The following is a 979,634-nucleotide window of genomic DNA, read 5'->3' as shown; positions in this document are numbered from 1 at the left end:
GCTCGGTCCGGTCCTTCTATGTCAACATCGCCGTGTAGAGGGTAAGCCTATCTCTGGACAGCCTTTAGTTGTTTGCTTTTGTCAAACTTCCACCAGTGTCATGGGATCTCAACGTTGTACTCACCCAGCTGATGAAAGCTCCTTTTGAGCCACTGAGTTCCTGCCATCTTAAGTACTTGACCTGGAAGGTTGTTTTCTTAGTGACTGTTACTTCAGCTCTTAGAGTCAGTGAGCTTCAGGCCTTGGTAGTGCATGCACCTTATATCAAGTTCCATCACAACAGAGTAGTCCTCCGCATGCACCCTAAGTTCCCGCCGAAGGTGGTGTCGGAGTTCCATCTGAACCAGTCAGTTGTCTTGCCAACATTCTTTCCCTGTCCTCATACCCGCCCTGGCGAAAGCAGTTTGCACACCTTGGATTGCAAGAGAGCATTGGCCTTTTACATGGAGCGGACAAAGCCCTTTAGACAGTCCGCCCAGTTGTTTGTTTCTTTTGATCCCAACAGGAGGGGAGTCGCCATCGGAAAACGCACAATCTCCAATTGGCTAGCAGATTACATATCTTTCATTTACGCCCAAGCTGGGCTGACTGTGGAGGGCCATGTCACGGCTCACAATGTTAGAGCCATGGCTGCATCTGTGGCTCACTTAAAGTCCGCCTCCATTGAGGAGATTTGCAAGGCTGCAACGTGGTGATCAGTCCACACATTGACATCTCACTACTGCCTCCAGCAGGATACCCGACACGACAGTCGGTTTGGGCAGTCAGTGCTGCAGAATCTGTTCAGGGTTTAGAATCCAACTCCACCCCCCTAGACCCATTTTTGTTCTGTTCCAGGCTGCACTCTCAGTTAGTTGTTTATGGTTTCAGGTCAATCTATGTTATGTCCTTGCCGTTGCGAGGCCTAATTGACCAATGTTCATTGTTTTGAGTGAGCCTGGTTGCTAGGGATACCCCACATGTGAGAACAAGCAGCCTGCTTGTCCTCGGAGAAAGCGAAGATACATACCTGTAGCAGGTATTCTCCAAGGACAGCAGGCTGATTGTTCTCACAAACCCGCCCACCTCCCCTTTGGAGTTGATGTTTATTATTTGCTTTTTGATTAAACTGAGCGGGAACGCTCACGCAATGGGCGGGAAATCGGCTGCGCATGTGCGGTGCGCGCTGCACGCACGCCAGAAGCCTCTGGCAAGATTTTTTAAATATTTTGCTTGCAAAAATTGCCGGTTTCTGGGCCGACGCGGACGTCGACCCACATGTGAGAACAATCAGGCTGCTGTCCTCGGAGAATACCTGCTACAGGTATGTATCTTCTCTTTACCTGCAATTGTTGACTGACCTTTTTAGCATTATTTAGTGGACATATGATCATTGTAGGCTTAAAGTTTCAGCTACATTCAGTTCTCATCCTTCTGAAGAGGCTAATTTCAAACTTTCCAAGGAGTGTTATGTTTTTCTGCACTGGACCAGATATGAATACCAATACCATATCTCTCGCTTTTGTTTCTTCGGCTTGATTTGCTCTTGTTTAAGAGCAGACTATAAATAGTGGAGATTTTGCATCAGCTAATTAAAGCTGGTGCGCTCCCTTGTCACTTCTTTTATGAAAGACTTCTGTTTACAGGTGTTACAAACACAGAAGACAATGAGCTGCTGTGTCTCAGCACAGACTGGTCTCAGTCCACTGCTTTCCAAGCTGTATGCCCAGTTACTCAGCCACCAGGAACAACCATCCTCCTTTTAGTATTAAGACCTCCTGTGCTATGGCCATGGATGTGCAGAAGCTCCTAAGGCCTTTCTTACAATGCCTTTGTGCCCACCTCCCCCCCCCCCCCCCCCCCCCCCCCCCCCCCATATGTCTCTTTATTTAGCAGAATCATTACTTACTTATACAATAAACACACCAGTGCTTTAGACAACCAGCTTTTTATTAGCAGATTAAAAACAATACCTTTTTATCTAGTGGGAAAAAAGGACAACAGCCGCTTTAAACAATTAAATGCATATGAACAACCAGGGCCGTTCTTAGCAAGTGCGGGGCCCTGTGCAGACCAGTTTGGTGGGGCCCCATCCTAGCCCCGCCCCACCCATCCCATCCATGAACAGCGATTCTCCTCTGCCTTGCTCTGCCCTCCCATCCCAGTCCAGCCTCCAGCAATTCTGCTCTGCCCTGCCCTCTCCTCAGTGTCCCACAATTCTGCCCTCCCCTCCATGTCCAGCGATTCTCCTCTCTGCCCTGCCCTCCTATCCCTGTTCCATGATTCTCCCCTCCCATCCATGAGAACAGCGATTCTCCTCTGCCTTGCCCTGCCCTCCCATCTCATGTCCAGCCTCCAGCGATTCTCCTCTGCCCTGCCCCTCCCATCCACCCATCCATTTCCAGCGATTCTCCTCTCCCCTGCCCTCTTCTCCTTCCTGCCGCCGCAGCCGCCCTGCCTACTGGTAGAGTTACAACGAGGTTATGCTCATAAAATGGTGCTGGTGGGAACTGGGAATGGAGAGAGGAAAGGGGTGGAGGGGGAAGGAGGCAAATAAGGGAAAAGGGGAAGCGGGAAATGAGGGAAAAGGGGGAGGAGGGTAAGTGAACAAGTCAAGTGTAATAATAAACATTAAAAAACAGCATCTGAGTCAGAGTAAAAAAACATACATTACCAGCAACCAACTCTTTATTCTCCGTGTCTGACGCGACTGACCGTCTCCAAGACTCCAACTCAGGCTGGAAGTGGAACTCTCTGCCGTGGGGCCTGCCCTTGAGGAAGAAAGTTATCACGTCACAGGAGGTGGGCGGGCCGCATCACAGTGGCGGCAGAGGAGCGACACAGCACAGACCAGGTCATGGTGGGCGGGCCAGGCATCAGGAGGATGGAGCAACTACTGCAGTCTGCGGCGCAACCATTCATGGCTGGGGTCAGCGGTCAGGTGAGGTGAGGGTGCGTTGTGGTGCTGGAGCGGGGAGCTCTGCAGAAGTCTTGCAGGCTCACACTCACTACTGGCAGTCTGGCGGGACTCGGAGCAGACTCGAGAGCACCCGGAGCGGGATGGGAGGACGCAGAGTTGAGGTGCGCCGCAGGGCCCCTTTGAGCGCGAGGCCCTGTACGGTCACACTGCTCACCCCTGCCTAAGACTGGCCCTGTGAACAACAACACTTGCCCTTGCTTCCACAGTTATACAGTTGGCCAGCAACTTCTTACTCTACATGCTGCTGTTTAAGGCTCCATGCACTGGCCACTCAGTGCTATATGCCTCCCCTCATTTTATGCTTTCCCCAGATCACCCCTGCCATGGTTTGAGTAAAGGGTAAGATGTAATATTTCCCCTACTGTAGTCTGCCTTTCCCTGCTTTCCTTAGACCAGCCCTACCCGATTCTGAGTAAACATGTTCTCCAGAGACGAGCAAGGGAGATGCAGCCACACTTGATGTGATGTCTCTCGATGGAGATCCAGTGTGCTGGAGCTCTTCTCTAGCCAGGTAAGCCTTTTAGCTTCCTGCGTATGCATGGGACTTCCTGCCCTCAGCGTAGCTTCCCCTGCCTGCTTCAGTTTTTTTTCTTTTCTACAGTCCAAGAAGTTGTAGTTCTTTGTCCCCTCAGATCACACAGTATTCACTATAAAAAAAAACAAAAAACTACTACATCAAAATGACCATATTTCTTCCAACACCAGGACCTCCAAAGGCACTCATTGTCTTGCATGATTGTGTCCGACCTCAGGGAAGATCTGCATGACCATCTCACCAACAAACCCTGTTTGGGGACACCTTATTTGGTGACAAAGTCAAAGACACCATTTCAGAAATTAGAGACCTGTTCCACAATTTGATATCCACTTGGCTTCAGGAACAGACTACCCAATCCAATTACAGGAGATCCTACCACCAGCAGTACTTCAGTCAGTATTAACCTAGGAAGCGCTACACACCCTATACTAGGCCTCCCTCACAGCTTTCTAGCCAGCAGGGCTACTCTCTCAGCAACAAAAACCCAGGAAGCGTAAGCAAGCAGCCAATTCTCAGCTCACCTCCCTCAAAGCCCGTCTTTCCTCTTGACACATTACCAGTTGGAGGGAGGCTCTTCTGCTTTATGCATTCATGGCAGGAAATCATGACAGACAGATGGGACCTCAGCATTATATCCATAGGATACTACCTGAACTTCCACCTATCCAACCAGTGACAACCTGCCTTCACCACGCCACACCACTATATACCCATTCTGGCATTAGAACTCAACAGCTTAATCCGGAACAGTGCGGTGGAAGAAGTATACCTGAACATCAAGGCATGGGATTCTACGCCAAGTTTTTCCTTATCTCCAAAAAGACTGGAGGCCTCAGAACCATTCTCGATCTTTGCCACCTCAGTCAGCACCTCAAAAGAGAAAAATTCAGAATGATTGTACTTAAGACCATCCTGCTACTCCTCGAGACTAATGATTAGTTTGCCTCCCTCAACCTCAAAGATGCTTATACCACATTCCCATTCACACTCAACACTAGGGATTTCACAGGTTCACATTTCTTAACTGCCACTACCACCACTTTGGCCTCTTGTCGGCTCCCAGGTTGTTTACCAAATGTCCTGCAGGTGTGCTGCCATAACTGCAAAAGCCTCTTTGACTACTATCTAGACAAGTGGCTCCTCTCAGCTCATTCCAGAAATATTTTACAGAACACCATTCACATTATTCTCCACATCCTACACTACAGACGCTGGGCTTCATCTACCAAAGCAACTTCAACCTCACACCAACCCAGTCCGTCACCCTTCATAAGGGCCTGACTGGATACGTCAGCAACAGCCTACCGGCCAGACAGCAGAGGAGAGGCTAAAGCCCAGTGCTTCAACCACCTGGTGCACAACCTGCACAACCACAGCACGCAGTGTCCTCAAACTACTGGGCCATACTTCATATGCGACTGCTTCAGTGGCATCTCAAATGACGTTGGAACCAGAAAATACAACCCCTCAAGAAGTTTGTACCAATTCATCCAGCTCTTTGCAACTTCCCTTCACTTAACAGCGACTTACAAGCCAGATACTCCTTCAAACCTTCAGGCTACCATCTCACCATCACAACTGATGCCCACATGGACTTGACAAGACTCAGGTGCTATGCTTTCTCCACATCAATCAATTGGAATTCCAAACGGTATATCATGCCTTCTATCCTTCACTCCATGGATTCAGCACAAGCGAGTCCAAATCAGAACAGACAACCAGGTTTTAGTGTTTGTTTTACTTGAACAAACAGGGCAACTGAGGATCCTTGTGGCTATGCTAGGAGGCCACCCACATCTGGCACTTCGTCGTTATCATTCTAGCCACTATTCAAGCCATATACTCTGGGCCAGCAAAATCGGATTGCGGACTCTCTCAGCCAAAAGCTGGTCCCTCACAAATGGTCCCTTGACTCTAAAGTTGTTTATTGGCTTTTTGACAGGCGAGGATTTCTTCAAGTAGATCTCTTTGCAGCTCTGGATAATGCAAGTATGCTCCCTACTGCTCCTTCTGCCCAGGCAACACCTGCATAGCCCATGATGCATTCACCATCTCCTAGGAGGGCCATTTACTGTATGCCTTCCCACCATTTCCCCTCATCTCCTGAGTATTCCAAAAGATACAGCACGACTCTGTAGATGTCATCTTGTTTCAACACAGTGGCTCAGGCATCTAGTTTCCCAGTCTCCTTTCCATGCTTGTGGCCAAGCCTATCCCTCTGTCATCACACCCAGCCCTCATTGCCCAGCAGAACGGTCATCTCCTCCACCCCAGCCTCTCCAGCCTGTCTCTGACAGCAATGAAATTGAATGGCACCTAATAGACCAAATTTCAGTCACAGGAGGTCAAGTCAATCCTTTTAGTATCCAGAAAACCGCACACCAGAAGATCTTATATCTTGCTGACCATTTCTGTACACCTACACCTCTCCGCAGTCTTTGCCTACCATGAGCGAATAAATGGCAGAACTGTTGGGATGCACTCTCTTGTTTTATGGCTCATGAAGAATCTCCACAATTGTGTGATCTAGCACCCTCCTGGGACCTCAACCTCATCCTGGATGCACTAACAAAGGAACCATTTGAGTCCATGTGCCTCGCTCAGCCAATTTAGCGCATGTGGAAAACGGTGTTTCTTACAGCTATCACCTTAGCAAGATGGTCAATGAACTGCAGGCCCTAGTCAACCATGCTTCATACTCGTAGATCTTCCACAACCAAGTAGTTCTTCGAGCACACCCAAAATTTCTTCCAAAGGTCATCAATGAATTCCACATCAACCAATCCATCGTCCTTTCCTGGACCCCACAACTCTTCAGCGGAAGTGGTCTTCCTTTACTATCTCTGCAGCACCAACTCAATGTGCAAGTTCTCCCAATTGTTTTTCCACCTTCAACTCTAACAATCCAAGGCTTCCATCTTCCAAGTAGACCATATTGCTATGGGTCACAAGGCCACATTAATTTTTGCTAGGTGCAGGCGGGTCTCCTATCACCTGGTCGTATAGGTGTCAACAGTCTTCCCATCACCTTCTTCAGAGAGACTCCCTTGTCAGACATCTGTAAAGATGCAATGTGGTCCTCTTCATACACCTTCACGAAATGCCAGTGCATCGACTGCCTCACAGGACATGGCATTTTGTTAATCCATCCTCAGAAATTTATTTGCTTGCTAATGGGCGCCATTCAACACTACCTCACTAGAGACTTTCCATCAAGTGTGCCTGCATCTCTCCTGCTTGTCTCCAGAGAAAGCAAAGTTGCTAACCTGTAATGGGGGTTCGCCGTAGACAGCAGGGGAATGCAGCCGCACTTAGTCACCCAGCTGCCCCACTATCTCAAGCAATCAGCTAGAAACAAAACTGAAGCAGACAGGGGTGCTACACCAGTGTGGTAACTCCTGCGCATTCTCGATAAACCAGAAGGCTTACTTAGCTAGAGGAGAGCTCTAGCACACTAGCTCCATCAGGAGATATCGCCACCAAAGATGGCTGCATTCCCCTGCTGTCTACAGAGAAACCCTGCTTTCTGCTTTCTCCGCCCACCCAAACAATGATCAAGTAAACACAAAATAAATCAACTAAAGCGGTGCCCCCCTTTCTTTTCATATCTGTTCATGTTACACCTCCTCTGCCAGTGAAGATAGCACCATAGAGGGACTAGAACTTTAAGTCCAGGCCCCACACATATGGTATTCCACCACCATGTTTACACCTGCTTCCCATTCTTAGCATTCTGGAAGAGTTTTTTTTGTGGTTTTTTTTTTTGGCATGCATACATTAATATATTACTACCTACTTTGGTGCAGAAGACAGCTTTATGAACAAAATCACTCTTTGTTCATTTGTATTATAGGGCTAATGGTTTCTATAAATACTATGATAATAAAATTGAAAGGAAATGACAAAGGAGCCAGTCTGGTATTCTCAATTTTGTTGTTGCTGTGCAGGTATCAACTGTGACTGGGAAGTATCTCAGATTTTGAATAGAAAAACACCACTATCAGTACCATTTGGCCTCGTGTCAGCTCCCAGGGTCTTCACCAAATATCGTGTGGTAGTAGCAGCATATGTATGCAGACTAGGAGTGTATGTATTTCCCTGTCTGGATGATTGGCTGGTCAAGAACACATCACAGAAGGCATCAGAGTCAATATGCCTAACTGTTCGGGTTGGTGTTATATAAACTACCCCAAGTCACACCTCCCAGTTCAGCAATGGGAATACATAGGGGCCCTGCTCGATACATTGCAGGCTCGGGCTTTTCTTCCACAAGCGAGCGCAGAGACCTTAACACTCGCCTCGCAAGTCCGAAGCAGCAACAAGTCACAGCTCAGCAAATGTTGACATTGATCTGCCACATGGCCTCAATGGTGCATGTCACACTCATGGGCACATCTCCACTTGAAAGAAGCTGAGTGGATCTTACCTTCCCAGTGGTCTCAGGCAGCTGGGAACCTAGTGGATGTCATCCAGATTCTTCCAGAGTGGACCCATGCCCTTCTGTGGTGGACAATTTGGATGACTTTGACAGTGGGACTGCCATTCCAAATTCCAGCCTAGGATGGGGAGCTTATGTACTACTACTACTATTTAGCATTTCTATAGCGCTACAAGGCGTCTGGTGTGAGGGCAAGGTCTTAGATCTCCTCACTTGTCCTACATGAAAACTGCTTGAATACCTCCTACACCTCTCTGAGTCTGGATTAAAAACCAACTCGGGGGTGATGCGGTGAGCGGAGCGGCAGCAGCTGAGCTCGGCTCCGAGGTTTCCCACCCCTGAGCGCGAAAATTAATCGTAGTTGCAAAGTCAAAAACCGACTAAATCACGAACATGCGGTGAACAATTTATGGAAAAGTTCATGCAGAAAACTTCACCTGTGATGGCACAGAAATCAACGCGGAAAGAGAAGAGCAAGGCAGGAGGTGGCGAATCTAAAATGGCGGATAACATCGCGATGCCGGCCCCGATCTTCACTGATGCTCAGTTGGAGCAGTTAACCGCGGCAGTGATAAAAGCGCTGGACCCACGCTGGAGCGCGCTTTCACAGCAAGTGGAGGAAATTAAAACCGGCCTCGATGGACTGGGAATCCGGATGGGGGACCTGGAGATGAGAGTAACAGCACTTGAGGATGATGTCCGTTCGCAGGCCCCTGATATAGTGAGCCTTAAAAAAAACAAATGGCAGCACAAGCTATGAAACTGGAGGATCTGGAGAATCGCTCCAGAAGGAGTAATATTCGAATAGTGGGTATCCCAGAGAGAATTCCGGAACAAAACTTGGAAACATGGCTGGAGGCGTGGTTGGCAAAAGAACTAGCGCTAACAGACTCCGGGAACCCGCTGGTAATTGAGAGAGCACACCGCGTGGGTCGGAAAGAGGAAGCCAAAAATCGCCCCAGAGTAATAGTAGCAAAAATCCACAATTTTAGACACAAAGTGGAAATCATGAGGGGCTTTCGCTTAAAAAGAGAAGAGCTCAGATATGATGGACATAAAATCTTAATCTTCCAGGATTACTCACAATCTGTTCAGGAACAGCGAAGAGGCTTTCACCCAGTGTGTACCTGGCTAATCAAAAAGGACATAAAATTTGCCCTAATGTATCCCAGGCATACGGGAGTTTGCGGCTCGGGCCGTCATTGTGGCCAAGAAAACTATACTTAAAGCTTGGTTGTCCCCGAAACCACCTCAAAACCAATTCTGGCGAGGGGAGATGATACAGCTTATGAGATTCAAAAGATTAGAAATAAATCGCCAGCACCCGGCCGGAGATCTGAGATTTCAACTCAGATGGGGCCCCTTTCTAGACTCTATGACACCTGCGGCCCGAGGATACTTATTGAATATGTAAATAAGTCAAACAAAATGGACTTCTACAAAAGGACAATGAGACCTGTCTCTTGGGGGGGGGGGGGGGAGAAGGGGGGGGGGAGGGGTAGTTGATTTGGGGGGGGAGGGGATGTTTAATTGAGGGAGTGGGTGTTACGAAATTAAGCTGTAAAGAGAGTTCAGACACTGACAAAGATATAGAAGTGACTGTATTAGCGAATTACAATGCCTGGACACTATGCATTATAAGTACGTTGTGTTAAGTGAAAAGTTAATAAAAATCATTTAAACATAAAAACCAACTCGGAAAGGATTCATCTCAGTGCAATTAGTGCTTGTCACCATGTGGGAGGTAAAACCATCTCTGTACAGCCTCTAGTTTTTCACTTCATGTGAGGTTTATATCAAACCTCCAACTGTGTCATGGGATCTCAACGTTGTTCTCACCTAGCTGATGAAAGATCTTTTTGAGCGGCTCGATTCCTGTCATGTGAAGTATTTGACCTGGACAGTTTCTGGTGGCAGTCACTTCAGCTCGCAGGGTCAGTGAGCTTCAGGACCTAGTAGCTGACCCACCTTACACTAAGTTTCACCACAGTAGAGTATTTATTTATTTATTTATTTATTTTTAATTAGGATTTATTTACCGCCTTTTTGAAGGAATTCACTCAAGGCGGTGTACAGTAAGAATAGATCAAACATGAGCAGTAGGCAATTACAGCAGTAAAAACATTTGAACAACAATACAAAGTATGGCATGGTATACTATTTGCAATGACAACACAATATGTACTAGAACATTATAATTGTTAGTGAGGGGTAAGGCAAAGTTGTAACATATAGATGAGTAGGAAGAATTAGAAAGTAAGGTGATTGATTTGAAGAAAGTTGCATGTGAGGTCAGAGAGATGATTAAATATTATCTCATCTAGGGTAGGAGTGGCAGGGCCGTGCCAACACGGTAAGCGGGGTAAGCAACGCAGGGGGGCGCCTGCCTTCAAGGGCGCCTCACACTGTGACTCTCACTTCCCTGCCACAGCTCTGGCTTTCTTCAGCCCTGCAGCGCCTTCAGCTCAGCTGCCTGCATTTCCAGAGAAAGGAGGGGGAGGAGGGGCTCTTTCCAAGTAACGACATCGTTCACAGATGAAAGAGGAAGCTTTGCAAGCCTTACTCTAACTTTGGATCTGCTAAAGGTCACACTATCAAGCACAGCTCTCCTCCCCCAGGTCCCCCTGATGTGTGCAGCCTGCTGCTTTCCTGTCACCACTGTAGGGGGCTGGCACTGGCTATTTTTCCCCCTGGTGGTTATAGCCCAACACCTCCCCCTTCCCACCACAGCTGAAGTTTTTCACCTGTTTTTAATTCCTTGCCTCTTCCCCCACCCCCTCTCCTCACACACACACACACACACACACACACAAAAAAAAAAACCCTGCTTTGCTGCCTCAAACAACTAGCTACAAGGAGCTACTGACCCTGCATTGTCACAGGGATTCCTAGCAGCTCTCTCTCTCTCTCTCTCTCTCACACACACACATATACACACTCACTGTCTATCCCTCTCTTAACAACTGGCTATAAGGAGCGACTGACCCTGCACTCTCCCTGAGATCGCTTAGTTTGGGGCCCATCTGGTCAGTCCATGAGGATGGCTGGGTCAGAGACTCTCACTGTTCCTCTCACTTGGAGAAACTTGAGAGTGATCATCAGCTGGCAGAAAACTGGCACTTACATTGGCCAGTTTTCTGTCCTGCAGGCCACCAGCCTCCTTTTGGAAAAACCAGCCAGGCTGGCCAAAAACCAGCTGGTTGGGAACCAGTTACCACTTGTCTACAATGAAACTAGATCTTTTTCTTGAGTGCTGAATCCTGGGGGGGGGGGGGGGGGGTGCCAGAGACCCTAGGCACAGCCCTGAGGAGTAGATAAACATGTACCGCTGCAATATGTGCAGCCCAAGTCAATCCTTGTGTGTGAGTGAGACTAACAAGTTAGTTACTTCTTCCATTAAAGGCTTGGTTGAAGAGCCAAGCTTTCACCTGCTTCCCGAAGTAGAGGTAGTCTTGTGTTAAGCAGAACCTTTCAGGCAATGCATTCCAAAGTGTGGGGGCTACTCCGGAGAAGGCTCGCTTGCAGGTATCACATCGTGTAATGTCTTTTGGAGAGGGTGTAGTTCTCTACATGTACCCTTCCTAAGGTAGTGTCAGAGTTCCATCTTAATCAGTCAATCGTTCTTCCAACGTTTTTTCTCAAAACCAATTGCCCATCCTGACGAGAGTGTACTGCATACCTTGGATTTCAAATGAGCCTTAGCCTTCTATCGGGAGTGGACAATCCACCTAACTATTTTGTTTCTTTTGATCCAGACAGGATGGTGATAGCCATCGTCAAATTTACTATTTCTAATTGGCTAGCAGATTGCATCGCCTTTACTTATGCCCAGGCTGGGCTGACGCTAGAGGGTCATGTCAAAGCTCATAATGTCAGAGCCATGGCTATATTGGTACATTGGCTTGAGGTCAGCTTCCATAGAGAAGATTTGCAAAGCTCTGACATGGTCATCTGTCCACACATTCACATCTCATTACTGCCTTGAGCAGGATACCCGACATGACAGCCAATTTAGTCACAATTCTGCAGAATTTGTCTGGTGTCTAGAATCCAACTCTACTCCCCTAGATCCAGTTTTCTTCTATTTCAGTCTGATCCTCCTCCACAACTCGTACACAGATTGTTTTCAGGTTGATTTGAATAATAGACCTCAACATTTCAAATCCTTATTTGTCCCAGTATTGTTTGGTGAGCCTGGTAGCTAGGGATTTATAAGCCAGCCCATATAGTGGAGAGTTAGATCTTGACTCTCGATGTCATGTTTGTGAGTTCTTGTGCCCGTTGAGAGTACAGAGATGAAGACTCAAACCAGCTGAGCAACCCCGCGGCTTCACCTGTGGTGACCGCCGTTCCCCGAGGGTTGAGCCCCCAGGTGCAGGCAGCCGACAGGACTTCCGGATACAGGCAGAGGTCAGACGGCCACGAGCAACAGGCAGAGAGCAGCTAGATACAGGCAGTCATAGGTCAGGCACCACACAGAGGGTAGTCAGGAATCTAGCAGGAACCAGGACAGTCAGTGAACAGGATGAAAACAGGATTCGAGCAGGGAACAGATCAGGCGACCAACAGAAGGTAGTCGGGACTACTACTACTACTGCTATTAAACATTTCTATAGCGCTACTAGACATACGCAGTGCTGTACAAATTAACATGAAAAGACAGTCCCTGCTCAACAGAGCTTACAATCTAAATTGGACAGACGAACAGACAGCTAGGGGTGGGGAAATTGCAGTGGTAGGGGTGATAAGTGAGGGTGTTGAGAGAGAGTCATGGGACTCAGGCAGGGGTCAGGTTGAGCAGCAGGCAGAGAGCAATCCAGTGTTCAGGCAAGGGTCAGATCAGGCAGCGGGCAGGGCATAATCCGGTGTTCCGGCAAAGGTCGGGTCAGGCAGCAGGCAAAGCGTAAACCAGTGTTCAGGCAAAGGTCATGTCAGGCAGCAGGCAAGGCGTATTCCGGTGTTCAGGCAAAAGGTTAGGCAGCAGGCAAAGCGTATCCCTCTCCTCGTCACTTCACTGGCTTTCTATCCGTTTCCGCATACAGTTCAAACTCCTCTTATTGACCTATAAGTGCATTCACTCTGCAGCTCCTCAGTACCTCTCCACTCTCATCTTTCCCTACATTCCTCCCCGGGAACTCCGTTCACTGGGTAAATCTCTCTTATCTGCACCCTTCTCTTCCACTGCTAACTCCAGACTCCGTTCCTTTTATCTTGCTGCACCATATGCCTGGAATAGACTTCCTGAGCCGGTACGTCAAGCTCCATCTCTGACCATCTTCAAATCTAAGCTAAAAGCCCACCTTTTTGATGCTGCTTTTAACTCCTAACCCTTGTTCACTTGTTCAGAACCCTTATTTTATCATCCTCACTTTAATATTCCCTTATCTCTTGTTTGTCCTGTTTGTCTGTCCTAATTAGATTGTAAGCTCTGTAAAGCAGGGACTGTCTCTTCATGTTCAAGTGTACAGCGCTGCGTATGTCCAGTAGCGCTATAGAAATGATAAGTAGTAGTAGTAGGCAGCAGGCAAAGCGTAATCCGGTTTTCAGGCAAAAGGTCAGGTCAGGCAGCAGGCAAAGCGTAATCTGGTGTTCAGGCAAAGATCAGGCAGCAGGCAAAGCGTAGTCAGGATCCCAGCTGAGATCAGGTCAGGCAGCAAGCAGTAGACAGTCACGCAGGAGCACAACCCAATCTACAAAAGTAGAAGCCGAAGCACTGAGGGCAGGGATAGACATAGCCCCCACCATCAGGAGCAACAGGAGTCAGCTGAGGCAAGAGGCTCGGGATTGGCTGGCAGCAGGAGAGGGGTGGAGCCGCGGCGTGGGAGCCCAATCCCGACAGCCGGTGGCGGAGCCAGACCTCCCGCGCTCCCAGGTCCTGCACCTGGAAGAGAAAGAGTTACTGAGGCGCCAGCACTGCCAAAATGGCCGGCGCCTCCACGCAGGGACCAGGACGCCCCCTCGGACCCGCACCCCCGGGTGAAGACGCGGTGCGAGGCCGCAAGACTGTCGGCCCCGCTCCCTCCCATGGAGGCGCGGAGAGGACCGAACGGAGCTGGGCAGGCAATGAACGCGGTGAGGAGCATGACACTCGATTCTTCTTTTGTCAATATAAAATCCTGTTTAGAAGGAATGGATCTACGGAATCTTAGCTGAGATTGGATGGCGACTCCGGTATTTGGAGAGTAAAACCAGTGCAGGGTGGATTTCTATGGTCTGTGCCCTGATCGTGACTGAATAGATATGGATGGGCTGGAGGGTAAATTTTAAGGGGCTTCAACGTTAGCTTCAGAACTTTTAGTACAGGAACAGTGCTGGGCAGACTTTTACGGTCTGTGCCCTGAGAAAGGCAAGGACAAATCAAACTCAGGTATACACATAAAGTATTACAAACCATGTAAAATTAGTTTATCTTGTTGGGCAGACTGGATGGACTGTTCAGGTCTTTATCTGCCATCATTTACTGTGTTAGGATGTTAAAATCCAAAAGCTGTCTTGGATCAAAAATCAAACAATGCTTAGCCTTAAATGTCATAACACATTGACAAAGAAATTTTAACACAAAACTCATGCCTAGGGCCAATTCTCTAGGCCTCAATGTCAGGAACTTCTGGCATCTCTTTTGTGTGTCTGTAGATGTCAGGAAATACACGTATTTTAGACCCTAAAAACTACTCATTCATAAAATGAAAATACAAGCACAAGATATTTTTTCTATCTAGTTCCAGTGCAAAAGTTACCAATGTTGTTCTTTGGATTACAACCTCAAGGAACAACTTGAGGAACTCTGTCAGATTCAGTTGTTCAAACCGATGTTCTCTATTTCTTTTTTCCTGATTCCCCAACATCAGATACTGAGCACTAACAAGCAGTGATATGGCATCTGCAGATTAAAATACCATAAAATATTTTTCACCATATTCAAAGGTGAAATCTGTGGTGACTTGGGTAAATTCATAAATCTAAGATTTTTCTTTCTTAACTGATTCTCAAGATGTTCAGTTTTCTTAAATGAATAGATCCTATCTTTCATCAAAGTTGTATTTACTACCTGAGTCAGCCACCTTGGTCTCCAAAGAATCAATGCTACAGGAATGTTGTTCAGAAATCTTATTTTGAGCTTCAGTTGAACCAGATGCTTGACTAAATTGAGTTACAAAAGTGGCAGTAACTTTCAGAAAATAATTATTGAGAGTTTGCAAGGCCTCCCAAAGCAAGTCCAGTGTGACAATTTTAAGTCTTATTAATTCCGGAAGCTCAGAGTTAACAAGTAGCAACTCCCCACTCGGGGCTGTACGCTTACAGTTCACTGACCAAGCTGCTGTTTCATCTCTTCAGATGTTATAGAGAGTGAGGCAGAAAATGCTGTAGTATATCCTTCTGACAAGTCTGTATATGGTCCACTTCCCACTGAAACCAAACACTATCTTCCAATTATGCATATACTTGTAGGCTGCCAGAGGCATTGTCTGTGTGATGGGACTTAATGAAGCCCTGACACCACTGCTGCTGGCAAAGAATCTGCCAGCAGGGCCATAGAAGGACATGGAGGGGAAACAGCTGTAGTGCTGAACATGTCCATAGTCATTTGATGAAGCCTGGAGGTAGGAGTGGTTACAGAGGAAATTTGTCACTCACCATTCTTCCCCATTATGTGGGGTAATCAGAACCTACCAAGCACGCTCTTAACTACTACAGAGCTCACAACATCCAGCTGGTATGTCTCAGATAGCAGCCATCTTGGTTCCCTGAAGTGCATCGTCCAAATCTTTTTCAAATTCCGCTACATTGACTGCTTTTACCACATTCTTTGGCAACAAATTCCAGAGTTCAATTACATGTTAAGTGAATAAATATTTTCTATAATTTGTTTTAAATGTAGTACTATATAGCTTCATTGCGTGCCCTCTAGTCATATTTTTGGAAAGAGTAAACAAGCTATTCACATCTACCCATTGCATTCCACTCACTATTTTATAGACCTGTCATCTCTTCCTCTACCATCTGTTCTCCAGGGTGAAGAGTTCTAGCCTCTTTAGCTTTCCCTCAAAGGGAAATTGTTCCACCCTCTCTATCATTTTTGACACCCTTCTCTGTACATTTTCAAATCCTGTTATATCATTTTTTGAGATGTGGTGACCAAAACTGCAATACAAAAGCATTATAATAATCTCTGTTATGTTCTCCATTCCTTTCTTAATAATTTGTACCATTGTATTTGCTTTCTTAGCTGCCACTGCACATGGAGCAGAGGGTTTCAGCATATCATCAATGATGACACCTAAATCCTCTTCCTTGGCGGTTACTCCTAGTATGAAACCGTGCATCATGTAGCTATAGTTTGGGTTCCTCTTCCCTACATGTATCACTTTGCAGTTGTTCACATTAAATGTCATGTGCCATTTGGAATTCCAGTTCCCCAGTATTGTAAGGTCTTAACATTTTTCACAATCCTCTTGTGCTTTAAACAGCTTTGAATAACTTTGTGTCATCAGCAAATTTAAGTAACCAGTTCACCTTTGTCCATGTTTGTCACCCCTTCAAAGAAATGTAGTAGATGAATGAGGCAAGATTTCCCTTGGCTAAATCCATTCCTATGTATATGCTCTGTAATTTTGTTGTTTATAATAGTCTCTACCATTTTGCCTGACACAAATGTCAAGTTTGCTGGGAAATCGCTGGAACTCTCTTTAAAAATTGGTTTTACATTAACTGCCTCTCCTTTGCGCATAGTATTACCTGCAGAAGATGATCATTACCCCTTCCAGGGGATGCTGGACCCAACACAGAAGGACTCAATCAGGAACCACCGCATATCTTTCTGGAATGACTCAGATTTTCTACCACAGAGGTCCTTAAATTCTGTTCTTCCCTAATTATAGTTTTATATAAGGACAAACACCATATTCTTATCTTCAGTAGGGATAGCATATAAATCTCTTACCCTTGGCAACTCTAAGGCTAGAATCAAGTATCATGGCCTGAGGAGAACGTATGCCCAGTTATCAAGTGTATCAGGAAGCACTTGGTGTGGAGAGAGGCCTATGATCACTCAGAAAAATAGGATCCCCTTCAGATTAATATTTCATGGTCCATTTGAGGGCTACTTGGGGATAAAGTCTTAGCAACTAAAGATCACCAGCCTTTTTCTCCCCCACTCAAACTCCCCACTGAGGCACTTTTCCTTTGAGAAGGTAATATCCTCCCTCTGTTGAACCAGCTTATTTCCTTAACTTCTTGCCTCAGTCTGTAGAAGGCTGTAGCACCCCTAACATTGCCAAAATCAACTGTGGTTCCTTTCAGGCAGGGACACAAATTAGGGCTAAGAAGGGCTCAAAGTGAAGAAAATTACATCACAGCTAGATCATGGCAGTATAAGCAATGAGCTTCGGTGGGCAGTGACAAACCAGTTTTTTCTCCTCTTCCATCGCCTCAACAGGTTTCTTGGAACTATTATTATTAAATGTGTGATAGTGGCTATGCATACTCGGAGGATTCTTGAGAAAGTTAAGTACTTGCCAGAAAGTAAGGAGCACAGCAGGTCAGTGAACCTCAGAGCAGATGACCGCATCTCAAATATGGCGACATAACGATGTGAGTCAGAGGACGAAGATTCAGCTAGTATATTGGGGCGTGTGGAGGAGGAGATTACAGAGCAAGAAGTGGTGAGCTGGTTCAGGGATTTAAAAACTAAGATGCAAGCAATGTGGGGAGAGTTGCAAAATGCTCTGGCTGAGCTCCGGAGAGATGTGTGTGAGCTTGGAACGCAGGCGGATAATGTGGAGGAGAGAGAAGATGTGGTTGAGAGGCGCTTTGTGGCCCTTGAGAAATCGGACACCCAGACCCAACAGGAGTGTGAAGAGTTATTGGACTTGATTGAAGATTTAGAAAACAGATCAAGGAGGAATAATCTTAGGTTTTGCAGCATTCCGGACATGGATCAGTACTATGATTGTGCGTAAGTTACAGCTATTTTTGTTGCAATCAGAGGATCAGGGTGCTGATAACTACAGACCCTCCATTGATTAATCTGGACAGGGTGCACTGGAGTGCAGAGCCCCATAAAGATTCAGCTGCACATGATATTTTAGTTTGCTTCCATGATTACACCTTAAAGGAAGATGTATTACGGAGAGCGCGTGCACATAAGGAGCTGATTTGGAACAACTGCAATATCTTTATCTACCAAGACATGGCTAGGGCGACATTGCAAGATGTCAGGAATTGGGTCCAGATCTGCTATTTGCAGTCAATCTCCGATACCGGATGGCAATTCCCATTTGGACTTTTATTAATAGTGGATGGAAGGTCCAGAAAGGTGTCCACCTGTGTGGAAGCTTGGAAAATATTGGTGGAACTGGGCCGTAAAGATTTGCCTAGGAGACAGGAATGTCAGGGGCGATCCTCCCCTCTAAACCCAGGATCAGTGAATGGATGGCACAAGGTTCCTGTGAGAAAGTCTAAGCCTGCTTGGCAGGAGACTTGAACCAATTGAGACTTTTCTGGGAAAGTTCTACAGTCATTGGTGATGTGACTGTGTGAAAGGGGTGTTTGTTAATATGCTGGAAAAGGGAATGGGATTTTTAGATGAGACACCTGCTCGGGGTGGGAGAGATCTTCCTTGAGAGAAAGGAAGGAGAGGGCTGGCAGAGGTGACAAAGTCAACAACGAGTTTGGGGGCTGGGATGAGGGGTTCTTGGGGAAGGGGTCAATGGGGGAATGTTAAAGGGATAGGGGGAGATGGGGGAAACATGGTTATGGGCTTAAAGTGGGTTCGTGGAATGTGTATGGGTTGCATGATGTGGGGGAAAAGGAGTATTGTTTTTCATGAATTAGAACATTTGCATTGGGATATTATATTCCTCCAGGAAGCACATTTATGGACTAAGAATTATCATCAACTTCAGCAGCAATCTTTTGGGATTTGTGGAACCCATTTTTGTGGAGGGAGGGTAAAAAAAAGGGAGGTTATCTATTCTTTGTAAAGCCAATTGTCCATTGCTTGTGGAGGAGAGTTATAAGGATTCAGAGGGAAGGTGTATGGCACTGTTCGGTAAACTTGGAGGGATTCCAGTCACATTGATTAATATCTATGCTCCTAATAAACAACAGGGTTCTTTCTTTAATTCTCTTTTGGCGCCTTTATAATCTTTTGCACAGGGCTGTGTGATTTTTTTTTAGGGGAAGGGGGATTTTAACAGCTCCAGATGAGCTTTGGGACAAATCGAGAGGTCGGGGGGGAGTATAACAGGAGGCATAGGAAAGCTCTTTTAAACTTTATTAAAGGACTGGATCTTTTGGATGTGTGGCATTTAGATTAACCCTGCACTAAAAGTTGTACTCACTATAGGATAGAATTGATTTGGTGTAACCGGGGGTTATGGGCTTGGGTGAAAGATGCTATAATTGAACCAGTGCAAGTATTGGACCATTCCCCTGTGTGGGTGGAATTGTGTTTGGAGGGTTACCATCGCCCAAGGAGTTTTTGGAGACCCGCGGGCTCATTTTCGAAAGAGAAGGACGCCTATCTTTCGACACAAATCGGAAGGTGGACATCCTTCTCACGGAAACATCCAAATTGGTATAATCGAAAGCCAATTTTGGACGTCCCCAACTGCACGTTCAAGGGAGCGTGTCAGACGTGTATTGAAGGCGGGACTTGGGCGTGCCTTACACTTGGACGTCCAACCCATAATGGAAAAAAAGAAGGACGTCCCTGATGAGCACTTGGACATTTTCATCCAGACCTGTTTTTCTTACAACTAAGGCACAAAAAGGTGCCTGAAATGACCAGATGACCGCCCATTACTCCCCCAGTGGTCACTAATCCCTTCCCACCCTCAAAAAACATCTTTATAAATATATTTCGTGCCAGCCTCAGATGTCATACTCGGGTCCATGACAGCAGTATGCAGGTCCCTGGAGCAGTTTTAGTGGGTGCAGTGCATTTCAGACAGGCAGACCCATCCCCATCCCCCCTCCTATCTGTTACGTTTGTGGAGGAAACATCGAGCCCTCCAAAACCCACCACAAACCCACTGTACCCACATCTAGGTGCCCCCCTTCTCCCGTAAGGGCTATGGTAGTGGTGTACAGTTGTGGGTAGTGGGTTTGGGGGGGGGGGTTGGGGGCTCAGCACACAAGGTAAGGGAGCTATGTTCTTGGGAGCAATTTATGAAGTCCACTGCAGTGCCCCCCTAGGGTGTCTGGTTGGTGTCCTGGCATGTCAGGGGGACCAGTGCACTACAAATGCTGGCTCCTCCCATGACCAAATGACTTGCATTTGGTCGTTTCTGAGATGGATGTCCTTGGTTTCGAAAATCACCAAAAATCAGAAACGTCCATGTCTAGGGACGACCAAATGTAAGGATTTGGACGTCCCTGATGGTATTTTCAAAATGAAAGATGGACATCATCTTGTTTTGAAAATACAGGTTTCCCCGCCCCTGCATCAGGACGTTTTGCGAGGACGTCCAAATTAAAACTTGGACGCCCCTTTCGAAAATGCCCCTCCTGGTGAACAATTAATTGGGGATCGCAAGATGTGTGAAGATTTAAAACTGGTCATTCAAAATTATCTTAGGATAATGACAATGGGATGGTTTCTGATTAGTATTTTATGGGATACTCTAAAAGCTGTGTTAAGGGGGCACTTAGTGAGGTGGGAGCTAGACGAAACAAGAGGGCACGGAGACATTTACAACTTAAGGAAGCTCTATTACAGTTGGAGCAGAAGCACCAAAGGGCCCCGAGTGCTCAGATTGGGAGAGAACTGAATTTTGTTTGAGTGGAGTTGGGGCAATGGCAGTTAGAGCAGGTTGATTTCATGCGTTGTCTACAACGCAGATATTCTGAATATGATAACAGCTGGCCTGATAAGGGAACGTAAAGTCTCTCATGATACAAAAGATTACATTCAGTTGGGCAATTTTGCTACTCTGATTCAGGGCACAATTTTATAATTTAAAATCTGTATGCAGAGTTGGGGTCGTACAGATGAAGATTTGGCAGCTTATTTTCAAGATATTGTTTTACTGACTCAGAGCAGGAAAGAGCAGGTTTGAATATGCCAATACAGTTGGAGGAAGTGAGGAAAGCGAATAAGAATTTGTAGATGGGGAAGGCTCCAGGGTTGGATGGCCTGAGTGCCAAATTTTATAAGATTTTTTTTTGGGGGGGGGGGCATATAGGGGGAATTCTAACTTGGGTGGGTAATGGGTTGTTGCAGGGTGATGTCTTACCCCTTAGTATGCGTGAAGCAGGAATAGCGGTTCTTTTTTAAAACTGGGGAAGGATCCAGCGTGTTCTGGATCATATAGGCCGGTTTCTTAATATAGATGTCAAGGTGTTAGCTATTTGTTTGGCAGGGGTATTGTCGGCTTTGAGTCATCAGGATCAGGTGGGTTTTATTCCTCAGAGACAGGTGAGCGATAATATTCACCATACTCAATCTAATTTGGGAGGCACAGCGGGCTCGGTCAAAGATGTTGCTTTTGTCTTTTGTATATATAGGGCACTTCCTTCTTGCCTCTAAAAGGAAGCTGAACAGAAGAGACTAAAAAAAGCAAGCCCTTCTGGCAAAGGAAAAACACTTTAGAGTTCAGTTTTTCTCTTTTATAATAATGCTAAAATTTATTAGGGTAAATAAATGGTTACAATAAAAATTCTTTTATCCCAGTATAAACAGAAAATTGAATTACTATTTATATCAGTCCAAATTTCAGTATAAGGAAAAGAAAATCTCTCTCTCTCTCTCTCTGTTTTCCCTTCGGAAGCTGTCAGACTACTGAAGTTTAATTTTGTCCAATCACTTAATGCCTTATATTTTCTCTCTTACTTATCTGGTATTCTTCAACTCTGACTTCTAAGGTCACCTTCACATAATTCTTTGGTATTTTTCTCAAATATTCATCATTTGCCCTTTGTAACCTCTTTACCTATCACTCATTCTGGTCCTTCACTGAAAATGGCCCTGTGTTAATTCAGAACCTGTTTGAAACAAACAGACAAACAAACAAACAAACAAACAAACAGACACTTGTTAAAGTTTATAGCCCATTAGTAGGGCTAAGCAAGCCTGTCTATGGTCTGTGAGAAAACCAAGACACAAGTTAGCCAATTGCCCTACTAGATTAAAAAAAAAAAGGAATGTTATACAAAGCTGACTGATTTGAAAAACCAAACAGCTCTATACACTTTGGATGCAGAGAAGGGTTGCTGGGCATTTTTATAGAAGGTTTTAGATAAGGTGGGACTGGGTGGGAACTTTTGTAAGTGGATTCAGTTTTTATTTTAAGCCTATGGCCCAGGTATAAGTGAATGGTGGTTATTCAGATCCATTTGACATTACAGGGGGGGGCACCAGGCAGGGGCGTCCTCTGTCACCCCTCTTATTTGTGTTCTCTATTGAACCTTTGGTGCAGCGGATTAGAGTTAATCCAGATATCTGTGGTTTCCAGATGGGTGAGAGCCCCCCCCCCCCCAATAAGTTGGCTTTATTTGCTGATGACATTTTGATGTATGCTGGCCACCCACATTCTTCCCTCCCAGTTATCTTGAAAGAGCTTAAGGGATTTGGGCAATGGGCGGGCTTTAAAGTGAATTTAGATAAAGCTGAAATCTTAGGGATCACTTTAGACAATGGGGAAGAAACTCTTCTACAGGCAAATTTTCTTTTCAAATGGGTGAGCACTCATATTTGATATTTAGGGATTCAGGTCCCTAGAGATCTTTCAGTGCTTTATTCCTTCAATTATGATCCTGATTTTGAGCCTGCAAAGAGGTGGGATACAAATGCAACAAATAAATAAATAAATAGAGGGGGGGGGGGGGGTCATCAGATGGTGTGCCACTTTGTTATGTTGGTCGGGATCACAGCCTTGAAGATAAATGCGCTTCCTTGTCTGCTGTTTTTGTTTCAAACATTGCCTTTAGCAGTGCCAGAGGGGGGTTTGCAAATGTTGCAAAGGGATTTTTCTATGAGGTGGGAGGTGGGGGGGGAGACGCTCCCTTACATTGGCCAGGAGTGGGTAGGTAAGGCAGTCCCAAATTTGTATGGTATTATTGGGAGGGAAGGTGGGGGGAAGCAACTTTGGGATTGGGAGGAGTTTACCAGCAAAGGTGGTGTAGTACTTGAACAGGAACATATATCTATTATACGCCTACGTTGCTTATTGTGGCTGGCCCAGATACCTCTGGAATATAACAGAAGGATCATCAACCCTTTTATGAGACATCTGGGATTATGGAAGAAGATAAAGAAGAGAGTGGAACCTGGAGTTTGTTTTTGGCTTCGTTCCATAATGAGCCCGGCTTTCAGATGGGCAGGAAAATGGTGTATTGCTTAGATAGGAGGAGAAGGGACTTAAGTGTTTTTTTTTTTTTTTTCAATTATTGGATGTGGGGGATCTTATTCCTTTTGCAGATCTGAAAACTACCTATGGGTTATCTGAGGGCTATGCATTTTCCTAGGTGCAGGTCAGTCATATGATGGGGCAAGGGTGGCTTCAATCTGATCCAGATGAAACAACATTTTGAAAAGTTATGGTGAGTTCTGGCCAAGTCTAGCCCCCTTTCATTGTTTTTTTCAGGGCTGGTCTTTTAAAAGGTTTGGGTTCATGGATCAATGGGATCAGGATTTGGGTATTGAAATCACACAGAGTAAATGGAAACGAGTGTTTAAAGATGTTCAAAAATCTTCTATTTGTGTGTTGATTAAAGAGAATGCTTATAAGTTAATTACTTTTTGGTATTATACTCCTGTGAAACAAAAGGCTATGTTCCCTAATACTGCTACAGATATTTGTTGGGATTGAATAATATAACAGGCTTCCACTGGCAGCAGTTAAAGGTGTAATTTCAGCACACTGGAAGCAAACCTGGCCCTACTGACTTGGATTGGCTGATGTGAGTGGCCCATCTTCGAGATTTCAAGGCTCGGTATGATCCGACAATGGAGGAATGGATGCATTTAGTTTTATTGTTCCCTGCTGCAGATTAAAATGGTTTAGGGGAGGGGATGGTTGGGCAACTAAGTGTGTGTGTGTGGGGGGGGGGTAGAATGACAGGTTTTGTTGAGGGGGACAGGACAGGGGTTGGAGATGTTGATACTGTTATTGTTGTGTGGATTATTATGATTGTTTTATCATTTTCCAATAATTTTATAGAAAACAAGAAGAGGACTCAAAGAATCTGCTATAAAGAGGTCTCCCAGGATTTTTTTTTAAATTGTCAGGCCTGCAGAAATTGTTATGCATTATAGTCCTAATCTGGCCTCAAAGATGCGCCAGGTAGCTTCACTTATGTAGAGGAGCAGAGAACCAGTTCTGGAGGCTGTTTCATTTTTGCTACCCTATCCCCCCCCCCCCCTTTTTTTTTTTTCAAAGCTGCAACGTAATTCCAACAGCCCATTCAAAATAAATGGGCTGTGTTGTCATTGCCACATGGCAGCCACTGGTGCGTCTTTGTAAAGGAGGGGGGGTAGCTCAGAGGGATTGGGGAGAAGAGCTCTGATTTGTTGTGATGTCACCTACTGGAGCTCTAGAGAACTGGATCTGCACATACTCTGCCATGCCCGAGAGCAGATGTGTAACCTTCTTGAACTTCAAAGTGAGTAGGGGTAAACAAACAGCCTTCCAATAAAATCTAAAAGAGGCTCTTAAAGATAAATATAAATGTTTATTAAAATGTCAGCTGTAGCAAACTCAATATTTATTGCAGACATGCAGGGACTCACACCTACCTGCCTCAGAAGTCAAGTAAGTTAACAACATGTAAATAAAAAGTATAAACATACGGATAAAAATGGTAGCTGATAAAACGAATAGGTACAACAGAAATAAAAGTTGATGATTACATCTCATGAAATACCATATCTATTTAATATGATGAGCGTTACATAGAACAGTACATGTGAGAAACACAGACTAGTATATTAGTTGTATTAGTATAATTAGTGCATGTGAACATATGTTCTGCACATGTATAGAAATGCAAATAACCAGAGAGACATGAAGGAATGATCAAGGACACAGTGATTGAGCTAGCCTGTGTATATTAGTGATTTATGCAACCTACAGCCAAATTAAAAATAGAAAACTGTAAAGGCATGCAGAGGAGAACAACCATGCGGAAAATGAGTAAGAAAACCAACCTTCTAAATAACTCTGTAAACTGAGTATTCAAGAATGCCCAGTTGATGCAACTGCAATCGTTGTAACACCAAATGTTATGTAAAACAAAGATTGAGATCTTTGATAAAAAAAAACTAAAGAAAGCAATAACCAAAAGACAGACAATTGTTGTGAGAACTGCAATAAGGACTCAACTCATTATATGTGACCTGCATGTTATGGATAGTAATAAATAATAATGTATGTGAACCATGTTGTAAAGAAACAAATACATGATGCTTGTGAGTTAATTATACACTAAAATTGGTACCTGGTCAAAATAGCCCCGACAAAAAAAGCTCCAAACAAAAAAAAGCTCCTGACATAACAGCCACTTTCAAAACGGCCTGCCCACAATATAAGTACATAAATAATGCCACACTGGGAAAAGACCAAGGGTCCATCGCGCCCAGCATCCTGTCCACGACAGCAGCCAATCCAGGCCAAGGGCACCTGGCAAGCTTCCCAAACGTACAAACCCTTGATAAGTTAGCCCCCCGACAAAAGGGCCCGATCAGGCTGCCCAGAATATGGGACTGCATTTTTTTCCTAATAATCTTACCTTGCCAAACAGGATAAGGGTGGTAAGACTATGAAAATGATGACAATATTGTTTTTTTTTTTATTAGCATGTTGATGGAAGAATAGTTACTTTAAATAGCAGATCAGATCATGAATACCAGTTTGTAGCTATAGAATTTTGTTTATTTATATATGCTTTATGCAATTGAATGCTGGTAGGAGTCTATCTGTGAAGATTTCAGTTGTAATTTATTATATTTTTGTGATGTGTTATTTTTTCTTAGGGGGCTGTTTTGTGTAGAGGCTATTTTGTCAAGGGTTATTTTGTGGGAGGGGCCATCTTGTCAAGGGCTATTTTGTTACAAGGCTGTTTTGTCAGGGCTATTATGACTGGGTGCCACTAAAATTATAAATGTAATTTAACAAGAACCTTGAAATGCTCAAAGGACTATGGCAGTTACATTGCGAATTTGAAAGCATAATAAACTTTGAGCAAGAGTTGTAACAAGCAGTAAATAGCTCCAAATACAAACACACATCAGAAGCAAATGTTCTTCAGGGGAAAAGTAGTTGGAACATAACTAAATTAAATGTTGGCCATTAAAGCCAGAGAATAACTCAGAAGATCCACTGGAAGAACAATAAATCAAAACATTATAATGTGTTACATACCTTCTAAAGTTGAAAGGAAGCACCAGCATCTAAGGATACTGACGCAGGAAATAAGAGCACATGCGCTATAAACTGCTCTTAAATGGCAGAACCTCATTCTGGATATCAACACGGCTGTGTATGGAGGATTTTTGGGGTTTTGCTAGTGAATTTACCACCAAGTATGTTGGTCCAAGCAGCAGATGAGAGGGAGGAAATGCATTAGCCGTTAGTGGTATGTGAATTTTTGAAAAAAGAATAGAAATAGCGACTACTGTCCTTAGTAAAAGTAACAAAAATATGGACTGTTGTCCTCCATGCAAGAGTAAAAGAGAAAGAGTGGGAGAAGAGGAGGAAAGGAGAAGGGTAGAGGAAAGAGAAGGGGACTAGGGGTGGGGAGAAAAGTGAGGAGGGGAGGAAGAGAAAACCTAGGGAGAATAATTGGGAAAAAAAAAAAGAGTACAATAGGGAAAGGTAGATATAAGGAAAACGGGGAGAGAAAAAGGTTTAAAGAAGACAAGGAAAAAAAAGGTAGAGGTGGAATGGAAGAAAAAAAAGGAGGTGAAGAGAAGGGCAAAAGAAGAAATTAAAGAAAAAAAAGACAGAAAAGAAAACAAATGGAAAAGCATGAAGACAGAAAAAAATATAAAGCATACGAAAATTTAAAAAGGAAAAGAAAACTGCACGAAGGCAAGAATAATTATGTAACCATTTAAAAAGACAAGGCAAAATGCCAGGTGGAGAGACATTTTCGATATGACATCCAAACACAGAAATATTAATCGGAAAACATTTAAAACCCAAAATCCATAATGGAAGGAAAAAAATGTTTTCCCGATATTCAAAAAATACCCCCAACATATTTTGAAAGAAGACAGCCTGAAAATTTCCTAGACATTTGGAGATAAACATTTCCAACAAATCAAAAATACCTTATGCAAAACATCCAAAGATGGTACTGTTCCCCGAACCCAAAAATGTCTGCGGCAATGGGAGGACAGTCTCTCCATGTGCAAAACATACATATATACCTATTTACATGGAGGAATGTTTTTCAGAGTTCCCAGCTATGTCTATGAGAAGGGTGGAGGAATGATATGGGAACAAAGTTTCTCCCCGTCCCCACACCGACCTGCGAACTCTGATAATAAGCCTTGAACAGTTATGATTTTATATTTAAATCATTTTAAGTAAGTACAAAAAAAACAATCTTCTGTACACGTCGTTATATAAATCACAAGCAATACAAGGATCAACAAACCCCCGTCTCCCCTCCCCCCTCACAAATATCCCCTCCATTGGGAAAACTGAACAAGCCAAATTACTACAGAATGCTATATAGAAAATTCATGCTAGCAGAATATTTCAGTCACACACACAACGCAAATGCCAAATACATAATAGCTGACCAAAAATGATAAACAGTAATATAAACCAAAATCTCAATAAGCTACACCAGCTAAATAGAAAGAGATGCATTTCCTCCTATACTGTGTATATTTTAATTACAAAATAGAAAATAAAATTATTTTTTCTTCTTTTTGTTCTCTGGTCACTTTATTTTTCAAGTCATGTTGGTCCCATTCTGTAGGTTCAGTTTCTCTCTGCTTTCTCTTAACTCACTCACCAGGGTCTCCTGCCCATTTGACATTTCTTTTTTCTTCGTGCTCCCATCCATCTTCCATTTCAATGTCTCTATCTTTCCCCATGTTCAGCATCTCCCTTCTATGAGTCCCCTATACTTCCTTGTCCAGCATCAGCCCTAGAACATAAGAATAACCATACTGGGCCAGACCAATGGCCCATCTACCCTGGTATCCTGTTTCCAACAGTGGCCAAGCCAGGTCTCAAATACCCGGCAGAAATCCAAATCGTGGCAACAATCCATGCTACCAATCCCAGGGCAAGCAGTTGCTTTCCCATGTCTGTCGCCAAGAACTTGTCCAGACCTTTTCTAAACCCAGATACGCTAACTGCTGTTACCACCTCCTCCGGCAGAGTTCCAGAGCTTAACTATTCGTTGAGTGAAAAAATATTTCCTCCTATTTGTTTTAAAAGTATTTCCATATAATTTCCTTGAGTGTCCCCTAGTCTTTGTATTTTTGGAACAAGTAAAAAATCAATTTACTTCTACTTACTCATTCTACACTACTCAAGATTTTGTAGACCTCAATCATATCTCCCCTCAGCCGTCTCTTTTCCAAGCTGAAGAGCCCTAACCTCTTTAGCCTTCCTCATACAAGATGAGTTCCATCTCCTATATCATTTTGGTCGCTCTTCTTTGAACCTTTTCTAATTCCACTATATCTTTTTTTTTTTTTGAGTACTGAATGCATTACGCAAGATGAGGTCCCACCATGGAGTGATACAGAGGCATTATAGTATTTTTGGTCTTATTCACCATCCCTTTCCTAATAATTCCTAGCATCCTGTTTGCTTTTTTGGTTGCCGCCACACATTGAGCAGGTTTCAGCGTACAACACTACCTAGATCTTTTTCTTGGTTGCTGACCCCCAAGGTGAACCCTAGCATCAGGTAACTATGATTTGGATTATTCTTTCCAATGTGCATCAGCTTGCATTTATCCACATTAAATTTCATTTGCTAGTTAGACGCCCAGTCTTACAATTTCCTAAGGTCTTCCTGCAATATTTCACAGTCTGCACGTTTTTTTAATAACCTTGAATAAAGGTTAAATTTGTGTCATCTGCAAATTTAAATCACCTCACTCGTCATTCCGATTTCCATATCATTTATAAATGTTAAATAGCACCGATCCAAGTACTGATCCCTGCGGCACTCCACTGTTCACCCTCCTCCATTGAGAGAAATGACCAGTTAACCCTACCCTCTGTTGTCTGTCCAATAACCAATTCCTAATCCACACCAGAACATTGCCTCCTATCTCAAGATTCTTTAACTTTCTCAGGAGTCTTTCTTGAGGAACTTTATCAAAAGCTTTTTGAAAATCTAGATACACTACATCAACCAGCTCACCTTTATCCACGTGTTTATTCACATCTTCAAATAAATAAAGGAAATTGGTGAAGCAAGACTTCCCTTGGCTGAAACCTGCAGAGTCTGTCCCATTAAACCATGTTTGTCTATGTGTTCCATAATTTTATTCTTTATAATACTTCCACTATTTTCCCCAGCACCGACATTAGGCTTACCAGTCTGTAATTTCCCAGACGACCCTTGGAATCCTTTTTAAAAATCAGCATCTCCGAGGACAGCAGGCTGATTGTTCTCACAAACCCGCCCACCTCCCCTTTGGAGTTGTGTCTTCCCTTGTCTTTTGCTTTTCTATGGATTGGGGAGCACACTCGTGTTGTGGGCGGGAAGACGGTCACGCACTCACGGTTCACACATGTGCACGCGAGAGCTAGCAAACTTTGTTGAGAGGAAGATCTTCCGATCCTGGGGCTGCCGTCGGACGTCACCCAATCGTGAGAACAGCCTGCTTGTCCTCGGAGAAAAAAGAGGCTACATACTGCTTAAGCTGATAGATGAAATGGAGTACTCTTGTTGTAGATCAGGAAAGAGTTTCATGCATCCCTCTTCTGTTAAAACGTGAAACAGATCTACCACTCCCTGCTGAGCCCATCCAGTAAAGGTACTCTGACCTCAAGTTGGTACAAAGGCAGGGTTCCACAAATGGACAAAAAAAAGGAGTTGTGGTAGTGGAAAAATTTGTGTTGCCTACACAATCAGTACCACATTGTCCTATAAGTCTGCAAGAATGGGTAAATTTGGAAAGTTCCTGGGGCCAATACCCCCCCCCCCACACCCCCCCAATATGGAGAATGATATGGAAATGAGTTGAGTAATAAGCTGAGTTTCTACCTGTGATATGGAAAAATGGGAGGTAGAGATAACCAGTCGTTTATGTGTCTTATACCACTAGCTCTGTTAAAATAATGCAAATTAAGTAAACCTAGACCCCCAAGCTCTCTCAGTGTCTGCAGGATCTTAAAAGGAGGTCTAGGTCGTTTACCTCACCAGCTATAGTGCTGCAAGGCCCACCTTAAATCATTTTCATCCGAGTTAAGAACAGTGGCAACATTTGGAATATGTAAATCCACCAGGGAGCCAGGAACATGTTGAAAAGATGGATACACCCCCAGAGGGACAGAGGAAATGCCATTTTGCTCATGTCTGTTAAAAGTGACAGAATGTTTAGTGAGTGTAACAGCTTCAAGTTGTGTGGTAGATAGATGCCTAGATATTTCAATGCTATGTCTTCCCACTGCAGGGGGAAAGAACATCTCTGCCCTGCACAGGTTAGGGTAGTGATGGGCATCACCTTAGATTTAATAAAATTAAATGCAAACCCTGAAATGGATCCAAAAGTAAAGAGAACCTCCAGGAGCTGAGGAAACACATTCAAGCAGGTACGATTCACCCCATCCAAAAAGGAGTTGATAGTCTGTCAAGAAGGGTCCAGTACTGCCGCATATAATGTGCAGAAGTGTTCAAATATTTGAGCTATATGCACTGGTTGAGAAGTATCCCCCTCAAGTCCTTCAACGTTGGTACCACATGGGAACACCCCAACGACTTAACAATATGTGCTAACAAATGGTCAGATCTATTTAGATATTTATGAAATTGATGTTTCCTTTTTTTCCTTAATGTATAAGGGTATTTACAGTGGTTTGGATGCTAATTAAGGTTTCTTTATTTGGTGGAGAGGGGTGAGAAATATATTGGCGTCTAGCTCTCTGCAGCCTCTTTTCCAGGTGAACTATGCTCAGCGCCAATGGCTTTTTATGGCGACTGACGTAGGCTATCACATCTCCCCCAATAACTGCTGTAGCAGTATTCTAGAACATAGGTTGTGATTCATACTGACCATTAGTTTGCACAAAGGCAGCCCACAAGGTATTCAGATATTCTACAAATTCGGTGTTTTGCACCAAATCAGGCAATCTCTATCCCCTTCTGGCCCCAAGTTGACCCAAATCCACAATTCCAGAAATAACATGTATAGAATGTTTGTACGTTTGGGAAGCTCGCCAGGTGCCCTTGGCCTGGACTGGCCGCTGTCGTGGACAGGATGCTGGGCTCGATGGACCCTTGGTCTTTTCCCAGTGTGGCATTACTTATTTACAAATCAGAGAATGATCTGAGATCTCCCCTGGACCCACCTTTGCAGTCTGTACATTGGCAAATATATTATGACTCACAAGTATATAGTCTAAATGGGAGAAAGTGCCATGGGCCCTGGACAAGTTCGTATAGTCCCTCTCGGAGGGATGCAGCAGGCGCTAAGAGTCCACCAATCCCAATGCTGTGGTAAAGTGAGAAATCATGTACAGGGCAAGGAAACCCTCTGGAATCTGACGCCTCTTGAACAATCCTGAGTAGGGTCCATCACTAGATTTAAATCACCCACGATTATGAGGTCTAAGGATTTATACGGGCGTAAATGCCACCATAGTTCTGGATAAAAATCAGGATCACATGGAGTTGGGGTGTATAAAACTAGTAAATAAAATTCATGGCCTTTTGTCCAGACATTAAGAAATAAAGATCAACCATGTATATCTTGTAATATTGCTGTAGCACTATAATGTAGGATTTATTATAGGATGGCCACCCCTCCATGCTTGCCTCCAGAGGAAGAATAAAAGACATCTCCCACCCCCATTGGTGCTTTAACTTTTGATGTTCTAAATCTGTGAGGCGTGTCTCTTGGACGCAGGCAATGTCTGCTCTGTGCCTCTTAAGGGCTGAGAATTTTGGTGTGTTGTGCAGGTGATGTAAAGCCTCCTACATTCCAGGATACTATTCTACAAAGGATTCCTGAAATTACAGAAACCCAAAAAAAGGTGGTTCATACCTGTAGTGGTCTTCTGATACTCAGGGTGCCCAGCCTTCACTCCATGGTAGAGAAATAGAAGGGAAGTCTCCTAAAGCTAGCAGACTACTACTTTCATAAAGCATTCCTGCATTATCTAGTGCATCAGGTCGATACCCTCCAGTTAACCTTCCCCTCCCATCCAACCGATCCTCCCACCCCTCAAACACATCACCCTTAAATCCCAACAGTTCCTACCACCTTCGAACAAGGCGACAGGAAGGGAAATCATGCTCTTCTCCACTCCACCCCCCCCCCCCCCCCATACGACCATACCCGAGAAGTAACAGGAAGCTGGATACATGCAAAAAGATAGTCTAAAGTCACTAGAAACCAACACATTTCAAGAACAGTAAAGTTAAGTTATATTGTCTCTCACAGCAGCTAATCTCACCTCGACTCAAAAGGTGACTCTCCTTCAAAGGTATTAATGTAATCTTGAGCAGCACCAGGGGTGGTGAAAGAACACCATTGACCTTTGATGTGAAGCTTAAGAAGCGCTGGATAGAGCAGCATAACTTTTATTCTTTTGGCCTGACAAGGTGTACAAACAGAATACTTGCATAAACGCTCCTGGAGGGCCATCGAGAAATCTTGATAAATGGCAACTGATGTACCTTCATATTTTAGTCCCTTTTTAAGCTGAAGCCTCTCAGAATTTCAATTTTGTGTATGTAAATGTGGACTTTCACAATTACCACTCAGGGTTGCTGTTGGCCGTCTCAATAGCAGCCCAGTGTGCTCTCTCCAAGCACAGTGACTCTTGCGATTGGAGAGAATTCCGCTGTAAACCAGCATTCCAACAGGGGCCCCAAATTACATTCTTGTACTGTCTCAGGCAGCCCCACAATTCGCAGGTTGATCTGACGCAAGCGATTCTCAAGGTCATCAAGCTGATCTTGCCTACATACGCACTGCTCCAAATTTTCCAGAGTCTTTCAAATAGTAACCATGGAGTCATCTAATACGGAGACCCGTTATTCGAGCTCTCTCGGTTCATCAGGTAGTTTCTTCCAGCAAGGATTCCATGTTAGCAAGTTGCCCAGACAGCCATTCCAGCGCTTTTTCCACTGCGGCTGCAAGTTAAGCTAGCAGACGCTCAGAAAAAACAGAGGCCTCTAATGCTTCCACTGCCACCATCTTGTATTCATTGTTCCGCACCCAGTCTCTGTCTTTTAAAAAGTTTTTCCCAGCCATCTCTCTCCCAATTTTAAGTAGAAATTTGTCCATATAAGTCCTGATAATGGGGTGGGACCTGATTAATCAGGTGCTCAATTTTACCGGGTGGGTGGTTTTGAAGAGCAGGACCAGACTGTGTCTGTCCCTATCGATGCATCAGGTGATCTCTCAGGAAGGGGGATTATTTACAGTTTCTTTTGATGTTACTTAGCTTTTAGAGTTGGTTCCAAATACCACTGCTTTGAGATCAATAGGATACTAGCAAACGCTTTACCTGTTCCACTCCTACTTTGTATTGATGTCACCAAAATGTTATGGTCCTATCTGCTGGTAGGGTAGCATAAATCCACCTATCAAGGAATGAAAATTAAAAAACAAGACACAATTTCACTTTATTGTTCACACCACAATAATGACACTGCAAGCTTGAAGAGCCAGTGTGTATGTTACAGTGGCCTGTGAGTACAAACCCTGCACTACCTCAATTACCTGTGTTTTTTTTTTTTTTAAAGGCTCAGAGCATACACTATGATACTTGATTCTCTAATAACAAAGGCACACAATCACAAAGAAAATAATGGAATTTTATTAAATCACATTTATTGCCAGTCATTTATTACCATACAAATGATGCATTTGGCTTTCTTGAGTCAGTCTCTTTAGCATTTTCAGCTCCTCCCAGCCCTAGCTTGGGTTTTGAGGGAGAAACTTCATGAACAGAGAAAGGCTCTTTGCTCAGCAACACGCCAAAAGCACTGTTCTCTTTGGCTGATCCCTGCTTTTGGACACGCTGCTCAACACATGCCAAAAGAAAGGGAGGGCCTTCACTAGCTTAATTCCTATTCCTATACAATAGAATGTCATTAAAATATGAACAACAGAAAATAAGTTTTACAATCTTACCAAAATACAAGGATTTGTTTTCTGCTTTTTTTCTTTGCAAATGATTTTCTGATCACACAATGCATGACATAATAAGTTCTGAGGAGACACCTTTGTCTCACTATTAAACACCATTAACAAAAAGGGATTCCTAGCTTGTGGTTCTGCCAGCACTGGCAGTGAGCGCCTGATCCTATTGTCCATCCAGTTTCTGGGAAATGGGCACAATCACTCCTAGAATAATCAGACCCTTGTCACACATTTGCCCATTCAGGCACACAGCAGCTGCTCTCATCTAATCACTGCCATGAAGAAACAATACCAAAAACTAAGATCTTTCAACTTCCCTATAAAGCAATAGTTTCAGTGTACTAAAATCTCTGTATAGAAAGATCCAGCAGCCACATGTCTCCAGAGGGGCCCTTCATTAAACAGAAGACTGCTACACATCTGATATGGAGAGAAGCCTTTCACTGCAGAGGCACACAGGAGACTGTCTTTACCAGGTCAGTAGTAGTGGCTCTGTCTCCCCTCATGCCACTTTACTACACAGAACAAATGAGCCAGGGAGGTAGTAGACTCTTGAACTGGAGCTATTTAAAGGGAGGTTTGACATCTGATGTTTTGAAAACAGTACAGCCCCCTGCAGGAAGGGCAACAGGGTAGACTTCTTTCATCCTCCTAAGTTTCACTCAAGATCCATCATTCTTTTACTATTTAAAAGGCCATGATTCTTCAGCAATGATAGAATCTATATGCACTGGCCACATCACACACATGCAGGGGTGGAAAAAGTGCCAGCTGGCTCAGGAGCAGCATCTTGCTCACATGAAAAGGCAGACTGGATGAGAGAGTTAAGGGAAATAAATCCCCACTTCCCCAAAAGCTAGGCAAAACAAAAGGCAAGCAAAACTGTACAAGGTAAAAACAATTTCCTGCCCTTAGAAAACACAGGCACAACTCAATATTTTAAAGTATTTTTTCTACCTCTGCACTTAAGTTATACAAACACACAAAACAAATGTGAGATTTTTTTTTATAGTTCATCCTCCCCACCAGTACGAACATAGTAAGACCAATGCTGATGAACAGACTAGCAACAGTAGTGATCTCACCTGCACCACTTGACCAGTCTCCAGATTGCTGCATCCCCAGACTACTGGCTGGTCTTGTAAAACTGATCAGCAATTGGTGTGGGTTACAAGTTGGAGAAAGGTTGGGTCCCAGAAGCAGTGGAGCTAAGAAGTGACCAGCACAGTTGAACTACCAACACTTTGATTTTTGGTTCTAATTGCAAGTGTATCTGCTCCAGTTGCAGGCTTGCCTTTTTCATAGCAACCTGCCATTCAGCAGTAGAGCAAGTAGGTGGTGGTGGCTGGCAGTGACCCGTGTTGGTTTAGCCAGTTTCCAAATCTTCTTTCCTTGTGGTTTCAACACTGCAGGACTGCTTTTTAATGCCACACATTTCCCACCCTCCCTCTTTGAATTTGGTATCAATGCACTTTTGGGACACATATGTTGGCAGATACATGAAATGGCCTCCCAGAGGACAAAAAGAAATGTAACGGAATTAAAGAAAACCAGAGAATCCCAAGTTGTGAAGAAGAAAACAATGACAGATTAACTGTGCTCTATAGCACTACACCAGGAATGAAATTGGACAGACACTAGCTGGGCCATATCCCATCACAATCTACTATCCTATACGGCAACATGCTAGCGCAGTCCTACCATTTTCTATCAGAAGACTAGAGCAGGAGCTGTTTTGGTTAGGTACTGCCATTTATAACATGAGCAGGTTCCAGTGCCAATTAAAGTGTTAATAGACACAGCTTTGTATAATTTTACACACATGGGGGGGGGGGGGGGGGGGCACGTTAAAATATTCTTTTGCATCTCTCCCTATTCAGAAGGGATTTTCTAGCATTACCTCACCTACTCTACTTTGCTCAGGCTGGTTTGCATCATGAGAGCTGAGCCAGTGTTTTGTGTATAGAACAGAACTATGAGCAGAAGCAGCTGCTGGATTCCTGTTTCCTGTATGTAGTGAGGAAACAGATCCTACTGCACTAGGTTTGATGCAATGTCTTTTGTCCCTCCAGATTATGATGGGAAAAAAGGATCTAAGATCCCGTGGTGAACTTTATGATTGGGCAGTCTTTTAAAAAAGGATCTAATATTGTGAACTTGCCAAACAAGCTCTTTAATGCTAACCTCTCCCCCCTCCCCCCCACACACACTTTTTTTTTGTTACATAGATGCATCTGCCTACAGCCCTCTGCTCTCATGTGAAAAGCTGTCAGTGTTTTCTAGATGACTGGGAATACCACATTGAGTTCCAGCTAGACATGAAATTCTGGTGTTGCAGACTGCATTAACAGCTAGCCTCAGCACTGACAAGACTGAAAGACTTCTGAGGCTCAGCAATTTGGAAATGGAATGTTTAAATACATTAGTAAAGAGATTAAAATACAGAATCACTGTATATACTTGATCTTTTGCATCCCCTGACCTGGAAGATGCCCATCTCCACATTTCTAGCAGCGATTTCATAGATTTTTGAGACAGGATCATTTCTATTTCAGGTCTTTTCCTTTTCAGCCTCACAAGGGCCCTAAGAATTTTAGCTCCTCTCATAATAAATGGCAGGATACAAGCAAATATCCCCCCCCCCCCCCCCCCACCAGCTCACTCCTTGATAATTTTGCTAGTAAGAACACTATCAAAGCTAGAGATCTGCTACTAAGGCTGCAGCTGTGTTTTTGACAGCTAAAAATCTTATCCCTATCTCGGAATTGAAATTTACTTTTCTGAGTTTCACAACTGGTCAAGGCTCAATTCCGATCAAAGAAAGGCTATTGTAAAAGGCATCAGCTTTCTTAATTCTTTCTGCATAGTAACATTAAAAGACAATACCCAAAACATTTAGGTTTGATAGTAGTAGTGATAGTCCTGGGCATAAGGCTAAGCGACCTTTACAAAACTGTTAATTACCCACCCTCAAGGCAGAACTTCTATTTCTAGCTGAGCTGGCAGCCTTGGAAGAGACATCCCATGTCAGCTTTTGTACACCATTCATCGTGTTTTTCTGACTACCGATATGAGTCATACAGGAGGAAAGGTGGGCAGGGCTGCACTAGACAAGACTTCTATAAAAGATAGGGGGTCCACAGAAGAATTTTTGTAATATTCATTGAGTAAGGATAGTCAGCACTTGTTCTTCAAGGAGTATAACTGGCAGAGGATACATATCCTACATTAAAGTTGCTATTGGGGACAGAGAAGTTTCAAAGGCTCTCTGCAATAGCTCACATCTCAGACAATAAAAACATTTATGTGCAATGACAGAGCATGCAGTATGTGGATCCAAAAAACAGAAGTTGAATAAAGATACATGTCTTTGGATTTGTCAGAAGTGGAGAAATGCCCTACATGGATTCAATGTATCCTTGTCATGACAAAAAACTGTACTCATTAAAGAAGAAGTATAGCAGTTGGAGCAATGGCAACTGATTTCTATCTCAAATACAAGAATTATAATGATGGGAGTGCTGGATAAGGTGCAGACTCATGATTCAGAAGCTTCAATCACTCCATTCCAGCCAAGGCGGCCATGGGTTGATTCATTACACTGACAGTAGTAGACCGAGACTTCTAGACCTGAACAGAGATGAGGCTCTTGATGAAGATGATACTTTGCAAGCAGTAGGGTTCAAGCTAATGCCCTTGGAACTTGAGAAATTTCAGCTGACAAGCTATTTGAATTTTTACTAAGTCAGATGCCATTCTACTTTGCCTACCAATACAGAAATCTTTTTTTTTTTTTTTTGCAAGGTGGGGTGGGGGGGGGGGGGGGGGGGATTACAAAATCAAATCCAGAGGAATTTCTATTAACAGCTTCAGTAGAAGAAGAAAGCCTGTAGCTGAAGAGAAGATTGGTCTTCATCCCAATATGGTTTGCATTACTAAGGACAGCAAACTAATGTGTTCAAACATATTTAATATTCACTACTGGGAAATTTATATTTAGCTCTACAGCTGCTATCCTTTTGCATCTTTAGATTTAGTATTTTTACAGTTTTTTAATCAATATGCTCACTAAGAGTACATCATACGAAGGCAATGTTAGTATCCCCTTCCTTAATTTTTTTCAGGACAAAGTGGTATTAAGGCATGCTCCAAACTTTATGCCTTTAGAATTCAATTTCCACATGAGAAAAAAAGACTTTCTTCAATAGCTGCATCCTTAGTTATGTTTTCTAGATATTGAGACCATTCAAGTATTATTTGGGCAGAACAAGATGAACACCTGACCAGCTTGTTTTGTAGACTTCCAGTATAGCACTACCCTGGCTCAAGGCCACCTATTTCTACATGACAAAGCTAGGAATAGAGGCATAGCATTATCTGCAGCAGGCCACGCCAGTTACTCAAGGAATGCTGTACATGGACTGTACCAAGTTTACAGAAAAGGCTTTACAATTGCTCAGTATGGATGGCTAGATCTCTTTCTATGGGAAGCATTTGCAAGTAGCACCATTCCTTGAGACAGAACGCACAATGTTGGCATGTCCATAGTGCTTAGGACTTGTGAAAGGGAATGAAATGAAAATGTCGGCTTACCTTTGTCCAAACTGATGTGAAGAGCTATTAGTTAGGAACTATCACTCCCAATTGTATGGTGTGTGCATATACCAATACGGACTATGATTAGGATTTTTTTTTAAAGAGACAATGCTATTTTTTGCATGTCTTACTGTGTTTCAATCTGTAAGAGCTCTAAACATTATCAACTGAGGAGAATAAGGAGGCTGGAGAGTGGTACAGATAAGATCACTTTGTGATTTGTGTTGGTCTCCAACTGCAGCGAACAAATGCTTCTGTATTCAGACTGGTATGGAGAACTAATCTATCAGGAATCAATAGAGAAAACAGAATTTCCATTTTAAATAAGGATTTGTTCACTAGTTACTTTCGTTATGTAGGCTGAATAGTTGTGGTCTAATCTGGCCACCAGTCGTTCATTTGCAGACCAAAGTAGGACAACTGAAAGCAAACACATGTTGCAAATGTAGTGTTGTGTTTGCAGGCAATATATCAAACAAGTTACAATAGCACCAAGTGCAGACTTTGGAATAGCTCTGCCAAGCGGACAAGGCAGGTAGCACAAATCTGACCTGTCTCACCGACTTGAAAAGCAAGGGCAAATGTATGCAATGGGGTTTTAGGATTTTTCAAAGGGCTTTGGAGAGTGGATCTTTCACAAATCCTTCTCCTTTACTTTGTGATTTGTGTTGGTCTCCAACTGCAGCGAACAAATGCTTCCGTATTCAGACTGGTATGGAGAACTAATCTATCAGGAATCAATAGAGAAAACAGAATTTCCATTTTAAATAAGGACTTGTTCACTAGTTACTCTCGTTATGTAGGCTGAATAGTTGTGGTCTAATCTGGCCACCAGTCGTTCATTTGCAGACCAAAGTAGGACAACTGAAAGCAAACACATGTTGCAAACGTAGTGTTGTGTTTGCAGGCAATATATCAAACAAGTTACAATAGCACCAAGTGCAGACTTTGGAATAGCTCTGCCAAGCGGACAAGGCAGGTAGCACAAATCTGACCTGTCTCACCGACTTGAAAAGCAAGGGCAAATGTATGCAATGGGGGTTTTAGGATTTTTCAAAGGGCTTTGGAGAGTGGATCTTTCACAAATCCTTCTCCTTTACTTACTTGCCCAGGTACAGATGTTTCCATGTAAAATCTAGTTCTACAAAGGGTCTTAAGTTCAGTTACTAATTTGCTTCCTAATTTCTATATACGTAAGCTTGGAATTAGCACAGTTTTCATCTGTCTCATACATCACTAACAACGTACTAAAGTTCTGCTGTCATGTTAGAGTGCTTCAGGACTCGCACTAGAATTGTCCTGAGCTGTGCTGGCTCCCCTGGGGGTGACTTCAATGATTCGAGGTTTGTCAATGATACGTGCAAACCGATTGCCCTTCTCCACAATCCCAATTATCCAGGCCTGATGCCCTTCTCCATATTTTGGGGATTTGATTTCAGCACAAAAACGGGCAGCCTGCTCACGAGGAAGGCAGATCAACAGTCCCCCTGCAAAATCAGAAAATCAGGTATAAATCAGTAGCCTCTTCAGTGGCACAGCATTCCAAACAAGAATGCAGCTGAACAGATTGAAAGGAAAGGAGAACAAAAGCATGCAACTCAACCAGACAAAGCAGAGAGAATTAGTCTGAGCTCCTGCTGTACCAAACTCTTTTCCAGCACAAAGCCAGCACCACTGCCGTCAAATACTATGAAAGCTCACTGACCCTAATGGCAGCAGATCCAGAGTTAAGAATGTGAAGCAGTAGCTTCTGTAATCATTCAATCTCTCTATAAAAATCAAGTCATCCTAACAAATTAGCAAGAAACTGCTTCTGTAATGAAGGTGAAATGAAAACCTGGTACATTAAGACTGAATGTCTTTGGTTCTCAAGAGCTGCATATACACTTACCAGAAGTTTCAGGAGATGTTCCCTGAAGAAGCCCAAAGCGATTCCCGCAAGCTTTTGTGATGGCAGCCATCTTAGCAATGATAGGTAAGTTATGAATGACAAAGGAGACATCACACTGTTGCTGTTTTGCCAGATTCTGTGCATGCCCCAATATTCCAAAGCCAGTGACATCTGTGGCAGCATGAGCATTGAAGGTATGCATGAGACTGGCAGCTGAATAGGGAGAAATCAAGAGAGCAAAAGATTACAGAAAACAATCATTAACCATTAGTGCATGTTCATCAGGACCAGAAGTTCTTAATCTACATAGCTAAACAGAAATCTGAGATTCTTATAGGGGGGTGCAAGATATCAGATGTTACATACAAGATCCCTAAGCACCTAAACATCATACTACAAAAAGGCTGATAAACCACAATAAAAAACATTAAAGAAACTTTTAGAAATAATCAGCCTTTCTATGCTCCATTTTAGAAAAATGGGATAAGTCCCAGTGAAGCAGGTTCAGTGTGGGGCAGGGTTGCCACTTGACCCATGTCAACTTGAAGTTGATCCAATCTTAGTTTTGCCCCACTAGAAGTCAGATGTGGAGATCCAGTCTTCCCCTTCCTATAGAAATTAGAACTACAACTGTAAAGCCTGCAACAGGGCAATGCCAGGACTAGATCAACCTGCTCAGGTTGTGATGAGTAAGATGCTAAGGGCCCCTTTTACTAAGCCACGTAAGCATCTACACGTGCCCAAAGCGAACCAAAATGAACTTACCACCTGACTACCGCATGGCTCTTGTGGTAATTTCATTTTTGTCGCACGTCCATTACACAAATCTGAAAAATATTTTTTTATTTTCTGGTGCACATAGAGGACACGCACCAAGTGGCACCTGATGCACGTAGGTCATTATCGCTAGGTCTATGGCTGGTGGTATGGTCAGAGACCCCAAATGGACGTGATGCAATTTTGATTTTGCTGCACGTCCATTTTCTCCAAGAAAAAAAAAAGGGGGGGGCTTTTTTTTTTTTTTTTTTTTTAATAGGCATGCTGAAAAATAATTCTGCACGCACCTAAAAACCAGTGCCTACGGTACCGCAAGCCACTTATTACCGCAGCTTAGTACAAGGACCCCTAAATCTAATATAGGACCAAAACAAAAAACAATTGCTGAACAGCAGCAGCTGAAATTAGATTATGTTTTTCCTTTTTTTTTTTTTTTAAAGAGCAAAACAGAGAGAAATTATGTCTTATCTGCTAAATTGCTTTCCTTTAGACCATCCAGACCAGCCCAGACTGATGGGTATGCACTCTTACTAGCAGGTGGAGATTTAGAATTCTTTTCTAATTGAAGGGGAAGGGGATGTGATTTGATAGTGCCTCTCTGTGGTTACAAAGTGGTTTACAAACTGTATACAGGTATTTTTTATTATCCAGGGCAATGAAGGGTTTAAATGACTTGCCCAGAGTCATAAGGAGCTGCAGTGGGAATCAAACCCAGTTCCCCTAGTTCTCAGGCCACTGCACCAACCATTAGGCTACTCCTCCACTCCTATAACCATCCTGTGTAGTCCCCCAAAGAGTATCTCCAAACCAAAGCAGACCCCGAAGGACCTCAACTTTTCCTTCTCAATTTTCCGCTCACATTGTCCTCTCCGAGCCATCCTTTTGCTGCATGAGCCTTGCTTACAGCAATTTATTTATTTTTAGCAACCGGCTGTGCTGCCCACAGAAACCAACCAACTGCTACCAACTTCCTCACAAAAACCACAGAAAATTCTCCAGTCACCAAGAAGCAACAAAATACCAAACCAGGGCTGATTCTGGAGCAGTATAGAGAAACTAAAGGAAAGCAAATTAGCAGACAAGGAGAAATTAAATCTTACCTACTAATTTGCTTTCCTTGAGTCTCTCCAGACCATTCCCGATGTGTGGGTAATATACCCTCCTACCAGCAGAGGGAGACTGAGTATAAGGGGCTGTGCAAGCCTGACCTGCTCAGTATTTCGAATAGCCAAGTACCATAGAAGAATCACAAAAACCCTTAAACAGAAAACATAACTAAACACCCTTCAGGAACCAAGCACCAGAAATTCAACCAAACAAGACTGCTATATTAAAGTAGCCGCTAGCAGCCCCAGAAGCATCAGGCACCCCACCACCCCACCAAGGTGACACATTCCTCTCCCAGGCGGGGTTCGGGAATGGTCTGGAGAGACTCAAAGAAAGCAAATTAGCAAGTAAGATCTAATTTCTCCGTCCTCATCGTCTGCTTCAGACCATTCCCGACGGGTGGAAAGTACCAAAGCAGTACTCACAGAAGGTGGGAAATTCCCCAGACCAACAAAGAAGCCCCAAAAGAAGCGTCCTGCCAGGACTGAACATCCAACCGGTAATGCCTAACAAGAGAATGAAGAGAGGACCAAGTTGCTGCCCGGCAAATGTCTTCCAGTGGAATAAGAGAATGCTCTGCCCAAGAGGAAGTCTGAGCCCACATAGAATGTGCCAGTCTCCTTAATCCAGGGAGCAATGGAGGCCTTCGACGCCGCCACCCTTTCCGCAGACCACCAAACAAAAAGATGACCCAACTCCGCTGTCCGGCGAACATTGCTTAAGATCATGGAAAGAGACTGGCATCATGATAATGGAACAAAACTTATTTCTACATTTCTGCTGACCAGTTTTAAGGTCATGTCTAGGGCAAGATACTGTGCATGACAGCTTAAGAATTTGACTGTGAACTTTGTTACAAGCTTTTAGAAGATAAGAACATGTATACAGAGTGGTCCAATGTAATTAAGATAACTTCAATGGATATTTAGATTTTACATTAAACTTTGGGTCAGATTTTCTGTGTTTTATACAATTTGAAACCACATTATAAGTCTGCTAGCCAATTGCAAGGTCAGCTGGTACAGCAAAAATAACCTAGTTACAGTTTGGATATGCGATACAAAAACTAAAGTAGCATGAGGAGGGGGGCATGGAATTTGGGACAAAGGTATGAGTGGGAGAGAAGTTTCTAGTAGTTGGACAGGATAAGCATGTGTGGATAGATGATTGGTTAGTAGGATTTGCTAAGATGGTAATTAATTTCCTGCTTATTGTATAATATGAACTAAATAAATATGAGTGACAGATTGAGGGGGCCAAATTGTGACATAAGCTTATTTGCTTCCCCCAAGCCAGGAAACCGACTTGAGAAGAAGGACATCTCTAACTATTCTCTTTTATATTTCAGACTTGCCTGGTGCTTGCGCTGCTGAACTAAACTTATTCTTTTCCTTTGGAATAAACTTTCTTTTTTATTTTAATATGGATCATATTGTATATGATGGACATTACCATAGGACCAATGGTCAGGCTGATTGTGAGCTGTGCTAAGCCTCAAAAGGTTAAAAAGGACAAACTGAAAAATGCTTGCAATAGTAAATTTACTGACAAAGGCCCTGTAGCAGCTGTTTCTGTAAAGGCTTTTGCAATGTGGCCTAACCAGGATATAAAGATGCTTTGCAAGCAGTTTTTGTTAAGAAACCGAAATATGATCTCATTAGAAAATAGTTTATAGACCCAGCTAATTTTGATAGCCCAACAGGTGGTAGACAGTAAACAGAAACTTGTGGTAAGAATAAAGCAGAACCTGTAGTTGCAGACAATTATGTTACAAAATATGAATGACCCTAATAGGTGAACTTACAGTAAAATGTTAGATTAAGTAATTTCCAGTAACTAATTGCTGAATTGTAGAAAATCACAAATGCTGAGATAATTATAAAAATCAGCAATATCAAAATACTTTAAGTAAAATAATTAACAGAAATATGAATGATGTAAATGAATGTGGTTTTAGGGGTATAAAAAGACATCTAATCTGTAGACGTTAGAGAAGTAATACTGAGAATTGCGCCTTGCAAACCAGTTTACCACTCTCTATGAGAAAAAGCTTATGGACTATGCTTATTGATTGGTGTTGATTTGCTGTATGGCCAAGAGACTGGAATAATTATATATCAAGTGTATCCTTGATTGGTAAGAAATAAAATGCTTCTTCTCATATTTCTTATAGCCTTCTGTGTCTCTCTCCTTCTTTTAGTACTTCATAGGACTGCTTACATGCTGCAGTGGTGGACACTTAGCTACTGTACAGACTTGTGTTTATTTACCTGGAAGGAGGGAGACAGATTGGAGTATATTCAATTGGTGTAACCCCAACATGCCTTTTTAAACCTTTTATATATTTTATTTTACTTTATATACCTTACTTATTAAAAGTATTTTTAATATAGTATGATTCTGCATGATGAGATTAGAGATTATTTAAATTTAGTAGTGAATCAGCCTTAAGCGAGGGTATCCATCTACTATGTTTTGACGAGTTTTTTTTTATTTGGTGATTCCATCTCATGGCAATGATAGCCGTCTTTTGACGCTATTCAAACCTTTTCTTTCATCTTTCTTTTTGAAAACAAAAAGGGAAGGATGCTTGTAAATGTGTTTGTTTTCTTTTGGTAATTCTAGGGGTGTACACATCTTTTGGACGCAAGAGACTGTAAGGTATATGACGACATCTCCCTCTCCTTTAGATACAGTTATAAATTTTTCCCTACTGATAAAACCACTCTTACCCAGATTTGTACCCAGTGGTACAATAAATGGAATAAGGACACCTCCCTTTGCTGGCCTATCCATGGCTCTTTCGGCCCTGTAGTTTTAAAACGTCTTGTTGCTTATAATGAAAGCCATATGACAATTTCTAAGTAATTTGTGAATTATTGTATGTATTTTGTACAAGTTATAAGGCTAAGGACTAGGCTGGTGAGTGCTTCAGCTACAGTAGGGTGTGGTGGAAGTGGGCTACCAGAAAGGAGTGGTTGCCCAGATCCCCACACTACCTTGGGAAGGAATGAGGGCACCAGCTGAAGGACCACCTTTTGCTAAGAAAGCACTAAAAGGCCCCTCTGCACAAAGCCTACAATTCCAAAATCCATCTAGCTAACAAAATAGCATTCAGAAAATTTTCAAAAGTATTACCCTGAAGCATGCTCCCTACCAAAAGTGCCCACACCAAGGCCTTCAACATAAGATTGAGATCCCAAGAAGGAATCAAAGAATGACAAAACCTGAGTTTCACTCCTCTCAGAAATCTAACCACATCCAGATGAAAAGCCAATACCTTGCCCTTCATGAGACCTCTAAAATAAGCCAGTACCACTATCGGCACCTTAAGCAACACCAAGGCCAACCCACAGTGTAAGCTGTTCTACAAAAAAAAAAGAAGAAAGGAATCACAATGCCCAATATTGAAGTTTTCAAAAGATATAACCTGATGTTCTTTACACCATGCCTCAAAGATACACCAAATTGTGACATAAGCCAAGATAAGTACATAAGTAATGCCATACTGGGAAAAGACCAAGGGTCCATCGAGCCCAGCATCCTGTCCACGACAGCGGCCAATCCAGGCCAAGGGCACCTGGCAAGCTTCCCAAACGTACAAACATTCTATACATGTTATTCCTGGAATTTTGGAGTTTTCCAAGTCCGTTTAGTAGCGGTTTATGGACTTGTCCTTTAGGAAACCGTCCAACCCCTTTTTAAACTCTGCTAAGCTAACCGCCTTCACCACTTTCTCCGGCAACGAATTCCAGAGTTTAATTACACGTTGGGTGAAGAAAAATTTTCTCCGATTTGTTTTAAATTTACTACACTGTAGTTTCATCGCATGCCCCCTAGTCCTAGTATTTTTGGAAAGCGTGAACAGACGCTTCACATCCACCTGTTCCACTCCACTCATTATTTTATATACCTCTATCATGTCTCCCCTCAGCCGTCTCTTCTCCAAGCTGTATAGCCCTAGCCTCCTTAGTCTTTCTTCATAGGGAAGTCGTCCCATCCCCGCTATCATTTTAGTCGCCCTTCGCTGCACCTTTTCCAATTCTACTATATCTTTCTTGAGATGCGGCGACCAGAATTGAACACAATACTCAAGGTGCGGTCGCACCATGGAGCGATACAACGGCATTATAACATCCTCACACCGGTTTTCCATACCTTTCCTGATAATACCCAACATTCTATTCGCTTTCTTAGCCGCAGCAGCACACTGAGCAGAAGGTTTCAGTGTGTTATCGACGACGACACCCAGATCCCTTTCTTGGTCCGTAACTCCTAACGTGGAACCTTGCATGACGTAGCTATAATTCGGGTTCTTTTTTTCCCACATGCATCACCTTGCACTTGCTCACATTAAACATCATCTGCCATTTAGCCGCCCAGTCTCCCAGTCTCGTAAGGTCCTCTTGTAATTTTTCACAATCCTGTCGCGATTTAACGACTTTGAATAACTTTGTGTCATCAGCAAATTTAATTACCTCGCTAGTTACTCCCATCTCTAAATCATTTATAAATATATTAAAAAGCAGCGGTCCTAGCACGGACCCCTGAGGAACCCCACTAACTACCCTTCTCCATTGTGAATACTGCCCATTTAACCCCACTCTCCGTTTCCTATCCTTCAACCAGTTTTTAATCCACAATAGGACATTTCCTCCTATCCCATGACCCTCCAATTTCCTCTGTAGCCTTTCATGAGGTACCTTGTCAAACGCCTTTTGAAAATCCAGATACACAATATCAACCGACTCCCCTTTGTCCACATGTTTGTTCACTCCTTCAAAGAATTGAAGTAAATTGGTCAGGCAAGATTTCCCCACACAAAAGCCATGCTGACTTGGTCTCAGTAATCCATGTCCTCGGATGTGCTCTGTAATTTTGTTTTTGATAATAGCCTCTACCATTTTCCCCGGCACCGACGATGATCTTTTCTGCGAGCACAGCATAGTAGTAATCACCTTTCCAGAATAACCTCTCTTCCTGAGCTGCACCCTCTCAAGAGCCAATCCGTAACACAAAAGACAGGTCTGACATTTTCCCCGGTCCTTGCATCAACAGGTCCTCCAACAGCTGGAGCCACAATAGATCCCTGCACCCCCATGACAATAGATCCCTGCACCCCCATGAAGCTCAATCTTTTGGATGACCTAACCTAGTAGCAGCCATGGCAAAAACAGCTAGAGCGGACATGGTTGTACAAGAGCATCTATGTCCTCCACATTCTGCGACCAAAAAACCTTTGCACATTGGCACTGCTGATTGAGGCCATTATATCCAAAGACTGGCACTTGTGCATTATGATCATAAGCATGTCAACCTAGGTTCCACCCCTCAGATCTAACATTTTTGCTTAGAAAGAACACCTGCACATTTTCTACCCCAGCCAGTGAGTATTTGACAGCTCCACCAGGTGCCGTTCCGCCCAAGCCATGAGAAGGGCAGTCTCCTTCGCCACCTGTCGACTCCTTGTGCCCTCCACCCCGGCAATTCACATAGGCAAAAGCTAAGGCATTGCCAGACAGCACCCACACCTGCTTGCCCTTGAACTGTCACTGAAGAGACTGCAGCGCCAGCCTCTGGTCTCCAAGCCTGTTGTTCAACCAATGAGCTTCCCTCAAAGACCAGAATCTTTGAACCACCTGACCAGGCAGTGGGTGCCCCATACTTTAAGACAAAAGTCAAAATGTCCACTCCAGAGACTCCGAGCTGAGAGTGTGCAGACACCACTTTAAACTGTGCTGCACCCTCATCTGAAGCGGCAACCTCACCTCCGAGTTCTGCATACGAGGAGACCAATGGGACAACAGGGCTTCCTGCAGTGGTCTCATATGAGCCCTGGCCCACTGGACTACCTCCAAAGTCGCAGCCACTGACCCCAACACCTATGATCTATTTCCTCAAAGTGAGGTGGCCACAGGCCCAGGACTAACTTCCATGTCCTCTGTGCCAGCAGAAAAATTTGTTTCCAGAGTGTCAAGAACTGGATACCTAGGTAAACTAAGCTCTGCAAAGGTACCACCCAGCCCAATGACTCCAAAACTTGCACCACGTGAGTGGTGACCTAGATGCTCTCCTAAAAGAATTTTACCCAAACCAACCAATCATCCAAAGGGTGTACTAGTATGTCCTCTTTCCAGAGAGCCATAGCCATGACCATCATCACTTCGGAGAATGTGTGGGGCACTGTTGATGCACCCCTGCCCAAAAAAGAGTTGTGCACAAAATTGATAACACTGTCCCAAAACATTGGGGCTTTTCTCACCCACCCCCAGAGAATTTAGTTTCAAGCCCTCTTTAGTACAACAACCAGTCTATTACAGAAGACACTTCGTCCCTTCTTTGATAGATGGGCACCATCTCTGCTCGGTAACTCTTAGAAAATCATTCCATGGTCTAGGAAACTGTAGCGCTCGCGTTGACACCATCCACGCATTCAGCTCCAGGATGCGAGCTTCCCTCATTTGGGCTTTACCCTCAACAGGAAGGGTTGATGAGAACACTGCCTGTGCATCTAACTGCTTCACCCTCTGACCCACAGCCATGAAGTCACGTTTGATATGCTCAGTGGGATACCTAGCAATATCATTTGTGCCAACATGGATGAGTAGCACAGAATAATGGTCAGTAGGCTTGATGACTCATGGCAAATTTTCTCTCTCTCAAATCTTAGCACCAGGCAGAAAACACGTCTGGTTGGCAGATGGGCACCTCCATACCCACAGAAGAGAATCACCAACCACCACTACCTTTCGCTTCCTCTTGTTCTTCAGATATTTTCAGCTCTTGCACCTCCATGGCTGCAAACTGGTTCTTCAGGGTTGATTTGCAGGATCTGGTGTGTCCAGCTGCCTTCTTTCTGCATATCATCTCCTTCCCCTTTGCTGGAAATCCACGATGCCTCAAGATGCATTTCTGGTCATTGCAGATGCTTCTTAAGTCTTGCCACCTCCTCTTAGTTATTGTATTTCTTTGTGTACATTTAGCACATGAAACCAGCCCCTTGCCTTGGATTAAGAGTTCAGTCTGGACAGAGGCAGAAGGTGTAATGAGAGCAGCAGCTTTGGGGGGGGCACGATGTTTCTTATCCATACTTTAACTGAAGGAGCTTTTTGTGAATGTAGATAGAAAGAAGAGCAACCTACTAAAGTCCCAACCCTATTTTTTTCCTTCACCTATAATGTAAATTATAAGAAGCAAACAGTTACTTTAATGTGAGATCTAAGAACCTGTTCAGATGCCCTGTGTAGGTGTAGCTCTATGTGCTTCCTCACCTGTTATTGGGATATACAGCAATTTAGCTTATCCTTTCAGGCTTTAGGATGTGTTTTATGTATCCAAGGTCGTATTCTGGATTTGCACTAACAAGCCAATCAGTGCTGATCATTGTCAATTAACAAGCAATTATTCACACTAATTGGCATTCATTAGAATTTACGCACAAACTGTCAGAGTGCATTCTGTAATATGATGCATGTAAATTCTAAGGTATATAGTTGAAAAGGGAGTGTGGCCATGGGCATGGAATAGGCGGGTCATGGGCGTTTCTAAAATCTATACGCATTGTTATAGAATACACCCGGTCTGCACCTAACTTAGGCATTGGCATTTACACCAAGTTTTACTTGGCACAACTACCAGCGACTAAATTTAGTCATGTGGATGGGTGCTCAGCGTATTCTATAACCCATGCCGAAATTTAGGCTTATTCTATAAAGTACGCCTAGGCGTATTTTTTGTTGGCACCAATTTTTTAGGTGTGATATATAGAATTTATTTATTTGTTACATTTGTGTCCCACATTTTCCCACCTGTTTGTGGGCTCAATGTGGCTTACATAGTGCCGGAGAGGCCTTTGCAGGCTCCGGTGTGAGCAAATGCAGGGTGATGTTGTGGTAGGACCGGGTTCATGTGGCGCAGCCACATTAGGGAATCGGAGAACGGAGGAGTTACGTTATGCCCATTGCGTGCTTTGGTTTGGTTGTGTTGCAGAGATCGGGCATTTAAGTTGGATCGGTAGGGTATGCCTTTTTGACCAGGTTGGTTTTTAGTGATTTCCGGAAGTTTTGTATTTAAGTCCTTTGCATCTTGGGAAGTGCAGATTTAGAACTCATGTTCATCTTTGAGCAGGGACTGTCTTTCTTCTATGTTTGTGCAGCGCTGCGTATGCCTTGTAGCGCTATAGAAATGCTAAATAGTAGTAGTAGTAGTGCTTGCTTTATAGGTTTAATTCAAGGGATTCACCTTACTATATTGTTTAGATCCTTCTACCTAGAGATGCCTTCCCCTCAGAGATAAAGAAATTAAGGGAAAAAAATTGTTAGGGAGGGAATACAGAAAAGGAAGCAGGCAAGAACCTGCTGTAACAGCTATTCAGAGGAGTCTTTGTACTTGCAGTGGAGGCATTCTTGAATGCTGGGGCAACTAAGAGTTAATGCAATATCTAACTGGTCAGCAGAACGGGGGCTTGAACAGTAAATACATTAGTATCACAGCAGGCTTTCATTCCTGGGGCCACAGCTTTTTCCAGAAACTCTTGTTGCGTCTGCAGAGAACTTTTCATTAGAACATAGAGTTGCCCTATGGAATCAGAACAAGGGTCCGTCTAGACCAATATCCTGTTTTCAACAGTGGCCAGTACAGGTCACAGGTATCTGGAAGAGTCCTAAAAGCAGCAAGATTCCATGCTACTTAATCCCAAGGTTAAGCTGTGGCTTTCCTCAGTTCTACCTTAATAACAGTGTCAGAACAGTACAACAGTACCTTGTTGGTCATTCAAAATATTTAGCATTCTAAAGCTGCACACTGCCCTTAAGAGTTGAATCACACAGGACTATTCTGTCTCAATCCGCTGGTCAATGGACATAACCCACCGGGTCTGGTCTGGAATGGATGCTAAGGAACTATAAATTAGAATTCAGGAGTGCTAAGCTTTGCCTAAGACTCAAAGGGTGGCAGAATGAAAAGTAATCATTGCTTCAGGGTCCAGATGTATTCATGGGTGTGGGGCTCCACTGACCGATTATGAAAAAAAACATTTTTGCATTTGTGCTATTAAACTAAGTAAATCTTTTCCCCCCCTTACTTCATTGTATTATGTGTGATTTGTTTGTTTCTATCTGGAGTGACTAACTGGAAGGCTTATCAGTACCTAATGCTATTGCTGGAATTACCATCATTTGTTCTATTTTCTCTCTCTTGTTTACAGTTCTATCCCAGTACAGGATACTTAGGTACTCAAATAATAAGTCACAGCTCAGCATGCTGCCAGAGCCTTACCTGTCCTGTTCAGTGTGGCCATACTAAACATTGCTTCCTGGTAAGCCAGATCTACATCCTCTCGTGATACCACCAGCTTGATCTTATTCCACTTCTCTGGCTAAAGAACACAAACAGTGAAATAGAAGTAAAGAGATGCCAGTCGAAACAGCAGCTCCTGTTTTGCAACATAATCCTTCTAGTATTTCACTACAAGGAATGTTCAAATACAGACACCTATCTTCCCATCACAGGAAGAAGAGAGAACATGCGTATAGCTGAACTCCCAAATTAGTATATTACATTTTAGCAAGGCTCAAACTCCTCTTCTTATTGTAAAAATAGTAGACTTTAGACCTGCCTTTTCCAAATCACATTCTAATAGGGCCAGAGAATCTCTCAAACTTCTATTCTCACATTCAAAACAGACTACAGAACTGCCTAGCTTGTCACGTCCTTATAGAGAGTATCACAGCACTGTCAGTCTTTGAATTACAAATAATGAGAGCTTACATTATCCAGCCACTGGTGTGCATTGACAGCAACTTGAGTGCCCAAGGGTTTTGTTAGCACCAGAACGTCTCCTGGAACAGCACTATCAGGCCTAAAAAAATAAATAAAGAAATTTCACAATACCTGTAAATCCAATAAAAAAATTCTAAACAAAGTACAAACACACTGACAATGCAAAAAGAAACCCACTCTGTCCCGATTAACAATTACCTGTAGCCCCTACAAACCATCTTCATCTCAATTCCCCAAATGAAGTAAATCCACTCAACAATCACAACCTATATCATATCCAGCACAAGACAAAATGTTTTCAAATTTCTAAAATTTTAACAAATCCCTCTTCAGTCATAAAGAATCAGAGAATTCCACAAACCTGGACCAGCAAAGTGATGTTACCTACCTGTAATGGGGGTTCTTCACAAAGAGCAGGATAAGTCAGTCACAGACCAGTGATGTCATCTAATGGCACTCAGGCAGATAAGCTCTTTTACAGCTCAGAAAAGCCTAGAAAGACCTCATTAAGCATGTGAAAGCTACCTCCAAACACCATATCCGCTCATTTCCACGCCAGTGCAGTCTTCAGCTAGAAGCAGTTTTATCCTAGAAAGGAAGGCAAGTGGGTTTGTGTGGCTGACTTATCTTACTGTCCACAGAGAACCCTCTTACAGGAAACAACATTTTCTCCATGTACAAGCAGGACGAGTCAACCACACATTGGTGCCTCTCAAGCAGTGAGCTATGAAGGACCCTTTATGTAAACAGGAGTGCGTCCACCCTTTACAGCCTAGGCAGTGAACTGTGGTAAGATGAAGCATGTGGACGTGGCCAAGCACAAGACTAAAAGACAGTAACTAAAAGAGAACAAGCCAACTACTGGAAGCATAGGATTGTGCTTTGAGCAGACTGTTGGACAAATGACACTTTCATGCGGTTTGAAGGCCGATTGGCCAAGGGAAGTCTGTCTGTAGGCAGAGACTGAATATCTTCCACGAGCCAATAGCAAGTGTGGTAGTTATGGCAGCAATCAACAAATTTTAAAACATAGAAGCAAATGAGTGTGCAAGGTCCCTAAGGTGTTTCTGATACTTCAAGAGGAAAAGCAAGAACTTCTCTGATGTCGGAGGTATGCAGCATTATTTGGTGGGCTGTGTGTGTCAAAATCCACACCATCTGCTTGTAAGCAGTTAGCAAGAGGGAGACTTGGTATGGCAAGTATACGGTTTTGTCAAGTTGGCAAGTGAAGGAATCCTTTAAAGTCTGGTGTATGAAGCAGTTCCTGCTGGATGAGGATACAGGTATATAATGTTATTGTCAGTTACTGCCTGTGGTCTGGTCGAATGAGGTAGGCTTTACTCAGATCCAGGGAGGGCAAAATCTCTGCTGGGCAGACCAATACAATCATCGAGCAAAGGGTTTCCATACAAAATTGAGGGACTATTGAAGTAATCCAATGTTGAAGTCACATAAGCAGGAATAATACCCTCTAAATCCTTAAGAGTCTAATAAAGGTTGACTTTTTAACCCCAGGCGGCTTAGATGTTGGATCCAATTCCTCCTCCTCCTCATCCCATCTCCCTACATGTAGTCCGAACTCTGTGTTAAATTTTCATCTCAAGTGCAAAAAAGGGGGGGGGGGGGGGACGGAACAACAACCCAGTCTCTTACTTTCTAGCTGTTTCAGGCACCCTCATGTTTTCCCTTCTCAAGGACAGTTCTAACAGGCTGGTTCATGGCCTCCTGAGAAAACCTGAGCTGGATCTATGCAAAGAAGTTCGAAGCTCATGACTTTTAACCAAGTCATAGCAATATATTTTATATCCAGAGCCCTGGCAAGAGTGAAGATTTTTCTTCACCTTTACACTCCTGCTCTTTCCCAGCACTGCTGTCACCAAGGATTCTTTTTTCCTACACCATCCTTTTCAGCTTATCAAACAGAAAACAAAACACTTGCCTGTATGTAACATCTCATTTCTAGGAATATTTACAAAACAATTTGTATTCAGCCCAATTGGCTAGAAGAAAACTGGCTATACCAGAGTCAATCCGTATTCAGTCCCTGTTATGGAACAGACACAGTCCTCGTATCCTTACTAGATCGTCATAAAAACCAAGACAGGGAATTTGCCTCAGTGTTGGTACTGTAAGAGTTTTCAGCAGCTTTTAATACTGTAGACCACAATTATCATGCTAGCATAAATAGCAGAAAACAGGCATCAGTGACACAGTACTTACCTGGTTCAGATCCCATCAGATATAAGACATAAGAGCTGCCAAACTGGGACAGACCAAAGGTCCATCAAGCTCAGTATCCTCCTTCCAACAGAGGCCAATCCAGGTCACAAGTCCCTGGCAAGATCCCAAAACAGTACAATACATTTTATGCTGCTTAACCTAGAAATAAGCAGTGGATTTTCCCAAGGCCATCTTAATAATGGTTTATGGACTTTTTTTTTTTTTTAGGAAGATATCTAAACCTTTTTTAAACTCCGCTAAGCTACTTGCTTTTACCACATTCTCTGGCAATGAATTTCACATTGAGTGAAGAAATATGTTCTCTGATTTGTTTGTAATTTACTACTTTGTAGCTTCATTGCGTTCCCCCTAGTCCTAGTATTTTTGGAAACAGTAAACAAGTGATTCACGTCTACCCGTTCGACTCTACTTGTTGTTTTATCATATCTCCCCTCAGCCGTCTTTCCTCCAAGCCGAAGAGCTCTAGCTGCTTCAGCCTTTCCTCACAGGGAAGTCATCCCATCCCCTTTATCATTTTTATCGCCCTTCTCTGTATCTTTTCTAATTCCACTATATCCTTTTTGAGATACAGTGATCAGAATTGCACAGAATTTGAGGTGCAGTCACACCATGATACAAAGGCATTCTCCGAGGACAAGCAGGCTCTAATATTCTTACATGTGGGTGTCGTCCGCGACGGCACAGAAGACAGAAGAAACCTTCAAAGCTCAAAACCTTCCAGAACACTGTCGCGTGGGCCGACCCACCACATGCGTGGGCAGCTTCCCGCTCTCGACGCGAACATGCAGAGACCAGTTTCTTTCTTTCCGTGCATCTGTACAGTCGGGCTGTTCAACAACTGTACTGATTTTCGCTCAGGAGACGGACTTTCAGCGTTTATCGCTGCTTTTTTCTTCTTTTTTTTTTTTCCCTTGCTCTTCATTTCAGTAAATATTTTTTTTGAAAATTCATTTTTCCTATTGATTTTCTTAGTTTTTCTCATCTTTTTAAGTTTCCTTTATTTTCGTCGCGGCCGACCTTTAGGCCGCTCGGCCGGGTCTTTTTCCCTCTTTTTGTGCCTTTTTCATTGGCACTATTGAGCCTTTTGATTTCGCCAATGCTATTTTTCCGCCCATGTCATTGAAGACTCCCAGCGGCTTCAAGCTTTGTACTCGCTGCAACCGGACCATCTCGAGCACCGACCCTCAAGCGTGGTGTCTTCAGCGTCTTGGGTCCGACCATCTTCCAGCTTCTTGTAAACTGTGTAAAATGACGAAGAAGCGGACCCAAGTGGCTCGAGAGGCTCAGTGTGAGAAACTTTTTCCTGAGCAGTCCGGTCCTTCAACTTCGGTACAGAGGGCATCGACGGAGAGAGTGCAGGTCATGGCTGCCGAGAGACTGCATCGAGCTGGGAGCAGCAAGGCATCGAGTGGGTCTCCACCCATCTCGAGGCCTACTGCTATGCAGGGCCCCCCGGGACCGACCTTTGTTGGACCCGGCTCCAAGGAGGCGTGAGGATTCCACGTCTTTCTCGTCGGTACCGAGGAGTGTCGATGACGGACGTCGAGCGAAGGCTAAGAAGCATCGTCACCGATCTCCTTCCAGACACGGTACCGAGAGCTCCGGGGAGCTGAGGGATTAGGCACCCGAGAAGCGTCGGGAGGATCGCTCACCCTCCATTCAGGAGGTGCCGATGCGTCGGTCATCTGGCAGCCTGGTACCAGCTCTTGAGCCCCCTCAGATTCTGGCACCGACCCCACAGCCCTTTCCGATGGCAGCTCTTGACGAGTGCATCCGGGCCCTTCTTCCAGAGCTTCTGGAAGGGTTGCTTCGTCAGTTGGCATCGGTGTCGGGGGTGCTTGCGCCTACCATACCGACTGCAGAGACGGCATCTGGGCCATCACCTGTGAGGAGGTCTCATCCCGGAGCCGGTTGCCACCCGGGTCAACTCCCCCTCGACATCGGAGGAGGAAGCTTCACCACAGTCCAGGCAGTAGTCGACTTCTCGACACCCCCCACAAGGTCGTCAATCCTCGACATCGAGACAGGCTCGGTTTCGGGCTGCTCTTAGGGAGCTTCTGTCTGATACCGAAGAGGAGCGTTCGTGGGAAGAGGAGGAAGACCCTAGGTACTTTTTGGAGTTGTCCTGTGGGCTGCCTTCTGATCCTACTCCACCGATTGAAGTGGGGATGTCTCCAACTGAGAGTCTTACCTTCTCATCCTTTGTGCGGGAAATGTCTAGGGACATTCCATTTCCTATGGAGGTTGTGGATGAGCCCAGGGCCGAGATACTCGAGGTCCTGGATTATCCTTCTCCACCTGCAGAGGTTGCAATGGCCCCCCTGCACAATACACTCAGGGAAGTGCTGATGCGGAATTGGTCTTGCCCTCTCTCTAATCCAGTGGTCCCCCAAGAAGTCCGAGTCCCAGTACAGAGTCCATGGAGAGCCTGTAATGGTGAAGGCCCAACTTCCTCACGATTCCATGGTGGTGGACTCTGCTCTCAGAAGAGCCAAGAGTACTAGAGACTATGCTTCGGCGCCCCCAGGCAGAGAGTCTAGGGCCTTGGATTCTTTTGGGAGGCGTACATATCAGACCGCTATGCCTGCTGCCAAGATCCAGACATACCAGCTCTACTCGAGCATTCACTTGCGGAACTCGGTGAGGCAACTATCCAGTTTAGTTGAAGCAGTTCCTACAGAGTTTGCTGAACCTTTTCACCAGGTGCTCAGGCAGCAGAAGGCGTGTCGCAAATTCCTGGCCAAGGGGTCTTATGACACTTTTGATGTAGCAGGTCTTACAACACTTTTGATGTAGCATCCCAAGTAGACTCTTATGGCTGCGTGTCTCTGACCTCTATTATATCTCCCCTCAGCAGTCTTTTCTCCAAGCTGAAGAGCCCAAGCCACTTTAGCCTTTCCTCATAGGGAAGTCGTCCCATCCTCTATCATTTTCGTCGCCCTTCTCTGCACCTTGTCTAATACCACTATATCTTTTTTGAGATGCGGCAACCAGAATTGAACACAATAGTCGAGGTGCAGTTGCACCATGGAGCGATACAAAGGCATTATAACGTCCTCATTTTTGTTTTCCATTCCTAATAATATCTAACATTCTATTTGCTTTTTTAGCCGCAGCAGCACACTGAGCAGAAGGTTTCAACGTACCATCAATGACGACACCTAGACCCCTTTCTTGGTCTGACTCCTAACGTGGAACCTTGCATGACGTAGCTATAATTCAGCTTCCTCTTTCCCACATGCATCACTTTGCACTTGCTCACATTAAACGTCATCTGCCATTTAGATGCACAGTCTCCCAGACTTGTAAGGTCCTCTTGCAATTTTTCACAATCCTCTTCAGTTTAACAACTTTGAATAACTTTGTGTCGTCAGCAAATTTAATTACCTCACTAGTTAGCCCCATCTCTAGGTCATTTAAAAATATGTTAAAAAGCAGCAGACCCCTGGGGAACCCCACTAACTACCCTTCTCCATTGAGAATACTGACCATTTAACCCTACTCTGTTTTCTTTCAACCAGTTTTTAATCCACAATAGAACACTACCTCATATCCCATGACGCTCCAATTTCCTCTGGAGTCTTTCATGAGGTACTTTGTCAAACGCCTTCTGAAAATCCAGACACGAAATATCAACCGGCTCACCTTTATCCACGTTTGTTCACCCCTTCAAAGAAATGTAATAGATTGGTGAAGCAATATTTCCCTTCACTAAATCTATGTTGGCTTTGTCTCATTAATCCATGCTTTTGAATACGCTCTGTAATTTTGTTCTTTATAATAATCTCTACCATTTTGCCCAGCACCGACGTAAGACTCAACGATCTATAATTTCCCAGATGATCTTTGGTCTGACTAGCACAACACATCTTATGAAGCACTTATTATATTTTATTCAGTATTAGAACGGAAGTCAGAGGGTTGGGATGTGGTGATCTTCTCAGGTCAGTTTCTGAATAGGAAACAAGACTAGAAATCATCAGCTAGTAAAGGAGACCTTGCCATGCCATGTCAGGAGATCTAAGATTGTCTTACATCTCTTTTACATGTAATCACATGGATCAACAAGGAGTTTATACAATGCACAATTAAGTCCACTGAATAAAACAAAGCATAAAAGCTATTTCAATGCAATTGTTTTTCACAAAGTAGTTCTAATGTTGTCTCTGACTGCACTTTTACAGCAATATGTTTCATGTTCTCTATTTCAAGACTTGTGATGTTTAAAAAAAACAAAAAAACCCAACCTTGGCAGAATGGAGTCTCCCAGAGGCCAATTAAAAGGGGATGACCAGAAATCAATACAACAGGCCTGTTAAGATCAGGCAATGAAAGGAGAAGGAGGTTGTTGAGGGCACAAATTGAACATGCACTAGAATTCCTTTTTTTTTTTTAACCACAAAGAAATAAACCTTTAAACATACATGATGAATTCATTTGGCTGACAGACTACAGTAGCAACTCCTCCAATTATGATCCAGGGGTTAATGACAGTCTGACCTCCAGTGACTGAGGTCCCACCTTCCTCTGCTGCATCACGAAACCCTTTAATCATTAAAGGCATAATCTTCTCTCTCTCCTGAAAATGGCAAAGGAGGGGATTTAGCTTTTTAATTTACTTTGAAATATTTCTACAGATATAGAAGCAGAATTGATGACAGGGTCATACAGCATATATGATTACAGTAGGTGAGCACATACAAAAAGCAAGGACCGGGCAACACGTCAGAACCTCAAGTCATACTCTACCTCCTCATTCATCTTTTGACTGACGCTCAGCAGCATCAACATGTTGTCACATTCAGTAATGCCCATGGCATAAAGATCACTCAATACATTGGCACAGGCAATACGGCCCTGGGATAGCAAAAACATGACTGTGAACAAGATGCATTGCCTCAATACACACAGGAACAGGTTGCATTATCAACTACATGTTTTTACCAGTCTCTGAAAAACTGGGTTTAACTAGATGTTCCCTTTCAAAACTGTTATAGCATCTACTTCAAAGCTGCTTACCATCATGTAGGGATCTTCTACAGAAGGATAAAAGAAATCTGTGGTCTGCACAAGTGAAAGCCCACCATGGCGTAGTGGAATTACACAGGAGTCCATGCCAATCCCTGATCATAGAAACATCAAAATTTTACAAAATGGAGATCAGAATATAACATCAATCCTGAGGCTACTAGGTATGAGAGAGCACCAGGAAGTAATTATGCAAACAATGCTTGGCTGACATGCTCCCTATAGTAAGCTGTGCTACTGTTTAATGCAAGCAAATCAAGACCACTGCACTAATCTTGCTCCTGATGCAGTAAGAAAGATTAGTACAGGAAAATCAGAATAAAAATCACTGTACTTTTGGCAGCAAAACCTTCACTCCAACTCAGGCTGGTACAAAGATCCAGCACAGGAGCAAAGGGATCATCAAAGAGGATTTTTCGTCTCTTCACCTCAGATGACCCAAGATCCATTGTAGCCTAAGTGGCCCCTGGTCCCCACACCAAAGATCTTCCCACGGTGCACATAATGAACCCTGGTCCAACCCCCCCCCCCCCTTTCTGGTGACCAAAGTAGCCTCTTTGCACAAACCACACCCTCTCCCAATCCCACCTCAAGAGCTGGGAAGCAGGAATGATGCCCAATCATTCCTGCCTCCACACTGTAAGATGGCAGTACCTAACCCTGTGTGGTGTCATGGTGCTCCATGCAGGGTAAGTTTGCCATGGAGCACAGAAAAGGAAAGAATGTCTTAGTGGCAGACTGATCCTGCAGGGGGTCAGGCATTGCCATAAAATGGAAGCGTGGCGCCAAAAGCAAGTGGGCACTATTCCTGTCTCCAACTCTAGAGGTGGACTTTTTTTTTGGTGGGGGGGGGGGCGGGGGGTTCAGAGGGTGTCCCTCTTGGACCCCCAGGATGGAGCACTATCCACTAAAGGCTATATGCAATCAACTCTGGTGGTGCTTTATGACAGTAGGTGCATTATGTTTCTTCCATGTTTGACCAAGCAAATTAAGTGAGGGTTTCATATGACATACAAAATAGCAAGTATGACACTGGATTTAGAATACACCTTTATCCAGATGTAGCTCGAAATGAGTTATGTTTAGGGACAATAGATATTTTCCAGTCCCTGGAGGGTTAAGTGCTTTCACCAATACCTGGAAGAGTAGCCTAGTGGTTAGTGCAGTGGACTTTGATCCTGGGGAACTGGGTTCAATTCCCACTGCAGCTCCTTGTGACTCTGGGCAAGTCACTTAACCCTCGATTGTCTCAGGTACAAATAAGTACCTGTATATAATGTAAACCGCTTTGAATGTAGTTGGAAAAACCACAGAAAGGCGGTATATTAAGTCCCAGTCCAATTCCCACAAGGAACCACAGTGAGATTTGAGCCAGACTTCTCCGTTTCTCTGCCCAACAGTGGGTGCTGCTACAGATTACCTAGAAATTGTTAAGTAAACGTTTGGATGCTTCTGCCAATGAGCAACCAAATGTTTCACAAGATTGCAATGTTCTTACATAGATAAGCTAATTATGATAACATATCATGGCACAGAGTTCAACATCTATTAAAAAATAGATTACATTTGTACTTAGAACTTACATTTAAGCAGGTGGAGGAAAAAAAGTGAATTTTTTTTTTATTTGTACCCCGCGCTTTCCCACTCATGGCAGGCTCAATGCGGCTTAGGTACTTATTTGTACCTGGGGCAATGGAGGGTTAAGTGACTTGCCCAGAGTCACTTAGTTGGTAATATTCAGGTGAGATTTAAGTAAAATAAATACAAAATGAGTGAAAATGTCTAAGGCCTACAAGCTTAAATAGCGAATACCAGAGTAACGTACGGGAAAATTAAAGAAAAGCAGAAAGTTCACACATAGCTGTTTTTACTTAAAAAAAAAAAAAAACAACTAACCCTGAATAGCACTTTAAAGGAAATATAAACACACTCTTAGGTATACGTTTCTAACATCAATGTTCTACTTCGAGAAAAGAAAGAAAGCAACCCCCCCCCCCCCCAAAAAAAAAAACCCAACAACAGTGCCTTCACTATTTAATCATCATGGCTTCCGAGCCCAGTTCCATCTTCCTTCCCATGTCAGTAAGCATCCAAGCCTCCAGATACCCTCCAGGGTCACTCACCCAACGTTGGCGTCACGATCCCCGACATGAAGCCACCTCCATCAGTCTCTGAGCCTCCGCCAGGTACATCTCCCCCCGCGGACCTCGGCGGATGCAGTCCCGTCAGGAGCTTGAGCAGCGTCTCCTGCGGGACTTTGCAGCCTCAGCCCTTCAGCTCAGAAAAAGATGTCAGCCGAAAACTCTTGTCCAGGCCGAAGGCTTCGGGGTCAAAAGGCCGGTAACCCCCGGGAGCCGAACTCTCCGCCATCTTCTAGTCTTACCCCGATCTGGAGATGGGAAACAAACTTAATGTAAGAAACCAACACATGCATGAGGAGGGCCCCCCCCCACACACACATATGCATGCATGCATGCATGCATGACAACCCCCCCCCCCCCCCCCAACACACGTAAAAATATTAAGCAACTATTTCCCGGGCAACAGTGGGAGCCCTTCTAGGCTCTGAGGGAGGTTACAGCCGGCGAGGGGGGGTCGAAAGAATTGACACCGGAGAAAAACATATTAATGCTTCTTCACGAAAGAGCCGGACCAGATACCTCCAAAGGCGTGCCAAGGACCCCGTACAACCTCCCACTCACCTGCAAATCCTTCGCTCCAAAACCAAGAGCTCACAACAAGAAGACACTCCAGCACCGAGCTGAAAGAGCACCGCTTCTTCCGGTTCATTAAAGGAAATTGCACAACAGAGGAATCCACCAATCAATGTTTGCTGTGGTTGAAGGCTGCGGTTGGTGACGCCAGTCGCCACCACCTCCTGATCTGTTGGCTGAAGCAAGGAGGTTTACTTGAGAACAGCGGATTACATCACGTCAAAACGTTGAAGCCACTTAAGTTAGATTAGTCTGCGTACACTCAAAAGCAAGGAGCTGGAAGTGAGCCCATCTAGTCCACTAAAAGCAAGGAAGCCAATTTGGTTAATCTCTGTTTCCACTCCCCCCGTGCAGCCGTCATTGCCATACACTCAAAACAAAGCACGCAGTCGCAGACCTGATAAAGGGGATGGGTAAAGGCTGAAGCGTCTAGGGCTCTTCAGCTTGGAGAACAGACGGCTGAGGGGAGATATGATAGAGGTCTATAGAATAATGAGTGGAGTGGAACAGGTAGACGTGAATTGTTTGTTTACTCTTTCTTGGCAGACATTTTGAATTGGTCACTGGGACCGGAGTCAGCAAGGAACAGTATGCAGGCGCTCCGGGCAGGAAAGAGGGGCTCTTTCCTGCCCCAAGGTCACTAGACCACCAGGGCAGTATAGGGAGGGGAGGATAGGACACCCTTAGGGGTGTGTGATGGGGGTGTGTGAAGGGCTGGGGCGGTGTGCAACAGGGGGTGGGATGGGGGTGAGGCTGGGGTGTGGCGGGGCGGGCATGTGCCCCCTTTTTGGGGGGGAGCAAATCTAGGGGGCTAACATATTTGCTCCCCCCCAAAAAGGGGACACATGCCCGCCCCGCCACACCCCAGCCTCACCCCCATCCCACCCCCTGTTGCACACCGCCCCAGCCCTTCACACACCCCCATCACACACCCTAAGGGTGTCCTATCCTCCCCTCCCTATACTGCCCTGGTGGTCTAGTGACCTTGGGGCAGGAAAGAGCCCCTCTTTCCTGCCCGGAGCGCCTGCATACTGTTCCTTGCTGACTCCGGTCCCAGTGACCAATTCAAAATGTCTGCCAAGAATTGAAGCGGCCTCACGAGACTTCAACTCTCGGCGGCCATTTTGAATCAGCGCCGGAACCGTCAGCAAGGAACAGTAAGCAGATGCTGGGGGCAGGAAAGAGGGGGTCTTTCCTGCCCCAAAGAGGACACTAGACCACCATGGCTGTATAGTAAGGTAAGGGGAGTGGAGGATAGGAGAGCACTAGACCCGCCCGTTTGCCCGGCCATGTAAGGGAACAATGGTGAGATGTGTACCTGGGAGCATTTTACAAAGTCCACTGCAGTGCCCCCTAGGGTGCAGTATTGCTTTCCTGGGATGTTACTTTTCCATTATTCTACCTGATGCCAAGCTTTCTATTTTTTTTTTTATAACATCTGAGCCTTGTATCTATTGTTCATCAGTAGATTTGAACTTTGAATTTTTATTTTGTTATTTATTATTTATTGCATTTGTGTCCCACATTTTCCCCACCCATTTGCAGGCTCAATGTGGCATACAATATTCCATAATGACGAATGCCATTCCCGGAATGAGAAATACAAATTGGTATTGCCTTAAAGCTCATAAGTGATAGAGTAGATTAAGCAGTCAAGTATAGAGAATTCATTTTCGGGATGAGAAATAAAGAAGTAGTGCGTTAAAATTCATTTGTGACAAAGTAACTGATGCAGTCAGGTATAGAGAGTTCGGTTTTGTCAGTTCTGGTATTTAGGATGGATTATTGTAGTATGCCTTATTGAACAGGTTGGTTTTTAGCGATTTTCAGAAGTTAGTTAGGTTGTGCATTGTTCTTATGGCGTTTGGTAGTGCATTCCATAGTTGCGTGCTTATATAGGAGAAGCTTGATACATATGTTGCTTTATATTTTAGTCCTTTACAGCTGGGGTAATGAAGGTTCAGGAATATGTGTGCTGACTTTTTTGTGTTCCTGGTTGGTAAGTCTATGAGGTCTAACATGTAGGCTGGGGCCTTGCCGTGAATGATTTTGTGAACCGACGTGCAAATTTTGAATGTAATACGTTCTTTAAGTGGGAGCCAGTGTAGTTTTTCTGTTAGGGGTTTGGCGCTTTCATATTTCGTTTTTCCAAAAATGAGTCTGGCTGCTGTGTTTTGGGCAGTTTGGAGTTTCTTAATGATTTGTTCTTTGCATCCAGCAAAGATTGCATTGCAATAATCTAGGTGGTTTAGCACCATTGATTGTACCAGGCTGCGGAATATTTCCCTTGGGAAGAAGGGTTTTATTCTTTTGAGTTTCCACATTGAATGGAACATTTTCTTTGTTGTATTCTTTTGCATGGCTTTCTAGTGTGAGATTTTGGTCGATTGCGACTCCGAGAATTTTCAGGCTATCTGGAACAGGAAGGGTGTAGTTTGGGGTGATTATAGTGGTGGGCTTGTTCGTATTATATTGTGATGATAGGATGAGACATTGTGTTTTTTCTGCGTTGAGTTTTAATTGAAATGCATCTGCCCATGAATTCATGATTTGTAGGCTGTGTTTGATTTCATTTGTGATTTCTGTTATATCATGTTTGAACAGGATGTAGATCGTGACATAATCTGCGTAGATGTAGGGATTAAGGCCTTGGTTGGATAGTGATTTGGCTAGAGGTGTCATCATTAGGTTGAAAAGGGTCAGTGAAAGCGGTGATCCTTGGGGTACTCTGCATTCTGGTTTCCATGGTGATGATGCGTTCAAATTTGGTATCACTTGGTATGTTCTTGCGGTTAGGAAGCCTTTGATCCAACTAAGTACGCTTCCTCCAATCCCGAAGTATTCTAGGATGTGTAATAGTATTTTATGGCTTACCATGTCGAACACGCTGGACATGTCGAACTGTAGGAGAAGTACGCTATTGCCAGTTGCAATTGCTTGTTTGAATTTGGTTAGGAGCGTGATTAGTACTGTTTCGGTGCTGTGGTTGGATCAAAATCCTGATTGTGATTCATGTAATATTGAGCATTTGTTTAAATAGTCGGTAAGCTGTTTGGTCACCATACTTTCCATTAGTTTGACTGCCAGAGGGATGGATGCTACCGGGCGGTAGTTGGTTATGTCATTTGCTTTTTTTCTTTGAATCTTTAGGTATTGGGATGAGTAGTATGTTTCCTTTATCCTTAGACCTATGGATGAAAAGGAGGTCTCATTACATATATCTAAATACCAAAGTGCTATTTTTCCATACTTCATAGCAAGAGTGTACATTCCCTAATTACCTGTCCCAATGCTACTGAAGCTTTTTTCCTCCTCAGTGAATGTAAATGGTCTCCTCCACCGCTAACTCCAGACTCCGTTCCTTCTATCTTGCTGCACCGTATGCCTGGAATAAACTTCCTGAGCCGGTACGCCAAGCCTCATCTCTGGCCATCTTCAAATCTAGGCTAAAAACCCACCTCTTCGATGCTGCTTTTAACACCTAAACCTTCAACTGTCCCCTATCCCTATGTCCTGTCTGTCCTAACCCTTATCCCTTACTTTTCCTGTCTGTCATAATTAGATTGTAAGCTCTATTTAGCAGGGACTGTCTCTCCATGTTCAAATGTGAAGCGCTATAGAAATAAGTAGTAGTAGTTTCATCCTTGTGTGGATTCTCTGATGCTGTGAGGCTTTCTTTCCAACCAAAGCTTTTACCGCACTCAGAACATGTAAATAGTTTTACTCATGTCTATTCTCTAGTGCATTGTGAGGTTTACCTTCCGACAAAAGCTTTTATTACACTCTATACATGTAAATGGTTTCACTCCTGTGTGCATTTTCTGGTGCACCGCAAGGTGCGATGCAAGCAATGCCTTTTTTCTGAAGCTTTTACCACACTCAGAACATGTAAATGGTTTTACACCTGCGTGGATTCTGGTGAACTATGAGGGATGTCTTGATTGTGAATCTTTTACCACACTGAGGACATGTAAATAATTTTACTCCTGTGTGGATTCTCTGGTGCACTGCGAGGTTTACCTTCTGACCAAAGCTTTTTAGCCTAGTGGTTAGTGCAGTGGACTTTGATCCTGGGGAACTGAGTTTGATTCCCACTGCAGCTCCTTGTGACTCTGGGCAAGTTACTTAACCCTCCATTGCCCCTGGTACAAAAAATAAATACCTGAATATATGTAAACCACTTTTAATGTAGTTGCAAAAACCTCAGAAAGGCGGTATATCAAGTCCCATTTCCCTTTTACCACACTCTATACATGCAAATGGCTTCTCTCCCATGTAGACTCTGATGCACTTTGATTTACATTACAACCAAAGCTTTTACCACACTTAGAACACGTGAATGTTTTCACTCTATTGTGGATTTTCTTGTATATTGTGAGGTCTGCCTTCTGCCTAAAGCCTTTACCACACTCGGGGCACGTATATTCTTTCACTGCAACATGGATTCTCTGGTGGACTGTGAGGCTGTCCTCAATGATGCTTTTGTCACACTTTCTATATGCAACTGTTTTAACTTCTGAATGGATTCTACGGTTCATTGCTAGATTTCCCTTCTGATTGACACTAGCACCACAGTCAGAATAAGCACTAGTCTCTCATTTTTCTGAATGTTTTGATATATTGAAATATTAGTCTTCCTACAAAATAATTGTTCAGATGTAATAGAACTGACTGATTCTACAGCAGTTTGAACTTTGTTATCCGCTATGAATGCTTTCCTGTGACAAACTTTCTTAAGGTCTGTATCCTAATGGCTTCAGTTTGTGCGTTTTGTATTTGGACGTTTTTTTTTTGTTTGAAAACGGATCAAAAAACAAAACTTTCAAATCACAAAACATTTTTGAAAACAATATTTTCAAAAGAAAGAGACATTTTTTTGTTGAAAATGACCTTTCCTATTCAGAATTTGGACGTTTTGTGTAAAACATCCAAATTCAGATTTAGACGTCATATCGAAAATGCCCCTCCACACCATCCACTCCCTCATACTTTCAATTACAAGGCAAAATATTATCTGATGTAGATGGACCATTAGACTACATTTCCCACAACACACATTTCCTTCTCAATGGACTGCTCACCCAGGAACTAGCAGTCTGACTAAGTTCCAGTGCATGAAAGACATGTATTGACTAGGAAAATTCTAGCCTGGCCTTGCTGGAGCTGGTGTCTTGTTGTGATCCTCTTACACAGCTTTTTTTTGTTTTGTTACATTTGTACCCCGCACTTTCCCACTCATGGCAGGCTCAATGCAGCTTACATATACAGGTACTTATTTGTACCTGGGGCAATGGAAGGTTAAGTGACTTGCCCAGAGTCACAAGGAGCAGCCTGTGCCTGAAGTGGGAATCGAACTCAGTTCCCCAGGACCAGAGTCCACCACCCTAACGCTTGCAAGCGTAACAATCATTTAATAAAGGTTTCAAGTTTTCAATGGTCACTGTGTTGCTCCAAATTGACAACCTGCCAGGAGAGTTGACTTGCTATTTTACATTATGCTGTTTGGGCCACTGGAACTGGTTCTCTAAATATTTATAGTTGCAGCTCAAACTTTTCTAGTTCATGGATTTTTGCAATTCCTTCAAAGAAGGACAGATTACAATTGCTCACCTTATGATCCATGGTTTCAGACTCTTAGAAACATGACAGCAGATAAGGGCTGAATGGCCTATCCAGTCTGCCCATTCCCAGTAACCACTAACTCCTTTCCTAAGAGATCCCACATGCCTATCCCAAGCTATCTTAAATTTCAACACAGTCTTTGTCTCCACAACCTCCACCGGGAGGCCATTCCATGTATCCACCACCACCCTCTCCCTGAAAGAGTATTTTATCTAAGCCTATTTCCTCTTAACTTCATGCTATGCCCTCTCACTCCAGAGGTTTCCTTCATTTGAAAAAGGCTCATCTCCTGTACAGTAATGCCACTGAGGTATTTAAACATCTCTATCATGTCCCCTCTCTCCCAGCGTATACATGTTGAGGTTGTTGAGCCTGTCCCTATATGTTTTATGACAGAGACCACGTGAACACAATTGCACCAGGGCTTGCTCTTAGTCTTCCATTTTTGGTGGGCAGGGGGAAGGGGAGAGAGATTTATATGTTGGCCAGATGATGACCCAAAGCAGTTGGACTCTGGTTCTTCTATGATATATAATGACGAAGAGGTGCAATATTTTGCTCTTGAATGAGGTGTGTGTTTGGGATGTTTGCATTGCTCCATTTATTGTTCATCATATCTAGATGAGGCTCTAGGAGGGTTGCAGTACATTTCCTAAAATGGGGACTGGAAATTGAGCTGTGAGGCACACTAAGGTTTTGGCTGATAAATATATTGTCAAGAAAACATGTAGCTTCCCTTGCTATTTGAATATCCCTGCAAACGAGTGATGGCAGAAGAGGGTGCTGAGTGATACCAATAGTTTCAAAGCTTCCATGATGATGCGTACCACATTATGAACTGGTGAACTGCAATGCAAAAAAGCAAGCAAGGTCTGTGCTACAGAACTTCAATAATTAACCTGCAGCAGTGCAGTTCAGTGCACTAAGTTAATAATTCACTTCCAGTGCTAAAACGTTTGAAAATAGATTTAATTTGATTCAAGTTAAAAGAGTGTTTTTAAAGGTCCCACAGCATTAAAGCAAAACTAGACACAGCACAAAACACATTCTTTTAAGTATAAATTCACATTCTTTTTTTAATCTGCAGAAGTCAGCTATCAAAAAATCTCAGTAACAGAACAGTAAAAAGTTCTGGGTAACTGCCATTTGAAAGCAGTTAATAGTTTATTGAACGACACATGATAACCATAGTATCATGACAGAGGAAAAGAAACGCTGGGCACTTACAATCAGGAGTCAAATTCATTGAAAAGCGGATGAGCAGTGGGTAGTGAATCATGATCTCAGACCCAGCAGCCTGTAATAAAGTTACTATGCCTGAGAATGTTATCTTGGATCAATGTTTTTTCAGACTAAAAGCTAAGGGTCTTTGCCACATACATTCTTTCCAATGAGATCCCACATCTTTTCCCTGGGGAGAGAACATTCTTTCCATTTTGACAAAATCTCTGTATCCAAAAGACAAAGCAGACCACAAGCTGTTGGATTGTGCAAGTCATGATTCTCCAATAACAACTGATTTATTTTTTGGGAAGAAATAGACTATTGTGTATGTTGTTATGCCAGTGACAGTCTAAAATGATTTCCCTCTCTGTATCTGTAAAAAAAAAAAAAAAAAAGCCTCCCACAGGGCCATGTGTATAAATGAACCAGCATACCTCCATCAATCTGCCATGAGTGGGAAAGCGCGGGGTACACATGTAAGAAAAAAAAATCTAAATTTATCTCCTCACATACTTAACATCAATTGATTTCAGCAACTGTCATCTCAACGGAGAAAAAAAAAATCTTACATGTAATGCATAAGAAAGATTAATGTAGAAGAAACCAAATAATCTAAACATGCCCAGTGGAACTACAGCTCATGAGCAAAAAAAGGGAAATGATTCTGTTAATTGTTCAGACTTCTAAGTTCTGCAATTTCTGAGAGTTGTTCTGGTGGCCAAAACAGGCAGTTTATCATTGGGCATTTCCTTGATACTAGGTTATGACTGAAGAGACATTTTTCGAATCATGTAGTTCAAAATGCCACCGTTCTGGAAGTAGGTGAGCTCTACATCCGTGTCGAATCTCATGACAGCTTGAAAGGTCTTCCCAGTGTCCAGCTGTACAGGGGAAAAAGAGAGCGGGTGAAGCTTTTAACACTGAAAAGAAAAAATAACATTTTTCAGACTGCACCTGACAGCAACATTTGCATTTATTTTATAAGCATTCACAGACGTCTGTCATGGAAATGTACTGAAAGAACAGCCAGAAAAAAAGGTGGCGAGTCAACAAGCAGAGATTTGAAAGGACACTGAGGAGTGGAGATTGCTATCCAAACACAAAAACTGGCTTAACAGCAATGTACATGCCAAAAATGTTTAGTTCTTAGGTTCTTCTTCAGATGCTGAATTATTCATCACCTTTGTCCCATTCGACCCCACTGAAGTCTATAGAGGAGGCAATTTTATAATTTAATAGTAGATTTTCCATCCATTTCCAATGAAAACCTGCTTAAAACTTGCTGGCAGGCTTCTGTAATAGAGGCAACAGCACTACAAGCCATCAGAAGTGTCACAAACACCCCAGGGAACCAAAAGAGAGGCAAAAGGCACTAGCTCCCTCCCTCTATTCCTTCGGCAGGAGTCTGCACTTATTACATTTATAAAGGGCCTTGGCTTGGGAAGTTTCTGTTGGAGTACAGGGAGGTTATAAGAAACAAAGACCTCTTGCTCAGAATACAGATGTGTGTTCAAGTTACTTTAAGATTGGCCTTACTTTTGAAGTTCAGATGGAAGATGGTTGGGTTAAGGCCAAGCACAGACTGGTTGGGGTGTGAGGATATGTTAGGAGGGTGGATTGGGTGGGAAGGTAAGCAGGGTTGTGCAGTCAGTACACCAAACCTTTGACTCCAATTCCTCTATTTTTCTACTCTCCGACTGAGACTGATATTTTTTTGTTTTGGATCTAACGTACTGGTAAACATAACTTTAGATTCAGGTCAAAAGATATGTATATACAAGTATAAAATGATCAATTTACCACATATTATAATGTATTTTTATTTTGAAGTTGGAGTCAAAAGTCAGTACAATTTTACCCAAAATTGCTTCCAATTCCAAATTCGATTACAGCACTGAAGGAAATCTAACGAATTGTATAAAAATGATTTTGTTCATATTGCTTGGCACTTGAGTTTTGTTCTTCAATAAAAACTATTTGATTAAAAAGGGCCTAAATGCCTGGAATGTACAGCTACACGGCTAAATGTTATAAGATATTCAAAAGCCATTTTATCTATCCATTAACAACTTTGCTTAATGCCTATTGGAATTGATGGTGAGCTCCCTCATTCCATGCGCCTAGCAGGGATTACTATCCTCCCCAAAGAGTAGAAAAACTCCACAGTATGTGGCTCATACTGGCGCATCTCCCTTCTAGGTATTGATTTTAAACTGTTTATCAAGGTGTTAGTAAATAGAATATTGTCGACACAACCTAACCTTGTTCATAATGACCCAGTGGGTTAGAAGCAGACAATATCAGAAGAGTCTTAAACCTGATCTCTTATATGCATGAGCCCTCTCTGATCTTATCAATGCAGAAAAAGCGTTTAACAGGGTCTATTGGACCTATATGTTTGAAGTACAACAAAGATACTTACCTGTAGCTGGTGTTCTCTGAGGACAGCAGGCCGCTTATTCTCACAAGTGGGTAACGTCATCCAACGGAGGCCCGGTGTGTACGCTGATTTGCTAGTACTAGAGTAAGTTCTAGCAGCATCCCACCGTGTATGCTTTGGTGCTGTCCCACCTGACGCTCAAGCACTCAGTCAGGTGAAAAAGCATGAAGATTACAACCAAAAAACTCCTAGTGGAGGCGGGAGGGTATGTAAGAATAATTGGCCTGCTGTCCTCAGAGAACACCAGCTACAGGTAAATATCTTTGCTTTTTCTCAGGACAAGCAGGCCATGTTATTCCCACATGATGGAATCCCTAGCTACCAAGCTCATCGAAAACAAGAAAGGTACGATAATGAAGTTTCAAAACATCGAGACCAAAGTCTCAATCAACCTGAAACTATATACATACTAGGTGTAGTTGCAGCCTGGAACAGAATAAGCCAGGGCCTATGAGGGTGAAACTGGATTCTAGACACTGAACAAATTCTGCAGAACTACCTGTCCAAACAGACTGTTGTGTCGGGTATCCTACATAAGTACATAAGTAGTGCCATACTGGGAAAGACCAAAGGTCCATCTAGCCCAGCATCCTGTCACCGACAGTGGCCAATCCAGGTCAAGGGCACCTGGCACGCTCCCCAAACGTAAAAACATTCCAGACAAGTTATACCTAAAAATGCGGAATTTTTCCAAGTCCATTTAATAGCGGTCTATGGACTTGTACTTTAGGAATCTATCTAACCCCTTTTTAAACTCCGTCAAGCTAACCGCCCGTACCACGTTCTCCGGCAACGAATTCCAGAGTCTAATTACACGTTGGGTGAAGAAAAATTTTCTCCGATTCGTTTTAAATTTACCACACTGTAGCTTCAACTCATGCCCTCTAGTCCTAGTATTTTTGGATAGCGTGAACAGTCGCTTCACATCCACCCGATCCATTCCACTCATTATTTTATACACTTCTATCATATCTCCCCTCAGCCGTCTCTTCTCCAAGCTGAAAAGCCCTAGCCTTCTCAGCCTCTCTTCATAGGAAAGTCGTCCCATCCCCACTATCATTTTCGTCGCCCTTCGCTGTACCTTTTCCAATTCTACTATATCTTTTTTGAGATACGGAGACCAGTACTGAACACAATACTCCAGGTGCGGTCGCACCATGGAGCGATACAACGGCATTATAACATCCGCACACCTGGACTCCATACCCTTCCTAATAACACCCAACATTCTATTCGCTTTCCTAGCCGCAGCAGCACACTGAGCAGAAGGTTTCAGCGTATCATCGACGACGACACCCAGATCCCTTTCTTGATCCGTAACTCCTAACGCGGAACCTTGCAAGACGTAGCTATAATTCGGGTTCCTCTTACCCACATGCATCACTTTGCACTTGTCAACATTGAACTTCATCTGCCACTTGCACGCCCATTCTCCCAGTCTCGCAAGGTCCTCCTGTAATCGTTCACATTCCTCCTGCGACTTGACGACCCTGAATAATTTTGTGTCATCGGCGAATTTAATTACCTCACTAGTTATTCCCATCTCTAGGTCATTTATAAATACATTAAAAAGCAACGGACCCAGCACAGACCCCTGCGGGACCCCACTAACTACCCTCCTCCACTGAGAATACTGGCCACGCAATCCTACTCTCTGCTTCCTATCTTTCAACCAGTTCTTAATCCATAATAATACCCTACCTCCGATTCCATGACTCTGCAATTTCTTCAGGAGTCTTTCGTGCGGCACTTTGTCAAACGCCTTCTGAAAATCCAGATATACAATATCAACCGGCTCCCCATTGTCCACATGTTTGCTTACCCCCTCAAAAAAATGCATTAGATTGGTGAGGCAAGACTTCCCTTCACTAAATCCGTGCTGACTTTGTCTCATCAGTCCATGTTTTTGTATATGCTCTGCAATTTTATTCTTAATAATAGCCTCCACCATCTTGCCCGGCACCGACGTCAGACTCACCGGTCTATAATTTCCCGGATCTCCTCTGGAACCCTTCTTAAAAATCGGAGTAACATTGGCTACCCTCCAGTCTTCCGGTACTACACTCGATTTTAGGGACAGATTGCATATTTCTAACAGTAGCTCCGCAAGTTCATTTTTTAGTTCTATTAATACTCTGGGATGAATACCATCAGGTCCCGGTGATTTACTACTCTTCAGCTTGCTGAACTGACCCATTACATCCTCCAAGGTTACAGAGAATTTGTTTAGTTTCTCCGACTCCCCCGCTTCAAATCCATCCAAACAGTAGTGGGATGTGAATGTGTGAAGACCACATTGCAACCTTGCAAATCTCCTCTATGGAGGCTGATCTCAAGTGGGCAACCGATGCAGCCATGGCTCTAACATTGTGAGCTGTGACATGTCCCTCAGGAGTCAGCCCTGCCTGGGCATAAGCAAATGAGATGCAGTCTGCTATCCAATTTGAAAGTCTGTGTTGGCCAATGGCTACCTCCAACCTGTTGGGGTCAAAAGAAACGAAAAGCTGGATAGACTGTCTATAGGCTTTAGTCCACTCCAGACAGAAGGCTAAGGCTCGCTTGCAGTCTAAAATATGTAGTATACTCTCGCCAGGATGGACATGAAGTCTGGGGAAAAATGTTGGAAGAACAATTGACTGGTTAAGATGGAACTCTGACAAGACCTTAGGGTTCCCACCCCTGTTGGTCAGCATTTTACAGGACCAGGACACTGTACCAGTGACTTCACAGTGAGAATCCTGAAAGGTAACTTTAAAACCATACAAGAACATAAGACCTATGAAGTCAGAATGATTGAATATTTTAACACCCAACAAGGATCTGGGGTTCCTAGCCCATTATAAACCATAAAGCTGTATTTCTCTCCACCCCTCACCTATCCACACCCATCCTGTTAGAATATCAATGATATGCTTTGATGTCACCATGCATACCTCCTACCCACCCCCATCCTCCCACCCTGTCTGACTGTCATAGTAATGCTTGAATGTTTTCACTTATATACACTGTCAGCTAGCACATTTGCTTATTTCCGATCTGACGAAGAAGGGCAACCTTCGAAAGCTAATCAAGAAATGTATTAAGATATGTCCAATAAAAAAGGTATCATCTTATTTTCTTTTCCATGTTTTATTTTGTTTGATTTCTATTGATAACCTTTTAAATAGGGTAAGGCGATGATCAAATATCTAGGAATTTACCAAATCCCACAGTGGTTCCATTTATATGGAACTAATTTTCCTCCCCTGTTTGCTAAAGTTGTCAGGGATCTTGATAGATGGTCTAAATTACATATTTTCTGGATTGGTCATATGAGGGTTTTCAATATAAGAATTCTACCCAAATATTTTTATTTGTTCCAAATGCTCCCTGTAGTTCTGTTTTATAAGCTTAACAAGATACTTACTGATTTCATATGGCAGAGGAGGCACACGAGAATGGCATGGCAGTGTTTATACTATAGTGTAAATGAGGGAGGGTTACCACTTCCTGACATTATAAATACTATTTGGTGGCTCAGCTACCTGTAGTACTCTGAAGTACCAAAAATATGGGTTCAAACTGAACAAGCGATGGGTTTGTGTTGCACTAACTGGAAACTCAGGACATGTTAAAGGCTGTCCTAACTTTATTTGGGTTGTTATCCGAATACTGGATTGAGCATCACCACTATCCAGTGCTGAACCCAGATATTTAGTGCCAGCTACTATTAGATACTGCTTACAAATAAACAGATTTAATTCAGCTATGGTGGCTGGCATTTACAAACAATGCTGACCTCCCCAGCTGAAAAAAGGCATGCTGTTTTTACACAGTACATGATATAGACAAAACCCAAACACAGAAGCAACATTTCAGGAACTAAGCGAACAATGTTAAAATAAAGTGTAAACAACTCTCCTTTTTGGCATTAGACTCTTCTTGGCTTCTCATAAGTCCACAGAAATTATTAACAGACGAACTGGCACAGTGGCTTGCAGTCAATGCCATTCAATACCAGGTAGAATGGCAGGGTTCAGTCCTGAGCCAGGCCTCTCCTCTGGCAGGTTGAGATGGGAAAACTACTGTGTCAGCATTTGATTAACAGTGTGTCAAGAGCTGATGCTTATGTTAGACCACAGGAAAACTCTTCTGCCCAGACCTGAATTACCCACTGCTGTCTAGTTGCTGGCATGGCTCCACGTACCTTGATCTGGACTTGCATGCTTGGTGTGAGTTCTTTTGGAATGTTAATGGTGTAACGCTCACGTCCAGACAGCCCCAATATGTCTGCGTTCTCTCCTGGAAGGTACTGCAAGGGAATCACCCCCATTCCTACCAAGTTGCTGCGATGGATACGTTCGTAGCTCTCAGCAAGGACAGCTTTGATTCCCTGCAAAAATTCAACAGCATTAAATGTAGTTCAAATTCTTTGAGACTCACAATATTACCTTTGCCAGCTTGACATAAAAAGAATGGTTCTGTTCCAATACTTTGGTATGAAGAGATTTGGGGGGGGGGGGAGGGGGGAGAGAGAGAGAATGGCACAATTCCAGTTCTTTCAAGTAATTTTCTATTTTGAATATTCATGATCAAAATAAATATTTGAATCACAGCTTCACTGATCCAGGGATTCTACAACAGCATGAGACAACCTGAACTTTCTACATTTGTTTTTTTTGTTTGTTTTTTTTAATATGGATGCATAGTTTGTTCAACACTTCTCAGCAGCACCAAATGGCTACATCTCGCTGCTTTTTGGCAATACCACCACCTTGTAATGCATCCAAGCGTTTAGTACTGTGCTTCCCAATCCTCTTCTAGCCAGTCATGTTTTCAGGATATCCACGATGAATATGAATAAGACAGATATGCATACACTGAAGACCTGTTGCATGCAAATCTCTTATATATAGCCATTTTGGCCATCTGAAAACCCAACTGGCCAGAGGTACCTCCAAGAGAGGGGATTACAATTACAATTGGAGTTAATATTCCACTACAAACCATTTTTGGATCAGTGCAGGTTATAATATAAGAATACTAACATCATTAAAAAAAGTATATCATATTAAAATATAAATAATTATAACAATAATTAACACAATGTAAAAAATAGTGTAACACATTACATCAAATATTTTTTAAATAAATATGCATTTTAGCAATTTATGAAATCTCAACTAACATGGGATCAATCTCAATTCTAATGGAAGAGAATATCAACTTTGAACAGATGGATAAACAAAGCCCACTGAATAAATACATTTAAATTTTACACTCTTAAGTGAAGGATATTGCAGAACATACGAATCTTTTGATCAAAGAGAATGATTAGTTGACATTACTGCAATTAAATTGATCATATACTATGGAGATTGTCCACACAATATCTTATGTACTAATATACAAAATTTAAACTGGCAGCGAGCTTCTATTGGGAGCAAATGAAGGCTTCTCAATAAGGGTGTACCACTATCTGATCTTCATTTACCATATATTAATTTTGCTGCAGTATTTTGCAGTACTTGTGAACACCTAAGAGATGTCTTCGAGCAATCTATATACTGCGAGTAACAATAATCAAACTGTGACATCATCAGTTTTTGTACCACTAATTGAAAATGTTCCTGATTGAATAATTTTTTTAATATGCTGTAGCTGAATAATTTTTTAAATATGCTGTAGTTGTCAAAATTTGATGAATACTCTCCGAATCAATTGCTTGATTTGATCAGTCATAGACAAATTATAATCCAATAATATCCCCAAAACTCTTGAAGTTGTTTCCAAGACAAATGGTTTACCTAGGGGCTCATTTTCAAAGTACTTAGACTTACAAAGTTCCATAGTCTAAGTGCTTTGAAAATATGCCTTCATGTGTTCTACTAGGAGGGTCTTTTGAAGGTGATGTAACAAAGAGAATGTTGATCTTACCAATATTTAATTTTAATTTATATCGATTTACCCAGAAAATGAATTAAAATATGTTTAAGAAAAATAATGAGAATAATCCCTTGCTGCTCTGTGCCAGGAAAGTCTTCTGGCAAAATAAGACAGAGGAAATAGAATCAAAGCACACATATGTTTCTGTTCAACAGATAATGTAACATGATATCAAACGTTCCCTTGACTTTAGGCAAAAGGCTGAGAAGCGATGTACCTAACAAAATATCGGAGATCAAGGATTTGGAGTCAAATTAGACATGTGTTCACAATAATATCACTACTGTGCTGCCTTGAAAGAAGAAATTAGGTCTTATCTGCTAATTTGCTTTCCTTTAGTCCCTTCAGACTAGTCCAGAGAAGACTGAAAGGTTATACAATCCTATCAGCAGGTAGAGACTGAGAATTCTTGAGTGAGCCTATAACTGTCCTGTGCAATCCCTCGGAGAACTAGAGCCAGACCGAAACTAGTTTTTTTCAGTTTCAGCCGAAACTGAAACTGCCACCAAAATGGTTTATCCATTTTTAGCCAAAACTAAGTGCTTAAGTTTGGCCAGAACCAAAACCAAAACAATAGAAAAAGGCCTGAGTCTTGTTGTGTGAATGTATACTACCATCTTGCCCATAGCAGCAGAGTATATTTGACTGCTTGAAGCTGGAATGCGTAGAAGAGACTGGCTAAAGTAAATAAGCTGCTTGAAGGTAAGTTACACTCTAAATATTATTTCAATGCAGACTCAGAGCCTTAAGTTGTTCACATTTTAAAACTGTTTTGCTAGTAAATATATTGAAGTTGAATCTCTTTGGATCTGGGTTCTGTTTGGTATTATTCTGATGCACTGATTGAGCTCTCGGGGCCATTTACTGAACGTTAGTGTCTTGCCCATAGCAGCAGCAGCAGCAGTAGCAGCAGCAGCAGTTAGAGCACACTTTTTGCTACTAGAGTCAAGCTGCTGCTGCTGCTTTTGTTGCCAGAGCAGGTGATCTGCTTCTTTTGCTGCTGGAGGTGAGCTCTTCTTCCGGGGCCAGGGAAGGGTTTCAGCACCCACTGTAAACATGAGAGCAGTTTTAGCTGTAACTGATACCCCACAGAAAGTTTTTTTTTCCAGAGTTGGCACCCAAGAAGCGTCGGCGCCGAGAGGATCACTCACCCTCGATACAGGAGGTGCCGATGCATCAGTCTCCTAGCAGCCCGATGCCTGCTTCCGAGCCTCCACGGATTCTGACACCGCCTGTCCCACCGACCCTGCAGCCTTCTCCGATGGCGGCTCTCGACGAGCGCATCTGGGCCTTGCTTCCAGAACTTCTGGAGGGACCGCTACATCAGTCAGCTTTGGTGTCAGGGGTGCTTGCACCTTCTGTACCATCTGCAGCAGTGGTGTCTGGCCCTTTACCTGTGTCAGCTGCCACCCAGGTCGACTCCCCTCCGACATCGGGGGAGGGAGCTTCACCGCAGTCGGACAGGGCATCGACCTCTCGACATCGCCATAGAGGGCATCGTTCCTCGGCGTCGAGGCAGGTCCAGTGTCAAAGCACCTTAACTCGGGTTTTATCCGACACTGAGCAGGAGCGTTCGTGGGAGTCAGATGAGGATCCCAGGTACTTCTCTTCTGATGAGTCCTTTGGGATTTCCTCTGATCCTTCCCCTCCACTAGAAAGGAGACTGTCTCCACCAGAGAGTCTGTCCTTTTCCTCTTTTGTCTAGTAAATGGCTACGGCTATTCCCTTCCCTGTGGAGGTTGAGGATGAGCCCAGGACTGAGATGCTCGAGGTCTTGGATTATTCTTCTCCACCTAAAGAGGCTGTGACAGTTCCTCTGCATAAGGTACTGAAGGAAGTCCTTATACGAAACTGGTCAGCCCCTCTGTCTGGCCCCATGGTCCCGAAAAAAGCTGAATCCCAGTATCGGATCCACGGTGAACCTGGGTTGATGAGGTCTCAGTTACCCCACAATTCCATGGTGGTGGACTCCGCCTTCAAGAGAGCCAGGAGAACTAGACACTATGCTTCTGCTTCGGCACCCCCAGGCAGAGAAGCTAGGACTCTTGATTCTTTTGGGAGGAAGACGTATCAGGCCGCTATGCTCTCTGCCAAGATCCAGTTATACCAGCTCTTCACGAGCGTAACTTGCGGAACTCGATACGCAGTGCTTTTTTTGTGCTGGTACGCAACGGTACGGCGTACCGGCACCTTTTTTTGCCCGCCCCGCCCCCCCCCCCCCCCCGCGACACTCCGGGCGAGTCCTGCACTTAGTTTTTTTTTTTAAGACTCAGAACGCGCGAACGATGCAGCCGGCAGCGATTGAAAGAGGCTGTCTGGGCTGGCGTCTGCATCGGAGCTTCCCTCACCCTCTGCGAGTCCCGCGAAACAGGAAGTTGTAACAACGAAGGCGGGACTCGCAGAGGGTGAGGGAAGCTCCGATGCAGACGCCAGCCCAGACAGCCTCTTTCAATCGCTGCCGGCTGCATCGTTCGCGCGTTCTGAGTCTTAAAAAAAAAAAACTAAGTGCAGGACTCGCCCGGAGTGTCGCGGGGGGGGGGTGGGGGGGAGAAGGATTGGGGAGACAAAAAGGGAAACCAACAGAGGGAAGGATTGGGGAGAGAGAGAGAGAGGGAAACCAACAGAGGGAAGGATTGGGGAGAGAGAGAAAGAGGGAAACCAACAGAGGGAAGGATTGGGGAGAGAGAGAAAGAGGGAAACCAACAGAGGGAAGGATTGGGGAGAGAGGGAAAGAGGAAAACCAACAGAGGGAAGGATTGGGGAGAGAGGGAAAGAGGGAAACCAACAGAGGGAAGGATTGGGGAGAGAGGGAAACCAACAGAGGGAAGGATTGGGGAGAGAGAGAAAGAGGGAAACCAACAGAGGGAAGGATTGGGAAGAGAGGGAAACCAACAGAGGGAAGGATTGGGGAGAGAGGGAAAGAGGGAAACCAACAGAGGGAAGGATTGGGGAAAGAGGGAAAGAGGGAAACCAACAGAGGGAAGGATTGGGGAGAGAGGGAAAGAGGGAAACCAACAGAGGGAAGGATTGGGGAGAGAGGGAAAGAGGGAAACCAACAGAGGGAAGGATTGGGGAGAGAGGGAAAGAGGGAAACCAACAGAGGGAAGGATTGGGGAGAGAGAGAAAGAGGGAAACCAACAGAGGGAAGGATTGGGGAGAGAGGGAAAGAGGGAAACCAACAGAGGGAAGGATTGGGGAGAGAGGGAAAGAGGGAAACCAACAGAGGGAAGGATGGGGAGAGAGAGGGAAAAACAGATGGAAGGATTGGGGAGAGAGGGGAAAAACAGATGGAAGGATGGGGAGAGAGAGGATAAACACAGATGGAAGGATTGGGGAGAGAGGGAAAAACAGATGGAAGGATGGGGAGAGAGAGGGAAAACAGATGGAAGGATGGGGAGAGAGAGGGGGACAAACAGATGGAAGGATGGGGAGAGAGGGGGAAAAACAGATGGAAGGATGGGGAGAGAGAGAGGGAAAATGGAAGTATGGGGAGAGAAAGAGGGAAGACGCTGGATGGAAGAATGCAGAAAGAAATAGGGGAGACACTGGAAGGATGGGGAGAGAAAGCAGAGCTGCTGGATGGAAAAGGGGAATAGAGAAAGACTGGAGAATAAGAGGAAGGGGCATGGGGAGAACAAGGGTGAGGAAAAGATGAAAAGCCACAGGTAGATGAAAGAAATTAAAGAATGGATAGTAAGAATGAATTAAATCTGGACAGAGAGAGAGCCTGAAAAATATTGAAGAAAGCAAAGAAAAATGAGACAAAAATGACAAATGGCACAGAAGAGTTAAGCGAAAACAAAGGAAAGCAGAATCACAGACTGGGACCAATATGGAAAGAAAAACAGTCACCAGACAACAAAGGTAGAAAAAAATCATTTTATTTTCATTTTAGTGTTTGTAATATGTCCAATTTGAGAATTTACATTGGCTGTCTTATTTTGAACTGGGTATACTGGAGCTGTAAGAGCTTACAGAGATTATTTATCATGAAAAAAAATCACGTTATTTTTTTCTCCTATAGTACTATAATATTTTCAATGATGTCTGTTTATATGCGCCATGGCTGGTATAGGGGTGTGTGGTTAATGTGGGTGTGGCTATCATAGGGGTGGAGCCATATATGGTGACCCCGCCCATAGTGAGTACCGGCACCTTTTTTTCTACAAAAAAAGCACTGTCGATACGTCAACTGTCCAGCTTGGTTGAGACACTCCCTACGGAGCTGGTCAAGCCTTTTCGCCAGGTGGTCAAGCAGCAGAAGGTGTGTCGCAAGTTCCTGGCCAGGGGTACTTTTGACAGTTTTGACGTGACATCCAGAATCGCTGCTCAAGGTATAGTGATGCTCAGACTCTCATGGCTGCGTGTCTCTGACCTGGATCATTCTGTCCAGCAGTGGATGGCGGATGTTCCTTGCCGGGGGAACAATCTTTTTGGAGAAAAAGTAGAGAATCTAGTTGATCAAATCAAGAAGCATAACGATGCTATGGATTCTCTCTCCCACCGGGCGCCTTCTGCTACTGCCTCCTCATCTAGGTGGTTTCTTGGAGGGAGGAGGAGTGCCCCCATACCTACTCTAGGCGTAGGTACACTCCTGCTTCTCAGCAGCCTACCCAGGCTCAACCCCAGTGCACTAGTTCTCGTCAACAGCGTGCGACTAAGGCCCATTCTGCTCCCCAGAAAAAGCAAGGGACGGGCTTTTGACTGGCTCCAGTTCAGCATAGGATCAGTAAAAGTGTCCATTCCAGATGACTCACCAGTAAGGGGGAGGTTGATGTTTTTTCACCGAAGGTGGCCTCTCATAACCTCCGACTGGTGGGTTCATCAAATAATCCGGTTAGGATACACTCTCAATCTGGAATCCGAACCTCCAAATTGCCCACCAGGAGCTCAATCTTACAGTTCACAGCACAAACAGGTACTTGCAGAGGAACTCTCCGCCCTTCTATAGGCCCAAGCGGTCAAACCCGTTCCACCAGGGGAAGAAGGACTGGGATTCTATTCCAGGTACTTCTTTGTGCAAAAGAAACCAGGGGGATGCATCCCATCCTAGACCTAAGGGACCTGAACAAATTTCTAGTTCGAGAAAAGTTCAGGATGGTTTCCCTGGGCACCCTTCTTCCCATGATTCAAGAGAACGATTGGCTATGCTCTCTGGACTTAAAGGATGCTTACACACACATCTCGATACTTCCAGCTCACAGGAAGTATCTTTGATTTTGGCTGGGAACTCAGCACTTTCAGTACTGTGTGCTGCCTTTTGGTCTGGCGTCTGCACCCGGAGTATTCACAAAGTGTCTAGCTACGCAGACTGGGAGTACATGTGTTCCCTTATCTCGACGATTGGCTGGTGAAGAGCACCTCGAAGGCAGGTGCTCAGCAGTCCATGCAAATTACTATTCAGGTGCTAGAACTACTGGGGTTCGTAATCAATTACCCAAGTCCCATCTCACTCCAGTCCAAAAGTTGGAATTCATTGGAGCCCTGTTGAACACAAAGACAGTTCGAGCTTATCTTCCCGAGGCAATGGCAGACAACCTCCTGTCCCTGGTGTCCATAGCTTGAGCATCTCAACAGGTCACGGCTCGGCAGATGTTGAGGCTTCTGGGCCACATGGTCTCCACAGTTCATGCGACTCCCATGGCACGCCTACACATGAGATCGGCTCAATGGACCCTAGCTTCCTAGTGGTACCAAGCTGCGGGGAGTCCAGAGGATGTAATTCAACTGTCCACCGACTTTCGCAATTCTCTTCAGTGGTGGACGATTCAATCCAATTTGACCTTGGGACATCCAATCCAAATTCCTCAGCCACAAAAAGTGCTGATGACAGATGCATCCTTCCTGAGGTGGGGAGCTCATGTAGATGGGCTTCACACTCAAGGAGCCTGGTCCTTTTGGGAAAAAGGTCTTCAGATCAATCTCCTGGAATTGCGGGTGATCTGGAATGCTCTAAAGGCTTTCAGAGATCGGCTGTCCAACCAAATTATATTGATTCAGACAATCAGGTTGGCATGTACTACACCAACAAGCAGGGGGGCATTGGATCTCGCCCTCTGTGTCAGGAAGCCATCCAGATGTGGCTTTGGGCTCACCATCATGGCATGTTTCTCCAAGCCACTTATCTGGCAGGCGTAAACAACAGTCTGGCCGACATGTTGAGCAGGATAATACAACCTCACAAGTGGTCACTGAACATGGGTGTAGTCCGCAAGATCTTCAAAGCATGGGGCACCCCCTCGGTGGATATTTTTGCCACTCAGATCAATCACAAGGTCCCTCACTTCTGTTCCAGGGTTCAGGTCCACAACAGACTAGCGTCAGATGCTTTTCTCCTGCATTGGGGGACAGGCCTTCTGTATGCGTATCCTCCCATAACTCTGGTGGGGAGGACTTTGCTGAAACTCAAGCAAGACTGCGGAACCATGATCCTGATTGCACCCTTCTGGCCGCGTCAGATTTGGTTCCCTCTTCTTCCGGAGTTGTCCTCTGAAGAACGTTGGAGATTCGAGTGTTTCCAACCCTCATCACCCAGAACGAGGGGTTGCTTCTGCATCCCAACCTCCAGTCTCTGGCTCTCACAGCCTGGATGTTGAGAGCTTAGAACTCGCCTCCTTGGGTCTTTCAGAGGGCGTCTCCCGAGTCTTGCTTACTTCCAGGAAAGATTCCACGAAGAGGTCTTACTCTTTTAAATGGAGGAGGCTTGCCATCTGGTGAGACAGCAAGGCCCTAGATCATCTTTCTTGTCCTACACAGACCCTGCTTGAATACCTTCTGCACTTATCAGAGTCTGGTCTCAAGACCAACTCCGTAAGAGTTCACCTTAGTGCGATTAGTGCTTATCATCACTGTGTAGAAGGTAAGCCTATCTCTGGACAGCCTTTAGTTGTACGCTTCATGAGAGGTTGGCTTTTGTCAAAGCCCCCTGTCAAAGCTCCACCGATGTCATGGGATCTCAATGTCGTTCTCACCCAGCTGATGAAAGTTCCTTTTGAGCCACTGAATTCCTGCCATCTGAAGTACTTGACCTGGAAGGTCGTTTTCTTGGTGGCTGTTACTTCAGCTCGTAAGGTTAGTGAGCTTCAGGCCTTGGTAGTGCATGCACCTTATATCAAGTTTCATCATAACAGAGTAGTCCTCCGCATGCAACCTAAGTTCCTGCCAAATGTGGTGTCGGAGTTCGATCGGAACCAGTCAATTGTCTTGCCAACATTTTTTCCCCATCCTCATACCCGCCCTGGCAAAAGCAGTTTACATACCTTGGACTGCAAGACAGCATTGGCCTTTTACGTGGAGCGAACAAAGCCATTCAAACAGTCCGCCCAGTTGTTTGTTTCTTTCGATCCCAACAAGAGGGGAGTCACCATCGGAAAACGCACAATCTCCAAATGGCTAGCAGATTGCATTTCCTTCACTTATGCCCAAGCTGGGCTGACTCTAGAGGGCCATGTCACGGCTCATAATGTTAGAGCCATGGCTGCGTCAGTGGCTCACTTGAAGTCAGCCTCCATTGAAGAGATTTGCAAGGCTGCAATGTGGTCATCAGTCCACACATTCACATCTCACTACTGCCTTCAGCAGGACACCCGACATGACAGTCGGTTTGGGCAGTCAGTGCTGCAAAATCTGTTCGGGGTTTAGGATCCACCTCCACCCCCCAAACCCATTTTTGTTCTGTTCCAGGCCGCACTCTCAGTTAGTTGTTTATGGTTTCAGGTCAATCTATGTTATGTCCTCGCCATTGTGAGGCCCAAATGACCAATGTTCATTGTTTTGAGTGAGCCTGGGTGCTAGGGATACCCCACATGTGAGAACAAGCAGCCTGCTTGTCCTCGGAGAAAGCGAAGATACTTACCTGTAGCAGGTATTCTCCGAGGACAGCAGGCTGATTGTTCTCACTCCCCTTTGGAGTTGTTATTTTTTTCTCTATAAGCTTTTGCATTTAACTGAGAAGTGCTCATGCAACGGGTGGGAAATCAGTCCGTGCATGCACGGTGCGCGCTGCACGCGTGCCAGAAGACTCTGGCAAAACTTTTTAAATATTTTGCTTGCAAAATGCCGATTCCTGGGCCGACACGGACGTCGACCCACATGTGAGAACAATCAGTCTGCTGTCCTCGTAGAATACCTGCTACAGATAAGTATCTTCGCTTTACTGTGAAGACTTTGCCAACTGACAATCTAGAGTATTTGGCATAATTTTAGACTCTAAACTTACCTTTGAGGCTCAAGTTAATAATCTTGTCAAGAAGATATTCTTTAAGTTGTGACAACTACAAAGTATTAGATCTTCTCTTAGCCCTGATAATTTCAGAACTATTGTGCAGAATATGGCAGCGAGATTAATTTTTGGCCAGGGTAAATTTCAGAGAGCTACTTCCTTGCTGATTCACATTGACTCCTGGTAAAGGCGTGTACTTAGTTTAAATTAGCATGTACCTAAGTATATAAGTATTGAAATACTGGGACAGACCGAAGGTCCATCAAGCCCAGCATCCTGTTTCCAACAGAGGCTAATCCAGGTCACAAGTACCTGGTAAGATATTTTATGCTGCTTATCCTAGAAATAAGCAGTGGATTTTCCCCAAGTCTGTTTTAGTGTTTAGTGTGTAAGACTTTACATGGAATGAGCACTTTTTCATTCTCTGAAATGCTGGTTTTTCTAGCTAAATGTTGTAATTTTTATTCAAATATGAACCTACAATTAGGCTAGGCAAAGGGCAGTGGGAATGACCATGCCAAGGGACCAGGATGGCAGTAACCAGTCCTTTATTTGTATTTAGACATAAAACAGAGATCAAAACTTGACAAGTGGTGGACCCAACACGGGCCTGAGGAAGCTCCTTTTTTAGGAGTCCTATTATATAATAGACAAAACTAGTATATACATGCAATGCAGATAACAGTAGACTGAGGAACCCTCCAGGCTGAAAAAATGCAGCTGACTTTCAATCTTCCTAGAAGAGCTTGTTTCTTCACTTTATTTCATGATTCAGTCAATGGATGTTTCACCCCCCCCCCCCCCCCCCCCCACAAGTACTTTGCTCTTAAACACAGCTGCTTCAGAATTACACAGACCTCAGCCACAAATGGGAAGTTTCAAAATTCTGTACATTGCTATTGCCAAACGCTGCAGTGGAGCTTATTCTGTGAAGCAATGTTAAGAGTGAAGCGCCTGGGGAAGTGAAACATCTGTTGACTGAATCATGAAGTAAACTGAAGAAACAAGCTCTTCAAGGAAGATTGCAAGTCAGTTGCATTTTTCCAGCCTAGAGGGTTCCTCTGTTCTGGTGTTATCATCTGCATTGCCTGTATATACTAGTTTTGTTTGTTATATAATAGGACTCCAGAGGAAGGCTCTACAGCCGAAACACAGCCCGTGTTGGGTCCGCCATTTGACAAATTTTGTCCTCTGTTTTATGTTTAAATACAAATAACGGACTGGCTGCTATCATCCAGGTCCATTTTCATGGTCATTCCCACTGTCCTTTGCCCTGCTTGTTTTTTTTGGGAGTGTTTTGGTTCCCCTAAAATTAGGCTTTCCATCTATTTAGAAGATTCATCATAAATCAATTCTTGAACATTCTTTTTCTTATCAAAGTGCTAAAGTATGGAATGATATTCCAATGCAAATTAGACTAATCCCATTTTACACTTGATTTTGCAGAGCTTTAAAGGCATATCTCTTCTACAAATGTTTGGCAATCTAATAAATGATTTTACAATTTACTACTTTAGAGATGTAACTATACATGCTATGATGCACTTAAGATTACTGTTGTCTTGATAATTGTAAATCTCCTCTTTTGTGAAATATAAACCTTAGAACAGAACTATGCGTAGTTCCAAGCTCAGTATATTTTATAGTTTATTAAGAGACTTTCTATACCGCCCTTCCTAGACAGGTCAAAGTGGTGTACAGACTAAAAAAGAAAGTTGGAAAAGAAAGCTATCATTAAAAGAAAAGAAGAGGAGTGGCCTAGTGATTAGGGTGGTGGACTTTGGTCCTGGGGAACTGAGGAACTGAGTTTGATTCCCACTTCAGGCACAGGCAGCTCCTTGTGACTCTGGGCAAGTCACTTAACCCTCCATTGCCCCATGTAAGCTGCATTGAGCCTGCCATGAGTGGGAAAGCACGGGGTACAAATGTAACAAAAATAAATAAATAAAAGAAAATTCATCCAAGAGATAGGCAAGTTAAAAATGTAAATTAAAACATAACACACACTCAAAGGAGGCAAACTGATTAACTCATAACAGACCACTGTCCCAGATAATGTTAGCCCTGTGATAGAGAATATGCTTGCTCAAAGAAAAACATTTTCAAGGTAGCCTTAAAAGATTTAAAAACAGACAGCTCATATACCATTTGAGGAATAGAATTCCACAAGGCAGGGGGCCAAAAAATAAAAATAAGATGGAATACCCAGTAGATTTGTAACAAGCTGTTTTGGGCAAAGGGAACTGTTTTACGCGAGAATGCTGTGAAACATTTTGAGTCAAGTGGCTACAAGCTGGTGTCACTCAGATTTCTATTAGCTAGTTCCTGCCACCTTTAATGTTTAAAATGTGGAGCATGCAAAGAATGATTAAAGGTATGTCTCAAAGAAAATCTGATCATTAATGTTTATATGATTCTCAAGATACCGTTCAAACATGTTCTGCTAAGTCATATTACTTGTACCTGTGCTTGGAAATTTGACAAACTATAAGTTATATACTTAAAAATATAGTGATGGAAAAGGGTGGTGGTGGGGCAGAGTAAAGAGGGAGGGGGTAAAAAATCTAGTAGTGGAGTAACGGAAGTAGAAGTAGTGAAAGGGATGATGGGATAAGGGAAGGAAGAGGTGAGAAGTTATGGGAGGGTTTACGTTGAAACTTATGATTTATGTGGTGTATGAGTTGGCACCCTGAAGAGACAACTGGGTTCCAGCATTATGTTGTAATGTTGCTACTAATTTTAAAACTTAAATTAAAAAGTTTTTTTTTAATGTATGGTAAGCTCCCCAAGCAATAGACAGCTATTCTCAGTGTCTTTGTTGTATGTGTGAGGTACTATTACGGCTTAGCTCAGTTATTGTATGTGCCACTAAAGCTCTGAGAGGAGCTGAACTGTGGGCTTCTGACTCACCAGCAGAAAAGGCCCCTTGGCTGCCCAGTCTCTGGAACTTCCCGAGCCGTACTCCTTCCCAGCCAGGACAATCAGAGGATAGCCTGCTTGTTGATATCGCTCAGCAGCATCAAAAATGTCAATCTGACAAGACATGTAAAATTGTGCATCAGTTATATTATCCTGTCACAAAATACCAAGAGTACTGGTCTTGAACAAAAGAACCCCCAGATTTATTACAAATTCAGATAGCTTTTATTAGATCAACAGAAAAATCTACTAAAGGTCAAGTACATAAGCTTTGAGACTCCACCGTTCTCTTCATACACCCTCTGATGTAGAGGACCCTCCTCTTTTCCTCACATTTCCAAGAAGACTAACACAGCAATCACACCACTTTATTCAGTGACACAAAATTATTGGAAGGAATTTTCTTTAGTGACAGTTATTGTCATAGGTGCCAACATTTCAAAATGACTGAGGGTGCCAAATTCAATACATATTACCTTTCCCTGGACACAATGAAGGAACTTGCTCAACACAGGGGTGCTCAACACCCAAAGAGCGAGCTCTTATGGTTTTGAACAGTAAAACCAGGCATTTAACCACTCCCGAAGAAATCCTGTAAATTATTGAGATAGGGGTCCATCTACTTTCGCCTCTGGCCTACCCAGCAGCAGTGTGCCACTCGTGTAACTGGAGGGGATCCCCAAGTCCTGCCAGCCAGTAGCACAGTAATGGGGGAGGGGAAGGCGGCAGTCTGCCATAGGTGCCATTTTAGCCAGGGTGCCACCCAGCAGCAACATAGCAGATGCCCCACCAGCTGAAGACTGTCACCTCCCCCCTCCTGGCAATGGTGGGTCTCTTAACTGCAGTACCCCCCCCCCCCAACACACACATACACACACACGATACCTTTTAAATCCTTCTATTTTTCACCAGAAGCAAAAAGGAATCCTACTCTTTGTCAGCAGCAATGCAAAAGTAGTGAGCCCAAAGTTTGCAGGACCAGGAAGTTATGCCAGACGAAAGGCTTGAGCCGGCGTGAGCAGTAGGTAGGAGTCCTTGCTCACTGCCGATTTCAAGTTTCAAATATTTCATATACTGCGCTTGGAGCACTCTTCAGAGTGGTTTACAATTTAAAAACATAGTGGGAAAAGAAATAAATTATAAAATAGGAGAGAAATAAAAAGAGAATAAAAAAAAAAGTCAGAAGCTGAGGGCTCTTCCGCTTGAAGAAAAGACGGCTGAGGGGAGATATGATAGAGGTCTATAAAATAATGAGCGGAGGGGAATGGGTAGATGTGAATTGTTTGTTTACTCTTTCCGAAAATACTAGGACTAGGAGGCATTCAATGAAGCTACAAAGTAGCTTTTCCTAAAGGAAAAGTCCATAAACCATTATTAAATTGACTTGGGGAAAATCCACTGCTTATTTCTGGGATAAGCAGCATAAAATGTATTGGACTTTTTTGGGATCTTGCCAGGTATTTGTGACCTGGATTGGCCACTGTTGGAAACAGGATGCTGGGCTTGATGGACCTTTGGTCTGTCCTAGTGTGGCTGTAGTTATGGGTAAGGTATTTAGTAGGTATTTAATTTTTAAGTTTAGGGGACAGAAGGGGAGCAAGGTAGTTAGAGAGGGATGAGGAGTTGGGGGGGGGGGGGGGAGGAAATACCTGCCCATCCAACTTACCTACTGGCCCAATCAACAAATGCCTTCTAGCTATACTACTGTACTAAGTAGATGAAAAAACCCTTCTTTTATTTCATTATATATTCCATGAGCCAGCGAGTGGGAATGTTATCCAGAAAGGTCCTACTGAATATCTGGATAAAGTTATCTGGGTAAGTCTGCCACAGATAACTTTAGGAAAGCTTTTCACTGACCAAACTTATTCACTGCTGACTAGATAAAATTAAGTGGATATCAGTGCTGACCAGATAAAATTTAGCTGGGATCCAGGAGCACTCCAGCCCTGCCTCATTTTATATGACTAAATTCTGTGCCAGCAACCATTTATACTTGGACAGAATTCATCCACTCAGTAAGGAAGGGATGGTGGAGGAGGGGATCTAAATACTGAGGGGTCAACATTCAAAGCGATTTAACCAGGCACAAGGAGTAACACTGGCTGCATATAATGTAGCAGGACTTGCTTATCCATTCCTACCCTGAGATAATATTCAAGCACCTTTCCAACTTTATGAACAACTTTCTTTAAATTAGTCCCCTTATTTTCTAACTCCTATCTATATGTCCCATCTTTTCTTACACACTATGCTGTCTATTAAAATATTTTATTTGTATTGTGTTGACACTAATGTAGCATACTATGCCACACCTTGTATTGTAGTTTGAATATTTTCCTACTGCTGTAAATATCTATTGCTATGCTTGATTTATTCTGTTTTGAGTGAATTTCTTCAAAAGGGTGGTAAATAAACCTTAATAAATTAATAATATGCGCCTAATGCAGCAAAAAATGGAATACGAGATGCACTCAGGTGTCCTGTGGCAACTTTGAAATGTGTGCACATGAACCACATGCTAAATTTTTTCTTGAGGGGGGAGTGTCAAGGACGGAGAGTGGGTGTTCCTGCGTTAAACCAGTTAGTGCATCCACATTACTGTGCACTAATTAACACATGGATACCCGTGTGAGCCCTCATCGCCTACAAAATAGGTGACAATGTGTTCACACGGTAATTTTTTAAAAATGGCCTGGTGCTAATGGCACAGTAGTGCGTGGCCATCAATACAAAAAATGGAAAATAGGCCTTTTTATAGCTGCGGTAAAAACAGCATCTAAGAGCACACTAAGGCCATTTTTTACTGTACCTTTGTAAAAGGATCCCGTTACTCAAATGAAAATAAAAAACTAAAACAAATTCACCAAGTTAGTGCTAAAATTACTGTTCATCAGGCTGTTCATTTTTACCACATCTAATTAATGTTCCTTCTCTATAACAGGGGCGTAGCTACGGGTGGGCCTGGGTGGGCCCAGGCCCACCCAATTTCAGCCCAGGCCCGCCCAGCGCCAGCCCAGCACCCATTGCCGGCCACTGCTGCTTTTCCTGTTGAGCAGCAGGGCCAGCGCTACAAAAAGAAGAAGCGCTAACGGCGCTAAGGACGAGAAATGTTTAAAAAAAAAAAAAAAAAAACAGCGCGGCACCGGCAGGCACTGTCTCGGCAGCCTTAAGGCATTGGCTGCTGAGGCATTGGCTGCTGGCTCGCAGGCTCCTCCCGCAGCCGGGAGAAGCCTGCGAGCCAGCAGCCAATGCCTCAGCAGCCAATGCCTCAAGGCTGCCGAGACAGTGCCTGCCGGTGCTGCGCTTTTTTTTTTTTTTAAACATTTCTCGTCCTTAGCGCCGTTAGCCCTTCTTCTTTTTTGTAGCGCCGGCCCTGCTGCTCAACAGGAAAAGCAGCAGTGGCCGGCAATGGGGGCTGGCGCTGGCATGCAGGGCGGGCCTCGTCGAAGAAAAGAGGGAAAACATGGAAGGATGGGGAGAAAAAGAGGGAAAACAGATGGAAGGATGGGGAGAAAGAGGGAAAACATGGAAGGATGGGGAGAAAAGAGGGAAAACAGATGGAAGGATGGCAGAGAATGAGGGAAAACATGGAAGGATGGGGAGAAAGAGGGAAACATGGAAGGATGGGGAGAAAGAGGGAAAACAGATGGAAGGATGGCAGAGAATGAAGGAAAACATGGAAGGATGGGGAGAAAGAGGGAAAACATGGAAGGATGGGGAGAAAAGAGGGAAAACAGATGGAAGGATGGCAGAGAATGAGGGAAAACATGGAAGGATGGGGAGAAAGAGGGAAACATGGAAGGATGGGGAGAAAGAGGGAAAACAGATGGAAGGATGGCAGAGAATGAGGGAAAACATGGAAGGATGAGGAGAAAGAGGGAAAACTTGGAAGGATGGGGAGAAAAGAGGGAAAACAGATGGAAGGATGGCAGAGAATGAGGGAAAACATGGAAGGATGGGGAGAAAGAGGGAAAACATGGAAGGATGGGGAGAAAAGATAGAAAACAGATGGAAGGATGGGGAGAGAAAGAGGGAAAACGGATGGATGGGGAGAGAGACTCTGGATGGAAGGATGGGGAGAGAAAGGGGAGAGACTGGAAGGATGCAGAGAAAGGTGAGAGACTGGAAGGATGTGGAAAGAGAAGGGACACAACAGAAAAGGGTAGAGTGATACAGAGACACTGGTTAGAAAGAGGGAGAGAGACATTAGATGGAAGGATCAGGAGAGAGGATAGATGGATGGAAGGATGGGAAGAGAAAGAGGGAAGACGCTGGATGGAAGGGTAGGGAGAAAGAGGTGACACTGGACGGAAGGATGCAGAAAGAAAGAGGGGAGACTACTGGAAGGATGGGGAGACAGAGGGGAGACTGGAAGGATGGGGAGAGAAAGAAGAGAGCTGCTGGATGGAAAAGGAGAGTAGTGAAAGACTGGAGAATAAGAGGAAGGGGCATGGGGAGAACAAGGGTGAGAAAAAGATGAAAAGCCATAAGTAGATGAAGGAAATTAAAGAATGGATAGTAAGAATGAATTAAATCAGGACAGAGAGAGAGAGAGGCAGAAAAATATTGAAGAAAGCAAAGAAAAAGGAGAGAAAAATGAGAAATGGCCAGGAAACCGTGGCAGAAGAGTTAAGCGAAAACGAAGGAAAGCAGAATCTAGAGACTGGGAGCGACACAATGAGAAAAAGTAAATGGCCATACAAGAAAGGTAAAGAAAATAATTTTATTTTTAATTTAGGATAAAGTAATATGGTACCTGTGTTAATGAAGTTTCAGAGACCAATACTTCCTTCCTTAGGTCAGGCGAGGATACCGTAACAGCATTATACTGACCTGAGGCAGGAGGTTTTGGCCTCTGAAAGCTCACTGAAAAGGGTGTTAGGCTATTAAATAAATTTTCTGAAATCTGATGCACTGAAAAGCAGCACTTTACCCTGTGTGACAAATGCATCTGATTAGCGTGACTAAATTTTGCTGGGGGAGGGGGGTAGAGAGAAAATTTTGTGCCCACCCACTTTGGGTTCAGGCCCATCCAAAATTGGCAGTCTGGCTACGCCACTGCTCTATAATGCTTCCAACAGCTAGTCTTTGCAGTGTTTCACCCTGGCCTCCACTTTCACAGCCAGCCTGACTTCTGCTTTATTATGGAAAACGAGGACAGACAACCCTCAGCAAGTAAAATAACACAATTCTTTAACTGCGTAAGCAAACATCAAAAGTAACAAAACTGTAGGTTCCTCACCGTTTCATCTGAAGGAAAATGTATGGTCTGTGGTGCCTGTTTATTTAGGAATTTGTTGAACAAACGGATGTTTGCAAATGTTCCTCTCGCCATGACATCATCATTACCCCTGCGTGAGCCATAGGAATTAAACTCCCTGGGCGTCAAGCTGAAAAGAAAAAGTATTTTTTGTTTACCCCGTTATATAAACAATGTAAAACAAATTACGATTATTCAATTTAATGTAATCTTTCTCACCCCTCCTCCCCACTATTTAGAAAGGAATGTTACTTGTATATTGAGCAATTTAAACCCTCTTATCACAGACATAACGCGCACTAGAAATTAGTGAACAATCTGCAACCAGAGTACTGGATTTCCTTAGTATTTCATAGTGTTTATTTTTGTGCATTTCTTTGTGTGTGGTGTCTCTGGCAAAATAACTGGTCTCTGCATTAGTGTTAGTTTGACAAATTTTACACTCAAAGCCATTTTCCTTTGTCCTGTGAATTATCATCAATTACTGGTGCCGATATCTCTCACTACAGTAAGACTTAACGACAGAATGGTTCATCTTCTACCACTATTAATATGTAATCTTGAGTAGGCCTCACCAAGATCTAGGATTTAGCACATATCTTTACAGTAACAGTTCAAGATGAATTACATTCAGGTACTCAAAGGGCTCACAAACTAAGGCCCTTTTACTAAGCAGGAGTAAGCCAACCATGGGCTTAATGCACGCCAACCTGGAGCTACCGCCGGTCTAACACTGGCGCCGGCGGTAGTTCCACCCCCAGCATGTGGCATTTCCAGTGCTAGCAGAAATATTCAAAAAATATTTCCACAGGGGATTATCCGGTGGTAATCAGGCAGCGCAGCATGCTACCCGGTTACCGCTGGATTACCACAGGAGCCCTTACCGCCAACTCAATGGCATCCCACACCAGAAGAAAATGTTTCCTCCACCATGGAAGGCTCCTGACATCCCACACCTTCCAAGTAGCTAATAAATGAGGGTCCTTTTACTAAGGAGCACTAAAAATAAGCATGCGCTAAACACTAGAGATGCCCATATATTTCTGTGGGCGTCTCTAGCATTTAGTGCACACTAAAAACGCTACCACTCCTTTGTAAAAGACACTCTGAATTTGTTTTCTCCACTTCCAATAAGATGGGGAATCTGAAGACATCCAAGACTGCAAAATCCATTTGCGTTCGAGACACACCTTATGAAACAGGATTGTCCCCCCTTTATTTGGTCCCTGAAGGGCCCCAGGCTTGTCCAATAAATAATCCACTAAGCCCTGAATCGGATATCCCAGTATGGCACCCAGGTAATGAACTATGGTAGACCAGAATCATTTGATCAACAAACATCCACACAAAGAATGGATAAAAGTATTATTATCTCTCTGACATTTAATATAAAGAGGAGATTCCAAACTACCCACTTTATATAACTGTACTGCGTAAGTACGCCCTATGTAATACCTTAAAATAACATTCCCTGAGGTCTGTGCTAAGAATTAGGTGGGAAATCTGTCGTTTCTTTCTTTACAACATCCGTAAAATCCGCCCCTTTCTTTCCGAGCACTCTATCAAAACCCTCATCCACACCCTTGTCACCTCTCGTTTAGACTACTGCAATCTGCTTCTTGCTGGCCTCCCACTTAGTCACCTCTCCCCTCTCCAGTCGGTTCAAAACTCTGCTGCCCGTCTCATCTTCCGCCAGGGTCGCTTTACTCATACTACCCCTCTCCTCAAGTCGCTTCACTGGCTCCCTATCCGTTTTCGCATCCTGTTCAAACTTCTTCTACTAACCTATAAATGTATTCACTCTGCTGCTCCCCAGTATCTCTCCACCAGTGCTTTTTTTGTGCCGGTACGCAACGGTACGGCGTACCGGCACCTTTTTTTTTTTGCTCCCCCCGCCCCGTGACGGACGCAGTGCCAGCCCCCATTTCCGGCTGCTGCTGCTTCTCCTGTTGAGCAGCAGCGGCCGCTACACAAAGAAAAAGATTAAACAAAAACTTCAAACCTGGCTGAAACGCAGCACCCTGGCACTGTAGACAGCCATTAGGCATTGGCTGTTGCCCCGCAGCCGCTCCTCCTCTTGCCTTACGTCACTGCGCTCCTCCGGGGTCTTCCTCCAGGGGCAGTGACGTAGAGGCAAGAGGAGGAGCGGCTGTGGGGCAACAGCCAATGCCTAATGGCTGTCTACAGTGCCAGGGTGCTGCGTTTCAGCCAGGTTTGAAGTTTTTTTTAAATCTTTTTCTTTGTGTAGCGGCCGCTGGGGGCTGGTGCCGCGGGAAACGTGGCAGGGAGAGGGAAACCAACAGAGGGAAGGATTGGGGAGAGAGGGGAAAACAGATGGAAGGATGGGGAGAGAGAGGGAAAAACAGATGGAAGGATGGGGAGAGAGAGAAAGAGGGAAAACAACAGAGGGAAGCATTGGGGAGAAAGAGAAAGAGGGAAAACAACAGAGGGAAGGATTGGGGGAGAGAGAGAAAGAGAGAGAGGGAAAACAACAGAGGGAAGGATTGGGGAGAGAGAGAGAGAGAGAGAGAGAGGGAAAACAACAGAGGGAAGGATTGGGGGGAGAGAGAAAGAGAGAGGGAAAACAACAGAGGGAAGGATTGGGGGAGAGAGAGAAAGAGAGAGAGGGAAAACAACAGAGGGAAGGATTGGGGAGAGAGAGGGAAAACAGATGGAAGGATGGGGAGAGAGAGGGAAAAACAGATGGAAGGATTGGGGTGAGAGGAGAAAAACAGAGGGAAAAACAGATGGAAGGATGGGGAGAGAGAGGGAAAAACAGATGGAAGGATTGGGGAGAGAGGAGAAAAACAGATGGAAGGATTGGGGAGAGAGAGAAAGAGGGAAAACAACAAAGGGAAGGACTGGGGAGAGAGAGAAAGAGGGAAAACAACAGAGGGAAGGATTGGGGAGTGAGAGAAAGAGGGAAAAACAGATGGAAGGATTGGGGAGAAAGAGAAAGAGGGAAAACAACAGAGGGAAGCATTGGGGAGAAAGAGAAAGAGGGAAAACAACAGAGGGAAGCATTGGGGAGAAAGAGAAAGAGGAAAAACAACAGAGGGAAGCATTGGGGAGAGAGAGAAAGAGAGAGGGAAAACAACAGAGGGAAGGATTGGGGGAGAGAGAGAAAGAGAGAGAGGGAAAACAACAGAGGGAAGGATTGGGGAGAGAGAGGGAAAACAGATGGAAGGATGGGGAGAGAGAGGGAAAAACAGATGGAAGGATTGGGGAGAGAGGAGAAAAACAGATGGAAGGATTGGGGAGAGAGAGAAAGAGGGAAAACAACAGAGGGAAGGATTGGGGAGTGAGAGAAAGAGGGAAAAACAGATGGAAGGATTGGGGAGAGGGGAAAAACAGATGGAAGGATGGGGAGAGAGAGGGAAAAACACAGATGGAAGGATTGGGGAGAGAGGGAAAAACAGATGGAAGGATGAGGAAAGAGAGGGAAAACAGATGGAAGGATGGGGAGAGAGAGGGAAAACGGAAGGATAGGGAGAAAGAGGGAAGACGCTGGATGGAAGAATGCAGAAAGAAAGAAAGAGGGAAGACGCTGGATGGAAGAATGCAGAAAGAAATAGGGGAGACACTGGAAGGATGGGGAGAGAAAGCAGAGCTGCTGGATGGAAAAGGGGAATAGAGAAAGACTGGAGAATAAGAGGAAGGGGCATGGGGAGAACAAGGGTGAGGAAAAGATGAAAAGCCACAGGTAGATGAAGGAAATTAAAGAATGGATAGTAAGAATGAATTAAATCTGGACAGAGAGAGAGCCTGAAAAATATTGAAGAAAGCAAAGAAAAAGGAGACAAAAATGACAAATGGCACAGAAGAGTTAAGCGAAAACAAAGGAAAGGAGAATCACAGACTGGGACCAATATGGAAAGAAAAACAGTCACCAGACAACAAAGGTAGAAAAAAAATCATTTTATTTTCATTTTAGTGTTTGTAATATGGCCAATTTGAGAATTTACATTGGCTGTCTTATTTTGCACTGGGTATACTACTACTACTACTTAGCAAATCACGTTATTTTTTTCTCCTATAGTACTGTAATATTTTCAATGATGTCTGTTTATATGCGCCATGGCTGGTATAGGGGGTGTGGTTAATGTGGGTGTGGCTAACATAGGGGTGGAGCCATATGTGGTGACCCCGCCCATAATGAGTACCGGCACCTTTTTTTCTACAAAAAAAGCACTGCTCTCCACACTCGTCCTTCCCTACACCCCTTCCCGTGCACTCCGCTCCATGGATAAATCCTTCTTATCTGTTCCCTTCTCCACTACTGCCAACTCCAGACTATGCGCCTTCTGTCTCGCTGCACCCTACGCCTGGAATAAACTTCCTGAGCCCCTACGTCTTGCCCCATCCTTGGCCACCTTTAAATCTAGACTGAAAGCCCACCTCTTTAACATTGCTTTTGACTCGTAACCACTTGTAACCACTCGCCTCCACCTACCCTCCTCTCTTCCTTCCCGTTCACATTAATTGATTTGATTTGCCTACTTTATTTATTTTTTGTCTATTAGATTGTAAGCTCTTTGAGCAGGGACTGTCTTTCTTCTATGTTTGTGCAGCGCTGTGTATGCCTTGTAGCGCTATAGAAATGCTAAATAGTAGTAGTAGTAGTAGTAAATCCTTTTTACGGAAGCCAACATATCCCAATCTTTCAGCTCCATTGTTAAGTCCCGTTCCCAATGCTCTCTTACCCCTCCCCCCATATCTTTAACCTTCTCAAATTTCTAGAGAGCCTTATGAAACCCAGAAAAATAAGAGATATCAAAATCAGAGATATTACTGAAGAAATCTCTGAGCCAGCTTTTAAAGTTCCCACATCGTGTTTAACTTGACAATGTGCAAATCTATTGCCCTATCTAAGGCCAATACACTGTTGAATCGACTCACAGGGAATCAACGTCCCTTCCTGAGCGAGTATGTGCTCCAGTGATATAAACCCCCATCTTTCTCATTCGATAAATACTAAATTGTTTAGCCCTGGTTGAAAAGATGGATTTCCCCACATGTCCCCTCCCAATCTCCGCACCAACACCTTCCATGTATCTCTTAGGGGGTCAGAATATAACACTGCTACCTAAGCAATATGGAAGGTGAGCATTTGGTAAATGCAGCAATGACTGAAAATAATATGGGGCATAGAAAGCGGTCTCCAATGAAATAACCCAATCCTTTGACGTAGCAGACAAAGCCATATTGTAAGAATATAAGAATAGCCATACTGGGTCAGACCAATGGTCCAACTAGCCCAGTGTCCTGCTTCCAGCAGTGGACAATCCAGGTCACAAATACCTGGCAGAAACCCAAATATAATGATTTTAAAACTTTATTTGTAACCCACTATATAGCCTAAGTGGGATACAAAAAATACCAATATAATAAAATAATACAGTACAACAATAAATAACAAAAGTAATATTACAAAATCATTTCATTGGAGAATTATAGATTGTATTACAGTGGGGTGGGAGGGAGGAAATATAGAAAAATTATTGAATTTCAGAGAGCAGTATTGGAATTTTTTCCTTGAAGGCTGTAAATCCCGGAGGATTGAATTGCGAAATCGAGTGGATGACACTGCTGTAATGTGATTGGATGATGGCGTCAGTCCTTCGAGTGTGATTAGTGCTCCTTTTTAAAAAAAGAGGTGTATATAAAACAGGTGTATATAACTGCTAAGACGCCGCTGCCATTTTACAAATTCCGCAGGAGATGAAGATGCAGTCTATTTTTGGATAAAAAAGCTTGTTTGATAGAAAACTATTTTGTGAGGCTTACAAAGATTTAATGATTAAAATTTTGGATCGATGACGAATACATGCCCACTCTAAGCAATGCTTGGCTCGATAAGCTAAGCCACAGTAGTGGTATCATGCGCATCCAATAGAGCCAATAGTGCTACTAAATATAATTGTACTCTAAGACAAATCTTCAGTTTGTTAGGAGCTGGGCATTCTGGTTTGGATATAATACTAATTAGCAGAAAACTACAACAGTAGGGCTCTGCATCTCATATAACTAAAAATCAATCACTGCTATTCACTTCTTGGGATTGGTAGCATGGAAAGTTGCTACGTATCTCAATAACAGACTATGGACTATTCCGTCTGGTAGCGCTATATAAATGTTAATAATAATAATAACAACTTGTCCAAATCTTTTTTAAACCCAGATACGCTAACCGCCTTTACCAAATCCTCCGGCAACGAGTTCCAGAGCTCCTATTTCCTCCTATTTGTTTTACAAGTATTTCCATGTAATTTCATCGAGTGTCACATGATCTTTGTACTTTTCGAAAGAGTGAAAATTGATTCACTTCTATTCGTTCTACACCACTCAGGATTTTATAAATCACAATCATATCCCCTCTCAGCAGTCTTTTTTCCGAGCTGAAGAGCCCTAACCTCTTTAGGGGGTAATTTTATACAGTTTTTCTGTGGATAAGCCCCGTTTTACCCATGGAAAAGTGAAGATCTTTACCTGTAGCAGGAATTCTCCGAGGGCAGCAGGCCTTATATTCTCACACATGGATAACGCTATCCTGTGTTGCCCAGTCCGGATCTTATGACAAAGCACTGTGATGGACTTGCAGTCCATCTGCATATTCTCACAGTCTTCTCCAGGGTGACTCCCAGGTCCACCCCGATCCACTCAGGGCCCTTGCTCCAGGTGCCTAGCACTTCCCCAGCTGCCTTCTAGGTGCATTATGCCAGCCAATTACAGACTGTGTGTTTCCCGATGGCGACCCACATCCTGTTGGGATTAAAAGAAACAAAAAGTTGGGCGGATTGTCTGTGGGGCTTAGTCCACTCCATGTAATAGACCAATGCTCACTTGCAGTCCAAGGTGTGTAAGGCATTCTTGTCAGGATGGGCATGAGGTTGGGGATCGAATGTTGGCAAGACAATCGACTGGTTCAGATGGAACTCAAGAGACCACCTTCGGCAGGAACTTAGGGTGCGTGCGGAGGACTACTCTGTTGTGACGAAACTTAGTGTAAGGTGCATCCACTACTAAGGCCTGAAGCTCACTGACCCTGCAAGATGAAGTAACAGACACCAAGAAAATGACCTCCCAGTTCAAGTACTTCAGATGACAGGAATCCAGTGACTTGAAAGGAGTTTTCATCAGCTGGGTGAGAACGACGTTGAGGTCCCATGTGGAAGTTTGACAGGGGGCTCTGACAAGAGCAAACCTCTCATGAAGCGAACAACCAGAGGCTATCCAGAGATGGGCTTACCCTCTACATGGTGATCGTAAGCACTAATCGCACTGAGGTGATGTGAACCCTTACAGAGTTGGTTTTGAGACCAGAGGAGAGGTGCAGAAGGTATTCAAGCAGGGTGTGTTTAGGACATCAAATGGGATCTAGGGCCTTGCCCTCACACCAAACCTCCTCCATTTAAAAGAGTAACACCTCTCGGTGGAATCTTTCCTGGAAACTTGCAAGACACCCTCTGGCAGACCCAAGGAAATAAATTCTAGGCTCTCAAAATCCAGACCATGAGCGCCAGAGACAGGGTTTGGGATGAAGAACAGACCACTCGTTCTCCATGATGAGGGTTGGAAAACACTCCAATCTCCATGGTTCCTCAGAGAATAAACTTTAGACGAAGAGGGAACCAGATCTGTTGAGGCCAGTAAAGATAATGGTCCTGCGGTCTTGCTTGAGTTTCAGCAAAGTCTTCCCCACAAGAGGTATGGGAGGATATGAATACAGAAGTTCTGATCCCCAATGAAGGAGGAAGGCATCAGCGCTAGTCTGTTATGGGCCTGGAGCAGAACTGAGGGACCTTGTGATTGATGTGAGTGGCAAAGAGATCCACTGAGGGGGTGCCCAATGCTTGGAAAACCTCACAGGCAACACCATTGTTGAGAGACCACTTGCGCAGTTGTATGACCCTGCTCAGTCTGTCGGCCAGGCTGTTTTTGCCCGCCAGATAACTGGTGCAAAGAAACATTCCATGCCGGAGAGTCCAACGTCACATCTGAACCGCCTCCCAACTCAGTGGGTGTGATATGGTGCCCCCTTGCTTGTTGGTGTAACCTTTGCAACCTGATTGCCCATTTGAATGAGTATAATTTGGTGAGACTGCTGATCTCTGAAAGCCCATAGAGCATTCCAAATAGCTGAAGCTCCAGGAGACTGACCAAGCACTTTGAGTGTGAAACCCGTTTACCTGGGCTCCCCAACCAAGGCAAGATGCATCAGTTGTCAGCACTTTCTCTGGCTGAGGAATTTGGTATGGGAATCCCAGAGTCAAAATGGATCAAATGATCCACCACAACAGGGAGCGAGTCAGATCCGAGGACACTCGGATGACATCTTCCAGATTCCCAGTAGCCTGACATTTACTGAGAAGCTAGGGTTCACTGACTGATTCTCATGAGAAGACATGTCGTGGGCATCACAAACTGTGGACGCCATGTATCCCAACAATATCAACATCTGCCAAGCTGTGACCTGCTGAGAGGTGCAAGCCTGAGAAGCCAGTGCGACTAGAGCGTTCGCTCTCTGCCCCAGAAGGAAGGCTCGAACCTTCTGCGTAACGAGCAGGGCTCCAATGAACTCCAATTGCTGGGCAGGGTGTAGATGGGACTTGGGGTAATTTAAAACGAACTCTAGTAGCTCCAGCACCTGAATAGCCCTCCGCATGGACTCCCGAGCACTGTCCTCCGACGTGCTCTTCACCAGCCAGTTGTCGAGATAAGGGAACACATGGAGGCATATTTTCAAAGCACTTTGGGAGGCTAAGTTCCATAGGTTTCTATGGAACTTTGGGAGGCTAAGTGCTTTGAAAATGAGCCTCATAGACACCCAGACACACGTATCAACACTGCAACTACTGCTAGACATTTGGTAAATACCCTGGGAGCTGACGCGATGCCAGAGGGCAACTCGAAGTACTGGAAGTGCTGTGTTCCCAACCGAAATCGAAGATATTTCCGGTGGGCTGGAAGCATTGGGATGTGTATATATGCGTCCTTTAAGTCCAGAGAGCATAGCCAATCGCTTTCCTGAATCATGCAGAGAAGTGTACCCAGGGAAACCATCCTGAACTTTTCTTTGACCAAGAATTTGTTCAGGAACTTAGGTCTAGGATGGGACACATCCCCCCACCCCCCCGTCTTCTTTTGCACAAGTACCTGAAATAGAATTGCCGCCCTTCCTCCCCTGGTGTAACCGGCTTGACTGCATGAGCCATCAGAAGGACTGAGAATTTCTCTGCAAGTACCTGCTTGTGCTGAGAGCTGAAGGAATGAGTTTTCGGTGGGCAATTTGGAGGTTTCTGATGCAAATTGTCCAGCTAGGATATGCCCTATTTGAAGAACCCACTGGTTGGAGGTTAGAAGGGACCACCTTTCATGAAAAAACTTCAACCTCCCCCCAACCAGTAAGTTGTCTGACAGACACTGGGAAAGCAGCTATGCCTGTGGCCACATGGAGGATCTGTCCCCAGCACAGCTCTGCCTGCACCTGCTGCTTGGGCTCTACACTAGCACCCTCCTCCCACTGATTGGGTCAAAACTGCCTCTGGGCAAGTCTCCTGCTCTAAAATTATACTCAGTGATTTCTAGGTTACTGGAGGCCGCACTACCTGAATAGTGCCTGGAAAGTACAGGAAATATAGCTGCCAACCAGTTACAACAGAGTCTCAACAGAGAGGTCTTTTCTCCCTCTACTTCCAAACTGAGACTGACTAATTACTTCACAGTTAGGCGGGAAAAAGAAAACTGTCACTTCTGGTACAGCTTTAAATAAAAAAAAGTCAATCGCCATCTGCTAGCCAACTAGGAGAAACACATAGCAGCAAAACAACCAGGAGAAAAACATGTCATCAGCAAAACAATACAGTTCATAGGCTCAGAAATCCACAGTTTCACCACACAGCAATTTTATCAACTCTGGGTAATTTGCTTTGAAAGGGTCATCAATGTTCTTAGTCAAATTAATCCCCAAGTAGCGGATACTCTTAGTTACCCAGCGGAAAGAAAAAGAGGTCTACTAGGCAGCTGAACACTTCTTAGATAATCCAAGTAAACCGCCCTCTGATTTAGTTATATTTACTCCAAAGCCTGAGACTGCCGAATAGGCAGAAGTTTCCTTCAACAAATTGGGTAGGGGTAAAGGGTTAGTAAGAGATGATAATATATCATCAGCAAATAAAGCAAGTTTATATTCACTATCCCCCACCCTCACACCCCTGATGTCTGAATTAGCTCACACCACGGCAGCAAAGGGCTCCATAACCTTCACAAATAACATGGGTGATAGGGGGCACCCTTGACGGATACCCCTAGTTAGAGCAAACAGGCCTGAGTTACCCTCGTTAATAAGGATACAAGTTTTTGATAAGGCATAAAAGGCCTGAAACCATCCCCTGAACACTGATCCCAACCCAACATGTTAGCACCTGCAATATATAATTACCATCCATGTGCTTAGAGCAACTACCACAATGCCTGCTGCTGCCTTCCCACTGGATAATAGATTCAGTGCTCGATCTATTATCTTAATTTCATACTACTATATGGACTAAATGCTGAAACTAAATGGACAATGCTAGTTTGACCGACAGGGGTGGGACTTAACTTTCCCTGATGTAGCTCGCAAACTGATTGGCTCTCAATGGTCACGTGTGTATTTAAGGACTTTCCCACTGGAATAAACAGCACTACTACTTCCTGAGTGCCTTCAAACATAAAATTCAGAGTTGTAAAGGAGACCCACACAAATTTTAAAAAATTAGGGGGAGGGAAGGACGGTTTTCTTTCTGTTTAGGTTCTGGTGTTATTGTAGGCAGTGTACTGAAGAGTTACGGTACTCATTGTGCACGTCTGTTTCAACCTATGATATTGTTACGTAGTTTAAGTAAATAAAAAATATTAAAATAAAAAAAATAAAAAAGTATGTGCACTACTCACTTGAATAGAAATAAGTGACAGAAAGCACAGAACATGACAAAAAGAGGCTTAGAAGCAACAGATTAGGGGTAAAGAAACTTTCAGCTGTAACTTACCCTCTGTTGGTTAAATAGCGAGCCGCTGGACTGTTTCTAGCTATATTCCCAGCAGGAGAGATGTGGTCAGTAGTTACAGAGTCTCCCAAATTTAATAAGATGTACGCATCAACTATAGAGTTTGGGGGCTGAAGCTCCATAGTCTTAAAAAAGAAAAAGGAAGAATATTTTGAGAGAAATATTATTTATTTTTTCTAATTTCACCACACTTGCTCTAGGCTCATTAGAGACAGTGTATAGCACAGCCAGGCCTATTGGCATATTCTGGGTCCAGGCTTCTGCTTCCTGACTAATCTCTTCTATTTACCCTTTCTTTCTAGCATACAGGGATGTCAGCAAAGTTCACACCTGTTTATATCAAGCTGTTTGCCTGGTGAAATTTCACTGACAGATTCACCCTGGATGAAAAACAAATGTCTATCACCAAACAGTCATTCATTTATTACTATAAAAGCTTGACATACTGCTATTAATACTAATACTACAACATGGCAGAATACAATCATAATAATAATGATGATAATAGAAAGAAACAAAAAGAAGAAAATGAAGTCTGACTGGTTACGATGGAATTCTGACACTACCTTAGGAAGGAACTTGGGATGAGTTCACAGATCTACTTTATTGTGATGAAATTTTATGTAAGGTTGATCAGCTACTAGAGCTTGGAGCTCACCAAAAATAGGACCTTCTGGGTCAGGTACTTCTGATGACAGGTGGCAGTGGGTCAAAAGAAGCTTTTCTCAGCTGGGTGAGGACAATGTTGAGATCCCATGACACTGTGGAGGGGAGGGGGGGGGGTGTTTGATGGAAGATTTGAGTAATAGTAAGCCTTCCCCTCACACCAGACAGCAAACTTCCTTGATTTGAAACCACATGACCTAGTGTAATATATTCTGGAAGCAGGCAAAACTTTAGAGACACCCTTAGGCAGATATAAATACAAAATAATCTTATAGTCTGCATACACCGCAATTTTCAATGTGGATGACAATATACAAGAGGACCAATCAATCATCAGGAATTAACATAAAAGGATGTAAGGAACTGATTTCTAGAGGTACTCGAGATCAGTAGGGTCATAAATGGATTTTCCAACAGACATTCATATACTATGAAGGTCACAAGATGTATTTATTGAATGAGTAGCTAAGACCCAACAAAAGACCATGTTTTGGCATATGTCTGCCTCAGGGATCTAAAATTGGACACATACAAACAATTAATTAATTAAAATAATGACAAAAGTAGATGTGTATACATACAAACTATATACCATAAAAAGTAAAAATCATATTATATAAAATACAAATATGAAAATGTGGTAAGACATGTTCTTAAATTAATGTTTAACAAACAAAATCAAGCAAGTGGTCAATGATATTGAAAAGATAATCAACAGACTAAAAATCGATTAATGAACAAAATGAAACAACTGATTATTGATATTAAGCAAGTCAATATTCAAGGTGTGAATGTCAATTAGTGAAAAACAAATCAAAATCATCAAATATGTATACTCAGGAAGAAAAATAAATTGGTTACAAATCTACTGACCTGCTAAAGTGTAAAAATGACAACTGATTCTTCTATAGTTGCAAAAAGAAAGATCTAACATTGCTTTACAAAAGCAAGACAGACAATAAAAGGTCAGAAGGCATGCTTATCTGTGCTAGTGCATATGTAAATATCACCCAAATTGCAATGATATCCGTTATTATTGCTCAGAAGTATAATGTGGGAAACTTTACAATTTCTAGGTAACAATGAAGATAGAAAAGCAATGCAATAGTAATATATCCTCACCTTAAACAACTTGTTTATATATGAAAAATAAATCAATAGTGGAAAATATATGAAATGGAACAAAAAGGAAACTTAAAAGTGTCAAAAAACCCAACTGGGACACTAAGGGAGAGAGAGAAGGCACTGGGCCCATGTGAACACTTACAAGAATAAAAATATTTTTGAAGAGAAGGACCATGATTGCCACAATGAAAAGAGCCCAGGAGCTGAGAGGATATTAGCAAGAAGTAAACTCTGTGCTCTGCAGAAAGACGATAACTGCTTGGTCCTGTGCAATGATGGCGGACGACAACATGCATACACATATGGTGGTCTGCTTCCAAAAGCTTCTAGAAACAAAACCTGGGGAGTATCAGTGACATCACTAGTCAGAATACCGCATCCTTACCTACTGGAAGCTTATATAATCCCCCAAGAGGTTTATTCTACTAATAAGTCACTGCTGGTGGGAAAGGCCCTGGGTATGGACGGGTTTTCAGCTGGGTTCCATAAAATCTTTATGCCTCCGCTGATCCCTGTGCTTACCAAGGTGTTTAATGGGGCAGGGCCGTGCCTAGGGTCTCTGGCGCCCCCCTGCAGACTATCAGTTGGCGCGCGCGCCCTCCCCCCTCGGACCTGCCTGGCTCCAAGGCATGTGAAGAGCTGGGCGGTGCCAAAGAGCCGAGCGCTGCTTCCCCAAGCTGCCGTCTGGGGTGCGATGGAGGAAATGGCTGGGTTTGGCCTGAGCCTCCTCCGCTCCATCCCCGATTCCCCAGCGCTTTACATTTACCTCTCACCGCCTCCGACGTCTGCGCAGCGTCAGTGAAAGCGCTGCCTGTCTGATGTCTCTCCACCAGCCTACCCTTTGCTCGTCCGTTCCCTCTGTGTCTCGCCTTCTTCTGACATCATTTCCTTGAGGGCGGGACACAGAGGGAACAAACGAGCGAAGGGAAGGCTGGTGGAGAGACGTCAGACAGGCAGCGCTTTCACTGACGCTGCGCAGACGTCGGAGCCGGAGCTAGGTAAATTTAAAGCGCTGGGGAATCGGGGATGGAGCGGAGGAGTAAGGTTTTTTTTAAATACAGGTCGACGGCGCAGCGCCCTTAAAGGCAGGCGCCCCCCTGCGGCGCTTACCGCGCTTACTGTGTTGGCACGGCCCTGTAATGGGGTGAACAGAAAGGAGGAGCTTCCACATTTGATGAAGCTGGCAGGGATTTCTATGTTATGTAAATCAGGGAGGGATAGTGCCCTTTGTGGTTCCTATCACCCCATCTTTTTGTTAAATTTCTATGTAAAGATTCTGGCTAAATTATTAGCAAGTAGGTTAGCTCCCTTGTTGCCTGGAGTCATTCATCCCGATCAGACTGGGTTTGTCACTGGGAGACAAGGGGCAAATAATATTAAAATAGCTTTATACTCAATTTGGGCAGCCTGACAGAAGGGAATTAGGATTATGCTATTGGGCATATACCGAGAAGGCATTCAATAGGGTTAATTAGATTTTTAAGTTGGGTATACTTGGGAAAGTGGGGTTGGGTCCCAGATTTATTCATTGGATTGTTAGCTTGTATACTAATCCTTGGGAGGCAATCAAGATTAATGGGGACTACTCACAATCAATTGTGCTAAAGAGGGGGACCCAGCAGGGGTGTCTCCTCTATCCTTTATTGTTTGCCCTTGTTATGGAGCCACTGGCTCAATGCATTCGGACCGACCCAGAAATTACAGGTCTTAATACTGCAGAAGCAGAGCATAAGATTTCCCCTCTTCACTGATGATGCGTTTCTTACAATATTGCATCCATTGGTCTCTATCCCCAATCTCTTAAGGAGATAAGGGACTATAGGGCAGTATCAGTATTTAAGATCAATCTACATAGTAACATAGTAGATGACGGCAGAAAAAGACCTGCACGGTCCATCTAGTCTGCCCACGATAAACTCATATGTGTATACCTTACCTTGATTTGTACCTGTCTTTTCCAGGGCACAGACCGTATAAGTCTGTCCAGCAGTATTTCCCGCCTCCCAACCAACAGTCCCACCTCCCATCACCGGCTCTGGCACAGACTCCGTATAAGTCTGCCCTCCCCTATCCTAGCCTCTCAACCACCAACCCCTCTTCCACTTGAAGCACTTAATGTAAATCTCTCTGGTAGGGAGAGACTTTTCCTTTCAAGTGGGTTAAATTTGCCTTGAAATATCTGGGAGTTATGATTCTAGCACAAGTGAAGGATGTGCTAAACCCCTACACGAAATACTGCACTGGCTACCAATCAAGGAAGAATAGCCATCAAAATCTGCACTCTGGTCCACAAAATAATCCATGGTCTGGCCCCAACCTACATGACCGAACTTATCGACTTACCAACTAGAAACATCATCGAATCATCAAGAACGTTTCTAAACCTGCATTACCCAAACTGTAAAGGACTAAAATACAAATCAACATCCAGCTTATTTTCGAAAGAGAAAGACGCCCATATTTTGACCCAAATCGGGAGATGGGCGTCTTTTTCCCGTGTGTGACCAAATCGGTATAATCGAAAGCCAATTTTGGTCGTCTTCAACTGCACTCCGTCACAGGAATGAACAAAGTTGACGGGGGCTTGTCGGAGGCGTGGCGAAGGTGGGACTGGGGCGTGGTTATCGGCCGAGGAGAGATGGGCGTCTTTAGCTGATAATCGAAACAAGTAGGGCGTTTTAGACGAGAATTTGGTCCGCTTTATTTGGACCCTTTTTTTCAGGTCCAAGTCCCAAAAAAGTGCCCCAACTGACCAGATGACCACTGGAGGGAATCGGGGATCACCTCCCCTGACTCCCCCAGTAGTCACTAACCCCCTCCCACCAAAAAAACCCCCACTTTAAAAACTTTTTTTTCCAGCCTCTATGCCAGCCTCAAAAGCCATACCCACCTCCATGACAGCAGAATGTGTTTTATCCTCTGACAGCCTTTCCCTGGTTCTGATGTGGCTCTCGGGTGAGTGTGACACCTTTTCTGTTATACGCACTGCAGAGTCACATCAGCAATGCATTGTGGTGGGTGTAGGGTATTGGGCTCCGTGATTCCATTAGCTTGTGTTAAATGCTCACGATGTTGGTAGTTGGTAGGCTCTACTCCCATGGTGCTTTTCCCCCTGTTTTGTTTCCGGTAGTCCATGAGGTAGTGGCCATTTTTGTAACACAGTTTTAGATCCCTTTCATGTGTTAGCCACGTTACAGAACTTAGTTCTTCCCTTGAATGTTGCTGAAAGAGGGCATTGTACAGCATTCTGCCAGCTCTGACCTACTGCTAATCTTAGTAACAGGAAGACTCTTTGCCACTGGGGCACAACCTCTGATCTGCAGTTAACTGTGAGTAAAGGTGTTTATTCAAATAAAGGACTTTTTCAAAGAGATTAGTCTTCAGGTGTCAACTGCTGTGCCAAGGTTATACAGCAGCAACAAGTCCTAGAGGCCTGCGTGTATGCAGGTCCCTGGAGCACTTTTAGTGGGTACTGCAGTGCACTTAAGGCAGGCGGGACCCAGGCCCATCCCCCCCTACCTGTAACACTTGTGCTGGTAAATGCGAGCCCTCCAAAACCCACTGTACCCACATGTAGGTGCCCCATTCACCCATAAGAGCTATGGTAGTGTTGTACATTTGTGGGTAGTGGGTTTTGGGGGAAGGGGGTTGGGGGCTCAGCACCCGTGGTAAGGGAGCTATGCATGTGGGAGCGTTTTCTGAAGTCCACCGCACTGACCTCTAGGGTGTCCAGTTGGTGTCCTGGCATGTCAGGGGGGCGAGTGTACTACGAATCCTGGCCCCTCCCACGACCAAATGGCTTAGATTAGGACGTTTCTGAGCTGGGCGTTTTTATTTTCCATTATCGCTAAAAAAACCAAATGCCCAGCTCACAAACGACTAAATCCATGGCATTTTGGTCCGTACAAACCGTATTTTCGAAACGAAAGATGGACGCCCATTTTTTTCAAAAATACGGTCTCCCCACTCCTTCACATACCCGTTCTCGGACATAGATGCCCATGGAGATGGGCGTTCGCGTTCGATTATGCCCCTCCATATGAATCCAGCTTTTCCTACATTTGCACCCAGCTCTGGAATGCTTTACCTAGAAACATTAGAACTGTGAACACCCATCTATTATTTTGAAAAGACCTCAAGACTCAACTCTTCCGGAAAGCCAACCCAGCAGACCCGAATTCATGAACAATGCATCACATCTTTCGATCTAAGAAATGAACAATACCCCTTCCACATAATCCTATTACTTCAAACTGTACGACTTTTACCACTGCAGTTATAATTAAGTGTACTTCTACCCTTATCCTACTCTGTATTGCTCACTAAAAGCTGAGGTCCCATCCCTGGAGACTTATCAGCCTCATTGGGATTACTTCTCTCTATATGCTACTATATATTCGTCCCAGAGTTGTATTCTCTTTTCCGGAACCTTATCAGGTTCCTTGCACCTACTATTATTCTATTTTCCATTCTGTATATATTCTCAGAGTTGGTACTCTCCTCTCAGGAACCTGTAAGCCACATTGAGCCTACTGCTATGTGGGAAAAATGTGGGATACAAATGTAATAAATAAAATAAATAAATATGGGGCTAACTATGGGCCGTTAGTGAAAAAAATAGCGTATGGTATAGAGGTCACTTGTCATGGAAGGGCAGAATTGCAGCTGTAAAAATGAACATCCTACTCCAATTTTTATATTTATTTCTGGTGTTGCCAATTCCTCTGGCACAGCAGGATCTTAAACACCAAATTCATTGGGGGGGGGGGAGGGGTTAAAACTCCTAGGATTGCTTTGCAATTCCTTCAGAGCCATAAATTGGAAGGGGGACTGGGACTACCTGATTTGACTGCATATTATAAAGCAGCACAGATTCAACATCTTTGGGATTAGGAAGCTGAGGGTGAAAGTAAGCACTATGTGCACTTACAGCAGAGTTTACTTGGGGACTGTAAGTTGAGACATTTAATGTGGGTGAGAAGAAAACTAAGTGTGTCTCAGGACATTGCTATTCATTTTACGCGGCATCTGCTCTCACTCTGGAGTAAGATTGTAGGACAGGATGTGGGTGAGGGTGAAGGAGGTAGGTCTTTACTGGCTCCTTTTAATTGGGAGGTGCAGTGGGGTGGATCCAAAAGGAAGGGGGATAACATAGGGTGGCAGAGAAACGGTTTGGAATATATTTTTCAGCTTATACAGGGTTCTGGTATGAGAATTTTCCCAAGTGCAACAGGAATCGGGGATTCCTAATAGGAATTTTTATAAGTATTTAAGGATTAGACATTTTGTCTATCAGAAAGAGTGGGTTAAAGTATGGCAATGATCTACAAACAGGTGGGAGTCTCTGAGTTTCCCAGAGGGGCTAAGGAGTTGATCTCGGCAATTTATGCTTTGATGATTTCTCCTGGGCTCTCCAAACTCCCTTATGTGTTGGCCTGGGAGAAGGATCTGAATTTTGAATTTTCTGAAGCACAGTAGAGGGATATTTGCTCCAGGCTCATAAAAATTCTGTAGCGGCTAGTATTAAGGAAGCTAACTTAAAGGTGTTATCGAGGTGGTGGTACTCTCCAGTTAAACTGCAAAAAATTAATAGTGCTTTATCTGACTTTGCTGGAGGGGGTATGATGCTCAGGGCACACTGTTCGATCTCTGGTGGACCTGCCCGGTGGCTCAGGCCTTCTGGGATCAGGTGGGACAAGAGATGGCTGTTATTTTGGGGAAAGAATGTGTTCTGACTCCTGAAGTATGCTTGCTGAGGGAGTGAACTCTCCTTTGGACAGACAAGTTCACAAGTGTTTTATCTCAGCTCACAGGGCCAAGTAGTAGAAATCTCAGGTAACCCTGCCAATGGACCCTTGGATAGCTTATTCAAGGAAAATGGTACTAATGGAACCCTTAACTGTGGCTCAATTACAAAATGAAATCCAGAAGCAGATTTGCTGGGATAAGCTGGATTGCTATCCTAAGTGATCTTGAACAGTTTTACTTAAAACAGATTTTAAGGTTAGGAATGTTTCACTGTATGAATATACCTACGCTTATGGGTGGAGGGGGGGGGGGGGGGGGTGATGGTGGGGGGGAAGAGTGGTTTAATGTAAAAGTTTGACTGGAAACTTTACAATAGTAAATGGGATGGCCCGAGTTTGTCTCTTTTTGTTTTGTTTTTTTTTCTACCTGCGTGGACTACGAGGTGGCAGTGTTGGAAATATGAAAGAGCAGCTCTATGTACTGCTGGTGCAAGTTGTACTTTCTCAAATATTTATTTGGTTTGACCATTATCTTTGCATTTCTCCCTGCAGTTTTGTTGACTTGCTATTAAAAATATAATAAAAAAAAAAAAAATACCGCATCATTCTTGACTTCAGAGAAAATAAGTGCAAAGACTAGGATTCTGAGACTAGTTATTAAAGGTTTTAGGGAACAGATGCAATGGAGAGCAAAAAAAGATGACCCACGGACCTAGCCAATTTTATGTTGAAATGAAAGTGTCACGTTAAGAGTTAATCTGAGAACACAAATGGTATCTTGAAAAAGAAAAAGGATGGTTATCTACTATGGGAGTTGGAGGAATGGGCAAGTGTATGGCTTTGCATTTGGAATTATTAAGAAAAAGGCCCTTGCTGAACTTCAGGACTAGAATCTATGGGTTCATAGTCTTGTGACCATAGGATCCCAATAGTAAAAACTCCATCATCTCAGCCCCCTCTCACTAAATCCCCCCAGATACCCTAGCACTCATTCCTGGTAATGTCACCTTTCAAGGGCAACATATAACCTTGACCTACAGTTGACTGATAAGCAATCTACGCCCTCTTGGATCTTTGAAGAGGAATAAATAATTTTCTTGTTGGTGTGGGGCTGCCTATTTGAATGCCTCGGATTTCTGAAGATTCAAACAAAATCCTAACTTATTGTTATTTGAATGTGTGCTGCCTTGTGAGCAGCACAGGCTAAGATCAGGTGACCCTCAGGGGGAGGAATGCTGGCTTCGGCCTAACCCCTGGTAAGCATTTCCTTGGCTGAGAGGTGCCCAGCTCTACCACCAGCTGCCTTTCAGGTGCTGTGGAGGACTTGCAGTTTATCTGCATATCCTTACAGCCTTCTCCGGGTTGACTCCCAGGTCCACTCCAATCCACTCAGGGCCTCCGCTCTAGGTGCCGTGCGCCATATTCTCTTTACATCTATTTTTCTCCCAGTTACTACTTATGGCTCCAGTACACTCTTTCTTCTTGGTACTGTCTCTTCCTAATCTGTTTCTCCATCTGAAACCACTGTACACTGCAGGAACACATTGTCCACCCTCTGTATTCATCATCTCACTCTTTTTTCCCCTTCCTTCTTCTCAGCTCTCAACCTTCAACATTTCCTTCTTTCCAGTCATCCATCTCCTTTCTATCTGAGTACATCTCATAGTAACATAGTAACATAGTAGATGACAGCAGAAAAAGACCTGCATGGTCCATCCAGTCTGCCCAACAAGATAAACTCATATGTGTATACCTTACCTTGATTTGTACCTGCCTTTTTCAGGGCACAGACCGTACAAGTCTGCCCAGCAGTATTTCCTGCCTCCCAACCACCAGTCCCGCCTCCCATCACTGGCTCTGGCACAGACCGTATAAGTCTGCCCTCCACTATCCTCGCCTCCCAACCACCAACCTCTCTTCCCCCACCTGCTCCGCCACCCAATTTTGGCTAAGCTTCTGAGGATCCATTCCTACTGCATAGGATTCCTTTATGCATATCCCACGCATGTTTGAATTCCGTTACCGTTTTCATCTCCACCACCTCCCGCGGGAGGGCATTCCAAGCATCCACCACCCTCTCGCCTTTGTCGCTGTCATCATACCTCTCCTACTCTTCTCCGTACTCTCTTGCTCCTTCTCCTGCTGTCCACTGGGGACATTAATCCCAATCCTGGTCCTCCACATCAGCTCTCATCCTATTTGTGCAGATCACACCGTGATATCTCCAATCTAATTTCTGTTCCTCTGCTCCCCCTTCTTCCCTGCCTTTCTCTTGTGCTCTGTGGAATGCCCGCTCTGTCTGTAACAAACTTTCCTACATCCATGACCTCTTTATCTCTCATACTCTCCATCTGCTTTCCCTAACTGAAACTTGGCTTTACCCTGAAGACTCTGCTTCAGTCGTGGCCCTATGCCATGGAGGTTATCTTTTCTCCCATACTCCTCGCCCGGTTGGCCGCGGAGGTGGTGTTGGGCTACTACTTTCACCCTCTTGTAGATTTCAACCTCTTCTTCCACCTCAGTCTCACTGCTTTTCTTCCTTCAAAGTCCACTCCATCCGTCTATTTGCTCCTCTGCCTCTCCGAGTAGCAGTCATTTATCGACCCCCTGATAAGTCCCTTTCTTCCTTTCTCACTGACTTTGATGCCTGGCTTTCCTTCTTTCTTGAACCTTCATCGCCTTCCCTCATTCTTGGGGATTTTAACATTCATGCTAATGATCCCTCTGACTCTTATGCTTCTCAGTTTCTTGCTTTAACATCCTCTTTCAATCTTCAACTGTGCTCCACTGCCCCCATTCACCAGAATGGCCACTGTCTTGATCTTAACCCTCTTCTCAAACTGCTCACTCTCCAGTTTCTGTGCCTCAACTCTTCCCCTCTCTGACCATCATCTGATAACTTTCACCTGCCTGTCTCCGATTCCTTTCACAGTACTGATCCAGGGTTGGCCCATCAAATAGGTAGACTAGGTGACTGCCTAAGGCAACAAAATTTAGTAGGTAGCACTGGCACTTAGTCTCCAATCTCTCTCTCCACCCCTCCCTACTGTGGTATCCAGCATCCTTCTCCATCCTTGTCTCTACCCCATGGTGTTTCAGGGACTTAAACTGCTTCTACCGGGGAAGTGACACAGTAGTCAGCATCTATAGAAGATGCATTGTGGCCAGCATGGGGCCTTGAGCATCCATCCATGCTTGCTCTTTGGAACAGGAAGTTTGAAGGGGATGGGAGCTGGCAAGCCTTCAGCATGTGCAGATGCTCCAGGCCTCACGTTGGCTGTGATGCATTTTCTGTAACTTCTGCATCAACACACCAGATGGGAAGTAAGCTGTTGAACACAATACAAGGGAGGGGGAGGTGGAAAGCGAGAAGGAATGAGAGAGGTGCTGACTGAGACCAAGAGGGGGAAGGGAAGTAGGGATAGAAAGATGCTAGACTCCACAGAGGGGGTAAGAAGTAGAGAAGGAGTCAATATGGGGGGATACTGGATTATAGAATGGTAGGGTAGGGGAGATGGTGGAAATTGGGGAGGCCTTGAGAGCCACCCCTTGATAGGGGGGAGGGGCACATGTCAAACACTCTGGAGTAGCCGCCTAGTGGTTAGTGCAGCTGACTTTGACCCTGGGGAACTGGGTTCGTATTCCCACTGCAGCTCCTTGTGACTCTGGGCAAGTCACAACCCTCCAATGCCCCAGGTACAAATAAGTACCTGTATATACTACGTAAACCGCTTTGAATGTAGTTGCAAAAAAACACAGAAAGGCGGTATATCAAGTCCCATTCCCTTTTGAACAGTTATAATCAAATTATTAAAGGGGTGTATCGAGTGCACCACAACCGTCCCTTTCCTTGAAAGGAAGAAACAAACAAGATTATGTATTGATGCTGCAAGAAAGAAATACAAAAGCCTGTTTCTTCTAGAGATGCCACTGTACTCATCACAAGGTCGAAAGAGTAATGCAGAATTCCAGTGGTCTGGAGAGGTATTATTGCTTGGGGGCAAACACTCTGAAAGGTGACTAGTACAATGGGATCCTGCAAAATGTTTGGTTTTACAAGTTAAAGAGGCTAATAAAAGAGAAAACCTCACAATTATGAAAACTCAACCTCCCCCCCCCCCCCAATATTTTTAGAGTGCTTTTTGGAAAATCACTTACTTCCTCTCTTCCTTTAATTCCTGGAAAAATTTCAGAAACCAAAAATATAAATGAAAATTAAACAGAAAATAATCAGTGGGAATAAAGGATAATTAAAAGCTAAATACATACCAGCAGGTCAAAGAAGGGTGGGGATTTAATATATGTGGATTTTGGATTCCAGGAATACAGCTGATCTGATGGGGCATTTAAAGAGTTCCAACTTTCATTGACTCTCTGAAGAAAAACAATATTGCAGTAATTAGATGTGGTGATTTTTGTGAATGCTGTATCATATTTACACGGTGATGTGCTGTAGTAAAAGTGAAGCCTTCTTGGGATGGTATAAATAATTTCTAACTCTCCCAATGGGATTCTTGAGCCCTGCTTCACACTGGGAGGATAATTCTATAAATGCATAAGTGGATGTGTCTAGTATACACATTTATAAAATTGCTATTTTTTCTGTAAAGTACATGTACATCTTCCCTTATAAAACTGCTGCTTATATGTACCATCAGCGGCAAAAGCTTAACGCATAGATTTGCACCTGCCCTGGAACAGGCATAAAAACCACGATGAACAGCTACAGTTCAGGAAGTAATTTCATGTATGCTTTCACATGAAAAACTGGGTTTTACATGTAGACAGAATAATTTTACATAATTTGCCACTATATACACATATAAACATATAAAGGAAATATGGAAAGAGTGAGCCTACTTATATTACAACACAAAGTGGGGCTTGGCTGGATTTTGGTTGTACACATACCCCTTAATTCCGTAAAAGTCACCAAAAATTGCGTGCGCAAATTTGGGTGCGTGCCCAATTAAATAACAAGCTAATTAGTGCCAATAATTGGCTTTTGATCAAGGGATTATTGGCACTAATGAAATGTAATTGAATTTTACATGCATAAATTTTATATGCGATCTGAAAAGGGAGTGTGTAAATGGGAGGGTCATGGGCGGAACAGGGGCATTCCTAAAATTAACGTGCGTTGTTACAGAATAACAGGGATACACGCATACATTTGCATCATGTTTCAGTTGGTGCAAATGGCTGTGTCTAAAGTTAGGCGTAATTCCTGGGCGTAAGTGGCATTCCATAAACCTCGCCTAACTTTAAGCGCGGCTTATAGAATAGCACTTTTTGGGCGCTAATTTTTTTGATGCCATATATAGAATCTAGTCCATACTGTATGCTTTACAAAAAGCAAAAGTATACCAGTGTAACCAGTACACACACACACGTATATTTTCCCCCATTTTTTAAATTGCAAATTACAGTGCTTTGTAATCTTCAAACCCCCCAATACATTTTTCAGTTTGCAGGCTAAAAAAAATTATAATTCAAAGTTTGTTTCACTGATCTACATAACATACTCTATATCATCAATGTAAAAGAACAAATCAAACAAATATTCAAAAAGTAAGAATAAGAAACTAAAAACTCTTGATGGATGGAACAGCCTTCTATGAGGAAAGGCTAAAGAAGGGGCTCTTCAGCAAGGAAAAGAGATAACTGAGAGACTAGAATATAAAATCATGAGTGGGGTGAAATAGGTAAACAGGGCAACAGTGGCTTATCTTTTTGTAGAATAAAGTTTTATTGGAAAAAAATACAGGATTTCTATCCAGTGTAAACACAAAATGTAAGAAAAACAATACATAAAATAATAAACACTGCATCAACAGAATGAAGTGGAGCGATCTAACAGTGACATTCAACACAATACATCCATATGGGATTTAAGAACAACATAAAATGGATGGAAAATAATCAAACAAATCCCCCAACTTTATCCTTTCATATACGTCTATCACTAGGTGGCACTCCAGGAAATTAATAGGTAGCACATTTAAAACAGATCAGAGAAAGTATTTTTTTTCACTCAGCACATAATTAAGCTCTGTAATGTTTTGCCAGGACATTTAGTACAGCTGGGTTTAGACAAACTCCTGGAAGAATACTCCATAAACGGTTATTAGACACTGTGGAAGTGAAAGGTGGTTATGGAAAGTAAAAAAGGAATCTGTGGAGATCATAGAGTTAAAAAATCACATGCCTCGGAGGAAGTGACGTCAGTGCCAGAAGATGGACGCTTGAGTGCTTAGCTCTGTCGGAGCAGTGAATATAAAGCATAGTTACCTAGTCCCTGGAGCTTTTATCCCCCCAATTTCTGTTGAGTTAAAAGAGATATTGGGTAATGTCAGCCTGACGACGATTGGAAAAATATAAGTTTACAACGTCTGCAAGTACTACTACTACTACTTAACATTTCTAGAGCGCTACTAGGGTTACGCAGCGCTGTACAGTTTAATAAAGAAGGCCAGTCCCTGCTCGAAGGAGCTTACAATCTAAAGGACGAAATGTCAAGTTGGGGCAGTCTAGATTTCCTGAATAGAGGTATGGTGGCGGCTGGATCAGTTCGGCCGTTGGCGAAGTCCCACGCCAAAATGGCAGAGGCAGATTCAGGATCAGAGATGGAGGATCCTGGAGAGTTAATAGAAAACGAAGGTGATCTCACCAATCAGGATGTAGCCCGATGGTTTCAGGCGCTGAAAGCTGAGATGACTGAGGTGAGGAAAACAATCCAAACTGCGGTGGCCGATATTTGGAAAGAGATTGGTGAGATAGGGAACCACGTGGGACAGGCCGAGGAAAAACTGGAGAGCTTGGAGGGGGAGATAGAGACATCGTATGTAGAGCTCAATAATGAACGTAAGGAGCGTGAAATGTTACAAGAGACGTTTGAAGATTTGGAAAATCGCACTAGGCGGTGTAATTTACGCTTTAAAGGGGTCCTAGAGATCGACAAAAATAAAAACTATGAGCAAATTATTAATGAGATCTGTAATAAATTACTGGGTCCTGAGGGCTGTGAGCAAGGAGAAGCTCCCGCAAACATTATCAAGTTTGATCGTGCCCATAGAAGTTTGGGGCCATGAAGAGATTCACTTCCAAGGGACATTGTGGTTTGTTGTCATGATTATAGTACTAAAGAAAAGATCTGGAAGAAGGCAAGATCCATGGGTGAAATACCGTGGGAAAATTCAAAAATCACGTTTTTCCAGGACCTGGCGAGAGTGACACTCCAGAAGCGGAGGGATTTTCGGGATCTTATCAAATATCTGAAGAAGTGTGGATACTGCTATCGCTGGTTGCACCCGTTTTGGATTGTTGTTCACAGAAGCGGGCCAGTCGTGGAGGATCCGCACATTGATTGAGGCTGTGGAAAGCATTACAAGAGCTTGGTTGTACATATTTGCCGCCAGTGGCAGTGGAACCAGTTCAATCAACTCCATCTCTGCAGAAGAGAAAGCAGGCATGGCAGAAGATACGCTCTGGTCATGGCTCCACAAAGAGTTTCGGAACCTCAAGAGAAGAAGAACCGACTTGAGACTTTTGGACTGTTGCTCTGGCTAGTGCAGCATAAGCGGACAGAGAGAGAAGTTCCTCTACTTTCCCTTCCAATATACTTTTTACTGTTGTATGAATGGATGGATATGAATGGATGGTTACGACAAATTTAAAGGTGGATAAGTGGTGAGGGGAAGGGAGGGAAAAGGAAGGGGGAGAGAGGGGATAACATGGTGGCACTGGGAGATTATGGAAATAAGGTCTGCTCTGGTTCTGAGGCGCTTCCTCAGGGTGAACACTGGTCACGAGAGTGGTCGACCAGTCAACGGGGGGGGGGGGGGGGGGGGGGGGGGGGGGGAACGACAGAAAAAAATAAGGGTAGGATCATGTAATGTGAATGGATTGAATTCTCCAGGCAAACGCAGCTTGGTCCATAGGAAGTTAAAACGCCTTCAATGGGATGTGATCCAGCTTCAGGAGACACATATACGAAGACAAGAAACACAGCTGCTTAACCACAAGGCATAAAGTGAATATGTTGTTCATTCTGATTCAGGGGGGGGAAAGGTTGGAGGGTTGGTAATATATATCCGTAGGGGGGTTCCCTTTGTTAAAGAGCAGTATTCAGGGACGATCAGGGGCGGTGTTTGGCAGTGAGAGGTTTCCTTTCTGGCCAGGAGGTTACAATCATAAATCTGTATGCACCCAATACAGGACAAGGGGATTTTTTTTTTGGGGTGGGGGGGGGGGAGGGGGGATAACTGAAGCCCTGTTACAATTTTGGAAACAAATGGTGATCTTAGGAGGTGACTTCAACTTAGCTCTCACAAATTTGGACCATTCTAAAGGGACTAGTGGTCTTAATATAGTGGCCTAGTGGTTATGGTGGTGGACTTTGGTCCTGGGGAACTGAGGAACTGAGTTCGATTCCCAGCACAGGCAGCTCCTTGTGACTCTGGGCAAGTCACTTAACCCTTCATTGCCCCATGTAAGCCGCATTGAGCCTGCCACGAGTGGGATAGCACGGGGTACAAATGTAAAAAAAAAATATATATATATATATATTAAATTGTAAGCAGTTAAGTCCCTGACCTCAAGCCTAGACTTGATAGATGTTTGGCGTCTGCAGCATCCTGGCCAGAGATCCTATTCATTCTACTCCTATGCTCAATCCACTTATACCAGAATAGATATGTTAGGGTGTGGTCGTCAACTATGGGGGCATATATTAGGTTCAACGATAGAGAGAATCACGGTTTCCGATCATGCGCCGGTCGGTGTAATATTGGGAGGCCTGGAGGATGAGAAACGCCAGCTATTTTGGAGGTTGGATAAGGGCCTTCTGGGTGACAAGAAAGTATGTCAAGAGCTTCGGGATGTTATTTGTGATTACTTAGCAATAAATGATACAGGAGAAGTTTCTGAAGCTACATTATGGGATGCCTTAAAAGCGGTGCTCCGGGGCCATTTAATTAAATGGGGAGCCAGGAAAAAAAAGGGAAAGGGAAAGTAAAGAATTAGATCTCAGAACACAGCTGGCTCACTTGGAACATCTCCGGACAAGGTGTTAGCACGATTGAGAAACTGTCGCCAGGAACTTCATAAGCTTCAGGTTGAAAAAGTAGAACATATGAGGAAATTAACCCAACAAAAATTCTTTGAATTTGGAAATAAATCAGGTAGGATGCTGGCTAACCTCCTTCGGAAACGTCAGCAGCTAAACACTATTACTAAAATTAAGGGTCAGGGGGATGTTTTGTACTATCAAGATAAAGATATCCATACACAATTCACCCAATTTTATCAAACGTTGTATAGTGCTGAGGAACAGGTAGATACTACTCTGATTCATGAATTTCTCCAAGGGCTTAACTTACCAACATTGACTAGTGAGGAATGTGCACAATTAGAGGCGCCTTTTCAATTAGATGAGCTCATCCGAGCAATTAAGGGCCTTAAAGGTGGAAAGGCCCCAGGCCTGGACGATTTTTCAGCAAACTTCTACAAAATATTTGTGGGGGAAGTGGGTCCTCTGTTGCAAAGGGTTAGAAATGCTTGCTTTAATGGTCAACAACTTCCAGCGAGTATGCATGAGGCGGGAATATCTGTGCTCTTGAAACCGGGATGGGATCCAGCACTTTGTGGCTCCTACCGCCCAATTTCATTGTTGAATTTAGATATAAAAATCTTGTCTAAAATCTTGGCAGATAGGTTGGGGTGGGTGCTCCCACGTTCGGTACATGCAGATCAATCGGGTTTGTAGTAGGCAGGCAAGTAGCGGATAATATCAGACGTACCCTACACATTATGTGGGAGGCTCAGAGGGGTGGGAACCTGGTGGCTTTTTTGAGTGCTAATGCCGAGAAAGCTTTCAATAGGGTTGAATGGCCATACCTGTGGCAAGTATTACAGTATATGGGGTTGGGTCAGGGATTTTTGGGTTGGTTGGACCGTCTATATCAGGACCCGGTGGCAAGACTTAAGATCAATGGAGGTTATTCCTCTACTATAAAGATTGGGAGGGGTACCTGGCAGGGGTGCCCATTGTCGCCCTTGCTTTTTGCCCTCTATATTGAGCCTCTGGCTCAGAGGGTAAGGTTATTGGAAGATATTAATGGAGTCCAAGTAGGGCAGAGTGAGCATAAGCTGGCTCTTTTTGTGGATGATATTCTATATTATATGAGCCAGTATGGTGCACCTTACGTCCATCTGAAGTGCTTCAAGAAATAGTGAAATGTCACTGGTAATGAGCAGGAACAGCAGGCCTCTTTATTGCCACTTGATTATTTGTACAAACTGGCCCTGGTCAAAAACACACTTCCTTTTTTGGCTCAACTGTGCTTTAACTCAAAAGATAAAAACTGAACTATTTTTGTTTTCTTTTTAAAAGATTTGTCAGTGGTGCTCAAATCTTTTCCTGATACATGTTAGGCTGATCAGTCAATATGCTCTGCAGGGATGTGCCAGGGAGAGAGCCCCACACATGGTCTCCTTCTCATCACCTAGCAGGGTCTGAGCCAAACAGGCTAAGTTTAAAAGCTTGCGGGTGACACAAGTGAATTGAGGGTCCTCCTCACATTAACGAGGATTTATTCCACAGCTGCCGCAAAATGTTTCCAGCTGGAAACAGGCAAAGAGAACTGAATCACTGACGGCAAGTTTACACCTGATTAACTCATGCTGACAAATCAAACTAAGGGGGTCTTTTACTAAAGCTTAGTTCCAGTTATCTGCAGCAGGGTCCTTAGGAATAAAATGGGCCCTGCTGCAGATAACTCAAGCTAAGCTTTAGTAAAAGACCCCCCTAAGCAAAGAAAAAAAAAAAACACTTTTTGAATACTAGCATAGATATGTGCAAAATCATACACATTTCTGTCAAGCAATTAAAAAGTTTAAAGGGAAAAAATAGACTATGTCACCTCTATTTTCTCATAAACTTCTTTAAACATCTCAGGAATGACAAATTGGCGCTCCACTGCTTGAATTTCATCCCTGGTTGGCCAGACATCCTTTAAGAATATAGGTTTGTTTTCTGCATTTCTTCCTATAGAAAAACAACATTTAACAACATTTTTATTCAATTCAGCACTTTTATTCTGCTTTTACCAGAAGCAATCTGGTTCAAGGCAGAATTCAGCAAATACAAAAACCAGTTTAGTTGGTCTGGGAAGAGCAATGGGTCATTTTACAGGAGCTGTCATTAAACCTCATACTAAAAGATGCTTTTTTGATAATCCCTACCTACGGTAGAAAGTCTGGGCCAGGAGCCTTTAGGCTTCTCATAGATGCTGTAGTGGATCAAGTAGATGGATCATTCATAGCAAAGGGATGAACAGACCCCTCAGAATGCTGACAGCATCTTTTAAAACTCAGAAGCAAAATTTTTCAGGGAATTCCCTGGCTGGACAGCTAGATCCCAGTTAAGAAATGCAGGCTAGGGGCAAGTAGTTGTGGTTCCAAACAAATGTTCTCCATGCCCTCCGAGCATCTCGGTTTTACGCTGATTTTTCCATGCTAAACTTTGTTACTATATCGGGGAGTAGCATTAGCATGGAAAAATCAAGTGTAAACTGCTGAGCTTACCTGACCTCATATCTTGTATAAAGCACAGAGAAAATGTACACAGTGCAGCATGGAGATACAGAAGGCTATTTTATAATAGGGAAAGTGAAGTGGCCTAGTGGTTAGAGCACCAGCCTTCACATCCAGAGGTGCCCAGTTCAAATCCCACTGATACTCTTTGTGCTCTTGGGCAAGCCACTTAACCTTCTATTGCCTCATGTACAAAATTAGATTGCGAGTCATCCAGGGACAGGGAAATACCCAGTGTACCTGAATGTAATCCACCTTGAGCTACTACTGAAAAAGGTGTCAGCAAAATCTAAATAAAATAAAAACGTATGTGGTGCCCATTTTATAAGGGCAACCTAAGTGCTATGTGCCTTTATAAAACAGCTTCAGGGAAAGAAGGCGTACACACATTTCCACATTTATTGAACAAGCTACCTTAAGTGTCACTTTGAGTTGAATCAGCAGTATACAAATGGAAGTAAATAAAAATATAACAAACATATATTGTTAAATCCTGCTTCCTCTCCCCAGGCAGTTCTGGGGGGACACCAATTTCATGGCATCATCAGCTGATATAAGGCTTTAAAAGCTCTACTGCAAAATGTGTCTGCAGGCATGAGCCTGAAGAGGCATGGCAAAAGAGGAACTCCCCTTCAGAGTGAGGAGAAAGATTTTATATTCAATCTGACCCAGATATGGGAAACAGAAAAATAAAGAGGAGTGGCTCTGGAACAGCAGGTTTCAGTGCTTTGAGAAGTTCAGCGGATCGGTGCGTAAGGCCTGTGAGTCTCTCTCCCCTCCTGAGATCTTGAGTTTAGGTGGAAGGATCCTTCCTTCCCACTCACTGTTATTATTGAAGACATTGGACTTGGACTGAGGCCTCTCTGAAAAGAACCGTTATGTGAATTTTCTAAGGAGATTATTAAAACTGACTGAACAGGATGAGAATTTGACTGGTTTGGATGAGAGATTCGACAAGCTGGAAGCCCAAGTGTCTACTATGCAATCAGTGACTGCCTCGAGCAATAAGGATAGAACGAGGCAGGGTTCTCAACACCTAGCCTGTCAAGTTTTCACGATATCCATAAGGAATATGAGGCAAGAAACTATCTCAGACTACACCTCCAAAATTTTAAAAAAAGTGATCTACAAAACTGTCCACTCAGCATAAGAACTGTACAGGAATATATTAGATTCTGCAAAATCCTCAAATCGTTCCTATTCAAACAAACCCTCACAAACAACAACCATATCTCAAACAACTAATTATTACCTGAATTGGTTTTTGCTCTATTTACCATTAACTTTTTCTTTGCTTCATGTACAATTTCTCATTCATAATAGATTTTCTAAATGTTAAACATCCATAGCTATCCCGGTACGTGGAGGAGTGGCCTAGTGGTTAGGGTGGTGGACTTTGGTCCTGAGGAACTGAGTTCGATTCCCACTTCAGGTACAGGCAGCTCCTTGTGACTCTGGGCAAGTCACTTAACCCTCCATTGCCCCATGTAAGCCGCATTGAGCCTGCCATGAGTGGGAAAGCACGGGGTACAAATGTAACAAAAATAAATTAAAAAATAAAATACTGTATTGTAAAATTGAATTCTTACAACAAATTACTTTCTTATGAATTATTCTTTGTTATGTATTCTATACTGTTTATTGTAAGCCACATTGAACTCAAACTTGTTTGGGATAATGTGGGATACAAATGTCACAAACAAACAAATATTATATAAAAACCTGAGGGACCAGGAGGCTAATTTTCAAAACACTTCTAAGAAGTTCCATAGGTTACTATAACTTTTTAAGTCTAAGTGCTTCGAAAATACACCTCAACATGTGATTCGAGGTCTGGGTTAAGAACCATTGGCCAAATGGAACACAAATAGATAGAATATACAGAGAAATTACATATAGCAAACAATCAAAGAATATCCCTCCGACTCGTTTTGTATTTCTGTTGGAGTTGTTTAAGAAACATCTAATGGACGTATTGATGACAGAGGTTCTGTCTGCTGTTAACAGCCATTATTGGGAGTTAGAATTGGTGTGGACATGGAAGGGGGTTTAGACCATATTGGTTCGATGGACAGTCTAGAATTGTTAGCATTTCTCAAGTCTAACAAATGCAATATTCCAACTCGCATGCCACCTTCCCAGTTCCATTACAACCTAAGCTGCAAAAGGTGGTTATTTTATAATTATTTTTTTGCTAAGAAATATGTGCCTTTTTGTAGCTAGAAGATTAAGATACGAAAAAGTAGTGTGATCAACAAGACACTTCCGAAACACCAGGGAGACGAATGATAAAAAAAAATGATACTTTATTAATAAATAAGACTCATAAATAAGACTCAACACGGAGCTGTGTTTTGGCAAACAATGCCTGCTTCAGGAGTCTATACATTGAAAAAAGATACACAATTTCAATACATAAAAACACTGAACATATTGTAAGAATATAAAAAGTTTATAAAATACATGTACATTAAGAAGCTGATTTTTAAATTATAAACTAATGTAAAAAAATATTACATATATATATATTTATATTTAAACACAAGATAACATTTTATCATCCAAGACGAGTGTGTATTGCATGAAAATTATATAGGTTGAGTCAATCTATAATGTAAATAGCAAACTTTAAAATACATAAATGAATGTAACCAACAGAGAGAACAAATTGTGACATGTTGAATAGATAAAATCGTCATACTAACCATCAAAAAAAATTTTGTGTTGAGACACATTAATACATGCATGCATGAGTGAGTAAAATTATAGTGCTAACCTGTATATTGTGAAAGCCAATGAATGGAGCTACACAGTCAAAGGAACCAAATCAAGCCTGGAATGGTGAAAGATGGTGAAAGATACAGAATATAAATATATGTAAAAAAGAAAGATGGCAAAAGGAAGGAAGGAGAGAAATGGTACATACGTTTAAAAAGACTAGTGATTGGTGAATATGCCTAGCACTAACTCGGAATAACAATTGAGACTGAAGAAAAAAAAGAGGGGAGAAGGGTATAAACAAGTAGCAAAGGCAAAAACGGAAATGTGGTGCTGGAAGAGTTTTTTCAGTAACCCATTATACTATTCAGTTATCAACTTCTCAGCACCTACACCCCTGTACTTGCGTTAATGTCACCTCAATATTGTTTTCAGCACTAGATTCCTTATGCCAATGTCATTGTCCTCTTACCACTATACCTCACCCCTAGTTTCATGTCTCTGTCTTTTTATTTTTTAATTCTTTGTCTGTATCATTCTTTCTCCTATAAAACTCACAGAACACTCTTCCAGCACCACATTTCCATTGTTGCCTTTGCTTTTGTTTATACCCTTCTCCCTTCCTTTTTCCTTCTGTATCTTTCACCATTCCAGGCTTGATTTGGTTCCATTGTCTGTGTAGCTCCATTCATTGGCTTTCACAATATACAGGTTAGCACTATAATTTTACTCACTCATGCATGCATGTATTATTTAATGTGTCTCAACACAAAATTTTCTTTGATGGTTAGTATGATGGCTTTATCTATTCAACATGTCACAATTTGTTCTTTCTGTTGGTTACATTCATTTATGTATTTAAAAATTTGCTTTTTTACATTATAGATTGACTCAAACTATACAATAAGCTTCATGCAATACACATTCTATGTGGATGACTATATTTTATTTTATTGTTTTATATATTTACATTAGTTTATAATTTAAAAATGAGCATCTTAATGTACATGTATTTTATAAACTTTTTATATTCTTACAATATGTTCAATGTTTTTATGTATTGAAATTGTATATATTTTTTCAATTTATAGACTCCTGAGACGGCTCCGTGTCGAGTCTTATTTATTAATAAAGTATAATTTTTTATCGTTCGTCTCCCTGGTGTTTTGCAAGTGTCGTGCTGATCATCGTACTTTTTTGTTTCTTACTTTTCCTCTCGTAGCGGATCCAGTTTCTCCACTTTTGTAGTTTTTCCCTTGTTTTGTTTTTTGAAACGATAATGTGGCTAGAAGAATAACATTTTTCCCTAATGTAGCCAGACCTGCTCAACTGTACAAGGAAGCACGTCTAGAGCTGAAGCCTAGAGTTTTAGCTTTGGGTGCCTCATTTTTCTTTACGTTTCCCTGTAAATGTCTGGTCATTTATGACAGGAACTGTTATGTTTTTCTGTATCTTATTCAGTTACATAATTTTCTCAATGAAGTGGGTGGGAGTTTAAGTGGATCATAAGATACATATTTTAGATAATTTACCTCCTTGTGGAGTTAATCCTTTAGATTCTTGGTTTTCTTTTATATATATTCCTTAGTTGTTCTCCTCTGCTATGATATGGATTACTTGCAGATATTATGGGATCCGGTTTTAGTTTTGCATTCTTATTTTCTTGTCATTGACTTGAATTTGCAATTGTATATATAAATTCAGTAAAACTTCTAATAAAATAAACAAATACAGTAACTCCTTACCCAAAGGTTCTTTCTCAAAGTCAATCCTTACGGTTCCTGCAATAGCATAAGCTATGACCAGCGGTGGCGAGGCCAAGTAATTGGCACGAGTGTTAGGATGTACACGGCCTTCAAAATTCCTATTCCCAGACAATACACCCACTGCTACAAGGTCACCCTGTGTTCATATGAAAAGAAATAACAAGATAAAGGACAAAATACTCAAAAACAAACAAGACCAAATGAAACATTTTCTAAGGAACTGAACATCTTGGAGGTAATTCCATATAGAAGGTGCTAACATTTACGTATATAAATGATTAGAATAATGGAGATTTACATACGTAAATGATTAGAATAATGGGGTGCTTGAGCCATGGTGGACGAAGGTGGCAGCCACTCTGTACTCTCATCTCTAACCTGTCTGGCTGTGCTATCCCTTTCCTCTTGTATACTGGCATCCCTTTCCTTTCTGTACTGATGGATTTGCTGTTTAAATAGTGGAAGGTGGTTTAGCAAACTTAACACACACAAAAGTGTGTGAATGTTAAAACTTTTAAGCGATATTCTGTAAATACATGCATATCTGACAGGTGGGCATATACACAGGTGGAGTCTGAGTGAGAATCAAACTTACAAGCATAACTTACAGAACACTGTACTACTAATAATCATTTCTGTAGTGCTACTAGACATATACAGCACTGTACACATTATATGCAGGTACTTTCTCTGTCTCTAGAGTGCTCACAATCTAAGTTTTGTACCTGGGGCAATGGAAGGTTAAGTGACTTGCCTAAGGTCACAAGGAGCTGCAGTGGGAATCAAGCCCAGGTTGCCAGGATCAAAGCCCACTGCGCTAACCATTAAGCCATCTCTGGCACTGAGCCACAAACAATTACACTAGCTCCATAGCTGGTATAAGTGCTCACATCTAAGAGCATAAGCATATATATACCTGGTTAAATTAGTATTCTAGAGGAAAGCAGGCGCCTACTTTCCTTTATAGAATAGGCCTCTATCAGATGCCCTATAGATGCCTATATATTGATGAATTGCTATATAATTTTCCCTCAAAGAGATAGGAGTGAAAGCGTGTAATAAGATAAACTGATTCAAATTAGCCTAGTGAGCGCTACTTCCACATGAACACCAAAACACATCACTTTTGTACTGTAATTATATCATAAGTGACTTCCTATGACATTTTACAGTTAATGCAAAATAGAGAATATTCAAAGCCCCCCCCCCAACTCTCATGTGCAAATATACTACAGCTACAGATCCCAGAGTTCTCTCAGTGAAACTGAAAGTGAGTGAAAATCACAAATTAGCCTGATTCTTGCTACCATGCATTCCGCAGTGAGCTAGCAGAAAGAATACTCATGTTTTACCTTTTCTTAATTTTTCAGATGATTTGCTTCCTTTAATGCAGAAGTATTTTGGACAGAGTACCTTTGCATGTACATCATTATGTATATCAGACCTTTTATCCAAAGGAGATTACAGTAAAAGATGGTGAGGCCAAGATTCAGTGGAACTTATCCAGGTAGAAGCTGCACCTACCTAAATAAATCTTGCTGACTGGGTCATACCCAGATTGGTAGTTACCTGGATAACGTTGCTGAAAATCTGGGCAGTGCTGGGGTGGTCCAGGGGCAGAGTCTGGGCAGAGCTGTAAGTTAGCCAGTTTGGGTAACTATCCAAATAAAGTTAGGACAGCAAAAAGGCTATTCTATCTGGAGTTATCCAGGTACTGGTCAGAATATCACTGGTACCCAGATAAGTAATGTCGGCTGCCAAATACCCATTTATTCAGTGCCTGCGCTGAATATCAGGGCATAAAAAGCCAAAAAGCCCACAACAGCAAGCATTAAAGAAAAAAAATGCCAACTGCCGTGGGCTGAATTTTGCCCCCCCCCCCCCAAGTATTTTTATGTTTAACGATTTTATTGAATCACCACAATACAAAGCTACAATATAGTTTAGTTCAGTTTATTTAGCATTTGCTATTCTACATTCGTTAACTTAGGAGATCAAAGCGGTTTACATAAAAAATTGGGAGAGACTGAAAGGAAACACAATATTCATATAGAAAAGATAAAAGCCAACCACACAAGTTAAATCAGAGAGAGGGAAGGGGGTAGAGGGGGAAGGGAAAGGAGAGAAACAAAAAGGGGAGTAGGATATTCCTATAACGAGATGGTCCAAAGAAGCTCAGCTAGGTGATAGAACACAAAAATCACAACAAGAAGCTAAACATGAAAGAAAAGTGTGACAAAAATGCCATTATATTCTCTCCACCAACTATTACTCCTTTCTTGTTTGGTAGGCACACTGTTCCCGTTCCATGTGTGCTTGATACATAGAGCTCCAAGCTCTCAGAGAACGAGTCCATTCTCTTGAGGCTAGAATAACAGACTTGGTGGAGCTGAGGGAGACAGAGCGGTACTTAGAGAAGTCTCGCCTCCAGTCTGGCAGCCCCTGTGCTGCCTTGGAGGAGGGAGGTCTTCTAAAAGGAGAGCATCACCCTGGTGAAGCTGGAAGTAATCCTGTAGCCAGGACCAGCCCACCAGGGGATGCAATATCCTCTCACACTGAGGATGTGTCTCTAGGAGCTTTTGGCCAAGAGGGGGTTAGGACTGCTGTTGTAGTTGGTGATTCGATTATTAGGTATGTAGACAGCTGGGTGGCTGGTAGATGTGAGGATCGTCTAGTCACTTGCCTGCATGGTGCGAAAGTGGTGGACCTCACGCATCACCTAGATAGGATTTTAAATAGTGCTGGGGAGGAACCGGCTGTCTTGGTGCATGTGGGTACCAATGACATAGGAAAATGTGGGAGAGAGGTTCTGGAAGTCAAAATTTAGGCTCTTAGATAGAAAGCTCAAATCCAGAACCTCTAGGGTAGCATTTTCCAAAGTGCTCCCCATTCCACACACAGGGCCCAAGAGACGGGCAGAGCTCCGGAGTCTCAATGCGTGGATGAGGCGATGGTGCAAGGAGGAGGGTTTTAGGTTTGTAAGGAACTGGGCAACATTCTAGGGAAGGGGAGCCTATTCCAGAATGATGGGCTTCACCTTAACCAGGATGGGACCAGGCTGCTGGTATTGACATTTAAAAAGGAGATACAGCAGATTTTAAACTAGAAACTAGGGGAAGGCCGACAGTCATTCAAAAATGCATGGTTCGGAACAAGGTATCTTTCAAAGATACCACCAAAACAGGGAAGATAGGGTATCCTGATAGCAAGTTTGCAATGGAGACCACAGTAGACCAGGAGGCATATTTTCAAAGCACTTTGGGAGGCTAAGTTCCATAGGTTTCTATGGAACTTTGGGAGGCTAAGTGCTTTGAAAATGAGCTTGCAGGTGTCTTAAAAAGCAAACAAAAGATTGCAAATTATCACTCTCAACTGCTAAGCAAACAAACATATTCTGAAATGTCTATATGCGAATGCCAGAAGCCTAGGAAATAAGATGGGAGAGTTAGAATATATTGCACTAAATAAAAAATTAGATATAATAGGCATCTCTGAGACCTGGTGGAAGGAAGATAACCAGTGGAACACCATCATACTGGGGTACAAATTATATCATAGTGATAAGACGGATTGAATTGGTGGAGGGGTAGCATATGTTAAAGAGGGCCTTGAATCAAATAGATTGAAAATTCTGCAGGAAACAAAGCATGTCTTTGAATCCCTATGGATTGAAATTTCATGGGTAAAGGGGAAAAGGATAGTGACAGGAGTGTACTACTGTCCAATTGACCAGGATGAAAAGACAGATGTAGAAATGTTATCAGAAATTAGGAAGGCTAATAAACTGGGCAACACAATAATAGGTGATTTCAACTACCCCTATATTGACTGGTAAAAAAAAATCAGGGCATGCTAGGGAGGTAAAATTCCTTGACGAAATCAAGGACTACTTTGTGGAGCAGCTGGTACAGGATCCAACAAGAGAAGGAAAATTCTAGACCTAGTCCTTAGTGGAGCGCATGAACTGGTGCAGGAGGTATAGGTGCTGGGGCCGCTTGATAACAGTGATCATAATACGATCTGATTTGATATCAGCTTTGGAATTAAGTACACATAGGAAATCCAATACGTTAGCATTTAACTTTCAAAAAGGAGACTATGATAAAATGAGAAGAACGGTAAAAAACCCCAAAACTTAGAAGCGCAGATGCGAGGGTCAAAAATTTACATCAGGTGTGGATGCTGTTCAGAAATGGTGCACAAGAAGTAGAGGCTGACCACAGACTAGACCAACTCGGTAGATGATGTTCAAAAATACCATCCTGGAAGCCCAGGCCAAATATAGGAAGACCAAACGACAACCAGCATGGTTAAAAATTGAGGTGAAGGAAGCTATTAGAGCTAAAAGAAAATCCTTCAGAAAATGAAAGAAGGATCCGACTGAAAATAATAAGAAACAGCATAAGGAATGGCAAGTCAAATGCAAAGTGATGATAGGAAGGCAAAGAGGGACTTTGAAAAAAAAAGACTGCATTGGAGGCAAAAACATAGTAAAAATTTAAGTATATTAGAAGCAAGAAGTCGGAGGGTATCAGGTGACGCTGTGATTGGGAGAGGACGTTAGTTCTTCTCCGGCAACGCCACCCAGGAAACCCTGATATCGTTGTTAAGTAGATGACCCAAAATTGGCTGCAAGGCATATAAGGCTTGGGACGGCATGGAAGTAAATATCAGTGCTTTATCTTTGGAACGGGATGTCGAAACCTTTGAGAAAAGGGAGAGAAACCACGCGGCTCCCAGAAGACAAAATGGCGGCGCCTTCGAGTCCTGCAGGCCCCTCGCTGGGCTCAGTCTGGATTTCAGAGGTGGCAGCAGAGGTGATAAACCATATGGAACTGCTATTAGACAAACAGACATGCTAGGAAAGGTCCAAGACACACTGATCGGGGGGGGGGGGGGGGGGGGGGGGGGGAGCGGGGTAAGAAAGAAAGAAACCATCGAATGTGAAAGAAATGAGCCAGTTATCTCTGCGATCGGGGTGTTTTAGCCCAAGCTGGAAAGGGCTAAAACATCCCGATCATCAGAGGTGAGGTGTGACTGCGCGAGGTTCATGTATTCCCGGGGGCAGGAAGAGCAGCAGCATGGCAGCATCCGAGCTTTATACAAAGGGATAACACAGCGGTGCAGCACACTGTTTCTAGCAAATGTATAGAATTCTACAACACAGTTGCACGTTATCTGCTTTGTGACCCCTGACGCAGGCGCTGCTCGCTGAAACATGGACCGTGTTGGGTCCATTCAAGGATTGTTTTCAACAAAATATATGATTAAAGGTGTTACCCCTTTTTTTGAAGGCCCCTGGTACTTTTTGTTTTCTTCTTTGGAGAGATAATGGTGCCAGAAAAGATATTCAAAAGCTGACGAGTCAGAAAAACTCTGAATGAAATCTCTATAAACCTGGAAGATGTAATGGTGCAATTTGACAAATTGAAGAGTAGCAAACCACCTGTACTGGACGAAATTCATCCCAGAGTACTGATAGAATTGAAAAATAAACTTGCAAAACTATTAATAATATATCATTTATCTTTAAAATCAAGCATGATTGGAGGGTGGCCAATGTAACACTACTTTTTTAAAAAGGCTCTCTAAGCTGATCCGTGAAATTACAGACCAGTGAGTCCGACGTCAGTGCTGGGCAAAATGGTAGAGACCATTATAAAGAATAAAATTGCAGAGCATATTGAAAATCATGGGTTAATGAGAGAAAGCCAACATAGATTTAGCGACAGGAAATTTTGCCTCACCAATCTATTACTACTGAAAAAGGTGTGAGCAAAATCCAAATAAATAAATAAATAAATATCACATTTCCTTGAAGGGGTGAACAAACATGTGGCTAAAGGTGAGCCGGTCAATATTGTGTATCTGAATTTTCAAAAGGCATTTGACAAAGTACCTCATGAAAGACTCCAGAGGAAACTGGAGAGTCATGGGATAGGAGGCAGTGTACTATTGTGGATTAAAAACTGGTTAAAAGATAGAAAACAGGGAGTAGGGTTAAATGGTCAGTATTCTCAATGGAGAAGGTTAGATAGTGGGGTTCTCCAGGGGTCTGTGCTGGGACCGCTGCTTTTTAACATATTTATAAATGATTTAGAGATGGTAATAACTAGTGAGGTAATTAAATTTGTTGACGACACGTGGAGGGGCATAATCGAAAGGGACGTCCAATTTTGTTGAGGACAACCTCGCAAAACATCCCGATGGAGGGGCGGGGAAACCCATATTATCCAAACAAGATGGACGTCTATCTTTCGTTTCAATAATACGGTCAGGGACATCCAAATCTTGAACTTTAGATCGTCCCTAGAGATGATCGTCCCTAGACTTGGTCGTTTCTGATTTTCAGTGATAATGGAAACCAAGGACATCCATCTCAGAAATGACCAAATGCAAGCCCTTTGGTCGTGGGAGGAGCCAGCATTTGTAGTGCACTGGTCCCCCTGACATGCCAGGACACCAACCGGGCACCCTAGGGGGCACTGCAGTGGACTTCAGAAATTGCTCCCAGGTACATAGCTCCCTTACTTTGTGTGCTGAGCCCCCCAAAACCCACTACCCACAACTGTACACCACTACCATAGCTCTTACGGGTGAAGGGGGGCACCTAGATGTGGGCACAGTGGGTTTCTGGTGGGTTTTGGAGGGCTCACTGTTTCCTTCACAAACATAACAGGTAGAGGGGGGATGGGTCTGGGTTCGCCTGTCTGAAGTGCACTGCACCCACTAAAACTGCTCCAGGGACCTGTATACTGCTGTCACGGACCTGAGTATGACATCTGAGGCTGGCAAAAAATATTTTGAAAGATATTTTTTGAGGGTGGGAGAGGGTTAGTGACCACTGGGGGAGTAAGGGGAGGTCATCTGGTCATTTCGGGCACCTTTTTGTGCCTTGGTCGTAAGAAAAACACGACCAGGTAAAATCAATCAAGTGCTCATCAGGGAAGCCCTTTTTTTCCATTATGGGTCGAGGACGTCCATGTGTTAGGCACGCCTCCGATATACCCCCTTGAACTTTGGCCGAACCTGCGACGGAAAGCAGGTGGGGATGTCCAAAATTGGCTTTCAATTATACCGATTTGGACAACCCTGTGAGAAGGACGCCCATCTTCCAATTTATGTTGAAAGATGGGGATCCCTCTCTTTCGAAAATCAGCCCAAAAGTCATTCAAAGTTGTTAAATCACAAGAGGATTGTGAAAAATTGCAAGAGGACCTTACAAGACTGGGCGTCTAAATGGCAGATGACACTTAATGTGAGGAACTGCAAAGCGATGCATGTGGGAAAGAGGAACCCAAACTATAGCTACGTAATGCAAGGCTCCACATTAGGAGTCACCAACTAGGAAAGGGATCTATGTGTTTATGTTGATGACACATTGAAACCCTCTGCTCAGTGTGAAGAGGCGGCTAAGAAAGCAAATACAATGTTAGGTATTATTAGGAAAGGAATGGAAAACAAAAATGAGGATGTTGTGATGCCTTTGTATCGCTCCATGATCCGACTGCACCTTGAATTTTGTGCGCAATTTTGGTCACTGCATCTAAAAAAAGATATAGTGGAATTAGAAAAGGTACAGAGAAGGGCGACAAAAATTATAAAGGAATAGGACGACTTCCCTTTGAGGAAAGGCTAAAGCAGCTAGGCTCTTCAACGGAGAAAAGATGGCTGAGATGAGATAATGAGTGGAGTGAATGGGTAGACGTGAATCGATTGTTTACTGTTTCCAAAAATACTAGGATTAGGGGCATGCAATAAAGCTACAAAGTAGTAAATTTAAAATGAATCTCAGAACATATTTCTTCACTCAACATGTAATTAAACTCTGGAATTTGCTGCCAGAGAATGTAGTTAAAAGAAGGTAGCTTAGCGAAGATAAGCAGCATAAAATGTATTGTACTATTTTGGGATCTTGCCAGGTACTTGTAACCTGGATTGTCCACTGTTGGGGAAAGATGGTGACCTGAAGCTCGTACACTCAACGGCCCAGCTGTCCTCTGAAGTTCAGTTTTTGTTCACTTGAAATTTCCTCTCTGCATTGCAGTTGCCTTAACAGAGGAAGGGGACAATGGGGGGTCAGCCGCCGATGACCAGCGTTTTGTCCCCTGTGCAGCAAGTGTGGGACCGCTGTATGACGAGCTGCCCATAGATGACTGGGTTGATGAGTCCTTTGATTAGCGCCGACGAAGGAGCGTCGATGCTCTTGGACCTGGAAACAACTTCATCGCTCAAAATCATTTAACCACCATGCCCAAAGGGGTGGAGGAGTGAGTCAGGAGTGTATGCTGAAACGGAAGTCGTTTACAGCTGAACCCGTGTCGGCGGTGCTACTCCTAAACCCTTAAGAGTTATCAGCTTGGAGTTTTTGGCTCCCGTGGAGGTTGCATTGAATGTCATCTGGAGGGTGCTCCAGGACCTGACGGTGGTAGAGAATGACTTTGCTTCAGATATAGTCTTATTAATGAGCCACATGGATAATCTAATCGAATCATTTGAGAATATACAGCAAATGAAGTTCTACTGAAGTAGGAAACGGTTAAGATTTGAAAATGATAATAAGACCAGAAAAAATTTGAACAAAATGAATATTGTTGTAGATGATTAATATCGAGATTGTTGTTTTCCCAGACTTCCAGGTATGACTCCTAATGTTTTTTTTTCCTCTGAAATGATTCCTATATTAATTCAAAAGGAGTGAAGCCTGTGAAACTGGGATTACTTTAATCAGCGGGAATTGGATTGAAGATTCAAGGGTTTGTATTGTTAAACAATTTCTGGTTTTAAAAGGGAAAAAAAATGAAATCAGGTGTATTACTTTCACTAATATTGGACAATAAGTATGTTTCCAATGAAATTGATGGACTATGCACCGTTATGGTCTTGAAGAAACCAACCAGATGATCAATGTGGAAAAATGATTTAGATAAATAATAACTGGGGATAATCGGGTTAATACCACGTTTTCTTTGTTTGCTGTTGCTTAAATTGATCTCCTTGTTTTGTTTCACTCTCCCTATTTATTTTGTGGTCTAAGAAAGAGAAAGATTGTACAAAATCCATTTATCTTGTTGAGATTGTTTTCTTCAAATATTGTTTTAATGTACAATCATCTCTGTTTTACTGTTTTGCAAGTGATCCTTGTAAAATGAAAAAATTATAAATAAATGATTTAAAAAAAAAAAAAAAAAAAAAGGAAACAGGATGCTGGGCTTGATAGACCTTCGGTCTGTCCCTGAATGGCAATAATTACATTCTTGTGTTCTTAAAGATGATACGTTTATTATAGACTTCACTGTGTTAGCACTGTTTACTTTGGTGCATTTTTGTTCACACAATTGCGTCCGATGATGGTGTGAAGCTTCAGCTGTTATGTGAACTTTGTTCCACTCAGTTGTATATCTCAGAAGAGCAATGTCTCTATATCTCAGTTTGAAATTTTACACTAAGGACTCAACCATTCTATATTATATTATATTCTCTTATCAATATGTAATTCTCTCTTTTACCAGTTTTTCATTCTTTAGCAAAAAGCTATATACTGAAAGAGTATTTTAATGTTTAGACTAATTGATTGTTAGCACCCAATTAATTGTGCTAATTAGCTCACTAAATTGTGCACACACAGTTTTGAGCACCATATATAGAACGCAGGGGACAGTGTATGGAAGGGCCATGGGCATTCACTGAAGATATGTGCAGTATTATAGAATTTGGGGGATAAGTGCTTAACTTCTGCGCCAGGATTTACACCAGGTTTCCGCTGGTGTAAATCCTCGTGCCCAAAAGTTTGAATGGAAATCGGCTATAAGCACTATTCTATAAATGGTGCCCAACTCAGAGTTGGATATAACAAAAGAGAGGGAACGAAGTACAAACTAAAGTACAAAGCACCAAGGCACTTTCACTTTCTGTATCCAAATGGATGGTCATCCATTTGGATACAGAAAGTGAAAGTGCCTTGGTGCTTTGTAGCTTTTACTATATGAGACGTGGGGTAAGGAATAATATATTGTAGAGGAATATATTCGAGTTATTCCCCAAGTTTTCCACGTCATCACTGTGACCCCTGACGCAGGTGCTAGTCACCGAAACACGGCCCGTGTCGGGTGTTTTTGTCAAGGCTCATTCATTAAAGAACTGTGTTCCATTTTTAAAGGCCCGTGGTGCTGTTTTTTTTGTTTGCCCAACTCAGAGTGACATTTTTTTTAGCGCCCAAATTTGGGCACCATTTACTGAATCTAATCTATATTGTATGCATAGCCATTTGTCCCTGCTCTTGAGCAGGCATTCTCTATGCGTCAATCTAGGCAGAATTTCTGCTAGTATTTTATGAAGACACATAAGTGCCTGTGTGTCTTTAGAAAATTGCACCAAAATGGGAACCTTCTTGCCCTCAAAACCTAGGTGGCCTTTTATAAAATTACCCTCTAAGGCCCAAGGGGATCTTAAGACTGAGAGGACCAGAGGCTAAGACTTATGAAAGGGGGAGTTAGTTCTATACACTTGGAATTCACTTCAGAGTTAACCTCAAGTGTCTGGAAAGACATGGAGTTTGTCCTGCGTCTGAGGAGGACTGTCAAATAGGCAGAAAGTCTGTAAAACTGCTGCCTGCAAGAGATTTAGCAGGAGCTCATTTTCAGTGGTCAAATGATTCCTACTCCTCTACTGAAGACAGAAAGATTCTGGCTCAAACTTTACAGGTACTTGGATAGAGAAAACTCCAGGCAGATCTGTCTCCAAAGTGAACCTCTGCAAGGGAGTGGAAGATGATAACACCCTTCCCCCTCTTCCCCTGCCTACCTCACCCACTCAGAAAAGGATCTAGGAGCACGAACTGTTTAATGGCCCCTGATTCTCCCCAAGAGATCCTGTGTGTCTTGCTGGAGAGTAAGGGCAGTATCCTTTTACCCTAAGACCTCTTATAGCATACCTGGGTAATGGCTTCCACGACAGCATCTGGTAGTGGTCCACTGTTACCAATGCAGGTCATACAGCCATAACCTACCACATCAAACCTGCAGACAAAGGGCATATGAGTTGAAACTGCTATCGATGAAGACTTCTAATAGCTATATTAGTCCTGCAGAAAGAAAACTACCTTCTTTACAAAATGATACAGATTTTACTGATGAAATGAAGAACAACCTAATACAATAATGTGTGTAAATGTTCATGACACCCATAGGTCCCTTCTTCAGCAGTGTTATCACAAGCACACAATAATACATTGCTATCATCTGACATTCAAATCACATTTTTAATGGCCAAAGAGGAGAACACTTCTCCAGGCTATTTTCCTATCTGAAACACTCATTTACTGTTCTCTTCATGAATTTGGATTTTAGAGTTTACTCACCATTTCCCAAATCCGAGCTCAAGATGAGTTATTTCCCTGCCCAAATTGGCTTACAACCCAGTTGTACTTTAGGCAATGGGGAGTGAAGTGACTTGCCTGAGGTCACAAAAACTTTCCAACTCTCAGCAAAGTAAATTCTTACTCAGAACCTGGTCTAGAGATTTTAGTTTGCCAACTTAATGGTGGTCTTATATATAGAAAATCTCATTCAATCCCTTTAAATCTCTCTCTCGACAGTCGTAGAACTCTCACTGTTTCGTTACTTCTTCAGGAGAGGATATGCAAAAAAATAGCATTGCATATGTCCATTTTGATAGAGAATTATCGGAGGCGCCTCTCGGATGTGAATTTTTCCTTCCCGGGTTTGAAGCTAAGTACTCTTTTTGTCATTGGTTATTTACATATAGTTTTCCCTTTGAAATATATTTTTCATTCTTCCGACATATAATATTTCAATTTTTTAGGCTTATTTGATACTATCTATGCCTACAGTCAATTGACTTGATATGTTATAGCCCCACTCCGTTTTTTTATTACAGATTGGCTTAGTTATTTCACTCTGTAGGTTTTTCAGAGGTGGCGGTTGGCCCATGATTGACGCCTTAAAAGGTGTGTCCACTGAGTTGGTACCCTTGGCTATTGAGGCCGTTTGTTTAAATCATTTCTGATATATTTTTTGATCATGGCACAGATAATTCTTTAAGCTTATTAGAGTATATTTTCTTTAGTTCCTAATGTTTACAGCCATAAATTCTTTTCTGAAATAGTGGCTAAGCTGACACCACACTTGGAGTATCAACTCGTTCTGGGAGGGGCCTTTAACACGTGTGCTGACCCCCACTGTTGATTGTAAACCTGTTAAACCAAGGGGAGGGGCCATTGAGGGCAAGGGTGTCAATTCTATCATACATCAGCTGGGGACAGTGGATATATGGAGGCTTCTACACTCGCACGACACAGAATTTACATTCTATTCCCACCTGCATAACACTTACTCTAGATGACATTATTTCCTTATATCACAATCCCTTTTCTCAGTAGCCAAGGAGGTTCAAGTTATTGTGAACTCCTTATCAGACCACTCTGCAATATCGCTTGCTATATCTTACACAGCAGATTTGACAGAAAGGGTGTGGAAATTCTTGTCCTCTTTGTATAAAGATTCCGCATTTCAGACATACTTGAGGGAAAAACGGTTGGATTTCAAATCGACCAATGAGACCCCGGACGTGAGTCCTGTAACTTTCTGGGAAGCCTCCAAAGTAGTGCTAAGGGGATACATATTGGCATACACATCTAGGAAGAAGAAAAAGCTAGAAGCGGAGTTTTTACAGTTATCACAAGAATACCCTTCGCAGACAACATATGTACCGGTTGGATAAGCCCTCCAAAGATGCTATGATGGAGCTAAGATGCCGGATTGATCAGCTGTTGACCAGTCGGGCAGAAAGAGATATTTACTACCAAAGATTCAAATTGTTTAAGTGGGATATCAAGACGGGGAAACTTTTGGCCAATTTGGTGCGTCCTTATAAGAAATGACAGGTCATTACTTACATCAAGGATGGGTCTGGGAGGCGATTTCACAAGGAATGCCAAATACAATCTCAGTTCGTCCAATATTACCAATCACTGTATGAGGCAAGAGATTTAGATATAGAGAAAAGGGAGGCCTTTTTTCAGGATTTATCGGTCCCTCGGTTTACCAGGGACTAGGCACAGACTCTGAGTAGGCCCGTTTCTGTAAAGGAGGTCAGATTGGTAATTAAGGCTTTAAAGTTGACAAAAGCTCCAGGCCCGGACAGTTTCGGCCCAGAGTACTACAGAATTCTGTCAGATGTGGTGGCACGGCCACTGGCTAATATGTATAACAGCCTAGCACCAGGAGGAGTAGAACTCCACCAGAATCTAGCCCACATAATATTGTTGCCCAAACCGGGGAAGGACCCCACTCAAGTGGGTTCGTACCGCCCAATTTCCTTGCTTAACCAGGATGTCAAACTCCTAGCAGCTATTCTCATGCGTCGGATGAATAACTTTCTTCCCAGTGTTATACATGAGGATCAGGTGGGTTTTGTTCCAGGCTTTAGAAGCAATACACACATACTGAGGGAAGGGGAAGACAGAAGCCATTGTGGGGTTGGACACGGAGAAAGCGTTTGACAGTATCTCGAGGCAATATCTTTTCTGGGTTATGGAGAAGTATGGGATACAGGGTCAGTTTGTTGACTGGATTCAGGTTTTAAACGCTTGACCACAGGCGAGATTATTGGTTAACAACAAACTGAAAGTTTCAACTTGCAGAGGGGTACCAGACAGGGGTGCCCACTGTCCCCATTGTTGTTTTTGTTAGCCATAGAACCACTTGCAATTAAATTGCGCCAGAGTGATAAGATTTGAGGTCTTCAAGTAGGAGGGCAAGAGATCCATATCAACTTATTCGCTGATGATATTTTGTTCTACCTTGCAGATGCCCCCTCACATCTAGGGGAAGCATTAACCATGGTTAAGGAGTTTGGAGTTATATCAGGCCTAAGAGTTAATTGTGACAAGTCCGAACTCCTTCCCCTGTCAGATAGCTATCACAACCCTCGATTTGCGAGTTTGCCTATCCCTCTGGTGCAGCACTTGATGCGATATCTAGGTATTTATCTTAGCACAAACCCGGATGTGGTGTACAGGTGTAATATACTGGATCAGATAGATAAGATCAAGCAACTGTGTTTAAGGTGGAAGGACTTACCAATCTCCCTGTGGGTAGCATTGGCTAAGATGAGCTTACTCCCTAAATTGTTATATCCTTTGCAGACGATGCCTATTTGGATCAAAAGACAAGATGAACGTTTATTTTGTTCTGTATTGCAGGCTTTTATATTGAGGCAAAAGGGGTCACAAATGTTAATTTTAAGCAGGGAGTGAGGAGGACTTAACTTGCTGAACCTATGCCTGTACAATGTGGCAGCATTGATGAGAATCATTTTTTAAGGGATCAGTGGGCAGTCAAAGTTCACCCCGGGCAAATGGTGGGACAGTTGGTGCTCCCTATACTCGTTTATAAATTTAGTACATGCCCCCCCCCCCCCCCCCCCCCCCCCCCGGTTTGGGCACAAAGTTTAATGTTCATTTTAGTTATCTTAGACCCTTGCGTACTGCTTGGAGCTGGTGGCGCACCCACCAGGTACGTAGCCCTAATGTGTCTCCTTTTCTGCGCTTTGTGGGAAATGTGGATTTTCCGGCTGGTGTGGGCCCTTCGGCATTCCAGCAGTGAGCAAGGTGGGGGTGCAGTACATTAGGCCATATGCTTTCACCGAGTGAAGACAGTTTTATATCTTTTTCTCAGGCGAAAGAGCGCTGGTGGATACCAAATACTCACATGTTACACTACATGCAGGCAAGGCATTATTGGCAGCAGGTAAAGGTGAAAACATGGGGAGGCATGGACATATGGTAGCTTGGACCGGGTGGCCCAGGCCATGCCAGAGGCTGGGAATAGACTCTTCACTTGGTAAAAATGAGCAGTTCAGAGGGTGGGATTGAGCGTGTTCTTTATCGGTGGAATGCAGAGTTAGGAACACAGTACTGCAGTCCACAATTTTACACTCTGTTTACTACACTTTACGAAATGGTTAAGGCTGCAGATTTGCAAGAAACTCAATACAAAATTTTACACTTATATTACCTGGGGAGTAAAGGGAGTAAGGGGAGTAAAACTGAAGATGTGGGATTCAGATTTGTATCTTAAATGTCGGGCAGGGATTGGCAATCTTTTGCACTCCTTTCTGGAATGCCCAAAATTAACAATATGGAATAAGGCTTTCCAAGTTCTTAACAGGGTATTGCAGTCAACAGTGGAATGGTCATATGCTGCGCTGCTGTTGGGGGAGCAGTCCGATTTGATTGCTCAAGGTTTTTCCCCGCTGCAAAGAAGATTTCTTTACATGTCAACTTTCGTGGTTAAAAAAAACGATCTTACAGTTCTGGACAAGTGAGGATCCAGTGTCAGCTTCATGCTGGGTGGCTAAAATGACAGATGTGGCTAACTATGAGTGTATGATTTATAGAAAATCCCCTAACATGGATAACAGGCAATATGCACTTCTATGGCAAAGATTTTTGGGTGAGATTTTGTCCCCAGATTTCTAGATATTACAAGACTGGGGGGGGGGGGGGGGTATGCATGTATGTATGTATGTAGGTAGGTATGGTGTTTTGCTAGTTGGGATGTCACCTAGAATTCGTTGAGTGAGTTACTGGGATGTGTTTAGAGTACATCTTCTATATATATATATATATATATATATATATATATATATATATATATATATATATATATATATATATATATATATAAAATAACAAAAAATGTCAGGATGGGAATGTTTTTCAGGACAACTGTTGTATTACTATGAGATCGTTTTATCTCATGTCTGTTTTAGTTGAAGCATTTTGTGTACCACAGGCGAACTGGCCAAGGCATTCGTGGTATGTGGATTTTTGGCGTCTTCTCATGGAGCTCAAACTTCAGCTGCCTGGGTCTGTAGGCCTTCTGTCTCAGGGTCTGGTGGTCATGCTCAGTGTGACTTGATTTTGTCTTGGGGCTTGACTTTTTAGAGGGTTTGTTTAAGAAAGTGCGAATATTTGAAAGACGCTCTACTTCTTTGGCTTATATTTTCGTTTGGAGGCCTGGTGTGCCGAATGGACAGTTTCTCCTTTCAGAGCTTCAGTGTCTCAAGTTCTAGATTTCCTGCAGCAAGGTCTGGACAGAGGGCTCGCATTGGCTTTGCTTAAAGTTCAACTAGTGCTGCTGTGTGAAGGGCAAGCCCTTGAATAGACATCCGGATGTGGCTAGGTTCTTGCAAGGAGTAAATGTGTTGCATCCTCCCAGTTGGCCGTCCTTTCCTTTGTGGGATCTTAATTTGGTCCTCTCAGCGCTTACTTGCTCTCTCTTTGAGCCGTTGGTAACGATATCCTTTAAGGATTTTACTTTAAAAATGGTGTGTTTGGGTAGCTATCTCGTCGACTAGGTGGGTGTCGGAATTGCAGACATTATCATGCAGACCTACCCTTTTGGAAATTTTAGTGGATCATGTAGTCTTAAAACCGGTTCCTTCCTTTCTGCCAAAGGTTTTAGCCAGTTTTCATGTCAATCAGTCTCTGCTCCTTCTGTCCCTGGGAGCTTCCATGATATCAGAGGAACAGAAATGTTTACATAAGCTAGATGTAAGAAGAGTGTTGAAAGTAGAGAATGACATGGGGAGAAAGTTTGTCCCCGTCCCTGCAGGTTCTGTCTCCATGCCCTCTCCGTCCCTGCAAGTTCTGTCCCCATCCCCTTCCTCAAGGGCTCTGTCCTCATCTGCAGAAGCCTCGAACAATTATGATTTTATATCTAAATCTTTTTATTAAAGTATAAAAAGGAACAATATGCTGTGCAACTATTTTGTATAAATTACAAATAGAAAAGAATAATAACAGCAAGCAGCTATAATAACGCTCCTCACCACCACCTTCTACCCTTCCAACCCCAACAATTGCTGATTTCTACTACCCAAGGAATCCTAATCCACCCTGTCAAATGTCCAGGGATACAAAATAGAACCCATTCTGTGTGCCCTAGAGGGGAGAAATATGCCCTATGAAGCACTTCTAGCTCTCCTGTCTTCCACAATCCTTCCTTCAGTAGAAGATTTCTTCTTAGAAGATGTGCTGGTAGCAGAATGTACAGCATCCCCCATGCATATTTTGCTAGTTGTGGCCAGCATGTTTGCTTGTTCCTTCCAAAAAAATCAAAATATTGTCTGCATCACTCAAACACAAATAACAGTCCAGTTAATTAACAGGCTTCAAAGTAGAAAATGACATAGGGACAAAGTTTTTCCCCATCCCCGCAAGCCCTGTCCCCATCTCTGTGGTTACTGTGAGTCCCTGTCCCATATCGTTCTGTAGTTGAAAGCATATGTACAGAGATTGGAGGAGTTTCAACGGTCAGGACCGCCTTTTTATTTTACTTGGGGGTGGCTGCAGAGGTTTGGCAGCGTCTAAGGCTACTCTGGCTAGTTGGATTAAAGAGGCAATTGCCTTGGCATAAATTCTGAAAGGCAAACAGTTTCTGAACACGCTTAAAGCTCATTCTACCAGAGGACAGGCGGCATCTTGGGCGGAAGTCTCTTTGGTGGCTCCAGTTGACATTTGCAGAGCGGCCATCTTTTCTTTCCTGCATTCATTTGTTAAGCATTACAGAGTAGATTTCAATTGCGCTGGGAAGCAATTTTTGGTGCTTGGGTGCTTGCGGCAGGGCTGTTAGTGTCTCTCCCTTTGTAGACTGCTTTGATACTTCTCATCAGTTCAGCTGGGCCAGTCCGGAGTGACGATAAGGAAGGAGAAATTAGGTCCTACCTGCTAATTTGCTTTCCTTTAGTCACTCTGGACCGGTCTAGCTCCCACCCTAGATGGATTCAGTTGGTTACGTCAGGTTGTATGTTTTCTTACCCTTCTTTTTGTGGAAACAGTAGCAAATTTGGGGACCCCCCCCCCCCCCCCCCCCGGAAACAAAACAATTCCTTAACAGACAATTCTGATGGAGTGATTGAACTCCTTTGTGTCAGCACGATTCGTTACAATGTATGCATATTTCAGTTGCTGTGGGTCCCAGCAGGACATAGATGTTTATTTCGTTCTTCTCTTTCTTTGTTACTGATATACTGAGACTTGCCAGGCCTGAGATGGGCTCTCAATGGGTCATGCAAGAAACAATATTCTCTGTCTCCACCTGCTGGAAGGCGTGCACAACCCATCAGTTCAGTGGGCTGGTCAGGTAGGACCAATTTCTCCTTTCCCCTTCCTCTGTACACAAAGCCAGACATGTTTGTGAAGGGAACTTGATGTAGAGAGGCATAGTGAAATGTTTCTTAGTATGCCGGCAGGGGCAATATGTTGTGCAGTTTGTTAATTTCTCTCTAAGGGGATTAGCTGCTGGATTCTGTATAGGTTTTCCAAAGTTGGGCAGAGATTCATACATAAACTAGTTGGTCAATTAGGTTCTAGCAATCAATTATTGGTGTCAACAAGCACTTAATTGGTAGTAATTAGGAGTTACACGCGGATTTGCCGTACACCCTATTCTATAACATGCATGCCTAAATTTCTTAGTGCACAATGCCAAAGCGGTATGGCTATGGGAAAGGCATGGGCAGGTCAGGGGTGTTCCCAGAATTTAGGCATGGTGTTATAGAGTACTTGCATTTCTGTGCCTAACTGCCATTAGTTTGGCGTGGGCATGAACATTCACACAAACCTTTGGCAGGTGTAAATGCTTGCACCCAAAGTTAGGCGTGAAATGTGTGCTAAGCTAACATTCTATAAAAGCCATTCTGCTCCGAGAACCCTTTACAGAATAATAGCTTAGCGTGGATCATCCCTGCACCAAATGTTGGGTGCCATTTATTGAATCTACCCCTAGGTGTATGTACGGATGGGGCTAGTGTCTTGGTTCGGAACACAAGAATGGGTGTTGGGTCACACTCTCCCCACTTCACTCCAGCCCTACCTACTCCTCTTTAGCTCACACCACTGATCTCCCCCCTTTTCTTCCCATCCTTCACTTAAAATGTCTCTTAGGCAGGGCTGAGTTGGGCCCTGTAGTTGCTTCTAACAGTGTTGCCTCACCACCTACTGGTCTTCCTCCTCAGCATTACTTGGACTGGCAGCAGGAGAAGCGCTTAAGTGTACATTATTTTCTGCCGCCACGGAACCAGTCTGGCAGCATAAGTTGCAAGAATATGTGCTTCTTTCTGTCAGATTTGACCCCTCAGCAACAGGAACAATATGCACTTAAGCACATCCCCAGCTGCTTGTCTGACAAGGTCAGTTGAAGAAGTTTGGGAGATATAGGGCAGTATAATTAGAGATAACTACTGGACCTTCTCCATTAAGCTCCTCTATATCCTGCTGATGGGGCCTGTCCTCCCACGGCATCTTCTGTCATGTTGCCTCTGCCAGGGCCTTCACTGTTTATGTGGGAGAGCTTGGTCTTCCTACCACTCGTCAGCCCACTGCTTCTTCCCTGTTCTCATTTGTTCTGCATTTTTGTGTGGGCCCACGTACAGAGAGGATGGACTGTCAAATAACAGCATGCTAGCTTTTTTGTGAACAGTGATCCTTAAACTATTTTTAAATGATTTTAGTCACTTATTCTCAACCATATATATGATCATCTAAGATTTTTTTCAGTTTTTATCCAGATTCCTCCTTCTCCATTATGAAATGTGAATTTCCATTTGTTAGACAGGAAGAATAAGAAAAGAGTCCAGGGATATGTAGATAAACAGCAAGAGGCATAGCAACCCCAGTGAAACAAAAAGGTGACTTTCTCAAACTAATAACATTTGCGGAAGAAATTAAAAAAACAAAACAAAAACAAACCCCTCTCCCCGAAAATCCTTAGGAGGGGGTACATTTATTTTTTTCAACTCTTATATATTGATACCACAAACAACAAAACAATCGGTATGGTACCATTACAAGAGTGCTAAAACAACCAGAATGGATCAGAAGAACAGGCACAGCAAATTCCAAATGTGGCTTCATTCAAATTTGAACCAATACTCAAACCCCTTTTCTCCCCCCCACCCCTAATCCCACCCACCCAATTAAGTGAAACAATATACTACCTAATTAAGCATTCAAGATTCTGCTGTGGGTCGCTGGCATTAAAAGTTTCCCAAAGTTGGGCTCAGGTTTTCAAAAAGAGTCACCCTTTGAGGAGACCAAGTCAGATATTTCCTTGCGTCCCAAAGAGCAGAGTAGAATCATTGAGGACCGCCAATGTGGTACTGTTTTAATGTCTGCCAATGGTAGTGCCAGTGGTAAACTGGATTAGGAACTGGTTGACTGGCAGACGCCAGAGGGTGGTGGTGAATGGAGTTCGCTCGGAGGAGGGAAAGGTGAGTAGTGGAGTGCCTCAGGGATCGGTGCTGGGGCCGATTCTGTTCAATATATTTGTGAGTGACATTGCCGAAAGGTTACAAGGTAAAGTTTGCCTTTTTGCGGATGACACCAAGATTTCCAACAGAGTGGACCACCCCGGAGGGAGTGGAAAAGATGAAAAAAGATCTGAAGAAGCTAGAAGAATGGGTCTAACATATGGCAATTAAAATTCAATTGCGAAGAAATGCAAAGTGATGCACTTAGGAGTAGAAATCCAAGGGGAGACGTATGTGTTAGGCGGGGAGAGTCTGATAGGCACGGACGGGGAGAGGGGATCTTGGGGTGATAGTATCTGAGGACCTGAAGGCAACGAAACAGTGCGACAAGGCGGTTGGCCGTAGCTAGAAAATTGCTAGGCTGTATAGAGAGAGGAGTGACCAGCAGAAGAAAGGAAGGTTTTAATGCCCCCTGTATAAGATGTTGGTGAGGCCCACCTGGAGTATTGTGTTCAGTTTAGGAGGTCGTATCTTGCGAAGGATGTTAAAAAAATGGAAGCGGTGCAAAGAAAAGCTACGAGGATGGTATGGGATTTGCGTTCCAAGACGTATGAAGAGAGACTTGCTGACCTGAACATGTATAACCCTGGAGGAAGGAGAACAGGGGTGATATGATACAGACGTTCAATATTTGAAAGGTATTAATCCGCAAAACGAATCTTTTCCTGGAGAGAGAAGCGGTAGAACGAGAGACATGAAATGAGATTGAAGGGGGGCAGACTCAGGAAAGATGTCAGGAAGTATTTTTTCACGGAGAGGGTGGTGGACGCTTGGAATGCCCTCCCGCGGGAGGTGGTGGAGATGAAAACGGTAACGGAGTTCAAACATGCGTGGGATATGCATAAGGAATCCTGTGCATAAGGAATGGATCCTCAGAAGCTTAGCTGAAATTGGGTAGCGGAGCAGGTGGGGGGAAGAGGGTTGGTGGTTGGGAGGCTAGGATAGGGGAGGGCAGACTTATACGGTCTGTACCAGAGCCGATGATGGGAGGCGTGACTGGTGGTTGGGAGGCGGGAATACTGCTGGGCAGACTTATACGGTCTGTGCCCTGAAAAGGACAGGTACAAATTCAAGGTAAGGTATACACATATGAGTTTGTCTTGGGCAGACTGGATGGACCATGCAGGTCTTTTTCTGCCGTCATCATCATCTACTATGTGTTTACGCTTGAATTTGTTTCCTACTGTACTGACGTCAATAACATAAATTTTAAAAAAAAACATTTTTAGCCACTGAGTGCTCCTTAACAAACCACACCTGAGCTTCATGCAGGAGAGCAGGCAGGTGTACCATTCTGTTGGCTAGGAACCTTAGGCGGATCTTAGTTTCCACGTTCAATAAAGATATTAGCCAGTAGGATCCAAGGACAATGGGTCCTTGCCCAGTTTTAAAAGAACCACAATACGAGCCATATTCAAATCCCCCCAATAACTGATCAAAAGCGAGACGGCATTAAAACTTATCAGCTAGTGGGTGGGAATTCACCTCATCTCCTAGAAGCCTGTAAAATTCTATGCAGAAGCTATCCGATTCCCAGAGCTTTAAACAGCAGGCATTGTCTTACGGCCCCAGAGTACCTCCCCGGGAGATAGGAGACCCAAGGGCCTCCCCTCTCAGCCAGTGATATACACAGCAGTTAGGCCCTCCAAGTATTGTTCTCCTAGGAGGCCCTCATCCTGCAGTTTGTCATAGAGGCTCTGCAAGTGGGTACGAAAACAGGCTGCAATATCACTATCGGTGTTAAGTAATCTCCCCTCCACTGTGCGAACTCTGCAAGATCTCGTCGAGTGAGAATACAAGCGTGCCATCAAGCGACCTCCTTTGCTCCCCTGTCTATAGAAACAAAGAAGGCCAGAGATATGATCACCTGCTAATGCAAAAGCTTGTTGAGAGAGATTTGAAGCTCCAATAAGTGTTGTTTAGTTGTCTCACTAGGATTCTCACAATAATGCCGACAGATATTGGGTACCTGACGTTCCAATCGAACTATTTCGAGGTTTTGAGCTTTCCTCCTGTGACTGACATCGCTGCTTCCCAATATAATACTGGTTGTAGCACATGAGCTATATTATTCTGTTTATACTCATTCCATTTTTGCAATATGAAATCTTGGCCATCTTTTGCAGCCACAGAGGAAACCTCCAGTGTAGCGGACCCACACGTCGAGACAAGCATCGCCAATCCATCTAAACTAAAGCATGATCTGAAATTTCACAAGGACCTAGCTCCACTCTCTGCACACTAGACAACAATGTGTTGGATAGCAACAAATAATCTATCCGTGATTGACAGTAGTGAGCTTGAGATAAATGTGTGTACCCCCGATCAAAAGGGTGTAAGACTCTCCACACATCAAGAAGGGTCAACATCTGACAAAAATGTAGCAGGCCACAACGGGGAGGAGGGCGGTCCCCACTCATGTTGTGAGATCTATTCACTAATGGGTCCCACACTGTGTTGAAATCATCTCCCACCACCAAAGGCACTTGATCATAGGCACGAGGAGATCTAAGAGAGATCTGACTAAACTGATTAGGGGCATAGACATTACATAAGACAACACATTGTCTTTGTATGGTAACCTTGCAGAGGACTACCCCGGCTCTCCCCATCTACATAAAGCTGCAGGCAGTGATCTAAGACTCCCCTGCGGAAGAGAATCGCCATTCCCCTTTTGTTATTAACAGCAGGGAAGACACACACTCCGCCACCCATCATCGCTTTTATTCAGCATGTTCAATATTTGATAAATGTGTTTCTTACAACAGTGTAACATCTACATGATGTAGTGATAACTTGCATTACAGCATACATCATGAAAATCCTGTTTCCAACATTTGTGTAAGGGGTTCCCCAACCCACCCTCCCATCCCCTTATACCCACCTGCCCTCCTCCCTCCCAGATATATTTCACCCTCCATAACCCCAATAGAAGAAACCATAGGCCTCATATGTGAGACCAATCACATTTCAATGCTCAACCACCCCAACACAGGTGAATTTGATTTTAAATTGCAGCTGGTGTTCTCCGCTGCTGGGAGATATTGTATTTAACTCCCATCCTGAAAGCATCAGGATTAGACTTTTCTCAGTCACCGAGTTTTAGACTGGTTTCCAGTATCCCCCTTTTGACAAAACTTATCGAGTTTTTGGTGGCCTCTCAAGTTTTAGATTTTATTATAAATTTGAATATATTATTACCGTCTCAACATTGGTTCTAGAAATTTTCACAGCACCAAGACACTTTTTGATTGCATTGACATCAGATGTTAAGAAAGAATTAAGTAGACAGGGTGAAATAATGTTACTGCAATTTAATGTATCGGTGGCATTGGACTCCGTTAATAATCATTTTTTGTTTAACAGATTGGCGGAGTGTAGAATGACAGGTATATTCTACAGTGGTTTGAGGGTTTTCTAAAAAAAATAGGCGACAAAGTTATTAAGGATGGAGTTTCATCTCTCTTTTGGACTCCTCCATGTGGAGTTTCTCAACAGTCCCCAAAACATGAGCTTATTGGGATCAATTTCTTTAGATTTGGGTGACAATTTACTTTTATGCGGATGATATTTTTCTGCTGCTTCCTGTTAATCCACACCTAACTATATTGACTAAAACCTGGCCTAGGGCTATTGAAAAAGTTAAACGATGGTCATCAGAATACCATCTTAATACAGAGAAAACTAAGTTACTGTGGTTTAGTCTAAATCAGGAGTGTATTCCTGCATCAGTTAAAATATTGGACGTCTCTTGTTTTAAAATAGATAAAATTTCTAAAGTACTGGGAGTGCTATTAGATTCCTCTTTAAATATGGATCCTCCGATTAACGTTATAAATTGAAACAATTATGTTTAATTTGTTCTAATTTTTTTCAACAACATTTTAGAATATTAATTCAATTCCAGATGGATTACTGTAATTTTTTGTATTCTGGTATTTCAGTGAAGGCTTCCTCTTGAGGCCCATTTTTTATTTAAGCTTTGTTGTTTAGTTTTTAAATTTCGAATGGTGATGCACCCGAGGGTTTTTCTTTTATGTTTCAACTTTTAGGTGGCAGAAACAGTGAATGTTTAATTTTCTCTTTTCCATCGAAGAAGGAAGTGAAGTTTAAATCTGCCCATGCAAGGTCTTTTGGTTATAGTGCAATTAATATCTGGAATTCTTTATATTTGAACATTCGTCTAATTTCAACGTATATGGAATTTAACACACTCTTTATTTTTTTAACAAGTTCGTACGTTTTGATTGTTAATTTTTTTAATACATTTTTCTTTATTTAAGATTGTAGATTTGATGATATTGTTACCCACTTTGAACCCGACTGATTGGGGATTTGGCGGGATATAAATCCTTTATATTAAATAGGACAAGCGGATTTGAATCTTGTCTTTCTTAATTCGAAAGCTGCTTCTCCAAGACCTTTAATGGCCTCATCCTGTTTTCTGGTTCTTCAAGGTAGATACTATGAACTCCCTCCTTTTATCTATTTAAGAATAAAAAAAAAAAACACACACACACACTAGTTCACTCTAGTTCTCACTTACTTCCCAGGAGCAAAATCTTAAAGGTTCCCTTAACTTGCACCAAATCATCTTCAAATTCACTTCCTGCCCTCACTCTCCCACTATTACCACCCTGGAAATATCTAAAGAAAATCTCCCAGTACGGATGGGAGGGAGCATGCCAAACTCAGAACTAATTTAAAAACTACAAGTGTAAACTACAGGGTTAGGAGGCAAACATAGCAAATCAGAACATTTCCTTATTCCCCCTTATTTTACAAACCTAAAATATGTAACAGATGTCTGATAAAGAGTAGTGTTCCCATTGATCATGAATGAGTTCTACAGCTCATCAAAAAACTATAGTTCCTAAAGATAAATATTTATAGTCCTCGACACCTGTAGATACACACAGAGCTTTATTCCGGAGCAAGGCAAGTGAATAACACAGTTTTACAATTTGAACATAAAGAAATATTCAGCCCAATAAGGTCTAATTTTTTCTCCTCTATTTTTCAACACCATTATGTTGGAAATGCAAATTTCTAATTTTTACACAGAAGAAAAATAGGGACACTTCAGGAGGAAAACATTCTGTCCGTGGCTTCTGCTGGTGACAATCAATCCCCTTCCCTGGGACATATTTTTTCGTTAGGAACTGGGGCCCTTTTACACCTATGGGCCACATGCCACTTAGCACATGCTAAGCTTTAGTAAAAGGGCCCCTTTATTGTTAACTCATGTTTGATATGCAACAGCCACTGCAGCCGATTAAAACATGTCTTACCCTAGCTGGGACAGGTAAGGCATGACTCCACTGTTCTTCAGGTAGTAGGTCACCACCCCGCTGCCTGGAGACAAGCTAGTTTTAATGTAAGATTTGACAGTCAGTCCGGCCTCCACTGCCTTTTTAGCTAATAGTCCTGTAAAACAAAGAACAATTTGCAGTAAATTCACATCATGCCAGAGGGATTTTGCAGTTTACTTAGGATTCATCAACTGTTCTTTGCAAAAGATTTTCTAGCTTTAATAGAGGATTGGAACATTTGATCTAAATGACGAGAAATGAGACTGGTTAACAGCAAGCAAATATTTCACAGGGTGCACTAGTTTGGGGACTGTTCAAAGTACATGTAAGAGGATGGGAGGAGGCTAGGGGCTCCAAGTGAAACCCGAGATTAAATTCAGTTTAAAATCAGAGGCTGAGGCTGTATTCATCACAGTAGACCTGGTAAGGCTCTGCAATACGCCTTCAGATAGAAAATAAAAAGCTAGGACCTCTAGACCCCTGTACACTGGGGTATTGAAAAAGAAATGTAATAGCAGCTTAAAAGGAATGTAATTCAGGTTACGAGAGACTATCTTTTATCTTTATTTAAAACTTGATATACCACACAACGTTTCAGATCTAGGCGGCTTACAAACGAAAATAAAATAAAACTTAAAAAAAAAAAAAAAACTCCATTAATATAGGAATGACCTGCCACATATAAACCAGGACAATCCAAATGGACAAAGATTAAAACACAGGTAAGTACAGACTAATATCTTTTGATTTCAAGCCATGTAATAGTAGGAGCTTTCTGATATTTTCTTCTTCCTTCAAATGGGATTGTCATGAGAAGTACTTGAAGTAATGCTAGTGCAGATCACTACAAGAACACGCCAACAAAATCGACTCAAATATCAGCAATACTGAAATGCACCCTGCAGTCATGCACAGCTGAAAACGATCTCATGCACCAGAAGAGAAAAGTCCTTTCATTTACATTGTTTTCCCCAAATGGTGGGCATTTCTTCTAGGTGCTGTACATCCATGTGCTGTGCAACATCCAACAGAGAAGGACAAATGTACAATTCGCTGAAAAGCACTTGTACCACCATCAAGAAAGCACAGATGCCCTCCTGGCAAATTCCACATCCCAACGGCCAGAGAAAATTACTTGAAGACACAAAAGCAATTTTTTTTCTTCTTAGGGAGCAGCAGCTAGACTATCAGCAGAATATACTACAAAGCTCTTTCTAAACAGAAGCAATGTTACTTTGACTACAGAAACAGAAAGCAGTACAGATAACAGACAAACAGGATTACCACTGCTATCTCCCAAAAAGAGCAAAGCTGCTTACCTGTAACAGATATTCGAAAGATGGCAGTTCACCACTCACACAAGTGGGTCACCTGATCACATTTGATTCTAAATAAACAACGGTTCCTATCTTCTCTAGAAAGGTCCAAAGGACCTGTGCATTGGAGGTCTTATGCAGTTGCAGCCCTGCAGCTTTCCTCATTTCTACTAATACAAATTTGACTGGGATAGAGTAACTCCAGAAAGGCAGGAGAGAAGGCTTATGTGACTGTGACCTGTAACACTTGTTATAGCTCAGCCACTTTGCTTTTTGTAAAACCAAAAAGGTTCACCATGTTACACAAGTCCACCAATGTATAAAGAACACTTTTTTTTAGGATAAACACTTTAAAATCAATACTCAGCAATAGGCTGGCTGCAAAGATTTGTACAGATATCGGTATAAGATTATTTGGATATTCAGGCATTAAACATATAAATGCGCCACCACTGAACACACACAACTTTTGGATAGTATCTTATGTGTATAAAGTTAAGAACATAAGTATTGCCATACTGGGAAAGACCAAAGGTCCATCAAGCTCAGCATCATGTTTCTAATAGTGGCCAATTCAGGTTACAAGTAAGTACCTGTCAAGATCCCAAAACAGTGTAATACATGTTATGCTACTTATCCTAGAAATAAGCAGTGGATTTTCCGCAAATCCATTTTAATAATAGCTTTTGGACTTTTCTTTTAGGAAGCTATCCAAACCTTTTTTTAAAACCCTGTTAAGCTAACTGCTTTTACTACATTCTCTGGCAATGAATTCCAAAGTAAACATAGTAACATAGTAAATGACAGAGTTTAATTACACATTGAGTATGAAATATTTTTTCCAATTCGTTTAACATTTACTTCTTTGTAGCTTCATCGCATGCCCATCAGTCCTAGTATTTTTGGAAAGAGTAAACAATCGATTCACATCTACCCGTTCACTCCACTCATTATTTTATAGACCTCTATCATATCTCCCCTCAGCTGTCTTTTCTCCAAGTTGAACAGCTCTAGCCGCTTTAGCCTTTCCTCATAGGGAAGTCATCCCATCCCCTTTATCATTTTCATGGCCCTTCTCTGTACCTTTTCTAATTCCACTATATCTTTTTTGAGATGCGGTGACCAGAACTGCACACAATATTGGAGGTGCAGTAGCACCATGGAGTGATACAAAAGCATTATAACATCCCAATTTTTGATTTCCATTCCTTTCCTAATGATACCAATCTTGTAAGGTCCTCTTGTAATTTTTCACAATCCTCTTGCGATTTAACAACTTTGAATAACTGTGTCGTCAGCAAATTTAATTACCTCACTAGTTGCTCCCTATATCATTTATAAATATGTTAAAAAGCAGTGGTCTCAGCACAGACCCCTGGGGAACCCCACTATCTACCCTTCTCCACTAAGAGTACTAACCATTTAACCCTACTCTCTGTTTTCTGTCTTTTAACCGGTTTTTAATCCGCAATAGAACACTACCTCCTATCCCATGACTCTCCAATTTCCTCCGGAGTCTTTCATGAGGTACTTTGTCAAATGCCTTTTGAAAATCCAGATACACAATATCGACCGACTCACCTGTTATACCTGCTATTTGTGTGCAAGCACTTATGCATTTAATTTATATGGAGAGGGGCTGAATTTCTATGGTTTCTGTTAACATTTTCCTCTACCCATGGCCCATCTGAAATCTTGGCTAAAATTGATCACCAAAAAGCCCATTTTACATAGAACACTGAAACTGTAATTCAGACATCCTAATCGGGACATGAGCCAATATAGACAGACACCATTTCCTCTAAGCTGTGCAGGAGTCCTCCACCTAAAGTCCTGTCAGTTTGGGGTGCTGAGGGACTATAGGGAACCTACCTGTCCCTAGTGAATGAAAACACAATATTGAAGCGCCACCCCCCCCCCCAGCAATATAGTTGTAGGACTTCCGCTCAACTTAGAGGAAACAGCGAATATAGACAGACATGACATAACTGAGGATACCTAAATGCGGAAGGGGCACGCATAACTGACATTATTGTGTAAGTGGTAGTCCCATCCATTCTCCCGATGTGAATGCCTCCCTTCCTTTTACATAAGTACATAAGTAATGCCACACTGGGAGAAGACCAAAGGTCCATCGAGACCAGCATCCTGTCCACGACAGTGGCCAATCCAGGCCAAGGGCACCTGGCGAGCTTCCCAAACGTACAAACATTCTATAAATGTTATTACTGGAATTGTGGATTTTTCCCAAGTCCACTTAGTAGTGGTTTATGGACTTGCCCTTTAGGAAACCATCTAGCCCCTTTTTAAACTCTGCTAAGCTAACCGCCTTCACCACGTTATCCGGCAACGAATTCCAGAGTTTAATTATGCGTTGGGTGAAGAAAACTTTTCTCTGATTTGTTTTAAATTTACTACACTGTAGTTTCATCGCATGCCCCCTAGTCCTAGTATTTTTGGAAAGCGTGAACAGACGCTTCACATCCACCTGTTCCACTCCACTCAACATTTTATATACCTCTATCATGTCTCCCCTCAGCCGTCTCTTCTCCAAGCTGAAAAGCCCTAGCCTCCTTAGTCTTTCTTCATAGGGAAGTCGTCCCATCCCCGCTATCATTTTAGTCACCCTTCGCTGCACCTTTTCCAATTCTACTATATCTTTCTTGAGATGCGGCGACCAGAATTGAACACAGTACTTAAGGTGCGGTCGCACCATGGAGCGATACAACGGCATTATAACATCCTCACACCTGTTTTCCATACCTTTCCTAATGATACCCAACATTCTATTCGCTAGGCCACTTATGCACACCCTTATAGAATAGCACCTAGCTGCACACACATAAATGTGGACTTACCCGCAGAAGGGTAGGTTGTGTGTATATTCATATGCTCAAGCAGTGTGTAAATGCAGGTGCCTGTTTATGAAATTGTCCTTTATAACCACTGGCAGTGGCACTTGTGCTGTATTTTATAAATTAGAAAGACAATTCTATAACTCGGTGCCTCGATTTAGGCACTACAATGGGGAACACAGCGCCAATGCTGTAACAGGTGCACATAAGTCATGATAGAATACTAACCAAAACTAGGTACAACCCCAGGTCAATAGCAGGTATAAATGGTTGCTCCTAAGAGCACCAAGTGATGTATGTAAGTGATAGTAATTCATAACTTCAGAGTGCTTAGCAGAGAAAACACTCACACCAATAAATTTCCTTTTGAGGATTATTTAACCCCAACAGACTTAGAACCAGACTGTTGTGATGCCTGATGCAAGTGGTTGAGCCAAAACACAGCACCATGTTGAGTCCTTCTATTTCGGGGGGGGGGGGGGGGGGGGGGGGGGGGGGGAGGGGGTTCTTTTTTCACTTTTTTTCTGCTATAATAAAACTGACTCTAAGGTTTACTTTTTCTACATTTTGTTGGTCTTTCCCTACTTCCTTTTCTTGAGCTTCAATCAGATACCTGAATATATGAGGCCAGCGGCTCCTGTGAGACTGCAGAGCCCCACAAGTTCAAACATCAAACTAAAGCCAGTGGAGGTGGCACACAGGGAAGAAGCGGGTTACCGTATTTCTGGGGGGGTAAATCTGAGAAACTTGTTCTCTTTAGTGAGCAGTTCATTTTGCTGAGATAATGAAGGGTTAAGTGAATCACCCAAGCATCAGAGGGATTTGAACCATGGCTTTGAACCTGATTCTCAGCCCAGTGATCTAGCCATATCTAACTACATCCATAGCCGTCACTAACGAGGCCTTTTCCACGGCACACAGTGAACTCCAGCACCACTGGTTGAAAAGTGCTGCTTCAGAGCATGTGTAAATGTGTGCCTACTTTCTCAGGGCTTATTTTACTTACATACTTTTCCTTCATCAGTGCCTCAATAAAAAATTATCCTCAATTTACAACCCTCCACCCATTAACAAGCCTGAAGTTTCCTTGCCACATAATCCAACCACTTGAAGGAAGATGCAAGGTGACTGTGGTGCTGATTCAAGCAGTTCTGTTTCACCCTGGAAAACTGAGCTGCATGCACATTTGCTTTTTCCTGAGGAGGGAGGGGGTGAATGAATGCCACAGAGAATTGTGATTGTTATGTTTGTCCAATTGGGTGTGTGGAAAGGTTTCTCCACAGCAGTGCTTTTTTTGTGCCGGTACGCAACGGTACGGCGTACCGGCACCTTTTTTTTTTTTGCTCCCCCCGCCCCGTGACGGACGCAGTGCCAGCCCCCATTTCCGGCCGCTGCTGCTTCTCCTGTTGAGCAGCAGCGGCCGCTACACAAAGAAAAAGATTAAACAAAAACTTCAAACCTGGCTGAAACGCAGCACCCTGGCACTGTAGACAGCCATTAGGCATTGGCTGTTGCCCCGCAGCCGCTCCTCCTCTTGCCTTACGTCACTGCGCTCCTCCGGGGTCTTCCTCCAGGGGCAGTGACGTAGAGGCAAGAGGAGGAGCGGCTGCGGGGCAACAGCCAATGCCTAATGGCTGTCTACAGTGCCAGGGTGCTGCGTTTCAGCCAGGTTTGAAGTTTTTTTTAAATCTTTTTCTTTGTGTAGCGGCCGCTGGGGGCTGGTGCAGCGGGAAACGTGGCAGGGAGAGGGAAACCAACAGAGGGAAGGATTGGGGAGAGAGAGGGAAAAACAGATGGAAGGATGGGGAGAGAGAGAAAGAGGGAAAACAACAGAGGGAAGCATTGGGGAGAAAGAGAAAGAGGGAAAACAACAGAGGGAAGGATTGGGGGAGAGAGAGAAAGAGAGAGAGGGAAAACAACAGAGGGAAGGATTGGGGAGAGAGAGAGAGAGAGAGGGAAAACAACAGAGGGAAGGATTGGGGGGAGAGAGAAAGAGAGAGGGAAAACAACAGAGGGAAGGATTGGGGGAGAGAGAGAAAAGAGAGAGAGGGAAAACAACAGAGGGAAGGATTGGGGAGAGAGAGGGAAAACAGATGGAAGGATGGGGAGAGAGAGGGAAAAAACAGATGGAAGGATTGGGGTGAGAGGAGAAAAACAGAGGGAAAAACAGATGGAAGGATGGGGAGAGAGAGGGAAAAAACAGATGGAAGGATTGGGGAGAGAGGAGAAAAACAGATGGAAGGATTGGGGAGAGAGAGAAAGAGGGAAAACAACAAAGGGAAGGACTGGGGAGAGAGAGAAAGAGGGAAAACAACAGAGGGAAGGATTGGGGAGTGAGAGAAAGAGGGAAAAACAGATGGAAGGATTGGGGAGAAAGAGAAAGAGGGAAAACAACAGAGGGAAGCATTGGGGAGAAAGAGAAAGAGGGAAAACAACAGAGGGAAGCATTGGGGAGAAAGAGGGAAGGATTGGGGAGAGAGAGAGAGAGGGAAAACAACAGAGGGAAGGATTGGGGAGAGAGAGAAAGAGAGAGGGAAAACAACAGAGGGAAGGATTGGGGGAGAGAGAGAAAGAGAGAGAGGGAAAACAACAGAGGGAAGGATTGGGGAGAGAGAGGGAAAACAGATGGAAGGATGGGGAGAGAGAGGGAAAAACAGATGGAAGGATTGGGGAGAGAGGAGAAAAACAGAGGGAAAAACAGATGGAAGGATGGGGAGAGAGAGGGAAAAACAGATGGAAGGATTGGGGAGAGAGGAGAAAAACAGATGGAAGGATTGGGGAGAGAGAGAAAGAGGGAAAACAACAAAGGGAAGGACTGGGGAGAGAGAGAAAGAGGGAAAACAACAGAGGGAAGGATTGGGGAGTGAGAGAAAGAGGGAAAAACAGATGGAAGGATTGGGGAGAGGGGAAAAACAGATGGAAGGATGGGGAGAGAGAGGGAAAAACACAGATGGAAGGATTGGGGAGAGAGGGAAAAACAGATGGAAGGATGAGGAAAGAGAGGGAAAACAGATGGAAGGATGGGGAGAGAGAGGGAAAACGGAAGGATAGGGAGAAAGAGGGAAGACGCTGGATGGAAGAATGCAGAAAGAAAGAAAGAGGGAAGACGCTGGATGGAAGAATGCAGAAAGAAATAGGGGAGACACTGGAAGGATGGGGAGAGAAAGCAGAGCTGCTGGATGGAAAAGGGGAATAGAGAAAGACTGGAGAATAAGAGGAAGGGGCATGGGGAGAACAAGGGTGAGGAAAAGATGAAAAGCCACAGGTAGATGAAGGAAATTAAAGAATGGATAGTAAGAATGAATTAAATCTGGACAGAGAGAGAGCCTGAAAAATATTGAAGAAAGCAAAGAAAAAGGAGACAAAAATGACAAATGGCACAGAAGAGTTAAGCGAAAACAAAGGAAAGGAGAATCACAGACTGGGACCAATATGGAAAGAAAAACAGTCACCAGACAACAAAGGTAGAAAAAAATCATTTTATTTTCATTTTAGTGTTTGTAATATGGCCAATTTGAGAATTTACATTGGCTGTCTTATTTTGCACTGGGTATACTACTACTACTACTTAGCAAATCACGTTATTTTTTTCTCCTATAGTACTGTAATATTTTCAATGATGTCTGTTTATATGCGCCATGGCTGGTATAGGGGGTGTGGTTAATGTGGGTGTGGCTAACATAGGGGTGGAGCCATATGTGGTGACCCCGCCCATAATGAGTACCGGCACCTTTTTTTCTACAAAAAAAGCACTGCTCCACAGACAAGTCGAATAAGTCAATGACACATAGGTGACATCATCGACAGGAGTAAGCTCTACCAAAGCCTAGAAAGGCCTACAAGTCTTTCTGGGAATGTGCAGAAGTACAATCCCCCCAGTGGCTATTACCCAGACTGTCGCTCTACTAGCAAGTTTATCTGATCCACGTTCATGTTAGACACAGATCACCAGAGCTCTACAATTTTCTCCTTATATACAGGCTTCCATGACTGACATTGAAAGTACCATGGCTAAGAAGTAAAAAAAATACAAAGAAACCAGGCTTTAAAAGGTGCCCAAAATGCCAGAAAAACGTATCACTGTCAGACACTCACCGAGGTCTGCATCCACTATCTTGGCCCAGATCATGAGGTCACATCCTGCTTAAAGTTCAGCAGAATGTTGCCTACGGCCCCCTGAAGCAAAGACCATATACTCCGATAACTGATATCTTCAGGGGCTAATAAAACATCCACCTCAGATCTGTGGCATAAAGACTCCACCACAGTAAGCTCTCCCTGTCTGCCTCCACACAACGCTCCCCCTCTTGCCACAGAGACTTGTGATTGTCATTGTGACAGAACAGTGTGCTTTAAGTCTATAAAACTGCCTTTATTAATTCTTGAAGTGCATTTCACTAATTTGGCCAACAGGTAGTGCATGTTATGTTTTAAGCAGTTACAAAGAAATGACCTTTCTTTTAGTTAGCACACAGATAAAGGAAATGCCTACAGTGACGTAACCAGTTTTTTTTTTTTATAAACTTGTTGACTGGGCTGTGATTGGCCCAGGAGTTCATTTTCATTTGAAGTGTACTGGCTTTTGCTCCAGTTTCAGCCCAGGAGAAGAGGAAAGCTCTTTGCTGAAGCCCTGTAAAACAGTTATATTTGATAACTGGTGAGCAGCTATATGTCCTGATCACCCTTGGAGACCGCACCTAAGTAAAGATATAAACAAGATGGAGTCGGTCCAGAGGACGGCTATAAAACTGGTAAGCAGTCTTGGACATAGGAAAAGGAAGAGTTAGTGGTTACAGAGGATGGGCAGACTGGATGAGCCATTTGGCCTTTATCTTCCGTCATGCTTCTATGTTTCTAAGCTGCAGGTTTTTATTGGACTAGCAATGTATCTTTGATAATTTAGTCTCTTGAAAGCTTGTTAAAGATATATTACATTAATCCCATAGAAAAGTTATCACTTGCACCTAGGCTGTTGACTCTTATCTTCTATCTCTTGTGACAAAATCTTGAAAAAAAGATGCTGCAGAAAACGTGGCCTGCAAGTATAAGCACCCCATGAACAGAGGTCACCCCACTATTCAACTCAGGTATGGCAATGGCAAAGAATGGATGACAGCAACCCAAGTGACCCTGAATAGTTTATTAAAATTTGCTATACCGCCATGGCTAACTTGCAGATCTCGGTGGTGTACAATAGTCCAAAAACATCATAAAAAGAAAGGAATGATAAAATTAATAGGAAAGAATACCAGTCATATCAGAAGAACACTCATGTCAAAAGTAACAACAAGGAGAGATTCCAGTAGGTAAGGAAAACGACAGGAGAGAGGGAGAAAGCAACAGGAAAACAAGGCACTTGGGGGAACAGGTATGTAATTTATCTTGAGCTACCACTGAAAAGGTGAGAGTTAAACAAAAAAAAAATACGTTCTAAATGGACCACCAAGATGTTTTATTTGGGGTGTAGGCTCTAAGAGTTAAGACTACATGCCTCCCAGTCTCCTAAGACATTAGCAAAATTATTTCATTAGTGTGGCATAAGGGGAAAAACACCATCTTCACTAAGATCTTGGGAAAGCTATGAAGAAACCTGTCAGTTTCGATCTGTCCTACATAATTAGCATGTACTTAAAAGCTCACAAGATAATTAGAACACAGCAGTTCCAGCAGCTCTGTGTCTGGCTAACTGTACCCAATTGTCTAAGCAGTTTGAAAACAAATCAAACCAGTGGCAATTCTTCTGCATGTAAATGCATGTTCTGTTCTGTAATCATGAGATCTATGGTTAAAGACGCTTACCTGCTCCGAGCATAACAGATGGGTTACTGGTGTTGGTGCAGCTGGTGATAGCAGCAATCACTACCGAACCATGGGTAAGCTCAAATTCAGTTCCATTAAGTGTAAACTTTAGTCGGTCATTGTGATGATTGGGTGCAATTTGAAATCCTTTAAAACCTTGCTAAACGTGAGGAAAAAAAAAAAGAAGGTAAATGAGTATGTATTAGCTTGAAAGACAGTGCAAAATATGTCACCCCCCCCCCCCCCCCATATTTAAAAAAATATACTATTAACCACAACTTCAGAAAGTACAAAAAAAGGCACATTTGTAAAATGTTATGGACCGAATGGCAACACAGCAAAAACTATACAAAGGGAGAGGATTCAGTTAGCTCACCAAAAAATTAAAATGAGTCTAAAAAAAATGAAAATAGCTGAAGAGAGACACCAACTTAGTAAAGCTGCTGAATATTTATTTGATACTTGTATCCCACATTACCCGAATACAATTATTCAGCTCTATGTGGCTTACATAAGTAATAAACAGTACAAGTTAGTGTATAATACATGTTATGAAAACTAAGAGCTAAAGGAACATTCTTGAAAAAGTAGCAGCGAGGAGAAGATCTTCGCTATTACCGATTTTAACATCTAGTGAAGGAATTTATTTAAAAGAAAAGCCTTCATGAATTTGCAAAAGGTCAGTTAGTTATTCAGTTGCCTTATTTCCCTTGGGATAGAATTCTACCATTTGGTTCCTAAATGAGAGAAATCTCGAGTTAGAGTGAATTTATATTTGATAATTTTGTAATTAGGGAAGTGTAGAATGGGATAATCCCTTGCACTTAAAGTTGAGTTTTGAGTTGGGAGATCTATCAGGTCACATATTTTTAAGGGTGTACATTCTTCATTAGGCCTTCTCTGTAAGGCAATGTGCAGCCTGCACCTTTAAACCTATGAAAGCAATTCTATAAATGCTTCTTCTGCACTTAAATTTCTAGAATATTAGCACTTACATACATATGTACACTTACCACAAATGTGCCAGCAGGGCACCTGAGTGCCATTCTGTTAATGCTACACATAGATTAGATAGACCGTAAATGCGAGGGGGTGTATACATGGATGGAGAATGGGCAGGAATAGATGGCGCTCCCACTTACATGCATAACTTATAGAATACTGTAAGTTAACGTGCATCCCTGACACACTTCCATGTCCATAATTATCTGGCTGGTGTAACTGCAGCCATGTAAATATTAGGGCACTGACAACTATGCTAGTATTCTATAATGGAATATGTGTACCAAGGTTCCACTGTGTGTCCTTGGGGACACCTAAATGGAGGTGCCCAGTTACAGAATTGCCCCGCTAAGGAGGCCATTTACTTACAGAGCATCTTAATGCTGTTAGTAAATAAACATTAGGCAGGAGAGGGGGGAGTTAATAAGGTGCAGTAAAAGGCATACCTTTGGATGCCGACTCCCGTGGTAAATGAATTAGGCCAGGGGTAGGCAACTCCGGTCCTCGAGAGCCGCAGGCAGGTCAGGTTTTCAGGATATCCACAATGAATATGCAGAATCTCAATACCTGAGCTCACATTACTTTTAGGAGTTACCCTGTATAATCCTATATCTTCCAATTAAGTAACCATATATCACATGAATTTTCATTCATTTCTAGCATATCCTACTTTCCCACACCACACTTTATTCATACCATGCATACCATACTACTTCATACTTATTCTCATTTATATTCACAGGTCAGGTTTTCAGGATATCCACAATGAATATGCAGGAGATAGATTTGCAAGCACTGCCTCCATGGTATGCAAATCTATCTCCTGCATATTCATTGTGGATATCCTGAAAACCTGACCTCCCTGCGGCTCTCGAGGACTGGAGTTGCCTACCCCTGAATTAGGCTGATTGTGAGCCACCTGGCAAGCAGTGTTGCTCCACTGGCCTGGGAGCACTTGGCCTCAAAGCTGCAGCCTGATGCTCCCAGGCCTGACCATAAAGGGGCCACGAGGCTGATCAGAACCCTCCTGATCACCCTCCCTACAATCACACTACCCCCATCTCCCTGATCAACATCCTGACCACAGCCCCCCATCCCTCTCCGGCTCCCCCTCCATCACGGAGTACTTAAGAGCCCTGTACCTGGTGGTACAGTAGTCCAAGGGCAGGAGTGATCCCTAGTCACTCCTGCCCTACTAGCGTTATCTCCAACATGGCACCCTAGTGGTAATTTCACACTACCTCTGAAGCAATCTTTTACACACTACTGTTCTGGTGCAACCATTTGGGCACCGCAGTTAGGGCACTGGACCTTTAACTGCCAGATTTTGGCCACTGGACTTTTCGGTGCATGGCAGCATCAAAAACCCCTCTTTCTATTTCTCCCCTGTACTGACCTCCAGTACTCAGCAGAGGCTGCTTGCTGCTTCGGCCAGGGTCATAAGAATAACCATACTGGGTCAGACCAATGGTCCATCCAGCCCAATATCCTTTTTCCAACAGTAGCCAATCCAGGTCACAGGTACCTGGCAGAAACCCAATTAGTAGCAGCATTCCAAGCTACCAATCCCTTGGAGCAGAAGGGAGATGTGTGAATCATCGGTCCAACACACCGACTTTGGCCAGAGTTTCACTGTAAAGTCGCTGTCTCAAGGCGTGAGTAACCTTCAAAACAATATAAAACAAAAAGTATAACTCAAGTGTTATAAACAAAAATGTGAAAAAAACTTTTAAGAAAAAAACATAATGTGCAAAAGTATACAAATATATATGTATGTGTATAGGATACACTACCTAAAGTCTGTGATGTCATGTCCTGTGATGTTAATCACAGCAGCTGTTATGTTCTAATGATATAAAGAGTCTTATAATATCCTATCATAGAACTGGTTTAAACAGGACTTAGAAGATGATCAATACATGAGATATTATTCATTTTGTTGAAACACTATAGAATAGGATCAAACTCTCTTCTGACAATAAGATCAAAAAGGTATTTATTTTGATTGTGTGTAAAGCCGAGCGACGGCTATGGAGTGAAACAAAATCCTCAGAAGATCATTAAAGAAAACTTCTCCAATCGAATCTTAAATTTAGACCTACGGGTTCCTCTGTCTTGAGTATAAAGATCCAGAATTGCTCCCTTTGTAACAGCCTTCTCAATCTGTCCGAGTAGTCCGTAGGAATGTGGTCTATCGCACAAATCTGTAATGAGGAGAAATCATGCCCCAGACTGAGAATATGAGATACAATCGGGGCTTTCTCCCTGAGTTGATTAAGGCAACTTGTGTGTTCGGAGATACGTTTTTTTAAAGGACTTTACACATAATCAAAATAAATACCTTTTTGATCTTATTGTCAGAAGAGAGTTGGATCCTATTCTATAGTGTTTCGACAAAATGAATAATATCTCATGTATTGATCATCTTCTAAGACCTGTTTAAACCAGTTCTATGATAGGATATATTATAAGACTCTTTATATCATTAGAACATAACAGTTGCTGTGATTAACATCACAGGACATGACATCACAGACTTTAGGTAGTGAACCTACAAAGACAAGACGCGGCCCTTTTGGTAGGGACCAGTGAGCAGGAAGCACGCCTGAGTTTGAACTTCTTGGCAAGTACTCATATCTGAACTATATTTTAAAAGTTTAACCTCTAGGATCCTATACACACATATATATATTTTTGTACATTATGTTTTTCTCTTAAAAGTTTTTTCACATTTTTGTTTATAACACTTGAGTTATACTTTTTGTTTTATATTGTTTTGAAGGTTACTCACGCCTTGAGACAATGACTTTACAGTGAAACTCTGGCCAAAGTCAGTGTGTTGGACCGATGATTCACACGTTGCTTTGTACCTGCACTTGAAAGTTAAGTTATTATACTTTCACATTTTCATGGATCCCTAGTCAATTCTGTTGAGTTTTAGCATCTTCTAGGTTTTTATGCCGATGATAAGAAACCCAGTAAATTCTCTCAACCCTTATTACTAATAACAATTACTTGGGTTGGAGGTTGGAGGCTTTTTCCCTTATTTACTCCTTTGAATTTGATGCACTCCACAGAATTTTAGTTTTTTGAAGAGTACGATTTTTTGCCATTATATCAGAGAGATTTTTTTTGTAATATCATATTAAGCACTCGCTTTTCTTTTTTCTGGGATATATATCTGCAAATTTAATCACACTCTCATAATCTCTCTCCTCAAGTCACACCATTGGCTCCCTATCCATTTCTGTATATAGTTCAACCTCCTCTTACTGATTTACAAGTGCATTCATTCCGCAGATCCTCAGTATCTCTCCTCTTATATGTTCTTAACTCTACTCCATTCCTTCCATCTTGCTGCACCGTATGCCTGGAATAGCCTTCCCGAGATGGTACATCAAGCTCCATCACAGGCTGAAAATCCACCTTTGTCAGGCTGTTTTAAAAAGTTTTTTTAAATAACTTTATTGCAAAAATAAAAAACTACAGAAAAAGAAATCTCCATAACTTCAAAAGATATATATAATCATTAGACATTAAAATACCCCCCCCCCCCCCACTTATATCCCACAACCAAAATTTGTTATAGGGCTTCCCCCTGTATAACTGTAATAAAGGGCAAATCTCCAGTATTCTTCCAAGGATTCACTGAAGGCACTGCAGAATTCAGCTGTTGTCACCAGACTTCCAAGTTTGATAACAATCCCAAATATGGTGAAATTTAGCAAGATATGCATTCTTTAAGGCACGAAACATATCACCGGGCATACTACAATTCCGGCAACAAAGGCCAGTGTCAAGTCTTAAATGTCTTAATGAGGCGTTGCAAAGTATAATACTAACAGTATAACATTTTATGCCCATTGTCAATTAGCTTAGTACTCACTGATATTTTAAATAAAAATTTAAAACTAATTTCTCATTTCCTCCGCTCATACATCACGCCTAGATCTCGCTCCCATCACTGAATATTAACAGTGCAGAAGGATGAGGCTAGAACCAATGCCTGATATAGGCAAGAAATATATCTCCTACTCCCTTCTCACAGCTTGCTCTAAGAGCGTCTCTTTTAAACAGATACCTTTGCATGCAATGCTAGAAATATAATTTCTAAGTTGCCAATAGTGGAAAACCCAAGAGGAGGGCAAGTTATATTGCTCCATCAGGTCTTCATAGGAAAGAAAGAAATTCCCCCTCCCCCCATATTTGACCCAAAGTCAAAAGGCCCCTGGCTTCCCATTGGTGAAAGGTTCCATCCAGGCGCCCAGGCCCAAAGCCCAGAGCATACCAAATTTCCATTTGCAAAACACAAGAGCGCTCTGGAAAAGTTTTCCGCCGAATGTCATACCAAGTCTGACACTGTCAATCATGATTTACTTCTTGCCACACTGTCCTCATTTGGGTTCCAGGGCTCTGTCCTCTCCTGGTTCTCCTCTTATCTCTCCCACCTTACCTTCAGAGTACATTCTCATGGATCTTCCTGCACCTCCATCCCGCTCTCTGTTGGAGTTCCCCAGGGATCTGTCCTTGGACCTCTTCTTTTTTCAATCTACACCTCTTCCCTGGGCTCGCTGATTTCATCTCATGGTTTCCAATATCATCTTTATGCTGACGACACCCAGCTCTATCTCTCCACACCAGACATCACTGCGGAAACCCAGGCCAAAGTATCGGCCTGCTTATCCGACATTGCTGCCTGGATGTCCAACCGCCACCTGAAACTGAACATGGCCAAGACCGAGCTTATCGTCTTCCCACCAAAACCCACTTCTCCTCTTCCTCCACTCTCTATCTCAGTCGATAACACCCTCATCCTCCCCGTCTCATCTGCCCGCAACCTCGGAGTCATCTTCGACTCCTCCCTCTCCTTCTCTGTGCATATCCAGCAGACAGCCAAGACTTGTCGCTTCTTTCTCTTTAACATCAGCAAAATTTGCCCTTTCCTCTCTGAGCACACCACCTGAACTCTCGTCCACTCTCTCATTACCTCTCGCCTTGACTACTGCAACCTACTCCTCACTGGCTTCCCGCTTAACCATCTATCCCCCCTTCAATCCATTTAGAACTCTGCGGCACGTCTTATATTCCGCCTGGACCGATATGCTCATATCACCCCTCTCCTCAAGACACTTCACTGGCTTCCGATCAGGTACCGCACACAGTTCAAGCTTCTCCTCCTTTTTTTTTTAAACTTTTTATTTATGCATTTTCCATAACCTTGTACAACCAGGATAAGATCACAATTCCAACACATGGTAGACTAGTTATATAAGTAATACATATTGTTAGAAAGGACCAGTGTCTGCTACTGAAGCTTCCCCATCTACCCCCTCCCTCCCTCCCCCCCCCCCCCCCCCCCCCCCCCCACCCCTGAACAGTTCGCATGGCTTTATAAGTTCACTGATGATGTAGACCAAGTATCATATAGGTCCCATATTTTCTGATGTTGAGCTAAACGCCCTTTATTCAATGCTGTAAGCTTGGACATTAGCTTAATGTAGTCCAGTTTTTCCAATACTACTGCAATGTCCGGCAGCCGGGGTTTTTTTTCCAGGAAGCTGCCAATACCAGCTTACCCGCCACAAACACCTGTGTGGCAAATTGATGCATATGTTGCTTGACTGCCTGTGGCTTGAAATGTAGTAGACAATATTCCATTTTCATCTGATATTTAACAGTAGTCACTGAACATATAAAATCTACAATATGTTCCCAGTACCTGTGTGCATGTTCACACGACCACCATATATGGCACATATCGCCTTCATTTCCACATTCCCTCCAGCATTGGGCAGAGCCCGTTCCAAACATCTTAGCCAAACGGCTAGGGGTGTAGTACCAGCTATATAAACTTTTATGCCCATTTTCTATTAATGCACTAGATACTGACACCCTAAGCAATGACTTAAAGGCTCTTGCCCAAATTGTAGGATCATAGGCATTCCCCATCGCTAGCTCCCATTTATGCGTGTAATGTTCCACTGGAGAATGTCGGGACAGGAGGGTTCTATATATTCGGGAAATACCCCCTCTACCTCCTCCGCCCGTCATTCCCTTTTCCAGCTGTGTTTCAGTAAGTTCCAATTCCTCTCTTGCTTTGCGTTTGATAAAATCTTGTACCTGATAATATTGGAATGCCTGCAATGGAGAAAGCCCATGCTCCCAGCTAAGCTCTGAATATGAGGGGAGTACACCCTCCTCGCACATTTGTCCCAGTTCACACAATCCCATATTTTCCCATTCCACATATGTAGTGTCTAATCCACTTGATCCAAATTGAAGGGCAAATCTGAGGAATGTTTGCTTAAAGTAGGTGCGCTCTGGGAAAAATGGGTCTCTGATCTTATACCAAATTGCCAGTGAACTCTGGATAAGGTGTGGGCTTCTCCCCATCAATTCCCTGATTGTTCGTTTGGGCAGCCATGGTATTGCTCTAAGTGGGTATGGTTCAAGCCAGCTCTGATCTATACCAACTCAGATTTTGTCCGGGTTTTGGAGCCAAATTGCCAGGATCCTTAAGCGCAATAATAATCATAAAATAAGGGGACCCCCATACCCCCCCTTGTCTCGAAATGGATACATCATTTCCCGTCTCACCCGGGGCGGCCTTTTCTTCCAGATAAATGAAAACACTCTGCCCTGCAGGCCCCGGAAGAAAGCATCTGGTATTTCAATAGGTAGAGCCATGAATAGATATAACAGCCTCGGGAGTACTATCATCTTAATGGCATTAATTCTGCCCATCCAAGACAATGTAAGGCCTTCCCAACGCTCTAATTCCCTGAAAAGATCTCGTGATTTATTAGGGAAATTATGCTCAAATAAATCTGCCACCTGGCGCGTGATAATAACCCCCAGATATCGGATATACTTGTTAGCCCACCTATAGGGAAATTGTTTTCTCAGAGTTTCTAAAGTTGTCTTAGGTAAATTTATGTCAAGTGCTTCAGACTTGTCGAAATTGATTTTAAAGCCCGACAATACCCCATATAGTAGTATTTCGTCTCTCAGAGCCGGAAAGGCCGACAAGGGATCCTTCAAAGTGAGCAAGATGATATCTGCAAAAAGAAGCATCTTAGTCTCAATGCCTCCCCCTCTTAGCCCCTGATTTGTGAGTTTGCTCTGATCCTGGCTGCCAATGGTTCCATCACCAGAGCAAACAGTAGAGGTGATAATGCACAGCCTTGTCGGGTTCCCCTGTGTAGAGAGAAAGGGCGGGTCAATGCTCCGTTAACTCGTACCACTGCTGTTGGGGTCCTATATATGAGATGTAACCATTCCACGTATCGCCCTCCTATACCCGCCCTCTCCAGTACCGCAAAGAGAAATGACCAGTGGACACGGTCAAAGGCCTTCTCCGCGTCTAAAGACAGTATACACAAGGGAGACTGGATTACATGAGCCCCCTGAATTACTTGTAGTGTTCTGCGTATATTGTCAAATGTCTGGCGATTGTGGACAAAGCCTGCCTGATCTTCGTGTATAAGTTGTGGGAGGTGCTTCTGCAATCTGGTGGCCATAATCTTCAAAAATATCTTATAATCTACTCCTAGCAAGGATATAGGTCTGTATGAGCTGCATAGTTGAGGGTCTCTACCCGGCTTAGACAAGACCATAATCGTGGCCAAGTTCCAAGTGGGTGGCAAACCAGTGGTTTTATCCAATGAGTTAAAAACCCTCAGTAACAAAGGGGCCAACAACTGTCCAAAAAGTTTATAGAATTTATTTGTATATCCGTCTGGCCCTGGAGCCTTATTCAGCGCTAGGCTCTTTATCGTCTGCTCTACTTCTTCTAGAGTGATGGGTTCCCCCAGTGATTGAGCGGCCGTATCGGAAAGTCTCGGGAGATCTATGCCTGCTAAAAAAAGTCGTTATTTCTTCATCACTACAGCTTTCCTCGGCCTCATAGAGGTGTTTATAGTAGCTTCTAAAAGCTGATTCGAGGAAGTCTGAGTCAGAGTGCACTACGCCCCCTTCGTCCCTTAGTCCACCTATCATGTTTCTACTAGTCTGTTGCGCTAACTTATGGGCCAGAAGTCTGCTAGGTTTATTGCCAAATTCAAAATGCAATTGGCGAGACTTCTGTAGTTTTTCAGCTAATCTGCCAGCTGAAGGTCGTGCAGTTGAATACGAAGCGCATGAGCTTGTCCCCTAAGTGCCAACGGATTCTGATCTTTCCCCTCCTGTAATACCTTTTCCGTTTGTGTTAACTTTTGGTGTAGGGTAGTTTCTTTGACGTTTCTATCCTTCCAGCTCCTTGATCGTAAAGCTATTAGTTGACCACGTATTACTGCTTTGAGACCCTCCCACAGCACTGTTGGGGAAACCTCTCCATTGTCATTAAATTGGATATATTCCTTATTATACTGTTCTATTTGGGCTGTATTAGCAGGGTCTGTTAACAGGGCGTCGTCTAACTGCCACTGTCATCACCCTTTGATGGGGTTAAGTCCTCTGAGTTGAACCAGCACCGGGGAGTGGTCCGACCACGTGCGGGGGAGAATAGAATGTTCTCCCATTGCCCCCAGTAAAGAGGTATCCCCTAGCCACATATCTATTCGGGAGGATGACTGATGTACTGTGGAAAAATATGTGTAGGCCCGCTGGGTGGGGTTATCCCTGCGCCAATAATCTATAAGTTGCCAGCGTCTTACAAACTCATGGAACTGTTTCCTATCTTGCTTAGCATATTTTGTATTGCGGATTGTGTTATCCAGTTGTGGATTTAACGTAAGGTTAAAGTCCCCTCCCTTTATCAATGATCCCTCAATGTGTCTGGTGAGCAACTGGTCTAGTTCTTTGAAGAACTCTCCCTGTCCTGTGCAGTGGCGTAGCCAGACAGCCAGTTTTGGGTGGGCCTGAGCCCAAAGTGGGTGGGCACAAAATTTTCTCTGCTCCGCCCTCCCTCCCTCCACTATACCCACCATTTCTCCCTCCTCTCCACTCCTATGCCTACCACTTCTCCCCCTCCCCACCTATCCCCTCTGTATGCAGCATGTGTCCCTCCCCTCCACCTCATACACAGCCAAGACTTCTCCCTTCCTCACTCCTCCACCCCTTTGCTGCATCTCCCTCACCCACCCAGCCTCATCTTTCCATCTTCCCTCCCCCCTGTGCAGCTGCTGTGTCCCCCCGTCTTCCCTCCCCCATGTGACATCTCCCCCCCCCCCCCCCCCCCCCCCCGTGCAGCTGCAGCATCTCACCCTCCTTGCAGGCCCGCCCAGCAGCAAAGTTCCTGACGGCGATTCCAGTCGCAACGATTCCCACACGCTGCCTGCCAGTGCCGGCTGCCGCTCAACAATCTCCTCTCGCTACTAAGCGCTAACCCGGAAGTCTCTCCTGCAGAGGAGAGACTTCCGGGTTAGCGCTTAGTAGCGCGAAGAGATTGAGCGGCAGCCGGCACTGGCAGGCAGCGTGTGGGAATCGCTGCGACTGGAATCGCCATCACTCAGGAACTTTGCTGCTGGGCGGGCCTGACCCGAACTTGGTGGGCGGGCCCGCCCATGGCTACGCCCCTGGTCCTGTGTTCGGGCCATATACATTTACCATTGTGTATGTCCGCCCCGCTAGTGCAAACACTATGAGCAAGTATCTGCCACCTTTGTCTTTTATTATTTTCTTTATCTCCCAGGGCTTATCGCCTCTAAACGCCACCAGGACACCTTTACTTTTTGTGTTATCATTACTAGAGGAAAAATGAATGATGGGGAACCTTTTATGATTACAAAGATATTCATATCTTGGTTTCAAATGAGTTTCCTGTATCAACCCAATATCCACCCCCAGCCGCTGTAACTCTCGGAATAGCAGTTGCCGCTTCCTGGGTACATTTAATCCCCTAACATTCAACAACAAGCATTTAATATCTCCCATCTCTCCTCTTGGAGTGCGGGGCCGCTTGTGCCTCTCTCCTAGTATCCTGGTCATAACTCTGTTTCTTAGCCATCATTTGTATCATATAACCATCGATCTCTTCCCCCCACCCCTCCTTTCCATAAAACCCTTCTCCCCTCCCATACCACCCCTTTATGATTTAGGCACCACTAAAGAATTCCCGTAGTTGCCTAATCAAAGAGGAAGGAGCAGAGAACCCGCTTCCGTGTGCCCCACAACAACAACATAGCTTAAACTACCTCTTATCCAAGACTGGAGAGTAACTCAACTTCTATAACTTTACAGTCAACTGTAGCAAATAGATTGGTGACAGTTCCCCCATTTGGATCACAATTCTTCAAGTGACTCGTGAAGCAGATTGTTGCCGCTGTAGTCTCTTTGGGTCCTTTCCCACCCGCTGCCACTTTGGAGGGAGAGGCCGGGCGCTGGGCCCGTTTCCAGCGCCGGTCTCAGGCCGATCCTCTGGTTCTGCTGTTTCCGGGCATATTAATCTTGCTTCTGCAATTGATTGAATTTCGATGCATTTTCCCGTCTTTGTAGAACACTAAGGCAAAGGGGTGTTGCCATCTATACTGGATTTTTAATTCTCTCAGGTGCGTCGTGAAGGGCTTCAGTTCTCCTCTCCTTCTTAGGGTCGCTGCCGCTAGATCCTGGTATATTTCGATAGCATATGAGTCCCATTTGAAGTCTGGGGTCTGTCGCGCCATTTTCAACACTTGCTCTTTAAGTTTATAGCTCGAAAAACACGCCATAATATCTTTTGGCTTATTGTTGCGTATTGGTCCCAGCGCTCGGTGTGCTCTCTCCAGTGATATTTGCCCAGGATCTACTGTCTCACCATTCAATGCTAGGAGCTCACATACGATTTTTTGGACTGTCTGCTCACTGTCCTGGTAGGTGGGTACCTCGGGCAAACCTCTGAATCTTAGATTGTTTTGTCTGTCCCTATTCTCCAGGTCTTCTATTTTATCAAGCAGCTGTTGTTGCTCGCTTCGCAGGTCCGTGATCTGATGATCCAACGTACCCAAGGCTTCACTATGAGCTTCTATTTGTACCTCTGTGTTTTCCATGCATGCACCCAGCTCTCTGATTTCTCCCCGCAGTTCTGCTCCCATCGTCGCCACCTCTGCTCGCAGCGCTTTAAGATCTGCGCTTTTGCCTTGGAGCCAGACCTGCAGGTTGGGCTGATCTTCCTCTACAAAGTCTGCCCCCATCTGCCGTTCCAGCGAGATTTCATGAGGCTTAGCGCGCTCTGCAGTCGCTGGCTCCTTTGTTTTTTTTTCTGTCGCCATTTTGTTTTCCCGCGTCGTCGCGGCTCTTGCAAAGGCAAACCACGAGAGATCCGCTGTAGATCGGGGTAAGCTCATATGCTGTGGTTGCGCAATTCCCCAGGTTAATGGTTATCATAAATTTGACTCTCCAGCCAGGTTTTACACCTTATTTAATGCCGTTTTCGTCAAGGGGCCACCGGAGCTATCCTCTCAGGCATCCATGCCGCTCGGTGACGTCACTTCCTCCTCTCAAGCTTCTCCTTCTAACCTACAAATGCACTCAGTCTGCAGCCCCTCATTACCTCTCTACCCTCATCTCCCCTTACGTTCCCACCCGTAACCTCCGCTCACAGGACAAATCCCTCCTCTCAGTACCATTCTCCACCACCGCCAACTCCAGGCTCCGCCCTTTCTGCCTCGCCTCACCCTATGCTTGGAATAAACTTCCTGAGCCCTTACGCCAAGCGCCCTCCATGCCCACCTTCAAATCCTTGCTCAAAGCCCACCTCTTCAGTGTCGCCTTCGGCACCTAACCTATTCAGGAAATCTAGACTGCCCCAATTTGATTGCCCCTATTTGACTGACTGTACATTTGTCCTTTAGATCGTAGGCTCCTTGAGCAGGGACTGTCCTTCTATGTTAAACTGTACAGCGCTGCGTAACCCTAGTAGCGCTTTAGAAATGTTAAGTAGTAGTAGTAGTAAGAGGGTTCTCCACACTAGCTGGTACCCTTTTAACGCAGGCCAATATTTCCAGAAACAAGAGCCACGCGACCACCCAAAACAGTGGGGAACTTACTCAAGATTGCTCTTTGAGGCTGTTTTTAACTCTTAAACCCGTATTCACCTATTCACTATCCAAGCTGTTGTAATCATTCCCATAATAAATGAAACCCCCTAATCCCTTATTTGTCCCGTTTGCCTGTCTTGAATAAACTGTCAGAGATTGTCTCGTGTTTGTGTACAGTGCTGTGTACACTTAGCAGCACTATAGAAATGATAAGTAGTAGTAGCAGTAGTCATATGTTCCCCATGAATCCTGAGCCAACTAGATATTCATGAGGGGGGCTCCATAGCTCTTTTGATGTTGTAATTATCGACTCTCCTCCCATGCTTCACCCATGTGAACACCTCCTTGCACTTATGCCCTATGCCACTTATGCACCCTTAAGGAATAGCGCTAAGCTACACTGCTGCTACTCGCAGGCTCTGTACATTCATGCACTTAATTGGCACAAATGTGAGCGCTCAGTTATAGAATTGCCCTTCATGTGTCCCCACTTTCCAAAATCTTTTTTTTTTTAACTTATAAACAACTTTAAAAAAATTTACAGCAGAATTGTTTTTTTTTTTTAGGATTTACAAAGTTTAACTGTACCTAAAAGGATAATCACATCTAGCTTTGTATACTGCAACAGTGCTACAGAGCATCAACTCAGTACAATGCCAGTTGCCTTCCTGGGGTTGCTTTAGACATTATCTCACCTGCTCTGTAAAGACTTTCCCATTCAAGAGTAATCTTTATTGCAGGAAATCACAAGCCTCAACATCAAGGGATCAGTTTGATTCAATGCTAGACATGCAAGTATGCTCTTCTTGTTAATCCTAGCCAGGGATTTTAAGAAATGAAAGGCAGAATTTCCTTCTCTCCTTAAGCCTTTAACTAAAGTTAAGACCTAACTTTATTTCAAGTGCATGTAGGTATGCCAAGCATCAGCAACTGGAGTGTTTAATGCTAGATTATAAACCTGCTGAACACAGGTGGATTTGTGCAAACTGTTCCATATGTGCCCTTGCATGCTGTATGTTTCACCAAGAAATCCCAAAATTATCCATCAGTTTGAACTGAGAAATGCTAATGTAGCATAAAAAATACAAAGATTTCTACCACGTTTTGATGTTTTAAATCCTGTTCTCCCTCCAAACATTCCAGCCCCCCTTCCCAGCATACTCCTTGACTTAAATTTTTAGTCCCACCCTACTTTGGGCACTGCTTTGCTACATCCCATTTGCTCTGTCCATTATTAAAACGGACATAGGAGCATCAACTGTTATTTCTAGGATAAGCAGCACAAAATCTGTTTTAGTGTTCTAGGATCTTGCCAGGTACTTGTGACCTGGATTGGTCACTGTTGGAAACAGGACACTGGGCTTGATGGACCTTTGGTCTGTCCCAGAATGGCAACGTTTATGCTCTTATGCTTATGTTTCTTCAAAATTATATCCCAGATTTCTATTCGTGTTATATGCCAGTGGCACCATGTGCTTATGTATTAAATTAAATCTTTTGGTTGTCGAGAGCTTCTCTAGGTATAGGCCCAATTCTATAACAGGGCAGCTCCGTGAGAAGTCCAATAAGGTGCCTATTTCATGTATATTTAATAAAGGCAAAATAGATGCCTACATGCCTTTAAAGAGGCAGTGTTAGATGTTCTAGGGCCCAGGCCAAAAATTTGGGAAAGAGTCTCAAAGCCTTTGGCAGGCTGCCCTTTCTTCAACTTCAGGTAGGTTTGGGGCCCCTTGAGGCACAGAAGCCCATGGAAATTGTCTTGTTTGCAACCCCCCCCCCCCCCCCCAATGCTGGACCTGTACTTTTATAAAATAAGTCCCCCGAACCAGTCCCAGTAGTGGGCAAATGCAAACACAGACATTTGCACTTGCTTCAAAGTTGGTTTAAATATGTGCATGTTCTCTACACATGTACTTGCATATTTTATAAAATCAATACTCATGTGAATCACAACTTCGGCCCTGCTCTACCCATACTATGCCTCCAGGAATGTCTACATACAGCACAATATGGTGTCCTGTCACCACACACACTTATATGTACACAAATGGCCAAGTAAATTTATAAAAGGCCTTTTTGGCGTGTAAAACTCGCTTTGAATGCAAAAAAAAGTCTTTATAAAAATTACCCCACCCCATTAACAGCATACCTGCTGTGATTATTTAATATAAACATTTCTTTAAAATATCCAAACTCTTCTAACTTTTCTCATCTGGGAAGGGGAACAAATATTACCAGAAAGCAAAAATAAATAAATCATTCACTAGGTCTTATTTTCACAAAATCATTTCCCTAAAGGGAGACAGGTAAGGGGATGGGCGCATCTCTTGCAAAGTGACCACTCGCTTCTCACCTTGGCTCCTAAGCAGCTCTCAAAATCCTTCTTCATTTCAGATACAGCTACTTTGTCCTGCGGCCTCTTGGGTCCACTGCAACAAGGGACGACAGTGCCGAGATCCAACTCTACAACCTGTTCGAGTACAGCCAGGAAATGGGTGAGAGACCCTGCCACGTCACTGCACAGTGAAGAAATTAAGACTTAAGGACAGCTATCGACACTGGCATGTATCTATCCATCTGCTACCTGTTAGTTACATGCAGTGTTCCCCAATAATAATTTAAAGAGTAAATAGCCATTCCTTATTGATCTGTTTCATCCCACACATCATTTTATAAACCCTGATCATATTCCCTCTCTGTTGTCCCTTCTCCTAGTTAAAGAACCCTAAACTGTTTGGCCTTTCTTCATAGGGAAGTTATTCTGTGACATTTACAAACTTGGCACTTTGAGCTGAATTTAAAGATAAGTTGCAGATTACTAGTAACAGGCTAGCAATTTCATATTTGAGTTCTTTTAGACTGAGGATGAAGACCAGCTAGCAGTAGTGTACGCGGGACGGTGGGAGCAATCCACCCCAGGTGCAGGCAACAAGGGGGTGCATAAAACAATTGTGCGGCTCTCAGCTCCACAAGTCCCCTGCCCCCTCTAACGTTACCTTCCTGTTCCAGAGCAGAGGACCAGCAGATCCGACAGCCATGCGACTACTCCATCTCCCCCCTTGCTAGGAAGGCGGGTGGTGGGGTCACGCCATCTAGACCTAGTGATTTTTTTAATCTTTAGTTTGACAAGTTGCTCTATTAATCTTTCGGTTTCCAGTTATTTGCTTCAGTTCCTCTGACTCCTTATATTCACAGATTGGAGATCTTTGCAACATCCTCCTCACTAAAAGAATTCACTTACCTCCAAATTCTATATATGGCGCCTTAAGTTGTGCGTGCTAATTTGGTCGCATTGCCAAACTGTGTGTGCACAACTTGATTAACAAGCCAATCCGTGCTGACAATTGGTACGTAATTAGTGGCACTAATTGGGTTTAATTAGAATTTACATGCACAACTTTCTAGACATATTCTATAATGCGGTGCACGTAAATTCTCATGCGCACAGTCAAAAAGGGGGGTGTGCTCATGGGCATTTCAAAAAACTATGTGAACTATTATACACTCGATCGATCTGCACCTAACTTAGGCGCAAGTATTCAGGCCTGGTTTTACGTGGCCTAAATGGTTGTGCCTAAATTTTGTAGTCGCAACAGTGTGTGAGCATATTCTATAAACTATGGTAACTTTTTGGCATCATTTATAGAATTATGCTAGCCACATGGTTTTTTGGCACCAATTTTTAAGGAATCATTTACAGAATTTGGTCCTTAGTCTTTTTGCTGTGGCCTCTCCCCTCTGAGTGCCTCATTCACCCCCTCCCCCCCATTATCTAGTAGTCTTCCTGACGTTTTGCTTCAAATGTACTTGAAAAAGCTGTGTGTGTTTTTGTCTCTATAACACGTTTCTTCACAAATTCTCGTGGCCTGCTTTATTAATATTTTACATTTAGCTTGCCAGTACTTATGTTCGTTCCTATTCTCATTTGTATGCCATTTACTTTAAAAAACAAAACAAAAAGAAGATGCCTTTTGTCTGCAATTGCTTCTTTCATCTCACCATTTTAATTACACAGGCATACATTATCTCTTCCTTCGATTTCGTTAGTTTATTGAATACATTTTATCTGGGCTTTCAAGATGGTATTTTTAAACAGTGTCTATGTTGCATTTTTTAGCCCTCTCAATTACTCTTTTTACCAGTTTTTTTCTAAATGTCCCCATTTTATCATAAAGTTAAATACTACTTTATGTTTCAACGTTTATTGTTTTCACAACAGTGAACTGTAACATACAAAGTTCCCAACAACACCCCCCCCCCCCCGACAAGTAACACTGTTTCCCATACAAAGATAATGTCTGTCATCAACGTTTTATAAATTTTCACCCCCAATTGAAGCAAAGCATACAGAAATCAAAATCCTCCCCAAACAAACCCTCCCCAACAAACTGTCAGATACCAACAAAATCCAAGGGCCCTTACTCTTTTGGCCCAAGGGTCAAACAAGATAAAGCGAGAAACTCCCCCAGGGACCCTCCCTCACTCACAGCACCCTCCCCCCTAAATGCTATTTTAATTGTTTTACTTGAAATCTTCCCTCAAGTGATTATGGGGCTCATTTTCACAGCCCTTAGACATAAACATTGCATAGGTTACTATGTAAATTTGTAAGTCTATGTGCTTTGAAAATGCATCTCTGTCAAATTTGATTGCATTAAGACATCTATTGCTAAGAGGCTCCACCACTAGGTCTCACCTGCCACCAAGAACTAGATCTAATATAGTTCCCCCTCTCACAGGTCCCAGGGCCATGTGCACTAAGGGTCAAGGGTTTGATATATTGCCTTTCTCTGGTACGACCAAAGCACTTCACACTTATTATATGCAGGTACTTTGTCTCTAGAGGGCTCACAATCTAAGTTTTTATACCTGGAGCAATGGAGAATGAAGTGACTTGCTCAGGGTCACAAGGAGCTGCAGTGGGAATCAAACCCCGGGTTCTCTGGCCCACTGCACTAACTATTAGACTACTCCTTCACTCCCTAGATATTCCCTTCACTATAAAAAGTAGTCATTATTGGCACCTCCTTAGTATACCCTAATGAGATTCTACCTAATCGATAACTGAAACCTCCCATTATTATTGTGCTGACAGTTTTATTTGACTGTCTAATCTATGTATGTACTCTAATATAGATCCTAACATGTTCCAACACACTTTGAGCTCAGCTAATTAGAAAAAGATAAAACAATGATGATGACCTTTACTGCATGCAAGCTAGAAGCATGCTACCCAATTTCAAACTCAGGGTTTGTTTAGGGGTAGGAGAGATCACATTTTCAGCTAAAGGTATTTGGCCGAGGTTGAGTTCTAAAAAGGTGCTCTCCGAAGGGCTATTCTCATTTAAGAGACTGAATATGTTTCAGTTATAATCACAAGAAAACACATTAGTTCAAAACCTGTGCCACAAACCAGTACTGATATTTCAGAAAGAGTAAAAGGAAGCGGAACCCTTTCTTTCATTGTGCAGGATGTCTAACAAACTCAGAAGCAAGCATTTAAGAGGCCTCTTGTCTCAATTTAGTATAAACCATCATGCTTGTGGGAACCCCCAAAAGTCACTTGTAGCTTTGTGCATGTGCAAAGGGGGGGAGAAGCATTTTGAAATGCATTTATGTGCTCTGCTGCAATTCCCCTGGAAGAAGCTACGTCAAACAAGGTAACAGAAAAAAAAAAAAAAAACTTTCACACCGAGTGGTTCATTTGGTGTGCATGCAAGATACAAAAATTGGAACAGACAATAGCAGACAAGATGAGAATCATCCATCAATCAATTTATTTACTACAACATATAAAACAATGGCTAAATGCCTAACAAAGCCACTTTTTGCTGTTATCCTAGATAATAATTTGCACCTCCAACGTTCTATGTCTGGCTGCCTGGGTTCGTAACATCTCCTGATATCAGCCAGCCTCCAGCGTTTCATTCCCCTCACTGTCCCGCCCTCACGTCAAGACGTAATGACGTCAGAGGGCGGAACAGTGAGAGGGAAGGGAACGCTGGAGGCGAGCTGACATCAGGAGGGATGTTACGAACGGGACGGAAGCCAGCAACAGCCAGCCAGAGAACGTTCAGGTACAAATCGAGGGGAGGAGAGAATTGCGGGACATCGAGGGGAGGGAGGAAGGGGAGGGGAGGGAAGAGGAGAATTGATGGACATGGATGGGATGGAAGAACAGTAGAGGAGAAAATCGCGGGACACGGGTGGGAGGGCAGGGAAGAGGAGAATCGCTGGACATGGAGGGGAGGGGAGGGAAGAGTTGCTGGACATGGAGGGGAAGGCAGGGGAGAGAGAAAAATAAAGCTTACATGACAGCCTTCCTAGGGCCCGTTTCATTGTTGAGGAAATGGGCATGGTTCCACTAGTTTTGGTGAATTGATTAGTAGCCAATCCAGGTCACAAGTACCTTTATTTTCATGGATAATAATGGTTTATGGCTGTGGTTCCCAAACCTGGTCCTGGAGGCACCCCAGTCAGGTTGTCAAGATATTGACAATGAATATTCAGGAGAGAGATTTGCATGTGCTGCCTCCACTGAATGCAAATCTCTCTCATGAATATTCATTGTGCATATCCTGAAAACCTGACTGGCTGGGGGTGCCTCCAGGACCAGGTTTGGGAATCACTGGTTTATGGATTTTTCCTTCATAAACTCAGCTATGCTAACTGCCTTGATCACATTTTTTGGCATCCTGAGTAGAAGAGCATAAAAGAGGGTGTATGATTCTCACTTTGTTCCCTCCAGCTCCCATTGCCTAACAACACACTAAAACAGCCAGCAACCGTGAACAGAAACAACATGATCCGAATTTGTCCTTTACAGAACAAAACCTCCCACACCACGCCCCTCTTGAATTATTTCTGAATCATAAAACCCAGGACTGAAGGGGGATCTGAAATAGCTGTGATTTGAAAAACACTCTCTCACTATCACCAAGGGAGCCATTTTCTTCATGCATTCTATTAAACTAATATTTATTACCACCTTACCTGAGTGAAATCTGGATCCTGGGCAGCATCATTGAAGTTCCTGAACATTCCCACTGCCTCGAGGTACCTCTGAATATATTTAATTTTTTCTTCTTCACGACCTGAAGATGAAAGTTGCACATAACCAAAGGCTCCACCATGTCTCTGTTCTACAGGGATGCTTAGGTTTTCTCACTTCCCCTGTCACTCACCTGTCTGCAGCAGATATCGGACACTAATGTGATCCACTGGGAAGAAAGCTGCCGTTGCCCCATATTCAGGGCACATGTTGGCAATGGTGGCACGATCAGCGATGGACAGCTGGGCCACACCTGCCCCAAAGAACTCAACGAACTTACCCACAACACCAACTTGGCGGAGGTGCTGAAAAACAAAACAAAATGTACTTCTCACTTAATTCCAATACCATACACAGGCCTCCATTTACTAACCCACAGTATCAGCAAGAACTCCAATGGTAATTGTAGAGGGTATTCCCAGCACTTTTACAAAGGCAGGCCATGCTGCCAACATGAGGCAATGGTCTCTACCACACATTAATAATGTGGTGGTCATTAACATGGAATACAGTTAATTCTTGATGTGTGATACTTTATGTACTCAAATATAAACCCATCTCAATGTAAACTGAGAAAACATTTTTCCCCTAAAAAAGGGAGGAACTGATAACTCGAACCTCCCTCTCACTGGTGTCCAGGATTTCTCTCCTTACCTCACTTTTCTGTGGTGTCCAGCATGTCTCCCCTTATTTCCCTCTCCCGTGACCTCCCCTTACCTCTCTCTCTCAGATCAGCTGATACTGACAAACAAAGCATGGCAGACAGCCGGTGCAGGGCCTTGAGCATCTGCACATGCGCAAGGCCTGCCAACTTCTGCCCTCTCCAAAACAGGAAGTTTTAAGAAGCAGGAGCCAGCAGGCCTCACCAGCTGACTGCAATGTTTTTCGTGTCAATGTCAGCCGACCTGGGAGATACAGGTTGAGGGGAAAATGCAGGACACCACGAGGGAAAGGTGAAGGGGAGACATGCAGGACATCCCTGGTCCCTATGTCATCCGGTATCCAGTAAGTCCTGTCGGCTACTCGAACCCAGGAGCTCAACTTCTGGGGGGCTTAGTAGCTAAGTGCAGGTGAAGCTGTGTGGACCAGTCCGGTGTGCTCCAGTCCAGTGTTCCAGTACATGTGTTCCGGCTCGCTGGGCGGTGCCTGCAGTCCCTGCCGGTGCCGGTGTGCTTGCCCAGCGTTGGTTGGTGGGTTTTGCCTGCTGCTGTCGCTCCTCGTCAGCAGCCCAAGGGCTCACGTTTGCTCCAGAGCCCGGCCCCGCGGGCTCTGAACCTGAGAACCTGACACAAATCCAGACATATTCTGGATCTGCATGCACAACTTAGTTAACAAGCCAATCAGTACCGATAATTGCCACTTAGCAAAGCAATTATTGACATTAGCATTAATTAGAATTTACACGCAGAACTGTCTAAGCATATTCTATAACATAATGCGTGTAAATTTTAAGTCACATAGTTGAAAGGGGACTTGTCCATGGGCATTTCTAAAATCTATGCGCGTTGTTATAGAATACACCTAAGTCTGTGCCTAATTTAGGCGTCAGCATTTACACCAAGTTTTACTTGGCATAACCATCCACAACTAAATTTGTAGCATGGACGAGCGCTCGGCGTATTTTATGAACCGCACTGAAATTTAGGCTTATTCTATACAGTACATCTAAATTTAGGTGTAATATATAGAATACGCCTAGGCGTATTTCATGTCGGCATCAATTTTTTAGGCGTGATATATAGAATAAGTACATAAGCATCGCCATGCTGGGACAAACTAAAGGTCCATCGAGCCCAGCACCCTGTCACTGACAGCGGCCAAAAGAACAAGCAATTTGTCCCGCCCATCCTAGAAATACTGTATTCCCTCGTCCATTCAATAACATTCTATGGCTTTTTCCTCCAGGAAGCTGTCCAACCCCTTTTTGAAGTCTGCTAAGTTAACCGCCTTAACCACCTTTTCTGGCAGCGAATTCCAGAGTTTAACTACGCGTTGAGTGAAGAAAAATTTCCTCCGATTCTGTTTTAAATTTACCACACTGCAGTTTCATCACATGCCCCCTTGTCCTAGTATTTTTGGAAAGCGTAAACAGATGCGCCACATCGACCCGTTCCATTCCACTCATCTTATAGACCTCTTATCATATCTCCCCTCAGCCGCCTTTTCTCCAAGCTGAACAGCCCCAGCCTCTTCAACCTATCCTGATAGGGAAGCCGTCCCATCCCCTGTATCATCTTTGTCGCCCTTCTCTGCACCTTTTCCAATTCCACTATGTCTTTTTTGAGGTGCGGCGACCAGAATTGAACACAATACTTGAGGTGCGATTGCACCATGGAGCGATACAATGGCAGAATAATATCCTTATTTTTATTTTCCATCCCTTTCCTATTGATACCCAACATTCTATTTGCTTTCCTAGCCGCAGCAGCACATTGTGCAGAAGTTTTCAACGTATCATCAACGACACATAGATCCCTTTCTCGGTCCATGACTCCCAACGCTGAACCTTGCATGACATAGTTACAGTTTGGGTTCCTCTTTCCCACATGCATCACTTTGCACTTGTTCACATTAAACGTCATCTGCCATTTAGACGCCCAGTCTCCCAGTCTCGTAAGGTCCTCTTGTAGTTTTTCACAATCTTCCCGCGATTTGACTACTTTGAATAACTTTGTGTCATCGGCAAATTTGATTACCTCACTAGTTACCCCCATCTCTAGGTCATTTATGAATATGTTAAAATGAGTACAAACAGCCCGACACAGGCCGTGTTTCGCCCAACTGGGCTGCTTCAGGGGCTATAAAAGATATTTAAAAAATAAAATTGGTGAGTAATCTGCTGTAATATTACATATCTAGGTAACATACATAAAAATTATATACACATACATGTATATGCAAATACAACAAATATATCATGTATATACATACATAAATTTAAAATAATATGTATCTCATAAAACATGATCCACTGATATGGAGCCAGATATGTGACCGAAGCACTGGCTCCATATCAGTGGATCACGTTTTGAAATCTCTGACTCAGCTGTTTTTTTCCAAACCAACCCTTGATGCATGTGAGTCCAATACATTTTTTTAAAACACTTTTTTTTAAAACAAGTCAAGTTCTCTATTTTAGCATATAACATTGATATTTACTCACACAAATCTTTTTAAATTAACAGGATTTCTACATTTTGCCTTATATTTGGCAACAAAGGATTTTCTGTATAGGTGGGTGTCTTAGCCTATGTTAATTCATTCTCATGTATACATAGGATATAGCTGTTCCTTTTCTTTTGATTTCTGTTTTATCAATAATTAATATAATTTTAGATGATGTTCTCTATATATGTATTGCCCAAGCGATAAGTGTTATATATAGGGCATGTTTTATGAGATACATATTATTTTAAATTTATGTATGTATATACATGATATATTTGTTGTATGTGCATATACATGTATGTGTATTGTAAAGAATATGGGGAGAATAGTAGAGAGCAGGAAGAAAAGGGGGGAGAACGACCCTGCAAACCCCAAAAAGCCCCAGAGGAGTCTCGCCCTTACAGGCAGATTTTCCCCAGGAGAAGACTTCAAATTAGAAACTACAACTCCCAGCATCCACCTTGGGTACAAGGGAGACAAACCAGGGCGTACTCCCATGAGGCGCCAAAAGGGGGCTGCCAGGGAAGGAGAAATACTAATTCTACAACCTGGGGGAGGGGGAGGTGGAACAGGTGGGAAAAGGTTAATGAGTAAAAGGAGGAGCAGCTGGGAGAAAAAGGGTGGGGCGAAGAGAGCATGGACTGGGCTCCTGAGAAGGAGGAGAGGGAAGGGGGGCCTTGGGAGATGGAGGTAACCGCCCAGGAGCCGGCCCTGGAGGAGCCCATGGACATTTCTGCCCTGGCCCAGAGGAGCGCATAGAAGTAAGAAGGGCCCTGGAAAAGAGAGGATCCGGGCCAAAGAAAGAGGGGTCAAAGCGGGAGGAGGTCAGGTGAGAAAGAGAGACTGACCAAGAGGGAGGGACCCCAGGCTTTGAGTCCACACTTGGCTACATGAACTGTGGATTTAAAAGCCAAGTTATATTGAACTGTTTTGAGAGCTTAGCTACATGAACTGTGGATTTAAAAGCCAAGTTATATTGAACTGTTTTGAGAGCTTAGCTACATGAACTGTGGATTTAAAAGCCAAAGTATATTGAACTGTTTTGAGAGCTTGGCTACATGAACTGTGGATTTAAAAGCCAAAGTATATTGAACTGTTTTGAGAGCTTGGTTACAGGAACTGTGGATTTAAAGCCAAGTTATATTGAGCTGTTTTGGGCCAGCCGTACTTGCCGGAACTAGGCTTAGGGGAACCCGGCTGTAGGGGGGGCAGGGTTCTGATAAACCTGACCGGCCCGAAAAGGGTTTCTTGACGGGTCCGCTGCTTCTCCCAAGACTAAGGGGGAAGAGGGGAATCAGCGGCGGAAGCCCGGGCTGTGTTCTACCAAGCTGAAGGATAAAAATAAAAGGAAAAAGTTATTGTTTGATCCTGTGGTTTTCCTGTTTTTTTTGGAGAAGAAGTGTATGATAGAGGAGGCTGAGAAAGGCGAATAGTCCCATAGGCGGAGAGACGCTCAGCACCTTTACAGTATATAATTTTTATGTATGTTACCTAGATATGTAATATTACAGCAGATTACTCACCAATTTTATTTTTTAAATATCGTTTATAGCCCCTGAAGCAGCCCAGTTGGGCGAAACACGGCCTGTGTCGGGCTGTTTGTACTCATATAAATATTGTTGTATTGTTTAAATAAATTGCATTTCATTTCTACACGATCTGCTTTTTTTGTTTTCCATCTTGGAGTTTGCAGACCGTCTGCCTTCGTGCTTTCTTGAATATGTTAAAAAGCAGAGGTCCCAGCACTGATCCCCGAGGGACCCCGCTAACTACCCTTCTCCATTGCGAATATTGACCTTTTAGTCCTACTCTCTGTTTCCTATCTTTCAACCAGTTTTTAATCCACAGTAAGACACTACCTCCGATCCCATGTCCCTCTAATTTCCTCTGTAGTCTTTCATGAGGGACCTTATAAAACGCCTTCTGAAAATCTAGATACACAATATCAACCGGCTCACCTTTGTCCACATGTTTGTTTACCTCTTCAAAGAAATGCAGTAGATTGGTGAGGCAAGACTTCCCTTCACTAAATCCACGTTGACTTTGTCCCATTAGTCCATGCTTTTGAACGTGCTCTGTAATTTTGTTCTTGATTATAGTCTCTACCATTTTGCCCGGCACAAACGTCAGACTCACCGGTCTATAATTTCCCAGGTCTCCTCTGGAATGAAGTCCTAAGTGACTTGCCCAAGATTACAAGGAGCTGCACAGGGATTTGAACCTGGCTCTCCTGGTTCTCAATCTGTTGGTCTAACCATTAGGCTACTTCCGTGGTTCCCAAACCTGGTCCTGGAGGCATTCCAGCCAGTCAGGTTTTTGGGAAATCCACAATGAATATTCATGAGAGAGATTTGCATGCAGTGGAGGCAGTGCATGCAAATATCTCTCATGAATATTCATTGTGGATATCCCAAAAACCTGACTGGCTGGAGTGCCTCCAGGACCAGGTTTGGGAACCACTGGGCTACTCTTTAAATTTCCTATGGGGAAACCAGCCTGCAATCCACTGAAGACACCTGCAGCAGCTGCCTAGTACAGTGCACACACAACCTTTCCAAGAGTGAATGAAATGTATGCCAAAGCAATAATTCCCTTAAAAGGGACAACGCTTTGGATAGGAACCAAGTCCTCAGAAGTAGCATTGACTTTCTGGGCCAATATTTAACGAGTCTTTCAAAAACGCTCCCTGACAGAACAGAAAAAAAAAGTCATCCCTCGTGGTCTTCAAAAGGTCTAGGGATGTTAGACTCCCCTAAGTCCTTTGTGATCTTCTCCAAGTCAACCCCCAAAGATAAGCTTTCTTTTAAAAGGAAGCTTGCTGAGTGGCATCTTTGAAGCCACCTCTGCTGACCAATTGTAGAACCATAGCAACCGCTGCACCATCATCACTGTAGTCATGTTCTCTTAGCAAGGACATTAGGAAGCATCCCTTTTTCCAGACAAAAAGCCTAGTGCTTCAGAAGAACAAACTCAGGAGAAAAGACTTCCTGTACTACAGCCTCCTGTCTCCCAGATCCCTCATCCGAATGCCATGAAGATCTCTTTGCTCTGGCCTGAAATGGGCACAGTGTAAGTAGCTCCTGCCAAAAGAGTGCCTATTCCAGACCTTGCTGCTACCCTTACAAGCCTGATCCGCCAGCACCACCATTGTGCCCAGTGTCCTAGGCACTGCTACAGCTAGCAGTAAACTCCCTCAGGATCTGCAATGCTTCCGACACCACTCCTCTTCAAACGCAGGGTACTGACAGGCCACACTGGTAATTTAAGTAAACATGGCCCTGAACTCTGCTTAGGTATTCTACTGGTTAAAATTTAACTGTAAAGTTAACCACAGTAAGGCGAAATGCTGATGCAGGATGGAAGAAAATCCGGGGTGCACTGAAAAAATGAGTTCCTTTTGGGTGGATCCTCTCCTTTTAGCTTGCTAATTTGTTGACTCTTGTCACGATGATGTATCCCACTTCCTCGCTCCCCATGGGTATCACTTGTTTTAGTTGGTTTTAAATTAAAAACCACTGTAAAATGAGAGGTTATATAAGGCTGATTTTATTATGTTTCAAAGATGCCATAACAATGTGTATTTATGTTAATGTTATATATTGTATGCTCTTTAAACAACTCAATAAAGACTTCTTGTTAAATTAAAAAATTAAAAAAAATCTGTGTGTAAACCTTCCGTGGGTTAGATTTAAGGCAGTCATTTCTGTAGCTGCGCTTTTGCTAACCAGTTTAGTCAGTCAGCACTGAATACTGCGTTAGCTGAACAAAAAATAATTGGGGTGTGCAGTTTAAATATATGCACACCACGATTCTGTGATATCAAAAGTAAACATACCACCAGCTTACCTTTGTAATAGTTAGGACTATGTCTGTGGAAGTTACCAAGGGATGGGGATTTCCCTCCAGTTTGTAGCCAATTACTTCAGGGAGCACCATACTGATCGGCTGGCCCAGCATTACGGCTTCTGCTTCAATTCCTCCTACCCCTTAATGTAAACAAAACAAAATGACAGAGAGTAAGACCACATATGCACAATGGGCAGAATGAACTTGTGACAGCATCCATCCAAGTACCACCCAGAATGGTTTAAGCTGGTGCTTTGCAAAGTTTTCCATACAGTACCCATCCCCTAGTTATTATAAAATTCCAGCACCCAAGTCCAAACAAGTTTGCACAAAGAAGGGAGAAAATGGCTAAATGAAGAAAAAAAAAACCAACAAAAAACCCTGCAACCTATGCTCATCCATAAAATACAAAATGCATCTATAATCTTGCACAGAGCTACTCGCAGCAATTTACTACAGAAGAGATAGGTGAAGTGCTCCTGGTGCTGTCTGGTGTAAAAATATGCAGTTTTAGGGCTTCCCAATGTATCACACTGGCCTCCTACAAAACTCACCCCACTCTTCCACCTTCTGGCCTGGGAAGAGGAGATGGGAGACAGATGTAGTTGAATTTAAGGGAGACAGGAAGTAATGAAGTACCTAAGAGGAGGGAAAATAACAAAGAAGCTGGGGCAGAAAACAAAGAGCAGAAGGAAGGAAGAAGAAGAAGTGACATGCCAAAATACAGAAGTGGAGCAAGGTTCCAATGCAACCCAAGAAATCTTCAGCTTCTTCTGGTTCCACTGCACCTCCAAGACTTGGCTCTCTATTTCAGCTGAGGACATTGACTATTTCCTGCAAGCTAGGAAGTGGAGAGAGAGTGGGTTGTTGGGTATTTTGTATGCAAGTCTTATTTATAGTAGCTGAAGAGTGGTGTGGATGATGTATGGATGTGTTAGTGGTTAACTGTGTTAGACTTTGGGTTGGGGAGTGGGTAGTACTGGGTTCGTTCGGTGCAGGGGTTAATTCCTTTAATTCCCACTCAGGGGACCTGCGAAGTCTGCTGTTTGGTGTATGTTGTATAAGTGGGAGGAATCAGTTGGGGGAGAGGGGCCTGGACGGGTTAGTGGGAAGGGGATTGGGGAAGATGTTACTAATTGTTTTTCATTACTTGTTTGGATTTGGAGGGCTTTGTTATGGATATGTACAATTTTGCTTTTGTCAGTTGTTTACTATGAGTGCTGATTTAAAAATACTTTCTTATAATGTGAAAGGCTTGACTACGCCTCAGAAAAGACAAAGGCTTTTTAAGAGCTGCTCCACCTAAAGTCACAAGTTGTGTTTCTACAGGAGATGCACCTTCGATGAGGGGCTCCTGGCTCATCCTCGCTTTTCTCATGTTTACCATGCTTCCATGGCCACGGGGCATAAGAGATGTGGGGTTGTCATCCTGTTAGACTCTTCTTTGCAGGTACAGATCCTTCACACTAGACGTGATCCAGAGGGACACTTCCTGTTGCTTCACCTTCTTCTGGACCAGGATGAAGTGACCTTGGCTGCTGCTTACGCCCCAAATTAACACCAAGAAGTATTTTACTCCAGGCAACAAAAAGCTGTCTCTCCCCTTCTTCAGGGGTAAGCTAATCCTGGGGGGGGGCGGACGACTTTAACGCTACTTTTAACTCCAATTTGGATCGTTCTGGAGTTATAGCTGATCTATTGCATTTCTGAGGCTTTCAAAAATCTCTCTCATACACAGGGCTTATGTGATCCCTGGAGGCTTCCTCACCCTTGGAGTCATAACTACACCTTCTTTTCCTCCACACATCAATCTTACTCTAATATTGATGGCTCTGCACTCAGATATTGGATGTATAACTCTTTCAGATCAAGCACCTGTCTGGGTCTTCCCACCTTCTCTTTGGGAGAAGGAGAAAGACCAGCGCTGGACTTTAAATACCTTACTAAAGCAGGATGACAAGCTAGTGCGGGGCTATCAGGACATTTTGAAAGAATACTTAGATCTCAATCTTCACGCTGCTCCCTCAGTATTGTATAGGATGCCGCCCTGAAAGCAGTGTAGAGGGGATACTTCTTGCAGCAGGCTAGTTGACGTTCTCGCCAACAGAGGGCTCAACTATCCCGCTGTCTTGATATTTCCAGACTAGAATCTAGTCACAAGGCCACTGGATCAGCTGCCACTCTTCGGGAGTTACAGGTGACCAAACTTCAATTAGATGACATTTATTCTGACCAACTGAGATTTGTTCAGTCACGTAAGAAAGTACACAATTATGAATATACAAATAAATCAGGGCGGATATTGGCTTTAAAGCTTTGCACACAGAAAGCAGAACGATCTATTCTTAGCTTGAAATATGAACACAGGAAATCTACTCATGAAATCATCCTCAATCCGGTGCCATTTTCAGGACTTATATCAAATTCCTTATTGCCCGGACTCTACCATTAGCCCAAACATTATAGACGCTTTCCTGTCCTCATGTCATCTTCCTTCTCTCACTGACGAACAGCACAAAGACTTAGATCACCCTGTTACGTCGAAAGAGGTCCAGATAGCCATAAGGAGCTTCCCATGTGCAAATCACCTGGCTGAGATGGCCTCCCAAATGATTTGCGGTAGACCTGAACTGCTAAATGAGGCTTGGTTGGGGGGTGGGGAGCTGCCCCCTGCCATGATGGAGGCATGGATTGCTGTCATCCCCAAACCAAAGACTGAAATGAGTGTGCCTCATATCGAGCCATCTCTGTTCACAATGATGTCAAGTTGCTTGCAAACGTTCTGGCTAATCGACTAGCCAGAGTATTACCCTCTCTAATTCACCCTGACCAGGTGGGATTTGTGGCCCACCTCTAGGCAATGGACAAATCAGTCCTATGCTGCTCTAGGACAGTGAGGAAATCTGGGCAACTATATCAAACATGACTGCCACAGGACTTCAGGGAAATGGAAGAGAAGCCAATAAACACATTTCAGTTATAAAAAAATGTAGGGGGAATGAGACTTGATATACCACCTTTCTGTGGTTACAATCAAAGTGGTTTACATACTATATACAAGTACTTTGTACCTGGGCAATGGAGGGTTAAGTGACTTGCCCAGAGTCACAAGTAGCTGCAGTGGGAATTGAACCCAGTTCCCCAGCATCAAAGTCCCCAGCATTAGCCACTAGGGTACTCCTCCACTCCAATGTAGATATAAAGGGCCCGATATTCCAAGAGATTTAACCAGGTAGGAGATGCTGCTGCTTAGTTAAACCCCGCTAAGGTGGCTGGCCGACTATATTCAGTGCCAATTAACTAGAAAGTGCCACAAAATTGGTTCTAACCAGCCATTCCCTATCCAGCTAGGGTAGGGGGTGAAGCTTGGCCAGAACCACAACTTAGCTGATTAGTAGCGATATTCAGTAAGCAGATAAAGTTAAGATGCCACTGCCGCCTTAACATCTTTCTGTTCTGTAGCTCCACACTGCAGCTGCCTCCCCTTCTTCTGTTGTGTGGTGGACATCTCCACCATCTGCTGCTGACATCATCATGAAAGTCTAAAGACACTTTGAGGGGCATAATCGAACGAAAACGTCTATCTCCATGGGCGTTTATCTCCGAGTTCGGGTCCGTGAAGGGGCGGACCGAACCGTATTTTCGCAAAAAAATAGACGTCCATGTTTTATTCGACAATGTGTGAGCTGGGCGTTTTTGTTTTTCAGCGATAATGGAAAATGAAAGCGCCCAGCTCAAAAATGAATAAATCCAAGGCATTTGTTCGTGGGAGGGGCCAGGATTCGTACTGCACTGGTCCCCCTCACATGCCAGGACACCAACCGGGCACCCTAGGGGGCACTTTTACAAAAACAAAAAAAAAGGTAAAAGAGCTCCCAGGTGCATAGTACCCTTCCCTTGTGTGTTGAGCCCCCCAAATCCCCCTCAAAACCCACTGCCCACAAGTCTACACCATTACTATAGCCCTAAGGGGTGAAGGGGGGCACCTACATGTGGGTACAGTGGGTTTGGGGGGGTTGGACGACTAAGCATTAAGCAGCACAATTGTAACAGGTAGGGGGGGATGGACCTGGGTCCACCTGCCTGACGTCCACTGCACCCCCTAACAACTGCTCCAGGGACCTGCATACTGCTGCCTGGGAGGAGGGTATGACATTTGAGGGTGAAAATAAAAAGTTGTGAAACATAATTTTTTTGTGGTGGGAGGGGGTTAGTGACCACTGGGGGAGTCAGGGGAGGTCATCCCCGACTCCCTCTGGTGGTAATCTGGTCATTTAGGGCACTTTTTGGGGCCTTATTCGTGAAAAAACAGGGTCCAGGAAAAGTGCCCTAAATTCTACCTACAAACGCATACTTATTTTCCATTATCGGCGAAAGGCGCCCATCTCTGTTCGGGTGATAACCACGCCCCAGTTCCGCCTTCACCACGCCTCTGACACGCCCCCGTCAACTTTGTCCGCATCCGCGACGGAGTGCAGTTGAAAACGTCCAAGTTCGGCTTTCGATTATACCGCTTTATTCGTTTTTGTGAGATAAACGTCCATCTCCCGATTTAGGTCGGAACTTGGGCGTTTTTCTCGTTCGATTATAAGCAGGTTTGTCTCTGATGACATCAGCAGACTGTTAACCCTATAATCCTGTCAAAAAGTTTCTTAATGAGGAGTGGGTCATTTGCAGGGTTTCATGGGCCAGGTCTGGTCCAGAGGCCACAATTTTCCCAGCTAGCCGGTTTAGGAAAATGGCATAAAAATAGCATCCCTCCATTGCTGAACACACTCATCTTTGTCCCCAGCAGATGCAACCCTCTCTGTTTAGCTCATCCATGCTACAATGAAATGAGCAGGTATCAGACTCCCTCTGATTAGGAGCAATATGCTGTGTGCCATTTTCATGATTTCCTGCCGAAATACCAGTTTCTTCTGAAAACCAGCAGATGGTCAGGAGACTTTCACCTGGCTAGTGTTTTTTTTTATTTATCAGGATTTATTTTCCACCTTTTGGAAGAAATTCACCCAAGGCGTTATACAGCAAGAACAATCTGTACACAGGCAACAGACAATTACAGCAGAAAGAATATTTAAACAACAGTATACATTATGGCACAGTATGCTACTTGTCCCACTATAGTAAGACAAAGAAACTGCACAAGGACAGTGTACTCATACAAAATGAATACAGTGCAATCCACTTAAGTGCAAGGGTCTGGGACCAAAGAAATACATGCAGTTAACCGGAGCGTGCACTTAACTGTTGTGACCCAAAGAAGCTTGAAATCTGATAAACACATGTACTGTTTATTATATGTACAGTATACAGTCTCTGTTAACTGACATAGGCTTACTTGAAGTAATCAGTCATTGGTTACCTGTGGCAGGTAACCAATGAGATTTCAAATTTATCGCCCCTTTGTCACGTGCCAATCGGCTTCCATATTCCGTGCGTACGCTTATGCAGAGTCTTTCCTGCAAGGGAGCAGTCTTAAACCATACATATAAGCGAATCTTGCACTTATCAGTGGTGCGCTAAACCGACGTTTGTCCCCATAGAAACTGATGGCGCCAAAAAAGGGACCGAAGTACGGCATGCAGTTAAACAGAGCACGCGCTTATCCGACGTGCACTATATTACACCATCTTACTGTTTTTACCCCCTAAAACCTTCACACTGCATCTGGGGGACCTTTTACTAAACTGTGGTTAAAAGGGGGCTTGCACTAGCGTCAACTCGTGCTTACGATGCGCGCTGAGGCCCCCTTTTACCGCAGTGGGTAAAAGGTTCTCTCTCTTTTTTTTTTTTTTAATGGCCGTGCAGTAAGTTAACCACTTACCGCGCAGTCATTTCAGGGGGGACACTTACTGCCACCCAATGATGGTGGCAGTAAGGGCTCCTGTGCTAACCTGGAAGTAACCATCAAGTAAACACTGGAACCACTAACTTCTGCAAACTACTGAAGACCCATCTCTTTAACAAGGCACACCACAAAGATCAACAAATGTGAACTCCTCTACATATATCCAGTATTGTCTTATTATATTTGCTTGTTATACTAATATCATGCTTTTTCATTATCATGTCACCCAAGATCCTTCCATAATACTAATTATCTATCTTATTATATATTTCCACTATTCATGATGTATTGTAAGCCACATTGAGCCTGCAAAGAGATGGGAAAATGTGGGATACAAATGCAATAAATAAAAAAACTACAAAAAGAGACAAATATTTCTATAGCGCTGGAAATGGTTCGCGCTGGGGTGGAAACTACCGCTGGGCTACTGCAGTAGCCTGGCAGTAGTTCCTGTTTAGTGTATGGCAAGCCCACGGTGGGCTGTCACTTAGTAAAAGGGCCCCCTATGACTGGTGTTTGTGGATGGGGCCCCTGTACAAACTGCTCTTTTCTGGTGCAGATGCTCATGCCCAAAGTTCCTTACAATGAAAGATTTTTGTTAAGACCTGGGATCCTTATTTGGGAATTTTATAACTATGCAAAATCAATCTGTTTTGTTATTATTTATTTATTACATTTGTACCCCGCGCTTTCCCACATACAGCAGGCTCAATGCGGCTTACATAGTAAAAGAAAGAGCATTACAAAGAACATGTGAGAGGAATATTATAAACTGTGATAAGCATAGCTGCTTACATAGTAAAAAAACATTACAAAGGACATGTAAGAAGAATATTACAAACTGTGATAAATACAGTGGCAACAATGCCCAAGAATATATGAATTGGAATAGGGATGGTAGACAAGGATAGGATAGGAAAGGTAAAATGGTAAAACGTTAAACAATTAGGAGCTTTAGGGTTCCTTCCCTTGATGAGGAGGAGTTTCTGACACAGCAGGTAGGATTGGTGAGGTTAGTGTGGTCAGAGGAGATGGGGCAGATAGGTTTGGAAGGGTGGAAATCTAATGGGAAAAAATTGTCACCTTCTTTTTTGTATTCTTGCAAAGTTGCGTGACTTGATACTTTTAAATAACATGAATGCCCACAATGCTGCCTCATTTTAGGATCTACCTTCAAACTTCCTTTGCAACATTCCCACCCCCAACACCAGCCAAACCCAGGAAGAATGAGACCTGACCTGGGAGTTTAATCTGGGACCTTCCACAGGGCAGTGTCCAGCATCTGCCACCTGAGCCATATAGGTATGGGTGATCTGCTGTAGCTAACAGTCAAGTAAGAGAAACAGTCATGGTAAACAGAGAGCTTACCCCATCCAAGCACTCCCAAGCCATCAATCATGGTTGTGTGTGAATCTGTCCCCACCAGGCTGTCTGGATAATAGTACCCATCCTGGTCAAACACTACTCGTGCCAGGTACTCTAAATTCACTTGGTGGATAATTCCGGAGCCTGGCGGAATAATCCTCATATTTTGAAAACCTTGGGAACCCCACTGAAACAAAACAGAAAGCAAAATATTGTCAAACAACACTCTGTATATGGAAAGCTGCTCTGGAGGAGACCTGTGAACACCTGAACCCCAGCACTAACACTGTTTTAGAAACAGCATGCTTTTAAAAAGGACCAGTATATTTTTGAATGGGCTCTACACAGGTGAGTTATGGAAGGCAATAATGAGAATTTTGGCTTCATTGACTACTTATTTTCTAATGTTCAATGTTTTTATGTAGAACTTTGATCTATGTTCCAGCTGAGCAGTAGTTAGTTATTTGTCTCTTAGAAATGACACACGTTTTGTCTCATTGTGGTGTATACCTAGAAAAAAAAAGCAGCCGGGAAGTGGGTTGGGGCGGGATAATTTTATAACAGTCCAGAGGTGCATATGTTGCACTGATTTAACAAAAGGCAACATATACACCTACATAAAATTACTCCAGGGAAGCTAAGAACACAGAATTGCCGCACATAAGTATTTTTTATCAAATAGATGCACGAGTGCCAAACCTGCTCCTGATCTTTCTTTGCTCCACCCCCAAAAACACCTTCACATATGGGAGACAATTCTATAAACTAGCCCCTTCATTTAGATGCCCAAGGCCATGCAGATTTTTATTACATTTGTACCCCGTGCTTTCCCACTCATGGCAGGCTCAATGCGGTGGGCAATGGAGGGTTAAGTGACTTGCCCAGAGTCACAAGGCGCTGCCTGTGCTGGGAATTGAACTCAGTTCCTCAGTTCCCCAGGACCAAAGTCCACCACCCTAACCACTAGGCCACTTCTCCTATTCTGTAATGGAACCTGTTACCATTATACAATACTAGCGTCTTACATTTATATACTCACAGTTACACCAGACATAAGAGTGGAGGAGTAGCCTAGTGGTTAGTGCAGTGGACTTTGATCCTGGGGAACTGGGTTTGATTCCCACTTCAGCAAATTGTAACTCTCGGCAAGTCACTTAACCCTCCACTGCCCCAGGTACAAATAAATAAACCTCTGCAGTTGTTGAGCTAAGTAGCTGGATGTTATTAAGGTTAAAAGTAAAGATTTTGAGGAAGGTTTTTTTTAGCCAATGATCAACGCGAGCTGGATTTGATACAAATATAAACCTGCATTTTCTTAGGCTTTTTCCTTCCTTTTTAATAAAATACTTAAGAAACTGATGCTGCCTTGAAAAGATACTGAACACGGTTATAGTGATGTGTTTGTTTTGTGATTTCATAAGTGTACAACATACATAAGCACTATTCTGTAAAGGCACATAAGTGACATAGCATGTAAATGCAAGGAGGCGTCAAAATGGGCAGGGCTGTCACTTATGTGCACAACGTACAAGATACAGTGAGTTAGGCATGTCCTTGATGCAACTGGGTGCCTACAGCTGCATCAAGTCAATGGCTGATGTAACTGCAGAGCACATAAATGCAAGATGTGCCGATGCTGGGTTATGCTAGTATTCTATAATGGAATTTGGGTGCCGACGCCGTTATAGATAAAACTTTCACCGTGTGGCATCTAAAAGAAGGCACTCACAATACAGTGATGTGAAAAAAATCATCCCCTCCTGATTTCCTCTGTTACAGCATGTGTGTCACACTAAGTGGTTTCTGATCTTTAAACAATTTATAATATTTTAAATTATTACCTCATTTATTTAAGGAACAAACTTATCCAACACCCAGACCACCTATGTGAAAAATAAATGGCCCCCGAAACTTAATAACTGGCTGTACCACCTTTGTCTAATATTACATTTTGTTTTAAGATCAGAAACCATTCAGTGTGACACATATGCAATAATAAGGAAAATTGGAGGGGGGTGGGATTTTCACATCACTGTAGAATTGCCTCCACTAAGTCTGCAAAACATGAAAATTTCTCTCATGTACATCCTCAACAGATATCTTGGAAAAATCAACTGGTTGTGGGTCAGTAGGACCGACTTGGGGAGCCGTGTATTAGTGGGTTCTACTGTATTCCTCTTCTGATGCACACGAATCCACACTCTTTTGTTCCCCTACCTTTAAGAACTCAAACCTCTCTCTGTTTCTTTCAAATTCAAGCTCTTGATTCTTCTGCAAACTATCAGGCCTGCACAAAAGAAAAAACAAAAAAAAAGATTCAGAGTTAAAGCTGTTCTGCAGTTCCCCCTCTTTCTGTTTCACCGATGATTCCACTATAAGGCTTTCTACAATAACCTGGACCTCACTATTCTCACTGAACTGGGACTGGTCTATTAATTGAAAGTGCAGTGAATAAATACTACTACTAACTATCATTTGGAATATGAAATGCAGAAGGAAGGGAAAACATGATACAGAAAGGGATGGCACAGGACACTTTAATCATTTAAAAGTGGAGCAAGAGAGGGAGGGAAGGAAGGATGGCTTCCTACCACAGTAGGGAATTGTTATATTATTTTGAGAAGTTAGGAAGGGGGGAATCATTATTACATGCATGCGTGTGTGTGTGTGTGTGTGTGTCAACTCTAATTTTGTGATTTTACCTAAAATCTCAATCAAACACATCTGGAAAGGTCAAAATGTAGTACTAGCAATCCTAACGTGGACACAAGTTATATAAGCAGTCTAGGAAAGGAATACCAGCTTTAACTCTTTTAAGGGAAGTACTTCAGATTTGCAGCTTTCTGAAGAGGGGCCACACATTAAAAAAAAAAGAGACAGCAAGAGTCAAGGGCATTCATCAAAATTCCTTAATACACCCCATAGTATAGCATTGCTTCCATGTTTGTAAATCAGACTTATTAATGACGGAGCATTATTATTTCAAAAGACTGAATTCTACAGTACAAACAGTGGAATAGGTCACTTTCAAAAAACAATGACAAGGGGGCACTCAATAAAATTACATGGAAACAGTGGCGTAGCCAGACTGCCAATTTTGGATGGGCCTGAACCCAAAGTGGGTGGGCACAAAATTTTCTCTCTACCCCCCTCCCCCAGCAAAATTTAGTCACGCTAATCAGATGCATTTGTCACACAGGGTAAAGTGCTGCTTTTCAGTGCATCAGATTTCAGAAAATTTATTTAATAGCCTAACACCCTTTTCAGTGAGCTTTCAGAGGCCAAAACCTCCTGCCTCAGGTCAGTATAATGCTGTTACGGTATCCTCGCCTGACCTAAGGAAGGAAGTATTGGTCTCTGAAACTTCATTAACACAGGTACCATATTACTTTATCCTAAATTAAAAATAAAATTATTTTCTTTACCTTTCTTGTATGGCCATTTACTTTTTCTCATTGTGTCGCTCCCAGTCTCTAGATTCTGCTTTCCTTCGTTTTCACTTAACTCTTCTGACACGGTTTCCTGGCCATTTCTCATTTTTCTCTCCTTTTTCTTTGCTTTCTTCAATATTTTTCTGCCTCTCTCTCTCTCTCTCTCTGTCCAGATTTAATTCATTCTTACTATCCATTCTTTAATTTCCTTCATCTACTTATGGCTTTTCATCTTTTTCTCACCCTTGTTCTCCCCATGCCCCTTCCTCTTATTCTCCAGTCTTTCACTACTCTCCTTTTCCATCCGGCAGCTCTCTTCTTTCTCTCCCCATCCTTCCAGTCTCCCCTCTCTCGCCCCATCCTTCCAGTAGTCTCCCCTCTTTCTTTCTGCATCCTTCCGTCCAGTGTCACCTCTTTCTCCCTACCCTTCCATCCAGCGTCTTTCCTCTTTCTCTCCCCATCCTTCCATCCATCTACCCTCTCTCCTGATCCTTCCATCTAATGTCTCTCTCTCCCTCTTTCTAACCAGTGTCTCTGTATCACTCTACCCTTTTCTGTTCAGTGTCCCTTCTCTCTCCACATCCTTCCAGTCTCTCCCCTTTCTCTCTGAATCCTTCCAGTCTCTCCCCTTTCTCTCCCCATCCTTCCATCCAGAGTCTCTCTCCCCATCCATCCGTTTTCCCTCTATCTGTTTTCCCTCTTTCTCTGCCATCCTTCCATCTATTTTCCCTCTTTCTCCCCATCCTTCCATGTTTTCCCTCTTTCTCTGCCATCCTTCCATGTTTTCCCTCATTCTCTGCCATCCTTCCATCTGTTTTCCCTCTTTTCTCCCCATCCTTCCATGTTTTCCCTCTTTCTCTGCCATCCTTCCATGTTTTCCCTCATTCTCTGCCATCCTTCCATCTGTTTTCCCTCTTTTCTCCCCATCCTTCCATGTTTTCCCTCTTTCTCCCCATCCTTCCATGTTTTCCCTCATTCTCTGCCATCCTTCCATCTGTTTTCCCTCTTTTTCTCCCCATCCTTCCATCTGTTTTCCCTCTTTTTCTCCCCATTCTTCTATGTTTTCCCTCTTTTCTTCGACAAGGCCCGCCCTGCATGCCAGCGCCCGCCCCAGCTCCCATTGCCAGCCACTGCTGCTTTTCCTGTTGAGCAGCAGGGCCGGGGCTACAAAAAGAAGCAGCGCTAACGGCGCTAAGGAAGACGAAAAATGTTTTTTTTAAAAAAGCGCGGCACAGGCAGGCACTGTCTAGGCAGCCTTGAGGCATTGGCTGCTGGCTCGCAGGCTCCTCCCCTCTCTACGTCACTGCAGTGACGTAGGAGACGGGAGGAGCCTGCGAGCCAGCAGCCAATGCGTCAAGGCTGCCTAGACAGTGCCTGCCGGTGCCGCGCTTTTTTTTTTTTTTTTTAAACATTTTTCGTCTTCCTTAGCGCCGTTAGCGCTTCTTCTTTTTGTAGCGCCGGCCCTGCTGCTCAACAGGAAAAGCAGCAGTGGCCGGCAATGGGTGCTGGGGCGGGTGCTGGGCGGGCCTGGGCCGAAATTGGGTGGGCCTGGGCCCAGCCAGGCCCACCCGTAGCTACGCCCCTGCATGGAAATACTTTTTTTTTTTAAGTTTGAACAAGTTCCTGGAGGAAAACTCCATAGTCTGATATTGAGATGAACATGGGGGAAGACACTGCTTGCACAGGGATTGGTAGCATGGAATGGTGCTATTAATTTGGGTTTCTGCTAGGTACTTGTGACCTGGACTGGCCACAGTTGGAAACAAGATATTGGGCTAGATAGACCATTGGTCTGACCCAGTATTATGTTCTTATGTACTTACAGAAAACCTGCCATTCCAAGTATAACTTTCTGGATAGTTTTAGGCAAGGCATAATTTGTAAACAAAGAGGAAGTAGGATTGTGGACTGGGGGAAAAGGACAGAGTCAGAAGTAATAGGAGAAAAGAGGCTGGATTAGAGAGAAGGGCGAGTGTTCTCTGCTCTGTTCCAAGCTCACCCTCTCCCCTTCTCTTCCCTGCAGACTTTCTGGAAAGGAAGGGGATGAAGCCGGACAACTCAGCTGCACTGAAGTCCAAAAAGAAGTGGCAGAACCGAATTCTGAAATGTTCCCCCAGAAATTAAGGCCTAGTTCTAGGTGGAATCTATATATCAACATTTTGCTCAATGTGTCTTGTGTTTGATCAAGAAACTACCAAGGTTAGTTTCCTTTATAGGTGCATTTTGCCCAAACAATACCACCTAGCATATATTTTGAGCCATCTCTTTACACTCATTCAGTGTTTGGGTATTGGTGTTTATTGTTATGCAGACAATTCCTTGTTGGTGGCAAAGGCAGCAGCTCAAGTACTCAATTTAAATTCATTGCAAAATTGCCTTGATGCCATTCTGGGTTGGCTTCAGGACCATCATGTTGATAAGACTGTGGTATGTTGGATTTCTGGGCATGTTGAACGTCCCAAGTTTACCACAGTGCTATATGGATCAAATTTCATCATTGGTAAAAAAATAATTAAAAAAATAAGGGCTTTTTTTGTATTGTGGACATTAAGACCTATTAAACATTCTTTTGAAAAAGCAACTTTACATAATTTGTTGCATGCTTTGCTAGTTTCTCAGCTAGACTATTGGAAATATAGTCTATGCTGGCATTTCCACTTCTAGTGTTAAGCATTACAGATGCTACAGAATACGGTTTTGAGAATTCTTCGGAATTTTAGAAAATTTGATCATGTCACTCCATTATCTTTTTTGTTAGTACTTTGTAACCTGTTATTAAAATCATCCATAGTACCTGAAGATTGGAGGGTGACCAATGTAACGCTGATTTTTAAAAAGGGTTCCAGGGGTGATCCAGGAAATGAATACAATTGCGGAACACATAAATAAACATGGTTTACTGGGCCAGAATCAGCATGGGTTCAGTCAAGGGAAGTCTTGCCTCACCAATTTGCTTAATTTCTTTGAAGGCATAAATAAACATGTGGATAAAGGTGAGTCAGTTGATGTAGTGTATCTGGATTTTCAGAAAGCTTTTGACAAGGTTCTTCACGAGAGACTCCTGAGAAAATTAGTCATGGGATAGGAGGCAATGTTCTGGTGTGGATTAGAAATTGGTTATTGGACAGAACAGAGAGAGTAGGGTTAAATGGTCATTTCTCTCAATGGAGGAGGGTGAATAGTGGAGTTCTACAGGGATCAGTACTGGGACTGGTGCTATTTAACATCTTTATAAATGATCTGGAAATCAGAACAATGAGTGAGGTGATAGATTTGAATAGTTTTGTCGTCTACAAATTCAATCAAAACACATGCAGATTGTGAAATATTGCAGGAAGACCTTAGGAAATTGGAAGACTGGGCATCCAAATGGCAGATGAAATAAAATGTGGACAAATGCAAATGATGCTAGGGTCCACCTTGGGGGTCAGCACTCAAGAAAAAGATCTAGGGTCATTGTAGATAATATGCTGAAATCTTCTGCTCAGTGTGCGTCAGTGGCCAAAAAAGCAAACAGGATGCTAGGAATTATTAGGAAAGTGATGGTGAGTAAGATCGAGGTAAGACCGAAAATACTATAATGCCTCTGTATTGTTCCATGGTGCAACCTCACCATGAGTATTTCATTCAGTTCTGGTTGCCATATCTCAAATAAGATATAGGGAAATAGAAAAGGTTCAAAAAAGAGCAACCAAAATGAAAAAGGAGATTGAACTCCTCTCATATGAGGAAAGGCTAAAGAGGTTAGGGCTCTTCAGCTTGGAAAAGAGATGGATGAGGGGAGATATGACTGAAGTCTACAAAATCATGAGTGTTGTAGAACAAGTAGAAGTGAATCGATTTTTTACTCTCTCTCAAAAAGAGTACAAAGACTAGAGGACACACAAGGAAATTACATGGAAATACTTTTAAAACAAATAGGAGGAAATATTTTTTCACTCAACGAATAGTTAAGCTCTGGAACTATTTGCTGGAGGATGTAGTAAGGGCAGTTAGTGTATCTGGGTTTAAAAAAGTTTTGGACAAGTTCCTGGAGGAAAAGTCTATAGGCTGCTACTGAAACAGACACGGAGAAGCTACTGCTTGCCCTGGGATTGGTAGTATAAAATGCTGCCACTATTTGAGTTTCTGCTAATACCTGCCTTGGCCACTGTTGGAAACAGGATACTGGACTAGATGGGCCATTGGTTTGACCCAGTATGGCTACTCTTATGTTGGTTTGTTTTTGCATCGTTTTTAAAATTTTAATTTTAGTTCATAGAGCATATTATGAATGCTCTCCTTCCTATTTGAAGTAGGTTAGCTACACTCCAGCTAGGACACTGAGGTCCCTTTATGATTTTAGGATTGTGAAGCCCCATATTTCTAGAACTCATTGGAACTCTACTCGCTCAAGAGCTTTTTTTCTGGTTAGCACCTACATTATGGAATAATCTGTCTAATGATATTCGACAGGAAATGAGTTCCAAGAAATTTAAGATTTTATAAAAAATTCATTTTTTATAACTGCTTTTGATATTTCCATAAGTGACGGGGTAAAAATATACTTATGGGTCTATGATGATTTTTTTTTTGATAGATGATTTCTTAGTGTGTTTGACAGAGGTCTTTCCTATATGAAATCTGGCATTCCTTTCTTTTTACGTTTTGTAATTTTATTGTAAACAGCCATGATCCATTTAGGCCTGGTGGTATATTATATTTTAATAAACTGTGAACTAGTGGGTTGGCTCCATCTGTCTGGGTATCTGTAAGCACAGGCACAAAGAGACACATACTCAAAGATATATATACATACACACATACATGCCTCATACATCCCCAGTCATCCTAATAAGACACACTGACTTTTATACCCAGTCCCTGAACAGACATGCGTGAGATTTCAAATGGAGGAAGGAAAGGTGTTATTTGGTCCCCCTATAAGCTATTCTTTCTGCCGTGGTCTCTTGGTTTTAAGTCTCTCACCTTCTGTTGAAATCAACTTGGATGGAATGATCAATGACTAAGTCAGCAGGACAGACAGGATTGATTTTTTCTGGGTCTCCTCCCAACCTTTTCACAGCATCTCGCATAGCAGCAAAATCAACAACTGCAGGTACACCTCTAAAAAAAAAAGAAAAAAAGGCAGTTGTAGGTCAATTAGTCAAAAATGACTTGCTTATTATATTTTTAACCACTTTAGTGAATCTCTTAGTAGAAGCCGACCGAAACTGCTTTTTTCAGTTTCAAATGAAACCGAAAAAATGTCTAACCATTTTCAGCTGAAATCGAAACTGCAGCTGAAAAAAACTTATTGCCTGGTTTCGGCCAAAAATGAAAAATGAATTTGGTTGTGTGATTGTGAACCAATGAGGCTCACTGGGGATTGTCAGAGCTTGTAGTCAGTAGCCCTCTGCTAAACCCACAGGAGATTATCACGTCCCAGGAACTGCAAGCACAAGCTGACAACTGGGACACCCATTTTAACAAAGACTTCTCAACAAGTCTGATACGTTTAGATTCCCAAGTCAACACAGATGTAGTTAAATTCCTCTGAGACAGGACCATTATGAGAACGTGTAAAAAAAAAATCATGATTTGCAAGCTTTTTATGCTTACTCAAACTGTACACAAATAAGAGAAAGTAGCATTGAGATGTTTCCCATTTTGTATTTAGTCAAAGGACAAGTATGATATAAATTCTTACTAAAATAGGGTAAAGGAGTCCAGATATTAGTCTATTCTGTAGACATTTTACCAGCCTGATGCACAATCCAGAATAAAAAAAAACACATTGATGTTACTGAATACGAGGACTATACGCCAGTGGTGTAGCTACGTGGGGCCACGGGGGCCTGGCCCCCTAAATTTCTTCTGGGACCCTGTTTTTTTCTGGCGGGGGTATCCAAACCCCGCCAGTTGAAGCCTTGTCCATTGCCAGTCTCTGGCACCACCGTGTTGACTGCCCTGCTCTGTCTTCTCCTCACGTCCGGCACGCTCCTTTTAGTGAAACTCAGAATGCCAAGGTATTTGCTGCAGCAGTGGGTGGGGAGCAGCAGGGCGGCGAGGCGACAGGGTGGTAGACCAAAATGTGCCCCCCAAACTCGGGCTCTGCCCCCCCCCCCCCCCCCCCACTGTGAGGTCTGGCTATGCCCCTGCTATACGCTCTAAAACATTACAATGAAGACCAATACATTTCTCAAATTATATTCCAATACATAAACATTTAATTGTAATATCTCCCTACTAACACTATACGCTTCATCAGTAATTGTGCTTGAAAACAATTACTGCGGGTTTCCTTTTCATAGAACCTAGCTTCTGCAAGTCACACATTTGATTAAAACGTTGCATCTTCATCATACTGAGACTGGAAATTCTTTAGAATCACCAAAATAGTATCCAAACCAGAATATATATAATAAATAATGAAAGACCATATTTTGCCTCCAAGCAAAATAGCCCCTGCACACATGGACCTCAGGTAATGAAAAAAACAAAATAAAAATCACAGTGTTTTTACAATGGCTGACTTTGCGCCATATTTGGAGTCATATTTGATAGCTGATGTCCTATCTCTACATAAAGGCTAATTCCTAAGAAGCTTAACATCCCAAATTTATAGATAAATTCCTGCTAAATTTTTGTATCAAAAACATTTGAAGCATTCTATTTACCATATAAACTACTATGCAAGATCATAACTGCATTACTTGCAATCGCATTACATACACACATACACAAACAAAAGAATGGAAACAGTAGCTCCCCCTTCCCACAAACTACTTTATAATCCCTTGTGGCTAGTGGTGTTGCCAGGGTAGGAGTGTTCCCTAGTCGTTCTTGTCCATGTCTCAAAATGACTGCCATGACCTCTTGTGGCAGTCTCACGAGATTGCCACTACAGATCATGGCAGCCATTTTGAGAGCAGAGCCAGTATAGGCAGGAGCAACTAAGGATCACTCCTGCCCTGACTACACCCCTAGACTGCCAGAGATTGTAAGATAGGCCTGAGGGGAGCACCTACAGGTGGATGGGGGTGGGGAGGGGAAGGAGGGAGACAAACAGGCCAAACTACACATTTTCAGCTTCTACCAAACACACACATCAGTTTTGGGTGAAATTGATGCCATGACTATAGCCGTTTGGCCAAAACCAGGTAGAAAATGGATTTGCGGCCAGTTTCAGCACCATAACAGAAACCAAAATTTGGTTAGACTCTAATGATTTGCAATACCCTGCATTAATGAACATCTACAGCAGCTATGTGCAAACAAGACAAATATTTACAGCAGTCCACTCTTACTCAGAATGCACTCAAGGTAACATGATGTCTTCTTATTAAATGAAACTTAAAACCAGTCCAAAGTTGATAGCGGGGATAATACACTCAAATTTGTAAACCCAATGCTATAAAGACTTATATATACTTATATAAACTTGACAAATGATAGAAATTGACTCCTTCCATCATATATATTACAAGAAAAACATTTTGAATTTTGTATAAAGGCCTTAGCTGGTGACTTGTTTCACATGAGGCGACTAAGTTAAGTTAAGCAGTCATATTTAAGTTTGAGCTACATAAGCCTTAAGTATTTTGTTGTTAAGATTTAATGGAAATTGCAAAAGCCAGTGACGATTATGCTGAGCCACAAGGCTGAATCTCCTTGTGTGAAATGAGTCACCAGCTTATTATTAAACATGTACAATACTATAGCACAAGGACTTCAACATCATTACTAGATTTCAATTTCCCCAACCTATTTACAGTGTACTGGATACAGTTTTTAAGAAACATAAAATGGTTTGACCAAACTCAAGCTAGAAACCTGACTGTTATGGTCAAATCTAACTCAGGTATATTCATTGTCAATTCCTGAAAAACTACTTGGTTGCATTTATTTGAAAGACTGAGTTGACAACCACCACTCTACACATGAAAAAGAAAGTCTATCACTGTGTACTCCTCTCTTATCCCCCACAATCTCCTTCCCATAGATTTAAAAAGCCCCATTTTCTCATACGTGAAATCCTGCAGAATAACTCTTGAGGGCCTGAATGGCACTTCAACATTCTTGTGCTGCGTCACACTCCAGTTCAAGATATTCTCAACGTCTTTTCTCTTCACTAGAAACTCATCACAGTTTCTAACAGCTGCTTCCAGGAGAACTCGAATAGAAAAGGGCAGGCGTGCTGCAAAAAAATAAAAACTAAATAAAATTTTTAAAATCTAAACATTGATTTTTTTGTGTTCATTTGTTTGTTTTCTTGGGGAGAAGGTCATCAACACATTTTAGAAGGCAATTTACAAGTAAAATACATTGGCATAACATTTCTCTCTCTCTCAAATGAGCCACAAATGATCTGTTCCACCAAAGCTTGGAAAAGGCAGCTTTGTAATTTGTACGTTTTCTTTTTATCCTATGTGGCAAATCAACAAGTTCACCTGAATATCATAAACACAGTGTCAAATACTGCACCAGCATTAGACAGTCATAGTATCGGAGGGCAAATTAAAACTGATCCTATTTTTCCAATATCCACCGCTCTATCTTTTCAGATTCTCCTTTTTTCCCACTGGAGTGAACCTTCTGGATTCAAACCAGAAATCAAACATGTCTGTTCTTCACCTCTGCAGAAAATGGACAACGATTCTCTCTGCCTTCTAACTCTCTTGTACTTTCTTCAGTGATTGTTATGCTGCAATATTTTATAACTTGCACTTTCAAAGAGACTCTGGCGGGACAGTAACTGTAACCATCCTCTGGCCTCTCAGTACAGACAGGCCTGCATGCCAGACCGGTGTGGATTTGTAAACAAACTGCCTCAGCTTAAGACTTACTTTGCACCAACAATGCAAACAAAACACAGTAGTAAGGGGGCAATATTAAGCCAATGACCATTAGAATTTTTTTAAACACTGGCCATTGCTGACTGAAATTAGTGCCTGCCTCTATCTGAGTAGTATCACCCAATATCTGGTTCTGGCACAGCCGAGTTATCATCTTAAGTTAACCAGGTAGCTACCCAGGTACTGCTTCTGAATTCAGCAGTGCCTGAATAATTTCTGACTCCATACCAACTCTGCCCTAGACCACCCCGGCAATTACCAGAGAGTCACAAAGGTCAGAGCAGATATTCAGCAGCACTCTCCAGCTAAATGTCGCTGAATAATGGCTCCTGGCCTAGTCAGTGTGTTTTAACAGGGCAGGAGTCTCTCCTGTCTGGTTAAACGCCACAGAATATCAACCTGTAACAAACTAAGTAATTTTTTCAGGGAGGAGAAATTACATAAAAATGGGTACAAACCAAGGAGGTAACCTTTTCAAAATGGGAAAATTTTGATTTCATGTACATTTGGCAGAATGGAAAAGTAAAACTAAAGACTGAGGAAATCACTGTGTGCATTGAGAACCATAAATGCACAGAGCTTCATGAAAATTCTGAGCTCTGGGAGAGCTGTTTGAATGGAAACCTTGTGCTACAGCATTTATTAGAACAGATCCTAGTATCGTTGGCTTGTGCCATATCTTAACCTTTTTTGTGAAACAATGGTCATTACCTATACAGATACTCACTCCTGAAGCAGGCATACTTCTGCCGAAACACGGGACCATATCAAGTCCATTATATCTGGGTTTTTTTTAAATAAATATTTTCTCTATTACTTTCTACCCTCTGGTATCTTGCCTAGATTGGTTGTCCCACGTCCCTTCCCTACTCCTTTGGACAACCATAAATACACACAATACTCAAGGAGCAATCACACCACAGAATTCTGCAGAGGCATAATGGGAGTTCAAAACTGTGGCATAAGCTGATGGTTTGGTACATATTATGGAGCCCAAGGACTTGTTGAGGTATTTCATGCAAGAGTTTAAGGGATATGTATCCTTTTCTGGCCTAAAGTTAAATACAGATAGGTCCAAATCTTGAGAACTTGGGAGGAAGGATATCAAATGGGAAGAAGGATTTTCCACTTAAGTGAGCAGAGTTTCAGTACTTAAGTATAATATCACCGTGTGAACCACATGCTTTACACAGGAGGAATGTGGTCATACTTCTGGAGTATACCATGATGCCATGGCATGCTCTTCCAATGTCTGTCTGGTTCAAAATGATATTATTTCCCAAGTTTTATGTCTGACCGGTGTTATCAATTAGGTACCTATGAAGCAGCTTTAAATATCTTAACATGTTTTTTTTTTGGCCTGAGAGCAAACCTGGGATGACCTTGATAGTTCTAATGAAGCCATGGCAAATTGGGGGAATGGGACTTCTGTATATCATAGAGGCCATGAAAAGGTGCAAACCTTACATATTTCTAGCTTTTATTTTAATATAGCTATTTTGCTTTTCTTGAGCTGGGAGCAGATCTGAAATTGCAAGACAGCTATACAACTGTATTCTTTCTGGTAACTACCCTTCTAAGGCTATGGATTGACATTTGGCCTATGCTAACTTGTGATAAGTTGCTGGTCAGCAACTAAGAGCCAAAGACTCCTATGACTAAGGACACCTGCAGTATCCAGATAAACAATTAGAAGGAGAAGTAAGTGGGTATGGGTAAAACTGTAGGCTGAGCAAGAGGGTGGAGAGGGCTAGTATGATGACTGTGCATAACAAGGACATAGGTCAAGCCATATCATATGAAAACTTATGCTTTATATGACTGTCAAGGAATTTGAGGGAATAAATGATAGAAGTTGATGGAACATGCTGGAAACAGGATTCGCCATAACAGGAAACAGAATATTCTGGAAAGATGCATATTCATTAGGTAGGAAGGATAATTATAATTAAGATAATGAAGAAAGGAAGAAAAAGTATTTTAGAGGAAACAGAACTGAGGATGGCAAGCCTCAATGTGCCTACACTAGCAGATGGACATATTGATAGCTCCCAGGGAAAACTCTGTTTTTATTTGCTACATATTATACTGTAATGAGATTTTATTTGTTGATATTTCAATAATTACCGATTGGCTTCTTTGACTATTTGAATAAACGTTTGTTACGTCTAACACTTATATAGTAGCCAGAGTTTTTCTTGCCTGGGGTTCTGCCTGGGGGGCAAGGGTCCACCCTCCAGGAGACCTCCAGAAGGTTACTCCTGTCTCAGAGGCAAAGACAGAAGTATACGCTTCCAAATCTGGAGAGGTAAAACTGTGCATGTGTTTAGAGGTACTTAAAAAGCTAGCTGTATGACAACTCAGTGCATCCCACATGGCTTCCCTCTGTAATCAACCCTCATCAGGCAGGCAAATATTTGATAATATTAAACACATTTTGCATGTCAACTGGGAGGTGTAAAAGCATAACATTCCAGCCATTTTGGTGGCAATTGATTCAGGGAAGGCATTTGATCGCATGCACTGGCTTTTCATGTCCACAGTTTTGAGAAAGCTTAAGGTGGACTATGGCTTTTGCATATGGTTCAATGCCTTATACACGAACCCTAGGACTTCTATAAAAGTTAATGAGGGATATATATCCAGCTTTCTCTTTTACTGTTTGCTGCCCTTTTCATGGCGCCATTTGCACAACACATAAGGGACGACTTGGATATCAAGGGAGTTCAGATACGCCATGATATTCACAAAATCTCATTATTTACAGATGATGTTATACTGTCACTTTCCCAACCCCATGTCAGTACCAATCCATTTACAACAGATGAAAGCTTAAGGAATGGTATCCTGCTTTAATGCCAACATTGATAAAACCGAGGCTCTTAAAATTTCACTAAGTCCCACTAAAATTGAGCAAATTAAGGACAATTTCCCTTTCAAATGGGTTTCTTCTCATCTTAAATGTCTAGGGATTAAAGTCACTCAGACTAGAGAATTTATTCCAGGCTAATTACCCCCTTCAATTCAGGTTGACCTCAGGGAATGGAACAGACGTATGTTTGTGCAGCGCTGCGTACGCCTTGTAGCGCTATAGAAATGCTAAATAGTAGTGGTAATATTCATGGCTGGGAAGAATTTCTATTTTGAAAATGAATATACTCCTTACTACATGAGGTGCTGGAAACAGGTTATGAGAGAGTCCCTCAATTAAAAAGGACTTATAAAATATTAACTCGGAAATGGGGGCAGAGGATGTCCCGAGCTAAAATTAAGAAAAGGAAAATTATAAGAGGGTACAGGGAAATCCCCACAATAAAGGAAAAGACTGAAATACATAAGGGGATCCGAGATGTACAGGAAACCAGCGAACAAGTAAGCCTTACCCGAGGGGAGAAGGTCCAGGGGAAGACAACCAAGAGTTTTCAAAGGATAAAATTTAAGGAAGAAATTAAGATAAGGGGAGTAGGGAGGTTTACAAAGCAATCCCTAGATGGGGTGGGATTCCCACCGTGGGAACAAGCCACACCACACGTCAGCACTTGTGCTCCAAAATGCGCGTCTCTCCTGGCAGCCACATCCAGCCTGTAATGTCAGGCAAAAGAGAGCTTCAAAGCCCAAGTAGCTGCACTACATATCTCTTGAAGAGAGAGTGCTCCAGTTTCAGCCCAAGAAGAGGAAATCGCTCTTGTGGAATGTGCCTTAAAGGCTTCAGGCGGAGGCCAGCCAGATAGCAGATATGCTGAAAAGATAGCTTCTTTGAGCCAATGGGCTATAGTGGCCTTAGACGCTGGAGACCCTCTGTGCGGACCTGACAAAAGAACAAAAAGATGGTCAGACGTCCTGAAGGCATTTGACGTGCACAGATATTGCAACAGAGCCCTTCGCACATCCAGAAGGTGGAACTGCCCATAGGCTTCTGGAAACTCCTCTTTAGAAAAGGAGGGCAGGAAAATAGGCTGGTTTAGGTGAAACGCTGAAACCACCTTAGGCGGAAGGCACCGTACATACCATTACTCCGGACTTTGAGAATTGCAGAAATGGGTCTCGAAAGGACAGCGCCTGGAGCTCAGATACCCGTCTTGCCGATGTCACGGCTACCAAAAAGACTATCTTTAAGGCAGTGCTTTTTTTGTGCCGGTACGCGCCAGTACGGTGTACCGGCACCTTTTTTTCCTGCCGCCTGCTATCCGTTCCTGCTGCCCGTCGAGATCCAGCGCTCCTGCCCCAGCTGCCCGCCCTCTTGGCTTCCCGACAGCCCTGCTGCTTTCCGGTCCAAACCTCTCCCCCCCCCCCCCCCCTCCGCGACGCGTTTCAATCTTTTATTTATTTTTTTTACGTGCAGTCACAGCGCCGGCGTTGCTGAGGCCTCCTCCTGCCTTCCTTCCCTTCACTGTTCGCTGCCTCTCAGTGTCCTGCCTTCCTGTGACGTGTTTCCTGTTTCCGCGAAGGCGGGACACTGAGAGGCAGTGAACAGCGAAGGGAAGGAAGGCAGGAGGAGGTGAGCCTGGTCCTCTCAGCAACGCCGGCGCTGTGACTGCACGTAAAAAAATAAATAAAAGATTGAAACGCGTCACGGAGTGGGGGGGGGAGAGGTTTGAACCGGAAAGCAGCAGGGCTGTCGGGAAGCCAAGAGGGCGGGCAGCTGGATCTCGACGTTGGGTGGGGAGAAGGTCTGATGTGGGGGCTGGATGAATGGCAGACCCTGGGGATGGGAGAACAGGGCACATGCTGGGCGCTAGGGGTTGAGGAGAGAGAAGGATATTTTGCTGGGGCTGGGAGAAGGGAACTGATTTAGGGAGAAGAGTCCGACTCTGTGGCTGGGAGAAAAAGGGACCAAGGACAGACGCTGAGGTTTGGGGCTGATCTGTAGAGAAGGGTCTGATGCTGGGGCTGGAGGGAACATACTGGATGGAAGGGGAGGGCAGGGGAGACAGGATAATCACTGGACATGCATGGCAGGGGGAGGACAGGGGACAGAGAAGAATTGCTGGACATGGGAGGGGAGGGCAGGGGAGAGAGGAGACATGCTGGACATGGATGGAGAAGAGAGCAGGAGATAGAGGAGAATTGCTGGACATGGATGGAGAAGAGAGCAGGAGATAGAGGAGAATTGCTGGACATGGATGGATGGAGGGGTTGGCGGGGAGAGACGAGAAATGCACTTGGATGGAGGAGAGGGGAGAGAGAATTATTTCTTTATATGGATACAGGGGAGGGAAGAGAGAGGAGAAATGCTGGACATGGACATGGATGGAGCGGAGGAAAGAAAAAAAGAAGATGCACATGGATGGAGATGAGGGAAAGGAAAGAGAGGAGAGAAACTGCACATGGATGGAGAAAATAGGCAAAAGCTGGATCCACGTTGTACCCCCTCCAGTCAATTCCGCAGAGGAGGATCCAGCTTTTACTTATGGATGTAGGGCAAGAAATGAAGAAGAGGAAAGGAAAGAAATAAATGGAAAGGAAGCCCTAGAAACGGAGTTAAAAGAACAGATAGAGAGCAGCAGAATCAGAGGCTGGGACCAATATGGATAGAAAAACAAAGTCACCAGACAACAAAGGTAGGAAAAATCATTTTATTTTCATTTAGTGTTTACATCTGCTGTCTTATTTTGCACTGGGTATAATTGGAGCTGTAACAGCTTACAGAAATTTTTTATAATGAAAAAAAAATCATGGTTTTTTTTTTCTCCTATACTAGTATATTTTCAATGATGTCTGTTTATATGCGCCACGGCTGCTATAAGGGGTGTGGCCAATGTGGGTGTGGCTATCATAGGGGTGGAGCCATACGTGGTGACCCCGCCCGTAATGAGTACCGGCACCTTTTTTTCTACAAAAAAAGCACTGCTTTAAGGTCACATCCTTATCCGAAGCTCGCCTAAGCGGCTCGAAGGGCGAACACTGAAGGGCCTTTAAAACTAAACCCAGGTTCCAGGCCGGACACGGAGCCCGCACGGGAGGACGGAGCCGAAGCACCCCTCTAAGAAACCGTGTCACATCCGGGCAAGCAGCCAGAGAGAGGCCAGCAACCTTCCCTCGAAAACATGCTAAGACTGTCACTTGAAAAAGCAGGGAATTATAGGCCAAGCCTTTTTGTAAACTATCCTGCAAAAAGTCAAGTATCGGCAAGACAGAAGCCCACATGGGTGTAATCGCTTTAGAAGCACACCAAGCCTCAAATTGGCGCCAAATCCTGGCATAAGCCACGGAAGTGTAACGCTTGCGGGCCTGTAGGAGAGTGAAAATGACTTTACTGGAATATCCCTTGTCTCTCAATTGCGCCCTCTCAATAGGCATGCCGTAAGACCAAAGCGGCAGGCGTCCTCCATGGTCACCGGGCCATGTGACAACAGGTTCGGTACCAGAGGTAATGGCAGGGAATCCTCTACCAGCATCCGCCGGAGGTCCACATACCACGGCCTCCTGGGCCAATCCGGGGCAATGAGAACCACCTCTCCTTGGTGGAGCCGAATCCACATGAGTACTCGCCCAATCAGGTCCACATACCACGGCCTCCTGGGCCAATCCGGGGCAATGAGAACCACCTCTCCTTGGTGGAGCCGAATCCACATGAGTACTCGCCCAATCAAGGGTCAAGGAGGGAACACATACAGGAGGCCCTGAGGCCAGGGTTGAGCCAAGGCATCCAACCCTGCCGAGCAAGGATCTCTCCGTCTGCTGTAGAAGCACGGGACTTTGGCATTTGTGCTTGACGCCATAAGATCCATTACGGGCTTTCCCCATTTGGCACATATCTGCAGGAATACTTCGTCTGCAAGTTCCCACTCCGCTGGGTCGATCTGATTCCTGCTCAGATAATCGGCTTGCACGTTGCTCTGACCTGCAATATGAGCTGCTGACAGAAACTGCCGATGAAGCTCGGCCCAGTGGAAAATCTGCGCAGCCTGCGCTGCTAGTGCTCTGCACTGAGTGCCTCCTTGGCGATTTATGTAGGCCACTGCTGTCGTGTTGTCCGACAGAACTCTGACAGCCAATCCTTCCAGGGTCAATTGAAAGGCCAGAAGCGCCTGGAAAATCGCTTTCAACTCCAAGCGATTGATGGACCACTCCGACTCCTCGGGTGTCCAAAGACCCTGGGCATGCCTTCCCCAGCAATGTGCACCCCAGCCCTTCAGGCTGGCATCTGTTACCACCAGGCACCAATCGGGGAGCGCTAGCGGCATTCCTCGCTGCAGCAAGCTGTCTGAGAGCCACCACTCCATACTGAGCTGGGCTGCAGGGAGCCAACGTGGGTCTGCATTGATAATCCTGAGATATTGGAGACCATCGTTGAAGCAGGGAGCACTGCAGAGGTCTCAGGTGCGCTCTCGCCCAAGGCACCACTTCCAAAGTGGCCGTCATCGACCCCAACAGCTAGACTATGTCCCAAGCTCGCGGGCGAGGCATCCTCAGGAGCAGACAGACCTGGTTCTGAAGCTTGCACCACCTTTGCTTGGGTAGGAAAACCATTCCCGAGGCTTTGTCAAACCGGACCCCCAAATATTCTAGAGATTGAGAGGGGGTCAGGTGACTTTTGGCTATATTGACGACCCAGCCCAGAGACTGCAGTACTGAGACCGCTCTGGCTGTAACCTGATGACTCTCTTCTGCAGAGTCTGCTCTGATGAGCCAGTCGTCTAGGTACGGGTGAACCCGGATACCCTCTCGCCTGAGAAAAGCAGCTACTACCACCATTACCTTGGAAAAGGTTCGGGGAGCTGTGGCGAAGCCAAAAGGCAAGGCCCGAAACTGGAAATGTTTTCCCATCACCGCAAAACACAGAAACCTCTGGTGCGGGGGCCAAATTGGAATATGCAAGTAAGCTTCTTTCAGGTCCAGAGACGTGAGAAACTCTCCTGGCTGTACCGCCGCAACGACGGAGCGCAGGGTTTGCATGTGAAAATGCCGCACGTTCAGAGACTTGTTGAATTGTTTTAAGTCCAGGATAGGCCGAAAAGACCCTCCTTTTCGCGGCACCACGAAGTAAATGGAGTAACGGCCAGAGCCGCATTCGGCGGAAGGCACGGGGGAAACTGCCCCAATGTGAATCAAGCCTTGCAAGGCCTCCTCTACCGCCGCCCGTTTGGCAGCAGAACCGCATCAGGACTCCACAAACACGTCTCTTATCGGGACATTGAATTCTATTCTGTAGCCTTCTCTGATCAGGTCCAAGACCCACTGATCTGAGGTAATTTTGGCCCACTCCTCGAGAAAGAGGGAAAGTCGTCCTCCTATCACAGGCATCGAGGAGGGGGCCAGCGCACCATCATAGAGAGGGTCGCTCTTGAACTCCAGGTCTTGAGCCTGCTGCTGCGGAACGTTTGTCCGAACGAAAGAGTTCCTCTGCCGAAAACGGGCACGCGAAGTGAACCCAGCAGAACGCCCCGGGCGGGACCTTCTAGCCTCACGGAAGCGAGGTCGGGTAAGCGCTGGGGTTTGGCATCCCCCAGGCCTTTCACAATTTTCTCCAACTCCTCACCAAACAGGAGAAGGCCTTGAAAGGGCAACTTCACCAACCTTTGCTTAGAGGCCATGTCAGCTGCCCAATGCCGTAGCCACAGAAGACGGCGAGCCGCCACCGCCACAGCCATATGTTTAGCCGAAGCTCTGATCAGATCATAAAGGGTGTCAGCCAAAAATGACACGGCCAACTCCATCTGCGGTGCCACCTCCGTAAGGGGCTCCGCTCTCTGAAGGGGAATCCAAACTTCTGCGCTTGTCTTGCGGCCATCTGTCAGGGGAAAACGCGCCTGACGGTAATCCAAGGCCAGACTCCACTGGAGGGGATACAAAAACAGGGCCGCAGAGGACCCCTGCGGAAGAGCTCTTTTTAACATGTATGCATTATGCAGCAATAAAACAAACTCAGGTGAAAATGGCTCACCCTGGCCTCCTGGTTTCAGTCCGGGGGAAACAGCTCTTTTATTAAACTCTACACGAGGCGCCCCTCCAGGCTCAAACCCCTCCGCCTCAGCGGGGATCGCGCCATGCTGTTCCAAAATGGCGCCCGCTGCCAGCTCCACGGAGCGGGAAAGAACATCGCTCGCCATGCTCAGGCCGGCTCTACCGTCTGAAAACCACGCCTTACAGAGCCCCGCTGCAGATTTGCGCTTGACACAAACGGAACAGCGCTTTACTTTCTCAGCAGCCATCGCCGAAAATGGCGGAAATTCAAAATGGCGGATTCACGCCAAAATCGTCCCGAATGCGGGCCCTCCCCGGAGGAGCTACAAAATGCTCTTACCTCACCAGACCAAGTCTCTGAGCTCCGGTCACGCTGTACAATCAGAAGAAAACCTCTTTTCTGGGATCGCAGCGCCAAAGCGCAACGCGACTTTTTTTTTTAACGCTGTGAGGAAAGTTTGAGGCAACAGCGAAAGAGGCAAATTTCCAACTCCGGAGGATCAGTAGCATGGGAAAGGCAGGGAAAGGGCAAACCTATGTGCCTGCATCCACAGCGTGGGCAAAGACAGGGACAGGGCTTGCTTATTTGTCTACTTCCACATCGGGGGCCTGGTACGGCAGGGAAAGGGCTAACCTATTTGCCTTTAAAGTGGGCACCATCAGCCACAACACCCCTGCTACCTGGCAAAAGCACAGGAGCCACCCCAGGCATATTTTCTGAAGGAGCTTGAACAAGCTGCAATCACCCTGCTGGGGAGATAGAGAATACTGAAGAGGCAGATGGAGCTAGCTGGCCATGAGGCACTATGGTTTTTCAGTGCTCTCTATCTCCCCCTGCTGGTTGATGGACACAACCCACTCGTAATGGATTCATCTGCTTGATGACAAGGAAAAGGTACTTACCTAAAATCTAGAATAATGGGGGAAGGATAAGGAACTTTGATTTGACACAGTGTGGAGGGAACATTGTGAGCCTTGAAGTAAGACTCTGATGTCAACAGCCAGGGGTGGAGGACAGGGTTGTAAATTTGAGGTGAAGTAAATTCCTGTCCAAGGGGGTGGTGGCTGTTTTTATCCGAGACCTTCATCTTCCAGTGGAGGGTTTGGATGAAAAGAGTGTACCGAACTGTTTGTTGGAAGAAGAATAACCCCTACAGACTGGTTAGCAGAAGGTAAGTAGAGTGTATTTTGCATTTAGAATGGTTAATTTGCATATCCTGGGAAGCCGGCTAACCGAGTATTGAATAACTGACCCACACGTTCCCCAGTGGAGGGTTCATTTCAAGAGTCCTTGCTAAAGTGTTTGATGCAAGAAGAATACCCCATAAGAGAAGATTTGCCTTCTGAGTGGTTAATTTGCATAGCCTGTGAAACCTGCTTGTCAAGTGATATTCCCCAGATGGAGCGGCAAGTGGCTGGACAAAATAAGAGAGGTCTTATGATTATTCACCCTGAGTTAAAGGGGAGCCTTCGAGGTTGACTGTAAAAGGGGAATAAAGCACTTAAAAGAGAACTTTCCTATGGATTCTTTTCTCTTGGAAGAGTTCAGGCTACCTAGTGCCTCCTGTTGAGAAGGAAGGAAATTACTGAAAAAGGCCCCAGTTCAGCAAGAATTCACAGTAAATGGTCACATTTTGGAAAGTTCTGTGCACAAAATTCATACAGAAGAGGTTGTCCTAGTCTTTATCAGAAAGCCTGGCATACATCATACTGCTGAGCACGAATACAGCACAGACAGCTGAAGCATGACATGTCACTGCAGTCTCATGCAGACATTACACTAACACAGCACAGACATTTGAAGTGTGTGTTAACACTGAAATCCCATGAAGACAACACAGTGACATACGTATGAATACAGCAAGGACAGCTGGAGTGGATTGTCACTGCAGTCCAATGCAGACATCATACTTTCACACATGAAGCATGAATACAGTGTAGACAGCTGAAGCATGAGATTGCCACTGGATCACATACAAACATCACATTGATACATCTAAAGCACAGACAACGTAACAGAGTATCAATTCTGAAAATGTCATGAACCAGCGAAATGTCTGAATATACAGGAATAATCAATCAGATTTTATTAGGCTCTCTTTATCCTAAAGTTCTGTGCCTTTTAAGACTGTTGATCTTCTCCAGCAGCGAACAGAAGCAACCTAAACAGCTCTTGTGGACCCCCAGCCTTCCCTCTGGCTTATTCCTGCCTCTGCAGAAACAAACAGGAAATCATGTCACTGGGAAGGCTATGCGGCCAGTATGAGCAGTGTCACTGGCTGCTCGTGCTCACTGCCGGCGAACATAGGTGGGGGGAGGGGGGGACTAAACTATAAAGCAAATCTATTTGCTATAAAACAATCAGCGAATCGATCTGAATCAAGAATTGGACAGCACTAGTTAGCCAATCATATTCAAGCTTTCAGAGTCCTCTGAATGCAGCCTGCAATGCATGCAAATCTTCATGTATATTCATTGTGGATATCCTGAAAACCTGACGGGATTAGGTGTGCCTCAAGACTGGGTTGAGAAGCACTGGACTATGCAACGTCTGAAATCTAAGTTAGATGGGATATTATTTTTCCATTATATGTATATTGATACCAGCATTTTACATTCTCTTATTTCTAGTTTGGATACGTCAAACTAGCGGGAAGATTTGTCAGTGGTGACCAGGGTTAACATACCATATCTGGGATCTCCCAATTTATTCAGATTGTAGAACTTTTTTTCAGGAAGTTTGGGGTCCAGAGGCTCTGCTATGTTTGCAAAAGGGTTCTGCATGACTGAAGACTCTCAAGTCCACCTGAAACAGATGAAAAATAGTCTTATCAACTGACTCATTTGTGAAAACCCTTGTGCTTACTGGTATAGTTTGCTTGGAAAAAGATTTTTGAGACTGCTCTTCAGAAAAAAAAGACATTGACTCAATTTTTCAAAGATTTCTCTCAAATCAAAACCCAACCAGTCTTCTAGTCACTCATCACAATTATTATTAAACATGGCACTGTGTCTCGTTCCCAGAAATTTTATGAAAATCAGAATGTTTTTTTTAAAGATGCTAGGCCCTGAAACATGATATGAAAATAAAAAAGTTTACAAAAGCAACTAACTGGCAATGGAAAAGTGTCACAAAAATGTCCCTTATTCAGGGCTGGTGCTCATAGTCTAGATGAACTTTCAGCCATGCCACCAAGTGATGGGGTTTACATTCCTAGAGAAAGACAGGGGAATTTTAAAAGGGCAAAGATGGGACCAAAATCCTAAAATCAGTTCTAGAACCCAGTCAGTGGCATCTCTAGACAGAAATATCTGGGGTCTCACCAGGGGGGCAAGTCAATATGACATTTTCAAACATCATACCTTTCTCCCCCCCCCCCCCCCCCACGTTTAAATTAGCATAATAATTGATAGCATCATTCAACAAATCCTTCTGTTTGGGGGTGTTCTGTATTCTCTACAGGATTGGTCAGAAACTTTATATAAACCCTGAAGGTCCAGTTCTATAATCACAAACTTCATATTCCCCAACAATGGAGCTATCCTTAAACATTCAAATTGTGATCGCCACCTCATGAACAGCAAAAGTTCCTTTCACTGCCAGACACTTTGTTTAAAGAAGACAAGTTTTAGGGCCCTGTTTAGTACGCCACGTTAGAGGCACATTGGTGCTTTTAGCGCATGCCAAGGGAAAATTAGGTTCTTACCTTTAGTCATAGCAGATGAATCCATTACAAATGGGTTGTGTCCATCAACCAGCAGGGGGAGATAGAGAGCACTGAAAAACCATAGTGCCTCATGGCCAGCTAGCTCCATCTGCCTCTTCAGTATTTGAAGCTTCCAAAGCAGTATTACACCGCAAAGTAGTATAACATGAACTTTCCTCACAGCGGATGAACGCCCCAGAACAGGTGCAATAACACAAAGGAGGGACGAACTCAACCTCCTATAACAGAACAGAAATCCTGAAGATTGTTTTCCAACGTCTCCCAATGAGGGAACATGTCTGCAGGACATAAAACAACATCAATCACACAATGAATATCTGAGGGAGGGCTCATGGATTCATCTGCTATGACTAAAGGAAAGAAAATTACCAAGGTAAGAACCTAATTTTCCCTTCCTTGTCATCAAGCAGATGAATCCATTACGAATGGGGTGTATCAAAGCAATCCCTATATAGGGTGGGAACAAGCCACACCACGCGCCAGCACTTGTGCTCCAAAATGCACGTCACTCCTGGCAGCACATCTAGCCTGTAATGTCGGGCAAAAGAGAGCTTAGAAGCCCATGTCGCTGCACTGCATATCTCTTGAAGAGAGAGTGCCCCAGTTTCAGCCCAAGAAGAGAAAATCACTCTTGTGGAAAGAGCCTTAACGGCTTCAGGCGGAGACTGGCCAGAGAGCAGATATGCTGAAAAAAATTAAGCCTGGCTTCCTTGAGCCAATGGGCTATAGTAGCTTTAGACGCTGGAGACCCTCTGTGCGGACCTGACAACAGGACAGAAAGATGATCAGAGGTCCTAAAAGCATTTGACATGCGCAGATACTGCAACAGAGCCCTTCGCACACCTAGGAGGTGCAATTGCCCAAAGGCTTCCGGAAACTCCTCTCTGGAAAAGGAAGGCAGGAAAATAGGCTGGTTTAGGTGAAACGCTGAAACCACCTTAGGCAGGAAGGAAGGTACAGTACGTACCATAACTCCGGACTCTGAGAATTGCAGAAAAGGGTCTCGACAGGACAGCGCCTGGAGCTCAGACACCCGTCTCGCCGAAGTAATGGCCACCAAAAAGACCGTCTTTAGGGTCACATTCTTCTCTAAAGCTCGCCTTAGCGGCTCGAAGGGTGAACACTGAAGGGCCTTTAAAACTAACCCCAGGTTTCAGGCCGGACACGCAGCCCGCACAGGAGGACGAAGCCGAAGCACCCCTCTAAGAAACTGTGCCACATCCGGATAAGCAGCCAGAGAGAGGCCAGCGACCTTCCCTCGAAAACATGCTAAGGCTGCTACTTGAACACGCAGGGAATTATAGGCAAAGGACTTTTTGTAAACCATCCTGCAAAAAGTCAAGTAACGGCGAGACAGAAGCCCGCATGGGTGTGATTGCTCTAGAAGCACACCAAGCCTCAAATTGGTGACAAATCCTGGCATAAGCCACGGAAGTGGAACTCTAGCAGGCCTGTAGGAGAGTGGAAATGACTTTACTGGAATAACCCTTGTCTCTCAATTGCGCCCTCTCAAGAGTCATGCCATAAGACCAAAGCGGCAGGCGTCCTCCATGGTCACCGGTTCCTGTGATAACAAATTCGATACCAGAGGCAAAGGAAGGGGAGCCTCTACCAGCATCTGCCAGAGGTCCGCATACCACGACCTCCTGGGCCAATCCGGGGCAATGAGAACCACCTCTCCTTGATGTAGCCGAATCCGCAGGAGCACTCGCCCTATCAAGGGCCATGGAGGGAACACATACAGGAGGCCCTGAGGCCAGGGTTGAGCCAAGGCATCCAACCCCGCCGAGCGAGGATCTCTCCGTCTGCTGTAAAAGCACAGGACTTTGGCATTTGCGCTTGACACCATAAGATCCGCTACGGGCGTCCCCCACTTGGCACAAATCTGAAGAAACACTTCGTCTGCCAGTTCCCACTCCGCTGGGACGATTTGATGCATGCTTAGATAATCGGCTTGCACGTTGCTCTGACCTGCAATGTGAGCTGCTGACAGAAACTGCAGATGTAGCTCGGCCCAGTGGCAAATCTGCGCGGCCAGTGCTCTGCACTGAGTGCCACCTTGTCGATCTATGTAGACCACTGCTGTCATGTTGTCCGACAGAACTCTGACAGCCAATCCTTCCAGGGTCGAGTGAAAAGGCAGAAGAGCCTGGAAAATCACTTTCAACTCCAAGCGATTGATGGACCACTCCGACTCCTTGGGTGTCCAGAGACCCTGGGCATGCCTTCCCCGGCAATGTGCACCCCAGCCCTTCAGGCTGGCATCTGTTACCACCAGGCACCAATCGGGGAGCGCTAGCAGCATTCCTCGCCACAGCATGCTATCTGAGAGCCACCACTCCATACTGAGCTGGGCCGCAGGCAGCCACGTGAGTCTGCACTGATAATCCTGAGAAATTGGAGACCATCGTTGAAGCAGGGAGCACTGCAGAGGTCTCAGGTGCGCTCTCGCCCAGGGCACCACTTCCAAGGTGGCCGTCATCGACCCTAACAGCTGGACAATGTCCCAAGCACGGGGGCGAGGCATCCTCAGGAGCAGACAAACCTGATTCTGAAGCTTGCACCACCTTTGCTCAGGTAGATAAACAAGCCCCGAGGCCGTGTTGAACCGGACCCCCAAATATTCTAGAGATTGAGAGGGGGTCAGGTGACTTTTGGCTATATTGACGACCCAGCCCAGAGATTGAAGTACTGAGACCACTCTGGCTGTTACCTGATGACTCTCCTCTGATGAGTCCGCTCTGATGAGCCAGTCGTCTAGGTACGGGTGAACCTGAATACCCTCTCGCCTGAGAAAGGCAGCTACTACCACCATTACCTTGGAAAAGGTTCGGGGAGCTGTGGCGAGGCCAAAAGGCAAGGCCCGAAACTGGAAATGTTTTCCCATCACCGCAAACTGCAGAAACCTTTGGTGCGGGGGCCAAATAGGAATGTGCAAGTAAGCTTCTTTCAGGTCCAGAGACGTGAGAAACTCTCCTGGCTGTACCGCCGCAATGACGGAGCGCAGGGTTTCCATGTGAAAATGCCGCACTCTTAGAGACGTTGACTTCTTTTAAGTCAAGGATAGGCCGAAAAGACCTGCCTTTTCGCGGCACCACAAAGTAAATGGAGAAAACGGCAGGAGCTGTGTTCGGCGGGAGGCACCAGGGACACCGCCCCTAGGTGAATCAAGCCTTGCAAGGTCTCCTCTACCGCCCATTTGACGGAAGAACCGCATCGGGACTCCACAAACACGTCTCTCACCAGGGCATTGAATTCTATTCTGTAGCCATCTCTGATCAGGTCCAAAACCCACTGATCTGAGGAAATCTTGACCCACTCCTCGAGAAAGAGGGAAAGCCGTCCTCCTATTGCAAGAATCGAGGAGAGGGCCAGCGCACCATCATTGAGAGGGTCGCCCTTGAACTCCAGGCCTTGAGCCGGTAGCTGCGGAACGCTTGTCCGAACGAAAGGAGTTCCTCTGCTGAAAGAGGGGAAAGAGAAGTGAACCCAGCAGAACGCCCCGGGCAGTACCTTCATGGAAGTGAAGTCTGTAAGAGGAGGGAACCGCCTGACCCTTGGAGAGAGGCCTCGGCCTATCCTTGGGTAAGCGCTGGGGTTTAGCATCCCCCAGGCCTTTAACAATTTTCTCCAACTCCTCACCAAATAGGAGAAGGCCTTGAAAGGGCAACTTCACCAACCTTTGCTTAGAGGCCATGTCAGCCACCCAATGCCGTAGCCATAGAAGGCGGCGAGCCGCCACCGCCACAGCCATCTGTTCAGCCAAAGCTCTGACCAGATCATAAAGGGCGTCAGCCAAGAAAGACAAAGCCGACTCCATCCGCGGTGCCACCTCAGCAAGGGGCTCCACTCCATCCCTGGGCTGTTCCACTGCCTGTTGCAACCAAGCGAGGCAGGCTCGGGCAGCATAGCAGCTGCATGCAGACGCCCGTAAGGATAGGCCTGAAATGTCAAAGGACCGTTTCATAGCTGATTCCAGGCGTCGGTCCTGCATGTCCTTCAGGGCGACTCCTCCTTCGACTGGGAGGGTAGTTCTCTTTGTCTCAACCGTGACTAGTGCATCCACTTTAGGCACTGCTAGGGTTGCCAAATGCTCCTCACTTAGAGGGTATTATTGTCCCATTGCCCTGGCGACTTTCAAAGGCCCCTCGGGGTCAGCCCATTGAGCAGAAATAAGCTCTTGGATGGAGTCATGCAAAGGAAAGGCTTGAGCAGGCTTCTTAGTACTTGCCATCCTCGGATTACCAGAGGAGGCTTCGCCACTCCCAGGATCTTCAATAGAGAGGACCTGCAAGGCATCAGAAATAAGCGCTGGCAGCTCATCGCGGTGGAAAATCCTCACCGTGGAAGGATCATCTGGATCCGGTGGCAATCCTGCACCTTGCTCTGGCTCTTCAGACCACGAGGTCCTGCCAGGCCCCTCACATCCCGACCACGGGGGGGGGGGGGGGATAGAAGGGGGGTGCGCCACTCTCTGAAGGGGAATTAACCCTTCTGTGCTTGTCTTGCGGCCAGCTGTCAGGGGAAAGCGTGCCCAACGGCAATCTGAGGCCGGGCTCCACTGGAGGGGGAACAGTTAGCACGGCCAAATGAGACCCCTGCAGGACAGCTCTTTTTAACATGAATGCTTTATGCAGCAGTAACACAAACTCAGGGGAGAAGGGCTCACCCTGGCCTCCCAGTTCCAGTCCGGGGATAGAAGCTCCCCTGTTAGCCTCCACACGAGGCTCCCCTCCAGATTCAAACCCCTCCGCTTCTGCAGGGGTCGCGGCATGCGGCACGTCCAAAATGGCGCCCGCTGCCAGCTCCACTGAGCGGGAAGAAACATCGCTCGCCATGCTCGTGCCGGCTCTGACGTCTGAAGAGCACGATTTACAGAGTCCTGCTGCTGATCTGCGCTTGCCACAATGGGAACAGCGCTTAACAACCTCTGCAGCCATCGCCGAAAAACAGCAGAAAATTCAAAATAGCGGATTTGCACCAAAAACATCCCAATCGCGGGTCCACCCCGGAGGAGCTACAAAATGCTCTTACCTCACCAGACCGAGTCCCAGAGCTCCGGTCACGCTGCACAATCAGAAGAAAACCTCTTTTCTGGAATCGCAGCACCAAAGTCTGACGCAACGTTTTTTTGGTTTTTTTTAAACGCTGTGAGGAAAGTTAGAGGCAACAGCAAAAGAGGCAAATTTCCAGCTCCGGAGGATCAGTAGAGTGGGAAAGGCAGGGAAAGGACAAACCAATGTGCCTGCATCCACATAGGAGAGTGTGGGGAAAAGACAGGGACAGGGCAAACCTATGTGTCTACATCCACATCGGGGGTCGGGTAAGGAAGGGAAAGGGTGAACCTATGTGCCTTTAAAGTGGGCACCACCAGCCACAACACCCCTGCTACAACTGGCCAAAGCACAGGAGCCACCCCAGGCAGATTTCTGAAGGAGCTGATTAAGATGCGTCCACCCTGCTGCGGAGATAGAGAATACTGAAGAGGCAGATGGAGCTAGCTGGCCATGAGGCACTATGGTTTTTCAGTGCTCTCTATCTCCCCCTGCTGGTTGATGGACACAACCCATTCGTAATGGATTCATCTGCTTGATGACAAGGAATTAAGGATTTCCATTTTTAGGAACGTGTTAGGATGCCATTGTTCTTTCCATTTCCATCCTAGGTATTGCCCATTTTCAAAATGAGCAATACCTAGGATGCCACACAGATATTACATGAGATTAATATCACAGAGCAAGTTACAAGTCACTAACCAGCGGGCAATTCCTATACTCTCATACTGCTTTGGAATTGTAGATAGGCATCTTAAATATCTTGAAAAACTGGATCTACGAACAAACTCCTTCATGCCTCGAGGTAATGTATAAGAATCAGTGTATGCTGACACTGTACATGAGCTGAAGGAAAAATGAACTTTATAGTGACAGATTATACATATAGAGCTATCATAGGCTTATAGGCCTACTTTTTTTTTTTTTTAAAGTATTTTTATTACTTTTTTTAACATACAAAAAACAGATGTTAATACCAACACTTGTAACAACCTCTTGCGTGTTCAATCTTCTACCCCCTCCCCCTCCCCCCCCCCCTAACACATAATATTGATAATGACCATTGTGTGTCCATGGTACTGCTTGTCCTGATTCCATATTAAGGAGTTACTATAAGTTTGGGTGCGTCCAAGTCCACGCCAGCTGCCAGTCTCCATGCTGTATACTGGTCCCACTGTTTATAGAATTGTATAATCCGTCCTGCCTTTATTGCAGTCATTTTAGACATTTGATAGAGATAATCCATCTTATGTATCACCTTTATCACTGGTGGCATCGTGGGTTGCTTCCATGCCGACGCCAATGTAATCTTTCCAGCGACCAGCCACACCGAGGCCAGCCGATGTGTTGTCGATGGAATGGCTGCTGGTTGAAAATGCAATAGGCACGTCTCAGCCTTAAAGTCATATGGTTTCCCTATGATTTTACCTAGCGTCTGAATTAGCTCCAACCAATATTCTTGTGCCTTGGGGCATGTCCACCATATGTGAATCATGTCACCCTTCTCCTTGCACCCCCTCCAGCACCACCCGTTTCCTTTCTTATACATTTTCGTTATTTTGTGGGGAGTCATATACCATTGATATAACATTTTATATCCATTTTCCACTAGGGAACTAGAGATAGAAACTCTTAGCATATGCATCAGTGCCTTATCCCACTTTTTGGTATCATAGCTTATCTTTAAAGCTTTTTCCCACCTTTGGGTGTAATATGCTAGTGGGTTATAATATGATCCCAACACTTTATATAGTCGAGATATGCACCCTCTTTGACATCCTCCTCCCAAAGCCATCTCTAAGGCCGTATCCTCCATGGTCAACTCCCTTTTGGCCCTCCTATTTACATAATCCCAAATTCTAGTATAGTGATAAAGGTGTGACCCTGGTAAATCAAATTCTTCTTGCAATTCTGCAAATGGTATCATATTCCCTTCTGCCCATAGTTGGTTTAAAGCTACCAGCCCCTTTTGTTTCCATATTCGAAACACATTGTCTGCTGCCCCTATAGGACATCCCATTGCTGTCTGTATCTTCATGCGCCTAAAGTGTTTCCTACCTGGAAGGAACTTCTGTCGCAGGGTACTCCAAGTTTGTAGGGGAAAACGTACTGCGGGGGGCGCCCCTCCTATACATGTTAGTAATTGTCTCTGCGGGGCCCATAATATAGCGTCTAAGTTCTCCATACCCAACCAATGCTTCTCAATTTGTATCCAGGGCTTTACACTGTGGGAACCCCATGCCACCAGCAGACGTAATTGTGCAGCTTGATAATATTGGAGGAAGTTGGGCACCCCCATGCCCCCCTTGTCTTTAGGTTGGAACATGATAGCTGCCCTTACTCTAGGTGGTTTGTGTTGCCATATGTAAGCAAATACTTTGCGATGTAAGCGGCGAAAGAATTGTCTGGGAATCGGCAGGGGCAGTGCCAAGAATAAATATAGAATCTTTGGCAGGACCATCATCTTTACCGCTGATATCCGTCCCAGCCATGATAGCTCCAGCCCTTCCCACCTCTCTAATTCCTGGAACAATTCTCGAATTTTGTAAGGAAAATTTGCCTCATAGAGATCTGCTATTTTTGCTGTAAGATTGATCCCCAAATATCGCAGCAATCGAGTAACCCAGCGGAACGAATATCTCTGTCGCAAAGACTGCTCCAATTCCTCGGGTAGGCCCACCCCCATTATCTCTGATTTGTCCATGTTCACCCGGAATCCCGATAGCCTCCCATACTCCTCTAAACTTTTCATTACACCTGGAAGTGATTCCTGAGAGCGGGTTAATGTAAGCAGGATGTCGTCTGCAAACAACATTATCTTATAGGTCTCCGCCCCCAGGGTCAAACCATGTATATCAGGGTGTTGTCTAATGCATTGAGCTAGCGGCTCCATTGTAAGCGCAAACAACAGTGGAGATAGCGCGCAACCCTGGCGGGTTCCCCTCCCTAGATGTATTAGCTCAGAGCTTGATCCGTTAATCCGCAGTGAAGCAATGGGATTTACATACAGCAATGCAAGCCATGAGGTGAACTGTCCCGAAATGCCCATTTGCTCCAATACTAGGAACATGAATGCCCAGCGGACCCGATCAAACGCCTTTTCGGCGTCTAATGATAATAGTAGTGTTGGCTGTTTCGTGTCCCCCGCTTCATGAATGAGATGGATCGCTCTCCGAATATTGTCAAATGTCTGTCTCCCTCCTATAAACCCCGTTTGGTCAGCATGGACCAGTTTCGGCATCACCTGTTGTAAGCGGTGGGCTAAAATTTTAGTGAAGATTTTATAGTCTGAGCCTAGCAAAGAAATTGGGCGGTAAGATCCACATCTTTGGGGCTCTTTTCCAGGCTTCAATAAGAGTGTTATAGTTGCCAGTCGCCACGAGTACGGTAGCTCTGTTTGAGGGTCCATTTCGTTAAATACTCGGACCAGTATCGGGGCCAACAGATTACTGTACTTTTTGTAATATTTATTTGTGTACCCGTCGGGCCCCGGGGCCTTCCCATTCGGAAGGTCCCGGATGGCCCATTGCACCTCCTCCAGCGTAATTGGGTTGGACAATGACTCTGCCTCCCCTGCTGTCAGTTTTGGTAGCCTTGCCTGGTTCAGATAGCTCTGGGCCTCTTGCGGTGTCGCTAATTCCTCAGCCTGGTATAACCCCTGGTAGAATTTATAAAAGACATCCTTAATGTCCTCAAGTTTAGTGCATGTTTTCCCCTCGTCTGTGTTGATTGTATGTATATAGGAGTTTAAAGCACATTTCTTCAATTTATGTGCTAATAATCTCGATGTTCTATTGCCAAATTCGAAATGTGTTTGCCTAACCTGTTGTAGCCGTTCAGCTACGTTTGCTAACTGTAGTTCCCTTAGAGCTAGCTGAATAGCGTGTATGCGATTTTGATCGTATTTTGATAAAGGTTGCTGTTGAGCTTGTAGAGTCAAGCCCAGCAATTCCGCGTGTAAAGCTTGTGTATGAGCACTCGTTTGCTTCTTGATGTGTGCTTGAATCGCTATTATTTTCCCCCTGATTACTGCTTTTAGGCCCTCCCATAATATCTGCGATGTGACCTCCCCATTGTCGTTAATAGCTAAATACTCCTTTATCTCTGCTTCTAAGCGGGTAATCACTGTAGTGTTTGCTAGCAGCTCATCTCTAAGGCGCCACGTTGGGGTCTCCGGGGATCTCACCTCCCACTCTAATTCTAAAGTAACCGGTGCATGGTCCGACCACGTTCTTGGGAGTATTGATATTTCTTCTACTCTGGAGAATATGTTGGGAGGCCCTAACCACATATCTATGCGTGAGTGTGAGTTATGGACCCCTGAGTAATATGTGTACCCCCTGGATTGTGGGTGTCTGTGGCGCCATAGATCTATTAGGCGCCAAGTCTCCAGGAATTTGTGTAGCTGGGCCCTCTCTGATTGAGCATATCTCACTCCCTCTGTTGAATTATCTAGCTTTGGGCACAACGTCAGGTTAAAGTCACCGCCCACTAATAACGTGCCTTCGATATTCTTACTCAGTATCCTGGATACTTCCCTATAAAAGGCACCTTGGCGTTCGTTAGGGGCATATATGTTTAGCAAGGAAAGCGTCTCCTTCCCCAGTCTCACTATCAAAAGTAGGTATCTACCCTCCTTGTCCCTTATTATATTCTGCACTTGCCAAGGGTACTTGTTAGTCAATATGATGAGGACTCCCTTTTTCTTTTTTTCTTTGTGATTTGATGCAAAATATATATGCCGACCTTTGCCCCCTTGACAAAGATGCTCCTTATCTGGTAGCAAGTGCGTCTCTTGTATAAAGGACACATCTGCCTTTAAGCGCTGCGTCTCTTTAAATAGCAGCTGGCGTTTTGTCGGGGAATTTAGTCCCTTAACATTGAGGGTCATACAGGTTATTCTACTCATCCCCAGATCTTGCACAAATCCTATAGTTCATACCCTTTGACTGGTATCTCACCCTTAACTCCCTTATTATGTTGGACATGGTCATTAAATTTCCTCGCTTATCTTTTCTATCTCCCTTCCCCCCGCCCGTCCCATTTTCCCTCTTCCCTCCTAATTGGCACAACTGCACCCCGTACATAGGTGTGCCTTTGGGAAAGAGACCTCACTCCCCTCTTTACACATACTGATATTTAGCATAAACCACCCGCATAACAGTATCAAACCAGTGAGCTGTAAAATATAACAATCCTATCCCTCTTCATAAATCAAATGTATCTCTCATAGCATATTAGGTTTATCTATTGATACCATATCTGTAAGTCTCATTCTGCAAATAATCTTCCCACTTCAGCTGTTATTCTGTGCTTCTGTTTTAGTTGCTTCTTATGTTCCTGCTTTTCTTCCACTTTCTGTTGCTCATTGTCCACTGGTTTCCAATACAGATCTTAATCGGGGGTCCGAGTATTGTCGCTGAAGGCGTCCCCTGCCCTTTGTCACTCTTTGCCAGCGCGGTCTAGTCGGTTTAGCCGTGGCGGGTGGATGAATTGTACTCCCTTCCCTTGCGCCAGGGCCGTCAGGCAATATCTCTCTTGCTTCCTCCAGGCTTCGTATTTGATGAAGCTTGCCGTCTTTGTAGAAGCGCAAGGCAAAGGGATAGCTCCAACGGTATCGGATCCCTTCAGTTTGTAGCAATTGTGTGAAGGGTTTCAATTCTGCTCGCCTCTTTAAGGTGCAAGCCGCTAAGTCTTGGTAGCAGTGTATCACATGCGAATCCCACTGAAAGTCTGGTGCCGCTCGGGAAGCCTGCATGATCTTTTCTTTTAGCTTAAAGTCCGCAAAACACGCAATGAGGTCTCGCGGCTTGTTTGCTCTTGGTGGTCCCAGCGCTCGATGGGCGCGCACAATCTGAATCTCTGCTGGTTCCTTGTTGCTTTGTATCGTGGCTAGCAATGCACTTGCGATCTTCTGCGCCACCCCCTCACAGTCAGTATATGTTGGAACCTCTGGGAGTCCTCTGAATCTTACATTGTTCCTTCTGCTGCGGTTCTCCAAATCCTCCAACTTGTCCCAAATCTGTTGGGTCTCTTGTTTAGACTCGGCTGTGTGGCGGTTTAAGCTCTGTATTGCTTCAGCCTGCTCCTCCAACCTGTCTTCATTCTCTGCCACGCGGACGCCGAGTGCCCCTATCTCTCCTCTCAGGTCCGCCCCCAGCGCCGCGAGGTCCGAGCGCATGGCCTTCAGGTCTGATTGAATTTCTTTCACCCACGCGCCAATATCCCGCAAGGTGGTCTCCTCCTGTCCCGGGCCGTCCCCCGACTCAAATAGAGGTGGAGAATCATGCTCTTGTTGTTCATTTGGGGAGTCGGGCGGTCGATCTGCCGAGGCGTCGCCATGTTTATGCCCGGTTGCGTTCGCGTACGCGAATGCCGACAAATCAACCACGGAGGCTTGTGATAACATCAGTCCTTGCTTGCCTGTTGTTTATTATTGTTTATCTCTCTCAACTTCTCAAAACCCGCTGTTTTCGCGAGGTGGTTTTATTATTTCTGCTCGGGGCTCGTCGGAGCTCTTGGCTTAGGCTGCCATCTCCGCTAGTGACGTCACTTCCTCCCCGGCTTATAGGCCTACTTAACAGTGTCAATTGAGTGGAGGAGTGACCTAGTGGTTAGGGTGGTGGACTCTGGTCCTGGGGAACTGGGGAACTGAGTTTGATTCCCACTTCAGGCACAGGCAGCTCCTTGTGACTCTGGGCAAGTCACTTAACCCTCCATTGCCCCAGGTACAAATAAGTACCTGTATACAATATGTAAGCCGCATTGAGCCTGCCAGGAGTGGGAAAGCGCGGGGTACAAATGTAACAAAAAAAAAAAAAAAAAAAAAAACAAATGTGCAAAAAGTGTTGAAGTATGAAAGTAAACATCCAAAATCCTTGAACAAGTATTCTGACAAGTAGAAAGAATGAGTTAGAATCCACCAGTACACAAGTACATTTTTAAAAATAATTTACATTTGCAAAACAAGGAAAAACAAGTAGCAAATGCAAAAATACAGTAGGAAATACAAAAAAATGGATCAATGACTGTTTAAGGAGAGGTGAACCGAAACCCAAGGATGACAAATTGAGAGTTGCAGCCCAGGGCTGTGGATTAGGGAGAAGATAGTTCACAGCAAACATAAAAAAAAAAATGATAAAAACACCGTATGTAGATCCTGAAAGGAAGAACAACAAACAGTTACTCATCTTATAGTCGGCTGCAAAATTCTGATGGAAGAAATGTTCTGTACAGAAATGCAAATAAGGTGACACATGGGAAATTTTTAAACACTACAACATCACTGTACAAGAAAAGCACTGGAATCAAACCGTAAATGAATTATAGAAAATTAAGAGGTTATAAATCACGCAGGACATTTCCACTACAACTGATATGAAGCCCAGACATTGTGGTAAAGAAAATAAACACAAGAATGGAACTAATAGAAGTGTAAATGCCAAGTGATTATGCTGTGAATTGAGAGAGAGATTCTCAAATGGCAAGACATTTATTCATAGGCCAAGAAAGTGTGGCAGAAAGATACAGAAATATTTCCCATCATATTGGGTGAAAAATAATTGAGTTCTAAATACCCTTAAATGACTAACAATGCAATGAAAAACCCAGCAAATAATGTGATCATCAATAATGTGATAAAACACGAGGAAAAGACCTCAAAACACCAAAACGCTTACTATAATTTCAGCATCTTTCACCGGGGTTGTGTTAGTCATCACTGGTCTAAAAAACCCTGTGATATTTTAATTTTATAACTATATTGATTATTAACCATTTCCTAAAAATATAATTTTAACTTTTATTTTTTTTTTCAAATTTCTGTTCAAAAGTGACACTTATTTCTCAAAGCAGCAAATAATCCAACTTCACTCTTGTTCCTTATTCTTTGCAATAATATGCTTTTAAAATTGCTAAAAAAATTTGATCACTTAACTGACGCTGAAATTGTAGTAGGCATTTGGCTGTTTTGAGGTCTTTTCCTCATGTTTTATCACATTATTGATACCATATATTATTGAATTATTCACTGGGTTCTTCATTGCATTGTTAGCCATCATATTGGGTGCTATAAGCTTGATTAAAAGGAATTTTCAAGCATATCTGGTTAGGATGTAATGTATACAGACAACCTATGAACTCTAGAAGGAAGCTCTCTGGCACAATGCAAATACTACAGTGAAAGTCAACTGTAAATTTGAAACACTGAGATCATATTTTACAGACACTGGCTTAATAATGAGGTTCTTTTCTGTTATGATATGCACAAAACCAACCCATTTGGAGACAATGCCCCAAGATAAAACCTGATAAATGCCTGTGACCGCCTTTTAGTCTACCTTCCTAAGGGAAGGTGGTTTTGAGACCACCAACTCTGTACATGGCAGTGGCCATGGCCAGAAAGATGCTACACTGTATAGGGAGGGGTATAGCCAGGAGAAAAAGTAGGTAATGATGCCCCTTGTACAAGCCATTGGTGAGGCCCCACTTGGAGTGTGTTCAGCTTTGGAGACCGTATCTTGCAAAGGATATAAAAAGACTTGAAGCGATTCAGAGAAAAGCAACCAAAATGGCATGGGGTTTGTGTTGCAAGACGTATGAGAAGATTTGAGGACCTGGAGGAAAGGAGAACCTGGGGTGATATAACAAATATCTGAAAGGTATTAATCCACAAACAAATCTGTTCCAGAGATGGGAAGGTGGTAGAACTAAAAGACATGAACTGAGGTTGCCAGGGGGGGACAGGACTCAGGAATAATGTCAGGAAGTACTTTTACACGGAGAGGGTGGTAGATACCTGGAATGCCATCCCACAGGAGGTGGAGATGGAAACGTAACGGAACTCAAAAATGCATGGGATAAATCACAAAGGAATCCTGTATAGAAGGCATGGAACCAAACAAGCTTAGCGATGATTAGATGGCAACAACAGTAATTGGGAAGTGAAGCCAATGATACGCAGACTTCTTCAGTCTGTGCCCTGATCGCGGCTGAACAGATTCAGCTTTTGTAACTGGAGAACAAGGCCAGTTACGCGCAGACTTCTTCGGTCTGTGCCCAGATCGTGGCTGGACAATTCAGCTTTTGTAACTAGAGATCAAGGCCAGTGACGTGCAGACGTCTACGGTCTGTGCCCTGAAAATGGCAAGGACAAATCAAGACCAAGTAAACGTATCATACCTTATGAGTTTATCTTGTTGGGCAGACTGGATGGATCGTACAGGTCTTTATCTGCCGTCACCTACAATGTTATTATGAAGCGTATTTTCAAAGCATTTAGACTTACAAAGTCTGTAAGTCTAAGTGTTTTGACAATGAGCCCCTATGTTTGTCATCTTAGTAATTATTCTGTCTGGTGCCCTATCCACATCAAAATTTTCTAATAAGTCTGGGGGTGGGGATGAGGAAGTGACATCACGGACTGGGATAGCAGCTTGAACACGGAGCTCCATTGAGGCGCTATTAAAAGTAGATTTGAGCAGCATCTCAAAGCTTGGATCGCAGGGGAGAGGTCCCAGAGCTATGCTGCCGAAGGGGCTGGAGCGATTCCGTTTCACGACGGAACAAAGCGAAAAAACGCCAGCGGTCTCGGCAGAGCCAGAGCGGAACGAGTCCAAGATGGTGGCGATTCCAGCTGTAACCGATGAGCATGCTGGGGAAAGACTGGAGGACTCTGGCAAGATTACTAAATTGGATGTGGTGGGTTGGTTTCAGGAAGGCCGATCTGGTGGTGGTCCAAAAGGATGTCCAAACGCCCTGAGAGAAATTAGGGCTGAAATCCGCGACCTGGGAACACGTGTTGGTAAGGTGGAGGAGGGGATGGAGCAGTGGTGTGCTGGTAAATTTTTAACAACAGGCTCTCTCCCCGGTCCACCTCAGCGCCCCCCCCCCCCGCCCCATCCACCACTGCGCCCCCCCCCCCCCCAAAATTGTAGAGCTGGCTATAGCGGGGGAGGGGGGCAATGCATTACTCTCTCCAGGAAAAAAAATTAAATGATCCCAGGTTCCAATCTAATTCATGTTTAATGTGGGATAAAATGCCATAAATAAGTAAATAAATATAAACTTTTAATGTTGAGCACCTGATTCTCAAAGTGAACATATTCCAAACACTATAATGAAAATAAAATGATTTTTTTTTCTACCTTTGTTGTCTGGTGACTGTTTTTCTGATCATGCTGGCCCAGTATCCAATTCTGCTGCTATCTGTCCTCTTAACTCCATTTCCAGGGCTTCCTTTCCATTTATTTCTTTCCTCCTTTCTTCTTTATTTCTGGTCCTCAGCTTCTGCCTATTTTCTTCATCCATGTGCAGTTTTTCTCCTCTCTTCCTTTTCCCTCATCTCATCTCCTTCCTCACTCTTCTCTTCCCTCCATCCATGTCCAGCATTTCTTCTCTCTCCCCTCCTCTCCCCTGCATGCACCCATGTCCAGCAGTGACCCTCCTCTCCCCTGCCCTGTATGCACCCATACCCAGCGACCCTCCTCTGCCCTGCCCTGCATGCACTCAGATGTCCAGCAGTGACCCTTCTCTCCCCTGCATGCACCCATGTCCAGCAGTGTACCCTCCTCTCCCCTGCCCTGCATGCACCCATGTCCAGCGACCCCCTCCATCCACCCATGCCCAGCACTCTCTTTTCCCCCCTGCCACCCCTCCCGAGTTGTTTTATGAAATTCTTCTTCTCCTCCCTCCCTCCCGATCCGGTCCCTCACTGCGTGCCCGCTTGTTTTTTAAATTCTTCACTTCCAGCGCCGAGTCGCCGACTTTCCTGAGTCCTCCCTTGCCGATTCGCGCTTCAAAATGGCCGCGAGACTTCAGCTGACGTCTCGCGAGGCCGCCTCTGGAAGTCTCGGCGGCCATTTTTAAAGCGCAAATCGGCAAGGGAGGACTCAGGACAGTTGGCGACTCAGCGCTGGAAGCGAAGAATTTAAAAAACAAGCGGGCGGTGAGGTGGATCCGGAGGGAGGGAGGAAGGAGTGAGGAGAGCCAGAGCCGGCTCGCTATTTGCAACAACCGGCTCGCAAGCCGGAAGAAAATTTAACAACGAGCCGGCTGCAGCACACCACTGGGATGGAGACTCTTAAGCAGGACATGGAAAAACTCCATAAAGTACTGAATGCTGACACGATGGAAGTGCAACAACTAAAGGAGCAGTTGGAAGATTTAGAGAATAGGTCACGCCGAAATAATTTGAGATTTAAAGGAATCCCAGATTTGGATATGTTCAGCAACTGTGAAGCAGTGATTCAAGAGCTGTGTGGGCACATATTGAATCCCAAGGAAGGGGGTCAATTACCGGACCTCCACATCCAGAGAGCGCACAGAGTGGCTGGCCTGCAGCAAGATTCCAACCCAAGGGACATTGTAGTGTGTTTCTCTGATTTTCCCACGAAGGAGCAGATATTGTCTAAAGCGAGGCAGCAAAAAGAGATTCTTTGGAAGAACTGCAAGATTGGAGTGTTTCACGATCTGGCATGGACTACTTTACAAAAGTGTCGATCCTTCAGAGAAGTCACAATATTCATGAGGTCAAGGGGGATCCACTACAGGTGGCTATTCCCCTTTGCGATGTGGCTGTGGATGGGAAGTCACGCAAAGTAAAGACCCCGGGTGACGCCTGGTCAACATTGCAATCTTTGGGATGTAGAGGTGTTCCAGTACAGACGGAGTTACCGGAGACCGCCAAGGAACCCAGAGTGGATTCAGCGTGGCAGACGGTGGTGGATCAGGGAAAGAAATCTGATAAGCAGGCTTCCTGAAGGAAGACTTAAGTGGACTGGCGACAGATTGATTAATTCGCTGAGGACATTATGCAGATAAGCAACCATTTCAGGGGGTGCTATTCACAGGGGGTCAGGTGGGGAGAGGGGAGGGCAGGCATGGCACCCTGGTAAGAGTGGGGAGCATGTTGGAACATTGTGAGGGGTGAGCTGAGAGATTGAATTGGAGGGATTTTGGGTGTGGGAAATATAATTGTGTGGGTCTGGGGGTGGAGGGATGCTAGACAGGAAGGTAACGGTTAAGTGAATGTATCGGATGTGGGGGAGTGTGGGGTGACTGGAGGGCACGGGATGGACTGTTGTGAGGCCAAAGTCCAGGAGAGTGCGTTTATTCCTCGTGGGATGGCTGATCTACTGATAGAGATCGGCTAAAGGGAGGGGGAGGGTTGGGAAGGATGAGGGAGGATATGTGGATATGTTAAAGCAGGGGAGAGGAGGTTTGGAGCAGGGGGAGGGATGGGGGTTGGCCAAGGGAAGAGGCCTTACTGGTGGGTACATGGAATGTGAACAGGCTCAGTAAACAGGGGAAGCGCAGTACAGTATTTAAGGAGTTGAGCAGGCTGAAGTGGGACATAACGTTTTTACAAGAAACACATTTAAGACCAAGAGATATTCACATGCTGCGTCGTAGGCCTTTTCGGGAAGTGGTGGTACATCAGGGAGAAGGACCAAAGAGGATAGGGGGAGTGGCCATATTGATAAGACAAAATTGTGGGATTGTGATTACAAAGGTGTTTCGAGATACTAGTGGGCGCTGTGTGGCCCTTAGAGGGTGGTTGCAAGGCAAGGAGCTGACATTGATCAATATTTATGCACCAAATGTGGGCAGAAGAAATTCTTTCAAACATTAAAAAGAGAGATTTTGGGATTTGTGGGAGGGCAGGTAGTGGTAGGGGGGGATTTTAATCTTGCCCCGGATGCAAGGTTAGACCATTCGACAGGAGAAGGGCAGCAGTGTGGTCCTGGGTGGAAGGCATTGTTGCAATTTATGAAGGGGTTGGAAGTGGTAGATTGTTGGAGGTTGCTGCATGGGGTGCAGCGGAATTACACCTTTTACTCGCATGCAGCACAGACCTATTCCTGTATAGATGGGTTGTGGGTGGATCGCAATGGATGGCATATGGTGGAGGCGGCAGAGATAGAGACGATTTGTGTTTCTGATCATGCGCCAATGTGGATTAAACTAACTGGGCTGGGTCACTGCAGGCAACAAGGAGTCTGGAGACTTAATGAGTCATTGCTAGGCAATGAGAAAGTGAAGGAAGATATTAAGCTTAATATTCAAGAGTTCCGTCACTTTAATGATAATGGAGAAGTAACTGACGAGGTGTTATGGGATGCGTTGAAGGTAGTGGTGAGTGGGGCCTTGATTAAGTGGGGATCGCACAAGAAAAGGGAAAAAGGACAACACTCGCTAACTTTGCATACGAGGTTATTACGCTTAGAAAAACTGCAAAAAACCCCTACACCACAGATATGGGATGACCATAAACAAGTGAGAGGGGAAATAGCACAACTGCAGATAGCAAACGTTGATTTCATGAGAACTAAGCTAAAGCAGCAATATTTTGCATTTCCCAATAAATCAAGTGCAATGTTGGCCCGTTATTTACGGGCAAGGAGAGGGCGCTCCTTTATCCAAAAGTTGAAAGATGGTGGGGGAGGTTGGCACCATGCTGATTTAGATATTTGAAAATGCTTTGTGCAATATTACCAAGATTTATATACAGTAGTGCCTCTAAGGGTGCATCGACTACAGATATAGCTCGTTATTTGGATCAGGTTCCATTACAACGATTGGATGAATCTGAAAGGGCTCAGCTTGGGGAACCTATTAGACTAGGGGAGGTACAGGGGGTAATAAAAAGGCTTCCTAATGGTAAGGCCCCAGGATTAGATGGATACTCAGTGAGGTTTTACAAGTGTTTTGTGGAGGAGCTGGAAGATTTATTGGTGCAAGTGGGTAATGGTGTTTTGGAGGACAATGGGCTCCCGGTATCCATGTCTGAGGCTGAGGTAACGGTCCTGCCTAAACCTGGGAAAGACCCCACTATTTGTGGTTCATATAGACATATTTCACTTCTGAATGTGGACGCAAAGATAGTGGCTCAGATCCTGGCTAACAGATTGGCTAGGGTACTGCCAAAATTGATTCATATAGATCAATCTGGATTTATCCCAAAGAGGCAGGTAGGGGATAACATAAGGTGTACTCTTCATTTAATATGGGAGGCACAAAGATCCCAGTCTATGTTAGCCATAGACGCAGAAAAGGCCTTTGACCGAGTCAGTTGGGGGGGGGGGGGGGTTGCAAGCAGTGATGAATCGCATGGGCCTTGGAGATAATTTTGGTACCTGGCTGGCAACCTTATATGCAGATCCAAAGGCATGCCTTATCATTAATGAGGGATACACATCTTTTTTTCCAATTGGTAGGGGGACTAGGCAGGGATGTCCCTTGTCGCCCCTTCTATTTGCACTGTACATAGAGTCATTAGCAGAAATGATACATCAACATCCAGATCTTCGGGGTATTAGGATTGGGGGGATGGACATCGTATTGCGCTGTTTGCGGATGATGTGCTACTTTATGTGGTGGATCCGGAGCAGACACTACCTACGGTTTTGGAGATCCTTAGGGAATTTGAAAGATACGCTGGTTTAAAGGTTAATATGGATAAAAGTGAACTATTGGGGATTTCTGTAACCCACATGGAAGGAGTAGATTGAGAGCACTGTTTGCTTTGAAATGGGCCAAGAATCACATTCGATATTTGGGGATTCAGATTCCCAGGGATCTGAGAAGGGTGTATAGTTTAAATTATGGGAGGATTATGGACCAAATTCGGGTGGAGTTATCCCGATGGAAGGGGTTATGGCTTTCCTGGTGGGGGGCGCATGGCAGAGGTGAAGATGAATGTGCTGCCTAGATTGTTATTTCTGTTTCAGTCACTGCCAGTGGCAGTTCCGAGGTGGACACTTCAACAACTTCAGGGTTTTCTGTCACAGTTTATTTGGGAAGGCAGACATCCCCTTTTGGCAGGACATGTATTGTGGAGGGCTCCTGAGAGGGGGGTTGAGCGGTGCCCAATATTGAGTGGTATTATTTTGCTGCCCAACTGCGGATGATTATAGACTGGGAGAGGGGGAAACCAAAGCCAGCTAGTCAGGTGGAGCAGTCATATAGCCTTCATAGGCCAATGAGTTCCTACTTGTGGACTACTGAAGGAGTGAGAGTGATTTTGGCTGGGATACAAAATCCATTTGTGAGGCATCTGGTGGAACTGTGGGGAGAAGTGCGGAGGAAATGGGGCCGGACTGATAGGGTATCTACACTTGCGTCTGCGATGGGAGCCAAAATTTGGGGCTGGAAGAGAAAATGCCATATTTGTGCGGTGGGAACAAATGGGTATATTGAATTTCCGAGCTATGATGCAGGGGGGGTAGGATGAAGAGTTTGATATGCTGTGCTCCATGTATGGCCTGCCCGATGGAGATATTTTTTCCTATTTACAGATTCAACACTTTGTGGGGACACTGGGTTGGAGGGGGGAGAATCCTCAAGAGATGGAAAGTCTGGAAAACCTGTGGCTTTTATTGAGGAAGGTGCCCAGACCTATATCCGTGATATATACATTTTTTCGGGGATAGGATCCCAGACTATTTAGCTTTCAGGGGGCTTGGGAAGCAGATTTAAATTGCAGTTTTTCCGATCAGGAGTGGGAAGCTATTTGTGGGGAGGTTCAGAAAGCTTCGGTGTGTGTTTTGGTGCAGGAAAATGCGTATACAGTTCTCACTAGATGGTATTACACACCGGATAGGTTGCAGTGGATGTACCCGGGTACTTCGGGTCTATGCTGAAGGTGTAACTCTCAATTGGGATCATTTTTACATATGTGGTGGACATGCCCCAGGGTGGTGCCCTTTTGGCAGGCTGTTATGAAGGCATTGGTAAAGTTGATTGGATCATCTTTGGTGTGCCTCTTGGGTTTATATAATGAGAGGGATTCTTGGGAGGAGCGTAAATGGCTGCGCTGGGGGTTGGCAGCAGTTAAGTGCCTCATAGCACAGCACTGGAAGAGAGCGGACTCCCCAACATTGGGTGATTGGAAGTGCAAATTGGGTCAGTTAATACAAATGGAGCGCCTAACGGCATACCGCAGGGAGGGGATACTGCGACAACGGCAGATGGGCTTGATTACAACAGCGATTGACATGCACTTAGGATGGTGGAGTATTATAGGTGGATGGGTTTGGGGGGAGGGGAGGGGGAGAGAGAGAAAGCGTGTCCCAAAGAATCAGGGGGCATTCTCAAGTTGAGCAGGGGTTGGATGTGGTTGGTGGGACGGGAGAGGTGATAGTGTATACTATGGGCGTACAGTCTGTCTGGGTAGCGGATACTGTTTATGGGACTATTTTGATAACGTGTTGTGGAGAAGTGTACTGTATATAGATAAGCTAGTTCAAGATGTTATAGTCCAGCAAATGATGGCCCCTGCTCTTTGCAAAAATGACTGTTACAGAATTATTACAATAAAAATTTTAAAGTGGAAAAAAAAGTCTGGGGGTGGGAGGGGGGAGGAGAACCTTCCTCTACCGTTTGGAAGGCAAGGAAGGAAAGCTGCCAAACATACTCAAGACAAGCAAAAGGCAGACTGGATAGTAGGAGGAGGGATCTAATAACCCAGTTAAAGGACAGCTGAGGAGCTGAGAGTGAAGCAGCTGGTGACAGAGCTATTCTGAATGAGCAGGAAGAGAAGTAGGTAGGAACTAAAGCTGAAAACCAGTGAAGGGGAAGTAACAAAAGTTATTGAGGGGTAAATGGCTATTTGATTTTCTGTTTTTGAATTGTCCTGAACACTGATGTCCGAATGCAAGACAAATACTTTCACTTGTATGTGGTTGATAGCAAACACTTGATCTATGGTGCTTCAATGGGTGGAGCAAAAATAGAAATTTATATCTGATAGGAATATATTTTTGTTCTGAATGTTGAAGACCGTTTGAAATATGTTGGAACTATGATACAGAAAACTACAGCAGTCATTTCTAGGACATGGAATTTTAGAAACTGCCGGCAAGTTGCTAGATAGGACAGCAGAGGACATTTTGGAAAGACATTGTCTAGAAGCTTCCAAGACTATCTAAAAAGAATATCAATATCAATTTTCATCTCTTTTTGAAAGCGATTTGCATCCAAACTGTTAACCTGAAACAGAGATATATTTTGTATGCAATTTTTCATTTAGGAAAAAAAACTCACACTGGGTTTTAATGTAATAGTTCTGCCAGTACAAGGAACTTTATTTTGAAAGAGCATCTGTAGCAGGGACAAGCTTTGACTACAACATCTCTTCACTCTAGAGGAACCTAATCTGGACTATCACCAGCACTATATTACAAGAAAGACTGGAAAGACTAACTACATAGAACTGACTGTGACAACACACAGAACACATTTCAGAAAACGGGATACATCAGTTCTGTGCAGAAAACTCAATAGTCAACACACAAAACATAGATACATGATTTAGGTTCTTTTGAAGGATGCAGAAGATCTTTCAAAATTGCAAGATGCAACAAAAAGGCAGTCCAATAGATAAAAACTGATCCCACTGTGCTCATGGCATTACCTTCAATAACTTGACAGCTTTCTCTTGGGGACAGTGTCTTCAAAGGCTTAGTTTTGCTCATACCATGAGAGGAATAAGACTTGCATGTAAGCCAGGGAATGTTGGATATGATTTCAATGCAGCCTCATGTCTGTGGTTCCTCTCTGGGTGTGGATCTCTCTGTAGGGAGAGCTGAGATATGTACTTCATGGGAGCCTGTACTCCAGGGGCGTAGCCAGACACCCAATTTTGGGTGGGCCTGGGCCCAAGATGGGTGGGCAGAAGAACCTCCCTGTCTCACAAGTGATTTGGTCTCTCCCTCTCTCGCCTGCATGCCATAGGGTCTCTCAAATATCCCCCCTCCCCAGCATAGCTTTTAAATAGCAGATTTTCACCAGCAGCGATCAGCAACTAATACACACTGCTCATGTTGGCCCCACAGCCTTCCCACTGATGCAACTTCCTGTTTCCGCATAGGCAGGAATACGTCAGAGGGAAGGCTTTGGGGCCAGTGCGAGCAGTATATATCAGTCTCTGCTTGCTGCAGGCAAAGATCTGCTATTTACAAGGTATGCAGGAAGGACAGTTGTTGGGAGTTTTCGGCTGGTGGGGCTTGGGGATCCCTGCCAGCCACATCATAGGTGTGCTGCTAATGGGTGGGCCTGAACACAAAGTGGGTGGGCCAGGGCCCACCCAGGCCCACCCTTGGCTACACCACTGCTGTACTCTTCCAGTTATGACAAATCAGTGAGACACAAGGTTCTGGAACAAGATCAGCAAGGCTGAGAGGCTACTGGCTCCTGGGATTAGTCATTCTGTCACTTCCATTTCCACATACTCACAGTCCAGTTCAGGTTTTATTCTGAACCACTACTGATAATCTTTAAATAGTTAAGCAAAGTACTAAAAATGTAGACTATAAAAACATTAAATATCTCAGTTCATATGTTCTCCAATTCTCTGCCTTGGGTAGGGAAAAATCCTCTTCATAGGAGACAAAATTCCTTGCAGCTTCTGGAGACTGGATGCAGATGCAGACAGCAGGGGCTCTTCTTTCCTGTAAAAGCCTGAGGCATATTTTTAAAGCACTTAGCCTTCCAAAGTTCCATAGCTCAGCTCCTGGGGTTGTCTTCTGAATCTCTCTCTTCAATTCCAGCATCAATAATAACCTTTAATTCTCCTTCTTTCAAAGATCTCCTCCTGCCCCCAATTCCTTCATATACCTAGTTATTAGGATCATGGCTTAACCAGCTAAAGACAATTAGAAACTGTGGTGCAGTCAGTGGCTTTGCCAGCCAGACACAATACACTGCCTTTGGGCTGAATATTTATACCAGTCAATTGTCCCTCCATTTTAAGGTCTCCTCCTACCATTACTACCTCAATGCAGGGGTGAACTGACCATTCATATAACTGTGCAGTGTCCAACGGCCTAGAGCTGTATGGGGTCCCATGCCTCCTCCCACATGATCCACCATTGGCAATCCGTGACTCGGATGTTTGGGGAGACTAAAGTGGGGCAAAATAAGTTAAATCCTTGAGATGGAGGGGAGGGGCATGACACCTATGTCAGCAGTAAATGGACAGTGAGGGCAGGATCCCTTCACTATGTCACTTTGGTGCACCAGCTGACTCCCTTTCCCCCCCCCCCCCCACCTCCGTTACTAATGGTGATATGTACAATGAATCCACTCCAGGGAATTATGTGCCAACAATGCACCAAAATGCAACATATTAAATACAATGGAAATATATGCAAGTACCCTGGCTCCCAGTTCACCTTCTTCCTACTAGCTATGTGAACAGTGATGTTCAGCAGTATCTTAAAAGAAATTCTATGGTTAATATATCACCCTCAAAAAATGGTAGACCCAGGTTTGGTACAATTCAGCTAACAACAGTTCGTCTAATGGTCAATTCATCCAAGGATACAATTCATCTAATGGACAATTGTTTAATTTTGATACCAATCAAGATAAAGATGTGAAGTCATACATTTGTCAGGTGGCAGATCACTTTTTTTAAGTCACTAATGAGAATATGCCATATGCTTTAATCAAGTCATTAACCCTATGTAGTATTGCCCACAACCTGTGCTCTTACAACATTGACAAACTTTTGTGCTTTTTAATTCTCATATTACTTTCTTCACTCATATGCATACGGTTTATATAAAATTAACTTCTTCCATAAAGTTTGTGTGCTAATCATTAATTTCTGAAAATCAAAAGGACTAAGACCTGTATCTTGCTGTGGTTTTTCTCTTAGAAAATTACACTGGATTTTTGCATCAGCATCATGTCTCCTGTTTTATTGAGGCCAATTGAGCCACTAGACCAAATGTCTTTTAAGCCAACTGACTCATTAGCAATCATGTATTTTAGTCTAAATGTCCATTAGACAAACTGCCATTACACCAACTGTCAGGGGGGGGTCTCTATATGAGTCTCTCAAATTTACTGCTTGTACCATCATAAAACTCTGGGCTGGGGAGCTTCTTTACAGAGTTCATAGGGTATAATACTGGAAAGCTGAGAAGATACAACAAATTCTTGTTTTAATGTATTCTCTATAATGTGATTAAGTAAAAGGAGTCAACCAAGTTTGCCAATCTACTCTAAATCTATAAGAAAACTATATAGTAAACATAGTAGATGACGACAGAAAAAGACCTGCCCGGTCCATCCAGTCTGCCCAAGAAGATAAATTCATATGTGCTACTTTTTTATTTGTACTGTCCTCTTCAGTGCACAGACCGTATAAGTCTGGCCAGCCCTATCCCCAACTCCCAACCACCAGCTCTGGCACAGACCCTATAAGTCTGCCCAGCACTATCCCCGCCGCCCAACCATCAGCCCCAGCACAGACCGTATAAGTCTGCCCAGCACTAGCCCCGCCTCCCAACCACCAGCTCTGCCACCCATTCTAGGCTAAGCTCCTGAGGATCCCTTCCTTAGGAGCTTAGCCTAGAATGGGTGGCAGAGCTGGTGGTTGGGCGGCGGGGATAGTGCTGGGTAGACTTATACGGTCTGTGCCAGAGCCGGTGGTGGGAGGCAGGGATAGTGCTGGGCAGACTTATACGGTCTGTGCCAGAGCTGGTGGTTGGGAGGCGGGGTTGGTGGTTGGGAGACGGGGATAGGGCTGGCCAGACTTATACGGTCTGTGCTCTGAAGAGGACAGTACAAATAAAAAAGTAGCACATATGAATAGTCTTATTGAAAGTCTTATTGGTTTGGTTAAGTTCTTTGTGCTAATCACAACTGGCAAGTCAATGAAATCAAGCTTCACAGCCTCCCACAGTTTAATCTAAGATTTGCCTTCTTTTGGCAACAATACTTAACACCTCTCTTTTTTTTTAATTGTCCCCACCCCTCTTTTTTTTGTTAATAAAATGGGATCAAGTAGTTTTGTGCTCCAAGTTAATGGTTAACACTCCCCAGGACCCAACAGGTAAGAGATACTTTGCTCTTCTCTTATGAACCAATGATACTTATCCTGTAAATCAAGTTCTTTCAAGTAACCACAAAAATGCTTTTAAAAGTTTGGACTCAAATGGAGCAAAAACTTAACATCTGAAAATGAACAGACTTGACTCCACTGCTGAAAGGCTTATTAAGAGATCACTGGTAGAGCGGCCCTACTTTGGCTTTTTGCCGTCTGAAAACCCCTTAAGACAGATAATCTCCTTCTCTTTTAGCACTTGGTGTACAAAATCCCCTGTCTTACTGTTCAATATAGAGTGAAATGTAACAAACCTTGTTTTCAAAAGGGGGAAGTGTACTACAGAATAACATGGCAGAGCAAACCTTTACAAGCTAACACACAATTACAGGTGCAAGCTTTTGGGACTCCTAGGATAAGACAATGAGGAATGGGCTTGTGGAGCTTCAGCTTTATCGAGTTACCTATAACCAAATATGTGATCAGTTTTCATTTAACAACTTGTAGTTTAATGATATAAAGCAGAATGGATTTTCCCAGTGCATTAGAGGAAGCTCCAGCAGATTTAGGAGCCTTTATGGAATGCCATGCCACATAGGGTACGTAGTCTGATTTTAAATTGCTAAGGAGATACTTGCTACTCACTCATGACTGACACTTCTCTCAGATTTGGATAAGTGTACACCAAGTCTGAGGGGATCTTGGGTTCATTTTCTGGGAGAGTGGGAGGAGGGAGCTGGATGTTTAACACAAAAATGATTGTGTGACATTATGTACTGTTATATTATGGTTTCAATAAATATATTTTTAAAAACAAAACTTGTACATTTTGGCAAGCTATTTTTACATCATTTACAACACTTATTTACCCAAGCCAAGAACAAAAGAAACAAAGCCTGCAGAGGCTACTGACAACCTATCCTATTTAACACACAATCAGCTACTGGAGTCACTGAAGAGGGGCACTGCATCAGTGTCCTTAAATTGGGATTTGGGTCCCTCTATTATTGTGACCTAATAACATTTGTCTTTGTTGTTTTTCTTATTGTATAGACTGCCTAAGTATGATGCCATTTTCTAATACAACTGTTTTTCCCTTGGTATTTCTTACATTCTCATTTGTATGATTACTAATGTAAGACACATTAAACTGAATATCGGAATTCAGATAATGTGGGATATAAGTATCAATCAATCAATAAATAAACAAACCCTCTCAGTACCAAGCATATTGTGAAGTTTATATAACTCTATAAAAAAAAAGTCAATCAGAACCTAGAGCAAATCTACCATGCCTATACTAACTTTCAAAATAAGGACCCTATCTAGGAAAAGGTAATGCCCAAAAGATTACCGGGGGTCCTACATCATCAATACATCTACTGGGAAAACTGAAAAAGCCAAATTATTACAGATCACTACACAAATAATTCACGTTAACAGAATACCTATCCTCGGTCTCACACATACAGATACCCAATAAGTGACTGCAAAGAAGAAATATATATGTAGACAGAAATTACATCGAAACCTCAAGCCAGCCAAACATGCAGCACAACACCAGAGAAACAGAAAGTGTTGCATTTCCCCCTGTACTGTGCAAAATATAAAGATGGCAGATGTCAGGGATGGTGTTGGTTGTGGGTGGGGGGTTCAGCCAGGGAAATTGCCAGTGACTTCCCTGGCCAGAGTGCCCCAAACCTGCCCAAACCTGAAGGTAATGGAAGGCCTAATGGAGACATGGGAGAGAACACGAAGAGATGGAGTTTGGAGTAAACATTGTTGTGAGGATCTGAGATAATTAGGGGGACCAAGTGATAGGCAAGAAACCTGGGCTCACCCAAAGTGTGAATCTTAAAAACCAGGAGCAGTATCTTGTAGTCAATAGGGTGGGAATGGGTAAATCAATGCACAGATTTGAGAAGGGGGGTTATGTAGACCTAGTTCCTAGGTCCCGTAATCAACTTTATAGCGCTATTCTCTACAATCTGCAAGTGGTGAAGGTCCTTTACCTTTATGCCCTTATAAAGGGCATTACAATAAACCAGCTGAGAGATGACTAAGGAGTGGCGATAAGTGCTCCCCCCTGAAATGGCTGCGTGGTAAGTGATTCACTTACTGCCAGTGGCGTAGGAAGGGGGGGGCGGTGGGGCGGTCCGCCCCGGGTGCACGCCGCTGGGGGGTGTCGGCGCCTCGCTGGTTCCTTGCTCTCTCTGCCCCAGAACAGGTTACTTCCTGTTCCGGGGCAGAGAGAGCAAGGAACCAGCGAGGCGCCGACACCCCCCCCAGCGGCGTGCTCTCGGCGGATTGGTCTTCCCACCCGCCCCTCACCGCCTTCCAGGTATGTTCTCGCGGGCGGGGCGGGGGGGGTGTTGCGCTACGGAGGGGGGAGGGTGCGTCGCGCTGCACCCGGGGGGGGGGGTGCGCAGCGGCGAGCCGCCCCGGGTGTCAGCTGCCCTCGCGACGCCACTGCTTACTGCACAGCCATTTCTTAAAAAAAAAAAAAAGGAGAGAGAGACAGCCTTTTACCCACTGTGGTAAAAGGGGGCCTCAACTCATGAAAAACATGCACTAACACTAGCACAGGCACCTTTTTACTGCAGCTTAGTAACAGGGGCCCAGAATCCCTAAACAACGTAGTTTTCATAATTACTTTACCACCCAGCTCTTATGGCACAACAAGCACCTTGCAGCAGATTTGAAGACATTTCATAGCACATAAAAGCAAATAAAAACCCATCTACCATGTCTAGTTATTCCTTCTTACCCATCTAACACTCAAGAGGTGCAAACAAATTGGCATCTCAAACTATCATATTTCCCCAAATATGGCATTTATGTCACTGTTCCAAATCACTCAATAGCTCAATGGAAAAGTAAAACATCTGTCGAAATCCAAATCAGGTGAAAGGTTCTCAGCTGCTGTAAGTACAAGAAGTAAGAGCCCTATAATACAGAGTGAAATACTGGCTGCAAGTAAACTGCAGACTAATTAGCAAGGCTTCTGCTTTGTCTCAATAAGCATGCAGGCTCTGTTATCTTTATGTCACACAATTGGGATGAGTGGTCTGGCAGAAATAGCCACTCAGTTACATTGCAGGCACTGGGGAGGGGGGGGGGGGAGGGAGAAAGACGACTATTGTAGACTACAGCAAATGGTGGGGGGGGAGGAAAGCAAAGCAAGCACAGGCAACAGAACTGACACAAAATAGGTGAGCTATAATGTTAAAGTGATTTATACATAATCCATGGGGGAAGGAGCAAGACAATGTCTCACACCAAAAGTACTGGAGTATACATATGTGGATTTTGGATTTAGAAATCGTTGCTTACATAGTTGTGGAAGATACACAAAAAAACTATTGGCCTAGGAATTTGGAAAGATGACAAAGCCACCTTAATCATTAAACTAGGTGGCTACCTAGGGCAGCAGTTTCTGGGGGCATGCACTCAAAAACAGAACCACCACACAATCTCAAAAATCCATGAGCGTTTAAGTAATTTTAAAACAGCCCACTTAGCAGGGTAATTGACGTTTGGAACTGACCTTACTGTCTATGTGAATATACAGTATATATAAAGTGGAGCAGACTGGAGGAGCTGCCTGCCAAGTATTTACTCTAAGTAGCCTAGGGCACTGACTGAAATCCCAGGCAAAATGCTTCTTTTTGTTGGCTGCCCACATAAAGATCTGATGGACCGTGTGCAGGAACCTTATTTTTTATGGTACTGTACTTTGTTTTTGACTCAACGATCTGATGTATTTAGTGCACAGACCATAGAATCAGAAAAATGAGTGTCATAAAACCAGTAACTCTCAATATGAATTATCTGGTGCCAGGCAGTGGATTAGAGAATGTAGTGGGGACAGATCCCACAGGGATGGAGCAGAGATGGGGACAGAGCCCGTAGGGACAGGGACAGATTTTGTCCCTGTGTCATTCTCTACTTTGAAGCCTGTTAATAAAGTGGCCTGTTATGTTTAAGTGATGCAGACAAGAGACAACAATATTTTGATTTTTTTCAAGAAACAAGCAAACATGCTGGCCACAACTGGCAAAATATGCATGGGGGATCCTGTACATTCCTGCTACCAGCACATCTTCTGAGAAGGCATCTTCTACTGCAGGAAGGGCTGTGGAAGACAGGAGAGCTAGACTGAATCCTGAGATTGTGGATGATTTATTCATCCACAGATTAAAGTATCATAACAGTGCTTCATTGTTCTCCACCGCTACGGCATACAGAATGGGTTGTATTTTGTACCCATGAACATTTTAACAGGGTGAATTAGGATTCCTTGGGGTAGTAGAAGTCAGCTATTGTTGGGGTTGGAAAGGAAGAGGGTGGTGGGGGGGGGGTTACTAAAGTTGCTCGTTGTTATTATTGTTTTCTATTTGTGATTTATAAACAGTTGTACAGTATATTGTTCCTTTTTATACTTTAATAAAAGATTTAAATATAAAATCCTAAGAGGCTCATTTTCAAAGCACTTAGCCTCCCAAAGTTCCATAGAAACCTATGGAACTTAGCCTCCCAAAGTGCTTTGAAAATATGCCTCTAAGTGTTCAAGGCTTCTGAAGATGAGGACAGAGCCCACGGGGCAGGGATGGAGACACAGCCCACAGGGACGGGACGGAGGCAGAAACTGCAGGGATGGGATGGGGACAGAGACAGAACCCACAGGGGCAGGGATGGGGTCAAACTGTCCCCGTATCATCCTCTACAGTGGATCAGGGATAAAGCATATTCATAGGACCAAGGCACAGGGTGACTGCTTCAGTTGGTGGTGCTTTTACAAATGTTGAGATGTTCCTCTTCAAGTCGGTGGTACAAGTGCTCTACTGTGCAATACTGATGCTACTACGCTCATGCATAGGACAACTCGTGAAAAGGCTTCTCTCATTCTCTTCCTCATCTGAGGATGCTAAATATGGGGGCTGATGTACTGAATTTGACATTACAATTAATTAAGGCTGAATGTTAATTGCAGTTAACTCTGCGATTAATACATTAATTGCAATTGAAATTAATCATGTTACAGCATCTCCTGTCTTCTCCAAACATCTCTTAGGAATGGAGAAGTAGCCTAATGCTAGTGCAGTGGCCTGAGAACCGGGGGAAATGGGTTCAATTCCTCTTGCAGGTCCTTGTCACTCTTAACCCTCCCATTGCCCCAGGTATAAAATAAGTACCTGTATATAATATGTAAACCACTTTGACTGTAAACACAGAAAAGGCAGTATATCAAATCCAATCCTTTTCCTTTCCCAATCCCTGTCCTCATCGCAATCCGGCATTTCCCCTTCACCTGTGATTCAACATCACCTTTCCCCCTCCACTTAATCTACCTTAAAGGTGGTCTTCTGCTGGCCCCTGGCAGTGGTAGCTGCACATATGCTGCCCATAGCCTGGTCTGAAGCTTTCCCTCAGACCCGTCCTGCCCATGTAGAAACAGGAAGTGATGTCAGAGGAGGCAGGACAGGCTACAGAGATTAACAGTCCTTTAGGAAAGGGTAAGGGGATGGAATTTGATTTACCGCCTTTTCTGTGGTTACAAAGAGGTTTACATATTATATACAGGTATTTATTTTCTACCTGGGGCAAAGAAGGGCTAAGTGACTTATCCAAAGTTACAAGGAGCTGCAGTGGAAAATAAAATAACTTTAATTGTGTAATTAATTGCGCTTAAAATGCAGCCCTACAAATAATCCCCCATGTTTACTAAGCTGCACTAGTGGCTGGTGGTGCGCTAATGCTGACACAGCCCATTCAGTTTGTATGGGCTATGTCAGTATTGCCGCACAGCTTAGTAAACTGGGAGGAACGTGTACTCTGTACAAAGGACCCAGACCATGCTGACATGTTAAATGTAAATAAATCCTACTATATAAATGAGCTGCGCGGCACGTCACAGATCTCTCCCGACAACGCCCCCTCCAGCGAGCCTCCCGACCACATCGCTCACCAGAACAGCGTGAGTCAGCCGAAGGAGCGGGACAGCGACACCATGTATGGGGGAGGGAGGAAGGCCCGCTCACCAGAACAGCGCGAGTCAGCTGAAGGAGCAGGACAGCGATGCCATGTATGGGGGAGGGGGGCAGGCGACTCAAAAACGAGCCCTGCTTTGCTGCCTCAAACAACTGGCTATAAGGAGCAACTGACCCTCCAATGTCACAGGGACTCCTAGCAGCTCTCTCTCTCTCACACACACACGCACTCTCACTCTCTGAACTCACTCTCTCTCTCTCTCTCTTTCAGACAGACACAGACACACACACACACTCTTTCTTTCTTTCTTTTTCTCTCTCTCTCACACACAAAATATTAGAATAAGGGACATGTGAAATCACATAAGTCAAACAATAACAAGGTTCAAATTCTGACTCACATTACGTTCATCAACTTTTAAATTACATTTCAGAAATAAAAAATCTTGTCCGTTTTAATGGGCTTAACAGCTTGTAAATAAATAAAAGAAATCAAGAGGGTAGGGAAGTGGTAACCTTAAGTTAACCATGTAGGGCCTATGTACTAATTTCAGCACTTTTCACTCAAGTGTGTTTTACGCAGACCAACCACAAGAATCACCCTGAAGACAGCCATAACAAGATAGTTGAAATGTCAGTCAAGCAAACTCTGATGCAGCACCACCACCTGGACAGCTACAAAAAACATGATACCAACAATGGAAGCCTAAGAGATTTTTCCCACCTTCAAGAGTTTAAATGATTGCACAGACACCAACCAATCTGGATCTAGAAGTACTACATAAAAACCAGTACAGACCAGGGGGGCATAGACAGTTCTACAATTCGGGGGTGGGAGGGTTCCAGGTGTGGCAACACATTCCCTCTCCCACCCCCGAGCAGACCAATCACGCTGCTGAGACGGCTGAAAGATCAGTCAAGCAAACTCAAACTCTGAATGTAGTACCATCTAGACGGCTGTAAGAACTATATCTGCCACAGAAGTCTAAGAGAATATGCACGTATTATTTATTGGTATCCCATATTTTCCCACCTATTTGCAGGCTCAATGTGGCTTACATTATGCCGTGATGGTGATCGCCATTTCCGGGTACAGGATTTCAAATGGTATTACATTTAGGTGCATACATACTTGGTAAAGAAGAGTACATTGTGGTGTTGCATTAAGGTGCATACATACATGGTACAGAGGAATGCATTATGGCATTGCATAGAGGTTTCTAAGTGATCAAGTGAGTTTTAACATAAGTTAGGTCATCGACTATAGAGATATCATTTTCAACTTAAGGAAATAGATTGGTACATAAGTAATGCCATACTGGGAAAAGACCAAGGGTCCATCGAGCCCAGCATCCTGTCCACGACAGCGGCCAATCCAGGCCAAGGGCACCTGGCAAGCTTCCCAAACGTACAAAATTCTATACATGTTGTTCCTGGAATTGTGGATTTTTCCCATGTCTGTTTAGTAGCGGTTTATGGACTTGTCCTTTAGGAAACCATCCAACCCCTTTTTAAACTCTGCTAAGCTAACCGCCTTCACCACTTTCTCCGGCAACGAATTCCAGAGTTTAATTATACATTGGGTGAAGAAACATTTTCTCCGATTTGTTTTAAATTTACTACACTATAGTTTCATCGCATGCCCCCTAGTCCTAGTATTTTTGGAAAGCGTGAACAGACGCTTCACATCCACCTTTCCACTCCACTCATTATTTTATATACCTCTATCATGTCTCCCCTCAGCCGTCTCTTCTCCAAGCTGAATAGCCCTAGCCTCCTTAATCTTTCTTCATAGGGAAGTCGTCCCATCCCCGCTATCATTTTAGTTGCCCTTCTCTGCACCTTTTCTACTATATCTTTCTTGAGATGCGGCGACCAGAATTGAACACAATACTCAAGGTGCGGTCGCACCATGGAGCGATACAACGGCATTTATAACATCCTCACACCTGTTTTCCATACCTTAAAAATACCATACCTTAAAAATCCATTCTCCTTTTACCAAAGCTTAAAACTTGGACGCTGACTGCCTCTTTATAAAATATATAAACATACTGGGACAGAGGTTTTTTTTTTTTTTAGAAAGTGGGATTCAAAGCCTTTAGAATGCTTGATATATGGAATTTTAAACAAAATCCAGGCTGACTCAGCATGTCAAGTAATAATTTACAATAACAACCTGTAGGTAAAAGGTAAATTGAAGTGTTAAAAACAATGACAGCTGAAAGTTATGCAAGTTGTAACAGCAGCTATTGTGTTAGGTGTTTTTTTTTTACGGTTTTAAGAGGATAAACGAACCCCCCACTTTTGATTCTCATAATCCACGACGAGTGACTTTGCCTGTACTTGCACTATCTTAATTCCCCCCCCTAATATAGTCTAAAAAGACGATTAATCACATGAATCAGCGCCTTTATAGTACTACAACAACAAAAATGTAACATAAATAGAATATGAAATAAATTATTAAGGGAAGTGAACAGAAAAACGCAAATCTTTTTGCTGCTAGAAAGCGCCATTTGGGTATTTAAATCAGAAACATGCTAGCTGCAATTCACCCAATACTGGGGCTCGCCTTATGACAGCTCTTTTGAGGAGGGCCAGCTTTCCTACCAGCAGAAAGGGCCAAAAAGCATTATCTTTTTAAACGTATGGATCCAGCTGCCAGAACAAGGCCGTGAGAATATAATCACAAGCCTCCTACGGAAAAGTATGAGAAGTTGTGTGTCCTCCAAGGTCTGGGTGGGCTAGAGAAAAAAAAAACCCCGCATCTTTTACTAGGTAGAATACCAGTCTCCTTTGACTAAAGTTCAGGGAAATAATATTTTCCTCGTCCTTAGTCCTTCTGACTCTTTATGATCCTCTGCCTAGAGATTAGGAGAGGCAGACAGCATAGGAGCTGACTCTGTGGGTGCTTAAGCACCCCCAATAATTAGAAAATTCCTTGTATGTGTTCAGGGAGGGGTTATTTCCATTGGGCTTAGCACCCCCAATAATTTTGAAATGTTGGCTCCTATGGCAGACAGGATAGCGTTTATTGCCTCCGAATGGGCAAAAGGCTGCAGGAGCAGAGACCCAGGGACACGATTCCCTGCCAGGCTGGAAGGGATCAGAAGTCTGTGCCACAGAGAGGCAAAGCAGGGAGTGAAAAGGCCCGAGCTAGGCACGGCACAACGACAAATGAAAGAAAGACACAGAGGCAAAACCCTAAAGAAGCTACCACCGGCTCTACCTAACACTCACCCTTCTGTAGCCTTGGTGCTGTCTATGTGTGCGCTGGGGAGGAGAGACAGCGACAAGAGCCGGAAGAGAGCGTCAAGGCCACTAGCACCAACTCTGCAGGCTCTCTTCTATCTCTTCCAGTCTGTGTGAACTGGAGGAGGAGGGATCCGGGCTGTTCCCTGTAACTACAGACTCCTCCTCTCGCTCTCAAGAAGGAAACCAGAGTGCCCAAATACATGAGATTAGGTGGTTTAAAACAAAAAAAAAAAAAGCAATTTAGCAGCTTTTCCTTTAACAGCCTTTGCCCTTATTCTTGAGTCACACGCCTGTCTGACTGACTGCCTGCCAGTCCTTCATATGTTGCTACTTCCTATACAGTACTGCAGGGTCTTTCTTCAGATCAGTTTCAAGGTCCAAACATTTTATTTTGTTTCCAAAAAAATTGTTTCCGTTTATACAACTATTTTTGCAAGGTTTGATACCCATCCTATTCTTACACAGAGACACTAGTAGAAATGTTGCTTTGTAAACAATTTCAGCTTTTCTGAAACCCTGCTTTACCCCTCAGTCAGGACAGCCGGCTAAGCTCCTCAAGTCAAGTACCAAGGAACAGGGGGGTCCAGTAAACAAATTGTACTTCAATTGAACTGGGTGCAGGTCGAGGCCAGGCTAAATCCCTGTAAGCCGAAGGGCTATTTCCCCCTTGGAGTACTCAAGAGTTCACTCTCGGGGAAAAAAAACTTCTACTTTCCCTTTACTGAGCTACTAGGAGCCAATTAAAACAAACAAACAAAAAGTCTAATATTTACAGTTCAAGTGCATATACAAGCCATAAGTCACATTCAAATAATATCATGTTTATCTGTGGCCCATCCTGGATCATGGTTGTTTCTAAGCACTGGCAGAATCCCACCAGGAATGAAGGTTCCTCTTATTCCTCTCCTGCCTGTGGTGTCCTCTCCCACAAGGCACTCTTTTCCTTAAGGCTCCCCAAACCAGGGAAACCATCTTCAGGCACCCTTTACCCTCAGCAAAGATCTTATCCACTAGTCACTGCGGGTCTTAACCCACTTTGCTCCAGGACTTCCCCCTCTGTGATCAGGGTCTTGGTGGGGGTGGGCAACCAAAGACCCAATTTCCACAAACCCAACTCCTTTTACCACTTCCTCACCCTGCCCATTAGGGCTATTTTAGCCCCTGGGAGCATTTGAACAGGATGAGGCAACTCATTTCTCATCTGAGCAAATATCCTTTGGACTGTTCTCCCATCCAGTGAGAATATGTCATTCTGTAACAATAATATTGCAGGCAAACTATCTTCTACAGGGACCTCAATGATTACTGTCTTGTGGTGAGGGTGGCATCAACAAATGCCCACTTAACCCCTTAATGTCTCCAGGGGGTACATCAACAGTGTTTGCTTCTTTGCCTTATTTCACCCACCTGGTCTAACCCCTCATCCCAAGGTCTGCCTCCTGTGAAATAAACCTGCAATAACATGGCATCTAGGGAACGATACCAATTCTACCATGTTTTCCTGATAAGCCTGCACCAGTCTCCTAAACATGTGAGAATTGGTGCCCAACAATACAGACATTCTGGATTCAAGCTGTAAGTCTGGACACACCAATATTAAGGCTTCTAATTTCTGGGTTTCCCCCATGAAGTAGTGAGGAAACTCCAGACCCACTACTATGTATCCCTCATAAGGGCAACTATGATTATTAATGCCTCTCAGATCTAATCCTTGCAGTGGCTGTAGGGAGGGGAAAGGGACTTGATATATAACCTTTCTGTGGATTTTGCAGTTACATTCAAAGGTAGTTTACATAGTATATACAGGTACGTATTTGTATCTGGGGCAATGGAGAGTTAAGTAACTTGGCCAGAGTCACAAGGTGCTGCAGTGGAAATCAAATCCAGTTCCCCAGGATCAAAGTCCACAGCAGTAACCACAAGGCTACTCCTCCACAGTTTTGCATCATATAAACTTCAGTACACCAGAGAGACTTGACATCCATTATCCAACAGAGCTTGGGTGATCACACCTCCCAATCGTATGGGGACAACAATTGTGGGTCCCACCAACCCTCCAGGCACAGAAGCATCTTCCTACTCAAATTTAGTTAGAGTTGGTTGGCACCTACCATCATACAAGGCTGTGGGGCACTCCTCCTTTCTAGGTATCTCAATGTGCTGTGAATCAGGAGAGGTCTGAACCTTCCCTGGGGTAACTAGTGAGGATCTGTAGTCCTTCTAGTAGTGTCCCAACTTCCCACACTCGAAACAAGTACCCATCTGTCTACCCTGGTTATTCATCTGGCCCATATTATTTTTTGGCTATGTTCTCCCTATTTGACCCGTTATTTGTTAGTGGAAGTCCTTTCCCTCATAGCATTAAACTTACAATATGAAGCAGCCCAACTGGGACTTTAAATCACTTATTTGAGTTCTGTACTCTTTCATTTACAGAGGTGAACCAACCATGTCCCCCCTCCCTCTTCTTTTCTTCTAAGGGAGCACTATTCGCTTTGGGTGATGGGAGGCTGTTTCTGGGGACTCAAGTCTTGAGGGTGTTGCGTTTAGGGTTTATTCTGTGGCCCCTCTCATACATGGTGACTAGGTAGGCTCCTAATAACCGCCCCATCATTGTCCTCCCTAATCCTCCGCATTAAACTGACAAATGAAGGGGGATTGTTTCTCTGAGGTGTCAAACCAACCTTAAGCACAACAATGTTAGAGTAGGGAGCCCCCCCTGCTCAAGCCAGGCTTTGTCCATCTCTTGGGCTTGGATATCACCCTTCCTTACAGCTTTGAGCAATACCTGTTAAACGTAGTTAAACAATTTCTCTGCATGGTAGTCTTGAAGCGGATGTAACAGCCCTTCCTATCTTCCACACTACCATACATGCCTTCCAGTAATTTGAAGCAATCTTTAGTAGTAGCATCTGGCTTAGATAGGTTCAAGGACAATACTGCATTGAGAGCTGGTGCCCGCAAACTTTCCACCAACTTTTTCCCTCCCTCTGCACACTGCTATCCCTGTACCATTTGAAGAGCTAACATTTTCCGATCGTCAAAAGTCTCCTCTTCTGGGGGAGTAGGCATAATCCATGAAAATAGTCTCAGCCAACACCTTCCTCATAGTATCAATTGGTGCTTCATGGAAATAAGCTACTGCTGTCTCCTGGGACTGAATGCCTGATACATCTGGTAATGTTATCCCTTCATGTTTCAAAAAGTCTTTTAACTCTTCTTTACAAGCAGTGGGAGTCGGAGGGCGAAACCTGCCCTATCACCATGGGGACATATGAGCCCTCCCCTAAAGGTACCATAAAGGGCAATCCTACAGGATCTATTTGCCTAGAACAGGTACAAAAAAAGTGTCCATGTACATCATCAAACAGTTTCACCTTGATTTTTACATGACCCAAATCCCTCTAGATCCTGCTTTATAGTAGATGGATCCATGCTGGCAGACACTCCGGTAAGAACACCGGGCATGGATCCACACCCTCCCCCTTACACCAGCATTACCACCTCTCTAGACTCTATTTCCTCACACAGCATGCTTGCCTTGTTCACAGTTTTAAAAATGTTCCCAAAAATCTTTCAATTCCAGCGGTGCCTCCAGAAGTTTATAATGTCCCCTTACATGGCAGCTTCTGGATCCAAGGTCTGACATAGCTAGAGTCTCCCAAATGCAGCCTCCTACTCAATTGGTGTTTGATGCCTTCACCTGAGGAAGAAAGTGTTAACGGGTGGGATTATTACCCTCTTCTCTCACCAGGAAAAAGCCAAAAGACTGCTGTGAAGAGGGCTAGCAAATAAACAGGTTTTATTGAACTATTTATATAGACTTCTATATACACTGTCTTATGCACCTAAGAAATTAGGATTTCTTAGCACATCAATTCAGTTACCATAAACAAAAACCAACAAATTTCAACAGTCTTGGTATTTAACTTAGTACTTGTGCACTGAAACCAATAGCATTGGTCTTTAACTCAGATCTTTAAAACTAGTAATTTATAGTCTTTCAAACCTTTCAAACCCTTTCAGTCTTGCCAAGGTAGCAAGCTCTTCCCTGCTGCTTATTTACATCACTGTGTGAGCATGGCTATGTTGCCTAGGTTCCTCCTCTCCCATTTTTGTAAGTCCACCCTCTCCCAGTCCCCTCAGATCTCATCCCTCCGCTGGAGACTTTTTGTGCTGGGGCTTCCTAGAAGTTCTCCCTATGTTCTCAAGATTGGCTGTCCTGCCCCCACTGGGGTTCCTAGTGCAGGCCACATTCAAGGAGCCTTCTTCCTTTGCTAGGCCACTAATGCCAACCACACCCTGGTCAGGCATACCAACCCTTAACAAAGCTCTGAAACCACCAGTACCAGGTTTCCCCACTAGAGGGCTACCTCTGCACTTCTCAGGCCTAGTCACCAATAGTGCCCCCACAGACCGCTTTATTCTCCCCTGAGCTGCTCCCAGTGGCTGCTGTTCTTTCTGCCCAGAGCTGCTTCCAAAGACCTCTGTGCCTCAAGTGATGCTCCCAAGGGCTGTTGGTCATGTATTCAGGCAGTCTCTAAGGATATCTGCTAGGGTTCAGATTTGCCCTGTAACTGCCAGTAACAGGGTTTCCTAGAAGCTAAGACCATTCTCAAAAGGGGAACACAGAACCCAGCCATGCCACCAATCTCCCCTTTCCCTAAACTCCTGGGGAGCAGGTTTTTTAATTCTCTTATTCTGATCCATTCATAGGGTTACCATATTTACGGAGACAAAAAAAAAAGAGGACAGAAAAAATAAAAATGGTTGCTACTTTTGCTAAGGAAATATTTAATCATAGTTAATGAACACACATCAAACAATGACTTACTTACAGTACAGCAGTAGAAAATCTACTTTTCAAGAACTTCTGGATTTGAGTTTGACTGAGTCTGAACCTAAACATACTTATCAGAAGAGTGCATATCACTCAACAACTTTGGCTTCTGAGATGCGTTTGAAAGTCTTTGCATGACATACGCTTAAAGTAGTGCTGCACAAACAAAATTCCTTTGACAGATTCAACCAGCAGGGGAGCAGAGAGGGGATCAGCAATGCCTTTCTCTCTCTTTAGCACCCTCATGTGTCTAAGCCAGAGACGGTCTCTTTAAGTTGGCAGGTCATAGGCATATAAAAGAAAAAAAGAGGGCATTTCCCTCAAAATTAAAAATCCTGGAGGACAGATCTGAAGACATCCAAAAAGAGGGCATGTCCTCTTAAAAGACGACATATGGTAGCCCTATCCATTCATGTGTGTGCATCATGGATCCCACAAACTTTATTCTCTTCAGTGAATTAAGGAGCTCCCAGCATTCTGCTTGTCTGTCTCCATTTACATGCAGGCAGAGCTATGGGACCCATCCCCCCTCCTGCAAATGTAACAATGTTCAAACAGCCACATTCCTGTGCAGCTGTACTAAGGCAAGCAAATTGACAGTTTGAACTCAGAAAGAATAAATCTGTGTTTTAAAAGCACTCTACCAGCCAGGAACCTCCTCTTTCTCCTCAATCCCAACTGGGAGGGGGTCACATACATAAAGACTAGAAGTGATTTAATTTGGCAAATCTGTGCTTTAAAAAAAAAGTTTTTTTTATGTCAGTTGTTCTATCTGACTTTTAGAGGGTTACCAACAGTCCCATCATAGTTGTCAAGGTACCCAGATCCAAAGAAGGCATTTTAGGCAAGTCTCAGTTTTGAATTTACATTACAGAACAGTGTGATGCTGGTAGTCCTTCATTGCACTCATTGAAATTTAGGGCAGTGGAAGCCTCTTGGGACAAACTCTGCTCCCAGCTGTGACTCCACCCCCACCCAAAACATACTGACATATCTATTTTTATTTGTGTTTGTATTTTTATCTAATGTATTAATAGCACCTGTAAGACCAACAACTATCAAAGTTGTGTGCATTCAGGTTTACTACTACTACTACTTAACATTTCTAAAGCGCTACTAGGGTTACGTAGCGCTGTACAGTTTAACATAGAAGGACAGTCCCTGCTCAAGGAGCTTACAATCTAAAGGACAAGTGTACAGTCAGTCAAATAGGGCAGTCTAGATTTCCTGAATAGAGGCATAAGGGTTAGGTGCCGGGCAACATTGAAGAGGTGGGTTTCGAGCAAAGATTTGAAGATGGGTAGGGAGGGGGCTTGGCGAATGGGTTCAGGAAGTTTATTCCAAGTGTAGGGTGAGGCGAGGCAGAAAGGGCGGAGCCTGGAGTTGGCGGTGGTGGAGAAAGGTACCGAGAGGAGGGCTTTGTCCTGTGAGCGGAGCTTTCGGGTGATAACGTAAGGGGAGATGAGGGTAGAGAGGTAATGAGGGGCTGTGGACTGAGTGCATTTGTAGGTTAGAAGGAGAAGATTGAACTGTATGCGGTACCTGATCGGAAGCCAGTGAAGTGACTTGAGTAGAAGGGTGATATGATCATATCGGTCCAGGCGGAATATAAGACGTGCAGCAGAGTTCTGCACGGATTGAAGGGGGGATAGATGGCTAAGTGGGAGGCCAGTGAGGAGTAGGTTGCAGTAGTCAAGGCGAGAGGTAATGAGAGAGTGGACGAGAGTTCGGGTGGTGTGCTCAGAGAGGAAGGGGCAAATCTTGCTGATGTTAAAGAGAAAGAAGCGACAGGACTTGGCTATCTGCTGGATATGTGCAGAGAAGGAGAGGGAGGAGTTGAAGATGACTTCGAGGTTGCGAGCAGACGAGACTGGGAGGATGAGGGTGTTATTGACTGAGATAGAGAGTGGAGGAAGAGGAGAAGTGGGTTTTGGTGGAAAGACGATAAGCTCGGTCTTGGCCATGTTCAGTTTCAGGTGGAGGTTGGACATCCAGGCAGCAATGTCGGATAAGCAGGCCAATACTTTGGCCTGGGTTTCCGCAGTGATGTCTGGTGTGGATAGATAAAGCTGGGTGTCGTCAGCATAAAGATGATATTGGAAACCATGCAATGAGATCAGCGAGCCCAGGGAAGAGGTGTAGATTGAAAAAAGAAGGGGTCCAAGGACAGATCCCTGAGGAACTCCAACAGAGAGTGGGATGGGGGTGGAGGACGATCCCTGAGAATGTACTCTGAAGGTACTGTGGGAGAGATAAGAGGAGAACCAGGAGAGAACAGAGCCCTTGAATCCAAATGAGGGCAGTGTGGCAAGAAGTAACTCATGGTTGACAGTGTCAAAAGCGGCGGATAGGTCGAGGAGGATGAGGATGAAGTAGTGACCTTTGGATTTGGCAAGGAACAGGTCATTATAGACTTTAGAGAGTGCCGTTTCTGTCGAGTGTAGAGGGTGAAAACCGGATTGAAGCGGATCGAGGATGGCATGAGAGGAGAGAAAATCAAGGCAGTGGCTGTGAACGGCGGCGCGTTCAAGTATCGGAGATGAAGGGTAGGAGGGAGATGAGGCGGTACTTTGAGGGACAGGTAGGGTTAAGTGATGTTTTTTTGAGGAGTGGTGTGACTATGGCGTGCTTGAAGGTGTCAGGGACAGTTGCAGTGGAGAGAGAGAGGTTGAGGATATGACAGATGGGGGATGACAGTGGGAGAGATGGTGTTAAGTAAGCTGGTGGGGATGGGGTCAGAGGAACAAGTGGTGCATTTCGAGGAGGAAAGAAGGTAGGCGGTTTCCTCTTCGGTGATATCAGGAAAAGAGGAAAAGGAGGCCTGGGTTGTTTGGTTGAGGGAGTGGGTTGAAGGGAGAAAAGGAGGTGGTTTGGTGGTGAACTCAAGGTTGATCTTCTGCACCTTGTCGCGGAAGTAGTCAGCCAGTGATTGAGGAGAGAGTGAGGGGGGGGGTGTTGGGAGCGGAGGGCACTTTGAGGAGGGAGTTAAGGGTGGCGAAGAGACGACGGGGGTTGGAGCTGAGAGAACATAGTACATATTTCCTATTATATTGGGCACTAAAGGTTTATTTGATAGGTTGACTAGATTATGACTCCAGAAGGAAGCACTGTTTGATATGAGGCAAGTATTAGAGCAAGCATTAGTAGCAAATTTAAGACTGTGATCCAATGTTCCCTCTAAGGACTGAGTAGACTCTTTCCAAAAATACTAGGACTAGGGGGCATGTGATGAAGCTACAAAGTAGTAAATTTAAAATGAATCAGAGAAAATGTTTCTTCACTCAACATGTAATTAAACTCTGGAATTCGTTGTCAGAGAATGTGGTAAAGGCAGTTAGCTTAGCGGGGTTTAAAAAAGGTTTGGGCAGCTTCCTAAAGGAAAAGTCCATAGACCATTATTAAAATGACTTGGGGAAAATCCACTGCTTATTTATGGGATAAGCAGCCTAAAATGTATTGAACGTTTTGGGATCTTGCCAGGTATTTGTGACCTGGATTGGCCACTGTTGGAAACAGGATGCTGGGTTTGATGGACCTTTAGTCTGTCCCAGTGTGGCAATACTTATGTACTTATATACTCTTATGCTTTCTCTACTTATTTACCTATAGTTTAACTATATGTTTAAAGCTACTTTGAATTTTACTCAGGTATGGATGTTTAATGCAGCTTAGAGGCAACACTGCTCCCCCCCTGTATGAGCACCACTCTTAAAAAAAAAAAAACGGGACAGTAAGGGCCATTTTTAATACAGCAGGGAAAGACCCCTTCACTGTCTACTAGCTGCCTCCCCCAGTACCTCTGTTATTAATGGTATTATGCACACTGTATACACTGAAAATAATTATGCACCAAATAAATCAAAATAATGCACATAGACATTCCTAGCACTCCAGTTCAGTATCTTCCTATTGGCCATGTGATCTTCAATGCAGTGCTAAGCATTTCTGCACTGCCTTTGTTTTTCTTCTGTCAGCCTGAGTTTCAAAGATGTAGCTCTGAAACACAACTAGAGAGCTTAAAATGCTAAGAAGAGCATTTTTGCATTGCCTTGGCTCTCTTACATCTCCAAAACTCTATCAGGAAATTTCCATGCTGTACAGCATATTTCTAAATTGCCTTAACTTGTTTCAGTGTGATTTTCAACACTACAGCTCCAAAACTCCTCTGGGAACTTCCAAACTGTGCTGAGCATTTCGACTTTGCCTTGGCTTGCCTCAGCGTGAGTTTCAACACTACAACTCTTTAACATTGCCAGGGAGGGATCTTCAGTGCAGTGCAAAGCATTTCTTTATTGCCTTGGCTTCCATCAGAGTAAGTTTCAATGCTATAATTGGGGAGCTTGAATACTGAGCATAACATAACTTAACAATTTATTCTTATTACAGGGGCGTAGCCAGACAACAGATTTTGGGTGGGCCTAGGTAAGAAGTGGGTGGGCACCAAGTGTTCTCTCCCCCCCTCCCCAACCACCACCAAAAATATATCTCAGTTGGCAGGAAAATGCTTCTTTCCACCTTGGCAGTCTGGAGCAGGCATGCGCTGAAAACTGAGCATGCACAGGTGCCGGTATCATGCAGAATAGCATTTTCGTTAACATCAGGGGGAAGTCTTCAGCTGGCGGAGCTTGAGATCCCCACCAGCTACCGCTAAATGTGTGCTACTGTTGGGTGGGCCTGAGCTCTAAGTGGGTGGGCCCCAGCCCACTCAGGCCCACCTGTGGCTACGCCACTGTTCTTATAGCCCGCAATACCTTGCAGTTCGATGCGGGTTACAAAAAAAATAAATTGAATTCAGGAAATACAATATTGTACAAATTAACACAAAATATACCACTAACAATCACTCCTTACTACAATTCTGAAACAATTATGTTTTCAACAAGTGTCTAAAATTAATATAATTTGAAGCTTGCATTATTAAAAGAGATATTGTTTCCTAACTTTGCAGTTTGATAGGCTAATAAAGAATCTATTTTCTTCCTTGATTTACCCTTTAAAGATGGGAATGAGAACAGATTTTTAAATTGTTACGCTCTAAATTGGACACAAAACAATTTAACAAATATGAAGGGGCTAATCCAAACGATACATCATACAAGACAATTTAAAATTAACCCGAGCTGCCACTGGTAACCAATGAACTTTAGAATAGTAGAATGTTAAGTTGTCACAACGTTTTAGAGAATGAATTAATCTCAATGCAGTGTTTTGAATTGTCTGCAGTTTTCACATTAATATTTAGGACATCCCAAATAGATAATATTACAGTAGTTCAAATAACTTAACAATAAAGCATGGACCAACAACCGAAAGTGATTAGCTTAAAAATATTTACAAATACAACACAATTTACGCATATGAAGAAAAAGCTTTCTGGAATAGCTTGTTAATCTGAAGCTCCAGGGTACCTGTTGAATCAAAGAAAACCCCTAAAATCCTTACAGAGGCGGAAAATACTTTTGTTTATTAATTATGAGATTCCTCAGGCTCCCAGAACCTGTAACCAACAGCAACTTTGTCTTTTCCATATTTAACTTTAATTTATGGGTCAACATCCAATATTCTACTGTACTAAATATCGACTGTATGGTAGATTTCTGCATTGCCTTGGGTTGCTTCAGTGTAATTTTCAATGTTACATCTCCAAAACCCCTTCAGGAAGATTCCATGCTGTGTACTGTATTTCTGAATTGCCTTAGCTTGCTTTAGTGTGAGTTTACTACTACTACTTATTTCTATAGTGCTACTAGACATATGCAGTGCTGTTCATTTGAACATGAAGAGCAAGTCCCTGCTCAACAGAGTTTACAATTTAATTAGGACAGACAAACAGGACAAATAAGAGATAAAGAAATTACTAAGGTGGGAATTATAAAATATGGGTACTGAACAAGTGAGTAAGGGTTAGGAGTTAAAAGCAGCATCAAAAAGGTGGGCTTTTAGCCTAGATTTTAAAACGGCCAGAGATAGAGCTTGACGTACCGGCTCAGGAAGTCTATTCCAGGCATATGGTGCAGCAAGATAAAAGGAACGGAGTCTGGAGTTATCGGTGGAGGAGAAGGGTGCAGATAAGAGAGATTTATCCAGTGAACGGAGTTCCTGGGGAGGAGTGTAGGGAGAGATAAGAGTGGAAAGGTACCGAGGAGCTGCAGAGAAAATGCACTTGTAAGTCAATAAGAGGAGTTTGAACTGTATGCCGAAATGGACAGGGAGCCAGTGAAGTGACTTGAGGAGAGGGCTAATATGAACATAACGACACTGGTGGAATATAAGTCATGCAGCAGAATTTTGAACAGATTGGAGAGAGATGGCTAAGTGGGAGGAGACCTGTGAGAAGCAAGTTGCAATAGTCTAAGTGAGAGGTGATAAGAGTGTGGATAAGTGTTCTGGTAGTGTGCTCAAAAAGGAAAAGGCAAATTGTGGTGATATTATAGAGAAAGAAACGACAGGTTTTAAGCAGTATGTGCAGAGAAGGAGAGAGAGGAGTTGAAGATGACACCAAGGTTACGAGCTGATGAAAAAGGGAGGATGAAAGTGTTATCCACATAAATGGAGAATGGGGGAAGAGGAGAGAGTGGTTTAAGGGGGAAAGATAAGAAGCTCAGTCTTGGTCATGTTTAGTTTCAGATGGTGATGAGTGTCAGGCTTTCAAGGAGAACCTGGATTCGTGAGCCCTTGGACCCCTGCTGAGGAGCGGCAGTGGCCGACAAAACCACCCCAAACTAGAGACAAGGCAGAACTCTGATGGGCTGGTAGAAATAGGACTGGAACCGCTGGACTGGAGCTGCAACTGAGGCAAGCAAGCTGGGACAGGCAGAGCAGGAACAGCTAGACTTCACCTGTGCTTGACCACCGTTCCCCAGGGGTTGAGCCCCTGGGTGCAGGTGGCCGGCAAGACTTACAGGACACAGTGGTTGGAAACCAGCTAGGCCGAACAGGAACTGAGGGTCAGAGGGGAAAGGAACAAACATGGGAGGCAAGGCCGATAACTGGTCTAGAACTCACAGACAAACCATACAACACTAGATGGAAAGTGGACAGGCAAAAAGACCAGGACTGAAAGCTGCAAGCAGCCACTGAGATGGGTACAAAGACAGGTAACAGCAAGGACTGAGAGCTACCAAGCAGCCACTAGGGAAAAACACTGACAGACAAAAGAGCAAGAACAGAAAGCTGCCCAGCAGCCACTAGGAAGGGAACTAGCAATAAATGCTAACAGCTAACTGTTGCGTTCTCGAGGGCCTTGGCATTCTGTCAGGTCCTCGAGGCAGGACTGGAGTTCGTGAGCCCTTGGGCCACTGTCGAGGAGCGGCAGCGGCAGGCAAGACCACCTCGGGACTGGAAACACAGAAGAGCAGTACTGGAACTCTGGGACTGGAGTAGTACAAGGCAGGCAACTAGAACAGATGAAACAGGAACAGCTTCATCTGCACTTAGCCACCGTTCCTCCGGAGTTGAGCTCCGAAGTGCAGGTGGCTGGCAGGACTTGCAGGATAAGGCAGGAACTGAAGATCCAGAGGACCCACCCTGGGTCTGGGATACACGAGGGCGACAGGGCACGGAACTAGACTCAGACAGTGTGCTGCTGCACCACTGCACAGGGATAACAGAAAGACTAGAAGCCCACAGAGAATAATAAACACAGAAAGGCTGAAAGCCTGCAGGTCAGAGAGATACACCCAGAAAGGCTAGAAGCCCACAGAAAGGCTGGAAACCCAGGCCACAGTAATACACCCAGAAGGCCTGGAAGCCCACAGGTAAAAGGGATATACGCAGATAGACTGGAGGCCCTCAAAGCAATGGGCACAGAAGGGCTGGAAGCCCACAGGGCAATAGACACAGAAGAGCTGGAAGCCCACAGGGCAATAGACACAGAAGGGCTGGAAGCCCACAGAGCAATAAACACAGAAGGGATGAAAGCCCACAGAGCAATAATACCCTGAGCCAGAAGGCAAGGCCCACAGGTGATAGTAACTAGCAAAGTAGAAGGATGGAAGCCCACAAGAAAAGACAAGGAAAGCTAACTGTGCAAACAGCACACTAACCTCGGGACCTAAGGCACTGCGGAGGCATTGGCAATGCAAAGACAAAGGCTGCAGTCTCTAAGTGCTTAATAAAGCCCTTCAACAGCAAAGGCACAGCTGCAGCAATCTCTAAGCACTACGGAGGCTGTTCAGGCACAAACCACAGAGCAGGCAGAAAGCACAGTGAAACACAGAAAGGCTTCCCACACCCAGGTGTAGTGTAGTGAAGCAATTAGATTCATGCTGGAAGCAGCCAGCACACAGAGAGAGAGAGCTAACCCAGGCAACACCCACAGGTGCAGTACAGTGAGGCAATTAGTGTCATGCTGCTGGATGCAGCCAGCACAGAGAGCCAGAGCTAGCTCAGAAAGGACAGACAGAAGAAACAGGAGCCAGCTAGGAAGCTGACCCCCAGGAACAAGGTAAGTCTGAGGGTGGTCACGGCCACAGACGTGACACTAACCTAAACACAGACTAACCAAGGACCAGATAAAGAAATACAAACAAGAAAGAAGACTAGGAAACAAGCAATAAAGTACAAGCTAAACTACACAAAGACTAGACTAGAACCAGACAAGGATTTCAGACAATAAACAGACTAGGCAGAAGTGCAACAGAGCACACCAACATACCCAGAGATCTTAGACGATGCAAAGGCAAACTTAGAAAGTTCCCAGGTGATAATAAAGGCTCAGCCGATGAGGTCACCAATAAGGGTGGGGTTTGGCAGCAACTACAGCAGAGCCTGGCTTGGCTAGAACAGGATCCCGAAACGGACTAGCCTGGACTGGACCGGATTTCAGGATTTACCCCCAGGCTTCAGAATTTACACTTAGACTTGGCGTGGCTGGAGGAACCCCAAAGCAAGTCCAACTGGGAATATGGTCACAATCGTGACAATGAGACATCCAAGCAGCAGTGTCAGACAGGCAGGCTGATACTTTGGCTTGGATTCCTGCTGAGATTTCTGGTGTAGAGAGGTTCAATGCTACAGCTCCGAAACTCCATCAGAGAATTTACACACTGTGCAGAGCATTTCTGCATTGCCTTGGCTTGCTTCAGTATAACTTTCAATGCTATATCTTCAAACACAGTGAGGTGGTTTCCACACTGTACAATAATTCAACAATATTTAGTGTAGTTTTGCTTTTCCTTGTATAATTTTGCACTGCCTTGGGTTGCTTCTCCATGAACTTGAATGCTACAGCTATGAATCAGTTTTGGGGAGCTCCAACGCTGTACAGAAAAATTCTGCATTGCTCTTGTTTGCTTTAAGTTAAGTATGAAAACTAAACCTCTGAAACACTGTCAGGGAGTTTTGACGTTGCTCAGTGACTTTCTGTATTGCCTTAGCTTGCTTCAGCATTAGTTTGGATGGTAGAACTCAGAAACAGCATGAGGAGATTCAGTGTTGTGTAGCATATATGTACCCCTCCCCCCTAAAAAAAAAGCACCTCTAGTACAGGCAGAAGGTGAGAGGATTTTCTGGGGGTCACTAAGACAACAGGGGCTGGAATTGTCAGCCTGGTGGGTGGACAGAGGAGGGGCCAGGCAGTGGGCAGGGCCAGGAGATAAAAGAGGTTCACTTTGTAAAAATGTGGTCTTTGGTCTGTGGTTGCTCACCCCCACTGAGACCTGAATACAGAGGGGAAAGTCTCAGAACTGCACAGGAGAAATTTGCACTGTGCAGTGAATGAGGCCCCTGCCACAGGGTAGAGTGCCTACAGTTTGGTTTCTCAAAGTGGGAAATTTTAAGGGAAGGAATTGCCTGGGGAAAAGGACACCCCCAGGTGGGAGAAGTGGGAGCAGAGGAGCCTCACATCTGACAGGACTTTTACTGCCGCTCAAAGGGATCCTGATCCGGGATAGGGCAGAGTTGTAGAGGATTATGATGATACTGTTGCATGCTCTGGAGGTATAGGAGATTAAATCTGAAGCTGTTCTTTGATCATCAAATGCCTGAACTGTACATACTGAGTTGTTGTTTTTTCATGAACTGTTTTTCTAAGTTGGTGTTCAGTAAAGAAGAAATGAAAAGTTCACCCTGAAGATTCCTGGTCATTTGTGTGAGTGAACTATGACCTGTTCCAGAGGAAAACTACCCTTTGGCCTACTGGAGTTAATCCAGCCCCGGCCTGCGCCCATCTCGACAGAGGTAGAATATCAGTTTTGTGTGCCCCAGTTCCTGGTGCCCCTTGCTGCTGAGGAATCTAGCTGGACAGATCGGAGTGAGCAGTAAGACCGGGGTTACAAGTACTTCTGCATTTCCTTGCTTCTTCTGGAATTTGAATTGTACAACTCTGAAACACCATCAGGAGGCTTCAGAGCTATGTAGGGCATGGTTGCATTACATTGGATTGCGTCAGCTGGAGTTTGAACACTACACCCCCCCCCCCCAAAAAAAAAACATTTTCTGGAGGCTTTAATACTGTACAGAGAATGTCTAGATTGCCTTGGCTCTACTCCTGCATGAATCTGAATGCTATAGCTCCAAAACATTGTCGGGGGACTTCAGGAATGTGTAGGGCTTTACTACTTTGCCTTGGTTTCCTCAAGAATTAATTTGAACATTATAGCTCTGAAACACCATTGGGGAGATTCAGGGCTATGTAGAGCTGCACCACTCAAAAGGTGACCCAGAGTTTAAATGTCCATAGGTTGCCAAGCTGTCCCGTTCAAATATCTCCTCAAAATGTTATATCTAATAAATGTTATATCTAATATTCCACCAAAGAGGCACCAGTTTAGATTGCCCCCCATAGAACCTGTAATTTCTGAACCCATAACTATAATATTCTATATATAGTTACAGTATGGGATGACAGATGGTAAGGCTATCCCTACTAGCAATTTCAGAGGCAATTCACCAAGTGAAGAATGTTCCACATCAATCCAACTGAAGAGGACTTTTCCAAAATGTACTAAGTCCATGCTATTTTAATGAGTTTGTTTTCAAATCACAAAACTCAGTCCAAAAGCTGGTACCTAGTTTTCTCAACACTGCTGCTGATGGACTGAGTTTTGTGCTCGTCAACTGTGGAGTTCAGAGACATATATTTGAAACCTTCAAATACCTTGATTTAATAGAAAAGCAGTATGGCAAGAACTAAAACGTGGAAATTTGACACCACCCAATATCTTATCCACTTGCAACTTGTGCAATGCTATGCATTGAGTCTTATGCTTCCATTCAAACGTCACCAAATGTCTTTCCATCTACTTATAAATGCAAGCAAAAGACTACAGGCACCATACTCAATATATAATTGATCTTGGGAGTTATGACAATTTTAATGGTCTCCATATGCCCCCACCAAGGAGCAACCAAAGACCTGCACCAACTGTATGATTTGCAACTCATACTGTCACACTGTGTCAGATAAAGAATTACTATAGCATGCCCTTAGGTACAAAATCCCACCTGGAGCACAATGCAAACCATAACCTCAAACCTCCAATCAAGTATCTAGACAATTAAGTGGTAGTACCTCAGTCTTGGTTTTGTTAATTTTATACCTGGATATAGCAGAGATGTCAGCCAGTGTGGCCAAGACCTGGGGAACTGATAAGACTGTTGTGTAAAGCAAGAGGTCGTCGGCATATGCAGTTATTTTATGCACAAGAGATCCTATAAGGACCCTCACTAAATACCTGGTTTATCTCATACAACCATAATCAAACGCGCCAAGGCCAAGTTAAACAAGGGGATAGAAGGAGCATCCTTGTCATATACCTGAGAGAAGGTTGTTGACCAAGTTACATGCAGTGGGAGCTGTATACAGAACCCTAATCATTTCTACAAAGGTAGGACCAAAAGCAAACCACTGCAGGACCATTCCACTCTGTCAAAGGCCTTCTCCACATCGAGAGATATGACCACAGTTGAATCCTTGACCTCCTTAGAAGTATGGATAATATTACAGAATACCCTACCACTATCTCTAATGTTGCAATTAATCATAAAGCCAGTCTGATCTTTAGATACTATTCATCCTAAAACACCTTACAGCCTATTTGCAAGAACCTTTGCATATATTCTGGCATCAACATTTATTAGGGAAATGGATCTATAGTTCTGTACATAATTAGGGTCTTTGCCTGGCTTCTCATGCACAACAATAGCAGACTCTGTAAAACGTCCTGCAACCTCCCCAGAAGATTGCAGAGCCTGATAAAATTCAAGTAGCATGGGAAATAAGAAAGTGACAAAAGGCCCTACAGAACTGTGAAAAATCAACAAGGCCTGGGGGCCTTCCTCAAAGCTAAACTCATAACGGCATCCAAGAAGGGCTTATCCAAATTCACCTTACATAGAGACAGAGAAAAATTAAGAAAAAGACCATGAGGCATATTTTCAAAGCACTTTGGGAGGCTAAGTTCCATAGGTTTCTATGGAACTTTGGGAGGCTAAGTGCTTTGAAAATGATCTTGCATATGACCTATCCAGTCTGCCCATTCATGCCATCTACTATCCCTTCCTCTCCCTTAGAGATCCTCTGTACTTGTCCCAAGCTTTCTTGAATTCAGATACAGTTTTAATCTCCATCACCTCCACTGGGAGGCCATTCTAAGAACCTTACCAGCTAATCACACATGTTGTACCCCCAGCCAGTCCAGATGCATTACCTAAACTTGTTAATTCTGCCTTATAGAGATGTTGATAAAATTAAAGGAATTCCTGAGGAACCATCTGGACGCACCAAAGATATGACTTTAGACCTATGCTTCCTATGTTATAAATACTGGGCCAGAAGGTGACCATATTTATTAGAATCAGAATAATACCTGGCCCTTTGCATGAAAACTGAGTTACTTCCTTAAGCGCTTAGAAGCTTATTGTATTCATATTTAATTTGTTGAAGCTCCAGTAGGGTAGTGCAGTTTCTTGTCTGACTTTCAGGCTTATTTTCGAAAGAGAAGGGCGCCCATCTTTCGACACAAATCGGGAGATGGGCATCCTTCTCACAGGGTCGCCCAAATTGGCATAATCGAAAGGCGATTTTGGGTGTCCTCAACTGCTTTCTGTCGTGGGGACAACCAAAGTTCACGGGGGCGTGTCAGAAGCATAGTGAAGGTCGGACTGGGGTGTGCTTAACACATGGGCGTCCTCAGACGATAATGGAAAAAAAGAAGGGCGTCCCTGATGACCCTGACGAGCACTTGGCCGACTTTACTTGGTCCATTTTTTTCTTGCGACCAAGCCTCAAAAAGGTGCCCGAACTGACCAGATGACCACCAGAGGGAATCGGGGTTCACCTCCCCTTACTCCCCCAGTGGTCACTAACCCCCTCCCACCCTAAATAAAAATATTTTTTGCCAGCCTCAAATGTCATACCCAGCTCCCTGATAGCAGTATGCAGGTTCCTGGAACAGTTTTAGTGGGTGCAGTGCACTTCAGGCAGGCGGACCCAGGCCCACCCCCCCTACCTGTTACACTTGTGGTGGCAGTGGCGTAGCAGGGGGGGCTGCCACCCAGGGCGGGGCGGTTCGCCATTGCACCCCCCCCCGGGTGCAGCATGATGACACCCCCCTCCCCCCGACCAGCTCCCGCACCCTACCTTTAAAAAGAATATCGGGAGGCGAGGCGCCCTGCCCTGCACGTGAAAGAAATGTGGACCGTCGGGCCTTCTCTCGCTGTCTGTCCCGCCCTTGCGGAAATAGGAAGTTGCATCAGCGGAGGGCGGGACAGATAGAGCGAGGGAAGACCCGACGGTCCACATTTCTTTTACGTGCAGGGCAGGGCGCCTCGCCTCCCGATATTCTTTTTAAAGGTAGGGTGCGGGAGCTGGTCGGGGGGGGGGGGGGTCGATTTGCCAAGGGGGGGAGCTGGCAGGGAGCACCCCCCCCTGAGCTGACACCCAGGGCGGACCGCCCTTCCCGCCCCCCCTTTGCTACGCCACTGTGTGGTGGTAAATGTGAGCCCTTCAAAACCCACCAGAAACCCACTGTACCCACATGTAGGTGCCCCCCTTCACCCCTTAGGGCTATGGTAGTGTTGTGCAGTTGTGGGGAGTGGGTTTTGGGGGGGCTCAGCACCCAAGGTAAGGGAGCTATGCACCTGGGAGCAATTTGTGAAGTACACTGCAGTGCCCCCTAGGGTACCCGGTTGGTGTCCTGGCATATCAGGGAGACCAGTGCACTACAAATGCTGGCTCCTCCCACGAGCAAAGGGCTTGGATTTGTTCATTTCTGAGATGGGCGTCCTCGGTTTCCATTATCGCCGAAAACCGTGGACGACCATCTCTAAGGTCGACCTAAATGTTGAGATTTGGGCGTCCCGACCGTATTAGCGAAATGAAAGATGGATGCCCATCTTGTTTCGATAATATCCTTCGCCCTCAGGAAAACTTGGGTGTCCTGTTCGATTATACCCCTCCACGTTGCCTTTCCAAAGATGCAATGGGGTTAATTTTCAAAGCACTTAGATTTACATAGGTTACTATGCAACTTTGTAAGTCTGCTGTGAAAATATGCCTCCACATGAGTTTTCATAATAGCTATCTGAGACTTTCAAACTTAGCCACTTTACTAGCATATGACATTATTGCTTCTCTAGTGAACACTTTAAAAGCATCCCATCTAGTTATATGTGAGGTATCCTCCACATTATTGAACAGAAAATAGTCAGACATTTGCTGTACCAAATATTCTTTGAAGGCTGGATCATTCAACAACTGGGGATTGAAGCACCAACTGCGACAACCCTTCATTCCAAGGGAAAGTTGTAAATGTAAAGTGATTACAGCATGATCAGATACAGATATGCTACAAATTGCAATGTTTATCACTGCATCAGCCAAGAGTTAGGTACCAAAAAATAATCAAGCCTAGAATAGTATCTTGACATCAGGATACTGAAATCACCAAGGATCAAAAACCCAACTTCTTTAATGAAAGAATGTAAGATTGGGTGCACTCTACCAGATCACCTAAGGCAGTTAGATTGTCTGTCCAGATGAAGATCAAAAGTATGTTAAAATCCCCACCTAAAATAAGGGAGGGGGTATCCCCAAATGTAACAATTGTAGAAGCCAAGCTACAAAAGAATTCAGGGGCATCATCTGTAGGGGCATAAATGTTACATATGCCATCCTGTACATCATTATGCTTGATAAGAGGTTAATACCCATCTTCATTCCCCATTAGATTTTTGAGACAAAGTTGTAACCGAGATCCTTGTCTTAGTAAGGTAGCTATACCATTTCTCTTGCTCACTGCTGCAGAAAAATCAATATCAGAAACCCACTTCTCTTTAAGTTTACAAAATAATATCTGCTTAAAGACCTTTAATAGATGTGGGAATCTTTTTCCTCTTTATAAGAGCGTTCAATCCTTTCACGTTAAGGGAACAAATCTTACAAGGGGAATCCATTATGGTCAATTTTAATGCACCCAAATACATTTTCTATAAATAATAATCTAAACTTCAAACACTGCAAACTCATAACTTAGAGTGCAAAAATAGGTGGTGTATCTGAGAGCTGGATGCCAGATTGTGGAGTTCTTCAGGGAACCCCACTATCCCTTTCGTTATTCAATTTATTACGTCAACCATTGGGATTGGTGTTGGATAGGTTAAAGATACCATTTTTTGTATATGCTAACAATATTACATTGTTTTTACCAGTAAAGGGGGTTTGGAGCGACACCTTGAAATAGTAGGTAACTTGTCTACATGTCATTGAAGACTGGATTTTAAATAATAGACAAACTAAATCCAGAATAAAACAAATTTATTTGGTTAGGTTCATTTGATTCCTCCAAGTTGCCTTTGCATTTTTCTCTTGGAACAAATACTTTCTGGTTTGATTTTTGCTCCAGAATTTTGGGGGTGGAGATTGACAGTTTACTAACATTTGCTAAACAAGTAAAATCTGTAACTAAGAAATGATTCCATACATTAAGGATGCTGAGAGTCATTCAAAACCCATTTTGAGCTTGATACATTCAGATTGCTAGTTCATGCTTTAATTTTACCAAGGTTGGATTATTGTTACATTGTTTATAATGGGAGTTCAAAGACACTTAGGAAACGATTACAACTTATCCAGAATATGGTGGTACAGCTGATATTTTTGGTAGGTAGATTTACACCAGCTACCCCTTTGCTGGTCAGGTTGCACTGGCTGCCAGTTGAGGCCAGACAAGGTTTAAATTAATTACAGTTGTGTTTAAAATCATATATGGGGATCACGTGATGTGTTGAGGAGAGCAGACGTGTGAGAGCTCTTCTCTAGGGCCCTTCCACCTGCCCGACCATATCCGGCCACATCTGATTCTGCGGGAAGACAATATTAAAAGAACCGGGTACTCTGGATATATGGACCTGTTTGTGGTGCGAGCGGATGCGGTGATGCTGGGGAAAACAACAAAAAGAGTCAGAGAGGCTCAGCGGGGCTGGTGAGCCCAAGATGGCGTCCAGTCCAGCAGTGGCACCATCCCTTTTCACGCTACCCCAACTGCATCAAATAACTGAAGCGGTTAAGACTGCACTGGAGTCACAACTCACTCATCTTTCGGAGCAGCTTAGAGGCAACAATAGAGGATATGACATGCCGGACGGGAGAGCTGGAACAACAAGTGGAGGTAGTGGAGGACACAGAAGGAAATCTGGCTAATCAAATGCAATCGCTGATAAAGCAAGTAAAAGATCAAGCACAGCACCTGGACGACCTGGAAAATAGGTCTCATAGATCGAATCTTCGTATCATAGGGCTGCCTGAAACCATACTGGACCAAGACCTAACCACAGTGGAACGATGGCTGGCGGCGGAGTTCGCCTTGTCTGACAGTGTGGGTCCTTTGTGTTTGGAGAGGGCACACAGGCTTGGTCGTAAGCAGGGCCAAGGAGCCCGCCCGCGAGTTGTAATTATTAAAGTACATAATTTTATTCATAAAATGGAAATCTTCCGGGGCTTTAAACAAAAGCGAAATGAGTTACTTTTTGAAGGAACACCAATTAAAGTTTTCAAAGATTATTCAATGGTGCTTCAGGAGTGCAGGCGCTTATTTCATCCTATTTGCAAGGCCTTGGCGGATTCTCAACAACGGTTCATGCTTGTTTACCCAGCACAGCTAAAAATTATATTTTGGGGCAGTTGGCAGACTTTTGGAATTCCGCAAGGGGCTGAAACTTTCAATGAAGGATAACCAGCTTACACAGGGGAGTATTATATGAAATACTGATATATTTTCGTCCTTGGTCAAAGGCGCTTATGCTACAAGAGACTGATAGTATATGTGTTCAGATTTGATTCATGTGTTTCTTTCCGGATTTACAACAATGGAAGGGGCCCACATGCCCATGCTGGATAGGCAGTTGAGAACGTTGGGGTAGGATATAACAATATTATGTGATATTACTAGATGTGATTTATTTAAAGTTGTAGCGGGTGGGCATGCAGACATTGTGGTCAGGTGTGGATCGGGTAGGGGAGGAGCTCATCACATTAAGATCTCCAGTCTCCTGCTCTTCGGAGCCAGGGATTTTCAGGGTTTGAGAGGGGTTAGGGATGGTTGGGGCAGAAAGGGGGGGGGGGGAAGGGGGGATGTTTGGTTGGGGGTTTGGGTATGGGATTTGGATTTGGATGATTGTTATGTTGTTTGGTGGGATCGGGCTATGGGAGGACAACAGGGGTCAGTTGTTTTTTTCTCTATTGCAGGGGTTGGTATTAGAGGTAGACAGTCTGCTGTGGTCTCATGTTGGGGTTTCCATGCAGCAGGGGTGGGTTCTGGGCAGGGCTGGGCGTCTGGAGCCAAATTATGAACAGTGTGACGTATGATCACAAAATTTTCAATTGAACTACGAGTGTAAAATGTACGCGCTTTGTTTCTTGGAATGTTGGAAGAATAACCAGCCCAGTAAAACGAACTAAAATTCTGTCAGCTTTGCAACGGCATAAAGCGGATATTGTGTGTCTCCAGGAGACCCATCTATCAGGGGAGGAGCATCAGAAGCTGAAGCGCTCATGGGCGGGGGAGGTATTCTCGGCCTCCTCTGCAGCTGTTAAAGGGGAGTGGCTATTCTGATTAGAAAAGGGACTGCAGCCAAGGCACAGTTGATAGCAAAGGATGCCCAGGGCAGATATATTTTAATACATCTTTGGCTGCAAAATAGAGAATTTCTAGTGTTGGTCCTATATGGTCCCAATCAATATGATCCTTTGTTTTATCAAATTTTGACTCAGCTTTGCTCCCCCTACATGTCACTAAAGCTGTTGGTTTTGGGAGATTTCAATTTAATCTTGGAACCTTGGATTGCTCGACTCCCAGGGTAGCCCCCAAGGAGGGCCCAGATCTAGAGCACTTACCTTCTTCATGCACTTGCTTAATTTAGTGGATGCCTGGCGAGCCCTCCACCCAGGTGAGAGGGATTTTACACAGTTATCTAGAGCTCATGGAACATTTTCTCGCATAGATTTTATACTGGTAGATCGAGCTACTTTTCCTTGGGTACTTTCAGCAGGCATAGGCCCTGAAAAAATCTCTGATCATTTCCTAGTTTGGATAGATTTGGAGGCCCCAGAATATTATCAAAAGGGAGCAAGGTGGCGATTTCCAGCTTATTTATATCAAAATACAGATTTTCTTAAATACCTTCAACAAAAATGGGAGCACTTTGTGAAATTTAATGAGCAACACCTAGAGTCTCCCACTTTATTTTGGATGACAGCTAAAGTAGTACTGAGAAGGGATATAATAGAGGATGTACACACCCGCAATAAAAGATTCTCTAAAGCTATTTTGAACTTGGCGCTGAAATTGCAGAAAGATAAAAAGTTTATTCATATGCCAAATGCTAAAACTACAGAACAGTTACATATTACACAGATAACGCTTAATTATTTGCTGCATGAACATGCTACACGCTCTCTACTTGTTGTAAATACAACTTGCAGCACTTTGGAGACAAGTCCGGTGCTCTGCTAGCACGTTTAGTTAAGTCTTGGGGGGCCCGAAGAACTATAACTGCTATTGCGGATGGTCAGGGGTGTGTCTGCAATAAAAGTGAGGAAATAGCACATGTTTTCACTCAATATTATGCTAAACTCTATGAGGTGGGCCCATCCATCTTTCAGACCTCATTACAAAACTACCTGGAGCGAGTAGGCCTCCCGAAAATAACTTCGCAGGAATTGCAGGACCTTAATGCTCCTATAACTGGTCAGGAGCTTCAAGCTATAATAAAATCATTAGCTTGCCACTCGGCTCCAAGGTCAGATGGTTTTACAGGGGAGTTTTATAAGATGTTGCTTCCCTCCTTCCTGGGACAGCTTACTGCTTATTACGATCAAGTAATAGATGACCGGAAATTTCTGTCTTACTCTAATGCTGCTCTGATTTTGCCGATACCGAAGCCAGGGAGATCCGGGGATCAAGCTGACTCTTATTGCCCTATATCCCTTCTTAATGTACATCTTAAGATTCTAGCTAGGATATTAGCAGACAGATTGGCAGTAATACTCCCACGATTAATAGGCACAGAGCAGGCAGGTTTTGTCAAGCATCGTCAAGCAGTCATTAATGTTTGGCGATTGCTGGTGGCCATGGCCCATTGCCAGAACACTAATATGTTAGGCTTGGTGATCAGTCTGGATGCTGAAAAAGCCTTTGACAGAGTGGGATGGGAGTATTTTTTCAGGGCATTGCGCTTTATGCAATTTAGTGGCTGGCTTTACTCAGCAATACAGGCATTGTATGCAGATCCCAAGGCCTCCTTATTAATGGGGTGAGGACTGCACTTTTCCTGGTGCGCAGGGGCACACGTCAGAGGTGTCCTCTCTCTCCGTTGTTGCTTGTACTGTCAATGGAGCCCTTGCTGCGTGCCCTCAGGATGGCGGGGAGGGTTTCGGGTGTGGACACGGGGGGGGGGGGGGGGGGGGGAGGGAACTGGCTAAGGCTCTTGCTGATGATTTGTTGGTGATAACTGGGGATCCTGCTCGTTCACTTCCAGAACATTTGCAAATAATAGAGCATTTTGGTAACCTGTCTGGTTTTAAATTGAATCTTCGAAAATCCCAGGCTATGTCGGTAATAAAAGGGAATGATTTTCTGTGGAAGGGTGCTTTTCCATTAACGTGGGCTGGTGAAGTTATCAAATATTTAGGGGTATATATATCACGGGATCACAAGAGAGTCAATACCACATACTTCATACAGCATATATAACACAGCTACAGGCATCTAAGGTGGGGTGGAGCCTCCCACTTTCCCTATGTTTCCCTTCCCTAGCCTTTAAAGGGACATCTTATTCTTCTATATCTTATGGCTCCTAGGACTTATATCTTCTCTCCCAGCTTATATCTTCTCTCTGGACTTCTGCAGGCTAAGGAAAAATCCTTCCCAATCCAGGGGATTCTGCTCCAGGTATCTTCCCTCCCCCCTGAACTCCTTATGTGAAACCAGTGGGAACAGGGCAATGAAGACATGAGACAGTGCCTTCCCCATCACACCGTGGATATCTAGCACCCTGAATCAGATGACTTGGCACACGATCTGCTTTCATCTCATTAGCAGTATTACAGGTATTCTTGATTAAATCCTTCAATGAGAGAATCTGTCATACCCTTCACCTGTTCTCTGTGGTCTCCACTCCAAACTGAAGAGTCCTAGTCGCTTTAGTCATTCCTCATAGGAAGTCATCCCATCCCCTTTATCATTTTTGTTGCCCTTCTCTGTACCTTTTCTAATTCTGCTATATGTTTTTTGAGATGCAGTGACCAGAATTGCACCCAGTATTCGAGGTGTGGTCACACCATGGAGTGAAACAAAGGCATTATAACATTCTAATTTTTGCTTTCCATTCCTTTCCTAAGAATTCCTAACATTATAACCCACAGGGTTACGTTATGTTTATTATGTTACCACAGGAAACCAACTGAAACCTGGTGTAAATCTCCATGCCTATCTTAGGTACAGATTGGGTGTATTCTGTAACACTGTGCACAAATTTTTGGAATGCCCATGACCCACCTATGGCCCTCCCATGGTCATGCCCCTTTTCAGATCTGTGCACTAGAATTTATGAGCGCATCTTTATAGAATGCACCTAACAAGACGCATGCGTAAATTCTAATTGTTGCCAAACTAATTAGTAGCAGTAATTGGTTCATTATTCATTTAATTTGCGCACAGAAATTGGGTTTGTGCCTTATACAGAATCTGTGAGATAGTCACTGTATACTCTCATGTGCTATAGAATCAAGTAGATTATCCCTCAAATTCTATAAATGGCGCTTAATATTATGCACACAAATTTGGCCATACATCCAATTTGCATGTGCAATTTAACTGAATAAGCCAATTAGCATAGTTAATTGGGTGCTAATCAGTTATCAGCATTAATTGACCTTAATTGAAATTTACGCGTAGCTCCAAAAAGGGAACGTGGCCACGGGAGGGTCATGGGCACATCAGAGGCGTTCCTAGAATTTATGCAAGTTGTTATAGAATAGCTCAGATTATAGACATCTCTTAAAAAATACAAAGCCAATCTTAAAATATTTTTATTCTCAGATGCCCATAATTGACCCCCTCTTTGTACATGCCAGATGTGAGACCTAGATATGCAGCAGTATACTCCTAGTGTATTTCCCCCTCCCCCTCCTATTGTCCTATCTCATGTTGTAGGTCTACTCCAGCTTCCACACTATTACTGTCATTAGCAACTCTTTCTAGTCTTTCATTTTAGAATGTGAGTCACCCAGACATCTTTTTGATGGGCAGGATAGGAAATCCTTTAATAAACTTGGAAACTTGGGGATCCGCGCCTAACTTATACGTAAGGATTTACACCATGGTTTACCACCTTGCATCTAGTTAGGTGCCAATCCCGGCGCTAACCATATTCTATAAACAGCGCCTATCTTTTGGCACAATTTATAGAATAGCGCTTAGCAAATTATTTTTTTTCAGGATTGATTTTTTGGTGTTATTTATAGAATTTGGTCCTATATTTCTGCCTGTAAACATTCTGCACCTCAGCTACTATTAACAAGTAGAACAGTTTAAAAAGCATTTGAATTTCACAATCTACCACCATAAAAGTCAAAAGTTCACATAAAGAGCAAATAAAAGGTGGTGAAACTCTCCAACAAAAGGAGTAGACACAGAAAATGAGCAGGTGATTCAGATGTTCAAGGTTCATTTGCTGTGATAGTTATGTTACCTTTTAATATGATCCCTACATAAAAAGAAACAGAACATTCTCACAAAAATTAAACGCAAAGGCACTATCCCAATTACCATTCCTTATGTTACAAAACAATGTAATTCATATGGCATCATATCACCCAACATACACTCAAAAGAAAAATTGCCACCCAAATCCAACCATGCAACCACACATTTTAACACATTACATTCAGTTCAAAAGACCAAGCATTAGCATCAGATTTCTCATCCTGGACATTGCACGACTCCCGCTATTGACTTGCAACATATACATCTACTCTAACAAAGAGCACAAGTTATATCACAAACACTGTGTAATCAAATTATAACCAATAATTGAATGCCATCACCACAGAATTGCATAAACAGAAAAAGGCAGTAAGCACCTGCTCCTACTATCCACAGGAGAAATCACAAATGATCAGAGTAAAGTCAAGCAAAGCTTTTGGATCATAAAATCATCTGTAGTGTTTTCAGCACAGGCCCAGAGTGCCACAGGTTTGTCAGAGTTCTTACTAGAGTTTTTCCATGTAATTTGTATTGTAACAGGGTAATGCAGACCGACTTTAGTCTTGATAATGCTCTCTGTTAGACACTGACATTCCCCGTTCAACTGTTTCCTTAATGTCTCTTTCCTTCCCATCCATCCATTCAGATTTCACCCCTCTTCCTGTTCTCTTACTCTATAGTCCACAATCTTCCTTTTTTCACCTCTTACCTATCAGTTTTCCAGCAACTTCTCCCCCCCCTTTACTTTTTAAATGTTATTTTTGTAAATTTTTTAACATATCTCAAGTACAAAAAACTTGATTTGAAAGACATTACTTAGAAACAGGAAATACAAATCATCACATAATGCTACTTAAACTTTGCAAGAATGTCAGATAACCCCAAATATAAGAAATAGAGGGAGCCACAATATTTAATCGGTGCAGTGGACATAACCCATATGTGACCAAGGTAATATAAAGGAAAATTATTAACAAATTATTTGGAGATCTCACGAACGCCACGTAATTACTTTTCCATCAATAAACTACTAGATGGTGTGGACACAGCAGTCGGGGCTTGGGGTTTCCTTGCTTCAAGAAAATTCTTCAAATGTTCAGGGTCCAGGAAAACATAAGTAATACCACAATGCTTCACTATACATCTACAAGGAAACTGTATGAAAATATTCTCTCTCAGAGCCACAAGTTGAGATTTGTAGGCCAAAAAGGCTTTACATCACAACCAGGTGTCTCTACAGAGGTCAGGAAATATCATGTTATGATCCAGAAAACCTATATCCCTTTGGCAGAAGTAGAAATGAAGGATCCAATTGCGATCGTGCCCCAAGGCAAAGGCGTCAATTAGGGTTACTTTAGTAATAACTGGGTCAGAGTTCTTCCAAAAACCTTGTAAAATCAAAAACTAAGTCCAGTGACTTCTTTTCCTGTCTCCTGTGTCCCCAAACTGTCCAGTCCAAATAGTAAGCTTTAGTAATGGGTGGCATCGAATCATGGCAAACCTGAAGAATTTCCCCCAGATATTTCTTCAACATATCCTATGGTGACAAAATTACAATAATGGGGAATCTGGGAAGTTACTGATTCTCTGATTTAGTCGATGGTCATGATTTTCCAGCGCTTCTAATTTTTTATGTATATTCAAATTATCCCTCATCATTGTTGAATGGGCTGATGTTAAAAGTTTTAATCTGAGACTCTAATCCTTGAAACCTTTCTTCCTTCCTGCTTTAATGCTACCTGTTTACACTGCTTAATGTATGCCTGAATAAGATTATGGATCTCCAAAACTTTGTCCGTATGCTTCAGCAAGGATTCCTCCATCTTCCAAGGCATTCCACACTTCATCTAATGCAATTTTCATAGGTTTTTTTCCTTTCATTTTTATTGAAACAGAATTAAACAGAGTTACAAGATTTTGTGTACAACGTTGACCAACCATGATATTACAGAACCAAACAACATCTCTATTAAGGTCCAGACTTGTTTTTCCCCTTCCCCCCTTCCCAAAACGTGCCCACCCACCCACCCAACTCAACCTATCCATTCCCTTACCCTCCCCCCCCTCATAGGTTCAGGATGCGACTTCGGGCAGTAGGGGTGTGTCCCAAAAGGGTGCCCAAGTGGCACAGAAGCTGTCCCCCTTGTTAGATGCCAAGTCTTTTATTTTCCGTTTCTCCAATGAGCACATCTGAATCATAGCTATACGCCACTGTGCCAGGGAGGGACTGTCTGCACTCCTCCACAGCTGTAATATTGTTCTTTTACCCATCAGAACAGTGCGCTTTAGGTTTTAACAATTTTTATTGATGATTTAACAATGTTTACATAACCAATAATATGACCGGGTAAGAAAACATCCATCCATCCCTTTTATCATCAATGATTTTATCCTTTTGTCCATCCCCCCCCCCTTTCCCCAACCATAGCATCATATTCAATGTGTTTGCATGCACTATGTAATATGAATATCAAGAAAGATAGCATTTAAATCTGTTAATTGTACTGCACACGCAATACTAATGCTGACTTCTCCTAAATCCCCTCTCTACCCCTCTCCCTCCCCCTCCCCCTCCCCCCATCTGTACCAACTACCGGAAACATATACCAACTGTTGGTAGCCCCACAACGCAATAAACATATACCATACAAGGAGCTAGTTTCTGACGTTACAGATAAGCGTACTAGCAAATGTAAACCTGTGCCTTGAGTCATCCATGCTTGAGAAGATTTTCTCCTCTCCATCCTTCAGGACATTTTCATCCAAGCCATGACTGTAGGCTATTTTTGAGCAATAAATAAAACACCCAACATGAGAAATGCTGCTAAGTTCACATAGTCAGTATTATTTATAGTACAGCCATACCATGAAATTGCCCCATCAAACCTGTCAACCCCATGGCCAAGTTAAACGTGCCCCTACCCACCGTCCTCGTAGCCCATCTTAACATTCCTTATAAGCCGTTCCCTCCTACCTACTTTGTCATCTAACCACCCATCCTTCCCCCCTAAAATAAAAAAAAAAAAAAAACCTCTGCTACCTGCTCCTCTTCCATCACAAGAACAGTGCGCTTTAAAAAAGCTTTCATTTTCGCTGGCATACACTCTGCACTGGCAAAACACTCAAATAATTGTCCTGGGGCTATCTTCCATCTTGTGCGCCAACAGAGATACCTGCAGTCCCACTTCCTTCCAGAATTTTTGCACCCCGGGGCATGTCCAAAACATGTGCCCCAGGTGTGCTCCGGAAGCCCCACATTTTGGGCAGGAATCCACGTCCGCTATTGTTGCTCTCCAGGCTCTATACGGTGAGATATACAGCCTCAGTAGAAATTTTAGCTGCAGACTGGATGGACCATGCAGGTCTTTTTCTGCCGTCATTTACTATGTTACTATGTTACTATTTCTCTTGCCAGGCTACGTTCTCTGTGAGCTTTGACATGGATAGCAACTGTCTGTGTAATTGCTCCTCCTGGAGATTAAGTCCCAGTTCAGTATTCCATTGTGCAATTACTTTGGAAAAGTCAAAATCCGGTAATGATTCTCTTATGGAAGAGTGAAAGTATCTCAATGGGACTCTTATTGGGCCTCCAGACCCAATAATTCAGTAAGTTTGTCCCCTACCTCTGCGGTCAGGGATTGTTTGGGCAGGGAGGCAACATAATGCCTCAGATGGTAATATGCGAATTCGTCTGATTGGTCAATATGAAATTCTGTACATATATCCTGCAAAGATTTCATTTCCCTCTGGTCCGCTACAACATGAAACAGGTAAGTTATCCCATGTACCTCCCAAACCCGAAATATCACAGATGTGTCTCCTACTGGGAAGTCTGGGTTGCCTCTGACTGACAGAAGCGGGGAGTTTTTACTATCCAAGGAGAGGAACCTGGTCACCCATTTCCAGGTCTGTTTTAGTGGTTGAAATATAAATCTGGCCTGGCCTAGGTTACCTCCCCGATGTCCCCTCCTGTGCACCCAACTTGCAAAATGGGTCCTCCCAAGCATCTGTGTTTCTGTTATCGTGCAAGAAAAGTGGGATGTGGAACGAAACCAATCTGACAAATGCCTTAGGTTGCTGGAAATGGAAAAAAAAAACGCAAATTTAGGAGACCTAGCCCTCCCTTTGCCCTGGGCAAATGTGCCCTTTTTATGTTCAGACGAGCCCTCTTCCCATTCCATAGGTATCCATTTAATCTTTTATGTAACCATTATTCATCTCTCCGTAAGAGATATAGAGGAAACATTTGAAACGTATATATCCACATGGGGAAAAGGATCATATTGTATAATGCTACCCTTCCTAAAAGAGACAACGGTAGAGCTTGCCAATTTTTCAAAAGTCTTTGCTGTCTTGACCTTCAATGGTTCAATGTTGAAAATATACAACCTGGCTAAATCTGTGGGAATCTTCACTCCCAAATAGGTAATGAACTCCGATGCCCATTTTAGCGGGAAAGATCCCACCCTCTGGGCTTTAGTTGCAGGGAATAAGGGTAATGCCTCCGACTTCTGCAAATTTAGCCTAAAGCCGGAGTAAAACCCGAACTCATCCACCACAGAGAGTAATCTATAGAGCGATTGATGAGGGGAGGTGAGTGTTAACAACAGGTCATCCGCATAAGCCAATATCTTGACACTCTGGGATGGCAATTCTACACGATTTTCATAGTTTTTATTTATTTAGTTGTTCAACCCTCAACTTGTTTTTAAATGCACCATTCTTCTCATAAGTACTAATGGATGTTAAATCTTGTGCACGCACCCCATTTCCTGAGGCTTCAATGGCTAAAACACAGTTCTGGGATATCTTACTCACAGAGAGAGAACTACCAGTGTTCCATTGTCTGGAGACATGGAGGCAACCCTTTTGGTATCGATCATTGCTTCCAACACTGTTCCCACCAAGTTGCTTCTGGGTCGAGGAAGAGTACCGTGGCACTCAGGGATCAGCATGGTGTCATGCATGCTCAGAGCTTCTGTTCCTCCAACATGCTCTGGCTCCTGATTTCAGCTCCAGATTGCAGCAGGACAAAACCCTTTAACGTTTGTTGACCCACCCCTGGGGAAGACACTGACTCAGGTGGGAAAGCTCTGGTCTTCCTCTTGCGCTTAACCATAGTGCTTTTTCCAGTTAACCAACTGTTCTGCTACAGTTAAATCCATCATGTTGGCCCCCTCTTCCAATCCATTTCACTAATCTTATACCATATCAACCCTCCCATTCCTCCTCTGTCTCTCACTCCTTTCCCAATGTCTAATGCCCCCCTCTTACACTCACTTACTACCCTGTTTCTGCCTTCCATTTATAGGAAAGAAGGTCATTTTCGAAAAAGAAAAACTATCTTTTTTTTCGAAAATACTGTTTTGTGACTTGGACGTTTGGGGTCAGGCCCGCCTAGCAGCAGTGTTCCCGCAAGTAGCTTCCTTCCACTGGTGACGGTCGCAGGCTTGCAGCGATTCCCACACACTGCCTGCCGCTCAACAATCTCCTTGCAGCCGCTAAGCACTAACCTGGAAGCCTCTCCTCTGCCACAACTTCCATTTTCTGCCCAGTCAAGATGAAGCAGAGGAGAGGGTTAGTGCTTAGCGACTGCAAGGAGGTAATTGAGCAGCAGGTAGTGTTTGGAAATTGGTGGTGTTGTCGGCGACCTGGAGAAGAGAAGGGAAGGGGATGAAAGATGCTACACAGGGGTGAGGGAAGATGGGAAAGATGCTGTACAGGGGGAGGGATGGGGAAAAGATGTTGCATGGGGAAGGGAAGACGGGGGACAGATGCTGCACAGGGGTGAGGGAAGATGGAAGGAAAGATGCTGCACGGGGGAGAGGACAGAGGGCAGATGCTGGACAAGGAATTATAGGGGACACAGAGAAGGGATATGCTGAACACGGGGAAAAATAGGTATAGAGAGATGGAAGATTGATGGTGAGCATGGAGAAAAAAGAAATTTCAAACAGGCAGGAGACCCTGGCGAGTGAGTTAAGAGAAGACAGTGAAACAGAAAACAGAGCCTGGGACCAACATGATTTGAAAAACAAATATACAGTACGACAGCAAAGATGACTCAAGAATAAGCAGATGATGCTTCAGACGGTCTAAAGGATTATTGTAAAACAAACTACTACTAGGGTGGACCTATATAACAGCAGACTAGTGGGCCCTGGACATCATTCAGAATGATTATTGCCTGGAATTTCTCTCTTAGGCCTGTTTCCATTTTGTCATTCAAAAGGTCTGTGCCCTGAAAATGGCAGATACAAATCAAGGTCAGGCATACACAAAAAGTAGCACATATGAGTTTATTTTGTTGGGCAGACTGGATAGACCGTGCAGGTCTTTTTCTGCCGTCATCTACTATGTTACTATGATGCATCAAAGGTATATATACCAAAAAGCAATAAAGGAGAGCAGGGAATCATACAGTGGGGGAAATAAGTATTTGATCCCTTGCTGATTTTGTAAGTTTGCCCACTGACAAAGACATGAGCAGCCCATAATTGAAGGGTAGGTTATTGGTAACAGTGAAAGATAGCACATCACAAATTAAATCCGGAAAATCACATTGTGGAAAGTATATGAATTTATTTGCATTCTGCAGAGGGAAATAAGTATTTAATCCCTCTGGCAAACAAGACCTAATACTTGGTGGCAAAACCCTTGTTGGCAAGCACAGCGGTCAGATGTCTTCTGTAGTTGATGATGAGGTTTGCACACATGTCAGGAGGAATTTTGGTCCACTCCTCTTTGCAGATCATCTCTAAATCATTAAGAGTTCTGGGCTGTCGCTTGGCAACTCGCAGCTTCAGCTCCCTCCATAAGTTTTCAATGGGATTAAGGTCTGGTGACTGGCTAGGCCACTCCATGACCCTAATGTGCTTCTTCCTGAGCCACTCCTTTGTTGCCTTGGCTGTATGTTTTGGGTCATTGTCGTGCTGGAAGACCCAGCCACGACCCATTTTTAAGGCCCTGGCGGAGGGAAGGAGGTTGTCACTCAGAATTGTACGGTACATGGCCCCATCCATTCTCCCATTGATGCGGTGAAGTAGTCCTGTGCCCTTAGCAGAGAAACACCCCCAAAACATAACATTTCCACCTCCATGCTTGACAGTGGGGACGGTGTTCTTTGGGTCATAGGCAGCATTTCTCTTCCTCCAAACACGGCGAGTTGAGTTCATGCCAAAGAGCTCAATTTTTGTCTCATCTGACCACAGCACCTTCTCCCAATCACTCTTGGCATCATCCAGGTGTTCACTGGCAAACTTCAGACGGGCCGTCACATGTGCCTTCCGGAGCAGGGGGACCTTGCGGGCACTGCAGGATTGCAATCCGTTATGTCGTAATGTGTTACCAATGGTTTTCGTGGTGACAGTGGTCCCAGCTGCCTTGAGATCATTGACAAGTTCCCCCCTTGTAGTTGTAGGCTGATTTCTAACCTTCCTCATGATCAAGGATACCCCACGAGGTGAGATTTTGCGTGGAGCCCCAGATCTTTGTCGATTGACAGTCATTTTGTACTTCTTCCATTTTCTTACTATGGCACCAACAGTTGTCTCCTTCTCGCCCAGCGTCTTACTGATGGTTTTGTAGCCCATTCCAGCCTTGTGCAGGTGTATGATCTTGTCCCTGACATCCTTAGACAGCTCCTTGCTCTTGGCCATTTTGTAGAGGTTAGAGTCTGACTGATTCACTGAGTCTGTGGACAGGTGTCTTTCATACAGGTGACCATTGCCGACAGCTGTCTGTCATGCAGGTAACGAGTTGATTTGGAGCATCTACCTGGTCTGTAGGGGCCAGATCTCTTACTGGTTGGTGGGGGATCAAATACTTATTTCCCTCTGCAGAATGCAAATAAATTCATATACTTTCCACAATGTGATTTTCCGGATTTAATTTGTGATGTGCTATCTCTCACTGTTACCAATAACCTACCCTTCAATTATGGGCTGCTCATGTCTTTGTCAGTGGGCAAACTTACAAAATCAGCAAGGGATCAAATACTTATTTCCCCCACTGTATGTGACCACAATTACAGAAAAATCTGCCAAAAGGTGAGTCCAAAAACTGTGCACAACAGAACAATTCCAAAACATATGCCCCAGGGTTGCTCCTTCAAAGTGACATTTAGGGCATCTCTCTAGTGGCCACGCCAGTGCGATAGGCACGGTGAGGAGAAATATACAATTGGAGAGCAAATTTGTAGAGCATTTCTCGATGTGGAACATGGTCTACTTGTTGTTGTAAACAAATAATGAAAGTTTGTAACTGTTGAGAGGAAATAGAGATTTGTAAATCTGTATTCCAGAAAGATGCCAATAGTATCCTGCAAATAGTGGTGGTGGAAGGTCAAGGGGACCAGCAACTGGGACCCCAAAGTGTACACTTCGGCCAGAGTGTCTTGAACAATTTCCGAATCCATGATGTTATAGATTTGCTGCAGATCTAAAATTTATTTTGTGAGTCCCTCGTCATTAACTGCATGCAAAATGTATTTGATCCCCTTTTGAGCCCAAATATATAAAAAAAAATGTATCCTTGTCCTGTAGTAAAATGAGGGTTATCACAAATTGACAAATAAAGGGTTACTTATTTCCCGTATATCAAATAAACTTGAAACGTGACTGAGATTTAAATCTGTATACTTTCCCAGTGCCATGCCTTTCATCACAACTTTCACATGGGACTTTGATCAGTTTCCTACGTCCAACCTTACTAACCCTGTTTTGGGGGATTCTTCTACCTCATTTAGCAGCAGCTGGGGAACATCAGATCAGATATCTTTATTAGCATGACATTTTTTTCCCTGTGTTGTTAAAGTAGCAGTTAAGGTGAAAAGCAAAAAGAAAAGGAGATAATGTACAAAGTAATAACAGCAACAGCAAAATTACAATTATAATATACAAAGAGGTCAATGACATGGACTGTTACCAGGTTCTGGTTCATATTATCCCTAGTCAGTTTCCATGTCTTGCCTAGTGGCAAGACACTACATATTTACTCCTGGGGGAATTCTGCGCAAAAAACCTTTGTGCACAAATATTTGAAAATTCTGCACACTTTATATGTAATTTTCTCGTGCAGAATTCCTTTTAAGGGCTGGCTTCTCCCCCCCCCCCCCCCCAGATATGACATACCCCCACCCCAGCACTCTTCAGGTCACATCTTCTCCATTTCTCTCTTAGCTTGTATCCCTTCTGCAGTTCAGCTCCCAATTTTCTCTGCCCCTTCTCCAGGGTAAACACTTCCAATGCTTGTCCCCCTCCTTCCACTCTCTTTCTGTTCACTTGTTCTGTACCCTCTAGCAGCACTCTGCCTTCTAGAGTTCTCTCTCTCCTCATCCCCTCAACCTTCACTGCTCTTCATATACTCTTCCCCCAACCCTCAGCATTCACTGCCCTCCATAGTCACCCCCTAGAAGAGGCTTGAGGAGGCTTGGAGGGCAGAATCGAAAGAGACGTCCTCGCAAAACGTCCCATCCAGGGGCGGGGAAACCCGTATTTTCGAAACAAGATGGACGTCCATCTTTCATTTCGGTAATATGGTCAGGGACGCCCAAATCCTGAAATTTGGTCGTCCTTAGAGATGATTGTCCCTAGACTTGGTCGTTTCTGATTTCAGGATTCTTACTATGAACCAGTGACTTCATAGTAAGAATCCTGAAAGGTAACTTTAAAACAATACAGGAACGTAAGACCTTTGAAGTCAGAATGATTGAATATTTTGACACCCAACAGACAGGACTTAACAGAGATCTGGGTTTTCTAGCCCGTTATAAACCATAAAGTTGTATTGCTCTGTTTATCACCCTCATCTCACCTATCTGAGTTCGATTCCCGGCACAGGCAGCTCCTTGTGAACTCTGGGCAAGTCACTTAACCCTCCATTGCCTGCCGCATAGAGCCTGCCATGAGTGGGAAAGCGCGGGGTACAAATGTAACAAAAAAAAAAAATATATCCACCCCATCCTGTTAGCCTATCTCTGAAATGCTTTGATGTTCCCATGCATACCTCCTACCCATCCCCACCCTGTTAGACTGTCAATGAAATGCTTGGATGTTTTACTTATATATACTGTCATCAACCACATTTGCTTATTTCCGATCTGACGAAGAAGGGCAACCTTCGAAAGCTAATCAAGAAATGTATTAAGTTATGTCCATTAAAAAAGGTATCTTATTTTCTTTTTCATGTTTTATTTTGTTTGATTTCTATTGATTACCTTTAAAAGTGGACTAACATGGCTACCACACCTCTCTACTCAGTGGACTTCAGAAATTGCTCCCAGGTACATAGCTCCCTTACCTTGTGTGCTGAGCCCCCAAAAACCCACTATCCCCAACTGTACACCACTACAATAGCCCTTAAGGGTGACGGGGGGCACCTAGATGTGGGTACAGTGGGTTTGTCGTGGGTTTTGGAGGGCTCGCTGTTTCCTCCACAAACATAACAGGTAGGGGGGGTATGGGCCTGGGTCTGCCTGCCTGAAGTGCACTGCAGTACCCACTAAAACTGCTCCAGGGACCTGCATACTGCTGTGATGGACCTGAGTATGACATCTGAGGCTGGCAATCAATATTTTTAAAGATGTTTTTTTGAGGGTGGGAGTGGGTTAGTGACCACTGGGGGAGTAAGGGGAGGTCATCTGATCATTTCAGGCACCTTTTTGTGTCTTGGTCGTAAGAAAAACACGACCAGGTAAAGTCATCCAAGTGTTCATCAGGGACGTCCTTATTTCTTTCGATTATGGGTTGAGGACATCCTAGTAGGCACACCCGTCCCGCCTTCACTACGCCTCCGATACGCTCCCTTGAACTTTGGCCATCCCTGTGATGGAAAGCAGTTGGGGACGTCCAAAATTGGCTTTCGATAATACCGATTTGGACAACCCTGTGAGAAGGATGCCCATCTTCCCATTTATGTCGAAAGATGGGCGTTCTTCTTTTTCGAAAATAAGCCCATAAGTCTCCCCAACCTGAACCATGACCTTTCCTGCCTGCTGGAATCACTGCCTCTCCCCTCCCATCCACCCCTACCCTGCAGAACAGTTTTGCTCCCTCCCATTGTACCTCCGCTGGGCCAGCGTTAATAAACCATAGAAGACTGCGATACCCAGCTCTCTGCAATGCCTCTAGTGCTTCCTGTGCCAGTCCTGCCTCTTGTGATGTAAGCTTCTGGGACCAGCACAGGAAGCACTGGTGGTGCTGCAGAAAGCTGGGTCTCACGGTTTTCTATGGTTATTATCGCGGGCTCAGCAGAGGTGCAATGGGAGGAAGGAAACAAAACTGTGTTGCAGGACAGGGGTGGATGGGAAGGGAGAGAGAAATGAGGCAAGACTGGATGGGAGGAGAGGGAGAGACAGAGATGGCAATACTGGAAGGGGGGGAGGAGAGACAGAGGCTATGAGATAGAGAGAATGAGAGACAGAAGAGAGGGGAAATATCGCATAGGAAGAGGGAGTGAGAGAGAGATAGAGAGGGGCAAAGCTGGATGGTGTAGGGAGACAGAGAGAGACAGTATTGCTGCATGCCTGGGGAGAAAGAGAGATAGGACAATTTGGGATTTGCGGAGAGAGAGAGAGATGGGGGGCAATGCTGGATGTAGGGAGAAAGAGACAGACAGGGGGTAATGCTGGATGTGGGGGGAGAGACAGATAAGGCAATGCTAGATGTGGGGAGAGATGCTAGCTGGCAAGGGGGAGAAAGAGATGAGAAGGGATGCTGGATGGCGGGGGGGGGGGGGGGGGGGGGGGGAAGAAAAACAAGAAAGGAGTTGCTAGATGGCGTTGAATGTTCATAATTTTTGAGAAATAAAATTCATTGTACCAAAAGAGATCAGTAAAACTGGTCTTTTATTAGAGCCACATAATATTTCTTGTTGGCAACAAAGAGGGAAGACTGGGGAATCCCTCTTCTTCCAAGTCCCCTTGAAGTTTGACAAACCAAATGCTCTCATTTATACCCTCAACCCCATGAGTTTAATTAATCCATCTACACAGAATTTCACAGCATTAGCAAAACATCTTTTTTAGAATGCTAAACTTAACTAAGCAAATATGCTAAAAGTCTAAAATATACAGCATAGTACAATGGAAAAAAGCCTGTTACACAGTATTTCTCAACTATTTTAATAATAGACTAACATTTATAAAGTCTGTTCTCTTTAGTTTAAATCATACTCTGTGTTTCTTTTCCAAAAGAAGTCATCTATCACAAATACTGGTCAGTTTTAGATCTTCTTTAACCTTTCTTATCTAAAGGCCTTTCTTTGTCAATATAGATAAAAAGGTCTGCAGTAACAATTACTTCTATTTGTACATTGAGCCTGCAAATAGGTGGGAAAATGTGGGATATAAATGCAATAAATAATAATAATAATAATAATAAGCTAGCATTTGTCAATAACTCACAAATTTAAGACATGTTAACTCTAATTTTTCCAGTTCCACAATGGCACGTGGGGAAGAGATGAAAGGTAATGCTAGATGGTGGTGGGAGAGGGAGAGACAAAGATGCTGGATGTAGAGAATGGCATGGGGACAAAGTTTGTCCCCCGCCCCATCTCCATCGGCTCTGGTGCATTAACTATCCCATGCATCAAGCAGAAGGACCGAGTAGAATAGTATTATAATAGTTGCACAGTAAGGCATGGCAGGCCACCCATGGAACTTGTTTTTTTGTGAATGTGTGAACAGCTAAGGTGAATATTATTTTTCTCCTGTCTTTTGCAGGACACCCAGCCCTCCTCTGTGTACTTTGAGGAAACATAAAAACAACAGGAAGCCCACAAACTTATATTTTCCTGCAGCGATTCACAGTCACAGGCCGACTCCATGGCCTTCCTTCTGCCATGCCCTGCTCTCTCTAGGGCAAATTCCTGTTTTGACGCTAAACAGGAAGTTGCAGTAGAGAGGGTGGGACGCAGCACGAGGAATAACACAGAGCTAGCCTGTGACTGTGAATTACTGCCGGCTGTAGGAAAATGTAAATGACGCCCATGGGGAGGAGGACGGGAATGAATTAAAAGATTTGTTAACACCGGAACAAGACTTTTTACTGTTTCCATGGGGCGGTAAAAAGCTTTGTTCCCGCATCCGCGGTGATTCTAGTCAGGTTGTGGCCCTTACAGCGGATTTACCACAGTATAGCCACAGTAACGGTAACCATGTCATTCTCTAGCTGGATGGCAAGTGATAGAAACAGAAAGGGAGAAGATGATGGATGGCAGTGGGAGAGAGAAGTTAGTGAAAAACTGGGAAATATGAGAAAGGAGAATGGGAGAACAGAGTGAGGGAAAGAGATGGAAAGCTGTAGTTATATGCAGTAAAAAGAGGGAAATTGAAAACAGGATAATATCAATAAAATCTAAATGGATAGGCAGAAAAAAAATGGAAGAAAGCCAAAAGGAACAGATCAGTGTTGGTTGTAGTGGAAGAGGTGAAGAAGACAGGAGAGAAAAAAATTACATATGGACAGGAGACCCTTGGAAAGAGTTAAAAGAAGACAGAAAAACAGTAACCAGAAACTGGGACCAACACAATTAGAAAAATTATATGGCTAGACAGCAAAGGTAGAAAAATAATTTTATTTGTAATTTCGGATGAAGTAATGTGGTAGCCATGTTAGTCCACTTTACTATACAAGTAAAAGAAAAAGAAAAAGAACAAAAGACAACAAAAATAAGGTGACTCCTTTATACTGGACTAAATACATTTTTTTACTAGCTTTCAGAGACCAAAACCTACTTCTGCTGTAACAGTATGCTTGTCCTGACTTAGTGTTCCTTTTACAAAGCCGTGCTACTGATTCCAGTGCAGCAAACGCGAAGCTCATAGGAACTGAATGGATTTTGTCGCATTTGCTGCGCGGGAATCGCTAGTGTGGCTTTTTAAAAGGAACCCTTAAAGAAGGAGCTTTTGGCCTCTGAAAACTAGTCAAAAAATGTTTAATAAGTTAGTCCAATGAGAAAGTATCACCTTATTTTCTGTTTTGTTAATTTTTAATGTAGCAATTGGAATATATCAGTTTTTGAAATTTACATCTGCTCTGTATGTGGCCCTTTTACTAAGCTGTGCTAAAAGGGGCCATGGACTCAAATTAGTGTGTGGGTTTTCCTGTACGCTGATGCCACTTTTAGTGCGGCTATAACATGGTTGCAGTTCCATTTTTTCCATTAATGGCCAGACCTTTTTCCAAATTAGAGCATGGCCATTAGTGCTTGAGCCCTTACTGACACCTATTTAGTAGGTGGAAAGGGCTCATGTGCTAATCAGTTGCCTTGCGGCAATGTAGCTGCATTGAACAATTAGCACTGGGCATGCATACTCTCTGCTCCCCAAACACGCCTCTGGTGCTAAAAAATACAAGGTAGGGGGCTAGAAAAAGGTGGATGAGGTGGGGTGTGCTGAGGGGTGGGGGGCTGGAGAAAGTTGGATGAAGGGTGTGCCACTGCAAGGGGGCCGAGGGCTGATGAAAGGTGAATTTGGGAGGGGGTGGGGGCGTTTGGAGAAAGTTGAAGTGCATGCCATGGGAGAGGGGAACTGTGTGCAGATGCCTGATGGTAGTGCATTTTGGCGCATGGGAAGAACATGGTAGTGCTTACCGCCGCTTAGTAAAAGGACTCCTTTATTTTGCACAGTACAAAGGGATGCGTCACTGTTTCTATTTCTTTTATGCAGAGTATGTCTTCTTGGCATTGTTTAATTTTTGTTTACACATTTTTATTTTTAGTTTGTGCGTACTTATTCTATACTTGATGAGGGTCTGCCTCTGGCCATGTGTGAAAAAGGCCAAGTATTCTGTTAGCATCGAGTGTCTGTGTAGGACTGACTGGTACTAATTCAGCTTGTTTAGTTTTCCAATAGGTATACTGATGTTCTTCTGCCCACTGCTATGATTATGGCAGTGGGTCCCAAACTTTATGGGTTCATGTTACCCTTTGTGTCCAAACAATTTTTCGTGGCACCCCAGCCACACAGGTCTCCTTCTCTCCCCCCCCCCCCCCCCACATTTTCTTCCACTGCTCACCTTTACCTGGACCAGCCCGGGGGGTGCTCCGCTGCAGTCTCAAGCTCCAGGTTCCCTGCCACTGCTTCTTCTCTAGATGAGCGGCAGCAATGGCAAAACAAGCTGCAGCCATGCGGGACTGGACTCTCCATACATGCGCTGCCGGTTGTGCCCCAGAACAGGAAGTGATGTTTAAGGGGGCAGGATCATTAGCCACGTGTATGAAGAGTCCAGCCCTGCCCCGTGTGGCTGCTGCTTGTTTTGCTACTACTGCTCATCTAGAGAAGCGGCAGGAATGGGTATGTGGGAGGGGGGAGGAGAGGAGGCGGTTCAGGTAGAGGCGGGAGGTTAGGATTTGCCATGGCACCCCTAAGAGTTTGCTGCGGCTCACCAGGGTGTCACGGCGCAGTTTGGGAACCGCTGTTTAAGGTATAGTTATTTTTCTGGGAAGGACTTGTATGACCCCTGGAAGTTAGTATTATGGCACAGTAGAATTGCTTTATAGGTCCAGAGCGATTTTGTAGGTTTTTGTATTACTTCACAGTGTGCCTGGTACTGGATTTTGGATTTGGATTTAGTTCATGCATTTTTCAATTGTAGCTCAGTGAGAGTTACATTCAGATACAGTAGGTATTTCCCTGTCTCTGGAGGGCTTATAGATCTGTGTTAAAAAACACTTGTATATATTTCCAGAATACTGCAAATATTGTTCTGTTTAATATGTTGTATTATTTTGGTGCACTATTTTCGGCACATAATTCCTGGAGTGTATTCAGTGTGCATATTACACAACTACTAGGAAGACAGCTGATACAGCTGCACCAGAGCCACACCAGTGAAGGATTCCTTTGCAATGTTCAAAAGTGTTCCACTATCCTTTTACTGCTGACATACTGTAGGTGTTGCCCCCCACTCCACCCCATACCTCATCCTAACCCTACTCATACCCTGACCCCAGCTCCATCCACTTTAGCCTCCCCAATCATCTGAGTTACCGACCGCCCATGATGCCCTCCTTAAGTCCTGGCAAAACCCCTGTTCTGTCCAACCCAAAGTATCTTCCCCCTCTCCCAGGCTAACCCCTACCTTATTTTTCTCTGCCCCAATCCCCTCAGCACACACACTCCATCCACTTTTCACCAGCCCTATCACCTATAACACACCTTTCTCCAGTCCCTCCATGATACAGACCACCCCATCTACCTTGCTCCAGACACCCCCTAAACAGCCTACATAACTCCCTCCAATAACATACACAATCCCATCCATCTTCCTGCAATCCTTCACACCCTCAGATGACACACACACCTCATCCAACTTTCTTCAGTCCCCTCCCATGGCAAACTTGACTCCATCCACCTTTCGCCAGGCTCACACCCCTTCTCCCACCCCACCCCATCCACCTTTTTCTAGCCCCCACCCTCCCCAGCACACACTACTCCATCCACCTTTCCCAAACCCCCCTGCAAACCACCACATCCGCATTTCTTGACTCACTCTCCCCTTTCCCGATGGCGCAGCCAAACAAGGAGTTACATACATCAGGCTGCTGCCTTCTCCTCTACCCTCTTGAGCTCAACTGTTTGTTTGAACTGCATTTTCTGTGTGGAAAACGCAGAATTCTGTGCAGTCTGCGGAGGTGGGGAAATCTGTGCAAATTTTGCAGTGGGCAGTACTCCCCCAGGAGTAACATTTTGCTGCTACAACTGCTATTTTTCCAGTTTCCTCCAGAATACAGTTTTCCCCTCTTTACTCTTTTCTGGGAAATCTCTGAGTTTCTCTTTTTCTACCTGCATTAGGCAACATGTGCCCAATGCAGCTTAAAATGGCATACCATGGGCCATGCTCAAGCAACCTGCTGTAAGTGCCAATTTAGCGTGCGCTAATCCACATACTAAAAATATATATTTTTGGAGGGGGCATGTCAATGGGCATTCCTGCACTAATTAGCTAGAGCAACTACATTACTACATGCTAACAGGTTAGCACAGGATTACCATGTGAGCTCTTACAGCCTACAAAATGGGTGGTATTAAGTCCTCACACGGTAATTTTTGTAAATGGCCACGCGTTAATGGCAACATTAGAACATGAACGCTAGACGTGTTTTGAGAGAAAAAGGCCTCGAGAAGCCCCCAGCTCTATTATAGCTTCAGGGGCTGGACTCCATTATCGGCCAAAAACCTCTAGCTTAGTAGCAGTTGTTATTGTGAGCATGCAATAGATTACTTAGCTTGTATTGTTGCTTGCTTATTCTCTGCTCGCTTCACTTCTTATGTGAGTCTTGCGGTCTTTCCACCACCTGGAATTCTGACCACGACCTACGGTGGCCAGCATTTCGACAACCTGCCTCAGGGTCTGTGGTCTCCGTTAATATCTTTGCTATGGTGAATCGGAGAAAGACCAGGTGGTGGAAAGACCGCAAGACTCGCATAAGAAGTGAAACGAGCAGAGAATAAGCGAGAATAAGCGAGCAACAATACAAGCTAAGTAATCTATAAGATTCGTTAAGATTGCATGCTCACAATAACAACTGCTACTAAGTTAGAGGTTTTTGGCCGATGATGGAGTCCAGCCCCTGAAGCTATAATAGAACTGGGGGCTTCTCGAGGCCTTTTCCTCTCAAAACACGTCTAGCGTTCAAGCTAAGATTGCAAAAGTATATTTCTGTCAAGTTGTAGCAAAGAGATTTCCCTACTTTTCTAGATATTGTTGACTTATATGAAGGGTGATCACCTCCAAGTGTGTTTATAGTTAATAATCTAATGCAACATTAGAACATGGCCATTAATACAAAAAAGAGAAATCAGCTATTTTATAGCTGCAGCAAAAATGGCCTTAGTGTGTGGGAAAAACCCAGCAAGGGAACGATGAGACCACTTTTTGCTGCAGCCTAGTAATAAATTGTTATTGAATTTTCATGATATAGTGGAACAAAAACCAGAATATCCAGTACCTTGTAATTTATAGGCACAAACATATAGTCAGGTGAGTGATATAACAAGTAACCAACTAACAAAACCTAAGAATAGCCATACTGGGTCAGACCAATGTTCCATCTAGCTCAGTATCCTCCTTCTGATAGGGGCCAATCTAGGTCACAAGTACCTGGCAGAAACCCAAATAGTAGCAACATTCCATGTTACTGATCCCGGGGCAAGCAGTGGCTTCTCCATGTCTATCTCTATAGCTGACTATGGACTCTTCCTCAAGGAAATTGTTCAAACCTTTTTTAAACCCAGATATGCTGTTACCTCACCCTCCAATGAGTTCCAGAGTTTATTCTTTGAGTGAAAAAGTATTTCCTCCTATTTGTTTTAAAAGTATTTCCATGTAATTTCATCAAGTATCTATCCCCTGCACTTTTTGAAAGAGTAAAAAAAAAATAAAAAAAAAATCGATTCACTTTTACCAGTTCTACACCATTCAGGATTTTGTAGACCTCAAACATATTTCCCCTCAGCAGTCTCTTTTCCAAACTGAAGAGCCCTAACCTCTTTAGCCTTTTCTCACACGGGAGGAATTCTACCCCCTTTATCATTTTGGTCACTCTTCTTTGAACCTTTTATTAATTCTGCAATATCATTTCTCAGATATGGCGACCAGAATTGAACGAAATACTCATGGAGCGATAGAGGCCTTATAATATTCTTGGTCTTAGTTTCCCTTTCCTAATAATTCCTAGCATCCTGTTTGCTTTTTTGGCCACTGCCACACTCTGGGATATTGTCTACAGTGACACCTAGATCTTTTTCTTGGGTCCTGACTCCTAACGAGGACCCTAGCATCAGGTAACTATGATTCAGATTATTCTTCCCAAAGTGCATCACTTTGCATTTGTCCACATTAAATTTCATCTGCCATTTAGATGCCCAGTCTTCCAGTTTTCTAAGGTCTTCGTGCAATTTTTCACAGTCTGCACGTGTTATGGCAACTTTGAATAATTGTGTGTTCCTCTGCAAATTTAATCACCTCACTAGTCTTTCTGATTTGGAGGTCATTTATATATATGTTAAATTAAATAGCACCTGTCCCAGTACAGATCCATGAGTTACGCCACTATTCACCCTACTCCATTGAGAAAAATGGCCATTTAACCCTACCCTCTCCTGGTAAAATATGCCCAATGAACATTTTTCTGTCTATATCATTCTTACTGGTCTCCTATTCAGTATTTTGCATGTGGGACCAAAGTCTGCTGTTCTACCCAAGGAGGTTTAATAGACAGGAGACCAAATGATGTCAAAATGTTGAAGCTAATTAGGTCAGTCTAAGTTTCCCCTTCCCCTTGCAGTCGTCATCCCTGTACACGCAAAACAAAGCAAGTAAACCTATGAGCTGCTGCATCCGAGTTGTCATTCTTTATTGCTGGTTGCATTTTTATTAATCTCACTATGGTGCTCATTTTCAAAGCATTTAGACTTACAAAGTTGCATAGAAACCTATGGAACTTTGTAAGTCTATGTGCTTTGAAAATGAGCCTCTATATTTTCAAACATGCCGGCTTGTGCAGTATACAGATCTGTACATCTGCTGTCTGGAATTTTGGAAGATAGAAATAAGGAAATAAAAATTAAATTTTGGATGTACTCTGTTGCAATGTGATGGATGCCTGCTGTGGTGTGTGCATATGATAATCTTTGAATAACTGCCTATACTAATGGCTATGGGTTTCTGAACATGTGGTATCATTAAAGGACAAACTTTTAAATGTCCAGTTGGGTATATATGCTAATCTCAACTTTGTTAAATGTTTCAGACATATCCATCTATTTATTCCCATGATATAACTAAATTCTATTATTCTCACTGTATTTTCAAATGTAAGCCACATTGAACCCAACTTTGCTTGGGATAATGTGCGATATAAATGTAAGAAAAAAAATCCTTTATCCTCCACCTTTTAAGACAATGCCTATACTGCTGGATAGTGATGGCATAAGGAAAGAAAGATTGGTCCAGTGAACACTATCTCAAAATAACCTGCTCCTTAGCTGGGCTCTAGTACTACCATATTGAAAATGTGATCATACCACGCCTCTGTGATTATGCTCCACTAATAAGTTAAAAGGTTAACTGGATTTCTTGAAAGGATTATATAAACTTAGGATGCATGACTAGGGACACAAACATACACTTATTTATTCAGTATCACGATTCTACATGTGCAGCCACAAAACAACCTTTTAGGGTGGATAGTGATCACAATGAGCTCCTTTTATTATCAACCAGATAGAGATAATTTTCAGTTTTGGCACAGTATAAGTCATTAGAAGAACAAAATATAAGAGAACAAATGGACTGCAATAGGGGCTTATAGCCCATTTATGTTTAAACAAAAGAGATCTGCATGAAACAAAATATGTATTTTTATTTTGACTTATAAAACCACTTGCCCCTGCAACTTGTTCAAAACTGAATAATCCATGTGTATCTAAAAGGTAAACTTCTACAAAAAAAAGATGAAGATGTGATCCCATGTGGCTCAATGAAAAGACAGTTTAATTCTACTTCCATTTAATTTCAATATATTCCATTGTCAAGACTCTCATAGACTTGTTACTGTAAAGTCTTGATATCTTGGAGTATAACCTTGGCACACCAGACACATCTGAAGGTAATTCTGAGAGCTGTTTCAGTGGTTGCAGGTGAGAAATAGTTGAGCAGATAGAAGTATCTCAGAGCTGGGTGACTGGAAAGTGCAATATTTCACTGAGAAGATATATTCAAGGTTAAAAAAAACAAACAAGTTCGTTCCAGGGAGTTGGGAGCAGGCCAAGTGCTGGTTTGAAGCAAGATGGAGAATGCCTCATGGCCAGAGGGACAGAAAGGTCAAGAAGGCTTGCAAGCCCAGGGGACAGAGACTGTCATAAGGTGGCAAGGGAGGTCCAAGAGGGCGGCCCTCGATTGGAGGGAAAGGTCATACCTGGCTGACCTCTCAGGACAGAGATAGTAGGAATAAGTACATAAGTACATAAGTAATGCCATACTGGGAAAAGACCAAGGGTCCATCGAGCCCAGCATCCTGTCCACGACAGCGGCCAATCCAGGCCAAGGGCACCTGGCAAGCTTCCCAAACGTACAAACATTCTATACATGTTATTCCTGGAATTTTGGATTTTTCCAAGTCCGTTTAGTAGCGGTTTATGGACTTGTCCTTTAGGAAACCGTCCAACCCCTTTTTAAACTCTGCTAAGCTAACCGCCTTCACCACTTTCTGCGGCAACGAATTCCAGAGTTTAATTACACGTTGGGTGAAGAAACATTTTCTCCGATTTGTTTTAAATTTACTACACTGTAGTTTCATTGCATGCCCCCTAGTCCTAGTATATTTGGAAAGCGTGAACAGACGCTTCACATCCACCTGTTCCACTCCACTCATTATTTTATATACCTCTATCATGTCTCCCCTCAGCCATCTCTTCTCCAAGCTGAATAGCCCTAGCCTCCTTAGTCTTTCTTCATAGGGAAGTCGTCCCATCCCCGCTATCATTTTAGTCGCCCTTCGCTGCACCTTTTCCAATTCTACTATATCTTTCTTGAGATGCGGCGACCAGAATTGAACACAATACTCAAGGTGCGGTCGCACCATGGAGCGATACAACGGCATTATAACATCCTCACACCTGTTTTCCATACCTTTCCTAATAATACCCAACATTCTATTCGCTTTCTTAGCCGCAGCAGCACACTGAGCAGAAGGTTTCAGTGTGTTATCGACGACGACACCCAGATCCCTTTCTTGGTCCGTAACTCCTAACGTGGAACCTTGCATGACGTAGCTATAATTCGGGTTCTTTTTTCCCACATGCATCACTTTGCACTTGCTCACATTAAACATCATCTGCCATTTAGCCGCCCAGTCTCCCAGTCTCGTAAGGTCCTCTTGTAATTTTTCACAATCCTGTCGCGATTTAACGACTTTGAATAACTTTGTGTCATCAGCAAATTTAATTACCTCGCTAGTTACTCCCATCTCTAAATCATTTATAAATATATTAAAAAGCAGCGGTCCTAGCACGGACCCCTGAGGAACCCCACTAACTACCCTTCTCCATTGTGAATACTGCCCATTTAACCCCACTCTGTTTCCTATCCTTCAACCAGTTTTTAATCCACAATAGGACATTTCCTCCTATCCCATGGCCCTCCAATTTCCTCTGTAGCCTTTCATGAGGTACCTTGTCAAATGCCTTTTGAAAATCCAGATACACAATATCAACCGACTCCCCTTTGTCCACATGTTTGTTCACTCCTTCAAAGAATTGAAGTAAATTGGTCAGGCAAGATTTCCCCACACAAAAGCCATGCTGACTTGGTCTCAGTAATCCATGTCCTCGGATGTGCTCTGTAATTTTGTTTTTAATAATAGCCTCTACCATTTTCCCCCGGCACCGACGTCAGACTCACCGGTCTATAATTTCCCGGATCTCCCCTGGAGCCTTTTTAAAAATGGGCGTTACATTGGCCACCTTCCAATCTTCCGGTACCACGCTCGATTTTAAGGATAAGTTGCATATCACTAGCAGTAGCTCCGCAAGCTCGTTTTTCAGTTCTATCAGTACTCTAGGATGAATACCATCCGGTCCAGGAGATTTGCTACTCTTCAGTTTGCCGAACTGCCCCATTACGTCCTCCAGGTTTACCGTGAAGTCAGTAAGTTTCTCCGACTCGTCCGCTTGAAATACCATTTCCGACACCAGTATCCCACCCAAATCTTCCTCGGTGAAGACCAAAGCAAAGAATTCATTCAGTCTCTCCGCTACGTCTTTGTCTTCCTTGATCGCCCTTTTTACCCCTCGGTCATCCAGCGGCCCAACCGATTCTTTTGCCGGCTTCCTGCTTTTAATATACCGAAAAATTTTTTTACTATGTTTTTTTGCCTCTAATGCTATCTTTTTTTCATACTCCCTCTTGGCCTTCTTAATCTGCGCCTTGCATTTGTTTTGACACTCCTTATGCTGTTTCTTGTTATTTTCAGACGGTTCCTTCTTCCATTTTCTGAAGGCGTTTCTTTTAGCCCTAATAGCTTCCTTCACCTCACTTTTCAACCAGGCCGGGTGTCTTTTGGACTTCCGTCTTTCTTTTCTAATTTGCGGAATATGTATGGCCTGGGCCTCCAGGATGGTATTTTTGAACAGCGTCCACGCCTGTTGTACAGTTTTTACTCTCTCAGTTGCCCCCCTAAGTTTTTTTTTTACCGTTCTTCTCATTTTATCATAGTCTCCTTTTTTAAAGTTAAACGCTAACGTATTTGACTTTCTGTGTACAGTTACTTCAAGGTCGATGTCAAAACTGATCATATTATGGTCACTGTTATCAAGCGGCCCCAGTACCATAACGTCCCTCACCAGATCATGCGCTCCACTAAGGACCAAGTCTAGAATTTTTCCTTCTCTCGTCGGCTCCTGCACCAGTTGCTCCATAAAGCTGTCCTTGATTTCATCAAGGAATTGTATCTCTGTAGCGTGTCCCGATGTTACATTTACCCAGTCTATATTTGGATAATTGAAGTCACCCATTATTATCACATTGCCCATTTTGTTCGCCTCTCTGATTTCTTTTATCATTTCTGTGTCTACCTGCTCGTCCTGGCGAGGCGGACGGTAGTACACTCCTATCACCATTTTTTTCCCTTTTATACATGGAATTTCAACCCACAGTGATTCAAAGGTGTGATTTGTGTCCTGGAGCAGGAAATGATAGCAGGTAGACAAAGGAGCCAAGCTTGGCTGAGAAAGAGAGGAGGTCTAGGCAGCAGCGCAACCAATGGTAACAGTTCTTATACAGACAGGCAAGTGTGGCTGCATTTACCTGCGAACTACATTACGCACAATGCATTGCTCATCTTTTCAGTGACAACTGCAGCCATGAAAGTCCTCAGACATGAGAATAACAGTAAAGGCATTAAACACGCTTTAGGATCATATTATAAACTAGCCCAAGGCTGTCAGAGGACAGAACATCCATCATCTTTGTAACACCAGGCTTCCCAAGGCAGATTACAACAGTTAAGATCAACACATCAGGAAACGGGATATCCTCACTAACATTTGGCCATCTGTATTGTATATAGTGTGTTTATTTATTTAGTTTTTAGTGTAGAAAAATAAACAAAATACAAGTTTAAAATTGTTGTTTCTACCAGCTATAATAATTTTTAAAGCTGTTTTAGTGTTATTCAATTGTTATTTCATGATATTTGTATTTACATATGGGAAGCTTTCAAATAAATTAAAAAGCTGTCCAATAAGTAAAATAAATAAATAAATCTTTTGTTCTCCACCTTTTAAGGCACTGCCTATCCAATTGAAACAGATTTAGATTCGTTACAGATGGACCAACAATAAAGAACGACAACGTGGATGAAGCAGCTCATAAGTTTGCCTGTTTTCTTTTGATTGTACTAAAGATGACGGCTGCGCGGGGGAGTGGAAACAGAGATTAACCAACTTGGCTTCCTTGTTTACAGTGGACTAAATAGTCACTTCCACTCCTGTCTATTAAATCTCATTGATTCTACCAGTATAAACCTCGTTGAATACCTCCCGTGCAGGGCTCTGTAGCAGTCCAGCTTGGTTTATTTTCCAACCTGCACATAGAGAGAACCTCAAGATCAAAAACAAACAGCCCCGTCCGTCTCCGGCTCTGCAAACAAGTTGCTTGCTGCTACGTCACACAGCAGCCTATGACGCTCCCGCGGTTACAGCCGCGCTGTTGAGGCGGCAAGCTTGGCGCGCCGCGGCTACTGATACACAAGCAACAACCAACAGTCAGCGTGAGCATCTGAAAGACACACGGGAACAGCGATTGCGCCTACAAGCGAAGCTTACGTAAGAGGTCAGCGCAAGCAAGTGGGCTCCTTGGGTGAGAGGCGGTTGTCAGCTCTTTTCTGACACTCCCCCAAGGGATAGAGTCCCTCCCCCTCCGGGCTCCGCCTCTACCAAGCTCCTCCTGTCCCGGCCCTCTCGTGTCCCCACGCAGGCTCAGTGCGTGGCTCTCCTCAGGCAGTATCGCCAATCAGTGGCATCCGGCATTATTTTCGAACCGAACTGCCTGTCTGCTTACTTCTTTTGGTCGCGCTGCACGCGCTACGGGTAAGAGACGAGCGAGGGGAGGGTGAAAGGGGCGGAGTCGGAGGGTTGCACTGACAGTATGGGAAGCGAAGTAAATTTCAGGGTGAGGAATTAAAAGGCCGGGCAGGCTAGGGCTTTTGTTTGTAGCGGGGAGGCATTTTGGCTTTGGACCGGAGGGTGCAGGGGCGATGGTGGCACTCCCTGATTTCAGGTAAAAGTAACCCCTGAGGGCAGGCGCAGGTGTTCGCGAAGCTGGCTTCCCTGGGATACTCCTCTTCCAATGTACTGTCAGTTCACTCTTGCAGTGGGGCAGTGTCTCTGGATGGGCCAGTTTTGCGAATACTATGACTAGCACTGTTACTGGTATTTGTGCCAGGGGAAAGCGAAACCTGCAGGGGATGCTAATACTTGCTTTGCGACTGGAAAATCGGAACTAAAATTTGGCTTTTAGTGAGCTGGAGTTAGGGGGTGACCCAATATTTCACAAGAATGAGGGTTGCGACCTGAATATGCTTTCTTAGAGGGTGGCCTTTTATGTGTTTTTATTTAGGGGGTAATTTTAGAAGGCCTATTAGACGTGCATAAATCAGTAGTTAGATGTTTAAGTTCCCATTTTACAAAGCTGGTATGTGCACGTCAAAGACCCAAGTGCATGTAGGGTAGGATTAAGCCTTTAGTGGGCCCTAGGCAAACGGGTTGGGCCACTAAACCATCGTGTAAATATATTTTAAAACATACGAATAGGGCCCTTCCTGATTTTGACTGCTGGGGAAGGAGCTGCAGGTAAAAAGTATTGTTTTCTTCTTTCTGCTGTCAACTGGTGTGGGGAGGACATCTAGATCTCTATGGGCAGTAGTAGTTCTGGTTCTCAGAAGCTCACTTTTCTTTTTGCCAGCAGCTTAATTACTAGGGAAAAATCTTCCTTGGGAACGAACAAGTACATTTGATAGGGCCCTAGGTACGCCCCTGGTTTGCTTATTTCTTAATCCTACCCTGAGTGTGTGCAAATTGCAAGCAGCGTGTTTTGGGCAGGATTTGGGAAAAACACATTTATATTCTAGGCATGCCCATTTCAGAAGGGGAATAAATATCCATGTAAATCCAGATATTGATCTGTTGGGACATCTGCTCTCAAGCATGTGTAGGTTTTGGCAAACTGCTCCACTTGAGCAGCACTGCACTGGTAGGATTGGGGGAGTTTGTACCCTTAATCCCACAGTTTTTGACCCCTCTCAAAAAGCTAAGCTGGCAAGGAAGACCAATTGTAGATTTTTAAATTGGCTAAGGTAAATGTGTATGTGTAAGGTAAATCTGTGTTGCTATAACCATCTATGTGCAGTCGCATACATGTTTCTTTGTTGATTTTCAACCTGTTGAAGTTTTCAGAGTTTAAATTTGGAAAATGGATGTTCATACATCTTTCTCATCTATTTTAGAACAAGCTCTATGTCTGCAGATTCTGTTTTGAAATACTGGTGAAACTTTAATTTCCTGTTCTGACCTGGATATCTCAGTTTTAATCTTTCAAAAATGGGCCTGCACATGTTCATTGACTGATGGGGAAAGTGGTTTTATTTTATTGGGTGAGTGGAAGATGGAGACTTATTTTTTTTGTGTTAAGAATATAGGAAATTGGTTGCATGTATCTTAACAGTGGCTAAAGTAAAAAAACAAACAAACCCCAAAATAAAAACAAAACAAAAAAAACTCCTACCAAATGTGAAATTGGAGTATGTGGATTTAGTGGGTTGGTTCAGGAGCATTGTGCATCTGTGTATACATGTGTATTTAAATCAGAGGGAGACCTGTCCATCACTCTGATTGCTTTTTGATTGGATGGGATCACCCAAAACCTAGATCAAGGGTGAGCTGCAGATGTGGTGGTCTTAAATTTGAACAAAGCTTTTGTCGACGTCTCATATAAGAAGCTCAAAATAAAAATGTGCAGCCTAGAGTTGGAGCCCTCAGGTGGTTGACTGGTTCACTACTTGCTGAGTGATAAGCAGTAGAGAGTGTTGGTAAATAAAAGTTTAGACCAAATAAATGGGAGGGGAGGGGGTGTCAGGGAAGTATCTGTAGGATCTGTGCAGTATTTTATGCAGGTGGTTTCTCTTGTATGTAAGTGATGCTAACATCTGTGGTCAAATCTGTCTTGGGTGAACACCAGTCAGTCAGCGTGTTAGGATATCTATAATGACTATATATGAGGTAAAGTTGCATACACTGCCTCTGGTGGATGTAAATGTATCTTATGCATATTCATTGTGGATGTCCTGAATACCTGGTTCTTCATAGGACAGGTTTTAGAGCCACTGGAGTAGCCAAAATGAGGAGGGGTTGAGTGCTTGGTAAGAAAGGTACAGTGCAAATATGTGGAGAAAGCTATAGTGTGGCTCATGGAAACCTTTCCAACTACTCTGTATGTGTGTAGCTGGGGTTTTCTTCTTGTTGGTGTGTGTCTAGCTGACTTGGAAGAGCGAGTGGAGGGGGTGGCTTCAATGGTATGGTACCTATATATTCTGTTGATTTTTTAAAGAATAGTAAATTGTGTGATTAGAAGTCACTGATAACAGATTTCAAAGGATGGATTTTACAATTTAATCATCTGTAGTGGGCCTTAGGCAGGCATAAATGTGTGGGCCCTTCTTACAGAGTCCCTGTATACTTATTTTTTCTCAACCCCCAACAGATATTCTCATTTACTCTGTTCATGCCTCTTCTCACCCCTGGCCAGGATCTTTTGTGAGTTAATCATGGGTACGCTGCAATGGAATGAAGTGGCCCCAGTGGTTACAGCACTGGGCTGTGAAGTGGGGAAGTTGGGCAAGTCATTTTCATCCTCTATTGCCCTATGTACAAACACGATCAAAGGGTTGACTGCCTCAAAGAGTGAGAGAGATTAAAGGCCAGAGTGAATAAGTTTCCAAATGTTTCACAAATGGAAGAAACAGAAAATATTTAGCTTTCTTTGTGCCTCTGAAAGAGTTAGAGTGGAGGCACTGTTGGGATGGTTTTCAGAGGAATTTGCCCAGGTAATTGAAGAGTTACCTGTTTCTCAGTTTGAAAACTTCCTTCTACTTAATGTTCACATGGGTACAATTGTTGCAGTTCTGGTGTCTGCTGCTGTCTGCTGCTCATGTATTCATGAATGCCTCCCATCATCGGCTCTTCTCATCATGTAAAGTTCTTGTGCTTGCTGACAGCTCTTTTCTTCAGACTGAAGCAGTCCTCTTCTCCTCATCTCGCGCTCGTTTCATTTTCCTCTTTATTTCAAACCATTCCATTGTACAACATACTATATATTCACAATATCACAACATGCCTTCTCTCATGAACAGGTAACAGTTTTGTTTTGTTTAATTGTCTTTATAAATCCTATTTTAAAAAAAACCTGTGAAGTGTGAAAAGCTGTTTTCTGGGTAAATGGGCGTTTTTATTTTCAAGAATTCTAGGTAACATTAGAAATTGTTTTTCACCAAATATCATATATACTACTAATGTCTTTTAGTGAAAATTTCACACATCCTATGCTTATTTATGAAGGCAGTCTGTTCCAGTATAAACCCATCCTTAGAAAAAATGTTCTGAACAGGTTTTGGAACTAATGCTCCCTGCGTCTCCTGTCAGCTTGCTGGATGTTCTGCTTTAACTCTTAATTTGTAAACCCTATTGTATATATATTCAAGCTTTAATATACCTATTAACTTTAAATTTAAACTCAACTTTAAAGTTGTAAATTGATGTGCTTCAATTTTATAACCAATAATTCTTGCCAGGAGTATTTCTCTAACCTATACTCATGTAGGATTCCTTACCTCTATTAGTTAACTTTCCCAGCCTCCTCTTTATAATCCACCCCCAATAATTCTTTACTATGCCTCTTCTGTTCCTTGTACTTTATCTGTCACTTCCTCCATGTTTATGATTTGTGGAACTTTTTGAGGTCCACGTTAGAGAATGATGTGGGCTTTGTCTTCATCTGCAGAAGCCTTGAGCATTTTATGATTTTATATTTAAATGTTTTTATCAAAGTAAAAAAAGGAACAATATTCCATGCAACTGTTTATAAATTACAAATAGATAATTCACCCTGTTAAAATGTCCAGGGGTACAAAATACAAGCCACTCTATTAAAGTCCTAGCGGGGCAGAAATATGCCTTACAAAGCACTGTTATGATTTTGTAAACTGTGGATGAAAAAGCCATCAACAATTTTGGGATTCAGTCTAGCTCTCTTGCCTTCCACAGTCCTTCCTGCAATAGAAAATGTCTTCTCAGAAGATGTGCTGGTAGCAGAAATGCACAAGATCCCCTGTGAAATTTTGCCAGTTGTGGCTAGCACTTTTGTTTGTTTTTCCAAAAACTCATAACATCGTCATCTGCATCACTTGAACATAAATTATTTTCCAGTTCATTAACAGCCTTCAAATTAGAGAACGACAAGGGGGACAAAGTTTGTCCCCTTGGGTCCCTGTCCCCTTGTCATTCTCTAATTCACATCTGCTCTGTTGGAGCTTTCACTTGCGTTCAGTTACTTAATATAGCCATGCTATGCAGCTAGAACCAAATTATGCAAATCCCTTTTCCACATCATAGCCTAACAACATTAAGGAATATTTCAAGGGTCTTCCCTGTTCTATAATATTTTGTTTCCCTCCATATTATTTACCCAAACCTTTTTATTGTGGGCACATCCACCATATCTGTATAAATCCCCCCTTAAAAATGGTGCATTTTTTTCTGGGGTTACATATGCCTGAATAAAATTATATTGCATATCTCTGGTTAAAAATTTCTTCCTCAATAAAAGTAGAGAGGTGTGGTAGCCGTGTAACCTTCGAAAGCTAATCAAAAAATGTATTAAGTTATGTCCAATAAAAAAGGTATCATCTTATTTTCTTTTCCATGTTTTATTTTGTTTGATTCCTATTGACTTCCTCAATAAATAAATAAATAGAAACCTTTGCAGTATTATCCCAAATCTGCTTTCACTGTTCCTTTAGTGTAGATTACTTCTAAATTGTATACTGAATTAGACATACTGTAAATGCCGTCCATCTGCTGTTACCTTATAAAGACTTGTTATATGTTTGGAAGTTGGAATGGGATAGAGGATTGATATTACCTCCTCCAGTGGATTCAAATTTCTCAATCCCTTACATTTATTCCCCTGTAAATAATGTTCTAACTGTATTATTGCACACATTGATAGTAAAATCTGGCATCTATTTCCTCTCAGTTTCTCTACTATATAATCCACCATCAGCTTTGCTTGCCTCATCCAATTAAAATTTCTGGGGCCTCGACCCCTTGGCCCAAAATTTTCATCTAGAGAATGCTCAAACACCAAACCTTTTGCTATCCTTGCCCAGTCTTCACAGCTGGATCCCCTCTTGGATGTTTTTTTCACACTGCCCCTTCTGGTCCTTCCTACTAAATATTTGCAGTTTCCTGGACTCATAAAGTATTCCTTTCCAATTGCAACTAATGCTGATCAGGGTTTTCCCTGTTCAATAAACTGATGCCCTTAATTGAGAAGCCTAGTCCTCCCTTCTCTCTACCACTGAGGGATTTTATTATTATTATTGTGTTCCATATGAAGGTTGTTATATGCCTGTCTAATTTTGCAAAATAATTCTCTGGTATTTTCCTTGGAAGCATGCTGCCTGGTTAAATCTGCTGATATTCAGTGGTATTTAACCGAATAGTGTGGCTGAAGTCTGTACTAGTAGCCACAAAAAGAGGAAGGCTACTGTGACTGACTCAAAAGATGAACATCAAGAAGTGAAGAGTCCAGTGTAAATGTTTAAATAATCAACATGATGTATTAAAATTCCAAATAGTCCTTTATCCTCAAATATTATCTTCTTTTATATGTAAAAAGTAGTTTATATACTACATTATATACCACATTGAGCCTACAAATAGGTGGGAAAATGTGGGCTACAAATGTAACAAATAAAAGTAGTTGAGCATTTAGTTATGGCTCAATGGTGGCCGTTTCACTTTACATGCTTCATCAGGAGCCGTGCATCAACTTTCTTATAATATCAAACAAGATGGTATCACATATTTTTGTGATCACATTGCATCTTATCAAACACCAATTCTTTCATGCAGCGTTCTTAGCAGCTAAGCCACAGCTAAATGCTTAACTACTTTTTATATATAAACTACTTTTTATATATAAAAGAAGATAATATTTGAGAATAAAGGAATATTTGGAATTTTAATACATCGTGTTGATTATTTAAACATTTACATTGGACTCTTCACTTGTTGATGTGAAGTCTGTACTAACCACCTACCTGAGGGGTGTTACAGGGGCGGAGTCTGGGCAGAACTGGCACATAAAGGGAAATGTGACGTGATATACCGCCTTTCTGAGGTTTTTTGCAACTACATTCAAAGCGGTTTACTTATATTCAGGTACTTATTTTGTACCATGAAAATGGAGGGTTAAGTGACTTGCCCAGAGTCACAAGGAGCAACATATATCAGGCATTACATCAATAATCTAATAAAATCAAATTAGACTTAAAACTATCTGGACATCGGCTATATTTAGTGCAGTGTCTGGATAGCTAACCGGGCAAATGAGATTGCATGAAGTGCATATGCAATCATTCTTTGCCCAATTAGCTATCCAGGAACTGGCAGTGAATATTGGCTGGTGCCCAGATAACTTCCAGGTGTGGTATGAGGGGTTCTCTTGTTCCCCCCTCCCAACCAGCAATGGGGTCATTACTTTTTAAAAGCACTTAAGTAAAAAGTAAAAGTAGAAAGTCTTATCCCTCCAAAATACTCAAGAGCCTCTGTTATCAAATCGTGCGGCAATGCCAACGAAGCCTATTCAAAGTGAATGGGCTTTGTCGGCATTGCTACACTGGGAGCCGCTAGCGCAGCTTGATAAGAGGCCCTAAAAGTAATAAAGTATAGCTCTTAAAAAAACTACTTTTTACTATTCTTAACAAGTTTGCACCACAGAATCTAGTATAATTACAAGCTGACTTCTAGGGGGTTACACAAGGTCTTTCCTAGAAGAAAACACCCTGAGCATTGCACTGGGCAGAAGAACATTAATACATCTATTGGAAAACAAAACAAGTTGGATTAGTACAGATCAGTCCTACACAGACACTTGATGCTAACAGAATACCTTGCCTTTTTATTTATTATTTATTTATTGCATTTGTATCCCACCTTTTCCCACCTATTTGCAGGCTCAAAGTGGCTTACAGAGTGTGGTTATGACATAATCATTTCGTGATAACAGGTACATTTCTTATAGATTGAATATTGTTAAGAGAAGATAAGCATATACGTTTCTTGATGACGAGTACAATTATTGATGTTTAAAGATTGGGTAATTGAGGATAGACAGGGAAGAGTTATGTCAGAGGTGTGGTGTGGTCATTGTGTGAGCTGTTGAAGTGGTTTGTAGGTTATGTATTTTCCTTGTATGCTTTTTGGAAGAGATGAGTTTTGAGAGATTTGCAGAAGTTAGTTACATCGTCAATAGCTTTCAGGTCTGTAGGAAGATCATTCCACAGCTGCGTGCTCAAGTAGGAAAATGTGGTGGCGTATGTCAGTTTGTATTTTCACACATGAACAAAGATAGACTCTCATGAAGTATAGAATAAATAATCACAAATTAAAAATAAAAATACGTAGACAAAAATTAAACAACTCTCAAGAAGCCGTACTCTGCATATAGTGCAAAACCAAAGAAACAAACAAACAGTGACACATCCCTTTGCACTGTGTAAAATAGAAAGAGCAGATGTAAATTTCAAAAACTTATACGTTCTAATTGCTGCATTAAAAATTAACAAAACAAATAGAAAATAAATTGATACATTTTTATTGGACTGACTTATTACATTTTTTGGAAAATGTACAAAGCAGATCGTTAAGAACGTAATTTATTAATATAATTCAAAAAAATATATACACATAAATACATATATAAAAGATTAGCTCGACACAGGCCGTGTTTCGCCCAGCAGGGGCTGCTTCAGGGGCTACAAGAAATCATAACATAAACATAATTATTATACAGTTGTTCTTCTAAAATCATAATAAAATAACGTGTATACACAGTTAAAAAGAAACTTACTAACCACACATAAAGTGAAATGGATGCAAAGGTTTGCGAGAAATTATATATATATAGCACCAAAATCCCACAAAGAAAAGAACATGTAAATAGATATGTATACACATGTATACAGTCAGAGTGGTATAATAAAATAAATTTCAAAATAACATGTATATATTAAATATATTAAAATAAATCAACATCCGATAAGGACATGTAAATAAATGTATCTGTATATGATATCAGACAGATACAAGTTTTAGAATGACATGTATATATTAAAATAAATCAACATTCGATACCGTCTTTATATCACTCCATAATAATAATAAAATTATAATAAAAGAAGCAATAAAATAATAACACAGATATCAATAGATACACAAGAGAAACTTTAAAAATATTTCAGCAAAACACCCACCTACACAAAAATCCTCTATAGTTCAAATTGGAAAAATTATATTGGAAAATTCCAAAGATATACTGTGGGAAAAAATAAAATAAAAGACAACGTGAGAAACTACAAGAGAGAATCAAAAATCAAAAAATCAAAACAGATGGACTGCTGAACTTCAAAACCAGGCACTTGTAAAAAGCACCTAAAAGCTAAGCAAACAAATGGAAAGAACAGAGGTTATAAGTATATTATACATTTTGCTATAGCTCTTAAACATTTTGGCTGGTGGCCAACTTTGCTAAGTATTTATCCACCCCTGCCTGTTTTGATAGAGTTCTACTAGTACTGATATTTTTTTTTAATTTAAATTATCCTAATTATATTAGCATTAAGTTTAGGCATGCTTTGTATCGCGTGTGCTCAGTCCCCTCCCTCTTCCCCTCTCATCTGATCCGTACCCTTTTGTTAGCTATTGTGATCTTCCATATTGATTACTGCAACTTGCTTTACACTGGCCTTCCTCTCCACTCTTATCAAACACCTCCAGCTTACTCAGTCCACCACTGTCAACTCCTCCATTGTGCATGTCATGTTGATCATGTCACACCTCTCTTACTCTCAGAACACTGGTTTCCTGTCTTTTCTAGCATCAAGTTCAAAATTCTTGTGCTAGTCTTTAAAAGCCGCCTCCTATCTGCATCTGTTTACCAGAACCATCTCCTGATCCCAAATGCTTCCATCCGCTGTCTCCATTCTTCCAATAACCTTTTCACTGTCTCCTCTCTTTCCTCTCTTAACCTCATAATTTTTTGCAAAACAGCTTTTAGTTACCTAGGACCCAAACTCTGGAACTCCCTCCTGGTTCACCTTAGGGTCAAATCTTCCTTTCTGTAAGTTTAAATCATTGCTCAAAATCCACCTCTTCTGTGAGACCTTCAGTCTCCTATCCCTCTGACTTTTTTTCCTCGCCTCTAACCCTGTTTCTCTCCCCCCGTCTGCTACCTCTGTGACTCACCCCTTCCTTTCCTCAGTCTTTTCCTTTCCCCATTCTTTTCTCGCTCTCCTCAATGTTATTTTACTGTTGTAAACCATGTAGTTTATTGCTATTATTAGTAATAAGTAATTTATCTTTAATATCAAGCATAGCACTGGAAGGTTGAAGGGTGGCCAATGTAACACCAGTGTTTAAAAACTGCTCCAGAGGTGATCCAAGAAATTATAGACCTGTGAGCCTGACGTAGGTGTTGGGGAAAAATGGTAGAGACTATTATAAATAAGGAAATTTACAGACCATATACATAAGCATGGATTAATGAGACAAAGCCAACATGGATTTAGTCAATGGAAATCTTGCCTCACCAGTCTACTGCATTTCTTTAAAGGGGTGAATAAACATGTGGATAACGGTGAGCTGGTCAACATTGTGTATCTGGATTTTCAAAAGACATTTGACAAAGTCTCTGGATTAAAAGCTGGTTAAAAGATAGAAAACAGAGAGTAGGGTTAAATGGTCAGTGTTCTCAATGGAGAAGGGTAGATAGTGGGATTCCCCAGGGGTCTGAGCTGGGCTGCTGCTTTTTAACATATTTATAAATAATTTAGACATGGGAATAACTAGTGAGGTAATTAAAGTCACTGATGACACAAAGTTATTCAAAGTTAAATCACAGGAGGATTGTGAAAAATTGCAAGAGGATGTTACGAGACTGGGAGACTGGGCATCCAGATGGCAGATAACTTTTAATATGAGCAAGCGCAAAGTGATGTGTATGGGAAAGAGGAACCCAAGCTATAGCAACGTGATGCAAGGTTCCACATTAGAAGTCGCTGCCTGATGATACGTTGAAAGTCTCTGCTCAGTGTTAGGTGGCGGCTAAGAAAGAATGTTAGGAATTATTAGGAAAGGAATGGAAAACAAAAATGAGGATGTTATAATGCAACTGCGCCTCAAATACTGTGTGCTATTCTGGTTTTACCACATCTCAAAAAAGATATTATGGAATTAGAAGAAGTACAGAGACGGTCGATGAAAATGATAAAGGGGATGGAATGACTTCCCTATGAGGAAAGGCTGAAGACTCTTCAGCTTAGAGAAAAGACGGCTGAGGGGAGCTATGATAGAGGTCTATAAAATACTGAGTGGAGTGGAACGGGTAGATGTGAATCGCTTGTTTTACTGTTTCAAAAAACAGTAGGACTAGGGGGCATGCAATCAAACTACTAAGTAGTACATTTAAAACAAACTGGAGAAAATATTTCTTCACTCAATTTGTAATTAAACTCTGGAATTCATTGCCAGAAAATGTGGTAAAAGCAAGTAGTTTAGCAGGGTTTAAAAAAGGTTTGGATAAGTTACTCCAAGAAAAGTCCATAAGCTGGACTTGAGAAAATACATTGCTTATTCGGGGATACGATGCAAAAACAGAATAAATGAATCTTTGCAAGGATATAGAAGGTGAAACAAAACAGCGAAGCCAACTAAAAAAGTGGACGATGCTCTATGTAAAAAACTTTTATTGATGAACACGACTCGATACAGCTGTGTTTCGGCCTATGGTGCCAGCATCAGGAGTTTGTCATTCAGTGGGTGGTGTTGAAATGGAGCTGTAGCGTCTTGTAAGTCAAATTGAAGTAATGCTCTTAGAAGCTTTTCGAATCTCAAGAGTAAACCCGGACTTGAAATAAGATTTGTTTTTACTCTTTTGGGATCTTGCCAGGTACTTATGACATGGATTGGCCACTATTGGAGACAGGATACTAGGCTTGTTGGACCTTGGGTCTGTCCCAGTATGGCAAAGCTTTTGTTTTTATGTTTATGGTATATTGAGCACTGTAAGTAAAATAAATTAATATTCCTATACCCAATTAAATTTAATTAAATAAACTGCCTTTATTAAAATATAGAAGCTCGCAAATAATTTGCCCTTCCATCTTCCATATGTCTTTTTTTTTTTTTTTTGTAGTACGAGATGTAATGCTTCAGATCAGGGCTCCCCAACCAGTTGCAGCGGGGGATCTAGAGGTGTGTTTTAAAAAATGTGGTTGCTTGCTGAGAGAAAATAGGTGGATCACAATATATGGAAAACTTTTCCCATGGATATTTCTCTGGATATAATTTTTTTCCAGACATTTAATATCTGAGAATGAAATTCAGTGGGATAATCACGGATATATTTTCCTGGCCACATTGTGTGTATTGTAATCAAATATCAAGAAGATCAAGTTTTGATAATTTTAATGCCTAAAATGAAAAAGTTGTGAAAGGGTCAAGGATTAACGCAGGATAAAGGCTATTTAGATGCGTGTAGTAACAAAAGAAATGCAGATGTCGGTTCTTAATTTGATCATTAGCAGTTGCAGAAATTGTAAAGCAGTTTTGGATGGCTGCATTTTTCTCAAACATATGATCATGACCACTACTCATTATGGAAATATGCGCAGTTTGCTCGCTTAAAGTATAAAGCTTGGCAACATGCTCAAAGTGGTCATTTTTTTTTTATTATTTGTTTATTACAATTTTACATTTATAATCAAGGAAAGCTTGTTTTGAAAAGCAATACATTTCTCCATAAGTTTTAGAAGAATGCAAATATAAGAAAAAGAAAAAAATTGAAATTTCTTGCTCAAGTCCACATACTGGAGCAAGATGTTAAGAAATGGAATATATCTTCGTATCAAAAATTATTAGAAATAGAGCTAACAGAAAGATAGCAGGTTAACATTACATAGTGTTATCAATTTCCCTTTAATTGAAATAAATATTTTAAAGACCCCTATTTTGCCTTGATGCTAGAAATACTGTCAACTGAGCTGGGTCAAAAAATACATATTTATTTGATTGATATCTCACCACACACTTACATGGATATCTCAAGTAAAAATGTAGCACCCAGCTGAATTACACCTGGGTTCATTAAAAGAAATTGTTTCCGACGCTTTTGCGTTTCTCTAGAGATATCAGGAAATATTTGTATTTTTGACCAAGAAACTATCTTTATTTTTAAAGTACATAGACATTAACCAAAACTTATCTGGTGCCAATGCCACTGTTACAATTAAAGTTGTTGGAATTACAATTTCAGAATCTGTTGATTCAAGTAATTCAGTAACATTCAACACTTGTTCTTGTTTTTTCTGGTCACCATGCTCTATAATCGGAAGGTCATAAATCTGGGTAAAAGGAGGAATAAGTTCCTCCTTTACACCAAAAGTCTCAATTAAGTATTTTTTCAGCATTTCCCTAGGAGATTTAGTAAGTTGTTTAGGGAAATTTAACAAGCGAAGATTATTACTTCTAACAGCATTCTCAAGAGATTCAGTTTTTCTTCTTAGTGAAGTCAAATCTTTTATCATAGACTACTGTTGGGATTGCATTCTTTTCATATCCAAATCTTTTTAAAGTTCTAGTTGTTCCAATTTTTCTACTTTTAAATCCAAAGTCTTTATTTTTTCCTCTTGTTTTATCATTTCTTGGTTTAATTTCTGTATCTGTAGTGACAATGGTTTCCCTAGGTCTACTATTAAGGTCCACAAAGAGTCTAAGGTTACTTCAGTTGGTTTGTGCATTGCAAAAGAAAATAGTGGCAGTGGTACCTCTTTCTCTGATGTTGACTCCAGGTTCGAGATAACAGCATTTCCCACCATAGCTGTTATTGGTGTCGGTGTTCCCGTCAAGGCTTCTTGCATTCCAGCAGGCTGATCTATTTCCTCCCGACTCTGTTCGTTTTCACCACTCTTGGGAGATCCGTTGAGAGTCGCTTCTGTTGGAGTGCTGCAACTCAGAGGCTGAGGGGGCGGTTCCCTTGTGTCGGGGCTGAGCGTCAGCTCTAGCCCAGGAAACACTACCGTGCCTCCATTCGCACTAGCGCGTGCCAGCGGGCTGTCTTTCGACACGTGGTCATGTTTTTTTTTTAAAGAAGATTGGTGAGCACAGCCAAGAACTAGACACTGCAGATGCTTTAATGTGTCATAAGAAAGGTATGATAGTACTCATAATGAAAATATTGTTGTTAATCATTTAAAAAAAAGAAAGAAAACCCAGACAAAATTAGTATGATTACTTGAGTACTGTAAAAAATGTTATTTAAGGGGCAGTGCTAGAAAGTGGCTTCTCTCTTGTCAGTGTGTGGGTTTTCCGTGCTGCGAGTGTGTGGTGGTAAAATGGCTGCATTGCCATATATCTTTCTTTAATGGCCGTGTATTAATTTTCCAGTTAGCATGTGGACATTGCTACGGGAGCTCTTACTAACATTTTTTTTGGCACTGAGGGCTCCCGTGGTAATCGGGCAGCACCCAGCAATGTGCCCGCACTACCCGATTAGCACAGGGCACGCCTACTTTCTTCCCATAGTCACGCCTCCCGTGCTGAAATAAAAATTTTTTTAGCACGGGATTAGCATGCGCTGATGGGCACACTATTGCAGGACACCTCAGTATGTCCCATGGCTTACTAAAGTGCCCCTTAATGCCTGCTATGAAAAATTTGTGATAAAATATGACCAGACATGCACGCAGCCAGGTTTTCACCAACAAAAATATATATTCCAATAAACTGGATATATCTGATAATACTGTCGCCGTAGAAAAGCAGTAGAAATTTTTGGCTTTATGGAATTAACATTAGATTCTGATCCCTTGACCATAATTTTTGTGCTTTAATATAAAATTGTAGTGCATAATTCTATACAGATACGCACCTGTGGGGTTTGGAGGAGCTTGACCAGACATGCACATGGAAAAGGAGGTTCAAGGGGAGGCCAGACTCCCAGGTGGAATTTTTCTAAAATTTGCATGATGAAGTTAGTGCTAAGATATTTCATCAACTTAGAATAATTACCACTTTCAGAAGAAATGCAGAAAATCTACTTTTTATTTGTGAATTATCAAAATTGGCTAATCTTTGGTGTCCTCTGAACAATTGACTCCAGTAAATGCGCCAAGTGGCTTAAAACCTTGGCTCACTGACTCACGAGGCTTACAGATCTGCCAGACTGGTTGAAAATTCACACGAAATATCATTAAAATACTACTCAAGAAAAAGAAATATTACATTTTCAGAAAATAAGCAGAAAATATACTTTTAATTCAAGGTTATTTTTTTGCATTTAATCAGCTGCATGTCAAAACAAAATGTTCCCATTTTTGCAAACACAATGTATCTGAATGTGGTGTTCATTTCATTATAAATTTCTAGCATAAGAAGCATTCTCTAAGCAGAAATTGAATCTGTTACATAACTCAACGTTAACATTTCCCTCAATGTGTTTTTATTAGTATAACATTGGTTAGGTTTGTGGGTTATTTCAAGGTTTCAAAACAGAAGTTGTTCATTCTGCAAAAGTACTACTACTTATAATTTCTATAGCGCTACTAGACGTACGCAGTGCTGTACACTTGAACATGAAGAGACAGTCCCTGCTCGACAGAGCTTACAATCTAATTAGGACAGACAAACAGGACAAACGAGATAAGGGAATATTAAGGTGGGGATGATAAAATAAGGGTTCTGAACAAGTGAATAAGGGTTAGGAGTTAAAAGCAGCATCAAAAAGGTGGGCTTTTAGCTTAGATTTGAAGAGATGGAGCTTGACGTACTGGCTCAGGAAGTCTATTCCAGGCATATGGTGCAGCAAGGTAAAAGGAACGGAGTCTGGAGTTAGCGGTGGAGGAGAAGGGTGCAGATATGAGAGATTTACCCAGTGAACGGAGTTCCCGGGGAGGAATGTAGGGAGAGATGAGAGTGGAGAGGTACTGAGGAGCTGCAGAGTGAATGCACTTTTAGGTCAATAAGAGGAGTTTGAACTGTATGCGGAAACGGATAGGAAGCCAGTGAAGTGACTCGAGGAGAGGGCTAATATGAGCATAATGACCCTGGTGGAATATTAGTTGTGCAGCAGAATTTTGAACAGATTGAAGAGGAGAGAGATGGCTATGTGGGAGACCTGTGAGAAGCAAGTTGCAATAGTCTAAGCGAGAGGTGATAAGAGCGTGGATGAGGGTTCTGGTAGTGTGCTCAGAAAGGAAAGGGCGAATTTTGCTGATATTATAGAGAAAGAAATGACAGGTTTTAGCAGTCTGTTGAATATTTGCAGAGAAGGAGAGGGAGGAGTCGAAGATGACCCCAAGGTTACAAGCTGATGAGACAGGAAGGATGAGAGTGTTATCCACAGAAATAGAGAATGGGGGAGGAGGAGAGGTTGGTTTAGGGGGAAAGATAAGAAGCTCAGTCTTGGTCATATTTAGTTTCAGATGGCGCTGAGACATCCAGGCAGCAATGTCAGACAGGTAGGCTGATACTTTGGCCTGGGCTTTGGCTGAGATTTCTAGTGTGGAGAGGTAGATCTGGGAGTCATCAGCGTAAAGATGATACTGAAAACCATGGGATGAGATCAGAGTACCAAGGGAAGAAGTATAGATGGAGAAGAGAAGAGGTCCCAGGACAGATCCCTGAGGTACACCAACTGACAGTGGGATAGAAGTAGAAGAGTATACACTAAAGGTATGCTGGGAGAGATAAGAAGAAAACCAGGAAAGAACAGAGCCCTGAAATCCAAGTGAGGACAGCGTATCAAGGAGTAGGCTGTGATCAACAGTGTCAAAAGCACCAGATAGATCGAGAAGGATGAGGATAGAATAGAGACCTTTGGATCTGGCTAGGAACAGATTGGAGACTTTAGCAAGCGGTGTTTCAGTTGAATGAAGGGGGCGAAAGCCAGATTGAAGTGGATCAAGAATAGCTTGAGATGAAAGAAAGTCAAGGCAACGGCAGTGAACAGCACGTTCAAGTATCTTGGATAGGAAAGGGAGGAGGGAGATGGGGCGATAGTTGGAAGGACAGGTAGGGTGCAATGAAGGTTTTTTTAAGGAGTGGTGTGACTACGGCATGTTTGAAGGCATCAGGAACAGTTGCAGTGGATAGTGAAAGATTGAGGATATGACAGATAAACGGGATGATAGTAGGAGAGATAGTGTTAAGTAGATGGGTGGGAATAGGATCAGAGGAACAGGTAGTTAGTTTTGAGGAGGAAAGAAGATGTGTAGTTTCCTCTTCAGTGATTTCAGAAAAGGAAGAAAAGGAGGCGGGGGTTGGAGGGTTGAGAGAAAGGACTAAGGGAAGGAGAGGTGGAGGTGACCTGGTTGAGAATTAAAGTTTAATCTTGTGAACCTTATCATGAAAGAACTCAGCCAGAGTCTGGGGGGGGGGGGGGGGGGGGGGTTGGAGGTGAAGGCAAAAGAAAGAGCAGGTGCAACTCAAGATTCGGCACATCGAATCATTACCAGATCTACTGCTGGTTTTTCAACGGTAGTTCAAGCAAGGCCAAGGAGAGGGGGGTAGGACAGGTGAAAACACGCATTATAGAGCATTGTACTTGCTTAAGACGGAAGGTTGAAACTGCACCCTTAGTTTCACACTGGGGATACAGCTGGACATTCTATACAAGACTTAAGTTTTTTGTATTCAAGATTATGAAGGATAACTGGCATAGGAAGATCACTGACAATATGTTGTTACATGAGGAGCAGAAGCTAATCTTTTGAATTGCACACTTTAGAACCACAGGGTTTTAACATTGATATTGAATATAAGCACTTATTGTAATTCATAGGAATTTTTTTTATTTCAGTTTTTACAGTTGGCACACATATTAATTTATGGAAATACGTCTCTAATTTTTAGTAATATTACCAGTAAGTGTTTTTTCCTTCTTTCCCCTTCCCTTTTTTTCAGTTCTTCATTTGATCTTTCTCTTTTGATACATGTACACGTTCTTTTTCTAGGCGTCCTCCTTTTTTTCCGTCCCCCCTCTACCTTTCCCTTCCATTTTCCTTTCTCCCTTCCTCCTCTTTTTTTGCCCCTTTTACCCGTTTCATAAATACTTCTGTAGTAGATCCCCCTTTTTTCAGTTTATAATTTACAATTTGACGTTTTTTTTTTTATTTGGAATATCATCTCTACTCCCTTTTGACATTTAAAAGGGAACTCCTTGCTGGACTCCATGCTTATCGCTAACTCCTGAGTAAGTCTCCATACCATTTTTTACTCTCTTTTACATTTAATCATGGACTCCTTTGATAGAGAACACTTTGGATTTACATCGCTGGATTGTTTATATCATATCAGAGGCTTGTCGTCCATCTGGCATGAGATGTAGCCTTTCTGCCTTCCCTTCCACCGTTTTTTACTTTTGACAATATGATCACATAAAGATTTAATTGCTTTCTTTTAAAACAAGACTATTTATTGTATTCAGTCCTTATTGGCACTTCAATCACTGTATTGGCGCCCTCCAAAGGAGTTTCTTTTTCTTTTTTTTTTTTTTTAACTATTCCTTATCGGCACCTCAGTCAAAGTGCCGAGTGCCCCGCCCTTAAGCAGTTTGTTGATATTTCTGCATGGTTTAACCCTAACGAACATTCACAGTGCAGAGTATTCTTTTTTTTTTTATTGTATGTTCACAACAGATTAGACTCACTCTTTCTTCAATCACTTATTTCTTTCAAAACCAATAATATATTTTTTGTCTATACACAATTTTATTTTGTTTTAATATCCATTTCTTTTTATTAAAAACGTGTTTTATAAGTATTGTTATAGTCCCTCATTTATTTTCCCAACCATTTTGATTCGTCAGTCTTCCCATTGTAAGTTTTTCTGACCCAACCTCCTTTTTCCCCTTTTTCCTTCCTCCTTTTTCCCCCTGCCTTTCCCCCTTTCTCCTTTTTTTTCCTTCTCTTTTTTTCACAGTATTCTCAGACTCAAGGTTTCTATTATATAGTTGCTTCACGTATCTGCATATACTCCCTTTATTTTTCGCTCTTCAGTTGTAACACGATTCTACACCACTGCTTTTTATTTTTGTTCTTTACCTTTATTTTTTCACTGTGCGTCTTCTTACACGCTTCTGTACTACGTTTTAAAATTTATAAATGTTTTGTTTGTTTGTGTTTGATGTTTTTCTTACGTGAGTATTTTCCAATGTAGGATTTTTTTAATGAGTATTACTCCTGGCAATCAGATTGTGTCACAAGGAAACACCAGGTTACATCATTTATAAGGTCAGTTATCGCCTCTTTTTGGATCTTCTATCTCATTGCTTAGCCTTTTATGAGCATATTCATATTCACACAATTTTTTTTCTCACTATTTCGGCATTCTCATTATTATATTATGCAGTTATGAAATATTAGGTGATCTCAGTCATAAGATCGGTACGTTGGAATTTTCTGTCAGCTGTGGTCATTTTCATGTTGTATTTGCATATTTATGGTATATTTTATATTATATTCTTATCTGATTAATTTTAACTTTTATCATTTTTTATATATATGTTTATGCTTCTATACAATTTGTAATATGAAAGTTTCATCCTATCACCATACCCCTAGCCCAAGGGCTACATCTTTATTTGTATTTTATTCCGTGATGAGTATTTTTTATTTCACACCATATTATCGTATGTATGTATTCTATTATGGTATTTTATAGGCAATATATGTATTTCATTTATGGCCTTTTTATGTAAAATATGATTTCTATTATGGTATTATTTGACATCTTTCCTTGTGTATATATATATTAATGTCTCATTTATATACATACACACACTTATCCTGATTTATATATTTTTAGTCCTTTTATTATGTTTGTATATTATATATGTCTTAATATTTTATAGATTCCTGACCCAGGTGCTTTAGGCGCCGAAACACGGCAGCTGTGTCGAGTCATTTGAATGTTCTTCAATGAAGGTTTTTGAAATTGACACATCTCCCTTGATTTTGGATAGAGCCAACCTGTCCTACTCTCCTCTCCTTGACCTGACTACTTTCATAGGAATCACTGCACCTTCACAACACGTGGTTTTTTGGTTCAAGCAAGGCCACCATCAATTGAAAGTTTTGAGTCCCCCCCCCCCCCCCCCCCCCAAGTACCCAAGTTCCACACAAGAGCAGTTCTGGTGAATAAGATTCTTTCCCAAATACCACAGTATTATTATGAAAACCAGAGTATCCTTGGGATCTTATGCACAACACAGTTGAGTGATGCCCTGTAGTTAGGACTCAAAAGTTTCAAGTCTTACTATTTCAAACCACAAACAGTTGTAACTTAGGCAGATCAATTCCCCCGCGGTACTCCTGCTAGAGTTTTCTAATCTCGGCCACTACATTCATTTTCCTTGTCTTTGTTCTCAGGAAAATCACCCAGTCACTGGTCCTTGTAAGGCAGGGATTTGGGGCCCCAGAGTGGTCCTTCACACCCCTCTTTCTTTTTCTCTTTCTTATTCTTAAGTTCTGTTAACCAGTCTTTAACAACTCAGTTCCATCCAAAGCTCTTTCAAGCTCATCCAAAGAAACAAAATAAAAATAAACAAAAAAAACCTAGACACACTTGCCTCCCCCCGCAGCTGTATTGGCAAAAATAAACCCACATTGTCCAAATGTAGTCAAATGAAAACAATCAAAACTGTATCTCCATGTTGAACTCCTCCTCTGCTTCTTTAGGGCTGTTCCCCTCAACTCCTTGCTTGCAGGCCTCGTCTAAGTCATTATCCTCAGGTGCACCTCAGCATTTGGGTTTTGAGTCTCTATTTCCATGGGCTGTCTCTTCCTCTGGCGCAGCTCTTCTCCACCCTTCCTCTGCCTTCTGTGTTACTGCCTTTGAGGCCACACCTTCCTTTGACAGCTAGAGGTTTAGGAAATCTGGAAACTCCACCCTTTAGGTGTCTTCCCCATTTCCTAGCGGTCTTATCCTTGACTTCCCCTCAATATGCATTGCTTTTAGGAGTAAGGGTCTTGTATTTGATATACTGCCTTTCTGTGGTACAATCAAAGCAGTTTACCTATACAATACACTGTCCATAAGTAACATTTTTTGATGACAATAAAGCATTTTTTTGTAAGCTTTGCTTAATTTGGATGATCTCCATCTAACTGTTTATATATCATTGGAGAAACTATTAATGGGAAAAAATGTTATGGAAAAAAATTCATTAAACCAATCACAACAGATGCTAGTGACAAAGTACTGACCTTTCTTCTATGGTCTGTGTTTTCTGGCCGGCAGGAGGAGTCAGCAAATGGTTTCCTTAGCTGCTGCTGCTTCTGCTTCCACTGCTGACTTTCCTCTGATATTAGAATTACGTGAGACTAGTGGGTCTCAGACTAAAGAATACTGTTTAGTGCTGACTTAGATAAGGCAGCAGCAGAAGAAGAAGAAGCAGCAGCAGTAGCAGTAGCAAAGGAGTGTTGTTTCCATGATTCTTGTTCCTAGATAGAGGACCTTGTGGTAGTGGTGTTTGGGGGGTGGGGATGGAGTGGAGGATACAGGAAGGAATAGTGATAGGTGGGGTGAGAAGGATGATGGTAATGCTTAGGGATGGTGGGAGGAAGGGATGGGAAGTTGATACCAGAGTTAATGGTGGGAGGAAGGGATGGGAAGGTGATGCCAGAGGTTGGGAGGAGATAGAAAAGGGTGGTGGGAGGAACGGAGGAGAAGTGGTGATGCCAGGGGAAGGAAGGTGATTGTTCTTTACTTGTGGTATATCCAAAAAGGTAATATCTTATTGTGGGTTGGTAATCAGAAGAGAAAACAATAGGGCTAAATGGTCTATTTACCTTTTCGCAGTGGAGAAAGGTAAATAGTACAGTGTCCCAGGGATTTGTACTGGAACCAAGTCCTTTTAACATATGTATAAATAATTTGGATAAAAGTGAGGTGATCAGACTTCATCCGCAAAGCCAAAATGGGGTTCACAATATCCACAAAAATTCAACAGCACAAAAGAAAGCTGAAGGAGCAAATTGTGAGGAATTGCAGGGACACCTTGTGAGAATGGTCATAATTTATCTGACGTGGACAAGAGCAAAGCAATACATGAAGGGAAGAGTAATCCAAACTATAGCTTCTTCATGCTAAGTTCCACTTTAGACATCACCACTAGGAAAAAAGATCTAGGCGTCACTGTAGAAAATACGTTAAAATTACTGCTCAATGTGTTGAAATGGCTAGAAAAGCAAACAACATTAGGAAAGAAAGGGAGACTATAACAGAGGATATTATGCCTCTGTATCTCTCCATGGTGTGACGCATGTTGGGTATTTTATATGCAATTTGGATTACCACATCTCAGACAAACAAAAAACCAAAAACATGTAGTGGAACTAGAAAAGGTACAGAAAAGGGCAACCAAAATGATATAAACCTTTTTTCTAGGTGAGTCATTCATTCTATCCCTTAAGAGGTTGGGGCTCTTCAGCTTGGAGGCGAAAGGGTAGAGGGAAAAGACGATAAATTGAATTAAGTATGAGAGGAGGGCTATAAAATCCTGATTGGAACAGCATAGTTAGGATATTTATTTATTTATTTATTACATTTGTACCCCGCGTTTTCCCACATATAGCAGGCTCAATGCGGTTTACAAAGTAAAAAAAAAGGTAAATAGAATTACCTATTAAAGGAGATTATACAAACTTACTGCTAGAAGATGTCAAAGCAGTTAGTGTTGCTGGTTTAAAAATAGTTTGGGCAAATTCCTGGAGGAAAAGTTCATAAATTAAGGTACACTTAAGGAAAGCCATTCCTTATCCCTAGGAGTAAGCAGCATAAAATCTTTATTTTGTGATCGTGCCAGGTACTTGTGATCTGGATTGGCCTCTGTTGGAAAGAGAATACTACTTGACTGACCTTTGGTCTGATCCAGTATGACAGTTCTTATGTAACCCAGTGTTAGGTATGCTAGTAACATAAAGGTTGAGAACCACTACTCTCCCAAAACGTTTTGTTATAATTTTTAAACAGCTCAAGAATTACATGAAGTATAGGTGATATTGCTTTTCAAAAAAATATTTTTTTCACTGTTTTTTCTTTCAGGACATAATATATCTACGCTTTGGTTTCTGCATTAGAAATTGGAATTAAACACTGAGAAATATCCATCTAAAATTAAGCAACGTGAACCCTTCAATATGACATCTATGTTTTCAAATAGTTCTTGTCAAGAAATCAAAAGGTATGTTTGAAATATCAGGAATGAGATAGTGTATTTATGCAACATGGATAGGATATGCACAATAACTCTGAAAACTTAATGGAACTGGGCCAAATTTAGCATGTGGTAAAAACCTGAATTAAAAAAAAAAAGTCAAATCTGTCCAGAGTTTTCAGAGAAATACAGTCCTCCAGACAGCAGCTCAATGCATTTCTGTGAAACAGGGAGTTAGGTGTTTGCAGCATAGTAGTGTTGAAGCAAAGTTGTTAGGGAATCTCTCCTTTAAAACTGCCTTACCCTCTCTTTTCAAATCAGACATACACTTATACACCTATGCATAGACGGAGAGGAAATTTATTCCATCAGACATATCTGCCTGTCTTCCCCATTATGCACCTCTATCCCTGCTGAGTTGGATTTGTGTTTAATTATTTTTAATTCTACTGTGAAACTAAAGAACTGAACCATATAGCTTTTTTATTGGTTGCGTGTGAATGGTGATATCTAGTGACTGAATCATTCTGCTTGATAATGGTTGCTGTGTGTATTGCCATCTCGTAGAGAAACATGGCAATGCTTCTTATCCTTGGTACTGGGGCACCCTATGGTTTCAATATATAATATATTTTTAAAAAATCTTCCAGTGACATTTTAAGATACTATATTGTTTTCTAAACTAATGGAATGGTTGGGTACTTTTCCATTCAGACCACCTTTCTCTCAAACACTCACTTGCAGAAGGTTGGAAATAATTCTGTAAACCATGCCCTGCATGCTTTCCTTACTTGTTTAATATTTCTATAATTGTTCTGTTATATTAGAAGTGTAGAGTATAGTCTGTAGATAAGTGAAAGACTCCTACTCTGTAGTTTGATTTGTATTTTTAGACATCGATTGTGAAAATGTACAAAAGTGTACAGTCCCTTGCAAAACATTTTCATATGTGTATGTGATCAGAGTAATGGCTACTTTGCAGCTTGTGCTGGGCCTATCTCCATACAAGATGTTTGCAAGGAATTCAGTGCTTTGGGTTTACAACCATCTAAAGTCCCCCCCTCCAAAAAAAACCCCAAAAACCAACAGCAGTAACTGACATGGAGGTTCATTATAAATTAAGCAAACGGCTCCAAGCACATGGTGTTTAGTGTATTCCAAAATCTATCACATGTCTTCAGGAACAACCACTCCTCAGGTGATTGCAGATCACGAATGTCAAGATGGTCTATGTGTGACAGCAGGATCATATGTGCCCTCCACAGTTGCAAGTAGGCTGGTAGGCTGAAGCCAAGCTTGCAAGAGAGTCTTTAAAGCTATCAAAGTGGCCTGTTTTAGAAAACGCTTCAGGCCTCCAGGAGTAGAATGTTCCAAAATATAATGTCCAAATACCATAATCGGAGTTGGTGCAATCTGGCTCTGTCAGTAGCCAGAGATAGAAGCCAGGCCCAAAAACCCTGAATCATGGGCAAAGCCAGAACATGTGACCAAGGACAGAAGCTGATGCAAAGCACTTTGGACAGGAGTCTGTTAAAGCAAGACCAGTCCTGTGGGCACGATGTGGAGCTACATCCAATCCAAGAGCAAATCTGTATAACAACTTTAGTTTTGGGCGAATAGGCAGTATATAATGACGCAACTGGTCCACAGTAAAAGAGATTTGTAAATCTCAATTCCAGCCAGAAGCCTGTCTGGAATAGTTATCATCCTCTGTTGTGTCCTGCAGAAATTGGTGATGAAAAGCTAATGGAATTTTCTGTTGAGATTCCAAGGTCAGAGCATCCGACAGTGTCTCATGTACATTCTCAGAAAGGAGGATGTGGGATAAAGGTGAGCTGGTCGATATTGTATATCTGGATTTTCAAAAGGCATTTGACAAAGTACCTCATGAAATACTCCAGAGGAAATTGGAAAGTCATGGGATAGGAGGTAGTGTTTTAAGTTTTCAACATATTTTATTGATGACACTTTAAAAGGTACAAAACAAACTCACCACAATGACATCAATACAGTATTATTGCACATAGTATAACAGTCATCAAAATTTTAAACATTTTTGCCCCTCCTCCCGTTTTGTACCCCTACTTTATCTAATCTATCGTATATTACAACAGATTTATTGGTGCTGCAAAGAATTAATGTTCAATACTCCCAGTAGACACCCCTTAAACAATACCAACAAAGTGCAAATTAGAGAGCGATCGTATTTTCAAACAATTAACCTTGCCACCCCACCCCCTGCAGGGCTTATGTTTGTGTCAGCATTATTTTATTTCAAACCAATACAGCAATAAAGCTTTTACAAATGCATCAACAAAACCAATGAGTGTTATAGTTATTCCCCCCTCCACCGCCGTCCCCTCCCCCGACTCTATTAATTACAATTTTGTGTGTGTGTGTTCAGAGCTATCCTCAAAAGTATCCTAGTGTGCCACGTTATGCCAGTTTAGGAGGTTACTACGTCCTCTAGGGCTTAGCGTCACCAAATAGGGGTCCCATGTCTGCATAAAATGCACACACCGCTTTGGGGAGCCTTTTGCATCCCGTGCTTCCCATGTAGCTAGTATATGTACCTGGGTCCTCTAATGCCAATACGCCGGAAAACTGTCCCATACCGGAAAACAGTTTTCCGTGCCACCAGGCTCAACTTACGACATAGCCTGTGTGCCCCTACCGAGAAGGTGCTGAAGGCCCTGGTCGTGTCCAATATAAAGTGATCCCACGTTCCTATCACTGATCTTCCCAATATCCGGGACATGAATCGCCTAACCCGTGCCCAAAAGGCCCTGGACATGCCCAAAAAGCGTGGAACAACGTATGCGAGGTTTGACTACATTTAACACAGCTCGCTCTTTGCGGGGAACCCATATGTGACAACTGTTGCCCTGACACATAGGCTCGCATAATTACCCGATAGCCACATTCTCGCAATCTTTCATCTATTGTGAGGGCCGCAATTCCCTTCAGCATAACTCCCGCCTCCCACCCTACCAGAGGACTCCCTGCTTCGTGTTGTGGAACTTCTGAAATCTGTGATTGGGTTTTTGAGGGTAATTTCAATGGTGGACTGGCTTTGGCAAACTTGATTCAGGCACGCTTTGGCCTTCTGTCTGGTGCCCTCAGTCGTCGCTCCCTGTTGAGACAGATGCGCTGGACTTGGGCTTCATTCCAGAGGAGTTTTAAACTTCATACTTTTTGTTCAAGATACATATTAATTGTTGGCAATGTTGCCTTTCCTTCGGGGATGGCGTCCGGGGGCTTCCACCAATGGTCCAGGAAGGATATAATTACTCTTATTCATGTTTTGGACTCTGATGATCCTGACTTATTGACTTTTGAGCAACTTAAAACTATTTATAATTTTCCCTCCACTGACTGGTGTGCTTATTTGTAGCTTTCACCATATTCATCCTTTATTGAATGCCTACCTGGGCAATGACTGAAAGCTGCCAAGCAGCCACTAAGAAAGACATACATACAAACAATAAAGCTAGACTGAAAGCAGAACCTAGCAGACAAACAGAGAACACAAAGGCTAAAGTACACACAGGCACCCAGATCTAAACATACTTACATATCGGTTAATTCTGATGTTTACACTTAAATGAAGGCTTACATATGCCTTATGAAGATTTATTGAATATCATTAATTCTATTTTTTCATTCTCAATTTTGTTCATTTCAGTAACCCCATTGGCTGTTTTATATTTGTAGTTATAATATTGTCTTTTAAACTAGGTCTAGAATATGAATTTTCCGTAAAAGATTAATTCATTATGGTTAGATTATGCCATTAAATCATAAATTAATTCTCCATATTTTATTTTTTTATGTAATCTAAAATTATTTTTTCCTGTCAACTTAGATTATATTTTATGAAGATTTTGGCCACAAATATTCAGTGATTATTTTTTGGTTAGCTTTGAAACACAAATACTCCGTTTTTCATGAAATCTAAATTTACTTTTCTTGGTTACTTCAGCTCAGAATTTATGGAAAACATGACCACAAATATTAAGCTTCTATAACTTTGTTGTCTGTACTTAAATTTAATTTTTTTAAATATACATCTTTTTATCCTACCAACTCCTGTTTTTAACGTCCAGTGCGTTTGTATATTTACCTTCTCTCTAGCACTTTATTTTTCTGTCAACAGATTAGAGGCCATGCTGTTTTATTTTATCTGTCGGAACTTCTTAGCTTTAGACAGATAGTTTACCTCTTCCTAAGTATTTTATGGTCTGCAATCAGAGTCTGGCATTTTTCTGTCTGCTTAATGCTCTCAATCCATTAGTTTTAAGGGGCTAATTGTTAGGCAAATGGCTGATTTGGCAATGATGTCTAATTTAATTATTGATTCCATCCTTGACAATTAATAAACATTCGGAAATGACGTCATGGATGTCGGTTTACTTTTGGCGGGAGACTTTAAAACCCACTGGAAATAGTAGCTCTGTTTGACTTTACAGAGACGAGACGCTGGTCCGATGTTTTTTGCTTGACTTTGTTTCAAGGATTATTTAACGCTACAGTTTAAAAAGAGGTAAGGATAGTGTGTGTGTGTGTGTATATATATATATATATATATATATATATGGCAATTTTCGGCTGTTTGATTTTCCATCATGAGTAGGTATAGCTTTCTATTTAACTGGGGTGGAAAATTCGTATTTTTATTATTTTTTTAAACGACACTTCTCCTTCATATATAATGGTATCAATAATACTTTTTGGAATATATAGATATGCAGCCGCACATAACAATAGTTTTCTAAAGATATTTTCAGACACTAGCTCCGTTTTGTGATAGAGCCACGTTTTGCTGTCTCAAGCTCGTTCCGCGTGACAGTGCCCTGAGCATTATCCAGCGCTTACACATCAGCGAAGGGAAGATAAGCGGTTCATAAACGGCAATTCTTTGATTAAGTTTCATTAACACAAGATAGGTGCAGCTTGCTAGCTATAGTAGGTAAATTTTAATTTCCATAAATTCATTATTTATTTTCAGAGGTGTATACCCATCTTAGTTATAATGTATTCAATATAATCCTCAAAGTAGGTTGGCTATAACGATTCTTACTACCAGACTGAGAAATCTTTTATACATACTTGACAACACGCTTTTTATCATTTCAAGCTTAGAATGGAAGTCCTTATAAGTTATCATAAGACTGACTTTTTGCTATTTCACCTCATTGAGATATTTGTATTTCCATAATAATTCATTAGGTTTTTACATTTTTAATTATGATATAATCTTTTTTAGACACACATATTTCCTTTACAATTGGATAGAATTTAAAAATCAACACACGGTGAGAAGGTAAATATTTGCTATATATTGTTATTTTTTCTATATACTACTTTCATACAGTTTTCATATATTGCTAACATCACATAAGGTGTTAGTTTTTCAGTTTTTCATATTTCTGTTCTTTTCAATATGCAATATTAAATACTGCTCATAGGAAATAGTTATAAATTAATTTTTATATCAAGTATTGTTATTGGACATCGATTCGATTCTTATCAGTTCTTAAATTATTTATTTTACATTGTTTACTGCCCATTGTGCTTGATAATTATTAGAGATATATAATCTTGTGTACGATTAATAGAATATTATTTAAAGTATTTTTTTGTTTTTGTTATCCATATATTCCCCATATATTCTTCCTATTTTACTTCTATATTATGTATTTCTCCAGAAGTATGACTATTTCTGATATATAATAGGACAGTTCAGTCAATATTCGACCATATTTGGTTTTATGTTCATCTGACAACTTCTCTTGCAATAGGTGACTGTTTTAAATATTTGGAATGTCTCTTTATATTTATATGCTTTTATTCATTTTATGTTATTTATATGTTTTGATTTGAATAGACTCCTGACACAGGCCTGTATGGCCGAAACACAGCTGTGTCGAGTCCCTTTCTCCCTGCTATCCTTTGGCTAATAAAGTGTTTTAATTTTTTATAAACAAGTGTCGTCTTTTTCATACTTCATTACTTTTTTATGTATTTGTATTTTTAAATAGAAATGTGATATTTTCTTGTTTTTAATTTTTTGATTATTTTTGCTTTTGTTAGTCATCTTCGCTGTTTTGCTTTTTTGTTTTTTTGCGAAGACTGGTTTCTTCTGTTTTTTTGTACCAAGTTTATATAGTGTAAATGTTACCACCTTGTTTGCCTTTATAAAACCACTACTAAAGCAATGGTCGGCTCTTCCGCGCTCCCTATCGGGGAGGATTGGTTTGTTTGGTTATGGTAGTTTTTTTTTACCAGATGGTTATACTTTCTGTAGATGTTACCTTTTATACCTGACCAAACAAGATCTGTGTGTTCTTTATAGTCTAGTTTCCTGCTTCTGTTGGTGGAGGGGGGGAAGAGGCCGAAATAGAAATTCAAACCCTATTGGGTAATTGGCGGTGAGGAGGTTTACGATTGCCAAGTGTTAAGCATAATATGGCTGGTCTGTTGCACCATTTATTTATTTAAAAATTTTATAACCTGAGTGGGGAACAATTCACAATCATAGTAATACATATTTCTTTTTTTTTATTAGAAATTTTATTGAATGAAAATCAGACATACAAATGTAATTGCAAATATTCAGCCGGCTAATTTCCAACTTACACTTTTAACACCTTTAAATTGACTTTGCCCAACTGTTTATAGTTCCCCTGCCCGCCTCCCCCCCTTCCCTCCCTCCCTCCTAGATGATTGACAAGGTAGGGTCTGGTTGTGCCAACCACTCCGTGTACGGGTCCCAAACTCGATAGTAGGGTATGAGTCGACCCAATCACATAGCAGTCAGCTTAGACATCAACTGAATATAGTCCAATTTCCGCAGGATCGCCTTTAGGCCCGGTAAAGTCTGTTGCTTCCATGCTGCCGCCAGCACTAGTTTGCTGGCCACCAGTATCTGGGTGGCCAATTGGTGCGCGTACTTTTTGCTGCCTTGCAGTCTTATATGTAGTAAGCAATGGTCCATTTTCATGGGAAAAACAATTTTTGTTATGCTAGCAATCAATTTCAACACTCTCATCCAATATTGTTGAGCCTTGCGGGCAAGCCCACTAAACATGGACCATGTCCCCCACCATACCACACTGGCGCCAGCAGAATAGTAATACATATTTCAAAGACATTATATCTGCTCAAATATCAAAATCCAGCAGTGATCTGGTAGTCCAAGACTTGCCCTAAGAAAAATGCTGGAACAAAACAGTTTCAAAGCCTTTTTAAATTTGTCCATATTCCGTAGGGCTCAAAGCTGAGTAGGTAGGGAATTCCACAGTCTTAGATTTCCAATATAAAAAATCGAGTTCCTGTACTTATCAAGAAAAACAGTCTTGAATGAAACGGTGAAAGCTTGAACTGAATTCTAACCTCTTTGAAAAGGCTCTCTAAGTATGATCTCCCTTTCCCCTTCTATTCATAGCAGTGCAGTTTGGGTTATTTTTTCTGGGTTGATTTTAGGAAATTCTTACACGGCTAAGCTTGACTTTGGGGGTGGGGAGGAAATAACTGTATATGTACAATGGAGATTCTAATGGAGATTATTTAAAAAGAATAAGTTTCTTTATATTGTCTGCAGAAATAAAATAAATGACATAAGTATTGCCATACTGGGACAGAGCGAAGGTCCATCAAGCCCAACATCCTATGTCCAACAGTGGCCAATCCAGGTCACAAGTACCTGGCAAGATCCCAAAAACATACAATACATTTTATGCTGCGTATCCTAGAAATAGCAGTGGATTTTCCCCAAGTCCATTTTAATAATGGTCTATGGACTTTTCCTTTAGGAAGCCATCAAAACCTTTTTTTAAAGCTAACCTCTTTTACTACATTCTCTGGCAACGAAGTCCAAAGCTTAATTACATGTTGAGTGAAGAAAGATTTTCTCCGATTTGTTTTAAATTTACTACTTTGTAGCTTCATTTCGTGCCCCCTAGTCCTAGTATTTTTGAAAACAGTAAACAAGTGATTCACGTCTATCTGTTCACTCCATTCATTATTTTATAGACCTAAGAGGTGTTATTCTTAAAAATGGAGAAGGGTTGCCATATGGTGTGAGGGCAAGGCCCTAGATCCTATTTCCTACCTTACACAGACCCTGCTTGAATACCTTCTACACTTTTTCGAGTCTGGTCTCAAGATCAACTCTGTAAGGGTTCTTCTTAGTGCAATGGGTAATTACCATCACTGTGTGGAAGGTAAACCCATCTCTAGACAGACTCTAGTTGTTTGCTTCATGAGAGATTTGCTGTTGACAAAGTCCCCTATCTAACCTCTGCCTGTGTGATGGGACCTCAACGTCCTCACCCAGTTGATTAAAGCTCCATTTGAGCTGCTTGTTTCCTGTCCTCTGAAGTACTTGACCTGGAAGATCTTGTTTTTGGTTCAGCTCGAGCTTCAGGCCCTAGCAGCAGATCCACCTTACTGTAAATTTCATCATAACAGAGTAGTTCTCTGCATGCACCCTAAGTTCTTGCCTAAGGTTGTGTCGGAGTTCCGTCTGAACCAGTTCTACCAACATTCTTTCTCGAACCTCATGACTATCCTGGTGAAAGTGCCCTGTGCAACTTGGACTGCAAGCAAGCATTGGCCTTTTACGTGGAGCGGACTAGGCCCTACAGACAGTCCACCCAGCTGTTTATTTATTTTGATCCTAACAAGATGGGGGTCGCCATTGGGAAATACAGTCTCCATTGGCCTGGTAGATTGCATTTCTGTAACGGTTGTGGCCATGTCCCTGTGTCCAGATTTACCTCTCCTCCAGTGGCCAGGCTGTGCGACTGCTGCGGACTGCTTTTTCCTTGTTTCTCAAATTGAGCCAGAGATTTTCAGTCCTACTCTGATGTTCCAGTATTCAAGCCTCACTCTGGTGTTCATTGTGTTTCAAGCCGCTTTCCTGAAATAACATCATCAGTGAAGGCCCTCATAAGAAACGTGAGGACTCTCAAACAGTGCCTTTGCAATTTAATAAGTCTCCAGGTTTTCCTGTGTGCTTGTATAGCACTTCTATCTTGTTTCTTGTTTGTTTGCTAGTGTGCCTGTGTGGCACTTCTGTCTTGTTTGTTTACTAGTGTGTAGCACTTCTGCCTTGGTTTTTGTTTATGTGCTTGTGTGAGCTTGAGCTTGCCGTCAGCCCTTGTGTTTGTGTGGGTTCCAGTGCAGTCTCCCTGCTTGTGTATGTATTCAGCCTTCTTGTGTATATTCGTTTCTTGTTATGCTTCTGCCTGTGGGTACTGCCTTCTCTTTTGCCTTCTGCCGTTGTGCTTGGGTTCCAGTTTGGCCTTGTGGCCCGTATGTGAGGGTTCTGGTGTGCACGGGTTCCAGTTCGGGCTTGTGGCCTGTTTGAATGTCTTCTAGCTTTACTTGGCTCTGCTCCTGTGTATTTTGTTGCTGCCTAGCCAAGTGCTGTTTCGGTTGCTTTGTATTTACCTGTGTGCTTATTGCACTTCTTGTCTGTTCTTGCCTGTGTGCATTTGCACTTCTAGTCTGTTCCAGTCCATGATTAGGTGGTAGCTAGGGATTCCAAAATGTGAGAATTATCTGGCCTGCTTGTCCTCAGAGAAAGCAAAGATACTTACCTGTAGCAGATATTCTACAAGGACAGCAGGCCATTAATTCTCACATACCCTCCCATGGTAGTTTTTGTTTTGCTATTATACTGTACTTGCAGGACCTGTACTTTCAAGGCAGGCAGAAAGGCACTCGCACATACGCAGTGGAACGTTATAGTGTGTGGCTTAGTTATATGCTGTAAAAGTGTTCTGCAACGGGTGATGTGGACAATGTCACCCACATGTGAGAATTAAAAATTTGCTTTTTACTATCCTCAATTCCCACCTAATTAGCTGAAAAATAAACACCTAAATTTACAATTTATAAACACCTAGGAACACAAGCTCTAATTACAATGTATACTGTAACAGGAATATCAGTAGGGAACTACAGTCTTTTGTCAGTCGCTTTTTAAAATTGTATCTGTTTTCCAGATTACAGAAAATCATTCATGACCTCCAAAGTGAGTTAAAAAATTTGCAGAATGGCTGTCGGATTGGTGAGGACAACACTGCAGATCTACGAAGGAAGGTTAACCAATTTGAAAAGGAAAAAGTGGATATAACAGCTAAGCATAATGAAGAGGTGTGCTTTTTTTTTCTCTCTTCTAATTGGTTTATTTTTTTTCCTAGTTTTCTTTTGACAGATTTGGTCGTATTCACTCTTCCTTTCTAATGCCCATAATTACATCGTGCCCCAGAAATCTCTGCATGTGAGGCCCTTGTTTAAGAACTTAAAACTGGGTGTTACTTTTGGGAGAAATCATGGTCTCCCATTAGAGAGGTGCCAATATATTGCTCTCTGAATTTAGGAAAACTGAGGAAGATTTTCCATGCGTGCACTAGACTTGATATGCAGCTGTGCCTCATCTTGTCCACTTTTTCATGCTTACTCCTGTTTTTGTAGGGCTGCCAATTTTTTGAAAGAGAAAAACCCACCTTTGCCCCATCCTGCAAAATAACTGTGATGGCAGCAGTGCAGGATTAAGGCACAGGCAAAGTAGGTCCATAACTAGGGCCCAAAGATTTAGAGATGTGCTCAGGGCTCAAGAGGTTAGAATTGCCAACGCTGGCTTTTTTTTTTTCCAGCATTTAACATTTTTGCACTAATGTCCAGAACGTAGAAGATGGCTAATGAGTTTTGGACATTTTTTTTTTTTAGTTTAGCCCTTCATGGCTCTCCACTCTGCCCCTGTTATAGTACAGAGACTGTTGTAGGATTCAGCCAGTTGGAAAGGTTGCTCTTGTCCCAGGAAACTTTGCCAGGAGCCTTGGAGAGAGCCAGTGGAACCAGTGAGAGCTCTAGAGTTGTGCAGGAAGGTATGAGGAAAGCATGAAGTGTCTGCTCCTGCAGGCTGAGAAGAGCTGGCAGGAATTCAAGAACTTCTACTTGATGGTGGGCAGAGCTGGGGGTGAGGACACGAACATTGGACAGTAGCACAGCACAGAGAGAGACGAGGTGTGTATCTAACAATTTAGTGTGTGTATGTGCATTCATATGTCTGAAGAGAGAGAGTATATGTATGTGTGTCTGTGTACATATGTTTGAAAAGTGAAAGTGGATATGTTTGCCCACCAGATATACAGAACATGTACAGAGCCTCATGTAAATAGTTTCCCTTTGGAAGTTTGGGCTGGAGTACAGAAGTCCACTGGTACAAATGCACCTGTGCATATATTAAGTGAAGGGAAGTTTTTAGCCTGGGGAATTTACTCGGCTAACTATTGTTAGCTGAGCAAGTTATTTAGAAAACTGTCCTAAAGCTGCCTGCATCTTGTCCATATCATTTCAGAAGTACCAAATAAAGCTCAAATATTATTTTGTTTCTTCCATTTGTAGTCCCTGATTCTACCAATTGAAATCAGTGCTGCAAGTTCCATAATGCACCAGGATAAGGTTGTCAGAAATGTAGGACTGGCCTAAGATCTCCCTTTTGGAATTGGGTAACTTGGTAGCTTTCCAGCTATAACCATTAAACCATTCCGTTGGAAGAATATACTTGCCTAATCCCCATGCTCACTTATAAATTACTTCCTCCACACCTACAGGTAGGCTCTGCACTTTAACCTGCTACCTCTGGAGAGATGAAATGTGGGGCAAGACTATGAATTAAGATGTGGGAGGTTGAGAAGAAGTAAATGAGGGCCTATGGTAGGGGGGGCCTGCAAATGTATGTTTGTCTATCGGGCTCATTTTCGAAAGAGAAGGATATCCATCTTTTGACATAAATTGGAAGATGGACGCCCTTCTCCCAGGGACGTCCAAATCGGTATAATCAAAGCTCGATTTAGACGTCTTCAACTGCACTCCGTCGCAAGGACGGCCAAAGTTCAAGGGGGTGTGTCGGAGGCGTAGGAAAGGCGGGACTTGGGCGTGCCTAACACTTGGACGTCCCTGACGAACACTTGAACGTTTTCACCCAGACCAATTTTTCTTACAACTAAGGCACAAAAAGGTGCCCGAAATGACCAGATGACCACTGGAGGGAATTGGGGATAACCTCCCCTTACTCCCCCAGTGGTCACCAACCCCCTCCCACCTTTAAAAAACATCTTTAAAAATATTTTGTGCCAGCCTCTATGCCAGCCTCAGATGTTATACTCAGGTCCATGACAGCGCATGCAGGTCCCAGGAGCAGTTTTAGTGGGTACTGCAGTGCACTTCAGACAGGCAGACCCAAGCCCATACCCCCCCCCCCCACCTGTTACATTTGTGGAGGAAACAGCGAGCTCTCCAAAACACACCACAAACCCACTGTACCCATATATAGGTGCTCCCCTTCACCCGTAAGGGCTATGGTAGTGGTGTACAGTTGTGGGTAGTGGGTTTTGGGGCAAGGCAAGGGAGCTGTGTTCCTGGGAGCAATTTATGAAATCCACTGTAGTGCCCCCAGGGTGCCTGGTTGGTGTCCTGGCATGTCAGGGGGACCAGTGCACTACAAATGCTGGCTCCTCCCACGACCAAATGGCTTGCATTTGGTTGTTTTTGACATGGACATCTTTGGTTTCGAAAATCGCCGAAAATCAGAAATGTCCATGTCTACGGACGACCAAATATAGGGACGACAAAATTTAAGGATTTGGACGTCCCTGACGGTATTTTCGAAATGAAAAATGGACGTTCATCTTGTTTCGAAAATACAGTCGTCCCCCCCCCCCCCCCCCCCCCCTGGATTTGGACGTTTTGCAAGGACGTCCAAATCGTAATTTGGACGTCCCTTTCGAAAATGCTCCTCTGTCTCAGTGTAGTTTTAATCCAGTCCTATAAGCCAACATTGACTATACAAAGCATCATAAATATTACATTGGACCTTATAACATCAATGCATCTTTTGGGAAAGATGAAAAAGCCTGATTACAATATAGAAAATTCATGTTAGCCTAATACCTAGCCTCAGTCACACACGCTAACCCTCATCAAGTACAGAAAGTGACCACAAATTGAAAATGGAAATATGAAGATGAAAATTAAACTGAAACCTTAAGAAGCCAGATGCTGTATGCAGTGCAACACCAGAGAAATAGAGATGTGTTTTTCCTTTGTACTGCCCAGACTATAAAGACAATAGATGTCAGAGCTGGCATTAGGGAGAGGAGGGGGAGCTTAACCAGGGCAATTGCTCTGGGCCTCAGCATGGAGAGAACCCCAATCTTGCCTAAAACTGAAAACACAGCCTGCTAGTGGGCTTTGGAACCCTCCCCATATTTCTCCCACAGCCATGTCTAACACCCACCCTGTCAAATATACATTACAAAAACTAACATATTTCAGGCAATAAACAGAAAATATTTTTTCCTTGTGTTGTCCAGCATTCTATTTTTCTAATTGTGTTGGTTTCAGGCTTTGTTTTCTGCTTTTCTCTGTTTTCTTAATTCTGTATCCAAGGTTGCCTGTCCATAGACCATTTTTCTCTCCTACATATCTAACATTAATTTCTCCTTTTTAGCGTTCTTGTGTATGTTTTTCCTGCTTCTATATCCAGATTTCACTCCTGCTTCATATCAACTAATCCTCAATCTTCCTCATTTTACTGCATCTGCCTATGGCTTTCCATCTCTTTCCCTCACCCTAGCACATCCATTCCTGATTGTTCCTTCCTTCCCCAGTCTCTTACTAATTTTCTCTTCTCTCTCTGGGTGCAGCACATCCCCTGCAGCTGCTTCTCTTCCCCACCTGTACCAGAGATGGTTTTCAAGGGTGACAATGCAGAGGAACTGAAAGAAATCTTGGTGAACCTGGAAGATGTACTGAGCCAAATCAACACATTAAAGAGTAGTAAATCACCTAGACCAGATCGCATACACCCTAGGGTACTGAACAAACTCAAATATGAAATTGCAGGTCTGCTGTTAGTGATGTGGAACCTGTCGTTAAAATCGTCTGTATTCTCCGAGGACAAGCAGGCTGCTTGTTCTCACGACTGGGGTGACGTCCGCGGCAGCCCCCACCAACCGGAAAAAGCTTCGCGGGCAGTCCGCACGCAGGGCACGCCCACCGCACATGCGCGGCCGTCTTCCCGCCCGTGCGCGACCGTTCCCGCCAGTTCTTTCTTTTCCGCGCCTGGAGAGAGTCGTGCTATTGCCGCTCTCTCTTAGTCAGCCCCGGAAAACCGTTGCGTTCTTCGCGAATTCGTTTATTTTTTGTTTGTTTCTGTTGCCGCGCGCTCCAGTTTTCTTTTTTCTCTTAAAAAAAAAAACAAAAAAAAAAACGCGCTTTATTTTCCCTCGTTTCTAGCGGGGGCGTCGCGTTGCGGCCTTGTGGCCGCGCGGTTGATTATTTTTCGAGGTGTGATTTACTGCCACCATCGACGACTTTAACTTCGCCGACGCGATTTTTCCGTCGATGTTCTCGAAGGTCCCGTGTGGATTTAAGAAGTGTGGTCGGTGCGGCCGGCCTATCTCGCAGACCGACACCCACGCTTGGTGCCTCCAGTGCCTCGGGCCGGAGCACAATATCAAGTCGTGTTCTTTGTGTCTTGGTCTCCGGAAACGGACTCAAGTTGCGAGGCAAGTTCTTCGGGACCGTCTTTTTGGAACTTGCGCCGGCCCCTCGACGTCATCGGTATCGACGGCCGGTTCTTCGGTACCGGTATCGAGGCCCGAGAAATCGGCACCGATGGCATCGACCCCAGGAGCACAGGTCCCGTCGGCCCGCTGGTCCTCCGGTGAGGGTAGGGGTGAGAGGCCGCGTGGGCAATCGGCCCCGGTCACTCCCTCGGCCCACGGCCCTCGGGACCGAACCCTGTCTGACCCGGTTCCTCGGGACCGAGGGGGATCGACCTCCTCCTCCTCTATTCCACCTGGCACCGATGACGGGCACCGCAAGAAATCTAAGAAGCACCGTCATCGGTCGCCTTCGGTGCTCGGTACCGGCGAGGAGTCGACGCCGAAGTGTCCGCGTCGGGAAGAGAGATCCCCTTCGGTTGTGGAGGTACCGACGCGTCAGGGTCCCAGCACTTCGGTGCAGTCTCCTGGACCCGAGCAGCTTCCGGCACCGACACCTCTACCGGCCCCCCCGTCTTTCCCGGCAGCGGGCCTGGACGAGTGCCTCCGAGCCATCCTTCCGGGGATCCTGGAAGGGCTGATGCGCCAAGCTGTGCCGGCGCCGGGGGTGCTTGCGCCCTCGGCGCCGTTGACTGTGGCGCCGGCGAGCTCTAGCCCGGTGCCGAGGCTGTCGACACCGCCGCCGCTTGCGGCGCTGGTCTCGACCGCCACGCAGGTGGAGTCCCCGTCGACGTTGATGGAGGGAGCTTCGTCCCCGCCGGCGCGGGAGTCCACCGCTCGACGACACCGAGGCCTCCGTGCCTCGACGTCGAGCCGGGCCCGGTTAAGGACTCAGCTACATGAGCTTATGTCCGATATGAGGAAGAGGCCTCGTGGGGGGAAGAGGAGGACCCCAGATATTTCTCCTCAGAGGAGTCTGCGGGTCTTCCCTCGGACCCCACGCCTTCACCAGAGAGGAAGCTCTCGCCTCCTGAGAGCCTCTCTTTTGCCTCCTTTGTAAGGGATATGTCTATTTGCATTCCCTTCCCCGTGGTATCTGTGGATGAGCCGAGGGCTGAGATGCTCGAGGTCCTCGACTATCCATCACCACCTAGAGAGTCCTCCACGGTGCCGCTGCACAATGTCCTCAAGGAGACACTGCTTCAGAACTGGATGAGACCGCTATCTAATCCCATCATCCCCAAGAAAGCAGAGTCCCAGTACAGAATCCACTCGGACCCAGAGTTAATGCGGCCCCAATTGCCCCATGACTCGGCGGTCGTGGATTCTGCTCTCAAGAGGGCACGGAGTTCGAGGGATACCGCCTCGGCGCCCCCGGGGTGGGAGTCTCGCACTCTGGACTCGTTTGGGAGGAAGGCCTACCAATCCTCCATGCTCGTGACCCGCATCCAGTCATACCAGCTCTATACGAGCATCCACATGCGGAACAATGTGAAGCAACTGGCGGACCTGGTCGATAAGCTCCCGCCGGAGCAGTCCAGGCCTTATCAGGAGGTGGTCAGGCAGCTGAAGGCGTGCAGAAAGTTCCTGTCCAGGGGTATCTATGACACCTGTGACGTGGCATCTCGTGCTGCGGCCCAAGGTATAGTGATGCGCAGGCTCTCATGGCTGCGTGCCTCTGACCTGGACAACCGCATGCAGCAGAGACTGGCCGACGTCCCTTGCCGGTGGGATAATATTTTTGGTGAGAAGGTCGAGCAGCTGGTGGACCAACTGCATCAGCGGGAAACCGCCCTCGACAAGCTCTCCCACCGGGCGCCTTCAGCATCCACGTTTTTCCCGGGCCCGGCAGGCTGTGCCCTATTCTTTTGCAAAGCGTAGGTACACCCAGCCGGCCCGAAGGCCTCGTCAGGCACAGGGACAGCCCCAGCGCGCTCGTTCTCGTCAACAGCGTGCGCCTAAGCAGCCCCCTGCGCCTCCACAGCAAAAGCCGGGGACGGGCTTTTGACTGGATCCACGGGAACATAGCCGCCCTCAAAGTGTCCGTACCGGACGGTCTGCCGGTCGGAGGGAGGTTAAAATTTTTTCACCAAAGGTGGCCTCTCATAACCTCCGACCAGTGGGTTCTCCAAATAGTGCGGTGCGGATACGCCCTGAATTTGGCCTCCCTGCCACCAAATTGTCCTCCGGGAGCTCAATCCTTCAGCTCCCATCACAAGCAGGTACTTGCAGAGGAACTCTCCGCCCTTCTCAGCGTCAATGCGGTCGAGCCCGTACCACCCGGGCAAGAAGGGCAGGGATTCTATTCCAGGTACTTCCTTGTGGAAAAGAAAACAGGGGGGATGCGTCCCATCCTAGACCTGAGAGGCCTGAACAAATTCCTGGTCAAAGAAAAGTTCAGGATGCTTTCCTTGGGCACCCTTCTGCCAATGATTCAGAAAAACGATTGGCTATGTTCCCTGGATTTAAAGGATGCATACACTCACATCCCGATACTGCCAGCTCACAGACAGTATCTCAGATTCCGCCTGGGCGCACGGCACTTTCAGTATTGTGTGCTGCCCTTTGGGCTCGCCTCTGCCCCACGAGTGTTTACAAAGTGTCTCGTGGTGGTAGCGGCGTACCTACGCAAGCTGGGAGTGCACGTGTTCCCATATCTCGACGATTGGCTGGTCAAGAGCACCTCGGAGGCAGGAGCCCTCCGGTCTATGCAGTGCACTATTCAACTTCTGGAGCTGCTGGGGTTTGTGATAAATTACCCAAAGTCCCATCTCCAGCCAACACAGTCTCTGGAATTCATAGGAGCTCTGCTGAATACCCAGACGGCTCAGGCCTTCCTTCCCGAAGCGAGGGCCAACAACTTCCTATCCCTGGCTTCGCAGACCAGAGCGTCTCAGCAGGTCACAGCTCGGCAGATGTTGAGACTCCTAGGTCATATGGCCTCTACAGTTCATGTGACTCCCATGGCTCGTCTTCACATGAGATCTGCTCAATGGACCCTAGCTTCCCAGTGGTTTCAGGCCACCGGGAATCTAGAAGATGTCATCTGCTTCTCCACCAGTTGCCGCACTTCACTGCTCTGGTGGACCATCCGGACCAATTTGACCCTGGGAAGTCCATTCCAAATTCCGCAGCCCACGAAAGTGCTGACGACGGATGCATCTCGCCTGGGGTGGGGAGCTCATGTCGATGGGCTTCACACCCAGGGTCTGTGGTCCTTCCAGGAAAAGGATCTGCAGATCAACCTCCTGGAGCTCCGAGCGATCTGGAACGCACTGAAGGCTTTCAGAGACCGGCTGTCCTACCAAATTATTCAAATTCGGACAGACAATCAGGTTGCAATGTATTACACCAACAAGCAGGGGGGCACCGGATCTCGCCCCTTGTGTCAGGAAGCCGTCGGCATGTGGCGTTGGGCTTGCCAGTTCGGCATGCTCCTCCAAGCCACATACCTGGCAGGTGTAAACAACAGTCTGGCCGACAGACTGAGCAGAGTCATGCAACCGCACGAGTGGTCGCTTCATTCCAGAGTGGTACGCAAGATCTTCCGAGAGTGGGGCACCCCCTCGGTGGACCTTTTCGCCTCTCAGACCAACCACAAGCTGCCTCTGTTCTGTTCCAGACTACAGGCACACGGCAGACTAGCGTCGGATGCCTTTCTCCTCCATTGGGGGACCGGCCTCCTGTATGCTTATCCTCCCATACCTTTGGTGGGGAAGACCTTACTGAAGCTCAAGCAAGACCACGGCACCATGATTCTGATAGCGCCCTTTTGGCCCCGTCAGATCTGGTTCCCTCTTCTTCTGGAGTTGTCCTCAGAAGGACCGTGGAGATTGGAGTGTTTTCCGACCCTCATCTCGCAGAACGACGGGGCGTTGCTGCACCCCAACCTTCAGTCCCTGGCTCTCACGGCCTGGATGTTGAGGGCGTAGACTTCACTGCGTTGGGTCTGTCTGAGGGTGTCTCCCGTGTCTTGCTTGCCTCTAGGAAGGATTCCACTAAAAAGAGTTACTTTTTCAAGTGGAGGAGGTTTGTCGTCTGGTGTGAGAGCAAGGCCCTAGAACCTCGTTCTTGCCCTGCACAGAACCTGCTTGAATACCTTCTGCACTTATCAGAGTCTGGCCTCAAGACCAACTCAGTAAGGAATCACCTTAGTGCGATTAGTGCTTACCATTATCGTGTGGAAGGTAAAGCCATTTCTGGAGAGCCTTTAGTCGTTCGATTCATGAGAGGCTTGCTCTTGTCAAAGCCCCCTATCAAGCCTCCTGCAGTGTCATGGGATCTCAACGTCGTCCTCACCCAGCTGATGAAACCTCCTTTTGAGCCACTGAATACCTGCCATCTGAAGTACTTGACCTGGAAGGTCATTTTCTTGGTGGCAGTTACTTCAGCTCGTAGGGTCAGTGAGCTTCAAGCCCTAGTAGCTCATGCTCCATATACCAAATTTCATCACAACAGAGTAGTGCTCCGCACCCACCCAAAGTTCCTGCCGAAGGTGGTGTCGGAGTTCCATCTTAACCAGTCAATTGTCTTGCCAACATTCTTTCCCAGGCCGCATACCCGCCCTGCTGAACGTCAGTTGCACACATTGGACTGCAAGAGAGCATTGGCCTTCTACTTGGAGCGGACACAGCCCCACAGACAGTCCGCCCAATTGTTTGTTTCTTTCGACCCTAACAGGCTAGGGGTCGCTGTCGGGAAACGCACCATCTCCAATTGGCTAGCAGATTGCATTTCCTTCACTTACGCCCAGGCTGGGCTGGCTCTTGAGGGTCATGTCACGGCTCATAGTGTTAGAGCCATGGCAGCGTCAGTGGCCCACTTGAAGTCAGCCACTATTGAAGAGATTTGCAAGGCTGCGACGTGGTCATCTGTCCACACATTCACATCACATTACTGCCTCCAGCAGGATACCCGACGTGACAGTCGGTTCGGGCAGTCGGTGCTGCAGAATCTGTTTGGGGTGTAAATCCAACTCCACCCTCCAGGACCCGAATTTATTCTGGTCAAGCTGCACTCTCAGTTAGTTGTTCTTCGTAGGTCAATTTTCTGTTGTACCCTCGCCGTTGCGAGGTTCAATTGACCTGGGTTCTTGTTTTGAGTGAGCCTGAGAGCTAGGGATACCCCAGTCGTGAGAACAAGCAGCCTGCTTGTCCTCGGAGAAAGTGAATGATACATACCTGTAGCAGGTGTTCTCCGAGGACAGCATGCTGATTGTTCTCACCTACCCTCCCTCCTCCTCTTTGGAGTTGCGTTTTCATCTTTTGCTTGTCATTCAACTGGCAGGAACGGTCGCGCACGGGTGGAAAGACGGCCGCGCATGTGCGGTGGGCGTGCCCTGCGTGCGGACCGCCCGCAAAGCTTTTTCCGGTTGGTGGGGGCTGCCGCGGACGTCACCCCAGTCGTGAGAACAATCAGCCTGCTGTCCTCGGAGAACACCTGCTACAGGTATGTATCATTCACTGTACCTGAAGATTGGAAGGTGGCCAATGTAACAACAATTTTAAAAAGGGAGCTAGGGGTGATCCAGGAAATTACAGACTGGTATGCCTGATGTTGGTGCCAGTCAAAATAGTGGGAACTATTATAAAGAATAAAATCACTGAATACATAGACAAATATCGTTTAATGGGACAGGGTCAGCATGGATTCAGCCAAGGGAAGTCTTGCCTCGCCAATTTGTTTTATTTCTTTGAAGGCATGAATAAACGTGGGTAAAGGTGATATAGAGTGTATCTAGATTTTCCTTGTCATCAGCAGCAGTTGAATCCATTAACTGATTACATAGTATTACATAGTAGATGACGGCAGAAAAAGACCTGCACGGTCCATCCAGTCTGCCCAACAAGATAACTCATATGTGCTACTTTTTGTGTATACCCTACTTTTGATTTGTACCTGTGCTCTTCAGGGCACAGACCATATACAGTGGTGGAAATAAGTATTTGATCCCTTGCTGATTTTGTAAGTTTGCCCACTGACAAAGACATGAGCAGCCCATAATTGAAGGGTAGGTTATTGGTAACAGTGAGAGATAGCACATCACAAATTAAATCCGGAAAATCACATTGTGGAAAGTATATGAATTTATTTGCATTCTGCAGAGGGAAATAAGTATTTGATCCCCCACCAACCAGTAAGAGATCTGGCCCCTACAGACCAGGTAGATGCTCCAAATCAACTCGTTACCTGCATGACAGACAGCTGTCGGCAATGGTCACCTGTATGAAAGACACCTGTCCACAGACTCAGTGAATCAGTCAGACTCTAACCTTTACAAAATGGCCAAGAGCAAGGAGCTGTCTAAGGATGTCAGGGACAAGATCATACACCTGCACAAGGCTGGAATGGGCTACAAAACCATCAGTAAGACGCTGGGCGAGAAGGAGACAACTGTTGGTGCCATAGTAAGAAAATGGAAGAAGTACAAAATGACTGTCAATCGACAAAGATCTGGGGCTCCACGCAAAATCTCACCTCGTGGGGTATCCTTGATCATGAGGAAGGTTAGAAATCAGCCTACAACTACAAGGGGGGAACTTGTCAATGATCTCAAGGCAGCTGGGACCACTGTCACCACGAAAACCATTGGTAACACATTACGACATAACGGATTGCAATCCTGCAGTGCCCGCAAGGTCCCCCTGCTCCGGAAGGCACATGTGACGGCCCGTCTGAAGTTTGCCAGTGAACACCTGGATGATGCCGAGAGTGATTGGGAGAAGGTGCTGTGGTCAGATGAGACAAAAATTGAGCTCTTTGGCATGAACTCAACTCGCCGTGTTTGGAGGAAGAGAAATGCTGCCTATGACCCAAAGAACACCGTCCCCACTGTCAAGCATGGAGGTGGAAATGTTATGTTTTGGGGGTGTTTCTCTGCTAAGGGCACAGGACTACTTCACCGCATCAATGGGAGAATGGATGGGGCCATGTACCGTACAATTCTGAGTGACAACCTCCTTCCCTCCGCCAGGGCCTTAAAAATGGGTCGTGGCTGGGTCTTCCAGCACGACAATGACCCAAAACATACAGCCAAGGCAACAAAGGAGTGGCTCAGGAAGAAGCACATTAGGGTCATGGAGTGGCCTAGCCAGTCACCAGACCTTAATCCCATTGAAAACTTATGGAGGGAGCTGAAGCTGCGAGTTGCCAAGCGACAGCCCAGAACTCTTAATGATTTAGAGATGATCTGCAAAGAGGAGTGGACCAAAATTCCTCCTGACATGTGTGCAAACCTCATCATCAACTACAGAAGACGTCTGACCGCTGTGCTTGCCAACAAGGGTTTTGCCACCAAGTATTAGGTCTTGTTTGCCAGAGGGATTAAATACTTATTTCCCTCTGCAGAATGCAAATAAATTCATATACTTTCCACAATGTGATTTTCCGGATTTAATTTGTGATGTGCTATCTCTCACTGTTACCAATAACCTACCCTTCAATTATGGGCTGCTCATGTCTTTGTCAGTGGGCAAACTTACAAAATCAGCAAGGGATCAAATACTTATTTCCACCACTGTAAGTTTGCCCAGCACTATCCCCGCTTCCCAACCACCAGCCCCACCTCCCGCCACCGATGGGTTGTATCCGCCTACCAGCAGATGGAGATAGAGAACACTGAAAAACCACAGTGACCCTTGGACGGCTAGCCCCCAACTGCCTTCAGTAGTTGAGATTTCCAAAGCAGAGTGAACCATAAAGGTATACAAATGCACCAAAATAAATAAATAAATAAACTTTCCTCTCAGCGAACAATCGCCCCATAACAGGAGCATCAAAGGAGGGACGATCTCAACCTCCTGTAGTAGAACATCATGTAGAAATTCTGAGAACTTCCAACTTCTCCCAATGCGATTTATATCTGCATGAAAGATCTGAACAAAAAACAAAGTTAGTGTCGCGGCCCTGAGGTCACTCGGGTGTAGGTGAGCTCTCGAGTTCTCCCGAGCTCTATGAGGCCCAGGAAATAACCGCGCACCCCGAATCTTCACCTGCGGCGACCGCCGTTCACCGAGGGTTGAGCCCTCAGCTGCGGGCGGCCAGCAGGACTGCTGGAACCACGGGGCGACGGCTGGCCTGGCTGGCTATGGATACAGAGTCTTGGGTAACGCGGCTTAACCGGACGGTTCGCTGACAACAGGAACAAACGCAGTCTTGGAACTAGCTAGCGGAGCGGCTAGCCGGCTTGAGAACAAAACACAGTCTTGGAAGGGGCTAGCAGGACGGCTAGCAGACTTGAACCAAACACAGTCTTGGAAATGGCTAGCAGGACGGCTAGCAGCCTTGAGAACCAAACACAGTCTTGGAAATGGCTAGCAGGACGGCTAGCAGCCTTGAGAACCAAACACAGTCTTGGAAATGGCTAGCAGGACGGCTAGCAGACTTGAGAACCAAACACAGTCTTGGAAATGGCTAGCAGGACGGCTAGCAGACTTGAACCAAACACAGTCTTGGAAATGGCTAGCAGGACGGCTAGCAGACTTGAGAACCAAACACAGTCTTGGAAATGGCTAGCAGGACAGCTAGCAGACTTGAACCAAACACAGTCTTGGAAATGGCTAGCAGGACGGCTAGCAGACTTGAGAACCAAACACAATCTTGGAAGGAGCTAGCAGGACGGCTGGCAGTCACGAGGCACGAACACCGTCTTGGAAACCGCTAGCTCGAGGGCTCCGAACAAGGAAACGGAAGCATCGGTTCCCCTCCGTGCTTCCGTTTAAATCCCCCGCTTGTTCTGGCTGGGGAACCGCTGGGCCAATCCTCTCCGCCCCAGCCGGTAACGGGGACCGGATTGGTCTCTCCGTCCAATGGGCGGAGTTCCTCTGACGATGCGCCAATCCGGCGCAAGTGGGCGGAGCCTCCTCGCTGGTCCTGCCACAGCGAGGAGGACGCTGACGCCGGCGCCGCCATCTTGTCCGGCGGATCCCTTTCCCCGAGACCGGCGCTAGTTCCCCTGGGTCACCGGCCTCGGGGCAACCAGCCGTCGCGGCGATCCTCGGGGCAACCTTCCCCCGTCGGCCCGCGCTCCCCGGACGCCCCAGCCCCCCGCTCCGATTCGCGGGGCGCCAGGTAAGGGCCCGGAACGGGACAGTACCCTCCCCGGAAGCCCCCCTCCTCCGGGGCCCGGGTTTGGACGGATATTGGGCGTGGAAGGCTTTGACCAGTTCTGGAGCATGAACATTAGACACGAGCTCCCAGGAATTATCTTCGGGGCCAAACGATTTCCAGGATAGTAAATAATACAGTCTTCCCCGCCGCCACTTGGAATCGAGGATCTCTTCTACCTCAAACTCCGGGTCCGGCGCCACCTGGAGATCCCTCTCCGGGGCTGGCGGCGGGTGCCACCTGGACTCCCGAAACCTCTTCAGTAGCGAGATATGGAAGGCATTATGTACTCGTAGAGTGGCGGGTAACCGCAATCGATATGTTACTGCCCCAATTCGTTCTTGGATGGCATAGGGTCCCACGTATCGCTGTCCCAATCTTCGGGAAGCTCCTCGGAGTCTCAGATGTTTCGTGCTTAGCCATACTTTCTGTCCTGGTTGGAGCACGGGGGCGGGCCGCCGATGGCGGTCAGCAAATCGCTTGTCCTTGGTCGCGGTCTTCTGTAATTGCTTCCTAGTCATCCTCCAGACCTCTTGTAGGTCGGCTACAACTTGGTCCCCAGCCGGGATCATGGCGGTAGTCGGGAACGGTCCTGGAAGCCGTGGATGTCGGCCATATACCAAGAAGAACGGGGACTGTCCTGAGGATGAGTGGTCACTTTGGTTATAAGCGAACTCGGCCCATGAAAGTAGAGAAGCCCAGTTATCCTGTCGTTGGTTGACAAAGGCTCTTAAAAACCCTTTCAGAGTTTGGTTTATCCTTTCAACCATGCCATTGGTTTGAGGATGGTAAGTGGATGAAAAATGATTCTCCACCCCCAAGGCCTTGCATAAGGCTCTCCAAAAGCGGGAGGTAAATTGGGGCCCCCGGTCACTGATGATCCGAGTGGGCAGTCCATGTAGTCGAAAGATGTGATGAATGAATGCTTGAGCTAACGAGGCGGCCGTCGGGATGTTAGTGAAGGGAACAAAATGAGCCATTTTCGAGAACCGATCTATCACTACCCAGATCACAGTATGGCCCTGGGAACGAGGTAAGTCAGTGATAAAGTCCATGGATATCTCCGACCAGGGGCTGGTCGGTATGGGCATAGGTTGTAGGTCTCCCACGGGGGGTCCTCCTACTGGCTTGGTTCGGGCACATACCGGGCACGAGGTAACAAATTGGAGGATATCTTGTCTCATCTGTGGCCATCGATACTGTCTCGCGATGAACCGGAGTGTCTTATGGTACCCAAAGTGCCCGGCCCACCTAGACGAGTGTCCCCATTGCAGAACCCTCTTCCGATCCGTGGCCGCCACGAATCTCGGGACTTGGGCAACCTCCCCGGTGGCTGCACTGAGACACGCAGGGTCTAACATAGGATGAGTCTCCTTCGTCTCTTCTGGTACTTCAAAGGCCCGGGAGAGTGCATCTGCCGGGGTATTCTGGGAGGCCGCCCGGAACACTAGTTGAAAATGGAACCTAGCAAAGAATAATGACCACCGGGCCTGTCGGGGATTCAGTCGCTGGGCCTCTTGGAGGTATAGGAGGTTCTTATGATCAGTGATGACCGTGAACCGGTGTTCCGCTCCTTCCAGCAAATGTCTCCATTCTTGCAGTGCTAATTTCAGGGCCAAGAGTTCCCTATCCCCAACCGTATAATTTCGCTCGGCTGGCGAGAATTTACGTGAAAAGAAGGAGCATGGTTGGCGCCGGCCTTTGGGGTTGATCTGAGAAATGACCGCGCCGGCCCCTAGAGCGGATGCGTCCACCTCTACCGTGAAAGGCTTCTCAGGGTCGGGAATCAGCAGAATAGACGCGGACTCAAAGGCCCCCTTGATTTGACGAAAAGCCGTTTGCGCTTCTGGCGGCCAATCCTTGACCCTTGCGTCCTTACGGGTGAGCGCCGTCAGCGGGGTTGTCAAGCGAGAATACTGGGGGATAAATTGGCGATAATAATTGGCGAAGCCCAGGAATCGTTGTAAGGCCTTCAGGCTCTTCGGCTGAGGCCACTCTCGAATGGCTTGGAGCTTGTCTGGTTCCATCCGTAACCCCCCTGGAAGCAAGATATGCCCCAAAAACGGTAAAGACCGCTGATGGAAGGCGCACTTACTCAGCTTCGCAAATAGATGGGCTTGCCGTAGGCGGTACAGCACTGCGCGTACATGGCCCGGGTGCTCCTTGGGGTCCTTAGAGTAAATTAAGATGTCGTCCAGATATACAATCACTGTGGAATTGAGTAATTCTTCTAATACACAATTGATAAGCCGTTGAAACACCGCAGGGGCATTACAGAGACCGAATGGCATTACCCGATATTCAAAATGCCCCTCATGGGTATTGAAGGCCGTCTTCCATTCATCCCCTGCCCGGATTCGTACTAGATTGTAGGCTCCCCGCAAATCTAACTTCGTGAAGATCTGGGCTCCTTGCAGTCTGTCCAAGAGCTCGGGAATGAGTGGTAACGGGAACCGATCCTTCACGGTGATGGCATTTAATCCCCGATAGTCAATACAGGGTCTCAGGGTTCCATCCTTCTTGGTAACAAAAAAAAACCCCGCCCCGGCTGGGGAGGTAGACGGCTGAATGAACCCTTTCCGTAGATTCTCATGGATATATTCTCGCATAGCCTTGACCTCTCCTCGAGACAGTTTGTACGGGCGGCCCCGTGGAGGTACCGTATCTGTCTTCAGATTAATAGCACAGTCGAAAGACCTGTGCGGGGGTAATACCTCCGCCTCCTTGGGACTAAACACATCAGAAAAATCTCTATAGTCCCTAGGCAGGGAGCCCAGTTCACTTGGTCCTTCCTCGGGCAACATATTTAAGGCCGGACAGCTGCCAGCCCGACCCTTACAACAAGTCTCTAGACAGGAATGGCCCCACGCTTGAATCTTTCTCCCGGTCCAGTCAATAACCGGGTTGTGGTATCGTAACCATGGCAATCCCAGAACCACCGGGTGGATGGTCCGAGACAATACCAAGAATTCAGCCTCCTCCCGATGGCCCTCCCCCACTTGCAGACCCAACATAGGAGTAATCTCAGTGACCGGCTGAGGAAGGGTAGTTCCCTGGATAGAAGTTATCCGGAGCATAGGTCTCCGGGGGAGCGTGGGCCAGCCCATTTGCTGTAGCAGTTCGAGCCCAATAAAATTTCCCCCCGACCCCGAGTCCACCAGGGCTCGGGTCTGGACCGTGGCCTCCTGCCACTGTAAGGTCACTGGTAAGATGAGCAAGGTGTCTGGTAGGGGAGCGGAGTGCCCCAAGAACCCTCCCCTCAGGGTGCCTTGGGGAACGCATTTCCCGGCCGGATGGAACACGTCCGGAGGAAATGCCCGGCCTGCCCACAATAGAAGCACAGTCCCTTAGACTGTCGTTGCTGTCGTTCGGCGGGAGTCAGCCGTTGCCGGCCCATTACCATGGGCTCTTCTCCGGGCTCCGTAGCGTCCCGGTTCACCTGACGAGGAACCGGTCCCTTGCTCGTCTTGGAGGACCCTCGTATCCACTTCTGCCGCTCCGCCCGGTCTCTGGCTCGCTCCTGGAATCGAGTGTCCACCCGGATACAGAGTGAGATGAGGGCATCCAAGGATCCGGGGATCTCCCGTCCGGCTAACTCATCCTTGATCCGTTCGTGTAATCCCTCCATAAAAATGGCCGTCAAGGACTCCGGATTCCAACGCAGCTCCGCGGCTAAGGTCCGGAACCGGATGGCATAGTCGGCCACAGTGCCCTCTCCCTGATGAATTCGGAGCAGCTCCGATGCCACAGAGGAGGGTCTTCCCGGAATGTCAAACACCATCCGGAACCGGCGCTGAAATTCGCTATAGTCCTCCAAAATGGGATCATGTTGTTCGTCCAGAGGGACCACCCAATCCCGGGCCTTATCTTCACAAAGGCCCATAATGTAGCCTACCTTACTTGGATCCGAAGCAAAAGCCTCCGGTTGCATCCGGAAGGCCAGATTACACTGATGGAGAAACCCTCGACAACCTCCCGGGTTCCCATCGTATCGTGCCGGCTCAGGGAACCGAGGTCCCACGCGGAACCCTCCCATACGGGGAGCGGCTGCGGCCTCTTGGACCGCAGCGGCCTGGTTCTGTACCTGAAGCGTGGATAGTTGCGAACATACATTCTGGAGAGCCCCCGACAGGGCATTAAGCTGTTCCTGTTGCTGCTGGAGAACCTTAGCCAGGTCCCGTAGATCAGGGTGCGTCGGTGAGCTCATGGCTTCCGTTTTCTGTCGCGGCCCTGAGGTCACTCGGGTGTAGGTGAGCTCTCGAGTTCTCCCGAGCTCTATGAGGCCCAGGAAATAACCGCGCACCCCGAATCTTCACCTGCGGCGACCGCCGTTCACCGAGGGTTGAGCCCTCAGCTGCGGGCGGCCAGCAGGACTGCTGGAACCACGGGGCGACGGCTGGCCTGGCTGGCTATGGATACAGAGTCTTGGGTAACGCGGCTTAACCGGACGGTTCGCTGACAACAGGAACAAACGCAGTCTTGGAACTAGCTAGCGGAGCGGCTAGCCGGCTTGAGAACAAAACACAGTCTTGGAAGGGGCTAGCAGGACGGCTAGCAGACTTGAACCAAACACAGTCTTGGAAATGGCTAGCAGGACGGCTAGCAGCCTTGAGAACCAAACACAGTCTTGGAAATGGCTAGCAGGACGGCTAGCAGACTTGAACCAAACACAGTCTTGGAAATGGCTAGCAGGACGGCTAGCAGACTTGAGAACCAAACACAGTCTTGGAAATGGCTAGCAGGACGGCTAGCAGACTTGAACCAAACACAGTCTTGGAAATGGCTAGCAGGACGGCTAGCAGACTTGAGAACCAAACACAGTCTTGGAAATGGCTAGCAGGACAGCTAGCAGACTTGAACCAAACACAGTCTTGGAAATGGCTAGCAGGACGGCTAGCAGACTTGAGAACCAAACACAATCTTGGAAGGAGCTAGCAGGACGGCTGGCAGTCACGAGGCACGAACACCATCTTGGAAACCGCTAGCTCGAGGGCTCCGAACAAGGAAACGGAAGCATCGGTTCCCCTCCGTGCTTCCGTTTAAATCCCCCGCTTGTTCTGGCTGGGGAACCGCTGGGCCAATCCTCTCCGCCCCAGCCGGTAACGGGGACCGGATTGGTCTCTCCGTCCAATGGGCGGAGTTCCTCTGACGATGCGCCAATCCGGCGCAAGTGGGCGGAGCCTCCTCGCTGGTCCTGCCACAGCGAGGAGGACGCTGACGCCGGCGCCGCCATCTTGTCCGGCGGATCCCTTTCCCCGAGACCGGCGCTAGTTCCCCTGGGTCACCGGCCTCGGGGCAACCAGCCATCGCGGCGATCCTCGGGGCAACCTTCCCCCGTCGGCCCGCGCTCCCCGGACGCCCCAGCCCCCCGCTCCGATTCGCGGGGCGCCAGGTAAGGGCCCGGAACGGGACAGTTAGACAGGGAGGGATCATGGATTCATCTGCAACATCCAGCCTGTAATGCCGGGCAAAAGAGAGCTGAGAAGCCCAAGTAGCCGCACTACAGATCTCTTGAAGAGAGTGCACCTGTTTCAGCCCACGAGGAGGAAATGGCTCTTGTGGAATGTGTCTTAAACGCTTCAGGAGGGGACCGACCTGAAAGCAGATACGCAGAAAAAATGACTTCCTGGAGCCAACGGGCTATAGTGGCCTTAGACTCCATTGAGCCCATTGAGTCCAGAAACATTCACAAATCTAGCCAATGAGGAGAAGGAATAGACCTGATGATGTATTACAATATTGGGCTGAATAGGCCTCGTGTTCCGTTTCAACCTGTGAATTGACATCCAGTGTTCTGTAGAACTAAAGACCGTTTGCAAAATATGCATTTCAGCAGAAACCTCCATCTGAACTGGGAACTTAGTGTCATCTGCATAATTAAAAAAACACCAAACCTAATGAATGTACATATAGTTAAAATAGCAATGGAGATAGTGTGTAACCTCTATATATGATTGAGGCCTACAAAATACTTCGTGGTGTAGAATGAGTATAAGTGAATCGATTTTACTCTTCCAAAATGTACAAAGACTAGGTGACACATGGTACTACTTTTAAAATGAACACAAGGAAATATTTTTTTACTCAACAAATAGTTAAGCTTTGGAACTTGTTGCCAGAGGATGTGGTAATAGCAGTTAGCATATCTGGGTTTAAAAAAGGTTTGGACAAGTTTCTGGAGGACAAGTCCATAGTCTGCTATTGAGAGAGACATAGGGAAAGCCGCTGTTTGTCCCTGGGATCAGTAGCTTGAATCTTATTAATATGAATTGGCCACTGCTGGAAGCAGGATACTGGGCTAGATGGACCATTGGTCTGACCCATTATTTTAAGTCCAGTGTCTCCCTTTCCTACCTGTTGCAGCATCTGAAGTCCAAGCCTGCAACTGTAAGAGCCATTATAGAAGTAAAACATGTGCGACACCTGCCATCCACACACATGCGCTGAAGTGATGTCTGTTCTTCCTCCTCCAAAGTGGGATTGGGATTAGCATTGCTTCAGCAAGTCTTTACGAATGGCAGGTGTCACAAATGTCTTTTACTTCTGTAAGCTTTCCAGGGGGCATGAAAGGGATGTTAAGAGGGCAGCTGCAGTGTGTAACTACCCTTGAGTTCGAAGACAGTTGGCAAAAAAAACCAGTCCTTAGATTAGCTGTTTTTATGTGTTGATAACTGGCCTCTCATTTAAGTAAAACAACCACCAAGCAATTCCTCTTCCCCTTAAAAAAACAAACAAACAAAAAAAAAAACGGGAGGCCAACCAAAAAAACAGCTGGTTGGGAATGCAGATTTTTTTTGTCGTCTTTTTTTCACATTCTATTTTAAAAAAATAATTACTTCCATTCTGTAGCTTTCCAGTATTCCAGAACCTGTGATATAGTTGTGTCCATCAGTCAGCAGAGCAGAGACGCATCTCTCGGCAACCAGTCCAGCTCTTCAGTATTTTCTGTCTCCAGCAGGTGGATGGACACACTTTTCATTCTCTGGTTCTGAGTGATTTGCTGCTGGTCCAATTGGTCAACTGGTCCCCAGTTGATCTTTACGAGTGGCTTGAGCCTGCGGTGTCTATATGGAGGTCTTCAGATCCCTGTCTGTGTGCCCTGAAAATTTATTTCTTCCCTTTCTTCACCTATCCCCTGTTTCCTGTGAAGCTCTCCTTTTCCAGCACAACAACTTTAAAAAAAAAAAAAAAATGAAGGAAAGAGGTTTTCTGGAGAGAGTGGGACAGAGTATCAGTCCTGAGCCTCTCATCTGTGATAAGACTTGGAGCTGTGAGCTTGGGGGGAACAGCCAGTAGTGCTAAGTCTGACTAAAGTTTGACTCAGAACTGCTTGGAGGGCTGCAAGTTCTACTTGGTGCAGGGACAGGAACCGTACTCACTACTTGGGACACATTGTACTGTGCTTTTGGCAGTCGGGGTGAATGGTGACTTCTGCAGTGACAGTTAAGCGGTGTTCCCGCTGTGGGACCCACCACATTGAAGTGTATGCAAACCGGGAAAGCCACAGAATGCGGAGGAAACAGTCGGTGGCAGCACATCTTTGGATTTGGCGCAGCATGTTTGGATTCTTCAGCAGGGTTGGTATGCAGTTTGATGCAAGAGAATGTGAGAATGGGCGCTATTTTGTGAGGACCAACTTACAGGGAAGGACAGCCTCTGTCTTACCACGTGCAGAGCACAGCCAACATTTTACAGCCTCAGGGTCTGACAGTGCATTCAGCTGCATTGGCAGCTTTGTTTTCTCTGTAGTTCATATTGCTCTTACACCAGGCCTATTTACTGAAGCAGAGACAGTCAGCATTGCTGCAATGTACTTCAGTTTCTCACCCTTCTGCCCCTTCAGCTCCTAAGAGATCCCATTTTTAAACCTCCAGGAGTGGGCAGATGAGGCTATCTGTATTTCTCTGTCCTTTGATGGCTCCTTTGAATAGACCGAGGCCACACCATTGAAGGAGCTATTAGAGAATTGGGAGCTCCCTCCTGAGCAGGGGGATGATCCAAAAGTACTAAGATTGTTTGTTTCATAAAGAGGCGCTTGTACGCTTATTACTGAGGCACTGATGGTACTTTCCATTGTGGAGCCTTCTGCTTCAGCGTCTGAAGTGCCATCTTCGTCGACCATGAGGTGGCTTAGAGTTCCTTCCTGATGCATCTAGATATTCAGGACCTGATTACAGCAGAATGAATCTTGCCGGATGTGGGACTGAGTGTGGTTAGTGTGCCATGGCTCACCTCTACCTATCAGTTCTGGAAGTGAAAGATAAATTACAGCTTCCCAGGGTGGATTCCCTGATTACACTGGTGACTAATACGACAATCTTGCCAGTAAAAGGGAGCATTGCCCTAAAAGACCTACAGGATAGGAAGCTTAGAAGGGCTTGCCGAAACAAGCCTTTAAATTGGCCTCTTTGGGCCTTCAGTGTGCAGCTTGCTTGTGGAAAGAGCATGCCTGAAGTAGCATCAGCAGTCTGCAACATAAGATGGGCAGCATAACGCCCAGCTGAAAGTGGGGTTGGCCTACTTGGCAGATGCTGTTTATGGCACGTAACAAGTACTACTACTACTACTTAACATTTCTAAAGCGCTACTAGGGGTACGCAGCGCTGTACAATTTAACATAGAGGGACAGTTCCTGCTCAATGAGCTTACAATCTAAAAGACAAGTGAACAGTCAGTCCGAAAGGGGCAGTCAAATTGGGGCAGTCTGGATTTACTGAGCGGTAAGAGTTAGGTGCCGAACGCAGCATTGAAGATTTACTGAGTAAAGGCCTGCAGTATGTTTTTGGCTGTTTCAGCATTGGGCAGCAGATGCAATGTCAGTCACATCTAGCTAAACTGCCCTTTCATGGCAAGTGGCTATTTAGAGAAAATTTCAGTAACTTGTTGAAAAATGGGGAGACTCTAAGCTACGGCATTGCCAGAGGATAAGCTGGAAGCCTCTGGTCATTTGTCTTCAGAGGGCTCTCAATTTTGAGACAGCAGAGGGTACCAACCTGATCGTCAGCTGTATGGTCAGAAGTCCTGCTTTCAGGCACACCAGTCTTCCTTTCGTGAGGACAGTAATTCCTCTGTCTCCTAGAGCACCCAATGCCTCCAGAGCTTCACAATAATGTAAAGCTTGTCGACCGTTTTCTCTTCCTCTGGTGGGAGGATGTCTTCAGGAGTTTCGGGAGGAGTGGGCCAAAATCACATTAGACCAGTGGGTTCTGGATATTCTTACAGAAGGTTACAAGTTGCAGTTCTCCTATCCGGTCTCTCCTCAGTCTTCTTGTCAAAATGAAACCAAGGCAGTCAAGGTTCAGACCACCATAGATTTCTTGCTGGTGCTGTGGGCTGTTGTTTCAGTTGTGTTCTGGGCCATTGCTAGTCCCTCGGCTGAACAGAGACAAGGCAGATACTCCATCGACTTCATTGTCCTAAAGAAGAAAGTCACCTTTCATCCAGTCTTAGATCTCAGAGGTCTAAAACGCTGCCTCATAGTGTCCCACTTTTCACATGGAGACACAAAGGGCAGTCATAGCCTTGGTTCAAATGGAAGAATTTCTTGCTGCCCTCAATCTGAAGAATGTGTACTTGGATATACCCCTAAGGCCCCCACATCAGAGGCATCTACTGATTGCCTAAGCAGGTCACATACCTGGCTCTTTACTCCTATCTCTAGGAAGCCAAATGAAAAACATTCACACACACCACAAATTAAAAAAAAAAAAAGGTATCAAAGTCCTTTGGGAGAGAGCTGAGGGTCTCACTTAATAACAGTGAACTCATCCAGAAATGTCTCAAAATCCCTCAGGTCCTCTGTTCTTTTATTAAGAATGCATTAAGTCATAAATTAACTCGTTACATCACAAATCATGGGACACAAACTTTGAAAAATCATCGGCTAGATTATGTTTTGCTTACATCTGCAAGTTCAGGGGATTCAGGGTACTTTCCAAAACTGCTAATAGTTCCAGTAAAAATCTACATTTATAGGAATGTGGAACTACCATACATTATTCCATACATCATTTGTATGCTCAGACATCTGCATACATAGCATTCACTTTCCTGTTTTCTTCTAAATATGTTTGTCTAATAACAGTTTTCTGCATCTGGTAAAGACAACATTTAATCATTTTCCATCTTATTTTCTATACTAACATTTAACCTCTAATATTTCTCTATGAATGGGGGGACCATTATTTTCAAATATAACCTTAATATCACTACGTTTGCAGTACTGGACCATCAATTTCATTTTATGGCTTTGCCTTTCAGTCTCGCCACAGCTCCAAGAACATTTACCAAGTTATAGTGGTGGTGGCGGTGGCCTTCCTTTGGCGCCAGGGAATCGGAGTTAACCCATATCATGATGACTGGCTCATTCATATGCAGTCCTGTTCGGATGGTGCGGTGGTGACGGACAAAATTGTCTTCTACAGTTGTTGAGTTGGGTGATCAATTTCGAGAAGAGCAGACTAACTTTGTTGCAAACACTGGAGTATCTGGGCATTCTATTTTACACAGCATGGAACAGGATTTACCTCACGGAATGCAGGAGTTCTAAGCTGGTTCAACAGATTTATCTTCTTAATCAAGGCAGGCCCAGTTTCTGGGACTACGTTCAGGTTCTGGAGTCAATGATGGCAGTGTTGGAAGAGGTGCTATGGGCAAGTGCTCATATGCAGCTGTTGTAGGAATCTCATCTCAGCTGCTGGTCTCTGGTGCCGGAGAAGTACGAACTTCCTTGAACGCTGGTTGCCAGAGTATGCAGGTGGTTGTCGCCCATGAATTTGACCATTGGAGCTCTTTCTGATAATACAATGGGAGGTGGTGACAAGGGATGCCAGCAAGTCAGGGAGCTCATTGCAACTTCCACAGTGCACCTGGATGGAACAGGAGTCTTGGTGGTTGATAAATCATACGGTGCTTAGAGCAGTGTGGAATGTCTGACGTGACTTTGTCCCCTTTCTGGCAGGGGCCCAGGTCTGAATTTTCTACGATAATGTGACAAAGGTAGCATATATCGATGTACAAGGCAAGACCTGCAATTATCCAGTGGCAGTGAAGGTGGCCTCACTAATGAGTTGGGCGGAGAAAAATTATCTTTGCTTGTCGGCAGCTCACACTGATGGGTCCTTCAATGTGGAGGTGGACATTCTTAGCAGGCACTCCTTGGACTTGGGAGAATGGTAACTATCCAGCCAGGGGTTTCAGCTGATAGTGGACTGTTGGGGTTCTTTGCTTCTGGACTTGATGATGATGAAAAGAAATGCCAAAGTGGCAGAGTCCTTAAGCCATCTGAAAGAACGGAGCTTGATGGGGATCAGCTCTCTACTGTATCCCTGGCCGGAGACACATCTACTGTATGTTTTCCTTCCATGGCTCTTGGTAGGCAGCATGTTGAAAAGGAACATATTGCACCAGGATCAAATAATTCTCCCCCAGATTGTATGCAGAGGCTGTGGTACATGGACATGATTCGACTGCTGGATTGGGGGGGGGGGGGGGGGTCCACCTTCCATAGGCACAATGCCTACTGAAGCAAGGTCCGGTGCTCACAGTGGATCCTTGCCCTTTTGGTCTTAAGATTTGGCCATTGAGAGTCTCGGTTGAGATGAAAAAGTTATTCTGATTCTGTGTTTGCTACTTTGCTTCAGGCTCGGAAATGCTCTACATCCATGGCATATGCGAGGGTGAGGAGGTTGACATTCGAGGGGCTGGTGTTCTGAGCACGGACTTTATCCCTTCTCTGCTCAGATCACACACATCCTAGTATTTCTCCAGGCAGGCCTTCAGAAAGGATGGTGTTAGGTTCTCTAAAAGTTTAGGTTGTGGCTTTCACCTGTTTCAAGGACCAACTACAGAAGATGTCACTTGCAGCTCACCTAGATATCATTTGATTCTTGAGGGAAGTGGGCCACTTGCGTCCTCTTTTACACCATGTCCAGAGTGGAACCTTGATTTAGTCCTCCGGGCTTTTCAGAAACCTCCTTTTGAGCCACTCTGTAATGCCAATTTGAAAGATCTTACACTAAGGACAGCGTTATTGGTGGCTGTTGCGTTTCCATGTAGGGCTTTGGAGCTTCAGGCCCTCTCTTTTTGTGATCCCTTTCTTCGCTTTTCGGAGGTGGGGGCAATGTGTTGAACTTCTGTCCTTTTGCAGAGAGGACAAAGAGGCTCGGTATTCTTCTTTAAGCTTCTCGATGTGTGTAGATTCCTAAAAGTCATGAGTGAGTTTCGCAAATTGGTCAGACTGACTGCTTTTGGCCTCATGGCTTCCAAGCCCACAATTGCTATATGGCTGAAGGAGACTATTGTGTCATCTTGTTTGCTTGCAGGTACTTGCGAGCTCGTTCTACGAGGCATACAGTAATATCCTAGACAAATATCCAGTGAATATTTGCAAGGCTTCAACATGGTTGATGTTGCATACCTGTACCAAGCACTACAGGGTGGATGTGGCGGCATGCTCAGAAGCCAGTTTTGGGACTTTGGTCCTCAGAGCGATGGTGCCAAGATCTCACCCACTCTTGGGATTGCTTTGAACATCCCACAGGTTCTGAAATAGGGGGAAGCTATGTAATGGAAGGAGAAATTAGGTCTTATCTGATACTTTTCTTTCCATTAGTCCTTCCCACTATTCCAGAGGCCTTCCCGAGATTTCTGATATGTTTAGTTGATGCAGAGTAATGAGTCAAATAACTGTCACCATGCATAGTGCTTCCTGTGTATTTCTTGTTCTCTATAAGTTGTCCAGAGATGAGAGGTCCACACCTGTTTTCTTGTCTGGTTAGTGTTGGGTTAGCAAGGAGTTTAAGGTTGTGTTTATTCTGAGTTTCTCTTTACTGCTTGTGTACATAAATACTGAGGAGCTGGACTGAATGCCAAGAGAGATATCTCAGCTTAGTTTTCAGTTGTCTATTACCCCCTGCTGGTTCTGGAATAGTGGGAAGAAAATTATCAAGTCAGACCTAATTTCTCTTTTGTACTTGTTTTCTTTTTTTTTTTTTTTTTTTAAGAAAAAAAATAGCAGCTTACATTTTCTTATGTCAGGGATGAGTGGCACTGGTATTTTAGTCTGGAAAATAATTTTAGTTCTAGTTCTTATTCATTTGCAAAACATCTAATTTTTATTCTAATTCTAGCTGGCAATGATAATTTACTAATTATTCAGTTGAAGAGTCTCATGGCATAATTTTAGTTCTAGCTTTTTTTTTAAATTTGTTTAAAATTGAGAGCAGAACAGTCCTCAGAGTATTGCATGAACATAAAACTATTTTAATTGTAGCATTTAGTTTCAGGTAGTGCAGTACTTCATGCAGAGGGTAGATTGGGTGGGCCTTGGTGGGCCAGCAGGCATGTAGGTTGCAGATTGTAGCTCTGCAGTCTGCTGCATCTCCCTGACCTGCGCCGACACCATTTACTGAGAATGTGTGTGATTGTCAGTGTCTGAGGTCTCATGGAGATGCAGTAGACTGCAGAGGAAAAAAAGCAAGTTTTTTTCATCGTTGGCAGCAGGCACACAGCCCCGGCTCCAGTAGGAGGACGTGTAGGGGAGGAAGAGACTGGACAGCACTACGCAATGATAGTGTTCATTCTACTGTAAGGAATTTTCATTAAGGGAAATCAATTTTAGATTTTATTCTATTTAGTCTGTACATTTTTTAATTCTTATCCAATTTTTGTTCTTACAAAAAATATTTTCATTCTAATTCTCCTAAAATTTTCACTCTCATTCTTATTTCTCGTTAACAAAAATATCCCTGATCAGTGGGTTTAAAAGTTGCCCAACCAGTGGGTAGAAAATGCCAATTATTTACCTCGATAAATGCTGTCATTTGAGTCAAGATGTTAGTGTTTCAAGTTGTGCTGATCATCTTCATGGGCCAGGGAGATGAGAAACTATAAGCTCTGCAACTTCTCCTTGTCAGGTTCCCTGCTCAGAAGAAGAAAACATATTCAGGAAATGCCAAACTAGGAGACCCATGAATGTTCAGAAACATTATTTAGCTTTCTCAAATGTAATTTTTTCTTGCTAAGAAAGGAAATAAAGGTTTCATTTCCACCTGTAGGAGAGAGGGAGGAGAGATTTCAGTGTCAGTACACACCACCTAGAGAAGACAATCCTTGTTGCCAGGGCTGAAAAGGCACCATTCTGCATCTATTCTCTCCTGGGGAGTTGACGCCAAAGCTCTGTAATAGACAGAGGAAGCTTGTGAGGCAGCTGATTAGCTCTGTGTGTATTCTGAAAAACCTTGGTTTTTCTGAGCTCTTGGAGCAGTCTGTGTTGACATTCTTAGGTGATGTCACTCCTATGAGTGTGTAGATAGGCACAGGGATACTTTGATTTAACTTGCTTTCTCAATCCTAGTTTTAGGGCTGCCCATTGAAGCCCTGGAAGTAAAACTGCAGGCCATGGATATCTTGCAAGCAGGACACACATACCTTCTGGCCAGGCTGTATGTGCCTTTTTAGTGTGGCTTTCAGAGATGCCCATAGCAGCCTCGAAAGCAATGCTGGAAGTCATAAATACCATAGAAAGAATAATCTATCAAAAATTTTAAATTACCGTTTCTCTTTACTTTTTTAGTTACACAATAAAAACATTCTTTTTGACATGTCGAGCAGTAGCGATACACAAATGGAAAGTTGAGTCAGTCTGTTTATCCCATTTATATTTTTTATGGATCAAAGATAAACATACAAGATGAATATATTTTGCTGGATTGCTGTGATGTTTCAACTCGGATCCAATACATTGTATTACAGGTTTGATATACAGTACCACCTTTACTGTAAACAATGTGGTGAACAAACTGACTATACACATCAAACCTAAAGAACTGAGAGCAGAGACAAGAAATTGTTAGTAAATGAGACAGAGTATATGGGTTTTACCGTTCAGCCAAAAAATAGTACAGTAGATGGGGTAAGAGCAATGAGATGGAAGGGTAAATTCATGGAGACCTTGGACAGATCTGCCCACAGCTAACTTTCAAAAACTTGGATGATGAGCCAAATCTTTATCCCCTTCGTAAATTTTCAGGAGGAGGGTTCTGATCTGAGATGGAGAAGCAGAGTGTTCCAAAGTAAGTAAAAACAGTATGGTGGCTGCTCTCAAGATGAATCATAGCAAGAGGAGAAATTATGGAGGTTATTTTGAAAAGAATGCATGGCAAGAGATGGGCTATAAGGAATGAGTTGGTCTGATAAATAGAGCAGACCAAAATGAAGAGCTTGATGGGTCAAAATAAAAAGTTAGAACTTTGGTTTTATAAGCAGTAGGAAACCATTGTAGGTGACAAGAAACAGAGTGACATGACCAGAGTTTACATATTGCAGTGACAGAGTGGATCAAATTGGAGAAGAGTTATGCTAAAGAGGGAATTGAGTCAAACAAAATAAACATTCTTCATGGAAAAGATTGCATGGGAATCCTTATGGATAGAATTTCTGTGTGTGAAGGGAAGGCATATACTAGTAGGGCTGTACTGCTGTCCGCCAGGGCAGAACAGATATAGATTGAAGAAATGTTTACAGAAATTAGGAAAGCTGGCAAATTGGGCTACAGTATAATAATGGGTGATTTCAATTACCTTCTAATAAAGAACAAATCCAAGGGGTAAAGATGGTAATAAATCAAAATCAACAAAAAATCACCTCCTTTCTACTTTGGGGCAAGCACTGACTGACGTACAAAAGTGGAGAAAAAAGACCTCGGGTATAAAAGAGTTTCTCACAAAGAGCCCACAGCTGCAAATAGTAGGAGGCTCACATTCAATCATAGGTCAGAAAAAAAACTCCACGTCAAGCAAGTAGCAAATAGTAACTGTCAGGTCTTCCACACAATGTAAGCAAATAGCAAGAATCCAGTCATAATAACATCTCAGCAGAAAATCAAAACAATAGTATAGTAGCAATAATGAGGAAAGAACCAAATTACTTATTTTCACAATCTGAGAATTCTGTACAATCCCAACAGGAGATCCCTGTTTCACCAAGTGGTGGCATCCGGGGAGAAGTAGACTGGTAAGTAGAGTTCCTCAAAATGGCTGCAGGATAATCCAGACGCCAATGTGTTAAATTCTAGCAAAAAGATGTCCTAACCTTAGCAGAACTAATCAGGAAGCCCACACAGTCAAAACTAAAACGATTTCCATTGAACCACAGAGTTAAAACCCTCAGGGGACACAGTCTGAAGCTGAAATATCCACTGTTGCTCTTTCTGACATAACTGCCGGCGGGCATCCTCCGGTAATCACCAACAATCAGCTGATATAATATAATGCGACCCAAGTGGTTCCAGCACTTTACCAGAAGAAACACAATGCCTGTGTTCAATGAGTGGGTCTTCAATTGATGAGAGGTTTGTCCAATATAATAAACATTACAGGAGCATGTCAATAAATCCCAGTAATGACTGGATAAATGTTACATCAGGTAGTGCCAGGGAGATAAAATTCCTAGACGTAATAAGTGACTTCTTGAAGCAACTGGTCCAGGAACCGACACAAGGGGAAGCTATTTTAGATTTAGTCCTTAGTGAAATGCAGTGCATAGTGGGGTCCTTTTACCAATCTGCGGGAAAAAGGGCCCTGCACTAGTGGCGGGGGCTGTTTTTCCTTGCACGCCAGGGCCCTTTTTAGCACAGCGGGTAAAATAAGGCCCCAGATCCATATGGCCATGTAGTAAGAGAACTTTTACCGCATGGCCATGTGGCGGGGAGCCCTTACTGCCATCCATTGAGGTGGCGATAAGGGCTCCTGTGCTAACCTAGCGGTAACTGGGCAACATGCAGCAATGCCCGATTACTGCCGGGTTATCACCACGCAAGCCATTTCTGGGGAGTTTTCTTTTTGCCCTAGAAATGGCACACGCTTGGGGCGGGACTACTGCCAGCAGCCGCATTAGGCCGGCGGTAGTCCTGGAAGGGCTGGTGGTAGTCCCGGAAGAGCGACCGCCGCTCTGTAAAAGGGCCCCAGTACAAGAGGTAATTGTTGGGTCTGCTGGGAAAGAGTGATCATAACATGATCAATTTTGAAATCAGAAAGGAAATCTACTGTAGCAGCATTTAATTTTCAAAAGGGTGACTACAATAAAATGAGGAAAATGGTTAAAAAGAAACTAAAAGGATTGGCTGCAAAGGTTAGGACTTGAAATCGGGCATGGACGTTAAAGTTTAAGTATACTATATTGTAAACCCAGACCAGATGTATTCCACATATTAGCAAAGGTGGAAAGAAGAGCAAATGACAGCCAACATAGTTAAAAGGTGAAGTGAAAGAGGCTATTAGAGTAAAAGAACATCATTCAAAGAATGGAAAAAGGACCTGAATGAAGACAATAAGAACAGTATAAGCACTGGCAAGTTAGATGCAAAGCATTGATAAACAAGGCTTAAAGAGAGACTGTGAAGAGAAACTTGTCGTAGAGGCAAACACTCACAGTAACAATTTTTTCAGGAACATCAGATGCAGAAAGCCTGTGAGGGAATCCGTTGGACTGTGAGATCCTGAATGAGCAAAAGGGGCATGGGGAGGACAAAGCTTACTCCTCTGGTCAAGCATGTGAATGTAACTATATGGGATGCAGTTGCTCACCTTGAACAAATGTTTTTGACATAAGATTGATATAGATGTTGCCTTAAATTATTGTAAGGCCAAACTAGTGAACCAAGAGATGGGAAGCAATGAAACGGAAGTAAGAGTTGATGGATTTCATCAGAATGTGGTGGAATTGCAAAAGTTGGGTGATCTACATGGATACTGAATAAGTGCTTTGATATAAAATGAAGACATTTGAGAACTGTGCCAGAAAATTAAATCTGCAGTTGGTGAATTTTCCTTGGTCTTCTACTATTTCCTCATTGGAACTTTTGAGAAAATATTTTCAAGAGGTCCTAGGAATATCTAAAGAGGCACTTTAACCAACTTCACGAGTATACTACTGGATGACCGAGGGGTAAAAGGGGCGATCAAGGAAGACAAAGACGTAGCGGAGAGACTGAATGAATTCTTTGCTTCGGTCTTCACCAAGGAAGATTTGGGTGGGATACCGGTGTCGGAAATGGTATTTCAAGCGGACGAGTCGGAGAAACTTACTGACTTCACAGTAAACCTGGAGGACGTAATGGGGCAGTTCGGCAAACTGAAGAGTAGCAAATCTCCTGGACCGGATGGTATTCATCCTAGAGTACTGATAGAACTGAAAAACGAGCTTGTGGAGCTACTGCTAGTGATATGCAACTTATCCTTAAAATCGAGCATGGTACCGGAAGATTGGAGGGTGGCCAATGTAACGCCCATTTTTAAAAAAGGCTCCAGGGGAGATCCGGGAAATTATAGACCGGTGAGTCTGACGTCGGTGCCGGGGAAAATGGTAGAGGCTATTATTAAAAACAAAATTACAGAGCACATCCGAGGACATGGATTACTGAGACCAAGTCAGCATGGCTTTTGTGTGGGGAAATCTTGCCTGACCAATTTACTTCAATTCTTTGAAGGAGTGAACAAACATGTGGACAAAGGGGAGTCGGTTGATATTGTGTATCTGGATTTTCAAAAGGCATTTGACAAGGTACCTCATGAAAGGCTACAGAGGAAATTGGAGGGCCATGGGATAGGAGGAAATGTCCTATTGTGGATTAAAAACTGGTTGAAGGATAGGAAACAGAGAGTGGGGTTAAATGGGCAGTATTCACAATGGAGAAGGGTAGTTAGTGGGGTTCCTCAGGGGTCCGTGCTAGGACCGCTGCTTTTTAATATATTTATAAATGGTTTAGAGATGGGAGTAACTAGCGAGGTAATTAAATTTGCTGATGACACAAAGTTATTCAAAGTCGTTAAATCGCGACAGGATTGTGAAACATTACAAGGGGACCTTACGAGACTGGGAGACTGGGCGGCTAAATGGCAGATGATGTTTAATGTGAGCAAGTGCAAGGTGATGCATGTGGGAAAAAAGAACCCGAATTATAGCTACGTCATGCAAGGTTCCACGTTAGGAGTTACGGACCAAGAAAGGGATCTGGGTGTCGTCGTCGATAACACACTGAAACCTTCTGCTCAGTGTGCTGCTGCGGCTAAGAAAGCGAATAGAATGTTGGGTATTATTAGGAAAGGTATGGAAAATAGGTGTGAGGATGTTATAATGCCGTTGTATCGCTCCATGGTGCGACCCCACCTTGAGTATTGTGTTCAATTCTGGTCGCTGCATCTCAAGAAAGATATAGTAGAATTGGAAAAGGTGCAGCGAAGGGCGACTAAAACGATAGCGGGGATGGGACGACTTCCCTATGAAGAAAGACTAAGGAGGCTAGGGCTATACAGCTTGGAGAAGAGACGGCTGAGGGGAGACATGATAGAGGTATATAAAATAATGAGTAGAGTGGAACAGGTGGATGTGAAGCGTCTGTTCACGCTTTCCAAAAATACTAGGACTAGGGGGCATGCGATGAAACTACAGTGTAGTAAATTTAAAACAAATTGTAGAAAATTTTTCTTCACCCAACGTGTAATTAAACTCTGGAATTCGTTGCTGGAGAAAGTGGTGAAAGCGGTTAGCTTAGCAGAGTTTAAAAAGGGGTTGGACGGTTTCCTAAAGGACAAGGAAAAATCCAAAATTCCAGGAATAACATGTATAGAATGTTTGTACGTTTGGGAAGCTTGCCAGGTGCCCTTGGCCTGGATTGGCCGCTGTCGTGGACAGGATGCTGGGCTCGATGGACCCTTGGTCTTTTCCCAGTATGGCATTACTTATGTACTTATGTACTTATGTACTACCTTCCAGAGAAGAAGCACCAGGAAACTAGGTGGGGAGAAATTTCTGTGAATAGTTTGAATCTCACACAGATTTTTGAGACCTCATTAGAGCAAGAAACTGTAAGAACTACCCTTGTGGCAACATTTGTTTTGGCTCCACGTAAAGATTTTGGTTCTGAAGATCTACTTCAGAAACCAAGAGAAGTTGTTTTTGGGTGATAAAGTCTGGATTTTTCCAGCTATTTGTTCTGAGACACAGGATGAACAGAAGAAATTTTTCAATGCACCAGGAAGTGTTGACTCTGGGGGCACAGTATTTGTTATGGTTTCCTTGTAATTGTTTAATCCAATTAGATGGTAATTCTTACCTATTCTATGATCCCAAACAGCTTGATAATCAAAGTTCAGTACTGGTACCTGCAGGTCAGGGGTCTTGACTATTGGGAAGTATAGGAAGATATATGTAATAGTATAGGTCTAAGTTTACCTTTTTGAAGTTATTTTGTCCTTACATCATTCTTCTTTTATGAACCTTAAACATCAGCCTTATTTCCTTATGGGATTGTTCCTCTTTATTGTGGACTTCTAGTTTTGAAACTGTAAACTAACTTTTTGTATTAACTTAATTGGTGTTTCTTTATCTTTGTCTTTCTTTCTTTCTTTCTGTCTGTCTGCCTTCCTTCCTTCCATTACCTCCTGCATATCTATGCTTATAAATTTTATATATACTGAAAAAACAAAACAAAACCTGTGACATGATCCTTTGCTGTGTGTCAGTCTCTGGCACCACCTTGTGGATTTCAGGAAGGTAAGCAGCATTCTGATGAGTACAAAGGAATCTTCATTAAGTTATTGCACTGGTGAATGTGTAACTGATGCTAACAGGGTGCATGAGCTGTTTTGAAGAAATGTGAGAGCTGGTGTCTTTTTTTTTTTTTTTTTTTAATGTACTGCCTGATAGTAATCTACTATTAGGCTGTTAATACTTAAAAGCTTGAATACTTTGTGACAGCTCAAAGTAGGTCCTGTTCCAAGAACTTTTGTGGTACATTTTTTGATAGTATGCAGCATATCCTATATAATAATTCTCACCTCCAACGTTCTAAAGTAGCTGCCTGTGTCTGTGGCTCCTGGAGTTGCTGAGCTAGGCTCCGTAGTCAGGCTGACGTCACTCACAGCTGATTCCCAGGCAGGGGGAGGAGTAGGGAAACACGTGGAGCAAATGTTGAGCAGCAGCAGCCGCTACAAAAAGAAAAAAAGCAGTAAATGTTTTTAAACCTGAAACATGGCACTGTAAACTGTCATCAGGCATTGGCTGTCGGCTCTGCAGCCGCTCCTCCTCTCACCTCCACGTCACTGCCCCTGGAGTAAGACCCCGGAGGAGCGCAGCGACGTGAGAGGCGAGAGGAGGAGCGGCTGCAGAGCCGACAGCCAATGCCTGATGGCTGTCTATGGTGCCGCGTTTCAGGTTTAAAAACATTTACTGCTTTTTTTTTTTCTTTTTGTAGCGGCTGCTGCTGCTCAACAGGAGAAGCAGCAGCGGCCGGACAGCGTTACCAGTGGCAGCTGCAGGTGGCGAAGGGCAGGGCCGTGCCTAGGGTCTCTGGTGCCCCCCTGCAGACTATCGGTTGGCGCCCCCCCCCCCCTGTCCAGCAGAGCAGGAACCAGAAGGGAGCAGGCAAGTAAGCCGGACCTCAGGAAAAAATAGCACTGTATGTATCCCTCATTGATAAGTCTCTGACTCTAAAGTTTAGCAATTTCATTAAAGCAAAATGTATTTTCACATATCACATCCTATCCAAAGAGAATGTTTTATATATGTCACCCGTCTGTGGTAAAACTTCACACAGTATCAAAATACCTCTAATATGTAGTCATGCCAGCCGAGGAAACTAACTAACAGTGGAGGAGTTGCCTAGTGGTTAGGGTGGTGGACTTTGGTCCTGGGGAACTGAAGAACTGAGTTCGATTCCCACTTCAGGCACAGGCAGCTCCTTGTGACTCTGGGCAAGTCACTTAACCCTCCATTGCCCCATGTAAGCCGCATTGAGCCTGCCATGAGTGGGAAAGCGCGGGGTACAAATGTAACAAAAAATAAAAAATAACTGTGCTCAGCTCACAAGAGACAGAGTGAACATAAAATAAAACTTCATCCTTAAAAGATAATATCGGATGAATGCATGAAGGTGAAGGTGAATATGAATTCCTGTGAATGGAATCAATTTGATTTACAATAAATCCAGATACTACTCCCTCATATATATAACAAAACATTATTTAAGTGGAATGGAATTATTTGACTGTACTGGTAAACAGAAAGAAATACTCTATTGCATTCTAATCTCCTTTGCACCAAAGGATATAATTCAGATCAAACATTTAACTCTGATCAACTATCTCAGATCAAATATTTATTTCAGATCAAATATTAAGGTTTCCTTGCTTACAGTCACTTAAATCTACCTAGCCTTTATATAGCTTACAGCATTTAAACACTCTTAAACTGAAATTCACCCTTTTCTATTCTTCATAAACTTCAAGTAATCCTGAAATATTCAGATCCTTTTCTCACTAGAGAAACTTCAATCTCTTTTCACTTATATTTTCTCATTTACCACAATCAGGCACTCTTTTATAACTTCAGTCAACAAACAAAGGAAGTCACAGCTGGATGTCTCTCTTGGCAAAGGACAGCTCTCACTCTGTTCACTTCCTGGGCAGATTTCTTAACAGAAGCTGATCATCCAATCAGAGAGCACTATTTGAATGCAGATTAACATACAGACACTCATGGGAATGTTTAGTGAAAAACACCGGACTAATTTGCATATGATTTAAACAAATCTGAGCATATGACAACCAAGTACAGACTCCCAGCACCTGAATTCTGCAATTAGATTTAAGGCAAATACTTTTAAAACTTATTTTTAGCACTTTTAAAATTTCAGCTTTAACTTGAATGCTGTTTCAAGCTCTGAAACTCACCCTGACTGAGGAGCTAGCCCCAAACCGAAGCATAAATAGCAATCTGGTTGTATTCTCACGTAACTTGAAGAGCGTGCCTGCCTCATCTGGTTGTATTCTCACGTAACTTGAAGAGCGTGCCTGCCTCAATTAATACTGCTCCTGTGCATGAAAAGGGGAGGGCAGCAGAGAGAGGAGAATCACAAGTTCAGGTGAAAGATTTTGCAAGTGAGCAGACGGACGGACGGCAGAGCAGTGGCGCCCCTCGAAGGCAAGCGCCCCCCTGCGGCGCTTACCTCGCTTACCGCATCAGCACGGCCCTGGCGAAGGGGGTTTGATGCACCGGGGGGGGGGGGGGGTGGAGGGAGGGTGGCTGGAGGGGGGAGGGTCGGGTCGCTGGACATGGGTGGCTGCAGGGGGGGCAGGGGGAGAGGAGGGTCGCTGGACATGGATGACTGGGGGTCAGTGTCTGTGCTGGCTTCTGTCTGTCTCTGTGTTAGTTTCTCTGAGTGCTGATTGCTTCACTGGACCTCACTTGTGTGGGCTATGCTTCTCTGAAGAGCCAGCTTCCAAGATGGCTCCCACTTGCTCTATGCCAGCTTCCAAGATGGCTCCTGCTTGTCTTTCCTGTGTGTTCACTTCCTATGTGTGTCAAGCCTCTCTCTGGTGGGAGTGTGTTCCCTGCTCCTGTCCTACGCAGGTGACATCAGTGAGAGCCTTCATAAGGAAGTGCTGTGCTGGCATGCAGGGCCTTTGCATGGTGTTATACCTTTAGGTCAGGTCAGGTTAGTTAGTGTTCTGCTGCACTACTGCTTAGCCTTTCTCTGGGTTCTGGCCCAGCTTCTCTTGGTGTCAGTGGACTGCTAGTCCTTCCGTGGGGGGCTCTGTCCTGCTACTCTGTGTCTGTGGACTGCTTGTCCTTCTACTCCCTTGCTCTGTGTTTAGAGTCTGAAGCCTTCAGCCATTCTCCCTCTGTTTGTGGTGGGAGTCTGTAGCTTCAGCCTGACTCTGCTAGTCCCTGGTTATTCTATTGTCTGCTGCCAGCGCTGACTCTGCTAGTCCCTGGTTATTCTATTGTCTGCTGCCTGTCTCTGACTATTGCCTGAACCCGGTTATTCTCTGCTTGCTGCCTGTCTCTGACTATAGTCTGAACCCTGATACTCTGTGTGCTTTTGCCAAGCTTGTCTGCATATCCTGACCCCCGCTTCAGCCAAGCTTGTATGTATATCCTGAACTCTGCTTCTGCCTAGCTAGTGTGTATATCCTGAGGGTATATCCTGAACCCTGCCTCTGCCTAGCTAGGGCGTTAACCCTGAGTGTATATCCTGAACCCTGCTTGTATATCCTGAGGGTATATCCTGAACCCTGTTTGTATATCCTGAGTGTACATCCTGAATCCTGTCTCTGTCTAGCTAGTGTGTAGTTCCTTGGTATTTATCCGGTATCCTGCCTCTACCTAGCTAGTGGGTTTACCCTGTGGGTATTCCCTGAATCCCGTTCTGCCTAGCTTGCTGCATGCCCTAGTCCTTGCTCCTGTTACGCTTCTGTAAGTCTTGTCTCCTTGGTCTGTCTTGTGGTTCTTGCTAGTGGCAGTACAGCAGCTTTCAGTCTGAGTCTAGTAGTTAGTCTAGCTTCCTCGTGTTTCCCAGACCCAGGGTGGGTCCTCTGGATCTCCAGTTCCGGCCTCGTCCTGCAAGTCCTGCCGGCCACCCGCAAGCTGGAGCTCAACTCCAGGGGAATGGTGGTCAAGTGCAGGTGAAGCTGTTTCTGTTCTGCCAGTTCCAGTTGCCTGCCTCAGTCATGACTCCAGTCCAGAGGTCCAGTCCTGTCCTTCCTAGTATCCCGTTCCAGGGTGGTCTTGCCTGCCGCTCCTCGGCAGGGGTCCAAGGGCTCCCAATTCCCGGTTCTGCCTTGATGACCTGACAGAATGCAAAGGCCCTCGAGAACGCGACATCAAGCGTATTTCGATAAGATGTTGATAATCATCAGTATTTATAGCCATAGTTAAAAGAAGTCTGCTTGCCACTGAGTGTCCACCTCTGAAACTATGGTTTTGTTTCTTTGAAAACGAATGTGATCAGGTCAGTGTAAGGTATATGTCTCTTGCTCTCTCAGCCATTCTTTGACCTGCTTTTGTTTGAGAGCTTTATTATATTTTCTAGAGGCATTGAACAGAGGTGTGATGCCTCCTAAACTCCCGACCGCCTCTGGATTGAAGTAAATTTGGTTTAGGATTTTTTTTTGTAATGGCTTCGTAGGGCAGTGTGCGTTTCAACACTGGAGCTGTAGGGGGGGGGGGGGGGGGAGCCTTAAAAGGGGAGTGGAAAGGAGGTGTATGATTAGCTGTGTGTTGCAGCTGTCTATGTATAGTGGCCTAATGCTTCCAGGGAGGAAAAAATTGTCTGTGTATAATATGTAAACTGATTTGATTGTAACCACAGAAAGGCGATATATCAAACTCCATTCCTATCCCTCTCCCTTTCACCAGGCAATCAGCTTGGCAGCTGGAAGTAGGTTTGTTTAAAAAAATCAACACAGTTTTTTCCCCCTCCTTTTGGACTGACTGCAGAAAACAACTCTGGAAAATGTGGATTCTCACACAGAAAGCAGCACTTCTCTGTTTTAAAATTCAATACTAACTGTTAACAGTAGATCTTTTGCTTGTGTGCCCTTTAAAGCCTAAAAATGTAATTTTGCTTTTTTCCTGTACTGAGTGAAAAAACATCTGCCTGACACCAGGGCTTGGGGGGAGGAGGGGGAGATCTGGGATCAAGCTTTTTTTTATTTTTATTTATTTATTTTTTTGCAGTTTACAAGTTGGCATGTAATGATAGCCAGCCCCTCTATGGTTTGATAGAAAGTTTCTTTCTTTTGTTTAGGGGCTTGTGGCACAAAAAGGAGGAGGGCTATGAGAGGAGGGGCACAGCACATTGCGTTCACTCTTGTTCTTTTGTATATGTGCCCTTTAAAGCAAAGAGAAGGAGGATCTGGGGGTCAAGCCTTTTGTTTTAAAGCTTAAAACGGCTGTCATCCAGTAATCAGCCTGTTCTTAAAAATAGATGGACCTAACTTGATCCAGCTTAAAATAAACACATGGAGGCATATTTTCAAAGCACTTAGCCTTCCAAAGTTCCATAGAAACCTATGGAACTTTGGAAGGCTAAGTGTTTTGAAAATATGCCTCATGGTATCCTTTTGAAGAAAAAGAAAACAAATGCCTATTTTTTTCCCATCAGAAAAAAAGATTTAAGCTGCACAAATTCTTCCACAGATGTAGGGGGTGATGTTAGGGGTGTTTGAGGTCACCTCCCATCACGTGACCCCCATCCAAGATGGCAGCTAGTATTGGAAATAGCAAGTGATGTCATGGTGTCCAGTAGTAGCTGACTTCTTGGGAAAAGGGGCGTGGCTGTCACATTCTGTGATACCACCAAAAGGGATGGGTTTGGGGCAGGGCTATGTAAATAAGGTGGGGCAAGGTGGTGTGGCTTTGCAATAGGGGCGGGGCTTGGGTGGGACTATGACATACATGACAGCTATCACAGGGGGCAGGGTTTGGGTAGGGAGTGGGCAAGGCTTGGGTGGAGAATGAGTGTGGCTTGGCTGTGTTCTCACTTCTGATTGGCTGAGAACCTGGAAGTGGGTGTGTTAACTGTTAAAATCAATTTAGTTTGATAAATGCCAGTGAAATACACTACTCCCATCCCATGAGAGCTTGGGTGTGCGTGGGGTCTGCGGAATGAGCAGAGAGGCCAGACCTGAGAAGGAGGGGGGGTGGACACAGATTCTAGAACCACAAGGGGAGGTAGTATGAGGGGAGGAAGAGAGCTCAGACTGGGAGGGTGAGGGAAGAGAGAATGACTCAGATCAGAAAGGGAGGAGGGGGAGGGAGAGATGCTTGGCGTAATAGAGGGAGGGAGAGAGAGAGACTATGGGGGGCAGGGAGGGGATTCAGGGTGTAAGAGATACTGGCCCTGCAGTAAGTGGGGGGAGGTGTCAGGTGTGGCAGGGGAGAGAGAGACAGACAGACACTCGCCCCATGGGGGGGGGAGAGCAGGACAGAAGGAGAAATTCTGATTCTGTGGTAGGAGGGTCAACTGGAAAGGAAGAGAGAAGGGAAGGAGCTGGATGTGGGAGGGACAGACACAGAATGGATGCCGGGCATGGAAAGAACATAGGGATATGGACAGGGACAGTGCTGGACAGAGGAGGAGAATAGGGAGAGGGACACAGAGGGGAAAGATGCAGGATAGGATGGTTAAGGGACACAGAGGAAAGATGGATGATGGACAGAGAGAGAAGAAATGTCAAGAGGTCAGAGACCTTGGGAAGAATTAAGAAAAAGTAAAAAATCGGAAAAACACTTGGGACAAATGTAATGCTGAGACAACAAAGGTATAAAAATGTATTTCTAAATTTATCAATTGTATTGTGTTAGCTTAGGGAAATGTGTATATCTGATATCTTGCATTTCAGTTTCTATTTCTATTACTATGATAGATTTTCTGTATAGCTCTGGAATGCATTTACATTTGACAGGGTTTGTTTGTTGGAGCTCTGAAATGGTCTCTCCCCCTCCCATTCCTAGCACCTTAAAAGAAATGATGTTATAGAGGGCCCAGCTTAATTGTACCTCCTTGGGGGGGGGGGGGGTGTGTCACTGTATCCTAGATACACCATTGCGCTATGCAACTGGGACTGTGTTTGAGAGACTTTAAATTGAAAGTACCAATCCTGTGAGGAAACATGGCTGATACTTCATGTACATACAAGGAGAATGATTTTGACTTTCTACCTGCAACATGTGCACGTGTGCCACATTTGTGCGAGATCTTGCAGCCAGCCACTAGCCACACTGCCACACTATCCTCTAATTGTGCTTTAAATGTATGCCATTAGTGAGTGTGTATTTTCTGAAACTAAATATTTTCTGTGTTTGGAGTGTTGCTCCATTACTACAACTTGTTTTTAGAGTTGAAGTACACTTGTAGTACATGAACTTCAGTCATTTAATAACTTGTTTTTCTCTCTGAGAATGTTGAAAAAAGTATGGTGACTTTAGCTTTTGTTTTTGCCATTATGGGCTGGATTTTAAGATTGGCACTAAGCGCGATTCTAAGTGTGAACCCTTTATAAAATCACACTTAGCACTGATTCCTATACCCTAATTGTGAGCACTAGACTTGTGCCTGTTGAAACCTGGGGCTAGATGCACTAAACAATCGTTAGAGCCCTTCCCTTACCAATTCTCTTAGCGAATCAGTAAGGAACAGGCATGCATCAAGGAATAGGAATGCAAATGAGCTGCTCGTTGTAGCTCACTTGCATTCTCTATTCCATCATTAAACAGTCGACTGGTCGAGCATGCGTAGAGCAGCCAAGTGTTATGCTGGCTGATCTGCGCATGCCAAGGGACGTCCTTTATGGACGTCCTTCACTATATATATATTTAAAAAAAAAAAACGTGCTGTGCCTATGTGGACGTCCTTTGTGGACGTCCTTTGCCCCCCCCCCCCGAGATCACCGCCGCTCCCCCCTGCATTGAAATGACAGCTTCCCGCAGCCCCGGCCTCCCCGCCATCCTCCGCACCCCTGAGGGACTGCCCCGCCACCCCCTTGAGGTCGCCGCCGCTGCCGCACCCCCCTCCACCCGCCCCCCTCCGTCCACCACCGGGCCGGGCCCGGCCCGGCCCTCACAGCGCCTCTCACCTCCGTGTGAAGGCACTGCAGCAAGCAACAGCTGATCGCTTTCCTTCGGACTTCCTTCCTTTCCTCCCTGGCCCGCCCTCATCTGACGTAAGACGAGTGCGGGCCAGGGAGGAAAGGAGAGAAGTCCGAAGGGAGGCGATCAGCTGTTGTCTGCTGCAGCGCCTTCACACGGAGGTGAGAGGCGCTGTGAGGGCCTGGCCCAGTGGCGGCGACGACCTCAAGGTGGGCGGCGGGGGCGGTGCCTCGGAGGTGCCTCGGATGGCGGGGAGGCCGGGGCTGTGGGATGCTGTCATTTCAATGCAGGGGGGAGTGGTGGCGATCTTGGGGGGGGGGGGGTCGAAGGACGTCCATAGGCACAGCTAGTCTTTTTTTTTTTTAAATATATATAGTGAAGGACGACCTCGGGGGGGGGGGGGGGGCTGAGCTAAACGCGCTGTGAGAGACTTCCAGGTCTCTCAGCTGAGTGAAGCACGTCTATAAAGGATGTCCCTGACAAGCACTTTTTTCCCCCGATTTATTTCTTTATTTTTGTAACATTTCAATCCCATGCTGCCCCAACGACAGGTACAGACCTCTCGTTAGATTTTCCAGCGTTAAGGCAATCGGAAAAGGTTAGTGCATCTCATTACAATAGGGTTTCTACACAATTTGCTCATCTGCATTCCGTTTTCGTTAGCTGCTACTGTCGTTGGAAAATGGCCTTTAGTGCATGCCAGGGTTTACTACTTGCTCGTTAATGTTTCGTTAAGTTTAGTGCAACTGGCCCCTGGTGTAAATACTGGCTGCCAAGTTGGACGTGCTGACCCATTATTCTGTAACAAAAGCACATAACTTTTTGGAATGCTCCTGACACGTTCATGCCCCTCCTATGGCCATACCCCCTTTGAGTCATGTGCTATGGGATTTGGGCAGCAAGCATGATAGAATAAGTGTGCAGATGAATGTGTAAATCCTAATTGGTACCAGTTATCAATAACTGGCCAGTTGCTTGTTAACAGCTTGTTAGCCAATTAAGTTAAAATGGCAAGAATTTTACCCATCCTAAAACATGGAATTTTGGCACAGATGAAGTTTTATATTTCTAATTACTTATTAAATGGGTGGGTAAATTACTCCAAATTATGAAATTTTTATCTAGATTTATTTAACATTTAGCCGGCTTGTATTTCTGCTTTACCTACTCGTATGATGATAGTAAATACTTTATGAAATAACATACAGTCACAACAAGGGTGACAAAGGAAAGGGCAGCAGATGATGTCCAAAATAACACCTTTATTGAAACATCCAGAGACTCGACACGAGTCGTGTTTCGGCCCAACAAGGCCTTCCTCAGGAGTCTTTGGTTGGATGTATATTGATGTAAAGCTACGTCTAAAATATTACTGGTAATATCCAATATCTTGCTGCTTTCTTCCAATAAACACTTCGTGGAACATTGGACTCCTGAGGAAGGCCTTGTTGGGCCGAAACACGACTCATGTCGAGTCTCTGGATGTTTCAATAAAGGTGTTATTTTGGACATTGTCTGCTGCCCTTTCCTTTGTCACCCTTGTTGTGACTGTTTCTTCTGTGTGTCTATAAGGGTTACTGTTCTTCAGTAAATACCTTATACCAGGGAATATTCTTAAAATCAAAAACTATTACATACATATTCAGTTAATTTGTTCCTGAACGTTGTGGGTTTTTTAATAGGTGGTCAAATGTGAAAGCCAGATAATCAAATTGCGATCCCAGGTTGAGAAAGGAGAGGCTGTCCGACAACGTCTTGAGTATGAGTTGGCTGTTACCAGAAAGGATTCTAATGCTGAAAGGTGTGCTATTGAGGAAAAGCTGGCTAATGCATCTAAATTACATGAACAACTTAAAGGTAAATGTAAATTGTTTTTAAAAAGGAATGGAATTTTCACTGATCTCATGTACTTGAATTAGACTTCAGTACTTTGAAGTGAAATAGACAAGCAGGTTTCAGTGATTTTAGTAAATGAGGCTATGAATCGCTGTTCCCTCCAATCTGAGCGGGAGTCCTCCATCTACTGTCCTGCCAGTGTGGGTGCTGTTTCACTATCCGGGACAGGCAAGCTCTGCAGGACTCCAGAAAATCTGCCTGTCCCTAGTGCCTGAAAACACAATACTGAAGTGCCACCCTCCCTCCCCTCACACACTGGAGTCAATGCAGTTGGAGGACTCCTGTGAAAACCTAATTATTTTTATAATGTAGATACTCTAATGTAGATATTTACTGTCTGACGTTTGGTTTTAAAATACTGCTTCAAGTTTATTTATTTGGATTTGCTCACACATTTTTCAGTAGTAGCTCAAGTTGAGTTACTTTCAGGTATACTGGGTATTTCTCTGTCCCTGGAAGGGCTCACAGTCTAATTTTATACTAGAGGCAATGGAGGATTGTGACTTGCCCAAGATCACAAGGAGCAGCAGTGAGATTTGAACCGGCCACCTCTTGATATCAAGACTGGTGCCACTAGGCTATTCCTCCATGGCAAATTACAGCTAATTCAAAAATGTTTGATTAGGATGTACAAAAATGAAAATTCCTTGGGTATGTGAGAATCTATAACATGCGCCCAGCTTAAACTTGCCCAGATCATGTGTGGGATATTTTTATAAGAGTGTGCTTATAGTGGAATGAAATCCACTTGGAGCCAATGTAATATATAGAAAGAGTTTCCTCATGCCAGGTTTTCTTAAATGCGATCCTCCATGCTGCCATATTCTGGATCCTTTGTAATTATCTTTGGAAGGCCTATGTAGTAAGACAGTATTCTAGATGACATAAATTGGCTGCCTGGACTACTGTCCGATGTTTGAAAGTTTGAAAATATGCCCTTAGTTGTTGCACCATCTTTAAATTCAGCCAAGCCTTCCTTACTACCCAGTTGATTTGTGAGTCCAAGGTGAGAGAAGTTAAATGAGCCTCCAATGTCTTAACTTCAGAACAAATCAGCAAATCCTGATTTAAACAATGTACCAAGTGCAATTCCCCAGCTAATTCTTAAACAAAATCACAAAATCTCCATTTTAGCCATATTCAATTAAAAAAAAATATCTATTATCCAGAGAGAGAGAGAGCAAGCTTCCATACACTTTTAATAATAATCATTTTCATCAATGCTATTGACCATTTTAAGGGGCATTAAAAAACTGATCATCCAGTTACAGATGTGGAGGGGCATAATCAAACAGCGTCGGCCATCGCCATGAATGGAGGAGTAAACCGTATTTTCGAAACGAGATGGCCGGCCATCTTTCGTTTCGATAATACGATCAGGCCGGCCAAATCTCAGCATTTTGGCCGGTTTTAGATATGGCCAGCATTGATTTCTGCCGATAATGGAAACTAATGCCAGCGATCTCAAACCCGGCCAAATGCAAGGTATTTAATCGTGGGAGGAGCCAGCATTTGTTGTGCACTCGTTCCCCTGACATGCCAGGACACCAACTGGGCACCCTAGGGGGCACTTCTAAAAAGTAAGAAAAAATTTACAATACCTCCCAGGTGCATGGCTCCCTTCCCTTGGGTGCTGAGCCCCCCAAAACCCACTCCCCACAATTCTACACCATTACCATAGCCCTTTGACATTTGAGGCTGGCATAGAGGCTGGCAAAAAAGTGCTTTATTTTTATTTTTTTAGTGTGGGAGGGGGTTAGTGACCACTGGGGGAGTACGCGGAGGTCATCCCTGATTCCCTCTGGTGGTCATCTGGTCATTTAGGGCACTTTATTGGGACTTATTCGTGAAAAAAAAGGGTCCAAAAAAAGTGACCTAAATGCTCGCTAAAAACGGCTATTTTTTTTTCGATTATCGGCGAAAGCTGGCCATTTCTGTTCGGCTGATAACCACGCCCCAGTCCCGCCTTCACCACGCCTCCAACATGCCCCCGTCAACTTTGCCCATTTCCGCGACGGAGTGCAGTTAAAGGAGGCCAAAATTGGCTTTCGATTATACCGATTTGGCCGGTTTTAGGAGATGGCCGGCCATCTCCCGATTTGTGTCGGAAGATCGCCGCAATCTCTTTTGAAAATAAGCAGGATGGTGTATTAACCAAAAGCTTTAATAAGAGCTACCAGGCAATAATGGAGAGACATAATGGAGACTCCATCCATTTACTGGATCACTTGAAGTTTACTTATAGCTGTACAAACTTTAAAGGATCAGACATGCAAAAAAAGGTGTAAACCACTGTAAAGCATTACCTTTTTCGCCCAAATTTTCCAGTCTAAGCAACAGATGGCTGTAATTCACAGTGCCAAAGGCTGGTGTCAGCAGGGCCGCCAAGAGACATAGCTGGCCCAGGGCAGGGCCGCACTCTCCCCCCACGCCCTTCCCCCTTAGCTTCCTGCATCTGCTCCTTCCTTGGTCTGCCACTCTCCTGCTCTTGCGGGGGACCCCAGGTTATTGCGTTAATGCAATCACTCGGGTCTGGACACAGAGGAGCAGAAGAGAGACAGACCAAGGAAGCAGAATATTCTGGCGCCGGGCCCCCCTTGGAGGCCTGGCCCAAGGAATCTTGCCCCCTCTGCAGCCCTGGCTGTCAGACCTAATAAAATCAACAGTCCTGAACCTCCCTGATCCAAACATAATTGGCATTTTTCATCAAGCAGTGCCACTATAACTGTCAGTACTAAATCCTGAGCAAAATCCATATTGATCCTGATCTACATTAGAACATTCTTCCACAAAATCCTGTAACTGCTGCAACACATGCCTCAGTAGTTTCAGTCACCATAGACTGGGTGACGTCATCTGACAGAGCCTCATGCGGAAGCTGACTAGCAAGATGACTGCAGAAATTTCTAGCAGTGTCCCTCTGCACATGTTCTGGTGCCTTCCTTCCTGACGCACGAGTGCAAGTCCTTTAGTCCATTTTTTTTCCCATGGAGCAAGGAGGATGCATCATCATGTTCTTCTCTCAGTGTTTTTTTCTCTCTGCTTTAACAGTGCCTTCCCGTGAGAGTATTTTTGTCCCTTTTGCAATTATTTTATCCTTGCTATTTATTCTGTTACCTTTAAAAATAATTTTTTTTAGTATTTTCGGCTCTTCAAATTTACTTTCTTTTTTGTGAGTTACTAGGCCCAATTAAGCTGGAGCAGCAACCTCAGTTTGAACGCTGCCTCTTTTTACAGTTCACAATTTGAGGAGTTCAATTTGGCTGCAATGTTTTACTTGATGTCAAAGAAGACTACTACTACTACTATTTAACATTTCTATTGCGCTACAAGGCATACGCAGCGCTGTACACCATACACAAAAAGACAGTCCCTGCTCAAAGAGCTTACAATCTAGATAAGACAGGTAAACAGAACAATTAAGGGTAAGGGAATAAATAGGTGAGGATAAAGGACAGGGCAAGTGAGTAGAGGTTAAGAGTCAAAAGCAGTGGTAAAGAGGTGGGTTTTAAGTTTGGACTTGAAAACGGCCAAAGATGGGCTAGATGCACAGGCTCTGGAAGTCTATTCCAGGCGTGAGGTGCAGCAAGACAAAAGGAACGGAGTCTAGAATTAGCAGTAGAGGAGAAGGGGACAGATAAGAGAGATTTATCTACAGAATGGAGTACCCGAGGGGGTGCATATGGAGTGACGAAAGTGGAGAGGTACTGGGGAGCAGCAGAGTGAATACACTTATAGGTCAATAAGAGAAGCTTGAACTGAATACGGAAATGGATAGGGAGCCAGTGAAGTGACTTAAGGAGGGGGCTAATGTGCGCATAGCGACTTTGGTGGAAAATGAGTCGCGGAGCAGAGTTTTGGACTGATTGAAGAGGAGAGAGATGGCTGAGAGGGAGGCCAGTGAGAAGCAGGTTACAATAATCAAGACGAGAGGTGATAAGAGTGTGTATAAGGGTTCTGGCAGAGTGCTCAGAGATGAAGGGACGGATTTTGCTAATGTTATAGAGAAAGAAACGACAGGTTTTGGCAATCTGTTGAATATGAGCAGAGAAGGAGAGAGAGGAGTCAAAGATGACCCCAAGGTTTCGAGCTGATGAGACAGGGAGAATGAGAGTGCCATCCACAGAAATAGAGAAAGGGGGGAGAGGAGAGGTAGGTTTAGGGGGAAAGATGAGAAGCTCGGTTTTGGCCATGTTAAGTTTTAGATGACGTTGGGACATCCAGGCAGCGATATCAGATAGGCAGGCTGAAACCTTGGTCTGGATGCTGGTTGAGATTTCAGGGGTAGAGAGGTAAATTTGGGAGTCATCAGAATAGAGATGGTATTGAAAGCCATGGGATGATATCAGAGAGCCAAGGGAAGAAGTGTAGATGGAGAATAGGAGAGGACCAAGAACAGAACCCTGAGGTACACCGATTGGTAGAGGGATAGAAGTGGAAGAGGATCCACCAGAGAGTGTACACTAAAGGTGCAAAGCGAGAGGTAGGAGGAGAACCAGGAAAGAACAGAGCCCTGGAATCCAAATGAAGACAGCATATCAAGAAGTTGGCTGTGATCAACAGTGTCAAAAGTGGCAGATAAATCGAGAAGGATGAGGATAGAATAGAGATCTTTGGATTTGGCCAGGAACCCTCAGTGGCTTCAAAAGGCATGCCCAGCACAATCTGGTGATTTCCATGGCACTCATACTCTTGGTGCATTGGGTGCCTTGGGTCTGACCATGAGTCTAACTCTTGTTCTCTCTCTTTGCAAATGCAGATCTGGCAGGAGAGACTTTTTGGCTCCTCGAAGGCTGATCCATCAAAATCGGCTCTGGAAGCATCGACCTCGATGGCCGCTTAAGACTTCGACTAACACTGGGAGTGCACCGGGATTGAGGAGGTCTCTACCTCTCTTGACATTGGGTGCTGAAAGTAGGCTCTGGGATTGGTCAGCATTGGACCCGACAACGAGAGCGCATATGAGTTTGACATCATCCTTTTTGGCATTCAAAGGACCACGATGCTGAGCATTGTGGGAAGCTCAAGAAGCATAAGCATTGGTCAGTTTTGCACGGTGCTGAGAGTTCTGGGGCATTGGTATCACCAGTACCCAAGAAGCACCAGCAATGGGAGGAACGCTTCCCCTCTTTGGTAGAGGTGCCGTTGTGCAAGTCTCCAAGTTGCCAGGTTCCTGCTTTCAGTTCTATACCGACACCTCAGGCTGCCTCTGTCCCATCTACCCTATCTTTGCTGACACTTTCCTTTGAGCGGTATCAAGCCATGCTCAAGGAGGAGCTGGTGCAGATACTACAGTTGTAATCCACTCAGGCATCGAGGGTGCTTGTGCCAACTGCAGATCAGTCCCAGATTCTGCCTGACGTTCCATCCATACCTGTGGAGAGATTCTCAGCTCCTCGAAGGGTATCAACTCGTACAGTACCGTGCTTGACATCAGGGGAGAAAGCTTCCCCGGAGTCTGTGGGTAGGGCTGTATCTCTGTGCTCTTTGGGGCATAGAAGAGGTTCCACTGAGTTGGGGAAGGCACAGACTTGCTCAGTCCAGTCTGAGTATGGTGAAGAGTCTGACTAGGACCGCTCATGGGACTCAGAAAAGGACCCTCATTACTTCTTGGAGGAGGAGATTTATGGGGTACCTTTTTATTCCTCCCCACCTCAAAGAGACATAAATCTTCACCTGAGGGTCTCTTTCACTGGTTTTGTTGAGGAAGTGGCTTTGGCCATCCCATTTAAGTTGGAGATGGAGGAGGAGCTCAGGGCTGACATGTTTATCTGTTCTGGACTGAGTTGCCTTCTAAGGAAGGGGGTCACAGTACCGTTGCATCCTATCTTTAGAGATGCACTGATTAATTGTGAATCTTCCTTCTCAGTGCAGGTCACACTTAAGAAGGTGGATATATGCAGTATTGTATCCAGAAGGTTCCTGGATTTGAGAGTTCACCACTGCCTCACCACTCTCTGGTTGTCGAATCCGCCTTAAAACGAGCTAGGAGCTGCAGGGCTCATGCCTCTGCTCCCCCTGGTTGAGAGTCTTGGACTCTAGACTCATTTGGGAGGAAGACTTTTCAGGCCTCGATGGTTATTGCCCATATCCAGTCCTAGCTGTACGCGACCCTTTACGTGAAGCCTTTGCTACACAGTACACTTAGTTGTGCAGACTCTCTCTTTCAGGAGCAGGCTGCAGAGCTTCGCCAGTTGGCCAGCAAGTAGCTGGAGTGCAGGAAGTATCTGTCCAGGGGTGCTTACGATTCTTTGGTATTGCATCCAGACTTTCCACCTTCAGTGTGAGAATGCACAGACACTCTCTCAGTTGCGTATCTCTTGACCTAGAACCCATGGCTGTGTTTGGATCCAATAGTGCAGGCCCACTATGCAGAGACTAGGGTGTCAGCCTTCACTGTGGCTGGAACTTTATTATGGAATGAACTTTCAGGATGTTTATGTTTATGTGCCAATGTGAAATGATTTAAGAAACTTTTGAAAATGCAGTTATTTGTGGCAGCGTTTCTCTGACAGCTGGACTCTGTTAGGTCCTTTTGGTTAGTCCCTTTTATATCAGAGGCTTCAGAATGTGGAGTTACATTTTTAAGCATGATTTTTATGTATGATTAATTTTTCTTTATGTATTGTTTAAGACTTACTGTGTGTGTTTTTAGGTGGTATATAAATTTTTAAAATAATATAAATAAATAAGGTTCAGGAAAGGTTGGTGGATATACCTTGCTGAGGAGACCATCTTTTTGGGGGCAAGGTTGAGGATGTTGCCGACCTCATAAACATACTAATATCATCCAAACTCTGTCATGGCAACTTCCAGCTGCAGCCTCTTCTCTGAGGTTTTTGGGTGCCTAGGCAGTGACCCTACTACTCTCAAAGGATAGGTTTTCACTGCCTCCTTACTCAGCACAGAATCCCCAGGCCCAGTGTTCTCGGCCTTGCCAGTCCTGACCTCGGAGGTCCCAGCTGGCTCCCCAGTCAAAGTAAGGGATTAGCTATTGACTGGCTCCAGGAGAGCATAGCTGCAGTCCAAGTAACCATCTCGGACAGCCTACCAATAGGGGGGAGGCTGAAATTTTTTTATAACACAGGTAGTCCCTTGTAACTTCTGACAGGTGGGCTCTTCAAATAGTCTGTCGTGGTTATGTACTGCATTGGTATCAGACCATCAATTTGCCAACCGAGAGCATCGTTCATAAGCTCTTGGCACAAGCAGGTACTTATAGAGGAAATCTCCGCCTTTCTACAGGCCAATGCAGTCTAACCTATGCCACCAGAGGAAGAAGAAAAGGGATTCTATTCCAGGTACTTCCTTGTGCCCAAGAAAATGTGAGTATGTGTTTCCATATCTTGATGATTGGCACATCACAGGAGGGAGTGACAGTCAATGCCCCTAACCATTCGGGTGTGTTGGAGTTGCTAAGGTTCGTGATAAACTATCCCAAGTCCCACCTTCTTGTGGTTCAGTGTTTGGAATACATAGGAGCCCTGCTTGATATGTTGCAGGCTTGGGATTTGCTTCTGAGGAAAGGGGGAGTAGGAGGAGTAGGCTCTTGAGCAGCACCAGTAGGCGACGTAGATAGGAACAATCTCTTTATTTAAATATACACTCGACTCAACACAGCCGTGTTTCGGCGCTACAGACGCCTTCTTCAGGAGTCTATGAAATAAAACCAAACAATGGTAATATAACAAACATGCAGAACAAAAGTAAAATAAATGTAGAACGTTAAATGTGTGATAAACATAAATTCCATGTAGAATTAAAAAATTAATAAAAACATTTGTTATAAAAAAAATTATTAGTATTGCAGAAATGCTATAATATATATACAAATATACATATATATATATATACATACATATATATATATACACACATATATATATATATACACATACATATACATACACATACATATAAAATCCATACATGTAAAAATACATATACTCAAACATACATGCATATATAGTTTTCAAATGTATAATAAATACTTAAATTATTAAATTATTAAAAATATTAGATTATATATAACATACGATAAAGGTTTTGTATATTACCAATCAAAGAAGGATGACATCTAAAAATTAGCAGAAAAAACATCAAAATGAAGTATAACGAAAAAACTCAAAATACAGTGAAATAAATAAATAAAACACACTTACAACCAATTAGTAAATAATATATGATATATATGATGTAACCATATAAGTTAAGTATCATAGATAAACTGACCTTGTGATATATAGATATACGAATATTAAGCTCAAAGAGAATGAAAGCAAGGCTTCTGCTACAATTGTAATCCTATAGATAAAGCAGAAAACGCTCAGTTATTTATGGCAACATGGCAGGCTTAAAGAATATGTTTTGAATATATATGTATAAAAAGGGTGTATATGCATATATCAGAAAATCAATGCATAAAGTTTAGTATCAAACAATACCTGCACACATCCTATCCACAAATACACCAATATTTCAAAAAAGTCTTGAGAAAATTTTTTTATATAATATGGCACAAATGTTGAAAAACACTAATTTATAAAAATTAATGCATAATTTAGTGAGCACACAGGACCTCCGTTATTCTGTGCTCAGAAAGGATATAAATATGATAAAAATAAATAAATAAAAGTCTGTGATGCGAATACCCAAAATAGATGGTGCAGATTTTATCCTGTGCTGTTTAAAACTAAACATCATAATAGATGCAGCACCTGATATTAAAAAATAGAAATACAAAGACAAAGAATCCACTCTTTAGATGTATAGTCGCAGGATAAGTAAACTGTAATGAAGGACTTACCACTGCTGATGCAGGAAAAAAGCTCAGCGTATTCAATTGCACTTCTGTGAAGTCAAAAGGGGCGTGTTCACAGTAAGTCCGTTTTATAAAAGAAAAAGCCCGCCAAAAGGAGCAATCAGCTGTGCAGGCTCAAAGTATAATGAGTAGCACTCAGTATGACATATCTAGTTTGAAAAAAATCATTAAAGACAGTATAATTTTAAAATGTAGAACTGATGCACCAGTACTATGGATAAAGAGAGTGACAAGCAAAATGGATATATCATTTCAAAATGCCAAAAGATAAAAATAAAAATGAAAAAAATAAAAAATAAAATAAATAAATAAACCTAGGGCAGCAGTGGGAATTGAACCAGCCACCTCAGAACTACAAGCCAGATGCATTAACCACTAGGCTATTCCTCCAGTGAGATGAGAGTGGTAAAAAAATCTTTAAAAGATGAAATATACATGTATTAGTATAAAGATCAATGCCAGGGTGATGTATATACAACAGAAGGTTATTGTTGAAAAATAGTATTTTATGTTCTCCCCCCCCCCCCCTACTTTGATCCCTTGCTTGTCTGGGTTAGTCCGAATTCGTTCAATGGACAGTACGAACAGCAGCGGAGACAAGGGACAGCCTTGTCTAGTACCCTGATCTATATTAAAAGAATCAGTGCATCAACCATTTGTCTGTATCTGATCATGGTTACATAGCTCTCACCCTTGTACGAAACGTAGGGCCCAAACCTACACTGTCCATGACTTTCTACAGGAATGCCCAGCACGCCCTATTAAAAAATACTTTTTTTTGCATCATTGCCAAGAGTACAGTGCACTCTTGGTTGCTCCCACATTTCTCCTGATAACCCCTGATTACTCAACATGGACAAGGGCCGGGATGACCTTTGCAAGTTTGTCTGTCTGTCTGAATATTTTAGTAATTTTTATATCCAAAATTAGAAGGGAAATAGGTTGAAAGGACCCACACAGTGAGGGATCTTTCCCCATTTTCTGCAATACTACAATCCCAGCATCCCTCAGAGGAGGGGGAAGAAATTCCCCATCCAGAAAGCTATTGCTGGCCTGTTGCAAGAGGTATGTTCATTTTCTGCTTCAGACCTGATTTCAACAAGGGTACATTGCACATCTTGGCGCACTCGTGCCATCTCACTTTTCAAGTCTCAAAATCATTTTACAACTTTGTGTTTAGTAATGTCATGAATCTCTGTGTCCTGCTGCATATGGTCTTCCTTCTCCAACTCCAGTTACTCCACTGCCATTTTCTTTTTTATCTTCCGAACCCACCAGCGATTTACCCTTCTGACGGTTACCGCTGTTCACCACAAATTGGAACTTTTCAAGCTTTTTGCGAGTGGACATTACTCCCCAAATTCTGCAGTAGTTCTCATCTAATTTTCACCTTTTGCAGATGAGTAGCCACAACAATCTTGCAGCCCTGACGGAGCTGCTTCTTCATGCTGACATCTCAGAGCATGATGTCCTGCTTTGAACCTTTTCTAATTCCGTTATATATTTTTTGAGGTACGGCAACCAGAATTGAATGCCATTTTCAAGATGAGGTTGCACCATGGAGTGATACAGTGGCAATATAATATCCTTGGTCTTATTTACCATCCCTTTCCTAATAATTCTAGCATCCTTTTTGCTTTTTTGGCTGCCACCGCACACTGGGCAGAAGATTTAGCGTATTGTCTACAATGACACCTAGATTTTTTTCTTGGGTGCTGACTCCTAAGGTGTACCCTAACATTAGGTAACTATGATTGGGATTATTCTCAATGTTCATCACTTTGCATTTGTCCAAATTAAATTTCATCTGCCATTTGGATGCCCAGTCTTCCAATTTCCTAAGGTATTACTGCAATTTTTCATAGTTCCCATAGTCCCTATGTGTTTTAACAACTTAGAATAGTTTTGTGTCATCTTCCAACTGTCATGGGATCTCAATGTTGTCTTTGTAAACTCCTTTTGAGCCACTTGATTCCTGTCATCTGAAGTATTTGATCTGGAAAGTTGTATTTTTGTTGGTGGTCACTTCAGCTCGTAGAGTCAGTAAGCTTCAGGCCCTAGTAGCTGATCCAACTTACACTTAGTTTCACCACAGTAGAGTAGTCTTCTGCATGCATCACAAGTTCCTTTCTAAGGTGGTTTTGGAGTTCCATCTTAATCAGTCATTCTATCAGCATTTTCTCCAAAACCATGTGTCCATCCTGGTGAAAGTGTACTTTATAAAGTGAAGGAACAGTCCCTACGTGCGTCAACAAGAGAGAATCCAAGGAGTAAGGTGTAGATTGGCTATTCCAAAAAAACAAGGGAAACACTTGTTCAAAAGGTGGTCTTTATTGACACAACGCAAAACGAGTTGTCTGGGCTAAATTTCATCAGAGAAACTCTCTTAACCAGTGGCTTAGCTAGGACTGAATGGGCCCTGGGTGGAAAACTTAAGATGGACCCCCATAACACCATCTTTCCCAAGGTAATGGGGACTCAGAGGATGGGGATGACCTTTTCAGAGCTCCAATAACAAAACCCTAAAAAAAAAATACTGCACCTAGGTTATACATGTGTCAGTGGCGGCAGCAACAGCTAGAAGAGAGCGGTAAGAAATCCCAGTCACCACATGGGGGTGGGGTGAACGAGAGAGAAATGTCAGTCATGCAGTAGGGGGGAGTAGGAGAAGGGAGAATGTCAGTCACTGTGGGCAGATGGGGGGGGGAGGAGAGGGCAAAAATACTGCACACCAAGGGGGAAGGGGAGAAATGCAGGACACTAAAGGCAAGGAAAGAATATATTTGAATAATACCCCCTCCCCCAACCTGGCTTATAGTTGAGTTAATTCTTTCCCCTCGAAAATGGGGCAGAGGTGTAGCCAGGTTTTGACATCAGGGGGAACAGACTTTTATAAAATAGTCGTTGGTTGGTGTCAGCTAGACAGCAGTTCCTGTGGTGTTCTCAGGTGCAGTGGCTGTGGCGAGCAATGATTAATACAGGTTGTCTCTGTTGTGTCCTGCCTACAAGGAAACAGGAAATTACATCAGGAGACAGGACGCAGAAGAGATCACCATAATAGCCCCAACCCACCTATGAAAAGACGGTGCTACAAATATCACACTGGGCCCTAGAGCAGTGTTTCCCTAGGTGGTCCTGGATTGCCCCCTTGCCATTCAGGTTTTCAGGCTACCCACAATGAATTTGCAAATCAATTTCATGCATGTTTATTGTAGATATCCTGAAAACCTGACTGGCAAGGGGTACTGCAGGTCCAACTGGGAAACACTGCCCTAGGACACCAAACTTACCACACCATAATAGCCGTAATCCACCTATGAAGTGCTATATGTATTATACTGGACTCTACAGCACTCGTATACCTGCTGTTGGGAAACTGGAACAAGCTGCACTGTTATACATTCCTAAACAGGCTCTACATGCTAGCAGAATCCTTCATCTCAATTTCACATGCAGAATATGGTCAGACCCTCGTCTAATACAGAATAAGGAGCCACAAAAAAACAAAACATACAAACAAAATTTGAAATAGAGACTCCCACCACTATGCCCAAGAAAGCCAGACTCAGTGCAATACTGGTAAAAGTGAAACAGAATGCATTTTCTCCTGTACTTTGCAAAATAAAAATAGAAAAAAAGAAAAATGTACATTTTACTAAGCAGGTACATCTCAGTCCTTACAAAGTATTACATTAAAATAATTTTTTTCTTTTCTGCCTTTGTTGTCTGGAAATGTAGTTTTCTAACTGGGCTGGTCCCAGTCTTTTTTTCCCCCCCATGTTCCATGAGTCATTATTCCAAATTCTTTTCCAGGTTGGCCTTTCCACTTCTCTTGTCTTCTTCCTTTCCTTCTCTACATCTGTCTGGCATTGATCTTTCATTTTATGTCCCCACTATCAAATAGCTGTGTACCTCTGTATTTTTCTTCCTGAACAGCTGACTTGCAACATAAGAACTTAAGAGTAGCCATACTGGGTCAGACCAATGGTCCATCTAGCCCAGTATCCTGTTTCCAACAGTGGCCAAGACAGGTCACAAGTACCTGGCAGAAACCCAAATCATGGCAACATTCCATGCTACAAATTACAGGGCAAGCAATTGCTTCCCATGTTTGTCTCAATAGCAGACTATAGAGTTTTCCTGCAGGAACTTGTCCAAACCTTTTTTTAAACCTAGATACGTAAACCACTGTTACCACATCCTCCGGCAAAGAGTTCCAGAGCTGGTGTTATAAAGATGGAATATACTGAATTTAGATGAAAGTAAAATTAAATTAAACTCTCCTTTCATTGGGGCATAAAGAATCACATCTTCACTTCCTCTGTTTTGTAAAAGTTTACCTTGTATATACACAAATGGATTATTCTGTTTGAGGCATGTTTTAGGGACAAGTGGTTTTATAAGTCAAAATAAATATTTTGTTTCATGCAGATTTCTTATGTTTAAACATAACTAAATGGGCTATAAGCACCTAATGCAGTCCATTGGTTTTCTTCTATTTTGTTCCTGTGATAACATGTACTATGCCAAAAGTGAAAACTCTTCTCTTTATCTGGTCAATAATAAAAGGAGCTCATTGTGAACACTATCAACCCTAAAAGGTTGTTTTGTTTTTGTACATGAGGAATTGTGACGTTGAATAAATAAGTGTAGGTTTGTATCCCTAGTTATGCATCCAAAGTTTATATAATCGTTTAACATATTAGTGGAACATAACCACAGAGGCATGGTATGGTCGCATTTTCACTATGGTAATATTAGAGCCCAACTAAGGAACAGGTTATTTTGAGTTAGTCTTCACTTGATCAAACTTGGCTTTCCTTGTGCCATCACCATAGAATTCAGTTATATCATGGGAGCAAGTACATAGACATGTCTGAAACATTTGACAAAGTTGAGATTAGCATATATACCAACTGGGATTTAAAAGTCTGTCTTTTAGTGATACCACTTGTTCAGAAATCATTACCATAAGTATAGACATTCAAATATTATCACATGCACACACCAGAACAGGCATCCATACACACATTGCAAAACAACAACTTCTACAGAGTACATCCAAAACTTTTTATTTTCTCATTTCCAAAATTCTAGACAGCAGATGTACAGATCAGCAGGACTCAAAGCAGTCCAAAACAAGTAAAGTCAGAAACAATAGTTTATAACGAATTGTCAACCGCCCTTAAGATTCATTCACCTTTGGGTTTAAAAAGCAAATCCATGTGCACGTAAGGACTAAAATGAATTAAAACAAAGTTTAATGCAAATGCCCTTAATATGTAATTCTTGGTAGCAAGAATGAAACAATGATGGAATATTCAGTAGTAAGCAGCCTGAGCCAACAGATTTATTTTTCACTGAACACAATTAACATGTATGAACTTGGCGGCTAATAGTGTGCTGAAGTGGACAATATTAGTACATTTAGACTGAGTGGACAGAACTTCTTCATGAAGGACGCCCTCCCCTCATTATTCAATACCTCTCTGTGAAATAGTAGTAATAAAAAAGGCAAGTGCATTTTTATAATATACCACTGCAATCCACAAAACAAGAGGATCAATTTACTTGACCAATTTACTTCAATTCTTTGAAGGAGTAAACAAACATGTGGACAAAGGGGAGCCGGCTGATATTGTGTATCTGGATTTTCAAAAGGCGTTTGACAAGGTACCTTATGAAAGGCTACAGAGGAAATTGGAGGGTCTTGGGATAGAAGGAAATGTCCTATTGTGGATTAAAAACTGGTTGAAGGATAGGAAACAGAGAGTAGGGTTAAATGGGCAGTATTCACAATGGAGGGGAGCCGGTTGATATTGTGTATCTGGATTTTCAAAAGGTGTTTGACAAGGTACCTTATGAAAGGCTACAGAGGAAATTGGAGGGTCTTGGGATAGAAGGAAATGTCCTATTGTGGATTAAAAACTGGTTGAAGGATAGGAAACAGAGAGTAGGGTTAAATGGGCAGTATTCACAATGGAGAAGGGTAGTTAGTGGGGTTCCTCAGGGGCCTGTGCTAGGACTGCTGCTTTTTAAGATATTTATAAATGATTTAGAGATGGGAGTAACTAGCGAGGTAATTAAATTTGCTGATGACACAAAGATTTTCAAGGTCGTTAACTCACGACAAGATTGTGAAAAATTACAGAAGGACCTTACGAGACTAGGAGACTGGGCGGCTAAATGGCAGATGACGTTTAATGTGAGCAAGTGCAAGGTGATGCATTTGGGAAAAAAGAACCTGAATTATAGCTATGTCATGCAAGGTTCCACGTTAGGAGTTACGGACCAAGAAAGGGATCTGGGTGTCGTCGTCGATAATACACTGAAACCTTCAGCTCAGTGTACTGCTGCAGCTAGGAAAGCGAATAGAATGTTGGGTATTATTAGGAAAGGTATGGAAAACAGGTGTGAGGATGTTTTAATGCCGTTGTATCGCTCCATGGTGCAACAGCACCTTGAGTATTGTGTTCAATTCTGGTCGCCGCATCTCAAGAAAGATATAGTAGAATTGGAAAAGGTGCAGCGAAGGGCGACTAAAATGATAGCGGGGATGGGACGACTTCCCTATGAAGAAAGACTAAGGAGGCTAGGGCTTTTCAGCTTGGAGAAGAGACGGCTGAGGGGAGACATGATAGAGGTATATAAAATGATGAGTGGAGAACAGGTGGATGTGAAGCGTCTGTTCACGCTTTCCAAAAATACTAGGACTAGGGGGCATGCAATGAAACTACAGTGTAGTAAATTTGTTTCAACAATTTTTTATTGATGAGGTCACATGGTATACAAGTCCATCTCAGTCAATATAAATCGTATAACAGCGAAGTCTAGCACATATTACTAAACCTGAAATGTCCATCATCAATGTTTTCCAAACTTTTCTCCCCTATCCCTTCCTTCTTGTCTTCTCCTATACAGTGTAGTAAATTTAAAACAAATCGGAGAAAATTTTTCTTCACTCAACGCATAATTAAACTCTGGAATTCATTGCCGGAGAACATGGTGAAGGCGGTTAGCTTGGCAGAATTTAAAAAGGGGTTAGACGGTTTCCTAATGGACAAGTCCATAAACCACTTCTAAATGGACTTGGGAAAAATCCACAATTCCAGGAATAACATGTATAGAATGTTTGTACATTTGGGAAGCTTGCCAGGTGCCCTTGGCCTGGATTGGCCGCTGTCGTGGACAGGATGCTGGGCTCAATGGACACTTGGTCTTTTCCCAGTGTGGCATTACTTATGTAAGTTCTCACATGCCATAATGTTTTGATGTAGGCACAGGAAAAAAAAGATATTAAATGCTCCCATGTTTCAACCTAATTAATGTTTAAAAAATATTATACTTTTAAATAGAAGTCTGATTGTTAAGCACCTGAAAACATGTCTTCATGAATACAGGGAGTCCCTATAACCAGCCCCTCCAAATGACATGATTTAGAGCAAAGCAGTACTCTAATCCATGAAACTAATACTTCCTCTGTATACACATCCGTATGCTGCACAAGCTGGCGTACTTAAAAATATAAGTAAGATAAGAAGATCAAATAAAAATGCTACCAACAATTGAAATCAACAATGTGGATAGAGCAGCTCCTCCTAGATTTGCTTGCTTTGAGGTTAATGGCTGCGCGGAGCAGGAGGAGGAAAGGGAGAGAGACAATACAGGCAAAAGGTAAAAGATGGATACAGCGGTAGCTTGCCTTTCAACGTTTTGAGTTCCACCTCCTTGTTCGCATCATTGCCTCCCCAACTTGGCTGCAACAAAAATGAAGCCGCATTTGGGGCCATAGCCCTATGCGCGTCACTGGTGCCTCTGCCAAACAGTTCCTTCTAGAGAGCTGCACGGGAACGGGGTTTGCGGGAATTCCCGCAGGGATGGAAGCAGGTCTGCGGGGTTCCTGCGGGGACGGAGGCAGTTCCTGCGGGGTTCCCGCGGGGACGGAGGCAGTTCCTGCGGGGTTCCCGCGGGGACAGAGGCAGTTCCTGCGGGGTTCCCGCAGGGACAGAGGCAGTTCCTGTGGGGTTCCCGCGGGGACGGAGGCAGTTCCTGCGGGGTTCCCATGGAAGTGTAAGCTGACCTGCACCAGCCTCTCATCTACTGAGTACCAAGTTCTTTGAGTGCTGTCTCCTCCTCCTCCTCCTCTTCTTCTTCCTTGCTTTAACAGCACAAATGTGAAAAGTCTTCCATTAAGGAGGTGGTAGAGACACAAATGATGACGGAATTCAAAAAGGCATGGGATGAACACAGAGGACCTCTAATTAGAAAATGGAAGTTATAAAAAACCTAACCTTAAATGGCTACATGTGTGTGGATGTGTCAAGTGATGCTTAGATGACGACTCTGGCTGTGATGAACTAGGGCTGATACTGGGCAGACTTGTATGGTCTGTGTCTCATACATGGCAATCTGATTTAGGACAGGCTGGAAAGAGCTTAGACTATTGGGCAGACTGGATGGACCATTCAGGTCTTTATTTGCTGTCACTTCCTATGTTGCAATTAATCCTCTTTGCTCCCGGGCTGATGCCCAGATCTCAGATGACACAGGCACAAGCATTGGATGTCACCTGACCTACTGGTGCGTGCATGTGGTGCCCTCTCAGCCAGTAAATCAAAGACACATCTTACATGTGTACACCAGAGTGTTCCAAGTTTCAGCTTCCATTCCTTCCTTGCCTACAGTGCTGTGGATCAAATCCAGAGAGAGACTGAGGGAGCTGACTGGAATTTTCTTTTATGTACCATTAAATTCTTACGGGGATGGATGGGGATGGGTTAAATTCTTGCGGGGACGGGTTGGGATGGGTTAAATTTTTGCGGGGATGGGTGGGGACGGGTAAGATTCCAGTGGGGATGGGTGGGGACAGGCAAGATTCCAGCAGGGACGGGCAGGGATGGGTAAGATTTCTGTCCCCGTGCAACTCTCTAGTTCCTTCCTCCGCTCCCTCCTCCCAAACAGGAAGTTATATCTTTTGGGGGGGGGGGGAGTGGAGGAGGGGAATTGGCATAGGGCTATGGATCAGGGCACAGGTTCTTTTTGTTGTAGTCAAGTCAATCTGGGGAGGCAGTGGCTTCGGTGACCCAGTCAGTGAGGGGCAGGGAAGGGATGCTCACAGTTTCTCCAGGCTGCTGCAGACTCAAAAAGCGGCAGCCAGGAGGAAAAGTTAATATATTATGAGGCGGCAGGCACCTTTGGTGCATAGGCGCCATGTTTTCTAAAGATTTTGGGGGGGAGCTGTGCCCTCCCTAGCTATGCCACTGAAATGGGGGCAAAACGTAACTTGGCTTATACATGGGTAGGCTTGTATTATAGTATACTCCTCCCCCTGGCTGCTACTCCTCCCCCTGGCTGCTACTCCTCCCCCTGCCTGGGTCGCTGTTTGCTGCTGACGTCACTTTGTTCTACTCCATGAAGCAGACCACCTCCAGCGGAAGCCACAGTCCCAGGCAGCCTCAGAACGTTGGAGGTGAGAATTATTATATAGGATATGGTACTTAAGCTGAGTATTAAAGTTTAAAAAAAAAAGAGCAACAACTTGGTGTTATAACTGAGACACAACCTGTAGAACATTTATGACAAGTTAAATTACTTCCCTAAGTATCTTTAAAAAATATATATAATTGCTTTTGTTAAGTATATAGTTTTTTTTTTGCTTTAAATCCGTTCAAAGCTGACTTTTCATTCTGTTTCAAATAGCACAGAACGAGGATCTGCAGGAAAAGATGAACACGTTGGAAAAAATATTACAAAATTCACAACATAACTGGCAAGAAAGACTCCAACAGCTTGAAACTGACTTGGAAGAAAAGAAAAGTATTATTCAGAGCTGCAATATTGAGAGTGAATTACTTATGGCTGAAAAACATAGACTGGAGACAGTTTTAAAGGTACAAAGTTATCTTAAAAAATAATTATGTTTTGAATGCATACATTAGATAATGAATGTTGAACTCATTTGGTCTTGTAGATTTTACAAATGTTTCACATTTGAGTTAAAAGTAATGTTTCTATTGCCTATAGTTGGTGTTTTTCATAGCCAGCAGGACTATCAGGCACAAAAGTGAGTGATGACATCCAGTGGTGCCAGGCTGGAACAGCTCTTAAATAAGGCCCTGATGCTCAAAAGTAAATGTGGGCACTAGAGGCCATTGGCACCGGACTAGCACCCGCATTTACCTGTACAGAATGTTCAGAGGCCCAGAGCACGGTAACAAATAAACATGCAGACGAACAGCACAAGTAGCATGCTAATATAGTTCAGCTCATGAAAATAAGATCATTTTGTATTCCTCCACAGTGCTCAGGAAAGAGCACCCAAAACAAAACTGCCTTACCGCTGGAAAAAAAAATACCAGATCAGAGCAGGTATTGGGATCATGAGAAATCCTCTCTTCCAACACCCTTTCTTCAAAATCTGCCAGTTTTGATTGCTTTTGAAGGCAGAAGGAAGCCATTGCAAGCCCTTGAGTGCTGGTCTTTAGAAAGAAATATGTGCAAATCACAGCAGACCCAAAAGTGAAAGCACACATTGGCATCTCTTTCCTGGGTTTTAAAAATAAGCATCCAAGCTTTAAAAAAACAAAAATTAAAAACGCTTATATTTAAGCCGCAGAAAACAGATGCCAATGTGTGCTTTGTGTTCTGGTTTTACAGGTGCATGCACACAGGAGCCAAACTTACTGTGGAACTCCTCTGCTCATGCGCCAAGTACAATCCTCCCACCAAACTCTCTAATGCTCAACGCTATGACCGTGCTTATATTTGCATTTCATTAATGTTGAGCATTAGGGAGCTGTTTTTATGTGCTGTTCCAGTGGTATTTTTAAGGTGCTGTTCGGAACAGCGCCGGAGTATTGAGCATCTGAGCCTAAATGTAAATTTCTGAGCATGTGCAGTTCCTCCTGTTCACCATGACCCCTCAGTTAATTCCAAAGCTCAAGGAGGTGCAACTCTTGGGGAGATGAAAGGGATTGTGTGCCTGATCAATCAGTCTTCTGGCTATCAAAAATACTTATTACAGGTAAGAAACATTTGGCTTTCTTCTTGACAAGCAGGACAGAGTCAAGTAAACAAGTGGATGACTCAAGCTTGGGACTCCTTAGTATTCTTGGAAATTTTATTATGTCCATGAATGGCCCATTCATAGATAACAATGCAAGGGTTGCTAAAATTAGATATAGGGTGGACAGCACAGCATGACTAATTGCACAGTCCTGATTGAGGATTGGTCTAAGAAATAGTGAGAAGTGAAAGTAAGTAAATGAAGACCATATATCTGCTTTGCATATAGGGGGATATCAAACATATAAATGGCGAGTGACCGAACTCACTCGCAAATGCGCAGTAAAGACCCTCTCTGTCCTGCCCCCGCGTCAATACGTGATGACGGGGGCGGGACAGAGAGGGTCTCTACTGCACAAGGGGAGGGACGAAACCGCCGTCGCTACCGCTTCCCCCCCCCCCCCCCAGGTCGCCGCCGCCACCCACCCTCCCCCCGGGCCGGGCTCTTGCTCCGCTATAGAAACAGCATCAACGCAGCACACAGCTCAGCTGAGCTGCCGTCGGCCTTCCTTCCCTGCCTGTGTCCCACAGGCAGAGAAGGACGGCAGCTCATCTGAGCTGTGTGCTGTGTTCCCACGCTGTTTCAATAGCGAAGCGAGGGCCCGGCCCGGGTGGAGGGGTGCCGGTGACTCTGGGGGGGGGGGGCGTAGCGGTGACCTCGGTGGGGGCAGCGGCGAGCTCGGTGGTGGGGGGGCCTTGCAGCGGTGAGGAGAAAGGGGCCTTTCAAACCCCCCCCCCCCGTCCTATACGAGCCCGTATTTACGGGCTCAATGGCTAGTTCTATATATGGCGTCTAAAAAATCGGCACTGAAATCAGAGCCAACTAAGTGCATTTTATAATCAGCACCTAATTTAGCCGCTGATTATAGAATACACTTAGTTGATATTTCAGCGCCTAAATCTACACTCATCCGTTACACCAATGAAAATGTGGCGTAAATCCCAGTGTATAGATTTAGGCGCACTGGGCCATATTCTATGACTAGGTGTGTAAATTTTGGAATGCCCATAAACACCCTTTTTGCCTGTGTGTGTTAGAAGTTTGGTGCACATCGTTAGAGAATACACTTGGCGACTTGTGTGCCTAAATGCTAATCAGTGTCAATTAGTATTCATTAGTGCTTAAATGCTGTTATCAGCACTCATTAGCTTGTTAAGTTACGTGCATTTTTATAGAATTGTGTGGATCTCTAGGTGATGTATAGAATCCAGGGGATAATGTCTATCTAAGCAGACTTCAAGAGAACTACAATAGCTGTAGTGGCTCTAATTTGATGGTGATGAACTTTACTAGCTAGAAGAGTACCAGTCTGTCTCTCTGTAACAGAAATGACTACAAGAATGCCAGTCAATTAGCTGAGGTCTGTTGAGCAGCTTGTAATACCAAGTAATTTTTCTCCTTGGACCACAACAAACTGTAGACTTCCTATATAATAAATCTCACCTCCAACAGGATGTGCTTGGGACCGTGCCTGCCGGAAGTGGTTTGCTAGCCAGGCAAGCACTGACCTCAGTGACAGACAATTTGGCAAAGCAAAACAATCTGAGTGCTGGCCATTAGGACAGAGGGTTGATAGGAGAGTTTTAAAAGACTGAAGGAACCGAAAGTGTTAAAGGGGGGGAGGGGGTGAGTTCTGAAGGACTGAAAGACATGAACATTTGGGAAAGGAATCTGAATGCTGGCCATTAGGACACAGGGTAGATAGGAGAGTTTTAAAAGACTGAAGGAAACGAAAGTGTTCGGGGGGGGGGGGGGGGGGGGGAAGTTCTGAATGAATGAAAGAAATGAAAATTTACGAGAGGAACACAATCTGAATGCCGGGCATTTGTACACAGGGTACATAGGACACTTTTTTTTAAAAATGAAGGACGTCAAAGTCTTACATCTTGGGGGAGGGGTGAGGACGAACGGTGGGGTATCCGGATACTGGGCGTTAGGGCCACGGGGGTACATAGACTTTTGAAAGCCTTAAGGAACCCAAAGTGTGGGAAGGAGGAGGAAAAGGAGGGGAGGGAACGGGGTGAGGGGCATTAGGAACAGGGGAGGGGGCCCTGTCACACACTCGCATTCTCACACATACACTGTCACACAGACAGTCTCACTCTGTCACACACCCGCACATTCACTCTGGCTCTCTCTCTCAAAACATACACACTCCCAGGAAAACCTTGCTAGCGCCCGTTTCATTCGTTCCAGAAACGGGCCTTTTTTTTACTAGTTTCTGATAAGAATAAATTCAATGTAGATAGTAAGCAACTGAAATACTACCCAGAAAACCCTCTTACTGTCTACTAAATATAAATATCACTAAATATAGTAAATAGTGCTCAGAATGAGTGCATTTCACTGATTAGTATCATCTCCTCTATGCTGCACTATGCCCACCATCAACACAGTAGAGTCCCCCTCCCTACCACTGTGTCTTAAAAAGTCTCTAGTTGAACTATATAGATGAAACTCCATCAAATTTTCAAGATATCAGACTTATCTGTAGGTATGGTTTCCAATGGTGTGTAGGGGAGTGGGAGGGAAGGGAGAGAGGTGCTGGATAGGTGGGGGTGGGGAATAGAGAGAGGTGCTAGATATGTGTGTGGGGGGGGGGGGCAGGCAGACATGGGAAGATAGTGCTGGCCATGCAAGGGGGCTGGAGCGAAGAGAGAGAGGTACTAGATATGCAGGGGAGGGCTGGAGGAAGGGGGAGAAATATGGACCAGCAAGGGGGACTGGAATGAAGGGAGAGTTAAAATTTAATGCCAAGAAGTGCAGAGTGATGCACTTGGGGTGCAGAAATACAAAGAGATGTATGGATAGGAGGTGAGAGATTGGTAAGCTCTGCTCAGGAGAGGGACCTTGAGGTGATGATGTCTGAAGATCTCAAGGTGACAAGACAGTGCGACAAGGTGGTAGCTGTGGCCAGAAGGATGTTAGGCTGCATAGAGAGGGGTATAACCAGCAAAAGAACGGAGGTGTTGATGCCCCTGTACAAGTCATTGGTGAGGCCCCACTTGGAGTATTGTGTTCAGTTTTGGAGGCCTTATTTTGCTAAGGATGTAAAAAGACTTGAAGTGGTTCAGAGAAAAGCAACGAAAATGGTAGGGGGTTTAGGCAGCAAGACGTAAATGGAGAGACTTGCTGACCTAAACATGTATACCCTGGAGGAAAGGAGAAACGGGTGATATGATGCAGATGTTCAAATATTTGAAAGGTATTAATTTTGCAAACAGACCTTTTGCAGAGACGGGAAGGTGGTAGAGATAGAGGATATAAATTGAAAATGAAAGGGGGCAGACTCAGGAATAATGTCAGAAAGTATTTTTTCACTGAGAGGGTAGTAGATACCTGGAATCCCTCCCGCGGGAGGTGGTGGAGATGAAAACGGTAAATGAATTCAAAAATGCACAGGACAAACACAAAGGAATCCTGTTTAGAAGGATCGGACCCAAAGACGCTTATTGGAGACAGGTAGAAAAACGATGCTCTTCTGACTTCTATGGTCTATGCCCTTGATGGAGGCTGAGTAGATTTGGATGGGCCAGAGTGGAGCTTTTCGGGTGCTTTGACAACTTCAGAAATTTTAGAACAAGGCCAGTGCTGGGCAGACTTCTATGGTCTATGCCCTAAAAAAAAAAGGCAAGGATATATCAAGAACAGGTATACATATGATGCAGCGTTCAGTGTGAGGATCTTCCCCTGAGACCAGAGCGACGTGACCGGAGCTGCGAGGAATAGCCCTGCTGGTGCACTAGCGCTGCATCATTGCAATGTTCAGCGCAAGGATCTCCCCCTGAGACCAGAGCAAGCATGACCAGAGCCACAAGGAAGAGCCCAACGAACACACAGAGAAAAAAAACCTCACATTCGCTTGCAGATATGCCGCCTCCCACCATCGGGAGTAGAGGAAGCCGCTGCCCAACCCCAGGAGACAGTACCACAGTAATTCCCCCAAGCCCACAAATACTGAAACAGCCAGAAGCAATGAAAGGACAAACACACACAGCCGATGACCTTCCTCACCCTACATCAGAAAACCACACAAAGGACAACTCCGGGCTCAAGGTAACGACAACTCAGACAATTAAGATGCCAGCATCCTCACCCCACTGATACCGCTACTGGCAAAAGACTCATAGGGAAAATCCTAAATAAAGGGGAAAGTGAGATGGGACTTGATATACTGCCTTTCTGTGGTATTTTGCAACTACATTCAAAGCGGTTTACATATATACAGGTACTTATTTTGTACCTGGGCAATGTAGGGTTTAGTGGACTTGCCCACAGTCAAAGGGGCTGCAGTGTGAATCAACCCAGTTCCCCAGGATCAAAGTCCACTGCACTAACCACTAGGCTACTCCACTCCATAAATAAAGAATTAACAACCTCCAGATAAAGTCAAGGAAACCGTGGACCTCATCAGTCTCTCTCTCTGTCTGTCTCTCTCTCTCTCTTGCTCTCACGTTAAAAAAGACCCCAGACTTCACATCAACCTCCACCACATCCTAAAGTGGCCAAAACACCACAGTCACCTTGACCCAAGGCAAAAACAACATACCGATACTATGCAACCTGCGTCACCCAGTGGGAAGAGCCGACCTCTTCACAAGAAGAACCCATCAACAGGACGGGGCACTCTGAAAGACAGAAACTACTCAATAGACACCCAAACACAACAAAAGAGCAGAAAGGAATAAAAAAAAAAACAGAGAGACCTAAGTGAATGTCAACTAACGAAAATAACCACAGTCACGCTACCAGAAGACAACTACCTACCCAAACAGTGGGTTACATCAACACCAGATCAGTGGTAAACAAACAGAAATAATAAAAGACTGGATAACCGATTGAAGACCTTGGCCTTGGTCTTCCTAAACAAAACATGGATCCTGACAAAGAAGACTCCATTATTCTGGACCTATGTGTGCCAGGCTACAAAATCATATACTAGACCAGAAACGGGAAAGAGGTGGAGGAATAGCACTGATCTACAGAGCCTTCCTAACAGTAGAAGCCATAACGGAATCTGTCACACTGCAATTGAAATCAAGAACCAAATGCTACTGAATCAACTATGCTGCATTCTGTTCTACAGACCACTAGGTAATTGGAAAATGATGCAAATAATCTTCATGGATTTCATATCAAACATATGTGTAGCCAGCCCCAGCACCATACTAATAGACATTAATTTTCACTTAAATGACCAGAAAACAGTACTAAAGAATGCAACAAGTTCCTCAAACTATGGGACTTCCAGGGACCACGTCAAAGGCCATGCCATAGACCTGCTAGCCTACAGATTCACACAGGAAAATGACTTCAAAATACACAATCCGATATGAACAGAAAACCCATGGTCTGACCACTTCAAACTAAACTTGACCCTTCATTGGAAATAAACTCAAGATTCCGGCATCACAAACCCTGGACACCATACAAAACACGAGGCAATATCGATGCAACCAAATTCTGGACAATCTTATACAAAGATTAGTGGTCACCAGGGACTAACACGGAAAAAATTCCTAGTGTCAAAATGGGATGAAAAAAGCACTAACATACTGGATGCTATAGCTCAAATGAAAACAAAAACTGGTCAGAGGCACAAAGCAGCCCCATGGTATATTGAAGAAACTGAAAATGGCAAAACCCATTGCAGAAGGCTAGAATGAACATGGATGAAAACAAAGCAAAACTGCATGGAGAGATGCTTGAAACAAGTACAAAACCCAGATGAGACGGGCCAAAAAGAAACACTATAAGAACGTGTGGGCTCGACTTTAACGACATGAAGAATCTATATAAAATTATAAACAACCTAAAAACACTAAACATCTGACAACGGCAAACAAGGATTCCCCCATCAGTAATGAACTTGCCAGATTCTTCAAAGAGAACATCCTCAAACTAAGGAACAGCATAATAAAGATGACACAAACTTTGAAGCCCTCCTTGACAAACTCGACCACCCACCAGAAGAAGCACCAACAGACAAGACATGGACCATCTTCACACACTCTGTGTGGCCCCCCCCTTTTTTTAGACCATCTTCACACAACCCACAACTGAGACAATAACATTAACGTTAAGAAATTCTCATCCACTTCTGCATGCTGGACACATGTCCCAAACACATACTAAAGTCGCTCCTGACAGATTCCATAGAACAATCGCATCCCATCTGAACTACATGTTTTCGGAAGACCGATTCCCAAAGAAAAAGGCAACATATTGTTCACACCAATACCTAAAGACGCCAAGACAATCATCAATGATACCTCGAACTGTAGGCTGGTGGTGTCCATACCTCTAATGACCACAATAATGTAAGGCAGAGTAGCCAACCAGCCTAAGCGGACTATATCAACAAATTCTCCATACTCCATGAATCACATGCGGGCTTCAGATCCCATCACAGCACCAAACAGTACTAATCACACTACTGGCCAACTTCAAAAAGGAAATCATCTATGGAAAAAGCATTCTCCTACTGCAATTCGACATGTCAAGTGCATTCGATATGGTTGACCATCAATTCCTCTAAAGAATGCTTGATAAAATTGGCATGGGAAGAAGAGTGCTCAAATGGCTGCTAGGATTTCTAACTACCAGATCCTATCAAGTGAAAATGAATTCCTCTCTCTCTCTCCTCCATGGCAAGCTGAGTGTGGTGTCCCCCAGGACTCGCCGCTCTCACCAATATTGTTCAACTTTAATTATGGTCCCCCTGGTACAAACACTAGCCAAACAACGCTTTAACCCCTTATATATGCCGATGACGTATCGATCTACATACCCTTTAACAAACACCCACATGAAATCACAAACAGGATTATAGGCAGCATAAAAATAATGGAATCCTGGGCATCCACGTTCAAGCTCAAACTAAACAAAGACAAAATACAATGCCTGATAATCACATCACCCCACTATACTGACAACTTCCCAAACATCTCCGCCATGGGAACATCCCTCCCAATATCTGACAATCTAAAATTCCTAGGAGTCATCATAGGCTGAAGTTTGACCTTTGACAAACAAATCTCAAAAGTATGAAGAAAATATTTTCAAACCATATGGAAACTGAAACACATTAAAAACTACTTTCAAGAGATGTATTCTGCTCACTAGTTCAATCCATTGTCCTCGCCCATGCTGACTATTGCAATGGGATCTATGCCAGATGTAAGGAACAATCACTAAAGAGACTGCAAACAGCACAAAACACAGCAGCAAGACTTATTTATGGAAAAAACCAATTCAATAGCACCAGGCCACTACTCCAAACCTTCATTGGCTACCGGTCAAAGCACAGGTATCCTTCAAGATATGCTGTATCACCTACAGAGTAGCACTGGAATACTAACAAACCTAATAAATCTACCTACAAGCAGCACAATCAAAGGCACAGACAACCTATCTCAATCTTCACTATCTGAAATGTCAAGACTTGGTATACAAATCTTCATACTCAACCAACTTCACATACATCTGCCCCAAGACTTGGAACACATTTACCAAAAAACCTCATATGTATATATAACTTCTTAAGATTCCGAAAACACCTGAAAGCCCGCTTCTTTAGGAAATTCTTCTCTGACGATCCCACGTATTCAATCCAATCACTTACTGCCACACTCCGACTCCAGAGCGCTAGCAGAATACGAATCAAGGACAAATCTTACATTTAACAGCTATTGCAACTAGGTCAGATGTAACTTATTACAGCTATTGTAACATGTCTATCTGAAGTAACTTGTAAGCCAATAAATAAAATACTTCATATCATATGTAAAGAGTTTATATTGTTGGGCAGACTGGATGGTGTGAAGATGAGGCTTCTGCTCCCACTCTGCAGCAGGCCTCACTGGCCTGTGGCCTCTGAACAGGACTCCAAACAGTCTCTTCCCTGCATCCTGAGCAATCCAACCTCAAGCTCCTGGGCCCCTTTCTCACTCAGGGTGAGCTGGTTCTCAGTATGCAAATTGTATGCAGATTAGCATGTTATCCTTTCACGCTCAGGGTGACCTGGTTCTCCAGAGGCAAAATTAAACAGGTCTTACAACAGCATATTCAGGCAATTCTTTATTCCAGCCCCTGGGCACAGGTTCTTCTAGCTTAATACTTTATACATTTACATATCTTCTCACTGAGCCTCCCCACACAGATTCCTGGGCCTCAGCATTAACCTCAATACTTTGGGGACTTCTAACCCCAGGCTTTGCCGCCTGCTTCTCAGTACTGGGACAGACAGCCCTACTTCTTCTTCTTTGGACACCCAGTCCTTCCTTCCTTGGACACCCAGTCCTTTCTTTCTTTAGACTCACAGTCCTTTCGTTGAACACACAGTTCCTCTAAGTACTGAGGCTACACAGTCCAACACTAATGCTTTAGGGACTTCTTACCCCAGCCTGTTTTTCTTCCTTGAGCACACAGTCCACCACAAGGTCCATAGGGTTTAGCAGTTCTTTCCAGGGGGGATTCTCTTTCCCCAGCTACAGCTCTCTTCTTTTTCTTTCACCATTCAGTTGGGGTATAAAGTGGGTTAATTAGTACACAGGACCCAGCCCATAACCTCCTACACCTGTGGACCTCCCAGGGCTCTCCCCCGCGTCCTAGCGACCTCCACTATTCTCCTATGCCCTCTAGTGGCCTACCCGGACATCCTGGACATTTTTAGGGAACAGTGCCATCTAGTGGCCCTGCCCCGGCTAGGACAGCCTCTTATTTATCACAATGGACCGTACAGATCTTTATCTGCCGCCATCTACTATATTACTATGTCCTCGCCATCGCAAGGCCCAATTCACCAATGATTGTTGTTTTTGCTGAGTCTGGATGCTAGGGTTTCCCCATTTGTGAGAATATATAGGCCTGCTTGTCCTCTGAGAAAGCGAAAATACTACCTGTGTTACAAAAGGTATTTATAGTTCTTAATCTCCATTAAAATGTTACAAAATTGTTACAGTCCTAATATGATATTTAAGAACAAAGGGGTGGGGGAATTGCTCGGAAGCATGTGCTGTATTTCTAAGCCTTTAAGAGCCTGTGCTCCGACCATGTGGTCTCACACAAAGGCTGTGCACATTTAACTTTAAAAAGAATTTATTTCTACTGCAGGTACTGTAAGAAATGTTATATATATTAATTCTATTCTCCACCAATTACCTTATATGGTAATAAGATAATTAACTATTGTGCATTAACCTGCAGTGCAAGTTTTAAAGAGACATGTATTCAGGACATAAAGACCATACATTTAACTTCAAAAGGGTTTATTTAAAATACAAATCATGTAAATAATATTGCAAGCGAGAGGTAGTTCTTATAGAGAATCTGTGCTTTAAAGCAAGGCAACAGGTTTAAATATGAATTATAGTTATAAGTTAACTTACAAGCATGATAAGCATGAGGAAGGCACATGGTTGCAGGAGGAGGGAGAGTCTCTGTAGCAGGGCAGGGAGACGATCAGGCTGCAGCAGGGTAGAAGAGATCTGTCTCTGTGTGGAACAGCTTCTGCCTTTTATACATGCAAGTTGCAGGAGGACCATGATCACATGAATCTCAGCACTTACTTCCTGGTTGCACTGGATAATTTGCAAGGCATTATGGTTAATGTAGTCTGTTCACATGATCACATTATAAGTCTTTCCTTCTGCACATGTCCTGGCGTCTTCCTGTCTGATAGCTGATGGGAGGGGGCAGGTATACATCTGATGACAAGCAAATGGTTTTGTTTATGGTTCCCTCTGAAGCCTTTGTCTTCAATGGCTTCTCCAGCCTTTCTGTCTCCTTGTGTCTTTGATCTTCGGAGGTGTCTTGGTGATCCACCCAGTCAGCTTTTGTTACCAGTCCTTGTTAGGTCTTTTAGGTGGGAGGGCAGAGGAAGTTTTATATCTCTGTGAAGCCAGTACCTTTTGTCTTTAAGTGTTTGTAATTGACTAGTCTTGCTATTAGAAGTTCCCCAGGGAAAGGGAGGGCGGAGATGAAATTCAGGCTAGCTGGTCTCAATGAGTGTTTAAAGCTGTTTTATACTTGTATCTGATTCAGCAAAACATCATGCTACATATTTCAGTAATTCTGACAAACTGATACCATAACACCTGTAGCAGGTATTCTCCGAAGACAGCAGGCCTTATATTCTCACAGTCCTTCTCACCTCCCCTTGGAGTTATTGCCTTTCTTATTTTTACATTTTCGCTGCAGTACATAACTGAGGAGATTGCGCTCTTGCAGCGGGCGGGAAGGCACTTGCACATGTGTGGTGAAGCATGTGTCGTGCTCCACAAAGCTCTACTTATGCTAGTCATAAGTCCCGGACCGGGTAACGCAGGTCGGTATCACCCACTTGTGAGAATATTAGGCCTGCTGTCTTCGCTTTACTTTTTATTCTTTAATTTATTTAGGTCAGCATTTTGATTAAAATTTTTAATCATGATTGATTGCACGATTAAAGGCATGTTATTTTTTTTCCCCAGTGCAGATCCTTGTGACTCTTGGAAATTGAGAGTTAAGTGACTTGCTCAAAGTCACAAGGAGCTGCAGTGGAAAAAAAATATAAAAAATAATATACCTTTATTCACATGATTAATTGCAATTAAAGTTTTAATTGAAATGCAGCCCTAATTAAAATTTGTTTGTACAGTATATGTTAATGCATAAGATGTAATGTTCTTACATATAGCTAATTTTTTAAATATGAAAACTGATTGCATTGCATTTTAAATTATAAATGTAATATTTAGCAGACTTTTGATTTTGCATATATGCAATATTTAATATATTCAGTTTAACCAACAATTTAATTTAAGATGCCTCCTCCTCCTCCCCCACCAAATTAGTCTGGTAATTCGAGGGTTGACTGAAATGATATCATTGTACATTATTACAATCAACTGTGAACACTAGGGATGATCTTATAAACCACTTTTGTACATAACAAGACAATTTATACACATAAATGGGCTCTTATAAAATTCGGTCACAAAATTGTCCATAGTTGACTGAAGTACAATTATTGGACATTGTATTAATTGGAGGAGTTTCTGGACCATTGACAAAAAGTATACGTTCCTCTAATACTTTTGTTAAGGATGGTTTATCCTGAGGTCCTTTTCTCCTCCTTAATGTATTAACTCTGGTTAACAGTAATATTCTTGTATGGTTCAAGAAGCAAAGTTTTCAATTTGAAGTTATTATTATTATTTGTTACATCTGTATCCCACATTTTCCCACCTATTTGCAGGCTCAATGTGGCTTACATAGTAACCGTGATGGCGATCGCCAGTTCCGGTATAGCAGATACAGAGTGACAATGTAGAAGGTTCGTGTAGGATAAACACATCAGGAAATGAGGAAGGGTTGAGTTGTGATCAATTCGAGCACAACTGAATATACAGTGGCACTTAGCTTTGTTTGGTGGGCCACCAGAATATTGAACCTACTTTAGTATGTTTGTACCTTTCTTAAATCTGCTATTTAGCTAATAGGTGGAGGAAGAGGAGTGATTATGAATTGGAATAATCGGACAAATATATTGGTGGCTATGTTCATCTTGGATTCTCAAAAAATTACTCTTAGTATATGATGCTAATTCTAAGAAACATAGAAATAAAAGAATTTGGGTGAATTTGTTAGCCAGAGGTTAAAATATAACTTCTGTTGCAATTTAACCAAAACGGAGATATTTATGAAGGTCAAAAACATTTGATTACTCAACTGTAATAGATGATTTTAAACCCATTACTCCTTATTACTTTACTACTGGGCTTAAAATAGGAAACTATTGGTTAATTTTAGGACCATGATAAAAAACTGCAGGAGGTGCATAGGAAATTTCAGGAACTGGAAGCAGTGCGCAATACTCAGATGGATACTTTGGGTCTTCAGGCAAATGAACTTGAATACAGCCGTGAGCGAGAGGACAGATTAAAACAAGAACTTGAGGTAAGTAACTTTCACCATTGTTCTTTAATTTTAGTTAAAATATGACAGGATTCAAGGTGAGACCACACTTTTTTTTTTCCAGAAAGCAAAGGCTTCTAGTTTTTTCAGCTTCTGTTTAAAGAACCAGTACTGTTTTCCAAAATTTTCCCTTTGTACTCTAACTATGGGATATGTTTCTACGCCCACAGTATGAGTAGTTTTCAGTGCTCCAACCTAATAATTATTCAAAGAAAATTAGGTATACAAGCTTTCTAGACCATGAATATCCTTTCTTCAGAAGTTTTCTGTAGGAGTGATAGAGCTGTTAGACCAGCATATTGATGGGCTCCTGTTAATGGAAAACAGGGTGGAGACTCTGGCATGATGGAACAATTCTTCTAGAAGTTACCATGCACTTTTGTGGCATCTGTAGCCAGGTTTAATATTTATATGAGACTACTAATTACACAACAATCCGCCTAGGCATATCCCGCAATGAATTACAGAGCTTAATTATTTGTTGAATGAAAAAATATTTCCTCCTATTTGTTTTACAAGTATTTCCATGTAGCTTCATTGAGTGTTGCCTAGTCTTTGTACATTTTGAAGGAGTAAAAAACATTGATTCACTTTTATCCATTTTACACCACTCAGGATTTTATAGGCCTCTATCATATCACCCCTCAGCTGTTTTTTTTTTCCTCAGCGGTGTGCGTAGTTGGGGGGGAGGGCGGGCGCAGGGGGAGCAGTCACTTCACCAAACAGATTTTCAGAATAAAAGGCACCTATGCGCCATAGCTTAGACTTCCCCAGCCCCTCAAGGAACTGCAAACTTACCTTTCCTACCCTCTCCTGTCCTTCACTCACTGGTTCGCTTCCCTGCCTGCCTGATGCCTTGGCTGAGAACAAAATGAAGTCAAGTGTGGGGATCTTCATGGAAGAGACAGAGTGTGTTCTGGCTGAATGGGGATAGGGCATGAGACAACGTTGCATGATGAACATGGAAAAAAGAGAGAGAGAGAGAGAGGAGGAGTGGGGGAGAGACAGGCAAAACTGGATAGAGGAGAGGAGAAAGAAAGACAGGGCAAAGCTGGATGCTGGAGATGAGAGACAGAAGGGTGATGTGATGGAGAAGGGAGAGATGGTGAGGGGGTGAAAGAGACATTAGCGTGATGTTGGTTGGGGGCATGAGAGACAGAAGAGATCCTGGATGGCTGAGAATGGGGGTAGTCCTGCATGGCAGATGGAGAAGGGAGGGGAGTACTGCTTGGTAGATGGAAATCCTGTATGGTGGATGGAGAGGGAGAGAGGAAATAAACTAAAAGGCAGCAAATCTGAAACCTGGTGGCCATGAGGCAACCTATTAAAAACATTGATAGTCAAATCATTTTATGGTTACCAGTATTCGATGAAGGGGGTGGGTCTCTGAAGGGGCTGAGTGAGGGTGGAAATGGTGTTAAAAAGATGGTGAAAGAGAAGTAATAGGACATGAGGTATAGGGTAAGAGAAGGAATTATGCCCTGGAGACAAGGAAGGAAAGAGATACAGGGATGGAGAGCTGAGGCTGGTGAGAGAATGAGAGGAAGTGGAGGGTAGATGAAGGCTAAGAGGGTGTGAGTGAGTAAGGAAGTGGGGTGAAAGATAGGAGACTGAGGAAGGAGAGATACAGAGCAGCAATGGGAGTGCTGGAGAGGGAATGAGGGAGATGAGAAAAGCCAGTTGATAGATGAGACAAATTTGTGAAAAGCAGACTAAGGACTAGGAGGTGAGAGAATGAGAATAAAATCAAATTGGTGGATATAAATGCAGAGAAGAGAAAAGTAGGGGGGAATAAAACAAAATGAAAGATCAGTGCCAGGCAGAAGGAAAGGTAGAAGACAAGAGAGAAGAAATGGAAAGGCTAACTTGGAAAAGAATTTGGGAGAAGACTGACTCACGAAAGTAGAAAAGAGATGGAGACCAGTTTAATTAGAAAAAGAAATTCCTAGATGGCAAAGGTAGAAAAAATGTTATGTATATGGACAGAGATATGCCTGCTATGTTAAATGTTTATTTTTTTTCTATTTTTATTTTACAAATTATAGGGGAAAATTCATTTTTTTCTCTTTTACCAATACTGCCCTGCTTAAAGAGTGTGGCTTTCTTGGGGGGTCTCCATTTCAGGTTTTGTCTGCATGTTTTTTGTGGTCCCCTATTTTGTATCAGGTGAGAGGCTTTCTATATTCAGAGGTGAAGGATTCTGCTAGCACAGGGGTGGGCAACCTCGGTCCTCGAGGGCCTCAACCCAGTTGGGTTTTCAAGATTTCCCCAAAGAGTGATCTCATGCATATTCATTGGGGAAATCCTTCAACTCGACTGGGTTGCCCACCCCTGTGCTAGCATGTAGTGTCTGTGCAAGAATCTGTAACAGTCCAGTTTGTTCCAGTTTCCCAGTAGCAGGTATATTGGTGCTCTAGGGCCCAATATAATTTTTGTCACTGTCTTTTCATAGGTGGGTTAGGGCTGTTATGCTGTGGTAAGTTTTCAGTATAGGTTTTGAATGTGTTATTTCAAAGTTTCTGGCTCTATTTGAAAGTAGGCTCTGGGGTTGGTGGCCCTTGTTACCCAAAGTAAAATTGCTCAGGACTAGTGACCTCCACATCCTGTAGAGTCACCATACAAACAAAACTCCATCTGATTTTAAAAAGTGTTTAGCAGTGGAAGGTGGTTGTGCTGTTCCTGAGGTGGTGGTCACAATCTGAATATTTTTACTTGTAGTTAAGAAGACAGGCTGTCTGCTCTGGCCTGTCCTGGGACCTTTGCTGTATCCTTCCTCCTGATGTAACTTCCTATTTTCCTCATAGGTGGGACACAGCAGAGGCAGCCTGTGTTAAATCATTGCCACAGCCACCCCACATGATCAACAACACCAGCACTGCCACATATTGTACATCTAAACCTTGCTACACCTCTGCCTAACCTCTTAAGTCTTTCCTCATATGAGAGGAGTTTCATTCCCTTAATTTGGTCGCCCTTCTTTGAAGTTTTATAGAAGCTACTATAACACCACCATCTCAGCTGACAGACTTGCCTAGAGGCACTTAATTACCCAAACATGTAGTACACCTATTTAATTCCCACAGCAGTCAAACACACTAGTCTCAAGCAAAAATGTTTGGAACTCAAGCAGGAGCATGGCTGTATCCACACTGGGATCACAACCAAGACAGAATTGTGAAGAACAAATTTGTGATCATTTTGGACATTCCTGTTCTCATGGATAATAAGCTTGGCGCAAGAAAATAAACAAAAATGAGAAAAGTGCAACAGCAGCAGTACTGATAGAAGTATTAATGTCAAGTGACGATTCTGTACTATGTGTGGAGAAAAGATTCTCAAATACCAATAAATGCAATCAGATCAAGGAAATGTAGCAAGATACAGAAATTTGTTGCAGTTGTATTGGGTGCCACTGATCTGATTGTAAACATTAATAAATACATTTTAAAAATTCCAAGCATATAGTGATATTTTGCCTGTGGATATTAAACCTTATGAAATCTAGTAAAGGGCTTCCCAGATGGGTCTGTACATGCCACATTCCCCCGAATGACCTGGCACAGAAGTGCATAGGTGTGTTTTGATGTGCACCAGTGGGCTCAGGAGGATGTTGCAAGTTCTGTGACCATGGGGTTGCAGGTGGAAAAAGATTGGTACGTACTGCTCTAGGAGGAAGTTCCCTTTGGAGCAATAAGAATGATAACATTAATGGTGAATCTAAGAGACAGACAATTTCAAACATATCCTGGTATAGAAGAGAATTATATTTCTGTCATGGCATGGGCAAATTTAACCCATTTTGAGCATTACCTTCCATTATCTCCAACTGCTGTTTCCCATCATTTCTTAACAAATGCTAGAACTTATTTAGCTTTAGAAATGCTGTCTCTTACCAAAGTGATCAAACTCATTCCACTTCAGGAAAGGGAGAAAAGGTTTTACTCAGATTCTTTGTGGATCTTAAACTACTGGAAGATGGTACCCCATCCTAGACCCAAGAGCTCTATAAAAATTAGTTCTGCAAAAGAAATGTAAGATGGTTATCTGGAGACTACAATGGAAGACTGACGTTGAATGAAACATATAGTCCTATAGGCTTGCATCTAACTCACAGGAAATATGTTTGATTTGTTTGTGGAACACCTCTTCCACAGAAGGGGTCCCATTTTTGAGAGGGAGATTTTTAGTAGACACCCACAGCTCTGCCCCACTCTTCCTTGGCTCTGCCCACTCTACCTCATGGCTCTGTCCCCGGCACATCTCATGGCTCCGTCCCCTGGTACTACTCAGTCCCATGGCCAATCCAGAAAATATTTTATGTACGCTAGTGACAGGGATAGGCACCCCCTATCCAGCATCTATTCCCCACAGAGCTTAAGTGTACTTCAAAATTGTGGCACTGGTTGAATCGCTGGCGGAGATGCCCAAGCCCCGCTAGCTGAAGAGGTTCACTACATGAGCCCTCTACCATGCTAGTTGAGCACAGCTGTTGGCAGTGTGCTTCAGCTGCTGATGCCGGCCCTCCTGCATATGCTCAGTTCAGGCACTTGACAATGGAAAATAAGATGGTACATTTTTACTGGGCTAGCCTAATCCTTTTTCAATTAGCTTTCAGAAGCCAAACCCTCCTGCCTCAGGTCAGGACAGTATAATGCTGTTATGGTATCCTCTCCTGACCTAAGGAAGGAAGTGTTGGTCTGTGAAGGCTAATCAAAAATGTATTAAAATCAGTCCAATATTTTTATTGATTTATTTGTAACATTTGTATCCCCCATTTTCCCACCTATTTGCAGGCTCAATGTGGCTTACATAGAACCATTAGGCATTCGTCAAGTCCGGTAAAGGAACAAATACAATGTAATGTTGAGGTCGAATAAGGTAGACAAATACAGTGTGATGTTAAGGTCAGATAGGTAGGTATGTTTCAGGCACATTAGGGGTCGGAGATAGGGGAGGTTATATAATGTCCAGAACGATCTTTGTTTTTGCTGTGTTGATGAGGCATTTAAGTTGGGTTGATAGGGTACGCCTTTTTGAACAGATAGGTTTTTAGTGATTTCCTGAAGTTTAGATGGTCGTGGATTGTTTTCACGGCTTTTGGCAGTCCGTTCCATAGTAAAGTACTTATATAGGAGAAGTTGGATGCATGGGTTGCTTTGTATTTGAGATCTTTGCAGTTTGGGTAGTGGAGGTTCATGTGTGATCATGATGATCCGGTTTTATTTCTGGTTGATAGATCTATAAGGTCTGTCATGTATCCTGGGACTACACCATAGATAATCTTGTGGACCAAGGTACAGATTTTGAAGGTGATGCGTTCTTTGATTGGAAGCCAGTACAGTTTTTCTCGGAGGGGTGTGGCACTTTCGAATCGTGTTTTACCGAATATCAGCCTGGCTGCTGTGTTTTGGGCTGTTTGGAGTTTCTTTGTGAGTTGTTCTTTACATCCTGCATAGATTCCATTGCAGTAATCTGTATGGCTTAGTATCATTGGTTGTATTAGGTTACGGAATATTTCCCTCGGGAAGAAAGGTTTTATACGTTTGAGTTTCCACATTGATTGAAACATTTTCTTTATAGTGGAGTTTACCTGGCTCTCGAGTGTAAGATTGCGGTAAATTGTGATGCCGAGTATTTTGAGGCTGTCTGAAATAGGGAGGGTGTGGTCTGGTGTGTTTATGGTTGTGGGTTTGTAATTATTGTGTTGGGATGAGAGGATGAGGCAATGTGTTTTTTCAGTATTCAGTTTCAGTTGAAATGAATTTGCCCATGAGTCCATGGTGTTTAGACCACGTTTGATTTCATTGGTGATTTCTGTCAGATCGTGTTTGAAGGGGATACAGATTGTGACATTGTCTGCATAGATGATAAATATATAAATATATTCATAGATGATAAATATGATAGATATAAAGGTATCACCCTCCCATCCAGCATATTCCATCTTTCTCTCCCTATCCTTGTATAAGTATTGCCATACTGGGACAGACTGAAGGTCCGTCAAGCCCAGCATTCCGTTTCCAACAGTGGCCAATCCAGGTCACAAGTACCTGGCAAGATCCCAAAACAGTACAATACATTTGATGCTGCTTAAGCAGTGGATTTTCCCCAAGTCCATTTTAATAATGGTCTATGGATCTTTCCTTTAGAAAGCCATCTAAACCTTTTTAAACCCTGCTAAGCTAACCGCTTTTACTACATTCTCTGGCAACGAATTCCAGAGTTTAATCATGCGACCTGCCCTCTCTCCTGATCCTTCCATCCAGTGTGTCTCTCTCCCCTTCCTTCAATCCAGTGTCTCTCTACCCTTTAACTTTCATTGTGTCTCCCCTCTCTCTACCCATCCTTTCAGTGTCTCCCCCTTTCTCTCTCTCTATCCTTCCACCTACCGTCTTTCTCTCTCCATCCTTCCATCCAGTGTATTTCTCGCTACCCTCTCTCCCGATCCATCCAGTGTATCTCTTACTCCCCTTCCTTCCACCCAGTGTCTTTCACTACCCTCTCTCCTATCCAGTCTCTCTCTCTCTCTCCCTTCGTGTCTCTCCCTGCCCTTCCATCCAGCGTATTCCTTCTTTCTGTTCACATCCTTCCAGCATCTTTCCCCTTTCTCCACATCCTTCTCCCCAGTAGCTTCTCTCTCACAGCCCTTTTCCATGTCCTGTCTTCCTCCCTCCTATCTTTCCACTCATCTCTCTCTCTCTCTCTCTCTCTGTACCTTTTCCATCCAGCATCTCCACGCTACTATCATTTTCCTCTCTGCTCTCTCTGTTTAGTACCTCCTGCCTCCCGATCCCCCTTCCCCTTGGTATCTGTTTCCTGGCCACTGCTGCTACTCCTGAATGAGCAGCAGCAGCTGCGACAAAACAACAATGGGAAAGCAAGCGTGGGGCCGCAGCAGCCTTCAGGCATGTGCTGTCAGTTCTGCCAGTTCTCTGCCCCCACTGACGTCAACTTCCCGTTCCGGGGGCAGAGCACTGGCAGATCCGACAGCGCATGCTTGAAGGCTGCTATGGCCCCACGCTTTTTTTTTGTTTGTTTTTGTCGCAGCTTCTGCATATTGAAAGAAGCAGCAGTGGTGTTGATAGTGTAGGAGAAAATGATCCCCTGACCTGGTATCTCAGCGGGAGACTCTCTTTCTTTGGCGGTAGTGTGGGAGATGACCCGCCTATGCGGGAGACTTGGCAGGTCTGCATCCAGTACTACATAATGTTCTTTTACCCTCACATCTCACCTCTGGGTCTTCATAACTCAATTGTCAGCATGCCGTTTCTACATAAACTCCGGCTGACCTAATGAATGGATGTTAACTCTTAAAAGCTAATCATAAATGTCTTTTTCAGCTTTCATGGGATAATGCAGACACACTTGGTAGTTTCCTCTGTGGGCTGCCTACTTGGGTGTGCTCTCTATAGCTTGATAGTTAAATGCTTTAGCCAATGGCAAGTTTGGCTCCCTTTCTCTCCTTGCCAACTTCGACTGTTTTCTCAGTTGTTTCTTTTCTACACTGTGTGGACACTTGCTCCTCACAGGAAAGGAAAAAGCTGAAAAACTCTATTTTTATCTACTATGGAGAAATCACTATGTTCTTAACCAAAGGGCCCAATTCAGGTACCGGCAGGATTACTTTCTGAAAGTGATGTAACTGCTACTGACACTGCAGGTGCATGTTAGTACCACAAACTTCTGTCACCAAGTGTGTCTATTAAAGTGAAAATGCCAATACATAGTACTGCTAAAATGAGTTTGTAGCTTAACTGCCAGCTAAAAAAACTCAGACCAGCAAAACAAAATCTTCAAGAACCTCAAAAGGAACATGGTACTTGGGTACATCTTTCAACCTCTATTAAGGTACCTATTATCAGCTTGCCCATGATCTGAAACAATTGCAACAACAAATACAAACCCACAACCTTAGTCACCCCAGACCACACCCTCCCTATCTCAGACAGTCTGAAAATACTCGGTGTTACAATCGACCGCAACCTCACATTCGAGAGCCAAGTGAACTCCACAACAAAGAAAATGTTCCACTCAATGTGGAAACTTAAACGCGTAGAACCTTTCTTCCCGAGAGAAATATTTCGCAACCTTGTACAATCAATGGTACTAAGCCATATAGACTATTGCAACGGAATTTATGTGGGATGCAAAGAACAACTGACAAAGAAACTTCAGACCGCTCAAAACACAACAGCCAGGCTGATATTTGGTAAATCACGATTCGAAAGTGCCAAACCCCTCCGGGCAAAACTGCACTGGCTTCCAATCAAAGAACGTATCACCTTCAAAATCTGCACCCTGGTCCACAAAATTATCTACGGGTAAGTCCCAGGATATATGACAAACCTCATTGACCTACCAATCAGAAACATATCTAGTTCATCTCAAACATACCTAAACCTCCACTACCCAAATTGCAAAGGACTCAAATGCAAAGCAACCTACGCATCCAGTTTCTCCTATATAAGCACACAATTATGGAACACACTGCCAAAAGCTGTGAAAACAACCTATGACCACCTAAACTTCAGGAAATCACTGAAAATGTACCTATTCAAAAAGGCATACCCCACAGACCCAACATAGATACCTACACTTGGCAACACAGCAAAACCAAAGCTCATAATGGACGCTATATAACCTTCCTGTCATCAAACCCCATTGTACCTGATACACATGTACCTTTATTCGACCACAATATCACCTTGTATTTGTCTCTTTACCGGACTTGCCAAATGCCGTTATTTAACCACTCTACCACCTTGTATTTGTTTCTCTACCGGACTAGGCGAAAGCCTTTATGGTACTATGTAAGCCGCATTGAGCCTGCAAATAGGTGGGAAAATGTGGGATACAAATGCGATAAATAATTAATACTGCCAATCTAGTCATGCGACAGCTGCTTTTCTGCTCTTTTTAAAAAGAGCTACAACAGCCCTTGCTACAGTATTTTCTGTTTCAACCTTTGTCTCAAACCACCAATGTTCAGTTTCTAATACCAGATATTCCCTTTCCAGGTTCCATGTTAATACCATGGAGCCGTTCTCCTCCTGTTTTTTACATTGGTAAAATTCTCCTATTCCTTTGGTGGAAGTACTTTTCCCCAGATGAGGATCCTGAATAAATTGTTCTCGAGGACCATATGCAGGCCACACCTTCCACAAGCAATTCATTACAGACACTCAAACATTCTCAAACAGGATAGGTCTCCAGACGTATTAATTGTATCAAATTCATAAAGAAAATTCTGAAGAAACTTACACTTGGAGCTGAAACTATTACCATGAACAAGAAAATATTTGAAGACATTTTGAAAGCAATCGTTACTCTTACAGGCCCTAGTGCTGTGCCAATCCATTCCATTCTTCAGGGATTACAGTCTAAAATTTGGCAAAATCCTTATTATCAACAACCTATTTCTAAGCACCTAGATGCTAAATACAAAGTCCAAACCACCCCGGCTATGATAAATCTCAGCTTCCACATCAATCAGTGGTGCTTGAGGAAGTGTGTTAAGTCTAAAACATCAAAATGACATGCACTCGTTCTGCCTTGGTAAAGATCTAAAGACTTTAGACCCAGTTGGAAGGAAAGTTTTTCATGTTAGCATCAAGAATTACGAGCAGTCTCTATAACTGCCTGAAGAATTGCTTGGCTCTGTGCTTTGTAATGAGCTTCATGATCATTTGGCAGCTGCCTCATATCAAGGAGAGAACCTCTTCAGTGATAACATGAAAGATTCAGTATGTTAAGTTAAGGATAATTGTTCTACACTAAGAGAACTAATCCTTCTGATATTTCAACAATATAAAGAAGATTTAATTTATCCATCCTAGGAAGTCTCATCAGTCTCGATACTTCCTGTAATCTACTTAATGCAGAAGATATCAGCCCTATACAGTTCAACCACAGTCTAGATTTTCTCAACAATCATCTTTTCAGCATCTAAAAACCTGTGAGAGAAAGGCTGTCTTCTTCATCCTGTCCACCACCTTCTAAACTAAATCTGTTTTTGATCCTTTACCATTTGGAGGATGTGTCTGATTCTTTTTGAAGGAGTGACAGAAAGAGGGGCATAATCGAAAGGGGCACCCAAGTTTTCCTGAGGACGTCCTCGCAGGACATCCTGGTGAAGGGGTGGGGAAACCCGTATTATCGAAACAAGATGGGCGTCCATCTTTTGTTTCGATAATACAGTCGGGGATTCCCAAATCGCGAAATTTAGGTCGACCTTAGAGATGGTCATCCCCAATTTTCGGCCATAATGGAAACCGAGGACGCCCATCTCAGAAATGACCAAATCCATGCCATTTGGTCATGGGAGGAGTCAGCATTTGTAGTGCACTGGTCCCCCTGACATGCCAGGACACCAACTGGGCACCCTAGGGGGCACTGCAGTGGAATTCAGAAATTGCTCCCAGGTGCATAGCTCCCTTATCTTGGGTGCTGAGCCCCCCAACCCCCCCAAATCCCACTGTACAACACTACCATAGCCCTAAGGGGTGAAGGGGGGCACCTACATGTGGGTACAGTGGGTTTCAGGTGGATTTTGAAGGGTTCACATTTACCACCACAAGTGTAACAGGGGATGGGCCTGGGTACGCCTGCCTGAAGTGCACTGCACCCACTAAAACTGCTCCAGGGACCTGCATAGTGCTGTCATGAAGCTGGGTATGACATTTGAGGCTGGCAAAAAAATATTTAAATGGTTTTTGGAGGGTGGGAGGGGGTTAGTGACCACTGGGGGAGTAAGGGGAGGTCATCCCCGATTCCCTCCGATGGTCATCTGATCAGTTCGGGCACCTTTTTGAGGCTTGGTCGTAAGAAAAAATGGACCAAGTAAAGTCACCCAAGTGCTCGTCAGGGACGCCCTTCTTTTTTCCATTATGGATCGAGGACGCCCATGTGTTAGGCAAGCCCCATTCCCACCTTTGCTGCGCTTCCGACATGCCCCTGTGAACTTTGGTCGTCCCCGCGATTGAAAGCAGTTGAGGACGCCCAAAATCAGCTTTTGATTATGCCAATTTGGGCGACCCTGGGAAGGACGCCCATCTCCCGATTTGTGTCAAAAGACAAAAGATGGGCTCCCTTCTCTTTCGAAAATAAGCCTGAAAGTCACTGTTGACAAATGGGTTTTAAAAATGTTCACCAAATAGTTAAAAAATAAATTTCTCGTTGTCACGTCTGTGGCCGTGACCACCCTCAGACTTACCTTATTTCTGGGGGTGAGCTTCTAAGCTGGCTTCTGCCTATCCTTTCTGGAGTAGTTTTCCTTCTGTGTGCTGGCTGCTTCCAGCATGGCTCTAATTACTCCACTCTATTGCACCTGGGGGTGCTGCCTGAGTTAGCTCTACCTCTGTCTCCAGCCTGGCTCTGTTTGCTCCTCTGTGCTGCACCTAGGTATTCTAAGTCTCTCTATATTCTGTGTGCGCTCTGCTTGCTCCTTGGTTTGTGCTTCTCTCACCCGCTGGTGGCCAGAGCCAGTGGATGCCATAGTTTGTCTTGCTGTTCCTACCCGTTCCAGACTTTAGCCCAGTCCGATCCGGTTCTTCCAGGCTGCCGGACTTGTCTCTCTTGTTTGTGCCTGGACAGCCTCCGTAGTTGCTTACTGATGGCTGCAGCTGCTCCTCAGGTGTTGAAGGGCTTTATTAATCACTTAGAGACTGCAGCCTTTGCCTTAGCATCGTCTAAGGTCCCTGGTATGTTAGAATGCTCTAGCTTGTTACTAGTAGCTTGGGCATAGCTTTTCTTGTTGGCTTGTGTACAGCCTTACTAGTTCTCCTGTGTTTTGCTTAGTGTGAGTTTCTAGCTTGTGACTAGTTAGCTTGGGCATAGCTTTCTTGTTAGCTTGTGTACAGCTTTACTAGTTTTCTTGTGTTTAGCTTTCTGGTTTTCCCATGTGTGTTTTCCTTTGCTTCTGGAGCTTCAGCCCTAGTCCTGTCTGCTGCCAGTACTCCTTGCTACTGGAGCTCCAGCCATAGTCTTGCTACTTGACCTGACCATTGCCTGTATCTGACTACTCTCTGCCTGCTGCCTGAACCCCGATACTTGCTGCCTGCCACCTGACCCGACTACTGCCTGAACCCGGATATTCTCTGCCTGTGGCCAGACCTGACTATTGCTGGAACCCAGACATTCCCTGCCTGTCTGCCTTGCTTTTGCCTAGGTGCCTAGGGGCACTTCTGTATCCTGATTCCTGTTGTTCCTGCTTGCTAGTTCCAGTTTTCCTGTAAGGCCTGCTGGCTGCCCGAACCTGAGGGCTCAACCCTCAGGGAACGGTGGCTAAGTGTAGGTGAAGCCTAGGTCCAGTGTGTTCCTGTCCAGCGGGTTCCGGTCCCGTGGGCTCCACTCTAGTGTGTACCAGTCCAGTGGGTTCCAGTCCAGTGCGCACCCGTCCGGTGCGTTCCAGTCCTGTGTATTCCAGTGCAGAACTCCAGTCCAGGGTTCCAGTCCAGCCGTGCCTCGCCTCTGCTTTGAAGGTGACCTTGCCTGCCACTGCCGCTCCACGGTATTGGTCCAAGGGCTCACAAACCCAGTGCTTCCAGGGAAGAAGCTTGACACTCTTGATTCCCCGCACCGTACTCTTCCTCTACCATCATACTTCATACTCATCAATTGACCATCCTAGTGGGTAAGATTCAAACTCTCTTACGAGCTCAAGTCATAGAATTTGTCCATTCATCAAACAGTCATCACAGCATTATTTTTGTTATTTGTTAATTCCCGAAAAGTCAGATTGATTTAAGATGATTTTTGCAACTGTTCACTCAGAACAGTTGGCTTGCAACTTTGGACCTTTCTATAAGCTACATATATCCCAGGGCTCCACAACATCCTAGCAGACAAACTTAGCAGGATCTTGTTACTGCATGAGTGGAAATTTTCCACAGCAGTCACTCACACAAATATTTCAAATCTGGGGGACTCCTACTGTGAATCAATTTTGTTTCTTTTGTTCCAGGATTCCTTCAACTCAAAGCCTCTTCACAGGCCATTTATCCTCTCAAGGAGCTATGGCCTTTTTAAAGCCTTCCCTCCAATCCCACTTATTTTGGGGGTCATTCAGAAAAATGATTGAAGATGCAGCAGATGACATTTTCATTGATCCACACTGGCCACAACAACCCTGGTATACCTGGCTTTCAGCTCTAGCAGTAAACAATCATGTTCTTATGGTGTTCCACTTGGGTCTTCTGCATCCTAGTCTCAAAGCCGTAGCCTTAACAGCTTGAAGATTCAAGGGACCGTTTCACAGTTTTTTTCTTCTCTTAAGTGAATCAGGAAGTTCTTAAAGCAGCCAATAAACTATCTACTCAAAAATCTTGTTCTTTGAAGTAGAAGTGATTTACTGTGTAGTGTATATCATAAGTACGTAAGCATTGCCATATTGGGACAGACCGAAGGTCATCAAGGTCGGTATCCTGTTTCCAACAGTGAGCAATCCAGGACGCAAGTACCTGACAAAATCCCAGAACAGTAAAACAGATTTTATGTTGCTTATCCTAGAAATAAGCAGTGGAGTTTCCCAAACCCATCTTAATAATGGCTTATGGACTTTTCTTTTAGAAAATTATTCAAACCTTTTCTAAACCCTGCTAAGCTAACTGTTTTACTACATTCTCTGGCAATGAATTCCAGAGTTTAATTACACGTTGAGTGAAGAAATATTTTCTCTGGTTTGTTTTAAATGTACTAGTTAGTAGCTTCATTGTGTGTCCCCTAATCCTAGTATCTTTGGAAAGCGTAAATAAGCAATTCATATCTACTTGTTCGACTCCACTAAGTATTTTATACATCTCTGTCATATCTCTCCTCAGCCGTCTTCTCCAAGCTGAAGAACCTTAGCTGCTTTAGCCTATCCTCATAGGGAAGTTGTTCCATCCCCTTTATCATTGTTGTCACCCTTCTCTGTACCTTTTCTAATTCCGCTATATCTTGAGATGCATTGACCGGAATTGCACACAATATTCACGGTGTGGTTGCACCGTGGAGCAATACAAAGTCACTATAACCATAATCCCTTCTCTTGTTCTGTCCAGATACTCCTTCTGTATTTACTTCATCTTTCAGACACAAGTCTCAAACCACCTTTCATAAGAGCTCAGCTTGCAGCAATATCCTTTTTTAATATCGACGCAAGGAAAGTCTTTCCTAGCATCCCTTTAGAAAGATGCTTCATCGACTAATGCATCTTCAGTCTCCAATATTACGGGACCTAAATTTAGTTTTATCCCAGTTACTCCAACCTCCATTTGAACTACGTACTTTGACTTCTGTACAATTCCCTTACCTGGAAAAAAACACTGTTCTTGTCACCATCACTTCAACATGACGGATTAGTTAAATCCAAACTTTAGTACACTATGGTGCTCATTTTCATAGACTGTAATTGCATTGGAAATGAGCCTCTGTCTTATACAAAAATTTTCCCTACTAAAGTAATTCTTTGTACTCGCCCCGAGTTTTTTCTTTTTTTGCCTCAATAAGTTTATTTTATTAGAATTAACATAAAGCAAGACCCATGCAACTCCAAAGGTGAGAGAGCAACAGCACCTCACCAAAATATTCCACTGTATCAAACCCAAATACAAAAGCCCAACTGTATCATCACATATCCCCCTCAGCCCCATTGCCCAAATTGCAAGTTCCTCCAAACAATACAGTGCCATTAAGCCCTCTGTTCTCCCCATATCCCCCCCCCCCCCCCCCACAATGAACACACCAAAAACTCAGGCGTACCTCGTGGTTCCTTCAAGACACTCTCATTCAGCTGATCCCTCTCCCATGTTTCCCTCTCCTACCCCTCTATACACCCGTAGACTGTCTTCAACCAACATGTAATTTTAACTCAATCCAGTCTGTGTTGTACAACACCCTTTTCTCTTGTTGGTAAGGTGCTCCATCTCACCATTCGCTGGGCATGGGTGTATTGGAACTCTTCCAATGAAGTGCTATCAGGCATTTAGCTGCCACCATACCAAGGTGCAACAGTTTACTTTTCCAACGAAACCCCCACCTGTTATAAAGACCCAATGAGCAACTCTGTGGGGTATATGGCAAATTGTCCCGAAATGCTTCAGCACCCTCCCCCCCCCCCCCAAAAAAAATCAACAGATAATCCCACCAGATGTGCTTAAAAGTCCTCAAATGAAGACCATACTGCCAACAGTTGTCAGAAACCATAGGAAATATAGACTTCAGACGTGTTGGTGTTTTGTACCACCGGGTCAGAACTTTGTAAGCGTTTTCCTGCACTAATACACAGCGGCTAGCTTAACCTCAGCACACATGATGCCCCATTCCTGGGTCATAGAAGTGCAGCCCAAATTATTCTCCCAATTACACATAAAGGTATGGTTTACCACATCCCAACCCAGCAGGTATTTATATACAACAGAAATAGGCCTAGGCACCCTCCCTAATAAGAGCCACAAATTTTCCAGATATGCCTGATGTACAGGATTTGTGTGAAATCACCCCATTGAATTCATAAAGTGCTGTAATTGCATATATGGGAGAAAATGTACTGAAAGGAAATCATATCTGTCCCTCAGAAAGTCAAACGATATCAACGTCCTCTGCTCCAGTATGTCCCTGAGAGTGACCATGGGGCTCATTTTCAAAGCACTTAGCCTTCCAAAGTTCCATAGGTTTCTATGGAACTTGGAAGGCTAAGTGCTTTGAAAATATGCCTCCATATCAACTCTGTCCCAAGTGACAAAGGTCCCTGTAGTACTCCCCCCGCTTAACTGAGGCTCAAGGCTGCCAATGTAGAAATTCTCCTTCCTCCTCTCAAATGCTTCCAGGCCTCTCCCCAAATATTTAAAAAAAATTATACAAAGGGGTTCTTTACAGATCTAACCTTAAACCTCGTGAGCAACAGATGTCCATAAGAAGTGCTTCAGGGGAACTTGTCTCATTCAACACTGTTCCAACTGAACCACTGGTTTAGAGATCCCCCCCTGCCTATCCAAAAAAATATCTCAATTGCGCTGCTAAATAATACCAATATAAGTTAGGAACTGCCCATCCTCCCTGATCCAAGGTGCCCTACAGAACCTTCTTAGCCAGCCTGGGGACTTTCCTGACCCATACAAATTGAAAAAAATAGCACGTGTAACTGATGAAGAATCCTTCTAGGAATACCAATAGGCAAGATTTGAAACTAAAACAAAAGTCGAGGGAGAATATTCATTTGCAAGACTGCAATTCTACCCCACCAGGACAACCAAAGTCTCTTCCACTACCTCAAATCCCCTCTAACCTGATGCACAATCCTAGAGTAGTTACGTTCAATGGGATAGATTTCTCAGCTTGTGGATTCCTAGATAGCAAATGTCAGATCGAGCCAACCGAAAAAGAAACCAAAGAACCAGCTGCTCTTCCTCCAAGGGTGCGGTAGTCACCCCCAAGAACTCCAATTTATTCATATTGATTTTAAACTCGGCTACAGTGCCATATTTCAGAAACAGCTCTAAAACAATTGGTAAGGTCAAACCCGGGTCTCTAATATACATCAAGATAATATCTGCAAAAAGGGCTATGTTACACCTTCCCCACCAATATCCCCGGAGATCTGGATGATCCCGAATCATTGAGCCACAAGAGGCTCGATAGAAAAAGCAAAGAGCAGAGGGGATAAGGGGCAGCCCTGCCACGTCCCTCTACCAATAGAAAAAAAATCTGTATATGTGAGATTTATCTGAATGCAGGCTTTAGGCTCCGTATATAAAGCGCTGATCCATGCCTGATAATCACCTAACACCACTTTTTGCAGAACAACTCTTAAGAAGACCCAGCTTACCTGATCAAAAGCCTTCTCCACGTCTATAGCCATGAGATTGCTGGGCCTTGAATACCAACTGATCCACATGCACCTTTTTTTCATGAGATTGCTGGGCAACCCAAATCAGATGTAACATTCTCTATATATTATCCCCTACTTGATGCTGGGCCATGAACCCTGACTGATCCACATGTACCAGGCAGGCAAAACCTGTGCCAGTCTCAATGCCCAAAATTTAGCTAATATTTTAATGTCCACATTTAATAACGAAATGGGCCGATAGAATCCACAAAATGAAGGATCCTTCCCCGGCTTCAATAGCACCATCACTGCCACCTCACACATCGATGGAGGCAAGGACTGCCCATTCAAAACCCCATTACCCACATAAACCAATCACCCTCCCCCAGATCCCCTAAAAACTCCTTATAAAACCTCTCCATATATCCATCTATCCCTGGTGTTTTCCCCTGTTTTAGATGACGTATAACCCCTTTGACTTCCCTCAGTGTCATGGGCTCATCTAACTGTTGTCGATCTGCATCTGAGTGATACATCAAATCCAAATTCGAATCTATGTCTCTCTCTGCCACCTTATCTGCTTGGTTTCATACAGTCCCAGATAATAATGAAGAAAGCCCGTTTTAATAGCAGAATCAGTATAATGCCACACCCCCTTGTGGCCCTTAATCTTTTGAATATTAGTTTCTTATCTGCGAGCTGTTAAATAACGAGCCAGCAGAGCGACCAACTTTTTACCAAATTCAAAAAAGGTCTACCGCAAACAGAGCCGATAAGTCTACTTCTTCCATTTGTAGCATAGCAAGTTTTTCCCTCATAGAATTTAACTCTTTTAAAAGCTGCAAATCTAATGTCTGCTGCTGCCTTCTCTCCAAAACTAATAACCGCTGTCTGAAAGCCAGTGATCTCTGCCTCTTCTGATGCTTCTTTCTTGCCTCCCCCCACTTGATATGAATCCCCTGAATCACCAACTTTAAGACATCCCACAGGATGCCATCACAGACATCTCCAGTATCATTCTCGCAACAAAAATCCCCAGTCACCACCTGAACATCTCCCAGTAAAGATTAATTTAATCTCCAAAATCCATGACGCATATCCCCTCCCAAACCCCCAAGCATTAACTAAACTGGGGTACGGTCTGAAATTCAATGCCCAAATCTTGTACTTTCCCCCACAAATTTCTGTGTATCTACAACACATCCTGTCTCGTGTAGGTCTGATTTGCAAGGGAATAAAAAGTATAGGTTTGTTGAGCCCTGTGCAAGTATCTCCAGCAATCCAATAGTTCCAGTCTTTGCATGAGGCTCAGCAAAGCCTTCCTGTGGTCCCTACTGTAGTTCCTTCTCCTCCAGAGTGATCTAACCGGCGATCTAGTACCATATTAAAATCCCCCCTACCTCCCCCAAACAAACTCCTGAAGCTTCCGCTGAATAGACTTAAAGAACCCCCTCCCCCCGGCTAACATTGGGGGCATAAACATTAACAAAGGTCAATTCCCACCCCTGATAAGTCCCCCACACTGCTACACATTTCCCATCTGGATCTATAAAAACTTTTTGTAGGTCAGAGCTCATCTCACTGCTAATTTAAAATTGCTAACCCACCCATGTGTTGGCCACCATGTGCCTTATGCACTACCACCTCCTCAAACTGTTGTCTCTGCAACACATTAGAATCCCTGATCCTCAATTGAGTTTCCTGCAAAAAAAATCAACACCTCACTGCATTCTTTCCATCTGCTAAAGTACAATACTACATGTTCCTGAATTATTCACCCCATTCGCATTCTTAGAGCCCACCTGAGTCTCCTTATTCCCCCTCTTGAACCACTAGCACCCCTTCCTCCCGGCCTTACCTCCCTCTATACTCTCCCTCTTCCCCCCCCAGACAACATGCTGATCCTCCCACTTCCTGATAGCAAACCCTTAAGGAAATGACTTCCCCTCTAGAAGGCTTCAGATGTACCCACCCTCATTTAAAAAAACACATACATACTGCACCCTGACATAATCTGTGCACACATACCAGGCATGCACAGCAGTAATTCCTGTCAAGTATACCTCTCAATATCAAACCCAGCTCTCCCAACAATCAGTCTAACAAGTGGCAGAACGCACTGGTTTCTTGCGCCTGCTGACCGTCTGCCAAGCCAAATCCTGTCGAGGGTGCAGTCTCCAGCTGAGTTGGCACATTAGGACATCCCATGGCATGTAGCGCCAACCATAACACTGTGCTTGAAGAGATTTCCCAGCAATTGTAATCCAAATGCCAAAAGGAAAGAGCCACCTATACTGTTAGCCTCCAGCTCTCATGAATTGCATAACTTCTCTGAAAAATTGTCGTTTTTGCAAGGTGGCCTGGTGTATTCCCACTTTAAAGTTCTGCCATGAAGGGTCACATGATGCCGTGCTTGCAGGCATAAGTGGGACTAGCTCCTGGACTCTGATCCCCGACCTCCCACTTAGAAAGGCTGTCTTTAATTTTGACATCTCCTAGACTTAGCTGCTAAATGGTGCTCTCCTGTTTTTTCTTTGTTGTATGCTCATTTTGCATGATCTTAATGCCTTCTAAGCCTCAGAGACGACTATAGGAGAAGTCACGGCAGAACAATGTCAACAAGATGGAGGATGGTAATGGAACTGGGCCTTCAACGATAATCTCTGCCTACGTGGCAGAGATTGTTTCTGAGTTGACGCAAGCAATTGACTCTTCTCTAGACAAAAAGCTGCAATAGGTCATTGATGAAACTGGATATTATGGACAGCCGGCCGCAAGGTGATGCACAGCCATTTCCGACCCCATGCACAAAAGCAGTCCTTATCTTTCCCGTGGAAATTTTAATGGGAGGTCTGGACCTGTCGGTTCTTCATTATCACAAGTAGGAGAAGGGGAGAAATAAGGCAGTGAAGATGGAGCACAAAATAAAAAAAGTACACTGGCTTACATGCAGCTTCTTTGCGTGTATGAAAGCTGTGCCATGATTCTTTTTTCAAATGACATTTTACTGGCAAGAAATGGGGAGGGGGGGCAGTAAATGTAAAGCAGAAAAGTAATGGTCACTTACCAAAAATGCAAGGAAGACAAGGGTCAAACAGTCTCTGCTGGGAAACAGCATCCTCCAATCTAGAAGCACAACAGAGAGGGGCTAAACCAATTGGACAGTGTCAGCCTGGGGTGTCCCGCCCACTCACCACTGGAGGGGGACACCAGGAAGTTTGGATCCAATCAGCTCACAGCTCTAGAGTGATGTCATCAGGGAAGCCCTGCAGGGAGGAGGAGTTGGGACAGCAGCCAGCCAATGAGAGTCCATCTTCAGGGAGAAGGGCGTTCCAGGATGTCAGCTGGCCAGTAGAAGGAAGCAGCAGGAACAGCAGGGGGTGGAACCAAGCCCTGATGCTGATTCCTCAGAGCCCAGAGCCAAAAGCAGCAGCGAGCATATTCTAGGCTTTTCCCACTTTTTTCCCAGCAGCGGGGAAGCAGGGAGCCCCAACACAGGTCTGTCCATCCAACCCCCCCCCCCCCCCCGTGCTTTTGTGCTTGCAAAAAAAAAAAAAAGGGGGCTACAACTACAGCTTGTCTGTGTGTATGAGAGCCGTCTGTAGCATGCACAGAGCAGCCACACATAGCGAATGACTGTTCTGCGCATGCTCAGCTCACCAACTGGCTTCCCCCATATCGCATGCAAATGAGCTGGATCGCAAAAGAAACGAGCAGCTCATTTGCATGCGATTCTCTTTGTGAATCCCTCTGTATTTCTAAATCAGTAAATTTTTACTGATTTGGAATTGCAGACAGATTCTTAACGGGACCTTTGTGCCTCTGGCCCTGGGTTCGCTGGTTTTGGTACCAGGGTTTTTTTTTCCTTTTCTTTTATACCCTGTCCTTTAGATTGGAGCATTTCACAACCAGCCAGGTCTTTGTTAGTTTTAACTTTTCTATCATGGTTGGGGGGGGGTCTGCTGAGCCTTTGTTACCTGGGTTTGTGTTGAGGAAGGCGGGACAGGGCTTTGTTTCCTTCCCTTCCTTCTTCTTGCTCACTGCCAGCTGTTCTTGTACACTATGACTATATTGGGAGCACTGATTAACTGATTTTTAATCTATCTGGAGTATTTGTGGGGGAGGGGATTGGGGGCATTGTTTCACTGTGACCTGTCTTCTACTCTGGACCTAGCTTGATCCATTATGGATGAGAGGGGAACTCTTTTGTGGGCCGCTAGGTTGTTCTAACTGGGTTGAGGGTTTTCATTGGGGTTCCTTTTCTATTTTCTTTTCTGTGTCACTTTTTTTTTTGTTGCTTTTTAACCAGGCTGCTTATTATTAGCCTATTTCTTTTTTGAATGTTGAAGCTGAATTGCTTGCAAAAATTTTAGCTAATCATTTGACACGGGTATTATCATCTTTAGTGATTGAATCCCAGGTGGGATTTGTGTGGGGTCGTACAATTGCAAAAAAAAAAAATATGCGCCTGCTTCTTGGCTCCATGGAACAGGTGGATCGCTTAGCGACACCTTCTCTGCTGGTCAGTTTTGATGCAGAGAAGGCATTTGAGCACGTGAACTGGGATTTCTGGTTCACCACTTTGCATAAATATGGTATCGAATGGGTTTTTTTTTTTTGGATGCCATATGGGCATTTTATGTATCGCCTATGGCTGTTCTTTGGATAAATGGGGTGTCCTTGGAATCTTTTGAAATTCAATGGGCCACTCAACAGGGCTCTGTTCTCTCTCCTCTATTATTTGTTCTATCTTTAGATCCGCTTCTCCGAGAGATTTGGGAAAATCCGGATATCCAAGGGTGCGGATTGGTACTCAAGAATTAAAGCTTTCTACTTTTGTGGATGACATTTTAGTATATCTGGTAAATCCCACTCTTTCCTTGTCAGCCTTAATGGATAGTTTTGCTGAATATGGTGATTTTTCTGTTTTTTAAGCTGAATTTGGATAAATCCCTAGCGATTCCTACTCTAGCTTCGCTACGGCGCCATTGGAAGGGTCTCTTCCCTTTGAAATGGAAGATACTTGGGAATTCTGCTACCTTTTAAAACCCACTACTACTACTATTTAACATTTCTAAAGCGCTACTAGGGTTACGCAGCGCTGTACAGTTTAACATAGAAGGACAGTCCCTCTTTGCTTCGTGATATGTCTTGTCTTTTAGATCACGCAAAAGATTGTTTAGCTCAGTGGATGTCTCTCCCCCTTTCAGTCCATGGCAGGATTCAACTTTTTCTTATGGTTTTATTCCCCAGATGGCTTTATACTTTGCAGTTGCTGCCTCTTAAATTATTAAAGTGAGATTTACTTTCTGTACAGAAACCAGTTTCCCAATTTTGTTGATATGAGAGGAAAAACGCGGACATCTTTTAAATATTTGCAGGGTTCATGGCAATATGGAGATCTTGGGCTCCCAGATTTGCAGAAATATAATTTGTCCTGTTTGATCTGGCACTTAGGAGATTGGTTGTTTGAGGAACAGACTTATACACCTAGATGTTATGAACAGGCTTATTATTATCCATGTCACCTTTATTCTTTATTGCATTGTCCTTTATACCTCCATATTTGTGCCATAGTGTCTTACTGTGGTCTTTGCTTTCTGCGTAGCGAGCTTTTGTTTTACTCTTGGGAGGTAATCCTCTGGTTTTGGATCAATTACTGTTAGGTGGTAATCAGTTTTTGCCAGGCAGTGAAAGTGCTAGTTTTCATTGTTGGCAACATGTGGTTTTTTGTATTTACATCATTTTATGGCGGTTGGAGGTATGGTTAGGTGGGAAGACTTGCTTGCTAGAGGGATGGTAGAGATGTGCAATTTGTTTGCTTATAGACGGGTGTGTCATTATATTGCTACTTTGGACCAGACAGGGTTTGCTTTTTCTGTAGGGGCTCACTTGCTGGTGTTTTTTTTTAGCCTTTTCAAGATGGTGGCTTGTCCATCTCCCTCCATCAGGCATTATGAGTGCTGTCACCAGCTCTCGGTAGGGAGGGACTCTGTGGTGTCAAGATTTAGGATTATCTTTAGATTCTGTGGATTTTGGTCAGTGGATTCGCCATTTACCAATGATCTCTATTGGTGCTGAGCTTCATGAATGTCAATTTCACATGTTGCATGGGGCTTATTTTACCCAAGAGTGAGTCTATAAGGCAGGAGGTGTGGATTCCCCTAATGTCGGAATGTCGTCAGGGTGTTAATTCCTTTTTCCATGCTTTTTGAATTTGTGTGCAAGTAAAGTCTTTTGGGCAGCTCTGCTGCGCTATGTGGAGGCACTGTTTGGTCAACCTATCCCAATATCTTCAGCGGGCATACTCTTGGATAAATAAATGAAGCACTTTGTATCCATAATCGTTTTTCTCATCTCTTTTTCTTCAAGGCGGTAATGTTGGGTAAATGTATTATTTTGGGAGTGTGACGAAGCGCCATCCTTTTTGCAATGGCAAAATTGTTTTCGTGCCCTGTTGGTGGAGGAGACATGCTCGTTGTTTTTTTTTCATATTTTTATTCAGGTTTTTAAACATTAGAAATAACAAAACAGTCTTAACAGCATGTTGGTTTTAAATGGAAACGTTACTGTTAGCTACTGGGATGCCTATATGGAGTCCGCAGTCTAATTCTTAACTCATTTTAATATTTCTTATTGCTTCTCAGTTTTGTTTATTTACAGGTTTCCCTTTTTTCCTCTCTCTTTCTTTGGGGAGAGGGGGATCCCAGCATGACACACATCACGGGTGTGTTGGTCATTCACAGCCCAAAGTTGTTTTTTTTTTTTTGTTATGTGGGTTTGAAAATGGGATTTGGGTTCTTTTGTTTACTGTTTTCTTGAGTGCTGTAAGAGTCCAAGCTCTCTAGAACTTATTTGCTTGGGAGCAGGAAGTGGGATTGGGTCTGATGTGTGTTCTTGCTGCATTTCTTTGTTCTATTTGGTTGGCATGTTTTATGTTATTGGTATAGTATATATTGTTTCAACATACCTAGTTTTCACACATCTGGTGATATTCTGTTAGTGAGTGAGCTATTCCAGTAGCTTGATTTTACCTTCGTATGGCTACTCATGGTTTGCATAGATGCTGTCTTTTGTTCTTTTTCTCGCCAATACAGACTGAGTTTGCAGTAGTGGTTGGGGTGGGAAGATTGGACAGGGGAGGAATTTGTAAAGAGTTGAACAGTTTGACTGTTTCCTAGTTGTATGCATCTTTGTTCAATAAAAATTGTTTGCTCTTAAAATTCTGCCATGAAAAATCTGGGTGCTGGTGAGCCTTAGCCAGTGTGAGTTCTTGGGGAAATGCAAAATTTACCTGGTTAAGCCCGCCTCAAAACTACATCAAAATGAAACGAGGAATGCTTAGTTTACACCAAGCCCTGACAGAGCTCTGAGTTAAGCAACTATCTAGAAGTGTGATTTCACATCTTCACCCCAAGTGTTTACTTAAGTGGTTTTATCTTTCCATTTTATGCAGGATACTGCACTCCCTGTGTTTTCCCCCAAAATCCAGAAGCCACACTGCGTACATTTGATTGCAGAAGAATTCTTCTTTATAACCTAGACCAAACAAAAACTCAGATACCTGTTTTTCTTATCCTTTCCATCTTGAACAATAATACTAGCAATGTCCAAGACCACATTGTCTTTGTGGTTAGCAGACTATATTTTCTTTTGCTATGAACAGGCTCAGAATTGGAGCACACACTTTACATGTCATGCATAATATTTTGGACTGTGAATTCGAATTGTATCTAGGGTGAGAGATTGTTTCTAAGGTTTTCTTTCTTTTGTTCTTTCTTTCTCTTTGCCCCATAAAGAAACACATATTCCCCCTGGTTTAACTGAATTTCAAATAAGGGGAATAGGAAAGGTTGTCTTAAAAATCTTTTCCTTTTGATAATTAGTTAGATGTTAGTACTAATTAACACAAAACAATATATTATTTTCTTTAGATGGACAAACGTGCAAAGGTCATAAACAGACATAACAATGCAAAGCATCATGGGAGAATTATACTTTTCTCTCACAACCCCCCCTCTTTCTACTGGTCCCCCCTCTTTCTACTGGTTTTGGTTTCTAAGTTCAGTTTGGTTATCTCATCTTTTGAAACCTGCTTATTACAAGACACAGACAACAACAGTAAACTCAAGCAAGACCGAGGGACCATGATTCTGATAGCGCCGTTTTGGCTCCATCAGATCTGGTTTCCTCTTCTTCTGGAGTTATTTTCTGAAGAACCGTGGAGATTGGAGTGTTTTCTAACCCTCATTACTCGGAACGAGGGGGGCGCTTCTACATCCCAACCTCCAGTCTCTGGCTCTCACAGCCTGGATGTTGAAAGCTTAGAATTCGCCTCCTTGGGTCTTTCTGAGGGTGTCTCCCGAGTCTTGCTTGCTTCCAGGAAGAGGTTTGCCGTCTGGTGTGACCGCAGGGCCCTAGATCCTTTTTCTTGTCCTACACAGACCCTGCTTGAATACCTTCTACACTTATCAGAGTCTGGTCTCAAGACCAACTCAGTAAGAGTTCACCTTAGTGCGATTAGTGCTTATCGTGTAGAAGGTCAACCTATCTCTGGACAGCCTTTAGTTGTTCGCTTCATGAGAGGTTTGCTTTTGTCAAAGCCCCCCATCAAACCTCCTCGAGTGTCATGGGATCTCAATGTCGTTCTCACCCAGCTGATGAAACCCCCTTTCGAGCCACTGAATTCCTGCCATCTGAAGTACTTGACCTGGAAGGTCATTTTCTTGGTGGCTGTTACTTCAGCTCGTAGGGTCAGTGAGCTTCAAGCTCTAGTGGTTCATGCTCCTTAGTAGTCCTCCGCACTCACCCTAAGTTCCTGCCAAAGGTGGTGTCGGAGTTCCATCTGAACCAGTCAATTGTCTTTCCGACATTCTTTCCCCGTCCTCATACTCGTCCTGGCAAAAGCAAGTTGCACACTTTGGACTGCAAAAGAGCATTGGCCTTTTACATGGAGCGGACAAGCCCCCACAGACAGTCCGTCCACTTGTTTATTTCTTTTAATCCCAACAAGAAGGGAGTTGCTGTCGGGAAACGCACCATATCTAATTGGCTAGCAGATTGCATTTCCTTCACTTACGCCCAAGCTGGGCTGACTTTAGAGGGCCATGTCACGGCTCATAATGTTAGAGCCGTGGCTGCGTCATGGCTCATCTGAGGTCAGCCACTATTGAAGAGATCTGCAAGGCTGCGACGTGGTCATCAGTCCACACATTCACATCTCACTACTGCCTTCAGCAGGATAGCCGACACGACAGTCGGTTTGGGCAGTTGGTGCTGCAGAATCTGTTTGGGGTTTAGAATCCAACTCCAACCCTCCTAGGCCCATTTTTATTCTGTTCCAGGCTGCACTCCCAGTTAGTTGTTTATTGTTTCAGGTCAATCTATGTTATGTCCTCGCTGTTGCGAGGCCCAATTGACCACTGTTTCTTGTTTTGAGTGAGCCTGGGGGCTAGGGATACCCCACATGTGAGAATATCAGCCTGCCTGTCCTCGGAGAAAGCAAAGTTTCTTACCTGAAGCAGGTGTTTTCCGAGGACAGCAGGCTGGATATTCTCACAAACCCTCCCACCTCCCCTTTGCAGTTGTCTTTCTGCTCATCTGTTGGATTCAACTGAGGAGCGTGACCACGTGGTGGGCGGGAAATCGTGCACGTGCATGCGCAGTACGAGCGCCATGCGCGGTGGAACAATCCAGAAGAGACTTCTGGCGATTTTTGCTAAAAATACTCCGGGGGTGACGTGACGTCACCCACATGTGAGAATATCCAGCCTGCTGTCCTCGGAGAACGCCTGCTTCAGGTAAGAAACTTTGCTTTTTTGAAATAATTAATTCTTTTCAAGCAAAACTTTACGTGCACAAAAAGCAAATGCACTTAAACAGAGATTCTTTGCATCTGTGGCAATTTGGTACATATGCATTTGTGCTTAGAGGATTTCCAGAAGTGCAAAATCACATGATCTTTGTCCAAGTGTTGACAATTTGAGAAATTCTCACCTTTTTTTGCCAAAAAATACTTAGAATTTTTTTTCCAGGTACAGTATACTTAAGTAGCAGAAAGTGATTTTATCACATGAAAAAGCAGAATGAAATGATTGCTGATTTGCTAGGATGTCTAATATCACCAGATAGTTTTACTGTACATTCTTTCTTAAATTTGTCTTTATTTTCTTCAGACAGTTACAGAAAGAATGAAAAAATTAGAAGAAAACATTGAAGCAGAGAGAGCAGCACATTTAGAATCCAAATTTAATTCAGAAATCATCCAGGTAAGTAGAGACAGATCGTTTCAATTTGCAGTTCACTTTGAAGGTAATTTTGTAACAGGGCACTTGGTTTAAGAGGTTAAGTAGGCTTCTACTTAGGTGTTTTATAAAGACACATAGATGCCTATGGGGCTCATTTTCAAAGCACTTACTTACAAAGTTCCATGGGTTATTATACAACTTTGTAAGTCTAAGTGCTTTGAAAATACACCTCTGTGCCTTTATAAAGGACTAGTATAAGCAGCAGAAATTGTGTTTATCTTTTAGGTCTAGATACAGTAATATGAAAAAGTTTTGCCTCCCTCCTGATTTCTCTTATCAGTGCCTATATGTCGCACTGAATCATTTCTGATCTTTAAGTTCAAACATTTTTATTGATGACAACAAACATAAACAAACTATCAGAAGGACATATTATCTCCCCAACTGAAGTCCTCCAGCACTACCCACCTCCCCAGTCTGAACAAGATAACACTCAAAAGGGAGAATGTGGTTCCTTAATACTCCCACTGTATTGAAGACAAGAACAGGAAAACAACCACAACTACCAATATACCCTCCCTTCCAGTCCAATGAAACCCCACCTCACCCAACCCACACCCAGTGACTCAAACAAGAGTGGTGGTGTAAGTGGAAAAAAAAAAGTAAGCATCCATTCCAAGAAAAAACTCAAGGAACAGCGCAAATCAAAGTTATCCCTTAATCAACAAATTACCCTGAGGTACCCGACGGCACCTAACTAAGGACGTGACTACAAGCCCGGAGAGCCAAAATATGAATATATTGCCCCCAGACAGAGTAAAAACAACATTGAGACTTAAAATTCAATTGAGAATCCTGAAGCTCCATATTTAACTGGTGCTCTGATGTTTAGCCCCAACCCTGAAAGTGAAAACATGATCCAATGGGACACCCCTAGGAAGGAACGGATCTCCAAAAAGATTTAATAACCAGGTGTTTCCAAAACACATGATTAAAAGTGTTAGGAAGCTTACCACACTTGAAATAGGCTGTGCTGACACGTCATTATATCAGATGCAGGCGTGATTGCGAAATGCACGCCCATAGAATCATGTGAACTTGACACTCAGTGGATGCAGAGCACGGAACTTAGTGCTCTGCATCTATTGAGGAATATTGCGAATGCAATGCAACAAATCCTGAGAGCTTATCTGATTTTGAAGATTTCCTTACCGATGGTGTGCATTGAGCCAAAGGTCTCATAGAGGACAACTCACTAACAACCTCTTGTGTAACAAAGAAATGGAGATAGGGTCCTCCAATGGCACCTCAAAGAGATCTTGAAATTTAGATAACAAATTAATACTGAAGGAGGCTGAAATCAAGGTAGTGCCATATCACCCGGTGGGGCTGGGATTCCCTGCCTGGACGTTAGTCCCGTTGGTGATAAGGGGTGGTTCCCCCTGAGGAAGAGCTACGAAATGCGGTCTCGCATTGGGGAACTTTGAAGTATAACCAACTATGTGGGTTTAATTTACCTATCCCTGGAAGCCTCCCACTTACCTGAAGCATTCTTTGGCTGCCTTTAATTTAAAGGATTGACTGTGTGCAGGAGGATCACAGAAGATTTGTGTGACTGCAATTCCCAGTGAATAAGAACAGTGGCTTTATATTGCAGTGGAGTTTTTTTCTTTCTTCACTTGAGAACTTGTTGGATACAAAGATCAGCAATGTTCAATATCTGTTACAATTATTAAGAACTGGGTTTTGTGTGCCCTTGTGTTTTTTTAGGGCTCACTGACTGATCTTTATTGAGATTGTGCTCTGATGATACACAGAGACTGAAGAAACTGCAATTTAGGGTTTATGTTCAATGTTCTTTGTGGGGTTTACATATGTGATCAGGGTATAAGTCTGGTGTGGATGGCAGTGTGAGTGAGTGGCAGGGATACTATTTGGTAATTCTTTTAATGCACTGGTTTGTTGTTAAAACTCTAATGAACATAAGTGCATAGCGTCTGTCTGCACCTATTAACTGTTTAAAACATTGAATCCCTCAAGTTCTCCATCCCAAGAAACCCATTCCCTGCATGCCTGAAATAAATTTCCCATTTTCAATTTCATATAATGGTCAAGTAGGGGGAATAGTTTGGTGTCACTTTTGTAACGTTTATGCCCCGTTTTCCATGCCCAGCGTACTGAAGAAATTATAGCACTTAGTATTGCTTGACTAGGTAAGTCTGCTCACCGTGCATGGAGCAAATGTGTTAAATGATATGGATGAGCTATGTGTTGGTCTAATTCTAAGTTACAGTATGTGGTTGTTCTCTCTGAACAGTCATGAGTTTGGTGTAATAAACAAGCAGTTCTGTAACCTTTGAGGTTACAGAAATTAACACTCCAGGGATCTCAGGTCGAGGCAGGATAGCATATTGGCAGCCCTGGTATTCTGGGATACGTAGTCTGGAGTTCAATCACAGAAGTAGTGCCATAGGTTTGGTGTACATCTGTTCACACTGATTCCTGGTTGTTAGTGATAAATATTAATAAAAGCTCCCCCCCCACACACACACACACAAAAAGAAAAAAGTGAAAGAGGATAGTTTTTATTGTACTAAATACATTTTTAATAGCTTTTGTGAGCTAAATCAGAAGGAATGGATCCTCAGGAGCTTAACCGAGATTGGATAGCAGAGCCGGTAGTGGGAGGCGGGGCTGGACGTTGGGAGGCGGGGATAGTGCGGGGCAGACTTATACGGTCTGTTCCAGAGCCGGTGGTTGGGAGGCGGGGCTGGTGGTTGGGAGGCGGGGATAGTGCTGGGCAGACTTATACGGTCTGAAGAGCATAGGTACAAATCAAAGTAGGGTATACACAAAAAGTAGCACACATGAGTTGTCTTGTTGGGCAGACTGGATGGACCGTGCAGGTCTTTTTCTGCCGTCATCTACTATGTAACTATGTAACCTTTGAGGTCAGGAAGCCCCTATTCCCCTTTCTCCTTAGGCACTGTTATTAAGGGCAGTTTCATTTGTGGGGGGTTTTCCCCCTCTCCATAAAAAAAGAAAGGTTTGCATCCTATTCCACTGTTTAAGTTCTTTTCCTTTTAGATGGCAGGGCGTGTTTTGTAAGATATACAGCCATTTTGCAAGGATCACCATTTTAAAAAGCTGAATTCTCCCCATCAATATATTCAACTTTATGTCCACCTTTAATAATAGGGGCAGAACATTGAATGAATAGATTTTATATCTGGCTAGGGATCATGATACCCAAATATATTCACTTCCTGAAAGCCCATTTCAACCACTGACCTTCTGTCCTGAAAAGCAGCCAAAACATTCCACAAGCTGTAATGCTCACTGGAGGGTTTCACATGGGTTTGTTAGTAGCATTATTCTTCTGTGAATAAGATGGTCTTATTCTCATGTGTCTTGATCTTGAATTAACGTCTGAGCTAGTGGCTTAATACACAATATATAAACAGGAGTAGGGTTAGCGGTCAACCCTGCCTTGTCCCATACTCTTGCCCAGAAGTGTCTGAAAATGCCATTAACCTGAGATTTAGGCTGCATATAAGAACATAAGCACGGCCATACTGGGACAGATCGAAGGTCCATCAAGCCCAGTATCCTGTTGCCAGCAGTGGCCAATCCAGGTCATAAGTACCTGACAAAATCCCATAAAACTAAAACTAGATTTTATACTGCTTATCCCAGGAATACACAGTGGATTTTCCCAAGTCCATCTTAATAATGGCTTATGGACTTTTCTTGTCCAAACCTTTTTTAAACCCTGATAAGCTTTTACCACTTTCTCTGGCAATGAATTCCAGAGTTTAATTACATGTTGAGTGAAGAAATATTTCCTCGGGCTTGTTTTAAATGTACTACTTAGTAGCTTTATTGCGTGCCCCCTAGTCCTAGTATTTTTAGAAAGAGTAAACAAGCGATTCACATCTACCTGTGCCCACAAAACAAAATGACCACTCATAAAATACCAATGGGCTTACAAGTGTGCACAATGACAAGGTGGGAGATTGGGAAGAGTTCACAAGGATATGTATATAAGGAGTCTGTATGCAGTGAACAACGTCTCTCTTCTCCCCATACTTGACATTATCAAATGCCTTCTATATATCTAAAGTGACCAGTATTGAATTAGTGCCCAATTTTTGTGCCACTACTATTGCAGCTACAACACTGTGGATATTGGGAGTGTCACTTCTTCCATGCACAAAGCCCACTTGATGGATTCCTACTAGCTTAGGAAGTACTACTTGGAGGCGGGTAGATTTGGTACTTTATGGCCTGTTTGTCCTCAGAGTAAATAGTCTCACATATGGTGATATCATCCATGTCACCTGTGTGCATCTTAAATCAGCTAATACAGCTTTAAGAGGATGCACAACATCCCCACTGCACATGTGTGAGTGCATGTCCGCCTACCACAAGACTGCAGGGCCAAGAGTCTCTTCTCATCCGCATTGAGGAGAGAATGTGATTGTCCCGCAGTCCTCACATTTTTTTTTCAATTTTGTGCCTTCCCTTCAGGGTTTCTTGCCCTGACTTTTTTGTTTTATTTTCTTTAGGAGAATTTCCCCTCCCTTCTAGATTAACTTCAGTTTTCTTTATCTTTACTGCATTTGGTAGGCCCACTTAGACCTGAGCTCTGATCAGGCTCTATTTTTCTGGAGCTTTCCCCTTTTTTCTGTTACCATCGAGCCATTTCATTGGGCCATTGCTGTTTTCCCTTCCATGTTATCGAAGGTTCCCGGTGGCTTTAAGCGCTGTAGCTGGTGCAGTAGGGATCATCTCTGACAAAGATGCTCATTCTTGGTGTCTTCAGTGCTTGGGACCTGAACATACACCTTCCAGCTTGTGTTCTTTGCCTTCATAGGAAAAAAAGAACCCAGCTGGCCAGAGTCTCAAAGAGAAAAGATTTTTGGAGCCTGGTCTGAAACATTGGTGTCGGTATTGGATGGACATCGGGAGTTGCATTGGCATTGGGTGCATCAGTCCATATGGCTGAAAGGCTTGTCTTGAACACTGGGAGTGGTCATGCACCAAGTGGGACTTCACCTTTTTTTAAATTACTAGTCTTTTTACCACCTCCCCAAATTAGTACTCACCAGCCAGCTGCAATTTAGAGAGATAAAAGACTTGGAAGGCCATGCGTATGAGAAAAGCAATTCTTTAATTACCAAGATACAGATACAAATTGGTATTTTCTGATATGGGAAAGCAGCACTGTTACATAGAAATGTAATCTGTGACTGTCTCTTCCAACTTACTGCTCTGGTACAGCTGTTTTTATACCTTTTGTGTTAAGCAATGCTTCACATTACTTCAGCACGTATCTTCCTCAGAGATCATTCTGTTCTCTGTTATCATCTATTTTCCCTTAATTTGCTAAATCACATTCTTCTGTCCATCCATAATTGCACCTTTCCCACACCAGCTTGCCCGTAAGGGTATCATAATAGATCATAAATTCCTGAATTTACAAAGGCTCATGTTCTTTAATAAATTACAGGCTTCTCAATCTCTGATAGATTCCAGAGTCACACCGGCTTGTCAGCCTCTGCCCTTTTTGTCCTATGCTGGGGTGCTGACTTGTGCTCATGATTCTATAACCTGCCTTGACACCGACCGCTGTGCAGGGCCCCCGGGACCGATCAGCATCAGACCCATCCCTGAGGCAATGTGGGGATTCAATGATGTCCTCAATGGCACTGAGGAGCATCGATGACTGATATTGGGGGAAAGCCAAAAGGCATCGGCATCGATACCTCTCAATGTGTGGTACCAGGAGCTCCAGGGCACCAAGGGATTTTGTCACCGAAAAACATCTGGGCTAGGAGGACTGCTCCCCCATTCATAAAGGAGGTGTTGATGTGCAGGTCTCTTTGCAGCCAGGACCAGGTACCTGTCTCAACATCTGCAGTTCAGCAGTCTGTCTCTGAACCGACACCCCAGCCTTTCCTGATGGCCTCTCTCAATGAGCATATCTGGGCCATGCTCCCTGAACTCTTGATGGGGTTTTTACAACAGTGTGCATTGGAGTCTGGGGTGCTTGTACTGGCTATTCCTCTTGCTAATGCCCTGTAAGGCCCTCAGCCTGCAGTGAGGTTTCCAACGCCGGTGTTGCGTGCCACCCATGTTAGCACACCCTCAACATCAGTGGAGGAAGCTGCGCCAGAGTCGGGGTGGAGCCAAAATGTTGATGTCCCTCTCGAGGACATGGTTCCTCTTTATTGAAGCAGGCTCTGTCTCTGCCCTTCCATGAGGAGTTATTTGCTGACACCGATGAGGAGTGCTCATGGGAGTCTGATGAGGATCCACAGTACTTCTCAGAGGAGGATTTCTGTGGTATCCCATCTGACCCTTCCCCTCCAGAAGAGAGGATGAAGTCTTCACATGAGTACCTTTCCTTCCCAGGTTTTGTGCGGGAGATGGCAACTGCTGTTTCATTCATTTGGAGATAGAGGATGAGCCCAGGGCTGAGATGTTCAAGGTCTTGGAGTAGGAGTCTTCTCCTAGAGAGGCTGTGACAGTCCCCCTTCACCAGATCCTGAAAGATGTTAGGTGAAAAGCTGGAAGTCCCCTTTTGTCTGGCCCTGCCTTGTTCAAAAAGATAGATGACGTGTATTGGATCCAGAGTTCCCTAGGTTTTGAGAAGCCTCAGTTGGCTCATCATTCCTTGGTGGTAGAATCTGTGCTCATAAGAGCCAGACATTCTAGGGACTGTGCTTCAGTGCCTCGTGGTAGAAAAGCAAGAACCCTGGATTCTTTTGGGTTGAAGATGTATCTGACCTCTATGCTCATCTCCCGTATCCAGTCTAACCAGCTCTACACGAGCCTATGCTTTGGAATTTGGTGTGCAGTATGTCTGATTTGGCAGATTCTCTCCCAGGAGCAGGCCGAATCTATTTGCCAGTTGGTCAAGCAGCAGAAGGCGTGTAGAAAGTTCTTGGCCAGAGGCGCCTATGATACCTTTGATGTGGCATCCAGGATCTCTGCCCAGAGTATAGTGATATGCAGACTGTCATGGCTGTGTGTTTCTAACTTGGACCCTGCAGTCCAGCAGAGGTTGGCAGATGCCACGTGCCAGGGAGATAACATTTTTTTGAGACCATGTGGAGGTCTCTGATCTCATCAAGAAATATACTGACAACATTGACATACTCTCCCGCCAGATGTCTTCTGCACCTTCCTCTTCATGTAGGAGGTTGTTGGGCAGGTTTAAAAGGGTCCCTACTACTCTTAGAGACTTAGGTATGCTCCTCCTCACCAGCCTCAGCAGGCTCGGTCCTAGCGAGCTTGGTCTCATCAACAGCATCCACCCAAGGCCCAGCCAGCTCCCCAGTCAAAGCCGGGGATGATCTTTTAACTGGCTCCAGCAGAGCATAGCTGCAGTAAAGGTGACCATCCCGGATAATCTAACTGTCGGAGGGAGGTGCTTTGTAACATCTGACTGGTGGGCTCTCCAAATAGTCCATCTTGATTACGTCCTACATTGGTGTCAAAGACTACCAAATTGCCCACCAAGAGCATCTCACTTCAACTCTCATCACAAGCAGGTACTTGCAAAGGAATGCCCTTCTGAAGGCCCATGCGGTTGAGCCCTTTTCTCCAGGGGAAGAAGGGCAGGGATTCTATTCTACCTTGTGCCCAAGAAAATGGGGGATGCGTCCCATCCTAGACCTAAGGACCCTGAACAAATTTACTAGTCAAAAGAAAATTTCAGTATGGTTTCCCTAGTCACCCTTGTCCCCATGATTCAGAAAAATGATTAACTGTGCTCTCTGGGCTTGGACTTAAAGGATGCTTACACTCACATCTCAATATTTCCAGGTCATAGGAAGTATCTTTCTTTTTGGCTGGGGACACATCCCTTCCAGTACCTTGTGTTGCCTTTTGGCCTTGTGTCGGCTCCCAGGATTTTCACCAACTGTCTTGTAGTTGTGGCAGTATCACTACTCAGACTGGGAATCCATGTGTTTTCCTAACTGGATGGTTAGCTGGTAAAGTGTACGTCAAAGGACAGTGGTCAGGAGTCCATGAGAGAACTATTCAGGTGTTAGAGCTACTAGGGTTCATTTTAAACTACCCTAAGTCCTGTCTCCATTCCATTCAGCAATTGAATTTCGTGGAAGCCCTTCTAGACACACAGCAGGTACAGGCCTTTCTCCCTGTGCCATGGGAAAAAAACTCTTGTCACTCTTGTCACTCTTGCCATTCACGTCCAAGCCAGCCAGCAGGTCATAGCTCAAAAGATGTTGAGGTTTAGGCCACATGGCCTCCATTGTCCATGTCACAACGATGATACCTCTTCACAGGAGAATGACCTGGTGGACCCTAGCTGCTCAGTGATGCCAAACCTCGGGGAACCTAGCGGATGTCATCTGAGTAACACCTGAGTTGGTTTAGTATCTACTTTGCTGGACAATTCAATCTAAATTGACTGTGGGGTTTCCATTCCAAATTCCAGAAGATGCTGATGACGGATGCATCCTGCCTGGGGTGGGGAGCTCATGTGGTGGGGAGGGAGTACCGGATCATGCCCACTGTGGCAGTGGGCAGTCCAGCATGGGATGCTTCTCAAGGCCACTTACCTAGTAGGCAAATCTAACAGCCTGGCTGACAGACTGAGCAGGGTCATGCAACCGCATGAGTGGTCACTCAACGTGGGTGTTGCCAGCAAGGCCTTACGAATGTGTGGGCACCCTCTCAGTGGATCACTTTGCCACTGAACTAAATCACAAAGTCCCTCAGTTCTGTTCTAGTCTCCAGGCCCATTATAGACTAGTGTCAGATGCCTTCCTTCTTCATTGGGGACAGGACGTCTGTATGCATTTCCTCCCATCTCTCTTATATAGAGGACTTTGCTGAAACTCAAGCTAGACCAAGGCACAATGATCCTGATAGTGTCTTACTGGCCCACACAGATTCAGTTCCCTCTTCTTCTAGAGTTGTCCTCCGAAGGAGATTGGCATGTTTTCCAACCCTAATCACGCAGAATGAGGAATCTCTTTAGCATACCAACCCCCAGTCCCTGGCCCTCACTACCTGGCTTTTTGAGAACTTAGTATTTGCTTCCTTGCATCTTCCTGAAAGTGTCTCCTGGGTCTTACTGGCTTCCATGAAAGATTCTACTAAGAGGTGTTACTCTTTCAAGTGGAGGAGGTTTGCCATTAGGGCAAGGCCCTAGATCTCTATTCTTGCCCTACACAGATCCTGCTTGAATACCTTCCACACCTTTTTGAGTTTGGTCTCAGGACCAACTGTGTAAGGATTCATCTTAGTGCAATTAGTGCTTACTATCGCCACGTAGAGGGTAGGCCCATCTCTGGACAGCCTCTCTAGTTGTTCGCTTCATGAGTGGTTTGCTTTTGACAAAACAACTTGTCAGACCTCTGCCTGTGTCATGGGACTTCAGCTTTCTCCTCACCCAGCTGATGATAGCTACTTTTGAGACACTGGATTCCTGTCATCTGAAGTACTTGACCTGGAAGGTACTGTTTTTGGTGGCTGTTACTTCATCTCCCAGAGTCAGTGAACTTCAGACCCTAATGGCAGATACACCTTACACTAAATTTAATAATAACAGAGTAGTTCTCTGCACGTACCCTAAATTCTCCGAGGACAAGCAGGCTGCTTGTTCTCACGACTGGGTGACGTCCGCGGCAGCCCCCACCAACCGGAAAAAAGCTTCGCGGGACGGTCGGCACGCAGGGCACGCCCACCGCGCATGCGCGGCCGTCTTCCCGCCCGTGCGTGACCTCTCCCGCCAGTTCCTTTTTTCCGCGTCTGGAGAGAGTAGTGCCCCGCCGCTCTCTCTGATTCAGCCGCCGGATTTTCGATCGCGTTTACGCCGATCGTGCTTTTTCTTTGTTTATTTCGGTTTAGTTACCGTCCGGTTTCTTTTTAAAAAAAAAAAAAAAAAAAAAAAAAGAAACCCTGCGCGTGTGGAGCACGCGCTCCCTTTTTTCCCTCGCTTCCAGCGGGGACGCTGCGTTGCAGCCTAGTGGCCGCACGGTCGTTTTCCTTTTTCGTGGTGTGATTTCAGCCACCATTGACGACTTTGACTTCGCCGACGCGATTTTTCCGTCGATGTCCTCGAAGGTCCCGAGTGGATTTAAAAAGTGTGGTCGCTGCGGCCGGCCGATCTCGCAGACCGACACCCACGCTTGGTGCCTCCAGTGCCTCGGGCCGGAGCACAATATCAAGTCGTGTTCTCTGTGTCTCGGTCTCCGGAAACGGACTCAGGTTGCGAGGCAAGTTCTGCGGGACCGTCTTTTTGGAACTTGCGCCGGCCCCTCGACGTCGACCTCGAAGGCATCGGTATCGACGCCCGGCCCTTCGGTACCGGTATCGATGCCCGAGACATCGGCACCGATGGCAGCGACCCCAGGAGAACAGGTCCCGTTGGCCCGCCGGTCCTCCGGTGAGAGTGGGGGTGAGAGGCCGCGTGGGCAGTCGGCCCCGGTCACTCCCTCAACTCGTGGGCCACGGGACCGAACCCTGTCTGACCCGGTACCTCGAGACCGAGGGGGATCGACCTCCTCCTCCTCCATGCCTTCCGGCGCCGGTGACGGGCATCGTAAGAAAGATAAGAAGCGTCGTCACCGGTCGCCCTCGGTGCATCCGGATATCGGAGAGGAGGCGACGCCGAAGCGTCATCGTCGAGAGGAGAGGTCTCCGTCGGTTGTGGAGGTACCGACGCGTCGGGGTTCCGGCACCTCGGTGCCGTCTCCTGGCCCCCAGCAGCTTCTGGCGCCGACACCCCTACCGGCCCCACCGCCTTTCCCGGCAGCGGGCCTGGACGAGTGCCTCAGAGCCATCCTTCCGGGGATCCTGGAAGGGCTGATGCGCCAGGCTGTGCCGGCGCCGGGGGTGCTTGCGCCCTCGGCGCCGATGACTGTGGCGCCGGCGAGCTCTAGCCCGGCGCTGGGGCCGTCGACACCGCCGCCGCTTGCGGTGCCGGTCTCGACCGCCACGCAGGTGGAGTCCCCGTCGACGTCGATGGAGGGAGCTCCGTCCCCGCCGGCGCGGGAGTCCACCGCTCGACGACACCGAGACCTTGGTGCCTCGACGTCGAGCCGGGCCCGGTTCAGGACTCAGCTACATGAGCTTATGTCCGACACCGAGGATGAGGACTCGTGGGGGGAAGAGGAGGACCCTAGATATTTCTCCTCAGAGGAGTCTACGGGCCTTCCCTCGGACCCCACGCCTTCACCGGAGAGGAAACTCTCACCTCCTGAGAGTCTCTCCTTTGCCTCCTTTGTGCAAGATATGTCTATTAGCATTCCCTTCCCCGTGGTCTCTGTGGAAGAGCCGAGGGCCGAGATGCTCGAGGTCCTCGACTATCCATCACCACCTAGAGAGTCCTCCACGGTGCCGCTGCACAATGTCCTTAAGGAGACGCTGCTTCGGAATTGGGTGCGACCATTAACTAACCCCACCATTCCCAAGAAAGCAGAGTCCCAGTACAGGATCCACTCTGACCCAGAGCTAATGCGGCCACAATTGCCCCATGACTCAGCGGTCGTGGATTCTGCTCTCAAGAGGGCACGGAGTTCGAGGGATACCGCCTCGGCGCCCCCGGGGCGGGAGTCTCGCACTCTGGACTCGTTTGGGAGGAAGGCCTACCAATCCTCCATGCTCGTGACCCGCATCCAATCATACCTGCTCTATATGAGCATTCACATGCGGACCTATGTGCAGCAACTGGCGGACCTGGTCGAGAAGCTCCCGCCGGAGCAGTCCAGGCCTTATCAGGAGGTGGTCAGGCAGCTGAAGGCGTGCAGAAAGTTCCTGTCCAGGGGTATCTATGACACCTGTGACGTGGCATCTCGTGCTGCGGCCCAAGGTATAGTGATGCGCAGGCTCTCATGGCTGCGTGCCTCTGACCTGGACAACCGCACCCAGCAGAGACTGGCCGACGTCCCTTGCCGGGGGGATAACATTTTTGGTGAGAAGGTCGAGCAGATGGTGGACCAACTGCATCAGCGGGAAACCACTCTCGACAAGCTCTCCCACCGGGCGCCTTCAGCATCCACCTCCACAGGTGGACGTTTTTCCCGGGCCCGGCAGGCTGCACCCTATTCTTTTGCGAAGCGTAGGTACAACCAGCCGGCCCGAAGGCCTCGTCAGGCACAGGGACAGCCCCAGCGCGCTCGTTCTCGTCAACAGCGTGCGCCTAAGCAGCCCCCTGCGCCTCCACAGCAAAAGCCGGGGACGGGCTTTTGACTGGATCCACGGGAACATAGCCGCCCTACAAGTGTCCGTACCGGACGATCTGCCGGTCGGAGGGAGGTTAAAATTTTTTCACCAAAGGTGGCCTCTCATAACCTCCGACCAGTGGGTTCTCCAAATAGTGCGGTGCGGATACGCCCTGAATTTGGCCTCCCTGCCTCCAAATTGTCCTCCGGGAGCTCAGTCTTTCAGCTCCCATCACAAGCAGGTACTTGCAGAGGAACTCTCCGCCCTTCTCAGCGCCAATGCGGTCGAGCCCGTACCACCCGGGCAGGAAGGGCAGGGATTCTATTCCAGGTACTTCCTTGTGGAAAAGAAAACAGGGGGGATGCGTCCCATCCTAGACTTGAGAGGCCTGAACAAATTCCTGGTCAAAGAAAAGTTCAGGATGCTTTCCTTGGGCACCCTTCTGCCAATGATTCAGAAAAACGATTGGCTATGTTCCCTGGATTTAAAGGACGCATATACTCACATACCGATACTGCCAGCTCACAGACAGTATCTCAGATTCCGCCTGGGCGCACGGCACTTTCAGTATTGTGTGCTGCCCTTTGGGCTCACCTCTGCCCCACGAGTGTTTACCAAGTGCCTCGTGGTGGTAGCGGCCTACCTACGCAAGCTGGGAGTGCACGTGTTCCCATATCTCGACGATTGGCTGGTCAAGAACACCTCGGAGGCAGGAGCCCTCCGGTCCATGCAGTGCACTATTCAGCTTCTGGAGCTGCTGGGGTTTGTGATAAATTACCCAAAGTCCCATCTCCAGCCAACCCAGTCTCTGGAATTCATAGGAGCTCTGCTGAATACCCAGACGGCTCAGGCCTACCTTCCCGAAGCGAGGGCCACCAATCTCCGGGCCCTGGCTTCGCAGACCAGAGCGTCTCAGCAGATCACAGCTCGGCAGATGTTGAGACTTCTGGGTCATATGGCCTCCACAGTTCATGTGACTCCCATGGCTCGTCTTCACATGAGATCTGCTCAATGGACCCTAGCTTCCCAGTGGTTCCAAGCCACCGGGAATCTAGAAGATGTCATCCGCCTCTCCACCAGTTGCCGCACTTCACTGCTCTGGTGGACCATCCGGACCAATTTGACACTGGGACGTCCATTTCAAATTCCACAGCCCACGAAAGTGTTGACGACGGATGCATCTCGCCTGGGGTGGGGAGCTCATGTCGATGGGCTTCACACCCAGGGTCTGTGGTTCCTCCAGGAAAAGGATCTGCAGATCAACCTCCTGGAGCTCCGAGCGATCTGGAACGCACTGAAGGCTTTCAGAGATCGGCTGTCCTGCCAATTTATCCAAATTCGGACAGACAATCAGGTTGCAATGTATTACGTCAACAAGCAGGGGGGCACCGGATCTCGCCCCCTGTGTCAGGAGGCCATCGGGATGTGGCATTGGGCGTGTCGGTTCGGCATGCTCCTCCAAGCCACGTACCTGGCAGGCGTAAACAACAGTCTGGCCGACAGACTGAGCAGGGTCATGCAACCGCACGAGTGGTCGCTCCATTCCAGAGTGGTACGCAAGATCTTCCGAGAGTGGGGCACCCCCTCGGTGGATCTTTTCGCCTCTCAGACCAACCACAAGCTGCCTCTGTTCTGTTCCAGACTTCAGACACACGGCAGGCTAGCGTCAGATGCCTTTCTCCTTCATTGGGGGACCGGCCTCCTGTATGCTTATCCTCCCATACCTTTGGTGGGGAAGACCTTACTGAAGCTCAAGCAAGACCGCGGCGCCATGATTCTGATAGCGCCCTTTTGGCCCCGTCAGATCTGGTTCCCTCTTCTTCTGGAGTTGTCCTCAGAAGAACCGTGGAGATTGGAGTGTTTTCCGACTCTCATTTCGCAGAACGACGGAGCGTTGCTGCACCCCAACCTTCAATCCCTGGCTCTCACGGCCTGGATGTTGAGGGCGTAGACTTCGCTGCGTTGGGTCTGTCTGAGGGTGTCTCCCGGGTCTTGCTTGCCTCTAGGAAGGATTCCACTAAAAAGAGTTACTTTTTCAAGTGGAGGAGGTTTGTCGTTTGGTGTGAGAGCAAGGCCCTAGAACCTCGTTCTTGCCCTGCACAGAACCTGCTTGAATACCTTCTGCACTTATCAGAGTCTGGCCTCAAGACCAACTCAGTAAGGAATCACCTTAGTGCGATTAGTGCTTACCATTATCGTGTGGACGGTAAAGCCATCTCTGGAGAGCCTTTAGTCGTTCGATTCATGAGAGGCTTGCTTTTGTCAAAGCCCCCTATCAAGCCTCCTGCAGTGTCATGGGATCTCAACGTCGTCCTCACCCAGCTAATGAAACCTCCTTTTGAGCCACTGAATTCCTGCCATCTGAAGTACTTGACCTGGAAGGTCATTTTCTTGGTGGCAGTTACTTCAGCTCGTAGGGTCAGTGAGCTTCAAGCCCTGGTAGCTCATGCTCCGTATACCAAATTTCATCATAACAGAGTAGTGCTCCGCACCCACCCAAAGTTCCTGCCGAAGGTGGTGTCGGAGTTCCATCTTAACCAGTCAATTGTCTTGCCAACATTCTTCCCCAGGCCGCATATCCGCCCTGCTGAACGTCAGTTGCACACATTGGACTGCAAGAGAGCATTGGCCTTCTACTTGGAGCGGACACAGCCCCACAGACAGTCTGCCCAATTGTTTGTTTCTTTCGACCCTAACAGGCTAGGGGTCGCTGTCGGGAAACGCACCATCTCCAATTGGCTAGCAGATTGCATTTCCTTCACTTACGCCCAGGCTGGGCTGGCTCGAGGGTCATGTCACGGCTCATAGTGTCAGAGCCATGGCAGCGTCAGTGGCCCACTTGAAGTCAGCCACTATTGAAGAGATTTGCAAGGCTGCGACGTGGTCTTCTGTCCACACATTCACATCACATTACTGCCTCCAGCAGGATACCCGACGCGACAGTCGGTTCGGGCAGTCGGTGCTGCAGAATCTGTTTGGGGTGTAAATCCAACTCCACCCTCCAGGACCCGAATTTATTCTGGTCAGGCTGCACTCTCAGTTAGTTGTTCTTCGTAGGTCAATTTCTGTTGTACCCTCGCCGTTGCGAGGTTCAATTGACCTGGGTTCTTGTTTTGAGTGAGCCTGAGAGCTAGGGATACCCCAGTCGTGAGAACAAGCAGCCTGCTTGTCCTCGGAGAAAGTGAATGATACATACCTGTAGCAGGTGTTCTCCGAGGACAGCAGGCTGATTGTTCTCACCTACCCTCCCTCCTCCCCTTTGGAGTTGTGTGTTTCATCTTTTGCTAGTCATTCAACTGGCGGGAGCGGTCGCGCACGGGCGGGAAGACGGCCGCGCATGCGCGGTGGGCGTGCCCTGCGTGCCGACCGTCCCGTGAAGCTTTTTTTCCGGTTGGTGGGGGCTGCCGCGGACGTCACCCAGTCGTGAGAACAATCAGCCTGCTGTCCTCGGAGAACACCTGCTACAGGTATGTATCATTCACTTTCCTTCCTAAGGTTGTGTCGGAGTGCCATTTGAACCAGTCAATTGTTCTACCAACGTTCTTTCCTAAACCACATATCCATCTTGGCAAAAGCGAACTGCACACCTTGGACTGCAAATCGGCATTTGCCTTTTACTTGGAGCAAACTAGGCCCTACAGTCCACCTTGCTTTTTATTTCTTTTGATCCCAACAGTCACCATCAGGAAATGCCCATTCTCCAATTGGCTGGCAGATTGCATTTTATTCACTTATTAGTAAAACAGACCTGTTTCTGACACAAATGAAATGGGCACTAGCAAGGTTTTCCTCGGAGTGTGTATGTTTGAGAGAGAGAGAGAGAGAGAGAGAGAGAGGGAGTGTGTGTGTGAGTGAGAGAGAGAATGAGTGAGTGAGAGAGAGACAGACAGACAGAGTCTGTGTGTGTTTGTGTCAGAGAGAGAGAGAGAGAGAGAGAGAGAGAGAGTGTGTGGGAGATAGAGTATATGTGTGTGTGTGAGAGAGAGTGTATGTGAGAGACAGAGAGTGAGTGTGTGTGTGTGTGTGGGGCTCCGAGTTCCATGACTCCCTCCCTCCCTCCCTTCCGAGTTCTTGACCCCCCTTCCCTCCGAGTTCCATGCCCTCCTCCCTCTCCTCCCCAGCGTGTTCCATGTCCCCCTTTCCTCGGAGTGTGTATGTTTGAGAGAGAGTGTGTATGTGAGAGAGAGAGAGAGAGAGACAGACAGAGTGTGTGTGTGTGTGTTTGTGTCAGAGAGAGTGTGAGAGAGAGTGTGTGTGTGTGAGTCTGTGTGAGAGAGAGAGTGTGTGAGAGAGAGTGTATATGAGAGACAGTGTGTGTGTGTGTGTGAGAAAGTGAAGCCTTGAAGCATTCGTGCACTCTGTAAGGCTCCATCTCCTCAATTAACAACACCTAGTTCCGGAACGTTGCAGGAATGCTTCAAGGCTTCACTTTCTCGGCTTCAGAATGTTGGAGGTGCGTTTTATTATATAGGATGCCCAGGCTGGGCTGACTCTTGAGGCTCATGGCTGCATTGGTAGCCCACTTGAGGTCAGCCTCCATTTGAAGAAACTTGCAAGGCTGCAGTGTGGTCTTCAGTCCACTCTTTCATGTTTCACTACTGCTTTGAGCAGGGTACCAGACACAATAGTCGGTTTGGACAGACAGTTCTGCAGACTTTGTTTGGGGTCTAGAATCCAACTCCCCCCCTCCCCCCACCCCAGCCTGGTTTGTTCTGTTCCAGGCTGCACTCTCACCCAGTTGTATATAGTTTTCAAGTTGATCAGTATTGTGCCTTGCTGTTGTGAGGCCCAATTGACAATAGTTATTGTGTTTGGTGAGCCTGGTAACTAGGGATTCCCACATGTGAGAGATTATGGTCTTCCTGTCCTCGGAGAAAGTGAAGATATTTATCTGTAGCAGGTATTCTTCGAGGACAGCGGGCCATTGATTCTCACATACCCTCTCGCCTCCCATTGGTGTTGATTCCATGCGGTGGGCAGGAAGGCACTCACGCATGCACAGTGGGGACTTTGCCACGCTCTTAAAGCTGCTGTATTAGCTTATTTAAGATCTACATCAGTCGATGTGGATGACATCACCCACATGTGAGAATGAATGGCCTGCTGTCCTTGGAGAATACTTGGTACAGGTATTGGTAAGTATCTTAGTTATATATATATAACATTGTGATACTTCAAGAATACCAGTGCTTTGGCATTCTAGTTCTGCTATCATTTAAGTTTGTGTTTTTCTAGTATAGGCTGTGTATTGAAATAGGACCTAAAATACTTTGCTTTTCTGAAAAAGATATTTCACTTGGTGCGATATATTACAGCAGTTACATTTTAATAAATGAAAGAGTTGCTCAGTGCAGTGTAATCCTCAAAACAGATCATGCAGCTTAGTAATGTGGATGCATGTTTTAATAGTGATATTGTGTTTGCACATACCTTGTATGTATGCAATCTGACTTAGTAAAAGGACTTCTTTGAGGATTCTATTGTTTAAAACTTAATTCTCTAGTAAAATACCATAGTTTCAGTATGTATATTTTTTTTAAGCACTACAGTACGAGCAGGGCTGGTCTTAAGCAAGGGTGATAGGGGCAGCCACACTGGGCCCTGTGCTTCAAGGAGCCCCATGCCTTGCCAACAGAGGTGGTCCTGCACACATGACCTGGCAGTCGGTGGCACCTTCCATGGGCCACTGCTGTACCAGCTAATCACCCTCTTCCCCCCCATTCTCAGTTTTCACATTGTGAGGGGGAGGGGAGTTAGCAAGGCATGGCAGACTACCAGTCCAAAGTTGGAGACTCCACCAAACTGGACTGCACAGGGCCTTGTAACTGCTAAGGCTTGGACTGAGTACAAGGATCTTAAAATCAGTGATTTGTAGAAGTTTATTGTTGGAAGGTTGGAATCGTCTAAACTGTTTTGCCAGGAACATCCTAAATCACAACAACGTTTTGAGGGGAGATGTGAAATATCTGGTGAGGTCATTTCCCTTTTTTGAGGGATGATCATTCTTTGACTCAGAAATAGCTTAAGTTCACTTAATTTTGCTAGTTATTTTATCTCAGAAGTAGTCAGTTGGTTTCACTATGGAATGAAGTAATCAACTTAAAGCTGAAAAGAATGTTGTGGGAAGGTTGGAGAATTTTAAAAGTAGCTATTTAAAGTTGGTGCGGAGTGTATGTTGGAGCATAAATAATGGCAGATTGGGTGATGGCTATTAAATGCAAAAATGATTGTAAGCATTTTCTTTTCTATGTCAGTACCCCTAAAATATTTTTCATACACTGCAGAACCCTCCTCCCTTCCTCCTCCTCCCTGCAACACAAGGAGCTCCCCTCTTCTGGAACCACACATAGGCTCCCCCCCAACCCTCAGGCCGACCGTGTCGATGGTGGTCTAGAGGAGGCAGGAGTGATTCTCAGTCACTTCTGCCCATGTCAGCTGCTCTGACAAAATGGCTCCTGGGACCTCCTGCAGCAGTCTCACAAAACTGCCTCGGGAGGTCCTGGTAGTCTTATCAGCAGAGCTGGCATGGGAAGGAATGATTGATTGCTCCTGCCTTGACTAGCTAGAACGTGCATTGACCAGGAACCCCTGAATAGAATCTGTGGAACCTGTTTGGTAATCACTATAATACGTTATCCAGATTTTGCCTGTTACTGAGCCATGGGATGCATTAATTTCCTTAATACACAAGTGCATGTAAAGTAAGTGTGATAACCCAAGTTATTCCTGCCCTGGAGTTCCGTTTCCACTCTGCCTTCTAGTTGGATTTTCTCTAAAAAGTTTCTTCTGGCGTTAAAGATTTCAGTGGAGAAAATCTCTGCAGTATCGTTTGTGTTTAAAAAAAGTTACTTGTTACAATCAGAAGGCAAACTGCCAAGCCTTTTCAGTTCCCATCTCATTTTATAACTTCTAAGGACTGGTCAGCTGGAACCCTGAATAATAGTTATGGGCTTGTAGATTGTTCTAAACTTAAATTTAGTACATGTATATTTTAATGTAATGTTTTAATTGCCTTGTGAGTCACTGTGATATTTTGGAGAGATGGAATATTTAAATATGCAAAATAAATTCACAGGGCTTTCTGTCGACTGAGGAGGCAGTCTTACTGTTTGGGTTGTTTTAGGCTATTTTATCAATGACATTTTAACTCAGAACAGTTTCTCTTGTTTTTGCTTTCAAATGACAGTTAAGAATTCGAGACCTTGAAGGAAATTTACAGGTAGAAAAGGCCAGCCATTCGGAAGTTGTATCTCATTTGGATATGATAAAGCATCAATTCAGAGAAGTGGAACACGCTTATGAGAGAGAAAAATCCAGGGCTGATGAGGGCACTTCAAAACTAAAGACGTAAGTTACTGTATCATTGTAAACAAAGCTCACTTGTTAATAAATGTGAAACTTGCTGAAACATTTTACGTATTTGTATTTGTACATCTGGAAAGTTGGTTCATCATGTTTTCTGTGAAGTTTACCGCAGGTTGGCAATCAATATTAGTGGGGGAGAGTGAAGAGAAGCACTGATATGGGAATGATAGTGAAGGAAAGCAGGAGTCTTGGTTGGAGGGGGAGGGGTTGTAGAAGAGACTGAGAAGGAAGATAGGGACTTGGAAAGGGATGTGAGGAGGAGGAGGAGGAGGAATGTGTCTACCTTCAGAGCTCTAAAATGTGCCACTCTCATGTTGAGCACTTTTACTACTTGTTAATGTTTAAACAATGTCTGAAACCATTCAACTGACATAGTTTTCCAATGATAAGCAGGTTGAGTTTAGTCCCATAGATGGATGATCTTGTTTGTTTGTGTGGTGACAGTATGTGCCTAGGAGGAAAAAAGACTAGAAAGCCTTTCTGCACGTTGTAATTCTTATGAGACAGGATCATGCACTGTGAGACCTACCTCAGTCTATTTTTACACACAGAATGAGTTGCACATGTCCCTAATTTCTGAAGTATTTTCACATTGTTTTGGGTGATGAACTGTTCTGAGCAGTTGGGCCTTTTTCAATTATCTTATTTTTCAGTCGTTTTGCCCCAAATTGTTGGTTTTGTGATGACTTGTGTTTTCAAATTTCTGCAATATGGCTGATGATAAAGCCATAGGGTACTTGTGACTTTGACTGACCATGGTCCAAGTCACGGACCAAAACAGCTACGTACAAGAGTATTCGTGACTGTTTCCTGTAGCGAGTTTACCCTGAACATGTTTCCATGTGATTGTTTTGTATCTAAAGATGTCAGTTATCGACCCTGAGGCAGGCGCTTGGAGCACTGAAACACGGCCTGTATCAGGTCCTTCTTACTAAAGTTTGTGCATTGTTCCAACCTGGAGGCCCTTTTGTGCTCTGTTCTTTATTTATTGGATTTGTTACTTTTGGACCCTCTCTTCTGCTGTCTCAATAGCCCTCAGTCTGACAGCATAGTTTTTTTTTTAATGTTCTTAAAATGAAGCCTTGCTTGTAACAGAAAATGTCACTGACCACCACAATGAGCGCATTCATTTCCTACCGATTTTCATTGATATTAAGACTTGAGGACCAGGATATTTTTCTGGCTAAAATAACCCTGGTATTAAATTGAAGTCCAAACCTTTGAAGCAATGATCATTGAATTTGATTTCGATGATTAAACCTTTAAAATTGAATATTGCTGCTTTTTCTTTGGAGTTGAATTTGAGACCAGGCAAACTTTCATTTAAGTGCAACAACTGTCTAATTTCCCTGCAAGACTGAGTGCAAGCATCAGCCTCAGGCATCAAAGATTATACACTGAACAAGCCTATAGTGTCGGTGTAATGATGACATTGTGGAAGCTTGCCCTTAAAGATCCAGGCCTGAGCATATCTCAGTGGTGAGTATATCAATGTTGTTGCGAGACACATCAATGTCTTCTATTTGTTTGCCTGCTTAATCTTCTGTTTACTTAAGACCAGCATCTCTTCTAATACCAAGTAGACTCCAGTAGCTTTATAATAGTTGGGGAATTATGGTAAATGAAGCCACACCTTAGAGATTTATTATAATGGAGCAGATTTAGAAAGAGCTGTTATTTTTAGACATAAGGAAATAAGAATTGAAATTTCTTACATGTTAGCTACAATGAAGAGAGTAACTGTGCTCATAGTATCCTGGATCTTAAATTAAAATTCCCTCATCTAATGCTTAAAAATCTTTCATTTCTGATTGAAACTTAGTCTGAAACATTCTCTGATTACTCAGATCAATGTTGAAGAGCTGGAGTGCTGAATTTTCATGCTGAAATATCTTCTTTCTTTGTTGTTTATCTTCCTTTCACTTTCATTTTTTTTCCTTTCTTCCTTTGTTTATATCTATTTTGCCAGTGACCCAGCTTTTAGAAAGGATGTAGAAATCAGAATTGAGACTTTCAGGTTAGGATGTCTCAAGTTTCACCACGTTTATTCCCCTTTCGAAATAGGAAACAAGTGTATCTTCTAGGCATGCCGTAGTCCTGCCCAAAACATACCTAGACAACACCCCCTTGCCTTTTGCATGCAGTTGTGTTTTTGATATTCATATACCAGATATGTAAAATGCAGTGCTTTTTTTTTTTTTTGTAGAAAAAAAGAGGTGTTGGTACTCATACAGTTCCAACCTTAAAGGTGGGGTCACAATGACTCCACCCCTACAGTAACCACACCCATTTTACCAGCCATGGAGCATATACAAAGGTATCACTGAAAATAGTACACAAGTCCCTAGGCCCAACAAAAGAACCCTTAAGAGTGACCATAAACTAATAAAATATGTAGACAAAGAGAAAATAAACTGAAACGCTCAAAAACCAGACTCTGACATGCAAGATAACACCAGAAAAACAAATATTTTCCCCTTGCTGTAAAAATAGCCGACATAAATTTCTCCACATGTCCCTTCGCTCCCCATCCAATATATCTCCCCTTGTCCCCTCGCTTCCCAGCTAGCATTTCTCCCCTTGTCCCCTCTCTCTCTATCCAGTATTTCTCCACCTGCCTTCTCTCACCCCATCCAGCAACTCTCCTAGGGCTGCTGCTGCTTCTCCCAACCAGCAGCACTGGTGGGAAAACCAAGAAGTAAAAGACACGAGGCCACAGTGCTGAGACATGTGCCATCTGTTCTGCCGATCCCCTGCCCTTCTGATGTCAACTTCCTGTTCCGGTGCAGGGGATCAGCAGAGTCAACATCGCATGTCCTAGCGCTGCCTCTCCGTGCCTGCTACTCCCTGTTATGCCTACGGCGCTGCTGCTGCTGCTCATTGGGAAAAGCAGCTGGGGCTGCGGGAGATGAGTGAGAAGGGAAAGAAAAGATGCTGGTATGCTGTACCAGTGCATACTGGCACAAAAAAAAGCACTGATAAAATGAGAACTTAAACATTTATCTTGCATAAACATCTTAAGTGCCAGTTTATGCAGGTCTCAAATGTTTATAGCCCTTCTAAAATGACTTCCATAGTTATGTCTGTAAATATTCGCAAGCAACAAATGTCTGGATCCAGATTTGACTTGCAGCATAGCCAACCCATATTGCTTTGCGTATATATCCTGAGAGAAAAGTTGGTTAGATGTCCACACAGTAGTCCAAAATTTGGGTTATTTTTGGAAAGACCCACCTTCCCGCAATTTCACTAACAGTAAGCTGAATTAGAGGCCTTCATCTTATATAGTTTCTGTGGAGTAAGGCAAGTACATCTGATCAATTTATACTGGGAATCCTGGTGAGTTAACAATGTGACTGTTTCCTCAATTTTTAAATAAGTATCTCCCATTGTTCATCTGAGAGTCTGCATAAGGTCTTGTTCCCATAACTTACGGCAAGTCTCTTTTTTACCAACTTTCTCTAGTAGACTTCAGTCCACACATTTATATCTCACTACTGCCTTCTGCAGGATACCCGACACGACAGTCGGTGTTGCAGAATCTGTTCGGGGGTTTAGAATCCAACTCCACCCCCTAGACCCATTTTCATTCTGTTTCTGGCTTCACTCTTAGTTAGTTGTTTATGGTTTCAGGTCAATCTGTGTTATGTCCTCGCTGTTGCAAGGCCCAATTGACCAATGTTCATTGTTTTGAGTGAGCCTGGTTGCTAAGGATACCTCACATGTGAGAACAAGCAGCCTGCTTGTCCTCAGAGAAAGCGAAGATAGCAGGGATTCTCCGAGGACAGCAGGCTGATTGTTCTCACAAACCCGCCCACCTCCCCTTTGGAGTTGTTATTTGCTTCTTTTTATGCTTTTTGATTTAACTAAGGAAACGCTTTTACGCGGCGGGCGGGAAATCAGTCTGCGCTGCACACGCACCAGAAGACTCTGGCAAAACGTTTTTTATATTTTGCTTGCAAAATGCCGAGTCCTGGGCCGACGCGAACATCTACCCACATGTGAGAACAATCAGTCTGCTGTCCTCGGAGAATACCTGCTACAGGTAAGTGTCTTCGCTATTTAGTGCAAAAGATTGTGGCGGTGTATCACAATGGTTAGATATTTGGGCTCTGCTCAGAATTTTTCAGTCTTGAATAAATTGACTAATGTTTGTTAGCCCATTTTTGCTCAACCAACCAAATCTTTCACCACTCCACAGTCCTGGAGGAAATATAGGATTGTTCTGGATATGCATCAATGGAGAGAGCTCAGGTTTCAGTTTGCAATAGGTGGTTATCTGTCTCCAAATTTATAAGATGGACCATGGAATTTCATAATCAGCCACACGAGAACATGTGTAAGTTAGATTGTTAAAGGGAATGTGGAAGATGTTCTGAGGTGGCATTTGAAGTCTGTTCCATCACTATCCATTGTTGATCTGGCAGTGATCTCCGCCAAAAAAAAGATGGTCCTTAGGTTTGCCACCCAATAATGTAGCATCATATTTGGGAGGGCTAATTCCCCATTATCTAAGAGTAATATCAGTGTTTTGAGTGCTACAAGCAGCTTCTTACCTGCCAAATAAAGGCTGACAGATACCTATGGCGTTCAAATAAGTTGTCAGGTATAATACATGAAACAACTATAAATACAACAATCTAGAAGCTACATTCACTTTTATAGTATTTACCCTTGCATTAATGGAGTGGGACAGATACCACTATCTGTTAAGAACTTCCTTAATCGTTTTTTGTATTTTAGGGTTGTGCACCTTATAGACATGGGAAATATTGGGTGGTAATGTTGCCCCAAGATACATCATGCCTTATGGCTGCCACACAATGACGCTAGAGACTTCAATTTTTTTATTGCCAAATCCGATAGATTTATTGGCATAATTATGGAGTTAATATCATTCAGTTTATACCTTGAGACATAGCTGTAATCCTTACAAGCATCCATAAAGGCTGGGAGGGTCGTTACCAAGTTTGTCAGCATATAATGCCAACTTAAGACATATGGTATCCACCTGGCTACCCTTAATTGCATCATCTGACTGCAAAGCCTGAGCAAAAGGCTCCAATGCAATCGCGAACAACAGAGGAGAAAGGGGGGGCACCCCTGCCTAGTGCCACAGTGCAACTGGAAACTGCATTAGCTGACCATTTATTCTAATCTGGGCTTTTGAGCCATTATACAAAGCTTGAATCACTCTTAAGAAGTTGGAGTCACAATTCAGACATTCTAAGAAATCACTACTCCACCCTGTCAAATTCCTTTTTTGCATCAAGTGCGAGAGAGGCCTGCTGGATGTATGGATTAGCATTTAGAAACTGCAAAACATTTAAAACCCTATGGATGCTATCTATCTTCAGTCTCTCCCCTCCCCCACACCCCTGTGAACCCTGTTTGATTCTTGTGAATGACATCTGTTAAAATGTAGTTGAGTCAGGCAGTAAACATTTTTGCCAAAATCTTAGCATCTGTGTTAATATGTGGGTCAAATAGGCCAATTTTACTTAAGGTGACATCTTTCCCTAGTTTGAGGAGAATTGTAATCACTGCTTGTGAGAGGGAATTAAGCATCTTACCTGTTTTAAGAACCTGGTTAAGTACCTTTGTTAACATTGACGTTAGGGTGGTGCCAAAACTTTTATAAAACTCTGGGGAGAAATCAGTCAGGCCCCACTGATTTACCTAATGGAAGAGCCTGAACTATGGTTTGCACCTTTCTCTTCTGTAACCAGTGTTCAGATGGATGGTATATGGATAGTATTTTGCAGATAGGATTATCTCTTCATCTGCAGCTACTAAGTCTGAGGAGTACAGCACATGGTAGAAGTCAACAAACTACTGTTCTGTCTCTTTAGTGGTTTTTACCCCATTTTTATCCCCTAATTGAGTAATGGAAGTTTGCACTGCACGCTTACACAACTGTGTTGCTAATAGTGTATATCTATTTTACCTCCTTTAACATAGTAATTTTGGGTAGCTCTCAAATATACTTTTTCTAATTCCCTATCCATATATTCATTATATTGTCTCCTGCAGTTTAAGATCTGCAAAGTGCTAGATTCTGTCTGTAAGTTCTTATGTTTCTCCTCAGCCTTCCTCAAATTAAGAATAAGGCTTTGGGAGGTCTGAGCTTTTTGCTTTTTTCAACTAGCACCCATACTGTATGAATTTATCTCGCACTACCATCTTCAGGGCATCCTATACTATGAAGAAAGCAACCTCCCAGTGTCATTAAACTGTAAATATAAATATTCCTGTATGGTCTTATGTATCGTCTGGACAAACTATTCATTACTTAGCACCACTATATTCATCCTCCAAAGCATGGAGCCCAAATTATTATTATTCTCTACTTGTATAGTGAGATATAAAAGTGCATGATCTGAACAAGTGATTGGGGAAATAGTACACTTAGAAAGCTGATGGAACAAACGGAGAGGGGGAGGGGTTATTAGGAAGTAGTTTATTCTTGAATACAAGTTTTCCCCCACTGCATAGCAAGTATAGTTTTTAATACCTGGATGTTCTGTCCTTCAGGTATCCAGTAAAGTATAATCTTGTAGCAACTTCCAGAATTTATCGTTAACTGTATTTGTCCCCTTATTTGCAGTATTGTCGCTATCTGATCTGTCCCACTCATGGAGGTTTAATTGTCAAGAGATGGTGGGAGCATGCTTGGCTCATTATCTGGCCTGAAGGCAGTAGGCACAGCTTGCCGCCATATTGAGTCACCCAAAACAATAGCAAGTCTTATTAGAAATAAGGACCACCTACATGAGGCTTGGCATGGACCAATAGTTTGCTTTGGTTTGAGTGTATCGAGATGGCAGCTATGGCTTCAGCCTTGCCATGTGACGCCGTCTCCTGCCAATTAAACATCCTTGATCCCATTCCTCTGACATAACTAAATTAAGGTCTCCCCTATAGTCAAGGTTAGTGTAGTCCATGCAGTTAGCCTCTAAAATTCTGTATAAAAAGTCCTTTCAACTCTTTGGTGCATAAAGGCAGACCAGGCAGCACTGGAAAGATCCCATAGCTATATCTACATCTATGCTGATTCCCTCTCTATCACTCCAGCATTGTAACACCTTGCTGAGGAAGTCCTTATAGAGCATAATTAACACCCCTGCACTATTAGGTGCACCAAAAGAATGAAAAGTTTTCCCCGCCCCATGAGTTTTTAATTGACTGTTATCTCATGCCACAAAATGCGTCTCCTGTAGTAGGAAAATATCGGTTTTAATTTGACTTAATTCCCTCAAAATGTTTCTTTGTTTATAAACTCCTTGCATACCCCATTATAGGGTGTCAAGGTTATACTTGATATATAGTAGTCGTTGCTCAGTAGTATACCAATAAAATGCAGACCTATATAATATTATTGACAACATAACATCTGTATATATTGTGGAAGAGAGTTGAACTAGAAACTTAGCTCATAATGAAAACTACCATTAATAACAATTGCAGATCTGAGCTGCACAATGAAATAAATAGCTGAGTAGTTAAGTTTGGGGAGTCTGTGAGGACAGCCACTTATGTACTCCGGGAGCCATCACAGCAAGTCATAACAGCTGACAAAGCCTTCTGACAGGCACGAGATATTATTACTGGGGTCTCCCAATGAATGATGCATCCCCTAGGTGCAATCTCCCACAGGAATAAATCTGAAAAAGTGAAAACTAAGTCTGGGTAACATTATTCTCAAGAGTCCATCTCTTTAGGCAGCTGTAAATATTAATCAAAATACCATTTTATGAACCAGCAGTGGTTGAAAGTAAAGTAATAACTATCTTAATATCTATATCTGTTAGTCATATATAGTTGTATTTGGGTTATAATAGTGACCAGAACTTAAACCCAACAGAAAAAAAATGGATGAAGGCCCAGTGAAAGGATGCTAGCAAAGCAAATTGTGTGTCATTCACCCCAGTTCTGTGTTAGGGTATGCTAGCACATATGTCTATTGCTTTCTGGACCATTGCTTTATTCTGCTATCTCAGTCTAGATAGAATTGACCAGTTGTTGAGTTGTTGTCTCCCTGCATTCCTTCCCCCCCCCCCCCCCCCCCCCGGGAGGAGTGCTGAAATGGAGGGTGATCTGGAAATAAATTTTTCTTCTTTCATGGGATCAGCCAAAAAAAAAAAAAGTGTTCCCTTTCCACTTGAATTCTCAATCTCACAGGGTATATCATAGCCATCAGTTATTCCATGTTATGTAGTCACTGTTTAATTTCTTATACTGCATACGTTTCTGGTCAATCTGCAGGTTGAAATCGGTTAAGAGAAAAGCTCTGTGACCTTGCAATTCTAGTTGTTTGTGCTTCTCTCGCCCAAGATAGAAGCATTTATCTGTGTCTAAAATTAAGAATTTTTGCCAAGGTGGACATGGGTGATTAGAAAATTATTCCTGGAGTTGAGCTGCATTGGAATTTGATGTGCTGATTCTATAGAAAAGTACTTTTGGAAATGTTTCAGTCTCAAATAAATCGCAGAACACCTTTTCAGTGAAGTACACCATATTGCCCATCTTTCAGCCCCTCTGGTATTCCAACAATGTGTACATTAGGTCTGCGACTTCTAAGTCATCAAATTTTAATAAGGAGGCCTGCAATAAGCTGAATCATGCAAATCTCTGTAAGCCGGTAACATCTTATTCTGTTGCCCCTACACAATGTTCCATGTATTGAACCCGCCGCTTACGCCCTTAACCTTGCCCGCGCTCCTGCAAGATCATTTTGGATGTTAGTGAGTTGGGCAGCAAGTTTGGCATCATCTTCTTTAATTGCACGTAAGATTGTCTAGATTGCCACTCGCTATCTCTGTAGCCCACAGAATAGTCGCTAATGGGAGTGCTTGGAGGTGAAGCGTCTTTGAGGGAGAGATTCCATCGTGATGAGCCAGGCACTGCAGAATTGTAGTTTGTCTAGAGGGCCTCAACATTTGTGGCATTCTCTGCAGTGGGCATGTCTTCCAACACAACATCTAAGTGAAAAGTGAGCGGGGATATGTGAATAATAAGGGTTTAAGTTTGTATTTATTCATTTCTGCTGGGAGTGCTCCAGTGGTGTCTTTACTTCTGCACTGCCATCATGTGACCCCCACATCAAATTCGGTTTACAAAAAAATCTAAATAATGCTAGTTAAAAATGCACAGAAAATGGAATTCCATTATAGGAAAGAAAAAAAAAAATGAACGAGCACTCATCACTTAAAATTGAATAAAAACAGTTGAAACCCTAATCAGGAAAAAAAAATCACTTCTGAGATATTCCAAAAGCAACAAAAAACAATGGGATTTAAGTAAGGATTTAAATTTCTTAAAAGAAGGTTCAGAACTGATAGAGAGGGGGTAGATCATTCCAGAACTTTGGACCAAGAAAGTAAAAATTGGTGTTCCTTGTAGGTAACATAAATACATAAGTATTGCCATACTGGGACAGACTGAAGGTCCATCAAGCCCAGCATACTGTTTCCGACAGTGACCAATCCAGGTCACATCCCTGGCAAGATCCCAAAAAAGTACAATACATTTTATGCTGCTTATCCTAGAAATAAGCAGTGGATTTTCCCCAAGTCCATTTTAATAATGATCTATGGACTTTTCTTTTAGCAAGCCATCCAAACCTTTTTTTTAAACCCTGCTAAGCTAACTGCTTTACTACATTCTCTGGCAACGAATTCCAGAGTTTAATTACGTTGAGTGAAAAACTTTTTTTTCCGATTTGTTTTAAATTTACTACTTTGTAGCTTCATTTGTGCCCCCTAGTCCTAGTATTTTTGGAAAGAGTAACCAATGATTCATGTCTAACCGTTCCACTCCACTCATTTTAAAGACCTCTATCATATGTCCGTAAGCCGTCTTTTTCTCCAAGCTGAAGAGCTCTAGCTATTGTAGCCTTTCCTCATAGGGAGGTCATCCCATCCCCTTTATCATTTTCATTGCCCTTCTCTGTACCTTTTCTAATTCCATTATATCTTTTTTAAGATTCAGTGACCAGAATTGAACACAATATTCAAGGTACAGTTGCACCATGGAGTAGATTCAAGATGAGCTAGTTTGGGTGCTGGAAGAAATAAATATAAACATTTTGAAGGAACGTAAGGAATAATCAAAGAAGAAAGAAAAGAAGGAAGACTACTGTGATAAGTTTTGTAAATCAGACAAAGAATCTTAAAAAGGAAAAAAAAAAGACCAATAAGGAAAGGGCAATCAGTGAAAATGAAAAAGCAAAGGAGTAATGTGATCGAAGCATTTAGCTCTACAAAGAAAATGGGCAGCAGAGTTATGGAGCGTCCTAAGTCTTTTTAATTGAGAATTGCAAGAATATAATTACAATAATCAAGTTTGGAAATAATAAAAACATTTACCAGGGAGTGTAAAGATGCAAAATAAAGTATGAATGAATAGAATGAAGCCTATAAAGAGAACAAAAATCAGATGTAAGAACAGAACAAATGTGTTGAATGAAAGACAATTCCAAATCTAAAATGATGCCAAATAGCAAAAAGATTGGACAGGTTGCATGACTTGATTGAAAAGAAAGAGAAACTTTAGGAATCGGAAGAAAACCCATGACACAACAGGCAGTTGTCTTATCAGGATTTGAGATGAGTTTGTGAGTAAAGAGCCAAGATTGAATTGTGCAGACAGGATTGGACATGAGTAAGATCAATTTGGTACAGAGAAAAAGTGAAAATCAGAAGGATGTCATCTGCGTAAATATAAAAATTGACATTAAGAAAATCAAGTAAACTAAGAAAAATGTTGAAGAGAAGGGGAGATAGAACTGAACTGTGAGGAACTCCACAAGAGAGTGGTAAAGGTGCAGAAGTTGTAACTCTCATGGAAACAGAGAGAGTGTTTCCTGAGAGGAAAGATGAGAACCAAGCCAAATCTGTGTTGGAAATACTAATATGTGAAAGATGCCTAAGGAGAAGAGTGATCTACAACATCAAAAGCCGCTGGAAGGTCTAATGAGGTAAGAATAGAGTACCAACTAGGAGGAATGGGATCCAGTGAACAGAAGGTCAGCTTGGTGGAAAAAAGATGCAGTTTGAGAAACAACAGTGTAAGAAGTGGAAAAGAAGAAGTAGAAGTAGGAATGGAACCAGATTGATCACTGACTAGAGGAGACGAGGAGGTCAAAGAAGCCAAACCAGCAAATATTAGTTTCCTGTTGCAAAACGGGTCTGTCTTCAGAAGGCCATTTTAAAGCAATAGCAGTTTCTAGAGCTTGGTTTTATCAGTAATGCCAGGTTCCTAATTATTTTGTTGAGGAGCAAACTCTAGTTTGTGTTTAGCAATAAGCAATAATGCCTATTGTTTGAGGCTTAGTCCTTCAGCCTGACCATTCATTTGTTAGTGCATATGTGCATGCACAAGTATAGCTACGCTTTTGGAGGTGAAAGTAGGAGCCAGCTGTCTAAGTTAGAGCTGGTAGAGGGTACCACGTCCCTGCTGACTGAAGAAATGGCTGGACCTGCAATGTGGGGAGTTAGATCTAGCTAAAAGGGAAGTACCACCAAGCTACCTCAGCAGCCTGGTGGAAGTTCCCACCCCCAGAAATATTTTATTTTTGTAGCACCGGTGTGTACCTGGTGGTAATCGGGCAGTTCTGTGAGCTGCCTGGTTACTGCTGGGTTAGCATGGGAGCCCTTACTGCCACCTCACTGGGTAGCATTAAGAGCTCCCCTCCCCCCCCCCCCCCCAAAAAAAAATGACCACGCAGCAAGTGCTTCACTTGCCACATGACCATTTCCTGGAAAAAAAGAAAGACCTGCCTTTTACTTGCTGCTTTTGTGCTAGAGCAAGCACTATTCAACTTTTTTTTTTTTACATCACTTTTGGTGATTCTCTTGAGCCAGTAAAACAGTTCCTTATCTTTATAAATAGATACATTGAAAATGTAAAGCTGCTATTTGGAATTCAGTGCACATGTTTATCTGTTTTTAGTTTTAATGTCGACTCCCTTCGGGACAGTAAATTTGAGCATTCAAGTCTGGAAAATCTGTTTAAAAACTGACTGTTTTTGTTCAACTCCTTAACATCCTTTTGTTTCGAGGAAGGGAACTTTTAAAACAGCTCTTGGCTAAAGAGTCTCTGCATATGGTTCTGATTGGCTGCTTGTTCATGGAGAAAGCAAAGCTGTCTCCATTGAACAGATAAGTCAGTTGCACATATACCCTTCTGCACTGTTTTGGAATCTAGTTTTTCTTTCTAGCTTATCTTTATAATATGACTGAAGGGGCCTTGCAGTGTGTGCCGTGGTACCTAACCCCGTGCACGTGCAAAAAGACTTTCTAGTCTTTTCTATCTACATCTGGACATATTCCATCATCTGATATCATCCATAGGTATGATTGACTTACCCTACTGTCCATGAAAACCATCAGTTACTGGTAAGCAACTAATTTCCAGTAGTGTATGTCATCTATTCTAGAGTGAGGGTTAAAATTTGCTATTTTTTTAAGGCATTAAGCTCTGTAAGGCAAACCTCAATCCTCTGATTAATTATAAACTTCATTCTTTTAAGTGTCAGACTCCAAACAGTCAGAAACAAAAAAAAGGCAAAGATCTGCCACAGAAATGGCAAATCAAAAGAAAAAAAGCAGATAAAAAAAGACAAAAAAATAGAACAGGAGGGTAACAGAAGAAGTGGTTTATTACAAGTTACCCGACGTGGCCACGTTTCGCCCTCAGGCTGCGTCAGGGGTAAAAAAACTACAAAATAAAAATACATAATGAGTAAAACATAAACTTCACCATTGTATATTTGATAATAAAACATATCTAAAAACACTATCACATCATATAAAATAAAAACAGATCAAATCTAAAAACATAATACAATAAAATATAATATCAAATCAATATCAGTTAAAAACATTCAAATTAAATATGCATGCAGTAAAATAATTTTAATACAAGACATGATATCAACACAAAATATAATAATATCAACACTAAATGTATATCAATAGAACTGCATCGGACAGATAGGTGGAGATCTACAACACTAAAATAACTGAATGACCATATATACTAAATATCACCTACCTAATAGGGGTAAAAAGCAAAGTGAACCCCTAAAAGTAGTCATACAACCACCTAAAAAATACTAAATAAAATAAATAAATAAAATCTCACAATGCTTGGCCTCAATTGCCATCTTTTATGCACATTCAATGATCCAAAAATATTGAAATTAATATTCACTTTGTTAAAAAGTGAGAATCAGTGGGTTTCCATAGATAGCAACTCAAATCAATAGAAATTTTATTTTGTATTTTTTAGGTGGTTGTATGACTACTTTTAGTGTTGTAGATCTCCACCTATCTGTCCGATGCAGTTCTATTGATATACATTTAGTGTTGATATTATTATATTTTGTGTTGATATCATGTCTTGTATTAAAATTATTATTTTATTGCATGCATATTTAATTTGAATGTTTTTAACTGATATTGATTTGATATTATATTTTATTGTATTATGTTTTTAGATTTGATCTGTTTTTATTTTATATGATGTGATAGTGTTTTTAGATATGTTTTATTATCAAATATACAATGGTGAAGTTTATGTTTTACTCATTATGTATTATTATTTTGTAGTTTTTTTACCCCTGACGCAGCCTGAGGGCGAAACGTGGCCACGTCGGGTAACTTGTAATAAACCACTTCTTCTGTTACCCTCCTGTTCTATTTTTTTGTCTTTTTTGATCTGCTTTTTTTCTTTTGATGAGACTCCAAACAGTTCCTCCATAAAAATTTTAAGAGGGGGCCAAAATTGATTGATTGCATGGCATATGTAGCAATACTGGCTTGACGACAGTTTTTCAAAAGTCTGTTCAATACTAAAACTTTTCAGACTAGAACAAGATTATTCCTTAACAATGAACCGTCTTACTGAAGAAATAGAAGAAAAGAATAGGAAGATTACAGAGCTTTCCGTAAGACTCAAGAATAATGGAACAAATTGCATGGAACTACAGGAAGAACTCGCATTGGTAAGTGCCAATATACAAAATGTTTTTCTTTTTAACCCAATGGAAATTGGAAAGAAATATATAAAATGGGGCTGGATGGAAAGGGGGGAGAGAGGGGGCAGATGCTGGATGGAAAGGGGGGAGAGAGGGGGTGGACGCTGGATGAAAAGGGGGAGAGAAGGGGGCAGAGGATGGAAAGGGGAAGGAGAGAGAGAGCTGATGCTGGATGGAAAAAGGGGGAGGGGCAGATGCTAGCGAGAGTTAAAAAGAGATCAAGGAAAGAAGAAACAAGAGACTGGGACCATCACAATTAGAAAAATTAAACAGCCAGACAACAAAGGTAGAAAAAAATGAATTTTATTTTTAGTTTAAGATAAAATAGTGTGGTAGCTGTGTTATAAATACAGAAAATGGTAATAAAAGTGATATCTTTATTGGACTAATTTTAATACATTTTTGACTAATGTTTGGCAACCCAACCCTCCTTTCTTATGTCAGAACAGAATACCTTAACAGCAGTATACTGTCTTGACCTGAGGAAAGAGGTTTTGGCCTCTGAAAGCTAATTGAAAAATGTATTTAGTCTAATAAAATGGCATCATCATCCTATATAATAAAATGCACCTCCAACATTCTGAAGCTGACTGCATGGCTGAGGCATTCCTGCTCTCTGTATCCATCTCCTGAATTGACATCACATACTTCTGAAGCAGAAGTGACCAACCCACCGCGGTTTCTCAGCTTCAGAATGTTGGAGGAGCATTCTATTAAATAGGATTGGTCAGTTCCTTGAAGCACAGCCAGAGCTCAGCGTCCTGCACAGTAACGCTCAGACACAGAGGGGGGGTGGGGGGGGGGGGGGGGGGGAGGTATCTCTGTCACACACCACACACACACTCACACACTCTCTCTCTCTGTCAATGTCTTTCTCTCTCTCACTCTCACACACTGTCTCTCACACACTCTGTCTCGCACTGTATCACATTCACTCTCTATGTGTCACACAGTCACTCACACACTCTATTGGTCTCATACACTCAGTCTCACAGAGAGTCTGTGTCTCACACACACTCTCTCTGTCGCACACACACACACTATCTGTGTGAAACACACTCTCTTTCTCTCACACTGTGTCTCGCACACACTCTCATTATCACACACATTCTCTCACACACACACACTCGCACATTCACTCTCTCTCTCACACACAGTCACTCTCACATACACTCTCTCAACATACACACTCCGAGGAAACCTTGCTAGCGCCCGTTTCATTTGTGTCAGAAACGGGCGTTTTTTACTAGTATTTTCCATATTTTGTTTGTATTTGTTAACCTATAGTATAGTGATTGAAATATGTCAGTTTTTGAAATTTGCATCTGCTGTTGAGACCTGCGATACTACTATAGGAAGTCTCAGCTGCGTGGAAAACACGGGTGGCGCCAGCGGCCGGGGGAATAGCGGCAGCGCAGCAGGCAAGAAAGAATATGCTCACCTCCTCAGAGTCCACTAGACCGCAAGGGTCCTTTAGGTAGGACCAGGATGGTGGGGACTTCGGCTGTGGCAGTAGGGGGGTCATCGGGCAGCGGCCGGCAGGAGGTCCAGACCACTCTCAGTGCCTGGGTGCCCAGGCCACTCTCAATCTGCCCCTGTTCTCAAGTTAGGATATTTGTTTATGTATGTTAAAATATTACTATACTGCTTTTCAAAAGTGCAAAGTAGTTTTCAGACTAAAATAACATAAAATATGAATATAAGAACATAAGTATTGCCATACTGGGACAGACTGACGGTCCATCAGGCCTAGTTTCCCATTTCCAGCAGTGGCCAATCTAGGTCACAAGTACCTGCTTAGATCCAAGAACAGTAAAATAGATTTTATGCTGCTTATCCTAGAAATAAGCAGTGGATTTTCCCAAGTCCATCTTAGTAAGGGCTTATGAACTTTGTTTTAGGAAATTATCCAAAACCTTTTTTTAAACCCTGCTAAGCTAACTGCCTTTAACACATTCTCTACCAACAAATTCCAGAGTTTAATTAATTACATGTTAAGTGAAGAGTTTGTTTTAAATTTACTACTTAGTAGTTTCATTGCATGCCCCCTAGTTCTAGTATTTTTGGAAAGAGTAAATAAGCTATTCACCTCCACCTGTTCCATGTATTTTATAGACATCTATTATATCTCAACTCAGCTGTCTCTTCTCCAAGCTGAAGAGCCCTAGCTGCTTTAGCCTTTCCTCATAGGGAGTCTCCATCCCCTTTATCGTTTTTCGTTGCCTTTCTCTGTACTTATTATTATGCAGTGACCAGAATTGAATACAGTATTTGAGGTGCAGTCGCACCATGGAGCAATATAAAGTCATAACATTCTCATTGTTTTCCATTTCTTTCCTAATAATTCCTAACATTCTATTTTCTTAAGCCGCTGCTGCACACTGAGCAGAGGGTTTTAACATATCATCAATGATGACACCTAGATCCCTTTCCTGGGTAGTGATTCCTGTTGTATCATGTTGCTATAGTTTGGGTTATTCTTTCCCACATGCGTCATTTTGCATTTGGATGCCCAGTTGAGTGGCTCGCCTTTATCCATATGTTTGTATACCCCTTCAAAGAAATGTAGTAGATTGGTGAGGCAAGACTTCCCTTGACTAAATCCATGTTGGCTTTGGCTTATTAATCCATGCTTATGTATATGCTTTATAATTTTGTTCTTTATAGTAGTCTCTACCATTTTTGCTCAGCATCGATCTCTAGCTCACCGGTCTATAATTTCCTGGATCACTTCTGGAACTCTTTTTAAAAATTGGCATTACATTGGGCACCCTTCAATCTTCCGGTACCATGCTTGATGATAAAGATAAATTACATATTATTAACAATAGCTCTGCAAGTTCATTTTCAATTCTATCAGTACTCTGGGATGTATACCACCAGGTTCAGGCAATTCGTTACTCTTCAGTTTTTCAAATTGCTCCATTACATTATCTTGGTTTACAGAGATTTGTTTCAGTTTCTCTTTCTTATCAGCATTGATACTATTTCTGGCACTGGTATCTCTCCCACATATTCCTTGGTGGAAACAGAATCAAAGAATTCATTAAATCTCTCCGCTATGGCCTCATTATCCCTGAGTATCCCTTTAACCCATTGGTCATCTAGCAGTCCAACTGATTTTTTTTTCCGGCTTCTTGCTTCTAATACACCCAAAAACTGTGTTTTTGCCTTCAACACAATTTTCTTTTCAAATTCTCTCTTTGCCTTCCTTATCAGTGCTTTGTATTTGACCTATGCTGTTTCCTACTATTTCAGTCAGGTCCTTCTTCCATTTTCTGAAGGATTTTCTTTTAGCTCTAATAGCTTCTTTCACCTCACTTTTTAACTGTGCTGGCTGTCGTTTGGCCGCCTTATTCCTTTGTTAACACCTGTAATATGTCTGGCCTGGGCTTCCAGGATGGTATTTTTGACCTTTGCAGCTGCTCCTCTGGTTTTTCTTTGTCCATTCTCCTTATTGTATTATAATCTCCTTTTTAAAAGTTAAATGCTAACATATTGGATTTCCTGTGTGTACTTAATCCAGAGATTATATCAAATATGATCATGATATGATCACTGTCTTCAAGTGGCCCCAGCACCATGACCTCCAGCAGGAGATCATGTGCTCCACTAAGGACTAGGTCTAAAATTATTTCCCCCTCTTATTGGTCCCTGAACCAGTTTCTCCATAAAGCTGTTCTTGATTTTTTCAAGTAATTTTACCTCCCTAGCATGCCCTGATGTTACATTTACCCAGTAAATATCAGGTAACTGAAATGTGTTTCCCAGTTTGTTAGCCTCCCTAATTTCTGATAACATTTCTGCATCTGTCCATCCTGGCCACCTGGACGGTAGTAAACTCCTATCGCTATCTTTTTTTCCTTTTACACATGGAATTTGTTTTTATCATTTGTAGTTAATTTTTTAGTTTTCTATCACAGAAGGTCAGTAGAACTCCGTACATTTCTGACAGGCCTTAACTGCATGTGCATTGAAATTGCAATTTTATTTCTGATTCCCACTCAGTCCACTCAAATTGAGAAAGTTCATATATAAAATCAGCAGCTATCTGAGGAAGATGGTAAACCAGAAGAGTATAGTGATGGATACTTATTAATGGAAGGAACAGGGCCTGTATTAATAGCAGCTTGTTTAACCTCTGCCAAACAATTGAAATGAATAGAAGTCCTGAGGTTCCAACAATTTGAGTGGACTTGGGACAAATATGGGTTATCAAAACTGACTGCTAAGCCATACGATTGACTTAGTTTTTTTGAGAAAGTTTGGAACTTTGATTATCGAAGAAAATGGGTAGGGAGGGGAGAGGGAAGTGTATGGATTTCATAAGAAATAAAGATGTTCACTTTGTTGATGTATTTGATTACTTAAATCTGTTTTTAGTTTGTATACATTAATAAAGACATTAAACAACAAAAAAATGTACAGCTCGGAGGACAAGCTTGTAAAAGATAAAGGACTCACATTCTTAACCAAGTCTCAATCAGAAAAAGAGCATAAAGATTATAAGCCATAATGAGACAAAGGACAAGTTACTTTGTGTTTGACTGACAAAGACCTGTCTGTAATGTAGACATACCATGAAGAAACAGTGGTTGTGTCCAAAAATGGGCCAGTCTTTCATGGTTTATAAGCATGGGAGTCCTTGTAGTATACCTGGCTGCAGGAGGAAATGGTGGGGTGCAGTGACAGAAAGGATGAAGATGCTGAATTGCCTACTCCATATAACAGGAATTGAAAGGTAAAGGGCTATGGATTTGATATACCGCATTTCTGTGGGTGCAACTGAAGCAGTTTTCATATATTATATGCAGGTACTTTTTCTGTCCCTAGTGGGCTCACAATCTAAATTTTCTACCTGGGCAATGGAGGATTAAGTGATTTGCCCAGGGTCACAAGGAGCTGCAATAGGAATCGAACCCAGTTCCTTAAGGTTCTCAGCCCACTGCACTAACCATTAGTTGACTCCTCCACAAAGTTGAATCCAAAACCGTATTAAATATCCAAATCAAAATAAAACGAGGCATAATGGTTAGGGTGGTGGACTTTGGTCCTGGGGAACTGAGGAACTGAGTTTGATTCCCACTTCAGGCACAGGCAGCTCCTTGTGACTCTGGGCAGTCACTTAACCCTCCATTGCCCCATGTAAGCTGCATTGAGCCTGCCATGAGTGGGAAAGCGCAAGGTACAAATGTAACAAAAATAAATAATGGAGAAGCTCAAAGGTATGTACTGGTGGCAGCTGTGTGCCGCTAAGGCAGTAAATTTTAAAGGCAGGCAGAAATCATGATTTCACCTTAGGCAGTCCTGGGGGCAGAGCTTGAGTTGTGGGAGGACAAATGATAGCAAGTTTAGCTCAGCAATTCTCTTTTTTCTTAGTGTTGGCCTTTAATTTGTATTTATTTTTTTTAAAGCATCATTTGAATATTGACCAGAAATGTTTCTTTATAGAAAGAGAGACTAATAAAAACTAACTGGGAATATTACTATTTAAAAAATATGTGTTTAGTAGTACAGCTCGGTATGATTGCTGATAAATATACCTAGATGTGAAGTTTGATTACCACATATCTAATGTTTACTGCAAACCATACCGGTCTAAATGTTTGGGTTTCTTTTAAGAATAGCATGGTAATAATTTTGTTTGAATATTAGCTGTTTTAAAAACATTTTAATGCTGTTTTTAAAATTTTCTATCTACAAATAAAGGCCAAGAAACACCAGGCTGATACAGAACAGATATATGAAATAACATCAGAGATTTGGAGTTAATCTTGGCCAGCTTTTCTATGTCAGGGTCATCGGACATCAGGTTAGTTGAATCTGTAAGAAGACAGCTGCATCTGTCAATGTTCCAAAGTCACTCCAGTATGGGAATTCTACAGATGCCTCCTGTATCCCTCTTCTCAGCATGCTTTGATTTGTTGACATGATATGAGGAGTTCTCACAGCAGTAGAGTAGCCTAGTTGTCTTGAATTTGGACCTGCTGCTATTGCCAACCCACAACTTGATTTACAAATGTTGATGTCTGTATTCTCAAATGGAAGAATAACTAGGTTGCTGTGCTCCAAATCCAGCCAAGAGAGCAAAGTCCTTACAGTGTATCTGCAAAGGAAACAGATGTTTTAAGTGAACTGAGCCAAATTTTAAGCAACCTTCAAGAACTTAAAGGTCACATTTTCAAAAAGATGATGTAGGACACACAAGATGCCATATATGTTTTGCGCTGTAGTATTTTGCTGATACTGTTGCTTTTAGGTGAGATACTTGTTCTAGTTTTTGATGGTTTTTAATTGCAGTTGCGTATGTAAATTTTTCTTCCATATATTGAATGTAGTTAAATACCATTTATCGTATCTGAAATACAGCGGTATAAAATATATTTGTAAACTTCCTCTGTATCATGTTATTCATTTAATCTCTCTTTGAAATGTGTCTGGCCTATTCTTTTCAGAAAGGCTTCAAGTCTCTTTTTCTTAAAGAAAGGCCCTTGCCTTTGAGATCAAGCTGTGCTGATCTGAAGACACAAACCACCAGGCTTTGAGCAATTCCTTCACACAGCTTTGGAGGATGTACAGTCCTTTTTGAGGCCTACCCCTGTTTTGTCTCCAGAGATTTTTTGACTAGAGATACATACATTGTTTGGGACTTGTTTCTTTTTCTATTTAAATTGTGTGAAAACTGTACTTGCCCTCTTTTTGCTGTGTATTATAATATAGGAATGCTACACAAAAGAATTATGAAAGGTAATATGGTAGGGTATCAGCCTCCAAAACTCAATGGTATAAATCATTTATCCCATTACCAGGTACTATGGGGAAATTGTATAATATGGCGCCTCCATTTAAGCGTTGTGAAGCCAAGCAGTGAAAGTCTATGCAATGACGGCATTTGGGTGTCCAGATTCTGTTGTAAAATATGAGCGTAACCTGGTATCAGTGCACATTACATTTACTTGTCCGCAATTACACCAGCCATAGAACTGACCTAACATTCTTCATTGAAAAGTGGCAGGGAGATGTGTAACTTATAGTATTCTGTAAGTTACGCATATAAGGGGGAGCCCTGCCTGTGCTCTGCCTCTGCATTTACACGCTATGTCATTTCTGCATGCCCTTACAGAAGAATGTTTTAAGTGCCCTGCTGGCACACCCAGTGTTTTAAGCATGTAAGTGTTACTAATTTGAAATGCAGGTGCCCAGTTACAGTATTGGCCTCCACATCTGAATGCTTTGGTTTTTGTTGATGCATTTAAAAGGATAAATTGATAGCCAGGATGATATCAGTGGAAAAAGTGGGTGATATCTGACAGCTCCAAATAACTTCTCTCAGAGCTTATCAAATCCAGAAATCTTGTCGTCTCAGTAATTTTCATCTGCTCTTTGAATTAATGTGTTTTCACGCTATCCAAATATTGCTATAGTGTAATTCTTAATTGCACTGTTTTTCATTTAAGAATTTGTTTCCTTTCATAGTAACATAGCAAATAATGTTACTATGAAAAGAAAATTATTTAAAAAAAGTGCATTTAAAAATTATGCTACAATATTTGGATAGCGTGAAAACATATTAATTCAAAAGCAGATGAAAATTACTGAGGAGACTCAAGATTTCTGGATTTTTCTGAGCGAGAGAAGTTATTTTGTCTCGGAGTGGTTGATTATTATACACATATAGCTGATATCCTGCTCATTTTGCAAGTCTTAAAACTCAAATTTTGGTAGAAGTTAGTATTCCCTTTTCAGTACTGAGTTTGTCATCTAGTAGCTTGAGCACAGATTGTAGACTAAACTGGTGTGCTCAGGTTTCCTCAAGAAGGATGAGGAATAATTTGCTTCAAGACGTCCTTGAACCGCCTCATGCTGTAGGTCTTCAGTTAATCTCTAGCAGAGGAATGAGAGGGCTGAACATAGTACAAAGAGACTCAGCTGTGGACAGCTAGGTTTCTCTAAAACAATACATCTGCTTCTCAACATAGCCAGTTGGACTTTCATTACTGCAGAGAACGTACATGAGATTTGCATGTATAGAAACAGAAAATGACAGCAGGTAAAGACCATATGGCTTTTTACAATCTACCCGTCCATACCAACTACTCAGTTCTACAATCCCCTCCTTTCCCTCAGTGGTCCTCTTGTCTGTCTCATTGTTTCATGCATTCTGATAATGTCTTGTCTTTTCCACCTCTGCTGGGAAAGCTGTTCCATGAATCTATGATCCTTTTTTATAAATAAATATTTCCTTTTGATTTCTGAGATTTTCCCTTTTTTCTCTTGTCCTCTGACCCTTCGTTCCAAGCCTTAGTTCCATTGCAAGGGTCCTTCTTCCTTAGAATGTGATTTCGCCGCCGCTGTTTTTCCATTGATGACATTGAAGCTCGCCAGCGGCTTCAAGAAGTGCACTCGATGCAACCGGCCAATCTCAGGCATCGATCCTCACGCTTGGTGTATCCAGTGCCTTGGGCCTGACCATCGCCCAGATGCATGTAAGTTGTGTCTTTAGCCTTAGAAAGCGGACACAAGCGTTGAGACAAGCTCAACGGGAACGTCTGTTTGGCGCTTTGCCTGATACTTTGACGTTGACAGCGGTACCGAGGTCGGCGGCGGCAGTGTCGATGGCGGCACTGGAGAGTGCATCGACCTTGGGAGCGCAGGTAATGGCTGTCCAGAGACCATCACATGCTGGCAGCAGTGAACCATCGAGTGTATCTCCACCTTCCTCGAGGGCTCCTGCAGTACAAGCCCATCAAGACCGACCCCTTTCGGACCCGATCCCGAGGAGACATGTGGATTCCACGTCCTCGTCGGTACCGAGGGGCACCAGTGACGTGCCTTGAGTGAAGGCAAAGAAGCACCGTCATCGGTCCCCTTCTCGTCATGGTACCTAGAGCTCCGGGGCGATGAGGGAATCAGCCCCCGTGAAGCGTCGATGCTGGGAGGACTGCTCATCCTCTGTACAAGAGGTGTCGATGCGCCGGTCTCCAGACATTCAGTACCACCTCCTCCTCCTTGGCAGATTCTAGCCTTGACTCCTGTACCGACACCACAGCTTTTCTCGACAGACACTCTTGACGAGCGCCTCAATGCCATTCTTCCAGGAATCCTGGAAAGGCTGCTGCGACCGTCTGTTCCAGTACTGCCTGTGGTGAGGCCTTCAACGTCGGCATCGGCCTCTGCTGCCCCCCGAGTTGACTCTCCATCGATGTCGATGGAGGGAGCTTCATCGCCGCCGGCATGGGAGTCAACTTCTTGGCATCGCCATCGAGGACATAGCTCCTCGGCGTCGAACTGCAGTCAGAGAACTCCTGTCCGATACCGAAGGGGAGGCCTCGTGGGAGGCAGAGGAGGACCCAAGATATTTCTCTTCTGAGGAGTCTTGTGGCTTCCCTCTGATCCTACTCCTTCGCCAGAGAGAAAGCTTTCTCCCCTGGAGCGTTTGTCTTTCTCCTCCTTTGGGAAATGTCTACGGCCATTCTCTTCCCGGTGATAACTGAAGATGAGCCCAGGGCTGAGATGTTCGAGGTCCTGGACTATCCTTCGCCACCTAAGGAGTCATCCATGCTTCCTATACATAATGTCCTTAAGCAGACACTGTTGAGGAACTGGATGAAACCGCTATCTAACCCCACCATTCCTAAGAAGGTTGAGTCCAGTATAGGATTCACGGGGACCCGGAGTTGATGAAGGCCCAGTTGCCTCATGAATTGGGGGATGTGAATTCTGCTCTCAAGAGATCCAAGAGTACGAGAGATTTCACCTCGGCGCCTCCAGGGCGGGAAGCTCGGACTCTTTTGGGAGGAAGGCCTACCAGTAAGCTATGCTCATCTCCAAAATCCAGCTCTACACGAGCATTCACTTGCGGAATAATGTGAAGCAACTGGCAGACCTGGTCGATCAGCTCCCTTCACAGCAGGCTAGGCCTTTTCAGGAGGTGGTCAGGCAGCTGAAGGCGTGTTGTAAATTCCTGTCCAGGGGTACTTACGATTCTTTTCATGCGGCATCCAGAGCCGCTGCTCAGGATATAGTGATGTGCAGACTCTCATGGCTGCGTGCCTCTGACCTAGACAATCAAGTCCAGCAGCGGCTTGCGGATGCTCCTTGCCAGGGGGATAATATTTTCGGCAAGAAAGTTGAACAGGTGGTAGAGCAGCTCCACCAGCGGGACACCGCATTCGACAAACTCTCCCGCCGGGTGCCTTCAGCATCTACCTCATCAGGTAGACGTTTTTACGGGGAAAGGAGGAATGCTCCCTATGCTTACAATAAGCGCAGATACAATCCACCTTCCCGCCATCCTGCTCAGGCTCAACCCAGCACGCTCGTTCATGTCAACAGCGTGCGCCTCGTCAGGCCCATGCAGCACCCCAGCAAAAGCAAGGGATGGGCTTTTGACTGGCTCCAGGCGAGCATAGCCACAATAAAAGTGTCCATGCCGGACTATCTACTGGTCAGGGAGGGGGGGGGGGGGGGGTGGACGGTTAAAAGTTTTTCACCAAAGGTGGCCTTTTGTAACCTCCGATCGGTGGAATCTCCAAATAGTCCAGCGGAGATACTCCCTCAATTTGATCTCCAAACCTCCAAATTGCCCACTGGGAGCTCAGTCCTTCAGCTTCCAGCACAGGCAGGTACTTGCAGAGGAACTCTCCACTCTTCTCAGTGCCAATGCGGTCGAGCCCGTACCACCGTGGGAAGAAGGGCTGGGATTCTATTCCAGGTACTTCCTTGTGCAAAAGAAAACAGGGGGGATGTGTCCCATCCTAGACCTAAGGGCCCTGAACAAATATCTGATTCGAGAAAAGTTCAGAATGCTTTCCCTGGGCACCCTTCTTCCCATGATTCAGAAAAATGACTGGCTATGCTCCCTGGACTTGAAGTATGCTTATACACACATCCCGATACTGCCAGCTCACAGGCAGTATCTTTGATTCCGTCTGGGAACACGGCACTTTCAGTATTGTGTGCTACCCTTTGGGCTCGCCTCTGCACCCCAGGTGTTCACAAAATACCTGGCAGTCATAGCAGCATCGCTATGCAGGCTGGGAGTGCATGTGTTCCCTTATCTCGACGATTGGTTGGTGAAGAACACCTCGGAGGCAGGCGCTCTACAGTCCATGCAGATGACTCTCAAACTCCTGGAGCTACTGGGGTTTGTTATAAATTACCCAAAGTCCCATCTCATTCCAGCTCAACAACTAGAATTCATAGGAGCTCTGCTGGATTCTCAGACAGCTTGGGCCTATCTTCCCGAGGCGAGGGTGGACAACCTTCTCTCCCTGGTTTCCTTGGCCAGAGCGTCTCAGCAGATCACAGCTCGGCCGATGTTGAGACTTCTTGGCCATATGGCCTCCACAGTTCATGTGACTCCCATGGCACGCCTTCACACGAGATCTGTTCAGTGGACTCTAGCTTCCCAGTGGTATCAAGCTACAGGGGGTCTAGAAGATGCAATCCTGTTGTCCACCGCTTTTCACAACTCCCTGATCTGGTGGACAATTTGATTCAATTTGACCTTGGGACGTCCCTTCCAAATTCCTCAGCCTCAAAAAGTGCTGACTACGGATGCATCTCTCCTAAGATGGGGGAGCTCATGTAGATGGGCTCCACACTCAAGGAGCTTGGTCCCTTCAGGAATCAGGTCTTCAGATCAATCTCCTGGAGTTGCGAGTGATCTGGAACGCTCTGAAGGCTTTCAGAGATTGGCTGTCCAATCAAGTTATCCAAATTCAGACAGACAGCCAGGTTGCCATGTACTATGTCAACAAGCAGGGGGGCACTGGATCTCACCCCCTGTGTTGGGAAGCCATTCAGATGTGGCTTTGGGCCCGCCGCCACGGCATGTTTCTCCAGGCCACGTATCTGCCGGGTGTAAACAACAGTCTGGCCGACAGGTTGAGCAGGATAATGCAACCTCACGAGTGGTTTCTCAAAAGGACAGTTGTCCACAAGATCTTCCAAGCGTGGGGCACCCCCTCGGTGGATCTTTTTGCCACTCAGATCAATCACAAGGTCCTTCAGTTCTGTTCCAGACTTCAGGCCTACGACAGGCTAGCATCAGATGCCTTTCTCCTACATTGGGGGTCAGGCCTTCTGTATGCGTATCCTCCCATACCTCTGGTGGGGAAGACTTCGCTGAAACTACAGTAAGACCACGGAATCATGATTCTGATTGCGCCCTTTGGCCGCGTCAGATTTGGTTCCCTCTTCTTCTGGAGTTGTCCTCCGAAGTACCGTGGAGATTGGAGTGTTTTCCACCCTCATCAATCAGAACGAGGGGGTGCTTCTGCATCCCAACCTCCAGTCTCTGGCTCTCACGGCCTGGATGTTGAGAGCGTAGATTTCGCCTACTTGGGTCTTTCTGAGGGTGTCTCCAGAGTCTTGCTTGCTTCCAGGAAAGATTCCATGAAGAGGTGTTACTCTTTTAAATGGAGGGGGTTGCCGTCCTACACAGACCCTGCTAGAATACCTTCTGCACTTGTCAGTCTGGTCTTAAAACCAACTCCGTAAGAGTTCACTTTAGTGCTATTAGTGCTTATCATTATCGTGTGGAAGGTAAGCCTATCTCTGGACAGCCTTTAGTTGTTCGATTCATGAGAGGTTTGCTTTTGTCAAAGCCCCCTGTCAAACCTCCTACAGTGTCATGGGATCTCAACGTCGTTCTCACCCAGCTGATGAAACCTCCTTTTGAGCCACTGAATTCCTGCCATCTGAAGTACTTGACCTGGAAGGTCATTTTCTTGGTGGCTGTTACTTCAGCTCATAGAGTCAGTGAGCTTCAAGCTTTGGTAGCCCATGCTCCTTATACTAAATTTCATCATAACAGAGTTGTCCTCCGCACTCACCCTAAGTTTTTGCCAAAGGTGGTGTCGGAGCTCCATCTGAACCAGTCAATTGTCTTGCCAACGTTCTTTCCCCATCCTCATACCCGCCCTGCTGAACGTCAGTTGCATATATTGGACTGCAAGAGAGCATTGGCCTTCTATGTGGAGTGGACAAGCCCCTTCAGACAGTCCGCCCAAATGTTTGCTTCTTTCGACCCCAACAGCAGGGGAGTGGCTGTCGGGAAATGCACCATTTCCAATTGGCTAGCAGATTGCATTTCCTTCACTTACGCCCAAGCTGGGCTGACTCTTGAGGGTCATGTCACGGCTCATAGTGTTAGAGCCATGGCAGCGTCAGTGGCCCACTTGAAGTCAGCCACTATTGAAGAGATTTGCAAGGCTGTGACGTGGTCATCAGTCCACACATTCACATCTCATTACTGCCTTCAGCAGGATAGCCAACGCGACAGTTGGTTTGGGCAGTCGGTGCTTCAGAATCTGTTCGGGGTTTAGAATTCAACTCCACCCGCCTAGGCCCATTTTTATTCTGTTCCAGGCTGCACTCTGTTAGATGTTTCTTCGTAGGTCAATTTTTGTTCTGTCCTCGCCGTTGCGAGGCCCAATTGACCCTGTTTGTTGTTTTGAGTGAGCCTGGGGGTTAGGGATACTCATATGTGAGAACAAGCAGCCTGCTTGTCCTCGGAGAAAGCGAAGTTACTTACCTGTAGCAGGTATTCTCCGAGGACAGCAGGCTGATTGTTCTCACCAACCCGCCCGCCTTCCCTTTGGAGTTGTTCCTTTCTTTGGTTTTGCTTCATAAGTTGACTGAAGCAGGACTCTTGTGCGACGGGCGGGAAGATGGCCGCGCATGCATGGCGCGCGCACCCGCATGCTCGAAGGCTTTAGCAACCTTTGTTGCTAGGAAGATTTTCCGGACCTGGGGCTGCCATGGACGTCACTCATATGTGAGAACAATCAGCCTGCTGTCCTCGGAGAATACCTGCTACAGGTAAGTAACTTCACTTTCTCTATCATATCCCCTCTCTCTCTCTCCTCCAGGGTATACATGTTTAGATATTTGAGCCTTCATCATAAAGCACATGGGGCCAAACCATTTTAGTAGCTGACATCTGGACAGACTTCATCTGCTCTGTATCTCCAGTTTTGGCACATGATACTCCAAATGGGACTTGTGCAGAGGCAGAAATCTAAGAAGTACGGATGGACCAAAAAATCTTCACAGCCAGAGGTCGATAAAAACAACTTTATTCAGCACCACACAAATGTATGACCCGACACAGGGCCTTGTTTTGATGGAACAACCATCTGCTTCAGGAGTCTGACACTTACTGTTGAAAATCGCAAAATATGGGTGCAGAATAGTACAACTGATGATCAGTAAACCGCTAAGGTGCAGTGGAAACAAGTCAGATGCTGATGAGTCTGCCAAAAAATTCTTGTTCAGAGGCAACATCACTTTTTTCCTGCTGGCCATTCCTCTCCTCATACACCCACCTCATTTTTGCCATCACCTTATACCTGTTTGATTACCTTAAGATCATCGAACATGATTTCTCCCAGATTCAACCCTTCTTTCATGTGTAAAAGGTTACCCTCTTTATTATAGCGCTTCTTTCCTTTTTTAACTAAACTGGATGACCCTGTAATTATTTTTTGTATCAAATCTTAGCTGCCAAGCTCAGTGGCTTAGTCAGAGAGCAAATTTTGGATAGGTCTGAGCCCAAAGTGGGTGGGCACAATATTTTCTCTGCCCTGCCCTACCCCGACCGCAGAATATAAATATATTAGCGAATAGGATCCTCAGGCTCTGTCAGCTGAAGTCTTTCTCTGAAGGTGGCCAGAACTCCCTTTTACCAAGCTTGGCAGGCAGCAGCAACGTCCCTAAGCCACTGATAAAAGCACCCTATACATGCTTAGCTGTCGGTGACTCAAGGATGCTGTCTCCAATTGCAGAGCTTGGTAGAAGGAAGTTCTGGCTATTTTTGGAGGAGGTCCTCAGCTGGGGAGGCTTGGGATCCCTACCAGCTATACAGCAAGTGTCAGAACTGGTATTAGACATGCTAGGGCCCCCCTCCCTGAACCCCTCTCCTCCCTGCCTCCGATTTTCCCACCTGTCATTACTGTCACACTGACAGACCCTCACCAAATACAGAACAAGGGATCACAAATCAGAAATAAAAATGAACTGGGAACCTCAAAAAGTTAAACTTAGCATGTACTGCAACACTGAAGAAATAAAAACAGAAATGCATTTCCTTTCTACTGAACACAATACAAACACATTAACTATGCAGATTTCCCAATGCCAACATATTCCATTTAAAACATTCAAAATAAATTGCTTTTTTCTACCTTTGTGGTCTGGACATTATATTTTTACTTCATTTTGGTTGCAGTTTCTCATCTGCTTTTCTGTCTGTTGTCTTCTAATTCTCTTTCAAGCGACTGCTGTCTTTTTTACCCTCATTACACCTGCTTCTGACATTGATTATTTTTTAAAGCTCTTTCCTCTTTTTTTTTTTTTTTTCTGCCTTGCTGTCAACTCAAATTTCACCCTCACTGTTCTCCTTTTTAGTTTACAGCTACCTATCAGATTTCCATCTTCTTCTCTCACCACTAGCTTTTCCATTCCCCATCTCATTCCTTACCCAGCCCTCCATTCCCTTTCATTACCATATTTCTATCCCCTGTAATCACTATCCTTTCATTCATTTCCTTGCCATCCCTTCCTCCCCCTCCACATAGTTCCACCATTCCCAGCATTTTCCTGCCTCCGCCCTTCTAGCCCAGCATCTAATCCCTCTTTCTTCCGTACCCACTCTTGTAGCCTTACATCTCTCTGCCCTCTTTTCCCTCTGCCCTCTCCCCCATGTTCCAACATTTCTCCCCTCACTCCCACTGTCCGGCATCTCTCCATAACTCCTGGATCCAGCATCTCCTCCTTTCTCCCCTCTCCATCTCCTGTGTATCTCTCTCTCTCTCTCTCTCATCTACCCCAGGTCCAACATAATCTCCCCCTCTCCCACTTTCCACCATCTCTCCCTCCCTTGTGCCATGACAACACTTCTCTCCCCCCCCATGCAGCATTCTCTCTCTTCCTCCCTTCCATTGCCATGTCCAACATTTGTGCCTCTCTCCCTCCCTTGTGCTCTGTCCAACATCTCTCGCTTCCTCCCTAGAGCATCTCTTCCTCCCCTTCACCATCATCTCCAATATTTCACTATCTCCCCCTCCTCACTACCCCATGTCCAACATTTACCATCTCTCCTTCCCCACTACCCCTATGTCCAACATTTCTCCCTCTCTTGTCCCACTCCCCTCCCCTCCACCACCATATGCAAGATTGTTTTCCTTTCTTACCCCTCTCTACCCTATGTCCCACAATTCTCTCTCTCACCTCTCCCCACCTTGTGCCCTCCCCATGAAGCATCTCTCTTTCGGAAGGAGACCTCACTCCCAACGCTCCCTCTCACTTCAGTGGGGCAACTCCCTTAACAGCGCTGGTATTAGAGGAAGCAGGCTGAGCTCCCACGATCCTACATCTGCTGCCCTCTCTCTCAGCAGTAGTGCTGTCCTGCATCCTGTTCCCCTTGCAATGCTGAGTGCTGACAGTCCCGGCGACGATTCTTGAAACGGCCTCACAAGACTTCAACTCTTGGCAGCCATTTTGAATCGGCACCGATACTGTCAGCACTCAGCATTGCAAGGGGAACAGGATGCAGGGCAACTCTCTGGACAGGAAAGAGGGTGCTCTTTCCTGCCCCCAAAGTTCACTAGACCACCAGGGCAGTAGAGTAAGGGGAGGGGAGGCTAGGATAGACACTGTTAGGCCTGCCCGCCAGCCTGCCCATTTGTCCGGGCAGGCTGGCAAAACCCACCCATTCGGGCAGGCTAGCAAAACCAGCCCGGTTGCCCAGCCATGTTCTCAAAAAGAGGACATGTCCGGGTAAAACCAGACATATGGTAACCCTAGCCTTTATGGGCCTGATACTGAAAACTATTTAACCGTCCAGGAATGGCTCCTGGCTGGTTAAATAGTGTTTTAGTGCCTAACAGCAGATATTCAGTGGGAGATAGCCGGTTATCTCCTGCTGAATGTCCACGGTTAGCAGCTAGTTGCTAACTGACTATATTATATGACATAGCTGGTTAGGTGCAGATATTCAGCACCAAACAAGCTATTTTGAGCGGTTAAAATAGGCTGTTATTATGCGGCCTAACTTTAACTGCTATGCACTGAACTGGTTAGCACTGAATATCAGCTTAACCGGTGAAGCTACGATCAAAAATGAAACCACATATTCAGTACTGGTCTCCAGAAGAGGCCTAGCGTTGAATATCTAGGTTTAATGTGTGCAGTGGGGAGCAAAAATGCTGCCTACTGCAGGCTAAATATTGGGGAGGGGGTATTTCTGTGCTTCACCATTGGGCTTCATAATGCCATGTTTCCTCTTGCTAAGATATCTTAAAAAAAACGTTTATACCCTCCGTTGTACAGTATTATTCCCCCCCCCCCCCCCCCCAATTTACAAAGTTTATGTTAGCATTAGCGCACTGGCAGCAGTTAGCTCGGCTTTGTAAACAGGAGGGTTATTTCCATTTCTTTCTTTTTTTTTTTTCCTCATATTTCCCACCTTCTCTTATCTTTTTAGCAGTGGTGTAGCCACAGGTGGGCCTGGGTGGGCACAGGCCCACCCACTTTAGGCTCAGGCCCACCCATAAGTAGCGCATCTCTGATGTGACTGGTGAGGCTCCTCAAGCCTCATCACTAAAAGACTCCCGGCATCTCTCCCTCTCCTACCCCACAGGCATTTTGGCAGCTGTCAACTCAACCCCCCCCCCCACACAAACTCTGTACCTTTTCAATCTTTCAATGTTTCGTGAACAGCGACTCATACCTACAACACATGCCAGCCAGAGCCTTCCTTCTGATGGGACTTCCGGTTTTCACAATAGTGGTACCAGGTCAGAGGGAAGGCTCTGGGCTGGTGAGAGCAGTGGATATGAGTCACTGTTTGCAGACAGCGGAGCACTTAGGACTTGAAAAATTATGCAGAGAGGGTGGAAATGAGAAATTATTGGTTGCCTGGGTGAGGGAGTGAAGGAGATTTGCCAGATGGGATTCTTGTGCCCACCCACTTTAGGCTCAGGCCAACCTAAAATTGGGTACCCATTGTGGCCGGCCTTCAGAACTTATTTGGAGTCTAGAATCCAACTCCATCCTGTAGGACCGTGTGTTTTCTGTTCCAGGCTGTCTATAAATAACAAACAAAAAAAATTCTCAACATTCATTGTTGATTTGCTTAGAGTCTTGTCCCTGAGCGTACAAGATGTTTTTAATTGAAGTTTCTACTGCTACACGGGTCCCCTCTGGTAGGCTGGGCAGATGCCCACCCACCAGAGAAGACTCCCAGAAGGCTATTAATATTATCTGGGGTCTTAGGGGTTTCCATCTGACTCCAGGTTAGTGCATCTGAATGTGACGTGCCCATTCCAATTCTAACTCAGAGATTTATAACACCATAAAATAACGTATAAGAAATAGAGAAAAGACAGATTATGAAGTTATATGGTTTTATTCTTACCAACGTAACACACGGCAATCAAGAGCATCAAGTGCATCTCTGGATGGTGTTGGGGAGATCTCCAACCACACCCAAATTGCTCTGCCTTTTATTCAATTCTGGGTGTATGTAAACCAATGGGTCTATATTGACTTCAAAGTTAGAGTTGTTTATCACTTTTCTTAGCTAACCACGAGATGCTCACAGGAAAGAGCCCCTCCTTTCACTTCCTTTGCACCTGGCATTACATTGTTGACTTTTACCAGGGTTTCTATATGGCCTGAACTCTACGGCTCAGCCCTCCACCATTCCAGTGGGGGTCTCTGGATGTATTATATCTTAACAAAGATTTAAAGTTGTTCGTAAGAGTAATAAATGGTTTGATTCAGTTATTAACCTTGAAGCAAACTTGTAGATTGGAAAGGAATTGGAAGAAGACTTCAGTTTTGGTTGTTAAAGGGGATTGGAAAAAGGGGATTTATAGTTATTGTCGCGGTCGTGAGTCCTTGTGCCCGGACGGAGCACAGAGACGAAGACTCGACCCTGCGCTTTGCTGGACAGCTGAGCAACCCCTGAGGCTTCACCTGTGATGACTGCCGTTCCCCGAGGGTTGAACCCCCATGTGCGGGCGGCCGACAGGACTTCTGGACGCAGGCAGGGGTCAGAAGGCCGCAGGCAGTAGACAGAGTAGTTGAGTTTCAGGTCGTAGGCCGAGCTAGGCAGCAAGCAGACAGAATCCAGGTCAGGCAGCGGGCAGAGAGTAATCTGGGTTCAGGCAGTAGTCAGCAATGAGAAGGTAACAACTAAGGAATAGATGCAGTGCAATCAATCACCTACCGAAGTAGAAGCCGAAGCAGAGAAGGGAAGAGAGGACGCTTCTTAACTAGCCCCCACCACCAGGAGTCCAATGATCAGCTGGGCAGGAGGGCCCTCCATTGGCTGACCCGCTGGAGGGGGAGGAGTCTGGCAGCAAGGTCCAGTCCCAGCAAGGCAGGAGGCGGGGCGAAGATGGCCATGCTCTGGAACCGAGTAGACCGGCCAGGAGTGGGCAAGCAGCAAGGCAGACCCTGGTGCGAACTCTGCGACCCGCAGAAGAGGCTCTGGGGCACCCTCGGAACACTCGTTCTGCCAAAATTGCTGGCGCTCCACTCCTGGCCCAAAGGAGAGACCCAGGGCACCCTCAGAGTGCCGGCTCTCCCAAAATGGCCGACGCTCCACTCCCGATGACCCGACCCGCTCGGAGGGACCTGCTCAGCTAACCGACACTCCCCGCCGCGGGCGCGGCCCTTACCGAGGAGGAGAAGAGCGAGGTGAGGGTGAGGAGCGTGACAGTTATAAGGTGACCTTGAATGCCAAAACGAACTCTAGTACTCAAGATTGATAGGAACGGACATCTCCAATGTTAAAGCTTTTTCATTTAGTTACTAGATTGAATGATACCTCTCATGTTTTTTGGTTGGCAGTAGACACTCTTCCAACAGCTGATAATTTAGGTACCTTTTTTTCAGACAAATTATTAATGCTAGAGGTTCTTTTTCAAATGTAGTTAGAGGTGGGCTATGTCACTGTTGATAACCCTACTGAGGTAGCATGTGATAGAATTTGGTCAGATTTCTTACTTATTGACTGGTCTCTGTTTAAACCTTTGTTTCAAAAATATTCTAGATCCTATTGTATGTTGGATTTCTTTCCTCCTTTCTTGTTTCTTCCTCACCTGATTTCATGCTTTTGTGGTATAAATGGAATCAGAATTTATTATCTGTAGGTTTATTTCCGAAAAGAATGGGTGAGATTGTTGCACCTATCGTAAACGATCTTAAAGAATCCAGTGATATGGTGTCTAACTATAGACCAGTGGCCTCCATTCCGTTTTTGTTAAACTTAATGAAAGGTTTATTTTGTTTTCAGTTGAATGAGTATTTATCAAAACATAATATATTGCACTTTACTCAATAAGGTTTTAGACCTTGGCATAGCACCAAGACAGTTGTGGTCTCAATGCTAGATAGAGCTCGGCAGTTAATGAATGTGAATTGTAGAGTTCATGTTCTACAATTCGACGTTTCCTCAGCGTTCCACTTAGTAGTTCATAATATTTTGCTTTTTGAGCTTAATCATACTGGAATAGCTGATCAGTCTTGAATTGGTTTAGAGGCTTTCTGACCACTAGATCCTATGGGGTTAAGCAATGCGGTTCTTGGTCAGATAGTTGGAGCAATCCCTGTGGTGTTCCTCAGGGATCCCCGCTTTCTCCTATATTTAATGTCTTTCTTCATTCCCTGGATTCAGAATTGACAAGAGAAGGATATTTTACTTATAGTTATGCAGCTATTATTGTTGTAATCCCTGTTTATAGTAATCCGGCTCAGGTAGTTCCTATGGCACAGAAATGTGTTTTTAGCATTAATTAGTTCTTGGTTTCTGCAATATAAACTGAATACTGATAGAACCAAATTTTTATTGCTTGACCGTAATCCATATCTATTGTTAGGTCATATTATCATAGACCAGACCAGGTATTCTCTCCTAAGATCAAGATCTTGGGGATTTATTTAGACCAAACTTATCTTTTGAGTTTCATGTCAATGCCTTGGTTAAATGTTTTTTTTTCTTTTGATAAATTTGAGATGTATCAGAAACTTTTTTTTGAATTTGAACTGTTTAGGTTACTTTCTAAATTGGATTATTATAATCTTTTGTATCTCGGCGTCCTGAAACAGATTGTTGGAACATTCAGAATGACAGTGTGTTTAATTTTTTTGTTGCAGAAATGATAGCATTTCTGTGTGTTTAATAGAGCATCGCTGGTTGCCAATTGAAGCAAGGATTGTGTTTAATTTTCATGTATACTGTTTAGTATTTTAAATGGTTAATGTCCTGAGTACCTATTATCTGTAAACACAAACATATATTAAAAGATGTCCTAATTATTAATAAGGCAAAAGACCTCAATAGTGGTTCAAATTCCCATAAACAGGAACCGGACACACCTTACGTAGGTTCCATCATTGGTCAAAAAACCTCCAAACTCAATTATTTAATTTCACTTATTTTTTGTATATATTTATTCATCACATATATTCGTTTGTCATCTTGTCACCTTCAACAGCTGTAACAATATATGCAAAACGAGAATGGGCAAGTAGAACTTATCTTTACAAGGCTCAATGGATCTGCCCTTTTCACAAGTCAAAGCTTCTTCAGGAGCAAGTTCCCACCGCAGTTTGCATTAAGTGCATAACAATCTACAAAACATATCTATCAAGGTTGTTAGTGTTTCTAAGGAGATAATACTAAAACAATTCCAGCACAAACCTAAAACTGCTGCAGACCATACTCTCACCGTGTTCTGTTTTAAGGAAATTCTTTACTCTCCAGAGCCTAAAATGACATCAAACTTAAAAATACGCTGCCAGGTAATGAGCTAGTCCCAGGACAGTAAAAATTTAAAGGAACATTATCTAGAAAACTATCTAACTACATAAACTTTTAGAAAAATACTTTCCAGTCAATGCAGATATTCAACCCCTTAGGTTCAAGACTATATAGTCTATGAATCCAGCGTTGTTCCAATTGGAGTAAATGTTTAGCCTGATCCCCATCTCTTATGTCTGCAGTAACGTGAGCAATTGCAAAACATTTCAAAGATTCAGACGGATGAGTGCAATATAGTGTGATACTAACAGAGCTTCTATTTTGTTCTGCTGAAGGCATGAGCGATGCTCGTTTATCCTAATCCTAAAACGTCTGGTAGTCTTACCCATATAAAATTTCTGACAAGGACATTTGATGTATATTACAAAATCATTATTACAGTTGGTAGTGTATTTGTCGATAGGTTTTCAAATCGACTGGATTTGTAAATTCTGAAAGCTCCTAAGACATACTACAAGCTTTACATTTGCCAGATCTGAAATGGCCACCCTCATATATACACCTATATAAGGTGTGTCCTGTTCCTGTTTATGGGAATTCAAATCACTACTGAGGTCTTTTTTTCTCCATTAATAAATGGGTCGTCTTTTTATATATGATGTTTGACTCATTCTCCGAGGACAAGCAGGCTGCTTGTTCTCACGACTGGGTGACGTCCGCGGCAGCCCCCACCAACCGGAAATAAGCTTCGCGGGACGGTCGACACGCAGGGCACGCCCACCGCGCATGCGCGGCCGTCTTCCCGCCCGTGCGCGACCGCTCCCGCCAGTTACTTTTTTTCCGCGACTGAGAGAGTTGTGTTTTCCCCTCTCTCTCGTTTCAGCCGCCGGATTTTTTTCGACCGCGTTTACGCGGATCGTCGCTTTTGGCCTGTTCGGCCTCTTCTTCTTCTTCTTTCTCTTTTATAAAAAAAAAAAAAAAAAAAAAAAAAAAAGAATTTTGCGCGTGTGGAGCACGCGCTCCTTCTTTTCCCTCGCTTTCTAGCGGGGACGCCTCGTTGCGGCCTAGTGGCCGCTCGGTCGGTTTCAGTTTTCGTGGTGTGATTTTAGCCACCATTGCCGACTTTGACTTCGCCGACGCGATTTTTCCGTCGATGTCCTCGAAGGTCCCGAGTGGATTTAAAAAGTGTGGTCGCTGCGGCCGGCCGATCTCGCAGACCGACACCCACGCTTGGTGCCTCCAGTGCCTCGGGCCGGAGCACAATCTCAAGTCGTGCGTTTTGTGTCTCGGTCTCCGGAAACGGACTCAGGTTGCGAGGCAAGTTCTGCGGGACCGTCTTTTTGGAACTTGCGCCGGCCCCTCGACGTCGACCTCGACGGCATCGGTATCGAAGACCGGTTCTTCGGTACCGGTATCGATGCCCGAGACATCGGCACCGATGGCAGCGACCCCAGGAGAACAGGTCCCGTCGGCCCGCCGGTCCGCCGGCGAGAGTGGGGTAGAGAGACCGCGTGGGCAGTCGGCCCCGGTCACTCCCTCAACTCGTGAGCCACGGGACCGAACCCTGTCGGACCCGGTACCCCGAGACCGAGGGGGATCGACCTCCTCCTCCTCCATGCCCTCCGGCACCGGTGACGTGCACCGGAAAAAAGACAAGAAGCGCCGTCACCGGGAGCCCTCGGTGCACCCTGAAGAGGAGTCGACGCCGAAGCGTCATCGCAGAGAGGAGAGATCTCCGTCGGTGGTGGAGGTACCGACGCGTCGGGGTTCCGGCACCTCGGTGCCGTCTCCTGGCCCCCAGCAGCTTCCGGCACCGACACCCTTACCGGCCCCACCGCCTTTCCCGGCAGCGGGCCTGGACGAGTGCCTCCGAGCCATCCTTCCGGGGATCCTGGAAGGGCTGATGCGCCAGGCTGTGCCGGCGCCGGGGGTGCTTGCGCCCTCGGCGCCGATGACTGTGGCGCCGGCGAGCTCTAGCCCGGCGCCGGGGCAGTCGACACCGCCGCCGCTTGCGGTGCCGGTCTCGACAGCCACGCAGGTGGAGTCCCCGTCGACGTCGATGGAGGGAGCTCCGTCCCCGCCGGCGCGGGAGTCCACCGCTCGACGACACCGAGACCTCGGTGCCTCGACGTCGAGCCGGGCCCGGTACCGGACGCAGCTACATGAGCTAATGTCCGATACCGAGGATGAGGACTCGTGGGGGGAAGAGGAGGACCCGAGATATTTCTCCTCAGAGGAGTCTACGGGCCTTCCCTCGGACCCCACGCCGTCACCGGAGAGGAAGCTCTCACCTCCTGAGAGTCTCTCCTTTGCCTCCTTTGTGCGGGATATGTCTATAAGCATTCCCTTTCCCGTGGTCTCTGTGGAAGAGCCGAGGGCCGAGATGCTCGAGGTCCTCGACTATCCATCACCACCTAGAGAGTCCTCCACGGTACCGCTGCACAATGTCCTGAAGGAGACGCTGCTCCGGAACTGGGTGCGACCACTAACTAATCCCACCATTCCCAAGAAAGCAGAGTCCCAGTACAGGATCCACTCTGACCCAGAGCTCATGCGGCCACAATTGCCCCATGACTCAGCGGTCGTGGATTCTGCTCTCAAGAGGGCACGGAGTTCGAGGGATACCGCCTCGGCGCCCCCGGGGCGGGAGTCTCGCACTCTGGACTCATTTGGGAGGAAGGCCTACCAATCCTCCATGCTCGTGACCCGCATCCAATCTTACCTGCTCTATATGAGCATCCACATGCGGACCAATGTGCAACAGCTGGCGGACCTGGTCGATAAGCTCCCGCCGGAGCAGTCCAGGCCTTATCAGGAGGTGGTCAGGCAGCTGAAGGCGTGCAGAAAGTTCCTGTCCAGGGGGATTTTTGACACCTGTGACGTGGCATCTCGTGCTGCGGCCCAAGGTATAGTGATGCGCAGGCTCTCATGGCTGCGTGCCTCTGACCTGGACAACCGCACCCAGCAGAGACTGGCTGACGTCCCTTGCCGGGGGGATAACATTTTCGGTGAGAAGGTCGAGCAGATGGTGGACCAACTGCATCAGCGGGAAACCGCTCTCGACAAGCTCTCCCACCGGGCGCCTTCAGCACCCGCCCCCACGGGTGGGCGTTTTTTCCCGGGCACGGCAGGCTGCACCCTATTCTTTTGCAAAGCGTAGGTACAACCAGCCGGCCCGAAGGCCTCGCCAGGCACAGGGACAGCCCCAGCGCGCTCGTTCTCGTCAACAGCGTGCGCCTAAGCAGCCCCCTGCGCCTCCACAGCAAAAGCCGGGGACGGGCTTTTGACTGGATCCACGGGAACATAGCCGCCCTACAAGTGTCCGTACCGGACGATCTGCCGGTCGGAGGGAGGTTAAAATTTTTTCACCAAAGGTGGCCTCTCATAACCTCCGACCAGTGGGTTCTCCAAATAGTGCGGTGCGGATACGCCCTGAATTTGGCCTCCCTGCCTCCAAATTGTCCTTCGGGAGCTCAGTCTTTCAGCTCCCTTCACAAGCAGGTACTTGCAGAGGAACTCTCCGCCCTTCTCAGCGCCAATGCGGTCGAGCCCGTACCACCCGGGCAGGAAGGGCAGGGATACTATTCCAGGTACTTCCTTGTGGAAAAGAAAACAGGGGGGATGCGTCCCATCCTAGACCTGAGAGGCCTGAACAAATTCCTGGTCAAAGAAAAGTTCAGGATGCTTTCCTTGGGCACCCTTCTGCCAATGATTCAGAAAAACGATTGGCTATGTTCCCTGGATTTAAAGGACGCATACACTCACATCCCGATACTGCCAGCTCACAGACAGTATCTCAGATTCCGCCTGGGCGCACGGCACTTTCAGTATTGTGTGCTGCCCTTTGGGCTCGCCTCTGCCCCACGAGTGTTTACAAAGTGCCTCGTGGTGGTGGCGGCGTATCTACGCAAGCTGGGAGTGCACGTGTTCCCATATCTCGACGATTGGCTGGTCAAGAACACCTCGGAGGCAGGAGCCCTCCGGTCCATGCAGTGCACTATTCAACTTCTGGAGCTGCTGGGGTTTGTGATAAATTACCCAAAGTCCCATCTCCAGCCTACTCAGTCTCTGGAATTCATAGGAGCGCTGCTGAATACCCAGACGGCTCAGGCCTACCTTCCCGAAGCGAGGGCTACCAATCTCTTGGCCCTGGCTTCGCAGACCAGAGCGTCTCAGCAGGTCACAGCTCGGCAGATGTTGAGACTTCTGGGTCATATGGCCTCCACAGTTCATGTGACTCCCATGGCTCGTCTTCACATGAGATCTGCTCAATGGACCCTAGCTTCCCAGTGGTTTCAAGCCACCGGGAATCTAGAAGATGTCATCCGCCTCTCCACCAGTTGCCGCACTTCACTGCTCTGGTGGACCATCCGGACCAATTTGACCCTGGGACGTCCATTCCAAATTCCGCAGCCCACGAAAGTGCTGACGACGGATGCATCTCGCCTGGGGTGGGGAGCCCATGTCGATGGGCTCCACACTCAGGGTCTGTGGTCCCTCCAGGAAAAGGATCTGCAGATCAACCTCCTGGAGCTCCGAGCGATCTGGAACGCACTGAAGGCTTTCAGAGATCGGCTGTCCTGTCAAATTATCCAAATTCGGACAGACAATCAGGTTGCAATGTATTACGTCAACAAGCAGGGGGGCACCGGATCTCGCCCCCTGTGCCAGGAGGCCGTCGGGATGTGGCGTTGGGCGTGTCGGTTCGGCATGCTCCTCCAAGCCACGTACCTGGCAGGCGTAAACAACAGTCTGGCCGACAGACTGAGCAGAGTCATGCAACCGCACGAGTGGTCGCTCCATGCCAGAGTGGTACGCAAGATCTTCCGAGCGTGGGGCACCCCCTCGGTGGACCTTTTCGCCTCTCAGACCAACCACAAGCTGCCTCTGTTCTGTTCCAGACTTCAGGCACACGGCAGGCTAGCGTCGGATGCCTTTCTCCTCCATTGGGGGACCGGCCTCCTGTATGCTTATCCTCCCATACCTTTGGTGGGGAAGACCTTACTGAAGCTCAAGCAAGACCGCGGCACCATGATTCTGATCGCGCCCTTTTGGCCCCGCCAGATCTGGTTCCCTCTTCTTCTGGAGTTGTCCTCCGAAGAACCGTGGAGATTGGAGTGTTTTCCGACTCTCATTTCGCAGAACGACGGAGCGTTGCTGCACCCCAACCTCCAGTCTCTGGCTCTCACGGCCTGGATGTTGAGGGCGTAGACTTCACTGCGTTGGGTCTGTCTGAGGGTGTCTCCCGGGTCTTGCTTGCCTCTAGGAAGGATTCCACTAAAAAGAGTTACTTTTTCAAGTGGAGGAGGTTTGTCGTGTGGTGTGAGAGCAAGGCCCTAGAACCTCGTTCTTGCCCTGCACAGAACCTGCTTGAATACCTTCTGCACTTATCAGAGTCTGGCCTCAAGACCAACTCAGTAAGGAATCACCTTAGTGCGATTAGTGCTTACCATTATCGTGTGGAAGGAAAAGCCATCTCTGGAGAGCCTTTAGTCGTTCGATTCATGAGAGGCTTGCTTTTGTCAAAGCCCCCTATCAAGCCTCCTGTTGTGTCATGGGATCTCAACGTCGTCCTCACCCAGCTGATGAAACCTCCTTTTGAGCCACTGAATACCTGCCATCTGAAGTACTTGACCTGGAAGGTCATTTTCTTGGTGGCAGTTACTTCAGCTCGTAGGGTCAGTGAGCTTCAAGCCCTAGTAGCTCATGCTCCATATACCAAATTTCATCACAACAGAGTAGTGCTCCGCACCCACCCAAAGTTCCTGCCGAAGGTGGTGTCGGAGTTCCATCTTAACCAGTCAATTGTCTTGCCAACATTCTTCCCCAGGCCGCATACCCGCCCTGCTGAACGTCAGTTGCACACATTGGACTGCAAGAGAGCATTGGCCTTCTACTTGGAGCGGACACAGCCCCACAGACAGTCCGCCCAATTGTTTGTTTCTTTCGACCCTAACAGGCTAGGGGTCGCTGTCGGGAAACGCACCATCTCCAATTGGCTAGCAGATTGCATTTCCTTCACTTACGCCCAGGCTGGGCTGACTCTTGAGGGTCATGTCACGGCTCATAGTGTTAGAGCCATGGCAGCGTCAGTGGCCCACTTGAAGTCAGCCACTATTGAAGAGATTTGCAAGGCTGCGACGTGGTCATCTGTCCACACATTCACATCACATTACTGCCTCCAGCAGGATACCCGACGCGACAGTCGGTTCGGGCAGTCGGTGCTGCAGAATCTGTTTGGGGTGTAAATCCAACTCCACCCTCCAGGACCCGAATTTATTCTGGTCAGGCTGCACTCTCAGTTAGTTGTTCTTCGTAGGTCAATTTCTGTTGTTTCCTCGCCGTTGCGAGGTTCAATTGACCTGGGTTCTTGTTTTGAGTGAGCCTGAGAGCTAGGGATACCCCAGTCGTGAGAACAAGCAGCCTGCTTGTCCTCGGAGAAAGGGTATGATACATACCTGTAGCAGTTGTTCTCCGAGGACAGCAGGCTGATTGTTCTCACCTTCCCTCCCTCCTCCCCTTTGGAGTTGTGTATTTCATATTTTTTGCTAGTCATTCAACTGGCGGGAGCGGTCGCGCACGGGCGGGAAGACGGCCGCGCATGCGCGGTGGGCGTGCCCTGCGTGTCGACCGTCCCGCGAAGCTTATTTCCGGTTGGTGGGGGCTGCCGCGGACGTCACCCAGTCGTGAGAACAATCAGCCTGCTGTCCTCGGAGAACAACTGCTACAGGTATGTATCATACCCTTTGTTTGCAGATATTTATGATATTTTGCGTGAGGATCTTTTTCCATTTAGGGGATTTCTGAGTACCTATTATTCCATTTGGAGTATACATCTACTAACAGAGCTAGAAGATCAATGTATAATTCTCCTTTTGTCACTATTATGTTGAAGGGGGGCAGACTCAAGAAAAATGTCAGGAAGTATTTTTTCACAGAGAGAGTGGTGGATACTTGGAATGCCCTCCCGCGGGAGGTGGTGGAGATAAAAACAGTAATGGAATTCAAACATGCGTGGGATAAACATAAGGAGTCCTGTTCAGAAGGAATAGATCCTCAGAAGCTTAGCCGAGATTGGGTGGCAGAGCCAGTGGTGGGAGGCGGGGCTAGTGCTGGGCAGACTTCTACAGTCTGTGCCATGAAAATGGCAGATACAAATCAAGGTAAGGTATACACAAAAAGTAGCACATATGAGTTTATCTTGTTGGGCAGACAGGATGGACCGTGCAGGTCTTTTTCTGCCGTCATCTACTATGTTACTATGAAGGGTGTTAAATGATTTAAAATTTATGAAAAACTTCTTGATTTCCAAGCACCTAAAGTCTGGAAAGAATTGCATCCATATTTTAGTATTTTGTCTAACTTTTCCCTTTTTGAAAGAAAAATCTTTGATATGATTTCCCAGGAGTCTGTCTTGGTTATCACCTAGCATTGTAAACCACTTTGAACCCTGTACTGTTAGCTGTATAGAAGTACAATATAATGTAATGTAATGTTGCAGACCTCAGTTATTTCCCTTTTTTCTTTTAAGTCTGATAGCTAGTGATTCCCATCAATGAGCACAATGTATCCTGTTTATCCTTGGAAAAAGTGAAGTTACTCATCTGTAACAGATGTTCTCTGAGGATAGCAGGATGAGTATTCTCACTGCCCTGCCCGCCTCCCCTTCCATCAGCTGTTGTATTAGACTGAGCTGGTCCTGTGTGGTGACGGGGCAGGAAGGTGCATGCATGCATGGTGAGCCACTTTCAACAGCTTGGGGAGTGTTTCCTATGCTGGGCTCCATCGAATGACATCATCTATCGGCGAGAATACTTATCCTGCAGTCCTTGGAGATCATCTGGTATAGGTGAGTAACATCACTTTCCAAGAGAAGTTTAACTCACTAACAGACTGCACAGCATACTGCTGCAGTCTGGCAGGACTACAAATGACACAAGCTGTGAAGTATCATCAGATCAGAGCTATGACAGTCTGTTGCTCATTTCTGCTCCTTTGTAGCTGAGATTTGTAAAGCTGTAGCATGGGCTTCCATTTATACCATTAAATCTCGCTGCTGTCTGGACAGTGAGGGTAATTTTTAACCCTATTTTGCAAGGAAAACTATTGCGGGTATATTTGCATGAAACTATACAGTTCATAATTGATATTTTTTTACCTGGTATACACAGCCATTTCTGAGTGTAGAGGTTGGGTGGAGCTGAGACACTGCTCAGCTGTGCTCCATCAGGAAAGATAAAGTGGGGACCAGGGTGGAAGTGACTATGGATAGGAGGGAAGTGGCGTAATTGTAGTGAATGGTTTCTATTTTTGCCGTACCAGATTCCCAGGTATTTTATGCAATTAGGTTCCCATTTGAAAGGATATTTGGAGATATGATGCTTCTGAATCAAAGGGGAAATGGGTAGTACAACCGATTGATCTTATAACCTGATAAGGATGAGAATGAATCTATGGTGTTGAGCAGAGAGGGAAGAGATTCTGTGGTATAAAGGATGAGGTCATTTGTGTATATGGAAAGTTTGAACTTTCCTCAAGGCCTATATGAGCACTTATGATCTTGGGATTATTTGATTGCCGTTGCCTAAGGTTCCATGGCTAGATTAAATACGAGAGGGGAGAGAGAATACCCTTGTTTAGTGTCTCTCTTCAAAGAGAGAGGCTGAGATGAGGTACCATTAACAGCAGTGGATACTTTTGGGTTGTCATAGAGGAGTTTGACCACCTTGATAAATGCCAATATAAAGAATAAAATAAGTATTGCTATTTTGTCCTGTTAAATGTCTATTCTTTGTCTAGAGAGACTGTGGCAAGGGAGTCAATAAATTGTTTGGCATTTGACAGGATATTCCAGAGTCTGGAGTTGTCATTTGGAAGATGGTGAGGGGGGGAGGGGAATCCATTTTGGTGTCTGTGTATAAGGAGTGGAAGAATATTTTGGAGTCTTGAGCTAAGACTTGAGCAAAAAAGTTTTTACCAATATGGATGAGTGAGGTGGGCCTGTAATTTTCTAATTTATGATCCTTATCAAGTTTAGGGATGACAACTATAGTGGATTCCAGAAAGGAACCTTTAGGGGTTACATAAGAATATAAGAGTAGCCGTACTGGGTCAGACCATTGGTCCATCTAGCCCAGTATCCTGTTACCAACAGTGGCCAAGCGAGGTCACAAGAATCTGGCAGAAACCCAAATCATGGCAACATTTCGTGCTACCAATCCCAGGGCAAGCAGTTTCTTCCTCATGCTTCTCTCAATAGCAGACTATGGACTTTTCCTCCAGGAACTTGTTGAAACCTATTTTTTAAAACCAGATACGCTAACCGCTGTTACTATATCCTCTAACTATATTTCCTCCTAATTATTTCCATGTAACTTTCTTGAGTGTCCCCTAGTCTTTGTACTTTTGGAATGAGTAAAAAATCGATTTACTTCTACTCGCGCTACACCACTCAGGATTTTGTAGACCTGAATTGTATCTCCCACTCATCCATCTCTTTTCCAAGGTGAAGAGCCCTAACCTCTTTAACCTTTCCTCATACAAGAGGAGTTCCATCCCCTTTATCATTTTGGTCACTCTTCTTTGACCGTTATCTAATTCCGCTATATCTTTTTTGAGATATGGCGACCAGAATTGAACATAATACTCAAGGTGAGGTTGCACCATGGAGTAATACAGAGGCATTATAGTATTTTTTATCTAATTCTCCATCCCTTTCTTTATAATTCCTAGCATCCTGTTTGTATTTTTGGCCACCACCCTGCCACTGCACATTGAGTTGAAGATTTTAGCTTATTATCTACAACAACATCTAGATCTTGAGTTATTCTTTCTAATGTGCATCACCTTGCATTTGTCCACGTTAAATTTCATCTGCCATTTGGATGCCCAGTCTTTCAATTTCGTAAGGTCTTCCTGCAATATTTCACAGTCCGCCCATGTGTCATCTGCAAATTTAATCACCTCACTCATTCCAATTTCCATATCATTTATAAATATGTTAAATAGCACTTATCTCTGTGGCACTCCACTGTTCACCCTCCTCCATTGAGAGAAATGACCATTTTAACCCTACTCTCTGTTTTCTGTCCAATAACCAATTTCTAATCCACACCAGAACATTGCCTCCTATCCCATGACTCTTTAATTTTCTCAGGAGACGAGATTCTATAGTTTGGAGGAGTTTGGGTATAAGAATGTCTGAGAAGGCTAAGTAAAACTCTATGTTGAAGCCATTGTTACTAGGAGATTTATTTTTGGGGAGTGCTTTCATGGCAGTGAGGATTTCTTTTTCAGTGAAGTTGCTATCTAAGGAGGATAAGATGGGGCAGTTGTAGGTGATGTAAGGTCTTTATTAAATTCCTGGAATGAAGAGAGGGAGAAATCTATTTCAGAGCTGTGTAATTTTTTATAGAAATTTAAAATTTGTTATGCTATGGCTGAATCAGTAATGTGTAAATTATCTGATGAGTCTATTATTTGGGGCAATCTGGATCTGTTTGTTTTTTTTAAATTTAAGGTATTGAGCAAGCAAGCGCTGGATTTATTGTTTTCAGAATAATAATTTGATTTTGAGAATGTATGCAAGATGAAGCGTCCCGTGTTAGTAAGTTAGTAAGCTGTAATCTTTTTCCGACGGAGAAGCTTATAATGGCTCCTCTAGCAGTGAACTTAAAAGCACTCCACCAACAATTTATTTTAACATTAGTGCATTTATTATTGTTAAAGTACTCGGTTATAATTCCTTTCATCTAATCAACAAATGATGTATCCTGTAAAAGAGATGTTTGGAATCTCCAGGGGGGGTCTGGAATTGAGTCTGGGAAGCGCTGAAGCAGAGAGAGACAAGTGAATGATCAGATAGGACTGATCCATGGATTTTGACATCTAAAATCAAGGGAAGTAGTGAGGAGGAGATAAAAAAATAATCGATCCTGGAGAGGCTGGCATGTGGGGGGAAATAGAAGGTGTATTCTCTTGATGAAGAATGCCAGATTCTCCAGGGGTCTGCCAAGCTTAGCAGGTGATTTAGATTGCCTTATTGGACATTTGGATTGTCTAACAAGTATCTGGTTTTATATTTGATTGATTAAAGTCTCCTCCAATAATTATAATAGATTTAAAGTGAAGAAATGTGGAAGATATTTTCTGAAAAAACTGAAGAGAATCTGAATTAGGGCCATAGATTTTGAGTTAAGGCATATGAGATTTCAGAAATTTGGATTTCCATAAACAATCTACCTGAATTATCAGATAACTGATATATAATGGTGGCAGGGAGTAGGCAGTCAGTCAGGGCTGGCATTAGGGATGGGCAAACAGGGCAAGGGAAGGCATTGGCATCGGTTGCAAGTAGCATGTGGGAGTCTCTGCCAGAGACCCTATGAAGAGCCAGATAAATGTTAAGATAAATGTGGGATGGAGAAGAGATGCTGGACCTGTGCGCTGGGGGGAGGGGGTTGTCAGCAGGAGAGGAGAGAAATGGGTGTCTGTGTGTCAGGGGTAATAGGTTTAACAGCAGAAGAGGAGAAGTACAGGGAAAGGGTGCAGCAGGAGAGGAGAAAGTTAGGTACCTTTATGGAGGGGAGGGGGAGCAATGTGCTGTGGGAAGGAAGTGTGTGTCTGCAACTTTTCATTATATTCAGCTTGTTTAAAAAATTTCCATGCAGTGGCAATTTACTAGTACCAAGCCACCTAGCCCAGAGGTGCAATCATTTGGCTAAAACTTTTAATAAAAATTAATAGTGCTTTTAAAAATTTTAATCATTGCCCACCTTTAATCTTTAGGTTATTTCTTCACAAAGTCTTCGTACCTTTTGAGAAGAAACAAGTAGGAATACTCACAGTTGAAAAGATGTCAATAAGGAAGATAATATTGGTGTCTTAGGAGTAGGATGTTGTTCACATAATTGTGCCGTGGTAGGATGTTCTGGTAGGAACTGGCCGCAGGATTGAATAGCTCCATAGAAGAGGCACGGACACTGCACCGATGCTTTTATGCAGAGAGGGAATCTAAGTGCCCCTGTTTATCAGAAGCAGAGTCTTCTCTGATCTATTTGCACTTAACTAGGTTTTTGGCTAGATTTATTTTATTTATTTATTTAGATTTTGCTCACACCTTTTTCAGTAGTAGCTCAAGGTGAGTTACATTCAGGTACTCTGGATATTTCTCTGTCTCAGGAGGGCTCACAATCTTGTTTGTACCAGAGGCAATGGAGGGTTAAGTGACTTGCAAGCAGCCTCTGTTCAGGCAACTACAGGTGCTGAAGAAGCAGCTATACTGGGAACTTAGATACCTTAAGGATCTTTGCCCATTGGTTGATTGGACTCTTATAGCTACTGTACCGAAAAGTTGAAGACTTTTCCATGGAAGATGTTGACTGGTCTGTGCAGAGGAGGCTGCCTTGTGTGACTTTTTCAACAGGAATTTATTTTCAGCATCCAAATGTGTTCTGAATTGATTTGAGATAATGTATTTGGACTCTTGGGGACATTAGAGCACAATCTTAGTTTTTCTGGTCATGACCAGGACCAAAGCACTAGAGGCTTTTGGTGTGTGCACCAAAGTTCAGAATATTTTTGTCATACTCTGTACATGATCTAAAGCCTGATTTTAGGTGATATAGCACAAAAGAACTGTGGATTATAAACTTTTTTCATCTCCATTTGGCTGAGTTGAAAAAAAGCAAAACTGAGACCTGCTGTGCACGGGAATGGCCGCACAGACACCAGAACTTTGCATTACAGTTCTGAGCTCTGGGAGAACTGTTCTGTCCTGGTGCCTGGCTGATGTCGCCTATTTGTGTGTGCCTGCTTCAATCCTGCTTGTCAATGGAAATACTTTTTTTTGCATTATAAATGTTGGATGATCTGTTTGACTGGCAGGTAGTCTTGCTTGCCACTGGGCATTTTGTGTAAGACTGCATTATATAGCTACTGCTGCTGTAACCTGGAGCTTATATCTTTGTTTAGTATTATATTTAAAAGACTTATTTTTGTGTGTGCCTTTCATTTATACATATATATGTTCAGTGGCAAGCCTTGGGGATAGTAAGACAGCTATCCAGTAATTCTTTTTCTTTTTATAGTCCCTCTAGTCTTAACTAATTGCAATATCTCTTAGGTTTTGAGGAGAGGCTTTTTTTTTCTTATGTATGTGATTTTAGAACTTTATTTTCATGTTCTCTTTTACTTTAGGCATTCACAAGGACAAAGATAAACCTCAGAGGCCTGCTGTTGTCCTTGAGACTTTGAGACATACCTTGACAGATTATCAGAACAAGCAAGTAGACGCATCTAATGAGGTAACACTTGAACTGTTTGGCTCTATGCATATAGCCTTCGGCCTGCAGCAGTTTGTATTTCTTGCTGGTAACAAAGGTCAGCAGACTGAATGTGTTGAATTGACAGTTTCTCAGATACCAATTAATTAATTTGTCATTTTTCTGTAATCTGGATCTATGATAGAATGCTAATGTTTGTAATTTGATCTGCTGGTTTTGAACTAATTTGTTAGCATATGTTTGTGTTTAGGTTTATATCTGTTAATCCTAGAAATCTGATTATAGACAGACATGATTATTATAAAGTAAGCAGAGTTGAGCATGTCTTGATATCAGAATTATGGATAAATAATGTTGCTAGGAAAGAGCTAGCATGGTTTAGCAAAGGGAAGTTACACTCAATCTATTACAGTTCTTTGAAGATGTGGATAAAAGTGAATTGATTTTTAGGGTATTCAGAAAATATAAAATCTCTCATGAGAGGTTGCATAGGAATTTAGAAAGTCATGGGACAGGTGATATTTTATTACGGATTGGTGACTGGTTATATCAGAAAGATATTAAGGCTTTATACAGATTGATCACCCGGTTTTGCTGGGCATATAAGAAATCTAGAATTCCACTTTCATACTTGATAGGGGGTTGGGGCAAGGAGGAGTGGACTTACCTGATATGAAACTGTACAATCAGGCATGTCAATTACGGCATTTAGGGGACTGGTGCCTTCAAAACAGACTTATACCCCCTTGGAGCTTGAGAGAGCTTTCTATGCTCCCTACCAGTTGTTTTCCTTATTACATCATAAGCGGACCCAGATCCCTCTGGAGTTTCGAGGGAGTGTATTACTCAACCATTTAACGGCAGCATGGAGGTTAATTGTGCAGAACTTAAGGGGAGACCCAAGTGTCACTGACCAGATCACCCTGGGGGGCAACCCATCCTTTCAACCAAGCATTACTAACAGAGGTTTTGCTCAATGGGTAGACCGAGATACAATTAAATTTGAGCACTTGTTGACTGTTGAGGGGATGTTAGTCGCTACCGAGGATCTTTTGCAAAGGGTGGGAGTTTCCTGGGGGAATAGGTTTGCATTTTGGCAAGTTGCCTATTATGTGGCCACATTGCCTCAGACTTCATTCAGTGGCCAGATGGGGCTCAAGCTTAGGGAGTTCTTTCAATCCCTGAGGGAGGGTGAGGTATCTGTTTCATTATTATATAAAGCCCTCTCTAAATGGAAATCAACTAAAGATTACATTGCTTCCAATACTTTTCCAATAACCGAAGTGAGGCTTACCGGCCTGTAGTTATCGAGCTTCTTCCGTATCACCACTTTTGTGAAGAGGGACCACATCCGCAGTTCTCCAATCCCACGGAACCTCTCCCGTCTCCAAGGATTTATTAAACAAATCTTTAAGAGGACCCGCCAGAACCTCTCTGAGCTCCTTCAATATCCTGGGGTGGATCCCGTCCGGTCCCATGGCTTTGTCCACCTTTAGATTTTCAAGTTGTTCATACACATTCTCTTCCGTGAACGGTGCTATATCCACTCCATTCTCATATGTACTTTTGCCAGTCAATCGTGGTCTTTCTCCAGGATTGTTATAAATAAAAATGTTGAAGCATAAAATGCTTCCAGGTTTCAACCTAATTCATGATTAATGTGGGGTATAAATGTAATAAATAAATAAATAGAAAAACTGAATGTTGAGCACCTGATTCTCATAACATGGTGTCTGTTTTAGTGGCCTTTACCAGGAGAAAAAAAATCTCTGCACGACTATAACACATGCTAGAGTGTCCCTATAACCAGCCCTTTCAAATGACACACTGATTACGATTTATAGTTCAATCATTTTTATTGATGTTCTACTTTCCAAACAATCATAACATTTCCGTTTTATCTTCCATTAAGTTATCACTGTGTTATACATAAACAGAACTCCCACAACTGGAACATCTTATTCTTTTTCCCCCTTTTCCCCCCCCCTCCCCTCCCTTGTCCCCCCCTCCCTCCCCCCTCCTCTCCCTCCCCTCCCCTCTCCCCATTATTTCCAGTTCAAGGTTGCCACAGGCCTGATTGTCACTGTTAATATCTATAAATGTTCAAATGTTCAACAGGCGGCTTCTTGCCGCCGGGGACAAAGTCATCCAAAACGGAGCCCACCGTGTTTTAAATTTCTGTCCTGCTGATGATGATATATCTCCCACTCCAACTCTCTCCAGGCGCAATAGTGTGATCATTTGTGTTCGCCATTGTTGGACATTTGGTTCCTCTGCAGATAGCCACTTTATGAGGATAACCTTTTTTGCCATAACAGTAGTCCGCACAGCAAAGTCTCTCAAACCTTTTGGTGTTGGTTTTCCCAAAGCCGGTCGGCCAAACAACAGTTCGGCGTCCAGTTTCCAACTTGTCGCCCACCATCTGCTCACTTGTTGTGTAACTTGTGTCCAAAAACGTTGGATATGTGGGCATGTCCAAAACATGTGTCCTAAAGTTGCACCTTCCCCCCCGCACTTAGGGCAGGCGCCATCTGGCGATATTCCCATATGGAAAGCTCTTCTGGGCGGGATATACCAGCGCAGTACCACTTTATATTGTAATTCCCAGTGCGACTGGGCCCACATTGACCTTCTCATGCTGATTACGATTTATAACAAATTGCTACTCTTCTTATGAAAAGTTATTCTGTTATACTTCTTCTGTGTACATCCGTATACTGCAGAAATCGACATGTTTGAAAATATAAGTGAGATTAAATACAAATGCTACCAATAATAAAGAGTGACAACATGGATGCAGCAACTCATAGGTTTGCTTGCTTTCTTTTGAGAGTAGGGCTATGACAGCTGCCTAATTGGTTTTAACATTTTGACGTCACTTGGTCTCCTGTCTATTAAAACCTCCTTGGAGCTGCCAGAGGATGAACCGTGGGAGCAGGCCAGGGAGATGTGTGGCCCCCAAGGAGATTGGGGAGCGCTGAAAGAGACAGGGAAGAAGGTTAACATGGGGAGAGAGAAGGTTAACATGGGGAGAGAAGGATATAGCAAATGCTGGACAAGGAGGGAGAAGGACACAGAGTCAGTACTGGACAGGGAGAGGGTAGGGACATTGGAACGCAAAGAGGCAGTGCTAGAAAAGGAAGAAATGGGGACACAGGACACTATGGAAAAGGAGGAGAGATAGGGGCTCTACTGAAAAGGAGGGGGATAGGGACACAGGGGCACTACTGGAAAGGAGGGGAAAAGATAGGGACACAGAGGGGCACTACTGGAAAGGGGAGGAGATAGGGACACTACTGGAAAGGGGAGGAGGAGATAGGGACAGAGAGGGACACCATTGGAAGGGGGATATGGGGACAATGGTGAAAAAGGGATGAGATGGGGACAAAGAGGTAATGCTGGAAAAGGGGGAAGATGGGGACACAGGACAAAGTTAGAAAAGGGGAGAGGTGGGGACATCAGGACGGCAGATGCTAGGAAGGGGGAGTTGAGGAGACCAGGTAGGCTTGTGCTGAAAAATGGGGGAAATGGGGACACAGAAAGGGCAGATGCTGAACTTGGGGTTAGGATAGGGACAAGGGACACAGAAGGGAGATGCTGGACAGGATAAATAGTGGTGCAGAGGAAAAAATGTCAGATGGGCAAGAGACCCTGTAAAGGCAGAAGAAACAAAGAAAAATAGAAAAGAGACAGTGGGACCATAGCAAATGAGAAAATAAATTGTTCAAACAGTAGAGGGGTCTGAGTGCATTTTCTTGTCAATTTGGATGTACTGCAGCACAGATTTTGGTGGGTAGAATCAGGGACTGCAAATCCCACATGAATTTGGGATGTGAGTTCACACTAGGACTGGTTGAAAAATCTTCTTCCTTTCCTTCTGGAACTGGATCACTTGGCAGCTCTATACACAGCTATTTGATAGTGGGAACATAAAACAAAAGATCAGTGTCAAATAGATGTAGAGAAGGACAGGAAGAAGACAAGAAGCGAGAGAAGAAATGGAAAGGCCAACCTGGAAAAGGATTTGTAAGGCTGACTCATGGAACATGGAAGAAAAGACTGGGACCAGCCAAATTCCCAGACATCAAAGGTAGAAAAAATATTTTTATTTAATACTTTGTAAGGACTGAGATGTACCTGCTTTGTAAAATGTACATTTTTTTCTATTTTTATTTTGCAAACTACAGGAGAAAATGCATTTCTGTCAATTTTTTTTTTACCACCAGTATTGCACTGTTGAGTCTGGCTTCCTTGGGTAGGGGGGGGGGGGGGTCTCAATTTCTGCATTAGATTGGTAGCATGGAATGTTGTCACAATTTGGGTTTCTGCTAGGTGCTTGTGACCTGGGTTGGCCACGTTGGAAACAGGATACTGGGCTAGATGGACCATTGGTCTGACCCGGTATGGCTACCCTTATGTTATATAGATGAGGGTCTGGCCATGTTCTGCATGTGTGACTGAGGTGAAGGATTCTGCTAGCATGTAGTATCTGAGTAGGAATGTGTAACAGTGCAGCTTGTTCCAGTTTCCCAATAGTAGGTATATTTGGTGCTCCAGAGCCCAGTGTAATATATTTAGCACTGCCTTCTGATAGGTGGGTTAGGGCTGTTATGGTGTGGTAAGTTTTGTGTTCTAGGGCAGTCCTGGAGTACCCCCTTGCCAGTCAGGTTTTCAGGATATCCACAATAAATATGCATGACATTGATTTGCATATGCTGCCTCCATTACATGCAAATCTTTTTCATGTAGATTCATTGTGGATAGCCTGAAAACCTGAATGGCAAGGGGGTACTCCAGGGCCACCTAGGGAAACACTTCTCTAGGTCCCACTGTAATATTTATAGCACTATCTTTTCATAGGTGGGTTAGGGCTGTTTTGGTGTGGTAAGTTTTCAGTATAGGTTTGGGTGTCTCTTTGCAGGGGTTTGTGTTATTTCACAAAGTGTCTAGCCCTATTTGAAAGTAGGTTCTGGGGCTTGTCACCCAAAATAAAAATGCTCAAGACTAGTGTTCTTCACATCCTGTAGGGTCACCACACAAACAAAAGCCCATCTGATTTAAACAAGGTGTCTAGCAGTGGAAGGGAGTGGGTGTGCTATTCCTGAGGTGATGGACACAATTTGAATATTTTTATTTGAAGTTAAGAAGACAGGTTGCCTGCTCTGGCCAGTCCACGGACCTCTTCTGCGTCCTGCCTCCTGATGTAACTTACTGTTTCCTTGTAGGCAGGACGCAACAGAGACAGCCTGTATTAATCATTGCCCGCCACAGCCCCTGAGCAACAACACAGACACTGCTGTCTAGCTGACACCAACCGGCGGTGCCTATTTTATAAAAGTCTGCTCCTTCTGAGATCAAAACCTGGCTATGCCTGTGTGTGTGCTGTCATGTATTACAAAACCATCACAGTCAAATAAGTTTTGTCTAGCAGTATGGCTCTAGTTCACAGCAGTCATTGTTGTGCCCATGATGATATCAGCCTGCTTATCCAGGAGGCTTCACTTAAAAAAAACCCAACAACTCTGCCAGCAGTTACCAGAACCATTACATTGGCAGCCTTTACATTACATTACATTGGTGTGGAGGAGTAGCCTAGTGGTTAGTGCAGTGGAGAACTGAGTTCGATTCCCACTGCAGCTCCTTGTGACTCTGAGGAAGTCACTTAACCCTCCATTGCCCCTGGTACAAAATAAGTACCTGAATATATGTGAACCGCTTTGGATGTAGTTGCAAAAAACTCAGAAAGGCGGTATATCAAGTCCCATTTCCCCTTTCCCTTTATTCAAGCTCCATAGATTGTGACTTATGACCAATGTTCAGAAGCAAACACAGGCGCGCTAGAGGCTGTTAGCGCTGTACTGGCACCTGCGTTTGCTACTGCCCCATGATCAGAGCCCCCGAGCACGTGAAACAATGCATTCGCGGGCTCTGAACGCAACTAGCATGCAAATGCATGCAAAACAGGGCTCTTAGCGCAAGTAGCATACAAATGCATGCTAAACCTATTGATCCCCAATGATCAGCAAACAGCGCGCCAAAGATTGGCTCGCTAGTCACAGCAAACCCTACGCCAGCTCAGAGCTGGCATTAGGGTTTGCAGACCATTGGGTAGGAATGGTGAGCCCTGTCCAGCATGGATTTGCATTCTAGCAGGCCCCCATTCCCCACAATGCAGCAGCCCCCCCAGCAGGAACCTCCCTAACCCCCCCAGCATCCTTCAGATGTGCCTGGTGGCCAGTGGGCCGCGGGTCAGTTCCCCCCCCACCTGTGGCCCTTCCCCACCCCCTAACCAGTTGGAGGAGGGGTGGTCTCCTTCCTCCTCCGTTAGCGGCGCCCAGCCCTGCCCAGTGCACTGGGATGCGCTGGGCGGGGCTTCAAACCATATGGGGAAAAAATCTTATATGGTGTGAAGCCCCACCCAGCACATCCCAGGATGCACTGGGCAGGGCTGGGCGCCATCATTTTCGAGGCGGCGCTGATGGAAGAGGTGAGAGGCCATCTCCCTCCTCCAACTGAAGGTAGGGGGGCTGGGGAAGGGCTGCTAGAGCACCAGGTGGGGGGGGGGGGGGATTGACCTATGGCCCACTAGGCCACCAGGGACATCTGAGGTATGCTGGGGGGTGCTAGGGGGGCTGGAGGCCCACTGGATCTCCAGCCCCTCAAACTTGTGTCAGAGGGGTCAGGGGGATCAGAGACCCCCCCCCGGATCTCCAGCCCCCCCAAACGTCTAGTAGCGCTATAGAAATGACTATTATTATTAGTAGAATTATCTACAAACAGAGTTCAGGTTCAGTGTGGCTTACAATCTAATTATAAGAAGGTACTATCTCTGTCCCTAGAGGGCTCACAATCTTGTTTTTTAAATTTTTGTTCCTGAGGCAATGGAGGGTTAAGTGACTTGCCCAGGGTCACAAGGAGTTGTATTGGGAATTGAACCCAGGATGCTGCATTAATCATTAGGCCACTTCTCCACTCCGTTGAATAATAACTGAGTCATTGGACCAGCCTATAGAGAACTTTTTTCCCTTTAATTAGGACCACTTCCCTCTGCTGTGAATTGAAGTTGGTATTCAATCTTTGAAAATAACTGTGTTCTCTTATTGCTTGTGTGTATTGGTACTTAAAATATTTCAAATACAGTGTTGCAAGTATACACTTGTTTTTTAACGTATGTAATCAAACAAATGCCTAGGATCATCCTATAAATAATTCTATTGTGAAATGTTTGTGAAATAGCTTTTTAAAGGAAATTTGAAATTGGTTCTATAAATGTGCATTTTGAATAAATATTACTTATGAAAGTAAGCTACACATTTTGAAGTTGAAGCTCATTTTAAGGTTCATGTTTTATATGAATATGACATACTCTCAAGTAACTAATTTACATCTTGTTAAAGTTCTTCCATCTTAATGGAAAAACTGTAATTTAAAATGTACTGAAAGATCATTGAAATGATGTATGCTTTTAGTATTTCTGCTCCATAAAAGGCTGACAGCGCTGCCTTGGAATCCTCAGATAGCAAAATGGGTAAATGTAAGTGACCATGGAAATAATAATATTTCTAGGAACGGCAAAAGCTGTTAGATCTTTCCCAGTGAGGGTAGATATCCAGTGTAGCTACTAGTTGGAGACTCTTCTGAGGCTCAGTTCAGCAAGATACGGAGTAGCTCGGAATATGTTACCCACAGCGAGCTGTTATTTCAGAGGATGCACACCACATTTTTCTTTGCATAGTTGAAAAGTCAGCTCAGCAGGAACTGGCTTAGTAATGTGCTCTTTTGTGAAAGAGTGCCAGAGACAGCAGTAGAAAAACAAAAGGTGGCTTTAACAAAAACAAAGAGAGCAGGCTGACAGAAAGAAGAATGAACTGTCAAGGAAAATAAATCACAAGTAGTACAGAACCAGTTGATGATTTGCTGCAGGACTTTCCAGTTGGACTGCATGCTGTGACTGACCATGAAGATGTCCCATATGGAACCATGGACCATTCCCTATACTTTAAATGTACTTGGAGAGCCAAAGATCTTGCCCTTTCAGCTCACAATAGATTTCAGTTCATTTCTCACTTTTGTGCTCTATATTATATACAGGCCACTGTCTAAAATATACAGATATATTTTATTTAATATAAAGGCATTAGATTTCCTTTGCGGCATGTGAATACTATAACAGGGATGTCAAATTCATTTTTATGTTTGGTCATATTTTGAAAAGAATACTTGAAGCAGGCAGACTGGGGATTAGAATGGGGCAAAAGGTTCCTATTAGATGTTGTACTATGTTTCATCAAACAGAAGGGGGACTCCTTCCTCTTTCAGTGTTGCAACTTCCAAGGGATGATCTTGCCCTTCAAATGTTGTAGCTACAATAGAGGAGCAAGGGATTTATTTTCTGCAGTTTATTGCCAACCAGGCACTACATGGAGAATGTGTTTCCCTCTAACCCCATCATTCTATCTCTTCCAACACCCTACCAACCTCATTAGTTGCTCTTCTCCCTTCTACTCATCTCTGTTTTATTCATATTTTTCATTAATGATTAGTGAGAGTATCTGCCATTTTAAGAGCTTGGCTATAGTAGGTTATTTTTTCATACATGTTTACATGCAGGAGCAATAGCATGGGCAGTGGAGAGAAAGGCCAGTCTGGAATAGCAGGAGGAGCAGCAGCACTGAGACAAATCAGCTATGGAAGGGAGCATGATGGCTTGGACTAGCCATAGAGGAGAGGAGAAGAATTTAGTGTGGCCAAGGGAATGTTTTACAGACCAGGAGGGAAGGATTATGATCATTTTAGTTGCTGATTCAGTCGTTGGGTATGTAGATAGCTGGATGATTGGTGGGCCTGAGGTGGCAGACCTCATGCATCACTTAGGATTTTAGACACTGTAGGGGAGGAGCCAGCTGTCTTGGAACTTGTGGGTACCAGTGACTTAGGAAAGTGTGGAAAGGAAGTTGTGTAAACCAAATTTAGGATTTTAAATAAAGTTGAAATCCAGAACTTTCAGGGTAGTAGTCTCAGAAATATTTAGTGTTCCAAGCGCAAGACCCAAGAGGCTCCAGAGTCTCAGTGTGTAGATGAGACAGTACTACAGGGCAAGGGAATTCAGATTTGTTAGGAACTGAGCAACATTCTGGCAAAGGGGAGCTTGTTTAAAAAGGATGCGTAGAACCAGGTGCATCTTTTAACTAGAACTTGGGGGAAAGCTGACAGTCTCTCAGGACTGCATTGTTCAGAGTAAGGTATCTTCAAGGTATGTTAGCCAGATGCAGAAGTTAGGCTATCCTGATAGAGAGGTTATTAAAAAAGGTGAAGTGAAGTAGTTTATGAATAGTTAAAGAACAGACAGAAATAAATTATATCCAATAACTCTATCAACCTCTATGCAGCTTGTAAATACATGTTAGGAGCGTTTTTAAATTATTTGTAAAATAAATATCAGAGAGTTAGAAAGTATGAAAGTAAAGGAAGACGTGGATACAATAGGTATCTGAGACCTGTGGAAGGATGACAACCAATGGGATACTGTGATACCAGGGTACAACATATCAAAATGACAGGGTAGATCAGATTGGTGGAGTGGGTAACACCATATGTTAAGGATGGCATACACAAACAGGATGAAAGTTCTGTAGGAAACAATATACAGTGTAGAATCTTTATGGATAGGAGTTCCGTGTTTGATAGGGAGGTGGGGGTTGTACTACAGGATAAAGATACAGTGAAATTCTAAGAAGAAACTAGAAAGGCTAACAAATGACAGATCTCAATTATCACGGTACAGATTGGGTAAATGTCTCATCAGACATGCTAGAGGAGTAATGTTTCTATATGCCATGAATGACTGCTTCATGGAACAGTTTGTTCACGTCCCAACCAGAAGTGAAGTCCTTTAGATATAGTCCTTAATGGAATGCAGGACCTGGTGCAAGGGGCAATGGTGATGGAGCTGATAGGGAATTGGGATCATAATATGATCAAGTTTGTTATTGTGGACAGAAATAAAACCAAAACCAAACTAACAAAAAACCCAAAACAAAACACTGCTGTCACACCTAATTTTAAAAATGGAGACTGTCATAAACTGAGGAAGTTAGAAAATGAGTAAAAGATCGGTTGCTAGTTCAAAATTTTGCATGAGATACTGATATTATTTAAAAAGACCAATTTGGAAGGCCAGATAAAATCTATGCCAGTGTGAAAGAAGAGGCAAGAACTAATACTAAAAAATGTTTTGAAGTACATTAGAAACAAAGAGCTTGTGAGGGAGTTTGGTCTGCTGGGTGACAAAGGGGTTAAATGAGTGCTCAAGGAGGATAAGGTAATAGCAGAAAAACTAAGCAATTTCTTTCAGCAGCAGTCAGCTAACAGGAACAAAAGTCACCCCACTGTAGTCTTTATTGAGGAAGATGTTGGGGTCATGCCTACATTGGAAAACATCTTTGGTGGTGATTCAGAGCAATTAATACACATCACTATAAGTCTAGATTATGTGATATTTCAAACTGACAAACTGCCAGAATCGGATAGCATTCACACTAGAGTCCTGAAAGAGCTGGAACAAAAAATTGCTAACCTGTTACTAGTAAACTGTAATCTATTATTCAAAATGGCCATGATGCCTGACTATTGGAGGGTGACCAGCATAACTCCAGTTTTTAAAAAGAGCTCCTGAGGTGGTCTGGGAAATTGTAGACCGGTGAGCCTGATATAGTGCTGGGCAAAATGGTTGAAGCTATACTAGAAAACAAAATTACTGACTATTTAAATAGACACAGTTTAATGAGAATGAGTCAACCTGGAGTCAGCAAATCTTGCTTTACCAATTTATTAGATTTTTTTGAAGATGTAATTTGAGCCAATTGATACTGTATTTGGATTTTCAGAAAGCATTTGACTAACGCTTTAGGAAATTGAAGAGTCAGAGTAAAAGAGGCCATGGCCCTTTTTAGAATGCAAACTGACTAAAAGATGGAAAATAAAGAGTAGAACTGAATGATCCACATGGAAAACAGCCACTAGTGGTGTGCCCCAAAGGTTTGTACTAGAATCTGCTCTGTTTAATATTTGCAAATGATCTGGACAGAGGTGGTGAAATTTGCAGCTGAAGCAGAATTATTCAAATTTGTTAAAATGACAGAGGATTCTGAGGATTTGAAGGAGGATTTTGTGAGACTTAGGAGATTGGGAATCTAAATAGCAGATGAAATCTAGGGGCAATTCTATAACAGGGCACTTCCATTTAGGCAGTCCAATGCTGCGTGGGTAGCACTTATTCTATAACAACATCTGGGGCACTCTGATTGCTTTATAGAATACCAGCATAATCCTAAATGTAGGTGCAACCATTTATGCCAAACCTGAGTAACTTATTCTGTAATTTGCATGTGTAAGTTAAAGACACTCCATGCCCCTCCCAGGCTCTGCCCATGTGTATGCCACTTGCAGGTACATGCTATAGCACTAAAATGGTATTTTAAAGAATAGCGCATAGTGCACTTCGTGCATAACTGCACATGCCCAGTTATTGAATTGCCTTTTTAATGTGCACAAGTGCAAAATGATTCACATAGAGGAAAGTAATTCCGAATACAAGTACATCAGTATTCTGGGTTCTGAATTAAGTGACCAGCCAAGACAAATATCCTGGAAATTTTCAGCACAGTGTGCCATGGTTACAAAAATGACAAATAGAATTTTGGAGATCTCAACAGGGATGGAAAACCAAATTAAAGAATCATGCTACTGTATCGGTTCCTGGTGTTTGTGCGCCTTGAATATTGTGTACAGTTGTGGTCAGAAAGGATATAATACAACTAAAAGAGGTTCAGAGAAGGGTGACAAAAATGATAAAGGGGATGGAACACCTCCCTTTAAACAGAGGCTAAACAGGTTAAGGCTTTTTAGCTTGGGGTTATGATAGAAATTTATAAACCTGAATGGGGTGGAATAGTTAAATAGGGAACAGTAGTCAAACAGAAAAACAAGAGGACACTCTATGAAACTAATGACCAGCAGATTGAAAACAAATTGTAGAAAACTTTTTTCACACACCACATAATTAAGCGGTGGAATTGTTTTGCCTGAGAATGTGGTCAAGATGACCAGCATAGCAAGCTTCAAAAGAGTATTGGACAAGTTCCAGGAGGAGAAGCCCATAAAATTATTAGTCAGGTAGCCTTGGAAGAACAATTGTTTTTTTTTTCTGGAAATCAACTGTCAACATTTTGGATCTGCTGGTTACTTGTGACATAGACTGTCTGCTGTCAGAGATAGGATGCTGGTCTTGATGGACCTTGGTCCGATTCAACATGGGTTTTCTTACGATGTTTTGAAATCCTTGTGGCAGAAGAGTTTAACTGTAGCAATAAGAGACTACCCCACACTGTGACACCAAAGGAGGATACTACCTCTGTTACACAGATGCAGCTGTGTGTGCAAAGCTGGATTGAGGTAGAACTTTTGACAACATTGCACAGGCTTTCTGATGCTGGAAATGGCCTATGGGTTATATGTTTGATTCCCCTCTACTATAATTTCCTACAAGTTTTTCACTCTATGTGTTCTCTTAGACATTATTATTATAACACTTAACATTTTTGCTTCCATGAACATAACTTAAAAATGTTTCCATTTCTTTCTTAATCAGCTTGAGAAGATGAGGCAATCACTTAAGATGATGTCTAAAGAACTTGAATCTTCCAAAGAGCTGGTATGGTCTTTGGGTAAAACTTATAAGGTAAATTGTTCATTTTCCTCTGTTTTTCAAAAAATTGTTATTGAAAGTTATTTATATAGTTAAAAGCATGCTTAGGACCACTGTTTTAAAGAAGTAAAGGTCAATAAAGAAGTTGGACTAATAATGTGATTGGGGGTGGTTTTATAACAGAGCACCAATAAAACTTTCCAAAAATACACCTGTGTTTTGCCCATTTATAAAGACCAGTGACAAAGGACAATGGAACTAAATGGTTTTGTAGCAAACAAAATAATGTTCATAAATCTTAAAATTCAGATGGTATCAAATCTACAGTTAGCACTTTGAAAAACATAGGATAGAGGTGTTCACCCTGATCATTATATGCCAATAAAGTCCAATTTCATTTATCAGATTTTTAATGTTTTACAATGTGCAGAACAAAATGTACTTAACAGAGATGCAGGAAAAAGGAAGCCCCACAATTAAATAGAGAGGCTGGAGCACACTAGGAAGTCTTGCTGCCATGAAATAAAAATGTATCTTCCTGTACTAAAACCCCAACATAGATATTTCAGCAGGTCTTGGCTTGTTTTGGGGTAGAAGGCTGAGCAGGCAGGACTTGAATGAGCCAAAATAATTTTAAGAGGCTTCTGTTGGCAAACCTCTGAAACAATGAAATACCCGGCATCGATTAGAACTACTGCTTATATAACAAATTCAAAATGGTGCCTCTGAAGCAGTCAGCCATTAGGAACAAAAGAATCACCCCCAACAACAAACCTTAATGAAGGCAACAGCATTCACGAAGTTGCAAAGACTCCGTGAATTTACTCCCTTTGTATCTAGCTTTTGAGATTAAGTTCCTTCAGGAAAATGCAGACTGAGTATCCAATGTAAAATCAAATTGCAGATTGTTTCATTATCACTGAAATTCAGTCTGTAATTTACTTGGACAAACATGTTCCTCGCTTCATTTTACATTAATGTAATATAAGGGTACATGGGTCTTGAAAGCTAATCACAAATGTATTAAATTTGTCCAAATATATAAAGGTATCACTTGTATCTTGTTTGTCCTTTCAGTTCTACCTATCCAACATGGCATATTTCTTTATATTTTCAAGAGAGAGTCTGTGCATGCATTTTTTTAAACGAACCTCTTTGTAAAGTATACAAGTCAAAATTAGGAAGCTTGAAACAGTGATCGGTAATAAGTGAATAAATGAATGTTAAACTGATAGGGACCAGGAGAGGGAGGGCATGCAGGCACTGGGATTAATTTGCTCACTGAATAAAGATAAGCTCAAAGGAAGCAGGAAAAGAAGAGGTAGTGGAACCATGGACAGAGCTGACTAGGAGCTGATGTGAGAGAAAGCATGAAAGAGAATAAGGATAAGCACAGCTGGGACTAGGAAAGAAAAATGGAGAGGAGGTGAAATACATATAGAGGTGTAATGCCATGAAAAGCAGCGTTTGTGAATGCAGATAGTGTAAAATGACAGTTATGTAGGAAGCAGAGTTCAGGACAAAATAAACAGCAATGTTTAGGGGAAAAATAAAGGAAGGTTAGTGATACAGGGGCAAGATATAAGACTGAGTGTTTTCTCTGAAGACCAGCAGTTCAGCAGTCACATATGGAATGACAACATCCTGATGGTGCTGATCCAAACTCAATTTCTAGAGCCTTCTAGAAAAAGTTCTTAAGCTGTATTCAACACCAGCTGCAGTTCCTGTTCTCATGGTCATGTAGCATACTGCAGTTCTTACTTTTTCTTTCTGTAAAATTTGGACATTTTTCTTGTGCTTAAGCACATAAGCACCGCCATACTGGGAAAAGACCAAGGGTCCATCAAGCCCAGCATCCTATCTCCGACAGTGGCCAATCCAGGCTTCAAGAACCGGGCAACCCCCCCCCCCCCCAAAAAAAAATAATGTTCAATGGACTTTTCCTTCAGGAATCTGTCCAAACCCCCCTTAAACTCCATAAGGCCAGCCGCTGCCACCACATTCTCCGGCAACGAGTTCCAGAGTCCAACTACACGCTGAGTAAAGAAAAACTTTCTCCTATTTGTTTTAAATCTACCATATTCTAGCTTCATCTTGTGTCCCTTGGTTCTATTATTGTTTGAAATGCGTCACATCTGTCCGCTCTACTCCGCTCATTATTTTGTAGACTTTTATCATATCACCCCTCAGCCGCCTTTTCTCCAAGCTGAAGAGCCCTAACCTTCTCAGCCTTTCCTCATAGGGAAGTCGTTCCATCCCTTTTATCATTCGCCGCCCTTCTCTGCACCTTCTCCAATTCCTTTATATCTTTTTTTTGAGATGCGGCGACCATAGGCGGTCGGTGGCCCAATTGTCTGGGGAGGCTAAAGGGGGGGGGGTTTGGGGGTGGGGCCAGGGGCGGGGCTTATATCCATAATTGTCTGACAACACACTAAAAAAAAATAAGTAAAAATAAAATAATCACAATTAATACCTTTTATTAAATTTAGATATTAGATATGCATCATATGTCAAAGAATAAAGTGGTTGCTCAAAGCATATACTAACCACAATTGCTCAACTGCAAACTACTATGCACAACTTTGTGCAAAAACACACTCATAACCTTACTGTACCATAAATATTACACTGGGCAGACCTAATACACCAATATACCACCATACGGAGAATGCAGACCGTCAACAATATGAAACAAGGGATCATAATATCATGATACGTGTAGAGCCGATTTAGGCTCTACACCCTTTCTGATGTTTTGGTGCCACCTCAGTAAGGCCAACACACAATCTCTCCACTGCAAAACACTATACACAAACTGATGCAAAAACACACTCATAACCTTACCAAACCATCTAATATAATAAAACGCACCGTGAACGTTCTAATGAGGACAACGTTCTGTGAAGCCCTGAAGCCATCTGACGTCACTGAAGCTGTAGGGTTCGTGGATTCGTGGTGTGAAGCCTCCCTTCAAGCCAGCCAGCCAGCCGTCTCTGCCCCGCCCTCGCGACAAAACAAACAAATCCGGAAGCGAAACGTCAGGGAAGGAGGCGGCGCTCCCGATGTCTAGCCTTCCCTTCGCTGTGTTCCGCCTTCAAAATAAGGCGGAACACAGCGAAGGGAAAGCTACACGTCGGGGAGCGCCGCCTCCTCCCTGACGCTTCGCTGCCGGAAACGCCACGGAGGTAAATTGAAAAAGAAGAAAAAAAAAACCAAAACGATGCATGGATGGGAAGGGGGGGGGACATAGATGCGAAGGGGGGGAGGAGAAGAGGGCGGGCCAGGCTGGGACATGGGATAGAGAGGAGCATGGATGCGAGGGGGGGGGGTCATGGAAGGGAGAGAGGGGACTTGCTGGAAAAGGATGACTGGAGGCGGCAGGGGACAGAGGAGCATGGATGGGCATGGATTGCGAGGGCAGGGCTCAGGGAGAGAGGGGAATTGCTGGAAATGGAGGAATGGAGGGGGCAGGGGACAGAGGAGCATGGATTGGGAGGGCAGGACTCAGGGAGAGAGGGAAATTGCTGGCTAGGGATGAATAGAGGAGACAGATGGGCATGGATGGATATGGATTGCAGGGCAGGCCTCAGGGAGAGAGGGAAAATGCTGGATAGGGATGAATGGAGGGGGCAGGTGACAGAGAAACATGGATGGGCATGGATTGGGAGGGCAGGGCTCAGGGAGGAGAGGGGAATTGCTGGAAAGGGATGAATGGAGGGGGCAGGGGACAGAGGAGCATGGATGGGCATTGATTGGGAGGGCAGGGCTCAGGGGAGAGAGGGGAATTGCTGGAAAAGGATGAATGGAGGGGCCAGGGGACAGATGGCCATGGATTGGGAGGGCACGGCTCACACTCTCTCTCTGATATACAATGTCTTTCTGACTCTCACTCTCACACACTCTGTCTCACACTGTATCACATTCACTCTCTATGTGCCACACAGTCACTCACACACTCGCTTGGTCTCATACACTCACTCAAACAGAGAATCTGTGTCTCACACACCTCTCTCTCTCGCCCACACACACACACTCTCTCTCACACTGTGTCTCACATACACACTTGCACACACTCTCATTCTCACACACACACTCTCTCACAAACACACTCACACCCAGACTCACTCTCTCTCACACACACTCACACTTTCACTCTGACCTCAAACAGTCACTCTCACATACACTCTCCCCAAACATACACACTCCGAGGAAAACCTTGCTAGCGCCCGTTTCATTTGTGTCAGAAACGGGCCTTTTTTACTAGTAACAGCAATAATTCCAAGGACAGGACGAGCTACAACCTTATGCATGGAAAGGCAGCACTATAATACACCTAGCTCTAAAACACCAGTACACAACCTAGTGAAACAAAACAAAAAGGGCTGCAAATACTACACGCTAGCAGAATACTGCATCTTGATCACACATGAAAAACATGACACAACAGATATGAAGGCAAAATACTGAACTGGAAAGTTACCTCAAGAAGTCAGACTCATCACAGACAGTTCCAGGGTCCCCCTCCCTCACAGACAGTTCCAGGGTCCCCCTCCCTCACAGACAGTTCCAGGGTCCCCCTCCCTCACAGACAGTTCCAGGGTCCCCCCTCCCTCCATCACAGACAGTTTCAGGGTCCCCCTCCCCCCTCTCCTCACAGACAGTTCCAGGGTCCCCCCCTCTCCATCACAGACAGTTCCAGGGTCCCCCCTCCCTCCCTCCATCACAGACAGTTCCAGGGTCCCTCCTCCCTCTCTCCATCACAGACAGTTCCTCGCTCCCTTCGAGTTCCAGGCTTCCTCCAAATTTTAAACGTCATCTATCATACCTCGTGGTGTTAGAGCAGCAGTGAAAAGCATTGCAGGCTGCTGGGCTCCGTGCTTTAGTTGTTTTGCCTTCTCTCTCTCTCTCTCAGCTCTGGCCCGCCCTTGCGTAAACAGGAAATGAGGGCGGGCCAGAGCTGAGAGAGAGAGAGAGAGAAGACAAAACAACTAAAGCACGGAGCCCAGCAGCCTGCAATGCTTTTCACTGCTGCTCTAACACCACGAGGTATGATAGATGACTGAGAGAGAGACGCTTGGGGCTTGCGGGTAAGCCTCGTATACCGGGCACCTGTGGCGGCGACCGGACTTGGACACAATATTCGAGGTGCGTGCGGGTCGCACCATGGAGCGATACAACAGCATTATAACATCCTCATGTTTGTTTTCCATCCCTTTCCTAATTATACTCAACATTCTGTGTGCTTTCTTGGCCGCCGCAACACACTGAGCAGAAGTTTTCAATGTCTTGTCAACGATGACTCCCAGATCCTTTCTAGGTCTGTGACTCCTAACGCGGAACCTTGCATGACATAGCTGTAATTCGAGTTCCTCTTACCCACATGCATCACTTTGCACTTGTCAACATTGAACTTCATCTGCCACTTGGACGCCCAATCCCCCAGTCTTGCGAAGTCCTCCTGTAATCTTTCACACTTCTCCTGCGACTTGACGACCCTGAAGAACTTTGTGTCATCTGCGAATTTTAATTACCTCACTAGTTACTCCCACCTCTAGGGGCATTTCTGAAGTAAAAAGTCAAGTATTGTTTTCTTCCCATTTTTGTTCTTATTCTATTGTGCTTTAGTATTCCCCTAAAGCCTAGTGTTGTGCTGTTTTTAGGCATGTTATGCCTAAGTGATAGTGCGTTTTGGGGAGGGTAAGCCTCCGTTTCTTTCTGTTGCTCTGCCATTTGAATAAGCTTATGTGCACATGTACAACTCAAGTCTATGCAGGTGATGAAAGAAGCTGCATGCAAAAAGTCCAATAGAATGGGGAAGTCAGGCTCCACCACTGAAGAAGAGCATAGTACATCCGACCACGGTGAAGATTCAAACAACATACTTGTGTGGCCCCAAACCTTGCTGGTACTAGAATAGGAGATGCAGAAGGTTGCTATGCACAATTGGGGACTACACAATTGTTACTAGTAAGAGAAGAATGATGTGAGTGTAAGGAGTAGGAGAGTGCAAGGGGAACCTATGCACCCACAAGCCATATACTCCTGATATCTCTCCCTCGTACTAGAATAGGAGATGCAGAAGGTTGCTATGCACAATTGGGGACTACACAATTGTTACTAGTAAGAGAAGATGATGTGAGTGTAAGGAGTAGGAGAGTGCAAGGGGAACCTATGCACCCACAGCCATATACTCCTGATATCTCTCCCTCACCGAACCTCAACACACATGTGCACCCCAACACTTCTTGACCTTTCATGTACCGACAACAGTGCAAATTGATCTCATGAATATTCATTGTTGATATCCTGAAACCATGACTGGCTGGGGTTTCCCCAGAAATCCATGAAGAAACAGGAGAGAGCTTCTATTGCAGGTCCAGAGAAAAAGACAGACCTTTACTCTCCTGGGGTTTCCACAGTCCAAGTTTAGGAATCACTGACCTACAAATATATATTTAGACTATGAATGGAGGAAAGGGAAAACATGCATTGATCACAGTGTAAGTGTGCCCTTTTGAACTTAAATTTGCCTTTTTTGATGTCTTGTTCCTAGGCCTGTATTTCCATGTCCTTTTGAGGGCATTTTGGCCACCCATTTTCTCACCTGCTGGTTTTCTTGAGGCTATTTCCTCTCTTGATTTTAGTGCTTTTAAGGCAATTTAAGAAAAGATCAGCAGCCTTAAGAAATGCCCGATTATGGTTAGAGGATGGCCAGATCATAAGGGGCCAAAATATGGATGTCCAACTCTGACTTTAGAAGGGGAAGGGCATGTCATGTCCAGAAAGGTGGACACTATTATTTAGACCTGGTGCTTGGCATGTTCCAGTTACAGAAATGTGCTCTGATTGTTCATTAAAGGGATTAAGGCAAGTCACCTGTTTAATCCCTCAGTGGTTGCTGACCCCCGTCTCTCCAGAAATGTGAAACTAGCAAGGAATATGGGGCTGTATGATAATTTCAGGACTAGGGAAATTCATGGTATTAAAATCTTTCTAAAATTAACTTCTTAAGAGACCCTTAAACTTTACATGGTTTTAAAATTTTGTTTATTTTTTTTATGCGTTGTATGTTAATTATATGATTTGATTACGGTTTTTAGTTATATACCCCTGAGGTACCCTTGTCAGACAAACGTAGACCATTTTGGGAAGAGTCTTAATAAAGAATTGTATTTTGGGATTTTAAATGTATTTATTTATGACATTTATATCTCCCATATTAGCCTGAGTGGTTCAGTGTCTTACATAACAATTAGAAAAGCATGAACAATATATATATATATATATATTTGTCTGGTATCTGTTCTTTTTCCATCATCACAGCACAGGAATTTGACAAGAGGCTATATATGTGGCAGATCCTGTCTAAATAAATGAGAAATGGATATCCATATGTGATGTACAGATTTGGACATCCATATTCTGAGTTGGGTGTCCTTTCTAAATGCCGTTCCATGTGTGTTATGAAATGCTAACACAATCCTACAGATACTGTGTCGATTGAAGGCACATGAGCTTTATCTCCTACCCTGAACATTCCTACTCTGTCATCTTGCACTGTGCATACTTGTATGTGTGACATAATTGTATAAGAAAGGGGAAGGGATTTGATATACTGTACTGCCTTTCTGTGGTACAGTCAGAGTTTACATACTATATACAGGTGATTTTCTGTCCCTAGTAGACTCACAATCTAAGTTTTTGTACCTGGGACATTCCCGGAGCCGAGGGGGGGAATTCAATAATGGTGCCCAAGTTAGGTGCTGGATGATCCGTGCTAAGGTAGTATTCTGTAAGGGTGCTTTGCGCAGATCAACCGTTACAGAATACTAGCTTCGCATGCTTTTCGCGCCTGACTTTGGGGTGCCAGTATTTAAGCATGCCAAAAGCTGGTGTAAATGCTCACACCCAACTCAAGGCAGTTAGGAGTGCAAATGCAGGTATTCTATAACTTGTGAGGGATCTTCTGCTTTGCTGAGGGGAGACAGGATAGCGGTATATAAAATAATGAGTGGAGTGGAACAGGTGATGTGAAGCGTCTGTTCACGCTTCCAAAAATACTAGGACTAGGGGGCATGTGATGAAACTACAGTGTATTAAATTTAAAACAAATTGGACAAACTTTTTCTTCACCAATGTGTATTTAAACTCTGGAATTCGTTGCCGGAGAACGTGGTGAGGGCAGTTAGCTTGGCAGAGTTTAAAGGGGTTGGACGGTTTCCTAAAGGACAAGTCCATAAACCGCTACTAATTGACTTGGGAAAATCCACAATTCCGGGAATAACATGTATAGAATGTTTGTACGTTTGGGAGCTTGCCAGGTGCCCTTGGCCTGGATTGGCCGCTGTCGTGGACAGGATGCTGGCTCGATGGACCCTTGGTCTTTTTCCCCAGTGTGGCATTACTTATGTACTTATGAAATCTACTCACCCACTTGCATGTATTTATGCTGTCTACTTCTATTGTGAGTTCATAAATAAATCTAGGCCCATAGGGAGCAATTTAGTAAAGAGAGGCTTAGATACAGGTGCCACGATGCAGTGTGGGGAATACCTTTTCCAGGGCAGGGGCAGTGGGCATGCATTTTGTTTGGGGGTGCCAAGTTCTGTCCCCACCCCACCTATGCTCCGTCCCCAGCTCCAGCATCTCCCCTTACCTAACATCCCATGATCTCCCCCTCCCATGGCATCCAGCATCTTTCCCTACCTTTGAACCCCTTACCATGGTTCCCAGCATTTCTCTCCTCCCCTAACCCCCTCCCCATGGTCTCCAGCACGTCTCTCCGCTTCCCCACCCCTTGTGACATGTTTAGTGCCTTACCTCCCTTCCCTGGCACAGCACCAAAAGCGTAGCGGTCAGTGGGCATGGGGCCTTGAGCATCAGTTCATGTTCAAGGCCTGCCTGCTCCCTTCCCCTACAAACTTCCTATTTCAGAGGGAGCAGATGCTGGCAGGTCTTGGGCTTCACAGTGCTCAAGGCCACACACCTGCCAGCCTCAATGCTTTTGGTGCTGTGCCGGTTGGAGTATTGCTGCCCTGTAGGAAGGAGGTAAGGTATTAAACTTGTTGCAGGGTCAGGGAAGGTAGAGAGAAGAAGATGGAGCAATGCTCTCTCTAAGGATTGAAGTTGACATGACAGACCCTCACCCAATATAGAATACTAACCATAAATTAAAATAGAAATATGTAGACAAATAGTAGACTGAATCCCCTAAACGCACAGTGCAACACCAGAAGAAGAGAAAAAAATGATGCATATTCTGCTGTACTGTGCAGATTATAAAGAGCAGGCATAATTTCAGAAACTGACATATTCCAATCACTACACTAAGGGTGCTTTTACTAAGGTGTGCTAAATGATAAGACTCCCATTATATTCTTTGGGTGTCTTATCATTTAGCACACACTAATCTTTAGCACGCCTTAGTAAAAGAACACCTAAGTTAACAGATACAGACAAAACAGAAATAGAAAATATGATGATACCATTTTATTGGGCTAAATACATTTTCAGTTAGCTTTCAGATGCCAAAACCTCTTTTCTCAGGTCAGGACAGTATACTGCTGTTATGGTATCCTGTTCTGACATGAGAAAAGAGGGTTTGGTCTCCAAACATTAGTCAAAAATGTATTAAAATTAGTCCAATACAGATAACAGCTTATTTCCATTTTTCTATTTATTAACATCTATTAACAGCTATCACACTATTGTATCCTAAATTAAAAGAAAAAAAATCATTTTTCTATCTTTGTGGTCTGGCCTTTTACTGTTTCTAATTGTGTTGGTTCTAGTCTCTTCTTTCTGCTTTTCTCGTTTTCTTCTTAACTCTGTTGCCAAGATTTGCTGTCCGTTTCTCTTTTTTCTCATTCTTTTCCTTTTCCTTTCAGCTTTCTTCCCTTTACTTTTCTGCATTTGGCCAGATTAAATTCTTTCCTAGTTTACAATCTTCAACTCCCCCCCCCCCCATATTTGTTTTTTACTGTCTAAGCTTGCCATTTTCTCCCTCACTCTCCTATTTCATTTTCTCTTATTTACCAGTCGTTCACTACCTCTATCCTCTTCTTTCTTCCCCCCATCTAGCATTTGCTCCATTTCCCTTTCTTATCACAGGATTGTGATTTATAACACCAATGCGTGAATGTTTATGGCATTCATACAGTTTATTTTTGGCTTGATGTCTTAATTTGTTTGCTTATTGTGGCAGTGTGACATTTTATTGCTTTGTATATTGGCACAAAAATGAATAAATATAATGATGATAAAATATGATATTTTATGTATTTTCATTGTGAGTATTCTTAAAAGTTGACCATTCATTAAAGAAATTGGATCAACCTGATCTGAGAGTTAAGCATTCTCATTAGCAGTGCTATCCCACATGGATTTACTGCTTGTGGAAAATTATCTCACAGCTGGGGTATGTTTGGTTTAGGATAGGCGCAGATATCAGAAGATTAATATTGCATACACTGGTTAACTGTTTCAGAAAAATCAAGGGCATCTACTGTATAAAATATTAGGAAAATGTTAACTTTTTTCAAAATGGTGAAAGACTAAGTTCTTGCAATTCATATTGACTGTGATCTATACTGGAATCACATTTTTGTATGAATTGTTTCTGTTCACAATGTGTGTAAGAAGAGATATTTAAATACTAAAGGTCTTACAAGGCAATCGAAGAGCATAAATAGAATAACAAAGTTAACAAGAGTTCTTCCTTGTTTTTCTGTTGTATAGGAAGCTCAAGGTAACATTTCTGAAGCCAATAAAGAGTTAAGCCATCTTCGCACCAAATGTGCAGACAGAGAAGCTTTATTAGGTACTTTGAAAATGGAGCTACAGAACACACAACACTGTTGGGAGAAAGAAAAGGTGCATGTCGCAGAGTCTGAAAAGGAAATCCAGAAGCTTACCAAGACTTACCAGGCAGATACTGAGGTATTACCAGACAACAGATGACTGTAACCTTCTTTTTTATATATCTAAATAGACAACTGTTATTAGTGGTATCCTTCTTAATAATGTAGTTTCATATATATATTTTTTTTGTTTCAAGTTTGGTGATCTAAACTGCTACCAAGAAAAAAGAAAAAAAAATCCAGATTCTCCGTATCTAAGGTACTAGAACTAGTCAAGTTTGATAGCAATACTATATGTCCATATTCAAATTATAGCCATTTAAACAAATCGAATACATTAAATTAAATTGATAGTGAATGTGGGAGCCCTCAGTTTTAAAATCGTGGCAAAGTTAGATCAATATAGCCTACATAACTGGCAGTTATCAATGCTCATATAACATCACTAGGCTCCCACCATATATGTGAATGTGCCCATGTGTGCTAAACAAAAATTCAGTCATAAAGAAAGACTAGTTCTTGGCAACATAACAAATGTTCCAGTCTTAAAATAGTACCTGTATATACAAATCAAGGCTCAGCCCCATATAAGATTGTCTCAGTAACATCATATTGATAACGATCCAAATGACTTATCTTATTCAGACACCCCGTTTTTAAGTGGCGAGGTTGAACAGAGCCTGTTTTGGAGAATACTTCCTTCAGGAACTCCAAACCATAGACGATAGACAATGGAGTAAGGATTGAGTGCTCAAAGATGTTGGACCGTTATAATTTGAGTATGGACATTATATAGTATTGCTATTGGACTTGACTAGTTTCAGTACTTTAGATATGGGGAATCTGGATTTTTTTCTTCTTGTATTTATTGTTTCCTTAGTTGAGTTCGTTTTATTGGAATTTTTATACCAAAAATAGTGAAGCTGTTGCTCAAAAATATCCAGGTTCCTCAGTGTTAGTAATCTTAATAAAGGGAAACTAGCCACCCTAAACCTTCTAGCAACAACTCAGTTAGTTTCTATAGAGTTAATCTGCTGGTATTATCCTGGCTACCTTATGCTGTCTGTATCAGATTGTCTTTACTTTATCTTCTTTACCATGTTATTGGACCATATATAGCAACTACCACTAGCCTTCCAGCACCAGCCCAGTTGAATTCTGGGGAGCTACAGCTTTTTAGTTCCAACTCTGCTACCCCACAATCACTGTGATATCTGAAGCTTCATCTTCTACATTTTTATTACCTATCTCCTGTTGCTATTTTAATGCCAGATCAGTTTGTAATAAGGTGGACTTGATTTTATTGAGATACTGATTTAGGTCTAACTTTTATTACCGAAACTTGGCTGGTGGAACATTCTATTCCTATTGTCAAGAATGTATATCCTTCTGGTTATTCTATAATTAATCTATCTCATGGCAAAAGAAAGGGTGGAGGTTTAGCAATTATTTATAAAGATTTTATAAATCTCTAAAGTTAAATCCCAATTGCAGTCTGGCTTAGAAACGTTACTTTGTCAATTATCTTTGCCCAATTCTTCTAGTACTATATATAGGTTTGCTGCTGATATAAAGACCTCCTGGATCTTGGTCTTCTAGTGCTTCCAATCTATTTGAGCAGATTCTACATGCAAGCACTAAATTTTCAAAATTTGTGATTATGGGTGATTTTAACTTGCATCTGGATACCTGTTCTGATATTTCAGTATCTGTTCTACAAGATTTACAGTTTGTTTCCTGAAATAACTGTTGCTTATCTAAATCTTCTCAAGCCTTTTTAGTAAAAACTTGTAAAACAAAGGGTAAAATTAATAAATTGCTTTTTTTGGTCTTCAATTACTGCATTATTAACCAACTTAGAAGCTGATCCCGAAATTGTTTTCAACGTGGAATGTTGTAACTACATCTGTCTTAGATTCTATTGCTCCAGCAAAAGAAGTAAAGGTGACTAGAAAATCCAAATCCATTTGGTTTACTGATGAATTGCTGGCCTTGAAAAGGCAATGTTGAGTCCTAGAACAAAAATGGAGAAAGCTCAAAAATGAAAATACTAGGGTTGAATGGAGATTATAATTAAAGCATTACAACTCTAGAATAAATGAGGCCAAAAAACATTACTACTCATCTCTTGTAGGATTTGAAAGATCTGATCTAATAAAATTATTTAATTTGGTGAAATCTAACTTAACACCCTCTTCATCTGTGACTACTTCTCAGCTGTCAGCTGATGAATTAGCTAGTTACTTTGCAACCAAACTAAACATTTATCATTCTTTTGACATACTTCCTTACTGTGATTTACTAAAACCTCATTTTAATTCAGATGATATTCTGGTGGATTGATATTGGTCTTCTTTTGATCTAGTCTCTGCTTCAGAATTATCTTCTCTTATTAATAGATTATCTCGATCTAACTGCCCAATAGGTAATTTTCCTTCTTATTTACTTAAGGAACTTCTGATTGAAGTTTTTGATTAGATAGTTTCATTTGTAAATACTGTATTAAAGAATGGTTGGCTAACCAATGACTATGGCTTATTATATCCCTGGGAAAGACCTAAATCAACCCGAAGCTCCATTAGATGTCTCACTTTTGTTAGAGACTTCGGATATTGATTTAGCGACTGCAGCCACATTAGTGGCAACGGTCGCATTGTTACCAGACAAGAGTTGGATTTTTCGTCTATTTTTTCGTAACAAAGATAAACCTTTTTTAGGTTTTAAAATATTATTATTTCCGGATGTCTCTAAGGAGACAAGAAGACGGAGGAAACAATTCTTGCTCTTTAAGCCGGAGATTCTGCACTTGGGGGGTACCTTTTTTTTAAGATACCCCTGCAAGTGCATAATAAGGGTTAGAGAAAAAAAATATGTATTTACAGAACCTGCTCATGTGTCGGCACTTATAGCCTCAGTAAAAGTGGAAAAGCGCTAAATATATAAAATAACTCTGCCTAGTTGAATTAGTATGTCTTCCGATATCTATTTTCCTTGTAATGTTTTTTCTCCTTTTGTTTTCCGAAATCTTGGATCTGAATTTATGGACTTGAGTATTGTTTTCTTTTGAAAACGTGAGGAATTCACCTTTTCCTTTATTATAATGATTGAGTATGTTATTGTTAAATGAATACTATCCTGAACAAGAATTTTGCTTGTAATATATTTAATAATATGAATAAATAAAAAATAAAAAAAAAAAAAGAATGGTTGGCTTTCCGAAGATATGGGAAATATCGCTTTACCCCAATACCAAAACAAATTAATATGATTCTGAGGAGACAGATAATTAGAAGTTTCGATAAATCACTAAGTCAATGAATTTATTTTTTCTACTTTCTACCCTTGTCCTCAGTCATCATTTTTTTCCCGAAGAAAAAACTTTGACTTTATCCAGAATGTTCCACACACATTGGCTGATGAACAGCTAGAAAGCAATTATGGAAGAGACGTGTAGCATTTTTAAATTTTGTATTCATTTAAAGCACTGGGTTGACAACCAGGGAATTCCAGTTCAAATCCTGCCACTATTCCTTGTGGTTTTGGGCAAGTCACTTAGTCCTCGATTGTCTCAGGTACCAACTAAAATTTTAATATCTGCATTTTGAATTATCCGTAAAAAGGGCAGGGTGACCTAACTGAGTTGAATTACAATAATCAAGACTTGACAAAACAGGTATTTGTAAGGCAGCACGGACATAAAAATGACTTAAATCTTCTTAACGTACAAAGCTTATAAAAAGCATTCTTAATTACTGATTTTACCTGATATCACAATGACAAGGCAAAGTAAAAAATCACTCCTAGATTTCATACATGGGCAGAAACTGGGACAGACCAAACGCCTGTGTTAACGTGAGATGGTATTAGAGAGGGTATCAGTTACTAACATTCTGGAGATGGGATTACAGTAGAGGGTCTGAATCCATGAAATAAAAACATTTCCAAAGCCATACCATTTCAGAACCTGCAAGAGGAAAGGCCATTTGACTCATTCAAAAGCTTTTTCAGTGTCTAAGGCGATTCCAGTTACAGGTTCCAAGATATGTTTGGCCATGAAATTAACGTTGTGAAATAACCTTGTTATCTCTAATATATCTGTTTCTTATAAATCCTTTGTCAAAAATTTAGCTAAGATTTTGTAGTCAATATTCAAGAGAAATAGGTCTGTAATTTTGAACATTGCACAGATCCTTGCCAGGTTTTGGAATGAGAATAATGGTAGCTTCAGGGAAGTGACGTTGCTGCTCTTTGTGTTCTCTGAAGAAGTTAAAATATTGTAAAAGATATGAGATCAGTGAGATAATGAATTTTTTGTAAAATTCAAAAATTAGAGTGGCAGAACCCAAGGGCTTTGTTAGAAGCTAATGAGGTTATTGTAGTTTTATCTTTAGTATTAGGTTATTATTTGACCATGATTAGTCTGTAGAGAGGAAATATGATCTCTAGATTATTTTAACCTTTCAGATATTTAGCAAGGAGCTTACTCATTTTATTATCTCTGGAATAATGTCCGGAGGTTTGAATGAAAAGATCATCTGTCCGGAAGTTTGAATGAAAATATCATCTCTGGTTTTGGATGATAAGGTAGAATTATACTCGTATGTAGCTTTAAGGAGTTTATGGAAAACGGATGGGTTTGGTGTTACCATGTATTTAGACTCTAGTTGTTAATTTCTTGTTCCAAATTGTTTTCCAAAAGGGAATTCTGCTTTCTATGCCAGGCCATCTTACTTATGATTTCGCCATAAACAGTTACCTTAAAAGCCTCCCAGATTGTAGTTAGGGATATGTCTGATGAGGAGTTTCGATCAAAAAAATCTTTGCTAAAGTCAGCAAATTTTTTAATAAGGTCCTCATTTAAGACTGCATTGTTAAATCTCCAAGCGGTCTTGGGCTTGGAAAATAATTGTAAATTTAAATGGAGGGACACAGCAGCATGATAGATTCATTGGGTGTATAATAATAAAAGATAAAACAGTCTGGGGCTGCAACCCTTGGGCCCCAAACTATATCAGAGTCATTAGCAGGACCCCTTATGGGTATCAGAGAAATGATTCAGGACATAACTACATGCTGTGGGAAAGATCTTCTGTAAGTACGCACCCCAAACAGACAAAAATCATTTCTGTCTCTGTGGGGATATGAGGACTCCAACTGATTCCCATATCATTAATGTATACCAGATAGATGGTGGATAGTTAACAATGACAGTTGAGGATACATTTCTTCACCAGTACGTGAGATTTACTCATAAATAATTTATCCTCAAGACTTCACAGACCTATAGCCATGGTAGAGCCTAAAAGTACTCCTTCAATGGAGACTATGCTGGGCATTTTCAGACTTGGTTTGATTGGTAACTGAGGTTACCTGTGTCCTAGTCCCACCCATCCACCCCTATGTGAACTCCATTTTTATAGGGCAATCAAGGGACAAGTGTCTTCATTACACCATAATTGGTCAATCCTACTCCTTGTTATCCCCTATCATAGTTCACCTTTTTTACACTTGTGAATCACATCAATATGACCTTCATTCAGTGCAATACATGTTCTGCTTTAATCCTAAGGCAAACTTTCTGGAGCCTTAGAGCTTCTCCTATCTGTCGCCAAATATCAACTTTGAAAGATGAGTGACAAACTCAAGAAAGAATTAGCTACGACTAAAAAAGCATCCAGGATTACTCAATTGCCAGCCAATTTACCACCACCACTGCCACAGAGAATGAAACTACAGAGGAATAGATGGGGTCACAGTAGGCTCTGGTAGACTAAGATCTGTGACACAGAAGCACTCTCCTTCCCAACCTTTGCCCCTGTCAAATTTTTTTGCTACGCTGCATCATTTTGATGCTGAAAAAAGAAGTGCTATGGTGGAACCAGAGGCAATGAAAGTAGCACAACCCAAGAAACATCCCCCAAACAATGACAGATTGGTGAAAAGCAGAAAACTCTTACTGCTCAGAGACTCCATTATCAGAGGCATTGACTTAGAAACACAGTTCAAGGGCTCTAACCTAGTGAAATGCCTTCCAGGATCTTCAGCTACCAGATGTACTGACCAAATACTGAAAGTGATCTGAGAAGAGAGCGGGGCTTCAAATACTAATGTTGTAATTCACATGGGAACAAATGACCTGGCCAGCAATAGCAAGTTTACAGCACAGAGAGCGTTCCAGAAGCTTGGGGAGGGACTGCAATCTTTGGTTTGGCTTTTTCTGAAGTAATTCCTGCATGGGGGAAGGGAGGAAAGAGACCAGTGGATTTCAATAAGTGGCGTGAGTCTTGGTGCAAAGAAGAAGGTTTTACATACATAGGAGCGTGGGGTAATATGTGGAGAAATAGCAAGCAATACTGTAATGATGGGCTACATTTTTCTGTGACTGGAAAAAGGATTCTTGGGGAGAAATTCAGACAGTATGTTTCTAGACATTTAAACTAGAAGGCAGGGGTGACAAAATGAAACAAGCGAATTTGGAAAGTCACCTCCAGAATAAACATGATGGCGGAGGGAAAGGTCATCTAAATACAGAAAACCACATACTCACAATGCAAATGGAAAGCAATGAGCACAAATGCTTGTAGTCTAGGTAAAAAGGTTCAAGACTTGCAAGTTCTGATGTTTGAAGAAAGCTTGGATATTGTTGCTGATACAGAGATGTGGTTCAATGATTCCCATGAATGGGATGTGAGTATTCTGGGCTATAATCTTTTTAGGAAGGATAGAAAGGGCCAAAGGGGTGGAGGAGTGGTGCTGTATGTGAGAGACAATATCAGAGCGGCTGAAATGCAGGGGACCTGGGGAGAGGAAGAAGCTGTATGGATCGACCTGGAAAGAGAAGATGGAACTTGTATCCACATGGTTATCTATAGACCTCCGGCACAAACTGAAAAGTTAGACAGGGATCTGATAGAAGATATTCAAAAGATTGGTATGAAAGGGGAGGTGCTACTGTTGGGAGATTTCAGCTTGTCTGATATGGATTGGAACGTCACGTCTGCAGAATCGGAAAGAAGTAGGGAGATTGTGGATGCCTGTCAAAGTGCCTTGCTCAGAGAAATGGTGACGGATCCCACGAGGGAAGGGTCGATGCTGGATCTAGTTCTCACGAATGGAGTAAGTGTTTCCAATATCCAGGTGGGTGCCCACCTATGTAATAGTGATCATCACACCATATGGTTTGAGATAAGGGCAAAGGCAGAATGTGGATGCACAAAACTCAAAATACTGGATTTCAGACATACTGATTTTGATAAAATGGGGGGAATACCTGAAGAAGGAGCTGTTGGGGTGGGAAGGCATAGAAATGGAAAATCCAGTGGTCAAAGCTAAAGACTGCTATAAATATGGCAACTGATCTTTACGCAAGGAAAGTAAACAAAACCAACAGAAACAGGAAGCCTATATTGTTCTGCAAACAAGTAGTTGAAAAAATAAGAGCAAAAGAGACTTTGTTCAAGAAATACAAAAGAACGCAACGAGAGGATCACAGAAAAGATTATCAGATTAAACTCAAAGAAGCGAAGGTTAGCGTAAAACAAAATCTTATAAAGTTACATGGAACAGTATTAAAAAAAAAAAAAGAGGGAAATTCTTAGATCTATGTAATGCTTGGGGGTAATATAATGTTGATATACTGTATACGTGTTCCTGTAGTTGGCATCCATACCGGAAAGTCTTTGGAAGGTATCATTGGGGATGGGGGGGAGGGCAAAAATGTTAAAAGATTGATGACGGAAAGTAGCAAATTGATTGTTTTCTGTACTATTTCTCCTTTGACTTTTGGTGCATTTTGATTGTACAAAGTGTTTATATGAAAGTTCATCAATAAAAAATGTTGAAACATAAACTCAAAGAAGCGAAGAAGTAAATATGGCTAGCGAAAGCGCAAGTGGAAGAAAAAATAGCTGAAGATGTAAAGAGAGGTGACAAGACCTTTTTCAGATTTATTGAAGAAAGGAGAAGAGATAGGAATGGAATAGTTAGACTGAAAGATAATGAGAATGGTTATGTGGAGAATGAGGAGGATAAAGAGAATATGCTAAACAATGACTTCTCTTCAGTAGTCATGGAGGAAAATCCTGGAGAAGGACCGTGGTTGGCAGCCGAGAGAATATCTGGGAATGGAGTGGATATTGCGTCCTTTACAAAAGAGAGAGTTTATAAACAGCTGGAGAATCTGAAGGTGGGCAAAGCTATGGGCTGGATGAGCTACATCCCAGGATACTGAGGGAGCTCAGGGAGGTCCTGGAAGGACCTCTTATTTATTTAATAGATCTTTAGAGACAGGAGAGTTTCTGCGAGATTGGAGACGAGTGGATGTGGTCACTCTTCACAAAAGTGGAGACAGGGAAGAAATGGGAAACTACTAACCGCTAAGTCTCACGTCGGTGGTAGGAAAAAAATAATGGAGTCTGTGCTAAAAGAAAGGATAGTTAACTTTCTAGAAGCCAACAGGTTACAGGACCCGAGGCAACATGGCTTTACCAAAGAAAAATCCTGCCAAATGAATCTCATTGACTTCTTTGACTGGGTGACCAAAGAACTGGATGAAGGACGTGGGCTAGATGTAATCTACTTGGATTTCAGCAAAACCTTTGATACGGTCTTCCACAGAAGACTCGTGAATAAGCTGAAAAGGCTGAACTTAGAACCGAAAGTGGTGAACTGGATAAGAAACTGGTTGACTGACATGTGGCAGAGGGTGGTGGTAAATGGAACCCGCTCGGTGGAAAGGAAGGTGAGCAGGGGAGTTCCTCAGGGGTTGGTACTGGGGCCTATTCTGTTTAATATATAATTGTGAGAGATATTGCTGAAGGTTTGTAAGGAAAGGTTTGCCTTTTTGCGGATGACACAAAGATAGCCAATAGAGTGGATACCCTGGAGGGAGTAGAAACGACGAGAAGGGTTCTCCAAAAGGTAGAAGAATGGTCAAGGGTCTGGCAGTTAAAATTTAATATACAATTAACACCAGTAAAATCTAGTACCAGTTGCTAAATTACTAAAAATATTTTTTTGTTTTTTGTATGCAGTGCTCAGTGTGCGTTGGTGTGCCCATTTACCATTTGTCTTGGTAATTACATTTAGCACAACAACCAATTGCCATCATAGCACCGAACCTTCCTAACCTGCCTATGTTAACTTTATAAAAAGTGGGGTAACATACTTTCCAGCATCGATTGTAAATGTGCAAAAGCCTTATTACTTAGCTTTTTATGGTGTTTAAAAGTCCAGTCCAGTACTGCGTGGTGTGTGCTGTTGAAATCTGTGTCTCTGTGCTCAGTTGGTGCTATTAAAAGCAGATTAAATACCCTGGTTAAGGTGGAGCCCATCATTCTGGAATAGGCTCCCTCTTCCCCAGAATGTTGCCCAGTTCTTAACAAATCTAAATCCCTTATCCCTGCACCATCGCCTCATCCATGCATTGAGACTCTAGAGCTCTGCCTGTCTATTAGGCCCTGCACCTTGAACAGGGAGCACTTCTTAAAATGCTACTTTATAGGTTCTGGATTTGAGCTTTCTACCTAAGTGCCTAAATTTGGCTTCCAGAACCTCTCTCTCACATTTTCCTATGTCATTGGTACCCACATGTACCAAGACAGCCGGTACCAAGACAGCTGACTGCTCCCCAGCACTATCTAAAATCCTGTCTAGGTGATGCATGATGTCCGCCACCTTCGCACCAGACAGGCAAGTGACCAGGCGATCCTAATGTCCACCAGCAACCCAGCTATCTACATGCTTAATAATTGAATCACCAACTACAACAGCTGTCTTAACCCTTCCCTCCTGGACAAAAGCTGCTGGAGACACATCCTTGGTGTGAGAGTATATTGCATTCCCTGGTGGGCTGGTTTGGCTACAGTATTACTTCCAGCTGCACCTGGGTGATGCTGTCCTTTTAGAAGACCTCCTTCCTCTAAGGCAGCACAGGGGCTGCCAGATTGGAGGTGGAACGTCTCTTCAACTTCCCTGTAGGCCTCCTCTATCTATCTCTCTGTCTCCTTCAGCTCCTCCGCTACTCTAGCCTCAAGAGAATGGACTTGGTCTCTGAGTGCTAGGTGCTCTTTGCATTGGTCACACACATATAACGTCTCACCAACTGGGAGATAATCATACATGTGACTGGCTGGCACCCTGAACTAGGCCCTATTGTGCCTTCTAGTCTATCTGTTAATGCTGTGGCAGAAAATTCAAGTTTTAAAACTATGGGGAAAAGGGTATGGAGACTAGCTAATAAAGTTTGCTTCTTTATTTTATTTTTTTTAATTCTAATTGTGTTTATCAATATTCTACAATTCCTCTGTTATACCTAATCTTTAAATTACAAGCACAGAGCAAAATAATGTCACTTACCCAGAGAATTGTCCTCCTCATTTCTCAGAATTTCTCTGAAAGAAAGTTAATTTGGACCTACCTCTCCAGCAGGCAAAGAACAGAAAATAACTTGGCCATCGAGCCCAGCATCCTGTTTCCAACAGTGGCCAGTCCAGGTCAAAAATACCCGGCAAGATCCCCAAAATGTATAAAACATTTTATACTGCTTAACCCAGAAATAGTGGATTTTCGCCAAATCCATTTAATAACGGTCTATGGACTTTTCCTTTAGGAAGCTGTCCAAACCTTTATAAAATCCGTTTTAAATTTACTACATTATAGCTTCATCGCATGCCCCCTAGTCCTAGTATTTTTGGAACGCGTAAACAGACGCTTCACATCTATCTACCCATTCAACTCCACTCATTATTTTATAGACCTCTATCATATCTCCCCTCAACCGCCTTTTCTCCCAGCTAAAAGAGCCCTAGCCGCTTTAGCCTTTCCTCATAGGGAAGTCATCCCATCCCCTTTATCATTTTCGTCGCCCTTCTCTGCACCTTTTCTAATTCCACTATATCTTTTTTGAGATGCGGCGACCAGAATTGAACACAGTATTCGAGGTGCGGTTGCACCATGGAGCGATACAAAGGCATTATAACATCCTCATTTTTGTTTTCCATTCCTTTCCTAATAATACCTAACATTCTATTTGCTTTCTTAGCCGCTGCAGCACACTGAGCAGAAGGTTTCAACGTATCATCAATGTCGACACCTAGATCCCTTTCTTGGTCCGTCACTCCTAACGTGGAACCTTGCATGACGTAGCTATAATTCGGGTTCCTCTTTCCCACATGCAACACTTTGTACTTGCTCACATTAAATGTCATCTGCCAAGGGGGGAACCAAGATGGCTGCCGCACCAGTCTGTGTTTGAGACTCTCAGCGGCTCCGAGCTGAAACAATTCTTCTTCTTAATACAAAATGCCTCATACAAAACGAAAGGCAGTGGTGAGAGTAGTGCCTCCACCTACCTCAACCTCCTCTCCGGTTCAAATGCCGATTGAATGTTTCTTCCCGGGTGTCTCCAGAACTATACAGGGAGTGGATCCCATTGCAGGAGTCTCCGGGGAAGCGGAAACCCTGCTGGGAGAGGAAATCTCCCTGTCTCCACCATCAACATTGCTGATCCCTCTTAGCCCGGCATCGCGAGTGACCCTGGAGAGAAACCCCGTTGAACAGGAAGTGATTTCGACGAGGGCATCTGGTGAGGACCCAGGCAAACAACCGATAGTCCGGGGCGTTGGGGGAAGTGTCCCCATTACAGCGCAGACCTCGGAGGTGTCCCTGGAAACCCTAAAGGTGATGTTGGACCAGATCACAGACACACTTCAGAAGACGTCAGGTGATGTAAAAAGCCTTAATATTAAATTTGAAGAAATGAAAAACACCGTGGACTCTGTTAAAACTGATTTAACACAAGTTCATTCTATAAAAATAGAAGTAGATATTTTGAAAGAATTTAAATGTGTGGTTTCTAAAGACTCTTCAGATATTCGACGTAAGATTGAACAAATTGAAAACTTTAATCGACGTCTCAACCTCCGTCTTTTGAATTTTCCTATAATAGCAGGGGAAACGCTTACAGATACTTTTCACAAATATTTAATGGAAATTCTCCATATTCCTCAGGCGGCAATACCCCCAATAAATAAAATATATTTTATTCCTCGATCTAAAGATGGACAGCAAGACTTTGAAAAAGATACTGCTAACTTACAAAATATTTCAGAAATATTGGAACAATCTTCTGATATAATTATACACAGAGCCACGGTGATTGTTGCAATGGTATTTGAACAAGATTATAATACTATTTTAAGATTATACTTCAAAAATATAAAAGCCCAATTCCATGGTATTAAGGTTTGGATCTATCCGGACGTAACAAAAATGACTCAACAAAAAAGAAAACAATTTCTTGCTTTGAAACAAAAAACTATAGAGATTGGAGCTACTTTTTTTCTAGCATACCCATGTAAGTGTGTAGTGAAACTGGGTCAAACAGAATACAATTTCTTTTCACTGGAACAGCTTAAAGTGTTTCTAGAAGTTAAAACAGTGAAATAAGTTAATTCTGGAATCAACAGCCTGTATTTTATTTAAACATGAGTGTCTATTAAGGTCTAGTTTAATTTGATTAATGCCTATGTAACTTCTCTTACTCTTTTCTCCCCATGCATTTATTGGGGTCTAAGAAAGGTTAAATATTTATTTGTATTTGTAATTGTACTCATTATAATTTTCTTAATTTTTTTTTTCTCCTATGACAGAAATGTAAATAATTTCTATTTGAATGAGAATGTTACAAATTCTTAAGTCTAAATATTTCTTTACCTGTATTGCTTTAACAAGGTTATCCTTGTGAATTATAATTAAAATCATAAATAAAGATATAAAAAAAAAAATGTCATCTGCCATTTAGACGCCAAGGCAGGCAAGTCACCAGGCGATCCTCACGTCCACCAGCTACCCAGCTATCTATATATTTGGCCTGGGCTTCCAGGATGGTGTTTTTGAACAGCATTCACGCCTGATGTAAATTTTTGACCCTCGCAGTCGCTCCTTTAAGTTTTCTTTTCACCGTTCTTCTCATTTATCATAGTCTCCTTTTTTAAAGTTAAACGCTAACGTATCTGATTTCCTATGTATACTCACTTCAAAGCTAATATCAAATCTGATCATATTATGATCACTGTTATCAAGCAGCCCCAGCACCATTACCTCCCGCACCAGGTCATGCGCTCCACTAAGGACTAGGTCTAGAATTTTTCCTTCTCTCGTTGGCTTCTGAACCAGCTGCTCCATAAAGCTGTCCTTGATTTCATCAAGGAATTTTACCTCCCTAGCATGTCCTGATGTTACATTTACCCAGTCAATATCGGGGTAATTGAAATCACCCATTATTGTTGTGTTGCCCAGTTTGTTTGCGTCCCTAATTTCCTTTAACATTTCTGCATCCGTCTGGTCATCTTGGCCAGGCGGACGGTAGTACACTCCTATCACTATCCTTTTCCCCTTTACACATGGAATTTCAATCCACAGTGATTCCAAGACGTGTTTTGTTTTCTGCAGAATTTTCAATCTATTAGATTCAAGGCTTTCATTAATATACTACCCCTCCACCAATTCGATCCACCCTATCACTACGATATAGTTTGTACCTCGGCATGACAGTGTCCCACTGGTTATCCTCCTTCCACTAGGTCTCGGGGATGCCTATTATATCTAATTTTTCATTTAGTGCAATATATTCTAACTCTCCCATCTTATTTCTTAGGCTCCTGGCATTCGCATATAGACATTTCAAACTATGTTTGTTGTTCCTATTTACATCATGCTCAGTACTTGACAGTATTAATTTGCAATCTTTTGTCTGATTTTTATTTTTATTTAGGGACACCTGATCTACTACGGTCTCTTTTGCAACCTCACTGTCAGGATACCCTATCTTCCCTGTTTTGGTGATATCTTTGAACGATACCTTATCCCGAACCATGCGCTTTTGAGAGACTGTTGGCCTTCCCTCCATTTCTAGTTTAAAAGCTGCTCTATCTCCTTTTTAAATGCCGATGCCAGCACCCTGGTCAAGGTGGAGCCCTTCCTTTCGGAATAGGCTCCCCCTTACCCAGAATGTTGCCCAGTTCCTAACAAATCTAAAACCCTCCTCCCTGCACCATCGTCTCATCCAAGCATTGAGACTCCAGAGCTCTGTCTGTCTCTTGGGCCCTGCGCGTGGAACGGGTAGCATTTCAGAAAATGCTACCCTAGAGGATCTGGATTTGAGCTTTCTTCCTAAGAGCCTAAATTTGGCTTCTAGTACCTCTCTCCCACATTTTCCTATGTCATTGGTACCCACATGTACGAAGACAGCTGACTGCTCCCCAGCACTATCTAAAATCCTATCTAGGTGACGCGTGAGGTCCGCTACCTTCGCACCAGGCAGGCAAGTCACCAGGCGATCCTCACGTACACCAGCCACCCAGCTATCTATATGCCTAATGATCGAATCACCAACTACAACAGCTGTCCTAACCTTTCCCCTCCGGGCAGTACTTGGAGACATATCCTTGGTGCGAGAGGATAGTATATCCCCTGGTGGGCAGGTCCTGGCTACAGGAGTACTTCCTACTTCAGCAGGGTGGTGCTCTCCTTCTAGAAGACCTCCCTCCTCCAAGGTAGCACAAAGGCTACCAGACTGGAGGTGGGACCTCTCTACAACATCCCTGTAGGTCTCCTCTATGTACCTCTCTGTCTCCCTCAGCTCCACCAAGTCTGCTACTCTAGCCTCAAGAGAACGGACACTCTGAGAGCGAGGAGCTCTTTGCATTGGGCACACACATATGACATCTCACCAACTGGGAGACAATCATACATGTGACACTCAATGCAAAAGACTGGCTAGCACCCCTCTTGCTGCTGGACTGCTGACTCCATCTTAGCGTTTTTGAGTTTTTCAATAATTTAATACTTGCTACAGTAATAAGGATATTAGCCTAATATAAAAGTGTCTTTTAGATTATATAGTATATTGTATGATTTATTTAGTGTTTCCTTCTTAGATGGTAATGAAATGTATTTAAAACTCTGTAAGAGCACTCCTTGCTTATTACCCTAATTATTGTAGACAATACGCTGAAATCTTCTGCCCAGTGTGCAGTGGCGGCCAAAAAAACAAACAGGATGCTAGGAATTATTAAGTAAGGGATGCAAAATAAGACCAAGAATATTGTAATACCTCTGTTATCATTTGTGCGACCTCACCTTGAGTATTGCATTCAGTTCTGGTCCCCATTTCTCAAAAAAGATAAAGCAGAATTAGAAAAGGCCACATTGAGCCTGCAAAGAGGTGGGATAATGTGGGATACAAATGCAATAAATAAAAGAAGAGCGACCAGAATGATAAAAGGGATGGAACTCCTCCCATATGAGGAAAGGCTAAAGAGGTTAAGCCTCTTCAGCTTGGAAAAGAGACAGCTGAGGGGGGATGTGCTTTAGGTCTATAAAATCCTGAGTTGTATAGAACATGTAAAAGTGAATCAATTTTTCACTCTTTCAAAAAGTACAAAGACCAGGGGACACACATTGAAATTATGTGAAAATACTTTTAAAACAAATAAGAAATATTTTTTCACTCAAACAAGATTCGTTTCACATCCCTCCTGATAATACTAATTTGAGAGGAGCTCTCTGCCCTGCCAAAAAAGATAAGGGGAGTGACCAATTCTCAACCTGTGAAGTTTAAACAAATTTTTACTCAAAAATTTTGCATGGTTTGCCTGGTATCACTTCTTCCCATGATACAGCTCAATCACTGGTTTTGCTGTCTAGATCTGAAGGAGGTATACATACTCACCCCTGTTCTCCTTGCACACATAAAGTCCCTTCGATTCCGCTGTTGGACTCTGCCTTATCAGTACAAAGTTTTGCCATTCAGCTTGACTTCGTCCCACGAGTCTTCACAAAGTGGCTGATAATAATAGTTGCAACACTCCACAAGTGGGTCATACACGTTTTCCCCTACCTCAACAGCTGGGATAGTCAAGGCAGCCTGAGTGTCTGCACAGACCTCATTTCAATCTGCCATAAGGCTCCTAGAACTCCTTGGGTTTGTGATCAAGTTAACCCAAATCACATCTTCAGCCTGTTCAAAGTTCCTCAGGGCTCTCCTGGACACTATTCAGTGCTGAACTTGCCTCCCTTAACTGAGAGCAAACAACATTATTATTATTATTATTTATTGCATTTGTACCCCACATTTTCCCACCTATTTGCAGGCTCAATGTGGCTTACAGAGTGTTGTTATGACAAAGTCATGACAGGATATTGGATACAATCAATAGTATGCAGAAGATGGATGAGGAATTAGAGAAGATGGTGTTAGATAGGATAGTTTAGGAGGTGATTTGTGTCTTTAAGGGTTCTTTTTGTAGACTCTATTGAAGAGATGTGTCCATAGTTTTTAGGGCTGTCCACTCAGGTCTCCAAAGCCACCCAGATATATGCTCATCAAATGCTCTGCTTACTCAGTCATATGGCTTCAACAGTCCATATAACACCATTTGCTTGACTCCACTTCTGAATTCCTCGCCTCGGTGGACACTCTCCTGTCAATGGTCCCAAGCCACGGGATTGCTCTCAGCCCATTGTCAAGTTACTGCACAGCTATGCCTCTCTACAGTGGTGGATGATATCCCAGAATCTCATCTTGGGGTCTTCTGTTTCAGCTCCTCCTACATCACAAATTCCTCACCGTGGATGCCTCAATGGTAGGTTGGGGTGCTCACCTCGATGATCTCCACTCACAAAGTTCATGATCCCCAAAGGAGAAATGATGACCTATCAGTATCCTAGAATTGCAAGCAGTCTGGAACGCCCTTAAATCTTTCCAAGACATCATTCTTAATCAGATAATACTCATTCGCGCAGACAGCCAGGTTGTGATGGATTACCTGAACAAACAAGGAGGAACAGGTTCTTACCACCTCTGTCGACAGGTAGTCTAGATATGGACTTAGGCAGTTTCGCGAAACATCTCTATTAGATGCTGTGGCAGACATATTGAGCCTTGAACCACACAAATGGTCCCTCAGCCTGCTTGTAATTTGTTGAATATTCCAGCAGTGGGGAACCCCAACAATAGACCTCTTCAGCTCTCCTCAGAACAACAACCATGTAGCCTCAAATGCCTTCTTGCAGCACTGGGGAATGTACCTTATATTTGCCTTTTCCCCACTGCCTGTCATAGGGAAAGCTCTTCTCAAACCACATCCAGACCCAAGGGACCATGATTCTAATTGCTCCCTACATACCATGTGAAATCTGGTTCTTTCTTCTAGTGTTATCATCCTAGGGACCACTGAGTTTGGATCCCTTTCCAGCCCAGTAACAGAAAGAGGGGTTCCTTCTCCATACAGACCCTTACTCTCTGGCCCTGATGGCTTGGTTTCTGATGACATAGAAATGTTCTTTGAACCTTCCAGAGGGTGTTTCTAGGATACTCCTGGCCTCTAGGAAACCACCTACACAGAAATTTTACCATTTCAAATAGAGAAGATTTTCCTTCTCATGTGCAACCAGAGCCCTCACCCCTACTAGGTACTCTCTTCCTGCCTTTATGGAGTACCTTCTCCATCTTTCAGATTCTGGTCTCAAATCTAACTCAGAGTACACTTGAGTGCCATTAGCACTTTTCACTCTAGGGCTTATAATAAACCAGTTTCTGTTCATCCCTTTATTGATAGATTCATGAAATGTTTATTTCATGCCAAACCTCCTATCAAAGTACCTCCAGTGGTGTGGGATCTGTATCATCCTCACAACTCACATGAAACCTCCTTTCGAACCACTTCATTCTTGTTCTTTGAAGTTCTTCACGTATAAGGTATTCTAAATAGCACTTCTGCCAGAAGAGTAATCGAACTTCAAACTCTTGTGGCAGACCCACCTTACACCAAGGTGCACCACGACAGGGTTGTACTCCGAACTCACCCAAAATTCCTCCCTAAATTTGTATCTGAGTTCCACTCAGGCCATTGTTCTTCCAGTCTTCTATAAGCCACATTCATCCAGGAGAAGCAGCACTACTACCTTAGATTGCAAGCATGCTCTAGCTTATTATCTGGCGCATACAAAACTTCATAGGAAGTCCTCCCAGCCTTTTGTATCCTTCAACCCTAACAGATTATGGATTCCCATCACCAAACGTATTATCTCCTACATATTTACTCAGGCTGGGCATGACCCTTCATGGCCGTGTCACTGCTCACCACTGCTACGTGGTCTATCCAAACCTTCAGTGCTCACTAGTGTCTGGAGCAACATTCTAGGTGGGATAGCCGGTTTGGACAAGCAGTTCTACAAAATCTTTTTACTAAACTGAACACCCTCCAGCCCTTTTATTTATTTATTTTGGTGCATTTGTACCCCACACTTTCCCACATAAGCAGGCGCAGTGTGGCTTACATAAATCAAGTGCATACAATTCAGTATGGAGAAGGCACAGAAACAGGATGTGGCAGGAGGGGAAGGTACACGGGACGACACGGGTAAATGACAGGGGTGAGGAGTCAACAAGTGGAAGAGGGTAAACTGAGGATTAGCCAGGGGGATATGCCTTGGCAAATAAGAAGGGCTTCAAGGACTTCTTGAACTGCTGATGATCGGCAAGCTCCTTAAGCTATCGTGGCAGGACATTCCAGGATTGCGTGCTGATGTAGGGGAAGGACGAAGCATAAAGAGTCTTGTATTTTACATGCTGATAGGTGGGGTAATGTAGTTGGAGGTAAGTCCTTGCAGCGCTCTGGGCATTTCTGGAAGGCAGGTCAATTAGAGTAAGCATGTACTCAGGGGCTTCACCATAGATGATCTTGTGTGTAAGTGAACAGATTTTAAATGAAATACGGTCCTTGACAGGGAGCCAGTGTAGTTGAAAACGGAGCAGTTGAGCAGGAACAAAGCGAGATTTCCCTAGGATAAGTCGTGCGGCCGTGTTTTGAGCCGTTTGTAGATGTTTAAGAATATAGTCCTGGCAACTCCCTCCAGCCCTTTTATTCAGCCAGGCTCACTTTCTAGTTGCCAGGTTCATCGTTATTATTTTGTGAGCTTCACAACTAGTGAGTCCCACATGTGAGAATGTCATGCCAGCTTGTCCTTAGAGGAAGCAGGGTTACTTACTTGTAACCACCCTTTGGTTTTTGTACTTGAAGCAGTGATGGGTTAAGTGTTTGCCCAAGGTCACAAGGAGTTGCAGTAGGAATTGAACCCAGGATGCCAAGATCAAAGTCCACTGCACAAACCATTAGGCCACTCCTCCTCCTATATGATGATAATTATCAAATCAAATATGAACCAAAAATATGTGGAATAATGTTTTGCTGGCCATAAACTAGTTATCTGCCTCAGTCTTATTAAAGCATAGTCCTGTGTTCTAAATATGGAGTAGCTTTGTGCAAAGTTACCTTAAACCCTGCCCTTTTCTCATGATGATTAGATGTTTTTAGTATAGCTTTTTTTTTATATAATTACATCTTTTTCTAATAACTAAAGCACAGTGGTATTAATGAGCCAGTTTATGCTGAATTATATTTTTGTAAAATGCCCTGAATATTGAGTTGATTATCCCAACAAATGTAAGCATAAGTGCCAACTGAATAGAAAGGACACGTAATTTCCACTTGTCTGCAGTGTGGGATTTAAATCGAGTCCACATGAAATGGTTGGAATTGTTTTACACATAAGATAATGATTAAAGTAAAGGAAACTAGAAATCTGACTGGATTGTAAAGTCAGCATGTCTGCAACCTTTCAGTTGGGGTCAACATGTGTGAATTGACTTTGGTTCTTGGGCTTTCTTACTCTCACTGAAAGGTTGATTATCATGCTTGAATTGTCACAGCCCAAGCAAAAAGGACATAATGGCGACATGCTGAATTATCAGTGGGGGAAATGGTTCCTGTCTGCAGTATTTGTTGTAGAACGTTTCTACATTTAGGTGATATTTGGTATTCTGCATAATGTTTTTATATACACAGAGAGTTGAAACATTTCACTTTTTTAAATGAAAATAGATTAGTGCAGTGTACAGATATTTTGGTTTAGAAGGATCTCTGGACTATTTCCAAGACTAGTTAGCAAAATGGTTCGCTGTTAAGAGTATTTTATAATACAAAATGTGTTTTTATTTCACAACATGTGAAAATTATATATATATTTTGTGTATATTTTGCTATCACCCCATTATTCATATATCCTCTGCCAAACATAGTATATGATTTGATTTGGACAATAACAGCCACATTCTAATTGGGAAAGAAGTAATCTAGGTATTTTCTAGCACTACTTCTTTTATATTACAGGCCATAGAGTTGTATGGAAATCAGTTTGTATTAAAAAAATACACTAAATCTCAGATCAAATTTGTAGTACTTTACTTGAGTCAGTGTTTATATGATAAAGTTCTAATTGTGGATTAGGGTGTGAAAGAGAAGAAGCTCATCACGCCACCTTTTGATTTATTTTCATTGTAATTATTGCAATACATCTGTTTGTAATGACATTTCTATGACTTGGACTGAGGAAGAAGAGATTATCAAACAATTTCAGAGATCTTTTAACGCATCCCTAGCCTTCAGTCAGATTCAAAATTGACTATTGCACATGACGAATTAACTTTCTCGACACCACATTTTCTATAACAATGGTTATATGCAAAAACCTATATACAGGAAACCATTCCAGATTATGTGCTTCATATACAGAAAAGTCTGTTATACATGGCCAAGTCACAAGATAACTGTATATGCTTTGATCCAAGAGACAGGGATGAACATCTCAGAATACTGACTGAGTGCAGGAGTAACCTAATGATTAGACCAGCAAGCTGAGAATCGGGGAAACTAGATTCAAATCCCACTGCTGCTCCTTGTGATCTTGGGCAAGTCACGTAACCCTCCAATGCCCCAGATACAAACTTAGATTGTAAACCCTCCAGGAGAAGGAAAATACATTCCAGTAACTGATTGTAAAGGTGTGAGCTAAATAGAAATCCCAAACAAAAAGGCTATGATGCCAAAATCATCTCTGGAAGTTGGTGGGTGGGGACACATGCATTGAAAATTTACTGCAGTACAAAGCAGAGAGAACCTCAGAGTCTCCTTGTAGTAACGTACAATTTAGAATGGGAGAAACTGAGTAGGGTTACCCCCTGAAAGTAATATTCCCTGTTAGATCCATATTGGCAACTACCCAATCTGAAGCAAAACTTAGTGAAAAGCAAGCTCCCAACAGAGACTCAAAAAAACAAGCAAACCAAAAAAAAAATACCCAGCACAAGTTTCTGCAGTATACCAAGCTGCAAATTGTGCCAGCACTTATAGTAGGATCTCAGTTACTCACATGGGAATAACATACCCAGGTTTAGTAGTGAGATTTATTCCTGTCATGGTATGTGCAAAACGTTTACCCATTTGGAGAAATCCACCCCCCCCACGAAAAATATTCACGATAGGGGGGTATCTTCTTCATGGTCTTCCTCAAATGTAGAAAATGGTGCTGTGTTGGAGAGACAGGCCAGTGTAAATGACAAGAATCAATTCGCACAGATATCACATCAGATACTACAAAACAAACTAAAGTGACCTCTATGGGGAAGCACTTCTTGTGATAAGAGCACTGCGCCAATGACCTTATTGTCAGAATACCATAAGTAAATTTTAGAACAACCCAGGGACATAAGGATATTTTAAGTTAAAACGCTAAAGTAATTTGAAACAATGATCTGGGTTTCCTTTCACATTATAAATCATAACATACTTTGTCACCTTCTAATCTATTACCCTCCTATCTTTCCCCTTAAGATTGCTTTTATGATTCACAATATATTCTGGTATTTTGTATTATCTTTTTTATGTGGAGGGGCATTTTCGATATGACGTCTAAGTCTGACTTAGGATGTTTTGTGAAAAATGTTCCAAGTCCGAATAGGAAAGAAGGTCCTTTTCGAAAGAGAAAAACATCTATATTTTGTTTTCGAAAATACAGTTCCGCACAATGTTTTGTGATTTGGATGTTTTGTTTTTTGGTTCATTTAAAAAAAAAAAAAAAAAAAAACTGTCCAAGTGCAAAACACACAAAATCAGGCCATTGGGATGTAGGAAGAGCCAGCATTTTTAGTAGATTGGTCCCCCTGACATCCCAGGAAAGCAGTAGGGCACCCTAGGGGGCACTGCAGTGGACTTCATAAAATGCTCCCAAGTACACATCTCACCATTGCTCCCTTACCTTGTGTGCTGAGCCCCCCCCCCCAAAACCCACTATCCCCAACTATGCACCATTACCATAGCCCTTACAGGTGAAGGGGGCACCTATATGTGGGTACAGTGGGTTTCTGGTGAGTTTTGGAGGGCTCATAGTTTCCTCCACAAGTGTAACAGGTAGGGGGAGGTAGGAGCCTGGGTCCACCTGTTTGCAGTGCACTGCACCCACCACTAGACTAGTCCAGGGACCTGCATGCTGTTCTAATGGACCTGAGTATACATCTGAGGCTGGCAAGTAATGTTTTTCATTATATTTTTGGGGGGTGGGAGGAGGTTAGTGACCACTGGGGGAATAAGGGGAGGTCATCCCTGATTTCCTCCAGTAGTCATCTGGTTATTTAGGGCACCTTTTTGTGCATTATTCGTTCTAAAAACAGGTCTAACTCAAAAGTCTTAGTTTTAGTCCTGGACGTTTTTGTTTTGTTCCATTATGGCTGAAAAATGTCTAAGTCTTAGGAACGCCCATGTCCCCGCCTGAATACGCCCCTGATATGCCCCCTTGAGTTTGGACGTACTTCTGACCGATTTCATAGAAAAACGTCTAAAAATGGGTTTCGAACATACTGATTTGGACGTGTTTGTGAGAAAAACATCCAAATGCTGCTTTAGCCACTTTTTAAACGTTTTTCTGTTTCGAAAATGAGCCTGATAGTATCCTAACCTGAGAAAGTTGTGGGGTATAAATGTCATAAATAAATATTTTATTTATTTATGACATTTATACCCCACATTTTCCCATACAATTTTGAGTTCAATGTGGCTATCAAGCTAAACAGAAGTCATTACAAAATATGTAACAAAATATATAAACCCAAATGCATCAATAAGGAAAGAATCATAAATATATAAAGAATTCAATCTTAAAGCATAATGGGGAGAATGGAAGGGGGAGATTAGGCACCAGGATCAAAATATTTATTTGGATTTTGTTCACACCTTTTTCAGTAGTAGCTCCAGGTGAGTCACATTCAAGTACACTAGATATGTTACGTAGTCCAGTAAAAAGGTATCACCTTAATTTCCATTTTTGTTTTATTTTTATGTATTAACCTTTAAAGTAGACAAACACTGCTAACACAGAACTTTATTTGAGAAGTCTTTTCTGAAGCCACAGTTACATTTCCACTTCTGATGAAAGGCTGAGTTCCATTCCAATTTTGTATTTATTTATTTATTGCATTTGTATCCCTCATTTTTCCACTGTATGTCAGGTTCAATGTGGCTTACATATTGCTAAAAAGGCGGTTACAAAATTTAGATTTGTAGAAGTCAAGTACATAATACAGATAATTTAAAGCCCATAAGAGGGGCATTATGCAAATCACCTTCTTTTTGTATGATCCAAGTGATGAAATGATATGCCCTGGGAGGCATGAACTGGGATTTATCATGCCACAATTTATAGCATTGCTACCATGCCACAGAGGTACTTTCTTCACTGCTTGTTTTATGTATTTGTTGGTTGGTAGTGTGTAATAGGAAACTTAAATTGGACTGGCCAGATGTCAGTGTAAGAAACAACAAACTGCAAAGTAAAAAGGCAAATTAAATATAGAAACCATGATAATTTGATAGTGTCATCAAGGATTAAAACAGGATGGTAGAACATTCATATAAAGTGGTTCTCAACTCAGTTGTATCCAGTTTCTAGTTAAAATAACTAGAAATTGGAGTACAGTTAAACACTGCTCATATTCAGTTACAATCACTGTATAGGTTTTATTTATTTTCTGTTTGAGCTGGGGGAATTCTTAATTTTCTTTAAAGCTAAATGTTAAAATGTACTGATTTCAATCTGTTTCATGAGATAACAGCTACCTTGCATATTATATATAATAGATTGGAATCTTGATCGACTTCATAAACTTTTTTTTTTCTGTTTTTCCCTCTCTGATAGGAGAAGCTAACTTTCCTGCACAGTTTGTTTCAGCGTTTGGTTGCAGGCTGTGTGCTAATAAAAAAACCTGAAAGCATGCTGGGTAAATTTTCCTGGCCTGAGCTTTGTGCAGTCTTGCAGGAGAATGTTGATGTCCTTATCTCAGATCTCAACAGGGCTAATGAGAAGGTAACTGTCCTCAGGCACTAGATACTTCTATTAAATTCAGTGACATTTGTCCACATCACAGTATCATTAAGGGGGAGTGACAGTTGTCTTATTTTAAAAAAAAGTTTGAATGTTAATAATTCAACACCATTAATTATAACATGTCTACAACTCAGTTTGATGCCATTGCTGTGGTTATGTAAATGTGACTGAAATCTGTATGAAGTCTCTAAGCTCTACTTTCTGTACAGGGCATGCTAATATTACTAGCCAGTATTAGCCACAGGGACCTAATTAGATGAAAATAAATTAATCTTACTGATGAAGCAATTCAAAGGACTTAGTCATTTACACTAATAAACCAACTCTTTATCTTGGCATGAAACTGAAACAAGATCTAGTGACTTAAGGAACACTGAATGGGGGAAGCGAGGGGGGGATAATTTGCTTGTAAAATCTGAAGAGGTTTTTGAAATGGTGGTTATATGTATGTCTATGCATATTTCTGTATTAATACATGCAAAGTTTTTCATGGACTACAGATGGTTCTATTAAATCTGTATTTGTTTAATAAGCACTAGAATTATAGGAGTACTTCTAGATGACTAAACATGTCTACTTATCCCAAAGAAACATCCTTAAAAAGGTGAACAAATCCATCATGGTAAAATGATTTGGCTCAGTGTATAGCTGTATGTCACTCCTAATCTAGGTTCGTGTTCAGGCTCTGTTAACCAGGTCAACATTTTGTATCTGATCTTGTAGACAGTTTTCCAGAGCTCAGCTACACTAACATTTGGTCATAAGGGAAAGGAAAAGAAGAATTTTTCCATAAGTTTCTCATTTGTTGAGTCTATGAACAAGTTTATTTTGGCCCATGTTCAAGACCAGGCTAGCTTGAAATGGATTATTTGACTTTATTTGCATTACTAAGGGTCCTGTTTACTAAGGTGCGCTAGAGTTTTTAGCTTGTGCTAATGCTAGAGACACTCATAGGACTATATGAGTGTCTCTAGGATTAGCACATGCTAATTTTCAGCATGTACTAAAAATGCTAGCACGCCTACAGTGCTGCTTAGTAAACAGAGCCCTAAGTATCAAAGAGGATGGTGGGAAACTAAGAAGCTCTTAACAAGAATTTTCACATAGAAATATGATTGTGGTTTGAGGGGGAGGGAGAAACGGGTTAATTTTTGTTTTCTGTTTTTGTATTTGGATACATGAAGAAGATAATGGACAGAAACAGAAAATAAATGTAGTTCATATGCCTTATTTAATTTTCCCTTCTGTATCAACTGCTCAAAGTTAAAATCTTTTCCTCTCCCTCAGATTCTCTATGCTTGCTCCATGCTTTCTAAAGTTTACTTTCCTTGTCTCCACTGGCTGTACTGGGAATCTGTCCCCCACCTACACTGGCCTTTCTGTAAAAGAAATACTTACTTTGATTATTTCCATTGATCTGTCCATTTTCAACTACATCCTATGCCTGTCTTTTTCAATGCAAAGGCGGCTCTAGAATGAGAAAGGCCCACCTCCTGTGTATATATACAGTGAAGGTACTTAAATGTTTGTCATATTGCCCTTTACCACTACACCTCTAGGGTATGTATGTTTAAATATTTACAAAGCAACTTTCTGAATGTTTGGAAAGATATAATAACCTGCATAAATCTCAGTTTGGTTTCAGAGAAATATTCAGTACAGAGATTCTCCTGGGAGCTTTAGCTTCAGACGTTAGATCTTTTAGTATGGGAGAACGTCTATTATAATTTGGAATTAAGTGATATTGGAATTGTGGGGAAAGTTCAGTTGATTTGGGGTTTTTTGGGGGTTTAACAGGAAGTATAGGGTTAGTACAGGGGTGGGCAATCATGATCCTCAAGGACCACAACCCAGTCTGGTTTTCAAGATTGTCACAATGAATATACATGGGATTGATTTGCATGTACTGCTTCCATTGCAGGCACATAGATCTTAGGCATATTCATTATGAAAACCTGACTGGGTTGTGGCCTTCAAGGACCATGGTTGCCCACCCATGGATTAATATGACAGGACTATTATTGAATCCATGGGATGTTGTGTGTGGGGTACCACAGGGATCCACATTCTCACTGTTTGTGTAATATTCTGATGCATTATTTGCATATAATGTAACCCCATCTTAAAATATCATGACTTGTGGTAAAATCTCTTTTATTTTGAAATCTTTTTATTAAGTAATTATAATAATACAAACAGAATAAAATAGGACACAAATAGGCATTAATGTTACAACCCCCCAACCCCCTCAGTCATTTATCCGAACACCTAAAGAAGGAACATCAATAAGGGAACTTTTACTCTTATAGTTCTCTCCGGTACAGGACTGTGATAGAGAAACAAATTGAAACCAATGAAATAATGTCGCGCCCCCCCCCCCCCCCCCAAAAAGCAACACTCAGGAAACACATTCAAACCCACTGTTCTTTAAAGCTTTCGAGAGGGCCCCTCCCCCATTTACTTGTCCAAATCAATTTGGACTTCTATGAATTAATTTCAGCCTATATTCTTTCAACTAATGTGCAAGTTAGCAAGTTTATTTAAGTTTTCTACACTGCCCATTGGTCAGGCCATCTGAACGGCTTACAGACTAAAATAGAGGAAATCAGAGTGAAATTGATAGGATGAAAAAGAGGGGAGAGCTACAATAATTAGGATGGGGTGGGGGGAGGGAGAAAAGATAGGGAAAGGTAACACTGCAGTCAGGGCCGGTGCTCGGAGTCTCCAGGTGTAGAGGAGAGAGAACAAATTAATGAAAGGGGTCATTAAAGAGTGGTTTTAAGATTTGTCTTGAAATGTGGAAGGGAATCTTGTAGTCTAAGATGTTGTGGTATCATGTTCCAAAGTTTTGGACTGTGGGCAGAAAAAGATTGAGCACTGAGTATTGCCGTAGATAATCGCTCAAAAAGAAACAACAATTAAGTGGTTCTGACATGCTGATCTAAGTGGCCTAGGGGGATAGATAAGGTGTCAGGCTACGTGGTTCTCCAGAATTGTGAATTTTATAAACTAGCAGTAGCAGTTTATAAGTTAACCTATGCAAGCATGGCAGCCAGTGATCTGCCTTCAAAAGTGGGGTTACATGGTTGTATTTTTAGTTCCCATAATACATTTGATAGCAGTATTTTGAATTAACTGCAAGCGTTGGATATCATTTACTTTAAGCCCTTTATACACACTATTATAACAGTCTGGTTGACTGATAACTAACAAATGAGTCAGGATGTTAAGTGATGGAGGATGTAGTAATGAGCCAACAGAGCAGATTGTTCAAAGCGTATAAAAAGAGTGTTTAGCTACTGAAGAAACTTGGGATGTAAATATGAGGTTATTGTCGAAAATCACCCTTAGGAGTTTTGTAGTAGGTACTAAAGGTGTGGGAATAGTGCAGAGGAGAGCACGTGCCACAAGGTTCTATTATCTTTGTTGATGAAAAGAAGAGATTTATTGGGGGTGCAGCTGCTGCCAAGCAGGTATTCGCTCTAAAACCATCTCCAACTAATCCTTCTGTAAACATGCAACTTATCTGACCATCAACAATACAAGTGTGATGACATAAACCAAAAGATTGGATGTATGGTAAAACAGGCTTCAAATATCCATTAAAAATATGGGTGATAATGCTGAACCCAGTGGCATTCCAAAGTTTAATGAAGCCCAAGTGGAGCTCATTCCCTCCAACAGGATTTTATGGGCAGGGCCGGTCTTAGCAAGTGCGGGGCCCTGTGCAGACCACTTTGGTGGGGCCCCATCCTAGCCCTGCCCCTACCCCAGCTCCACCCCATTGATGATTATTCAATTTTAGAAATTTTTTTATTTATGAAATTTCAAATAAAGACAAATGAAGCTAAACTTCTACAGAAAAACTGATTGAAATAATAAGCACAATGCTATCATGAAACCCCCCCTCCCCAGAAATTAGTCAGTTCAAGTCCACTACAATTAGTAGTTCCAATTCTCATAACCCCGGGGGGTCAGAGGTGCGGACACACAATCTTTCCACTGCAAAACACTATACACAAACTTGTGCAAAAACATACTCATAACCTTACCAACCATAACAGCACTAATTCCAAGGACAGGACTAGTTACAACCTTATTCGTGGAAAGGCAGAACTGTAATTACATCAGGCTCTAAAACACCAATACACTACCTCGTGAAAAAAAACAAAACAAAAAGGGCTGCAAATACTACACGCTAGCAGGATACTGCACGTTGATCACACATGAAAAACACATGACACAACAGATATGAAGGCAAAATACTGAACTGGAAAGTTACCTCAAGAAGTCAGACTCAGCATGCAGCAATACTAGAAAAATGGAAACTTACATGCAAAATATCACAGATGCATATTTCCAAAAGCTGACATATTCTGAATAAAATACTTTTTTCTACCTTTGTTGTCTGATCATTTAGTTTTTCTATTCACTTTGGTCCCAGTGTCTTCTGTTTTATGCAGTGTCTTCTTTCCATTTGATATTTTTTCTCTCACCATGTCCACCATCCTCCTGTGTCCTTATGTGCCCTGTCTACCATCTGTAGCCCTGTCCCTATCCTTTCTCCAGTTTCAGCATCTGCCTTCAAAGTGTTCCGATCCAGCCCTTAAATTCAGCAATTTTCCCTCCATCCATATCCAGCATTTCTCCTCACTCCCCTCCATCCATGTGCATCTACTTTCCTCCCCTCCCCTACATCCATGTCCAGCATTACTCCTCTCTCCCTTCCCTTCCCCTCCATCCATGTGCATCTCCTTCCTTTTTCTTTCCTTCCCTCCATTCCTGCCCAACATATCTCCTCTCTCCCCTGCCCTCCCCTCCATGTCCAACAATTTCTCCTCTCTCCCTGGGCCCTGCCCTCCCATCCATGTCCATCCTTGTCCATCGATGCTCCTCTCTCCCCTTCCCTCCTCCATCTATCCATATCCAGCAATTCTCCTCCCTCCCCTCCATGTCCAGCAATTAATCCTTTCTCCCTGAGCCCTGTCCTCCCATCCATGTCCATCCTTGTTCCTCTCTCCCCTTGCCTCCCACTCCCATCTCCACCTGCCCGCCCTCTTCTCTATTCTGTTTCAATTCTTCTAATAAAATTTAAATTTACCACCGTTGCAGCTGCACAGCGTCAGTGAAAGCGCTGTCTGACGTCTCTCCACCAGCCTTCCCTTGGCTCGTTCGTTCCCTCAGTGCCCCGCCTTCTTCAAACGCCATTTCCTCGAGGGCGGGACACAGAGAGGTAACGAACGAGCCAAGGGAAGGTTAGAGACGTCAGGCAGTGCTTTCACTGGCGCTGCGCAGCTGCTGCAACGTCGGAGGCTGGAGCCAGGTAAATTTAAATATGAGTGCCGGGATGGAGCGGAGGAGGCTGACTGAGGTACGCTGCGCGGGGCCCTTAAGCGCGAGGCCCTATGCGGTCGCCTCGGCCTAAGACTGGGCCTGCATTAGAGCTATCGTAATGGTGTACAGTTGGGTGTATTGGGTTTGGGGTGAGTTTTGGAGGGCTCAGCAGACAAGATAAGGGAGCAACAGTGAGATGTGTAGCTGGGAGCATTTAAATGAAGTCCACAGCAGTGCCGCCTAGGGTGCCCCATTGCTGTCCTGGGATGTCTGGGGGACCAGTCTGCTAAAAATGATTTTCTTCGTTTTTCACTTATGCATTTTTTTCCCAAAAATGGCTTGAAAAGATAAGTGCACAGAGCACAAAACCTTTCTTACAAATGATATTAAAAAAAAAAAAAGATGCATAGGTGTTTTGCCATTTTGAAAATGGCCATATTACCTATTTGGATTTTGGACATTTAGCATTAAACATCTAAAGTCTGACTTAGACATCATATTGAAAATGTCCCTCCACGTGTGCCTTTGAGCTGATGTAAAACCTAACATGGAGATTTTTCCCCTTGCACATTCATTCCCTTTGTAACTTAAGGAGCACATGCTTAGATTTTAACCCTGCCCATACCATGCTTCCTTGAAATTGCTGCATGGAATGGATGTTCACATGTAAATAGTGGCTATCTGAAATTATTTGCATGTGATATACACATGTAAAAGCTGCAATTTACATGTGAATGTGTTTATGAAATAATGGCCATGATACACAGACTCCATAAACAGATTTTTAAATGTGTATGGGAAACCACATCCATCGTTTTTGCAGGTTTTCAGTTTGTGAAGAGAACTTCATGCAAGAATTTATCAAACATAACATGGGATCTAGACTGATAGTGATCATATGATTAACTGAATGTCTTACTTTTCTCTACCCAACATGAAGGTATCCTATTTAGAAAGTTCTTGTAAGAACAAGTCTGATACTATGAAGGAGATTCAGCAGACCCATGAATTTGCTTTCAATAAACTAGCTGAGCAGATTAAAGAGAAGGAAACCTCTTGGCAGAAAGAAAAAAAGGAGGTGGAACTGCACTATTCATCTCGCCTTGCAGAGGTTCATGCAAGAGCACAGGTATAAGATTCTAGCCAAAGGAATGATTTCTTTAAAAATCACAAAGTGGGTCTCAATGTTCATTCCAATTTATTTTTGTTTAATTTAGTATTTTTTAACTTATATTTTACTGCTGATCATTCTTTTCATAATGGTGCCTTCCAGAATGTGTTGCTTAACCTGCTGAATTTCTTGCCTTGCAGTTGTATTTGCTCAACAGATGTTTTTAAAAATTATTCAGTGACTGGAGGCATGGATTGAAGGAAATGTGGAAGCATAATATGACATTTAGGGCTCTCTCAGAAATCCAGATTGAAGAAACAGCAGTACTGATCACAATGGCAGAAATTCAAATTAAGGGCTCCAAAGCAAAATATGAGAAGGGGCCGAAGAGCAGAGAAGGCTCACCAAGAACAACTTAGATAAGACTTACTACAACTAAGATTTGTTATGGAGGGATTTATTAAAAGGATCACTAACCAATGGGGTACAGACTGATCATCTTATGATGGTCTTCTGATTGGTTAAGGGATATTTATATGCCTTCTTGTTCCTTCCTATAGCTTTCAAAACCATTTGGATATTCTTTTCTCCAAAAATGGTAAATACAGGAAAAAATATTTGTGTCTCAACAGTGTGAAAATATACTGTTAGTTTTAGACCTGTGTCAATTGGAAACATTTGGTAGCATAGAGTAAAGGGAAAGCTAATTGGTACCTGGGCTGAGGACTGTTTACAAAAGTGGAGAAACAAGAGAAGAGAGTCACTGCCAGCTCCAAAGATGTTCCTTTTCATTGAAAATCAATAAATAGTTTTCAGCATTAAATAGCATACTAGTTAAAATGGTCCCAGAGGTTTTTTTTTTTTAAAATGCATCCCAATGCAAGTTTGCCACTAAATTTGTTGTGGATTTTATTTTGCAACAAGTATGAGGCATTCTTCCTTCAGGAAGCTCATAAGATGAAGTTTCAGCCAACTTTGCAAAACATATACCAGTGTTTTCCTGTTGCCTTTGCTGACTGAAAGCAAGTAAGTGCTTGTAGACAAATTAAATGCTCATAATACTTCTATTTTTGACACTGGTGTGATGTCTGTCACCCTTTATTAGGTAGCTTCCTCTGTTTTTACTTGATACTATAAAGCCACCAGAGGAGGGCACACACTCCCCACTTTTAAAGAAGGAAAAACTACCTTGCAACTTATTTTGTTGGAAGCAGTCTTTTCCTGATTATGTATTTAATAATATATAGGGTTGGTTGTCATGGATTGTGGGGAATTTTTCAAAATATGTAGTTAGGGAATGTACTTGAGCAAGATGATGAAACAATCATGTATTGCCAAATTCAGTGAAAGATACTTTTTTTTTCAGGTTGAAGGATGAATTTAATTGCAAATACAGTGGTGGAAATAAGTATTTAATCCCTTGCTGATTTTGTAAGTTTGCCCACTGACAAAGACATGAGCAGCCCATAATTGAAGGGTAGGTTATTGGTAACAGTGAGAGATAGCACATCACAAATTAAATCCGGGAAATCACATTGTGGAAAGTATATGAATTTATTGTGCATTCTGCAGAGGGAAATAAGATTTAATCCCTCTGGCAAACAAGACCTAATACTTGGTGGCAAAACCCTTGTTGGCAAGCACAGCGGTCAGACGTCTTCTGTAGTTGATGATGAGGTTTGCACACATGTCAGGAGGAATTTTGGTCCACTCCTCTTTGCAGATCATCTCTAAATCATTAAGAGTTCTGGGCTGTCGCTTGGCAACTCGCAGCTTCAGCTCCCTCCATAAGTTTTCAATGGGATTAAGGTCTGGTGACTGGCTAGGCCACTCCATGACCCTAATGTGCTTCTTCCTGAGCCACTCCTTTGTTGCCTTGGCTGTATGTTTTGGTCATTGTCGTGCTGGAAGACCCAGCCCACGACCCATTTTTAAGGCCCTGGCGGAGGGAAGGAGGTTGTCACTCAGAATTGTACGGTACATGGCCCCATCCATTCTCCCATTGATGCGGTGACAAGTAGTCCTGTGCCCTTAGCAGAGAAACACCCCCAAAACATAACATTTCCCCTCCATGCTTGACAGTGGGGATGGTGTTCTTTGGGTCATAGGCAGCATTTCTCTTCCTCCAACACGGCGAGTTGAGTTCATGCCAAAGAGCTCAATTTTTGTCTCATCTGACCACAGCACCTTCTCCCAATCACTCTCGGCATCATCCAGGTGTTCACTGGCAAACTTCAGACGGGCCGTCACATGTGCCTTCCGGAGCAGGGGGACCGTTGCGGGCACTGCAGGATTGCAATCCGTTATGTCGTATGGGTTACCAAGGGTTTTCGTGGTGACAGTGGTCCCAGCTGCCTTGAGATCATTGACAATTTCCCCCCTTTGTAGTTGTAGGCTGATTTCTAACCTCCTCATGATCAAGGATACCCCACGAGGTGAGATTTTGCGTGGAGCCCCAGATCTTTGTCGATTGACAGTCATTTTGTACTTCTTCCATTTTCTTACTATGGCACCAACAGTTGTCTCCTTCTCGCCCAGCGTCTTACTGATGGTTTTGTAGCCCATTCCAGCCTTGTGCAGGTGTATGATCTTGTCCCTGACATCCTTAGACAGCTCCTTGCTCTTGGCCATTTTGTAGAGGTTAGAGTCTGACTGATTCACTGAGTCTGTGGACAGGTGTCTTTCATACAGGTGACCATTGCCGACAGCTGTCTGTCATGCAGGTAACGAGTTGATTTGGAGCATCTACCTGGTCTGTAGGGGCCAGATCTCTTACTGGTTGGTGGGGGATCAAATACTTATTTCCCTCTGCAGAATGCAAATAAATTCATATACTTTTCACAATGTGATTTTCCGGATTTAATTTGTGATGTGCTATCTCTCACTGTTACCAATAACCTACCCTTCAATTATGGGCTGCTCATGTCTTTGTCAGTGGGCAAACTTACAAAATCAGCAAGGGATCAAATACTTATTTCCACCACTGTAGCTATGCCAGATGTTCTACAGAACGCTTTCTGATTCATGTAAGACAGGGATGGGCAATCACAGTTCTTGTGGGCCACAACCCAGTTGGGTTTTCAAGATTTCCACAATAAATATGCATGAGATTGATTTGCATGTTCTTCTTTGGTACCTGGTCAAAATGGCCCCACGATAAAAAAGCTCCAGACATAATAGCCCCTGACATAACAGCCACTGTCAAAACAGCCTGCCCACAATATAGCCCTTGACAAATTAGCCCCCCCCCCCCCCACCGACAAAAGATCCCGATCAGGCTGCCCAGAATATGGCACTACATTTTTTTTCCTAATAATCTTATCTTGCCAAACAGGATAAGGTTGGCAAGACTATGAAAATGATGACAATATTGTTTTGTTTTTTAATCAGCATGTTGATGGAAGAATAGTTTCTTTAAACAGCAGAACAGATCATGAATACCAGTTGGTAGCTATAGAATTTTGTTTATTTATATATGCTTTATACAATGCAATGCTGGTAGAAGCCTTTATCAGTGAAGATTTCACTTGTAGTTTATCATCTTTTTTTGTGATGTGTTTTTTTTTCTAGGGTGCTATTTTGTCAAGGGTTATTTTGTGGGAGAGGCCATTTTGTCAAGGGCTATTTTGTCAGGGCTATTACGTTGGGTGCCTTCTGCTTCTATTGTATGCAGATTGATCTCATGCATATTCATTGTGGCAGTCTTGAAAACCTGACTGGGTTGTGGCCCTCAGACTGTGGCTGCCCACCCTTTAAGTCTTAACTTCTGGATTATAGATTGCCATTCATATATAGCAGAATTCCAAATTGCTCACCCAGTCATATTGGACAATGTACAGGCAGATTTTCTCAGCCGTCACTCCCTCGATCCAGCGGAGTGGGAATTGGCGTCGGATGCTTTCAAGCAGATTTGCAGCAAGTAGGGCACTCCGGCGATCGACCTGATGGCATCCAGTTCCAATGCCAAAGTCGCGCAGTTTTTCAGCAGAAGAAGAGCGAGAGGGTCCTCAGGGTTGGACGCTCTGTCTCACCCGTGGCCGATTTCAAAACTCCTTTTTGTGTTTCCACCATGGCCCTTGATCGGTCGGGTTCTGCAACAAATTCATCTTCACGCAGGCCTAGTGATTCTTGTAGCACCAGATTGGCTGCGGCGTCCATGGTATGCGGATCTACGCCGCTTGCTAGTGGGGAACCCGTTTCGTCTTCCTCTACTTCCAGACCTGTTACACCAGGGTCCGGTGGTTTTGGAAGATCCTTGCCGCTTTGCTCTTACGGCTTGGCTCTGAGAGGGCGAAGTTGAGGAAGAAGGGGTATCCGGAAGATGTGATAGTTACTTTGCTCAGAGCGCAGAAGAAGTCCACCACTGTAGCCTACGCTAGAGTCTGACGGGCCTTTGAGCAGTGGTGTTCTGGGCATAATTTGAATCCGATGCAGGCTTCAGTTTCCTAAGTCTTGGCTTTTTTGCAGCAGGGTCTCCAGAAAGGTCTGGCGTACAATTCTCTTCAGGTACATTTGGCAGCTTTGTCGTGTTTTCGAGGCCGAGTAGCCAGCTTATCGCTGGCAGCGCATCCAGATGTTGCGCGTTTCTTGCAGGGGACGTTGAAGCTTTGTCCTCCATTGCATTCTCAGTGTCCTTATTGGAGCTTAGGGCTCGTTCTGCGAGCCTTGCAGTCGGCACCCTTTGAGCCGCTACGGCGGGCTTTGCAGAAAGATCTGACCCTTGTCGGTGTTTTTGGTGGCGCTGGCTTTGGCGCATAGGGTGTCAGAGATTCAGGCTCTCTCATGTCGAGATCCTTTCTTGCAGTTTTTGGAATCCGGGGTCACGGTTCGCACGGTGTCGTCTTTTCTGCCCAAGGTGGTTTCTGCGTTTCATCTGAATCAACCTCTTTTTCTTCCTTCCTTTCGAAAGGAGAGTTGTCCGGGGTCTTTTCGGCAGCTGAGCCTTTTAGATGTCCAGTGCGTGCTTTTGCAGTATTTGCATATGTCGAATGAGTTTCGGTGCTGTGATCACCTGTTTGTCCTTTTTTCAGGTCCGCGGCGAGGCTTTCCTGCTTCTAAATCTACAATTGCACGTTGGCCTAAGGAGGCCATTGTTTCAGCCTATCTTTTAGCTGGGAAATCTCCACCAGAGGCCTTGAAGGCGCGCATTCCACGTGGGTGCAGGCTTCTTCTTGGGTGGAGACTGGTATGTTTTCAGTTTTAGAAATTTGTTGGGCAGCAACGTGGGCGTCTCATCTTTCATTTGTTAAACATTATTGCCTGGATGTTGCAGCTCGAGAGGATGCCTGTTTCAGAGCGACGGTTCTCTCTCGAGCAGCTGCAGCTTCCCATCCGATTTAGGGAGTGCTTGGGTACATCCCACCAGCTTCTGGATTCATCTGCTGCTGAGGCTAAGGAAGGTAAAATTAGGGCTTACCTTATAATTTTCTTTCCTTTAGTCACAGCAGATGAATCCAGTATCCCTCCCTGCTTGCAGTCTTTCCAAATTTCACTTGTCTTTGGACTCTGTCTGTACACATTTAAGATGCATTTTCTTGCTTTATCCTATTGATTATTCTGTGTTGACTATGGTTTGCTCCAGTTGAGCAAGAGTTCAGTTATTGTGAGTTAAGTCATGCTGCTATTTCGTTCTCTGCTTTGGAATGATTTCTATACTAAAGGTAGAGGGACCTGTGTTCAGGAGGTCTATGCCTACTTTTAGTGCTCTGTATCTCCACCTGCTGGTAGATGGACTCAACCCACCAGTTTCTGGATTCATCTGCTGTGACTAAAGGAAAGAAAACTAACAGGTGAGCCCTAATTTTACCTTATGCTGAAACTGAAAAGGATGATACACTTAAGACCCTCTGCAATATTTTCCAGCAGATATGAAAAACTGAAAACATCCTAGATTAATGTAAAATTGGCATTGTTGTCAAGATGACTAAGAAAGTTGATCTGGGAACAAAGGAATTACATGGGTGTATATCACTGGGATAGTTTTCAGCAGAACTATCCTTAGAAGAATTGAGCTGCAGCCAACAATGTTGTCCACAAGGAACAAATTGGTAGCATGGGGAAAACTGCACTGAATCCATCTTTACTCACAGTTTTTTTGAGTTGGTGGTTTATGGAACAATATTGCAAGCATTAACCATGAACGAATGCCCAAGCTCCAAAATAAGAATTAAAACGCCTCTCTCAACACTGCTACCCCTTCACCAGTCCTGAACCTCCCCTATTCCCCCACCCTATAAAGGACCTTGGATATTGTCCACCGATATATCCACCAATTATATTATGGCTACTTTAGTCACTCCATGCTTTAACTCGATCATTGGTCCAAAATGCCCCCCCCCCCCAAATATTTTATTTTTTACTTCAAATGTAATCTTCCTTGATTCAATCTTCTTTTCAATTTTTAATCCTTATTTTTGAATTTTTATAATTAAAATAGCAAGGTGAGAATGAATGTAGCTTGATCACTTATCTGAAACTTGAAATCCTAACAGGCACCCATTTTGCTAGACCTGCTGATGTTGGCTTTTTCAGAGGAGGACCCGGACTGGAGGATACTCCCCTGATCACGACCGGCCAGGTATGGAGGGCAACTGGTCTGAGGAGCTGCCCCCTGGGGAGAACTCATCCGTAGGTCACATCTTCCAGAGAGAGGAGCTCTTGGAGCTCATCTCGGAGGTTTCTGCCACTTTAAAGTGTGAGGAGGCACTTAAAGAGGCCCCTCAGACTGCGGACCCTCTTTTGAAGTGCATCTGTAAGTTGTCCATATTTTTTCCAATGCATCAGGACATTACAGATGTTATTCAGACCCAGTGAAAGGTGCCTGATGTGCCCTTTCACCAGGTTAGGTCTGTGGTTCATCTGTACCCCATTTCTGAGGAGTATAAGGAGTCCTTGCGTCCCCCTACCGTGGATGCGATAGTATCCACTGTAACAAAGAAGAATATGGCCCAGGTGGATAGAGGCACATCCCTGATGGATATGCAGGATTGTCGCATGGAAACTCTCCCTGTCTCCTCAGCTCGAAACCTTGGGGTCATCTTTGACTCTTCTCTCTCCTTCTCTGCTCATATCCAGCAGATTGCCAAGACCTGTCGTTTCTTTCTTTACAACATCCGTAAAATCCGCCCCTTTCTTTCCGAGCACTCTACCAAAACCCTCATCCACACCCTTGTCACCTCTCGTTTAGACTACTGCAATCTGCTTTTTGCTGGCCTCCCACTTAGTCACCTCTCCCCTCTCTAGTCGGTTCAAAACTCTGCTGCCCGTCTCATCTTCCGCCAGGGTCGCTTTACTCATACTACCCCTCTCCTCAAGACCCTTCACTGGCTCCCTATCCGTTTTCGCTTCCTGTTCAAACTTCTTCTACTAACCTATAAATGTACTCATTCTGCTGCTCCCCAGTATCTCTCCACACTCGTCCTTCCCTACACCCCTTCCCGTGCACTCTGCTCCATGGATAAATCCTTCTTATCTGTTCCCTTCTCCACTACTGCCAACTCCAGACTTCGCGCCTTCTGTCTCGCTGCACCCTACGCCTGGAATAAACTTCCTGAGCCCCTACGTCTTGCCCCATCCTTTGCCACCTTTAAATCTAGACTGAAAGCCCACCTCTTTAACATTGCTTTTGACTCGTAACCACTTGTAACCACTCGCCTCCACCTACCCTCCTCTCTTCCTTCCTGTTCACATTAATTGATTTGATCTGCTTACTTTATTTATTTTTTGTTTATTAGATTGTAAGCTCTTTGAGCAGGGACTGTCTTTCTTCTATGTTTGTGCAGCGCTGCGTATGCCTTGTAGCGCTATAGAAATGCTAAATAGTAGTAGTAGTAGTACTTAAGCAGGGTTTTTATGTGGTGGCTTTGGGGGTTCAGGACGCCATTTGTGGTGGCCTGGTTTCTCAGGCCTCTTTCATTGGGCTGAGCATGTCCTTGACCGGGATGCTGCGGACTGGTCTCTAGTGGATCAGGAAGTGGCTAAGATAGAGATGGGTGTGGTGTTTTTGTCTAATGCCCTTTATGATTTCCAGGCCTCTGCGAAGTCCATGTCCCTTAGTGTGGCTGCTAGGAGATCCTTCTGGTTGTGGGGGTGGTCGGCCGATGCAGCTTCGAAGTCTAAGCTCAGCAAGTTTCCATTTTGGGGTTCTCTTCTTTTTTGGTAGTAGTTGGACAAGTCGGTCAAGAGTTTGAGGGATTCTAAGGTTCCCTGTCTTCCTGAGGATAGACCTCATTCGGCGTCCTGGCCGAGGTGGAGTTCAGCAATGCAGTCATTTCTTCCAAAGGGTGTGGTCCTTTCTTTGGGGGTAGTTGGGATTCTAGTCTCTCCAGCTCCTTCCCAGTGGTGTGGGGGTCCAACCTCTGGTGCTGGTGGGAGGTCGACTGGAGGAGTTTTACCAGAGGTGAACCCACATTGCCTCGGACCAGTGGGTGCTCGAGGTCATTCGGAATGGATATGCCTTGGAGTTTGCCCATTCCTTAGTAGATGCATTTGTGGAGTCTCCTTGTAGTTCCAAGTGGAAGTCCAGGACTGTTCAGGAGACTTTCCACTGGCTCCTGGTTATTCGGGTGGTGGTGCCCGTTCCGGTAGGTTGCGGTTGGTCCTCCATCTATTTCATAGTTCCCAAGAAGGAGGGCTCCTTTTGGCCCATTTTGAACTTGAAAGGGGTGAATCGGGCCCATCTTTCAGGATGGATACACTGTACTCAGTCATTACAGCGATCCAGCTTGGGAAGTTTCTTACCTCCTTGGATCTCACAGAAGCATATCTTCACGTTCCCATCAGGCAGGCTCACCAGCAATTCCTGCACTTTGCAGTTTTGAGGAAGCATTTTCAGTTTTTTGTGCTCCCTTTTGGGCTAGCCACGGTGCCCTGCACCTTTTTCAAGGTCGTGGCGGTGGCCTTGCGGCAGGAAGGCATTATGGTCCATCCTTACCTCGACAGTTGTCTCATCTGGGCCAAGTCTTTTCAGGACAGTGGCAGAGTGATGGCCTGGGTCACGCAGTTGCTGCAGGAGCTGGGCTGTGTGGTCAACCTGGCCAAGAGCCATTTACAGCCATCTCAGCATTTGGAGTATCTGGGGGTATGTTTCGACACCGCTCATAGCAAGGTCTTTCTCACAGCGTAGCGGATTCAGAAGTTGCAAGGCCAGGCATGCTCTGTTCTTTAGTTGCAGTCTCTGTAGGTGCGGGAGTATCTTCAGGTGTTGGGATCATGGGATCCATGGCGGCATCCTTGGACATCATTTGGTGGACTTGAGTTCACTTGCGTCCCTTGCAGACTTCCTGTCTATCGCGGTGTTTGAATTTAAGAAAGTGTGGGACAGGCAAGTGGGATCTCTTAGAGAAAGGAGGAGATAGTGCTTTGCTGGGGATGGGCAGACTGGATGGGTCATTTGGCTCTTATCTGCCATATGTTTCTATCTGTATAGTGGGGACTGCCTGAGGCATCCTCGTGAACGTTTGGGCACCACATATGCTAAGCACCCTGCTTGGGGGGGGGGCCCATTGTGCAGGTCATGTCACCCAGGATTATTGAACCGTCGAGGAGTCAATCTTGTCCATCAATGACCAGGGCGATCCGCCTGGCCTTGTTCCAGTTTCAGGAATTCCTTCAGGGGAAGGCAGTGAGAGTTTTCTGTCAATGCCATGGCAGTGGCGTACCTGAACTATCAAGGAGGCACGAAGAACCCTCGGGTGGCAAAGGAGGCGGTTCTTGACTTTGCCCTGGGTGGAGGGCCGCCTCGCAGATATGGTTCACGTCACAGGGGTTGACAACATGCAGGCCAAATTTCTCAGCCAACATCCGAACCCCAGGGAGTGGAGTCTCAATCCTGACACGTTTGCATCTTGATCCTGAGGTGTTTGCATTCATAGTTCACAAATGGGGCTCTCCGGTGATGGATTTGATGGCGATTCTCAGGTGCCTTACTTTTTCAGTAGCTGTCGGGACAGTCGGGCTGGATGCAGTGGTCCAGCCTTGGTCTGCGGCTGGCTGCTTCTGTATGTGTTCCTTCCCTAGCCACTGGTGGGCTGGGTTGTTCAACAGATAGATCGTCATCCAGGACAGGTGGTTTTGGTGGTGCCAGGTTGGCCTCATCAGCCATGGTACGAGGACTTAGTTTGACTGATTGTGGAGCATCCTCTAAATCTCGGTCATTGGCCACGCTTCTGGTTCAGGGGACTATGTTCATGGAGACTGTCTTGTTCTTTCTTAAGGCCTGGCTCTTGAGCAGGCGCGGTTGAGGAAGAGGTTATTTGGCCCAGGCCATTTCTTCCCTTTTGCATTCTCCATGGTGTATACCTTATTGTCCTACATCTGCATCAGTATAATAAGAAATCAAGGGCCTCAAGCCTGCGTCACTATAAGTTTATAGAATTCTGGGGTATAACCATCTGGTCCTGGAGCTGTAAAACATTTCAGATTTTTAAACTGCTTTTTGAAATTCTTTTGTTTGAATAGGAGAATTTAAATGTGCAGTGACATCTGAAGAAAACCAAGGAAGATTGGAGTCCTCCAAGTAATCCAAATATTGAGGCTACAACACCTATAGGAGAATAGCTATATATCTGCCAAAAATGTTCCAAAATATTTGTGCAACATCTGCAGTTTGATTAAAAGATGTCCTCTGAGAATTTGTTAAAGTAGAGATGTAATGGGAACCCATGCCACGTCTTAGCAATATGCGTAAAAAGTTTGCCAGGCTTGTCTCCATAACAGAAGAATTTAAACTTTCGAAAAAAATAACATTTTCTTAGTATGAATGCCACTTGCGTGGTCATCACAGCATCCTTATTAGCAGGATTTGCCAAATATGATTGCTTAGCCTGTGTGTAGCGCTTCAGAAGAACAGCACCCTGGGATATTTGCCGAGCTCGAGCTGCTGTATAAGAAATATCACCACAAAGCATAACTTTTAAAGTATCCCAATATAGTTGAGAGTCAGAGTATGTGGGCATTAAAATCAGAATAGTCATCCCATTTTTTTAAATGTAAATCAAACAAATAAAACATGGAAAAGAAAATAAGATGATACCTTTTTTATTGGACATACCTTAATACATTTCCTTGATTAGCTTTCGAAGGTTGCCCTTCGAAAGCTAATCAAGAAATGTATTAAGTTATGTCCAATAAAAAGGTATCATCTTATTTTCTTTTCCATGTTTTATTTTGTTTGATTTCTATTGATAACCTTAAGAGTGGACTAACACGGCTACCACACTCCTCTACTTAAAATGTAAATAAATCAGAAAATCCTTATCGTGATAGAGATAAGCTGTAAAATGCCAACTTGGATGAGTATCACTCAACAAATCTAATTCAAGATGAATCCAAATTATGAAGTGATCTGAAACAGCCAACGGCCTATCTCCGCATTCACTACCTTAGAACATAAGATTGCAAAATCAAAATATAATCTATTTCTTGACATGGTTCCATGCACTCTGGATGTACATATATAATCTTTTTCAGAAGGGTGCAACAAGCACCAAGAGTCCACCAAAGCTAAGGATGCACAAGATAAGGCAAACCTTTACTAGGACCTAAACCCCTGAGCAAAGTCAAGAGGTTCTATCTTATTTAGGATTCAGGACTTGATTAAATTCACTTGCAACAAGTAATAGAACAATATATCTGTCATAGCCAAAACAACCAACTTTTGAAAAAATATGTTTCATAATTATTGGAAGCATGAATGACCAACAAATGAAAGTCCTGTCACCTGAGAGATAATCTTTAACATCAAAATCTACCATAAGTATATAAGCATCTTTAGTCACCAAATGAGCCTGACCAGTGAAGATTCTTTTGAAGCAGTACAGCTATACCTCCATGCCCTATGCCTCTTAGAGGAATAAAAAACTTCCCCCACCCAACTTCCTACAAGCTTCTTGTATTCTTGGTCCATCAGCCTAGTTTCTTGAAGGCAAGTGATATCAACCTTATGGTGTTTAAGTCTAGAAATAATTTTGGTTTACTTAATAGGAGAAGAAACACCAGAAAACATTCCAGGACTCAATTCTAGTAGTACCCAAGGACATTCAGATGAGAAAAAGGGATTACCAGAAAATAGAAATATAATACAGAAGAGCTATCTGGGTGCCCTCCCCTCACCCAGAATAAAGAATAGATAAAGAATTGAGGACACAAACACCAACAGAAAAACAGAGAACCCATCTGGCACATGGGTGCCACACCAAAAATCATTACACATGCATATCAAAGGGTAGGAGGTATGGCATTATATGTTAAGAATAAATTAAAGTGACAGAACTGCAGAAACATATGGGGAAAGGAAGAAGCGCTGTGTGTCTAACTGGTAAGAGGGAAAGGAAATGTATTTACATTGGTATAATGTACAGGTCACCTTCACAGTCAGAGGAAATGGTCAGAGACTTAATTGAAGACATCCACAAGATAGCTAGGAAAGGGGAAGTACTACTGATACGTAATTTAATTTGCCGGACGTCAACTGGTGTGTCCTTGCTGCAGGGTCATCTAGAAGCAAAGGGATCTTGGAGTCTCTACAGGAAGAATTGTTTCAGCAGCGGGTAATGGAACCAATGCGGGATGGAGCTATTCTGGATCTGGTGTTTACAAATGGGGGAAATGTTTCTGATGTTACGGTGGGCGATCATTTGGCATCTAGTGATCACCGAATGGTGTGGTTTAATATTATGACAAAGGAGAAGAAGGCATACTCAAGACTGAAGGTACTAGACTTCAAAAAAACGAACTTTACCGAGATGGAGAATTTCTCAAGGAAGAGTTGGTTGGGTGGGAGCAGCTGAAGGAAGTATAACAGCAGTGGGCAAAACTGAAAGGTGCTATTTTAAAGGCGATGGACCTTTATGTTAGAAAATTACATAAAAGTAAGAGGAAAAGAAGGCCGCTCTGGTTCTCAATGTAGTAGCTGAAAAGGTAAGGGATAAAATGTTAGCCTTCTCATATTACAAGATGACTCAGAAAGAGGACGGCAGGCAAAAGTACCTGGAAAAGCTAAAGGAGTCTGGAAAAGTTGTTAGGAAAGTGAAGAGGCAAATGAAAGAAAGGATAGCCGATACGGTAAAATTGGGGAACAAGACCTTTTTCAGATTTGTAAGTGACAGAAAAGTGCCGCCATAGCATTGTGAGGCTCAAAGCTGAGGGGGAGGAATATGTAGAAGCTGATAAGGATAAAGCTGAGCTGCTTAACAGTTATTTCTGTTCTGTGTTCACAGATGAAAGGCTGGGGGAAAGACTGCAGAAAACAAATGCAAATGGGGATGGATGTATGGTAGACCGGGAGTGATTCACAGAAGACTGTTCCCGAGGAGCTAGCAGAATTAAAAGTAGGCAAAGCGATGGGGTCTGATGGGATACATCCGAGGGTTCTCAAGGAACTCGGAGAAGTCCTGGCGGCCCTACTGACTGACCTCTTCAATGTTTCCTTAGAGGCTGGAGTGGTCCCAGTGGATTGGAGAAAGGCAGATGTGGTCCCCTGCACGAGTGGAAGTAAGGAGGAGTTTGGGAATTACAGACCTGTCAGTCTGACCTTGGTGGGGATTAAACTAATGGAAATGCTTCTAAAGTGGAGAATTGTGAGGTTTCTCGAATCAAATGGACTGCAGGACCCGAGACAGCATGGCTTCACTAGAGGCAGATCATGTTAGACAAATCTGATTGATTTCTTTGACTGGGTAACCAAACAATTGAAGGTAGGAGGGGCGCTAGATGTGGTGTACTTGGATTTTAGCAAAGCCTTTGACATGGTTCCACAGAGGCGACTGATAAATAGAGTGCCCTCAGTATAGGACCTAAAGTGACTGACTGAGTCAAAAAACTGGTTAAGTGGAGGAGGATGGTGATAAAAGGAGCTTGCTCTGAGAAAAAAGGATGTTATCAGTGGTGTGCCGCAGGGATCAGTCCTCCTACTGGCTCTCTTTAACATCTTTGTGAGTGATATTGTGGAAGGACTGTCTCGTAAGGTATGTCTCTTTGCGGATGATACCAAACTCTGTAATAGGGTGAACACCCTAGAGGGTGTGGATGGCATGTGGAAGGATCTAGTGAAGCTTGAAGAATGGTCCAAAAATTGGCACTAAGATTAATGCTAAAAAATGCAGGGTCATGCTCTTGGATTACAAGAATCTAAGGGAACGGTACAATATAGAGGGTGAAGTGCTTCTGTGTACAGAAGAAGAACAAAACTTTAGGGTGATTGTGTTTGATGACCTAAAAGTAGCAAAACAGGTAGAAAAGGCAACGGTCAAAGCCAGCAGGATGCTTGAGTGCATAAGGAGAGGGATGACCAGTAGGGAAAAGGAGGTGATAGTGCCCTTGTATAAGTCTTTGGTGAGGCCCCATTTGGAGTACTTTCAATTCTGGAGACCACACCTACAGGAAGATGTAAACAGAATGGAGTCAGTCCAGAGGGTGGCTACTAAATTGGTAAGCGGTCTCTGTCATAAAACTTATATTTCAACATTTTTATTGATGATTCCACAACATGGCAACAGCACACAAAGTCGTTTTGCAGCGCATTGTAAACATAACATAAACATCTGATTAAACATTGTGAGTCTTGTCCTCATCAAACAGTTTTCGAATCTTTTCTCCCCCCCTCCCCTGTACCCTCGCCCCCCCCCAAGCTTAACATTCATCTGCCCCATGATTCCTGCTTCAAAGATCCTATTGACCGTGCACCTCCTCTGGGCGTCAGCAGTACACCATTGCACTAGTTGGTTTCTCCTATTTTGCCCAGCCTTGTGATTCAACAGAAACCATTTCCCATTTCCTAATAATACATACTTTTATGTTCTATAATAAGAAGCCGTGCATTACCGCTCAGTCCTTTCCCCCCTTCCCCCCCGAGCCCCCCTCCCTCCTCCCATTCTACACCCCCCTCTACCCTCCCCCTCCCTTCCCTCCATGCAACGCCCGAAGCATCGTGTAGGCAATACTACTTTTGCCAGGGGAGTTTATTTAAAATTTGACTACGCGCTCGTGGCGAGATGGTGTTCAGATACGTCCCCCACACTGCTAAGAACCTCCGCTGCCTTCCCGGTGTCAGGCCCGCACCTCTGGCCTCCCATATCATCAGTTCGTGAAGTTTATTCCTCCAATGCCAAAAGGAGGGAGGGTGATCCTGCAACCAGTATTGTAATATGCACTTCTTCCCTACAATGCACGCCTTCCCTAGAAATAATTTCTCCCCTCGTGTGCCCAGACTCCACATCCCGGGCACACTGAATATTGCTCTTTCAAACGTTAGTTTAAAATTCCTACTTAGTACCTCTTGTAAAAACCTGGAGATCGCCGCCCAATATCTAGAAATACTTCCACATTGCCACAATCCATGTGCAAGTGTAGCCTCACCGCTTGTGCATTTGAGACAACAACGTGAATCAGTTACCCCCATATGAGCAGCCTGTCTCTGGGAAACATAAGCCCTATGCACCACCCGAAAATGACACTCCTGGAGTTCTGCACTGTGGACCAACTGTGGGCCACTTTTAAGGGCTGTCAATAACAATTGCGCAGGTATCTGCCTTCCCATCTCTCTGCTCCATCTGTCTGCCACCCCCTGTAAGTCACGGGCTTTTTCTTTATTGCATAGTTCTCTATGGAACCATGCTACCGACACTTGTCCCTCTGCATCTCCTTCCAGGAGTGTTCTTAGCTGTTCACCAAAAGCAACCGATAGGCTCTCCGATGGCAGCGATCGCACGTAATGCTCCAGCTGCCTATAGGCCAATATGCTTAAAGGGCCCCATCCTCCCAACCCTGCAAAAGTCTGGTAATCTACCAGCGAACCGTCCTGTTGGAGTAGGTCTGCCAACCTTATTATTCCCTTATTGAATAATTGACGAAACACCTTGGAATCCCTTCCTGGCGCAAATTCTAGATTCCCTTGTATAGGAAGCCATACATTGCTCGTGGGATTTTGTTGCCACAGTGGCAATAATGTTCTCCATAGCTGCCATATTGGACGCAGTAATATGCTGTCCCGAAATTGTGTTGGCTGTTGTCTTCTGGATGCATGTAGCAAAGATGTTACATTCCAGGGGTCAAAGTAGTTTTTTTCCAGTTCCATATCGAGATAAGTGCTGGTTTCCAACAACCAGTCTCTAAGATATCTGAGTAAACAGGCTTGATTGTATTTCTTAAAATCTGGAAATCCCAGCCCTCCAAACCTTGAATTACCCATCACCAGTTTCCATTTCATTTTTGCCTTCCTACCCCCCCAGCAGAATCCTGCCGCCATTTTATAGAAGGTCTCCAAATCTTGTTTATTGATCCATAGTGGTAAAGCCTGCATTGCATAAAGCCACCTTGGAAAAATAATCATTTTTAGCAAGTGTACCCTACCATAAAAGGACACCGGTAAAGCTGACCACTTTGTCAATTGAACCTTCGTTTCCTGTAAAAGCTTGGTTGTATTTAGCTTGTACACCTGTGAGGTGTCCATTGTCAATTGTATTCCCAAATATCGAAACCTGCCTGTCGCCCACCTCAACGGGAAGTCTCCTTCCCACATACCTCTTACTTCTTCGGAGCTGGCCAGTGCCTCCGATTTCAAAAAATTTAATCTAAATCCGGAAAAATCTCCATATTCCACTAAACTCTCCATTAGATTTCCCAATGAGGCCTTAGGTTCTGTAATAAGCATTAATAAATCATCCGCAAACGCCGCTGTTTTAAAGGAATGTTTCCCTATGGTTATACCCTTTATACCCTGATTAGATTGAATCTCCCGTAATAGTGGGTCCAATGTTAAGACAAATAGTAGTGGCGATAAGGGGCATCCCTGTCTTGTTCCCCTACTTATCGGGAAACTATCAGACAGTACTCCGTTTGCGTACACCTGTGCTCGCGGCTCTGCGTACAATGCTCTAACTGCCCTCAAAAACCCCCCTCCTATACCGTATGCTTCTAGGACCCCATACATATAGCCCCAATCCACCCGATCAAACGCTTTTTCAGCGTCGAAACTTATTAACATTGCCGGGATCTTCTCCCTCCTAATTTTTTCCAACGCCCCTAATATTCTTCTCATATTTTTTGATATTACCCTCCCCCGGATGAATCCCACCTGTGAATCAGCTATCAGCGAAGGCAACACTCTAGACAATCTATTCGCCATAATTTTAGCGAGAAGCTTCACCTCCGCATTAAGCAATGATATTGGGCGGTAGGATTCCGGCTTATCTGCTGGTTTACCCGGCTTTTGAAGAACAATTATTTGAGCTATATTAAGATATCGAGGCAGCCTTTCCCGTTGTATAATATTATTAAACACTTCCACCAGTACCGGGCTTATCTCTGATCTCAACAATTTATAAAATTCATTCCTGAAACCGTCCGGTCCCGGGGCCTTTCCCAATGCCCCTTGCTGTATTACTAATTCCACTTCTTCCACCGTCACCGAAGCATTTAATTTGGCTAGGTCGGAGTCCGCTATGCGGGGTAATCCCATACTAGACAGATACGCCTCACTATTGTCCATTATCGTGTTCTGCGCTTCATAAAGCTGGGCAAAAAATTCTGTAAAAACCCCATTAATGGCTTTATCTGTATGATGTCTGTTACCCTTGGAGTCTATCAGTGTGGTCACCTTTGTCCGTCCTTTGTTTCCTTTGACTAAACGAGCCAATAAGCCACTACTCTTATTCGCAAACCTGTAGAGCTGGTATTTGTAATAAGCTTGCGATCGTTTCGCCCAGTCATGCAACAGTTCATTTAAATGTTGTTGTGTTTCCAATAATTGTTTTTTCACCCTTGCGCTCTGTGTCTCCCCGAATTGTTTGCGGAGGAAAGTCATTCGTCTCTCCAGGCGCCCCACCTCCCTACGGCGCACTTTTCTCTGATGGCTAACATAGGAAATCACCTCCCCCCGTAGGACAGCTTTCGCTGTCTCCCAGTAAAGATCCGGTTGAGCCCTATGCTCATCATTGGCTTCTGCATATTGTTGCCATTTGGAGATTATAAATGGCAAAAAACTAGTGTCCCTGTACAGATAAGACGGGAAACACCAACCACCCTCCCCAGAGACAGGCTCCCCAATCAACTTCACCTCAACCCACGCATGATCTGACACCATTATGGGGCCTATCTTTGCTTCTTCTACCTGTGTTAATAATTCTGATGATATTAATATATAGTCTATCCGGGACATTGTATTGTGAGCTCTAGATATATGTGTATAGTCCCTTTCTAGAGGATTAAGTGTCCTCCAGACATCTATTACTCCTAATGCAGATTCTAGCAATTGCACCCCGCGTTCCGTGCGGGCTACTTCTCTATCAGTAGGTGCTGAGCGATCCAGTTTTGGGTCTGCTACATCATTCATGTCTCCTCCTAACACTATTGGTATATCCCCCAAACCCAATATCTGCTTAATTACTCCTTTAAAGAATTTCCGCTCAAACACATTTGGGGCATATATATTGCACAAGATCATCGGTTGGCGTTCCAGTACTACAGATACTAATATAAACCGTCCTTTTGGATCTGCTATAATTTTCTTTGTTTCCAGGTGTAACCCTTTCTTTATTAGGATCACCACTCCCCCCCTTCTCCCCTCTGCTGGTGCCTCATATATGGAGCCTACCCACCATTTTTTCAATTTTTGATGTTCCCTCGTGGAGAGGTGCGTCTCCTGTAGGAAGGCAACTGAGGTCCCCCTGTCCTTTAAAACCTTTAGCAATTTTTGTCTCTTAATGGGCGAGTGAATTCCCCCCACATTCCAAGAGGTGAACTTCACATCAGGCATTTTAGCCTACTCCTTCCCTTTCCCTTTGAGATTTATTGTCCAAAGAATCCATTCCCATCATTTCGTGTCTAAGAGGGTGTCCCAGCCTCCACCCTCCCAGCTTAAAGGACTTTATACTTGTGCCACATTTCCCCTTCTTTGCCCCCTCCGATGCTTCTGGCGTTGCCCTCCCTTTCCCCTCCCTCCTTCCTCCCCTATCCCCTTTCCCTCCCTCCCCCCTACCCTCTCTTCCCCTCCTTGTTCCGGATTCTACCCAGAACCCTTCCATACTTGAGCTAAAGGTCACCCTTCCTCTTATTTGTTGTCTTCCTGTCTCCCCCACTATCTTCCATCCATGTCTCCTCTCTATCCCCTGCTGACAGTCCTACTGCTATATATTTCACCCCTCCTTGAATACTATTACTGCTACCACTACCCAATCCCTCCGGAGCGCCACTGGGGCCCCGCAGCGTTGCGCAGCGTAACATGCCTTAACTTAACCTCCCCCCCCCCCCCATTTTCAACCAGACATAGGTCATTGTTTTCATTTAGGGATTACATTCGTCTGAAGGTCCCTCCTTCCTTAACTTGTTTAACTCAACCTTCTAAAGTTTAACTTTAACTCCCTTACTAACTAAACCCTTCCCTTCCTGTTAAACAGATTACTTTCATAAACTTCTGATCATACTGTCCAATCCTTTTATGGTTCTCATTGCTTTTTCTACCATTCATCTTTAACATTTTCTCACAGATTTATATTCCCATACATCCATCAGTCTTTTCAATAATATTTTACCATTATGCTCTCTTCTACGTTGTTTTCTGCATATTTACAGTAGGAAAAAATAGCATAATACAGATATATATCTCCCCCTCCCCACACTTTTATTTATTCAATGCCATTTAACTTTTAGGTCAACTCTCTACAAATGTTCAACTTATATCACTAATCATCGTCTCTCCGATCTGCTCTAGTGGGGTATCATTTCAGCAGATGGCCAAGCTGTCCTGTGCATCTTCAATGCACACGAATTCAGCCATACATTTACCTCTCCCCGCTAATTGTACTGTTCTTGTTACCCTCTTGTAACCTTCGGTATCCTGCACCTTACATCTCCGTCTGCGTCTTCATTTAGTCTGCTGCAGGTCTCTCGCTCCCCAGTTGCTCCACAAAACTTTTTGCATCCTCCACTTTATCAAAGAAATGCACTCGACCCTGATCGTTTACTTTAAGCTTTGCCGGGAACAGTAAACTGAAGCGTACTTTGTGCTCTATCAACTTGGTGCATATTGGAACAAACTCCTTCCTTGCTGCCGCTACTTTGGTAGAGTAGTCTTGGAACACAAGAATTTTGCTGTTTTGGTAGCGTAGTTGTTTACCTCCTCTGGTCGCTTGCAACACCCGCATTTTATGTGCATCGTTGAGTATTTTAAGGATGGTTACTCTAGGTCGCGCCTCTCCCTCGCGTCTTGGGCCTAATCTGTGTGCCCGTTCCACTCGGATTTCCCCCGCCAGTTCAGGGAGCTCAGCCGCCTCTGGAATCCATTTCTCTAGGAAACTCCTCAAATCTTTGTCTCCGAGTGCTTCTGGCAACCCGACCAGTCTTAAGTTGTTCCTTCGCGAGCGATTTTCAATATCCTCAAACCTCTCCTCCAGCAGCTTGAGGCGTTTTTGTAAGGCTGGACTCTCCTCCTCTAGCTTCTGCACTGTGTCTTCCACGTGGCCAACACGCTGCTGCACCTCTTTCAGACCGGACGCTATGGTGGCGTACCGTTCCTCCATACCTTCAAGCTTCTCTAGTATTTGTTGGAATTTACAGTCCACCGACTGTTCTACTGCCTCCGTCACCTCACGGCTGATATCCGCCGCCCATTGTGGGTTCGGAGTCGGAGACGGCGGCTGGCTCTTGTCCGCCATCTTTGCCTCCGCTCCCCGTCCCTTCTCACGACTCTCCTTCCTTACTGATTTCGAGGCCATCCGCTTTTGGACTTATTGCGTTTTGCTCACCACAACCGCCCCGTTATTCTGTGCCTATTTTGAGTCCGTTTCGGGGGGAGACAGGTTGATTATTTTTATCTGTTCTATCGGGCGCCTCGGAGCAATGAGTGCACGCGTCCTCACTCCTCCATAGCCCAACCGGAAGTCCTGTCATAAAACTTATAATGACAGGCTTATGAACCTCAACATGTATATCCCATTTCCAAACCCTTCCACCTCCACAGTCAACCTTTCCCTCCATCAGTTCCCGCCCCTCCCCACACAGAAACCCATCCCCAACCCCCTAACCCCGATGCCCTTCCTCAACATACCATCAAAAAGGAACATGCTATCCATCAAAGGTGAAACAGCATATGGGAGTCACGTTGTGATGCAACAGGGCCCCCACTCCTCCCTGCCCCCTCCAAACACACCTACTTCGTGTGCCAGTTAAGGCAAAAGAACAATTAAATACAATTAAAGTTATAATGACCACAGAAAAATAAGGTCCAACCATAATAGCCTGTCCATCAACCCCCCCGAGCACAATAAAATCTGGAGAAAAGCAAATAATCCAGCATTGAATTCCGCAGAGAAGTCAGGAACTCCCGCAGGTTACAAGCCTCAGGGCTTCAGAGGATCTGGCTGCTCATGCAAATTAACTTGCTGCAGAAAAATTAAAGCTTTTTCAGGGGAATCCATCACTTCCAAGAGTCCTGCGTGGTAAATTTTCAGTGTTGTCTGATAGACCAACATAAATAGAATATTGTTCTCAGAGAGTGTAGAGCAGATGGGTGTGAAGGTTTGGCGCTTTTCCGAGAGCACTACCGAATAGTCTTGAAAAATCTGAATAGGTGTCTCCTCATAGGTCAGTGATTCTCTTTTTTCTATTGTTGCAAGATATCCATCCTCTGCTGGGAATAGTGAAACTTCACTATGATAATTTATGGAAGAACGTCCCCCGAAGTCGCCCCAACCAATGTGCATGACCTAAACGCATATGGCTGAGGCCTTCTCACAATGAAAATTCTTTACTCAACCAGTCCTCCAGTATGGTAACAATCTGGGAATCAGGTAGTGTTTTAAGAAAACCCACAAATTTCAGATCATCCCTACGGGAAAGATTTTCAACTCCACCAAACATTCTTAGCGTTGTTGGGTTTGGGAGCGGACCGTCGCTATTTCTGTCTTTAAGGCCTGAGCTTCATTATCAGTCTTGGAAACTTGAGTCTCCAGTGCTGTGGTTCTGCTGGCAATGTCTATAAGTAAAAATTCCAAATTGGACATTTGTGCAGATATTTGCGCGAACCCTGGTTCCATTGCAGTGGTCACCGCTGCGGTTAGCTCTGACAAATCTGAGGATGTGAATTGAGAAACTGACATCCCCAATACATCCACCATCTTGTCTTTGATCAGTTTTATGTGGCCCTTCTCCTTTCGAGTTGATTTAAGTGACACAATCTCATTTTAAAAGCACTTAGACTTACAGAGTTACATAGAAACCTATGAAACTTTGTAAGTCTAAGTGCCTTGAAAATATGCCTCATAGTCTCTCCAGTTTTATTAAGGTATCTGTCCATACGCTGTTCAGTTCAGGGCCAAGTAAATCTACAGCATGCGAATTGAAAATTTCAAGGAGGGAAGCAAAACAGAGTGGGGACCCCCTGAACCAGCAAGGAATACGTCCTCATTCAATCACTGTATCACGTGACTATGTCAATTTTTATATGGTTGCATACTTAGTTGCACACTGATTTTCCCCTGATTTGGCCTATTAACCATCAGCTTATACAAGAAGTAAAATAAAACAAAGCAAGTCTTGAAAAAGGTCATAGGTTAAACATTTGATAAACCGCTTTTCTCTGGTACAGCCAAGTAGTTTGAATGTTACCTTCTGTAATTGTTAGTATTAAAAGCAGAACATGTTAGTTTTAATTTAGTCTCTTATCCTGGACTTTATATTTGAAGCTTGTGTTCTAAATTGAAATATGTTGTTTTAGTTATGTTATGCTGAGCCTGTGGAGTATCTCTGGTTTTAATTGAAAGTTATAAAATCCTTTATTATGAAGAATGGCATAGTCTTGCATGCTTGAATTTCACCTGTTTGAAGATGACCATTACCTCCAATTAGATATTTATGTAATTGAAAAGGAAGCTCCAATTAGATCTTTAATTGAAAAACAAATCACCATTTTTTGTAGTCTCTCATTATTTGTTTTATACTGTTTAGATCAATGCTACCAAAATGTAATCTTTTGAAAGGAGAGGATAAATGCTGTTTTAGAGCTCTGTTTAAATGTTTTTTATTAGTTTGATTGGGAGCCCACAATCAACTGTAAAAGAAGATTATAAATTAAAACTTCTAACAAAATCTGTGATACCAGCCTTTTAAATATAATTTAAAGAAGGAACAAATTATTTTCTGTAATTGCCTTTAAAAAGCAATATACATAGCATTATTGATTTTAGGTTAAGTACTTTTTGTTAGAATATGTTTAAATAATTTTAATACTCATTTTTGTTGCTTTATTACAGAAATTTCAAGGGACTGCAGAGAAAGCTAAGGAAAAGATGGTCGATGTTGAAAAAGTAAAGGATAAGATGGCTTTTGAGAATTCTCACATGAAAAATGTGTTAATACATACTCAAAATGAGCATAAAGCCCTATTGGCTGCGTGTGCCTTATTGGCTGGTGCTTTTTACCCTCTTTATAGCCGATCATGTGCCTTATCTGTACAAAGAGATTTTCTCCAGGATCAAGTCAACTTCTGTGAAGTTCTGAAACAGGAAATTAGGGTACTGGCCCAAGCTCTGTCTGATGTAGAGAAAAAGAAACAAGATGATTCCAGAAAAAATAAAAAACATGTCAAAAGCATGATTTTTATATTCCGGAAAGCTGCTATTGTAGTTTTGGCTGCGAATAGACTTCAACATTTGGGTCAGTCGTGTAGTTCTCTTTTCACCTGGATGGAAGGTTTCAAGGAAGGCACTGGAATTATAGTGTGCACAGGAGGATCTCGGAGAAAGCATGACCTGCCAAGTAAGTTGATTAGTTTTTGTGTTTGTATAAAATGAAATATGTTTGTTTATGTTTATTAAAGTTCAATATACCGCCATTAATACAAGAATCAAAGTGGTTTACAATGTAAAAAAAATCTATAAAATCTTGTGAAAAGGAATTACAACTGTTGAGAGAAGAATTAAGATAATGTTAAGATTATACAAATAACACCTAGAAGAAAAATATATAGAAATTAGTTTATTAAGAATTTGGTTTGGAAAGACAGAGCATAATTTTAGAACGAGGCACCTGGTTTGCCTACTTAGATATTTTTATAAAGACACATGGACACACATATGGCTTTATAAAATATTAATCAGAACAAAAAGGCAGGAGTGTCCCCCTAACAACAAGACACAAGCAAGACAAAAAAAGAGAGGGGGTAGACCAATGTAGTTCCAAAATAGCTGATTTATTAAAAAATGACTCAATGTAGTTCTACGTTTTGGCACTGCAAGTGCCTGCCTCTAGAGTCAAACAAATTATCTCTGCAAGAGACAACATAAATATACATATTGTAACACTACAGAATAATATAAAAATATATAAACATGCAAATGTAAAAAAATACAAATATAAAAAAATATGAATATGAAGTTAAAATTAATGCTGTACAGATGATTAGAAACATAAATATAGGAGATATACATATAAATTAAGGATGTACATTGATCGCAATTAAAATTCTTAATCACATGATTAATTGCATAAAGTGCCCCCTCACATTTTCACCTATATAGTGCAAAATATAGACTTCAGATGTAAATTCTCAAAACTGACATATGCACTTCAGTTGCTAAACTGAAAATAAAATAATTTCTCTTACCTTTGTTGTCCGGTGATTTTAGTTTTCTAATCATCTTATTCCCTGTCTCTGGTTCTGTTCCTCTGAACTCTATTTTCAGGGCCTCCTCTACTCAGTATTTCTTTTCTCTTTTCCTCTCTTCACTTCTTACCCTAGAACATCTTTCACATTCAACTTTCTGCCATTTTTCTTCCTCCTTATATCTGTCTTGTTTCTATCCTTTCTCTTCCCCTTTCATCCCTGGGCACCATCTCCTCTTTCCTTTGGTCTGGCCTCCCCTCCCCCTCCATTGGTACCATCTCCTCTGGTCTCTCCTCCCCTCCGTGGGCACCATTTTCTCTCTTTTCCTTCCTCTCTATGGGCGCCATCTCCTTCATCTCTCTTCTCTTCCCGCTCCATCTCTCTTCTCTTCCCTTTCCTTCCTCATTATGGGCTCCATCTCTCTTCTCTTCCCTTTTCTTCCTCTCTGGGGGCAGCATCTCAACTTATTCCATCCCTTCCTCTCTTCTCCATTGGCGCAATCTCATTTCTCTTTCCCCCTCCTCCCCGGGCCCTCCTGCATTTTTTTTTCTCCAGCCACCCCGCGTTCTCTCCTTCCCTTTCCCGCATCGACAGCCTTTTCTTTCCTACCACCCCATGACTCTCTCCCAAACTCTTCCTCTCTCCTGCATATATTTTTCTCTCCTACCCTCCCCAATGCTCCTGCAGCTTGTTCTCTCCTAACACCCCCCCCCCCCGCGCCGCACACCAGCAGTCTTTTCTCTTCTGCCACCCCTTGCTCTCTGGCATCTCATTCCCCACTCCGCATTGCTCTCCAAACTTGCCTTGTACACACAGTGACATTAAGCACACGCTGCTCTGCTCCTCTGTAACTAGAGCACTCACTCTCTAGCATCCAACTCCAGCAGCAGGAAACAGGAAGTTTCATCAAAGGAGGTGGGATGCTAAAGAGGGAGGGCTCCAGTTACAGAGGAGTAGAGCAGCATGTGCTTAATGCAAGTTCATAGGGCTGCACATGTGGGGGTGGGGGGTGGGGAATGAGATGCCGAGAGCGGGGTGGCAGGAGCGAAAAGACTGCCAGTGGGCAGCAGCAGGTAGGAGAGAATAAGCTGCAGGAGCAGCAGGGATGGAGGGAGGGGGCAGCGGTAGGAGAGAGCAGCATGACGCATTAATGCGCTAAAATTATTAGCACAAGTTAAAAATTTGAACACTTTAAGTGAACAGCCCTAATATAAATACTACCATATTCATACATCATCAATTGGGAAAAATGTGTGTATATATATATATATATAATGTGTGTATATATATATATATAGATATAGATATAGATATATATGTATATATGTATGTGTGTGTGTGTGTATATATCTATATCTATATCTATATATATATATATACACACATACATATATATATATATATTTATATCTATATATATACATAATTAAAAATGGATGCATACATCATCAGTTGGGAAAAATAATCATAAATTGTTTTATATTGATGTATTTTGATAAATATTTAGATGTTGTGATGTATGAGTCACCCACCTTGTCTCATTGTTGTCTCTTGATATCTTATTGCCATGGAAATACTTTAAGGGAGAGGAATTTTACCTGTATAGCTACCTGTGTGTCACTGAAAGGCTTGCACAGGAGAGGGGTGAGCATAATTACAGAGAAGGCAGAATCTCCAGGTTCTAAACCCTTCCCAGTAGTTCTTAGTGAGGTCTTTTAGGACAGACACAAAACCCTGGAAGGGAGAAAACCTGGCATTTTCTCAGGAGGGGAGGTGCTCCACTCCTGTAGTGGAGGGAAAGGAGTCTGTCCTTAGGGACAGGACAGGAATTAGATCCGGTCTTTGCTCCTGATGCAGTAAGCATTACACGTGGGAGCCAGAGTGAGGCTTAGAAACAGGTGGAGCTGTTTCTCTCCGGGAAGACGCAGAGGTAAAAAGCCTGCTGTGACCAAGACAGGGAAAAAAAAAGGAGAGAGGAGAAGAGCAGCAACCTGCCTGAGAGAAGGAGGAACCTTCCTCACAGAGAACCGGCTGCAGGGAGAAAACGGGCTATCTAATCCAGGGTATAAAGGACCCTAAAGTTAATACAGTGCCTGATTAGTGAGAGAAGGGGAAAGAACTGGTGTCCAGTCCTCGCTGGAGAAATATTACTGACTTTTCTGAAGAGAGAGAGGGGGTCAGGGTCAGCCATATGAAAGGTGCAGAGACTTTTTCAACAGTCCTAGCCTGTGGCTGGAAGAAAGAATTGGTGTCCAGTCCTCACTGGGAAAATGTTACCAATCTGCCTGGAGAGAGAGGGGGTCAGGGTCAGCCATGTGAAGAATGTCAAGACTGTTATTGTGCAGTCCAAGCCTACAGCTGGGAGCAGGTAGGGAATTAACCTGGTCAGAGAGAGGTTCATTAAGGGGCACTGCTCTAGGCTGTGTCCTGGAAATGTTGGCTCTAAATTTATGAGAAACTTGGGAATTGTTATGGACTTAAAATGCAAGCTGGGTTAAGGAAGAAAAGAGAAACCCTTCCTGTACAGTTTTTGCATGAATTCTTTTTGGGTTGATTTTTTGTTTGAATCCTGAAGCACATGTCAGGGGGACTTGTGCTGTGTTTTGGAGACTGGACTTTGCTAATGGAATCTATTTCTCTGTGCTGACAGGGCCGGTCTTAGGCCGAGGCGACAGAGGAGGCCGCATAGGGCCTCGCACTTAAGGGGGCCTCGCGCGGTGCGCCTCAGTCAGCCTCCTCCGCTCCATCCCGGCGCTCCGCTATTTAAATTTACCTCGCTCTGACGTCGCAGCAGCTGTGCACCATCAGTGAAAGTGCTACCCGACGTCTCTAACCTTCCCTTTGCTCGTTTGTTCCCTCTGTGTCCCGCCCTCGAGGAAATTACATCAGAAGAAGGCGTGGTACTGAGGGAATGAACGCGCGAAGGGAAGGCTGGTGGAGAGATGTAAGACAGTGATTTCACTGACGCGCAGCTGCTGAAACGGAGGTAAATTTAAATACTAGAACTAGAAGAGAGAAGAGGGCGAGCAGGTGGACACGGGAGTGGGAGGGATGGGGAGAGAGGAGCATTGATCGATGGACATGGATGGGAGGGCAGGGCCCAGGGAGAGAGGATTAATTGCTGGACATGGAGGGGAGGGAGGAGAATTGCTGGATATGGATAGATGGAGGGGGGCAGGGGAGAGAGGATGGACATGGGTGGGAGGGCAGGGCCCAGGGAGAGAGAAGAAATTGCTGGACATGGAGGGGAGAGAGGAGAATTGCTGGATATGGATAGATGGAGGGGGGCAGGGGAGAGAGGATGGACATGGGTGGGAGGGCAGGGCCCAGGGAGAGAGGAGAAATTGCTGGACATGGAGGGGAGGGCAGGGGAGAGAGGAGAATTGCTGGATATGGATGGATGGAGGAGGGAAGGGGAGAGAGGAGCATCGATGGACAAGGATGGACATGGATGGGAGGACAGGGCCCAGGGTGAGAGGAGAAATTGCTGGACATGGAGGGGAGGGCAGGGGAGAGAGGAGAATTGCTGGATATGGATGGATGGAGGAGGGAAGGGGAGAGAGGAGCATCGATGGACAAGGATGGACATGGATGGGAGGACAGGGCTCAGGGAGAAAGGATTAATTGCTGGACATGGAGGGGAGGGAGGAGAATTGCTGGATATGGATAGATGGAGGAGGGAAGGGGAGAGAGGAGCATCGATGGACAAGGATGGACATGGATGGGAGGGCAGGGCCCAGGGAGAGAGGAGAAATTGTTGGACATGGAGGGGAGGGCAGGGGAGAGAGGAGAAATGTTGGGCAGGAATGGAGGGAAGGAAAGAAAAAGGAAGGAGATGCACATGGATGGAGGGGAAGGGAAGGGAGAGAGGAGTAATGCTGGACATGGATGTAGGGGAGGGGAGGAAAGTAGATGCACATGGATGGAGGGGAGCGAGGAGAAATGCTGGATATGGATGGAGGGAAAATTGCTGAATTTAAGGGCTGGATCAGAACACTTTGAAGGCAGATGCTGAAACTGGGGAAAGGATAGGGACAGGACTACAGATGGTAGACAGGACACAGGAGGATGGTGGACATGGTGAGAGAAAAAATATCAAATGGAAAGAAGACACTGCATAAAACAGAAGACACTGGGACCAAAGCGAATAGAAAAACTAAATGATCAGACAGCAAAGGTAGAAAAAAGTATTTTATTTAGAATTTATTAATTGGAATATGTCAGCTTTTGGAAATGTGCATCTGTGATATTTTGCATGTAAGTTCCAATGTTTGTAGTATTGCTGCATGCTGAGTCTGACTTCTCGAGGTAACTTTCCAGTTCAGTATTTTGCCTTCATATCTGTTGTCATGTGTGATCAAGGTGCAGTATCCTGCTAGCGTGTAGTATTTGCAGCCCTTTTTGTTTTGTTTTTTTTCACGAGGTAGTGTATTGGTGTTTTAGAGCCTGGTGTAATTACAGTTCTGCCTTTCCACGCATAAGGTTGTAGCTCGTCCTGTCCTTGGAATTAGTGCTGTTATGGTTTGGTAAGGTTATGAGTGTGTTTTTGCACAAGTTTGTGTATAGTGTTTTGCAGTGGAGAGATTGTGTGTCCGCACCTCTGACCCCCCGGGGTTATGAAAATTGGAACTACTAATTGTAGTGGACTTGAACTGACTAATTTCTGGGGAGGGGGGGTTTCATGATAGCATTGTGCTTATTATTTCAATCAGTTTTTCTGTACAAGTTTAGCTTCATTTGTCTTTATTTGAAATTTCATAAAAAATTTTGTAAAAATTGAATAATCTTATTAATGGGCTGGAGCTGGGGTGGGGGCAGGACTAGGATGGGATCCTACCAAATTGGTCTGCACAGGGCCCCGCACTTGCTAAGACCGGCCCAGTGTGCTGAATAAAAGCTCTTTATGTTCTGGAACCTGGTTATTGTGTGAGTGTCTGAGCTGGAGAGGTGGAAAGCCTGAACCGGAGCAGGAGCTGGATCAGGGGGATTTTTCCTGACCTCGTCCCAGGAAAGTGTAAGAGGGAGCAGATCTGGTGACACAAACTATGCCACGGTCTGGTGGGACATTACAATGTTCATCCATTTTTAATTATATTATATACATTTTTCCTAATTGATGATGTATGAATATGGTAGTATTTATATGTATATCTCCTATATTTATTCTTAATCATCTGCACAGCATTCATTTTAGCTTCTTATTTATATATTTTTTATATTTGTTTTTTTTGCATTTGCATGTTTGTATTTTTATATTATTCTGTAGTGTTACAATATGTATATTTATGTTGTCTTTTGCAGAGATAATTTGTTTGACTCCTGAGGCAGGCGCAAAATGTTGATCTGCAACAAGTAATTTTTTAAATAAATTTGCTGTTTTGGAACTACATTGGTCTACCCCCTCTTTTTTTTTTTTTTTTTAATAAAATACTAGCATTGCAGGCATGGACAGTTACACTGCTCTCAAGCAGATATAAATTTGTACACATAGATTATTCACAAATGCACATTGCTTAGTGTAGTTTACAGTCTATGGGTGCACTTGTGAACTCTGCCTTCTACAAGTCTACTATTAAAGTGCATGCCATTATGTCATGAAACATAATTTTATGCAGGTTAACATTTTATAAGAGTCAGTGGTTAGTGCAGTGGACTTTGATCTTGGGGAACTGAGTTCGATTCCCACTGCAGCTCCTTGTGACTCTGGGCAAGTCACCTAACCCTCCATTGCCCCTGGTACAAAATAAGTACCTGAATATATGTAAACCGCTTTGAATGTAGTTGCAAAAACCTCAGAAAGGCGGTATATCAAGTCCCATTTCCCTTTCCCCCCTGTATGCATGAAAATGTTTAAAAAAAATTACCCCCTAGATACCTAAAGAAAGGGAGAAAGCAAAGAGGTTTTCCATTCTTATTGTAAGTAGCATTGTCCTGTGAAATACATTTACTTTATTTTTAATGTTTTTACTACTACTACTTATCATTTCTTTAACGCTACTAGAAATACACAGTGCTGTACACTAAACATGTAAGAGACGGTCCCTGCTCAGCACAGCTTACAATCTAATCAAGACAGGTCAAATAAGGGATAGGGGAGCTACTTTCGTGTTTGTTGCAACTTGCATAATTTAGAACCAGGATGTCAAATATAAGGCTGTCAATGTTTTATTTATTAATTGATTAATTTATTATGACATAGCCAATGGATGTTATTGGGCCCAGCCTTTCTTATGGAAGCTGGCATATAGGGTAGAGTCTCAGAGCATGTATTAACTCCATTCTCCAACTTGAGCTCCTTAAAAAATCTGCTACAGTCACTGCAGTCGGATACGAATGATGCACAGTGTGGGACAAGAGAAAAGGTAAACAAAATGGTAAGAGGAAAAGGAAGAGGGGGAAATGAAGAATGAGGGAGGGACATTAAAACAAAAAGATGTTTTGGAAAGGAGAAATGAGCTGTAGGGAGGGGTTAGGTTAGTGAAGATGGGTGGAGGGAGGGGTTAGGTTTGCCAAGATGGTTGAAGGAATGGAAAGTGTCTAGTTGTAGAAACCAAATTGTCTTGTCTTAATCAAAACTAATCAGTCTGGCCAGCTACTGTTGGGTTGTCAAGTCTGTCAAGCTTGGCTTGGACGTATGCTATAGCTGGATAGAAGAACTGGGCATCTAGGTTTAAAAGAGTATGTCCTGCTAACCCCCAAATTCTATATAGCGCATAGCATTCCACGCTGAAATCCAAGCGTATTCTGTTGCAATGTGTGTAACTTAATTGGCTTAACAAGCCAATTAGCATTGTTAACAGTACTTAACAAGCAATAATGAGCACTAATTGGCAATAATTAGAACCTGCGCACATAACTCTTGAAGCATATTCTGTAACGCACTGTGCCTAAATTTTAATGCACGCAGCCAAAAAGGGGCATGGTTATGGATGGAGAAATGGGCGTTTTGTGGGCGTTCCAAAATTTACGTGCATTGTTATAGAATATGGCCCTCTGCGCCTAAATCTTCATGCCGGGATTTATTCTACGTTTTCATTGATATAAATGGATATCAACTAAGAATATTTTATATATCGTGCCTAAATCTAGGTGCCGATTATAAAATATGCTTAGGCGAAAATGTTTTCCATCAGATTTTTTAAAGTGCCATATATAGAATCCTCCCTAAGTGAGTAGTTTTTATTTTTTAGATTTAGTCCATGTTGTTTTATGAGTAGCTTATAGTCTGTTACATTTAGGTACAATAGATATTTCTCCATCACCAAAGGATTTAAAATCTGCTTGTAACTGAGGCACCAGAGGGTAAAGTGACTTCCCAAAATCACAAGGAGCAGCAGCAGGATTTGAGTCCTAGCTTCCCTGGTTCCCATACTTCTCTAACCACTCTAGTTATGACTTAAATTACCTTTATGGTTAACTGACTTGATGATCTTGATTTAGAGGGAGAATATCAGGCTTATTTTCGAAAGAGAAGGAAGTACCCATCTTGCGACAGAAATCGGGAGATTGGCGTCCTTCTCCCAGGGTCGCCCAAATCGGCATAATCGAAAGCTGATTTTGGGCGCCCTCAATTGCTTTCCGTCGCAGGGACAACCAAAGTTCACAGGGGCGTGTCGGAAGAATAGCGAAGGTGGGACTGGGGCATGCCTAACACATGGGCATCCTCAACTGATAATGGAAAAAAGAAGGGCATCCCCGACGAGCACTTGGGCGACTTGGTCCATTTTTTGTTATGACCAAGCCTCAAAAAGGTGCCCGAACTGACCAGATGACCACCGTAGGGAATTGGGGATGACCTCCCCTTACTCCCCCAGTGGTCACCAACCCCCTCCCACCCTAAAAAAAAGTTTTTAAATATTTTTGGCCAGCCTCAAATGTCATACCCAGCTTCATAACAGCAGTATGCAGGTCCCTGGAGTAGTTTTAGTGGGTGCAGTGCACTTTAGGCAGGCGGACCCAGGCCCATCCTCCCCCCTACCTGTTACACTTGTGGTGGTAAATATTAGCCCTTCAAAACCCACCAGAAGCCCACTGTACCCACATGTAGGTGCCCCCCTTCACCCCTTAGGGCTATGGTAGTGGTGTACAGTTGTGGGGAGTGGGTTTGAGGGGGGGGGGGTTGGGGGGCTCAGCACACACGGTAAGGGAGCTATGTACCTGGGAGCAATTTATGAAGTCCACTTCAGTGCCCCCTAGGGTGCCCGGTTGGTCCTGGCATGTGAGTGGGACCAGTGCACTACAAATGCTGACTCCTCCCACGACCAAAGGGCTTGGATTTGGTCATTTCTGAGATGGGTATCGTCGGTTTCCATTATCGCCGAAAATCAGGGACGACCATCTTTAAGGACGAGCTAAATTTCGCGATTTGGGCGTCCCTGACCGTATTATCGAAACGAAAGATGGACGCCCATCTTGTTTCTATAATAGGGGTTTCCCTGCCCTTTTGCCGGGACGTCCTGCGAGGATGTCCTCAGGAAAACTTGGCGCCCCTTTCGATTATGCCCCTCTGTCTCCTAATTCAGTAGTAATCCACAGGCTTCAATAAAGTGACAGCATACTAGGCATTTGCTTTGTTCCAGAGCAGGTATAGTAACTATGAATTTTGAAACTGGCTTGAAACCAGTTTAAAACACAAATTTGAAACTGGCTTGAAACCAGTTTAAAACACAAATATGAACTATCTGCTTTTTTTTTCATAGAATGTGTTTAAATCTTGTCTGAAACTGGTTTTAACTAATTTATATGGGCCGTCAAATGAGGGTTGTATTGCAGATGCTTTCATTTTTATGGCCACCAATACCATAGACTAGTCTAGTTGCCTCCTTCTGTGGGACCTAAAGTGTCCGGAAGTTTGTCCTTCTCATTCAAAAGGCCATTCCTTAGATCTCTTCACCTTTAAATTCCTGGATGACGCCAATTTTCACCTTACCGATATCCGCTGGACTGAAGTGGCCTGGTCTGATCACTACAAGCTCCAATTCACCTTGAGCTGGCTAAGATCGGGTCTACACCATCGCCACCCTATACACACTTACAGCTCGAGAGGCACAATTGACATACCTCTATTTTGGAAGTCAGTCTACAGCTCTGCCTGGACAGAGCCAGCCGATTCTGGACGATATCTCAAAGCCTGGGATGTCAAATGCAGGAGTGTTCTGGACTCTATAGCTCCCATGCAACTCAAGTCTTCCTATTCCCGTAGTTCCACACCTTGGTTTTCTACTGATCTAAAATCTCTGAAAACCGAAACATGGAGGCTTGAGCGTGCATGGCGCAAAAAAAAAAAGACAGGTCTAGCGCTAGAAGCCTGGAAAGTTTGCCACCGCAAATATAAGTATGCCATCAAGAAAGCCAAGCGCTTGTACTTTTCCATGAAACTAAAAACTGCAGGTAAAGGTTACAAAAAGCTAAACCAGCTCTTGAACTCGTTTCTCGCCACAAATAAGCTGGAGACCTCTGGGGATGAGCCACCTTCGGCGGACCTGCTTGCTACTTATTTCAAGGACAAAATAGAAGTTCTCAGGTCAACGCTAACTAGTTCCCCAGCAGATGTGGATGGCTTCTTAGATTCACTGGATCTGTGCTCTGCTTACTGTCCAGCCGATCGCACTTGGACTGCCTTTGAAAGCGTTCCTGTAGACCACGTTTCTAAAGTTCTCCGGAAGTATTGTGGTTTGGATGCTTGCCCCAGTCACCTTCTAAAAGCGGCCCCGAAGCGCTTCACCGTCGACCTGACTTCCTATCTTAATTACATGTTGAACCATGGCATCTTCCCCCCTGAGCATGGCAGAATTCTTCTCATACCCATCCCAAAGAATCCAAAGATAAGAGCCAACGTCACATCAAATTATCGGCCAGTGGCGTCCAGACCGCTGATTGTCAAAGTTATGGACAGCTTGGTGAATACTCAGTTAAATGAATTCCTTGAAACCTTTGACATTCTGCACTACTCTCAGTCTGGTTTCCGTGCTCAGTTTAGCACTGAAACGGTTCTGGTCACAGCCCTGTTGGATTTTAAACGGGACATTTCTGTTGGTATGAAAATTTTACTGTTGCAGTTCGACATGTCCAGCGCGTTTGATATGGTGGACCACACCATCTTACTACATCTACTAGACACACTAGGCATCGGAGGGTGCGTGTTACACTGGTTTAAGGGTTTTCTGTCAACAAGAACTTACCAAGTCAAAGGCACTCCAGATCATTCTGCACCTTGGAAAGCTTCTTGTGGGGTTCCCCAAGGTTCACCCCTTTCTCCAACGCTATTCAATATCATGCTGTTTCCCCTTGCTACCGCACTAGCAAACCTAGGCCTGAAACCATTTATCTACGCAGATGACATAACCATCTCCATCCCCTTCCATACCTCATTAGATGAAATCACAGATCTGATCGAAGTGAGTTTTTCTGTCTTGGAACGTTGGGCCGAGGTATTCCGGTTTAAGATCAACAAAGACAAAACTCGGTGTCTTGTGCTTTCGTCCGTCCATGCCAGATTTTCCACCAACTCCCTTGTCATTAAAGACCAGACCCTCCCTATTTCACAGAGCCTTAAACTTCTGGGTGTTGAGCTGGACCCTCACTTGCACCTGGATCCGCAAGTGCGAGTGGTCACCAAACGGATGTTCTATGCTATGTGGAGGCTGCGGCGTGTTAGGTTTTGTCTCACCAGAGAGCTCTTCCGCACTCTCGTTCACTGGCTAGTTCTGTCTCACCTGGACTACTGCAGTGGGATTTATGCAGGCTGCCAGGAGCATCTACTGAGGAAATTCCAGACTGCCCAGAATACTGCTGCAAGACTCATCTTGGGCAAGCCGCGCTGGGTTTCTGCGCAGCCCCTACGTTTCAACCTACACTGGCTACCTGTGAGAGAACGAATTGCATTCAAGATCTATACTTTGACACATAAAATAATCTATGGCTTAGCTCCGGAATATATGATTCCTCTAATAGATCTCCCACCCAGAAATGCCATCACTACAGCACGCACCTTTTTACAACTCCATTATCCATCTTGCCAGGGTGTTAAATACAAGCTTCTTTTTGCTTCCACTTTCCACTACTCCAGCCCGAAGACCTGGAACGCTCTTCCCCGTACCTAAAGTCGCAAGCTGACCACCCTCTTTTCAAGAAGCTGCTGAAAACGTACCTTTTTGAACAAGTGTATTCCATTAGTGACTCTACTGTTTAGTCATCCTAATTGCTGTTAACGTTTTATCCTTATTCTACTGCTAAATTCATGTGCTGTATCTCTTAACTTTTGTAATTCATGGAAGCCACATTGTGTCTGCATTTGTGGGAAAACGTGGGGTAGAAATGAACCGTAAATAAATAAATAAAATCTTTTCAGCTTTTTTTGGAATTGTATATTAGCTTCAATATTTAATGTAAGGTGTCAAGTGGGGTCAGATCAACGGTCTATCAAACCCAGCTTCCTGTCTCCAGCAGTATTTGCTATGGTTCACTTGGAAGTACCATCAGATCCCATATATGGATACTCTATTTTGTTACTTTCAGAACTGGGAGGTGGAAAAATCTAAGGCTATCTGGCTTAATCATGTGAAAAATGAGTCAACCCTTTTTAAACTTGACTAAATTATTAACCTTAACAGTATACTTTATCAGCAAATTCCTTGATTTGAGTTAAGTGAAAAATATTTTCTAGTGTTCATTTTAAATCTGCTCGATACATGGAGTGTCCCCTAGTCCAATTGCTATATGGTAGAGTAAAAAAATGTTCCCTGTCAACCTGTTCCACACCATATCTCTTCTATCACTTATCCAAGCTAAAAAGCTTGCATCGTTTAGCCTTATTCCTTTAGAAAGCCATTCCATCCTCTTCCCATTTATGTCACCATTAACTGAACTTTAATTTTATGTTGAAATATCTTTATTGTTCAGAAAAAGGAAGAAACAATATAGCAAAAGTTGCAACAAAGAACCAAATGCCCATTATATCCCCCACAGACCATCCCAACCCCCCCCCCCCCCCCCCCGAAACCCTCATTCTCTGTCAAAACTATCATATACATACCCACCACTGTGTGTGTAAAAATTGCATACACTCAAAATTGTTAACAAACACAATTAAACCTCCAATGAATTCAGGAGAGCACGGTGGACACTTGTTGACAGAGTAGCCAAATACGCAGACCAAGTACGCAAAAATTTCTTGCTAGCCCGGGCAGATTTAGTTTCTACAAATAAACTTTCCATGTTAAGGAATTCATACATCCAGTTCTGCCATAACAGGGTTGGGTGGATCTGGTCGAAGCCACTGCACAGGATACATCGCTTCATAACCAGAGCAGCCTTGCAGAGAAATAATGCTGAAATCTGATTACCCTCTACCACCGTGGACAGATCGTCCAAGAGACACATCTGAGGAGTAGCATCACAGTGCCAATGATAGAGGGCACTCAAGTGCTGCCAGAGGTCAGTCCAAAATAAGTTGATTCCCTGGCAGTCCCAAATACAGTGTCGATAGGAAGCATTAACAGTATCATATTTAGGACAAGTCCCATCAGAGGGGAGACCCATCTTTTTAGCTCTAGAAGGGTGAATGTACATTTTCATGAGAAATTTTTAATGAAATTCTTATAATGGCACACTTTCCACCAGACGAGGACCATCCATCAGACTTTGAAGGAAAGAGTGCCAAAATCATGTGCTCAGTGATCAGCTATCTTTTGGAGAGGTGAAAATTGTTACAGCTGCTTCATACTCCCATAGTAGCGACGCACCAAGCCTTTACGAGTTGCAGGAAGAGGCCATTTCTCATCAAAGGGCGATTCTGAAAAGTTCCCTGGGTTATGAGCACCAGTGTAACGATTCAATTGCTGATCAGCAAACTAATCAGCTGAAGTAAGAAGATATGTAGTTTTTAACGTGTCATATGGTAATATTTCAATTTCATCCTCATCCAGGGCATGTTTGACAAGTGCGAGGCCTCGATCAGCCCTTGACCGAAATCTGGGATCTGAGAAGCACAGCGGAAAGTCCAAATTTCCAACTATAGGGAGATAATGAGACGTGCTAAGGTGCAGTCCAAACTTAAGGCGGATGGAGGCCCAGGCCCAGCGCATGGGGCAAAAAAGCAAGTGGGTGCATAGCCCTGGAAAAAGAAGATGCCCATGTGCATGGAGCAGATATGCTAGTGAGAATGGGTCCCCCAGGCTTCAAAAGCAGAATCACAATCCGAGGATTCAGAAATCCATTTGCGAACAAAGCGCAATTGACAAGCCACGTTATAGTCCTCTGGAGGCCCAATCCACCTCCACCATCCACTTGCAAACAGTGTAAATACAGTAGTACTGAGCGAGGTTTCTTAGCTCCCCACAAAAACCTCCTTACCAAAGCATAATAAGTTTGTAAATCTCTACGAGTAAGAAGTGAAGGAAAGTGCTGTAAGACATACAGCCATTTGGGTACAAGAACCATTTTGATGAGAGCAACTCTGTCCCACAAAGAAAGTGACATGGAGGGCATAATCGAACTGGGTGCCCAAGTTTTCCTGAGGGCGTCCTCGCAGGACATCCCCGCGAAGGGGCGGGGAAACCCGTATTATCGAAACAAGATGGGCGTCCATCTTTCATTTCGATAATACGGTCGGGGACGCCCAAATCTCAACATTTAGGTCGACCTTAGAGATGGTTGACCTTAGAGATGGTCATTCCCGGTTTTCGGCGATAATGGAAACCGAGGACGCCCATCTCAAAAACGTCCAAATCCTACTCATTTGGTCGTGGGAGGAGCCAGCATTCGTAGTGCACTGGTCCCTGACATGCCAGGACACCAACCAGGCACCCTAGAGGGCACTGCAGTGGACTAACTGATGCACTAACAGAACGAAAAAAGCCCTTCCCTTACCGATCCCTTAGCGATTCGGAAAGGATCGGGCATGCATGAAGGAAATCGCATGCAAATGAGCTCCTCGCTGTTAGCTCATTTGCACACGATTTCCTTCCTAAGGAAGGGAAGTCAGTGCAGAGCAGCCAAGCATTATGCGTGGCTGCTCTGCGCATGTCAAAGACGGCTTCATACATACAGACAAGCTGCGCGTATAATAGCCGTCTACAACCTTAAAAAAAACATCGAAGTGCTCGTCAGGGATGTCTTTTTTTTTTTTTTTTTTTTTTGAGTATGGGTGAAGGAGGTCTAACTGTTAGGCGCCTTCGCTATGCTTCCGTCCCTGTGACGGGCAGTTGAGGACGTCCAAAATGTGGATGTTTCTGTGAGAAGGATGTCCATGCCTTTGCTATGCCTCCAACACCCCATTTATTTATTTGGATTTTGTATCACAAGTAGCAGCAGTGGGATTTGAACCGACCACCAATTGCAAGACCAGTGCTCTAACCCTAGGTCACTCCTCCACTCCCTTGAAATTTGGCCATCCCGGTGGAGGGGGGGGGGGGGCAGTTCAGGATGTCCAAAATGTTTCAAAGAAGGACATCCACGCCTTCGCTATGCCTCCACTGACCCCCCCCCCCCCCCCCAGGGACCTGCATACTGCTCCGATGGACCTGAGTATGATGTCTGAGGCTGGCAAAAAAAGTTTTGAAAGTTTTTTTTTTCAGGGTGGGAGGGGGTTAGTCACCACTGGGGGAGTCAGGGGAGGTCATCCCCGATTCCCTCCGGTGGTCATCTGGTCAGTTCAGGCACCTTTTTGAGGCTTGGTCGTAAGAAAAAATAGACCAAGTAAAGTTGGCCAAGTGCTCATCAAGGACGCCCTTCTTTTTTCCATTATCGCTCGAGGACGCCCATCTGTTAGGCACATCCCAGTCCCGCCTTCTCTACGCCTCCAACACTCCCCCGTGAACTTTGGTCGTCCTCGCGACGGGAAGCAGTTGAGGACGCCGAAAATCGGCTTTCAGTTATGCCGATTTGGGCGACCCTGAGAGAAGGACACCGATCTCATGATTTGTGTCGAAAGATGGGCACCCTTCTCTTTCGAAAATAAGCCTGAAAGCCTTCCAACAGGAGCAGGAGGACCTTGGTGTCCTGTAATAATCTACCAACATTAAGCCTGTGTAGGGCGAATAGGTCCCGAGGGATAGAGGGGCCCAAATATTTAAGGGCCTCTGAGTCCACTGAATTGGAAAATTCCCTCCCAATCGCTGTGCCAATGTGTCTGTGAGACAGAGTGCTACCAATTTATCAGCATTAATCCATAGGCTGGAATTACCACCAAAATTTGTCAGCACATCTAGGTTTCTATGAAGGGAAGCCTCCGGAGAAGTGAAAGCCATAAGGAGGTCATCAGCATAGAGGGCTAGGTGAAACTCATAATTCCCAGTGGGGACTCCCCATTACCCATGATCCCCCATTAATTTTAATGCTAAAGGTTCCATACATAGAATAATCAGGAGAGGGGAAAGGGGGCAACCTTGTCTGGTTCCCCTTCCAATATCAAAGAAGGAATATAACACCCCATTGGCCAATACCTGAGCCCGGGGAGCATCATATAGCACCTGAATCATGCACAAAATGGGGCTGCTGAAGCCAAATCGATGCAGCACCTCCCATAGATAGTCCCAAGACACAGTATCAAATGCTTTCTTTATGTCAAAACTAACCACAATGGAGCCCCAGCATGCAGCCCAGACCTCCATCATGGCATACTTGTGAATGTTTGGTACTTCCGATGTTGGACAAAACCTGCCTGATGGGGGCCTATCAATTTAGGTATAATAGTTGTAAGTCTAATAGAGATAATTTTAGCATATAATTTGGAGTCTATGTTCAGAAGGGAAATAGGAGAAGATCCCTTCCTGGTTTCAAAAGGGGGATGACCATGGCCCCCTTCATTGTAAAAGGAAAACAGCCATTAACTTGAGCCTCATTATAGATGGCCAACAAATCACGAAGCACCTGCTGCGCCAATAATTTATAAATTCTAAAGGGAGGAGAGACCATCAGGGCCAGGAGTCTTAGATGGCGCTGATGTCTTAATGGAATGGTGAATTTTGCCAACATGAAGAGGTGCATTTAAAGCTATCAGTTCCTCTTCACTCAAGGTTGGTAGAGGCAGTCCCTTCAGGAAATTTATGTCGCATAAAGGCTCTACTGGTTGAGCGATATATAACATTTGATAAAAATTGTGCAGTAATGTAGCAGTGGAAGTATTATCCATGAGAGGTTGCCCAATAGGATCTTTTAAAATTGGGATAAAACAGCAACCACAGTCATCTTGTACCAAACAGGCCAGACAAGTACCCATATGATTTCCATATTTTAAAAATCTATGTCTCCCATACTTCAGTGTATTAAGGGTGCGTTGGTGAAGTAACCCATTGAGAGTATGCTGTATTTGGAAGTATTGATCCTTATTCTCTTGGGTCATATTAAGGGCAAGAGCTCTTTGTGCCTTCCCTAATTGGGAATGAAGGAGAACCATCTGGTGGTTCAGTTTATATTTAAATTTATGATGAGAAATAATTTCCTCTCTCATGACAGCTTTCCTGGTCTGCAAGTACAGGAATGGATTATTATGATGCTGTTCATTTTGGTTACATAAGTATTGCCACACTGGGACAGACCAAAGGTCCATCAATCCCAGCATCCTGTTTCCAACAGTGGCCAATCCAGGTCACAAATACCTGGCAAGATCCCGAAAAAGTTCAGTACATTTTATGCTGCTTATCCTAGAAATAGCAGTGGATTTTTCCCAAGCCAATTTAATAATGGTCTATGGACTTTTCCTTTAGGAAGCCATCCAGACCTTTTTTAAACCCCGCTAAGCTAACTGCCTCTGGCAATGAATTCTAGAGTTTTATTACACATTGAGTGAAGAAATATTTTCACCGATTCGTATTAAATATACTACTTTGTAGCTTCATCGCATGCCCCCTAGTCCTTGTATCTTTGGAAAGAGTAAACAAATGATTCACGTCTACCCGTTCTACTCCACTCATTATTTTGTAGACCTCTATCATATCTCCCCTCAGCTGTCTTTTCTCCAAGCTGAAGAGCCCTAGCTGCTTCAGCCTTTCCTCATAGGGGAGTGGAGGAGTGGCCTAGTGGTTAGGGTGGTGGACTTTGGTCCTGGGGACTGAGGTACTGAGTTCGATTCTTACTTTAGGCACAGGCAGCTCCTTCTGACTCAGGGCAAGTCACTTAACCCTCCATTGCCCCATGTAAGCCGCATTGAGCCTGCCATGAGTAGGAAAGCGCGGGGTACAAATGTAACAAAAAAAAAAGTCGTCCCATCCCCTTTATCACTTTTGTCACCCTTCTCTATACCTTTTCTAATTCTACTATATGCGTTTTTAGATGTGACGACCAGAATTGAACACAATATTCGAGGTGCGATTGCACCATGGAGCGATACAAAGGCATTATAACATCCTCACTTTTGTTTTCCATTTTTTCCTAATAATACCTAATATTCTATTTGCTTTCTTAGCTTCCACAGCACACTGAGCAGAGGGTTTCAACATATCATCAAGAACAACACCGAGATCCCTTTCTTGGTCGGTGACTCCTAACGTGGAACCTTGCATTACTACTACTTATCATTTCTATAGCGCTACAAGGCATATGCAGCGTTGTACACCATACACAAAAGACAAGCTGTAGTTGGTGTTCCTCTTTCCCACATGCATCACTTTGCACATGCAATGTTAAATGTCACCTGCCATTTAGAAGCCCAGTCTCGAAAGGTCCTCTTGTAATTTTTCACAATCCTCTCGTGATTTAACAACTTTGAATAACTTTGTGTTGTCAGCAAATGTAATTACCTTACTAGTTACGCCCATCGCTAGATCATTTATAAATATGTTAAAAAGCAGTGGTATCAACACAGACCCCGGGAGAACCCCGCTATCTACCCTTCTCCATTGAGAATACTGACCATTTAACCTACTCTCTGTTTTCTATCCTTTAACCAGTTTTTAATCCACAATAGGACACTACCTCCTATCCCATAACTCTCCAATTTCTTCTGGAGTCTTTCATGAGGTAATTTGTCAAACGCCTTTTGAAAATCCAGATACACAGTATTAACCGGCTCGTCTTTATCCACATGTTTGTTCACCCCTTCAAAGAAATGTAATAGATTGGTGAGGCAAGATTTCCCTTCACTATATCCATGTTGGCTGTGTCTTATTAATCCATGCTTTTGAATATGCTCTGTAATTTTGTTCTTTATAATAGTCTCTACCATTTCGCCCAGCATCAATGTCAGGCTCACCGGTCTATAATTTCCTGGATCCCCTCATATCTTCCAGTACCACACTCGATTTTAAAGATAAATTTCATATTACCAACAATAGTTCTGCTAGTTCATTTTTCAATTCTATCAGTACTCTGGGATGAATACCATCCAGTTCAGGAGATTTGCTGCTCATTTATTATTTAAATATGCTCTAAATGCTTCGTCATCTTGTAAGCCCAGCCTTGAAAGAAGAGATCAACAAACTCAAGAAGGAATTAACTACAATTAAAGAAGCTCCAGGATTACTCATTTTCCAGCTAATTTACCACCACCACCACTGCCTCAGAGAATGAAACATCAGAGGAATAGATGGGTCACAGTAGGCTCTGGTAGACTAAGATCTGTGACACAGAAACACTCGCCCTTCCAAGCTTTATCCCTGTCAAATTCTTTTGCAGCGTTGCATCATTATGATAGCGAAAAAAGAAGTACTGTGGTAGAACCAGGGGCAATGAAAATAGCACAACCCCAGAAACATCCCCCAACTAATGACAGAATTGTGAAAAGCAGAAAATTATTACTGATTGGAGACTCCATTATCAGAGGCATTAACTTAGGAGCACAGTTCAGGGGTTCCAACGTAGTGAAATTTCTTCCAGGATCTTCAGCTACAAGATGTACAGACCAAATATTGAAAGTGATCCGAGAAGAGAGTGAGATTTCTAACGCTGATGTTGTAATTCACCTGGGGACAAATGACCTGGCCAACAATAGCAACAGCACAGAGAGCATTGCAAATGTTTGGGAGGAACTGAAATCTTTGGTTCGGACTGTGGCTTTTTCAGAAGTAATTCCTATGTTGGGGAGGAGAGAGGAAAGACTACACAAAACAGAGGAATTCAATAAGTGGCTTGAGTCTTGGTGTAAAGAAGAAGGTTTTAGATACATAGGAGAATGGGGTAACACATGGAAAAATAACAGGCTGTACTGTAATGATGGGCTACATCTTTCTGTGATGGGAAAAAGGTTCCTTGGGGAGAAATTCAGACAGTATGTTTCTAGACATTTAAACTAGAGAGTGGGGGTGACAAAAGGAAACAGGGGATTTCGGAAATTCACCCCCAGAATAAACATGATGGCAGAGGGAAAGGTCATGTAAATATTAAGAAACACCCAAATTCACTAAGCACATGGAAAGCTATGTGCACAAATACTCATAGTCTAAGTAAAAAGGTTCAAGACTTGCAAGCCCTGATGTTTGAAGAAAACTTGGATATTGTTGCTATTACAGAGACGTGGTTCAACGATTCTCATTAATGGGATGTGACTGTACCGGTCTATAATCTTTTTAGGAAGGATAGAGAGGGCTGAAGAGGTGGAGGAGTGGCTCTGTATGTGAGAGAGAATATCAGAGCGGTTGAAATGCGGGGAACCTGGGGAAAAGAAGAAGCTTTATGGATCGTCCTGGAAAGAGAAGATGGAACCTGTATCCACATGGGAGTTATCTACAGACCTCCTGCGCAAATGGAAAAGTTAGACAAGGATCTGATAGAAGATATTCAAAAGATTGGTATGAAAGGGGAGGTGCTACTGTTGGGAGATTTCAGTTTGTCTGATGTGGATTGGAACATCCTGTCTGCGGAATCGGAAAGAAGTAGGGAGATTGTGGATGCCTGTCAAAGTGCCTTGCTTAGACAAATTGTGAAGGAACCCACGAGGGAAGGGTCGATGCTGGATCTAGTGCTCACTAATAGAGGTAGTGTTTCCGATATCCGGGTGGGTGCCCACCTATGTAATAGTGATCATCACACCGTATGGTTTGATATAAGGGCGGAGTGCGGACGCACAAAACTCAAAGTACTGGATTTCAGATGTACTGCTTTTGATAAAATGGGGGAATACCTGAAGAAGGAGCTGTTGGCATGGGAAGGCGTAGGAGAAGTGGAAAAACAGTGGTCCAAGCTAAAGGCTGCTATAGATATGGCGACTGATCTTTTTGTGAGGAAAGTAAACAAAAACAAGAGAAGCAGGAAGCCTATGTGGTTCTCCAAACAAGTAGTTGAAAAAATAAGAGCAAAAGAGGCTTTGTTCAAGAAATACAAAAGAACGCAACGAGAGGATCATGGAAAAGATTATCGGATTAAACTGAAAGAAGCGAAAAGGGAAATACGGCTAGCGAAAGCACAAGCAGAAGAAAAAATGGCTAAAGATGTAAAGAGAGGTGACAAGACTTTTTTCAGATATATTGGAGAAAGGAGAAGCGATAGGAATGGCATTGTGAGACTGAAAGATAAAGAGAATGGCTATGTGGAGAGTAATGAAGATAAAGCGAACTTGCTAAACAATTATTTCTGTTTGGTGTTCATGAAGGAAAATCCTGGAGAAGGACCATGGTTGGCTGCCAAGGGAACATCTGGGAATGGAGTGGATACTGCGCCGTTTACAGAAGAAAGAGTATTTAAACAGCTGGAGAATCTGAAGGTGAACAAAGCTATGGGGCCGGATAGGATACATCCCAGTATACTGAAGGAGCTCAGAGAGATCCTGGCGGGACCTCTTAAAGATTTATTTAATGAGGGGTTCAAAATGGCTGCCGAGTAGAACAGACGTGTTATAGGAGCTCCTGCAAATTTACCTTTTTAAAGGGCTTTTCGCTATAGCCATACCTCAAATATGCGTAAGAGAAGGGGGAAAGCTGCTGCCGCAGCCTCCCAGCAGCTTATTACCCCAACTCAAAGTGGCCCAATTGATTCCTTTTTGCAGAGGGTTTTGGACGCTAGAACACCAGTGAGCGGCTCGTTGTTGTCCCCTGTGCTGGTTGAAGGAGTGCAGGAGACCTTAGAACTGGAAGTTTCTCTAAGCCCCGACGCTCGAACACCTCCTCCTCCGCCAGTGCCTCACGAGATCGGAGCTCAAGGAATGGCATCCCCGATTCTAACCCCGGAAAGGGAGATGGATGAAGGACAACGGGGGGCGAATAAAGATCATGATGGAGCTGGGCCGACCGCACAGGCTGGAATATCGATGGAGGAGCATAATGTCTCGACTACGTTGGAATTACCTTAGAACAACAATCGGGGGTAGGAGCCTTTTCACTTGCAGCTTTTCAAGTTAAACCTCCCGAAGTTACGTTAGACTGCTTGTGGACTCTTATTGTTGATCTGGGTAAAGCACTAATTCCCCAGATTCAAGAAGTTAAACAAGATGTTGATTGTGTAGAAGAGAAGGTAAAGCAATTGAATGTAAAAGTTGAGAAACAAGATAAAGAAATACAGCAACTGCAAGAAGTTCAAAACACTATGGTAAAAGATTTAATTAACTTAAGAAGAAAAGCAGAGATAATGGAAAATTTCTCAAAAAGTAACAATTTGCGATTTATAAATTTTCCTCAGCTGAGTATTACGGCTCCTAGAGAGATGTTAAAAATATATTTCAAAGACATTCTTCAGATAAATGCGGAAAATATACCCCCATTTACACAAGTGTTCTATCTTCCATCTAGACACCGACAAATATTAGAAAATCAACCCCTTGATGTTTCAGCTCTGTTAGAAACTTCAAATTCTGAATAAGTAATACCAGCCACATTGGTGGCTACAGTTGCTTTGTCCCTGGACAAACTTTGGATATTAAAATTAATTTACAAAAATCGTGAAAAACATTTCAAGGGTTTAAAAATTAGTGTATATCCTGATGTATCGAAGGAAACACAGGTGCGCCGGAAAAGATTTCTTCAGAAGAAACTGGGAGCAACTTTCTTTTTAAAATTTCCATGCAAATGTCTAGTTACCTACCAGTCCGAAAAATTTGTGTTTTATGACCCATCCCAACTTGAGACATTTATTAAATCTAGAAGGACAGTTGGAATAGCTACTCCAACTAGTAATAATGTTTGAAATTGAAATATAGTGTCCACTGTACACCTTTTCTACTCTTTTGAAATCATGTTTATTTCTTAGCAATAATCTTCAATGACGTTGAATTTTGAACTCCTCATTGTGGACTTGTATTGGTTTGAGGAAAATTTATAAAAATGATATATTTCTTCTTATTTTTGTAACCTCAGTATTTCCAATTTTTCTGAACAAGTTTGTATACTTGTAAAATTGAAACTTAATAAACAAATTAATCATAAGATTTATTTAATAGATCTTTAGAGATGGGAGAGGTTCTGCGAGATTGGAGACGAGCAGATGTGGTCCCTCTTCACAAAAGTGGAGATAGGGAAGAAGTGGAAAACTACAGACCGGTAAGTCTCACGTCGGTGGTAGGAAAAATAATGGAGTCACTGCTGAAAGAAAGGATAGTTAACTTTCTAGAAACTGACTGGTTACAGGACCCGAGGCAACATGGCTTTACCAAAGGAAAATCATGCCAAACGAATCTTATTGACTTTTTTGACTGGGTGGCCAAAGAACTGGTTGAGGGATGTGCGCTAGATGTAATCTACTTGGACTTCAGCAAAGCCTTTGATACAGTCCCCCACTGAAGACTCATGAATAAGCTGAAAGGGTTGAACATAGGACCGAAAGTGGTGAACTGGATAAGAAACTGGTTGACCGACAGGTGGCAGAGGGTGGTGGTAAATGGAATCCGCTTGGAGGAAAGGAAGGTGAGCAGTGGAGTTCCTCAGGGGTCGGTGCTGGGGCCTATTCTGTTTAATATATTTGTGGGAGATATTGCTGAAGGGTTGGAAGGAAAGGTGTGCCTTTTTGCGGATGACACGAAAATAGCCAATAGAGTGGATACCCTGGAGGGAGTAGAGACGATGAGAAGGGAATCTCCGAACGTTAGAAGAATGGTCGAGGGTCTGGCAGTTAAAATTTAATAGTCCACTGAAGTCTAAATAAATAACTGAAAATCTAAACACAGCCTCACACTAGCTATGTATATATGATGTTTAACACCCACCCTTTTGTCAGCCTATCATGCATCCAATGTATAACAATGGAGAAAAAAAAGCCTCAGTAACACCACCCAGCCAGCCCAACACTGCAGACTATAAGGCGTGGGCCCGGCACACCATCATTTGGCTTGAAAAAAACTCCATCTACTGCCACTAAGGTTACAATCCTTCTCAATGTAAATGGATACGTAGTATCTAACTCTCTTCAACTCCTGAAGTAACAGTCGTGTGTGTCTATCTAATTAACACAAACTCTTTAGATCAATTATTTACTGATTTAATGTCTTGCTGATACAGTCTCTATCATATATGTAATAACTGTCTTCTCAGCCCCGGTGTTTCCGCCAGAAACCACTTAGCTCTTAGTCCAATCGCTGTAGTGTTCTGTTCTCATCGGTATTACCAGCTGATCAACCCGACAAGGAGCCCCTGTGTCGCTTCTGCTCCGTCAGGGGTTTTACAGTTGTATCCAGATGTTTGATCCTGTGTTAACTTTGCTGTATCGAAAATCCAAAAGCAAGCAGGTAACCAACTGCGGGACACCAACGCCATGTTTATAAAGGGGGTTATACTTCTCCCTTTCCGGTTCTCCTCAGCCAGTCCGTCATATCCGCCGGCTCTGTCATTATTCTTTCATGTGATTCAATTACCTGTATAATCAATTAATCATCTGTCAAGAATCTTTTAGAAAAACGCTGACCACTCTACATGAACATTCAGTCCTTCTGGTTCAATCGAATTGAAGAAAAAGATCCACTTCTGTTTCCTTTGGCGTAATGCTCGGCTCAAATCACCTCTTGTTTGAGACGGTTTAATCTGTTCCAATATTGTGCATACTAGATCATCAAACTGATGGTGTTGGGTCTCACATGAAAGAATGATGACAGAGCCGGTGGATATGACGGACTGGCTGAGGAGAACCGGAAAGGGAGGAGTATAAACCCCCTTTATAAACATGGCGTCAGTGTCCCGTGGGTGGTTACCTGATTGCTTTTGGTTTTTGGATACAGCAGAGTTAACACAGGATCAAACATTTGGATACAACTGTAAAACCCCTGACACAGCAGAAGCGAAATGGGGGCTCCCTGTCGGGTTGATCAGCTGGTGATACTGATGAGAACAGAACACTATGGCGATTGGACTAAGAGCTAAGTGGTTGCTGGCGGGAACACTGGGGCTGAGAAGACAGTTATTATATATATATGATAGCGATTGTATCAATAAGACATTAAATCAGTAAATAATTGATCTAAAGAGTTTCAGTGTTAATTAGATAGACACACACGACTGTTACTTCAGGAGTTGAAGAGAGTTAGATACTACATATCCATTTACATTGAGAAGGATTGTAACCTTAGTGGCAGTAGATGGAGTTTTTTTTAAAGCAAAACGATGGTGCGCCAGGCCCACGCCTTATAGTCTGCAGTGTTGGGCTGGCTGGGTGGCGTTACTGAGGCTTTTTTCTCCATTGTTATACGTTGGATGCATGATAGGTTGACAACAGGGTGGATGTTAAACATCATATATACATAGCTAGTGTGAGGCAGTGTTTAGATTTTCAGTTAAAATTAAATACCAAGAAGTGTAGAGTGATGCACTTGGGGTGTGAAAACCCAAAAGAGATATACTGGATAGGAGGGGAGAGATTAATAAGCTCGACTCAGGAGAGAGACCTTGGGGTGTTGGTGTCAGAGAATCTGAAGGTGAAGAAGCAATGCGACAAGGTGACGGCCGTGGCCAGAAGGATGCTAGTCTGCGTAGAGAGGGGCATAACCAGCAGAAGAAAGGAGGTGTTGATGCCCCTCTACAAGTCGTTGGTTAGTCCCCACTTGGAGTATTGTGTTCAGTTTTGGAGGCCGTATCTTGCTAAAGATGTAAAAAGACTTGAAGCGGTGCAAAGAAGAGCTACAAAAATGGTATGGGATTTGCGTTGCAAACCGTACAAGGAGAGACTTGCTGACCTGGACATGTATACCTTGGAGGAAAGGAGAAACAGTGGTGATACGATACAGACGTTCAAATATTTGAAAGGTATTAATCTGCAAACAAACCTTTTCCAGAGATGGGAAGGCGGTAGAACTAGAGGACATGAATTGAAGTTGAAGGGGGGACTCAGGACTAATGTCAGGAAGTACTTTTTCACGGAGAGGGTGGTGGATATGTGGAATGCCCTCCCGCGGGAGGTGGTGGAGATGAAGACGGTAATGGAATTCAACATGCGTGGGATAAACACAAAGGAATCCTGTTTAGAAGGAATGGTTCCGTGGAATCTTAGCAGAGATTGGGTGGCGACGCCGGTAATTGGAAACAAAACGTGAGCTGGGGAGACTTCTTCGGTATACACCCTGATCGTGACTGAATAGATAGGGATGGGCTGGAGTGTAAATTTTAAGGGGCTTCGATGTTACCTTCAGAACTTAGTACAAGAACAGTACTGGGCAGACTTCTATGGTCTGTGCCCTGAGAAAGGCAAGGACAAATCAAACTCGGGTAGACATATAAAGTATCACATACCATGTAAAATGAGTTTATCTTGTTGGGCAGACTGGATGGACCATACAGGTCTTTATCTGTCGTCATTTACTATGCTACTATGACTAGGGGACACTCGAGGAAGATACATGGAAATAATTTTAAAACAAATATGAGGAAATATTTTTTCACTCAATGAATAGTTAAGCTCTGGAATTCGTTGCCTGAGGATGTCGTAACAGTGGTTAGCATATCTGGGTTTATAAATGGTTTTGACAAATTCCTGGAGGAAAAGTCCATAGTCTGCTATTGAGGCAGACATGGGAAGCAACTGTTTGCCTTGGATTTGTAGTATGGAGAATTGCCACGATTTGGATTTCTGCCAGGTACTTGTGACCTGGCTTGTCCACTGTTGGAAAACAGGATACTGGGCTAGATGAACCATTGGTCTGACCCAGTATGGCTACTCTTATGTTCTTATGTTCATGTATATGGGTCTAGTAGAGCTAGATTGTCGGTCTTCCAGGGGGTAAGCTGCAGCATTAAATCCCCTCCTATAAGAATGGTACACCGGGGCAGGTCTAAAATACGTTTGAGAAGATGAGGGAAGAAAAAAATTGGTCATAAATATTTGAAGCATACACCGAAACCAAAAGGTATGGTATGTAAAATGGAGCCATGTAGGATGATCCAACTTCCCTGGACATCCCTAAAACTTTGTTCTTCAAAAGGAATGGATTTGTTTAATAAAATGGCCACCCCCGTCTGCCTAGTTACAGGTGCAGAGGCTGCATTACATCTTCCCACCCATTCTCAACATAACTTTTAGTGTTCCGAGTCAAGTGTGTCTCCTGCAGCAAAGCTATTCCTGCTCCCTGACGGCACAAAGCTGTGAGGATCTTTTTCCTCTTTATGGGAGAATGAATCCCACAAACATTCTAGGTAAGGCTATTAAGCGGTGCCATCCAAGAGCAGGAAGAGGATACCAAGGATCAAGATGGCTTTAAAGCTGCCACCGAAACTAACAAGGCATATATTGGTAATATAGAGGTCTAAAAAGCAAACAATGAAGTGCACAGTCAGTGAAACAGTTCCTCCACCCACTTACCCCCTTTTCACCCAACCACCCAAACCCCCCTCCCCCCACCCACACACTCCCCTCATTTCCCTGACCCACACATACATCAGGCTCATCATTTTAGGTCGAGGTCAGCATACCATACAAAGAGGTCCAGTCCAAGAAAGCAGGAACATCAAGTGTCCCACATAGAAAGGTTAAGCCACTGTCTGTGGAGCTGTACTGAGGAACAGTAGCAATAATAGGTTAAGAGTTAGGCCTCTACACCATGCTCTGCAGATTCTTTTAAGGCAGCAACTTTTCTCTAGAATGCATTACCGGCGTGGAGATGTCGGTTTCATAGATGGGGGCGGAGACTTGGTTTTATCTGGTTCTCTCCACAAGTTAAGCTGCTTAAGCAAGGCGCAGACATCCACAGTGGTTTTTAAATTATTAAGTTTTCCTGCTAATGATGAAGGAAGTAACAAATGGGAAAAGCCATTTATATTTAATATGCTCTCTGTGCAGGAGGAACGTTATGTCTTTAAATTCCCAACGTTTCTGAAGAGTGTCCACTGAAAGGTCTTGGTAAATTTCTATTCGATGGCCATGGTAGTGAATCAGACCCCCCCCCCCCCTCACTGTGGCGCAATCAATAATAAGTCTTTAAGCGCATAGGAATGAAAACAAGTGATAATGTCACGGTGCTGATTCGCAGTGGAGGGGCCCAGAACTCGGTGTACCTGATCCAAATTTGAAGTCCTCTGGCATGGTCCAATTTGAGGACTCAGCTGCACAAAAACTGGTGACAAAGATTTTTTTGTACTGAAGGCACAATTCTTCTCCAGCTCTGACTCGGGCTCACCATAGAACTGCACGTTGTTTCTATGTGCGTGGTTTTCCAGATCATCCAGTTTCTTAGCAAGGTTGTCCAAGACTGCTGACGATCCATCAATTTTATTAGCCATCTCCCTTAGTTGAATGTCCTGATCCTCTAGTTGCTGCTCATTATCTTCCATGTGGGAACCGAGATCTTCCAGGCCTCCTTTTATATCTTGCATCATTCCCTTAAGTTCTTGGAACAGAGTTGCCGTATTGTGTTGCAAGGCTCGTTTTAACTCTTGCAGCATCTCCTGCATCGCTCTTTTGGTGAGAAGTCTCTCACCATCTGTCATATTGCCATCAAAACATTTGGATTGCTAAAGGTCCTCACCCACCTCCAGGCTGTCCATATCAGAGTAAAGTTCACCCCGTGGTCTGTGCAGTTCATTGTGGTTGGTTGGGGAAAGTAGTTTTTTATCTCCCTGTTGTTTTTTTTCAACATTGATCAGTTCTGAAGTGGTCCACGAAGCACCAGTGGAAAAGAATCTTGGGCACTAGACAGTCTAACCCTGCAAAATTCCAGCTTTATTTGCTGCCTTTAGCAAAGCTCCGGGATGAAGCAGCCATATTGGTGATTATGTCACTGGAACCCCTTTATCTAATATTACATTTTTGAGTTAGTGATCAGAATTGCATGTGATACTTATATTTATTGGGGCTTTATTAACCACCTTTATGAATAGATTCACCCAAGGCAGTGTACAGCAGGTGCAACTTGACATAAAGCTTACAATTTTGTTAACTGTATAAACAGTAGTAAGATGACAAAATATAAACTGGGAGATGGGAAATTGAAATCTAGTAATAGGACTAACATGATGCAGTGTCAGAAATATTAATATTTAACAGCACTGTAGAACAGTAGAGATCCAAAATGTTGAGAATAGCAGATTTTTCATGTCATGGATCCATAAGCATTCTGAAAGTTACATTTTCTCATAAAAAGATGGGCTTTGGACTGTTATATTACAAGTTTTCTGTAATAGAATTCATTAAAATCTCATTGATCAAAATGCCAATGATACCATGATAGGAAGTATGGAAGAACATTCAAATAATGTAGATATGATACAATTCACCACAGTACAGGTGAAACGTCTTAATCGGCACGCATTAGAAAATTCAGATAACATAGGTATAATGCTAGCACTGTTCGTACAGTACAATACCATGAAATATCTTAACTAGACAAGTAGGCTAGTGCAGTTGAAATATATAGACAGGACAAATTAAAAGCAAATTTATGTACAGTTCAATAAGACATGAAAAACTAGTCTGTTACAAGGTGTTCAGTAAAATAGCCTAGGGGTGGAGTGTGTGGATAGTCAGTCATGCATGTATTAAAGTCTAGGGAGAAGAGCCAAGCTTTCACTTGCTTCCTGAAATAGAGGTAGTCTTCAGTTCAGCATAGCCCTTCTGGGAGTGAGTTTGAATGTGGGATATGATCGATCATATATTGATACAGGAGCATTATTATATTCTCTGTTTTGTTTGCTGTTCTTTTCATTATATTTTCTTTTTAATGTTCTGCTGCATCTGAGCTGAATATTTCAAAGTGGAAAGGAAAAGGGAATGGGACTTGATAGATTGCCTTTCTGTGGGTTTTCTTTTTTTTTTTTGCAACTACATTCAAAGTGGTTTACAGGTACGTATTTGTACTCAAATAGTATATACAGGTACTTATTTGTACCTGGGGCAATGGAGGTAAGTGACTTGCCCAGAGTCACAAGGAGCTGCAATGGGAATCAAATCCTAGTTCCCTAGGATCAAAGGCCACTGCACTAACCACTAGGCTACTCCTCCACTCTATTGATTTTCTATTGATGAACAGATAAAATGGAGCTGCACACATGGCTTGCGTAATATCTTGTAATTGTACAGTGTATCTTTCTAAGAATCTGCAGCAATTTCTCATGCATCACTTTTTTCATTTATATACTTGCACGTATACAGCACCCTACTAGACCAGCTCAGAGTAACTGATAATACATAAAACCTAAAAATAAAATTCACAAATTCCATCTGAATTAACTAATAAAATAAGAATACCCATCAAGCAATCATACTACACACACATGTCATATCTTAGAGGACTGATTCTTAAATCCCAACTTCACCCTCTTACAAGTCAGTTGTTAAGTATCCCAGCTGCATAATCCTGTTGAATCAAACATCAACTAAAACCTGAACAAAAAGAATAGATGCATTGCTAATGCATTCCACAACCGAGGGCATTAAATGAAGACGATTCTTGGTATCCTGAAGGTGAACTTCTGAAGGGCCTGAGAGACATTTTCTGATAGGACAGAGTGCTCTGAATGGCATAATACACACCAGCTTTCTCTTTAAGGAAAGCCATGTCCTCAGAGAACAAATATTTAAAAATGAGGGCCAACACCTTAAACTAAGATCTAAATAGCACCAGTAACCAGTATAAAAACTCGAAAGCAAGTGTTGTGTGGTCATAAACCTCTGTTCCTTTATAGTTTGTGAATCCATATGCTCTACATATTGTAACCAATGCAACTATTTCTTTTGGGACCTTGTAAGTCATTAACATTATCCGGCTTTGCCAAAATGATTGCCTGCATAGCCACACGTTTTGCTGTAATATAGGGATGTATAGATGAGCTAATATAGGGAAAGGGAAATGGGACTTGATATACCACCTTTCTGAGGTTTTTGCAACAACATTCAAAGCGGTTAACATATATTTAGGTACTTATTTTGTACCAGGGGCAATGGAGGGTTAAGTGATTGCCCAGAGTCACAAGGAGCTCCGGTGGGAAAATAAATAAAATACCATTAATTGCATGATTAATTGCAAATTTTTTTGATTGAAATGCAGCCTAGAAGATTCAAAACTTGTTGAAAGTATTTTTCATAGAAGCATTTGTTGTTCAATCAGTTAATGAGGAAAGGATTCTTTGAAGAGAGCTGCATGATGTAGCATTCTTATATCATATGCTGATATCTGGTATGATTGTATTAGGTCTTTCCTATCTTGTATATGGAGTTCTGTTTATTTTATTTTCTATTTTATTGAATATTGTAAACCCCCTATGATCTGATTAAACCAAGTGGTATATCAAATTGTAATAAATAATAAAGGCCCTGTTTACTAAGGTGCGTTAGCATTTTTAATGTGTCTATAATTAGCGTGCGCGCTAACCGTGTAGGCATCTATAGAAATATTATAGGCATGTACACGATTAACACGCATATATGGTTAATAAGTGTTAAAAATGCTAATGGGCCTATAACGTGGCTTAGTAAACAGGGCCCTAAATGTTTTGTTTTGACTTTTACCAGTTCCTTACCATATATACTCAAATATAATCCCATCAAAATATATGCTGAGGTCATTTTTCCCCTAAACAAAAGGGGGGGGGGGAGGATATTAACTCAATATAAGCTGAGGGTTTATATTCAAGTATGGCAAACAGAAAGAGACAGCAAGACACAGTCCAAATCAATCTTTATTGCACAAGTCCCAAGTGGGACTTACGCAATAAAGATTGAGTTGGACTTTTATTTTATTTATTTATTTATTTTATATCATTTATACCTCACATTTTACGCTGTCTGCTTTGGTGTGTCCTTATATTCAAGTATTCCTCCCCCATGGTGACTGGTATTTCTCTCCCTCTTCCCCTGTCCCTCCTCCTCCTGCAGTGACTGACACTTCTCTTCTATCCCCTCCTCTGATGTTGAGTGGCACCTCTTTCCTCCACCTACTCCCAGAAGTGACCAGATACTGACCCAGAAGTAACTGCAAGCAGGGTTGGTCCGGGGCCTTGATCACCTGTGCATGCGCTTGCAATTACTTCTGTGACTGTGTGTGCTTCAGTGTTGAGGCTTACCGGTAAGGAGAAATGCCGGGGTGGGGGGGAGGGAAGGAGGACAGATTGTACTGACTTGACTGTAAGCCAAGATCCCAATTTTTGGGCTTTTTTGGGGCCCAAAATGTTTGGTTTATAGCTGAGTATATACAGTATATACAGCAAATACAGGCGTGAATGCATATTTTATTTTAAACAGCTTTAATAATGCACTAAGGTGCTTAAATGCGTATTGTCATTCAGTTGTAAGGCATTTACAGATTGTGTTTTTTTCTGTTTTCTATAGGGTACCAAAAGGAGCAAAGCGTTAGTCATGAAGCTTTAAACTGGTTCACTAGTTCAGATCTTCTTGCTGCAGTAGTGAGTTCTATCTCTGACCTACAGGAAATTATTCATAAAAAAGGTAATGTGTTTTTTTTTTTTTTTGGGGGGGGGGGGGGGGGGGGGGCATACTGTTTACTATACTGCTTATTTGAAGTGAGCATGTAAAAGTGTGATAGGGTTGACCATTATCTATGGTGTTATATACATCCTTAATAAGTAGCTTCAATGGATTCATATGTAGGTGGAGATGGAGAATATGGAATTGTGTGGTGTGCTCTAATACTGCCATGGTCAGTACTTATGTAACAGTGGAAAAATAATGGGAGACAACAAGAGAACCTTCATTGTCTGTCTTTCAGTTCAAAAAGCTGAACAATTGAAATTTGAAACTTGAAGCAATAATTGCCATTATAGAAACTGCAGCAGGCAGTGTTGTAATTTTATCTAAAAATTTGATTTTTCCTTTTGTTTTTTTTTAAATATATGTTTATTAATTATGAAAACCAATAACAAATATAAGCCTGCAAACACTGGAACAGCAGATACCCTCCCTTCCCCACCAATCTCCCACCCACAAAAAAGGGGGGGGGGGGGATGGTACCACATCAGAAAATACATCTCCAGATCTTTTGTTTTGTTTAAATGATGATGATGATGATGATGTTACTGGTAACATGGACTTCTTTATTTCTGTATTTCTGTTTAAAAGAATGTAAAAATAAAGATTTAAATGAGAAAAAAAAAAGCCTGAAACTACAGCTTGAAGTAGAAAACAGCAAGTAAATGCTTATTAGAAGAGAAAATATAGTACAGAATAAACAAAAATAAACAAAAAAAACCCAACTAAAACTGGCCCTCAAGTAGGGTAGGAGGAGACTGTAGCTGCTCAAATAACAGAGGCATCCTGCCAAACTATCACGTCCACCCTGTAATGCTTAGAAAAAGTATGAAGATATGGTGGACTAAGTAACAATGTTAATTTCTAGTTCCTTTGTGTAAAGAACATGGGACTTTTCTATTATAATTTTCCTGATTTACCTGCATTTATATTATGTAAATGTTAATATTTTGAAAGTGATAAAATAAAAAATAAAAAAAAAGTATGAAGAGAGGACCAAGTGGGCTGCTTTGCAAATGTCACTCAGCGAGACCAAATGCAATACCACCTCTCTAATAGAGTGAGCCTTCAAAACCAGGGGCAGTTGATAACCCATTAGTAGATAAGTAGAGGCAATTGTTTCCTTTAACCAGTGGGCAATGGTAGCTTGACAAACAAAATAGAGTTTATCTGACTTCCAGAAATCATTAGTTTCAATGTTACTAACATATCTAAATGGTGCTCTCCTTATTGAAACTTTTGGCATTAAGAGAATTGCTGATCACAGTTTTCTCATTGAAAGGAAGGAAGATCCACTGTTTGGTTCAGATGGACTGGAGAAATGACTTGGTAGAAAGGAATGTACAAAAAAGTCAACCCCTTAAACTTACTGTCCTTGTTAGAAAGGAAGGCATTGTATAGAGACATATATTAGCTTCTGTAAAATGGAGAAATGGTACCCTACAGGAATGAGCCTCAAGCTCAAATGTTCTTCTATCTGAAGTAGTCACTACAAGGAAAACAGCCTTCAAGATAAGGTCTTTAAGAGTTGCCTTCTTCAAAGGTTCAAATGGAGACTGCCAAAGTGTCCTAAGAATTAGATTAAAATTCTACTCTGGACCAGGGGCGTAGCCAGACTTCGGCGGCGGGGGGGGGGGGGGGGGTCCAGAGCCCGAGGTGAGGGGGACCATTTTAGCCACCCCCCCAGCGCTGCCGCGCCCCCCGCCATTGCTGAACCCCCCCGCCACCAACTTTGACCTCCCCGCCATTGCCGACCCCCCCTCCCAACGACCCGATGACCCCCCTCCCGCCGCCGCCTACCTTTGCTGGCGGGGGACCCCAACCCCCGCCAACCTAGCCGAGGTCCTCTTCGTCCCAATCCCTGCAAGGCTTCGTTCTAGTTTGACGTGCTGGACATCAGACTCACAGAAACAGAATGAAGCCTTGCAAGATGGCTTCGTTCTGTTTCTGTGAGTCTGACGTCTTTCAGACTAGAACGAAGCCTTGCATGGGATTGGGAAAAAGAGGACCTCGGCTCAGCTGGCGGGGGTTTGGGTCCCCTGCCAGCAAAGGTAGGCGGCGGCGGGAGGGGGGGTCGTTGGCAGGGGGGTCCAGGGGCAAATCTACAGGGGCCCAGGCCCCCGTGGCCCCATACTGGCTACACCCCTGCTCTGGACAAACTTTGGGAAGCAGAGAGCGAAGATGACAGATGCTGTTCAAAAATCGAACATCTGGATATACCTCTAAAGAAGAATTTTGTAAGTGACCCTGAAAGCATGCTAAGGCTGCCACTTGACCTTCAAGGAATCAGGGCCAATCTTTTCTTAAGACCTTCTTGAAGGAAAGTTGAGAAGGCCCTCTCTGAACACCAACTTTCAAATGTTCTCCACATGTCTAGCAAGGAGTGATTTGCAATGATTTCACACAGAGAAAACAGATTTGGGGCTCACCTAGGGAAGCATTTAAGACACTGTAAAGCATCATTGATCACATCAGTAGTTTTCACCCAGAATTAAAGGAAGCAAGGAAAAATCTGCAATTCTGTTTAAGATTTGTAGCATTAAAGTGGGCTGTTCCTTGTTAATTTCTAAGACTATATAGATAAACCTACCCATCATCTTTTTGATGATTATAATTGGAAACACCTGCACTGAGGATTTACCAGGAGAAGAAATACTTCCCAGTCCATGGGTCCCTAAGCTTATTCTGGTCACTGATATTCCAATGCATTTCCTGCAAACTAGAAATCGTCGTCAATGTGCAAAGAACATTTTTTCTATTTGTTAAGCTTTTGCAAACCTCTGACAACTTGCCCCTGGAATGCTCCCAAAATAGTTTGTTTTGACTTGGGCACTAACTGGACATTTTCAGCGGCACTATCCGCCCCTGACAAGTGATTTAAACAACCAGGAGCCTCTTCTGGCAAATTAAATCATTTTGAATATTAGGCACATGATGTTTATTTTGGAAGCTCTAGTCAAGTTTTGGATGTGCATTAACTGGTATTTAGTCGATTATCAAGCTTATTTTCGAAAGTGATCGCAGGCCATTTCCCGACATAAATCGGGAGATGGCCGGCGATTTCTTAAAAGTGGCAAAATCGGTATAATCGAAAGTGGCATTTTTGACAGCATCGCCGCTTTCCCATTGCTTCGCCAGCGAAAGTTCAAGGGGGCATGTCGGTAGCTTAGCAAAGGCAGGGCATGGGTGTGGCTACCAGATGGCCGGCTTTCGCCGATAATGAGAAAAAAAGCGGCGTTAAGCAGTATTTCGTCGGGTTTACTTGTCCTTTTATTTTCATGACCAAGCCTCAAAAAGGTGCCCCAACTCACCAGATGACCACCGGAAGGATGACCTCCCCGTACTCCCCCAGTGGTCACCAACCCCCTCCCACACTAAAAACACAATTATAAACATATTTTGCCAGCCTCTATGCCAGCCTCAAATGCTGTACCCACCTCTGTGACAGCAAAATGTGTTCTATCCTTTGACAGCCTTTCCCTGGTTGTGATGTGGTTCTCGGGTGAGTGTGACACCTTTTCTGTTTGGTGCACTGCAGAGTCACACCAGCAATGCATTTTGGTGGGTGTAGGGTAGTGGGCTCTACTCCCATGGTGCTTTTCCCCCTGCTAACTGGGTCAGAGTGTGCCCTGTTTTGTTTCTGGTAGTCCATGAGGTAGTGGCCATTTTTGTAAGCCAATTTTAGATCCCTTTCATGTGTTACCCACATTAGAGAACTTAGTTATTACCTTGAATGTAGCTGAAAGAGGGCATTGTACACCATTCTGCCAGCTCTGACCTACTGCTAATTTCAGTACCAGGGAGACTCTTTACCAGTGGGGCACAACCTCTGATCTGCAGTTAACTGTAAGTAAACGTGCTTATTCAAATAAAGGACTTTTTCAAAGAGATTAGTCTTCAGGTGTCAACTGTGCCAAGGTTATACAGCAGCAACAAGTCCTAGAGGACTGCGTGTATGCAGGTCCCTGGAGCACTTTTAGTGGGTACCGCAGTGCACTTAAGGCAGGCGTACCCACATGTAGTTGCCCCCTTCACCCCTAAGAGCTACGGTAATGTTGTACATGTGTGGGTAGTGGGTTTTGGGGGGGGGGGGGTTGGGGGGCTCAGCTCCCAAAGCAAGGGAGCTATGCATGTGGGAGCCTTTTCTGAAGTCCACCACACTGACCCCTAGGGTGCCCAGTTGGTGTCCTGGCATGTGAGGGGGACCAGTGCACTATAAATGCTGACTCCTTCCATGACCAAATGCCTTGGATGTCGCCGGGTTGGAGATCGCCGGCATTTTTTTCCATTATCGCTGAAAAACAAAACCGGCGATCTCAACCCCGGCGAACTCTGGCATTTGGCCTGGCTAAACTGTATGATGGCCGGTCATCTTTTTCGATAATACGGTTCCGGCCAGCTGTAGCGCCGCCACCAAAATAGATCGCCGGCGATCTATTTGGCCGGCGATGTTCAATTATGCCCCTCCACGTCACTTAAATGTCTAAATCTCAATTTTACAAAGCTGGGATATACAAGTTTGAAACTCTAAGATGTACGTATAGCAAGGGGAGTGTATTCTGGGCATGTTGTACTAAGTAGTAAGGGCCCTGTTTACTAAGGTGCGCTAGCATTTTTAGCAGTGTGCGCTAATGCCAGAGACACTCATAGGAATATATGGGTGTCTCTAGTGTTAGCGTGTGCTAAAAATGTTAGCGCGCCTTAGTAAACAGGGCTCTTAAAACAAACCAGAGAAAATATTTCTTCACACAACATGTAATTAAACTCTGGAATTTAAAAGCAGTTAGCTTAGCAGGGTTTTAAAAAATGTTTGGCTAATTTCCTAAAAGAAAAGCCTATCTGTTCATGGAAGAAAGTGTTCATAAACAGATTGAAAATCTGAAAGTGGACAAAGCTATGGGGCCAGATGGGATACATCCCAGGATACTGAGAGAGCTCGTAGAAGTCTTGGCGGGACCTCTTAAAGATTTATTTAATAGTTCTTTAGAGACAGGAGAGGTTCCAAGGAATTGGTTGATGTGTCCCTCTTCACAAAAGCAGAGACAGAGAAGAAGTGGGAAACTACAGGCCAGTAAGCCTCACGTCGGTGGTAGGAAAAATAATGGAATCGCTGCTGAAGGACAGTTGACTTTCTAGAAGCAAACAGGTTACAAGATCCGAGGCAACATGGCTTTACCAAAGGAAAATCTTGCTAATTGAATCTGATTGACTTCTTTGACTGGGTGACCAAAGAACTGGATAAAGGATGTGCGATAAATATAATCTACTTGGATTTCAGCAAAGCCTTTGATATGGTCCCCCACAGAAGACTCATGAATAAGCTGAGAGGGCTGAACTTAGGACCCACAGTGGTGAACTGGATTGGAAAGTGGTTGACCGACAGGCGACAGAGGGTGGTGGTAAATGGAATCGACTCTGAGGAAAGGAAGGTGAGTAGTGGAGTGCCTCAGGGGTGTGTGCTGGGGCCGATTCTGTTTAATATATTTGTGTGAGACATTGCTGAAGGGTTAGAAGGAAAAGTTTGCCTTTTGCGGATGACATGAAGATAGCCAACAGAGTGGATACCCTGGAGGGAATAGAAACCGTGATAAGGGATCTCCAAACACTAGAAGAATGGTCAAGGGTCTGGCAGTTGAAATTTAATGCCAAGAAGTCCACTTGGGGTGCAGAAATGCAAAAGAGACGTACCGGATAGGAAGGGACAGATTGGTAAGCTCGGCTCAGGAGAGGGACCTTGAGTTGATGGTGTCTAAAGATCTCAAGGTGAAGAAACAGTGCGACAAGGCGGTGGCCGTGGCCAGAAGGATGCTAGACTGCATAGAGAGGGGTATAACAAGCAGAAGAAAAGATGCGTTGATGCCCCTGTACAAGTCAGGCGTGGATGCTGTTCAAAAACACTATCCTAGAGGTACAGGAGAAATATATTCCGCGTATTAGAAAAAGAGGAAAAAAGGCCAAACGTCAGCCGGTGTGGCTAAACAGTAAGGTAAAAGAAACCATTAGAGCCAAAAAATAATCCTTCAGAAGGTGGGGAAGAGAACCAACTGAAATTAACAAGATTAAACATAAGGAATGGCAAGCCAAATGTAAAGCGGAGATAAGGAGGGCAAAAAAGGACTTTGAAAAAAGTTAGCGTTAGAAGCGAAAATACATAGTAAAAATTTTTTTAGATACATTAAAAGCAGGAAGCCGGCTAAAGAATCGGTTGGGCCGTTGGACCAAAATGGTGTTAAAGGGGCGATCAGGGAAGACAAAGCTGTAGCGGAGAAATTAAATGAATTCTTTGCTTCGGTCTTCACTGAGGAGGATTTGGGTCGTCGGTCTTCACCGAGGAGGATTTGGGTGGGACACTGGTGCCGGAAAGGGTATTTGAAGCAGGTGAGTCAGAGAAACTAAATGAATTCTCTGTAAACTTGGAGGATGTAATGGGTCAGTTCTACAAACTGAAGAGTAGTAAATCACCTGGACCAGATGGTATTCATCCCAGAGTATTAATAGAACTGAAAAATGAACTTGTAGAGCTACTGTTAGTAATATGCAATCTATCCCTAAAATCAGGTGTGGTACTGGAAGACTGGAGGGTAGCCAATGTTACGTCGATTTTTAAAAAAGGTTCCACAGGAGATCCGGGAAATTATAGACCGGTGAGTCTGATGTCGGTACCGAGCAAAATGGTAGAGGCTATTATTAAGAATAAAATTACAGAGCACATACAAAAACATGGGCTGATGAGACCAAGTCAACACGGATTTAGTGAAGGGAAGTCTTGCCTCACCAATCTACTGCATTTTTTTGAGGGGGGTGAACAAACATGTGGACAATGGGGAGCAGGTGGATATTGTGTATCTGGATTTTCAGAAGGCATTTGACAAAGTGCCTCATGAAAGACTCCAGAGGAAACTGGAGAGTCATGGGATCGGAGGTAGGGTATTACTGTGGATGAAGAGCTGGTTGAAAGATAGGAAGCAGAGAATAGGATTAAATGGTCAGTATTCTCAATGGAGAAGGGTAGTTAGTGGGGTCCCGCAGGGGTCTGTGCTGGGACCGCTGCTTTTTAACATATTTATAAATGACCTAGAGATGGGAGTAACTAGTGAGGTAATTAAATTCGCAGATGACACAAAATTATTCAGGATCGTCAAGTCGCAGGAGAAGTGTGAAAGATTACAGGAGGACCTCGCGAGACTGGGGGATTGGGTATGCAAGTGGCAGATGAAGTTCAATGTTGACAAGTGCAAAGTGATGCATGTGGGTAAGAGGAACCCGAATTACAGCTATGTCATGCAAGGTTCCGTGTTAGGAGTCACAGACCTAGAAAGGGATCTGGGAGTCATCGTGGATAAGACGTTAAAAACCTCTGCTCAGTGTGCTGCTGCGGCTAAAAAAGTGCACAGAATGTTGAGTATTATTAGGAAAGGGATGGAAAACAAACATGAGGATGTTATAATGCTGTTGTATCTCTCCATGGTGTGACCGCACCTTGAATATTGTGTCCAATTCTGGTCGCCGCATCTCAAAAAAGATATAAAGGAATTGGAGAAGGTGCAGAGAAGGGCGACGAAAATGATAAAAGGGATGGAACGACTTCCCTATGAGGAAAGGCTGAGAAGGTTAGGGCTCTTCAGCTTGGAGAAAAGGCGGCTGAGGGGTGATATGTCTACAAGATAATGAACGGAGTAGAGCAGACAGATGTGAAGCATTTGTTTACACTTTCAAACAACAACAGAACCAGGGGACACAAGATGAAGCTAGAATATGGTAGATTTAAAACAAACAGGAGAAAGTTTTTCTTTACTCAGCGTGTAGTTGGACTCTGGAACTCGTTTGCTGGAAAATGTAGTGACAGCAGCTAGCCTTACGGAGTTTTTAAAGGGGGTTTGGACAGATTCCTGAGGGAAAAGTCCATTGAACATTATTAAAAATTAATTTTTTTTTTTGTTTGGGGGGGGGGGGGGGGGGGGTTGCCGGGTTCTTGAAGCCTGGATTGGCTGCTGTTGGAAACAGGATGCTGGGCTTGATGGACCCTTGGTCTTTTCCCAGTATGGTGGTGCTTATGTACAAGTCGCTGAGGCCCCATTTGGAGTATTGTGTTCAGTTTTGGAGGCCTTATCTTGCTAAGGATGTTAAGACTTGAAGCGGTTCAGAGAAAAGCAACAAAAATGTTAGGGGGGTTTACGTACCAAGATGTACATGGAAAGACTTGCTGACCTAAACATGTATACCCTGGAGGAAAGGAGAAACAGGGGTGATATGATACAGATGTTCAAATATTTGAAAAGGTATTAATTTGCAAACAAACCTTTTCCAGAGATGGGAAGGTGGTAGAACTAGAGGGCATGAATTGAAGTCGAAAGGGGGCCAGCTCAGGAATAATGTCAGGAAGTATTTTTTCACTGAGAGGGTGGTAGATACCTGGAATTCCCTCCCATGGGAGGTGGTAGAGATGAGAACTGTAATGGAATTCAAAAGATGCTTAGTACAAACACAAAGGAATCCTGTTTTGAAGGATCAGATCTAAAGAAGCATAGAGGAGATAAGGTAGGAAACCAGTGCTGGGCAGACTTAATAGTCTGTCTGTGCCTGATCGAGGGCTGAATAGATTTGGATGAGCTAGAGTGGAGCTTCTACAGGGGCTTTGCCAACAACTTCAGAAATTTAGAACAAAGCCAATGCCGGGCAGACATTTACAGTCTATGCCCTAAAAAAGGCAAGGATAAATCAAGAACAGGTATACACTATGATGTACTCACTTCATGTAATGAGTTTATCTTGTTGGGTAGACTGGATAGACCATACTGGTCTTTATCTGCCGCCATCTACTATGTTACTATGTATAAGCCATTATTAAGATGGACTTGGGAAAATCCCTTAGCTTATTTCTAGGTTAAGCAGCATAAATTGTTTTACTCTTCTGGGATCTACCAGGTACTGTGATCTAGATTGGACACTGTTGGAAACAGGATACTGGGCTTGATGGATCTTTAGTCTGTCCCAGTATGGCAGGATGGATCTTCAGTCTGTCCAGTATGGCAACACTTATGTTCTGGGTGGGCTAGTATGGGTCTGAAAAACATGTATTCCTCATTTCATAAGGGGAATTCACATCTGTCTAGAAAGATGACACTGGGATTTACACCTGCTAACCAGGATGTCTAGATTTTAGAAATTGTCCTGAGTTGAGCAGTTCTACGTGGCAGGATTAGGGGGAGGCCACCTCAATGCCCCAGTAGTTGATGCCTTCCCCCTCAAAGCAAGACTGGCAGGGATGCCAGGCTGAGCGCTGGGTAAATTAACACTTATGGTTCTAAATTGGCTAACATAACTGTATATGTTGACCCATTGATATTTAAAATGTCTGTTTCACCATGTATTTTAGAGGAACTGGAAATGTCCTGACCTGGTCAAGATCAGTAACTTTTGATGCTTTCATCATCTTCTGAAATAGTTTTGGAAGTAACTAGGTGTTCTGCGTTTACTTATTGAGGCCCTTTTGTACAGCATACAGTCTCACTGGAGATAGGAGCAGAGGCTTGCTATCTAACTTTTAGAAAAGAGAAAGAAATCATAGGTCCACATTTATGGGGTAATTTTAGTCATTTTTGCACATATGTGGCAATATATATACGCACTCAAAATTTCTCTTTCAAATTAGCACCAGGCATAAAAGTATACATGATGACATGAACTCATGTACTTTTATTGTAGTTGCTGCTGGGGTGGTCTGGGCAGAATTTACAAGTATGCATTCTGATTATAAAATAACACTAATTTATGTTCATACATTTATACCTGCTCTTGAGGCAATTTCTACCACTTGAGCTAGTATTTTGTAAGAAAACAAACACTTATGGGTTTTTACAAAATATCATCCAAACAGATGCCTACTTGGCCTCTTTACGTAGGTACCCTGTTATAAAATTAATCATTATGCAACAATAGCAGCCCACCAACTATTTATAGTACAGAACATTCACATGTCTGGGGGGGGTGGGGAACAACAAAAGCTCAGATTTCCTGCAAGGAGGTTTTAAAAGCAAATATCCAAGCACACCTATTAGAAGTGATTGTGGAAATCACCTAATACACGCCACGTATGATGCCTTTGAAACTGCCTCAAAAGTTGTCTATAACTGCTCATAATCTTGCCTGGTTATGATTTGCTAGCCTCAATGAAGATGACCATCGAAGCTTGGCGAATTATCTTTGTATAGGAGATACCCTTTTGAGTGTAAAGTTGAAAGAAACAATAGAAACTATAAAAGGATCACTGTATGACTTTGCAGACATTGACGACCTCCACAGTGAATCCTGGTGCACTTTAGATGACCATAATGCCTACAAGAGGAGGCATTACCAATAATTTTGTAGGCAAAGCAAAACACTCAACAGCTTGCCCAAAGGCCAAAACAGAGGAGACAGTTAAAGGAATTTGCATATGCTTGACTAGGATCTCTGGCCAAGAACAACCTTGCCCTTCAAAGGAACACTACTAGTTTTGGAGTAGAGAATTGCACGGGAACAGGGTTAGCGGGATTCCCGCGAGAATCCCATGGGGATCCCTTCCAGGTCAATGGGACTTCTGCGGGGATCCCCTCCAGGTCCTCAGGGATGGATGCAGCTCCTGCAGGGTTCCTGCGAAAGTGTAGTGTCAGGCCAACCTACTTATGCTTTCCTTGTGATTCTAAGCTAGCTTACCAATTAGAATAGCACAAAAAAATTAATGGATATGGTTGATAGCATTGAAATCCCCAGAAGCACTGAGAGGGGAAGTTATCAACATGGGCTTACTGTTATTTTACCACAAGTTGGGTTATTTTAGTATAGGGGATGGGCAAGGATGGAGGAGATTCCAGTTTGGATTGGCAGGGACGGGTGAAATTTCTGTCCCTGTGCAACTCTATTTCAGAGCAAGCCAAGGCTTTCTTATTGAAGGACAGAATTTCCAATCTGCAGAGCAGTATCTTATCTGCTCAGAAATTCAAAGTCAGTAACAGTAAAGAAATACATGAAAATACTGGAAACATGGCAGCTATGGTTCATTTTGGTCTCTTTGCTTGTCTCTATATGAGAAGACCTGAATGGGAATTAATTTCAATGGAATCTGTTCATGCAGCCTCTTTTTCCTGTAAGTTCAAGTCCTTGTTCTCCTGACAAAGAACATTTCATTTGTGGACATCTACTCACAATCTGAAAGGTCGCCCTTTCCAATAGCTTCACTATCGGTGCATTCTCACTACAGATGCTTCCAGCATAACATGGAAAGTCCATCTATGGTCCAACATGTTCATGGGCACAAGCAGTGGTGTGCTGGAGCAGGCTCTCACAGGCTCGCAAGAGCCGGTTGTTAAGTTTTTAAGAATTTTGGGAGCCGGTTGTTAAAGTAGGGCCCTCCATGGCTACTTTAACAACTGGCTCCCAAAATGTGGGCTTGGGCCCCCTGCTGAATTATCTTTTACTTTGCTGGTGGGGATGCTGATCCCTGACAGCCAAGTAAATAGACTACTTCTGCTCTCCACTCCTTGTTTCCAGCATGCTGCTCAGAGCAAGACGTTGGGAGTGGTGGCAGTCCATTTATTAGCTGCCAGCAAAGGTATGCCTAGCATGCCCGCACGAAGGGAGGGAGGAGAGAGAGGCAAGTGTTGCTCCCCCCACCCCACCCAGCCACCCCTGGCCCTTCCAACTTCAGAGCTGGCTACGTCCGGAGAAAGAGCCTGTTGTTAAAAATTTACCAGCACATCCCTGGGCACAAGTTACAAAAAGAAAAACTACTATGCATCAGTTAGTCAGAATGAAGAGTGAACTTCAGTTTGCTGAAATTTTCATCCTGCAACTCAGACAGAATTGTCCTAGTACAAACAGATATGCAGGAAGCCATGTACTATTTAAAAGAGGAATTGGTTTGGTGGGGGGTTGTGTCTTTATTTTTATGTTGAAAAAGAACCAGAATTTGGAATCAGGAAGTAGCAATTGAAGCATTCCTGGAAGCCACATAATACTGGTTCCTAAAGTCTTAACACCCTTCTATATTTTTCATATTCTGCTGTCTAAGCAATTAATTAAAAATACATTAATGTAGGCATTTGTTTCACTGATGGTGGACAATGTATTCTGTGCTGTCAACATAAAAGAACAATTATTCAATATTCAAAAATAATGAAAAAAATAATAAACCAAAAAGTCTCACATGCTTTCATAGCAAATCCAGATTAGCTGAGGGCCTCTTTTACAAAGTTGCGGTACCGATTCCCGGTGCGGCAAATGAGAGAAAGCCCATTCAGTTCCTATGAGTTTCCTCTCATTTGCTGCGTGAGAATCACTAGTGCGGCTTTGTAAAAGAAGCCCTTAGTTTCCAAAAACTGCTTGTCAAGGCCCATAACAAGTTAAAAAGAGCCTACCTGCCAAAATAACACCAGAAGAATGTTATTTAAAAGTACAGATTAGGAGAAGGCTGTAAGAATATGTTGTATTTTTTAGACAGCAGAATGTGAAAAATGTACAAGGGGTGAGAAGATTTTATGAGGCAGTGCATCTGCCTGGAATGCAGAATTGTTTAGCAGGCAAAAATCAGCAAAGTACTGCAACTACATGAATGGTCTTTGGATTCCAGAATAGCAATCTGGCTGTTTCAAAAATGGGGAACATACCAGGGGAGATGTACTCTCTTCTAGTGAGAGCAGAAAAATATCTCTATATAATTTATAAACAGCTTTGATTGTACCACAGAAAGGCAGTATATTAAATGCATGACCCATAACATGTATAAATTATGTGCAAAGTGCCAACTGTGTGCTCAGTGGTATTCTATAATTTTAGTGCACATAAATGTGCAGCAGCGGGCTTAGGCCATATGTTTTGTACAATTGTTCTGGAATGAAATACTTCAACAATTAACCCAATTGGGTGCAACCCACATTGCCTGAACACTAGGGGGTCCTTTTACTAAGCAGCTTAAGCGTCTACGTGCGCCCAACATTCACCAAAATGGAGTTACTGCCCGACTACTGTGTGGCTCTTGTAGTAATTTCATTTTTTGTGCACGTAATGGATGCACGCCAAGTGGCATTTGGTGCACGTAGGTCATTACTGCCTGGTTACTGCGTGAGTCTACTGCTAGGTCAATGGCTGGTGGTAAGGTGTCAGACCCAAAATGGACGTGTGGCAATTTTCATTTTGCCGCATGTCCATTTTTGGCAAAATTTAAAAAAAGCCTTTATGTTACAGAAGTGCTAAAAAATGGATCGGCGCACTCCCAAAACCTGCGCCTACACTACCACAAGCCATTTTTCAGCGCGCCTTTGTAAAAGGACCCCTAGGTTTGTTTGGGCTGTTCAAGAGACATTCTGTGGATGTTGGGATATTCCAATTTTTTCAAAAGGCCTCATTGTTGGCTAAGAAATGTATTTTATTGTGTTGGCTGGCACCAAAAGGCCCCACAGTCTTTCATTGGAAAAGTCAATTGATAAGCTCTTGACCATGGAGCGGGAGGAGTTTTGTGTTCTAACTCTTTGCAGTGGTGCATATTTCAGAAGATATAGGAACCCTTCTGGAATACATTGACTCTCCATGCAAGGAGCAGAATTTTGAATAGATAACTTACTATTTATTTTATTTTTGTTACATTTGTACCCCGCGCTTTTCCACTCTTGGCAGGCTCAATGCGGCAGGCAATGGAGGGTTAAGTGACTTGCCCAGAGTCACAAGGAGCTGCCTGTGCCGGGAATCGAGCTCAGTTCCTCAGTTCCCCAGGACCAAAGTCCACCACCCTAACCACTAGGCCACTCCTCCACTACTACTACTACTACTACTTATCATTTCTATAGCGCTACTAGACGTACGCAGCGCTGTACACTTGAACATGAAGAGACAGTCCCTGCTCGACAGAGCTTACAATCTAATTAGGACAGGCAAACAGGACAAATAAGAGATTTTGTTTTTAGCGGTTGAAGAGAGCTGCATTGCTACCATACTCTGTCACAGCGAGTCGCCGCCTTCACAACATCAAATGGACAGACCATTTTGGGCTTCTTTATCTCTCCTTTTTTTTTCTTTTTCTCCCCTCTATTTCTCTGTTTAACTATTACTGTTGGGATTATTTTTGTGCACCACTGCTCTCTTCTTGGGATGGGGGGGTGGGGGAGGTTCTGTTGGGATGTAATGTTGAGAATTATGTGGAGTATTAATAAGAAATTTTGTGGGTCTCAATGCCACATGATGAATTAAACTTTACCTTGACTGGTCTTCTTTTTCTGTTCAGTTATTTGATGGTTTTGTAGAGTTTTTAAAACTAATTTCACTTCGAAGAGATGTTGTTTTGTGCATCTGGACCAGTAAAGAGATTACCGATAATTTTAACACACAACTCGCTCAGCATTCAAATGCAGGGATGTACTCACAGGGGAAAGGGGAGGTATAGGCGTATGGATACATGTATGTTACATGCTTAAGTGGTGCATTTAGGCATCTGCATTTATGACTTATATTAATGTGGTATAAGTGGACATGCTGAAATGTTGGCACATAAATGACATATTATGCTAGTATTTTATAACAGAATCTTGGTACCCAGATGCAATAGAATTAACGCTTAAAGCGCTATATCTTGCTGCCTAACTTTTGGTGCCCTTTATAGAATTGCCCCCTAAACCTCTGCTGCCAGTGTAGGACTGAAGTGTTGTGTTAAGCAAATTCATGGACGCTCCCTTTGAACCCTTCAGAGAAGACTCTGTCAAGTACTTCACATGGAAGACTGTGTTCCTTGTTGGCATCACCACTGCTAGAAGAGCCAGAAAACTCCAAGCTCTGGTCCATTATACCCTTATACTCCCCTCCCCCTCATAAAGTCCTGTGTGCTCACTCAAGTTCTTCCTAAAGGTCTTCTCCAAATTCCACATTCTGTCTCCTGCCTACTTTTTCCCAGGCTGCAGCCCAATAAAGTGGGAAAGACCCAAGATACCCTGGACTGTAGAAAAGCTCTACTCTACTATCTTCATACCAGAAAAAGATTTGTGTAAGAGTTCCCCAGCTCCTTATGTCTAATAACCCAGGCATGCTCACCACCAATTGCAGTTTCTACCTGGATTTCTGACTGCATGGCCTTTATTACCAGTGCAATGTTCAGCTTTCAGGCAAGATCATCCCTCACTGACTCTGTACAAAAGTGTCTTCTGTTGCCAGTCTTTGCACAGCCACTGTCACTGACACGGTAGGGCTGCTATGTGGTGCTCAGCCAACACCTTCACTTGGACACTACTGTGCAGATTGATTTTACTCTAAAGGCGCTTCCTTTGGAAAGGCTGTGCTGCACTGTACAGTCTTTTCACACATTAGAAAACCATTCACCATCCACTCTTGTCATGTCTGGGACACCTATGGACAGCACCATGGCAACCCTCAGCTTTGAAAACACTTTATAGTATGCTTGTATCTCACCTACATGTTCACAGAGAAAGCAATATGCTTATCTGTAATGGGTCTTCTCTGGAGAAAGCAGCAGGATGAAGCCACACATTTCCTCCCTCTCCCATCTCAATAATTCAACCAGTAACATTTAATTCACTAATGGCTAAGCTGCTGAGGATGAGCTAAAGTTATGACTGTAAAAAGGCTGTTCTAAATATATCTACAAAGTTAAATGGGCACCAGCTTTCCTGGTGCCCCTTCTTGCCATCCTCAAAGTACAAAAGGGCTGACCGAGTCCCCGCTGCCCACCCCGTCCCCTCTTGCCCCTGTAGGCCCCACCCACTGGGCCTCATATGGTGAGGCTTCCGCTAGAGGTCACAAAGGTAATTTTGATACAGCAGTCACAATAAGCAGGCGTGAAGGAGCATTGCTTCTGCCTTTTTGACTCCACTGGACCATCAGGTATTTATGAGGTAGGCCTGAGAAGGGGGTGCTATGAAAGTGGGAGGGGGTGGGGTGATTGGTGGTGACTTGGATTGTCCTTTTGCACTTTGGGGGTGGGAGCTAGGGGGATCAGAATTGTGAGGGAGGGGGCAATCAGAGAAGTAGAGGACATCGACCTGCACCCTTTATGTGGGTCCCAGCTGGTATTCAGCTATGGTCCACATAAGATCTGGCAGCCAGCAGAATTTTGATTAGCACCAGATATTCAGTGCCAGTGTCTGGACATGGCCTAGCATTGAATAACTGGAGCTAATTCTGCCTGCAGTGGGCAGCATTTAAAAAAAACCCCAAAAAGAAACACTGGCTGCCGAGGGCTAACTTAGATTGTGAATCCACTAGGGACAGAGAAAGTACCTGCATATAGTAAATATAAATCACTGGGAAATAACCCAGAATCATCAGAAGGAGGAAAAAGCCTCAGTGAGCCAAGACTTAGTAAATTCAGTCCATCAATGGATTCTGCCCTTTAGGAGAAGAGAAAATAGGAGAATTTGTCTGATTGTAGCTGAACAGCGGTGAATATTTCGTTTGAAGACACTAGAGCCTATGGGCTTGAATGATGAATGGTGGCATTTTTTTCTAAGTCCAATGGTGCTTGAACAGATTGGTGTTCAGTTTAAATACTGTATTGCCATTTTGTGTGCAAGGTAGCCTGCAGACAGCAGCAGAATGAGCTGAGTCTGATTAATAAGTAAGAGAAATAACCTAATTATGTTTTTTCAGAATTTTTTTCTGTGTGTTGTCTTTAAAGACTCCCGCAAATCCCTGAAGCACAGATTCGAAATGTTGGCCATCGTCGGATGGTTGTAGTATGTTAAAAGAATGCTGCTGGAGTCTTTGGGCAGAAGAATATGACGTTTGAAACTTATGAGTTTTGAAGCCAAGTGCTTTTTTAACTCTTAAGAAAATGTTTTATACAATCGATTGAAAAATTATCTAAAAAAAAGTTATTTTCTAACCACAGGAGGTTTTTTTTAGACTAAGATTATATTGAAGTCATTGATAAACTGAATTTAGTAAGTCTTGGCTCACTGAGGCTTTTTCCTCCTTCTGATAGCAACATAGTAGGTGGCAGCAGATAAAGACTGTACGGTCCATCCAGTCTGTCCAACAATTTAAACTCATTACATATGGTATCAAGTGTTAAATCATATCTATACCTCCTTAGTGAGATAAGGGCTCTAAAACTGAACACAATACTCCAAGTGGGGCCTCACCAATGACTTGTACAGGGGCATCAACACCTCCTTTCTTCTGCTGGTTATACCCCTCTCTATGTAGCCTACCATCCGTCTGACCATGGTCACCGCCTTGTCACACTGTTTTGTCACCTTGATATCTTCAGACACCATCAGCCCAAGGTCCCTCTCCTGAGCTGAGCTTCCCAATCTCTCTCCTCGTATCCGGTACATCTCTTTTGTATTTCTGCACCCCAAGTGCATCACTCTGCACTTCTTGGCATTAAATTTTAACTAAATACTAATGTTGAGGTGTCACCGTACTCTGGGTTTAAAAAACTGTATTTTTTCATATATTATTTAAACTCATACATAAATATCCAAATATATTAAATTTTATAATTGATTTAAATTAATATTTTTTTGGTGCTCAGTATTTCAGTGATGTTGTGCCTTGTCCTAGAGGTACAAAACCTTCAGAAACAGACTAGACACTCATCAGTTCCACATCACGGCACCACCCTCCCTTCCTGCCATGTATTAAAACTTTTCTCAAGCACTAAATATGTTATTCAATTTCCAATGCACTTAACTTGAATGAAGTAGCAGTGAGGCAGGTGCCAGTATAGATGATTGAAGTAGCAATAACATGGGTGTCAGTGTAGATAGACCTTATATCCAAATCAGATATCCTCTCAGTATCGGCATCAGCGGGTTCATAGTGACTTCATCAAGTCTTTATAAGGAACATTCCTGTTCCCGACACGGAACCATGTTTCGCCGGAATGGTATCTTCAAGAGAACAGACTAATTAAAAAAATGAATAAAAAAACCTCTTTTACTACTGTTGCTCATTCTAAGTACCTGTATATAATATGTAAGCCGCATTGAACCTGCTATGAGTGGGAAAGCATGGGGTACAAATGTAAGAAAAGAAAATAACATCATATCAGCAAACATCGTACATTTGAAAATCTACAGTTTTTCTTCAAACTTACAGCCGCAGGTTGGTTGCTTTCCAATTTATCAAGAGACTATTGTCTACTGCTGACCAAGCATATACTGTTGTACTGTAGCATTCAGTATTTATAGAGCTCAGGGCCAGATGCACTAAACTTAACGAGCCTTTAACCAGCCTTTAACGAGCAAGTAGATTACCCTGGCATCCTTTTCTGATGACGGTAGCAGCTAACAAAAACGGAATGCAGATGAGCAAATCATGTAGAAACCGTATTGTAATGAGATGCACTAACATGTTCCGATTGCCTTAACGCTGGAAAATCTAGCGAGAGGTCTGTACCTCTTGTTGGGGCTGTGCGGGATTGAAAACTTCATAAAATATAACAAAAAAAATCGGGGGGGGGGGGGGGGGGGGGGGGGGAACGGCCAAGTGCTCATCATGGATGTCCATTATGGGCGGTCTTCACCCGAAAAAAAACGCCCAAGTGCGCCCTTTATGTACGGTCTTCACTTTAAAAAAAACAAACAAACAAAACCCACCCTTAAGCTTTATTAAGCTCCGCTTCAAACAAGATGTCCATTTTGGGCGCCCCCCCCCCAATAATAAAAACGTCCTTTTTGGCTGCCCTTCACTCAGCTGAGAGACCCGGAAGTCTCTGAGCCAATCACAACGCATTTAGCACAGCTAAACGCGCTGTGATTGGCTCAGAGACTTCCGGGTCTCTCAGCTGAGTGAAGGGCGGCCAAAAAGGACGTTTTTATTATTGCGGGGTTGAATGATGTCCAAAAAGGAGCCTGCAGCAGGCCGTGGAGGGGGTGAGCGGCGCAGTGTCTTCGGGCAGCACAGGAGGCATATTTTGCATGCGCAGAGCAGCCAGCATAACGCTTTGCTGCTCTGCGCATGCTCGACCGGCCAATTGACTGACTGTTTAGCGATGGAATAGAGAATGCATTTGTATTCCCTTTCCTTGATGCATAGCCGTTCCCTACCAATTCGCTATGGAATCGGTAAGGGAACCGCTCTTCCGAGGACTTTAGTGCATCTGGCCCTCAGTTACTTATATTTTGGGAATGGCATGCAACTTCATCTTATATTTTTGTCTTGACAATTTATATAAAGGCTGTGGTGGTAAATTCCTGTAGACTAATTCCAAGAAAATTTAATGCAGTAGCTGACAAAATGTGTATTTTGAACTACTTCATTTCAAAATGCTGCTTGTGGTTTCTTTTCTTCGTTACTCACTGGGAGATCTTGAAGACCAGAATGGTGAACTGTAGTATGTAAATAAGCTTCTCCATGGTTGTCATCTTACACCGATAGCATCATAAGACAAGTAATGACAGATTAAAACCTGCCTAGTAGGGGAAAAACTAAATTACAAGACTTGTATTAAGGCATAAATAAACCCATTAAATGTTATCTGGAATACCAATTAGTAGAAGGAGCACTGACAATTTTATTTATCAACATTAAACACAATTATTAATTACAGACCTGACAAATCTAGCAGTAAGCAGGACATGTTGGGTGTGCTGGGGCCATAAGTCCATTATATGAGAAGGATGATTACCAAAATCCTGTGGGGAAATAAGTAATTGTAGTTGTAAAATTTTAATTGCCTTGGAATAAGGTAAATTATATTCTCTTGTTTTAGAATGCAGATATCTTAGAATTATTATATCAAGCCTTGCAAGTTAGTAAATGATTTCTGTGTTTTAAAATAAAGAAAACAGTGATGAAATTTACTACAACCAGTACAGAGAATAATAGATCAAATAGCTAGCTTAATGCTACAGATCATGAATTTTTTCAAATGTTTATTTATGAAGGCAACATATGCATGTATGTGCCTTTTCTAAAATGAGTTTCCAAAATTATCTCCAGAAGTGTACAAATACTGGCAAAAAAGTTATATCTGCTCCGAGGCAAGCACAACTACATGTAAGTACTCAGTGGTACGCACATATTTTATTAAGTATGTGAGTATCTTTCAATTCTCCTCATAATCTACCAGATGCCACCCTCAAACGCTGACATGAGGATCAAGTAAAAGTATACTTGTATAATTTTTTTCTAATAATTCTGTCTTAAAAGCCCATTTTACATTCAGAAAATGCTTTATCAAATACCACCCCCCCCTTCTCAAGATCGAATACCATTTGTAGTGCAGGCTTATTAGTCTGGCTATACAGTGGTGGAAATAAGTATTTGATCCCTTGCTGATTTTGTAAGTTTGCCCACTGACAAAGACATGAGCAGCCCATAATTGAAGGGTAGGTTATTGGTAACAGTGAGAGATAGCACATCACAAATTAAATCCGGAAAATCACATTGTGGAAAGTATATGAATTTATTTGCATTCTGCAGAGGGAAATAAGTATTTAATCCCTCTGGCAAACAAGACCTAATACTTGGTGGCAAAACCCTTGTTGGCAAGCACAGCGGTCAGACGTCTTCTGTAGTTGATGATGAGGTTTGCACACATGTCAGGAGGAATTTTGGTCCACTCCTCTTTGCAGATCATCTCTAAATCATTAAGAGTTCTGGGCTGTCGCTTGGCAACTCGCAGCTTCAGCTCCCTCCATAAGTTTTCAATGGGATTAAGGTCTGGTGACTGGCTAGGCCACTCCATGACCCTAATGTGCTTCTTCCTGAGCCACTCCTTTGTTGCCTTGGCTGTATGTTTTGGGTCATTGTCGTGCTGGAAGACCCAGCCACGACCCATTTTAAGGCCCTGGCGGAGGGAAGGAGGTTGTCACTCAGAATTGTACGGTACATGGCCCCATCCATTCTCCCATTGATGCGGTGAAGTAGTCCTGTGCCCTTAGCAGAGAAACACCCCCAAACATAACATTTCCACCTCCATGCTTGACAGTGGGGACGGTGTTCTTTGGGTCATAGGCAGCATTTCTCTTCCTCCAAACACGGCGAGTTGAGTTCATGCCAAAGAGCTCAATTTTTGTCTCATCTGACCACAGCACCTTCTCCCAATGACTCTCGGCATCATCCAGGTGTTCACTGGCAAACTTCAGACGGGCCGTCACATGTGCCTTCCGGAGCAGGGGGACCTTGCGGGCACTGCAGGATTGCAATCCGTTATGTCGTAATGTGTTACCAATGGTTTTCGTGGTGACAGTGGTCCCAGCTGCCTTGAGATCATTGACAAGTTCCCCCCTTGTAGTTGTAGGCTGATTTCTAACCTTCCTCATGATCAAGGATACCCCACGAGGTGAGATTTTGCGTGGAGCCCCAGATCTTTGTCGATTGACAGTCATTTTGTACTTCTTCCATTTCTTACTATGGCACCAACAGTTGTCTCCTTCTCGCCCAGCGTCTTACTGATGGTTTTGTAGCCCATTCCAGCCTTGTGCAGGTGTATGATCTTGTCCCTGACATCCTTAGACAGCTCCTTGCTCTTGGCCATTTTGTAGAGGTTAGAGTCTGACTGATTCACTGAGTCTGTGGACAGGTGTCTTTCATACAGGTGACCATTGCCGACAGCTGTCTGTCATGCAGGTAACGAGTTGATTTGGAGCATCTACCTGGTCTGTAGGGGCCAGATCTCTTACTGGTTGGTGGGGGATCAAATACTTATTTCCCTCTGCAGAATGCAAATAAATTCATATACTTTCCACAATGTGATTTTCCGGATTTAATTTGTGATGTGCTATCTTTCACTGTTACCAATAACCTACCCTTCAATTATGGGCTGCTCATGTCTTTGTCAGTGGGCAAACTTACAAAATCAGCAAGGGATCAAATACTTATTTCCACCACTGTAAATGTGGAGGGCAGGCAGTTAATGAACTACTACTACTACTTATCATTTCTATAGTGCTACTAGATGTACACAGCTCTGTACACTTGAACATGAAGAGACAGTCCCTGCTCGACAGAGCTTACAGTCTAATTAGGACAAACAGGACAAACAAGAGATAAGGGAACATTAAGGTGAGGATGATAAAATAAGGGTTCTGAACAAGTGAATAAGGATTAGGAGTTAAAAGCAGCATCAAAAAGGTGGGCTTTTAGCTTAGATTTGAAGACGGCCAGAGATGGAGCTTGACGTACCGGCTCAGGAAGTCTATTCCAGGCATATGGTGTAGCAAGATAAAAGGAACGGAGTCTGGAGTTAGTGGTGGAGGAGAAGGGTGCAGATAAGAGAGATTTACTCAGTGAACGGAGTTCCCGGGGAGGAATGTAGGGAGAGATGAGAGTGGAGAGGTACTGAGGAGCTGCAGAGTGAATGCACTTATAGGTCAATAGGAGGAGTTTGAACTGAATGCGGAAATGGATAGGATGCCAGTGAAGTAACTTGAGGAGAGGGCTAATATGAGCATAACGACCCTGGCAGAATATTAGTCATGCAGAAGAATTTTGAACAGATTGAACAGGAGAGAGATGGCTAAGTGGGAGACCTGTGAGAAGCAAGTTGCAATAGTCTAAGCGAGAGGTGATAAGAGCGTGGATGAGGGTTCTGGTAGTGTGCTCAGAAAGGAAAGGGCGAATATTGCTGATATTATAGAGAAAGAAATGACAGGTTTTAGCAGTCTGTTGAATATGTGCAGAGAAGGAGAGGGAGGAGTCGAAGATGACCCCCAAGGTTACGAGCTGTTGAGACAGGAAGGATGAGAGTGTTATCCACAGAAATAGAGAATGGAGGAGGAGGAGATATTACTGTGGATTCTTTGGAGCTGTGTGATGGAATTGATACATTTGAAGTATATGGGACAATGATAGTGACTCTTGAATAGTGCTGATATGTTTTTTTTGCTTAAGTATTACTTTAGATCTGAAAGGAAGTCATTTATTGGGAAGAAAATACTGTTTTGTTTCTTTGTATTTTACTTGAGACTCAGAGGAGAGGAGACAGAAATTGTTTTTCTGTTAAGAGCAGAAGTTATTCAGTTAGGTTCCACTTTTTATCTAAAGTTTCCCTTTCAGATTTATTGTTTACTATCAGTCAGGTAAGGGTGTTTTTTGGGGACATCACATTTGACTTTGACTTCTTTATTGGCTGTGAGGAAGGTGCAAATTAGGGACACTCAGTGGTTCCGCTAATAGGGTCTTGTGAAGCTGCTCTTGGTAACCAGCTTGTAGTTTATTCCTTCTTGTTTTCCAGATATCATGGAATGTATTCTTTGAATTTTATCTTTAAGGTATTGGATTCCCCACTTTGTGGACTTGAGCTTGATAAAGATATTTTCCGAGGGGCCCTTTGACTAAGCTGTGATAAGTGCTAGTGCATACTTACCGCAGCTTAAAATGGCCTACTGTGGGACGTACTGAAGCATCCTGCAATAAGTTTCAAATCGGTGTGCGCTAATCTGAGCATTATTAATTTTTTGTATTGTGGATGTGGAGGAGTGGCCTAGTGGTTAGGGTGGTGGACTGAGTTCGATTCCCACTTCAGGGACAGGCAGCTCCTTGTGACTCTAGGCAAGTCACTTAACCCTCCATTGCCCCATATAAGCCGCATTGAACCTGCCATGAGTGGGAAAGCGCGGGGTACAAATGTAACATAAATAAATAAAAATAAATTTTGTTGGAGGGGGCGTGTCAGGAGACAGAGAGTGTGCATCCCTGTGCTAATCAGCGCAACTACAATACCATGCACTGACTAGTTAGTGCAGGATTACCATGTGAGCCCTTATTGTCTACAAAATAGGTGCTGGTACATGTTCCTGTGGTAATCTTTTTTTTAATGGCCATACCCTAATGGTGGGTAGGTCTACCACAAACGTGGAGGAACACAAATCCCTACGAACATAGTAAGAACAGTCTAGAAGAGAAGGGTGAAAGGATGGCGTTTCCAAGAATATGAGGGAGTCTAAGGTTCTTCACAAGAGATATAAAAAAATGTATAAAAGGAGTGTGACTTGATAAGTACAAAAACAAAAGCATACAGTGGGGGAAATAAGTATTTGATCCCTTGCTGATTTTGTAAGTTTGCCCACTGACAAAGACATGAGCAGCCCATAATTGAAGGGTAGGTTATTGGTAACAGTGAGAGATAGCACATCACAAATTAAATCCGGAAAATCACATTGTGGAAAGTATATGAATTTATTTGCATTCTGCAGAGGGAAATAAGTATTTAATCCCTCTGGCAAACAAGACCTAATACTTGGTGGCAAAACCCTTGTTGGCAAGCACAGCGGTCAGACGTCTTCTGTAGTTGATGATGAGGTTTGCACACATGTCAGGAGGAATTTTGGTCCACTCCTCTTTGCAGATCATCTCTAAATCATTAAGAGTTCTGGGCTGTCGCTTGGCAACTCGCAGCTTCAGCTCCCTCCATAAGTTTTCAATGGGATTAAGGTCTAGTGACTGGCTAGGCCACTCCATGACCCTAATGTGCTTCTTCCTGAGCCACTCCTTTGTTGCCTTGGCTGTATGTTTTGGGTCATTGTCGTGCTGGAAGACCCAGCCACGACCCATTTTTAAGGCCCTGGCGGAGGGAAGGAGGTTGTCACTCAGAATTGTACGGTACATGGCCCCATCCATTCTCCCATTGATGCGGTGAAGTAGTCCTGTGCCCTTAGCAGAGAAACACCCCCAAAACATAACATTTCCACCTCCATGCTTGACAGTGGGGACGGTGTTCTTTGGGTCATAGGCAGCATTTCTCTTCCTCCAAACACGGCGAGTTGAGTTCATGCCAAAGAGCTCAATTTTTGTCTCATCTGACCACAGCACCTTCTCCCAATCACTCTCGGCATCATCCAGGTGTTCACTGGCAAACTTCAGACGGGCCGTCACATGTGCCTTCCGGAGCAGGGGGACCTTGCGGGCACTGCAGGATTGCAATCCGTTATGTCGTAATGTGTTACCAATGGTTTTCGTGGTGACAGTGGTCCCAGCTGCCTTGAGATCATTGACAAGTTCCCCCCTTGTAGTTGTAGGCTGATTTCTAACCTTCCTCATGATCAAGGATACCCCACGAGGTGAGATTTTGCGTGGAGCCCCAGATCTTTGTCGATTGACAGTCATTTTGTACTTCTTCCATTTTCTTACTATGGCACCAACAGTTGTCTCCTTCTCGCCCAGCGTCTTACTGATGGTTTTGTAGCCCATTCCAGCCTTGTGCAGGTGTATGATCTTGTCCCTGACATCCTTAGACAGCTCCTTGCTCTTGGCCATTTTGTAGAGGTTAGAGTCTGACTGATTCACTGAGTCTGTGGACAGGTGTCTTTCATACAGGTGACCATTGCCGACAGCTGTCTGTCATGCAGGTAACGAGTTGATTTGGAGCATCTACCTGGTCTGTAGGGGCCAGATCTCTTACTGGTTGGTGGGGGATCAAATACTTATTTCCCTCTGCAGAATGCAAATAAATTCATATACTTTCCACAATGTGATTTTCCGGATTTAATTTGTGATGTGCTATCTCTCACTGTTACCAATAACCTACCCTTCAATTATGGGCTGCTCATGTCTTTGTCAGTGGGCAAACTTACAAAATCAGCAAGGGATCAAATACTTATTTCCCCCACTGTATCTAGTCAAGGGGATATATGAATCATCATGAATAAAAGCAATCTGTGCAAATCTAGTAGGAAACTGCATAAATAGAAATAATCTATACGAAAGCATAAATTAAAACCATCTGTAAGGTAAAATAATGATGACATTAATCACTTATCAAGTCACGCGCCCCTTTTTGATGTATTTTGAAGTATTTTTTTTAATATATCTTGTGTATCAGTATTTGATGTTTCTTGATCAAATGTACCTTCATATATGTATATCCAAAATGTTAATCTCTTATGCAAGACCCTTACACTCCTCTTAGTACTTTTCAATTCATTTTTAAAATAATTTTTTTATTCTTCTTTATATATTTTTATTATTTTTAATCATATTTTGTCATAACAGTGCATATGTCATTTATTGTATATTTTTTTACTATTGTATATATTGTTCACAGACTCCTGAAGCATGTGCTCCACACCAAAGCATGGTTCCATGTTGTCTCTAAGGTGTATTTTGTCAGAATAAACAGTGTGCGTGAAGAACCTTAGACTCTTGGAAGCGCCATCCTTTCACCCTACTCTTCTAGACTGTTCTCACCCCCTAATGGCAAATCTCACCCCCTAATGGCAACATTAGCACATGGCCATTTTCAAGCTTTAGTAAAATGGCCTTAGCATGCAGGAAAAAACCCATGTAAGGGTGTGGTATGACCACCTTTGACCGCAGCTTAGTAAAAGACTCCTTTATAATTTTGGGAAGGAAAATTTTTCTTTTTCCTATATTTTCCTTTTCATTTCTTTTTCTTTGCCTTCTATACAAGTAGGTTTACTTGCTCATTGCAGTTTGAAACTTATAAATACAAAATAAAAAAATAAAAACAAAAGTATACTGGCTATGTATACTTTATTTGTGGTATGTGCTCTGTAACTGGGTTGACTTGTGTCAAATTCATTTTGTGTTTTCACCTGAATGTCAGTGGAGTCACACTGGAATCTTTGCTTATTTATTTATTTGGATTTTGCTCACACCTTTTTCAGTAGTAGCTCAAGGTGAGTTACATTCAGGTACACTGGATATTTCTCTGTCCCAGGAGGGCTCACAATCTAAGTTTGTACCTGAGGCAATGGAGGGTTAAGTGACTTGCCCAAGATCACAAGGAGCAGCAGTGGGATTTGAACCGGCCACCTCTGGATTTCAAGACCGGTGCTCTAACCACTAGACCACTCCTCCACTACTTAGTGAAATGGATCCCTTTAGTTCATGTAATTTTTGTAATGTGAATGTTGCCAGGTCTTGAAAGATCATATCATATGTATCCAACTTTATAGATCCAGTAGATCTCGCAAGGGCCGCAATTGCCTCTTTATCTTTATAATTATGAAAACTGGCAATTATATCGTTTGGTTGGGTGACCTGCCCGCCAGACACTCTGTGCATCCTCTCAACTTGAACATTGCTCAGGTCATGACTTGATAGCTGGAGAGCAGCAAGAACACACACTATCTTCTGGACCATCGCAATGCAGTCTCCCTGAAACTGGAAGTTTCAAGTTCTCCTGTTTCATTTGACATTTCATTGGTTCATCGGAGCTCATCCAGTTTTTTTTTGTTGTTACATTTGTATCCCACACTTTTCCCACTCATGGCAGGCTCAATGCGGCAGGCAATGGAGGGTTAAGTGACTTGCCCAGAGTCACAAGGAGCTGCTTTTCAACATTATCAAGTGCTTCTCCATGCTCATCTACACAATACTCCTGTGTCCTTCAACCTCCAGTATCTGCTTTCAGGTCTGCACTTGATAGCAATTTTTCCTGAACTACTTAAATATCATTTTGTTGTCATGAAACCACTCATGGAGTTCTGCCATCAGCTCCTCAGGCACCTCAGGGCCTGCTCTGCCTTGCATTGATGTATTATTACATGGCTTATCACACGTGGTAGTCTGCCATGCTGCTGTTTCCACATCATGCTTACACCACCAGTACACACAAAAAGGCTCTTGGAATCCAGCTCTCCTGCAGATTCTCCACTGACTTTCCACTGTGAGGTGAATGAGTAAAAGCTATGAGCACACTGGAATATGTTTATAATGCTTGATATTGCTTCCTCCCAATGATATATCGTTTGAATTAGTCTTCCTTAAAGAATTTAAAAAGTACCTATAAGAGGCACATTTCAGAAGATCAGTTAGTTTTTTTAAGTATTATGAATTGCAGCTATCGGACCCCAGTTTAAGTTTATCAACTCAGGGCATAGCTACTTTGATAGCGTATCTTCTTTGTCTGATTTGGCGAAGTTCGTGAGGCTGCAATAGAATCCTTCATACATACTTTTGCCTTATAACTATTGTTTGGATAATGTGGCTAGACAGGATAGTGCTTTTGGAGAATCAGATTTTTATAACCTGTTTAAAATTCAGTTATTTTCAACTCCTTTGCAATTTATTTCTTGGGATGCCATCTCTGCTTCACTTCTCAGAATCTGTATATACTTTGGGGAAAATCCCACATGTGACCAATTTTACCCTGCTTATGGATGGAGAAAACAGAGTTTCTGATGTGTAATGAGGGTTCTTTGTAGAGTGCAGGATGGCTCAGATACTCATACTCTCCTGCTTCCTTGGGGTTTTGTGTACACAAGCTCTGAGGTAAAATGTGATAGTCATGAGGTAGTGGCTGCATGGGAATACATGTACATGCTTGAAAAAGCATTATAGATTTTTCTGAACTATGGGAGAGCCTGTGTCAGAGCCATCTGGATGGCATCACTCTATTTGTATCTGATTAGTTTCTGTAGGTTGAAGGTGGATATATTCCAAGAGACATATCTGAATGGGTGCACTGAGGTGTGCCCAAAACTGCATGTACTGAAGACATTTGTGATCATGATAAGCAGATTTTTTTTAAACATTGATCTAAAACGTTCTCATCCATAGAGTTTAAGTTCGCAATTCGTCTATTGGGGCTTCTTGCAATTTTAGGCAAGTCACTTCACTCTTTATTGCTTCAAGTACAAACTCAGGCCTATAGTTACGAAAGTGTTTTACTACGTTAGCCCACGTGAATGCCATTAATGATGATATTAGTAAATAGGTCCCATTGCAGTCAAAATGGGACCTGCAGTAAATAATGCATGTTGTTGCATGTTAGTGCATGTTAAAGTGATATTACACTAGTAAAAATAGATCTTAGATTGTAAGCCCTCATGTGCAAGGAAATATTTCCTATACTTGATTTGTATACTGCGTGAGCTATTTTGAAAAGCTGGTAAAAGGTTATTTTCATAGAAACATAGAAACATGACGGTAGATAAAGGTCATATGACCCATCCAGTCTGCCCATCCTCTGTAACCCCTAATTCTTCCTGTTCCTAAGCGATCCCACATGCTTATCCCATGCCTTTTTAAATTCTGGAACAGTCCTCGACTCCACAACCTCCACCGGGAGGCCATTCCACGCATCCACCACCCTTTCTGTGAAATAGTACTTCCTTAGATTACTCCTAAGCCTATTCCCTCTTAACTTTGTCATATATCCCTTCATTCCAGAGCTCTCCTTCATTTGAAAAAAGCTCTCTTCCTGTACATAAATGCCCTTGAGATATTTAAAAGTCTCTATCATGTTTCCTCTCTCCCAGCGTATACATGTTGAGGTTCATAAGCCTGTCCCTATAATTTTTGCGTTCAAGACTGCTTACTAATTTTGTAGTCACTCTCTGGACCGACTCCATCCTGTTTATATCTTTCTGTAGGTGCAGTCTCCGGAACTGCACACAGTACTCCAAATGGGGCCTCACCAGAGACTTATACAATGGCACTATCACCTCCTTTTTCCTGCTAGTCATGCCTCTCTTTATGCACCCAAGCATCCTTCTGGCTTTGACCATCGCTTTTTCTACCTTTTTGGAAGCTTTAAGGTCATCAGACACAATCACCCCCAAGTCTCGTTCTTCCTTCGTACACTGAAGCACTTCACCCCCTATACTGTACCGTTCCCTTGGATTGTTGTGACCCAAGTGCATGACCCTCCATTTTTGGGGATTAAACCTTAGTTGCCAAATATTGGTCTAATCCTCCAGCTTCACTAGGTCCTTCCTCATGTCATTCACACCCTCCAGGGTGTCCACTGTGTTGCAGAGTTTAGTATCATCTGCAAAGAGACAAACCTTACCAGACAGCCCTTCTGCAATATTGCTCACAAAGACTTTAGAAAGAGCCGGCCCTAGGACCAATCCCTGTGGTACTCCACTGACAACATCCTTTTCTTCAGAGCAAGCTCCATTTACCACTATCCTCTGTCTCCTACCATTCAACCAATTTTTAACCCAATCAATTACTCTAGGCCCCATACCGAGGGCACTCAATTTATTTATCAGTCGCCTGTGCAGAACCATGTCAAAGGCTTTGCTGAAATCCAAGTATACCACATCAAGCACCCCTCCCACATCCAACTGTTTGGTCACCCAGTCGACCTGCCACTAGTGAAGCCATGCTGCCTCGGGTCCTGCATTCCATTTAGTTCAAGAAATCTCACAATCTTCCTCTTTAGAAGCGTTTCCATTAGCTTACTCACCACCGAGGTCAAACTGACAGGTCTGTAATTCCCAACCTCCTCCTTACTTCTACTCTCGTGCAAAGGAACCACATCCACCCTTCTCCAGTCCACTGGGACCACTCCATTTTCTAAGGAAGCATTGAAGAGGTCCGTCAGCGGAGCCGACAGAACTACTCCGAGTTCCTTAAGCACCCTCGGGTATTCATCACAACAGAATAGTGATTGAAGGAAATAGCCTAATGCCATGTATGTTTGTGATCGTTGTGGCAGGAATTGTAAGTCTAACGTAGTTCTTTAGAACCACCATAGAAAATGTGCAATCAATTAATAGAGTTGCTGCAGTGAAACTACTCTTATTTGTTAATAAATGCATGCCAAAACCAACAGTACTTTAAATATAAAATTTAACATTGCTGCTTATATTCTCTAGAGGAAATGGTTTTGAAAATGTAGATCAGCAATCATTATTGTGTCTGAGACTACTTATAAGTCAGTTATGAGGAAAAGCATAACACAGTAGTTGAAAGCACAAATTAGGACATCATCTTGCCAGTCATTTGAAACATACACATATGCAATTTTAAGAGGATAAATGCATGTTTACTTGTGTGAAAATTTCTCCCTGTTTGTATTCCATTTCCATTTCATTTTTAGTGCATCCTACTCTGTCTTCTGCCCTCAGTGGGGTTGGTGATGTAATTTCCTCGCCTTTCTTGACCTGTTGAGTAGTTGTGGCCTGTGGGATTCCCAAGGACCCTGTCTGCTTCATGCAGGCGGTGAGGCACTTGTAGTATGCATTCCCCTAACCCCCCACTGATTAGAATATGGGTGGTGGACTACTATGCAACTTTCATGAAACATTGAAGGTGAAAGGGGACAGACTCGGGGTAACCTGAGGAAATACTTCATGGGAAGGGTGGTGAATTCATGGAATGGCCTCCTGGTAGAGGTGGTAGAGACGAAGATTGTATCTGAATTCAAGGAAGGTTTGGCCAAGTACATAGGATCTCTAAGGGAGAAAGGATAGTAGATGGCATGCATGGGAAGACTATGTAGGCCATATGATCTTTATCTGCTTTCATTTTTCTATGTTTATAGAATCATATACCCATTCTGTAAATTTCACCCTGTTAGAGCAATTTGGGTTTTTTTTTTCTTATCCTGTTTCTCTTATTTTGCTTTTGTTACAAATGACTGCCAGCGAAGGGCGACTAAAATGATAGCGGGGATGGGACGACTTCCCTATGAAGAAAGACTAAGGAGGCTAGGGCTTTTCAGCTTGGAGAAGAGACGGCTGAGGGGAGACATGATAGAGGTATATAAAATAATGAGTGGAGTGGAACAGGTGGATGTGAAGCGTCTGTTCACGCTTTCCAAAAATACTAGGACTAGGGGGCATGTGATGAAACTACAGTGTAGTAAATTTAAAACAAATCGGAGAAAAGTTTTCTTCACCCAACGCGTAATTAAACTCTGGAATTCGTTGCCGGAGAACGTGGTGAAGGCGGTTAGCTTGGCAGAGTTTAAAAGGGGGTTAGACGGTTTCCTAAAGGATAAGTCCATAAACCGCTACTAAATGGACTTGGGAAAAATCCACAATTCCGGGAATAACATGTATAGAATGTTTGTACGTTTGGGAAGCTTGCCAGGTGCCCTTGGCCTGGATTGGCCGCTGTCGTGCACAGGATGCTGGGCTCGATGGACCCTTGGTCTTTTCCCAGTGTGGCATTACTTATGTACTTATGTAAATTAATCTGACCAGTTTCCAAGTAGGTTAGAGATTGTAGTGTATAGTAGAAAGGGTGTGGTTCAAGCAAGGAAAATTTGCCTGCCGAGTGTGGGGCCCAGACTGAGAGTTAAAATTCCTAGAGGGGGAACAGAACAGAGGGGCCCAGAACAGTGAGGAAGGGCCTAGGAAAGAAGAGAACTGCGTATCCATATATGCCTCCATTATATGAGTGTCCAGGCTGAGAACAGAAGACTTCCAAGACAGAAAATCTTTTTCCTGGAGAGTTTGAAGCTATGTGGCTTGGCCAGATGTAGGCCTAGGTTAGAGTAAAGCTGTCTTTTAAACTGCTGTATCCTGTGTTTTGGTTAGGCAAGAAGCTACCCCTAGTAGGAGTTTTCACTGACTTTACAAGCAACTCTAAGTGTAAGACAGCCTGCCTGTGCAGTAAATAGACTTCAGTATATTTTGCTTATAAGAAATAAAGAATTCTTGCTTAATTTTCATACCTGGTCCTGCCTGCTGTTCTGTGAAGGCTGAGCACTGAACCCTCACTCATGCTATCACATATACCAAATATAGTTGTAAAACCCTGTATCTTGTGCAGTTATAAGTTCTTGTAAAATGACTGCTTTACTGTCAGGTTCTCAGGTTCAGAGCCCCCGGGGCTGGGCTCTGGAGCAAACGTGAGCCGTTGGGCTGCTGACGCAGAGCGACAGCAGCAGGCAAAACCCACCAACCAACGCTGGGCAAGCACACCGGCAGGGACTGCAGGCACCGCCCAGTGAGCTGGAATCCCCCGGACTGGAGGACACAGGACTGGAATCCCCTGGACTGGAGGACACAGGACTGGAACACTGGACTGGTGCACCCTGGACTGTAGCACACTGGACTGGTCCGTACAGCTTCACCTGCACTTAGCCACTGCCCCCCCAAGGGTTGAGCCCCTGGGTTCGAGTGGCCAGCAGGACTTCTAGATACTGGATGACACAAGGACCAGGACTAGAACAAGCTGGAAACAGCAGTACTCCTAAATCCTAAACTGACATAAGTGCTCCCAAGCCCTAACCAACAGAAGAACTCCAAACAGAAACCAACAAAAGTGTTCCTAACAATAAACCAACAAAAGGACTTCCTAAGCCCTATACTAACAGAAGTGCTACCAATAGCACCACTAGGAAAAGCAGGGGAGCCACAGGGAAAGAGCAGGGAACTTAAACACATAAACTAGCACAGGTGCTCCTAAGCACCAAGCACAACAGCTCTACAACCCTAAACTAACTACGGTGCTCCTAAGCACCAAACTACCAGCAGAGCTCCGAGCACTAAAAGGGAAGACAGGGGAGCCACAAGGGAAAAAACAGGGAAGCTAAACACAGAAGTCAGAAGTGTTTCTAAAGCACCAAACACAGATGTGCTTCCAAAGCACCAAAAGGGAAAGCAGGGAAGCTACAAGGGAAAAGCAGGGAAGCTAAACACATAAGCCAAATGTGCTTCTAAAGCACCAAACACAGATGTGCTTCTAAAGCACCAAAAGGGAAAGCAGGGGAGCCACAAGGGAAAAGCTGGGAAGCTAACACAGATCAAAAGTGCACACTGCACTACCACTAACCTGGCCCTAAAGCAAACGACTAAGCAAACGTTGCAAAGGCCCTGAAGGGAAGAACACCACTTCCTTATCAAGCCCTGCCTGATGATGTCACCACTACCAGACACAGGCAGGCAGCATACTGAAACAGAGCTAGAGCTAACTCAGGCTTAACCCCCACAGCTGCAGTATAGCAGAGCAATTAGAGCCACGCTGGAAGCAACCAGCACACAGAGGCAGCTAGCTCAGGTAACACACACAGCTGCAGTATAGTAAAGCAATTAGACTCATGCTGGGAGCAGCCAGCTCTAGCAACACAGAAAGAAGAAACAGAAGCCAGCACAGAAGCTGACCACCAGAATAAGGTAAGTCTGGGAGAGGTCACGGCCACAATCGTAACACTTTACAAACTAATCAGTTTTGTTTTTATCTCTTTTACAGATATACATTCTCGTTCATGTAAACATCTAGTGGTTACTGGTGCCAAGAGTTCCTTTTCAAAGCTCATAGGCAAACTGAATGTGTTGATGCAGGATGTACCAGTTGGTAATAACGAGTTCACTGGATATGGAGAAAAGAATTCCTTAGCTCGAAGATTAGCCTGTGGACTTCATAAAGTCAATTCACAAATGCTAAAAGTTGGTGCACAGGTTCAAGTACCCATCACGGTATGTATATGCACATTGCTATGTTAGTGAGAGAAAATAGTCATAACCATCTTTGCTCTTTAATTTGGGATGAGAGAAATTAGAAAAAAATCTAAATTTTTAGGTTTAAAAATCTGCATGAATATGTAGAAATGGAAAATTGCAAGTTTAAAAAAAATGACCTAAGCTGTATTATGTATGGGGACTTTCTGCCAATGGAAGACTTTCAAAGTTGTTTGTATCATCTGTTAATGTGACATGCCTTGTGGTTACATTTGCTAAGAAATTTCTATTTTACAGGATATTTATAAACCTTTTTTTTTGTGCGTGAAACACTTCTTATAAAATTATGTTATGCCTAAAGTATATACGGTGCAAGCCAGTGCATACTTGAGTATGCAGAGCTGCAATTTACTTGTGTATTTTATACACTACCATTTAGGCCTGTTTCCAAGCAAGCGTAAATGGCAGCACCCACAATCTAGGCACTATTTCTGCAGTATTTGTGCCTTAGGTGCCTATGTGCCTGTATAAAATAGGCAGCTTCTTACCCTATTAGTCTAATCACCTGATTATGAAATTATCTTAATGAAAACATCCAGGTTGGTAGAGAGAAATTATAGTAACATTTTGCCCGTTTAGTTTGTTTGAGATTCTTCTTATACCACCTTTCTGTGGTACAGCCAAAGTCTGTCTTAATGATTTTGTCCTGTCTACTAAGGATATATTCCAGCTGCCAGTCACAGGGTGTGACCTCCTGAGAGATTTCTTGTTATCCAAAGCAGTTTTTTCCCTCCTTTGTACTTCACTTTCATGGGTAGAAGAGCATGCATGATCTCTATTTAGTTCCCCTCTTGCACTCCTCTTTCCTCATGTTGAGCCACAATTGCTTGTAGTACTCTAAAAAGCCAGTAATAGTAGTGTAGCTGATGCCCAAACATCCAGCCTCCTAGATTCTCTGCCTGGCAGACCTGGCTATCTAATCACCTGTGTTTTCATTAGAAGTGCTAGTTATTACAGAATTTGCAACTTTATCAGACAGACCCAGCTGCTAGTTTCTTTATTTAGGAAAACTTGCTATACCGCCTTAAACTAGAGGGTAGATCTAGGCAGCGTACAATAAAAACAATAACAGAACTACAATTTGTTGACAGAAAAGTGCACACATTCATTCCACAAAGCTAGGATAATACAAAAGAGGGTTACAAAGGCAATGAAGGAAAGGAACAATTTAACAATTTGGGGAGGAGGCACGTAATAGCAGGTAAAAGGGAGGGAGAACTGATCTTTAGCAGTAAACATCTTAGGAAGTATTATAGGCCTGGTGGAATAGCCAAGTCCTGTAAGGCTGGTTTAGATTTTTTATAGAGGATTCGGTTCTGATACTGCGAGGTAGGGAGTTCGAGTGGAATGGAGAAGCAAATAAAAATGCACAATTCCTAGTTGATTCAAGAATGGCTTATTTAGGATTGGAAGGGACTAAACAGAAATTCATTTAAGGAGCTAAGTAACACATTGGTGAATAGGAGATAGTGAGCTTAGATAAGTATTGTGGGAAATGTATCCGGAAAGCTTAAAGGTAATGGTTAACAATTTGTGAGTAATTCTTTGACCAGTAGGAAGCCAATGATGTTTCTGGAGTAAAGGGGAGACATGATAACATTTATTAGCATGACAGAGTAGCCTGATAGCAGTGTTTTGTAATACCTGCAGTCACTTGAAAACATAGCAAGGGGGAACCTAAATAAATAATGTTGCAATAGTCCAATGTAGAAATTAGTAACGACAGGATGAGTGAGTGGTCACAGACCTGGTCATGTGGATGCCTGTATTGCTGCCATGCGTGTCCATATTTCATATGAACCACTTTGCTGTATTTCTGGAAGCCCCAACAATCATTGTTAATCAGATGAGTTCAGTGCAATGTATGCTTAAACCTGTACCACTAGGTCCTTGGTCTTTATTCACAGCCCTCAAGGGCCACCAACGGGTCAGGTTTTCAGGTGATCCCTAATAAATAGGCATGAGAGGAATTAGCATGCCAAACAATCCCATTTCATGGATATTCATTAGGGCTATCCTGAAAACTTGACCTGTTGGTAGTCCTTTTAGACTGGAAGTGAGGACCACTGCACTAGGTCATGCTTTGGGCTTTCTCCTCTCTCCTCTTCTAGCATCTTAAGGACGCTGTGTGCTTATCCCATGCCATCTTAAATTCTATAACTGTTTTTGCCACCAATACCGACCACCCCAGGAAAAACAGTATATGCCCCAACCACTTTCTCTGTTAAACGTATATATTTTTCCAGATATTTCTCCTTAACTATCTGTTGGCCTATGTGAAAGTAGTTTGTGGTCTTGGTTCAGTTTTGAGGTGCTTAACCAGAGAGTGCAAAGATTACATTTTATTTATTTATTTCTACATTTCTACCCCACATTTTGCAAATGGTATTTTTTCATTGTGGCTTATATAAAACGAAGGAGTTAAAATGACAGGGATATCTGATAAGTATAAATAAATATGGCTTGGAGTTGGACAGGGCTATCCATACAAAGATGAGGAGGAAGGGGTCTAGGTAGTGGAGGAATATCTATTAGTAGAAGCTAGTGAGGGTCGGGTCCAGGCTAGAGGTGGAGTGGACATTACAGAGTAAGAGATGGTGATTCATATCTGATTCATAACGGGACTTCATGGAAAGATTTTTTGAAGAAGTATGCCTTTAGTCGCTTACGAAAGATCAGGTAATTGTCCAAGCACCTTAGTGCTTTAGGGAGTGCATTGCAACTCTTAGTGCATAGATAGGTGAAGCACAATAAGTAGATTGTCTTGTATTGTAGACCCGTGCAGGGGGGAAGTGTAATGTGAGGTAGTTCCATTCGTCAGCGTGTGTTGCGTAGTGGTAGGGTTATTAGGTCTGACATCTATTCTGGTGCAAGACCAAAAATAATTCTGTATGCCAGCGTGCAGAGCTTGAAACTAATTTTTGCCTGGACGGGGAGCCTTGTAAGGCTTGCAGCAGTGGACTGTCTCTTTCAAAGTGCGATTTCCATAGATCAGATGTGTGGTGGTATTTTGTGCCGTTTGAAGTTTTCTTAGAATAATATTTTACAGCCGGCATAGATGTCATTACAGTAGTCCAATGTGTGCTAGGGTTAGGGTTTGTACAAGCATCCAGAAGACCCTCTCTTGGAAAGTAGCTTCTGATGCGCCTCAATTTCCATAGTGTGTGGAACATTTTTGTTGCAACATTCTTCACTTGTGTTTTCGAAGGACATCCTACGGTCCAGTGTGATTCCTAGGATTTTCAGGCTGTCTGCTATTGGGTAGATGATCACGTTGAAGGTGATGCTGGAGAAGGCTTTTTTATTTATTTACTTATTTAATTTATTTGTTACATTTGTATCCCACATTTTCCCTCTTTGGAGTAGGTAGATGTGAATACTAAAAGTTGAGTCTTATCCTGTTTGAGTTTAAATGCCATGGCCCAGGATTCTAAAATGTTCATTCCTTGGGTTACCAAAGTGTTGATTTCTGACGTGTCTTGATTGAACTGAATGTGTATGGACACTTCATCTGCATAAATGAACGGGTTGAAGCCATATCTTGCTAGTTTATTTGCTAGTGGAATCATCTATGTTAAATAGTGCAGGTGAGATCAGTGAACCTTGCAATATCCTGCAGTCTGCTGATCCATGGGGGATGGAAGAGTATGTTGTTTATTTTGACCTGGTAGGATCTGGATGTGAGGAAGCCTAGTGAACCATTGTAGCACCTCATCTCTGATGCTAGTTTGTTCAGCAGTCTGAGCAGGATTTGGTGATCAACCATGTCAAAAGCACTTGACATGTCGAATTGTAGGAGTAGTATTTTCTTTCCCTTTCTGATTTCCCTCTTGAAATTGGCCAGTAAGGTCATGAGTACCATTTCTGTGCTGAACTAAGGTCTGAATCCCAATCGGGAGTTGTGGAGAATGGAGAAGTTGTTGAGGTAGTCCATTAGTTGTCTGGCGATCAAACCTTCCATTACCTGGTCACGAGGGGGGATGGGGGCCACGGTCCTGTAGTTTGAGACTTCATTTCTGCTTTTTTACATGGTCTTTGGGATTGGTGTCTGTATATGCTGCCTCTCTCTGTTGGGAATAGCCATTGGTTAGCATGAACGATATGTGGGAGTATGCCGGGGCATCTTCATTAGGTGGTTGGGGCATGTGTCTAAAATGCAGTAGGCCTTTGAGAACTTCTTCACAGAATATGCAACTGCTTCGGGGAGAAGCGTGTGGTTTGTGTGTGTGTGGTGAACTCAGTCCAGATCTATCTGCTATGATTCCTTTGGGCTGTGCTTCCGTGCTTCATTGTACAGTTCCAGGTTTTTGTTGTCCGGTGCTAGTCCCTGTCTTAGGTCAGTAAGTCTTCTTTCGAAGTATTCTGCTAAGTCGCATGCAGATGGGGGGGGGGGGGGCTTATTCATTGTTGTCACAGGATTTGTTTCTATTAGGCTGTTCACTAGTCCATATAAATTCTTTATGTTTTTGTAGTCAATTCCCACCTGCTCTTTTGTAGTATTTCCATTTTCCTTGTAGGTTTTGACTGCTTCTTTCCATGCAAGTTTGGACTCTTTGCCTCAACAGTTTCACCATCTGTGTTCTGGTTTCCTGTATTGGCATTTTAAGCTTTTTCAGTTCCTCTTGGAACCACAGGGATGGTTTTGTTCTGTTTTGCTGTTTCAGCTTTAGGGGTGCGATCTCATCTAGTATGCATTTACATTTTTTGTCCCAGGTTGTGAGGAATTCAGTGGCTGCTGTTGGGAGATCATTGGCGTCGTTATTAATTCAGTCCCAGAAATCTTCACTGTTGATCATGCCTCGGGATGTTTTCTTGGTTTGAGTTGAGGTGTTTTTGTCAGTCATGTTGTCTAAATAAAGACTGATGTCGCCTATGATGAAGACGTTCGAACAGGTCATACATATATTTGAAATAAAGTCCATGAAGTTGGATTGGGACTGTTTCCAGCTTCCTGGTGTCCTATAGATTAAGATGGCACATAAGTGGCCCGTGAGTGAATTATCTGTTACTAGTGGAACCCAGCCCGTTTCCTCAGCAATGAAGCGGGCCCTAGAAAGGCTCTTTTGTAAGCGATTTTTTGTCTCGCCCCTGCCCTCCCCTCCATGTTCAGCGATTCTTCCCTCCCCTCCCATCCATGTCCAGTGATTCTCCTCTTCCCTGCCCTTCCATCCGTGTCCCGCGATTCTCTTCTCTCCTGTCCTCTCATCCCATCCCATCCCATCCCATCTGTGTCCATCGATTCTGCTCTGCCCTTCCCTCGATGTGCCGCGATTCTCTCTTCCTTTGTACCTCATCGTTTATGGCTGGCCTGGCTGGCTTCCCTTCCGATGGTAACATCCTAATGTCAGCTCGCCTCCAGGGTTCCCTTCCCTCTCACTGTTCCACCCTCTGACGTCATTACGTTTTGATGTGAGGGCGGGGCAGTGAGGGGGAATGGAACACTGGAGGCTGGCTGACGTTATCAGATGTTATGAACCCAGGCAGCCAGAGAGTGATGGAACGTTGGAGGTGCAAATTATTATATAGGATTTTGATAGCAGTTATTTCTAGTTGGGTGTTGTGAGTTCCACAATAGATTCGATCTTGAAAAGTGATCTGTATAGGACTGCTATTTCTCCTTTTTTCTGTGTTCTGGTCCAGTGGGATATTTTATATCCCGTAGGGCATATTTCATTAAGGATCAGGTCATCCTTGGAACGGAGCATGTTTCCACGATGAAGACCAAACCTAGTTTTTCCTCTTCGATCCGGTCTTTGATTATCTGTACTTTATTTAGCACTGATCATGCATTGATATAGCCAATGGAAATAGGTAGTAAGTTTTCCTCATTTGTGGGTTCTGCTGAAATCTTGATCAGCTGTCTTTGGTTGCGCTTCCTGGATTTATTGAGGTAGTTTCTACCTCTTCCCCTGTGCTGGCTCACACATGGGTTACATAGTAACATAGTAGATGACGGCAGAAAAAGACCTGCACGGTCCATTCAATCTGCCCAACAAGACAAACTCATATGTGTATACCTTACCTTGATTTGTACCTGCCTTATTCAGGGCACAGACCGTACAAGTCTGCCCAGCAGTACTTCCCGCCTCCCAACCACCAGTCCTGCCTCCCATCACCGGCTCTGGCACAGACCGTATAAGTCTGCCCTCCACTATCCTCGCCTCCCAACCACCAACCCCTCTTCCCCCCACCTGCTCCGCCACCCAATTTTGGCTAAGCTTCTGAGGATCTATTCCTTCTGCACAGGATTCCTTTATGCATATCCCACGCATGTTTGAATTCCGTTACCGTTTTCATCTCCACCACCTCCCGCGGGAGGGCATTCCAAGCATCCACCACCCTCTCCGTGAAAAAATACTTCCTGACATCTTTCCTGAGTCTGCCCCCCTTCAATCTCATTTCATGTCCTCTCGTTCTACCGCCTTCCCATCTCCGGAAAAGATTTGTTTGCGGATTAATACCTTTCAAATATTTGAACATCTGTATCATATCACCCCTGTTCCTCCTTTCCTCCAGGGTATACATGTTCAGGTCAGCAAGTCTCTCTTCATACATCTTGGAACGCAAATCCCGTACCATTCTCGTAGCTTTTCTTTGCACCGCTTCCATTTTTTTAACATCCTTTGCAAGGTACGGCCTCCAAAACTGAACACAATACTCCAGGTGGGGCCTCACCAATGACTTGTACAGGGGCATCAACACTTCCTTCCTTCTGCTGATCACACCTCTCTCTATACAGCCTAGCAACCTTCTTGCTACGGCCACCGCCTTGTCACACTGTTTCATCGCCTTCAGATCCTCGGATACTATCACCCCAAGATCCCTCTCCCCCTCAGTACCTATCAGACTCTCACCGCCTAACACATAAGTCTCTCTTGGGTTTCTACTCCCTAAGTGCATCACTTTGCATTTCTTCGCATTGATTTTTAATTGCCAAACCTTAGACCATTCTTCTAGCTTCCTCAGATCCTTTTTCATGCTTTCCACTCCCTCCCGGGTGTCCACTCTGTTGCAAATCTTAGTATCATCCGCAAATAGGCAAACTTTACCTTCTAACACTTGGCAATGTCACTCACAAATATATTGAACAGAATTGGCCCCAGCACCGATCCTTGAGGCACTCCACTACTCACTTTTCCCTCCTTCGAGTGAACTCCATTTACCACCACCCTCTGTCGTCTGTCCGTCAACCAGAATTCACATGTGGTGCCCATTATGCTGCTTGTGGTATGTGTTGGTCTAAGCCCTGTGAAGGTGTTCAAACGCCAACTGTGTTGTGTGAGGATCGATATCGACTTTGCTCCGTATATGAGTATAGAGTTGCTGATTGTAACGATGAGCAGTGACAGCAGCATCTGATATAGTGTTTTGTGATGTGTCATGATGCTTTGATGGTTCGTACTTATTCTGTGGTAGGTGACGGCAGGATCGGGGCCTCAGAAGTGGCTTCTCTTAAATGTCTCCTGATGAGGTTATCCGTGCGCTTCCAGAAGTCTTGGTGGTACTCCTCTTGTGTGGTTGCGATGTGCTCTGAGCTAGGGTGGAGAAGGTTGCCTCTGTGATAGGTGAGAGCAGGATCGGGGCCTCATAAGTGGTTGATTGTGTTGGGAGTATGATTTTATTATAATATAGGGCTTATTTTCAAAGCACTTAGACTTATAAAGTTCTAAAGGTTACTGTGGGGCTCATTTTCGAAAGAGAAAAACATCTAAAAATGGTGTAAAAGCCACATGGACGTATTTCTCTCAGAAAAAACATCTAAAACATATAATCAAACAAAAAAAACGGCCTACGTATGTTTAGATTAAGACGTTTTCAAAGGGGGCGTTTTGGAGGTATGACTTGGGCAGTGTTACGGAATGAAAGTCTCCAGCCCATAATGGATAACAAAGCGGTTTTTCCGTGGTGGGAAATGTACGAAATTAAACCTGATATAAAAGTGTCTGGTGTAAGAGCAAAACTGTCTTTAGATCCATTTGTGAAGTTGGAGAGTGGAGGAATTACTAGTTAAAGAGAAAATTGAGTTGCGGAGTGCTGGATTACCGTTCATTTGCCCTAGTCTGATCCTTGTCATCCTTACATTCTCTGACTTGCCGCTGTGTCTCACCTTCTTAGCTCTCCCCCCCCCCCCCCAGCCACAACTACCCCTTCCTCTGTATCTCTCCCCCTTCCCCAACATTCACTGTCTCCAAGCCCACATACCTTTCATTATACCCCCTTACCTGTTTGTCCTGTGTGCTGCTGCTGTGTGTGTGAAGAGGGGTCTGTTGGTTGCTTGTGTGAGAGGACTGTTGGTTGCTGCTTGGAGAGTGAGTGCTTAGAGGGTGTGGCACAAGTGATTGCTGTGTGCTTCTGCTGTGTGTGACTGCATTGTTTGTTGGTGGTGGGAGAGTGAATGCCAAGTGGTGTTTAGTGGTGATGATTTTCACCAGATAAGTAGGTAGAGGTGTGCATAGCAGTGTGTCTAGGTTTTGTGGGTTGCACCTGTGGTGTGGGATATGGATCCATAGAATGCACTAGTGGCGTACATGTTGAAGGAGAAGGAAAGTTTGGAGGGGAGGCCCCAGAGGAGATACCCACATCCCATAGTTTTCAAGCCCCGTACCCGTTTCCTGGACCTTACTGACCAACAACGTCTCAACAGGTACCGCTTTGACAGGGCTGCCATTCAGCACCTGTGTGACCAGCTCCAACCCCTCCTGCAGCCCAGGACCCGTAGGAATAATCCCTGTCCACCTCAAGGTCACCACCTCCCTCTTTTTCCTGGCCACTAGTAGCTTCCAGTCTGTCCTAGATGTGAATGTGGGTTTGACCCAGCCTGCCATTTCTAATTGCCTTACCAGTTTCTTGTTGCCTTCCTTACCCACACCTCAGAATACATCATCTTCCTCACCTATGGCATCATAGAGCGTACCTTTGGACAGCTCAAAAACAGGTTCCTATATCTAGATTGGATCTCCTCTAGCCCCAAAAAGGTTGCCAAAATCTTCATGGCATGATTCTTGCTACATAACGTGGCCCAGTGCAGAGGACAGGGCCTTCCAGACGAGCCACAGCAACCACAACAGCAGGCGCCCCCACCCCCACAGAGCAGAGCAGAGTGCACAGCAGCTGGGTGTCCAAACCAGGCAAAGGCTCATCGAGAGAAACTTTTAGTGAAGTAGCATATATTTATTAGTGAACACAACACCAGTACACTACCCTATACCACCTACCACCCTCTCCCCCTTGCACACTCCTCTACCCCTCTCACACCACCACCTCTCCCTGTTCCCTGCACAGCCCAACACAGACAAAGTTATGGGGCACATAATATGCCTACTTACCTTTACCCCTCCCCTCCCCCCTCACATGTCCTTGCTGGCTGCCACCTCTCCCATCCTTGTCCCCAGCAGCTAGTGACGGGCTGGGCCTTGTTGCAGCAGAACCATCTATGATATAGATAGCCCCACAGGGGACAAGACAGATACAAATACTACTACTTATCATTTCTAAAGCGCTACTAGACGTATGCAGCGCTGTACACTTGAACATGAAGAGACAGTCCCTGCTCGACAGAGCTTACAATCTAATTAGGACAGACAGACAGAACAAACAAGAGATAAGGGAATATTAAAGTGAGGATCATAACATAAGGGTTCTGAAAAAAGTGAATAAGGGTTAGGAGTTAAAAGCAGCCTCAAAAAGGTGGACTTCTAGCTTAGATTTGAAGACGGCCAGAGATGGAGCTTGACGTACCGGCTCAGGAAGTCTATTCCAGGCATATGGTGCAGCAAGTTAAAAGGAACGGAGTCTGGAGTTAGCAGTGGAGGAGAAGGGTGCAGATAAGAGAGATTTACCCAGTGAACGGAGTGCCCAGGGAGGAATGTAAGGAGAGATGAGAGTGGAGAGGTACTGAGGAGCCTCAGAGTGAATGCACTTATAGGTCAATAAGAGGAGTTTGAACTGTATGCGGAAACGGATAGGAAGCTAGTGAAGTGACTTGAGGAGAGGGCTAATATGAGCATAATGACACTGGAAGAATATTAGTCGTGCAGCAGAATTTTGAACAGATTGAAGAGGAGAGAGATGGCTAAGTGGGAGACCTGTAGCATGCAATTGCAATAGTCTAAGCGAGAGGTGATAAGAGTGTGGATGAGGGTTCTGGTAGTGTGCTCAGAAAGTAAAGGGCGAATTTTGCTGATATTATAGGGAAAGAAATGACAGGTTTTAGCAGTCTGCTGAATATGTGCAGAGAAGGAGAGGGAGGAGTCGAAGATGACCCCAAGGTTACGAGCTGATGAGACAGGAAGGATGAGAGTGTTATCCACAGAAATAGAGAATGGGGGAGGAGGAGAGGTTGGTTTAGGGGGAAAGATGAGAAGCTCAGTCTTGGTCATGTTTAGTTTCAGATGGCGCTGAGACATCCAGGCAGCAATGTCAGACAGGCAGGCTGATACTTTGGCCTGGATTCCTGCTGAGATTTCTGGTGTGGAGAGGTAGGTCTGGGAGTCATCAGCATAAAGATGATACTGAAAACCATGGGATGAGATCAGAGTACCAAGGGAAGAAGTATAGATGGAGAAAAGAAGAGGTCCCAGGACAAATCCCTGAGGTACACCAACTGACGGGATAGAAGTAGAGGAGGATCCACTAGAGTATATGCTAAAGGTACGCTGGGAGAGATAACAAGAATACCAGGAAAGAACAGAGCCCTGAAATCCAAGTGAGGACAGCGTATCAAGGAGTAGGCTGTGATCAACAGTGTCAAAAGCAGCAGATAGATTGAGAAGGATGAGTATAGAATAGAGCCCTTTGGATCTGGCCAGGAACAGATCATTGGAGACTTTAGCAAGTGCTGTTTCAGTTGAATGAAGGGGGCGAAAGCCAGATTGAAGTGGATCAAGAATAGATTGAGATGAAAGAAAGTCAAGGCAACGGCGGTGAACAACACGCTCAAGTATCTTGGATAGGAAAGGGAGGAGGGAGATGGGGCGATAGTTGGAAGGAGAGGTAGGGTCCAATGAAGGTTTTTTAAGGACTGGTGTGACTACGGCATGTTTGAAGGCATCAGGAACGGTCGCAGTGGACAGTGAAAGATTGAGGATATGACAGATAAAAGGGATGACAGTAGGAGAGATAGTGTTAAGTAGATGGGTGGGAATAGGATCAGAGGAACAGGTAGTTGGTTTTGAGGAGGAAATAAGATGTTTAGTTTCCTCTTCAGTGATTTCGGAAAAGGAAGAAAAGGAGGCAGGGATTGGAGGGTTGAGAGAATGGACTAAGGGAAGGAGAGTTGGAGGTGACCTGGTTGAGAATTCAAGTTTAATCTTGTGAACCTTATCATGAAAGAACTCAGCCAGAGTCTGGGGGGAAAGTGAAGGGGGAGGGGGGGGTTGGAGGTGAAGGCACTTTGAGGAGAGAGTTCAGTGTGGCAAAGAGACGTCGAGGGTTTGAACCAACAGAATTTGTCAACTGGATGTAATAGTCCTGTTTGGCAAGTAAAAGAGCAGACTGGAAGGAGGTCAGCAAGAATTTGAAATGTATGAAGTCAGCTTGGGTATGGGATTTCAGCCAAAGGCATTCGGCAGAGCAGTGCACAGGAACGTAGGTAGCGGATTCTAGAGGTCAGCCAAGGCTGGGGTTTGGTACATTTTACAGAACGGGGAATGGGAGGAGCAAGAGTATCCAGAGCAGAGGAGAGAATAGTATTATAGGAAGAGACAGCCTCATTGACAGACTTGGATAACATAGTGGTAGAGAAGAGATTAGAAACATTGGAAGACAGAGTGGAAGGGTTAATAGCCTGAAGATTCCTAAATGTATTGGTTAAGATTGGACGGGACTGGGGAGGAGGGTGTTTAAGTGTGAAAGTTATTAGATGATGGTCAGAGAGGGGAAGAGTTGAGGCACAGAAGCTGGAGAGTGAGCAGTTTGAGGAGAGGATAAGATCAAGACAGTGGCCATTCTGGTGAGTGGGGGCAGTGGAGCACAGTTGAAGATTGAAAGAGGATGTTAAAGCAAGAAACTGCGAAGCATAAGAGTCAGAGGGATCATTAGCATGAATGTTAAAATCCCCAAGAATGAGGGAAGGAGATGAAGGTTCAAGAAAGAAGGAAAGCCAAGCATCAAATCTGTCTTGTCCCCTGTGGGGCTATCTATATCATTACTCTCAACAAGGCAGCACCGCCCCCTGAAAGTCAGGCTACCTAGTTAACATGTGACCCTGAGTGTGCTCTGATCACTGGCCCGAGGATGTGTGACTCTGCAGTACCTGAGGGTGGCTGCTCTCCTGCGTGGCCACTTTCCTGGTGTCCTCTCAGCTTCCTCTGCTTCGATGATGGTGGCTGCACAGCCCCACATGTTGAGGGGAGAGATGGCAGTGGGCACCCGGTGGCCTTATCTGGGGTAGGTGGACCTGCAGGTGGCTGTTGTGTTGGCCTGGTGAAAGTGCAGGCTACTGTGTGGACCTAGGAAGAGGGATAGAAAAAGTAACCATCATGATCCTCTACAGTAAGGGAAATGAATCCAGGAATAGGTGATAACAGAAGAGCGGTAACTGTTTTGTTTCCCCTTCTGTAGAGGTTGCAATGTGCTAGGTAGGTGTGTTTGCCACATAGAGCCCTTTGGATTTGGTGGTTGGTGGAGGGTGATCAAGGGGTTCCCCCTCCTCCATTCTTTTCCATGTCATTTCATAGGCTGGGTGTTGGGGGCAAAACGTGAGGGTGGCGGCCACACTCTAAGGAGGGTAGATGCATCCTCAGCCCTTGATCTGGGACAGAGGTATTATATAGGTGCTCTGTTTGTGATACTTATGTGCTGCCAGGAGGCGCCTCAGCACGTGCTGGATCAGCACCGGGTTGTCCCTCCAGACACGCCGGTACCGGTGCCTCAGGGACTCCAACTCTTTTCTGATGCTAAACCGCTTGCAAAACACAACTTTGTAGACCAGGGTTCAGGTGATGTCCTGCTTACCTTCACGTACATCACTGTTTTTTAATCCTAATTGTGCAGTGCTCCTCACATTGGCTGAGACAGATATCAGTGGGTAGATGGGGTTTGGGGGGAGAATTAATTACATAAGCACAGGCGATAATGTGTTCTGAGGCGGACGTGGGGACAGAGATTTCCATGGTGGTCTTTTTGTGCAGTATTGCAGGGATGTGGGGATGGGCAGCGAGGTACAGCTTGTGTTCCTTAGGGCATCTGAATATACTTTCGGGATCTGCTGCCAATGTTCTCATTACTATGTAAGTGGGGCCAAGGAAGGGGGGAAGGGGTGCAGGTCTGTATGGCCCCTTATGATAGCTTTGCATGGTTGGTAGAGGGGGTGGCCCCCATACTTTCTGGCCATTGGATGTGGTGTACATTTAGATTTCAGCAATAAATAATTTTTCCCATCCATTCCATATTTATGGATGTGCACATATACATCCATGATTACTCTTGAATGAGGAGCTACAGTGAGACCTTAGATTGGTGAGGGAGCTCTTAGATGTACTGCAGCAGGAAAGTGCTTGTACATTAATGTTGCTGTGATGTGTATGTGGGGGCAGGCGTTGGACACTTACCTTGCCAGGGTGTCTCTCTTATGGGGGTCCAGGCCCTGATAGACACATTCCTGGGGGCCAGATGGTGGTGCCTCTTTACTACTACTACTACTTATCACTTCTATAGCGCTACAAGGCATACGCAGCACTGTACACCATACACAAAAAGACAGTCCCTGCTCAAAGAGCTCACAATCTAAATAGGACAGGCAAACAGACAGAACAACTAAGAGGTAAGGGAATTAAAGAGGTGGGGATAAGTACTTTCTGTGCCTTAGGCATAGTTGGATGAGGAGCCTTGTCTCAGTGACATCCTGCTACAGCAGTTAACATTCCTTCACATGCAAAGCTATATATGGAGGGGATGTCCTGCCGTGACCGTGCACATTTTTGTAAACTTGGGGACATCTAGTGACGATGTACATTCTATGGTGTGTATTTTCAAACACTGGGGGCGTTTCCCACCTCTGGTTATAGACGGTTTATTTCCATATATCTATTTTTGGCATTTTTGTACATAGGAAAACGTTTATATTTTTTTTCGATTATGGTCCTTTGATTTTGGACGTTTTATGCAAAAAGTCCAAAGTCCGACTTAGACATCATATCGAAAATGCCCTTCAACGTCACTTTGTAAGTCTAAGTGCTTTGAAAATATGCCTCCACATGTTCTTATAAGCAGTATGTTTGTTTATTATAAACTTGATGTATCACCCTTTGCATTGCATCATGACAGCTTACATTCAGGTATAGACTGTATCTTAAAATAGAGTTAGGGAGAAAATGTAAAAGGAGAGAGGCAAAAAGGCTCTCTAGGAACAAAGGTGTTTGGATTAGAGGATATAAATGTTGCAAGAAACTTTAAAGAAATCAATCTTTAAAGAGTGTCTTCAAAGATGCCACGCATGGAAGCAATCAGTTAAAAAGGGCTAAAGTATTTCATAAAAGGTGTGCTAAACAGAAGGCTGAATGGTGAGTACTCTCCTTTCTTGCCCTAGCATGCAGAGGAACCAATAAAAGATTGGCTGATTGAGAACATAATGCTCTAGTTGGAACAGAAGACAAAAATCATATTATGTTATGCAGTGCTTTTTTTTGTAGAAAAAAAGGTGCCGGTACTCATTATGGGCGGGGTCACCACATATGCCCCCACCCCTATGATAGCCACACCCCTTATACCAGATATGGCACATATAAACAGACATCACTGAAAATATTATACTAGAATAGGAGAAAAAATAACGTAATTTTTTTTCATCAGAAATAATTTCTGTATGCTGTTACACCTCCAGTATACCCAGTGCAAAATAAGACAGCAGATGTAAATTCTCAAATTGGACATATTTCAAACACTAAAATGAAAATAAAACAATTTTTTCTACCTTTGTTGTCTGGTGACTTTGTTTTTCTATCCATCCCAGTCTCTGATTCTGCTGCTCTCTATCTGTTCCCTTAACTCCGTTTCCAGAGCTTCCTTTCCATTTATTTCTTTACTTTCCTCCTTTCTTCTTCATTTCTTGCCATACATCCATAAGTAAAAGCTGGGTCCTCCTCCATGGAATTGACTGGAGGAGGTATAACGTGGATCCAGCTTTTGCCTATTTTCTCCATCCATGTGCAGTTTTTCTCCTTTCTTCTTTCCCTCATCTCCAGCCATGTGCATCTTCTTTTTTCTTTCCACCCCTCCATCCATGTCCAGCACTTCTCCTCTTTCCTCCCCTCTATCCATGTCCAGCATTTCTCCTCTCTTCCCTCCCCTGTATCCATATCCTATATAATAATTCTCACCACCAATGTTCTAAAGTAGCTGCCTGTGTCCGTGGCTCCTGTAGTTGCTGAGCTAGGCTCCGTAGCCAGGTTTACGTCACAGCTGATTCCCAGGCAGGGGGAGGAGTAGGGAAACACGCGGAGCGAGGGGGGAGCGAGCGGAGGGGGTCCTGAGACCAGATGGGTGGCTGCAGGGGGGGCAGGAGAGAGAGGTGGGACGCTGGACATGGTTGGCTGCAGGGGGGCAGGGGAGAGGAGGGTCACTGGACATTGGTGGCTGCAGGGGGGGTAGGGGAGAGAGGAGGGACGCTGCACATGCATGGCTGCAGGGGGAGAGGACGGTCGCTGGACATGGGTGGCGGCAGGGGGAGAGGAGGGTTGCTGGACATGGGTGGCTGCAGGGGGGGCAGGGGGAGAGGAAGGTCGCTGGACATGGGTGGCTGCACAGGTGGCAGGGGAGAGAGGAGGGACGCTGCACATGTGTGGCTGCAGGGGGAGAGGAGGGTCAATGGACATGGGTGGCTGCAGGGCGGCAGGGGAGAGGGGGGTCCTGAGGCCAGTCACTCACACACTCTCTCTCACACAAACACACACACACTCTCATTCTCTCTCTGACACACACACTCCATCTCTCACACACACTCTTTCTCAAACATACTCTCCGAGGAAAATCTTGCTAGCCCCCATTTCATTTCTGACAGAAACGGGCCTTTTTTACTAGTAAAGCAATAATTCTCTCTCCCTTCTCCTTCACCCAAGTCCAGCAGTTTTCCTTTCTGCCCGCCAACCCCTCCATCCATCGTCCAGTGATTCTCATCTCTCCCCTGCCCTCCCCTCCCATCCATGTCCAGTAATTCTCCTCTTTTCCATGCCCAGCAATTCTCCTCTCTCCCCTGCCCTCCCCTTCCATCCATGTCCAGCGATTCTCCTCTCTCCCCTGCCCTCCCCTCCCATCCATGTCCAGCGATTCTCCTCTCTCCCCTGCCCTCCCCTCCCCTCCATGTCCAGCAATTCTCCTCCCATCCATGTCCAGCAATTCTCCTCCCACCCATGTCAAGCAATTCTCCTCTTTTCCATGCCCAGCGATTCTCCTCTCTCCCCTGCCCTCCCCTCCCATCCATCTCTTCCCTGCCCTCCCCTCCCATCATTTTACTATTGTTATGCTCTTAACAAATTTGTAAGTTTTTTTTTTTTTTTTTTAACGTTGAACTGTACCTGCTATACACACTGCCTTGGGTGAATCTCTTCATAAAGGCAGTTAATAAATTCCAATAAATCCCAATAAGTCAGCCTCCAGGAGTTAAGGATACATGGACAGAAGACTGCCAAGGTGGGAGAGAACCTTGCATTGTATTCCTAAACTGTATTTGGCGTGTGCTCAGAAGGGACCTGAGATGGCATTTGTTGCCACAGGGTCAGTTGGAGGAATTTTGAGATAACAAACAGCAACAACCACTGTATAAAAATTAGGTTAATAGGGAATTAAATTAGACCAAGATGACAGCACACTAAGGTGCACATTGTGGCAGCTCCAGTGAGGTTCTGTCTTTGCCAAGATTTTTTTAAACCTGGTACTTTGGTTTTCTTGTCTTCTCTAATGGGGATGCAGAAAGGCCACATGCAAGAAACTCCCTCTGCTCCTGCTTCAAAGGCTATGTTGAGACAAACATGTTCCCAGAACAGCTTGCGGTTGGATTCCCGTGAGCAGTGCCTGAGAATGTCATTGTTCAGGAGTGCTGAATTGTGGGTCCCGCTGTATTTTGACTGCAGAGTCAAAAGGAGTGTTACTGTGAGAGACAAAAGTATCAGAATTGGTGGTCCCCGTGAGACCTCTCATATTGACCCCCCAATCAGGATGACTAGGTTGAAACTCTATCCTAAACTATACTGCAGAGACTGATGATGATGGGAAGAGTGCTGGTTTAGTGAGTTCTTTGGCCTCATTGATGGACATCCAGAGTGGAGAAAGAGGCAACAGATGCAACATCTAGGCCTACCATGATTTAATTTGATCTTTGCCATGTCAGTTTCTTCTTTGGTTACACTTTCCATATGCATGATTTTTATGCACCTATGCATTTATACAATCCTTTCCTCATGTGAACCAGGAATTACAGATGGAGAGAGCTTTATAAGTATATCCCTTTAAAGCATAATTTTGTAGCATTTTAGCATGTTATTCATTTAAGCGCATTATAGCCTCTTGTGAGTAAAGTGTTAAATATACAAGAATAATATACATTAAAAAAACACTTTATCACAGATTGGAGAAATTTTGTATAGGTGATTTTAAATACTGAAGCAAAGCAGAATAGGTGAGATTTTAGATAGTATCAAAAAATTGAAGGAACACTTATCAGGTAAAGGAAAAAAGAATGGTTTCTCAGATTTCTATGGTAGAGAAAGAAAATGATTTGCTTTGAACAATATTGCCCATAGTAAAGAACGAACATGAGCTTATGGACAGACCAAGCAGGGGATAGAGTAGAAAGTTGAGATGAGGACACCAAAGTAAGCATACATGTTGAAGCCACAGAGAATCTCAAAATCAAGTTGGGCAGTTTTCAGTTGGATCCTAGAAGAGATGGGAAGCCAATGAATTAATGTACTTGACATGGTCAGTTCAGAGTGAACTTTTATCCCTACTATCTTTTATTCCTCGCTTTGGTCTTAGACAGTTGAGCTTGCTTCCAGCCCTCTGTTCTCTTAATACAAATTTACATGAGTGCATATAGTGCATGTACATCATCAGAGTCATGCTTAAAGACCTATGAAGCTGCAAAGAATCAAGTAGGATAATGGGAAGCAATTCTCAATGGACCCCAGGGGACTCACAATGGTTTCCCTCCAACTGCTTTACATGGAGTCGAAAGTTCAACTCTACCATTTTCTGGAAAAAATAAAAATGAGGACAAGTCATGATGTGGGAATCTATGGATTGTGTTGAAGATGGAAGGCGCCACTCTGAAAAGCGAACCGTTCGAATGAGAAACAGATGTCCTACATGTTTCTAAATGCAGTCAGTCCGTTTTCAGTTACATCAGAATTAGAGCAGTAATGAGAAACAAAACAGGATTATTTTCCTGACACGGGCCCGGTCTTATGGATCAGTAGCATATCTGCAGATGACATCTTAGATTGCTTCCCAAAACAATGTTAATCATGTTATACTTTTGGATTGATTTTAAACTCTACACTTTGTTCCCCTGTCAGAAGTATTTGTTAACCACTTTGGTCCTAGAGATTTGTTCCGGTCATTTTCTGCTTGTTGAAAACTCATCAGCATATGACAGTTTCTGGTCTATTTTTGTGGAGGTTGCTATATCAGTCAACAGCCATATTCTTCAACTCAGGAGCAAAATTCCTTTGAAGAGAGCAGGCAGCGATTGAAAGAGGTTGTCAGCGTCTGAGCTTCCCTCTGCGAGTCCCGCCTATGCGGAAACAGGAAGTTGAAACCACATAGGTGGGACTCGCAGAGGGAAGCTCTGACGCTGACAGCCTCTTTCAATTGCTGCCTGCACCGTTCGCGCTGCTGAGTCTTAAAAAAAAAGTAAGTATGGGACTGAGAGGAAGTGCAGGACTCGCCGGGGGGGGGGGGGGCAAAAAAAAAGGTGCCGTACCGTTGCGTACCGGCAGAAAAAAAGCACTGATGTTATGCAATACAAGGCTTATAATCTGCAAATACCAAGATTAGTTCAGTGTGGATCACAGAACCAAGATAATCAGAAAGAAATCTGGGACAGCTACAACCTATATATATGTCATGAGTGTTCACAAAATAGGTTTTAAGCACCTTCTGAAAAATTAGGTAGCTTGACAAAACACTGATCTGTAGCGGTAATGAATTCCAAATTAAGCCAACCTGATAATAGAGAGAGGAATTAAATAGAAAAGACATCTGGAATGAAGTGTTTTAAGGGTATAGTTGTGAAGTTGTATTCAATGATTACTCGCATTATTTGACCCTTAAAGCATGTTTAAGGGCTCTAATACAGGTTTTGGTGCCATTATGCTGTGATAATTAAGTTGCCCCATGCTACATATACCATGGGCGTAGCCAGACAACAGATTTTGGGTGGGCCTAGGCATGAAGTGGGTGGGCACCAAGTGTTCCCTTCCCCTCATCCCCACCACCAAAATAATTAAGCTGGTGGAAAAACGCTCCTTTCCACCTTGGCAGTCTGCAGCAGGCATGCGCTGAAAGCTGAGCATGCGCAGGTGCCATATTGTGGACAGTAGCATTTTTGTTACCATCAGGGGGAAGTCTTCAGCTGGCGGAGCTTGGGATCCCCACCAGCTACCGCTAAATGTGTGCTAATGTTGGGTGGGCCTAAGTGGTTGGGCACTGGCCCATCGAGGCCCATCTGTGGCTACGCCGCTGACATATACATTCTATATTTTGTTTTTTATTTGAGCTAGTTCTATAGATGAGAGGTTTAATAATTATGGAGTGGCTAAAGCTGGTATATATTTTGTTTGTGTTTGAATGGATGGGGTATTAATTTTTATCAAGTAGTTTGTCTTAATCAGATTCCTGTAATCCAATCAAAATTTTAAATATTCTAAATTTTTATATGATGTCTATTATGTACCACTTTTTCTAAAATAGGTCAAAGCGGTGTAAGGGATGTTACTGTATTAGGGAATTATTGGATGGCTCAGAACAGTTTTTAAATAGGATTGAAACTCAAATTAGTCATAGACAGTGACTTAAAAGAAACTTTTTTTTGCCATAATGAAGAAGCGTTACTTATCTGACATAATTTAAAAGCGGTGCCTCGGAACACTGTTGTCAATGCGCCCATTATTCCTATTCCTTGCGATTATACAAATATTCATTCATTGGGGAACAAGGCTCAAATAATTAGGGAATGGATTGAAGATAGTCATCCAGGGTACTTATTTTTAACCAAAACCTGGTTAACATCAGATGAAGAACCCCTTATTAATGAGATTTAATGTAGAGATAAGAAAAGGGGAGGTGGTCTCACCTTAACTTATAAATGCTTTAAGATAGAGGGTAGATGATGAATCTATAACTTCTATCTTGAGATGCTAGATGTCTGATTTAAAGATGATACTCTAAAGGATTCATTAACATTTATTTTGTTTTATTTCCTTCCTGGTGAATGGTCGTAAGCTAAAATTTTTATGATTTTATTTTTAGAAATTTGATTTATTAGAATTAGAATTTATTATTAGAATTAGAATGTATTATTGTTAAACTTCCTTTATCCAAGGTAGAATACAAAATAAAACATACATAATAAAATCACAAACAAAGGAGGACACTCCCAAACAGTAAGAAACCTAATAACACAGTTCCATAACAAATAACTTCTTATAATTTGATTTTGGTGGATATTAATTTGCACTTAGAGCAGGAAGATAACTCTGTTATAAAGGATTTATATTCTCTTCCTAGCAGCATTGAATTATTATGTTCCTGGCCCATTTGTTACACTTTGTAAAGGGCACCAATTAGTTTTATTGGAATTTTCCACACCTACATTTGATAATATTGATGTCTTGGTTTCTGACATTCATTGAACTGAATCATTATGGTCAGATCATTTTTTATTTCAATTTAATTTAAATTGGAAATCCCTTTGTGTTCTTTCAACCCAGTGAAGCTTAGCTACAGTACTAGGGGAAAAATTGACTCTTCTCATTTTTGGGAATGTGTTGATGCTAATTGGTCCTGTGGTGACCCTTATAATTTTATAGCATATTGTTTAGTTTGTTTGAGATTCTTTTTATGCCATATTGAGATTCACTTTGCAATGGCACATTAGAGGCTATTGCCCCATTAAGAGTTAAAACTAAATACGATCAACCCAACAATAAATAGTTTGATGCTGAATTAGCAGTATCTAAACGAAATTGTAAAAAATTGGAACGGTTTTGGTATAAAAAGATCTTGACTAATAAAACTAATTGGAGAAGTGCTACTCACAAATATAAGATTTTGTATAAATCAAAACAGATTATTCTAAATTGGTAGGTATTGATCTTTTAAATACCAAATATTTATTTAAATTGGTTAATGATTTAACAGACACCCGTTCGTATTTGTGTGGTTCAGGTAATCAAAAAAAACCCCAAACTTATCTATCAATTAGCTGATTATTTTGAAATTAAAATAACATCTATTCGCTCACAATTTGATAATCAAAATACTTATTATATATTTTAAAAAATTATCTTATGAGCAGGACTCCATCTCTGTAGATAGGCTTTGGTCAACCTTCTCTACTTTGAAGTGGGATACATTTCAACAAATTATTTGTCAAATATGCTAACTCATACTGTCAATTGGACAGTTTTCCTCTGGTCCTTATGAAAGTGGATTTGTTGAACTTTCATCTCCCTCCTTTTAATTGGGTTGGTTACAGTTTTTATTATCTCATGGTATTTTCCCTTCAATACCACCCAATCTTGGCTCAGCCCACCCAGTTTATCCTGATAGGCGCAGATTGATAGTGGGAGTACACAGCCTTTCTGCCACAGCTCAACCACATGCTTATTAGGCAGTCTGCAGCCGGAAGCTCTAATCTGGGCCTCCTCCTACAGTACCAGCCAATTTTTTTTTGTAGTGCACAGAAGTATGGGTCCTGACCCGGAAGTCTGTCAGGCATTGGCCATTCTAGCGCAGCACCACACGCCCGCCCTGCACCACTACTGACCTCACTCCAAGTCTGAATGCCTGGTTTCACTCTGCCTTGTCTTGCCTGCCCCCCCCCCCCCCCCAGTGCACACAAAGCCGCTGCAGTGGCGCACAGAAAAGTCTGCTGGCTGCTGCCAGTGTTGCGGCTCCTCTACATTGCCCTCATTGGATTAGGATCAGCCTTTTGTTGATCCCACCAGGCCTCAGTATTCTCCTGCAGCCCTACAACAGACACAGGAGTTGGCACACACGGAGCACAGTGCTCAAGTCTCCACTACCTGCCTCTATGTGCAAGCCCAGCTGCCTAAGCTTGGGTAAAATTAATATTTTTTAATGTGTACTGCTACAGTGTACTTCTTGCTGGTGGTGGGCTTCTGGGTGGGGCTGTGCTCTTCACTAGCTAGGGGGAAAAAAGGTATATTTAATTAATGATTAAATAAATATACTGCTCCCCCCCCAGGCAGTGAAGAGCCTACCCCCACCTAGAAACCCACCAACAATACATTTTAATGTGCCTAGGTTAAAATTAAAAAAAATTATATATATTTTTCCTGTTGAGTTTTTCAGTGGGGATAGTCTCTGCAGTGCCCAGGTTTAAAAAAAAGTTTTAAACTTAATATAGATGGGGTTTTGGGTGGAGGTGGGCTCTGTAGTGCCCAGGACATTAAGAAAAGCAAAAGGTCTTATATTTAATGCTGGTGTGCTTCTGATTGGGGGGGGGAGATGCCAGACCATGGGGGGATGGGTAGGGGATAGGACAGGATTGACGCTAGGCTACAGGGAGGGTTGAGGGTAGGGTAGGGCTGATGTATACCAAGGGGATGGATGGAAGGGAAGGACTGAGTCTGGGTTACTGCACACAATGAGATAAAGCAGATTACGGAGCAAGGCTGCTTAAAGAAGCAAGGCTCCCAGGAGCCAAATAACAAGCACTGCACACAAGGGGTTAAAGCAGGTTACAGGGAAGACAAAACAAAGAAGGAACAAGGTTACCAGGAACAGGTCAACACCCAAAGCAGGGAAGGGAGAGGCAAGGCAAACGGAGAGAGCTCAGACACAGCTACATAGCAGTGAAGCAATCAGGGAGAAAGCTAGCTATAACCAACACACACAGAAACCACAGACAAGGGGAAAAGCAACAAAACTACAGAGAGCACACCCTGTGCCATGAGCACAGGCTAAGCAGGACAACAAGAGCTTACAGCTGCTAGGGGTAAAGCTTGAGCATCCATTGTAGGGAGAGGTAAGTTTAAATAAGGTCCGACGTCTGCTGCCTCAGATGTCAGCCCAATCCCTGACAGGCCAATCAGGAGCAAATCCCAGTCATTACCCTGCCTGTTCCAGTAGAATCATAACAGGCTGATGCCGGACTATGGGGATGGATGGGAGGTAGGGAAGGGAAAGGCTGATGCTGGGTTACAGGGAGGGATGGATGGGGAATGGGGAAGGGAAGGGCTGATGCTGGGCTATAGGGATGGTTAGGAGGGGGGGGGGGGTAGGGAAGGAAAAGGTTGATGCCAGGCTATAGGGATGGCTAGGGAAGGGGGTAGGGAAGGAAAGGGCTGATGCTGGGCTACAGGACAATTTCAAATTTTTGGTCCTTTATTGATGAGGGTTGGTTTGTGTTCTGCATGTGACCGAGTAGGTGAGATATTCTGCTGGCATATTGTTTGTGTGGGGATCTGACTTTTCCAGTGGGATACATATTGAAGTTGTGTATATTCACTGCTGCCTTTTTAAAGGTACTGTTATTGGAATTGGTGTTAAATTTTGCAGCATAGGTTCTAAGAAGCCTCTTTGCAGGATTTAGTGTTACTTTTTATTTATTTGCATTTGTATCCCACATTTTCCCACCTATTTGCGGGCTCAGTGTGGCTTACAATACATTGTAAAAGATGGAAGTGCAGTTGGTTGCAGTACAGTTATGGATTACATTGAGAAGAATTATATAAGACAGAGTAAGCTCAGGATATTCTTAGGGGATCGGACAGTGGAAATAACAGGGGTGAGTTGAAAGGGGGGCAAAACATGATCGAGGGAATGGGGAGGTCTGACAATTTTGTCAGTGGGTAGGGTTTAAGAGTGGTGAGAGCGCGGGAGTAGAGGTTCAGAGAGTGTATTGGTGTGTGTCTATGAGATTGTGTGGGCTTTATGTGTTTTGATCCTTGTCGTAGATTTTCTCGAAGAGATAAGTCTTTAGTAGTTTGCGGAAGTCGGTCAGTTTGTAGGTTATTTTCAGGCTGCGGGGTAGTGTATTCCAGTATCGTGTGCTCATGTATGTAAAAGTCGATCAGTGCAGTGCTTTGTATTTTATGCCTTTGCATTTAGGGAAATGGAGATTGAGGAAGGTTCGGGACGATCTTTTAGCGTTTCTGGGTGGCAGGTCGATCAAGTCGGACATGTATGCAGGGGCTTCACCGTGAATGATTTTGTGGACTAAGGTGCATACTTTAAAAGTGATGCGTTCCTTGAGTGGTAGCCAGTGTAGTTTCTCCCTTAAGGGTTTTGCTCTTTCGTATTTTGGTTTTCCGAAGATGAGTCTGGCTGCTGTATTCTGGGCTGTTTGAAGTTTCTTCAGTATTTGTTCCTTGCATCCTGCGTATAATGAGTTGCAATAGTCCAGTTGACTGAGTACGAGTGATTGAACTAGACTACGGAAGACAGATCTTGGGAAGAATGGTCTGATTCTTTTCAGTTTCCACATGGAGTAGAACATTTTTTTTGTTGTGTTGTTCGCATGAGTCTCGAGAGTTAGGTGGCGGTCGATAGTGACTCCAAGGATTTTTAAGGTTTCTGAGATTGGCAGATTTAGTTTAGGTGTGTTGATGGCGGTAAATTTGTTCGTGTTGTATTGGGAGGTAAGTATGAGGCATTTGGTCTTTTCTGTATTCAGTTTCAGTCGGAATGCATCTGCCCAGGTATTCATGATGTGTAGACTTTGGCTGATTTCGTTAGAGACTTCATTGATGTCTTTTTTGAATGGTATATATATCGTTACATCATCGGCATATATATGTGGATTGAGGTTATGGTTAGATAAAAGTTTTGCCAGGGGGGGTCATCATTAGATTGAAAATAGTTGGTGAGAGGGGGGATCCTTGCGGTACTCCACAGTCAGGTGTCCATGCAGCTGACGTAGTTGAGTTTGATGTGACTTGATATGAACGTGATGTTAAGAACCCCTTGAACCAGTTTAGAACATTACCTCCGATGCCAAAGTATTCGAGAACGTTTAGTAGGATTTCGTGGTCTACCATATCAAAGGCACTTGACATGTCAAATTGTAGTAGGAGTATGTTGGTGCCGGTTGCGATCATTTGTTTGAATTTGGTCATTAGGGTAATTAGCACTGTTTCTGTGCTATGATTTGACCGGAATCCTGATTGGGAGTCGTGTAGTATGGAGAACTTGTTGAGATAGTTTGTGAGTTGTTTGGTAACCATCCCTTCGGTTATTTTAGTTATTAGTGGTATAGATGCTACTGGTCTGTAGTTTGTTATTTCGCTTGTCTTTTTCTTTGTGTTCTTGGGTATTGGGGTGAGTAGTATGTTTCCTTTTTCTTCTGGGAAGAGTCCACTTTGTAGCATGAATTTCATGTGGTTTGTTAGGTCTATTATGAATTGTTGAGGGGCTGATTTCATGAGGTTGTTTGGGATTTGGCGAATCTCTTGAGCGTTTTAGAGATTAGGTCATCTGATACTTGTTCGAATTCGGTCCAGATCCTGTCTGCTGGGTATATTCCGTCTTCTGGGTCTAGACAATTAAGGAGTGTTGTGTATTTGGTGGGGCTGGTGGGTATTTTGAGCCGTAGTTGTATGATTTTTTCCTTGAAGTATTTCGCGAGGTCATCGACCCCTGGTGTATCTCTGCTGTTGGTTGTTACTGGTGTGGTGTCTAGCAATTTGTTTACGAGATAGAAGAGTTTGTGTGTGTCTTTGTAGTTTGGTCCAATCATTGTTTTGTAGTGTAGTCTTTTAGTTTGTTTAATGGTGTGTTTGTATTTCCTCCGGAGTGATTTCCAGGCATTCAGTGTGTGTTCGCCTTTCTTTTTATTCCATGCGCGTTCTAGTTTTCTGACTTGTGTTTTGAGTTTTTTCAGTTCTTCGGTGAACCATGAATTAGTTTTTTTCCTGTGTGATGTTCTAGTTTGGATTGGGGCGATTGTGTCTAATGTTGTTCTACATATGTCGTCCCATTCTTGGAGGAATTGGATGGTGTATGTATTTGTTGACCATTCGCTTTGGTAGACCTGTTGCCAGAATGTTGTGGGGTCTATTTTTCCTCTCGTGGTGTATGTTGTTCGTTCATGTTTGTTACTTGCGTTTCTGTGTATTTTTCGCCAGTGGAGGGAGACCATCGCTTTGTAGTGGTCTGTCCATGGTGTGGGTGTCCATCTTGTATCTGTAAGCAGGAGGGTAAGGTCTGGGTCGAATTTGTGTGTAATGATGTCCAGTGTGTGTCCTTTTTCGTGTGTTGGTTGATTATTAGGTGCATGTAAATCCCAGAGTTTTAAGAAGTCTTTGCATTCTTGTGTGCCTCTGGAAGAGTCGTCTTCAAGGTGTAGGTTGATGTCTCCTATTATGAGGATGTTTGAGGCAGAGACACATGTATTGGAGATGAAGTCTGTGAGTTGCGTTTGGGAGTCTTTCCATTTTCCTGGTGGCCTGTAGAATAGTATTGTGTTGAGGTGTCCTTGTAGGTTTGTATGAGTGATTCTTGTTGAGGCGATCTCGAGTTGTGGTGAGGTGGATTCGCCAGTGGTAGTTATGGTAAACTCAGATTTGTAAATTATGGCTATTCCGCCGCCTCTTTTTCCAGTTCTTGCCCAATGGTTGATTTTGTATTCTGGTGGGCATGTCTCTTTGATGGCGGGGTCTGTGGGGCCATGGAACCATGTTTCGGTGATAAACAGAAAGTCTAAATTCTCTGTGGTAATCCAGTCTAGTATGTCTATTGAATTTCTTACTGCTGATCTTGGGTTAATGTATCCTATTCGGATGAAGCGGTATGGTTCTGTAGGGGGGGTTAGATGTATTTATTTTTATTAGTTGTTATTTCGGTGGTTGAATTTGTCGTTGTTGTTTTTCTTTTTTTCTTTCTGTTGGTGAGGTTCATATGTGGAGTTTTTTCTTTTAGGTTGGTTGTTGCATTTTTGGTCTGGTGGGATGTTGATTGTTTGTGCGTAGAGTTGGTGGGTTGTGGTTGGGTTGTTATTGATGTTAGGGGTGGTCCATGCGTGGTAGATTATGGGAGTGAGGTAGATTATTATCAGTAGTTTGTTGGTCTTCATGTTGGCTTTGTGGATGGTATTCGTATGAGTGTTGGGTGTTGTTGGTGATGTCGGTTGTTTGTGGACAATGGATGTGTTGGGCGGTGTCGGTGATATCTGTAGTGTATCGATTGTCTTAACAATTGGTTCGGACAGTGATTATGTCAGCAGGTGTTGCGGTGTTTAGAGCAGGTGGTCCATAGCTGTTATTAATTCAACAAGTCGTTGGCATAATTAGATCTTTGGGTTAGTGATTTAAGTGGTAAGGGTATCATTCAGTTGTAGTGCAGGTGCTTACAGTATATAGGATAGGCAGAAGGAGTTAAGGCTTAGAAACAGAACAATGTGAGAGGCTTTTGGTGTATGTTTGTAGGCAGTATTGCGGAATTGCAGAAGCAGAGCAAAGCTAGCAGGTAAAGGCAATTTGCTAGATTAAATCAAGGCGATAAACAAATCGAAAGTGAGCAGGTAAAGCCGACAGGTCGCATGCGTCCTGGAAACAGTAGTGGCACAAAGTATCTGGCAGTGAAGAGATTTTTTGCTTCTATTATTGAGGTGCTACCAGAATTTGAATACATATTCCTATGCAAAGCTGTAAGAGCCAAAGAAAGGGGAAAAGACTCAAAGGTATTTACCTGTTTTTTAAAGTAGGCATTTACATTTGTGATAAAACAAAGTTTGAAGGATATATGCCATTTGTCACGAAACACCTAGCCACTTGCCTGGGGTTACCCTGCGGCCACTTAAGAGGGTCTATCCCCAGCACAGCTCAGGTCCGCCTGCATCTGCTGCTTGTGCTCTACACTAGCACCTTCCTCCCACCAACTGGGTCACAACCGCCTCTGGGCAAGTCTCTTGCTCTCCAATTATTCCCAGTGATTTCTAGGTTACTGGCGCCACACTCCAAGTGGTCCTACAGTTCCCAGAAAGCACTCATAGACCCAACACACAAACCACCAGGATTCGTTATCAGTCCAGAAAGGCAGAACAAACAATTGTGTTTATTCTCATAACTTGCAATTGGCAAACAATAACACGTAACTGAAATATGGATCAATTATAACACTAGCTAAACATCTATATACTGTCTAAACAGTACCTGGGAAGGTCAGGACATATAATTCACCGAGCCTCAACAAAGAGATCTGTCTCTCTTTCCTCCTAAGCTAAGACTGAACTCAAAACCAGTAAAGTTCAAATGAGATGAGCTCCTAGGCCAATCAGAGTCCAGTCAACAAGATTTCAAATATATGCTGCTGCTTCTTGCTTCCTGTTTGTGTCAAACTAAAGAACAAACACTTAGGGGTCCTTTTACTAAGGTGAGCCAAAAAATGGCCTTTGCTGGTATAGACGCATGTATTGGATGCATGCAGGTCCATTTTTCAGTGCGCCTGCACAAAAGGCCTTTTGTTTTGTCCGAAAAAGGACGTGTGGCAAAATGAAAATTGGCGTGTCCATTTTGGGCCTGAGTCTTTACCGCCACCTATTGACTTAGTGGTAAAGTCTCATGCGTTAACCGGGCGGTAGTGAGTGCGCGTATGATGCTCATTACCGCCCGGTTAGCACTGCGTGCTGGAAACTTTCCAGTACGCCTAGCGGATGCATGTAAAAAATGAAAGTACCACCCGGGCCACTCAGTAGCAATTGACGCGTGCACGCACCTACACAGCTTAGTAAATGGGCCCCTCATTTCTTTGTAAGCTTTATAGCAAAGAAACACCACCTGCTGGCCAAATAGGAGAAATACACTTCAGAACATAATCAATGCAGGAAAATCTACTATAATAAAAAGCACCTCCAACGTTCTGAAGCTGACTCCATGGCAGTGAAGGCTTTGTAGGGTTCGTGCTGCCTGTAACGCTGTATCCATCTCCTGTCCTGACGTTAGCATGCTTCCTGGTTTGTCACAAGCAGCACTGACCAACCGCACGATAGCGGTAAAAGGCGTGCAGCCTCGGAACCTTTCCTCTCTCTCAGCTGTGGTCCCGCCCTTGCAGAAACAGGAAATGAGGGCGGGACCACAGCTGAGAGAGAGAGAAGGGCCCAGTCTGCACACCTTTAACCGCTGCTGGCGGCCGCTGTAACCCCAACGAGGTAAGTCAAGATGACTTTTAAACTTCGTAGAGAGGGGGTCTGGAACTGGAAGGGAGGGAGGGAGGAAGGAACGACGACCCTGGAACTAGGAGGGATGGGATGGGGAGGGGGGGACCCTGGAACTGGGAGGGAGGGGGGACGGACCCTGAAACTCGGAGGGAGGGAGGGGGGATGACGACTCTAGAACTCGGAGGGAGGAGGGACGACCCTGGAACTGGGAGAGAGGGACGACCCTAGAACTCAGAGGGATGGAGGGAGGGAGAGAGGGGGGGGACAACCCTGGAACTGGGAGGGAGGGGGGGTGCCCCTGGCACACACTCTCAATCTCACACAAGCTCAATCTCATACACACACTCTCTCACAGACACACTCGCACCCAGTCTCACTCTCTCTCTGTCACACACACACACTCGCACATTCACTCTCTCTCTCACTCACACAGTCACTCTCACACACACACTCTCAAACATGCACACTCCGAGAAAAACCTTGCTAGCACCCGTTTCATTTCTTTCAGAAACAGGCCGTTTTTACTAGTATCTAATACATTTTACAGGCTTAAAGCATACTGTTTCTTCACACCGTTGCTGTAATTATATTGCAGGATCCTGTCGTGTGTTGAAATGTTTGCTATTATAGTAGACTTATGTCTGGTCAAGTTTAAGATATTGGATAATGTAACTATATTTAAAAATATCATTATTTTCCATTAAATATATATGTGGTTTATGTTGATGCAGGGCAGCTGTTGGGCAGACTACTTAGAAATCCATTGTGTATTCTAAGGCATTATTGTGTAGTATCCCAAGAAACACTACTCATGCAGTACCTGTATACATAGTGCCCACTCATATTAGTTCTGGGCCCACCCAAAATGTCAGGTCTGGCTATGCCACTGCTCAGAAATAGGGGAAATCATTGTTACTCCTATTTTGAAGAATATAGAAGAAGCACATGATTTTTCCATCTAATTACAGACCAGTGGTGTCCTTACCTTTTTTTTTTTGTTAAACTATTAAAGGGATTAGTTACATCTCAGTTTATTGATTGTCTTGAACATTATAACATTTACATGCATCTCAATCTGGTTTTAGATCTGCACATAGTACGGAAGCTGTTGTAGGTTCTCTTTTGGACAAAGCATGTCAAATTTTTCTGAGGGTAAAACAGCTATTGCCCTTCAGTTTAATCTCTCAAATGCATTTGAGCCTGTGGATCATGATATTTAGTTATATACACTTGAGGATATAGGAATATCGGGGCAGGTTTATGACTGGTTTCATATAGAGTTAAGACGTCTGGCTGTCTTTCAGAGCAATGGTGTAACCTGTGCGGTGTCCTGCAGGACTCACCTTTGTCCCCATAGTGTTTAATGTGTTTATGTACTCATTGGGTTTAATGTGTCGGAAGCATGTTTTTTTTATTCATATAGCTATGTAGATTACATCAACATTCTGATACCTTTTACACGTTCCATTCAGTCAGAAAATTTGAATATCAAAAAGGCCATCAATTTGGTGGAAGATTGCGTATCAATACATCAATTGAAATTGAATACCAAGAAAACTAATATTATTTTGATTATCATCCCAATCCTAACGTCTTTTCTATAATTACTAACCAAACTGAATTTATGCTTGAATCAGTTATTAGAATACTGGGAATCAATTTGAATACCAAGAATACTAATATCTTAACCTGATTATCATCCCAATCCTAATGTCTTCTATAACTATTGACCAAACTGAATTTATGCTTGAATCAGTTATTAGAATACTGGGAATCTATTTGGACAGTACTTTTTCATTAGAACATCAGGTTAATCTTTTCATTGACATTTTTCATATTATTGAGAAAACTTTGTGTAATTTGTAAATTTTTTGTGGAAAAGCAGTTTGTTTTATTAATACAAGCTCTTTTATTAAGTCAACTAGAATATTGTAATATAATCTATTGAAGCTGTCCTAAATTGGTACTGAAAAAGCTTCAATCAATTCAAAACATGGCTATAAAACTCATCTTATTAAAAAGATATGACAAAGTCTCATTTTTTATAATAAATTATATTGGCTCCCAGTAGAGGCAAGGATTTTATTTAAATTAGCATCATTTTTTAAAATTAGATTTTCAAATAGTTAATATAAAGAAAAAAACTTTATGAAAAAGCAATACAGAATCTCTATCCATTTTAAAGGAAACATCAAATGTATAGATTAAACTTCTGCTTACTATGTTAGCCCACGAGAGAGGGAGATCAAGCGGGAAAATTCTAGAAGATAGAAGAAAAAGAATTATAAGAAAAGGTGAAAGACATACTTTTAAACATATTATAGCTCTAATCATGGAGTAGACAATCCAGAGTTCAAGCTGATACAGTCCCTTTCTTCTCAAGAAAGAATAGTAACTGTGAGTTCAAAACAATTTCACATTAGTCAAGGAAATCAAATCTTTAGAGGTATAACGTAACTGAAAACTGGCACCTAACGCTACAACTTTCTGGTGGTAAACAAGAAAATTCTTGTTTAGGTCTACTTAGACAAAGATTGAGGATATGACAGATAGGAGGGATGACAGTAGGACAGAGAATGCTAAGCACATGGGTAGGAATGGGATCAGAGGAACAGGTAGTCAGTTTGGAGGAGGAAAGAAAATGTGCAGTGATTTCAGAAAAGGAGGCAGGGGTTGAAGGGAGGTTGAGAGAATGGACTGAGGGAAGGAGAGATGGAGGTGACTTGATTGCGAATTCAATATTAATCTGTGTTCAACTTAATGAGTGACTAGAAGAGAGAAACTGGCTAGATCCATGTCAATCTGGATTCAGACCTGGTTATGGAACAGAAACAGTCCTCGTATCCCTGCTAGATGATCTTCACAGAAACTGAGACAGAGGATTTGCTTGGGTGTTAGTACTGCTAGATTTCTCAGCAGCTTTTGACACTGTGGATCATGATATCATGCTAACATGACTGACAGAAACAGGTATCAATGGAACAGTACTTGCCTGGTTCAGATCCTATCTGTCAGACAGTCAACAATCCATAATTTTTGGCAGCAACTCAGCCACCATGGGCACTGACTGTCATGTTTATCCACTCCTACCCTAACTGATATAAAATTTAACCATCTTTCTAACCTCATATGCATGTCTCCTTAAATTGTTCACTTTATTTTCTAACGCCTCTTACTCTCTTACCTATCTATATGTTCCATCTTTGCTTATACTCTTCACTTTCAATTAAAATGTTCTATTATGCACTATATATTTGTTACTTTATTTATTTGTTGCATTTGTATCCCACATTTTCCCACCTATTTGCAGGCTCAATGTGGCTTACATAGTACCGTAAAGGCATTCACCAAGTCCGGTAGAGAAACAAGTACAAAGTAATGTTGTAAGTTGTAAGTAGTATATTATGCTATACTTTGTATTATTTGAATATTTTTACTGCTGTAATTGCCTGTGGCTCATGTTTGATTTATTCTTACTATACACCACCTTGAGTGAATTCCTTCAAAAAGACGGTAAATAAATCCTAATAAATAAAATAAATAATGAAAGTACTCAGCCAGAGCCTGGGGAGAAAGTGAAGGGGAAGTTGGACATGAAGGTACTTTGAGGAGAGAATTCAGTGTGGCAAAGAGATGCCAAGGGTTTGAGCCATGTATGAAGTCAGCTTGGGCGGATTTCAGCCAAAGGCGTTCAGCAGATCAGGCACAGGAACGTAGGTAGCGGATTCTAGAGTCAGCCAAGGCTGGGGTTTGGTATGTCTTACAGAATGGGGAATTGGAGGAGTGAGAGTATCCAGAGCAGAGGAGAGAATAGTATTATAGGAAGAGACAGCTTCATTGACAGACTTGGATAACATAGTGGTTGACAAGAGGTTTGAAACACTGGAGGACAGAGTAGAAGAGTCAGTAGCCTGAAGATTTCTAAGTGTATTGGTGGAGATTGGGCAGGACTGGAGGGGGTGTTTAAGTGTGAAAGTTATCAGATGGTCAGAGAGGGGAAGAGCTGAGGTGAAGATCTCACATCTCATATAAACTTCATGTTCCATGAAGGACTTTTCCCACATGATAAAGGAAACATTCTGCTCACATCTATCCCAAAAGACAACAAGAAAAATACCAGTGATATCTCAAACTAAAGACCAGTTGCATCAGTACCACTAACAACCAAGACAATGGAAGGCATAATGGCCAAACAACTAACAGAATACATCAACACATTTGACATATTGCATGAATCCTAATCAGGCTTCAGACCCCACCATGGTAGTGAAACAGTGCTGATCACACTTCTGGCTAAATAAATTCAAACATGAAATCTCCTCTTACTGCAGCTTGACACAGGGGTGTGCACTGACCATTTGGGCAACCATGCAGTGCCCGAGGGCCCAAAGGCTCCAGGGTGCTCAGAGGCTCCGTCTGGATGCCCACCGCTCTCCCCACTCCCACCTAATACCCTCCTGGTGCGGCCACCACTGCTGCTGCTGCTGTTACAGCAGTGGTTTCCAAAATCAGAAAAACAGATTACGGGGCCGCACTGTTCCTGCTCATTGCTGCCGGTCCTGCTTTCCTTTGTCTTAATTTCCTGTTCCGGGGCAAAGCCGGTCAGCTGCAAGTGGGAACAGTGCGGCTCCGCGATCTGTTTATCTGTTTAACAGCAGCAGCAGCAGTGGTGGCTATTGGCGGGGGTGTATTAGGTGGGATTGGGGAGAGCCTGGTGCACCAGTGGCAGTGGGGGTGCCCGGTTGGGGGGCTGAAAAAAAGACAGACTGAGACACTGGATGAAGGGGGGAGGGAGACAGATGCTGGATGAAGAATGGAGTGGGGAGGGGGAACAGATGCCAGATGGAATGGAGGAAAGATTGGACAGATGCTGGATGGAGGGGGAAGGGAGGACAGATGCTGAATGAGAGAGGAGTCAGATGGAAAGAGGGAGATGAGGGACAGACATTGGATGAGGAGGAGAGAAGGGACATATGCCAGATGGAAATGGGGAGAGGAGGGACAGACACTGGATGAGGGGGAGAGAGGGGATAGATGCTGAATGGAAGGGGGAGAGAGGATGCTGATGTTGGATGGAACTGGGGAGAGATAGGGACCAGATGCTGGATGAAGAAGGGAGAAAAAGAGATCTGGATGGAAGTTAGGAGAGAGAAGGGTCAGATGCTGGATGGAAATGGGGGAGAGAGGGGGCAGATGCTGGATGAAAAGCGGAAGAAAGGGGCAGATGCTGGACAGAAAGGGGCAGACTCTGGATGGAAAGGGGGTAGAGGGGGGGGGGGGGGGCAGACGCTGGATGGAAAGGTGTTATGACCCGGTAGTGGTGAGCCCCTGTGCCCCGACTGAGCACGGCAGAGATGGAGTGACACCGCACTCGGTCAGGCAGCCAGACAACCCCTAGCTTCACCTGGGAAGCGACCACCATTCACTGGGAGTTGAGCCCCCAGCTGCAGGCGGCCACTAGGACTTCAGGAACCGGCGGGGTTGCACAGCCGCTGACCAGGATAGCAGGAAACAGACACAGTCCAGAACCAGTACTCCAACAGGCAAAGAAATAGTCAAATCAGTCCAGAGTCAAGGCAGACAGCAAACAAGCGAAATCCGAGATAACTAGCCAAGGTCTGATACACAGGAAAAACAGGAACAGAAGGAAGTCGGTGAACAGCACTCCGACAGCAACTCCTCAGAACAAATGAGGCCGAAGCAATGAAGACTTGGAGGCAGTGCTTTAAGTAGTGAAGAAATCTGAGCAAACCAAACTCAGGTGAAGCCAACATGGCTGCCCCCATAGGAGATCCTCCCAAGACCTTCCTGATCTCGTTTATACAAGATGGCCGCCCCTCCTGAGCTAGCCAAGATGGCCGCTGCCCGTGCTCTAAGCCGGATGACGGCTGCCAGACTTGGGAAACTGAAACCGACCCATCCTGGAGAAACATCAAAAAGCCGGCTAGCTCTGCCGGACCGCACCTCGCTGGCGAATCAGACGCGCAGGCCTGGAATCAGGTGAGGAACGTAACAAAAGGGGGGAGGGAGGGCAAATGCTGAATGGAAAGGGGACAGAGAGAGAAGGAGCAGATGCTGGATGGGGGGGGGGGGGGGGGGAGAGGAGCAGACTCTGGTGAGAGTTAAGAAGAGATCGAAGAAAGAAGAAACAAGAGACTTGGGACCAACACAACTAGAAAAAGTAAACGGCCAGACAACAAAGGTAGGAAAAATGAATTTTATTGTTAGTTTAGGATAAAGTAGTGTGGTAGCTGTGTTAATAAATACAGAAAATGGAAATAAGGTGCAGTGGCGTTCCTAGGGAAGCTGATACCCGGGGCGGATCGCTGATGCGCCCCCCCTCCCCCCGGCGAAAGGACAGCCCCCCCCCGGATGCAGTGCGACCCCCCCACCCCCGGCGAAAGGCTACCTCCCCCCGGTGAAAGGACACCCCCCCCCCCGGGTGCGTTTTTACCTGCTGGGTGGGGGGTGCCCGTGCGCCTGTCTGCTTCGCTCGTTCCATGCTCCCTCTGTCCCGGAACAGGAAGTAACCTGTTCTGGGGCAGAGGGAGCACGGAACGAGCGGAGCAGACAGGTGCGCGGCACCCCCCAGCGGCGTGCATCCGGGGTGGACCGCCCCCCCCCCCCCCCCCTTGGTACGCCACTGATAAGGTGATATCTTTATTGGACTAATTTTAATACATTTCTGACTAATGTTTGGAGACCCAACCCTCCTTTCTCATGTCAGAACAGAATACCTTAACAGCAGTATGCTGTCCTAACCTGAGGAAGGAGGTTTTGGCCTCTGAAAGCAAATTGAAAAATGTATTTAGTCCAATTGGTATCATCATATTTTCAATTTTTTTGTTTTATTTGTATTTGTTAACCTATAATATAGTGATTGAAATATGTCAGTTTTTGAAATTTGCATTTGCGGGGGAATAGCGGCAGCGCAGTGGGCAGGAAAGAACTGGGATGGCGGGGGCATCGACTGTGGCAGTAGGGGGGAGGAGTCGGGCAGCAGCTAGGCTTGAGGCCCAGACCACTCTCAGTGCCCGGGGGCCCAGATCACGCTCAGTCCACCCCTGGTTTGACATGTCGAGCACATTTGGCATGGTGAACCACCAGATTTGTCTATCTGTTGATGTGTGTGAGCTCTGCATTTTATTTGGAGGAACACCTCACACACAATTTTGGAAATCATCATCCTTTTGAAATTAGTCTGTTGAAGCCTCCTTTGTCATTGATGTGACCCCTGACGCAGGTGCGGTAGCACCGAAACAGGGCCCGTGTCGGGTCTTCCTTCAATCAAAGTTCACTATTAAAAGGTTTTTTTTGATGAAAGAACGTTGTTCCCTTTTTGTTTTTAAAGGCCCTTTGTGCTTGTTTTTTGCTGGAACTTTTTCTGTACTTGGTTCCCTCTCTCTTTTACATCACCTTTATCCACATCATTTATTCATGCCTTCAAAGAAATAAAGCAAATTGGTGAGGCAAGACTTCCCTTTGCTGAACCCACGCTGACTCTTTCCCATTAAACCATGTTTGTCTTCATGTTCTGTAATTTTATTCTTTATAATTTCACTATTTTGCCTGGCACTGATGTCAGGCTTACTGATCTGTAATTTCCCGGATCACCCCTAGAACCACTTTTAAAAATCGGCGTCACATCGGCCACCCTCTAATCTTCAGGTACTACAGTTGATTTTAAATCCAGGTTACATATTACTAACATCAGATCAGTAATTTCACGCTTGAGTTATTTGAGTACCCTTGGATGTATGCCATCCAGTCCAGGTATTTACTACTCTTTTAATTTGTCAGTTTGGCTCAGTACATCTTCCAGGTTCACTGAGATTTCTTTAAGTTCCTCTTCCTCCTCATCTTCCTTGAAAACCGTTTCTGGTACAGGCAGATCTCTTATATCTTCTTCCGTAAAGACAGAAGCAAAGAATTCATTCAGTTTCTCCGCTATGGCCTTGGCCTCCCTGAGCACCCCTTTTGCTCCTTTGTAATCTGACGGTCCCACGGATTCCCTCGCAGGCTTTCTGCTTCTGATGTACATGAAAAATTTGTTACTGTGAGTTTTAGCCTCTTCTGCCTCTTCATATTCTCTTTTAGCCTCCTTTATTAATGCTTTGCATCTGACTTGCTGTTGCTTATTTTCTTCATTTGGGTCCTTTTTCCATTCTTTGAAGGACAATATTTTGGCTGCAATGGCCTCTTTTACTTCATCTTTTCACCATGCTGTTGGATGTTTTCTCTTCTTTCCACCTTTGCAAATATGTGGCATGCATCTGGACTGGGTTTTCAAGATGGTATTTTTGAATAATGTTCATGCCTGATTGTGTCCTAACCTTAGCACCTAATTGTTTTAGTTTCTTTTTAACCATTTTCCTCATGTTACTATAGTCGCCCTTTTGAAAATTAAATGCAGCTACAGTAGATTTCCTTTGCGGGTTCATCCCATATAGTAGCTCAAACTTGATCATGTTATGATCACTGTTTCCCAGGGGACCCAACACCGCCACCTCTAACACTATGCCCTGCACACCACCAAGAACCAGATCCAAAATGACTCCCCCTCTTGTAGATTCCTGGACCACTTGCTGCAAGAAGCAGTTTTTTTTATTACATTTAGAAATGTTATCTCCCTGGTATTCCCTGATGTAACATGTATCTAGTCAATATTGGGGTAATTGCACAATTTCCAGCTTTCCTAATCTCTGTAAACATTTCTTCATCTGTCTGTTCTGTCCTGGCGGACGGTAGTATGGCCCTACAAGAATACTCCTTCCCTTCATACATAGAATTTCTATCCATAATGATTGCACGCTGCTATCTGTGTCATGTGGAATGTTTATTTTATTTGACTCAATTCCCTGTTTAACATATAGTGCAACCCCCCCCCTCCAATTTGATCCTCTTTATCATTGCGATACAATATCCCTGTTGACACAGGTGTCCCATTGATTGTCCTCTGTCCTCCAAGTTTCTGAGATGCCTATTATATCTACCTTATCATTTAGTGCTATATACTCTAACTCTGCTGTCTTATTTTTTAGGCTTCTATCATTTGTATACATTCACTTCAAATTGTGTTTTTTCCTTTGATCTACAAGCTGCTTAGAAATTGAAGGGGATAACGTTAATCCTTTATCCTGCTCTCACAATAAGCACACCTGGCTTACTTTCAACATTGTTGAAACCTCTCTACTGGGATTCCCTAAATGTCCTGTTTCAATAGTATCCTTCAAGGATACTCCACACTGAACAATGCACTCCTGGGCGACTGTCGACTCGCCCCCCCCCCCCCCCCCACACACACACATTGTAGTTTAAAAGCTGCTCTTTCTGCTTTTTAAAAGTTAGCGCCAGCTGCCTGATTCCATTTTGGTTTATGGTGCAGCCCATTCTTTTAGAACAGTTTCCCCCTTACCCAGAATGTCACCCAGTTCATAACAAATCTAAATCCCTAATCCCTGCACCATCGCCTCAACCAAGCATTGAGACTTCGGAGCTGTGCCTGCCTTTTGGGTTCTGCACGTGGAATGGGGAGCATCTCTGAAAATGCTACCCTGGAGGATCTGGACTTCAGCTTTCTACCTAAGAGCCTAAATTTGGTTTCCATAACCTCCCTCCCACATTTTCCCCCAGTAATATCTAAGATCCTGGCAGGCAAGTGACCAGGTAATCCTCATGTCCACCAGCCATCCTGCTACCTACATGCCTAATGATCGAATCACCAACTACAACAGGGATGGGAGAGCAAGGGGGTGGAGGGAGGAGTAGGCAGGATGAAAGTTAAGAGCAGTATCAGAGTTGTTTGAGGAACAATATTCCTTCCTTCAATCCTTTTTCCTGCCGTAATTGCCCATCTTATCCTAATTCCACATTGTACCTCTCTTCCTGATCTGAGTTCTCTCTTCATCCCTAAAATTCCTCTCTCCTTTCAGTTCTGAAATCCCCTCTTCCTTTTTCCCCATCTAGAAGATCCTGCCCCATGCCTGACATCCCCTTTAGTCCTTTCTCCTTTCCCCATGCCTGATATCCCCTTTAGTCCTTTCTCCTTTCCCCATGCCTGATATCCCCTTAAGGTCCTCTGTTTGTTTTGATATTTAAAATTCCTTTTTGGTTCCCGAAAAAGTAAAATATACTGTAATATAAAACTATTCAAAATTCAATGTGCAAGTATATGCAAATTGGCTATAATTGCAGCAGAATTTTCTGATTCTTGACACAGGATCTATTTCTGAACTGCTGTAGGAAACCAGGAGCTGATATGGTACTACAATATAATGTACTATAAATATACATGTATTTTCTTAATAATCTGTTAATCATATAGCACAGTAATTTAGCATGGCCCTTCAACAGTACTCATAGAATTGCTTATGTTGTGAAATAATAATGCATGTATAGCTTTTTGATATTGCTAGAAATCAAAATTACTTTATAAAAGAAAGAAAAAATGTGTCTGATAGGTTTTACTGAGTATAATCCTTATCAGATGTTCGCTCAAGAAACTTTACTCTGGTAGGATCCTTGGAACGTAGCTTATGGTACAAAAAACCTACATATTGAGGAAGCTAGAGAGGTTTGTGTTCAGAAAAGTTGCAAAGAAGGAATGCTATTTGGATAAATTTAAGACAGCTGTTTTTCCAACCAGTCATCCAGATAATTTTAGCTGGTCAGCCCTAAATGTCATGGCTGGTGAGGTAAAGTTTGTCTCCTGAGAACACCCTCAGTGTTGCCAGTGTGGGTAGGGGGGGGGGGGGGGGGGGACAAAAATGCAGGGATTTGTTCAGCTAATTCCAAAAGTTAGTTGGATAAACCCATTGAATATTGGCCTCAGAAAAGTTTGCATAAAAATGATGTATGATTACACACACACGCAATTATACAGATTATTCCTAGCTATGTAATGTGGTGTGGAGGATTGACTTAGTGCAGTGATTCCGAAACCTGGTCCTGGAGGCACCGCAGCCAGTCAGGTAGGTATTCAGGATATCCACAATGAATATTTATGAGAGAGATTTGCATGCACTGCTTCCACTGCATGCAAATCTATTTCATGAATATTCATTATGGATATCCTGAAAACCTGACTGGTGCGTTGCCTCCAGGACCAGGTTTGGGAACCACTGGCCTAGTGGTTAGAGCACCCATCCAGAGACAGCTGGTTCAAATCCCACCACTGCTCCTTGTGATCTTGGGAAGTCACTTAACCCTCCATTGCGTCAGGTACAAAATTAGATTATGAGCTCTCCAGGGACAGGGAAATACTCAGTGTACCTGAATGTAACTCACCTAGAACTACTACAGAAAAGGTGTGAGCAAAATCCAAATAAATAGATAAATAAATGCTCACTAAATTTTATTATGTTATTACCTTGTGGTTGGGGTGGAACATCGAGTTTAACCAGCTAAAGTTAATTGCCGTCACAGGTGTTTAACGTAATCTGTAGCTGAATATGCAATAAGTGCACTAGCACTATTTACTTAGTTTAGGCATATCTTATTTATTTATTTGTTTATTTCCAGCACTTGTTATACCGCCAGTGATCCCTGAGGCAACTATGCGGTTTATAATTTCTATTACAGGTACTTTGCACTGTCCTGAATGGGCTCACAATCTAAGTTTTATATATTGTACCTGGGGCAATGGAGGGCTAAGTGACTTGCCCAGAGTCATATGGAGCTGCAGAGACCTTAAAAAAATGTATGAATTATCCCTTTAGTGGGTGAAATATTTTGACTCACCTTGCTTCTCCCCACCTAACCTGTTCCACAAATATATGGATAATATTAGCCATTCAGCAATTTGAATGGCCCAATATTGTCTGTTTATTTTTTGAAAATACAAGAATAGTTTAATAATTCATTTAATGACCACTAGTGCCCCCTACATTTTCAAATAAGTGCATTTAAGGCTAACAATAATGATTTTTTTTCATAGAAAAGTTTAGCAGCTTTGCAGAAGCAATTTTTAGAATTCACGCAAAGACTGCACACAACAGAAGTGGAGCGCCGTTCACTGCGTATGGAGCTTTCAGAGCTAAAGTCTAATATGAATAATTTCAAAATGGAGAATGACAAAGTCCAGCAACTGCAAAAGGAAATACAAGCGTTAAAATATTCTGTAAGTACCTGTTTAATTTATTTAGAAAAGAATGTATTTTGCAGATATTTGACTTTCTAATTTATGAAAGAAATCTTTAAAGTATACGTAAGCCACCTGTGGGTCTAAGATCACATTTTTGGTGCTGACAGGAAAGCTGAAATATTAGCTTTTTCTTCTCAGCAATTAAAATGGAGATTGACACTGAACTTGCTACTGAGAAGAGACAACATCACTGACATTTATGGTAGAGTCAGTCTGGGTTCCAGTGATAACCATATTTATGTGGTTTAATAGAAATACTAGATCAGAACTAAACTATACTGAGCATGGCTTTTAGATTTCAAAAGAACTAACTTGAAGATAAGAAAATCCACCCAGAATTAGTCCAGTCTAGTTTTTGGGGTGCATGCATGTTCACCGTCCATACACATGTATGGATCTGAGGAAACCCCAGCCCAATCAGAATCCTCGTGTCCCCCTGACATATGCTCCAGATAAATATTTTTGCTTAAATCAACAATTCCTGTACTTGAGATAAAGAACAAAGGGAGCACAGAGTGAAATTGTGGTATTCTATTGACCTTAGATGTATTTCTATGCATGTAAAAAATCCAGTTCTGAGAGAAGATGATATCTCTGTGGCTAAGTGACATTATTTTATTCTGAGCTTGGTAATGTAAAGATTAGGGTTTAAAAGAGGAATTGTAGGATATTGATAAACACAGTTAAGAATTTTAATTTTAAAATTAAAAAAAAAAAAACAAGCAAACTTTATTAGCTAGTCTCCATACCCTTTTCCCCATAGCTTTAAAACTTGAAGTTTCTGCCACATCTTAGATTAGGGTTTAAAAGAGGAATTGTAGGGTATTGGTAAACACAGAATTTTAAAATTAAAAAAGGCAAGCTATTATAGCTAAAAGAAAATCCTTCAGAAAATGGAAGAAGGAACCGACTGAAAATAATAAGAAACAGCATAAGGAATGTCAAGTCAAATGCAAAGTGCTGATAAGGAAGGCAAAGAGGTACCTCTTCGGGGCAGGAAAGAGCCCCCTCTTTCCTGCCCGGAGCTGCTAGCTGCCCTGCATCCTCCTGTCCTGTGGTGAGTCCGGCTCTTGGCGTTTCAAAATGGCCGCCGAGAGTTGAAGCAGCCTCGTGAGACTTCAACTCTCGGCAGCCATTTTGAAATGCCGAGAGCCGGACTCACCACAGGACAGGAAGATGCAGGGCAGCTCCGGGCAGGAAAGAGGGGGCTCTTTCCTGCCCCAAAGAGGTACCTCTAGACCACCAGGGATTGGGATAGCAGAGTAAGGGGAGGGGGATAGTCGCGTTTCGCCGGGGGGGGGGGGGGGGGGGGGGGGGGGTCGCGTTGCACCCGGGGGGGGGGGGGGAATGCGCATCGGTGATCCGCCCCGGGTGTCAGCCCCCCTAGGAACGCCACTGCCATTCTGGCAAACAACATTTATGAAAACAGTAAGAACAATTACTAACAGACTTACTATTGAATAACAGAAGTTGGAGGGCTAGAGATTTCAGCACAGAAATGACACACTAGTGGACCACCTCACCTTGGTCACTTATACACAGTGCATTTTTTCTAGCAAAAAAGGTGCCGGTACTCAAGTGCTAGGCCACCCTTCAGGTTTGGGGTGATCACTGAGGGTCCCACCCCACAATAGCCAGGACCTGTCAACCAGTCACAGAATCTATGACACAGAATTGGTGTGTAGAGCCTGAGCTCTTTCATTAAAACTTGGGGTCCATGGGTCAATTTTAGCAGACAATGGAAAAGGTGCCGGTACTCAGTACCCCCTCAAAAAAAGCCCTGCTTATACAGAACACAGACAGGCTCTCTTCAAATACAGAATATCTGATTAGAAATTTACAGGCACTGGGGCAAGAAGATTAAATATGCATTTACTCCTATACAGAGCAAATATAAAAGTATGAGATGCATATTCTTAAGGCTGACATGTTTCAGTTCTTATGCTGAAAATAAAGTTCTTATTTCTGCTGGACTGCAGTTCAGTTTCCATTTCTTTTCTACTTTTCTTTACTTCTCCCCTATATCTATCTATCTTTCATGTTGCTCTGTGTGTTTATTTCTTCTGCTTCTATCCACTCATAGCTAGCTTTAATCCCTTCTCCCTGTCTCATTTTCCAATTCTCAATCTCCTCCTTTAAACTATTACCTACCTTCCGGCTTTGCATCTCTGACCGTCTTCCATCCCTTACCAGTCTTCTCTATTTTTTCTTTGTTCTTATTCCTGCTTTAGACTTTTCCCCCCTTTGTCTTTTATACATTCCCTATTCTCCCATTCCTATCCTCTGTACTCTTGCCTCCCTAGACCTCAATTATCTTCTCTCATCCCCTAACTGTAATATGTTATATCTGGCTTACTTAATGTTCTGATAAAAACCTTTACAGCTGGTCCAGAGTGAGGCAGCTTGACTTATTAGCAGTACTAAGAAATCTGATCATATTATGCCAGTACTTAAGGAAGTGTACTGACTGCCAGTAACATTTCAAGAGTAAATTTAAAAGTATATGTCTAGTTTTTAAATAATTATATGGCACAGTGAAGGCAGAGTTGCATTCCCTGTGGCAGTGCTACCTATTCAGCAGTGCTTTATGATCTAGCTAAGAAGAGTTACTAATGATACCTTTGGTTGCTGTTACTCATAAAATGATTACATGTTGTGGAACAATATCAATTCTAGGTCCAAATGAATAGAATTTTGGAGGGATATATATATATATATATATATATATATATATATATATATATATATATATACACAGTGCAATCCGCTTAAGTGCAAGGGTCTGGGACCAAAGAAATGCATGCAATTAACCGGAGCGTGCACAACTGTTGTGACCCACAGAAGCTTGACATCTGATAAACATATGTACAGTACTGTTTATTATTATACATACAGTATACAGTCTCCCCTAACTGACGTTAGGCTTACTTGAAGTAATCAGTTATAGTCCTTTGTACACTATTGGGTCTGTGAGTTCCATAGACTACGTTTGCCAGACGGTAAAAACTGTCATAGTACTGACATCCAGTGGCCTCCAGATAGGCCCGCATGGTGTTGAGGGTCTCCAGCGCTCTTGCAAAAGTGACAGGAGGAGGTTGTTGAATTTCGTCAGCATGTGCCTCGCTGCTCATTTCATCCTCTGTTTCATCATCAGCCATTGTTGCCTGCGTGTAGGCGCATATCTCGACATCAGTGCTGTCGTCAGCTGTTGTAGATCTTAATCAACAGCTACGTAGCGATGAAACTTCTCTTCAGTAACACCGGCTGGGATGTCAATAACCTGTTCATCTGACACGTTTGCAACAGCTGCATCTGTTTCGTCCCTCTCCACATCCCTATCAAAGCTGCCCGCTTGTAGCAGTTCACAATGGTTGCCTGTGTAACATGATTCCAGGCTTCTTTCTGCATATGTAGGGAATCCAGCAGTGATAGATTACGAGCCAGTTCAACAGCATGTTTATCCTTGCTAGTCTGGTCATCCATAACGCTCATCAGACGACATAGCACAAGAGCCCGATAATGTTGTTTGAAATTAGCTATTATGCAATGTGCACAACTTATAGAATGCTATCTGTTATGCATGTTGCACTGCATACTTAGAGAGCCAGCGTATCTCACAAGCTGCATTATTTGTGAAAAGATAATGCCAGCTCCTATCTGGAGTTCCACATTTTGTCGCATGTCCTATGCTCTGGAGTGTGTTGACTTTCAGAAAAGAACTTAGTGTGTTTTTCTTTGTATGCGCTTTCAGAAGATAGAAGGTATCCAGGCTTGGATCTGTTTAGTAATGAGTTGGGGGGATACCTGGAACTTGTGGGGTGGAGACCTCCGTGCAGTGGTTGTTGCCCTTAGGTAGTAGCCCAACAGTCCAGGAGTATTGGACACTCAGTCATGTATGGCGGACAGGGAGTTCCAGTTTAAGGCAGTGGTGCTGTCTCTCTACCCTTTAGTGTTTCCCAAGTCCAGTCCTGCAGTGCCCCGTGCCAGTCAGGTTATCAGGATGTACAGTGAATATGCATGAACTTGATTTGCATACACTGCCTCAATTATATGCAGATCTGTTTCATGCATATTCATTGTGGATATCATGAAAACCTGACTGGCAAGGAGTACTCCAGGACTGGACTTGGGAATCACTGCTTTACAGCTTATGCCTAGGTGTATTTTTTCTGTGTGGAATTTTCAGGTGCAATATATAGAATCTAGCTCTGAGTGAAGGAATATTTTCTCTGGTTTGTTTAAAATTTACTTCTTAGTAGCTTCATTGTTTATCCCCAAATCCTAGTATTTTTGGAACGAGTAAACAAGCGATTCACATCTACCCGTTCCACTCCACTCAGTATTTTATAGATCTCTATCATATCTCACCTCATCTGTCTTTTTCTCCTTACTGAAGAGCCCTAGCTGCTTTAGCCTTTCCTCATAGGGAAGCCATCAATCCCCTTTATCATTTTTGTTGCCTTATTGTGATTATGGTTGCTGATATTCTCTGCTCTGTGTCCTTTAAGTGTAAGTGACCTATTTGCTGCTATTTAAGGACCCCCGATGAAGGCAGGATTGCAGAAACACAGCCTGTGTTGGGTCAGATGTCAGCATATATATGTACTTTTGGACAACAAACCTTTATCTTGTTCCAGCTGACATTGTGTGTGTGTGTGTGTGTGTGTGTGTGTGTGTGTGGCATCTTCCACCTTTGTTGTGTTGCTGATGTATACCACCCAGTCCAGGCAATTTGCTACTTTTTAGTTTGTCAAATTGCTCCATTACATCTTGCAGGTTTACAGAGGTTTGTTTATTCCTCTGACTCATTATCATTGAATCCCATTTCTGGTTCTGGTATTTCTCAGTGGGGGGAGGGAAACATTCCAAGGGACATGATTTTGTGTACACTACCATTTTTCCTGGGAGAATACATTTAGGAACTGCCCGCATAATAAAATGGATTCAGTGCAGTTATTTTACACATTTACATGTTGGGAGAAACTGATAATTACTTCAAATATTTTGCTCTGTCAAGTATTTACTGGATTTTGCTGCATTTGAATTTAATTTCCAAACAATTTTTTTTCCCATTTCAGAAATCTGTTCCCTTTGAAAAGTTTGGAAGTGCATGTGAGGAGTTAAACAGTGCATTATATCGAGAGCAACAGGCACAAATACTTTTAATTGAACAAGCACAACAGCTGCAGAAACTTAATTACAGACTAGAACTGCATTCCACTGAGGAAGCCGAGAAGGAGCAAACCCTAAATGAGGCTGTAAAGGTAAAAACTAAAATATACTTATATTACTATTTAGCTATTTTCCCTCGATTAAACACCAACATACAGAGTTGAAAGTTCATTGAACCACTCAATGGTAATTCTGTTTAATAGTTTTTTTTTGTTTTTTTGTTAAATACTTGCTTGTGACCCCAAATTAAAAGCATCCATTGGACATAGAGGACAACATTGTGGGTAAGGGAAGAGCCTGTTTTAAAAGATGGTTTCTTCCTTAATGAGGGTAGAACCAGGCTGCTGAAGCTAATGTTTAACATGGAAATAGAGCAGCTTTTAAACTAGAATGCAGGGGAGAACCAACAGTCGCTCAGGAACATTTGGTTCAGAATAAGGTATATTTGAATGATGTTATCAAAATAGGGAAGTTAGGATATTCTGATAGGTTGCAACAAAGGCAAAAGCAAACCAGGTGCTTTTAAGGGGAGTGAACTGAGTAAAGATTGTAAATTATCACTGTCAACTGCTAAGCAGGTTGGGGAGAGAAACAAAAAGCATACATTAAATTGTGTGTATCAATGCTAGAAGCCTATAAAAACAAGAGAGTTTACAACACTGATGTAAAAGGCATTTCAGGGGCCTGGTGGAAGGAGGATAACTAATGGGATATTGATACCATAGTACAAATTATATTGCAGCACTAGGGTGGATCTAATTAGTCCATCAATTAGTGAAGGGGTGGTGCTAAAGGGTTAAATTGAGTATTGAGTCAAACAGAATAAAGTTTCTGCAGAAAATAGAATGCACTGTGGAATCATTATGGTTAGAAGCTCCACATGTAGCAGAGCAGGTGGGGGGAGGCAGGGCTGGTGGTTGGGAGGTGGGGCTAGTGCTGGGCAGACTTCTACGGTCTGTGCCCTGAAAATGGCAGATGCAAATCAAGGTCAGGTAACACAGAAAAGTAACACATATGAGTTTATCTTGTTGGGCAGACTGGATGGACCGTGCAGGTCTTTCTCTGCCATCATCTACTATGTTACTATGGAGCTCATTTTCAAAGCACTTAGACACACAAAATAGCATAGGTTACTATGGTACTTTATATGTCTAAGTGCTTTGAAAATGAGCCCCTATGTTACTATGTGTGAAGGAAAAGAGAATAGTGGTAGGGATATACAACCATTCACCTGATCAAAATGAACAGATGATGAAATGTTAACAAATTAGAGAAGCTTACAAATTTGGCAACAAAATTGAGTTATTGCAATTACTTTCTGTGGAGGTAAAGTTTCTAGATAAATGTCTTCTTTATGGAGCTGCTGGTTGAAGAAATGAAGAGTGGCAGAAGTATTTTAGACCTAGTTCTTAGTGGAACACAAGGTTTTGCTGTTGCCTTTTCTACCTGTTTGGCCACCTTAATATCAGATATGATCAACCCCAAATCTCATTCTTTTATTGTGCACAGAAGTACTGTACTTCTTCCTCAGGCTTTTGCAGTCTGATGGAGCAGTACAGTTCCTTGCAGCACACCATTGCTAACAATCCTTTCCTCAGAGTGAATTCCATTTACAAGTACCTCTTCTTGCCTTCCATTCTAATCCATTTGTAACCCAGTCAGTCACCTTAGGGCCCGTACTAATGGTACTCAGTTTATTTATAAGAAGGGGCATAGCCAGCTCTCCTGTGTTTGGTGTGGGGGGGGGGGGGGGGGGGGCTAGAGGTGGACTAAGAGGGGTACCATATCCCCCCCTGCAGTGTGTTAAAAATAATACCTTTGCTGGCAGGGATACCAAAGCCAGAACTGTAAACACTGCAGTGGGTACTAAAATACCAGTGCATCTACTGGACAGCTAAAACCTAATAACTACAGATTGATCCTACACAGATATTCGGTGCTAAAAGAGTACATGATCTCTTTCACACATGCGGAACCTCATCAAGTCTAAGTAATCACAAACTAAACATAGAAATATGTAGACAAAAATTAAACTCACAAGAAGCCAGACGCAGCACACAATGCAACAACTAGATAAAGAGAAACCATGATGCATGTCTCTCTGTACTGTGCAAAATATAAAGAGAACAGGTGTAAATTTCAAAAGTTGACATCGCATTTCAAATTAAGAAACCGAAACTAAACAAAAAAAGGAAAATAAGGTGCTACCTTTTTATTGGATTAACTTAACAGTATAGTACAGTGTCCTTTCTTGAGGAAGGAAGTTTTAGCCTCTGAAAGCTAGTCAAAAATGTTTTTAATAGCCCAATAAAATGGTTGCCATTTTTTAATTTTTTTTATTAATCTCTAGAGTAGATTAACACAGCTACCACATTACTTTATCCTAAATTAAAATTACAATTCTTTTTTTCTACCTTTGTTGTCTGGCCATTTAATTTTTCTACTTGCATTGGTCCCAGGCCTTGATTTCTGTTTTCCTATCTTCACTTCTCTCTTAACAGAGATTCCTGTCCTTTTGTCATTTTCACTATTTGCCGGTCTTCATCTTCTCCACTGCATCTATTTGCAACATTGATCTTTTCCTTTCAGTTTTCTTCCATTTATTTTTCTGCTTCTCGGTACAGATTTCATTTATTCTTGCTATCCAGTCTTCAATGTCCCTTTTTTTAATACTTCTATCTACAGCTTTCCATCTTTCCCTCTTTCCCTCACTCTGGCTCTCCCATTCCCTTTCCTCTTCCTCTTATTTCCCAGTCTTTCACTATCCTCTTCCCCTTCCATTCATCATCTGCCTCTTCTCTCTACCTCACTTCCATCCAGCATCTCTTCTCTCCCCTTCAGATGCACCCTCAGCATCTTGTCCCTTCCATCCTGCATCTGCTCACTCTTTCTACCCCCTTCCATCCAGAATTTCTCCTCTCTTCCCTCTTCCATCCAGCATCCCTCTGTCCCTATCTTTGCCTCATCTATCTAACATCTGCCTTCTTTTTCTTCCCCTTCTCTTCAACATTTCTCCTCTCTATCCAGCACCTGCCTTCTCCACCCCCTTTCCATGCAGCATGTCCTCTCCCCTACTCTCCATTCCATCCAGTAGCTTCTTCGTTTCTCTCTCCATCCAGTATCTCCCCTTCTATCTCCACCCTTTCCAGCTAGTGTGTTCCCCTCTCCCCCTTCCTGCCAGTGTCTCTCCTTTTCCAGCCAGCATGTATCCTTTCTTCTCTCTTATATCCAGCATCTCCCCTTCCTCACCCTCTCCAGCCAGTGTTTCCCTCTGTTTCTGCCCCCTTGTAGCCAGCATTTACATCCAGTATGTTCCTTCTTTCCACAGGAGGAAGATCTGCTAGATACTTAGGTGCACATGAAGGTATTACTGTCAATATGAGTGATATGTTTATAAATTTTAAACTCAGTTATTTCAAGTACTTACTAACACTAAACCACATACTAACAATTATTTAAAGATCCCTCAAGAAGCAGTGCCTCATAATTTAAACTTTATCAGACACAAGTCTACTAAAAGGCAACCACTTCAATGCATATCAAATCCTATAAATTGTTCTAAATACCCTATGACAAACTAAAATGATATTAAAGTTTTGATGTCACCTCAGTAGGGCCAACACACTGCAAAACACTATACACAAACTTGTGCAAAAACACACTTGGAACCTTACTATACTATAACAGCACTAACTCCCAGGACTCAAAGAGCAACAACATGTGTGAAAAGGTAGCACAGTAAATATTACACCAGGCTCTAAAACACCAATACACCACCTAATTAGAAAACAAAACAAATGGGTCTGCAACAAGATCCCTACACTGAAACTACTGTACATGCTAGCAAGACCTTAGTCACGCACGCAAAACACAGACACACACTGAACAATATGCAACAAGGGACCACAGATCACTAATAGAGAGAGATAAAGACAAAAAAACTGAACTGGAAACCCCCAAGAAGACAGACTCTTCATATGTACAGCAATACTAGAGAAGTAGAAACTGAAATGCAAAATATCAGAGATGCACACTTCCCAAAGCTGACATATTTCAAATTAATACATTTTGAAGAAAATACTTTACCTGTGGTCTGAGCATTTTGTTTTATCATTCGCTTTAGCCCCTGTGTCTCTTTTCTACTTTGCTCTGTTTCTATTAGATTGTAAGCTCTCTGAGCAGGGACTGTCTTTCTTCTATGTTTGTGCAGCGCTGCGTAAGCCTTGTAGCGCTATAGAAATGCTAAATAGTAGTAGTAGTAGTTTTCCCCCTGCTGTTTCTCCTGTTCATTTGACTTTTTGTCTCTCTTCTTGTCTACCATCCATCTTCCTGCTTCCCTTTTCATCCTGTTCAGCATCTCCCCTCTATGTCCATGTCCTCCCCTATATTCAGCATCTTCCATCAGTATTCCTATTTTGCCTTGTCATGCATCTGTTCCTTTCCCACCCCCATGATCAGCATTGCCCCTTTGGGCTCCTATTTTGCCTCGTCTTGCATTTGCCCTGCTGTTTCTTTCCATCCCCTATGATCAGCGTTGGCCCTCTGTGTTCCTATCTCCTTCCCCTAATGTCCAGCACTGTTCCTGTGTCCCTATCCCTTCTTCGTCCAGCACCTCCCCTCTCTGTCCCTATCCCTATGCTCCCTCTATGCCAAGTATCTCTTCTCTGTTTCCATTATCCCTCCTCTCTCTTCCCTTCCTCTGACACCCCCCACGCTGGTGCCACACTCTTCCTGCCGCCCCCTTTCCCCCCCCCCCCCATTTGATGTCTGTCTCTCTCTTCCTCATCCCACCCAGTGTCTCTCCCCTCATTTCCCCTCCCCCAGACCTGTCTATCTCTTTCTTCTCCTTCCACTCCATCCCTCCATCTCCTTCACCTTGGGTGCAACACCTCTCCCTATCTGGCCCTTTCTCTTCCCCTTCCTTGAGTCCAGTCCAGCAGCACCTCTTCCTGTCCATCCCTTCCTCCTGTTTTGCAGGTTCTGCAGCACCTTTTCCCTGTCTGTTTACTAAGCCGCTTTGTTGGCATTACCACATGGCTTAGTAAACAGGGGGGGGGGTTAATGCATACTTACGTTGTGGAATTTATTGCCAGATAATGTAGTAAAAGCAGTTAGCATAGGTGGGCTTGGACAAGTTCCCAAAGGAAAGTTCATAAACCATTTAAATAGATTTGGGAGAAAAACAATGTTCATAATGCTTTCTCCAGGGATAGATTCTTGCTCCTTTTTGGGATCTGGCCAAGTACCTGTGACTTGGTTCAGCCACAGTTGGAAATGGGCTAGTGGGCTTGATGGACCTTTGGTCTGAGCTAGTATGGCAATTATATTATATTGTATGGTTCTTACAAGAGGGTGATTACTTTTAGAAAATTCATGTAGGCATGAAACTTTAATATAACTATTATGCTTTTGTGTTCAGGAACAATTAGAGAATTTTCAATTACTTTACAAATTACTTTCTTATGCATTATTCTTTCTTATGTATCCTATACTGTTTAATGTAAGCCACATTGAGCTCAAACTTGTTTGGGATAATGTGGGATATAAATGTAACAAATAAATAAATTTGAGTGTCTAACGGGACTTATCTGTAGGCCTGATGAAACTGATTACTGTTATATAAATTTTTGGTTTAACTAGTTTCAGAGCATTTCTGTCACTTCTTTCCTTCAGTTTATCCTTTTTCTTGCCTTTGAGTCCCCTGATTTGAACAAGGAACACGTTTTTTTCTTTGCCTGTTCTGTTTTACCACTTGAGAACTGAATTTGATTTGGTGAACCTTATCTTCATGCTGATGGACTTCAAAAGCTGACCCTATGGCCTGAGGATGGCAACGTCAGATATCACCTTCAATTCCATTGCTGCCCCAGGCTGAATTTCAATGTCCTGTGCCAACCTTGCCACTACTTGTTCTTCTACTACTGATTTCTAAGGTGCTGCTAGAAATGATCACTACTTGACGGAGCTTACAATCTATACAAGACAGAAAAATAGGACAAATAAGAGATTATGGGAATGATTAAAACAACATGGATATTAAGCAGTGGACTAAGGAGTTAAAAATTAAAAGCGGTCTCAAAAAGATAATCTTTTAGTCTGGATTTGAGTAGGCCACTTTTAATTTTTAACCCCTTAGTCCACTGATTAATATCCATGTTGTTTTAATCATTCCCATGCATATGGTGTCCCTTCTAAAAAGAGGCAAACCAAGGTCTTGGCCTATATCCTTCCCTAAAAAACACTTCTTTCATTGGTTCCAGTGCATCCAAAGCCAATCCTAGGGTAGAGTACCAATCTTCAACCAGTTCATCCAAGGAATTCTGAGTATCCAAATTCAACAAAGGCATTCATTCCTTCATAAAATCACCAAGTTCAAAATTACTCCACACTAGGCCTTTCCTACGACATAGCTCCTTCCCAACCGAACCTCCAAAGGTACTGAAGGAAAAAGCGATAACCGCATGGTCTGACCAACCTAGAAACTTAATTACCAGAGATTGTCTAAGCTCTTGTTTCAAAATAGATGACAAAAATACCAAATCCAATACATTCCCAGCAGAATGTGTTGCAGAGCATACAATCTGACCAAATGATAAAGCCTCCAAAGTCTGAAACAACACCAGAACATTTCCCTGAATCACCCCTCCTTCTATCTGAGCTGGTATATTAAAATCACCCAAATTACAAAGTCTTATCAAGCTCAATGGGTAAACCACTTAGAAATGCATTTAAAAAAATAAAAGAACAACCAACTCTCATCAACCCCGGAGGACTGTAGACCAAGCACAGGTTTAATCTGTCCCCAGTCAATAACAATATTTCACCACTGTCACTTTAAAACAATATAGCTTCAAGTCTAGATCTTTCCTTAAAAGAACTAAAACTTCTCCCCCTCTCTCATACTTCCTACAATCCCATTCCCATCGATAACCTGTCGAACAACATCGATTCACAACATTCAACAGCCATGATTCATTTATACCCAACACATCCAAACCCATATCCTCAATCATAACTCATGAACCATTTCAGCATGTTGCAAATTCCCCATTTTCCTACCCCTTAACTGTGTAAAACTAGAGCAAGAAACCAGATCACCATAACTCCCCATTCCAATAATCACCTCGATATCACTCATACCAACCACTCTAACTATCACAGCCCACAATAATAACCCAACTTAAACCACTTCCCAATCCAATCTCCCTCCCCCTTTCTCTCAAGTTGTCCTAAAGGAGCTCCCTAAGTAGCGGTTGTCGCTACCCTGGCATTTGTCTGGGTTTCTTCACTCCACACCCAGAGTGATGTCACTCATGGGGCGGAGCTAGCTCTGTCCCGGACCCAACCATCTGATGGAACAAGCGGAGGCTCCCAAATGATGACCTGGGGAGAAAAGCAGCGTGAAACTGGAGCAGCAGGATCCACACTCTGGAACAGCACAGACAAGCAAATGTCTTCTGATGATTCCATTTAATGCTTTTCCATATTCACTATCACTCTTAGTATTTTAATATCTGATTGAAGAGGGATAACCACATCAGCAAGACTTACATTCATCCTTAGAATATTGACTTCCCTACTTCCCACCGAAAATATGTTAGTTTTGTCAGGATTAATCTTCAATTTGTAAGATACCATCCAATGATGTTTTTTTTTTTTCAAATACTGTGTTCATTAATGCAAAAGGCACTTGCATTAATTCCAGCCATAGAACTGGCGTAAGTGCGAGCACTTAAATGCGGCAGTGACTGGTGTAATTTAGAGTATTTTTAAAGTTATGTACATAAGTGGGAACCCTGCTCATACTTCTCCCCAGTGTATGCCCCCTTGCGAATACGCACTATGTAATTTAAACTGATATTTGCAGAAAAATGCTTAGTCAGCTTGCCAGCATAAACATGTGTAAGTGTGCATATGTGCACATATATGCTAATATTCCAACCATTTATGCACATATTATGCATGTAAATGTGAGCACCTAGGTTATAAAATTGCCCCTCGATTTAAAAAAAAATGTGATTTAAAATTTTTTTAACAAGAACAATAATCAAGGATTAAATGTACAGAAAATATGGTATGATATAGGGAGCTATACAATTAATGAAACAAACTTTCAAAATAGTAAAAAGAAATGATCATCCATATCAAGTCCACAAAAAAGTGGAGGCAGAGCTAAAGAAAAATATGCAAGCAATTTCTGTTTATTCTACAAGAAGTAAAAAGAAGGCAGGAAAACAATGAAGCCTGAACCAAATGAAATGCGAACATCTGTGTAGACCTTCCCTGTTTCATAAAAGACCCTACCGGTACAGATAACATAGGTCAGTTAGCAGCCAGAAAAGATGTCAGCTATGTAGGTTGAAAAAATACATTATTTAATAATACATTTAAAGGACATTGCCCCCAGATGGTTAATGCAGGAATTAGCATGTGCTCTTAAGGTGCCGGGTTAATTGTTAGCACTCATTAATTGTCACTTTATTAGCTAACACAGCCTAGTATATATAGGCCATAATGACCAGAAGAGAAAACAGAAGATGAATCAGGATGGCAGCTGATCCCTACGTATAATATCCACAATTCAAGAAAGAATGATACACGCACCCTTAGTATGGCCATTAATTATCAATGTTGTGCAATGGCTGAGGGTTCTTCCCCTTTGGGGGCTGTGAAGACTGCCTCACGAATAGAGAAACTGGACTTGGAAATTAAGCCCAGTTGTTATGCATGATAGCATACTATTCTGCTGAGTCTGTGGCCTAACCTTAAAACAGCTATCAAGCAGAAATTGCTGAGAAAAGATCAGTAAAGAATTCTATAGGAGACTAAAACAGATATTGAAGAGTATATTACCATTTGGGGTCCCCTGCCCGCAGGGGTTGCCCCTAATCTCACCCACACCCACTCTGTGGAGGATAACCCTCCCCCACATTCACCCTTATTGGGGAATAACCTTGCAATAATATACTTACACTCTAGAGGTTTCCTCATAATTCTTCTTAGGTTTATTTAGCACAAGTAGAGAAACACAAGACAGCTTCTGTAATTACAAAAGGACAGGGTTAGGAGATGGAGAGGATGAAATGGGCTGACTCAGCCAGATGCACCTACTGTCCACCCCCTTTGGCAACTGCAATAAATAAATGTATATGTGTGTGTGTGTGTGTGAAATCTCCTGTGTGTACGTGACTTCCCCTTGCTAGAATGTTCTCTGACCCAGCCCTCTGAGATACTACTCCTTAGCAAAGATCAAGTGATTTTTCAAGAAATGGTCAAGCAAAAGGAGAACCGAAGCAGGTTTTGCAATCAGTTAATGTAAAACTTGCTTCTGACAATAATGCACAGCCCTCAAGCCAAGTAAAAATTCCTATGTCTCATGCAGCCTTTTGGCTCTGTTCTTATATATATTAATGCTGTTGCTCTTCATAACACCACCACAGAATAAGGTACAGGCTATTAGTCAACTGTCACTTCTTACACTCTCATATAGCTTGGTATTGTAGACTGGCCTATTAAAGACCTTGAAAAACTACATGTGCAAATGAGAGAACTCCTCCATGCCCACAAAGTCATCTATACGAATTACTGTATGCCTAGAGTGTACATTCCTAGATTTGAAGGAGGGGGATGGGTCTTATAGCAATAGATTATACCTGTCGAGCTACTACCATAGGCCTGCAGGCTTACTTAATAGCATCATCAGATACCAATACACAAAAGGTGTTGAAATATGAAGGAGAACTTCCAGAATCCAGTTAAACTTGGACAAGCATTCCGACGAGTAGAAGGAATGGTTGAAAATCCATCAGTACCAAAAGGGAAGGAAGCAACAATTTGTGAAGGAAGAGAAAAAACTCTTCAAGGAATTGGATCAGCAGGGGAAAAACAACAAGTGTTAAATGCATAAACTGGAAATACAAAATGTTACTTCAGGGACCGTTCATTGATCAGCATCGAATACATGAATGGTTAAGGAGAGGTGAATTGAAATCTAAGGATGAGCAATCGATAGTTGCAGCCCAGGACAGTGGATTATGGACAAGATGGTTTAAAGCAAACAGTGAAAAAACTGGTGCAATAGACATCTGTAGATCCTGTAAGAAAGCGCTAGAAACAGTTACTTACAGTGGGGGAAATAAGTATTTGATCCCTTGCTGATTTTGTAAGTTTGCCCACTGACAAAGACATGAGCAGCCCATAATTGAAGGGTAGGTTATTGGTAACAGTGAGAGATAGCACATCACAAATTAAATCCAGAAAATCACATTGTGGAAAGTATATGAATTTATTTGCATTCTGCAGAGGGAAATAAGTATTTGATCCCCCACCAACCAGTAAGAGATCTGGCCCCTACAGACCAGGTAGATGCTCCAAATCAACTCGTTACCTGCATGACAGACAGCTGTCGGCAATGGTCACCTGTATGAAAGACACCTGTCCACAGACTCAGTGAATCAGTCAGACTCTAACCTCTACAAAATGGCCAAGAGCAAGGAGCTGTCTAAGGATGTCAGGGACAAGATCATACACCTGCACAAGGCTGGAATGGGCTACAAAACCATCAGTAAGACGCTGGGCGAGAAGGAGACAACTGTTGGTGCCATAGTAAGAAAATGGAAGAAGTACAAAATGACTGTCAATCGACAAAGATCTGGGGCTCCACGCAAAATCTCACCTCGTGGGGTATCCTTGATCATGAGGAAGGTTAGAAATCAGCCTACAACTACAAGGGGGGAACTTGTCAATGATCTCAAGGCAGCTGGGACCACTGTCACCACGAAAACCATTGGTAACACATTACGACATAACGGATTGCAATCCTGCAGTGCCCGCAAGGTCCCCCTGCTCCGGAAGGCACATGTGACGGCCCATCTGAAGTTTGCCAGTGAACACCTGGATGATGCCGAGAGTGATTGGGAGAAGGTGCTGTGGTCAGATGAGACAAAAATTGAGCTCTTTGGCATGAACTCAACTCGCCGTGTTTGGAGGAAGAGAAATGCTGCCTATGACCCAAAGAACACCGTCCCCACTGTCAAGCATGGAGGTGGAAATGTTATGTTTTGGGGGTGTTTCTCTGCTAAGGGCACAGGACTACTTCACCGCATCAATGGGAGAATGGATGGGGCCATGTACCGTACAATTCTGAGTGACAACCTCCTTCCCTCCGCCAGGGCCTTAAAAATGGGTCGTGGCTGGGTCTTCCAGCACGACAATGACCCAAAACATACAGCCAAGGCAACAAAGGAGTGGCTCAGGAAGAAGCACATTAGGGTCATGGAGTGGCCTAGCCAGTCACCAGACCTTAATCCCATTGAAAACTTATGGAGGGAGCTGAAGCTGCGAGTTGCCAAGCGACAGCCCAGAACTCTTAATGATTTAGAGATGATCTGCAAAGAGGAGTGGACCAAAATTCCTCCTGACATGTGTGCAAACCTCATCATCAACTACAGAAGACGTCTGACCGCTGTGCTTGCCAACAAGGGTTTTGCCACCAAGTATTAGGTCTTGTTTGCCAGAGGGATTAAATACTTATTTCCCTCTGCAGAATGCAAATAAATTCATATACTTTCCACAATGTGATTTTCCGGATTTAATTTGTGATGTGCTATCTCTCACTGTTACCAATAACCTACCCTTCAATTATGGGCTGCTCATGTCTTTGTCAGTGGGCAAACTTACAAAATCAGCAAGGGATCAAATACTTATTTCCCCCACTGTATCTCGTGACTGGCTATGAAGTGCTGATGGCGGAAAATTTCTGTACAGAATGGCACAAGGTGGTGTATCTCCTCATTTATTGGAAACTTTGTAAACATTTCAACATTAGTGTACTGGCAAAGCATTGGTCCCAAGCGTCTCAAGCAATTACTCGTTGAATCGGATGGAGAGAGAGAAGATCCTCAAGTACCAAGAAATGCAGTCTGAGAACAAGAAAGTGTAACAGAAAGATACAGCAATATTTCCTATTGTTTTGGATGCCACAGTCTTAATCAAAAAAACTTCCAAATTCACCTGGATAAGTTGCTTATACACGTTGTATCTTATGAACTCCAGAAAGAAGCTCTCTTTGGCACAATGTAAGTACTATGGCAAGTGTTAGCAGTACATTTTGGAGACTGAGATCATTCTCCACATACAGCTTAGTAGTGAGGTTTATTCTTGTCATGATATGTGCAAAACTAACCAATGTGGAGAAATTGCCCCTGAAACACAGCATATTTTATTGACTCTTCACTTTCTTTCTATACTACCACTGACAGCATTTCATTGGCTTTATCAGAGAACAGGCATGACACAGTCTGAAGACTCTCATCTTTTTTTTTTTTATTGTACCGCCTCAGTTGATTTAAGCCTGTACTAATGGGCTAGCCTCTTGTGCGCACAACTTGCTGTTCTGAAATCATTCTTATCAGTGGGATTATTGTGATTACTATTTAGCCCTCTCCATATTCTTAACAAGCATTATTACTAATGCATAGCACTTGGATTCTCAGTTTGGACTGACAATGGATTAAACCTTGTCTTAGAGCTTCTCCCCGCAAATATTTTCTTTACATCCAATTTTATTTGGTCTGTTTTCTGAATGTAACACAATATTTTTAAAAATGTTTTATGCCTCTACCTGGTATCTGTTTTCATGTGTATTGTCATATTTTCTCAAATAAAACCTGAGTTTGCCAAGGCTCCACAAGTGTTAATTCAAACACTTATCCTTGGAGAAAAATAATTACTTAATTAAAACTATTTCTCTCTGAAGACAGTATTTTAATATAGCTATGTTACCTTCTCTTTCCTTTTGGAGATGTTCATCATCATCTTTTGGGCCAAAAAATAAAATCATTTTATAGCCTACATCCTAAATATCAAAGGAATTGAAGCAGTTTGGCTTAGATAATGAAACTACTCTAGAGGACATGAGACACGTTTCAGAATGCATTATAAATTCTGTCTTTGTTTCTTCCAGCTGTTTTGTACAGGTTATGCGATTTACAATTGTGACTTCATTAGAAAACTATCTTTGGAGAATAACTATGTACAAATTATTACTCTTTTGTAAGTGGTTAAGCATTGTAACACTAAAACTTACTACTTGGTTATTGGTTCTCAAAGCAACTTTTAAAATTTTATTAAATGAATGCGGAGATTAAATCACGTACATATAAAACTTAAAAGCCTTGTTTTACTACTGCTTGGTGTCCTAATCTGAACAGCTTCTTCTTCTACATATCCTCATCAAAACTAATAACATTTCACATTTGTTAGTTATTATTTTACCGTTTTCTAAAATGTTGCAAATAGTCCTGGATAGCTATAGCTTAAACACCATGATAAATAAGTATAAATAAAACATTATTTTCTGTATTTTACTTAGTATTCCAAAAATCTTCCCACTTCCAGTTCAACATATATTGCATCAAGTGTAGAAGTAGACATTTTATTAGAACAAGAACCCGACATGGCCACATTTCGCCTAAAAAGACTGCATCAGGCATAGAGCTGTTAATCCAGATATATCAAATTGTTAAAAACATACAAATAAATCATATTAAAAAATAATTTCAAATTAAGGGCCCTGTTTACTAAGCTGTGCTGTAGGCACGCTGACGTTAGAGACACCCATAGGAATATATAGGTGTCTCTAGCATTAGCGCGCACTAAAAACACTAGCGCGTCTTAGTAAACAGGGTCCTAAATGTACATACAGATAAAAATAAAAACAATAAGCAAAAACAGAATGAATAAATAATGTAACAGTATGCCAGTGCAGTTATAAAGTGTAAGATAAGTAGAACATTCTTCTTCCATATAACATGCACAGAAGCAACCCATACGGACAAACGTATGGCTTGTGCATCAGTCTGCAATGCAAGCTAAAAGTGCAGGAAAACAACATGCTAATGTGGAGCCCACTATATAAAGACCTGCCTTCCTATCAATGTTTCATTTTCTCTCATTGTGGTGTTTGCCCAGAACGGAAGTGATAGGACTGCTATTATTATTGACAATTCAATCCTTAAAAACGTAGTTATTTAGGGAATAAGTAGACATGTGACTTGCTTTGTAACTTGTCTGTCTGGTGCAAAGGCAGCTAATCTCTTGGTGAATTTATTTTAGAGATCCTGTTTTAAAATAGTAGTGGAGCTTGACACATCTCGATCACTATGCCTCATTTCCAGTTTGTATGTTTTATCCAAAATGTGCCTTGCTCACATTTATCCACTTGTTTGTTTCAGCTTCAAAAAATGTAATAAATTAGTAAGACAAGAACTACTTTTGTTGAACCCATGCTAATTCATTCCCATTAAGCTATGTTTTTCTATATGGCCAGTAATTATTTTTTCTTTTTTTGTATAGGTTCAATTATTTTGCCCAGTGCTGATATTGGGTTTTAACATTTCATTATTTCCTGGATTACCTCTGGCCCTTTTTTTTAACGGCATTTCATTGGCCACCCTTCAGTCCTTGAGTATCATGTCCATTTTAAATGCTAGGTTACAGTTTAGTAGTAACTGATTACAATTTCAGATTTGTTTCTTTCAGGTCTCAGGTGTGAATACCATCTAGTCCCTGTGGGTATGACTCCAGCACTCTCCTAGTAAAGACTGAGGCAAAGAAATTGTTTTGTTTTTCTTCTAGTGCCTTATCCTATCTCCGAGTTCTCCTTTTAACCCTTTGTCAGCTAGTGGTCCAGCTGAAATTCTCATAGACTTTTTACTTCAGATGTACTTGAAATTTTTTTTAGCATTATTTATTTATTTGTTACATTTGTACCCCACATTTTCCCACCTATTTGCAGGCTCAATGTGGCTTACATAGTACCGTAAAGGTGTTCGCCAAGTCGGTCGATAACAAATACAAGGTTATATTGTGGACAAATGTGTGCCAGGCTCCATGAGGATCAAAGGAATGAAGGTTGTAGATTGTCCGGTACGATCATTGGTCATGCTGTGTTGCTGGGTGTGGGGATTTACGTTGGCTTGGTGGGGTAAGCCTTTTTGAAGAGATTGGTTTTCAGTGATTTCCTGAAGGTTAGGTGGTTATGGATTGTTTTCACAGCTTTTGGGAGCCCATTCCATAGTTGTGCGCTTATGTAGGAGAAGCTGGATACGTAGTTCTTGCTCTTTATCAATCTTCTTTTCAAAGTTTTTGTTGGCCTGCTTTATTATTCTTTTACATGTAACTTGCCAGTGTTTGTGCTTATCTCTATTTTCTTATGTCTGCCAGCTACCCAGCTATCTATATTCCTAATGATTGAATCATCAACTACAATGACTGGGCAGGTTAGTGACTCCTATGGTAAACAGCCAATTTTTACCTTACCTTAGCTGCTCCTCCTCAGTCTTTTTGACATTTTATTTTAATTGTTTTCTGCCATTGTGATTTTTTAAAACTTTGTCTTATGGTTTTATTCAGTTTTAAATGTTTTAATTCACAATAAAATATTAAAAAGGAACCTTTAATATGTTTACACCACTTTGGACATCCCTAATAGGCTAGGGAGTTGGTTTATGAGAACAATGAATAGATAAAATAAATATCATATATTTCCTTACAGGCTATTGTCACACCATGAGTATTCATAAAGGGCCTGACTTTTAGCTCGGGCAGCCGCTGTTTAAAGGTAAGTGGCAACCCTGTCACTTACTTTATTTGTATATTCAGCTGTGCTATCCGTTTAAGAAGCACTGCCAAAGATATATATCTAGATATATCTATATCTACAGGGTGAGGGCAAAAAAGTACCCCCCCCCCCCTACAGTTTTTTGCAGTTTTCTCTGCAACTACTTTGAATTTCTACGAGAAATTTTACGTAGTCATCACACTTATTATTATTAAACCACATTTATTTATCTTAAGATACGTTGATACTACTGACATTTTAGCACTACTACCTAGTGAGTTTTGCATGTTAAAAATGTTCGTTAAAACGGTGAAGTATTCAAATAATACAAATAACAATGTGTCAGAACTTTGTAGTAACTGTTAATGCTCAGGATCCTCCTCCAGTTTTACAACAGTTCTTCAGTCACTTTGGGAAATTCTTAATAGCCTTATCAATTGGTCCCTTGAGACCCTGATGATCAATTCCCTGCACTGTTCTGAAACAGTGCCCTAAGAATAGAGCCAGAACAGTGTGGGGAATTAACTCCCCAATTATCAACACTAATAACATGCAAATTTATTGTTAAAGATCACTAACTACTACTACTTATCATTTCTATAGTGCTACAAGGTATACGCAGCACTGTACACCATACATGAAAAGACTAACATCCATGGGTGTGCTGGTAAATTTTTAACAACAGGCTCTTTCTCCGGACATAGCCAGCTTTGCAGTTGGAAGGGCCAGGGGTGGCCGGGTGGGGAGGGGGGAGCAACACTTGCCTCTCTCTCCTCCCTCCCTTCGTGCGGGCACGCTAGGCATACCTTTGCTGGCAACCAATAAATGGACTGCTACCACTCCCAGCGTCTTGCTCTGAGCAGCATGCTGAAACTTCTCACACATGCTGGAGAAGTCCCAGCCTGCTGCTCAGAGCTGGAAACAAGGAGCTGGGAGCAGCAGCAGTCTATTTACTTGGCTGGCAGGGCTCAGCATCCCCACCAGCAAAGTAAAAGAGAATTCAGCAGGGGGCCCAAGCCCACATTTTGGGAGCCAGTTGTTAAAGTAGCCATGGAGGGCCCTACTTTAACAACCAGCTCCCAAAATTCTTAAAAACTTAACAACCGTCTCTTGCGAGCCTGTGAGAGCCTGCTCCAGCACACCACTGCTAACATCCCACCCCTTCTCCTTCCCTCTCTTGCTTGAAATAATGCAGAATATGACACAGGGCATAACTGATTTGCGAAAGCATCCTCCTCACATAACCATTCTTCTGTAATGCAACAAACATCAATCTTCTCATCTCTTTTCAGATCAAACAACATAGCCACTTTATTCTGAACTGACCTAGCATCATTAGTATAAATTTCCCTCTTAAACTATGGGAGGGCTTAAAATAAGGTTCTACCGGAACAGAAATCAATATAGGAACTTGCCACAGTTTTTTTTTGTAAATCCCTGTACCTACCCCTTCCCAAAATCACAGGAATATTAGTAAAACACATTGCACAAACCTCAACCCAATCCACCCAACACCCTACTCATGAAACTAGTTCTAAAACAAAAAAGTCACAACTCGGGCATTCGGCACACACTCAGACGTATCAACCCCCGCCCCCTTCAATACCACACTACAAGCCGTATCTTCGATAGAATTGGATTTATTTTGGCCGCAGCCAGGAACATCAAAATTGTTACAACTTAAACAAATTACATTACATCTTCTACTAATCATTATGCCAGCATGCATTCCTACCCGGGTACACAGCTTCTACACGTAGTTGCATATTCTGGGCCACAGGCCAAGCCGTACCAAGCCCCTGTGGCCCCCTGTGCTGTTTTCCAAGCACCCGATGTCACTTGGTGTCTCCCGTTGAAGGAGGCACCTACCACATTTACAAAATGACGTTCTAGGCCTCCCGGCCGCCCAAGCCAGGAGACAAGCTGTATACACGTTGTTTCCCGTTGAAGGAGGCACCTACCACATTTACAAAATGACGTTCTAGGCCTCCCGGCCGCCCAAGCCAGGAGACAAGCTGTATACACGTTGTTTCCTTATAACAAGGCTGCTCACATGCAAGCCTACCATTTGCATCAACTTGATAATTTTCCACACAACTCTTTCTGCAGCAGTAGTTACCCCAAACTTGTAACTGTTATGTGTCAAGCTGCTGTGTACCCATTGCTGGCTGTGCGTAAACATTGTAGTCTAACGCCTCGCTGCGACAAATCTTGCCTCTCAAGTGGGTGGGCGGGTGGGCGTTGCTCTTCTCCTGCTTCCAAATTCAAAAGGACTTCCTGTGCAGTTCAAATTCCTCTCTCCTCCTCCCTTGCTCCTCCCCTTTTTTCCTGCCCCCTCCCCTTGCTACCCCTTGTTTCCCTCCCACTACTACCTCTGCTCTCTAGCTGGGCCCTCCCTGTACCCTCCCCCACACTTCTGTCTTTGCTGGCCTTCAGCCCAGTTGTGGTCGGCCCCCCTTTAATGGGTGTGCCTGGTTCTCAACTCGGGCATTCGGCACACACTCAGACGTATCAACCCCCGCCCCCTTCAATACCACACTACAAGCCGTATCTTCGATGGATTTATTTTGGCCGCAGCCAGGAACATCAAAATTGTTACAACTTAAACAAATTACATTACATCTTCTACTAATCATTATGCCAGCATGCATTCCTACCCGGGTACACAGCTTCTACACGTAGTTGCATATTCTGGGCCACAGGCCAAGCCGTACCAAGCCCCTGTGGCCCCCTGTGCTGTTTTCCAAGCACCCGATGTCACTTGGTGTCTCCCGTTGAAGGAGGCACCTACCACATTTACAAAATGACGTTCTAGGCCTCCCGGCCGCCCAAGCCAGGAGACAAGCTGTATACACGTTGTTTCCCGTTGAAGGAGGCACCTACCACATTTACAAAATGACGTTCTAGGCCTCCCGGCCGCCCAAGCCAGGAGACAAGCTGTATACACGTTGTTTCCTTATAACAAGGCTGCTCACATGCAAGCCTACCATTTGCATCAACTTGATAATTTTCCACACAACTCTTTCTGCAGCAGTAGTTACCCCAAACTTGTAACTGTTATGTGTCAAGCTGCTGTGTACCCATTGCTGGCTGTGCGTAAACATTGTAGTCTAACGCCACAGGCCACGGCAACGACACCTCGTTTGCCGTGGTCCCCCACCCCTCCTGGCTGCGGTCATGCCCTAACGCTATGGCTTGTATCTATTCGCAAGTCATGTGGGATCGTATGACTTTTAATGCACACAAGAATGCCTGAAGCCTCCCTCCCTTACCTATACCCTGTTATGGCTACTCTATCTCCCTGGCTCCTCTATCGCTCTGACAACCCAGGCTCTCACTGTTCGGTCTCACTGCTGCCCTTCTATGCGCCCACCGCCTTTCCCTGTGCCCAATGTACATACAAGTGATGAGTGACCGCATATCCAAATCCGCTGCAGCTCATTCTGGATATGGATACCTGTAACAGAATATAATCAGAAGCAACATGTTAGCACAGTGCAAGCAACCATTATCACTTTGCTGTGGATGCCTTAATGGGTCCAATGTACCGCTTGTATACACTAGATGGGTCTGATGTAGCGCTTATATACATTAGGTCGCCATCGGCCCAGTCTTTTGATGGCCTCTATGGACACTCCTAGCGCTGCCACTGCCGTAGCTGCCCTAATCCTAAATGAGTGGGTACTGTACATAGTGTATGAATCAGCAGGCTGGTCTTTGGTCTTTGTTTTAAGTCGGCTTAAAGGTTCAGGACAGGGCATGTCCGTTCCGATCCATTTTGATTTGTGAATAAGTAGGTCAGTTGCCGCGGCTGTAATGGCCGCGTCACGTATTAAGAGGGACATGCCATGGTGGGCATGCTTGTACGTAGCCACCAACTCACTGACTCGCAGAGCACCATGCAAAGCTAATGAGAATGCGCATTTGACTCGACGGCCCTCAAACTCAGTGTCACTTATCTCCTCTAATGATGCAAAGAGACGGCCCATTTCCCTGCCGGTACTGGGTTTTCTTTTACCTGGGTAGGGTACTCCCGGCCTGCCCCATCCTTTCATCAGTCTCGTGACAACAAATGACCTAGATGGATTTTGGACAGCCACCGCTTTGGCGAGAAAACTGATGGCTGCGAACATGATTGAGACCTGGTTTCTGCTAATTCCCTTCATACATGCGGGGGGCCGGGAATATATCAGTACCACCCTTCTCTTCTAAGTGTTGACTATATGTGCGGTTGTGTATCTTGTCCGCGAGATATCTGTTAACTATCGCAGCATCGGGTCCCATTTCCGGGTCTGCGCTCTAAAAACGAGAAAGAGCATCCACTATAACCATTCTCCCTGCCTGGTATATGTTTAGCTGTAATCACTGCGGAACTATCTGTCTGCACACATAACTTGTGGGAAGTGCATGGCGGACAACTACTGCCATATTGTCTGAGGGAATTACAATTGACTTGTGAGATATGCCAGGTCCCCCCAGGAAACATGATGTCCTACGTGGTCCCTGCTGAAACCCGAGCTTGCTGCGCACCACGCTCCCTGGAAGTAAATCTGCCGCATCTGTAAAGAAAATGCAGGGCTTCCGTGAGAGTGGGTGAATCGTGCCAAAATGAAATCCCATGGGCCAAGAACCTGCTAAATCTCGCTTGATGTCCTGTGTACGTCTGAGATGAAAATGCGCTTTGTTGGTTCCCGATGTTGCTAAAGCTATTGGGAATCACCCTTATTGCGAAGCCTACTGGACCCAGGAGTTCCTGTACCTGCTTCAGCCTTGCTTTTTTACAGTGCCACCTCGTATTCGCCGCTCTGGCAAGCTTATCAATTTTGTCAGCCGGCAGTCTGGAACATCTAGTTCCAATTCAATACCTATAATGTAAGGATTCGCCGTGGGTCTACTGTTTTTTCAACGGCTAATGGGATGTCCAATTTCTGTGCCAAGTGGATAAAGACCTGTAAAACATCCGTCCACTCTTGTGATTCCCGGTCTTTGAACAGGAAGTCCTCCAGATGAGGACCAGAGACCTAGCGGGGGCTAGTTGCTCCACTACCCCGTGCACAAACATGCTAAGCTCTTTGAAGTATGCGCACTAGATGTGGCCACACATGGGGACATATTTATCGCAATAAAACCTCTCCTGGAACCTGACACCTAACAAGGGAAAGGGCTGTGGGTGTAAAGGCAAGGTGCGAAAAGCCGAATCTCCGTCCACCTTAGCCCAATGTGCCTAGTTGCCTTGCCGCCGAATTATTTGAATGGCATTGTCTACAGATGCATATTGTACTGTACAGCTGCTATGGTCAATGTAGTCATTTACTGATGTTCCTATGTGGCGGGACAAATTACGACTGGGCCTACCTTTCCCCAGCTCCTTCCTTGGTATTATGTCTAGCGGAGACACTGTTGTTGCCTTGAAGGGCGGGTCCTCAAACAGCCCCGCTATGCAGCCTAGCAATAGTTCTTTGGTAATCTTGCCTGCAGCTATCTGTCGATGCATGTGAATCGAGGATGCATTGTTGGGGTAGTGTTGTCACTGTGGTGCTGTCCTCTAATATGGAATCATGCAACCTGATTGGAAACCTGTGGTGATGCACCCGTTCTGTCAGGGTAACGGGCTAACCTTGAAGCTTGATGGCTTCCAGACCCTGTCCTGAGTTAATAGGTTGCTTTCTCCTGTCTCATAAGCTTGATGGGGGGAGCGCTAGCTCCCTCAGTACCCTGTCCCGTGTTACTAGATTGCTGTTCCCTGTCTCTGGGGAGCCTGCCTTGCCCTGCAGCATGCCTGCCCGCACGGGCGTGTCGGGTGCTAGGTGCAATGTCCGCTGCCTCCGTCCTGCCTTTGTCCTGACGGCATTGCCTGACAGGACTACCACTGTTGCTGACCAGATATGAATGGATTGTCTGCACTGCTTTCTTGTAAATTTAATATCTTAGTTAAGCCATGCCCGTCCCCTAAATATCTCATGCGCTTTTAAAATTATATTCCATATCCCACACCAAGTCCGGGCCCCTTTCCGTTTCCTTCACTATAGTGAGTGTCCTGAGTATGTGAACAGCTGAGTGTGCTAAGTATGTGAACAGCCTCCGACCAGCCCATGAAGGACCCAAATATCTTGGGCTTCTTATCTGTTACGCTATCCCTGCCTACGGTACCCTCCTCATGCAACTCCCACACAAGGAGGGAGAAGATATCGATCCACCTGTATTGTGAGAACGGTACCTAATGCATCGCTCCTGTGATTAAGTACTCCCACATCCTGACTGGTCCCCTGTGCACCGACCGGTGCCACAACCGCATTCTGTCCTGCCATATTGGGCTCCGTTACCCGTTCTTATCGTCCCATACTGCATATCTAGTTACGTCATGCGTCTGCGCTGGAAGGAGTGTGGTGCTGTCATTAGACTTACCCCTTGCCGGTACTGGCGGTAGCCCCGCAACTATGGAGGTGGAGTCTGCGGTGCTGCTACCTCCCTTGCAGGCCCCCGCACCGTCTGTGCTTGTGGTGTAGGTCCACTGTGACTTCTAAGGTCTGGGGCCACAGCACTCCGCGTCTTAGCTGGCGGAGTTTTGGTGGGCCGCTTGGCTGGCCTTGCTGGTGCATATGTCTCCTTCGCACACTACAATGACATTACTGCAATGGAGAGACTAAAAGAATAGACAATTTAAAGCAAAATGACCTCATAATAACTGATTGTGGTGACGCCGGCTTCCTCAATCGCTGCATGCATCCTATGGTGCCTGTGTAAACTGTACCCTCCTTGCTCACAGCTACATATCCGACTGCATGCTGTCTGCGCAGTGCGCCCTTCCTTAAATGGCTGGCCTAAAGCCCCACGGGCGATGGCTGTTACATTCAAATTTGGCCTGGTAGTCAAAACGGCTGCCGTATGCAAAATGGGCCGCTAAAATTAAAATGGCCAGGCCCCTGTAAATCCGGCAGATAAATCAGTAAGACTGGTGGTCCTTCTATCAAAATGGCCACCGTTTTCAAATTAGCTGCTTTAGTCCACGTGGCCGCTCTAGTAAAAATGGCCGCTAAGTGCACATGGCCCTCTAGGACTAACACTGTTGTACCAACCCTTCCCCCCGTGGACATGGTCCTAACGGCAGCTGAGAGTAGCATACTGTAACCGATATGTTTGTCTGATGCCCCTAAGTACTGTGTCCCGCTATGCTGGCACCAAACGGTATGATATCAATTGTTCCAGCCTATGCCGTGTGTCAAAGACACAAATGCGTGCGGTATCCAAGGTGGCCGCTGCGGTTAAATTTGTATTTGGAATGTCCATTCTAGTGAATTTTAGCGCCATAAAACTGGCTGCCTTTTCCAAATTTTACTGCTAGTCAGAATGGGCGGTGTATTGAAAGTGGTCACCGTTTTTACAATCGGCACTCATGCAAATGGCCACCCTATCGAAATTCACCGCTGCCGTACGTGCCTCTGTAGGTTAATGGCCGACTGTATGGGCGGGCAATTACAACGCGTAGCGAAGCGCATGTCCCGCCAATTTGGGACTCCCCCTAAGTGGCCCGCAAGAGAAGACCCTGACTAGCGAGGATCGCAATGTGGACGTTTCTGCAAAAACCCGCATCTCAAATATCGCATGGCAGACCAATCATACAGACATGGCGCCGGTAAGTAACGTTTAGGATGAAGCGTAGTCGACCGAGTAGAAAACACAGCATGGCCGTAGTGCTGCGTGACATGGGCAGCTTATACAACATGGGCAACTTATACCGCACTAAATTTTACCGAATTAGATAACACGGCGTGGCAGACCACAATGGGGCTTGTATAGCTCTGCGTGGCCTGGGCGGCTTATACAGCATGAACAATTTATACTGCACTCATTTTTGCCGCATTACATCGAAAATCTGGTGTGGCCGGCCATAACGGGGCTTAAGGTCCGTCGCCGTAATGGCATGGACGGCTTATACCGCATTTATTTTTCAAATTAGATAACACGGCGTGGCCAGCCACAACGGGGCTCGAAGGTCCGTTGCTGTATAGTGCGTAACTGTCGGCCAATTATTAGTGGCCGGCCATCACCGCATCTTAACGTGCGGTGTGCCGCTGAGGCAGGAGAAGAGCAAAAATGACGTACCATTAAAGGTGTTTTCGTCTCCCTGAGATAGTTTGCGCCTCGGTTCAGTACTGTGCACAAGGTCTTCCTAGTCGTGCCTCAGTGCCGTGCTATGCACTGCAGATTGTGAGCACTGCATGGCCGGCCAAAAATGGCAACCGCGCTGTGGCAAACCCATCTGCCATGCGCCATGGGCAGCGTATGTGGGACTCTAGCCTAGTGCACGTAATGCCGTGAGATAGGCAGCTAACCCGAGATGGCCGGCCATCCTGGAAAAACTAAATGGGGGTCGGCAGGAGAAAGCTAAAATGCCTTGCACAAAGTTTTAAATGTCTAAATACCGTAAAATTTGTTCTCAATTTGCTGGAATATCGTGCTCTGCTGTAAGAGCTTCTTTGGCTGTACTCTGCACAAGCTCTGCCCAGGGCAGACACAAAACATGTGCCTGTAAAAATTTCAGGAGCTGCTGCCCAGGGTTGCTCTTCTCCTGCTTCCAAATTCAAAAGGACTTCCTGTGCAGTTCAAATTCCTCTCTCCTCCTCCCTTGCTCCTCCCCTTTTTTCCTGCCCCCTCCCCTTGCTACCCCTTGTTTCCCTCCCACTACTACCTCTGCTCTCTAGCTGGGCCCTCCCTGTACCCTCCCCCACACTTCTGTCTTTGCTGGCCTTCAGCCCAGTTGTGGTCGGCCCCCCTTTAATGGGTGTGCCTGGTTCTTTCATACTGCCCAACTCCACTCAACCTCAGAAGTTACCCCCCAAAGTTGCCCACAAAGGTGCACACTAAGGTGGGTTACGTGCCCCTTTGGCAATGTGCCTCAGACTGGGCTCGATGTTAAAACTCCATCAAATGGAAGGTGTCGCAATGTTGATGATGTCACCAGTGGGCAGGGCTTAGCATCACACCACCAAAGAAACAAAATGTTGCAGCAGGAAGAGTACAGAAACACTCTCTCTGCAGGCAACAGATGCTCAGTTGTTAAGTCAGTTCAGATGTTACAGACTGCGCTCACTGTTAAAACCCCATCAAACAGATGTGGGCAGGGCTTAGCGCCATACTGCCAAAGAAACAAAAAGTTGCTGCAGGAATAGTCCAGAAATGCTCTGTAGGCGGCAGATGCTCACTTCGGTTGTTAAGTCAGTTCAAATGTTACAGACTGGGCTCGCTGTTAAAAACCCACCAGTGGACGGGGCTTAGTGCCACTCCACCAAAGAAACAGGTGCCGGTACTCAAATGCCAGGCCACCCTTCAGGGGTGGGGTGATCACTGAGGGACTCACCCCACAATAGCCAGGCCCCCTGCAACCAGTCACAGAATCTATGACAAGGCAGAATTGGTGTGTTGAGCCTGAGCTCTTTCATTAAAACTTATGGTCCATGGGTCAATTTTAGCAGACACTGGAAAAGGTGCCTGTACTAAGTACCCCCGAGTACCCCCTCAAAAAAAGCCCTGCTGCAGGGTAACTGGCACTGCTGTTGCTGAATACTCTTCAATAAGGCTTAAATTAATGTGTTTGCTTCTAAGGCTTTACATGGTGAGGTTCAGTGTATTTGAGCAAGATGCAAACCTGTTATGTTACAACTGGCAGCTGCATTCAAGCAGTGTTGCCAGGTGGGCGGTTTTCCGCGACCCGCCGCGGGAAATTTTTGCCCGCGGCGGGTCGCGGTTTTTTGGGCTTCTTTTTTTTCTTTTCCGCGGTTTTTCGGGCGGTTTTTTCGGCCGTGGGGGGCGGGGTTAGTGACGTTTTGGGCGGGGTTAGTGACGTTTTGGGCGGGGCCGATGACGGGGGAGGCGGGGCCGATGACGGGGGTGGGGCCGGTGACGGGGGAGGCGGGGCCGGTGACGGCGGGGTTGATGACGGCGGGGGCGGGGGTGATGACGCGGGGGTGGGGGTGTCAGGGGCGGGTTTGAGTTTGGGCGGGTTTTGGGCTGCTTTTACGCTGGATTGGGTGGGAAAAAAATTTTCCACCTGGCAACACTGCATTCAAGCCTGAGCACATTTTTGGAGGTGCTTTGAGTGAGGCAGGTGTGTTTGTTAAGGTGGAGTTCTTAGGCTTTTTCTGTTGTGCTCTCAGAGCTGTGGAATAAGTTACATGATGGGCTACGGAAGGAGACAAGATATTGTCAGTTCTGAAAAAGGATGAAAACATGGGTTTTCTTTAGGTGATAGTACTGCTGGGGAGGCAGGAGGGTAACTGCTGTTGGGTGGGCTTTGGAGGTGGGGTGCTTGTGTTTTTATTTTTTCATACACCACTTTGGCTCCCAGATCTACCTCTCCACACCAGAAATCTCAGCAGGAATTCAGGTAAAAGTATCAGCCTGCCTGTCTGACATTGCTGCCTGGATGTCTCACTTCCATCGGAAACTAAACATGACCAAGACTGAGCTTCTTATCTTTCCTCCTAAACCATCCTCTCCTCTTCCCCCATTCTCTATTTCTGTGGATAACACTCATCCTCCCTGTCTCATCAGCTCATAACCTTGAGGTCATCTTCGACTCCTCTCTCTCCTTCTCTGCACATATTCAGCAGACTGCTAAAACCTGTCGTTTCTTTCTCTATAATATCACCAAGATTCACCCTTTCCTTTCTGAGCACACTACCAGAACCCTTATTCACACTCTTATCACCTCTCGCTTAGATTATTGCAACTTGCTTCTCACAGGTCTCCTACTTAGTCATCTCTCTCCTCTTCAATCTGTTCAAAATTCTGCTGCATGACTTACATTCTGCCAGTGTCGCTATGCTCATGTTAGCCTTCTCCTCGAGTCACTTCATTGGCTCCCTATCCGTTTCCGCATACAGTTCAAACTCCTCTTATTGACTTACAAGTGCATTCGCTCTACATCTCCTCAGTATCTCTCCGTTCTCATCTCTCCTTACACTCCTCCCTGGGAACTCCGTTCACTGGGTAAATCTCTCTTATCTGCACCCTTCTCCTCCACTCCAGACTCCTTTCCTTTCATCTTGCTGCACCATATGCCTGGAATAGACTTCCTGAGCTGGTACGTCATGCTCCATCTCTGGCAGTCTTCAAATCTAGGCTAAAAGCCCACCTTTTTGATGCTGCTTTTAACTCCTAACCCTTACTCACTTGCTCATTACCCATATTTTATCATTCCCACCTTAGTAATTCCCTTATCCCTTATTTGTCCTGTTTGTATGTCCTAATTAGATTGTAAGCTCTGTCGAGCAGGGACTGTCTCTTCATGTTCATGTTTACAGCACTATGTACATCTAGTAGCACTATAGAAATGATAAGTAATAGTAGTAGCATCTTTGGAAACTTGCAGGTGGTATAAAATAATTTTAAATAAATATAAAGATATAAGCATAAGCTTATAAGATATAAGCTTCTCCTACTAACCTACAAATGCACTCGATTTGCAGCCCCTCCTTACCTCTCTTCCCTCATCTTCCTACCCGTAACCTCCGCTCTCAAGACAAATCCCTCCTTTCAGTACCCTTCTCCACCACCGCCAACTCCAGGCTCCGCCCGTTCTGCTTCACCTCACCCCATGCTTGGAATAAACTCCCTGAGCCCATACGCCAGGCCCCCTCCCTGCCCATCTTCAAATCCTTACTCAAAGCCCACCTCTTCAATGTCGCCTTCAGCTCCTAACCACTTTACCACTATTCCTAACCACTTCACCTCTATTCTGGAAATCTAGACTGCCCCAACTTGACATTTCGTCCTTTAGATTGTAAGCTCCTTTGAGTAGGGACTGGCCTTCTTTGTTAAACTGTAAAGCGCTGCATAACCCTAGTAGCGCTCTAGAAATGTTAAGTAGTAGTAGTAGTAAATAAATATAAAGATATAAACATAAGCAAACCTTCTCCCTGATGAAAGTCTCTACCACACACACTCCCAGCCATTCCCAATCAGTTAGTTCCTCCCCCTCTTCTCCAAGAGAGATCTCCTTTTATCAAATATGAAACAAAAATTAATTTTTTTCACTCAAGACAAAAATAGCAATTGGCTTATGATGTATTATTATAATTCATCCCCTTACCCCCTCCCCCCAACCAATGGCACTGGCACTGTAAGTTTGACAGACCTGCCACTTGACACAAATGTTACAGTCCCCTTTACACATCCCTACTCATAAACCATTCGTTCAGCCTCCCCCTGCCCTCTTACTTGATGCCCTCCCTAGCACCTGTCAACCCTGGCTCCCCCAATCCTCCCCATTTTAAATCATCCCCTTCTATTTACCCTCATTTATTGCTTTAGCCGCAGACTGTAGCTCACTCCAGAGTAAAGTAAGGGAAAAGGAAAAGGGATAGAATTTGTTATATTGCCTTTCTGTGCATATGCCTGATGCAATGCAGGGTTAAATCACAAGGAGCTGCAGTGGGAATCAAACTCGGTTCCCCTGTTTCTCAGGCCATTGCACTAACCATTAGGCTACTCCTCCACTCTAAAGTTTAGTATGCATGTACCTTGAGTTTGACCAGTTGACCAATGGTTGACACCCTTCCTTTCATTAGTAATGGGAACACTGTCTCTGTAGCTTTCCTAGCCTCTGGCAGCCCAAGTAGTGGAAGCCAGGCTGTGGACTTAAATCCAAATCTTTGAAATGGCAGCACATTGAATGCATTTAAACAATGAAATGGAAGCTGGGTAGTAATCAAAGCTGTGGCAAGTTTAATTGCAGTTTGAGGTTTATATGTTGAGGATTGCCAGTGATGACCTCACTATGACTGTTACTTACAAAACGAACTAAGCTGTGATAACTAGCATAAATGTACTTTGGAAAATCATTTAAAATGTGAATATCTGGAGTCTAGAGCCACTCACACAACTTAAGAAGTGAAAATGTACTCAAGAAAGAAAAAAAACATTCAAAGCCATATATTTTCCAACTCCCGTTCTGCACTAGTCAATTTTGCAAAATTATTCAGCAATTATATGACATGTTTCTATAAATTTGTATTTATTTGCACATTACTAGAATTGTTTAACTTCTACATGAATTTAGCTGTTTTCTGGCATTTCTTAGTCTTGTTTTTGAGAAAAGGAAATGTTAGTTATCAGTGCAGTAAAGGGAACAGGAGAATTGTAAATCTTGGGCAGGATAAGGCATCTGGGAAATGGGACAGGAGAAGGAGTGAATCTTGCAGAAGGGAGATAAAGAAGTGGGATCTCAGGAAATCTTTGGTATCAGCAGAGAGAGTGTCTACTTTCTTACACCTGTCCTCTAATGCCAATCTCTTCATCTGAACACACATCCTCCCCCAGTCCCATCCACTCCTCCTGAGCTCCCTTTTATCCCCTCACTCACAGGCTGATACTCAGAACTGCCACGGTAAGCCAACAGAGCAGAAACCATACCACTGGAATAGCGCTGAAATCTAGCTCACCAATGCTCAAAGGAAATTATATTCAAATTATATGCATGCCATGGGCATAGTTTGGGAGGGAGGGTGAGGGGGACATTGCCCCCCAAACGGCTTGCATGGCGGCAACTCTTTCTCTCCTTCTTGCAGGCTCCGGTGTCACTCCTCCTCCACTCCGCTCTTGTTCCGCTGCAGCCTTTCCATTTTCTGGGCTGCCGGCAGCATTAGCAATGTTAGCATGCTGCATTTGTGCAGCCCAGAAGACTTCTTGTCTATTGCGACTTCCTGTTTCCACGTAAGCAGGTCACTCGCTGTAGAGAGAAGGCTTCCAGGCTGCGCAAAGGCAGCGTGCTTACATTCCTAACGCTGCTGGCAGCCCGGAAGATAAAAAAAGACTGCAGTGGGAGCAGAGTGGAGAGGTGGAAGAGTGACACCAGAGCTTGCAGGGGGGAGGGAGAGTGCGACACAGGACAGGGCGGCCGGGGGGAGGGGGAGATCGAGCTACACTGGACTTGTAGGGAAGGAGGAAGGGCGGGTGATACCGGACCTTTTGGAGAAGGAGGGCAAGTGACACCGACCCTGTGGGGAGGAGGGAGGAAGATTGGGAGAGCGACACCAAACTTGGTGGGGGGGGGGGGGGGAAGCGACACTGGACCTTGGAGGGAGGGGGGAAGGAGGCTGTACCTTGGAGGGAGGCCAGCTGGCCATACCTTGGAGGAGGGAGGGAGGGAGCGCGTACTTTGGAGAGGGGAGGGGGAGCGAGCCCATATCTGGGAGGGAGGGAGGGGGAGCGACACTGGACCTTGCAAGGGGGGGGGAGAGGAAGGAAGGGCATGGGGTATAGGGTAAGAGATATAAGAAGGGTCTTGGAAGCAAGGGAATGAAAGAGAGACAGGGATGGAGCTGGGGACTGATAGGGTGATGAGATTTAGTCGAGGGTAGATGAGGGCTAAGAGGATGGGAATGGGGGCTAAGGAAGTGAGTGAAAGATGGGGAAAGATAGGGGTTTAGGAGACATAAGTGAGAGAGAGAGGGAGCAATGGTAAAAGCTAGTAGGTAGATGAGAAGTGAAACAGAGACTAAGGTAAGAGAAAGGGGGATAAACACAAATAAAGGGGAGGCATGAAATGAAAGGTCACTTCCAGACAGATGTAGAGAAGGAAAGGAAGAAGCCAAGAAGAGAGAGAAGAAATGGAAGCGCCAGCATGGAAAAGAATTTAGAGAAGACTGACACGTGGAAAGTGGAAACGAGACAGGGACCAGCCCAATTAGAAAGATGAAGTGCTTGGACAACAAAGGTAGAAAAGAAATATTTTTATTTAATATTTTTTAAGGACTGAGATGTGCCTGCTTTGTGAAATGTACACCTTTTCTATTTTTGTATGTTGCAGATTGCAGGAGAAAATACATTTCTGTTTCTCGTTTACCAGTGTTTACACTGCTTACAGAATCTGGAGTCTGGCTTTCTTTAGGGAGATCTCTATTTCAGTTTTTCTGTGGTTCCCTGTTTTGTATAGTGATAAAAACTACTGAGGTGGGAGAACAGATGACCACCATGAATAGTCTAGAAGGGAAAAGAGGTAGTGAAAGGGTCTTCCAACATAGGACACTAACACACAGGTAATTGTTCAAGAGGCTTTATTGGCAGTTACCTGCATGATAATGTCCTATGTTGGAAGACCCTTCCACTACTCTCCCTGTTTTCCCTATTTTGTATGGTGTGAGGGGTCTGTCCGTGTTCTGCATGTGCAACTTAGGTGAAGAATTCTGCTAGCATGTAGTGTCTGTATAGGAATGTGTAACAGTCCAGATTGTTTGGGTGGGGGGGGGGGGGGGGGTGTTTTTTCTATGTGTGTGGCATGGTATGAGGAGTTGCTGATAAGGAAGGAAAAAGTGAACAGAGATGGTGCTGTGTCGGGCCTAGGGCATGTGCACTCTCCCCTTGCTAATTGGTATGAATGTGAGGGGCATAATAAGAGAAATTTCCCTTGGTGCTTGCGCATTTCAGTTAAAAAAACAAACAAACAAAAACGTAATTGCTTTCACATTCACTGGTTTCACATTCTGTGTTCTAGTCGGGGGGGGGGGGGGGGGGGGGTTGAAGGACCATAATGAATATGTATTCAAATGAACATACTAATAAGCCAAGCCACACCCATTGTCCCCCCAAATGAAATGACCAAACTACGCCCATGATGCACGCTATAAAAGCGAAAGAAAAAAAAGAGCTTTTCGGTAAGCTCAGCTCCGGTGTACATGTGCCTGGCAAACCCAAACGTGAAGCACACATTGGCATCTGTTTTCTGTGCCTTTAAATATAAGCTTTTCAAATTTTTTAAATTTTTTTAAAACTAGGAACACTTACATTTAAACATAGGAAACAGAGCAAACCCAAAAGTGAAAGCACACATTGGCACCTGACTTCACACATTCATTTCTCACTTCACACATTCATTTCTCACTACCAGCACTTAAGGGTTTGCACAGGCTTCCTTCTGCTTCCAAATTATATAAAAACCAGCAGATTTTAAAGAAAGAATCATGAGAAATCCTCTCTTCAAACACCCTAAAGTCGCCTCCAAGCTGGTGTTATTGTTTTCAGCACTAAGGTGGCTGCATACGTCTAGTAGCGCTATAGAAATGATAAGTAGTAGTAGTAGTTTGTTTTGTGTGCTGTTCTCTGAGCATTGGGAGAGAATAGGAAATTACCTCATTAACATCCGTTTGACTGCATTTAGCATGCTACTTGCGTTAATCTTTGGCACGCTCATCTCCTGTGCTAGAGCCTCTGAGCATTCTGCGCTCAATAATGTGGGTGCTAGTCTGGCTGATGCTGAAAGCCTTGCAGTAGAGCCAGCTCATTGCATGGCTCTACAACAAAACTACCACTCCAAAAACACTGTGGCATGCTCAGAGAAATTCACATATAGTATACTAGCCCCACCCAGTGCATTCCAGGATGCACCGCATAGGGTGCCACCATTTTGAAAAGGGTGGCACCAGATGCAAAAGTGAGTGGGCCTTACTCCTGCCTCTTTTGAGGTACAGGGGTCTTGGGGAAGGGGTTGAGGTGCCTCTACACACCAGGGACTAATTTTCTTTAAATTGGGGACAGGGGACAACTGGATACCAGGGATTGTAATGTTGGGAGGTGGGGGGGGGGGGGGTCAGAAAGGGAGAGGCTACTAGACTACTGGGGCATTTTGGTTTGTGCTGGAGGGGAGGGATGGAGCAAGAAGGAATCAGATTGGTTAGGAGGTGGAGGGAGGAGCACTAGACTACCAGAGAATATAGAAAGATACCGAGGGCATGTGGTTTGGGTTGGGCCTCTCTCTAACACTTGTATGCAGCTTCAGACCTAGTGGTAATTTTTTGGGGCTACAGACATCAGCGCATAAACCTTTCTGCATTGCTGCGGATTAGCTAATAGCCCGTTTACTCTGCATTTAAATGCATTTTAACATACTGTGCGATGTGTACCACGTGAATTAATTTTGTTGCTAAAGCCCTTTCTGCATTGAATGGCCCATAATAAGCTCACAGACTGTTAACTGTGCACTTGTAGCCCAGGATAGCTTTCTGCATCAGCCCCCAGGAATAGTGGCACCTAGAGGTGCTTCCCTTTCCACCATAGCCAGGGACCAAAATTGTGCTGATATGCTTTGTACCTTCAGGCTGGGGTGTAGAGGAAAAAGAAACAGCTCAAGTTCCTGGTGCTGCTGCTATTTTATAGACTGTCAAGTCCAAGTCTGAACTGGATTGGCAGCTGAGTGTGGCGGAGGAGGAGAGATGCATTGGGTTTGGTGCTGGTGCTGCTCGACCTGGCTTCCTATATCTCATGTGGCAATTCTATAGCAAGAACCTAATGGTGTAGCAAAATCTGGATTCTGCAACCTTACCTGCAGCTACAGAATCTCAGAAGGCTAGGGACTCTCAATGTAGTGTATCAAATGGTATTTCTCCCCCCCCCCCCCCCCCCCCATTTTATGTTTTTCAGAGAGTGTTTTACTTCTGGTCCTCAATAACTACAGTTTTACTGCCTGTTTAAACAACCATATGTCATCAGACCAGTTTAGACTGCATTTGATTTTCTTGATATGGAATAAATGAGATAATAAGCATTATTAGTTATCGGTGTACCAATATATGTGCAACACAATGCAGTTTATCTCAGCCTTCATGCAGACAAAAAAAATTAGTTTACCAGTTTACGTAGATTGAACCCTTATAGTACTTAAGCATTAATACTAATTAGATCTGGTTTTATTGAGAAATAAATGTTGTAGTATGTTACAGAGCTATGTGGAAAGACGTGGTTCAGAAAGAAAATACTGTACTGTGCTTTTCACAGTCTTCATAACAGTCGGGCATGTCTTCCACATGTTCTTGAAATTTTCTTAAAATAATGTTGATCCTTAATTTCTGTTATAATTGAAATGGTTCACAAGAAAGATTTTAAGATGGATGTACCATCAGGCTTTGAAATTTCCAGTTTTTGTAAATATTAAGACCTAGAGAGCAAATTTAAGGGCTGCATGGTGGATTAAGGGAAATATCTCAAGGCTGTACTGTTCTGATAACTGAACCTGAAGCGACCTTTCTCAGACACAATTACAGAGCTGTATGTTTTCCTTTAATTTCATCAGGGGTTTAATTAGTATACAAATAAAACTTCCCTTATCTTCCTTTCTACCTAATTGGCTTGTCTTCTCTTATATATGAAGAATGTGAGAGTGGACTGTAATTAGGGTGACCATGTTAACCTTTTTTTTTTTTCTCCAACATACACTGTTGCCTAAAGGCTTGAAGGCCTAAAAGCAGTGCAGTGGATTATTGCTTTGCAATCACAATGACGGTCTCCCAGGCTTTCTCATGAGCAGAAGGGCTTTGGGTGCTGCAAGTTCCCACTGCTTAACAGGATCTTCATTTTTCTCCTCTCTAAATGTTTATTGATTATCTCGCTGTTCCACACTCAGCCTCCAACAACTTAATATCAGGTGACAGTCTGGAGAGTTCTCCAAGTAATTAGAGTTGAGCATTGGGGGAACAATTAGAAGCAGAGTTATTAAACTTGATTTATCCTATTCTCTCCTGAACAGTTTCCTGGATATCAGACCATCACACTTTAACATTCTACCCTTGTTAAGAAATTAGTGGCTAACCTGCTGCTTATCATTGTTGCCTTGCTGCCTTGAGGTACACCCACTTGGTTTCAGTCACTCAGCTGGAAATATTAGAGTCCATAAAGTTTATCAAGGGGTTTAATTAGATCACTTCTGAAGAGTGAAGGGGGGAAAAGAGGCTTAGCAAACAAAAGTATATTACATATCCTGCAGCTGTCTGTAGTGTTTGACATCTATTGGAATTATTTATATTGATTTGGAACACTGAGATCTTGTCTGTGATTATTGGATAAATTCTAGCATATAAAAATATGAAATATTTTTGAAGTTAGAAAGTTTTGCTTGCAGAACTCTGAATGGAACTTGACATGGAAATCATGATTTTGCTTGATAGGGAATTTGTATCCTAGTCCTTTTGTGGACTGAGTTTATTCATAGCACCATTTTCTCTGCGGTGAATAATGTTTATAATAGCATATCGTTAATTTGCATTAATTTTGCATTTTTGTATTTCTGCAAGGACAACAGTCCTCCTCCTGTAGGTGATGTCATCTGATGTACTACAGATTGACAACAATAAACAAAACTTTCAGAGCTTTCCATAGCAGTAGCGTAGCTAGGAGGGGCGCCAGGGGAGCGGCCGCTCCGCCAAACGGAGTTCTGCTGGCACCTGCACCTATTTTTGTCTCGTCATGTTGCGTTGAAAATGTGCGCCGCTGCCGGCGGAAGTCCACTTTAGAGCCGCTTTCGCTCCCCCCACGTCATCAACCTGGCTCCGTTTCTGTTTCACAGTGGTATATTACACACATGTTGGGCTTCCAGCATCTGCATAGTCATGCGGGACCACCTCGGTTCTCTCAATGGAGTCCAGTGGGATTTTTTTTCAAGTATAGGAAATACATTTTAATTGCTTTTTTATGTTACAACTGCCTCAGTTTCACACTTCTCCCCTTTCGAAAAACCCTAGTTTTATAATTTTCTTAATTTTTTTGTTTGGCCACAACATGCACGACTACCATATTTTTATTGTCAAACCATTTGATTTTTACACCAGATATTTTTCACTAGTGTTTAAGAAACAGGAGACTTCTAGTGGCTTCAGGAAGTGTGGGTGCCAGTGACAAACACTGTCCTGTTGCACCACTTATAAGTTGTGCCTAATATACCTTGGACCAAAATATGACATCTTACTTGTTCTGCCTATCAAAAGATTACATCTAGGGGGTTTATTAGCCATCAAGAATAGAAGGAAATGCTCCTTGATTCAACTAAGCCTGGCCTAAGTGCATTGGCATCTGTGTCATTGACCCCACCCATGAATCTTGGAGCCACATTGGATGCTGTGGATGCACCAACTTCATGGAAACATTGATTCCCCCTTGGTGTTGAGCATTGATTAAGGCCATTGAGAGTGGCCATCATTGAAGTCCGCATGTGAATGATTTTGCTTTGCCAGCATCAGTCCTCATTGGTGCATGATGCTGGGAGCAGAGAGACTGAGGCAGTCACCATTCTTTCTCTGAAGTATCCCCACAATGAAGATTGCTCATCCTCCTTTACTTCAGGGGGCATTCAGCAATCTTCCAGGGCCTTTGTTCCAGCCACTGATACACATCAGATAACCAAGGCAGATATGACTTCTGTCTGCATCGCAAGCAACGTTGACATCTGCAGTCTTTGACGAGGAGTTGGATGAGTAGGTCCAGGAAATGCTAAATTTATTAATTAGGATTTATTTACCACCTTTTTGAAGGAATTCACTCAAGGTTGTATTGCTATTTAGCAAGGATTGGTGGATCTGCACCTTCTGAATCAACACCCATGCCAAGGGAGGTTCAGCAGATCCTGGAGTTCATGTCTTACCTAGAGGCATGGTATTGATGCTGAGGCATTAGTATCGACTGCTCCAGTGTTCACCTCCAGAGTTTAGGTCCCATCTGATAAGAGGAACTTTCACACTGGCTTTGTGGGCTAGCCTGGCTTACAGCCATACCTCTATTATAGATAAGTCTGAGCACTCAGTTTGTGAGACATCATCCAGTAGCTCAGGGGTTCTCTGCCTGGTGGCTGATCCATCATCCAGTATCTTAGGGGTTCTCTGCCCTGGTGGCTGAGCCAGTTAAATTGGACTAACAAAGTTTTTTTTCCAGATTCTTCTAATTTGTACTACCCTAAACACAGATGCATCCAAACCAGACTGAGGAGCTCATATACAGGGGCAGCACACTGAAGACATTTGGTTCACTCAGGAGAACTTAGATAAATCTGCTAGAGCTAAGATTCACCTAGAATGCATGCACTAAATGAAGAGTAAGAAGGGAAAGAGAATTTGTTCAAGCCTAGCATTTTTCATTGATCTATAATAAAATTAATAATTGCTGATTTTCTAATAATCAGAAGATATAAATTACAAGTTAACCCTATAACATTCAAAGCTAACTCTTAGGTTCTGTGTTTTGAGTTTGTATAATTTATGGGACTTGCAGCCAGATGCACAAAGGTCCCTGTAAAGATTCACTCTGTATTTCCACATCAGTAAAAATTACTGATTTAGAAATATAGAGTGATTCCCAGAGCAACTCGTAATCAAATGAGCTGCTTGCAAAAGCAGCGAGCAGCTCGATAGAAGGGAAGCCATTGGGTCAGCTGAGCATGCACAGAACAGCCAGTCGCTAAGTGTGGCTGCTCTGCGCATGGTTAGAGCAGCACTTATGTATGGCTTTCATCTGTGTGTATGAAAGCTGGTGTAGCTTTTTATTTTTTTCAAAACTGCTGTGGGCCTCCAATGTACTTGACTGCGACAGTCAGTGATCAAATGATCAAAGGTCGAGATTGATTTGAATCTGTAGATTTGTGGGTTTGTTGTTTGAAAGGGTGTTTTTTCCCCTTGACTATATCTGGTGAAAGGTGGGTGCCAGCAGGGCTGCTTCGGCGCGTCTTGTTTCTCCCCGCAGGTTCTGCTCTTGAAGGAGTGGCAGAGCACCTCTGGAGTGGCTGTGGAGTACCAGCTATATTGAAGAACTGTCAGGACCAATAGCTCCAGACCGCCCGTTAAATTTTCCTCGGTAAAGGTAGAGGCTGCTTCTGTGCATCGCTTTGTCTGCACTTTTGTTAGTAATTATCTCATTATAATAACTTTGCATACAATTTTCCGTAGCTGCTACTGTGACAGGAAAAGATTTCGCAGAACCCTTTTGTGCATGTCTCGCTGAACTCCGTGCTCACTAAATTGGCTAGAACCAGTGTAAAAACCATATTGCTGGCTCGCTCGTTTTTTTGAATCTGAGCATTGGTTTGCTTGCCTAACGTTTTTGGTTTGACATTTACACAAATATCTAAACTTCACCTTCTCACCATGCATCCTCTTCTAGATACATATTTACCTTTACATCTTGTTTTAATGGACATTCATTTACAAGGTTGGCTACGTGCAGAACTGCCCTCTGCTCTTAAAAAAAAGTTGAAAATGTATACTTATTGTTTGACAGCATAGCAGATTTATTAGGGTGCAGGTTAATCACAGTTAACTCTGTGATTAATGCATTAATATTGTAAATTACACATCTCACCCATACTCCACTTCTGTGTATGCCACCTTGCATATACACACTAAGAATATTGTAAGTTACGTGTGTTATGCCTGTTGGACATGGTGTAACTGTTGGTGCCTGCATTTAGGTATGCTAATGCCAACTCACACTATTATGTTACAATGGCAACATGATGCCCAGATGCTGTTATAGAATTGGCACACAGTGCATGGCATTGTGGTGCCTATAATGAGGTGCCAGGTTATAGAATTTCCTCCTTAATGTATTAACCTGAAGGACCAAGGCCTTCCCAGCTCCAATAATTGCTTGCCTAATAGAATGGAGTGGATTAGTAGCCTAGTGGCTAGAGCACTTGTCTTGCAATCCAGAGGTGGCCGGTTCAAATCCCACTGCAGCTCCTTCTGATCTTGGGCAAGTCACTTAACCCTCCATTGCCTCAGGTACAAACTTAGATTGTGAGCCCTCCTGGGACAGAGAAATATCCAGTGTATCTGAATGTAACTCACCTTGAGCTACTACTGAAAAAGGTGTGAGCAAAATCTAAATAAATGTCTTAAAAAATGTTCCTTCTGCTGGAAATTAGGCTCAGATTGAGGCAAGAGAGGTTCCAACTGACCAGATGTTTCATTAGGGCTTCCAGTTGCTGTCTGGCAAAAAATTCCCAGGACAGCCTAGAGCAGCAGGCCTCTGATCACCACCATCTTAGCTTGATCCTCCAACATGGCTGCCTCATACAGAGTGCCCATGACCCAGCCTACCACTCCATTCTCTTCCCCTTATGCTGATAATGTGCTGATGTCATAACAACATAAGACTAGCTAAACTGGGTCAGATCAATGGTCTATCTAGCCCAGTATCCTGTTTCTAACACTGGTATTTGCTTGCTCAGCTGAGGGGACCAAGGAAGAAAACAACTGTTGCTGACCAGAAGAACCACAACTGTGGGCTAAACAAGGTTTCCAACCTGGAAGAATGTGCTGATCTCTGTCTCCAATCAGGATTTCTGTTCCAGAGATATCTTCCTGGGGCTTGATGATAAAGATCCATCAGACCAGTCACAGGGCAGAATTGGGCTTGGATTAATAAATCTTTGTCTTTCCCTTGCATTTGATCATTAATAAGGTAACTTCATAAGATGAAAAAAACAAAGTGTTCAGGCTGCTGTCAGACCACAGTTGTTATCTTAGATTCCCATCCAGTGTTTTGAGTGTGCCAGAAAGCTGGTCCTGAATGTGTCAAAATTGAAATGCTTTGGATAAGTCCCTCCCCCGCCTAAACTCAAATGTCTACATATTCTTAATGAGTCTATTGTCATTGCTTTACCTGTGTCAAAAGCCTAGGAGTTTGGATTACGCATGTAGTTGCCACTGTTTTTCTCAATTCAACTGGTGACTAGTTTCCGTAACTATCTTGATGACTGTGGTTTTCTTCAGGTCTTGCAAGCTATGGTTTTAAATGTTCTGTTTTTGTAGTAGGTTACTTTGGGGTTGCCTGTGGTGGTGTTGAATACTCTACAAGAAGGACAAAATGCTGCCACTTGGTTATTGACAGGCATAGGGAAAAATAACCAATTATACTCCACCTATCTGTGCTACATTGGCTTCCATAAAGGATCTAATTTAAGGTTTGATCTTTAAGTTCCTTAGAGTGGATGGTCTAAGTACATGTTAGAATTATTGGTATGGTATAACCTTCTTGAGCCTTATGCTCAAACTCTGCCCTTCTCGTAGTCCATCTTTAAAAACAGCCACATTGGCTCCTATCTGGAGTTCCACATTTTGTCGCATGTCCTATGCTCTGGAGTGTGTTGACTTTCAGAAAAGAACTTAGTGTGTTTTTCTTTGTATGCGATTTCAGAAGATAGAAGGTATCCAGGCTTGGATCTGTTAATAATGAGTTGGGGGGACACCTGGAACTTGTGGGGTGGAGACCTCCGTGCATTGGTTGTTGCCCTTAGGTAGTAGCCCAACAGTCCAGGAGTGTTGGACACTCAGTCATGTATGGCGGACAGGGAGTTCCAGTTTAAGGCAGTGGTGCTGTCTCTCTACCCTTTAGTGTTTCCCAAGTCCAGTTCTGGAGTACCCCGTGCCAGTCAGGTTTTCAGGATATCCACAATGAATATGCATGAACTTGATTTGCATACACTGCCTCTATTATATGCAAATGTATTTCATGCATATTCATTAAGGATATCCTGAAAACCTGACAGGCAAGGAGTACTCCTGGACTTGGGAAACACTGCTGTAGATCTTATTCAGAATCTTTGGGGGTGTGGTCAATGGCCACCCCAGTTAGAGATGTCTAGAGGTCTGGAAGAGCAGACCTCTGGATGATAGTTGACGTGTGTGTTCTAACTTATCGAAAATGGCATTCTTTTTCAAAAGCTTTTTATTAGGTTTTATGTTATATTTTAGAATTTATGTAAACTGCCTTGATTCATACATGAAAGAGGTGGTATATCAAATTAATAAACAATAAACTATTGGTCCAAACAGGGGCTTGACCCTAAGAGAACCCAAGTTGAATCCCAGTTCAACTGTGTTTGGGCTGGGCAAGTCACTTACCTTGCAATGAATATCTTGCTCACTGGTGAACTATTTATCCAGGACTGCAGATGGAGATTTTGCACTTAGACGTTGATGGCTTTCTCCGAGGACAAGCAGGCTGATATTCTCACATGTGGGTGACGTCACGTCGGCCCGGAGGATTTTCAGTAAAAAATCTACAGAAGTCTCTTCTGGAGCGTTCCACTGCGCATGGTGCTCGAACTGCGCATGCGCGCACGTAGTTTCCCACCCGTCGTGCGGTCACGCTCCTCAGTTCTTTCTTTTCCGCGTCTGAGGAGACACGGAGTTCTGTCAAGCGCTGCGTGTTTTTCTCAGGCCTTTGGAGTGGAAGTTCTCTTCAAACAAGTTCGTTTTACCCTTTCGGGTGTTTAAAAAAAAAACAAAAAACCTTTACTCGTAGTTTTTTTGTTTTTCTAAGTTTCCTTTCTTTTTTCGTGCGACCGTTCTTAGGTCGCTCGACTGGGTATTTTCCCCTTTTTTTTGTGTGTCTCCTTTTCTGACACAATCACGTCCTTTGATTTTGTGGAGGTGATTTTTCCTGCGATGTCATCGAAGACACCCAGCGGCTTCAAGCCATGCGCCCGCTTAAACTGGACCATCTCTGGCACTGATCCGCACTCATGGTGCCTTGGGCCCGACCATCTTCAGGAAAGTTGTAAGTTGTGCCTGAAAATGAAAAGCACACTCAACTTTCTCGAGAGGGTGAGAGATAAGGAGATGCTGGACTGGATGGATGGATGGAGAGAGGAGGGGAAGATATTGGGAATGTTGGAGCCATATAGGTGAGACCATGGGGCATTGTCTAGGTGATGAGTAACCAGAGGATAGTAAGTACAGAGGGTAGAAATGTGGTATTGGGGCGCAGATGAAAGGTAAAATGGAATAGGAAGCTGGGGAAAGGGATGGAAATGGGAGTGCTAAAGGGTGAGATAAGGAGATGGAAAGTTGATGGGTAGGTGGAAAGTAAAAAGGAGATGGAGAACTGGAAGATGATAGGGTAAAGCTTGAGTGGACAGAGGTAGAAAAAAAAGAGAGAAAAGAGCTAAAAGGGAAATATCAATGTGTCAGACAAGTGTAGTGAGGGAATAAACAAGACTGGAGGAGAGGAGAAATGACAAATGGACAACAGCTGATGAAAAGAGAGCACAAAGGAGGGAAAGAGAAACTAGGACCAACATGATGGGAAAATAAAATGTCCAGACAACTCATGTGGAAAATAAGTGTTTTATTTTGAATGTATTAACTGGACTATGTTAGCTTTGTGAAATGTTCATTGCAAATGGCTTTGCATTATGTTCAGTATAAGAGAAGAAAGTCATTTCTGATTTTATTTCTTCAGTGTTGCACTACATGCCAGGTTTGAGTTCTTGAGGTACCCAGTTCAATTTTTGTCTTCATATTTCTATTTGTAATTTCTAATCCCTTGTTCTGTATTTGATGAGGGTCTGTCTATGATTTGGATATGACTGCAGTGTGGTATTCTGTTTGCATGTAGTTTCTGTGTAGAACTCGTTAGCAGTTCTGCTAGTTCTGTTTTACCTGTAGTAGGTGTATTGGTGTTTTAGCGCACAGTGTAGTAGTTATAGTGCTGCCTTTTTATAGGTAAAGTTCTTGCTGTTTGAATCATAGGATTAGTGCTACTGTCCTAATCAGGGCTTTGGAGTTGGAAGAAATTTTGGATAGAATCGGAGTCGGTGAAACTGTACCGACTCCAACTCCGGCTTCAAAATAAAACATATTATATATGGTAAATTATCATTTTATATATTCTTTTGTTCATGTTCTTTGTTCAAACTTCAAATATAGTTTGTAGTCTTAGTCCTAATTTTGTACGTAAAGAAATATCCTGTGCTTCTGTAGTTATTCAAATTTCTCTTAGGTTTATTATACATTGTAGGAGTCTGAGTCAGACAGTAGAAAAATAGAGGAATCGGACTCAAAAGCTTGGTGTACTGACTCCATAGCCCTTGTTGTATGTTGTTAGGAATTTTTCAAGTTTTGTATTATTTCACAATGTGCCTGGTAGTGGAGAGATTTATGTTGCTATTGCTCGGAGAACAAGAAAGTCAGAATTTGTTTTTGTTTCTTTGTTTTTTTTTTCATGGCGACTTCTGTGGAGAAATTTCCTAATTCTGATCTGCATCTGTTGTTGGGGAAGGTTGGATTTTTATGGATGCCAAGCATGTTTACATTTAACTCATAAGAACTGCTATACTGTGTGAGACCAAAGGTCCTTGAGGGTCATGTATGTGGTATATCACATCTGTGAGCGTCATCTGTCAGATGTGTCCAATTGAAAAAGGTTGATTCTGAGCAGCATTTTGAAAGGAAAACAGCATGCAGATCATTTCAAAAGTATACCTTGCATGTACTGCTAGCATGATTTAGTGACTTTAGACAAAAACCTAATGTAGAAATATAGAAAGTGAATTTTAGAAATATTATAAAAGATGCAGAACTAGAAATCTTTTATATTTATATTCCTATGGGCATCTCTAGCGTTTAGCGTGTGCTGATCGTTAGCACACACTAAAAACGCTAGTGCGCCTTTGTAAAAGGACCCCTTAGTGATTAGAGGGGATATCCAGTGGCACTATCTGGGTAAATGCCACTGGATATTCACTTGGGACCCACTGAGTGCCAGTTAAGCTGCCAAGAGACTCTCTTATCCAGTTAACTGGCTTTGAATATGAACCTCTATGGTGCTGTTGTACAACATAAATGTTTGTGCCTGTTTTGATCCATTGATATTGTATTTATTTATTTATTTGTTACATTTGTACCCCGTGCTTTCCCACTCGAGGCAGGTTCACTGCTGCTTACATAGTAATAGGGGTTACAAGGTATAGCAGAGAGAGTACGAGCTGTGGTATAACAGAATAATGATGGAGATATGCAGATAGGTGGTATGGGCAAGTAAGAAAGGGGTAGGAGAGGCAGGAGGGGGAAGGTTGAAATGAGCAAGGGATAAGGGGGTTGGATTGACCAGAGGAGGGAATAGTTTGAGGGATAGCATAGGGGGGAGTTGATGGAAGATGTAGTCAAAGTCATAGTCGTTGTCAAGTGATTAGGTGTTGGGTAAAGGGTTCATAAGATTAGGGTAGATCATTTGGGTATGCTTGCTTGAATAGATGGGTTTTCAATGATTTCCGGAATGGTAGATAATTGTTGATTGAGCGAATGGATCTGGGTAGGGCATTCCTTAGTTGGCTGCCTATGAAGGAGAAGTTGGATTCATCTAAATATTTTGCTCTAAAATGAACATTAATGCTGCCCATAACCAGCATATAAACATCTATTTCTTGATGTATTTTTGAACAGGCTCTACATTGGCAAGTCCTGTTCTAAAATACTAGTGGAACTTGAAATATCCTGCTCTGGAAGTCTCAATTCCAATTTGAACATCCTTTCTATAATGCCTCTCTTTTTTTCTGTAGGCCAATAAAGAAAAAAGTCTTCACATGGATAGAGGACTACATTTTTGTGTGAAAGGTGATGCTTTAGTAAAGTACTGTGGCTTGAATTTAAAGTGCAAAATATCTCTCTGGGTACTTTTATACGCAGAACTTGCATGACTGCCTTTCACACCAAGGGTATCATGGCTTCTTAGCCAGCAGTAGGTCAAGGCAAGTTACATTAAGGTGTCCCTGGAGAACCTTATTGTCTGTCTGTACCTGAGGTAGCAGAGGGTTAAGTAACTTGACCAAGATCACAAGAGACTTTTCTATGATCTGTCCCCCAAAAGTGGCAAAAGCCAGATCACGATCAAGTATACATAATTTATATCACATGATATCATATATGCTGTGATTGCAGGTGCTGTATATCCCAATAGGTAGGGGAAGACATCTTAACATTGAAATTAGCAAAAAACATGTCAGCAATATTATTGGATTAATCATATATTGATAATGTATGTGACCATGCTACAGCCATAATAAAATCACTTTTCAGACAGTTCACATGTTGTGCTATTGTGTTCCAAGATTGCATGATATAGAACTGCCTGTATGTGGTTGGCATGGTGGCAAATTGCCGATAGCCTAGTTGTGATCAGTATTTAATCAGGAAGAAGTATAACATGCACAGAGTGGCAGGTACAGGTCTTTATCGGCCATCATTTACTATGTAACTATGTTTGAATTTGTACATGTATGCGCAATGTTGCTTTCTGTGCTTTTGCACTTCCAGCTTAATTACCTGTAGCATCCCCCACCCCTGCAGATTTGAGGAGCAAAAGTCCCATCTGAATTGGGGATGTGACCAGACTCATTCTCATAGCAGCGCATAGCACTTGACACTGAGCTAGCTTCATGCATGGGCTTTTATTAATACATTTCCTGTTTTTTTAAACGCCTAATAGTTTCTTCTTGTGTAACTTTTATGCACAGACTGATCATGAATCGCATCTGAACCCATATTTGCGTTCCTGAAACAAACAACTAACATGTTAGTTGATAGGGATAATGGAAAGTTGGGACAAGAATGTGTAAAATCTTATTGTATAATTTGCCACAATGTATTTCATAGTCCATCTGTGTTCTTTGGTGTATAATAGCCTATAGCATAAATTGAGGTTATATATCATGATTGACAACTAACTGTGTTTTCTGTCTGCTTCCAGAGTCTCTCCGAGGCAAAAATGGAGCTGAGAAGAAAAGATCAATCTTTGCGTCAGCTCAATAGACATTTTACCCAGCTGGAGCAGGACAAGCGTCGACTGGAGGAGAACATCCGTGAAGCAGAGTGTGCCCTTCGCATGGCAGCAAAGTGAGTACTGAGACCTTTGGGAGATCACATAAACAGACAAAAGATCAATTCTTACTTTCATGCACAGGGATTTAACCCAGGATAATACAGTCTTTGAAAATAAAAGTACTGCTGTCTTTCTTTGAAATTCACTGATACAGTCTCAAGAAGAAACTCTTGTTTAGCTCAATAAGATTAAGCATATAGCATATTACTGATAAACTATGAAAGATAAAAAATAAGGCCTAGCTGTGTTATGTTTAGTCCAATTTTACATAGAACATGGAGTTCAGAGTAGAGATGTCCAGTTTGTGGTATAATTTCAGCAGTTTCCTCATGGAAGTGTTGCCACTTGTACATGTAAGTGCAACCAATTAAGTAGTGAGGCCACAATTTTAATTGGGTTTTATTTTGGAGGCAGAAATGAACAACGTGGGATAGAAAACAGAGTAGGATTAAATGGGCGGTATTCTCAAAGGGTAGATAGTGGGGTTCCCCTGGGGTCTGTGCTGGGACTGCAGCTTTTTAACATTTATAAAATGGTCTAGAGATGGGAATAACTAGTGAGGTAATTAAATTTACTGTGACACAAAGTTATTCAAAGTTCTTATATTGCAAGAGGATTGTGAAAAATTGCAAGAGGACCGTACGAGACTGGGTATCCAAATGGCAGATGACGTTTAATATAAGCAAGTTTAAAGTGATGCATGTGGGAAAGAGGAACCCAAATATAGCCACGTGATGCAAGGTTCCACATTAGGAGTCACCACCCAAGAAAAGAATCTAGGTGTCATCGTTGATGATATGTTGAAACCCTCTGCTGAGTGTGCAGTGGCGGCTGAGAAAGCAAATAGAATTTTAGGAATTATTAGGAAAGGAATGGAAAACAAAAATGAGAATGTTATAATGCCTTTGTATCACTCCATGGTGCGATCACACCTCTGGTCACTGCATCTCAAAAAAGAGATAATGGAATTAGAAAAGATATAGAGAAACAAAAATGATAAAGGGGATGGGACAAATTGCCTATGAGGAAAGGCTAAAGTAGTTAGGGCTTTTCAGCTTGGAGAAGAGACAACCGAGGTGAGATATGAAAGAGGTCTATGAAATACTAAGTGGAGTGAAATGGATAGAGCATTGGCATAGGTACAGGTGAATTTGGGTAGGCCTATCCAGTCTAATGGCCCCCAAAGCACCCCATTGGCGGTGCTTCACTCCTCTCTCTCTCCCTCTTTCCCCCTCCCCACCTCTCCCTCCACGTCTACCTTTGAGCCGTTGTCTGCAGAAATTCCTTTAGGCACCTTGCGCCAGCCCTGTAGGCTTCCCTGTACCACGTCCCACCCTCATTGACATCACTTCTTGTTTCTTCACTGGGGGGGGACATAATAGATGGAAACCTGCAGGACCAATGCTTGTTACTTACATGAATCGCTGTTGGTGACGGCTTGGAAGTAGACCGGGGAGGGCAGGACTTCAGAGAGAGAAGGACAGATGCCGAGGGAGGAGATGATGATAAGCAGGGGTGGAGGGAAAGATTTTTAAAAAGCTGTGTTGTATGTACAGGGTGGGGGTAGGATGGGGCCAACCTAGGTTAACGTGGGGCCCACCCGAAATGGCAGGTCTGGCTACTCTCCTGGGGTAGAGATAAATAGCTTGTTTACTCCAAGGGAGGCATATGTGTTAGGTGGGGAGAGCCTGATAGACACGGACGGGGAGAGGGATCTTGGGGTGATAGTATCTGAGGACCTGAAGGCGATGAAACAGTGCGACAAGGCGGTGGCCGTAGCGAGAAGGTTGCTAGGCTGTATAGAGAGAGGTGTGACCAGCAGAAAAAAGGAGGTTTTAATGCCCCTGTATAAGACGTTGGTGAGGCCCCACCTGGAGTATTGTGTTCAGTTTTGGAGGCCGTACCTTGCGAAGGATGTTAAAAAAATGGAAGCGGTACAAAGAAAAGCTACGAGGATGGTATGGGAGTTGCGTTCCAAGACGTATGAAGAGAGACTTGCTGACCTGAACATGTATACTCTGGAGGAAAGGAGGAACAGGGGGTGATATGATACAGACGTTCAAATATTTGAAAGGTATTAATCCGCAAACGAATCTTTTCCGGAGATGGGAAGGCGGTAGAACGAGAGGACATGAAATGAGATTGAAGGGGGGCAGACTCAGGAAAGATGTCAGGAAGTATTTCTTCACGGAGAGGGTGGTGAACGCTTGGAATGCCCTCCCGCGGGAGGTGGTGGAGATGAAAACAGTAACGGAATTCAAGCATGCGTGGGACAGGCATAAAGGAATCCTGTGCAGAAGGAATGGATCCACAGAAGCTTAGCTGAAATTGGGTGGCGGGGGGAAGAGGGGGTTGGTGGTTGAGAGGATAGGATGGGGGAGGGCAGACTTATACGGGGTCTGTGCCGGAGCCGGTGATGGGAGGCGGGACTGGTGGTTGGGAGGCGGGAAATACTGCTGCACAGACTTATACGGTCTGTGCCCTGAAAAAGACAGGTACAAATCAAGGTAAGGTATACACGTATGAGTTTATCGTGGGCAGACTAGATGGACCGTGCAGGTCTTTTTCTGCCGTCATCTACTATGTTACTATGTTACTCTTTCCAAAAATACTAGGACTAGGGGTGCATGTAATAAATCTACTAAGTAGTAAATTTAAAACAAATTGGAGAAAGCATTTCTTCACTCAACATGTAAGTAAACTCTGGAATTTGTACACCCCGGCTTGAAATATCTGTGGTATGGAGCTTTATGTGTAAAGAGCAGCTTTATGAAATCCGCGTGTAAATGCTGCTGTTTACATGTGCAGCTGCTTGTAAACTAAGGGCCATGGAGGGGGGAAGTTGTCAAAGTGGGCTACTATTAAGATGGGTTATTTTATTTTCTAACCCCAGATATTAGTACATAAGTATTGCCATACTGGGAAAGACCAAAGGTCCATCAAGCCCAGCATCCTGTTTCCACCAGTGGCCAATCCAGGTAACAAATACCTGGCAAGATCCCAAAAAAGTATAAAACATTTTATACTGCTTATCCCAGAAATAGTGGATTTTCCCCTAGTCCATTTACTAATGGTCTATGGACCTTTCCTTTAGGAAGCCGTCCAAACCGTTTAAAAACTTCGCTAAGCTACCTGCCTTTACCACATTCTCTGGCAATGAATTTCAGAGTTTAATTACACGTTGAGTGAAGAAACATTTTCTCCGATTCGTTTTAAATGTACTACATTGTAGCTTCATCGCATGCCCCCTAGTCCTAGTATTTTTGGAAAGCATAAACAGACGCTTCACATCTACCCATTCAACTCCTCTCATTATTTTATAGACCTACTACTACTACTTAACATTTCTAAAGCACTACTAGGGTTACGCAGCGCTGTACAGTTTAACATAGAAGGACAGACCTCTATCATATCTCTCCTCAGCCACCTTTTCTCCAAGCTGAAGAACCCTAGCTGCTTTAGCCTTTCCTCATAGGGAAGCTGTCCCATCCCCTTTATCATTTTCGTCACCCTTCTCTGCACCTTTTCTAATTCCACTATATCTTCTTTGAGATGCGGCGAGCAGAATTGAACACAATATTCGAGGTGTGGTCGCACCATTGAGCGATACAAAGGCATTATAACATCCTCATTTTTGTTTTCCATTCCTTTCCTAATAATACCTAACATTCTATTTGCTTTATTAGCTGCCGCAGCACACTGAGCAGAAGGTTTCAACGTATCATCAATGACGACGCCTAGATCCATTTCTTGGTCCGTGACTCCTAACGTGGAACCTTGCATGACATAGCTATAATTTGGGTTTCTCTTTCCCACATGCATGACTTTACACTTGCTCACATTAAATGTCATCTACCATTTAGACGCCCAGTCTCGCAGTCTCATACGATCCTCTTGTAATTTTTCACAATCCTCCCGTGATTTAACGACTTTGAATAACTTTGTGTCATCAGCAAATTTAATTACCTCACTAGTTACTCCCATCTCTAGGCCATTTATAAATATGTTAAAAAGCAGCGGTCCCAGCACAGACCCCTGGGGAACCCCACTAGCTAGGTCTCATCGCACTTTTAGTGTGTGCTCTAGTGGATCCGCCTCCACTTCTATTCTACTATCATTTGGTGTACCTCAGGGCTCTGTCTTGAGACCTCAGTATCACCTTTATGCTGATGACACCCAGATCTATCTATCCACACCAGAAATTTCAGCAGGAATGCAGGACCAATTCTCAGCCTGCCTGTCTGACATTACTGCCTGGATGTCTCACTGCCATCTAAAACTAAACATGGCCACAACTGAGCTTCTTATCTTTCCCACTAAAACCACCTCTCCTCTTCCCCCATTCTCTGTCTCTGTGGATAACACTCTCATCCTCCCTGTCTCATTAGCTTGTAACCTTAGGGTCATCTTTGACTTCTCTCTCTCTTTCTTTGCACATATCCAACAGACTGCTAAAACCTGTCATTTCTTTCTCTGTAATATCACCAAAATTTGTCCCTTCCTTTCTCAGCACTCTACCAAAACCCTTATCCACACTTTTACCACCTCATTCTTAGACTACTGCAACTTGCTTTTCACAATGTCTCCCACTAAGCCATCTCTCTCCCCTTCAATTTGTTCAAACTTCTGCTGCATGACATATTCCGCCAGTGTTGCTATGCTCATATTAACCCTCTCCTCAAGTCACTTAATAGGCTGCCTATCCATTTCCACATACAATTCAGACTCCTCTTATTGACTTACAAATGCATTCACTCTGTGGCTCCTCAGTACCTCTCCACTCTTATCTCTCCCTACGCTTCTCCCCGGGAACTCCTTTCATTGGGTAAATCTCTCTTATCTTTACCCTTCTCCTCCATTGCTAGCTCCAGACTCGGTTCCTTTTATCTTGCTGCATCATTAGCCTGGAATAGACTTCTTGAGTTAGTACGTCACGCTCCAGCTCTGGCCATCTTCCATTCTACTCTAAAAGCCCACCTTTATGAGGCAGCTTTTAACTCCTAACTCATATTTACATGTTCAATACCCACATCTGTTTTATCATTCCCACCTTAAGCAATTCTCTTATCCCTTATTTGTCCGGTTTGTCATTTAGATTGTAAGCTCTGTCAAGCAGGGATTGTCTCTTACATATTCATTGTACAGCGCTGCATATGTCTAGTAGCGCTATAGAAATAAATATTAGTAGTACTCGTTGCATAAAGTGAGACCTGTGCTAAAATATGTTATGGCAAAATAACCCTTAATAATGGCAGCCCATGTTGATAACAACCCCCTTTATATCATGTAAGCATTTTTTGCTCTCATATGTTAATATTGTGTATTTATTAAACTTTATTTTTATTCTCACTTTTAACTCAACTAACCAGAAATTACGGGTATGTGACTTTTTCTTTTTAACAGTATGTTTGGGAAGCCCATGTTTGAATATCAGATCTTGAATCTATCTCGTTTATGACCAGTACTGGACAGATTTATTACGATCTGTGCCCCAAAGATGGCAAAGACAGGTCAAAGATCAAGTATGCATAGGTTATCAAAATACTATGAGTTTATTTTGTTGGGCAGTCTGGATGGACCATGCAGGTCTTTGTCTTCCACCATCTATTATGTTACTCTGGTGCTCTTTTCTGTAGAAGATGCCAAAGCAATTCTTTTTATGATATATATTTTAAATCCTGTAAAAGACTTTCACAGTAAGCTTTCAGAAATTAAAAATGCTAGTAGAGATTTTTGTTGTTGTTAGATTTTGATGTTTTAATGGTGTTAGGTGTAGTAAATTTTGAGTTTGTCACACAGTGGTACTTAAGGATCAATAAAATCAGTCTTAACCTATGTATTTTTAATTATAAATTCCTAAGAGATACATTTAAACAGAAAAAAAATATGTCTTAGTTTAATCACAGGAAAAATGATTCTGCAGATGTTGATAGTTGGAGGTACTGTTAAGTGTATATGTATTTGTTTGGAGGACAGAAAAAAGTGTTTGGAAAGCCGAAGCTATCTTTCCTTTTTATAGTGCAGACATGGCATTTTTCTACAATAATATATTGCTAGAGCTTCTATTCTGAGATGTTTATACATTTTAAAATTAGGTGTTCATTTTCCAACTAATTAGAGGGGTTTTGAGTCTACAAAAATCAGTGTTGATCATTGTTTTCATGCCAGGGATGTTATTAATGGGGATCCTTTTCTAGTGAAATCAAATATGTACATTCGCCCAGACAATTCCTAAGTGACACATTCAAGGCACAAAAATTGAGTGGAGGATACAAGTCAAGCCAGGGGAAGGGTGACAGAATATTAAAGGAAGTGATATTTTTCTGGTGTTTAGACAGGAAACAGCAATTTAGTTTTGTATATTGGGGTATTTTATCAGTGTGGATCAGTAAAGGCTAGGGCTGCACACTGTTTAAAAATTGTAATCACTCGATTAATCGCGTTTAAAATTTTTCATTTCATGATTAATCTCATAAAGCATCCCCCTCACATTTTCTCCTGTACAAAGAGAGGAAAACTACATTCTCAAAACTGACATATTTCAGTTACTTAAACTGAAAATAACATCATTTTTCTTACCTATTTTGTCTGGTGATTTTATATTTTTAATTCCTGTCTCTGGTTCTGCTTCCTTCTCGCTGTGCTCTGTTTCCAGGGCCTTCTGTCCACGGTTTCTCTTCTCTTCTCCTCCTTTCTTCTCCACTTCCTGCCCTATATCAGTCTTTCATGTTCAACATTCTTCCATTTTCTGTTGCCGCCTCAGTTGGCCTTATTGTAGGGCCACCCCTCAAGGGATGGGAAGAGAAGTGACTTGCTGCACATGAAGAGGAGAGAGGGGTGTCATGTTGCACATGAAGGGAAGCTTGGGGTGACTTGCTGCACAGGAAGGGAAGGGATGAGATATATAGCAGATATAGCAGAATTAGAAAAGATTCAAAGAAGGGTGACCAAAATGATTAAGGAGATGGAACTCCTCTCATACGAGGAAAGGCTTAAGAAGTTAGGGCTCTTCAGCTTGGAAAGGAGACAGCTGGGGGGGGGGGATATAATAGAGGTCTACAAAATACTGAGTGGTGTTGAACGGATACGTGTAAATCAGTTTTTTACACTTTCAAAAAGTGCAAAGACTAGGGGACACTCAAAGAAGTTACATTGTACTACTTTTAAATTGAACAGAAGGAAATATTTGTTTTCACTGAACGAATAGTTAAGCTCTGGAACTCATTGCCAGAGGATATGGTATCAGTGGTTAGAAAACCTGGGTTTAAAAAGGTTTGGACAAGTTCTTGGAGGAAAAGTCTATATCTGCTATTGAGATAGACATGGGGAAAGCCATAGCTTGCCCCTGGGATCAGTAGCATGAGTCTTGCTACTACTTGGGATTCTCTCAGGTACTTGTGACCTGAATTGGCCACTGTTGAGAGCAAAATACTGGGTTAGATGGACAATTGGTCTGACTCAGTATGGCTATTATGTTCTTATGCCTCTTTCTCAAATCTATCTAGTTTGCATCCATGGCAGCATCTCCCTCCATTCATAGGCCCCATCTCCTCTTCTCTTTCTATCCCCCTCCATCCATGGGCAGCATCTATTCCCTTCTCTCTGTTTCCCTTCCCCTCCATCCGAAGGCAACAATTCCTCCTTTTCCCCTTCCCTTAACCCTCCATCTCCATGTGCAGCAGTTTTCTCTCTTCTTTCTCCCCTCCCCTCCATGTGCCAGCATTTTCTTTCTCCCTTTTTTATACATTTCCCCTCTCTCTTGCTCTTCTCCTCCCCTCTGTTCAGGTCCAGCATTTCTCTTTGTTTCTTTTGTCCCCCTGCCCCCACTGTCTGTACCTCTTTCTTCCTCCTCCCATGAGTCTGGGTATTTCACTTCCCCTCCCCCCCAACCCTCTAAACTTACCTTTAAAGCCAGCTGCACTAAGAACACCCTGCTTTTCTCTAGCCCAGAGTCCTCCATCTGTAGCATCCTTGCAGGAAACAGGAAGTTTCGTCAGAGGAGGCATGACACTGCAGTAGGACGGCTCTAGGCTTGATAGAAACAGCATGTTTTTGGTGCTACAGTCTTTAAAGACAAGTTCGGAGGGCCACCAAGGGGAGGGAGAGGGAGAATGAGAGATGGAGTGTTCAAGGGGAAGGGTGACAGCAGGAGAGGAAGTGATGCTAGAAGGAGGGAGCATGAAAAATCCCAGAACATGGGAGGGGACAGAAAGTGAGAGAGAGAGATGAAGGAGCAGGGGGGCCTAATGCATTAATCATGTGAAAATTATTAACATGAGTTAAAATTTTAATGTGTTAATCACATTAATGTGTTAAATGTGCAGCCCTAGTAAAAATCTAAAATCAGAAGCTCTATATATAAGGGGAAGGACTGCAAAATACATAAAAATCTCTCTTTGAATTTTGATTTTGGGTTTAATCACTTGCCTTTCCAAATTCAGTTAAAAATCATGTAGAGGGAGGTGGAACCAGCAAGCCTACAACATTTCTTGGATTTTCATTGACACTAGCTGCATTTTGTAGTTTTTTTTCAAAAGCTGGTTGGAGCTCTGACAGGACCCCTGATGAATGCATTATTTGATTCTCAAGTGCATCCTGTAACCAAAGACAAAGAGCAGACCTTGATGAAGAAAATGCAGTCTTTATTAATGCTCCCAGGATACACTCTCAAATGCCCGACATGGCCATGTTTCTTCTAGAATACAGGCTGTGTCAGGGACATAACAATACTAAAATAAATAACATAAAAAACAATGTAAAAAGTTCAGCTGGTCACATATCGATAAATAGATAAATAAATAAACAATCCTTATACAAACCATCAGATGTTAAATGAATAAAAGTTAATTAAGAAAATTAAGAAACCAAACTATATCCACTAAAACAGTGCACCAGCATTACAATTTAAAACTTAGAAGGTAAAATAGTGATTAAAAAAACAATGAAATCACAGAGAATGGCTTACCTAGTTGGTGCAAATCTAAAAACTCCACCAACATGGATCACTATGAAAAAAAGATAAAAATAAAATTACTTTCAGCTGAACAAGAACGTTGTCAGATTTGCAATGACCTAAAATAGTTAACAAGGACTGAAGGGAAATCTTGCCTCTCAAATCTATTACATTTCTTTGAAGGGGTGAACAAACATGTAGATAAAGGTGAGGTGGTTGATATTGTGTATCTGGATTTTCAAAAGACATTTGACAAGGTACCTCATGAAAGACTCCAGAGCAAATTGGAAAGTCATGAGATAGGAGGTAATGTCCTATTGTGGATTAAAAACTGGTTAAAAGATAGAAAACAGAAAGTAGGGTTAAATGGTCAGTATTCTAAATGGAGAAGGGTAAATATTGGGGTTCCCCAGGGGTCTGTGCCAGGACCGCTGCTTTTTAACATATTTAGAAATGATCTTGAGATGGGAGTAACTAGTGAGGTAATTAAATTTGCTGATGACACGAAGTTATTCAAAGTTGTTAAATCGCAAGAGGATTGTGAAAAATTACAAGAGGACCTTAACGAGACTGGGAGACTGGGCATCTAAATGGCAGATGACGTTTAATGTGAGCAATTGCAAAGTGATGCATGTGGGAAAGAGGAACCCGAATTATAGTTAAGTAATGCAAGGTTACACATTAGGAGTCACCAGCTGGGAAAGGAATCTAGGCGTCATTGTTGATGAGACGTTGAAACCCTCTGCTCAGTGTGCGGCGGCCGCTAGGAAAGCAAATAGAATGTTAGGTATTATTAGAAAAGGGAATGGAAAACAAAAATGAGGGTGTTACAATGCCCTTGTATTACTCCATGATCCATGATGCGACTGAACCTCGAATATTGTGTTCTGGTCATAGCATCTCAAAAAAGATATAGTGAAATTAGAACAGGTAGAGAGAAGGGCAACGAAAATGATAAAGGGGATGGGATGACTTCCCTATGAGGAAAGGGTAAAGCGGCTAGGGCTCTTCAGCTTGGAGAAAAGACGGCTGAGGGGAGATATGATAGAGGTCTATAAAATAATGAGTGAAGTGGAACGGGTAGAAATGAATCGCTTGTTTACTCTTTTCAAATTAACTAGGACTAGGGGACACGCAATGAAACTAGAAAGTACTAAATTTAAAACAAATCGGAGAAAATATTCCTTTGCTCAACGAGTAATTAAACTCTGGAATTTGTTGCTAGAGAATGTGGTAAAGGTGGTTAGCTTAGCGGGATTTAAAAAAGGTTTGGATGGCTTCTGAAAGGAAAATTCCATAGAACATTATTAAATTGACTTGGGGAAAATCCACTGCTTATTTCTGGGATAAGCAGCATAACATGTATGGAACTTTTTCAGGATCTTGCCAGGTATTTGTGACCTGGATTGGCCAGTGTTGGAAACAGGATGCTGTGCTTGATGGATCTTTGGTCTGTCCCAGTGTGGCAATACTTATGTACTTATGTAACTCTTTTTGATTGTGTTTTTGAGGTTGTGGTAGACAGCACAGAGGTTGGCACAAGTATCCCATCAAGGTCTAGACAATAAGGTTGCTGACCCTTGTGTGTGCCTCGGAGAAGGTGCAAAAATGAGCACAGAAATATATGAGAATATATGTGTATAAAGGTATGGCAAAAAAAAGGTAACCTATTTGAGTTTTTTGCTATTTTCTTAGCAACCACTTGGAATTTCAACATGAAATTGTACTGCTTTTTTTTTTTTTTGTTACTATCTACGTTTATGTGCTGAGTGGAATGAGATTATCTTTAAATATGCTGACATTACAGACTTTTTAGCGTGACCACCCAGCGATTTGTAACATGCAAAAATTGCTTGATAGTAACACTAAAATGTTGGTAAGATTAACATAGCTTAAGATAATTAAATGTTTACTAGTGATAAATAAGTACGCAAAATTTCTCATTGAAATTCAAAGCGGTTGCTGAGAAAATGGGCAAAAAACCTCTAAGCGGTTACTTTTTCTTGCCTCACCCTGTATTTCCATTGCTATTTTTGTTTTGCTGCAGTTACAGAAAACTATTTTGTTGCACATTTTTATATTGCCTTATTTGTTCATCTCATTAAGTGTGGCACAGCACTGATGGCTCTTTACTCTGTCCTTGTCCCAGATGTTCAGACTCATTCTGCAGACCTTTGCAGACAGTGACATTGACAATTTGGATAGTCTAAGAAGTGCTGTTTCCTGCTCTGGTACAACCTTTTTATGTTTTGCTATGTATGTATGATCTTTAAGAATATGTACATAAGGTGATATTTCTTTGTTTTTGATTCAAAGTCAACTCTTATTTACAATGTTGGCACAAAATAGGTGAGGCAGAACTTACATCTAGGCTGGTAGTTATGGGCTCAACCTAGATTTATGCTATAGGTTTACCAAATAAATTGATTATTCCATTACATATCTGGATCCATACTTAAACTGGGAGCTCTTATTTATGGATTTTATATTCTTCTGGGATGGGATATTTCTTTTTTTGATTGATAGGTTCAACCCAAGTGCTAATGATGATTCTCTGTTTGGTTTTCTCTTTTTATTACTGCCCTTGAGAATCTGAGGAAATGCTACAAAAATAATTGGACCTTGCAAACAGTGACTAGTTTTCTATATTTTGTGTTTCCTGTTTTACCAACACTTACATTTTTTATGAGGAATGGTCTGACAATTTTTCATTTTCCCCTTCATATCTGTATTTATTTCCTTTCATATTTATACTGTGGATTTACCATGCTGGACAAATCCTGAAGCAAAAGACAAGCTAGAAACAAAAATAAAACATTCAACTAATTCTGGAACAGAACATTAGGTCAGTGCTCACCAGTCCTTCTGCAGACCCAACCCAATTCACATGGCTGCAGAAAGCACATGATCCCCAGGTAGTGCAGGACAGTGTCATGCTATGGAGCACCCATCCAGATTGCAACCCCCAAACATGGGTTTTGCAACTCAGTTTGGGAAGCTCTGCATTAAATGAAGAGTTGTGTGAATCAGAATTAGGATAGCTAGTAAATGAGCACATTTATCATATGAAACCAGGATCTTGGGGAAATCTTTAATTTATTTTTTAGTAGAAAGGAGTCACTCATTGTGCATTTGGTTGTGGAGTGGTTCAATCTTGGTAAATCTATTATATGACAGAAAGGGTATGTGATATATGTGTGTGTAATAATGTTTTATTATTCTTTCTTTATTAATTGAACTTTTCAAACCTGAAATCTGTTGGTTACTTATAGTGGCCCTAGAATATGTCTTGTATATTCATTTATAGAGGGTAAGACCCCTTGAAATACCAGTGTCCTTTGGAGTCTTACAGTATGGTACTTTGATTTTCTGATTTGATGCCTGATATGAATCTGTTTACCCTTAATATTACTGGAATCTAGTTTCAGATTAAAATTCCTTCATCTTGCTAGATCAGTCCAGACTGATAGGTTATGTACCCATAACAGAAGATGAAGGCAGAGAACTGATTAGTTCCAGTGAAATGACCTGTATAATGAGTGTTGCATCCTGGGACTTGTCAGTATTCCTCTGCCTCCAGCAAATGGTACAGGTCAGACTGGAGTAGCAGGAATTCTTTTTTTATAGACCTGATTCCCCAGAGTGTAGTTCACAGCCTGCACTCTAGAGGTTGAGTGCTGTGGAATTGCAGCATGAGCCCAGGCAGCTTTGAGGAGATGGCATTGCTTTGTGAGTAGGGAGGCAAGGCACTGATAGGTCAGCATAGGTGGTGCAGGTGATAATGGTAGAGTGTGTTGGAGCCAGCAGATCAGTAATGCCACTGGCTCCTACTGCCAGGTCTGTGGTAGAGAAGCCCAGTTTCCCAGTTTGTTACTGAAGACCACGGGGGAATCTGTGGGGAGGGTGAAGGCAATGGGAACTGCAAAGCCTCAGGGTGGCAAGGAAGTCCTAGCGTCCTTGAGAGTTGATTCTTTTGCCCCAAAATGGCTGAGGATCTTGAGGAGGCTTCCCAGGATTGATAGGGTTCTCATCCAGCCTTTGGCTGCTTCTGTCAAGGACAGTTCACCTGGAGGGAATGCCCTTCTTAAACCCAACAAGCTTGCTCTGTAAGATGATTCCCCAGTGATCTGGCAGTTCATAAGGGAGTTATTTTTTCTCATTGATCAGGTGGTTTCTGCTCTATGTATTTTCACTGCAGCACAGAAAGAATCTTAAAGAAGGATCCCATCTTAAAGGTGTTAAAATGTCACTCTAAGGCCTTTCCTTTGCATGGGGCACTCTTGCAAATGGTTTTGGTGGACTAGCATGTGGCAGACATAGTTCTTCAGTGCACAAAGTAGAAGGGCAAATTATATCTACTCCCTGGAGCTGACTGGAACATGTTTCCAAGGTGGATACCTTAATGATGGCTATAACTAAGAAGACCACAATCCCTGTTGAGAGTGGCTTGGTCCTTAAGGATCTGCATGATAGAAAAGTTGAACTTCTTTTGAAGCATTTGGTGCCTGAGCCATGGCTATGTGTCCAAGTTGGTATTTCAGTGATCTTAACAGTTTCCTGCTTCCCCAAATGTTACCCACCAGGAGTTGGGCTACATTCTTGGCAGAAGCCCGCTATGATCTCATTCTTATCTACTCATACTCAGTGGCTTCTGTCATGGTTGCCTGCCAGTGTCTCTGACTCCTGTATTGGTAGATTCAATGTATAAGTCTTCCATTACACATGCTGGCCTTCTGGGGACATTTGTTTAGGGAGAATTTGGACAAACTGATTAAGGACTTGGGTGAAGTAAAGTCACAGAGAGCCCAGAACATCAAAGCTCGCTGTAAGTTCAGAGGTTCTGGGAGCAGGTCTAGGGCCAGAGAGTGGGGCCATTGTCAGCATGGTGGAAGTCCACTGCTTCCTCTTTGGGTTCAAGACAAAGGTGTTCTAAGGATGATATAATGCAAACAAGTTCTGTAATGCATTTAAAACATGGTAATCTAAGTAAGCATTGCATGACTGGGTGAGGCTATCAAATAGCAGCGAGATCTAGGCATGATCATAGGAGCTAATCTCAAGGTTACAAAAACCTGTGCCAAGGTGGTTGCAGCAATCAGAAGAATGCTAAGATGCAGAAATTAACAGAAGCTTTTTCAAACTTTTTTCTACTTCTGCATCTTAGCATTCTTCTGATTGCTGCAACCACAAACAACAATGTTAATGTTTGTTTATTATACAGTTTACTATACTGCTTAATTATGATAATAGATCACTGCAGTTTACAAATTATCATAAAACATTGATATCAATTGAAAAGAACTCCATTGCAAAATAGGATAGAATCCACCCACACAATACAGAAGCAAAAGCAAAAAGCTTTTGACGGTTTTGCTAGGCATTGACTACTGAAGACGCATCAGTTTGAGACACTGTTTTCATTTCTTTTTGATAGCATCCAAAGGTATTTTGTTTACAGTTTTGTTTAAGAGAGTTGATATCCATCTGACCTCTGACACAGGTGAATGAGTGCCGACACATGGCCCATGTTGGGTCTCATGAATAATGGACTCTCGATTATTCCACTTCCGAAGACCCTTTTTTGCTTTTGCTTCTTTGTTGTGTTTGTCTGCATTTTTGGATCCTCTCTTTGCTATTAAGAAACATGATACAACATAAACATTCTCATCCATCAACTGGTTCCCAAATCTGGTCCTGGAGGCACCCCAACCAGTCAGGTGTGGGAGCCTGAGAGCAGCGTCAGGGGAGTGTGAGTCGTGCCACCATCAGCCCACAGCGGGTGTTCAGCGTGACGGGGGTTCCACTCAGGCGTCCGGTGAGTCGGAAGCGCAGGGGATAGTTTCGGTGGTTTCCTCGGGGCAGTTAGTGCAGCGTGCGTTGGCGGGCGCCATTTTTTCCTCTCGGGCGCGACCCGCTCCGCACATGGCGGTTGACAGACAGGAGGCACAGCGCGCTTCTGCGGCACAGGCTCTGATGGAGGAAAGCAATTTAGAGGGAGCAGGGGAGTCCCTTTCAGTTCCTTTTTCCCTGGATTTTGTTTCATTAATGCACAATGCCTTTCAGGCAGGAGCTTCTCTTTAGGCAGCCCCGTCTCTTCCTCAGCAAACTTCGGTTGCTACAGCCTCTCAGTCTTTCCTGCCAAAACATCCCCGGGTGGAGATTTTGGATCCCGAGGAGCTATCTGACACAGATGGCCTGGTTTTGTCTCCGGGCTCTCCCTCAGAATCATTGGATTTGGCAGATGAGGTCACCCTGCCTTCTGAGGAGGGGGTTGACCCGATGGCTGCCCGCCTTTTTCGCAGGGAAGAGCTTCCCTCCCTTATTATTAGGGCTTTTGAGGTTTTGGCCATTTCACCCCCTGAATCATCAGGGGGAACAGGTCCGGTGCCCTCTATTATGTCTGGCACCAAATGCCCACCTCTTTCCTTTCATGTGCATGAGGCCATGAAAATCCTTATTTCGGCGCAGTGGGATATGCCGGACAGTGGACTTAAGGTTGCTAGAGCTATGTCACGTCTTTACGCGCTCCCTGCTGCTGACTTAGACTTGCTGAAGGTTCCTACGGTGGATTCATTAATCACACCAGTCACTAATAAAACCACTTTCCCTGTGGAGGGTGGCACGGCGCTCAAGGACCCTCAGGATCGTAAGTTGGAGACTTGCTTGAAGCTGTCCTTTGAAGTAGTGGCCCTTTCCCTGCAAGCTTCAGTTTGTGGCTCCTTTGTGGCGCGGGCATGCTTATCGTGGGTACAGAAAGCCTCCTCTCTGGAGGACCTCGTGGCTGTTTTGCTGGCCTTAGAGTCCAGTTTAGCCTTCCTTGCGGATCTTCTTTATGATTTTTTGAGGGCTTCGGTGAAGGAGGTTTCCCTAGCGGTCACCGTGCGTCGCTGGTTGTGGTTGCGACATTGGGCTGCAGACGTGGCCTCTAAGTCACGGCTGGCAAGGCTTCCTTTTGGGGGAAAGCTTTTGTTTGGGACAGACCTAGAACAGATTGTGAAGGACATCGGCGACTCTAAGGACCAGCGCCTCCTGGAGGACAGGTCCAAATTAGTGCGACCGGGCGGGACCTAGACCTAAGTTTAGGGATACATGTCGTTACCGTCCAGGTCGCGGGGCCTCTTTTCAGAGAGGAAGGTCTTCTCAGAGACCTCAGCCCTTTTGAGGTGACAGGTGGGCGTTTCTTTCCGGTAAACAGAAACCAGCCCGCAGCCAGGTCCACCCAATGATGGGGCCCTGGTCCATCTCCAGCCAGTTATTGGGGACAGGCTGTCCCTATTCCTGGTGGAGTGGACCAGGGTTACATCCGACGGATGGGTCTTGGAGGTTATCAGAGACGGCTACAAGTTGGAATTGGCTCGTCCGATAGTAGACTCGTTTCTGGAATCTCTTTGCAAATCTGCCAAGGTACGGGCAGTTCGTCACCCCCTCCTCAACTTACAATGACTGGGAACCGTCCAGCCTGTACCCCCAGCAGAAAGAGGGTGCGGTCGATACTCCATTTATTTTGTGGTGCCAAAAAAGGGCGGTTCTTGGCAACCCATCCTAGATCTCAGGTGCGTGTACAGGTCCTTACGGGTTTGGCATTTCCGCATGGAAACCCTCCGCTCGGTGATCGCAGCGGTACGGCCAGGGGAGTTTTTGACGTCTCTCGATCTCAGAGGCCTATTTACACATTCCAATTTGGCCTCCCCACAGGCGTTTTCTTCGCTTTGCATTGCTTGGTTGTCATTTTCAATTCAAAGCGATACCCTTTGACCTAGCCATAGCACCTTGGACATTTTCCAAGGTCCTTGTCATAGTGGCGGCCTATCTCAGAAAGGAAGGGATTCAAGTCCATCCTCATCTAGACGACTGGCTTGTGCGGGCGTCTTCTTTCGAGGAGAGTCGACGGGCAACTGACAGAGTGTCGGGTTGCTTCAATCGCTTGGTTGGGTGATCAACTTCCCAAAGTGCAGCCTTACGCCCTCCCAGACGCTGGAATACTTGGGAGTGTGGTTCAATACCCGAACAGGGATAGTTTCTCTTCCTTCAGCTCAAGCACAGCGGTTGCAGGGTCAGTTGCGAGCTCTGTTCCAAACGCCGAACCTGCAGGCTTGGGACTATGTACAAGTTCTGGGTTCCATGGCCTCCACCTTGGACGTCGTACAGTGGGACAGAGCTCACATGTGCCCCCTGCAGTGGCACCTTCTGAGCTGTTTGTATCCTCTCTCGGAGGATTACGAGGTTCGGGTGCCATGTTCGACCCGTCTGCACACAATCATGCACTGGTGGTTCATTCAAAAGAATCTGGTGTTGGGGATTCCTAAGCAAACCCCGGAATGGAAGATCGTGACCACGGATGCGTCGCTGTCTGGTTGGGGGGCTCATTGCCTCCAACAGATGGCCCAGGGCATTTGGACCTCGACGGAGGCGTCTTGGTCCATCAACCGCTTGGAGTTGCGGGCGATTCGTCTGACCCTTCTGGAGTTTCTGTCTCTTCTCCGCAGTTGCCCAGCTTGAGTTCTCAGGGGGACACCAGGAGTGCACCACTAGCACGCGAGGCGGCCCTGATCTGCCGTTGGGCAGAGACTCATCTCTCTCTCTTGACGGCAGCTCATATAGTGGGGTCACAGAATGTGCAAGTGGACTTTCTCAGTCGCCACCAGTTGGAGCCGGAGGAGTGGACACTCTCCCCTCTGGCCTTCGATCAGATAGCTGCCCGTTGGGGGATGCCGGTGATGAACTTAATGGCCACCACATTCAATGTGAAGAATACCCGTTTCTCCAGCAGGGGAGCAGAGCTGAGCTCAGAAGGCGTCAATGCCCTTCTACAACCTTGGCCCAGGGGCCTGCTCTATGCCTTTTCCCTGTGACCTATGGTGGGCAGGTTACTGACTCACATTGCCAGTCATCCCAGTCGAGTGATCCTGGTGGCCCCAGATTGGCCCAGATGTCCCTGGTATGTGGATATGGTCAGGCTCCTGTTAGATCGTCCTCTCCAGCTCTAGGCGCAGGATGGTCTCTTGCTGCAGGGACCAGTCATGATGGAGGATCCCTCCCCCTTTGGTCTTACGGCCTGGCCCTTGAAAGGGCGAAGTTGAGAAGGAAAGGGTATCCAGACGCGGTTATCGCTATGATGCTTCAGGCTTGGAAAAGATCCACCCTATGCTAGGGTGTGGAGTCCCTTTGATTCGTGATGTACGAGTTCGGGATTGTCTTCGGCTTCAGTATCGGATATCCTCGTGTTTCTTTAGGAGGGTGTACAGAAAACACTCTCGTTGAGTTCTCTTAAGGTGCAGGTGGCAGCTCTGGCATGCTTTAGAGGCTGGCTTCAGGGGGCGTCGATCGCCTCCCTCCCAGATGTGGTTTGTTTTTGAGAGGTGTAAATTCGGATGCGTCCTCCGCACATGCCAGTTCTGCCATCCTGGAACCTTAATCTAGTTCTCAAAGCACTTCAGCTTCCTTCTTTCGAACCCTTATCGGGGATTAAGGTTAAGGATCTTACCTTGAAGGTGATTTTCCTAGTAGCCATTACTTCGGCTCGGAGAATTTCAGAGTTGCAGGCTCTTTCTTGCAGAGACCCCTTCCTTCATTTTACGGAGGCGGGGGTATCAATTAGGACAGTTCCTTTGTTTTTGGCCAAGGTGGTTTCTCATTTCCATTTGGGGCAGTCTCTGCATTTGCCGACTTTTCGCCGGGAAGATTACCCCAAGCAGTTCTGGGCTCTTCTCTGCCTCAACGTGAGACGGGCTCTTCTCAGGTATTTGGAGGTGACGAATGAATTTCGTCTTTCTGACCATCTCTTCGTCATTTTTGGAGGCAGTAAGAAGGGTCATATGGCTTCCAAGGCCACCATAGGCTGTTGGGTGCGGGAGGTCATCACTTTGGCCTATGTGGCATTGGGCAAGCACGCCCCTGCGCAAATTTGTGCTCATTCTACGTGAGCTCAGGCTTCCTCCTATGCAGAGTGTGAAGAAAGGGGATAAGGGAACAGAGAGGGGTGGTACCGGCGGAGGAGAAGATAAGGCCCAGAGGAGGGGACAACCCAGATTCTTAGCTCAAGGAGTTTCACATGTCAGGAGAAGGCAAAGATCATTTTCCCCAGAGGGCTGGAGGCAGGGTAAAAACTACGATTCCCAGCAGCCCTTGAGGAGGTCTTACAACAGAATCAAAGACTTCTTATCCCAGTAGACCCTGGTGGAGCCCAAGGGAAAGGCAAGTAAAGATGAAACCCAAGACACGGTCGGGAGGCCAGGAATGGAGAGGGAGCCTCTAAGCAGAACTAATCAGGGGGAGGAGGATCAGCTGGAGAATGGGTGGGGCGAGGAGCCCATGGAATGGAAGGAGGAAGTGAGGCAAGAGGAGCCGATGGAAATTGCAGCTCTGGCAAGATCCAAAGGTAAAAGGTTCAGACAGCAGGTAACCGCTTGGTGCGGGGTCTTGGTAAACAAGGGAAGGCAGTGACTATCGTGGAGGAGCCAGGAAGCGACGGGGTCAAGTGGGAGGAAGCCACGAAATAGAGCTGGCCAGAAGAGGGAGGGGACCTCTGGGAGTGCTGTGCCTCTGAACTGCTGATGGGATTTCTAAACTGCTTGTTTGAACTGCCTGTTTGGAAGTGCTTGTTTTCTTTGAACTGCTTGTTTTTCTTTGTGAAACAGTTTTTGCTTTTGTAATTAGTTATTTTGAATTGCATCATTGGGGCTGCTAAGATTCATGTCCTGTTGGTTTATGAACTACATTTTTGAAGCTGTGGAGATTCCTGAAATGCATTATTAAAAACTACTTTTTCTAAACTGTTTGTTTTGGGGATTGCATTCTTGAAACCTCTGGGATAATTTCCCTGGTGGGTATCTCGGAGTTGTGCTGGAATAGTACCGCTGACGTACCACAGGTCAGAGGGTACACCTGGAGGATTACAGGGAGTTGTACCTAATTGGAATATCATATAGAAAACTTGTGCCGGAGGCCAGAGTTTTCCTGAGAGGAGCGGAGGGATCCTCCACAAGAGTCCCGTTTGGTTTCTCTGGAAGGTATCTGCAGAGCCGCTACATGGGCTTCGGTCCATACGTTCACTCATCATGATCGGGTGGATGTGGCAGCTCGGCAGGATGCGGTGTTTGGCTCGTTGGTGATTTCTGCAGGGTTGGGGTGTCCCGCCCTACTTGAGGACTGCTTGGGTACACCCCACAAGTCTCTGGATTGATCTGTGGGACGCTATAGAAGTAAAAATTAATTCTTACTTGATAATTTTCTTTCCATTAGTCCCAACAGATCAATCGAGAGGCCCCCCCCCCCCCCTGGATTTACTGTCTGCGGGTTTGTTTCGGTTGGTTGGTTTTTTCGGGTTTCGTTGTTCTGAATGTTCTTTCTTTTGATTAAATAATAAAAACAAATAAATTTGGAAGTGGTGGAAGTATGTTGGGCATTTGGTCTGACAATGTCAGGAGAGTTTTCTATTGTTTCCATTCCACTGCTTTGGTATTGTTCATACTGAGGTTTACTTGGCTGTACAGGTCCACATATAGTAAACCTCGGAGGTTCTTTCTATCTCCACCTGCTGGTAGAGGGACACAACCCACAAGTCTCTGGATTGATCTGTTGGGACTAATGGAAAGAAAATTATCAGGTAAATTAATTTTTCCAAAAGGATCATTTTTAATTTTGGAAGCTGTATCTTAAAAAAACAAAACAAAAACCTAGAAACAAAGCAGTCCATGAAAGGACTAGCAAATTGCTTATCCTTGGGATTAAGTGACGTGGAATCTTGCCACTTCTTGAGATTCTACCATTTATTTATAACTTGGACTGGTCGCTGTTGGAAACAGGATACTGATCTAGATGGACCCTTGGTCTGATCCAGTAGGGTCCCCCTCATTCTAAATGAGAGAATTTGTTTTTGTGGGGGAGGGGGAGATATGATAGAAGCATTCAAATATGTTAAAGGTGTAAATAATAATAATTAAAAAAGGAACAAGCATTCAGAGAAAAGAGTTTGATATGGGGCAGAAGGCAAGTGCAATCAGAAATATGGAAAAATGTCTTCAGTGTGCAGAAGGAATTATGCTTACATTGAGACAAAACAAATACTAAGATAATTAATGAAAGCCAAAGATGAGGATATGAAGGTAAATCCAGAGATCAAGTAGTGACTACAGTATTGCAACAAGAAATAAAATGGGCAAACTAGGTGGGGATAGCCGCCTGTGCTATTTGTTTCCATGTAAGTAAATAATTTTTATCCTTTTTCCAGAGACAAGGAATTGATGACCAGTCATATGAAAGGTGTTGAAACCGTCCTTCATAAGGTACAGTACATTTTTCAAATATTTTTGTTACAAAGTTATAGCATCTAAAATTAATTATACATTTTCTAAATACCTAAATGTTTTGTGTTAAAGTATGTGAACAATAATGGATTTGTAGCTAGAATGTGTGACTATATATCAGACAGATCCTGTGACCCAAGCTGAAGGCTTCTTTCTAGTAGTACCTCACTTTGACCTGAATCCAGGGCTGATGATACATTGTGCTTTAAAAAATGGTATCCAGTCCTCTCTTTGGAGTCTGGTAAGTGGGGTCCCTCAGGACTCCTTGCTTTTCCCATTATTCAGTTTATTTATGAGCACACTAGATTTGCTTTATTTACAGCGGGAGTCTACCTTATCTCATTTGTAGATGACATTTGGTTACACCTTTGATGTTTAACCTTCATTGGTTACTGATACAAGCATATACAAAATTTCCTGTTTTAATCATAAATTTCTCTTTGGACAACTGCCAAACCAAGTTCTTGCATTTCTAACTAGATCCCTATCAGTTCACACCTACAGAGCTAATGGTTGTTTGTTAAATTTTCCTTGGACGAAAGGTGATCATCTTAAAAATTAAATAGCTCTTTTCTCTTCCCAGCTGCAACTATTTGGAATTATTTACCTCTTGAGGTCAGAAACCGCAAGCAATTGTGTGATACAGCAAGTAAGGGTTGAGGGTGGGCCTCACAATAACACTGCCGGACAAAGATGTAAAAATAAAACAAGTTCTTTATTAACAGAAACTTGAGGCCATTTATGTCACAGGGCCAGGAACAAAAGATGAAAAGTCTCTTTAGTTTAGATAACACAGTCTTACCCAGGGCCTGCAGCTGACAGGGTCCAAAACGCAGTATATGGCTGTTGTCCTCCATGCCCCAAACACAGCCTCTCTCTCTCACTCTCAGTTTCCAGGTTTGGGCTCCAGCCAGACCTCAGAACAGGGCTTAAGTCTCAAATCCAAACATTGGCTTACCTCAGCCAGATCACGGTCACTAGACATAGGTTGTAAAGTCATATGCTGGGGCTTCAGTTCTTCCTTCCCTGGGCCTCTTTAACCCCACTCTGGCCCTGCCTTTTTTACTTTCTGTTTCCATCTTACTTCCTTCCTGGGAGGGACTAGTGGTTAAGGTGGCTCAGGCTTTCTGAGGGACTATTTTTAAGGGGTGAGGGGCAGTGTTCTTTATACTCCCTCACAATTGTTTTCCAGAAAAAAATTAAGACATTTATTTTGATATATTTTTAATTGATATTTCCAGTTAATGTCTTTTTGGCTAGGTATATTATAATTTTTATATTATTTTATATTTTTGGATGATCGTAATCCATGTCAGATGTTTTGTATATGCTTAGGATCTTTTGGAATGGGCAGTTAATAAATGCCCATATTAGATTAGATTAAGCAGTAGAGTAAGGTAAAAAATGCTCTCATGAGATTCTGCAGCTCTTGCTCTTCTTTCCTCCTTTTTCTACTTAGTATTTGTCCCCTCTAAGTGGTTCTCAACTTAGTCACACACAAGACACACCAAGTCAGTCAAATGTTCAGCATATTCACAATGAATATGTTTCAGATAATAGAAACATGGAAAAATGAAGGCAGATAAAGACCATATGGCCTATCCAGTGTGCCCATCCATGCCATCTACTAGCCTTTCCTCTCCCCTAGATATCCTATTTACCTGTCCCAAGCTTTTTAAAATTTTGGTTACAATTTTAGTCTTCACCATCTCAACCAGGAGGCCATTCCACAAATTTACCACCCTTTCCAGGAAGAAGTATTTTCTCAGTTTACTCCTGAGTGTGTCTCCTTTTACCTTCATACTATGCCAGAGGTAATCTGGAAAATTATAGACTGGTGAGCCTGACGTTGATGCCAGTCAAGATATTAGAGAGACTACTTTATAAAGAACAAAATTGCTGAGCATATACATAAGCATGGATTAATGAGGCAAAGCCAACCTAGATTTAGTCAAGGGAAATCTTGCCTCATCGATCTACCACATTTCTTTGAAGGGGTGAATAAACATGTGGATAAAGGTTAGCTGGTTGATGTTGTGTACGACTTGTGAACGACTCCTGAGGAAATTACATAGTAACATAGTAGATGACGGCAGAAAAAGACCTGCACGGTGCATCTAGTCTGCCCAACAATTGAAACTCATATGTGTTACTTTATGTGTATACCTGACCTTGATTTGTTTCTGCCATTTTCAGGGCACAGACCGTAGAAGTCTGCCCAGAACAAGGCCCACCTCCCAACCACCAGCCCCACCTCCCCCCACCAGCTCTGCCACCCAATCTTGGCTAAGCTAATATAATGGGCGTCTCTGTGTTTACTGCCAGCTGATTTCCACCATGAGCCAAAAATGCTACCGTGGCTTAGTAAAAGGCCCCCTAAGGCACCTAAAATTTAGGAGCTCAGCTTTTTTCAGAATATTAGTTTCAGTATCTATAGCTAAACACAAGAGTATTTTCACCAGCAAAACCCTCTGCTGCCCAAGAATCTCAAAGTTTTAGGTTCTCTAATGTCATAATGTGTAACCTGATCTCAAAGGTCAACACATCTTCTCAATAAAGTCACGATAACAATGAAGTGATTTTATCATGACATTTCTTTCAGGAAATTATCCAAACCTTTTTTAAACCCCACTACGCTAACTGCTTTTACCACATTTTCTGGCAATGAATTCCAGAGTTTAATTACACATTGAGTGAAGAAAACGTTTCTCAGATTTGTTTTAAATTTACTACTTTGTAGCTTCATCGCATGCCCCCTAGTCCTAGTATTTTTGGAAAGCATAAACAGACGATTCACATCTACCCGTTCCACTCCACTCATTATTTTATAGACCTCTATCATATCTCCCCTCAGCCTCTTTTCTCCAATCTGAAGAGCCCTAGCCGCTTTAGCCTTTCCTCATAGGGAAGTCGTCCCATCCCCTTTATCATTTTCGTCGCTCTTCTCTGCATCTTTTCTAATTCCATATTATTGTACAATGTTATACATGTCATTTTTTTAGACTCCTGATGCAGGCCTAACAGCTCTTGTTGAGTAAAGCATTGTTTGATTAAAGATCATTACCAGCACCCAGCAACCCTGGTGTATGCATTTTTGTCATCTTCGCTGTGTTCCATGAATTATGCCATTTTAGTGACATAGAGGGGCATTTTCGAAAGAAGCGTCTAAGTTGGGATTTGGACATCTTTGTAAAATGTCCATCTTTCATTTCGAAAATACCAAGGACCTCCTTAGATTTGGACATCTTTTACTTTAGGCGATTTTTGAAACCAAACTCATCCAAGTCAAAAGCGTCCAAATGCAAGCCATATGGACGTGGGAGGAGCCAGCATTTCTAGTGCACTGGTCCCTTTGACATGCCAGGACAGCAGTTGGACACCCTAGGGGTCACTGCAATGGCCTTCATAAAATGCTCCAAGGTACATAGCTCCCTTTACCTTGTGTGCTGAGCCCCCAAAAACCCACTACGCCCAACAGTATACCACTACCATAGCCTTTACGGGTGAAGGGGGCACCTAGATGTGAGTACAGAGGGTTTCTGGTGGGTTTTGGAGGGCTCGCTGTTTCCTCCACAAATGTAACAGGTGGGGGGAGGGTATGGGCCTGGGTCCACCTGTCTGAAGTGCACTGCACCCACTAAAACTGCTCCAGGGATCTGCATGTGCTGTCATAAACCTGAGTATGACATCTGTGGCTGGCAAGTAATATTTTTAATAATGTTTTTTAGGGTGGGAGGGGGTTAGTGACCACTGGGGGATTAAGGGGAGGTCATCCCCGATTCCCTTCAGTGGTCATCTGGTCATTCAGGGCACCTTTTTGTGCCTTATTCGTAATAAAAACAGGTCCGGGTGAAAACGTCCAAGTTCTAGTCATGGATGTCTCTGCTTTTTTCAATTATGGGTCAAAGACATCCAAGTCTTAGGAACGCCCAAGTCCCGCCTTCACCATGCCTCCGATACGCCCCCTTGAAATTTGGACGTCCTTGCGACGGACTTCAGTTAGAGACATCCAAAATCGGGTTTCGATTATACCGATTTGGTCATCTCTAAGAGATGGATGTCCAAGTACCGATTTATGTTGGAAGATGGACGTCCATCTCTTTCGAAAATGAGCCTGATAGCCAATCAAAATGGGTACAATCACAAGTAGCACAATAAAAGAGAGAACAGCAAATTCAATTTAAATAGAGCTAATCTAATAAATATATCAAGAACAGCCATAGATCCTTACAAATAGAAGAGTTTTCAGACCTTTTCTAAAGGTAAGCGAGGACTGTTGCTCCCTGAGTTCCAGGGTAAATAATTCCACAGTTCTAAGCATGTTTTCTCTATTTCATGTATCTAACCTGATCGATACCTGGCACAAACAATAGTTTTCTGGGTTGAGTGTAATGAGGTATAAGCTGTGTCAAATATTGTGGTCTTTAAATAATACAGAATTAAGAACAATACAGTAAGCAATTTACATTGACAAAACTCTTTAGCTGGAGACCAGTTCAAATGTACCAAAAATGGTTGAGCACTTTATTATTTCTTTTTACTGAATAAAATTCTGGCTTCCTTATTCAGAAGCATTTGCAAATTTTTCACCAGCTTGATGGAGAGGAGGAGTGGCCTAGTGGTTAGAGTGGTGGACTTTGGTCCTGGGGAACTGGGTTCGATTCCCACTGCAGGCACAGGCAGCTCCTTGTGACTCTGGGCAAGTCACTTAACTCTCCATTGCCCCAGGTACAAATAAGTACCTAAGCTGCTTTGAGCCTGCCATGAGTGGGAAAGCGCGGGGTACAAATTAAAAAAAACCTGGTATATAATACATAATAGCTATGTTTTGATGGATATAGGTCTGGTTGCAGGCTTTGAACTGCACGCGCCTTCCAGGATTTATATTTGGATATCTTACTCTGTCCCTCCCCCTGGTGTTTTTTGTTTTTGGGTTAGGTTTAAAGGGAAGGGATTTGGGGTATAGTATAGATAATAGATGACTGATTCTCTTCAGTGATGTTGTGAAGCTACCACATGCATTGTGTTATTTTGTTCGAGCATGTAATGATTAATGTGATAATTTCTATTGAGTCATCAATGAAATTGTTTAACTATAATACATTATAATGCAATAAGGACATAAATAATGCTTGCATCACAATTTGTAGAGCTTTTTCTTGTCCTAACTTTCAATGATAATTGGAATGTTTTTAATTTAATTCAGATTACAAGATATTGTGGATTATAGCAAAATTTAAAACATCAAGCAATAATCATACTATTGTTTTCATCCAAAATGTACAAATACATAAATGAAAACAAAAGATCTCTAAAATAACTAAAATAATTTTTAAAAATATCTGAAATAGTCAAGTTTTTAAACCTCTCCTGAAGTGCACATATAAATCATAAAGTCAGTGGAAATGTATTCCAGAAGCCTGGAGCAGACCCCATAATAGATTTCCTCAGTGTAGCCCATAATCCAAACTGGTTTGAAGAAGGCAAAGCAATTTAAAAATTGTCACCAGACCCTCAAATGCTGTGAAGGAGCATAATACTGTGTGCAATTGGCTGTTTATGCTGGTGCTAGCCCAAGTTAAATTTTAAACACAAATAACAATAATTTAAACTGAATCTTTGCCAGCTCTGGCAACCAATGCAAGTTTCTTCACTCAACGTGTAATTCAATTCTGGAATTCATTGCCAGAGAATGTGGTAAAGGCGGTTAGCTCAGCAGAGTTTTAAAAAGGTCTGGACGGCTTCCTAAAGGAAAAGTCCATAGACCATTATTAAATTGGACTTGGGGAAAATCCATTATTTCTGGGATAAGCAGTATAAAATGTTTTGTACTTTTTGGGAATCTTGCCAGGTATTTGTGAACTGGATTGGCCACTGTTGGAAACAGGATGCTGGGCTTGATGAACCTTTGGTCTTTCCAAGTATGGCAATACTTATGTACTTATGAATAATATATTTGGGGCACTATTCGGGGCTGAATCGCATACGAATATTCGGTAGAGCCTTAATAAATACTCAAATTACAAAATTTCAATTCGGAACCTGCTAATACTGGCACCTCTCTTGGTATATTCCCTTCCTAGGTAATGACTCATAGCAAATCTTGTTTTGTCTTCTAGTTTAATTTATGCAATGATACCCAGTGGTGCATCTGATCAAAACAATAACTCAAACATGTAAATGAGTGATTTGAACCTATAAATGACACTATTACTAAAATAATAGCAGATGAAAGAGGCAGAGAGCCATACCAAGGAGTTTGTCAAACAGTGTGACCCATACCACAAATGAAAAAAGAGGAAGTTCATAAACTTTACTAATTTATAAATGAAAACCACTCAACATGGCAAAGTCATAATTTTTCCTCCTTTGGGGTGTAACAGATGGTGTAATGCAAACAAATTTCTTCTACCAATCAATTTGAGAGCTAAGAAAGAACTATTCCACAAAATCTGAAAGGTAAAGAGCAGTTAAAGATCAAGAGATGAATCAGCCTTTTAATAGTAGTCTCAAAGTCAATTCGGGTAGTATTTTTCCTCTTTAAATTGGTACTTTTCTATAAGCTCTGAAGTTCAAACTATTATATTTAAATATGCATATATAAATAATAAATTAATTATATAAGTTGTGTCTGCAAGCCTGTCTACCTGTGATCCTATGATAAACAGCTCTCTCCCTCCCTCTGAAAGACTGCTGGCCTAGGGAGTGGTGATTTTTGTCCTTAGAAAAACATTGGAACAGGGACACGAATCCATTTATTTTATGGTCCTGAAATGGGCTGCTTTTGGCCCATTCTCACTTTTGTCTTATGTCTTGGCCCTTGAGAGAGCACCTTTGAGGCATATTGCATATGTGGACAGGGTTATTACAACTCATGTTTAGACCAAAAAAAAAAGTCTACCTCATTGGCCTATGCTAGAGTCTGGAGATCCATTGAAGGTTGGTGTGCTGAGAGAGGACTTTCCCTGTTTGTCTTGTGTTGCACAGATGTTGATGTTTCTGCAAGATGATTTAAAGCAGGAGTTCTCAATCCAGTCCTTGGTACACACCTAGCTAGTCAGGTTTTCAGGATATTCACATTGAATATGCATGAGATAAATTAGCTTGTACTGCTTCCATTGTATGCAAGTCTATCTTATTCATTGTGGATATCCTGAAAACTTGACTATGTGTGTTCAGAGGACTGCATTGAGAACCACTGTTCTAAAGAAGTATCTTCTATCATCATTGCTCTACAACACCCTGCACAGCAGACTCCTGATGCAGGCCTGACAGCCGAAACACGACGTTGTGTCGAGTCTTCAAACTTCTAATAAACTTTTGATTAAAGAACATCCTCCAGTTTCTGGTATCCTTGGTCACTCTCCCACTTTTTGTGTTCTAACATAATATGTAAACAGCTTTGATTTGTTAACACAGAAAGGCAGTATATCATATCCCTTATTCTTTTTCTTTCCCTTAATTTGGTGCTGTGGGTCTTAGCTGCTGCACCTTTTGAGCCAGTAAGGAGAGCGTCCTTGAAGGATCTCAGTCTGAAGGTGGCAGTCTGTTCAGTAAAAAAAAGAAAAAATCCAACGGGAGAGACAAAGTCAAAATCCACTATAGCAAGACAATCCCACTATATCTTCAACAGGTTTGTAAGGGCATACACCACACCGTTTCTTAAAGAACCTTAGGTGATACTTACTATTTTAGTGATGGGGTGCAGAGTTCAGTATGGGCTCTTTCCACAGCCGAGCTGATCTTAGTGAGTCTGACTACAAAGCGGCTCACTAACACGCTCCATACATCACTTTTGACTCTCTTGTGTGTTACCCCGTTTTTTTTTTGTGAAATTACAACTTTAATCAAAATACTAACATGAAGTGTATGTCCAAACAAAATTAGTAAAACCTGTTGGTATAACTTAAGAAACTCTATAAAATATGGTATAACTTAGGTCACTAAGACCACATGATTACTGCAAAATATGCACTGGAAAACGGACAAAAGGAAACCAACTTATCTGAATCCTAATCATGGAACACCTTTAAGATAATCAGCACTGGCATCCCTGATGAAGACTTTTTTGAAACGGAAATTTCTGTAGGATGTGGAACATTTTCAGGAAACCTTTTGAAGACTTATGAAATATAGTCGATTAGAATTCAGATAAATTGTTTCTTTTGTCCGTTTTCCAGTGCATATTTTGCAGTAATCATGCAAGAGAGTCAAAAATAATGTATGGAGCGTGTTAGTGAGCTGCTTTGTGGCCAGACTCACTAAGATCAGCTCAGCTGTGGAAACAGCCCATACTGCTCTCTCTGCACCCCATCACTAAAATATTAAGTATCACCTAAGGTTCTTCAAGAAACGGTGTGGTGTATGCCCTTACAAACCTGTTAAAGATAGTGGGATTGACTTGCTATAGTGGAGTCTGTTCAGTAAGGCATGTTTCAGAGCTACAGGCCTTATCCTGCTGAGAACATTCTCAGCATTTTGCTGAGGCAGGTGCTTCCTTTAGGATGGTTCCCTCCTTTCTGCTGAAGTTAGTCCACTTTTCATATTAATCAAGTAGTGATGTTATCTTCTTTCAGTCACAAGTTGCTTCTGTGGCTCTTCGATGTCTGTGGAGCACTACTTTGGTGTCACGTCTATGGTCTTGATCCCTCTCAGGCTTACCTTATTTCTGGGGGTCAGCTTCTGAGCTGGCATCTGTCTGTCCTTTCTGAGTTAGTTCTGTCTCTGTGTGCTGGCTGCTTCCAGCGTGGCTCTAATTACTCCACTATACTGCACCTGTGTGTGTTGCCTGAGTTAGCTCTGCCTCTGTCTCTGTGTGCTGGCTGCTTCCAGCATGGCTCTAATTACTCCACTATACTGCACCTGAGCCTCTCTATGCTTCAGTATGCTTTCTGCCTGCTTCTTGGGTTGTACTCTCCTTGCCCTCTGGTGACCAGAATCGATGGCTGCCATAGACTGTCTTGCTGTCCCTACCCGTTCCAGGTTTCAGCCCAGTCCAGTCCGGATCTTCCAGGCTGCCAGACTTGTCTTTCTTGTTTATGCCTGAACAGCACCCGTAGTTGCCTTGAAATTGCTGCAGCTGAGCCTCAGGTGCTGATGGGTTTTATTAATCACCTAAAAGCTTCTGTGTTTGCCTTTGCATCGCCTAATGTTCCTGGTATGCTGGTGTGCTCTGTGCACTTCTGCCTAGCCCAGTTTATTGGCTGAGATTCTTGCCTGATTCTAGTCTAGTCTTTGTGTAGTTTTTCTTATTCTGTATTGCTTGTTTCCCAGTCTTGTTTCTTGTTTGTATTTCTTTTTTTGTTTTTTTTGTTACATTTGTACCCCGTGCTTTCCCACTCATGGCAGGCTCAATGCGGCTTACATATTGTATACAGGTACTTATTTGTACCTGGGGCAATGGAGGGTTAAGTGACTTGCCCAGAGTCACAAGGAGCTGCCTGTGCCTGAAGTGGGAATCGAACTCAGTTCCTTAGTTCCCCAGGACCAAAGTCCACCACCCTAACCACTAGGCCACTCCTCCACTCCACTCTGTCTAGTTCTTGGTTGTCTGTGTTTCGTGATTAGTGGCTGCCTGGCAGCTTTCAGTTCTGTCTCTTACCTGTCTGTGTTCCCTTTCTTAGTGGCTGCTTTGCAGCTTTCAGTCCTGACCCTTAAGCCTGTCCATTTCCTGCCTAGTGTAGTACTGTCTGTCTGTGAATTCTAGCCCAAGCTGCCCATGTATATTCCTTTCCCCTCTGACCCTTAGTCCTACCCTGTTCAGCCTAGTTGGTTTCCAGTTACTGCCCTGTCCAGTAAGTCCTGCTGGCCACCTGCATCTGGGGGCTCAACCCCTGGGGAATGGTGGTCAAGTGCAGGTGAAGTCTAGCTGTCCCTGCCAGAGTTCTGTCTCGTCTCTGGTGTGGGGTGGTTTTGCCTGCCGCTCCTCGGCATTGGCCCAAGGGCTCACGAACCCCGGTTCTGCCTTGAAAACGTGACATTTGGTACTTGGAAGTGATTAATTTCTTTCATAACTTGGACTGTTTGTTTTATTTGGTTTTGTTAAAAATGGTGAAGCAGCTACAAAAGCAACGGTGCACATATGCTCAATATGCTCAAGAAAATGGTGAGTTCAGCTTCCTCCTAATGGCCTTCAGGTGCACTTGGCCAGGAGTTTGGCAGCCTCCTAGGCAGAATCACAGTTGACTTCTCCAGTGGAGAATTGTAGAGCCACCTCCTGGTCTTTTTACATTGCTTCTTCAAACACTACAGGTTGGACATTCATGCCAAAGATGCTGCTTTTGGTGCCAGAAGTCCTGGCGGCAAGGGTCTCGGCATCATGCTTCATCCCATGCATTCTGGACTGGTCTGGTGGATGAAAAGGATGAAGAAATTTGGTCGTATCTGCTAATTTTATTTTCTTGAGTCCAACCAAACCATCCATAACCCACCCCGTTACCTTTTGTTTGACTATTCCGGCCAATCAGTGTATTACTACTTGATTAAGCGTGTGGTGACAGGGTGGGATAAGGGGTCCTCTGGTTTTCCTGGGATTGTTCATCTTTTGGTTAAGGACTTTGGACTCCCTCCTCTCATAGGGGAAAAAAAAAAGATATTTTAGTGGGAAATGGGTTGTGGTCTACATTTGCTTTGTTATAGGAATACTATGGAGCTGCACAATGCCTCTTATAGGGCAGAGCTCCATCAGCTGGCTAAGGGGCGTAACCTATTCATTCTGCAGTAATCTGGTTGGCCTCAAGGAAAAAGTTAATAGGTAGGACCAGAGTTCTTCTCCATGCAAAAATTTGTCCATACCTTTATTGTACTCGGTAATACCATTAATCTTGACCATTTCTCCAGGAACAAATACCACAGTTTAATTATATCTTGACTGGAAAAATACTTCCTTAATTTTGATTTAAATTTGATATCAGTTTTATGGATTGGCTTCTAGTGGGCAAATAACAGTTTTTTTTTTATTAATTTAGTCCCTGTCATTCATGATTTTATAACCCTCTATTACATCCCCTCTCCAAGTTATCTGTTGTTCAGGCTGAGGACTCCTAACCTATTAAGCCTTCTTAATAAGGAGGCCCATTCCTTCCTTTATAATTGCTGTAGCTTTTCTAGTTTTGTTGTATCTTGAGATGGGGTGACCAAAATTGCATACAGTACTCATGGTGTGGCCACATGTTAGATATTTATTCAGAGACATTATGGTATTCTTAGTTTCATTCTCTTACTTTCTAAGTAGTTCCTAACATTGTTTGCTCAGTCAGGATGGATACTGGGATCTGCTGCCACGAGCCTTCATTCTTATCTGCCTGTGGATTTTTCTCCTGTTTTATATCCTTTCCCAACTCACTTAGACTAGTAATTAAGTACCTAATAAACCATTAACCATAATTACAGTGATGTTCCTTAGCTGTGACCATGCATCAGGGCTGCTTCCAGAGCCCAGCTAACATGAGGTGTAAGCTCCGCCACTGGGTATTATAATATCACAGAAACCTCATTTTACTCCCTCTCCATGATTATGAATGCTCATTTTGCAGCAGCACCAGCCTCAACTGTTTTAGGGAGCTTTCTCCTAGTCTGCATAGCTATGTACCGCACTGCCTCTGGGCCAGTCATTTTCTTTCCTCACAAAGCTCCTCCCTTCTCCCAATCAAATTTAATGACATAGTGCTAAGAAGTGCCATACTTCGTTTTATCAATGGTCCATCAAGTCTAATATCCTGTCTCCGACAGTGGCAAGTAGAAATCACTTAGAAATTCCTGACAGATCCTAATGGGAAGATTTCTACTTTGTTTTCTAAAGGACAAAGGGTTATCAATTGATATACCAACTTTCTGTGATACAAACAAAACGGTTTACATATATTACATGTGGGTACTTTCTCTGTCCCTAGTGTGCTCACAATCTTAGTTTTTGTATCTTGGGCAGAGGAGGGTCACAAGAAGCTTCAGTGGGAATCAAACAGAATTCCCCAGGTTCTCAGCCCACTGCAATAACCATTAGACTACCCCCCAGAGGTAAAGAGAAAGCAGTCCCCATGTCTCTCTGGCCAATTGTTAATGGCCAGTGTCCTGCAGAAACTTGTCTAAAATGTTTTTCTCATGTATCTCCCAACCACACAGCCGACAACTATTCGGTTTTTCTTAGGACCATATTTTCAGTTTCTTTAAGAACATAAGTGTTGCCAGACCGGGACAGACTAAAAGTCCATCTAGCCCAGTATCCTGTTTACAACAGTGGCCAGTCCAGGTCACAAGTACCTGGCAATATTCCAAAGGAGTAAAACAGATGTTAAGCTGCTTATCCTCAAAAAAGGTAGTGGATTTTCCTACATCCATTTTAAAAATGGACTTTTATTTTAGGAAATTATCCAAACCTTTTTGAGTAGTGTTTTATGGTCTGTACAATAATAAATTAAATCATTCTAAATTGTTACATCAGGGTTTTTTGGAAAGCCCACAAGACCACCCATTCCATGCCCATGGCCACACTCCCTTTTGAGCTGACCACATTAGAATTTGCATGCACCATGTTATTGAATACACCTGTAAGGTTGTGTGCATAAATTGTAATTAAGGCCAATTAGTACTGCTAATTGGTTAAGTACAAATTATTGGTGCGGATTGGCTTGATAATTAAATTGTGTGCATAATTTGGCTGCATGGCCAAATTGGTGTACAGAACTTAAGGTGCCATATTTAGAATTTGGGGGTTAGTATGTGGGAAATGACAGTGTAAGGATGTGCTCAGCCCATTTCTTTACGCAGCTTAGTAAAATGGCCCCTGTATTCTCTTTGGAGTAAAACTGTCTAATTTGTAGGACCAAAATGTTTTCTTTTTTTTAAATTTTAATATTTTTACTTTGTTTTATTTTCTCAAATTTTCTATAATGTTATTATCTATAATGATTGTGAAATGATTTCATGTTTCTATTGCACATGTTGCTTTAATGCTTGTTAATGCTTTCAGTTAAATTATGATCGGTATCTCTCATAAATAAATGAAAAAAAAGCTTGCTTCACAGTGCACACACAAACAATTTCTAAATGTGTAAAACTGTGTCCTATTAAAATTCTCAGATGGAAAAATGAAGCAGATCAGTAGAAAATAAAAATAAACTTTATTTATAAAATAGCATCTAGAGTATATTGCCCGACACAAGCCGTGTTTCGCCCAGCAGGGCTGCGTCAGGGGCTACTCAATGATCCTTACTATAAATGTTTCCTAATAAATGTGTGTACCAGTAACCATAAATACTCAGGAACCAAAAGGTTTTCCTCATAGGCTTATAGTTCAAAAAAAACAGCTTGAACCATATGACTCAGACAGATAATGACATGCAGGAACCATCATACACCATCGCGTCTCAGCCGAGTACATGGGAGTACATGTGTTCCCTTATCTCGACGATTGGCTGGTGAAGAGCACCTCGAAGGCATGCGCTCGGCAGTCCATGCGAATGTATTCAGGTGCTAGAACTACTGGGGTTCATAATCAATTACCCCAAGTCCCATCTCACTCCAGTCCAAAAGTTGGAATTTATTGGAGCCCTGTTGAACACAAAGACAGTTCGAGCTTATCTTCCCGAGGCAAGGGCAGACAACCTCCTCTCCCTGGTGTCCATAGCTTGAGCGTCTCAACAGGTCACGGCTCGGCAGATGTTGAGGCTTCTGGGCCACATAGCCTCCACAGTTCATGTGACTCCCATGGCACGCCTACACATGAGATCGGCTCAATGGACCCTAGCTTCCCAGTGGTGCCAAGCTGCGGGGAGTCTAGAGGATGTAATCCAACTGTCCACCGACTTTCGCAGTTCTCTTCAGTGGTGGACGATTCGATCCAATTTGACCTTGAGATGTCCATTCCAAATTCCTCAGCCACAAAAATTGCTGACGACGGATGCATCCCTCCTGGGTTGGGGAGCTCATATAGATGGGCTTCACACTCAAGGAGCCTGGTCCTTTCGGGTAAAAGGTCTTCAGATCAATCTCCTGGAATTGCGGGCGATCTGGCACGCTCTAAAGGCTTTCAGAGATCGGCTGTCCAACCAAGTCATCTTAATTCAGACAGACAATCAGGTTGCCATGTACTACACCAACAAGCAGGGGGGCACCGGATCTCGCCTTCTGTGTAAAGAAGCCGTCCAGATGTGGCTTTCGGCTCACCATCACGGCATGTTTCTCTAAGCCACTTATCTGGCAGGCGTAAACAACAGTCTGGCCGACAGGTTGAGCAGGATAATGCAACCTCACGAGTGGTCACTGAACATGGGCATAGTCCACAAGATCTTCCGAGCATGGGCACCCCCTTGGTGGATCTTTTTGCCACTCAGATCAATCACAAGGTCCCTCAGTTTTGTTCCAGGCTTCAGGCCCACGACAGACTAGCGTCAGATGCTTTTCTCCTACATTGGGGGACAGGCCTTCTGTATGCGTATCCTCCCATACCTCTGGTGGGGAGGACTTTGCTGAAACTCAAGCAAGACTGTGGAACCATGATCCTGATTGCACCCATCTGGCCACGTCAAATTTGGTTCCCTCTTCTTCTTCTGGAGTTGTCCTCCGAAGAACTTTGGAGATTGGAGTGTTTTCCAACCCTCATCACCCAGAACAAGGGGTCGCTTCTGCATCCCAACCTCAGGCTCTCATGGCCTGGATGTTGAGAGCTTAGAATTCGTCTCCTTGGGTCTTTCTGAGGGCGTCTCCCGAGTTTTGCTTGCTTCCAGGAAAGATTCCACGAAGAGGTCTCTTTTAAATGGCGGAGGTTTGCCGTCTGGTGTGACAGCAAGGCCCTAGATACTACTACTACTACTACTTAACATTTCTAGAGCGCTACTAGGGTTACGCAGCGCTGTACAGTTTAACAAAGAAGGACAGTCCCTGCTCGAAGGAGCTTACAATCTAAAGGACGAAATGTCAAGTTGGGGCAGTCAAGATTTCCTGAATAGAGGTGTAGTGGTTAGGTGCCAAAGGCGACATTGAAGAGGTGGGCTTTGAGCAAGGATTTGAAGATGGGCAGGGAGGGGGCCTGGCGTATGGGCTCAGGGAGTTTATTCCAAGCTTGGGGTGAGGCGAGGCAGAAAGGGTGGAGCCTGGAGTTGGCGGTGGTGGAGAAGGGTACTGAGAGGAGGGATTTGTCTTGAGAGCGGAGGTTACGGGTAGGAACGTAAGGGGAGATGAGGGTAGAGAGGTAAGGAGGGGATGCAGATCGAGTGCATTTGTAGGTTAGTAGGAGAAGCTTGAACTGTATGCGGTACCTGATCGGAAGCCAGTGAAGTGACTTGAGGAGAGGGGTGATATGAGTATATCCTCTTTCTTGTCCTACACAGACCCTGCTTGAATACCTTCTGCACTTATCAGAGTCTGGTCTCAAGACCAACTCCGTAAGAGTTCACCTTAGTGCGATTAGTGCTTATCATCGCTGTGTAGAAGGTAAGCCTATCTCTGGACAGCCTTTAGTTGTTCGCTTCATAAGAGGTTTGCTTTTGTCAGAGTCCCCGGTCAAACCTCCACCGGTGTCATGGGATCTCAACGTCATTCTCACCCAGCTGATGAAAGCTCCTTTTGAGCCACTGAATTCCTTCCATCTGAAATACTTGATCTGGAAGGTCGTTTTCTTGGTGGCTGTTACTTCAGCTCGTAGGGTTAGTGAGCTTCAGGCCTTGGTAGTGCATGCACCTTATGTCAAGTTTCATCATAACAGAGTAGTCCTTCGCACGCACCCTAAGTTCCTGCCGAAGGTGGTGTCGGAGTTCCATCTGAACCAATCAATTGTCTTGCCAACATTTTTCCCCGTCCTCATACCTGCCCTGGCAAAAGCAGTTTGCATACCTTGGACTGCAAGAGAGCATTGGCCTTTTACGTGAAGCGGACAAAGCCCTTCAGACAGTCTGCCCAGTTGTTTGTTTCTTTCGATCCCAACAGGAGGGAAGTTGCCATCAGAAAATGCAAAATCTCTAATTGGCTAGCAGATTGCATTTCCTTCACTTATGCCCAAGTTGGGCTGACTCTAGAGGGCCATGTCACGGCTCATAATGTTAGAGCCATGGCTGCGTCAGTGTCTCACTTGAAGTCAGCCTCCATTGAAGAGATTTGCAAGGCTGCAATGTGGTCATCAGTCCACACATTCACATCTCACTACTGCCTTTAGCAGTACACCTGATGTGGCAGTCGGTTTGGGCAGTCGGTGCTGCAAAATCTGTTCGGGGTTTAGGATCCAACTCCACCCCCCTAGACCCATTTTTGGTTCTGTTCCAGGCTGCACTCTCTGTTAGTTGTTTATGGTTTCAGGTCAATCTATGTTATGTCCTCGCCGTTGCGAGGCCCAATTGACCAATGTTCATTGTTTTGAGTGAGCCTAGGTGCTAGGGATACCCCACATGTGAGAACAAGCAGCCTGCTTGTCCTCTGAGAAAGCGAAGATACATACCTGTAGTAGGTATTCTCCGAGGACAGCAGGCTGATGGTTCTCACAAACCCTCCCACTTCCCCTTTGGAGTTATTTATTTCTCTATATGCTTTTGGATTTAACTGAGAAGTGCTCACGCGGCGGGCGCAAAATCAGTCCGCACATGCGCGCCAGAAGACTCTGGCAATACTTTTTAAATATTTTGCTTGCAAAATGTCAATTTCTGGGCCGACGCAGACGTCGACCCACATGTGAAAACAATCAGCCTGCTGTCCTCGAAGAATACCTGCTACAGGTAAGTATCTTCGCTTTCTTATCCCATGCTTCCTTAAATTCTGACACAGTCTTCGACCTCCACATCTCCCCCGTGAACGTTAGTCGTCCCTGCGATGGAAAGCAGTTGAGGATTCGATGCTGATTTGGGCGACCCTGAGAGAAGGACGCCCATCTCCCGATTTGTGTCGAAAGATGGGCGCCCTTCTGTTTTGATTATGCCCCTGTTATAGTGTCAACATTGCACAAAACGTTCTGGTAACTAATAAATCTAAATGCAAGTATCTGAAATGTAAAATGTAAATGAGTAAAATATACAATATAAATGTTAAAACAAAAATATGAGAAAGGATAATTAAAAGAGACTAGTAGTAAGAACCACTTTATATTACCTTAATGGTACCTATATGTGGTCTAAGCAGCAGTGTATACAAAGAGAGAGACAGAGCATGTAAATCGCATGTAACAATAATTAAAAAATTGAGAACCACCTTATGTATCCTTAACAGTGCCTATAAACAGTCTAAACTGCAGTGTTTATCAGGAGAGAGGAAGCGCATATAAATCACATGAAAGCCAGTTTTAATTTGAGAAAACATGAAGCCAACAGGAGATGATGCGATGTATTAAAATACAAAAACATTGTACCAACATCATTGAATATGTGGGAGAAAACAAGAAAGAAAATCAAGGCTTGAAAAAGACTCAATAGCATACTGCCTGATCCATGCATATCACGTACCTTCTAAGCTTGCTGTTCTCGGGGAAAAAACGGTAATTGCAATGTGAAGAAACAGAAGCAGCATTGCTCAGTAAAAAAAAAAAAAGGCGCAAAAACGTCTGCACCAAACGCTCAAGTACACATACATATAGTGAACACAAAGTATATATATGTATATCCAAACCATAAAAAAACCAGTCAATCCTAAATTTATTCGTATGAAACTTATTGAACTTTGGAAATAGCTCACGGGAAAGTAATGTGTTGAAACCAAGAAGTAATAAAAACAAACGGTAAACCCATTGGGGCTTTGGAAACAAACAATTAAGTGATGTGCTATAAAGGAAAGTATACTTCAAACAGAAACAAGTCAATAGAGAGAATGGAGCCAAACGTATACAGTACTTCAAAAGGAGTTTATAAGTGCATCGTATTACCGTAATAGTAGTATGGATTTAAAAGACTGAACAATCCGGTAGAAAAGAGAACCAACAGCATAACTGCAGGAAATACTGCTCATGGAAAAGGAAGGACATGAAAAACGTCAGATATTTAAATACCCATGTAATGAATATGTAAAGATACTCATGTATATGAATGAGATCAAGATGGACGGAAGAAATATGCCAGATTGAGTTGTACATGAACTTAAGAAACTAAAAAATGTTTACATAAATAGAAGTGGTACTAAAAAAGTATATTAAAAAAGAAACTTAAAAAAGATTTTTAAAAAAAACATAGAACCTCAAGAATATTAAAAATAAGGTTATAAAAATATAAATGTATCTAAATATATGACTATATATTACGGTCCCAATTTAAATTGAACCATTGTATTTAAAATACCAATCAGATGAAATGCAGGATATAGCATGTAAATACATAAATATATATTGTAAATATCAACAAAAAAAATTGCATCGAATAAAATCAAAATAAAGTATGAACATCATATATCTCTATAAAACACATACAGATCATCATAAAAAACATCATAAAAATGGACAAGTTCTAAATCTGCCTTCAAACCATGTGGACTAACAGAATTCAAAAGAAAAATAATCCTCTATTCCTCTCTCAATAGCTGTGTATAGTAATCTCCTCCTCTCCATGATGACTTGAGTATTTTGAAAACTAGAAATTTTATTTTATTTATTTTTTTATTATTATTTATAAGAATTTAAATTTATAAGCAATAAAATAACTTGCCAGAAATACAGAGAAAGTAATACACAAGAATTATTTCAGTCAGGTAATTCTATACTCTTCCTTAGTCCACAAAATAGGGAGAGTGAAACAAGACAAGGAGATCAATTAAACAACAGTAAAGGAGAAAAAAAACGTATTAACCTGATTATCCCCAGTTATTATTTATCTGAATCATTATTCCACATTGATCGTCTGGTTGGCTTCTTCAAACCCCAAAACGGTATATATTCAATGTATTTCGTTGGAAACATACTTATTGTCCAATATTAGTAGAAAAAAAACTTAGAAATTTTAAATCAGAGATATTATGATTTTTCGCGTACCAGTGTTCAACCAGAGTGGCACTAGAGATATGTCAGCTAATACAGCTTGTATGCTCAATAATTCACGTCTTTATTGCTCGTTTCGTTTTGCCTATGTAAGTCATGGGACATGGACAAACTATAATGTAAATTACACATTGTGTGTTGCAATTTGATGAATGTTGTTGTATTTTTTATGTGTCTGTGGGTGCTAAAAATAATTGTTGGTTATAGCATGTGGACACACGGTACATTTGCCACAAGGTCTGTGTCCAAAATGGAGATCTGCAAATGGATCAGGGACAGAATCTGGAAGTACAGATGGAACAAGTTCCTCTTTAAAGTTTCTGTTTCTGGAATAAGCGATAACTAAATCTTTGCTCCTAAAACATTCGTGTCCTTCCAGGATGTGCCAGTGTCTCCGAACTGACCTCTGTATATGGCTCACCAAATGTAAATACCTCAAGGTGCAAACTAGATCCGGTTTTCTCTTTTGACTCCTGATTTCTAATAAATTGCTGCGTGATTTTAAACTGGCCTTTGTATATCCATCCTCAATGCATTTGGTGGAATAGCCCAGTTTCTTCAATCTCCATTTCATAACTGTAGATTGTTGTTCAAAGTCATTCATATCTATGCATAGCCTCTTCAGTCGTAAAAATTGGCTGAACAGTAAATTACATTTGAGGGCAGGATTGTGAAAACTTGAAAATTCCAGGAACGCATTCCTATCAGTTGGTTTGCGGTACAAAATAGTTATAAGTCCATATGTTTCCTTCTTGATGAGTAGATCTAAAAAGTTGATGGAGTGGAGGAGTAGCCTAGTGGTTAGTGCAGTGGACTTTGATCCTGGGGAACTGAGTTTGATTCCCACTGCAGCTCCTTGTGACTCTGGGCAAGTCACTTATCCTTCCATTGCCCCAGGTACAAAATAAGTACCTGAATATATGTAAACCGCTTTGAATGTAGTTGCAAAAACCTCAGAAAGGCGATATATCAAGTCCCATTTCCATTTCCCTTTCCCTTCTATATTGAAATTCAGTTTAAAAGTCAGATGAGGATCCCTGAGATTTAGCCACACAAAAACCTCCAGTAGAAGACTCCCATCGCCACACCATAATAAAAAAATGTCGTCTATATATTTCTTGTGGAAGAGGATATTCTCTCGATAGGGATGATTTTTCAGATGAGTGTTCTTAAAATGAGCTACATATAAATTTGCAACATCGGGAGCCATGGCTGCTCCCATCGCTGTGCTGCAAATATAAAATCAACCCAGGAAACAAAAATAATTTTTAGTTAATGCTATGGTGGCGAGTGTAAGAATAAACCAGTTTGGAATGCGTAAGTCTGTTGTACGACCTTCTAGGCTGTTCTCTATAATACGCAAAGCCTCTAGGTGAGGTACTTTAGTATAGAGTGAATCTATGTACAGAGTAACTAATAAGGTATCAGACAATTTGCCCTCAAAAGTCTTCCAAAAGGTTAATTATATGACCTGAGTCTCTTACATAGAACTCCATCGATGGTATCATAGGATGAAGAAAATGATCCACAAAAATGGATAAGGGATCCAAGGATTGACCCATTTGTAGACACAATTGGTCTCCCGGGAGGGTGAGTGAGGAATTTATGAATTTTCGGTAGTGTATATATTGGAGGGGATCGTTGGATAGTTAACTACCAGGAAGTCATAAGTCTCAACCAGCATTTCCAGGGCACAGCCTTGAGCTGTGCCCTTAATGAACCTCTCTTTGACCAGGTGATTTCCCAACCTGATCACAGCCATAGGCTAGGACTGCCCTCTCTGCACCTTCCACATGGCTGACCCTGACCCCCTCTTGCTCTTCAGGCAGGTCAGTCCTGGTCCCATGACAGCATTTCCCTGGTGAGGACTGGACACCTGGTCTTCACCTTCTCTCAGTAACCAAGTACTGCATTAACTATAGGGTTCTCTTCCCCTGGGTTATTTATTTATTTATTTATTAGGATTTATTTACTGCCTTTTTGAAGGAATTCATTCCAGGTGGTGTTAGGTAGCCCGTTTACTCCTTGCAGCCGGTTCTCGTGAGGAAGGTCTCTCCTGCCCTCAGGCAGGTTGCTTTCCTATTCCTGTCTCCTCTCCTCCCCCCTCTCCAGATAACAGCAGGCTTTTTACCTTGATGTCTTCCTCACCCCTTTCCAAGCCTCATTTTGGTGCCCACTGAGTGAGGAGCAAAGGCTGAACCTAAGTCCTGGCTTGTTCCTGACTCCTTTCCCTCCAGGAAAGCACTACAGGTGTGGAGCACCTCCCTTCCTGAGGCCATGATAGGTTTTCTCCCTTTCAAGGGTTCTGTGTCTGTACTGAGTAAAGCATCACTAAGCAGTACTGGGAAGTGATCAGAACCTGGGGAATCTGCCCTCTTGGTAATTCCACTCACCCCTCTCCTGCTACAACCCTTCCAGAGACGCACACTGAGCTATCCAGGTAAATTCTTATCCCTTCAAATAGTATTTGCAGGGGCAATATGATATGAAAAGACAACAGGGAGACTAGGAGGGTGTCTCATACATTACAGCACACAATTAACTTAATAAGCCAATCAGCGTCGATAATTGCCACTTAATAAGCAATTATTGACACTGGCATTAATTAGAATTTACCTGCATAACTATCTAAGCATATTCTGTAAAGTGATGCGCTTACATTCTGAGATGCAGATTGGAAAAGGGGATGTGGCCATGGGCGTGGAATGGAGCTGGTCACAGGTGTTTCTAAAAACTATGTGCACTGTTAAAGAATGTACTCGCTCTGCACCTAACTTAGGTGTAGGCATTTACACCAAGTTTTGCTTGGCCTAAATCACCGTGACTAAATTTAGTTGTGTGTACAGGCACTAGGCGTATTCTGTAAACCATGCCTAACTTTAATAGTAGTTCATAGAATATGCCTAGGCCTGGTTTTTTTTGCACCAATATTTAAGGCGCCATATATAGAATCTAGTCCTATATGTTTGTTTATCGGCATGTACACATGAAAATAGCTTTATAAAATTACTCTCTTAATGCTGTAAAATTCTCAATAACAAGGTGATGGCATGTATCACATATACTTAAAATCACTAATATCTTATCGAGCCTGTTAGGCTGCATCTGTAAAGTCAGTCAGGATCTGGGCAGCTTCCTCTTTAATGCCACTTTTATCATGGCTTCATTTCAGAACTTGGTTGTGTCTGTCCTGTTAGTCTAGACCAAACTGATTCCCTTCATAACAGATGGTCTGCTAGACAGATCCCAGTCTCACCCACTCTCCTCTTTCTGTCTGAACCTGAACGTGAGCATTTTGCCTATTTGTGATATCTCAACAAACCCAGTTTATCTCAACAAACCCAGTCTTTTAGCACAGCTGAATACCCTGGGTGAAACTGTAACAACATTTATGTGCTTACATTAATGCCTACCTTTTATATGGCATACATTTAATAGTTACACTGCCACAGGGAAATTTTTACTTTTCCCGGAGTACAAATATACTCTATATATAACACTTTAAAGCACTCCTTGCAAACATATATTCTGTTTAACAATTTTTTATTTTATTTTTTATGTGAATTCACCCCCAATAATAAACAGTTTATTGCAGAACTCCTTTCATGCGTCCAGCACACGTTCACAGTCATTCAAGTTTCACCATGCTCCATTTCAATCATATCATTCAACAATAAAGCAACATTGTTGCCTGTCAACCGTTACAAATATATTATCTGTCCAAGATCTTGAATGTTCTCATCTGAGTCAATTAAATGCATGAAAAGCCTCGCAAGACTCTATGCATAGTCTCTCAAAGATACAAAGTTGACAATGTCCTCTGTGCAACAGTGTCCCCAAAAGAAGCCGTTATGGCTGCCAAAATGAAGGTAAATTGGGTGAAAGTACTATAACTTCCTTTCCCCAATGAAATGGCTGTTCATCACCAAAACATGCTGCTTTGGACGGAATGAAGGCTACTGGAATAACCATTCAAGTTCATTCACCATCACTTCCTTAGCGCTTGCTGGTCCTCAATGTGAGACCGCATTTCGGTATAACCTTCTTCAGGAGAACCAATCATACACTCTGTGAATAAACATATAACACCTTCTAACAAACACATATATTTTACCAAGTCAACTTATCGTTATCATTGTTAATCCCTCTTTACATTACTATAGGCTGCTTACCATTAGGACTGCTATCCCCGACCGGGTTACCGGATGTTACATCAGAATGTTATGCCGTGCTAATCCATGCACGGTTTAAATACCTCTACAAGCGCCGCCCCTTACACAGCGACATATGCTATTACAACCACTCAACCTCAAGATTTAAACCCCGAGGGGCTACAGTATTCCACTGGAAAATATACCGTTCTAAATTGAATAGTTGAACGGTGACATCTTCTCCCCGTTGTGGAGGTGCGATTTGTATTAACGCCAAATATCTGAGACCATCAATATTGTGATTTAGACTTATCCAATGTGACACAAGAGGGTTGTCTTTTTTTTTTTTTTTGATTCCTCAGATTACTAATATGTTCCGCCAACCTATTTTTCAATTTCCTTTTAGTATGACCAGTATAATATTTCAAACAGGGACATATAATTCAGTATACCACTCTCTCGCTGTTACAAGAGGTGGTAGACTGGAGATAAAAAATAACGATTGGAACCCGGAATCTTAATACAATTTAAGATAACCGAGTATTTACAATATACACACCTGCCACAAGGGGAGTGCTGTCCTTCAAATCTATAAGAAGTAGCTTTTTTCAATAATTCACCTAGATTTGATTTACGGAGATACGCCACTTTGGGGTGCTCTTGGAACTCTGAATGAACTGACAGCACGTGCCAGAATTTATGAATCACTTGTAGGGGTACAAGTTTAGATTGTGAGCCCTCCAGGTACAGGGAAATAACCAGTGTACCTGAATGTGAATCACCTTGAGCTACTACTGAAAAAGGTGCGAGTTAAATCTAAATAAATAAATGCTACAGTGGTAGAAAATATCAACAGACAGGAAGGAACAAAAAGCCATTGGGTAGCAGAAGAAGCTTCCCTGTTAATGGACTATATGGAAGCACATCTGCTAGACATCTCAGTGACTTGTGGCCAGGATCCAGAATATCCTGGCAGATTATCTCGGCAGGAATCTCTTGGATCCCTGAGAGTGAAGACTCTCAGAGGAGGCCTTTGCAGTGGTAGTTCAGACTTGAGGATCTAGGTCATGTGCTGCATATGTCGATTGTACACAAGAGATCAGAAAGTCTGTTTATTTACTAGGAATCTCTTGGACCCCTGAGAGTGGAGATTCTCAGAGTAGGCCCTTGCAGTGGTGGTTCAGACTTGAGGATCAAGGTCATGTGCTGCAGATATACATCGATCATACACAAGAGATTAGAAAGTCTGTTTATTCACTTGGAAGCTCGTAAAGGTGAAGTTGTCTCCAAAGCAACCATAGCTCACTGGATTAAAAAGGTGATAGCATGTTTGTCTTGAGCAGAACATTCTCATATCCACCAATTCAGAATTGTAAAGTGGCTACTTGGGCATCCTTTCATTCTTTCATGAAACATTACTGTCTGGATGTTCAAGCTAGGGAAGATGAAGCTTTGGGAGCCAGAGTTTTGGCGACTATTCTGTCCTCATCCAAGTTTACTTAGTTAATGCTTTAGCATGCCCCAAGTGTCTGGACTGGTGTGGTAGGACGATAAGGAAGGATAAATTTGGTTGTAGTTGCTAATTTTCTTTCCTTAAGTCTCTCCAGACCAGTCCATAATCTTCCTTGGTTGTGTATATATACTCTGCTCTTCACTTTTGTATCAGAAAATTCTACTAGACTCTTCCTTAAGTTCTGTTCCAGCTGTTTAGCATGTTGAATTAATATTTTAATCAGTTATGGATAAATGAATTCATTCATTAATAATAAAGATTTGTTCTTTATTTGTTGAAGAGTTTTCTTAGATCCCTGAGAGTGATTTTGTGAGAAGTTCTTTCTGCTTTGTTATGAAAAATACTGGCTAATAAGGGGAGCTACACAGGGTTCTAAATTGATGGCATCATAGCTCATTACTTCAGTCTTCATCTGTTGGTAGAGAGGCATAACCCAAGTGTCTGGACTGGTCTGGAGGGACTCAAGGAAAGAAAATTAGCAGATAGGACCTAAATTATTCATCTTCCCATTTGTGGATAATTCTTGGAAGCTCAATTTTTGTTGTTTTATTTCCTTTTTGTTTTTGCTTCTGATATGTTACTTTCTGTATTGGACATTCAAGTATGACTGTGTCAAAGTGATATTTGATGTTAAATGAAATAGGAAAAATCAAGCATATTCTTTCTTTCTTTCTTCTTTGTTCATCTTCCTCAGATTTTACAGAAGAAAAACCCTGTTTGAAAGCATGACTTTTCCAACATCTCTGGTTTATTCTAACATTCTGACTTTTGTGATCCTTGTTCCTAAAGATCAATTGTGCAGGACATACAGGTGTTTGCACAGCTGGTTTGCTGATGACAACTCTGTCCATATAGCTGTCTAGTGTGTCATCACTCATTGTTTAGTGTCATTCTGACCTAGCCAAGCTAAAAATGGTACTCCAGCTGAAAAGGGATTTAAAAAACCTTGACAAACTAAAGTTACAGCATTATAGGGTGTCATTGACAGTACACATGCAATTGTTTTCATTTGAGATGTGTTAATCCCATGCAAATTATAGATGTTAGTGAGCTTTGCTGTTTTTCTTTACCTTTTATAATGAAATGATTATTTTTTTGTGAAATAGTTTTGCCACTGATGAAGAAATCTCTTTTTAAAGAGGCCAGTGATTTTATTTAATGCAGTGTACTTGCATGGGGTTTTAATTTCCAGCTTAAGGGAAGTATAACAGTTCATATCCCCTTAGCAATAACACACATGTATTATAATGGCTTATGTCTGTTAAAAGGGGTATGGATCATGAAAACATTTTCTTCAGAAGAGTAGATGAAATTTAGAGCATATATATCTGTATCCGTAAAAGCTTTCACTATGTATGTGGAGTTATTTAGATATTCTCTAATGTATTACTTATATCTAGTTGAGTTTTTGAAAGCATTGTTCAGTATTTTTTGCCTCTTCAATTATTCTTTGACTATCAATGGATATCTGCACGTTTCAATTGTCATTCTGTTTTTCAGTGTATTTGTTATATATCAATATATCATTCATATATGAAAAAGTACTGATTTATTTATTTATTGCACTTGTATCCAGTGGTGTGCTGGTAAATTTTTAACAACAGGCTCTCTCCCTGGTCCACCTCGGTGCCCCCCCATCCACCTCTGCACCCCCCCCCCCCATCCACCTCTGCACCCCCCCCCCCCCCGTCCACCTCTGCGCCCCCCCAAAATTGCAGAGCCGGCTATAGCCGGGGGGGGGGGGGGGGGCAATGCATTACTCTCTCCAGGAAAAAAAAATTAAATGATCCCAGGTTCCAATCTAATTCATGTTTAATATGGGATAAAATGCCATAAATAAGTAAATAAATATAAACTTTTAACATTCAGCACCTGATTCTCAAAGTGGACATATTCCAAACACTATAATGAAAATAAAATGATTTTTTTCTACGTTTGTTGTCTGGTGACTTTGTTTCTCTGATCATGCTGGCCCAGTATCTGATTCTGCTGCTCTCTATCTGTTCCCTTGACTCCGTTTCCAGGGCTTCCTTTCCATTTATTTCTTTTCTTTCCTCCTTTCTTCTTAATTTCTGGTCATCCGCAGACTTGACTGTACAGTGGATCCAGCTTCTGCCTATTTTCCTCCATCCATGTGCAGTTTCTTTCCTCACTTCCTTTTCCCTCATCTAATCTTCTTCCTCTATCTTCCCTCCATGTCCAGCATTTCTTCTCTCTCCCTTCCATCCCCTCCATCCTTGTCCAGAATTTCTCTTGTCCTCCCCTCCAATTCATGTCCTGAAACTCTCCTCTCTCCCCTGCCCCCCTCCATCCATACCCAGCAATTCTCTTCTCTCCCCTGCTCCCCTCTATCCATTCATGCCCAGCAATTCTCTTCTCTCCCCTGCCCCCCTCTACCTATCCATGCCCAGCAATTCTCTTCTCTCCACTGCCCCCCTCTATCCATTCATGCCCAGCAATTCTCTTCTCTCCCCTGCCCTCCATGCCCAGCAATTCTCTTCTCTCCCCTGCTCCCCTCTACCCATCCATGCCCAGCAATTCTCTTCTCTCCCCTGCCCCCCTCTGCCCATCCATGCCCAGCAATTCTCTTCTCTCCCCTGCCCCCCTCTACCCATCCATGCCCAGCGATTCTCCTCCCTCCCCTGCCCTCCCCTCCCGCTCTCATCCATGTCCAACGATTCTCCGTTGCCCCTATCCTCCCCTCCCGCTCCCATCCATGTCCAGCGAGTCTCCGTCGCTCCCATCCTCCCCTCTCGCTCCCATCCATCTTTTTTTATTACCTCCGTTGAAGCGCTGCGTTATTAAAAACCCTGCTGCCCATCTCTAGCCTTCCCTGTTTGCTTCGTGATGAGTTTGTTCCCTCAGTCCTGCCTTCGCAGAAAAAGGAAATGACGTCAGAATGACGTCAGAAGGCGGGACTAAGGGAACGAACTCATCACGAAGCAAACAGGGAAGGCTAGAGATGGGCAGCAGGGCTTTAAATAATGTGGCACTTCAACGGAGGTAATAAAAAAAGATGGATGGGAGCGGGAGGGGAGGATGGGGGCGACGGAGACTCGCTGGATATGGATGGGAGGGGAGGTAAGCATGGCCTGTGGTGGCGCCCTCCTGCCATGCTTACCTCGTTCACTGGAGCCGGCTCATCCTGGAGAACAACCGGCTCGCAAGATCTTGCAAAATTTAACAAGTGGCTCTTGCGAGCCGGCTCCAGCACGCCACTGCTTGTATCCCACATTTTCCCACCTATTTGCAGGCTCAATGTGGCTTACAAAGACCTGTTTTGGTATCGCCATACCAGGGTAAAGAATACAATTGGTGTTACAAAGAGTCAAGGAGAACAGGAGGATTTGGTCAAGCAGTTATAGAAGGATACATTCTGAATAAAGGTGGGTAGGTGTTGCATTATAGTTGGCTATGGGTTTTCGTGATAGGCTTTGTTAAAGAGAGAGGTTTTCAGTGATTTGCGGAAGTTACTTAATTCGTTGATCGATTTCAAGTGAGATGGAAGTGCATTCCACAGCTGCGTACTCATATAAGAAAAGCTGGTCGCGTGTGTTAGTTTGTATTCTGTGGTGCATTTCCATTTAAGACTTAAGAAATATAAATATAACTGTGTTATAAATATATCAGAGGATACCTCTAAATGAGAGGCTGTTAACTAGTGCGAGATCAAATGGGGTGTGGAGAAAAGTCTTTGAAATCTGAGGCAATTTATTGAAACTTTCTAAATAGAATGAAGGCAGTTATTAGGACAGTTATTGGTGGTGTAACTGTGTACTACTGTAATTTTAGTGACATGTTAGCGCTGTTAGCAGCTAAGAGTTAGAGATACATATAGCCATTAGTAGTCGCTAGTGGACATGTGGTTTAGAAAGGGGGTGCAAGGGTTTCATTGATAAGTTAAAGGGGTGCAGGAACCAAAACAAAGGTTAAGAATTCCTGCTATAACATAGTAGATGACGGTAGAAAAAGACCTGCACGGTCCATCCAGTCTGCTGAGGAGGAAGGAGGTGTTTTAGAGAGCTCTGCTGACTTCCAGTGGAAAGGGAGTGAGACCTAGCTCCCTCCCCAAAGATGAGGAGGGTCCCTGGGGAGAAGGCCTCAGGAAAGTCCCAGGCTATGGGGCCTCCTGGGGCCCGGGACCAGAAGGCCGAAAGGAGTGGCTCTCTCCCTGGTTTGACTACCGGGAGAAGGGAAAGGAGTCCAGTGGACCGAAGGGAGAAGCAGCCCAGTGGAGGCCACCAGAGCATTTCCCCCTCCATGGCCCAGCTTGCGGAAGGTAAGCGAGAAGACAGTGGAGGGGGAGGAAGATAGTACAGGCCCCAGAAGGGCGCTTCCAAGGAAGGGAGAAGGAAGAGGCGATGGAAGTTTGCCAGAAGCCTTTGCTGGAGGCAGCTGAGAGTGAGAGTGAGGAGAGTGGATCGTCAGATGAGGAGTTCCTTGAAGTGAGCTATGACCCTGATGATCCAGCAAGTAGTGTGGTAAATATTGTAAGACGAATTAAGCTGGTGGAAAAAGAAGTAGTGGAGCTAGGAAAACGTCTGAAAATGGCAAGAACTATGTGTAAATTTGCCCCAGCGGAGCACAGACAAATGTATGTTAAAGAGGAAGCCCGGATATCAAAGTTGTTGGGGAAAAAAGAACACTTGTTGCACTGTTTAAAAAAGGGCTCTGTGAATCCTTTGAGGGAGCTCTATGTTAACCGAGAAAGGATGGCTTCAATACCACAGTCTGGGGGTTCAGGAACACTACAGTTGCAGCAAGCTTCAGTGTCTTCAGCAGCATTAGACTCAAAAGAGTTGTCTGGGTTCAGAGGTGACCCCACTTTAAAATACATGAGACAGTTGGCAACACAGTCCAGAGCACTTACCCAGCAGCCAGAGGATAAGGAGGCAGCGGCAGGACATGGCTCTGAGGTGGGGGCTGGAGTAGAGATCCTACCTGTGGAGGGGAGGACAGAACTCAGTAACTTTTCAAAACTCCAGATAATGGAGGCAGCAGAGGGAGACGCAGGTAGCAGCCTGTTTTCTACAGAGGTGGTGGTCGAAGTCTCAGAGGGCTTACCTGCAGTTGTGCAAACAGCAGAGACAGTTGCCGTGAAGGAGGCCCTGTTGGAAAAGGGTCAGCAGAGGCAGACTCCGGTATTTTTGGCCGGGTCTGCAATGACTGAAGTGGAAACCGAAGCAGCATGGCATCTGGAGAAGCCCCGCCCACGAAGTCCGGGAGCAGGGGAGGTCTTCCCTGAGCATGGAGTAGCTGGCGGTTTACAGGAGAGGGGTCGGAGAGAGAGGAATAGGAGCGGGCAGCAGCTGGGAGCTCATTTGACCAGCTGTCCATTACAAGAGGTGAAATCGGGGGGTGCTAACAGCCAGCCTGTGGCGGAATCAGGAACAGACAAGCCATGCCCCCGGGAAGCGCCAGCCATTGGGAGAACGCAGGAGGGACTGCACCAGAAGCAAGGGGGAAGTAACCCGATTATTGAGAGACTTTCGTTGACTACAGAAGTGGACATGGCAAGTCTAACAGATGTGCAGCGGGTGGTGGAGCAGACCTGCCAGCAGGACGGCTGGGAGCGAGGAGCCAAGGGGAGCGGCGGAGTTCCGGAGGCTTCGCCCCTGGTGCCAGAGGTTGGAGGGAGTTCGGGGGCAGAGCGAGCAGGGAGTCTGGTATCGCCAGCTGCAGACCTGACTGGGCAGGTGCCAGAGTATCGCCAGGAGACAGAGGAGAGGAGGCGATTAGCCCAGAGGCTGGAGCCTGCAGTGGCAGGGACGAGCAGGGACGTTCCAGGAAGTGGAGATGGGCAGGACAATCAGTTGGAGGCAGCCCAAGCCGCAGAACTGACTATGGACGTTGCTGGATGTTTGTCTGAGAGGGAAGGGGAGGGGGGACAACGGGAGGGGGAGGGGGAGGGGGCGGTGGATATTGAGGAAGGGAGAGGGATGAGGGGAGGGGCAGAGGGACAGAAGGGGGGGGAGGCAGAGGGAAGGGCTGGAACAAGTGTGGAGGGGGGGCGGTGGGGGCTGGGGTCCAAGTCCTTTGCGGCAGTAGTCCAGGGAGGGGGAAGGAGGGAGGGGGGGAGATCGGGTGGTTTTGAGGGCCCAGGGAGGGGTTGGGGGGGAGCGGGGACAGGGGGTGGACAGCTGCCTAAGCGGCGAAATGTGGTACAGCTCAAATGGATAGGGGAGGGGGCAATGCCCTCCAGGGATCGGGTCTTGAGGCTGGTGATGGGGATGGGGTTTATACCCGAGGACTTTTACGCGTGTATACACCCCATCAACATCCCAGAATATGACTTGAGCTTCATGACCCAGAGGGGGATGGAAATATTCTGGGAAAGGTACGAGGGGGTGAGGGGAAAGGGGGAGTGGCGGGACCTCAGGGCCATTCCAGTCAGCAAGCCGGACCTGGTGCAGATCACCCTGCTCGTGAGAAATGAGTCTATCTCTGGGGCAGATTTAGCCTACTGGCTACAGAGGTACGCGGAGCTGAGATCCCCACTTACAAAGTTACCGGATCCAAGCAGGGTTTGGGCAGGAGGTTGGGGAGCCCTGGTCAAATTGAGACAGGAGAGCCATGTGGTCCAGCACATTCCTTCGGCTGCCTTTATCGGTCGTGACAGGATACTGTGCTTTTACAAGGGGCAGCCGCGGCAGTGCTTCAGATGTGGTTCGTTTAGGCACTTCAGCATGTCATGCCCAGTGGTAAAGTGTGGAAGATGCGGGGATCAGCATGCCACAGAGGACTGCACCGCGATCAGGTGCAACCTCTGCGGCGGGTTAGGCCATGCATATCGGAACTGCCCTAGGGCGGCCCATAACGAGTGGGATATGTGGGGGAAGGGACGGGGAGGGGGGGTAATGGAGGAGGGGATAGGGCAGGGGGTGATAGGCAGGGAGGGGCAAGGGGGGGAGAAGGAGGGGATGCAGGAGGGGGGGCGGCAGGGGGCTGGGTCAGGAGTGGAGCAGGGGGGAGAGGGGGAGTGGGTACAAGTGCCACAGAGGAAAGGGAAGTTTCGGAGGGGGGGGAAACTAGGGGTGGGCAGGGAGGGGTCGCTGCAGGGGAAGAGGGGGGGGAACAGATTTCAGGTGTTGGAGGAGGAGGAGGAGGATAGGGAGGTTGGGAGGGAGGAGGAAGAACAGGGGGAAGGAGAAGAGGTGGAGTTAATGGAGGAAGAGGGGGCGGCAGGGGGGATTGGAGAGGGCAAACGGAAATATGAGGAAGCACTGGAGGAGGGTACTGGTGGTAGGAAGAAGGGCGGGAAGGCTCTGGGGGGAGGGGGAGGGAGGAGGGAGGAGGAAGAGGGAAGGGAGGGAGGGAGGGGAAAGGGGAGTAAGAGGAAAGCTGAGGGGGCCGGGCAGGTGGTGAAGGCCCAAGTGCAGGCTTGGGGGGACAGAGTGGAGCTAGAGGAGGATCTGGAGGACTTGGAGGACTTGGGGGAGGTGGAGGACTCGGAGGAGGAGGTAGGGGGCGGGTCCGGATAGAGCAAAGAAGAAAGGAAGGAAGAAAGGGGGAGGGGGGGGTAAGGTGCAGACAGGACGGCTGCGGGGGGGGGAGGGGGATCTGGCAGGGGATGATGTAGACCGCATAGCAGAGGACCTGCTTCAGGGTAAGAAGGGGGTATCCCAGGAGATAAGGAAAGAAGTTGGGAGTGAGCAGACCCGTGACTCGCAATGAGGATGGCAGGCTTAGTGTTGACATTTGCCACGCTGAATGTGGCCAGCATCGCCTCTCCGAAGAAGCAGGGTTTAGCGTATGACTGGTTCGCGAGGGTCCAAGCAGATTGCTTCCTGCTCCAGGAGACTCGGCTGCGGTCCATTGAGGTGATCAGGCGGGCAAGGCGGGCCTGGAAGTGGGGTCCCTCGGTGTGGGGGTTGGCGGGGGAGAGGTATGGTGGGGTGGGGATCTTATTTAAGTCCCACCGGGTGAATATTCAGCGAGTGGTGGAGCTGGGGGTGGGGAGATGTCTTGTTGTGGATGCGATTTGGGAGGATAGAGCACTGAGGGTGGTGAATGTGTACGGGCCCCAAAGCAAGAAGGAAAGGGTGCTCCTCTTTGGGAAGATCAAGCCCTACCTATACACTTCGCGCCAAGTAGTCTGGGGGGGAGATTTTAACACCATATTGCGGAAAAAGGATAGTGGGGGACGATCGGTACAGGTGGGCTATGACGGGGTGAGGCTGGCAGGGATCATGCGGGAGGCGGAGCTGGTAGACGCGCATGTGGCCTTCTGTGAGGAACAGGAGGGGTTCACGTTCTTTCGAGGGCAGTGTAAAAGTAGAATCGATAGATTCCTGGTAAAGAAGGGGGTTTGTCTGGGGGGTCCACGAACCGTGGACGTGGACTTTTCAGACCACCACATGGTCCTCCTTCAGGTGGGGGGGGCGGCAGCGCAGAGGCCAGGGAGGGGGTTATGGCGACTAAACTTAAAGTGGTTAGGTAGCGAGCAGGTGCGGGAGGAGTACCGCCGGTTTTTGGAAGATCAGGTGTCAGTGCAGGGGGCATTTCAGTCATTGGGGGAGTGGTGGGATACAGTGAAAAGACGAACGCGGGGATTCTTTCTCAGACAGGCGAGAAGGGAGGGGAGGGAAAGGACAAAGTTGGGCATGGCAATAAAGAAAAAGAGGGACACATTGATTTCACAAGGGGGGAGGGAGGAAGAAATACATGATCTCCAAGCACTCCTGGAGCAGGTACAGTACAACCGCTACACCTCCTTGGTGTATGAGCGGGACTTCGGGAAAATGTGTAGCCCGGACCCCTTCGCATGCTGCCGGGAGCGGAGGGTGCGCAGGGTGATGGAGGGGGTGCGGGATGCACGGGGGGTCCTGCAGGACACCAAGGAGGGGATTCTGGGGGCAGTGAGGGACCACTTTGCGGCGTTCCTTTCAGCCCAGCAGATTGATATGGAGCAGATGGAGTGTTATGTGGAAGGAACCCCGGGGATAGGTCACGGGGGACCCCAGCTTCAGGCCCTCTTGAACCCATGGACAGAACAGGAGGTGGAGGAAGCCATCGGGGCGCTCCACAGGAAGACCTCGCCGGGGCCGGATGGGCTAACAACTGAGTTCTACCAGGCCTTTAAGGAGCAGCTGGTGCCGATCCTGGTGAGGGTATGGGGGGCAGCCCAGTTGGAGGGTTCCTTGCCTAGTTCCTTGACAGAGGCGGCGCTTATCCTATTAAGTAAGGGGAAGGACCCGGCGATGCTGGCCAACTGGCGGCCTATAGCACTGCTTAATACGGATCGAAAAATCTTCGCACGAATGCTATTCCAGAGAATGAGGCAGGTGTCTGGGGATTTGCTAGCAGCCTCGCAAGCATGTGGGGTTAAAGGGAGAGGGGTCTTGGAAGCTGCAGCGTGGGTGCGGGAGGGGGTAGAACGCAGTAGAGTGGGAGGGCATGGTAGGCTGTTGGTAACACTCGACCAGGAAAAAGCGTTTGATAGAGTGCAGTGGGGTGTCCTATGGAGCATTCTGGAGCGCTATGGGTTTCCGAAGGGTTGGATAGAGCAATTACAGCTACTCTATCGGCATGCGGGGTGTTTTCCCCTGGTTAACGGGTGGAGAGGGCAGGGGTTTGAGGTAGGGGCAGGGGTCCGACAGGGGTGCCCACTCAGCCCGCTGTTGTATGCATACGCCATCGACCCTTTTATAAGACGGCTGGAGAAGGGGGGGGCGGAGGGGCTGGAAGGGGTGGAGGTGGGGGACAATAACCAGTTAAGGGTCGTGGCGTATGCAGATGACGTTACAGTGTGGGTAGCGGACCAGAGGGAGGGAGGTAGATTGCAGAACCTGATCCAGGAATACTCGCAGGCAACAGCGTCGCAGGTCAATTTTCAAAAGTCCAATAGCCTGTGGGTTGGGGATCAGGGGCTGCAATTTGAGTTGGGAGGTAGGTTTCCTACAGCTGTGGAACGTATACGGGTCTTGGGAATATACTTCGAGAAGGGGGATTATAGGCTCTACAACTGGGATAGGTGTCTCCAAGAAGTGAAGGGGAGGGTGGATAGATGGAAGGGGTGGAAAATGACCATGGGGGAGCGGGTACAGCTCATCAAGGCACACTTAGTTCCTTTGTTTCTGTTCATCAGTTACATCTGCCTGCTGCCGGAGAGCCGGTACGCGGCCTTGTATGGGGTGTTCTTCCGGCTGCTCTGGGGCAACAGGACGAATCCGGTAAAACGGAATGTTACCTATCTGCCTAGGAGGGAGGGGGGGGTGGGCATGATAAACCCAGTCCTGTTTTTCAGCGCTTTGTTCCTGCAGTTCAATCTGGGGAGGGCGGTAGGGCGGGAGCCACCGGGGTGGGCTAGGAGTGTCCTGCAGTGGTGGCCGAGATATTGGGACCTATGGCGGGAGGGGGGGGGGGGTAGTGGCACTGCGAAGGGGGGCTCCGGGGGGGGTGAGTTATTGCAAGACCCTAGTGAAATTGGTGAGGGTGTGGGGGCTGACGGTGGGGGAGGTGAAGGCAGGACAACGGGGGGTCTGGATGGACAGAGTACGGGCGCAGGTGTTCTCAGCTCCTCTGGCGCTGAGGGACGCGCCGGCCCCACGGATGCAGCAGGGGTTACGGTTGATTGCTTCGAACCGCATCCCGGTGAAGTATAAAGACCTGGCGTGGCTGTCCTTTCACGGTAGACTGTACGTCCGAGGAAATTTGAAATATCGCAATGTGCGGGATAGAGGGTGCCCACGGGAGGAATGTGCTGGAACTGAAGAGACGATGGAGCATTTCCTGGTGAGGTGCCCATTTACAGTCCAGGTCTCTGACCGAGTTTCCTCGTTGCTGCAGATCCCCAGTTTCCGCAACTACAGCTATGCGGACTGGGTGTATGGCCCAGAGGGTGGAGAGGGACGCGGGGATCCGGTAACACGCTTTCTGATTTCGGTGATATTGCGGTACTGCCTCTGGATGGCGCGCTGCAGGGTGTCCCTGTACCAGGAGGTCCGGCCGGCGGAGGTAGTCAGCTGGGATGTGGTAAGGGCGGTGCAGGAAGCGGCGAAGTGGGAAAGGGTGGAAAAAGGGGTGGGGGTGGCTTCGAGGTGGTGGAGACACGTGAGGCTTAAGCCGCCATGAGGGGACATGCTTCCCAGGGGATTGTGTGCCAGTTGTCTGAAGGGGTTGTGGGGGGTCGGGGGGGGGGGTTGATCCATTGTATTATTGAGGAGGGGGTGTACATAGATAGGCAGACCATGTCTAGCTAGGAGCCTGGGGTTTGATTTGCATGTCCGGTTTTTTTTCTTTGGTCTTTCTAATAAACAGTTTCCACTGTACTATTGAGGAGGGGGAGGGGGTGTACATAGATAGGAGGACCGTGTATAGCTAGGGGCTTGTTTTTGATTTGTATGTTATTTGTTTTTAGTTTTTTCCAATAAAAGAGTTTTCCAGTCTGCCCAATAAGATAACTCATATTTGCTGCTTTTTGTGTATACCCTACTTTGATTTGTACCTATGCTCTTCAGGCACAGACCGTATAAGTCTGCCCCGTACTATCTCCGCCTCCCAACCACCAGCCCCACCTCCCAACCACCGGCTCTGGCACAGGCACAGACCGTATAAGTCTGCCCAGCACTATCCTCACCTCCCCAGCCCTGCCTCCCAACTCCGGCTCTGGCACAGACCGTACAAGTCTGTCCAGCACTATCCCTGCCTCCCAACCACCAGTCCCGCTTCCCACCATCGGCTCTGGCACAGACCGTATAAGTCTGTCCAGCCCCGCCTCCCGATCTTGACTAAGCTCCTGAGGATCCATTCCTTCGGCACAGGATTCCTTTATGCTTATCCCACGCATGTTTGAATTCCGTTACCGTTTTCATTTCCACCACCTCCCGCGGGAGGGCATTCCAAGTATCCACTACTCTCTCCGTGAAAAAATACTTCCTGACATTTTTCTTGAGTCTGCCCCCCTTCAATCTCATTTCATGTCCTCTTGTTCTACCACCTTCCCATCTCCGGAAAAGATTCGTTTGCGGATTAATACCTTTCAAATATTTGAACGTCTGTATCATATAACCCCTGTTTCTCCTTTCCTCCAGAGTATACATGTTTAGTTCAGCAAGTCTCTCCTCATACGTCTTGTAACGCAAATCCCATTCCATTCTCGTAGCTTTTCTTTGCACCGCTTCAATTCTTTTTACATCCTTAACAAGATACGGCCTCCAAAACTGAACACAATACTCCAGGTGGGGTCTCACCAACGACTTATACAAGGGCATCAACACCCCCTTTCTTCTGCTGGTCACACCTCTCTTTATACAGCCTAACAACCTTCTAGCTACTGCCACCGCCTTGTCACACTGTTTCGTCGCCTTCAAATCCTCAGATACTATCACCCCAAGATCCCTCTCTCCGCCCGTACCTATCAGACTCTCCCCACCTAACACATACGTCTCCCGTGGGTTTCTACTTCCTAAGTGCATCACTTTGCGTTTCTTCGCATTGAATTTTAATTGCCAAACCTTAGACCATTCTTCTAGCTTCCGTATGTCCTTTTTCATGTTTTCCACTCCCTCCGGGGTGTCCACTCTGTTACAGATCTTAGTATCATCCGCAAATAGGCAAACTTTACCTTCTAACCCTTCGGCAATGTCACTCACAAATATATTGAACAGAATCGGCCCCAGCACCGATCCTTGAGGCACTCCACTACTTACCTTTCGCTCCTCCGAGCGAATTCCATTCACCACCACCTTCTGGCATCTGTCCGTCAACCAGTTCCTAATCCAGTTCACCACTTCGGGTCCTATCTTCAGCCCCTCCAGTTTATTTAAGAGCCTCCTATGGGGAACCGTGTCAAAAGCTTTGCTGAAATCTAAGTAGATTACGTCCATAGCTCGTCCCTGATTCAGTTCTCCTGTCACCCAATCAAAGAACTCAATGAGGTTCGTTTGGCACGATTTCCCTTTGGTAAATCCATGCTGTCTTGGATGTTGCAACTTATTGGCTTCCAGGAAATTCACTATCCTTTCCTTCAGCATCGCTTCCATTACTTTTCCAATAACTGAAGTGAGGCTTACCAGCCTGTAGTTTGCAGCTTCTTCCCTATCACCACTTTTGTGAAGTGGGACCACATCCGCCGATCTCCAATCCCTCGGAACCTCTCCCGTCTCCAAGGATTTATTAAACAAATCTTTAAGAGGACCCGCCAGAACCTCTCTGAGCTCCCTCAATATCCTAGGGTGGATCCCATCCGGCCCCATGGCTTTGTCCACCTTTAGCTTTTCAAGTTGTTCATACACACTCTCTTCCGTGAACGGTGCTCTATCCACTTCAATCTCATTTGTACTTTTTGCAGTCCATCGCGGTCCTTCTCCAGGATTTTCTTCTGTGAAAACAGAACAGAAGTATCTATTTAGCAAATTTGCTTTTTCTTCATCATTATCCACATAGCGGTTCGCAGTATCTTTTAGTCTCACAATTCCCTTTTTAGTCATTTTCCTTTCACTAATATACCTGAAGAAAATTTTGCCACCCCTCCTCACATTTCTAGCCATTTGTTCTTCCGTTTGCGCTTTCGCCAGTCGTATCTCTCTCTTGGCTTCTTTCAGTTTCATCCGGTATTCCTCCTCGTGTCCCTTTTCATGAGTTTTTTTGTATTTCTGGAACGCCAACTCTTTAGCCTTTATTTTCTCAGCCATTTGCTTGGAGAACCATATCGGTTTCCTTTTTCTCTTGCTTTTATTTACTTTCCTTACATAAAGGTTCGTGGCCCTATTTATAGCTTCTTTCAGTCTGGACCACTGTCCTTCCAGTTCTTGTATTTCCTCCCATCCCATCATATAAAAGGAACCTCAGCATGAAAAAAACAAATCTATTAATAATGACAATCTTATAACTTGCTTATTAGATTGTTTTGAATAGGGGAGAGGGATGGGGGAAATGAATCATCAAAGTGAGCAAAATAGTTAATAATGAAGTGATAGAATTGAAAAATGAATTTGCAGAGCTATTAGTAATATGTAATTTATCTTTAAAATTAAGCATGGAACCGGAAGATTGGAGGATGGCCAAAGTAACATCAATTTTTTAAAGGGTTCCAGAGGTACTCCAGGAAATTATAGACCGGTGAACCTGACGTCGGTGCAGGGCAAAATGGTAGAGGCTATAAAAAGAACAACATTACAGAGCATACACATAAGCACGGATTAATGAGACAAAGCTGACGGATATAGTGAAGGGAAATCTTGCCTCACCAATCTACTACATTTCTTTGAAGGGGTGAATTAACATGTGGATAATGGTGAGCTGGTCGATTATTGTGTATTCGGATTTTCAAAAGGTATTTGACAAAGTACCTCATGAAAGATTCCTGAGGAAATTAGAAAGACATGGGATAGGAGGTAATGTCCTATTATGGATTAAAAATTGGTTAAAAGATAGAAAGCAGACGGTAGGGTTAAATGGTCAGTATTTTCAATGGAGAAGTGTAAATAGTGGGGTTTCCAGGGTTCTGTGCTGGGACCACTGCCTTTTCACATATTTATAAATGATCTAGAGATCAGAATAACTAGTGAGCTAGTTAAATTTGCTTTTGACACAAAGTTCTTCAAAGTTGTTAAATTGCAAGAGGACTGTGAAAATTGTAAGAGGACCTTACGAGACTGGGAAGCCAAATGCCAGATGATATTTAATGTGAGCAAGTTCAAAGTGATGCATGTGGGAAAGAGGAACACAAGCTATAACTATGTTGTCCAAGGTTCCACATTATAAGTCACTGGCCAGTAAAAGGATCTAGGTGTCATGGTTGATGATATGTTGAAACTCTCTGCTCAGTGTGCAGCAGTGGCTAAGAAAGGAATTAGAATGTGTGGCGTTATTAGGAAAGAAATGGAAAACAAAAATGAGAATGTTATAATGCCATTGTATCGTTCCATGGTGCTACTACACCTCAAATACTGTGTGCAATTCTGGCACCGCATCTCAAAAAAGATATACTGGAATTTAAAAAGATACAGGTACAGCGAAGAGTGATGAAAATGATAAAGGGAAAGACAAGGCTGAGGGGAAGATATGATAGGTCTTTAAAATACGGCGTGAAGTGGAACAGGTAGATGTGAATTGCTTGTTTATGCGTTCCAAAAATACAAGTACTAGGGTGCATGTAATGAAACTATTAAGTAGCAAATTTAAAACAAACTTCTTCATTCAACATGTAATTAAACTCTGGAATTCGTTGCCAGAGAATGTGGTAAAAGCAGTTAGCAGGGTTTATAAAAAAAAGTTTGGATAATTTCCTAAAAGAAAAGTTCATAAACCATTATTAAGATGGACTTGGAAAAATCCACTGCTTATTTCTAAGATAAGTAGCATAAAATCTGTTTTATTCTTTTGGGATCTTGCCAGGTACTTGTGACCTGGATTGGCCACAGTTGGAAACAGGATACTGGGTTTGATGGACCTTCAGTCTGTACCAATATGGCAACACTTACTGTATGTTCTTAACTTTGGTGGAAATCGAGAGATCTGAGCCCCTAAAAGAGGAACCAGGGGCAAGCCCTCAGCCCAGAAAAGGGCAGTGGAAAACAGATATGGTAGGTACTTCAGGGGCAGAGCTTTCCACAGGCAGCTCTAGACTCCTCCCCTCCATATGATTTTTCTCTTTAGATTAAGAATGTATTAGATACAGTGGGGGAAATAAGTATTTGATCCCTTGCTGATTTTGTAAGTTTGCCCACTGACAAAGACATGAGCAGCCCATAATTGAAGGGTAGGTTATTGGTAACAGTGAGAGATAGCACATCACAAATTAAATCCGGAAAATCACATTGTGGAAAGTATATGAATTTATTTGCATTCTGCAGAGGGAAATAAGTATTTGATCCCCCACCAACCAGTAAGAGATCTGGCCCCTACAGACCAGGTAGATGCTCCAAATCAACTCGTTACCTGCATGACAGACAGCTGTCGGCAATGGTCACCTGTATGAAAGACACCTGTCCACAGACTCAGTGAATCAGTCAGACTCTAACCTCTACAAAATGGCCAAGAGCAAGGAGCTGTCTAAGGATGTCAGGGACAAGATCATACACCTGCACAAGGCTGGAATGGGCTACAAAACCATCAGTAAGACGCTGGGCGAGAAGGAGACAACTGTTGGTGCCATAGTAAGAAAATGGAAGAAGTACAAAATGACTGTCAATCGACAAAGATCTGGGGCTCCACGTAAAATCTCACCTCGTGGGGTATCCTTGATCATGAGGAAGGTTAGAAATCAGCCTACAACTACAAGGGGGGAACTTGTCAATGATCTCAAGGCAGCTGGGACCACTGTCACCACGAAAACCATTGGTAACACATTACGACATAACGGATTGCAATCCTGCAGTGCCCGCAAGGTCCCCCTGCTCCGGAAGGCACATGTGACGGCCCGTCTGAAGTTTGCCAGTGAACACCTGGATGATGCCGAGAGTGATTGGGAGAAGGTGCTGTGGTCAGATGAGACAAAAATTGAGCTCTTTGGCATGAACTCAACTCGCCGTGTTTGGAGGAAGAGAAATGCTGCCTATGACCCAAAGAACACCGTCCCCACTGTCAAGCATGGAGGTGGAAATGTTATGTTTTGGGGGTGTTTCTCTGCTAAGGGCACATGACTACTTCACCGCATCAATGGGAGAATGGATGGGGCCATGTACTGTACAATTCTGAGTGACAACCTCCTTCCCTCCGCCAGGGCCTTAAAAATGGGTCGTGGCTGGGTCTTCCAGCACGACAATGACCCAAAACATACAGCCAAGGCAACAAAGGAGTGGCTCAGGAAGAAGCACATTAGGGTCATGGAGTGGCCTAGCCAGTCACCAGACCTTAATCCCATTGAAAACTTATGGAGGGAGCTGAAGCTGCGAGTTGCCAAGCGACAGCCCAGAACTCTTAATGATTTAGAGATGATCTGCAAAGAGGAGTGGACCAAAATTCCTCCTGACATGTGTGCAAACCTCATCATCAACTACAGAAGACGTCTGACCGCTGTGCTTGCCAACAAGGGTTTTGCCACCAAGTATTAGGTCTTGTTTGCCAGAGGGATTAAATACTTATTTCCCTCTGCAGAATGCAAATAAATTCATATACTTTCCACAATGTGATTTTCCGGATTTAATTTGTGATGTGCTATCTCTCACTGTTACCAATAACCTACCCTTCAATTATGGGCTGCTCATGTCTTTGTCAGTGGGCAAACTTACAAAATCAGCAAGGGATCAAATACTTATTTCCCCCACTGTATATTGTTCTTGGGGGCATCGTGCAGCCAGAGGAGCAGAGCAAGAAATCCTTGGGTAAAAGGCTAGAGCAGAGAAAGTTTGGGAATCTTCCCCTTCTGTCACATTTTCTTAGTTCTCCCTAATAGGAGCTGTTTTTGGAAGATGATGTAATGTTTGTTTGGCCTCCAGCCCTTGGGTTAAAGAGGAAAATGATTTGGTGATGAATCTGTGCTGGAAAGGAGTTAACAAACCTTATTAATCAGATAGTTAAGGTCATAAGATCAGATGATGAGGCACTGGAGGAAACCATGCCAGAGGTTTCCAATGTAGCTGGCATCTGTAAGCTGGACAAAGCCTTTTTGCTTCACCAGACAATTAAGAGCATGGTGCAGGAGCTCTCTATTTGTGGAGGACACTATGTTGTGAGCCCCGTTTCTTTGGATCCAACAAGCACAAGTTGAAAGTATGGTCCAAGGGCCCATGATGAAGTCGGCAATAGTGCTTCTGGTGGATGCATTGTATGATCTCACTTGCACAACTGTGGAATTTCTGGCTTCATTTCTTACAGGTTGTAGGAGTTTGTGGTTGAGGTATAGGGTTGCAGATACCATTTTGAAACTGCAGCTCACCAGACTTGCTTTCAGGAGCCAGTTACTGTTCCACAAGTATTTGGAGAAGCTTGCCCAAGGGCTTGGGAGGCATAAAGCAACACCTCCCAAATGATGGAGGCCATGTTGTCAGGGGAAGAAAAAGGAAGATGAAAGACTCCTCTCTCTTCAAACAAAGCAGATATCCAGTAGACCAAAGGATTAGACACTTCAGTAGGGGCCAGCTCCACCAGTAGAATAGAGTGTTAGTGCCTGCACCAGGTTCTTACCAATTATTTTTGTAATGTGACTAGACATATGCAGTGCTGTTCGCAAAATCAGTAAAAGATGGTCCCTGTTCAACACAGCTTAATTTCTATTCATGACAGAGAAACAAGGCAGTTAAGGGATTAGGAGTTACTATGAGAATGATTAAAACAACATAGGTACTGAACAAGTGAAGAAGGGCTGAGAGTTAAAAGCAGCCACAAAAGGTGGCTTTTAGTCTAGATTTGAATAGGGCTAGAGATGTAACATGAGGTACTGACTCATGTTCCGTCTCAGGAAGTCTATTCCAGGTGTACAGCGCAGCAAGATGGAAGGAACGGACCCTAGCGTTGGTAGTGGTGCATTAATTTTTTCAGCCACTTGTTGGAGAACCATAAAGGTTTCCCTTTTCTCTTGCTTTTGTTTACTTTCTGTACATAAAGATCTGTTGCCATATTTATAGCTTTTTTTCAGCTTGGACCACTGTCCTTCCACTTCTCTTATACCTACCCATCCCAACGACTTTTTTTCAGGTACTTCCTCATTCTACTGAAAGCAGCATGTTGGAAATCTAAGACTTTGACTGCACTTCACTTTACCTCTTATATCAAAATATATATTGTGTAATGACTCTTGCTTAGATGTTGGAGACAATTTCTCCATTTGTGAGCACAAGTTTCAGAGTCACCCTTTCCCTTGTGGACTCTGTTACCATTTGACTAAGCAGAGCATTTTGGCAGGCATCCACTAACTTTCTGCTTTTTTCTTATTGTTCAAGTTGGGACCTTCCAATCCACATCAGGCAAGCTGAAATCTCCCAACAGAACCTTCCCTTTCATTCCCAGTTTATGGATATCCTCAATCAACCTTTGTCCAGCTTCTCCATTTGTGCTTGGAGGTCTGTAGATGACACCTGTGTGGATACAGGTTTTATTTCCTCTTCCAGGGACAACCCATATCACTTCCTCTTTCCCCCAGGTAGAAGAGTCTGAATCTATAAGCTGGAGTCAGAGCCTATCACCATGTAGAAAGGAAACCCATCTCTGTACAGAACTTTCAGCTGTTCTCTTTATTTTGGGCTTGCTTCTATTGAAGCCTCTAATCAAGCCACTGGCTGTGTCTTGGAAACTGTGTTTTTTCTAACCCAGCTGATAAAAGCTCCCTTTTAACCTATGAAATACCTGTAGGTCTAGATCCATCACAAGATATTTGGCATTTCTTGAACTGCAGTGGTCTTGAAGGACTTGTGTGATTTGAAGGGACAATGAAGGACATTATCATCCTAGAAAATAAAGTTTATTTTTCTTAATTTGCTGTTTCTTGTTGACTAGGTAAAACAGTATAGGCAGCCTAGGGGGGTGCCTGGAGTCATCTCAAGGGTTCCTGACTGTGGTAATACAGATTGCTGCTAGCCTAAGATTAATCTTCTTGGAAAGAGGTATGCAAGGCCATGACATGGAGGTAAATCCATGGTGTCAAACACTGTGTTTTTCATACATTATCACAGCATGTGATATTTTAATAGTCTATATTATAAAATCTTTTCTTAGGAGGAAGTACAACATCCACTCTTTTCCTTTGGTTTTCAGAGTTGTTGTTCTGTCTTACGTATTTGAAAGTTTCTTCTGATTTAAAGCAAATTTAAAACTATGGAGGAAGTCAAACGTCTTTGTTTTCTTCTCTCTTACCCTTCCATCCTTCTTTGGAAATGTCACACCACTCTGTTTTCTTTTACTTTGGTCCTTCACTTAGGAAACCCCTTTCCCTCTATATTCACCAAGAAAATGTTTCCTTTAAGCCCTGAAGACATGGCTTTTAGAGCTTGCTTTCAGTGGGGTCCCATTTCTTTTCTTTATTTGTTTTTCATTCATTCTCTATTTTTTTAGCCTCTCCCCCCCCCCCCCCCCCCCCATCTTGCTATCGTAAACCACCCTGATGGGTCATTGTGTTGAAAGAGTGGTATAGCAAATATGTATAAATAAAAAACATACGTATGCTTGAGTTTCCAGCATTTTTTAACCCTTTAGTGTCCAATGTTCCCATCAATCTGTTCCCATATGGCTTATTACGGGAACATTGGACACTAAAAGCTTTGGACATTGTGCAGAAGAACACACCTATACCGAATGGAGGTGATTTTCAGTAGAGTATATGCAAGACTCAAGCTCCTCCTTTCCCGAAGTTTGGATCTTATTGGTGAATTTTCACAAAACTTATTGGGCCTCTGAATTAGTGGACAGTTGAATCGATTGAACCACACACTGCATATGAAACCCCCCACTGTGCTTTATTTTTTTTTTCACCAAGATGGAAGCAACTATGCTGTCTCAGTGTGGTTACTTTTATTCACAGAGGAGGAGCTCAATTTTCAGTGGCCCATTTTGTTGCAGGAAAACAACTATTTATCCACGTAAAAACTTTGAAAAGTTCACTTCTAATGTTTAACAATTTTGTAGAAAATCTTAGGATGTGATTGGGATCAAAATAACTTTTTTTTTTTTTTTTTTTTACATAATTCAAAAAGCAAGGGGAAATGGAAAACAAAACAAGAGGTTTCTCTGCCAAAAATATTTTTTGTGAACTGTTTTTAATGCCTACCTTTTTTTTAATTGATGATGTAGGCACCATACACGTTTCTTCTTGACGTTTGCTGTGCATTAGAGAAGGTGAAGCTGCTAGCCTCTGTGGGGGTAATTCTCAGATACTACACTTCATCCTTCTTTGCTTTTGGGTGTTTCTCAGAACTTTTTGATTTTGTTGATATTTGAAATGGCATTGGTTCAATGTTCCATTTTTCCATTCCCACTCATACTTGGATTGTCTGACAGTGCACAACACAAGTCACATGATCCATATGCATGACCCAGTTGAGCTGATCTTATAGGGCCAGGTTTACTCACAGAACCTGAAAAAATATTACCAGGCTCAGCTGGACACTCAGGTAACAAAGCAGGTATTGAAGTAAAAAAAAAAGTAATCCCCTGTACTTGGAGGAGAGTCTAGAGTCATCCCATCAGGCTGTCATGCTTCTCACGGAAACACTGGGTTTGTGAGCCCTTGGACCACTGCCGAGGAGCGGCAGTGGCAGGCAAAACCACCCCAGATAGGGATAAGGCAGAACTCTAACAGGGCCAGCTAGACTTCACCTGCACTTGACCACCATTCCTCAGGAGTTGAGCCCCTGAGTGCAGGTGGCCGGCAGGACTTACCGGACAGGGCAGGAACTGGAAACCAGCCGGATACATACAGAGTCTAGAATACACAGGGAGGCTAGGCAGAATACTAGACTAGGACTCTCAGACAGATAAGGGACAGAACTGAAAGCTGCAAGCAGCCACTGAAACAGGGAAAAAAACACTGATAGATAAGAGACAGAACTGAAAGCTGCCAGGCAGAGCCACTGAACAAGAAACACAGACAACCTAGAACTAGACAAAGACATACAAACAAGAAACAAGACTGGGAAACAAGCAATAAAGTACAAGAAGCTACACAAAGACTAAACTAGAATCAGGCAAGAATACAGACCAAAAACTGGACTAGGCAGAAGTGCAGCAAGTACCAACACACCAGGGCCTTAGGCGATGCAAAGGCAAAGCAGAGTTTCCAAATGGCTAATAAGCCCAGCAGCAGCTGAGATTCAGCTGCAGCAATCACCAGGCAGCTATGGGTGCTGTTCAGGCACAAACAAGAAAAGCAAGTCTGGCAGCCTGGAAGATCCGGACCAGACTGGGCTGAAGTCTGGAACGTGTGACAGTTCATAGCAGCCACTGGTTCTGGCCACCAGAGGGCGAGGTGAGCACAGACAAGGAAATGATCACAAACGTGACACAGGCTGTGGTCAACCTAGCTCCACCGCAGACACCTCCTGCTTCCTTGTAGCTGGGTCAGGCTGGTCTCTGCTTTCTTTGGTGCTAGATGATAGTTCCAAGGCCAGTGGAGATGCCGGGGCTGTCTTCACTGATGTATCTCTATGTGGCAAGCTCTCCAAAGCACCACAAGATTCTACTGTATGAATCACAAAAGTATCAAGCAGACTTCTCTCCACTGCCTCCAAGGGAGTACTCTGTGGTAAAAGAACCTGCCGTTTCTGTTCTTCATAATTGGGAAAGCAATGAAAAGAGAACAAGGAAAAGACACAGCGCTCAGCTCTTGGCTTCTGCCATATTGCTCTACCACTTCCAAGAGTTGTGGTGCTTGTTTTGAACTGTGAGAATTCCTTTTGGCTTCTTGTGGATTTCCATTGTCCTATCCTACTCCTCTTCTTTTTAGGTTAACAGTAAAATATGTCTTAATGGTAGTCCGTGTTGATAAGTACGCCCCTTAGAATCTTTGGAATTTGTGATAGTCATGGGCTCAGACATAGTGGCATTCAGTTCTCCTTGTCTATTGGATTTGATTAGTCCTGTGTATGTTGCTGTGGTGCTCATGTGCACAGGCCCAGGGAGAGATGGCTGAAGCCACAGCAATGGTCTTTCTTTCCGGTGGAAGTACATTGAGCTATTTAGGCATGCCATTTGAGGAGAGAGAAGCAAAAATGTCAAGACTAAGGAAAGAAGAAAGTATGGGGTCCTCTTACTAAGGTGCGATTAAAAATGGCCTGCGGTAGTGTAGACGTGTGTTTTGGGCGCGCGCAGAATCATTTTTCAGTGCAGCTGCAAAAAATGCCTTTTTAAATTTTTTGCTGAAAATGGACGTGCTGCAAAATGAAAATTGCCACGTGTCCATTTTGGGTCTGAGACCTTACCGCCAGTCATTTACCTAGCAGTAAAATCTCACATGGTAACCGGGTGGTAATGACCTACGCACATCAAATGCCACTTTAACTCCAGTTTGACGCGCGTTGGGTGTGCGTAGACATGCGGCTTAGTAAAAGGGCCCCTATTTGACTTGGCCATGGTGCAAGTACCTGCATATTTTTAGCAGGGATGAAATGCTTTGCTGAAATCCTTATACGTGATCAGCTGGCTCTGCTCCAGAATGCATTTTTTTTAAATCACAGGTAGAAAATCATCATATGCTCTCAGTGTATCTGTGTTTACTCACAGAGGAGGAGGTCGTTTTTCAGTGACCCATTTCCTCAGGAAAACCTTGCAAAATCTCCATGTTTAATTTAAAAGATTTGTTCAAAAATCTTAAGTATATTATATATATGATTGAAATCCCAATCATGTCCTAATTCTTTTCTTATGTGAATTATTATTATTATTTTTTGGTACAGTTTGGGCTCAACACAGATTTATATTTTAAAAGTGCAATAGGAGGAGTTCGATTACTAAGAAGTTGAATTACTGCTTTCCTTGAAAGACTGTGCAACTTCTAAGTTAAAAGTTGATTTCATTAGTGGAACAGCATTGGTATTCTTGAGTAAATTTTAAAAAATAATACTAAAAGATTCTAGTTGCTTTTGGAATTCAAAACCAGGACAAATCAATACACATGTACAACACAATATATATTTGTGTTTTTTAGAGCTGTATTTTATAGTGCATTTTGCAAAAAAGTTCTTTTGACAAAGAAACTGTGACGTCAATCACGATTAGTTACTGAGGGCTCTGTTTACTAAGCCGCGCTAATATATTCTACATGGGTGGCTCTAACGTTAGTGTACGCTAAAAACGCTAGTAAATAGAGTCCTAAATATATTCTTTCCTATAGAATAAAGCCCTTACTTTAGGAGCATCAGCACATGTAAATAACAGCTTTTATATATGTAGATTGGCATATGTGTGCAAAAGCCAATATAAAAAAGGAGCTCACCACATTTATATTTCTAGAAAAGTTGTACCCAGGGTTGTTGAGTTTTTCAAAAAGGATATGATTTAAAAATATTTTTACTGTATTAGGTTTTCTCCTTTGTTTATTTCACCCTCTCTGTTTTGACAATATATATACATAAACTGAACAGTCATGAATGCTCCAACACCACTCGTCCCAAAACAATGCTATAGAAACATATAATTTGGTACCATGGATTAGATTCTATTATATGATGCCTGAAAAATCGGCGCCAAAAATATTTCCACTTAGGCATATTCTGTAACCACACCTAGATTTAGTTGCAGTTTATAGAATATGTCTAGCCAGTTTGTAGAACTCTAGGCGGTCCATTTATACCAAGTAAAACTCGGTGTAAGTATCGGTGCCTAAGTTAGGTGCAGAGCAGGTGTATTCTATAACCATATGTGTAGGTTTTTAGAATGCCTACAATCTGCCTATTCCAAACTCATGGCCATGCCCCCTTTTTGGCAACATGCATTAGAATTTACACTCATTACACTCACCACTTTACAGATATGCCTAGCAAGTTGTACCCATAAATTCTAATGAAAGCTACTTAAAGGGGCATAATCGAACAGGGCCCAAGTTTTCCTGAGGGCGTCCTTGCAGGACATCCCCGTGAAGGGGCGGGGAAACCTGTATTATTGAAACAAGATGGGCAGCCATCTTTCGTTTTGATAATACGGTCGACATAAATATTGAGATGGTCGACCTTAGAGATGGTCGTCCCCAGTTTTCGGCGATAATGGAAACCGAGGACACTCATCTCAAAAATGACCAAATCCAACTCATTTGGTCATGGGAGGAGCCAGCATTCGTAGTGCACTGGTCCTCCTCACATGCCAGGACACCAACCGGCGTGGACGTCCTTCTTTCAAATATTTTGGACGTCCTGAACTGCCCCCCCCCCACAGGGATGGCCAAATTTCAAGGGAGTGGAGTGGAGGAGTGGCCTAGTGGCTAGAGCACTGGTCTTGCAATCCAGAGGTGGCCGGTTCAAATCCACTGCTGCTACTTGTGATCCAAAATCCAAATAAATAAATAAAGGGGGTGTCGGAGGCATAGCAAAGGCATGGACATCCTTCTCACAGGAACATCCACATTTTGGATGTCCTCAACTGCCCATTGCAAGGATGCAGGCATAGCGAAGGTGCCTAGCACTTTGACGTCCTTCACCCATACTCAAAAAAAAAAACCCATCCCTGACGAGCACTTGGACATTTTCACCTGGACCTGTGTTTTTTTAAGGTTGTAGATGGCAATTTATTTAAGGTTGTAGATGGCTGTCTGCGTATATCTAACTACTAACTAACTAACATTTCTAAAGCGCTACTAGGGTTACGCAGCGCTGTATAATTTAAACATAGAAGGACAGTCCCTGCTCAAAGAGCTTACAATCTAAAAGACAAGAGAACAATCTAAAGACAAGTATATGAAGCCTGCCTCCCTCCTCTTCCTTCGCTGGACCTCCAGCCCCCGTTGCTTGGGGCAGGGGTAGTCAGGGCCTGGTGGTCCCATGGACCTCCAGCCCCTGTGTTTGACAGATAGAGCACAACTTTAAAAGGGCCCCCCTTGGGTTTTTTTTTTGTGCCAGCTGTAGGCTGCAGTACTGTGAGGACACACACATATACACTCTCACTCTCTCTCTCTCTCTCTCAGACAGACGCACACACATATTTCATTACATTTTTCACAACAAATATGTCGCCCATTTTAGCGGGCTTTACGGCTTGTATACATATCTATCTATCTATCTATCTATCTATCTATCTATCTATCTATCTATCTATCTATCTATCTATCTATCTATCTAATGGAGGCCATTTCTAAAAACCTGGATAAATGAGCTGTTTGAAAAACTGATTGCCTTTCCTGCTGGTGAAAGGACAAGCTGATGGTTCTTTGAGTTTGTGTAGCTATCAGGACCTATTGTTTTGCTTTTTGTGCAGCTGCTAGTGGCTGACTCCTGGAATTTGTCACCCTGGGTGACAGCTTAGTCTACCTAATGGTTAACTGGCTTTAGTTTTCTTAGCACAAATAATCATCTAAGTATATCAGGTGCTTAAATAATTGGGTAACAAGGAAACTATCCGGAAGAGTAAATCTATTTAACTGAATTTGGGCATCCTGTTTTATATAATAGTTCAAAAGGGTTTGAGTAGCTAATGTTTCTCCATTTGGACTGGGTTACAAGACCATTTCTGAACATTTAGAGCAACATCCATCCACTATCAGGCAGACACAAACTGGAAAAAAATTGAAAACTTCAGTGACTTTACCTTGCCAAGGTGATCCCAGGAGGTAACCAAAATATTGACAAAGTCACATAGAATCCCAGACTAATATTTAAAGATGTGCAGGTGTCTTCTCTTTTCACCTGATGTGAGGATTCATGCAGAAACCTTCAGGAAAAAAACATTTGAATGAAAAATGCCTTTATGAAGAAGGGATAAGTAGGGAGGAGAGTTCCACTGGAATTTGCTGAGTGGGGTAACTTGGTCACCCTTGGAGTTTCCTGACTTTGTTGTAATGCTATAGTTTTATCATCAGCTGGGATCTCTGCCAGCCTTGCAACCTTACTGGCTGCCATACTTAAAAAAAAGACAAAAGTAGAACTTCCTTCACAAGCTGGATTCAGCTGTACTCAGGAAAAGTATAGCAAGTAAGAAAAATGACTACAGGCCTTAGATTGCGGGACCACTACCAAAGAGTATTTGGATAACCGGTTAGAGTTCTGGAATAATGGTCTCCGGAACTTTTATCAAGCAGTGGTAGGGCTACTGTGTGGCAAAACAGCACTACCGCTGGGGCACCCGGCAGTAGTTCTGAGTTTGGCATGCACCATTTCCTGTGCTAGAAAATAATTTTTATTTTCTAGTGTGGGAGGCGAAGAGTAGGCATTCCCAGCGGTAATCGGGCAGCACGGGCACATTGCCGCATGCTGCCCAATTATCACCGGGTTAGTGCACGAGCCCTTACTGCCTATTAAATAGATGGCAGTAAGGTCTCAGGCAGTAAATGGCCGCATGCTGATATTGATATTCTTCACCCAACGTGTAAATAGACTCTGGAATTCGTTGCCGGAGAACGTGGTACGGGCGGTTAGCTTGACGGAGTTTAAAAAGGGGTTAGATAGATTCCTAAAGGACAAGTCCATAGACCGCTATTAAATGGACTTGGAAAAATTCCGCATTTTTAGGTATAACTTGTCTGGAATGTTTTTACGTTTGGGGAGCGTGCCAGGTGCCCTTGACCTGGATTGGCCACTGTCGGTGACAGGATGCTGGGCTAGATGGACCTTTGGTCTTTCCCAGTATGGCACTACTTATGTACTTATGACATTAACTAAAAAAAAAAAACTTTTTCCCACCGAGGTAAAAATTGGCCTGGCACGCGGCAATCCCACACACCAACAAAGGGTCCCTTTCTTAGCTAAAAAACCACACACTGTCTTTTAAAGTAAGAACCTCACCTTGATAGTCAAGCAATGATGTTGGGGATTATCATGGTGTGGGACTGTTTTGCTAAATTAGGATGTGGATGGCTGGCCACCATTAATAGAATCAAGAATTCTGCTTTACATTAGAAAATTCTTAAGTAGAATCTCAGGCCATCCATCCATGAGCTGAAGCTAAGCCAAAAGTGAGTCATATATCAAGACAGTAACCCTAAACATTCAAGTAAATTTACCACAGAATGGCTGAAGAAAAGATTTTATGTTTGGGATTGACCAGGTCAAAAGTCCCAACCTAAACCCTATTACAATGAGGTGACAAGACTTGTAATGAGCTGTCTATGCATGGTAACCCTCAAATGTCAGAGATGAACCAGTTCTGAACGGGAAAATAGGCTAAAATTTCTCAAAGGTGATTTGAGAGGCTGGTCAACAGTTATAAGAAATGTTTAGTTTGAAATGACTATTGCTTAAGGAAATTCTACCAGTTAATGAATGAAGGGCTCACATATCTTCTCACCCAATGATACTTTCTATTGAATGAAAAAAAAAAAAAAAAAAAAAAAAAAAAAAATATATATATATATATATATATATATATATATGTGTACATACACACGCACACAACCAAAACATACCCTTTCTAGCGAGTTATTCATTCAGTGGGCTAGTGGGCTATCTTTCTCTCATTTAGGATCTAACCATGTTTTGAGTAGAAACTGTTGTTAAAATACAAATCATCTTAGGTAATTCACAAACTTTTTTTCATCATTTTATACATTTGGATGTGCCTGATATAGTTAAGAGGAAGTCAGGTCCCATTAGAGACACATGGCAGCTGAGGTTAAAGGACTACTGCTGCCTGTTCTCTGCTACACATTAGATCTGCATTATTTATACAACACGTGTGTATGTGTTTTTGGTCAGTACTGGTAATCTGCTTTTGTACTTTCACATCCAGGATTTCCCTAGTGAATTTTGTCGCAGAAAAAAGAGAATCATCAATATCACAGTTACTGTTAGCTTTGAAACTCAAGTTTATCTCATTTGGGAGCTCAAATTTGATAAATTTTCTTTGATACTGGGTGAGTTTTTAAACATCAAACATTGAATTGGCCAGGGTACAGTAAAATATTTAGATCTATTGACTGTTTCAGAAGGGCAGAAAGCAGAACTCTGGGGCTTTGATGATCATAATCTCTCAGTAGCTTAACTCACAATATTGTTGTTTTGTACCTGCACAAATTGATATTAACATGAACATAAAAAGTTGTTTGTTAGTAATTATAAAATATCAGTCAAAGGTTAGTAAGAATAATTTGAACGATTTTTAACTTATGAGCAGAATTATGCTCAGTGATGGAAATGTTTGAAGACATGTTCATTTTGAGTTGAGCTCAGTACGCTGGGTGTATGATAGAAACATATGGACATGACCCACATACATAGAGATTATTTTATAGGACATCTGTTTCCCAAAAGTTCTTTAGGTAAACCTGAGAATGTGATCCCTATTCCCATAAAACGTATCAAAATTACTACCTACAGAAGGTGAGAGAGAGATTTTTGCTAAATGTTTAGGTCCAGATTTCAGTTTCAGACATTAAAAAAAAAAGACAAATCTGTTGCAAGCTCATTTTATTGTATAATTTTGTAGTTTACTTTTTTGCTCAGAGGTTTGGTTTTCCACAATTTCAGAATAGGAAAATCAATAGAAATAAAACAAAATAAAACATGGAAAAGAAAATAAGATGATACCTTTTTTACTGGACATAACTTAATACATTTCTTGATTAGCTTTCAAAGGTTGCCCTTCTTCGTCAGATCGGAAATAAGCAAGTGTTGGTAGATGACAGTATATATAATGACTGTTCACTTTTGTTTCTTTTTCCATAAGTTTGTTCATTTGCTTTTTCATGCGGCTGTATGCGGTATCTCCCATCTTAAGTAGAGAGGTGTGGTAGCCGTGTTAGTCCACAATTCAAAAAAATTATATATATATATATATATATATATATATATATATATATATATATATATGGCTTTTTTTTGAGGGGTTACTGAGTACCAGCTCCTTTTCCATTGTCTGCTAAAATTGACCTATGGTCCCCAAGTGTTACTGAAAGAGCGCTCTCTCTCTCTCTATGTGTGTGTGTGTGTGTGTGTGTGTGTGTGTGTGTGTGTAAAATCATCATAACATAGTATAATGACCCGTCTAGCAAACAGCAATTTGTCTGCTTTGGATAGTACATACAGATTCTTATATGGAATCTGGCACTCACTCACTCTTCACTCATGTGTGCGCCAAGCAAAAATATCTGCAGAAAACAGTTTTGTCCAGCACCGTGCCCAAGCTAGTCAGTTGTACAAATGCATTTAAAACAATCCTTTTGTATAATTAAGAAAAGTGAAGAGCGCATATAAGAGAGATTAAAAATATTAAGAATGTTAATATTGCTTACTGTATGCACAGAAAAACAAGAACAGCAGCTTTCAGGATTTATATTTGGAATTACATCTCTTTATATGAAAGGGTAACATGTTTGGGAATGACAGTGAGAAATATGTTTATATTTTGATTTAACTGAATGTATTAGTAGTTTTCATTAGTATAGTGGTAAACCCAATTGCTACTTATAGCCATAAGGTGGCAGTGTGATATCAACAGCATAACCATCATATTTTCAACACTTAAAGTGAGAGCCATTTACGGAAATAATCTACATTTTATAGTTTTACCCTAGGAATACTTCCTTAAAAGTATCGATTATTGAGGTTTTATCCAAATACTTTTAATTTCCTCTCTGGTACATCTGTTTTAGATGTTATGCGATAAAGTAGGTGTTTGTTTTTGTATGTGTTTTTGTATGTGTAATAACTATGTTGCAAAATACAAATACAAAGTTTAATGTTTGTATTTTTTTAGAAAGGATTCCGACTCATATTGAATCTTAGGTTTTGTATTTGCACTTCTCTGAACTCCTTGTGCGAGTGTCATTTTTTTCTTGACATTCAGTAATATTTATCATTCTTGTTACTTTCTGTTAACTGGTTTAGCTCAATATATGATACAAAAATAGCATGCTATCTAAATGAAAGGTATGCTTGTTTTATGCAGTATGATTTTATATTTTTGCTTTGTTTTGCCTTTTTTGGGGGGGGGGGCAGGGATATTGGTAAACTAGATTTATAAACCAGTTGAGTAAAAGACAGTGAATTTTCCCCTTTCATTTCAGTCAAGAGGAAGATGTGTTTTCTTCGCAAGATTCTCTGCTAGCACTCTGAATTAGAGATTTATTTGCAACAAAAAATCAATTAGTCCTAAATTTATTCATGGATTTCAGGACTAACGATCAATGCAGGTCCACTCAGTGGGCTCAAGGGGACCCAGTTCATCCCAGTTAATGTGTCTGAAGGGGAATTACCATTGATGCTATTTTTTTTCCCCTTTAGGTCAGAGATCAGATCTCACTGTCATGGACTGCGACAACCAAGAATGAATTCACCTTACTTTTGCCCAAACTGAATCCAGAAACCTTTACAATGAAAGGGCAATTGTGTGGACCTGAGGTGTTAGCATGCCAGGTTAGAGTCTATATAACTTTTTTTTATTGTTTGGTGAAGAAAGATGTTTCAAAGAATAAGGGCTTCAGAAGTATTTGACCATTAAGGACAGGTTATTTTCTTTGAAGCTTATTTTCACTAAACTGTAATATTCAATAGGAAAAACTAACCTAACAAATGTTGTGGCAATGGTGTTTAAGAACACATTATTAATACAGCTGTCTCTAATGTTTCTGCCTTGCATAAATTGGGTTATCATCTTTATCTGCTAATATAAAAATCCTTTCCTTTAAAAAATTAATAGTTAACTCAGGATCTAAAATGTAAAAAGTCAGCTACTTTTGTATCTCTGCCAATGTAGGTTGTGGTTAGCTACCAATTTGGCATTTTCATGCACAGAAGTTATAGCCATCGTAGTCATTTATTTTAAATCTTGCTATGTTTTCATATCTAAACAATTGTTCTTGCTGTAAAGCTGTAGAGACGATATGGCATGTACACATTGGATTCTCATACTTATTTGAATAATCATTAAAATGATTTTGTTATTATGCTGCATTATTCCTTAGTGGCAGGGCTGCTTGCTTGCTTTTTTTTTTTTTTTGGATGACTGAATTAAAAGCGCAGGGACAAGAAATATCAATTGTCCTCTGTCATTTAATGTCAAGTTTCAGTTATCTTACGTTCAAGTGTGCCAATATCTTAAATGATATAATACAGTGCTGAAGCAAAATCTAGCAACTGACTTCATTCTCACACCACTTCACAGCATAACTATTGAGCTTTAGTATGATACAACACAATGCTGAATTTAGTTTGTTTCAGTAACTGAAATTGGACTTCGGCAGTGATTAAATGCATATTTTCTAAAGTCATTCAGACAGAGAATAATTTTCATGCCAAATGTCATTTTGCTGCCCAGTGACTGTTGATGAGTAGTGCAGTGTAGTTGCATTGGTTTTCTTATGATTTGATTTTCAATTTCATTGTTAATACATTCAATAAATCCTTTCTTTTTACCAGTTATCTGTTTCATGCCACCTATAGTGATGTTTTCAAGTTGTTTCTAACTCAGATCTAGCTCTTGAATTTCTTGAGACAGTTGGAAGGACATTTTAGAAGGCTTGTGTGGTTTTTACACGTGAATAGCAGCATTTACATGTGTAAAAGCCCTACAAATGAAAATACCTATTTTAGAAAGCTGCTGTTTACATGTATGAAAGCTGCAGCACACACAGTTTGAAAGAGGACATGTTATAGGCAGGCTAGAAAAGTATGCCTGTATTTCTATTTTACTCTCTAATTATGAAATGGATTCTATAAAAGTAGCCCAATGGTTAGTGCAGCGGGCTCTGATGCTGGCAACTTGGGTTCGATTCCCGTTGCAGATCCTTGTGATCATGGGCAAATCACTTAACCCTCCGTTGCCCCAGGTACGAAGAACTTAGATTGTGAGCCCTCTAGGAACAGAGAAAGTTCCTGCATATAATGTGTACAGCGCTGCGTATGTCTTGTAGCACTTTACAAATGATTAGTAGTAGTAGTACATGTGTGTGGATGTGTCAAATGATGCTTAGATGGCGACTCCAGCTGTGATGAACAAGGGCCAGTGCTGGGCAGACTTGTACAGTCTGTGTCCCATATATGGCAATCTGGTTTAGGATGGGTTGGAAAGGGCTTCAACAGTAACTATAGTTATGGGCAGACTTTTACAGTCTGTGGCCCACAAATGAGAAGTAGTTAGAATGTAAGGTCAGGGCCGGGCAAACTTCTATGGTCTATGTTCCAGAAATGCCAAAGAATTACTGATCAAATGTTTTACTTCACATTCATTGTTGATTTAATCATGAATAGATAATGAGTGTGACAGTTGGGCAGACTGGATGGGACCGTTCAGGTCTTTATCTGCTGTCACTTACTATGTTACAATGGCAGTACATGTATACTTTATAAGAATATTGGCTCTGGCCTTTACATGTGCTTTAAAGCAGGTGTAAGTGTCAAATAGCTGCTCATTGAGACTGGGATTGCACCAATGATTTGGGGGGGTGGGGGTGGAGGAAGGGACAGTTATTTTTAATTTTTCTGGTGTTTAATCTGCCTCAAAAATTCCCTAAGGAGAGTTATTTTGCTTGACCCCTTAATTAGCTGATCCTGGATGTCCAGTTTTGTAAAAACCAGCACTTAGAGAGGGACCTATTTGCCTCTCTTTTTTTTTTTTTAAACATATTTGTTACTGAAATGGCTGTTCAGATTGGACATGCCAGCATTTGTATGCGTATTTGCACATGCTCTAAAGGTGTTTATTTTAGAAGTACTGTTCAAGTTTTAGATATGCATAAATCAGCGCTTACATTTATATTGCATAAATGTCTAAATTCCAGTTTTAGAAAACTAGGATATATATAAAACTTTAAAATGTGCATCAGGATAAGGGGACAGGTTTTAGGCGGGACTAGGGTACGCCTAAACAATAAACTTTTATAACCCATTTCAGAAGGAAAATTCAGGTCTGTGTCCAAAAGGATCAATGTTGGGATATCTAGGTTTCAGAAAAATACTATATTGACAACGCTTCTCTGGAGGGATTAGGGAAGATCACTCCCAAAGTCTCTCAGTGGTTGCTGTTCTCCCTGAAAGTGAAACTGGCAATGAATACCGGGCATTGACAGCTTCTGGAAAAATAAACGTTTGTTTCTAAAATGGCTAACAGACATTTATGTGCCAGACTATAAATGTTGATGTTGCTGTTTCATACCATAAACATTTATGTGCCCATTTAAGGCTTTAAAAAGAATGCGCTTTTCTCATGTAACCGGCTTATAACATAGTAGATGACGGCAGAAAAAGACCTGCACGGGCCATTCAGTCTGCTCAACAAGACAAAATCACATGTGCCACTTTTTGTGTATACCTTACCTTGATTTGTATCTGTCATTTTCAGGGCACAGACCGTAGAAGTCTGCCCAGCACTAGCCCCGCCTCCCAACCACCAACTCTTCCTCTCCCCACCAGCTCCGCCACCCAATTTTGGCTAAGCTTCTGAGGATCCATTCCTTCTGCACAGGATTCCTTTATGTATATCCCACGCATGTTTGAATTCTGTTACCGTTTTCATCTCCACCACCTCCCGCGGGAGGGCATTCCAAGTATCCACCACTCTCTCTGTGAAACGTCCATTGGTTTTAGAACAGGCTGTATGTTGGCAGATCTTGTTCTAAAATGCTAGTGGAACTTGATGTCCTAACCTGAATGACTTAATTTCAATTTTACAGAAGACCTCTCATTCAGCAGAGCCTTTAGTAAAAATACATGGGAAAATGTGAACGTCCTGACTTGAATGTCCCATTTCCCACCTAGATGCCCTAAGGAAAGTCGGGCTATTTACTACTATTATTTCTCATTTCTGTATCACCACTAGATGTATGCATCCAATGTACAGCTTACAATCTAGTCAAGATGATATACAGGGGGAAAAGGCTTTAGGAATTGCATTTATTAAGAAAATGCTAACATGCAACAACTGTGATCAGAAGAAATGAATTAAGATTTAAAAATATCACAAAAATATGGGGTTTTAGACTAGACTTGCATAATGCCAGAGATGGAGTGCTGAGCACCAGCTTAGAAGTCTGTTCCAAGTGTATGGCTTAGCAAAATAGAAAATATAGATTTGGGAGTTGTTGACAATGAAGGAAGAGAGTGAATTGTCTGATGAGCAGATTTCACCAGGAAGGTTGTAGGGAGAGATAAGAGGATATCTGGTGAAGATCTATGGAATGAATGAAGTTGGTCAATAAAAGAAACCAGGAATGTTCGAAGCTGGAATTGCTCCCTGTGCTACACGCTCCCTAGTGCCCACATTCTGCCCACTGCACCACAGCCACTACAGGGGAGACAATGGACAAGGAGCAATTTTTGCACCCCATCTTCCTTGCTCTCAGTGCAGCAGTACCACTGGTACAGTCCTTGAAATGGCCTTGAGAGAATCAGTATGTGGAAGCAGATGGAGAGGTAATGTAGTGATTTGAAGAAGAGGAATTATATGGTTGTAGCAACAGTGACAAAAGATAAATTGAACTTTTAAAGCTTGAATAGATTATAGTGAAGAGAGTGTGTTTACTTGGAAATCTGTGAGGAATATGTTGCAGTAGTCTAAGCAGGAGGTAATGAAAGTATGGATATAGGTTTTGGTAGTGTGTTCAGAAAGAAGGGGCAGATTTGGCAGTGTTGTAGAATAGGCTAAGGTGATGGGTCTGTGGTACTGTTATCCATTAAAATATAGAAAAGGAAGGAGGGCTGTTAGCTGCTGGGCAAGATGGAAAAGCTGTTTCTAACTCAGGGGTGGGGGGGGGGGAACAAGAGAGTTAGATCACTAATTGATATTTCTGTACTCGTTTACTGGACAATTGTATTGCCTGAAGTGCTCCCAGATGTTTTTCAAGATGTCAGGAACAGAGAGTGTCAGACTTGTGAGTTCTTGTACCAAGTAGGGTGCTGCTGAGCCCGATACTCGGACCAGGTTCTGCTTGGCGGCCGGACAACACCGGGTTTCACCTGCGCTGACGGCTGTTCCCCAGAGCTTGAGCCCCTAGGTGCGGGCGGCCTACAGGTCTTACGAGACGGAGCAGGAAGCGGGGTGGTGAATGTGTCGGCCAGGCAGACAGCAAACAAGAGAGTGGTCCAGGTATAGGCAAAGTCAATAGGCAGGCAACAAGCAGGGGAGTAATCCAGGAACAGGCAATGTCAACAGGGCAGGCAGTTGGCAGGGTTGTAATCCAGGTACAGGCAATGTCAATAGGCAAACAACAGACAAGAGAGTAATCCAGGCACAGGTAAAGTCAATAGGCAGGCAGCGGGTCAAGAGAGTAATCCAGTTACAGGCAAAGTCAGTAGGCAAACAGCAGGTCAACAGAGTAATCTAGGTACAGGCAAAGTCAGTAGGCAAGCAGCAGGTCAAGAGAGTAATCCAGGTACAGGCAAAGTCAGTAGGCAGGCAGCAGGGCAAGAGAGTAATCCAGGTACAGGCAAAGTCAGCAACGAGGGACAAAGTAGAGAAGAAGCAAACTACTGAGCAAGTAACACCTACCAAAGTAGAAGCCGAAGCATAGAGTCCAGGAAGAGCTCAGCTGATAAAGTGCTGGCGTCTGACATCAGCAGGGAGAAGGGGCACAGCCATAGGACAAGAGCAGGGGAAGGAGGAACCGGAAGACCAATAGGAGAGAATCAAGGGAAACCAGGCAGAGAGAGAGAAGACAGGTGCATGGAAGCAAAGCAATCAAGGAGCTTGGAAGCCAGGCAGAGAGCGAGCAGAGCCAGGTGCATGCAAGCAAAGCAATCAAAGAGCCTGCAGCCAGAGAAGAGCTACATACACATGGCTCAGGGCTGTGCCAGTCAAGTGTGTGTGTCGACAGGACCCCGCGCAGCCCGAGGATGCTGCTTGCATTGAGATAGGAGACATGACACAGAGAGCTAAAATTGAGTCTGGAACTAAAAGGCCTAAGCAAGATCTTCTAACACCAGCGAAGGCAGCACCATCAAAGGTTGGCCCTGCAATATCTGAAACACGGATAGAAGAGCTAAAAGCATTAAAAGAACTATGAGAAGACTTGTAAATGAAAAGGAGGTTGCAGGGCTTATAGAAGTGGTTGCACCTTTTAGAGTGTATATCGAACAATTAGAGCATAGAGTGCTGAAAATCAAAGTGATTTCACAAATGCACAGCCAAGGCTTTAAAATGGAGACATTGGAGATGGACATAGAATATTTCTCCAACAGAAACAGATGGAACAACGTGAGAATTCTAGGCTTTAAAGAAGATTCAGAAGGGAAAGATATGATGCACTTTTTAGAGTCATGGCTGCCAAAATTGCTATAACTGCCAATGGAAGTACCACTGGAGTTCAGGAGGGTGTATAGAACCGCTTCGTGGCTGTGAGCGGATTAAAAATATTTGAGGCCTATAGTAGCAAAATTACTCAGGTACTCATAAGCGCTGCAGATCTTGATGGAAGTGAAGCAGAGTGAATTTTTACAGTATGAAGGAAAAAAATTTTCAATCATACCATATGTAGCAAAACTCACAGCAGACCACTGGAAAAAGTTCCTGGCTGTGACAGTGCAAATGAAAAGCATGGGCATGAGATATGGACTGCAGTATTCAGCAAGAATAACTGTGATGTTCAACCAGTAAAACATGTGAGTTGCAGTAACAATTACAGGGGTACTTAGACAAGTATCTTGACAAATAAAGCTAGTTTGTTTGGAGATAACTAGAACATTTCTTTCATTTGTTTAGTCACAACCTGATGATAATGGAGTCTCTATGGCAGTTCTAATGATGCTAGGCCTTTGCCAAATTCAAGTCAACTGTGACCCATTGTAAAGAAATGGTGGGGTGAGTTATTACCAGTGGTGTGCTGGAGCAGGCTCTCACAGGCTCTCGAGAGCCGTTTGTTTTTAAGAATTTTGGGAGCCGGTTCTCCATGGCTACTTTAACAAATGGATCCCAAAATGTGGGCTTGGGCCCCTCCTGAATTCTCTTTTACTTTGCTGGCAAGAGAGAGTCCCCTGTTAACAATTTACCAGCACACCCCTGTAACCCCACGCTGCTCCCTGAACTGCAGCAAAGTAGCTAAGGATTTTTTCAGTTGTCAGGGACTTTGTCTCAAGTTTTGTGATGCACTGATGCCAGATTTTTCACCAGGGGACTAGAACATAAGACAAGCACACCCACGTTGCTCTATAATAGCACTGAAGCTAAAGGTGCATAAATTGGAAAAGACCACTCATGAAACAAAACTGCAGTATAGTTTTGTGTATGTTTTCACCAATGGCTTTCCTCCCTACAGCTAGAGATCAAAGATTTTATTAACACTATCTGATTTGTTCCTCTTTTTTTCAATCTCAGCTTCAGGCATGGTACCATAAATATTCAGTGCTGCTTTTTTTTTTCTCCTTACTCATCTTGTACCTAGTGCTTATTTTCCCCAGTAGAGGAGTAAGTGGTTAGTGCAGTGGACTTTAATCCTGGGGAACTGAGTTTGATTCCCACTGCAGCTCCTTGTGATTCTGGGCAAGTCACTTAACCCGCCATTGCCCCTGGTACAAAATAAGTACCTGAATATATGTAAACCGCTTTGAATGTAGCTGCAAAAAAACCTCAGAAAGGCAGTGTATCAAGTCCCATTTCCCTTTCCCTACCTTCCCTTCCTGTTCCTTCTGTCTTTTTTCCTCCATTTTTTAAAAGTATAATATAGATGGGTTATTCTCTTTTCATAATAGGAAGAAGACACTATGCACCAGGAAACTTAGGATTCTTAGATCCATGTGGTATATAATTATGTAATGGTAGAACTTACCACTCATTCTTATTGCTTAAGGGTTAGAAGTGGGCTGAGACATATCTTTAGGTGCATTTCAATAGAGAGGTGGTATAATCATTTCTTTTTGATACCCGTTGCATTTGGTAATACAGAAAGACTAGTATTCTTAACTTACCCATCATAGGGATGAGTATTAATAATATATTGTCTCACACAATGGATTGAGATACCCTATTAAAAGGAAAAAAAGTATATCAGATGAAAGATAAATGGATTCAATACTTTCCAGGCTCTGCAGCAGTGGGGAAGTTCTAATCATGTTTGAGAACACACTTGCATATTATAGAAAAGTCTCATAATGTAGAGAGGAAATAGTTTTTTTTTGTTGTTGTTTCATTTGTACCCCGCACTTTCCCACTCATGGCAGGCTCAATGCGGCTTACATGGGGCAATGAATGGTTAAGTGACTTGCCCAGAGTCACAAGGAGCTGCCTGTGCCTGAAGTGGGAATCGAACTCAGTTCCCCAGGACCAAAGTCCACCACCCTAGCCACTAGGCCACTCCTCCACCCGTTAATAATGTATGTACAGATACATAGAAATGAAGGCAGATAAAGACCATATGACCTATCCATTCTGCCCATCCATGCCATCGATTGGCCCATTTAGTGCTAAAATTGTCTGTGCTTCGGCACTGAGCACTAGGGGCGTCTGAGGCAGTGGCGTAGCTAGACCTTACATTTTGGATGGGCCCAGAGCTAATATGGGTGGGCACTATATATATAGGTATGAGTTGTGTTTCATGGGAGAGTCTAAATAATGCCTTAGTATGCACTTGGGCAGATCTGCCCAACAGACGTCCTGCATCAACATAAACCACATACACACTTTGTCAATCCTGCACTATCCCACAATTCTAGGCAGGTTACAACTGTTAAATACATAAAATTTCAAGAGAAGAAACGTCTCCCAAAAGTGCAAGCCAAAACACACACCACCCAACCAATTGCACACCCAAAGCATCACAGTATGTGCCACTTTGAGTCTGTAAATGGACAGAAAAGCAACAGGTAAGTGTACGCATACCTTTTTTAATTGGCAGCTTTAAATGTGCTATTGGTTAAATAATGTATGCTCCATCTGGCACCCCTAGGAGAGGTCTCTTCTCATGAGATTTAAATTGGTCTCTTCTACCTTCTGATTAATAGTGTATAGAACATACAAGCAACACCTAAACTTGACAAGACATAAGTCTACTATAATGACAAACATCTAAACACACATCACAGTATCCTGTAAAAATAATTACTTCCCACAAACCATCCCCCTGCCTTGACCCAGACACAGGGAAAAAAAAAGACTTCAAATGCTCTCATGTATCAACCCAGTTCATATCCCTTAGTGCATGCCTTGGTTGTTACATACATAAAAATGTTCTAAAATAAGTAAATAAATAGAGTGATAGAAACTCTGAATGTCGAGCACATGACTCTTATAATACCGGTTTTAATTGCCCTTCACCAGGAGAAAAAAAAATCTCCACACAAATACAACACGTGCTAGGGTGTCCCCACAACCAGCCTCTCCAAATGACACACTGATCATGGCTCACAATGAATAAATCACAACGAAAAGTTATCCCACTATTATTCTTCCTCTGTGTACATCCCCATACCGCACAAGCCGGCTTCCCTATGCAAGATCAAACAAAAATGCCACCAACAATAAAGAACGACAACGTGGATGAAGCAGCCCACAGGCCCGTCTGCCCTGCCCCGAGATTATAGTTCTGGCTGTGTGTGTGGGAGAGGGAAAACATCGACCAACACCAACCTACGAGTCCGTGGCGTGGCCTCAACCCTTCGACGCCATGCCGTCTCCCACTCTCAATCCAAGGGTCCTAGGGGCTCATTGGAGACAACGAAATGAAACCTCGCCATGCCAGATCGATGCGTGCCGTGCACTACAGGGCAGACCACGTTAGTGCAAAGGCTAGAGGAGCAGGAGCTGCGCTGCAGTAGGCAGCCATAGGGAATGGAGGCAGAGCAGCAGAGACGATAAGACTGTGCAGCGGAGCGGTGCGGTGCCCCCACTCCCGCCTTCCTGTTTCTCTGTGTCGGACGTTTGTGTCTTAAGGGATGGGAGTCGGAACGCTGCGCAGAGCTGTTAGCGGGCATGTGGCTGGTCCCGCGCTGCAGTCTAAAGAATGAATGACATCTCACCAGGATAACTTTGCTGCTGAAGCTGCAACGATGGAGGAGGGACTGATAGTGGCTGGTTTTCTGCTGGGCGGGCCTGGGATGAAAATGGATGGGCCCAGGCCCACCCGTGGCTACGCCCCTGGTCTGAGGTCTTTTCCTCCTAGTTTTTTTAATTATCACATAAATACTATAGAAGTACAAGAACAAGATTAGCACAGGCTTTTGTTAGACGTATTCGTTTTTTCCAAAGTATACATATTGTGGTCTTTAATTCTGTCCCCATATACTGGCCATTTCTCTCCCTATGCACCCAAGCATCCTTCTATCTTTTGCTGTTGCTTTCTCTACCTTTTTGGCCACCTTAATATAAGATCACCCAAGTCTCGCTCCTCTTTCATGCACAAAAGTTATTCATCCCCTAAGCTGTACCATTCCCTCATGTTTTTGCAGCCCAAGTTTTTGGGCATTAAATCTGCCAAGTTCTGAACTATTCTTCAAGCTTTGCTAGGTCTTTCCTCATGTTATCTACACCATCAAGGGTGTCTACCCTATTGCAGCTTTTGATATCATCCGCAGAGTGACAAACCTTACCAGACAGCCTTTCAGCAATATCACTTATAAAAATGTTAAAAAGAACCAGCCCAAGAACCAAACCTTGTAGCACACCACTGGTAACACCTTTTTCCTCAGAGGGAGCTCCATTTATCACTACCCTCTGCCACCACTCAATCCGTTTCTAATCTAGTCAGTCACTTTAGTGCTCATGCCGAGGGCACTCAGTTTATTTATTAGTTGTCTATGCGGAACCTTGTCAAAGGCTTTGCTAAAATCTAAATACACACATCTATTGCTGTCCCTTGATCCAACTCTCTGATCACCCAGTCAAAGAATTCTATCACATTTGTCTGCCTCTGGTGAAACCATGTTGCCTTGGGTCCTGTAATCCACTGGATTCCAAAAACTTTACTACTCTTTGTTTTAAAAGTGTGTCCAATAATTTATTTACTACAGAAGTCAGACTTACTGGCCTGTAGTTCCCAACCTCTTCCTTACTTCGTGTTTGTGGAGAAGGACCACATCTACCCTTCTCCAGTCCTCTGGGACCACTCCCAACACTAGAAAAATATTGAAAAGGTCAGCCAGTGAAACCGCCAGAACGTCTCTGTTCCTTCAGTACCCTCAGATATGTCATCCTGCCCCATCGATTTGTCCACCTTTAGTTTAGCCAGCTCCTCACGAATAGTGTCCACCCCAGCAGGTCAGGGTTTCAGGATATCCATGATGAATATTCATGAGAGAGATTTACATGCACTGCTTGTACTCTTCCACTTCCTAGAAATTCAGTACCAGGCCATGTCCTGGCTCCAGCATGAATTTCCAGGTATATAGAGCAGGCAAAAACATAGCCGGTTAAGTGTGATAATCATCACTTAACATGCCATAAATAACCGCATAAAGAGAAGACCACACTTTATGCAGTCTTATTTATGCGGTTATCTTAGCAGGTTACGTACGGAAAATCGGTACGTAACCGACTAAATGCCGATGCCACCCAGAAAACCCCCAATGCTTGTGCATTATCAGTGGCTCTATCTAGTTAAGTTACACTGAAGAGCCTTGTTAGGCCCAGACCTGCAATTTAAATGGCTAGGAGTCTCTCCTGGCCATTGAAATCATTCTGAATATCAGGCCCGAAGTATCTAGGGATTAACTTTTATACACAAATAGAGCAAACAATACAGGCACGCTCTCCGGAAGTAATTTAGAAGGTTAAGGAATTGCTAATAGATTGGTCGCTCCCTTCTTTTTCCTTTGCCACAGAAAAATGATGGTAGCTCCTAAAATTTATTTCATACTGAGTATGGATCCTGTGGAGTATGAAAAAAGGTTTTGTAAATGGTTAGTGACCTGAGAAGATTTTTTATGGGCTAATAAAAAGCATTGTGCTCTCTAAACATAAGAACGTAAGCATTGCCGTACTAGGTCAGACTGAAGTTTCATCAAGCCCAGTATCCTGTTTGAAACAATAGCCAATCCAGGTCAAAAGTACCTGACAAGATCCCAAATGAGTAAAAACTGATTTTATGCTGCTTATCCCAGGAATAAGCAGTGGATTTTCCAAAGACCATTTTAGTAATAGCTTATGGGCTTTTCTTGTAGAAACATGCCCAAACCTTTTTTTTTTTAAACCCCTGCCAAACTAACTGGTTTTGCCATATTCTCTGGCAACAAATTCCAGAGTTTAATTACACATTATAGAATTAGTGCCATAGTCTTGGCGCCAAGTTATAGAATTGCCCCATATGTTCACCAGCCACCAGTCAATGTGCAACTTCTTTTGAATATTTCCCCCTATTATAAATATATTTACTCGATAATGTATCTTCCTAGGAATGCCTTGTTAACTTGTCTGTAAGCTGCATAAAACTCTTAGGTGTAATTGTACTACATAGTAACATAGTAAATGACGGCAGAAAAAGACCTGCATGGTCCATCCAGTCTGCCCTACAAGATAAACTCATATGTGCTACTTTTTGTGTATACCTTACCTTGATTTGTACCTGTCCTTTTCAGGGCACAGACCGTGTAAGTCTGCCCAGCACTATCCCCACCTCCCAACCACCAGCCCCGCCTCCCACCACCGGCTCTGCACAGACCGTATAAGTCTGCCCAGCACTATCCCCGCCTCCCGCCACCAGCTCTGCCACCCAATCTAGCTCTGCAAGTTCTTTTTTTTTTTTTAGTTCCATCAGTACTCTAGTATGTACATCATCTGGTCCAGGCGATTTACTACTGTTTAGATTGTCAAGTTGCCAAGGTTACAGAGATTTGTTTGTTCTTCCAACTCATCACCATTAAATACCATTTCTGGCATGAGTGTCTCCCCCACATCTTCCTCAGTAAAGACTTAAGCAAAGAATTAATTTAGTCTGCTATGGCCTTGTCCTCCTGTAGTGCCCCTTTTACCCCACAGTCATCTCTCGGTCCAGCTGATTCTTTTACCAGCTTGTGTCTAACATACTTAAAAAAAAAAATTCTTATATGTTTTTGCCTCCAAGGCAATCTTCTTTTCAAGGTCTCTCTGCCTTACTTATCAGTGTTTACCTAAAGATCATGCATCATGTTGGAGTGATTCCTGGTGATTACGTCTACCACAACGCTTTTCTGTTGCAGTAGGGTTGGTCTGGAATTAAAAAGAGTCATACCTTAAACCGATTTAGTTGCAAGTGGAGGATGCTCAATAACATGTGGTTTTAGCAATGGTAGTCAAGCTTCCTCAACATCTTAAGATATTGACTGGATAAATGTTATACTCTATATATTTACTACTGTGGTAATTAAATGGAGGAAAAGCCTCAAATACGGATGGATACTCCTTTGTTGATACACAACCTAAGGGAGCTCCATCTAATCATCATAGGCTGAAAAACCTCCCCAACTTTAATAACGTGACTCCTAAACACTCAAACTAGTAAATGTGTAAGGATCACTTATCTTCCAGCTGTTCAATCGATATCTGTCATCCATGGCGCGACTTCGGCCGAGTTTCAACTCCTGCTTCAGGGTACCGTGGTCTCTTATAATTGATACCTATAAAAAACAGCATAAACTTTATCATGTAGTTCTGTTATAGCGACCTCGTACTCAGTGATAGTTCTTTCCTCACATAAAGTGCTGGATCTGTCTGCCTGCAGCGAATGGCAATATGGCGGTGACCTTATATCTCCTGATGTCAGATGCTATCTAGTGAGACCCCTCCTTCTTAAAGGGACACTCATCATCTTGTGATCAAAAAATCAGGCTATAGGCTGGAGACAACCTGTTACTGGGTGACGATCTGTGTCTCAATTAGAAGAATTGGTTCCATTCAATCCTGGTATTTAATCCCCCAGGATGTAATGATCTTATACGATAAATCCATCGCTGTTCCTGTTGTAGTAGCATTAACTTCCTGTCTCCCCCTTGGATCCTCCATTTCAGTTGTTGTAACACAACACACCTTAAAGATGTAAAAGGATGGTTGGTCTCAATACGATGTGCAGCCAAAGGTGCTGTTGTCTTATTCGTGTGAATGTTACGTTTGTGTTCAGTCAGTCTTGTAGCTAGTTTTCTAGATGTTCCGACGTATACTTTGTTGCACGGGTATATCACTCCGTACACTACCCAATCTGACATACATGTGGTGTTGTGGTTCAGGATATACTCCTTACCAGATTGAGGGTCCATATATTTCTTAGAGTGCAGCATAACGGCGCACATCCCACAACTCCCACAACTTTTGTGTCCGTCTATAGATGCATTACCTGGTTCTGGTTCTCTTAACGCTGCTGGGGATAGAATCTCTTTCAAATTCCTACCTCTACTGAATGCCATTCTCAGTCTCATCTCTTGAAATCCTGGTAGGGTTTGTATTATGTGCCAGTTATTCCTCAGTATTTCTGACAGACGTGGGGCTGAAGTAGAATATTGTAAGACATGTCATTATTCTTTCCTCCCCCTTGTTATGTCTCTGCCGTGGTAATAGCAAATAGTCATGATTATTAAATTTTGCCGTTCGATATGTCTTATGTACAATCCCTTTGGGATAACCCCTGTTGGTCAATCTTCTTTCTAACTCTTTAGCTTTGGATTTAAATTCATTATCTGAGCAAATACGCCTGTAGCATAGGAACTGTGAAAACGGTAAACTATCTTTTAATTTCCTAGGATGACAGCTCCTGTAGTCTTGGAAAGTGTTCCTGTCAATATCTTTACGGTATACAGTTTTATGCAGATTGTTTCTCATTTTGGTAATTAAGACATCCAGAAAAGCTATTTCTTCATTGTCACATTGCATGGTGAACCTCAAGGTAGGGTGACAGTTCAGATAAATCAGGACGTCTTGTAGATCATTTCTTGAACCCGTCCAGATGCAGAAGATGTCATCAATAAACCTGACCCACATTTTCATTTTATTGAACCATGGTGCAGCATAAACAAATGTTTTCTTGAACCGTGCCATAAACAAGTTAGCCACTGATGGGGCTATCATGACCCCCATAGCCACCCCCTCTTTTTGTGGGAGAATGTATACCATCAACATTAAGAGTAATTAGTTTCAGGTTAACCATATTCATAGTATTTGCAGACATTAACATAGACATATTTTGTGTTCATCTCGGCGGTCTCCCAGCCCAACCCGCGTGGTCTTTCTCCCCTGCCATCTGACAAACATGCATTTACTATAGAGCAAGCTCTCAGTCCTACCTCCTTCCAGGCCAAAACAGAAACATGAAGCCCTGTTACCTTCGTGCACCCCATAACCATCCCTTCAACAGCCCCTCACTCCATATCTCACTCGCCCCCATATACCACATATTCACCCTCTCTCTCCCCCACAGACTCCCTCTCCCCTCCCCCTCTCCTGCCTTCCCATACCTCCCTTCTCTACCCTCCCTACTCCCCTGTTCGAACATCCTTTCCACATCCTTCACCTATCCAAGATCAGCTGAGAGACTGCCCCCCAACCCGCCACCCTGGTAAAAATAAAACAAAAACATAACAAGATTACCAACATTGACGGTTGACGCCCTGAGTTATCTCTCCAAAGTCAAAACACTTAGGAACACCAACTTTATGAACAGAAAAGCCTTTCAGTTCAACTGTTTCAAATGTCCCAGAAGGGCAAACTCGTTGCGTGGCCTATCACCGTGCCATCCATCACACGCGTACCGTTCCTCCTCCTATAAGTTTTCATATGAGGGGAAGATAGGAGATCATTTGAACTTGGCTCTGTCCCCAGTCCCGGTAAAAAAGTTCAGATGCTATATCAGGCTCCCCCTCGCATTCACCTCGGGACCAAATTCACTTTGGCTCTCCGTTCCTCGCTCCACTCTCCTTGTTTAGCTCCTGTAGGAAGGCTCTCGCTATTGCCACCTCAATGACAATGATCGACTTTCCTCCATGCCATATCCAAAGTTTGGCTGGGTATGGAGTGCAGAGCACGTGGACGCCATTGCCTTACACAGCAGTGCAACTCTCGTTAAGTAATCATTGAAAAGTAATAGGCGATGCGCCTCATATTCCAACGCCTCTTTAGCTCTGAAAGCTTTCAAAATTTGCTCCTTTGCTTGCCAGTTCATAAAATGGGCAATTGCTGTTCTGGGTCTGTTATTAGGCTAACCTCGAGTTCCGATACGGTGTGCCCGATCACAGCAGAAAAAAGTCCCATGACCCGTTAGGCCCAAGTGTTCCGGAAGCTAATTATCAAAAACTTGTACAGGTTTTTGTCGAGTACTGTTTCTGGCAGGCCTATGACCCGTAGATTATTCTTCCTGTTGTGGTTTTCCTGTTCCTCAACATGCTCCCGCATCTCTCCCATTTCCTTCTGGAGCACAGCAATCTGCACAGCTGCATTCAGTGCCTCATCTTCCCTTGCAGAGAGCCGTTGTTCCACCTCCACTATGCGTAGTGTGTGAGAATCAAACTTTTCATTGATTTCTTCTACTGCTGACTGCAGTTTGTTAAGTCTGTCTTCCAACGCAGCTGATACCGAGCGTGAAATCTGCGGCACCCACTCAGCGGTCTGGGCTGGAGGTGAGGCCTGTGGTGGTTGCGTACCCACCATTTTGTTCGGGCGGCTCCTCGGGGCGGTCATTGACATTTTCTGTGTCCTCGAGGGCATACCATGATTAATCACCCCTTCTGGCGTTCCAGGCATCTAAAGGGTGGGTGAATCCTGTGCGATCAGGGGTGTTAGAATCTTGTTATAGAAGCAGATATTAGCAGGTTAATCGCAGAGCCTCTCTTCCGTGCTGCTGCTTAGGTAGCAGGCATTGCGTGACCCCCCCCCCCCCCCCGACACCCCACCTATACCCATCCACATACACTGACACCCTTCATTCCCCCTCAAACACACTCCTACCATGAACCGTCCCAAGCACTCACTTTCTGCATTTCTCTTGGCAAGAATTCCCAAAGGCATGCCTCTGTATTATTTCTCTACTTATTTTAAGCCTAATGATACTACCAAGCTTGACCACATCCTCTAAGATCAAATTCCACAGCTTAATAGTATGTTGATTGAAAAATACTTGCTTAAATTTGTTTTAAATTGCTGGTTAATTTCATGGTGTGTCTCCCAAGAATGTATTCAAACATAAAATAACCATTCCCTATTAACTTGTTCCACACCATTCATGACTTTATAAACCTCTCTCGTTTTCCTTCTCACTTGTCACTTTTCCAAGCTGATGAGCCTTATCCTGTTTAGCCTTTTGAAAAAAAGATAAGGTAAGCATGCCCTCTTCTTTTTTTTTTCTATTATTTATTGTGCCTTGCAGAGGGTCATACAAACTGTGTCAAACATACTACCAATAGTTACAATCTCTACATAAAAGACTAGTAGATACATGTTGTACTATAAACAGTTATAAACCCCTTCCGTTCCCATTGTCCTCTTCTTTACTTTTTCTATTTCTACTGTTTTCTTTCTTTTTTTCAAAATAGGGCAACTAGATGTACAAACAGTACTTGAGGTATCATCGCACTTTGAATCCATATTTTCAAGTTTCGCTTTCTGTTCTTTCTGATTATTTCCTATCATTCTTTTTTGATCACTGCACACTGAACTGTTTCACTGTTTTATCTATAAGGACTCCAAGGTATTTCTCCATTTTGGGTAACTCCTAATGTGGAAACCTGTATTGTGTACGTAGAACTGTAAATATTTTTTCTCGTGTGCATCATTTTACACTTGTCCACCTTACATTTTACATGCCAGTTAGATCCCCAGTATCACAGGGTCCTCATGCAAATTCTCAGTCTGCTTGTCTTAACTATTTTGAATAGTTTTATGTCATCTTCAGATTTGATCTTTGTTTGCTTCTTTTTCTAGATGATTAATAAATAAAACCACACTGGTCTCAGTATAGTTACCTGGGCCTCCACTATTCACAGCTGTTCATTGGGAAAGTTCCCACAATAGGATATTGTCTCCTATCCAACAACTTTTTAATATCCTGAGATGTTTCTTGTAAAACACATGGACTGGCTTACCCTTATATGGGTCTCACATGTTCAGTAGTTATAATATACTGTCATAGTTGAAATTTAAATGTGATAAGAGACCTGACTGGCGAACTGAACCCTGGCGCAGCTTATGTGAACCATGCTGCATGTTAGCAAGCGGTCCTAGCAGCATTTATGCTCAAGTGAACTTTTAAATTGATTAAAAATGTAAAACGTACAAAACATATCTAAATGTGGAATTTAGGACAGACGATCCAAGATGGCATCTGGGGCAGACTTGCGTTGACTAGCTCCTGATCTCCACGAAAATCTCTCAACTGGGTTACTCCAAGCCTCATAAATGGGAAAGAGGAAGGGCAAAGCTGTTATGCTTGCCTCCACTAGCTGTGCAAACCCCCCCCCCCCCCCCATGCGACAGATGACTCTGGACGAACTTCATCTACGAACGCTGGGAATTCAAGACCGGGAAGTGAAGTGGTAACAGGTTTACAGCAACTAGAGACACCTGGAAGTGGTATAATCTCTGCGGCTGATTGTGGAGGACCTGTGGCCATATCGACCCCTGTTTTTTCTTCTCAGCAGGGAAGACGAGTGGGGTTTTCTTCTCACTTGGTAACAACACAGAACAGCCCCGTCGGAGGAAATGGCGAAACAGCAAGGCCGGCTGAAATAACACTAGAAGTTTTATGGACTGCAATTCAAGGAAGTAGTAACACTCTTCAACAACTTTCAGGCTCCTTTCGAGGAGATATGACGGAGATTAAACAAACTCAGGATCAATTGACCGGCAAGGTGGAGGAGCAACCCACCAAAATAGAAGTTCTGGATAAAGAAGTAAAATCTTCAAAGAATCTATTATAGCAATAATAAAAGATAATAATTATTTACGAAAAATTAACTATTTAGAGAACCAGGTTAGGAAAAATAATCTACGTTTCCTGAATTTTCCCAAGTCTCCTCTTATTCCACCATTGGAAATGCTAAAAAAATATTTCAAAGAAGTTTTGGGTATTTTACCTGATGGTTTCCCGCCAGTGACAAAGACCCAATATATAACTGGAATATCAGGAACAAAGAAAATAAATGATGCCTTACAACCTGATCTAAATCTAACAGAATTTCTAGAAACTTCATTGGAAGTCATTTCAGAAAGAACAACATTGCTGGTGTCGTTTGCCTTGGAACCTGACCGGAATAACATTTTTAGACTATATTTCCGTCATATTAATGATCTTTTCCTAGGATCTAAAATGCAGATTTTTCCGGATTTATCAAGGGACACTCAAAAAAGAAGAAAAGAATTCTTGGCATTAAAACCAAGAATTCTTAAGTTAGGAGGAATTTTCTTCCTTAAATTTCCTTGTAGATGTATTGACTCTTTAAATGCCACAAATTATGTTTTCTTTGAACCTGGGAAATTATTGGAGTTAAAGAATAAGTTGAGTTTAACCTGAATTGCAACTATGCTACTCGGCTGTGTTTTCTAGAATTCCTTCTACTCTTATGATTTATAAATTGAAATTTACCTTGTTTTTTTTTTACCTAGTACTTGGATCATACATTATTTTGTGGACTAAGATTATTATTATAATTTCTAATTTTTTTCTTTTACTTAATTTGTAAATTGAGATGATTTTCTGTATTTCCATATTTGCGTTTATTCATGAATGTAAATGAAAATATTGATAAATAAAATAATTAAAAAAAATAAATGTGGTTTTAAAAGATTAAAATGGGCCAATGAAGAAGCAGGCAAACTGTGAGCGAATTGGCTAAGGTGACACTGAAACACTGCTGAGGTCCAATAAATTAAGCGAAATGAATACACAATATTGCCTGCTGTGTATAACCAGCAGTTATTTGAGTATATATGGCGTTGGGCCTTTATTGTTAGAGATTTGTTATTTACCCCCGCTATTCTTGAGGATAATTGGGTCAGACAAATAGGATTTTGATGCCAGCAGCACACAGGGGAGGAACAACTGTGGATCACCCCTGTCTCTCCCACCGCCCCTCCCTCGCTAGATATAAGAGATTGTACTAGTAGTTGTAGGGGTGTCTTTGGGAGAATGGGAGACCTTTGCTGAGGGTAGGGGGGTCTGCATGGCAGATACTTTTACTTTCTCCCCCCAGGGAAGAAGAATAATGCTAGCTCAAAGCAAACATTATTGTTCCATGAATAATGCAGCTTGGCGCAATCTGCAATATTTATTGTGGTAAATTAAGCTGTGGTGGCATGCACTATTTTACCACAGTTTTGTAACTTCCCAACTATTTGTGTTTTATGATTCAGTATGAAGGGATCACTCCGGTTCTAGCCTCACCGAATGATTCAGTGTACTGTGTGCCTTTAAAGGCATGGCAACTCTGTAGAAATTGGTAAATCCTGAAAAGATAACACTTTTGATAAGAGAACCGTTTTGATATTTTTCTAACTCGGGATTGTGGCATTGAGACTGACTGGGAATTATAGTTGGTCTAAACTGGAACTTCTTTTTTTTTTGTTGTTTTGCTAATTTTACCTGCCGGAGGGAGGATGTATCCCTAGAATAGAAATTAAATTCCAGGAGAAATGAAGATGGTGGAAGACAGGTTGTCAAGCCTGGCCTTTCATTTTCTTTTCATGTGATTATTTGGAGATTTCTTTTTTTTAAAATAAATCTATTTATGAGGATTCTTGCCATAATGTTTTGGACATTGATACGAAGTAAGTAGTCATACAATGGAACCAAATTGATTAGATTAAACTACAGTAGAATGAAGGTTCAAAACACAGTTCTGATAATAAAAGCTTTCATAAAACAATTTCTGCTTAAAATATAAAAACACAATGCATGAGAGCAATTATAAGTTATAAACAGTTAGGATAAAGACAGAGGTATAGCAGTTTTTAGAGCCACAACCTCTGCAAGTGAAAAGAAAGGGAGGTTTTTTTTTTTTCTTTTTCTTTATAGGATAGATGGAGGTAAGGTCATCAGATTATCAAGGAGATATTAAGAGAAGAACCACAGGTAAGAGCAGATTAAAATCTATGAATTAAACCAAAACAATAATCTGAATATTTCAAGTTTAGCTGTCAGGCAGCACTCCAAAGCAAAAATCAGATTGGTTCCATAGTATCTGGTGACTAATAGACTGTGTGCCTTTAAAGGTGGTTCAGCTGTGTAGAGACTTGGTAAATCCTGAAAAGAGAACACTTTTGCTTTGGAATGCTGCTGGAGAGCTAAGCTTTGAATAATCAGATTATTGTTTTGGTTTGATTCATAGATTCTAATCTGCTCTTACCTATGGTCCTTCTCTTAATATCTCCTTGATAATCTGCTGACCTTATCTTCATCCATCATATAAAGAAAAAAATCCCACCCTTCACTTTCTGAGGTTCTGGCCTCTAAAAGTTGCTATCTCTCTGACTTCATTCTACTACTACTACTGCTTATCATTTCTATAGTGCTACTAGATGTATGCAGTGCTGTAAAACTACCTGTTTCCTCTTCAGTTGGAGACAGTGGGACTTGAATCCACAGCCTTGCTGCTACTAAGCCAACATCCAACCTCTAGACCAGCCAGGCTTCATCCTGACTCTATAGTCCCTCTCTACCCACTTCTTTCCCACCCACCCTAGGTTACCTCTCCTACCCACTCATAGGTTTACTGTCCCTATACAGGAAAATCATCGGACACTTACCTTCAATACACCCTACATTGCTCAATCCTCCTCGTTCATATCACTTAACACAGTTCACCTTCTCACACTTGTGAATCACATCGATATGACTTTCATTCATTGCAATACACATGTTGTGCTTTAGTCCTAAGGTAAACCATCTGGATCTTTAGAGCTTGCCCCATCTGTCTCCTAATATCAGCTATGAAAGATGAAATCAACACTCTCAAGAAGGAATTGGCTACAATTAAAGAAGCATCCAGGATACCCAGTTCCCAACCAGTTTACTGCCAGCATTGCCACAGAAAATAAAGCAACAGAGGAATAGATGGGTCATGGTAGGCACTGGTAGATTATGTCTTGTGACAGAAGCATTCACCCTCCCAACCTTTGCCCCTATATAATTTATTTGCTGCATTGGATCATTATGATGCTTAGAAAAGAAGTACTGATGTGGAACCAGAGGCAAGGAATGTAACACAGTCTAAGAGATGTCCCCAAAACAATGACAGATTGGTGCAAAGCAGAAAGTTTGTACTGCTAGGAGACTCCATTATCAGAGGCATTAACTTAGAAACATAGTTCAAGGGTCCCAACCTAGTGAAATGCCTTCTAGGATCCTCAGCTACCAGAAGTCCCAACCAAATATTGAATGTGATCCATAGGGAGAGTAAGGATTCTAATACTGATGTTGTAATCCATGTGGGGACATACAACCTGGCCAACAATAGCAAGTTTAGAGCACAGAGAGTGTTCCAGAAGCGTGGGGATGGATGGAAATCTTTGGTTCGTACTGCAGCTTTACTTGAAGTAGTTTCTACATGTGGGAAGGGAGAAGAAAGACTACGTAAAACAGAGGAATTCAATAAATGGCTCAAATCTTGGTGTAAAGGAGTTTTTAGAAACATAGGATGAGGTAGTATGTGGAAAAATAACAGGCTGTACTGAATGATAGGCTACATCCTTCTATGAAAAAGGATTCTTGTGGACAAACTCAGACAGTATGTTTCTAGACATTTAAACTAGGGGGTGTGGGTGACAAAAGGAAATAAGGGAATTCAGAAAGTCACCCCCAGAATAAACAAGATTGGCAAAGGGCATGTAAATATAGAAAACCATCCAAACTCACTAAGCACATGGAAAGCAATTAACACAATGCTTGTAGTCTAAGTAAAAAGGTTCAAGATTTGCAAGCCCTGATGTTTGAGGAAAATCTGGATATTGTTGCTATTACAGAGATATGGTTCAATGATTCCGATGACTAGGATGCAACCATACCAGGCTATAATCTTTTTAAGAGGGATAGGTGGGCCAAAGAGGTGGAGGAGTGGCTTTGTATGTGGAAAAACAATATCAAAGCAGCTGAAATGCAGGTAACCTGGGGAGAGGAAGAATCTATATGGATCATCTTGGAAAGCAGCAATATAAGAGGGAAAAGAGACCAATTGATTCAAATCAATGTCTTCCAAAAATGAAAGAAATGCGTAAGTCCTCGGGGCCATAGGATTATCAATATGAACATTGAAATCCCCAACTATAATTAGGTTGGGAAACTTAATTGCTGCATCACCTAACATTTGATGTAATAAATCCCAGTCAGCTTTAGTGATTACTGGTGTCGCATAACAGATCAAAAGTGTCATGGCAATAGGGGAACAAATATTGACAACTAAAAGCTCAGAATACAAAAAATCAACAGGCGGAATTAAAGTAAATGAAAAGGCGGTGGGAAGGCAGATAACAATGCCTCCTCCTTTTTTAAAGGTTCTTGCAGAATGCAGCGCAGTAAAGCCAGGGGAATGGCCTGATAAGTAGGCTTCCTCTCCTTTCCTAAGCCATGTCTCAGGCAAAATACATCTAAACCAAAGGTAAGAATAAGGTTCTGAAATAAAACCGACTTAGAATGAACAGAAAGGCAGTTTAATAAGCCGAGAGAGAATGGAGATGAACAGGCCCAAGTGTTTAAAGTCAAGGGAATTGATTTGCAGTTAACTAAATGGCATAAATAATGGTGCCTGGAGCCAGCTGTCTACAAACTGCACAGGGCACCTGCCAAGTTGGGCTCGGATCTGCACGTAACTGGAATAATTTGAAGATGATAAATAAGGAGCCATAAGATATAGTAGGAAAATGGTAATTACCAGTACTACCAAGGTTCGCCCCAAGGAGCTTGTCCAAGAAGCATGACCTGCTCCTTGGGCGCACGTGATATGCCGCAGGTAAATTGCTGAAATTCTGGATTGTTCCAATCACATGACCTAACTCAGAGCTGGGGGTGGCACTAGGGATGAATTCAGCTACTGGTAGACGACCCAGTGTTTCCCGTTATGTGACCAGTTGATTTCCTTTGCACCAACAAGTGTCTCTGTGTTCTTAGTGAAATAAATCCTCCAAAACTACTCCTAATGAGGCCTCCTAGTGCTCTTTATAGGTCATTATATTCTCCTTGCTTCTTATGTCCCTTGCTATCAGTTTAGCATCCTTTTGGCTTTAGTCACCACCTTGTCACATTGTTTCATCACCTTGAGATCCTCAGACACTATCACTCATCAGCCTCTCCCCTCCTATTGCATACAGTTCCTTTGGGTTTTTGTGCCCCAACAGGGTAATTCTATAAAGTACATGCTGGTTAAGCACGTATGTCATTAAAGTAATGACATATACAAGCATATATGCTAAAATTACAACTAATTTGCTATTCTGTAAATTACACGCATATCTTACATAGCATGTTTGTTGAAATCAGCACATTTGAAATCCAGTACTTTTATCATAGTGGTTTAGCTTTTAAATCAAACCATGCTGTACAATGATCACTGCTTCCCAGGTAGGCCCTTATCTGGATATTAGACAGAAATGTTAAAGGAAATTAGGGACGCAATCAAACTGGGCAACAATAATAATGGGTGATTTCAATTACCCCGATATTGGCTGGGTAAATGTAACATCAGGGCACGCTAGGGAGGTAAAATTTCTTGATGAAATCAAGGACTGCTTTATGGTACAGGAGCCGACGAGAGAAGGAAAAATTCTAGACCTAGCCCTTAGTGGAGCGCATGATCTGGTGTGGAGGCAATGGTGCTGGGGCTGCTTGATAACAGTGATCACAATATGATCAGATTTGATATTAGCTTTGAAGTAAGTATACATAGGAAATCAAATACGTTAGCGTTTAACTTTAAAAAAGGAAACTATGATAAAATGAGAAGAACGGTGAAAAAAAAACTTAGAAGAGCAGCTATGAAGGTCAAAAATTTACATCAGGTGTGGATGCTGTTCAAAAACACCATCCTGGAAGCCCAGGCCAAATATATTCTGCGTATTAAAAAAGGAGGACGGAAGACCAAACGTCAGCCGGCGTAGTTAAAAAGTGACGTGAAGGAAGCTATTAGAGCTAAAAGAAAATCCTTCAGAAAATGGAAGAAGGAACCGACTGAAAATAATAAGAAACAGCATAAGGAATGTCAAGTCAAATACAAACCGCTGATAAAGAAGGCTAAGAGGGACTTCAAAAAAAAGATTGCGTTGGAGGCAAAAACACATAGTAAAAAGTTTTTTTTAGGTATACTAAAAGCAGGAAGCCGGCAACAGAATCAGTTGGACCGCTAGATGACCAGGGGGTAAAAGGGGTGGTCAGGGAAGACAAAGCCATAGTGGAGAGATTAAATGAATTCTTTGCTTCTGTCTTCACCGAGGAAGATTTGGGTGGGATACCGGTGCCAGAAATGGTATTCGAAGCTGATGAGTCAGAGAAACTTAATGAATTCTCTGTAAACCTGGAAGATGTAATGGGGCAGTTCTACAAACTAAAGAGTAGCAAATCTCCTGGACCAGATGGTATTCATCCCAGAGTACTGATAGAACTGAAAAATGAACTTGCGGAGTAATTGTTAGTAATATGTAATTTATCCTTAAAATCGAGCGTGGTACCAGAGGATTGGAGGGTGGCCAATGTAACGCCGATTTTTTTAAAAAAGGTTCCAGAGGAGATCTGGGAAATTATAGACCAGTGAGTGTGATGTCGGTGCCGGGCAAAATTGGAAGAGACTATTATAAAGAACAAAATTACAGAGCATATTTAAAAGCATGGATTAATGAGACAAAGTCAACATGGATTTAGTGAAGGGAAATCTTGCCTCACCAATCTACTGCATTTCTTTGAAGGGGTGAACAAACATGGATAAAGGTGAGCCGGTTGATACTGTGTATCTGGATTTTTAGAAGACGTTTGACAAAGTACTTCATGAAAGACTCCAGAGGAAATTGGAGAGTCACAAGATAGGAGGTAATGTTCTCTTGTGGATTAAAAATTGGTTAAAAGGTAGAAAACAGAGAGTAGGGTTAAATGGTCAGTATTCTCAATGGAGAAGGGTAGTTAGTGGGGTTCCCCAGGGGTCTGTGCTGGGACCGCTGCTTTTTAACATATTTATAAATGACCTAGAGATGGGAGTAACTAGTGAGTTAATTAAATTTGCTGATGACACAAAGTTATTCCAAGTTGTTAAATCACAAGAGGGTTGTGAAAAATTACAAGAGGACCTTACGAGACTGGGCGTCTAAATGGCAGATGACATTTAATGTGAGCAAGTGCAAAGTGATGCATGTGGGAAAGAGGGACCCGAATTATAGCTACGTCATGTAAGTTTCCACGTTAGGAGTCACAGACCAAGAAAGGGGTCTAGGTGTCGTCGTTGATGATAAGTTGAAACCTTCTGCTCAGTGTGCTGCTGCGGCTAAGAAAGCAAATAGAATGTTAGGTATTATTAGGAAAGGAATGGAAAACAAAAATGAGGATATTATAATGCCTTTCTATCGCACCATGGTGCGACCACACCTCGAAAATTGTGTTCAATTCTGGTCACCGTATCTCAAAAAAGATATAGTGGAATTAGAAAAGGTGCGGAGAATGGGGACAAAAATGATAAAGGGGATGGGATGACTTCCCTATGAGGAAAAGCTAAAGCGGCTAGGGCTCTTCAGCTTGGAGAAAAGACGGCTGAGGGGAGATATGATAGAGGTCTATAAAATAATGAGTGGAGTGGAATGGGTAGATGTGAAGCGTCTGTTTACTTTTTTCAAAAATATTAGAACTAGGTGGCATGCAATGAAACTACAATGTAGTAAATTTAAAACGAATCGGAGAATTTTTTTTCACTCAACGTGTAATTAAACTCTGGAATTCGTTGCCAGAGAATGTGGTAAAGGCGGTTAGCTCAGCGGAGTTTAAAAAAGGTTTGGACGGCTTCCTAAAGAAAAAGTCCACAGACCATTATTAAATGGACTTGGAGAGAATCCACTATTTCCAGGATAAGCAGTATAGAATGTTCTGTACTTTTTTGGGATCTTGCCGGGTATTTGTGACCTGGATTGGCCACTGTTGGAAACAGGATGCTGGGCTTGATGGACCTTTGGTTTTCCCCAGGATGGTAATACTTATGTACTTATGCACTATCTCCATCTGTAAGCCACGATTTAGCATCACCACTTCACTTGTGGGTTCATAACCATTTGTCTGAGTAGAGTGCCTTGAAAAAGGTATCCATGATCTCCATATTTCTTTCAGATTCTGCAGGTGTAATGCTCCATTTGGTAGTTTGAGATCTCATAACAGCTGTGTCTCCTCCATCAATCCCAACTTTTGAATTTCTATGATCAGATCTCTGTCTAGTTCCTGTGAGATGGAGATTTGTAGACAACATGTGTTTATGTAAGTGCCATCTTCTCTTTCCAAGATGGTCAACAGTTCTTTCTGCTTTCCTCACACCACCTGCAAATTTGTTACTTTGATATAATTTTTGACATAAAAGTATTATTTCTCCCCCTTTTCAGCCAGCTCTATCCTTTTGAAGCAATTAATTTGATTTGTTAAACTATGTCTCTGTAATAGTGACTGCATGTAAATCCTCCACCGAGAGCCTACTCCATACAAGGATGCAGTTTCTGGCCAGTTCATTTGTCCTTAGATAAATTATAGTATCTATTTTTTAATTCTTCCTTCGTTATTTGATTGAGCATAGTATTTGCAGCAGTGGACATCTCAGCATTTAGCACCAGTTAAAAACACTAGCACACCTTAGTAAAAGACCCCTTTATATGGAACCTGTGGCTGAGCACACCCTCCTCCTCCAAGCAAGGAGTGTGTGAGCAGGTGTGCGGCTGTTAGTTCCCTGTCCCCCTCTGACATCAACTTCCTGTTCCTGAGCAGGGGACCAGCAGAGCCAACAGCCGTGTGCCTGCTCACGCACACCCTTGCTGCTGGCATCCGGTGCGTACCGCCTCCTGTCTTTAGGATGTCTGGCACCAAAGTGGAAAACAGCGAGCATGAGACTTATGTTTAAGGGAGCTTCCTTAGATCCATCATTGCCAGAAATTTATAGATCTGTTTCTAATTGTTCATTTCTTTCTAATTTGGTAGAAAAATGAGTTGACCTAAGGCAATAGAGGAGGGTTAGGGGCAGGCACAAGAAGATAAGCGCGGTTTTACATTGAATGATGATTGTTTTAAATTATTTACTTTACTTGTATGGTATAATTTTCTATAGGATTGAATTGTTTTATATTTGACTGGTATGTAAACTGCTTTGTTTATATATATATATATATATATATATATATATATATATATATATATATATATATATATATATATATATATATATATGAATAGAAAAGTGGTATTAATAAAATTGCCATTTTACATGCAGTCTGCATGTTTAAATCCTGCTAATCACACGTGGAGATGCTTCTAAAATAACCTCTTTTATTTACAAAAAATGTGTCTAAAAATGGTGAGTGGGGCAACAGACGGAGATAGGCTAAAGTGGCTAGTGGAGCAAAGGAAGAAACATTACTCAATAAAGGAGATAATCAAGCTTTAAGTATGCATAGTATCAGAATGCAGCAGCACTAGTGATGTTATAATCAGCTTACATATTTCTTGGCTCTATTGTTGCTGCTTTTGGTTTCATTGATGAGCTTTATGTTCTTTTTTGTTGTTTGCTTCTTGATTGTTACATTTTTATATTTTTTTAATAATAGAAACCCCACTGTTTACTATACTGTGTGGCACAGGGGCGTATCTGCGTGGGGCCTCAGGGGCCTGGGCCCCCGCAGATTTCGCCCTGGACCCCCCTACCGCTGCCAACCCTCCCCCTCCGTTGCTCGCCTACCTTCGCTGGCGGGGGACCCCAACCCCCGCCAGCCGAGGTCCGCGTCCTCCTGCCGCTGCCGGCTGCCTTTGGTCCTTTAATTCTTCCATTGAAGCTGGCGCCGACGAAAGTTTCTTTTGAGTCTGACGTCGCTGCACGTTGTACGTGCAGGACGTCAGACTCAGAAATTGTTTCTGAGTCTGACGTCCTGCACGTACAACGTGCAACGTGCAGCGACGTCAGATTCAAAAGAAACTTTTTCGTCGGCGCCAGCTTCAATGGAAGAATGAAAGGACCAAAGGCAGCCGGCAGCGGCAGGAGGACGCGGACCTCGGCTGGCGGGGGTTGGGGTCCCCCGCCAGCGAAGGTAGGCGAGCAACGGAGGGGGAGGGTTAGCAATGGCAGCGGCTGGGGGGAGGGGGATCGGCAATGGCGGCGGGGGGGGGGGCTATAATGTGCCCCCCCTCTCTGGCCCTGGCCCCCCCTACCGCCGCAGTTCAGATACGCCCCTGGTGTGGCAATGCCAACACAGCCCATTCAAAGTGAATAGATTGTGTCGACATTAGTGCACTGCAGCCGCTAGCATGGCTCAGTTAACAGGGGGAAATCTGTTCTCCTTTTCTTCTGTCAGCACTCTTGTTTCTACAAATCTTATTTTCTGAAACAGTGCTCCAGTATCATATTCAAAATTTAATTGCATCATTTTGACCCCTGAATAAACTTTTGAAAGAGGGTTCAATAGTTCTGATCAGAGATATACCCTACAAAATTAACTGAAAAGTCACATTGTAAAAAAGCAGATTTTAATAAATTTGAAGGGGCTGGGAGTGAAACAACATTTAGAAACATGATGGTGGAAGGATGTAAGGAAGGCAAAGCATTTGGGCAGCTTTCCCTTTATCCTTGACTGAGCCTGCCTCTTTTTTTTATTTACATTCTCGGGACCCTGTGAGATATCAGAGTAGTATTTTTCTGCTGTAGCTCAGCTAATTCGAAGGATTCTAAAAAGAATGAGGGTGTAGTACATCTTGGCCTGTGCCTTGGGTATTTATAAACTCATTTTTAAATGTACAAGAACTGTTTTGGCCAAAATTATATTAGTAGTGACATGAGCAGTATGTGTGTGTGTGTGTGTGTGTGTGTGTGTGTGTGTGTAGATATCGACAAATGCAAAACATGGTTCTATATAGTTTGCAGCTTCATTTTACCCTATCTTAATATTGAAGTGTCTATTTTTTTCCAGCATTATAAAGGATCTGAATTTTAACTGATATTATCCAAGAAAGACTTTCTTTCCTTCTCTTAATGTAATCAAGCCTTTCAGTTTTAAAAAATGCATTTGATGGCTGTGCCTCGGGTAAAATCTTGGCAAAGGAGGGATTATCTACAAGTTGAGTGAGTTTATTATGGCTTAGTGATTTGCTGATTGATTTCATTTGCTGTCAGTTAAGACTCTCTTAATGTCAGTTTTCTTTGCATAATGCCTTGAAATAAAAACTGATGAAGTTCTTCAGATTGATGCCACTTACATAAAACTGACCCTGATTTGCCCTGTTTTGCATGGCAATTTAAGTGACAGCAGTTGGAGGAAAATATAGCAATGAATATGCAACTTTAGGATTAAGAGAAATGCAGTAAACTTTACAGAATATAGTGATCTACATAGAAAGAACAAGATTCAGTCATGTCCACAACCTGCCTATATTTTATGTAAGTATCCATTGTTATGCCCTAAGATGATACACAGAAAAATAGAAGCAAAAATGTCTTTAAGTTTTCCTAAACCACAGTAGTTAGAGCAAGTATTTATATAACTGTCCTAGTCTTATGTAGCATATACCTAGACTGCCTAGAAGTGAATGCTTTATTGAAAATATATATGGCATTGCCTGGGTTGTATGGGATGTTGTAGAATAACCTTCACTGTGGTCTGCCATTTGAAATATATTTTGAAAATGCAAAATATGTAGGGCTTTTGATTTTAGATTTTAACTGAGGAATACTGATAAAACCATCCCCAGTGCAATAGAATAAATAATAAACTAGGTGTTTATTGGGTAAACATCATAAAAGCCCTACTTCCCCTAGTACACTGCCACTCCTGCTCTGGCTTGTCTTGTATCCTGCACTCAGTTTTTATGCCTTTTCTGCACTGGTGATTCCTAAGTGATGTTAACATATGTATTTGACTCCATTAAACACTGTCCCTATCAGTAGTACCTGTGGTATGAAAATACAAATAAACACAGATTTTTGTTGTACCCTCAAATTGACAATTTTTATTTATCAAACACCTAACAATAGAAGTCTTATTCATATGATACAAATCTTCACATGCTGCCAGTCTCTCGTTTATAGGCACACAACTTTGGAACTCAGTATCCAAAGACCTGAAATTCACAGAAAACTACCTACAATTCAGAAAAAAACTGAAAACACATCTTTTCAAGAAGTCTTTCCCCCCTAGATCTGCCTAATCCCACACCACCATACATCACGAAAAGTTCAGAAATGGAAAACGATAATATTAACCTCTCACAATATGCTGATATATCAACCTAAGCGTTTATTGTACTTCTGTATTATGTACTAGACTTCTACAAATCAAAATTTTGTAACCACCTTTTTTGCAATATGTAAGCCAAATTGAACTACCATACGGTGGGAAAATGTGGGATACAAATGCAATAAATAAATAATTAAGATTACTAATTACATTCATTTTCCAAATCTTGACCAGCCATGCAAAAGAATTGTTGAGGTTAGACAAAGTGACTTTTCAGTGATCTAAAATGACACGCTCTAAATGCCCTAGAAGGGAGGGGCATAAATATTGGGGTATTTATGCCATCATTGTGAGGGTAAATTTATAACAGGGCACCTACTAAAAGCACTATATAGGATACCTGTTTGAAGCCTGTTTTATAAAGAAAAGTAGATGCCTATTTTCTTGATAAAATACTAGTTCAAGTGGGCAGAAAATCACCTTAACTTATGGCACAATTACTTACACCAGCCCTAGAACTGATGAAAATGCTTGTGCCTAGACGTTGGCAAGGACACAAGTAAATTATAGTATGTTATAATTTACATTGGTATTTGTGTGCTCTGCTCAAACTCCACCATCCACACATCTACTGTCAAAGTACTGATCATTGAGTAATATACATACTTTAATGCTAGTCACAAGTTTACAAGAGGTCATTTACATATACACGTGTTAATAACTAAAAATATGTTCCCTCATAAAATCACCCCCTTTATATGTATATGGTTAGGCCAATGAGATATTATCTGTGTACTGTTGTTTTCTACCTGAGCCAATGCTCCAGCCTATAATACTGAACAACCAAGGTGCAGCCATGACATGCATGTGACCATGCTACCAAGAACACCTGCAGGGAGGATGAAACAGAGCAAGGAAGTCAAGCAGCTGAGGAGTAGCACCATGGGGAACAAGCTGCTAGGCATGCCCCATGTAGGGTCAATGAGGAGACTGCTGAGGAAATAGCAGAGGAGCCCATCCCACCCCCAACACCTTATCTTGACCATTCAGTGTCAGCTGAATATTTCCCATGTGCAGATTGGGTGGTTGTCAGGCAGTTAGGGGCACAGAACAACTTGCTTGTTGCAGTGACTGACTTCTGACACAAAATAAGAAACTTCTTGCCCAGAAGAATAAGATACTGACCTTACAGGAACGGCAGAGGGGTTGCTTACTCGATTGGATTCTCGGTTGTAGGAAATAACATCCTTGTGTGTGTGGGAGGGGAGGGGGTATAGAATCCTGGAGGTGAGTGGTGACCTTAGCCAACTACATACCACTACCATAGCACCTCTAGGAACACTTGCACAGGTACCATCATCATCTGTATCCTTTCTCCCATGGTGCCCTGTGAGGTTACCACCACCCACATCCTCCGTCGCGCTACTCCCTGTGCCTGCAGCCTCAGCATTGCTTATACTTCCAGCAGCCCATTAGGCTATAGGGGCAGAGGACCCCATGATTTTACAGATTTTTTTATGGGGCTGCTTGATGTGCATGGATGCTAGATGAAGTGTCACTGGCCCATCATCCCAACGCCTCTGTCTCACTGTAAATATATTTGCACTGGGTCACTGGAAGTGCCAAGGAGGAGCCATTTCTTGCTTCCTGACCCTGCGGGTGGAGATGGGCTGGCTGTTCTGCTGTTTCCTCCTCAATGTCTGACTGTTCCACCTCACCATTTTCCAGAAGTGTTTGTCCATGATTTTAGGACTAGCATGTCTTGAAGATGTCAAACATCTTGCGGGGGCAAAAAATGATTCTCTCTGCTATCGCCGTGGTTTGGCAGTAGGCCCTGTTGTACATTCCAGTACCATTATCTTGAGTGCCACTATGGAGATTATGAGCCACCTTTTTAAATAAAACAGGACTTACCTATCAACCATCTCCCATTTATCTGGCTCTTCTCAAACTTGTCATGGATACAAGATTGAGTCTGGATGTTTGTACCATGGCAGGAGACTGAGAATCTTGAGAAGACAACTGTGAGATGCCCTTGGTCATTGCATACCACTTGCATGTTGAGAGAGTGAAGGACTCTGTTAGGTTCCCTTCCTCATGGTAGCCAGACTGCTTCATAAATAGTGCTTTTATTCAGTATTCCAAGTAGATAACGTCGCATAAGATATTGGTTCCTGCAGCTTATACTGTTTTCTGATACCGTATCATGCTTGTAGAATCATTTCAAACAGCTGTGAAATATTCCCTCCTCCCCAAACCATAGAAGATCATACAGACAGAAGTCCAGATGTTATTACAAGCATTGCAAAAGAATGTGCAAAAGAGCAAGGTCCCAACCTTTCCTGTTGCCTCTGGTCAACTACTACTCAAGTGGTGTAAAGAAAGCCCAAAATTTGCCCTAGAAATGCAGCCATAGAGTACTTGATGCTGCTGCTTGCAGAGGTGCCGGCCTACCTAGCAGGCCAACGGGCTCATTTTCGAAAGAAAAGGGCGTCCAAAAAGCGACACAAAAGGCACATGGGCGTCCCCGTGAAAGAAGGTCGCCCAAATCCAATAATCGAAACAGGGACGTAAGGGGGTCCTGAGTGCAAGGATGCCCATTTATGGTCGTCCCCATGGGGGCGTGTTAGGGGCATGTTTGGGCGGTGTTATGAGATGGGCAACCCCAGCGTATAACGGCTAGCGAAATGGTTTCGCATGGGTCGGATCATGTGCGTCTTTAGTTAGACCTGAAATAAAAGTGACCAGGGTAAGGGGGAAGTCGTCTTTAGACCCATTAGCATTTTTTTGCAGTTGGAGAGTGGTGAGAGTGTTGTTCATTTCATTCCCTTACCTGTTTGGCAGGAGAGTTTGTACTGGGTCAGAGAGTGCTTGCACTGTGGCTCTGCTGTGTGTGACCGCATTGTTTGTTGTTAGTGGGAGAGTGAGTGTCAGCTTCTGTTTGTTGCTGCTGTGTTTCACCAAGTTGGTAGGGAGAGGTGAGCACTGGTGGCACTTCATTGCACCTGTAGTGTGGGGAAATGGAGGCACTAAATGCACAGGTGGCTTACATGTTGGAGGAAGAGGGGAGGTACTGCAGGAGGTACTCACACCCCAGAGCTGCCATTCAGCACCTTTGTGACCAGCTCCAACCCATCCTGCAGCCCAGGACCCATAGGAACAACCCCATCCCTGTGCACCTAAAGATCACTGCTTCTCTATCTTTTCTGGCCACTGGGAGTTTCCAGGCCCCTTAGCAGTTTCCTAGACCTCACTGACCTGCAGTGTCTCACTAGGTACTGGACCCATAGGAACAACCCCATCCCTGTGCACCTAAAGATCACTGCTTCTCTATCTTTTCTGGCCACTGGGAGTTTCCAGTCTGTCCTATCTGTGAACACGGGTCTCACCATCCATTTCTAACTGCCTCACCCAGTTCCTTGATGCCTTCCTTACCCACACCTTGAGACCTTCAGGTTGGAAGACCACCTCCATCCAGGGAGAGCTATTCTGCCTCTTAGCTACACCATATAGAGGCATATTTTTAAAGCACTTAGACTTACAAAGTGGCATAGCAACCTAAGGAACTTTGTAAGACTAAGGGCTTTGAAAATGAGCCCCATAAGCTGCTCCACCAGAAAACCTGCAGAATTTGGTATCAATGAATGGGGGATTCCCCAGGGGGAGGATCCAAGAAACGGAATTGTCCTCTGAGCAAGAGCTCTATATTGCTAGGTGAACTCGTGCCAATCTGCCACAAGGCCAAGACTCTCAGACCTGAATTAATCTGATCAGGGCACCTACTCTAGGTAAACAATCCTAGAGCCCTTCTTCCAGAGGGAAGGATCTCACTTCCATGGCAAAAGTCAGAAAACTGGTGAAAATTCAAATGGCATCAGAAACTTCGAACTACTACTGCCCCTCACAACCAAGGCCGCCCAAGCTCTCTTCTCTCCAAATAAGGGCTGGGGAGGAGAATGCACTATTTTCAGGGCCACCAGAGGATACTGCAGTCTATGTTCACATGATCCAGTCCAGAAGCCCCAACCAGGGGTGGGGAGGATACTAATCCATGGAGAGGAGGGAGAATGGGAGAAGCCACTCCTGCTATTCTCATCTACAGTCCCAAGGCAGCCCACAGAGGCCCACTTCTATGGCAATGGAGAGTGAAGTGAGAATAAAAACTTCCAAGACCATACATAGATACTTGGAGTCTAACGATATTGAAATCACCTCATCCCTCCTGAGATATCAAGCCAGCTGGATTATGTTTAGGCACAGGAGGAATTTACTCTGTTCCCAGAGAGGGGATGATCTAATTTATCTCAAGAGACCAATGGAGGGTCAAGGAATGTTGGGCAGGGAGGATGCCCCAGGAGTATCATTGAGAATTGACCTTCTTCTTCTCAGACCAAAAATGGAAGTGCCCAAATGAACTCCCCAGACTAGATGGTTAAAACCAGCAGTCCCAATCAATCAGTCCTAACAGCAGTGCTCAGAGTGGCCCAAGAAATGGACTCGGTACTAGTTTCAGGCAGAAACCCCAAAGACAACCTTCAGAGCAAACTGAGCTTCTACAACAGAGAGATAGAGGATAATCCTAGGGATCTTCTGCCCCTACAAGTACTATGGCAGTTACAGCCCCAGGGCTGTAGTATCACACATATGACAGCTTCAAGCATAGCACAGAAGGGTGCAGGGTGGCTTTGAAGCCAGCCTGCTGCCCCTCAGGAAAGCCAGCCTCCTCAGTGTTGCTTTTTTTATACTTTTGGCTCACTGGCCTAAAATCATTACACTGTAGAATCCCCATATCAGGAGGCTCCATCCCATTGAGGTAATCCTGCTTGAGAACCTTAGGAGCAGTGGAACCTCCCCACCCAAAAATGGCCATGGGGGAGGAGGGGTTAGAGCATAGAATTAATGACCAACAATTACTTGCTGACCAAGCCCATTGCTGAAATGGAGGCCATGGCCTCCCCCATACCTCTTCTGAAGGAACTGAGAAGAAGGTGCAACTCTTGAGGCTACCTGCCCACCCCACTGATCTTCACATGCACTTCTCTGATGCTGCAAACTACAGCACTCCACCCTGCCATCAAGCAACTGGTATGAGGCTTGGCAGAAACTGTCTTGGACCTGTGGATCGCAGTACAGCACTAGCCTTTGGTAGACAGCAGGCCTGTTAATCAACCCTATGACAGCTGTGCCGACTGCCAAATGTTCTTTTCCGGTATGTTACTGCCCCTTGTTGGAATAGGACTCCTTCTCCCCCCCCCCCCCCCACCCCTGCAGAGCAGAGGGAACTACTGAAAATTTCTACACTGAATGCGACACTTTAAATTATTTGTATCATAAACTAATTTATATAAGAAAACCAGAGATGAGTGGGTGTGCAAAGGGTAGAACTGGAAGAATTTCAAGTGGGAGAGCTCTGCCTCTGAAAAACTGTGCCCTGCTTACCTTTTCATAGCAAAGTTCAACATTTCTCCAGCTCATTGGATTCAAAATAGGGAATCCCATTCCGTGCCGCTCACTCACATAAGTAGGAGGTAGAGAGAAAAGTATTATCCAGCCATATAGTCTTACAGTAGGTAAGGACCTGCCTTACATTACATTTCTAATGTATCCAAATTTGTTTTAGACTCTGCTATATTGCTGGTAGTCTGACCAGATTTTCTGGCAGCAAATTCCATGAGTCAGATAGAAAAGGAGGATGGGGAAGAGCATGGAGGAGGTGACTTTCAAGCAATTTGACCCAGGGCCTTATTCCTTTTAAAGTGTAGCACTAATATTCTTAAAGTCAAATTTTATTTTTCATGGAATATATTAGTTTATGACACATTATGAATTCTTGATCAAAACAGTGAAGCTGTAAGGAAGAGACATTACATTACGTTAGGGCTTATATCCCGCTAACACCTGTTCAGTTCTGAGCGGTTTACAAACATCTTAAAGGGTTGTAGAGATCAGACCATTTCTCTGATAATTACAATGGATTTCTTTGGGGTTCAGGATTCTAATGTAATACATACTTCTTAAATAAAAGAGTTTTAATCTTTTTTTCAAAACATGAGGTATGATTGTGAACGTGAGAACGTGCCGGCAATGTCTTTCCAAAGTCTGGCTGCTTATATACATAGAGTTCAATACCAAGATTTTTGTTTCCTACTTTTTAAATAAGTGAATATAAACTATTGTTCTTTATATTAATAATAATGGAATAGAATAAAAACAAAACCAAAGCTGTGAAAGGCTTATGCTTATTTTGTTCCTTATAAAACATTTTCAAGTTATTTTAAACGATGCTGATGTATATCACCTTATTCTTGCAGTATAGTTACTGCCTAATGTTGTTAGGACACTGAGGGCTTGATTTACTAAAAGGTGCTATTGCCTTACTGCACGCTAACGCACATTAATGTGTGCTGTTTATCACAAGTCCCATTTTATGCAATGGGACCTAGTTACGACACGCACAATTTACAGCTTAGCACACACTAACAACTAACCCTGAGATTGCTTCACTCATCCTAGATTTTGAGCTGTAGTAAGTTTCTGTATTTGACTTTCTCTCTGTTTCTCTGTTTTGTCTAAGAATATGATTAAAAGTTTCATGGATGTCTATCAGCTTACCTGTTCAAGAATTGTTACACTGGAAAGAGAAATAGCATCACATAAGAAGCACATTTCAGCCCTGAAGTCAGAGCTTCAAACTGCTTGTCTACGTGAAAATGAAAGCTTTTATTCAGTAAGTCTTCACATTAATGTGGTAATAGAATGAATGTTCAGCTGTGCTTTCATGTGTAAGTCTGTATGGTGCAACTTTGAAAAGAATACTTTTGGATATGGGGGCTTATGTAAGAAAACATGCATGAAAAGTGTTTGTCTTGTGAGTTGATAAAAACCTTTACATGCATCTAAAATGCCATTTAACATGAAGTCCAGTAAGGTTTAGCATGTGTATGGTAAAGGTTTTTTCTTGATAACATCTCCACACTAACAGTTTTGGATCTGATGGAGTCCTGGGCTGCTGATTTCAAATTAAAACTAAACTAAAACAAATCCAAGTTCCTAATCCTGACTAATCCCTATCACCCTATGGCTATTAGGAACTTCACTATAGAATATATGGCTTACCCATTAGCTACTACTATGAAAATCTTAGGTATAACTATTGACCGGTATTTGTCATTTGAACCTCAGGTGCCTAAGGCGATATTCAGTGTCTCTAATACATTGTGGAGGCTGAAGCAATTGAGACCTTTCTTTCCGTTCTTTGGTCCAAACACTAGTACTCTCTAAGTTTGACTATTGTAACACTGTTTACTCAGGTTTAAAGTATTTTTTAGTCAAGAAACTTCAATCAGCGCAGAACACTGCTGCCCATCTTGTTTGTAGAGTTCCTCGTTATACCAGGGCAACTCCTCTCCTAGCTAAATTACATTGGCTTCCAATAAATTCTCGGATTATCTTTAAACTATGGGGCTCATTTTCAAAGCACTTAGACTTACAAAGTTCCATAGGTTACTATGTAACTTTGTAAGTCTAAGAGCTTTGACAATATGCCTCTTTTTACTTGTTTATCAAATTTGGTATGGCTTATTTCCTTGCTACATGTAAAACCCGATAGAACTGCATTTACAAAATGCTTTTCCTACATCTAGGGACTATCTCATCCTTCATTACCCAAGTTGTAAGAAGCTTCATTATAAATCTGTTCATAATGCAGGCTTTATCTATCAAGGTACAAAGATATGGAATTCTCTGCCTAATCCATTAAGATAGATCCTACTGATTATCTTTTATTTCGTAAGCTATTGAAAGGATTTTTATTTAGTAAATCCCTTACTCACACTAGTTATTGCTAGCTCTCGGGCATGCCTGGAACCCTGCTCGTGTTATTCAATAGTAGTAAAGCTTGTGTACTGTATTATTACTACATATGCTAATACTAATTGTATTGTACTTTTTGTAAATGTCTATTGTTAGCCACATTGAACCCGAACTTGTTTGGGATAATGCGGGATATAAATAACATAAATAAAATAAAAATCTGTATATAAGAGGCAATTCATAAAGATATTTTATAAATTGTTTGGCAGAGCTAAAAACATATAATGTGGGTACAGCCAGGGGCAAACACCAGAGACTGGACCTCCCCTCTCCTTCCCACCCTATATTCTCCTCTGTTCTTGTCCTGTCACCCCTTTACCGTCAAAGTAAATCACTGAGACACAGGACTCGTATATTAAGAAGAAATGTAATTTATTGTGGCTGCAGCATTACAACATACAGTGGGGGAAATAAGTATTTGATCCCTTGCTGATTTTGTAAGTTTGCCCACTGACAAAGACATGAGCAGCCCATAATTGAAGGGTAGGTTATTGGTAACAGTGAGAGATAGCACATCACAAATTAAATCCGGAAAATCACATTGTGGAAAGTATATGAATTTATTTGCATTCTGCAGAGGGAAATAAGTATTTAATCCCTCTGGCAAACAAGACCTAATACTTGGTGGCAAAACCCTTGTTGGCAAGCACAGCGGTCAGACGTCTTCTGTAGTTGATGATGAGGTTTGCACACATGTCAGGAGGAATTTTGGTCCACTCCTCTTTGCAGATCATCTCTAAATCATTAAGAGTTCTGGGCTGTCGCTTGGCAACTCGCAGCTTCAGCTCCCTCCATAAGTTTTCAATGGGATTAAGGTCTGGTGACTGGCTAGGCCACTCCATGACCCTAATGTGCTTCTTCCTGAGCCACTCCTTTGTTGCCTTGGCTGAATGTTTTGGGTCATTGTCGTGCTGGAAGACCCAGCCACGACCCATTTTTAAGGCCCTGGCAGAGGGAAGGAGGTTGTCACTCAGAATTGTACGGTACATGGCCCCATCCATTCTCCCATTGATGCGGTGAAGTAGTCCTGTGCCCTTAGCAGAGAAACACCCCCAAAACATAACATTTCCACCTCCATGCTTGACAGTGGGGACGGTGTTCTTTGGGTCATAGGCAGCATTTCTCTTCCTCCAAACACGGCGAGTTGAGTTCATGCCAAAGAGCTCAATTTTTGTCTCATCTGACCACAGCACCTTCTCCCAATCACTCTCGGCATCATCCAGGTGTTCACTGGCAAACTTCAGACGGGCCGTCACATGTGCCTTCCGGAGCAGGGGGACCTTGCGGGCACTGCAGGATTGCAATCCGTTATGTCGTAATGTGTTACCAATGGTTTTCGTGGTGACAGTGGTCCCAGCTGCCTTGAGATCATTGACAAGTTCCCCCTTGTAGTTGTAGGCTGATTTCTAACCTTCCTCATGATCAAGGATACCCCACGAGGTGAGATTTTGCGTGGAGCCCCAGATCTTTGTCGATTGACAGTCATTTTGTACTTCTTCCATTTTCTTACTATGGCACCAACAGTTGTCTCCTTCTCGCCCAGCGTCTTACTGATGGTTTTGTAGCCCATTCCAGCCTTGTGCAGGTGTATGATCTTGTCCCTGACATCCTTAGACAGCTCCTTGCTCTTGGCCATTTTGTAGAGGTTAGAGTCTGACTGATTCACTGAGTCTGTGGACAGGTGTCTTTCATACAGGTGACCATTGCCGACAGCTGTCTGTCATGCAGGTAACGAGTTGATTTGGAGCATCTACCTGGTCTGTAGGGGCCAGATCTCTTACTGGTTGGTGGGGGATCAAATACTTATTTCCCTCTGCAGAATGCAAATAAATTCATATACTTTCCACAATGTGATTTTCCGGATTTAATTTGTGATGTGCTATCTCTCACTGTTACCAATAACCTACCCTTCAATTATGGGCTGCTCATGTCTTTGTCAGTGGGCAAACTTACAAAATCAGCAAGGGATCAAATACTTATTTCCCCCACTGTATCTTAACCACACTTTAATGCGTACATAATGAAGACAAATAACATTTCCTATTTGCAATCCCCTATCAAAACCTAACTTCATACTGTTGGTTGGTTAGCCGTAGAGACATACAGCTATTTACCCATTACATTACTTCAATATATTTTCTGAGTTGTGTATATGTATGGACCGTGAAAGTTCCAGCATGTCCCAAACATCTGCTCCACTTTTGGGGCTGCCGTAAAAGCACCTTCCCCATGTATTATCTTTGCGATTCCTTTATTTGTTGAGAAGCCCCCATTCCTTCAAAGTCTGGGGGTTGTGAACTGTTGAGCTATCCTCAATGCTCTGCATTCTTGTCCCCTCTGTAGAAGATGGGGACGAACAGTCTTTACCATCATCATTGCAAACAAACTGAACACCATAACAAGACTTAACTTTCTATAGTAGAGCGACATTTTCTTTTGACTATAATGCTGTGTGCTCTACTCAAGCTAACCTTCTGCCAATGCTATGATATGGTGCAATACCCCAAGACCTGTTTTTGAGGGTGTGTGGGGGAGGGTAATATTCCAAATTCTCATGGGTCAAACAAGTTACTTCAGAATAAGTGGTCCCAGCATTACTGATGAGCTTTTCACTTAGTATACTGGTTGGAGGAATGGCCAAAAAGATCTTTAGCACATATGCTCAAGTTTGGATGTTTGTTCATGTTGTTTCCACCACAGAATTGACCCTTCAGTTCTTAGTAAGCAGGGTTCGGCAATACATTTGTTGATTTCAGTTTCAATCTTACAAGGGGTTGAACTTGTGCCATCATAGCACACTTGAGAATTAGAGCTTGAAAATGACCTTTGATCCATTCATACAACGACTGGATGACCATTTCTGAAAAATACTTCCTTTGTGGCAATTTATATTTAGGTTCTAAAGCTGCTACTAACTTCTGGAAGCCAAAGTCTTCAACAATGGAGAAAGTCTGGACATCTACAGCTATCATTTTACTAATAGCTTTGTGAATCTTTTGGGCCTCTGGGCTATCTATCATCCACTGTTTTTTGTTTAAAATCAAATCTCTTACACTTTGTTGGTTTTCATTTATCCTGACTGTGGATGAGTACTATCACACTTCACCAACATAGATTTAAATTACTCAGTATGTTTGTGCTTTAAGTGGTTGTTTAAAGCGGAGGTTGTCAAATGTTTAGACTGACCGACACCATGCAAAATCATTGCTCTGCACATGCTGCAGATTTCTTTGCTCAGATCTTCATCCATAATAGTAAAGTATTTCCATACTGGACTTCTTTCATCCATTGCAGTATAAGAACATAAATATTGCCATAGTGGGACAGACCGAAGGGCCATCAAGCCCAGCATCCTGTTTCCAACCGTGGCCAATCCAGGTTACAAGTACCTGGCAAGAACCTAAAACAGTATAATACATTTTATACTGCTTATCCTAGAAACAGGGAGTGGATTTTCCCCAAGTCCATCTTAATAATGGCTTATGGACTTATGCCCCCTAGTCCTAATAATTTTGGAAAGAGTTACCAAGCGGTTCACATCTACTCGTTCCACTCATTATTTTATAGACCTGTATCATTTCTCCTCTCAGCCATCTTTTCTCCAAGCTGAAGAGTCCTAGCCGCTTTAGCCTTTCCTATTAGGGAAATTGTCCCATCCCTTTTATCATTTTCATTGCCCTTCTCTGTACCTTTTCTATTTCCACTATATCTTTTTTGAGATGCGGTGAGCAGAATTGTACACCAGGTCTCAGAGATTGCTTTTATACCTAATTTTTCATTTAGTGCAATTTATTCTAATTCTCCCATCTTATTTCTTAGTCTTTGGGCATTTGGATATAGACATTTCAAACTATTTGTTATTCCTATTTACATCTTGCTCAGCAGTTGACAGTGATAATTTGGAATCTTGAGAGGCTATCTGCTTATTATTTAAAGACATCTGGTCTACTATGGTCTCTATTGCGACCTTGTTTAGCAATCAGTTATACCGAAACACGGCTCCGTGTTATCTCTGTGATTTCTTTTTTAACGATAAATTTTATTAAACACTGTATAACATTAGACAACATATTGATGGAAACCAAGTAACACACATAAGTGGTCACTTTCCATATAACACCCCCCCCCCCCCCCCCCCACACACACTACTAGCAATTTATTTCCTTTTAAGACAAACGTTAACTTCTCAAACTTATAAGTCTCCATACATATTTCCAACCAAGCCTCTCTGGAAGGACTGTGCTAAGTATTCCACTGTCTAGCAATATCCATTTTGGCTGCTAGGATCAAGATTGTAGCTAACGAGTGCTTATATCATTTATTTGAATCATCTGGTAGTACTCCCAGCAAGCATTTCAAAAGATTGTGTCCCCATTGCTCAGTTGTCTATTATTGTCCACACCTCCATCCAAAAAGATATAATAACCGGACAGTCCCACCATAGATGTTCATAAGTACCAGTTTGGCCACATTGATGCCAGCAAAGACCTGTCTCAGAGTTGAACATGCAAGACGGTTGAACTGGTGTCCAATATAACCTGTGAAGTAGTTTAAACTGAACTTGGTTGTAGTCAGTAACCAGGGAACAATTGTTTACATACCCAGCAATCTTTTTCCAGGTCTCTGTATCCAAACTATAGCCCAACTAATGTTCCCAAGCCTTCTGATAAGGAAAAGGAGGTTAATTGCAATTTTAAAAGGAACTTGATGTTGTTCCTGTGTGGTGAGATGTAAACAATATGCCTCTGTTTTGTCAATGTTGATCTTAAAGCCTGACACTTTCCACCAACAGGTGAGAAAGAGAGGCTACTGGATCCTCCATAAATATGAGTGTATCATCTGCATACAAAAGTAGTTTATGGGCTTCCCCAGCTGTTGTGATTGGTCTAATGTGATGGTTTGCTCTGATCTTTCTTTCCAGAGGCTCCAATGCAAGGGCAACATAGGACACCCCTGTCTAGTTCCCCTGTGTAGTCTGAAATCCTCAGAAAGGACTCCATTGATGACTATAGAACTTTTGGGCTGAGCAAATAATGCTCGTACCCATGTACTGAATAGCCCATCTGATCTACAACTTCAAACAGAAATCTCCATTCTACCCAATTGAATGCCTTGTTGGTATCCACAGCAATACACAGTCCTTTTCACTTTTCTCTGTTGCAGGCAAGTGATAAGATCAGGTGCCTTCCTCACGTTATTTCCCAATTGTCTATCGTTGACAAAACCCATTTGATCCCAGTGTATGAGGCTGGGTAAAATATCTTCAAATCTATTAGTAGTTTTGCAAAACTTTTCATATCTATGTTCAACAAGGCTATGGGCCAATAACTTGAACATAGTGTCAGGTCCTTGCCCAGTTTTGGCAAAACAACTATGTTGACACTATTCATAGAAGGAGGCATAGAGCTGTTAACTAATATCGGATTAAAAATGTAAGCCAAGAGTCCCATAACTCCTACAGCTAGGATTTTATAATAGTCACCAGGGAAACCATCTGGTCCAAGAGATTTACTTTTCAGAAGATTTTTAATAACCGAAGCTATCTCTTGAGGAGAAAAAGGAGTTTTTAGCTGACATAGTAACATAGAGGGGCATTATCGAACGTGGCCGGCCAAATAGATTGCCGGTGATCTATGTTGGCGGCGGCGCTACAGCTGGTCGGAACCGTATTATCAAAAAAGATGGCCGGCCATCTCTTTTGTTCGATAATACGGTTTAGCCCGGCCAAATGCGGTGGAGTTCGCAGGGTTTGAGATGGCCGGGTTTGTTTTTCAGCGATAATGGAAAGTTATGTCGGCCATCTCAAACCCCAGCCAAATTCAAGGCATTTGGCCGTGGGAGGTCCCAGCATTTTTAGTGCACTGGCCCCCCTGACATGCCAGGACACCAACCAGCCACCCTAGGGGTCACTGCGCTGGACTTCAGAAAAGCTCCCACGTGCATAGATCCCTTACTTTGGGAGCTGAGCCCCCCAAACCCACTACCCACAAATGTACTGCACCCACTAAAATTGTTCCAGGGACATGCATACAGCCTCTAGGACTTATTGCTGCTGTATAACTTTGGCATACCAGTTCACACCTGAAGACTAATCTCTCTGAACAAGTCCTTTCTTGAAATAAGCACGTTTCCTCACAGTTAACTGCAGATCAGAGGTTGTGCCCCACTGGCAAAGAGTCTTCTGGTACTAAGATTAGCAGTAGGTCAGAGCTGGCACAATGGTGTACAATGCCCTCTTTCAGCACCATGCAAGGTCAGAACTACGTTCTCTAATGTGGGTAACACAGGAAAGGGATCTAAAAGTGGCTTACAAAAATGGCCACTACCGGCTGGACTACAACAGGAAACAAAACAGGGCACACTCTGACCCAGTTAGCAGGGGGGGAAAAGCACCATGGGAGTAGAGCCCAGTACCCTACACCCACCACAATGCATTGCTATTGTGACTCTGCAGGGCACCTAACAGAAAAGGTGTCACACTCACCCGAGTGCCACATCGCAACCAGGGAAAGGCTGTCGGAGGATACAACACATTCTGCTGTCATGGAGGTGGGTACAGCATTTGAGGCTGGCATACAGGCTGGCAAAAAAGGTTTTTAGTTTTATTTTTTTAGTTTGGAAGGAGATTGGTGACCACTGGGGGAGTATGGGGAGGTCATACCCCATTCCCTCCAGTGGTCATCTGGTCAGTTGGGGCACCTTTTTGAGGCTTGGTCATGAAAATAAATGGACCAAGTAAAGCCGGCGAAATACTGCTTAACACCGCTTTGTTTTTTTCCATTATCGGCGAAAGCCGGCCATCTGGTAGCCACGCCCATGCCCGGCCATGTCCCGCCTTCGCTGCCGAAGCGACGGGAAAGCGGCGATGCAGTCAAAAATGCCGCTTTTGATTATACCGATTTCGCCACTTTAAAAAAATTGCCGACCATCTCCCGATTTGTGTCGGAAGATGGCTGGCGATCACTTTCGATTATAAGCTCGATAGTAACATAGTAGATGACGGCAGAAAAAGACCTGCACGGTCCATCTAATCTGCCCAACAAGATAAACTCATATGTGCTACTTCTTGTGTATACCTTACCTTGATTTGTATCTGCCATTTTCAGGACACAGACCGTAGAGGTCTTGCCCAGAACTAGCCCCACCACCCAAACACTAGCCCCGCCTCCCAATCTCGGCTAAGCTTCTGAGGATCCATTCCTTCTGCACAGGATTCCTTTATGTTTATCCCACGCATGCTTGAATTCCGCTACCATTTTCATCTCCACCACCTCCCGCGGGAGGGCATTCCAAGTATCTACCACTCTCTCTGTGAAAAAATACTTCCTGACATTTTTCTTGAGTCTGCCCCCCTTCACTCTCATATCATGTCCTCTCGTTCTACCGCACTCCCATCTCCGGAAAAGGTTCATTTGCAGATTAATACCTTTCAAATATTTGAACGTCTGTATCATATCACCCGTTTCTCCTTTCCTCCAGGGTATACATGTTCAGGTCCGCAAGTCTCTCCTCATATGTCTTGTAACGCAAATCCCATACCATTCTCGTAGCTTTTCTTTGCACCGCTTCCATTTTTTTTACATCCTTAGCAAGGTATGGCCTCCAGAACTGAACACAATACTCCAGGTGGGGCCTCACCAATGACTTATACAGGGGCATCAACACCTCTTTTCTTCTGCTGGTCATACCTCTCTCTATACAGCCTAGCAACCTTCTGGCTATGGCCACTGCCTTGTCACACTGTTTCGTCGCCTTCATCACCCCAAGATCCCTCTCCCCGTCTGTAACTATCAACTCTCCCCGCCTAACACATACTTCTCCCGTGGATTTCTACGCCCTAAGTGCATCACTTTGCATTTCTTCGCATTGAATTTTAATTGCCAAACCTTAGACCATTCTTCTAGTTTCCGCAGATCCTTTTTCATGTTTTCCACTCCCTCCCCGGTGTCCACTCTGTTACAAATCTTAGTATCGTTCGCAAAATGGCAAACTTTACCTTCTAACCCTTCGGCAATGTCACTCACAAATATATTGAACAGAATCGGTCCCAGCACCGATCCCTGAGGCACTCCACTACTCACCTTCCCCTTCTCTGAGCGAATTCCATTCACCACCACCCTCTGGTTTCTGTCTCGTCAACCAGTTCCTTATCCAGTTCACCACTTCAGGTCCTATCTTCAGCCTGTCCAGTTTATTCTATCAAGTTCAGTAATAGATTGAAGGTCTGCTTTCTTAACATATTTGGAGATGGCTACATCAGAACACTTCAACTCTGAAGAGTATAAGGTTTTGTAAAAGTCACCAAGTGCTGCATCTATGTCTTGATGAGAGAATTTACCCTTCTCCTGTGACCCCACTATTTTCTTAACCCAGCGTACGTTTTGTTGTTCTCCGAGCTGCCAAGCTAGAGGTTTCCCTACTCTGTTGCCCCCTTCTAAGTAGTCCCATTTGGTCCATCTGAATAAAAACTGAATCTTATTAATATCTAGAATGTCTAGTTATCCTTTCAATTGGAGCATTTGAGCATGGATAGGTGACGTATGATTTGCTTCATGAAGGCATTGTAAGTGTTGTATTTGCTCAAGAAGGTGTTGCCTATTTTTAGCAGCCGCCCTTGTATTGCTAATTTAATAAGCACACCCCACCCCCGCATGTAGACTTTACCTGCATCCCAAACCATTGCCAAGCTAAGTATTTCATGTTTTATTAGTAGTTAGGTATTCAACCCATTGCTCTAAGAGCTGCTGTTGCACCTCTGGGGTTTACAACAAGTCTATGACAAAATTATGGGGAGGTATTGGGTTCCGTAATTTATGCCTTTAAATATCAGGCAGCGGTATTGAAAGCTGTTTGGGAGTTTTATATGGAACATCCCCCAGTTCGCTGGATTAGATTTGAGAATGCTAATCTGGACTCTTATGTTGGCTGTCCAGGCTCCAGAGTGCTTATGGGATGATGTTACTTGTAAAACCCCAGTTACTATAGCATGGTCAGAGATTAAGATTGGATAAATTTCCAGCTGGGGCCATCTGTGCAGCGCCTTACGCTCCATAAAAATGTAGTCTAAGAATATTTACCTGACTATATGTATACTGTTTATTTCCCGGATTATGCAGTCTCCAAATATCCTCTAAAAATATCTATATAAGGAATCCTGAAGGTTTTTCCCTTCCCTTTCTGCCTTCCTACTAGTTCCATGTTATCTATCTGCCTTTCCCAAGTTCATATCTCCTGCCAAAATGAGATCGTCCACCATATGTTGTTTAACACTCTTTAAAGTTTTATTTAAAAAATAGTGTACTTTCAGACCATTAGGGACATATGCATTAAGAATGTTGCCTTCCCACATATCCACTTTGCCAGTCACCCACGCCAATCTGTCCTGGTCATCGCTGCCCTGGTTATATATTTCAGAAAGAACATGCTTTCTAACTATATTTGCAACCCCTCTCTTTTTAGATTCAGCTGCAGAGGCCTGTAATAGTATCCAATCCTCTCCTTGAAACCTATCAGAATCTGCTGCATTTAATTTAGTTTCCTGGTTCAGGGCCATGTCAACCTAAAGGGATTTCAAATGTTTTAGGACTCTTCCTTTTGAGAGGACTATTAATGCCACCCACATTCCAGATGGCTATTTTCAGTTCACTTGATGCCATCATCACCTCATTCCCAAGAAAAACTCCACCCCAGCTCAAACTTACTCCTCCATATCACACCACCCTGAATGATATTAAAGACATATCCTCCCTTCCGCCCCCTCCCCTATTCCTAATCTACTTCATTGCTCCAAATAACCTCATCCCTTCCCTAGTGGCCTGCTCCCCCCCCCCCCACTCAGAAAAATTATCGATAACATTTTATAGATAGCAAAGAGATTAGAAAACTCTGAATTTAGAACAAGAGCTTCTCCAGATTCACCAATTTCATAATGGCCTGTCCAGTCAAACCTTATGTGCCACAAAAGTTGTAACACCTAAAGTTCCACCAAATTATCTCCTAGAAAAGAGATGAAGGATTTAGTAGAGTGGGATCTCCATTCCTTCATCTCCTGTGTCTTCATCAGAATTTGAATGCTTTCCAGAATCCTCTGTGGAGCGTGCTTTTTCCACTGTGTTCAGATTGTAATAGAGAAGTGCCTGACACCCTTCCTGCATCCAATGTCAGAAGGCTCTACTTGAGGTAGGCGATCAGGAGTAGACAACACAGATGTTATATAAGGATGCCATTCTCCAGAAGACTGCATACCTCGATGGCCCCACTATGGTTTAGAGGGGAGGGCCCCTTTTTTTAATGAGAAGGATTTCAAGCCACTAGGTTTAAAACGCCAAATAGACTCTTTTCATTGTTTACAAGTGTAATCCAGACTTATTTTAAAATATAATAATTTTTATTATAAAACACTAAAAAAAAAAATACAAACAGCTGAAGAACCAAGAAAACAAGCCAAGAACAACGAGTGGGTCTCCACCTGCCTCCATCTGTCTCCACCTGTGCAGGGCCCCTGGGACCATCCATCATCGTACCTGTCCCCGAGGCGACGTGGATTTGACGTCATCCTTGTCGGCACTGAGGAGCCTTGATGACAAGCTTCAGGTGAAGGCCAAGAAGCATCGTCATTGATCGCCCTCAACGCATGGTGCCGGGAGCTCTGGTTCATTGATGGATTCAGCACCCAAGAAGCGTCGATGCAGGAAGGACCGCTTCTCCATACAGGAGGTGCCAATGAGTCGGTCTTCCAGCAGCTAAGAACCAGCTCCCAAATCGACCTGAGCCTGAACGAGCACCCCAGCCTTTCCTGGTGTCGGCCCTCAATGAGCGCATCCAGGCCTTGCTCCCTGAGCTTCTGGATGGCTTTTTGCTACTGTGTGCATCAGCATTGGGGGGTGCTTGCACCTACTCTGCCTCCCGTTGTGGCCCTGCTTGTCCCTCAGCCTGCTGTGTGGCATCCAACACTGATGTCGCATTTGGCTCCGCTGTCGACTGCCACCCAAGCCATCGCTTCCTCAAAGTCTGTGAAGGAAGCTTCGCCAGAGACGATGCCATTCTTGAGGACATAGCTCCTCCATGTCGAGGTAGGTTAGGTCTCGAAACTCCCACCATGAGGTATTGTCTGACACTGAGGAGGAGTGCTCATGGGATTCACAGGATGATCCAAGGTACTTTACCTTAGATGAGTCCTATGGAATTCCCTCTGAACCCTCCCCTCCACATGAAAGGAGAAAGTCTCCTCTAGAAAGCCTTTCATTCCCTTCTTTTGTTGAGGAAATAGTAGTGGCCATTCCATTTCCTTTGGATGAGCCCAGGGCCAAGATGCTCAAGGTCCTGGGCTACACTTCTTCTTCTAGGGAGGCTGTGACTGTCTCTCTCCATGAGATACTCCATGAAGTCCTCGTTCAGAACTGGGAAACCCCTCTGTCATTCCCGGCCATTCCCAAGAAGATTGATACTATGTACCGGATCCATAGCACACCTGCCTTAAGCCTCAGTTGCCTCACAATTCCATGGTAGTGGAATCCTCTCTCAAAAGAGCCAGGAGTTCTAGAGACTATGCCTCGGCGCCCCCAGACAGAGAAGCTAGGACTTTGGATTCTTTGGGGAATGGATCCTCAGAAGCTTAGCTGAGATTAGGTGGCAGAGCCGGTGGTGGGAGGCGGGGCTGGTGGTTGGGAGGCGAGGATGTTGCTGGGCAGACTTATACGGTCTGTCCCAGAGCCGGTGGTTGGGAGGCAGGGATAGTGCTGGGCAGACTTATATGGTCTGTGCCCTGAAAATGACAGATACAAATCAAGGTAAGGTATACACAAAAAGTAGCACATATGAGTTTATCTTGTTGGGCAGACTGGATGGACCATGCAGGTCTTTTTCTGCCATAATCTACTATGTTACTATGGTTTTTTTTTTGGGGGGGGGGGGAATATGTTCCAGGCCTCTATGCTCGTGTCACGTATCCAGTCTTACTAGCTCTTCATGAGCTTTTACTTGTGGGACTCAGTGCACAAGATGCTTGACTTAGCAGACTCTCTCCCACTGGAGCAGGCTGTCACTTCGCCAGCTGGCCAAGTAGCAGAAGGTGTGTCAAAAGTTCTTGGCCGGGGCACTTACAACACTTTGATGTGGCGTCCTGGATCTCTGCCTAAAGTATAGCAATGCGCATACTCATAGCTGCATGTTTCTGACTTGGAAAAGTCGGTTCAGCAGAGGTTGGCAGATGCCCCATGCCGGGGGGGGGATAACCTTTTTAGAGAGAAGGTTGAAGAGGTCGCAGACCAGATCATGAAACATACTGATACCATCTCTTCTCTGTTCCGTCAGATGCCTGCTACATCTGCCTCTACATCTAGGAGATCTTTTGGCAAGTCGAGGAGGGGTCCTTATTTCTCTCAGAGACGTAGGTATGCCTCCTTTTCTTGCCAGCCTTTTCAGGCTCAGCCCCAGCCTGCTCCTTCTTGTAAACATCGTACGCCCAAGGCCCCTGCTGCTCCCCAGTCAAAGAAAGGGACGTGCTTTTGACGGGCTCCAGCAAAGCATAGCCGCAGTACCAGTGCCTGTTCCGGACGACTTACGAGTTGGGGGGAATCTGAAAGCTTTTCATGAAATGTGGCCCTTTGTGTCCTCCAACCTGTGGGCTCTCCAAATAGTCTGTCTCAGATATGCCCTCAATTGGTATCAGAAACCACCAAATTGCCCACCGAGAGCTATTTCTTTCAGCTCTCTACACAAGAAGGTACTTGCAGAGGAACTCTCAGCCCTTCTGAAGGCTCATACGGTCGAGCCAGTTCCACCAGGGAAAGAAGGGCGGGGATTCTATTCCAGGTACTTCCTTGTGCAAAAGAAAACGGGGGATATGTTCCATCCTAGACCTAAGGGCCCTGAACAAATTCCTGGTCAAAGAAAAGTTCAGGATGGTTTCCCTGGGCACCCTTCTCCCCATGATTCATGAATCACGTGAACTATATGTTACAAATTGGACTTTTCCTGAAGGAGAAAGGAAACATCCTACTCACCCCCATACCCAAAGATGCAAAGAAAAGTGCTAGTGAACTAACCAACTACAGGCCAGTAGCATCCATTCCCTTAATAACCAAACTAACAGTGACCAAACAACTCACAAACTACTTAAACAAATTCTTAATACTAAACGACTCCCAGTCAGGTTTTCGGTCTAACCATAGCACCGAAACAGTACTAGTTACTCTCATGAATAAGTTCAAACAAACGATTGCAACTGGCAAGAATATACTACTTCTGCAATTTGACATGTCTAGCGCCTTTGACATGGTTGATCATGGTATACTACTACGTATCCTCGAGTACTTCGGAATTGGAGGCAATGTTCTCAGTTGGTTCAAGGGGTTCCTAACCACATGATCATACCAAGTGACATCTAATTCGACTACATCAGCTACATGGATACCTGAATGCGGAGTTCCACAGGGATCCCCCCTCTCACCGACCTTATTCAACCTAATGATGATACCCTTGGCCAAACTACTATCAAACCAAAACCTCAACCTATACATATACGCAGACGACGTAACGATCTACATCCCATTTAAACAAGATTTAAAGGAAATTTCCAATAACATCAACCAAAGCCTACATATCATGCATTCATGGGCGGATGCATTTCAACTGAAACTCAATGCAGAAAAAACCCAATGCCTAATCCTCACCTCTCAACATAATACGAACAAATTTACCACCATTAACACATCAAAATTGAACCTTCCAATTTCGGATACCCTAAAAATTCTTGGAGTTACCATTGATCGACACCTAACTCTTGAGAGTCACGCGAAAAACACAACCAAGAAGATGTTCCACTCAATGTGGAAACTAAAAAGAGTAAGACCTTTCTTCCCAAGGACCGTCTTCCGCAACTTGGTACAATCAATGGTACTCAGTCATCTAGACTACTGCAACGCACTATACGCTGGCTGCAAAGAACAAACTTCAGACAGCTCAGAACACTGCAGCTAGACTCATATTCGGAAAAACAAAATATGAAAGTGCGAAACCCCTACGAGAAAAGCTACACTGGCTCCCACTTAAAGAACGCATCACGTTCAAAATATGTACCCTAGTTCACAAAATCATTCACGGAGATGCCCCATCCTACATGTCAGACCTGATAGACTTATCACCCAGGAATGCAAAAGAATCATCCCGCACATTCCTCAATCTTCACTTCCCCAACTGTAAAGGTCTAAAATACAAACTAATGCATGCGTCAGCCTTTTCCTACTTGAGCACACAATTCTGGAACGCACTGCCGCGCAGCCTGAAAACGATCTATAAATTAACTAACTTCCGCAAACAACTGAAGACCCATCTCTTCAACAAGGCATACCACAAAGATCAGCAAATGTGAACTCCTACACATATATCCAGAATTGTCTTATAATATTTGCTTGCTACACTACTATCATGTTTTATCATTATCATGTTACCCAATATCCTTATGTAATACTAAATGCATATTCTCTTATATATTTCCACCATTCATGATGTATTGTAAGCCACATTGAGCCTGCAAAGAGGTGGGAAAATGTGGGATACAAATGCAATAAAATAAATAAATGATTCAGGAAAACGATTGGCTATGCTGTCTGGACTTAAAGGATGCATATACTCACATCCAGATACTTCTAGCCCACCTGAAGTATCTAAGATTTCGACTGGGAACACACTACCAGTACCGTCTGTTGCCTTTTGGCCTCGCGTCAGCTCCCAGGGTTTTCACCAAATTTCTAGTGGTAGTTGCAGCATCCCTACTCAGACTGGGAGTTCATGTGCTTCCTTCTCTTGACAATTGGCTGGTGAAGAGCACTTTGGAGGACGATGCTCAGGAGTCCATGTGGAGGACTGTTCGGGTGTCTAAGCTACTGGGGTTCATTTAAACTACCCAGATTTCCACCTTTGCAGTGCCCAACAATTGGAGTTAATAGGAGCCCTGCTCAACACACAGACGGTTTGAGCTTACCTTCCAGGACCAAGAGCGGACACTCATCGCCCTGGTGTCTCAGGTTCAAGCTTCTCAGCAGGACACGGCTCTGCATATATTGAGGCTGTTGGGCCACATGACTTCCACAGTTTACGTGACTCCCATGACACACCTCCACATGAGATCTGCCCAAAGGACCCTAGCTTCTCAGTGGTATCAAGCCATATGGAATCTGAAAGATGTCATCCAAGTGTCTCCAGAGTTTGTTCGCTCACTTCACTGGTGGACCATTTGATCCAATTTGACTCTGGGACTTCCATTCCAATTGCCTCAGCTGTAAAAAGTGCTCATGATGGATGCAACCATCCTGGGTTGGGGAGCTCATGTGGATGGGCTTCACACTGAGGGTGTTTGGTCCTCCCAGGAAATGAATCTTCAGATCAGTTTCCTGGAGCTCCGGGTAATCTGAAACACTCTAAAGGCTTTCAGAGATTGGCTCGCTCACCAAATTGTTCTCACTCAAACAGACAACCAGGTTGCTATGTATCACAGCAACAATCAGGGGGGCACTGGATCACATCCTCTGTGTCAGGAGGCCGTCTGGATGTGGCATTGGGCTCAACATCACGGCGTGTACCTACGAGCCACTTTTCTGGCGGACAAAAACAACAACCTGGCCAACAACCTGAGCAGGGGTGTGCAACCACAGAAGTGGTCTCTCAAACATGACTGTTGTCCGCAAGGTCTTTCAAATGTGGGGTACCCCCTCGTTGGATCTCTTTGCCACTCAAATCAATCACAAAGTCCCTCAGTTCTGTTCCAGGCTTCAGGCCTAAGGCAGACTAGCATCAGATGCCTTCCTTCTCCATTGGGGGACAGGTCTGCTGTAAGCGTATCCTCACATACCTCTTGTGGGGAAGACTTTACTGAAACTCAAACAAGCCCTACATAAAAACTGCTTGAGTACCTCCTGCACCTTTCTGAGTCTGGTTTAAAAAACAACCCTGTAAGGGTTCATCTCAGTTGCAATTGGCACTTATCACCGTGTGGGAGATGAGTTCATCTTTGTCCAGCCTTTAGTTGTTCACTTCATGAGAGGTTTGTTGTTGACAAAGCACTCTGCCAAATCTCCCTGTTTTGTCATGGGATCTCAATGTAGTCCTCACCCAGCTAATGAAAGTTACTTTTGAGCCTCTGGATACATGTCATCTGTTGTTTTTGACCTGAAAAGTTGTGTTTCTGGTGGTTGTCATTTCATTTCACAGAGTCAGTGAGCTCTAGGCCCTGGTAGCTCATCCATTGTATATTAAGTTTCATCACAACCGAGTAGTCCTCTGCATGCACCCTAAGTTTCTTCCTAAGTTATTGTCAGAGTTCCATCTTAACCAGTCAGTTGTTCTGCCAACATTTTTCCCAAGACCTCATGCCCATTCTGGCGAAAGTGTACTGCATACTTTAGACTGCATGTGAGACTTAGCCTTCTATCTTGAGCGGACTAAAGGCCATAGACAGTCTGAATTTCAATTTTCAACCTAAAAGTCTAAAGTTGGTTTTCAGAACATCCATCTTTTACTTTTATGTCACTGCTACTTACATACACCAGAAGAACCAATTCCTTTTCAACACTCCCTAAAAGCCTATCTAGATGATACATGAGGTCAACTACCTTTTCACCGGGCAAGAGAGTTACAAGCGGTCCTCACACCTGCTGGTCATCTTGTCTAGTTGCCTAATGATTGAATTACCCAATACAACAGCACTCTTTACTCTTTCTTCTTGATTTATACACCTGGAGAGACATCCTTGATGTGAGAGGATACTGAATCAGATGAAGATTAGTCCATGCAATGTACGTATCCTAGGGGTTTGTTGAGTGATCACTCCCTAACAAAGGTAGTCTTTGGAGATGAACTGTTCTTGGGCTCTCACTATTTGGTACCTATAGAATTTCTACTTTTCTCAGACACGAGAGTATGAAACTAACTCCCCTTTAATCAAACTTTAGCCTCTGGTCCCCCTAGATCCCCAGGAGACACACACTCCTGATTGCTTCTGATTTCCCTCCTTAAGCCTCAAACACAGAAGAAAACAAACCTTCGTACTGGTAAAGCCAAAGCACAAAGTCAAAGCAAAGGAGACGAGATGGATGATGTCAAGAAACTTCTACTGGACTCGAAAAACTTCACAGCAAAATTTTATTAATAAAACCTGGACTCGACACGAGTCGTGTTTCGGCCACTCTGTCCTGCCTCAGGAGTCTCTGTATTAATATATAATGTTTTCTGGAAGAAGACACGATCTTCAAAAAATGTGTGCAGCAGAATGAAGTTGTGAATCAACAATCTCCTTGACTTGAAAGTGCGTCGTCACAACAAGTCGAGCACCATCGCAAAAACATCCTGAGGCAGGCCAGAGTGGCCGAAACATGACTCATGTCGAGTCCAGGTTTTATTAATAAACTTTTGCTGTGAAATTTTTCGAGTCCAGTAGAAGTTTCTTGACATCACCATCTTGTCTCCTTCGCTGTGACTTTGTGCTTTGGCTCCTCCTTAAGTCTCAGCATTCTATTAGGACAAGTTAGATGAGAAAAGGAAATCACTTGCCAAAATGGGCTGGTGCATTTTATAGACACAGACTCCTCTGAAAACATTTCCCAGTGGGGTAAAAAGGGGGGGTGTCTGGTATACTGCACACTCTTCTGCTCTGTTCTCATCACTCAGTGTCCATAGAAAGACTGATGCAGCTAGTAAGGGCCACTTTGTGATACCCTTACATTTAGTTTTGTTTTTTGATCAGTTGACAATGTATAATTATTTTTGAGTAGAAGCTGCACTAAATTAGATTGTAAACTCTTTGAGCAGGGACTGTCTTTCTGTGTATGGTGTACAGCGCTGCGTATGCCTTGTAGCGCTATATAAATAAGTAGTAGTAGTAAATGGCAAAGCAGTATATAACTATAGAAGTTTTAACTTTTTGCCTTTAATATTTGTGAAATATTTTTCATCAAGATAAGATTGAGGTTCTGTGTATTCTGCTACCAAACCTTGTATTCTGAGTATGAAAAAATCTGTGAGTTTTCGAAGGGCAAATCCTCCTATTTTGGATTGTTTCCTATGGAATCATGCACATGAAAAAGTTTTCTGGAAGTAGAAAAGGGCCTTTATGTGTGAATCTTACTTTTCTGTCTTTGGCTTTATTCACTTTCTGTGTTTACATCCTGGATTAAGTATGCCCATTATTTTCTCCACCCCATTGCACATTTGCATGATGCGGTCTGAAGGGTAGGCTGGCTTATATCACAAAAGGGATTTGTGGAGGAAAGATTTACAAGAGGCTACTAATGCATTTCTTGGCTCCTAACATGCACTATCCTAAAACCCTATTTAAAACAAATTCATGCAAACGTTTTGAGACACCCTTCCCTCCATGATGGTGATTTTTATCAATAAAAATATTTTTATTTGCTGGAGCTGATGAATATAGTTTGCTTAAAAACTTTTTTAATACTGGAATTTGGGCTACTGGAGATCTTCCACACAGAGACATCTCATCTCAGAGCAGAAGCTATGGGACAAGTGGGGTAGGGCTGTCTCAGGAGCACTTCTAGGTCTATATTTCAATCAGGTGAGTCTCAACTTATTTTAGTTCTCTGATCTTTATCTTGAATTGTTGACAAAGATTAGATGCTTCTTTCTTTTTACATTGATATTTGAAATGGTTACTTTTTTCTTTACCAGTTTTTCTTTTGTTTGTAGTAAGTAATATTTTCATTCTCCTGATCTAATATTTCTGAGCAACAGGCCCTTCTGTTATGTCATTCACCTCCTATTGTGCTCTTCAACTTCTTTTCTTTTTCTCCCATGTGTGATAAATTTCTTTTGCTTAGATAAGAATTGACTTAAGTACCTCATCTCCTGTCAGATTTCTGGCATTGTAAGCGTTTTCACTTCTTCAGGTTTTTCTTGTTTCAGTGGTGGAATGTGTCACGAGACATTAAAACTTTTCACGAAAGTCTGTCAGGGTTGAGGACATAAGAAAAGCTATACTGAATCAGTCCTAGGTCCATCAAATCCAGCATCCTGTTTCAGATAGTGGACAGCAGATAGTAAGCAGAAGTGCTCAGCAGGTCCTGAAAATAAATCTTTCTCATAGCTTATTTCAAGGGATAAGCATTGACTTTCCCAAGTCTACCTTGCTAATAATTTTATGAGCTTTTTCTCCAGAAACTCATCCAAGCTTCTTTTGAACCATGCTGTGTCAGTCACCTTAACTGTGCACCTGAGCAACAGATGCCACAGCATAACCCTACATGAAAAGCGAGGAAAGCATCTGGAGCATGACGTATAGAATTCTTTCCAACATCTCTATGTACTCATGTATATATGTGTGTGTGTGTGTCTGTGTCATTGAATTAGAGGAGAGAGTGGTAGGGGTGGCTTTGTTCATGGCTTTCTCTCTCTCCCCACCCCCAACATTTCATCTCTCCAGAAGTAACAGAGGAGAAAATGCACAGCTTAGTTCCATTGTGGTGGCAACAGCAGCTTGTGAATGAGCATGATGACTGTGCAAACACATGCTTTCAAAAGAGTGACCTAGTGAGAAGTGGACAGTTAACTAGGATAGCTGGGCACTGCAAAGAGGGAATGGAAAGAAGTGAGTCCAACTCTGCTGTCTTTAACTGTAGGTAACTGTATGGAAAGATGCTGGGCATGCCCCCAGCAGTAGCACATGCCACGCATTAAAAAGGTAATACTGTAAAGTATGCTGTAACAGTTACACATATAATTCCACCTAGATGTTATTTAAGTATTTGCATGTTTTATGTGGCATGCATTTTACAAGTAGGTAGGCATATGGGCGGGACTCATGCTTACACATGTAACTTACAAAATGCTATAAATAACCTGTGTATCACTGGAGCTTAGGCACACAAACTTAAGCCAGCTCTGTGGATGGCAGAAGTGCTTGCACATAATTTATAAATGCATATTTTTGCTGTTAGACTAGTGCTGCAGCTGCATAAAGGAATGTAGGCACTAGATGCACATTTAATATACGTAAGTGCTAGCAGAGCGCTCAGCATTATTCCGTAAGGTAAATGCACGACTGCCTTAATGCTTAGGCAGAGCAGGAGCAGAACATGGGCAGGCTCTCAGTTACACTTGTGAAATTACACATGAAAGTGCCACATTTTCGCCAGCTGTAGATCTGGTGTAAGTGAATGTGCCTAAATGTAGGAGTGTTGATGCCGACCCACGCTAGTATTTTATAATGAAAAGTATGTGCATACTTGGCACTATAGAAAAGGAGCACTACATGCTTGCTTTTAATACACAGCTTTGGTGTCCAGTTGTAGAATTTCTCCCTACATGTCTGCTTGCATATTTTAAAATACATCTCTGCCCCTCCTCCACCCAGACTACTCTCCTGAGATTTCCTTCTCATGGCATGCATATAAATACAGTGCACTCCATTTAAATGCACGTCGGATAAGCACATGCTCTGTTTAACTGCATGCCGTACTTCGGTCCCGTTTTTGGCGCCATCAATTTATATGGGGACAAACTTCGGTTCAGCACACCACTGATAAGTGCAAGATTCGCTTATATGCATGGACCGCGCCTCTGCAGGAAAGACTCAGTATAAGCGCACGCTCGGAATATGGAAGCTGATTGGCGCGTGACAAAGGGGCGGTAAATTTGAAATCTCGTTGGTTAAATGCCACAGGCAGAAGAAGCAAAAGAATGTTGTTAAAATGTACACTGGAGTCATTGTCATCGCGCAACTGTAAGACTTCAACACTGGCTGAACGAATAGAAGTTCTTAAAAAATTAGAAAACAAAGTCAAGCATCTATTGCTAAAGAATATGGTGTCAATCCCAGTCAAATTTCACGTATCTTGAAGCAGAAAGATCAGCTTCTGGAAGACTGGCAAAACAATACAAATCCACACAGGAAACATAAACAGGCGGGAAAAGCTGAGGATGTAGAAGATGCTCTTCTTTGGTGGTTCTCTCAAGTCAGGAGCAGAAAGTTTCCTGTCAGCTGAAAGTCTTGGACTAACTGAATTCAAAGCCATTGTTGGATGGTTGGAAAGATGGAAGGAGAGGAACAACATAAAATTCAAGAAACAGCATGGTGAAAAACAAGACGCTGATGACTTTGGTGCTGAAAATTGGGTTGTTTCAGTTCTTCCCACCATCTTGAACGAGTTTGCACCTCTTGACATTTTCAATGCTGATGAAAACGGTCTGTACTGGCGAGCGATTCCTGATGGAACACTTGCATCCAAACAAGCCAAAACTACAGGAAGTAAAACGTCGAAGGACCAACTGACGATCCTCCTTTGCTGCAATATGGATGGGAGTGAGAAGTTGGAACCACTCGTCATTGGAAAGAGCAAACAGCCCCGTTGCTTCAAGAATGTTAAGCAACTTCCTGTGTCATACAAAGCTATCGCAAATTCATGGATGACTGGGGAAATTTGGACGCAGTGGCTAAAGTAGACAGAATGCAGGCACAAAAGCGTCAGATTTTGTTGCTTTGCAATAATTGTGCTGCACATAGTGATGATGTCAGGCTGTCTAACTTCAAGGTGGTCTTCCTGCCACCAAACACTACCTCTCTGATCCAACCTATGGATCAGGGCATAATAGCCAATTTCAAACAACATTATCGGGCTCTTGTGCTATGTCGTCTGATGAGCGTTATGGATGACCAGACTGCAAAGGATAAATGTGCTGTTGGATTCCCTACATATGCAGAAAGAAGCCTAGAATCATGTTACACAGGCAACCATTGTGAATTGCTACAAGCGGGCAAGCTTTGTTAGGGATGTGGAGAGGGACGAAACAGATGCAGCTGTTGCAAATGCGTCAGATGAACAGGCTATTGACATCCCAGCCGGTGTTACTGAAGAGGAGTTTCATCACTACGTAGCTGTTGATTACGATCGACAAACAGCTGACGACAGCACTGATGTCAAGCTATGCACCTACATGTAGGAAACGGCTGATGATGAAACAGATAATGAAATGAGCAGCAAGGCACATGCTGACGAAATTCAACAACCTCCTGTCACTTGTGCAAGAGTGCTGGAGAGTCTCAACACCATGCGGGCCTATCTGGAGGCCACTGGATGTCAATGCTATGACAGTTTTTACCGTCTGGCAGATGTAGTCTATGGAACTCATAGACAAGAGTGTACAGAGAACTATGACTGATTACTTCAAGTAAGCCTAACGTCAGTTAACGGAGACTGTATACTGTACGTATAATAAACAGTACTGTACATATGTTTATCAGATGTCAAGCTTCTTTGGGTCACAACGGTTAAGTGCACGCTCCGGTTAACTGCATGTATTTCTTTGGTCCCAGACTCTTGTACTTAAGTGGATTGCATTGTACTGCCATATAATTTTATCAAAGGCCTTTTTTGCAGGTAAAATGCCTTTATATACAGAAAAACATTCATAAAATTACCCCCTTAGTGTAGATTTAAAAGAAGACGGAGAGAGACTATGTTTTGATAAAGATAAAGTAGTACCAGAGAACGACTCTTCAAAAATATCTTTCTGACAAGTCCGAGTCTTCTTCTGCACACCTAAATCTCTCTTTTGTGGGGTTAGGCAAACAAAAGGCTTGGGCACTCGAGGGAGCCAACTTTCAGAAATTGTATTTATTATTTATTTATTTAGATTTGTTCACACCTTTTTTCAGTAGTAGCTCAAGGTGAGTTACATTCAGGTTCACTGGGTATTTCCCTCTCCCTGGAGGGCTCATAATCTAATTTTGTACCTGAGGCAATGGAGGGTTAAGTGACTTGCTCAAAATCACAAGGAGTAACAGTGGGATTTGAAATGTTTTCAGTTAGTGAATAAATAGGTCTGTACTACGTCTCTTACTGCAGCCTCTCTAAAAATGGCACTTGACATACGAAAGTTCATGTGTTTTATGGTTAATGTGGGGCAAAGGATTCATTCCCTGGTCCAGGAAGCAGAAAGAATGATTGAGCACAGGGATACAGTAACCATAGGGCTAGCATTTCCCTCACCAGGTGTCTGAAACAGAGGGATAATGAATGCAGTTGAAAAGTTAGGGTTAACTGCTTCTGCAGTGTGTGGTGGGTTTCCACCTATATGTTCTGTCAACAGATGATAACAATATATTGTACAATTTAAAGCAAGATGTGATTGCTTAGAAGTGGAAGATGCACTTAAGAGCACTCTCATTTATAACTGACCTGAGATGAAGGTTCCTGCTGTGAGTGATTTGTATGCAGATGTATATATCTTAATACAATATTTAATTTGGTTGAAATTGTTTATAACCATCTGAATGTTGTTCAATATAGTACGCCAAGCCACATAGCAGAAAAAAAAGTCCAATAAAATTTCCTGATCTTTCAAAATAAATATTTTCTCTGGATCAGTTTAACAATCTACATCCTCTGCTACAGTGCTGTAATCATCACAAACGCAGTTCACAATGAGAACACACAGAGAGCCGGTTCAGACCAGCTCATCTGTTGATTTTGGCCAAGGACCTTCATTTCACTGAGTTTAGCTGTCTTTGGAGAATGGGGACACTGGGCAGAGAGCCTGAAGAGAGTGAGATGCAAGTCTGTTAGACCTGACCATATCAGCCTGGTTCATTTCAGCAATCCTTCATTTTTTTTCTTGTAATAAACTTTTCATTTTACTGCCTTTTTGTATCCTGAAATTAGACAAGGACCTCTCATGAGCCACTGTGCTCCAGGCAATTAAAAAATGTAATTTCTGACTTCTAGAATCTGTCCCATCCAAATGTGCTTCTGATTTGGTGGCTTAATTACAGCTGTGAAAATAATGATGATTTAAGATTCTTCAACATGTGAACCATTATTAGTTAACCTTGGACTGAGGCCAACTCCATACCTGAGTCATACTGTTAGACAACTATTTTATTTAGGCAGAAATTTTGCCAGAAGGAACACCATATCAAGCAAAATATTTTCAGTGCATAAGCTTTAAACTTAACAGTGATAATATTTTAGTACATATATTTACTTTTCAGCCCCACCAAAAATGACAACCTCTTGGTTTATGGGAGACGTAAGTACTTTAAGCTACATTAATACTAGGGGTGGTGTTTTGGGGGGGGGGGGGGGGAGCAAACAGGGCATTTGCCTTGGCCCCACAGCTCCAGGAGGCTCCGCGGTCCAGGTATCTCTTCCCCTTCTCCCCACCACAGTCCATCTCCTCTTCCTTTCCCAATCTTCTTAAAAAAATTATTTCTCTTCTCAGAGGGGCCCCTGCGTAGCTGCCACTCTCACAAGCTGCCTGTGGCTGTCCCAAAGCTTTCCTTCTCTGCCACAGTCCACCAGGTCCCACCCCCCCCTCTGACGCAATTTCCCATTTCCACCTGGGTGGATTGCAGCAGAGAGGGAAAGCTTTGGGACAGTCGGAGGCAGCTTATGGGGATGGCTGCCGCGCCGGGGCCTCTCTGAAGAGGGAAATAAAAATTTTAAAGAAGATCGCAAGGTGGGGAGAAGGGAGGGAGATGGACTGTGGTAGGGAGAGGGGGAAGAGATGCCTGGACTGCGTAGTAGCAATGCAGGTGGGGAGATTAGGGGAGGGGGATCAGGGGCCCCCTCCTTAATTTCTACCCTGGGCCCTACTATGTCTAAACCAGCCCTGATTAATACAGACAGACTTCAGCTGACTTTAATTCTAAATTTAGCATGTCTGTATAATCATGCAGCTGTACAGCACCACAGTTCTGACGGTTTTCATTTGTTGTCAGGAAATAAAATTGCCCTTCTTTTAACAGAAGAGGACCATAAAAAAAAAACTATAATACAACTTCATATTAGCCTTAAACAGGTAAAAATAATTACTCATCATACACTAGAGAGACTAGTCTGAACATTTTAATATTTAAATAAATGTTTTTTTTTTTACAGTGGAATGATTATATAATTCGCAGTTATTTATTTTTGCATTCTAGCAAGACTTTGTATAATTAGAAAGTTTACAATGTTTATACATTACTTCTTATTGTGGCTGTTCAGTTAGTGTTACAAATACTGTAATTAAATACGAGGCCTCCATAAATAAGGGAGTTATGTACGTTGCTTCCAGGTTTTTAAGCATTATTCTAACAATTTAAAAATGGTTCTCAATTAATAAAGAACATAGTGAGTTGTTATGCCATTATTATATGACCTACCCTTGATATTTTAAAGTGTATTTATTTTGTAAAACCTTATAAAGATCTGATCCAAAATATGGGAATTTTGCAGTAAGAATGTAATCTACCAATTTCAACCTAGTGAGGCGGTGATACTAAGATTATAGAATTAGTTGTTAGCATATGTCCTTTTCCTTCCATACACTATTCTCTTTGTTGAGTTAATTATGAGTGTGGCTTTGGGCAAGAATGGTTTGAAGTGTATTAATCATTCAAACCAGTTAGCCTCTCATTCTTTATGAAGCTTAGGCTAAAGTTCAACATTCAGTTAAGAGCTATGCTAGTCCATTTCTCTGAGGATTAATCCAGAAGCTGGACCTAGCTTGTTTTTCGTAGCTGGATTCAAAGGTTGCTTCCTTTTGGGCACACTGCTCTGAAAAAGCAAAGGAATAGGTCTGGAGGATTTCTCTTTCATGAAGCAACCTCATGTTTCGGTTGTTATAATTTGTAAGCTCAGACTGGAGATGAGTGCAGAAATCAGGTGCAGATTCTCAAGGGCATTACCATCAGCTTTCAGATCAAGAGATGGCAGAATATCTTCACCAAGAAGCTTCAGTCACAGCTGGAATAGCAGTTAGCTTAGTGTTTCAGAATCACTTCTTCGTTTTTGAAGATTTTTTAGACATCTTTCTGGATATGATATTTTCCCTTTTTGAAGGGTGAGGGCTTCTCCTTCATTGGCGATAACCATTGGAAGTCCATGATTAGATAGAAAACTATGATTGTTTCTCTCTTTTTGAGTTTTAAAACCATAAGCAGAATCCCGTGCTCTTAGAAACTTCTCAACTTCCCATACGGTCTTATTAGATGACATATACCAAACACTGGATAGCAGCCAACTGAGTGTCTCACTGCTGTTGGATGTATCTGCAGCATTTGACACATTGAGCCAGGCACTGTTAGAGCAATTATGTTCAAGGTGGGACTCACTCTGCACAGCATGCAGGTTACCTCCTCTCTGCCTTTGTTTAGAATTGAACCTGCTGCTCCTTGCAAGGTACACCCCTCTAAGTTATTTCTTGCTAGATAGGGCTCCTCTGTATTTATTCCATGCCTTTTTGAATTATGGCACTATATGTGTTCCAACCACCTCCTTCGGGGGAGCATTCCAGCCATCTACCACCCTTTTGGCAAGTTAATTTTCTGATATTAATTCCAGTTGAGTTGAAAGCCCAAAAGAAGATAGAAATTGATAGGTGTTAACAAAAGAACAACCTACAACCCCCCCTACCCCCCCCCCAAAAAAAAAACCAACCCAAAACAAACAGTGTCCAGTATCTGGCAGTATAATTATTAGAATGGTGTATTTTGGTCAGCAATTTTATTAGCAGTCTCTTTGAAGGTTCAGCGTAGCTACTGTTAGACTCAAAGTTCCTCATAAATGCCTCCTGAAAGACATTATAATAAATTGGTTCTTCTTTTGAAGGAGAACTGCACTTTTCTCCTTTACACATATGGAAAGAGAATGGGAATAGAGAAAATGGAGGGAGAAAGAAGGAAGTAGGGAGGATGGAGAAAGATGAGATGGAAAAGAGAGAGGTTAAGAAAAAAATGACATAATGTAGTAATCAGATTTTCATAACCCCTGTCAGTAAGAAACTTCTAAACTAATAGCTGAGTCCCACCATGGTGATTACAGGTCAGTTGAGACTCTATGCTGTGGACCAAAGAGTTGCTTTCTACTGCTTGGTGCTTTGAGTGGGCAGAAGGTATGCACAGAGGAGAGGAATTGCTCAAGGGAGGGGGAATTATGAGGGAAAGAAGTTGACCAAGCTTGCTTGGGAGATCATGCAATAGAGAGAACTTGCTTGGTAGAGGAAGAGAGTGAAATATTGGGGGATGTACATAAGAACATAAGATTTGCCTTACTGGGTCTTGCTGAAGTCCATTAAGCCCAGGATCCTATTTCCAGCCAATACACGTCATAAGTACCTGCCAGAATCCCAAAAGATATATACTGTACATTCCATGTAGTTCTTCCCAGGGATAAACAATGGCTTTCCCCAGGTCCATTTTGATGATGGTTTTTGTACTTTTCTTTCAGGAACTTATTCGTAAATGTATTTGTTGATGCATTGAGCTCTATTTAGAGATGTTTCTGTTTTTGTATAGACATTATGGACTAAGTTCTATATATGGGGCTGTAACAGTCGTCACTGAAGAAAAATATACCTAGGCGTATTCTATAAACGATGCCAAAGTTAGGCACTGTTTATAGAATACGCATAGCGCCCGTCTACACAACTCAATTTAGTCACAGGTATTTACGCCAAGTAAAACTTGGTGTAAATGCGGGCGACTATGGTGCGGAGCAGGTGTGATCTATATCAGCATGCATAGATTTTAGAAATGCCCATGACCCTCCCATTCCACACTCATGGCCATGCCCCTTTTGGTTCTGCATCTTAGAATTTATGTGCAGAACTTTACAGAATACACTTAGCAAGTTCTGTATATAAATTCTAATTAATGCCAGTTGGTTTCATTGCCTTTGAAGTGGCAATTATCGGCACTGATTGACTTGTTAAGATAAGTTGTGTGTGCAAATCAGAATACGACCTGATTTGTGCACACAACTCCAGTTGTACGACATAGAATCCAGGGGTATGTGTGTATAATTTAATACTGTGTATATAAAATCTGTAATCCACCTTGACCTTCTTGATAATGTGGAATATATGGTTTTGTTTTAAATAAATATCATTTGTAAACCCAGCTACACTAACAGCTTTTACCATGTCCTCTGGCAGTGAATTTCAGAGCTCACTTATCTGCAGAGAGAGAGCGAGACTGCTATAAATGGCAGGTAGAGGATTGCAATGGACAGAAGAATTCAGGAATTGCTAAGTAAATAAGGACAGAGAAAAGGAAAGAGTGTGATTGGTGGGATGATGAGAGAGAATATGACTGCTGGTGATGCAGTTGAATACTGACTTACTTTCTCTTAGACTTCTACCCTTTCCTTAACATTAAAATTTTCTACCAGCAGCACAGCAGTACTCAGTTAGTACTGTCACAGGTGTTTCAGAAGTCATGAGTCCTCCCATTGATTTCACCTAGACTTAGATCACAGGCTGCAGAATATCTTTCTTCTTTTTGTTGTTGTCTTTTTAAATATTTATGTAAACCACTCTGTTGACTTTTACTTTTTATAAAAGGGAGGTATATCAAAATGTTAAATGAAACTAGCTAAATTTGAGGAAAGAGCCTGCCAGAAGTGGAACCTAATTAACAATAGCCAACGAGATTAGTTACTCCCTGAGCTTTAGAACAAAACATATATCCTGCTGGACAGCTCTGGGTTAAGCTCACTGAAATTTCCTCTTTCTCAAATCTTAATTAAACAAAAACAAGCTAGCCTTAGTTACAGATGGAAAGACTGAGGGCAGTCATTGAACTCTTTTCCACTGTTGATTGAATGACTTGCATGCATAAGGATGCCTTATACATAGACTTTCTAATTCTAGGGGTTTATAAATTGTAAGTGTAGGTGTTTATTGTCAAGCTAATTAAGGGCCCTTTTTACTAAGCAGCGCTGTAGGTGCACACACTTTTTAATGCGCACTAATGCTAGAGACACCCATAGGAATATAATGGGTGTCTCTTGTTAGCGTGCCTACAGCGTGGCTTAGTAAACAGGGTCCTAGGTGTTTTGAGTGGGTACTAAAAATCTGCACATATCTATGTTTTCATGTAGCAAAATTAAATTTTAGGCATAATTATGGGTAGATTCCAACCTTATAATGCTAGGCATTGTGTTCCAAAAGCCAGGCCTCACAAGGTAGATTTGTACTTATGAGTCTCAATTCTGTGGACTAAATTGGTAGCAGGCAGTCTGAGCAAGCAACCTATGATCCTGCAAATATATACTCCTGATTGGCTGATACAGAGATATAGGGAGTACCATGTACAATGGAATTGACAGCTTTTCTGCTTTAACAATCAGGAAAAATAAACCCACTTAGAACTTTATGCACCTTTCAAACAAGGGCCAATGTAAATCCCTTAACATTTGAAATGCATTATTTCAAAGCAAGCTCCTGGTTATGATCCTAGCAGCCACATTCTGTGTGAGTTGCATCCTCCAATCAGCAGAGATATAAATAGACTTATAGTACTCAAAGGAGCCTAGTACCATCTGCTTCAAGACCTCATGAAAATCTTTATCCTAAACAAAAGGCTTCAGTTCTCGCACCAAACCCAATTTGTAAAAAGCATCCCTGATTACTTGCTTAATCTGGGACTTTATTTCCCAGATAAAGGACCTTCAAGTGAATATGTTCTGCCTGATCAATGATGTCATCATTATACAGAATTTCCTAGTGACAACCATATGCTCAGTTTTGTTCAAACTGATTATTTTTTAAGCCATTTGAAGAATGGCTTAAGAATTTGTGCAGCCAACCATCATGTCTAGCACAATCAGTTAAATTATTTTAATAATAGAGAAAATATCATCAGTGTACATACAATAAGCAACAGATCATAGAGGGAACATAGATACAGGGTAAACAATGCAGCCAGCAGTGCAGAGCCCTGCATCTCATCTCTGGCCAGCCCATACCATTTGACCTGTTAAATAACATATGAACCAAATGATCATTCCAGAGCCAATCCACTGGTTATTAAGTTTCTTTAGATGATTCTCTTGGAAAATATTGAAGGTTTGTATCAGTTGAATTATTTAGTTTAATTTAATAAAATTTGATACACTACCCGGCTTTAACGAATCACCATGGTTTACAACAAAATAATAGTAAATAACTCCATATATTATAAAGGAACGTCCTAACACATCCAGACAGATAAATCATCCAATCTCTCCTATTACATATTAAAAAAAAAATCCCTCAGCCTCTCATATCTCTGTATCCTTTCCTATCCTAGCTCTCCTTTTCTTTCTTAAAAATACATTATTACTTGTTTATATTGAGGAACATTTTCGATATGATGTCTAAGTCCGACTTTGGACGTTTTGCACAAAAAACGTCCAAAATCCGAATAGGAAAGAATGTCATTTTTGAAAAAGAAAAATGTTTATCTTTTTTTTTTTTTTTTTTTCAAAAATACTGTTTTGAACAAGGTTTTGTTTTTTGGTCCACTTTTGAAAAAGAAATAAAAATTTAAAATGAATACAATTCAAAATGTAGAGATTCATGCCATTGGGTGGTAGGAGGAGCCAGCATTTTTAGTAGACTGGTCCCCTAGACATCCCAGGAGAAGAATGGGGCACTTCTATGCTCCCAGGTGCACATATCACCTTTTCTCCCTTATCTGCCCCCTGAGCCCTCCAAAACCCACCGAAAACAGACTGCCCCCCCCCCCCCCACTGTACACCACTACCATAGCCCTTGTAGTGTCACTTGAGTAAGTACACTCCCAGCAGACCTTAGAAATATGAGACATTACATTAAAGTCCTTGCTGGAGTATATGGGATGGTTAAACTACTCGAATAAGGTGGAAGACTTTCATAGTAGGCATTATATGCCAAGATAAGAATTTTAAAGGAAATACGAAATCGAACTGACAGCCAATGATATTTTATAAACAAAGGGGTTATGTGGTGGTATTTACAGTGATTACCAAGAATTCTAAGAGATGTGTTCTAAACATTTGCAAACGCTTAATACTATCATTTGTTATACCCGTATATACCATATTACCATAATCAAGATGTGAAATGAGAAATGCATTTCTGATCTTTAAGGCCCTTAAAGGAAATGGCCCGAGTACTTGAAGAACAGGATGACCCTCTAGACACCTCCAAGGACACTAAGGTCCTCCCAAGGGGTATCGCTAACCACACCCTCTCCAAAAGACATTATACAATGTGATACCCGCAAACGAGCCTTCTCCGGAGTAGCCCCCACACTACTACTACTACTATTTAGCATTTCTATAGCGCTACAAGGCGTACGCAGCGCTGCACAAAACATAGAAGAAAGACAGTCCCTGCTCAAAGAGCTTACAATCTAATAGACAAAAAATAAATAAATTAAGCAAATCAAACCAATTAGTGTGAACGGGAAGGAAGAGAGGAGGGTAGGTGGAAGCGAGTGGTTACAAGTGGTTACGAGTCAAAAGCAATGTTAAAGAGGTGGGCTTTCAGTCTAGATTTAAAGGTGGCCAAGGATGGGGCAAGACGTAGGGGCTCAGGAAGTTTATTCCAGGCGTAGGGTGCAGCGAGACAGAAGGCGCGAAGTCTGGAGTTGGCAGTAGTGGAGAAGGGAACAGATAAGAAGGATTTATCCATGGAGCGGAGTGCACGGGAAGGGGTGTAGGTAAGGACGAGTGTGGAGAGATACTGGGGAGCAGCAGAGTGAGTACATTTATAGGTTAGTAGAAGAAGTTTGAACAGGATGCGAAAACGGATAGGGAGCCAGTGAAGGGTCTTGAGGAGAGGGGTAGTATGAGTAAAGCGACCCTGGCGGAAGACGAGACGGGCAGCAGAGTTTTGAACCGACTGGAGGGGGGAGAGGTGACTAAGTGGGAGGCCAGCAAGAAGCAGATTGCAGTAGTCTAAACGAGAGGTGACAAGGGTGTGGATGAGGGTTTTGGTAGAGTGCTCGGAAAGAAAGGGGCGGATTTTACGGATGTTGTAAAGAAAGAAACGACATTCTGGAATGCATTCTCTGAAAGGCTCCGCTTAACACAAGACTATCTGTACTTCAGGAAGCAGGTGAAAGCTTAGCTGTTCAGGACATTTAATCATCTCTCTGACCTCATGTGCTACTTTCTTTAAACTAGTCACCTTATTTTGTAGCTCCTTTTACTTATCTATATGTTCCATCTTTGCTTATACCCTACGCTGTCTATTAAAATGCTCTATTACATATTGTGTCGACATTGTAAGTAGTATACTATCTCTATAACGTTATGCCAAGAGAAACTCAAGTGTTGTTCTCCCAGCGTGTGTCTGCCTTAGCTTCACTTATTTTAATTTATTTTAACTGGACCTCAATGCATCCACCCTTGGCATTTCACCTTTAAGGCTAACAAGCCCTTTCATTACAAAAGGATGCCAGAGTTATCAATGGAGCTAATCCTATCACAGTTCAGATACCAATGTAAAAAACTCCTTTACTGAGAAAAACCATTGGATATCCTACTATCGGTCTCCTTGTAGATAAACACACCCTGTGAGATCTTAGCACTTCTACTGCCTACCATCGGCCCCGTACTTATCTGATTACACTGCTTTTATAACACTGTGATAGGACCTGTGATAGGATTAGCTCCATTGATAACTCTGGCATCCTTTTGTAATGAAAGGGCTTGTTAGCCTTAAAGGTGAAATGCCAAGGGTGGATGCATTGAGGTCCAGTTAAAATAAATTAAAATAAGTGAAGCTAAGGCACACACACACTGGGAGAACAACACTTGAGTTTCTCTTGGCATAACGTTATAGAGGTAGATTTAGAACCAAGGTACCCCATAAGTAAAATAGAGAAGTAGTATACTATGCCATACTTTGTATTGTTATTTGAATATTTTTACTGCTGTAATTGTCTGTTGCTTATATTTGATTTATTCATACTGTACACCGCCTTGAGTGAATTCTTTCAAAAAGGCAGTAAATAAAACCTACTAAATAAAAATAAATAAATATATCAATGGTATGCAGTGCTGCCTCATCAAAATAATGCTTTGCAGCCCGAAGCTGGCGTAGTACATAGAAACCTCTTAACTAAAGAATGTTTCTGAAATGTTAAAATAATCCCTAGATAACAAAAGCTGTCTACAACTACCGTAGGCTTACTAAACAATAGTAATTTAAAAAAACCAAGCGCTCTTGCCCTGAAATCCAGCAAACTACTACTACAAATCATTTCTATAGCGCTACCAGTCGTACCATCTTATCAATATTTAAAATTAGACTGTGGTCCATAAGCCCACATCAGAAAGCATCTAAACAATTCTGTAATGAAGTTAAGTTTGGTAAATTAGTGGAAACTTTTGTAACCAAAAGTACATTACCAGCATAACTAAAAGTACTAATTCCAGTGAGTGGCTGGGTACAATGATTAAGTGGGAAGGAAACTCACAAAAGGTGCTGCTATATGTAATAGTATAGCGTTTCCCAAACTCTGCACCGCAGCGTACTCACAAGGATGCTGCAGGGCGTAGATGGGAGTTCATGCCAAGCGTTGGAACAAGTGTTGCAGCAACAGAGAGTGCACCTCCTCCCCACCTCGCAATAATCCCCATGAGTCTACGTGTAGTGGCATAGCGGCGCCAAAATGAGCTACACATGCCTGCAGCAAGCTACCGATCACAGCTTGCCATATACACTGTACATTAATTTTTACTGAAGAGTCAACAAAATAATAATTTTCTTTATAAAATTATCTTTTTCTAAAAGAAAAAGTTCATATCTGCTAACAGTTGGTTGTTTATACATGCTACACATTAATTCCACTGGATTTTGAGAACTTAAATTTACAGTAGATCCAAACATCAGTCCATCAAGCCAGATAAAAAAAAAGTTGATTCAAATGATTGGTTTATTGAAAAGATGAGATATATTCACTAAGTCATATTCAAAACCTACTTGTTGATTGTCATATACAGTGGCCATGATCCAGTTTTCTGTGCATTAACTTGCCACAGTCTTGGAAGGATAAATGTGCTCTGTCTATTGCTAAATGGTGTTTCTATGAGTCAGTTCTTAGAATATTGTTTGAATGTTTCCAGTCTGAAATTGAGCTGTATGTTTAAAGTAGTCCAAAACCAATAGTCAGTAACTCTAGCTTACCCCACTCAAATTGTTTATACCTAATAAGCTTGATTCCTTGCCCAGTTAATATAATTTGGGGTTTATGTTCCTAGACATGCATGCTAAATATCAACTTGAACATAGCTAACAAAGCCTGACATATTTTTAAACTGTTGTATCAAATAACAAACATATATCTTCTAAGTACTGTAGGCAAAAATGAGTTGTTTTCATACTGTATAGAATTTAAAGACAATGCTTGCATATGGATAGGAAAAGAACCCTGCAAACTATAGATGTTATTTCTTTCTAATAATTTTACATTCATTTAACACCTTTATCCAATTACAAAAGATCTTCAGAATTAATATTTATTTATTTATACAGCTGCCTGTTGAGTAAATGGCTTAACTTTACATTTTTGGTGCCTGGACTATATGAGAACCTTGAGAGAAGAGAACGAACAATATTGTTAATGTTACTAAGGTACTATATACAGATAAGTTGAAGCATAGGAACACTGATTTATTTTGAATTAAAGTGCACTCGCCAAACCTCTGACCATTCTTCCAGTATGTTTCTCATCTTTAATTTCATTCATCCTTCTAGTATGTCTCATGTTGTGGATTTTCATATAATCAATTAACAGGCACTATTTTCTTTGCTACCCTTTCTGCAATGTTTACTTTGAAGACATTGAAAGGCACTGGGCTGAGTACTCCCAGTGGTCACATTCCTTCACCAAAGTGGAATCCATTGATCTCTCCATTATGTTTAAAACAGTGGATTACATACCGATCTTTAGACCTCTCCCCTAGCCATATTTTCACGAGATTAATGGATATGCCTGAGAGATATTTGCATCTACTGCCTCCAGTTTATGCAAATATATAATGCATGTTCATTAGGGATATCTTGTAAATCAGACTGCACAAGGGAAGCCTAAAGACTGGTTTTGTCACTACTGGTTAAACTAACTTCTAACCCAGATTATAATGTTTACATCATCTCCCAGACTGGTTAGTATGTATTCAAGTTGTCTTTGTAGAACAATGTGAAAAGCCCGTACTGAAAACTAGATAGATCACATTTTCTGCAACCCTTGATTCTCTATTTTGGTTGTCTGTTAAAATCTTCACCTCATGAAACTGTTTCCTGGGTTGTCAGTGATCCACTGCCTTCAATGTATTGTACTCCTTTGACAAGCAAGATCAAATTAGCATCCCTGGGTGATATCACCCAATCATGCCAACATGGACCCAGCTCTTGTAGAGCTCAGAAAGATTTGAAATCATGATGGTTCTCGCACAGCCACTGCCCCTCAGGTTTATCAGTCTATTTTTGTCAAAACTTGCAAACAGGCATGGATTTTGCTGCAAAATCTCTGTGAATAGCCAGTGATCCAGACTTACTGGCAAAAAGTAAGAGCAGTGGCATACCAAGGGCAGGGTGGTGGGGGTGGTCTGCCCCAGGTGCAGGCAGCAAGGGGGTGCGCCGAAGAGTCGCATGGCTGTTGACTCTGCCAATTGCCTGCCCCCCTCAGACGACAACTTCCTGTTTAGGGGGGAAGGGGACTGGCAGAGCCGACAGCCACATGTCTATTTAGCGCATCCCCTTGCTCAGATTGGAGGAGGGTGGTGCTCCGTCCCAGGTGGCAACCAAAGTAGGTCTACCGCTGAGTAAGCATCTTAGTTGAATGGGCTGGCAAATTTGTCTGCAAAGATTTCTCTTGGTAAGCCCAGACAGATGTCAGCTTACTGTAAAAGAAAAAAAAAAAAACACTTACAGTTGCTGTAATAGGTGCTTGTTGACAAGTGTGACATCACACCTCATTGCATTCATCTCTTCAAAAGGGGTAAAATTCCAGTTACAGCTCCCTGCCAAGTTGAATGTTGTGTATCAGGAATCAACAAAAATGGATACCTCTAACCTGCATATTGCTATGTATGTGAAATATTTGCCTATATATCTTTGTGTGGGCTGTGTGTGAATGTATAATTTCATCATCAGTACCACCTGAAGATCCAACAAAGCCATAGCTATTTGCTTTCTCACTTTAAATCTCTATTAAAAATTTTGCTTGTACAATGAAAGCAACTTGTAAATTCAACTGCAATTTGTGATATGAAGAATAATTCTATAAGGGGGCACATACTTTAAGCAGTAAAGTACATACCTACTGTGGTGTGTTTTAATCATTTACATACAGATGTGGCTAGGTGTATAAATGATTTCTTATAGAATAGTGACTAACGGAAAAGTATGTGCCTTGACATGGTTGTGCATACATTGCCAGTGAGCATGCACAGGGTGCAGTTTGGGTAAAGCGTGCATATATGCTCATTATAATCTACATGCTTACTTGATAGTTACTGGCTTGGATATTTACACCAGCTCTGAGGCTTGTGTAAATGTCTGCACTTACCGTTTACACAAGTGTTTTATAAAGACAAGTAGGCTCATCGTAGGCGCCTTAAAAGGTGCTTTAATTCAGCTGCACCTTATAAAATTGCCCTCCATATATGCATTCTTCCATGAGAGCTCACATGGCAGTTTCTTTTTATGCTGTTAAAAAAAAACACTTCACTAACCTTCTTTGTAACTACCTTGATTGTGCGAGATGATCAGATGATACTCCTACTATAGCTTTTTCATTTTCTTACTCGGAGATAGATAAACATTTTCAAAATTTGGGCACCATCAGAACTGAATACGATTTTAATTTGATTATGATCCAGTGGTGGTTCTATTTTTCACAATTTACCACAGGCAAGTGAACGTTTGTTCATATTTTCTCAAAATGCAGTTTGAAATTCACACATGGGACTGCTTCCCATGCCTAGATGTTTCAAGTTTATTGCAAACTTAGTATACTGCACAAGAGAAGGATTATCAGAATGGTTTACAATATCAAATTACAAAGAAAAAGGAAAAGAACTACAATGGTATGAGAGGAAAGAGAAAGATTAAGGAACAGATGTTAAGTTTTCAAGGCAGAAACTAGGTTTGTGAGCCCTTAGACCACTGCTGGGGAGCGGCAGTGGCAGGCAAAACCACCCCACACCAGAGACAAGGCAGAACTCTGACAGAAACAGCTAGACTTCACCTGCACTTGACCGCCCTTCCCCAGGAGTTGAGCCCTTGGATGCAGGCGGCCGGCAGGACTTACCGGACAGAGCAGGAACTGGATACCAACTAGGCTGAACAGGGACTAAGGGTCAGAGGGAAAGGAATAAACATGGGCAGCAAGGCAGGAAACTGGGCTAGGTCTCACAGATAGACAATACTACGCAAGGCAGGAAATGGACAAGCTAAAGGACAGGAACTGAAAGCTGCCAAGCAGCCACTGAAAAACACTGACAGACAAGAGTCAGGACCGAAAGCTGCAGATCAGCCACTTGCAAGAACACAGACAGAAAAGAGTCAGGACTGAAAGCTGCCACACAGCCACTAAGAGAGAGACACAGACAAACAGAAACTAGACCAGGAATACAGACCAGCAACAAGACTAAGAAATAAGCAACTAACCTAAGCTAAACTAACTAGAACCAGACAAGAACCTCAAACAAGAAACCAGACTAGGCAGAAGTGCAACAAAGCACCAACAAACCAGGGACCTTAGACGATGCAAAGGCAAACACAGAAGCTTCCAGGTGGTTAATAAAGCCCATCAGCAGCTGAAGTTTAGCTGGAGGAATCACAAGGCAGCTATGGGTGCTGTTCAGGCACAAACAAGAAAAGCAAGTCTGGCAGCCCGGAAGATCCGGACCGGAGTGGGCTGAAATCTGGATGATGAGATAGTCCATAGCAGCCACCGGTTCTTGCCACCAGAGGGCGAGGTGAGCACAGAGAAGGAAACAGTCACCATCATGACAACAGAACTGTTGCACATCAAAGCCATATCCCACATCAAGCAGCAACCCAGCATCTAGGCCCCAAAGACCTGTCGAAAAAGGTGTGTTTTAATTTTAAAGTCATCAAGAGATTGTATCAAACACAAACCCAAAGGGAGGGAATTCCACAGAGTGGATCCCTGCGCACTGAAAAACATATTTCTAATAGTAGATGAACAAATGGTGGACATAGATGTCAAGGGAGTGTGGATAGGGCAGGCAGGAGTGTCCTGGGTGGGCCTACCATACAGTCATAAGCAATCCATGTCTGTATTGAAAAGGATAGACATTGGTATACGTGTAAATAAGGTCAGATGTAGATATTGGCCATTTGGAAACCACCCCCCCCCAAGCCTCCCCCTCCAATATCCACTCTCTCTATGAACACTGGCACTCCCCCTGTGGAGGAGTAACCATTAGCAATGGGCTGAGAACCAGGGGAGCCCAGTTCAGATTTCCCTGTGACCTTAATTCTTCATTTCCTCAGGCACACACAGGGTCAGGGAAAATACCTCCTGTACCTGAATATAATTCAACTTGGAGAAAGGCATGAGCTAAATGCTTAACCTCCCAACCCCCAACATCAGACCCCTCTTTTGATAGGTAACTCCCCATGGCATCCCCCCCACCCCCCAGTGGCATTCAACCCCACGGCAGCAGCCCCCACACCCAACAAGGGACAGAAGAAACCCCCCCCAGGAAGACTCTTGGTGAGCAAGCACCTATGACATGGTATCTACCCTAATGAGACCCAAAGTCCCCCCTGAGGGCAGAAGGGCCAAATAGTCTCCTCTACCTGTAGCCTCTCTACCTCCCCAACAGCTCCGTAGGCTTACTGGGAGTCCCTGGGTCTAGCAGAGCAGGAGGTATGCCCAGCCACTCCTTCCTCAGTGATGATGGTCCTCAAGATGGTTGCTGAGTCCTCTGTCTGAGGTCCATAGCCCTCCCTCCTGAGGGCAGAAGAGCAGAGTATGCTCCCCCATTGTATCCTCCCACCCTCAACCCTCTCCCCTGGCTTTTTGGAGGGACTCTGGGTTCTAGTGGAGTAGGAGCAATGCTAGCTCTCAAAATGACCATTGAAATCTCTAGTGGTATTGCCATATTATCACTAGGTGTCAGGATTCCATATATGGGCAAAATGCCCATACACGGAAGCCTGCCCCAATGGTAGTACTATTAGAGGTCTTGACATTGTTGAGAAAGAAGCCAAGTGGGCATCTTTCCTGGCTCACAAGATCCCAGTGATTCCCCTTTAAGTCTGAGAAGTGATCAGGGGTGGGGATTGGGATTTTGAGTCTTTGGGGGGGAGGGGGTACCATGTTATGGGTGCTTGCTGGCACCATGAGGAGTGGAGGGAGTCCTGTGCAGGTCTTCTGTGGGAGGGGGGTTGCTGCCATGGAAAGTGGATGGCATAGGGAGAAGGTTGCTGCTGTTTTTCTGTCACTGGGGCAGCAGCTCCATATGTGGGGCTCCCACTGCATGGGGTGAGGGGGGTTGATGCCACAGGAGTGTGATGCTGGGGGAGGGGAGTTAACTGGAGGAGGGGAAACAGATACCACGGGGGAAAGTTTCCAGAGGGAGCATTAATTTAGTTTTTTCCATGTTCAGCTATGTAAAATCACTGCTCCCTCTACATTAACGTGCAGTTCTGCATGTATTTTTTAAGAGGCTCTATGTTTGACAGAGCCTCTTGTAAAATAGTATGGGGATTCTCCATGTCTTCACCTAGACATTGAATTCACCTCTCCATGTATTATCTAAAATCTGTTTCTACATGCATAAATGTTAAAAATACTAGCATTTACGAGCACATGTGCACACTTATGCACATAGATGTTACGATGGCACCTAAGCGTATTCTCCCTTGCTTAACTTACAAAGCACATATTTGCAAGGGGGTCATACAGAGGAGTGGAGCATACGCACAAAATAGGCGGTGCTCCCACTTACATAACTTATAGAATACTGCAAGTTTCATAAATCCCTGCCTCACTTAGGCATGCATATTTACACCAGCTCTATGGTTGGTTTAACGGAGAGCTTCTAAATGTTAGGCACATTTAATATCTGGTTATGTTAGTATTCTATAATGGAACCTAGGCACCTTGGTTCCATTATAAAATAAGTGCCTAATTGAAGGCACCCAGTTATAGAATTGCCCCATTACCATTAATTCTATAAAATTTGCAATAAGTTACACACTGCAAGTAATTGGCGTAATGACATATTCGTATGTATATACTGGAATTATGCCTAAGCATTAAGGGCTAGATTCTATATATAGCGCCTGAAAATTCTGCATGGAAAAAAATACGCCTAGGCATATTCTCTATAGTACTCCTAAATTTTATAGAATAGGCTTAAATTTCTATGCAGTATCTAGAATTACGCTGAGCGCCTCTCCGTGCAACTAAATGTAGTTGCAGCCATTTACACCATGTTTTACTTGGTGTAAATCTTGATGCCTAAAGAGCAAGTGTATTCTATAACAAGGCGCGTAGATTTTAGAAGCACCCACTCCCCACCCATGACTACGCCCCATTTTAACTATGCGACTTAGAATTTACGCACACCATGTTACAGAATTTGCTTAGCAAGTTGTGCACATAATCCTTAATGCTAGTTGGTGCTGATAATTGTTAACATCCAATTAACAGCACTGATTAGCTAGTTAAACAGTTAAGTTATGCGCATTGTTATAGAATACACTTTAATTTCCATGCAGAAATTAAGGCACGATACATAGAATCCTGGGGTAAGTGGGTATTTTACAAATAGATGCATACATAGGTGGTTTCAAGGCAGAGTATGGGGGAGACTTACACATGTAACTTACAACATCCTGTGTTTCACCAGAACTTAGGTACACGCACTTACACCAGCTGTGTGGCTGGTCTAATTACTCGCACCTCACTTAGGGGTCCTTTTACTAAGCTACATTAGACAGTAACATGCACCTAATACAACAAAAAAAATGGTGTACCACGAAATGTACTTGAGCATCCTGTAGTAACTTTCAAATCTGCGCACACTAAAAAAGTTTCCTAATTTTTTTTGATGGGTCGTGTCAGATGCAGAGAGTGGGCATTCCTATGCTGATCAGTTTGCGCATCTACATTATCACATGTTAACTGGTTAAGTGTGAGCAGTTACTGCCTACAAAATAAGTGGCAGCAAATGCTCACACAGTAACTTTTAAAAAAAATGGCTACAGGGTAATAGGAAACAGCGCATGATCATTAACGTAAAAAATAGAAAAAAATACATTTTTTAGGTAAATATAGTGTTAACATTGTAATCCCACAGGGGTGCTCTCTGGTGTGCAGTGGCCCTCTAGTGGCTCCTGCCTGGCCTCACCAGCCCTTTGCCTCAGGGAACCATCTTGAAACCAGACTTCTCTCTGTCTCCGTTGACTCGGGCCTCTATGTTTGGTCCTCCCCTTTCCCTCAGGGTGACCTCTTCATTAACCTGCAGTCCTGGCCTGGCCTGGCCTCCCCACTGTATCTCTTGGTAACCGACCCACCTTACCAGTTCTTCTGGTGGGGCCCCCGGGTCACCCTTCTCTGGAAGATAGCACAGCTTCCTCTGCTTGTAAAAATATGCAAATTAGCTGGTTGCATGTAAATTCAGTTTATTAGAGCTTGGTTACAATCTTTTGGGAACCTGGCTTTCCAACTCTTCTTTGACTGCGATTCACCCCCCTGAGACCATTTACTGGGGAACATCTGGGTCTCAGGGTATAACAGCCACCTCCCCTGGATAGGACACACTTTATTCACCTTAACCTTACGGTCCTATCCTCCACCCCACGGCTGTTCGTTCACTTTAACCACTTCACAGTTCCACCTCAGTATTTTTGGGACTTCTAACCCCAGGCCTTTGCAGCCTGCTTTACCTTGTCAGACACACAGTCCTTCCTCCTCAGCACCGGGATCACACAGCCCAGGCTTCCGGCCTCCAGGCTCCCATCTTCTCTCCCTTGGGCAAAACTCCTTCTTCTGCTGAGAGGAAGCTATTTATGAGGTGTCCAATTAACTTCCCCACCTCTTGAGACCTCGCCCCTCTGGTTCCAGAAAGATCTGGCCTAGAAGACTTCTCACTCTTCCAGCTATCTCTCTGGAGCTCCCTCTTCTGGCCCATACATACCAATACTCAGCTTGATCCCTGGAGCTCCCTCTAGTGACCAGAATGGGCATTTTCCCGATTTCAGTGGGAGAGCGCCCTCTGGCGGCGGCCTCATGTAAGGGCAGACACTGTGGTTATCACAACATGGAGGAAAGACCCATGTAAGGGCCTCCTAAGGCCACTTTTTACAGCAGCTTAGGAAAAAGACCCCTTATATGCATGTATTTCTGCTATTACACTAGTACTTTATAAAGGAAAGTAAGTGCCTAGATTCCTTTATAGAATAGGCTCCTACCGGATGCCCAGTTGTAGAATTATTCCCAGGCTGATTTGTTGAAACTTGATGCAGAAAAGGTTTTTGACTGTAATCTGAGATTATTTATTTTGGCTGCTATCAAAATTTGCCTTTTGAGGAGAGACTTGCGGACCTGAACATGTATACCCTGGAGGAAAGGAGGAACAGGGGTGATATGATACAGACGTTCAAATATTTGAAAGGTATTAATCCGCAAACAAACCTTTTCCGGAGATGGGAAGGCAGTAGAACGAGAGGGCATGAAATGAGATTGAAGGGGGGCAGACTCAAGAAGAATGTCAGGAAGTATTTTTTCACGGAGAGGGTGGTGGATGTTTGGAATGCCCTCCCGCGGGAGGTGGTGGAGATGAAAACGGTAATGGAGTTCAAACATGCGTGGGATAAACATAAAGGAATCCTGTGCAGAAGGAAGGGATCCTCAGGAGCTTAGCCTAGAATGGATGGCAGAGCTGGTGGTTGGGAGGCAGGGCTAGTGCTGGGCAGACTTATACGGTCTGTGCTGGGGCTGGTGGTTGGGAGGTGGGACTAGTGCTGGACAGACTTATACGGTCTGTGCCGGGGCTGGTGGTTGGGCGGCGGGGATAGTGCTGGGCAGACTTATACGGTCTGTGCCAGAGCCGGTGGTGGGAGGCAGGGATAGTGCTGGGCAGACTTATACGGTCTGTGCCAGAGCTGGTGGTGGGAGGCGGGACTGGTAGTTGGGAGGCGAGGATAGTGCTGGGCAGACTTATACAGTCTGTGCTAGAGCTGGTGGTGGGAGGCGGGGTTGGTGGTTGGGAGGCGGAGATAGGGCTGGCCAGGCCAGACTTATACCGTCTGTGCCCTGAAGAGGACAGTACAAATAAAAAAGTAGCACATTGTTACGTCTGTGTTTATCTCGCCCTCTGGTGGCCAGAACCGGTGGCTGCTGTAGACCGTCACCCGTTCCAGATTTCAGCGCAGTCCGGTCCAGATCTTCCAGGCTGCTGGGTTTGCTTGTGCCGTTTGAGCCTGCACAGCACCCGTAGCTGCCTGGTGATTGCAGCAGCTGAGTTCCAACTGCTTTTGGGCTTATCAGCCATCTTGGAACATTTCTACTTGCCTTTGCATTGCGTCTAAGGCCCTGGTATGTTGGGGTGCTGGTGCACTTCTGCTGCTTCCATTTCTAGTTTTTGCCTGCCTTGATTCTTGTCTGTTCTTGCTAGTCTGTGGATAGTTAGTTTAGATTGTTGTTTGTTTGCTTGTCTCTGAGTGGTAGTTTGGTGTTTAGTCCTTGTCTGTTTGTATCCTGCTGGCTGCGCTGCAGCTTTTAGTTCTGTGTCTTGTTAGTCAGTGTTTTGTTCCCTGTTTCAGTGGCTGCTTGCAGCTTCCTGTTTCTGTCCCCTAGCTTGTCCTGTCCCTGCCTGGTGTTGTATTGTCTAGCCCAGTTTTCTGCCTTGCTGCCCATGTTCCTTCCTTTCCCCTCTGACACTCAGTCCCTGTGCTGCCTAGCTGTTATCCAGCTCCTGCCCTGCCCTGCAAAGTCCTGTCGGCCACCTGAAGCTGGGAGCTTAACTCCTGGTGGAAAGTGGCCAGGTACAGGTGAAGCCTAACTGTTGTCAGAGTTCTGCCTTGCCCCTGGTGTGGGGTGGTTTTCCCTGCCACTCCTCGGCAGTGGCCCAAGGGCTCACAACCCAGTTCCAGATTTGAAAACGTGACACACACATGAATTTATCTTCTTGGGCAGACTGGATGGACTGTGCAGGTCTTTTTCTGCCGTCATCTACTATTTTATGTTTTTTTCTAGATTGTTACTTTTTATTTAGATTTAGCTTAGCCCTTTTCAGTAATAGCTGTGGCTTTAAAGCTTTAACTCCCCTGGAGCATGAATTGGGCTTGACAATCAACTTGATGAGTTTTATACCTTGTGCATAGGTATAAGATAGAATTGTCCCTGACTCTACTATTATTTTTACCATTCTTAGAACTTCTAGTTGTTAGGCCAAGATTAACATTCCATATTTGTAAGCTTATCTGTGATATTTTACAGTCATTCAGCCATTTCAAAACACAGCATTTCTCTTAGCTTAACATTTCCAGAATAATGGACCAAATACCTTTCCTTTCATATGGGAAACAAAATCCTCTCTGTCTAGGTATTCAGATTTCTAGATAATCAAATTTATTAGTTTAACATTGTAGAAACAGAATAGCTTAAAACATTGCTAAAAAAATTGGAAGGATTGTCCCTTTTCCCCACTTGGCCATTGTGGCTTGTTAAGATGGCTGTTTTGCCTAAGATTCTATATCCATTACAAAAGATTCTATGTTGGGTGAAACAGAAAGATATCAGAGTGTTCAAATCTATTACAACCAATTTCATATGAAAAGGAAGGGCTTCAAGAATTAACTATGCTAAACTTATTCTTGACAAAGGAATGGGAAGATTAAACATGCATGATCTACGCTGATATAATGTAGCTTGTCAACTTAGATTGATCACAAATTTACTGAAGAACTTGAATAAATATAAGGTTATGCCACTTTTTCAAAATACAGACTTGAAATATCTTTAGTTAACATGCTTCATTTACAGGGTATACAGATTTGATAATGCTGTCCAAACCTTTTAGATCCATAACTACTTGGTTGTGGACATACAAAATTCTTTAATGTTCATCCAAATATTTTACTTTTTCTGCATCTAATGAATAATAATTTTGCTTCAGGGACAATATAGTTTATTATCAGAATGGGAAAGGTATTGATAATATTTGGAAGCTGTTGATGTATGCAAAAGTATGTCCTCTATTGATGTAAAAAAAATGGGTAATTCCCAATTCATATTTTTTGAGTTACCTACAATTCACTACAAATGCTACTTCAGGAATAAGAGAATTAAATCAGTACTTGAAACGCTATCAGAACAAAATAAAATTCTCTTAAATCTTGCACATAAAGAGCAACAACATAATGATTTATAGTGAAGGAGGAAAAAAGCCTCAAAGAGCTCTAGACAAACAAATGTCTTAAGGAGCTAAAACTCTTCATCATCAGCTCAAAAAAAAACCTCCTTAAACAAATATGAGGCAGTATTAATTTTATATATTTTTAAATTTTTACAATCTTTCAATATTGTAAACTTATCTTCAGCAAGAAGTCATGCCCTCCTCAACTGGTGCTTATAATGTAACTCCATGGCTGACAATGGCCAGCATTTCACTTAGGCTGCTTCAGGGCACATGGATTATATTGACATAGTGCACTGCTCCGTATATCACAGCTGACATGCAGTGAGGGCTAGAACCAATTCCGACGTGAAGGTACATTCTATATAGAACATAGAGAATGGAATTGAAACATCCAGGTAGGGATGTTATTTTTAGAAAAGGCTCTGCTAATGCAGGAGTACACATGCAGCAGGAACAGCCATGTTGAATAAATGTACAGCATGAACGTGGCACCTTCCACATGAAAGCTGTGATTTTGCAATTTCTACATGTAAGTGGCACCACTTTCATATGTATCTGTTCCATTTTACAAACCTAGACATTTTTGAGAGGGAAATAAATAATATGGGATTAGGGACAATTACTCCCTTAGAAGATCTTTTACTAAAGCTTAGCTCGACTTATCTGCAGCAGGGCCCATAGGAATAAAATGGGCCCTGCTGCAGATAACTCAAGCTAAGCTTTAGTAAAAGACCCCTTTAATCTCTTGTGTAAAGCCTTGGCTGAAATGAGCACTTTTAAAAATGTATGTTCCTGTGAGCCTTTTCCAATAGACATGTATTCACTTTGCAAAATGAATACAGGTGTAGATTTGTCACACCCAAACCACACCCCCTTGAAACCTCTGCATGATGTAGATCTTCCCTTGTAAATAGGGCTTTCTAAAACTGCCATAAACGTATGTAAGTGCTATTATTTAATCATGGATATGTTTCTAAAATAAATACCCATATATCATCTCTTATACAAAAGTGAAATTTCATGATAGTGTAAGACTGTCGGAGGAAATGCTAAACAGTGTATGCTTATAAGAAATTGTCTTACAAATATGGCAGCATGCATAATATAAATGGTACACTCCTTGATACAGCTTTATGCAAAACATGATTTCATGTCGAATGAGAGTCCCCATTCTGACAGTTTGCTCAAAGATGAGTATTCTATGTTCATAAAATTTTGAAAAATTGAAAAATTAATAGATATCAAGATTTAAAAATTGTTTAATTTAAATTAGAATATAATTAGTAAAGAGTATATGGCTCTATGATGAAGAGGGTGAATAAATCTCAGTGAAAACGATTAACTTCTCAGTATCACTGCTGATGGTCCAAAGTTATGAAAATTAATCTAGTCTGGAGTTTATTTTATATGAAATGTCTATCTGAAGATCTCCTTGACTGTAGATTTTTGCCTACAGTTATTTGTCAATAGGTTTTAAAAAGCTAGCATCTATTTGTTGTAAAGCCTAAATACGGTCAAGGAAATATTTTTCAGAAAAGGTTATCCCATCAGATTAAAGACGACATGAAAAATGCCTTTGATAAAGCTAAAAGATTTTTTTTCACCACTGATTCATGGACTTCTAAAGACACAACTGAATCTTTTGTCTTACCCTTCAACTGGATCAACAATGACTTCCAGCAACAGTTTGCTGTTTTACATTGTGAGTATTTTCATGGAATTATACAGGAGCTTACTTAACAGAAGCTCTCTCAGAAATGCTGGCAAATTGGAATATTCAGAAAATAAGAGTTTATGTTGTTTTATGAGATTCTTGAGCCAAATCACAAAAGCCCTGAGAGATGCAGAGGTATGTGGCATCAGTTGCTTTGCTAACACACTCTATTTATACAAAAACAACTCTTTATTCTCACAACATAATTAATATACCTAAAAAATTAGTTGGACATTTTAAACATTCGTCCAATGCCACATCTCGTCTACTTGACTCTGCCTCAGCATCACTTTCTGGCCCATATTGTGACTAGATGGAACTCAATGTATTATATGTTGGAACATCTCTTAGAGCAAAAGAGGGCTATATTACTTTACATTTCTGAAATGGATGATAAGGGACTAAATGTTACAATTTGCAGTTTTATTAGATTTAATATACCATTTTACATAATACTATATCAAAGCAGTTTACAATAAAATTATTGTAAAACAACACAGAAAAGGAACTACAATAGTATAAGGAAACTCGAAGCACTCAAGACTGGATTATAACAAAACAATCCTCCATACTGGTAACTGGAAAAGCTAATGAAAACAGCAGTGGACCTTGATGAACAGTTTGATATCTCTGTTAAAGCCTTTTGATCAGTTAACCCATGAAATAAGTAATTCCTTGTCTGTTTTTTCCATTGTTTTGCCTGCAGTGAAGTTTTTACTTCCCTACCTCGATAACATGCCCAATGATGGAATAAAGAAAGCACTCTGAGACAATAAAATCTGTTAGAGTAATTTTCACATCTGTTTGAAGATGCATTTTTACAGTTGCCACATGCATCAGCCCAAGATTTAAATTACAAATAATAACAGCTAAATTAATTAGGACTGCACATAAGTACATAAGTAATGCCACACTGGGAAAAGACCAAGGGTCCATCGAGCCCAGCATCCTGTCCACGACAGCGGCCAATCCAGGCCAAGGGCACCTGGCAAGCAACGTACAAACGTTCTATGCATGTTATTCCTGGAATTGTGGATTTCTCCCAAGTCCATTTAGTATTGGTTTATGGACTTGTCCTTTAGGAAACCGTCTAACCCCTTTTTAAACTCTGCCAAGCTAACCGCCTTCACCACGTTCTCTGCATGCCTCCTAGTCCTAGTATTTTTGGAAAGCATGAACAGATGCTTCACCTCCACCTGTTCCACTCCACTCATTATTTTATATACACATTTAACGCATTAATAGAGCAATTACATTTGGTCATGGGAGGAGCCAGCATTCGTAGTGCACTGGTCCCCCTGACATGCCAGGACACCAACTGGGCACCCTAGGGGGCACTGCAGTGGACTGATGCACTAACTGAATGGAAAAAGGCATGCAGTGGTCACTAACCACCTCCCACCCCGAAAAAAACAACTTTAAAAACTTTCTTCTTTTTTTTTTTTTTTTTAGAGTATGGGTGAAGGATGTCCTTCGCTATGCCTCCGTCCCTGCGACGGCAGTTCAGTACGTCCTTCGCTATTTATTTAGATTTTGCTCACACCTTTTTCAGTAGTAGCGCAAGGTGAGTTACATTCAGGTACACTGGATATTTCTATGCCTCCGTCCCTGCAATGGCAGTTGAGGACGTCCTTCGATATGCCTCCGTCCCTGCGACTGCAGTTGAAGATGTCCTTTGCTATGCCTCTGTCCCTGTGATGGCAGTTGAAGACGTCCTTCGCTATGCCTCTGCCCACGTCCTTCGCTATGCCTCTGTCCCTGCGATGGCAGTTGAGGACGTCCAAAATGTATCAGATGTTTGTGAGAAGGACATCCATGTCTGCTATGCCTCCAACACCCCCTTTATTTATTTGGATTTTGGATCACAAGTAGCAACAGTGGGATTTGAACCGGCCACCTCTGGATTGCAAGACCAGTGCTCTAACCACTAGGCCACGCCTCCACTCCACTCCATTCCACTCCCTTGAAATTTGACCATCCCTGTGGGGGGGGGGGGGGGGCATTTGAGGACGTCCAAAATGTTTGAAAGAAGGACGTCCACGCCTTCATTATGCCTCCGCTGACACACACATACTCCCCCCCCCCGCCCCAGGGATCTGCATACTGCCCCCCCCCCCCACAGGGATGGCCAAATTTCAAGGGAGTGGAGTGGAGGAGTGACCTAGTGGTTAGAGCACTGGTCTTGCAATCCAGAGGTGGCTGGTTCAAATCCCACTGCTGCTACTTATGATCCAAAATCCAAATAAATAAAGGGGGTGTTGGAGGCATAGCAGGCATGGACGTCCTTCTCACAAATATCCGATACATTTTGGACGTCCTCAACTGCCATCGCAGGGACGGAGACATATTGAAGGACGTCCTCAACTGCCATTGCAGGGATGGAGGCATAGAAATATCCAGTGTCACTGAATGTAACTCACTTTGAGCTACTACTGAAAAAGGTGTGATCAAAATCTAAATAAATAAATAGCGAAGGACGTCCTCAACTGCCGTCGCAAGGATGGAGGCATAGCAAAGGAGGTCCTTCACCCATACTCTTAAAAAAAAAAAAAAAAAAAAAAAAAAAGGATGAAAGTTTTTAAAGTTTTTTTGGGGGTGGGAGGTGGTTAGTAACCGCTGGGGGAGTCAGGGGAGGTCATCCCCGATTCCCTCCGGTGGTCATCTGGTTATTTAGGGCACATTTTTGTGGCTTGGTCGTAAAAAAAAAAAAAGGACCAAGCAAACTCAACCAAGTGTTCGTCAGGGACGCCCTTCTTTTTTCCATTATCACTTGAGGACGCCCATCTGTTAGGCACACCCCAGTCCCGCCTTTGCTACGCCTCCGACGCGCCCCCCGGGAACTTTGGTCGTCCTCGTGACGGGAAACAGTTGGGGACGCCCAAAATCGGCTTTCGATTATGCCGATTTGGGTGACCCTGAGAGAAGGATGCCCATCTCCCGATTTGTGTCGAAAGATGAGCGCCCTTCTTTTTCGAAAATAAGCGTGATGTTCTCTCAGAATTGAATTTTTATTTTGCATAGAAAGCCATTTAGCTGTGCTAAGTAATTTCATGTTGAGGTTATTGGCATTGCTTTGGTGACAGCAATGATCTGAATATCATCTGCATATACATAGGCAATAAGACAGAGGGTTTGGATGATGGTCAAAACTGGAGCCAAGAAGATATTGAACAAAATGGGAGCTAAAAGAATGCTGTCTCTGTAAGAAACTATTTCCTGATGTTACTTCTAAGACTACCACTCTGCAACCTTAATTCTTGTCCTCTACTACTGCTACCATGTACTCTCTCCGTAACTGTACTATTATTTTTGTATATTCATGCTGTTCAGTACAGCTCTAGTTGAAATGGTTTGGTAAAATGAAGTAGGAAGGGATATTACTATTACTACTACTACTACTTATACTTATCATTTCTATAGCGCTACTAGATGTACGCAGCGCTGTACACTTGAACATGAAGAGACAGTCTCTGCTCGACAGAGCTTACAATCTAATTAGGACAGACAAACGACATAAGGGAATATTAAAGTGAGGATGATAAAATAAGGGTTCTGATCAAGTGAATAAGGGTTAGGAGTTAAAAGCTGCATCAAAAAGGTGGGCTTTTAGCTTAGATTTGAAGACTGCCAGAGATGGAGCTTGACGTACCGGCTCAGGAAGTCTATTATATGACTACATGGTATTGAGATTATCCGAATTGTGGATTTTTTTTTAAACTATATGTAATTATTAACTTTAGGGCCCTAAAATTACGTTAGGCAATTCAATTAGTTTGTGTTGTTAACCCATGAGCATGTTAACTGTTAATGCAGTGGCATGAAATTGTATGCTAATTCAGGTGTTAACTGCATACAGTGTTATGGGCACAGACTGCACTCTGCAGTTTAGCACACACTACTTACTGTACACTGTTACTTGCGCTGCAGATGCACTTAGCACCGCCTCAAAATGAGATAAATAGTCTTAAAGTGTAGTAAAGAACTTTTTAGTGCAGTAACTGTGGGCGGACATGCTGGCCACACTCCCGACAGCTGCATAGCCTTTACTTACTATGCATTAATATTTAAAGTGTGGTAAGGGCAAATGCTTACCACACTTTAGTGAAAGGGCCCCTTTGTGAGCCATTTTGCCTTTGCTAGAAAAACTGCATATAAAAATGTTAAATTAAATAAATCAATTGTATAAAACCCTTGGTGCTCTCCCTCCATTTCTGGCATGACAGTTCAGTCCCTGCCATTGCTGATGTTTGACATGGCTGATGTAACTCAGAGACTGCTTGATGGCCATCAAACGTTTTCATATTAGTTACCTGGGTAAATCTTTTTGAAAGCTAGCCTTGAATCTCTCTTGAGGCAATGTCTTTGAAATAGTTAGTATATCATATACCATGACAGAAATAAACCTCACTCCTAAAACAGAGTATAATGGATGTGGTATTTTGGTCACTGAAACAGACCAGTGCTACTTAGCTTAGTATTTGGATTGTGCAGAGGAGATCCTGTTTTCCCTGGGTCCATCTTCGTACACTGCAAACCCAGCTTGTAACACCCTTGGAGGATCCTTTACTCTTTACTTGGGGCCTCTCTGTTCTGTTCCCACTCTGAGGCTTTAACGTCCTCTGACTGGGCCCAACCCTCCTGGCTAAGCCAGCTAGCTCTGCTCTATTAATGTGACCCAGTGAGGGACTTCAGTTAAAGAAACTTGGGCTTACTTCAGGCACTCCATCACAGTTAAATGTACGATCCTTTGAGCTCCATATCATTTATTAACTGGTTTTGACCATTTGCATGGTTAATCTCTTAGAACTGTTAGATGTTCAAGGAGGCTCTGAAACATCTACCTGCAAAATATCAGGTTTACTTGTGCTTTAATCTAGGTGTAGTTGCTTGTAGCACTTAGATTTACATGCCAGATGTGCATATAAATTATTAGAATGCCAGTGTATTTATGTGCATATGCTTATACAATAACCCCCGGATTCTATATAGCGTGACCAAAATTGCGCACGCAAATCCGGGCATATTCTGGTTTTGCGCATGCAGTTTATATACTTAACAAGCCAGTCAGCACCGGTAATTGCCACTTAAGCAATTATTGATACTAATTGGCATTAATTTGAATTTACGCATAAAACTTGCTAGATGTATTCTGTAAAGTGGTGAGCATAAATTCTAATGCACACTGCCAAAAGGGGACATGGCCATGGGCATGAAATGGGCAGATCGTGGAGTTCCAAAAATCTACATGCATAGTTATAGAATATGCTTGCTGTGCTCCTAACTTAGGTGCCGGTATTTACACCAAGGTTTACTTGGCATAAATGGATGCACCTAGAGTTAGGCGCAGGCATGGCCGCTAGGTGTATTCTATAAACCAGCTAGGCATACTCTATAAAGTATGCCTAAATCTAGGCCCAGTTTACAGAATATTCCTAGGCAAAAATATTTTCGGTGCTGATTTTTTAGGCACCATATATAGAATCTAGTCCTAAATGCTTTATAAACTTATACAGGATAAGGAAATTGAAGCAAAAATATCATCTAGAAACAATTATTTAGAACAATTCGATATTAAAGCCCACATTACGGAGAGAAAAGTTTAAAAAAACAATGAGAAAAGAAATCAGGCACACCAATTGCATCATTTACAGCATGTAAGATCCAAAAACTTCCTAGACTTCAAGTATTTCAATTTTCATGCTGAATAAGAAACTTTTCAAACTGTTGAGAATCCCAAAATGTATTTTATGTTTCTTGGATATTCGAACAAGCATTTTCAAGGGAATTTTAGAGAGAAAGTGTCTCCTATAGCTCTCTGTATTATGAAAATACTTTATTGGTTACCTTTTCTGATGAGAATGATAAAATTATGATTCTTTAAAAGTATTTTCGTAGGAAGAAAAGTTTTTTTGGTGGGGGGGGGGGGGGGGAGAATTCGGTATTTCCTGATTATAGCTTCAGCTACCCAACTAAAAGTGCTATTCTGTAACTGTGCACATATCTCTGATAATGTGCACTCTGCAGGTGAGCATACACGTACTTTCTGAAAGTAGGTGGAAGTGTGTTTGTACACTAGAATTGTATACATGAAAGTAGGCGCCTACTGTCCTTTATAGAATATGCACTAGTCAGGTACCCTCTGGGCACCTATATTTACGTGCACTATCATAGAATTACCTCCGCTGTTTGTGTACTTATTGTTTTATTCCCTGCCCTAACTCACTCTGTGTAAACTATATACATTTTCACAATGAATATGCTTTTATCTGCATTTAGGTTGGCAATTTTCAAATAGTCCATTTCTGGTAAAATTCTATTGTCAAAATGCCTTTAGAAATTGTCCTTCCTGTATTATTATCATAGGACAGTATACCTTTAATTATTGTGGTGTTCTATATGTTATAAAATGTTGATATTAAAGAACACTCCTTTTCTCCATTTCTTTCTGTAACTTGCAATTTTTATCATTCAGTGTTATGTAGTTCTTAAGCTATTAAGCTGTCTAATTATGGCAATCCTTCTCGGGTTCAATTTAGATTCCCATTTAAGCTTGGAATTTGAAAAGAAGCATGCTACACACACGCTATATTTTTTGCCTTTTCTGTCTAGTTTAATAAAGAACAAGAGTAACCTATAGTCACATGAGTTCTGAGCAATCAGGCAATCAAATGGAGCATCTTGCTGTTCATGAGCAGTCATATGGCAGACAAACACCATGCACCTTGACTACCTATTATAAAGCTTTTTGCTGTAGTGTCAAGTGAAAAAGAGTTAATTGGGTGAGGCTGTAGAGCATGTTAGGGGCATCATAAAGAGCTGCTGTCTGAGAGTTGAATGTTAGTGAGTCAGTGAAGTGTGTCTGAAAGACAGAGACCTGTCACAAAGTTCATGTGAACTACAGTTCAGTTAGGGAACTGATGTGGTTTCACCTCACTTTCTCCTTCATTGCATTCAAACACCTTTGAATTTGCACGGTCTGTATAAATGTTTGTTTAATACATTGCTTCCTCCTAACCTTTCTGTATTCACATAATTGGACAAAGGATTATAATGTCTGGCAAACTTGTTAGTTCATCTAGGTAGAGAAATGGACATCTAAGTATACCTGTGTAAAGCTATGCAAGTATTTGGATGGTACGGATCCTTTCATGAAAATATAGCTCTGCTGAAGAGACATCTATATTTGGCACCACACACAACAAAATAGACCCTTTTATCATTAATACTTTGAATAAAAGTTCAGCATCATTAAAGGGCTTATATAAGAATCACGTTCTGTAACGCTACATGAAATCTGGGCGTTCACGAGGAGCTGATTAGGGAGCTATCCTGTGGAATCCAGCTTCATAAGTACATAAGTAATGCCATACTGGGAAAAGACCAAGGGTCCATCGAGCCCAGCATCTTGTCCACGACAGCGGCCAATCCAGGCCAAGGGCACCTGGCAAGCTTCCCAAACGTACAAACATTCTATACATGTTATTCCTGGGATTTTGGATTTTTCCAAGTCCGTTTAGTAGCGGTTTATGGACTTGTCCTTTAGGAAACCGTCCAACCCCTTTTTAAACTCTGCTAAGCTAACCGCCTTCACCACATTTTCTGGCAATGAATTCCAGAGTTTAATTACACGTTGGGTGAAGAAAAATTTTCTCCGATTTGTTTTAAATTTACTACACTGTAGTTTAATCGCATGCCCCCTAGTCTTAGTATTTTTGGAAAGCGTGAACAGATGCTTCACATCCACCTGTTCCACTCCACTCATTATTTTATATACCTCTATCATGTCTCCCCTCAGCCGTCTCTTCTCCAAGCTGAATAGCCCTAGCCTCCTTAGTCTTTCTTCATAGGGAAGTCGTCCCATCCCCGCTATCATTTTAGTCGCCCTTCGCTGCACCTTTTCCAATTCTACTATATCTTTCTTGAGATGCGGCGACCAGAATTGAACACAATACTCAAGGTGCGGCCGCACCATGGAGCGATACAACGGCATTATAACATCCTCACACCTGTTTTCCATACCTTTCCTAATAATACCCAACATTCTATTCGCTTTCCTAGCCGCAGCAGCACACTGAGCAGAAGGTTTCAGTGTGTTATCAACGACGACACCCAGATCCCTTTCTTGGTCCGTAACTCCTAACGTGGAACCTTGCATGACGTAGCTATAATTCGGGTTCTTTTTTTCCACATGCATCACCTTGCACTTCCTGCGATATAAGATGAGAAAGTAGACCCAGCCACCCACTAAGGTGTTGGGAATTAGGGGGTTGGGGAAGGAAGGTGCAGAGAAGGAAAGGTTGGTGGAAACAGTGTGTATGGTGAGGGAGGGATGGAAGGAGGAGTGAGTGTAAGGGGGGGAGGGCTATGGATAGACTGGAGAGTTCAAGGATACGTGCAAGGGGGAAGAGGGGGGGGAAGAGAGTGGAAGGAGGTCGGGATGGATTTGCCTTTATATGAATTGAAAAAGGAGAAATGTGCCATTGTGTTACATCATAAGTGCACAATTTTCAACTTGTACTTTTTATTGATTGCTATTTTAATCTGTTTTTATTATAATCCACTCTGAGCTATCTGGGGAAGCTAGTTATAAAAGCTGAAATTAAGTTAAATTAACTGTTTGGAATAGGTTCTGTTAGGATAAATAGTTGTTTGCTTCAGAATATGGTGATATGAGAACACAACAATTTAGAAATAATTTGCTATACCATCATGCATTGTGGGCTAGGCAGCAGTCCCTGTTCTGGCTTTGTTTTAATTTAAATGCCTATATCTGCCTTTCCACCGGCACAGGGCAAACGAAGTGAATCACAAAGATTTATTTATCCATCTGTCCATCTTTGGCTATTTGTGCCTGTATCTTTTGAAGTTTGAGTAAGTAAATTTTTATGTTAACAGGTGTCACGCTGCCCCTCCCATGACAGGTGGTGTCCAGGTTAGAAGGCCACCTTAGTCTATGGGTCTCATCTACCACTCCTGCTCTGAAGGGCTCAGATCTATTCCACCACCAAGGACCTCCAAGAGGAAATCATCCTATAGAAGTTTGCCAGGGGATTCAGGTCTTTCTTCCTGGCCATTCATACAGTCAGGGTGAAGTGGAAAAGAAAAGAACTATTATGACTCTCAGCAGTTCCTTAGAGTTCTCTTTAATGTCCTTAACAAAAGGAAGCAAAAAATGCAAAATTCTCACAATCTTTTCAATAGATAGAACAGGTCAATAGAATGACAGAAATATGTAAATTAGGCCCTCTTCCATATACAAATTCAGTAATGTCCCTCCTCAAACATTTTTCAGCCAAGTGCCTTAAGATTCAAACTAAAAAACAAAACATCTCTTGCTTCCTTCAGCCTAGTAACTTTCAAAACAAAAGGAGACATAATTTAAATCACAAATTCCAGGTTTCCTTTTTTCAAGACCCATTCCTACCCAGGGAGCACAAGCAGGGAAAAGGGAGGAAGGCCACCACCCACTTGCTTCCTCAGCCAATTACTTCTCCAACTGGCCTTCCTTCAAAAGGAAGAGGAAAAGAAAAAAATAGAAAAACTGTCTTTAAGTTTCAAAAAGGTTCAATCTCCAAGTCCTCTTGGCTGGCCCATTCAGTAGTATTCATTGGTACTTCTTCCTTGACATCCAATACCATCTCGGAGTCCTCTGGAAGCTTCATCTCCTCCTCCTTTATCCAGGGAAGATGGCCCTTAAAAGCTCTTCCACTTAGTCTACCTTTCTCTGATTGGACCCTTTTATCTGGGTTTCTTATTGGCCAAGAGTGAACTGGATCAATCCTCCTACCCCTCCCCCAGGGTGAAAAATCCTCATGTTCCTTTATGGGTTCTCGTTTGTAGGTGTTTCTTCCTTGCTCTTGAGCATTATACTTAAGAAGTCTGCTGTTTTGACCCAGCTTTTCTAAGTTCTCTGGGAATTCTATACAGGGGGAACAGCTTAGCATACCCTCCCCAATCGGGAACCCCCTGTCTCTGCCACACAGGTTACCAACCTGTCGCACAACCCTCAGTGTGGTGGAAATATCAGGTCTTTGTCTTACTTTTCTTTTGAGACCTGTTTAGCAAGGGTGGTCGTGCTAGTAGCCATGGTTGTAAAAAGGATGGAATGGTATTATTCAAATTGATTAAAGATATGTCAGAACCTAGAGGATAACGAGCATCCTTATAGATAGTCCATTACTTTATCAACCCTGTAGGAGGAATAGGAATTTAAAAATACAGGGTAATCCAAACAATAACCATGAAGAAAAAATGTGTAACTTAATTTTTTTTTTTTTGGGGGGGGGGGAGAAGGAATGGGTATGGGATCCCAGATATTTTATCTCCCCCCTCATCCAGCACCAGCTCATACATGAATTGCATACATTATCCCTCCAGCCTGTCCATCCTAACCTCTGTAAACCTCCCCTTTTTTCTTATATTGCCCCCTCCCCTAACACAGGCACTCTCCTGTCTCCCATTTCACAACCTATGCTAGACATTCTGTCCCTTTCCCTTCCCAACCTAATCCAAGACTACTCTTCTGCTCCTATCCAGCTTCACCTAGATGCTCTTCCTCTCTCCCCCCCCCCCCCCCCCCCCCCCCATCCAGGCAACTACTACTTTACTGCAGGCTGCTTAACTCCCCTGCCTCTCTTAGACCAGGCTGTTTGGAAGTAGAGAGAAACTCTGGCAGTGCCACCTATGAGGCCATCATGTAGCTGTGTGTTCTGGGGTTTCCTGAATCTCACTTTAATCAGTCCATTTTATCTAGCCCTGCACCCCAGTCAGCACTACTCGCAGCAAGTCATTCCTCCAACTTGTTCTTCTGGATATCTCTTTAGTTTGATTTATACTGTATCAGCGTGACTAGCACAGACTGGTGGCAAACTAACCATACAAATTCTCCTCACACATTTCAGTACAGTGACAGCAACAGAAGCTGTTCACAAATGTTTCCTCCACTCTCACATTTACTCTCCAAATCTTCAGTGCTCACTCTGCACTGTCGATCTTACTCATTTCATTTATTTAAAACTTAGTATATCGTCCAAACTGACTTGCAGACCGGGGCAGTTTACAGTGTAAAACAACAATAAAAAATAAAATGTTGAAAGGAACTCCAGTTTATCAATAGAACGGAATCAAGCACAAAACAAAAGACAGCATAACAGATCAGGAAGGTAAGGGAGACAAAGAGATACAGGGAAAGGAGGCCAATCTTGAAAATGATGCAACACGCTCTCACTCCCCTCAGACTAAATCAAATGCTTGTTGGAAAATCCAGTGTCCCTGCCTGCTCCACTGCTTCCTTTCAAGCACCAGCCTCTTTTGTGACCTCAGACTGTTTCTGTATTTTATTAGCTATCTTACCTCCTTGGTGGCAGACACTCAAGCCTCAGCAGGGCTCTGCTGTTTCCTTTTCCCAGTGGCTCCATGTTCTGATGTGCTTTTGGTCTCCCATGGCTCTGGCTTTAGCACCCCTGCTATACCCATACACTTCCAGATCTGCAGGACACAACTGGTGTTATATCACAATCCTGAGACTCTCCCTGGCTTTTTTTATTTTAAATTCAGTGAATCTGTTAACACCAGCTTCTGCAAGGAATATATTTATTTTGTTTTGATTTTGGTATTCTTTACAAAAACAAGATTAATCAGCACCCTTTTTGTTCCATTGCTTTTGTTTCCCAACAACAGAAGATAAAGAAACAGCCTTCCGCCACTTCCACTCCCAGTTCTATCCAGACTGTAGAATTGCTTAACTACCCCAGAATTGTAAAACTAGACTGCACTTATCAGCTCTTACTAAAGCTTATTTAGACTTAATAGATCTGTTTAACCCTTTTCTCTCCTTCTTCTATTATGCATAACTTCTTCAGTTAGCTGTCATACCAAACTCAGTGCGTCTCTTCATATACTGAGCACCCCCCACCACAATGCCCAACCTATACCCCTTCCTCTCCCCCATCCCTCTTCTTCCATCGGAGTAGACCTACTCTACTGTTCCTTGCTTTGCTGACTATTCCACTGCTAAAAATGACCTCACCCCATCCAGAATTGCCTCCTTTTGTGATGTCAATACACTGTTATCCTACACTTCACATACAAGTCCCACAACCTATCCCTCATCTCCTTTGTTGTAATCATCCTTACCTGTTTCCACTTGTGCACAATCAATTGTCAGACTTGAGTCACACTAAACTTTATGAATTAAAGAGAGATTTATGTCTACTTCTTTCATCTGCTGACTCTGCAACCCCAAATTAATCTTAACATTTCCTACAGACAAGCGCACACTTTTTGCATTTTTAGGCACTCCCACCATATATGATAGAATGTTGTCTCCTGCTCGCATCCCATCTAGCAATTCCCTTTCTACCCTCCCTGCCACTTCTTTATTTTCTCTACGGTTATGTACATTATATTTAACATCTTATACCAATTTTCCTGCATGTGGGAAGAAACATTCATCTTTCCCATCAGTGCAAATATATACTTCTAATCGGCCCCCTCCCAAGGTTCTTTTTCCACACCACCACATACTTCCCCTTCAACTCCTATGTAGTCAATACCACATCATACAAACCAGACAGTGACCCTCTGCCCCCTTTATGATTCACTACCAGCATAACCAAATGCTGGCTGGCTGTCAGGAAGCAGGTGAAAGCTTGACTCTTCAACCAGTCCTTTAATGGAAGAAGTAACTAGTTAGTAACATGGAGGGCCATAATCGAACGGGGCCGGCCATCTCTAAAGGCAGCCATCTCCGGGGACGGCCCCGTAAAGTGGTGTCTCCGACCGTATTATCGAAAAAGATGGCGGCCATTGTTCGTTTCGATAATACGGTCGGGGCCGGCCAAATCTCAACTTTTGGGCCGGCCTTAGAGATCGCCAGCGTTAGAGATGGCCGCCATTGGTTTTCCACGATAATGGAAACTCATGGCGGCCATCTCAAACCCGGCCAAATCCAAGGCACGTGGTTATGGGAGGAGCCAGCATTTGTAGTGCACTGGTCCCCCTCACATGCCAGGACAACCGGGCACCCTAGGGGGCACTGCAGTGGACTTCACAAATTGATCCCAGGTGCATAGCTCCCTTACCTTGGGTGCTGAGCCCCCCCCAAACCCCACTGCTCACAACTGTACACCACTACCATAGTCCTTAGGGGAAAAGGGGGACACCTACATGGGGGTACAGTGGATTTCGGGTGGATTTTGGAGGGCTCCCATTTACCATCACAAGTGTAACAGGTAGGAGGGGGATGGGTCTGGGTCCTCCTGCCTGAAGTGCACTGCACCCACTAAAAACTGCTCCAGGGACCTGCATACTGCTGTCATGGAACTGGGTATGACATTTGAGGCTGGCAAAAAAATGTTTTTTTATTTTTTGGGTGGGAGAGGGTTGGTGACCACTGGGGGAGTAAGGGGAGGTCATCCCCCATTCCCTCCGGTGGTCATCTGGTCAGTTGGGGCACCTTTTTGAGGCTTGGTCGTGAACAAAAAGGGACCAAGTAAAGTCGGCCAAATGCTCATCAGGGCCGGCTTTCTTTTTTCCATTATCTGCCGAAGCCGTCCATCTCTTAACCCACGCCCCTGTCCTGCCTTCGGTACACTGCCGACATGCCTCCTTGAAATTTTGCCGGCTCCACAACGGAATGCAGTTGAAGCTGGCCAAAATTGGCTTTCGATTATACCGATTTGGCCGGGTTTAGGAGATGGCTGGCCATCTCCGATTTGTGTTGGAAGATGGCCGGCCTCGTTTCGAAAATAAGCAGGATGGTAACATAGTAGATGACAGCAGAGAAAGACCTGCACGGTCTATCCAGTCTGCCCACAAGATAACTCATATGTGCTACTTTTTGTGTATACCTGACCATGATTAGTATCTAACCGAATTAGAGCTTCTAGAGTTGTAAAATACAACAATCCTTCCTAAATCAATACATTCTCTTATGTTCTACTATTCTGATATTAAATTGGAGGAAAAAGCCTCAAATACGGATAGAAACTCCTTTGTTGGACTTCAACCTAAGGGAGCTTCTACCTAATCATCACAGGCTAAAAAAACCTCACAGATTTTAATAGTGTGACTCCTAACACTCAAACTTGTAAATGTGTAGGGATCACTTATCTTGTAGCTGTTTCAACGATATATCTAACAGCCACGGCCCGACTCCGGCTGAGTTTCGACTTCTGCTTCAGGGTACCGTGGTGTCTGCAATTCGATATCTATAAAAAAACAGCACAGGTGTTACCATCTAGTAGTATCGCGGTTAGCATATCTGGGTTAAAAAAGGTTTGGACAAGTTCCTGGAGGAAAAGTCCATAGTGTGGTATTGAGATAGACATGAGGTAAACAGGTTCCATGTTAGATTAAATTAGGTTCATCCTATACTAGTCTAAGGATTGGGGAAATTGAATTTGCTTTGAGAATACATTGACAATAATCTGAAAATTCTAGGTATAAGTATAGACATATATCACAATGAAAGGGAAGAGAGTACCAAATCCAGTCATATAAATATAACTCTCAAAGTAATTGGCAAAATAAAACTCTCAAAAAAAACACACAACAACTGTAACTCTGTGAGGTGCATTCGTATTGTTTTAAAGGGTAAGGGAAAAAGCCTCTGATTCAAGCCCAACCTCCAACCCAATAGTTATAAGTTAGTAAGAAGGATGGAGTTTTTACGTATATGAATGTTGGGTATATTTTTCGTCATAGGCAAAAAACCCTTTGATATACATAAATGCTATCTCCACAGAGTATATGAGGGATCCAAATAAAACATGAAAGAATCAAATCCAAACTTAGCTTTCAAGTGCAAGTGCAGGGAAATGTGTGAGTCATTGGTTCACCACGCCGACTCTGGCCATAGTTTCTCTAGAGAAGTGCTGTATCAAGGCGTGAGTAACAAGTAATCACTCACGAACAAACTTCCTGCTCACTAGTCAAACATTTAACATTTGATAACTTGTTTCCTCAGTAATCACAAAATATTTCAGGTCTCTTTGGAAACTAAAAAGGATCAGACCCTATTTCTCATCAAAAATATTCAGACTATTGGTTCATTCCAGAGTTGTGCAGATTGAAAGGGAAAAGATAAAGTATTTAGAGGGTCTTTTACTAAGGTGCGGTAGCATCTTTAACTCGCAGTAGAAATCAGCAGGTGGTCAACGCCAAGACGCCCATTATATTCCTATTGGCATCTCGGCATTTAGTACCAGCTGATTTCTACCACAAGCTAAAAACACTACAGTGCCTTAGTAAAAGACCCACTTTTCCTGTTCAATCTGCACAGTTCTGAAATGAATTACCATTAGCATCGATGATAAATAGAAATAAAACAAAAGAAATTAATACCTTCTTATTAAACTAAATACATTTTTTGATGAGCTTTCAAAGGTAACCCTTCTTCAGATCAGAAATTCAGAAACTCATTAGCTTTGAGAAGTTAACCTGACTATATTCTTTTCAGATGGCAGCTCAAAACATTTTTATTTTACAATTTGTTTTTCAATTTTAAGAGCATATTTTTAGTAGCTGAATTCTGTTGATTGATTTTCAAAATTTTATTTTGATTCTAGGTTTTAAAATTTTAGGGCCCTGTTTACTAAGGTGTGCTACCATTTTTAGCGCATGCACAAAATTATAAAGGAATATTGTGGGCGCCTACACAGCGCACACTAATAGTTAGCATGCACTAATGCTCCTCTAGTGTGGCTTAGTAAACAGGGCCCTTATTTTGATTATACATAGGTATTGTTTTGTTATGTCTTTTGTAATCAGCCTATAACTTTGAGGCTTAGGCAGAATATAAGCACTCGTATTTGTATCTGTATCATGAACAAAATGTCATCAACGTATAGCATGTTGTGAGCTCTAATGTTTGTATAAAATAGAGGAGACAAAAGGGCACCCTTTCCTAGTTTCCCCTATGTTAGTTAAACACCCCTGAATACCCCCCATTCACCCTTATTGGCCTGTAGGAGCTGCATTGATTTTGGATCCTCAAATGCTCCCCATTCCAGATTCCATTAAACATATCCAGCATCTTAGATGTGAATATTTTATATGAGAATCTTGTGACAGCTCCAACCCAGATGCCTTTCCCTCTTTAAGGTCTTTGATGGTTTGATCAACTTCCATTACCATTCTAACCATTGCACCCTCTCCTCATCCAACCTTCGAAGCTCAACCATTCTTAGAAAATTGTCTGTTTTACCTTCCTGGATTCCCTCCTTACCCTTATACAACACATCATTGAAAACATTACCTTATATCCTCATCCATCTGGTGCATAATTCCACTTGATCCCTTTATCTGAACACTTTTGAATCTAGCCAGCCTTTCTTCAAATTATTTGCCCATTACCCTCCTTGAAAAGTATTTGCTTCATTAGATCTAGGGAATGAACAATTTGATCTGTAACTCCCTGTGTTCCGTTGAAGTTCCTAGGATTTGTGCTCCATATCCATTTTCAATGTTGTCCTCAACAGCATCTCTTCCTTTACTTTTTTCTCATCAAATAACTGGCTTTAGAGATCAGTTTACCCCTTAGGTAAGCATTCATCATTCTTTCTCACATACACCATCTCTCCGCTTCAGCCGCCTTAGTATTTTTAAAATATTCTACCAAATCCTCCCTAATTTCCTTGCATACTTCCTCCCTGTCTAACAAACTCATATTTAGTTGCCAAAGACAGAGAGAGAATGTTTGCTGTGGGATCACAGACTTCACCCACACTTCATCATGGTCTAACCACCCTACCAGGTCCGTTGTGGCATCTAGCATCCTCACTATGATCAAAGCTTCTACTAAAATCAAGTCTTTGCAGGAATAGCTTCCATGCCTTGTGAGAAAAAGGTATAGCTTCTTTCCCCCTCATTTTAAAACCATCATATGTCAATCAGTTGCAACCTATTCATGACTTTTTAAGAAAAGAATTTTTCTTTGAACTCTAAACCATCTATCCCCCCAAAGCTGTCTGCTCTGAGATTTAATGTTAAAATCCCCACACCAAATTACTGTGCCCTCCCCTTTTTGTTCCACCTTACCTTGAAGTGACTCAAAAAAGTGTTCCTGCTTAGAATTAGGTCCATACATCCCTACCAGTATAATATCATTTAATTTAACATTGCTTTCACTATGATATACCTTCCCATCTCATCCCACCCTGTCTTTTTCACCTCCAGCTTAAAATCCCTAGGTATTAATATTCCAGCCTCTCTTTTCTGTGCTCCACACAATTTGCTGCCAGAAACCTATGTGGATACTATTCAGTAAGGCTTCATCTTTGCAGTTAAAGTGTGTCTCTTGCATACAGACATCATCCATCTGCCCACTCCTCACCTCTTTGAACATCCTCTATCACTGTTCCTCACTATTAAGGCATTTCACATTCAAAATAATAGGGCCCTGTTTACTAAGCTGCATTACAGGTGCGTTAACCATGTACATGCCTACAATATCCCTACAGGCGCCTAAATGGTAGCACACACGTTAATTGTAGGTGCGTTAAAAATGCTAATGCTCCTTAGTAAACAGGGCCCATAGTTTTTAAAGTGCCCTTCATATCACCTATTCTCTCCTCCTCCCCGCTTTTCCTACTCTGACCCATAGTTATTGATCCATTGTGAAACATTGCCCTTCCTCCACCCCACTCTTTCTACTCCAACCCATAGTTATTGCTCCTTCCTGAAACATTACCCTTCCTCCACCCTCCCCATCCCCTGCATTCACACCCACGCTGGGCCTCCTTCCAAGGAAATGAATGTCCACACCGGGCTTCCTCCATGTACATAGCCCTTGCCCCCAAACTGTAAGCATATCAGATTTTCCCCTTACTGACTCCCCATCTTATTTCTATATCTGCATAATTAATCCTTCACTCCTCATATATTCATGTTCCACTCATTCTAAACACATGTCCTTAATGATTCGAAATCAGACCCATTACTACTTAGTTTCTAGTGCTCTACAGTCTCTGATTCTCCTGCTTTCTCTCATCCTACTCTGCTCAATGTCTACTGTTCATGCCTTCCTGGTATCTTCCATGTTCTCCAGCAAACTTGTTTCAACACCACCTGCACTAGGTTTTCCACTCCTCCTGCTACTTTCCACCATATTCAGTTGTCAGTCCTTCCACTACAGCTTCTTTCAGTGTGGATTGCACCCTCTTTGTAATTCCATTAATAGTGAAGGCTAAGCCAAAGGGGAACAGCCAGGAGTAAGGTAATCCGTCTTGGATTCATAGTGACATCCTTGAAGTCCCTTTGCTTCTGTAACATGACAGAAGCAAAGCCAGAGTACATTGCAGCCTTATGGCTCTCCCAGTCAACCAGGGAGAACCACAATCATTTCCTTAACTGTGTAATTGTACAGGCAGAAAATATTGTCCCGATTTACTTTTCCCTGTCGCCTTTCCCAAGGGTCTGTCAACTTTCTGTTGTAATGTCCATGTCACTCACTGTATATTCACTGTAGGCCAGAACCATCTCACAGATCGATTTTGTTTTTTGCAACATCTACATCGTCCTCATAATCGGTTAGCTGGTACTCTGATCTTCAAGTTGTTCCACTGCATCTTGTTTTTAAGTCCTCATCTAGAAGCTGATACTTAAATTCCTCTCCATCTCTACTAGTCCTCTGTGCTCCTTCACTCTTCCATACATTGTCCTGTAGTGTCTCCAACAAATCACCTCTCACAGTTGATACCTCTACATTTATTTCTTGAAACCAGGTTTGCGGCTGTTGTCTGGTAACCTGCTACATACACTGCTTCTTTCCTCATAGATGGAAACAGCTTTCACCTTCTTTCCCACCTCAAAATCACTTGCACCATCTTGGAAGCCCCTCGCTTTGCTCCTTGACCTGTGCTGAATGGAAAGTCCTTCATATCTACCACTCTGCTACGAGTACTCGATATGGATGAATCCCACTTTCGTTGCTCCACCATTCTCTGTGGTTTTGGCACTTCTTGCTTTATGGGATTTGGGATTTCCATTTTATTAAAGGACTGTATGGTGAAGCACCTTGGTTATCTGTCCAGGCCAGTTGCTGATGTCATTTCCTCCACTCTCCCTGGCTTTAATGCTGCAGGAGAACCTGAGAGCTTGATAGAAATGCTCCACTGCGCAAACTACCTGTTTTCTTTTGTCGACTGTTCCCTTTATAGCAGCTGCCAGTTGAAGCTGCTGAGCTTCCTGATTACTTCCTGCCTCTCTGACCTTCCATCAGGCTACTCCACACTCCAGTGCAGTAGGAGCTTAATGAAAGTGGTTCTGCTGCTCTGGCTGGCTGATTATGCTCTCTGGACTACCTCTCACCTCTCCTTGCTACAGTTGCTTGTCTGTGCTGCTCCTTTGTGGGCTCATGGGAGCCTGACCATAGCTGATGAATATGTACACTGATGTATTCACACCCTGTCTGCACAGACAGACACAAACCTCTTCCGCTGTTATATCTGTAGGCAGAGTAATCTTTGTCTCTACATAATACTATAAATATGCATAACTCATGGTACATGTTTACCACGACTGGTTTTTGAATCCATTTGTCATCTCTCTTAAAGGACAGAAATACAGATCCTGTCCCTTCTTTAAATTGTGAAAGTGTTGATTATTTCTCAGGAAAGGTTGTTGAATTATGTAACTGCTTTGGTAATTGATCTTTCTTTTCTTTTTAAAAATTATTTATTTATAAGCTTTCACAATTTTTACAAGCATTAAATCATGAAACATATCAATATACATCCATTAGGAAATACAAAATATATTAAGAATATAAACATATTTTCCAAAAAGAAAGAAAAAAAAAAATCAAAGGAATATATTCTTCCATAAGCCCTCAATCAAAATGAGAGAGACCATTAGGACATCAAACATAGTATTGAAAGTATTTTTAGAAAATAGGCGCCCAGTGTTGACTTCTTCTGGGGGGAGAGTTGGAAATGTATAAGTTTTGGTAGTTATAATGATTAGTCCTTGGGAATTGTCCCTTTCTTTGAGTGATCGTTCTAATGTAGTCAATACTCATACAGAAATTGTGCTGGTTGCCACTGTGTCAGTATTTCTCTAGATTAGCCAGGATAAGGTTTCTAAATTTCTAGATAGAAGTACACCCACAACATGTATGAAAGATCCCTGAATTCTGAAACTGGTATCTCTAATTTTGTAAAACAATATATATATATCCTTGCATACTTCAGCACAATATCTGCAGGATTTCAGTTTTGATAACTTCTCATTGGACCCATTCAGTCCAGATTTAGACCTGGCCAGAGGGTGGGAATAATCTTAGGGCCCTGTTTGCTAAGGTGTACTTATGTTTTTAGCATGCGCTAATGCTAGAGACACCCACATATTCCTATTGGTGTCTCTTTCATTAGCACGCGCTAATTTTTAGCATGTGCTAAAAACGCTAACGTTCCTATAGCATGGCTTAATAAACCAGGGCCCTTAGCTCCTTAGTTGGATGAGCTTTAACTCTCTCTTGATAACAGGAAGTCTGTTTTGATTTCAAGAGCTTTTTTTTCTACGTTTAACATGCTTGAACATACTTATTCTTCTAAGCAGACGTTGCTCGTTCAGACTGGATGGCATTGTTTTAAATTGGATGTGTTCTCTCTTCTCTCTAAATGTTTTCAACTGATAAAATGGGAAACTACCTGCTCTAAAACACAGAATCTGTGGTAGAGGGTACCTCTGGGAACATTTTATCTCCTTTCTTTAATATTTATTTGGGACCTTTAGACAAGATTATCATTGATTTTGGCATTTCATATCAGATGTATGCTGATGAAATACAGCTATATATCTCTATTGATTCAAGCCAAGACCATGCAGCTAAATCAGCTAAATTGCTACTTATGGGCAGTGGTGAACTTGATGAGAATGAATAAGTTGAGTTTGAATTCAACCAAATCAGTTATTCAGATTAATTTTTTTAAAACCCTCTTCGAGATTGACAGTATTTACCAAATCTGGAGTCAACAAGCCTATAGTTTGGATATATGTTTAGATTCAGCTTTTTATGTTAATTTCAAATGCAAATAGTTGCAAAAAGCTGCTTTTTGAAATTATACTTTATTTGACAAATTAAACAGTATTTGTTGGAAGATATTCAAATTTTCCCCATTCCTTTATTTCATAAATTGATATTTATAGGGGTGTGTGGCCAAGATGGCAGCACACTCATTTGGAACGCCATACCTGCTTGGCTTTTCTAGTTCTTTACTTGCTGTTTCCCCTTTCTGACTGTGCCTTATACCAAGCCTAAGAGGTCTTTGAAGGCCTTTCCCGTGCTGGCCCAAACCTCCTCTCCAGTCCAGCAAATATTTGAATAGTATGCCTCCAAACAACTTCAGGACTGCCGAGAGGAGAGCCCTGCTGGGTGAGGGAGCGTCCATATTCTTGGGGCAAGATGTTCCTCTGTCCCCTCCAGCATCCACTACACCACTGTGTTTGTCAGCTATCCGCGCCCTGACTGTAGGTGTTCCAGAAGCAGATGACGCGTTATCAGAACCCCAAGGCATGGGGGTTAGGGATCCTGAAGAGTTAGCTACCGAAGTTGAGACAACAAGGTCTGCGGCTTGTGACTTTAGAGGTAATTTGGGAGGCTCTGAAGAAGCTGGATTTGACGGCTAATAAATCGCCTAGTGAGATTTATGGCTTGGCAGTCAAGGTTGACTTGCTATCAAAATATGTTGAGATGGTTAGGCAGGATTATATGGGATATTTCCAGCAGACCCAATCAGAGATTAAAGAATTAAAAGAAATTAAAAGATACTGCCTCTACAGTTATTAATGAAAGAACGGTGATACAACGAAAATTTGAACAGCTTGAAAACTTTAACCGCAGACTGAATTTATGGGTCCTTAATTTTCCTAAGGCAGTTGGTCTGGATCCCATTGAATACTTCAAAAAAAAATATTTAGTGGAAATGTTAGCTTCCTTTAAATGCTATGCCTCTGTTTAATAAGATTTATTATATTTGCCAAGTGCTTCAAGAAATACAATGGGATCTGCAGTGGGTCAGCAAGTACCAGAAGAAAATACATTAAAAGATTTATCAGCAGTTTTGGAAGAGTCGTTCTCGGATGTTCAAGAAAGAGCTGCTTTGTTAGTGTCATTTGTTTTTGAGCAGGATCTCAACTATGTAATGAAGTTGTACTTTTGTAACTCCAGAGTGACTTTTTGTGGTCAAAAACTGGTTATTTCCTGATGTGACTAAGGCAACTCAGGATAGAAGTAAATAAAAGTAAAGCTAATAGGAAAACATGTCTTAATCAGTGGAGCAGTAAGTAGCAAACAAACACCCGCAGCCAAGATACAGCATTACTTAACTAGTAGATGCAACTAAGGGGACCTCACTTACTCCCTCCTTAGAATTAATAAATTCCTGCAGTTTCTTTGGGTCAAAAAAACCCCATAATTAATTAGGTTTAGAGACACTATACATCTACAGGGAAATTTTAACAGAAATACACCACCTAAGTTGAGAACTGTTGGTTTTAAGGCCAAGAATTCTCTCCTTTTTGTGTGTTCCTAGCTAGATCAGGAAAAACTTGAATTTTCGATCCCCAAAAAATAGCATTTATATGATGAAAATAGGAACAAACTATGTTGTTTCTGTCTGGCTCTAAGGCAAAAGTCACCAGAAGAGTAGTCCATTCTCAGGGCCGTGCCTAGGGTCTTTGGTGCCCCCCTGCAGACTATCAATTGGGCCCCCCCCCCCCCGTGTGGCACAAGATGCAAAGGAAATAGGAGCTGTAAGATGGAGAGCATCTTTGTGGGATTGCTGAACAAATAGAGGGTTTACAACCACTTAACTTTTCGTGCTTTCATGTTCACGAAATTAGTAATTAAATCTTTGATATCTAACTGGGCACATATATCATTCTCAATAGCAATCATGGCAAGGCTTACAAGCCTTTCTTGCGAAATACTTGATCGCAAATAATCCTATATAATAATTCTCACCTCCAACAGGATGTGCCTGGGACCGTGCCTCCCTCGGAGGTGGTCTGCTAGGCATGCACGCACTGACGTCAGTGACAGCTGATACCAAAGCAAGGGGAGGAGTAGGGAAACACGCGGCACGTGTGTCTGACGTCAGACGCACGCAGAGCAACTTGGACACAAAATCATTGAAGAAGCAACGCCTCGAAGGCCAGCACAGGACTTCTGCTGACGGGGGTTGGGGTCCCCCGTCAGCACAGGTATTGGACGGCGGCGGGGGACGGTTTTCGCTGAGAAGGGGGGGGGTCGACTGGGTTGCGGAAAGGGGGTGAAAACGGAGGGATGGCAGAGTCTGGAACAGCGAGGGAAGGAGGGTGGGGGATGGCCTTGCTAGCGCCTGTTTCCTTCCCTTTTGAAACGGGCATTTTTACTAGTTTTTTATGATTTTTAACCGTGAAAATGATCGCTCACCACTTGCCACACTGACAGGAATTGTCAGCAATATTCTTAGAAACAAATTGCTATACATTGCAAAATAAGATAGCAGATGTAAATTCTCAAAGTGGACATATTCCAAACACTAAAATGAAAATAAAATGATTTTTCTCTACCTTTGTTGTCTGGTGACTTTCTTTTCTGATCATTGATAAGTCTCTGACTCTAAAGTTTAGCAATTTCATTAAAGCAAAATATATTTTCACATATCACAGACTCTTCCTATCCAAGGAGAATCGTTTATATAAAAACAAACACCAAAAAAACCAATCAGATTTTCACTTACCAGCTCTTCTACACTACACGTCAGCTAAACTTCCTCTGAAACTACTATTGGAACATCAGCCAATGAAGTGGCTTTTAGCTGCAGCTATCCGGTTACCTGATAATTATGCAAACATCATTGCAGTCATGCCCTCCTCTCGGTGTACAAGCTCAGAGAAAAAAAAAAAGAAAAAAACTTTGAACCACTTACAGATTTTAACAATTACACTATTTAGTTTTTATTTCTCCCCAGTCTCACTTGCACGCCTCCCTCCAAACCTGGCTGTTCTCTTTAATTTGAATGTTGTTCAAGCTCACCCTGAATGAGGAGTTCTTCCCACACCAAAGACATATATAGCACTGGTTGTATTCTTTCAAACAACTTCAGCAGAGCCTGCCTGCCTCAGTGAGCACTGCATCGAAGAGGGGAGGGCAGGGGAGAGAGGAGAATCACAGCTTCAGGTAAAACATTTTGCGAGTGAGCTGACCTCAGGAAAAAGGAGCCTCCAGAGGTCAGCGCCCCCTGCGGTGCTTACCCCGCTTACCGTGTTGGCACGGCCCTGTCCGTTCTGTTATTACTTCTAAAGAACTTTCCAAGAATTCAGTCAAATTTAAATCAGGTTGAGGTTACTCTGATGGTAATCTTGAAATTCCCATTATATATTGGGCTCTAACTATAGGCAGATAGCCTTCAGCCAGAATACCCAGTATTTCACAGAAGTATTTTTTAACATATCCAACGCTGGAATAAGCGGTGATTTAGGAAAGTTTAGGAATCTCAAATTATTCCTTCTACCCTGATTTTCCAAATATTCAAGCTTGTGAGCCTGAATATTTTTCTCCTTAATGACTGTTAATGACAGGAGCTGATAAGTTTGTTTTAACTCCCCTAAAGGAGTTAGAAATCTGCAGAAGGGAAGAGTTCAAATTTTGTATTGCATCCCATAGAGGCTCCATTGTTACCATAGCTGGTCTCATCAAACCTCCATTCCCTCTGGGAGCAGGGCCCTGGGTAAACAAAGAAGGAGGCTCAATAGCCTGTCTGTCTTCCGATGTTGTAACCCCTGGGGACGACATGGCGACGGGTCCTCCTCAGCCAGCAAAGGAAGCTTGTCCCACCTCGGGTGCCTCAGCATGCTGCCTATCCGTCGTCTCAAAACTGCTTCCGGGTTGTGGGGGAGCTGTGCTTGAGGGAGGACTAAGTGTAACTCCCTTGATGCTGCTGTCCGCATCTACAACTGCGGAACCCCCTGAAGCGGGTGTAAGCGCTCTCTGCGCTCAAACTCCGAAGTTCACTAGAGTAGCCTGGCGTGTGGTAGGGGTTGCAACCAGGCTCGAGGAGGTAATAGCTTTGGTTTTCCTTTTTCTTTTCCCCATTACCAACACGGGGAAAGTTCCAAACGCTTGGCCTCACAGAGCTTCAGGAACTCAAAAAATGCACATCTGCTCCAATCGCCATCTTGGATCCTCAGTCATTCAAAATGATTTAAGTGCATAACTTCTGGTTACTGGCCTCCTTTGCAAGTGTTTAGTGCAATACTTACAGTAGGTGTCAAGTATACCTTTTTTGTTCCAGCCCAATTAATAGCTTTTTTTGGACTGTAAGAAAGTCTCAAATAATTTGTTGGATTTATTGTAATATAATCTGAGGATTTAAGAACATAAGTATTGCCATACTGGGACAGGCTTTAAGGTCCATCAAGCCCAGCATCCTGTTTCCAACAGTGGCCAATCCAGGATACAAGTACCTGGCAAGATCCCAAAAGAGTACAATGCATTTTATGCTGCTTATCCTAGAAATAAGCAGTTGATTTTCCCCAAGTCTATTGTAATAATGACTTACATAGTAACATTGTAACATAGTAGATGACGGCAGAAAAAGACCTGCACGGTCCATCCAGTCTGCCCAACAAGATAACTCATATGTGCTAATTTTTGTGTATACCCTACTTTGATTTGTACCTGTGTTCTTCAGGGCACAGACCATATAAGTCTGCCCAGCACTATCCCTGCCTCCCAACCACCAGCCCCGCCTCCCAACCACCGGCTCTTATGGACTTATGGACTTTTCAATTAGGAAGCTAGCCAAACCTTTTTAAAACCCCACTAAGCTAACTGCTTTTACTGCATTCTCTGTACACGAATTCCAGAGTTTAATTACATGAGTGAAGAAATAATTTCTCTGATTTGTTTCAAATTTACTACTTTGCAGCTTCATTACATCCCCCCTCCCCCAGTCCTAGTATTTTTGGAAAGAGTAAACAAGCGATTCACGTCTACCCATTTCACTGCAATCATTATTTTATAGATCTCTATCATATCTCCCCTCAACCATCTTTTTTTCCAAGCTGAAGAACCCTAGCCACTTTAGCCTTTCCTCATAGTGAAGTCATCCCATCCCCTTTATCATTTTCGTTGCCCTTCTCTGTACCTTTTCTAATTCCATTAAATATTTTTTTGGAGATGTGGTGACCAGAATTTGAGGTCAATATTTGAGGTGCAGTTACATCATGGAGCGATGCAAAGGCATTATATAACATCCTTATTTTTGTTTTCCACTCCTTTCCTAATAATACCTAACATTCTGTTTGCTTTCTTCGCCGTCGCTGCACACTGAGCAAAGGGTTTCAATGTATCATCAGCGATGACACCCAGGTCATTTTCCTGGTCAGTGACTCCTAATGTGGAACCTTGCATTATGTAGTTGTAGTTTGGGTTTCTCTTTCCCACATGCATCACTTTGCACTTGCTGACATTAAACATCATCTGCCATTTGGATGCCCAGTCTCCAAGTCTCATAAGGTAATTTTTTTACAATCCCCTTGCAATTTAACAACTTTGAATAACTGTCATCAGCAAATTTAATTACTTCACTAGTTACTTTCATCTCTAGGTCATTTATAAATATGTTAAAAAGCAGTGGTCCCAGCACAGTCCCCTGGGGAACCCCACTATCTACCCTTCTTCATTGAGAATACTGACCATTTAACCCTACTCTCTGTTTTCTATATTTTAACCAGTTGTTAATCCACAGTAGAACACTACCTAATATCCTATGACTCTCCAATTTCCTCTGGAGTCATTCATGAGGTACTTTGTCAAATGCCTTTTGAAAATCCAGGTACACAATACTGACCGGCTCACCTTTATCCACATGTTTGTTCACCCTTTCAAAGAAATGTAATAGATTGGTAAGGCAAGTTTCCCTTCACTAAATCCATGTTGGCTTTGTTTCATTAATCCATGCTTTTGAATATGCTCTGTAAATTTGTTCTTTATAATAGTCTCTACCATTTTGTCTGGCACCAACGCCAGGCTCACCGGTCTATAATTCCCGAATCACCTCTGGAACCTTTTTTAAAAATCGGCGTTACATTGGCCACCCTCCAAGCTTCTGGTACCATGCTTGATTTTAAAGATAAATTACATATTACTGACAATAGTTGTGCAAGCTCAGTAGTCTGGGTTGAATACCATCCAGTACAGGCATTTTGCTACTCTTCAATTTGTCAAATTGCACCATTACATCTTCCAGGTTTATAGAGATTTCATTCAGTTTCTCTGAGTCGTCTGCTTTGAATACCATTTCTGGCACCGGTATCTCTCCCAAATCTTCCTTGGTGAAGTCCAAAGCAAAGAATTCATTTAATCTCTCTGCGATGGCTTTGTCTTCCCTGAATGCCCCTCGTATCCCTCAGTCATCTAACAGTCCAAATGATTCTTTTGCCAGCTTCTTGCTTCAATATACCTAAAAAACATTTTACTATGTGTTTTTTGCCTCCAGTACAATCTTTTTTTCAAAGTCCGTCTTTGCCTTCCTTATCAGCGCTTTGCATTTGACTTGCCATTCCTTATGCAGTTTATTATTTTCAGTCAGATTCTTCTTCCATATTCTGAAGGATTTTCTTTTAGCTTTAATAGCTTCCTTCACCTTACTTTTTAACCGTTCTGCTGTCATTTGGTCTTTCTTCCTCCTTTTTTAATACGTGGAATATATTTGGCCTGGGCTTCCAGGATGGTATTTTTGAACAGCATCCATGCCTGATATAAAATTTTGACCTTTACAGCTGCTCTTCTAAGTTTCTTTTTTTTTTTTTTTTGCCATTCTTCTCATTTTACCATAGTCTCCTTTTTGAAAGTTAAATGTTAACATATTGGATTTCCTGTGTGTACTTACTCCAAAGCCGATAACAAATCTGATCATATTATGATAATGGTTATCAAGCGGCCCCAGCACCATTACCTCCTGCACCAGATCATGTGCTCCACTAAGGACTAGGTCTAGAATTTTTCCTCCTCTTGTTGGCTCCTGTACCAGCTGTTCTGTAAAGCAGTCCTTAATTTTGTCATGGAATTTTAGCTCCCTAGTATGCTCTTATGTTACATTTAACCAGTCAATGTTGGGGTAATTGAATTCAGTGATACTGTTAATTCCCACAGGGATAGTAGAATAATATCAAAACATATAACCCACAAATTCCACTATTATACACCTGGGTATTGGAGGTGTGTGATCGCTAACATATATGAAATGTGGAGAAAAAAAGACTTCAGAAATCTTAGAGAATGCTCCTGTGTGGAAACCACCATATATCTGTGGAGCACCCCACTTCTTCAATCACTAGTCTTCACAAAAAAAACTCCACTCTTCTTATTCATATACTGCGTTCACATACACCTAACACAATACTCAAAGGTGAAGGCAACTAATCCAAAACATTCGGTGAAAGAAAAACTACTTAACTTAAATGTTCTTAGAACTGTCCAGTCTTCATCTATTTCCAAAGCCCAACAGGAGACCCTGTTTCGCCCCGAATAGGCTGTTTCAAGGGCAAAAACTTTAATCCAGACAGCTGATTTCCATCATTCAACTTCACCGCATTCAACTGCCTCCGGTTGGCGTCTTAAACGCGAATCTCACTTCCTTCTTCTATATATACGTCATTTCCTTGTTCTCAAACGTAATGAATTCAACACAATAACTTTATTGGCAGACATCCAATTCACAGAAAAGCTTTCCATTCAATTGAAATGTTCAACCCTTTGGGGATTACGGTTTGCAGCGTGTAAATCCATCTTTGCTCTTTCTGTCTTAATTTTTTTCTTATATCCCCTCTGCGTTCTGAAATCTGAATTTGCTCCAGGACCACACACTGTAAATCACCAAACTCATGTTGTTTCAAGAGACAATGTGAAACAAGAGGTTCATATGTTTTCTTGGCCTGTATACAGTGTCTATGTTCAATCAATCGCGTTTTTAGCATTCTAGAGGTTTGTCCCACATAATACAAATTGCAAGTGCATTTTAATAAGTAAATCACATTCATGGATTGACAATCCATACAGGACTTTAAATGATACGATTTTCCCGTGCTAGAATCCACAAATGCATCCACATCCAACATAATGTGACACACAGAGCACTGCCCACATGCTTTATGATGTCCTATTCTGGCAGCCAATTGTGCCTCACGATTCCATGTGTCCGCTACACATAGCAAATCGTTCAAATTGCTCTGTCTTTGATAAGCAAACAAAATCCTTAAATCCTGGAAACAAGGATAAATATGCAACATTGCTATATGTTTTTTGATGACCTTTATCATCCTATTTGTGTGGGTATTGTATTTTGTTACAAAAGTCACCACCTCTTGTTGTTCCACTGTACTGTTATTTGGATTCAGTAACCATTCTCTATGATTATAATAAGCCCGTTTTCTTGCTCGTGATACCAAGGACTTCGGATAACCTCTATCTTGTAATTTATGTTGTAAATAAGATGTTTGTTGAAAATATCTCTCAGTGGTGGAACAAATTTTACGGTATCGCAAAAATTGTGCAAAGGGGACATTTGTCTTGCAATGACTCGGGTGCATACTTTGGAAATGCAATGTAGTATTCCGGTCCGTGGATTTAACGAACACCGACGTTTCTAATTTACTTTGAGCGACCTGAACCTGTACATCCAAAAAGGAGATAGAAACCTCACTATAGGCGTGTTCAAATTTAATTGTCTCATGACATTCATTAAGATATGTCACAAATTCATGCAATTCTGTGGCAGTGCCGCCCCAAAGAACAAAAATGTCGTCTATGTACCGCCACCAACTTCTCAACATCTGTTTCCATCTTGAATTATATACCCACTCGCATTCAAAATGTTCCATGAACAAATTTGCAATAGTAGGCGAACATGCTGCTCCCATAGAAACCCCTGATTTCTGTATATAATATTTCTTATTACAGGTGAAATAATTTTCAGCTAATGTGATCCGGACGAGGTTTAATACAAAATCTGTGGGAACTAAATGGGGCCGTTCTCTTTTATTCAAGATTTGTTCCAAAATCTCAATCGCTTCATTTTGAGGAATAGAGGTGTAAAGCGAACACACATCTAATGTCACCAACAATGTAGTCCCATCCATTTCAGCTCTTTTTGTTTCCAAGAGTCTTAAAAAATGAGAACTGTCCTTCACATACGACTCTATTTTTGACAAAAAAGGTTGCAAAATCTTGTCTATAAATTGAGCTGGACGTTCTAATAACGATCCCCTAGCTGATACTATAGGACGCCCTGGCGGTTGAACCATATTTTTATGAATTTTAGGCAAAGTGTAGAATACGGGAATTTTAAAGCCCCGAAAATCCAAAAAGTCAATTCCTTTTTGGTAAGAAATCCTGAACTTCTACCCTCAAACAACAAGTCTTGAAGCATGGCTTGTACTCGAATAGAGGGATCATCCACGACTTCTTCATAAGTAGTCGTGTCAGATAATTGGCGAGATATTTCCGCCATATAATCAGTTGTATTCTGGATGACCACCGCCCCACCTTTGTCTGCTTTACGAATGACAATGGCTACATCTTTCTTCAAATCTCTTAAAGCAATGCGTTCTCCAGCATTTAGATTTAAACCCCGTTTTGGCAATACTGCCTCTTCTCTCTCCAAGTCATGAAGAATGCATTTCTTAAAAGTAGCTAACCCCGCATCCAACGCTCCAGAAGGGGTCCATTTTGAAGGTTCACTTACTATTGACCTGTCCAATATCTGTTCCTGTTGAGATGTCGAAAAAAATAATTTCAAATTTAATTTACGAATAAATTTTTCCACGTCCATACGTATTTGAAAAGCATCATGAAAATTAGTTGGTATAAATGTGAGTCCTCTGCTTAACACACTCACTTCATCTACACTTAATATCCTAGTGGACAAATTCACCACTGCTGGACGTGCCGTTGTGATCTCGTTTGTGGCCGTTGACCCTGGCCTCTGTATCCTCGTCCTCGAGCGCGCCAACCTTTGTTCCCCTGTCTTCCTCGCGTGCTGTTGTTTTTTTCCCCAGACGTTTCATCTGCATCTTCACCACTACTAGAACTATTTGAAGTAAATTGAAACCTAGTTTCTTTCTTATTACTACCTTTATCCACTTGATCCTTTCTCATCCATGGGTATACATAGCCTTCCCCATAATCTCGTTCATCACGCTGAAATTTTTTTATTTTTTGCATTTTTAATTCTTTCTGAAATTTCTCCATTTTAAATAGTAACTCCTTATGTTCATCTGCAAAATTGTTGGCGGTTTCTTGAGCTTTCAACAAATCATGACAACGTTGTTTTTCCAACACAATTTGCTCCTGTGATCGTTTTACCAAGAGCACCATTAAATCCAACGAACACCTATTTAAAATCATGTTCCAATGCGAAACAAACACTTCATCTTCTTGAAACATCCTCGGTCCTCTCAACATACGTAAACCTCTGGGAATTATTTCTTGTCGGCAGTAATCCGCTAAAGAAGCACTATGTAACTCCAATTTCACAAGTGTCTTATGTGAATTCAAAATCTCTAACCAATTATCCATTCCATCTACTGTGTGATTCAAGGATAAACCCGGTATATTCAAAATCTCGTCCTTCTGATCTTGTAGGAAGCCAAAGCCTGTTCTCCAATCTTGCGCCATTATATTTCTCCCTCTTGTCAGTGATACTGTTAATTCCCACAGGGATAGTAGAATAATATCAAAACATATAACCCACAAATTCCACTATTATACACCTGGGTATTGGAGGTGTGTGATCGCTAACATATATGAAATGTGGAGAAAAAAAGACTTCAGAAATCTTAGAGAATGCTCCTGTGTGGAAACCACCATATATCTGTGGAGCACCCCACTTCTTCAATCACTAGTCTTCACAAAAAAAACTCCACTCTTCTTATTCATATACTGCGTGCACATACACCTAACACAATACTCAAAGGTGAAGGCAACTAATCCAAAACATTCGGTGAAAGAAAAACTACTTAACTTAAATGTTCTTAGAACTGTCCAGTCTTCATCTATTTCCAAAGCCCAACAGGAGACCCTGTTTCGCCCCGAATAGGCTGTTTCAAGGGCAAAAACTTTAATCCAGACAGCTGATTTCCATCATTCAACTTCACCGCATTCAACTGCCTCCGGTTGGCGTCTTAAACGCGAATCTCACTTCCTTCTTCTATATATACGTCATTTCCTTGTTCTCAAACGTAATGAATTCAACACAATAACTTTATTGGCAGACATCCAATTCACAGAAAAGCTTTCCATTCAATTGAAATGTTCAACCCTTTGGGGATTACGGTTTGCAGCGTGTAAATCCATCTTTGCTCTTTCTGTCTTAATTTTCTTCTTATATCCCCTCTGCGTTCTGAAATCTGAATTTGCTCCAGGACCACACACTGTAAATCACCAAACTCATGTTGTTTCAAGAGACAATGTGAAACAAGAGGTTCATATGTTTTCTTGGCCTGTATACAGTGTCTATGTTCAATCAATCGCGTTTTTAGCATTCTAGAGGTTTGTCCCACATAATACAAATTGCAAGTGCATTTTAATAAGTAAATCACATTCATGGATTGACAATCCGTACAGGACTTTAAATGATACGATTTTTCCCGTGCTAGAATCCACAAATGCATCCACATCCAACATAATGTGACACACAGAGCACTGCCCACATGCTTTATGATGTCCTATTCTGGCAGCCAATTGTGCCTCACGATTCCATGTGTCCGCTACACATAGCAAATCGTTCAAATTGCTCTGTCTTTGATAAGCAAACAAAATCCTTAAATCCTGGAAACAAGGATAAATATGCAACATTGCTATATGTTTTTGATGACCTTTATCATCCTATTTGTGTGGGTATTGTATTTTGTTACAAAAGTCACCACCTCTTGTTGTTCCACTGTACTGTTATTTGGATTCAGTAACCATTCTCTATGATTATAATAAGCCCGTTTTCTTGCTCGTGATACCAAGGACTTCGGATAACCTCTATCTTGTAATTTATGTTGTAAATAAGATGTTTGTTGAAAATATCTCTCAGTGGTGGAACAAATTTTACGGTATCGCAAAAATTGTGCAAAGGGGACATTTGTCTTGCAATGACTCGGGTGCATACTTTGGAAATGCAATGTAGTATTCCGGTCCGTGGATTTAACGAACACCGACGTTTCTAATTTACTTTGAGCGACCTGAACCTGTACATCCAAAAGGAGATAGAAACCTCACTATAGGCGTGTTCAAATTTAATTGTCTCATGACATTCATTAAGATATGTCACAAATTCATGCAATTCTGTGGCAGTGCCGCCCCAAAGAACAAAAATGTCGTCTATGTACCGCCACCAACTTCTCAACATCTGTTTCCATCTTGAATTATATACCCACTCGCATTCAAAATGTTCCATGAACAAATTTGCAATAGTAGGCGAACATGCTGCTCCCATAGAAACCCCTGATTTCTGTATATAATATTTCTTATTACAGGTGAAATAATTTTCAGCTAATGTGATCCGGACGAGGTTTAATACAAAATCTGTGGGAACTAAATGGGGCCGTTCTCTTTTATTCAAGATTTGTTCCAAAATCTCAATCGCTTCATTTTGAGGAATAGAGGTGTAAAGCGAACACACATCTAATGTCACCAACAATGTAGTCCCATCCATTTCAGCTCTTTTGTTTCCAAGAGTCTTAAAAAATGAGAACTGTCCTTCACATACGACTCTATTTTTGACAAAAAAGGTTGCAAAATCTTGTCTATAAATTGAGCTGGACGTTCTAATAACGATCCCCTAGCTGATACTATAGGACGCCCTGGCGGTTGAACCATATTTTTATGAATTTTAGGCAAAGTGTAGAATACGGGAATTTTAAAGCCCCGAAAATCCAAAAAAGTCAATTCCTTTTTGGTAAGAAATCCTGAACTTCTACCCTCAAACAACAAGTCTTGAAGCATGGCTTGTACTCGAATAGAGGGATCATCCACGACTTCTTCATAAGTAGTCGTGTCAGATAATTGGCGAGATATTTCCGCCATATAATCAGTTGTATTCTGGATGACCACCGCCCCACCTTTGTCTGCTTTACGAATGACAATGGCTACATCTTTCTTCAAATCTCTTAAAGCAATGCGTTCTCCAGCATTTAGATTTAAACCCCGTTTTGGCAATACTGCCTCTTCTCTCTCCAAGTCATGAAGAATGCATTTCTTAAAAGTAGCTAACCCCGCATCCAACGCTCCAGAAGGGGTCCATTTTGAAGGTTCACTTACTATTGACCTGTCCAATATCTGTTCCTGTTGAGATGTCGAAAAAAATAATTTCAAATTTAATTTACGAATAAATTTTTCCACGTCCATACGTATTTGAAAAGCATCATGAAAATTAGTTGGTATAAATGTGAGTCCTCTGCTTAACACACTCACTTCATCTACACTTAATATCCTAGTGGACAAATTCACCACTGCTGGACGTGCCGTTGTGATCTCGTTTGTGGCCGTTGACCCTGGCCTCTGTATCCTCGTCCTCGAGCGCGCCAATAAAGTTATTGTGTTGAATTCATTACGTTTGAGAACAAGGAAATGACGTATATATAGAAGAAGGAAGTGAGATTCGCGTTTAAGACGCCAACCGGAGGCAGTTGAATGCGGTGAAGTTGAATGATGGAAATCAGCTGTCTGGATTAAAGTTTTTGCCCTTGAAACAGCCTATTCGGGGCGAAACAGGGTCTCCTGTTGGGCTTTGGAAATAGATGAAGACTGGACAGTTCTAAGAACATTTAAGTTAAGTAGTTTTTCTTTCACCGAATGTTTTGGATTAGTTGCCTTCACCTTTGAGTATTGTGTTAGGTGTATGTGCACGCAGTATATGAATAAGAAGAGTGGAGTTTTTTTTGTGAAGACTAGTGATTGAAGAAGTGGGGTGCTCCACAGATATATGGTGGTTTCCACACAGGAGCATTCTCTAAGATTTCTGAAGTCTTTTTTTCTCCACATTTCATATATGTTAGCGATCACACACCTCCAATACCCAGGTGTATAATAGTGGAATTTGTGGGTTATATGTTTTGGTAATTGAATTCACCCATTATTATTATGATGCCCAGTTTGTTAGCCTCTCTCATTTCTGATAACATTTCTATACTGGCCAGGTGGACAGTAGTCCACTCTTATCACTATCTTTTTCCCCTTTACACATGGAATTTCAATACATAGGGATTTCAGGATGTGTTTTGTTTCCTGCAGAGTTTTCAATCTATTTGATTCAAGCCCCTCCTTAACATACAATGCTATCCCTCCACCAATTCGATCCACCCTATCACTACGATATAATTTGCTATGGCTTATACCTTTATTAACTTTTTTATTCCCCTGTTTCTCCTTTCATATTTTAGGTCTCTTTCCCTTGTTTTAGTGGTCTAAGAGTGAGATTTCTGATATTTCTTTCTTAGTTGTTTCCTTAATTGGCAAATGTTTCTCTGTTTTTCTGTATATATTGCAAATAATAAATAAATTGATATTTATAACTCAATATGAGGTCCTTTTACTAAGCTATGGCAAAACATGGCCTTAGCTTGCCTTTATATAGGTCTTTCCTGTACACTAAGAGGGGTATAATCGAACGGGGCGCCCAAGTTTTCCTGAGGATGTCCCCGCAAAGGGGCGGGGAAACCCATATTATCGAAAGGCATTTTTCATTTCAATAATACAGTCGGGGACACCCAAATCTCAACATTTAGGTCGACCGTAGAGATGGTCGTCCCCGATTTCGGCAATAATGGAAACCGAGGACACCCATTTCAGAAACGAACAAATCCAAGCCATTTGGTCGTGGGAGGAGCCAGCATTTGTAGTGCACTGGTCTCCCTGACATGCCAGGACACCAACTGGGCACCCTAGGGGGTACTGCAATGGACTTCAGAAAAAGCTCCCAGGTGCATAGCTCCCTTACCTTGTGTGCTGAGCCCCCCAAATCCCCCCCAAAAAACCCACTCCTCACAACTGTACACCACTACCATAGCCCTTATGGATGAAGGTGGGCACCTAGATGTGGGTACAGTGGGCTTGTGGTGGGTTTTGGAGTGCTCACATTTACCACCACAAGTATAACAGGTAGGGGGGGATGGGCCTGGGTCCGCCTGCCTGAAGTGCACTGCAGTACCCACTAAAACTGCTTCAGGGACCTGCATACTGCTGTCATGGAGCTGGGTATGATATTTGAGGCTGGCATAGAGGCTGGAAATAATATTTTTAAAAAAATTTTGAAGGTGGGAGGGGGTTAGTGACCACTGGGGGAGTAAGGGGAGGTCATCCCCGATTCCCTCCGGTGGTCATCTGGTCATTTAGGGCACATATCTTGTTTCACTCTCCCTATTTAGTGGTCTAAGGAAGAAAATAGAATTACCTGACTGAAATAATTCCTACATATTACTTTCTCTGTATTTCCAGCAAGTTGTTTTATCGCTTGTATTGAAATGGTTATAAATAATAAAAAAAAAAAAAAAAAGGACCAAGTAAAGTCAGCCAAGTGTTCGTCAGGGATGCCCTTCTTTTTTCCATTATCGGCCGAGGACGCCCATGTGTTAAGCACGCCCCAGTTCCACCTTCGCTATGTTTACGACATGCTCTCTTGAGCTTCGGTCGTCCCCATGACGGAAAGCAATTTAAGACGCCCAAAATTGGCTTTCGATTATGCCGATTTGGGCGACCCTGAGAGAAAGACACCCATCTACCGATTTGTGTCAAAAGATGGGTGCCCTTCTCTTTCGAAAATAAGCCTGTAAGTCACTTTTACCACAGCTGTAAAATGGCCAATTTTTCTATTTTTTGTATTAATGGCCTTACAACTAATGTTGCCATTAGTGCATAACAGTTTTTAAAAACGGCCATGTGAGCCCTTACTGCTACCCATTTTGTAGGCAGTAAGGGCTCCCGTGGTATTCCTAAACTAATGTAGATGTGCTAACTGTTTAGCGCAGGAATATCCAGTCGCCACTCCTGGACTCGTTCCCTCAAAAAAGCCCAACCAAACAATTTTTTGTGTGCGGTTAGCCTGTGCACATGTGGCTGTTACTGCAGGTTGCCTCTGTGTGTCCCATGGTTTGCCTTTTTAAGCTGTATTAGGTGGGACTTTGAGGGGGTTGGGTGTTGTTGAGATGGAGGCTGATTATCTTTGGGAGGACATGGAGAGATTGGATGGCGATGCTGGCCTTGGTCCTTACACCTGCTCTTCAGCAGGAGCTTATTTATGCCTCAATAAATACCAATGCCAATATTTTTCCCCAGCAATGTGCATTCCCCTTATAAAATGGGGAATACAAGTTAGTGTTGTTGACCCACCCTTGCTTCCTCTTCATGTCCTCATCACATCCCCTTGCCATATGAGCATGATGTGGATCTACGTGTGTAAATGTCAGCATTCTAAAATGCCTTTTACATATGTTTGCCCATTTACACATGTAAAAAGTTGCTATTTATACTTGGAGATGCTTCTAGAATAAAGGCCTTATGTGTAGGAGTACCATGAAGTGTGACTTGGAAATTTCAACTTATTCAGAATATGGCTGGCAGACTAATAAAGTTACAAAGTTTTACCAAAAGGATTACCTTAACTGTGATCTCCTTTGAAACCCAATTGAATATCAAATCCTGTGTAAAATGTAACTTTTATTATTTAATATTTTAAATGGCTTGAGTAGTACATATCTATAATAATTTTATTAATCACAACATAATTCAGTTGTTTATATTGCCACTTAATATGTACATATACCTAACCTATAGCTTTTCATTTGATTGAGGGGCCCATCTTAGTATAACCTTAAGTTATACATTTAGGGGATCCATTACTAAAAGCACAGGTTAATGTCATTAATGCATGTTATATACCTCAGGGTTCTTTGCATAAAATGTACCCTGTATCATATACAGTATGTGATAACAGCTAGTAAATGACCCCATTAGCAAGTTCTAGAAGGCACCTATTGTGTGGTGCTTCAGTTTAGAATATGCTGCCTTTAACATTCAGAACTAAAGAGAATTTGATTTTAGGCAATCATTTAAAATGTAATTCTTTGGCTGTTATTATTTAAATATTTTTGCTGTTTGAGCTTTGCTGGAAATTGTTCACTGTTTTCTTGTTTTTACTTTTATTATGTTTTTTTATTATTTATTCTATTTTAGTTAAGAATTTTACCTTTTTATTATTTTAAAATTTATTTAAGCTGCATGCCCTAGAGACTGAACTGATTGCTGGCTATGCTGATTGGCTCTTTTTCTCGCAGGTAGGATCCCATTTGGTTGTTGGAAAGAGCCAATCAGTATGCAGCCCAGTATTGCAGGAGAAGAGAGAGAATACATCCAGTGTTGAATTAGCAGCAGGAACTAGGAGCTACTGACCAAATAACTGAATTCTGTTTTGGGAGAGATTCAGGTATGCTGATTCTGCAGCAGTACGTAAATTGTATTCCAACATGCTAAATCTATAGTTCATATCATGCCCTGCATCATAGCCAGCTTTTATAATCGTGAATGCAAACTTGCCTAATGAACGACTAGTTGAAAAAACTGAATAGCAAAATATACATCAATACATCAATAAGTTGCCCTGGCTCCAACAAAGTCATCCATCAATCCACAAAGCTCTACAATACAGTAATTAATTTTTTCTGTTGTAAGCCTAAGTAGAGAAGGCCACTGAACAGCCATGTTTTGCACATCTGTCTAAACATAAAATAATTCTCTTTTTTAAAATAGCATTGGAGGGCAACATGTGGAAAAGCACACCTCTGAGTATGTACATATGTAGCTTCTGCAGATGAAAAGGTGTTAACAAGAAAACTTAGGAGAACCTTATGCCCCACTCTGAGATGTAAAGTATACATTTTTTTTCTCAAGTAGCAGGGACAAGCGTACTCCAGTATCCAGAAAAACAAAGACAAGGTTTTAAAGGCAAGTGTATGGTCAACTGGTAGCTAATGTAAATCTTTCAAATCAGGGCAATGTGATAAAAAAAGATTAACCTCCAAGGAGAACGTAACCATCTAATGTCTCCATAGGTAGTTGCAGATGCCATCTGCCTTTTGTGACTTAGAAAACCTGAGTTGCTCCAATTTAAACATAATTTATTGGCTTCCAGCCATTTCTTAGTCTGTATCAAAAAGTAATTCAGAGACACAAAATTCATAATCTGACATGCAGCTAGTTTTGAAAGGATTTGTACTTACACTATATATAGAACATGTTTCAAACTATGGGCACCTTTTGCAAAGTGGCGGTAAGCCCAATGCAGCCCGGCGTTATTTCCCACCCCCAGCACGCCGTCATATCCAACGCTACAAAAATATGTTTATTTTTGTAGTGCCAGTGTGTACCCAGCGGTAATTGGGCAGTTCCACGTGCTGCCCGGTTACCGCCAGGTTAGCACGGGAGCCCTTACCACCATCTCAATGGGTGGTGGTAAGGGCTCCCCCCTGAAATGGCCACACTGCAGGTGCTTTACTTGCCACACAGCCATTTCCTGCAGAAAAGAAAGACCTACCCTTTTTCCTGCTGCGGTAAAAGGGGGCCCTCGGCACGTGTAAAATACGGACGCCAGTGCAGGTCCCCTTTTTCCGCAGCTTGGTAAAAGGGGTCCTAAGCTATTAATTAGATTTGCTAATGCAAGCATTAAGAATGGGGAGCAGAGTAGACTCCTAAGGAACATGACTTAGAAGCGCCCAGGAATCTGAAATCTCCATTTCCAGATGAACTTGATGCATCCTATTGTCATGTCCCCTACCTCAACTTAAGCAACGTCCTCGGGCTGCGCGGGGTCCCATCGACATGCACACTTCACTGGCACTGCCTGAGTCATGTGTGTGTAGACCTTCTCTGGGTTTGTTCAGAGAGCAGTGGTTGCAGGCTCCTTAATTGCTTTGCTTCCATGCACCTGTTTCTGCTCTCTCTCTGCCTGGCTTCCAGGCCCCTTGATTGCTTTGCTTCCACCCACCTGTCTGCTCTTTCTCTGACTGGCTTCCCTTGCTTCTCTCCTATTGGTTTTCTGGTTCCTCCTTCCCCTGCTCTTGTCCTATGGCTGTTCCCCTTCTCCCTTCTGGTCCCTGCTGATGTCAGATGCCAGCACTTTATCAGCTGAGCTCTCCCTGGACTCAATGCTTCGGCTTCTACTTTGATAGGTGTTACTTGCTCAGTAGTGTGCTTCTCCTCTACTTTGTTCTTCGTTGCTGACTTTGCCTGTACCTGGATTACTCGCGTGTCTTCTGCCTGCCTACTGACTCTGCCTGTACCTGGATTACTCTCTTGACCTGCTGCCTACACACTGACTTTGCCTGTACCTGGATTACTCTCTTGCCGGCTGCCTGCCTACTGACTCTGCCTGTACCTGGATTACTCTCTTGACCTGCTGCCGGCCTTCTGACTTTGCCCATACCTGGATTACTCTCTTGACCTGCTGCTTGCCTACTGACTCTGCCTGTACCTGGATCACTCTCTTGCCTGCTGCCTGTCTGGCCGTCACGTTCATCACCCCGCTTCCTGCTCCATCTTGTAAGCCCTGCAGGCCGCCCGCACCTAGGGGCTCAACCTCTGGGGAACGGCAGTCAGCACAGGTGAAACCCGGGGTTGTCCGGCCGCCAAGCAGAACCTGGTCCAAGTACCAGGCTCGGCAGCGCTCTACTTGGTACAGGAACTCACAAGTCTGACACCTACGCTCCAAAAAAGATCTAACCCACTCCTATACTCAGCATCTGACACCAACCAGGATAGCATAGTCAGAGACTGAGTAATAATGCTAGAGGAGAGATTTCAAGGTGGAGCCCTAGAAAACGGTGCTTGCACCAGAGCTCCCTCTTTTGTTAATTATACCTAAATAACAAAAGGCAAGACTGTGCCCTTACCCTACAGCAGTCTCTGCTTCCCCCTTTTCCTCTGTTTCAGTGTATACATTTGTGGTACAATTACCATTTGCCAGGGAAAATTTGCTTGGAGTGGCCAGTGGAAGATCAGAAACCTCGACCCCCTTGAAACAGTGTTTTGCTCATCCCCAAGGAGCGGGTATCTCCAGAGAACCCAGCCAGTATGCAGGCAGAGTTCACCACAACAGTACTGTCACAAGGCAGAGACATCAGTGTGTCCAAAGGAGTTCCAAGGAGTGCAACAGCAGTGGTCTCATTGGAGGAAGGTGACCTGCAGGCATTGGAACAGACCAGAGTAGCAACTGTACAGACGGATATATCAAAGTACTAAACATTGTCCCAAACCAGGCTAGCTAGTGAGGTTGACATTCATATCCAGGTTGGTCATCTTCAAAAAAATAGACATAAGGAAGGGGGTACACAAGTCACTTAACTCCAATCCAATGAGCGAGCATGAGAGAAACTGAAGGAGACTTATCTTAGTGCTTTCACGTCTGCTTCTTCAGGGGAAGTTCTAGGTATGTCTCCAATTCACTGTCCACAGTGATATATCGAGTTGATTATTGAGTAACCAAAAGTAAAAAAAAGAATAAAATTTTGTTCATTGCCTTTCATTTGAGTGAAAATTTTGAGTTTTTTTTAAGGAGAGACAATGATCGGTTAGCTGTATGTAGCCATTATATCGGCTATGGCATCAACTGAGGCCCCTGTTTCCTCCTTTTGAAAAAATGTACAGCGATGTCTCTTTATACTCCTACAGTCTAGTTTGGATTTTGATCACTTTTTTGTGGACATTTAGTGTAAGCTACCAGCGAGTGATTTTTTTGTTCATTACTTTGTAATTGAAATCAACCATAACTGCAGAAATCTTTTGTAATATAAATGAACTAAGGATGAGCAATTGAGAACAATACTAATTCTTACAAAAAAAAACAAACAAAGCAAGGGAAAAAAAGAGAGCTTCTCTGAACTCCAGGCCTTCAGGATCTAGGTCAATCATAGGTGTTCAACCTCCTCATTATCCAAAATCTTATAATAAATGTAGAGAGAAAGATTCAGATTAAGATTCATATGTTAACCTTAATCTTTTTGAAACACCAACTGTATCTTTTACCCTGGAATGGCGTTGCCATAACAGGTCTTTGTAAGCCACATTGAGCCTGCAAATAGGTGGGAAAATGTGGGATACAAGTGCAATAAATAAATAAATACATAAAAAACTCCACTTCAATCAAAAATATTCAAAAATGTTCAAGCTTAGCTCATTTAATTGTATAAACTTGTTGCAAAAAAAAAAAAAAAACGTCCCTAACAGGTATAATTAGTCTATTAAGCAGTACACTGGTCTCAAAATATTGCATAAACAATCAGGTACTTAGCTTCTTGCAATAGTTCTCATTAAAGCTCACAGTGTAGGCATCTAGAGTTCAAATCCTCTTGTCTCAAAGCATTCACTATTTCATTTCAATAGTACTGCTGACTGACAAAGGCCCCTCATTCCGCCAATAGCTACATTTGAAATTGCCCATTATTATAGTGTTGCCAAATTTGTTGGCTTCCCTAACTCCTACTAACATTTCATCATCTATTCATTCTGGACAATCAGATGATAGTATATCCCCAACACTGTTCTCTTTCCCTTTACACATGGAATTTATATCCCTTTAAATTCCACATGCAGAATATTTGTTTTCTTTGGCTCAATGCCCTCTTTAACATATAGTGCCAGCCCTCCTACAATTTGATCCACCCTATCATTGATGTACCCTGGCAAGGCAGTGTCCTGGTATTCTCCTTTCACCAGGTCTAGGAGATGCCTATTATATCTACCTCTTCACTTAATGCTATATATTCTAACTCTCCCATATATATATATATTTGGCTTCTAGCGTTTGTATGCAGACATTTCCTAGTATGTTTTTTGCTTATATCTTTAAAACCTGCTTGGCATTTGACAGGAATGATCTACCATCTTTAATCTCTGTCTCCTCTTCTTTTGAAGACAACTTGCTTACTTTTGCCATTACTGCAACCTCTTTGGGATACCCTAACTTTCCTGTTTTGATAGTATTCTTGAAATATACCTTACTCCAAACCATGCACTTCTGAGCAATTGTCAATTTTCCCCCAGATTCTAGTTCAAAACCTTGTCTGTCTCTTCCTTAATCTTTAGCACCAACAGCCTTATTTCATCCCAGTTAAGGTGAAACCCATATTTTCATATAGGCTCCCTTTCCTCAGATTGTTATAACGCATCTGAATCTCACCTCTCTGAACCATCGTCTCATTCATGCATTGGGACTCTGAAGTGCTGCCTGTCTCTTCGGCCCTGCACATAGAATGAGAAGCATTTCCGACAGTGCTATCCTGAAGATTCTAGATTTTAACTTTCCACCTAAGAACCTATACTAGGCTTCCAGATCCTCTCTTCCAGACTTTGCCTTCTATACCAGAAAGCCAGCCCCTTCCTACCTTTGGCTAAAATCTTATTATAGGTGAAGTGAGGTCACAGTAGCCACAATTATTTACATGCCTAAGTAGAAGCTCCTGGGGATACCTCCTTAATGTGAAAGGGTATTACTTCTCCTGGAGGGCAAGTTCTGGTTGCAGGATCACTTCCTGCCACACCAAGATAGTGTTCTCCTTCCAGGTGACTGCTCTTTTCCAAGGCAGCACAAAGACTGGTAGTCTGGTGGTGAGACTTCTCTGTTATATCCCCATAGGCCTCTTCTATATACCTCTCTGACTGCCTCAGCTCCTCCAAGTCTGCTACTTTAGCCTCTAGAGATTGGAGAACCAGGATAGCTTTGCACCAAGAACACATGTACAACTTCTCACCACCAAGAGATAATCATAAATGTTGCATTCACTGCAGAGAACTGGATAGCACACATCTCACTGCTAGACTGCTGTCTACATCTTAATATTAGTGAATTGTTTGGTTTCTTACAGTTGCTAAGGGAGTACAGTTACCTAACTAATAAAAAGGCTTTTAAGGTTATTTGGTATATTTTATGCTATTATTTGAGGTTTGTGTCATTACTCGGAGGGAGTGGTGGATACTTGGAATGCCCTCTCGCGGGAGGTGGTGGAGATGAAAACGGTAACAGAATTCAAAAATGCGTGGGATAAACATAAAGGAATCCTGTTCAGAAGCAATGGATCTCTTAGCGGAGATTGGGTGGCAGAGCCGGTGGGGGAGGCGGGGCTAGTGGTTGGGAGGCGGGGCTAGTGCTGGGCAGACTTCTACGGTCTATGCCCTGAAAATGGCAGATAATGGCAGATACAAATCAAAGTCAGGTATACACATAAAACAGCACATATGAATTTATCTTGTTGGGCAGACTGGATGGACCGTACAGGTCTTTCTCTGTTGTCATCTACTGTGTTACTCAGGATGAGCCCTTGGGCCACAGCCAAGTTGATGCTAGCTAGCCAACCCGAGGGCTGGCTATGCCCCAGCTGGCGGTGGGCAAGACACCCGGGCAAGGCTGGATCTTGTAGACTGGGCTGGAGCAAGGCAGGAAGCAGGGCAGGAACAAGGATGCAACATGGAGCAGGGCTTAGAACAAGACACAGGCAGGAACAGGAGACAAACCAGAAAAAGGCTGCAACACACACTGGACAACTCTAGGAGACCTGTGGCAAAGGCACTGGCTGGGAATCAGGAACGTCATTATATACTTCCAGTCCAGACAGGAAGTGATGACAACAGCCAGTGCCCTCTTGCAAGGCTATAAAGGAAGTACTGGGTTTCCAGGAAGTAAACAGATCCTTCTTGGCACAGAATGCTGCTGGAGACCACAGAGAACAGGTGAGGGGTGTGACAGTACCCCCTCTCTGAACCATGTGTTCGGGTTTGAGGGAATAAAAATGATTACTGTGTCTTATAACTGAGGGGGTATGAACACCAATAGTAGGTTAAGAACTACTACTACTATTTAGCATTTCTATAGCGCTACAAGGCGTACGCAGCGAACATAAGAGTAGTCATACTGGGTCAGAGCAATGGTCCATCTAGCCCAGTATCCTGTTTTCCAAACAGTGGCCAAGCCATTGCCCAGGTAGAAATAAGTACCTGTATATACTGTGTAAACCACTTTAAATGTAATTGTAAAACCACAGAAAGGCGGTATATCAAGTCCCATTCCCTTTCACTACATTTTTCTCTGTTTCTAATCATTTACCCACAGAGGATTTGTCTGCTTTCACTGCTCCCTCAGAAAAGCACTTGTATTTGGGCTTACATCTCTTTCAAATTCCTGGTTCATTTACTGAATCTGGACCCTCAATTGTCATGCCTCTCCTGCATGAAATTGTGGAAAGAAGGATGGGGTCTTTGCTAAGGAATTTTCTACATTCTTATATGCAAACTCTGCCGTCAGGATCAACTGAACCCAATCATTCTGGTGATAGTTGCAAAAGTACTGAAGGTACATTTGATATATTATAATAGATAAACCTGGAGTTGCCTAGATGCATCTTACAAAACTGCGTTGTGAACTGGGTACCTCAGTCAGAAGCGATGAAGTCGGACCATTTATCTTATTAATATATCTGCAGCTTCCTGTGCAGAGGTGAGAACCCCTGTTGCAATAAAGTAGTCCATTTTTTAAAAATATGTCCATTATCACTAAAATTATAGATTTCCCTTGAAATGGGGTACATTTTTGATGAAATTCAAGGATAACTGTTTCCATGGTCTACACAGGACTGGTAGTGGCATCAAGAGACTTTATGAGCTTTCCCACATTTATATTTCTTGTATATATTTCACAAGAAGTTACATCTGCTCTTACCCCAACCTGGCCACCAGAATTCACAGCTTACCAGGTCTCTTGTCCTGCATATGCCATTTCCTCTTAATTGGGCATCATAGCATGCCTGTAACACATGAAGTCCCTATTGGCACATAGAGGGGGCAATTATTTAATGGGGTGCCACAACTTAGGCACCCACTTTATGCAGGCCGCGAGCCTAGTACATTTTCACACATAAGTGGTCTTATAAAATATTAGTGTAAGCATGAACATGCATACATTTAGGGTGTACCCACTTACATGAGGTGTATGACTGGTTTAAGTGGGTATTCCTAAATGTGGACTTATGCTTGTAACTTATAGTATTCTGTAAGTTATGCATGTAAATGTTAGACATGCTCATGACCCTCCATTGTGAATGCCCTCTTGGATTTATGCACTAACTGCTGAATTCTACATAGGTTGCCAAAAGTCTGTCATGGATTACAGATCCACATTAGCTAATTATGGAATAACAATTCTGAGCGTTAAACAGCACTTAATTGGCAGTAATTAAGAGTTACGCACGGATCTGTCCTATTCTATAACAAGCACACCTAAATTTCATAGTGCACAACTCCAATGGGGGTGTGGCCTTGAGGGGGAGCATAGGTGGGTCAGGGATATTCCCAGAAATTAGGTGCAGTGTTGTAGAATACCTGCATTTACACACATAACTGCCATCAGTTGGGCATGAACATTTACACCAGCCTTTGGCAGACGTAAATGCTCATGCCCAAAGTTAGGTGCAAATGCCCACTAAGCTAGTGGTTCACAAACCTGTCCTGGGGGGCTCCACATCCAGTCAGGTTTTCAGGTTTTCCATAATGAATATTCGTAAGAGTTACATGCAGGTACTAGTTGAAAACAGTAGATCATTATTCTGAACATTGAAAAGTAGACATAAGAACATAAGCATTGCCATACTGGGACAGACTAAAGGTCCATCATGCCTTGTATCCTGTTTCCAACAGTGGCCAATCCAGGTTACAAGCACCTGGCAAGATCCCAAAATAGTAAAATAGATTTTATGCTGCTTATCCTAGAAATAAGCAGTGGATTTTCCCCAAGTCCATCTTAATAAAGGCTTATGGACTTGTAGGAAATTATTCAAACCCTTTTTAAACCCTGCTAAGCTAACTGCTTTTACCACATTCTCTGTCAATGAATTCCAGTGTTTAATTATACATTGAGTGAAAAAAAAATTTCTCCAGTTTGTTTTAAATGTATTACTAAATAATTTCATTGTGTGTCCCCTAGTGCTAGTATTTTTTGAAAAATTATCAAACACAATCCAATTTAAGGAGGAGGAAAAAGACCTCAGTGGTGAATGCATGGTCTCAAAAAACCTCCTTCAGTATATAGTTACTTGTAATATATTCTTCTTAATTGTGCATCAGTAAACTTTTTCCCTGTAGGAGTTCTTATCAGAAGTGGCCTTCAAATCATGATACCATCATGAATGGCAATTGGTCCGTACCCTATTGTTGTAGTTATGACAAGCCACAAGAATGTCTTTGACATCATCTTGGATATTCTCCTAATTTTTGGGCTCCAAGCAGTCTGGAGCTGCATAAATAGTTGTCCTAGCCCAAGGTTAATGCATACCTGTGCATTGAGCCAGTTGTCACTGGATTGACATGCTAGGGTCACAGCCAGGAGTCTTTCTCAAATGCCAGGCAGGCATTTCACAGTGCAGTCAAGTGACATAAGACAGAACAGAAGGTTACTATCAGTTTATATCTGTGATTCACTGCTTATTTTGTAGTGAGGGGGATTACCCTATACATTGACCTTAGAGGGATCTATTCCCTTTCTGCCACTTCTGGGACATGCTTTTCGGCTTCTGCAAAATCTGGAAAGACAGGTGGGCAAGTCTTAGCCTGCTTTGGCAAGCATTAAAGATAGTACAAGATGGAAAGGATACAGGAGGAAGAGGAAGGAAGGTGACAAGAGTAAGCTTGGGATCTAGAAAGGTGGGTGAGACCAGGAAAGAAAAAGAGAAGAGTGAGTAGTAAGAGTTTCATTATCGAAGGCGACTAACGCCTCACAGTACTATGTAAGCCACATTGAGCCTACAAATAGGTGGGGAAATGTGGGATACAAATGTAACAAGTAAATAAATAACCTCTGCATGGTCACTCCCAGTCCCATGAGCTCCCCTCTTTATTTGCAGCCAGCTGCCCTAGCTGCTCCAACAGTGCAGCCTCTCTGGCATCCCCGCTGGACCTAGGAGAAGAAGCCATAGGTGCTCCCTTAGTCCCAGCAGAGGATGAAGACAGTAGCTGCCTCTGAAGCAGCTAAAGGCAACTGGCTTGCAGCAAGGAGGAAAAGGTCATCTAACTGGAGCACACCATCTTCATCTAGTGGGGGGGGAAGAAGAGAAGAAGGCCCTGTGGGGAAAGAAACAGAAGGAGAACGGGGTCCATTTGTTCCATGCTGTCAGCTTTCTTGCTGCTGGGGTCACTGGGCCTGGTTGGCCCTGCAGCAGCATTCCCATGTTGAACTGGCCAAAGTGCAAGAGAGGTCCTACTGATCACCTGGGAAAAGAGAAATAAAGTGTATGTTGGGGAAAGGGGTGGATTTGAGTGCACATGACAGTTCAGTTATGTAAGGCTCCTATAGGGATGAATAAGTTGTTAGGGCAAGAGTGAGGTAGTCCTATGAGCAGAGTGGTGACATAGCAATGACAGGAGATGGAGTGAGTTGTAAGGCTGTTGCTGAATAGGCCGTGGTGCAGAAGAGCAGATGAGAAAGGGTTGGCCATGAGGGACTTAGCTTTGTTGGAAGCCACCATGGAATGGATAGAGTGAAGAGGATGTTTGGTAAGTGAGCAGCAATTCCTTTGTGGCAGTGGCAGCTATAAAATATGTCAAGTGCTGTTTGAAAATTGGCCATGATCTTGTGTCAGCCGAGGCCTGTCAGTGGAGGTGCTGGTGCTTGAATTTAAGAAAGCTTAGGACAAGTACATAGGATCTCTTAGGAGAAGAAATAATAGATGGCATGGTTGGGCAGACTGAATAGGTCGCTGTAGGCACAGAAGAACACAGTCTTCGCACACTCAAAATCACAAAAGGCACAGCGAAGGTGACATAACAATATAGTCTTCAGACGATGTAAACTAAATTCCAATTTATTAATAGGTCCATATACATCAATGAGATGTACAGGACTCGACATGGCCGTGTTTCGGCCAAGTGACCTGCCTCAGGAGTCTTATATTCTAAATTAAGACGTAGAAAAACCACAAAATTTGTACTTGAATAAACAATTGAAACTGGACAAAAGACACAATCTAATAAAATTACTTTTGTTAGATTGGGTCTCTTGTCTAGTTTCAATTGTTTTACGAGTACAAATTTTGTTGTTTTTATAAGTTTTAATTTAGAATATAAGACTCCTGAGGCAGGCCGTGTCGAGTCCTGTACATTTGCATGACGTATATGGACCTATTAATAAATTGGAATTTAGTTTACATCATCTGAAGACTATATTGTTGGGTCATCTTCGCTGTGTTTTTTGCAGACTGAATAGGCCACATGGCCTTTACTTGCCTTCATTTTTCTCTGTTTCTAAGGTCAAGGCACCAGGAAGGTAGCAAGGACAGAGCATGCCCATACACCAACTATGTGCCTATACAGGAGAGTGATTTTGCCTGGATCTTTAGTAGTGTGGCATCCTAATACTACATAGCCTTTTCCTTCCAGTTACTCTCTGTCATCCCTCACCCCTTCTGTAAGCCAATACTCTGGCTCCTGAGTGTGCCCCTTGTAGGCTCCCCCCACCTCTCTGGAGCATGAAGTTTAACAGATTAAACCTCATGCCAGTCTCGTTCCTACTATGGCCCATCTCTATCAAGCGAGCTGCAGGACAAGCAGGAGAGTATCCTGTTCATTCAGAATTAGATTTGCTGGCCCTGGCTACTGCAACTTCCTTCTCACAGGTCTCCCACTAAGCCATCTCTCTCCCATTCTATCTGTTCAAAATTCTGCTGCATGACTTTTATTCCGCCAGTGTCGCTATGCTCATATTAGTCCTCTCCTCAAGTTACTTCATTGGTTCCCCATCCGATGCCGCATACGGAACACTCCTCTTACTGACTTACAAGTGCATTCACTCTGCAACTCCTCAGTACCTCTCAGCTCTTCTCTCTCCCTACAGTCCTCCCCCGGGAACTCTATTCATTGGGTAAATCTATCTTATCTGTAACCATCTCCTCCACTGCTAACTTTTAAATTTAATTTTCAAATACATATCTCAACAATATCAAAGCTAATCGGAAAACATTAAAAAAAGAAATCATACAGACATTTAGGAAAATATACATCAATCTTTCGTCCACCAATCAGGAAATCAAGAACCCAAGATATAAGAAATAATTATTCAAGAAAAATATAATTCCTAATACAGGTAGATGCTCCCTCCAATTACTGTCTCTAGCCTGCCATACACTTTCAAGAATTAGTTATGATATTCAATTCCTCCTTAGCTTCTAGAAAATCAATTAGCTGTTGTGGGTCAAAAAATTGCAATTGTTTACCTTCATACAATACAAAACATAAACAAGGAAACCAAAATTGGCTCCTAAGGCTAACACTCTAGGCTGTAAGGCCAGGAAAGCCTTACACCTCATCTGTTTCTCTCTTGAAAGATCAGGAAATATGCGCACTTTTGAACCCCAAAAGAAAGTCTCCAAATGTCTAAAGGAAAGTTTCAAAACTGCATCAGGTTCCAAGGCAAAAGTAACCAACATAGTAGTTCTCTGTGTAATCACGTCCAAAGAGGTTTCCAAAAAGGAGGTAAGATTCATATTGTCCACTTCTCGCTTATGAGAGGGATCTCCCATAGGTCTTCCTGAGCTCCAGATATATTGAGCTCGTGTAATAGGGTGTAATGACTCTCCAGCCATCTCCAGGACCTCAATTAGACATTTCTTATCAAAGGTGACCCGGGGAAGTTGAGGAATCTCAAATTAAGTCTTCTAACCTGGTTTTCCAGGTTTTCTAAACATCGATGTAGAAAATTCTTATCCTTAATTGAGACACTCTACATTCTCCAAGGTCTAGATTCCAAATATTCAACCTTCGAGGACTGCTGAGCAGTTACCTGTGCTTGAATCAAGACCGCATCAGAAATAGCCTTAATATCTTTAGAGTTTCCTTTTATCACAGTCAGTAAAGAAGAATGTGTGTCATAAATAATACCTCAAAGTGACCCTAAAGTCACTATGGCTGGTTTAGTTATCCCCCGGGATGGTAGAGGGGAGGGAGATTTGACTTTCCACCTGAGATAGCGTACTCACAATTCCAGAAAGCAATATCTTTAATGCTGATTCAATAATAGCCTCTCGCCCACAGTCTATAATCTCCTTTGCTGGTGATGCCTTCCCTCCTTGCAAACCTGGTTCCATAGCCTTTGCCTCCCAGGCTGCAAAAGCATCGGCAGCGTTCTTACTCCCTGGCTGCAGTGGAGCTGTACGCTCGACGGGGCTCAGGGATGCCCCATTCATGCTGCTAACTGATGCCTCATCGCTGGAACTGTACTGGGAGTTGAGGGAAACTCCCTAATCTTCCCTCTCCGCCTGCCCATCGAACACCATGGGCTGGGAGGCACTCTGAGGGGAACGAGCTGGAGCTTTCAGAGGAGTGACTGCAGGTGCGTCTGCCTCAAATCACCATCTTAGTTTCTCCCCTGAGACTTCTTTCCTTTTATCTTGCTGCAACATAGCCTGGAACAGACTTCCTGAGCCAGTACATCAAGCTCCATCGCTGGCTGTCTTCAAATCTAGGCTAAAAGCCCACCTTTTTCATGCTGCTTTTAACTCCTATTCACTTGTTCAGTACCCATGTATGTTTTATCATTCCCACCTTAATTAATTGCCTTATCCCTTTTTTACCCTGCTTGTCTGTCCTGATTAGATCGTAAGTTCTGTCGAACAGAGACTGTCTCTTCGTGTTCAAGTGTACAGGACTGTGTACATCTAGTAGTGCTATAGAAATGATAAGTAATAGTAGTATTTGCTGATGTCCTGACACATGCATGTCAGAGCATATGTAACATATAAATGTACTTGCTTATTTGGGGATGGGTGGGGGGGGACAAACTAATTTTATAAACTTGGTAGCTTCTACCACTCATTTTGTAAAATATCAGCAAAATACTAGATGGCCCCATTTCCTAGTGCACATCTCAGCCTATCCAACCTATATGAAAATTTATCCACCATGCCGTTAGATATGACTTCTTTGTAATATTAAGAAAAATAAGTACTTGTGCTGTACTTAATCTATAGTCAATTCTTGGTTTAGTCCCACTCTTTCTTTGTGATCACAACAGACACTTGCTCTTACAGATCAAAGTGTTCCCTTGTTCTTTTGTTTCATTCTGTGGTGCCTGCTTCCATCGGCCCTACACTGTGACCCATCTAGATCAGTATTTCACAACATGTCCGTTGTTTCTTGAAACTGAAATCTTTTAATTCTATGCAAAGTGAATAGTGGCAATAGAATAAAAACCTACAATACAATTATTCAGAATAATCAAACAACAAATAGGATCCAGGCAGCTCAACAACTAGCTCCTCGGTATCTAAAGGGATTATAATTTTTAAAAAGAAAATGCATGTGTGTGAAGTCTGCAGGTGCTTTTTACCCTCTGATTATGCATCTGTTTGAAAGGAAAAAAAATTGTCTTTGAAAATTAGCTTAAGAAAAGTATGTGCACAGATTTGCTCCTGCTATTTGTACGAGTATGTCTTTCATGAAAACTCGCATGCCTACTTTTGGTCGTCTAAAAATAGGTGTAGAATTGCACCTACCACCCCAACACCAGGAGCAGCACTTATGTGCATGTGTTGGGCAATTTCTGAAAGCCCTATTTTTGTAAATAAGACTCCATTTTATAAACAGAAATTCCTTTGAACGTTATCCTCTATATATGTCTGTTTTTGAATCACTAATAGGAAATTCAGTCATACTGTAATTAAGTTTAGAAGCGCTCTTATCTTCATAGTAATATATTAATACTAAGAAATCTATCTTCAGATAGAGCAGCTGTAAAGCCTTAGGTCAAAGGGAGACACACTGTTTTTAATATATGTCTCTAGAGTTGATTCCTGTCATTTATTATACTTCCCTATAACTTAGAAGCTCCAAAATAGCTAAGATTGCTTCCCTTCATATTTCTGCTAAATACTCAGACTCCTGTAGGTTCTGATTTCTCATTCTTTCCAACCCTAACCTTTATGCCTGCATGAATACCCAACAGTTCCCTCCTCCTTTCAGCTATCAGCTCAGTCAGAATCGGTCCCTATTGGAGTTGCAGTGCCATGAGCTCCAACATTCACCAATTATATGGAGTTCCCCCCTTCATTTTTCCTTTTCCCTCCCATGTTACCCAGCATTCATAGAACAGTCATCTGTCAGGGACCACAAACTGCAGTTCCTTCTCTAACTTAGTATGCCATTTATATAGAGTCTGTTCCCGAGTTGTCAGTGTGGAATGACCGTTGGACCTCTAGCCCTCCATAGGCTGTCAGTGTGGAGGAACAAGCCATGCTGGGGAATCAAAACCAAGTCTCCTTCACGTCATTCATTTTATACACGACACCATCCTGAGCAGCTTATAGTAAATATAAAACACAAAATAAACAGTACCAGGTCAATATTCAACCAGTGGTGATGAGCATTTCTTTAAGCACTGACTGCCACCGGCTAAAATAAACCCAGGCATTCCGGGCCATGTCAGGCACCAGCATTGAATACCTGGAAATTATGCAGTTATAACTGATAATCAGTGCCACATGCATATACCTAACCAGGCAAAATTAGGACTGTCTTTTCTGCGGTCCAGCTTGGCCCAGTTTCTATGTGGCCAACTGACACTGAATATCATTGGTGCCTGCAAAACTCCTAATTCCACCTGTGGCCCACCCCAGCATGTCCAGATTGGGCTTGGGCAGGTAGAGCCAATGTTCAATGGCACTTCTTGCTTAAGGGGGTCTTTTACTAAGTGGCAATATGCCCAACAGAAGTACCACTGGGCTACCACAGCAGCCCAGCGGTAGTTCCCACCCCCAGCGCACCCTCAATGGGTGGTGGTAAGTGCTCCCTTCCGAAATGGCCACGTGGCAAGTGCTTCACTTGCCACACGGCCATTTCTTTAAAAAGATACAGTCTTTTGCCCGCTACTGTAAAAAGGGGCCTCGGCTCACATCAAAAACACGTGCTGATACCAGCGCTGGCCCCCTTTTGCCACAGCTTAGTAAAAGGATCCCTAAGTGAGCTGAATATTAACAACAGTAAGCGGACAGGAGCCTCAACTGCCCACTTAAGTTTCAGTCTCTACAACTTTATATACACAATAATTAAAACAACAAAAAGAGTCATAAATCCCTAACAAAGCTCCTCTCAACTGATCTCATACCCTCTTAAATAACGTGCAGTGTAATACATAGTCTCATGTAATCGCTTCAAAGAATTTACTACCTTCTTTAATCAAACAATATGCTTTTAAAGGATCCACATGAAACTGCTGCCGTGTTAGTAGTTCCTGAAGGTCTGGGATGAATATTACTGTTTTTATAAAGCTACAAGGATCCTATGAAGCATTAGAAAATCCAGAGAATCAACTTCAAAGAAAATTGCTGAGTTAGTTGCTAGGTATAACCATTGATTTTTCTCCAGGAGATGAGGGGAAAAAAAGTGAGAAGCTTTTTGCAGTGGAATTTTAAGAACAGCTTAATTCCTACCCTGAGTGGAAAATATTAACATATATGTTTTCACTGCAGAAAAATATATTAAATTGTAACAATTTTTAGAGCTCCTCACCAGACAAAACTGAATTTGAAAAATAAGCCACTTGTTCAGGTCCCTTTTTTTTAATTATTATTATCTGGTGTGCAAATTTACTATCAATTCAACAAGCACTGACTTCCCAACGTATGATTTTTAGGGGTGTGCACAGCTACAGTTTGTATATATTTTATTTCATTTGGGAGGTTTTGTTTTAGAAATAGCACATGCTCTAACAGAAATAAAACACAACTTTCATTTTTATGACATTTCATTTTGAAACAAAATGTAAGAAGGCTGCATTTTTTGTTTTAAAATGAGTGATTTTGTTCTACGTGTCATTGCCTGTTATCAGCTGCAGCAGTATTCTGCTTTGAGAACCACATAGATCTTTATGTAAATGAAAATAAGCTGCATAGCTCAGAATATTTCTTCAGACAATTAGGCATGTCCTATTTTCCGTTAATCTTGGTGATGAAAAAAGACATTGGGATCCATGTCCCCTTTGTGTCTGCAGTACCAAATCATTTTCAAGCAAGTAGGTTTAACTAATATCTTGACATGCAAGTGGTAGTTCAAAGCAGCCTCAAAGGGACAATCCGAAGGTCTCATTTTTACAAAACACATTTCTGGAGAGGCACTCTAATTATATTAAGAGCTTCAATTTCCTTCATATTTATTTATTTATTTATTTATTACAAATTATTAACTGCCTTTATGAAGTGATTCACCCAAGGCAGTTTACACCACATGTGACATAAACAGCTTACATTGTGTTAATACCATAAGAATAATAATATGCACATAGGTAGCATAAAATGCAATCAATGAGAGAGGCAAATTAAATCCTAGCAATAGCAATGGCATGATACAGTATTATTTGGGATAAAAAGCTGCATATTATATAGAGTATTGCTAACTAAAAGCTTGACGGGCAGCCATGATTTTTCAGTGACATTGCCCTCACCACAGTTCTTGTCCACCTTTCTAAGAGAAAAAGGCTGTATATGTAAAGTAACTCTATTAGATAAAAATATAGTGTTTGGGTGTGTATTTTGTATTGAGAAGTCAGCATAGATACCAACTGCACTTGTATACATTTAAAAAATGAAAGCAAAAGTGTCATTACTATAGTTCAGTGGTTCTCAACCTTTCTTCTGTTGTGATACACCTGACAGACAACGTTCATGTGTGTGACACACCAAACACTAAAATTCACAACTGAACAAAGCATGCCTAAATATTTTATTGTTTAACTGTAAGCTTGGCATGAATTTGCTTATCCCATTTGAAAAAAAGCTGTATGCAACACATCAGTCCCAGATTTCTCACGTGTCATACAACAAAACAAATACATATTCAAATTCTGGTGCCACTTCAGTAACAGCAACACAAAATCCCTCCATTGCCAGATATTGTGAAAGCAACACAAAATCCTGCAAATATGCTACTCAGAAACTGTATAAAACAGAACCTGTGGACAGCAAACCTGCAACATGTTCAGTTGGGGCTGGTTTCAAAAATCATTATTGCGGTTTCAGGGAAAGCAGAAATAGGGACCAATTATGGGGATTTCAAGAACCTGACTCTCAAGATTGCTGGTCTTCCCAGCTTGCAGACACTGATGGTTGTAAAGGAAACACAGGCTTACTGTCTACACCAATTTTTTTGTGACACACTTCTCACCTCATGGGGACACACCAGTGTGTCCTGACATATTGGTTGAGAACAACTGCTATAGTCTGAAGTCATAGGCTACTCAGTGACCTTTCAGGGAACACAAGGTAGACATCTTGTTGATACACATAAGGGTGTGTACTAATGTCACAAATAATGGCTGTTAGCATGTCCTGCACTTCATGATGCTGACGCTCAGGAACTATGGTTGAGAAGAGGTTGCACATTTAGGGGGATATTTATTAAAGTATATTGTAACACGTGGAAAATGTCTGCTATCAGATCACTCAGGTATATACACATGTACAAGCACGCATGTAAGTCTGCTGGTCCCCTTGCCAGTTCTGTGTCTGGTATAAATGGGCATATCTAAATTCCTCACTTAGCACACATAAGTTACAGTATTCTGTAAGTTACATGCAAAAATGTTAGGCCCATCAATTCCTCTCCTGTGTGAACAGCCCTGGATTCAATATATGGCACTGAAAGATCAGCACCTACATTTAGGCATGGATCTAAGATGTGTGCCTATCTAAGGGTCCCTTTTACCAAGCTGTGGCAAAAGGGGGCTGGTGCTGGTATTTTACACGCACGCCGAGGCCATCTTTTACCGCAGCTGGTAAAAGGGAAGTCTCACCTTCCTGCAGGAAATGACTGTGCAGCAAGTAAAGCAATTGCCCAATGGCCCATTTCTGGGGCAGGTGGTAAGGGCTCCCGCATTAACCCAGTGGTAACCGGGCAGCACATGGCACTGCCTGATTACAGTCGGGTACACTCCAGTGCTATGAAAATGTATACATTTTTGTAGTGCCAGAAATGACGGCATTTTAGGGGTGGGAAGTACCGCCAGGCTGCTGCGGTAGCCCAGCAGTACTTCCTGTATAGTGAACGGTAAGCCTGCATTGGGCTTACCACCGCTTTGTAAAAGGAGCCCTAAATTAGTTAATGATCTATCAACAATGAATTAATAGGCCCTTAACAATCAATAATATCACTTAATTGGCACTAATTTGAATTTGCCTGTGCATCTTTCTGCTTGCTATTTGAAAACACCCCTTGCCCAAGTCCTACTACTACTACTACTACTTAACATTTGTAGAGCGCTACTAGGATTACGCAGCGCTGTACAGTTTAACAAAGAAGGACAGTCCCTGCTCGAAGGAGCTTACAATCTAAAGGACGAAATGTCAAGTTGGGGCAGTCAAGATTTCCTGAATAGAGGTGTAGTGGTTAGGTGCCGAAGGCGACATTGAAGAGGTGGGCTTTGAGCAAGGATTTGAAGATGGGCAGGAAGGGGGCCTGGCGTATGGGCTCAGGGAGTTTATTCCAAGTATGGGGTGAGGCGAGGCAGAAAGGGCGGAGCCTGGCGTTGGCGGTGGTGGAGAAGGGTACTGAGAGGAGGGATTTGTCCTCTAGTGCATAACTGAAAAGGAGGTGTGGCATGGGTGTTCCATAAAGTTGTGTGCGGCTGTATAGAATAGCGGCGCTGATGTGCTGAAATGCTATGAGTTCCACATCGGCATTTACACCAGGTTTCAGCTGTCGTAAATTCCGGCGCTCAACTTTAGGTGCGGAAGCAGCTCTAAGTGCTATTCAATAAAGCTCTCATCTTGCAAAGCCCTTTATAGAATAGCACTTAGCGCTGATTTTTTTTTTTTTGCACCAATTTTTGAGCGCCATTTACTGAATCTAGCCTGAAGCGGTCTGCACATGGATTAACACTGAGCACTCTGCTAGCATTTAAGTGAATAAGTGTGCATCTGTTTGAGAAAGTGTGAGTACTCTACAAATGTAAGTACCCTGTAATAGAATGAGAGGGATACTGTATAAATGTATTGAGTGCATTCACAGAGCTGCACCTGCATCACAATAGTGTGTGACAGCTTTTCTTTGCTACTTCTGGGAGTCTGTTTTCTAAAGGCATATGAATGTATGGTGCCTTTATAAAACAAATATAAAATAGGTGTGCTTTTTGTCATTTTTATATTTAAATCATTTTTATTAGAAGAAATAGAAACAGTAAGAAGAAAACTATAACTTGCAGTGGCAAAAGACAATCGGAACAAATCAACCCTCCCACCCAACCCAACCCTACCCAGCCGGGGCAATGGCACTTAAGCAACAGCAATCAAACAGTCGGGGGAAAAAAAGTTCAGAAGGGCAAATTAAGGATACTACTACGAGTCCGGGGCATCAAAGTATGCCAAAAATGCTCCCAAATTCACTGGAAGCGAATCCCACGGGGCAACTCATGAATGTCCATACGTTGCATCTGCAAAAGAAAAATCATTTGTTGTCTCCATAAAGGTAAGGAAGGGAACTCGTGACAATCAGAGGAGGAGCACCGTTTTGTTTGCCATTAATATGGCTCTAGACGGGAAGCCGAGGAAACCAGGAGGAACAGGCTTTAGCTGCTCCTAGTGTCGCTTTTTGTCATTTTTATAGGTGCCCTGTTCTAAACTGATCCTCTGATAGCAATTTTGAAAAGCTTTACCTACAGAAATGAGTTTTTATAAAATATGCAGGTTAACTTACTTGCATGAGGCTACTTGGACTGAGCAGAGGCAACCCTGGGGAGAATTGAGGAAGGATTAGCATTTACACATATACTTTTGAAAATGTACCTTATGCAGGTAAATTAATCTAAAAAAAAAAATGTGCATCTGCTGAAGAGCATGTATAAATATACATAAATAATTTCCCCAGAGTAATTTTAAGATCGAGAGCGCGTGTGTCATTTTACCAATAAAATTTGGCATTGCCTGCACAGAGAAAATTATGCATTTACTTTCTAAGAAGCATATACATAGTTTTAAATAACCCTCTAAATGTTTTACATCCTGAAACCATTTTGTTTTAACCAACACTCATGACAACAACTCTGGTGTGCACTGTATCTCTGGGAAGACGGAAATAGCAGGTGCCCAGAAATTTGGAATCAGATCTTGGAGGTTAATGAAAGGCCAGGACTTCTTGTAGGAATGAGGGCAGATATTCGTTTTGGTACATCAGTCTGTTTTATTTCTGAACATTAGAAATTCATCAGAAAGAAATGTGTTGAAGCTCAGAAATTTCCTCTCTTGCAGTGTCCTAGGTGAATTTGTCTTGAAAAGCTTTTAAAGTACTTCAGAGTATTTTAACTGAAAAGGCAATTAATTCTAGCAAATAATATATGAAGGGTGTTGTTTTGTAAACAGATGCTATATCACGGTTGGAAAAAGGTGCATATTTTACACATGTTTATAAAGATAATGTAGGTGAGGCCAAAAAAAAAAGTAATCCCATACAGTTTTTTGCAGTTTTCTCAGCAACCACTTTGAATTTCAACGAGAAATTTTACATACTTATTTAGTTGTCATATTTACATATTTCTATTAAACAACATTTTATTATCTTATGTTAATGTTACTGACTTTTAGCGTGACTACCTAGTGATTTTTGCGTGTCAAAAATATTCTAACTAAAGCACAGTAAAATAACATCATTCAGTTGATATTATAACAATTTGTCAGCATTTTGCAGTCCCACTGACAAATTTTCTTCACAGTGCTGAGCTTCCAGTTCTTGAGATGATACACAGCCACTATCACCTTTGTTCAAAAACCTTGTTCACACAGTGTCTGGATTCTCATTTTGTCCACTGATGACACCTTGCCTGTGATTGCCGTTCTGATCTGAAATGTTTTTAAAGAAATTATCTGTAAATTATCATATTATCAAATTCAAATTATTCAGATTCAAATTATTGTTTATAAATGTCACTGACGTCATTAATAGTAAGCTGGTGTCCCCCTGTTTTTTTTTTTTTTTTACAGTACAAGCATGAAAATCGCTGGGTGGTCACACTAAAAAAATCTGTAATTTCACTGTGTTTAAAGATAATCTCATTCCATTGAGTACGTAAACATAGATAGTAGCAGCAGCAAATAAAGCTGTAAAATTTCACATTGAAATTCCAGCAGTTGCTGAGAAAACAGCAAAAAAAAACTCTAGGCAGTTACTTTTTTTGGCTCACCCTGTATGTGTTTATAAAATAGTCACTCAGAACCAGCCCCAGCAGTGCAGAAATTTGTTGTATGTTTTTTGTGTATACATATATATTTTATAGAATACATGCTGACAATTCTATCCCCCCCCCCCCCCAACTCTCTGCCAAAACTACTCCTTCAGGAATGCCTACACACGGCATGTGTGTATCTTAACGGGACATTCGGCTGTGAATTTGTATAAGAGCCATGTAAAACAAGCTGTACATCTGGGAAATGCTGTATTAAATTAACTCCCTAAAATGTTAAACTGCATACATCTAATATTAATTGAGAAGCATTTTCAGAATTTGTATTTTATTGTGTTTGAATTAAATGTATGTATGTTTGTTCTTACAGGGGAAACACGAGAACTCTAACCTCTCTGTTGTGTCAGGAGCAGCTTATCAACTTGAAAAGAAGACTCTCTCAGAATTTTTCCCTTTGCAAGCTGAACCAGATAACTCTTGCAGCCTTCGACAGGACACTTTAGGCAACAATAGATCACAGGCTCCTTTCTTCACACTCACAAGTAACATTACCAGCACCAAACGAGCTATACAAAGTGGATATTAAGATTGCACTAAAGTTTTTCAAGGGAGAAAGAAAAACTGTACTTAAATACTTAATACAATTAAAATACATCCTTAAAATCTTGTTTTAAAAGCATATTTATTTTTTGCTGTTTAATTTATATGGAAAAATTGTATAAAAGGGTACTTTTATATTTTGCTAAAATTCACTTTTTTAAAGTTTTAATTATTAGCGTTCTGCTCATTTTTATGTATCATGTTTTTAAATGTTAGAGTGACAGATTTTGGGTAATTTTCTTCAGTCTTAAAAATCAATAAGGCATTTTAGTCTCTATCTATCAAAGTTGTTTCATACTTGTCTGTTCTAAAGCAGGACTGCAATACTTTAATAGGATTGAGAGCGCTATTTGAAATGTATGCCAATGATTCCTGTCATTTCATGGCAGCCCTGCTATGGTTCACTGAGCCCCCTCTTCCCTCTTGTCAGCTCAACTGAAGACAAGCATTTAGTTGCAAACTTTAAGCAGGTTGTGCAAAACAGAAATGATGTGACTGCTTCTTCTCCTGCACAATAATGTCACTCCTGGTCAATGTGAGAAGGTCAGGTTGCTCCTTTTAAAGATACATGATACCATATGCCCATTTGAACAAGTTAAGTTAACGGCAGAATCTGGCCCCTGCAACCATTAAAACCCAGGCTTTTTGTCAGTCAGCGTTTGATAAGAAAAAGTCGAACAATTCTGCAGAAAGGGTTTCTGATGATATGTTTATGTACTTCATAAGGATCATTCCCAGATTGGCACTAGAGTTAATATATTTAATATGTGCGTGAATACTTTAAAGTAATGTCTGCTTTGACCTTCAAAATAGAATCCTTTTTTTCTTTTGTTGGTAAGACCCAAGAGTGACGCCCATCTTTGATGCTGACTGAATTTAAAGTAAGGCCATTGCCCTGCATTTTCTGCCTTGTAGCACACAAAAGTAAAATTGTATGTCAGGCCGAGATGTCGGTGAGCTGACAAGATGCCCCAGTGACATTTCAGCTGGAAAGAGCAAGTGTCTTGCAACCAAGTGGTCAAATATCAAATAATAGGTCAAGCAGGAAGGATCTGAGTTTTAACCACAAAGAGGTTTCTGGTAACTTACTTGACAAGCTTTTGGGCGCTTTGTGGCTTGACAAAGTGATGTTCTGTTGGCTATCACTAGACAGACTACTCTTTATTGCCTTCAGAAAATCAGGCATTTGACATTGATTAAACTCTTTAACCCTTAAAGGTTAAATCTTTGCTGTCAGCATCATTGTAAATAACCAAAACCTGTAATTTATTATTTTTTGTATTAATCACCATAATCCCCAGTGCTATTAACTTTTTATATACAGTGTTGTTTGATACAAAATCTATATATTGAATTGTCTCATTTTGGATCAGCAATGCTATTCAAAATAATGTTGTTACTGGCTTTGTATGCAGAAGTCAATTATTTCAGGGTCCTGGGTTCATAATAATTGAATATTAGTACTTGGGAATTTTCTAAAAATTCTATACTGAGAACAGGTGATTAGCCAAATTATGAGAATCATCAGATTTTTAGTAGGGACTTATATTATGCTTTCACTATATGTTCTGTCACTCTGGAATTTTTTTGGCTAGGTTTATATTTGAAATCTTTCATAAGGAACTCAGGTTATGTATTTGTCCAAAGTGTGTGTCTGCAGTGGATGTATAATTCATACATTATGACAGAATGCTATTCTGACAGGTATCCTTACGTGTTACGTAAATTATAACTTTTCTAGCCACTTAAGGATTATTAATTTGTCCTAATAACAGAATTAGCTATCAGGTATTATATATGCAATGTACATTGTATCTGAACTGCAGCTACATAAATTATCTCGTATAATAAATCAGCCATTTACAGTGCATTTGCAAAAATTGTGGTGTTTTTGAATGGACAGACATCCAACATTCTGGACCACTCAGGATTTGCCCTATTTTCTTACTGAGCTGGCAAGGGGGAGAAGTGCAACATTTTAAACATTACCGAATCATGGGAAGAAAGTTTTTAATATTGTCCTGCATTTTGAACCTTTAATGGTCTTTGTTAGTTTTTCTGTAAAGATTTATTACCCATGCTTTGCAAATCAAAATCTAGACAAGTGTAGTTTATAATATTACCGCAGGAAAGAAGCACAATTGGCCTCAAGAATTGGTGTGGAGGAACTAAATTTATTAGAGGACCCAACATGGACTCTGTTTTGGCACTGTGTCTGCATCAGGGGTCAGCTATATATAATGCTCCAACACATGTATGAATGTATTGAACTCAATAAAACGATGTGATCCAGCATATGCACAAAGCATTTGCACCTATTAAAAATGCGGCATTTGCTTGCTTCCACTGATCAAAAAAAGCTAGTGTAGTAAACAATTTTCTTTCTTGATAAGCTAAAGGACTTAAGTTTCTTGTTTAATTTGCAACAAAACCTGTACAACATAGCCAAGTTCAGAGACCCAAAAGCTGCACAGAATATTTCATAGGTCAGTTTCTCATATGTACAGAAGTAGTGAGTATTGATAGTGCTTTTTGGTTTATTCTTTAGAGTTATGAAGTATAGTCAATTGCAAATGTGCCGAGTCTGCTAATAAATTTAGGGGGTCTTTTACTAAAGCTTAGCTCGAGTTATTCCTATGGGCCCTGCTGCAGATAACTTGAGCTAAGCTTTAGTAAAAGACCCACTTAGTTCCTCCATACCAATTTTTGGGGCCCATTGTGCTTCTTTCCTGCTGTGCTTTGTTCCCTGTGCTCTCGATTGCCTGCCTCCAGTTTATAACATTAAAAATATTCACAAGCAATATAAAACAATAAATTTACCTACAGGAGCCAAACATTTGACTGTGTGACACCCTTTCAAAAGAATGAGCACTGGTGCATGATTTCATTCAGGATTGACTTTAAGATACTTATATTATTTATTTAGATTTTGCTCACACCTTTTTCAGTAGTAGCTCAAGGTGAGTTACATTCAGGTACACTGAATATTTCTCTGTCCCAGGAGGGCTCACAATCTAAGTTTGTACCTGAGGCAATTATGGAGGGTTAAGTGACTTGCCCAAGATCACAAGGAGCAGCAGGATTTGAACCAGCCACCTCTGGATTACAAGACCGGTGCTCTTACCACTAGGCCACTCCTCCTACAGAACCTGCTACTCTGGATTTTCACTTTCGTTGCAAAGTTACTTACACCTTATACCAGGGTTTCTTAACTTTTTTGTACTACAGATCCCTTTCAGTGTCTAGTGCAACCTACGAATCTCTTCTCAGAAAAATATATTTAAATGCATAAAATAAAATATGTAGATTTCATTACAAAGGAAAATATATTCAAATTCAGTTTTCAAAATATTAAAAAGTAATAAATGTGTTGACCATTTTCAGTTATACAGTTTCAGATAAAGTATACGTCTCTCAACCCAACATGTTGGTTTTGATTTTTTAGGGTATAATAATTTTAGATAGTGAGAATTATTGAAGTTAACATGTTTGAGTTTAGAAGCCATAAATTACTTTGTTGCCTACATTTATTATTGAATGAAAAGCTAACCCCCTCCCCTTCACAAAGCCACACAGTAACGCCAACACAGACCATTCACTTTGGATGGGCTGTGTTGTCATTACCACACCGGGGTGGGGGTAAATTTGTTAAAAGTTAGTGAAAGTACAGTAGTAATTTTTTTTCCCATCCAAGTTCACAGATACCCTGAAATCTATCCACGAACCCTTTGGAAGTCTGTGAACCCCAGGTTAAGAATCCCTGCCCTGTACCAAGTATAATCACTCCATTCTTTACAGCATAATCTTTTGGTGATTCCTTCACACAATCAGGTGCATTTGGAAGAAACAAAGCAGACAGCTGTTGCAGTCATAGCCCCTGAACTGTGAAATGAGCCTTGGCCCTTTCTCCAGTGCTCTTCAACATTTTTATTGCATGCTATTAACGGTGATTCAAGAATTTGGGATGAGAGTATACTGTTATGCAGATGCCATCTTAATTTTGGCCAAGATTGCTCCACTAAATATGGATCTATCGAGGCTTCAAACTTGCCTTGCTGCAATATCAAGGCAAAATATCTCAATGGTTAACAGATCATCGGTTAATTTTGAATATTGATAAAACTAGGACATTTTGGAACAAAGGTCCTCAGCCAACTTTGATTCTGAATTTATTAGGTAAAACCAGTGGTGTGCTGGAGCAGGCTCTCACAGGCTCGCAAGAGCCGGTTGTTAAGTTTTTAAGAATTTTGGGAGCCGGTTGTTAAAGTAGGGCCCCTCCATGGCTACTTTAACAACTGGCTCCCAAAATGTGGGCTTGGGCCCCCTGCTGAATTATCTTTTACTTTGCTGGTGGGAATGCTGAGCCCTGCCAGCCAAGTAAATAGACTACTGCTGCTCCCTGCTCCTTGTTTCCAGCTCTGGGCAGCAGGCTGCGACTTCTCCAGCATGTGTGAGAAGTTTCAGCATGCTGCTCAGAGCAAGACGTTGGGAGTGGTGGCAGTCCATTTATTGGCTGCCAGCAAAGGTATGCCTAGCGTGCCGCACGAAGGAAGGGAGGAGAGAGAGAGGCAAGTGTTGCTCCCCCCCCCCCCCCTCCTCCGGCCACCCCTGGCCCTTCCAACTGCAGAGCTGGCTACGTCCGGAGAAAGAGCCTGTTGTTAAAAATTTACCAGCACACCCCTGGGTAAAACCATTCCTTCAATTTCTAAATTTAAAAAGTTCAAACTGCAAATGAATAGAGAAGCCTGTGGGGGGGGGGGGGGGGGGGGTGACAGGGAGACCACTAGATATCTGAGGGGTGAAAGGGGGGGGGTCAGGGAAAAAACTAGGCCATAGCAGAAAAATGAAATGAGTTCTCTGCTTCAGTCTTTACTGATGATAGTATATTGAAGATATCAACAATGAAAACTTTTGAGTGTGAAGATTCAGATGAACTGAAGGAAATCACGATGAACTGGGAAAGTGTAATAGAACAAATCACTCAGGGATCCTTTTACTAAACTGCAGTAAACATTAGCATGTAGCTCCCACACTTAAAAGGGGTTACCACAGGACATGCTGAGGTTATCCCACAGTACACTTGCAATCTAAAAAATAATTTAAATTTTTTTCTCAGAGGGGACATGTCTATTCTAATTAGTTTGCATGTCTGCAGTACTGTGCATTAACTGATTAGCATGTGAGCCCTTTCCACCTACAAAATAGATGGCACTAAGGGCTCAAGAGCAATTTTTTTAAAATAATGGCTGGGGCCTAATAATCTCAGAACTAAATCTCAGTCTGATCAAAAAGAAAAGTCACAATCATCATGGCCAAGGCTATCTCTTCCCTAGAAGACTCCAAATGAACAGACAAATCAGACAAATCCAGACTATCAGATGCAAAATGGGATGTTTCCATCCAGTCAGCAATCAAGTCTCTCTCTCAACTTGGAGAACA

General features: G+C 43.2%; 3 protein-coding genes across 4 annotated transcripts; 1 reads left to right on the top strand and 2 right to left on the bottom strand.

The window, feature by feature from the left end:
* Positions 1 to 33,883: 33,883 nt before the first annotated feature.
* LOC115463579 (selenide, water dikinase 2-like) lies at positions 33,884 to 62,454 on the bottom strand. The gene is made up of 9 exons (XM_030194232.1): positions 62,353 to 62,454; positions 61,774 to 62,039; positions 59,642 to 59,745; positions 59,372 to 59,479; positions 59,047 to 59,201; positions 52,370 to 52,460; positions 51,878 to 51,977; positions 40,718 to 40,930; positions 33,884 to 40,313 (listed from the first exon to the last, which is right to left on the bottom strand). Exons 2-9 carry the CDS (start codon positions 61,799 to 61,801, stop codon positions 40,093 to 40,095), a joined length of 1,020 nt encoding a protein of 339 aa, XP_030050092.1. The 5' UTR covers positions 61,802 to 62,039; positions 62,353 to 62,454; the 3' UTR covers positions 33,884 to 40,092.
* Positions 62,455 to 69,115: 6,661 nt separating this feature from the next.
* Positions 69,116 to 310,348, bottom strand: ACO1 (aconitase 1). 2 transcript variants are annotated; one of them, XM_030194231.1, is made up of 21 exons: positions 310,127 to 310,348; positions 222,362 to 222,480; positions 209,941 to 210,109; positions 206,899 to 207,036; positions 200,717 to 200,786; positions 198,503 to 198,686; positions 191,284 to 191,423; positions 184,403 to 184,574; positions 184,212 to 184,312; positions 179,572 to 179,688; positions 164,263 to 164,422; positions 154,272 to 154,407; positions 139,577 to 139,661; positions 128,623 to 128,779; positions 123,487 to 123,611; positions 116,834 to 116,938; positions 105,009 to 105,151; positions 93,961 to 94,108; positions 88,707 to 88,829; positions 75,837 to 76,022; positions 69,116 to 70,091 (listed from the first exon to the last, which is right to left on the bottom strand). In XM_030194231.1, the coding sequence occupies exons 2-21, from the start codon at positions 222,456 to 222,458 to the stop codon at positions 69,972 to 69,974; spliced, it is 2,676 nt and encodes an 891-aa protein (XP_030050091.1). In that variant the 5' UTR covers positions 222,459 to 222,480; positions 310,127 to 310,348; the 3' UTR covers positions 69,116 to 69,971. The 2 variants fall into 2 exon arrangements, with proteins under 2 accessions (XP_030050091.1, XP_030050090.1); XM_030194230.1 differs by lacking the exon at positions 310,127 to 310,348 and adding an exon at positions 258,523 to 258,712.
* Positions 310,349 to 310,583: 235 nt separating this feature from the next.
* CCDC171 (coiled-coil domain containing 171) lies at positions 310,584 to 976,257 on the top strand. Its single transcript, XM_030194229.1, is given in 27 exon segments — positions 310,584 to 310,678; positions 312,094 to 312,240; positions 333,026 to 333,164; positions 343,151 to 343,301; positions 386,878 to 387,052; positions 405,612 to 405,802; positions 418,771 to 418,917; positions 445,918 to 446,010; positions 465,380 to 465,540; positions 479,428 to 479,566; positions 485,309 to 485,345; positions 485,348 to 485,393; positions 514,573 to 514,681; positions 527,310 to 527,399; positions 538,104 to 538,304; positions 562,316 to 562,483; positions 568,779 to 568,967; positions 592,193 to 592,697; positions 625,144 to 625,260; positions 659,125 to 659,351; positions 700,664 to 700,846; positions 705,949 to 706,134; positions 750,948 to 751,093; positions 772,262 to 772,316; positions 827,673 to 827,804; positions 865,211 to 865,363; positions 973,966 to 976,257. Coding segments are annotated over 25 exon segments (3,861 nt in total). The 5' UTR covers positions 310,584 to 310,678; positions 312,094 to 312,240; positions 333,026 to 333,120; the 3' UTR covers positions 974,182 to 976,257.
* The last annotated feature ends 3,377 nt before the right edge of the window (positions 976,258 to 979,634 follow it).

This window comes from Microcaecilia unicolor, chromosome 2 (genome assembly GCF_901765095.1).
Source record: "Microcaecilia unicolor chromosome 2, aMicUni1.1, whole genome shotgun sequence".
Taxonomy (NCBI): Eukaryota; Metazoa; Chordata; class Amphibia; order Gymnophiona; family Siphonopidae; genus Microcaecilia; species Microcaecilia unicolor.
The sequence above is the reverse complement of the archived record's forward strand: the minus strand, read 5'-3'. Positions and strand labels throughout refer to the sequence as shown.

Bases quoted from the DNA above. Each gene is read 5' to 3' on its own strand.
- ACO1 (XM_030194231.1), bottom strand. From the start codon at position 222,458: ATGCAGAACCCTTTTGCAAACATAGCAGAGCCTCTGGACCCCAAACTT. The intron at 179,689-184,211 runs GTAAGGTGGTAA...GTACTCGAACAG, and splicing joins AGGATCCAGATTTCACTCAG to GTTGTAGAGTTGGATCTCGG. The intron at 139,662-154,271 runs GTAAGACATGTT...CTTTGTCTGCAG, and splicing joins CCTTACCTGTCCCAGCTAGG to GTTTGATGTGGTAGGTTATG.
- LOC115463579 (XM_030194232.1), bottom strand. From the start codon at position 61,801: ATGTCGGGGATCGTGACGCCAACGTTGG. The intron at 59,202-59,371 runs GTAGAGTATGAC...TGCCATTTTCAG, and splicing joins GTCAAAAGATGAATGAGGAG to GAGAGAGAGAAGATTATGCC. The intron at 40,314-40,717 runs GTAAGTGTATAT...CTGATTTTGCAG, and splicing joins AACATCTCCTGAAACTTCTG to GGGGACTGTTGATCTGCCTT.